Genomic DNA, 1,153,433 nt, shown 5'->3' on the forward strand with positions numbered 1-1,153,433 from the left:
TGCATCCAGTTTAGCCATGGGAGCTGTCCTGTCCCAGAAGGATCCTGAAACCAGTCAACTTCACCCAGTAGCATTTTGGTCCAGAAAGTTCTCAGCACCCGAGTTAAACTATGCGGTTACCGATAAAGAATTATTAGCCATCAAATCCGCCTTCAAGGCTTGGCGGCATTATCTTCTTGGTGCCAGGCATACCATTACCGTAATCACCGGAACTTGCAGTATTTAAAAACAGCCAAGGCCCAATCCTCGCGTCAACTTCGATGGGCATTGTTCTTTGCCGAGTTCTATTTCGTGATCACTTATCGACCAGGTTATAAAAATGGCAAGGCAGATGCCTTATCCCGAATAGGGATGGGAGAAGTATATGCGAACCCGGAACCGGTGCCTATAATTTCAGAACAAAGAATTCTTGGCATAACCACTTTACAGATACTAGAGGATATTCAAGTAAAGATCCAACAACTCTTCGATCCAACAGCCCTGCAGGACTGGGTGAAGAAAGGCCCGGACTACTCAGTCATCAATGACCTACCTTATTATCAAGGGCGACTATTTCTACCACACAAGGAACTACAAGAACTAGTCATCTCCAATTATCATGACACCCTGATGGAAGGACACACAGGTATCGCAAAAACTGAAGCTAAAATTAAGAGACAATTCTGGTGGCCCACCTGGCAAAAAGACGTAAAGTCATTTGTAATGTCTTGTGGCATTTGCGCCCAAAACAAAAGTCAGAAGAAAAAAACAGCTGACCTCTTACAACCTTTGGATATTCCACCTACACCATGGCACACCTTATTGTTCGACTTCATTACAGATCTACCTCCATGTAATGGATTTAACACCATTCTAGTTATTGTGGATCTTTTTTCCAAGATGGCCCACTTTATTCCTCTAAAGGGATTACCTTCTGCTTCAATTCTGGCCAAGGAGTTCCTCGAAAACATTGTTTGAATACACGGATTTCCTTCCGTATTGGTCTCTGACCGAGGTAGTCAATTCATTTCACATTTTTTGAAGAAATGTTGTCAACTGGCGCAAATCGATGTGAGGTTATCAACCAGTCACTATCCCCAGACCGATGGTCAGACGGAGAGGACCAACCAGACCCTTGAACAGTACCTACGTTGCATGCTACACCAGACCGAAAGTAATTGGAAAGATATTTTATGGATTTCTGAGTATGCATACAATAACTCTGTACATTCAGGAACCGGACAAAGCCCCTTTTATACCATATATGGACATCACCCTCGAACCTCAGAACTAGATTCGCCTCAGCATTTAGAAATGCCTGCAGTTAGTCATTTGCATTCTACTATTACACAAGCCTTTAAAGAGGCAACAGAACATTTGAAACAAGCAAAAGAGAAATATAAGAAAAATGCTGATCAACATAGAAGTGAAACTCCACAATACCAGATTGGGGATCAGGTTTGGCTGGCTACAAAACACATACCTCTGAAGGGAACTCAGACTTTTAACCCTAGATATTTGGGACCTTACACTATTAAGGCCATTATCAACCCGGTAGCCGTCAAATTGGAATTACCCTCTAATATGCGCATTCATCCTGTCTTTCATGTTTCACTTTTAAAACCAGTTCAACCAGGAACAAGATTAACCAAACCACCGACCCCATCTTGATAGATGGAGAACCTGAATTTGAGGTAAAAAATATCCTGTTCTCCACGATGGTTAAATCAAAACTTTTTTATTTAATCGATTGGAAGGGCTACGGACCACAAGAAAGGTCATGGGACCCTAGTGACCACGTCCATGCACCTCGGTTGGTGAAAAGATTCCATCGGAACTTCCCAGACAAACCAGGGCCCAGGGGAAGAACAACTTTAGGAGGGGCCTTGGGGGGGTGGGGGGGGAGTGCTGTCATGATGCCTACCCCCAGGCATCCGGACCAAGCCCATCAGCCCCGGGAGCAGGCATCTAGACATTTAGTAAAACCTCAGGAGCCCCGGCTAGGGGCTATCTGGGCTCATAGTAGGAATCAGTCCTGGTGCCTAAGGCGCCAGGCTCATAGTTATTACTTACCTCAGGCAGACCATGCTGCAAATGACTCCAATCCAACATGAAGCCTGAAAGGGACTATTTTTCTTCAGGGACAAATTTTTTACTCGGGTGTGGTTCTAGGGACTTACCTGGGACTACTTTTGAGGCTATTTAAACCACCCCTGACCAGCAACACACGCTTCGCGTTATTCTGCATCCAGCAGCGTAACACTCACCGTGCCTGCAGCCTGCATCCAGTCTTCTGCCACGCCCGCCTCGAATCCGGAGCTCCTAAAACAAAGAGGAAAGAAAGGGACAAGGTTACAAAACAAACTTATTTCTATTCCACACCTGATTCTGGATCCATCTGGTCTCCGGACCTGTAAAGAACATAATTTCTGCACGCGCCGCACCTCTAGCTGCAGCGCCGCGCCATACTCACCAGTCTTCACAGCATCCTTCGGGTCGACGCTGCCTCCATCATTTCTTCGCCGAACTTCGGCACCTAGGAGACAAAAGAAAACTACAAGGTGAGCCGAGGGAACCAGCAAATATAATTCTTACCACCATAGACTTACCTGATTTACCACCGGAGGCATCCTTTTGTGACTCTCCATATTTTCACGTGCCGCATCTGTAAAGAGAGACAAAACACGTTTTCCTTGTGCAACATTTACCGGACAGCGACGGGTAATACAGACTCTTACCTGAGCGCCACCAGCTGCCACAAGAGCATCTTTTCACGAGCCAGCTGCAAGACAAGCAAGGAAGGGGGGAACAAGAGTGAACATTCAATATGTTGAACTCTATGAACTTAATACTTACTGGTCCTCACCAGGAACCTCAGAGTCAATACTCTCCGGAACTCGACCGAGCCTTCAAACCAGTGAAGTAACTGGAATCGACACGCCCTTCAAATCCACGCAGGATGGAGAGCTCATCTTTCAAGAATATAAGGTGAGATTGCTGTGAGGGGATTTCGGAGGTGATTAGTTGGGGAGGATTGTGGGGGTGCCATCACTTGAATCCACAAGTGGCTAAATCCATCTCTCCACTTGCAGGAGAATATTTCTATGGGTTAAGCAGACAAGATTAGGAGGGCAGATCCAGTCAGTCATCGCTACACTACGCATCATGTGGGTGGAGACCGCAGCTGTCCGGGTCCGACCGACGCCCCTGTGACGCCAGGTGAGCGTAACAGACCCTTGATCAATCAACACGTTCAGTGAGGACCCTGAGCTCCTACATCGGGAATCCAAGTCCCAGGAGGGACAACCCCAATTCAAGCCCCTCTGCTGGCATACCTGTGATGCTGGAAATGCATGGGAGGGACAGGGCCTCCGTATCTTTGTCCTTTATTGCTTTAGCATGCATGTTCTGACTTGTTTTCCACGCAGGAGTTCATGCGGGACTCCTGGTGGTGCGGCTCCTCCTGTATTTGGTTATCAAACCCTTGGGATACCCTTATGGCACCCATGGGTGGGAGTACAACCCTGTACTCCTAATGTATGTTTTTATGTGTGGCCCACAGAGCAGGGTACAGGCTGGTGGCAGCTCTGTGCTGAATTTACAGGTGCCCTATGCATCCTCCATTTTGGGATGCCCAGGCCCTGTCATTGGAATCAGTGGATTGCTGATAGGAAATAAGATGGCTCCTTGCTTTCTAGCGCCTGTTACCTTACTTTTCCCGAAGTCCCGGGAAGCACTGACTCTGTCCCTTCCCCCTGACTGGCTGTTGGGTGGAACTTCCATACATGGTGTTGTGGGGAAGTCCAGGTCAGACTGGCTGGAGCCTTCCCAATGACTATGTTGTGGGTATGCCAGTGGGGTGGGACCTGGGTGAACAGAGTGTGTGACAAATACACATTCTATGTTATGGGTGTCTAGTATTGGGTGTTTGACACAATGACAGACAGCCCTGCCCCTGGTATGAATGCAGTGTGTAGTGCTGAATGGCAGAGTGCTTGTCCAAATCCACATTCTGTGTTGAATGCCTGACTGCTTGAATGCCCGTCTAAGTGATTGGTTGCCGGAGTGCGACCCAGCAGAGTGAATGGGAGATCAACAGTATATCTGGGGGCCTCTCACTGCTAGAAATCGTTCAGAAGCTGAAGTTGATACTTGATACTTACTCTCGAAGCTGAGCCAGAAGGTGGTGGGGAACCGCTGTTCCCTTCCTTGCTATCTGAAAGCTGCTGTGCCTTCAATGAACTGATCCAAGAGAGGACCTGGCTAGGAGACCTCTCCCCGAGCTACGAGTGACCATCATGCTGATCTTTGCCAAAGGTCCCTGGCAGACAGACCTACGAAAGGCTGTTGACTGGAGAAGGGGACCGCCGAGGAGAACGAAGAGAAGCACCGACAGCCTTCCGTCGACAACCGCCGTCACCGACCGGAGCCGCAGTGCTCCTTTGCCTAATATATTTGAGCCAAGGACTCCCTTGCTAATCCTCGTAGACCAGTTTCGTCCTGCCAGAGAAAGTCAAGGCTGCCGACGACCGAGGAGAATCCACCGGTGGGGTTCCCACCACCCGGAGACCTCAGACACCGATGAGCCGATGCCCTTACTGGGCCAAAGTTCTTCACTGACTCTTTGCAGCAACGAACCATCGTCGTCGAGTTGCGCTGCACGCCTCCTCTGTTGCAGGATGTTTTCGACCAATCGTCAACAAGCACCGCAAGGACCAAAGCTGCTGCCTCAACGACAACATTCATCTTTCCTTCATCTCGGAAGTTCCACGACCCGTGGCTCCTGCCTGAAAGGGAGTGCCCTCAAGAAGGGCCAGTTGATTCCCCGACGAAGAACTCTACAACACAAGGTACATTTGGGTTGCAGAACTATAGAAGATAAGACTTTAATAGACAATATATGGACTGGGCTTGTAATGCATATTCATTTACATGTTGCCCAGGTGGGGGTTGGGGGTCCTCAGTCAGAACTGTGCCTAGTGGTAGGGGTCCAGTATTCTGCCAATTGTCTAACCACCTTGTTTTCCTCCTAAATCTATGGTTGATATCGTTTAGTTGTGTTGATTCGTATGCTATTTGAACTGAGTACAGGTGATGCATTTTAATGGAATCAGAGTAATAGTGGTACCACCTATAACTGTATATATTTACCATTTTAGAATTGTCGGAGCACAAAGTGTATTCCCGTGATTGTGCATATAACATTGAACCTCATTTACATAAAAACTCTGTTTTAACTAATACAGTGTGTGGACATTCCTTTGTGGGTGCTTAGGGACTACACTGTACTTAAGAACCAGCCTGCATCACCTCCTGAGAAGCTAGGCCTTGATTGCTTACCACGTTTACCAAAATAGAGAATCTTGGCTGTGGTCCGCTGTGCCTCTCCTCTGCCATATAGAAAGTACAGACACCCCCCTCCAGTATTTACAATACCATCTTGAGAGTCTGATCCCTCTGGATCTCAACGCAACCAGCCAGTGGTATGCTCTGCGATCCTGTTGAAGAATACCAGCGAATCAGTAGTTTTGAACAAAGTGGCAACTGGTGAAGTTACTCACCACTAGATCGGACTACTCAACAACAAAGAATCTGTCTGTGGTGATAGTGAGTGCGCAGAGAATAGATATTTGTAGTTTGGACTTTTAGCGGGCACTTTGGAACATTGCTTCGTTGTTTCTTTGCAGAGCCTAGGAACTTTGAACCAGAAATTGGTCTAGCAGACTTCCTTCAACTAAAAGAATAACAAAAAATTATCAAACCTTGCCAACCCGAAACAATTCTTTGTAGAATTTATTTTGAATAATGTGAGTTTTGGCTGAATATAAGAGTGTTGGCCTACCTGACCTACTTAAGGTCATCACTTAGAGTTGGCATTTTGTTTCCCTTCAGTTTATATTATTTGTTACTATCTGAAGTAGGATTATTGTTTTTGTTTCTCTGTGTTTATGTTCAACGGTTTAACTACAGACTAGTTTATTTGTTTACAAGACTGCTTTCTTTATTACTTACTTCCTTTTTTATGAGATCTTTTGTAAAATAAATATGTTTACTTTTTTACCATGAGACTATCCCGATTGCTTTCAGAGTCTGCTGCAGCCTAAATCTATTGGTTCAGTGATACCGTCTTGGTACCCTCATTAAATAAGTAGACATTCAAGTAATTTTCTAATTGAATTTACAGTAGTGTGGACCCCATTGTTTTTGTCTAGTTCGTAGTCCCTATCCATCACTGCTTTTGGGACACTCCATCCTCATTTGACTAGCAGACTCCTTTCATCTGTGTTCTGTACCCTTCCAGCCTGGATGAACTGAAGTGAACTTTACCTGCAGGCCACAAACTGTTGCCTCAAAAGTTACAACTGATTCCAGGACATGAAGGCTCAAGAAGTGAGTCTGTTGGGCAGAATTTCAGGCTCCATCTCGGTAATTGTTGAGATTATTACACTACTGATGTACTTGTGTTTACCTGTAACGGACACCTTCCTTGAGTGACTGTTCCTCTGCACACCCTTTCACAGTGAAAATACTTATTGGCACCTCTGATGGCAGCATGCTTGCATATTCTAACTGACCGATTGTGCCCATTTTCCACATGATCTTTCCTCCAGGTTTCCGATTGCACCCATCCCCTTCCAGTGGGGCATGTCCATTTGGATTTCAAATTGGTGACTGCGTCTGTGGGTCCAGGACCCTGCAGGGATGCTAATTCCACTTGGGTTTTACTGGTTCTCTGAATTTCCCCACTCCAGACCAAGTGCACATCAAACCAGTCACTCTTCACCTTTCCTACCCGGCATTTGGTCTACTATGTTATACAGACCAACTACACATGGGAACTAGCAGGTTTCAGTTTTACCTGTCCACTTACTCTAGTGTGGCAATTAATAATGTCACCTTCACCTTTGAACAGAAGGATTTATTTTCCCAGTCCAGATATGCTACATATTCCAGAATTTACTTTATCTGCAGGGATAAGGCTTACTCCTGGTTGCCCATCAATTAGAAAGGGAGATGTTACATGGGATATATCCTGCCTGAAGTGTATCACACTCCCATATTTCCCGCTCAACCCCACCCTAGGAAAAGCACGGATTGGGAATCCTTTTTTGCAGGAGTGGGATATTTGATACCAGCCTTTGGGGGGTCATAATAATTAGAGATCAGTTGACTCAACTGTCTCAATTAGCGGAGAATATCACAAATGCTACTGCAGTCTCCCAGTCTGTTGTCCTGTGAGAAAATAGCCATTGGGACTATGGTGCTGCAGAACTGTATTTCTCTAGATATTGTTCTAGCCTTGCATCTATGCAGTCGTAAAAAGTGAGTGCTGCACTTTTATACAAGATTACGCAAGTAACATCACTGACATTAGCCACATTTGTCACACTGTAAGCCTACTGCATACTAGCAGAGGCCTCCTGGTCCTTTGGATCTTGGATTGTATGGCTATTGGGACCCCTTAGGTGTGTCTTGGTCAGATCTTGCTTATAGCACTGGTTACCATTTTAAGTCTGTCCTGTGTCAATGCCTCGGTTATCGAGCATGCCATATCTGTTCTGAAGTTTCCCAAACTGCCCAAGTGCTTTACTGTCATGTTACTGAAGACACTACTTGTTACACCATGCCAGGAAGTGATTTTTCTTTTCCTTTAAGGATGTTTGTAATGAGACTGGAGTGAAGGCTTCATAGAAGGGGACTGTGGAGGAAAGGTTCAGGAAATGAACATTTTAGTAGTCTGCTAGCATATTACAACTGTTATCCGTTGTGCACACACTGCAAACTGCCATATTTAAACCACGGTTTCTGACTTGTGTGAGGCGAGATGGTAGATTGTGCTGTGCATGTTTTTGCCATGAAAGCTCTTTGCCCAGCATGTAGGAATGCTCACGTTCACAGCTCTCGCTTCTGAAATATTTCTCTTTTGGCATATGCAAGCTTGCTTACGGTCTCGCTTTCTTTGGAAAAGCAGCATTAGTAGGTGAAAGCCATATTGCGAGCGGTGTCGCTTGCTTCATAGTGCGTGCAAACCTTTAGGGTGCATATTCACCTTGACTAAAGATATTAAACCATGCTGTCCTCCCTGATAACACCAACTAGCATGGCATAGTGCAGCTGGCATCAAAGGCTTGTATAATGAGGGGTTTTCTCAGTCAACAATGTTTCAAGGTGACACCTTGCCCTGTTGGGACCACCCCTTCAATTGAAACATGTGTGCTTTAGGGTATGAAAAGAGCAAGGTGCACAGGGGGTGTGGGGTTCATTTTCACCAGAGACTTCTGCTGCTGTTGGTTATTTCTCCACCACAGCAGTAAGTGTTCTCCTTTTAGTCCAGATACATGGACAGCCCTTATCTGAGAAAAAGGGCACGCTTCCATATTCACGCACGACTTGTACCATTCCACTATCCTCCTATTCACATATGAAGCCCAAAAAGCAGCAATCCATTTGGTTTCCCACTTTTTCCCTGCAAAAGCAATTCAACTGAGCCATTTCAATAAGTTGCTGGCAATGGTTTGGGCAAAATCCGGTATGAAGTAGCACACGTTGAATAAGTTGAATCGGAAGTAGATGTAAATCCTTCTTAAGGCTTCTTCAGCCAAGTTCATTAATGGCATAGTGGTTTCCCTGCTTCGAAGGAAACACATTCTGTGCTATTTATTTAGTTATCTAAAATCTAACAACTGTTATTCCAATTCCATAATGTACTGGTCTTGAGTTTTTTTACTTAGTACAAATAGATCAGTGGCTGTTGTTTATATAATGCAAACTTTATACGAAGACGTCAATCATCATTTCCAAAACGACAGTTCTAAGATTCTCCATCAGCTGGCCATAAAAGCTAAAAAGAAATCTGGAAGGAGCTGATTCAACAGTAACAACCCTGAAAGAGAATCCATTCAAAGCAAAGAAAGAACTGGAAACAATGGACTGGATTAAAACAGGACTGGAATGAGGCAGGCAAAACCGAAAAATGGCTTCCTAGTAGTGGAAACAAAATTGGGAGATTTGCCCAATTATCTGCTAAAACATCCCAGTAGTGAATCAAGATACGTTTTCCTTAGGGCCCGCCTAAACATAATTCATACAGGCAAGATTCTAAGCATTAGAGGCCAAAGCCAGAACATCATATCGTATTGTAAAATCTGTGTAACTCAAAATAAGCAAAATCTGCATCACTTACTCATTGAATGCAAAGGAACTTGGGAGACTAGAGTCCCCTATTTTGGGAAATTTGTGCATATAATGGACTGCTTGCATTCAGAGAACTTTTGGAATCGCTTGATCTTGGGGCATAACACTGCTTTGACGATTGCAGTGGGTCAGGTCCTTTCAAAACTTGGCCTGGCCCATCCAAGCGTTGGGCAGTCTAGGATCAATGCCTCCACAGTTATTACGGCTTAATATAGCTGTAGAAATTAATAATGTAGTATGGGGTGCAGGTTTTTGGGGAAATGAAGGTTTCTTATTTTTTCTTTTTCTCCTTGTTTTTTTAGGTCTTATGTTTTTTCTTTTGATTTATCGTTTCTAGGCCTGTCTTGTATTTTGTTGAAATGTTCTGAAAGTTAATTGTATTTTTATTGTTGTAAATATGTAAAATGTTGATTTTTATATTTTGTAAAGATCTATTTGATCCAATGAAAACAAAAAAGACTGGGCGTTTCCACTCAGTGGACCGAGTGCTCTCAATATGCTCTTCGACAGAAAGCTATTTTTAGTAGATATTACTTCATAATTAATTGAAAGTTCATGATAATATATACAATTAGTACATTAAAAAGTGCCCAAATTATTGTTTAATTTTCTAGAAAGGCAATAGCAGTCTTGACAATGTTAGCAGCATTTCGGAATTCAATTCCATCTTCAGGGCTGAGCGATGTGATGATGCCTGTGAATCTGGGCACTAGTTCAGAGTAGCTGATTGTTAAGCCTTCAAAATCCCTGATCCTAGCTTGATGCAAGGCAGTCGCATGCAGAGGCTCAGATGTTTACATAATAGCATCTTTTCTCATCCCAATCACGTCTAGGAAGTTTGTATTAATTTTCAAAAGGTTTATACCATTATTAAACTTACATGCACTGAAAGTTTCAACTAAATCGAGTAGTAACTCCTCCTTGACGCCTGCCATAATCATTTTTTTTTTTTTAAACAAAAAACATTTGATTGAGGGTCTCAAAGATGTCACTCCGAATTCTAAACACACTTTGGCCACAGGGCAACAGAGGAAGATTTAAAACGGACTTCCAATTCTATTCCGTTTGGTAAATTGGTCAGTTTGTTACTAACCAAAGGTGCAATCTTCTGTCTAATACAAACAGTGTCACTGAATGGCACTAATCTTGTTCCTAGCTCACTATACATTCGCTTTGCTAGTTATCAAAAAGTGCTCAAATACATGCAACCTGCAGGTTCAATGTAATCTTTTCAAACTTCCAATCTTAAAGAGCAGGTACCTTTTCTTTTACTATTTAATGTCATTACTTTTCGCTTATGTAGATTGATCTCCAGTTTATACTCCATACTAAAAGGCCGAGACAACATTCAATAAAGGTGGAAGACTAATCTGAAAATGATCCATTATCACTAGATCATATGTGTAGCCCAACCAATGAATGAGATGTGATCAGAACTGTTCTACACTCCAAGAATTGTAGAGTGTAAATTGCCCCTTTTTCATCAGGTCTGGGCGTGGCCAGGAATGCTTGTGCGACTTTGAAGCATTTGTCAAGATCAGCTAACTAAATGTTAAGCAAAGGAGCTAAGACGCATCCCTATTTGACCCCTATATTATACTCCATAATTTCAGAGCAAGCCTCTCAAGAGTAACTCCCATTCCATCCCGTTCGCTGTCGACACCTCCATGTGGATCTCTTCTATCCTGATCAGAGTGGCAAGCTCAGCCCTTGCCCATTTAATCATATCCATGTACCAGTCTATTATTCTACAGCACTTTCGACTGTATCATGCCATGGCTATTCCCTGCTTTGCTAGCACCAAGGCCAGAAAATAACAAAAGAACAGGGACACCAGGTGTGTCAAAACTCCGGTCGTACATGGTTAGCACCGATATATATAGGGGTACAACAGGACCGGGATTAGTATGCTTCTGTGAAGTGAAAAACACGGTAGCAAGACTGTAACACATAGTCAAGTCTCTAATCAACAACCAAATACGAATTAAGTAGAACATGAAAGGATTCAATTCATATCCTTTGGGTAATTACTACAATAAATGTATTTTGTCATTAAAAATCAATTAATGAATTCATAACATTTCATATATCAAATGTAATTTGCCGAATTCAAAAATAAATGTCTAACAAACATTGTGAACAATGAAATATTTGATACAATCAATATCAAAAGTGTAAAAAAACGAAAATGAATTGCAAACTCCTCAAAAAGAACTCATGCACTCATAACTCGCACGCATATCCATACCAGGCACTCGCCTAAATCCAATTGCCCAGAAAAATCACAGTTGAAAAATAAAACACTAAGGTGAATAAAATAAATTAGAATATTAACAAAAACTGAACATGGTGATTTGAAAAAGCAAAAACACATTTAAATGCAATAATCCATACGATTAGACATCCTAGTCAATAGGTCACCATTACTAAAAATGAAACAAAATAACCCAACATGTTTCTTTCCATATCTGTCATCACTCAATTAGGTGGAAATCTGTCAGGGGTTGGGTGACACGGAAGTCTTCAAGAGAGAGCAGTGCTTAACATTTGCTGTAAACCGATGTCAGGTACCTTGTGTTTTCACCTGCATATATAACAGAATCATACATTACTGAACTGGAATAATTAACACACAACACTATTAATGAGTCATGGGCAGAAGGTCGAACTACCTCATCACGAAATTCACACTCACCCTGTAGACAATTAGTTAATCATACTGGGTGGAATGGAAGTATAATTTTCTTCCAAATACTGGCAAAATGTCATCCAAGTCACAGTATGTCTAGAGGGGCAAGTTAACAGCATAATTAAAAAACATTTAAAAACAGAAGATAGAACGATACCATAGAGAGACTCTAAAACTAAAACCCCAAGACTACGAATGTCTGCAAGAGAAAGGTAGAAAAAGGTGGAAAGGAGTATAGAGGAACGTTTAATCAGAGTTAACTCTCATCAATTCTTCACAGTCTGCCCTCTAGGGCACATCTAGTGCAATACATCTGGTGCATGCAAATAATATCCAAAAGGCTGATACTTCCACTCGACAGTTGTCATATCAGCCATGTGCATCACAATAGTTGATTGGTACTGGCTTCAATACCGTCAGTCGTACACACTGGTTGCTGGTGTTTTACCAATCGTCTGTCCTGGTGTGAATCAGGTGTGAACTGTAACAATAACACATACGGTCAAAGTCCATCAGTAACTTCATAATTGGTCCAAAGTAATAATTACTAGCCGTGTCGTTAATACTCTCGAAAAAGCTTACTTGTAGATGGAATTTCGGGCCTGGCGAAGTAAGGAATCTCAATAGTCCCGTTTCTCATGCAACTACTCTCAGCCTTTCGTGATCCCGCCAATACTGTAAGGGGAACACATGACCGGGTGTGGTCTAAAAGTGGAACGTGTTGCATATGCAGCGTTGAAAAACTGCTAATTCCAGTGGAAAATATACAAATGACTTGTTCGCTGACTCGACCCAAATGAAAGCACGCACCATCTGTGCAAACTTCTGGGGCAATGTCCTATACTGATACGACTAACAGTCCTGCGGCTTCTGCCTGACAGCATGTCAGACTCGTCAGGTGCGCATTGGAACGCCACTGTATGTTCCCTTAAATAGATGAAAATCCAGGCTCTCACTCGTTTTTGCAATCGCTTACCCTTTCATTGGCCCCTCTCAAGCACAGTCATAGCCTAATTTTTACCGGGTGTTGTATCAACGCCAGCCTTAATAGTAAATCCACATCTTTCATGATGGTTAAAAGACGGACTGTGAAAACGGTTTATATATGGTCCCTTCCCTCAATTGGGCAAACTGGCTCTATCATATGGATTCACAGGTGGCCATCTTGGAGGGTCTAATCTGGACCATGACCTAAGGGAAGTAATAGAATTCTCTCTCATCTACCGTTATTAACTAGTTAAAATGAACACAGCTAGTCAGATTTAGTATTCTGCACTACAATATCTTGATCCAGCGCACTAATAGTTCATGCAATGAAAATTATGAAGTATTATTAGATTCACATGCCACCGCCCAGACATCTGTTGTCAGCCACTATGAAAACCAATCCATCTGCTCATTCAGAGTGGTCATATGACTTTTGGTGAGAAATATTAATCTCATTTCTTCTCTAAACAGAGTTTTCTTATCTGTATTCACATTATTGGACGTTCTGTTTTGACAATATACAGTTTTGGGCTTGGTTACCAGATTGCATGCTCAACACCACTCGTGTTGCAATTGGTTAACACCTTTTGCTACCAAGGTCTAGCTAGGCCAATGTCTACACGTGTGCTTCTTTTCGTTAATGGGCAACATTTGCACATACCACAGGGAGCATGACCACTGGGTTTTCACAAACCCTATTCTTCCATAATGGTTTGTTGTGGGCTAGACACATTAGTGATGGCATTCAGGGTGTCCATTTCTTTCAAATTTCAACCTCGTTTAAAGGCACATGTAGGGACTGGGATAGGATTTTTCCATTTGAGCAAGATATGCCAGTTCTTTATAATCCTGATGATTTTATTCGAAAGAGGATTGTAAGTGCTCACAAATACCAATCCATCTGGATTTTGAGGAAGATGTTTTTTCTTATACTCCAACAACGCACCACAATGGTTATTGGTGGCTCTCTTCAGAGACTGTTTCACAATCTTTCTTGCATATCTTCTGCAAATCAAATTCTTACTCAAAATGTCTGCTTCATCCAGGAACCCATTTCTGTTAGTACTGTTCCGTTTCAGCCTTAGAAATTGCCCAAAGGGCAAATTATCTCTATGCGTTTTCAGATGGAAACTGTCATATCTCAACGAGTTCCGATCTGTTGGTTTGTGGAGCGGTTTTATTTCCAAAATGTTGGTATCTGTGTTGGCCACAATAGTTAAATCTACAAAGTCTATCTTGTGTCTGCTATAGTTGATAGTAAATTTAAGAAAGGGATTAATCCCATTCAGCCAGTTGAACAAGGCTATCAGTTCTCCATCTGCATGCCAAATCGTTAGCACATCATTGATGTATCTCTTCCAGAGGGTTTGGTGGTGTCAAAATAAATTGGTGGCAGTAAAAATGCTCATCTGTTCTACACAGTCAACAAAGACTGGCCAATGTTGGGGCCACTGCTGACCCCAAGGCAGTGCCATGGATTTGTTGGTAGAACTCGGTAAACTTAAAATAGTTTTCTGTTAGTGACATCATAGTGCACCAAAGTATAAAAAAGTTTGGCGTGACACCCGGTTCTCTTCTGGCAAAGAGCACTTCCTCGATCATGTCCAATGTGGCCGCCTGAGGAATCTTGGTATACAAAGATACTATATCTAAAGTAACCAGTATATCTTTGTCATTGAACAAGCAGTTGTTAATGAGATTGATGACACTCATTGAACCTTGTATATATGATGTCATCTCACTCACGTATCCTTTCAAAATGTAATCAGCAAACTTCGCCAATGGTTTCAACAAGGAGTAAGTGCCAGAGACAATCTATCTTCCACGAGGATGTCCCAAAGTCTTCTGTACCTTAGGCAATATATAAAATTGAGGAATGCTTGGGTCACTTTTGACCAACTATTCTGCTTCTTTGTTGGTTATCCACCTTCTTTCTTTAGCCTTTTCCACTTTATTTGTTATAAGGGACTTCAAGCGGATAGTCGGATCACTTGTCAATGGTCGATAAAATGTAGTGTCTGCTAATTGTCTATCACACTCAGTGACATAATCTTTAAGGTCCAACAAAACAATGGCACCACCCTTGTCTGCACTCCTAATAATTATTGTCTTGTTATTCTTGAGTATGGCGATTGCCCGACATAACCTAGAGCAATTTTGAAAGGTTTTGCCAATATCTGACTTTTCTAAAAGTTCTAATTCGGAGAGAACTCTTTGTTCAAAAACGATAGACGCTGGGTGGTTGCTATTCGTGGGAGGACAGAAGTTGTAAGAATTATGAAGCCCGCTATTGCTCTGCTCAATTTCAAAAGGGTTCTCCTTAAAATATTGTTTTAAGTGGATCTTTTGAAAAAGAGTCTTAATTTCCAATCGGGAATTGAAACTATCATATGACGAGGTAGGGACAAACCCGAAACCTTTCTCTAGTACTGCCTTCTCATCTTCAGTTGGTATGTATGAAGATAAATTAATCAGTAGGCTGTCTTGCTTCTCGTCACCCGGGGCTCGTAGTCCCAAGTTATCATGTGCCTGTCTAAAAAACCAGCGGGAGGGCCCCTGCTTCGTTGTACTGGACGAAAAATGTGTGGTCTTCATTTATTGTTACCATTTCCACGTCCTCGTCCGGAGCCACGTGTTTGTTTCCTAAAGTTAGGATTGTATATGAAGTATAGGTGAAAAAAAATGTCAAGTTCATTCATGGAGCCCCATCATACAATTGGTCAGGCACATAATCATCTTGGGTATAACGAAAATTCTTCTCATGCTTGTAATCCATTATATCCTTTTTAAGTCTCCTGATCCTGTCTCTAACTGTAGACTCTTTAAAAATCGTTCATTTCCTTAATAATTTCAGCAAGTCTTTTAGTAAAAGCCTCAAGTGGGACCCATTTTTTTATTATTTCTTCTAACTTGGCTAGATCGATACCTTGTTTTTCAGTCATTTCTTTAGCGGTGTCTACAATAAGGATGAGCCAATCCCTGCCACATTTGTTGGCTATATAACTCCATTTTATAATAAATTCCTTGTTGCCTAGAAATAACCTAGGCTTGTTCCGTATCACAAGGCCTTGGGGTAAAACTCTGCTTCTCAAACATTCTAACGTAGTCCTGTGGAGCACTGTGCGGATCAATCTTTTTTTTAAATTGAAACAACTCGTCCCAATTGCTGATATTAGTTAGAGGGGAACTCTCACCTTCGTTAGAAAAGAGGGACAATCTAGCCAGTAAGTTTGTTACATATTGTTCATCGCAACTATGAGTCTTATCTGCCGCCAGGGTGCAAAATAAAGAAAACAGAACGCAATCAATTACTAAATAAGACAAACACTGAACAACCGCTCCTCGGAACATGACAAAAGCAGTCACTGGTGAATATAATGTCCCACGACCGATAGCCCTGCACAAGCCACAGAAAAACAAAAGAACAGGGACACCAAGGCCAGGCCTACCATCTTGTAAGTGTTCTCACAGGCTTTAGTCTGGGAAACTGTCCAAGTAAACAGAAGAGATTCCACTATCCACAATGCCAGTTTGTAAAATGTTAGATGGTAATAGCCTTAACCGAGCATTCTGTGATACCAGTTGTCTATGCACAGATCTTTTGTCACTGCACTTCCCCAAGCAGGATTCCCAAGTCCTGTTCCCATTTCTCTCATCACTGATTTGTTCCCCCTTTGTCACAGTGTTTCATTCATAATTTATATTGTGGATATCATTTGGATTCTCCCCCCCCCCCCATAAGCTTCCCAATATTGGACAAGGCTGAGGTTCCTCCGGTAACCATTGCCCGCGAGCTCTGCCCACCACTACTGCGTAAAACAGAAAATGTCCCTTGTGTCTTTCCAGTTCGTACAAGGGTCTCGATCGTCTGCCTTCCAACAATGACCCCCCCCCCCCATGTAGCTAGACCTACCATTCCCCACACCATTCCCCACTCATTGAGGCAATCTACACACTATCCAATCTGTCTATATGTTTATATAGTGGAGTGTAATGGTTTAGATTTCCTGTCCATTTACAGGTTTGTCGCCATAACAGTCTGCCTAATTGTATCAGATACAGTCCTGTTTCCCCCACCAACCGTACATAACATTTCTTTTAGCATGCAAGGTCTCGCTGAGCCTGCCAGCAGCCTTCATTCAGGGGTCCTTGAGTTTCTCAAGACGGTGTCCCCTGTATCAAAGGTGCTCTTCGGTATTTCGTACAATAGATAAACAAAAGTGATAGTGGCCTTGAGAGCACCACCATCTTTAATAGAGCCACTCTATTAGTGAGTGGTAGCCTGTTCCAGAATGCCGCCAAATTCTTTATCCCAGCAGCAGCTCTTACGGTGTCTATGCGTATATGCACCCACAATTCAAGGACCGAAGAAATAAAAAGAGCTAAAGGAAAAACAGAAGTACCACACACATGTTATGTGCAGGTGATTTAACGCAAACACAAAAAGCCCAAATGGATAGTTAAAGTAAATGTTCAGGTCGTCGTTTTCTATGTCAATGAACATAAGGTGTGAAATGAGCAGTGTATGACAATAACCAAGTAATGGTTGCTATAGGAAACGTAATTGGCCCTCCAAATTAAGTTTTTTTCTCCAGTGTCTTTGTTCCTACCCTTCCTCCCTTCCCTTCCCTTCCCTTCTGATCCCCTACACTATCAGAAATGTGATCAGGCCTAGCATGATAAGTCTTTTACTTCCTCCTCCACCAACCCCTCACCTATTGTCTGATCCCCTTCACTATCAGAAATGTTGGCAGGCCTAGTACAATAAGTCTATTTGTTCCTTCCTTCCCTTCCTGTCCAACCCTCTCCCTCCCTCCCTTTGTTCCCTCCCTCAATTATGGTCAATGCTCTGGCACTATCTGAAATGTCATCAGGCCTAATACGATAGTAACGTACCCTTTCTTGTTGTCTCAAGACCTGTAAGAATGTTATTGTATTATTCCCTTGCTCCCTCCCCTGCCTTGAAGTGCTTTGAAACACATTGTGTATAGGTCCTATACAAAAACTATCAAAATGTGTGTGCATGCTTATATAAAGGGTAGGTGTGATGCATGTGGAGCAACAGCCTCCAGAATGGCTGAATGTCCATGAGGGCATGGACTCTCTTCTCAGGCAAGATTCAGAAGGCCCAGGGTGTTTAACACCTGGATGACAGCATTAAAAAAGTACTCAGCACCCAAGGAGGGAACATAACCTCTGATTTAAGAATCTGGAGAGGTGTGTGGGCTACTTGCCTCATGTAGGCCTTGTGCTAAATCATACAACCCCTGATCAGTGTGGGAATTTGAGCCGAACTCAGGCATGCCCAAAACACCCAAATCACACCTGTTGTCCACCGTCAGCTAGCACTAGAAGAGGAAACATGAGGGGGGGCAGTGGAAAAGTCAATGGGTCCAAATAAAACTTCCACACCAGAGGCCCAACTTTTGTTGGTTTCACAATAACACTTTAAGCGAAGCAGATCTCTAGCAGCATCTTTTGTTGCAATTACTGTTCAGAGACACCAGTGTCCACTTTGTTGAATGCCAAGCTGAAGTCTATAAAGGTGACAAAGTGGGTTGTGTCCCTGTAGGCTCTGTATGTTAAACTCAAAATCATAAGATTGGTATATGTGGATAAACCTTTGCAAAATTCACCAGATAGGCAGACAATACCCTTTCCTTTTCTATCCACCACCAAGCAGAATCGATGCAAAATTCTTGTTGCTGGTGCCCAGTAAAGCTATCATAAGGTAATTTGCAGGGTTCAAGCCGTCTCCCTTTTTATGAATAGAGACCAATATACTCCCCATCCACAATTCAGGAAATAGACCAGTTCTTACAATAGCACAAAACAGTAAGTGCAAAATACGGGCCCGCAAACTGGTATTTTTCACAATACAACACTTGGCAACCTTTCCGACCCTGGAACGAGTGATAACTTTGTTATCGCTTCTACGTAGTGTTGGCTGCTGAATGTCAATCACTGTTTGATTTGTAATAGTAAGCTTTTCAGTAGAGACATTGTTTGGCTTGGTGGAAGAAGTAAAAAACGTCCAGGTCCTAGCGTATACTCTGTTCGTATCGGATACTGATTTCCAGGACAGTTTATCAATTTCCAGAAATATTTTGCATCCTTTCTATAAATAATGTTTAACATTCAGCCATCCTGAGGTAAGGATAGTCAATTTGTATTGCTTTAGACCGTTTTTATAGGTCATTACTTTTTTTCCTTACAAAAATATTAATGTGCCTCGCCATTGTTTTAATGCACTTATTTTATTTGACTTCCTTTTTCTTTTCATCCATCATGATGGCCACCCCCGCTCCTTACCGATCCAAACACCCTCAGTCCCATTGTGTTTCTTTACATTTTCAAAAAACCAAACAGAATATTGTATAGTTATCAAGCCACAGCAATTTACTCTTTCCTTTTCAAGTATTATTAACCCTGGTTATATTTTGATGACTCCATAAAATGCTATTCCCTTTTGGGCCACCTTTGAAGGCTCCAGCATGTTAATGTTTGCTTATAATGTGCACATACTGCCTCCTTTCTAAAGACAGTCATATGTGATCGCTATGTTGGTTGTGTACAATCTGCACTCTGTTTCCCAAAATACTTAGTCTAGAAAAAATGACCTAACGATTAATTACTTTGCTTTGAATGCCATGTGAATTCCTCAGGACTATCTCCCTATATTCTACCATTATAAAATATCAGTCACTCAACCCCTGATCATCACGCATTTTAGATTTAAGAATCCATGTTTCACATATTGTCCTATAATCCCCCAATTCGTCTGTTAATATACAGTTGGCGGGACATTTTGCATTAAGGTCTCGTAATAGTAACACTTTTCCCGTATTGGTGCCGTACCACTGACAAATAATACGTAATCTAGTTCTCAAACTACTTGTAATTTTAACTACTTTGTAAATCTTCAGTATCGGTCAATTTTATTGGGAGGTACAAGGATCGTACAAGGAGGCCCCAACAGCTCAACTATGTTGAACTCTCATCACTCCTATCAATAGACAGCCACTGTTAGGAAATTCCGCCTAAAGAGAAAATTCTCCCTAACCTACCGAGTCCCCCAGCAGCTTTGCTGGATTTCTGGAGTGTGTTTTTTTTCCTCCTGCCAAGAGTGAGACTCTTTCTCCCACTCTTGGACATGATTCATGGTATTCCTTTGTTTGGTAATGTGTTTTATGGGCTATGGGGTCCTTTACTCCATAGGGTCTCATGTGTTTTTCCTATGTGTGTTACACAGCACCCTCCATGCAGTAACACAGGGGTGTCATAGTGACACCCCACCATAGACTCCATACCCTGGGACTGAATACTGTCTCCCAGGGCATGTAAAGTCACCATTGGCTTTACTAGTCCCAAATTATTAACAGAAACCAGTACAAACCATCATATTGTGGACGTACTGGTCGGGGCAATTCGATTGCCCCGGGGTCTGTTAGTCGAGGGGGCAAGTCTCCGTCCCCCCCGATCGAGTTTTGGCTGGAGGCAGTGGAAACTACTTTTTATATTCGACCGCGAATATTTTCCTATGGGATTTTCGCATTGTTCGAGGCTACCAACTTTAATTATTTAATTCTCATAGCCTCAAACATACCGCCGGTTTATTTAATATTAATTCTCTGTTTGGTATTTTTTGCCAAGACTCTATTCTAAAATGGCGTTTGTGTTCTCTTCTGTGACTCCAACCCAAGTCGAGCCCTTTGTTCCACTTTTTGGTGGGCTTCTCCACAGAAGCCTCCAAAAGTGGTGCCACTCTGTCTGGGTACCACCCGGGGTGTAGGAGGGGGTTTAGGCACCCTGGACTGAGTTACCTTGGTAACTCAAGTCGCACTCTTGTGTGATTGGCCCAAGTGGTGAGCCGGCCGGCTCACCACTTACCATGTTTGAGTGACAGCTAGGCTGAGTGAATGGGAGTTTTCTGCATAAAAGCAGGGCTTTGGGGACTGGAACTTCAGAAGTCGCCACAGGACCTGAGAATCCGACGAGGGAGAAGCTGAGCCGACCTACCATGACACCACCGGTGGAGCCCTGCAGAATCGACTCACCACTTCCCGACGACAGATCTCCCGGCTGGAGCGGCTTCTTCCCCTGACTGGTGGGCACAACCAGTTTTCCTTTCTTTCTTCGCACCCCAGCCCGGCTTGTGGTCGAACTGCCCGTGCCAAGCACCCCGGCAGCCGGATAGCCACTCACCACTGAACCGCGAATCACCGGACCGCTCCTTGTACCTGAGAAACTCCGCGGCTGGTTTCTTCCCTGGCAGTGCAACAGACTCCTGTCTTCCTCCACGACGAGATCCTCTCTTCCCCCAGAGGAAGCACCGACTTGCAACTGCTGCCAGGAACAACTGCTCCCGCTGGAGCGTTCTCACCACTTTAAGGTACCGTGTCCGCCAGGCCTCCCTTTCTAAAGATTGCTACAGGGTAATAATAACTCCTTAACCTTCTGGACTGGGCTGGTCGCCTTGACCCTCTAACTGGTCCCTTTCTGTGGTCCAACTCCTTTTTGAACCTTTACAAGACCTTTGTGCACTGCAACCGTGTGACCTTGGACACATTTCGTTTGGATCCTCTGAAGGTGGATCCGGCCTCGTGAACTCTAACTTCACGGTTTTACTTTGCCTTCCTCCCTTGTGTTCTTGAAAAAGTGTTGGCATCTGTTTCAATTTGTTCTCTGCTTTTCTCTCCCTTTTTAAAATGAACTATTAGAGTGCCATCTACGTTAAGAGTTCACCACTGTCTGAAAATAAGTAGGGATTTACTTAAGACTTGTCTAATATTCTTTTAAGGGAGTGTATATCTTTTAGTGACCGGGTTTTTGAATTGCTTATTATTAGTGCCTGTGTGTTTTTCTAGATGTGGTTTTAAATAAATAATTATCTCTCTTTTACACCAAGCCCTGGTCAGCGTTTACTTGTTCTATTGTGTGCTCTTGACCTATTGTGAATACTCTGTATACTGCCTAACTCTTCTTGAGGGAAGTCTGACTGCTCAGCCACAGCTACCAAGTGAATCTGTGTGGTACAGACTGCTACCAAGTGGGTTTATTGCCAAACACCTGTAGTCCTAAATCTTTTGCAGTGGTCCCAGAGGGAACTGCACAGGTTTCTGCCTAACAGCCACTAGGCTAATCCTTAGCTTCCCTGCATGCAGGTCTAATTATGCAAGAAAAGCCCTCTACCATCGAACCCTGGTGCCCCTCCAAAAAGGGGCCCAACAAAAGGGTTTCATACCTACTATTCCAGGATAGAAATGTTTAAACGTCCAGTACAATTATTAGGGAGATGAACAAGTTACTTTCTTACCTGCTAACGTTCTTTCGATGGGATATTCCTCCGACATATTCCACATCTTTGACATTACCACAGCTGTGCTGCTTTGGAAAACTTTCGGCGTAGGCGTCCTGCGTCGATGACGTCGATACACTCCCTCGAGGACCTCCTCCGACGGCACCAGATGTTCTATGTAAAACGCACGACGCCCATAGCCTCAGTTGTAGTTTTTTCCCCCAGATTGCATGGCACAAATCTTCTGCCAGCCATACCACAGAAACCCTTGTGGAAACGAAGCTGCAATCGCAAAATAAATTCTGTAGCGGGGCAGGTAGGGAAGGTACGATGTGGAATATGTCGTAGGAACATCCCATCGAAAGAACGTTACCAGGTAAGAAAGTAACTTGTTCTTCGAGGGGATTGTGTCCTCCGACGTATTCCACATCTTTGACAGACTCCCAAAGCAATACCAACATAAGGAGGTGGGAAAAGAATTTCGAAATTTTAGAATGCCCCATCAAATTGCAGAATAGAGGACTGCCTTGCCAAAGGCCAAATCTTGCCCATGGATAGAGTCCAGGGAATAATGTTTCACAAAAGTATGGACAGAGGCCCATGTCGCCGCTTCGCAAATCTTGCAAATTGGAACACCCCTCTGTAGTGCAGTGGAGGCAGCCATACCCCTAGTAGAATGGGCCCATAAACCTACAGGAAGGTCCTTCCCCGCCAAACGATAACATTCAGATTTCGTCAAAATGATCCATCTAGACAAGGTCTGCTTAGAAACAGCCTGACCTAAACGCCTTCCAGCATAACCAATAAAGAGCTGATCGTCCACTCTGACCCGGGACATCCGTGATAGAAACTCAAAGCTCTCCTAGGATCCAACCTATGGAGCCTCTCTCTCCTCTTCCTTACCAGGATGTGGAGGAGGATAGAATGCCGGAAGCATTACTTTCTGGCTCAGATGTAATTCCAACACAACCTTCGGAAGAAAGGATGGCCGTACCCTAAGGGCAACCCTGTCCTTATGGAACACAGTGAATGGTGGTTTGGCGGAAAGTGCCTGCAACTCACTCAGCGTGCGGAAGTAACCGCAACTAAAAATATAGTTTTAAAAGGACAACAGTCTCAACGGACAAGAATGTAAGGGCTCAAACGGAGCTCCCATCAGGAACTTTAAAACCAAATACAAATCCCATCCCGGCACCTGGAAAGGCGACGGTGGAAATACATGCGTTAGCCCTTTTAGAAACTGAGAAATCAAAAGGAATTTTAAAAATAAGAACAGTCCTCAGACGACCGCTTAAATATGGACAGCGCCGCCAGGTAACCCTTAATGGTACCCACATTCAGGCCCTTATGGGCAAAAGAAAGAAAAGCCAAAACCAAAGGAATGGAACATTGAAAAGGAGCCACATTCTGTCCCCTGCACCAGTCGCATAACTTCCTCCAACGGCACAGGGATTTTGTTGCAGGCCTTCTGGCCGAAAGCAACACCTCCATCACATCTTCAGGGAGGTCCCAATCCTTATATCTCAGCCTTTCAGATACCAAGCATGCAGGCTGAGAGACTTGACCTCTGGATGGAGAACTCAACCCCCCTCCCGTGAGAGCAGATCGTCTCGGTAGGGAAGACTATGTAGAGGGCAGATGGACATGTCTAGAAGGTCCGGGTACCACGCTCTCCTGGCCCATGCCGGAGCAATGAGGATAATCCGGGAACCGAACCTCCACAATACCTGCGGAATGACTGGGACTGGAGGGAACGCATACAGCAGTGGGAAGGACCACTCCACTATGAACACGTCCCCTAAGGCTACTCTTGGAGGAAATTCCTGCAAGCAGAATCTTTCGCACTTCCGGTTGACACTAGTTTTATTTTTATTTTATTTATTTGTTACATGCCCAGACCCTCAGGTGTCACGGCGAGGTTATAAGACAGCTTAGAAAATAGTCATGTTCAAGCATTACATTGGTTACATTGCATGATATAGGTTGCAATATATTAACAACACTAAACAGTGGCCTAAGTATTTACAACAGTATCCGGAGGAAGGTGTCCTATCCTTGGGTGCTAATATTGGTTGAATAACCAGGTTTTAAGCTGTTTTTTAAAGATCGTGAAGGAGGATGCTTTTTTGATGATGATAGGAAGGGAGTTCCAGTATTTGGGGGCTAAGGTGGTGAAGCTGCTGCCCCCTGCTCTTGTGGTTTTGAATCGGGGGGGGGGGTCCAGGAGGAGTTTGTCGTTGGATCTCAGTAGTCTTATGTTAGTTTTAGGGTGCAGGGTGTTATTGAGATAGATAGGTCCTTTTTTTGTAATGCATTTGTAGGTGATGCATAGTGTTTTGAAAATGATGCGGGCTTTGATGGGGAGCCAGTGTACATCTTTCCTGGTCTTGGAGATGTGATCTGATTTTTTTATGCCTAGCGCTGCCCTCAGGACTTTGTTTTGCAAAAGTTGCATTTTAGCTAGGTTAGTGTTGGAGGTGCCCAGTAGTAAAACATTACAGTAGTCCAATTTCGATAATACCAGTGCTCTGGCCAGGGTGAGGAAGTTTGCTGGGGTCAGAAATTGTCGGCTGAGTGCAATTAATTTAGAAGTGTAGGCCGTGGAAGAGGAAAGTGCATTGATCTGTTTAGTCATGGTTAGGCTGGCATCAAGGTAAACGCCCAGTGTTTTTACTTGTTTAGACACTGGAATATTGGTGCCATCGATGTTGATGGTTGAATATTCTGGCTGCAGGGTAGCTAATTTGGCTGGAGCTCCTACGATGAGGACTTCCGTCTTCTCATCGTTGGGACATAGGCTGTTTAATGCCATCCAGTTTTGTATGATGGCGTAAATTTTGTTGATTGTTAGGGTGTCCTGGTCATAGTTGCCTGTAAGGGGAATAAGGATCTGGGTGTCATCCGCAAAGTTTGTGTATGTGACACCCATGTTGTCAAGTGCTGAGAACAGGAGCTTGGTGTATGTGTTATACAGCGTAGGAGAAAGGCAAGAGCCTTGGGGCACTCCTATGGGGACTGGGATGGGGTTGGCTGCTTCTTTGCCTATGGACACTCTGGAGGTACGGTCGGTTAAGAATGATTTCACCCAGGCAATGGCTGTCCCAGAGAAGTTAAATTCACGGGCAAGTGAGTTGCAGAGTTTGTCGTGGTCCACCAAATCGAACGCGGCTGAGAGGTCCAAGAGTAGGAGAATGCAAAGTTTCCCTGAGTCTCTAATGGCATCCATCTGGATTTTAAGGTCCAGGAGAGCTGTTTCAGTGCTGTGGTTAGGCCTGAAGCCTGATTGTCTGGTGCCGAGGAGCTGGTTTGATTCTAGATGGGTTTGAATTTGGTTATAGGCTAGTTTGTCGATTTTGAGTAAGAATGGGACCGTAGTTATGGGGCGATAATTAGTTGGAATAGTGGGGTCTAGATTTGGTTTTTTGAGAAGTGGTGTGACCCAGGCTTCTTTAATGCAAGTCGGAACTGTATTGGACTTGAATGAGGCATTGACAAATTTCGTAATGAGGGGGGTCAGTGTAGGTGCGCAGGCTTTGACTAGTTTGGCTGGGACAGTATCTCCTTTACAGTTGGATGCTTTTAGTTTGGAGATAGTGTCGAGCACGAGATTGTGGGTGACTGGTGTCAATTGGAAGGGGGGGTTGGAGTTGTCGCTGGAAGGGATACAGTGATTAGGGAGGCAGGGGTTTTTTGTAGCTAGGAGTGATTTTTTGGAGTTGATTTTGTTTTGTAACAGAGATTTTGGAGGCAAGAGCATCTTGTATGGTGGTACACCATTCTTTGCTTGTGTTTATGGGTGTGTCGGTAGGAAGTGGATTTTCAAGTTCTCTAAGAATAGTGAAAAGCTCTTTGGAGTCGGATGCTGCATTGTTGATGCGAGCATTGTAGGCGTTGGCTTTGTGTGAAATGATAGCTGATTTAAAGCGGGTATTAGCGTCTTTGAATGCTTTAGCTGAGTCCGGGGAGGGATGTTTATTATGGGCATGCTCGAGAGAACGTTTTTTCCTTCTAAGGACGATTAAGTGGCGAAGAGATCCACATGTGTGGTTCCCCAAAGGGCGAAGACCTCCAAAAGAACTTCCCGAGCCAGCTCCCACTCGAGAGACTGTGCTCTGTCTGCTCAGAGCGTCCGCCCCCGCTTTTGTCTCGGAGACCGACCGCTGGCCGTTAGCTCGTTGGCATGAGCTCCCCAACCCGTGAGGGATGCGTCCGTCACGATCGTCACCTCCGGCCACTGTTGCCAAAACTGAGCCCCCTTGAACAGATTTCCTTTGACGGCCCACCACAGAAAACTGCAGGCGACCTAGGGCAGAATCTGAACGGGGTCCGACATCCTGCCGGAGAACTGCGAACACTGCATCTTGAGTGCCCACTTCAGAGATCTCATCCGCAGCCTGGCCTCTGGCACCAGAAAAATGCAGGAGGCCATGAGGCCGAGCAATCTCAAGAACTCTAACGCCGGGAGACTCTGGGCACGTTGAAATTTGTCCACCATCTGCAGAATGTGATGAGCCCTCATCTGGGGAGGCGACCACTGGCCCAGGGATGTTTCTAGCACTGCTCCGATGTACTGGAGCCGCTGGGTAGTTGTCACATGAGACTTCTTTAAGTTGAGGGAGAAGCCCAGCTTGTGAAGGGAGTGGCAGTTGACATACAAATGATCCACGAATTGCTCGGGAGAGAGTACCCTGATCAACCAATCGTCCAGTTAGGGGTAGACATGAATCCCCCATTTCCTGAGATACGCTACCACCACCTCCATCAGTTTGGTGAAGACCCTCGGGCGGAGGTCAGTCCGAACAGCAGGACCCGAAACTGAAAATGCGAGTCGCCAACCGCGAACCTCAGGTACTTCCTGTGCTTGGGATGAATCGGCACATGAAAGTAAGCATCCTTGAGGTCGAGAGACACCAACCAATCCTGAAGTTGAAGGGCCTGGAGGACTTGAGAAAGAGTAACCATCTTGAACTTGTCCTTCCTGAGAAGCTTGTTCAAACCACGCAAGTCCATGATGGGTCTCAATCCTCCGCCTTTCTTTCGGAATCAAAAAATAATGGGAATACCATCCCTTATTCCTCTCCGCTACAGGTACCAGTTCTATGGCATGGCACCTTTCTCTCGCAGGGATAGGCTTTCCTGCGCAAGGAGCGGATCTGGACTCTTCAAAGAGAGCTTCCCCGGTGGATTGTCGTGAGGCCTCTGCCGGAAAGGAAGACAGTAGCCGTGGGCTATGATCTCCAGAACCCACACATCTGAAGTAATGGCACGCCATTCTACAAGATGCTGCACCAGCCTTCCCCCAACCGGCGAACCATGGGACATGGCTTCATGACTGAGCGTAAGCGTCTGCGGCAGTGCCTGAGGGCAAAGGGGCAACTGCCCGAGCGGCTTTGGTATCTCGAGAACCTTGCTTTCCACCTCTGGTACTCCTACATTGCCCACTTTGACTGGCAGCTCCCCCTCGATCTACCAAAGGAAGAGTAGTATCGAAAGGAACCTCCCCTGAATTGCTGTCCCCTAGGACGAAAAGGCGGAGGTTGACGTACTGCAGCGCTCAAGGACTTCGCTGCAGCTTTGGAGGTCTGCAACCTCTCAAGGCTCTCGTCAGCCTTGCTGCCAAAAAGATGGACACCATCAAAGGGCATGTTGAGAAGCCGGGACTGTACATCAGGAGCAAACCCAGATTTCCGCAACCACACAAACCTGCGCATCACTGTGCTTGCCGCCATGGACCAGCTGAGAGTCTGCCACGTCCAGACCCTACTGAACGGTTTCACACATGGCATCCTTGCCATCCTGATGGAGGGCAAGAAAACCATCCCATTCCTCCCCTTCAGGAATATGTTCAGCCGCCAACAACGCACAATTCCACAGAGTGTGCGTGAATCTTGCAAGGGCACAAACTGAGTTGGCTGCCTTTGAAGCCATTCCCCCAGAAGAAAATACCTTCTTCGCCCAGCCATCAAAGCGTTTGTCCCCATCAGGAGGGATTGTGGGGTACGCAGCCTGCTTTGCTGGGGCCGTAGCCGCCTGGACCACCAAACTCTCCGGAGTAGGGTGCGTAGACAAGTAGCAGGGGGTCATCATTGGCTGGGCGGTATTTTTTCAGCAACGACTTATTCACTGCCAGGAGACTCTCCAGAACAGTCCAAGCCGCTGCCGCCACCCTTCTTTGTAAGGCCATGTTAAATGGCAACAACGGGTCAGTGGGTGGACCTTGGTCCAAAATATCTGTCAGTTCATCCTGCAGCAAATCCACAGGTGGAGCCGACCAACCCAGATATTCTGTCACCCTCGACATGAGGCGCCTGTACGATGAGTCAGCATGTGTACCAGGCTCAGGCCTGCCAAACTCAACCTCCGGGGAGGTATCAAGACCACTGGCGTCATGCAAAAACTGATGCAGGTCTTCCAGCTGGCTATGCCCTGACAAAAGGTCATCAGGAACCTCAGGAGGCACCTCTTCCTCAGACCCTTCCTCAATCTCTGAAATGTACTCCAAGGGTTGGAACAAGTCCACCCTGGGAGGAGGAACAGAGTATGGGTCGAGTATAGGCCACAAAGACTTGCTGAGCACCTTCCTAGGAGCTTCCACAGCTTTCCAGGGTACTTCTGGCAAAAGAAATTCAAAAAGGCATTGAGGGCGCTGATGGGAGTGGCGTCGACGTCGACTGAGGCGCCGATGACTTCGGCAGCAGCTTCGAGGCCGTAGCCCCGAACGCGTCCTTAGACTGCCTCTGCGCAGATGGCGTTGATGGCTTCCTCGGAGCCGGAGCCTCGAGAAATTCCCTCGATGGACATGGCGCAGACTGCGTCAAAGCCTTCTTTGAAGGCCTCAAAGGCTCCAACTGTCTCGACGGAGCCGAGGACCGGGACCTGGAGCGGGGATGTTGGTGATCCTCCTTATCCGACCGGGACCTCGAAGGTTCCCGGTGATCGCGCCGACAGCCTGAGCCCAAAGGCGTGCGAGTGGTGGCTCTAGAGCGTTCCGTGCTGGCTTCTCTCGAATGCGTGGACGGAACGGTGCACTGCAATGCAAAATCGCCATCATCTCCTTGCGGAAGGCGTCCCATTCCGCCGGAGATTAATGGTTGGTGGGACAAGCAACCCGCCGTCTGGCGGAGTCCACAGACGAGGAAGGGGAAGGCGACTGATGACGGCGCTTCCGTGCATGCCTTAAAGGCATGCACAGAAGACTGTTTGGTCTCGACAGTGCACTGTAATTGGTCCTGAAATGTAATGTCACAACCATTATGATTAGAAAGGTGAAATTCCACTCAATTGTTTTGTGTGTCAAGCAACCTCAATTTCAGTATTTCATTAATTGTACATTTCTGGAGTGATTTGCAAATCTATTTAAAAAAACAAATCCACCAGTTCTAACAACCTTCTAGTCCGACTGACTACCCGGCCATCTGATTTTTCATTTTTTGTCTTTGTTCTCTTCTGACATGCCCTTCAGAGGCATTCAACAGTGGACTATGAGCACTTTGATTTGCTATTTCCATCATGAGACCTTCCATTGATGGATCTGATTTCCATATTTCACTCAGAACCTGGCTGTGTGTTAAAACATGGTCCACTAGCTTTGTTTTGTCCGTTTTGTTTCCCCTTTTTCCTCCATCATGAGGACAATTTTTTTTACCGTGGGTTAACGTTTGGTACTTCGTAAACAATAAAAATAGTTTTTTAAACATACTGGAGGCACCCTCCACTGGAACTCGACAAACAGCATGTCCAGCTTCCTTCGATTTATTACTTAGCCTCTCTTTGTTGTTTTCTTGTTCCTAACTGGCACTTTCCCTTTTTTAGTTACTTGAGGCTTCACTGAGAATGTAAATGTTATGTCATTCCTGGCAGAATTTACCACTACGGATTCTCCGGCAACATCTAGAATAGTTGCCATCTTGGAGTTCTTCAAGTTTGTTGTAATTAATCCATCTAGTTCGATCAAATCAGTCACCAGGACCTTATCCTCCGTACCTACAGTGTGCTGAAGGTACCCATTTAATCATTTTTTATTGCAGCCTGCATATTGTTTTCCTATGCTACCTCCTCCACAATATTATAGTACAGTTTAAACACTGATTTGAGTACCAAATGCAGTGCCGAAGGAGAGATTACATAGGAGTTTCCCACATAATTAAAACCAAATTTAATTTTCTCCATTTGCTCTTGCTTCTTTAACCCTCTACTCATCATTTGTTGTAGTAGTGCCCTCTGCCAGCAGAGGCAGTCTTAAAAAGGATCAGAGTCTTCTTCAATTAGTCATTGACCCCAAATAGGTCGAAGTTTTGAGACTGATAGGAGTGTAAACAATCAATTAATGCATCCAATTATTTAGTGGATCCGTTCTTTGAGCAATTATTAGAGTATTCTTTAGCTCTCAATTCCATATTTGGATTCACTGACAGTGGCTCAACTGAATATAATTTCCATGATCGAACCAGTGAAACAGGACATTGTTCTCTTTTGTAAATGTTATCACTACCTCAAGTATTTAGCAAAAGGAAATAATCTTGCTATTTATTTAGAGTATTGGAGTTCTCATCAGAAGTTGTTAGATTCAGACAGTTCAGTTTACCAAGTGGAGCATGATGGATACATTCTCACTGGGTCAATGCTTCAAGTTTAATCCAGTTGTCTTTCCCATGCTGGTTTCTCTTGCCCTTACCTGGTGCTCATACCAGCTCCTTGCCATATAAGCCAATCCTTGTTACCACTGGTAACTTCCTCCTTATACGAGTAATTGTGTAGATTGTAAGCCATAGCACTCCTCAAGTGTTATTGTTTATTTATTAGGTTTATATAGCGCTTTAACCCAACACGCTTTAAAATATAACAGGTACAATAGTGGAAGAAGCACATAAATAATGATACAAACCAGTAACAATACGCAGAACAGTTTCCTTAGATGGAGGAGGCGAGGGAAGGGTGAGGAGGAAAGGAGTGGGGGGTAGTCGGGGAGGGAGGATCAAATTCAGTTGTCTGATTTAAATTCCCGACGCGTGTGAGAAAGGGGGGGAAGAAAAGGGGGGAGAGGGAGGTATGAAGGGGATAGGGGGACAGGGGAGAAGGGAGGAGAGAGGAAGGAAGGAAAGTCAGGGGGGGGAGTGGAGAAGGAGGGCTTTCAAGGCAGTGCGGGAGGAGTAGTAGATGGGGATGGAGCAGATGGCGAGAGGTAAGGAGTTCCAGTGTAGGGGGCCAAGAGCTGAAAGGAACGGAAGCGTGAAGAGGCACATGGTGAAGGTGGTACAGTGAGTAGGAAGAGATCAGCGGAGCGGAGAGCGCGGGAGGGAGTGAAGAATGAAAGAAGAGAGGAGAGGTAGAGGGGGAAAGGTCATGGAGAGATTTGAAAGCCAGACAGAGGAATTGAAAATTAAGTTGGGAGAGGAAGGGAAGCGAGCCAAGGAGGGAGAGCGAGGAGGAAATAGAGTCGCGAGGACCGAGGAGACAGAGTACGGATAGAGGAGTGGTAGAAGGATTTGAGGGGGGGTCAGATGAGAGACAGGGAGAACAAAGAGGAGAGAAGAGCAATAGAAGAGACGGGAGAAGATGAGGGAGGAGATTAAGACTTTAGAAGCGTGGAAGGTGAGGGAAGACCGGATTTTACGAATGTTGTAAAGATGGTGACGGCGGGCACGAGAGGTGAGAGAAGGAAAGAGAGGAGTCGAAGTGGAGACCAAGTTTGCGAGCATGGGCAGAGATGGGAAGAGTAGAAGGGGGAAAGTTGATTGAATGAGGAGTAGGGTAAAGTGTGTTAGAAGGAAAGAAAAGGACTTCCATCTTGTCAGTATTGAGGGAGAGAAAGTGAGAGGACATCCAGTTTCTAATGGCCGTAAGGCAGGAATATGAGGAGTGGTGGAGATCAGGAGTGAAATAGGAGAAGGAGAGAAAGAGTTGGGTGTCATCAGCGTAGAAGTGGTGGGAAAAGCCGAAAGAGAAGATAACAGGGGCGAGAAGGGAGGTATAAAGGGAGAAAAGGAAAGGGCCAAGTAGAGAGCCTTGGGGAACACCATAGTCCAAGGGGGATGTTGGATGAGGTGCGGCCGCCCCAGAAAACAGCGTAGGAATGATTGGAGAGGTAAGAGGAGAGCCAGGAGAGGACACTGCCTTTGAAGCCAAAGAAGGAGAGAGTACTAAGGAGTAAGGGGGGGATCGACTGTGTCAAAGGCAGCAGACAGGTCAAGAAGGATGAGGATAGAAGATTGCTTAGCATAGCCAGCAGTAATGAGGGAACTGAGCACGTGAGAGAAGTCTTGCTGGATTGTTTAGGGCGGAATCTAGATTGAGAGGGAGGAAGGAGAGTGAGTAGATACAAATGCTGAGAGTTGAGAGTAGGCTAAGCGCTCGAGAAGTTTAGAGAGGAAGGGGAGAAGCAAGAATGGACGAAAGTTAGAAGAACAGGGTTGGCAGAGGGTTTCTTTAGGATGAGAATGATAGTGGCATGTTTGAACGCAGCCAGATAGGAGGCGGTGGAGAGGCAGGTGTTGAAGAACGTAGTCAGGTAGGGAATGAGGGGGTAGATTTTAGTAATTAGGGAGGTGGGAAGGGAGTCAGAGGGGGCAGCAGTAGGGTGCATTTTGGACAGAAGAAGAGACACAGGATGGGGTGATAGGAGCGAAGTTGTACACATGCAGGCAGCGGGAGGGGAGAAGGAGGAGGGAGGAGAGTCATGGGAGGGGGCTAGGAGAAAATTGTGGCATAGGGATAGAATGTTGGATGAGAAAAAGTTAGCAAAGTCAGAGGGAGAGACAGGGGAGTTGGTAGAGAGATCAGGAGTAGGAGGTGAGAGGAGGCGAGAGAGGGTCTGGAAAATTCGACGGGGGTGAGAGGCTTGTGAGTGGAGACGGTTCGAGTAGGAGGAGCATTTGGCTGATTTGAGGCAAGAGTCGTAGAGAGAGTGATATGAAAAATTGGAGGATTGGTTAGACAGAGATTGTGTTTTGATCCAACATCGTTCAAGGCAGCGGCAAAGACGACACATGGAAAGGAGGTGAGGTTTCAGAGAAGGGTGGAAGGAAGTAAGAGGGTAGAGTTGATCGAGACTGGTGGAGATAGAGGAAGACAGTGAGGAGAGAGCATCATTGGCTTAGAGAGAGGCGAAGTCAGAGATAGGGGGAAGGGAGGAAGTGCAGGAGTTGGAGGGAAGGGTTAAACTTGCGGAGCTCACGACGAAAGGAGGGGAAAGGGGAGGGAGAGGGTGTGGACAGAGAGGATGGGGGGAGTAAGAGAAAAGAAGAGTAAGGCGTGGTCAGAGAGGTAGTTGGGAAGAGAAGAGACAGGTGAGGAGTAGGTTGAGGTGAAGATGAGATAAAGAGTGGAGCCAGAAGTGTGGGTTGGAGGTGTAGCAAGGGGAGAGAGTGGATAGGAGTCCAATATGGAGAGGGGAAGACTGGGAGGAGCTGGAGAGAGGAAGGTTGAAATCACCAAGAACAGTGAGAGGGGTGGGGGAGGGGGAGATGAGAGAGAGAGAGATGAGATGGTCAAGGTCCTCATAAAAGGAAGAGGGGGCCAGAAGGTCTGTAGATAATTAAGAAGGAAATTGCATGAGGATAGGCAAAGAATTTGAAAAGGTATTTGAAAGAAGAGAAGGTAGGGAGAGATAGGGCGGGGTAGAGGAAACACATTTAGGGTGGTGGATGAGACCAATGCCACTGCCGTGACCAGTACGGCGGGAGACATGAGAGAATGAAGAAGAGGGGGTGGTGAGAGTAGCAGGGACAGTGGAATTGGAGAGGGAGATCCAAGTTTCTGTGATGCAGAGGAAATGGAGGTTGAGTCGAGTGCCGCAGCGGTCTTATTGCAGATGGATCTGGCATTCCAGAGTGCAATGTTAATGATGCTGGAGGGATTAGCAGTAGGGGGGTGGGGTAGACGAGGTTGGGAGGAGGAGGGAGAGTGTGAAGGGGATGGAGTGAGTGGCGGAGGGGGTAGGTCATGGGGGCGGGCATGAGGAAGAGAGGGAAGAGAAGGGGGTATGGGAGAGGAAGATGAACGAGGAGGGGAGGGGCGGACAGAGCACATGACAAGAGGGGAAATGAGTAAGGGCAGGTAGCTTCAGCAGTAGAGCGTCCTCAGACAAGTAGTATGCACAGTAGGAACAGGGGAGGGAAGAGGAGGCTAGCAGGCCAGAGATGAGAGGGCCAAAAGAAGAGAGGTAGGTAGCCTCAGTAGCAGGGCTGGATGAGGCCGGGAGGAGTGGTGGTCACGACCTCAGAGCATCCCCAGATAATCCAGTGAGCTCAGTGGGTTCAGGGCTGAGACTCTGTAGAGGAGGTGCGAGTAACCTCGGCTGCAGGGCGTCCATAGGCAGTTGGGGGAGCAGCCAGTGCAGGGCGGTCAGATGAGTTGATCACATGGGGGGAGGTTGCTGCAGGCAGTCCAGTGGTGGTAGAGTACAATGGAGGATCAGGTGTGGAGTGGACGTGGATGCTAGGTTGAGGACCCAGCCACTTTGGCACTGGGCTGAGAGCCACACTGAACCACACGAGGGCCTCAGACAATGCGAGTAAGAGCGGGCCAGAGAGCCTTGGTAGTCAAGTAGGCAAGCAGAGAGCTGCACCAGTTCACACAAGTGGGCTCAAACAGTGAGTAGAGAGGGCCAGTAGGGTGAGGTAGGAAAGCGTTGGGCTGTACCAGACCATACGAGTGGGCATAGACAGTGCAGGTGGGGACAGGCCAGCAAGTGAGGCAGGCAAGTGGTGGTGCACTTCGAGGTCAGGCGGTACGGGCGGTAAGGTCAGAAGGACTAGGAGTCAGTTGCAGTGGGCCCCGCAGGGTAGATTCAGAAGTGAGAGGGGATAAGGTTCCTACCTCTGAGCAGCCGCGGTAGCCAAAAACTTTCCAGCCTGCAACGGTGCTCACATTGCCTCAAGAGAGATGGTGGGTAGGTAGAGCAGCAATGAGTGGCCGCCGGTTGCTGCAGGGAAGGCGCGCGGCAGTGTGGAGAGAGGCTCCTCACTCGGTACGGCCGCAGCAGATAAACACAGAGAAACCTGTGACAGTAGTAGCAGTCTCCTGGGACTCGATGAGTGGTGTAGGAAGAAGGCTCAAGGTGCCACCCTCGGTCCGACCGCCACAGCTGGATTGCCTTCCCAGGCTGCTCAGCACAAAGCTGTCACTTTCAGAGTGGTCGCAGGAACCGGACGCCAAGAGCACCGATCAGGCGGATCGCAGTGTAGGGCCAGTCGGTGGTGAGGAGATGCTGGGGAGGCAGCTGGTGTTGTTGGAGGCAGGAGGCAACCTCGGTGCGGCCGCCGGAATCACCCACAGTCCGACTGCTGCAGCTGGATTGCCTTTCCGTCAGGAGGTGCTGAGCAGGCAGGCTGCTGTTGTTGTTGTTGGAGGCAGGAGACGACCTCGGTGAGGCCGCAAGAATCACCCACAGTCCGACTGCTGCAGCTGGATTGCCTTTCCGTCAGGAGGTTCTGGGCAGGCAGGCAGGCTGCTGCTGCTGATGATGATGATGATGATGATGTTGGAGGCGAACGAAGTCTGGACGTTGCAAGAGGCAGGAGATGACAACGTTCTGTTAGTGAAGAGGGCCGTGGGGGATGTGAGCACTGAAGCTCCTGCTCGCTGAGGAGAGCGGGAAAAGGCCAGCAGCAAATGAATTGGTGGAGGCCGCAGAGGTGAGATTAGGTAGAAGTAGAGAGCGGTTCGGTATGAAATCAGAACTGCAGGTGCTCCCAAGTTAGGGAAACGGGAACGGAAAAAAACGGGACCAAGAAAATTGTAATAAGTACTGCAAACAAGGTTTGAATCAGCCTGAAGCAAGGAGGCGACGGATCAGGCAGCCAAGCTTCTGTGCCCCCTGGTGTAATTGCAATGGAATGTAAGAATGGAATCGACCGTTCTGTACGAAGGGTTGATTTGGAGATTCAAGCAGTTCAAGTGAATTACTAAAGGAACTGTGACCTTAAGCTTTACTGCTCAGATTAGTGGGAACTACAATGCCCCAATGTAAATATACAAGGTAATAAGTCAGGAGAAAAAGGCCGAACCCAACTGTGGCTTTATAGCTACATGGCTTGGGACTGGCCAAACACGTCTGTGTGCGGCCAAGGAAAGATGTGTGTGTGCATTGACCATTGTAAGGATGTTGATGGCAGATAACATGTAAACTTACTTTTGAAGCTTACCCACAATCTCTTTTTCAAATGTTACTTTATTGAGCAAGTAACTTGCGGTCTGTGAGATAATCCGACTCGCTGCAGTTGCATGTTTCCCCACCATGTAGTGCCACCCACATCTAAGATCCACTTTCCAACACTGCCAAGCTTGATTGATCATTGCCTCGCATGCTTCCTTTTCATTATGGCTCATTGAAATCTTGCTGTTTCACTGCTATTCAGCTGTGCCACTACCTGTGGACAACCCAAAAAGTCTTCTCATGAAGCCGTAACTTAACTTAATATCAAGCTTTGGCAGTGCAATTTGACCCCATGTCGGATGCAAAGAATCTGAGCCAATCTGAAGAAAAAAAAAAATAAAAGAATAGTATGTGGTTGAAAAAAATCAACGTTTACAATAAACAATGTTTCATACAATACATTTAACAGCTTATCTAAAAAGCATTAGTATGACTATATCGAACAATACACGGTTAAAAATATGGATACTTCATCAAATACATTTAAATTCATATATAGGCTCATACACGAAATTTACCATTGAATAAAACAATTAGATTTTAAAGCACAATCTGCAAACATTGAAACGTCTAAAACGCAATCCTCACCTTCAAGTGCCACCAAGATGCTTCTGATCTGTGAGGCCCATACACAGAACAAACTTAACAGCCAAGATTAGGCCAACGTGATGACCACTAAACAGCATGACCCACACTGCATCCACAGTGAAATAACTAAATTGATCACAAAATGTACTCAAATAAAAAGCTTGCGTCAGAGTCCATTAAATGATGAAATACCACCCACACTTACTGCCCAGGAAATCATGAAGGGGAGGTTTGCAAGGCTTATATAAAGATAACAATGCATGGTCCGATTTCAGGACAGGAGGGGTAGGGCTCAAGTTAGGATATCAAAGCTGTGTGCTACAAACAGGTTTCACTGCATGGTACAGTAGTAACATGCATAATTAGGACTCAAATGTTAATAACTTGCAAAACCATAGTACATTACTTGTGGCTGTGTATGAGTGTTCAGTGTGTTCACTACACCGTTATTCTTACTGCATTTCAGAGCCCCTTTGACTTGGAAGAGAGTCCGTCTACCATCTTCATTTGAAGGCAAACCCAATTCACTCAAACACACCGGCCACAGCGGAGCGTGGTGGAGTGTGTATGAGTGTTCAGTGGTCCATGGCTCTGGGTTGAACGGGAGCCTTAATTTGATGAAACACTGATGTCATTTTGCTTGCTTGAAATAACCACCTACGTATACAAGTGACTGAAAAGTGTAATTGACATCTCTGTGGAAAGAGGAAACAGACAGTGGGATATTCATACTACACTGTTAACTTGATTCTTGCTCTGTGTTTTCCTGTACCTTCACAAGGTGACTGTTCGGATCGTCCCTTCGAGCCACGCAAAGTAAGTTTCACTTTGGTTATATGCGTTAAACGTCATTGTGACTAATTAAGTGCCTCTAGTTCGAATGGGAGCTGCAACTCCATGGATAAACACTGATACCATTTGGTTTGTTTGATATAACCAGCTACATACACAAATAAGACTGAAAAGTGTATTTGACATCTCTGCAGAAAAAGCAGAAGCGGTAGCCGACAGCGTGACACTCATTCTATACTGTCAATCTGACTCTTGATCAGAGTTTTCCTGTATTTTCGCTTAATGACTGCTGGTGTTGGTCCTTTGAACCATGCAAAATAAGTCACTTTTGTCATCTGTATCAAAGATGATCACTGCAATTAGTGAAGTGGTTTCGTTTATTGTAGGGAGTAGCACATTATGACACGCCAATCTACTCTTCGAAGTGCTGCCTCTAAAGGCCTGAGATCAACAAATATAAAAAATCCCAAGATTGTTGTCAGGGAAAAAGTATAATGGGTCTTGTGAGCTCAAACATACGCCTTCTGTACAATCAGGGATCTCTGGCTTTTTCTTCACAAAATCAACTTTAAAAACACGTCATTCATCTGCTTTGACAAGTGATTCGCATGACCAGTCACTCTTAAATACAATCTATAACTTGCTTAAATTGGTCGTTAACCTTACATGTGCTTCTTTGGGTAGCAAACAAAATCTAATTGACCAAAATCATGAAGACGGCACTATAGACATAAATGTGTCTAATTCACCGGACCCAGAGGCCCTTGTTTCCTCTTCAGGGTCATCAGATAGTCGAGAATTGAGTTGCAAAGGTGATGCCTTTATCCACCCCTCACCCCAACGAAGTCAATTTGCTGAGTCTCAATGAGCATAAGATCTGTCTAAATGAAATTGTTGCTAAGATTGAAGCATAGTCTATCTTTAACTTCAGTTGCAAAAGAACGTGAAGCAAAGTTAATCTTGGTTCAAAAATCTATACAAGCTCCTGTACCTTCTAAAGAATGCAAATTAACAAAAAACATACCAAAAATGCATAGTAACAGAGAACCGACTCACGGAAATGGAGTAACATCTCACTCTACTAAGGCTACTTCGCAAATATTTGTAGAACCTACTATTTCTATACCTGATGAGTGGGATTATGAGGACATTTATATTCCTCCTCCAACAAAAATAAAAGACACTTCGACATTAAAAAGTAAAGACCTTGTTTGGAGTATTCAGCCATATCCTTTGGGTAAAACAGTCACTGATATAGTTGCGAGACCCAAGCAAAAAGGTCCATATCCATCTAAAACCGACTGTCCCCCTAAACATATCCTAGTTGAAAACACTATGCCAGACGGCTCAACTCGGCAAGCCTTTCTACATGGCTCAATTAAGAACCTTGGCACACGGCAACTGGGGGATCAAACACTTTCTGTTGGGCCCTCAGAAATCGTACTTCTCGCTTTCTCTAACACTGGGAAATACAAACACTTTAATGCTGCGCAAATTGCCCCTGAGCCCCATATAAAAATGCAGCCATGTAATGATAGATCACAAGCAGGCACAGTAGGGCCATCTGTACATACAGATTTACCAATCATAGCACCAAATGCTCTTAAAGACCTGGGAAAATGGGTCATTTGAGGATATGGATCCTACTGCAACTAGCCGCTTTTTGAACAGAACACATCTACTGGCCATTTTTCAACAACTTACAGACTTAAACTTAATTCAATCATCTGACATTTCGAAAATTGAATTACCAAAGTGGGGTAGCAAAACAAATTGGGCACTTGTTGAAATGACTTCAACTTTGACGGTTGGCCTATTGAAAAACCCCTGCTCATCTATTTTCTTCCTTTGGACTTTCCTCAATAGTGTGTAGAAAATCAAGAAATCAACTCTTAAAGTAAACAGTGAAGATGTTACAATCATTAATTATCACCTTGACTCGTATTATACAGAGAGATGTGCTTAAAACTCTTCAGGTACAATGTGCAAAGGCTACTGAGCATGTCACAGCTGTGGAACATTGGCTGCCTGAGCGACCCTCTAATGGGCAAATTGACCCAATATCTTGCCTAAACACCACTGGATATCATGGAATACTATTGGTTTTCATTCTGTCCTAATACACCGTAATGGCAAGAATTTGTTAGAAACTGCTGATGTATTTATTCTGCAAGAAACCTGATGTACGAAACCATGTTTTATAGATTAGTTTCAGATTTTTATGCATAAAGCCATCCCTTCTAAAAAGGGTCAGGCTAGCGGGGGCTTGGCTACAGGGTCTAAGATATTTAAAGCTATTTTCCTATCCGTATCTCCCAATCTCGCCATATGTGATGATGGGTGTTTTAAGCTCGTCTAACATTTCTTCAGTTAGGACATTGATTATTAATCTTTACGACCACCCCCGGGGGCCTTATGACAAAATCTATTCAAAAGATTTTGGTAATTAGATGGCTTGAATTTTACCCAACCGCCCGTATAGTGATTACTGGGGACTCCAACAAACGAGATCTACACAGAGCCCTTGTCAGGTTTACCAGGCTCTGGTTTACGGCATACACTAAGGGACCATTTTGATTGATTTCTTGACTTCTCTTTTCTTGACCCAGAGTTGCGTAATTAGATCTGGTCAAATGGAATTGTCAGCTCACATATTGATTATGTCATGACGCAATCTTTCACAAAGCTTAGCTGTGGCTCGATTGTGGTGTGTCACAATAGTCTGAGCGATCATGCAGCTCTTGGCTGGTCTTTGAATGTGAATGGCCAGACTAAACAAAACGTTAGAAAATTGAGCCGTCTGCGGATTTAAGGCAATCTCCTACATTTGTCAGTCAAAAATATTAAATTTATTAATTTCTTGTCTGGAGACCAGTTGAGCCTGAATGAAGCTTTGAGCCTTGCTGATTGGGACCCTTGGTAAAATGATTACCACTAATGCAGCCGCCTTTAAAAAAGACGTTGAAATGAAGTGGTAAGAACATTTCTAAACACAGAGGCCCTTTTGACGTTATTATAGACCAGAAGAAAAAAAATTGTTTTGAAAGGAATGTGCTATTAGAGCCAATTTTGGGCAGAACCAACAGGAAAGGCAAAGAGCCCTTAAAATTTCGACTTCTAAACATCGAAATTGGCTCAGACAACACAAGATTGTTTCATTGGTTAAAATCTAATGCAAGCAATTTTTGGTCTCTATATAACAATGTTTGCAAGGATATATATATATATATATATATATATATATATATATATATATATATATATAAAGAAGGTTTGAGCAATTAAGGCAAGCATCCCTCAAACCACCACCGGCCATCGGCCACCAAAGAAGCAACGAGTGAAACCTCCTCATTATCAGAATCAGATTTGACGGGGAGTGATATGGAGGAACCACAGATGCGTTTAAATTTTTTAGACGAAATGCGCTTGCTGCCAAGATGGCAAAACGAACAAACAAAAAAGAGGTGGAAATGCAAATCGGGGCAGAGGAAGAGGCGGACGAATCAAACCAGGAGGGGACAAAGGAATAGGAAGTTCGCTGAACAATATCCCGGCCAGATCTCTGCGCTCTGGCAAATGAGTGGGGCTAGCAAATCAAATGAAGGGATCTTCAAGATAATCAATCTGTCAAACCATACCCTAACCGCTACCCAACATAAAGTACCAAGTTTGGGTCTTAATTTCTGTCCAAATGCTAAAATCCGAAAGGTACGACTCAAGCAATTATTTGCAACTAATAGTTTGCACTAACGCAAAAAGGATGTACAAACAGGAAGAACAGAAATCGAAATAAGAGAATTGGACATATTATCAGACCTTATGGAACTTGAAAAAGGCACAAACATGGGAGCAGAAACTCAGCCCATCGATCTTAAAGAAGTCTGAATCAACAAATTGGAGGGCAAAGAACAGTTTGAAATCTAAATCTAGATTTAATCCAACCACCAATGTTGGAAGTAACATTGAAGTGTTTCAAAGTCTAGTGATTGAGGACCTAAAAAGTTTACGCAGAAGAACAAAAAAATCAAATACCCAAAGATAATTTAACATTCAATGAGAGACTAGCCCGAAAAGAACTTCAGGAGTTGAAGAACTGTATAATACAACCCTCTGATAAAGGGCGCAATATAGTCTTACTCAACAGAAACGAATATATCAAGGAGGCGTACAAGCAACTCAATGATACAAGCTGCTATATGGGATTAAAGACCAATCCCATGAAAGAATTAGAACAGACGGCGAAAGTATTCCTGGACAAATGGGAACAAAAGGGCATCATATCTGAAGAGACCTCCACATTTTTGTGGATTAGTCATGCCATAACACCCACCATATACTTTTTTTTTTAAACTTTAACAGTTGTGGTACACAACTACAGTGCGGCAGCACAACAATTCAAGCATGTATATACCATAAACATTCATTACAGTCTCTCAGCATAGTGTGTAATATTCACAGAGTAGGCGTGTTATTTGGCCCTGCCGGGCTACTGCTGTTCGAGTCCATCTCACATAAATATAGAGCGGGGCACAGATGTCCTTCGGTTTACATGGGCTTGGTAATGTCATTACATAGTACTCCTCAAATTCATTTACATACATTAGTTCCTTGAGAAAATAATTTACGTGCGGTGCCTGTACACTTCCATTTTTGCAGAATGCACTTTTTGGCCACCGCGCATGCGATGTTAAAGAGCCTTCTGATCACCTCGGATCTCTTACCTATATCCCCAAACAAGTATTTTAATGGTGAGGTCCGCCGGTATCTGCGTAACTTCTTCCAGAATTTGCCACCTCCCCCCAGAATGCATATATGTGTGGGCAGCTCCAATACATGTGGAACGAGCATTCATGGATACCCTCTTGGTCAGTTCACAATTCCTCTCCCAGGACCTATCACTAATGGTAGCACCCACATCTGACTCCCAGGAGGCCTTAATAAAGTTCACAGTAGGAGTATTAGCCTGTATGGCCATGTAGAGTTCCGATATACTGGTTCCCGATCGGGTGGACAGGGTCGCCAGGCACGGGTGTGGTGGGGGCTCATCAGGGAACAGGGGCCATCTAGCCTTAAATGCCATGCTCATTCTATAGTATTGCAAAACCATCAATTGATCTCTACCCATCCCCGTTTTGAATTCCTCCAATGTTATACATTTTCCATTTGGGAATATGTCTTTGATTTTGAATTGTCTCTCTGGATCCCAAGTCTTTTGCACATCAGAGTCATACGTGGGTGCTATACCTGGGAAGTTCCAGAACGGGGCTTCTGAGTAGTATGGTGACTCCATTCCAAGCCTGTGGAAGATCCTGGACCATGCATGCACTGTTGTACTAACTGGGTCGAATGGACATTCATCCTTGTGTTTGTTTTTAAAGATAACGGACCTTAAGTCGGTCGGACGTGCTGCATGCGTCTCTAGGACTATGTGGGGTGAGGTGTCTTGCTCGTCATACCAATGTTTAACAAACTGGGCCTGTGCCACTAGGTAATATAATTCAAAATCTGGTGTTGCTATGCCTCCTTTGTTATAAGGTTCGATCATCTTTTCCCACTTCATTCTGGCCGCCCCCCCACACCAGACAAACTCCACCACCATAGACCTAAGTTTATCAAAAAATTGCCTACCAGGCCATATCGGGAAATTAGTGAATACATATAATAGTTTGGGGAGAATAACCATTTTTAATACAGCAACCCGGCCGATGAGCGATATGGGGAGTTTGGCCTAAAAACTGAGTTTAGTGGCAATTGTGTCATGATTTTTCGACAATAGGGAGGCTCTATCTCTCCACACGATCACACCCAAATATCTAATCTTATCAGGGGACCATTTTAGACCATGTGTATGTTCCGGACATTTAGTGGCGGGGGTCAAGGGAAATATTTCCGATTTGGAACGGTTAGTTTTGTATCCCGAGCATTCTGCAAATTCCTGTACCGCCCCCATCACTGGCCCCAGGTGTGTGTCTGGTTCTCGGACATACAACAAAGCATCATCTGCATATAGAGAAATGGATTGGGTCAGGCCCGACATGTATATGCCCCTTCGACTTTGATGTTCTCTTATGACTGCTGCGACTGGTTCCACCGCGAGGGCGAACAATATTGGGGAGAACGGGCACCACTGTCTCGTACCCCTTCCCAACATAAACCAATCAGACATGGTGCGATTCGTCAATACCCTAGCCCCTGGGTTGGTATATAAGAGCTTCACGCACTGTAGGAAGTATGGACCGAGTCCAAACCTCTCCAGCACCGAGAACAGGTATCTCCAGGACACCAAATCAAATGCCTTTTCGGCATCCAGAGACACTGCCACCACCTGGGCATAAGGCTTAATCTGGGCCATGATACCAAATAGCCGGCGGAGATTTAACGCCGTGGATCTGGTAGGGATAAACCCGCACTGGTCCCGGTAGACCAGTACTGGCATGTTAGGCAGGAGTCTCGTGGCCAGGGCCTTTGCAAATATCTTGGCGTCGCAATTTATAAGGGATAGAGGCCGATATGAGGACATTTCATTCGACGGACGTCTGGGTTTGAGGAGCACCGTTATAATAGCCTCCCTCATGGATGTTGGGAGTGCCCCCAGTTCCAAGGCCTCCTCCCACACAGACAGGAGCACCGGGGCTAGTCCGTCACTGAGCTCCTTGTACAGCTCGGCCCCCAATCCGTCTGAGCTGGGTGCCTTACCATTAGCCAGTGACTTTATCGCTTCCTTAATTTCCTCGACCGATAGGGGTTGGTCAAGCAACAGTTTGTGCTCTGTTGACAGCCTTGGGAGTGTAATGTTTCCTAAGTATGTCTCCCATTTCTTGTGGTGTTTCCAGATCATGGTTAGCATACAGGTCTGTGTAGAACTGGGTGAATTCTCCATTTATATCTCCCTCACTTGTGGCCACCGTACCGTCCCCCACTATTATGCTAGAAATCATGGTATGATATTTTTCGGTCTTCAACAAGTTGGCTAGGGTGTGACCCGCCCTATTCCCCTCACCACAACGGCGTGCTTTAACTGGGGTTGCCATATACAGCAGCTCCCTAGTGGCCAGTCTATTGAATTCCTGCAGGTTACCATTAATGTCCGCCATGCGCGGCTGTGTATCGCATCTCCAAGTCGCCCAATCGCTTCTCAGTTTCCGGCAGTTCCATCCTGACGGCTCTCAACAGCCCCGTGGACTTGGAGATCAGAATCCCCCTCATCCAAACCTTAAACGTTTCACTGAATCTTTGTTTGTTTCAAGGAAGAACTCCACCTCTGTGTGTAGTGCCTCCGTCACTGTGGGGTCTCTGAAAATATCAGGTAGCATTTTCCATCTTCTGGGAGGGGGCTTTATATTCTCCAGTGTCATATTTAAAAGGATGGGTGAGTGGTTAGATAGTGTACGGGGGAGTATCTCACTACTGTCAATTTGGTGCATGAGCGACGCAGACACCAGCCAGTAATCTATCCGGGACTCTGTCATGCACTGAGGAGTGAAAGGAGTATTGCCTTTTATGGGGGTGAAGAGCCCTCCAGGCATCCACTAGCGTGAATTGTACCAGGATTTGTTGTAGGATACAAGCGATTTTGGTGGGGTTTTTGTGTCTAGATGTAGAGCGATCTAGTGTGATATCCAGAATGGTATTGAAATCCCCTCCCCACACCACTTGCTTGCCACCAGAGAAGTTCACCTCTTGTATTACATTTGTGTAAAAATCAGGATCATCCACATTCGGGCCATATATGTTCACCAGTATCAATTTTTCACCTGCAATGCTTCCCCACACTATCACGTAGCGACATTGTGGGTCTATCTTGCTCTTACCAAATTGAAACCCAAATGAGGGGTGGATCAGGACGAGGAGTACTCTCGCATGTGAAGAGTACTCGGTATAGTATCTGTGCTGACCCCACCCCTTCAAAAGCTCAGTGTTTACTTTCTGCAGTGCATGAGTTTCCTGCAACATGACTATCTGGGGGTGGTGTTGACTGACATAGGTCCCCACCTTTTTTTAACTTGGCTCAGTTATTCAACCCTCAGGCGTTCCATGTGAGGAGCTTTAGTCTCAACCCTCGGGCCATCATATTGGGGTTAGCCATATCCACATTTCTTCATCACGCCCCACCTCGCACTATTTAGGAGAGTTGCATGTGCCGCACTGTCACCACATTTTTTAAGAACGTGTGTGTAGGACTCTTCCAACTGATTCCCAATATCCCAACTCCCCCCGGTCATTTCCGCAATGCTCAACGGAGCTAAACAACTTGAAATATTTTAATCCCCCTCCCACATCATCTTCCCCAACTTGACAATGCCTCCCTGTAATTAACATTCCCCTGAACTGGTGGAGCTTTCCTGAGGGTCACTAGTTGCAGCCATCTGGCGCACCCCAGCTAGAGACTCACGGCCTGGATAATCATGAGTCTTTGTTCAGTTCGTCCTGGTTATGTAGTTGTCAATTTTTCCTCAGCTGACAGGTAGCTGGTTTTCATTCCATTTTCAGTCTGTTGGGTCTCGCCTCTCATCTCTTGGTTGTGGTCTCGCATTTTGGTTCGCCGCTCGGTCTCCGGGGGGCAACGGAATGGACGCCTCAACATACGCCATGGCTTCTGTGGGGTTTTCAAAGAAGTGGGCCCGTCCCCCATGTTGTATTCTCATCCTCGCCGGAAAGATGAGGGCATAGGGCACATTACGCATTCGCAATTGTCTTTTCACTCCTTCATACGATCTCTTTTGCGTTTGCACAGTGGTTGAAAAGTCCGGATATATGTGGATTCTATTCTGATCATGATGTAGAGTTCCTTTTTCCATCGATAGTCGAAGTATAGTGTCTCTGTCCCTAAAGTAAAGGAGCCGTGCAATTATAGTTTGAGGAGGCGCTCCTGGTTTCAGGCGCGGTGTTAGGGTGCGGTGGGCCCTTTCAATCAGAAAGTGTCCGAGAAGGAGTAGGCGCCTAGGATGTCCTTCAGTAGCGTTTCTACTGGTTTCTCCATGGGTCCTTTTTCATAGTTTTCCGATACCCCAACGATCCGAATGTTATTTCTCCGGGACCTCGATTCGAGATCCTCGCACTTGGCTTCAGTTTTGTGCAATTCTGATTGGAGGTGGGCTATGTCTCGACTGTGCTGTAATATTGTGTCTTCGCTTACACTTATCCTGTTTTCCGCCTCCGTAATACGTGCGCTCTCCTTCTCCACACGTGCCTTTAGGGATCCGATTGTCGCCACTATGCCATCTAGTTTAACATTCACAGCCATGAATCCATTCTGTACCAGCGTTGCCAGGCGATCCATCTGGTCATTCTCCTGCCCATCTGACGTTGATAGTTCCCCCCCCCCCCAGTCGCCCCTTGTGGTTGCGAACTGGTGTAGGTCTCCATTGGGCCAGTCTTTTTCCCTCCTGTTCCCTTCTTCTCGTTGCGGCCCATGTGCTGTGGTGTTCTGCTGGGTGTGGACTGTGTTCTCCCACGTATTGCCGCCCAATGAACTGGTGATTGGCTCAGGATGGGGAAGGGTTGTTTCCTTGTATGAAATGATGTGAGGAATCTGTTTAAGGTACTTCTCAGTTAGAACTCTGCGCCCTTTTGGTTGTGCAGTATTTAAATTGAAAAGGTCGCATGGAGCTAGGGTAACCCAGGAGTCTTGGATTCCTCTACTCCATAGAAAAAAGACAAACATGAAAATGGTTACCCTTTAAATATGCTCCAGCGCCCATTGATATGAAATCCTTAAAATGGAAAAAAATCACATGACTTCAATTGGAAGTTAATATTACTCAATTTATCTTGAAAACGTTGCCCTATGGTGATTGATTACACGTGTTTCGACGTATCCAACGTCTTTTTCAAATCAGGGCTACATAATCCATAAATGATAAATTAATTTACAAGTCAGATATTATAATAGGAAAAAAAGCATAAATTAAATGATCAACAAAATGAAATAAAATAGCCATTGATGTGAAACACAATAATTACGAATCATTGTACATTCAGTCAAAGTACAAAGAAAAAATAGAAAGATATTTGAGAACAAATGGCCATGTTCGGGAGGGGGAGAGGGGTAGGAGGTTTGTGGGAATTAGAGAAAGATCACAAAAAAGAAAAGAAAGAACAAACATGTTAATGCAAAAATAGGTGAGATTCATGGGTCAATCAAGTATAATTGATTCTAATCATGTACAAGAAATGATTAAATATCTTACCTATTGTTAACCGTGAGTGTATATATAATGGTCAGCTTTCATGTACGGTCATGGGATAATCCCAGCTACCTGGGGGGAAAAAATACCCATCTACAGTCAGTTCGATGATCATTTCATGATGTAACTTAAAAAGGTTTGTAATGCAGAAACTCTGTAAAGCCGTCTCTGAGTTTTCCATGTTCAACTTCGTCTATGGGTGCTAATAAACATAACATATGGTGGGGGTGTCTCCTTCTTTAATTTAAAACACGGGAAACAACGCTGATCACTATGTTGTTCTACAATTAATTGACCGAAATTGTATTTTTCGGTTGACTCGCCTTTCTGTTCATGTGCGTGGAATAGAGGTTCACATAAGAATCATGACATAATTTTAAAACAATACCGTTTCGTCAAATACGGAAGGTATGTTTGGTAAGGACAAAAAACCACGAGGGTCCGCATGTCTGTATTACATATCCTCTGCCTGAGGGGGCTGCTCTTGCTGTTAGACTCACCTAAGTTGTTCTGTTATTTCTTTCCGTCCGCGTTCCGGCGTGTCCGCCCTGACCCTGTCTGTTGTATAAACTGGTTTCTAGGCAACCAGTCCTACTACTGTTTCTAGCTTTGGGTGCCATCTTTTGGGCTAAAGTCCTAGTTTCCCAATGCTACTTACGTACTCCGTCCTTGTTCCGGCGTGTCCGCCCTGGCCCAGTCCTACTACTGTTTCTAGCTTTGGGTGCCATCTTTTGGGCTAAAGGCCTAGTATCCCAATGTTACTTATGTACTCTCGTTCTTTCTGATATCGATTGTCAGTGTTTCCATTCATGTCGGTTGTACTAAAATTGCCAAATGAAATATGGAAATATAAATGCTCCTGATTCTTAGAGTCATTTTAGTAAAAAATATGTAATATATTGTGTCATGTACAAAAAACACACTCGTACTAATGCAGTTATCGGCCTGGCTTGTTTAACGTGATGGTCAGTATACGGGAAGTGTGATACATTGATTAATGGTTAATAAAAGTAAAAACGAGACTCCTTGTGTTTCATATTAACATACAATACTATCAAGCAATTGTAAATCTGACTTCCACAAATATTAGTTAAAACATGGCATCCTTAACATTGTGAATATCCTGTTTGTTGAGAGTAAGTAAAAGTGTCCTCTTGTCGTTATGTACTAACTCTTCTGGGACCTTGGGTTCCAGATTCAAACAATGTTGATGGTTATAGAAAGGAATACATTTCATTGTCTGAGTTGAGACCTCTTTCCACAGTACGGAATTTGCAGATCAATTTGGCTTCCTCTTGTCGCAATTTCAGCTCATGGTTCCCTCCTCTTGGTCCCAAGTTCACTCTCTTGAGTCCGGCAAATTTTAAAGTTTTTTTGGTGTCACATTGATGTTCCTTTTGCCAGTGTTGAGCCAACGGTGAATTTGTATTAGGATTCCCAATGGATGAAAAATGTTCTCTAATCCTTGTTCTCAGTTCTCTGATGGTGCTCCCTATGTAGATCTTATTGCATCCACAAATGATGGTGTATACAACATGTTTGGTTCGGCAATTAATATGTTCAACAATGTTAAGTTTAGTGCCATGTTGGTCTTCAAAACTTGTCAAATTGTCCATCGCATGTTTGCACATCGTGCAGGTCCCACATTTCCTGAATCCCTTCGTTTGTTTCGGTAACCAAGTAGTAGTACCCTCTGGTCTTAGTTCTGGAAGTAGAGATGGGCTCAGTATGTTCTTGATGGTTCTCGCCCGTTTATAGATGATCAGTGGGTCATTTTTGATATAGTTTCTGACATGTGGATCCAAATGTAAGAGATGCCAATGTTTTTTGAGGATACTCCTCAAAATTCCATTGTTTTTACAGAATGTTGTGATGAAGCTGACTTCTTCCTCTCTAGTATTAATTTTGGGTTTCATGATTAGAGTCTCTTTCCTATTCAGTACTTTGGCTTGTGTCTGTGCCTTCAAAATAGTCTTGGAGCCATATCCCCTAACCTTGAATCTTTTTGACAGCAAGTGGCATTCTTGTTCAAATACCTCTTGTTCTGAGCAATTGCGGCGGGCCCTGACGTATTCACCACTTGGAATATTCTTAATAACAGAGTTCTGATGACAACTGGTTGCGAATAAAGTTGAGTTGGCCTCTGTTTCTTTCCTGTAAGTTTTGGTCATCAATTGATCTTTTTTCACATAAATGTTCAGATCTAGAAAATCTATTGATGATTTGCTGTAATTTCCAGTAAATTCTATCCCCATCTGGTTGTTATTGGCTCTGTTCATGAATTTTTCTAAATCAACAGGTTCTCCTTGCCATATCAATAGAACATCATCTATATATCGAACCCACAGGATCACATGTTTTTGATATGCTGCGTCATTGTAGATATGCTTATCCTCGTACATTGCCATGGTCAGATTGGCGAGGGCAGGGGCAAATTTCACTCCCATCGCCACACCTCTTGTTTGTCGATAGAATTCCCCATTGAAGATGAATACATTATTTTGCAAAGTCAAAAGTACCATTTCCTTAAGCATATTGACCGATTGGAATTTAGATGCGGTCTGTGTAGAAAATGTGTAGTCTATTGTTTCAATTGCCGTTTCATGTTTAATTGATGTGTATAATGACTTCACATCCCAAGTGGCTAGGACGTAATCAGGTTCCCATTTAATCAGAGCTAATTTGTTGATTACAGAAGTGGTATCCCTCAAATACGCTTTCGTTCGGTTGACCAGCGGACTGAGTATACTGTCAATAAACTCGGCCATGTTCATGGTTGCCCAGTTAATTCCACTTAAAATTGGTCTTCCTTCTGGTATTCTCTCAAAAGTCTTATGAATTTTGGGTAAAAAATATATTGTTGGTAGCGTTGGTTGTTGCATATCCAGAAAACTTTTCTCTTCATCTGTTATAAGGCCTTGTCTGTACCAATTAGTGATAGCCTCCCTTAGTTCAGTAGAAATGCCCTGTTTAGGATTTCCCTCAAGTTTGTTGTAACATAAGGGGGTGTTGAGGTGGTTCATAGCCATTGTTACATAATCTTGCCGGTTCATAACCACAATTTTTCCTCCTTTGTCTGCCGATTTAATGGTCAAATTTTGATTTCGTTTCAGGTCCAAAAGTGCTGTTCTTTCCGCTCTGGTCAAATTATCATAATCATGTTTGATGCCATTTCTGTTGCTCTTTTTCTTTTTCTTTTTTGTGTTTCTGTCCATATGGTCATTGAGATCTTTGGTAACGGCTTGGTAAAAAGTGTCCACAAGGTTATCTGGGGTTAAGTTTGGGGTGAACTTAGATCTCACTTTTAGGTCCCTTGTTTGAATGCTGGTTTGTTGTATCTTCAGATCATATAATGTTTCATGAATGGGTCGTTCTATTGTATCCTGTAGTGTACTCAAAAGGTGAATATCTCTTATATCTTTGATTGTGTGATCACTGTCTTCAATATCTGGTTCTTTAGCCTGGAACATTGGGACTTGCGTTGCAAAAAACTTTTTAAGTTTCAGTTTCCTAATGAACTTGAACAAATCTATGTGTACATTAATTGGATCCAAATTGGTGGAAGGGGCGAAAGAAAAACCTTTATTCAACAAAGTAATGTCTTCCATTTTTAGATGATGATCAGACAAATTAAGAACTAGGTCGTTTGCTGGTTCTTTCTTGCTGCCTCTTTCGCTCCTGCTCTTGTTAAACGCCTGAAATCTTCTAGAGCGTCTAGATTGCCTGTGTCGGCCACTCCCCCGCTGACCCCTCCTCCTATACTCTGAGAATGCGGAATAGGCTGTTGGGGTAATAAAAAACGCACCTGTTTTTGTGAATTATTTCTGTTGCTTTTCTTGTACCGTCTGATTTGATTGAGGAAACCTTGTCCCTCAATTGTTTTTACTGGAGTTTCTAAGTCCTTTGCTTGATCCCCTTCTGATTCTGCATCCGAACTGCCTGGTTTCATATCAATGGGCGCTGGAGCATATTTAAAGGGTAACCATTTTCATGTTTGTTTCCTTGTATGTCTGCCCTTAGTATATGGTGGTTCGCTTCTATAAGTTGAGTAAATCCGGCAGTTTTGCGCTGGTGGGAGCCTCGCGGCCACCACTCCGGTCTGTATTCGTGAGGGCCTTGTTGGAGCGTTGGGCAGTGCGCCCAGAGCAATAAAAGCGGCGTCCCCCAGTTGTGTCTGCACGTTCTAGGGCTTGAGGTTGTTGCAGTTGTACTGCACTTAAGGGCCAATGTTCATTCTCTCCCTCAGTCGCATGTATGTGGCCCAATGGGACCCCGGGATGCCCTCACTTTCAAGGATCCGTGTTTATTCCCCCGTATCCATTGGGGTTATAACTGGATCGAGATAACTGCCGTGGGGCACGATGTGGGGGCCCCGCGCTGCCGCAGCTGCCTCCGTGAGCCGCGTATCGTAGGGGGTCCGCCTCTCGGGCGTCAGAAATAGGGCCCCCGGTGCGGCCCAAAATCACTTACTTTATATGTGCGGGAGGTGGACTCCCACCGCACGTGCCCCCGGGCCAAGTTCGCACCCCAGCGGGCGTTGCGTGGAGCCGTTGGCAGCACCGCCAGGTGCCGTGGGCTGGGGCCAGGCCGTGCAGCACTCCCAGTCCCACCGGATGAAGGCGGTCCACTTCAACCGGGTCCCGCTTCTCGTTTTTTCCTCCTCCTAAGGGTCACGAGGAGCGAGCACTGCTGCAGCCACGATCGTCTCGGGGGCTGGCGGCCTCTCGGGTTTCTCCTCGTCTCTAGGATTTCTTAGGCCGCGCGGTGCCCCTCCCCCACGGCGGCTTGCAGTCCAAGCATTCGTGGAGCCTCCAGATGGCCACGCGGGTCTCCCTACGCCGCCGAGAACGCCGGTCGCAATAACTTGCGAACACGGGCACGGATTTCCACCGCTCTTTCACCCAATTGTGCCTTGTGTTTCCTGCCTCGGATGCTGGCTTCTGTTGAAGTCTGGGACGAATCTGAGAGGATTTATGACAAACAAGGATTTTGTCCAAGCCGGAGCTCTCACACTAAGCGTCCATACTTGATGTGCGCAGCAGCGCCCCCCCCTTCCCACCATATACTTTTTACTGAAAGTTCACAAAAATCTAAAGGAACCACCTGGGAGACCCATAGTCTGCCTCATAGGGTCAGCATTGGAAAATGTGTCCAAATACACAGATGAGGTACTGTTCCCTTCGTTTCTGCACTTCCTTCATACCACAGACTTTGTGTAAAATGGAAGACATCCCGTGAGAAGCGGAATACTTAATGGCAACGATGGATGTCGTTTCCTTATACACATCCATCGGACATGAGGATGGCAAAAGAGCGTGCTTACACTATCTGAACACTAAATCATTGAATTACCTAGAACATACTAAAATGGTGATGGAAATGATCGATTTATGCTCAACTAATAATGTCTTTCTCTTTAATGATAATTAATTTAAACAGGTCCAAGGGACCGTGATGGGCACAACTTTTGCGCCCTCGTATGCAAACCTCATGATGGGAGGAACTAGAGGTCTGGGCGGATATGAACCAGGAATTCACACAGAATGTTGTTTTGTGGCTCAGATACATCGATGATCTGTTCATTATCTGGAAGGGGACTGCAAAGGGCTGGCTGGAGTATGTTGAAAAATTGAAGCAAAATTCCAAAAACTTAAGATTCACAGAAACTCACAGCAGGACATTAATCACCATCCTTGACGTGAATGTAAGAATAGTCTATGAAAAAATTACGTTCGAACTGCATAGGAAGATCGGCTCAAACACACCACTACATGCGTTCAGGGGACACCCTAAAAGTCTGATTTTGAGTGTCTCCTATTGTAAATTTGAGAGACTAAGAAGGAATAAGACCACCTTAGAATCATACGACAAAGAGCAAGATCACGGCTGCAGGTTTCCAACGATAGATGTATCCCAAAAGAGTCATTGAAAGGGCTTTTCTGAAAGCAAGACAACTAGAAAGACACACCTTACTAACCAGTTGTCACAAGAAAGAGGAACTAGAGTGAGCAAAAAACAACATAGGGGTTATCCTTACGTTCGACAGACAAGCAAAAACAGACACATTCTGCAAAAACACTGTAATATTCTATTAGCAGACCCTGACTTGGCAAACAGCCTTAAATGCCACCCAGAAAATAAGTTTTTAGAAGAAATAGATCTTTCAAAGACATCCTGGTCCAGAGTTTTATGGCCAAAGAAGAAGAAAAGACACAAACAAACTGGTTGACGAAGAAGGTGTTTCATAAATGCACACGATGCAATATTTGCAACTATGCGACCAGTTGTGAAGCATTTACACACCTGGTGACAGGACAGACAGTTGCGATCTCACAATGGATTACATGTGAAACCGATCACGTGGTATATGCCCTCACCTGTGCCTGCCAGAAAAGGTACATTGGCAGTACCAAGTGTAAATTAAAAATTCGCATACAACAGCACGTGCGTGCTATACTTCACAACGATGCAAATTATCCAATGGCGAAACACTTCTCTGAATGTCACAAAAATAGACAGTTTCAGATTCTTTGGGATACATAAAATTGAAATGGGCCCAAGGGGAGGAGATAAGGAGAAACAGTTAAGACAAAAAGAAACCCGCTGTATTCTCGATTTTGAAAGCAAACAACCCAACAGACATAACATCAATGAAGAGCTATATACTTTTTTGGGGTGCTAGAAAACTCCTATGGTCCCCCAGAGATAGTCAACTGTGAGAAGAAAATTTCTATGAACAACTATGGTCCCTGGTAAAATATTGGAAGAGTAGTTTCCCCAATGCACATCGAACGCTTTCCAGTACCTCGCAATAATGGCTGCACATACAATTCGTGACTATGGTCAATTGCAATTGGACGATTGCCTGCAATGTTTTAATTAATGATTTTAAGTGTTTTTAAGGTGATTGTTTCTATTGCACTTTTGTTAATGAAGAAAATTGAAAAAATTCTCATGAGGGTAAGATGAAATAAGGGGATACAAAAGGATGTAAGTCCCATGCACTTTTGACTGGTGGTTATGTTAATTGGTGCTGATGCAATGAGAAGAAGACACTTATACTCGGTGCATATAGGAGATGAGGCACATGATTAATTTGTAGATTAAGACCTAGCAGAAACCTTGAGAATTAGGATCTCCACCATGCACTTTATTGGTATTTTTAAACTGAATATGCTGCTATTAAAGTTGGCATTTTGTATCTATTGGAATATGCTGCTAGAGCACTAAGCACTTTAACGAGGCACTTTATACAAGCATTTGTGAAAGTTCTGAGATGACAATATCAACTATGCTCCGCACTAGGCACTTTATGCCCTACCGAAAATGCTGCTATTAAAGTTGGCACTTTGCACTTATTGAAATATGCTGCTAGAACACTAAGCACTCTAACGAGGCACTTGATGCAAGTATTCGTGATGGTTTCTAGATGACAATATAAATTATGCTCTGCATTATGCACTTTATGCCCTATCGAATATGCCACAAATGCATCAGGCACCTGTGACTCATTCGAGTAGGCTGTTTGATCCTAGTATCTGAGACGGGTTTTGATGACTATGTTAATGATTTTCTGCACTATGCACTTTATTTCTTTGTAAATATGCTGCTATTGCACCTGGCACCTTAGATTGAACTTAGTACAAAGTACGCAGCCAGAGCACAGGGTCTCTATATGCAATGTTCCTGAATTACTAGACATTAGAATTAGGCATTTTATGAGCACATGCGCAATGCCTTTTTCCTAGCAAGGTGCTCTGACACTTGTACACAATATGCCTGATGAATAACTATTTGTTAAGAAAATGCTGGGTCCACTTTGTACTAAAACATGGAATAGATCTTGCATTTTCAAAATGTACACCACTTGGTTATCATTAAAACTGGCATTGCAGCTGGCTATCCGAATTCACGGAATAGATCTTGCATTTTGAAAATGCACACCACTTGGTTATCATTAAAACTGGCATTGCAGCTGGACATCCGAATTCACAGAGAGGTATTGCATAAAAATCAGACCTGGAAAGCAATGATTCACATTGCAAATGTTAAGGCATACTAGGCCAAGATGGCCAAAATGTAATCTGGGTTTTGGAGCAAATTGGGCAAACCAGTCCTTTTACCATTGTTAGACCTAAACTCTTTCCACCGCCTTTCCCTCGTGTTTTTAAATCAGTGTTTGACAATGAGAAACTTTTGTGAGCAAGCGGCGAGTTGGCCGCGGAACGTGTGAACATCTCAGCAAGACAGATTGCTACATTTGGGAGGACCCATGTACTTTGGTCTTTTTTTGTAATTTTAAAACTGATTTCCGTGTTTTGTAAAACTACGATTTTCACTGGATAAAGAATAAAGGAAGACATTTCGGAAAACAGGTGTGGGCCTGGCATCATTTCTCCAAATTGGTTTGCCTAATTGCTGTGGAGAGTGCAGCTTGAATGAATTTCCTGCATGCAAAGCAGTTATTTATATATATATACACACATACACAATTTTTTTTTCCTTCTTATAATCATCTTATTCTCATAGGAAAAGCTAAAGCTTCTCAAGCACCAGGTCCGGACAGCGTTCCAAATATAGTCCTTAAAAACCGCCCGGAACTTTGGGTTAAGTTACCGAGTGCTCTTTTCCTACATATAGAGTAAACTGGAATTATTACGGGGAGTTGGCAGAGATCTATATTGCTTCCAATATTTAAAAAATATAACAGACTGGAGCCATCTAATTACCATTGACTCTAGCCAAAAGAGTTTTGCAAACATCATCCTAGAGAAACTTACACTTTGGCTTGAGGATAGAAAACGCTTTTCCAAACGGGTTTTTAGAAATTCTTACAGCTCAATTACAAATATAAGTGCATTTCAATTTCTTAACACAGAATATGTAATTAAAAAGGGACAAAACATTCTGTTTTGTGGACTTCTCAAAAGGCGTTCGACTATGTTTCAAGACCTAAACTCTGGGCTGAACTGAAAGAATGGGGAATTGATTCCACCTTTCTATATTACATTCAGCAATTATATTCCAAAGCCTCCATATCCATACGGCTTAGCTCAGGTCATTACTCAGACTTTTGCCAAACAAATAGGTGCTTGAAGCAGGGCTGCGTGTTAGGCCCCATTTTGTATAATGCCTACACTGCGTATTTAGAGTAAAACCTGTGCCAGCCTCGTAAATTTCTAACGCAGTTAAATGGCGGTTAAATTAAAGCCATTCGTTTGTTGTATGCCGACGATATAATCATCTTTGATCAAACTTCAATTGGTTTGCAATGTTTGTTGGTTGCATTAGGAGAATACGCGAAAGAAAATGATACGATAATAAATACCTCAAAAACAAAGACGATGTGCGTTGGTAAGGTCATTAGTATTAATACACACTTTAAATGGAGCATTGATAATACTGTGTTGGAAGAAACATGAAATTCTACACATGGGCTTTGATTAAAACGTGTCCGTCTTCAGCCTATTATGAGTCTTTTATAACAAAAAAATGTGGAAAAAATGACTAGTGATTAAAAACTATGATGAGCATCATGGGGGCTATAACATCGAGGGTTTTGTGGAGATTTATAGATTGAGTATTATTCCTTCAATCTTATATTCATTGGAAGTACTTCGGAGCTCACAAGTAGGATGACCAGGAAAGCTTGAGGCAAGAATATTATACTGTATAATCAATCTCCCCAAAGCGTTCCCATTCCAGGCACTAAGGCTCGAATATGGTCTATCTTCACTATCTTGCACTCACACTGCAATGTTTGGTGCATTCGGAGAGTTTTTCTCTGGGCAAAATTGCGCAAACTTGACCGAAATTCTAATCCGTTGTTACAACTCTTCGGAGAACGATTGGGCATTGCGGGAAACACTCCTTTCAGAGAGGACTTGGAACTTTTTACTGTAAAATATTTGACCAATTTCGGTCTTGAATTAAGTATTCTTGATGAAAGTTCAGACTATGAAAAGATAATCAAATGTCGAACAAAGCAGTGGGATCATGCTCACACATTGAAAAGCTACACAGCCTTAAAAGAAAGACAATTCTCCCAACAGAGCTTTCAGGGGAACAAAATGAGTAGCTAATTAAAGCTTGTCATGGTGAATTGAAGCGATTCACTTTGTACCTCTGGCTTAATATCTTGCTTAATGAATATCTACGTACAAGGCACGATTCATTACCACAAGATCTTTGTTGTAGGCTGTGTCAATGTAACGCTCACCTGATTCTCGCAGAGGCGCCGGTCTTGACTGGGCGACTACCGTATCTTCAAAGGTGATGTGTAGCACCCGGTTGGCTCTTTGGGCTGGACCTCAGTGCACTGTATGCCTGACTTCAAGAGTAAGATGTCTGCAGACAGAAAATATGGGATTAATGAACTGGGGTTATTGGGGTGTCCCTATCTCTTCCCCTTTTTTGCTCTCCTGTAGACCCCCAAAGATTAACGCTCTCACCTTAGGTAAGTGAATGCCGAGCCCTCCATCTGCCTCGGGGCAGGGTGCTGTAACCAGTTTCTTCACTGGATCGGTAGCGCAGGCCTCTTGACTTCAGAGGACTGCTGTCCGTCGTTTACTGCACGAACGGTAAGTTTCGAGTAATTCTATTGTCTTTAAAGTCTTTAGCAATGATGTCTCTTGTTTTGCAGGTTCCGGCGATGGCGGATGACGGGCTGAAGTGAGTTGAAGATGGAGTCCGTATGATGAATAGAAGCGCCTGGAAGCACGTAAGTAAGCGCTTGTTGCCTGCTTCACGATGCGCTCTAACTGTCTTTTATTTTGCAGGTACGAGTTCGGAGCGGCTGCAGGGTGCCGGAATACCCACTGGGGTTGATATGGAAAGGAGTAATGGCACGTGAGTATTAAAGTTCCCCAATGTCTTTAAACGCACCTTGTTTTGTCTTTCAGATGCAGGATGCAGCGCCGAAGGGCTCCGGAGCGTGCGAAGAGTCGGTAAGCTTTTGTCTTTCAGATGCCGGAATGCAGAGTGAAGACCTCCGGAGCGCACGAAGAGTAGGTAAGCCTTTGTCTTTCAGATGCCGGAATGCTAACCTGTTCTTTCTGGTCTTTATAGGTGTTGCTGAAGACTGGATTCAGGATGGTAAGCCTTTTTCCTTAGGCCCAGGATCCGATGCAGAAGTCACGATGAGCGTTCTGCTGCAAAGGATGCAGAATAACGCAAAGCAAGATTCATCCACCGGGTGTGGTTTAAATAGCCTCCTGTAGTGCTTAGGTGTCTCCTTCCACAGCCACGCCTAGGTAAGAAAAGAGTTCCTGCTTTCCAGAAGAGTTCCAGTGTTCTGAATCTAGGGAGTGGCTCCTGCCCCACCCAACAGGAAAAGTAGTTCCAAACAGAAGAGGATCAGAGGCTCAGCTGGCAGGCAAGTAAGCAGCATGGTCTGCTGCAGGTAAGTCCACCCAAGCATTATGAGCCCGGCGCTTCCAGCGCTGGGACTGGGCACATTTATGAGCCTGGTGCCACTGGCGCCAGGACTGGGTCCAAAAGGTCCCAATTGGGACTGGTTGGCCCTCGGAACCTGGGTTATGGATCTGCTTCCAAGGGAGTTGGGAAAACCCTGACCTTTTGGAAGCAGAGATCATGACAGTCAATTAGACACTGAAACGAGTTGACATGTCCTCACCATTGCCATTGCATCACTGTGTATAAAGTAGCATTGCCCACCAAGACCAAGGCAATTTTCTGGAGCAAAAGGATTGCATTTGGGCTAATGTGCATACCCACAGTGCCTTGCTGAGGCGACTCTTAACTGGAGATTAACTTCCAGCGATGGTTACTAGGTGGCATTGTGGCAAGCCTTTTTAAACTCACCATAACATTGCACATGTACAAAGGATATCTAGGTATGAAATCAATTGTGATTTCACAAGTTTAGGCTATTGCTTTTAGTAACGATAGGTGATAGATGCCCAACAGGACATTAGCCATAAAAACAGAAAAATGACGAGCAAAGCATTTATGAAGGTTCCATGTCATCTTCCAACCTCTCCCCACGCCCCTAAACCTCTGACTTCTTTAAATGTTTTATTTAAACATGTGAGTGTGCAGAGAACACCACTCTGACCAAAAGTGTATTGAACACATACAGAACTGTTGCATAAATCAACAGTCTTGAGCATTCATTAACACAAAGCTGACATATAAAGCATTTGGAAACGAATCTGACTTCTGCCACTAGAAGTTCTAATTTGAAATGAACAAAAAACACGAAAAATGAAAACTAACTCTTTCCCAACTGTCTTTCTACAGAAATGGGGATGCCAAACCACAGCATGCTCTCCACTGAATTTAAAAAGTGAACCATTTTGCTTTAAGAGAACATGTGCACCCAATTTATCCCTGTCCCTAAGCCATTGCCATCATGTTTCCAAATCATTCCTCTATTGTGACTGTTTTAGTACTACACTTGGAGGAGGCATGACTAGCAGCCAATGCGTTTGGACATGAATCCCCCCCCAGACCTCTGCTTAAAATTCCAAACAATCATGGAAAATGCTCAATTGAATGCACTTGCAGCCCAGGTCATTAGCCTTTTCGAGCAACACCTCTGCCTCATGGGGGGCCCCCTCATTAATATGAGGTTCCCTAGTGATTTCAACCGGAATCACTGAATGAATGCAGGAGAGGGGATATCATCCAGGTAACAAAATGACAGCTCTCGCCGAAGGAGGATTGCACGGCCTCCTACAGCTATTTTTAGGATGGGGCCTTCTTGGTAGTGGCTGCAAGCACTCTGCAATTTGGTGGAACACTGAGCAGAGAAGAAGGAACAGGTTACTTAACTCTAACTGTTCTCCAGCAGGGGTCTGGCATGGATTCACATGCTCATAAATATTCCCCGTCAGGCTGGGAATCCTTGGTAAAGAAAAAAATCAGTTTCAATTTCTGAACTTTCTACTAGTAACCAATCACTGGTCTCTGGGTCATACTGCCCCCAGCCAATGACTGCCCTCTACCTAAGCCCCTCCTCTGGCAGCTATCTTCAGATTTGGTAGCACGTAAAGCGGCAGTAGGACCAAGAGAAGAGCCGCAGAGTGTTTGGAGGGAGGGTTCGCATGTGACTCCATGCCAGACCCATGCTGGAGAACAGTTACAGGTAAGTAACTTGTTCCTTCTCCACCATGGGGTCTGGCATGGATTCACATGCTCATGAATACAAGAATACATAGCAGTACAGACATGCACAACTACAGGAGGTTGCAAGGCTCAACATTAAGCATTTCAACAACTCAACATTAAGCATCTCTTACCTCCTCACCAGTCTCACTTCAAGCGAACAGGTTGCGCAGCACTGCCTGGCCGACTCTGGACTCCTCCCTGGAATCCCGGTCGATGCAGTAGAATCTCGTGAAGGTGTGATTTGACCTCCACGTAGCAGCCCTGTAGATGTCCAGCAGGGGCACACCAGACAGGAACACTGTAGTAGCAGCAATCGCTCTGGTTGAATGGGCTCTCTGACAGTCGGGCAACGGTCGGTTTGCCAACCGGTGACAGTGCATGATGCAGCCGGAGAGCCATCTGGAAATGGAAGCCTTCGAGACGGCCTTCACTTGGTTCACAGGGGCAAAGTTCACAAACCGTTGTGATGTCTTCCGAAGACTCTTCGTGGGGTCCACGTAGAACTTCAGCGCTCTAGCTACATCCAGCGAGTGCAAAGTCCTCTCAGCCGGCGACGAAGGCGACAGGAAGAAAACAGGTAACACCAAGGGCTCGTTGAGATGGAAGGAGGGGTGCGTCCTCGGCACTACTCACATCTGTGGAATGTCAGATATGGAGGCTTACAGGAGAGGGCCTGGATCTCTCCCACTTGTCGTGCGGAGGTGATGGCCACACGAAACGTTGTCTTCCACGATAGGAACTTCATCAGTGCCGAATGAAAGGGCTCGAATGGGGGACCCATGAGCCAGGTCAGCACCACGCTGAGCTCCCACGCCGGGGTTGGAGCCTTCAGTGGCGAGAACGAGCGGACCAGTCCTTTCATGAACTCCTTCACCGGGCGGTGAGACCAGAGCGACCAACGCCCCGGAGTTCTGGTGTAGCGGGAGATAGCCGCTTGATGGAGGCATGTGCCAGTCCTGCCTTGGCCAGCAACAGCAAGTACGGCAGCACTTGAGGGGCCATAATCCGTAGAGGTTTGATCTTTTGTGCACGGCACCAGAGAACCTCTTCCATTTATATCCATAGCACAGAGTCGAGGACGTCCTGGCCTTGGCAAGTACCTCGTTGCAGTCCCCCGGGATATCCTAGCCTCCGAACTCTAGTGCTGCAGGAGCTAGGTTCAGCGATCCTGGGTCGTGATGTAGGATGGCACCTCCTTCCCTGGTGAGAAGATCCAGGTCCGTCGGCAGTTTACTGGGTGGGACGCTGACAAGTCCAGAAGGTCCGGGAACCATATCTGCCTCGGCCACGCTGGTGCGATGAGGATCATCCTGCACCAGGACCGTCTGAGTTGACTGATGAGTCGCAGAAGCAACGGCAACGGTGGGAACACATACAGGAACAGGCCGTCCCAGAGGAAGGAGAATGCATCCCCATGCTCCCCAGCTGGGGAAACCTGCTGGTGAACCTCCGGCACTTGGTGTTAGTCGCCATCGCGAAGAGATCTATCTGGGGATTGCCCCATCGTTGGAATAGTAGATCCACTTCATCCTGCCGGAGTTCCCACTCGTGGCACGATCGCAGCTCCCTGCTGAGTGAGTCGGTGACTGTGTTCTTTACTCCTGCCAGGTGAAAGGGTACCAGGAACATCCCCTGGGCGACGGCCCGGTGCCACAGATCCTGCGCTTCCTTGGATAGGGCTGGGGATCTGATGCCCCCCTGCTTTCGGATGTAGAACATTGTGGCAGTGTTGTCGGTGAAGATCCGCATCACTTTGCCCTTGAGGGACGGAAGGGGATAGTTTCTTACCTTAACTCCATTTCTCCAGCATTGGTATCTTTCATGGATTCACATGCTTGGAATATTCCCCGTCGTCAGACTGGGAACCCTCGGTACACTTATAAAGCCGTTTTCCATAGGAAAAAACTTGACACCTTTGTGTCCTATCCACGTCGTTTTGGGCTGCTCACGCATGCCCCAATAGGACATAGCGGTATAAATGCCCCACCCCTGCGGCTCCCTTCAGATTTTAACCCCTGCAAAGTAGCATGGGGGGGGGAATACAAAAATGTACATTGCATTCCGGGGAGGTCGGCGGGTGCATGTGATTCCATGAAAGATACCAATGCTGGAGAAATGGAGTTACAGGTAAGAAACAATTTTCTTCTCCAGCATTGGATCGTTCATGGATTCACATGCTTAGAATAGATTGTACAGCAGTAACCCTGATATGGCGGTGTGAATGCAATCCAACATTATCATAAGCATACATTTTTTATATATAGCGACTAATCACTATGCATGTATGCACGCATGCACACATATATATACACATACATCCACATATATACACATACACATATATGTAAAATTCCCCTGAACAAGGCTTACCTCACTGAAACAGATGGCGCAAGACTGCTCTTCCCATCTGCACATCGTCCGCATGTTGCCATTCGAGGCAATAATGGTGGGTAAATGTGTGTGGCACCGACCAGGATGCCACTTGGCAAATGTCTGTCAGCGGAATCCCTGCCCACAGCGCCGCCGAAGAAGAAGTTGATCTCGTGGAATGAGCTCTCGGACGTCCTAGCCGTTTGCCTGCCTTGGAGTGACAAAAAGCAATCGTCGACGAGACCCATCGAGCTAGTCCTTGTTTTGAGATTGCCTTTCCTCTCGTCGACGGACCATAAGCCACAAACAGTTGCTGCAAAGTCCTGACTTGCTGAGTCCGATGAAGGTAAAATTTTAAAGCTCTCTTCACGTCCAAAGTATGGAGGGCCTTTTTCGCAGCCGATGAAGGAGTCGCGAAAAAGGTAGGTAGAACAATTGACAAATGTTTATCATAAACAGTAGGAACTTTTAGAATAAAATGAGGATTAGTCCCAGCACTACTTTGTCCTTAAAGCACCTCAAGTGCGGCGGATCTATGACCAATGCTTGTATCTCCGAGAGCCGTCGAGCTGAAGTGATAGCTATTAGAAAAGCCAACTTCCACGTTAAGAACTTCATAGACTAGGAAGCCATCGGTTCAAAGAGAGCTTTCATTAGCCCCGCTAACACCAAGTTAAGACTCTATGTCGGTGGAAAGCGTTTAATCGGTGGAAATGTACGGAATAAACCCTTCATGAAGTGCTTTATCAGCCTATCACTAAACAAGGGAGACGACCGTCTTCTCCGCGTGAATCTTGAAATGGCTGCTAGGTGTACCTTTATCGACGAAAAGGATAACCCGGCTCTTCACCAAATGCAGCAAATATGGTAGAAGCTGTTCCAGAGTTATATTCAGGGACTGCAATCCCGGCTGATTTTGACACCACACGCAGAATCTCCTCCACTTGCATGCATACAAAGTGTTCGTGGAAGGAGTCCGTGCGGCCTGCAGGATTCTCTGGCAATCTGACGAAATACTCAGGGTACCAAACTCCGAGAAGTCAGGAGCCAAGCTGTGAGGTTGAGACTGTCTAGGTCGTGGTGCCACACTGTCCCTTTGTGCTATTGACAGTTGTAGCAGGTCGGAGAACCACGCCTTTCTCTGCCAATACGGAGCCACTAGGATCACTCGACACCTGTATCTGCAAATCCTTTGCAGGGTCCTCCGTATGAGAGGAAACGGGTGAAAGGCGTACAGAAACTTGTCCGTCCACGGGAAGGAGAACGCTTCCCCTAGCGAGCCCATCTGTGGCCACGTGCTGGCGTACAGTTCGCACTTTTTGTTCTCCCTTGTCGCAAAGAGATCCAGAGGAGGCTGCCCCCACTTTTTGAAGATCTTCGACAACTGAAGACTGTCTAGCTCCCATTCGTGTATTTGGTCCATTTCCCTGCTGAGGGAATCCGTTTGCTCGTTCCTTACTCCAGGGAGATGGTGAGCTACGATGGTTATATCGTGTTTCAGAGCCCATTGCCATACTTTCTGAGCCTCAGTGGAAAGGGTTCTGGACCGGGTACCTCCCTGCTTTCTCAAGTAAAACATTGTTGTCGTGTTGTCTGTCAATATTCTCACTACCGAGCCCTTGATGTGCGGTAGAAAGGCTTTCAGGGCCCAACGCACTGCCCTCAACTCCAGTATGTTGATATGCAGGAGCGATTCCCTCGGCGACCACCGACCTTGCGTTTGTAGAGTGCCCATATGTGCTCCCCAACCTGTCAGCGACGCGTCCATCACTATGGTCACGCGGGATTGCGGTTCTTGCAGGGGTACCCCCCCTGGATAGGTTCTGGAAGCCCTGCCACCATGGAAGAGCTCGTAGGAGCTCTTCGTCGACGATCAGTTTGTCCGACCAGAGACCCTGGGTCTGGGTCCATCGGTCCGCCAGGAACTCTTGAATTGGCCTCATGAAAAGGCGCCAGTTCACCAAAGGGATGCACGACACCTTAGCGCACAGTATCGACATATATCTCGTCACCGATACTTTGGTATTGATCCTCCACTGACTTGCTAGCTGATGGAGTATGGATTCTGTCGACGGATGGTCTTACCAACTCTGACTGGGTTTCGAACTGCACACCTAAGAACACTAAGCTTCTCGACGGAGTCAACGAGGACTTCTCAAAGTTTACTGCAAATCCCAGCCGTTGTAAAAGTTGCATGGTGGCCTGTAAACTTGCTTGAGTTGCCATAGGGGAGCATCCCCTCACCAACCAGTCGTCGAGATACGGGTACACGTGATGGCCTTGCTTTCTCAACCATGCTGTAACTGGAGCTAAACATTTCGTGAACGTCCTGGGGGAGGGTTTTAGTCCAAGAGGAAGCACTGGTAGTGAGTCCGTACGACCACAAATCTTAGGAACTTTCTGTCGTCGACGCATTGGTATGTGGAAGTACGCGTCTTGAAGGTCCAGCGATGCCAGAAGGTCCCCTTTTTGAACAGATCGGATCACTTCCTGAAGTGTGAGCATCTTTAATTTTAGGCTTTTCAACGTATTGTTGAGGTCGCGAAGGATGAGAATGGGATGCCATTTTCCGTTGGGCTTTTTCACTACAAAGTATCGGGAATAAACACCTTGACCCCTCTGCGACGCAGGTACCAATTCTATAGCACCTTTTTGTAGCATAAGAACCACCTGTTTCAACACGCTCAGGTGGGGTTGACCCGAAAACGCTGGTGGAACATGCAGAGGGTTGCTTTTGAATTGCAGGGAATGCCCAAACTTTACAGTGTCCACCCCCCACTGGTCCGTGGTTATTTGTTCCCATTCGTCGACACAATGCGATACCCTGCCTCCCAGGACGTTCTGACGCCCGTCATTGCTGGTCTTTGGCCTGCTCATCTTTCGACGACGAGTAGCCCGTCCTCTTCCAGGTAGCCTGGTAGTCTCGGTGTCTTTTCATGGTCTGAGAAGCCCGCCTGTAGCCCTGCGAGGAGTACGCCGGCCTTTTGAAAGCCCAGTCCCTTGATGTTGAGAAACGGGAGTTCCCTGATGCTCCTCTAAAGGGGCGAAAAGAACAAAAATTCCTTCCACTCTGGAGGGCACCCAAAGAACGCGCCGTGTCAGAGTCCTCCTTCATGCCCTTTAAGGCCTCGTCCACCTTTTTGCCGAACAGAAGGTCTCCCTCAAAAGGCATATCCAGCACCTTGTATTGCACCTCGGGTCTAGAGTTGGCGCATTCAAGCCACGCCCGTCTCCGTAGAACCACCCCGTTGTTGACTTGCTTAAATCCCGATTCTGCGAGGTCCACAGCAATTTTTATAGAATGATTTGAGGCCTCTTCCCCCTCTCGGACGAATAACATCGCCGCCTTCCTGTGTTCTTCTGGGAGATGTTCTAGTACGGGTGCCAACCGGTGCCACATCTCTCTATCATACCTGGCCATTATAGCCAGAGAGTTGGCTGCCTTCACCGTCGTTGCACTCACCGACAACACCTTCTTGTCAAAGGCATCTAGTCTCCTGGCCTCGTTCTCCGGAGGAGTCGTGCATTTGTGCTGGGACCTTGCTTTTCTCGCCGCAGCCGCCGACACCACTGACTCTGGGGCTTGTTGGGAGGACAAACATTTGTGAGTTGTGAAGCCTTAAATTTCTTCTCCAGCCTACCTTTTATTGCGGGCTCCAAGAAGGGATGACGCATCGTCTGTAAACCCTCCTGCCACACATGATGCAGGATGGGTACTGAGAACACCGACATCCTTCTCTTCCCCATATGGTCGAACAGAAAACAGTCTTTTTTCTCCTCCTCCTGGGCCAGTCCGAATTCGGTACAAGCCTTGCTCATCATGGCATGGAAAGACCCAGTGTCGTCTGAGGGAGACGGTTGAGCTGGGCTCCTTGGGGCTTTGAACTCCGCTTCCGACTGCCAGATTGGATCCCTAGAGGGGGATAACGAAATATTCGATATGGACCTTCTGTCTGATTCCGAGTCCAGCAGCTCTTCTTCCTCCGGGCGTGTACATGGGAGGCCCTCACGGACCGGTATTGCCGTCGACACCGTCGGAGCTGGTCGATGGGAAGGACCGGGTTCGTCGACGTTCGATATCGTCAGAGCTGCCACTTGAGCTAACTTCTCATCCAATTTCCTTAATAAGGTCTGCAACGTGGATAGAACCTCCAGTGATAGAACAGTGAGGGTTAACTAATGGGGTTGTAACCGGGATATTTGTCCCGCTGGAAAGAGTCAGCTTGCTAACCCCTTGTAACCCGAGCTCTGCAGGCCCAGCTACGCGCTCACACTCGTCCACAGAGGATATAGACAAGGCTGCCTCCTGCTGCAGCAATGATTCCGGCAAAACCGCGTCGTATACTTCCGGCCGCCAGTCCTCCTGCGGGATCTCCGTCGACGAGGCTACATTTTGGCCAGCCGTCGTCGTAGCCACCACCTGCGGCATAACAGCAGACGAAACCAACTGCGTCATTGGTAGTGAGGGAGTCGACGACCTTCCTCCCGTCGACGACGGTGGTGCTGGTGGTATCTGCACAGCTCCTGGAGGCGTTCCTGCCTTTTTTGAACTTGACCTGTGTTTCTCAGACTCGCGACTCGAGGATGATCTACGATGATCACCTGAGGAGGATCTCGACTTCCCTTTCCTCTCCTTTTTCGACGATGATGACAATGAGGTTTTCTTCAGTGAAGATTCTCTTGCGGAATGGCTTTCCGAAGACCCCTTCGCCGCCGGCTGTGGTTTTTTCACCGGGGGTTCAGCCGATGCTGAACAGCAGAGGCCCCCCCCCCCCCAAGGATTTTGTTGTTGAGGCCACGCTGCATGTGGAGCCTACCTCCAAAGGTGGGTACGCACCCGCTCCGTCATTCAACCAGGCCACCAACCGCCAACTTCGGTCTTTAAGAGTCTTCTGGGAGAAGCCCTTACATATGTCACACTTGTCTGCCGAGTGGTGAGGGTGTAGACAATATATACAGTCCATATGGCCATCCCCCTCATACATTTTCTTTAGCCCGCATGTATCGCACAGGCGGAAAATCGCTTTTCCAGACATTAGGAAAAAAACACAACAACCTAGTCAAAATAGTAGAAGACGCGAGGTGATCCCACTACTTTGGAATACTGTTGCAATCTGAAGGGAGCCACGGGGTGGGGCATTTATACCGCTACGTCCTATTGGGGCATGCGTAAGCAGCCCAAAACGACGTGGATAGGACACAAAGGTGTCAAAGTTTTTTCCTATGGAAAACGGCTTTATAAGTGTACCGAGGGTTCCCAGTCTGACGACGGGGAATATTCTAAGCATGTGAATCCATGAAAGATCCAATGCTGGAGAAGGAAAGACCCGAGGACCCAAAACACAGCCCTGAGCTCCAGGACGTTGATGTGCAGGGACCTCTCCTCCGGGGGCCAAAGGCCTCTTGCGTGGAGATCTCTGATGTGCGCACCCCATCCCTCCAGGGAGGTGTCCATCATCACAGTTTCCTGGTGCGCTGGAGTCTGGCAGTCCATGCCCACCACGAGATGCCCGCGGGTGCCCCACCACCGGATCGCATGACGGAAAGTCTCGTTGAGTGGGATCTTGTCTTCAAAGCTTCCCACCACGTGCATCCAAAGGGCATCGAGGAACTCCTGCAGTGGCCCCATCGCAACCTGCACAGACGCACACGGTAGATGCACGATGACATCATGCAGAGTAGGGACTTGATGGCCCTCACCCTGGCCACTTCCATGGTCAACAGCCGTTTTACCTTGCTCAGGATGGCCCGCGTCCTTTCCTCCGACGGTGAGGCCAACCGCGCCACTGTGTCATGTCTGGCTCCCAGGAACAGGGTGTCCTGCGACGGTACCAAGTGGGACTTTGCAAAGTTGATCTATAATCCCAGTTCCGTGAGCAGGCGGATGGTCTTCGCTGTGTTGTTGACGGCGAATTCTCTTGACTTTGCTCGGATGAGCCAAGGATCCCCTACAGGCGCAGCCGCGCTGCCACCGGTGCCAGGCACTTGGTAAAGACTCTTGGAGCAGACTTCAACCCGAAGGGCAGGGCCTTGAACTGGTGGTGCCGCCCTTGGACCACGTAACATAGGAACATACGATGTCCTTTGTATATGGGGATGTGAAAGTAAGCATCCTCAAAGTCCAGCGACGATAGGAAGTCGCCTTCCCCCAGCTGTCCCAGCACGTGCTGAAGGTTAACCATCCGGAACTTCTGGGCTTTGATGCATTTGTTGAGGCGCCGAAGGTCCAGGAAGGGCCACCAGTGGTCTTTTGGACGAGGAAGTACCGTGAGTATACTTCGGAGCCCCGGAGCCTCTTTGGGACAAGTTCCATCGCGCCCTTTCTCAGCATGGCTCGTACCTCCAGAAGCAGCTGTGGAACATGGTTTTCTTTCCTGGCCACAGGTGGGAAATGGGGGCACCTTCTTTGGAACTCCAGAGTGTGCCCGTGGGCCAGGGCATCCAGGACCCGAGTACCCTGGTCTGAACATCCTGATAGAAGTCGGTGGTCCGTGCCAACTGCGCCGGTGCAGGCAAACGCTGTTGCCCATCTGACGAAGACCGGTATCGGCGATGTCCATAGTTACAGTGATGGCGTGATCCAACGCCACCTCGCCTTCTTGCAGGATTTCCAGGGCCTCTGCTCTCTTGTCGGGTGGAAGTCCAGGATAGGGGCGATCTTGAACCACAGCTCCCTATCATAGCGGGCCACGATCGCGAGGGCGTTGGCCGCCTTAATGGTAGTCACTCCCGGCGAGATGACTCGACGTCCCACAGCGTCTAGCATCTTTCCCTCGCTGTCCGGCGGTGAAGCGGAGGATGATGCCGTCACCTCTGCCGCTTTATTCTTGGCTGCTGCAGACACTACGGAATCCAGGGTTGGTTGCGCCCTGAGGCACATAGGAGCGAAATCCGGGACCCGGTACTTCTTCCCGTACCGGTCTCTCTTCGCAGGGGCCGCGGAAGGGTTCTTCAGAAGGGACAGACCCTCGTCCCATGTGACGTCCAACAGCGGGACCGAGAGTACGGTTTTCCTCTTGGCTTCCCGTCGTTGGTAAAGAAATCCCTCTTTTTGTTCGTTGGGGCACAGCTGGAAAAGCTCCGAGGCCCTGGCGATCCTGGCGTGAAAGGAGGCAATTTCGTCAGGGGGTGGGGGTCCCAGGTGGGAGGCAACGGGAGATCCATTCTGTCATCGTCACCGGTCCCCGTCTGTCCCCGTCTCGTCCCTCGGAGGAGGGGGATGGGAGTGAAGGCTGGAAGGGAGCGGGAGGATGGACTCGCCTCTGCTTGCTCGGTGGGCTCCCCGACAGTCCAGGCGCTGTTGGATTGTCCGCTGGGGCTAAGGGCAACCTTGTCCTTATCTCCGTACATAGGGTCTGCAAAGTCATCAAGATCGCTCCTGAATTGTCCTGTGGCGTAGGCATCGGTTGCGACGGGAGCGACGGCTGGGGCACGGGGTCCTCTGTTTCCTCCACGGCCCGTGACTCCTGCTTTGCTCCACCGTTCTCGACGTCTGCCTCGTCGGGATCCTTCCCATAGGTCCTGACCTTCTCGAACTTGTCTAGGATAGGTTTGACGCCAGCCAGCTCATCCTCGGAGGTGGTATCTGTGTTGATTATGGCTACCGTGGCCCCCCCCCCTCTTTCTCGTCCCAGGGTCTCACAGGGGTCTTCTCAATAGGCTGGAAAGAGGTTTCCCTCTGGGGTGGCGGGGAACCTCTAGGCCCGGAAGTCATCTCCACTGGGGTAGCCTCTGCAGGCTGCACCAGGGCCGCCACGACTCCTTCAATCAAGGTCTTCGCCGGGTGAATCGGGGCCTTCACGACCTTGGGCGAGTCCGAGGCCTTCACCTTAGGGGGGAGGGTCACCACCTCACCCCCCTTGGCTTTCTCCGTCAGGATCGACCAGGGCTTCTCCCGAAGCTTACCCGGGTTCTCAGACTTCCTTTTCACCAAGCCAAAGCGTTGGTTCATGGATGATGGCGTTGGTGACATTGCGCCTTGCCTGGCAGCCGAGGAGCCTGAACCAACGCCACTCCTGGTGCCCGCGGACTCGTGGTGCTTTGCCTTTTGTTGGGCCCCCGTCGCCAGAGCGCCCTCAAAAGGTCTTCGAAGACTGCTCGGACTTCTCACCTGCTGCTGGGCTCTTCGCCTCCAGCCAGTCAGCGAGTAGTTTACGACGGTCCTTCATGGTCAGGATGGACATGTTCTTGCAGAACGCAGTCCTCCACGTGCAACTTGTCGGCGTGTAGGCAGAAGAGGCACCAGGAGTGCTCGTCCTCAAAGACTTTCTGCAGTCCACATCCTGGGCAGTTCCCAAACAGTTTGGATCCAGTAGGCGTCGAATCTCCTTTGTCCTGGGCCATGTCCGAATCCGGGAAGGCCTCGAAGGTTTTCCGGAATCCTCCAAGAAGTGTAATTCGATGAAAATCTGCCCTTCAGGGTCGTAGAAATTTCAGAAACGGGTCCCCGTTGATCAGAAGAAGAATCGGTGGAGCTTAAGGCTCGAAATCGACTGAAAAAATAAGAGTAAACTCTTCGAAAAAACGCAATACGTAGTAAAAGCTTGAGAGGTAGAGCATGAGGCCTCCCAACACTTGGACATGCGGTAAAAATCTGAAGATAGCTGCCAGAGGAGGGGCTTAGGTAGAGGGCAGTCATTGGCTGGGGGCAGTATGACCCAGAGACCAGTGATTGGTTACTAGTAGAAAGACAGTTCAGAAACAAAACAAACTGATTTTTTCTTTACTGAGGATTCCGAGCCTGACTGGGAATATTCATGAGCATGTGAATCCATGCCAGACCCCATGCTGGAGAAAGCATAGATCAGTGAAATGATCAGGCCAGAGTTTAGAAGTCCATTCTAACAATTTCAAAAAAGGTAGCAGGCGCTCCCCTCCAGAAAGAACATGGCATGATAACCTGTTCTGAGATGAGAGTTTGCAGCACACACTTTTTGCTCACTGTACCTTTCACAGATGGGAAATAACCATTTGCACATCAGTCTTTGTCCCGCCCACATCAGAAGTTCAGCAACGAAATGCTATGGCAAATCCTCTCTGAACAATAGTACCAACAGCAACCCCATACACGTGTTTCAGCCTTGTTGGGCCTCATCAGTGAGGTGAAGCTGTGCCTCTCTGAGCACAGTGAGCAGGGAGTCCATGTCTGGTTGCCCCCAGGTAACTCAGGGTGACCAACCCCAAGTTCCTTGGAAATATTTCAAAAAAAGGTAGCAGGCACTCCTCTCCAGAAAGAACATGGCATGATAACCCGTTCTGAGATGAGATATTGCAGCACACGCCTTTTGCTCACTGTACCCTTCACAGATGGGAAGAACAAGTTACTTCTTACCTAGTAACGTTCTTTCGACGGGATGTTCGTCCGACGTATTCCTCATCTTAGATATATCCTTCCAGCTGTGCTGGCCTCGGAAAATTTTTTCTCCAGAGGGCGCTGCGCGTCGACGTCCCTCGAGTCGATGTCCTTCGACAGCCGCCGTATCGACGCTCAACGTCATCCTGCCTATAAAGGCCGCGCGCAGCGTCCGTTGCTCAGTTCCGTTTTGTAGCCCACAGTATTACTGTCTGGACTAGACTAATCACCCTGAAGGAGCGTAAGCTGCAACAACAAGGGAAGTAGAACTGCGGGGATGGATGGGAGGGTCGATGAGGAATACGTCGGAGGAACATCCCGTCGAAAGAACGTTACAAGGTAAGAAGTAACTTGTTCTTCGAAGGGATTGTGTCCTCCGACGTATTCCTCATCTTAGATAGGCTCCCATAGCAGTATTCTATATTCGGAGGAGGGAGTACTGACTTCACAATGTCTTCTATTGATGAATAGAATGCAGTACAGCCCTTCCAAACCTAGTCTCTTGACTAGGAGGAATCCAGATTGTAAAAACGTGTAAAGGTATGGACAGACGACCATGTAGCGGCCGCACATATGTCTTTAATCGGCACGCCTCTTTTGAGGGCCGATGAAGCTGCAATACCTCTGGTCGAATGAGCCCTAAGGTTTTGAGGGGGCTCTTTCCCTGCCAGTTTATAACATTCCAGAATGGCTAGAATGATCCATCTGGAAATGGTCTGCTTAGTTATTGGTAACCCCAGCTTGTGACCTGCGTAACCTACAAACAGCTGGTCTGCCTGTCTTATCCTGGCTAGTCTACTAATGTAAAAACTTAAAACCCTCCTAGGGTCTAGTCTGTGTAACCTCTCTTCCTCTTTCCCCGGGTGAGGAGGAGGATAGAAAGATGGTAGGGTAATCTTCTGAGAGATATGGAATTCAGAAACTACCTTTGGGAGGAAATTAGGCTTCACTTGCAGGACAACTTTGTCTTTGTGAAAGATTGTATGAGGGGGTTTACAAGAAAGAGCTTGTAATTCGCTGACCCTTCTAGCAGATGTAAGTGCTATTAATAAAACAGTCTTAAGGGTAAGGAATCTTAACGAACAAGAATGGAGAGGTTCGAAAGGTGTACCCATCAGGAAAGTTAGTACTAAGTTTAAATCCCATAGGGGAACTTGGAATGGTCTTGCGGGATAAACATTGGTTAACCCCTTTAGAAACTGTATTAACAAGGGTAATTTGAAATAGGATGGTTCCTCCGCAGTACGCTTAAAGATAGATAGCGCTGCGAGATAGCCCTTAATGGTGCCAACTTGAAGGTCTGAATTTGCCAAATATAGTAGGAAGGACAAAACCATTGGTGTACCACATGAAAATGGGTCGATATTCTGTTCTCTACACCAGCTGCAAAATCTGTTCCAACGGCAGCGGTATAAAGACTTTGTTGCTGGCCTCCTTGCCGAAAGCAACACCTCCATAACATCATCAGGGAGGTCCCAATCCTTGTACCTCAGCCGTTCAGAAGCCAAGCGTGAAGGTTGAGGGTTTTGATGTCTGGATGGAGAACCTGACCTCCCTTCTGTGAGAGTAGGTTCTCTCTGAGCGGAAGTCGAATTGGAGGGCAGATGGACAAGTCTAGAAGGTCCGGGTACCACGTTCTCCTGGCCCAATCCGGGGCAATTAGGATCATGGTTCGCCGGAATCTTCTCAACCTCCTGATCATTTGAGGAATGACAGGGACCGGTGGGAACGCGTACAGAAGCGGAAACTCCCAGTCCACTATGAACGCGTCTCCCAGAGCTCCTCTCGGAGGAAATTCCCTTGAGCAGAACAGGTCGCATTTCCTGTTTAGGCTGGTGGCGAACAGATCTACCTGAGGGGTTCCCCAAAGGGTGAAGATCTCTTGAAGGACTTCCTGAGCTAGCTCCCACTCGTGGGAGACTGTGTTCTGCCTGCTCAGAGCGTCCGCTGTCAAGTTCTTCTCTCCGGCTAGGTGAACTGCCGATAGAGAGATTCCTTCTTGGATTGCCCAAAACCAGAGCTGCATCGCCTCTCTGCACAGGGGTAGTGATCCTACGCCTCCTCTTTTGTTGAGGTAATGCATGGCCACTGTGTTGTCCGTCATTATCAGGACGTTCTTCCCTTGTACAGCTGGCAGGAAAGCCTTCAACGCAAGTCTGATGGCTCTCAGCTCTAACAGGTTGATGTGTAGTCTGGACTCCGATGGAGACCAACGACCGCTGATGGTCAAGTCGTTGGCGTGGGCTCCCCACCCCGTGAGTAAGGCATCCGTGACTACTGTTATCTCCGGCCAGGGTTGCCAAAACTGTTCTCCTTTCAGAATGTTCTCCTGACAGGCCCACCACTGAAGGTCTCGAGCCACCCTGCCGGGAACCTGAAGATCTGTCATTCTCCCTGAGAATTGTGACCACTGAGTCCTCAGTGCCCACTGGAGGGATCTCATTCTCAGGCGAGCCTCTGGCACAAGGAAAATGCAGGATGCCATGAGGCCTAGCAACCTCAAAAAGTCGAAGGCTGGGAGACGTTGGGCATGTTGGAACTTGGTAACCATCTGTAGAATATCTTGAGCCCTCACCTCTGGTGGCGAGGCTTTTCCCAGGGAAGTATCCAGGATCGCTCCTATGAATTGGAGTCTCTGCGATGGTATCATTTGAGACTTCTTTAAATTGAGGGAGAAGCCCAGTTTGTGAAGGGAGTAGCACACGTGATTTAGCTGGATCTGAGCTTGCTCCAGAGAAACAGCCCTGATCAGCCAATCGTCCAGGTAGGGGTAGACGTGAATCCCTTCCCTCCTTAGACTTGCAGCCACTACCAACATTAACTTGGTGAAGACCCCCGGGGCGGAGGTCAGCCCAAATGGCAGTACTCGAAATTGATAGTGAGAGTTGCCAATTGCGAAACTCAGGTATTTCCTGTGTTTGAGATGGATAGGCACATGGAAATAAGCGTCCTGAAGGTCCAGAGATACCAACCAGTCCTGAAACTGAAGGGCCTGGAGGATCTGAGAAAGAGTGACCATCTTGAATTGGTCTTTCCTGAGGAATTTGTTCAATTCTCGCAAGTCCAAGATGGGTCTCAGTCCTCCGTCTTTCTTCGGAATGAGAAAGTAAGGGGAGTACCAGCCCTTGTTCCTCTCCGCTACAGGTACCGGTTCTATGGCACCTTTCTCTAGCAGGTCCAAACTGCAAGAGGAGCGGATCTGGAGCTTTCTGAGAGCTGATCCGCAGTGGATGACTCTGAGGTATACGTAGGAAAGGCAGGCAGTAACCTTGGGCAACTGTTTCCAATGCCCAAGCATCTGACGTGATAGCCTGCCATACCGTCAGATGTTGAGTCAACCTGCCTCCTACAGGTGTCCTGTGAGGGGAGTCCTCAGAGTGGTTTTGGAGCGGCTGATGCAGATGCCGATGGTAAAGAGGCACCTGCTGTTGCTGCGGCTTTAGAATATCTACCCCGTCCACCTCGGGTAGTTCTTCTTTGACCCCTTTGAGCCGGTCGTCCTCTACCTCTTCCGAATGCGGAGTAGAAGCGAAAGGACTTGCCCCTCGCAGAGGTTCCTGTGGGACGAAAAGGAGTCTGACGGATTGCAGCTCCTAGGGATTTTGCTGCTGCTTTTGAAGTTTGCAGTTTCTCTAAACTGTCATCCGCCTTTTTCCCGAACAAAGAAGAGCCATCAAATGGCATGTTCAAGAGCCTGGCTTGCACATCTGGGGCAAAACCCGACTTTCTCAACCAAGCGAACCTCCTGGTTGATGTACTTGCCGCCATTGCTCTGCTGATACTGTCAGCCGAATCAATGCCCGTCTGGAGGGATTCGCACATAGCGTCTTTACCGTCCTGTATAATATTCAGGAACGCATCCCTTTCTTCTCCCTCCGGGATGCAGTCAGCCGCTGTAGAAGCACACTCCCAAAGTGTATGGCTGAACCTAGCAAGGGTGCAAGTAGCATTAACAGGCTTTAACGCCATGCTACATGCTGAAAAGACTTTCTTTGCCATAGCATCATATTTTTTATCGTCCCTGTCCTGTGGGACTGTAGGATAAGCCGTCTTGACATCGGTAGAGGATGCTGCTTGTACCACCAGACTTTCTGGGGATGGATGTTTAGACAAGAACTCTGGGTCTGTGGAAGATACCCTGTACTTTGCAGAGAGTTTATTTACTGCTGGTATTACATCTGGGGTTTCCCAGTTTGTCATGATCTTTCTCTGAAGAGCTTTATGAAAAGGCACCACTGAATCCTCTTGTGGGCCTTTGTCAAGAATATCCGTGTGGTCATCTTGCTGGAAAGATTGTGAAGGTGTAGACCACCCCATGAACTCTGTAATCCTGGCCATTAAGGCTCTGTAGGGGGTTTCAGCATGCTCCCCCGGGTCTGGCTTAGCAAAATCCACCTCAGGGGAAGTGTCTAATCCACTTGCCTCATGTAAAGAATCATGAAGATCCTTTAATCTGCGCTCTTCAGAGGAAAATTCCTCTCTAACTGGGGTTACAGGTCCCTGTAACTCAAATGTGTCTTGTTCAGACAAATCACCCTCTTCTAAAATTGAGGATATAGTTCTTAATTGTTCTGAACTCATAAAGGGAGTAAATCCCATTTCCAAGGCAGAGGGTGCCGAACTTGTCATTATTGGCCTCGAAAACGTCGATGTCGCCGACGTCGAAGGCTTCGAGCGCGGCGTCGAAAACAGAGTTGGAGGCCTCGAGGACCTCGACAGAATTGGAATTCTACTCGACAATATCGACGCCATCGACGTCGAGGGCCTGGGGATCGTCACTGGATGTGTGGTCACCGTGACTTTTCTCGGCGTCGACGCCGGTGTCGAGGCCGGCGTCGAGTCGACAGACCCGTGTGTCGAAGGTCCCTTCGACAACGGCGTCGGAACCTTCGTCGACGGAACCGTCGAGGAAGGTTTGGAGGTCATAGTCCTACTCGAGGGTTCGAGATGCGCTCGAGAGGTTTCTTTCGCCGGGTACTGCGACTCGCGGCGTTTTTGACCTTCGGGTCTTTCGACCAGAGCATCGCTCTCGGCAGTCTTCGAGGGGGTCGAGGCCGCTTTCTCGAAGACGCTCATATTTTTTCTGAATTCCTCCCATTCAGCCCGGGAACTATGTTTCGTGGGGCAAGGGATTCTTTTTGGCGAAACAGAGGAAGAGGAAGACGGAGAAGGGGATCTTCGACGTCTCCTCTTCGAGTGCTTCGATCTCGAGGAGTGATGAGACCCACTCCGAGACCTGGAGCGCGAATGGTGACGAGGAGACGAATGTCTCGACTTCGTCGACGAAGAAGAAGCTTTAAGTCTTACCTTTCTCCAGCTTCCCCCTACGCTCCTTCAGGGCTTTAGCTGTCATGGACATACAGTCCTCGCACTCCGAACAATGGTGTTCGGCTCCCAAGCACCACAGACAATTTCTGTGAGGATCGGTCAACGACATCTTTTTCCCACAATCTCGACATTTTTTGAAGCCGGATCGAGGAGTTGTCGGTTCCGACGAGGAAGCCATTGAGTACGGATCGAATAACTCGAGGTAAATAGGATTATCTGACTAAGAAACTGAGCAACGGTATTCAGAGGCACCGAGTAGCGCGGAAAAACGGAACTGAGCAACGGACGCTGCGCGCGGCCTTTATAGGCAGGATGACGTCGAGCGTCGATACGGCGGCTGTCGAAGGACATCGACTCGAGGGACGTCGACGCGCAGCGCCCTCTGGAGAAAACATTTTCCGAGGCCAGCAGAGCTGGAAGGATATATCTAAGATGAGGAATACGTCGGAGGACACAATCCCTTCGAAATATCCATTCTAACAATGTCCAAGTTTGCCAAATAGAAGGAATTCTTCCTTTTGTAACCAGCTGCAGTTTGTTGAAATGGCAAAATATCTCTACTCCATCTCAATCAAAATGGCTTTGTCTAAAAGATGCCAATATCTATTTATAAGTGCTATGTCCGGACTGTTAAGCACCACTAACTTGGGAAATAACTTCTGTCACTGAGTCAAGAATATTTTAGCGTGTGATACGTTGTCCGTTTTTATAGCCGCACACGCTTTAAAAGCATATGTGCTGTACAGAGCACAATGCAAATCTTATTATGTGTGGCCTATTATTTAAAAAAAAGAAATCCCAGAATAGTGCACATTATGACCACATGCCACACAGATTGGTCTACACAGGTTTAATGGCGGGAAGTACATACTGCTGGTGATCTGGGGGCCCCAGACATGCAGATTCTTAGTCGCAGGACACAGCGCAGTCTCTTTGCAGTGTGCATGAATTGTGATCAAATGCATGACTGTAGGGACCTGTAAGTGAATGTCTGTGGGGCGCTCTGGAACAGCCAGACACCATGGGCCATTGGGAGGTGAGGGCAGTTTATGGCCCACTGCAGCCAATCTTGGAGCAGTGCTGCGCTCTTTAAGCAATTTCCACAGGGTGCCAATGGAGGCCACTGATGCTCCTCTCAAATTGATGACAGCTAAACAAGGCCATAGAGGGTGTCCAGGGTTAATAGATAGCACCCTGAGATACAAAATCTTTCCCAAACTGACCGTGGCTTGGAAAACAAAGGATGCCCTAAGTGGCACCAAAGGCATGATACAATGATACATGTAATAGAATTAGCAGAGAGACCTGCTGTAGTCCCCAGAGCCTATCAGCTCAATCATCCTCAGACACTGGCACTACTCAGACAGCCTGCTGGTGGTGGTTACCTTATGAACAGGTTAGGTGTGGCGCTGAATCAAGGTATAGTCGCTTCCCTTACCAACTGGCACGACTGGATCAGTGTAAGCTCCCATTCAGAAGAACAGGTACAGGATTGGCACTGGCTTACATTAAGACTGCAAGTTTCCAGGCAGTACCAAACCGACTGCTCTCGCATGCACCTCTCCATCTCACTGCACAGACAAAAACTGTCCCGGCATGCACACTTAATAATCCCTCTCTACCGGTCTACCCTTTTATAGCTTTATAGACCTACAGAGATGGCCGTACCGGGCGTTATGGGCCCTGAAGACGGAGTTAATGGCCCTAGTGAAACAAGGACCTTTAACGAGGTATGAAGGACCTTAACACCCGGTACGGCCCGAGCTGCAGGTCTTAGAAAAGACCTTAGAACACCCTTTGTGCCTAATTCACAGAAGCATTTTAGAATGGCAAAACCCCATTGGAAAACCTTCTGTGAATTAGGCCCTAGTATTTATTTAAATTAGAAGAGAGAATTTAGTATTTATATGCTTGAGGGAGGTAATTAGCAGTGGGTGGGTGGAGTATTTAATTGAGGAAAATGCAGGTGTGCTTTTTTTAAAGTATGCAAATTTAGGGCAAATGCAGTGACCAATTAGATACAAAATAATGAAGACAAACATTTTTCAACATTCAGCATATGGGTACTGGTAGTATTTAAAAATGTGTTACACTTACTTTAGTTTGTGAGCTTTCATTGATTTCAGCATTCTTGCCCAACAGAAAATGTTCATTTTGTTTTGAGTACGGGCAAGGTTATAAAGGGTGGCAGGGTAGGCAGATTCAAATGTTTCTGGCATGCGTTGTGTAAGATAGAAGAGGTGTGAAGGCTATAATCACTTTAGGTTTCCATATTTATCTGGGGCATAAAGTTGTGCCGAGCGCAAAGCTCAATGCTGCACTATTACCGAAGCAAGAAGCGAAATAAGTGATATTTATTTTTCTTCCTGTCGGGAGGCGGGGCTACGTCAGGCACGTTCCTACATCAATGTGGAACATCAACAATTGTACTTTCGGACTGGGACGTAGGTGTGAGCAGATTACAACGCTGCAATATAACTTAATTGCAGCGTGTTTTCCGGGCTGTAATGGACATCGGTAGTGGGGAAGGTAAGCGTCCTCTTAAGTTCCGGGCTATATTCAATCTGTAGGCTATACAGTTTGTATAGCCCGCAGGTTAACCAATCGAGATTAAGGAAACACTGTTAGGGTGTTGTAATATGCGTTGGTGGTGGGGCCAGGGTGAGATAGGTGGGGATGGTGGGAATTAGACATTTAACATTAAATGTTAGGAATTAAGTCATTCCTAACAGACAGAACAATGAGTCTTCCCTCTTCAAACCCCTCCCCCCAGGCTGAAGCACCACCCACACAGCGGTCTCATGTGGATCACCTCAAGGTTGGTGCGTCTCTCCAACATTATATAATATCTTCACCAAACCCCCATTTGACTGCCTTGACGATTTGGGTGTCACCTACACTAATTATGCAGACACCCAAATCCTCATCCCCATCACCGGAGACCATGACACCGACACTGCCACCCTCAATGCCATCTAACCATCCAAGCATGGATGGTTCATCACGGTCTGTGTTTGGACGAAAAGACTGCATTGCTCCTTATAGGATCACAATTCCAGCTATCCAAACTAAATGATGACTTCAAATCCTTTAACATCGATGGTAACACCATCAAAGTTTCCAAAGAGGTAAAAACCCTAGGTTTCTACCTGGACTCGTCACTCAAACTATCGAACCAAGTAAATGCCACCACATCAGCAACAGCTTACACCTGAAAACGTATCAATGCATGCAGACCATTTTTGTCACCCAGCAGCTGCATTACTCTAGACAGAGCCCTCATCCTGACTAGACTGGACTAATGCAACGCCCTTTATGCCGGCACGAAAATCCAGAACACTCAAAAACTTCAGGCAATGCAAAACAACGTCCCAAGAGCCGCACTTAACATCCCTAGGACCACACATCTCTTCAACCAGATAGAATGTCCATTGGCTTCTGGTACAAGATTGGATCATGTTCAAAACAGTCACCTGGACACAAATGTCTTCACCGGTAAGCCCCTCCATACCTGTCTGAAAAAATATCAAAACCCCATCATGAAAGGCCCACTAGAGAAGCCTACATGCACCTTCTCGCCAAGATTCAAACTCCAGAAAGCGGGTGGCAGCTGTTTCCCTACGATTGCCAGTCAACAGTGGAACACTCTGCCAGTCAAACTTAGGGCCCAAGATTCCTTCTAGATCTTCTGCAAACAATTGAAAACCCATCTCTTTACACAAAGTCTGGGTATCTAACCTATTCATATATGTCTTTGTTTATAATGCACTGTCACACGTCCCTGGGGGACGCCCCTATGCAACTAGGTAAATGTATAACCAGTCTTAACTGCATCAATATGCGTTCATGGTTTTGTACAGATGTAACCATGGAAACAACTATCACCTGTAAGAAACGCACCCAGATGCCCTTGGGTTAGGCGCGCTATATAAATAACAAAATAAACACCGGAGTAGACCTGCAAATTGCTTACTGGCTAATAGAAGCATTTTAGCTACAGCCATTGCTCACTGCAGAAAGTACCCATGCTCTGCCTGCTAGCCAACTGAAGGCTGTCCTGGGTGAAAGGGTTAGACTATGGAGATAGTCCATAGGATTGCCGCAGCACAGAGGCTGAGCTGGAACACAAGTGGTCCTTTGGCACATGAGTGCAGTGCAGGCAAAGAGCAGTCAGTGACCCCATTATACAAAGTCACCTCCCTACCCCCCTATTAGTTTTGGCCTCGCTTTTTAGCTACTTTATAATTACGAGTTTGTCATTGATCCTTCAAATGTTCATTTAGACCAACGCTTCTCACTTCAAAAGGTTGAGCTCTGTGGGTTTACCCTCAACGTGCATCTTTTTGCTCACCCCATGCTTATCGTAGTTGTGTAACCTATAGCGAATACATAAGGTCAACCAAACAGCATTAGGTTTCAGATTTACTCTCATAGTAACATAAAACATTGTATCCAGTTTTCAAAAATACTGGGTAGCTTTTCATTGACAACTTTCAAGGTATAGCTGCACAATTGACACAAGCAGGCATTTTAAAATATTTCAACATGAAAGCACCATGTGCGCCCAGAAATGTGTATTCAAGAAATCGTTTTAAAATTGCATGGATAACTATACTTCTGTTGAAGTACAGACCTCACAACTGATTTGTCATAATGTTTGCTCTCAGTAGCAGCCCTGACTAGCACGGCTTGAGAAGTTATGGTAAATATCAATCAGATTTTTCATGCTAATGAAAAGTTTCATGACAATGTCTCTATAACTCTAACGCTTGCAAGAGTTTATGGACAAAAGCATTTGACACCTGCAGGATTCCATTTAACGGTGGCTAAAGGAAATGAACCGTTACTGCTTCACACCTCACCTGCCCCAGAATGACAAATTACTAACAGGTTCACTATCAACAGTATGTTTTCCTTCTGGTAACATCAACACAAAGCTTTAAGCTTCCCACTAACACTCCTCTGGAAGCTACAAAAACCAAAGTGCAGACTCTGATAATCTCAGACACAAAAAGAAAATCCCTTCTCACTGACATACCAGTGATGCACCTGGTCTCAATATGCTGCGACACAATATCAGGAAACGCCTCAACCACATTTCTCCCATCCCGAGTTGCATTGGATTCACATCTAAGCCAGGATATGTCAAGGGCCTGCATTACTTACAATGCAACCACTACTTGCACACCTGCCTACCTAGCTGCAAAATAATGTAGCTCAGGTGGGTTGCATTCCTTCTAGTGCCACGCGATTGCTAGGTTTGAGATACAACTGGTGTGCAGGGAAAAAAATAACAGGAACCGACCTCTGCTACCCTCTGCCTACAGGAACACCACCCCCGGTGGCAATCAGAATGCGTTGATGCTCTTGCAGTTAAGGAACTCAAGAACGTATTTGTTAGTCATTACTTAGGTGCTGCCTAGGCTCCTTGTATTACCATAACACGCCTCCATGGCCAACACACCATGCCACACCCCGTAACCCCTACTCATCTCAGATGTTACACTCAATGGCATGTAGAGTGCTGCGACAATCATTCAGATAGTGTCACTTTTCCCCAGGAGACCCTTTCCAGGAGGCTTTGGAGGTCGGCCGCTAACCAAAATTCCCCCTAGGGGTTGTAATATGCAGGCCAAACTCATGGAGAGGTACTCCCCTCATGGGGACAACAACATAAATCGGTGACACAGCCCCTTTAAATCCTGACGCCCATAAGGTAGTAACAGTGCCAAAACCACTTTTTCTAGCCTTCTATCGGAAACCATGTGTTATTGTACTGGGTCAGAATATCTTAATGTGACGAGGGAAAACTCAAGAATGCTACAGTCAAGCAGGAAAAATGCTCGACCAGCTGTTGTAAGTGGAACTGATGTCATATCAAGGTGGACCCTGCAATATAAAGACGCCAGAAACAAACAATGCGTGGGGGTGGGGGCAGAAGAGAGCAAGAGACGGGGAGCAAGGTAGGATTGGAAAGTGAGATTGAGGTCAAGGCCAAGGGAAAAGCCAAAGGAAAACTTGAGCGGCTCAAGGGAGAGACGTGGGGGTGTGTGGTACAAGTTAACACACAAGAACGTCTCCCAGGCTGACTAGACGTTGGAAGTAGATGCAAGAAGTGCAGCAGGCATCCCACACGAAGGCAGAACGCCGACTCTTATAGAAGTGAAAACTGGTGGGTGAGAGTAAGGCTGAGAGAAGAGAATCATCATAACGCTCCAGCGAAACATTTTATTTTTGAGATGCCCAGAAAGCATTGTGCCAGTTGGCCGGGAACAGAGTGGTGGTTGCTGAACAACCCGTACGTAAGGGACAGTCCATTACCGCAAGAACCACCACCGACAGTACAGGGCCTAAAATACAAGCCCCCAACGAAAGACTATTGATCGTCACAAGGCCACCAAGAGCAGGTAACGCGAGTTATTAAAAGTCTGGGAGGGAGCCGAGGGAAAGTTAAGAGTGCCTTGAAAAACCGGCAACAAGTTAATGTTGAGAACTGCGAGCTACACAATCAAGCATAATGAATTGTCAACTAACAAGTAACACTCACCTCAGCCGTTGTGAATGGAGTCTGTCTTAAAACTCTAACCCCAAGTCCCTGAAATGTTATTCACGGGGTTAGCTTCTTAAACTCTGCCAAAGGAACAGGAACCCGTTCAGGGGTCTTCAGGACAATCGTTGGAAAGAAAGTGAGTTATTAATGGGCCTTATGAGGATAACTGTTGACAGACTTAACATCCCAAAGCACGTGGCAGATGGGAAGCAGGTGCAAGTGGATCTAGGTCACCTGGCCTAAGCACCACCCACCTTCTTAGACCTGCCTCTTCCTTCCTGCTCTTAACTCTTAGATCAAGGGTGTCTCTCGCCCGGGCATCCGTAGCGAAGGGCTGATGAAGAAAAGGGAAATTCATGTTCGGACCAGGAGGACCCAGGGCCCGACCCCCTGCTCAGATAGCAGCTAAGCATGCACCAACATACGTTTACTCCCTTGTCCCCACAGGCAGTCCCCACTCCCTCTGGTCCCCCTGTGATGCCCCCTTGGTCCCCCCTCCCTTCTCGCACACAGGTGTTGTCTGTTCTGCTCGATTCTTCTACCCTCTTCCTCTCACCCCCCCACCCACCCCACCTCCAGCCTACTTCTGCAGGAGTCTGTCCGGATACATTCTGGTTTCACCATCACAGTCTTGTGGCCAATGCTGGATTTGACTTTTCTGGACTTCATGGATTCCCGGTGCGTCACCCTTTCTCAACTCTCATGCTGGACTTACTTTGCATCTTGTACTCATGGTGGCCCTGAATGATACTATTCCCAACTTCATCTTGTACCCTGGCTTGCAACATTGTGTTACTACTGACTTATGCAATTGTAGTCTCTCTTCCCCTCTTGCTTCTCCACTCTTTTTGACTGCTTACTATGTTCTCTCCTCCCCTTACTTTCTTCTATGCACTTACTCTATCAGAATTGTCCCTGGACATAGTATGATAGCAACCTTGGCTGTCTCCTCACCCTCCCCTTACTTGCACCACTGCCACCACCACAACACTATCTGAAATGCTGTCAGGTCTACTACGATAGTCGCTCGTTTTGTTCCTCCCCTCCCTTTCTGCACCCCTGTTACCTTTTATTTTTCTTCAGATCTACCAAAAATGTCGTCAAGCCGAGTATGATAGTTTTTTTTTTAAAAAAAAAATATTTTTTATTTTCAAAATAAAACCATACAAACCAAACTTGCAGCATTATACAATACAACCGTAAACATCAATTAATCCCATGTTACTGCACTTCAACCCCCCCCCCCCCCCCCAAGAGCTTATCAACCTTACAGTTCTGTGTACACTTGGTGTGGCCGGGCGTCGCCTCCCTCAGAGGCGGCAGGGTCCATTTCGGTGCCAAACAGTCCCGTGATTAACATCCTCCAAGCCGCTAGGTTGCCCACATCTTCTTCCCCACAATTGCCACACGCTTCCTGCCATACCACTGTTTCAGCCTCCGCCCACTTCTGCAGGTCCCGCCACCATATCTCTATTCTTGGCCCATGGCGTTGCTTCCAACTCATGGCTATCCTTCTCTTAGCAAGCACATATGCCAGGTCTCTCAGTTTCCCGAGATGTTTGGTGTTCCGTGGTCTGGGGAACCCTCCCAGGAGGCAGGCCCAGGCCGTGTCAATGCGTAGCAGGACCCCTTTATCTGCTAATTTCTGTGCCACTTCCCCCCAAAAGCCTTCAATCACTGGGCAGGACCAGAATATATGTGTCATGTCTGCGTCTTCTTCATCGCATTTCGGGCATGCTTGTCTACCTGCGTTCGCAAACTTGGCTATTTTCTTCGGGGTCATATATGCTCTGTGTGTGATGTATAGCTGTATTTGCTGCAATCTAGCATTCCTGGACACTTTATGGTATCCCATGGCCCGTTCCCACATCCCATCAGTCATCTGTGCCCCCACTTCCGCTTCCCAATCCAGCCTCAAATCCATCAAATCCTTCCCCACCCGGGTCATCACCACCTCATATAATCTGGAGATCTCATGCCCGCCCTCTGATATATCATATATCGTTCCGATCAGTGCGTCCGGATCTTCCGCTAGCACCGTCTCCGGCCAAGTCTTACGGATGATCTGTACCAACCTTAGGTACGTGACATATTGGCCCCCGTGCAGCCGTTTCTTCTCCCAGGTCTACGAATTCCTTAATGGCCCCATCCTGCCATATGTCTCCCAATGTGGCCAGCCCAACCGATTCCCAGTATGTCCTGATAATTTTCCTAAGATGGCTGTCCCCCATAGTTAAGGCGACCAGCGGCACCTGTGGGGAACACGGGCACGGGCTCTCAATCACCTGGCACGCTCTGCGCCAAATTCTCCACCTAAGCAGCAACATACTTGGGCGTCCATGCAAGTCCGATCTAGGGACCCAGACAAACTTTTAGATAAAACGGGGCGCAGTCCTGCCCAACCAGCCTAGACTCAGGAGTTTCCTCATCAGAGAGCCACTTAGTCACGTATTGCAACTGGCTGGCCACATAATAGGCCTCAAAGTTCGGCAGCTTGATGCCTCCCCTATCGTGGAAATTTTGCAGTTTCCACAGGGCCACCCTGTTGCGGATGCCGTGCCACAGGAAGTCCCTGCATACACTATCAAGTTTGACAAAGAACTTCCTGGGTATCAGGTATGGTATGTTACTGAAAAAGTGCAAAAGCCTGGGCAGGACCACCATTTTAAGCATCGCCCCCCGGCCCACCATTGCCAGCGGCAGCTTCTCCCAAAACCGCATACTCTCGCGGATTTTCTTCACCGCCGCCTCGGTATTGTGCAAGTGTTCTTCCTTCACAGTATGATATACATCAATTCCGAGGTAGCGGAAAGACTCAGTTGCCCAGGGCACGGGCAACACCGGCAATCGTTCCAGAGGGACTCCAGTGAAGCTCCCCAGCGGGAACATGCTCGATTTACCGGGATTAACCGCTATGCCGGACAGCTCCGCATACTTTTCCATGACCTCTAAAATGTACTGGAGGTTTTCCTCCGGATACTTCAGGTACAATAACAGATCATCAGCATATAGGGATATCAAATGGTTCTCTCCTCCCACCTCGATGCCAACCAAGTCATACTGTTGTCTGAGGTACACCGCTAGGGGCTCCAGGGCCAATATGTACAACATCGGAGACCAGGGGCATCCCTGTCTGGTGCCTCTGCTAAGTCGCCACCTTTTGGATATCACTGATCCCGTGCGCACCCTGGCCAGTGGCTCGCTGTACAGCAGTTTCGCCCACCCCACGTAGCCAGGCCCAAACCCGTACCCCTCCAAGGCCGCCAGCAACCACGGCCACCTCACTGAATCAACTGCATCTAGGGACACTACCACCATCTCTTCATCACTTCTGTTCCCCTCTTCAATCACCCGGTGGAGTCGCCTGTGATTATGAGTTATGTTTCTATTGGGGACATAGCCTGTCTGATCCGGGTGTATCAGTTTACTGATGACCCTTCGTAGCCTATTGGCCAGGACCGCCGTCAGGATCTTGCTGTCCTGGTTCAACATCGACAGCGGCCTATACGATCCACAGCTTTGTCTCGGTTTATTAGGCTTGGGGAGTGGCACTATCAGCACTTCTCTGAGCGTTTCCGGTAACCGACCCTTCTCGAAAGATTCATTAAACATCTCTAGCATCGGGGGGAGTATCTCTGCCCTATACACTTTATAAAACTCACTCAGGAGTCCGTCTGTGCCCGGGGTCTTACAGGTGGGCAATCTTTTCACTACCTCCTCCAGTTCCTCCAGCGTAATAGGTGTGTCCAGCTCCTCCCTTTCTTCATCACTAATCCTGGGCAGCTCTATGTCTTCCAATGTGTTTCTGATCTCTGCCTGATTTTCTCCCCCTTTGTCCTCATACAGTGCTCTATAATAATCAAAAAAGGCTGCATTAACTCCTTCTTGGGTGTCTACCTCCTCCCCGTCCTCTCTAACTATCATCCTGATCGGGGGCCTAGGGGTTTCTCTCTTATATAGCCATGCCAGTAGGCGGCCAGTTTGGTCTCCACCCGCATGCTGCCTCTCAACATATTTTCTATAGTTAAGGTTACAGAGCCTCTCCCAAAGCTCCGAACACCGCTGCTGCAGCTCAAGTACTAAATCTGCGTCCCCTCCTGCCTTACTGCATTCGCACTCCAGTTGTCTCTCCGCCTTCTCTAGCTCTATCAGAACCCCACCCTGCAGGCCCCTTGACTTGGAAATGGCGTCCCCTCGCAACACAACCTTGAATGCCTCCCAAAGTGTACCAGCCGAATCTACACTGCCCGTGTTAACCTCAAAGTACTGCTGGATCGCTTCCCTGAAGACCGAGTCCTTAAGCGCCTCCGCACGGAGGCGCCATGTAGGTATCCGCGCACAAGGGCGGCCATACTGCCAGGTCAACACCAAGGGTGAGTGGTCCGACAGGACCCTCGCTCTATATTCAATTTGAGTGGTCGCCATCACCACCTCTGACGTGGCAAAGAAGTAATCCAATCTCGTGTGTAGGTGCTGTGGGGCAGAGTAGTGAGAATACTGCGAGGTATCAGGGTATTTCAGTCTCCAAACATCCACCAGCCCAAAGTCGCCCAGCAATGTCTGTAACACTCTGGCCGCCGGGGTGGGCCGATCAATCCTATCGTCGGACCTATCCGCCCTTGGGTCGAGAACACAGTTAAAGTCCCCTCCCCAAATGATCGCTCCCCCCACATATGTGCCCAGACGGGTGCATAGGGTCCTGAAGTATGCAGCAGCATTCTGGTTGGGAGCGTATGTGTTAATAATGCAAACCTCTCTGTCCTCTACCAGGGCTCTAAGCATGACCAGCCTGCCCTCCGTGTCCACCTCCTCCCACGTGACTCTGAGCGGAACGTGCGGTGCTACCCAGATTAGCACTCCCCTGGCATAGGCAGAGTACGGGGAGCCCACCACCGTGCCACTCCACTTTTTCCCAACCAGTTCCAGCTTGTGCCGGGTCAGGTGTGTTTCTTGCAGTAGTGCAATGTCAATCCTCTGTCTTTTGAGGTACAACATGACTTTGTTCCTTTTTAAATAACTATTAAGTCCCCTGACATTCCAGGTGACAATCTTAAGGTCTCCCATGGCAAGTGCGTTTCTCTCTGCCTCCCATGTAGCGATTCCCAGCTGCCCACGTGACACAGATAGCGTCTCGGTCCAGTAACTCCTCATATAAGCTCAAACTCCCTTTAACTATACACACAACAAAACCCCAACTTCCCTCCCCTCCCCCCACCCGTACCTTCCCCAACATCACACACCCCAACTGCTGCCCAGCTCCAGCCTCAGAGCTCAGGCACCCCCACATCTAGCTCCGCAAGCACCGGTCAGTGCACGGTGCCCAGTAGGGTGAGGTTACCCTAATGGCCACCCAACTAAAACTATTGTGGGGTAAAGAGTATCGCCCTGTAAGGCTCCCGGTCAAATAAACATTAATCACAGTGTCTTGAAAAATAGTGCAATCATCTGACCTTCTTAACCGAAGGTGTCACACCGACTATAATCAAGTCCCACGAAATCTTGCGACGCCATTTTACGCTTCCCCTATCTCTTCCGAGCCCTTTCTGGGCCAAACTTCTGATTCCTGGGGGCATCCTTGCGCATCGAGCCATTCCATAGCATCCTCCGGGGTCTCAAAAAACAAAGTTTTATGTGCATGAATGACTTTCAATTTTGCAGGATAGAGTAACATGTATTTGTGGCCCGCTTCTCTCAGCCTCCGCTTTACAGACCCAAAATTCATGCGACTACGCTGTACAGTCAAAGTATAATCTGGATAAGCCGAGTATGATAGTTAATTTCACATCCTTACTGTCAATGGCCTGTAAGAATGTCATTGTATTTTCCCCTTGTTCCCTCCCTTGCCTTGAAGCGCTATGAAACACATTGTGTATAGGATCTATATAAATAGATCATATCACATGGGAAAGGAGACCCTCCTACGCACAACCAGAATGATCTAGGGCTGGTCTTCAGAGTAAAAACCAAACACTATCAAAAGGGCTGTACCAACTTTATTAGTGGTCGACACCAGATCTTAGCAACAGTTCAGTCCTTTCAATCCACGGGGTCAACACACCCTGCGGGAATAAGAAAACCCTTGTCTTTGTCGTGGTCTTCTCTTTATAAAAAGCTGGGAATCCAATTCTTCAGTGTCAGAACTAACCTGGTAACATCCGGGGCAACCAGAGATTGGGAGGCGATGAGTGAACCACGTATTAACAATTCCCTAGGAGGTTCCACAAGGGGCATGGCGCTGGCGAGCCGAGAGGGGCTCAGGGAGCATCTGTTATCCTAGTGGGGGCAGAATAAAGAACTTAATGAAAGTTAAGCCTGTGAAAACCGCTTTAAGGGAATTCCAAATATTGCTGAGAACTGTGACAGAATGGGGAACCAGTTAGGGGTGGGGGAGAAGAGTCATTCTCAAAGCCCCACGAGGATCCTGTAGAACTGTTTTGGTCAGAAACTGGAACTTTTGTTTTGGATAACTTGAGAATATTTGGGACACTTATGTCAAGGAGAAGGGAATCATTCTCATAGGTTACTGCAGGTGCAGAACTTTATAGTATTGTAGTGAAAGGGATGGAGCAGGAGCCTTTTCGACTTGAGACGGTGCCTTTTGATTTGGACTTGCAGACTTCCTGATGAGCACCCAAGTTTCTTTAGTTTAGGCAGTGAAATCCCATTAGAGTTAGGGTCATATAGGTTTATTTTTATGTTATATAAAAGTCTATAGCAACCATCACATATTTAACCGAAGGGTAGCCGTTTGGGACGGTGGGCAAAAATACTATAACTGAGGGCGTCCGAACCATTAGAATTTTGAACAAGCATCAATTTTACATGATCTTATTAGTTAGTATGAGATGTTTAGTACCGCCTAACCTTAACCATTAGTCTAGACATTCATAGTGGTGAGAAAAAGTTACTGACAATTTTTCTTTTTCCCTTGGTTGGGCGTTTTTCATTGCGCGGTTTTATTTCTTCATAACATGTAGGAATTGCACCATGATCATTTCTGAATGTACAATATTACAAGACAATTTTACAAACATGGACATGGCGAGTAAACATGTGGTTCAATCTTAGATGTTATTTAGGCATCGCAACTGTGACCCCCGAGGTATCCTTTGCTACCCCCTCCGTGGTCTCCCTTGCTATCTCGAAATAAAACAAAAATGACATTTTTATTTTATTTTTTACATTGAGGCTCCTGGGCTGTGGCTAGCAGCAGGTGGCTCTTTCTTTCTAGAGTGGCTGGTTTTCTGATCGCTAGTAATATCGATCAGTTGGTTAAGCGCTGGCTGCTGCAATGTGTGACCTGCAGGTCGCAGGTTCGACTCCCAGTAAGGTCAACTCCGCCTTTTATCCTGCTGAGGTTGATAAATGAGTACCAACACAGGTTGGGTGATATTGTATGTATATTTGTTCTATAAAGCGCTTAAACGCTATATAAGAACACATTATCGTTTGGCCTTTGAAGTCTGCTTGCATTCACAGCGATTTGGTAATATGGGCCTATATGCACTGATATTAACGATAAATATGGCGATCCATTCTTGTATGAAATGTATATCACTTTACAGTTTATTGATTTATACAGTGCACCTAAGCCGTTGGTACCTGGTCGCATTTACAGAGGTTACAAATAAGAATAAGTCAAAACTATACAGGATATACAGTTACAGGAAGTTTACATTGTCTTGTTCGACTTGACAGTGGAATTACAGAATTAAATTAAAGCTATGTATAGTTATAATATGACTATGCCAGGTTAGACATCAGTGTCAACAGTGATATTGTAACAATATTTTCATAGTGTACTTAGAAACAATGCTATGTAATGCCACACCAGGTTTTGTCGAGGGGTGAACGTTCGTGTTCCATTGCTTCCTGTGATGTCACTTTGGAGTGTGGTCAAATGACATCACGTCCTGTCATGTCAGAGGTCAAGGGTCATGTGATGCCATTTCCGCTACCCCTGGCATTTTGGTGAAATGCCGTCTCTGGGTGCCATTAGTATTTAAAGAACCAGGACAGTCATTTTTAAGTACAACGTACTGTTCCTCATCATACAGTCAAAAATGCATAACCTGACGTGGTATTGTGCTTTCTGTCTTCGGGTAATGAGTACATTTTTCATTTTGAGCTTTACTATTGCCTGAGAAACTAGGCTCGTCAAATCAAAAATACACACAATGAACAATGTTACACAATGCTACTCCCGTAGGTCAAGGAACAAAACATTCAGTTCTTGTATCCTGGCTACCTGGAGTGGGGCACTTAATGTTTTTATGCTAGTTGTAACAGTGTCCATTTTCTATACGTTACATTCTTTAGTGTCTTTTTGCTCAAATAGTATCTAGTTCGTTATTTTGCATTTGCTTTTAATAGTTTGCTATTATGTTCAAATAACCAATCCTAGGTCGACAAATTTAGTAATTGTCTGTTATTGTGGGCTGGAGTTGTGGTAGCCTGTCCTTTTCAACTGACGTTTTGGCAAAGCGTGGTGTGACGTTGCCTATTTCTGGACCATGGATTGGATGTCCTTGTTAAGGGAAAAAACAGGTAGTATGTGAATGAAACAAAGTCTTGGTGGCCATCCTTACAGAGGTGTGGAAATTTAAAAACTAAAAGCCAACATGGCAGGTTGATGAAGGTTAAAAATCTTAGGGGTTTGTTTAGTCACCCTACTGCACATTAACCTTGAAGACTTTCCCTTAGAGGTAGGTCAGGACAGGAGCGTAGGCCGCTGTTTAGGAGACTTGCAAATAGCCATTCAATTACAGTCTCTATAGATGTCTGGGTAGGAAATGAGGGATCCTCCGAAGAGGAAAGGGATAGAATGCACTATCAATGTGCTGAAAGGTTGCGATTATGTTGTAATGTTAGATAGATGAAAGTAAAACATTTGTAAAAATGTAGAAGTAACCTCTTGCTTGAGCGTGCAGTGTGTCATCACTTAGGGCTGGAAGAGATGCTTCCCGGGCTTGTGTGGCTGCCTTGTGTTTGTGGGCATGACCGCTCCGTAAGAGAATAAGTGCAAGGGTAAGCTTAGATGGGTTGCAAAATGGCCTGGATAAGCTAGATTGGGCACAGATAGTTAGAAAGACCTTACTAGCGTAGTCGCTGCTTCACTAAGTTTGACTTCATAGGCGAATCCAGTGTAATGCGATAATGGTCAAGATAACCAATACCAATCTAACCAAACAAGCAAATTTGACTGCCTCAGCCACTGCCTATACTGGCAAGCTGATCAGGGCTTGCAGACCCCTACTGTCTTCCAATAGCTGCCTCATGCTGGCCAGAGCACTTATACAGTCCAAACTGGACTACTGCAATGGCCTATACTTAGGCACCAACAAATCCATAATTAACAAATTGCAGGTTCTGCAAAATAATGCACTCAGAGCTGCATTAAGAGAGCACATTAAATGGCTCTCCACACAAGAAAAAAATTAACTTAAAAACCATCTGCCTCACCTACAAAGATTTAAACCACGTAGCCCCACCATATCTCAAGGACAAATTTACTCTGAAATCGTCAGCCAGAATTACTAGATCTACTAACACATCTTGCCTGGTGGTGCCCAGGTATATCCGAAAGAGAGCTGGCGGAACCAGTTTCCCGGTTCTAGCCTTCCAATTATCGAACACACTTCCACAGGACATCAAAACTATTCCTACCTTTCAAATATTAAGAATTCACGTCATCACATGGTTACTGAATAAAAACCAACACTACTTACCTTACATTTGACATCTCCCTGTACTCCCATTCCCTTAATTATATATATCATTCTCCATGCTTTCCCTGGGTGTACATTTGACTTTTTTGGGCATTTATCAGTAGTTTCTTGGGGTGTTATTTGCAGTTTGTGTTTAGGTTCCTGGGCATCATGTTGGTATTGGGAGAACTCTGAACAGTTTCATGTTGAATAAAGGTCTATACCAACCATCACGGCACCACTTGGTCAGTCTCTTCATTCCTTGTCGCCACAGTGCTCAGTTGCTTCCTAGCTAGGTTTGCGCTATACACAATCCCAAATACCTGTTCAGTTTCTGCTTTGGCTTGCACATTCTCACTACGCCTACTGACAAAAGAGCCATGTTAAGGATGTTTCTGGACCCCAAACTGAGGAGGGGGGCATTGTCAAGATTTCATTCCACTATGGCTGTGTGTTTTCACTTTCCAGAAAGACCCTGTGACACCAAAAGGAATTAGCACTACTTAATGCAGAGTGGAATCAGAAAAGGGACCCCTGCACCCATAAACACGGAGGAGTGCTTGAAGGGCACACCATATTTGAGGGAGGGGGGCATCCTACTGCAACCTTAGTTCTGGTAAAATGAAACAGTTTATATTTCAGGAGAGTAGAGAGGAATCTTGCTTTCTGGAGCCACCTGCTGAACACACCTCAATATGGAGATGATCGACTTGGCCTATGTACAGTGTTTTTCCTTCGCAACACATGAATGAGTCCCAATTGCTGAAAAGGAATGGAAATCCATTCCAAGTTCCCTTTCCCCACCCAAAAAAGTCACAAAGTCCAAATCATGTCAAACTGCTTTATTACATCTTAAATAACAGTACATTTTAATATAGTATCTATCTTGCATCCAGCTGTCCTGTAGTACACTGACTTTAAAATTAAATACAAAAGGTGAAACAGGATAGAGTGCAAAGGTCTACACAGTTAAATGGAAAGAGCGACAGTCTTTCTTTGCCAAATCTAGGCCTAAACAAACTACAGTACATTTCTTTCATAAAGAATGTTGCATGGAGGAAGAAGACGTTGCTAGAAGGAATAGGTTGTGCATACAATGAAAAGGAAGGAATTTTACAGCAACGTGGATGTCAATGTTGCTGCTGGTTACATCTTATTTTTTAAAAAAGCAAGCAAGTTGAAACCTGCTTGTTACAAGGACTAAAATTGAATGAAAGGGACTTCAAAGGAATGACTGCAGAACAATCCCAGAAAAAGGATGCTTATATTTTGGTAGCTGTCCCCTTTTCTTAGCCTACCCTCCTCAAACAAAATAACCTGCAAAAGACTTTAGCAATGATCGCTTGAACAGGTTCCAACACTTATGAGGAAAACAGAAACATACTTTACACTTTACTCCTCAAAGGACACAGGTGAAAACCTAACATGTGCTTGGAGTAGCAACAATAAAAACAATTTGTTAACGGGTACAGATCCGATAACTGTTCGTAGAAAGGGAAGAGGATGGCATTTAAAAAAAGGTCTTTGTTCCATACATACCTTTGTTTAGCAATTCTACAGCATGCACGCATAAGAGTCAAGCCAACCCAAAATGTGAATTATTATAAACAAACATAATTTCATTTAAACTTGGTTTGAATTCAAATATTCAAACAATTGTTTGTACATAATGTCAGACTGGGAACTGATGATATATTTAAGGGAAGACAGGAGGCACTCTCAAAAACAGAGGTTCCCAACAGAGTGGGGTCTGGAGGGTGGTGATGTTTTAAGATGAAAAAAATACCATTCAAATTCTCCTAGAAAAAAAGCAAAGTACAAATAAACCCAATGGGAAGTTTGCTTGTGGGTGAGGTGGGTGGTTTGTAGGGGGTTTGAAGGGGAGTAACATGAGGCAATGCAACTTAACCCCAGAAAATGGGGCTTACCTTGAAGAAATTCATTGCAACAGGCATGTGCTTTGTTTAATTTATAACATTATTATACAATTGTCTTGTTTTGTGCACCAGTGATCTGTGAAGCTTGACAAAAAGAAAAGGAAATAATGTACACCGTTACAAACCCCAGACACTAGATTGAACCCTTTGTTATTCTCACTTACCCACAGAGAAAAGTATTAAAAAGGGAAAGCAGCATGATCTCTGAAAATCCAGCTACAAAATATTTTTTTTTTAAAATGCAAAACTAGGTGAGAAATAAAAGTTTGAATCTTTGCGATTTATAATGACATTTTAAAAACTTTTCACTGGTCTAAAACCTTTGAAGTACAGTCATCATTTTCATTGTGTGTATGATTCCCCTCCCAAACATTCACTTTCTTGTAACTCTGTTTATCATAGTGTTTCCTTTTTTTTTTTTTTTTTAATTCTCAGAAAGAAATTATGGTCCCAAAAGGAATGCACAATTTTGCACCTTAATTTTTAAATCACAGAAATGTTTCAGTTAGAGGATAATTGTGCTCATATTGTCATCAGGAAAAGGAAAGAAAACTCGGTCTGCCCTTCGATGCATTTGGGGAGCGTGGCCACGTTAGAATGGTTGTATTGGATATGCTATGGTTTTACTTTTCCAAGGGTGGAATGGTCCTTCCAGTCACAGAGTCCCCCTGGTGTTCTCTGAAAAGAGGAGAGAGATTTTCAGTATTTTTACAGAGGACTGATATCATGGTCATTTGGTAAAATGTGCCCCTGCAATCTAAATTAGTAGCCTTACACATTTACTAATTCTTAGAGAAAAGTGGTAATCTCCATTCTCTAAAAAAGTTTGTACAACATTGCGAAGCAAATGTGTGGTAACGCAGCCCTGAGGACTTGCAATGCTGCCACACTCTAGTTCCACTTCAAATAATGTTGCCTTAAACACCAATCAACTTTTCAGCCCTTTTACCTGCTTTCAGTCAGAACCAAATGAAGTACTCCTCATGTCCCACTGAGTGGGGGAGATATAGCACCTCACATGGTCTGAAGACACTTGCATGCTAACTTTTGTCAATCAAATTCAAAATCCACCCTCCACCACGCAAAGAAAGACCAATACAAAACCTATTAAAAAATAAGTATAGGACAATCATGAAAAACTAAGTTGATCAATGGTTAATATAAACCACAGCAATAAGAACAATAATGCTGGGAGGCACATTTGATAGGACCACTTTCCACATTAGTAGAGACAGAAAAAATGGTTTGCATTTGCCACTCAAGGGACCTGCGTATACTGCCAGCATATACCAAGTTAACAGACACTATTTCAGGTGCTTTTATTTGATTTACATATTGAGAATGACTTCAATGGTAATGATACAATTGGATATATTGAATATTGTCAAATTGTCCACTGACATACTTGTACAGTTGTTACTCTTAGTTGAATACCTCTGCATACAGTATTTATATATATTTTTTGATGACACTGCTTTGGTATCAGGATTGCTACTAAATAAATACATACATTAGAACTTGGTTCTAAAATAATTGTCCTATGTTTAATAGTTGAATACACTGCTCTTGATGAAGGGATTATACCTGCCAAAACACGTTGGGTTCAGACTGAGTAAGACATGCATTACATACCGTAATAGCATTTCCGATGGTTGTATCTGCTTAGATTCACATGCTGTGCATATGGTCCGACATCCAGTGGGAACCACCCAGTATTGCATCTCGTCTTTCGGGGACCGAAAGGGGACGTCGGCATGGGCGTGTCTGTAACACTATCCCTATCAAGACGTGTAGTGTACCCAAAATCCCTCACGCGCAGAGGTCCCTCTGATTGTATTTATTCTGCCATGAGGGAGCCCAAGGCTATTGTGAGTGAGTACATGAAGAGAGCAAGCAGAAAGACGTCCATGTTCCTTCCACCCCGAGCGGGGAGGCTGGGAGGGCGCATGTGAATCTAAGCAGATACAACAATCAGAAATGCTATTACGGTAAGTAATGCATGTCTTCTGATGTTTGTTAATCTGCTTAGATTCACATGCTGTGCATAGACTAGCGAGCGGTACCCAGAGTTGGAGGTGGGTTGTGAGAAGGAACAGTAGAGAAAAGGATGTCTTAATACTGCTTGTCCAACCTGACAGTAAGATCTAGAATGAGTGTCTAGGCAATAGTCTTCTATAAAGGTGTGTACAGAACTCCAGGTTGCCGCTTTGTAAATGGACTCTAGGGGAACATTTCCAATGAATGTTATGGAAGCCCCAGTGCCCAGAGTAAAGTGTGCTCTAGGCTTGAAGGGCAGTTCTCTTAGCAAGAGTGTAACACAGTGTGATGCATTTGACAGTCCACCTTGAGCTAGCCGATTTAGAAACAGGATCCCCTTCTCTACCAGCTGCCACTGAAACGAAAAATTGGTTTATTTTCCTCAGTGGCTTCGTCTTTTCCAGGTAGAACAGGACTGTCCTGCACACATCTAGTGTGTGTAGGCTTATTTCGGCCATGCTAGTGGGATTCTGGATGAAAGTGGGTAATTCAATCGATTGGTTCACATGGAACCTTGAGATGAATTTAGGAGCAAATCTGGGATGAGTGCGCAGAACTACCTTATCCCTGTGGAATGAAAGAAAAGGGTCTGGAACAGAAAGGTCCTGTAGTTTGCTAACCCTTCTAATAGAAGTGATCGCCATTAAGAAGGCTGTCTTGTAAGTAAGGTCTTTTAGACTCGCTTTATGCATTGGCTCAAAGGGAGATCCCATGAGTCTGGTTAAAACCGCATGTAGATCCCATCCAGGAGCGGGGTGAGAAATGGGGGATAGATTCTCTTAACCCCTTCCATAAAGGCCTTAATCACTGGTATTTTCAACCATGTCACTTTTTGTTGTGACGTGGAGTGGGCTGAGAGAGCAGCAAGATGAACCTTTAGGGAATTGAAGACCAGTCTTGTGTCTAACAAATGGGTTAGGTACAGCACAATGTGTGTGGATGAGCAATCGATGGGATTGACGCCCTTGGTTTTACACCAGATGACAAAGCGTTACCATTTACTGGAATAGCAATAGCGGGTGTTAGGTTTCCTAGCTTCCCTGAGAATGTCCATGCATCGGAGGGAGCTGAAGGTGTCCAAACTCTACCACCTCAGGAGCCAGGCTGCTAGGTTTGCTGCTTCGGAGTTTGTGGGCATGGTTGTAGGGACTCCCCGCCTGTCCCGAGACATGCTGTAGGGGCAGGGTAGTTTTACTGGTGGAGAGAGCGACATTTCCATTAGACGAGCAAACCAGGATTGGCGGGCCCACATGGGGCTATCAATATCATGGTGACTGGTTCCTGGTGCATCTTGTGCACTATTGTGTTGAATAGGGGAGTCGGGGGTTGTTTTGGGTGGAAAGCGTAAACACATTTCCCTAACCATGTTATCCAGAGTCTGTTCGCCCTTGGAGCAGTTCTGGGGGTACCTGGAGGCGTAGTCTTGGCATTGGTGTTCTCCTCAGTTGCGAACAGGTCGATCTCTGGGAAGATTGAGTTCCCCTGGAACGTGTTGGGACAACAGAAACATCTTGTGTTTGAGAGCCCACATCCAAATGTTTTGGGACAGCTTGGATAGCCCTGGAGAGAGTGTGCCCCCTTGTTTGTTTAGGTAATACATGGCTGTGGTGCTGTCAGCACCAGAAATGTCTTCCCTTGTAGTCGAGTCTTAAAGGCTTTCAGTGCCTTTAACACTAATCGCTCTAGCAGATTTATATGGTTGGATGCTACTTGTGGGGACCCCACACGATGAACAGTCTGCTGAAGCAGGTGAGCCCCCCCCACCCCGGGATGAGAGATGCGTCTGTCGTGAGAGTGCCTTCCACTGCGGGGGTGGTGAAGGACTTCCCTCTTCAAGAGTTTTCCCTCTACCACCACTGCAGAGAGAGAACGAGGGCTGGCCAGACAACTACCAGATCTTCCCATTGTCCGCTGGCCTGACACCACTGGCTGTTGAGCCACTCTCGCATGGGACGCAGACGCAGGCGCGCGTGGGGAACCAAGTATATGCATGACGCCATCATATCTAGCAAGTGCATGGCCTTGCGTACCGTCACCTCTCCGACTGGCTACATATTGAGGGATCTGAAAAAGCATGTTCTGAACCCTCTCATCGGAGGGGAAGACGACGCCGTCCTTCGTTCGGAATAGAGCTCCCAGAATTTGTTTTACTTGACTGAGGACTAGACTGGACTCATCGTTGTTAGAGAATCCCAGACTGAACAGAAGGTCTACAGTCTTCTGGGTGTTCAAAAAGCATGCGTCGTAAGAGTCCCCTGTTATGAGCCAGTCGTCAAGGTAAGGGTAAACCGGGATAGTCTGCGCAGGTGTGCTGCCACTACTGCCAGGACCTTTGTAAACACCCTTATCGCTGAGGTAATGCCGAAGGGGAGCACCTTGAATTGGTAATGCCTGTCCTCTATCATGAACCTTCGATATTTCCTGTGCGCTGGCAACATTGAAATATGAAAGTATGCATCTTTCATGTCCAATGTAGCCATGTGGTCCCCCGTGTCAACAGTGGGATCACTTCCTGTAGCGTTACCATATGAATCTTTTGAGGTTTTATAAATGTGTTTGCTGGGCGCAGGTCTAGAACAGGGCGCATGGTGAGGTCCTTTTTGGGTACAAGGAAGTACACTGAATAAATACCCTTCTTTATCTGAAGAATAAAGACGGCTTCTATGGTGTCCTTTCCCAGAAGCGCTTCCACCACTTGATTCAGGATCTGCAGATGGTCAGGCGAGAGGCGTTGTGAACGTGGCAGTCTGAACTGTGGTGTCCGGCCAAATTCCACGCAGTACACGTGGGCGACCGTCTTTATGACCCACTGATCTGAAGTTATCCCCTCCCATGCCGCGAGGAAAGATGTTCAACGACCCCGACCGGGATGACATGGGAGGGGACCTGGATCAGTTGGTCATTTCTGACCAGAGGCTGCGGCTCCTCTGGGGTTGGGGGCCTCTGCCTTTGCTGCGCCGTTGACCCCTAGTTGGGTAGTTGGCGGGGCTTCCGGATGTTTGTCCAGAGTTCCAGTTTCTCGTATTGTAGTTTTGACCTGCATGGGATTGCCCTCAAAAGGACCGACTAGAACCGCCTCCCCTTTGGGGGGGAAGGTTTCAGAGTTATTTGTTGTAAGGATTTAAGAGTCTCATGCTCTTTCTTGGCCGTCTCCAGAGCATCGTCGACCGCTTTCCTGAAGAGATTGGTCTCTTCTATGGGTTTGTTAATAAGAGCGGCCTGTATTTCAGGCTTGAACCCCGAGTTGCGGAGCCAAGCATGCCACTTGAGTAGTGTGCCCTGGGCCAGGGAACTGCCTGCTGTCTGAGCAGTGTCCAGAGTGTTTTTGATTATATTCTGATTTACCTCCCTGCCCTCGGCCACGATGGTGAGAAGTCTGGACCTAGCGGATTCAGGAACCTTCTGGAGACCTTGTACTAGGTTGCATTGTGCGTCTGCATAACTGGCAATCATGGTAGTGCTATTCGCTATGCGTGTGGTGTATTCAGCTACCGAGGTAACACGCTTACCTAAGGCATACAACGTTTTAGATACCTGACCCAGAGGTGCCTCCCCTGTAGCAAGGGGTACCTCTGCCGTTTCCGGGTGGTGGCCACTACCAAGGCGTCGGGGGTGGCATGGCCTTTAATATATTGAGGGTCCGTAGGAGCTGGCCGAAATGTTTTTTTCACTCTTGGATTCAATGCCCGGGTCCGAGCAGGCGTGACCAGGGATGGGGCCAACCTTCTCTTATCAGAGTTCAGGAGGGGAAAGGCTTGGCTTGAGGGGGGGGTTTCTCTTTCAGAATGTCCTCCACAAAATTTTGTTTGGGTACCTTCTCCTGGGTGGTGATCCGAAAGTGCTCTGCTGCCTTCCTTAAGATGGCATTGAAGGCCATTTGATAGTCTACAGGCGAGGCCTGGTGGGCCGGAGTGGTGGGAGGAGAATCCAGGCATGGACATCAGTGTCCCGATTTTGCGTGGGGAGCGTCCAAGGCTCTGTCTCCATTTGCTGGGCTTCCTCCCAGTTGTCCATGGCATCCGCCTGGTCATCAGGGTAGTCCTGCAGGAAGGAAGGGTCTTCTTCCTTGTCATAGATGTCTTGGTAAGTGTCCATCTGGACCACATCTTCATGGTGTACAGAAGCTGAAGGCTGAGGGTCAAGATTTTCCTGGAAATGTGAAGCTGACCCCAAAAGAGGGTCTTCACGAGATCTTAGGGGAAGGTTGCTCAGAACACGAGAATCCCTTCGAGATGGTCCATGCATCCTTCGAACTTCTCCCTCGTCCACTTAGATGAAACAGAAGGGCCCAAAGGTGGAAAAACGCTGTCTTCCTCTTTTTGGCGTCAAAATTTGCCCCCAAGGGTGGACAGAGGCTCCGGACTGTCCTCGTAGGTTTTACGAGTACTGGGGCACCATGGGATGTCTTTAGACACGTCCGTGGCGCACACTATGCGTTTCGATACTATATGATCGTTTGAGCGTTTATTTATATAGCGCCTATACACAATGTGTTTCAAAGCGCTTCAAGGCAAGGGAGGGAACAAGGGAAAATACAACCACATTCTTAAAGGCCATGAACAGTAAGGATGTGAAATTAACTATCGTACTCGGCCGGACGACATTTCAGATAGTGCAAGAGCTAAGACATAGATAAGGAAGGGTGGGGGGAGAGTGGGAAGGAAATGGAAACAGACAGGCAACTACCATACTAGTCGTGACGACATTTCTGGTAGAGCCGGAAAAAAACAAAAAGGTGAGGGAGAGGGTTGCAGAAAGGGAGGGGAGGATCAAAACAAGCGACTATCATACTAGGCCTGACGACATTTCAGATAGTGCTGGAGGAGTGGTGGGGAGGAAAAAAACAGAAATGGGAGGGTAGAGGAAACAGACGAGGTTGCTATCATATTGGGTCCAGGGACAATTCTGATAGAGTAAGTGCATAGAAGAAAGTAAAGGGAGGAGATAGGAAAAGGGAGAAGGGAAAGGAGGAGAGAACAGAGAGTAAGCAGTCAAGAGTGGAGAAGCAAGAGTGGAGAGCGAATACAATTGCAGAAGTCAGTAGTAACACAATGTTGCAAACCAGGAAACAAGATGAAGATGGGAATAGCATGATTCAGGGCCAGCATGAGGCGACCTATGTTCAATCACCGCCGAATCGGCGTGAGTCAACGGGTCAGAAGCTGATTTACAGCCTACCGCGGCATCAGAGGGCCTAGTGGTAGATTTTGCGCCTGTGGAAAGGCTAGGAGACCTAGGAGTAGGTTTCAGACCTACCGGGGCCTTAGGGGGCACCAGAGCATCGGATGATCGCGCTTCGACATGTAAACCCGATTTAGAGGTAGCGCCCTTATTTTTGGAGTGCCCAGTCGCAAGACGCTGCTGCGGATGCAGGGGGAAGGCTGCTGATCGACCAGATCAGAGGATTCCGTCGAAGTTTTCGGCGGTCCTGTTGACGCTTTCACCTTTTTCGACAGAACCATCGAAATCGGTGGTGGGGTTGTGTGCTTAGTGTTTTGTGGTTTTTGTAAGCCCCCCGTCACCGGGTGTTGTCCCCGAAGCAAGACTTACGTCAGGCGTAGAGGGGTCAGGTATGGGCGCGGCAGACCTAGAAGTGTCCGCCTCAAGGTCGATGAAATCAGATACAGATGTCTGGTCATTATCAGTGCCCTCATCACTTTCAGCGGGTATGGCGGTGGGGGAAGAGGGTTTAGCCCGCGACATACCGTACGCGGCCCACCACATTACAGAGCGCTCCTCAAGGGTCTTAGGCCAAAGGAGCTTACACGCCGCACACCACTTCTCGTCGTGATCTATGGGTAGACAAGAATTACACGTTCTGTGCTAGTCTTTCCAAGACTACCTTACCCTACAATTAGGGCAGAACCTAAAAGGCGTCCTTTCCATAGCGAAAGGTATAAACAAAGATGACCAGACCTAGAGGGCAAAGAGGGGTAAAGAGGCGAGATCTAACGAAAGATCTGGCCACCCCGACCCCACTCTCCCTACTGTGTAGGCCAGCCAGAGGGCCCTGCCACGTGGATGGCTCAGCCGCCGGAATCCACTGCCGTTGAAACTTCCCACAGTCTTTGCCGAAGTTGCTTGAATCGCCATCGAGGTGACTTAAGGGGAAATAGGTCACGATAGGGATAGTGTTACAGGCACACCTATGACGACGTCCCGTTTCGTACCCGAAAGACGAGATGCAATACTCTGCAGTTACCACTGGATGCCAGACCATATGCACAGCATGTGATTCTAAGCAGATTAACAAAATCAGAAACTTAAATATATTCAGCACCACTAGTTTGAAAATTGTTCATACATTTTTTACAAGTATTAACTGTTTATATCTGTTCTGCATGAACTCATTCTACATTTCTGTTACATATACAAGTTGATTTTTTATAAGACGTTTACGACTGGCTTTTTCCAGTCTACTGGCGTGCCGCGGCTAGGGGGGGGGATCTCAACACTGAAATCCCATCTTTTGCTACGTGTAGAAAGCAACCAGATACTTCACCAGGCACAAGTCCGATTCAGACCCATGAGAGGAACTGAATCAGCACCATCATCCATATAGGAAGACCTCAAAACAAATTTCAACATCACATCAGCACGAATACCAATAGATTTATCAGCAGCGTTCGACACAGTAAACCACAAAAACCGCATGAAAAGATGACCAGAAATGGGGAACAGCGGTGCGATGAATAACCAGGTTACTCACCGTAGTGACCACCTTACTCCTAGTCCATAGTCCCCTTTCCTCCATACTTATGGGACATTCCTCCGTCCTGTGGGACAGGACCGGAGCGCTTTGTAAAAGCATCCACTTTTTTTTAGTCCTTCCTCTCTTTCTATGCGGGGCCCGGCATGCAGCCGTAACCCCGCCTATATCGGCTCTGCCCCGTGCATCGCCCATCAGTCCTTTTCCATCGCCAGGTCAGAGACCATTTAGCAATAACAGAGGATCCTTATTAGAGGGGATGGCGGGCGGGCGTATGGAGGAAAGGGGACTATGGACTAGGTGTAAGGTGGTCACTACGGTGAGTAACCTGGTTGTACTCCTACGTCCCTTCCCCTTTCCTCCATACTTATGGGAGATTCCCAAGCACTCCTTACAGGAACTATGGGTGGATGAAAAAAAACCCTTACTGAAACAGGTTCTTCAGCACAGCCTGACCAAACTGAGCATCAGCTCTTGAACTCAGGTTAAGACAATATTGTTCACAAAAAGCCGGGAGGCCCAAGTAGCTGCCTTTGCGATGGTCTCCCAGGGGACATATTCGGCTGCTTTGACCCCGCACCAGGTGTGCATGAATACCTTTAGGAGGCTTCAGCCCTTGAACGGTGTAAGACTCCGTAATGCAGGCCACGATCCATCGGGAGATGGTAGCCTTAGAGGCCTGATTACCTTGTGGATTACCAAAGGTGACGAACAGTTGAGAAGAGCTCCTAAATTGGGAAGTTCTGTCAAGATAGAACTTAAGAGCTCTTCTAACATCCAGACAGTGTAGAACCCTTTCCGCCTCTGAAGCAGGGTTCGGGAAAAAGACCGGCAGGGAAATAGACTGGTTTAGATGGAACTCAGAAACCACCTTCGGCAAGAAAGCAGGGTTTGTCCGTAGGACCACCTTATCCTTGTGAAAAGCCAAGAAGGGATGATCCACCGACAAAGCTTGGAGCTCACTCACACGCTTTGCCGAAGTAACGGCCACCAAAAAGGACACCTTCCATGACCGGTGCTTGAGGTCCACCGTGGCCATTTGTTCGAAAGGCTTATGGCACAACGCCGTCAGGACCACATTTAGATTCCACGCCGGGTGCGGACTGCGAATCGGAGGATAAAGGCGTGTCAAGCGTGCAAAATGTCTCTTCACCACTGGATTAGACAGAGTAAGAACATTGGTCCGTAGATAGGTAGGCGGAAACCGCCGAAAGGTAAGTTCTACATGACAGAACGTGAACTCCTGACTCTGCTAATTAGGATACAAAGGACAACACTGTAAATCGTAGCCCGCCTTGGGTCCAACTGCTTGTTTAAACACCAATGACAGAACCTAAGCGACTTGCTTCTGTACTGGGACCTAGTCGAAGGTTTTCTGGCTGCCTGGATAATGCGCATGTTATCCGCAGACAGGCTAAGATGTTCTAAAGACCTGAACTCAGGCACTATGTCGCCAAGCTGAGTGACTGTGGGGAGGGGTGCCACAGTTGTTCCCTCTGGTGAAGAAGATCGGGGGTCACCGGTAGCCTGATCGGCGGATACACCGACAGGTGTTGTAGTTCTGAGAACCAAAACCCAGCTGGCCACCACGGGGCTATGAGCCGAAGAGAACAGTTCACCGAGTTCAATTTGCAAATCGTCCGATTAACTAGAGGCAGAGGCGGGAAGGCAATAGCCCTCCTAGTGTGCCATGGAATTTCGAGAGCATCCCCCAGAGAGGAGGCTCCCAGCTCGTTTCTGGAGGCTTACATAGGAAACTTCTTGTTTGCCACCGTAGCGAAGAGGTCCACTTCCGGAGTGCCCCAGCACAGGAAAATCTATGAGAGGACCTCCGCCTTCAGTTCCCACTCGTAGCTGACTATAGTCCACGGACTGAGGGCATCTGCTGTGACATTCAGCTGGCCCGGAATGTGTACTGCAAGTAGCCACACACCATGCTGAACCGCCCACTCCCAAATCTGGATGGACAGCTCCACGAGCGGGGGAGACTTGGTGCCCCCTTTGCTTGTTGATGTAAAACATTGACACCACATTGTCCGTGCAAATCCGGACCACCTTGTTGACTATGAGCGGTCTGAACGCCTTGAGCGCTAGGAAAATTGCCAGGAGCTCCAGATTTATGTGCAGGAGCTTGTCCTGAGGCGACCAAAGATCCGAGACCTGAAGAAGATTCAACGTCGCACCCCACCCCAGAAGGGAGGAGTCCGTTGTGACTGTTATCGTCAGGGCTGGGTCCTGAAACCCCGCCCCCACCGACAGGTTGCTGAGAGACTACCACCAGTCCAGGTCTGCTCTCATGGAAGCCAGAAACGTTATTAACTTGGAATCCGGATCCACAGCCTGAAGCCAAGAGCTCTGAAGAGCCATCTGAGTCCGCCTCATCTTGAGGCGAGCAAGTGGAAGCACCAAAAAGCACGAGGCCGTGAGGCCCAGAAGTCTCTGAAAACACCAGGCCGACATGCTCTCCGACTGCGCAAACATCTGACACGTGGCCAACAGATCCGCCATTCTGTCCCCGGTCAGGTACACTCTGCAGTCGATCGTGTTCCAGCGAAAACCCAGGAAGATCAAGTCCTGAGAGACCGTTATGGAAGATTTCCGCCAGTTCACCGACAGCCCAAGGTGGAACAGGAGCTGGAGGAGAGACTGACGATTGCAGGCAGCTTTCAGCAGGCAAGGGCTGCGCAAGAGCCAGTCATGCAAATACGGATATACATGGACACCCTGCAGACGAAGATAGGCCGCGATCACCGACATCTTTGTAAAGACCAAACATAGGCAAAAAGGAAGCACTCGAAACTGGAAATACTCCTCTCCCACAGAGAAACAGATATCTCCTGTGTGGACATGCATGTAGGCATCCTGAAGATCCACCACGTTGAGCCAATCGCCCATCTGCAGGGAAGACCGTATCTGGCCGGGCAACATCTTGAATTTCTCTTGGGGTAGGAAAAGATTGAATTGGGAAAGGTCTAGGACGGTGAGCAGGCCAGCCTGGTTGGGTTTGGGCACTGTAAACAGCCAGGAGTAGAAGCCCTCCCCTCGCTCCCCAAGAGGAACGGGTTCCACAGCTCTGAGGTCCTGCAGTTTTCTGCACCTCAGCTTTTAGGGAGGGCGATCCAGACTGCTGGAAAGGAGGGTTGAAGGGTGGGGTAGGGGCTAGGGGTAAGAGGTAGCCTGCCCGAGCGACTGACAAGACCCACCTGTCCTCGGTGATGTCTGCCACGCCTCCCAATGAGACGCAATGCATCCTCCCACCGGGGTCTCGTGCGAGCGAGGAAAACCCTCATGTGGCAGGCTTTTCAGTGGTGTTACCACCTGAACCGGAGGAGTCTGAGGAGCGGGAGAAAAACCAAGTCCGTTGCTGCCTCCAGCGGTTATTACCCGAAGGAGTATCCACTCTGCGGGATTCCCGGTCTAGGAAGCCCCTGAAACCAGAGGAGGGCCGGCTTTGCGACAGCGGTCTCTGGGTCCCAAAAGGGGTTTTAACCAGGACTGTCAAGAACTGTCTGGGTGCTGTCCTTCGTTTTGATGAGCTCCACATCCGTTGTGGAATGAAAAGCTCCTTACCGTCAAACGGCAGGTCCAACACCTTGTCCTGTACCTCCTTCGAGAACTTGGTGGCATGCAACCACGCCTGTCGAGAGGTGTCGACACCCAGCATAAGGGCCCGTGTCGACGTGATGAGCCGCGGCCTCAAGCAGATCCTGGGCCAAGACTCTGGCGTTAGATAAACCCGCCTTAAAGTCTTCCAGCTTCTCGACCGGAATGAACTCCTCGAACTCTGACAGACCTTTCTACATCTTCATATTTGCCCCCGCTAACACCAGTTCCGCGTTAGCCCGCCGGAGCTGCAAGGCAGAGTTGGCGAAAATCTTCCTCCCAAGGGAGTCCAGAAGTTGGTCCTTTTTCCCCAGAACCTGAGTCGCCGTCGTAGAAGAGGACGCGGCAGGCCTGGACTGCAAAGTGGTTGTGGCCAGCACTGTGGAGGAGGGGGGCGGACAAGGTGACAGGGCCACCTCTTCCGAAGAATGCAGCCTGTATCGCGTGTCAATTCTCTTATTGACGAAAAGTCCAGAGTGTGGCTTTTACCAGACCCTGCGGACCTTGGCCAAAATGTCCTTCTGCAAGAACAGGCCAGTACGCTCAGAAGGAGACAAGGTGACCGCCCCCGAAAGTACACCCTCCTGCGGAGCGGGTGCCTCGGGCACTGGAACATCCAATAGGCACATCATGTCCAGTACCCAGTCGTGAAAAGCTCTAATAGAGCGGGGCTGGTCTTCGCTGTCCTGCTCGCCCTGCGCATCATCCGACAGGTCAGGATCCTGCTGAACCCTGTCAGGCACTGCCTTGTCCACGGGGGACAATGCGGGCAAGGGCGGAAGGGTCGGTGGAGGCACCGTAGGCAAGGGCGGCACCGGCAGAACCACTGGTGGAACGGGTGGAGCCGGAGGCACAGGCGGGCATGTCTCCCTAACAAGACCCTTGAAATACTCTCTCATGGGGTTGGTACGCATGAGCGTCTGAAATTTGCCGAAAAAGGCCTCCTCCGGAGAACGTTTTGGAACGGCCAGGGAAGGCCTCTCATGAGGAGGATAATTCCAGGGGCGCAGAGGGGAGGGTTGCCACACAGGCCCATCCCCCGAAGTGTCCATAAAAATCAAAGGTGCCGAACCCACAGGCAACGAGACATTGTGCGCAAGGGGCATCCGGGTGTTCCAATCATAACCTGGATGAAACGGATGCGCACAAGGAATTTTATGTTCACCCACGGAACCAACTCCTACACCTGAGGCCAATGGTGTAGTTGTAGGGGAAGCGCCTAAAATGGCCACCGTGGTCGTGGCGTGAACGGCTGCCATTTTGCCATCACCTGAGGGAAACTGCAGCACGTGTGGAAGTGAGGCAGGGGTCCTCGTCGGTGGGTCAGCGGTCTTAATTTTAGCCTTTACATAAGGAACCTCGGCCAAGCCGGCACTATGAGGCCTGGAATGTTTCTGCGACATACCAATAGCCAAACAAGCCTTCACAGGAAGGACCTCGGCACTGCCGGTAAAGGAAGAACTTTCGCTCCTTGCCCCCCTAACGATTCTGGCATTGCCACAAGAGCGGGAATGGTGAGGAACAACTTTCACCGATAAGGCCTTGGCAGGCCTATCAGAAATGTTGGTCACTTTAGCCTCTGCACAAGGGACCTCGGACACAGGTCCGGTAACAGCCTTACTAGCATGGGCCTCGAACATCCGTTCGGTAACACCAACCCCAGCCGAGGCCTCGGGGCGCAACCTGGTCATTTTGAGGGAAGCCGATAACGAGGCCTCAGAGCGAGCTCCGGTACCCGACAACTCTGTAGAACAGGGTCTACAGGCAGCCCCCACAGGAGAGGCCTCTGAGCATGCACCGGTATCCACAGGCCCCTTACGGAGACCCTCGGAGAAAACTCTAGTACAATTATTAGGCCCAGAAGGCACCTTGGGGCAATCCCCGGTGACAGAGCGATCAACGCTCCTCCCGGCTCGGGAAGAGCCCGGAAAGGTATCTCCCAGCCGAGGTGCTCTGAAAATGAAAGAACTTACCGGGTGTTTCTTTTCATCGATATACGTCTGAAAATGTGAAAGAGAAGTACGTCGAAATACCTCCTCCCACCGCTCCAACCGACGTTGAAGTGCCTGGACCGAAAGGGAGTCGCAATAAAAACAGGAACACTCTAGACAAAGAGGATGGGGATTCGCCCTCGCGAAGCGTCGGTGACACGATGAACAATCTGTAAAGTCTAGTTTGAACGACAGACTAGTACACGATCGCTAGCGAGAGCCAGAGAGGAGGAAAAAAAAGGGAAGATCTTCCGAAGATGCAAGCACGTCCAGTCCCGAACGAGCGGAGAAAAGAACTGATTGGCGATGTGGAACCGAGATGGGTGGGGTTACGGGCGCGTGCCGGGCCCCGCGTAGAAAGAGGAAGGACTAAAAAAAAGTGAAATTTTTGGGTGCTTTTACAAAGCGCGCGGGTCCCGTCCCACAGGTCGGAGGAATGTCCCATAAATATGGAGGAAAGGGGACGGGACGTAGGAGTATAAAGTCCTAACGGAAATAACTAAAACAACCTGGCTTGGCCCCTTCAGTTCAGCACACCCCAACATGTGGGGTACCACAAGGCTCATCCCTCTCCAGATTATTCTTCAACATCTACATGCCACCACTCAAACCCATCAAAAGACAGACTCACTTGTGAGTCTCCTACGAGGTTCTAGCAAATCTATAAAATGAATACCACCGAAAACTTGACCAAACCCTTATGAACTGCCTCTTGCATATAAACAGATGGATGAGCACCAACAGCTTTAAACTCACTCAGGACAAAACAGATCATTATGCCCAACAAGCCATCAAAACTCCAAATTACTGGACCTAAAGAAATGCAAAATCAACCGGAATCTAATCTTCAAAAGTAGTTACAAATCTCGGACTATTCAAAGGACTGCAACTCAACACTAGAGCCACAAGCCAATGCAGTAGTAAGGACATTTTTCTTTAATCCATGCACAAACTGATAATACCCTTACTCAATTTACCACACAGAACACTGGCAGTCATCACAGTCAGAATACCAAGAATGCACTATGCTAGCAGCCTTAACCTTGGAATGCCAGACAACTCCAAAAACACAACTAAAAAAAGCACCCAGCAGCCAGACTACTCAGTCACTAAGAGAAACCATCACACCAGCACTGAGAACCCTGCACTGGCTACTTTCAAGGATTTACTTGACAATACTTAGCATAACCCACAGAGTAATCCACGGCCAAGGAGCGGAATTCATGCAGGAATAAACCTCCATCTAAAGACGAAAAAAACGAAAACAGACCGAGCAATGACCGCCTCCAACCAAAGTAAAATTCAAAATTGAAATTCAGTGGCAGCTGCCTTCTATTGCATCCCAGCAAAATTCTGGAACTCGCTCCCCAAGGAAGTACGAACAGAGAACACCAAACATTCAGAAAACTCCACAAAACAGGCTCTTTAACTCACACCAACCTAAACAGGAAGTACTAATAAAGAGAAACACCTAACCTTGATACAAGGAACGACACCACAAATCATAGTACTACCAAAACAAACTCAACCAAACTGGGCAGTGCCAATGAAAAAGCATAATCCCGCCAACCACCACAAGGAATTTCAGCACAAACAAAACAATGTAGCTTCCAATAACAGACATTTCTCACCAATAACCCTACTAAAACTTTACATTTTCCAACAAACAACTCTCAACCACATACAACACACGTATTCCTACCACAGCACCAACTTGATTTCACACATCAAACTGCAAACCCCTCCGACATCCCAATCAATCAGAACACTAAATCCCTGACACAAAACAATCCTATACAGACACCAATACACCAAACCCATGCCATCTAGAAGCAAAGCCAACAAAAGTGATCATTTTTTCCAAACTGAAGCTACCAACAGAGCAGCAAAAGCTCTTGTGCTCTCCCTCTTACCAACTAAACTTGCCCTACACCCCGTCTTTTCAGAGCCACCCGATGCATCTGGAGACCATGTAAATGGCAGCAGTGTGCGGTATAATCTCAACAATTTCAGAGTAAAAGGCTGAGGAAAAGCACTAGCAGAACACCATATTTCCCATGCTTTCATGTACTGCAGCGAAATGTAAACTATAGCATGAACATTCACTTAGTTTGCTCTAAATAGTGTGGCTACTGCAACCTATTAGAAATGCAATGCTCCCAAAAAGCAACTCCATCCCCAAAGTGTCACTTATCCCTCCATTTTAGGAAGTGACTTGGAGGACAATCCCTATATGGCCATCTTTTTTTTTATTTTTTATTTAGTTGATACACAACTTTTCAAATATTTCCAAGAATACACAGTAATACAGTAATATGGCTATCAAAAACTGGAGAAGGGAGTTTTAGGATTGTAAACCCAATCATAATTGAGAAGAACAAGTTACTTAACCCCAGGTAACGTTCTTTCGACTGGATGTTCCTCCAAACTATTTGTCATCTTTGACATGTAATGTCCAGTTTCAGCTGCTTCAGAAACTTTTTGGCAGAGGGCGCCATGGATCGATTGCGTCGGGTCGATGTCCCTCGAAGGCCTCCGTCGAGTATGACATCATCGGAGGGTATATGTAGCACGCACTGCGCCCGTTGGCCTCAGCTCTGTTTTCCCCTCCTCATGTAGCCCAGATGCCCATAATTAAAGGCATGACAGTACTCAGACAGGTTGTAACAAAAGCTATAATAGCATGGGAAATTCTACGGATGGGTAGGTTGGGAGGGCGCTGGGGAATACGTTGGAGGAACATCGTCGAAAGAACGTAACCAGGGTTAAGTAACTTTCTTTGAATGGATTGTGTCCTCCAACGTATTCCTCATCTTTGACAGACTCCCAAAGCAGTATTTATGCTAGCAGGAGAGTGTAGAGTTTATTGATTAAGTTTTTTCAAGGGCAGAGTAAAGTACTGCCTTACCAAAAGCAATGTCCTGAGCATGGGAAGCATCCAGAGAATAATGCTTTGTAAACGTGTGCATTGATGACCACGTTGCAGCATCACAGATGTTCCAAATAGGAAAACCCCTTTAAAGGGCTGTAGATGTAGCCATGCCCTGGTGAAATGAGCTTGCAAACCTTCAGAAGGGTCTTTGCCTGCTAGTCTGTAGCATTCAGATATGTTAAGAATGATCCATCTAGAGAAGGCATGTTTGGAAACAGCCAAGCCTAATTTGTGTCCTGTATATCCTGAAAAATGTTGGTCGTCCACTCTCAACTGGACATCTGGAGATGTAAAAACGTAATGCTCTCCTAGGGTCCAGCCTACGAAGCCTTTCCTCTCCCTTACCAAGATGAGGTGGAGGATAGAACGAAGGCAGAACAATTTTCTGACTTAAATGAAAGTCTGAAAATACCTTTGGTAAGAAGGAGGGTTTTACCCTTAAAACAACCCTATCCTTGTGGAATATGGTAAAGGGTGGCTTGGATGAAAGTGCTTGCAACTTGCTCCCTCTACGGGCTGATGTAAGAGCCAACAATAGTATTGTCTTAATGGGTTAACAATCTTAATGGACATGTGTGCAAAGGTTCAAAATGGAGCAGACGACAGAAATTTCAAAACCAGGTTGAGGTCCCAAACCAGGACCTGAAAAGGAGATGAGGGAAGATTAGTGAGACCTTTTAAGAAATTGAGTCAGCAGCGGGATCTTGAAATAAGAACATTTTTCTGACGAACGCTAAAAGATAGACCGCGCTGCCAAATAGCTCTTGATGGTGCAGTGTCTTACACTGAAAAGGATCAACATTCTTTTCTCTGCACCAGTTGCAAAACTTATTCCAACGTCAACGGTACAGAGACTTTGTTGCTGGTCTTCTGGCTGAAGGGAACACTTACATTACGTCATCGGGGGTGTGGGGATGGTCAAATCCTTGTGTATCAGTCTTTCAGAATCCAAGCGTGAGGGTTGAGAGGCATGACCTCTGGATGGAGAACCCGACCCTCCTCTCGCGAGAGAAGGTCCTCTCTGTGTGGAAGACACATCGAGGACAGATGGACATGTCCAGAAGGTCAGGGTACCACGTTCTCCTGGCCCAATCCGAGGCAATTAGGATCATGTGTTTCCTGAATCTTCTCAACCTCCTAAGGAATGACAGGGACTGGATGACATCACCTTTGATGAGGCCTTCAAGGGACATCGACCCAACACCAGCGTTGCACAGCGCCCTCTGCCGAATTTTCTTTCCAAGCAGCTGAAGCTGGACATTACATGTCAAAGATGAGGAATACGTTGGATGACACAAACCATTCGAACTAGGATTACTGTATCCTTTCCTTTTTGGGATCTTCATTATTAATGTAACATTATAATAAAGCAAGCTAGAGTCCCCCAACCCACTCAAAGAGGGTAGGGAGGCATGTGCAATAGACAATTTAATGATCTTTGCAAACCCTAGCAAAAGAAATGCCCCAAAAAAACCAAAGGTTCTCTTCACATCTCCCCCGAGATTCCTACATAACCAGAGGTTGTACTCTAGAGTTAGAGTCAAGACAATATTACTTAGTAAAGGAACAGATCAGTATGTACCTGCTTTGCAGATGCCCATTCTAATGGAATGTGCTTTAAGTGTACCCGGACGTGGTCCACATACATTCTGGCACCAGTGGTTTCTGCAAGATACAATCCATCTTGCAATGGATTGTGCAGACCCTAGAAGAACTGTACTGATGGAGGGCTATAGTTCTTGAGTATGCATCTAGTCTTAGATCATTGGTTCAGAGCAAACACAACTTGAGGGCTTTTGGAAATATTGAAGGTTTGCACTGCGAGGCCATAGGACTATGACAACGCATGGACTACAGTGTGATTGACAGGCATCCCTGTGAAATACCATTCATGAGGAATTGGTACACTATGCCTGTGTCACAGACGGGCTTGGACAAATCTATAGCTAAAAATAAAATTGAAAAAATTTAAAATAAATCAATCCATGAAAGATTCCATAGAAGCATTTTGCCAAGTTGCCTAAGTGTGTGGGGGGGAATGGGGGGGGGCTTTGAAAGGACTACACTGAATTAATCACAGGCATACATAAGTTTGAGGGAACCTTCCTGTGCACAGTTATTGTAAAAAGATGAACACTTAAGGAAAAAAAATGTAAGTTTCATTTTGCTAAACTGAATAGTTATAGCTATACTGCACATTTCCTCTTGTGCGTAGGCGTAGTAGTACCTCTCAGAAGTGCAGGTGTGGGATACATACTGCACTAAGCAAAATTCACCCTTCAGTGTTACAAAAATTAGTTTATTCAACAGTAGATACAATTCAAAAGACAAACAAGTGTTCACAAAAACATTTCTGCATAGTGGGGTTAGTAGAGGTTTTTTCTTAATGTACTAGAAACATGTTTGGCCAAATTATACACAGTTGGTCTATTTGGGTATGCTAGGTACTACTTTTTTGGAGCTAACCAGACTTGATTGTCTTATATTCCATTTCACACATTTGTCTGGATAGTGTGTGTTGTTAAAGAGCTGTCGATACTAAACATTGCCCTGCGGATCTCATGTAATGGCTCTATTTTGCCAAGCTGGGTTAATGATTGAAGCCTTCGATTTTGTAAATTTTAAAAAGACAAGGTATTGGAGCAATATGAGGAACTCGTACAGAAAACCACCATCACACAAAAAGGTATTTCCCCCAATCGCTAGAACCCAGGGAAACTGGCTGCAGTTTTCTTTTGCTTTCTTTGCTGTAACAAATGGATCTCTACTTGGATGCACTTGTTCAAAAATTGGTAAAACTTCCATACTGAGGCCCACATTTGTTCTGAAACAACTAGGATTAATATATTTGCTCTAGTGTTCAAATCCTGGTAGACGACCCTTTGTGCTAGGTCCACCGCAAAAGCCCAGCATCAGAACATCAGAGCTTCACTTGGTAGAGTTTGCAATCTTGTTCCTACTCGCTTTTTCAGAGGATACACCTGTGTTGTCCATTTTAGCACAGATTTGTCTTGAGTCAATGGGAGAAATGTTGGAGCAGATGTAGACTGCATAACACTCCCAACAGATTGAGGCAGTGCAATCCATCCCACGCCATTTCCTGACAAGTTATTTACAGAAGTTCACAAAAAATGTAAATCCATTTAAAACAAATTTAAAACTCACCACATTGCCCAGTTCAATCCCTTCATCCACCATGACAGAGACTGCAGAGTTTTCGGTGTCTGGTCTTCCCATTGATCCCCTTTCACTGATCTTTGAAGGAGCCCGGGTGCTGGCACATATGCAACCTCACGGGAAACACAAGGAAAGTGTACAATATCATCTGCCCAAGAAGTTATGTTCCGTTAGGTGGTATTTGTATAGCACCTGCTGCCATTGATATGGCCTCGAAGGGTTGTGAGAATGAATGCCCTTCGGATGATCGTAGTTTATGTTGAAAGTAATGAAAGGAGTGAAAAAATGCATGTTTGCATTGATTGCCCCATAGTTGGTAGGTAGAGAATGGCTAGTCTCCAACAGCACCCATATTACAACGGTGTGAGGAACAGGTGCTGTGTCAGTTTGTCAAACAGTCAAGCTATGTGAACAGCCGGACTGAATTTTGCGTGGGACTCTGCTGTATTCTATGGGTCGTAGTGCTTGGAGGGTGATGTATGTTTAGGGCAAGGTATAGACAAATGCATGCATCTCAAAGGTGTACTATGACCAGCTGGACCAAACCTTTCCAGGGACTCGGCTATATTCTGTGGGACACAGCTCACAAGGGTCCTGTGAAGGACTGAAGTGTTTTAGGTATGCAGCGTGTCATCGTGTAGGCGTGGGAAGGAGTGCTAGGATCCCCCTGACTTCTCTTGTGCACCACCCAAATTCCCCCTCGAGGGAGGGTGGGTGTCGGTTAGTGCTCCAGTTGGGCGTGAGATCCGGATTAATTTGTGCAAGTGTGCCAAGGGGAAGAGACAGGTTTTGAGTGCCTCCCTGAAAGCAAGGTGGTCCTCTATGCAGCAGATGGTTACTGGGAAAGAGTTCCAGATGGTGGGTGCTTGGACTGAGAAGGAGGAACCCCACCATATTGGTTGTTTTTGTCACTGGAATGACGAGAAGTGCAGAGCCTGATCTGAGGATACCATTAGGCCTGTAGCATGTGAATGTATGCTGCAGGCATCACAATCTTTTGTGGTAAAGGCCTTGAAGGAGGATCGCCATCCAATCGGAAGCCAGTGAAAGACAGAGGGCGGGGGAGATGTGTTCTCTGGGGCCTAGGGCTAGGAGGAGCCTTGCAGCAGTGTTTTGTACTCAGTTGCAAGGGGCCCCTAGGTATAGTAGAGCTTTAGCGTAGTCTAGATGTGGAAGGATGATAGCAATCATCGAGTAGACTGTGGGAAGGTCATGTAAGGAAAAAGAGGGGGGTGTGTGTGTATTTTACCACAGAGTTGATGTGATGGGTTAAAGTCCAGTTTGTGTCCATAATGCATTCGAGATTTTTACCGAGCTGGAGGTGGGCTTAGGGAGAGCGGCCAGGGGGGTAGGGAGTAGGTTGAGGGAAGCCAACGTCTTCCAACATAGCAAGATAAGCATTTTACCTGAAATTTGTAGGCAGTGTTGGCTGTCATCCAGCATTCAATCTCAGAGGCAGGCTGCGAGATCAGGAGCTATAGATGGAGGGCTGTTGGGATTTTGAAGGGGATTTGAGTGTGTGTAATTGTAGCACTATATTGTTTTCTGGCATGGATTCACATGATCATGAAAATTCCCCGTCATCAGGCTGAGAATACTCAGTAAAAGAGACACCATTTCACTTTCACTTACAAACTGCCTTCAGATTCAGTAAGCAAGTAAAGTGGCAGTATGACCAAGAAGAGGGGAAGGAGGGAGGGTTTGCATGTGGATCTATGCCAGACCCATGCTGGAGAACAATAGTTACATGTAACTAACTTGTTCCTTCTCCAGCATGGGGTCTGGCATGGATTTAAATGCTCATGACTAACGAATATACAGCAGTACAACGTTACACAACTACGGAAGGTGGCAAGGCTCAACAGAAGCAATTCACCCTTACCTCTGGTACAGACTCACTTCAAGCAAACTGGTTGCATAGCACTGCTTGGCCGACTCTGGACTCCTCCCTGGAATAACCATCGGCGCAGTAGAACTTTGTGAAGGATGGAGCCACCAGGGGGCGTACAGATAGCAACTGCGTAGCTCTCCCCCTGAAAGAGTCCGGGTAAAGTGATCGAGCCCCCACTTACAGGACCTCCCCCCCACCCTGCAACGTTTCCCCCAGGCGGAAGAACGTTGAAGGCACTGGGGGCGAAATAGCAAGCGTATTCTCCTCTGCTGAACTGCGAAAAGGACTTCGAGCTGAGAGCCGAGCCGATGGTGGAATTTGCTGGGAACCCGGCACTGCAGAGCTGAAACAGACAGGAGGAGGAGCCGGCACACGAGAGACACCAGAGCGGGTGGAGAGGATGACCCGCGCCGCGCTGAGCCAACCCTTCAGAGGGACAAGCTGCTAAGTTCGTGATGCGCCCCCCCCCCAAATCTGGACAGTCAGCATTCCCAGAAGAGCCGGTCCCCCAGGGTGAGGGGTTCCATCAACCCGGGCATAGTGAAAGAATTAGCCTGTAGGCCACGGGGATGGTGAGAAAGGACACCCTCTATACCCTTCAACCCCCTCCCCCCGCACCCCCAACAACCCTCAGGGCAGCCAGCGTGCCCAAGAGGGCCATTCTGCCTCGGGGAGGGGGTACCCAATGGAGGATGGAGCATAGAAAGGAGGAGCAGGCCTCTGGGCCCACATAAGATCCCCCCACAGGGCAATCTCAGGGGCGGATGGTCCAGGAGTATCCAGAATGTCCAGGATACGAGGGGTTGGAAAGATGAGCTCTCCATCCTGCATTGAGCACAGGGGCGCGTAGATAACCAGTTGCTTCACTGGCTCGGAGGAATTGGTGAGTTCCAGAACAATATGGACTCAGATTCCCGGCAAGACGCCGTAAGTATGTAGTTCGTAAGAGTTCAAATGTCTGACTTTCACTCTTGTCCGATTCCTTGCAGGTTGCAGCTTGACCCTAGCGAAGAGTTCCTCGTGGCAACCGGTAATATTCAGGTAAGGATTTGTATTATCCAACACAGTTCGATAAATAATGTCAATATGTAACCTGTTGCTTTCTCCCTTATTCAGGCGCTGAGAGAAAGTATGAAGTCTCGGGGAATAATGCCTCCGGCGGTAAAATCAGGTAAGTCTATTGTGGTGAAGAGGTTTCCCCTAGTTTGTCCGTTTGTTTCACCTTGCTTTTCTTTTGTTTCCCCTTAGGGGCCGGGGTTCGGCGAAGATGCAGTGGAAGCTGCGCCGACCCGTGAAGAGGAATAGTACCCCCGGTGGTAAAATCAGGTAAGTCTATGGGGGGTAACTAATATTGCCTCTGTGTATTCCCTTGGCTCACCTTGCTGTTCTTGTCTTCCCCTTAGGTGCCGGAGTGAGGCGGGAACATTCAGAAGGATGCGGTGGAATTTGAAGATGCTGTGAAGGCCGGTGAGTTCAGCACGGCGCTGCAGCAGGCGAGGCGACGCGCATAAAATAACTTTTCTTCCAACTCGAAGGTGCAATGGATCGGGAATTCAGGTAAGGATCAAAGGTATTGCTCTTGTTCTAACATTTTCCCCTTCTTTCTCCCTTTTTCTAGGAGCTCTCGAGGCGGGCATGACAGAAAACTGGATGCAGACTTGCAGGCACGGAGAGCGTTACGCTGCTGGATGCAGAATAACGCGAAGCGTGTGCTGCTCTTCGGGCGTGGTTTAAATAGCCTCCAAAGTAGTCCCAGGTAAGTATTCCTCCTCAGCCCCACCCAAGTAAAAATAGTCCCTAGGTAAAGTAGTCCCTTCCAAGCCTCTTTTGGCTTGAAGTTCTTGCAGCATGGTCTGAATCAGGTAAGTTTTAATCTATGAGCTATGGCGCCAGGACTGACTCCATATGAGCATGGCGCCATGGACGCCAGGACTGCACCCAAATAGCCCCTAGCAGGGGTTGTTGGGCTTGCTTGGGATAACTTGGTGCCTGCTCCCGGGGTTGCTGGACTTGGTTTGAGTCACCGGGGGTAGGCATCATGACAAACAAAAGCAGACCTACGAAGAGACATACACAAGGTGGTGAAAATGCTCTTTGGCAATGAAAATATGGATGAGCCCAAACTGGAAAGGGTCCACAGAGCAGAACCAACGGGGAAGGGTCCGTGCTTGGTACTTGCACAGTTCCACAACTACCTTGATAGGCACAAAATCCGAGAGGGCAAGGGGGACGAAATCTGTGGCCCTACGAAACACACAGGTAGCAATATATCAAGATTTATCTGCATTTACCCTGGCGAAGAGGCACATATGTGTTCCCCTTACGAAGTTGCTCAATGAGAAGTGGACGAGATACCTTTGGGGAGGGGGTTCCTTTCTCCTTTGAGGTGGCGGGTTACAATTACAAATTGGTGACTGAGGAGGATATAAGAGGGGTCACAGGAGTTGCTGGAAGAAGACTGAGCGAAGCCGGTGGATGTTGGCAAAGATCAGGAAAACGGGCGATGGAGCTTAAAGGGTCCGAATAGATGTAAAGTCCCGGGGGTCCAGAAAAGACAGAAAGCTGGGTTTGCCCAAAGCAGATCCCGCCTGAGCCGGAGAACTGGTGGGGGAGAAGGGGGGAAGACAAGCGTTATAATGTTTCAAATTAAGGGGATCCGGGGGGGGGGGGGGGAGACATTTGGAAAAAGGTCAAGTTTACGTACGTGGCCGAGAGGCCAGAGTGGGGCTTGAAAATGAGAATTGGGTTGAGCTGATCCAGTAGTGTTGGAGGGGGGGGAGGGGGGGGGGTTCGGGTGTGGGGTTAGGGAGGGCGAAATGGGAAGAGGGAAGAACAAGTTACTTACCATATCTGGTAACCTTCATTCGATGGGATGTTCCTCCGACGTATTCCAAATCTGTGACGGGTAATGTCCACAGCTGTGCTGCTTCGGAACATTTTCGGTATAGGGCATCCTGTGTCGTTGGCATCGATCCGTTGTCCTTCGAGGGCCTCCGTCAAGGGTCGACGTCACCAGATGTTATATATAGGACGCACGGCGCCTGTAGCCTCAGTTATAGTTTTTTCCCAGAACGTGTGGCACCAATCTCCTGCCAGTATGACTGCAGAAAGCCTTGCGGAAACATAAGCTGCAATCGCGTTAGGAAAGTCAGTAGATGGGCAGGCTGGGAGGGCGATGTGGAATACGTCGGAGGAACATCCCATCGAAAGAACGTTATCAGATATGGTAAGTAACTTGTTCTAAGAGGGGATTGTGTCTGACGTATTCCACATCGATGAGACTCCCAAAGCAGTACCAACTTATGGAGGCGGGAAAAGAATTTACAATTTACAATTTTAGAATGTCCAATTAAATTGCTGAATAAAGGACTGCCTTACCAAAGGCCAAATCCTGCCCATGGATCGAGTCCAAGGAATAGTGTCTCACAAAAGTATGGACAGAGGCCCATGTGGCTGCTTTGCAAATATTGTGGATCGGAACACCCCTCTGTAGAGCAGTGGAGGCAGCCACACCCCTAGTAGAGTGAGCCTGTAAGCTTACTGGAGGGTCCATTCCTGTCAAACAGTAACACTCAGAGATCGTCAAAATGATCCATCTAGACAAGGTCTGTTTGGAAACAGCCTGACCCACGCGCCTTCCAGCATAACCAACAAAGAGCTGATCATCCTCTCTGACCCGGGACATCCGTGAGATATAGAAACTCAAAGCTCTTCTAGGATCCAACCTATGGAGCCTCTCCTCTTCCTTACCAGGATGTGGAGGAGGATAAAACGCTGGAAGAATCACATTCTGGCTCAAATGGAATTCCGACACAACCTTCGGAAGAAAAGAAAGCTGCACCCGCAGGACAACCCTGTCCTTATGGAACACAGTAAAGGGTGGCTTGGCGGAAAGTGCCTGCAACTCACTCACTCTGCGTGCGTAAGTAACCACAACTAAAAATACATTTTTAAAAGACAACAGTCGCAACGGAAAAGAATGTAAGGGCTCAAACGGAGCTCCTATTAGGAACTTTTTTTTTTTTTTTTCAAAACTTTATTTATATTTTTACAGTAACCAGTGGGCAGAGCTCCAACAGGGAGCTGCCGAATGCAATACCCAACAACAGTTCCCCCGCCCCTCCGCCCCCCATCCCCCATTTCCACAGTATCTCTGAATGTTCCCAACCGTCGCCTTAGTCGAATGGAAGGTTTCTCACCTTGTCCTCCCGCTCCTCTCGCCTATGGACACGTGTTCTGGGCGTTTGGATTATCTGAGTCTGAAGTAACAGTCTTGTTCATCAGGTAGGTGATGTATGGTCCCCAGATGTCAGGAGGGCGTGCGTGTAGAGGCAGCGTACGAATAAATTCGCTGTCCATATCCTGGCAATAAGTTATATCCTTTTCCCAGTCAGCTACTCTAGGGAGTGGGCCCCTGCCCCATGACATGGCTATTCTTCTTCGTGCTAGTACCATGAGAAGTGCTGCTAGCTTGCGTGATGCTGGCTGCAGATGTCTTGTGAGGCCAAGAAGCGGGCCCAGCGGCAGGGGGGTCATCTGCTCTCCTATAATCTCAGATGTTGTTTGTATAACGGAGGACCAGAATTGCTGGATACCGGGGCAGACCCATGCCAAATGAAGAAAATCGGCGTTGGGACAAGCGCATCTCTCGCACTGAGCCGATGCCTCTGGGTGGTGCCTGCGTTTTTTGACGGGTGTGTAATATGTTTGGTGCACAAAATTGAAGTGGATTAGTTTGTAGCGAGAATTTAGCGCTACTTTTTGGATTTGTCGAAGAATGTAGGCCCAGTCATCCTCATTAATTGGTTCCTGTAAAGCCGATTCCCATCTGCGTTGCACCTTAGGTTGGAGCTTTCTCGTGTCACTTACCAAGGTTTTGTACAGGGTTGACATCAGTCTACCCTCTCCTTGTGCTAATATTGTGTTATGAAGCAGTTCCCACGTGGGGGGTTGCTTTGGGAATGAGGGGAATAGCCCCTGTAGAGAGTGTCGGAGTCTGAAATAGAGAAAGACGTCCAAGGATGTGTTCCCTCCCTTGTCCCTGGCCATTTGGGGGGTCAGAAAGGTGCCCTCTGGGAAGAGGTCTCCTAGCGTTTTTACTCCTATTTTGTCTACCCATAACAGGAATACCTTTTCATTCGTGAGAGGGATGGCGGGGATAAATTTTATAGGTAGTATGGGGGAGAATCGTACAGCCACACCGTACTCACTAGCGATCTTCTTCCATATCGCATATGTGGATAGGACCGTGTTCAGTGTTTTATGCGGCACGGGGATGTGGCTGATTATGACTGCGGTTAGTAGATCGGGGGAGGCCAGGGCTCTTTCCACTTGTACATGTGGTCTTATGTAGTGGGTTGAGTACCAGTGGCTCAGGAATTGGGCCTGAGCCGCCCAATAATATTTCTCTATATCGGGGAGCGCCAGACCACCCTTCGATATTGGTAAAGTGAGTGTGTTGTATGCCACCCGAGCAGGCTTCCCCGCCCATATTAACTCTAGGATCGCGCTCTTGATTTGTGACAGAAAGGACTTGGGGAGAAGTAGGGGGATATTTGTGAAGAGATATAGGAGTTTGGGGAGAATAACCATTTTCGTCAGTGAGGTCCTGCCCCACAGCGTCAATGGGAGTGATTTCCATCTCTGAATACGGTCCTGTAATATCTGCAGTGTGGTTCCATAATTGTCTCTAAATATCTCGTGATGGTTACGTGACATCTTGATCCCCAGGTAGCGCACCTTTGAGGTTTCCCATTGGAACCCATGGTCGTCGGCGAACTCTGAGGTGCAACGGGTCAGGGGGAATACTATTGATTTGGAGCGGTTGGTTTTCAGTCCTGACATCAACCCAAATTTTATCACCTCTCGCATTACGGGGTTAAGGTTGACTTGGGGGTCACTGACTAACAACATGACGTCGTCCGCGTATAGGGAGACGATTAGCCTGTGAGGACCCAGTCTTAACCCTCGCTCTAGCTGCTCGGCCCGTAGCCTCGAGGCTAGGGGTTCCATCACCAGGGCGAAGATAAGGGCCGAGAGTGGGCAACCCTGTCTCGTTCCGCGTTCTAGTGTGATCCCCAATGATTTAGTGTTCCCTAGTGTGATGTACGAGCGTGGTTTGTTATAGAGCAGAGCTACCAGTTTCAGGAAGAAGTTACCCAGACCCATCTGCCTCAGTGTCGCGAACATGAAGGGCCACTCCACTGAGTCAAACGCCTTCTCGGCGTCTAGCAGTACTGCTATTGCCTGTTGTGTCGGGTCTAGGGCTTCGATGACACCAAACAGCCTCCTTATGCCGAACGTCGTGCTGCGCCCCGGGATGAACCCGGCATGGTCACCCAGCACCAGTGCTGGCATCAGAGGGAGCAGTCTGGCCGCTAGAATTTTAGCCAAGATTTTGTTGTCCAGGTTGATCAGTGAGATCGGCCTGTACGAGGCGCAGTTCTCTGTAGGTTTTCCGGGCTTATGCAGCATCATCACGTTGGCCTCGCGCATCGTGGGGGGAAGTGCTCCTCGACCCACCGCCTCTTCGTAGACCTGCAAGAGGAGGGGGGCCACTATGTCCATGTGTGCCTTGTAGAACTCGCCATTGAGCCCATCGGGACCGGGTGCTTTGGTGTTAGGTAGAGATTTGATTGCTGTCTGGATTTCTTCAAGTGAGATGGGCGCATTCAGGGGTTCGCGCAAGTCTTGGCTTACCCAGTACAGTTCTGTGTCATTGAGGTATTCTCGTATCGCTTCGGGATCTGATGCTCCTTTTGAGCTGTACAGGTCTTGATAGAATTCCCGGAAGGCGTTGGAGATCTCCTCCTCCGTGTAGGCCTTCTGTCCTTGCGCGTCTGTGATACATTCAATATGGGGTGGGACTTTGTCTATCGCTAATAGTCGGGCCAGCAGTGCACCTGGTTTTTGCCCCTCTCCGTACTGCCTGATCTGCTGTCTACGACCCAGGAACTTCAGTTCACGGTCTGCTGTCTCCTTAAATTTCAAGAGTTCTTTTTTAAGCTCGGCTTGGGTGCATGGATCTGGGGTATTGAGGAGATTCTGTTCCAATTCCCTCAAACGGTCCTCAATGTTGGACAGTTCCCTTCGGATCAGTTTTAGTGTCCCATTTTCTTTAGTCAGGCAGATTCCTCTTACAAAGCACTTGAATGTTTCCCAAATGGTGCATGCGGAGTCGACCGAGTTTTGGTTGGTATCTATGAAGGAGATTATTTCTTGTCGCAGTTCTGCTGCAAACACGGCATCTGTGAGTGAACCGGGTTTAAACCTCCAGTTGAGGCCTGGCACTGCTGCGCCCGCTAGAGTGGCCTCCAACACCACCATCGAATGGTCGGAGTAGGACCTTGGTAGGATCTGGCACGCGTCCCACCTAAAAGGGCTATGGGAAGATGCCAGGATATAATCGATTCTAGAACTGGTGTTGTGAACCGCTGATCGGAAGGTGTAGTCTCTGCTGTCCCGGTTGTGTCTTCTCCACATGTCGGAAAGGTTGAAGGCCCGACAAATCTCCCGAACCTGTGTACTGGCTTTAGACGGTTTTCCTGAGGTGTTGTGGGATCTGTCAAGCCTGGGGTCCAGTGTGGTATTGAGGTCGGCACCCCACACCACCGTCGACGCGTCGGTTGTGGCTAGGTGGGACATTATCCAGTTAAAGTTATCATGTCCATCTGTGTTTGGCGCATAAGAGTTGACCACCACCACTTCCTTTCCTGCGATTATTCCTTTCACCATTAGGGCCCTCCCCTCAATGTCTTTCTTTGACTCAATGAAGCTAAAATTGGACCTCTTATCGATCAGGATCGCCACACCTCTGGCGAACGATGAGTAAGACGAGAAGTACCGATGGCATCCCCATGATCTGGCCCAATGTTGTTCCGACGAGGGCAGCAGGTGAGTCTCCTGGAGTATCGCAATGTTAATTTTGTGTCTCCGCAGATATTGAAGGATTCTCCTCATTTTCGTGGGCTGGTTGCCACCACGTATATTCCAGGTGGCGATTTTCAACTTCGTCGCTGCCATCTGTACGTGTCGATGCGATCCTGTCGGGCCGGGGCCCGCGGAATTGGCTGGGGTCGCTTTCGGGGAAGGAGCCAGGAAGACTTGGCGATTGTTAGGTATATAGTTCCTCGCATGGCTGTCGTGGATCGGGGGTATGTGGGCCGAGGCGGCGTTGCTGAATTAACTTCCCTCCCCTGCACGGGCAACCCCCAACTGGCCCGTGGTAAACAGTCCCATAGTAACAAAACAACTTGCATTGCTGTGCTCGGGGCGCAAGTGGCCCTCCAAAAGGAGGTTAGCTCCCTTCCCCGGATTCGATAGTGAGCTGCGGTGGTCTTTCCTTGTCAGCCATGCAGTCACGAGCTGTCCCCTTGGGTGCCCTGTGGGCGAATTTTACGGTGGATTTCTTCTCGGTCTCTCCCCCCTTTGTGGCCTTCCGTTGGCGGAGGCTGGCCTGCAGCCCGAGCGGTCCAGATAGTCGCTTGTCTCTTCTGGAGAGTTGAAAAACTGGGTCTTACCCTCGTGTTGGATTCGGAGTTTGGCCGGGTAGAGCATGGCGTATTGTATCTGGTTCTCTTGAAGCCTGCGCTTTACCGCCGTGAACGATCTTCTTTGCACTTGGACCGCCTGGGAGAAATCCGGGAAAAACTGAATCTTATCGCCGTCGTACTGAAGATCTCCTTTCTCCCTGGCCGCCCGTAGGATGGCGTCCCGGTCTTTGTAGTTGAGCACTCTCGCTATGATTGGGCGAGGATTCGCCCCCGGGATCGGTCTGGTGTTGGGAATTCGATGGGCTCTCTCCACGACGAACAATTTAGACAGGATGTCCGTGCCGAAGAGGTCCACGCATAGTTTCTCAATGTAGTCCTCCATTTTTATGGTAAGTTGTTGTTCCCTAGCTCCAACGATCCTGATGTTGTTGCGTCGGGAGCGGCCCTCCAAGTCTTCGTTCTTGGCGTTTACCGCTTTCATTTGCACTTCTAGGGAGGCCACTCTGGATGTTAGGGCCACTGCCCCGTCGTCGAGGTCCGACACCCTCTGCTCGACTGTGTCTAGTCTATCAGCGTGTTTGTCTAACCGATGCTGGAGCAGGTCGACCTTGGAGGAGTGTGTGTCGAGTTTGCTTCCAAGACCGCCTATCCCGGCTTTTAGTTCTAGGAGGATTTCCCTGATGTCGAACCCGTGGGCCTCCTCCTCGTCCTGGGCCGCGGCCTGGATGGGAGACAGCGCTCTACCATTTGAGGTGGTTGGTTTGGTCGTGGAGCTGCCCTCAAAGTTTAGCTTCTTTTGAGCTCTGTCCATTTTCTTTGAAGTCGCCATTGATGCTCGCGTTGCGGGAGCCCTAATGGTAGCGGGAAGTAGGCCCGGTTGATCCGGGCTTTGTTGCGCCACCACCGGTGGGGATTCTCCCCAATGTTCCCCTTTTGGATAGGAGTTTGTGGAGGCGGGGGTGACGCTGGATCTAGGCGTTGTCTACAGCTGGTTATCGGTTCGGCTCGTGTGGACCCAGGCTTGCGGTCACCCGCGCCTCGCGCCATCTCACAGGCCGGACATCACCCCGGGGTGTATGGACGGGGGTGCACGGGGCGCGCGTACCTGGCCTTCGGCGTTCGTTCGGGACGGCTCCTCCGAGACTCTGCAGGATGTTCCTCCGCCTTCGGCAGCTCGGGCGTCCCCCTCTGAGCCCCAGGCCCGCCCCGCCTCCAACCGCCTCGCGTCCGGCCCGTGCCTATGCTCCACTCGGACAGGGGTGGGGGGTGGTTTCTCGTCGTCGAGGAATCGGGACCCAGCGTCCGAGGTTCGATGAAAGAGGTACTTCGTTCCGTTCAGAATCGCCTTGGCTACAAACTGGAGGTGGCAGCATACACATTGCCCATCGCAGATGCCTCGATTAGTCAGGATTTTAGGGGAGCTCCGCGGAGCTCACAGGGAGGCCGCCATCTTGGACGGCTCTCTAGCGCCCTCTATCACATGCTGAATTCTTAAAATCCCTATTAGGAACTTTAAAACCAAATTCAAATCCCATCCCGGCACCTGGAAAGGCGACGGTGGAAACATTAGTTAGCCCTTTTAGAAACTGAGAAATCAAAAGGGATCTTAAAATAAGAACATTCCTCAGACGAGCGCTTAAATATGGACAGCGCCGCGAGGTAACCCTTAATGCTACCCACTTGCAGGCCCTTGTGGGCTAAAGAAAGCAAAAAAAGACAAAACCAAGGGAATGGAACATTGGAAAGGATCCACATTCTGTACCCTGCACCATTCACAGAACTTTCTCCAACGGCAACGGTACAGTGATTTCGTTGCGGGTCTTCTGGCCGAAAGCAACACCTCCATCACGTCTTCAGGGAGGTCCCAATCCTTATACCTCAACCTTTTAGATACCAAGCATGAAGGCTGAGCGACTTGACCTCTGGATGGAAAACCCGACCCCCCCTCTAGCGAGAGCAAATCGTTTCGGTAGGGAAGACTGTGTGGAGGGCAGATGGACATGTCTAGAAGGTCCGGGTACCACACTAGCCTGGCCCATGCCGGAGCAATGAGGATCATTCGGGAACCAAATCTCCGGAACCTCTGCAACACTTGCGGAATGACAGGGACTGGAGGAAACACGTACAGCAATGGGAAGGACCACTCCACTACGAACGCGTCCCTTAAGGCTCCTCTTGGAGGAAATTCCCGAGAGCATAATCTTTCGCACTTCCGGTTGAGACTGGTGGCAAAGAGATCCACTTGTGGGGTTCCCCAGAGGGCGAAGATCTCCAAAAAAACTTCCTGAGCCAGCTCCCACTCATGAGAGACCGTGCTCTGCCTGCCCAGAGCGCCCACTGCCACGTTTTCGTCTCCGGCCAGATGAACAGCCGAGATCAAAATTTCCTGCTGGATACCAGAGCTGCATTGCCTCCCTGCACAGTGGCACAGCTATGGCGATCGCCCTTGTCCGAACGGGATCTCGACGGCTCCAGATGATCGTGCCGACTGCCCAAGCCCGAAGGCGTGTGAGTGGAGGACCGAGCCAGTTCCTTGCCAGCTTCTTTCGAAGGCGCAGACAGAACTGTGCCTTGCGACTCGAAAATCGCTAACATCTGCTGGCAGAATGATTCCCATTCGGCCGGCAACGAAGACTTGGTGGGACAAGTCAACAGTCTGGCGGAGTCCTCCTCCGACGAAGACGGGGAAGGCGACCGTTGACAGAGCTTCCTAGAATGCCTTGATGAGGCAGAGGAATGGCGGGAACCACTCCTAGACTGAGACCCCCTGGATTTTCGCTGATGTGGAGAGCCACCCCTCGAGTCATCGGTCGAAAGCCCGGCGGATTTCAATTTATGGGGTTTAGACATCCTACCTACCTTCAATTTCTTCTTACGTTCCTGCAAGGCCTTAGACGCAGTCGGCGGTGGCGTGGCTTTCGCCGAGGCACCAGAGGCAGATGTCCTGCGGGTCTGTGATGGACATCTTCGAACCACAGTCCTGACACTTTTTAAAGCCCGACTTCGAGGTAGTAGAAGACATCGCTTTCGAAGAGAAGAATCGAGCGCACCGAGATTCCGAAGCAAACACGTTTGCGGAAAAAACTGAACTGAGCCTACGGGCGCTGTGCGTCCTATATACAACATACGGTGACGTCGACCCTTGACAGAGGCCCTCGAGGGACAACGGATCGACACCATTGACACAGGACGCCCTCTGCCGAAAATGTTCGAAAGCAGCACAGCTGTGGACATTCGCCGCCATAGATGTGGAATATGTGGGAGGACACAATCCCCTCGAAACATGCGTTATGTTCCACAAGTTATTGTTTTAAATCAATGGTGTGGTGCCAAAAACCGGTTCAAGGGGGTCCCGGAAATTGTGAGTTGTCTCAGGAGAGAGGGGTACAAAGGGTTCTGATGGGAAAAAGGAGATGTCTGGCCTGGGTGATGTGAATAGGCTCCATTAACGTTTGGGGCCTCAACTCACCCGCCAAACGATCTATGGTGTTACGCAAGTTCAAGAGGTCCAAGCTCGATTGGATGTGCCTACAAGAAACACACTAGAAGAAGGGAGGGGAAGCCAGATTAAAATCCCGGGAGGTAGGGGAAGTGATTATGGCCTCTGACGTAAAAAATAGGCGGGGGTAGCTGTCCTGGTCTCGACCAGATTGAGCTTCACGATGGAGGCAGTGTTGGCCGATCCCCAACGGGTGGTATGTGTTCGCAAAAGGCTACTTGCGTGGGGTTAGATTCACGATTGGCCCCATTTATGCCCCGAATGTACAGCAATGCGAGTTCTGTGAGAGAGTTCGGGATAAATTAATTCAATTTGCTGAAGGTCAACTTATGGTGGGTGGGGACTTCACAGTGTTGGACCCGCAAAGGGATCGAAAGAGGCTGGAGGAGCAAATGAGTAAACTTAATCCTAATTAATCGAAGCATTTCACAGGGGTTAATGAGGTACTGGGCTTATATGATTCTCACCCCGCCCGGTGCCAGAAGGGGATATGCCATTCACCTACTACTCAGCTGCCCACGATTCATTCTCGAGAATAGACTTGATCCTGGTAGACAAGAACCTGAGGGATAAGGTACTACAATCTCAAGTGGCACCAATCCCATGGTCGGACCATGATATAGTATAGTAGCGATCCTAGTTGACAAGGGAGAACTGAAGAACCTCTGGGGGAATTGGAGATGAAATGACTTCCTGTTAAAAGATAAAGACGTGCAACAGGAATTGCTTAGGGGAATCAAGGAATACTTCCTATTTACCAGTACAGTAGAGATGGGCATTCAATCTGTCTGGGACGGTTTCAAGGCAAGCATAATGGGGACCATGATGAGAACAGGCACCAAAAAAAAAAAAAAAAAAAAAAAAAAGAAGAGGAGGGAGGTTAGGCTCCGCAGGAAGATAGAGGCGATACAACCGGGAGGCACTTGGGGACAATATCTCTCGCCTCGCCAAGGCCGGTGAGTTCTGGAAATAGAAGACTCACTTGACAGCTATACTGATGCAGGAAACTGAAAAAAAATGCAGTTCCTGAAACAGAAATACCATGAAAAGGCAGGCTGAGCAGACAAGATCCTGGCATGGAGTCTGAGGGAAGGGAAGGGCCATCATTGTTATAAGGACGGAGGACAACAGATACATGACGTCCAGAGTATTGGGAGTGTGTTCGTAGATTAAAGAACAGTATGCATCGGAATGGGGGTGGGGTGGGAGGAGACACAAATAGATGAATTCCTGAAAACACGACCAATTCCAGGACTCCCCAAAGAGATAACGGACAGCATGGAAAACCTTGCCACAGTTGACCAAGTCATGCCGGCAATTGTGGGAATGAAAGCGGGGACTGCCCTGGGGGAGGATGGTTTTACGATGCAATTCTACAAACTGTATAGGTTCCTGCTGGCACCACAGGGCTGGCGAAAACCCCTCCCTGCTACGATGATGGCGGCAGTTCTTGTCACGATCTTTAAGGAAGGGAAGGACCCCACCAGATGTTCCTCCTATAGGCCTATTTCCCTCCTCAATCGAGACGGGAAAATACTGGCAAAAATCCTGGGAACTAGACTGGAGGCGAGTATACCGTTACTAGTACATGGCGATCAAGTGGGTTTCATCAAGGGAAGGCAAGGATCAGATAACATTGGAAAGACTATTAACTTGAGTCACGGGGCACAGATGGGAGGCTTAGATGCAAGCCTAGTAACGGTTGACTCAGAAATGGCCTTTGACAGGGTAGAATGGTCCTTCATGATGAAGGTACTTGGGAAAATGGGGATGGGTACAAGCTTTCTGAAATGGGTGACAAAGCTATACAACAGGCCCAGGGCGAGAGTGCAGATAAATGGGGGAGGGGGGTTATGGAGTCTTTAGAGCTTATGAGTGGCACCAGGCAGGGATGCCCCCTCTCCCTGCTGTTGTATGCCCTAGCATTGGAACCACTGGCAAAAGCAGTTCGGATAAATTATCAGATCAGGTGCATCACGGGGGAGAACTAGAATGCAAAATGTCATTGTTTGAAGATCATGTACTGGCCTATCTCACAAATGTTCAGGTCTCCCTACCAGCATTAATAGCCCAGATAGTGGAGTATGGCCAGCTCTCGGGGCACAAAATCAATGTGGGGAAGTCTGCCATCCTGCCTTTACTGTCAGGAAGCCCGCTCTTAGATGCGAGAAGTTACCAGGGTATGACGTCAACCAGAAAAGCATTCGATGCCTGGGCTTATGGGTGACACGAGATTTGGGGGAAATGGTGGCGGGCAATATTGGCCCCTTCCGCACGCAGCTCACGGCAGACTTGAAGAGATGGCTCCCTTTGATACTGACCTGGTACGGAAGGATGACCTCTATAAAATGAATGTCCTCCCCAGGCTGCTATACCTGTTTACAGCTGTCCCGAATCAGCTCCCAGACAAGTTCTTTCGAGAAGTCACTGGGGAGCTCCGGAGGGGACATAAAACCAAGAGTAAAAATGACATCTCTAACCCTTCCAAGGGATGGGGGTAGGTGGGTTTGGGTTCCCGGATATCCACTGGTACTATCAAGCGGCACAAACCAGAGTGATGTTATAACATATGGGGGAAGAGTTGTGGACGTACTGGGCTTGCTTGGAGGATCTGGTGGTGCATCCAGTGAAGATTAGGGACTACTTCTTGTGCGACCCCCCCCTGCCGCACCCTTAGATCAATACTGGAAGGGTTGTGGTCACACCCTACGCTGGGAGTTTTTTGGTCAGTCTGGCGGGATTCAAGAGCAACACTAGAGTATTCATCATGGCCCTCCCCAATGTCCTCAATATGAGGTCCCCAGTTCGAGGTGGGGCACCAGGGATTCATGCATTCTCAGAGGTGGTCAGACGCCGGTCTGGAAAGGGTGGGACAACTATTTGAGGATGGGAACTTCCAGGAATGGGGTAAGGTGCGTGACACACTGGGAGGGGACTCGATCACAACTTTTTAAGTACCTCCGAATTAAGGGTATTATGACACCAAGTGGTGGGGATGGGGTGGAGGGGGGGGGGGGGGGAACGGTGTCCAGAGATCTAACACCAGTGGAAAAAGTCCTAGATCAGTCAGTCGCGGAAGGGTATACTGTCCAAATTGTAAAAAGCAATGAAAGAATCAGGCTTAAAGGGGAGGCAAACTTTCCAGAGATATTGGGAGGAATTGGTGGGTGTGGAGATCCCGGAGTAAGAACGGACACAAATATATAAAAGTGGTCTTCCAGGGAGGATTGTTTACTTGCACGATGGAGCACAACTTCAAACTGTTAATGGGATGTCAGAGACCCGGGGAAATTGTCTAAAATGTTCAAGGGAGTATCCCCACTCTGCCCTAGGGGCTGCAGCAATCAGGGAACCCTGGCACATATGTGGTGGCCCAAGGTACAATTATATTGGAAGGAGGTTCTGAGTTGATTGGAAGAGGTTAGACCTAGACCCTTTGCAGTTGGTACTAGGGCGCCCACAGAAAGATAGGGAAGAACAAGTTACTTACCAACTGGTAGCTTTCTTTCGGCTGGATGTTCCTCCAACGTATTCCACATCTTTGACATGTAGTGTCCGCAGCTGTGCACTTCGGAAACTTTTTCAGCCAAGGGCATGGCATCCTGAGTTGATGACCTCAGGTCGATGGCCCTCAAAGGCCCCTGTCGAGGGCGACATCACCGGATGTTATAAATATGACGCACGGCACGTCGTAGCCTCAGTTTAAGTTTTTTCCCTTAGAACATGTGGCACCAGTCTCATGCCTGCTTGACTGCACATAGCCTTGCGGAAACTTAAGCTCCAATCGCATAGGAAATTCTCCAGAAGGGCAGGCTGGGAGGACAATGTGGAATACGTTGGAACATCCAGTGGAAAGAACGTTACCAGTTGGTAAGTAACTTGTTCTTCGAATGGATTGTGTCCTCCAACGTATTCCATATCTTTGACAGATTCCCAAAGCAGTACCATTAAATGGAGGAGGGGGTGGAGTGGAGTACCCAATCAGACTGCGGAATAAAGGACCACCTTCCCAAAGGCGATATACTGAGTATGGATCGTATCCAGGGAGTAATGTTTAACAAAGGTGTGGAGCGAAGCCCATGTAGCAGCCTCGCAAATATTCCTAATATGAACCCCCCACTGGAGAGCGGTGGAAGTAGTCACGCCCCTAGTGGAATGAGCTTGCAACCATTCAGGAGGGTCCTTACTCACCAATCGGTAATACTCTGTAATGTTGAGGATAATCCACCTGAACAAGGTCTGTTTGGTAACAGCCTGGCCCAATTGGTGTCCAGCAAATCCCACAAAGAGTTGATTGTCCACTCTGACACTGAACATCCTAGAAATGTAAAAGCTCAGAGCTCTCCTAGGATCCAACCAATGGAGTCGCTCCTCTTCCTTACCAGGATGAGGAGGGTAGACAGATGGAAGAACCACCTTCTGACTCAAATGAAATTCAGAAATTACCTTAGGTAAAAAGGAAGGACGTACCCGCAGTACAACCCTGTCCTTGTGAAACACAGTAAAGGGTGGCATAGATGAAAGTAGCTGCAATTCACTTACTCTGCGAGCGGAAGTAACTGCAACCAAGACAGTCTTGAAGGACAATAACCTCAGAGGACACGAGTGCAAAGGTTCAAACGGAGCACCCATTAGAAATTTCAAAACCAAATTTAAATCCCAAACTGGCACCTGGAAAGGGGACAGTGGGAACACATTAGCCAATCCTTTAAGGAATATTTGAAATCAAAGTAATCTTAAAGTAAGAACATCCTTCAGACGAGTGCTTAAAGATACAGCGCCGCCAGCTAACCCTTAAATGGTACCCACTTGAAGGCCCCTGTGAGCCAAAGAAATTAAGAAAGACAAAACCATAGGAAAGGAGCAGTGAAAAGGATCAACATTGTGACCTCTGCACCAGTCGCAGAACTTACGCCACGGTAAAGGGATTTTGTTGCAGGCCGCCTGGCCGAAAGCAACACCTCCATCACGCCATCCGGGAGGTCCCAATCCTTATACCTCAACCTTACAGATACCAAGTGTGAAGGTTGAGAGTCTTCCGCTCTAGATGGAGAACCAGACCCCCCCCCACCCATGATACCACATTCCCCACCCCACCCCTCGCACAAGAGCAGATCCTCTCGCTAGGGAATACAACGTGGATGGCAGATTGACATTTCTAGAATGTCTGGGTACCACGCTCTCCTGGCCCAATCCGGAGCAATGAGGATCATGTGGGAACCGAACCTCCGTCATCTCAGCAACACTTGAGGATGCCGGGGACTGGAGGAAACGCGTACAACAGCAGGCATGACCAATCCACCACGAATGCGTCTCCTACGGCTCCTCTCTGAGGAAATTCCCTTGAGCAGAATCTCTCACACTTCCGATTGACACAGGTGGCGAAAAGATCCACTTGTGGGGTTTCCCAAAGGGCGAAGATCTCCTGAAGGACTTCCCAAGCCAACTTCCAATCGTGAGAGATCGTGCTCTGCCTGCTCAGAGCGTCCAGCCGCGGCATTTGTCTCAAGCCAGATGAACTGCCGAGATCGAGTGTTAGGCAGAATCCTGTGCAGTGCCCTTAGGGACCACTACACACAATTAAGACTACAGGTGGCAATACAAGTTGGAAATGAAGAAAAGGGATTCACCCAGTTTCCTCAAGGAGAACAGTACCTTGTTCCAGTGGTGCAGCAGGTGCCCTGGCAGTTGTTTCTGTTGGTTTCCCGCAGACCCACGATTCCTGGAGCTTCGTTGTGAAGGAAGACGTCTGAAGGGGGTCTGCACCACACAAGGATGAAGCCGGCAGCAGCGACGAGGAATAAAAGGTGCGCTCCTTAAAAACAGGAAAGGCTCTTCAGGTGGGTATACGGACCACTACAGCAGTGTGCAGCGATTTCGACCAAGGAAGCGGACCCTCTGGCTGTAGAAGATGATCTGGTTATCCCCCACCAAGCTCAAGGGAAGAAGACTCCGGACTGGATCTTCTCCAAGTCGTTGAAGGGAAGATAGCTCAGGACTGCAGCAGGGCTTCACCGGGTTGGGGTAGTTGCAGCAGCCGTCGTTCTCTCCGCTTCTCTTCGGTTCCTTGTAGTTCCAGTGGAGACTCTGACTTCTAGCCCAAGAGACCTGCCTTTTATGCGAAAAAACCCCATTCACACAGCCTGGCTGTCAATCTCCCAGCAGGGGGGTTGTCCAGCCCGGACAACTACCCTGCCCAATCATGACAAAGAGCGACTTGGGTTTCCTAGGATACCCTGTGCAGGGGGGGACTACACCCCTCCCTCACATTCAGCCCACCTAGACACCCAGGAGCGTTGAGCAGGGCTGCTGAGCAGAAGCCTGCCAAAAGACACTGAACAAAGAAGGCGAACCTAGTTTGCCGCGCAAAGTAAGACACAAGAAGGACTTTAACAAAAAGAAATGGCGAATAAACCCAACCGGAGCCAAAAGAAAGACGATTCGGTCAAGCGGGTTTATGTTCGAGGTTAATATAATAGCCAAGACAGTACCACGTTTATCTAATATAATCGCGGTAGAAAAGTTAGTGTAGATGCCACTGCCACCAGCCAAGTCTAAATGTTAAAAGAGCGAAACAATGCTCTAGGGAGGTACAGATAAAAAGGGATACGAATTAACCCTTGCCAGTACTCCAAGGAAGATGGGGTGTACTGGATCTGTGGTATATTGACGAAGTAAAGTTAATGCTAACTTTACCCTTTTCTGGGGGATGGTAGTCGCCTCAGAAATGGAGTCGAGGGAAGTCTCGTGACAACCCTGTGCCACGGCATGGAAGGTGCTGTGTGACACAAAAAGAAGAGGGCTACTGAAGTGGTGTACTTCAGAGTCCATAATCACAAAAACAGGTAGAAACACAGCACAACACAGGTAAGGGGGGGAGGAGGGGAGAGAAAGCTCTCACTCTTACCAAGTGGAAAAACAAACTCCAGAAGTCCAGCAAAGCTGCTGGGGGACTCACTAGGTGAGGGAAATCAGCCATAGATCAGAATTCTCCCTAACATCGAAACACCCTACTGGATGGCCCAGAACCAGAGCTGCATCGCCTCTCTGCACAACGGGAGTGTCCCTACCCCCCCCTTTTTTTGTTGAGGTAATGCATGGCCACTGTTGTCCGTCATGATTAGGACACTCCTCCCCTGCACAGATGGCGGTAAAGCCTTCAGGGCTAGCCTGATGGCTCTCAGCTCTAACAGATTGATGTGGAGTTTGGACTCCGACGGAGACCAACGACCGCTGGCGGTCAAGTTGTTGCCATGAGCGTCCCATCCTGTGAGGGAAGCATCCGTCACTACAGTACCTCCGGCCATGGTTGCCAAAACAGTTCCCCCCCCTCATCAGGTTCCCTTCGTTGGCCCACCACAGAAGATCCTGGGAGACCGAGAGTGGAATCTGAACGGGATCCAACATCTTGCCTGATAACTGTGACCACTGCATCTTGAGGACCCACTGCAGGGATCTCATCCGAAGCCTGGCTTCTTGCACCAGACCAAAGCAGGATGCCAGGAGGCCGAGCAACCACCTTAATAATGCGAAAGCCGGGAGACTCTGGGCATGTTGAAACTTGTCAACCATCTGCACAATGTGATGAGCCCTTACCTTGGGAGGCGAACACTTCCAAGGACGTGTCTAACACAGCCCCGATGTACTGTAGTTGTTGGGAAGGTGTCAGATGTGACTTCTTGAAATTCAGGGAGAAGCCAAGCCTGTGGGAGGTGTGGCAGGTGAGACCGAGATGATCCAACGCTTGATCGGGATACGCTACCACCACCATTAGCTTAGTGAAGACCCTTGGGGCGGAGGTCAATCCGAACAGCATGACCCGAAATTGAAAGTGTGAGTCGCCAGCCGCAAACCTCAGGTACTTTTTGTGCGCGGGATGAATCGGCACATGAAAGTAAGCATCCTATAGGTCCAGAGACAGCAACCAATTTTGAAGTTGGAGGGCCTGGAGGACTTGAGAAAGAGTAACCATCTTGAACTTGTCCTTCCTGAGAAGTTTGTTCAATCAACGCAAGTCCATAATGGGTCTCAATCCCCTGTATTTCTTTGGTATCAAAAAAAATAAGGGTAATACCATCCCTTCTTCCTCTCTGCTACAGGCACTAGTTCTATAGCACCTTTCTCCAGCCGGGTGCAGATTTCCTGCGCAAGGAGCGGAACTGGAAGCTTCAAAGAGAGTTTCCCCGGTGGATTGTCGTGAGGCCGCTGAAGGAAGGGAAGGCAGTAGCCGTGTGCTATGGTATCCAGAACCCATGCATCTGAAGTAATGGATCGCCACTCTTCGAGATGCTGAGACAGTCTGCACTCAACCGGCGAACCATGGGATATGGCCTCATGACTGTTTGCCTTCAGGCACTGCCTGCCGCAGCCGCTTCCAAAGAGGCAGCTAACTGAGCGGCTTTGGCACCACGATTTCTCCGACCACCACGGGTGGTTTTCCGCTGGCCCTTTTGACTGGCAGCCCCCCCTCGTTCTACCAAAAGAGTAGTAACGAAAAGAACCTCCCCGCCACTGCTGTCCCTAGGACGAAAAGGCAGAGGTTGAACTCACAGCTGCGCTTAAAGATTTAGCCGCAGCTTTCGAGGTCTGCAACCTCTCAAGGCTCTCGTCAGCCTTGCTGTCAAACAAATGTGCGCCATCAAAGGGCATGTTCAGAAGACGGGCCTGCACATCCAGAGCAAAACCCGACAACCACGCAAATCTGCGCAGAACACTGTTGGCCGTATCCAAACTCGACTGAAGGGATTCACACATGGCATCCTTGCTGTCTCTGCACAAGAGCAAGGAAGCCATCCCTTTCTTCCCCTCAGGAATATGCTCAGCCACCAAAGAAACAGTTCCACAGAGTGTGAGAACCTTGCCAAGGCACAATTGGAGTTGGCAGATTTCAATGCCATGCTCCCAGCAGAAAATACCTTCCGAGCCCAACCGTCGAAGCGTTTGTCGTCCCTATCTGGAGGGATGGTAGAGTACGGCGTCTGCCTCGAGGTGGCCGTAGCCGACTGAACCACCAAACTCTCAGGAGTGGGGTGAGCGGATAAATAGCTGGGGTCGCTAACAGAAGGGCAGTACTTTTTAGTCAAAGATTTATTAACAGCCGGAAGAGATTCCGGGGACTGCCAAGCAGCTGCCACCCTTTTCGGTAAGATGAGATGAAATGGTAACACCGGGTCAGACGATGGACCTTGATCTAAGATGTCCGTTCGATCATCCTGTACAAAGTCTTTAGGAGGACTGGACCAGCCCAGATACTCTGAGACCCTAGCCATGAGCCTCCTGTATGAAGACTCATCATCAGCCCCAGGCATAGGCCTACCAAATTGCACATCCGGAGAAGTGTCCAACCCACTGGCATCATGGAGGGTTTGCCTCAACTCCTCCAATTGACTGTCACCAGAAAAAACTGCAACCACATCAAGATCACCAGGGTCCTCAAATTCAGACCTTTCTTCCTCTTCATAAATGTCGTCCAGAGGGAGCTGAAACCCTGGCCTGGGGACAGAAGAGGGCCTGAGTCCAATACTGGCCTCACAGACTTCCGAGTAGCCTTCCTTGGAGGATCCAAGAGATCCGGGTACTCCAATGGCAAATTGCAGGTAAAAACACCTGAAGGTATCGAGATTGCCAAAGGCTTAGACGTCGAGAGCGTCGACAACAGCGGCGTCATGAGCGCCGAAGGCTTTGGCGTCACAGACGGCACCGTGGGCTGATAAGATGGCAAAGTGTTGGCATCCGAGTTGGACGGACACAGCGCCGACCGAGTCACCGCCGGCTTCGAGCCCTTAGTAGGTTGCTGTGGTCTTGCTGGGGACGAGGACCGAGACCTAGAAGCATGTCTCGTGACCTTCCGAAAACTTGCCCGAACGGGACCTCGAAGGTTCCCTGTGCGAGTCGCGGACCCGAGCCCGAAAGGCATGCAAGCCGCAGTACAAGAGCGTTCCTTGCCAGCTTCGTTAGAAGGCGCAACCAGAACCGTGCCCTGCGATTGAAATATCGCCAACATCATCTCCTTAAAAGCAGCCCACTCCTCAGGAGTCTAGGACTTCGTCGGGCATGCCACTTTCCTCGAGGCACCATCCTCCGAGGACGAGGGGGAAGAGGCGACCGCGCTTCCTAGAGTGCCGGGACGAGGAAGACCAATGGTGGGAACCACTCGGGACAGAGATCCCCAGGCCTTCTCCCGACGCGGAGACTCGTCCCTCGAGTCGTGGGTGTAAACCCCCTTGGACTTTAATTTTCGGGACTTAGTAGGCTTAGAGCCCCTACCTACCTGGAGCTTCCCCTTCTGCTCCTGCAAGGCCTTGGCAGTCAGCAACTGGCATTTCCAAGCACCACAAACGCAATGCGGGTCGGACATTTTCGACTTGCAGTCCCGGCAGAGGGGTCGAAAAAACAGACATCTTAACGATGAACACACGAGGCGTGCCGAGTTTCATGAAGCAACTCGTTTACAGAAAAACCAGAACTGAGGCTACGGGCGCCGTGCATCTTATTCATAACTTAAGGTGACGTCGCCCTCGAAAGAGGCCTTTGAGGGACACTGACCCAACGTCATCGACGCAGGACGCCCTCTGCTGAAAACGTTTCCTAAGTGCACAGCTGTGGACATTACATGTCAAAGATGTGGAATACGTTGGAGGACAATCCATTTGAAGAGCAGAGGCTTTCCAAGATGTGGGAAGCCATGTTAAGAGCGGGGAGGTTGGCCATAGCCCAATGGTGGAAAAAGGAAATGTTACCCACAAGAGGTGTGGGAAAGGAAAGTACAAAGCATGGCGATGGAAAAACTCAAGGTGGTGGTCAATGACAGAATGGAAGAATTTCATGCTGAGTGGTCTGTCCTACTGCTTAATAGGGGGCTGGGGGACGGCAGTCAAGTAGACTAATCCAATGGATGCACTAGGTGCCAAGGGGAAGCATGCGAGGGGAGGTTTTGGAGGGGAACTGTGATGGGATAGACAGACACTAGTAGGACCTTTCGGAACGGAGACATTATGAGAGATATTCCGCACCATTGAACACAAGTTGAGTTAGAGGAAGGGTTGGGGGAGGGTAAGTGGAAGGGGATCTGGACAGTTATTGTTAAAGTGGGTTTCACTTGAATATGGTTGTTACATTGAAAATGTCTGATTTTTTCTAAAAATGCAAATAAAAAAAAAACGTTGTGAAGGTGTGCGTGGCCCTCCACGTAGCAGCCCTGAAGCTGTCCATCAGGGGGCACACCAGGCAGGAAAGCAGTTGTCGCAACAATCGCTCTGGTGGAGTGGGATCTCGGACAGCCAAGCAGCAGTCATTTCGCCAACAGATGACAGTGCATGATGCAGCCAGAGAGCCACCTTGAGATGGAAGCCTTGGACAAGGCCTTCCCGTGGTTCACAGGACCAAAGTTCACGAACAACTGTGAAGTCTTTCGAAAACTTTGCGCGTGCTACGTAGAACTTCAGGGCATGAGCAAGAGCCAGCAAGTGCAAAGCCCTCTCAGCCAGAGCTGAAGGTTTCAGGAAAAAAAACAGGAAACAAAGGTTCATTGAGATGGAATTCCGACAGAACCTTTGGCTGTTTGCAGGATAGTGCCTGTATCTCACCCACCCACCTGGAGGAGGTGATCGCTACAAGGAAAGCAGTTTTCCACGAGAGGAACAAGAGGGGCTTGATGCATAGCCACAAAGGGCCCCTCCCCCATGAGCCTCGTCAGAAACACGTCGAGTTCCCATGCCGGGGCAGGAGCCTTCACCGGCGGGAAAGATCGCGAAAAGTTCTTTGAGGAACTCCTTGACGAGTCGATGAGACCAACCTGAAGCTCTTCCTGGAGACTTGGTGTAGCGGGAGATAGCCACCAGATGTACTTTGAGGGGTGCACTATTCCAGCCTTGGCCAAGGATAACAAGTAAGGAAGAATCTGCGGGGCTGTGACCGTCAGAGGGGTAATCTTCTGCAACCAGCACCACGTAGAAAAACACTTCCACTTGTGACCATAGCACTTCAAAGTCGACGATGCCCTGGCCTTGGCAAGGACCTCCTTGCAGTCCATAGGCAACCCATATCCTCCAAACTCTGGGGCTACAGGAGCCAAGCCCTCAGGTTGACCGATCCTGGGTTGTGATGCATGAGTGCGCCTCTTTCTCCGAGAAGATTCGGGACCACTGGTAGATTGACCGGAGGCAACACAGATAGGTAAGAAGGTCCGGGTACCAAATCTGCCCAGGCCACGCCAGCGCGAGGAGTATCATCATGCACCGACACTGAGTGTTGATGACTCGTAGCAGGAGAGTCAATGGACGAAATGCGTACAGAAACATCCCTTCACACAGGAAGGAAAACGCGCCCCCCCCATGCTAGATTGCTAGAATCTGTGGGTGAACTTCTGGCATTTGGAGTTTTCTGCTGTTGCAAACAGATCGATCTGGGGAAGATGGGGTCCACCTGGTCCTGCCGAACTTCCCACTCGTGGCAGGAGCGCAACTCCCTGAGGGAGTCCGCAATTGTATTCTTGACTCCTGCTAGGAGAAGCGGGACAAGGAACATGACTTGTCTGACGGCCCAGCGCTGCAAGTCCTTCGCTTCCCTTTAAAGCGCTGAGGATTGAGTGCCCCCGTTTCCTGATGTCCGTGAAGATCCTCACCACCTCGCCCATCAGAGACAGAAGGAATGACTTGAGGGCCCGGAACACTGCCCATAGCTCCAGGATTTTGATATGGAGATCTTTCTCCTCCAGCAGCAACAGGCCTCTGGCGTGCAGATGCCTGGTGTGGGCTCCCCAGCTTTCCAGGGAAGCGTCCGTGGTGACTATCCCGGAATGGAAGGTTCGGAAACCCCTGTGCCCCAAGCAATGTTGGAGCGGACGCCTCACCACCTTATTGCCCGATGGAACTGGCCTTTCAGCGTTATCTTGTCTGCAAAGTTTCCGGACACTTGCATCCAGCAAGCGTCCAGGAACTCCTGCAGAAGTCTCATCTGTAACCTACAGAGCCGGATGAATTACATGCATGACATCATGCCACGCAACGACTTGATGGTCCGCACCATGGCAGTCTTCGACAACAGCTGATCCACCTTCCCTTGAATGGTCATTGCCCTCCCCTCTGAGGGTGATGCTAGACAGGACACTGTATTGAGTCTGGCCCCCAGGAACAGCATGGTCGGCGATGGTGTCAAGCAGGACTTTGGATAGTTGGAGAATCCCAGATCCATCAGCAGCTTCACGACGTCTGTGTCCGATGGCTGACTCCCACAAGCAATCCCAGATGAGCAAGTCGAGGTACGGGTAGACGTGAATCCCCCGCAGACACAGATGGGCCGGTGCCAGGCAGTTTGTGAACACTCTGGGGCCGATTTCTAGCCGAAGGGGTAGTGCCTTGAACTGGTAGTGCTGTCCCTGCACTATGAAGCATAGACATTTCCAGTGTTTCCTGTGAATGGGGACGTGGATGTAGGTGTCCTCCAAGTCCAGCAACGTCAAACATTCCCTTTTCCAGTCAGCCGAGCACGTGCTGCAACGTGACCATCCAGAGTTTCTGAGACTGTCTAGAATGGGCCTCCAGCCTCCCTCCAGCTCCCCCATCTTCTTTCTTACCAAGAAGTAGCTGGAGTAGACTTTGGAGCACCAGAGTCGCTGGGGAACCAGCTCCATCACCCCTTTTCGTATCATGGCCCGCACTTCCTCCAAGAGCTGAGGCAGGAACAAGTTACATACCTGTAACTGTTGTTCTCCAGCATGGGTCTGGCATGGATTCACATGCTCATGAATATAAGAATACATAGCAGTACATGAATGCACAACCACGGGAGGTGGCAAAGGCTCAACATTAAGCATCACATAAACTCAACATTAAGCAACTCTTACCTCCTCACCAGGCCCACCTTCAGGCGAACAGGTTGTGCAGCACTGCTTGGCCGACTCTGGGCTCCTCCCTGGAATCCCAGTCGACGCAGTAGAATCTCGTGAAGGTGTGCGTCGACCTCCACGTAGCAGCCCTGCAGATGTCCAGCAGGGGCACACCAGACAAGAACGCCGTGGTAGCAGCGATCGCTCTGGTCGAATGGGCTCTCGGACAGCCGGAAAACAGTCGGTTTGCCAGCCGGTAACAGTGCATGATGCAGCCTGAGAGCCATCTGGAAATGGAAGCCTTCGAGAGGGCCTTCCCTTGGTTCGCAGGTCCGAAGTTCACAAACAGCTGTGACGTCTTCCGAAAACTCTTCGTGCGGTCCACGTAGAAATTCAGCACTCTAGCTACATCCAGCGAGTGCAAAGTCCTCTCGGCCGGCGACGGGAAGAAAACTGGCAACACCAAGGGCTCGTTGAGATTGAAGTCTGACGGCACCTTCGGCATAAAGGAGAGGTGCGTCCTCAGCACCACCCTCGTCTCGTGAAAAGTCAAGTATGGAGGCTTGCAGGATAGGGCCTGGATCTCTCCCACTCATCGTGCAGAGGTGATGGCCACAAGAAATGCTGTCTTCCACGACAGGAACTTCAACGGTGCCGAATGCAGAGGCTCGAATGGCGGACCCATGAGCCCGGTCAGCACCACGTTGAGCTCCCACGCCGGGGCCGGAGCCTTCACCGGCGGGAAAGAACGGAACAGTCCTTTCATAAATTCCTTCACCAGGCGATGAGACAACAGGGGTGGATAGTTCTGGTGTATCTGGAAATCGCTGCCAGGTGTATCTTGATGTCCCGCCTTGGCCAGCAACAGTAGGTACGGTAGCACCTGAGGAGCCGTAATCCATAGAGGGTTAATCTTCCGTGCACGGCACCAGACAGAGAGCCTCTTCCACTTGTGTCCGTAGCACTTGAGAGTTGAGGACGCCCTGGCCTTTGCAAGAACCTCCTCGCAGTCCGCCGGGATATTCTACCCTCCAAACTCTAGTGCTGCAGGAGCCAGGCCTGCAAGTTCAGCGACTCCGGGTCGTGATGAAGGATGGCGCCCCCCTTTCTGGAGAGAAGTTCTGCGTCCGTCAACAATTCGACTGGTGGGGACGCGCTGACAAGTCCAGAAGGTCCGGGAACCAGATCTGTCTCGGCCACGCCGGTGCGACGAGGATTATCCTGCAACGGGACCTCTCGAGTTGGTTGACGAGTCGTAGCAGCAACGGAGGGAACGCATACAGGAACAGGCTGTCCCAGGGGAACTGTTACGCTCACCTGGTATCCACAGGGACGCCACCCAGCCGGGTTATTCGCTGGTATGCTTCTCAGCTTTGCTCTGATGTGGTCTGTGGGGAAGGTTCTGCCTGAAAATACAGGAGGACTGTGTTCAAGACTGACCGACTGGGGTAAGTATCCTCCCTCCACCCCCGTATGATTTCAGTCCCTCTGGCGCCCTCTCCTCACCTTGTGGTAGAATTAGGCATGCTCTCCGTCCTGCCTTCTTTGCAGGGGCGCGTGGTCTTTCATGGGCGAGTGCGGTCCAGTTACTTCACCGACGCCGGCCCGTTTGATATTGTTCAGGTACGTCTTTATTGCTGTTCTTTAGTTTTGTTGCCATCCTGCATGCCTTTCTTTGTTTAAAAAGACTCTTTTCTCCCTTAGGTATGCAGTGCTTCAGCGCGGCGAACAGGCATGGTTGAGCCCCGCTGGTAAATGATGGCGCATTAAGAGCGTTAGGATGCGGTAGGTAAGCGCTATGCGCAGTGCTGCAAAGTCTTGCCTTTGCTAACCTGTGTTTTCCTTCCTTGTAGGTCGCTGTGTTCTTCAGCGCGAGTAGAATGTCCGGAGTGGTGCCAGCCGAGAGGCGACCAGCCAGGTAAGCCTTTTGAGCAGTTCGTAATTTGTAAATGTCTCTACTGCTTTCTTTAATGTTGCCTCTATCTTCCTCTTTCAGGTCGTTCTGTCCGGGAGGCATGCAGATTCGAGGAAGCTGTTCTCAGTAGCTGCGAGTATTTAAAGATGAAGACTGCAGGTAAGATGCTGCTGCTAATGATGTTCCATTTGTCCCCTTGCAGGTTCTGCTTCTCTGAGGTTCAAGGGAATAGCTGGACATGGTGAGCGTCACGTTGCAAGCTGCAAAGTAACGCGAAGCTTGTGTTGTCTTGCTAGGGTGTGGTTTAAATAGCACCAACAAAATAGTCCAGGTAAAGTAGTCCCTAGCCAAAACACTAGACCACATAGCCTGGTTCTTAGGAGCCAAGCTATGTGGATGCCTCCATGTTGGATGACAATACAATAAAGTAGTTCCCAAGCGCATTGTTTTTCATGGTGTATGAGCCTGGTGTAGGCGCCAGGACTGGCCCCATGAGGGCTTTTGAAGAGGATGACAGGCTCTAGAGGCCCGAGTCCTGACTCCACCTGGCCAATGGGTTTGCCAGAGGGGGTTTGGGTGAGGGTCGTGACAGGAACGAGAAAGCATCGCCCATGCTGCTCAGCTGGGGAAACCTGCTGGCGAACCTCTGGCACTTGGAGTTTGTCGCTGCCGCGAACAGGTCGATCTGGGGTTTGCCCCATTGCTGGAAGAGTAGATCCACTTGATCCTGGCATAGCTCCCACTCGTGGCACGAGCGCAGCTCCCTGCTGAGTGAGTCAGCGAGGGCGTTTATCGCTGCTAGATGAAAGGGCGCCAGAAACATCCCCTGGGCAACGGCCCAATGCCAAAGATCCTGGGCGTCCTTGGATAGCGCTGGGGATCTGGTTCCTCTCTGCTTCCGGATGTAGAACATCGTGGCAGTGTTGTCGGTGAAGATCCTCACCACCTTGTCCTTGAGGGACGGGAGGAACGACCTGAAGGCCCAGAACACTGCTCAGAGCTCCAGTATGTTGATATAGAGCGGCCTCTCCTCTGGGAGCCAAAGGACTCTCACGTGAAGATCTCCGGTGTGCGCTCCCCATCCCTCCAGGGAGTTATCTGTCGTTACCGTCACCTGGTGTGCTGGGGTCTGAAAGTCTGCCCGCCGCGAGGTGGGCGCGGGTGCCCCACCGAATAGCTTGGCGGAAAGCCTTGTTGAGCGAGATCCTGTCCTCGAAGCTGCCCGCCGCTTGCGTCCAACGGGCGTCGAGGAACTCCTGTAGGGGACGGATCCGAAGTATGCACAGGCGCACCAGATGGATGCACGAGGACATCATCCTGAGAAGGGACTTGGAACTCACTCTGGCCATGTCCGTGGCCAGCAGACACTGCACCCTGCCCAGGATGGCCGTCGTCCTTTCCTCTGACGGCGAGGCCAATCGCGCTACTGTGCCGAGCTTGGCTCCCAGAAACAGTGCGACCTGCAACGGGACCAGGTGGGATTTGGGGAAGTTGATGAGAATCCTAGGTCCGTGAGCTGGACGGTCTTCGCTGTGTGTTCAATGGCGAATTCCCTTGTCCTTGCTCGGATGAGCCAATCGTCCAGGTAGGGGTAGATGTGGATCCCCTGCAGGCGCAGTCGCGCCATGACTGGTGCTAGGTACTTGGTGAATACCCTGGGCGCCGATTTCAATCCAAATGGGAGGGCCTTGAACTGGTAGTGCCGTCCTTGGACTACGAACCTGAGAATCTTTCGGTGTCCTTTTAGAATGGGGATGTGAAAGTATGCTGGCCCAGCACGTTCTGGAGCGTGACCATCCAGAACTTCTGTGCCTTGATGCATTTGTTTAGTCGACGCAGGTCCAGGATGGGACGCATCCTCCTGTCTTCTTTCTGACGAGGAAGTATCTTGAGTATACTCCGTAGCCCTGGGGCCTCTTTGGGACGAGCTCGATGGCTCCTTTCTTGAGCATCGCCCTTACCTCTAACAGCAGATGAGGGACGTGGTTTTCCTTCCTGGCCACGGGAGGAATGCGGGGGCACTTCTTTAGAAATTCAAGAGTGTGCCCATGGGCCAGGGCATCCAGCACCCAACGGTCAGTGGAGATGGACTCCCACGCGCTGACAAACTTTGTCAGCCGGCCTCCCACCGGGGTGCTCTGGTGGGTGCCCGACGCAACGGCTGGTTCAATCTTGCTTGGCAGCGGCCTTGCTGTCATTGCCCCCCCTGGTGACTACGGCAAGATCCAACTGACTTGCCGCGTCCCCTGTAGGCTTCCTGCGACGAGGAGCGGGCCGCCTGACGGTATGTCGAGGAGCCGCCGCCAAATCCTTTGGAGGCACCTTGCTTGCCTCCAGAGATCCGAAAGGGCGGCCGTCATTGCTGCAGAACTCCCAGGGCCCGAGCCCTCTATGTGTCGGTCTTGATGGCCTGCAGTGACTCATCCACTGTCTTCCCAAACAGAATGTTCCTGTCGAAGGGCATGTCCACAACCTTAGCTTGCACATCTTGGCGGAAATCCGTCGCCTTGAGCCACCCCCGCCGTCGAAGGCAAACGCCATTGCCCAACTGGCGGAAACCGGTGTCGACAATGTCCGTGGCTACCGTTATGGCATGGTCCGACGCCACCTCACCTTCCTGTAGGATCGCCAGGGCCTCTGCCCTCTTGTCATCCAGTAGAAGTCCAACAGGGGGGCGATTTTATGCCACAAATCCCTGTCGTAGCGGGCCACAATAGCTAGGGCGTTGGCCGCCTTAATCGTCGTCGCCGCCGAGAGGACTCGTCGTCCGATGGCGTTCAGTTTCTTTCCCTCGCCGTCCAGTGGGGAAGTCGAAGTTGAGGCCGACGGCCCCCCCCCCCTGCTTTCTTCTTGGCTGCCGCCGAGGCGACCAAATCCGGGGTCAGTTGTGCCCTAAGGCACAAAGGGGCGGCCTCGGGACCTGGTACTACTTCTCGTACTGGTCCCTCTTGGCAGGTGTCGTGGACTTGTTCTTCAGAAGAACAAGTCCCTTGTCCCAGATGTCATCCAGCAACGGCACCGCGAGGACCGTCTTCCTTTTGGGTCTCGCGCCGTTGGTAGAGGAATCCTTCCTTTTGTTCTTTGGGGCAGAGCTGGAAAAGCTCAGATGCCCTGGCAATCATGGCGTGGAAGGAGCCAATTTCGTCGGGCGGGGAGGCCTGAGGTGGTGGTGGTGGTGGGAGGTTCGTCCAGTCGTCACCATCATCATCATCATCATCCGTCCCCGTCGTGGCCGTATCTGTTCCTGTGTCATCCCCAGGGATAGGGGAAGGAGACAACAGCTGAGAAGGCCGTGAAGTCTGGAATGGCGTGGGTTGATGAACTCTCCTCTTGTTTGGAGGGCTTCCTGATGGGCCCAGTTCCGCTGGGTTGTCCGTTGGGGGTAGGGGCAATGTCGTCCTGATCTCTGTGCATAAGGTTTGGATTGCCATCAAAATGCAACATCACTTCCTTCGTACCCCTCGACGGGGCCTCCCCAAACTTCCTGTTACTGTTGAGGCCCTCCACGACTTCCACCAACTCCTCCTCGGAGGCTGTGTCCGTAACGGCCACAACACCCCCCCCCCTCTTTTTCCACCAGGGTCTTCATGGGGGTCTTCTCGATGGGCTGAAAAGAGGATTCCCTCCGCGGTGGCAGGGAAACTCTGGGCCCCGAGGTCGCCTCCACAGGCTTCGCCAGGGCCGTCGCGACTACCTCGGTAGAGGCCTGAGCCGGGTGAATCAAGGCCTTCACCACCTTAGGTGCGCTTGAGGCCTTCACCTTGGGGGGAGGGTCACTGCCTCGCTCCCCCTCGGCTGTTTCCTTCGAGATCGACCGGGGCCTCTACAGAAACTTAGCCGAGTTCTCAGACTTTCTCTTCCCCGAGCCAGAGCGTTGGCTCGTGGTTGATGGCGCTGGGGAAGGTGCGCCCTGCCTGGCAGCTGAGGAGCCCGACCGTTCGGCGCTCCCGGTGCCCGCGGATTTACAGTACTTTGCCTGCTGTTGGGCCCCCGTGGCCGGAGCGCCCTGAGAGGACAAAAGACCGCTTGGACAACTTCTCACCTGCTGGGCTCTTTCCTTCCAGCCAGCTGGCGAGACGGGTTCGACGATCCGTCATAGTCTGATCCGTCATGTTCATGCAAAACGCAGTCCTTCTCCACATGTGTTTTGTCTCTATGAAGGCAGTAGAGGCTTCTCGATTGCTCATCCTCCTTGAACACATTCTGTAATCCGCATCCAGGGCAGTTCCCAAACAGCTTGGATACGGGTGTCGAGCTTCCTTTCTCCTGGGCCATGTCCACGAGGTAGGCCACAGAAATGAAACTTCTGGAATCCTCCGAGAAGCGTAACTTGACGAAAACTTCGCCCTGGAGGGGCGTAGAAAATTCTGAAACGGGTCCCCGTTGATCGGAAGTAGAAACGGTGGAGCTTGAGGCTCGATTGATCAAAAAAAATAAGATAAAGCTCTTGAGAAAAAAAAAAAAAAAAACACAAAACGCAGTAAAAGCTCGAGAGCTATAGCACAAGGACTCCCAACACTTGAACGTGCGGTAAAAATCTGAGGTTGGCTGGAGAGGGCATTCATTGGCTGGGGGCAGTATGACCCAGAGACCAGTGATTGGTTACTAAGAAAGAGATCAGAAACGAAACTGATACTGATTTTTTCTTAACCGAGGATTCCCAGCCTGGCGATGGGGAATATTCATGAGCATGTGAATCCATGCCAGACCCCATGCTGGAGAATGTGTTGCTCCTGACGGGCCAGCGGAGGGATCCAAGGACATCTGTGCTGAAGTTCCAGGGTATGTCCTTGGGCGAGAGCTTCCAGCACCCATTTGTTGGTGATCTCTTCCCCACTTGCTGACTAACTTAGTCAGCAGGCCTCCCACCGGGGTGCACAAGTGGGCTCCCCCCACCCAAACATCTTGGCTGGTTCAGCCTTGCTTTGGCACCCATGCCCTGCCCTGCTGGTGACAACGCTGTCCTCCTGTAGGCCTGGGAACGGCCTCTTGTCTTCCTGTGTCATGGATCTGAGCCGACGGTACAAGGACCTGCCCGACTTTCATCTGGAGGAACAAAAGAGCTGCTGTTGGAGGGTGCCCCAGCGCACGGTCTGTCTCCGCCTTGATGGCTTGCAGGGACTCATTGTCAACCTTCCTGAAAAGGTTCTCTCTGTCGAAAGGCATTTCCAGTACCTTCGATTTGTGGCCTTCATACAGCCTTGGCGACGAAGGCAGACACTGTTCCCCATCTGCCGTAACCCTTGGCAATGTCCAGCGCCACTGATGGCGTGATCTGATGCTACCTTTCTCTCCTGGAAGAGGGCCATCGCATCCATCCCCTTGTCGTCGGGGAAGAACTCCAGAATGAGCCCCAGCTTGTACCACAGCACCCTGGCGTACTTGGCTAGGAACACCAGTGCATTGGGCGCCTTAATGGAGGCCACCGCAGTGTAAATCTCTTTCCTCCCCGTGGCGTCCAACTTCTTACCCTCGCTGTCCGGAGGAACGGAAGACGGGTTAGATGACTGCTTCCCCGCAGTCGCAGATATCACCGAATCCGGCGATGGTTGCGAGCTCAGGCACTTGGGTGCGGCTTCGGGTACCCGGTACTTCTCCAGCCTATCCCTCTTGGCTTGAGCCTTGCAAGGGTTCTTCAAGAGGGCTAGGCCCTCCTCCCACACATAGTCCAGGAGGGGCACCGCCATGATGGTTTCTTTGGGCACAAGCTGGAACAGCTTGGAGGTTCTGGTGATCATAGAATGGAACAACCCCATCTCATCGGGTGGGACACCATAGGCTGCTGGGACCCGCTGCAACGATGTTGCCGTATCCATCCCTGTACCCGTGTCTGGGTATGCTGGGGGAGATGGGACACGACGCAGAGGCTGAAATGGGGGCATCGGATGGCACTTCCTTTCGTCGGCGGTTGGTCGGGGGGGCCTGGGGAACCATTGGAACAGGCCCTTGCAGCATCCTCTTCTGGATCTCTAACACCAAGGTCGGCAGGGTCGATACGATGTCCAGCGACAACCCTCGGCAGAACTGTTGTGATTTGAACACTAGGCCCCGCGCCGCCTCCCACGTCCTCGTGGACCATATGTAGAGACTCTAAGTCCTTGTCACCTGCGGATGAAATTTCCATGGCTTGGGTCACGGCTTGGCACAGATCAGGGCCTCCTTACCCCAACCCCCCTTTGTTCCATCCCGAGGAGCTGGAACAGGGCTCTGGGGTGGTCTCCCCTTCTCTGGCATGCCAGCAGACCTTGTCAAAGACACCATGATGGCCTTGCACCTTGGAGGGAGGGACAATGAGCACCCTGGAGGCTACTTTCTCAGGCTCAGCCCCTTGAGCTTTCGAGAGAGCAGCCGCCACCAACTCTTATCGTCGACGAAGACTTTTCCTGTGCCGCCTGGGCCTTCTTGGGCAGCTAGACCTTCTCATTCATTGCTTATTGGGCATCTCCCGCAGCTTAGCTGGGCAGGACGACTCTTCGTGAAGGAGCTTGATTGATGGCTGGCAATGGAGGGTGATGGCGATCGCGCCCTGTCTGCCGCGGGACCCACATCCACGGCGACCCTGGTGCACCTGGACTTGAGGTGCTTGGCCTTATCTAGGGCCAAACGGATGAGGTGCCCTCACAGGACTTAGAAGCCCGCTCCTCAGCTTGACCGGTCTGAGGTAAGGCATGCCCCAGCTTGGTGCAGAAGACTTGGTGTTCAGCCACGCCACCAGTCTACTGTGCCTGTCCTTTGTCTTCATGGAGAATCTGTAGCATCTCGCAATCTCCTTCCTTGTGGTCTGGGATGCAGGGAGTAGAAGCATTGCAGGTGCTGGTCCTCAAAAACACATTTCAGAGCTTGCACTTGGTACATGACTAAGGGACCTTCCTTCTTTCGTCTCCTCCGTCATAGTCGGAGGGTGTGAAGTAGGCGCAATGGCCTTCAGGAAACTTCGGCGATCTTCACCCTTGAGGGACACAGAACTTCACAGACAACGGATTCCTGCTGTTGGGAGACGGAGAGAAGAGCAAATTGGCTCTTTTGGAACAGAAATAGAACCTTTTTCTGTGGAAAAAAACCATAGAAGTAGTTCGCAGAGAGAACTCAAGGACTCCCAATACTGAACCTTGAGGTAAAAATCTGAAGATGGCTGCCAGAGGAGGGGCTTAGGGAGAGGACTGTCATTGGATGGGGCATTATGACCTAGAGGACAGTGATTGGTTATGGGAGAAATACATTTTGTAAGGGAAGAAATACATTTTGTAAGGGAAAGTGAAACTGTTTTCCTTTTACCGAGGATTCCCAGCCGGACGACAGGGAATATTCATGAGCATGTGAATCCATGCCAGACCCCATGCTGGAGAAGGAGGGCTGTTGCACCTGCGGCACAAAGAAATGTCATAGTCCGTCCATCCTCCTGAAACCTTCATTTCTTCTCTCCTTATCCAGTGTGGAGGACAGGAAGAAAGAATGTGCAACATAAGATCTACTCTTCCATGCTCACAAACAATGGGTTTAGAAGGGATATGCACTGTCAAAAGATGGATTGTGGCCAGGTGCTACGAATTTAACTTGGATTTCATTTGTTTCACATAGGCCACAGCAAAACAAACAAGCTTTTCCGACACTTTCCGAATAACAGATGTACTAGCTGCATGTTTGATGTTTGAAGGTTGTTTCCAAAAATGACAAGTTCCATTTGTCACAATAAAGTTTGTAATGATCAACTGGTCTGCAGCGAGAATAAAGACTGTTACATTTCAACACATGGTCCACTGGTGAACAATATCTAGATCAATCCGATTCAGTTGATGTAATAGGTTTGCATTGCCAACTCCCTTCAAAAAAGGTGTACACATGGGAGGTGTAGTCAGTCTCGGTCGACACGTTGTCATACACATAGAACAAAGATATACCTGAATGTAACCCCTTGCCCCACCTTCCAAAGATGGTCAGGATCCGAGGCACTATGGGGTCTCAAGCAGTGAAGTCTTGTGAGTCTTCACAGGAGGCCTGTCTTTGGGAGGGGGTGGAGGGAGAGGATGTGGGGAGGGGTGATAAAGGAGAGGATTCCATCCAAGGCATACAGTTTTAGATGAGCCAAGCACTGTAGTGTAAATTTCGAAAATTATTGTCAAAAGCCTAGGGGGACGAACAACATGTTGCAGGTGAGCAAGTCAATTTAGGAGTCTGAATCGCTGTGGTGGCCTCAGAGCCACTTTAGAAGCTGCATGTGTACATCTTCTAGATTAAGGTTTTAAATCAATGCAGCAGACTGCAAGAATCTTTTAGAAAAGCTGGTCCCTGGCATGGCAATGATACAGGTTTTGGCTACAGACCAAATTTGGCAACCGTGAGCCTCAGGGTGAACCACACATTTATTAAACTACTTTCAGCAAATCAAAACCCCCAAATCTTCTAAAGGAAGTTCAACCACATATATACAAGGACCAGCTCATTTCCTGTTGCTTTGTAGGTTCTTTTAGGATGTGAGGGAAGGAGGACACAGGGCAGGCGCACCTATGGAGGGAGGGTGTTTCAGGGTTTTTAGGAGCCTTGTTTTGGAGGCATTGTAGCCGTTTGGTGGTGTGCTTTTCTAGTTTCTTGGTTTTTAGTTTTTTTCTTTAAGGATCATTTGTGGCCTCTTTCGGGTTTTTTCTCAATGTGTTTATAGTATGATAGTTACACCATGTTAAAAAAAAACGTTTGTGCCCTTTCCCTTCTGAACCCCCCTCTTAAAGTTTAAACAAGGCAAAAAGAAAATCGTAGCCCCGAAAAAAACACATGTAGCCTAAAAGTGTTATTTACCTGTTCCAAGTTTGCCCTTGCATGTTTGCAGGCACGTGGGGTGAAGGAGTGGATGAGGAAGATAATCTTGTATATACCCCGAACGAGGAAGGGCTACTGGACGAGCAAGGGAGGCATGCTCCCCATGTGGGTAGATGGGGAAGCCACAAACTGGAGGATGAGTAAGGGACTGCAGCTGTCTGGGTGGAAGGGACTGAGATATTGGTATTCACCCAGCAGGGCTACAGTGCTGTCGAGTGGGATATATACTTGAGGGGGAGTGGGGGAGGCGTGGATTGTGCACAGGTATGGGAGGGGTTCCAGGAGGTGGTAGAGCAATCCCTTCCTGTGTGCCATGGCAAGCCAGGCACATGTGCCTCAGAATATGATTAGTTCTACTGCCTCCCACCCACACATCCCACATGTTACTGGGTGTAGAACTAGATTGTCCTGCCATCAAAGAACAGTCTCAGGGTGGAGCATGGTGGAGTACTGCAGGAAGTGGATCAAACGGGGGTAGAAGGGAAATGGCCAGGACCTTACCCCAGAGACAACAGCCATGAAGAACATTTGCTGGTGGCATAAAAATAAATTCTAGGTGAGTAAGTCCTCTGCCTCCATGGAGGAACTAGCGATCCAGCTTCCACCACTGCCTCGTCCAGTAGTGAAGGAAGGGGATTCTAACTCTTCACTAGCCCAAGGCTGCAACACAGCTGTGATATCTGGCAAGCTGTGCCAATTCCCCCTCACACCAGTATATTCTGCACAATTGGTGCTAGAAGCAATGGCAAATGTGTACAGGGCAGGCTCACTCCAACACATGGGTTGAGGCACTGCACCAACGACAGCCAGTTTTTGGGCAGGAACACTACACCATGAGGCACGGAGGCACCAACTGCCTTAATGCAGGCTGTCTGTTGCCAGTGGAGTTGGAATGCGTATTGGTGCCAGACAACTAGAGGCAGCAAATGGAGCTTCACCACACTTTTTCCTGTAGTGTTGTGGAAGCTGGGGAGGAGGAGGTGGAAGCCGAAGTCACAGGTTTAAGACAGTAACTGGTGAGGGCCTCTAGGTCACCATTAGAGCGATCAATCATCAGTTCCCCAACCAACCACACCACAAAACAACCTCGCTCTGGTGTTCAGTAACATCTACTGGGTAGCCCTTAGAGCTTGTGCTGGTTATGGGTAGATGTTCCAGTCGTCAACAATGAAGCAACTGCCCATTTTTCTAAATAATTGTTTAACATGCAGGGTTTCTTCTGCAGTTAGAGACAGTATCCCTGGTCAAACTAAAAAGTCAGATTGCACATTGGTGGGGGAAGCAGACAAAAGGCAGCTACAACTTTCTTAAAAATGCCCCATCTAGCGCTCTGGAGTGAGTGCTTCTTATACACCCAAACATACCTACATTTCAGGCACCCACATAAAATTAACCATGACATCACTCAATACCATCTTTTAGTCCAAGCCAGCAGGCAGACATGACATCACACCTGCATTCAACTGTGATGACATTGCACTGCTCACATGGCCTGTCCAACATGGAAAGAGTTTCAATGGGTGGCCAGAGGTCTTTAGGTTATGCACTGGCACCGTTTAGGCGACCAGCTGGTGGTGCACCTGTAGTTGGTGCACCTATAGTTGGCACAGTGCATCAGTGTGGTAAGCCCAACTGAAATGGAACCTGGTCTTATGGTCCACAGCAACCATTTTTGTCACAGGCTCACAACAGCTGATAAAGCGTGTTAACGTAATGCGAAGGTCAAGCGCAAAGCAGAGGATGTGTATTCTCTTGCCAATCCCAATGCATGATGGTGCAGGTGGTATTCTGGATGTCAGTGATTGATGTGCTTTCTGAACTGCAACAGGAAGGGTGTTTTGCAAAGAAATTGTGCACAGGTCAGGGCAGGCTCCTATCAATACTACAGCCAGCACATTCGTGGCATCATAAGTATTGGTGCTTTGCTGCAGAAATGCGTGTTCCTGTTTGAATTTCCTCTGTAATATTCTTTAATAGATGTTCCTCCCACAGATTCCTCATCTAGGATATCCTTTCGACAGCAGAGCTGTTCTTCGGAAACATTTCCGCAGCGAGTAGGAGCAGTGCAGCTTAGTCAGACGTCTCTACATGCCCCTGTCAGACATGACATTAGGGCCAGCATATATTAAGCCACTGAGCCCGTGACCTCAGTTTCACCCTTTTTGCCGATATGCATCAGATAAATCTCAGATAAACATCTATGCACCTTCTTTCCAAGGGGAGGAAGAGTGGCCGCATGTAAATCTAAGCAGATACAAGCATCAGAAATACGAGGACGTTGAGTAATGCATCCCTTCTGAGGTTTGTGGAATCTGCTTGGATCACATGTAGTGCATAGATTAGCGAGCAGTGTTAAAAAGGTGGTGGGTTGTGAGAAGGTCCAGTGGCAAATTAACAAAGTTACTGACCGTAGTGACTACCTTAATCCTAGTCCATGGTCCCCTTTCCTTCATTCTTGTGGGGCATTCCGTTCTTCAGGACAGGACCGGAGCACTTTTGTAAAAAGCATCAACATTTGTTTGATTTTTTTTCCTTTTATTTTTACGCAGGGTAATGCATGTGGCCGTAACCCGGCCCTCCTGACCACCGTCCTGCTCATCACACTTTAGTGCTTTTCTATCGCCAGGCCTGAGACAATTTAAGAAATAGAGGATACTTTTAGAGGTGACAGCGAGTGGACATATGGAGGAAAGGTGACTATGTACTAGGAGTAAGGTAGTCACTACGGTGAGTAAGGAACACGTTACTTACCTTCAACTGTTCACCAGCATCGGTCTGGCATGAATTCACATGCTCATGAATATTCCATCGTCAGGCTGGCAATACTCGGTAAAGAAAAAAAAAAGTTTCATTTCTGAACCGTCTTTCTACTAATAACCAATCACTGGTCTCTGGGTCATACTGCCCCCTAGCCAATGACTGCCTGTTAGGCAGAATCCTGTGCAGTGCCCTTAGGGACCACTACACACAATTAAGACTACAGGTGGCAATACAAGTTTTACCTTTGGTACAAGCCTGTACTACTATGTGAAAGTGGTAGCAGTAGCCGAGCAGCCAGGCTTATCTCAAGAGTATATGAGCAGTAGCAGAGATTACTCAAAGGGACAACAATTACTGTGACTCAAGCAAGCACCGACTCAAGGTTTCAGGTAAAAAAATATAAGTACATTTATTTTTAAACCATTTGTTATAAACACAACACTTCTATCAATTCAAAATCACATGTAAAACACTACAACCAACCAATTCACTTTGGTACACTCTAACTCAAGGTAAGTACCCTATGTTTTAACAGACCGGTGTTGTGAAACAAAAGTGTTACCGGGAATACACTTGAGATCACCTTTTGACAGTTCGGTCTTAAAGAAACGCGTATCCGCGGCAAGAAATGTTAACGGGGCAAAAACACACTTAGCACCTGAGTTAACCAGAGAGTTGGGGGCAAAAATCATAGGCAATACTTTTGTCAAGGCAGACAGAATCAGAGAACGCTAGTTGATGGAATTCAAGAGTCAAAGGGCCGGAGCCAGTGTCAAGTGGAACCGGGTTCCTGTTGTCGAGGATCACACCGTCGGACAGTTCAAGATTCAACGTTACTCAGGAGTACTTCGATATTGTCAACAGAGTAAGCAAAAGTTATAAGGAGGTAAGACGAGGACAAGCCTTGGAGGCGAAGAAAAGGGATTCACCCTAATTCCTCAAGCAGAACACAGTACCTTATTCAATGAAGAAGCTGGTGCCACGGCAGTTGTTCCTGGTAGTTTCCTGCAGACCCATGGTTCCTGGAGCTTCGGTGCGAAGGACAACGTCTGGAGGGGTCTGCACCACACCGGGATGAAGCTGGCAGCAGAGACTGTGCATAAAAGGTGCGCTCCTTAAAAACCGGAGGCGCTCTTCAGATGGCTATCCGGACCATTACAGCAGTGTGTGCAGCGATTTCGACCAAGAAGAGGATCCTCTGGCTGTGGAAGATGAGCTGGTTATCCCCACCAGGCTCAAGGGAAGACTACTCCGGACTGGATCTTCTCTGGTCGTCGAAGGGTAGATAGCTTGGAACTGCAGCAGGGCCACACCGGGACAGGGTAGTTGCAGCAGCCGTCTTCTCCGCTTCTCTTCGGTTCCTTGTAGTTCCAGTGGCGACTGACTTCTAGCCCAAGAGACCTGCCTTTTATGCGAAAATCCCCCATTCACACAGCCTGGCTGTCAATCACACAGCAGGGGGGTTGTCCAGCCCGGACAACCACCTCAGCCAATCATGGCAAAGTGCGACTTGGGTTTCCTAGGATACCCTGTGCAGGGGGTGACTACACCCCTCGCTCATATTCAGCCCACCTAGACACCCAGGCACCTGGAGGAGGGCTTCTTGGTAGAAGCCCGCCAAAGGAACAAGTTACTTACCTGTAACTGTTGTTCTCCAGCATGGGTCTGGCATGGATTCACATGCTCATGAATATTCCCCGTCGTCAGGCTGGGAATCCTCGGTAAAGAAAAAACCAGTATCAGTTTCGTTTCTGATCTGTCTTTCGTAGTAGTAACCAATCACTGGTCTCTGCGTCATACTGACCACAGCCAATGACTGCCCTCAACCTAAGCACCGCCTCTGGCAGCCATCTTCAGATTTGGAAGCACGTGAAGTGGCAGTATGACCAAGTGAAGAGCCGCAGAGGGGTAGGCGGGAGGGTTCGCATGTGAATCCATGCCAGACCCATGCTGGAGAACAACAGTTACAGGTAAGCAGCTTGTTCCTTCTCCAGCATGGGGTCTGGCATAGATTCACATGCTCATGAATAAAGAATACATAGCAGTACACACATGCACAACCACGGGAGGTGGCAAAGGCTCAACATTAAGCATTACATCAAACTCAACATTAAGCATCTTACCTCCTCACCAGGCTCACCTCAGGCGAACAGGTTGCGCAGCACTGCTTGGCCGACCCTGGACTCCTCCCTGGAATCCCGATCGACGCAGTAGAATTTCGTGAAGGTGTGCGTCGACCTCCACGTAGCAGCCCTACATATGTCCAGCAGGGGCACACCAGAAAGGAACGCCGTGGTAGCTGCGATCGCTCTGGTGGAATGGGCTCTCGGACGGCCAGGCAGCGGTCGGTTTGCCAACCGATGACAGTACATGATACAGCCGGAGAGCCATCTGGAAATGGAAGCCTTCGAGAGAGCCTTCCCCTGATTGACAGGTCCAAAATTCACAAAGAGTTGTGACGTCTTCCGAAAACACTTTGTGCGGTCCACGTAGAACTTCAGCGCTCTAGCCACATCCAGCGAGTGCAAAGTCCTCTCAGCCGGCGACGAAGGCGACGGGAAGAACACAGGCAACACCAAGGGTTCGTTGAGATGGAAGTCCGACGGTACCTTGGGCATGAAGGAGGGGTGCGTCCTGAGCACTACCCTCGTGTCGTGAAAAGTCAAGTACGGGGCCTTGCAGGAAAGGGCCTGGATCTCTCCCACCCGTCGTGCGGAGGTGATGGCCACAAGAAACGCTGTTTTCCACGACAGAAACTTCAACGGGGCCGAGTGCAGAGGCTCGAACGGAGGTCCCATGAGCTTGGTCAGCACCACGTTGAGCTCCCACGCCGGGGCCGGAGCCTTCACCGGCGGGAACGATCTGAACAGTCCCTTCATGAACTCTTTCACCAGACGATGAGACCACAAGGACGTCCGCCCCGTGGTTCTGGTGTATCGGGAGATCATCAAGATTCATCTTGCTGCGGACGCGTGTGCCAGTCCAGCTTTGGCCAGCGTCAGCAGGTACAGCAGTACCTGGGGAGCCGTAATCCGTAGAGGGTTAATCTTCTGTGCGTGGCACCAGACAGAGAACCTCTTCCATTTGTGTCCGTAGCATTTAAGAGTCGAGGATGCCCTGGCCTTTGCAAGAAACTCTCTGCAGTCGGCCGGTATGTCGTATCCTCCAAACTCTAGCGCTGCAGGAGCCAGGCCTGCAAGTTCAGCGATTTCGGGTCGTGGTGGAGGATGGCGCCTCCTTCCCTGGAGAGTAGATCCGCGTCCACCGGCAGCTTCATTGGCGGGGACGTTGACAAGTTCAGAAGGTCCGGGAACCATATCTGCCTCGGCCACGCAGGTGCGACGAGGATCATTCTGCACCGTGACCTCTTGAGCTGGTTGACGAGCCGGATTAGCAGTGGCAAAGGAGGGAACGCGTAGAGGAACAGGCCCTCCCAGGGGAACGAGAAAGCATCGCCCATGCTCCTCGCCTGGGGAAACCTGCTGGCGAACCTCCACCACTTGGAGTTCGTCGCCGTCGCGAACAGGTCGATCTGGGGTGTGCCCCACCGTCGGAAGAGGCGATCCACTAGATCCTGCCGTAGTTCCCACTCGTGGCACGAGCGCAGCTCCCTGCTGAGTGAGTCGGCGATGGTGTTTTTTATCCCTGCCAGATGAAACGGCACCAGAAACATCCTTTGGGCGACGGCCCAATGCCACAGGTCCTGCGCCTCCTTGGACAGTGCTGGGGACCTGGTTCCGCCCTGTTTCCTGATGTAAAACATGGTGGTGTTGTCGGTGAAGATCCTCACCACCTTGCCCTTGAGGGACGGACGGAAGGACCTGAGGGCCCAGAACACTGCACGGAGCTCCAGGACGTTGATATGGAGGGACTTCTCCGTCGGGAGCCAAAGGCCTCTCGCGTGTAGATTTTCGGTGTGCGCTCCCCACCCTTCCAGGGAGGCATCCGTGGTCACTGTCTCCTGGTGGTCTGGAAGTCCATGCCCGCCGTCAGATGCGCGCGGGTGCCCCACCACCGGACCGCGCGGCGGAAACTCTCGTCGAGTGTGATCCTCTCCTCGAAGCTGCCCGTCGTTTGGATCCAGCGCGCGTCCAGGAACTCCTGCAATGGGCGCATCCCGAGCCTGCACATGGGAATGAGGTAGATGCAAGAAGACATCATTCCGAGGAGGGACTTGATGGACCTCACCTTGGCCGCGTCGGAAGCCAACATCTGCTGTACCTTGCCCAGGATGGACCTGATCCTTTCCTCCGACGGGGAGGCCAGAAGGGACACTGTGTCGAGCTTCGCTCCCAGAAACAGTGCGTTTTGCGCGGGTACCAGGTGGGACTTGGCGTAGTTCACGGAGAATCCCAGGTCCGTGAGAAGTTGGACGGTCCTTGCCGTGTGCTCCACGGCGAGCTCCCTCGTCTTGGCCCGGATGAGCCAGTCGTCCAGGTAGGGGTAGACGTGGATCCCCTCGTGGCGCAGCTGCGCCGCCACCGGTGCAAGGCACTTGGTGAATACCCTGGGTGCCGACCGTAGTCCGAAGGGGAGGGCTTTGAACTGGTAGTGACGCCCCTGGACCACAAACCTGAGGAATTTTCGGTGCCCCTTTAGGATGGGAATATGGAAGTAGGCATCCTTCAAATCCAACGACGACAGGAAGTCTCCTTCCTCCAGCTGACCCAGGACGTGCTGGAGGGTGACCATCCGGAACTTCTGCGCCTTGATGAATCTGTTCAGACGTCGCAGGTCTAGGATGGGGCGCCATCCTCCCGTCTTCTTCACGAGGAAGTATCTCGAGTAAACTCCGGAGCCCCGAAGCCTCTTTGGAACGAGTTTGATGGCGCGCTTCCTGAGCATCGCCCTTACCTCCAGGAGAAGCTGAGGGACGTGAAGCTCTTTTCTGGCCACGGGGGGGGGGGGGGGGGGGACGCGCGGGCACCTTCTTTGAAACTCGAGCGCGTGGCCCCGGGCTAAGGCGTCCAGCACCCAACGGTCGGTGGAGATGGACTCCCACACGCTGACGAAGCTCGCCAGCTGGCCTCCCACCGGGGTGCATCGGTGGGGGCCCGACCCCACGGCCGGTTCAATCCTGTTTCGACGAGGCTTTGCCGCCTTGACCTCCTTGGCGACGACGGCGGGGTCCGCCAGACTTGCCTCGTCCTCTGTAGGCCTCCTGCGACGACGAGCAGGCCGCTTGACGGTAGGTGGAGAAACCGCCGCCGGAACCTTTGGAGGCGCCCTTGCCTCCGCTGCTCCGAAAGGGCGTCCGTCGTTGCTGCAGAACCCCAAGGGCCCGGGCCGTCTCAGTGTCCGCCTTAATGGCCTGAAGGGAATCGTCCACTGTTTTCCCAAACAGGTTGTTCCCATCGAACGGCATGTCCAGGACTCTGGTCTGTACGTCTTGACGGAAGTCCGTAGCCTTGAGCCATCCACGCCGCCTAAGGCACACGCCGTTGCCCAACTGGCGAAACCCAGTGTCGGCGATGTCTGTCGCAATCGTGATGGCGTGGTCCGACGCCACCTCACCTTCCTGTAGGATCTCCAGGGCATCCGCCCTCTTGTCGTCCGGTAGGAAGTCCAGCAGGGGAGCCAGTTTGTACCAAAGCTCCCTGTCTTAGCGGGCCACGATAGCCAAGGCGTTGGCCGCTTTAATCGTCGTCGCTGCAGACGAGATGACCCTGCGTCCCATAGTGTCCAATTTCTTTCCCTCGCCGTCCGGTGGGGAAGTCGATGTGGAGGCCGCATCCCCCCGCGCTTTCTTCCTGGCCGCCGCGGAGACGACGGAGTCCGGGGTAGGCTGCGCCCGGAGGCACAGGGGGGCCGCATCCGGGACCCGGTACTTCTTCTCGTACCGGTCTCTTCTAGCTGGCGTCGTGGAAGGGTTCTTGAGGAGGGAGAGGCCCTCATCCCAAATGTCGTCCAGTAGAGGCACCGCGAGGACCGTCTTCCTCTTGGCCTCGCGCCGTTGATAAAGGAATCCTTCCTTTTTCTTCTCCTCAGGGCAGAGTTGGAAAAGCTCGGATGCCCTGGTGATCATGGAGTGGAATGAACCAATCTCGTCGGGCGGAGAAGCCCTGGTGGGAGGTGACGACAGTAGACCCTCGTCGTATACCTCGTCGTCCGTACCCGTCGCTGCCGTGTCAGTCCCCGTATCATCCCCTCGGGTGGACGGGGAGGAGGGCTGGACGGTGCGCGACGGCTGAAAAGGAGGCGGAGGGTGAATCCTTCTTTTCTTGGGCGGGGGAACGCCAGAAGGTCCCGGTTCAGGATCCCCCGACGGGAGAGGTTCCTCCGTCGGCAACGATAGTCTCGTCCTTATCTCTGAGCATAAGGACTGTATAGCCAACAAAATGGCCGCCGAGTTGTCTTGCGGCGCTGGCAGAGGGGAATCCGACGGGCGATCAGGGGCCCCGTCGGCACCCTCGACGATGTCGTCGTCACCTGCGTCGGGATCCATCCCGACGGGCCGGTCTTCTTCCACGCCAAGGCCGTGGCTTAAGACCTCAATCAGCTTCTCCTCTGAGGTTGAAGCCGAATCTACGACGACGCCCTGCCCCCCCTTTTTCTTCCCCGCCGGGGATTTCAAGGGGGTCCTATCGATGGGCACAAAAGAGGACTCCCTCCGAGGTGGCAGGGAGACTCTGAGCCCCGAAGTCGCCACCACTGGTGTAGCCTCCAAAGGCTGAGCCAGGGTCGCCGCGACAGTATCGATAGAGGGCTTGGCCGGATGGATTAAGGCCTTCACCACCTTAGGTGCGCTCACCGCCTTATCCTTGAGGGGGGGGGGGGACACTGCCTCGCTCCCCCTCCGATGGGGCCTTCGAGCTCGACCGGGGCCTCTCCAGGAGCTTCGCCGGGTGCTCGCCCTTCCTCTTACCCGACCCAGAGCGTTGGCTCGTAGTTGAAGGTGCCGGGGAGGGTGCGCCCTGCCTGGCGCCCGTAGAGCCCAACCGTTCGGCGCTCCCGGTGCCAGCGGACTCGCGGTGTTTGGCCTTGTGTTGGACCCCCATCGCCGGGGCGTCCTCAAAGGTCTTAGAAGACCGCTCGGATTTCTTCCTCTTCTTCTCGCCTGACGGGCTCTTCCGTTCCAGCCAGTTGGCGAGACGTTGATGGCGGTCCTTCATGGTCCGCTCCGACATATTGCCGCAAAACGCACAGTCCTTCTCCACGTGCGTCTTGTCCTCATGTAAGCAGTAGAGACAAAAGGAGTGTTCGTCCTCCTTAAAGACGTTCTGCAGCTGGCATCCAGGGCAGACCCTGAACAGCTTTCCGGGTGTCGAGCTTCCCTTCTCCTGGGCCATGTCCGGGCCTGAGAAGCTTCTGGAGTCCTCCAAAGCGTAGCTCGACAAAATCTTCACCCTTGAGGGTCGCAGACGAATCCGACACGGGTCCCCGTTGATCGGATGGAGAGTCGGTGGAGCTTGAGGCTCTTTTGACCGAAAAAACAAAGTTTTTGAGCAAAAAACGTGAAAAAATAGCACTAACGCTCGAGAGCAATAGCACGAGGATCCCAACACATGAACGTGCGGTAAAAATCTGAAGATGGCTGCCAGAGGCGGTGCTTAGGTAGAGGGCAGTCATTGGCTGTGGTCAGTATGACGTAGAGACCAGTGATTGGTTACTACTACAAAAGACAGATCAGAAACGAAACTGATACTGGTTTTTTCTTTACCGAGGATTCCCAGCCTGACGACGGGGAATATTCATGAGCATGTGAATCCATGCCAGACCCCATGCTGGAGAAAGACAGTGAACAAAGGAGGCAAACCTGGTTTGCCGCGCAAAGTAAAACACAAGAAGGACTTTTAACAAAAAGAAATGGCGAATAAACCCGACCGGAGCCAAGAGAAAAAGTATTTGGTCAAGCGGGTTTATGTCCAAGACTAATATAATAGCCAAAAACAATACCATGTTTATATAATATAATCGCGGTAGAAAAGTTAGGGTAGATACTACTGCCACCAGCCAAGTCTAAATGTTAAAAGAGCGAAACAATGCTCTACGAGGTACAGATAAAAAGGGATACGGAGTAACCCTTTCCAGTACTCCATGTAAAATGGGGTGTACTGGATGTGTGGTTAAATGACTATGTAAAGTTAATGGCAACTTTACCTTTTTCTGGGGGACAGTAGTCGGCCTCAGAAAAAGGAGTAGTTGGGAAGTCTAAAAGACAACCCTGTGTTACTGCACTAAAGGTGCTGTGTAACACAAAATAAGGGGGCTATTGAAGTGGTGTACTCCAGAGTCCACAATCACAAAAACAGATGAAATACACATGGCAAAACATGGGTAAGAGTGGGGGAAAATCTCACACTCCAACCAAGTGAAAAAATTACTCCAGAAATCCAGCAAAGCTTCTGGGGGACTCACTAGGTGAGGGAAATTAGCCATAAAATGAGAGTTCTCCCTCACACTGCCCTCTACCTAAGCCTCTCCTCTGGCAACCATATTTAGATTTGGTAGCACGTAAAGTGGCAGTAGGACCAAGAAGAGCCGCAGAGGGGTTGGAGGGAGGGTTCGCATGTTAATCCATGCCAGACCCATGCTGGAGAACAGTTACAGGTAAGTAACTTGTTCCTTCTCCAGCATGGGGTCTGGCATGGATTCACATACTCATGAATACAAGAACAGTACACACATGCACAACCACGGGAGGTGGAAAGGCTCAACATTAAGCATCTCTTCCCTCCTCACCAGGCTCACCTTCAAGTGAACAGTTTGCGCAGCACTGCTTGGCTGACTCTAGACTCCTCCCTGGAATCCCGGTCGACGCAGTAGAATTTCGTGAAGGTGTGCATCGACCTCCACGTAGCAGCCCTGCAGATGTCCAGCAGGGGCACACCAGACAGGAACGCCGTAGTAGCAGCTATCGCTCTGGTCGAATGGGCTCTCTGACGGCCAGTGAACAGTCGGTTTGCCAACCGGTGACAGCGCATGATGCAGCCGGAGAGCCATCTGGAAATTGAAACCTTGGAGAAGGCCTTCCCCTTGGTTCACAGGGCCAAAGTTCACAAACCGCTGTGATGTTTTCGGAAAACTGTGCGGTCCACGTAGAACTTCAGTGCTCTAGCCACATCGAGCAAGTGCAAAGCCCTCTCAGCCGGCGAGAGGAAGAAAACAGGCAACACCAAGGGCTTGTTGTGATGCAAGTCTGACGGCACCTTGGGCATGAAGAAGGGGTGCGTCCTCAGCACTACCCTTGTCTCGTTGAATGCCAGGTACAGGGGCTTACCGGAGAGGGCCTGGATCTCTCCCACTCGTGCGGAGTTGATGGCCAAAACAAACGCAGTCTTCCACGATAGAAATTCCGGCAGCGCCGAATGCAAAGGCTCAAATGGCGGACCCATGAGCCTGGTCAGCACCACATTGAGCTCCCACGCTTGGGCCAGAGCCTTCACCGCCAGGAACGAGCGGAACAGTCCTTTCATGAACTCCTTCACCAGGCGGTGGGACCACAGCGACGACTGCCCTCGGAGTTCTGGTGTAGAGGGAGATAGCCGCCAGATGAATATTGGCAGAGGTATGTGCCAGCCCCGCCTTGGCCAGCGACAGCACGTACGGCAGCACTTGAGGGGCCATAATCCGTAGAGGGTTGATCTTCTCTGCACGGCACCAGAGACCCTCTTCCATTTATATCCATAGCACTTAAGCGATTAGGACCCCCTGGCAAGTACCTCCTTGTAGTCCGCCGGGATATCGTAGCCTCCGAACTCTAGTGGTGCAGGAGCCAGGCCTGCAGGATCAGCAATCCTGGGTTGTGATGCAGGATTGCGCCTTCTTCCCTGGCGAGAAGATCCGCATCCGTCAACAGCTTGACTGGAGGGGACGCTGACAGGTCTAGAAGGTCCGGGAACCATATCTGTCTCGGCCACGCCTTTGCAACGAGGATCATCCTGCACTGGGGTTGACTGATGAGTCGCAGAAGCAACGGCAATGGTGTGAATGCATAGAGGAACAGGCCGTCCCAGGGAAAGGAGAATGCATCCCCCACAAGTTCCCCGCTGGGGAAACCTGCTGGCGAACTTCCAGCACTTGATGTTTGCCGCCGTTGCGAACAGATTGATCTGGGGATTGCCCCATTGTCGGAATAGGAGATCTACCTGATCTTGCCAAAGCTCCCACTCATGGCAAGAGCGCAGCTCCCTGCTGAGTGAGTCGGCGACAGTGTTCTTCACTCCTGCCAGGTGAAAGGGTACCAGGAACATCTCTTGGGCGACTGCCCAGTGCCACAGATCGCGCTTCCTTGGAGAGCCGGGGATCTGGTGCCCCCCCTGCTTCCGGATGTAGAACATCGTGGTGGTGTTGTCGGTGAAGACCCGTACCACCTTGCCCTTGAGGGACGGAAGGAAAGACCTGAGAGCCCAGAATACGGCCCGGAGCTCCAGGACGTTGATGTGCAGCTCCCTCTCCAAAAGGGGCCAAAGGCCTCTTGCGTGGAGACCTCTGGTGTGCGCGCCCCATCCCTACAGGGAGGCATCTGTCATCAGTTTCCCTATGCGCTGAGGTCTGGAAGTCCATGCCCGCCGCAAGATGCGTGCGGGTGCCCCACCACCGGATCGCTTGTCGGAAAGTCTCGTTGAGGGCGATCTTGTCCTTGAAGCTTCCCGCCACTTGTATCCAACGGGCGTCGGGGAACTCCTGCAGCGACCGTATCTGCGACCTGCACAGCCGCACAAGGTAGATGCATGATGACGTCATGCCGAGCAGGGACTTGACCATGGAAGTTGCCAGGGTGAGGCCCATCAACAGCCATTGCACCTTGCCCAGGATGGCCTTTATCCTCTCCTCCGACGGTGAAGCCAGCTGTGTCGCTGTGTTGAGCCTGGCTCCCAGGAACAGAGAATCCTGCTATGGCACCAACAGGACTTTGCATAGTTTATCGAGAACCCCAGTTCCGTGAGCAGGCGGACGGTCCACGATGTGTGGTCGATGGGGAGTGCCCTTGACTTTGCTTGGATGAGCCAATCGTCCAGATAGGGGTTGACATGGATCCCTGCAGGCGCAGCCGCGCCACCACCGGTACCAGGCACTTGAAGAGCCTTGGTGCTGACTTCAAACCGAAGGGCAGTGCCTTGAACGGATAGTGCCGCCCTTGGACCACGAAGCGTAGAAATTTTCCATGTCCCTTGCGTATGGGTATGTGGAAGTATGCATCCTCCAGGTCCAGTGACGACAGGAAGTCCCCTTCTTCCAGCTGTCTTACCACGTGCTGACAGGTGACCATCTGGAATTTCTGGGATTTTATGTATTTGTTGAGGCGGCTGCGATCTAGGACGAGGAAGTACTGCAGTATACTCCTGAGCCTCTTCGGGACAAGTTCTATCCTGCCCTTTTCCAGCATCCGTCGTACCTCCAAAAGGTAGCTGTGGAATGTGGTTTTCTTTCCTGGCCACCGGTGGAACGTAGGGTCATCTCCTGTGTAACTCGTGTCTCCATGGGCCAGGGCTTCCAGCACCCAGCGGTCAGTGGAGATGGATTTCCACACGCCAACGAAGTTCGCCAGCTGGTTCAGTCCTGCTTCGCTGAGGCCTTGCCACCTTGGGCCCCCTCGTGATGACAACTATGTCCACCGGCCTTGCTGCGGCCCCTGTAGGCTTCCTGTGACGAACGGGCCGCATGACGAAGAAGCTGCCACCGAATCCTTTGGAGACACCTCGAGACTTGCCTCCAGAGGTCTGAAAGTACGGTCATCGCTGATGGAGCGTGTCCAAGGCACGGGCCATCTCAGTGTCCGCCTTGATGGCCTGCAGCGACTCGTCCACTGCCTTGCCGAACAGGTTGTTCCGGTCGAAGGGCATGTCCAGTACCCTGGTCTGTACATCCTGACGGAAATCGGTGTCCCTGAGCCAACCACGCCGGCGAAGGCAAACGCTGTTGCCCATCTGGCGGAAACTGGTGTTGGCTATGTCCGTGGCTACCGTGATGGCATGGTCAAAATCCACCTCGCCCTCCTGCAGGATTTCGAGGGCCTCTGCTCTCTTGTCGTCCGGAAGGAAGTCCAGGAGGGGGCGATTTTAAACCACAGCTCCCTATCCTGGCAGGTCACGATAGCGAGAGCGTTGGCCGCCTTAATGTGTGTCGCTGCCGATGAGATGACCCAACGTCCCATGGCGTCCAGCTTCTTTCCCCTCGCAGTCCGGTGGGGAAGTGGAAGTCGATGTCGTTGCCGATTTCTTCTTAGCTGCTGGGGAGACTACAGAGTCCGGGGACAGCTGGGCCCTGAGGCACATAGTAGTGGAATCTGGGACCCGGTATTTCTTCTCATACTGGTCTTTCTTCGCAGGGGCCGTGGACAGGTTCTTCAGAAGGGACAGTCCCTCGTCCCAGATGTCGTCCAACAGTGGGACTGAGAGTATGGTCTTCCTCTTGGCCTCTCGTCTTTGATAAAGGAATCCCTCCTTCTGCTCTTTGAGGTATAGCTGGAAGAGCTCTGAGGCCCTGGCGATCATGGTGTGAAACGAGCCAATTTCGTCGGGAGGGGAAGCCCGGGGAGGGGGTGACGGGAGATCTGTTCTGTCGTCGCCGCCATCATCATCCGTCCCAGTCATTGCCGTCTCATCCCTCAGTGGAGGGAATTGAGGTTAAGGATGGAAGGGTGGGGGAAGATGGATCCGCGTTCGATTGGATGGTGGGCTCTCCGACGGTCCAAGCGCCGCTAGGTTGTCCGCCGGAGGCAAGGGCAACCGTGTCCTTATTTCTGTGCACAGCGTGCAAGGCTAACAAGATGTCCTCCGACCTGTCCGCCGGTGGAGGCAGCGGTTGCAACGGTAGCGTCAGCATCGGTGTAGAGTCCTCCGGCTCTTTGATCTGCCATTCCTCGCTGTCTCCCCGTCGCTTTCCACGTCCGCCTTGTCGGGGTCCTTCACGTAGGCCCGGACTTCGGCAAATCGCTCGTCAAGAACCGTCTTGTGTCCCGAAAGCTCGTCCTCGGAAGAGATATCCGAGTCTGGTAGGACTACCGTGGCCCCCTTCTCACCCAGGGGCTTCATGGGGGTCTTATTGATGGGCTTGAAAGAAGATTCCAACCAGCTGGGCAGGGAAACTCCAGGCTTGAGGGTCGTTCCCATTGGGGCTGTCTCCGTGGTCTTCGCCAGGGACGCCACCACTCCCTCAATCGAAGCCTTAGCCTGGTGAATCTGGGCCTTCACGACCTTAGGCGCGCTTGAGGCCTTCACCATGGGGGGAGGGCCACTGCCTCACTCCCCCTTTGCTTTCTCCGTCGGAACTGACTGGGCCTTCTCCAGAAGCTTATCAGGGTTGTCAGATTTCCTTTTCATCGAGCCGGAGCGTTGGCTCATGGTTGACTGCGTCTGATGTCGCGCCCGGCCTGGCAGCCGAGGAGCCTGTACCAACGGCGCTTCCGGTGCCCACGGACTCGCAGTGCTTTGCCTTATGTTGGGCCCCCGTCGCCAGAGTGCCCTCAAATGTCTTAGAAGAGCGCTCGGAATTTCTCTTTGGAGAAGTAAGTTGCCGGGGCTCACCTGCCGCCGGGCTCTTCGTCTCCAGCCAGTCAGCGAGTCGCTTGTGGCGGTCCTTCATAATACGGGAGGACATGTCCTTGCAGAACGTACAGGCCTCCTCGACGTGAGATTTATCTGCGTGCAGGCAGTAGAGGCACTGAGTGTCCATTCTCTTTGAAGACGTTCTGTAGTCCACATCCTGGGCAAATCCTAAACAGAGGTGTGGAGTCTCCCCTGTCTTCGGCTATGATCACGATGGGTAGGCCTCCAAGATCTTCTGGAATCCTTCAAGAAGTGAAATTCGACGAAAACTCGCCCTTGAGGGGTGTAGAGATTTCTGAAACGGGTCCCTGTTGATCGGAAGATGAATAGGTAGGCCGGAGTCTCGATTTGACCGAAAAAAATAGAGTAAACTCTTTGAAAATACGCAGTAAAGCTCGAGAGCTAAGCACGACGACTCCCAATACTTGAGCATGCGGTAAAAATCTGAAGATGGCTGCCAGAGGAGGGGCTTAGGTAGAGGGCAGCCATTGGCTGGGGGCAGTATGACCCAGAGACCAGTGATTGGTTATTAGTAGAAAGACAGTTCAGAAACGAAAAAGATTTTTTCCCCCCCTTTACCGAGGATTCCCAGCCTGACAAGGAATATTCATGAGCATGTGAATCCATGCCAGACCCCATGCTGCAGAACATGTATAACAATACTCCTATGTCCCGTCCCCTTTCCTCCATACTTGTAGTAGAGTCCCAAGCACGCACCACAGCTAGCTCGGGTGGATGTAAAAAACCCTTTACTGGAATAAGTTCGTAAGGACAGCCTGGCCAAATTGGGCATCAGCCCTGGAGCTCAGGTCCAAGCAGTAATGCTTACAAAAAGCTGATGGGGAAGCCCACATAGCTGCCTTGACAATGGTTTCCCAAGGGATATACTTTTGGACAGCAACAGCAGCCGCTTTGCCAAGTACCAGATGAGCATGGATGCCTTTCGGAGGTTGAAGGCCCTGGATGCTAAAGGCTTCTGAAATACAGGAGGCAATCCATCGGCAGATCGTTGCCTTGGAAGCCGTTTTTCCTTTCAGGTCTGAGATTGTGACAGTTGTGAGGAGCCCCTGAGTTCACTCGTTCTATCGAGGTGAAACTTCAGGGCTCGCCTGATGTCCAAGTTGTGTAAAACACAGCATCCGATGCAGTGTTAGGAAAAAAAAAGACAGGTAAGGAGATAGATTGGTTCAAATGAGTCCTTATGAAAAGTGAGGAACAGATGTTCCAGAGAAAGCTTTGAGCTCACTTACTCGCCGATGTCACTGCGATCAGAAAAGCGACCATCCAAGAAAGATTTAAGATCAGCAGTGGCCATGGGTTCAAATGGTTTATGACAATGCAGTGAGGACCACATTCAAATCCCATTTGGGATGAGGGGTGCGTACTGGCGGGATGACATGAAGACATGCAAAATGCCTTTTAGTGACTGGGTTAGTCAATGATAAGGAACAGCTTTCTGTGGACAGGTATGCAGCAATGGCAGATAAATAAGTACTGCAAGGCGCCAGCTATAATCGAGGAAGGAGGTTGGGGGTTCACTGATCATATATGAGAGTCCCCTTCCGCCTGCCTAAACTTGGCATCCAGGCATTTATTCGTAGGCTGCGTGGAATGCGGCTTCACCCAGCCGTTTTTGGCCAGAGATTCTACATCCTTTTGTAGAGGGATGCATGTTCTTGTGGAAGGGTGGCTGGTCAAAACCTCAGCCAAGACCCCCACCTCATAGTTTGATTTGGGGTTGGCGGGATCTCTAGGTACTCTGCCACACCCGCCAGCCTCCTGTGAAAAGCCTTATCTGAGGAGGGAGTATCCTGATTATCCTCCTCGTCCGTGTCCCCTAAAGTGTCCTGCAGGTCAGGAGCTGCGGGCAGCTGTGGCGTGCTGACTGGCAGTGCTGGGCGGCTGCGGACAGGGCCACGCCGTTGGCGCAGCCACCGTGACTGGTGTAAGCGCGGGGACCAGGGGTTGAACTGTAATCGAGGTGTGTACCATGGTCAGAGGTTGCGGTGGTACAGGAGGGCACATGTCCTTGATGACTGCCCTGAGGATGTGCCCATATGAGGAGATTTCATGAGGGCGAGGAACTTTTCGAAGAACCCATCCTTGCATGCTGAAGGGCTCTGCTGCATATGCGCCAAGCCCTGCGGCAGCTGTGCTCTTGCTGGTCCTTGTCGCACTGGGCCGAGGTCTGTGTACCGCTCCTGGGCCGATGAGGTCTGGTTTGAAGTGGACCAGGTAACTGTCGTCATCCAGTCCCACCTGGATGTGCATTCCCATGCCTGCTTGCTCAATTGAGGCAGCTCCGGGTGTAGCGCCATCTTGTCTGGTGGCCATTTTGTCATGCCCCACGTCACGTGTCTGCTGCGTGGTGTCCGATGAGCTGGGCCCAGACTCCGCCTGCACCCTTGGAAGAGAAGGCTCGGACCTTCCCTGCACCTCAGGTAGCGGTCAACCTCGAAGTATGACCTCTCCTCCTCAGATGTCATCCAGAGGGAGGTAAAAGTCCTGTCTCGGCACCGCCGAGGGTCTAGAGTCCAGAACAAGTCTTACAAACTTGGAAGTAGCCTTCCTTGGAGGATCCACAGTAACAGGGATCTCTGACTGTAAATTTGGGCAAAAAGGCCCCGAAGGCATCGAGAGCGCTGATGGCTTCGGCCTCGAGGGCGTCGACAAGGGTGCCGACGGCTGATATGAAGGCAATGCATCCGTATCTGACGAACACGGCGCCGGAGTCAACGCCGACTTCGAGCCCTTAGCAGGTTTTGCTGGGGACAGGGACCGAGACCTGGAAGCACGACTCTTGAAACCATCCTGAGCCTTGTCAGAACAGGACCGCTAAGGTTTCCAATGAGGATCGCACCTAGGACCCGAGCCAGAAGGCGTACGAGCCACGGTTCAAGGCCATTCCTTTCCGACTTTGTGAGAAGGCGCGGATGGAACTGTGCCCTGCGATTGAATAAAATTGCCAACATCTGCTCCCTAAAGGCAGCCCATTCCTCCGGAGTCAAGGACTTTGTTGGACAAGTCACTTTCCTCGCGGCACCATCCTCCGAGGATGACGGGGAAGGTGACCGGTGACGGCGCTTCTTTGAATGCCGAGATGAGGATGAATGGTGGGAACCACTCTGGGACTGAGACCCTCGGGACACCTTCCGATGCGGAGAGTTGCCCCTCGAATCGTCGGTGGACATAACCTTGGACTTGGATGTACAGGACCCCTACCTACCTGAAGATTTCCGTTACGCTCCCACAAGGCCTTAGCAGTTAGCGACTGGCATTTTGAACAGTCGTCTGTGTCGTTACCCTCACCCAAGCACCACAAACACATGGGATGCAGGTCGGTAATCGACATTTTTGACTTGCAGTCCCAGCAAGTCTTGAAGCCAGACCGCGGAGTTGGAGGGGTTGAAGACCGACATATTCACGAGTAATACACGAGGCTCACTGAGTCTCCGAATCAAACAAGTTTGTGGAAAAAACGGAACTGAGGCTACCAGCGCTGTGCGTCCCATTTATAACATCCGGTGAGGTCGCCCTCGACACAGGCCTTCGAGGGACATCGACCAGACACCATCAAGCAGGACGCCCTCTGCCGAAAATGTTCCAGAAGTACACAGCTGTGGACATTACATGACAACGATGTGGAATACGTTGGAACATCCAATCGAAATATGGTTTCATCAAATCCATTAAACATCTGCAATCGAGAGGAATGCACATAGACCTGGTAGCCATTAACAGGCATGTTTAAATTGCCAAGGCCATGCGAGAGCAGTTCCGAGACAAAGCATAAATATGATGTATGGCACGCCGCAAAATCCATTTTGAAATAGGAATTACAGCTGCTGGAAAAAGGCGGCCAAAGAAAACATTTTAAATTGGTCAGTCTGCAAGCAACCATTTTTGGTGGAGTTCAAATACTGTACAGGCCTAAAAAGGTTACATTTGCGCATAGACCGTATAAAGGCCAGAACAAGAATGGCTGTACTTGCACACAACAATAACATTGGAAGGGAACAAGCAAAAAACTGCAGGAATTTTCAGGATGCCTCGTTGCAACAAGGTGTTTTCCAAAAGAAGCAAATAGTGGGTGGCAAAGCCAATCTACTAGAAGATGGATTTTGAATTTGTGAAAGATCTGACATAGAATGTGCTGGCCATGCAAATGCATGGAGATTTTGTTTCTAGGGCCTCAGACAGTGCCACGTAACATTGCAAGAGAGGTTTGCCCTCCCAAACTTGAACTTGTGGAAACGTTGACTGAGATTTAAATGGTTGGCTCTTTTTACAAAGAGAAACCAATACAGTTTCAAGCTTTCATACAGTGCCTGCAAGCTGTTTTCATTGTACAAAAAATGAAATTGTATGCGACTTGACATGTAATTGATGAACCATGCTTTTTAATGAGTTACTGTTTGTTAAGTAATGCCACTAGACAGGCATACAAATGTCTACTTTTTTCCCCTATTTTTAACCATCAAAATAAATGATTTAATTTTCAACAATAAATGCCAGTCTTATTATTTCAAGTATTTAACTCTAATGATCTCCGTCTCACTGCCAGCAAGCCTGAGATCCTTTCTATCAGGACTGCTGCTTGTTCTATCCTTAATTCACTTTGGCCTCCCTCCCTGGGCTCTCCACCCTCCCCTTTCTTCCAAGCCAGAAACCTTTGAGTTATCTTCGTCTGCTCTCTCGCTTTCCTTCCGCACATGCTGGACCTTGCATGGAAGGCAACTTTCCCTCTTTCACTCCATCCGCCCTCCTTGGGCCCTCTAGCTGTGCCTTCCCGCGAGGCAAAAAGCCTTGGTGTCATCTTCAACTCCACCCCCTCCGTCTCTCCTCACGGATGTCTCCAAGTCCCACTACCAGCTGCACCCCCTCACAGGTATTCTTCCTTTTCTCCTTTTTCCCCCAGAAGCTCACTGCCTCAAGAGCACTAGTTCTCTCTAGACTGGACTACTGCAACAGCCTCTTTCTAAATCTTGCTGCCACTACTCTTCTCCCTCTGCAACTTAACCAGAACAGAACTGCATGACTTGTCCTTGGCCTCAAGCCAAGGGATTGTATCTTTCCAGTCCTGAAATCTCTTAACTGGCTCCCGGTGGCTGCAAGGATCAAGTTCAAGACTCTCTGCATTGTCCAAAAGGCTTTCTGGGGCCGGGGACACATTACATCCAACTCTCTCTTCCTAAGCACTTTCCCTCTCAAGCCCCCTGCTCATCCACCTCCAACTCTGAGGGTCAGCCGCTTCTCCAGGCAGAGAGTGGGGGAGGAGGGGTAGATCTCTCTCCTTGGCTGGTACCTCCCTCTGTAACAGCCTCCATGCCTCTCTCAAACTTGAGCAGTAACACCTCAGGTACTGGAAGCAACTGAAGACCTGCTTTCTCTCTCGCACCTGCTGATGTTCCTGTTCTGCTGCGCCAACTGGTTACCTGGCCACCTTCAACCTTATGGGGACCAGGCTCCCTCATGACCAGTAGCCCCAATGCACTGCCTCTGGGAATATCGTGCACTATGGACTGCCTACTTGCACTTAGAGCCGGCCACCCCAGAAGCACTTCCTTGAGCTTGCTTATTGCATTCCCCCCATTGATCCCCTTGGCACTTTTCCCTTCCGCTTGGACGATTTGAATGACGCAAGGCAGAGTAAAATGAATTGTTCTATTCCCCTTTGTCTTCCCCCTTCCTTCTCTCGCTGCGCCTAGAAACACCTACGTATGGGCGTATCATAAATGACATCAGTTTTCTTCCCTGGGACACCACCCTTTTTTGGTCTTGTGGCTACTTCAAACACCATTTCTTGGTGTACGCGCTTCACAAATAACCAATAAATTGATAAAGTAAATGAAGTCTGAACCTGCTGGCAATTAGGAACCATACGTGGCTGCAGACTGCAATAGAGCAAAGGTTTGTGCCACAGTGTTAGCCAACACTGAACTAACGGGCAAAGGAATATGTATTGCCAATGTGCATTATGAACATGCACCTGCGGCCTTCGCACATTTACATCTTACTGTGGAGGTGCACATGTGAAGGACAACCAAGCGCGCCTGCATCAATGCAGAAATCAATATGATTGCCGGAATAGATCTACACAGAAGCAAGTAAGCCTCTGACATCTGCCTCCTTCTTGACGACTTTGATCTCCATGTCCTCACTCTCACCGAGATGTGGTTCAATGCCAGCTCAGTCACTGCTTTGACTCCCTCCTCAACGATGTCTACAAGATCTTCTCTAAGCCTCGGCTCACCTGATCTGGCGGTGGAGTAGCCCTGATGTCGCCAGAGTTGGTCCCTAGCTGTCTTATCCCCCACTCAGCAGTATTCCTCCTTTAAAAGTCATGTCAGCAAACTGGCTGTCCCTCCTACTCACCCTTGCCACTATGTGCAGACCCCCAGACTCCATCTGTCTTGCTTTCTGAATGGGATGACTTCACACCCTCTCCTGTGACTTCTGCCTCCAAACCAACTCCTTGTTGACTTCCACATGCACCTCGACTCCACTGTTAGTGCCTCTACACTCTGCTTTGATCCCTGTATCTCTCTCTCACACACACACTATTATCCCTTCCGGTCCGAGCCATTGTGCCAGACAACCTTTGTGGTTGCTTCCAGGATCAAATTCACAACCCTTTGCATCATCCACAAGGCTGTCTGGGGCTTGGGACCACTACCTGCAGCTCTCTCACCAACTACTTTCCTTCACGATACCTTCAATCCTCTCGCTCCAACTCTCTGCTGGCCAAACAGTTCTCCGAGCTGGGGGCATATCACTATTGACATAGGGATATCCATGCCCGTGTGCACCTCGCCTAAGGTCATCTTTGAAGAAGAAAAAAAAAAAAAAAAAAACTTACACGTAGTGGCACGTTGATACCGTTAAAATGGAAGTAAATATTGTCATATGTGGTTTACTTGAAATATTTAGTTTTTCAGTACACTGATCTCCACTAATATTGTTCATTTTTGTGGCAGGTGTTACCAAAAACATAGCCGACTCGGGGCTGCTGTGAACGCTAGATGAAGGGTCCAATTGCTGTGTCCTTCAATACACTGCACTAAGAATTTGAAGGACAAAATGTGTCAAAAGTCCACAAATGATCACTATATTGAAACCTTATGCCAGAAAGTAAAGTCTCCATTTCAGAAAACAGTCTTTCGAAGCAGTTGGTCCTGCGCCACATCAAAAGAATGGAATCTCAAAACACAATGTAAGCAAGATTTTAAAAAAGATGTACGCAAGTGTGGATGGAAAGTGTGCTGTGTGCTACATGGTGAACGTTGTGATGGATGAATGTTCAATTTGACTCAAAGAATAGACATCGTACATGTTAATTGTAACTTAAATTTATAGCCAACATAACAATGTACTTTATTCAATTATAAAGTCTGTACTGAAATATGTTATTGCATTCTTGATTTTTCATAGTTATACGATACCGATGTGTGCCGTCATGGGTACAGTTTACCGGCCGACCACTTCTTTACAGTTTATGGACACTAATCATCAACAACGCATCTGTGACAATGATCATCTGGCACCATCGCCAGACAACAATCTGTCCTTTTGTGGTTGCATTAACAAGGAGCCTATAGGTTCCAGAAACTTACAGATGTGAAAATGTTGCATTTATTTAAATTTTAAAGCACTAATTTCTCCTCTGTAATGCAGTGCCATGTGTGTACTTGTTGTGTCATGAAATATTTTCTGCGAAGAACAAAAAAAAAACTGGATCAATTGAGCGGATACAGCATTAGGAAATCACCCCTCACAGTTTCACCAAAAATGAGAACGATGCAAAGTTTGCTAGTTATAAACTGTTAGAAAATGTTAACCAGGTTGTGTCAAAATGAAAACTACTTCTTGTGCTCCAGACTATTGCCGTTTTCTTATCTTTTTTGTAAAAAGAAACAAAAGTTTTGCATTTGTTGTGGATGTGTGTGTTTAAGTTCCTGGTTCTGCGTTAGATAACATTATGACAGTGATGACCAGGTAAGTTTGGCTATGCATTGAAATAGGTGGAGTCAGCCTGAGAATCTATTGATGTCAGAGTTAGGGACGGGCAAACCAAATCAGTTTAGCGAGGGCACTTGAACTCAGGGCGATAGGATCAATGGTTAAGAATAACACAAGATGGCAGTACACAAGCCGTCGTTTTCGCATGTGTTAAAATGAGAAAAACGTGGGTAAATTACATTGGAGTTTTTTTTAAGAATGATCGATGTATGCTGTGAAATACATGCCCAATCCATTGGGCCAATAACATTTCTGACCGACCTACCCCTTTAAGAAGCTGGTTGAGGGAAGTTATCCCCCACAGTTGGTGAAAAGGTCTAATAAGAAGGATCATAATAGACCGAATAATCACACAAAGAAAAAGATCTTAGTAAGATATTATGTAGACTTGGAAGGTTAAGGAAAACAACCTTTGGAGCTTCCACTCTGTTTGCAAATTAATGTGTAATCTGAAGGATCAAATTATGAAGAATAGCATGAGAAACAAAAGCCTATGGCTCTTTGGCATGCCAAACGTTTTGGGTGATCAATGCACTTGCTGAAAATTAAGTGAAAAGTCAGGAATTTGCTAGGGCACTTTATTGCTAAAGACTAAATACGAAAGCTTCACGTTGACTGTGAAGAGGAGTGTGATGAATTTGGCAAGGTCACCAGTGCTTCCATTTGGGGAGCCTCCCCTCACATGGCCTGGATGAGGCAGATGCTTCCTGATCTGAACCCTGGCGTTGGCTATTTGAGGGAGCATCACGGTGGGGGTGTGGGAGGGGGATGACCCTCATGGAGGCAAGGATGACTTGCCAGATGAGACTTGATATTGCCCTTACCAATCCCAGATTAATAACCAAGACAATTCCCCTACCATCTATGGTAATGTGAAAAGTAACCTTTGGTAGAGATCTAAAATCCTCCTCATCAAACCCCTTCAATCCAGGCCCCCTCGTAAGGAATAGTAAAAACAACCCAGAACAAACATCTCTCCCCTCAAATCAAACAGACTTTCATGCATAAATAATGTAATCACAGCGATGTGGATTGGGGAAAGGCAGGACCAAAAGCCGACTGGGACAAGGAGGAGGAGGAAAGGCATAATACAGATTTCTAAACCAAAGAACCCAGCTACATGCTCCAGTGATTGGATCAACCCAATTGGAACAGGGAAGTTCAAAGACCATCGAGAGCCAAAGAGAAGTGAGTTACTCCCGGGTTTGAGCTGGTAACAAGACAGCTGCGGTGGTAACTGGCGTGCGAGAGCTGAACCTCGCGGTGAAGAGCGGGGAACCGAAGAGCCGGAAACAGAAACTGAGCGGTTTGCAGCCGAAGAAAGAAGCTGCAGAGTGAAAAAGCGCTACAGGAATGCCAGGAACTGGTGAGGGACTCCTGGCCGTTCGCAGATGGAGGAAGGCAGCGCACAGTTTACTGAAGCTGAGAGGAAAGCAGGTGGGTCCAGCAAAAGACTCAGAGAAGGCAAACAAAGAAGGCAACCATGATGAGAAAGCAGCCCGAGTCCTTCATTTGCCGACCGCAAGACTTAATCAACACCAGCAAAGACTGGTGTGTCCACCCAGAAGCAGAGGGGACCCCAGGGCATATCGGCAAACACACAGAGTGTAAATACATGAGAAGGCATTTACATAAAAACTGTTTGGACATATTGAAAAGGGGTAATTTAAATTGCAACTAGCCCCTCTCCTAATGTGTGGATGTGTGAAGTGCCAACATCTGAAGAACGGTGAAAGGATAACCTATCACAGGGATAGGTTATCCAACCTTATAGATAAGGAATTGTGGGAGCAAGCAAAGGCTTCAAGTGTGTAACAGAAGTCCTGGCAGGAGAGTAAACCAGGACATATCAAGTGTGTGCATCAAAAGTCTTGGCAGGAGACTAACAGCCAATTGGAAATGATTGTTAAACAAGAAGGAAGAAACCAATATTGTAAAACCGAACAGTTGTCTACAAGTGTGGTACAAAAAACCATTGTGTGGAAAAAGCAAGGAACAAGGCAGAATCCAGGGGACAGGGACTACCCTTTGGAAACAAAAATCCTCTTCTCTGAAAAACTTTGTTTGGATCATTTATTCTTTATGAACACTTTTTCCGAACCTTCAAAGGTTAAATACATTTCCCTTGTCACCTTTGAGTATAGCCAATAGTGCGAGGGTCAGAACAGAAGGTTTTGACACAAGACAGTTTTGTTTTGACATCCTGTCAGACCAATCTCTTTTTGGTTTAGGTAGGGAAATTCCTCTTGGAGCATTGTCAGAGAGGCCTTTTCCCAACCAACTTACTTTGAATAAAAGTCTTAACCAAAAACATGGCAGACCCGTGTCCACCTTTCATTTCTGACTCATCACAATGAGGCAATAAAAGACTAATCTTAGTGTGCCGTTGAGAAAGGAAGAATAACCCACAGTCACACGAGGGGTGATAGTGTATTCAGTAGCATAGTGGGATCCCTAAAAATAGGAACACATGGTTTAAATCCATTCAGATGGTAAGATGTTTTTGAAAGAGGGATGATGTTATACAATATGCTCAATTAACACCTTGCCAAGTGATGGTTGCGTACTGTGCAACAAGTATGCGAGAAGACATTAGGAGGCCAAGTGATGATGGCAGCAATTGCGGCAATGAGGGAAGTTCTTTTACGGTGGTGAATATCTTGCAAAATTGTTTTGAAATCTGGTCCAAATATGGTTGATGGGTAAATCCCACTATGTACAAGGAAGAGCGCTCAAGACGAACAAGTTTGGGGGTATGGCTGTATTAAACCTGGATCCATTTTAATTTATTGAATTATAGGTGAATATTATGTAGTTCCATCTATCAATTTGTACTATACATAAAAAGAGTAGTGATCTATATAGTTGAAAAAGAGCATGATGTGAAATTACAGCTGTTAATTTCATTTTTATCTTTCACTGAGTGGCTTTTGTTAGTCTTCATGAACATTCAGATATTGAAACATCTTGTACATGCAAGGTAGGTAGAGATTCAGTTGATTACTAAAGGGGAATTAAGCAGAATACCTCAAATTGTTAAGAATTGGGTGTTCAGGATATACCCAGCTCCTATAGATTTGTTGGCAAGCCTATATAAACATTAGAATAGAAGAGATATACAGCAACAGTGCAATGTAGGGTTGAAGAAACAGTATGGACATAGGACATGTTGATTCATACAAATTTAGATGGAGTTTTGCAGCCATATGCAATTCATGAATGCTTAAAAATATTTGAGCAAGTTTTAAGCACAGGAAATTCATGGTCGAAGTGAAATCTGTTTGAATCATGTGTATGTGAAACCTAGGAGCCAAAGTGTGCTTCACATACTAGCTTTTGAAGGTGTGAGATTAGATGAGGGGACAAACATGTAGGGAAGTTGTGTCCTGTCAGGCTATAGGTTTGTTTTTAAAGATGTTACTACATATGTGGTGGAGGTTCAAGTAGTGATAGGAAGACATTTGTACCATTGGTTTTAATTATGTACCTACCAGAGGGTTTAAGAATTCTAATCACGTATGGGTATTACTGGTATGTGCTGTTTGGCATCATACAGTTGAAATAATAAGTCTTAAACTGTTGCATTGTTATCTATGCCAGGTACTTTCTGAATTTGTTACGATAAAATCAAATGACAATTATTTCAACAATAGGGGCTGATGTCGGGAAAGTCTGGTTGGTATTTATATGTAGTGTGACGATGAATCACAGAATCTCACCCGTTCCCTATGAGGCTAGGTATGTGAGGCCGCTATCCAAAAGTCCCTAGGGGTGGTAACATGTGGGAGGACCTCACAGGGATAAGGACTCTCATACCATGAATAACCTCCCTAAACGTTTTCCTTTACACCCTGATTAATCCTGAGAGTACTTCGTGCTGTTGCAAAGTTTCTTCTGTAGCCCCGGCAAGATCCAACATAACTAACGAAGAAGATGCAGGGAAACATGAAGAATGCCCCCAAGATGAATTATCAAAGGTCTGCGGCTAGGTGGCTTCAAGGAAGCATGAGGAAGACATTAAAACAGCTGGAAAGAAACTTTGACGTTACGCAGGGGCAGAACCTGCTGTATAAATTAGAGATTGAAGAGTGACTCAGACTGGGGAACAGGAATGCAGCCTGCAGCCGAAGCAAGGGAAGCTTGTGTCCTGAGATACAGGCCTGGTAGATTCAAACTAGAAGAGGACTTTCCAAGAGGCAGTCTGCCTCAGAGAGGGAGAACCTCAAGCAGCAAGCAGAGAGGCCCTCTGAGTCGGGACGGACAAGACTCCAACATCCACTGTGGGGAAGTCAGTGGGTGCACAACCTAGGAGGTGGACCGAGCGGTCCAGAAACTGCGCTCCCATAGCTGCAAGCAGAACGGTGCTGCAGAGCCGCGTAGAAAACCAAGGAAGAAAGACACAGGAGACGCGTGTTGGCGGGAAGCTGACCAGAGACCCCGGGAAGAAGACTCACTCCAACCACAGTCAAGGTAACAGTTGTAGACGACTCAGGTGGGGCCAGTGAAATGTTCAAGGCAGATAAAGAGTCAAGTGTCACTCAAGAGTAATCTCCCTCGTCACAGTGACACACAAAAGACCAATATTCAAGTATTTTCTGGAATTAGAATCCAGCAGATTAGTACGGATATTCAAGGAGAGAAAAGGCAAGAGAATCATGGGGACAGCCTACCCAAACATCAAGCCTACTTTCTAAGCAAAGAGTATCTCAAGAGTGAGTCTCCTTGTCACAGTGGGGATGCCAAGCGTTCTAAATATCAAGAGTGCCTCAGGAGTAAACTCCCTCCAAGTAGGAAACCCAACTTGTCTTTTTTTATCTTTCATACAATAGCTGTCCAGGAGCAATCTCCCATGTAATTAAGATACAAGAAGCCCTTAGAGGGCATCACAAGTATGAAGAATTGAGAAAAGATCAACACAGTTAATTCATTCTTGGGAAGAAGTGACATGACTTCTAAAAGCACGTTCAAGAGAATATAAAGAACAGTCTTAAAAAATCACCCAAGTAGATCAGAAGAAGGGAGTCATTCTGCTGGTCCAAGTGCCTTTGATGAAACCGACCCAGTTACAAGAGACTGCTGTTAAGTCAGCCACAGAATGGATGATTTCACCAAGAGAAGGTAGTCCTTCTCCAGGTGCTTTTGTTAAGAGGAACCTGGAACATTGGGTGGTTTAGTTATTAGTGGTAGGGATAGAGTAGTTGGCTTGGACAGAGGACAGTACTTTTTGGTTTTGACCGACATCCTGGCGAGCACCATATTTCCTGTTGATGCAGGGATAACCACTCTAGAGATGAGAAAAAATAGGTTTACTTTTTTTGAGTTACTAATAAAAGTCTACAGACAAAATAAGAACACCTTGTCAAGCCTCCTTACTCCACCACGACAGTATACATATCATTTTTTCTCATGAAGAGACTATTATATTTAAAAAATTCAGGTATTAGAATAATTTGTGTCAAACAGCACAAGGTTACATTTTTAGGAAACAGAAGGGGTACAGTTCTCATACTTACAAACTTAGTTCCAGATTTTCAGAAAGCTATCCCACGATCCGGTTGCTACAGCCATTCCATCATCTGTCACCCCCAAACAACTCACACGATTATCATGACCAGCAAGAACTCCTGGAAATATATATACAAAAATGGGTTGGAGCTAAAAGAGCAGCATTCTTAAACAAACGATTTAACAAAAATATCACAAAATGCTACGCAACAAAACATGCATACGTGAATAAGAGACACTTCAGCATTGCAACTTTTCTAAATTGGTTCACAATCGTGAATCGTGGAGACCATGAGCAACATGCCCACCAGGATGTGGATACCCACACTTTGCCTCAGAGCCTGGTATAACAATCCCATTATGTTTAGAAATGTATAGCGCTGCAAGTTATATACACCTCAGCTGTGAAAACTTGCAAACAAAATGGCCAGACAGCAAAACAAGTCTGACTATTGCGTGCCAAAAAATAAGGAGCTAGAAAATGGTCAGAACAAAAAGGCCCCATGGCATTGCAAAAAAAAAAAAAAAAAAGAAGCTGCACTATCAACCAAGCTTACATTAGTAGTTTGGGCATGTGTAAACCAAAATCTAAATTTGAACCCAGGAGAGCCTACTAACCAATCTGGAATCTGCTTACCTCCTGGTGCAGTGCACAATTAAAGCCCCATCATGAGCAGGACATCAGCAACGTCACCCCAACAATCCTGCCAGCCTTTGCCGTGGGCTCCCCCCGAACCCCTGCTGTTCCAACAGTGCTTCCACCCACTTCCTGTTCCCCCTACCTCTCCTCGCGGTCAAGCTCACCCCCAACTCATCCCCTTCAGTAGGCGATAGCAGTTATATAAAAGGAGAATGGGCTATGAGTTATTCCAGACATACATTTGGCGATCAAGTCCTTTTTATATTTTTATTTAACTTGCGCACCATCTCACAACAAAATGCTCTTGGCACCGCAGAGAACACGCCATTGTGCCAACAGGAATGGCAGGGAGAGGAGGTGGGGGTCGCTTTTGGGTAGTCAAGTCTTGCTCCCCCCACTGCTCTTGTTATTGCCAAACATTTTCAAAACACTAATCATTTGGATTCTGAAATCAAAGCAGAAGTGCTGGGTCTATGAAAGAATACTCATTAAGGGATTGTGGCAGAATAGCTAGTACATGGGAATGCACACTCAGAGCATGTGGGATGGTGTGGGCACACTCAGAAATCCTTTTGAGTAGAAACCTGAAAAGCAAGGCTGAGCCACATAGCAGCAAATAGTGGAGGGTGAGTAGGACAAATAGACCTCCAGGGGAGAAGGGGTGTACATACAGCGTATAGGATAAGAACATGTAGCATCCTGGGGATGTAGCAGCACATTAAGCACCTATGGAGGAGTTGGTGGGGCAGGTAGCGCACTCTGCATCTAGGGGATAGAAGCACCCACACGTTTTTGGGGTGGAGGAGGTGATTGATAGGCTGCCCAGAACATTGTGTCCACGGGAGAGGGTATCGTCCCATTCAGTTCAGTGGTGTGGGTAGGTCGCATTCAGTGCCACAGGAGGTATTTGAGGGGGGCGGGGAGGTTGGAGGTTAGCAGCCCCGTTTAGCACTGGGGGTATATTCAGTGCCGCGGAGAGGTAGCAATCAGGGCATGTGGGGTGTGATTACATTCAGCATTCTAGGAGGTGGGTGATAGTGGCACAGTTAGAACAGCAAGGAATAAACCAGCAGGGAGCATGGTGGGAGGAATAACCAAAAGGGTGGAGGAGACTGAGGATTACAAATTATGGGGAGGGGATTTGGGGGAGTTCAGAGTAGAATGGGAAAGTGGCACAAACAAGTAAATGATTAGGCTACCTAGTTCCATGAAAACAAAACGTAGTTGGCCTCATATCACCATGGTCAGCCTTCCGAGATTGAATGGGTGAGCTAACTCAGTGTGTACTGTGGTACTTTGGTCATATTGCGCTGAATAACACATCCGATACAGCCCTAACCGATCTAGAAAGCCTTTTTAAAAGGGCTGTGCGCATGTGTGTATTAACATAAATGCACATGTTTGAGGCTTATTAAAAAGGAATTAATGGGTATGTACGGCCTACTTAAAAGGAGGTCCTACACACCAACATTTACTTTTAAAAGCGCAGAGGTATGCAAGCTCATGTTTGCAAAGATATGACTACTAGCATGCATGTCTGAGATGGGGGTCAGAATGTCAAGTTGCAAGCTATCCGCTAGGCATAGAAAGTCACTTGCCCCGTCAATTCCCCACATACATTTAGCACACCATTTCTTACTGACCAAGTTATCCCTAGCCAAAGGCTGGTTGCTAGTACACATTGAAGCTTTATCTGACCCAAAAAAGCCAGTCACATCATGTTACAATTATTTAATATTGGCAGACTAGGACTTCTAACAGACTGTACTGCAGCTAGACGACCAAGCATCTCATGTGCATTTGATGCATCAACTCTACTCTTTATCTACAGCATTTCTTTTGGCTCAGTTGTACATGGTGCTATAGCAGCACCAGAGCCAAAATGAGGTTAATCCAGATGACTTCTGGTAGTCTCTTTGTTAGGTTAGAACAAGCTCTCCCGCCATCGTTTTCTCTAATGCTTAACTGCCATGCATGGTTCAGACCTATCCTGCACACAGCTTCATTTGCTGTATAAAAGGAGCTTCTCATGCCAGCATCTGGCAAACTAGCCCACAGGATGGGAGGAGAATGCAGCTTCAGAGGGCTCATTTAGTAGATCAACTGCCCAGGCTGCTGTCAATCCTTGGCAATGGTCTCAGATACCACTAAGCAACACAAAATGAGGTCTGGAGAGCGGAGAGATCCTACGATGACTGCGGCGAGCCCTTCTCACAATGATCGTAGCTACTGGAGCAAATGTGTGACCATGAGTGTACACTCTGCAAACGCTTGGCTCATCCAAAAGCCTTACTGTCAGACATCTGCGGTGGCCTTCTTCACATGTAATTCAGAATATATTTTTATTTATTTATTTGCATTTATAAAGCACACAGAAACTGCCCTGAGGCATCGTGGCTCTGTTACAGCGAGCTTGAACTTGATACAGGTAAGATTTAAACTTAGTCAGTTGCAGTGGTAAGACTGAATACAAAACTCATAGTGCAGCATTGAGAATGACAAGTAACAGAGGACAATATGGGTCAAATATGCTTTGCTATGGTTACAGTGCAATAGCATAATTATACCTGAAGGTAATAGAACATTATCGGAACAGGAAGGTTTTTAGATTTTTGCGAAAGGTAGTGTATGATTTTTCATTCCTTAATGAGGTTGGCAGGGCGTTCCAGTTTTTGGGTGCGAGGTGTTGGAAGCTGGAAGAAAAAGATAGATTCTTGTTCCCATCTCCCACTACAATTATTTGTATATGCACTTTCATAGTTTAGTTCCTGCCAAAGTAGGAATGCTCATGCCATGTTTAGGCACCCTTACTGCTTTTGTCTGAACATCTCACACTCATTGGTGATGTGCAGTGATGTGCATAGACTGCATCATGAAGGCCTTCCAAACAAAATCTCACAACCTGACAATTTTTGATCGCAATTACATCTTCCTCAGCCTTTGAGGCATACCATTCTACTATGGAGATGTAATCTTGAGCCTTAAATGTTGCCTTCCACTGGATGATTTAATCATCGATTCCCAACAATGACCCCTCCAATTCCACTAGGAATTGTGTTTTGGTAAATGCCGGTTTAGGTGAGCATCACATTTCTGACATTTAGAACACTTAAGATGTCAACCTTGGCTGCCCACTTAACATAGAAATCCCACTTACCATGGAAATCTGGTTCTTGGACATGTCAAAACAATTGTACATGTACAGGATCTGCGACATACTTGCATGCAACTTCCCTAAAGAATTGGCTGAGTTATGGGTACATTCAGATGCATATTCAAATCTCACATATTCCCACTAATCATGGCTGAAACTGAACACTTACCTAACCACCTCGACACCCTTACAGGACAAATTGATCTCCCACCTTTAGACAATGACAATTCCTATATACCCCCTCTCTGCCCCGTTTGCTTCCTCGTACTCAACCAACTCAGATCTTGAAAGTAGGTGACTGCAACCCATTGATCAGACACTGGCACAATTGGCACCAAAGAATTCCCAGGTGCGGGATACTACCTTGTTTTCTAATCCTCAATGCACCAAAAAAGTCCAATATTGACAATATGCCGTTATTGCATTCAGCTCTGTAACCTTCATTCAACCTAGTAAGTGAAGGCTAATTTCTTCAAACTGTTTGAGAACTCTTGCCCCCAACGACAGAATTCTCTTTTACATCTTGTTCCAGTCCAAGAAAAGGCGTCTTGAGCCCAGATTGCACCAACTCTGAAAGTCGATTTTTCAGTGATCAACTTCCTAACTAACCTCAAATCTCATTCCATGTCCATCATTAACTGAATGGCAACCATTAAAACAATCAAGGTGGTTATTCCTCTTGAGTTCAAAGGAGGGCTCTGTATGACTGGTGCAGCTGAGAATATTTATTACAATCCAATAATGCTCATGACACATTCCATGTGGCAGAAATCCCACCAGTGGCTTGGATTGCAATGGGCAGTGAGAACCAGCGGGGTGAGTAGGGAGAAAGAGCAGAAGCGAGATGATACATAGAGGGTATAAGATGGTGGAGTGCAGAGGAGCATCTGAGGGAAGATGGAACAAGTTACTTCCCTGCATCTATTGTTCTCCAGCATGGGTCTAGCATGGAATTGAATCCTCTGTAAAAAGAAAAACAGTTTCACTTTCATTTACAAACAATATTTCTCCTTTAAACCAATCACTGTCCCCTGGGTCATACTGCCCCCATCCATTGACGTTCTTCTTAAGCCCCTCCTCTGGCTGGCATCTTCAGATTTTTACTGCACGCTTCAGTATTGGGAATCTTAGGGTTTTGCTCTGCGAGTTACCTCTACGTTTTTTCGATGGAAAAAGGTTATATTTTTGTTCTAAAAGAGCATGTGTACTCTTTCCTCCATCTGCCGACAGCGGGGATCCGTTGTCGGTGAATTTCAGTGCCCTCTCAAGGGCGAAGATCATTGAAATTTCCAGAAGGCCATCGGGCCTACTTTGCGCCCTTCAATCATGACGGAGAAGGAGGGAAGGTCCCTCTTCAAGCCCTGCACCAAACGCAGGCTGCAGAACGTTTTTGTGGAAGACAAGCATCTACAATGCCTCGGTCTGCACCGGGACCAAAAGGAGGTGGAGTACAAAATATGCCTGGGGTTCTCCAAGAAGACGACGGACAGGCACAGTAGACTGGTGGTGTGGCTTCATGCTAAGGCCTCTGCCCTGTGCTCCGAGCAGTGTCATGCCTCACCCAGGACTGGCCGGTCTGAGAAGTGGACTTCCAAGTCCTTTGAGGGCGTCTCATCTGTGGGGGGCCCAAAATAAAGCCAAGAACCGCATGTCGGATTCCACTATGGCCGCCGCAGAAGCAAGTCCCAAGGTGGATAGGGCGCGATCAACATCACCCTCCGCTTCCATTGCCAGCCGGCAATCGAACTCCCCCTCAAAAAGGAAATACTCTACCCCAGCTAAACTGCGGGGGAGAAGAAGGCCAAGCTGCCCAAGCAGGCACAATTGGCACAGGGTAAGATAGTCGGTGGCAGCTGCTCTCGACGGCTAAGGGAGCTAACCCTGTGAAGGTAGCCCCACAGCACAAAGTATAGTTGCCCCATAGACGCAAGACCGTTGCAGTGACTTTGGCAAAGTATGCGGGCATGCTAGAAGGGAGTACTTTGTCTGTAACTATTTCTCCACCGTTGGTATCTCATGGATTCACATGCTGTGAATATTTCCAGTCGGGCTGGGAAACCTCTAACTTTAACTTGGCGTTTGACCTATGGAAAACTTCAACACTTTAGTGTCCTATTGACGTTTTTTGGGGTGCTTTAGGCTACACCAATAGGACGTCTGATATAAATAGCCTGCCCCCACGGCATCCCTTCAGATTTTAACTTCCAAATTAGAAGGAACCCGAACCAACGTTTGCCTACAGAGGTGGCCGGCGGACGCATGTGAATCCATGAAAGATACCAACGCTGGAGAAATGGAGTTCCAGGTAAGAAACTATTCCCTTCTCCAGCATTGGATCTTTTATGGATTCAGGTGCTGTGAGTAGATTACATAGCAGTACAACCAATGCGTGGCGGTGCCTTACAGGGAAACCAAATAATAACATCCATTAACATGCATGAGAACAAAAAACCAGCATGTGACAGAGTAAAATAGAAAACCCACAAGCTGCAGGGTCTACCTTACTGAAACAGGCGTTGGAGAACTGCCTGACCCGCCTGCACATATTCCACATGTTACTGCCCCAGACAGTAGTTGCCAGGTGAAGGTAAAAAGCACCGCCCAGGAAGCCGCATGGCAAATGTCCAGGAGCCGTATTCCAGACCATAGCGCCGCTGAGGACGCCGTGGACCGCGTAGAATGGGCCTTTGGAGTTCCCCCTCAAAGGCTTGCCAGCCTTTGCGTGACAAAATGAAATTGTAGACGAGACCAAACGGGAAAGTCCTTGCTTGGAAATAAACCGCCCCTTGTTGGAGGGACCAAATGCCACGAACAGCTGCTTTGACCTCCGGAAGTCTTGAGTACGGTTCAGATCAAATTTCAGCGCTCTCTTAACGTCCAAAGAATGCAGGGCTTTTTCTGCCGGCGTGGAAGCATTAGCAAAGAACGAGGGTAAGGCAATAGAAGCAAGTTTGTGAAACGGCGATGGCACTTTTGGGATAAAGTGCGGATTAGTAGCCAGGAGAATTTTGTCCCTCATACATCTCAGATAAGACGGGCCAATGACCAGTGCCTGCAATTCAGACACCCGTCTGGCTGAGGTAATCGCAACCAGAAATTAAACTTTCCACGAGAGGAACTTCAAGGAAGCCGTCGACATGGGCTCAAACATAGGCTTCATCAGAGCAGAGAGAACCACATTGGGGCTCCACACCGGTGCAAATCTCTTCTCCGGGGGAATGTCCAAAACCGTCCTTTCAGAAAATGTTTAACCAAGCGATCACTAAACAGTGGAGCAGCATGACCCCTTCTAGTGAACCTAGAAATCGCCACCAAATGCACGTTGATGGATGATGCCAGGCCCCCTTGAGCAAGATGAACAAGTTACTTACCAATTGGTAACGTTCTTTTAATTGGATGTTCCTCCAACGTATTCCACATCTTCGACATGTAATGCCCACATCTGTGTACTTCGGAAACTTTTTCGGTAGAGGGCGTCCTGCGTCGGGTCGAAGTCACTGGATGTTATAAATAGGATGCACGGTGCCTGTAGCATCAGTTTATATGTTTTTTCCCCCCATAACGCATGGCACCAATCCATTACCTACTTGACTGCACATAGCCTTGCGCAAACTTAAGCTGCAATCGTATAGGAAATTCTACAGAGGGGCAGGCTGGGAGGGTGATGTGGAATATGATGGAGGAACATCCAATCGAAAGAACTTTACCAGTTGGTAAGTAACTCGTTCTTCGAATGGAATGTGTCCTCCAACGTATTTCACATCTTTGACAGACTCCCAAAGCAGTACCAGAAAATGGAGGAGGGAAAATAATTTAGAGTACCCAATCAGATAGCGGAATAAAGAACCGCCTTAACAAAGGCCATATCTTGACCATGGATCTTATCCAGGGAATAATGTTTAACAAAGGTGTGGATAGAAGCCCATGTGGCTGCATCACAAATATTCATATTAGGAACTCCCCGTTGTAGGGCTGTGGAAGTAGCTACGCCCCTATTGGAATGAGCTTGCAGCCCTTCAGGAGGGTCATTACCTGCCAATCGTTAACATTCAGTAATGGTGAGGATAATCCACCTGGACAAGGTCTGTTCGGTAACAGCCTGGCCCAATCAGTGTCCAGCATATCCCACAAAGAGTTGATCGTCCACTCTGACCCTGGACATCCTAGAAATGTAAAAGCTCAGAGCTCTCCTAGGATCCAACCGCTGGAGTCGTTCCTCTTCCTTACCAGGATGAGGAAGATAGAAAGAAGGAAGAACAACTTTCTGGCTCAAATGAAATTCAGATACTACCGTAGGTAGAAAGGAAGGACGTACCCTTAGTACAACCCTGTCCTTGTGGAACACAGTAAAGGGCGGCTTAGAGGAAATTGCCTGCAATTCTCTACTCTGCGAGCGGAAGTAACTGCAACCAAGGACACACTTTTGAAGGAAAATAATCGCAAAGGACAAGAGTGCCAAGGTTCAAACGGAGCACCCATTAGAAATTTCAAAATCAAAATTAAAATCCCAAACCGGCAACTGGAACGGGGACGGCGGGAACACAGTCAGTGCTTTAAGAAATTGAGAAATCAAAGGAATGTTTAAGGAAGAACTTCTCAGATGCGCACTTAAATATAGACAGCGCCGCCAGGTAACCTTTAATGGTACCTACTTGAAGGCCCCTGTGGGCCAAAGAAATTAAGAAAGACAAAACCACAGGAATGGAACACTGAAAAGGATCAAGATGGTGTCCCCTGCACCAGTCACAACTTACGCCAACAGTACAGGGATTTTGTTGCTGGCCCTCTGGCCGAAAGCAACACCTCCATCACATCATCCAGGAGGTCCCAATCCTTGTATATCAACCTTTCAGATACAAAGCGTGAAGGTTGAGAGTCCCGAACTCTGGATGGAGAACCTGACCCCCCCCACCCCCCTCTCGCAAGTGCAGATCCTCTCGGTAGGGAAGACGGCATGGAGGGCAGATGGACATTTCTAGAAGGTCCGGGTACCACGCACTTCTGGCCCAATCCGGAGCAATGAGGATCATGTGGGATCTGAACCTCCGTAACACTTAAGGAATGACAGGGACTGGAGGAAACGGGTCCATCAGTGGGAATGGCCAATCCACTACGAATGAGTCTCCTAAGGCTCCTTTCGGAGGAAATTCCCTTAAGCAGAATCTCTCGCACTTCCGGTTGGCACTGGTGGCGAAAAAGATCCACTTGTGGGGTTCCCCAAAGGGCGAAGATCTCCAGAAGGACTTCCTGAGACAACTCCCACCCGTGGGAGGTAGTGCTCTGCCTGCTCAGAACGTCCGCTGCCGCATTTTCGTCTCCGGCCAGATGAACTGCGAGAGCGAAATTCCCTGCTGGATGGTCCAGAACCAGAGCTGCATTGCCTCTCTGCACAACGGGTGTGACCCTACTCCCCATTTTGTGTTGAGGTAATGCAGTGTCACTGTGTTGCCCGTCATGATCAGGACACTCTTCCGCCGCACAGACGGCAGAAAAGCCTTCAGGGCTAGCCTGATGGCCCTCAGCTCCAACAGGTTGATGTGGAGTTTGGACTCCGGCGGAGACCAACGACCGCTGGCGGTCAAGTCATCAGCATGAGCACCCCATCCTGTGAGGGAAGCATCCGCCACTATAGTCACCTCCGGCCACAGTTGCCAATAACAGCTCCCCCTTCATCAGGTTCCCTTCGTTGGCCCACCACAGAAGATCCTGGGTGACCGAGAGTGGAATCTTAATGGGATCCGACATCTTGCCCGAGAACTGCAACCACTGCATCTTGAGGACCCATTGCAGGGATCTCATCCTCAGCCTGGCCTCTGGCACCAGAAAAATGCAGGACGCCATGAGGCTGAGCAACCTTAAGAATTCGAAAGCCGTGAGATGCTGGGCATGTTTAAACTTGTCCACTATCTGTACAATGTGATGAGCCCTCACCGTGGGAGGCGAGCACTTCTCCAAGGACGCGTCCAACACAGCCCCAATGTACTGGAGTTGTTGGGAAGGCGTCAGATGCGACTTCTTGAAATTGAGGAAGAAGCCCAGCCTGTGGGGGGAGCGGCAGGTGAGACTGAGGTGATCCAATGCTTGCTCGGGAGAACGCGCACAGATCAGCCAGTCGTCCATGGAGGGGTAGACATGAATCGCCCCCTCGCCTGAGATACGCTGCCACCACCACCATTAGCTTGGTGAAGACTGTCGCAGCGGCGGTCAATCCGAATGGCAGGACCCAAAACTGAAAGTGCAAGTCGCCAGCCAACCACCTCAGGTACTTCCTGTGCTTGGGATGATTCGGCACATGAAAGTAAGCATCCTGTAGGTCCAGAGACACCAACCAATCCTGAAGTTAAAGGGCCTGGAGGACTGAAGTGTGACCATCTTGAACTTGTCCTTCCTGAGAAGGTTGTTCAACCAACTCAAGTCCAGGGTGGGTCGCAATCCCCAGTCTTTCTTTGGGATCAAAAAATAAGGGGAATACCATCCCTTGTTTCTCTCCGCTACAGGCTCCAGTTCTATAGCATCTATAGCATCTGATTGGGTACTCCACTTTAGGAAGGGAAGGCAGTAGCGATTGTATCCAGAAACCAGGCATCCGAAGTAATGGCTTGCCACTCTTCCAGATGTTGAGATAGTCTGGCCCCAACCGGCGAACCATGGGACATGGCCTCATGACTGTTTTGGAGCGGCAGCGCCTGAAAGCAAAGAGGCAGCTGCCTGAGCGGCTTTAGCACCTCTATTTCCCCGACCACCACGGGTACTTTTACGCTGACCCCTTTGACGGGCGGCCCCTCTCGTTCTACCAAAGTCCCCTAGGACGAAAAGGCAGAGGTTGACACAGCTGCGCTTAAAGATTTTGCCGCAGCTTTCGAGGTCTGCAACCTCTCAAGGCTCTCGTCAGCCTTGCTGCTAAACAAATGCGCGCCATCAAAGGGCATGCTCAAAAGACGGACTTGCACATCTGGAGCAAAACCCGACTTCCGCAACCACGCAAGTGTGCGTGTAATGGTGCTCGCAGCCATGGACCGGCTAACGCTGTCAGCCGTGTCCAAACCCGACTGAAGGGATTCACACATGGCATCCTTGCCATCTTGCGCAAGAGCAAGGAACCCATCCCTTTCTTCCCCTTCGGGAATATGCTCAGCCGCAAGATAAACAATTCCACAGAGTGTGAGAAAAATCTGGTCAAGGCACAAGTGGAGTTGGCTGACTTCAACGCCATACTCCTTGCAGAAAGCACCTTGCGTGCCGTGCCCAACCATTGAAGCGTTTGTCGTTCCTATCAGGAGGGATGGTAGGGTACGCCGCCTGTCTCGAGGTGGCCGTAGCCGCCTGAAGCACCAAACTCTCGGGAGTGGGGTGAGACGATAGGTAGCTGGGGTCGCTACCAGAAGGGTGGTATTTTTTGGTCAACGAATTAACAGCCGGAAGAGATTCCAGTGACTGCAAAGCAGCGGACACCCTCTTCTGTAATGTCAGATTAAAAGGTAACATGGGGTCAGAGGACAGACCTTGATCTAAAATGTCCGTTAGATCATCTTGTACAAAAGCTTCAGGAGGACTGGACCAGCCCAGATACTCTGTGACCCTAGCCATGAGCCTCCTGTAGGACGACTCCGCATGAGCCCCAGGCTCAGGCCTGCCAAACTCCACTTCTGGAGAAGTGTCCAAACCTCTGGCATCATGAAGAGTTTGCCTCAACTCTTCCAATTGACTGTCCCCAGAAAAGACAGGGGCCACATCAGGCTCAACAGGGTCCATATCAAAGTCTGACCTTTCCTCCTCCTCACATGTCATCCAGAGGGAAGTAAATGCTCTGCCTCAGGACAGGAAAGTGTCTGGAGTCCACCTCCGGCTTCACATACTTAGAAGTAGCCTTCCTTGGAGGATCCACAGGATCAGGGATCTCCATTGGTAAATTTCAGGCAAAAGCCCTGAAGTCCTCGAGGGCCGCGAAGACTTCGGCGTCGAGAGCGCTGCGGCTTTGGTGTCGATAAAGGTGCAGACGGCGCGGAGGGCTGGATCGCAGGCAAAATTTTGACGTTGGTATCCGACTGACACGGGGCCGACGGAGTCAACGCTGACCTTGAGCCCTTACCAGGCTTCTGCTGTCTCGCTGGAGACGAGGACCAACACCTGGAAGCACGTCTCTTGCGACTAACCTGCAAGGCATAAATTGATTAGCAGAGTTTGCTAATTACAATATTTTTGATTAGCAAACAGGCCCATTTGATTAGCAATTCTGAACGAATATCGTTAATGTCACCAGAAGTTATTTGTACAAAAAACATGAAATTAGCAATAATACAGCAGTTTTGCATACCGCTGAAATAAGACATTAGTGAGAGGAGTCAGGCCTTGCAAATACTTTAAACTTCAGCTAGACCTGCAAGTCGGGTAACTTAGTTTACACATTCAACCAAAGAGAAATTCATTGAACCCAAAGCAACGGAGGACAACGCATTTAAAATGAGATTTCTGTAAAATGGTGCATGTCACTACAAACACACTTTGTTTGCCACGCTTTTGCCAGTCAGAGGCCAGCCATGCACAGTGAAACTGACATTTTCTGCAAAGTAAATGTTAAATAAAAGTTTCAAACCTCTCTTAATTGCTACTCTCCCTTCATAAAATCTACTCTACTGTGCGAAAAGACTTTGCGAGCCATAGATGAGTGTCTGTAAAATGTCAAAGGTTAGCTGCATGAATGGACACAAATAGATTTGATTTAAAGGCTCTAAAAACAGTTTAGCCAGCTGTCTCCTGCAGGTGGTAATATATAATACAATCAAAAAGCAAAGCGAGCACTAGAGGCTAACTACAGTGTTTGGTATTGTAGTAGACCTGCAAGATCTACAGACTGGATGGAACTATTGATCACTATTTTGCATAAGCATTTCGTTTGCTTTGTGTATTCATTGTGAGAGGAAAGAAAGACTAAGTAGAATGGATTACGTAGCAGGCAGAGAACTAGCCAAACTAGGTAAAATATTGTAGTTTGTGGTCTTCTCACTTTCAGGGTACCAGGTATAAATCAACAGGGTGATGTATTAGATGGAACTCTGGCAATTGGAAAAGTACATGGGCAAATGATGGCAATGCCTAGCAATGGCATATTTGAACCTGGTGATTATTGGCAACAAAGCAAGAACCTCAGTATTAAATAGGAATGCCTGGCAATGTTCTCAATACTTGGACATAAGATTGCAATCACTGGGGCAATGACTATTGTGATCCCCAGCAGTGGTGCAACTGTCTGGATTATTTAAGGACAGCAGCAAACAGAATAGAATGTATGTAGCATTTCGATGTATATCCATCACTATAATACAAGCAAGTTAATGCAAAAACCCAGCATATGGAGGAAGTATTTTACCATTTGATGGGAATCAACGGAATATCATGTGAGTAGATGGCATCATAGGCATACCAGGTTATATGATGTCTAAATCAGACCGGTCAAAACAATTTAAAATCTAGAATTTAATGCACATTTTTATTTCATTTCCACCACTCCATTGTGCACCATTGGAAAAATACTTCCCTTAATATCCAGGAGCCTCACAAGGCACCAGGACTGCCGAAAATTATTCTAAGGTGGTTATACCAATGGGAGTGAAAGATTGTTTCATGGAATGAACGATGTGGTTAAGTGGTCAACTAGGATATTTTTAGGCAAGCAGAATCCTTTTTTTACTTTTAATAACATGCATCTTTCTTACAACATACTCTTGCACCCAGCAATTGCCATAAATTAAATGTTATCCGCACTTTTCTAATCAGATAAAGTAGAACTATTAAGCAAGCACTGCAGACAGATTGTGTGCAGTCTGACCTTAACATAGCAATATAGGTTGCAACAAGAGTAAGACATGCCAACCTGTCACTCTTATTTTTTTGCTTGTGGCATCTCCCTTATTTTAGGCAGTAATAAAATAAACAGTTAAGTCACTAATCTAAGGGGCTACAACACATCTTAGATTTTTGCAGGACTGCATTCCAGTAACACCAGACATTTTAGAGCTCTCCTCCACACTGGTCTATCAATAAAAAAAAATTCCAAACACCACTTGGGCCACATCCACTCACCTGATAAACTATAGCCGTTGAATATTGGGACCATTAAAAAAGTATGGGTAAGGTAGGGTTATGTGTCTAGAATGAATGTTTGCATACTGGGAGGAGAGCAAAAGGGGGTACTATGCAATGTGTCTTTTGCTCCTTCACACACTTCCTGTACCTGTCTCTCCTTCTCAAGGAGGCAGAGCATTTGAGAGTAGTGAAGGTGATTGAGGAGCAGTCTGAGCAGAGCCTGTATGACAGTGGGCGGAGAATCCACAATGGCCAAGAAAGCAATACCATGTACAGCATTACTTAAAACCAGGGCAGACGCAGGTATTAAGCAACATGGTTCCAGCATGTAGTTCCCCCACATCCTCCTTTGGTTCCTTAGAATTCCATTGAGTGGGATGGTGGTAGCTGTTGGGGATGCAAATTGCGGGAGGCTGGAGCAACCATGCTGGCTGTGCCCTTGCATCTTCCCCTTCTCTGCATTCCCCTGTATTTTTGCTTTACTGCCCAATTTCGAGAACTTATTTCCTTTGTCCACTGCAGTCCTCACAGTTTCCTCTGTTGCTTGACAAGTTGATAGCTTAATTGTGCACTCATACGTGTTTGCCTCCCACAAACTGTCCTTTTCCCTCATCTGCCAACTTGCAAATGCTTGTTTTGCACTCTTGGGATACTCTTTTTGAAAGAAATAAAACAGATATTGGGATTGACAGGTGGCAAGAGCAAGAGAAATGAAAATTGACCAGTCTACAAATGGGTAGCGGTAGGAGTGCAGGGTTGCAAGTGGCTTTGCCTTGCAAGGACTACATCTCCCGCCCCGGACTAAACTATTCCCTTTCACAGTCTCCTACCACCTTAAACTACACTCCTGCATTTGCTCCAAGTCAGATGGCACGAGAAGATGGCTGAGGTGAGAAAGTATGGTACAAGGGCAGAAAAACACCAACAGAACATTGTTGGTAGGGCCGTGCCCTGATCTGGGGGTTCCTCCCTCCCCCTTCCAACTCAACCATTTGCTTTCAACAAAGACTAAAAGCACTCTGTCACACCATATCAGAACATACCTTATACCCTGACCTACAAAATAACATCCTGTTAAACTAAAATTGGGTGACTATTCCCCTTGACCTTTTCTTTACTACATAAAACCAGATACTGATCTAACTGGACCCATTTTTAACCCACTATGGAATTTATTTCAATAATCGAGTCAGCCCTAGACTGTGCCAACTATACAACCGAGCCTGTGCAAGGTCTCTAAACAAGCATGTAGCAGAACCTTATTTCCAACCTGGAAGGCCATCCCATTTAAAATGTTCCATAGTATGAAGGCTACCCTATTGTGGAGATGTGCCATTTTCATACAGGAAATGCGCTGTCCCACTCTGAAATGTGTTACACCACTATAATTACCTTGTCACCATATTTCTTAAACTCAATTCAGTTGCTAACCATCTCTTTGGGTGAAAAGTTTTCTTTTTATTTTAAATAGGTGCATAAAAAGCCAGTGAACAAAAGTGTTCAACAACTTTTAACAGTTACCTCCTGGCTACTGCACCAAGAAGAAAACCATTCTTTGCAAATAGTCTGTCAATAATAAAATATTTTATTAATCAATGCAAGTCCATTTTAAAGGTGACAAGTACATAAGAGGTTGCTGAAGCAATAAGCAGAGGAACAAAGTAATATCCCCTTAGTGTATGTTGACTAAACACAACATGCAGTTTTAAAAGGATACACATCAACATACAAGATTGTACAACTTTTTGGAATTCATTTCATGCAAACAAACATTTAAACAGGGCTCCGCCGGCACAAGAACACATTACACAATGCTCACTGGAAGCTTGTATGTAGGGGGCATAGGCCAGGCCTTTCTACACAAGAGTGTGCGCTGAAAACAAATGATCTGTCGTGAAATAAAAACAAAGAAAAAGGTCTGAAACAACCACTGGTGTGGTTTTTGCATTATCATGTATTGAGACCTCTTAAGGTGATCTATATAGAAATGGAAACTCAACATATTGTGCTTACTCCTAAGAGGTTGGTACTTGGTCTAGTAAAACTAGTAAATGTATACATGTGGATTGGGCTTTGGCTAATAAGAGTTCAGTGATAATCAAGCAGACTCATGTCTGAAAAACAGTACAATGCTACTTGAGTCTATAGAATCTACTCAGATGAAGATTATTAGATAAAGAATATCAACCATACGTAGCACCTCGTATTATATCAAGCCATTGGTACACACAAGGCTGGTCTGATTTTAAAAAACATGTCTACTCTCTGCACAGCCTCGCCTGCAACCACTTCAAATCCCTCCTCCAGAATCCTGTACAACCCCTCCAACTCCCCACCAAACACTCACAATCTAAAGAAGAAACAGGCTTAGCCGACTAGCTATCAGTATTGACATCATTAGCTTCTATTCCATGCTAAAATAGGCCCCACCTGGCTTCAAGCTAAAATTCTCACTTAATACAATAACCACCCCCTGATTAGAGAGATAGTACACTCAGGAAAAACATCTTTGAGAATTATTTTAATTTGTTCAACGTTTCCCTTGAAACTAACCCTTCATTGCTGCTTACTTCCACCACTCTGCGAACACTCATTGCAGACATGAACCTATGCTTGTAAGAAGGAATTGCCCAACTTTATCTCGTGTGGTGTGAACATTCTAAAAATAAGCAAACAGGCATTATTTATGCTTTCTTTGACTCAGCTGGTGGCAGATGTGATGACGGATCAGAATATGGTTTACATTTTGATGGGAGTGTTCCTGGGTCTTTTGCTGGTCAGATTAGATCAAAAGGGAGTGCCCAAGGTCAACTGGGAATTTAGGGTAAAAAGTATTTGATTGTAACCAGTCTATGTAGCAAGCTGCATTTGCTCAACCAGGGTACAGTTTCTCATAGAACACAAAGGATAAACAGGCAAAGCGATCAAGGAAATGTTTATTTTAACCATACCAGACCATTTCATACACTAAATAAAAAATCAAAACAAGGATATATATATATACACATACATATATATATACACACACACACACCAATAAACTATTAATTAACATTGTTACAGACGAACACTACACTTCGAGTCTTTCTCTGCGCGAAGTGTACAGAAATAATATTCACCTGCGAGCCCATTCCCAATAGTTTAAAAAAAAATAAAAAAAGGTTACCTGCTCGATCTGCTTTGAGTGTGTCCCAGACATTGCAGTTAAAGTCATCATATCCAGCAAGCAGCAGACGCCCACTCTTGGAGAAAGCTACAGACGTGATGCCACAGATTATGTTGTCATGTGAATAGACCATAAGCTCCTGATCAGCGCGGAGGTCAAAAAGCCTGCAAGTTGCATCATCTGAGCCAGTAGCAAATGCATTGCCATTGGGGAAGAACTGGGGAAGAAAATTAAATAGAAGTGGTCACAGAACTAGACATTTCATATGAGGATGACAGGAGAACATTTTGAACAGCTTCCCATTAAAACCAACTAATGCAGAGCAGATTTAGTGAAGAAACTCCCAAATAACAAACCGGGGTTAGCCTGTCCAGTGCAAACAATGAAATACAAGGCAAGACATGCCGTCTCTAGAAAGTAATTTAATCTATTCTTGGAAGCGTATATCATCCATAGAGAGGATATCAAATCTAGGAAAACATATATGGGATACATTACTCACCGTAATCATATTTCTGATGCTTGTATCTGCTTAGATTCACATGCTGTGCATAGGCCGACATCTAGTGGTAGCTGCAGAGCATTCGTTTTTTTCGAAATTTGAAAAGGGAACGTCGACCGACAGGGCGTGCCTGCAAAACTATCCCTAGTGTGACGTCCACTGTACCCATGGTCCTTCACGTGTCTAGGTCCCTCAGATTGTTTTGATTCTTATACAAGGTAGCATGAAGTGTAGCACGAGTACAGGTGTATCCAAGAAGGTATGTATCAGACAAGCTCATAAGCATCCATGCACCTTCTCTCCAAGGGGAAGATGGATGGGCGCATGTGAATCTAAGCAGATACAAGCATCCTAAATACGATTACGGAGAGTAATGTATCCCTTGTGAGGCTTGTGGAATCTGCTTAGATCACATGCTGTGCATAGATTAGCGAGCAGTGTTAGGAGAAGGTGGCGGGTTGTGAGAAGCTTTATGGGCAAACAGATGTTTTACAACTGCTTGCCCCACCTGTGTATCGGTCTTGGAATGGGTGTCAATGCAGTAGTGATGAGTGAAAGTGTGTCCTGAGCTGCATGTAGCTGCTTTGCAAATGCTATCTAAGGGCACATTTGCAAAAGATGCCAGAGTAGCTCCTGTGCTCCTTGTGTAGTGAGCTCTTGGGAGTAAAAGGCAGTGTCTTATCTGACCGAGAATAGCACAGTTTTATGCATCAGACTATCCATCTGGAGATGGCATTTTTAGCAATGCGGTCTCCTCCTCTGCCTGGGGTTAGCGGTCTGGTCTTTTTTACACAGTAAAGGACTGCCATCCTTACATCTAGTGTGTGGAGTTTTACCTCAGCTGAGCTTTTTGGGTTTTGGAAGAAAGCCGGAAGCTCAATGGACTGGTTCACATGAAATTTAGAGATGAACTTAGGAGAGAACCTAGGATGAGTACATAAAACCAGCTTGTCTTTGTGTACGACAAAAAGGATCCTGCACTGACAATGCTTGCAATTCACTAACTCTTCTTATGGAAGTAATAACTACTAAGAAGGCAGTCTTGTAAGACAGGTGTTTAAGACTTGACTCGGCTCGAAAGGGGGTCCCAGGAGCTTAGCAAGTACTACATTAAGATCCCATCCTGGCGGTTGGGTTTGAAATTGTAGGGTGGAGTCTTTTTGCTCCCTCCATGAATGCTTTGATGACCGGCACCTTCCACCACAATATTTTATTGTGGGAGGTGGTGTAAGCCGACAAGGCCGCCAGGTGAACCTTTATAGAGTTGAATGCTAACCCAGAATCTAGCAAGTGGAGCAAATAGTTTAGAATGTGGGATGGGTACATTCTGTGGGGTTTATTTGTTTAAACTGGCACCAAATTACAAATCTCCTCCACTTGTTGAAATAACAGCATCTACTGTTTGGATTTCGTGCCTCCTTGAGGATATCCATACACCTCTGCGGTAGGTTAAGATGTTCAAGTTCTATGACTTCAGGAGCCACATTGCCAAGTTCGAGTGAAGTTGCGGGTGCACTGTTTATCACCAGTGTCGAGTGAGTAAATTGGTCTAGTACAGGAGTTTGATGAGATCGCACATCGCCAGTTTGCGCAGATGTGGACACCATGGCTGTCTTGCCCACATTGAAGCAACTAGGATGAGTGTCACTTGTTTCTTTGTGGATCTTGTTCACGAGAGGAGTTGGTTGGGGGGGGGGGGGGGGGGAGGGCGGGGAAGCTTAAGCAAACCTCCCCGACCAGTTCATCCTTAGGGCGTACCCTTGGAGCCTGGCTGGAGGAACCGCGACGCAAAGTCTGGGCATTGTTTGTTTTCGCTTGTAGCAAACAAGTCTAGCGTGGGTTAACCTCCTTGAGAGAAGAGGTGGTCTACGACCCTTGTGTCTAGTTGCCACTCGTGTTCCTCTGGTAGGGGATCTCTGCTCAGTGAGTCGGCTAGAAAGTAGACTTCCCCTGGAACGTGTTGTGAGGACAGGAATATTTTCCGTTTGTGTGCCCATTTCCTAATTTGTTGTGCTTGTTTGGACAGATTTGGAGAACGTGTGCCCCCCCCTCCCTTTTTGTTGATGTAAAACATCGCTGTAGTTCTGTCGTGAGGACTTGCATGGACTGGCTTGCTATGTGCATCTCGAATGCCTCAAGGGCCTTGAACACTGCCAGATGTTACAGCAGTTTGATGTGGTTCTGCGCCGTGGCATGAGTCCACAGACTTTGTGCTGTGCTCAATGTGATAAGCCCCCATCCGGCGAGAGAGGAGTCTGTCTTAACGATCGCCTGCACTTCTCACTTCTGAATCGTGGAAGAGTTTCCCCTTCAAGAGATTTTCCCTTGTCCACCAGCGAAGGCTTTGTACCAGTGTTGGCGAAAGACCACTAGATCGTCCCACTGATGGCTTGCCCGAGACCACTGTTTTACCAACCATTCCTGCATGGGTCGCAGGCGTGCGTGTGGTACCAGCTAAATGCAAGATGCCATCATGCCTAGCAAACGCATAACTTTGCATACGCTTATCTGGTGTCTGGCCTGATAATGAGGTATTTGCAGTAACATATTTTGGACACTTTCCTCTGACGGCAGGCCCAACCCCTTTTTACAGCTCCAAGGAACTGTTCGGTTGTGCTCGGCACTGGGCTCGATTTCTTTCTCCTTTATTGAGAAGCCCAATTGAAAGAGAAGGTCAATAGTTCTTTGACTGTTGCCAGCAAATTAGGGAATCTCCCCTGTAATCAGCCAAACATCCAGCTAAGGGTACACTGGGATTGCTTCCCTGGGCAAGTGCACTGCCACCACCGCCAGTACCTTTGTAAATACCCTTGGTGCGGATGCTATTCCGCAGGGTAGCACTTTGAATTGGTAGTGCCAGTTTGCCATCTTGAACTGCAAGAATCTTCTGTGCGCTGGGAACATTGAAATATAACAATAAGCATCTTTCATATCCAATGTTGCCATGTAGTCTCCCCGCTTTACCAGGGTGATTACCTCTTCTAGCGTTGTCATACAGAACTTTTGTGGCTCGACATAGGTGTTTGCAGGGTGTAGGTCTAATACTGGGTGCATTGTTAGATCTTTTTTGGCACAAGGAAGTAGGTTGAATAAATACCCTTGTTTACCTGATTCGCCGGGACGACTTCTATGGCCTCCTTTTGGAGCAGCGTTGCGATTTCCTCGAGAAGGATGCATTATTCCTTTGAGTGAGTCTTTTGACGTGGGGGATGGTTCTGTGGTCGCTGGATTATTTCCACATAACCACCCGCCACAGTGATTAGCAGCCATTTGAGGTGATTTCCTCCCATGCTTGGGTGAAGTTTGAAATACGCCCTCCTACTGGAGAGGCATGGGAGGGCACCTAACGTGGGTAGTCACTGTTTTGGAGGTGTGGCTCCACCTCTAGAAGTGGAGGACCTCCCCCGGTTGCGAGATCTGCACTGTTCCCTTTCGTAACCCTGAGAGGCCTGGCCTTGATCGTCACCCCAGGACGATCCCCGATTTTGATTGTAGCTTGAACCCCTCTGTGAAGTTTATCTGTGAAAGTAACGAAAATTACTATTACCTCTTTGGCCTGTTGGTTTTTTGGAAACTGGCCCAATGACTTTAAGGTCATTCCTCTTTAGCAGATTTTAGGGCATCTTCAACGGCCTTTCCGAAGAGGATGTTGGGCTCGATAGGCATATTAAGAAGCATAGCTTGGGTCTCGCTTGAAGCCGGACTGGCGTAGCCACGCATGTCTCTTAATCGTACCTTCTGCAATAATTCTGCCTACATTATCAGCGGCGTCTAAATTGCTTTTAAAAATGCAGGTTGAAACTGCTCTGACCTCTGCCGCTACCAGGGCAATTGTGTCTTGAGGGGTTCAGGAGCTGAAGACAATGCGGACATCTCATCCCATTTATGGCAGCTCTAACTCGCCAGAAGTGTGGTATTATTGATTCTCGCCTGAAAGGCATCTGAAGAGGCCTTTTTCCACCCCATAGTGCATAGTTTCTTACTTTACTTTGTCAGGTGGTGCCTCAGAAGAGGCCAAGGGTGTCCCCTGCTCGCTTTCTTGTTGCTGTAACTACAGGAGAGTCTGGTTTGAGCTGCCCCTGATAGAGAGGATGTGTGGGAGGCGGGCGGAAAAGCTTCTCGATGCATGGATTAACTACCCTTGTCTGGTTAGGTGTCTCCAGAGAGGGCTGGATCCTCCGCTGGATAGATTGCAGGATGGTAACGAACTACGTGACTGCTTTTTATCCCCCAATATGACTTCAACAAAGTCTTTGTCTTGTTGAGTTTCCAGAGTTTTTATCTGAAAATGCTCAGCTGCCTTGATGAGCATGTCGTTTTGTAGTGGCTGGTTGTCTATTGGCGAATCTGCTACTGGGGGGGGGGGGGGCGGTGTCTAGCGTGATGGGAGAGGCTGTGTTATACATCTCTCCCTCCTCATCGTCATCACCATAGTCCTGTGCCCTCCTGAGCTGTACAGGTGTCTTCATTGTCGGTATCTGGGTCATACAGATCAATGAAGGGTGGGATAGCCATGGTATCAGGACGAGACCTTTTAGGAGGGGGCTGAGGAGTAGGGGCATCTGCAGGGATTAGAACACCAGAGGCAGTTGTAGTGGTAGGGGTTATTTGAACATTTTGGAAATAATCTGGGTTCATTTAGAAAATATTTGCTAAAAAGATCATCCTTCTCATGACCATCAATGTCCTCACGTCAATTGGGCTGAGCTTGGAATGGACATATGTCCTAGTCGGAAATCCTGACCTTGAGGTGTGACTGGGACTTGGTGACTGTTGACCCTTGTTCTTTAGAGCTGCTGACAAGGATTCCTCTTCCTGTGGAAGTGAATCTTTTTCCTTGTGTGGATGGGATCCCTTTCCCTGGATGTAGAATGGGACCTCTCACTATGAGGGTCTTACAAGAGTGCTTCTTGGACTCTTTCCCCTTCAGTAGACTCTTCGGGACATATTTTTTAACCAGGTGGGCCAATCCCAACTGTTTAGGGCTTTTAGCCATCTTCGACAAGGCATGTTTAACTTCGGCTGTGGAGTGACCAGACGTCTCGTCAGCCGACGAACGACATTCGAGAACAGATTTAGGCACGACATCTGCGCTGTCTTTCGACAGTGTCCAGGGGACAGTGATTCTGTGGACCTCTCCCTAGAGGTTGTGTGTGGGCGCTTGGTCGACGAACGTGTCAAGTCACTGCCCTTGGCTGTGTTTAGTGGTAGGGGCAGTGTGAGCGCTGATGCCGCTGGCCTGTCTGTTGGGGATTGGGGCTTGCGCAACTGACGTTTCCCTGTCTACTTTGCCGTCCGAAAACGCAGCGTTGCTGCAATCGCTGTAGATCCCCCTCCCCGTCCATGGAGGCTTCGGCCTGCATGGCGTGGTGGGCCCAGAGCTTTATTAAACAGTCCTTTAACGTCTTAGGTTTAAAGAGCTCACAGGCTTGACCGTTCCCTTCAACGGGATCCTGTGGGATACAAAGGTTGCACACCAGGTGCTTGTCGAAGCAGGGGAATTTTTAGTTGCAACTTGGGCAAAACTTGAAAGGGGTTCCATCCATAATTAAATGGCAGATCGGTGAAGATAATGTATGAAAAGGGGTAAATACATTCTCCAATGCCCTCTCTCCCTACTGTGTGTGCCAAAGCCCGAAGCGGCCCTCCAAGGCCGAAAGGATCCATCGATGGGAGTCATATTCGACAGTCTTCTTCACGCTGTCGGATATGTTATCGATAGTCGGTGAGCGAAAAAAATAAAGGATAGGAAGACTAATCGATAAATCAATGGCGGGCCAAAATCAGAACTCTTGATTTTGCATCCGTCTGCGATGGCAGAAAAAAATAATCTGAGGGACCTCCATGAGTGAAGGACCATGGGTACAGTTGATGTCACACTAGGGATAGTATTACTGGCACGCCCTGTCGATGTCCCTTTTCGAATTTCGAAAACTAATACTCTGCAGCTGCCACTAGATGTCTGCCTATGCATAGCATGTTATTAGTTACAGCATTACAGTCGTTTTCGAAACTCTAAAAGGGACGTCGACAGGGCGTGCCAGTAATACTATCCCTAGTGGGACGTCCACTGTACCCACAAATCCCTCACGCGTCAAGGTCCCTCAGATTGTATTTTTCTGACATGAGGTGTAGCGTGAATACAGTTGTATCCAAGCAGATACGCATCAGACCAGCTCATAAGCATCCATGCGCCTTCTCTCAAAGGAGAGGAAGGGTGGGCACATGTGACTAAGCAGATGCAAGCATCAGAAAAACGATTACAGTGAGTAATGTATACCATCTGAGGCTTGTGGAATCTGCTTAGATCACATGCTGTGCATAGATTAGCGAGCAGTGTTAGAAAAAGGTGGCGGGATGTGAGAAAGTTCATGAGCGAACAGGGTTTATAGTCATATCGAAAAAATAATATCGAATTACAAAAATGTCGAATGCAAAAATGTCGAATGCAAAAATGTCGAAAACATACATATAATAGAAAAAGTCATTAATTCGAAAATAAAATGTCGAAAAAAAAAATCGAAAAACCAATGTTAAAATAACTATGTAAAATGTCACACATACTAACGTTTTTTATTGGGGGGGTCCCCCCCCCCAAACCCCCCATCCCAAACCCCTACCCCAACCCCCCCCCCTCCTCCCCATCCCCCCCCAACATCCCCCATGGATATACCTTTAATTTTTTAAAAAAAATATTTAAACATTAATTAAATAATTAATTATTAAAAAAACCCATCCCAAACCCCTACCCCAACCCCACCTCCTCCACATCCCCCCACCCACCATGGATATACCCTTAACCATTTAAAAAAAACTATGTTTTATAAACTATAATTAATTATTTAAATATTAATTCGAAAAAAAATCGAAAAAAATTCGACATTTTTGTAATTCGACATTTTTATTTTCGATTAAATATTCGACATTTTGACTTTCGACATTATTGTATTCGACATTATGACTGGACACCAGCGAACAGATGTCTTAGAACCGCGTGTCCCACTTGTGTTCTGTCTTGGAATGAGTGTCAATGCAGTAGTGCTGAGTGAAGGTGTGCCTTGAGCTCCATGTAGCGCCTTTGCAAATGCTGTCCAGAGGGACATTAGCAATGAAAGCCAGAGTGGCTCCTGTACTCCTTGAGGAGTGAGCTCTGGGCGTAAAAGGCAGTGTCTTGTTTGATGGGGAATAGTACAATTGTATACTTCTGACTATCCACCTAGAGATGGCATTCTTTGAAATGCGGTCACCTTCTCTGCCTGGCGTTTTGGAGACAAACAGTTGATCTGTTTTTCTTAGCGGTTTAGTCTTGTCTACATAGTACAGAACCGCACTCCTCACATCTAGTGTGTGGAGTTTTACCTCAGCTGAGCTGGTGGGTTCCTGGAAGAAAGCTGGTAGCTCAATAGACTGGTTTACATGAAATTTCGAGATGAACTTAGGGGATAACCTAGGGTGAGTACGTAAAACCAGTTTGTCCTTGTGTACAACAAAGAAAGGATCCTGCACTGACAATGCTTGTGTTTCACCAACTCTTATGGAAGTAATGCCCACTAAGAAGACAGTCTTGCAAGTCAGGTGTTTGAGACTAGACTTATGCATCAGCTAAAAAATGGGGTCCCATGAGCTTAGCGAGTACAACATTGAGATCCCATCCTGGCGGCGGGTTCGAAATTGGAGGGTGGAGTCTCTTTACTCCCTCCATGAATGCTTTGACAGGTACCTTCCACCATGAGACCTTATTGTGGGAAGACTGACAAAGCCGCCAGGTGGACCTGTAAGGAGTTGAATACTAACCCCACATCTAGCAAGTGGAACATGCAAGTTAGAATGTGGGAAGGAGTACATTCTATGGGGTTAATTTGTTTCGACTGGCACCAAATTACAAATCTCCCACTTGTCAAAATAACAGTGCCTAGTGTTAGGCTTTCTTGATTCTAAGATATTCATACATCTCTGTGGCCGATTAAGATGGCCAAACTATGACCTCAGAAGCCATGCTGCCAAGTTCATTGAGTGAGGTTGAGGGTGCACTGTTAGTCCCCGGGCTGAGTGAGCAGACTGTAAGGGCACCGAGGTTTGATGGGATCACACATCGCCAGTTTGCGCATATGTGGATACCACAGTTGTCTTGCCTACATAGGAGCAACTAGGATGAGTGTCACCTATTCCTTGTGCATCTTGTTCACCACCTTCCTCAATAAGGAGTGGGAGGGTCGGGGGGAGGAAAGCATAAGGAACAAGTTACTTACCTGTAACTGTTGTTCTCCAGCATGGGTCTGGCATGGATTCACATGCTCATGAATATTCCCCGTCAGGCTGGGAATCCTCGGTAAAGAAAAAATCAGTATCAGTTTCGTTTCTTATCTGTCTTTCGTAGTAGTAACCAATCACTGATCTCTGCGTCATACTGACCACAGCCAATGACTGCCCTCTACCTAGGCCCCGCCTCTGGCAGCCATCTTCAGATTTGGTAGCACGTGAAGTGGCAGTATGACCAAGTGAAGAGCCGCAGAGGGATAGGCGGGAGGGTTCGCATGTGAATCCATGCCAGACCCATGCTGGAGAACAACAGTTACAGGTAAGTAACTTGTTCCTTCTCCAGCATGGGGTCTGGCATGGATTCACATGCTCATGAATAAAGACTACATAGCAGTACACACATGCACAACCACGGGAGGTGGCAAAGGCTCAACATTAAGCATTACATCAAACTCAACATTAAGCAATTCTTACCTCCTCACCAGGCTCACCTTAGGCGAACAGGTTGCGCAGGACTGCTTGGCCGACCCTGGACTCCTCCCTGGAATCCCGATCGACGCAGCAGAATTTCGTGAAGGTGTGCGTCGACCTCCACGTAGCAGCCCTGCAGATGTCCAGCAAGGGCACACCAGATAGGAACGCCGTGGTAGCTGCGATCGCTCTGGTGGAATGGGCTCTCCGACGGCCAGGCAGCGGTCGGTTTGCCAACCGATGACAGTACATGATACAGCCGGAGAGCCATCTGGAAATGGAGGCCTTTGAGAGAGCCTTCCCCTGATTGACAGGTCCAAAGTTCACAAAAAGTTGTGACGTCTTCCGAAAACACTTTGTGCGGTCCACGTAGAACTTCAGCGCTCTAGCCACATCCAGTGCATCCTGAGCACTACCCTCATGTCGTGAAAAGTCAAGTAAAGTCAAGTACGGGGGCTTGCAGGAAAGCGCCTGGATCTCTCCCACTCTTCGTGCGGAGGTGATGGCCACAAGAAACGCTGTTTTCCACGACAAGAACTTCAACGGTGCCGAGTGCAGAGGCTCGAACGGAGGTCCCATGAGCTTGGTCAGCACCACGTTGAGCTCCCACGCCGGGGCCGGAGCATTCACCGGCGGGAACGATCTGAACAGTCCCTTCATGAATTCTTTCACCAGACGATGAGACCACAAAGACGTCCGCCCCGTGGTTCTGGTGTATCGGGAGATCGCAGCAAGATGAATCTTGATGGACGCGTGCGCCAGTCCAGCCTTGGCCAACGTCAGAAGGTACGGCAGTACCTGGGGAGCCGTAATCCGTAGAGGGTTAATCTTCTGTGCGTGGCACCAGACAGAGAACCTCTTCCATTTGTGCCCATAGCATTTAAGAGTTGAGGATGCCCTGGCCTTTGCAAGAACCTCTCTGCAGTCGGCAGGTATGTCGTATCCTCCAAACTCTAGCGCTGCAGGAGCCAGGCCTGCAAGTTCAGCGACTTCGGTTCGTGATGGAGGATGGCGCCTCCTTCCCTGGAGAGAAGATCCGCGTCCACTGGCAGCTTGACTGACGGGGACGCTGACAAGTCCAGAAGGTCCGGGAACCATATCTGCCTCGGTCACGCAGGTGCGACGAGGATCATCCTGCACCATGACCTCTTGAGGTGGTTGATGAGCCGGATCAGCAATGGTAATGGAGGGAACGCGTATAGAAACAGGCCCTCCCAGGGGAGCGAGAAAGCATTGCCCATGCTCCTCGGCTGGGGAAACCTGCTGGCGAACCTCCGGCACTTGGCGTTCGTCGCCGTCGCGAACAGATCGATCTGGGGAGTGCCCCACCGTCGGAAGAGGCGGTCCACTAGATCCTGTCGTAGTTCCCACTCGTGGCACGAGCGCAGCTCTCTGCTGAGAGCGTCGGCGATGGTGTTTATCCCTGCCAGATGAAACGGCACCAGAAACATCCCTTGGGCGACGCCCCAATGCCACAGATCCTGCGCCTCCTTGGACAGGGCTGGGGATCTGGTACCGCCCTGCTTCCTGATGTAGAACATGGTGGTGGTGTTGTCAGTGAAGATCCTCACCACCTTGCCCTTGAGGGACAGAAGGAAGGACCTGAGGGCCCAAAACACTGCACGGAGCTCCAGGACGTTGATATGGAGGTACTTCTCCGTCGGAAGCCAAAGGCCTCTCGCGTGCAGATTTTCGGTGTGCGCCCCCCACCCTTCCAGGGAGGCATCCGTGGTCAACGTCTCCTGGTGGCCGGGGGTCTGGAAGTCCATGCCCGCTGTCAGATGCGCGCGGGTGCCCCACCACCGGATCGCTCGTCAGCATCACATCAGGGTGTTGCAAACCAAAAGGCCTTTGTGGGACAGGTTTAGACAGTCAAGACAAAGCCAAACAAAGGGAAGGATTGCTCAATCTGGATTTTGTGAGCTCTTTCCTACAAGTCTTATACACTGCCTCCACAAGCAAAGCACTTTGGGTATGTTGTCAGAAGGTATATGTCACTTGTTAACTGAACAGGGATTGTATCCCTTAAAAGGGGTTTTCTTTTGTCTAGTTGTGAGTGGTCTTTTGCCTTTATGAGGAAGGGGTCTCACGTCTTCCTGGATACATTTTGGAGATTAAAGTACATAAATAATTTGCCTGGACCCTGCTAGGAGCAGCCCTTCCTAGTCCAAGTTGAGGTGAAGGTAGATGTTCCAAGGCAGAGGCAAGGTCTGCTCCAGCAAGGGCTTACTGGGGCAAGCTTCTGTGTTGGTTTGATGCTGGTTTGTCATTGCTACGCTCCTGCTACGTGACAGGGTTCTTTCCTCTAGTGGAAGGCGGTGGAAGCACAGAGTTTTCAGAAAGCCACTCTTATATGTTTGTAAGCCCATAGGCTGCCTTTAATCCCCTTTCCCCACTATGTATTCCTGTGGGACCTGGCATGAAAGCGAGTGCAGGGAGCGATCAGCGAGGGAGCTACGAGCTGAGTGATTTAGGATATCGAGCAAGAGATGTAGCGGTAAAGTGGATGGCTGCCACAGTGTTGCATCGTTACAGTGGGTAATATCTGTGCTAACCCTTCTTGTGTGCTGGCACCGTTTTATAATCACGCCGTCTGACGACCGTAGTCGTAGCCCTGAAAGTAGACGGGATAGGAGGATAATTGTGCCTTTTAACGGTGGTCCCTGTGTATTCTATTATTGAGCTGTTTTGCTGTTTTTTTTCTCTTCTGCTTTGCATTTGAGACGCAGGCAAAAGTGTCTGAGCGTATAGGCAACAAAAGTCTTGAACGCCGGCTTGATGTGCTGTTGATGCGCTTAGATAAAATCTTGTTCATTGCTATGGGCTCATGCTAACTTTTCTGTGGACATTGAATAATTGGACTGCATTGAGATCCTTCGTGGAATAGAAAAAGCTTGGCCGCCTCGCCCTGTGCTGTTTTGCTGCCGTTTGGCTTTGGAGGGCGAAAAAAACGGAGTATCTAGCCCCCACCTGTAACCGTGACCATTTCAGAGCAAGACAGCAGAGCTGCATGTTCACACAATAAGCTCATTAGGAATAAATAAGCATAACTGAAACCCAGGAAGGAGTATTGGGTTACTCTGTGTGGTGGCGCATAAGTGCTTTTCGGAGCGGTGTAAAGGCAGGCATAGCAAGAGACTGCTTCTTGAGACGCAAATACTCAAATACACCAGCAGCAAAGAAGCTGCAAAGAGGTATTGTTGCGAAAACAGGGGACTGTTAGAGTATTAGCTCCTTTGATCCCGTAATTACTTTAAGATATTGGATGGTAGCGTGGATGCTACTGTGATTTCACAAACTTTATTGAGCTGTGGCAGCTGACTTAAATGCCTCGTCAGTGAGCATATTGCAACATCTGATATGAAGTTGCGCAGCACATTATTTACAGATAAGGAGAGATGTGTGGAACGAGATGGTCCTTATTTGCCAGACCCAGAAATTGCAGGACCCTCCCCTGTCCAAATGGTTGCTCAGAACATCTCTTGCTACCCAGGCAACAACCCATGCCCAAGTGCCATGTTGAGGAAATGTCCAGGACTCCCCAAAGGGCTGTGATGCTGAACAGACTCGTCAAACTACGTTTTTGCAACACTGGCAACGCGGGTTGGAGTACACAGTAACAACCCAAAAGAGCCAAAAAAAGATTGAAGCCCATTTTGGAAAGAAAAGGCACAAAAGTCATAATGATGTGGAGGGAAGCAGCACTACTGTCTGGCCTATAGATCAAACTTTGCAAACTGTGCAAATTCCGGCCTGCTGCGATGCGCTCCTCCATTGATCATATGGTCAATGATGAGGACAGTTTGCCCTAAAAGGAGCAGAGAATTGTCTCCCCCCTCAAACCAGTAACTCCGCAAAACCTCCACCATATGATTTAGACATGCAAGAAGATGCAACTTGCTAGACTTGATTACAGTCAATTCTGAGCCAAGATCAGATACACCGACAGCCTTAAATTTTGTTTTGAACTCCTTAGTTTCAGTCTTTGAACTACTAAAAGCAGCAGTTCAAGTGCAGGCGGGTACACTGATGGAAATGACGAATGAAGTGGCCTTGTGAATCTACTTTGGTGGGCTGGTCTCAACTATAAATACCAGTACGACATTACCCCTTAAGAGACGTAAGGCTAGAAGTAGCCAAACAAGGGCTCGATATCTCCTCGATACAGACTATGTTAAGCAACCGGAAAAAAATAGGCGAGTAGAACCAAAAACTGCTGTGTGAAATGGCTAAATCTTTGGCAAAAGACGCCACATTGCAAGCTCAGATGTAAAAGAAGATGACATCTCAAATCAGCCCTTCGATGATGCACCTCTTTCAGAATCGAGGCTGGAGGAATTTTTTCGGTTGGCAAGTGTAGCAGAAGGGGATTTTGACACTACCATGACAACAATATCAAAAGTTGTAGCGGAAACAGGAAAGCAAATTGAGGTGGAATCTGGATGGCAATCAGTGCATTGCCAACGGTCAAGAAGTAGAAGGAAAATGAAAAAAACGCCAAGAAGGAAGGAAAAGATCAAAAATGGCACAGCCAACTACTAAAGGGATCAACTAAAAAATGAAAGGCACCCCTATTATATCCATTACACCAGATAAACAGAAAAAGCTAGCCTCTAAAGACGATAAAGTAGTAAAAGTGCTAGCGGATGGGCCTCAAAATATGCCAGGCTACCCAGAAGAGGAAGATTCTAGCAAAATACACATCAAGGGGAAAAGAAAAAATAGTAATAAAAAGACTAAAGCCACTGCAGAGGAGAGTATAAAGGTTACAAACACAAGCGTTGGCTCTCAAACAGAACTGAGTCAAACACATTGCAGCACCCTGGGAGAGGATCTGGGTGAGGATGATCCAAATGGATTAAGATCTGAAAAAAAGCACCAGAGTGCCAATCCCTTACCTGAAGTTTGTTGTAAAGACAAATTAGTAAATAAGGTTAAATGGGCACCTATTTTCCCAAAGAAAAATCCCCCTTTGGTGCAGAAGAAAACCTCCAGCGAGTGATCATCCTTTCATGTTCAAAATGGTTTAAAGCTGGCTCTAATTTTTCTTTCAAGCTGCCTGTCCGATAGGACAGGCAGCTTTACCAATTGTTACAGCTCAGGAACTTCCTCGATAAAATCTTTGCAAACTGACTGTATGTATAACGGTATTGGGAAAACTGCGGCCCTCGCCCTTCAACATAACCAAGATATCTATGGCTCTGTGTCCCAGAAGACAGCTCAAGAAACTAAGCTGCCATCATCAAAAAGCCCCAAAGACTATGCCATCCAAAGAGCATGGTTAAGACTGTATCAAACGCAAACACCACAAGTCTAAGCCGTTCGGTGATCTTGGGAATCAAGAAAGTCAAAAACTTCAGTTCTCGACAGAGGATATTAATAGTGTGGCATTCCCCTTGGCACAAGAACCCTTCTTAGTAGAAGTAGTCTTCATCATCTAAAGCAAGAAATGCCATCCTAAGTGAAGCTGGAGACCTGGAGGCCTATGGCCTTTAAGTCTCGATTAGTGATTCGAAGGATATCTCTGAAGCTCTCGGTGGAAATGCAGATCTTATCACACAAATTCCATCAAGAGGAACCTTAGTTGAGGTTTCTGGAAAAGAAGAGAATAGAAACAAAAAAAAAAAAACAAGCACAATTTACAGGAAAATGCTCTATCCCTCCTTTCTGAGATACTCACATAGGTCTTGCAGAAGCTGGGTGTGGGCACCAAGCAGCTTTAGAAGGGAAGGTTTGAATATTGTCAGTTGAAACACGCAGATCCAGTACATTCAAAGTAAAGTATGCAGGATTATCGGGGCGTGGCTAACCGCCATATAGAGTGGACGCGTCTTCGGTGAGCTCCGCTCGATGGGTAATGATAAGCTGCTCTACGAGACACCGAAGCTTCATGTGAACCCGCTGACACATCACGAGAGCTGCTGAAGCCTTGGAGAGGTCCCCGGGCTCCCCACATACGAGGGTTGGAGCCCTAAAGACCTAAACGCGGCTCGCGAAAAACCCGCGTAACTCGAGGCCAAGATGGCGGCCTCCGCCTGCTGAGCCCGGGGAGTCCTACGCTGGCCCAGCGATCCGCGGAAGCGGCGGACCTTCACGGCACTTCGGAGAGGAGGAGCATCGGAGAGCGGCCGGGAGGAGTCCTGCCGGGCTCGAGACCAGCCCCGCTGGAAGCAGGTGCAGAGGGGGCGCCTCCCGGGCCGCTGGGGTGCGCCGTCGGCCCCGCGGCGGAGACCGGCAAAGATCAGAGACCAGACCGGACCCGCCTGCTGAGGTGAGGGAAGTGAGAGGGGGACCGATCTGGGTGCGGACGCCGACTGCCCTGCCCCGCTCCGGGACTCGACCGGCCATCGGCGCCGCCTGCCTGCCGGGCCTGCGCTGCGGCCCGCAATACACTTATATCTCAGACGGCGATAGCATTGAGGCGGATTGAAAGCGCCCCAGGGAGACTGGAGGAGCTAGCGACTGTCCCCCCGCGGTGCGAGATCGCGCGCCGTCCCACCCGGGAGCCCCTTCACATATCGAGGCCGAGACCACACCCGGGGGCCGCGACCTGGAGCCTTCGCCGTGGGACCCGTCCCGGCGCCTGAAGTTCACAGAACCGCAGAAATGTCTGGCCTGGATAGATCAACGGGAAGGGGAGCTAGGTCCAAGCAGCGACAGACCACCCTGGACGCTTACACAGCCAATGAACCCCCCGACCCCGGGTGTCCAGACACGGCAACGGCTAGTAAGGAAACAGGCCCCACCGTAGCGCCAACTGAACCCAGCAACACCCAACTCCTGGAGGCCATCACACTATTCCAGGCAACTATGGTGAACAAAATTGATGCTGTGGCCATAGATCTGGGCCTCCTACGCCAGGACGTCCGCTCCCTGGCGGGCAGGACCGAGGCACTTGAGACCCAAGTACGGGAAAACACTGAAGCGAAAACCCAGCTCCTGCACGACGTGGATGGCCTGCGGCATAGGGTCAAGAACCTAGAGGACAGGGCAGAGGAGGCCGAAGGGAGGGCTCGCCGGAATAACATCCGACTGCTTGGCGTACCGGAGGGCATCGAGGGCCCAGACCCCACCAACTACATAGAGAACCTCCTGCTACAGGAGATTGGAGCGGAGAAGCTATCGCAGGGTTTCTCCATCGAAAGGGCACATAGATCACTCGCCAAGAAACCTCCTCCAGGCGGCCCACCCAGGCCTATGATAGCAAAAGTACTATACTATAGAGACCGCGAGATCATTCTAGCATTCTCGCGCTCAGGGGGTCAGATCCTGAGGAACTCAGCCAAGATTGCGATCTACCCTGATTATACGTTTCAAGTACAGATGGACAGAGCTCAGTTCATACATACTAAGGCCAGATTGAAAGCTGCCGGAGTGAAATACATGCTTTTGTACCCCTCTAGGCTAAAGGTGATATATAAAAATAAGACCCACCTGTTTGACACCCCGGCGCTGGCTCGGGACTGGATGGACGAGCAGCAGTTACCGGACATTGAAGATAAAAGACGTAAGCCGCATTGAACCACCCTCCACGACTGCAAAGGAACAGTTCTTACCCAAAGTGCACAGCAACAATAAATTGAGCCCTATGAGCAGCTGAATTGATCTTCTACGCGGAACACCGAAGCAACAGCCCCCTCAACCCCCAGGACTTTGTTTTCTTCTTCAGGGTACATTTACCCGCCCGTAGGGCACCCGAAGACCATGCTTGGTCTCAAGGAGCGGAAACGGGACAGTCATGTCGGGGATCGCCCCGTTGGACCAGTTCTATGTTGGGGAAGTTTATTAGGGGGGAGGGAAATACAGGGAAGTTACACCCACGTTGGGACTTTTGAACAAAAAATACCGAGACCTCAGGATGACCTCACTACAGACGCACCACTAACAGGACCCCGATTGAGACAGTGGGAGATCATTGGGCACATTCACGCTTATGGCTGAAACAATAAAAATAATGACGTGGAACGTCAGAGGCATGAACAGTTATGTGAAACAATGCCGGATTCGCACATATCTGCGACGCTGCAAGGTCGGAATTGCTATGCTCCAAGAGACACACCTAACGGAGGAGAAACTGAAGGCGCTAGCCAAAACATGGCGAGGGACCATGATCGGATCCACTTATTCCTCATACGCAAGAGGGATCCTAATATGGATCGACCCGACCGTCCCCTTCAGGATAACGAGCACCAAGACGGACGACGAGGGTAGGATGGCACTTGTACAAGGTACGATGGAGGGGAGAGACCTGTGCCTGGTTAGCACTTATGCACCCAATCACGACGCCACCACCTTCTACCACTCCCTATATTCCAGACTAGGCCCATATGTAAACTGTGCTGTGATTTGGGGCGGTGACCACAACTGCACCCTCGACCCACTTAAAGACAGGTCCGATGCCAGACACTCCCGCCCATCCCCCCCGGCCAAGATATTGTCCAAACTGATGACCCAACTATCACTCTGTGATCTGTGGAGGGAACTAGACCCGGAGCGACGAGAATACTCCTTCTCCCCACCGCACAAAGTCCACACCAGGCTGGACTACATGCTGGTCAGCCAGGAGCAGCAAGCCACCTTTCGTGAAGCACAGTACTTACCTAGAGTACTATCAGACCATTCCCCCTTGATTGTCACGTGGGAGAGGTATACCCGCCCAGACCCCCGGTCCCCACGTGGAGATTGCGGGCCGAGGCCCTGCTGGACGCTGCCTTTCGGGATCACATACAAGACAGCACTGACGAATACTGGCAAAACAACCTAGGCAGTGTAGACTGTATCAGCACCGCATGGGAAGCATATAAAGTGGTCATGAGGGGGGACATGTTGGCAGCGGGAGGAGGGGCTCAGAGATCCATTATGAACTCCCTAGTAGACGCTGAAAAGAAGCTGAGGGAGCTGGAGAACAGAGTAGACGTGAATCCAGAGTGCCTACAGGAAATAATCAAACTGCGACAAGCCTGTCTGTCCCACTGTGAGACACTGGGGAAAATTAAATTATGCCAAACATGTAGAAAGGTCACACGCCCTGGGAGATAAACCTGGCAAACTCTTAGCTTGGCTGTACAAAAGGGAGACCCCTAGCACCCCAATTTGCCACATACGCAAATCGGATGGCACCATCGCGCACACACAAGCAGAGATTAATAAGGTTTTTTCTGAGTTCCACCGTGACCTCTATTCCCAGACCCCTTCCTCATCCGACACCGGGATTGAAGACGCCCTAGATTGCATTAAGTTACCCAGGCTAGACCCACAACGGGCTGAAGCCCTAGACGAACCGATTACTCCTGACGATGTGAAGGCAATAATTAGAACACTACCCTCTGGAAAGGCGCCGGGCATGGATGGCCTCCTTGGGGAGTTCTATAAGACATACGAGGAGACCCTCGCCCCCCTGCTTGCACAAGTATATAACGAGGCTTTCGAGCGAGGCTCTCTCCCGAATTCCATGAGTGAAGCAATAATAATTCCCATACTGAAGCCTGGTAAAGATGGGACAGATTGCGGGTCGTATAGACCACTTTCTGTGTTAAATGTTGACAGCAAAATATTGACGGCACTACTCGCCAATAGACTACGCAGAGTGATTCCCCTTCTAATCCATCAGGACCAAACGGGCTATGTGCCCGGGCGTTCTATTACCGAAAACTTACGTAGATTACACCACATCATATATAGCACCGAGAGGAAACCCCAGAAATACGCCGTAGCGTCACTTGACGCCACCAAGGCCTTCGACTCGGTTAGATGGGAGTGGTTGTATGCCACCATGGTTAGGATGGGGATCGGACCCGCCTTCCTTAAATGGACTAAACTGATCTACACTAACCCCACCGCCAGGGTGCGCACCAACAAGACCTATTCTGACAAATGGCCCCTCCATAGAGGCACACGGCAGGGATGCCCCTTATCCCCCATGCTCTATATCATAGCCGTAGAGCCGGTGGCCGCATATCTCCGTCAGGAATATGGTGACGGAGGCATCGAACTAGACGGGGTGTCACATCTCATCTCCATGTATGCAGACGACATGCTACTCTACTTGCATGATCCCGAGCTCCGTCTGCCCTACATTCTGGAGACATTAGATTGCTTACACACACACACACAGGTATACAGATAAATAGGGACAAGTCCTGCCTCTACCCCCTCGCTGCACTGTATAGCGGGGAGTACGAATCCCTGCCCCCACTAGACCTCCAGTGGCAAGTAACATCCTTTAGATACTTGGGTGTCACCATACACCGCAACCCGAGTACCGAACACATCCTTAACACGGTTAGGGCAAAGGACGCTCTTGCAAAATCCATGGAATTTTGGGGGAAGCTCCCTCTCTCTGTGGCTGGGCGGGCGGGACTCCTCAAAATGGTAGCGCTCCCACGTCTTCTACACTGCTTCACTAACGTCCCCTTCAACATCCCCCCGCTTTTTTCAGAGACCTGAAAACAGGTATCCTCTGTAGGGGATTCCTGTGGCGGGGGGGTAGGCAGAGGGTGGCGCTGGACATTCTCCAAAGAATGTATGAGAAAGGGGGATTGAAAGTCCCCAATTTCGAACTGTATTACCTGGCTAGTCAACTGAGGCATGTAACGCATTGGATGGCGGATTAAGCCACCACTGACACCCGACTCCTCCAACCGGCCCTGCCGCGACTGCTACTCCGAGACCTGCTCTGGGTCGAGAAGAGGGCTCTTCAACATCACCCTTACCTAATTAAACTAGGAACTCAGCTCTGGAAGCGAGCCTGCAAGGCAGTGGGGGTGACAGACCCATATTCCCCGCAGATCCCCATTGCGGCTATCATGGTGAAACCTTCATGGGGATATATAGACACGCGCACCCAGTGGGAACCCTATGGGGTGGCGGTACTCGGAGACCTCATCCATGAACAAGAGCTCATGACGTTTACTGACCTCAGCGAGTCCACGGGCCTGCCCACGGGCCAGTTCTTGCTCCACAGAGCAGTAATGAAGGCCCTGAAGGAGAGATGGCTAGAGGCCGCCAACCAACTCATGGAGAATGAAGCCATCGAAACATTGCTGGACACTGCCGAAGGAGGCCACGAAACCTCCAGAATTTATGAAGCTCTACTGCAGAGTACAACAAAGGACGCACTAAAATGCAAAAGTAGATGGGAGAGTGAAATGGGCCTCGAATTTGAGGACAAAGCATGGGAGGAAATAACCCATTACCATAGAAAGGTCTCCAGAAATGCTCGCCTCCAACTTATTCAGCTGTACATCACCAATAGAGCCTACCTTACGCCCGACGCCATCTCTAAATTCAAAGGAGCCACGATCCAGACATGTCCCAAATGTCATGAGCCAAGGGCGGGTATGACCCACATGTTTTGGAGCTGCCTGATAGTCCAGAGATTCTGGGCCCGAGTGAAAGGAAAAGTGGCGACAGCTGATATTGAAGTGGAAATTCGGGAGCCAGCAGCCTGCATATTGGGAAGTTATAAGCGAAACAGCAAAAATAAGCCCCTAAATAGACTCACTGACTTGATATACATAACAGCAAAAAGGCGCATAGCCATGGGTTGGAAGAGCGCAGGGGGGCCGAACGAAGCCCTTTGGTGGGACGACCTCAAGAGATGGATAGCCGCCGAGACTGCAGCTTGGGAAACAGCGATTCAGGTACAAAGGCTGGACTCCAGCGCAGACCTACTCCGATGGGTAGCGCTAACGGTGCCACTACTCCACCCAGTGACGCACGACGGCGCCTCGAACAGCACTGACGGTCCCGACCCGGCTAGCGCCTAAGGAAATCTGAGGACTTCTCTGTGGTCTCGGGGGGAGGGGCGGGAAGGTTGGGTATGTTAAGACATGTTGTTCCAGATTCATACACATTGCATTGTATAACCTCTGTTTCATATGTGTTAAAAAACCAATAAAGAAATTAAAAAAAAAAAAAAGTATGCAGGATTATCTTTTCAATTTAGGAGGCAGTCTTATTACAAGAAACATGGCTGGTGACCCTCCCCGCCCCCCTAAATATTGAGGGTTTCACTGTACTCTGTCTACCAGCACTGCAAAAAGCAAAAGGGAGGCCCTCTGGGAGTCTACTGTTAGCTTTAAAAAAATTTTTTTTAAAAAACAGATTTTCACAGAAATAGTTTCCATCTTTGAAAACCCTTTGGGTATTCAGGCATGTAGAGCCTGCTCAAATCATGATAACACCCAATCAAAGGTTTGGCCAATTAATATTTACTGGAACCCCGCCTACTCAAAACTGCCTGTATTTTTGGAACTCTTGGGTTCATTGTTGGAAACAATTAAATGGGTTCCAGCAAATAGTAGCATAATCTTGGCACGTGACTTTGACGTGGCCTGCTTGCAGTTAAAAAAAGAGTTAAAAAAATCTATCATCTATAAGCAAGACACAAAATGGGAGATTGTGGGTAGACTTTATGGGTTCTTGGGATCTTAAGATGCTGAATGGTAGCCCAGAGGGAGATTTGGGGGCTTCTAAAACATGGCATAGAGGGGTTTCCTCCTCGACCCTAGATTACGTCTGTTTCCCAGAACCAGCTTGCATTCCCCTCCACTTTGGTTGTGAAGCACGATGGAGGGAGCGATCATAGCAGGCTGGAATTATCTTTTTCCCGCTCTATCAGGCCCTTTTCAAAGTGTAAACAAGCAGCTATTGAGTGGGAATAAAGGCAAAATCAGGTTAGTAAAATATAGGCATGAAGGTGAAAAACTAAATGTACAGCTAAAGAAGATCCCAAGAGTGCTCTGGCAATCTAATTGCCATCCTCAAACGTTTGTTAAATTCCTTTGGGCTTTGTCCGCTCCCAATGAGCCAGTATGCCAGATGAAACAAAAACATATCCATACATTTGATGAAAAAACATCGAAAAGGAAAAGAGAACATTGGAAAGCTCTACAGCAAATAAAGCAAGCAGGGTATCCAGCAGAAATCTATAAGGTAGAAATGAGCAGAGAAAAGGCAAATTATAAATCATTGTCATTACTTCAGAGAGCCTCCCGCCTCCAAAACGACGGCGAGCAAGTGCTTAAATTGCTCAGAGAAGGGAACACCAAAAACCTCTGGGCACTTATCAACCATTTTGAAGGTGGACCTGGCAACGCCCTGTGTAATTTGGTTTCAGAGAAGGGATGGGTAGATCATCTAACAGAAGAATTTTGAAACATCAATGGCTCCCAGTTTGTGATTAAACTATATATATATCTCGGCTTTTGAAACTTGATGAGGGATATAGAGGAGATAATTGTTAAGTCATCTGCCTCACGAGCAGCAGACCCTAATGGCCCACCATATCAAGTACTTAAAAAAGAGCCGGTATTGTGGTCACAACTTCTTTATAATATATTTAATGAGATTCTTAAGAAGGCGCTTATTTCCAGAATCTTGGAAAACTGCTCTAGTCATCCCATTCTTCAAAGCTGGAGATCGTCGAGGCGCAGCAAATTTATCGACCTATAGCACTGCTCGACAGAGTAAAAGCTTTATGAAGCTTTTGTTGAACGAGATGACAGTGGGTAGAAGACCACGGCATATTATCCTGCTTCCAAACGGGCTTCAGGAAAGGCATGTCAACACCATTAAATGGCCTTATATTAAATCTGGTAAGTGAACAGGCAGGAAGAAGAAAATAGATCATTACCCCATCTTTGGAGCATGGGTCGACCTGTCAAAGGCCTTTGACCAAGTGGACCAGGCCCTACTCTGGAACAAAGACAGTAGGGTTTGCCAGAAACACTTCTTGCAATGCTGGTGGAGCTGCACAGGGAGACCAACATAATAGTTCGCCTAGATGAGCTGGGGCATCGGTCAGAAATCATTGAGGTGCAAAGGGGAGTTAGACAAAGTTGCCTAGGCGCCCCACTTTTCTTTAACCTCTTTCTGGCAGAATTGGGTATCTTCCTGGGTTCATCTGCATTGCCAGCCCCGTGTTGAATGGGAGAAAGATCTTTTGGCTGCCCTATGCAGACGAGATAGTGCGGTTAGATAGGACGCCAATTGGTCAATAGCGCCTGCTGACGAAATTGAGTACTTGTGCAGAAGCTTATAAGCTCTCCATAAACCCTGCCAAATCGAACATTGTGATTTTCAAACATTCACAAAAAAAAATTAAGTTTGCAAGCTGGGAACTAAATAGTCAAACAAAAACTGAGGAGGCGGTCAAATACCTGGGTTATGTTTTTCATGCTTCTGCAGCCCTCTAAAAAGGGGATGCAGAAGTGACAGCGAAAGTAGTGCACGGAGTAGCACAAATGCAGAAACTAAATCAGAAGCTTTGCACATTCTCGATTTCTCCTTTAATCAGATACTACTTGGTAAAAATAGTACGTCATTCTCTATGGGCTGAGGCCAGACCACGATTATGGTCAGTCAATTGGGATGTATTTGAAGGTCGGATATGGAAGAGAGTTTTAGGTCTCCCCGCCAGCACACCCAACTGGAGCCTCAGATACGAACAAGGCTTAAAATCTTTGGGGTGCATGGGAAGTTGGCAGTTAATCTCCCTATATTGGGAGATTATGGTTGGAAAAGAGGTCACTTTGTATGTTAAAGGACGTTTGTGCGGTGCACTATCACCACCGGAGTGGTTCCCTGGCGGTCTGGCGGCTCTGAAAGAGGAAGGGAGGGCGAGTTAGTGGGAGGAAGCTGGAAAAGTGCAAGAAAGCAGTGATGTGCTGTTGGAGGCCTCAGCCCGGTGGGTCCGTTGGCTGGGCCTGTGGTGTTTGCGGCCAGTAGTCGTCGTGTACTGTTGTGCGAGTCCATGTGTTTTTTGTTTTCTTGTTGCAATGTAGTGAAGTTTGTGCAGTTTGTTGTGCTGTAGGTTTGTGTTTGGTTTGGAGTTTGAGATGTGTATGTAGAGAACAGGGTCACCTCCACCGGCAGGATCAAAGAATGTTGTGTTTAAGTTTCGATCTGTTAGTAGTACTGTGATTCCTGCTGCTAAAACTGGAAGAGAAAGTAATAGAAGAACTGCTGTAATTAATACTGATCAAACAAATAAAGGGGTTTGATATTGTGATATTGATGCAGGTTTTATATTAATTGAAGTTGTAATAAAATTAATTGCACCTAAGATAGATGAAACACCTGCCAAATGAAGTGAAAAAATTGTTAAATCGACTGAAGCTCCAGCATGGGCTAGGTAAAAAGATTAGTGAAGTTAATGGTATGTCCTTTAATGCTAAGAGGTAATATTTGTTTTGTAAAGGAAGCTAAGAATCATGCTTGTAGGGTGGTAAGGCGATTATTTAATCATCGATCTGTTGGTGAAGCATATAATAATCATGGAATAGTTATTGCTAGTAAAATTAATGGTATACCTAACATAGTTGGGCTTATAAATTGGTCAAAAAAGCTTAGGTTCATGGTCAATTTCAAGATTGTGGTTTTATTTTTTTTACATTTTGTATATTAGGATCATTATTATATTTAAAGTTGTTTGTTTTAGATATTAAAATAAATAAAGATATGATTAAGATTGCAAATCAGGGGCCAGGGTTTAGTTATTGAGGTGCTGGGTTTGCGTAATCACCCTCGAAGGGGTGTGGGAGCGTTTCTGCACCTCTGTCCAGATCTGGGCTTATCTGGTAGTGACATCAGATACCATATGTTGAAGGCCAAATCCGAAATTCTTCTGTTACTAGAGAGTAAGGTAAGAGAGCTTCTCTCCAGTGTTGATCTCGAAGTAGATGCTCTCATATCCAATCCACTAAAAATTAAACAAATTAGAGCTTATGGACTGGACAATAACTGTTGAAAAAGTGCATATGAGGTCATCCGTAAGCCCGTTTGTGTGGTGAAAAAAGGTTAGGATGCCTATCAAATTACGTGATAAAATTCTCAGACAGCTCTCTACGCAATCATTTCCTAAAGATCAGACTAAATCTGGCCCATTGTGGAGAAGTATTGGCAAGGCGCCAACAGGGTGATAGAGCAATACAACTTTGTAAAGTTTGCATTGATCCAGCACAACACACACCGAGGCACTTGCTCATGGAGTGTGAAGGGACATGGAACGCTTGTTTGGCCGACTTTAGGCGATTTGTCCGATATGAAGAAAATCACAGAATTTTTCTGGAATAGAGTTGTTTTGGGCAGTAACGCCGCATTATCTTTGGCGATGGTATGTGTGCTAAAAAGCTGTAATATCTTGTAGAAATGAATAAGGTATGAAAGCTACAAAGGAGGTGAAATTCAAAGACACTCTGGCTAAGGAGCCAACCTTGAATGTAAATGGAATAATTTAGTTTATGTATTTTTCCTATATTAGTGTATTTTATTGATGGATAATTTAATTCATGATATGTTTGTTTTATGAATTGTGTAAAGACTTGCATGTCACAAAAAAAAATATTGGGGCAACTGTAAAGACTGGAGGGTGGAGAGGGGGGGGGGTCTGTACTCCTGCTCTCTATATGGTAGAGGAGAGGCACAGAGGACCCCAGCCAAGATTCTCTATTAAGGTAGCAATGGACGAACAATCAAGGCCTAGCTTCTCAGAGGTGATGCAGGCTGGTTCTTAAGTACAGTGTAGTCCCCAAGCCCCAACAAAGGAACGTCCACACATTATTAGCTAAAAAACAGTCTTTATATAATGAAGTTCAAGGTTATGTACACTATCACAATAACTGAGTTTGTGCTCCGCAAATCTATAATGACAGATATATACAGTTCTATGTGGTACCACAATTATTACTAGATCTCATTAAAGTGCATCAACTGTACTCTGGTTAAATGGCACACAAATCAAATTAATAAAGGTAACCAACAATAGACATAGGAGGAAAGCAGTTGGTTAGAACAATTGGCAGAATACTGGCCTCTACCGTTAAACACAGTTCTGTGTGGAGATCTCCCCCAAACTGGGCAACCTGTAAAGTAAAGAAATATCACAAGCCCAGCACATATATTTTTCTACAAGTCTTATTTCCTTCTATAATGTTTCTAGCCCCCCCAATGTACCTGGTAGAGCAGAGTTCTTCGAAGAGGTGTCAATGGAGCCTTCTCGAGTGACTCCGTTTAAAGCAGGCGCAAAGGATCGTCGAGGAGTCTAAGAAGGTGAACTTGGCGTTGATGAAGTTTAATGGTGCCGAGACCACAGCGTGAATCCAGGCGGTGCTCGTCAGCAACATCCTGTGAGGATTAAGTGTGCAGGGCACCTCAGCGTTTGATCGTTCAGGACCGCAGAGTTTCTTAAGAACTGTGGCCCGACAAGGGCATCGAGTCGAAGTCTTTGTGGTCTTTGGGTGGCGGGAAACCCACCGGCGGATGCTTCTCGGCGCGTCGACAGCCTGGCCTTCTCAGGCGGGATAAGGCAGGCGGTGGTGTGGACGAGCTTGTCCGTGAATCATAAAAGTCTTAGGCAAAGGAGCGTGCAGCTCCGGTCGTCGGAGAGGCATCAAGCGGTCCCCTCTTCTGGTCAACACGGCTTCGACGGGCCTCCAGCGGTTACAGCGATACTCCGAACTACTCAAAAGAAGTACCTAGTACAATGGTCAGGGATCAATTCTTGAGCAGGCTAAATCTTCTCCCACTAACGAGATCAGGCATATCTGTTGACTAACTCGAGAGAACAAATGTTGTTCTGTAAAGACGATGCTGCCACGGAAACGGTGAAGCAGCTTCTCCTCTTGTCCAGCACTCAAAGACGCAAAAACCAAACAATTCTGATATTTGATGACCGTGTGATGGAAGTACGTACGACTGCATGTGATCGCAGTAGTTACATTTTTAGCAAACTTGTTTTAAGGAAAAAGCAGAAGGTTTATCTACAAACCCATGCAGGGACTGGATGGGATACATTGTATTCTTTTTTTAAACATTTTTTACTGCTAAAAAAATTGTACTCAATTCAAAGCAAATATAAATTAGAATAAAAATAAAACGTTCCTGTTCCAGGCATTCAATTTTTTTCCATGCCAGACAATCATGAACACATTAATCTGCTTCAGGGTAGACTCCAATGCAGCCTAACCTGGACTGCCCCTCTTTGGACTTGACCAGCATGCCCACTCTCAATGTTAAAAGAAATAAGAGGATCCGTTTAAAAGGATGACCATAGCTCCATCAACAGGGTAGTGTACTAAAGGATTTAAAAATGCTTTTGGCCCCAAAGTCATAGAAACACAGATCTGGCATCACAGCAATCTCTAAGCAGTCTCAGGCTGCACTTTTAAGAAAATCCCAAAAGCACAAACTAAATATATTAAGAGAACGCTCATCACAAATAGTCAAAGGTGCAGTCATAAGGAGGATGCAGTGAAAAAAAGAAAATCAAAAAAATAAATAAATCGAACCTGCTCCATCTTCACCAGGCTCCGGCTTAGGGTAATTTCAAAAATAAAGAAACTCATTTAAAAATTATGCAAATAACCAGCAGTCGCATGATCAACTGATTTCAAATTTCATACCCAGAGTAGGCAATGAAGTCTTTCAGGAAAACATTCAAAGAGTACTTTCAGCTAAGAGCCTAAACTTTGCAGGGCTGATGCGCATTTACCATTTTTCTTAATTTGCAATCCTTAGGGGAGGAGGGGTGTGGCATTGTGTGAATTATTCTGCACGATAATGGCAGACATTAAAGGTTGCCTTAGGATCAAAAGGCTACTTTCACATGCTCATTCAAGTGAAGGAAGAGGAGCAGAGCTTGCAGTTGGAGCTGACGAATTATACCAATACCATCAGTTAAACTAATCTGGGGATGTTACTTGAGGGTTCTCAAGGTCAAACCATACTGGGGACAGGAAAACCAATAGTTTCTTACCCTTATGGAAGAAACATATTAGAAGGCAGTCAAATCCATGGGCATGGGTTTCATTTTGGAAGTGGGCTTGCATTAAAAGAAAAAAACCTACACAGCAGGATTTAACTAGATGAAGCCCTCCCTGATGGACCATTTTGTCAGGCCACGCCTTCTCTAAAGTATAGAAAGATTTGTCTCGAGCACAATTCAACTGAGCAGCATATGCTTAGTTTTGAACTAGAAGGCTGCAACTTTGAAGTTTTAAAACCAAATAACCATTCATTGCAATTTCAAAAAAAGACTGTTGAAATGAGAAGTACTACAAATAGCAAAGTTGGAGTTCTAATGAAAAGAGAGATAAGGCAATCACAAAGGTTATGTCATAGAAAACCAGGCTGAGAGCAAAGAAAAATTAAGTAATGTTGCAAACTCAGAACAGGTACTCCGAGTAGATTTGCTGACAACAGCTCAATTCAGAATGATCCTCCCACAGCAGTCGAAGACTGGTAACAAAGCGCAGAAAAGGGAACACAATGGCAACTCCAAATGTAGCATTGTTGAATGACAAACTAGTCAGTCAAAGCCAATTAGCAAATGGAAAGACCCAAGTCTTCTTCCATACCTATTGGAATGCAGTCCCATCCATTACTGAACATATTCCAAATGATGGTGTCCGCAGCAGTCGATCAGCGGGCATAGTGTGCACTATTTTATTGGACCACAAATTGCCAATAGCATTAGACTTCATGTGGGGTCACTGCTCAGGATTATGCAAATGCCCAACTTCATACCCAAGCTTCAACTCGGCAATAACTTCAAGGCAGCCATTACTCACAATAATGACTTCTGCCTCAGTCTATTAGGGTAAATTCTGACACTCCTGCAGACTTATGATCCAGGCACTAGGTGGAGTTTAGAGGGTGGCGACAACCACCACAATTAGGCCCACTAATAAGTCAATGCGTTTAGTACATTACTTTGCCCTAGTCACCAGCTACAGCCTGCTAACGCCCACTCATATTTTAGAGCTGCAGCAGGGACTTTAAACTTTAGTTACAGAGTACATTGCTGGAAAGCGATTCTGCTCTAAACATTACTAAAAACACCAATGGATGTTGAAGGACTACAAGTGTTAAGCGTTCAAGATAAAGTAAAACATACTGATAATTGACTGGATCAAATATTGTGCCTAATTAGTCAAATTCATTCACTTACACATATGGCATTGATGTCAGATTCATGGCCTGTAAAGGTCTGCCGACACATTCCTTCTCGAACGTCCCAGAGTTTTGCAGAAGCATCACAAGCGCCAGAAACAAAGCAGCGGGAATCGGGGGCCAGAGACAAGCTCATTACATCTCCAGTGTGTCCTGCAAACGTAGTTGTCTGCTGCCCCGTTTCAATGTCCCAGAGAGCACTGGTGAGTGAAAAAAGGTACTTGGTAAAACACTATCACAGAAGACACAAGGTAAAATACAAAGTGGTTCAAATACAAAATGAAGAGCTGATCAAATTTTGGATACCTTGAAGGTCCTCAAAAGAAATACTCTTGAATACTATATGTAATATGCAGGACTCAGTAGAATATTTTTAGTTCGGTACAATGTGTATTGGTCATTGCTAGACAAACATGAAGCATTCATTTCATGGGACGCCATGCCATTCTTTTCACCAATGCACAACACACAATACAAATTTAAAACGCTGGCAACAAATCAAATATATAGGGCATAGCAAATTTAAACCATTTTAGAAATATTAGTCTTCACTAAGAAAGCATCCAAACAACTACAGTATTAGAATGCATCACAATTGCGAATGCATCGTTTAACTCTAGGTGAAAAAACATTTAAAAAAAGGTTAAGGTTACTGCATATAAAAATGTAAATTCAAAAATTGGAATGTAAACATTAAGGCACAGTATCAATCTTAAGAAATAATGTGCCTATTGCCGAGCATTGACTTTGCATAAGCGACTATTTGTACATGAATGTTGCCATTTTATCAAATTTCCGTACCAAACAGCAGCAATAGCCAAGTTAATACCAACTATGGTTGGTGGTGAAATCTGGTCTTAAAGCAATATGGACGGAGGCCAAAAAGTATAGTATAGTGCTGCATCTCCCCAAATCAGCCACTCGCTGAGTTCATGAATTTTGATTTAGGGCCCCCTACCTGGCAATGTGCAGCAGTGATGACCGCTGTAGGGTCTGTATTAAAAGTAGAGAGTATAACAACCAATATAATGCAATCACTGCAAGGTGGGCTGTACTTTGCACCACCAAGCTTTCATGGATTAGAAGAGTATACAATATACCGTGTTAAGGCACATGTTTTATGGTAATCTGGGAGATCCAGGTTTGACAGTCAGGTTTGAAGGATTAAATGAAAGCTATAAATTAGGATCATCTGACGGAAGAATTAAGAAAAAACCTGGTATGCAAGAGTTTGATATCAACTTTAGAACAATAACGCTGTGGAAACTAAAGACTTGATATACTAATTGCCTAGCGTGGGACCAGAGAAATATTGATTGTAAAGAATTGATACCTCAGCGATTTTTGCAATTTTACATTACTGGGATCTTATTGTAGGTCATCCTCCTTTGTGCCCCTGAGAAGTGTCCTACACACAGCCACACACCTCATCAAGGGTCTACACAAACTACCACATCACCCCAGCCCTCATCGATCTTGACTAGCTCCCACTACACATGAATCACCTTCAAGTCTTGCTGCACTATCTATACGGCAGTCGCCCTCTACCTCGCAGAGAAACTCAGAATCGCTGGCGGACAATGCACCACCAGAAGCCAGGACACATGCAGACTTTAAATCCTCTGCTGCAAAAAGGAAAGGACCAGAAAACAATTCTTCTCTGCCTACGACCCAAGACTATAGAACCTCCTCCCCATCAGCTACAGACTCACCCCCATGCTGCCACAATTCAGAAAAGAACTCAAAGCCCACCTCTTCAAGGAGTCCCTCCTCCTCAACAGCTAGGCCATGCCGTTGCCCCCCGCGTCACCGACTTGCTAGATGCTGTCCGCCCCTCTCTTCCGTGCCAACCTGTGCAGCTGTACCCTTCCTCTGTGCCGCTCTGTATCCTACCCCCTGCTGTACATCTGTTCTGTTACCTCTGAAAAGCGCTCCGTTATGCATCTGTACTGTTGTATACCTCTTAAGCACGCTGTTATGTACTGTTGTATACACCTGTAAAGTGCTCTGTTGCGTCTCGTAGGTCCGACCTAAATAAATACCATAATTGTGTCATCCATGACTTGTTTATTTGGTTTAAAATAAGGAAACATGTATATAATTTACATTACAAATATTCTAATCATGGAATAGGGGATAAAGGTTGAGTGGGTATTATGGAAGACGTGAAGTTAAAAGTATCTGTTACACTAAATAATTGCTAATTTTAATTTCTTATTTCGCCTTTTAGATAGTTTGCAAACTGATCAAACAATTGTTGGTACTTTTAATTGATTATCCATTGGTGACATTGCAGAATCTTGCTATATATTTTTATCAAAGCCATGAAGAAGCTGGCATAGGTTTTTGATGAATGTTGGACATATGTTGTGAAACCCGTGTTGCCCTGACAGAAACATTATTTATGTAGTGTGTATATCGAATTGTAACCACAGAAGAACATTGTCATTGGAAAGGGAACACTGAAGAGAACTGCAACATTTTAAAGAATTTGCAGTGACTATGGAGATTCCTTTTTTAATTTACTTTAAGTGACACTAGCAGGAGTGATGCATGGGTACACCAGGCGTAGATTTAACTAAAAATCTCAATACAGAAATACTTTTAGTTTGGGAGTGCAATACCGACTCAAGGCTGACCTGTTGCTGTTCATTAGCTTGTTTTAACAGTCAATTATAATATTTGCATTCACAACATATGTATACTATTCAAATATATCTAAGTTTAATATGTGCATTACATGCATTTTCTTCCATTAGTAACAAGTATGTTTGGCCATATTGAGTGGTGCGTCTGGTGCATTTGCACATGTTACGTACCTATTGTGTGTAAGCAACGTGCATAGTTATTTTGAGATTGTCCCGTTGAAGGCTATTCTGCTCGCTTCTACTCCGTTCTCATTGTTGGTGCATTGGTTTATTTTGCCCGCAGTTGTGCATATTGCGCCTGTACGTCATGCTTTTGTGCATTACTGACATAATGCTTGCAATGGTTTCCACATTTGAACATTACATGGATATTGGGGACCTTAATTGAGGTCATGTGTGTACATAGTATATTGCATATGCATAGAGGGACATTTGGGTAAGGACTGTGCACGTGGGGGTAATCATTCAATATTTACCATCTAGGCATGTTTTTGGGGTACAACGTCCTTTCATCGCAGGATGAAATGTCGCTGGTTTTTTGCTGTGGGTTTTATGCCGAAAAACATCACATTTTTAGGGGGGTTAGAAAATATATATATGGGCTGCGGGTGTTCGGAAATAGATACAAAATTAAAGGCATGGGAATGGGGGGACCCCTCAAAAATAAAAAATTTGATGCGTTTTTTTGTTATAATAGCTGCTGGAAAAAACCTGCAATATTTTATCTCGCGATAATGACATGGAACCATTTTTTTGGTACCTATTGTGCACCCTCATTTATTTATTTTATTTATGGTTTGCTGGTTAGGCGCTTATACAGCAAGTAAAATACAGTTTCAAAGCGCCCACAGGGCGAGGGGAGGGAACAAGGAAGTGAAATACAATTCAAAACAGTATTTAATAAGAACAGTCAGGGAAAAGGAAGAAAGGACAAATCTACTATGCCTTGTGGGTATTCAGAACGTGCAAGTGCAGTAAGGTAGAGGGGTTAAGTGCTGGGGAGTCCGAGCTCAAGGGTGAGCCAAAAATCAAGTGCTAGGGTTGAGTGTTACATGGCCAGGAGCCACGCTAGGAGTATGTGCAAAACCTCCAGGGCGGAGGGAGTGCCAAGGCAAGCGCTGAGGGTAGACAGATGCTGGGCCGATTGAGTGAGGGAGGTCAGGGGCCCCGAGGATGCATAAGGGCGCTGGAAAACAATCCCAGCAACTGTGGGATTAGCAGAGGAGGCAAGAAGGTAAGGAGGAGGTAAAGAGGAAAGTCTTGAGGAGCTTCCGCAATTTAAGAAAGTCATGCTCAAGGTGCAGAGTCACGGTGAGGCTGTTCCATAGAAGCGAGCCAGTTGAGTAAAGCGATCGACCACCTACCCTCTGTTTAGCAAAACGCTTTACACACAAAGTTGGTGCCAGAGTAACTTAAGAGGGAGAGTATTTAGTATGATAAAGTTGAAGATAGCGTGGTCCCCGGGCCCAAGCAGCCTTGTAGATGATGCAGAGGGATTTGAATTTAATCCTTACAGCAAGTGGGAGCCAGTGAAGACTTTAGGGCGGGAGATATGCGGTACCTGGGCTTAAGGCCAAGGATAAGGCTTGCTGCCCTATTCTGGATTAGCTGGACGGGTTGCATAGTGGAAGCGGGTAGATTCAGAAGGCGGCTATTGCAGTAGTCCAGCCTGGAGATCAGCCTCTGCAGGAAAGTGAGAAAAGAGAGAAGACCTTTGAGAAGGAAGAGCTGAAAGTGGGTCTTCTTGGCAAAGTCCAGAGTGTGAGGGAGGAATGAGAGCGAGAGAGGAATGAGAGCGAGAGGAGTAAAAGATGACGCCAAGGTTTCTGGCTTTAGAAGGAGGGGGAGAGCCCAAGGAGGCTGGCCAGAGTGAAGGGAAGAAGGAGGGGGAGCAGAGGGAAGGATCTCAGTTTTACAGGCATTGAGGCATAGATCGCTGTAGGTGCAGCAGGACTGGATGGCAGATATGGCATGATTTGTTATTTATAACGCGCTTAATACCCAGAGGTTTCTAAGCACAGACCGAACCTGTGTTGCCTTGTGTCGTCTTGCTTCCAAGCCGAGCACGTTGCCTCTGAGCTATCCGCCCGAGACAAGGCAGTCAGGGATGGAGGGTGCAAGAGGATCAGCAGGAAGTTTGAAGAGCGGTGTGTTGTCTGTGTAACAATGGAAGTTGGAGATGAGGCGTGCAAGCAGAGCTAGGTAGACGTTAAAGACACAAGGGGAGAGGATATAGCCCTGGGGGACACCACAGGTGGAGAGAATGTGCCCACAATGACTTCAGAAGAGCAGTCAGGAAGGATGTCAGCCAGTCCAGTGCCCGTTCCGATATACCAAGGGTATCTCATCATTTGTACGATGGAATGGTTGACTGTATAAAAGTGAGGAAAAATCTAGAAGGATGAGGACAGCTAGGGAGTTGGAGTCCAGAGATGTGAGCAGTTTTTCAGAGTTAAGAGCAGTTTGTGCCTCTGGATGCTCAGAATCCAGATTGATGGTCGCAGAGACCACCAACAAGTTCAGTGTGATTCGAGTTGGGGCAAGGCCAGCTTCTCCAGCAGCTTCCCCAGGACGGGGGTGATGGAAATAGGGCGTTAGTTGGCAAGGAAGGTAAGGTCTGCCGAGTGCTTTTTCAGGAGTGGACGCACAAGGGAGTGCTTAAGGGAAGAGAGGAAGATCCAGTGAAAAAAGATGCAGAAATTAGTGCGGCAGCAAGAGAGCCAATGTTTTCCTTGATGGTCCTGGATGAACAGGGGGGGGACCTGTTTAGAAGAGACCTTCATGGAGCAGACAACTCTGGTAACTTCTTCAGGTGTGACAGGGGAGAAGAAAGAGGGTGAGGGGCCAAAGGAGGCATGATGGTATGGGTTCGGTTGGGAGGATGGGGTCTAGCAAGGGTGTTCAGGATGCCCTGGGTTTTGGTGGCGAAGTGTGTGACCAGTGCATTGCAGGAGGCCTGAGAAGGAGAAGTGGAGGAGACGGCTGAAGGGTTGGCTACTTCCTTGCAGATATTTAAGAGTTCAGCTGTGTTGTTGGATGCAGAGGAAACCCAAGCCTGTATGTGGGCTCTTTTCTTTTGGCATGGATTCAATCTGTATTGCCTTTGTAGCAGGTGGCAGGCCAGTTTATCAGAGGATGAGCCTGAAGTATGCCACTTCTGCTCTGCCGCCCTGGTGGGAGAGGAGGAGGGAATAGTCTGACCAGGAGAGAGGAATGACTAGAGGGGGAAGAGCGAGAGGTCAGAGTGTATAAGGGCATCCAGCGGAGCCGTCTGGCCCAGAAGGTAGAATGGAGAGGAAAAGAGGTGCAGAGGTCATAGAAGAGAGTGGATGCAGAGTCAGGGGAGTCAAGTTGGATGTTGAAATCGCTCAGGAGGAGGTTGGAGCCGGATGAAAGTAAGGCAAAAGCAAAATCAGCCCAATCAGAGGAACAGAGTGGTGGCGCCAGGAGGCCGGTAAATAGTAGCAATGGTCAGGGTGGAGATGGGAGCGATGACCAACTTGCAAATCAGGCTCTCAGAGGAAGAGTAGAGCAGGGTGGGTAAAATGGAGGTAGAAACCCACTCGGGGAAAGATGAAGGCAACCCTCCCACCCCCCGCAAGTGAGGTGAGGTCCAGGCTGGTTGATTATTTGGAAGCCATCAGGGAGGAGGGATTGACTGAGCTGGCATTGAACCAGGTCTCTGTAAGAGCGAGAAGGTCAAGGTCAATGTCTTCAAGAAGGAGGCAGATGTCAGCAGAGTGTTTGTTGGCTGAGCGGGCGATAAGAGTCGACAGATGGAGGTCTCTGCCTTTGAAGGTTTTCTGAGGTGAGGTACAGGGATGTGGGATACCAGTCTGCAGAGGGGGAAAAGAGTAGTAAGGGGGAGAAGCAGGAGAGCGAAGGAAGTTAATGAGAGGAGGCAGGATTTGGTCAAAGATAAGGCAGTTGGGTTGTGGACCCTGAGCCAGGATAATACCTGTGTGATGGACATTAACGAAGCAATGTGAAGATGAGAAGCCGGCCAAGAGGCCTTCCCATGTGGTGCCACCGTTAATGGTAGAGAATATGGAAGGAGAAAACCACTTGGGGGGATGTGGGGGTGGGAGCGCTGACATAGGTGTCTGCAATGGGAAGTCCAGGGTTTGCACTCAGGATGTCTTTTGTTCTTTTTCCTGCCAGACTTCGTGAGGGAGGAGGGATAGGTGATAGTGTAGCAGTTAGAGAAGATGGGCGAGATGCAGAGAGCCATAAGGGTGGCAGAGGTTAGTGGGGGAATGAAAGAAGAGTGGCTGCATAGCATAGGTCTAGCTAGACTCACCAGGGGGCCTAGAAGTAGTAGTCAAGGCATAGATGCAATCCTGAAGGAATAGACTTTCAAGAGGTGCACAGATGTACAGTATACAACTAAAAAACGATTTTTTAAAAATGGAGGCACACATACAATACAAGTAATGCAGCGAGTGTAGATGGTCTAAGAAAAGTCAGGAATCTGAAACATAGTATGTGGGGGCCCTCCTCGACCACCAAAAGCTTCACTGGGACAGCCTGACCGCCAGAAGTAGGCATAAGAAGGCAGGCGTTTGCATGGGGGACTCCTTGAGCGCAATGCCAGGAGTCCATAGTCAGCGGGCCCTGTCCACGCCTCTGAGATGGGCAGGCCGGGGCAGAAGCAGCAGTGGAGAGGGAGCCACTGCCCTGCCTTCGGGACTGGCAGAGTGCTACACATGGCTGCAATCTGACATCTTGACGTCGGGCACCTCAGAGAACAAGTCAGGAGACCGAGACATAGAAGAGTCTACATGGATATGAAGCACATCAGTTAATTCTAAATGTGTGGTTAATGTGCATGTGTGCTTGTTCGGCACATATGGACTTTGTGGCTTACGGTCGAGTGTTATTGGATCGTCTAATATACAGTCAGAGGGCAACAGGTGTGAGTAGGTTTTAAGACAGTTTTTCTGAAGTCCAACTAAGGGCTTAGCAAAACCATTCAACTGAGACAGTACACAAGTCCACTCTTAGTCCACTCTTAGTATAAGGCAGTACCACTTGAGTACATGGTAGTGTAGATCGAGCAGTCTGCCTTATATTAGGAGGGAGAGAGGACTGTAGGAAAGTACATAGAACCTGTAGTATACAAAGGATTAAATAGAACCACTTACAGCCAGGAGTATTATGTATGAATAAATGTTTATTATCAATACAAGTAGGCCAAGTTAAGTCTTGGGGTAAGTATTGGTCATAGAATCATAACCACATTATTAAAAACACAACACAATGCTTGAAGGTACACATACCAAAGCAGAAAACCTTCAGAATACCCAACAGTAATTCTAGGGAAGTCAGAACTTTTCATACACATTTCATATAGGCCACACCTTTTCATAGGTCGTAAAAACCATATGTTACTTTCTGATTACTTTCAGTAATACAAGGATAGTAGACCCTGTCAGTTATGCAGTGACAAGCAGAAAAGAAATCACAATCAACCAACCCTGTTACCAGGATTCGATTTTGAGTTACTCTAGCATACTCATGACAGACTTAACTGTATAAAAACGCAGTTATATCTCTGGAAAGATAACCAAGATGAAATATGTAGAAAAAAGCCACCAGATTAACCATCAGGCCACTATTTTAATATGAAAATTTTGAGCACCTTTCAAAACTGGGCAAGAATCGACATACCCTAATCTCCAATGCTAAATTATTCCAGAGTTTGGGGCCGAAGATGGCAAAACTTGCCTCCTCTAGATACCCATGTCGAGCGAGGAACACTCAGTAGCGACTGATCACTAAAACGAAGCGACCTAGGGGGAGAATAGCGGCAGATTTTGGCACTTAGGTATTCGGGAGCTAGAAGATCAGGCATGCCACCTTAAAGCTAATACGATCCTCCACCGACACCCAATGCAATGATCTGTGGAGGGGGGGAGCAAGAGCTGGGGGGGGGGGGGCTGGACACGAGCCGATCTGCCCAGTCAGCCAACCAATCTAACCGTTGCATTTTGTGCTTTCTGGAGCCTATAAATCTGTTTGGCGGGAATTCCCGCCAAACGGCTGTTACAATAGTCCAGATGGGCGTTTGATCGAGCACCCACCACTACAGCGTGATCCTCCTCAGGAATAAGACGTAACACCCAGCGAAGCATATGCAGAGAGTAATGGACTGCCTGGACTTTATCGCCAACCAGAGCTTTGCAACCCAGATTGTCCTGCCAAAGCCAGCCTAAATTCTTGATTTACTTTACTTGATACTTTTGTGAACACAGATCCAAAGAACAGTACATACCTACAACTACTTTGAGGATAAAACAGTTACTCTAGGTGAGTAAGATCTTTTAGTGCAATATTCAATTACAGTTGCTTTTCAGCTCAGAACTTTTTACACTAATTTAGGATTGCACCAGACAGACCAAGGCCAGCTACACCTAAAGAACACTTTTGAAGAATGGCACACAGCTATTCTAGGCAGACATAACCAATGTTGTAATACACTATTACACTTGGTTTTCAGATCAGTGAAACACAGATTGAGGGAAGCATAACTTAACTTATTTTAGGATGGCACACAGCTAACTCAAGGTAAGTAAAACCCATATAAGTTTTAGAAGAACTACCAGCAACTTAAAGGTAGGTATACACCTAAGACTGTACACAACAGACCAGGGAGAGCAAAACTCAATGTTACACTTTATGAATGACAAGGTTATTCTAGGTAGGTACAACCTAAGGCAGACTTATTTTAAACAGGCTATACAACAAGTCTGGGCAAGCAAGACCTGGTTGGGAAACGTATACACCTATTCTCTGAAAAAGTTACTAAAACCAACATAATTAAATTTGGGAAAGAGGCATAATCAATTTACAGGTGAGTGAAATAACCTCAAATATACTTTTCAGAATGGCCCAACACGAATTCAAGCTAAGTAAGAACTTTTTACCTGCTCACTTCCAGAGTGACCGTAACCAACCAACCAACTTTTAGTAAGTAACACTTGTTAATCTTTTCAAGACAGAATCCTTTACTTATCCAGTCCTTTTCTATTGCACAAGTTCACTCATGGGCAGAAGATGGAACCTAGTGGTCTAGGAACCAGCTGTAGGCAGGATGATATAGTTCCTCTAGAAGACTGTTCAACAAGCCAGTAGTTAACTTAAAAGTTAGTTAGGGCCCAGGGACTTCTGATAAGACATCATAGGGGGATTACAGCAGTGGGCCTCGGTGAACTGGATGAAAAGACTCCCAATCACAGCAAACACGCTAAAGCTTTAGAGAAATCACAAAGACTTAAGGTAAGTCAATACCCCAGCCAACACAGTACCTTAGCACAGAAGAAGAGATGCAGCAAGAAGACTTCAGGATCTGGAGCAAAAAACCTGGCGTTTAATTCCTTTATCGTGAAGACAGGGCACTGGAAGGACCTTTGCAACAGGCATCACAGGGAAGGCTCTAGGCAAGAGGATCTTCACATGGTTTACTAAGCACAGAAGATGTTGCAACAGGGGAGACTTCAGGATCTGCAGCCAAAAACCCAGTCGCTGAATTCCTTGTCATGAAGACTGAAGACGGGGCAATGGAAGGGCTTCTGAAGCAGGGATCAAAAGGGGAGGGCTCTAGGCAAGAGTTTCTTTGCAGATGGATGTGGCTCTGTAGTTTTGGCGCTCTTTTCAGGAGCCAGAAGACTGAGTATCGCAGATAGGCTTTTCATCTTTTTTAAAGGTGCAGCATTCTGGTAAGGGTATTTCTTTCAGACTACTCACATATCTGCAGGTCCAGCAGGATGCTACCAAAACTTCAGCAAGATTCGGAATACAGAAGACCATGCACCGCACAATGACTCGAGGTCCCAGGGTATTGGGGAGTTACAGCCCTGCAAGGTCGCAGCACGATGTGGGATGACTCAAAATGCAGGTCTTGATTCTAGTGCATCTCAACAGGTTCTGGGTTGCGGTGGTCCTTTTCGTGGCCCCCAGGCCAATTGCAAGGAAGGATTACATAGCAGGCTCTCCGGTCGATGGAAATCACTAAGGTCATCGTTTCTTCCTCTTCGGTTTCAGCTCCAGTGGTCGACTACCTCTACAACTTCCAGGATCAGACTTTTATGCAAGAACCCAGCCAATCAAACAGTCATGAAACATTCAACCTGGGTGGGGTGGGGGTGGGGGGGGGGAAGGGGGGGTTGGCAGTCCTTTCAGGACAGCTAGCCTCCCAGTTTGAACTTTATTCTTGCAGTCAGGCTGGAAGACCAAGTGCTGCAACGTTTTGGACTCTTCCCTCGCTTTCTGCCTTCACGGACTCTGGTGCCTGGGCGGGTTTGAGCAAGGTCTCCCGCAGAGGATGGGAGTAGTTTCTTACCTGTAACTCCATTCCTCCAGCTTTGGTTTCTTTCATGGATCCACATGCTGTGAATATTCCCCGTCAGGCTGGGAAAACCCTGGTAACTTTAATATAATATTTTCCTATGGAACAAACTGACACCTGGAGTGTCCCATCAACGTCGTTATGGGTGCTTTGGGCAGCACCAATGGGACGTTGAATGTATAGCCCCCGCCTCAGCAGTTTCCCCTCAGATTTAAACCTCTGCAAAAGGAGGAAGTCCTAAGAAGGATATTTGCCTGAGGACGAAGGCTGGAGGGTGCATGTAAATCCATGAAAGATACCAACGATAGTGAAGAACAAGTTACTCTCTTACCTGGTAACGTTCTTTCGATGGGATGGTCCGACGACGTATTCCATATCTATGACAATCACTACAGCTGTGCTGCTTCGGAAAATCTTTCGGCATCTGCGTCGACACGCCACCCTCGAGGACGACCTCCGACGTCACTGGATGTACTAAGTAGGACGCACGACGCCCGTAGCCTCAGTTGTAGTTTTTTCCCAGAATGTGTGGCACCAGTCTTCTGCCAGTCTGACCACACAAAGTCTTGCGGAAACGTAAGCTGCAATCGCATAAGAAATTCTTTAGCGGGGAAGGCAGGGAGGGAGCGATATGGAATACGTCGTCGGACCATCCCATCGAAAGAACGTTACCAGGTAAGCGAGTAACTTGTTCTTCGAGGGGATTCGGTCATCTGATGTATTCTATATCTATGACAGACTCCCAAAGCAGTACCAAGGTAAGGAGGTCGGAAAAAGAATTTAGAAGATAGAAATTTAGAATGGCCAATCAAATTGCAAAGTAAAGGACCGCCTTGCCAAAGGCCAGATCCTGCCCACGGATACAATAGAGGGAGTAGTGACGTACAAAAGTATGGACCGAAACCCAGGTGGCTGCATCACAGATATTACAAATAGGAACACCTCTCTGCAGGGCAGTAGAGGCAGCCATACCCCTGGTAGAATGGGCCCGCAAGCCTATCAGAGGGTCCTTACCCGCCAAGCAGTAACATTCAGAAATTGCCAGGATAATCCATCGAGACAAAGTCTGCTTAGTAACAGCTTGTCCCAAATGCCTTCCGGTGTAACCAATAAAGAGTTGATCGTCCACTCTGACCCGGGACATGCGTGAAATATAAAAGCTAAAAGCTCTCCTAGGATCCAGCCTATGGTGTCTCTCCTCTTACTTACCAGGATGCGGAGGAGGATAAAACGCCGGAAGAATAACCTTCTGGCTTAAATGAAATTCTGACACCACCTTCGGAGGAAAGGAAGGACGAACTCTAAGGACAACTGTCCTTGTGAAACACAGTGAAGGGTGGCTTAAATGAAAGTGCCTGTAACTCACTCACTCTGCGAGCGGAAGTGACCGCAACTAAAAATACAGTTTTAAGAGTGAACAGTCTCAAAGGGCAGGAATGCAAAGGCTCAAATGGAGCACCCATTAGAAACTTGAGAACAAGGTTCAAATCCCAACCGGGCACCTGGAAAGGTGACAGAGGGAACACAGTGAGCCCTTTTAGAAACTGAGAAATTAAAGGAATTTTAAAATAAGAACACTCTTCAGATGAGCGCTTAAATATGGTCAGCACCGCCAGATAACCTTTAACGGTACCCACTTGCAGGCCCTTGTGGGCCAAAGAAAGCAAAAAGTTGGCGTCAAGTGGGTCTTCAAGTTGAGGGAGAAGCCCAGCTTATGGAGGGAGTGGCAGGTGACGGACAGATGATCCAGGACTTGCTCGGGAGAGCGCGCCCTGATCAACCAATCGTCCAGGTAGGGGTAGACGTGAATCCCCCCCTTTCCTGAGATGTGCTGCCACCATTACCATGAGCTTCGTGAAGACCCTCGGGGCGGAGGTCAATCCGAACGGCAGGACCCGAAACTGAAAGTGCGAGTCGCCAACCGCAACCCTCAGGTACTTCTTGTGCTGTGGATGGATCAGCACATGAAAATAAGCGCCCTTGAGGTCGAGAGACACCAACCAGTCCTGAAGTTGAAGGGCCTGGAAGACTAGAGTCACCATCTTGAACTTGTCCTTCCTGAGGAGTTTGTTCAAACCGTGCAAGTCCATTATGGGTCTCAATCTCTCGTCTTTCTTTGAAATCAAAAAATAAGGGAAATACCATCCCTTGTTCCTCTCCGCTACAGGCACCAGTTCTATGGTGCCTTTCTCCAGCAGGGATTGAATTTCCTGCGCAAGGAGCGGATCCGGACTCTTCAAAGAGGTTCCCTGGTGGATTGTCGTGAGGCTTCTGCCGGAAAGGAAGACAGTAGCCATGGGCTTTGATCTCCAGAACCCATACATCTGACGTAATGGCACGCCATTCGACAAGATGCTGCGCCAGCCTTCCCCCAACCGGCAAACCATGGGGCATGGCCTCATGACTCAGCTGAAGCGGCTGTGGCGTTGCCTGAGGGCAAAGAGGCAACAGTCCAAGCGGCCTTGGCACCTCTAGTACCTTGTTTTCCACCTATGGCACTCCTACGGTGGCCCCTTTGAATACCAAAGGATGGGTAATAACGAAAGGAACCTCCCCTCCATTGCTGTCCCCTAGGACGAAAAGGCGGAGGTTGGCGAACTGCAGTGCCAAACGACTTTGCCGCAGCTTTTGAGGTCGGCAACCTATCAAGGCTCTCGTCAGCCTTGCTGCCAAAAAGATTGACACCATCAGAGGTTTGTTGAGGAGCCGGGCTTGCACATTAGGAGCAAACTCCGACTTCCGCAACCACGCAAACCTGCGTATTACGGTGCTCGCTGCCATGGACCGGCTGACGCAATCTGCCATGTCCAAACCCGACTGAACTGCCTCACACATGGCATCCTTGCCATCCTGGACCATAGCAAGAAAACCATCCTGTTTGTCCCCTTCGGGAATATGTTCAGCCGCTAAGGAAACAGTTCCACAGAGTGCGTGAAACGTGACAAGGCACATACGGAGTTCGCAGCCTGAAGAGCCATACCGCCTGAATAAAACACTTTCTTCGCCCAATCATCAAAACGCTTGTTGTCCCTATCAGGAGGGATGATAAGATACGACGCCTGCTTTGCTGGGGCCGTAGCCGCCTGCACCACCAAAATCTCCGGAGTGGGGTGCTTGGTCAAGTAGCAGGGGTCGCTACTAGCTAGGTGCTATTTTCTCAGCAAGGACTTGCCCACTGCCAGGAGACTCTCCGGAGCAGTCCAAGCCGCCGCCACCCTCCTCTGTAGAGCCATATGGAACAGCAGTACCGGGTCAGTTGGTGGACCTTGGTCGAGGATATCCGTGAGGTCATCCTGAAGAAAATCCCCTGGGGGAGCAGACCACCCCAAGTACTCTGTGACCCTTGACAAAAGGCACCGGTACGAGGATTTGGCATGGGTGCCAGGCTCAGGCCTACAAAACTCCACCTCCGGAGAGGTGTCCAGACCACTGGCGTCGTGCAGTGACTGACGCAGGTCCTCAATCGGACTCTGTTCCGAGAGAATCCCATCTGGCACCGTATCAGGAACCATGCCATCATCAGAGCACTCATCCACCTCCGAAATGTAATCAAGATGGTGGAAAGTGGGCACAGAATGGGGAACAAAGCCATGCTTGGCCTTGGCCAGAGCCTTTCTAGGGGGTTCCACCATACCCCGGGGTACCCCCATCGAAACAGCCTCGAAAGGCGTTGAGTGAATCAGCGTCGATGCCGAACGTGGCCCCAACAGCATCAATGGTGTCAACACAGGCCTCGAGGGCGGAGCCCCGAGCATGTCCTTCGACAGCCTGGGCGCCGACTCCTTGCTCAGAGGCGGAGCCTCAAGAGTCCCTCGATGACCTCGGCACCACAGGCATCGACGTCTTCTTCGAAGCCTTCACAGGTGCACACGGTCTCGAGCGCGTCGAGGACCGGGACCTGGAATGGGCATGACTAGAACGATTCCCCTTGTCCGAGCGGGACCTTTCCGCGAATCATGCCGACCACCCGAGCCCGAAGGCGTACGAGTGGTGTCTCTAGTACGGTCACGCCCGACCCCACTCAGAGGCGCAGACGGACCGGTGCCCTGCGATTCAAGAATCGCCAGCATTTTCTTACTGAAGGAAGCCCATTCCTCCGGAGTCGCATGCTTGGTGGGATAAGCAACCCGATGACCGGCGGAGTCCTCGGACGAGGAAGGCGACCGATGACGGCACTTCCGGGAGTGCCTCGAAGAGGCAGAGGAGTGGCGAGACCCACTTCGGGGCTGAGACCCCCCTAGACTTACGACTATGCGGAGAGTCGCCCCTTGAATCGTCTGGACGAAAGCCCAGTGGACCTCGACTTCCGGGGCTTGGACACCTTACCGACCATTTCTTCTTGTGCTCCCGCAAGGCTTTGGACGTAAGCGACTGGCAGTCGACACAATCATCCGTGTCGTGGGCCTCCCCAAGGCACCAGAGACAGGCGTCGTGTGGGTCCATCACCGACATGTTGGACCCGCAGTCCCCGCATTTCTTGAAGCCTGGACACGGGGTGGAAGAAGAGGAAGACTTCACAAAAACTTTGTACAAACGAACCGGTTCGAAGAACCGAAAGAACAGAAACTCCAAAGAGTCGAGGCGCGCCGAGATCTCCGAAGCGAACACGTTCGCGGAAAAACGGAACCGAGGCTACGGGTGTTGTGCGTCCTACTTATAACATCCAGTGACGTCGGAGGAGGTCCTCGAGGGCGGCTTATCGACGTCAAAAGATTTTCCGAAGCAGCACAGCTGTGGCGATTACTGTGAGATATGGAATACTGAGGACCCAATCCCCTCGAAATGGAGTTACAGGTAAGAAACCGGTCTGCTGCAGCCCCAAGACAGATGGATCTGGAAAAGGCGGTTGCGACTCTCCTTAGGGATCAGATTCGAAAACCGCCTGATCGTCGTAAGGAGATGCCTCAAAATCATATGTAATTTTATGTTGTAGAATCGCCTCAGGTCATATGGCTGGGGACCTTTCTAAAAGGCGGTTGTTCCATAGGCGCAGTTGTCTGCTTTAATCTGCCCTTGGGAGACAGAACATCTGTCTCCAATGCGGGATGGTCTGGCCCAGTAGAGGATGTATGCGTCGCCAGGAATTTTTTCTTCATCGTTGAGGTGGTAATCGATGAATCAGTTAATCTTTGCAATCGCTGACCGGAGTCAAGACTTTGATGGAGGCAATACTGTCGCCGTCGATGGTGAAGGAGACGGTTGTGGATGACGCCTTGGATTTCATGTGATGTTTTGTGGAATCTTGGCCGGAAGAGGACCTATGGGACACAGATGAACAGTGATGTTTATTGCCAGTGGAAGAAAACTTCTTCGCTGAGGGTGAGGATGTTGGCCTCGATATAGATTTCTCCGTCGACAACAGATTTTCAGGCCGAGTCTGCAGATTTTTGCAGGTGTGAGCCCTTCTCCCTTGGTCCCTCCAAGCGTGATGTGGAAGCGCCCCGAGACTGGTGCTTAGGGAGAACCTGTGACCCCCTTACCACTCGACAAAGGCCTTTTCAGAGGTAATGAATGCCTGGCCTTATCCTTACTGGAAGAGTACTTAGTCTCACCCGTCCTTTGTTTCTTTGTCTGCGGTTCCTCAGGTCTTAATCTTTGGCATAATGGTGACCTCTTGTCTGAGGGAGTGGTAGCCCTGCTACTGCGTGATGAGCCGACCTCCGACACCGGGTAGGCCCCCTCATTAAGCCAACAAATTAGGCATCTGTTTCTGTCCCGAAGGGTTTTTTGTGAGAACCCTTGACAGATCTTGCATTCTTCATCCAAATAATTAGGGTACAAACAAAAGCACTCGGAGTGCCTGTCTCCCTCATACATTCTTGAGGCCACAGGTCTCACGCCTGAACAAGGATTTCTTTGTACCCGAAGATTCCATAACTGGGCCGGAATCAAGCTTTTCCAACATCAAAAAACTAGAAATGTTGAAGTGAAGTAGTGTTTTCTCAAATAAAGAAGAATTCGCTCAGGAGAGAACATGAAGTAATCCCAACAGTTTGGAAGATGGTTGAAGTCTGATGGGAAGCTGCAGAGGTGGGGCTATACACTATGTCCCACTGGTGCTTCCCAAAGCACCCAGAACGACATTGATGGGACACTCCAAGTGTCAACGTTTTTACCTTAGGAAAACTACTATTTTAAAGTTCCCAGGGTTTACCCAGCCCGACGACGGGGAATATTCACAGCATGTGAATCCATGAAAGATCCAATGCTGGAAGAAAAAACTGAAAGGATTTCCCCGCCATGGAGGTCAGGGGAAGGAAGAAAGGACAAGGAACACAAATTGTGAAAAAAGGAGTAAGGGGTCATTTTGGTAAAATAAGCACCCCATGGGTGCCCTTTACTGCGGGCTTTGCAAACAGCCCACAGTAAAAGTGCACCAAACTAGTAAAAAGGTTCACTGCCACCATCCATTAAAAGGTAAGCGTGGTCCCTGTAACAGGAATGTTACAGTTAGAATGAGGAAGGGGATACATTGCATCTCGCCAGCACTCCACATAAGGTGGGGGGGGGTAATGGTCTCACCTAAATAAAGTTTAGGGAGAATAAAATATCCTTTCAATCCTTAGGAACTGTAGTTCTCACAAGGTTAGCCACAAAGTAAAAAGGGGAGCCCAAGGGCAACCCAGCAACAATAGGCAGTATGTGCCAAAAGTTGTCAGAGGATACAATTAAAAAGACACTGGAGAGTCTTAAAAAGGACACCCATAAAGAGTAAAAGACTCAGTGTGGAAAAAGGTTCTCACTACGAGGTATAGGGAAAAATTATCTACCAGTCCAGCAAAATGTTCTGGAGTTGAAACCTGTCAGGAAGAGGCAGCATCGATACGAAAATCTTACCACAACAGTGGGGGCTGGTAAATGGGTTAACATACGCTAGTATATTATCAGAGCGTATTGTCTATGCCTATTAGAGTATCCACTGACTGCTCCCTCTACCAACATAGTGAAATTCAACTTTCTAAAACATATTGCACATGATACAAATCAACTAAGCCACCTACTGCAATCTAGGACCCCCTTCCTGATAACACCAGAACACTTGACATCTCCCAACAACTCATAATAGTCACAACCACGTCCCTAAACGAATATGAGACGCCACCTCTTGACAAACCAAAAACCGCACGTATAATTGGACAATGAATCTGGAAACCAAACTACAATGCAACCTAGGTCGAGAAGGGTCTACCAAGGCTGGAATAAGCAGATCAACTCAGGTAAGAAACAGCCTAAACCTGAATGGATTATTTCCTCACACACCACTCTAGCCATCCCATGAGAGGTAATTGCGGCCTAAAGAACCTCCAGGAAGTCCAGGGCATTGCCATCAGGAGTGTCATGGTTGAAAACACACCCGCATTGAAAAGTGCCCATATTTCCTTTAAGCTTTCCCTTCTATAAAATCTGGTTGCTTGTGGCATAGGAGTGTAAGCAGAAGAGGTTTTAGACTGTGATTTCAAAAATTACCAGGCTCACAAGGACACCCTGGCACTGTGAAGGCTTAAATGTCTGACCACTACTGAGCCAAAGACTGGGGTCATGACCTTGAACATTTTGCAGAAAAAGACAAGCGTATGTTGCTCAGACTACAGTTGGTGGTTTCGTGGTGCAGTACACCAGAAGAAAAAAAAAAGTGTACTGAGAGTTTCAAATATGGCAAATTTGCAATTTGCGGATACAAACAATCCCAAAGGTTATTGAAAGGATTTCTGGGTACAAGCTGCCCAGATCAACGCTTCTCGTCTGAGAGTCCATTTAGGGCTGACTCACTTCAGTTTCATGCCCATTATCTCCACTATCACTGCTGAGAGTTCCCTCAGCACTGATGTTCGGCACCCTGGTGTTGATATTTGTTGGCTTGTGTCCAGGAACCTTCCATCCCTGCTCTTAAGTCGTGTGAGGTGACCCCCACTGTGCATAAAGCACTGTACAAAGTGTGCCATAGGCTCATGGTAAAGATTAAAGCATAGTAACAAGATAAAAGCATGGGGCTAGTGTCCCTGCATACAGAAGGATGGGCACCTGCCTACCTACTCTGTTGGGTCACACATCCAGTCCAATTAACACATCCTGCAAGGCAGCTTCACTAAGGAAGTCTAAGTATTACTACACTTAGAACAGGCTTTCAATTAAAGCACCACTGTCTCACTGCAAACTCCAAAGGTTTAACACAACATTACACAAACAACTCAACCTTTGTCATCAAGATGCTAAGCCTTTTTAATCTTACTGTACCAGTGACACGGATCCAGACCCTTACCTTCTGTTTCCAACAACATTCATCTTTATTCACAGTCAATTCTTGACACTGCCACTCTTCACTCAGGCTTGGTAGCCACAGAATTAGCATTCTGGACTTTGTCCTGGTATAAAGAATGCTGCCTGCCAAAATAAGTCAACTAACTTCCAGGATTGCTCAAGCACATATTCTAGCCCTCATGCACCCTTGGAAACAACTAAATTATCAGAAAACATTAGGACATATATGCCTCCCCTCTTCTGCAGAACCATGGTCCTGAACAGGACTGACATGCACCCATGCCATCACAAAACATTCTTACCTCCCCACTGCATCTCGCTCTCCCTGTGTTCGTAACCTCTTCCCGCTTCCTCATCCTCTTATCCTTTTGTTACTAATTTTCTAACTTCCAGAAGACTAACATCGGTCTACGCCTGGCAGACCATAGTACACCACTCCATAGGAATGGACTACTATGAGAGCGATTTGCCATGGTAGAATAGAAAAATAACATACCTCAAGCGCTCTGGTTGGGAAGGATTTATTTTTGCAAATTTATTTCCATTGGCATCAATGGTACACCCAGCTATTTTGCAATGCCTTTAACCAGGACCTAACTTTGGAGGCAAGTAAAGCTTTTCTGCTTGACCTAGCCTGATAAACTCATTTATTTGGGGGCACTGGGCAGCCCTTATGTTTACCAGTGCAGGTGAACTGTGGTCACCCTGTCAGGATCCCGGTGCAGTTTAACACCTCTAAAGTGCTGCATACATAATTTGTATCCCCTCTATACTTTCGTCTTCAGAACCATTTTTTGGTTACGTTTTTGATGGGACTATGACAGGCTGGTGGCAGCAACCCTTTTTTTTTTTTACATATTTTTTTAAACTTTCCACTGCCAATTAGATTACCAGACACTCAAAATGGCCGAGCCAAGTGGGCTAAACTTTGTTCTTTGGCCTTCTTCCTACCGTCTCAGGGCCTCGAAGTGCTGTATATCGTGTGCACTCTTGCAGGAACTGGCTTGGATTCCATGGCAAAGTGATCAGTTTGTGATCAGCCAAAACAGGGGTTGGATTGTCTGGTCCCAATCTACTTCCCTACCAGCGCACATTTGTTGCTGGGCAGTTGTAACGTTTAAGGCTGTCCATGTTTGGGCAGCCCTTATACATTTTAATGTTTCAGGTGCTTGCCATTGGTGTGCCGAGGCAAATTCCAGACCGAATTTGGTATAAGAGGTGAAGCCCTGTAGCAGTTTGAGATCGTACACTATAGACAGCACACTTAAGGAGGTTGCACTGAAGACCCAGAAGACTAATGCTGCTATGTACAACCAGCATTGCTAAAGCCATCTCCAGTTGAAGTCTTCCAGCTTTTGCAGCAATCCTAGAAGACTGTTGCTTTGAATTGTGCCAATTAGTCATCAAGTGAATTATACACTAGTTATGAGTCTTTACACACACCTCCAAAAAGATCTATTATGAAATAAATACTGGTATGCAGTGATTAACAAAAATATAACTAATGCAATAACGAAACATTGAATATATACATATGATACATTACTCACCGTTATCATATTTCTGATGCTTGCATTTGCTAAGATTCACATGCTATGCATAGGCCGACATCTAGTTGAAGCTGCAGAGTATTACAGTTTTCGAAATTCGAAAAGGAACGTCGATATGGTGTGCCAGTAATACTATCCCTAGTGCGACGTCCACTGTACCCATGGTCCATCATGCGTCGAGGTCCCTCAGATAGTTTTCTTTCTGACATGAGGTAGCATGAAGTGCATCGTGAGTACAGGTGAATCCAAGCAGATATCAGAAGCTCATAACATCTATGCACCTTTTCTCAGTGGAGGATGGGTGGGCACAAGTGTATCTATGCAGATACAAAGCATCAGAAATACAACTACGGTGAGAATGTATGCCTTCTGAGGCTTGTGGAATCTGCTTAGATCACATGCTATGCATAGATTAGCGAGCAGTGTTAGAAGGTGGTGGGTTGTGAGAAGGAGCTGCGGCAAACAGATGTTTTAGAACCACTTGTCCCACCTGTGCATCTGCTTTGGAATGGGTGTCAATGCAGTAGTGCTGAGTGAAAGTGTGTACTGAGCTCCATGTAGCTGCTTTGCAAATGCTGTCTAGGGGGACATTTGCGATAAAGGCCAGAGTATCTGCTCTGCTCCTAGTGGAGTGAGCTCTTGGTGTGAAAGGCAATGTCTTGTTTGCTAATTAATAGCATAGTTGTATGCATCAGACTATCCATCTGGCGATGGCATTCTTGGAAACGCGGTCTCCCTCTCTGCCCGGTGCTACGGAGAAAACAGTTGATTTGTTTTCCGCAGCGGTCTGGTCTTGTGTACGTAGTAAAGGACGGCCCTCCTCACATCCAGTGTGTGGAGTTTTACCTCAGCTGAGCTAGTTGGATTCTGAAAGAAAGCCGTTGGCTCAATGGATTGGTTTAGTGGAATTTGGAAATGAATTTAGGAGAGAACCTTGGATGTGTACGTAAAACCAATTTGTCTTTATGAATGATAAAGAAAGGGTCTTGCACTGACAGAGCTTGTAATTCACTAACTCTTCTTATGGAAGTAATAGCCATTAAGGAGGAAGTCTTGTATGTCAGGTGTTTAAGACTTGACTTATGCATAGGCTCGATTGGGGGCCCCATGAGCTTAGCGAATACAACATGGAGATCCCAGCCTGGCGGTGGGTTTGAAATTGGAGGGTGGAGTCTCTTCACCCCCTCCATGAATGCCATCATACATTACTCTGAGAGGTGGTGTATGCTGATAAAGCCGCCAGGTGGACTTTTATGGAGTTGAATACTAACCCAGAGTCTAACAGTTCAGCATATAATTTAGAATGTGTGATGGAGTACATTCTATGGGGTTTGTTTAGAGTGGCACCAAATTACAAATCTCCACTTGTCGGAAAAGTGTCTGGTGTTTGGTTTTCGTGCCTCCTTGAGGATATCCATACACCACTTTGGTAGATTAAGATGTCTGAACTCTATGACTTCCAGAGCCATGCTGCCAAGTTCATTGAGTGTGGGTGAGGATGCACTGTTATTCCCCCGTGTTGGGTCAATAGATTGGTTTTGACACAGGAGTTTGATGGATCGCACAAAGCTAGTTTGTGCAGATGTGGAAACCATGGCTGCCTTGCCCACATGGGAGCAACTAGGATGAGCGTCGCCAGTTATCTGTGAATCTTGTTCACTACTCTGCTCATTAGGGCAATCGGGGGGTGGGGAGGGCAAAGCATAAGCAAATTTCCCTAACCAGTTCATCCATAGGACGTTCCCCTTGAGTCTGGTTGGGGGAACCTGAACGCAAAGTCTGGGCATTGCTTTTTTTCTCCTGCTAACAAGTCTAGCGTGGGGTAACCCCACTGTCAGAAGAGGTGGTCTACGATACTTGGGTTTAGTTGCCACTCGTGTTCCTCTGGGTAAGCGGATCTCTGCTCAGAGTCTGCAAGAGTGTTGAGTACCCCTGGAACATGTTGGGAGGAGAAGAACATCCTCTTAGTGCTTATCTCCGTATTTTCTGTGCCAGCTTGGACAGATTTGGAGAGTGCGCCCTCCCTGCTTGTTGACATCGAACATTGCAGTGGCGCAGTCTGTTAGGATCTGAACTGACTGGTTCATCAGCTGTGCTTCGAATGCTTGAAGCGCTTGAAATACGGCTAGGAGTTCCACCAGGATGTGGTTCTGTTCAGTGACGTGAGTCCACAGACAGTGTGCTGTGTGGTGAAGGTAATGTGCTCCCCACCCAGAGAGTGAGGAGTCTGTTGTAACAAACACTTATGCTTCCGGGTTGTGGAAGGGTTTTCCCTTTAACAGGTTTGCCTTCGGCCACCAGTGTAGATTTTGTACTAGTGTTGGCAAAACAACCACTAGATCGTCCCACTGACCGCTTGTTTCGCCATCGTTTCACCAACCACTCCTGCATGGGGCGCATTCGGAGATGTGCGTTTGGGACCAGGTAAATGCATGACGCCATCATGCATAGTAAATGCATTGCTTTGCGTACGCTTATCTGCCAACTGGCTTGGTACAGTGTTATTTTCTGTAGCATGTTTTGAACCCTTCCCATAGATGGAAAGACTAACCCTGCTTCCGTGTCTAAGGCAGCTACTAGGAACTTTTTTGTTGGGTTTGGTACAAGGCTGGACTTTTTCTCGTTTATTGAGACGCCCAATTGGAAGAGAAGGTTTATGGTGCTTTGCGTGTTTTGCTTGCAAAGATGGGGTGATTCCCCTGAAATCAGCCAGTCGTCCAGGTAGGGTTACACTGGGATTGCCTCCCTGTGCAGGTGTGCTGCCACCACCGCCAGTACCTTGGTGAATACTCTTGGAGCAGATGCTATTCCGAAGGGTAGCAATTTGAATTGGTAGTGCTGGTTTGCTATTTTGAAACGCAATAGTCTTCTGTGCACTGGGAACATTGAAATATGAAAATAGGCATCTTTTATATCCAGTGTTGCCATGTAGTCTCCCCACTTAAGTAGGGGGATTAATTCTTGTAGCGTAGTCATGCAGAATTTTTGTGACTTTATATCGGTGTCTGCAGGGCGCAAGTCTAACACTAGGCGCATAGACAGATCTTTCTTTGGCACAAGGAAGTAAGTTGAATAGATAACCTTGTTTACCTCGTTCGCAGAACCGATTGCTATGGCGCCTTTGCATAGCAGTGCGCTGACCTCTTCGAGAAGGATGAGTTCTTCTCTCGATCTCCTTTGACGCGGGGGATGGTTTGATGTTTTTGTACACAATAACCTCCCGCTACTGTGGATAGCACCCACTTGTCCGTGGTTATTCCCTCCCATATGTGGGTGAAGTGTGAAATTTGTCCCCTACAGGCTAAGCATGGGAGGGGACCTGTAGCGGGCTGTCATTGCTTAGGAGGTGTACCTCCACCTCTAGATGTGGAGGACCTCCCCCAGCCGCGAGATCGGCACTGGCGTCTTTGGTAACCCTGTGAAGGCTTGGCCCTGGTCGTTATTCCAGGAAGAATTTTGACTGTCCGTAACCAGAGCCCCTTTGGGAATTTTGGCAACAAAACTAGCAAAAATTGCTTTCGCTCCTCTGGCCTGGTGGTTTGTCAGCTGGCCCAGAGAATTCAGGGTGCCGTATTCCTCTTTGGCAGACTTTAGGGAGTCTTCTATGGCTTTGCCGAATAAGACTTGATTCCACCGGCATGTTAAGTAGTGCCTGCTTGGGTCTCCAGTTTAAAGCCAGACTGGCGTAGCCAAGTGTGCCGCTTGATTATGGTCCCTTCAGCCATAATTCTGCCCGCATTATCTGCGGCATCTAGATTATTTTTAAGAATGTAGCTTTGCCGCCAGCTGCTACCAGGGCTAGTTGAGACTTTAGATGTTCAGGAGAATAAGTTATTAGGGTAGTTATTTCGTCCCATTAGTGGCAATTGTAACTTGCCAACAGTGTGGAGCTGTTGGCGATTCTAATCTGAAAAGCTGCCTAAGTCTCTACTTTCCTCCCCATATTATAGAGCTTTTTGCTTTCCTTATCCGAAGAGGCGAGTGGAGTCCCTGCCCTTTTTATGGGTTGTGGTAACCACAAGCGAATCCGGCTTAGGCTGGCCCTTGATATAGAGCAGGTCAGGTGGCGCTGGGCGGAAATGTTTCTCTATCAGACACGGGTTACTGCCCATGTCTGGTTAGGTGTCTCCAGGGAAGGTTGAATCCTTCTTTGGACAGACTGTAAAATTGGGATCGTCTCCCAAAATGTCCTCCACAAAGTCTTTTTCTAGCTGTGTTTGTGTCTGGATGCCAAAGTGTTTAGCTGCTTTGATTAACATATCGCTATGGAGAGACTGATTGTCCACTGTCGAATCCGCCACTGGTGAGTCCTGATGAATTGGGGAGGCCAGGGTATACACCTCCGCCGCCTCATCAGATTGTTAGTCGTCTTCATTATCACCTTCAATGTCGGTATGGACGTCCTACAGATCACCTAGTACTGGTTGGACGGTACTGACCATGGCTAGTGACTCAGGACAAGCTCTTTTAGCTGGGGGCTGGAAGTCTCGGTAGTAGGTGTAACCTGAAAGCTTTGAAAAAAACCCACAGGCTTACCAAAGAAATTGTCCATAACGGCCATTCTAGTCATAGCCCTATGTCTTCTGTAGTCCACAGGGCTTAACTGGGAATGACACCAGGGTACTTATGGGTAGGGACTTGCCCTAGGGGTGTAGGATGGCCCAGGGGTGTGGATTGGCACTTTTTCTGTAAGGCTTCAGCCAAAGAAATTGACTGCTGTGGGACAGGGTGCGTTTCCTTAGAAGTAGTGATGGACTTGTCCTTATGAGACTTACCCTTACGATTGGGGCTCTTGGAGGAGTTTTTCTTGGAGTGCTTAGACTTTAGCAGGCTCACCAGGACATGCTTCTTGACTAGGTGGGATCAACCAGTGTTTTACCACCATACAGCCGATTTCGACATGAGGTTGACCGTCATCTCGTCTGCCGATGTAAGGTCGATGTTTTAGAGACAGTGTCTTCTTTGTCTTTAGACTTCCGGGGCCTGTTATGGGGCGATCGGGACCTCGAGTGCTCAGAGGACAGGCATTCTGTAGACCTCCCCCTTGACGCTGTACTTGGGCGTTTGGTTGATGACGTCAACTCCTTGCCCTTGGATGTGCGTTTAGTGGCGGGGTAGTGGTAGTGCTTTAGCTGCCGGGTGTCGCCCCGTAACAGCCGCCGGCCTGTCTCTTGGGGTCGGGGCCCTGCACTTGGGAACCTGACGGATCCCCATCACCCTTACTGTCTGAAAAGAACACGACGCTGCCATCACTGGAAGCTCCCTCCACATCAATTGCAGGCTCGTGCTGTATTGCGTGATGGGCTCAGCGCTTGTTTTTTTCGGTCTTTAAGAGTCTTCGTTTTGAAGAGCTTGCAGGCTGGACAATGCCTCTCATCGTTGTCCAGACCCAAGTTACCCACTCTTTGTTCGTCTATCCACAGGAATTTGTTATTGTACGTCGGGCAGAATTTAAATGGTGTTATATCCGTGTTTAAGGGGAATGGCAGCCAGAGAGGGAAAAATGCATTGTACAATGACCACCCCCCACTCTCCCTACTATAAGTAGGTCCAGTGCGCCTTCCAAGGCCGAAAGCGTCCATCAAATCTTGAATTTGTCCGACGGTTGTCTTTGACAGTTGTCTTTTCCACTGCGTCGTTGGATTCGTCGAAGGCGGTAAGGAAAAGGACAGCAAGAATATACTGTTTTTAATTTGTCATAAGCAAATGGCATTCGCGAAATGCGACTCTGCGATAAGCGTCCACTCACAATGGCGGAAAAAATCAATCTGAGGGACCCCGACGTGTGAAGGACCATGGGTACAGTGGACGTCACACTAGGGATTGTATTACTGGCACGCCCCCTGTCGACGTCCCTTTGAGTTTCAAAAACAACCAATACTATGCAGCTTCCACTAGATGTCAGCCTACGCATGCGATCTAAGCAGATTTCACAAGCCTCAGAATGAATGTTCTTATTTAAATGTATATATTCGTTTAAAATCACACGCAACCATAAATATAATTGACAGAATATGAAAATGGAGGGCCGGGGGCCCAGACTAGTTTCAGATTGCAGTGATAAAATAAAAGTCAATGTTTTGGCAGAAGAATCTAAAACCACTTCAAGGAATTTCTCTGTGGATGAGCTAGCCCGAGTTTTTCTAAAAGGAATTATTAAGAGCAGTTTGTAAATGAGGTAAATGTTTTTTTTACTTCCCAACTACAGAATGATTGCTTTACAGAAGGAGTCTATAGAAATATTGTCTAGGTATTTATTAATACAGATTGAACAAAGGGAGAAAAGTAACAATTATTCCAATACACAAGTCTGTTTTTATCTGGAGGGGTACTTCCACGATCGAGGGCTTAATAGCCCCGATTCTTTGCTGAGAAAGACTTCCTTTTTGCAACTTTACCGTTCATAGATTTCGATGGGACACCCTTTCTACTTTGTTTTGAACCCTGCCCTGGATTTTAGAGGGCAGTAAAGCCTGTTTCACTTCCTTTGTCCATTTTTCTCAGTTTTATGTGGAAACTGAATAGTCCCCAAAACAGCCAGTAATGAGACTTTCTTGTATTGTATTGACTTCTCTAGGAGTTCTTGTATGTTTACAATTGCACACAGCGCCGAACAATGAAGTGCACATATCTTATACAATGGCTTTTTGGATACTTTTTAAAATGTGCCTAAGTCAAGTTGATGGCAGCTGTCATTTTTACTTTTACTTTTATTTTACTTGCACACTTTTGCACTTACCGAAAATGGCTGGTGGCTTGCACAGTACGCTGGTTGTGCCACAAGTTTCTTTAACTTGTTCCTTGGCCTTCTTCCTGCTTCATCTGGTGAGGAATGCCTTCTATGGGAATCCCTTTCCTAGGGAAAGTTCTGGCTTTTGTGTGTGGGGGTGTACACACACCAGAGAAGGGGGCTGGGACTGTCTAGTCCCAATCCACATTGCTGGTGCCTGAAAGTCTGTCGCTGGGCAAGCATGGTGACCAGTGGCCATCTATGATTGCCTAGTGGTTTCGGTTTGAAAGACCTAATCAGAAATGTTCGAAGGAGAAAAGACATAAGATCATTTATTTCGAAATACAGACACTCCCGCAGCCTTTTTTTTCCGATGGCTGTGGGGGACATCCCCGCAACCCTCACTCACAACATAGTGAGAAAGGGCGTGGGCGACACCTCTGCAGCCCCCAGCACCAAATGCTTGATTTGGTCAAACTTTTCGACCGTCAGATTTTTCGAACATTTTCAGTCATTTTGGCCGAATCATTGCCTAGCCACTAGCTGTTGAAAGGGTCAGGGATCTCATAATTGGTTGGCTTGCTCCTAGCCTGAATCTTGAATGAAAGGAGGGCTTCTGCAACGGTTAATTAGATCATTGTGGGAACCAAGACTTCTAAAAATACTAGTAGCCTGCTGATGACCAAAGGGCACCTCCTGCAGTTGCCCAGCATCGACTCCAACGTTGTCACAGTGGAGCACTGCTCCTCTATCTTGATCCCAAGAAGGCCTTTATTGGTGGGAACAACTCATGCTTGATGATCTTTAACTTCTGCTGAGACTTTGGAAGTTTACCTGGACCAATTGGTGGACTGACCAGCTCTCTCCTGGACTACCTCGCTTCTGCAGTAGTTGCTCCAAGCAGAATCTTGCCACTTTGCAGATCTTCAGCTTGTGCCAAAAGTCCTGCTCCTGTGTTTGCCACTGTACAATCTTGTTGTCTGTGTCACTGAGGTACTCCGTGGCCATCTCTCCCAAAGAATCCTCCACTTGTCTTAGTTTGGTTCTTCAAAATGAAGCTGTTTTTTTAACTAGAGCGACCAAAACAAAATCTTCTGTATACAAGTCTAGCGACCATCACTGTAGTAAAGACAGAAGAACAAGCCTGGAACAAAATCTGGAGCATCTACAAGTGTTATCTGGCTGTCTCTAGTCAAGTGGGTAAGTATATGTACTTGTTGCCTTCTGCCCCAGTCTTCCATAGGGTAACTAGGGTATAAAGTCCTACACTAACTCACTGAAAACTTTGGTGGAACATGGATTAAGGATCCTTCCCTATGCCTGCCTTAGTGTGTTGGATTGAGTGGAATATTACTCACCTTAACTTTAGTTTCACTTTTATTTTTGTTAACTATTAATCATACCACTGACACTGCAAAGAACTGGTGCCTTTTGGGCACAGCGCTCGAAAGCATCTTAGGTTTGTATTTTATAAGATTGACAGAAGCTGTGTTGGGTAGATTCCAAAGAGTTGTCTATTTCTATGAATCTGTGTTGCACTGGTAATTGATTCATATACGACTATTTCTCCTAATATTTATCTAAGTTTTTTTATTTGCTTAATGAGTCAACTAAAGGCCTAATAAATAATTGTATTTTTAATACCAACCTGTCCAACTGGAATTAGTGGAGTTCCTCTGTGTGGACTCAATGAGCCCTAGACCACTCTCAGCCTTCCCGAGACTAAGCCTTGATGCTCTGTAACAGACCTTGGTTTTGGCCAACTTGAACCAGGAAGAGCCACAGAGGGGACGGAGGGAGGATTCACATGTGAATCCATGCATGAACCAGGATGTAGAATTACAGGCAAGTAACTTAAACCTTCTCCAGAATGAGGTCTCGCATGGATGCTCATGAATAACGATTACACAACAGTACACATACACAAGCACGGGAGGTGGCAAGTCTCAACAGAAGAGAACTCACCCCTGGAACAGACAACTCAAATTAACAGGTTCCGTAGCACTGCTTGGCTGACAACTCCTCCCTGGAATACCTGTCGACGAAGTAGACTTTCAAGAAGGTGTGTGGACCTCCACGTAGCAGCCCTGCAGATGTCGAGCAGGGGCACACCAGAGAAATGCCATTGTTGTTGCAATGGCTCTGGTGGAACAGGCTCTTGGCCAGCCTGGAAGAGGTCTGTTAGCCAGCCGATGACCGTGCATGATGCAGCTGGAGAGCCACCTGGAGATGGAGGCCTTCGACAAGGCCTTTCCGTGATTCACAGGACCAAAATTGACAAACAGTTGAGATGTCTTCCAAAAGCTCTTTGTGAATGCCACGCAAAAGCTCAAGGCACAAAACATCCAGCGAATGCATGGCTCTCTGCTGGAGAGGACGGATTCAGGAAAAAGACAACACCAAAGGCTCGCTGAGGTGGATCTCTGACAGCACCTTCGGCAAAAAGGTGGGGTGTGTGCACAGTGCCACCCTTGAAGAGTGGAAGGACATGTACGGCCTTTGCATTACAGTGCCAGGATCTCCCTGACCCACCTGGCCGAAGTGATCACCATGAAGAACGCCATCTTCCATGACAGGAACTGGAGCATGGCCCGATGCATCAGCTCAAAAGGCGCCCCCCACCAGTTTAGTCAAAACCACATTCAGTTCCCAAGCCAGGGCAGGAGCCTTTACCGGCAGAAAAAATAAGGAGCCCTTTGAGGAACTCTTTGACAAGTCTGAGAAGGCTTAACCGGCGCTCTGGTGTAGCAAGATGTAGCTGCCAGGTGCACTTTGAAAGATGCATGAGCCAGTCCAGATTTGTCACAGCCAAACCAGAGCGATGAGTATCATCTTGCAGTGACACTGTCTGAGTATGCTGATCACGTGTAGCAGGAATGGGAGCAGAGGAAAAGCAAATAGGAACAGTCCCTCCCAAGGGAACGAGAACGCATCCCGCATGCTCCTCAGCTGTGGGAACCTGCTGGCAAATTTGACATTTGCAGTTCGCTGTAATCTCAAAGAGATCGATCTGGGGTTGACCATATTCATGAAATATAAGATCCAACTGGTCCTTGTGAAGTTCCCACTCGTGATAAGAATGCATTTCCCTGCTGAGCGAGTCTGCGATGGTGTTCTTGATACCAGCCAGGTCAAAGGGGATGAGAAACGTGCCCCGACGAATGGACCAGTGCCACAGATCCTGGACCTCTGGAGAGGGCCGAAGTGCGTTCCGCCCCGTTTCCAGATGTAGAACATGGTGGTGGTGTGGTCCGTGAAGATCCTCGTCACCCTGCCCCTCATCGACGGTAGGAAAGACTTAAGGGCCCAGACTATGGCCTGAAGCTCTGGACGCTGATGTGAAGGGTCTTCTAGCAGCCAGAGGCCTCTGGCATGCAACTGTCCGGTATGAGCACCCTCCACGCTTCCAGGGAAGCATCCATGGTGACTATCTCCAGATAAGGAGGAACTTGGAATTGGACCCTGTGGGTGAGAGCGTAAGCCCCACCACTATATTGCTCATCGGAACTCCCCATTGAGGGGGATTCTGTCCATCCAGAATCCCAAAACCTGCAGCCATCTCACATCCAGAAACACCTGAAGAGGCCTCATCCGTAGTCTGAAAAGGGGGACACGGTTCATGCAGGAGGACATGACCAACAGCGATTTGACAGCTCGCACAGTAGCAGTTTGTGCCGATGTGTCAGGTTTCCTTTATTTATTCCCCTTTGAGGATTGTAGATTATTTCTGTGTGGGTTGGAAGATTTCGAATTTGGTTGGTTTGGCCTTAACTTCTCAATACAGAATCCTGGTTCTACCCAAGGCAAGATGGAGTTTCCCAATAGAAGCTTTGATTGGCTAGAGAGGACAGCAGGACAACAATGAACATTCTAAACTGTCACTATCTGCCTTTCATTGTCGTAACCCCAGCCGAGAGGAAGTGTTAGTAGCTGCTCCTGCCGAAGTCTTGGGCCTAGTGGATTTGAACTTACAAATCCTTGCAGTCGAGCGGCTACTCTTTTGGGGTTTTTCAGATGTATCCAGGTTGACGGGAGAATTTCAGAAGTTCAATGAAAACCATTCTAAAGTTAAGTGACTCATTTGGATATGTAGATCTGTTGCTCAGATTTTCCTTTTGACATTTTAAGAAAGAAAAAGTAATTTCAAATTTAGAACTGTAATGTCGTACTGTTTTAAAAGGGTGCGTGAATTAACTTTCATTTGAAATTAAGTGTGAGCTTGGTGACGTGTTAACCATCTCGCTTACGACTGGATTCCTGCGAGTGTCAGAACTCTAACTGGTGCGCGTGGAGTTACTGTCGCGTGTGGGCTTCAGCGCGTGTGGGCTTCAGCGCGTGTGGGCGCGGAAAAGTTTCTACAGGTTTTTGGTCAAGTGTGTGCGTTCAAGAGAATGTACTTTATTATCGTGTGTGCTGGTTTTAAATTCAATTGAAAAGAATGAAGAACAGAATTCATTTAAGCCTATCATAACTGGAACAATATACAGTTTTAAAGGCAAAGGTCAAGGCTCATAAGGTTGCTTAATACAAAGAAGTTGCTGTCTATTTCAACAAACTCAAGAAAAGAGGTAGACCGATATTTTCAGCAATTTCTTCAATCTTCTCTAAAATACTGGAGAAGAACCAGGTATGATTCTTTACATTTTAGCTAAGGATATAGAGTTTTCAAAACCTAAAGGTTAACTAAGTAATATGAGGATTTGTGTTTGTTTATGTATTCATTGCAGGTTCAGCATCAGATAGTTTAAATGTCGCCAACCTGGTGTTTATGTTATCCACTTCCCCTTTTCCCTTTGAGGTGTAGTTTACAGAGCAGAGTATAATCTGGTTCTGAGGATTAGATTTCAGGGGGATTGTCGGGGGTTCAGCAGCTTCCGCGGACACAGGATTTCTCTCAGCCGGACACGATGACAGGCGGTGCACCTTTCCCAGTATGGTTACCACCCTCTCTTCCGAGGGGGGGGGGGGAGGGGGTGGGGTCGCTAGGCATGTCACTGAGTTAAGCCGTGCTCCCAGAAACAGAGCGTTCTGCAATGGCTCCAAGCAGGACTTTGGATAATTTATGGAGAACCCAGATCCGCCAGACGGATGGTCCTTGTGTGTTGGCTCGCCAAAGCATGAGAGCGGGATCAGATCAGTCAATTGTCTAGGTAAGGGTAAACGTGGATGCGCGTGAGACGAAGATGTGCCACCACCACAGCCAGGTACTTTGCGAAAACCCTCAGGCCGAAGGGAAGCACCTTGAACTGATCAGTATTGTCCTTGGACCACGAACCGTAGGAACTTGGTGTTTCCAATGGATGGGGATGTGGCAGTAGGTGTCCTCCAAGTCCAGAGACGACAAAGTCACCTTCCTCCAGTTGGTGAGCATGTGCTGCAACGGGACCACCCGGGACTTCAGGTACTTGAGGCGTTGCAGGTCCAGATGACCCTCCACCCTCTCTTCTTTTGGACCAGAAAGTATCTGGAGTACACACCGGTGGTGCTGGGGGGCTGGTTATATGTCCCCCTTTTTTAATATGGCTTGGACCTCCTGCAGTAGCTTTGTCACATGTTGCTCTTGACAGGCTATAGGGGAAATACAGGGACACCTGTGCTGGAACACCAAGGTGTGCCCCTGTCTGAGAGCGTCCATCACCCATCTGCCGGTGGTGATGGTCTTCCACGCACTGATGAACCTAGTCAGCCAGCCTCCCACTGGTGTGCACGAGTGGGTGGTGGGGGGGCCTTCCCCTTTCCAGAGTCTGAGGGGTAGGCGGAGGAGTTCGGTCCTCTTTCCGGGGAGCTTTGGCATAACCTCCTGCAGTGCCGGCAATGACACCTGCGCCGTAGCTGCCGCTGTGACCACTGCCTTTGTGGTCTGCCCTCCCTTCAACAAAGTAGTGGTCATCGAGGGGGCCATCAACGTGGTAACAGCAGTCATCGAGGTGGCCACTGGTGATGCAGTTTTGGCTGAATGTGACAGCAATGGAGGTAGAGAAGGGCCTACCTTAAACTTTTTCTTAGTTTCCTTATCCGTTGATGGTACATGTAGTTTCGAACGGGTTAAGGATTTCCTCTTAGAGTGCATAACTCTTGCTGGTAGGCTCATTGTGGATATGGTTGGTGATTGTGACCTTACCCATCCCGAGCAGAGACCAGCAACACCGGCAAACCCTGTGGGATCTGTGGTCTGCAGCCTGGCCTTCTTTTGGACCCCCGCAGGCGGGGCATCGTCAAAGTACCTCAAACGCTTCTCCGAGGGATTTCAATTGTGGGACCGGCCAGTCCTGGAGGAAGCCTGATCATGCCCAGTCAGGGGTCTCACCCGACTTTAACCATGCTGGCAACCTGCTGTAGCAGTCCTTTGTTTTCTTCAAAAACTCACAGCAGACCTCGAATCCCTCCTCATCATGGTCTGGATGCAGACAGAAAAGACATTTGTGGTGTCAATCATCCACTAAAACATTTCCTAGTCCCCCTTTCGCAAAGAGTTTGAAGAGGCATCTCGTCTTCTTGGTCATGGTGAAAAAGGTGCCAAGTAGTCCCAAGCCTGGGCCTTCCAATGAAGATCCTCGAAGCTTGATCTTCACTGACAACAGGTCTCCGCTGCTGGTAGTCTACCTCGGTCAAACAAATTCACAAAACTGTCAAAGTTAAAGTTTCATCCAAAATATTTGAATAAGGAAAAAAGCGTGGAGAGCGCTAAAATGACTCAAACACTGAAGCGTATGGTACAAATCTGAAGATGGCCACCAGGGGTGGAGCATAGGGAGAGGACTGTCATTGGCTGGGGGCAGTATGACCCATGACAATGACTGGTGTAGAGAATAAATACAATTTTAAAGTGAAAGTGAAACAGTTTTTCTTTTACCAAGTATTCACAGCCTGACTACGGAGAATATTCATGAGCATGTGAATCCATAACCGACCCCATGCTGGAGAAACTGCAGGTATAAAACAAAATGGTCGGCCTCCCCCAATTTAAAGCCGCATAAAATAGGCTTCAACAGAATACATCAAACTCATTATACAGTAATTTACGATCTAACTCCTAAAAGTCAAATTGCATTCAATTAATTTCATATCTGGGAAGGTTTAATTTGAACACTAGAAACCATGATCATGATTTATAATGGCAACAGAAATTCAAATTCAACTGGTGTATAGAAAATGGTCCAATTGAAATGGTATAACATATCTGGGAATTAACTTTAACTCAACTATTTTGAACAATATTTTGGAAGCAATAATAAAGTACAGCTGTGCCTGGAGTTATGTTGGCTTCCTGAAATATTTGCACAAGCAAATTTCTAGGATTGAAAGTTTAATATAGAAAAATATTTTTCAAGGTACTAAAAGTGCCAGTGTTAAAGGCAGTGAGGAAGGTTGTTAGGCAAGATTGTATGCAGTACCCTTTGGGTGCACTAAATAACCTTGACCTCCTGGCAATGGATTCCCAAACTTTGGAAGTCAGAACTACACAGGTTGGTAGTGTGGTCGAGCAGCCAGGCCGATCTCAAGAGGGGTCAATGTGAGCAGTAATTGTGTGACAGTTTCACAGTACAGTTACTCAAATAAACACTTACACTCAAGGTTTCTTGATAAAACAATTTATTTCACTGTCAGTAATATACGCCTTCTTCAGAAAGGGAGCAAAACATTTAACATTTAAATATACTTCAAAACACAGACACTTCCTGCACCCTCAGGTTACATATATAGCTAGGACACTGTGGACATTGATTTATCACTGGTACATTTAGAGCAATACTGAGTTTGATGAAAAAGATCGCATAGAGGAATAAAACAAAGGGTAACAAATAACTTCATAAATAGGTAAGTACTTTTGAAACCTTCCAATGTTCAGTAAATAAACCCTTTCCCGGGGGGGGGGGGGGGAAAGGTAAAGCACAGAGTCAGAGGTAAGAAGAGTCACTCAGGGAGCCAGGACAGCCAATGTTAATTGCACAATGTCAAGTGGGACTGAAGATCCTCTTTGGAGGTAGGTAAAAAGTTTCACTGTTTGTAGAAATGTTTGGAGAAAATAGAACACTTGAAGGGCCACAAGCTGGGAGGTTTGTGACGGGCAAAGCTTTAGAAACTCTGTAAGGTAAGAGGTTTCATCTGAGAGCAAGTAAGGCTACACAACAAGAGGTAAGTTATTGGACTTTACAGTATCTCTGGTTAGAAGAAATGGTTCCAGCTGGCTTCTGTTCCTGTACAGCTCTGCAGATCCTGTTGTTCCTGAGCCTCAGTCATTGGGACAAGAGGGACGACGTCTGGGGACAACAGGACGGTCAGCGGCAGCAATGGGCAAACTTCAATTCAGCGGTCCTTCAGAGGTTCAGCTTCTCGCGTCTGACAGCTAATAGCAACACTGCAGTTCTCGGATACCACTTCAGACTTTCCTTGCTTCTGGAGTCCAGCTCTCTGTTGAGGTGGCTCAGGCTTGCTCAGTCTTGCATCAGCAAAGTCCGGAGGATCTTCTTAGTGCTCAGGTCAGACTTAAAAGCAACACGCAAAATCTGGTTTTCCTCTACCTGGCTCTTTGGTTACAGCAGCAACTGCAGTGGAAATGCAACCAGCTTCAGGAGGATGTCCAGACAGGCTTACTTTAGAGTTGATTGGTCCCACCAACTCAAAGTGAGAAGTCGTCCTTGCAGGGCTTCTCTAGTCGAGGCAAATTCAGAGCTTCAGCACAGCAGCAGGGCTTCATCGGGCAAACCAACGGTCCAGGAGTTGCAGAAGGCGTCTCTTCCAAATTCTTCTTCGGATTCCTTCGTCCAGTCATCGACACTGCCTTTCAAGCCAAAAAGCCTAGGCTTTTTTGCAGGTTTCTCCCATTCATATCAGACTAGCTGTCAATCACACAGCAGGGTGGCTGTCCTTGCCTGACAGCGAACCAGGCAATCACCTTTGGGTGCATTCCTGTAAACCAGGGGATTAATCACAGGGAGTTTCAGGCACCTCCATCACTTCCTGCCCCCGCCAGACATACTGGAGCCAGAGGTGGGCTTCACTTGTGAATCCTGCCAAAGACAAAACGATCAAAGAGACCAAACCTGGTTTGGCACGCAGAGTAAATCTCAAGAAGGACCTTTCCAACAAGAAATGTCGAAAAAAGAAGGGGTCCATTTTGACAAAATGGGCACCCATGGGTGCCTTACTGCAGCTGCGAACGCAGCCAGCAGTAAAAACATTAATTTAACAAAAGCCATTAATTGTAGAAAGGGTAACATGAAAATGTTACATGAGAAACTAGACAAAGGGGATACTAAGTAACCCCTCCAGCACCCTATGGTAAGATAGGTGTGCTGGTCTAGAAAGTTACAAAATGTGGGTAAAGTAAATTTCACTTCCCTGCCCTTGCAAACAGGTTATCCAAGAAGGTATTTAAACCTTTGGGAAATCTAAGACTTCCCTGTGCCACTGTACTAAAGGTGCTGCGTGACAATGTAAAGATGCCGCCTATGGAGTTTGTCAGACTCCAAAGTCAAAAGAAATAGAAAATAAATCACTTTAAAATTACATGAGATAAAAAGTCCTAAAGTCCAGCAAAAGAGCTGGGGGTCTCTAATGTAGAAGGGAATTGGCACATTTCTGAGAATTCTCCCTAACACTGGTATTCTCAATCTGGAGCTTAAAATAAAAGCTGCAACAGTAACCCATTTGAAATTTTTCAGGAGGAGCAGAAGTAGGCACTTTAAAATCATGTGAGGATTTAAAAATACCACTAGGAAAAGCTGAACTGTATGAAATGGCTGCAAATTTTAAAAATGTATTCTCAATGGATAGTAAACATATGTGGTTAAACATTTCCAACCATATTATTCTAAAATATGAATTTTATCAAAACAATTTATGCCTTGCAAATGAGGATTTGGCTCTTAAAGCTTAGGTTAAATGTATTACCTGTGTTGATCAAGAAAGGCACTTTTCACAGAATAGAAATTGGTAATGCAGATGTAATAGGAATGTAAAAAGAAGCATATTTTCTTAGATTGCAGGGGTTTAAATGAATTTGATAAAGATGGCTGGGGAAGGTGAATATATAACTAAAATTCAGAATATATGGAATTTCTGCATGATGCTAAGTGACGACATGTCTATTAGCTCAATTATTTCATGGGTAAAATAAAAGCAGAAGAGCTAGGTTACTTTACTCCATTGTAACGTGACAGTGCGTTTAAATATGGTATGCTTTAGATCGATACTTTTTATGCTTTTTAAAAAAAATGAAAAATATATGTATATCAGTATCAACAAAGCAGTTTGCCATTATCTATACCGGACATTTAAAAAAAGGTACCCATAGTGCCACTCAGTGCTACGCCCTCCGCCACCCCCCCTCCGCCCATGAACAATAAAGCACAGTTTTCACATTTTTCCCTAGAAACAATGTGGCAAGTCAACATGCAGAGCTAATTCTAAACAAATACAAACACCAAACAATTACTGGTAAGGGTGGTCTTCTGGAGCTTGCGAATCGGTTTAGTGATATGCTAAGGATAGATTAACAACAGCATTTGCTGATGGATGTGGGAGGTATCACAGCAGAAACCAAATTGTGCAGAACTACCCCCCCTTAAGCATCTGCTTTAGAGTATTTGTGCACTGTAAATGTATGCACTGAAGCTCATGTAGCATCTTTGCCAATGATAATATGGGGACATTGGCCATGAATGTGTAGCCAGTTCTCCTTGTAGAATTAGCTCTGGGTGTGGAGCAGAATCTTGCTAGCAAGGTTTAAGGTATTCTTTACTATAGCTTTATAGACCTGCAGCGAGGGCCGTACCAGGCATTATGGGCCCCGAAGATCGAGTTTTCGCTCTGGCCTTTAAAGGAGGTACGAGGGACCATAACGCTGGGTACGGCACAAGCCTATTAGAACCCCCTCAGTTTTTTAAAAATGAGAAACAATACATAAATGTGGTAAAAATGTAGTTTGCATCTAGGGTTTGGTTTCCTAGGAGGTTAAATGATATCTGCCATTTTACTAAATATTCACAGTGTGTAGGCGCACAAAGTAGAAGCTGCTATGTGGCAGGCATTTACTCGTTTGTGTTTTTTTTTCAATAGGATAGTGGGAGGTTATTCATATTTTGTGGTGCAGTACCTAAATGGTGAAACTACATACAGTGAGGATTATTTTTTTTTTTAACCAGGTAGCTAGTTAGTATTGGGGGGTGGAAATATCAAATGTATGTAGGTTTCAGCATTTTTATTTTGTTTTTAGCAGGAAGGGGAATGCAGGTGTAAACTTAAAATATACATGAACTATATTGAAATAAAGAAATGCAACTGTGGCTACATAACATTTTTGCGATCAAATACAGCATGTGTGCTGTATGCAAATTGAATAATTCAGCAACGTGCAAATGTGCGATTTGACAAAAATAATGGCGACAATAAGTTATGATGAATTATATTTATACTGCGCAATATAAAAAACCATGATGGCCGCCGGGGTGGAGACACAGTGAAATGGCGTGCTCCATGCCCCATCCACCATAAGTGAAGGAAAACCCAGCTGAAACCCCCACCCCGGCACAATTCAGCATGGAATGGTAACGGAGTGCTAACCAGTCACCCAGGAAGGAGCAGAAACAGTAGGGGACGCAAGGAAGCAGAGCCCAACAGCCACAAGCGAAGTGAGCCGAGAGCAGGTCCAGGGTGGGGAGTGTGTGAAAAGCGCCCGCCAACAACAGCATGACCGGAAAAGTTGCAGCAGCAGGGGTCAGCAACGAGGAGAAGACGCTCTGGTCCAGTAGGGGTCCGGGCAGTCCAATGGAGGAAGGACCATGCCAAGCCGGATATGAAGACCAAGGAAGGAGTGATCGCCGCTGCCAATTCCAAGAAGTTGGGAGGAAGCGCATCAGTGAGAATATGCCAGAGCTGTCCCGGCAGAGGTCCTGCACATCAGAGGAGAAAGAGAGAGAAAGAGAGAGGAAGAGAGAGGAAGAGAGAGGAAGAGAGAGGAAGAGAGAGGAAGAGAGAGGAAGAGAGAGGAAGAGAGAGGAAGAGAGAGGAAGAGAGAGGAAGAGAGAGGAAGAGAGAGGAAGAGAGAGGAAGAGAGAGGAAGAGAGAGGAAGAGAGAGGAAGAGAGAGGAAGAGAGAGGAAGAGAGAGGAAGAGAGAGGAAGAGAGAGGAAGAGAGAGGAAGAGAGAGGAAGAGAGAGGAAGAGAGAGGAAGAGAGAGGAAGAGAGAGGAAGAGAGAGGAAGAGAGAGGAAGAGAGGAAGAGAGAGGAAGAGAGAGAAAGAGAGAGAAAGAGAGAGAAAGAGAGAGAAAGAGAGAGAAAGAGAGAGAAAGAGAGAGAAAGAGAAAGAGAGAGAAAGAGAGAGAAAGAGAAAGAGACCCGCCGAGAAGAAGGGACTGCATGCAGGACAGCGACATGGGCGCAGATGAGAGGAATCCTCCCGAGAGGAGGCCCAGCACGAAAAGGCAGTTACTCAAAAATTCATGGAACAATGCTTCCAGAACTTCGGAGACAGAATGGCAAACATGATGCAAACACAGCTGGAAAAGATGGAGGACCTGACAGGAGTGATAAGAGGTCAAGAGCGATTTACATGGTTTAGAAGCAAGAGTAGATGCCAACGAAAGCCCTGCAGTAGCTGCCGGAGGATAACCATAAAATGGAGGAAATGTACCACCTTGCTAGGGCTACGCACAATCTAGAACTCCAGACTGAACACCATGCAAACAGGTCACGGAGGGAAAACATCAGGATAAAAGCATTCCCAGAGACAGTGGGAGACGCAGACTTACAACAAGCAATTCAACAAATATTTGCATCACTGATAGACCTACCAGATCCAGAAGAAATAGTGGACAGAGTGCATGGAGTGGGGCCAAAGATAAATGAACCGGGTGCCAGACCTCGGGAGTCCTGGTGGCAATGCACGAATACAAACAGAAGAACAAGTTACTTCTTACCTTGTAATGTTCTTTCAATGGGATGTTCCTCCGACGTATTCCTAATCTTTAATAGATCATCTCCAGCATGCTGGCCTCAGAATTTTTTTTCAGTAGAGGGCGCTGCGCGTCGACGTCCCTCGAGCCGTTGTCCCTCGACGGCCTCCGTATTGGCGCCGACGTCACCACGCGTATAGACACGCGCAGCATCCGTTGCTCAGTTCCGTTTTGACGTTAATAGATGTTGTACATGAATTGGTTATTGACCTTGAAGGAGCGCAAGCTGCAACCACAAGGGAAGTATTACTGCGGGGATGGATGGGAGGGGCGATAAGGAATACGTCGGAGGAACATCCCATCAAAAGAACATTACAAGGTAAGAAGTAACTTGTTCTTCGAAGGGATTGTGTCCTCCGACGTATTCCTCATCTTTGATAGACTCCCATAGCAGTGGTGTGCAATTGGAGGTGGGAGTAAAACGCCATGTTGCCTTTTAGGAATTAACCGAATGTAATACGGCTTTGCCAAACCTAGTCTCTTGACTGGAGGAGGAATCCAGGTTGTAAAATCTTTTGAAGGTATGTGCGGACGACCATGTGGCAGCCGCACATATGTCTCGAACCGGAACCCCTCTATGGAGGTCTGGGGAGATTGCGATACCCCTGGTTGAATGAGCCCCAAGATTTTGAGGAGGCTCTTTCCCAGCCAGTTTGTAACATTTCAGGATGGCCAAAATAATCCATCTGGAAATGGTTTGTTTTGTTATCGGTAGTCCCAACTTGTGCCCTGAGTAACCCACAAACAGTTGGTCTGCTTGTCTAATCGTAGCAAGCCTGCTGATGTAAAAGCTTAAAGCCCACCTTGGGTCCAGCCTATGTAGCCTTTCTTCCTCTTTCCCCGGATGGGGAGGCGGATAGAATGAAGGTAAGGTAATTTTCTGAGTGATGTGGAATTCAGAAAACACCTTTGGGAGGAAATTAGGCTTCACCTGTAGGACAACCTAGTCTTTATGGAAAATTGTATGAGGGGGTTTTCAAGATAGAGCTTGTAATTCGCTCACCCGTCTAGCAGATGTTAAAGCCTCTAATAAGACAGTTTTAAGGGTGAGAAATCTTAGCAAACAAAAGTGGAGTGGTTCCAAAGGAGTACCCATCAGGAAATTTAAGACTAAATTTAAGTCCCATAAAGGAACCTGGCAAGGTCTTGGAGGGTAGACATTAGTTAATCCCTTTAGAAATTGTATTACTATGGGTAATTTGAAATACAAAGGTTCCTCCGCAGTGCGCTTGAAGATCGATAGCGCTGCGAGATAGCCCTTGATAGTGCCAACTTGAAGGCCTGAATTTGCCAAGTAGAGTAGAAGGAACAAGTTACTTACCTGTAACTGTTGTTCTCCAGCATGGGTCTGGCATGGATTCACATGCTCATGAATATTCCCCGTCAGGCTGGGAATCCTCGGTAAAGAAAAAATCTGTATCAGTTTTGTTTCTGATCTGTCTTTCGTAGTAATAACCAATCACTGATCTCTGCGTCATACTGACCACAGCCAATGACTGCCCTCTACCTAAGCCCCGCCTCTGGCAGCCATCTTCAGATTTGGTAGCACGTGAAGTGGCAGTATGACCAAGTGAAGAGCCGCAGAGGGGTAGGCGGGAGGGTTCGCATGTGAATCCATGCCAGACCCATGCTGGAGAACAACAGTTACAGGTAAGTAACTTGTTCCTTCTCCAGCATGGGGTCTGGCATGGATTCACATGCTCATGAATAAAGAATACATAGCAGTACACACATGCAAAACCACGGGAGGTGGCAAAGGCTCAACATTAAGCATTACATCAAACTCAAAATTAAGCAATTCTTACCTCCTCACCCGGCTCACCTTAGGCGAACTGATTGCGCAGCACTGCTTGGCCGACCCTGGACTCCTCCCTGGAATCCCGATCGACGCAGTAGAATTTCGTGAAGGTGTGCGTCGACCTCTACGTAGCAGCCCTGCAGATGTCCAGCAAGGGCACACCAGATAGGAATGCCGTGGTAGCTGCGATCGCTCTGGTGGAATGGGCTCTCGGACGGCCAGGCAGCGGTCGGTTTGCCAACCGATGACAGTACATGATACAGCCGGAGAGCCATCTGGAAATGGAGGCCTTTGAGAGAGCCTTCCCCTGATTGACAGGTCCAAAGTACACAAAAAGTTGTGACGTCTTCCGAAAACACTTTGTGCGGTCCACGTAAAACTTCAGAGCTCTAGCCACATCCAGCGAGTGCAAAGTCCTTTCGGCCGGCGACGAAGGCGACGGGAAGAAAACAGGCAACACCAAGGGTTCGTTGAGGTGGAAGTCCGACAGCACCTTGGGCATAAAGGAGGGGTGCGTCCTGAGCACTACCCTCGTGTCGTGAAAAGTCAAGTACAGGGGCTTGCAGGAAAGGGCCTGGATCTCTCCCACTCTTCGTGCGGAGGTGATGGCCACAAGAAACGCTGTTTTCCACGACAAGAACTTCAACGGAGCCGAGTGCAGAGGCTCGAACGGAGGTCCCATGAGCTTGGTCAGCACCACGTTGAGCACCCACGCCGGGGCCGGAGCCTTCACCGGCGGGAACGATCTGAACAGTCCCTTCATGAATTCTTTCACCAAACGATGAGACCACAAAGACGTCCGCCCCGTGGTTCTGGTGCATCGGGAGATCGCAGCAAGATAAATCTTGATGGACGCGCGTGTGCCAGTCCAGCCTGGCCAGCGTCAGAAGGTACGGCAGTACCTGGGGAGCCGTAATCCGTAGAGGGTTAATCTTCTGTGCGTGGCACCAGACAGAGAACCTCTTCCATTTGTGTCCATAGCATTTAAGAGTTGAGGACGCCCTGGCCTTTGCAAGAACCTCTCTGCAGTCGGCCGGTATGTCGTATCCTCCAAACTCTAACGCTGCAGGAGCCAGGCCTTCAAGTTCAGCGACTTCGGGTCGTGATGGAGGATGGCGCCTCCATCAATGGAGAGAAGATCTGCGTCCACTGGCAGCTTGATTGACGGGGACGCTGACTAGTCCAGAAGGTCCGGGAACCATATCTGCCTCGGCCACGCAGGTGCGACGAGGATCATCCTGCACCGTGACCTCTTGAGCTGGTTGATGAGCCGGATCAGCAATGGCAATGGAGGGAACGCGTATAGAAACAGGCCCTCCCAGGGGAACGAGAAAGCATCGCCCATGCTCCTCGGCTGGGGAAACCTGCTGGCGAACCTCCGGCACTTGGAGTTCATCGCCGTCGCGAACAAATCGATCTGGGGTGTACCCCACCGTCGGAAGAGGCGGTAGACTAGATCCTGTCGTAGTTCCCACTCGGGGCACGAGCGCAGCTCTCTGCTGAGCGAGTCGGCGATGGTGTTTTTTATCCCTGCCAGATGAAACGGCACCAGAAACATCCCTTGGGCGACGGCCCAATGCCACAGATCCTGCGCCTCCTTGGACAGGGCTGGGGATCTGGTACCGCCCTGCTTCCTGATGTAGAACATGGTGGTGGTGTTGTCAGTGAAGATCCTCACCACCTTGCCCTTGAGGGACGGAAGAAAGGACCTGAGGGCCCAAAACACTGCACAGAGCTCCAGGACGTTGATATGGATGGACTTCTCCGTCGGAAGCCAAAGGCCTCTCGCGTGCAGATTTTCGGTGTGCAGTCCCCACCCTTCCAGGGAGGCATCCGTGGTCACGGTCTCCTGGTGGCTGGGGGTCTGGAAGTCCATGCCCGCCGTCAGATGCGCGCGGGTGCCCCACCACCGGATCGCTCGTCGGAAACTCTCATCGAGTGTGATCCTCTCCTCGAAGCTGCCCGTCGTCTGGATCCAACGCGCGTCCAGGAACTCCTGCAACAGGCGCATCCGGAGCCTGCACAGGCGGATGCGATAAATGCAAGAAGACATCATTCCGAGAAGGGACTTGATGGACCTCACCCTGGCCGCGTCCGCAGCCAGCATCCGCTGCACCTTGCCCAAGATGGCCCTCGTCCTTTCCTCCGACAGAGGCCAGAAGCGACACTGTCGAGCCTCGCTCCCAGAAACAGTGCATCTTGCGCGGGCACCAGGTGGGACTTGGCATAGTTTATGGAGAATCCCAGGTCCGTGAGTAGTTGGACGGTCCTTGCCGTGTGCTCCACGGCGAGCTCCTTCATCTTTGCTCGGATGAGCCAGTCGTCCAGGTAGGGGTAGACGTGGATCCCCTCTCGGCACAGCTGCGCCGCCACCGGTGCGAGGCACTTGGTGAACACCCTGGGTGCCGACCTCAATCCGAAGGGAAGGGCTTTGAACTGGTAGTGACGCCCTTGGACCACGAACCTGAAAAACGTTCGGTGTCCCTTTAGGATGGGAATATGGAAGTAGGCATCCTCCAAATCCAACGACGACAGGAAATCGCCCTACTCCAGTTGACCCAGGATGTGTTGGAGGGTGACCATCCGGAACTTCTGTGCCTTGATGAATTTGTTCAGTCGTCGTAGGTCCAGGATGGGACGCCATCCTCCCGTCGTCTTCTTCACGAGGAAGTATCTTGAGTAAACTCCGGAGCCCCGAAGCCTCTTTGGGACGAGCTCGATGGCGCCCTTCTTGAGCATCGCCTTTACCTCCAAGAGAAGTTGAGGGACGTGATGTTCTTTCCTGGCCACAGGGGGGGACGCGCGGGCACCTCTTTAGAAACTCGAGCGCGTGACCCTGAGCTAGGGCGTCCAGCACCCAACAGTCGGTGGAGACAGACTCCCACACGCTGACAAAGCTCGCCAACCGGCCTCCCACCGGGGTGCTTTGGTGGGGGCCCGACCCCACGGCCGGTTCAGTCCTGCTTCGACGAGGCTTTGCCGCCTTGTCCTCCTTGGCGACGACGGCGGGGTCCGCCTGACTTGCCTCGTCCCCTGTAAGCTTCCTGTGACGCCGAACGGGCCGCTTGACGGTAGGTGGAAAATCTGCCGCTGGAACCTTTGGAGGCACCCTGTTTGCCTCCGCCGCTCCGAAAGGGCGGCCGCCGTTGCTGGAGAACCCCAAGAGCCCGGGCCGTCTCCGTGTCCGCCTTGATGGGAATCGTCCACTGTTTTCCCAAACAGGTTGTTTCCGTCGAACGGCATGTCCAAGACTCTGGTCTGCATGTCCTGACATAAGTCAGTAGCCTTGAGCCATCCACGCCGCCTAAGGCGCATGCCGTTGCCCAACTGGCGAAATCCAGTGTCAGCGATGTCCGTCGCAATCGTAATGGCGTGGTCCGACGCCACCTCTCCTTCCTGCAAGATCTCTAGGGCTTCCGCCCTCTTGTCTGGTAGGTAGTCCAGCAGGGGGGCCAGTTTGTACCACAACTCCCTGTCGTAGCGGGCTACGATAGCCAAGGCGTTGGCCGCCTTAATTGTCGTCGCTGCCGACGAGATGACTCTGCGTCCCATCATGTCTAATTTCTTTCCCTCGCTGTCCGGCGGGGAGGTCGACGACCGAGTCCGGAGTCGGCTGTGCCCGAAGGCACAAGGGGGCCGCGTCCGGGACCCGGTACTTCTTCTCATACCGATCCCTTCTAGCCGGCGTCGTGGATGGGTTCTTGAGGAGGGCGAGGCCCTCATCCCAAATATCGTCTAGTAGAGGTACAGCGAGGACCGTCTTCCTCTTGGTCGTGCGCCGTTGATAAAGGAAACCTTCCTTCTTCTCTTCCGGGCAGAGCTGGAAAAGCTCGGATGCCCTGGCGATAATGGAGTGAAACGATCCAATCTCGTCGGGCGGGGAAGCCCGGGTGGGAGGTGACGGGAGATCCTCGTCGTAAACCTCGTCGCGGCCGTGTCAGTCCCCGTATCATCCCCACGTGTCGTGGACGGGGAGGAGGGCTGAACAGGGCGCAATGGCTGAAAAGGAGGTGGAGGATGAATCCTTCTCTTAGGGGGAGGGCTCCCAGAAGGGCCTGGCTCCGGGTCCCCCGTCGGGAGCGGTTCCTCCGTTGGTGGTAACGGCAGTCTCGTCCTCATCTCCGAGCATATGGACTGTATAGCCAACAAAATGGCCGCCGAGTTGTCTTGCGGCACTGGTTGAGGGGAGTCCAACGGGCGGTCAGGAGCCCCGTCGGCACCCTCGACGTTCTCGTCTCCTACGTCGGGGTCCCTCCCGACGGGCTGGTGGTCTTCCACGCCAACGCCGTGGCTTAAGACTTCGATCAGTTCCTCCTCAGCGGTTTAGGCCGAATCCAAGACAACCTCCTGCCCCCCCTTTTTCTTCTCCGTCGGAGGTTTCACGGGGGTCCTGTCGATGGGCATGAAAGAGGACTCCCTCTGCGGTGGCAGGGAGACTGGGCCCCGAGGTCGCCACCACTGGTGTAGCCTCCACAGGCTGAGCCAGGGCCGCCGCGACTGTCTCGATAGAGGCCTTGGCCGGGTGGATTAAGGCTTTCACCACCTTACGTGCGCTCACCGCCTTCTCCTTGGGGGGAGGGTCACCGCCTCGCTCCCCCTCCGATGGGGTCTTCGAGCTCGACCGGGGTCTCTCCAGGAGCTTCGCCGGGTGCTCGGCCTTCCTCTTACCCGAGCCAGAGCATTGGCTCGTGGTTGATGGCGCCGGGGAGGATGCGCCCTGCCTGGCGCACGTAGAGTCCGACCATTCGGCGCTCCCGGTGCCAGTGGACTCGCAGTGCTTGGCCTTCTGTTGGGCCCCCGTCGCCGGGGCACCCTCAAAGGTCTTAGAAGACCGCTCGGACTTCTTCTCGCCTGACGGGCTCTTTCCTTCCAGCCAGTTGGCGAGACGTTGATGGCGGTCCTTCATGGTCCGCTCCTACATATTGCCGCAAAACGCACAGTCCTTCTCCACGTTGGTCTTGTCCTCATGTAGGCAGTAAAGGCAAAGGGAATTGAAGGGAAAGATGGAAAATCTAGCGCTAGTAGATACATGGAGGGAAATGAGAGGGGAAGCAAGGGGATACACCTTTTACTCCCACGTGCATAGATCAGCATCGAGGATAGACTATGTATGGGTGTCACGTCCCATGTTGGGGAGAGTGAAGGAGGTGGATGTGGGGGCCATCACCCTATGAGACCACGTTCCCAGCACCATGTCATTTACACTACCAAACCATCCAGTAGGACTTTGGAAGTGGAGATACCATGCACACATCTTCAAGGATCAAATTCTGAGGGAGAATTCAAGAAAATAGATCAGTGCTTCCAATTGAATGAGACCCAGGGAGTAGACCCAGGAATAATCTGGGACGCATTTAAGGCCACTATAAGGGGTAAGATAATAGCAGTAAAAATAAGACAGGAAAGGGAGATTAGCCAACTAGAAAGGGACCTGGAGGCTTGTGAAAGGGTCAATCACATGAGGAGTTAAGTATATGAAACCAGGGGATGTTATCTGATAACATCCGGCCTCACAGCACCTCACAGCATTACTCTGAATATGACGGAATGAGTGAACGAAGGTGGGACATATACATGATAAAGGACATTTTAACTGGCGAATGGGAAAAGAGATTATCTTTGTAGATGCTGTGTGTTGTGGTTGCCAGGTTACAGAGGAAGCAGAGCAGTTATGCCTGGGCTTACTAGAAAGTAGCCCTGAAAATGATCTTCAGTTAAATAGTATTTTTTAAATAGTTAGAGGAAGAAATATTGGAGTGCGAGGTCTGTGAAAGGAGAAGCTCCACAAACAGCTGATAACTGACAGCTGAGTTTGCAGGAGCGCTTAGAGAAGAGAAGATAAGGGAAGCTTAAACAGCTGATCTCACTTAGTGAATGTAGAGAAAGAAAAGGCCCGGGTAGCGAGGACCTCTAGGAGCCGTCAGTGGAACTGCAGGTACCAATAATTGCTGTTAAGCCTGTAGCAAGGACCTTTAGGTGCCATCAGTGAAACTGCAGCAAGGAAAAGAGACGAATGAAAGGATAAAGAGAAAGTCAGACTTTAATAAGAAATAGAGTGCAAAGTGGAAGGAGAGAAACATAAAAACAAGAAAAGAAGAATGCAAAGACTTAAGATGTGATTGAAAGTGGCTGGAGAACGTTCAAGTTAAATTTAGTAGAGAAGAAAAGTTCTGTCTAAGTGACAAGTTGAGAGACTGATTCTGGCACAGCTTCTGGAAGAATTTAAAGAACAAGTTACTTACCAAACTGGTAACGTTCTTTCGATGGGACGTTCCTCCGACGTATTCCTCATCTTTGATATAATCCATTCCAGCTTGCTGGCCTTGGAAAGTTTTTCCAGTAGAGGGCACTGCGCGTTGACGTCCCTCGAGTCGGTGTCCCTCGACAGCCTCCGTATCGGCCCCAACATCATCATGAGTATAAATAGTCTCGCGCAGCGTCCGTTGCTCAGTTCCATTTTGAAGTGAAGTTTTGTTTTGCATGAATTGGTTAATAACCTTGAAGGAGCGTAAGCTGCAACTACACAGGAAAGATTTTACTGCGGGGAAGGATGGGAGGGGCGATAAGGAATACGTTGGAGGAACATCCCATCGAAAGAACATTACCAGTGTGGTAAGTAACTTGTTCTTCGAAGGGATTGTGTCCCCCGACGTATTCCTCATCTTTGATAGACTCCCATAGCAGTAGTATATAGAGGAGGCGGGAGTAAAATTAAATGTTTCCCTTTAAAGATGCACAGAATGCAACACAGCTTTTCCAAATTTTGTCTCCTGGCTAGAGGAGGAATCAAGGCTGTAAAATTTGACAAAAGTGTGTGCGGACGACCATGTGGCAGCCGCACATATGTCCTTAATTGGAACTCCTCTTTGGAGAGCTGAAGAGGCTGTGATACCCCTGGTTGAATGAGTCCTAAAATGTTGAGGGGGCTCTTTTCCTGCCAATTTATAGCATTCCATAATAGTTAAAATAATCCATCTTGAAATGGTTTGTTTTGTAATGGGCAAATCTAATTTGTGCCCTGCATACCCCACAAACAATTGGTCTGATTCTTGCAAGTCTGCTAATGTAAAAGTTTAAGGCACGCCTTGGATCCAGCCTGTGTAATCTCTCTTCCTCTTTCCCTGGATGGGGAGGAGGATAGAACGAGGGTAAAGTTATTTTCTGAGTAATGTGGAATTCTGAGACCACCTTTGGGAGAAAATTGGGCTTCACTTGTAAAACAACCTCATATTTGTGAAAGATTGTATGAGGAGGTTTGCAAGATATAGCTTGTAATTCGCTCACTCTTCTGGCAGAAGTAAAAGCCACTAGAAAAACTGTTTTAAGAGTGAGAAACCTTAATGAACAGGAATGAAGGGGTTCGAATGTAGTACCCATTAGAAATTTCAAGACTAGGTTTAGGTCCCACAATGGAACTTGAAAAGGGGTTGGGGAAAACCTTTAATCCTTTTAGAAATTGAATTAGTAAGGGTAATTTGAAATGTGAAGGCTCCTCAGCAGTGCGCTTAAAAATTGACAGTGCTGCGAGGTAGCCCTTGATCGTACCAACTTGAAGACCTGAATTTGCTAAGTAAAGCAAGAAAGATAACACCATCGGTGTATTACATGAAAAGGGTTCAATGTTCTTTTCTTTACACCAGTTGCAAAATTTGTTCCAACGGCAGCGGTATAAAGTCTTGGTTGCTGGCTTTCTGGCTGAAAGCAACACCACCATAACGTCATCCGGGAGATCCCAATTCTTGTATCTCAGCCTTTCAGAAACCAAGCGTGAAGGTTGAGGGTTCTGATATCCGGATGGAGAACCTGACCTCCTTTCTGCGAGAGAAGATCCTCTTTGCGGAAGACGAATCGGAGGGCAGGTGGACAGGTCTAGAGGATCCAGGTACCACGTTCTTCTGGCCCAATCCAGGGCAATTAGGATCATGGGTTTCCGGAATCTTCTCAACCTCCTGATCATTTGAGGAATGACAGGGACTGGAGGAAACGCGTACAGAAGTGGATACTCTTAGGGGAAATTCCCTTGAGCAATACTGATCGCACTTCCGGTTGATACTGGTGGCGAACAGATCCACTTGAGGGGTTCCCCAAAGGGCGAAGACCTCTTGAAGGACTTCCTGAGCTAGTTCGCACTCGAGGGAGACTGTTGTGCCTGCTCAGAGCATCTGCCGTCAAGTTCTTCTCTCCGGCTAGGTGAACTGCCGATAGAGAGATTCCTTCTTGAATTGCCCAAAGCCAGAGCTGCATTGCCTCTCTGCACAGTGGCAGTGACCCTACGCCTCTTTTGTTGAGGTAGTGCATGGCCACTATGTTGTCCATTATCAGGAAATGTTTTCCCAGTACTGATGGCAGGAAAGCTTTCAGCACATGTCTGATCGCTCTCAGCTGTAATAGGTTGATGTGTAGTCTGGACTCCGATGGAGACCGTTGGTCAAGTCGGTGGCATGGGCTCCCCACCCCGTGAGTGAAGCATCTGTGACTACTGTTATCTCCGGCCATGGTTGCCAAAACTGTTCTCCTTTTAAGATGTTCTCCCAACAGGCCCACCAATGAAGGTCTCGAGCTACTCTGTCCGGAATTAGGAGATCTGATATTCTCCCTGTGAATTGTGACCACTGGGTCCTTAGTGCCCACTGGAGAGATCTCATTCTCAGTCAAGCCTCTCGCACTAGGAAGATGCAGAATGCCATGAGGCCGAGCAACCTCAAAAAAGTCGAAGGCTGGTAGACATTGGGCATTTTGAAACCTGGTGACCATCTGTAGAATATCTTGAGGACTGCTCCAATGAACTGGAGTCTCTCTGATGGTATCATCTGTGACTTCTTTAAGTTGAGGGAGAAGCCCAGCTTGTGAAGGAAGTGGCAAACAATCTAGATGGATCTGAGCTTGTTCTGGGGATACTGCTCTGATCAACCAGTCATCCGGGTAGGGGTAGACGTGAATCCCTTCCTTCCTTAGGCTTGCAGCCACAACCGCCATTAGCTTGGTAAAGACCCTCAGGGCAGAGGTCAGCCCAAATGGCAGAACTCGAAATGGATGAGTTGCCAATTGCGAACCTCGGGTATTTCCTGTGTTTGAGATGGATTGGCACATGGAAATAAGCATCCTGAAGGTCTAGAGATACCAACCAGTCCTGAAGGATCTGAGAAAGGGTTACCATCTTGAACTGGTCTTTCCTGAGGAATTTGCTTAATTCTCACCTAGTCCAAGATGGGTCTCAATCCTCCATCCTTCTTTGGTACTAGAAAGTAGGGGGAATACCAACTCTTGTTCCTCTCCGCTACAGGTACCGGTTTCTCCAGCAGGTCTAAAATTTCCTGCATAAGGAGCGGGTCTGGAAACTTCAAAGAGTTGTTCCCTGGTGGATGACTGAGGAGTTTGTAGGAAACGCAGGCAGTAGCCTTGAGCAACTGTCTCAAATGCCAAGCATCTGACGTAATAGCCTGCCATTCTGCCAGATGTTGGGTTAACCTGCCCCCTACTGGTGTCTTGTGAGGGGAGACCTCAAAGGGGGTTTAGAAGCGGCTGACGCAGATACTGATGGTAAGTAGCACCTGCTGGTGCAGATTTTGTACCTTTGACCTGTCCACCACGGGTGAATCGTCTCTGGCCCCTTTGAGTTGGCTATCCTCTGCCTTTTCCGAATGCAGAGTAAAAGCGAAAGGATGTGCCTGTGGGGCGATTTGGAGTTTGGGGGATTGCAGCCCCAAGGGATTTCGCTGCTGCTTTGAATGTTTGCAATTTCACCAGGCTGTCATCAGCCTTCTTTCCAAATAGAGAAGTGCTGTCAAAGGGCATATTCAGAAGTCTGGCTTGCACATCTGGAGCAAACCCAGACTTCCGCAACCACACAAATCTGCGGATTGTAACCGTCGCCATGGCCCTGCTGATGCTGTCAGAAGAGTCAATGCCCGTTTGAAGGGACTCACATATCGCATCCTTTCCATCCCAGATGATGTTTAAGAATGCTTCCCGTTCTTCCCCTTCTGAGAGACATTCAGCCACAGATGAAGCACACTCCCAAAGTTTGTGGCTGAATCTTGCTAGCGTGCAAGTGGCGTTTATAGATTTAAGCGCCATACTACATGCCAAAAACACTGTTTTTGACATGGCGTCAAATCTTATATCATCTGTCTTGTGGAATAGTGGGATATGCCGACATACTGTTTGATGAAGTCGCTGCCTGCACAACTAAACTCTCTGTAGTTGGATGGTTGATTAGATATTCGGGATCTGAAACTGATACTCTGTATTTAACAGTTTATTTACTGCAGGAATAACTTCAGGAGTCTCCCTTTTTGCAGATATTTTCCTTTGCAGAGCAGCATGAAAAGGGACAACGGGATCCTCTTGGGGTCCTTTATCTAATATATCAGAAAGGTCATCTTGCTGAAAAGAAGGTGCAGGTGTAGTCCGCCCCATAAATTCAATTATTCTAGCCATAAGAGCCCTATAAAAAGGTATCTCAGCATGTTCTCCAGGTTCTAGTCTAGCAAACTCTACTTCTGGAAGTATCTATACCACTCACCTCATGTAGAGACTCCTGGAGGTCTTTCAACCTATTTTCTTCAGAGATCAATTCCCCTGGAATGGGTACTGTAGTCCAAAAGGTCTCATTGCCAGAGTCCTCGCCTTCCTCATATATGGAAGACAAGGCTCTAAAGTAATGAGATCTAGGATATGGAATAAAACCCATTTCTAGAGAAGGAGCCAAATTTCTTGTTACTGCCTGAGAAAATGTGGTTGTGGGCGTTGTAGGCTTCGACAATCCTGTAAAAGGCATCAGAAAAGGCCTCGAACTTAAGAGGATCAAATCCTACTCGGCATCGTCGAGATGGTCGATGGCACTCTCGACGTCATGGTCGGGGCTTTTAGCACCTCTGGTGCCTGTGACATAGTGGCAGTTCTAGGCTTATCCTTCATTGGAGTCGACGGAGGCGAAGACGTCGTCGATGAAGCAGATTTATGCGTCGAAAGTCCCTTCAACAATGGCGTCGGTGACGCAGATTTTTGTGTTGACGGAATCTTCGACGATGGCCTCGATGACGCAGTCTTATTGCCTTTACTTGAGGGTTCATGGTGCTTTCTAGTATCTTTACTCGCCGGGTTCAACAACCCGCAGCGTTTTAGTTTTTCAGGTCTTTCACCCAGGGTATCACCTTTAGACGTCTGAGGAGGGGGGAGGTGGATGTCAAAGCCAATTTATTGAAAACGCTAAGCATTTTTTTACGGAATTCCTCCCACTTAGCCCGAGAGCTGTGTTTCATGGGGCAGGTGACCCTTTCCGGGGAACTAGAGGAAGAAGGGGGAGATCTATGGCACCTCTTCTTAGAATGTCTCAATCTCGAAGGATGATGGGAACCGCTTCAAAATCTCGATCGGGAATGTTTCTTTTGGCGACGAGGAGACTAATGTCCCGCTCAGCCGAAGAAACTTTTGAAGGGGTACAAGTTTTAAAAGCCTTACCTCTTTCTAACTTCCCCTTATGCTCCTTCAAGGCTTTCGCCGTCATGGACATACAGTCCTCACACTCCGAACAGTGATGCTCCGATCCCAGGCACCACAAACAGATCCTGTGAGGGTGCGTTAAAGACATTTTCTTTCCACAGTCGCAACATTTTTTAAACCCGGACCGTGGAGTTGATGGTTCGGATGAAGATGCCATAGTTATAAATTTGGATGTTCGAAGAAATAAGATTTTTATGAAGAACGGAACCGAGCGTTACGTTTGAGGCTCACGAAGCGCGGAAAAACGGAACTGAGCAACTGACGCTGCACAAGACTATTTGTACTCATGACGACGTATGCGCCGATACAGAGGCGGTTGAGGGACACCGACCGTCGACGCGCAGCGCCCTCTACTGGAAAACATTTCCGAGGCCAGCAAGCTGGAATGGAATATATCAAAGATGAGGAATACGTTGGAGGACACAATCCCTTTGAAATATCACTTTAGCAGTGATGAGAAGGAACAAGTTACGTAACTGTTGTTCTACAGCATGGGTCTGGCATGGATTCACATGCTCATGAATATTCCCCGTCGCCAGGCTGGGAATCCTCAGTACAGTAAAGAAATCAGTATCAGTTTCGTTTCTGTTCTGCCTTTCCTAGTAGTAACCAATCACTGATCTCTGGGTCATACTGCCCACAGCCAATGACTGCCCTCTCCCTAAGCCCCGCCTCCGGCAGCCATCCTCAGATTTGGTAGCAAGTAAAGTGGCATTATGACCAAGTAAAGAGCCGCAGAGGCGTAGGCGGGAGTGTTCGCATGTGAATCCATGCAAGACCCATGCTGGAGAACAACAGTTACATGTAAGCAACTTGTTCCTTCTCCAGCATGGGGTCTGGCATGGATTCACATGCTCATGAATATAAGATTACATAGCAGTACACACATGCACAACCACGGGAGGTGGAAAAAGGCTCAAGGCGGTCTGTTCGCCAACCGGTGACAGTGCATGATACAGCCGGAGAGCTATCTGGAAATGGAAGCCTTCGAGAGAGCCATTCCTTGATTCACAGGCCCAAAGTTCACAAAAAGCTGTGACGTCTTGCGAAAACTCTTCGTGAGGTCCACGTAGAACTTAAGCGGTCTAGCTACATCCAGCGAGTGCAAAGTCCTCTCGGCCGGCAACAAAGGCAACAGGAAGAAAACTGGTAACACCAAGGGCTCGTTGAGGTGGCAGTCAGACGGCACCTTGGGCATGAAGGAGGGATGCGTCCTGAGCACCACCCTTGTGTCGTGAGAAGTCAAGTATGGAGGCTTGCAAGATAGGGCCTGAATCTCTCCCACGCGCCGTGCGGAGGTGATGGCCACAAGAAAAGCTGTTTTACACGATAGGAACTTCAATGGTGCCGTATGCATAGGCTCGAAAGGAGCCCCCATGAGTCTAGTCAGCACCACGTTGAGCTCCCACGCCGGGGCTGGGGCCTTCACCGGCGGGAACGAGCGGAATAATCCCTTCATACATTCTGGTGTTGTCCTGGTGTATTTGGAGATGGCAGCCATATGCATCTGTCTGAGCTAGTCCAGCCTTGGCCAACGACAGTAGGTACGGCAGTACTTGAGGGGCCGTAATCCATAGAGGGTTAATCTTCTGTGCCCGGCACCAGACAGAGAACCTCTTCCATTTGTGTCCGTAACACTTGAGAGTTGAGGACGCCCTGGCCTTTGCAAGAACCTCTCTGCAGTCGGCCGGTATGTCGTATCCTCCAAACTCTAGTGCTGCAGGAGCCAGGCCTGCAAGTTCAGCGACTTCGGGTCGTGATGAAGAATGGCGCCTCCTTCTCTGGAGAGAAGATCTGCGTTCACGGGCAGTCTGACTGGTGGGGACGCCGTTAAGTCCAGAAGGTCCGGGAACCAGATCTGTCTTGAGAGTTGAGGACGCCCTGGCCTTTGCAAGAACCTCTCTGCAGTCGGCCGGTATGTCGTATCCTCCAAACTCTAGTGCTGCAGGAGCCAGGCCTGCAAGTTCAGCGACTTCGGGTCGTGATGAAGAATGGCGCCTCCTTCTCTGGAGAGAAGATCTGCGTTCACGGGCAGTCTGACTGGTGGGGACGCCGTTAAGTCCAGAAGGTCCGGGAACCAGATCTGTCTCGGCCACGCCGGTGCGACGAGGATCATCCTGCACCGGGACCTCTTGAGCTGGTTGACGAGCCGGAGTAGCAGTGTCAACGGGGGGATAGCATAGAGGAACAGGTTGTCCCAGGGGAACGAGAAAGCATCACCCATGCTCCTCGGTTCGGGGAACCTGCTGCCGAACCTCTGCCACTTGGAGTTTGTCGCAAAGAGATCGATCTGGGGTCTGCCCCACAGCCTGAAGAGTCGATCCACTTGATCCTGGCATAGCTCCCACTCGTGGCACAAGCGCAGCTCCCTGCTGAGTGAGTCGGCGGTGGTGGTGTTCTTTATCCCCGCCAGATGAAAGGGTACCAGAAACATCCCCTGGTCGACGGCCCAGTGCCACAGATCCTGGGCTTCCTTGGACCGGGCTGGGGATCTGGTTCCACCCTGCTTCCTGATGTAGAACATCGTTGTGGTGTTGTCGGTGAAGATCCTCGCCACCTTGCCCTTGAGGGACGGACGAAAAGACCTGAGGGCCCAAAACACTGCGCTGAGCTCCAGAATGTTGATATGAAGCTGTTTTTCCTCCGGGAGCCAAAGGTGTCTCGCGTGGAGATCTCCGGTATGCGCTCCCCACCCTTCTAGGGAGGCATCCGTCGTCACCGTTACCTGGTGAGCTGGGGTCTGAAAGTCTGCGCCCGCCGTCAGATGAGTGCGGGTGCCCCACCTCCGGATCGTTTATCGGAAGGTCTCGTTGAGTGGTATCCTGTCCTCGAAGCTGCCCCTCGCCTGGATCCAGCGTGCGTCGAGGAACTCTTGCAGTGGACGCATTCGAAGTCTGCACAGGCATACCAGATAGATGCAGGAGGACATCATCCCGAGAAGGGATTTGATGGATCTTACCCTGGCTACGTCCGTGGCTAGCAGGCGTTGCACATTTTTCGTCGGATGTCGAAGCCAGCCGTGACACTGTCGAGCTTGGCTCCCAGAAACAGGGCGACCTGCGAAGGGACCAGGTGGGATTTGGGGAAGAAGGAGAACCCCAGGTCCGTGAGTAGCTGGACGGTCTTCGCTGTGTGTTCTACGGCGAGCTCCTTTGTCCTTGCTCGGATGAGCCAGTCGTCCAGGTAGGGATAGACATGGATCCCTTGCAGGCGTAGCCACGCCGCCACCGGTGCTAGGCATTTGGTGAATACCCTGGGTGCCGACTTTAATCCAAACGGGAGGGCCTTGAACTGGTAGTGCCGTCCTTGGACCACGAACATGAGGAACTTCCGGTGTCCTTTTAGAATGGGGACGTGGAAGTAGGCATCCTCCAAGTCCAACGACGACAGGAAATCCTCCTCCTCCAGCTGTCCCAGCACGTGCTGGAGGGTGACCATCCAGAACTTCTGAGTCTTGATGCACTTGTTCAGTCGCCGCAGGTCCAGGATGGGACGCCAACCTCCTGTCTTCTTTACGACAAAGTATCTTGCGTAGACCCCGGAGCCCCGAAGTCTCTTTGGGACGAGCTCGATGGCACCTTTCTTGAGCATCGCCCTTACCGCCAGCAGCAGCTGGGGTACGTGGTTTTCCTTCCTGGCCATGGGTGGCACGCGAGGGCACTTCTTTATAAACTCAAGGGCGTGCCACTGGGCCAGTGTTTCCAGCACCCAACGGTCGGTGGAGATGGACTCCCACACGCTGATGAACTTCGCCAGCCGGCCTCCCACCGGGGAGCTTCGGTGGGGGCCCAACGCCACGGTCGGTTCAGTCCTGTTTCGAGGCCGCCTTGACCTTCCTGGCGACGACGGCGGGAACCTCCAGACTTGCCCCGTCCTCTATAGGCCTCCTGCGACGAGGAACGGGCCGCTTGACTGTAGGTAGAGGAGCCGCTGCCGGAACCTTTGGAGGCCCCCCCTTGCTTGCCTCCGGTGTTCCAAAAGGACGGCTGTCGTTGCTGGAGAACTCCCAGGGCCCGGGCTGTCTCAGTGTCCGTTTTGATGGCTTGCAGGGACTCTACTGTCTTCCAAAACAGGTTGTTCCCGTCGAAGGGCATGTCCAACACTTTGGCTTGTACATCCTGTCGGAAATCCGTCGCCTTAAGCCATCCGCGCCGTCTGAGGCAAACACTGTTGCCCAACTGGTGGAAACCAGTGTCAGTGATGTCAGTCGCCACCTCGCCTTCTCTTCTTGCAAGATTTCCAGGGCTTCTGCCCTCTTGTCGTCCGGCAGGAAGCCCAACAAGGGAGCGATTTTATCCCAAAGTTCCCTGTCGTAACGGACAACGATAGCCAGGGTGTTGGCCGCCTTAATCGTCGTCACGCTATAGTGATGACTCGTCCCATTGCGTCGACCTTCTTTCCCTCGCCGTCTGGCGGTGAAGTCGATGTCCCCCCCCCCCCGCCTTCTTCCTGGCCACCGCCGAGACGACTGAATCCGGGCTTGGCTGTGCTCTAAGGCATAGAGGGGCCACGTCGGGGACCCAGTACTTTTTTTCGTATCGGTCCCTTTTTGCCAGCGTCGTGGACTGGTTCTTGAGGAGGGAGAGCCCCTCGTCCCAGATGTCATCCAGTAGAGGTACCGCGAGGACCGTCTTCCTCTTGGTCTCTCGACGTTGATAGAGGAACCCCTCCTTTTCTTCGGGGCAGAGCTGGAAAAATGTGGATGCCCTGGCGATAATCGCATGGAAGGATCCAATCTCATCCGGTGGGGAAGCCCTGGAAGGGAGTGAGGGGGGTTTGTCCACGGCATCGCTGCCCTCATCGTCCGTGCCCGTCGTGTCCGTGTCATCCCAGCGGACCGTGAATGGGGAGGAGGGTTGAGCAGGCCTCGAGGGCTGGAAGGGTGTAGCAGGATGTGTTCTCCTCTTGGGTGGTGGACTTCCCGACAGGCCTGCCCCTTGCTCCTCTGTCGGGCCTGGCTCCGGCTCCTCCGTCGGAGGTAAAGGCAATCCAGTCCTTATTTCAGAGCATAAGGCTTGAATTGCCATCAAAATGGCTGCCGAGTTGTCCTGCGGCACTGGCTGCGCCGGGTCCGACGGTTGGTCTGGGGTCCCATCGGCGCCGCCGTCGCTTCCTTCGTCCCTCTCGACGGGCTGGTTCTCCATGCTCGCGTCGTAGCCCTCAGGGACTTCGACAAGTTCCTCCTCGGAGGTTGTGTCTGAATCCACGACAGCCACTGCCCCCCCCCCTCTTTCTCCGCCGGGGGCTTCGTGGGGGTTCGTTCGATGGGTTTGAAAGATGCCTCCTTCCGAGGTGGCAGGGAGACTGGGCCCCGAGGCCGCTACCACAGGTGTAACCTCCGCAGGCTGCGCCAGGGTTGTCGCGACCTCCTCGATAAAGGCCTTGGCTGGGTGAATCAAGGCCTTAGTCACCGACTGCGTGCTTGTGGCTTTCACCTTGGGGGAGGGCTCCCTGCCTCGCACCCCCATCAGCCGAAATCTTCGAGATCGACCGGGGCCTCTCCAGAAGCTTGGCCGGGTTCTCAGATTTCCTCTTACCCGAGCCAGAGCGTTGGCTCGTGGTCGATGGCGCCAGGAAGGATGCGCCCTGCCTGGCAGCCGAGTAGCCCAATCGTTCGGCGCTCCCGGTACCCGCGGACTCGCAGTGCTTAGCTTGCTGTTGGGCTCCCGTCGCCGGGGCGCCCTCACAGGACTTAGAAGACCGCTCAGATTTCTTTTTTCTTCTCACCCGACGGGCTCTTTCCCTCCAGCCAGTTGGCGAGACGAAGATGGCGGTCCCTCATGGTCCGCTACGACATGCTCCCGCAAAACGCAGTCCTCCTCCACGTGCGTTTTGTCCTTGTGAAGACAGTAGAGGCATAATAATGCTCGTCTTCCTTGAACACGTTCTGCAGCTGGCATCCCGGGCAGCCCCTGAACAGCTTCCCGGGCATCTAGCTTCCTTTCTCCTGGGCCATGTCCGGGGTAGGCCTCAGAAACTTCTGGCATCCTCCAAAAGCGTCGTTCGACGAAATCTTCAGCCTTGAGGGGCGTAGAAACTTCTGAAACGGGTCCCCGTTGATCATATGTAAATACGGTGGAGCTTGAGGCTCAATTTACCGAAAAATTAGAAATTCTCTTTGAAAGCGCGAAAACGCAGCAAAAGCTCAAGCGCTATAGCACGAGGACTCCCAACACTTCAACGTGCGGTAAAAATCTGAGGATGGCTACCGGAGGCGGGGCTTAGGGAGAGGGCAGTCATTGGCTGTGAGCAGTATGACCCAGAGATCAGTGATTGGTTACTACTAGGAAAGACAGATCAGAAACGAAACATACTGATTTTTTTTCTGTACTGAGGATTCCCAGCCTGACGGGGAATATTCATGAGCATGTGAATCCATGCCAGACCCCATGCTGGAGAAGCTAGTTTTCTAAACTATAGAGAATCTTTCTTGCAGTTAAAAGTTCATGTTCAGTTTGAATAAAAGTTGGGACGTTTTTACAGACAATCTAGAGTGATTGCCTTTATTCCCATTTTGAAACTTGACGAGGCTAAATTGAAGACTCACGCTCCAAATGGCAGCCAGGCCATCGGGGGAAGTTCGAAAAGAGTACAGGGCAATGAGAGGCCAGCTGGATACTTTATTAACAAGCAGGGCAGAGAGGGCCTTATTGCATCTCAAACAGAAATATTATATCAAAGGAAATAAAGCAGATAGACTGTTGGCGAGAAAGCTAAGAAAGGAGGAAAAGGATAGAACCATCCTACAAATGAAAACGGCAGAGGGGGAGGAGCAAACAGATATTAAGTCTATCAAGAGGGCATTTACAGATTTTTATGGGAAGGTTTATAAATCAGAAAGTCTGGATAGGAGCGCACAGGAGGAATATTTGGAAAATTGTTCATTACCTAAGATCATAGCCCAAGAAAGGGAGGAGTTGGCGAAGGCGATAACCAGCGAAGAGGTGATCAAAACAATAGTCACACCCCCCCCCCACCTCCTTTAACAAAGCCCCGGGACCCACGGCTTCTCGTCTGAATTTTATAAAACATAAGGAAGTATTATTGGCTCAGAGATTGGTGTCACTGTACAATAGATGTGGGAAAGAGGGTGGAATAACACCTACAATGGAAGAAGCGAAAGTGATACTTCAGCCTAAACTGGGGAAGGACCATGCAATATGTGGCTCATACAGGCCAATCGCACTTAATCAACCTAGACGCCAAGCTATATACTAAGGTCTTGGTGACTCGGTTCGAAACTTCTCCCCGGGCTGATAGACCCAGACCAGTCAGGATTCATACTAGGAAGGCAAACCCACGATTATACCAGGAGAATTGCCTACATCAGCGAAGGGAGTAGTTTCTTACCTGTAACTCCATTTCTCCAGCGTTGGAATCTTTCATGGATTCACATGCTGTGAATAGTTCCCCGTCAGGCTGGCACACCTTGGTAACTTTACCTTAGTGTTTTTCTATAGAAAACTTCGTCATTTTAGTGTCCCATCAACGTCCTTTTTGGGTGCTTTAGGCCCCACCAATAAGACACCTGGTATAAATAGCCCCACCCCACGGCTTCCCTTCAGATTTTAACCTCCAAAGCAGAGGGAACCCGAACCCAAGTTTGCCTGCAGGGGCAGCTGGCGGGCGCATGTGAATCCATGAAAGATACCAACGCTGGAGAAATGGAGTTACAGGTAAGAAACTACTCCCTGCTCCAGCATTGGGTCTTTCATGGATTCACATGCTGTGAATAGATTACATAGCAGTACAACCAATGTGTGGCGGTGTGTCATAGGCAAACCAACAAACAGCATTTAATCAAATACATAGACAAGAAACCCAGCAAGTGATATAGCAAATAGAAAGATCCCTGAAGATGAGCGGCCTACCTTACTGAAACAGGCGTTGGAGGACCGCACGGCCCACCTGCACATCTTCCGCATGTTGCTGTCCCAGACAGTAATGCCTGGTGACGGTATATGGCACCACCCAGGAGGTTGCCTGGCAAATGTCCACCAGCGGTATCCCAGACCACAACTCTGCTGACTATGCCGTGGACCACGTAGAATGAGCCTTCGGAGCCAGCTTTTGTGTGACAAAACGAAATTGTAGAGGAAACCCAGCAGGAAAGCCCTTGCTTGGAGATGGCCTACCCCTTGTTTGACGGCCCAAACACCACAAATAGCTGCTTTGATTTCTTGAAGTCCTCTGTGCGATTCAGATGAATCTTTAGGGCCCTCTTAGCGTCCAGAGAATGCAGGGCCTTTTCCATTGGCATGTAAGCATTAGAAAACAACAAGGGTGATGCAATAGAAGCAAGTTTGTGAAATGTGCAGGTTAGTGGCCAGGAGAACCTTGTCCTTCATATACCTTAGGTAAGGTGGGTCAATGACAAGTGCTTGCAATTCTGACACCCACCTGGCTGGGGTAATCCCACTAGAAAGGCCACTTTCCATGAGAGAAACTTCAAGGGAGCCGTCAATATGGGTTCAAAACGAAGTTTCATCAAAGCTGAAAGGACTACATTAAGGCTCCACACTGGTGCAAACTTCTTCACCAGAGTGAATGTCCGAAACAACCCCTTCAGAAAATGTTTCACCAAGTGATAACTGAACAGAGGTGCAGAATGGTGCTTTCTCGTGAACCTAGAAATCGCTGCCAAATGAACCTTAATGGATGACAACGCCAGGCCCCCCCCCCCCTTCCGCCAGGTGTAACAAGTAAGGGAGAACCTGAGCCGGGGAAATGTCCAAAGGCTTAACATCAGGATGACCCTTACACCATTCACAGAATCACATCCATTTATGACCATATGAGACATTCGTGGAAGGCGCCCTCGCTGCCTCCAAGATTGTCGACACACTCTGGATATTCCTAGATGACCGAACTCTGAGTGCTCAGAAGCCACGCCGCCAGGCTGAGAGACACTGGATCGTGATGCCACACTCTGCCGTCGTCCTGAGACAGGAGATCCGAATCCACTCCCAACCGAACCAGCTCTTCCCACTGCCAGATGAAGGAGATCTGAAAAAAAAGTCTCCCTGAGCCAGAACGGGGCTACTAGAATCACCCGGCACTGGTACTTCCGAATCCACTGGATGTTTCTCCGAATGAGCAGCAACGGGGGAAACTCCAGACACTGCTCGTTTTCCCTTGAAGCAAACAGATCCAGCGGAGGATGCACCATTGCTGTCTCCTGCTGCTCTTTCAGCCTCCAGTCGTGCAGCTGACTGGCGTCCCTGCTGAGCGTGTCCGCTTCAACATTCACAACTCTGGGCAGAGGGAAAGCGACAATGCTGATCCCTTGAGCTAGAGACCAATGCCAAATGTCCTGCGCCTCCTTTGACAGGACTCTGGAACGTCTGCCCCCCGTTTTCTTAATAGAACATCGTTGTGGTATTGTCCGTTAACACCCTCACCAATGGCCTCATGAACAGGTGGCAATTGGGAAGAAGAGGGATACACGACGCCATGGCCCCCCCAACAGCGACATGTAACCTCGGACTGAGACAACTGCACCCCCTTTCCACTTGCTTGCCTTGGCCCACAACTTTCCCGCTTGCTGGAAGGCCTTAGCAGATTTTGCCGGGTAAGAAACCGCGCCTGAGAAACACCAACTCTCTGGACAGCGTCAAATATGATTGGTCTAAGTTGACGCCGAATCCAAGTGGTTGCAAAAGCTGCATGTCTCCATGAAAAACTCTTGTGCCCTTTCCTACGACAAACCCCTCACCAATCAATCGTCCAGGTAGGCGTACACATGATGACCTTCCCTCCGGAGGAAGGCCGCCACCGGGGCCAGACACTTTGTGAACGTCCTGGGGGAAGACTTCAAGCCAAACAGGAAGACACGAAACTGATAGTGTTCCTCTGACCACAAAACGCAGGAACTTGCGGTGCTTCCACCTCAAAGGGATGTGAAAATAGGCATCCTGCAGGTCTAACGACGCCAGGCACTCGCCAGGCTGCACGGAACAGATGACATCTTGAAGGGTGAGCATCTTTACCTTCAGGCATTGCAGACTCTTGTTCAACGCCCGAAGATCTAGAATATGACTCCACTTGCCATTGGGCTTCTTCATGACGAAGTCCTGGGAGTAGACCCCCAGGACTCGTTCCGCAACCGGAACTGGCTCTATCACCCCTTTTTCTAGCATGAGAGCCACCTCCTGCTGCAGGATTGGAAGATGCGGCTGCAGGCCATTCACTGGCGGGATAGGGACCAGAAGTCGTCAGAACTTGAGTGGCCAAGACGCACCGTGTCCAGCACCCAGCTATCTGATGTTCTCTTTCGACATGGATGGCAACCCTGCCCCCAGCAGATTGTCCATATGGCAGTCATTGGTGAGCTTTTGTTTGCCGTCCTTTAGCCGCCGAGGACTGCAAACCTTTCTTTCGCTGAGCTTTGAAGTCCGGCACCCTTCTGAGCTGACTGGACCGATCACCTTGAGACGAGTAGCTGGAGCACCTGTATCCTCGATCTCCGGCGGAAGCAAACCAGGCATTCCCAGAGGCTCCACGAAAAAAGCCCGAACAGAGCAACCACTTTGCAGGGAACCCAAGTATTTAGCAGTTTCTGTATCCTCTTTCATCCCTTTAAGGGCTTCCAATTTTCTCGCTGAACAAGGGTTCGCCCTCACAGGGCATGTCAATGACCTTATATTGGACCTCCGGGCGATAGTCTGCACTTCAACCAGGCCTGCCAGAGGAGCACCACCCAATTATTAATTTGTTTAAAACCTGATTCTGCCAGGTCCACAGCAATATTGATGCTGTGGTTGGAGGCCTCCCCTCCCTCTCGAACCAACAGCATTGCTTCCTTTCAGTGATGCTCTGGCAGATGTTCAAGAATCGGGGCTAGCCGATGCCACATTTCACGATCATATCTGGCCATAATTACCAAGGAATTTGCAGCCTTCACAGTTGTAGCCCCTACCGTCAAGACCTTTCCAAAGGCGTATTGCTTCCTGGCCTCACTGTCCGGAGGAGTAACATTCATGTTGGCTCCTAGCCTTACAGCTGGCAGCCGCCGACACCACAGACTCTGGCGTGGGCTGCGAAACCAGGAATCTAGGGGTAGACTCTGGAGCCTCGAACTTCTTTTCAAGGGGACCTTTCACCGCCAGCTCTGAAAACAGATGGCGCATTGTGCGCAGGCCCTCCTGCCACATGTGGTCGAGAATCGGTACTGAGAAGACTGCCTTCCTCCACTTGCCAATATGGTCGAAGAGGAAGCAGTCCTTCCGTTCCTTTTCAGGCGCCAGACGAAACTCCATACAAGCTTTCGACATCATGGCGTGGAACGCCCCAATATCATCCGGAGGCCATGGTTGTGCCGCTATACTGGGCTGCTCCACCTCAGGGTCAGTGTCCCACGCATCATCCCTCATCAGCGTCAACATTAGATAGGGTATCCCGCGGAACACTCGGGGTCAGATTCAGGTAGCTCGCCCTCTTCAGTATGAGACCACGGACGGTCCAACCCCATCGGCAACAGCAACCATGCCGGAGGAGCCTTCCTAGGCGCCTCACCAGGCAACCCCTCGACCACCGGCACTGCAGGACTCGGAGGAGGCAGTAACCTTGCATCCAGTTGCCCCAATAAAGACTGAAGCGTCAACAGCACTTGCAACAACAGCAGAGATTGCTGGTTAACGGGTAAAAGGGCGGCCCAGCCCCCACCCCAATCGACGAATGCCTCACACTCTGCAGACCCAGAGCAGACGGGTCAAACACTGGTTCCTGTTCCTCCTCCATTCCCTTAGAAACAGAAAATGTAGCTGGAACGTTGCTTCAAAATGTTCTCGGGAAGAATGGCCTCAAAGGCAGCTGACTGCCACGCCCCACCCGTCAACAACCCTTCTTATTCCATCTGTGACAAAAGCAGTGGACCACTGACCGTCACCCCCGTCGACGATGGGACCATAGATTCCAGCACTACCGTTGACGAAGGCGCAACCATCAACGAGCTTGTCATCGGAACCACGTCCCCATGCTTTGATTTCACCGCAGACCCAGATTTTTTGGAAGAACCGGAAAGGTGCTTCGAAGACTCCCGGCTGGATGAACAGTTGTGATGGTCTCTGGACGACGAGTGCTCCGACGAAGACTCCTTAGGCTTCGCCAGGTCTTTCTTCTGACCCTGTAGATTTCTCAGGCCTACCACCAGATCCCTTGGACTTGTCTGGCCGATCATGCTTGGACAACGAAGAGCCACTCACCACCTTCGAATGATGCAGACTATACTGCCTTTCCCCACCTCTGACGCAGGCAACGCTGCACAATGCGTCTTAGCAGGGGGTTCCGCTGACGCCAACCGGTGATGCTCTGCAGAATTGCCCCCGCCCTTCCTGAAGACTGGCTCCCCCGGGCCGAACCCACCTCAGAGGCCGGATATGTGCCCTCGTTAATCCAACATATGAGCCGTCGATTACGGTCTTTCAAGGTCTGCTGTAAAAACCCCTGACATATCATGCAGGCATCCCCTGAGTGATGGGGTTATAGACAGTAAAGACAGTCCATATGAACATCCCCCTTCGTACACCTTCAAGCTGCAGGTAGCACAGGGCCGAAAAAGACTTCTGGGGTACCGATGACATCCTAGCCCACGAACCAAACGCATGTGCAAAAACATGAAGAACCACGAGGTGATCCCAACAGTTTGGCTACAGTTGAAATCTGAAGGGAAGCCGCGGGGCGGGGCTATTTATACCAGGATTCCTATTGGTCGGGCCTAAAGCACCCAAAAAGGACGTTGATAGGACACTAAAGTGCCCAGGTTTTCCATAAGGAAAATGCCAAGTTAAAGTTACTGAGGTTTCCCAGCCTGACAGGGAAATATTCACAGCATGTGAATCCATGAAATATCCAATGCTGGAGAAGGTGAATGAAAAGCAGACTGCGGCCCTAGTGGTTGCGCTGGACACAGTAAAAGCCTTTGATAGAGTGGAGTGGCGGTTCCTCGTTCTTACGTTGCGCAAGATGGGTCTTGGAGAGGCTTTTATATCAAAGATTGCAGCCAATTATAAACACCCTCCCTGCGCTTATTTCTAAATGGGGAACTTTCCAACCCGGTTGAAGTCTCTAGGGGCACAAAACAGGGATGCCCACTATCCCCGCTATGGTTTGTCATACATCTGGAGCCTCTCCTGAGCAGGATTAGGTCCACCCAAGCAATCGAGGGGGTCCCATTTTGGGGGAAAGAGCACAAGGTTGTAGTATTCACAGATGACATGCTGCTAACAATAACTAACCCGGGGGAATCACTGAACGCAATAGACAGGGTGCTGGCTCAGTTCATAGGTAGCCGGCCTGAAATTAAACAAGAGCAAGTCAGAGGTCATAAGCTTATAGATGACGCCAGAGAGGGAAAGGGAGATAAGACCTGGAACACCATACACATGGGTTAATAAATTGAAATATCTGGGAATATACATTACAAAAATCACAGACCAACTTTTTGACGCTAACTATCACCCTCTATTGGAAACCATAAAAAAAAAGACCATCAGGAGGAGTCCAATATCTATATCCTGGCTAGGCAGGATAAATGCCATAAAGATGGTGGTTCTGCTGATGCCGATATATGTGTATATGGCAATTCCCACAAGGGCACCGATGTCCTTCTTTAGAGCCTTACAGAAACACACAGCACCTTCATCTGGGAACAGAAGCCAAGAATGTCATACAAATTGATGCTGCAACCTAGGAATAAAGGGGGAATTGAGGGACTAGACCCTTTAGGGTATTACCGCGCAGCCCAAATTAAGAGTGGTGAGGGACTGGTCGAAAGAAGATAGGGGGAAGCAATAGAGAGAAATGGACAGAGCAGTGGTGGTTCCTGACTTGGAGACAGTACTATGGCTACACCAAGAATATAGGCCACAAAACGTACTGTAGTTCCATTGAAGGCCCGGTGGGACATATTTTGGGTGAGGTAGTAAGGCACTCTAAGATGACCACTTTCCCCTCGCCACTCAGATTTTCAGGAAGCCACAATTCACAAGAGGACAGGATAGGAGGTGGTTGTTAGGGAGAATTCTCATTATATGGCTAATTTCCCTCACCTAGTGAGTCCCCCAGCAGCTTTGCTGGATTTCTGGAGTTTATTTTTTCACTTGGTAAGAGTGATCTCCCCCTCTTACCCATGTTTTGCCATGTGTCTTTTACCTGTTTTTGTGATTGTGGACTCTGGAGTACACCACTTCAGTAGTTCCCTTTTGTGAGACACAGCACTTTCAGTGCAGTGACACAGGGTTGTAGACTTCTCACAGACTCCATTTCTGAGGCCAACTACAGTCCCCCAGAAAAGGGTAAAGTTGCCATTAACTTTAGTCATTTAACCACAGATCCAGTACACCCCATCTTGCATGGAGTACGGGAAAGGGTTACTCCTTCGCCCTTTTTATCTGTATCTCCTAGAGCATTTTTTCGCTCTTTTAACTTTTAGGCTTGGCTGGTGGCAGCGGTATCTACCCTAACTTTTCTACCACGTTTATACTATATAAACGTGGTACTGTTTTAGGCTATTATATTAGCCTTGAACATAAACCCGCTTGACCAAATACTCTTTTGGCTCCGGCCGGGTTTATTCGCAATTTCTTTTTGTTGAAGTCCTTGTCTGCGCGGCAAACCAGGTTTGCCTTCTTTGTTCGTCTTTTGGCGGGCTTCTGCCAAGAAGCCCTCCTCTAGGCGCCTGGGTGTCTAGGTGGGCTGAATATGAGGGAGGGGTATAGTCACCCCCTGCACAGGGTATCCTAGGAAACCCAAGTCGCACTTTGCCATGATTGGCTGAGGTGGTTGTCCGGGCTCCTCTTGGTTGAAATCGCTGCACACTGCTGTAGTGGTCCGGATAGCCATCTGAAGAGCCTCTCCTATTTTTAAGGAGCACACCTTTTATTCACCGTTGCTGCTGCCGGCTTCATCCCTGTGTGGTGCAGACCCCCTAGACGTTCTCCTTCGTACCGATGCTCCCGGAATTGTGGGTCTGCAGGAAACTACCAGGAACAACTGCTGTGGCACCAGCTTCTTCATTGAATAAGGTACTGTGTTCTGCTTGAGGAAATAGGGTGAATCCCTTTTCTTCGTATCCAAGGCTTGCCTTCGTCTTCCCTCGTTCTTATAACTTTTGCTTCCTCTGTTGACAATATCTAAGTACTCCTGGCAACGTTGAATCTTGAACTATCAGACTGTGTAATCCTCGACAACAGGAACACGGTTCCACTCAACACTGGCTCCGGCCTATTGACTCTTGAATTTGTCAAAGAGTTCTCTGATTCTGTCTGCCTTGACAAAAGTATTGCATATGATTTTTGCCCCCAACTCTCTGGTTAACTTGGGTGCTAAGTGTGTTTTGCCCCGATAACATTTCTTGCCGTGGATACGCGTATCTTTAGTAAGATCGAACTGTCATTACTGTAAAAAAGTGATCGCATATGTATTCCCGGTTCACAACACCGGTCCGTTAAAACATAGGGTACTTACCTTGAGTTAGAGTGTACCAAGTGGATAGGTGAGTTGTAGTGTATTTTACATGTGGTTTTGAAGTAATAGAAGTGTTGTGTTTATGACAAATGGTTTAAAAATAAATGTACTTCTATTTTTTTTTTACCTGAAACCGTGAGTGTTTGCTTGAGTCACAGTAATTGTGGTCCCTTTGTGTAATCTCTGCTACTGCTCATATACTCTAGATAAGCCTGGCTGCTCCGCTACTGCTACCACTTTAACATAGTAGTACAGGCTTGTGCCAAAGGTGAACTTTTATTACCATTTGTAGTCTTAATTGTGTGTAGTGGTCACAAGATTCTGCCTAACAGAGGTTTGAGAAATGGCAGGACGGGGGCTGTAGGAAGATACAGGATCTATACGAAGGAGGAGGGATAACATCCAACCAGTGTAAAAGTGACTCCGGGCTGGATGAAGGGGAAAAGGTTCCAGTATGCCCAGTTGTGTCATGGCCACCGGCCCCAGAACACAAAAACCACACCATCTAGTGATGGGGGCAATGGGTCACTTGACTCACTTATTCCTCTTTTGGACCCATAAACACAGGGGCCCTGGCTGGACTCAGTCCTGACGCCTTTGGTGCCAGACTCATATAGAGGTGTCAGCAGGAACACTATTTCAGTGCAGGAGTAAAATAAAAACTTTCCAGGAGCTGAAAGCCTTTATTCCAGAGAACATCCTCATGTGCTGACTCATCGGGTGTGGCAGGCAGGCTGAACCTGGTGGGTGTGATGCTGGAAATGCATCTGAGGGACAGGGCCTCTGAATCCTTGTCCTTTTTCTGTTTTTACCGTGTGTTCTGTTATGTTTTCTGCCCCGGAGTCCGTGTGGGACTCCTGGCAGTGCAGCTCTCTTTTGGTTTGGTGAACGGACCCATGGGATACCCTTATGGCACCCATGGGTAGGGGTACAACCCTGTGCCCCTAGTGTATGTTTTTGGGCACCTGTGGGTGACCCACAGAGCAGGGTATGGGCTGGTGGCAGCTCCATGCTGGATTTGACAGGTGCTCTGGGTATCCTCCATTTTGGGATGCCCAGGCCCTGCCATTGGGATCAGTTGATTCCTGATAGGAACAAGATGGCCCCTGTGGCCTCTTGCTTTCTATTGCCTGTTGTCTTGTTTTTCCCAAAGTCCTGGGAAGCCCTGACTCTGTCCCTTCCCCCTGACTGGCTGTTGGGTGGAAGTTCCATATATGGTATTGTTGTGAAGGCCCAGCTAGACTGACTGGAGCCTTCCCAGTGACTGTATGTTATGGGTACCTCCTGTGGGTGGGACCTGGGTGAATGGAGTGTGTGACCAATATACACTCCTTGTTGTGGTTGGCTGGTTTCTGGCATGCGAGACAAAGACTCAGACAGCCCTGCCCGAAACTGGCCTGAATGCAGTGTGTAGTGTTGAATGGCTGGGTACTTGTTCCAATCCACATTCCTTGTTGTGAGTGTCTGGAAGGGAGGAGTGTGGCCTGAATGCACCGTGTGCCTGATTGGCTGACTGACTGCATGAATGCCCTGCAGTGTGATTGGCTGCTGTGTGTGTGCCAGCAGTGTGGATGAGAGAGAGGATAGTATATCTGGGGACCTCTCACCACTGGAAATTGTTCAGTTCAGTTCTGAAGGAACCATTGGTTGAGAAGCAACCATTGGGGTTCAGAAGTTCAGAAGTGTCCAGAAGCTGAGTCTCCACTCAAGAGTAACTGGAACTGCTGATCCTCGGCGTCCAGCTGGAAGAAGAAGACTTGCTGTGGCATTTGCTTCGACCGATCCGAAGGCTGTCTAAATTCGTCGAGGGCTGACCCGAGAGAGGACCTGGTAAGGCGCCCTCTTCCCGTGCTCCGAGGGACCATCGAGCACCGCTCCATCTTCGCCGAAGCGCCCTGGAAGACAGGTCCTCGAAAGGCTGTCGACCCGAGACGGGACCGCCGAGGAGATCGAAGTGAAGCACCCGGACATCGACGTCGTCGAAGTCCATTGCCGTCGACCAGGGTTCACAGGTTTGTGGAACCGCTGGAGGCCCGTCGAAGTTGTGTTGCCCAGCCGTGGGAACCACTTGACGCTGTGCCGCCGACGACCGGAGCCGTCCGCTCCATTGCCTAAGAACATTCAATTGAAGGACTCTCTCGACCGCACCGTCGACCGCTTATCCTGCCGGAGAAAGTCGAGGCCGACCACGCGCCGAGGAGAAACCTGCCGGTGGGTTTCCCGCCACCCGACGACCTCAAAGACTCGGACGACTCGACGCCCTTGCTGGGCTCCCGTCTCTACAATCTTTGCGGTCCAGAACTATTGTCATCGAGGTGCCCCGCACACCTCCGCCTTGCAGGACGCCGACGCGCCGACGAGCACCGCTCGGACGAAGCTGCCGCCTCTTCGACATCGTTCTGCCTCGTTTGTCGACGGACGTTCGACGCCCTGTGCCTCCCGTTTGAAAGGGAAGGCATTCAAGAAGGGCCGTCGATTCCCCGTCGCCGAACAACGAGTCCCTCGACGTTAGTCGACTCCACCAGGTACATTGGGGGGGGTAAAAACATTATAGAGGAAAATAAGACTTGCAGAGCAATATATGGACTGGGCTGGTGCTATATCTTTCTTTACAGGTTGCCCAGGTGGGGGGATCTCCACACAGAACTGTGCCTAGTGGTAGGGGTCAGTACTCTGCCTATTGCTCAAACATCTTATTTCCTCTCTTCTCTCTATTGCTGGTTTCACTCTATTGGTCTGTGTGACATTGTACAGTATTGTTCATGCACTTCAATAAGATCTAGGGTGGTACCACTTTAGGATTGTAAATATTTGTCATTGTAGATTTTGCCAGAGTACAAAGTGAGTTATCGTGATGAATGTACATAACCGTAACTATTGATTATATAAAGACTGTGTTCTAACCAATACAGAGTGTGGATATTCCTTTGTGGGGGCTTGGGGATACACTGTACTTAAGAACCAGCCTGCATCACCTCCTGAGAAGCTAGGCCTTGATTGCTCGACCATTGCTACCGGATAGAGAATCTTGGCTGGGGTCTCCTGTGCCTCTCCTCCACCATATAGGGAGTGGGAGTACAGACACCCCCCACCGGTCATTGAGAACCGTTTTTCTCGTCGCAGTGGGCATGGCTTCAGAAGCTGAGCTATATAAGCTGCTCCATCCTTAATGCCGGTGCTTCGTGTTACTGTGCACTCACGCGCAATGGGACGCGCAGTGCCGCTTGGACCAGTTTACTTACTTTTGAGACCAGCCATTCTCCTGCATACTCACCTCCAGGAAACCGGTGCTTCATCTGCAGATTCATCTCCTGACATCCAGTGATCTTGATCCAGGCGCCGCAGCACTGCACTCCGCATCCACAAACTCACACTGAAGAAGAAAGACAAGGTTATAAAATCCGTCCTAGGGCCGCATTTGATCCCCGCGTACCCCCTATTTAACAATTTACTAGCTACTGTACCGCTGCAGCTTTGTTCCTCATACCCTCCGGCTGCCACCACGAGCTCTGCAGCTTCTGCCGAGCCGGCATCACCTGCAAGGGAACAAAGCAAAAGAGCAAACATCAAAAGTGGACCGGACAGCAATACAAGACAAACTTTACAATACAACAAAAACAGTCGAGGAAAGACAAAGGCAAAAAGGAACACTTACTTGAAGTATAGTGGCTTAGTCGCAGCAGGACTGGACTACCATGTGCAAGGGACCAGTGAAGGAACTCGGTCCAGAACATACAAGCGCCCCTGCCAGAAGCAGCAAGACGAAGTGCTTGCCAAAACTAAACAGGTGCGCTTTCCAGGGACAGCGCATCCCACGGGTACCACGGTTTGGGAGAAGGGGTCCGGAAGGGGGATCAGGCGCACAAGCTGGTATACTCATGCCTCCTATTCTCTACGCAGGAGCAGTGGCGAGCAGCATCACCTATTACCACCAGTCACCACATAAGCGCAGAGGGCGAAGTCGGACCCGAGCGACCTCACGCCCGGGAGGGCTGCAACCGTGCCCTAACGCCTCTGCAGAGAGCAGGTGAGCATAACAAGCTGAGGCACTGGGCGCTAAATACTAGGATTAGGGAGGTGGAGACGTGAGAGCTAACCCCATTTGAAAAATGTGTGAATACTAGCACTGGGGATAGACATTTGATTGGAGATCTGTACAGACTGATCAAAGAAGGGGGAAGAAGCTGGGGCGTGAAAGTTCATGCTCAATTGGGAGAAGGAAGCAGAGCAAGAGATTGAAATAGAGCAATGGAATAACCTATGGAAGAATATCCCCAGTCTGGCGAACTCGCTACACATCCAAGAAATTTTGATGAAAATTATGTACCAGTGGCATCTCACCCCCAGAAGACTGTCGATAATATACCGGACAGCCTCCAGGCAATGCTGGAGGGGGTGTAGGGCAGAGGGAACCTGGGGACACATTTGGTGGATGTGCTCAGTATTAGAAAGGTTCTGGGACATGATGCAAGAAGCCATTTGGGACATACTGGGAACAGAGAAAACACCGAACAGGGGCTGTTCTTACTGGACATGGACTAGAAAAGTTGGCCACAAAGGCCCAGTGGAAAGTCCATGTAGTCTTGGTTATGGCAGTGGCCATATTAGTAGTGCGGAAAAGGAAAGCAAAAGCACCCTCATTACACGAACGGTGGGCAAAATTTGGACCTTGGTTACAATGGAAAAGGGAACATACGCGATCAGGGGAGAGCACACAAAATTCATTGCGGACTGCGACTTGGTGTTACAATTCCTAATGAAAGAATCCAGGAGAGCATGGTGCCCAAAGAAGATGCAGTTCTTGGGGTTTGTCTAGGGGGACGTGGAGGGGGGGCCTCTACGATGAACAATGAGGACCGAAAAGGAGGAAGAGGGTATGACGAACCCACAAAGACTGGCTGAGCGGATCACAAAGATCCAGCGGGGAAGAGGGGGTGGGGGGGCTGGCGGGGTTATTGGCTGGGGGTGTTGGGTGGGTGGACTTTACCATTGTATGAAAACGAGTGCGGTTTGTTTATAAGTCTAGTAATTGTTTTTTGTGTATAGTTTAAGGAGGAGTGAATAGAGGTTTGTTTTTTTGGGCAGTATTGCTTAATTACCTCGTTATGGGTTGTTAGCTGGAGCATATTGTGACTTATTCATAGACGACCCACAACCTGTATGCAGGATGTTGCCATTGAAAACGCTTTGTCCTGGGAAATATCTGGGTGTACTGTCAACATTGCATTATTGTGCACCATCAAGTAGGTGTGGGGTGGAAGTGCTAGGGGCTGAACATTTCCAAGGGAACTTGGTTTGCTTTCCGATCAATAATCTTCCCCATTCCGTAATAATACCATCTGTCTGTGGTTCTCCATATCCATCTGGTTCTCCATCCTATTGGGAGCTATACCTACTTCCCAGCGCTAAGCTTTCATGCACGTTGTGGTCTCAAATACTCCCCCATGTTGTCAGGCGTGTTCATTATGTGTTTATGACTGGGTTTCATCCGGTGCAGAATTATACAGTAAATGGTTATATTAGATTAAAGAACGGCTACCAAAACATTTTTATTCTGTTATCTACACAGATATATTGTACCATTTTGCGAATGCCAAAGTGTCCAGATACAGTCGGATGGATTCTTCAATCAACAATGGCAAATAAGCCCAAACTGAGCTTATTGCATTACTGTGATGTGGGACGACGGACAGGGACCGATCTGCGCTTTGGTGGTACCAGTGACAAGGAGCAACCGGTCATCGTTTCCGATGTAGCAAGATGCTGATGCAATAGCATTGCAAGTGGAAGTGCATAAAATCCATATCTTCGCACGAAAGGAACACCATGTGCATCATTAGAAAGTTTTGCTGGTGTAACACAAGGACATAAAAATTGGACGTCGGGGATTAAATGTCATGACCTTGCCCTTGGCCCTCACTGGCAAGTCAGCCACCAGTTAGGGCCAGGTCAAAGGCCTTAAAACTTCATCCAAGAGTGTCTTGGTTACAAGGAACTGAACTATGCGGTCTAGTCTTTTGGGTGTGGCAGGCCTGGGACGATTTTACATGGACTACTTTACCGGAGACTATTTAAACCACACCCAAACAGCAAAACAGCAAAACATGCTTTGTGTTATTCTGCTGTGGGCAGCGTAACGCTCACCGTGTCCAGTTCTTTGATGCCAGCTTACCTGAAACCAAGGACCTGCAGAGAGAGAAAGAACACTACGAAACTGACCTGGAACAGTAGCCTGTCTTCAATCCATCGCTGACTTCAGTTCCACTCACCTGAAGGTACGAACTCCATCATTTGGCACGGCATGCATCCTGGAATACCATTACCTGGAAAGAGGAGAAAGAAAGACAGAATTAGTAAGCGTTTACTCACGTTTCCTCCCGAATGAAGAAAGCCACACAATTCTTACCTGGGTAGTCCTCTCCTGGTCAGTATCATTGCTGGAACATTACAGCGCTCGGCGAGGAACATCGCAACCTGCAAAGAGAGAAAAGACACAGGTTAGCAATTTAAAAGGGCAAAACAGCGCCGCGCATTGCGCATTATTCACAGGACAGAATCGCGCACACTGCGCTTTCGCCTACCGGCCCATGCTCATCTTCAAACTGCATGACAACACCAAAATACCTTTCCATACCTAAAAGGAAAGAAGCACGACATTATTCGAACTAAGAGGAACATAAGAACTGCATATGAAGACTGTAAAGCAGCAAACCTACGGAGTCGCAGTAGGCCTGGATTCCCACAGGGGGGCTTGCACCAGTGAAGTAACTTGGTCGATGCTTGCCCCCAACATCTACGTGCCCCTGCCACGAGGAGCAGGACGGAGAATCCACCTTTTACAATATTAAGGTAAAGAGAAGGCCCAAGGGGGAGGAAGGAATTTAAGCCCAGGGAGGTGGGAACACAAAGATAATCTGGTATTGAATCCAGCTCTCCTATATTGCACACCCATCTTTAACCAGAGGCCTTAGAAAGGGACCGGGAGAGGGTTCGAGAGTGCAAATCATCCAACCAGGGCTGGGTGGCCTCTCTATGGATACCAGGTGAGCCTAACATTAAAATCGATCATTTATCACAATCAGCGTCTCATGAGGAAGTTCTAAAGAAGATTCGAAGCATGCAACGTTCGCTAGCTATAACTTGTACGGCAAAAACAGTTGATTCCGTGGACTTAAAGAGTTCTTTGAAACATAAAAGCACTTACTACATTGCAGACCAATGATGTTTGGTTTGAAAATATAGTTTTTTCTATCCAATTTGAGACACGCTGTGAGGATGTGTGTGTTAATATTTCTGGTTCTGCGTAACTGATGTTATGGCATGGGTGATGACTGGGGCGTTCGGGTACGCTGGCCACCAACGTCATGAAAATAGGTGGAGCATATCGTTCGGAATAGTGATGTCAGCTTCAAGGGCGGACGATCAGTATTCTTGCTGCGGGTGCATTTGAAGTTAGTGCGATGCCTCAACGGATAAGATTACCACAAGACGGCCGCGCCCAACACGTTATTTTCACATGTGTAAAAGCGAGGAAAACGAAGGCAAGATCCATAGGAATATTTATACAAAAAGGAGAACAGGTGCATTACATTCAGTCTAATAAATCTCTCGTCTAACAGAAGATATTATGATCTATGACCATTGGTCCTGAAAAAATTGACTTGGTATACAATACATTCTTATAAATTATACATAATATATATAATCGACCATTTTTAATTTTCAAAATCAGTAAAACACTACTAAAAAAAAACTTTTAAAACACTCACAATAACCCAAGATTTAGACCCATATGGTGGGTATAACAACAACCTAATGGGATAAATTACATCACAATTAACATAAAATTCAACAACCAAATGACAATTACAATACACTGTGTACTGTCAATTTATTCATGATCATTCTGTTACTCGTTGGTCTTTGAGGTGTGGCATATATTTTTGTTGGGCTGCCACAAATGCCTTTTTTGATCATTACAGCTTTGTTTGCCAATATGATAATTGTGCATGTGTGCATGTCCCTTACGTGCACAGTTTATAACGCTATAATTGTGCAATTATAGTGACACGCAATTAAGTGTAATATTTGAGGTGTAGGAGGCCATTGTTTGGTTACTGTGGCACATGTGATAATTGTTTTCTTTTTCATTGCCATGTCTTATGTATCTCAACATTTTTTTCACCACTTTGCAATCTCGTTTTTTGTTCGTTCTTTGTCAGGGTATTTTGTTTATTGCTGTGATTCTGTTTTGTTCCAACATGGCGCCCGCTATAATGTGTGTTACTTTTAGATCGATTGGTGCTTGTTTTTGCGCTTCAATAGGTGTTTACATCTTGGTCAGTTGGGGCTTAGTCTGGCTGTGCTTGGCAGCATATGAGGCTAGTGTCTTTGGGGGAGTCCTTCGAGCTCTATTACGTTGCCTGGGCTCCTGATGACGGAAGTCCTTTTTTTGTTTCTACACCAGCTTAACTTACAGCGCGGTTGCAGAACGTTGTTGCCCGTGCATGCCGCGGCAATAGGAGAGCGTTGGTGTTTCGCTTGACAAGGTAATTAATATAATGTACCAGCAGTCAGTGTCTAATGTTATGTATACCGCATTGTTGGCAGCACAAATTTACACGCGGTTTTACTCATCTCCATGGAGATTATAGAGCGTCCAAGACTCCATCCACGTGGTGCTTAGGTGTAAATATTGAAACGCATATTTCAGTGAATGCTAGTGGAGCCTCGGTTGTGGAGGTAATGTTAAGGTATTTGATACATATTGTAGCACACTAGATGGTGTTTGTGTATTTATGAAATACAGGTGCATTTAAGGTGATGGAATAGTTGGCGATAGAACAGTTGGGATATAAAGGTGAAGACGCTAGTGTTTCAGTTGTGACACTTTAGCTACTCAGTACACGAGGTGGTGTTTTTGTAGTTATTAGATATAACTGTTGGGCTATAAGGTGTATACGCCATTGTCCCTGGTGTTGTACATTAGTGATTTAGCATACTGTTTTATTTACGTCTCCTGTTTATTATGTTTGTTATCTATACAGATCTTGGAATTAGAAGGGCTACTTTGAGAACCCATACATTGAAATAGACTTGATTGAAGAAGTCTGAATTTATTGGTTGGACGTCGACTTTGGCACTAAAGTTACACTTAGAGGAATAGTAGTTGTGATTTTCTAGGGCAGACCTATTTAAGACCTGTACCTGAGCCCCCTGGACACCGAATTGATGTATTCTAGAGGGATGTGTTTTGAGTTACCTTGAGAACGTAGATCACCGTCTCATGTGGAGGTGTTGGTTTTGTTCTGTGCAGGTGACCTCACTTGGGATCGCCGTGCTCCTTACCCGGATTACATGGTGGTGAAAAACCTATGTGAAAGCATTTTTTTCCCCGTGAAGAAAGTTTATGCACTGAGAAGCTACAAAGAACTGAAACATGTTGGGATATGGTTGTTTGTGAATCGACACTCTGTTTAAGTACACAGTGTATTGTAATGGTCATGTGGTTGTTGAATTTTATATGTTGTTAATTGTGATGTAATTTATCCCATTAGGTTGATGTTATACCCACCATGTGGGGCTAAATCTTGGGTTATTGTGAGCGTTTTAAAAGTTTTTTTTAGTAGTGTTTTACTGATTTTGAAAATTAAAAATGGTCAAATTTATAAGAATGTATTGTATACCAAGTCCATTTTTCAGGACCAATGGTCATAGATCATAATTAATATCTTCTGTTAGACAGATGAGAGATTTATTAGACTGAATGTTATGCACCTGTTCTTTTTGTATAAATATTGATGGTTAACCCTGTACCGTGGAGTTAGGTTTCCCTTTGGGGTGTTTGATTTACCTTAATTATAGTGAAGATCCATAGGAAAACATTTTAAGATTGATTACAGTATGCTTAAAAATACATGCCCAAACGATCAGGACAATAACATTTTTGAGCGCACTTCCCCTTTAAGGAGTGTTAAAATGACATGGGCCCAGTTAGTAAGAAAGGTTTAATAATGTGCATTTAGCTTCGATTGTAGTGGTTTGCTTAGGGAATATCGTTTCTTTCTTTACAGCGTCTTGTAAGTGAAAGGGAAGCTTTAATTCCTTTCGCTTCCGTGAGGGGGTGGGGCCACACCAGGTAATCACGTACAGCAACAAGCAAGTTAACTCTTACTGGTGCGTAATCACACTAAGCCCAATTGTCAAAGGCGCCGGCGTTGGCAATTGAACTCCAAGCTATAATGCCGGAGGTAAGAGGAGCATATTTTTTTACGGGCTATACCAGTTCGTATAGCCCGCAGATTGACCAATCAGGTTTATATAAACACCACTAGGGTGTTTGTAAAAAATAGCACAACCCATCTAGAGGTGCTAGCTATATTTACAGAAGTGCCATTCTTGTCCCATCTAAAGGGCATGAAAACAGGCTGGTTATTGTTCCTTTGGTTGGGTCCATATAGAACATGACTGGCTCACATAAATCAAACTTATGTGAGGACCTGCCGGTGCTGAATTCAGACAAATAAGATTTTACTTTCTCAATTAATTGGTGAATGTCGAATTTTGAAATATATTTGAGAAGCATAAATATGTTCCAAAAGCCACCTACTCTTAGAGAATTGTGATGAAAAGTTCTTATGCAGACACCATCTGGAGCTTGATGACTAATAGACGTGGATAACTACCAGGAAAGCCACTTTGTAAGCTGCCTAACCTAGCATTTCTGAATGGGCTCAAAGGTGAGAGCAATAGCTTATTGAACACTGGTTAAATCACACCCAGCAGCCAGGTTAGCTACTGGTGAATTTAGCTGCTTTAGTCCTATTAAGGCCTTCACTACAGGGACTTTTCTCCATGACTCATTGTGCTCTCATGTGGTGAATGTCACCAATTTTAGCAAGTTGACTTAAAGGAAATTGTACACTAGCCCTGAATGCAAGCAGTAAGTTAAATAAGTAACCATGTTTGCAGCTGTGCAGTCTATTGGGTTAGAGGGTTCGGAGGCCTAAATCACAAAACCTTATGCAATTATTGAAATAACATGTTCACCTAGTCTGTATGGTGTGCTTTCCCAAGAATGCCCATTGACTTCAGGAGCAATGCTGCAAATTTCATAGATTGTGGGATTGGATGGGTCCATCTGATGTTGCTGTTGTGTGAGCAGGTCCCTAGTCAACTGCAGTTTGATTGGGGGGAGGGGGGGGGGTTCTACCACCATGACTAGAATTTGAGGTAACATCAGTGAAGTCACTGTTGATCAGTATTAGTCATGCATTCCTATAAGAGATTTTATACCACTTTGTGTTGGTGGAGGAGGAAGCGCCCTCAGGGAATTGCCTAGCGAACCTTTCCTCATGGGTACCCAAATGCATAGTTTTGTCATTGTGAATTTAATGCAAATCTATAACTGGGAGTTCTCCACCTATGGAAAACGGAATGCTACTGTGCTTCACTCCCACTCATTTCTGTTACACAGCTCTGCTGGGTGATGTCGAAAAAAACTCTACCCCAGGGACATGCTGGCTCTGAAGCAAAATTACCCTTTGCATGGAGCAACCTGTGGCAATATTTGTGATCGTGTCAGGGAGCGTGTCCAGTTCATTTAAAATCAACTTTGCTGTGGCTGTGTCCATTATGAAACTACTCTTTATGCAGTAGTGTTTGTAAATTGAGTAGTGCTCTGAACTGCCACGATTTCTTTCATGACGTGAAACAACCTCATGAGCATTCAACTTGCCACGGGCTGCGAGTTTACAAACTGGCTTGAGAAAGATGGTCTTGTTAACATATTTGTTGGGTTCCACTATTGCAGAGCTTGTACAACACCTTTTTTGTTACCACCATTAGATATTCCCACCGCCCAGATGCCCAACCATTGAACGCTGACCATTCTTGCATTGCCATGTGCAGTCTTGCATGGGTTATACAATACATAGCCATCATGCGAAGAAGCTTTGCGACTTTGCACTTCAAGCTTCACAAACTGCTGATAAAAGATAATTGCACGAAATGCTTGTACCCTTACATCAGACTGATATGCCACTACAATTTATTTCTGCTGCCTTGAATTGTGTCAACTGTCAAGGAGCTAAGCCTTATTCTGGAGCATTTGAGAAAACCCAAAATGGTGCCGCAGTGCGAGTCGTGCATGTTTTCAGGTAGCACTCTGGAAATGTTCCCTATTAGGAGCCAGTCCTCTAAGAGGTAGATGTGTATGCCCTTTCTGCGCAATTGCATGGCCACCTCTGCTAGTACCTTCGTGAACATATGTGGTGCGGAGGTGATCCCAAAAAGGCAGAACTTTTAACTGGTAGCGCTTGTCCCCTTATCCTGGATCTGAGGAATTTGCAATTTTTTTTAACATGGAAATATGAAAGAATGCATCTTCTATGTCTACAATAGTCATGTAATCTCCATTGAGAAGCAACAGAATAATCATTTGTAATGGCATCCTGAACTCCTGGACTTTCACAAACCTATTGGACGATCGAAGACTGTCTTCTATTCTTGTCCTTTTGTGCAAATAGGGAAAAATTAGTAGATCCCACTGCCCCTTTTGTTTAATGGGATGCCCTTTATGACCCACTTTTACGAAACAGACACTGCCTCTCAAAGCAGGTGGGGCTGGTTTGGGCGTTGCCATTCTTGGTGGTAGGATGAATGGCGTTGTGTGGAACTTCACATATCCTTTGGTATGGGTATGGGATCTAGTACCCACTGATCCCTGGTTATGGCTTCCATAGGGTGGGCATTGGTTTTGAACCTCTGCCACCGCATCCCCCAATGGGGAGACATGGGAGCCCACCTTAATCATTGCTTGGGTGCTCCTTCACCCTTGGTGGGAGCATCTTTTGCGCGCTCTGGGTTGGGGAGGGGAGCATTTGAAACACTGCTGTGACCCAATTATCCTGAGTGAATTCAATGTCCTGGTAGGGCTAGTGAATTGGGACAGCTGACCGCCGTAATCCCCATCTAGAGGTACCTGTGCCTCAGCATGGAAAGCTTTGTTCCAACAGTTGCCATAAACCTTTCAGGGTCTTTTCCACAAGAGCACCTAATCAAGAGGCGTATTAAATTAACACCTCAGTTCTATAACATGGAGCCAAGAATATATTTTGAGGGTCGCGGCATGGATTAACTGTCACAAAGACTAAATGTCTTATCACAGCATTAGTGGTGAGCTGGCCCTTTCACAATTTGTGCTTTGGCTCTAATTATTATTATAAATTGTTCTTTTATAGCACGCTTAATACCAGCGAGTGGTTTCTAAGTGCAGGATCGGGATTCAAACCGGTGTTGCGCTACGCTGTCTTGCTTCTATGAGACAAACACGTTGCCCCCGAGCTATCCGTCCTCCCCATACTTTCCAGGATCTGAGTAAATCTCGCACAGGGTCCCAGTTGGAGAAGTATCTAATTAGATCTGTAGCATTAGTACTGCATCTATTTTGTTGCTACACTTAAAATAAAGTATCTTGCTCTCCTTGTCTGTAGGTGCCTTTGAAGTGACGGAGGTCCATACTGCTTGCAGGCAGTTGTAACTTGCAAGTCTGCCTGAAGTTGACTACAAATCATTAGTCGACCAGTGTGCATGAGTCATTTTGCTTGAATTATTGTATCAATTTTTGGAAGCCGCAGGAGCTTGGATAGAGGCCATAAATTGTCTGAACAGATTCCATTAACAGGACATGCTGGGCAAAGGCTGTTCGCTCCTCCACTGCTGAATGTTAATGCTAAACAGCTTGTTGCTCTTTTGAGAAGTACACTAGTCTTCTGTGGGGCACGCAGGCTTGTGGCTCAGTCTTCTGGGGGTTGAACAGTATTGTCTTGTGGATCCTCCTCATCTAGGCAAACACTTGTTTATCTTCTATGGAGTCCAGGTCCTCTTTTGTGATAGTGTTTACCATAGGCAACCAAAGGCGATTGGGACAGCACCTTTTTGGGTCCGTTTCCCCTCTTGCTCCAAATACAATTTGCAAGAGTGAGCTAAGGCTTGGTTCTGCCATAAAGGAGGGTTACTATGTGACAAATTATATAATTTCTTCTGATTTCCTTACTCTCTATTTCTCCTCAGTCACCTCTTCCTCAGAAAACAGGTCCCACTTATGTGGTGTTAGGGTTCCTAAGGGTCTCAGATAGTGTCTTGAAACAGCACAAGGGCCAATAGCTACCAGCCCAAGAGTTGCTTTGAAGACATCTGTGGATAGGGCCTGAATAAATTCACAGAGGAGGGTGTCGGATGGGGGAAGAAGTGTGCGGGGGTCAGGTGGCTGTTCTGTGCCCTGGCAATAAGATATCACTTGAATGGAGAAGACATAAGGGACAGCAAAGCTTTTTTTCCTTTTATGAGTTTTCCCTTCAGAATCTGCCTTTGCAGTTATGTGCCTAGATGTCCATTTTGGAGCTTGCTTTTGTCATTGACTTGTGCAAAAATCCTTCTCCAGACAAAGTTTTGGCATCACATTTGAGTGCCTGCCATCTTCTTGTGCCATGCTTAGGAGTTTCTTCCTTCTTTGTCTGGACAGTTGAACAGTCTGTACTTGCTTCACATGGATTATCTATCCTACAGTGACCTTTGTAACTGGGTTGGCAAATCCTTTTATTGTACCTCAGGCAGGGTGGTCTTTGTGCATTATTTTGGCACAGACTAGGCCATTTAGCGCCAGTCAGTACGGAAGTGGGTTATTGATTTCCCGGGGCCATAAGTCTGGGCTCCGAGATGGGGCTAGCTGGCTAATAACCCTGCAGGTACCATTCAGTTGGAGCCTGGGGCAGCTTCTATTGGTCCAACTGTACTCTTGGTGACTATCTGTATGACCACACCACACTTCAGACAGCCCTGCATTGGCAGCTGCCATAAAATATACTATGCCGTTTGTCTCTAGTAGGAATTTTTTTTTTTTTTTTTTTTTTTTTTACAGGCCGTGCATGTACATTGGGTTCTTATGCGATACTTCTGCCGAAGAGACAGTGTTTCCCATCTGACAGAATCTGGTGTTTGATCCTCCTCCTGGAACAGCTCAGGAGCTTCTGCCTTCTTATCAGATAGGAAGCCAAGAATAAGGCCCAGCTTGACCCAGAGTTCCCGGTCGTAGTGTCACAAAACGGCCAGTGCATTAGTGGCCTTAATGTGCTGGCTGCCATATAATCCTCTTTCCCCATAGCATCCAGCTTCTTCCCCTCCTGGCCCGGTCGTACAATGGACTGATACGCAGAGCATTTCCTGGCTGCGCCTGAGACCACAGTCGGGGACTTTGGGGTTCAAGTCCAGGACACTACTTCTCGAGCCGGTCTTGCTTGGGTGGGGCTAGGATTCTTCAACAGTGCTAAGTCTTCATCCGCGATATCGTCCAACAAAGGAACGGACATGATGGTCCTATGCCTGGACTTGCGTTGTTGATAAAGGAACCCTTCCTTTTTCGTCACCTCAGGCACCAGTTGAAAAAGTTCAGAGGCCCTGGACATCATTGAGCTGACCTCATCCGGCACAAATTCCTCATCGGTATCCATCGCCATAGCTGCCGTATCTGTGCCAGTGTTTAGGAGGATCCCTTGCACCAGCAGGGTCCTTACACGTCAGTTTGCACCCAGAAGGACTTCTGGAAAGCAGTCGTTTAGGACATCCAGACGGAGCAAGGTCCGGTGTGGGCGGTAGTCTCTACTGAATTTCTGATACCTGCGTGGTCAGAATGTTTAACAAAAAGTCCCTGGGTTGTGGTGTAGAAGGAATGAGGGGAAGGTTCTGGGCTGGTGCACCTCTTCTGGCGAGGTAGATGGAGGGTTGGGGGGGGGGGGGTTCACCCCGCAGTGACCTGCCTTCGAACAAGGGTTCCCCCCCCACCCCCTTGGTGGTCTGAATAGTAGCCCTCGGGCAGGTCATCTTCCTATTCGGAGATAGTATAAAAGTGCCCCGGGACACTTGGCTCAGCGCCATGTTCTCTACCCTTCCTAGGGGTCATCAGAGTCCTACTCCCTCCCATCTCCTGAGACTTCTGGGAGGAAGAGGCTGCTGTCCCCTTTGCAGGGGTCTTTGCCGAAGCCGTGGCAGTTATCTTATACTGTGCCGGTAAGGACAACCGTGAAGTAGCAGTTGCTGTGACTGTGGGCACCACCTTAGTAGTCTGCCTTCCTTTCGAAGAAGTAGTGGTCGTCAATGGGTGGCAACAGCAGTCGGTGTGGCCATAGATGGTGTCTCGGCTGTTTGAGACGTTGATGGAGGCCGAGAAGGGCCCACCTTGGATTTCTCCTGAAGTCCGCCGAAGGGGTCAAGGTCTCCCCCCCCCTGCCACCTCCCCAAAGCCCCGATTCCCCCCCACCCCCAAGTGTGTGACCCTCACCGGCAGGCTCACTGTGGATGTGGTCGGTGATGGCGACCTTGTCCTTCCTGAGGTGGACTCGCAGCAGCAGTGAAGAACCCAATGGGATCTGTGGTGTGCAGCCTTGCCTTCTTTTGGACCCCTGCAAGCAGGGAATCCTCAAAGGACATCAACCTCTTATCTGAGGGAGTTCAATCATGGGACCAGCTGGTCCTTGGGCAAGCCTGATCATGCCCAGAGGCAGAGGCCTTCCCAATTTTAACCACACCACCAGCCTTCTGTAGCAGTCTTTCTTGGTCTTTTTCAAAAAAACCACGGCAGACCTTGCATCCTTCATCATGGTCGGAATGCAGGCAGTAAAGAGGTTTGTGGTGTCGATTCTCCACAAAAATGTTCCTTGGTCCATATTTCACGCAGAGTTTGAAGAGGCATATCTTCTCCTCTGTCATAAGGAACAGGCACAAAGTAGGCCCAAACTTGGGCCTTCTGATGAAAGATCCTCTATGTAGTCTGATCTTCCCCGACAGCATATCCCCGCTACCGGTAGTCTACCTCTGGTCAAAAGATAAATTGCAAAAATCGGTCAAACATTCACATTTTACCAAAAACTCAAAATATTCAGAAAAATGAATGCTCAGATAGCACAGAGGACTACCAACACTTTAGTGTGCAGTACAAATCTGAAGATGTCCACCAGATGTGGAGCTTTGGGAGAAGACTGTCATTGGATGGGGCAGTATGACCCAGAAGACCGATTGGTTTATAGGTGAAATACAGTTTTTAAGGGAAAGTGAAACAGTTTTTTCCTTTTACCGAGGATTCCCAGCCTGGCTGGGAATATTCATGAGCATGTGAATCGAATCCATGCCAGACCCCATGCTGGATAACTAGCCTTTTCCTGCTAGACACCTTGTCTCTGGAACAAGTTACCAACGCAGATGCCTCCACCAGCATCCAGGAAGGACCTGAATGCCTTATTCTTCAAACAACATCTTTCCAATAACTGATCACTCAACTTAGTCCTTCACCTCTGGAGTTCAACCCTCCCCAACTCCCCTACATATCCCAGCTCCTGTTATCTCTGCATACTGTGTAATCTCAGTGTGTTTCCCCTTTGTACATAACTGTTGCTTCCCAGCTAGGTCAGAGCTTTATAAATCCCAGACTCTCAAACACACCCGAAAGACCAATGAAAATACTGACTACAATTCAGAAACCTACTTAAACTGGTAACTGACCTTAAAGTGTGGAAAGCTATGGGGTTTTCCAAAGCTTATTGCGCAAGAAATTAATACAGTGATACAATTCAGAAGTCAGATATACCTCATCTCATTACTTACCAGGTAGTATCCCCAGAGCTGGTAATAATTTGATTATCATCTATGAAACGACAGCATGACAGATAACCTACATAAACAAAACACAAACATTACTTAAGGTTGAAAATGTGGTTATGTATTATCTTTTAGTAGCTTAGTGCTGCACTTATGCCCCAACCAAAAAAAGGTACAGAATTGCTTGACAAACAGATCCACCAGGGGCACCAGATCATCAAGATTCAAATATTTGTCATAACTGTAACAAGCACAGCACAACAAGACAAGAATCACCAGTTAAATCATTGTAATGCACATGCATTTCTATTTCACTTCAACAAAGCAGAGTGGTAGTACAGGGATTTCGGAAGGGGAAGGTTAATTCCAGGTTATGACCATCCACTCCCCTTTAGCTTGGGGCTGTATTTGAAAGTCAGCAATACTGTCTGTAGATTACTGTTCACAAGTCATTTTGTCACAAGAGGAAAGGTACCCTTCATAAACTAGCCTATATGCTATCCCCTGTGAAAGGAATATCTACACTGGTCCTCTGAAACTCATTTTCTTAGGTGAGCAACTAAGAGTGTGCATAATGAAACAATCAGTTAATCTTTGACATTGTTTGACAAAGTAGGTGGACCACAACTTGTTGCTAGATAACTCCCTCTATTTGAGCATTCTTAACACAAGGAAATGGATGTACACATACATTGTGAGGCTGCAAGAAAACCTCAAACTTTACCAATTAGAATGTTCCTGGATAACAGCATAATTACTGTACTTCTTCCTACACACTAAGCACCCGATTGGAATACCACAACCATCACTTTGTACACATTACTCAACATAGTGGCTACCATGCTTGTCTGTAGTACCAAAGAATGATTCTGATCAACATTATTTTATCATCATCTTCACGACTGCATACTGATTCCCCATGCACACATTTTCCTGGCTTTTAACACTAGTACTTTTATCTGTGCAGGAGGAAATAGTTTATTTGGGAGCAAGGAAGGACTGTGGACGGCCACCTCTCTAATTGTGATGCTCATATCTGCTTAATTCACATGCTCTATATAGGCTGACATCTGGTGGAAGCTGCAAAGTATCACACATGACATTTTCGAAAATTGAAAAGGTACGTCGACAAGGTGCGACTAATAATATCCCTAGCTGAGGTACCAGTACCCATGATGCCTCACGTGAATCTAAGCAGAAACAAGGAACAAGTTACTTACCTGTAACTGTTGTTCTCCAGCATGGGTCTGGCATGGATTCACATGCTCATGAACATTCCCAGTCGTCATCCTGGGAATCCTCGGTAAAGAAAAAATCAGTATCAGTTTCGTTTCTGATCTGTCTTTCGTAGTAGTAACCAATCACTGATCTCTGCGTCATACTGACCACAGCCAATGACTGCCCTCTACCTAAGCCCCTCCTCTGGCAGCCATCTTCAGATTTGGTAGCACGTGAAGAGGCAGTATGACCAAGTGAAGAGCTGCAGAGGGGTAGGTGGGAGGGTTCGCATGTGAATCCATGCCAGACCCATGCTGGAGAACAACAGTTACAGGTAAGTAACTTGTTCCTTCTCCAGCATGGGGTCTGGCTTGGATTCACATGCTCATGAATATAAGAATAAATAGCAGTACACATGCACAACCACGGTAGGTGGCAAAAGGCTCAACATTAAGCAATACAGAAAACTCAACATTAAGCATCTCTTGCCTCCTCACCAGGCTCACCTTAGGCGAACAGGTTGCGCAGCACTGCTTGGCCGACCCTGGACTCCTCCCTGGCATCCCGATCGACACAGTAGAATCTCGTGAAGGTGTGGGTCGACCTCCACGTAGCAGCCCTGCAGATGTCAAGCAGGGGCACACCAGATAAGAACGCCGTAGTAGCAGCGATCGCTCTGGTCGAATGGGCTCTCGGACGGCCTGGCAGCGGTCGGTTAGCCAACCGGTGGCAGTGCATGATGCAGCCGGAGAGCCATCTGGAAATAGAAGACTTCGAGAGAGCCTTCCCTTGATTCACAGGTCCAAAGTTCACGAACAGCTGTAATGTCCTCTGGAAACTCTTCGTGCGGTCCACGTAGAACTTCAGCGCTCTAGCCACATCCAGCGAATGCAAAGTCCTCTCGGCCGGCGACGAAGGAGACGGGAAGAAAACAGGTAACACCAAGGGCTCGTTAAGATGGAAGTCCGACGGCACCTTGGGCATAAAGGAGGGGTGCGTCCTAAGCACCACCCTTGAGGCATGGAAAGTCAAGTACGGTGCTTTGCAGGATAGGGCCTGGATCTCTCCCACTCGTCGTGCGGAGGTAATGGCCACCAGGAATGCAGTCTTCCACGACACAAACTTCATCGGTGCAGAGTGCATCGGCTCGAATGGGGGCCCCATGAGCGTGGTCAGCACCACGTTAAGTTCCCACGCCGGGGCTGGGGCCTTCACCGGCGGGAACGACCGGAACAGTCCTTTCATAAACTCTTACCAGTCGATAGGACCACAGGGACGTCCGTCCTGTGGTTCTGGTATATCTGGAGATTGCCGCCAGATGAATCTTAATGGAGGCATGGGCTAGCCCAGCTTTTGCCAGCGATAGCAGGTACGGCAGCACTTGAGGGGCCGTAATCCGTAGGGGGTTGATCTTCTGTGCTCGGCACCAGATAGAGAACCTCTTCCACTTATGACCGTAGCATTTGAGAGTCTAGGACGCCCTGGCCTTTGCAAGAACCTCTCTGCAATCGGCCGGTATATCGTAGCCTCCAAACTCTAGCGCTGCAGGATCCAAGCCTGCAGGTTCAGCGACGCCGGGTCGTGGTGGAAGATGGCGCCTCCTTCTCTGGAGAGAAGGTCCGCGTCCGCCGACAGCTTGATGGGAGGGGACGTTGACAAGTCCAGAAGGTCCGGGAACCAGATCTGCCTCGGCCACGCCGGTGCGACGAGGATCATCCTGCACCGGGACCTCTTGAGCTGGCTGATGAGTCGAAGCAGCAACGGCAACCGAGGAAACGCATACATGTATAGGCTGTCCCAGGGGAACGAGAACCCATCGCCCATGCTTCTCGGCTGGGGAAACCTGCTGGCGAACCTCTTGCACTTCGAGTTCGTCGCTGTTGCGAACAGGTCGATTTGGGGTTTGCCCCATCGTCGGAAGAGTTGATCCACCTGATCCTGGCGCAGTTCCCACTCGTGATACGCGCGCAGCTCCCTGCTGAGCGAGTCGGCGATGGTGTTGCTTTCTCCTGCCAGGTGGAAGGGAACCAGGAACATCCCCTGGGCGACCGCCCAGTGCCACAGATCCTGTGCCTCCTTGGATAGGGCTGGGGATCTGGTGCCTCCCTGCTTCCGTATGTAAAACATTGTCGTGGTGTGGTCCGTGAAGATCCGCACCACCTTGCCCTTGAGCGACGGGAGGAACGATTTGAGAGCCGAGAACACGGCTCGGAGTTCCAGGACGTTGATGTGCAGGAGCCTCTCCTCCGGGAGCCAGAGGCCTCTTGCGTGGAGATCTCCGGTGTGGGCGCCCCAACCTTCCAGGGAGGCGTCCATCACCGTCTCCTGGTACGCCAGCGTCTGAAAGTCCTTGCCCGCCCTGAGGTGAGCTGGAACGCCCCACCACTGAATCGCCCACCGGAACACCTCGTTGAGGGGGACCCTGTCTTCGAAGGTGCCCGTCGCCTGCATCCAACGGGCGTCGAGAAATTCTTGAAGAGGGCGCATCCGTAGTCTGCAGAGGCGCACCAGGTAGATGCAGGAGGACATCATCCCCAGGAGGGACTTGATGGACCTCACCCTGGCCACGTCCGTGGCTAGCAGGCGCTGCACTTTGCCTAGAATGGTCTTCCTCCGTTCTTCCGACGGGGCCGCCAGGCGCCTCACTGTATCGAACTTCGCTCCCAGAAACAGGGCCACCTGCGACGGCACCAGGTGGGACTTTGGGTAGATTATGGCGAATCCCAGGTCTGTGAGTAGCTGGACGGTCCTTGCAGTGTTTTCGACGGCGCGTTCCCTCGTCCTTGAGCGGATGAGCCAGTCGTCCAGGTAGGGGTAGACGTGAATCCCCTGCCGGCGCAGCCGCGCGCCACTGGTGCTAGGCACTTGGTAAAGACCCTGGGGGCCGACTTCAATCCGAACGGCAGTGCTCTGAATTGGTAGTGGCGTCCCTGGACGACGAACCTGAGGACCTTTCGGTGACTTGAGGATGGGAACGTGGAAGTATGCATCCTCCAGGTCCAACGACGATAGAAAGTCGCCTTCCTCCAGCTGTCCCAGTACGTGCTGGAGGGTGACCATCCTGAACTTTTGTGATATGATGTATTTGTTCAAACGACGAAGGTCCAGGATGGGGCGCCAGCCGCCCGTCTTCTTCCTGACGAGGAAGTACCTTGAGTACACCCCGGAGCCTCTTCGGGACAAGCTCGATGGCGCCTTTCCTGAGCATCGCCCGTACTTCCAACAGCAGTTGCGGGATGTGATTTTCCTTCCTGGCCACAGGTGGAACGTGAGGGCACTTCTTCACGAATTCGATAGAGTGTCCTCTTGCCAGGGTATCCAGCACCCAACGGTCGGTGGAGATTGACTTCCAAACGCCGACGAAATTCGTCAGCCGGCCTCCCACCGGGGTGCTTCGGTGGGGGCCCCCGAGACCACGGCCGGTTCAGTCCTGCTTGGAGATGGTGGCCTTGCCGCCCTGGTCACCTTGCCGACGGCGGCGAGGCGCTCTCTGCTTGCCGCGACCCCTGTAGGCCTCCTGAGACGAGGAGCATGCCGCCTGGCGGTAGGACGAGCCACCGCTGGATCCCTTGGAGGCACCCTGTCTGCCTCCGGAGCTCCGAAAGGGCCGTCGTTGCTGAAGGGCTCCTAGGGCGCGGGCCGTCTCCGTGTCTGTTTTTATGGCTTGGAGGGATTCGTCCACCGCCTTCCCAAACAAGTTGCTGCCGTCGAACGGCATGTCCAACACCCTGGTCTGGACGTCCTGACGGAAGTCGGTCGCCCGGAGCCAACCCCGTCGTCGTAGGCAAACACTGTTGCCCAGCTGGCGGAATCCGGTATCGGCAATATCGGTTGCCACCGTTATGGCGTGGTCCGACGCCACCTCGCCCTCTTGTAGTATTTCAGGGGCCTGTGACCTTTTGTCGTCCGGCAGGAAGTCCAATATGGGGGCCAGCTTAAACCAGAGCTCCCTGTCGTAACGGGCCACGATCGCCAGGGCGTTGGCCGCTTTGATCATCGTCGCCGCTGACGAAATGACCCGCCACCCCATGGCGTCCAACTTCTTTCCCTCGCCGTCCGGCGGGGAATTCGACGTCGAGGCTCCTGACCCCGCCGCTTTCTTCTTCGCCGCCGCCGAGACGACAGAGTCATGAGGCACAGGGGAGTGGTTTCGGGGACCCGGTACTTCTTGTACCGGTCCCGTTTGGCTGGTGCCGTGGAGGGGTTTTTGAGAACCGACAGGCCCTCCTCCCAGATGTCATCGATTAGAGGCACCGCGATGACAGTCTTCCTCTTGGCCTCCCGGCGCTGATAGAGGAAACCTTCCTTTTTCTGCTCCTCCGGGCAGAGCTGGAACAATTCGGACGCCCTGGCGATCATGGCGTGGTATGAGCCAATCTCGTCGGGCGGCGAGGCCCGTGCGATGGGAGACCCGTTTGGCCGTCGCCCTCGGAACCCGTTGTCGAGCCCAACGCACCGTCATCTCCCGACTCGTGGGAGGATGAGGAGGGAACTGTAGGCCTTACGGGGGCGAGCGGAGGAGAGGGTTGGGTCCTCTGTCGTTTGTTCTGAGGACTTCCCGACGGGCCAGGCTGCGGGTCCTCCGGCCTGGGCCGTGGGAACCACTTCCTTATCTCAGAGCATAAGGACTGGATCGCAGACAAAATGGCCTCCGAGCCATCCTGAGGCCTAGGTTCCGGCCGCGCCGGAAGGGAAGGCTGCTCTTCCTCGCCATCGTCGTCTTCCTCGGTTATCTCCCGAGGATCTTCCTTACGGGATCGAACCTTCTCGAATTGGACTTCGAGGTTCCTCACGGCCTCGGTCAGTTCCTCCTCCGAGGCTGACTCTGAGCTCGAGGAGGCTACCGTGCCCCCCCTCGCTTCTTCCATCATGGCGGCCACGACGATGGGCTGAAAAGAGTATTCCCTCCTTGGCGGCAGGGAAACTCTAGTGCCGGACCAGTCTCTGCTGGCGGGGTCTCTGCCGGCTTGGCCAGAGTCGCCGCGATCGCCTCGCTAGAGGCCTTTGCCTGCTGGGTAGGGGCCTTCACCACCTTAGACTTCCTCTTCCCCGAACCGGAGCGCTGGCTCGTGGTTGACGGTGCCGGGGAAGGTGCGCCCTGCCTGGCGACCGAAGAGCCCGACCTTTCGGCGCTCCCGGAGCCAGCGGACTCGCGGCGCTTGGCCTGGTGTTGGGCCCCCGTCGCCGGGGCGCCCGCACAGGACTTAGAAGCCCGCTCGGACCCTTTCTTCTTCTTACCCGTTGAGCCCTTCTCCAACCAGCTGGCGAGACGGGATCGACGGTCCCTCATGGTCCGCTCCGACAAGTTCTTGCAGAACTGGCAGTCCTTCTCTACATGAGTCTTGTCCCCATGAAGACAGTAGAGGCATCGCGAATGTTCGTCTTCCTTAAACACATTCTGCAGCCCGCATCCAGGGCAGCTGCGAAACAGCTTGGGTCCGGGCGACGAACTCGCATCCTGGGCCATCTCGAAGTAGGCCGCAAATCTTCTGGAATCCTCCAAGAAGTTGATTCGACGAAATCTTCACCCTTGAGGGGCGTAGGAAAATCCCGCAACGGGTAGCCGTTAACGGGAGTAGAAACGGTGGGGGTTGAGGCCCGATTAACCGAAAAAATGTGATAATTCACCTGAAAAAGCGCGAAACACGCAGTAAAAGCTCGAGAGCTAAGCACGAGGACTCCCAACACTTGAACGTGCGGTAAAAATCTGAAGATGGCTGCCAGAGGTGGGGCTTAGTTAGAGGGCAGTCATTGGCTGTGGCCAGTATGACGCAGAGATCAGTGATTGGTTACTACTACGAAAGACAGATCAGAAACGAAACTGATACTGATTTTTTTCTTTACCGAGGATTCCCAGCCTGACGGGGAATATTCATGAGCATGTGAATCCATGCCAGACCCCATGCTGGAGAAGCAATGAAACACGATTACGGTGAGCAATTTTATCCCTTCTGAGGCTTGTGGATCTGCTTAGAAACATACTCTGCATAGATTAGTGAGCAGTACTAGTAAAAGGAGTTGGGTTATTAGAAGGTAGCGATGCAAAGAGATGTTTCAGCACCACTTTGACCACCTGTTGTGTCTAGACAGAAATGTTGGGTGAAGGTGTGTTCTGAGCTCCAAGTGGCAGCCTTGCAAATGGCATCTAGAGGCAGGTTTCCTACGAAGGCCAAGGTTGCTTCAGTGCCTCAAGTTGTGTGCTCTGGGATTAAAGGGCAATGTTCTCTTGGCAAGAGATTAAGTTGAATGCACTTCACAATTCATTTAGAAATAGCTGATTTAGAGCTAGGGTCCCCTTCCCTTCAAGCGGCTACAGATACAAAAATCTTTCTGATCGACAGTCTTGACGGTAAAACATGACATCTCTGCGTACACCCGGTGCATGTAAACTTCTTTCTGGTGCGTTTGTTGGGTTTTTGAAAAATGCATGAAGCTCAATAGTTTGACACGGAATTTGGGTGAGAAGCGAGGATGTGTGCAAAGCACCACCTTGTCTTTGTGTATAACTACGATGGGGTCTTGTACTGACAGAGTTTGTAGTTCGCTAACACTTCTGATCGAGGTAACTGCTATGAGGAGAACCGTCTTGTAGGTCAGATGTTTAAGCCTGGGCTTGTGCATAGCCTTGAAGGGGGCCCGCATGATCCTTGCCAGTACAACATTGAGGTCCCAGCCAGGAGAAGGATTAGAGATGGGTTGGTACAGCTTTTTGACACCCTCCATGAAAATCTTACCTACGGCATCTTCCACCATCACATTTTATTCTCAGACGTAGTGTAATTTGAGTGATTTAAAAACTAATCCCGAGTCAAGTAGGTAGAGCAGGTAGTTGACTATATTGGTCGGAGAACAGTTGGTTGGTTTGAGACACTGTCCTGCACCATAACACAAAGCGTTGCCATTTGCTAGATTGAAGTGCCTTGTGTTAGGCTTGTGTGCTAACTTGAGTATTTCCATGCACCTTAGGGTCCAGGATAAGGTCACCAAATTCTATGACCTCAGGAGCCAAGCTGCTAAGCTCAGCTTCTGAGGGCATGGGTGCAGAATTGTTCCCAGATACTGGCTCAGCAGGTTGGCCATGCAGGGTAGTTTCATGGGAGGACACAGGGCCATTTGTAGGTGTGAGAACCAGGTCTGGCTTGCCCAGATCGGAGCCACTTGGATCAGTGCCACTTTTTGCCTGTGTTGCTTGCAGAATATTCTGTTGAGGTGTTTGGGGGTGGCAGGTGGCTCCGGCATAGGGGACGGAATGTGTATGCTAATTTCCCTGCCAGTTCATCAGTAGTGCATTCCCCTTGGACCCTTTCTGGGGACAACTGGACGAGCAATCTTAGCATCGCGCTTTTCCAGGGCTGCAAAGAGGTCTCTCTCTGGGAACACCCAGTTTGAGAAGAAGTTTTGCACGTCTGTGTTTAGTTGCCATTCTTGCTCAGAGGGTAGAATTTTACTCCTGTTTAGTAGGTCTCCCAGAGAATGGAGTTCCCCTGGAACATGTTGTGCCACTAGGAACATGTGATGCAGTGCCCACCACCAGATGTTCTGGGCTAGTGTGGACAGCCTTGGAGAATGTGTACCCCCTTGTTGGTTTACATTAAACATGGCTGTGGTACAGTCTGTAAGGACTAAGACCGTAGTTCCAGAAGGTTGATGTGCTTCCTTGTTAGCACCCGTCTCCACAGGTCATCAGCAGTGTGATGCAGAAAGTGAGCGCACCAACCAGTCAGATGTGTGTCTTGAGAGTGGCCTCAAACACTGGTGTGTGGAAAGGGTGTCCCTTTAGCAGATTGTCTCTATTCCACCACTGTAGTGGAAGAACCAGAGGTAGAGAAACCACCACCAGATCGTCCAACAACCAGCTTGCGACCATTGTTTCGCTAACCATTCTTGAATTGGACGTATGCGCAGCCTGACTTCAGGCACTAAGTCGATGCAGAAAGCCATCATTCCCAACAGGTGCATTGCCTCCCGTACAGTCACCCGACGACTGGCTACGTACTGGTGTTTGAAACGGCATGTTTTGGACCCTACCCGACTGGGGGCGCATGGGAGGGAACATGACCGGTCCATCATTTGGAGGCACGGGCTGCTGCGCCCCTATAGGGTGCAACTCTGCCTCATCCTTTCCCGCAATAAAACCCACGTTGCTGGTACTGGTGGGACGTCTGAACATGCAGACTGTAAAAGGAGGCACCAGACAGGCTTGCTCCAGCTTGGCCTCGTTTCGCAGAGCCCGAAAGATATGGCATGTGTTAAACGCACCCCTCGGGACGAAGGGCTTGTTGGAAATCTGACTAAGGGTCTTCATTGTTTCATGCTCCTTTTCGCTGTCTCCAGCTGATCAGCTTTGCCAAAGAGGAGACCATCCTTGATGGGCCTGTTGATCAAGGCTGATTGCATCTCTGGCTTAAATTCTTTTCAGAAGAGTACCTTCTTGTGGTGTCTGCGAAATTGAAGGCATTGATGTTTTGGAAGACCAGTTTACCTTCAAGCTGGTTCCGGTATGGAGCACAGATGCCATAAGACCTCATCCCACTGGGTGCTACTGTAACTGGCAAGAAAGGTGGTGTAGTTTACTATTCTGGTGAGGTACAAAGGAGAGGTTGCGATATGCTTGCCTAGCTTATAAAGTCTTTTGCACTGTTTGTTGGGAGGTGCTTCGGAGGTTGAGAGTGGAACACAAGCTCTTTCTTGTAGTGGTGACCACTGAAGCTTGCTTGACATGGCCCTTAATGTAGACGGGATCTTAAAGAGGGCAAAGATTTTTCCACTCGTGAATTAACCACCCTAGTAAGAGGGGTTAGACGAGGACGGAGACACCCTTTTTTTTGATGGACTCCAGGAGTGGAATAAGCTGGCTAACCAGCTTTAATGGTGGGCAGCCTTTTATAGCAGCTCACTATAGAGAAGTTAGTGTGCGATGGTGGAAGAGTGAACGCCCTCAAGTAGAGGTGTCAACAGGGTCGACAAGGATGAGGTCTGGGTCGCCCTGGTCCTGAAAGTAGGTGTCTTCTCCCTGTTAGCGGGGGTCACCTTGAATATCCACCCACATGTCCGGGTCATCTTGTGTGGACTGCATATCGCCATAAAGAGATCCTTGTAAAGGCTCCCTCAGTGGTTGGGTTGGGGCATGGAAAGAGGGTGTTATGGAAACTGGAGGTGGTGTAGGAGGCTACCCAGCAGGACTTGATGGAGTGGGCAGCTTACTCATGAAGTCCACAAAGAAAGACATTTTACCCATGGTGTCCTCAAATTGCGATTGGGTCCAGGGGGGTAGCAGTTAGGATAGATGTTGGTGGCTTTGGAGTGACCTCTGGGGTTACAGGAGGTGCTTCTACCTGAAACAGCAACAGGGGGGTCCTCTCGGCTCTCCCTAGGGCACTTTTTGTTGAGGGCAAGGACAAAGGTGACGATTCGTCCTCAGTGTTTAGAAGCCCGAGTGGCCAGTTACCCATGAGCAGAAGGCTACTTGTGAGGTTTTTGTGGGCAAGAATATAATTTGTGGGTTTTTTTGCGACTGTTTATGCGTTTCTACCTCAGACGTTGAGCAATGTTTGTGCGCGCCTTTAGCGGGAGTGTCTGCATGATCACCTTGCAATAAGTGTGTAGGCGGAACCACGGCGGGCGCAGTCGGCATTAGGTCAGTGAGCTGAGAAGTGCCAACACAGTGTGTGAGGTCAACGGACCCATCGAGGGATGGGGGGTATGCATTTAGATGAGGAAGTGTGTGCATGTACACTGTTGTCGCCAGAGGCCTTCCTCATAACAGCGCACTGCTTTTCTAGGCTGGGAAGAGGGTGTTAGGCAGAAACCTGTGCAGTTCCCTTAGGGACCACTGCAAAAGGCTTAGGACAACAGTTGTTGGCAGTAAACCCAATTGGTAGCAGTCTGTACCACCCAGATTTACCTGGTAGCTGTGGCTGAGCAGCCAGACTTCTCAAGACGAGTTAGACAGTATATAGAGTATACAAAATAGGTACAGAGATACAGTAGTACAAGCAAACACTGACCAGAGCTTTGGTATAAAAGTATATAATTATTTATTTAAAAACACACTTGTAAGATACACTAACACTAATATGGCAAGCAAGTTCAAACACAGTCACTATCAATATATATACATCCCTGATTACTTATTGAACAAGTCTTAGTTAAAACACCACTTATTTGCAGACAGAGGTGAGCACTTAACCTAAGATGGCACTCCAAGTTAGTTAAAAAGGGAGGGAAAAGGCAGAATTAGGAAAGCCCACAATACCAAAACTTTTAAAAGAACCACAGCAAGTCAGGAAAGGCAGAGTCTACTGTAGAGCAAGAAGGTTCATAGGCCAGGCCCGCTCTTGGAGAGAGCGGGGCGGAATGTGTCCAAGATCACACAGTTGAATTATACTTTAAAAGTCTTTGCAGATAGTTCAAAAAGAGTTGGATCAGTTCAGAGAAAGTTAGTTAACAGGTCCCCCCAGGATAGAGAGTCAAGGATTTACGGGACACCTTGAACAGTCTGTTGCAAGGGAGACCAGGCGGGAAACAGTACCCGAAATGGTGAGAAAGCTCCAGCGGGGGGGGGGGAGTTGTTCCTGGCAGCGGTTGCAAATCGGTGCTTCGTCCAGGGGAAGAGAAGATCTCGACGTGGAGGAAAGCTGGAGGTCGTTGCACTGCCAGGGAAGAAACCAGCCGTGGAGTTTCCAGGTTAAAAAGGTACTACCCTTTTATTCACGGTAGTGGTGAAGCGTGGCTATCCGGCCGCCGGGGTGCTTGGCACGGGCGATTCGACCACAAGACGATCCAGGAAGGCAAAAAGAGGGCAAACTGGTTATCCCCTCCAGTTCAAAGCAAGAAGACTCTCCGGGATAAAGATCTTCTCTGTCGTCGGGAAGTGGTGAGGTGGTTCAGCAGTGCTCCACCGGTGGTGTCATCGTTGCAGGTCGGCTCAGCTTCTCCCTCTTCCGATTCTTTGGTCCTGTGGCGACTTCTCAAGTTCCAGTCCCCAAAGCCCTGCTTTTATGCAGAAAACCCCCATTCATCAGTCCTAGCTGTCACTCAAACATGCTAAGTGGTGAGCCAGGCAGCTCACCACTGGGCCAATCACACAAGAGTGCAACTTCAGTTGCCGAGGCAACTCAGTCCAGGGTGCCTAAACCCCCCCCCCCCCTCCCACACATCCTGTAGACCCAGACAGAGTGGCACCACTTTTGGTGGCTTCTGTGCAGAAGCCCGCCAAAAGTGGAACAAAGGGCTCGACTTGGGTTGGAGTTACAGAGGCGAACACAAACGCCATTTTAAAACAGAGTATTGGCAAAAAGACCCAACCGGGGAATAAATATTAAATAAATAACCCGGCGGTATCTTTAACATTGCATCAAAAAAGTGGTGCGTTTAAAATAAATGGGAAAATCCCATAGGAAATATTCTGGTGGAATATTTCGCGTGGTAACCACTGCCACCAGCCAGAAACTCGACGAGGGGGGACTGCACAGTGCCCCCTTGAAAAACAGACCCATGGGGCAAATTACCCCTACCGGTACTTTCACAATATGATGGTTTGTACTGGCTCTGTTCACAATTTAAGACTAGTAAAGTCAATGGTGACTTTACATGCCCTTGGAGACAGTCAGTCCCCGGGTATGGAGTCTATTTTGGGGGTCACTATGACACCCCTGTGTTACTGCACTGAGGGTGCTGTGTAATACACTTACTCCATAGGGTTTCATGTGTTTTTGGTAAAAGACCCCATAGCCCAGAAAATACATTACAAAGTCAAAGGATATCACAAATCATGTTTAAGAGTGGGAGAAAGAGAGTCTCTCTTAGCAGGAGAAAAAAATAAACCCCAAAAATCCAGCAAAGCTGCTGGGGGGACTCACTAGGTTTGGGAAATTAGCCTTAACAGAGAATTCTCCCTAACAGAGGGGTGGAGGAGCTAGACTGTTCCACGGTTGTGTCCTCGAGCTCTGAATCAGAGTCTCGGCTGCTTGGGCCTTGCTGGTCCGACTCAAAAATCCTGGCGGCTGATTCCAACTCTGCTGAAATGGAATATGCCACCCACCGCTTGTTCCGGCGCACCTTTATGGTCTTGGGCCTAAAGAGCTTGCACACTGCGCAACAGGATTCAATGTGGTCACATTGCAGGCAGTGGTTGCAAACTTGGCAACCCATGGGAATATTCTATTGCACTTGGGACAGAATTCAAAAGGGGTGCACTCCATAGTGGAAGGCAGATAGAGAGGCAGCAGGACAAAGGTAGTAGGGGCAGTGTGAGAAACCTGAAGGTGTCTCCTTCACTAGTCCCCGGGATCTGTCATCCAGATGGCCAGGACACGGCCATCACTATTGGATCCAATTTCTGGGTGTGGACCAGTGAGGGAGGATCACCCGGATGGGGGATCCCCAGGGAGTGGAAGTGAGACACAGACGGGTGAGAAGCTGTATACCCCTTCCTCCAACACCTTTTCCCTATCCTACCACGTAGGATATTCAAAAACCCTGCTGGCCCCTTTTTACACTAACACTTTTGCACACCACGAAAGATAACAGAGCAACCCCACATCCCTTTACCTGACATGACCCAATAGAAAGGTCAGGCAAAGTCAGGCAATTGACCAAAATCTCACACACCCAAAGGTCCTTTCCTTTCCCCACAGGGATAAAAGGTGGCGCACGAGAGCACAGGCCGAGCAAGGCAGACTGCAGAGCTGACTCAGCACGGTAGTTCGAGAAGATGAGAAACGCGGCATGAACCGAGAGGGTGACGAGGAGAGAAACGATCTTTCCCTTTCCGAGCAAGGCCCATCAAACCTCTGTAGAAAGAATCACAAGACTACAAAAAATAGTTGACGTGTTTTGCCACTGATCAGCAAGCCGGGGAGAGACGTTTGCCACTGTGCTATCGGCCTTGACTCCAGAGACAAGTAAAGCCAAGCAGTTCATCACAACCGGTGAGTCGAGGGGAGAGCCGATAAGAAACCAAACTGTTGGACAAAAAAAAGCAAACAGCTAATTGAAGAAAAGTACAAAGAACTGTTAATATGAAAAGGGAAAACCAGCTTCGGAGGAGTCCGGCACCACGTGGGTGCTCACTCGAAAAAAATCTGGCCGAATGCCCAATTGTTGAAACTATAGTTACGAGAAGGCCTTCGGAAGGGGCAGACAAAGGGGTCAAAGTGGTCATACAGGGGCTTAGCAAAATCCTCTGTACAGTCGAAAGTCTTTGACCGGCAGAAGATTATCAAGCTAAGGGAAGTGAATCCTGCATTGTAAGAAAGTAGAAGAAATGATGTGATTGGCAAAATGAACCCGATGGAGGGAGGTCAATGGCAAGGAACGAAGCCTAAGTCCTGATGAACAGTGGGTTGACAAAGGTGAACCCCAACAGAGGGATGTCCACAGTGAACTGTATAAAAAGACATTAAGACTTGTGAATGCAAGTAAGCCACAGTGAACCCGAAGTTCAAGAGGGATCCGAGCCTGGAATAGCGAGATCCAGGGATGAAAATTCATCACCCAACGTGCCTATGAAAGGGAACTGTGTTATTTTGATACATCAGGTTCTCGAAGGCAAGAGACTTTAGAGCAAAAATTCTTGACCATCGATGCTCCTGATAGCCGAGAACGGATGTTATGATCAGGAGTGGAGTGACATAATAAAACACGCTGTCAGTCTAACATATGCAAAAGAGGTTCAACCAACGCACTTGAAACTCACCGTTTCCTGGGCTTGCTGCTCTGACCTGCTATCGACTGCTCTTCCCAACCCTACGACCTCGAGGTCTGCCTGCTGCGGAATCTCTCTAGCCTTAGTCTGTTGGGCTTTTATATTAACACCCGTGACTTAGCCTACATGTACTATGTGCGTCACTTCCTCAATCTGGAAAGAAAGTCTAGAGCCTGAATATGCTCTTGTGCTTCGGTTTGCATTGCACACATGATTTACCTATGTGAAAACTCAATCGACAGGTACCGTCTCTGTCTCTTGGATATTTTACCTTACAGTGAATGTGCTCCCTGTAGGGACAAGAGCAAAGCATGTCATTCGCTCGTTGACCCCTTTAAAGACTCACTCTAGTGAATGCCTTTCTTCAGAGGGAAACAGCTACACTGGTCTTCAGCCACTCTAACCGTGTATTTTCTATTTTGGTATTGTGTTTCCTGCCTTTGACTTTTCATCAGCGCTGACACATCTTTTAACGTCTATGAGCTTATCTTAAAACAGGAGCTGTTACTTGTGGTTGGCTTTCTCCTGTTTGAAAGGGGAAAGAACTGTTCACCTTTAGCTGACCCTAACAAGAGGCTGCTATTTGGTTAGGAAGCTCTGTGATTGCTTCTTAGCTGAAACCACAAGCGTTATTCATCAATGGCAATATATCGGCTACAGCAGATGTCTTAACTTTGTCTTTTGACACTAGCCTTTGCCGTATGGGCAACTGTGTACTTCGTATTCACCCCGTGCACAGTGAGTGAAGTGGTCTAATCTATGGCACACCTGCCTTAGCTCATTCGTAACATTTGTAAATCGTGACATACCCCCCTCAAGGCAGTTTGCCATAGATCAAAGCCCTGTAGCTCTGAAGTCATGCATACGCTTACTGGGAGCTATAATTACATAAAGATTGCCTATATTGGTGGCAAAAGGAAATATCATGTAAACATTATATTTTAGCACACAGCTGTTGCATGCAAGAATTGAACTAATCTGCTTGATATATTTTTAAAGCGCCTATGAGCCTGTAATGTGTGCTATACACAAACATGAAAAATAACACATCAACAGCTGCATCAAAGTTAGATAGGGTTAGCGCTACTTGCTAACATTAGCATGAATGAGTACATATATCCAACATTGAGGTATTCAGCATGAGTCCATTATACTGTTACTGGACCTAGCTAATAATGGCCGTGTTCACAAGGAGGTATTTAGGTTGGTTGCAAAATCATTACTAGCGATGGCTTCAAAACACTCTGCAGGATCCTTTGAGAATCCCTTAGTAATTAGCACCCAACATACCTTGTGTCCTGGTTTTTTGACCCAATGAGCTGTCGAGCTTGTGATCTTGAGCACATTGTCACATGCATAAACAGTTAATAGTCTATATCAGTGTCCTTGGAAATAAACCAGTATGTGAGGGTCTGTCTGTCACAGCGATCAGCACGTGGAGGTCCTTCAGTTAATATGTTTGCTTTGCATTCATATTTGCATCTTGATGTAGAATGTAATAATTCTTCAGTTCAGTGCTATCTGACTCAGCAGCTTGCTTGGATGACCTGTGTAGAATGTCCAGTGTTCTGACCACTGAATTAAAAGCGAGTCTCTTTCTGAGGTATGTTAAGAAGCATTGCAGAGAAGAGAACAGAATGCTCATGTCATGGCTGTGCACTTTTTTAGGCATTTTTCCCTTCTGACATGTATTCTTGGAACCAGAGGAATCGGTCATTTGCACCGTTTGCTTCCCCAGCTGCCTTGTGGTCTGGGTTTGAGAGCATGCATCGATCATTCTGTGGCTTACTTGGGTCCAGCTGTCATGCAGAGGAACCAGGTGCTTCCTTGGTAATGGTGCTGGATGCATTTGGCAATAATCGCTTTCTTCGTTCTCTGCACAGTTTCTCTTGCTCTGGCATGCCCCCATTATCAGGCGCAGTGTCAGAGGGACTCAACAAACTCACAATAGAATACTTATGGGAAGTACCTCAGAACTCCACAAATGTCTATGCAGAGCCAATGTCCTGGAGATTCTATTGCGCCACAGGAGCAGTCTAGCAGGCGACGCAGCAAATCCCACGGACTTAACCAGCAATGACTCCTGGTGACAGACTCGCCACTTAGCGATGGCTGACATGGTAGACTTCTTCCTGGTCAAAAAAAAAATAAAATGCTTTTGAAACAGTGAACACTGCTCATATCCCATACGTCTGCACAGCTCTGTTCTGTTCTGTACCGGAGACTGGTTGTTTCCAGGGCAGCAATTCTGTGGCTTGTCATAATTTTCAGTTTCTACAGCAAAATATGAGAAAAAGTCCAGGTATTATCACCAGCCAACTGTACCAAGCACTCGACGAAGTCAATGTTCTAATGACGGTGTCCAAGGCAATGAGCCCTTTATGTAGGAGACTCGAAGCTACTTTAGTGAATGCAGAAAGGCCAGTGTTGGCCCCATTAAACTGTGAGCTGTCAGAGTGTGCAAGGCTTCCGGTCTTGTTTGCTCAGAACCGAGCAAAGATGCAATCTGTTTGACCACAGTGGCGTGTGCATGCAGATACGCATCTTCAGTACTTCTCAACTCCAACCGCATCTTTAACAGCTTTGCTTTGTATAAATTCAATTTCGGGTACTCAAGTTTTTGTAAATTGCCACCATGCCAGACGTATGATTTCACTTGAAATGGGGTAGGTGAATCCAAAATGAACCCACAGCATTTAACTTGTGTGCCTACGGTGATCAGAGTTGGTATTCCTATTGGGACATGACAGCAAGATTGGTTGAAATGCACCAAATAGGAACCATTTTGCAATCTATGTGCTTTACAGTAGAATGAGCCAATCGGTGCAATTTGGAGCGTGCATCTCAAGTTACTGTCACAGGAATTCACTGGCTCAACATGTTCACACATTATTCTAGTAGAACCTTTGCAATCACGTAATGAGTACAGTGCCAGCTCAGGCCTAGCTGGAGACACATGCATGTGAACATGGTACCACATAATCTTCTCTGATCCACATATTCACCCAATGTACATTACTCGCCGTCTGTTTTCTCCCATTCAGGGTAGAAACTCAGGTTCCTATTACTGCAAGTGGTTTGGAACTGCGTGTAATTTAAGCAATACATTAAATGTGGGAACCTACACGCCATATCGAACGCGTGAACCCCTTTAATTTGCCATATCTGTTGACCCCCCAAGTAGACCACAGAGGGACAGTTCCCCGCCATGTTTGTTCAGTCATGTTTGCAAAGTATTCTCTGTCAAAGATGACTGAATCTGCAACATACATATGTTGTGCATCATGTGGCTCAGGAGGGAATTTGTACTGATTTTCAAACATGTAATCCCCTGCTTGATATGGTCTTCGTGAAATATATGGGAACTGTGCTTTGAATTCATGACTATCAGTTTGGAAAGGCACTGCACAGTGTTCCCAGAATGTGTATTTAGGCCACAGAATTGTTTCACGTTTGACAAGTAAAAAGGCATTGTAATATCGCACATAACACACATGGGGCCCCATTTCAGGAGGTCCTCCACATCAAACATCAAATAATGCATTTTGTGCAAATGTTCGAAGCCTAGTTCTTAATAGTTCTCTGTATGTTCTAGACACAGGATTACTGGGTGTAAACAGTCTGGATTCATCAATCACAGAAAAGGTGTGGACTTGTAGCTGTGTTGCTGGGCCATTATAGGTCTTAAATGATGGCATCCACACGTGACCCATAGTGAGAGGAAACATTTGTATTCAGACGGGAGCTCCTGGCTCTGGGAGCTCTCTTTTCGCTAACATGTGTGAAGAACTTAAAAGCTTTAGAACAACTTCTTTGCTTACAGGTGGAGTGGAAACCTTGCTCAGAAAATGCCCAGAAGACAGTGAGATGAAGAATAAAATGAGGCTGAACCACAGTCGGAGGAAAAACACTGCCAGTAGTTTAGAACACTGTTTTAGGAAGTCTGTCCAAAATAATTCTTTCATCACTTTAGCAACTTGGAAGGCTTTCTGTTTCCAAATTGGCAGACTTGCAGTTCTTTCCTGACTTGTGGATGTGTAATCAAGAGTGGCGTATTCTTCCCCATCTTGCACACCTATCATCATCATTTGCCCGGATCTCCATTTCTTCATCTTCCGCGGGCTCCTCACTTGGAAGAGGGAGGTTCGGTGGAAACATTGCGGAAACCATCTGGCACAGGCTTTAGGTGGTCCACAGAAACTTGCCAAGTACCTCTATTAGGTGGTATTGCGGGTAGGATGGCAGTTCTGGACCCTTTCACTCTGATAACTTACACTGCTGGTCTGTAAAACGGGCCAAATGGAGTATTGCCGTGGATCTTATCCAGGACCCAATCTCCTGCCTTGAGTGTTCTCCGGACTGGCCTCAGCAGTTTCCACCTGGAGGGATTCCCTCAGCAGTGTTGTCGCCAGCAGTTGCTCGTTCCTGGGTATGGGGCTGGGAAGAGCATGCAGGTCAGGCATATACATTTTACTCCCAAACAAGAATTCAAGTGGGGTCTTACCATTGCATATAGACTGGCGTGGTAAATTATTCACACTCCTGATTAATGCTACATGGTCTAACCACCCCCCCGCCCCCCAAATGACTAATGTTGTGCCCGAATAAAATGCATTCCGAGTGGTTTGCCCTTCCTATGAGCCCATTCCATCTTTGGATGAGACGGGTCTACGAAAGTGCATCTCTTATCGTCAAGCCTCTAATGCCTTTCTCAGAGCCTGCTCTGTGAAGACTATCATTATCAGAAGTTACTGTCATAGCTACTACACCTTGGAGTGCCCGTATGACTGATGTGCAGTCTGCTTTCTTTTGAGGAATCATCTAGGTAAACCTAGTGAAAGAATCTACCATTACTAGCATGTACTACTTGTTAACTGCTGGTAGTGGGCCTATATGGTCCATATATTGGATCGTAAAGGGCAAGACTGCCTTTCTCAAAGGAACCTCCTTAGGTTTTTTGCTGTGGCCACAGTTGTCTAAATATGTGTTGGTTTGCAATATATATTTTCACCTGTTGCCGAAGCCCTGGCCGCCAGAAGCGATCAAGGAGAAGCTGTGCCGTTGCACTCACCCCAAAATGGGTAGATGCAAGTCCAGCGTGTGTGGCTGCAATCAGCCTTTCCCTGTTTGCTCTATTTGGTATCAATCTTTGAATAGGATCCCCTTTTTTCATAGGGATTGTGACTATTGCTCTATTATCTTCAATGTCATACATCCAATTACTGGTGAAACCTTTTGGCCTAGGTACAATACCTAAACAAGCCTCTCTAATTTCCTCATCCATTGCAGTAGCTGAGCGAGTTATGGCTGCTATTGTTTTTCTCACTGTGTGCTCTTTGGCATATCTGCCAATGCATTGCCAGGGCTATGAATGTGCCCCTTGGTATGTGCTCTTGTGTGCATTACCCATAGTAACGGGCAAGTCTGTTTAAGATACCAAACCTATTTCCAGAGCTGCCTGGAAGCAATAGTTTTATGCCTAATGTCTTTGAAGTAATTTTGTATCCACCAATGCAAGTCAGTGTCATATGCCCGGACAATGTAATCTGAATCTGAAACTACTTGAGTGGGCTTCACTGAATCACTGAATCTGCTTGGCGCAATCCAAGTAGTAACCCATGCAATTCAGCAGTCTGGGCAGACATGTCTCCCAGGTACTTGGTTGCAATATCAGTATGTATACATTCTTCTCCATGTGTGAAGCATCCTACGACTGCTGCGCATGTGGCAGCGTACTTGGAGTGTGTCCCCACTCCTGGGATAGCTGACCCACCCGAGTAAATCACGTGGAAAAAAAAAATCAAACAATGGTATGTCAGGCTGTGAGAGGTCTGGCTCTGTGTCCATTGTCCAACTCAAACCACTCAGTCTTAGCAATTCTGCCTTATAATGGTACTTTACATCTGGAGCATGTTGAGATGCTGACCATTGAATCCATCCAGTGTGCAATGCTTGGAGTGTTCACTGAGATTCTCATGGGTGATGTAAATATCTACATACTGCCAACAATTAGGAATGTCTGCAAGTAACCTCTGTATTCTGCTTGAGAATGTGCTAGGTGAATTTGTATACCCCTGCACTATTCCAGTGAACTGGAAATGAGTTCCCTTCAAAGTGAATACAGTTTATTTCTGGATTTCTACACTTAAAGGTGTGAAATGCCCATTGCCTAGATCAAGGTTTGTTTTATATTTGCATCTGTGTAAGTTGGCTAGCAATCCAGAACTAGGTTGGTTCTGGATGGCCTCAGTCTTACAACGTGCATTCAAAATTCTAAAATGTACAATAAAACGGTAGGTACCATCAGGTTTTAAAACTGGGTTTAGTTTTGTGGACTCCGCGAAGAGTGCGCAGACTCTGCATTCGGTGAAACCTGTAGTGCTGCCGTGTGTTTTTTCTTAACCTTCACTTCCTTCCCCTCGGCCTTAAAGCAGTCTGGTGTTCGTGCCTCTGGGGAAGGAGATGGGCTCTCATCAATGCCATACTTCTGGGGGCTTTTCAGGTTTTTCCTGTCTCTAAAATCATAGTCAGTAGGTCTAAAATGGGACTGGCCCACGGTCTTACCCCAGGACTGTCTACCCTGTGGTTACCTTGCCATTGCGGGCTCTGCCTATCTCCTGAAGATTTCTCATTTTTATGCCCATGCTCTGGATGACAATGCATTACTTACCGTAATTTCTTCCTCTATGGGTGACAATTGCCGCTTCTGTGGCTTATTTACCAGGTTACTCACCGTAGTGACCACCTTACTCCTAGTCCATAGTCCCTTTTCCTCCATACTTGTGGGCCATCTCTCTGTCCTGTGGGACGGGACCGGAGCACTTTGTAAAAAAGCATCCAAATTTCTTTCAAAATGTGCCCCTCCTCCCTTTCCTGCGCGGGGCCTGGCACGCGGCCGTAACCCCGCCCACCTTGGCTCCGCCGCACGCATCACCCATCAGTCCTTTTCTATCGCCAGGTCAAAGACCCATTAGCAATAACATAGGAACCTTATTAGAGGGGACGGCGGGCATATGGAAGAAAGGGGACTATGGACTAGGAGTAAGGTGGTCACTACGGTGAGTAACCTGGTAATACTCCTACGTCCCGTCCCCTTTCCTCCATACTTGTGGGAGATTCCCAAGCACTCCTTACAGGAACTACGAGTGGATGGAAATAGACCTTAATGAAACAGGTTCTTCAGCACAGCCTGACCAAACTGAGCGTCAGCTCTTGAGCTCATGTCGAAACAGTAATGCTTACAGAAAGCAGATGGGGAGGCCCAAGTAGCTGCCCTAGCTATAGACTCCCAGGGGACACATTTCAGAAAAGCAACCGCGGCTGCCTTGCCCCGCACCAGGTGTGCATGGATACCCTTAGGAGGTTTCAGCCCTTGGACGGTGAAAGACTCCGTGATGCAGGCGGTGATCCAACTAGAAATAGTTGCCTTAGACGCCGGCTTGCCCTGAGGGTTACCGAAGGTCACAAAAAGTTGACAAGAACTCCTAAGCTCGGAAGTCCTGTCCAGGTAGAACTTAAGAGCTCTTCGGACATCAAGACAGTGTAGAACCCTTTCAGCCTCTGAGGCAGGGTTCGGAAAAAAGACCGGAAGGGAGATCGACTGATTCAGATGGAATTCGGTCACCACCTTCGGTAGAAAAGCCGGGTTTGTCCGAAGGACTACCTTGTCCTTGTGAAAGACCAAGAAAGGATGCTCCACCGACAATGCCTGGAGCTCGCTCACTCTCCTTGCTGACGTAACGGCGACCAGAAAGGACACTTTCCAAGACACGTACTTGAGGTCCACCATAGCCATTGGTTCAAAGGGTTTATGGCACAGCGCCGTCAGGACTACATTTAGGTCCCATGGCGGGTGCGGAATATGAACCAGTGGGTAGAGGCGTGTCAAGCCAGCAAAATACTTCTTCACCACTGGGTTAGAGAATAAGAACACAGGTCTGTAGAAAGGTAAGCGGAAACCGCTGAGAGAAGTCCTGCATGACAGAACATGAACCCCCGACTCTGCTAGGGAGGACACGAAGGACAGCACTGTGTCAATCGTGGCCACCCTCTCATCCAACTTCTTCTCCAAACACCAATGACAGAACCTGAGCCATTTACTCCTGTATTGAGATCTGGTCGAGGGTTTCCTGGCTGCCTGGATAATGCGCATGTTATCCGGGGACAAACTCAGATGCTCTAAAGACTTGAACTCGGGCACCATGCCGCCAAGCTGAGCGATTGTGGGGCAGGGTGCTACATCTGTTCCCCTTGGTGAAGAAGATCGGGAGTTACTGGTAACCTGATCGGTGGATACACCGACAGGTGTTGAAGTTCTGAGAACCCAAACCTGGCTGGCCACCACGGGGCTATGAGTAGAAGGGAACAGTTTGCCGAGTTCTTCAACTTCCAAATTGCATGGGGAACTAGAGGCAGAAAGGCGTAAGCTCTCATGTTGTGCCATGGAATCTCGAGAGCATCCCCCAGAGAGGAGGCTCCCAGCCCCCCTCTGGAGGCATACTGAGGAAGCTTCTTGTTCACCGCCGTAGCGAAGAGGTCCACCTCCGGTGTGCCCCAATGCGAGAAAATCCATGAGAGGACCTCCGCCTTCCATTCCCACTCGTAGCTGACCACTGTCCGCCGGCTGTGGGCATCCGCTGTGACATTCAGCTGGCCCGGGATGTGCACTGCAAGCAGTCAGACACCATGAAGCACGGCCCACTCCCAAATCTGGATGGACAGGTCCATGAGGGGGGGGGGGGGGGACTTCGTTCCCCCTTGCTAGTTTATGTAATACATTGACACCACATTGTCCATTCTTATGCGGACCACCTTGTTGGCAATGAGCGGTCTGAACACCCTGGGCGCTAGGAAGATCACCAGAAGCTCCAAATGATTTATGTGCAGGAGCTTGTCCTGAGGCGGCCAGAGGTTCGAAACCTGAAAAAGATCTAACGTCGCACCCCACCCTAGAAGGGAGGAGTCCGTCGTGATCGTCACCATGGGGACCTGGTCCTGAAACCCCCGCGCCCCCAGACAGATTGCTGAGAGATGACCACCAATCCAGGTCCACTCTCATGGAATCCGGAATCATTATCCGCATGGAATCTGGATCCACTGCCTGACGCCATGAACTCTGAAGAGCCATCTGGGTCAGTCTTATTTTGAGACGAGCAAGAGGAAGAGCCAGTACACACGAGGCCATGAGACCCAGAAGCCTCTGGAACCACCAGGCCGACATGCTCTCCGACGGCGCAAACATCTGACACGTGGCCAATAGATCTGCCATTCTGTCCTCGGTCAGATACACTCTGCAGTCGATCTTGTTCCAACGAAAACCCAGGAAAATCAGGTCCTCAGACCGTCATGGAGGATTTCCGCCAGTTGAAGGAGAGACTGGAGGTTGCCCGCTGCTGCCAGCGTACAAGGGCTGCGTAAGAGCCAGTCGTCCAAATACGGATACACATGGATACCCTGGAGACGAAGATAGGCCGCAATCACGACATCTTCGTGAAGACACGCGGCGCCGAGCTGAGGCCAAAAGGAAGCACCCGAAACTGGAAGTGCTCCTCTCCCAAAGAGAAGCAGAGATATCTCCTGTGTGGATTCCAAATCAGGATATGCATATACGCATCCTGAAGATCCACAATGCTGAGCCAATCGCCCATCTATAAAGAGGAGCGTATCTGACTGGGCGTGATCTTGAATTTCTCTTGGGGTAGGAAAATATTGAACTGGGAAAGATCTAGGATGGTGCGCAGGACAGCCTGGTTGGGTTTGGGCACCGTAAACAGCCGGGAGTAGAAGCCCTCCCCTCGTTCCCCAAGGGCAACGGGTTCCACAGCTCTGAGGTCCAGAAGTTTCTGAACTTCGGCCTTGAGGGAGGGTGAGCCCGACAGCTGAAAAAGGAGGTTTGAGGGGTGGGGTGGGGGTAAAGTTAAGCGGAAGCCCACTCGAGCGACTGACCCCACCCATCTGTCTTCTGTAATGGTCTGCCACGCCTCCCAATGAGACGCAATGCGTCCTCCCACCAGGGTCTCGTGCGAGTGCGGAAAACCCTCATTTGGCAGGTTTATCGGTGGCGGTGCCACCTGAACCTGATGAGGAGGCGGAGGAGTGGGAGAAAAAATGCATGCGTTGTAGTCTACGGCGGTTATTCCCTGCAGGAGTATCCACTCTGCGAGATTTGAGGTCGAGGAAGCCCCTAAAACCAGAGGAGGGTCTACTTTGCGACAACTGTCTCTGGGATTTGAAAGGCGCTTTGACCAAAACAGACAATGATTTAGCCGTCTGAGTGGCATCTATGTTCTTGGTGAACTCTACATCAGTAGTAGAATGAAAAAGCTCCTTACCATCGAATGGAAGGTCCAACACCTTGTCTTGCACTTCCTTAGAAAATTTAGTGGCATGCAGCCACGCCTGCCATGAGGTATCAACCCCAAGCATCAGGCCCTGAGCTGAGGTGTCTACGTGATGAGCCGCAGCCTCCAGGAGATCCTGGGCCAAGACCGTGGCATCGGAAAGGCCTCCTTTGAAGTCTTCCAACTTCGACCGGGATGTGCTCTTCAAACTCCAACAGGCCTTTCCACATCCGCATGTTAGCTCCTGCCAATATCAACTCAGCCTTGGCCTGCCTGAGCTGCAAGGCTGAGTTGGCAAAGATTTTCCTCCCTAGGGAGTCCAGGAGCTTGTCCTTTCCCAAGACCTGAGTAGCCGTTGTGGAAGAGGATGCTGTAGGTCTGGATTGCAACGTAGCTGCAGCCACCACTGTGGAGGAGGGAGGTGGACAAGACGACAGGGCCACCTCTTCCGAAAAATGCAGCCTGTACCTCGCGTCAATCTTCTTATTGACAAAAAGTCCGAGTGTGGCTTTTACCAGACTCTTCGGACCTCGGCCAGAACGTCCTTCTGCAGGAACAGGCCGGTTCGCTCCAAGGGAGACAGTGTGAACGCCCCAGAAAGCACGCCCTCCTGCGGAGCGGGTGTCTCGGGCACCGGAACATCTAAGAAACTCATGTCCAGTACCCAGTCATGAAAGGCTCTGATAGAGCGGCGAAGGTTCTCGTTGTCCTGATCGACGTGATCATCTGACAGGTCAGGATCCTGCTGAGCCGTGTCAGGCACTGCCTTGTCCACTGGGGACAATGGAGGCACAGGTGGAAGAGCCGGGGGAGGCACCACGGGCAAGGGAGGCGCCGGCGGAACCACCGGAGGAATGGGTGGAGCCGGAGGCGTAGGTGGACATATCTCCTTGAAAAGCCCTTTGAAATATTCCCTCATGGGGTTGGTGCACTTAAGCGCTTGAAATGTACGGGAAAAAGGCGTCCTCAGGAGATTGCTTCTGAACCTGAGGAGGCCTCTCATGAGGTGGACAAATCCAGGGACGTAGCGGGGGAAGGGTGCCACACCGGCCCCTCCACCGACGTATCCACATAAGTCAAAGAAGCCGCCCCCACGGGCAACTAAACACTGTGCGGAAGAGGCATCCGGGCGTTCCAATAATAAACCGGCCGGTAAGGATGCGCACAAGGGACCTTAGGTTCACGCAAGGGACCGCGCCCTACACCAGAGGCCGATGGCGTAGTTGTAGGGGTAGCACATAAAATGGCCACCGTGGTCATGGCGGGAACGGGCGCCATTTTGTCCTCATCTGAGGGGAACTGCGACACATGAGGAAGCGAGGCAGGGGTCCCCGTCGATGGATCAGGGGTCTTAATCTTAGCCTCAACATAAGGAACCTCAGCCGAGCCGGTACTAGGAGGCCTGGAATGTTTTTTGTGACATACCAACCGCCAAATTATCCCTAACCACAGTGCATTGCCACTGCTTACCACAAAATAGAACGATTGCTTTCCACAACCTTTGTTTTGTTGTTACTATGTGAAATTGTTTTAGTTATATATTGTATTATGTGAATTGTTGTGACAAACAACAACTGTGATGAAGTTTTTCTTACACACAAAAATTGACTGTTATGCCAGAAAACATTTGGCTCTATGTGTTGTAAATCCTTTAGTCTGTACGTTTTTTGGTTGAGACATTCTGTTATGTCATTATTGAAAGAAATGTTCATTTTATACAAATTTATAAAAATTGAAAAAGATTAACAATCTTTTCTCAGAAGTAGACTGAGTGAGTTTTTCTTTACTGTATGCAGAGGGAAATAGGGTTTATGAGTTTTTTTTAGCACATCTTTATCCGGACCTATTCAATTGTAATTTTGTTTAACTAGTAACCCCCTCATGGGTAGAATAGGCTCCCAACCAGGAGCCCATTTATTGAATTTTGCCCAAATGATCCTGCCCAATGATTGATCGGTGGATGTCACTGTCTCCAAATTGCTCCCTTCTTTCTTGCTCACTTAATTAGGACAATTTTCTATGGACTTCTAACCTTGCAGGCTCTCCTTTTAATAGGGGGTAGGATTATGCTCTCAACCACTTGATAATTGTTAGATTCTATAGACGGGCCTAGATTCATGGCTGCGGCCGCGCCTTGTGTTCCCATGATGTCAGCTAGTATCAGTGCTAGTGATGTGATGGACGGCGTGCCTATCAGCTGTAAATAAAGCCAGCTATAGATTGAGATCCAGCTGTCACAGCTCGCTAGAGGCAGTGTGCAGCAAGATGGAAGAAACATAACTAAGGCCCTGTGTCTCTGCTGGGGAGTTACTTGTGGATAAGCAGTTTGCAATTGTCCTAATTTTGCTCAATACCACTTGCAAATGTCTTCATTCTTGGATGGACAGGATCCCAATATTATTCTCAATGTCTGTAGTTGCACCCCACCTGCATCCATCTGTCCTTGAGGTTGCTGCGCAGGCGCTATACCCTGCTGAGCTGCATATTGCACTGCGATGTTTCGCACTGTGTCAAAGTGGGTAGCTAACAACTGGTAGTCGGCCTGCAAGAACGGACCTCCACGGTTTGGATGAAACCCAAGAATTCTAGTGACAGATTGGGTGCAGCTAGTGGGCCATGCCTTGCACCAGTTTGTGGGTAAACTAGATTACCTACAAACCAGTTGACATGATTTGTATGTGTAAGAGCCAATTCAGGATACTGATATGGGCGATACTGAATTGTGTCTAAGTCTCCTCTCACTAGGAAAGTTGTATATACATTATTTGTCCTGTTAGCTGGGGTCTTTAAATAAAGAGTGATTCTGGTAGTCCACCAAGTTGTGCCACTGCTACTGTGAAATGTGTGTTCACTGCATGACACTGGGCAGCTCTCAGCCAATCCTATACAGTCATTCGGCAATGGATGGGAATATCGATTTCATTGTGCGCCATCTTCTGTACACACTAACGTCTAAATTTTAAGAAAGCTTTTTAGAAAGAAAAAAAATGTCTGCCCCGTCACTCTCCAGTGACTGGGACATGAGGTTATTTAAATAGTAGTAATGCTCTGGTAATCTTTAAGACGTTGCATCTTATTGGGGTGCCATCTGACTGAATTGCCTCTTACGGCGTGATTCCCTGCCCACCCCCCTCGACCCTAGGTAGGGCTGTGTAGTGTGGGCACAGAATCAAAAGTCTTGAGGCACCTCATGGGTTCCGGCCTAGCGCTTTGACAGTTTCCCTGAGTGTTTGCACCTCTTGTCATAATTGACCAAAATTCAGCCAGAGAATATTGTGTAGTTCGTTTTGACTCAGACCATTTTGAAACATTACTCAAAAATATGAAGCGGACACTGGAAGGTAGCAAGTCAATATATTTTATATTATTTCTGATCTCTACCAGATTTGATCATCATCATTACACCTGCTATGATTAACAGTAAAAACGTAGCGTACACCCGTGACTTAGCCTACATGTACTATGTGCGTCACTTCCTAGATCTGGAGAGAAATTCTAGAGTCTTGCACACATGATTTACCTATGTGAAAACTCAATCGACAGGTACCGTCTCAGTCTCTTGGCTATTTTACCTTACAGTGAATGTGCTCCCTGTAGGCTCTGCGCTTGATTCTTCGCCGAAACCACAAGCGTTATTCATCAATGGCAATATATCGACTACAGCAGATGTCTTAACTTTGTCATTTGATTCTAGCCTTTGCCATATGGGCAACCGTGTACTTCGTATTCACCGCATGCACATTGAGTGAAGTGGTCTAATCTGTGACACACCTGCCTTGGCTCGTTCGAAACATTTGTAAATCATGACACCATGAGAGACCCTGCTGGTCCTGAGAGATAAAGCTCTGGATGAATCAACACTGACTGGTGTATCTACATTTGGCCCAGAAACAGGGCCAAACTAGCCTACTCAGAGGAACCACTACCGAGAATGGCCGTGGAGAGGTCTACACCTCAAGGAATACCTAACACACTCACGACTGAAAAAACAGCACTCAAGGAGCTAATTGTGGAACCTCAGAGATTGTGGGGCACCATCTATGTGGTAACTGCACAGTCTGTAGATTTACTATGAAAATGAAGACCTTCATAGCAACAGGCAGGGTTTGGACTCAGACCCTTTATAAATTGTAAAACTAGCTGGGTGATTTATGTAATCCAATGTCCCTGCGGCTTGAAATACGTGGGCCAAACATCAAGAGCCATGAACAAAAGAATAGGGGAGCACCCTTCCAAAATCAAATGTAAAACACATACTAACATCACCAATGCCTTCCTTAAAGAAGCCTGGTGGATCCACAAGCTTCAGAGCCAAGTAAATGGCCTCAACAAATTGGTGCCACCTTCCACACAAGGATATACCAGCCAGCCCACGCAAGTTTAGAAATCTGGCTGTACACAACCGACAGATACGGCACTGCACATCTTTAATACGCCTACACAAGCACAATATGTGCCCCCCTAACTATACGTGCGTCTAACTATGCAGACACGACTGCCCCTCCCCATGACCACACTGGGGGTGACAGACACGTATTCAGATACACTACTTTTTTACACCCCGATTGTGTGTGCAATTCCACAATGTGCATGTGTAGACTGCAGGTGATTGCCACCTGGACCCGCCACAGTTTGAGCGCGTCTACCATTCATTTTTGGCCGATACACAATTGTTAATACCAGCCCATGCATGCGCACTGACCTAGCATTGCCGAGTTGCCATGACTGTCTTGCAACCATGGTTCCCAGGACAACGAGCCAGTTGCACTCTTGCATGACAGCTAGCGCAGGCGTTTAGCCCCTGCGTTAGTCGGTTTCCATGACGACAGACAGTGACTGCAGAACGCTAACAGGCATCTTCCCCTCATCCCACACAGAACGGGTGACACACAGCAAGTCAAGCTGCTGTCTTTGTGAGCCCATTTGGCCAAACTAGGTAAGAATACGCCCACACACTGTATATTGATGACACGCAGGATAGGAACTTCGCATCCAGTGCTCTTTAAATGACCTGACATCAGGCTTTCCCTTTCTCTCGCCAGCCATACCCCTAAATATGACAGCGCTGCCATCCATGGAAGCAGACCATTGAACCATCGATAACTACTCCAGTTTAGAGTCCGGGGGGGCGCACAGGTAACGAGAATCAATATGCATCACTGGTTATACTCCGCTACGCATTCCTAACTAATATAACGATTGCAGGACACTACCATATCCCCTCTTGAGCAAACCGTGACCCATCTTGTTCTACACCAGCATGAACAGAGTACGTGATTTCAGACCACAAACCGTCTGAGTTAGCAACACGACCACCTGATAGAACACTCATGAAGGTGGGTGCTTTTATAATTTTACCATATGAACTTGCACACCCTGCAGTGTTTGAACCTTACTGGTATTTCCTGTATTCTTACACTAGATCCCCGACGTGTAATCCCTCCACAGTGGTGCAAGTATACCGCGCAACAGCACCCACTTACAGACTCGAGTGAAGAAACTCCACTCCCCACAAGGTCAGTCTCTTTGGGGCATCTTAAAAGCCCCTCATTTTGTTTATGTAGCAGCTGCATACTTGCACATCCGGCTACAAACATCTTAACCAGCAGTTAAATCTCATAATTCAGTCATTTGGTGTTTCCCACTAGGGATTGCCCCAACCAAGTCCAGATGAAGGCAGATTTAATCGTAACCTGCTGAAACGTCTTAAGTGTCAGGCCTTGAAAGTAGGAAGACCTGTCCGGTACTATTTGCCAACAGTGACGTCGACCAACATTAAGTACCCCAGGTCTTATTGACTAGGGACCTTTGAGGAGTACACTTCCACCAAGACTACGTGGAATAAATATTCAGAGTAAATACTAGAACACTAAGTTGAAATTACGAGTGCAGAAAAACCTTTTCAAACTCTTAAATGTTAGATGTTGATGCCTTACATAGCTTTACTGTATGTAATGTCTTGCTAAAGGACACTTGTTTTGTAACTATATATGAATTATTTGTCTGCATATCAATTAAAGCCTCATGATTTACGGAACTTTGAGAAATGAATGTACGTCACCATATATAAAATATTGAAATAAACGATCTTGTGCAGAAATATGGAAGGTTAAATGCCATATACTTTAATATTTAGCACTGAAAGGGAAAAGCAAATTTGGATGAAACTATTTTGAAAAATGAAAAAATAACAGGATGGGGATTGAGGTTTCATCACGCGGCACCTAAATATATAACATTTCGAATCAATTATATGGGATGTCTTATTGTTGCCAATTATGCTGGTATACCTGAAGACATTAATTGTAAAAAAGCAATAGAGAATGTGAATGCACACCATTGTGCTCTGAAATAAACCTACAGGGACATCTTCACGTTATAGGTCCCAGTATGCTGCAGCACGCTAACTCTCGCCTCTCCTCCACGTCGGCTCCACAGTATGTCAGCCAGCCACATGTGCCCGTGGCTACTAAGTGGCGGTCAGACCTATGGCTTAACTGAAATGGCCTATTACATTCATATTACATTCCCAAACGCTACAATTGCACCTATATAAATGGCACTACACAGACTACACCTAATACGGATCTAACACACAGCTGTGTGTTGGGCCGATAGATTTAAAAAAATAACACTGCCATGGAACCTCGTGTTTCGGAACAGTCCAAGCCCTGGTCACGAGTTCCACATACTACGTTGGCCCCACTGAAAGCAGTTAGGCACACTGCAGCATGATGCATCACAGATTCATGTAAAAGTCTCAAGGATCTGCACAGTCTACCCCCTCAAGCATACATAATGTTCAAGACATGCTGCATCACCTACAACAGTCTCCACCAAAAACCTCAATTATCTGGCTAAAACATTCTCTCCAGGGACACATGTGCCAAGACAAGCCACAACACAGTCAGACTGGAAACAAAGAACTGACAAACCAAATGGGAAACCAATGGGAAACCAACCTTTTCCTGCTATGCTCCCAGTCTCTGGAACAAGTTAACAATGCAGATTAGACGCTGCTCTCATTCCTACACTCAGGAAAGGGCCAGAGGGCCCTAAAAACGTCAGAACATCTTACAAAGCACTGACCACTCAACTAAACTTCAACTCTGGCTTTTCCTACTGTATCCTAACACCAAGGGTTTGTCCCTGATGTAGAGAGCTACATTGTGTCCAAGCTAGGTTTACTTTCCATAAATCCCATACACACAGTCTCATACGAAGCAAACTGGCAAGCATTTCATTTAAAGCCTGTATGACATGCATTACTTACTGTAAAAGCATTTCTGATGATTGCATCTGCTTAGATTAACATGCTGTGCATATAGTCCGGCATCCAGTGGTCACCGCAGAGTAATGAATCTTGTCTTTCGAGAATCGAAAGGGGGCATAGGCGTAACACTATCCCTATAGTGACGTGTAGTGTACCCAAAATACCTCACACGTCGGGGTCCCTCCGATTGTATTTCTCTGCCACGAGGGAGCCTTATGACTTACGTGTGTGAGTACAGAAAAGAGAAAAAGAATAGGACGTCTATGCTCCTTCCATTCGAGGGGGAGGAAGGGTGGGTGCATGTGAATCTAAGCAGATACAATCAGAAATGCTTTTACAGTAAATAATGCACGTCTTCTGATGCTTGTTAATCTGCTTAGAATCACATGCTGTGCATAGACTAGGGAGCAGTACCCGTAGTTGAAGGTGGGTTGTTAGATGGAACAGTAGAGAAAAGATGTCTTAGTACTGCTTGTCCCACCTGGGAATCAGATCTAGAATGAGCATCTAGACAATAGTGTTTTGTAAAGGTGTGTACAGAACCCCAGGTTGCCGCTTTGCAAATGGACTCATTTGCAATGAATGCTATGGATGCCCAGTGCCTCGAGTAGAATGTGCTCTAGGCTTGAAGGGCAGTTCTCTTATTAAGAGTGTAACAGAGTGATGCACTGGACAATCCATCTAGATATAGTGGATTTGGAAACTACATCCCCTTCTCTTCCTGCCGCCACTGAGATAAAGAACTGATTAGTCTTTCTCAGTGGTCGAGTTCTTTCCATACAAATCATGACCGCCCTGCGCACATCTAGTGTGTGCAGGCTCTTCTCTCCCAAGTTTGATGGGTTTTGAAAGAACATTGGTAGTTCTATTGACTGGTTGACGTGGAACTTTGAAATTAATTTAGGTGCAAACCTAGGGTGTGCGAGTAGAATCATCTTATATTTGTGAAATGTTAAAAAGGGGTCTAAGATGGAGAGCGCTTGTAGTTCACGAGATTCTTAAGGCTCGCTCTATGCATGGGCTCGAAGGGGGAGCCCATTAGCCTGGCTAACAACGTTCAGGTCCCATCCGGGAGCTGGGTTAGATATAGGAGGGTGAATTCTTTACACTCCCTCCATGAAGGCTTTAATAACTGGAACCTTCCACCATGACACCTTATGTTGCGACTTAGTGTAGGCGGAGAGTGCGGCTAGATGAACTTTAATGGAATTAAAGACTAAACCTAAGTCCATTAAGTGAGTCAGGTAGAAAACAATGTGTGGGAGAGCAGTCAAGGGGGTTGATGGTCCTCGAGTTACACCAGATGACAAACCGTTTTCACTTACTGGGGTAGCAGTAAGGAGTGTTCAGTTTCTTAGCCTCCCTGAGAATGTCCATGCATCTCTGAGGGAGCTGCAAATATCCAAATTCTATGACCTCAGGAGCCAGGCTGCCAAGTTCAGGGTCTGCAGGCATGTCCTGCGACTCGTTGTACAGGCATGGTAGTTTCACTGGAGGAGATAGTGACATCTCCATCAGATGAGCGAACCAGTATCATCGCAACTGGTTCCTGGTGCATCTTGCGCACTATCTTGTTTAGAAGGGGAGTCCGGGGGGGGGGGGGGGGAGGGGTAGCATAGACACATTTCCCTTACCATGTTATCCAGAGTCGGTTTCCCTTGGAGCGGTTCTGGGAGTACCTGGAGGCGTAATCTTGGCATTGGGCATTCTCCAGAGTTGCGAACATGTCGATCTGTGGGCCGCCCCATCCTACAAAAACGTTGGAGACGATGTCTCCGTGTAAATGCCATTCGCACTCTGCAGGTAGAAGGAAGTCTCTGCTGAGTCTGTCTGCCAGAAGTTCCCCTGGTATATGTTGTGATAACAGGAACATGTGTTTGAGAGCCCACTTCCAGATGTTCTGGGACAGCTTTAACAGTCCTGGAGAGTGAGTGCCCCCCCCTGCTTGTTCAGGTAGTACATGGCCGTGGTGCTGTCCGTGAGGATCAGCACTCTCTTTCCTTGTAGATGTGTCTGGAAGGCCTTCAGTGCTTTGAAGACCGCCAACAATTACAGAAGGTTTATATAGTTGGACGCCACACTTTAGTCCAAACTCCATGCGCAATCTGATGGGACACGGGAGCCCCCCCCCCCCCCCCATCCTGTGAGGGATGAGTCTGGTTAGAGTGGCTTGCACTGCGGGGGTGGTGAAGGAGTTCCCCCTTCACAAGGTTCTCCCTCGAACACCACCGCAGCAAGAGAACCAGGGCTTGGGAGACAACCACTAGATCGTCCTATTGACCGCTGGCCTGACACCACTGGCTGTTGAGCCACTCTTGCATTGGGCGCAGGCATGCATGAGGAACAAAGTAAATACATGACGCTATCATTCCTAGCAATTGCATGGCTTGCGTACTGTCACCTCTCAACCGGCTACATATCGAGGGATCTGAAACAGCATGTTTTGGACCCTCTCGGAGGGGAAGACGAGGCCGTCCCTTGTTCGAATTAGAGCCCCTAGGAATTGCTTGACCTGGCTGGGATCTAGACTGGACTTCTCGTTGATGGAGAAGCCCAGGTGTAACAGGAGGTCTATAGTCTTGAGTATTTGAGAAGCACGTTTCGTAAGAATCCCCCGTTATGAGCCAGTCGTCGTAAGAATAAACCGAAATGGACGACCTGCGCAGATGAGTCGCTGCCACTGCCAGTACCTTCGTGAATACCCTTGGTGCTGAGGCTATCCCGAAGGGTAGCACTTTGAACTGATAGAGTTTGCCTTCTATCATGAACCTGAGGAATTTCCTGTGCGCTGGCAACATTTAAATATGAAATTATGCATCTTTCATGTCCAGTGTTGCCATGTAATCCTCCTGTGTGAGCAGGGGGGATTACTTCCTGTGGAGTCACCATACGAAATTTTTGAGGTTTTACAAATTTGTTTGCTGGGCGCAGATCTTCTACATGGCGCATGGTTAGATCCTTTTTGGGTACAAGTAAGTACACTGAATAAATACCCTCCTTTACCTGTGACAGAGGCACAACCTCTATTGCTTCCTTTTTCCAGTAGCGATTCTACTTCCTGAAGAAGGATGAGGAGGTGTTCTGATGTGAGACGTCTTCCCTTTGGAGGTCTGAATGTCGGGTACCAGCTGAACTCGATACAGTAACCGTGGGCTATTGTTGACAGTACTAAACGGTCTGTGATAATACCCCTCCCATGCCTGGAGAAAAGATGTTAACCGGCCCCCGACCGGGGAGGCATGGGAGGGAACCCGAATTTTCAGGTCATTTAGTGATGGCGGCCGGGGAGCCTCTTTGAGTAGGGCCCCCACCCTTTCCTTTGCCAAGACGCTGGCTTCTCTGGGCATAGGCGTGTTGTAATTACTGTTTTTTTGAGAGGAGCACCAGTTGCTGCCTGAGGCATACTGCTGCTGAGGTTGGCGTTGGCCACGAAAATGGCACCTATTGCCAGGTCAGCGCCTGTTGGAGGGTTTCGTGATCTGGTCCAGGGTCTTCAATGTTTCATGCTCCTTTTATACTGTTTCCAGGGCGTCATCAACCGCCTTACCAAACAAGTTGGAGTCCTCCAGGAGTTTTTTAATGAGGGACGTCCGAGTCTCTGGCTTGAACCCCGAGTTCCTAAGCCATGCATGCCTTTTGAGGAGTACGCTCTGGACTAAATAACGCCTGGCTGTTTCTGCAGCATTTAAAGTATTTTTAATGATGCTCTGGTTCACTTGAGTGCCCTTGGTAACCGTGGCCAAGAGACGGGTACGAAGTGGTTCAGGAACCTCCTGTAGACCTTCGCGCAACAAGGCCCACTGGGCATCAGTGTAACTGGCCAACAGAGTTGTATTGTTGGCAATACGCATAGTGAGCCGCAGAGGCCGTAACCCTCTTCCCGAGTACATAGAGCCTCTTCCTGGTCCTTCTCCGGTGGATAGAGGAATCCCCGCCCTCTTCGTCGTGGTGGTCACCACCAGAGAGTCTGGGATGGAGTGGCATTTATTATATAAAGGATCAGAGGGGGAGGGGGTGAAGAGATTCTCAATCCATGGGTTAACACTGCTGACCAAGGCTGGAGTAGACAAAGAGGGCGCAAGACGCCTTTTGATGGAGGCGAGGAGCGGAGCGGAAGGCCTGGCTTGCCGGTGGCTTTTCCTTGACAATTCTCTCCACAAAATCAACCTCGGGGATAGTCTCCCCCGTATCGATCTGAAAGTGTGCTGTAGCCTTGCGTAGCATGGCATTAAATGTGGGCTGATCGTCCACAGGCGAAGGCTCCCTAACAGGAGTAGTATGTGGCGAGGCCAAATCCACAGTATCAGGGTCAGGTGACACAGGGGATTGCCATGACTGTGGGTCACAAGTATCGGCGTCTATACAACAGGATCTTGCGGGTTCCCAGGATCCATGAATTCCTCATCGTCCTGAGCGTCAACATAAGGGTCCTCTTCAGTGTCATATGTACAGTTCTTCCTGGGGGGTCGACAAGTCTTGGAACCTTGGCTTGTTGGCCCAGAGGGCTTTCATCCCTTCGCCTTTTAGGCATCTCAGAAAAGGAAACAAATCTATCCAACCTGTCCATACAGGTCTCAAATCTTTCCCTGGTCCAATGGGAAGACCCAGAATGGTCCCGGGGCGGAAAATCTTGTTCCTCCACCACCAGACGTCTCAATCTCTCCCACAAAGTGGAGGAAATCCCCCGTCGCACTCCGTGGGCCAGATGCTGGAGAGTGTTTGAGTCTCTCCTTCGACCTAGGGGAGGGTTCTGGCGCTCCTGTTGCACCTTCGCTAGGTCTTGGCGTCTCCTGGACTTTCTCTGCAGGCCTCGGCGATTCATTCGCCAGCCGTTTCTGAGCATCATCAGAGAAGATCCTTGCGATGCTCTCGGCGACCATCCTCCCAGCCGAGAGCTGATCACGTGGAGTTGTTTTCGGCGGAGCCGGTAACTTGCCGTCGACGGACACCTTCTTGCGATGCATCTCGACAGCGCCCAATACTTTAGGGGTAGCGCCTTTGTGCGAAAGCACTCCATTGAGAGGTCTAAAACCTCCAGTACAGAGGTCAGGTCGTCACTGTCACCCTCGTCACATTCAGCGGCCACGGCAGCGGGTGAGGCATCAGCCTTCGAAATAGTGTAGGCTGCCAACCTTTTGACCCTGCCTTCTTTCAGAGTCTTAGGGCGGAGGAGCTTGCAGGCCGCGCAACCAGCTTCGTCGTGCTCGAGTGGTAAGCAGCGGTTACACCGCGAATGCCTATCCTACCACGGGAACTTGCCTATACAAGCAGGGCAAAATCTAAATGGAGTCCTCTCCATAACTGAGGACGTTACCAGTGGCGATGATCAAAAAGGAAAGGGGCATTCACAGTATGAGAGAAGTGACCACCCCGACCCCACTTTCCCTACTGTGTAGGCCTCGAAGGCCTGGCCACATGGTCGGCAGCGCCGATGGGATAACCGTCCATCGAAAGTCTAGTCTCGGCAGAGATCCGGAATGGCCGTCGGAGAGGGCTGGTAGGTGATCTTATATACAGTAATTAAACAAATCGACCAAAGTTCAAGGGGACAAAGGTAATGTCTCTTTATGAGCTCCGCTTAAGGCGACTAGTATTCTGGGCGGAAGAAAACAACCTGAGGGACCTCGACGCGTGAGGGATTTTGGGTATACTACACGTCACTATACCTATAGTGTTACAGACACGCCTATGCCGACGTCCCTTTTTGACTCTCGAAAGACAAGATGCAATACTCCGCGGTGACCACTGGATGTCAGACTATTTGCACAGCATGTGATTCTAAGCAGATTAAAAAACATCAGAAACTCTGTTTCCAGTATATCCGAGTCACTGCCATCCACTTAGGGTCTCATTTCTATAGTTGAGGCACAATAACCCTCAGGTCTGCAGGATTCGCAGCGCCCGTTAAGGGTTGCTAGAGTCTCATTCCTTTGCATAGGCATCCAGCTTAATAACCGCTTGCTCACAGTCCGAACTTGTCCACCACATGTCCGCTTTGCACCCACACCCCAATCCTTTCCTATGCGCACCTACATATGCAAACTCAATGCATATTGTGGTGCAATGGAGTCTGGATCTCTGTGGCTCGCAGCTGGACTCCTCTGGGTCTCCTTGTGCCTCTTGAGCCACAACTTTCGTGGGCTGGGCCTACCTGTTGGCGAGAGCAGTGTCTTCAGCCTGAGATTTTCTTTTGCCTGTGCTCCAATTTCATTTGCTTCAGCGAGCAGGAGATTGAATGAGGAGATGAGCCAGTGCTGGCCCCCAACCTAGTACAGGAGCAGTCACTTCCAGGAGTGCATTGCTGTGGTAGCCACTCAACGCTCTCCAACCCCGGCTGCGGGCAAAGGAGTAACTGTGGCACCTGAACAATCTCCTGGTGGGCTACACTTACCATGTGTGCTCCCTGAACTCATTCTCGAGACCTTCAAAAGTGACATGGTCACCACATGAGGTTAGGGGAGGATGTGTGGGGAGTGGTAGGAGTCTAGAAAGGAGCAACACTGCCAAGGTGAGGACTTTGGACAGTTCTGATTGAGAATGCATTGAGAACTGTGGGGCAAGGACAGAAATGTGACTGGCGTGAAGTGACTGGTACTGTGGAGGGGTAATCGAGGTGAGAAGGGACCACCGTTCGCAAGTCCAGCAGGGCACAAAAGATGTTTCATAAAGTTGGTGTGAGGAATTGGGAATAAAACAATGGGTTCATGATTTTGGCCATAGACTTATTAAACAAAAATGGGTTTGGAAAATGCCCCTGTCCCTGCTCTAAGAAGTATTTTGCCCATCGAAACAAAACAAATTGGTTGGTCCTTTGTCAGAATGTCTGAAACAACCAGTGCTGTGTCAGAAGTACAATTCTGACCCTCACATTCTAAAATCAACTCAGGTTGAAGGGAAATGTATCTGGCCTTGAAAGTGTTCAAATGTTCAAAAGAAGAAATGTTCAAATACAACACAAAGGTTCTAGGAAGCTACGATTCATAGTTCGAAAGGGTAATTCCCTTCCCCTGGATTTCTCTTCACTCAATAGCAGTTCCTTGGGTTTCTTTGAATCAACAGAAGTATACAAAGTAACTGGCTTGACAATCTGAATCCTAGTGGATTGCCTGGTGCACTCGCCCGACAGGCTTCTTCCACTCCTGGATCGGTTTCACTCACACACCTTGGTTGATTTAATTACATTTTTGAACTTATATAGCACATATCCATGGAACCAAGCAGAGTCGACATCTGGGCACAGGTGACCAAAAAGAAAGGGAGAAAAAAAACGCTTGGACAGAATGCTGAAACATTGTCGCAGGACACCATTTGAAGAGGAACTTTTTAGCCTTTTCCTAAAGACTGGGAGAGAATTGATTTTTTCGTAAATCAATTGACAGCATGTTCCAAGCGTCAGTCAACCCAGAAGACAGAACTGAATGGTGGAACCACCAAAAGACATTGTCCCAATGATCGAAGGGAGCGATTTTGATGGTAGACTACAATTTTTGAAGAGAGCTAAGCAGGGGGCAGGCCATGGATACACTTAAAAACAGACAAAAGGTCCTAAACAAGATCTTCTGCTGCACCGAAAGCCAAGGAAGACTCCTGTAGAACTGGGAAACCAACTATTACCTAGGCAAGGAAGAAATGAGCTGAACAGCTGAGTTCGGGGCAACCTGCAGTCGCTGCAGGCGATTTTTTGAAATGCCTGCAAGCAGGGCATTACAATAATTGAACTTTGAGTTAGTTAATGCTCCAACTACTGCTCAGCGATCATTCTCTGAGGGGAGCGGTAGTAGAGTCTTCAATAGTTTAAGATGAAAAATAGACGCTTTGACAGTTTGATTAACCTGCAAGTTACAGTTCAGGTTCGCCTGCCAGATGCAGACGAGATTCTTTACCCTAAATGTAAACTGTGTTGGGACTCCAAAGAGTGCTGGACATGTGACAGATTGTAAAATATGAACTAGTTCTTTTTGGATCCGAACACAATTACTTCCGTTTTCGAAGGATTCAACAAGCTTTTTCCAGCATCCAATTTTGTATTTTGCCTGCACAGGATAATACTCGATCAACTGGCTCCACTGGTTGTTTTAGCTGGACGTAATTTGTGTATCGTCACCATAAGAATATTTCAGGTCGAATTGGGAGAAAATACTCTGCAACGGACGTTTGTAAATATTAAACAGTGGAGAAAGGGTGGATGCCTGCGGCACACCACAATTGGCTGGTAGTAAGTGACAAGTGTGAGCCCAGCTTGACTTGCTGGGAACGGTTGGTTAAAAAGGAGGCAAACCATTTCAGTGAATCACCAGACACCTGAGCCACTGTAGAAAGTCTAGAAATGAGGATATCAACTGTGTCGAATGCTGCCTATCGGTCCAACATGACAAGCATGCAGATATCGCCCTCATCGGCTGCCTTCAGGAGATCGTTCCAAACAGAGAGGAGTGCCATTTTGGTGCCGTGTTCAGGCCTGAATCCTGACTGATGCACATCCAGAATCTCAGGTTTTTCCAGAAAGGTCTGGAGTTGCATGGTGACAATTATTTCCAGGATTTTAGCAGGGCACAGAAGACCGGCAATTCGAAGTTAGTTTGAGAGCACTTTATGGTCTAATGTAGAATCTTTTGCCATAAGAGTTTTTTTTTTTTTTTAGGTCCATTGGAACACATCTCTGGGCAAGTGAGGCCTTTACAACTGATAGAATAATCCCACTCAACGCTGACACATGTCTGGCCATGTTTGCTGGAATTTCTATGCCAATCGCATACTTACCGCCTTGTGTTCCTCTTGAGAGCTGTTCCGTGTGACCAGGGAACTGACTTCCCCTGCTAATGCTCCCCCAGCGACTCTACTCACTCGGACCCACTGTGACCACATTGCTCTCCTTTTTAGGGACAAGAACCTCAATATTCAATGTCTGATCACTCTAGGGAGACCAACACTGCCTGACACCCCCACCCCTGTGGTGTATGGTGTAATGGAGGCAATTCAGCCCAATGCCGCCGCCTTTAAAAGAATAGTGCGCTCAAATATTATTGGCAAAAAAGATGGCCAATAATCAAAAAAATATCTAAAAAATATTATTTTTAAAAGCCCCTTTGTAAAGTATTGAGCAAATGAAGCACAAACTTTAAAATGGGAAGCACTATGAGGCATCCATTTTGTGAAATGGATGCCACCTGTGCTTGCCCTTGCGGCACTAATGAAACAAAAGCCAGCCAGCTGTAGTAAACAAAAGCTACCACTGGGTGGCTTTTGCTTCATTAGTACTGGAGGACGGAGACCAGAGACTGCAGGCAGGAAAGCTGCATCTCGGTAAGTGCTAATTTCCCTTTTTTTTAAAAAAAAAATAAGCACTAGCTGAGGGGGCGCTGTCGCGCAACAAGATGGCCGCCTAAGAGTGGAGCTCCTCTCCGGCGTATTATCCTTCTAAAATTATATCCTGTATCTGCCTTCATCCGCGCTCCAGGACCAGCGGATTCGACCATTGTACCTATCCTGCACCCACCGGGAGAAACAACGGGCGAAATCGGCCTCGGCGTGCCCAGATACGGCGGGCGGGGGGCCTTGTCGGCTCCTCAGTTCCGGAGTAATCTACGTGAGTGCCGCGGCCCTGGGTGGAGTGTGGGCCCTGGAGTGGGCGGGTCTGACCCCGCGGGCGGAACGGACTCCCAGCACCGGGACTGCCTCGGGTGCCACCCGATAGGAAGCAACGATCGCTCATCAAGGTCGGTGTCCTTTCTGGTAGGAGAAGCGCCTTGAGACCTGAGCTGCGTGCGAACTGCCCCGTCCCTCCGCCTGATTCATCCGTATTATCCTACACGGCCCTGGGGGGCCCTGTTCAGGTGGAACCCCCACTGGTCTCAAACACTGCCATAAAGAAGGGGGGGGCGAAGCGGAAAGCACACGAGCTACAGACTCTAATCCTGTGGCCGACCTGTGAGCGCAACCGCGCGGGGCAGGTGGTACTGGCCTGCTGTGGATTGGACCCGCGGGCAAAAGAGGGAAGCGGAGAGTGACGCTGTGAACAACCCTGCTTGGTATCTGCGTGTGGGCCCCCAAAGAGAAGCTCCTGTTGATTGAAACACTGTCCGTCCCACGGCGATCGTCCACGCACGGTGCCTTCCTCGGCCCTGTGGCCGGTGGCGGCCTGGTATCACACAGAGGCTCCTAGATGGACTACCACAGCAGACGACCTCACAGTCCGAGGCGAGCCGCCCCCCCCCCCCCCTCAACAGCCACCCACGATCCTCACTACAACAGATATTAATATTTGGTACACCCGTGGGATGCCTGGGAAAAACGCACTCAAGGGCAGGAAGACCGGGCCGATGGACTCTTTCACGAACTCACAAGCAACCGTAGAGGCCTCTGGCCCTTCGACAACAACTGACCTCCCTGCCACGGAAGACTCCAAGTTCGACCATCTGTCGACTACGGTTCAGAACGGATTCCTGGCGATAAACGTCAAGCTGGACGATATTGTCTCCACGATAGGATCCCTTAAAGCCAGGGTAGATAAGGAAAGTGCCAGAATCACTGATGCCGAAAACAGAATAAGTGCAAACGAAGACTCGACTCATCAACTCGACTCATCAAAATACTCAAGACATAGCTGGCTTGAAAAGCGAAATGAATAAGCTCCGCGATAAGTGTGATGATTGGAGTCGAGGTCGAGAAGGAATATACGTATTGTCGGCTTGGCAGAATCCTTTTGCAAAGGCCCAGTGGAAACCCAAATCGAAGCCCTTTTGAGGTCCCTCCTAGGTGCTGACTCCTTCTCTTCACAATTCTTGGTCGAGCGAGCACATCGCATCCTGGCTCCACCACTTAAACCGGGGGCCCCCCCCACGCACGATAGTGGCAAAACTTCTAAATTGCAGAGCTGGCAAGGGAAAGGGCCTTTTGAGACACGGCAACGACAACATACACATATATCTGGATTTCTCTGTGGGAGTTCAAACCCAGCGACGTTCCTACGAATCTATCAAACGACAGCTGCGGGTGAGACAGGTTCCATATGCGCTGTTTCCAGCAAAGCTATGGATACAACATGGCGGACGTGCGCACTTCTTTGATTCTCCGGCAGCTGCGTTGGCCTATGTGGAATCTGCTATTCCTCTACCTCCTGGTAGGAACGAACCTGATCAAAATCTCCTTCAGCAGCCGGTATAGTAATCTACACGGTACACTGTCCGACCGCAGCTATGATCCACCCTTTACCTACAACGAATCGTCTATTCTCGTCTCATCAAATACAGGCAGGATTGTTCTATTTTTTGTTGTTCTTATTATTCTCCAACATTCAAGGACAACCGGACGAGATGCGCTCGGCTACGAAGGCGGTGTTGCAGCACTCGTCCCCCCCCCCCTCCACGAGTGAAACCACAGGGTTTTGAATGGGGTTCATCAAGTTGGGCCAGATGGTGTGGGTGAGGGTGGGAACCGGGAAGTTGGATCGGTTTAACCGGCCAGAGGTAAGGTCAAAGGCCCCAGTTGGGCAAGTTGCAAAACAGTTTATTGTAGTGTTTAATGTTAAAAATGCAGTCACAAGTCATGCACTGATTCCCCCAAATCGTCATCCTGCTCTCCCAAGATTGTCTCTACACCTACTGACATGGCACAAACTTCACACCTTCAGCGGGTTGTCGCTTAAGCTGCAAACTTGGAACATCCAGGGTCTGAACAATAGAGCTAAATCCAGCAAGGTGGGGGCATACATCGACAGGCACCGTCCCCATGTGGTAATGCTTCAGGAGACCCATGCTCTCCGAGACTTACGAGAAGATCTTGAAACAATGTGGTAACAACAGGTATTCTACTGAATACTCGTCGCAGAGCAGGGGTGTCCTCACACTAATACATCCATCGCTGGGGTTCGTCCCTGAAAAGAGTAGATCCGACCCGTTGGGTAGATACGTGGTGGTATGGGGCATATTGGCTGGGGAAAGATGGGTGCTGGTCAACTCCTATGGTCCAAACACGGACGACCCCCAATTTTATACCCATCTCCTCACGGAAATAGATGTGATAGCTGACACATGGGTGCTGTGGGGTGGAGACTTTAATACTATCCTAGATGTGCTACTGGACAGGTCTTCCAGTCGACAAAGGTCACTCACCAGATCCGCTAACACCATCCACCAGGCCCTACAGGACAGGGCATTGACCGATGCCTGGCGAGGGATACATCCCACAGACCGTCAATATACTTTCTATTCGTCAGACCATGATTCTGAATCTAGGATTTACTACTGGTTCATATCTGCTCCCTTGCTGAGCTCCGTGGTGGGCTGTGAAATCCTCCCCCGTACGTTTTCTGATCATTCCCCAGTTATGCTCGAGATGACGCTCGACAATACTACGCGTCCGTCCCCGCGCTGGAGAATGCCCCCTTAAATCCTGAAGGACCCCAACGTGGTTGAATCGTTGCAAACTGAGATGGAGTTCTTTCAGCTGAACACTGGGTCGGCGGGGGATTGGGCTACGGTGTGGGAAACGTTTAAGGTCTGGGTGAGGGGTAATCTTATGTCAAAAACCACTGGCCTCCTAAAGAGTGTCAGATCCAACCTCAATATGATCGAAACGCACCTGAAAACTCTTGAAAACAACTATAGTGTAACGTATGACAAGAACATATTGGCGGACATCAATGCACAACTCCTCAGATTCAACGAGCTAGCAATCCAAGAACTACAATACATGTCCACTCCGACCAGGGCCCGTAGATACGGTGAAGGAAATAGAGCAGGACATCACTTGGCACGCATATTACATAAAGAACACAATCATAATGACAGAATGGTGATCCCGTGCACACAGAGGAAGAAATCAACGCCGAATTTGCCAAATATTACACCAACCTATACGCAAATCATGATACACGGAGTCTTGTAGACATAGCGACATACCTGAACGAGATAGAGCTCCTACCCTCTCACCCGAGGACAATGTTGTCCTTGAACAAGATCTAACCAAGGAGGAGATCGCTGAGGCAATTAAAGCATTCGCTGCTGGCAAAACCCCAGGCCCCGATGGCCTAAGCTCGGACCTCTATAAAACATACAATACTTGTTTTTTATTGTTGTTTTTGATGATACATCTTTACAACATAACAAAAAAGAATTTTTTTTGTCAAAAACAAGAAATATGCACTACAACATGTACAAAAAATAAAGATTTTTACAAAATTTATAATAAAATTTAAAATGTTCTTTCTACAAACTTAGTTAAAAACAAACAAGAGTATACTAATCTCTTGCAATTTTGTAGATGCATTTTATGCTGTTACCACAATCTTGTCAGTGTGCTCAGTTCCACTTAATTAGCAATTTTACAAAGACAGGCTTGTCACTGAATCATTACCACATCGCTATATTTAGTTTGAGATTGTGGTCAATGATTTGCAGAAGCTCAACTAATGCCAGTTTAATGATATCCTATTTCCCCAAATACATTGATTCCATAGCGTTTCTGGGCCAATGCCCATGGTACCTGATAAATATTTTCCCAGATATTTCTGTCCATCATTCTCAAAAAAACAGTATAGTAACAGATGTTTGCTGGATTCATATACAACAGTGATACAAAATCTACAATTCATGTTAAACTTCTCATTGATGTTCTTTTTCCAGAATTTCATACGATCTTTAGTTAACAATAGATTGAATTGGAATCGCATGTAAGTTTCTCTTACCACGTTACTGGGTAGCTGCCCAATGTATGGAAGCAGTGGTTTTTGTTTGTGTATACATTGAGGATTCTTTAAAAGTTTTGTATTTTCCAATTAAATCAGCTGAAATAGCCCAATCATATGTATATAGTTTTTTTTTTTTACAATTTGTGGCAAGGTAACCAGATCTGTTGTAGTCTGCGCAATCAAATCTAAGGCAAGTTGTATCTCCCTATAAGATTTCTGTAGAGAAGTTGGTTTACCCCTCAAAATCATAGCTGCCAAATCTTCATATAACAAGTTTTCCATCGGATCAAAAAAATGTGCAAAATTTGCTAGTCTGCGCCATAGCATTTTTGAAGCGAGAGATGTCAAACCTAGTTCTTGAATTATTATTGAATTTGGCATGGACTTTGGAAGATGTAGAACATTTTTCCATATCATTCCCTGCAATGAGTTTAAAGTCGGACCAATAGCTAGAGTGCATAGATCTAATCCATACAATATAATCGCCTCTACCTTAAGCATGTAAAATTCTAATAATGGTATAAGGGAGAATCTGCAAAGCTTGCGATTAATGATTTTCATTTGTGCAATGAGGGGCAGTGCTTTAGTTGATATTGTCATTTGCCATTTTTCCACCGAATCCAAATTGGTAAGATTATATCCCAAATAGATCAACCTTATTGTACGCGGGATCATATTTCCATTAATTCGCCATTTAAATGAAACTATTTTCCTTTTGTTAGAGAATATCATTATGTTTGATTTGCTTGGATTGACTGCCAGATTATGTTTTTCACAGTAACCAAAATAAAGATTTATTTTGTAATCCAAATGGCGTCCGATCCAGAAGGATAATGTCATCGGCAAAAGATAACCAGTTTATATGCAAGTCTCCCAGTTTTACAGCAAAGGTGTTAGATTGTTCCCACAGCTTATCAATATCAGCCAAATACAAGTTAAAGGGTAGCCGCTAAATTGCACCCTTGTTTTACCCCAATATAGGTGCTTATTGGATCTGTCAAACGGCCAGTACGGTTGATTCTTACGCTGCAACTGGTATTAGAATGGAGCATGGCAATCATTGTTATCAGATGCGCTGGTATATGACATTTGTGCATCTTTGCCCACAGGATTTTTCTAATTACACAATCAAACGCTGAGGAAAGATCCACAAATGCCATATATATCGGACCATTTAAATCTTGTCTTGAACTCTTTAATAGGTGTGCAAGGATGGTTGGATTCAATTGTGTTCCCATGCACTTTCTGAAACCCGTTTGAAAGCGTGAGAGAATGCTTAAGGCCGATATAGATACGTTTAGTTCTCCAAGAATTAGACCAGCAAAGACCTTTGCTGGTATATCTATCAAAGCAATTGGTCTAAAATGTGATGGAACATCTGTTCCTCCCTTTTTATACAGGGGAATAACTAGAGCAGATGACCAGGAACTAGGTTTTTTTTTATTTTAAAGATGGTATCAAAGCAACGCAATACGTGGGCTGCCCGAAATTTTGGATCATCCTTCAACAGACAGGGGGGAATACCATCTGGGCCAGCAGCTTTAGAGAACTTCAAGTTCATAATCACTGACTTGATTGTTTCCACATCCCATGGACACTTATCAGGTAATTCTGCTACTTTTACAACATATTCAAGCGACCTAAATTTTTCAGGCAATGCATATTTGTTACGGTAGAACTCAATCCATGCTTCACCACTCACTGTGGAGCATTTCTCGGCCTGGGATCTTTCCAATGGATCTCTTAGTATTTCCCATATTTCACGTGTTTTCTTACTTATGAAAAGGTTGATCATTTTTTGTTTTTTTTTTCAAGTGGGCATTAAATTTGATAATCTTAATGTTGTTTTTATATTGCGACAAAATCATTTTCTTCTTATACTTTGATTCGTCAATAGATAGGGTGTGATCTCTTACCAAAGCCCTAATCTCAACATTTTTCCCCTTTTTCTTCTCACTATCTCATAGTTATATCCACCAGCTAACTCAGTAGAAGATTCCTGCGTGTTCACACTAGCTATTTGAGTGAGATGGTTACGCATTATGTTCTCATTTATATGATCAAGAGATCTACACTCTGCCATTGGCAACAAATGGGGGTTAAACTTTATCATATCGCGATTAACTAGACCGTTCAGTGTCCTACATGTTTTCAAATTCCATCTTATGGATAACATCTGTGTCAATTTCAGGTAGCACCAGAGGTTTGTGCCACGGATAAGTACCAAATTTACATCTTAACGTACATTCCAAAATGGCATGGTCACTCAGTACAGATTTTTCTATTATACAAGGAAAGGCAGTCATGGCTAGAGTTTTTGAGGTAATGATATAATCAATGATGGATTTATGTGGTCCTCTACTCCAAGTCACTTTTGGCCCATTACTTGCAAAAGGAATAACTTGCATATCCCATTCCTCAAAAAATTCCACCCATAACTGTCCCCTTTCACAAGACAGGGTTACATACTGATCAAAATTGCCTTCGTCTTGTGAATCTCCTTGTATTAGTGTGGAATTAAAGTCCACACCCACAATTATTTCGACATTAGGCATTTCATCCACCACCTCCAACAATATAGCATTCCATTTTTCAAGAGTACCATCGATATATAAGCCTTTTGAATTCCAATACAAAGCTATGATCAACAACGGAGCATTCTGGACACTGTTTGGAATTAGCACAATTGCCAGTATCTCGTCGGTGGCATGTAACTTCCTTATTTCCACATCATACACCAAAGAGAGATAAATGGCCAGGCCACCCTTTGGTCGCCCCAATTGCCCTTTATGTGCATGACTGAAGAAGCCTACGAAACCTTCCATAGGAATATCCAGAGTGGCCATGGTTTCTTGTAGGATGATAATTGCCGGTTGTTTCTGACAATCTAGCATCCCAAACCATGCCTTTAAATTCTTGAACCCACAACAATTCCAGGATTTTACTATACAGGAATTATTTTATAGTTTTATTTTATCGTCCCCCGGGCTCTCTTTGAGAATGGATTTCACCAGGGGTTCCAGCCATGCTAAGCTTTTTACAATTTGTTCAACAGACTCTGCTTGTGCATTTACCTTGGCATGCAAGATTGTGAGTTGAGGATCCTTCGGCTCATTTTTTGTATTTATCTGTATTTCTGTTTCCTGATATTCAACAAAATTAGTCGCATCCTCCATTGAGTAGAAATCAAATAATTTGTAACCCAAAAAATCCAAGTCCCTATAATGAGTCCATATCAGAGAGGCAATTATGGGGGATTGAAGCTTACAAATCATTCGATGATTGCAAAAATACGGTAGTTTTATCCAATCAATATCATTTGATACCAAATTGCGGAGTTCCGGAATTTGGTGGAAGATCTTCATAACTGCAGCTCTATTTAAACTTGGATTGGCAATCACCGCTTTGTCTGCCCACCATCCCATCACTGATTTCATCTCTAAAGGGATATCTTTTAAAGACATGTCACTTTCCAACTTTTCAACCTCATTGCCACTTTTCTCAATTGTTATCAATGGTATGTGAGGTGGCTCCATGGGTGCTCTCATGTGTGGTGCATCTTTCTCTGAGATCGAGGAATTTCCATCCTCATTTTTTTTTTCTTTTTTTTTTCTTGGTCACACCTCTCATTGATATTTGTTTGGGCCATGCAGAGTTCTATGTCAAGGAGGAAGGAGGCCAGGTCAGGTCGGAGATTGGGTTTTGAGTTCAGGAGTTTTAGGATTAGCCGAGTGTCGTCGGCATAGTTGTAGCACAGGATGTTGTGTGAATGGATTATCGGTGGGAGGGTGGTCAGGTAGAGATTGAACAGGGCAGCAGATAAGCATGCTCCTTGTGGGACTCCAGTGTCAACTGGTCGTGCTTGGGAGGTATAAGTGCAGAGTATCGTTATCTGGTACCCATCTTTGAGGAATGATGCAATCCATTTAAGAGCGGTTCCACGAATTCCTAGGGAGTGGAGGCGGTCTAGGAGGACTGAATGATTGATTGTGTCAAAGGCGGCAGATAGGTCGAGAAGGATTAGCGCGGCGCATCCCGCGGAATCTGCTGTCATTTTAAGGTCATCCCAGATTGAGGTTAGGGCGGTTTCAGTTCTGTGACGGGCTCTGAAACCTGATTGGGCGGGGTCTAGGAGATTGTTGGCTTTGACTAAGGCATTTAGCTGGGAGTAGGCGGTTCGGTCAATGAGTTTGGCAAGGAACCTGGTGTTTGAGATGGGGCGATAGTTTTTGGGCTCGAGAGGGTTGAGCGAGGGTTTTTTAATTGGCGAAGATCCTGGAGTAAAAGCCAGAGCCTCGCTGGGAGGCTGTGACTTCCTCCACGGCCGGGCTCAGGACGAGCGACCGAATCTCTGCCAAAAGAGTTGCTGTCCCAACTTGGGGTAGAGGAGGAGAGGAGTGAGGAGAGGCAGGAATAGGTAGACTGTACCCCGAGGAGACCGACAGGATCCAGGTGTCCACAAAGTTCTGTCGCCAAAAGTGTGCGTGAAGAGCAAACCTGCCCCCCGCTGGAGATACGTGGACCTAGAGGGGTGCCTCATGACTTCTTACCCTCGGAGGCAGAGAAGGGCGACTGGAAAAAGCCCTTGACCCCCCACCCCCCCAACCTTGTTGTTTGCGCCGACTTGGGGTCAGCGAGCATTCTGGCTGCCTAGGCCTCCGTTCCTGGAAGCCGCGAAAGCCTCCAGATGAGCAACCCTCATCCGAGCGTTGCTAAGATTGGGAGTACGGTTTGGGCGTGGTCTTTGTCAGTATGGATAAAGACTTGGCTGTCTGAAAGCTGTTCTTTTTGTCCAGCTCCTCGTCCGTGCTGGAGTGAAAGAGGTCACTGCCCTCTAAGGGCAGATATAGAATCCTTCTCATGTCCATGGCAATACAGATGGCACGTCCAGAGGCATCAATGTGTGCCAGGGTGGACTCCATGATATCCTGAGTCACGAGCTTGGCTTCGGCTAGCACCGCCTTAAAACGCGATTGAATGTGGGCGGGGAGTCCCAGGAGGAAGTCAACAATTTCCCGCCATATTCTCTGTTGTGCGGCTGCCAGCATGGCATCTGCGTTAGCCTGTTGCAGATGCAAGGAAGCTTTCGAATACAGCTTCTTACCGTATGCCTCCAAGGTTTTCTCCTTGCCTAACAGCGCCGTAGATGACGAGGACGACTGAGGCTTGGAGTACAGTGGTGCCGCAGCAATCACTGAGGAGTGCGGCTGAGGATGGGAGGAGAGCAAGAGTGTATCCCCCTCCATCTGCCTGTACTTGGCGTCCAGGCGGCGGTTGACAGGCTGGACAGAGTGGGGTTTGCTCAAACCCTTCTTGGCGAGGGACACCACCTCGGTCTGTAGTGGAATTCCCGATCTGGCAGAAGGGAGCCTCGTGAGGACTTCAGCGAGGACGCCCTCTGCCGGCTGTTCTACCTGGGACTGGGGTAGGCCCAGGTATTCAGCCAGGCCTGAGACACGCTCGTGGGTGGCCCTGACTGATGAGGAGGAGGATCCTGACACACCATCAGTATCCGGAGGTTCAGGGGGATCCTGTGGAGAAGGTGTCTCTGGAGCCGAGCCTGGGGCACTGGAACCACAGGCCATAGGCCGAGGAAGAGGAGGTGGAGGAGGCTGGTAGGAAACCGCCTGCGGAGTAGGCTGGGGAGCCGGATGAGGCGGCTGCGCCAGGGCCTGAGGAGTTGGCGGTGGAGTCTGTGGTGCCGCTAGCATAGCGGGAATGACTTACCTGACTGCGTCCTTGATAAAAGCCCCCATCTGTGGAGACTTCATGAGGCCGGGGAACCTCATGAAGTTCCGGTCTCCGCTGGCCGAGGAGGAGGGGGCACGGACGGCGTAGCTAGAGGCAGCTGAGGCCGCTGTCGACTCTGTACATATGGACGCAAAGGAAAACAGCCTTGCGCATAAGAAGGGTAGGCCGCAGGGCACGTACCTGGTTGATGCCAGTCCCACCTTGATACTTGTTCTTTGCTGAAGTCATGCAGAGGCGTTGAATGGTGTCCTTTTCTGACACTGCCATTTTGTTGAGCTGCCTACCATGTGGTTGCGACATGTTGCTCGGCTCGCTTGGGCCAGCCTCTGCCAAGTCTCATGTGTGAGGCGTGCGATTTGCCCTGCTCCTCTGGCACGGGCCCGCTATGTGTACCAACCTCGACCTGGGGGTAGGTAGGGCTGCGTTCAGGCGGCCCGTTGGATGTACTGCCAGCAACAGGGCGTAGCCCCCTCAGCCTTGATGCGGTATAAGGGACGGAGACCGTCGGGCGCAAGCCCGGTAACAAAGCCTAGCGCCCCCTCAACACTGGCACCGGGAGGATTCGAGGACCCCTCAGCCCAGAGGCCGGTAACTGACCGCCTCGGTGCGTGTGTTGGTATAAGGACTGGACTGGTCCCTCCCCCCCCCACGCAGGAGAGTCCCAGGGAAGGAAGGAAGGAGGTGCGGATGAAAATATAGGCCCTACCTCAGGCCTGGATCAATGTTTCACAAAGTTCTTGAGATCTCAGGAGGAGACCGCTGAAATAGCTCCCTCCACCTGGCAAGTCTGTTCTTCAGCGCTTTTGAGGACAGCGAGCTGCACGCCGAACAGGCTTGCCAACTGTGGTCTGGGCCAAGGCAATGTAGGCAGGGGGTCTGAAGTCAGGAAAAGCCCGTTGCAGGATGGGCACCTGCTGAACCCTGTCGAGGTCAACATGTGCTGGGGAGGAGCTGTGGCATCTGAGGACCCAGTACCTAATTGATAAAAGACAAAAGATAGAGGAAGAATCCGTGCATGGAATTACATGGCCAAAGCCAAACCCAGGAGCGCTGGTGAATTCGGCCAATTCCCGTCGACGTTGAAAAGGGGACTGATGTGTGGCGCCAGAGGGCGGAGTCAGGGCAGTGCATGCTCCCAGGGCCGCGCCTCTAAATTTAGAGGGGAAGAAGATTTTTCTGGTGAAAAAGGTTCCATCTCCCGTCCCTCGCGAGGGACGCCCATGCAGTATGGAGGAAAGGGGACGGGATGTAAGAGTACAAGAGAGCTTACTGAAAGGACTTGCATGAAGCATAGTTGCAACAAACACTGAATAGTTTCTGTCATGATTTTGAAACACCAAGCTCTCAAACTACTCCACGCACCCAAAGTTATTTACCCATGGTAACGTTCTTTTGACTGGATGTTCCTCCCATGCCTCAGAAATGTTCTTTCAGCAGAGGGTGCTGTGAGTCGATGCCTGGTCGAGTCGATGTCCCTCGGATGCCTCCGGCTTGACGTCGATGTCATCACATCGATAAGTAGCTTGTGCAGCGCCCGTTGCTCAGTTCCGTTTTGAAGAGTGAAGCAATGTCTTGAGTTAAGATGGTTACTCCCCTTGAGAGAGCGCAGACTATCCACAACGGTAAGTTTTACTGCAGGGTAGGCTGGGAGGGGCGTTAAGGAATACGTGTGAGGAACATCCAGTCGAAAGAACATTACCATGGGTAAGTAAATTGTTCTTCGAATGGACTGTCATCCCACGTATTCCTTATCTTCGATACACTCCCAAAGCAGTTCCATTATTCGGAGGAGGGAGTAAAATCGAAGTGATCAAGAATGCACAGAGTGCAGTACCGCCTTTCCAAAAACAGACTCTTGGCTAGTGGCGGAATCCAGACTGTAGTATTTTGTAAAGGTGTGTTCAGAAGACCATGTGGCAGCTGCACAAATATCCTTTATTGGAACTCCCCTCTGCAAAGCAGACTAAGTTGCGACACCCCTGGTCGAGTGAGCCCTTGGATGCTCTGGGGGTAGGGGGGTCTTTACCGGCCAGTCTGGAACATTCTGAAATTGTTAAAATAATCCATCTTGAGATGGTTTGTTTGGTGAGGGCTCAAGCCGGCCCACATTTGAAGGCACGCATTCTAAGGCAGTGCTTCCTGTCGTGAGCCTATCGAGCCCAGCGCCACAACTTCTACACCTCTCCCATAATGTACCATTGCGCCCCTGCCCCCCTCTGCTAAGCCCTAAGCCTTGCCGGTGCCGCTCAACTTCTTGCTGCTGCTCTTGATGCAACCACCACGTTCCAGCTACACCGGTAAGCACCACTGCATACCATACCCATTCCAGCTACACCGGTAAGCACCACTGCATACCATACCCGAGGCGCTGAACTTTTCGTTCTCCCCCCCCCCCCTCCCAGCACACTCATTAGCACATGGCGCACCCACCCTCCGGAATTTGTCCCACACCACTATATGTTTAAATGATCTCTATTGCCATAACCTGTATGTGACTCATAACTATTGCTCAATGTCAGACATTATCTACAACATTCCATTACCTGCACCATTTGCACATACTCTGGGCACATAGCCTTTCTAACGGTCTGGTCAGTTAGTATAATATTGTAGGTACTATTCCTATCTCCCCCTTGGCTACTAATGCTACACTGTACTTGTCTGGCCCTATGGTCTCTGATGCTGTGCTGTACTGTACTAGCCTTGGCCCTATGGTCTCCAATGCTGCACCGTACTAGCCTCGTCTTTATGCTGCTTGATGCCACCCAGCAATAGCCGAGCCCTATTTTGTGTGCCACCAGTCTACTCCTATACCCTACCGTCTATAGGTCATCTCCCATACCAACTTTGATATGACATCATCCATGCTCAATCTGCCCACGCGATCCCTAGTCATCCTTACCACACTTACTTCCCCCATCTACAATGGCAACTATCCACTATAGACTCCCGACAGCATGGAAACCGTCTAGCAAGACGTATACCCAGCCTCCCACCCAACAGCCATCGGAACACATCCCCCAGATCCATCAGTCTGGTCTGCCCCACTACCCCAAGAAACTTTAGACTAGGATCTAGACTGCCTAAGCCACCACTCGCCCACCTTTCTCAAAGTCACTCCAAGATGGAACCTATAAGAGTGCACAACCCCCCCAAAAAAAGGAAGCCTATCCATAAACATACTTTGTTGATCAGGGCCTCAGATTTAGTACAATGATCACATTAGCGTTACTACGAAAGGAACACCTAACCTTAAGGGAGGCCTCAGAAACGTTAGATCCTCGATAGCCCATGCCTCTGGAATTGCAGATATGATCTGTAACCAACTAGATTTCCTAGCAGTGACTGAAACATGGTTACATAAAGCGGCTGGTGCAGCCCTAATGCTCGCCATTCCTCCTAACTTCACCATCTTTAGAAAGGACAGAGAAACCTCCAAAGGGGGCAGCATAGCTTTCATCTGCCTTGCCGACCTCACTATCAAAGAAGTAGATCATATATCCATGCCTTTAGCAGAACTATTCTCCCTCAAACTAGGTATCTCCCTTCATGTACTATCACTGTGCACCTTATCTATAGACCTCCAGGCCTACCAGGCTCTTTTGAAGAAGACATAACCACCCTTCTTAACACCAATACTAAACCGGGGACACAAATCATCCTACTTGGCGACTTCAACCTAGGATACAATGACCCTAAAGACTAATGCCTCAATCCTACCCAACACAATATTAGAAGCAGTCCTCACTATCCGAAACAACTGCCCCACACATGTCAAAGGCCATACTCTGGACTGGGTCACATATCAACTGCACCGCCATCATAACGGATATTGAACCATGCGTATGGACCGATCATCATCTGATCCTGTTGACCATCTCAGACTTAACTCAATCCAAAACCACCAAACCACTGGCACCTCCAGCCCTTACACGCTGTAAAAAAAAAACAAGTCACGAATCTCCTCTCTCTGATACAACCCATCACTAATCACTATAATATTATCACCAACCCGAACTATCTGTTTGACCTATGCAACAACACTATCAACTCAGCCATGGACGTCATTGCGCCACTGAAACTAAGTAAATCTAAACCTCTTGCCCACCTTAACATTTGGTTTACCCCAAGCCTAAAATCCCAACGTAAAGAAAGACAATAAGAAGCCCGCTGGAAAAAAAACCCAGCCCTCATAACAAAAATCTCCTCAACACCCTCACCAATAGCTACAAGAAACATCATTCAAGCAACAAAACAAAAAACAAAAGAAGAGGCCTTCAACCTCAGAATTAAAAAAGCTAATTCTAACACTAGGGAAAGCTTCACCATCTTCGGAGAATTAGAATCCCCCATCATACCTATAGTCTCTTGCACCAAAGATAAAATATGGTATACCAACATCCATCTATCTGCAGATCCAATCCTACCTGGAGAGCAACAACCTACTGGGCACTAGACAATCTGGATTCATACCGAGACGGCCCTCCTAGATCTCAGAAACCAATTAGATGAGCACAAAGACGAAGGAGCCACATCCATTCTTCTACTCCTAGATCCATCAGCCGCATTCGACTTGGTAGATCACAAAGTACTCTGTAATAATCTGAAATCAGCTGCCAACTTCTCTACCAAGGCCACGGCATAGATAAATTCATTCTTGGATAAGAGTCTCTCCCCCCCCCTCCCCATCTCAGTCGCTGACACAGTTCCCATCACCTGTGGTATTCCTCAGGGATCCTGCGTCTCCCCTACTTTGTATAATATTTTTAGAAAGCCCCTCTTTGATATCCTGGACAAACTGGGCGTCTCATATACTAATTATGCCGACACCCAGATTATCCCGATCCAAGGAGATTACGACAAAGACACCATCCTCATAAATAAAAACTACCAAATCATTCAAACCTGGATGGCCACACACGCTTATGTCTTAACGATAAAACAGAGCTCTTAATCATTGGATCCACCAGCAAACTAAACAAACTCTCCCATCTTTACAAATCCATCACTATTGATGGTATCAAAATCAATGTAGCCAAGGAAGTCAAAACGCTAGGATTCTACCTAGACTCAGCTCTCAATCACTAGCTACACTTGCAAGCTAATTCACGCATGCAAACCATTTCTGTCTATGGACAGCTGCATCACCATCGCACAAGCCCTTATCAAACTTAGACTATTTTAACATACTCTATCTAGGCACGAGCAAACACAACACCCATAAACTCCAAACCTTGCAAAACAATGCCCTCAGAACAGTACTAGGCATCCCCCAAAGGCCTACACATCTGACCAAAGAAGAACTGCTAACTGGATGTCTATCAATGACCGTATCAAACTTAAACCTTGAACATCACAGCCATTCCCTCCTCTCATGTTAAAAACCAATGTTAAACTCTGGTTACAACCCAACAACTGTTGACACTTCTCCTCGGAAAGACCGGACTCCTGGCACCTCTTCCTTCTCCCTATGCCTTCCTCTAATCCCTTTTCCGCCATTGTCAACTGTAAATATATCCTAATATTCCTGTGTGTAACCTGTAAAGATATGCATGCAACTGTAACATAAGAATTCTAAGATCTCATGTAACGATTACCTGTAACTGTAATGTAAGAAATGTATGTAACTGAAGATTTTTACAAGCGCCCTGTTGCCTAACGGCCCAGTGCGCTCTATAAATAATACAATAATAGATCCAGTTTATGACCTGTATAGCCCACAAACTGATCATTCTGTCTCAGTTTTGCCAATCTGGTTATGTAGAAACTCAGAGCATGCCTAGGGTCGAGTCTGTGAAGCCTTTCTTCCTCTTTTCCCGGGTGTGGCGAAGGATAAAAGGATGGTAAGGTTATCTTCTGAGTGATGTGAAATTCAGAAACAACCCTAGGGAGACAGTTAGGCTACACTTTCAATACCACTCTGTCTTTATGAAAGAGTATGAGGAGGCTTGCAGGATAAAGCATGCAGCTCACTCACCCTTTGGGCAGATGTTACAGCCACTAAGGAAAAACTTTTTTTCAAGGCAAGTCTTAACAGGCAAGAGCGAAGAGGCTCAAAAAGAGCGCCCATTAGAAAGTTCAAAACCAAATTGATATCCCACAGTGGAACCCGAAAGGGAGTCGGAGGATAAACATTGGTTAATCCTTTTAAGAATTGAATTGCTAGATGAATCTTAAAATAGGAGACTTCCTCTGCAGTGCACTTGAAGATGGAAAGCGCAGCTAGATAACCTTTGATCTTACCAATCTGGAGCACCATATTTGCCAAGTGCAAAAGAAATTATAACACCATCGGCATGAGAAAGGGTCAACACTCTTATATGTACACCAGCTGCAGAACTTATTCCAATGGCAGCGGTATTAAGATTTGATTGCTGGCCTTCTGGCCGAAAGTAAAACTTCCATTACCTCATCCGGGAAGTCACAATCCTTGTATCTCAGCCTCTCAGAAACCATGCATGAAGGCCGAGTCCTGATATCCGGATGGAAAACCCGACCCTCATCTCTCGAGAGAAGGTCCTCGCTTTGTGGAAGACGAATCGGAGGGTAGATGTACCTGGACCTTCTGGGCATGTCCAACGTCCTACTGGCCCAATCCGGAGCAATTAGGATCATGGATTTCCCGACCCTTCTCAACCTCCTTATTACGTGAGGAATGATGGGGACCGGAGGAAACACGTATTGACGTGAAAACTCCCAGTCCACCACGAACGTGTCTTCTAGAGCTCCTCTTGGGGGAAATTCCCTTGAGCAGAATAGTTTGTACTTCCGGTTGTCATCGGTCGCAAACAGATCCACTTGAGGGGTTCCCCAAAGGGTGAAGATCTCTTGAAGGACTTCCTGAACTAGTTCCCACTCATGGGAGACCGCGCTCTGTCTGCTCAGCGTGTCCGCCGTTGTGGTGTTCTCTCTGGCTAGGTGAACTGCCGATAGAGATTCCTTCCTGTATTGCCCAGAACCAGAGCTGCAGTGCCTCTCTGCACAGTGGTAGTGGCCCTACACCACCCTTTGTTGCGGTAGTACATGGTCACTGTGTTGTCCGTCATTATCAGGACATTCTTTCCCAGTACAGAGGGCAGAAAAGCCTTCACCACAAGTCTGATTGCCCTCAGCTCTAAAAGGTTGATGTGTAGTTTGGACTCCGATGGAGACCAACGACCGCTGATGGTTAAATCATTGGTATGGGCACCCCACCCCGTGAGTGAGGCGTCCGTCACTATTATTTCCGGCCATGGTTGCCAAAACGATTCTTTCAAGATGTTCTCCCGACAGGCCCACCACTGAAGACCCAGTGAGACTATTTGGGATTTGTGGGAGATCGGATATCCTTCCTGAGAACTGTGACCACTGCGTCCTGAGAGCCCACTGGAGAGATCTCATTCTCAGGCGAGCCTCTGGCACCAGAAAAATGCAGGATGCCATGAGACCGAGCAACCTTAGAAAGTCGAAGGCCGGAAGAGGGTGGGTTTTCTGGAATTTTGTCACCATCTGCAGAATATCCTGAGCCCTCATCTCTGGTGGTGAGGCTTTTCCCAGGGATGCTCCGATGAATTGGAGTCTTTGTGATGGTACCATGTGGGATTTCTTGAAGTTGAGGGAGAAGCCCAGCCTGTGGAGGGAGTGGCAAGAATAGCCGAGATGATCTAGGGCTTGTTCTGGGGAACTGGCCCTGATCAGCCAATCATCCAGGTAGGGGTATACGTGAATTCCCCCCTCTCCTGAGACTTGCTGCCACAACTGGCATTGGTTTGGTGAAAACCCTCGGGCGGAAGTTAGCCCAAATGGCAGAGCCTGAAACTGATAGTGAGAGTTGCCAACGGCTAACCTCAGGTACTGTCTGTGCTTGTGATGGATCAGCACATGAAAGTAAGCATCCTGGAGGTCCAATGATAACATCCAATCCTGAAGCTGGAGGGCCTGAATGATCTGAGAAAGGATTACCATCTTGAACTTGTTCTTCCTGAGGAACTTGTTTAAGTCTCTTAAGTCCAAGATGGGTCTCAGTCCTCTGTCCTTTGAAATTAGAAAACAAGGGGAGTACCAACCCTTGTTCCTCTCCGCTAGAGGTATTGGTTCTATAGCTCTTTTCTCCAGCAGGGTTAAAATCTAATGCATAAGGAGCGAATCCGGAACCTTCAAAGAGTTGCTACCCAGTGGATGAATGAGGTTTTTGCAGGAAAGGTAGGCAGTAACCTTGGGCAACTGTTTCAAGTGCCCAAGCATCTGAAGTAATAGCTTCCCATTCTGTCAGATGCTGTGGCAACCTGCCTCCTACTGCAATTTTGTGATCGAAGACCTCAGAGGTTTTGGAGCGGCTGACGCAGTGGCTGAAGGTAATGCAACCCCTGCAGTTGCAGTCTTAGTACCTCTACCCCGTCCACCACGGGGGAATCGTCTTTTACCTCTGAGCAGGCTGCCCTCTGCCTTTTCCGAATGCGGAATAATAGTGAATGGACCTACCCCTCCAGGGCACACCTTTGGGCCGGTTTGGAGTTTGCCTTATTGCAGCTCCAAGGGATTTTGCTGCCGCCTTAGAACTTTGCAGCTTCTCCAAACTCTCATCAGCTTTATTCCCAAATAGATGTGTGCCATCAAATGGCATGTTGAGAAGCCTGGACTGAACCTCGGGCAAATCCCCGACTTCCCCAACCAAGCAAATCTGTGGATTACCGTACTAGCTACCATGGCCCTGCTGATGCGGTCAATAGAGTCCAGCCCAGTCTGGAGGGATTTGTTCATAGCGTCCTTCCCATCCTTGACAATGTTCAAGAAACCGTTTTGTTCCTCCCCTTTGGGGGAAGTGGTCAGCTCCCATCCAAATACAGTCCCAAAGGGTGTGGGTAAATCTCGCCAGTGTGCACATGGCATTAGCAGATTTTAACGCCATACTACCGGCCGAGAAAACGTTCTTGGCCATGGCATTGTATTTTTGTCATCCCCATCTTGTGGAATTGTGGGATAGGCATTTTGTTTGCCAGAAGAGGTAGCTGCCTGTACTACCAGGCTTTCTGATGTTGGATGTTTCAAAAAGGTATAGAGGGTCAGAAGTTGAAGCTCTGTATTTGGCCGTTAGCCTCTTATTCACTGTCGAGACAACCTCAGGTGTTTCCCAACTGGAAGTTAACCTTCTGCAGGGCCTTATGAAATGGGACATAAGGGTCTGCCTGAAGTCCTTCATCCAGTATGTCCGTCAAATAATCCTGTTCGAAAACAGGTGTGGGTCTGAACCATCCCATGTATGTCATTACTCTAGTCATGAGTTGTCTATAGTTGTCCTCGGCATGATCTCCTGGACCTGCCTTACCAAATTCGATTTCAGGGGAACTGTGAATACTACTTGCCTTATGCAGAGAGTCTTGCAGGTTCTTTATAAGAATCTTCCAATATGAGTTCCTATGTTACAGAAGGTGTCCCATATTCGAGAGCAAATGTTTTTTCCTCCTCAGATGACGCTTCTGCATCTTCATAAATTGAAGAAAGTTTTAAAAATACTCTGAGCGAGGTTGTGGTGTATAAATCTTCTCTAAAGAAGGCGCTGTAGACTTCCTAATGGGAGCAGACCGTGTCAAAATCCATGTTGATGGCTTCAACAAGATCGTCAATGGTTTGGATGGTTTCTCTGAAGCCGCTGATGGCTTCGACATCAACGACAGTGTCAGAGAAATTGGGATAAATGGCATCAAGGAGGTCGACATTCATGGTGTCAATGGCTTCATGCTCATATTCCCAGTCAGGCTGGGAATCCTCGGTAAAGAAAAAATCAGTTTTGTTTCTGAACTGTCTTTCTCCTAATAACCAATCACTGGTCTCTGGGTCATACTGCCCCCAGCCAATCCTCTGGCAGCCATCTTTAGATTTGGTAGCACGTAAAGTGTCAGTAGGACCAAGAGAAGAGCCGCACAGGTGGTAGGAGGGAGGGTTTGCATGTGAATCCATACCAGACCCATGCTGGAGAACAGTTACAGGTAAGTAACTCGTTCCTTCTCCAGCATGGGGTCTGGCTAGGATTCATATGCTCATGAATACAAGAATACATAGCAGTACACATATGCACAACCACGGGAGGTGGCAAGGCTCAACATTAAGCATCTCTTACCTCCTCACCACTAGGCCCACCTTCAGGCGAACAGGTTGCGCAGCACTGCCTGGCCGACTCTGCACTCCTCCCTGGAATCCCGGTCGGCGCAGTAGAATCTCGCGAAGGTGTGCGTTGACCTCCACCTAGCAGCCCTGCAGATGTCCAGCAAGGGCACACCAGACAGGAATGCCTTGGTAGCAGAGATCGCTCTGGTTGAATGTGCTCTCGGACGGCCATGCAACGGTCGGTTTGCCAACCGGTGACAGTGCATGATGCAGCCGGAGCGCCATCTGGAAATGGAAGCCTTTGAGAGGGCCTTCCCTTGGTTCACAGGTCCAAAGTTCACAAATAGCTGTGATGTCTTCCGAAGGGTCTTCGTGCGGTCCACGTAGAACTTTACCACTCTAGCCACATCCAGCGAGTGCAAAGTCCTCTCGGCCGGCGACAAAGGAGACGGGAAGAAAATAGGTAACACCAAGGGCTCGTTGAGCTGGCAGTCCGATGGCACCTTGGGCATGAAGGAGCGGTGCGTCCTCAGCACTACCCTTGTCTTTTGGAATGTCAGGTATGGAGGTTTACAGGAGAGGGCTTGGATCTCTCCCACTCGTCGTGCGGAGGTGATGGCCACAAGAAACGCTGTCTTCCTCAGCACTACCCTCGTCTCCTGGAATGTCAGGTATGGAGGTTTACAGGAGAGGGCCTGGATCTCTCCCACTAGTCGTGCGGAGGTGATGGCCACAAGAAACGCTGTCTTCCTCAGCACTACCCTCGTCTCCTGGAATGTCAGGTATGGAGGTTTACAGGAGAGGGCCTGGATCTCTCCCACTAGTCGTGCGGAGGTGATGGCCACAAGAAACGCTGTCTTCCACGATACGAATGTCAATGGTGCTGAAGAACAAGTTACTTTCTTACCTGGTAAAGTTCTTTCGATGGGATGGTCCGACGACGTATTCCATATCTATGACATGTAATCACCACAGCTGTGCTGCTTTGGAAACTTTTCGGCGTCTGCGTCCTGCGTCGATGACGTCGATGCGCCGTCGTCGAGGACCTCCTCCGACGTCTGACGTCATCCGATGTGATAAGTAGGACGCACGACGCCCATAGCCTCAGTTGTAGTTTTTTCCCCCAGAACGTGTGACATAAGTCAACAGCCAGTCAGACACAAAGCCTTGCGGAACGTAAGCTGCAATCGCAAAAGAAATTCTGCAGCGGGGAAGGCAGGGCGGGAGCGATATGGAATACGTCGTCGGACCATCCCATCGAAAGAACGTTAACAGGTAAGAAAGTAACTTGTTCTTCGAGGAGATTGTGTCCTCCGACGTATTCCATATCTATGACAGACTCCCAAAGCAGTACCAAAGCAAGGAGGAGGGAAAGAATTTAGAATCAAAATTTAGAATAGCCAATCAAATAGAGCAAAGGACCGCCATGCCAAAGGCTAGATCCTGTGCTCGGATGGAATCGAGGGAATAGTGACGTACAAATGTATGTACTGAAGCCCAGGTGGCTGCATCACAGATGTTGCGAATAGGAACACCCCTCTGCAGGGCAGTAGACGCAGCCATACCCCTGGTAGAATGGGCCCGCAAGCCAGCCGGTGGATCCTTACCCGCCAAGCGGTAGCACTCCGAGATGGCCAAAATAATCCAGCGAGACAGTCTGTTTCGTCACAGCTTGCCCCAAACGCTTTCCAGCGTAACCAATAAAGAGTTGATCATCCACTCTGACCCGGGACATGCATGAAACATAAAAGCTTAAAGCTCTCCTAGGATCAAGCCTATGGAGCCTCTCCTCTTCCTTACCAGGATGCGGAGGAGGATAGAATGCCAGAAGAACAACCTTCTGGGCCAAATGAAATTCCGTCACTACCTTCGGAAGAAAAGAAGGACGAACTCTAAGGACAACCCTGTCCTTGTGAAATACAGTGAAGGGAGGCTTAACTGAAAGTGCCTGTAACTCACTCTGCGAGCGGAAGTAACCGCAACTAAAAACAAAGTTTTCAGAGTTAACAGCCTCAAAGGGCAAGAATGTAAAGGCTCAAACGGAGCACCCATAAGAAACTTAAGAACAAGGTTTAAATCCCAACCGGGCACCAGGAAAGGTGACGGAGGGAACACATTAGTGAGCCCTTTCAGGAACTGTGAAATCAAAGGTATTTTAAAGTAAGAACACTCTTCAGACGCGCGCTTAAAGATGGACAGCGCCGCCAGGTAACCCTTAACGGTACCCACTTGCAAGCCCCTGTGGGCCAAAGAAAGTAAAAAGGACAGAACCATGGGGATGTCACATGCAAAAGGATCCACATTCTGAACTCTGCACCAGTCGCAGAACTTACGGCAACGGTACAGAGACTTTGTTGCTGGCCTTCGGGCCGAAAGCAACACCTCCATCACGTCCTCAGGGAGGTCCCAATCCTTATACCTCAACCTTTCAGAAGCCAAGCGTGAAGGTTGAGGGAGCTGACCTCTGGATGGAGAACCTGACCCCCCTCCCGTGAGAGCAGATCGTCTCGGTAGGGAAGACGACGTGGAGGGCAGATGGATAAGTCGAGAAGGTCCGGGTACCATGTCCTCCGAGCCCACGCCGGGGCAATGAGGATCATCCGGGAACCGAACTTCCGTAACCTCCGCAGCACTTGCGGGATGACGGGGACTGGAGGAAACGCGTACAGCAGCGGGAAGGACCACTCCACCACGAACGCGTCTCCTAAGGCTCCTTTTGGAGGAAATTCCCGCGAGCAAAACCTTTCGCACTTCCGGTTGACACTGGAGGCGAAGAGATCCACTTGAGGGGTCCCCCAAAGGGCGAAGATCTCCAGGAGAGTCTCCTGAGCCAACTCCCACTCGTGAGAGATCGCGCTCTGCCTGCTCAGAGCGTCCGCCGTCACATTTTCGGCTCCGGCCAGATGAACTGCCGAGATCGAAACTTCCTGCTGGATGGCCCAGAACTCGAGCTGCATCGCCTCCCTGCACAGAGGAAGTGACCCTGCCCCCCCCCTTTTTGTTGAGGTAGTGCATGACCACTGTGTTGTCCGTCAGGATCAGGACATTCTTCCCTCGCACAGACGGCAGAAAAGCCTTCAGGGCTAGCCTGACGGCCCTCAGCTCCAACAGATTGATATGGAGTCTGGACTCCGACGGAGACCAACGACCGCTGACTGTCAGCCCGTTGGCATGAGCTCCCCATCCCGTCACCTCCGGCCAGGGAAGCCAAAATGGAGCCCCCCTCATCAAGTTGCCTTCGACGGCCCACCACAGAAGGTCCCGGGCGACCGAGGACGGCACCTGAATCGAGTCCGACATCCTGCCGGAGGACTGCGACCATTGCGTCTTGAGTGCCCACTGCAAAGATCTCATCCGCAGGCGAGCCTCTGGCACCAGAAGAATGCAGGATGCCATGAGGCCGAGCAACCTCAAGAACTCGAACGCTGGGAGCGTCTGGGCATGCTGAAACTTGTGCACCATCTGCTGAATGTGAAGAGCCCGCACCTGGGGAGGAGAAAACAGCCCCAGGGAAGTGTCGAGCACTGCTCCGATGTACTGGAGCCGCTGTGTTGGCGTCAAATGGGACTTCTTTAAATTGAGGGAGAAGCCCAGCCTGTGAAGGGAGCGACAGGCGACCGACAGATGATCCAGGACTTGCTCGGGAGAGCTCCCCCCGATCAACCAATCGTCCAGGTAGGGGTAGACGTGAATCCCCCGTTGCCTGAGATGCGCTGCCACCACCACCATGAGCTTGGTGAAAACCCTCGGGGCGGAGGTCAATCCGAACGGCAGGACCCGAAACTGAAAGTGCGAGTCGCCAACCGCGAACCTCAGGTACTTCTTGTGCTTGGGATGGATCGGCACATGGAAGTAAGCATCCTTGAGGTCGAGTGACACCAACCAGTCCTGAAGCTGAAGGGCCTGGAGGACTTAAGAGAGAGTAACCATCTTGAACTTGTCCTTCCTGAGGAGTTTGTTCAAACCGCGCAAGTCCATGATGGGTCTCAATCCCCCGTCTTTCTTCGAAACCAAAAAATAAGGGGAATACCATCCCTTGTTCCTCTCCGCTACAGGCACCAGTTCTATGGCGCCTTTCTCCAGCAGGGCTTGAATTTCCTGCGCAAGGAGCGGATCCGGACTCTGCAAAGAGAGGTTCCCCGGTGGATTGTCGCGAGGCCTGTGCCGAAAAGGAAGACAGTAGCCGTGGGTTATGATCTCCAGAACCCACACATCTGAAGTAATGGCTTGCCACTCTACAAGATGCTGCGCCAGCCTTCCCCCAACCGGCGAACCATGGGACATGGCCTCACGACTGAGTGGGAGCGGCTGCGGCGTTACCTGAGGGCAAAGAGGCAACTGCCCGAGCGGCCTTGGCACCACGGGTACCCTGTCGTCCACCTCTGGTACCCCTGCGTTGGCCTCTTTGACTGCCAGCCCCTCTCGCTTTACTGAAGGATGAGTAATAGCGAAAGGAACCACCCCTCCACTGCTGTCCCCTAGGATGAAAAGGCGGAGGTTGGCGAACTGCAGCGCCCAACGACTTCGCTGCAGCTTTTGAGGTCTGCAACCTCTCAAGGCTCTCGTCAGCCTTGCTGCCAAAAAGGTGCTCACCGTCAAAGGGCATGTTGAGGAGCCGGGACTGCACATCAGGAGCAAACCCCGACTTCCGCAACCACGCAAACCTGCGTATCACGGTGCTCGCCGCCATGGACCTACTGACGCATTCAGCTAAGTCCAAACCCGACTGAACGGACTCACACATGGCATCCTTACCATCCTGGACCATAGCAAAGAAACCATCCCGTTCGTCCCCTTCGGGAATATGTTCAGCTGCTAACGCAACACAGTTCCACAGAGTGTGCGTGAAACGCGACAAGGCACAAATGGAGTTGGCCGCCTGAAGCGCCATACCACCAGAAGAAAACACTTTCTTCGCCCAGCCATCAAAACGTTTGTCGTCCCTATCAGGAGGGATGGTAGGGTACGACGCCTCCTTCGCCGGGGCCGTGGCCGCCTGCACCACCAAACTCTCCGGAGTGGGGTGCCTGGTCAAGTAGCAGGGGTCGCCACTGGCTGGACGGTATTTTCGCGACAAGGATCTGCCCACCGCCCGGAGACTCTCCGGAGCAGTCCAAGCCGCCGCCACCCTTCTCTGTAAAGCCATATGGAACGGCAGAACCGGGTCAGTTGGGGGACCAACATCAAGGATGTCTGTCAGATCATCCTGCACAAATTCCCCTGGGGGAGCAGACCATCCCAAGTACTCAGAAACCCTAGCCATAAGGTGCCGGTACGAGGAATCAGCATGAGAGCCAGGCTCAGGCCTACAAAACTCCACCTCCGGAGAGGTGTCCAGTCCACTGGCATCATGCAGTGACTGTCTCAACTCGTCAAACTGACTATGGCCCGAGACAATTTCATCCGGAACCTGACTAGGAACCAGGCCATCAGAATCCTCATCCGCCTCTGAAATATAGTCCAGGTGGCGAAAAGAAGGCACTCAAGAGTGCTTGCTCTTAACCAGAGCCTTCCTAGGGGGTCCACCCGTGTCCTGGGGTACCTCCGACATGAAAGGCGTCGAGCGAATCGGCGCCAGCATCGAGAGAACCGGCATCGGCGTCGAGGAAATCGGCGTCGACGTCAGATGCAGCGCCTCCAGAATCGGCGGCGTCGACACAGCCCTCGAGGCCGGAGCCCCGAGCGTGTCCCTCGACGACCTGAGCGTCACCGGCATTGACGACTTCCTCGGAGCCAAAGCCTCGAGAAAGCCTGTCGACGCCCCTCGACGCCACAAACGTCGATGCCTTCTTCGAAGACCTCACAGGTGCACACGGTCTCGAACGTGTCGAGGACCGGGACCTGGAACGGGTACGTCGAGAACGAGTCCCCTTGTCCGAACGGGACCTCTCCCGTGACTCGTGCCGACCACTCTTGCGAGCGGTGTCTCTCGACCTCACACGACCGACCCCACTCGGGGGCGCGGACGGCTGAGTACCCTGCGACTCAAGAATCGCCAGCATCTTCTTCCCGAAGGAAGCCCATTCCTCCGGCGTCGCACGGCTGGAGGGGTAAGCGACGCGCCGGGCAGAGCCCTCCGAAGAGGACCTGGAAGACGACCGGTGTCGGCGCTTCTGAGAATGCCTTGAAGAGGCTGAGGAGTGGCGAGACCGACTCCTAGAAGGAGACCCACGAGACTTCCGACGATGACACGGAGAGTCACCCCTCGAATCATCCGTCGAAAGCCCCGCAGACTTCGACTTCCGGGGCTTGGACACCCGACCTACCGACAACAACTTCTTACGTTCGCGTAAGGCCTTGGACGTGAGCGACTGGCAGTCGATACAGTCATCCGTGTCGTGGGCCTCCCCGAGGCACCAGAGGCAGGCGTCGTGCGAGTCCGTCACCGACATCTTGGACCCACACTCCCCGCACTTCTTGAAACCCGGACGCGGGGTCGAAGACGAAGTAGACATCTTCAGAAGGATTTTCACAAACGAACAGGTTCGAAGAACCGAGAAGAACAGAACTCCAAAGAGTCCAGGCGTTTAAACCGAGAAACACGAAGCAACACGTTCGCGGAAAAAACGGAACTGAGGCTACGGGCGTTGTGCGTCCTACTTATCACATCGGATGACGTCGGAGGAGGTCCTCGACGACGGCGCATCGACGTCGACGCAGGACGCAGACGCCGAAAAGTTTCCGAAGCAGCACAGCTGTGGTGATTACATGTCATAGATATGGAATACGTCGGAGGACCCAATCCCCTAGAATGCAGTGGCTCGAATGCCGGTCCCATGAGCCTGCTCAGCACCATGTTGAGCTCCCATGCCAGGGCCGGAGCCTTCACCGGCGGGAATGTCCGGAACAGTCCTTTCATGAACACCTTCACCAGGCGATGGGATCACAGAGATGATCACCCCGGAGTTCTGGTGTAGCGGGAAATCGCCGCTAGATGGATTTTGATGGAGGCATGAGCTAGCCCCGCCTTGGCCAGCAACAGTAGGTACGGCAGCACTTGAGGGGCCATAGTCCGCAGAGGGTTAATCTTCTGTGCACGGCACCAGACAGAGAACCTCTTCCATTTGTGTCCATAGCACTTGAGGTTCGAGGACGCCCTGGCCTTTGCAAGCACCTCCTTGCAGTCCACCGGGATATCGTACCCTCAAAACTCTAATGCTGCAGGAGCCAGGCCTGCAAGTTCAGCGACCCTGGGTCGTGGTGGAGGATGGCGCCTCCTTCTCCGGAGAGATCTGCGTCCGTCGGCAGTCTGACCAGGGGGGGCTGAGGGGAAAGGGCACTGACATGTCCAGAAGGTCCGGGAACAAGATCTGCCTCGGCCACGCCGGTGCGACGAGGATCATCCTGCACCGGAACCGTCTGAGTTGATTGATGAGTCACAACGGTGGGAATGCATACAGGAACAGGCCGTCCCAGGGGAATGAGAAGGCATCACCCATGCTCCCTGGCTGGGGAAACCTGCTGGCGAACCTCCGGCACTTGGCGTTCGTCGCCGTCGCGAATAGTTCGATCTGAGGATTGCCCCATCGTCGGAATAGGAGATACACTTGATCCTGCCGCAGTTCCTACTCCCCGAGTGAGTCAGCAATGGTGTTCTTTATTCCTGCCAAATGGAAGGGTACCAGAAACATCCCTTGGGCGACGGCCCAGTGCCACAGATCCTGGGCCTCCTCGGATAGGGCTGGGGATCTGGTGCCTCCCAGCTTCCGGATGTAGAACATTGTGGTGGTGTTGTCGGTGAAGCTCCTTACCACCTTGCCCTTGAGGGACGGAAGGGACGACCCCAGGGCCCAGAACACGGCTCGGAGCTCCAGGACATTGATGTGTAGTGACCTCTCCTCCGGGAGCCAAAGGCCTCTTGCGTGGAGATCTCTGGTGTGCGCTCCCCATCCCTCCAGGGAGGCGTCCGTCACAGTTTCCTGAAGAGCCGGGGTCTGGAAGTCCATGCTCGCTGCTAGATGCGCGCAGGTGCCCCACCACCTGATCGCTTGGCGGAAGGTCTTGTTGAGCGAGATCCTGTCTTCGAAGCTGCCCGTCGCTTGCATACAACGGGCGTCGAGTAACTCCTGTAGTGGTCGCATCCGCAGTTTTGCAAAGGCGCACAAGGTAGATGCACGAGGACATCATGCCGAGCAGGGACTTGATGGACCTCATCCTGGCCACATCCATGGTCGACAGGCATTGCACCTTGCCCAGGATGGCCTTCGTCCTTTCCTCCGACGGAGAAGCCAATCGTGCCGCTGTGTTGAGCCTGGCCCCCCCAGGGACAGGGCGACTTGTGACGGTACCAAGTTGGATTTTGCGAAGTTGATTGAAAATCTCAGATCCATGAGCAGTTGAAAGGTCTTTGCTGTGTGATCGACGGCGAGTTCTCTTGACCTTGCTCAGATGAGCCAATCATCCAGCTGGGGGTAGACATGGATCCCCTGCAGGCGCAGCCACGCCGCCACTGGTGCTAGGCACTTGGTGAACACCCTGGGCGCTGACTTCAATCCGAAGGGAAGGGCCTTGAACTGATGGTGTCGCCCTTGGACCACGAATTCCAGGAATTTTCGATGTCCTTTTAGAATGGGGATGTGAAAGTAGGCATCCTCCAAGTCCAGCGACGATAGGAAGTCGCCTTCCTCCAGCTGTCCCAGCACGTGCTGGAGGGTGACCATCTGGAACTTCTGGGACTTGATGTACCCGTTTAGACGATGAAGATCCAGGATGGGTCGCCAACCGCCGGTCTTTTTCCTTACGAGGAAGTATAGTGAGTACACACCGGAGCCCCGGAGCCTCTTTGGGACGAGCTCGATGGCAACCCTTTTTTTTTTTAGCATTGCCTGTACCTCCAGTAGCAGTTGAGGGACGTGGTTTTCGTTCCTGGCCACGGGTGGAAGACAGGGACACTTCCTTAGAAATTCCAGAGTGTGCCCACGGGCCAGGGCATCCAGCACCCAACGGTCGGTGTAGATGGACTCCCACATGCTGATGAAATTCGCCAGCTGGCCTCCCACTGGGGTGCTCGGGTGGGGGCCCAACGCTACGGCCGGTTCAGTTCTGCTTGGCCGCGGCCTTGCTGACGAGATCCTCCGGTCTTGCTGCATCCTCTGTAGGTTTCCTGCGACGAGGAACGGGTCGCCTGGCGGTACGACGAGGCGCCGCCGCCAAATCCTTTGGAGGCACCTTGCTTGCCTCTGGAGTTCCGAAAGGACAGCCGACGTTGCTGAAGAACACCCAAGGCCCTAGCCGTCTATCTGCCTTGATGGCGTGCAGTGACTCGTCCACTGTCTTGCCGAACAGGTTGATCCCCATCGAAGGGCATGTCCAGAACCCTGGTCTGCACGTCTTGGCGGAAATCGGTTGCCTTGAGCCAGCCGCGCTGACGAAGGCAAACGCAGTTGCCCATCTGGCGAAAACCAGTGTCAGCAATAACCGTGGCCACCGTGATGGCATGGGCCAAAGCCAACTCACCTTCCTGTAGGATTTCCAGGGCCTCAGCCCTCTTGTCGTCCGGAAGTCCAGCAGGGGAGCGATCTTAAACCCCAGCTCCCTGTTGTAGCGTGCCACAATCGCGAGTGCGTTGGCCGCTTTATTCGTCGTCGCCGCCGCCGAGATGACCCGCCGTCCCATGGCATCCAGTTTCTTTCCCTCGCCGTCTGGCGGGCAAGTCGAAGTTGAAGCCGTCGTCCCCGCCGCTTTCTTCTTGGCCGCCGCAGAGACGACCGAATCCGGGGATGGCTGAGCCCTAAGGCACATGGGGGCGGAGTCTGGGACCCGGTACTTTTTCCTCGTACCAGTCCCTCTTAGCAGGGGCCGTGGACGGGTTCTTTGGGAGCGTCCGCCCCTCGTCCCAGATGTCGTCCAGTAATGGAACAGAAGACAGCCTTCCTCTTGGCCTCACGTCATTGGTAGAGGAAACCTTTCTTCTGTTCTTAGGGGCAGAGCTGGAAGAGCTCAGATTCCCTGGCGATCATGGCATGGAAGGATCTAATTTTGTCGGGCAGGGTGGCCCGAGCGGGTGGTGATGGAAGGTCCATTCTGTCGTCACCACCGTCATCCGTCGTTGCCGTCTCCGTTCCCGTCTCATCCCTCGGAACAGGGGAAGGAGATGAAGGCTGTGAAGGCCATGAAGGCTGGAAGGGAGGGGGGTGGGGGGAAGAGTTCTCCACTTGCTTGGTGGGCTTCCCGACGGTCCAGACTCCACTGGATCGTCCGCTGGGGGTAAGGGCAACCTTGTTTATATCCCCGTACATAAGTCCTGCATCGCCATCAAGATTGCTCCTGAATTGTCTTGTGGCATAGGCACCGGCTGCGTCAGTTTGGGTGTAGGCTCCGTCCCCCTCCACGGCTTGCGGTTCCTCGTCGGCACCGCCGCCGCCTTCTTTGTCCGCCTCATCGGGATCCCTCCCATAGGAACGGACCTCCACGAACTTCTTGTTCATGATCTTTGCGACGCCAGCCAGCTCCTCTTCAGAGGTGACATCTGTGTTTAATGGCCACCGCCCTCCCCCCTCTTTTTCCGCCTGGGGTTTCATGGGCGTCTTATTGATGGGCTGAAAAGAGGATTCCCTCCGTGCTGGCAGGGAAACTAGGCCCCCCCCCGAGGTCTCCTCCACTAGGGTAGCCTTTGCAGGCTTCGCCAGGGCCGCCTCGATCGAGGCCTTAGTCGGGTGAATCAGGGCCTTCGCAACTTTGGGCGTGCCCAAGGCCTTCACCTTGGGGGGGGGAGCACCGCCTTGCTCACCCTTGGCTGTCTCCATCAGCATCGACCGGGGCTTCTCCAGAAGTTTACCCGGGTTCTCCGATTTCCTCTTCCCTGAGCCAGAGCGTTGGCTCGTGGTTGATGGCGTTGGTGATAACGCGCCCTGCCTGGCAGCCAAGGAGCCTGACCGATCGGCGCCCGCGGACTCGCAGTGCTTAGCCTTTTGTTGGGCCCATATTGCTGGAGCGCCATCAAGGGTCTTAGAAGACCGCTCAGACTTCTTCTCACCTGCTGCTGGGCTCTTACCTTCCAGCCAGTTGGTGAGTCTGATACGACGATCCTTCATGGTCCGTTCGGACATGTTCTTGCAAAACGCACAGTTCTCCACGTGCGTTTTGTCTTCGTGAAGGCAGTAGAGGCATCGAGAATGCTCATCCTCCTTGAAGACATTCTGTAATCCGCATCCAGGGCAGCTCCTAAATAACTTGGATACGGGCGTTGTGTTTCCTTTGTCCTGGGCCATGTCCACGCGGGGTAGGCCTCAAAAATCTTCCGGAATCCTTCAAGCAGCAAAACTTGACGAAAACTCCACCCCTTGAGGGGCGTAGGAAATTCCGAAACGGGTCTCCGTTGCTCGGAAGTAGAAACGGTGGAGCTTGAGGCTCGATTGACTGAAAAAATGAGGTTAAACTCTGAAAAAACACAGTAAAAGCTAGAGAGCTACAGCACAAGGACTCCCAACACAGAGGGGCTTAGGTAGAGGGCAGTCATTGGATGGGGGCAGTATGACCCAGAGACCAGTGATTGGTTATTAGGAGAAAGACAGTTCAGAAAAGAAACTGATTTCTTTACCGAGGATTCCCAGCCTGACGACTGAGAATATTCATGAGCATGCAAATCCATGCCAGACCCCATGCTGGAGAATGATGGGACCCACTTCACAAATATTTAGGTTTTTTAGGACGAGGAGACGAAGGCCTCGAGTCTTCAGATTTACATTTGCACAGGCTAATAGATTTTTCAGGCCTACCTCTCCCCAACTTCCCTCTGCAATCCCTCAAAGCCTTGGCCGTCATCGAAATGCATTCGTCACTCTCCAAACACGGATGTTCTGACCCTAGACACCACAGGCAGATCCTGTGTGGACCCATCATGAACATTTTGGCACTGCAGTCGCAGCAGCTTTTAAATTCGGACAGAGAAGTTGACGGTGCCGATGAGGAAGCCATCTCGTTGAACTCTTTTTTTATCAGGAAACGCAAAGAAAATCTAAGAATCACACAGAAAAAAAGCATTAAGTTACCAAAGCTGTGACGCGCAGAAAAGCGGAACTGATCTATGGGCACTGCGCGAGCTACTTATACCTGTGATGACATTGACAGCAAGACGGAGGCCTCAGCAGGACATCGACACACAGAGCCCTCAACTGGAAAAAAAAATTGAGGCAGCAGCTGGATATGACAATGCATTACTTACCGTAAAAGCATTTCTGATGGTTGTATCTGCTTAGATTCACATGCTGTGCATAGGTCCGACATCCAGTGGTCACTGCGGAGTATTGCATTTTGTTTTTCGTAGTCGAAAAGGGGACGTCGACAAGGCGTGTCTGTAACACTATCCCTATAGTGACATGCGTTGTACCCACAATCCCTCACGCGTCGAGGTCCCTCTGTTTGTATTTTTCTGCCCTGAGGGAGCCTTCTAGACGTGAGTACAGAAAAGAGAGAAATATAGAAAAGGATGTCTATGTTCCTTCCATCCGAGCGGGGAGGAAGGGTGGGCGCATGTGAATCTAAGCAGATACAACCATCAGAAATGCTTTTACGGTAAGTAATGCATTGTCTTCTGATGTTTGTTAATCTGCTTAGAATCACATGCTGTGCATAGACTAGCGAGCAGTACCCGGAGTTGGCGGTGGGTTATGAGAAGGAACAGTAGAGAAAAGATGTCTTAATACTGCCTGTCCCACCTGGGAGTCAGATCTCGAGTGTGCATCTAGACAGTAGTGTTTTGTAAAGGTGTGCACAGAACTCCAGGTAGCCGCTTTGCAGATGGACTCAAGGGGAACATTTGCAATGAATGCTATGGACGCCCCCGTGCCTCAAGTAGAATGTGCTCTTGGCCTAAAGGGCAGTTCTCTCTTAGCAATAGTATAGCAGAGAGTGATGCATTGAACAATCCATCTAGAAATAGTGGACTTTGAAACTGCATCCCCTTCTCTTCCTGCTGCCACCGAGACGAAGAACTGATTAGTCTTCCTCAGTGGTCTGGTTCTTTCCATGTAGAACATGACCGCTCTGCGGACATCTAGTGTGTGCAGAGTCCTTTCTCCCAAGTTGGAAGGATTTTGAAAGAACGCTGGTAGTTCTATAGACTGGTTTACGTGGAATTTTGAGATGAATTTCGGAGCAAACCTTGGGTGAGTGCGTAGAACCACCTTATCTCTGTGAACTGTAACAAAGGGGTCTAGAACAGAAAGAGCCTGTAGTTCACTTACTCTACTGATGGAGGTGATAGCTATTAGAAAAGCAGTCTTAAGAGTGAGGTCTTTAAGAGATGCTTTGTGCATGGGTTCAAATGGTGAGCCCATGAGTCTGGTAAGTACCACGTTAAGATCCCATCCGGGAGCTGGGTCAGCTATCGGGGGGTGTATTCTCTTTACTCCCTCCATGAAGGCCTTTATAACAGGGATCTTCCACCACGACACTGAGTTGGGAAGTGGTGTATGCAGAAAGTGCCGCTAGGTGGACTTTAATGGAATTGAACACTAGACCTGAATCCAATAAATGGGTCAGGTATAGAACAATATGTGTGGGAGAGCAGTCAATTGGGTTGATGCTCTTTCCTCTGCACCAGATGACAAATCTCTTCCACTTGCTAGAATAGCAGTGGCGAGTGTTAGGTTTTCTGGCTTCCCTGAGGATGTCCATGCATCTCTGCGGGAGCTGTAGATGTCCAAATTCTATGATCTCAGGAGCCAGGCTGCTAAGTTCATGTTCTGGGGGCATGGATGCAGAGTCCTGCCCTTGTCTTGTGACAGCATGTTTTACGGGCAGGGGAGCTTCACTGGGGGAGATAGAGACATTGCCATCAAGTGAGCGAACCATGGCTGTCGGGCCCACATTGGGGCCACCAGTATCATGGTTACTTGTTCCTGGTGCATTTTGTGCACCACCTTGTTGAGAAGGGAAGTCGGGGGGGAAAGCGTAAACAAATTTCCCTGACCATTGAATCGACAGACCGTTCCCCTTGGATTGGTTCTGGGGGTACCTGGAGGCGTAACTTTGGCATTGTGAGTTCTCCAGGGTTGCGAACAGGTCTATTTCTGGGAATCCCCATTGCGTGAAGACGTCGAAGACGATGTCTTCATGCAGTCGCCATTCGTACTCTTCGGGCAGGGGAAAATCCCTGCTGAGTTTGTCTGCCAGCAGATTGAGTTCCCCTGGTACATGTTGTGACAGTAGGAACATATTTTGTTTGAGAGCGCACTTCCATATATTTTGGGCCAGTTTGGACAGTCCTCGAGAGTGGGTTCCCCCCTGCTTGTTGATGTAATACATGGCTGTGGTGCTGTCTGTGAGGACCATCACTGTCCTGCCTTGTAGGTGTTCCTGGAAGGCTTTTAGCGCCTTGAACACCGCTAGTAGCTCCAGAAGATTGATGTGTTTGGATGCTACGTTCGGAGTCCACACTCCGTGAGCAGTCTGATGGGATAGGTGAGCCCCCCATCCTGTGAGGGATGCGTCTGTGGTTAGAGTGGCTTCCGCCGCGGGTGTGGCAAAGGGTTTCCCTTTTTCCAGGTTTTCCTTTGTCCACCACCGTAGCGAGAGAACTAAGGCCTGCGAGACAACCACTAGATCGTCCCATAGTCCGCTGGCCTGACACCACTGGCTGTTGAGCCACTCTTGCATTGGGCGCATGCGCGCGTGAGGTACCAAATAAATACACGACGCCATCATGCCTAGCAAGCGCATTGCTTTGCGTACTGTCACCTCTCGACCGGTCACATATTGAGGGATCTGAAACAGCATGTTTTGGACCCTCTCTTTGGAGGGGAAGACGAGGCCGTCCTTTGTGTGAATTAGAGCCCCTAGGAATTGTTTGATTTGGCTAGGGTCTAGGCTGGACTTCTTTTCGTTGATGGAGAAGCCCAACTGGAACAAAAGGTCTACAGTCTTTTGGGTATTGGAGAAGCATGTTTCGTAAGAATCCACTGTTATGAGCCAGTCGTCGAGGTAAGGGTAAACTGGGATGGACAACCTGCGCAGGTGGGCCGCTGCCACTGCCAGCACCTTCGTGAATACCCTTGGTGCAGATGCTATGCCGAAGGGTAGCACTCTGAACTGGTAGTGTTTGCCCTCTATCATGAACCGGAGGTATTTTCTGTGCGCTGGCAACATTAAAATATGAAAGTATGCATCTTTCATGTCCAATGTTGTCATGTAATCTCCCTGTGATAGCAGTGGGATCACTTCTTGTAAGGTCACCATACAAAACTTTTGGGGTTTGATAAACTTGTTCGCTGGGCGCAGATCTAATACAGGGCGCATGGTTAGATCCTTTTTGGGTACAAGGAAGTACACTGAATAAATACCTTCCGTTACCTGAGATAGAGGTACGACCTCTATGGCTCCTTTTTCCAGCAGTAGTTGTACTTCTTGGAGAAGGATGGCAAGATGTTCCGGTGTCATGCGACGTCCCCTCGGGGGTTTGTATGTTGGGGAACTGTTGAATTCGATGCAGTATCCGTGGGCTACGGTGGAAAGTACCCAGCGGTCTGACGTTATAACCTCCCATGCTGGAAGAAAGGATGTTATCCGGCCCCCGACCGGTGTAGCATGGGAGGGGACGCGAATCTTCGCGTCACTTGGTGGTGTTGGGGGCTTGGGAGCCTCTGGGGGTGGACCCCCGGCCTCTTCCTTTGCCCCGGCGCTGGCCTCTTTGGCTGTACTGGCCACTATTGGTCTGGAAATTGGTGGCAGGGTACTGTTGCTGCTGGTTTTGTTGTTGGCGTTGGCCACGAAAAAAGCGTTTGTTGCCATAGCCGCGCCTGGTAGAGGGCTTAGAGATTTGGTCAAGAGTTTTGATAGTATCGAACTCTTTTTTTAGCCATCTCCAGAGCCTCATCCACCGCTTTCCCGAAGAGGTTTGAGTCTTCAACAGGTTTATTTATTAAAGACGCCTGTGTCTCCGGTTTGAACCCTGAGTTGCGCAGCCATACGTGGCGTTTTAGGATTATTCCCTGAACTAGGGAACGTCCCGCAGTTTCTGCCGCATCCAGAGAGCTCTTTACAATACTCTGGTTGACCTGGGTTCCTTCGCCAATAGTTGTAAGCAGGCGTGTACGTAATGGTTCTGGCGCTTCTTCGGCGTCTTTGCGCAGTTTGGCCCACTGCGCGTCCGCATAGCTAGCGAGCAAAGAATTGTTTGCAATTCTTGCCGAAAAAGCAGCCGAGGATGTAACTCTTTTTGCAAGGGCATATAACCGCTTGCCCTCCTTGTCAGGTGGTGCCTCACTGGTGGAAAGTGGTACCCCTGCCCTCTTTCTTGTGTTGGTTACTACCAGGGAATCCGGAATGGAATGTCCCCTGATGTACAGCGGGTCTGAGGGTGAAGGAGTGAAAAGTTTTTCAATTCTAGGATTGACCCCTCTGATTAGTGCGGGTGTGGACAGCGAAGGGATGATTCTTCTCTTCACCGAAGCGAGGAGGGGAATGGTCTGACTGACCGGGGGTTTCTCCTTAATTACTCTTTCCACAAAGTCTAATTCAGGAGAGAGCTCCCCAGTGTCCAGTTCGAAATGTGCTGCTGCTCTGCGCAACAGGGCATTAAATGTGGGCTGATCGTCAATGGGAGATGTGTTTCTAATAGGCGAATTGTCAGGAGGATTTAGGTTCAGGACATCAGTGTCGGAATATATTGATGGGGATTGCCAGGGGTGAGAAGGTCCTTCTTCTGGATTTTCTCCGAAGCCTTCTCCTACCAAGTCTGGGCTGTCTTCCAGACCTTCCTCCTGGTTCCGTCCCTCTTCCTCGTCCATAAAATCATCCTCTTCCTCAAAATAATGTTCTTCCACAGTGAGGTCATACACACTATGGAAGTCTGAGGCCGTGTCCTGGTGGGGATTGACTAGTTTCGGAATTTTGGCCCTGGGGTCCTCCTGAGGCCCTTCTCTTATTCTCTTGGGAGTGGGAGGGTTCTGGGTATTCATAAACCTCTCCATTCTTTCCATGCAGAGATGGAGCCTTTCCATGGTTTCATGGGGTACCCCTGAGCGGTCTAGCGGGGGAAAATTGGTGTCTTGTAGCTGAAAACGGCTCGACCTCTCCCACAACGTCGAGGAAAGTGTCCCGTCGCCCTCCGAAAAGCCTTCAGGTGTGTTGGGAATCCCTTCGACTGAAGGAGATCGTCCCTGCCTTTCTTCGGGCATTTTCAGCGTGTCTTTCGACCTTTGCGTAGCGCTCGACGAGTGTTTCGGCATACGCTTGTGGGCGTCGGCTACCACGATCCTCGCCAAGCTCTCAGCGACTCGTTTGTCAGCGGAGGGCTGTGTTTTCGACGTTATGGGTGTCGATCGCTCTACGGCGGCATGCGCTTTCTGATGCGCGCCGGCCGATGATTTGGGGCAGCGCCCTTATTTGCCGAAAGCCCAGTCGCTGGTCGCGGCTGCGAGAGGGGCTTCGAACCCGAACGGTCTGAGGAGGCCGCCGGTGAAACCTGCGTCTCCTGGGGCGCTGATGCTCTCTTCGCCTTCGACGAAGAAGAGCCATGGGTTGTGTGCTTATGTGTGGTCTTGTGTGCGTCACTGTCGCCGGGGTGTTCATCCCCATAAGCAGGGCGTGAGCCGAGCCCGTCGGGGCCGGGGACAGACGACGAAGCGCGTGTGCGCTCTCTAGGGGGGTTTTCGACTTCCGTAGCGGAGGTCGTGGTATCACGTTCCTCGTCACTGTCGGAGGTAGCAACGGTGGGTGGAGCGTCGGCCTTCGACATAGCGTAGGCCGCCCACCTCTTGACCCTACGGTCTTTTAGAGTCTTGGGCTTAAGAAGCCGACAAGCCGTGCAACCTTCCTTTGTGATCGAGGGGCAAGCAGCGGTTACACCGTGAATGCTTGTCCTTCCAAGTACACTTGCCCTTGCAAAGCGGGCAAAACCTAAAGGGTGTCCTCTCCATAGCCGAGGCAATAAATCATGATAACCACCCCAAGGGAAAGGAAGGGGAAAAGGAAAGGCATTCTCAGAAAAGAACTAGAGATGTCCCACGACCCCCACTCTCCCTACTGTATATGGCCTGCGAGGCCAGGCCACGTGTTCGGCAACGCCGAAGGATCTCCTCCGCTCGTCCCCTCCGTCGAAGATCTTGCTCGGCGGAGACAGCTTCACAACAGCGTCGAGGGGGGGATCGATATGTTCTATATTAATATAGGAAAACGACCAAAGGTCGAGGAGATGAAATCTGCAATGTCTCTCGAGGAGCTCCGCGTAAAGGCGACCAGTAGCTGGGTGGAAAAAAACAATCTGAGGGACCTCGACGCGTGAGGGATTGTGGGTACAAAGCACGTCACTATAGGTATAGTGTTACAGACACGCCTTGTCGACGTCCCCTTTTCGACTACGAAAAACAAAATGCAATACTCCGCAGTGACCACTGGATGTCGGACCTATGCACAGCATGTGATTCTAAGCAGATTAACAAACATCAGAATGGGATATATAAAAAAATAAGGAATATGTGGGAGGACAATCATTCGAAATAGGTTTTCATTTTATGTTCACAGAAGTTATTGGTCTAGCATGTTCAATCAAATCAGTTATATCTAACCTCTAATTAACAAAGAGCATTAAATATTCTACCTGCCAAAGTAAGTCCAAAGCGCCCTTAACCGAGATTCCCAGCCTTACAGGGAATATTCATGAGAATAAGAATCCATGCAAGGCCCCATGCTGTAGAACGCGCCCTTTCTACAGCAGAAGTGAGATTAGAAAAGAATGATCAAAAAAAGTCTGCTGAATATACAGATCAGACATCCTCTTTGGAAGGAAGAACCTGAAAACTTCTGGGGGCAACAAAGTGGCCATTATAGAGTATTTAGCCAGGGTCTGTATCTCACTGCTGATGCCGGCCATGAAATACTCTGCTTAAAGCATTAATTTTTCGGTGGCTGAAAGGAAGGTTTCAGTCCCTATGTTTCATCATAGGAAAACTTGTGTCCGAATGATGGTGCATCCCTTTAGTGTAAACCATGTATACAGTGAATGGTAGAGCTTGGGAGTTCTATAAGCGTTAAGGGTGTCCAGGTATTAGTTTTATGACGGTACAATAACCTTCTTGCCAAATGACGGTATATCATGGTTATCGCGGTATAGCAGGTGGAGTTAACCAATCTTAAATATTTTTTAAGATGTCATAAATTGTCAGATTTATCATCACAAACAAAACCAGGCACCCAGGGCCGGAATTGGGCTTTTCAACATACTTTCCACTGAAATGCCACCCCTTGCTTCCACCAAACATGTGTGGCAAGGAGGAGGTGGGGAGGGCCCTGCTGCGACTGGCAAAACAAACTGAATAGCTTTTCTTAAGTGGTCATTTAGGCTTTTAGCTCCCCCACTGGCTACGGGTGAAGATGAACATGTTGCCATCTTTATAACCTGCATGCCGAAGATCAATGGAGGCTGATGGTAGTATACGCTTGCGCGCACGCTCTCTTTACGTTACAGCCTTTAGTTTACTTGCGGGCCAAAAGGTGTTCAGTAATCACGGACATGTTACCCTTTGGTATGGCAGCGGGGAATACCCACAGAGATGAGTGAATTTCGCAGTGTGACTTATATGTAAATTCAATGATAGAACCAGGGAAATCCCCCATTGTCATATGTTTAGCAAATATCCATTATAAATATATAAACCCCAAAGCCGCCAACCCAAAGTAAACCCTTTTCCTTCTTGGCACTATTTATTCTTCCTATTGCTAACATACTGATTTTGTGTCAGGCACGTGTGGTTTATGAAATGGCATTAAAAACTGCTCCAACTGAAACTACTTGGCAGATGGCACATCCAACAGTGCAAGACCAAGACTGACCAGCACTTGTTTACAGGAGCCTTTCCAAATCAGATTGAAAAGCACACTTGACGGTATACCGGTATAAACAATGTGACTGTTATTATTGTTCAATGGAGTGGTACACAGTATCTTTAACCTTATACCGTTACATCCCTAATAAGCGCGTTTGTTATATAAATTGTTTGACGTGTAGATTGACTGGACATTCTAGCTACCACGTAATCCTAACCCCATGGTGCATCAGGCCCTCTACTCTCGCTAGCCATCCCTCCCAACTATACTAGTTGCCCCCATTGCCAAATCCTCCCTCACAATCAGATCTTTTCCCATCCTTCGGGTCAAAATACTACTACTTAAGCACTCCACCAACCCCCAAACAACTTACAACCTCCTCTTACTGTACCATCAGCCCAATGGTACTACCCATCCTGAGCTAGACCACCCCCCCCTTTTTCAAACCACTCATGAAACCCACTACTAAATTCATTAACATGGGCGATTTGAAACTTTTCTTCATTGACACACACACCCACACCAAAGGTACTACTCTTGCACTAGTATTAGAAGACATGACCTTCACCCAAATGGTAGACACCCCTACCCAAAAGAAAGGGTGAATCCTAGATTGGATTCTCTACGTGAGAATTTCTAATGCAAGCTCCAATTCTAAAGAGATTTTTCAATCCTAAGAGACCCCTTTACCCATCATCTCCACAACCCCTAATGGAAAAGCATGGAATACCACCATACAAAATGCCCAGTTTTCCAAAATGGAGTTTTTGAGACAAAATAAATACTAAAAAACCCAAGCTTGCAGTCACAGCATCCATACAGAATGTCCTTGACCTCCCCAAAGTGTCACAGGTCGCCCCCACCCCTACCTTGAACTTAAAACATGTTACGTTTGATCAGGTCTTCACCATACTATCGCTCAAACCCTCAAACTGTAAAGGAGACTTGTGCCCTGCCCACATAATCGAGCTCTGTGCTCCCTCTTTGGCTCCCGCCACCACTGACTTTGCCAATGCTTTTTCTGGTCTGCAACATACCCTCAAGTATCAAAGCAACATGCATCACAGAGCTCTTAAAAAAGCCCTCACTGGTTCCTTCCATTCCCACCAACTATTGCCCCATAACTACAGTCCCTTTTCTACTAAAAATACTTGACCACCTGTCCCGCTTACAAATCCAACAATTCCTTGAGCAAAACCACCTACTTCGGATGAGACAATCGGGCTTCTGCCCAAAACATAGACACTGCCCTTCGACTTGAAAAATCAAATGGATAATATCCGTGACTCATGCAACCTCGCCATCCTCCTCCTAGTAGATCTGTTGCCTTTGATCCAGTCGACGACACCCTTTGCCTCCATCTCTCACATTATTATAGTATTTATTGAGCGCAGACCTAGCTTCGAGAAGCAACAGCGCTTTACAGAGTTATATAATATAGATACATAATGGAGCCCTTTTCAGAGGTTACAGAACGGATATTTAGCGGGGGATGGGCTACAGAAGAGCACATCACTTACACTTCTTGTTAAGCTATTGCAGGGATCAAATCATTCCTCAGCAAACGGACCACTAATGTATTCATTGATGAGACTGCAGCAGACCTCATCCCTGCCCCGCTTGGGTTCCTCAGAGCTCCTGGCCGGCACCCACTCTGTACAACACATACAACAAACCACTACTGGACTCACCAGGCATCATGTACACTAACTTTGCAGAAAACACTCAAATTCTCACCCTCATCACAGGTGACTGCGCCCAGGACATGGTCACCATCAATAGAGTCTACAGCACCATACAAAACTGGATGTCCACCCACAACCTCTACCTTAATGATGAAAAGACCGAGCACCTCACTACCGGCTCCCCATACAAGCTACAAATCGTGGACACTACCTTTGGCACTTTACCCATAGATGACACCACCAGTTCAGTCCTCAAGCAAGTAAAAATGCTGGGTGTATACCTCGAAGCTGCTCTCACTATGTCCAGGAATATAAATGCCCTTGCCTCTGCCACCGCCTATACTGCCAGGCTCCTCTCCCTGAGCAGCCAATTTCACTCCCAGAGCAACTGCATCATCCTCACACAAGCACTCATACTCGCCAAACTGGATTGCTGCAACGTCCTACTTATGGGCACATCGGCCACCAATCTCCCCAAACTTAAATTACTGTAGAAAAAAGCACTTTGTGCTGCCCTTGGCCTGCAACGATCCAACCACATCTCTGCATCCAGACATGAAGTCCACTGGCTACCAATCAAAGCATGCCTTGGATTTAAAACAGGCTATTGCTTACAGGTCCATTTATATAGGGGCACCTTGCTACCTCAACAAGTGCATCACCCAGAAAGCACCTGTGCGCATACTTGGATCTAGGTGCAGTGTCTCTGCACACTCCCCACTTCAAGAACAAAAGAGCACGGGGAGCAGATTTTGTGTCACCGTTCCTACACTCTAACTTCTGCCAGCCACCACCAGAAAAACAAGATTACCCTGCCTTCTGAAAACTCTTAAAAACGAGGCTTTTTGATAAATATGACTAATTCTTATGGTTACCTTTCTCCCAGTATCTTTGTACCAAAAGCTGGGATACCCCAGAGTCTCGGTGTTACAGAAATGTTATAAACAGTGTTTGCTAGATGTACTGGAGCCTTTCAGTATCGATCACCATGTCAGTTTGTGGTTGGAAGATTTACTACAGACTTTAAAAGTATGACCTCAGGATAAGGGGAGGGAAGATGGATGGATCCATTGGTTTTGGGAATTTGTCCCCGTTACCCCACTGTTTTTACACAGGTTTATAGCTTTTATCATCTTGTTTTGCAATACCAGGAGCAGTGTTTCCATTTGATACTGATCAACCTTGATTACCTTTTAAACGCCATTTGATTGGTGCCGCTTGGACTATGATGGAGGTACAATTTTGAACTCTCAATACCCTTTTTGCTAATCTGTTTTCATGACATTTGTTTCAATTTGGTATATATAAATCTAGTGTCATGAATTGTTTGGATTATTTCAAGAATTATAACGAATCACACCCCTGATAAATAGATGAACTCTTGAAATGATTTGGGTTTGATATTGAATACATTTCGTAGCACAACAAAAACCATTGTATTACCTTACTGAGTGAACAAATCTTGAAATCTTTCCGCTAATGTATTTATGAATTTTTAACAAACATATCATACCTTTTGTAATATCATATAGATTGAACAGTTTGGCTTTCATGGGCCTAAGAGTGTGCAGGAGAAAATGATCCCTTCATTGGGAACCTATTTTCCAGGATATATTTGTACAGCCCATGTGCCATGGCTGAGGTTTTTCCCCCCGCAACTGCATCTCTCCTTTTGATTCTAAGACTACATCATTTTACTCTCATACATCTAAACGAAGGTGTGCATAGTGCAGCACATTCGGTATCCCTCTGGAGCTTCACAGGTGTAGTGGCACCTAGCTTGCTTGCATATAGCAGTAGGTGGTAATCGCTGTATCAAAAACAATATAAATGACCGAAAACCATTTGCGTGATGTAGGCGATCGACATCAGCTCCAGCATCTTAAAGGAAGGAGCACTTTCCATAAGTGGATATCGACCTGCAGTCCAGTTACAGTCTCCACCCTACCATGAGCGGTACGAAACAGGTGGACGGGTTAACCTACATAAAAGGCATAAATCTTCAGCAAAACAAACAGTGATTCTGTCGCACAGTGCTACATTGCTCAGTGATTAGACATGGATTAAATGAAGCACCCCCACGTGCAGATTGTTAAAGAATTTGGGAGTGGCAAGGACTGTGTGGCTGCGGACTGACAAGTGCACTGAAAGAGTAAAACAGGCAAAAAAAAAACAGTTTCTCCTGCGAAGGGGGCAAGCACCTTTACATTGTGCCTTGAAAACAGCTTGTAAAATGGTACATTTACAGTATATGAATCAGTTTGGACTTCAGGATTTTACACGCAAACCATATTAAAATGCTTCAGAGGAATTGTCAAACCATTGGTAATATTTCTGTAATGCTACTTTGATGTTCCACAATCCTTTTGTAAATCAGAGTCTTTCATGTAGAGCTTTTATAAATGTATCTAGTCCACACAGAGATTGACAGTACTTTTTACTAGCACTATAGTTACACTAATTTGTAGGACTGAGGCATGCATCCTAAAGTTAAGTCTTGTAGATGTTTGCAAGTTTCTAAAATGTATTATAACTTTACTCACTAAAAAGGAAGCAGCAAAATGCAGCCTTCCCTCTGCGGCATGCAGGCACTCTTCCAAGCTAAAACTACACAGATTCTATTTGAATTGATGGTGTAAGCGCACCTGTAAAAAGTGGAATGTGTTGCATGCATGAACGCAAATATGAGGAACGATTTTAAAATAGTCAACCATCTGGAAGTTGTGGCATTGGAAAATGGGTGTTTATTCTTGGTAATACGATCCTCAACGCTATTGAAAATATTTCCTGGTCCATATAAATTAAATTTCCCAAAACCTTGTTCTCCCAAGTAGTTTCAACCAGATGAGAAATAAATAGTGTAGACTTAGAGAAACAAGTCCAGGATCTTGTACTATACATTCAGTTGTACACTACTGAGAACTACTAGGATGAGTTCGCCAACCAGCAGATCCGACAGTATATTGTCCTAGAGAAACCTCGAGAGACCTCATAAGCAGCCTACAAGTATTGCTGCAATATCAGGCTCTGCACACTTCCTCCTCCAGAGGAGGCGTCCATTCCAACACAGGCAAGCAGTCCGTAAGACTTCTCTGGGTGAGAATTCTAGTTTAAGATGCAGGGGTCTAGAGACTATGACAGAACACCCTTTCATGTCACATCCACATTGGAAAGATTAAATATCGAATGGAGCGGTGTAATGTCAACTCCAGTTATACATAGCTTTAGTAGTGTGAGGGGTGGCAGTAGGCTGCCAAGGTCCAGGCAATAACATGTTTTACTGTTTCACTTAATTTGTTTTCCTGCTACGTTTCCCTGTGAAGTGCAATGTCACCAGAGGAATCCATACACCAAAGGAATACCGCTCGATTCAAACCCAAATCTGAAACAACTGTTGTACCAATGGAGTCAGTTGTGGGCCCTTTGTGCCCCTTTCTCATCAAGTCTAATGTCATAATTTCATACCCCATAAATCTGTGTGGCGTTGACGTAGCCTTCCTTCTGTCTTGGTAATGCCATGGCCCAGCCAACAGTGCATTCAAGACAAATCACAACTATCATGGCGAGGGAGGCTGCACTTCAAGAAAAGGCCAATGGGAACAAAATTGAGTAAAGCGGGGTGAAGGGGTGGGTTAGAGATGTAGTTCTAGGGGACCAATCTGCAGACTGCATGTATACCGAGTTACCAATCTGCTTAATTCGAGCACTTTCCACATTGTGATTACATTATTAATTATTGCAAGAAATGTTGCTTACCTGTATGCCCAGCCAGTTCACGGCTCACACGAACATTTCCTTCACGGGTTTTCAGGTTATAAATGGAACAGATGTTATCAAGACCACCACAGGCCACGTAGTTCCCAGAAGGAGCATATGCACAGGTCATGACCCACGACGAGCGTAAAGGGATGGCGTGCACCTACACAAAATATTAGAGATCATGCTATTCATCTATTGATTTGGAAAAAACATTTCGGAGTCGCGGCTCCATAAAAGTTTGATTATTTTTATCATACAGTGACAGTGAATAAAATATAATCAATTAAACATTAAATACAAATAAGTTAAAATAGCACAAAGACCTACAAAAAAAATCAGTAAATCGTCTAAGCAGTACATCTCTCAATTTGTGCTGGTGTAGGTGTAGATCACATGTGCTCAATTTAGCTACAGAATAGCACAAAAGCATCAGGCAATGTTAACATCTTAGAGAGCAGGTCTACATTGTGTAAAGTCCTTTCCCACGAGCATAGATGGGTCGAACATAAATAGAACGTGCATTAGTGGCTCTACTTCACCAGTGTCGCAAGGACAGCACGTTTTCAATGCATCCATGCCCAACCATCTTCCAAAAGCCCATAAAATGGGTGGGGCCTTTGACTTAAATCTACTTAATAAAACAGGATGGCATTTTATTGTGACTGGTGTAAAGTTAAAAGTTTGCCAAGTAATTGGTATAAAAGAAGACATTCCACTGTCAATCTTTGTTAACGTTTACAACTTCCTCGTACGATAAAGGTTGGTAATGAGTAATTCATTAAGTGCTAATTTAGCATCCACCTGATGGAGCCGGGCTGTCAAAACAATCTGGCTAGACAGTTGCATTTAACCGTCTTTTTGTATGCGAGAAACGGGAAGCAAGGCTTTCTTGATCTTACTTAAGCGTGGGGATAGAGTGCAGCGACAGTCTTTACATTAGTCTAAAAAGAAAGCAGCAAAGGTTTATGCCGACAGGCAATTTCGTCAAACTAACCTCTGAATGAATAGTGCACATTGTCGTCCGTAGTTCATAAAAAAATCATTTTCTACTTTTCGATTAGTCCAGCTTTCACAGAACCGCAGACACCAGCACCATATGCAATATTTTTCTATATTCTTTAACCAAAAATAAAAGGGGGACGATACAGTAGTCTCAATATACCACCATTAGTTGGAAGAAGGGGCGAGGCAGTTATGGCGCATGTTTTAGGGAGAATTCTCTGTTAAGGCTAATTTCCCAAACCTAGTGAGTCCCCCAGCAGCTTTGCTGGATTTTTGGTTTTTTTTTTCTCCTGCTAAGAGTGAGACTCTTTTTCTCCCACTCTTAAGCATGATTTGAGAATGTCCTTTGACTATGTAATGTGTTTTATGGGATTTGGGGTCTTTTACTCCATAGGGCTTCATGTGTTTTTGGTATGTGTGTTACACAGCACCCTCAGTGCAGTAACACAGGGGTGTCATAGTGACCCCCAAACAGACTCCATACCCTGGGACTGACTACTGTCTCCCAGGGCATGTAAAGTCACCATCGGCTTTACTAGTCTCAAATTGTGAACAGAACCAGTACAAACCATCATATTGTGGAAGTACTGGTAGGGGTAATTCGATTGCCCCTGGATCTGTTTTCCAAGGGGGCACTGTCCAGTCCCCCCCCCCCCCCTTGTCGAGTTTCTGGTTGGTAGCAGTGGATAACACGCAAAATATTCCACCGGAATATTTCCTACGGGATTTTCCCTTTCATTTTAAATGCACCACTTTTTGGTGCAATGTTAAAGATACCGCCAGGTTATTTAACATTTATTCCCCGGTTGGGTCTTTTTGCCAGGACTCAGTTTTAAAATGGCGTTTGTGTTCGCCTCTGAAACTCTAACCCAAGTCAAGCCCTTTGTTGCACTTTTTGGCGGGCTTCTCCACAGAAGCCCTCCAAATAGTGCTACTCTGTCTGGGGTCAACAAGATGTGTGGAAGGGGGATTAGGCACCCTGGACTGAGTTGCCTTGGCAACTCAAGTCGCACTCTTGTGTGATTGGCCCAGTGGTGAGCCGCCCGGCTCACCACTTAGCATGTTTGAGTGACAGCTAGTCTGATGAATGGGGGTTTGCTGAATAAAAGCAGGGCTTTGGGGACTGGCACTTCAGAAGTCGCCACAGGACCTAAAGAATCCGAATAGGGGAGAAGCTGAGCCATCTACGACGACACCACCGGTGGAGCCCTGCTGTACGAACTCACCACTTCCCCGACGACAGAGGATATCTTCTTCCAGGAGAGTCTCCTTTGAGCTGGTGGGACCAACCAGTTCGCCTTTTTCGCCTTCCTGGATCGTCTCGTGGTTGAATCGCCCGTGTCAAGCACCCCGGCGGCCGGATAGCCACGCTTCACCACTACAGCGTATAAAAGGGTCGTACCTTTTAACCGGGAGACTCCGCGGCTGGTCTCTTCCCTGGCAGTGCAACGACCTCCAGTTTTCCTCCACGTCGAGATCATCTCTTCCTCTGGACGAAGCCCCGTCTTGCACCCGCTGCCAGGAACAACTGCCCCTGCTGGAGCTTTCTCGCCATTTCAGGTACTGTGTCCCGCCTGGTCTCCCTTGCAACAGATTGTCCAAGGTGTCATGTAAATCCTTGACTCTCTATCCTGGGGTGACCTCGGACCTGCTAACTTTACCTTTCTGAACTGATCCAACCTCTTGACTTTTCTGCAAAGACTGAGTGCATTTCCACTGTGTGATCTTGGGCACATTCCGCCTTGCTCTCTCCAAGAGTGGGCCTGGCCTATGAACGTTTTGCTATACAGTAGACCCTGCCTTTCTTGACTTGCTGTGGTTTCTTGAAAGTGTTGGTACTGTGTTATTTTCCTATTCTGCCTTTTCTCTCCTGTTTTAAACAAATTATTGGAGTGCCATCTACCATTACGCGCTCGCCTCTGTTTTGCTAAATAAGTGGTGTCTTAACCTAGACTTGTTGAATAATTAACTAGGGAGGTGTATATACATATAATGACTGAACTCGCTTGACCTATTAGTGCCAGTTTATTTTTACAATTGTGTTTTTAAATAAATGATATGACAATGCATTACTTACCGTAAAAGCATTTCTGATGGTTGTATCTGCTTAGATTCACATGCTGTGCATAGGTCCGACATCCAGTGGTCACTGCGGAGTATTGCATTTTGTTTTTTGTAGTCGAAAAGGGACGTCGACAAGGCGTGTCTGAAATACTATCCCTATAGTGACGTGCGTTGTACCCACAATCCCTCACGCGTCGAGGTACCTCTGTTTGTATTTTTCTGCCCTGAGGGAGCCTTCTAGACGTGAGTGAGTACAGAAAAGAGAGATATAAAAGGAAGTCTATGTTCCTTCCATCCGAGCGGGGAGGAAGGGTGGGCGCATGTGAATCTAAGCAGATACAACCATCAGAAATGCTTTTACGGTAAGTAATGCATTGTCTTCTGATGTTTGTTAATCTGCTTAGAATCACATGCTGTGCATAGACTAGCGAGCAGTACCCGGAGTTGGCGGTGGGTTATGAGAAGGAACAGTAGAGAAAAGATGTCTTAATACTGCCTGTCCCACCTGGGAGTCAGATCTCGAGTGTGCATCTAGACAGTAGTGTTTTGTAAAGGTGTGCACAGAACTCCATTTAGCCGCTTTGCAGATGGACTCAAGGGGAACATTTGCAATGAATGCTATGGACGCCCCCGTGCCTCGAGTAGAGTGTGCTCTAGGCTTAAAGGGCAGTTCTCTCTTAGCAAGAGTATAGCAGAGAGTGATGCATTGAACAATCCATCTAGAAATAGTGGACTTTGAAACTGCATCCCCTTCTCTTCCTGCTGCCACCGAGACGAAGAACTGATTAGTCTTCCTCAGTGGTCTGGTTCTTTCCATGTAGAACATGACCGCTCTGCGCACGTCTAGTGTGTGCAGAGTTTTTTCTCCCAAGTTGGAAGGATTTTGAAAGAACGTTGGCAGTTCTATAGACTGGTTTACGTGGAATTTCGATATGAATTTCGGAGCAAACCTTGGGTGCGTGCGTAGAACCACTTTATCTCTGTGAACTGTAAGGAAGGGGTCTAGAACAGAAAGAGCCTGTAGTTCACTTACTCTCTTATGGAGGTGATAGCTATAAGAAAAGCAGTCTTAAGAGTGAGGTGTTTAAGAGATGCTTTGTGCATGGGCTCGAATGGTGAGCCCATGAGTCTGGTAAGTACCACGTTAAGGTCCCATCCGGGAGCTGGGTCAGCTATCGGGGGGGGTGTATTCTTTTTACTCCCTCCATGAAGGCCTTTATAACAGGGATCTTCCACCACGACACTGAGTTGGGAAGTGGTGTATGCAGAAAGTGCCGCTAGGTGGACTTTAATGGAATTGAACACTAGACCTGAATCCAATAAGTGGGTCAGGTATAGAACAATATGTGTGGGAGAGCAGTCAATCGGGTTGATGCTTCTTCCCCTGCACCAGATGACAAATCTCTTCCACTTGCTAGAATAGCAGTGGCGAGTGTTAGATTTTCTGGCTTCCCTGAGGATGTCCATGCATCTCTGCGGGAGCTGTAGATGTCTGAATTCTATGATCTCAGGAGCTAAGCTGCTAAGTTCATGTTCTGGGGGCATGGATGCAGAGTCCTGCCCTTGTCTTGTGACAGCATGTTGTACGGGCAGGGGAGTTTCACTGGGGGAGATAGAGACATCTCCATCAAGTGAGCGAACCATGGCTGTCGGGCCCACATTGGGGCCACCAGTATCATGGTCACTTGTTCCTGGTGCATCGTGTGCACCACCTTGTTGAGAAGGGGAGTCGGGGGGAAAAGCGTAAACAAATTTCCCTGACCATTGTATCGACAGACCGTTCCCCTTGGATTGGTTCTGGGGGTACCTGGAGGCGTAACTTTGGCATTGTGAGTTCTCCAGGGTTCAGAACAGGTCTATTTCTGGGAATCCCCATTGTGTGAAGACGTTGAAGACAATGTCTTCGTGTAGTCGCCATTCGTACTCTTCGGGCAGGGGGAAATCTCTGCTGAGTTTGTCTGCCAGCAGATTGAGTTCCCCTGGTACATGTTGTGACAGTAGGAACATGTTTGGTTTGAGAGCCCACTTCCATATATTTTGGGCCAGTTTGGACAGTCCTGGAGAGTGGGTGCCCCCCTGCTTGTTGATGTAGTACATGGCTGTGGTGCTGTCTGTAAGGACCATCACTGTTCTGCCTTGTAGGTGTTCCTGGAAGGCCTTTAGCGCCTTGAACACAGCTAGTAGCTCCAGTAGATTTATGTGTTTGGATGCTACGTTCGGAGTCCACACTCCGTGAGCAGTCTGATGGGTAGGTGAGCCCCCCATCCTGTGAGGGATGCCTCTGGTTAGAGTGGCTTCCGCCGCGGGTGTGGCAAAGGGTTTCCCTTTTTCCAGGTTTTCCTTTGTCCACCACCGTAGCGAGAGAACCAAGGCCTGCGAGACCACCACTAGATCGTCCCATAGTCCGCTGGCCTGACACCACTGGCTGTTGAGCCACTCTTGCATGGGGCGCATGCGCAGGCGCGCGTGAGGTGCCAAATAAATACACGACGCCATCATGCCTAGCAAGCGCATTGCTTTGCGTACCGTCACCTCTCGACCGGTCACATATTGAGGGATCTGAAACAGCATGTTTTGGACCCTCTCGTTGGAGGGGAAGACGAGGCCGTTCTTTGTTTGAATTAGAGCCCCTAGGAACTACTTGATTTGGCTGGGGTCTAGGCTGGACTTCTTTTCGTTGATGGAGAAGCCCAACACGAACAAAAGGTCTACAGTCTTTTGGGTATTGGAGAAGCATGTTTCGTAAGAATCTCCTGTCATGAGCCAGTCGTCGAGGTAAGGGTAAACTGGGATGGACAACCTGCGCAGGTGGGCCGCTGCCACTGCCAGCACCTTCGTGAATACCCTTGGTGCCGATGCTATGCCGAAGGGTAGCACTCTGAACTGGTAGTGTTTGCCCTCTATCATGAACCTGAGGTATTTTCTGTGCGCTGGCAACATTAAAATATGAAAGTATGCATCTTTCATGTCTAATGTTGTCATGTAATCTCCCTGTGATAGCAGTGGGATCACTTCCTGTAAGGTCACCATACGAAACTTTTGGGGTTTGATAAACTTGTTCGCTGGGCGCAGATCTAATACAGGGCGCATGGTTAGATCCTTTTTGGGTACAAGGAAGTACACTGAATAAATACCTTCCGTTACCTGAGATAGAGGCACGACCTCTATGGCTCCTTTTTCCAGCAGTTGTTGTACTTCTTGGAGAAGGATGGCAAGGTGTTCCGGTGTCATGCGTCGTCCCCTCGGGGGTCTGTATGTTGGGGAACTGTTGAATTCGATGCAGTATCCGTGGGTTACGGTGGAAAGTACCCAGCGGTCTGACGTTATACCCTCCCATGCTGGAAGAAAGGATGTTATCCGGCCCCCGAACGGTGTTGCATGGGAGGGGACGCGAATCTTCGCGTCACTTGGTGTTGTTGGGGGCTTGGGAGCCTCTGGGGGTGGATCCCCGACCTCTTCCTTTGCCCCGGCGCTGGCCTCTTTGGCTGTACTGCCCACTATTGGTCTGGAAATTGGAGGCAGGGTACTGTTGCTGCTGATTCTGCTGTTGGCGTTGGCCACGAAAAAAGCGTTTGTTGCCATAGCCGCGTCTGGTAGTGGGCTTAGAGATCTGGTCAAGAGTTTTGATAGTATCGAACTCTTTTTTTAGCCATCTCCAGAGCCTCATCCACCGCTTTCCCGAAGAGGTTAGAGTCTTCAACAGGTTTATTTATTAAAGACGCCTGTGTCTCCGGTTTGAATCCTGAGTTGCGCAGCCATACATGGCGTTTTAGGAGTATTCCCTGAACCAGGGAACATACCGCTGTCTCTGCAGCATCCAGAGAGTTTTTTACAATACTCTGGTTGACCTGGGTTCCTTCGCCAATAGTTGATAGCAGGCGTGTATGTAGTGGTTCCGGCGCTTCTTCGGCGTCTTTGCGCAGTTTGGCCCACTGTGCGTCCGCATAGCTAGCGAGCAAAGAATTGTTGTTCGCAATTCTTGCCGAAAAGGCAGCCGAGGATGTAATTCTTTTTGCAAGGGCATATAACCTCTTGCCCTCCTTGTCAGGTGGTGCCTCACTGGTGGAAAGTGGTACTCCTACCCTCTTCCTTGTATTAGTTACTACCAGGGAATCCGGAATGGAATGTCCCCTGATGTACAGCGGGTCTGAGGGTGAAGGAGTGACAAGTTTTTCAATTCTAGGATTAACCCCTCTGATTAGTGCGGGTGTGGACAGCGAAGGGATGATTCTTCTCTTCACCGAAGAGAGGAGGGGAATGGTCTGGCTGACCGGGGGTTTCTCCTTAATTACTCTTTCCACAAAGTCTAATTCAGGAGAGAGCTCCCCAGTGTCCAGTTCGAAATGTGCTGCCGCTCTGCGCAACAGGGCATTGAATGTGGGCTGATCGTCAATGGGAGACGTGTTTCTAACAGGTGAATTGTCAGGAGGATTTAGGTTCAGGACATCAGTGTCGGAATATACTGATGGGGATTGCCAGGGGTGAGAAGGTCCTTTTTCTGGATCTTCTCCGAAGCCTTCTCCTACCATGTCTGGGCTGTCTTCCAGACCTTCCTCCTGGTTCCGTCCCTCTTCATAGTCCATAAAATCATCCTCCTCTTCCAAGTAATGTTCCTCCCCAGTGAGATCATACACCTTATGGAAGTCTGAGGCTGTGTCCTGGTGGGGATTGACTAGTCTCGGATATTTGGCCCTGGGGTCCTCCTGAGGCCCTTCTCTTGTTCTCTTGGGAGTGGGAGGGTTCTGGGTATTCATAAACCTCTCCATTTTCTCCATGCAGAGATGGAGCCTTTCCATGGTTTCATGGGGTACCCCTGAGCGGTCTAGCGGGGGAAAAGTAGTGTCATCTAGTTGAAAACTGCTCGACCTCTCCCATAACGTCGAGGAAAGTGTCCCGTCGCCCTCCGAAAAGCCTTCAGGTGTGCTGGGGGTCCCCTCGACTGAAGGGGGTAGTCCCTGCCTTTCTTCGGGCTTTTTCGGCGTGTCTTTCGACCTCTGCGTAGCGCTCGACGTGTCTTTCGGCGTACGCTTCTGGGCGTCGGCTACCGCGATCCTCGCCAAGCTCTCAGCGACTCGTTTGTCAGCGGAGGGCTGTGGTTTCGACGTTACGGGTGTCGATCGCTCTACGGCGGCATGCGCTTTCTGCTGATGCGTGCCGGCCGATGATTTGGGGGCGGCGCCCTTATTTGCCGAAAGCCCAGTCGCTGGTCGCGGTTGCGAGAGGGGCTTCGAACCCGAACGGTCCGAGGAGGCCGCCGGTGGAACCTGCGTCTCCTTGGGCGCTGATGCTCTCTTCGCCTTCGACGAAGAAGAGCCATGGGTTGTGTGCTTATGTGTGGTCTTGTGTGCGTCAGTGTCGCCGGGGTGTTCATCCCCATAAGCAGGGCGTGAGCCGAGCCCGTCGGGTCCGGGGACAGACGACGAAGCGCGCGAGCGCTCTTTAGGAGGGGTTTTCGACTTCCGTAGCGGAGGTCGTGTTATCACGTTCCTCGTCACTGTCGGTGGTAGCAGCGGTGGGTAAAGCATCGGCCTTCGACATAGCATAGGCCGCCCACCTCTTGACCCTACGGTCTTTTAGAGTCTTTGGCTTAAGAAGCCGACAAGCCGTGCAACCCTCCTCTTTGTGATCGAGGGGCAAGCAGCGGTTACACCGTGAATGCTTGTCCTTCCAAGTAAACTTGCCCTTGCAAAGCGGGCAAAACCTAAAGGGTGTCCTCTCCTTAGCCGAGGCAATAAATCGTGATAAACACCCCAAGGGAAAGGAAGGGGAAAAGGAAAGGCATTCTCAGAAAAGAACCAGAGATGTCCCACGACCCCACTCTCCGTACTGTATATGGCCTGCGAGGCCAGGCCACGTGTTCGGCAACGCCGAAGGATCTCCTCCGCTCGTCCCCTCCGTCGAAGATCTTGCTCGGCGGAGACAGCTTCACAACTGCGTCGAGGGAGGGATCGATATGTTCTATATTAAATAGGAAAAACGACCAAAGGTCAAGGAGATGAAATCTGTCTCTCGAGGAGCTCCGCGTAAAGGCGACCAGTAGCTGGGTGGAAAAAAACAATCTGAGGGACCTCGACGCGTGAGGGATTGTGGGTACAACGCACGTCACTATAGGGATAGTATTTCAGACACGCCTTGTCGACGTCCCTTTTCGACTACGAAAAACAAAATTCAATACTCTGCAGTGACCACTGGATGTCGGACCTATGCACAGCATGTGATTCTAAGCAGATTAACAAACATCAGAAACTTTTATACCAAAGCTCTGGTCAGTGTTTGCTTGTGCTAGTGTGTTTTTAGCCTTATTGTGTATACTCTATTTACTGCCTAACTCTTCTTGAGAGAAGTCTGACTGCTCAGCCACAGCTACCAGGTAAATCTGGGTGGTGCAAATTGCTACCAATTGGGTTTACTGCTTACTCCTGTGGTCTTAAACTTTTTGCAGTGGTCCCTAAGGGAACTGCACAGGTTTATTCCTAACAGTATGGAGCAGCAATAAGATTAATGTGGCAGCTAGGTAAAGGAAGCAGAAACAAATTGTCAGGTGAGGGGTGTATAGCACAATCTGGAGAGGGGTGTATGTAATCCCTCCAAACCCCAAAAATGGCAGAGGAAGGAGGGAGAAGGGGGCTAACAGCAGCATGCGACATTGCATCCAAATGTTGGTAACCTTTGAGAGGAGCAGCCTGTGATGGGGCACAATTGTATCTGGACCAGAATACGCATGATACATTTGCAAACAACGGATCCCAAAGCTAATTATTTGCCTATTCCGTCGTTATCCTGAAAACTGGGTAGGTTTGTAGACTAGGCCACCTTGGTGCACCACTGATCAGAATCCCCATCTTTAAATGGTTATTCAACTTTGGAAAGGAAATGCATCAGCACGTTCCAGTCGCTGAAGAGGCCAGAGTTGAGCTTTGTATTCAACACTTCACTGGTATTGTGACTTGTGGGGAGTTGTGCACTCAATTATGCTGGTGTTTAACACACAAACTCAACTATTACAGATAGCTTGGATTCATTTTAAGCAGCTTCTTTCAAGATCATAGTACGTCTATGTTTCGGATAAAGGAACCTTTCTTCGGGTAATACGGTTAAACGGAAAAGACCCAAATATTTCAGACAAATAATCCTAATCATGATAAAAAAGAAAAGTTACAAACTTGTCAAGTGATCTAAGAAAAATACTCATTGGAACGACATTGCGTAGGCACTGCATCTGACTCGATGGTGAACTCAGCCACATGACAGATTCTACTTCCACTAGCAGAAAAAAAAAAACACTAAACACAAAGAAATGCCTCTTTTCCAAGTGACTCAAATCGTGTGAATTTGAATCCCAAGAGTTTATTAAAAGAATATATTATGCTGGGTTTTTAAGCAAATTTGTGGACTTTTCTACGGTTAGCCAATTCGTTTATTATTGCATTTTTATTCATTAACATCTCACTCTGAATCCCAACGTCTGTGTGGAGTGAAATTACATTTTATTTTCATAAGCCATTTTTGTAGGAAGGAGGGAATGGGAGCAAAGGAGAAGGAAAAGTGTTATCATAAGAGTGTTTGTTGTGTGCATTGGAGGGGGCTGGTGGGCAAATATGTGTGGGTATGTGTCTGCTTATCAGGGCAGAGGAGGGAGTTCACAATACATTTAAAGCGGGAAGGAAAAGGGGAATGGGCGTTTTCCTCCTGTTTTAAAGGGTAAGTGTACGTGGGTTCAAGGAGAGGGTGAAACCTCCTGGAAATTGATATTCACGAATATTGAGGGCCGTTCCAAATCAGGTGAAAAATCTGCCTTTTTGGAATTCAGGCTTCAATATTTGAAAATATTACATGGACCACCGAAGTCTGATGGCGGTTAATTATCATCACTTCCTCTATCCTTAGCTGAAACATTTTCAACTTTCCAATAATCAATATTAGTAAGTTGCATTAGCACTTAGTAAAAATGTATACTCAAAATCGTTCTACATTTGTGATTTCTGTAAGCATGCATCTCTGACTAGAGGATCAAAAGGTTTTAGTTCATGAACTTATTAGGATTTCGTTTATGACTTGCTTTGCTGTGTAAAAGTCTAGAGTGATTATGTTCTAACACCTAATATGTTGACTTCATGATCTGTTCATGCAAGATGCATTGCTACTTGCTGTATTGTTACCGCGAACAGGATTTCCATTCACAAGAAATGCACCTATGTGTTTTATGCACAGATAATTGCAGCTTGCCCAACTCAAACAGATTCATCACACCAGTGCCATATGGTAATGCCTAGACTGTTGCATCTTATGGCAAAGACTGCCAAATTAGATTCAGAACTCCTGCAGACCTTTAGTTTAGGTACCAATCTTGCCATTTATACTTTCCGCACTTACTGAAGAGCTCGTGTAGCCATTGAGTTACTTTATCAATTTAAGCCAGCCAACACCACCTTGTGGATACTTGTTCTATCACCCAAAAATGCATCTGAACTACATTATGATTATTTCTCTGATAGTGTAACTGAATTTTATTTAAGTAATGCTCTATGATGCATCAACCAAGGTATTCACCGTAGTGACAATCTTAGTTCTAGTCCTTCATCCCCTTTCCTCCATACTTTTGGGACATGGTCCGTTGGGACCAGAGCAGTTTTTGAACAATCAAAAATGTCATTGTCCTTTTATTTTTACGCCTCGCCCAGAGCATCACACTTTAGCCCTTTTCTATCGCCAAAGTCAACAGACAATTTGGCTAAGAGGGGAAGGCGGGCAGGCGTATGGCGGAAAGGGGACTATGGAGGAGTAAGATGGTCACTACCCTGAGTAACTGTTATACTCCTACGTCCCGTTCCACCATACTTTTGGGAGATTCCCAAGCACTGATTTATGAAACGGGTGGATGGAAAATTCCCTTACAGAAAGGTTTTTAAAGCACTGCCTGTCCAAACTGGGAATCAGTCTGGGGACTGAGATCAAGGTGATAGTGCTTACAAAAAGGCTAAGGGAGGGGCCATGTGGCTGTTTTGGCAATGGCCTCCCAGGGAACATTTTTGGAAAGCAAGAGCTGCAGCTTTCCCTCTCTCCAAATGCACGTGTGTGCCCTTTGGAGCTTCAAGGCCTTGTACCGCATAGATTTCCAAAATCCACAAAGTAAACCAACGCAAAATTGAAGCCTTTGAGGCTGGGGATTCCTTAGGATTCCCAAAGGTAACAAAAAAGGTAAGCCTCAGAAGTTGCTTGTTCTTTGAAGGTAAAACCTCAGTGCCCTCCTGACATCCAAATTATAGAGTACTTTCTGCGTCTAAAGCTGGGCCCGGAAAGAAAACCGGCAAGGAAATTGACTGGTTAATGTGAAAATCAGAAACAATCTGTTATGTTATTTAGCGTTTATATAGCGCTCTATATATCATTTGTATGTTCTCAAAGTGCTAGTTGATTGGACGCCCTTTGGGGGACCTTAGTCCAGGTCATTCGAAAGCATAGGGTGCTTGGGTGCACGCAATATGTGAGTATCTGATGCAATTGCCTGAGGGTAACAGCATCCTAACATTAGGTGCAGTGGTATTGAGAGAAAAGTTGAATGTGTGCAGTCTGGTGGTTGGTCTCCGAGACTGCATTCTGGCGCATTAGGCCTATACAGGATGCATGTGTGCAGCTAGGCTGATTTGCTTGTGGGGTTTAGCTGCGTTCCTGCAGGATGCTGAGGTCTTCATGGAGTATTGTTCGTATGTGAACAGCTAGGCTGAAATAGATGGAGGGGTATAGCTGAGCTTTATTGTGTGTTGTTGTGAAGTAGAGAGTGAGCATAGTGATCGGAGAGGTGAGTGTCTGGCGTGGATTTTTATACTTACGAGCCCACTGTTCCAGGATTACATTCGTGTGTTTTGCAGTTGCTGCTCAGAGATAGATATAGGCTCAGCACTATGCATCTCAGGGGCCAGGTTTCTGGGTCACTGGTTGTGGTTTATGGTGGGTTGCAGGATAGGACTAAGTAGGATAATTGGTTATAGGACAGGAGTTATTTCGCACCAACGTAGTAACATCGCTAAAGGATAGGCTGGACAGCTGCAGTTTACAGTCTGCATGTTCTAACACCAAAGAGGGATTGCATCTTAGGTATGTAGTTGGGACAAGGTATTGAGCGTAAGTGTATTATCGGCTTGATGGCGCAAAAGGCTGCTAGGCATGTCTAGTAGACTCAGGAAGTGGATAGTCCGCAATTCTATATCTTAGCGTCTTGCAGGCGCTAAGGTTTTCATCTATGGTATCAATTCCCTAATTCTGTCTTGTTGACTTATTAGTCACTTTCTGTTGTCTCTTTGCTCGGTAACTCCTTGAACATTTGTCTGCAGGCTGTAATTACTTTACAATGTAATGTAATTGAAGTCTCGGTCCATGTTGTTGTTGGGTTTCAGGAAGGAAAGAAGGATGTGCGCGGAGCACCACCTTATCCTTATGAAAGGTCAAAAAAGATGCTCAATAGAAAGGCCTTGTAATTCACTTATTCTTCTGGCTGACGTAACAGCCATCAAGAAAGCCACTTTCCAGGTGAGGAACATGAGCTCTGTATTCGCCAGCGGCTCAAAAGGGTTTGTGACAGATGGTGAGGATAACATTGAGATCCGATTTAGGGTGAGGTGACTTGACCGGAGGAAAAAGTTGAAGTCCAGCGAAATGTCTTTATGCCTGGATTTGTCTGAGGGCAAGAGCAAGCATCTGTGCCAAGATAAGCTCCAATGGCAGACAATTAGGTTCTGCACGACAAAATGTGGATGCCTGAGGCCATTAGATGGGATATACATTAAGTGTTACTCTTAAGAGTGACTAACGTGCTCCTAATCCATAGTCCCCTTTCATCCATTCTGTATGGGCGTCGCTCACTAGGGACGGGAATAGAACCTTTACTAACCAGAAAAATAACACTCCCTTTAAATTTATACGCCTTGGGGGTTCGGCCTTGGGAGCATGTGCTCCCCTAACACCACCCACTGGCGCCACAACTCAGTCCCCTTTGACGTGTCGGCTGTATTGAACTGTTCAACCTCAATGGTCTTATTTTAGAGGGAAGGATGACGGGACGTATGGAGGAAAGGGGTCTATGGACTATGAGTCAGTTAGCCACTCCAGTGAGAAACACTTACTCCTACATCCCCGTCAGCTTTCATCCATCCTGTATGGGCGACTACAACCGATGAAAACTCCCTGGGAGGAGTGCTTGATATCCTATGCAGACAGATTACAGAGGACAGTCTGGCCAAATGCTGTGTCAGCCCTGGCACTGGTATCCAGACAGTACTTGCAGAAGGCCAATGGATTGGCCCATGTCCCCGCTCTGCTGATTGCTTGACACGGTACGTGACATTGGAAGGCAAAAGCCGCTGCCTTGGCCCTTATAGCGTGAGCATGCATGCCCCTTGGGCACTCCTTGCGCTGAGTCTGCCTCTTGGATGGCAGCAGTCACCCATCTGGCTATTGAAGCCTTGAATGCTTGTTGTCCAGGCCTTGAGCCTCCAAACGTGACAACTAATGCGGTCTTGCTAAAAGCCTTGGTCCTATTGAGAATTTTAAAGTTCTTCTGACGTCCAAACAGTGGAGAGCCTTTTCAGCGTCTTCCTTGGGGTTTGGAAAGAAAGTGGGGAGCACAATCTCTTCATTAATGTGGAAAGAGGAAACCCCTTTCAGTAGGAACCTGGGGTGTGTGGGGAGCACGATCTTGTCCCGATGAAACATAGTAGGGCTCGGAAGCCACCAGAACCTGAATCTCACCAACCCTGCAAGCTGAAGTAAGATCCATTAGTAGCACTGTTTTGAGTGTGACCAATTTGATGTTCACTGTGGCCATGGGTTCGAGTGGTTTGTGCGCAAGGGCGCTAAGAACAACGTGAAGATCACAGACTGGTTGCAGGCGTCTGACAGGAGGGTAAAGCCTGGTCAACCCAGCTAGATGCATCTTCAACACCAGATTATCTGAGTTCCTGTATGCAGCAATGGCTTCTAGGTGTGTTCTGCTCCAGTAGCAGGCTGCTAGGGCTAGCCTCTCCGGGCAAGGGAGAATCACCCCCTCCCTCCCCTGCTGCACCAGGAGCGGGCCCTCCCCGAACAGAGGGGACCTCTGGTTGGGCTGACAGCTGCCAGAGGTCTGAGAACTGAAGAGACACTAGGGATGTAACTGTATTACGGTATACCGTTAAAGATACCGTGACCCACTTAATTGAACAATAACAACCGTCACATTGTTTATACCGGTATACTGTTCAGTGTGCTTTTCAATCTGATTTGGAAAGGCTGCAGTAAGCAAGTGCTGCACAGTCTTGGTCTTGCACTGTTGGATGTGCCGTCTGCCAAGTAGTTTTAGTTTGATCAGTTTTTAATGCCATTCCATAAACCACACGTGCCTGACACAAAATCAATATGTTAGCAATAGGAAGAATACAGTACCAAGAAGGAAAAGGGTTTACTTTTTTTTTTAAAGCGCTCACACAGCCTGCGTACATCAAGGCGGTGTTAAAGAAATTGTTTATTTAGTTGTGTAATTTGCGTATTTATAACGCGCTTAAACACCCAGAGGTTTCTAAGCGCTGACCCAGGGAAATCGAACCTGTGTTGCTTCGTGTTGTCTTGCTTCCGAGGCACGCACGTTGCCGCTGAGCTATCCTCCCGGGACTTTGGGTTGGCGGCTTTGGGGTTTATATATTTATAATGGATAATGTTTTCTAAACATATGACGATGGGGGATGTCCCTGGTTCCATCATTGATTTTACATACAATAAGTCACACTGCGAAACGTACTCCTCTTTGTGGGTATTCCCTGCTGCCATACCAAAGGGTAACATGTCTGATTACTGAACACCTTTTGGCCCGGAAGTAAACTAAAGGCTGAGAGAGAGAGACAGAGAAAGCGAGAGAAAGAGAATGAGAGAAAGAGAACAAACATATACTACCATCAAACTCCATTGATCTGTGGCATGTAGGTTATCAAGATGGCAACATGTTCATCTTCACCAGTAGCCAGTGGGTGAGATAAAAGCCTTAATAACCACTTAAGAAAAGCTATTCAGTTTGCTTTGCCAGTTGCAGCAGGGCTTCCCCCTCCTCCTCTCCACACGTGTGTTTGGAGGAAGCAAGGGGTGGCATTATAGTGGAAAGTATGTTGAAAAGGCCAATTCTGGCCCTGGGTGCCTGGTTTTGTTTGTGATGATAAATCTGACAATTTATGACCTTTTAGAAAATATTTGTTAAAATTAGTTAACTCCACCTACTATACCGTGATCGCCATGATATACCGTCATTTGGCAAGAAGGTTATTGTACCGTCAAAAAACTAATAACGTGACACCCCTATGAGACACAGCGGCAAGGATTGTCTGATCTTGCAAACAACCTTGTGGATGAGCAGGGTAGGAGGAAAAGCGTATGGCCACATTCCATCAAGGGGTCAGGAGCTCGGCCCTGAGGGAGCTGCACCCCATTCCACCCCAGGAGGTGTACTGCTGACCAGTCCGGTTGCTCTCAGTCGCAAACAGGTCCATGATCGGGTGACCCCCCACCCAATTGCTGAAAATCTCTTGAAGGACTTGTGTTCAGTGGCCAATCGTAATTGTCAGAGCCCATCCAACCGAGTGTCCGCTTCGAGGTTCGATTCTCCCAGCAGATGCACTGCAGAGATCCAGATGTCCTGCTCAATAACCCACTCCCAAATGCTGAGGGCCAGTCTGCCACGGCGGTGGGATCTGGTGCCCTACTGCTCGTTTATGTAATACATGCACGTAGAGTGGTAGGTCCGAATGCAAACTGCACTGCTCTTACTAAAGCAGGAATGCCTTGAGTGCGAGCCAAATGGCCATCTTTTCCAGCCAGGTGATGTGGTTTTGCTGGTCAGTCTTGGACCAGAGATTCTGTACTTTACGAGTCCCCAGGGAAGCACTCCACCCTTGGAGTGAGTAGTCCATAATCATAGTATGATCCGTCTGAATGTTCAGCCCACAATGAAGTTCGCATCCTGCCCCCACCATGTGAGGTCCTGCTGTAGGAGTGCATGTATAGTGACCAGGGCGCCTTGATGAACCGACTTCTGGTCCCAGGATGCCGGAAAATGCAGCTGAAGCCTCCTCGTTCGCAGCATGGTTTAAGGGGTAGCTAGGAGGCATGCCGCCAGCACTCCTAGCAGGTGCTGGTACCACTAGGCCATAGTTACTGTTCTACTGAGGAAGTGAGCAACTGAAGCTTTGATCGGCACCACCTTCTCAACCGTTGGCAACACCCTCTGCTTCAGAGTGTCCCACAGCAGCCTCAAAAACACCAGAGTGTGTGTAGGGTAGAGCGGAGACTTCTGGAAATTCATTGAGAACCCCAACTCATAGAGTGGAGTCAAGATTCTTCTCACCGAGTACCTGACCTGCTCTGGGGACCCCCTCTCTGACTAACCAGTCATCGAGGAAAGGATACACATCGAGGCCGCCACAGCCGCCACAGCGTTCAGTCTTGCTATTACGGTAGGTTGTGAGACTGAACAGTAGAGAAAAGATGTCCAAGTACTGCTTGTCCCACCTGAGAATCAGAAATAAAATGAGTGCCTAGGCAATAGTGTTTTGTAAAGGTTTGTACAGAACTCTAGGTTGCCACTTTGCAAATGGAGTCTAGGGGAACATTTGCAATGAATGCTATGGAAGCCCCAGTGTCCCGAGTAGAGTGCTCTAAGCTTGAAGGGCAGTTATCTCTTAGCAAGAGAGAAACAGTGTGATGCATTTGACAATCCACCTTGAGATAGCCGATTTAGAGACAGGATCCCCTTCTCTACCAGCTGCTACTGAAACAAAAAATTGGTTCGTTTCTCTCAGTGGTTTCGTTCTTTCCAGGTAAAACATGACTGCCTGCGCACAGCTAGTGTGTGTAGGCTTCTTTCGGCCATGCTAGTGGGATTCTGGAAAAAGGTAGGTAGTTCAATCGATTGGTTCACATGAAACCTCGAGATGAATTTAGGCACAAATCTGGGATGAGTGCGCAGAAATACCTCATCTCTGTGAACTGTAACAAAGGGGTCTAGAACAGAAAGGGCCTGTAGTCGCTAACCCTTCTAATAGAAGTGATAGCTACTAGGAAGGCCGTCTTGTAAGTAAGGTCTTTTAGACTTGCTTTATGCATTGGCTCAAAGGGAAGTCCCATGAGTCTGGTTTAAACCACATTTAGATCCCATCCAGGAGCTGGGTGAGAAATGGGAGGATGAATACTCTTAACCTCTTCCATAAAAGCTTTAATCACCAGTATTGTCCACCACGACACCTGTTGTGACATGGTGTAGGCTGAGAGAGCAGCAAGATGAGCTTTTAGGGAATTGAAGACCAACCCTGTGTCCAACAAATGGGTTAAGTACAGCACAATGTGTGTGGGTGAGCAATCGATAGGATTGACGCCCTTGGTATTACACCAGATGACAAACCGTTTAAATTTGCTGGAATAGCAATGGGGGGTGTTAGGTTCCCTAGCTTCCCTGAGAATGTCCATGCATCTCTGATGGAGCTGAAGGGGGTGGGAGAAGCGTAACAAAATTTCCATGACCATGTTATCCAGAGAGAGTTCCCCTTGGAGCAGTTCTGGGGGTACCTGGAGACAGTCTTGGCATTGGGCGTTCTCCAGAGTTGTGAACAGGTCGATCTCTGGGAAGCCCCATTCTGCGAACACGTTGGACACAATGTCTTCGTGCAGACGCCATTTGTATTCTATGGGCAGTGGGAAATCTTTGCTGAGCACGTCTGCCAAAAGATCGAGTTCCCCTGGAACGTGTTGGGACAAACATCTTGTGTTGGAGAGCCCACATCCAAATGTTTTGGGACAGCTTGGAAAGCGCTGGAGAGCAAGTGCCCCCTTGTTTGTTCAGGTAATACATGGCTGTGGTGCTGTCTGTCTGGACCAGGACTGTCTTCCCTTGTAGATGTGTTGAAAGGCTTTCAGTGCTTTGAACACCGCTAATAGCTCCAGTAGACATGTGGTTGGATGCTACTTGTGGAGTCCACATTCCACATGCTGTCTGCTGAAACAGGTAAGGCGCCCCCCCACCATGTGAGAGGTGAGAGTGGCTCAGGAGGGCGGGGTTACGGCCACGTGCTGTGGCCCTGTGTAAAACTAAAAAGGACATAAATTACATTTTTTATGCTTTTTGACAAGTGCTCTGGTCCCTCCCCGATGGACAGAATGTCCCACAAGTATGGAGGAAAGTGGACTATGGACTAGAAGTGTCACTACGGTGAGTAACTTTTTTACTCGTCCATGGAGGAGTAGAACAAGTCCCCCGCCCTCGAATGGTAGGTCGAGGATCCTGTCCTGAACATCAGGATTGGATCTGGTTGCCTTGAGCCATGCGTCTCACGTTGGTTGCCACACAGATAGCCCTGCTCGCAGTATCTATGTGCGCCACTGTGGACTACATGATGTCCTGTGCTACGAGTTTCACTTCTGCAGTCCTGCCTTGAAAGAGGCAGGTTTGTCAGCTGTAATATCCGGAAGCAAGTCTGCCATCTCTCTCCACAGCCGTTGTTAGTCGCATCCAGGATGGCGTTGGTATTGGCCTGCCTGAGGGGAAGTCCAGCGTTTGAGTAGACCTTTATGTACGCCTCAAGCAATTTCTCTTGCTTGCCCAGCAAAGCTGAAGTTGGGATGCTCGTGTTTGAGGTCTGTGGCTTCGCAATGACTGAAGACAGTGGCTAGGGGTGCACTGACCAGAGCAGAATCTCTCCACTTGCCTGAACTTTGCATCTAGCCTTTTTTTTTTGGTTGATTGGAGTGGGGCTCGAGACATCACTTCTTCGCAAAGGCCTCCACATACCTCTGTAATGGCATGCCATATCTGGATTCTGCTTTGATGGTGAGCACTCCCCCCCCCCCCCCCAATACTCCCCAGACTCCGGCAGCTCCCTCTGGGGCTGAGGAATTCCCAGATGACCAGCTAACCCGGCAATCCCATCATCGAATGCCCTCACCAAAGGAGTGTCCTGCTCCTCCTCATCTTGTTGATCACCTGTGTTAGACGGGCTAATGGGTCCACAGGTGTTCGTTCTGCTACTGAAGAAGGCCCAGGTGCTGGAGCTGGGAGTGTACAGGAATTACTGGAGGCATGGGCAACAATGGTGGTGAAGGAGGTAAAGGCTGTGTGGGCACTGGCTGGGGTGGCAGTGACCACATGAGAGTCAAAAACGTAAAGATCCTTGCAGCCGTGCTGGGTGCGATCCTACACCGGCTGTGGTGTAGTAAAGGCCTGCTGTCGGCTCCCTCCTTGAGGAGTACATGCCCTCCGTGGCTGACTTGTGAATGTTGGGTATGACGTGGTCCACGTGACCAGAGTAATAGGACCCCAATCTGCCTTGGCCACAGGCTTGCGCCTTTCTTTTCCACCATGTTGGCAGGCTTCTGTCTTGGCAACATCTTGTCTGCGCATGCGCCATTTTGTCAGTGCCTTCTGCACGTGCCACTGGACGGCGTTCGCCTGGGCTCGTCCTGCATGCATGCCTGAAACCTACCGGCTCTGCCCCACCCTGCACCTCAGGCGTGGGCCTGGTAGGTAATTTGCCCTCAGCCATGTGGCCCGTAGTGCTGTCTGCACTGCATGTAGACGCCTCAAGCATTGGCCCCGTGGCAGAGCTAAGCCTCTCGAGATGTGTCCTGGTACCAGAGTCAGTAGGCCCCTCTGTGGTGGAACCGGTAGGGCCCCTAGACCCCCACCCCTCAGTAGTTAGCTCCAAGAGCCTTGGTGTCCTTGCTGCCGGTGCAAGGGTCTGACCCCTCCAGTCAGTAAGCTTCCCCGGGAAGGAGTCACCCCTGCAGGGTGCTTTTGAGAAGAGTATGCTTACCTTCTTGGTCTTCCCTATGTACGTATTCCTTAATGCTCTCTGGCGGAGTCCTGGCGAACAACACACTCCACCATGCCAACCTGGCTGAGGGATCGGGGTGCGAGCGTCGCACGTTAAGCAGCCTTCCCATCCGTGGTCTTCCCGAGGCACCAGAGGTAAAGCACATGCAGACCCGATGTGGGAAAGGAACCGTCGCAAGACCAGCACCTGTGGAAGCCATCCGCGGTCGACATGCGCCGGGGACAGACTAGGGCACCAGAGGTCGGTGTTCCCAAATACCTGAATATTAGAAAACCAAAGATTAGGGAAAGCGCATGGAATTACGAGGCTTGAGGCCTCACCCAGGAGCGCTGGTGAAAGCTGTCCGTTCCCGTCTATGTGGAAAATGGGACTGAGGTGTGGCACTGGTGGGCGGGGTAAGGGAAGCACATGCTCCCAGGCTGCACCCTCACGCACGTATATATTTAAAAGGGAAGCTATTTTTCTGGTGAAAAATTCCGTTCCTGTAGCTAGCGAGGTATGCCCATACAGAATGGCGTGGCGGAAAGGGGACGGGACGCAGGAGTAACGATAGGACACGTTCAATAGAAGTATGAGGGTCAAGCTGTTTGACAAAGCACCAGTGACAGAATCAAAGCCATTTGCTTTTGTATTGAGCTAGTGTTGAAGGCTTGCACGCCGCCTGGTTTATATGCATACTGTCTTCTGAGAGACTGAACTGCGCTAGGGATTTTAATTCAGGAACCATGCCGCCAAGCTGAAGGATTGTGGAGAGGGATGCCACACCTGTTGACTGTTCTGGTGTAGAAGATTGGGGCTCTTTGGCAACCTGATCGGGTTGTGTATTGACAGCTGCTGGAGTACCGAGAACCAAAACCTGGTTGGCCACCAAGCAGCTATAAATAGAGTGCAATTGCAGCCAGCCCTGAGTTTCAGGAGCACCTGATGAATCAAGGGCAGGGGAAGGAAGGCATACGCACAGAACAAAGGAGTTTGGCGTTATCGTGACTTGAGGCGAGGGCTCCCACCACCACTGGAGATCTGTAGCCATAATCGAGGTCGAGTCATACTAGGATATCTGAGTCCGACGCTTGAGACCAGTTCCTCCTTAGAACCATTTGCATGCGTCTCATTCAACCTCATCAGAGGGAGGGCCAGAACACATGAGGCCATCAGGCCCAGAAGCCTTTGGAACCACCAAGCTGACCTGTGGGCTGAATTGAGAAACAAGCGGCATATGACTGACAGATCTGCAATCCTGTCCTCGGTCAGAAAAACCTTGGCCTTGATGGTATCCCAGCAAAACCCCAAGAAAGTCAAGCCCCGAGAGACCGTCATCAACGACTTTCGCCAGTTCACCGACAGTCCAAGTTGGAACAGCAGTTGGAGAAGGAACTGAAGAGGGTTCGCTGCAGTTCGCTAACAGCGATTCTGAAGTAAATAGACATGGACTCCTTGAAGTCTGGGGAACGCTGCAATAAACGGCATCATTTTCATAAAGACCCATGGGGCTGAACTGAGACCAAAGGGGAGGACTCGATACTGAAAATGTTCAGTTCCTACTGAGAAACGAAGGAATTTGCGGTGTTGAGGCCATATTGGAATTGCAATTACGCATCCTGGAGATCTATGACAGAGCCAATCGTTCTGCAAGAGGGAGGATCTGATCTGCTTGGGCGTAATCATCTTTAATTTCTCTTGAGGAAGGTAGAGTTGAAATTGGATAGCTCTACAATGGTGAGCAGGCCAGCCTTGTTAGGTTTGGACACAACTAACAATAAAAACCCTCTCCTTGCTCCGATGGGACACATTCCACTGCCCCGAGGTCGAGGCGCTTCTGCACCTTGGTCCCAAGAGAGGCAGACCCAGTCTCCTGTAAAGGAGGATGAGAAGATCGGGTGTCTGGAAGAGGTAGCTGAAAGCCCGCCCGGGCGACTGACATAGCCCACTGTTGTCTGTTATGGTCCTCCACACCTCCAGAAACCCATCCTCCCACTGGAGACTTGTGTTACCAGTGATCATTTTGCAGCCATATCGGTGGCAAGGGCACCTGTAGCAGAAGAGGCGGCTGAGGACAAGGCGAATAACCGGCTGCCTTGTCGCTTGCTTGCATCAAGGCCCACTGGAGGAACGATCTGGTTGGTGCGACGTTCGGTCACGAAACCCTCTGAAGCACAAAAAGGCTCTTGATTGGGAGCCTGATTTTTGGGGGTAGGACTGCCTGGATGGAAGATTCACTAGAACGGACAAAGATTTGGCTGTTGGCGTACTAACTTTTGTTTTATTCAGTTCCTCATCTGTGGTGGAATGGAAAAGTTATTTGCTCTCGAAGGGTAGGTCAAGCACCTTTTATTGGACCTCCCTTGAAAACCTAGAAGCATGGAGCCACGCCTAGCGGGAAACTTCAATCCCGATCATGAGGCACCGGACTGACGTGTCCAAGTGATGGGCCGCTGCCTCAAACAGGTCCTGAGCCAACAACCTGGCAACGTCCTTCTTTGAAGTCCTCTAGCATGACCTGAGGAATGCAGTCCTGAAATTCTGACAACTCCCTCCAAAACTGGAGGCTGGCATCCGCAAGTATTATATCCAGGGAATAATGTTTTACAAATGTATGGATTGAAGCCAAAGTAGTGGCATCAAATATTTCAAATTAGAACACCCACGCTGGAGGGCGGTGGAAGTAGCCACGCCCCTAATGGAATGAGCTCTCAACCGTTCAGGAGGGTCTTTACCCGCCAACCGGTAACACACTAATGGTAAGGATAATCCACCTAGACAAGGTCTGTTTGGTAACAGCCTGGCCCAATCAGTGTCCAGCATATCCTACAAGGAGTTGATCATCCAATATGACCCGGGACATCCTAGAAATGTAAAAGCTAAGAGCTCTGCTAGGATCTAACCGATGGAGACACTCCTCTTCCTTATCAGGATGAGGAAGAGGGTAGAAAGATGGAAGAACCACCTTTTGACTCAAATGATATTCAAAGACTAACTTAAGTAGAAAAGAAGGACATACTCACAATACAATCCTGTTCTTATGAAACACAGTAAAGGGTGGCTTAGCTGAAAGTGCCTGCAATTCACACTCTGCGAGCGGAAGTAACCGCAACCAATAACACAGTTTTGAAGGACAGTAATCTCAAAGGACAAGAGTGCAAAGGTTCAAACGGAGCACCCATGAGAAATCTCAAAACCAAATTCAAATCCCAAACCAGCACCTGGAAAGGTAACGGCGGGGATTCATTAGTCAGTCCTTTAAGAAACTGAGAAATAAAAGGAATCTTAAAGTAAGAACATTCTTCAGACGAGCGCTTAAAGATAGACAGCGCCGCCAGGTAACCTTTAATGGTACCCTCTTGAAGGCCCCTGTGGGCCAAAAAAAGCAAGAAAGACAGAACCATAGGAATGGAGCACTAGAAAGGATCAACATTGTGATCCCTGCACCAGTCGCAGAATTTACAGCAACGGTACAGGCTGCCTGGGACATAGACAGACAAGATCCTCTCAGTGGGGAAGACAGCATGGAGGGCAGATGGACATTGCCAGAAGGTCCGAGTACCACGCTCTAATGGCCTAATCCGGAGCAATGAGGATCATGTGGGAACTGAACCTCTGTAACGCACGCAACACTTGAGGAATGACGGGCACTGGAGGAAACATGTACAGCAATGGGAATGACCAATCCACCACGAACGCGTCTCCTAAGGCTCCTCTTAGAGGAAATTCCCTTGAGCAGAATATCTTGCACTTCTGGTTGACACTGGTGGCAACGAGATCCACTTGTGGGTTTCCCCAAAGGGCGAAAATCTAAAAGTACTTCCTGAGCCAACTCCCACTTGTGAGCGACTGCTCTGCCTGCTCAGAGTGTCCGCCACTGCATTTTAGTCGTCGGCCAGATGAACTGCGGAGATCGAAATTTCATGCTGGATGGCCCAGAACCAGAGCTGCATTACCTCTACACAACGGGAGTGACCCTGCCCCCCCCCTATTTTGTTGAGGTAATGCATGGCCACTGTGTTGTCCGTCATGACCAGGAAACTCTTCCACCTTACCAAGGGCAGAAAAGCCTTCGGGGCTAGCCTGATGGCTCTCAGCTCTAACAGATTGATGTGGAGTCTGGACTCCGACTGCGACTAACGACCGCTGGCGGTCCAGTTGCCCATCCTGTGAGCGAAGCGTCCGTAACTACAGTCACCTCCAGCCACAGTTGCCAAAACAGTTCCCCCTTCATCAGATTCCCTTTGTTCGCCCACCACAGAAGGTCCTAGGTGACCGAGCGTGGGATCTGAACAGGATCCGTCATCTTGCCGGAGAACTGCGACCACTGCATCTTGAGAACCCATTGCAGGGATCTCATCCGCAGCCTGGCCTCTGGCACCAGAAAAATGCAGGCAGCTGAGGCCGAGCAACCTTAAGAATTTGCGAGCCGGGAGACACTGGGCATGTTGAAATTTGTCCATCATCTGCACAATGTGATGAGCCCGTACCTTGGGAGGCAAACACTTCCCCCAAGGATGTATCCAACACAGCCCTGATGTAATGGAGCTGTTGGGAATGTGTCGGGTGCGACGTCTTGAAATTCAGGGAGAAGCCCAGCCTGTGGAGGGTGCAGCAGGTGGCACTGATATCGTCCAAAGCTAGCTCGGGAGAGCGTGCCCGGATCAGCCAGTCGTCCAGGTAGGGGCCTGAGGTACGCTGCTTCCACCACCATGAGCTTGGTGAAGACTCTCGGGCGGAGGTCAATCCGAACGGCAGGACCCGAAACTGAAAGTGCGAGTCGCCAGCCAGAAACCTCAGGTACTTTTTGTGCGCGGGATGGATCGTCACACGGAAGTAAGCATCATTGAGGTCCAGAGACACCAACCAATGCTGAAGCTGAAGGGCCTGGAGGACTTGAGAAAGAGTGACCATCTTGAACTTCGGCAGGAGTTTGTTCAAACAACGCAAGTCCATGATGGGGCGCAAACCCCTGTTTTTCTTTGGAATCAATAAGAGGAATTTTGGATTTGTATTTTATTTATTTGTATAGCGCACCCACCCTGGGGCAGCTGGGCGCATATCTTACAGCTATGAAGCTCTTAGGCAATACAGTTACATAGGAGAGTACAGTTACACAATTACATAGTTACAGCAACAATAAAACAATACACAAGGATGAGTGCAATCAAATGCAAAAGGCATAACCGCAGACATGCTAGTAGGCACCCCAGTTCGCCTGGCAGTCAAGTTCATGCAACCAATGTGTAGATTTTCTTTTGAAGATATGGAAGGATGGTTCCGATCTACTGGACGTTGGCAGTGTGTTCCATAGCTTGGCCGCCTGTACAGCAAAGCTAGAACCCCCTGAGTTCTGCAGCTTAAATCTAGGAATGGACAGTGTGGACTTGGGCCGATCTTAAGGGCCTTGAAGAAGTGTGTGGTAGGAGTGTTTGAAAGGTAAACTGGGACAAGCTGGGCTCTGGCTTTGTGTGTTAAGGCTAGAGTTTTGAGAGCGATTCTGTGTTTAACAGATAGCCAATTAAGGTTATGTCTTGTATCGGATATATGTGACTTCTTTGGGATGTTAAGGGCAGCCCTGATAGCGTTGTTCTGAGTCACTTGTAATTTACACATGTTTCTAAGGCTAGTCCCTAGAAAGAGCGAGTTACAATAGTCGATTTTGGACATAACTAGCGTTCTAGCCAGGGTGATGCAGTTGGGTGTCGTGAGGAAAGGCCTACACGCGGTAATAAGCTTGCAGGTGTAAGCGGATGCTGCAACAACAGCATTGGTTTGTCTATTGAAGGATAAGGTGTCATCTAAATAAATGCCGAGAGTTTTAGTATTATTGGAAGCTGAGATGGTGTTGCCGTCAATAATGAAGGATTTGAATGAAGGGTCTAGTTTGTTCAGTCTGGAGCGGGAGCCAAGTATTAGTATCTCAGTTTTCTCATCATTTAAACAGAGTCCATGATGCGCCATCCAGGCTTGGTTTACTGAGTAAATACCATTAAGGACTTTGGAATCTTCAACGTGGTTTTCCTGAGATTGGGATTAGTATCTGGGTGTCGTCGTCATAATTAGTATACAAGACACCCATGGAGTCAAGAATAGAATAATGGCTTAGTAAAGACATAGAGCATAAGGGAGACGCATGATCCTCGACGGACCCCACAGAGTACAGGAGATGGTTCAGCAGAGGCTGAGGGAGAAAACACTCATGGTTCCGTTAGCAAGTAAAGAACTAATCCAAGAGGTGGCGGAGTCAGAGAAGCGTGCAGCCGATTTTAGGTGTTGGCATAGTATTTGGTGGTTGACAAGGCCGAAGGCCGCAGATAGGTCGAGTAGTAATAGGAGTGCTAGTTTACCATTGTCTTTGATGTCATGCATTTGTGTTACAAGGTCAATCAAGGCCGTTTCTGTGCCATGTCTAGGGCGGAAACCAGATTGTCTGAGGCCCAAAAGATTGTTGGTTTCTAGATATGCTTGAATTTGTAAGTAAGCTGCGCGAACCAATATATTTAATAGAAAAGGCACTGTCGTAATAGGTCTGTAGTTAGAAGGATTGCTATGGTCAAGTGAGGGTTTTTTGAGGAGTGGAATGACCCAGGCATCTTTTAAGTTATCAGGTATCTTGCCTGTTTTGAAAGAGGCATTGATAAGACTAGTGATGAAAGGGGTGAGGTCCTGCGCAGCTGCTTTAATGATAGGAGCTGGGCAGGGGGTCACCTTGACAATTGGACGGTTTTAATTTCCTGATGTTTACCACTTCCCAAGTGTCTAGTGGAGAGAAGCTGAATGGTTTGATAGATGGATCAGGGTCAGTCTTTATGTTGGTAGATGTCTTGTGAACGGGGTTGGTTGGCAGGAGTTTTTTTTGGTTAATTTTAGTTTGGAGCATCAATATTTTGTCTAGTAGTGCTTTCTGGATGTTTGTACACCACGCAGCATCTGTGATACAGTTGTCAATAGGCGCAATGGGAGATTCAAGTTCGAGGATCTTGAACAATTCTTTTGTATTCGATTGAGTGTGAATGATACGTTCATTATAGTTATTTTTTTGGGCTAGAATGATAGCTTCTTTATAGTTTAAGGAAGCTTTGTCAGGGTGGTTTTGTGATTAAGTGAATGACAGTTTTTCCAACGTTCTTCTGCTTTTAGTTTGGTTTTGCCTAGTTCGCTCAACTGCGGTGTGTACCAGAAGTTAAGATGGGAGCATGGTTTAGCTTTGCACATTTTTAGTGGGGCGATGATATTTAATGCTTTCAGGATAGCCCGATTATAAGCGTCAACCAAAACTGTAGGGTCCTCAGAGTGTAGTGTATTGTTGAGAATAGGAAGTATGAGGGCGAGCAGTTTATCTGTAGTAATGTTTTTCTTATTACGAGTGAGGGTCGCTGGTGCAGTGTTAATAATGGGACAGTGAGGAGTATCGTTGATGTCGAATGTTATCTTGTGGTGGTCTGACCAAATGCATGGTGTGATGGTGGTCAAATTGATATTGCAGTTAAGGTCAGCAAGCCAATCTAAGGTTCTACCTTTGTTATGAGTCGGTTCATAAATATGATGGGTATAACCTAGATCTGAGAGTGTACAATCCCTTGTTACTCTCCGCTACAGGCATCAGTTCTATAGCGCCTTTCTCCAGCAGGGACAAGATTTCCTGCGCAAGCAGCAGATCCGGAAGCTTCAAAGAGAGTTTCCCTGATGGACTGTCGTGAGGCCGCTGAAGGAAGGGAAGGCAGTAGCCGTGGGCTATGGTATCCAACACCCACACATCTGAAGTAATGGCCCACCATTCTTCGAGATGCCTAGACAGTCTGCCCACCAACTGGCAAACCATAGGACATAGCCTCATGACCGTTTGGAAGCGGCTGCGGCACTGCTCTGGCACCACGATTTCCCTGTCCACCACGGGTACCTTTCCGCTTGCCCCTTTGACTGGCGGCCCCTCTTGTACTACCAAAAAGAGGAGTAGTACTGAAAAGTAACCTCCCCTCCACTGCTGTCCCCTAGGACAAAAAGGTGGAGGTTGACGCACCGTAGCGCTCAAAGACTTTGCTGCAGCTTTTGAGGTCTGCAACCTCTCAAGGCTCTCATCAGCCTTGCTGCCAAATAAATGTGCGCCATTAAAGGGCATGTTGAGAATACGGGCCTGCACATCCAGAGCAAACCCAGACTGCCGCAACCACACAAATTTGCGTATCACGGTGCTCGCAGCCATGGATCGGCTAACACGGTCAGCCGTATCCAAACCCAACTGAAGGCATTTGCACATGGCATCCTTGCTGTCCTGCACGAGAGCAAGGAAACCATCCCTTTCTTCCCACTTGGGAATATGCTCAGCCGCCAAGGAAACAATTCCACAGTGTGTGTGAAAACCTTGCCAAGGCACACGTGGAGTTGGCCGATTTCAAGGCCATCCTCCCAGCAGAAAATACCTTCTGGGACCAACCGTTGAAGCGCTTGTCGCTATCTGGAGCGATGTTAGGATATGCCGCCTGCCTCGAGGTGGCCATAGCAGCCTGAACCTCCAAACTCTCAGGAGTGGAGTAGATAAATAGCTGGGGTCGCTAACGGAAGGGCAGTATTTATTAGGTCAATTTTTATTCACAGCCGGAAGAGATTCCGGAGACTGCCAAGCAGCTGCCACCGTTTTCTGCAAGGTAGAATGAAATCGCAAAACAGGGTCAGAGGACGGACCTTGATCCAAGATGTCCGTCAGATCATCCTGCACAAAGTCTTGAGGACTAGACCATCCCAGATACAGACTTGCGCCATGAGTCTCCTATAACAAGACTCTTCATGAGCCCCAGGCTCAGGTCTACCAAACTCCACTTCCGGAGAAGTGTCCAGTCCACTTGCATCATGGAGGGTCTGCCACAACTCCTCCAACTGACTGTCACCAGAAAAAATTGGATCAAGGTCACCAGGTTCCTCAACCTCAGACCTTTCTTCTTCAAAAAGATCATCCAGAGGGGGTTGAAATGAAGGTCTGGGGACAGAAGAGGGTCTGGAGGCCAAAACCAGCCGGACTACTTCGATGTAGCCTTCCTTGGAGGATCCATAAAGTCTGGGTACTCCAACAGCAAATTGAGAAAAAATCCTCAAAGGCACCGATCGCTTCGACGTCGAGAGTGTCGCCAACTTCAACGTTGTGATCGCTGAAGGCTTCGGCATCGACACAGGTGCCGACGGTGCCGTGGGCTGATACGACGGCAAGTCAGCAATTTCTGAATCAGAGGGACACGTTGCCGAACGAATCGATGCCGACCCCAAGCCCTCAATAGGTTGCTGCGGTCTCGCTGGTGACGAGGACCAAGACCTAGAGACGCGACCCTTCGATTCCTTGTCCATACGGGATCTCATTGGCTCCCAATGAGTGTCGCATTGCGAACCAGAGCCCGAAGGCGTGCGAGCCACGGAACAAGACCGATCCTGGCCGGCTTCGTCAGAAGGTGCTACCGGACCTGTGTCCTGCGACTGAAAGATCGCCATCATGGATTTCTTAAACACCACCCATTTCTCCGGAGTCGAGGACTTCGTAGGGCACAAAACCTTCCTCGAGGCACAATCCTCCGAGGACGACGGGGAAGGCAACTAGTGACGGCACTTCCCTGAGTGCCGGGACGAGGAAGATGAGTGGCTGGAAGCACTCCAGGACAGAGATCCCCAGGAATACTTCCGAAGCGGAGAGTCGCCCCTCGAGTCGTCAGAAACCCCATTGGACTTGGAAGTCTGGGACTGAACGGGCTTACCTAAATGGAGCTTCCCCTTCTGCAAGGTCTTGGCAGTCAGCCACTTGCTTTTCGAGCAGTCGTCGGTGTCGTGCTACTCACCCAAGTACCAAACACAAACGCGGTGGGGGTCGGTGAGCGACATCTTAGACTTGCAGTCCCGGCAGGTCATGAAGCTGGACCGTGGAGTCGGAGGGGTCGATGAGAAAAAGAAGTTATTTACCATATCTGTATCAATACATCGGAGGAACATCCCATTGAAAGAACGTTACCAGATATGGTAAGTAACTTGTTCTTCGAGGGGATTGTGTCCTCCGATGTATTCCACATCTATGACTAGACTCCCAAAGCAGTACCAACGTATGGAGGTGGGAAAAGAATTAAAAATTTTAGAATGCCCAATCAAATGGCTGAATAGAGGACTGCCTTACCAAAGGCCAAATCCTGCCCATGGATTGAGTCCAAGGAATAGTGTCTCATAAAAGTATGGACAGAGGCCCATGTGGCTGCTTCACAAAAATTGCAAATAGGAACACCCCTCTGTATAGCAGCAGAGGCAGCCACACCCCCAGTAGAGTGAGCACGTAAGCCTACTGGAGGGTCCTTTCCTGCCAAACGGTAACACTCAGAACGTCAAAATGAGCCATCTGGAAGAGGTCTGCTTGGAAACAGCCGGACCCAAGTGCCTTCCAGCATAACCAACAAAGAGCTGATCGTTCACTCTGACCCGGGACATCTGTAAGAGATCGAAACTCAAAGCTCTTCTAGGATCCAACCTATGGAGCCTCTCTTCTTCCTTACCAGGATGTGGAGGAGGATAAAACGCCGGAAGAATCACCTTCTGGCTCAAATGGAATTCCAACACAACCTTCGGAAGAAAAGAAGGCCGCACCTGCAGGACAACCCTGTCGTTCTGGAAAACAGTAAAGGGTGGCTTGGCGGAACGTGCCTGCAACTAACTCACTCTGCGTGCGAAGTAACCGCAACTAAAAACAGTTTTAAAGGACAACAGTCGCAACATACAAGAATGTAAGGGGTCAAACGGAGCTCCCATTAGGAACTTTAAAACCAAATTCAAATCCCATCCCGGCACCTGGAAAGGCGACGGTGGAAACATTAGTTAGCCCTTTTAGAAACTGGGAAATCAAAGGAATCTTAAAATAAGAACATTGCTCAGACGAGCGCTTACATATGGACAGCACCACCAGGTAACCCTTAATGCTACCCACTTGCAGGCCCTTGTGGGCCAAAGAAAGCAAAAAAGACAAAACCAAAAAGGAATAGAACATGGGAAAGGATCCACATTCTGCACCCTGCACCAGTCACAGAACTTTCTCCAACGGCAACGTTACAGGGATTTTGTTGCGGGCCTTCTGGCCGAAAGCAACACCTCGATCACATCTTCGGGGAGGTCCCAATCCTTATACCTCAACCTTTCAGATACCAAGCATGAAGGCTGAGAGACTTGACCTCTGGATGGAGAACCCAACCCCCCTCCCGTGAGAGCAGATTGTCTCGGTAGGGAAGACGGCGTGGAAGGCAGATGGACATGTCTAGAAGGTCCAGGTACCACTCTCCTGGCCCTACACTCTCCTGGCCCATGCCGGAGCAATGAGGATCATTCGGGAACCGAACCCCGGCAACACTTGCGGAATGACAGGGACTGGAGGAAACTCGTACAGCAGTGGGAAGGACAACTGCACTACGAATGCGTCCCCCAAGGCTCCTCTTGGGGGAAATTCCCACGAGCAGAATTCTCTTGCACTTCCGGTTGACACTGGTGGCGAAGAGATCCAATTGTGGGGTGCCCCAAAGGGCGAAGATCTCCAAAAGAATTTCCTGAGCTAGCTCCCACTTGTGAGAGACCGTGCTCTGCCTGCTCAGAGCGTCCGCCGCCACGTTTCCATCTCCGGCCAGATGAACTGCCAAGATTGAAATTTCCTGCTGGATAGCCCAGAACCAGAGGTGCATCGCCTCCCTGCACAACGTGAGTGACCCTGCCCCTCCTTTTTTGTTGAGGTAGTGCATGGCCACTGTATTTTTCGTCATAATCGGGACATTGTTTCCGCGCACAGACGGCAGAAAAGCCTTCAGGGCTAGCCTTACGGCCCTCAGCTCTAACAGATTGATGTGGAATCTGGACTCCGACGGAGACAAACATCCGCTGGTTGTCAACTCGTTGGCATGAGCGCCCCAACCTGTGAGGGATTTGTCCGTCGCCTCCAGCCATGGTTGCCAAAATGGTGCTCCCATCAGATTGCCTTCATCGGTCCACCATAGAAGATCCTGGGCGATCAAGGACGGAATCTGAACGGGATCCGACATCCTGCCGGAGAACTGCGACCACTGCATCTTGAGAGCCCACTGCAGGGATCGCATCCGCAGCCTGGCCTCTGGCACCAGGAAAATGCAGAATGCCATGAGGCCGAGCAACCTCAAGAATTTGAACGCCGGGAGACTATGGGCATGTTGAAACTTGTCCACCATCTGCACAATGTGATGAGCCCTCACCTGGGGAGGGGAACACTGCTCCAGGGATGAGTCGAGCACTGCTCTGATGTATTGGAGCCGCTGGGTAGGTGTCAAATTGGAATGCTTTTAAATTGAAGGAGAAGCCCAGCTTGTGAAGGGAGTGGCAGGTGACGGACAGATGATACAGGGTTTGCTCGGGAGAGCCACCCTGATCAACCAATCGTCCAGGTAGGGGTAGACGTGAATTCCCCCTTTCCCGAGATACGCTGCCACCACCATCATCAGCTTGGTGAAGACCCTCGGGCGGAGGTCAATCCGAATGGCAGGACCCGAAACTGAAAAATGTGAGTCGCCAACCGCGAACCGCAGGTACTTCCTGTGCTTGGGATGAATCAGCACATGAAAGTAAGCATCCTTGAGGTCCAGAGACACCAACCAATCCTGAAGTTGAAGGGCCTGGAGGACTTGAGAAAGTTACCATGATGGGTCTTTTTAGGGATCAAAAAATAACCAGGTTACTCACCGTAGTGACCACCTTACTCCTAGTCCATAGTCCCCTTTCCTCCATACTTATGGGACATTCCTCCGTCCTGTGGGACGGGACCCGAGCACTTTGTAAAAAGCATCACATTTTTCAAAAATGTGTCCTTCCTCTCTTTACGCGGGGTACCGCACTCGGCCGTAACTCGCCCTTCTTAGCTCCATCCAGCACGTCGCCCATCAGTTCTTTTCTATTGCCAGGTCAGAGACCTTTAAGCAATAATAGAGCAACCTTATTAGAGGGGAGGGCGGGTGGGCGGGCGTATGGAGGAAAGGGGACTATGGACTAGGAGTAAGCTGGTCACTACGGTGAGTAGCCTGGTTCTACTCCTACGTCCCCGTCCCTCCATACTTATGGGAGATTCCCAAGCACCAATCACAGGAACTACGGGTGGATGGAAACCCCCTTACTGAAAAAGGTTTTTCAGCACAGCCTGTCCAAACTGAGCATCAGATCTGGAGCTCAAGTGCAAGCAGTAATGTTTACAAAAAGCTGAGAAGCCCAGGTAGCCACTTTCGTGATGGTCTCCCAGGGGACATACTTTTGAAAGGCAATAGCAGCTGCCCTGCCCCGCACCAGATGTGCATGGATCCTTTAGGAGACTGTAGACCCTGAATAGTGTAAGCCTCCGTAATACAGGCAGCAATCCATCTGGAGATAGTCGCTTTGGAGGCCTGCTTTCCCTGCAGGTCACCAAAAGCTGAGAAGAACTCCCAAGTTCCGAAGTTCTATCCAGATAGAACTTAAGAGCTCTTCTGATATCCAGGCAATGCAAAACCCGCTCAGCTTCTGAAGCCGGGTTTGGAAAGAAGACAGGGATGAGATTGACTGTTTAAGATGGAAATCGGAAACCACCTTTGGTAAGAAAGGAGGATTTGTCCTAAGGACAACCTTATCCTTGTGGAAAACCAAGAAGGGATGCTCTGCTGACAAAGCTTGGAGCTCACTCACACGCCTTGATGAGGTAACGGCAACCAAGAAAGCCACCTTCCACGAAAGGCGCTCAAGATCTACCGTAGCCATTGGTTCGAAAGGCTTATGGCACAAGGGCGTAAGAACCACGTTCAGATCCCACGTCTGATGCGGTTTGCAAACAGGAGGGTAAAGACGCATTAGACCCGCAAAGTGCCGTTTAATCACTGGATTAGACAGTGGGAAAGAGCACTGGTCATTGGATAGGTGGGCTGCCACAGCCGAAAGAAGTCCTGCATGACAAGACATGGAGGCCCGATTCTGCTAGGAGAGAGAGACAAAGGACAACACAGTGTCAATCATAGCCACCCTGGGGTCCACCTTTTTGGCTAAGCACCAGTGACGGAATCAAAGCCACTCACTCTTATACTGCGAACTCAGCGAGGGCCTCCTGGCGGCCTGAATAATGAGCATGTTGTCAGCGGACAGGTTTAGATTTCCTAAAGATCTGCACTCTGGCACCATGGTGAAGCAGGTCGGAAACTAGCGGAAGCCTGATCGGTGCACATACTGTCAGATGTTGAAGCTCTGAAAACCAGAACCTGGCCGGCCACCTCAGAGCTATGAGCAGAAGAGAACAATTCACCGTGTTCTTCAGCTTGCAAATCGTCCGATGATTCAGAGGCAGAGGCGGGAAAGCATAGGCCCTCATGGTGTGCCATTGAATCACAAGAGCATCTCCCAGGGAGGCAGCTCCCAGCCCCTTCCTGGAGGCATACAGAGGAAGTTTCTTGTTTTCCGATGTCGCGAAGAGGTCCACTTCCGGAGTGCCACAACACAGGAATATCTTCAAGAGGACCTCCGATTTCAATTCCCACTCATAGCTGACCATTGTTGGCTGAGGGCATCCGCCGTGACTTTCAGCTGGTTCGAGATGTGCACTACTACCAGCCAGACACCATTCTGAACCGCCCATTCCCAAATCTGAATGGCCATATCCACAAGAGGCTTGGTGCCCCCCCCCCTGCTTGTTGATGTAAAACATGGACACCACATTGTTCGTGCGGACATGCACTTTGTTGGCAATGACCGGCCTGAACGCCTTGAGCGCACCCACCGACAGTTTGCTGAGAGACGACCACACGCCAGGTCCACTCTCGAAAGCCGGAATCGATATTATCTTGGAGTCCGGATCCACAGCCTGACTCCAAGAACTTCGAAGAGCCATTTGTGTCTGCCTCATCTTGAGCCGAGCAAGGGGACAAGCCAAAATGCACGAGGCAGGAGGCCCAGAAGCCTCTGGAACCACCAGGCCGACATGCTCTCCGACTGCGCAAACATCTGACACATGGCCAACAGATCCACCATTCTGTCCCAGGTCAGGTAAACTCTCCAGTCAAACGTGTTCCAGCAAAAACCCAGGAAAGTCAGGTCCTAAGAGACCATCATGGAAGATTTCCGCCAGTTCACCGACAGCCCAAGGTGAAACAGGAGCTGGAGGAGAGACTGGAGATTGCTCGAGGCTTTCCGCCGACAAGGACCACGCAGCAGCCAATCATCCAAATACGGATACACATGGATACCCTGTAGCCGAAGATAAGCTGCGATAACCGACATCTTCGTAAAGACATGCAGTGCTGAGCTGAGGCCAAAAGGGAGCACTCGGAACTGGAAGTGCTCCTCCCCAAAGAAAACCGTAGGTATCTCCGATGCGGACTCCAGATCAGGATATGCATTATATGCAACCTGGAGTTCCACCACGCTGAGCCAATCGCCCTTCTGTAAAGAGGACTTTATCTGACCAGGCGTGATCATCTTGAATTTATCTTTGGGTAGAGAGAAATTGAACTGGGGGAGGTCTAGGATGGTGCGCAGGCTAGCCTCGTTGGATTTGGGCATTGTAAACAGCAGGGAATAGAAGCCCTCCCCTCGCTCCCCTAGAGGAACGGGTTCCACCACCCTGAGATCCAGCAACTTCTGAATCTCGTCTCTGAGGGAGGGTGACCCCGACTGCTGGAAGGGAGGATTGATGGGTGGGGTAGGGGGAAAGTAAGCGGAAGCCCGCCGGAGCGACTGACGAGACCAACCGGTCCTCGGTGATGGTCTGCCACACCTCCCAATGAGATGCAATGCGTCCTCCCACCGGGGTCTAATGAGAGCGCAGAATACCCTAATCTTGCTGATTTGTTGGTGGCAGCACCACCTGAACCTGAGGAGGAGGCTGAGGAGCGGGAGAAAAACCGACTCCGTTGCTGCCTTCGGTGGGAATTTCCCAAAGGAGTGCCAACCCTGCGGCATTTCCAATCTAAAAAAACCTTGAAACCAGAGGAAGGCTGAGGGTTTGACAACGATCTCCGTTTCCTGAAAGGAGGTTCAACCAGGACAGACAAGGACAGACAAAGACTTGGCGGTGTGAGTGCTGTCGTTAATTTTGGTCAGTTCTACGTATGTTGTAGAGTGCAAGAGCTCCTTGCCATCGAAAGCCAGGTCCAAAACCTTATCCTGCACCTCCTTGGAGAACGTGGTTGTGTGCAGCCAAGCTTTACGAGAGGTAGCCACACCAAGCATAAGGCCTTGGGCCGAGGTGTCGACGTGGTGCGCCGCAGCCTCCAGGAGATCCTGTGTCAAGACTCTGGCATCCGACAAACCCGCTTTTAAATCTTCCAACTTTTCAGCGGGAATAAACTCCTCAAACTCCGACAGACCTTTCCACATTTTCATATTCGCCCCCGCTAACACCAGTTCTGCATTGGCTTGACGCAACTGCAGAGCCGAGTTAGCGAAAACCTTCCTCCCAAGGGAATCAAGAAGCTGATCTTCCTTGGCCAGAACCTGTGTAGCCGTTGAAGAGGTGGATGACGTAGGTCTGGATTTAAAGTGCCTGCCGGACACGACGCTAAGGCCACTTCTGAAGAATGGAGCCTGTAACGCACGTCAATCTTCTTATTGACAAACATTCAAGATTGTGGCTTCTCCCAAACTTTACAGACCTCGGGCAAAACATCCTGGAAGAACAAGCTGGTACGCTCCAAAGGAGATAAGGTGAAAACCCCCGAAGGCACGCCCTCCTGCAGAGCGGGTGCCTCAGGCACTGGAACATCTAAACAGACATGTCCAGCACCCGGTCATGAAAAGCTAACAGACCGGGGCTGGTCTTCGCTGTCCTGATCTCCCTGTAGATCGTCCAACAGGTCCTGATCAGGTTGAGTCACATCAAGCACCACAACAACCTTGTCCACTGGGGACAGAGGCGGGGGTGGAAGAGTAGGGGGAGGCCCAGCCAGTAAAGGCGGTGCCGGCAGAGGCACAAGAACCGCAGCCGGGACCGCCGGAGCAGATGGGCATATCTCCCTGAACAAGCCTTGAAAGTACTCTTCAGGGGGTCGGAACACATCAGTTTTTGAAACTTGCCGAAAAAGGCAAGAATGTTTGTGACATCGTAGCAGCCAAACTAGCCTTCAGAGGAAGAACCTCGGCACCGCCGGTAACTGAAGGATTACGGTCCAAAACCTCACTCCGTGCCCCCTCAACAGAACTGGGATCACTGCAGGAGCAGGAACGATGAGGAACACCTCACCAACAAGACCTTAACAGGACTCTCAGAACTGTTGGTCATCTTAGCCTCTAAATGATGGGCATCGGACCAGAGTCTGGTAAAAGCCTCCTCACGAGGAGCCTCGAACTTTCGTTCGGTGCCAACAACCTCAACAAAGGTCTCAGGGCACACACCCCAGTGATTTTACGGGAAGCTCCAGTCAAGGAGACCTCAGAGCAAACTCGGTTACCCGATGCCTCAGTAGCACTGGGACCACAAACAGCGCCACAGGAGGGGCCTCGGAATGCAATCCGGTGACAATAGGCCCCTTACGGAAGCCCTCGGAGAAAACTCTGGTAGAATTTTTAGGCCTGGAAGGCACCTCAGGGCTAGCCCCGGTAATATAGCTATCAACGCTCCTCCCGGACCGGGAAGACCCCGGGAAGGAGTCCCCCGGCCAAGGTGCCCTAAAAAATAAAGAACTCACTGGGTGTTTATTTTTTTCATCGATGAAAGTTTGAAAATGCGCCGGGGGAGTACGTTGAGAAACCTCCCACCGCTCCAAATGACGTTGAAGCGCCCGGACCGAAAGGGAGTCACAGTAAAAACATGAGTCCCACCGGTGGTCCGGACCCAAACATTAAGCACAGAGGATGGGGATCCATCCCTAGAGAAGCGTCGCTGACAAGAACACACGACCACTAAGCCAGAGCAAGAGAGGAGGAGCTGGAAAGAAAAAAATCTTCCGAAGATGCAAGTGTGTCCAGGCCTGAGCGAGAGGAGTAAAGGACTGATGGGCGATGCGCTGGGCAGAGCTAAGAAGGGCAGGGTTATGGCTGCATGCAGTACCCCGCATAAAAAGAGGAAGGACATTTTTGAAACATTTGATGCTTTTTCAAAGTACTCCGGTCCTGTCCCACAGGACGGAGGAATGTCCCATAAGTATGGAGGAAAGGGGACAGGACGTAGGAGTATAGGGGGAATACCATCCCTTGTTCCTCTCCGCTACAGTTGTATGGCGCCTTTCTCCAGCAAGGATAGGATTTCCTGCGCAAGGAGCGGATCCGGACGTTTCAAAGAGCTTTCCCGGTGGATTGTCATGAGGCCTCTGCCAGAAGGGAAGACAGTAGCCGTGGCCTATGATCTCCAGAACCCACTCATCTGAAGTAATGGCCCGCCATTCTCCAAGATGCTGTGCAAGTCTGCTCCCAATCGGTGAACCATGGGACATGGCCGCATGACTGAGCGGACGCGGCAGTGCCTGAGGGCAAAGAGGCAACTGCCTGAGCGGCTTTGGCACCCCGAGTACCTTGCTTTCCACCCCGGGTACTCCTACGGTGGCTCCTTTGACTGGCAGCTCCTCTCGATCTACCAAAGGAAGAGTAGTACCGAAAGGAACCTCTCCTCCATTGCTGTACTCTAGGACGAAAAGGCAAAGGTTGACGCACTGCAGCGTTCAAAGACTTCGCTGCAGCTTTGGCGGTCTGCAACTAGCGTCATACAATGACTGACGGAGTTCCTCAACCTGACTATGCTCAGACTAAAGGTCATCAGGAGGCACAAGCAAGGCCATCTCCTCATCCGACAGTTCCTCAACCTCTGAAATATCCTGTAAAGGTTGGAAAAACTCCAATCTAGGAGGAGGAACAGAATAGGGCTCAAAAACAGGACTCAACTTACTAGCAGCCTTCATCAGAGGTTCCACAGCCCTCAGGGGCACCTCTGTCAAATCCTCCACAAACGGCATTGAGAGCCCCAAAGGAATCTGCGTCGACCGAGACGCCGACGGCATCGAAGACTTCGAGGACGGAGCCCCGAGAATGTCCCTCGACGGACAAGGCGCCGATAGCATCGACGACTTTAAGGCCGGAGCCTAGAGAGAGCCCCTCAACGGACACGGCGCCGATGGCGTCGAGGCCTTTTTGGAAGGCTTCACAGGTTCCGATAGTCTTGATGGCGTTGAGGACGGGGACCTGGATCTGGCACAGCTATGGCGAGCTCCCTTGTCCGAGCAAGACCTCGACGGCTCCCGATGATCGCGCCGACCGCCCGAGCCCAAAGGCGTGCGAGTGGTGGACCTAGCCCGTTCCCCGCCAGCTCCTTTTGAAGGCGCAGCCGGAACTGTGCATTGCGACTCGAAAATCGCTAACATCTGCTGGCGGAATGCATCCCATTCGGCCGGCGACAAAGACTTGGTGGGACAAGTCAACAGTCTGTCAAGAGTCCTCCTTCGACGAGGATGGGAAAGGCGACCAGTGATGGTGCTTCCTAGAATGCCTCGACGAGGCAGAGGAATGGCGGGAACCACTCCTAGACCTAGACCCCCTGGATTTTCACCGACGCAGAGAGTCGCTCCTCGAGTCATTGGTCGAAAGCCCAGCGGACTTCAGTTTACGGGGCTTAGATACCCTGCCTACCTTCAATTTCTCCTTATGTTCACGCCAGGCCTTAGACGTCAGGGACTGGCAATCCTCGCAGTCTTCAGAGGCGTGGCTTTCGCCGAGGCACCAGAGGCAGATGTCCTGCGGGTCCATGATGGACATCTTCGAACCGCAGTCCCGACTTTTTTTAAAGCCCGACTTTGGGGTAGTAGAAGAAGATGAAGCCATCGTACACGAAGAATTGAGCGCGCCGAGATTCCGAAGCAAACACGTTTGCGGAAAAAACGTAACTGAGGCTACAGGCGCCATGTGTCCTATATATAACGTCCGGTGACGACGACCTTTAAGGCACAACGGATCAACACCATCGACACAGGACGCCATCTGCTGAAAATTTTCTGAATCAGCACATCTGTGGACATTACCTGCCATAGATGTGGAATACGGAGGACACAATCCCCTCGAAAGACATCTTCAATGAAGAAAACACACAAGGCATGCCGAGTCTCACGAAGTAAACAAGTTCACTGAAAAAACAGAACTGCGGCTATGGGCGCCGTGCGTCCTCTTTGGAACATCCTGTGACGTCGTCCTCGACGGAGGCCCTCGAGGGACATGGACCCGACACCATTGATGCAGGACGCCCTCTGCCGAAAAAGTTTACGAAGTGCACAGCTGTGGACATTACATGTCAAAGATGTGGAATACATTGGAGGACACAATCCATTCGAAATATGTATACTTGAATTATTTACAACATGTGACATTCAACAAAAGGGAGCGCGCCGTCCTTAAGACGGCACGCATCTAGGATCCAGTTAGGAGCATTATTCCGTTGAAAATACAAATGCTATGTATAAAGCTGTTAGGGAGAATTCTCTGTTTAGGCTGAATTTCCCTACCTAGTGAGTCCCCCAGCAGCTTTGCTGGATTTCTGGGGTTTTATTTTTTTCTCCTGCCAAGAGTGAGACTCTTTTACCCTCACTCTTGGACATGTTGAAGTGTGTTTTCTTGGTTAAACCTTGTGTTGAATGGGCTATGGGGTCTTTTACTCCATAGGGCCTCATGTATTTTTGTGATGTGGGTCACACAGCACCCTCTGTGCCGTGACCCAGGGGTGTCCTAGGGACTCCCCAACATAGACTCCATACCCTGGGACTGACTACTGTCTCCCAGGGCATGTAAAGTCACCAAAGACTTTGCTAGTCTTGAATCCTGAACAGAACCAGTACAAACCATCATATTGTGGACGTACTGGCTGGGGCAATTCGATTGCCCCAGGGTCTGTTAGTCGAGGGGGCACGTCTCCGTCCCCCCTGATCGAGTTTTGGCTGGTGGCAGTGGAAACTACTTTTTATATTCGACCGCGAATATTTCCCTATGGGATTTCCCATTGTTTTAGGCTAACACATTTAATTATTTATTTACGGTAGCCTTAAACATACCGCCGGTTTATATATTTATTTTTATAACTCCGGTTGGGACTTTTTGCCAAAACTTGATTCTAAAATGGCGTTGGTGTTCGCCTCTGTAACTCTGACCCAAAGTGGGGCCCTTTGTTCCACTTTTGGCGGGCTTCTCCACAGAAGCCCTCCAAAGTGGTGCCACTCTGTCTGGGGTACTTAGGAGGGGTGGAGGGGGATTTAGGCACCCTGGACTGAGTTACCTTGGTAACTCAAGTCGCACTCCGTTCTGATTGGCCCAAGTGGTGAGCCGCCCGGCTCACCACTTAGCATGTTTGAGTGACAGCTAGGCTGGGTGAATGGGGGTTTGCTGCATAAAAGCAGGGCTTTGGGGACTGGGACTTCAGAAGTCGCCACAGGACCAAGAATCCGACGAGGGAAGAGCTGAGCCGACCTGCTTCGACGACACCACCCGGTGGAGCCCTGCTGAACCGTCTCACCACTTTTTCCCGACGACCGAGGAGAACTCTTAACGGAGTGGCTCCTTCCCTTGACTGGTGGGGACAACCAGTTTTCGCCTTCTTTCCGTTCTTTGAGGTATCTCGTGGCCGCCTTGCCTGTGCCAAGCACCCCGGCATCCGGAATACCACACTTTACCCCCATACCGCGAAAGTCGGTACCAACCCTTTAACCGGAGGACTCCGCGGCTGGTTTCTTCCCGGGCAGTGCTACGACCTTTCTCTTCTGCTCTTCAGCGAGATATTCTTCTCCCCTGACCGACGTCGAGCCTTGCTGTCGCTGCCTGGAACAACTGCCCCCGCTGGAGGATCCTTTCCGCTTAAGGTACTGTGTCCCGCCTGGCTTCCCTTGCTACCGACTGTACGGGGTAGATTTAGTCCCCGGCTTTCGAACCTGGGAGTGCCTGGGACACTTTGGCTAAACTTTCTGAGCCACTCTAAACTCTTTTTGACTCCTTGCAAGACGTTGAATCTCTAACTAACAGTGTGATCTTGGGCACATTTTCGCTCCGGCTACTCTAAGAGTGGGCCCTGCCTAGTGACTTTTGCTCACCTGTGACTTTGTGCTTCTTTGAGCCTATTGCAAGTGTTCTGGACCTTAGAGTGGTGTGTTTAACCCATTTCTGCTTTTTCTCTCCCTTTCTTGGAAACTACTAGAGTGTCATCTAACGTTAAGCACTCACCTCTGTTTTAATTAAGTGGTGTTAACCTAGAGTTGTCTAGATAGGAGAAAGGATTGAATCTACGTTCATTATAACTGTGTTTGAAGTGTTTACTATATTTTGCTAGAGTGTTTTTAACTTATGTGTTTTTAAATAAATAACTATATACTTTTGAAACCAAGCTCTGGTCAGTGTTTGCTTGTGCTATTGTGTTTTGGTACATATTGTGTATACTTTGCATACTGCCTAACTCTTCTTGAGAGAAGTCTGACTGCTCAGCCACAGCTACCAGGTAAATCTGGGTGGTACAGACTGCTACCAAAGGGGTTTACTGCTCTACCTGTAGTCTTAAATCTTTTGCAGTGTTCCCCAAGGGAACTGCACAGGTTTCTGCCTAACACTGGTGTACAGCGGTGGGATTTGTATTGAGTATACATTTTATTGTGCTTTAGATACCTTAGTGCAACTAACCACAAAGCTTAGCACTGAAAAAGTAAAACCTCTAACATGTCAGTTATAGAAAGCTATAGTCAAGAGTCCCTTGCAGCCAAAACTGCTGATTGTTTAAGAGTGCTCTGTAAACATAAGGATCTCCTGACTAAGGGCAAGAAAATGGAGCTGATTGAAAGATTGTTAGCTAACCAAAGTCTGGGTGATGGTTCAGAGGAACCTACCACTCCAGCAACTGTAGATGACAGTGTTGAAGTTAACATGGAGCAAAATGTTGATGTTTCTGAGGAAGAGTCAGAAGAGGAGGGTGAGGCTGTTGTAACTGTCCCCCCTAGGCCTCTGCCTGCTCTACCTGCTGTGCCTACTGGACCTTTACCAGGTCCCACATTTAGTCCTCAGTACTTTGAACTGGAGAAAATGAAGCTAGAATTGGAGTATAAGAAACTTAATGCTCAAACTGACAAAGAACTAAGGCTAAGGGAAATGGAGCTCAAGTATGACTTAGAAATGAAGAAATTATCTGTTGAGAATGTTTCTCTCTCTGGCTCCTCTAGAAGTTCCAGTCCTAAAAGACCCCGGATGCCTAAAGAATTGGTTGGTATGTATGAGCCTAAGTTGGATGTGTTGGATTGGTTGTCTCTGTTTGAATATAATCATGGGCTCCAGAACATCACAGGAAATGACTTACTCACCTGGTTGTTCTCTAGGCTTCCCCCTGTTGCAACTGATGTGGTAATGGAGATGGGGGAGGAGGATAGGAAGGACTATGAATGTGTGAAACTAGCTTTGATAGCTAGGTTTGGGAAGACCCCTTCCCAGTATCTTAAGAGGTTTAGGAGCCTCAAAAAGCATGATGGTACCCCTTGGGCTACCTGGGTGAATGAATGTTTGAAAAACTTAGAGGGATGGATTAAGGGTTACAAGGTGAACACTTATGAAGGTATGAAGAATTTGTTTATGTTGGAGACTATTTATGATGCCTGCTCTCCTGAGCTCAGACAACACTTGGCTGATTCCAGGGAATTGGATTCCCGGAAACTAGCTAAGGCTGCTGACTTGTGGGTTGCCAACAGGGCCACTCACAAGGATTCTGGGGTAACTCAGAAGAAGGATGGGGAAAAACAGTCTAAGAAGGACTCCAAAGAGAATTCTAACACTACAAATTCCAAAGAGGGCCCCAAACAAAACTATAAGGGTAAGCCACAAGGGAAACCAAATCAGGCTAGTGTACCTTCTGGTCCCAGACCAGAAGGAGGTCAGAACAAGCCTCCATTCCAGCGAGCCTTTGGCTCATGCTTTGTTTGTAAGGCTACTGACCATGTGAAAGGAGATCCCAGATGTAAGGGTAAACCTTCAGGGGTCCAGCTTGCCTCCTTAGCCTTCGCTCCAGAAGAGGAAGTACATATGGCAAGTGGAAACTTTCTATTACTAGCTGATGAACCCACTGGAGTCTCAGCTAGTGTTTCTTTAGTCTCTCTGGGGTTGTGGGAGCAACAGAATTTAGATGTCTATAACTCTATCCCAGATAATACTAAAGAGTATTATAAGGACAGTGTCCAGGTGAATGGTCAGGAGACTCCTGCCATTAGGGACACTGGAGCCAGCATAACTGTGGTGGATGAATCATTTTTCAAGGCAGAGGATGTTGCTAAGGCACCCAAATGCCTCACCAAGTTAGCTGGTGGGCCTGTGCAGATGTGTCCCCAGTTACCAGTTCTCATCCAATGTAATGATATGGCTGTAAAAATACCTGTCAGTGTACAATGTGAAGTGCCAGGTAGGGTTCTGTTGGGTAATGACCTCAAAGCTCTTGGAGTTGTATCTCATACCCCCAGACCTCCTAGCAAAAGGTTTCAGGAACTCACAAAACCTGCAAGGGAGAAAACCCTGAGAGGGTTATCTCAGGAGATGATGACAGAAATCACTCCTCTACCACTGGAGCAACTTACTGCAGTAACTACCAGATCAGGAGCAAAGGGGCAACCCAAGACTCCTAGGAAAAAGCCAGCAGCAAGCACTCCAGTGCTTCCAACAAGGACTTCCCCTAGGTTGTCCAAAGTTACACCTGTAACTCCCCCTCCAGCTGAGGCTGAGAGAGAGGTACAACCCTGTGTGGTTGAGCTAGACTCTGAGGAAGAGCTAGAAGGAGGCCCCAACCTTATTGGAGATTTGGACCCTGAGGACCATCCTGAGCTGCAGTCTTTACTGGCAGAAGGTGGGCCTAGCAGGGCAGCTTTTCGTAAGGGGCAAAGAGAATGTCCAACTCTGGAAGGTCTCCGCCACCAGGCAGCTTCTCAAGCTGATGGGCAAGAGCCTGGGAAGTATAGGTTGCACTGGGAAGATGGCCTCTTCTACAGTGAACCCACTGAGTCTGAACCTGGAGACTACAAACGCCTTGTAGTCCCACAAGAAAACAGACAACAGTTCTTACAACTAGCCCATGAGATACCTTTGGCTGGCCACTTGAGTTTCAAGAAGACCAAGGAAAGGCTCTCACTCTACTTTTATTGGCCAAAAATGGGGGCTGAAGTAGATAGATATTGTAAGAGCTGCCATACCTGCCAGACTTCTGGTAAGGTTGGTTCCAAGAATGTGGCACCTTTAGTGCCTCTCCCAGTTGTGGGAGTCCCATTTGAGAGGGTAGGGATTGACATTGTTGGTCCCCTTGATCCTCCAACCTCCTCAGGCAACAGGTTTATCCTTGTTGTAGTAGACCATGCTACTAGATACCCTGAGGCCATTCCTATGAGGACTGTTACAGCTCCGGCTGTGGCTAAGGCCCTCCTTGGTATTTTTACCAGGGTTGGGTTTCCTAAGGAGGTAATCTCTGACAGGGGGTCAAACTTTATGTCCCACTACATGAAGGCCATGTGGAAAACCTGTGGAGTTACCTACAAGTTCTCAACCGCCTACCACCCTCAGACAAACGGGTTGGTTGAAAGGTTTAACAGAACCATGAAGAGCATGATAGGTGCTTTGGAAGAACCCCTTAAGAAAAAGTGGGACCTTCTACTGCCATGCCTTCTCTTTGCTTATAGAGAAGTCCCTCAGGAGGGAGTAGGTTATTCTCCCTTTGAGCTTCTCTATGGCCATCCAGTCAGAGGTCCATTGGCCCTGATTAAGGAGGGGTTGGAAGGTGCTCCTCCCCTCAAGCCAGTCAGAGTGACTGACTATGTGATAGGTCTCCGGAGGAGAATGTCACACATGATGGCAGAAGCAAGTGACAACTTGAAAGCAGGTCAAGCCCTGGTCAAACATTGGCACGACCAGAAGGCTAACATGGTTGAGTTTACTCAAGACCAGCTAGTTCTAGTTATGCTCCCAACAAGGCAGAGGGCCTTGCAAGACAAATGGATGGGACCCTTCAAGGTTGTGGGAAAACTTGGAGAGGTCAACTATCTGGTGGATCTGGGCAGACCCAGGGAAGCTCCTAGAGTCTTCCACACCAACCGACTAAAAGCATACATCTCCAGACCTGATGTAGGAGCCTTGCTCCTAGCTTCAGCTGCAGAGGAGGAAGAGAGTGAATCTCTCCCTGATCTCCTCAGAGGTGTACCTTTAGATGAAAAAGTTGAAGGAGTCAATCTCTCTTCAGACCTGACACCTGAGCAACAAGAGGAGTGCAAATCTATGTTAAATCAGTTTGCCTCCCTGTTCTCACTGTCACCAGGCTTGACCCCTTGGGGCCAGCATGAGATACTCACTGGTGACTGTCTGCCAGTCAAAAGCAGAGGATACAGAATGTCAGAACATATCAGAGCCCACATCAAAGGAGAGGTCAAGAAGATGCTTGATCTCGGGGTAATAGAGCCCTCTACTAGTCCATGGTCTAGCCCAGTTGTGTTAGTACCAAAGGCAGGATCCAAAGACTTGAGATTCTGTGTGGACTATAGAGCTCTAAATGCAGTCACCAAGACTGATGCCCACCCTTTGCCCAGGACAGATGAGTTGGTGGATAAACTTGGTGCAGCCAAGTACCTCAGCACATTTGACCTGACGTCAGGCTATTGGCAAATAGCCCTGACAGACCATGCCAAGGAGAAAACTGCATTTTCAACCCCAGTTGGCTTGTACCAGTTTAAGGTCATGCCTTTTGGACTGAAAAATGCACCTGCCACATTCCAAAGGATGGTGAACCAAGTTCTGGCTGGGATGGAAGATTTCTGCATGGCATACTTGGATGACATTGCAGTCTTCAGCCACTCCTGGGAAGAACATGTGAACCACCTAGGACATGTGTTGCAGGCTCTGAAACAGGCCCATTTGACAATCAAAGCCAGTAAGTGCCAGATTGGTCAAAGTAAAGTGGTCTACCTTGGACATGAGGTAGGAGGTGGAGAAATAAGGCCTTTGCCCAGCAAGATTGAAGCTGTGCAAAATTGGACAACACCAACTACTCAAACCCAAGTGAGAGCTTTTCTAGGCCTCACTGGGTATTACAGGAATTTCATTGAGAACTATGGGACCATAGCTTCTCCACTGAATGTAATCTCCTCTCCCAAATTCCCTAAAAAGGTAAAATGGAATGAGGAGTGCAATCAGGCCTTTGAAAAACTGAAGAGAGCTCTTTGCCAGGCTCCAGTATTGAGAGCTCCTGACTACCACCAACCTTTCATTGTACAAACTGATGCTTCCAATGTAGGTATAGGTGCAGTTCTAAGCCAACTGGATGAGAAGGGTAGGGAGCACCCCATTTGCTTCATCAGTAGGAAACTGAAGGATCCTGAGACAAGGTGGGCAACTATCGAAAGAGAATGCTTTGCTATTGTGTGGGCACTGAAGAAGTTTAGGCCATACTTGTATGGTTCTACTTTTGTTATTCAGACTGACCACCAACCCTTGAGATGGTTAATGCAAATGAAAGGGGAAAATCCAAAACTATTGAGATGGTCAATCTGCCTGCAAGGGTTTGATTTCACCATTGAGCACAGGTCAGGGTGTCACCATCAAAATGCTGATGGACTCTCTAGGATGTATATCATCGACTAGAGGTATGAGGTTCATCCAGGAGTGGATTAAATCCTCCTGTCCCTTAGTCTGGGGGGGGCGAGTGTTAGGGAGAATTCTCTGTTTAGGCTGAATTTCCCTACCTAGTGAGTCCCCCAGCAGCTTTGCTGGATTTCTGGGGTTTTATTTTTTTCTCCTGCCAAGAGTGAGACTCTTTTACCCTCACTCTTGGACATGTTGAAGTGTGTTTTCTTGGTTAAACCTTGTGTTGAATGGGCTATGGGGTCTTTTACTCCATAGGGCCTCATGTATTTTTGTGATGTGGGTCACACAGCACCCTCTGTGCCGTGACCCAGGGGTGTCCTAGGGACTCCCCAACATAGACTCCATACCCTGGGACTGACTACTGTCTCCCAGGGCATGTAAAGTCACCAAAGACTTTGCTAGTCTTGAATCCTGAACAGAACCAGTACAAACCATCATATTGTGGACGTACTGGCTGGGGCAATTCGATTGCCCCAGGGTCTGTTAGTCGAGGGGGCACGTCTCCGTCCCCCCTGATCGAGTTTTGGCTGGTGGCAGTGGAAACTACTTTTTATATTCGACCGCGAATATTTCCCTATGGGATTTCCCATTGTTTTAGGCTAACACATTTAATTATTTATTTACGGTAGCCTTAAACATACCGCCGGTTTATATATTTATTTTTATAACTCCGGTTGGGACTTTTTGCCAAAACTTGATTCTAAAATGGCGTTGGTGTTCGCCTCTGTAACTCTGACCCAAAGTGGGGCCCTTTGTTCCACTTTTGGCGGGCTTCTCCACAGAAGCCCTCCAAAGTGGTGCCACTCTGTCTGGGGTACTTAGGAGGGGTGGAGGGGGATTTAGGCACCCTGGACTGAGTTACCTTGGTAACTCAAGTCGCACTCCGTTCTGATTGGCCCAAGTGGTGAGCCGCCCGGCTCACCACTTAGCATGTTTGAGTGACAGCTAGGCTGGGTGAATGGGGGTTTGCTGCATAAAAGCAGGGCTTTGGGGACTGGGACTTCAGAAGTCGCCACAGGACCAAGAATCCGACGAGGGAAGAGCTGAGCCGACCTGCTTCGACGACACCACCCGGTGGAGCCCTGCTGAACCGTCTCACCACTTTTTCCCGACGACCGAGGAGAACTCTTAACGGAGTGGCTCCTTCCCTTGACTGGTGGGGACAACCAGTTTTCGCCTTCTTTCCGTTCTTTGAGGTATCTCGTGGCCGCCTTGCCTGTGCCAAGCACCCCGGCATCCGGAATACCACACTTTACCCCCATACCGCGAAAGTCGGTACCAACCCTTTAACCGGAGGACTCCGCGGCTGGTTTCTTCCCGGGCAGTGCTACGACCTTTCTCTTCTGCTCTTCAGCGAGATATTCTTCTCCCCTGACCGACGTCGAGCCTTGCTGTCGCTGCCTGGAACAACTGCCCCCGCTGGAGGATCCTTTCCGCTTAAGGTACTGTGTCCCGCCTGGCTTCCCTTGCTACCGACTGTACGGGGTAGATTTAGTCCCCGGCTTTCGAACCTGGGAGTGCCTGGGACACTTTGGCTAAACTTTCTGAGCCACTCTAAACTCTTTTTGACTCCTTGCAAGACGTTGAATCTCTAACTAACAGTGTGATCTTGGGCACATTTTCGCTCCGGCTACTCTAAGAGTGGGCCCTGCCTAGTGACTTTTGCTCACCTGTGACTTTGTGCTTCTTTGAGCCTATTGCAAGTGTTCTGGACCTTAGAGTGGTGTGTTTAACCCATTTCTGCTTTTTCTCTCCCTTTCTTGGAAACTACTAGAGTGTCATCTAACGTTAAGCACTCACCTCTGTTTTAATTAAGTGGTGTTAACCTAGAGTTGTCTAGATAGGAGAAAGGATTGAATCTACGTTCATTATAACTGTGTTTGAAGTGTTTACTATATTTTGCTAGAGTGTTTTTAACTTATGTGTTTTTAAATAAATAACTATATACTTTTGAAACCAAGCTCTGGTCAGTGTTTGCTTGTGCTATTGTGTTTTGGTACATATTGTGTATACTTTGCATACTGCCTAACTCTTCTTGAGAGAAGTCTGACTGCTCAGCCACAGCTACCAGGTAAATCTGGGTGGTACAGACTGCTACCAAAGGGGTTTACTGCTCTACCTGTAGTCTTAAATCTTTTGCAGTGTTCCCCAAGGGAACTGCACAGGTTTCTGCCTAACAAAAGCCTTTTTAGGTTCACTATTTTAATTTAAAAACTATCTTGTAGTCCCTAGGCCAGTGTAGTTGACAAATGGCACCCCACTTTACTAAATTGGAAAACAATCTTCTCACCTGAGATTTCATAATAATGGTTTGAATGCATTTCATGTATATTTGTGAAATGTTTTGTCGCAGACACACTTGAGTACCAGTCCCCCCCCCCCACCTGCCTTGTGTGATCCCCTTCACCCGATCAGGGCTTTCGGTCTCCCAATTGTGTCTGCGTATGTGGACCCCTTATTTGATCTACATATAGGTGTTATTAGCACTTTAACTCTGTTGCACTTTATTCGCATTACAAAGACCCAAGATGCATTATGGGCTGACTCAGATTTTATATATTTTTACTCATTTGTGAATATTAATAAACTAAGATTTTTTATGGATATGGTTTGTCTGTTTGGATTTGATCATGCCTTTTTTCTTTTTTGTTCCATTGAAGTCTGTTAAACATTAATGTACTAATTTGAGTTTTGTTCCGCTTGACACAACCTCTGTTTGACAACCATATCACTCACCATCATGAGTACATCTTTCTGCTGGACAGTGCACTTTGCAACTGATGTTCCACCTGTCCAAGTATCCAAAACAGCACCATCTTGTCTAGGTTCCCTCACAATTATTGAACTTGTTAACTTTCCTTGGCAAGCACACATGCACCCAATCATACACCTTTACAAAAGGAAGGTTAGCCTCTCTCCCCATGAATATGATGCACGTATTCTATCAAATTCTTGCTTATCCTGAATGTTCGACAAGCGCACACCTTGGAGCAGCGTCCCAGTTAAACACCTGCCTATGCCATCCCCGCCATGTACCCAACTTGGACACAGAGCAGGCGCAAATGCATTTGACTAATGTCTGTGGTCCTGTGCAGTGCGTTTCAAAATGACTTGCATACCAGAGTGCTCGAAAGTGCAGTTACGCTGGTGAACCTTTGACAAGCTGCTGCTGATTTCACATTGATCGCAGAGATTTATTTGGACACTGTTGGACATATTTATTTGGAAAACGCCAACTAGGATTCTTTGGCAACGCCCACTCCCGCCAAATTGTTTCAAAAGACCTGGCCGTGCGCATCCCGGAGTGCTCTGTGAGTGCTGTTACGCTTGCGTACCTCAGACAAGCAGCAGATTATGATTTCCTATTGATCTCAGAGGTATGGAGGAAAGATATAAAACTGTGACCCATATTAACACAACAGGAGTATTTGGAGAGAAATGTACCCAGTTTTTCATTTGTTCCCAGATTCATTTGGACACTGTTGGACATTTATTTGGCAAACGCCAGCTAGCGTTCTTTGGCCACAGCCATTCCAACCAAATTGTTCGAAAAGACCTTGGCAAGTACATCCTTGGGTGCTCCTCTCAGAGTGCTCCGTGAGTGCTGTTACGCTGTTAAGCAGTTGAGGTGAGGCCTGAGGGCCAAGCAGGAATTATTTTATTGTTGTTGCATATTTGAAGGGGTGTATTGTTATAGACACAGATTTAGAATCTGTACTGCAGTCAGACTATTTTACATACACTATTAGGATTGACAAGATTAACGCAAGACTTTACATTGGTATTTAATGGCATAATCGAAAAATGTAACACGCATACGTACTGTCGAATATGCCGAAAAAAACACCCCTAAAGGGGCAACAGCCTTAGTTTTTCCCCCTTTTACTCTGAGGGAAATGGCAGACAAGTGGCCCCCAACCGGGTTGAGGTCGGCGGCCGCACGGGAGTTCTCAAGTCATCAAACTGATATAAGAGGTTTCTTTTACAAAAACAGATGAAATATTGCAACATGAAAGGACTTCAAACTACCCACGGGACTCATTGAAGCCCCGCAAGGACCTCCAAGAGGGGAAATATTCCATTTAGCTAAATTTGTTCATTTGTTTTGAGGACATCCCAGATTCTGCGATAAAGGTTGACATTTCCGTCAATTGAACAGGGGAGTGCCCTACGAAAGGAGAACACTGGTTTTATCCCAAATTTAAGAACTGGTCAGAATGATCTATCGCAGAATGCCTCATTAGACCAGAATCCAGGATAACTCTTTCTGCTACTTTAAAGGAAACAATAGCCCAAATTCATGAACAAGTGAATCAGGCTACAATTATTCCTCAGGGATTGGGGCAGAATGGTTCACTTTCAAAAGAAGGAATGGTCATCCCGGAGGTGGTAAGGCTCCCTTCCCTGGGTAGAGATAGTCTTGCAAACCACAATCAACCGATGGCATTGTCCAACCTGCATTTCCCTTGGCAAATTGCCTCATCGGATGAGTGTGTTTTGGTTCAAGAAACGCAGACATTAGCATTACAACCACCAAACCCATTTATTCAGTTTCCCGTATTCGCTACCCAGATTCCCTAAATTCCTCATCAAGTTTGTCACTGTCCTTTGTTAACCCGGCCCCCAGAAGGTCTTTTGGTACAAAGACATTGCCAACTCCATTGATGGAGGTCACCCTCTCTGCCATGAATACAGCATTGATGCATTGGCCAAATCATTTGAAACACTGGACGCTAAAGCACTAGACCAAGCTCTGCTATTAAAAACCCCCTAAATAAGGTCTCAATTATGGAAGAGCATATCGGGGGTCATCTGATCTTTATAAAGAAAAATGGCAAAGGGTTGTCCTCTGTCATAGATGTTCCTACAGTCCTCCAACAGGCTGACCAGACGCTATTACTGGAGGGTGAGAATATTGAAAATATGTCAATGGCTCTACCAGAGGATTCCCAATACCATCAAAGGGAAACCTCTGGGAGCCAGGAGCCAATTAACGTGATCATACAAATATAAGCAATGGCCCCTCAATATTCAACATTTTCTCTAATAAAAAACGCGGACAGAAAACGAAAAATCAAAGATCTCTCTTAATAACGACCTTATACAAACGTCCTTATACAGATCACGTTATTTTTAACGGGCTTCATCCACCCCATGCCCGAGTCTAAACAAAGAAAATGGAGGATAATGAGAACAAACCAGGAAAAAGGAAAAGGCAGAAATGAGTCACATTGTCAAGGGGAACACCATCAGTAAAAATAATGCAGACTCAACAGCAGGACCAAGTAGAAATATACACTCCCGACAGATATACAAACTTGGGATCAAACCATATATACTGAAACTGAGAATCCAGGTGTATGGGAGACAAAACTGTACTCCGATATCATTGAACATTCAATACAAAAGGAGCTCCCCTACGATAATCCAAACGGCTTAACATAATTCCCCATCTCCTAAGATATTCATTACAATGGAACAAACAGGAAATCGTCTGATAAAAGAACAGGAACAGTCTAATCAGACTAAAAGGGATGAAAAATACCTAGGGAATGTAGAAGATCTAATAGAGCCCCTCAGGTTACTATGGTAGAAGATTACAAGTACAAAGCTTAGCAGGGGAAAAGGGGGGAGAAAGGAACGAAGGTAGAACTGTCAGGGGAGTGGGGCGGATCAGGCAGAATTGACCATCAGGAGGAGACCGGGAGGGGCCAGTTTGAAAAAAGGGTGTGATTTGCAATCTCACTCCAGAGATCTTCATTCATAAAGCGATATACAACCAAAAAAAGGAAATGTAACCCTTTATTCCTGCAATCTAGGAGGATTTGGGGAGAACCCATTCTTAATAGATCCAACATATTGACTGTTGACACAGATCCCGGGATTGGAGGCGATACAGTCCGCTGATATTGGTGAAGTGGAATTAGTGAATGATTTAGATTTAAATAGAGTAAGATTGAGGATTCCATCGCCATTGGTTAAGAATGCACTGAAAGGAGCCAGGAATAATTTATTCCAACAAGATTTTCTATTAAGGGAGGATAATAGTTTATTATAGCAAACCAAAAGAACTGACATCTTATTCTCCATTAAGCAGAAATTCTCCCAGACAGACAATTTGGGGAACTTGGACAAATAACTACGCTCTCTTCAGATCTAACTGTATCAACTGGATCAAAGAAAATGACCGATAGTCCCGCCCTACACTAACATAACTACTGTCCTACAGACGTACTATGCACATAATTATATACTCTCTATCTTCCTACTGCATATTTCCTGTACATATTATGTTATATGTTTATTTTATGCACAATGTATATTCTCCCTACTGTCCTGCATTATGTAATTTCTACGATGTATAACCACCACTTGTAAGCATGCGTAACCTGTAAAGTTTAAAGTATCCTTGAACAACGCGCCCGGTTACCCTCGGGTTTGGTGCGCGCTATAAATAATAAACAAACATATGATTTTAGCACGCAATAAACAAACCATCTCAAATTCACTGCCCATTAATACTAGACATCTGGAAAAAGGCAATATGGAACACAAGGGGGTTTAAGCATTTACTCTCCAAAAAAGATAACCCACTGGTAGACCTGGACATTATGCTGTGACAAACATTTTTTAGAACCACCACTATGGGATGGTTATGTGGTGTCCTTGGTCCAAGCAGTGAAGGCCGCCAAGGGTCGCCCATCAGGATTACCAACAGTCGATAAAATGAGATCCGGATTAACTCTGGATTGGTGGGCATCCCCGAATTCCTTTACCCATTTAACAGAATTGGGCTGCTCCAGTGGACTATTCGCTCTCTTCAATCTATATTGGAATCCTGCTGCTCTAGATAATAGTTAATGGAGGGTGTATCAAATATGAAGGATCTAGTAGGTTTAGACTTGAATTTAAGTTCAACAATAATAGCGGGTGATCTAAATGTCCAGTGTTACCCATACAGGAATGAGCACACTTACAACTAGAGTAAAGAAATGGCTAGCATTGATGGATAGCAGGGGTTTATAGTAATGCTGAATGGCTCCCTTAAGGGAGATGCCCCCCACCAATCCAACCTGGAGATGGGGGGAGGGGGGGGGGATCAAGTAGCCATTCTAGATTAGGTCAGTCGACAGGAGAACATTTATGTATATGCAAGACCTCAAGATTATACCGCAGTTAAACAGTGACCATGAGTTACTAATGATAAAGTGGCATGTGCCAAGTATTCCTCAGTAATCCTTTTTTTATTATTGACTGAAATTGGAAGTGGGTGGGGATTGGGGGGCATTAGACTGTACAAATGAATTATTAGGCTAATTGAATGCATGCATAAGAAATGGAGGTCATGGTTTAGATCCAGACATAACTCAAGGTGAACACTATGTAGCAGCACTCATTATTTAAGGAAAGACAGTTGACTGGTTTCAGGCCGTTATTTAGGCATAAGCATATCTTTGACGTAGCAGTAAACATTTAAATAACAGCCCCAAGGACAAATTTAAGAGCCTTGGGCCACTTGAATTTAGCATCTGGATTAGCAAGGACACAAACATTAAAGCTGAACTATAAAAATAATCTAAAAAATAGAGTAGCAATGTAGCAGAAGGATGGTCAAAACAGGATTAGAGCATTATCTACGAAAAGCAGTGCACAAATTTGGGCTTTGTTGAGATCGGTGAATGGTGATGCCCAACTACTGTTCTAGACAAATCCAATTGAGGAGCAAGTTTGGAATACATTTTTATTTTATTTGTGTTATGCTTGCACTAAGACAACCTTACACAATGTTAACAGTCAATCAAAACAAATAAAAACAAATCAGCACAATACAAAAAGTCAAAAGCAAAGTGTAGGGAATTCGTCAACGATATAAACCAGCTTCGTAGTTACGCTTACATTATCTTAACTTTATCAAACTTGCCTCTTGTAAAAGTTTAAAACCGCAATCGCACATAATATTTCCTCTCCACTAGAGATCCTGGCAAAAAGAAAAGTGATCAGTATCCAGGACGGCTGAATTGTATATAAACCGAGTTAAGTATAGAGATCTGACTTGGGTCAGTACCATGGAGAATAATATACGTTTTCTCTTTTAGACTGCCGATGAACCCTTACATAAATTACATGCTGCATTGACTTCATTCTGCTATCTGACTTGGCAGATCTCTCTGGTTGGGAGAAGATCAAGGCAGTACCGCAGAAACTGGTCTGCCCAGTATGAGTTTGGGAATTACTTTAGGTAATTTGGATGTCTCCCTAAAGCCTTATCGAATGGAGACAGACTATAGTATAATGTATAATGCTGCATGGGCGTCATTGTGGTTATCCAGTCTGCCCTCAACATAGCCTTTTTTACATCATAGGGATAGCTTGTGAGGTCCTCCAATGATAGCTCGAAGGCAGAGAGGATGGTTTCCACTCTATTTATTAGCAGCCTTATCGCTTCACGATTCTAGGATAACCGCCAAATCAGTGTACAGGGTTTCCCCTACAGGCACAATAAATTTTCTGTACAGCGCTACAATTTAGATCTACCATACAAGCTTAGTGAAGTCAACCCTAGCTCAAATCGCAAAGAAGCCATAGGTACACACACTGGTAATCCTGGAGCGCTTTTCCATATCCTAGATTCTATTTTACTGAAGGGAACAATTTATCAATCTCAACTCCATACAAAAGGGTAGGGATAACCTTAATTTTAGAGTAGTATAAAAGGGGAAGCAAAGTTAATGTACAGTATTTAGATTTTATTTTTCTCATCTGCGCACTAGTTAGCTTAGCCTTAATCAATACAATCAATACATTATTCAACCATTCAGAGAATTGTCATCTGAATTCAGGGTAAAGCCCAAATAAGCCAAAGATGTAATTGGTGTTCTCTTGATCCCCTATATATCATCTGAATCCCACTCTTTTTGCTATTATGAGTGAAACTTATAATCATAGTTTTCGGTTTGTTAATACACAGATCATTCACCTGTGCATATTCTACGATGGCATCTAGCAGTTTCTTTGCCAATTTGTGTACGATCCATCAGCACACCATCATCAGCATAGGCTAAATATGGTATTGTCAGATTAACAATTTTTGGCAGAGTAAACAAAAAATTCACCAAGAATGAGCCAAGATCTGACAGATACAGGTTAAACAGAAAAGCTGCTAACATGCAAACCTGCCGGAGGCCCCTATGAGCAAGAAAAGGCCTTTGTGGTGTTCCCTGGCTTGTCAAACTCGTAGGATGGTCTGATCATGTAGGTTGATCAATATCGTAAGCAGATGGTCCTAGTATTCCCCTTTCCTTTAACGTATGCCACAATAGGTTACAATTAACACAATCACATGCTTGCGTGAAATCTACTGCAGCGAAGTAAAGGAGGAGATTACCTGGAGTAAATGCTTCATTTCTCAACCAACTACCGCTCAGTACCCATCCCGCAGCGAAAGCCGGTTAGAAATTTCTGTAAGCGCCCGGAATCGGTGTCCCATTGGTTCAACTCTTTCAAAACTAGTGTCGAGAGTATTTTGCAGTCACAATCAATCAGATATTGGATGGTAATTTGCGGGACTTAGTCTGTCGCCCCTCTTATAGATCGGGATAACAGTGGCAGACAGCCAAGAAGGTGGCATCCTTTTAGTTGATCGCACCGACACAAATATAAATACATGGACCAAAACGTTTGCCCACATCTGCGGGGCCAATTTAAAAAGAGCATTTGATAGCCCATTTGGTCCTGCAGCTCTGGATTTGAATGCTTTATTAATCAATATCTCAGTGTCTTCTACGGTCATCGCTAGGTTCCAAGCCACCATACAATTGATACTTTGTATCTTGGTCTCTGGGGGCCTGTATACTTTCTCAAAGTGCCTGATCCATTCATTCTCCGAGGGTTGGACTGCAGGGAACTGTTTTCTCCATTGAATGTATTAAATTCCAGAGGTTCCTAGTGTATTTCTTGGTAATTACTTCCAGCATTTGCCAACCCTTCTTCTGAAATCTATATGCTTTATAACATCAACCAATTTTTAAACCGTTGTTTTCAGAGTTTGATACTGGTCAGAAGGGGTCTCCTAATCTCCTTTTTAAATCACAGATTTCTTTTTTCAGCGGTTTCTTTTCTCTTTGTATCAACATATCAAAAGGATGTGATTTACCCGGAATTCTCAGGATAGTACTGTCACCCACTTATACCCATCCACAAAAGCATCCAAATTACATGGAGTCAAGTGGGCACCTCTTTCACACTCAGGGAGAGCTTCAAACAGCTGGTAAACTTGCTCATTGAACTTACTCAAGTTACCTACATGCTTAGCTTAGAAAGTCTATTCCCTGCAGGATTCACTTTGAGCCCACTTATACCACCCTCAACAGCCGACTGGGAATACACCCCATATGTAGCTACCAGCTTCATGTTCTCACTCTCCTCACTATCCAACACACTTGACTCAAATAGATCAAATAAGGTGGGTGACACAGCAATATTGTCCAAATGTGCACTGGACCATCTAACATGCCATGTTGCTCTCGCGGATCGCCCCATTAAGCGGTCTAAGGTTCCAGCAAGCAAGCAATTCTGTCCATTTGCTGCCTGATGAGTACGTTACCCTTACAGCTGTCATACTGTGCCCCATTGTCTGACTGACCTACAATCTACGTTAAAATCACTGGCCATTATGTTGAATCCCTTGTGCACACAAAGAAAGTTATCACATACTTCCCCACAGCTTTCACGAAAAGAGTCAGTCCATTTGAAGCGAAAAATAGCCATTTACCAGTAGAATTGGTTGTTAACAGATTTTTATCTACAACCTTTATTGCTAGTACCCCATAGCATTGCAAACTGAGGAAATCAAAGTCTAACAATTCAAGTTATTTACCAGAAATACTAGCCCACCTGAAGGTCTGACCATAGAACCTTTCGTTGCCATTTGATGAAACACTATAACTGTCGTCAATTATTGGCTCACAAAACCAATTCTCCTGTAAAAATAAAATGTTATGGCTTTTAAAAATGGTCCATCTGTCCTTGAAACGCACAAAACGATTAAACTGAGTGTTCCAGCTCATGAACCGTATCTTATGCGCGTGGGTTGGTGATCGAGATAAGGTGCAGCTCCAGTTGAGTGGATATCATTTGTTTCTGGTAAATGTCTTAAAGGATACTCCATACTTATTTGTGCCTTGCCAAAACAAATAGTGGGTGGATTGCTATTGCATGCATTTAGTTTGAATATCAGGTCAAACAGTACATCCGCATGCGTGCATAGTAATGAGGTAATTGCTGGCAAAGACAACTTAACAGCCCAATTTGAGCTACTCTGTCATTTGGGAAGTTCCACTCGAATTAGGTCAGAGTTGCCAATTGCAGCCAGTCAGGGAATTTTTTTCCACATGTCCAGTAGGTGGGATCGATTCAGGAAAGGACTCATCTCGGATAAAGCTCTATTTTTGCCAAGTTGTTCAAAGGAGTTAGGGTCAAAAAACGTACAGGGGTTTAGATTGTTGACCAGTCTATTTCGCCTAGTGAATTGTGGTTGCTGCATTGTTGAAGGGGCCATTTGTCGACTTGGTCTGGTCTCAATTCCTTCGCTACGGGGCACTACTGAGGCTAGAGTTGAAGATTCAGCATTAGCAGGCTCTGTGACTGGATCTTTCACATGTAGTCTCAATCATTTATCTAAAGGCCCCCTCAATTATACTTTTTGTGATTCCATTGCCATCGAACTTTAGTTATGACACAGTCTGTATGCTTGTCCAGGCCAAAATCTTAAGTCGGAAAGGCAACTCGCTTGAGGCCTCGCGATCGAGGCTTATTGATTCTATGCGTAGCCTTTTTTGACGTTTTCCTGGGGCTTCTCATCATTGGGATCTCATGACAGGATTCCCATGGCGTCTTCTTCAGTAGCTATGGCAATTGAGAGAGTACATCAGGAGAAGCAATGTATTCGACACTGCAGTGCCCTGGGGAGAATCTAGAACATATACAGCTTTCTCATTACCAGTCGCTGTTATTTCACCCAATTGACTCTTCTGCCTCATTCTCCAATGATCTCGCTGATGAGTTTTACACACTCACTGGAGGGTCACCCTCAGCACATAGATTGGTGCTATTTTCTAGAATCATGTCTAACACCTTTGGTAATAGAGCCTTTATATCTTGTTGGTCTGTGGTAAAATTAGAGCACAAAACAAAAAGCACCTCAATTTTAGCAAGAAACGCTTCCAGTGATGAGCTAATGATATATATTTTATTTATATCTCGTACACAATGGAGACCGATGCAGTCGTCTGGTCCTCATTGGTAATATCCAAGGGGAAAAAAATGTGAAGTCTCCAGAGTAGAATCAAGTGCCTCTAAATGAGTGCTTGTAGACAAGTTGGTCCCAGTTATTTTGTCAAATTCTTCAGCCTCTGGGCCCAACGACTTCCTCCTGAAGTCTAAACATATTCAGCAAATGGCCGCCATTATTAATTGTGAAGGAGTTACGAGAGGTCGTCATATTATCAATGTTTCCCACAACAGTGTACTTTGAGCGATTGCGGAGGCAGTGCTCTTCTGTTGGATGTTGTGGCCGGTACATTCCGCAGTAATTCTAAGATTGAGGGATGCAAAGTTTTATTAGTATCAACAATTCTTCCCTTACGCACAGAACAGTTTCCTCATTTTTGCCTGACTCATGGTAGGCATCACTGAGTTTGCCGGGCTTTTTGCACAACGGTTTGTGTTTTCGCTGGGTTGCCAAGTAGGATGCATCTGGCTTTCATTCATTCTGTCAATCGAAGTGTAGCTGCTGGGTAAATAAAAACCAATGTCCCTCGCTCCCTTGTGTCACCCAGCAGGCCACTCACTGCTCCTCTCCACAGACCTGGGAACACCCACAACCGCTTACGGAGCCGCCTTAATCCATCTTCCCCGCCCCCCCCCCAACCCTGTGGGTCCCATCTCCCCAAAGGTAAAACACACAAACAGGCAAAGCTCCTGCATAATGGACATCAGGAGCATGCCAACAAGCCGAGATGAATCGCAAGGGACGCAAAAGGGGAACCAACCAGCCCGGCCCTGCCAGACACCCTAAAGCAGCTCTCCCAGGATTCTGGTCTAGCTGCAAACTATGAACCGTGACTCACAGGGACGTCACAGAAGTTCAGTGCCAGCACCAGCCTGAGGCTTTTCCGTTGGGCATAGGAGCTGTAAAAGAGCTATAAAATAGTTTAGTGATCAATGTGATTTTTCCAGTCCTTATAAAAGGCAGTGTGGCAGAGGGGGTGGGGGGAGTGTGAAGAAGCTCACTCTTTACTGCTCCCCCATCACACCACAAACAAAAAACACTTCCGTTTCCTCTCTCCCACAGTGGTGGCGTAGTTACCAGCAAATTGGGAGTATACGTGGGTAGCAAAGAATCGCACCACGGGCCTTGACAGCAATCTGGGCAGGGAGAGCAGGCACACCTCTGCCCACCCGAACACACCTGCACGCTCCCAAAATACAGAAATCCAGATACAATACTGGACCTCACACAGAGTAGACGAGTGGGCTGAAATCGGGTGGCAGCGGTGCAGCAAGCATCGGCTCTCCTCCGTCACGCACAGGCTAGCCAACAAGAGCCAACATGCTCGCAAGGAAAGGACCTAGCAGCTGTGTGGTAAGTGGTCGTCTAGCTGCACCAACAACAAGAGCCTGTAACCAGTGGCCGCTTCAGACAACCGCACCGCACTTTAAATGTATATGCTCCTGTGGCCTCAAGCGTTGGGATTTGCGATGGGAATTTTCACGAGACGCGAATTTGATTTGCATGACATTATAGACCTAATAAAGAAACGTAGTCCCTTGAAAGCAACAGGCCCAGACAGGCTTATACATTTTACAGTCAAAGCGCAGCCGCAGGTTTGGGCAAGGATTCTTGCTACTATTTTTATGGAAATTAGACCAAAATAATTCCCCGATCTTGGACAAAGTCGGTTATTATGCCTATATTCAAAAAGGATAACGAGAATCACAGATTATAGACCTATAGCCCTTTCAGGACATGCCTTGTAAGATTTGTGCGTGTTGTTGCTTAGAGATTTGAAGCAGTGGATGGACCAGGTTTCTTTGATTGATGGGCATCAATCAGGATTTGTTCCGGGGCTGGGAACCACAACAAATGTATTTGGTCAAAAAAAGAGCTATTCAGTCAGGACAACCAATCCATCTCGCCTTTATTGATTTCAAAATGGCATCCGATTCTGTACCCAGAGAATTGATATTCTGGAAAATGAAAGTAGCAAAATGTCCAGCATATATCATTAGTTTATCATCAGTTATGGGATACATTACTCACCGTAATCTTATTTCTGATGCTTGTATCTGCTTAGAGTCACATTCTGTGCATAGTCCTACATCTAGTGGAAGCTGCAGAGTATTACAGTTGTTTTCGAAACTCGAAAAGGGACGTCGACAGGGTGTGCCAGTAATACTATCCCTAGTGTGACGTCCACTGTACCCATGATCCCTCACACGTCGAGGTCCCTCAGATTGTTTTTTCTGACATAAGGTGTAGCATGAGTACAGTTGTATCCAAGCAGATACATATATATCAGACAAGCTCATAAAGCATCCATGCGCCTTCTCTCCGAGGAGGGGTGCGGGGGGAGGGTGGGTCGCATATGAATCTAAGCAGATACAAGCATCAGAAATACGATTACAGTGAGTGATGCATCCCTTCTGAGGATTGTGGAATCTGCTTAGATCACATGCTGTGCATAGATTAGCAAGCAGTGGAAGAAGGTGGGCTGTCAGAATGTTCATGAGCGAATAAGTGTCTTGAACCACTTGTCCCACTTGTGTATCTGTCTTGGAATGGGTGTCAATGCAGTAGTGCTGAGTGAAGGTATGTATAGAGTGCCATGGAGCTGCTTTGCAAATACTGTCTAAGGGGACATTTGCAATGAAAGCCAGAGTGGCTCCAGTACCTCTTGTGGAGTGGGCCCTAGGTGTAAACGGCAGCGTTTTATTTGAAAGGGAATAGCACAGTTGGATACGTCTGACTATCCACCTAGAGATGGCATTTTTAGAGATGCAATCTCCTCTGCCTGGCACTATGGAGACAAACAGTTGATCTGTCTTTCTTAGTGGTATGGTCTTTTCTACGTAGTAGAGGACCGCCCACCTCACATCTAATGTGTGGAGTTTTACCTCAGCAGAGCTTTTGGGTTTTTGGAAGGAAGCCGGTGGCTCAATAGACTGGTTAACATGGATTTTGGAAATTAACTTAGGTGAGAACCTAGGGTGAGTCCGTAAAACCAGTTTGCCGGTATGTACAGTAAAGAAAGGATCCTGCAGTGACAGTTTGAATTTCACTGACCCGTCTTATGGAAGTGATGGCTACTAAGAAGGCAGTCTTATAAATCAGGTGTTTAAGACTAGACTTGTGCATCGGCTCTAATGGGGGGCTCATGAGCTTAGCGAGTACCACATTAAGGTTCCAACCTTGCGGTGGGTTAGAGATTGGAGTGAGGAGTCTCTTTACCCCCTCCATGAATGCCTTGATGACAGGTACCTTCCACCATGAGACTTTATTCCGGGAAGTGGTGTAGGCGGACAAGGCCGCCAGGTGGACTTTTAGGGAGTTGAACACTTACCCTGCATCTAGAAGGTGGCGCATGTAGGTAAGAATGTCAGATGGAGTACAATCAATGGGATTGATTTGCTTATTCTGGCACCAAATTACGAAATGTTTCCATTTATCATAGTAACAGTGCCTAGTGTTTGGTTTTCTTGATTCTTTCAAGATATCCTTGCATCTCTGTGGTGGATGGAGAGGCCCGAACTAGGACTTCAGGAGCCATGCTGCCAAGTTCATAGAGTGTGGTTGTGGGTGAACTGTTAGTCCTCCGTGCTGGGTGAGTAGGTTGTACTGGCATGGGAGTTTGATGGGTTTGCACATTGCCAGTCTGCGTAGATGTGGATACCACGGTTGTCTTGCCCACATAGATCAGCGTCATTGGTTCCTTCTTTAACTTGTTCACCACTTTCCTCATGAGAGGAGTCGGGAGGAGGGGGGGGGGGGTGAGGGGGAGGGGGAGCGTAGGCAAACTTCCCTGACCAGTTCATCCATAAGGCGTTCCCCTTGTAGCCTGGCTGGGGGAACCTGGATGCAAAGTCTGAACATTGACGATTTTCACTTGTGGCGAATAGGTCTATAGTTGGAAAACCCCACAGAGAAAAGGTGTGTTCTACGACCTCTTTGTGTAGATGCCACTCGTGTTCCTCTGGCAGGGGGATCTCTGCTCAGTGAGTCTGCTAGAGCGTTGAGTTCCCCTGGAACATGTGATGATGGGAACATCTTCCGTCTGAGTGCCCATTTCCAGATTTTCTGTGCAAGTTTGGATAGATTTGGAGAACGTGTCCCCCAGTTTGTTGATATAAAACATTGCTGTGGTGCTGTCTGTTACGATTTGCACCGACAGGGCTGTTAAATGGTGTTTGAATGCTTGCGGGGCTTTCAACACTGCCAGAAGTTCCAGCACATTGATGTGGTTCTGAGCTGCAGAGTAAGACCACAGACCCTGTGCTGTGTTGTGAAGGTAGTGAGCCCCCCCCCCCCCGCCCTGCCAGTGAGGCATCTGTTGTGACCACTGCCTGTATCTGTGGATCGTAGAAGGGTTCCCCTTGGTCACATTCGCTCTCGTCCTCAAGAAAAGATTTTGTACCAGTGTTGGCGAAACGACCACTAGATCGTCCCACTGACCGCTTGCCTGAGACCATTGTTTCCCCCAACCATTCCTGTATGGGGCGCAAGCGTGCGTGGGGAACGAGGTAAATGCAAGACGCCATCATGCCTATTAAACGCATTGCTTTGTGTACCCTTATCTGGCGGCCGGCCTGATAATGTGGTATTTGCAGTAACAAGTTCTTTATCCTTTCCTCCGAGGGAAAGACCAACCCTTCCTCTGTGTTTAGTATAGCTCCTAGGAACTGTTTGGAGGTGCTGGGCACCAGGCTTTATTTTTTTCTCATTGATCGAGAAGCTCAATTGAAGGAGGTTGATAGTTGTTTGGATGTTTTGTCTGCAAATCAGAAGCAATTCCCCCGTTATGAGCCAGTCATCCAAGTAAGGGTGCACTGGGATTGCCTCCCTGCGCAGGTGCACTGCCACCACCGCCAGTACCTTGGTGAATACCCTTGGAGCCGAGGCTATCCCGAAGGGCAGCACCTTGAATTAGTAGTGCTGGTTCGCTATTTTGAAACGCAAGAATCTTGTGCGCGCTGGGAACACTGAAATATGAAAATAGGCATCTTTCATATCCAGTGTTGCCATGTAATCCTTTTTTTTAGAAGCGGGATTACCTCTTGTAGCGTGATCATCTTGAACTTTTGTGTCTTGACATACTTGTTTGCAGGCCTCAAATCTAATGCAGGGTGCATTGTTAGATCTTTGTTGGGCACAAGGAAGTAAATTGAATAGATATCCCCGTTTACCTGGTTGGCTGGGACCACTTCTATGGCGTCCTTAAATAGAAGCGCTGTTATTTCCTTTAGAAGGATACGCGGATGTTCTTCTGAGTGGACCTTCTGTCTCGGGGGGTGATCGCGAGGTTGTTGAAGTTCTACACAGAAGCCCCCTGCTCCCATGGACAGCACCCATCTGTCTGAGGTGATACCCTCCCATGTGTGGGTGAAGTTGGAAATGCGTCCTACTGGAGATGCAAGGGAGGGTACCTGGAGCGGAATGTCACTTGCTCTGAGGTGGGGTGCCACCTCGAGCTTGGCCCCTGCCCAGAGTGCCTCAACCTCTTCGTGGTCCTCGTGGATAGCCTTGAAAGGATGGTCCTTGGTTGTTGCCATAGGAATCCTGGCCCTGGTTGTATCCTGACCCTCCGAGAATTTTGGCCCCGAAAGCAGCAAAAATTGCTGTTCCCTCTGTCCCGTGGGCTTGTTCGTTCGATGGCCTAAAGACTTAAGAGTGACGTATTCATCTTTAGCAGTTTTAAGTGCGTCCTCTACATCCTTGCCAAAGCACATCTGTTTCCACTGGCATATTAAGGTGGCCTGTGTTTTTGACCTGAAGCCCGATTGGCAAAGCCATGTGTGTCTTTTCATGATAGTGCCCTCTGAGAGGACTACTTGCATTGTCTGCCGCATCACAATTTGACTTTAGGAGGCAGGTACACACCACTCTACCGTCTGCTGCCACCTGGGCAAATTGAGACTTAAGTGGCTCAGGTGCAGATGAGAGTAATGCGGAAACCTCCCACTTGTGGCAGTTGTAGCTTGCCAAAAGTGTAGCAATATTTGCAATTCTTGTCTGGTATGCCGCAGAAGAGACTACCTTCCTGCCCATAGCATACATTTTCTTGCTCTCCTTATCCAGAGGAGCCTCCGAGGAAGCAAGGGGAGTGCCTGCTCTTTTACGTGTGGTGGTAACCACCAAAGAGTCTGGTCTTAACTGGCCTCTTATGTATAGGGGGTCAGAAGGTGTAGGTCTGAACAGTTTCTCCACACGCAGGTTAACGGCCCATGTGAGCTTAGGTGCCTCTAAAGAAGGTTGGATTCTGTGTTGCAGACTTTAGCATTGAAATAAATTGTCCTACTGTTTTCTTATCGCCCACCAACTGCTCAGCAAAGTCTCTGTCTTCTACAACTTCTTGTGTGTCTATGCGGAAATGTCTGCTGCTTTGGTTAGGACTTCGTTGAGGAGGGGTTGATTGTCTATGGGGGAATCTACCAGAGGAGGGTCTTGATTAAAGGGTGAACTTATGGAATAGATGTTTGCCTCCGGGTCCTCATTGTCCCCATAATAAAGTTAATCTAAGTCCTCATCAACAATTTGAGGGTCAGATGTATCGACAAAAGAAAGGTCATCCTGTTCTTCTGGATGAACTTCAGGGTCATATCGATCTATAACCTTGCCCTGAGCTGGGGCATCAGAACGAGCCCTCTTGGTAGGGGGTTGAAAGACAGAGGGTTGAGAACCTGAAGGGGCTGAGGTGGGCAGGGTGGCCTGAAAACTTTGAAGATAAATAGGGATTTTTTTCAAAGAAATTTGCCATTAAGGTCCTTGGTACGACTGTCAATGTCCTGCGAAGACCAATACTTCGAGTTTGGAATTATAATTTCAGGCTCGGAGTCGAGAATACCCATGTCTTCATTAGGAGGAGGAATAGGCCTAGGCCTAGAGTCTTTAGGTTTCCCCATTGGTTTGGATAAGATACCCTTTTGTGAGGTCCTGTCCCTAGTAGGGCTTTTGTCTCTACGGGTGGTCTTAGAGGGTGTCTTATGGTGTTTTGCCCCACCCTGTGGCCCAGAGGAGTGTGTAACTGACTTTTTGGGGCCTGAAGACGAAAGACCTTTGTACAGTGTTTTCCATGCGACACCCTTACCGTCTTTCGACGTCTTAGCCTTGTCATGCAGTGATCTGGAACGAGATTGTCCAGAGGACTGGGATTTGGTGGACCGTTCACAGGGTGTCGAAAGTTGCCGGCTATTCGACTCATCTGTCGAATGTCGACTGGTGCTTGTGTGTTTTGTGGTGTGTGCCCTTGGATCACTTCCACCGCCGGGTGTAGTCCCCACAACATGGCCCCGCGGCCTGTCCTACGGGGTCTGGGGCTTTGTGCTTGCGTAGCTAAAGCTACTCCGGTGCCCTTGCCGTCCGAAAGTGCGGCGTCGCTGCCATCGCTGAAGGCTCCTTCTAGCTTCATGGCCAGAGTTGCCTGGCGTAGTGGGCCCAGCGCTTAGTGGAACGGTCCTTCAACGTCTTCGGCTTGAAGATCCTGCAAGCTCGACACGACGTCTCAACGTGGTCTCTCGGGAGAACCAAATTGCAAACTAGATGTTTGTCTACCCAGGGGAATTTACGGTTGCACTTAGGGCAAAACTTAATTGGGGAGTTATCCATAATACTGGGTAAAAGGGATGGCAGCTGGGCGAACAAAGTGTAGGAAGGGGAGAATACGCATTCTAAAAATGGCCTAACAATGGCCTCCCCCCTCTCTCCCTACTGTCTGGGCCAAGGACCGGGGTGGCCTGCCAAGGCCGTACGGTCCGTTGTGATGTCTCCGACGGCAGTATTATTTCTGCTTCTTCAGCGTAGTGTTACGAAGTCGAAGAAAGGATAGAAAGAAAAACTATCGTAATTAATAAATTCAATGGCTTATCGCTGAAAGGAACTCCGCTATACGCGTCCGTCTAGCATGGCAGAAAAAAATCTGAGGGACCTCGACACGTGAGAGATCATGGGTACAGTGGACGTGACACTAGGGATAGTATTACTGGCACGCCCTGTCAACACCCCTTTTTTATTTTCGAAAACAACTAATACTACGCAGCTTCCACTAGATGTCGGACTATGCACAGCATGTGAGCTAAGCAGATTCCACAAGCCTCAGAAATACTGTTACCTCGATCCATATTAGGCAAAATCAGCAGGGTCTTTTATCACAGCAAATATTTACTCAAAGGCCTAAAGCAGGGGTGTAAATTGCCGCCTGCCTTTTTTAATTTATTACTAGCAGACAGACATCGAATGTTATTTGAAACTAGTATTGTCTGATCGCCTGAAATTGGATAATACAAAATTGCCTTGTTATATGTGGATCTGGTTCTTTTATCCAACACCGCAATGAGCCTACAAAGATCGTTACAGGCCCCTGAGAATTATGCAAATGAAAACCATTTAATTATTAATGCAGATAAATCTAACATTATTAGATTCACAATATACAAGGAGTCTAACAAAAGGCCATTATTTAAGTGGATACTAAAAAAATCCTTTGGCTGTAGTAGATGATCGATATCTTGGCATGAACACAAACAATAGTGTTAAAGAAATACCATATACACTAGAGATCAGGCACAAGACGGAAACAGTGATAAGTCAGGAGAGAATTATCCACAGGCGATTCAGAAAATTCTCTTGTGTCCTGCTTATCACCTTTTGCCAAAGGTAGTACCGACCTTGATCTATGGTGCAGACACAAGGAGAGTGCCTGACGGACTGGAACGTGATTGAGGGACAATAATGGAAACAGGAGTTCTCTCCCTTCAAGCTTGCCTATCCAGTTAATTTGTTTTGAGCTAGGGCTTCTATCATTGAATATCATGTACAAATGGCAGATTTGAATCATGTTGAGAACATTTTTTTTTTTAATCAAAGACTTTTTAAATCTACAATTCCATCCATATTCAGTTTGTTGGAAGCCCATGCAGATAGTTCATTATAGACATGAAAGGAAGCTTGTTTTGGCAGAACGTAAGCGGACATCACTTTAGATTTGCTCTTAACGAACCCAGATCGAGCTAAAGATAAATTATGGCAGTATGACAGGAGAACATCGGGAAGCCTGCCTGAGATATAAGGACTTTAGGGATTGACATTATGAATAAAACCCCTCAAACAAATCCAACCATATTTCTGTAAATTCCCTAGTCTGAATTTTAGAACTCTTTTCTTAAGACCCCAGTTTGACTTATGCCCTACCAGAGACGCAATAGGTGCAATGTTAAAATTGTCCAAGGATCAGTGAGGGTGTCGATTTTGCACCAATGAAAGTTAGAAACGTTAAAACATATAGTGATTGTATATCCTGATCTGGTAATCAAGAGGACATTCCTTTTAGAACAGTATTTTAAAGGATTATAGACTTGTGGGAAATTATCTTCAAAGGGAGTCATGTCTCCATGACCTTAACTGTGATACTTTTATCATCTTTGGAAATTTGTATTAATGGATACAGAAAAAGCACAATTTTAACTTGTTAAATTGAACTATGACTTAGGAATGTATCAGTTTTTAACATTCTCTTAAAGCTGATCCTTGGTTTGTTAATTACGATGTATTGCAATTCCAGTACTTGTTTATGAATGGTTTTGAATGGTTGAACTGTAGTTTCAGCCATAACCACAAAAAGAACTTCAGCAATTCCTTCTTTAAATTCCAATTGTTTTGTAACATGTGCACTAGCTCCTTGAGTCTTCGATTAAATCACTCCACCATCCCATTAGACTGAATGCCATTGTCTGAAACTATGAATTTGCGTATTCCCTCACAAACACTCTTTCCAAGAGCCCAATCACAATGCTAGTGTTTACTTCCCTCATTGGTTGGACAAGCAGCCATCTAGAATAGTAGGCCACTATGCATAGCAGGAATTTATAATATTCAGGTTTGGTCTCGAATGGATTTCCTGATCTCAGTTTTACCATTACTAAGCCACCTTTTTTAGACAACTCAAACGTCTCATCTTTTTCGAAAAGCATCGCAATGGTTCAGGTGTATGAGAAAAAGATACTACAAACCGGCTGTAAAATACGGCAAAACCCAAGGAGCACTACACTTCTCTACATTAACTAGAGTTGGATATTTCCTAATGGCCTCAATGTGGTCACACTTTGCTCTTACTCCTTCTCATGAAATGGTAGGCTCTTCTTGGTCTACTCCCACCCTCCATCCCCCCCTCCACCCCCCCCCCCCCCCCCCCCCCAACTACAAACTTGCATTTTTCCCACCATCAAATTCATGCCACTGTCCCTTAAGGACGCCAATACACTTTCCAATACTGTATCCTGACTATACACCATTGTGTCACCTTGGAATGGCACTAAAAAGATTATACATACACTGGAATACGGATTATGCACTGCATGTCTTAATTTGATAGAGACCATTAGGGGTAATGAATACTGTCCATGCCTTCAATGAATCATGCAATCACATCTGATGACACACACTGGTCATATCAAGCGCACAAACATCTTTGCTTCACCCAGTTACACAAGCATCTCTTGAAAATCTGGTAACTAATGGCAATCTGCCATTACAAATTCATTCAGACTTGCAAATAGCCACACAATCTCAATTTGCCATCAGATTTTACTTGACACCATGTCATTCAGTAATTAGGTGAGCTTATTTCGCACAGTACTTTGTACTTTTAGTACCTTGCTTCTGACTGGTATGGCACCATGCCATAACACAATTCTGTGTACAAATGTTTTCAATACCCCCAATTACTTCCAAACACCTCAGTAGTTTTCCACAATTTCCCTAAGAACTTGCTCATCCACACACCACTTTCACCTGGATGCAACCTCATATGTAATTAAACTTTGTGAATAAATTAAACACAAAATTGGTGCTCCCTGAGCAGCAGCATAAAGCTTTCCTTGCATTCTTTATAAGTGATAGTACCAGCAACACTGTACGATTTCTATTCTCCCTCCTCCATAACTTACTAGGCAAATATCAGATTTTAACAGCTTGCAATCCCCAAAAAACGAAATCCTCTAGACCATGCATTGTATATTTGGAACATGAATCCACCATTTTTCTTTAAATCCATTAAAAGATTCTAGACACCATGGCCACTCATGCACTTCTATTTTTGGTCTCTTGGACCAAGAAGACAGTCCTTGCTCTCGTCTTTCAAACTCTGCATTGACAAATTAGACTGCCATTGCTCTTTGTTTGGCGTGCACAGACAAGAGAAATGTCCTTTCCTTCTGCAGGCTGCACAATCTTGGTCAAAAGCTGGACATTGTTTGGAGTTTACCAAATGATACTGCCAGCTACACCATAAGCTGTAATGTCTAAGTTCCAGACAGACAAATATGCTTCTTGGACCATTCTCCTTCCTTTAACACTGGAACCTCTAATAGATGCAATCGCATACATTGTAGATTTGTCACTCTCCAATGTCTTTATGCTGGTTGCAAATTCCTCAAGGGTTTTTGCTATGTCAATCTATGTCAATAGTGGCATTTAAGTCAGGATTCACTGTACACAGTATCTGCTGTTGTGGGCATTCATGAGTATTTGGTCTCATAATACCCGATCAGGTGTGATGCTCTGAAATTCACACTTCGCAGCAATCTCTTAGAACCCCCACGATCATCAATTCCTTCACCACTGAAAGATTTAAGTGAATACAAGTTGTAGCGTTCTAAAACTACAGTGTACTTCTCTGCAACTCTCTCCTCCAGCCTTCCCCACCGACAGTGTACAAATCGTGGTCTTCTTCCTCACCACCAGGTGGCAGATGTTTCATTAACCATAAAGATTCTGCTTCAATAGTAGTTAGTATTGAACATTTCTTGGATGTGCTCAAGTCTATTATTGATATTAGGGACTGTATTAAGTGCAGACCCTAATATCAGGGAGCAATAGAAGCAATAGAGCGCTTTATAAATTGTAGGTGGAAGGACATTGTGAGGGAAGCTGCGATACAAGGAAGAAAGGAGCCAATGGGGAGGAGTGAGAGGAGGGGCAATTTGGCAGCAAGGGATCTACAAGCAACCAGAAAAGGAAATCATGGTGGAGGGTGCTTTTGCAAACAGAATAAGCACTCCAGGGTCCGGTAATTCTTACAAAAAAAAGAGGCCAAGTGCTACCTGAAGAAGGTACCTGCAGGATATGTGGAGTAATTCTATATCCTCTATCTATGTTCTGTATGGCCTGTAACTGTTAGTGGGGTGAGGGTTCGGACAGTTGGCAAGGAAACTGCCTCCCCTAATGAGAAAATGACAATTTTGTTATCTTCTGCGACCTCACTCCCAGATGAAAGATGGAGTTGCAGAGCCAAGCGCACTTCAATGAACAGCATTACAAACGCAGAGGTGGCTATTCACGTTGGCAGGGGAAGATGATCCCAGAGTTTAGCCCCCAGCTAAACCTAAGTCCCCAGGTTACTCAGGGAGAGACTTGCCAACAAATAGAAAGAAATACAGACTACAGCAGAACAATGCAGAGTGCTGAGGTCTGACTTATAGATGGTGAAGGGAATAGTTTCTTACCTGTAACTCCATTTCTCCAGCATTGGTATCTTTCATGGATTCACATGCTTAGAATATTCCCCGTCGTCAGACTGGGACCCCTCGGTACACATATATAGCCTTTTCCCAAGGAAAGCTTTCGACACTTGTGTCCTATCTACGTCCTTCTAGGACACGCCTACGCATGCTCCGCAGGCCGTGCTAGTATAAGAGGCCCGCCCCCGCGGCTCCCCTTCAGATTTCGGCCCCTCCAAAGTAGGAAGGGTTAAATTTATTACATACATTACATACGGGGAGGTTGGCGGGCGCATGCGAATCCATGAAAGATACCAATGCTGGAGAAATGGAGTTACAGGTAAGAAACTATTCCCTTCTCCAGCATTGGATCTTTCATGGATTCACATGCTTAGAATAGATTGTATAACAGTAACACTTGAGACGGCGGTGAGAATGTAATGTAACAATATATATCCTCACCATACTACACAATGCATATCTACCGTAGGGATAAGTTAAGTCATATAACGTTGCCCACAAAGTATATCGCCCATAAGAGGGTAGACAACAGAATCTCCACAGGGAGGAGCTTACCTTACTGAAACAGATGGCGCAGGACAGCTCTTCCCATCTGCACCTCGTCTGCATGCTGCCTGGCAAGGCAGTAGTGGCGGGTAAACGTGTGGGGCACTGACCATGCCGCAGCTTGGCATATGTCCGTCAGCGGAATTCCAGCCCATAACGCTGTTGAGGAGGACATCGACCTTGTAGAATGGGCTCTAGGATGTCCTTGCAGTGGCCTTCCGGCCTTAGAGTGACAAAAAGCAATCGTCGACGAGACCCATCTAGCCAATCCCCGTTTAGAGATTGCTTTTCCTCTCGTCGACGGACCATATGCGACGAACAGTTGCCGAGTAGCCCTGATGTCTTGTGTGCGATGTAGGTAGAATTTCAGAGCCCTCTTAACGTCCAGGGTATGAAGAGTTTTTTCTGCTGCCGATGATGGAGTGGGGAAGAAAGTAGGCAGAACCACGAATTAGTGTTTGTGATATACCGTCGGAACCCTGGGGACGAACATAGGGTTAGTTGCCAGGACTACCTTGTCCTTAAAGAATCTTAGGTAGGGCGGGTCCACGACCAACGCTTGTAGTTCCGAGATACGTCTGGCTGATGTGATAGCTATCAAGAATGCCAACTTCCACGAAATGAATTTTATGTCGGACGTGGCCATAGGCTCGAAAGGCGGTTTCATCAAGCCTGCCAACACTGTGTTGAGGCTCCACGTCGGGGGAAAACGTTTCACCGGTGGAAAAGCTCGAAATAAACCCCGCATGAAGTGTTTTACCAGTCTGTCACTGAATAGAGGAGACGACTGCCTCTTCCTTGTGAACCTCGAGATGGCTGCCAGGTGTACCTTTATCGATGAGGGGGACAATCCCTTTTTCGCCAAGAGGAGCAGGTAAGGTAGAACTTGTTCCGGCGTCACCAACAATGGTTGTAGGCCCCGCTGTCCTCTACACCATTCACAGAATCTCCGCCACTTATAGGAGTAAGATTTGTTAGTAGAAGGGGCTCTAGCCGCCTGTAGAATTTTTTGGCAATCCTCTGAAATGTCTAAAGCACCGAATTCCGAGAAGTCAGGAGCCAGGACGTAAGGTTGAGACTGTCCGGGTCGTGATGCCACACCGTGCCTCTGTCCCGGGATAGAAGGTACGGGACTTTCGGAAACGCTATGGGATGTTCCAGCGATAGATGGGGGAGGTCTGAGAACCACGGTTGCCTCGGCCAGTATGGTGTCACTAGAATCACCCGGCAATTGTATCTGCGTATCCACTGTATTGTTTTCCGTATGAGGGGAAACGGGGGGAAAAGCATAGAGGAACATGTCCGTCCATGGGAAGGAGAACGCCTCCCCCACCGAACCCTCTTGGGGCCATCTGCTTGCAAATTGCTCGCATTTCTTGTTGTCACGAAGGCGTCCAGAGGGGGTGACCCCATTTCTCGAACACTTTCCTCAAGTGACCCGTGTCCATTTCCCACTCGTGTATCTGGGCCATGCTTCTGCTGAGGGAGTCGGCTTGGCAGTTTCCTCACTCCTGGAAGGTGATGAGCCACGAGGGAAATTTCGTGCTTCGATGCCCAATGCCATGTTTTCTGGGCTTCCATGGAAAGAGTCCTTGATCGTGTCCCTCCTTGTTTCCTCAGATAAAACATGGATGTTGTATTGTCGGTCAGTATTCGCACTCGCGAACTCTTGATGTGTGGAAGGAACGCCTTCAAAGCCCATCGTACCGCTCTGAGTTCCAGTACGTTTATGTGTAGGAGTGACTCCGTTGGAGACCAGCGACCTTGCGTTTGGAGAGCACCCATGTGCGCTCCCCATCGGTTAGGGACGCATCCGTAACTATGGTGCTCTGAAACTCCGGCTCCTGTAGGGGCACACCGCTGTTCAGATTGTGGGGGAACTGCCACCACTGAAGGGTCCGAAGTAGCTTGTCGGTTATCCTGTCCGACCACGATCCCTGAGCCTGTGTCCATCGGTCCGCGAGGAATTGTTGGACTGGCCTCATGAATAGTCGACAGTTTCTCACCAGATGGATGCAGGATGCCATGGCCCCTAGGACCGAAACATACTTTCTCACTGAGATCCTGGTGTTTCGCCGTAGCCGGGCCGCTTGTTGAATGAGTCTTGAGGTCCTGTCGAGAGAAGGTTTCACCAGCCCTAACTGAGTCTCGAACTGTGCCGCCAAGAATACCAGCGTTCTCGATGGCCGCAGAGAGGATTTCTCGAAGTTTATGGCGAATCCTAGCCGTTGTAGAAGCTGCATGGTGGCTTGCAGACTTGTGTTGGTCGACGCTGGGGAGGATCCCCTTACCAGCCAGTCGTCGAGGTATGGGTATACATGGTGGCTTTGCTTCCTTAGCCAGGCAGCCACTGGAGCCAGGCATTTTGTGAACGTTCTGGGGGAGGTCTTGAGCCCGAAAGGAAGAACCGTGAATTGGTAGTGAGTTCGGCTTTTTTACGACAAAGTATCTTGAGTAGACTCCTTGACCTCTCTGTTATGTTGGAACTAATTCTATCACGCCCTTCGCTAACATGAGTGTAACCTCTTGTTGTAGTACCTTCATATGGGACAGAGCGGTGAACGCAGGTGGAATTTGCGGAGGGCTGTGTTTGAATTGCAGAGAGTGTCCGTTTCTTATAGTGTCTAACACCCATTGGTCCGTCGTTATCCTTTCCCATTCGTCGACATATGCTGAAACTCTTCCCCCCCAGAACGGTTTGTGGTATGTCACTGCTGATCTTTATTTTGCTCGTCTCTCGACGACGATGGGTATGATGGTCGTTTTCTGGAAGACTGGAAGTTTCGTCGACGGTTAGCCGATTGTTAGGCACGTCGGTATCCCTGGGAGGGGTAAGCCGATCTGGCAAAGGATCTGTCTTCAGAAGAGAATCTTGAATTACCTGAAGCCCCTCTAAAGGGACGAAAAGACTTGTAACTTCTGCCACTCTGGAGGGCACCCAATGAACGTGCCGTGTCCGAATCTTCTTTCATTCCTTTTAGGGCCTCGTCCACCTTCTCACCGAAAAGAAGGTCTCCCTCAAAGGGCATATCCAAGACCTTGTATTGCACTTCTGGCCTGAAGTAGGTACACTTAAGCCATGACTGTCGACGCAATACCACCCCATTGTTGACTTGCTTGAAGCCTGACTCAGCGAGATCCACCGCGATGTTTATTGTGTGATTTGAGGCTTCCTCACCCTTTCGGACCAGTAGCATCGCCGCCTTCCTCTGTTCTTCTGGAAGATGATCAAGCAGCGGAGCTAGTCTGTGCCACATCTCCCTATCGTATCTGGCCACAATTGCCAGAGAGTTTGCGGCCTTTACTGTGGTCGCTCCCACGGAGAGCACTTTCTTGCCAAAGGCATCTTGGCGCCTCGCTTCGTTCTCAGGAGTCGTCGTGCACTTGTGCTGTGCCTTTGCCTTCCTCGCTGCTGCCGCCGACACCACCGAGTCTGGTGTTGGTTGAGAGGATAAACACTTGGGGGTAGAGACTGGAGCCTTAAACTTTTTTTCTAGGCGTCCTTTCACTGCTGGTTCTGAGAATGGGTGTCTCATTGTCTGCAACCCCTCTTAACATACATGGTCTAGTATTGGTATCGAGAACACCGACCTTCTCTTGCCCATGTGGTCGAACAAAAAACAGTCCTTTTCTGTTCTTCCTGGGACAGACCAAATTCTTTGCATGCCTTCTCCATCATAGAATGGAATGACGCAATGTCGTCCGGAGGGGATGGGTGAGCTGGGCTTCTGGGGTTTTCCAACTCCGCCTCTGACTCCCAGGTAGGATCCCTGGAGGGGGATAATGAGATATCCGACATGGCTCCCCTGTCAGACTCCGAATCTGGCAGCTCACCTTCCTCCGGTGCCAGTGTTGAGATTGGCGTGCGTGGGTGCGTCGGTTGACAGGACGGGCCCGGCTCGTCGACGGGTGACTGTGGCAGGCTTGCCTGGGGTAGTCGCTGGTCCAACGACCGTAACAAGGACTGAAGCGTGGACAGAATATCCAACGACAAAACCGATTGAGGATTGAGGAGAGGGGCAGATACCGGTGTAACGGATGCCCTCGTCGACGACTTGTCAGCCGCTCGTAGCCCTAGGTCTGTTGGGCCAGCAACTCTCTCGTTCTCGTCCTCCGAGGACAGCAACATAGCTTGTTCTTGTAGCAAAGCCTCCGGGGGGGGGTCGGGTCAAAGACTTCAGGCCTCCAGGCCTCCTGTAGGGCCCTCGTCGACGGGACGGTGGATGCCCCTTGTGCCAGTGGCGGGGAGGCGGCTGATGACTGGACCGCTGTCGACTACGTAGAGTTCGCAGGTGGTTTTGGCGGTCCCGCCTTCTCCACACTGTGCCCGCTTTTACTCGACTCTCGACTCGTGGTCGATCTGTGATGATCGCCAGAGGAGGATTTCCTTTCCTTCTCATGTTTTTTTGATGAGGACGATTTCTTTGACGAGGAGTCTCTAGTGGAGTGACTTCCAGACGACTCTTTTTCCGACGGTCTAGATTTCTTCGCCGCTGGTTCCGACGAGGCCGCGCGGCATGATGTTTTCGCCGACTGTGTGGAGCCCACCTCCGAGGGGGGGGGTATGCCCCCGCACCATCATTCAGCCATGCCACCAGGCGTCGGTTCCGGTCTTTGAGGGTTTTTTGAGAAAAACCCTTGCATATGTCGCAGGTATCCGCCGAATGGTGAGGGTGGAGGCAATATATGCTGTCCATATGTCCGTCCCCCTCGTAAACCTTTTTTAAGCCGCACGTCGCGCATGGACGGAACAGCGCTTTTCCTGACACAGAGGACATTCTACTGTACTCGAAATCCAATAACGCAACCTAGTACAAAACAGTAAGACAACACGAGGAGGTCCCACTACTTTGGAGACGGTTGAAATCTGAAGGGGAGCCGCGGGGGCGGGCCTCTTATACTAGCACAGCCTGCAGAGCATACGTAGGCGGGTCCTAGAAGCACGTAGATAGGACACAAAAGTGTCGAAAGCTTTCCTTGGGAAAAGGCTATATATGTGTACCGAGGGGTCCCAGTCTGACGACAGGGAATATTCCAAGCATGTGAATCCATGAAAGATCCAATGCTGGAGAACCAAGGTTTTAAAACCTTACTCCTTGGCACAGGACTGCTGGTCAGAAGGACAATCGGAAGCAGGGAACAAGAAACCACCAACATCAGGGGATGGCAAGTGAGGAAGAGGCATCAAGCTCAGAGACTGCCTAATTAATTTAATCCCCTCAGAAGATCTCGGGAAATAGGAAAATGGCACATGGATGGTGTACCATCTTTTGCATCTAGCAATGCTTAAAAAAAAAAAATTCACTTCATGCGGGATCCCCAGGCATATGCAAAAATGGGGGTCGTGATGGGGACAGATTTTCCACCTGCCATGTGATCTGTGCACTTTCACTTTCTTCCTCCGTAATGTTTTGATTTTGCAACAACTGCTTCACAAAAATTGAGATCATTTAAAAATGTTTTGCCTTTGTCTTGCTCAATATTATTCCTCTGAATACTGGATTTTATTCTCGTTTATGTACAGCTCCCTCACAATTGTCAACTTTCTGCTCCCTCTCTCGCATCAATGCTCCTTATTGCAGTCTCATCTCACTGCATACATGTAATCCAGTTACCCTTCATTTCGTTAGTGTCTGAAACCCTTCTCTGGGTAGGTAGTGGATTAATGATTTAGGGTACTCCCTTGACACAACCTACCTTAGGGCGGAGTAGAATGTAAGAGCTGTCGGGTAGTGGGCGGGGAGGGGGCTAGAGGACGAAGGAGGCGGAAAGCATGCTTCCAGGAAACTCACTCAGCAGCTCCTAGTTGCCATAATGTACGACGGAAGAAGATTTTCAGGCAAATATTACAAAGTCTTTATTAAGCAGTGTGGGAGATGGGCAAGTGCTCTGTCAGGCAGAAACCTGTGCAGTTCCCTTAGGGACCACTGCAAAAGATTTAAGAATACAGGTGTTTGTCAGTAAACCCACTTGGTAGCAGTCTGTACCACACAAGATTCACTTGGTAGCTGTGGCTGAACAGTCAGACTTCCCTCAAGAAGAGTTAGGCAGTATACAGAGCATACAAAATAGGTACAGAAATGTAGTACAAGCAAACACTGACCAGAGCTTGGGTGTAAAAGTATATAATTATTTATTTAACACACACTTACAAAAGATAAGTTCAAAACACAATCACTATTATCATATGTACATGCCCGATTACTTGTTGGACAAGTCTTAGTTAACACCACTTATTTCCAGACAGAGGTGAGTGCTTAACGTTCAATGGCACTCCAACAAGTTAAATAAAAAGGGAGGGAAAAGCAGAATTATGGAAGCCTACACACTAAACACTTTTTAAAGAACCACAGCAAGTTAGGAAGGCACAGTCTACTGGTGAGCAAGGAAGTTTAGGTGCCAGGCCCACTTTCAAGGGAGCCAGGCGGAAGATGCCCAAGATCAGACAGTTACACAGAATCTTCAAAGTTTGTGCAGGTAGTTCGAAAAAGGTTTAGTTCAGTGCAGGAAAGTAAGCTAAGGTGTCCCAGGCTAACCCAGGTTCGAGAGACGAGGATTTAATACACCCCGTTCAAACGGTTGCAAGGGAAGCCGGGCGGAACACGGTACCTTAAATGGAGAGGATCCTCCAGCGGGGGCAGTTGTTCCTGGCAGCGGGTGCAAGTCACAGCGTCGTCCAGAGGAAGAGAAGATCTAGTCGTGGAGGAAGAATGAAGGTCGTTGCACTGCCAGGGAAGAAACCAGCCGCAGAGTTCTCTGGTACAAAGGTACTACCCTTTCGGTTTGCGGTAGTGGTGAAAACGTGGTATCCCGGTTGCCGGGGTGCTTGGCACAGGCAAGGCGGCCACGAGATGCTCCAGGAAGGCGAAAAGAAGGTAGACTGGTTATCCCCACCAGTCGAAGGAAGAAGACTCTCCGGGCTGGAGATCTCCTCTGTCGTTGGGAAAAGTGCTGAGATGGTTCAGCAGGGCTCCACCGGTGGTGTCGTTGCAGGCCGGCTCAGCTTCTCCCTCCTCGGATTTGTAGGTCCTGTGGCGACTTCTGAAGTTCCAGTCCCCAAAGCCCTGCTTTTATGCAGCATACCCCCATTCACTCAGCCTAGCTGTCAAACATGCTAAGTGGTGAGCCGGCCGGCTCACCACTTGGGCCAATCACACAAGAGTGCGACTTGAGTTACCAAGGTAACTCAGTCCAGGGTGCCTAAACCCCCTCCCACACCCCCTGTGGTACCCAGACAGAGTGGCACCACTTTTGGAGGCTTCTGTGGAGAAGCCCGCCAAAAAAGTGGAATAAAGGGCTCGACTTGGGTTGGAGTCACAGAAGAGAACACAAACGCCATTTTAGAATCGAGTTCTGGCGAAAAATACCAACTGGCGAATTAATATTAAATAAATAAACCGGCGGTATGTTCGAGGCTATAAGAATTAAATAATTAAAGTTGGTAGCCTCGAACAATGGGAAAATCCCATAGAGATATATTCGCGGTCGAATATAAAAAGTAGTATCCACTGCCACCAGCCAAAACTCGATGAGGGGGGGACGGAGACGTGCCCCCTCGAACAACAGACCCCGGGGAAATCGAATTGCCCCGACCAGTATGTCCACAATATGATGGTTTGTACTGGTTTCTGTTCATAATTTGGGACTAGCAAAGTCAATGGTGACTTTACATGCCCTGGGAGACAGTAGTCAGTCCCAGGGTATGGAGCTTATGTTGGGGGGTCGCTACGACACCTCTGGGTTACGGCACGGAGGGTGCTGTGTAACCCACATCAAAAAAACACGACACTCTATGGAGTAAAAGACCTCATAGCCCATAAAACACATGGAAAGTTAAAGGAACACCTCAAATCATGTCTAAGAGTGGGAGCAAAAGAATCTCTCTTAGCAGGAGAGAAAAAATAACCCCAAAAAATTCAGCAAAGCTGCTGGGGGACTCACTAGGTTTGGGAAATTAGGCTTCCATAGAATTCTCCCTAACATGCTCAGTGAGGGAAGGCGAGGAATAATTATTTGTAATTTATATAGTATTTGTATGTATAACTATCACTCAACCATAGTTTGTGCTCATTTATTGACCTAGGAAGCATGAAAGGATTAGATGGCCTTGCTGGGATTCTAATCTGCAGATCTCACAATTCACAGCGCTCAACACGCTGAGCTACCTTAATGATCGCCTAAGTGACAAATAGTTAGAGTTCCATGTGGATTTCACCTGCAGAAGGACCTGGGAGGCGCATGACATGGCTCTATAAAGCAGCCCACTAAAATCTAGTGCTATGTACTTTTAAGTCCTTTGCACTTGAATCCTTACAAGCAAATGATTCATAGCAAGGCATGCTCTCCCCTTTCTGTTGATAAATAGCCATGGCACTCATCCTTTTGTAATGGCTTGGCAGGCGAAGAACGATAGTCTGGAGGGTTGCCCAGAGCAATGCCAGAGGTTGAGATTTATTCTAAACCTTCCAACCTTCACCTCTTTTGTTTCACTCATCCCAGCCAGGACAAAATGGTGAACTTGGCTGCAATGAATAAAGGAAAAATGGTGCCCCCATGCACACCCATCTTCTGCAGCCATGGGATCTTCTAGTTTGTCACAACACAGTCCAGCAGCCATGGGTTCTTTGTTCATTCACCAATGTGTGCCTTTCTCCTCTCCTCTTCGATGGAGTTTTCAGTCTCTTACGACAGCTCATGGTCTCTGGGAACCATCAGCAATTGCCCTCTGGATCCTCCGAAAGTAACCAAAACTTCTAAACTAATGTTATTCCAGGTAACAGCCATGCCATATGACAACACTGGGCCTCTGCTGCACATTGGTGCTTCAAGTGTTCTAATGAGTAGGAAACAAAAGCCCATAGGAGAAAAGGACTTGTAACATTGGCCCATAGGAAAATGTTGGTGGGGGCTGATAACATTGGATGCAAATAGATATTGGCAAGCGGATATCTCTCCTCTCTCTCTCCACTCTATCTCCTCACCAGAGACTTCTTTATTAGGAAATACTTCCCTGCAACGTGCTAGAAAAGTTAGATTTTACTAATCTGGTAACCAAGTAAGTAAAGCACCTGCAACTAATATTAATATGGTTATTATGCAGGTGTGGTGCCCGACCCTCCTCAGAGCTTAGCAACTTGACCAGTGCCACAGTAGGCACTGGTCAAAAACTAGCTTGATCAGGGGTGGCTTTGGGCTCTAAAACCTCAGTAATTCACTATTGACAGGCACTTCTTGAGCTTTCTCACAAATGGCTTGAATAACCCCAACTCAAAAACAGTTCAAGGATTACATTTTCCGAACTTTTCAGACTGCAGGATGTGAGATCCCATCTGGTCTCTCGACCTCCTGTGTACTTCCTCCACCCTATCCCAGGTCTGCGATTCCACAAGGATGTAATGCAATTAACAGTTGGTAATCCCTACTGTCTAAAATGGCATATCCTAAGCTTGAGAGTGTAATGACAGCATCCTTTACTATCTTAGGCCCAAAAGGACTTTCTAGGGGTTTCCAAATCTGAAGTTCCTCCATCTTCCCATTGGTTCACCACTTTACCTAATCACTTGGCCCAATCTAATTTTTGATTTGTCCCCAGGGCTGGGCTATCACAGTACACAGGTGTTAAAATCATGCTAGGACCCGCCCCTTTTTCAATCGTTCGTGTCTGCAGTCGTGCGGTCAGGTTGGAGTTAACCAGTCATCTTGCTTTCCCCTTCTTTGCTGGGGTGCTCCCATTTGTGCCGGTAAATTGGAAGTTGCTGTGAATGGGAACAGCTTAATTGGTGTCTCTTCCTGGGTTTAGTTTGATTGGTTGCCACTGCGTTAGATTCTAGAACCTGCAGTCCTGAAAATGGTAGTGAACTCTGGCAAGAAAGAATGCTGGTATGTTGGTGTGATTGATAGTTGGACCCATTTGAGCAAACAAAGCACACTCGGGGGTGGGGGGGGGGGCAGGGACTACACCGGACCGCCCCCTGCCCCTCCCCCCCCCCGACCCCTCATACATTACAAAAGCATGGTGTATAGATCATTAAAGGCAAGTAAGGTGTTTCAGGCTACAGTTCAGTAATTCAGGCGCAGAAAGTTTAGGAGTGTTCTTAAAAGTTCAACTTAATTGAGAGAGTCAATGGACAATCAGAACCTTCAGGTAACAAATTTGACAGTTTATACCCTGCGATTACATGACACCAGAACAAGTAGTAGATCGACATGCTTTTGATTGGCTTAGTGCAAAACTGGTCCTGATGCTGCATAGACCTCAATGATAAGTATACGACTCCATATTAAATAAGAGACCAATAAATTAGAAGTTACTCACAGTAGTGACTAACATACTCCTAGTACATAGTCCCCTTTCCTCCTTACTGTATGGGCGTCCCTCACTAGGGATGAGAGACGGAACCCTTTTCACCTGAAAAAGCAACTTCCCTTTAAATTTACATGCATGGTTCCGGGAGCATGCGCTCCCCCGACTCCTCCCACTGGCGCCACCCCCGAGTCCCCGTTGACGCGCTGACAATATTACCATTGCCTAATGATGGGAGGATGGTGGGACGCAAGGAGGAAAGGGGACTATGGCCTAGGCGTATGTTAGTCACTGCTGTGAGTAACTTATAATTACTCTTACGTTCCACCCCCTTTCCTCCATACTGTATGGGCGATTACAACTGGATGTAGCCCCAGGGTGGAGAGCTGCCCCTCCTAGGAAAACAAATTCCTTAACACTGTCTGACCAAATGCAGCGTCTGATCTGGAACTGGCATCCAAGCAGTAGTGCCTGTAGGAGGCTGAGGGCATAGCTCATGTAGCCGCCTTGCTGATGACTTGCCACAGAAAGTGCCTCTAGAAAGCAACCACTGTGGCCTTAGCTCCGATAGCGTGGGCATTCATATTTGCTGGGAGAGGTTTGTGCTGCCTATCGTAAGCCTCTTCGATGGCCGTAACCATCCACCTTGCCATGGAGGTCTTGGATGCTCGATAGCTGGGCTTAGACCCCCCCCACCCCCCCCTCGAAGGTGACAAGAGCATCTGATTTGCAGAAGCTCCTGGTTCTATCCAGGGAGAATTTTAGAGCATGCCTGACATCTAGACAGTGCAGAACCCTCTGAGCGTCGTCCTTAGGGTCCATGAAGAAAGTAGGTAACACTATCTCCTCATTCAAGTGAAACGAGGAGACCACCGTTGGTAAGAATGCGGGGGAGGTGAGAAGGGGCATTCCAGGCACCACCTTGTCCTTATAAAAGTAGTATAGGGCTCTGAAGCCACCAGTGCCTGGATTTCGCTGACGCTACATGCAGGTGTAAGCCCACCACGAGGGCCGTCTTAATGGTGACTAGCCTGGTGTCCGCAGATGCCATAGATTTGAATGGTTTATGCGCCAGGGCGCCCAAGACTATGTTGAGGCCTCACACTGGATGTGGCTTCCTGATAGGCGGGTAAAGCCTGGTGAGGCCCGCCACCACCAGATTGGAGGATGAAAATACCTCTTCTTCCAAGTTACAGTATGCTCCGATTGCTGCCAGATAGGTGTGACATGCGTACATCTGCACCCCCGAGCGTGCTAGGTGTGCAGAGAAGGATAGCACATTGTCCAACGTGCAGGTCAATGGATCGACCTCCTTTGATTCTTTCTAGTGGCAAAACCTAGTCCATTTGCTTTTGTACTGGCTCCTGGTAGCATCACTCCTAGCGCCCTGTATAATGTCTAGGTTAGCCTGTGACAGATGCAGATGCCTTAGTGTGACCTGTTCAGGAACCACGCTGCAAGGGCTAACTTCTGGGGGGCATGGGTGGATGACCGTGCCTCCCTGCTGTGAGAGTATGTTAGCTGGACCCAGCGCAAAGTGCACCGAGGCCTGATCCAACAGGTTGAGGTGTTCGCGAACCATGGCCTTAGGGCCACCCTAGCTATCAGGATGAAACGGAGGTGCCGGGCCTGCCAGAGCTTGCAGATTACCCTGTGGACCAGGGGAGTGGCAGGGAAGGCATACACGTTCCAGTTCCATTGGATCTGCATCACCCAGAGAGCCCCAGCCCAGTCCCTGCCAGGACACAAACTGGGGACACCTCCAGTTGGACTAGGTGGCAAAGAGATCCACCCGAGGATGGCCCGATCTGTTGAAGATCCCATGAAGGACCCGTTCGTTCAACTGCTAGTCTTAGTTGTCCGCACTGCTGAGCCTGTCCACCTCCAGGTAGGACTCCCCCGGGAGGTGAAATGTCAGGTGCAGGCTGTTCACCAGAGCCCATTCCCAAATGCTGACTGCTAGAGTGCAGACGAGAGGGGACGTGCCACCCTGCTTGTTGATGTAATACATACTGGTGGAGCTGTCAGTTTGAATGAGGATCGTCTTGCCACTGATCGGTGGGAAGGCTATGAGACCGAGCCAGATGGCCATCAACTCGAGCCAGTTGATGTGGGCCCTCCTGCTCCTGAAGGGACCATACCCCATGGACACCGTTTGTCCATGGTAGCTCCCCAGCCGTCTAGGGAGGAGTCTGTGGTGATGGTTGCCAGAAGGGTCTGCCTATTCGCAAGTTGCAGTCCGTGCTCCATCAGACTAGGTCCTGGTGGAGATGAAGTGGGATGCTGACCAGCTCTGCCTGGGAACCCTTCTCCCCACAGGAGGCTGCGAAGTGTAACTGCAATCGCTTCATTCTGAGCCTCGTGTACGGCACTGCCAGGAGACATGCTGCCATTACGCCCAAGAGGTGTTGGTAGCACCATGCCAAGGTCACTGTTCTGCTGAGAAAATGTCCTCTGTTGCCCTCTTGATGGCTGTGATCTTGTCCTCCGAGGGGAACTCTTGGAGCTCATATCCCAGATGAGATACTAGAACGTTCGGTTCTGCGTAGGCTCCAGCTGTGACTTGAGACTGATGGAAAATCCCAACTGGTGTGGAGTATTCATGAGGGCGGAGACAGCGTGATGGACTGCCTCCAAAGACCTTGTCCTGACAAGCCCATCTTCTAGGTATGGATAGACGTGGTGACCTTGGGCCCCGAGAATGGCTGCCACTTTATTTTTTTGTATTTGGTTTATACAACCTTTACAAAATGTATCATTACATTGCATTGCATTTTTATCATTTATATTACTCCAAATGTTAGCATTAAAAACAGAATTGTTTGATATACAGAAACACTACATGCATATATTACAAAAATGTGCAAATCAACAAAATTTGCATAAACAGGTATCCCATTGCCTAAGATACTAAACTGCAAATGTGCAAAATCGCTAAATGTGCAAATCTGCATAATACAATAACACCATGTGTTCAATTACTAAACTGAAAGTGTGAAAATACACAAAATGTACAAAGTTGCATAATACAAAAGCACCATCTGAGTTTAGTTTAAAAATCCAGCAAAGTCCATATACATAAAATCCAACATCGAAATGAAACCTACAGTTATTCTCAAATATAAAAATATTCAGTACAACCATCTACAAACATAGAACTAAGTTACCAAATCTAAAACCATTACATCAATGAAATGTGTCAAACTCAATTAGACAGAAGCACAATTTCTTGTTCAATTACTTTTAAGAATGCTACTAATACAAAAAATCAGTGCGTTACATTGTCCTAACATTAGTCGGTTCCATAGGGAATCCATACAGTCTTCAAATTCTCTATTAACAAATTTCATCAAGAACATTGACCATACATCTCTAAAGTGTATACATTCTAGAAGGAGATTTTTTTTAAATGTTTTGTTAACCTCTTCACATTTAGGGAATCTACAAGATCTTGAAGGATAATTATTTTTGTTGGAACTCCAAAATATAGTCCTTTCCAATGTTTTTATTTGAGTTTAAATCTCATTTAATATCTACAAACAACTTTGCATGGAAAAATTGTCAAATAAAGACAACAACCAACCCTTTCTAGGAAATTTGGCATATTCACAATAGGTAGAATATTTGATAAGTCATTGATAGTATTACACCAATCTTGTTCAAATAATTTCTTCACATATCCCGGACGTATTCTCAAATCCCATTGTTCAACATCAAGATCATCAAGTATCACACACATTCTTGAATTATAGTTCATAAATTAGCTTGAGCTACATCCCTTTATCATCCAATTAAAATCGCCATAAATGGAATTTTCCAAAGGAGACAACATCCTAGCATAATTCGATAAATCTCTCCAATCTTTACGACATGACAGGGAGAGGATACCCAATTCATGGCGTATAATACAATTAGGTATTGATGGGGCTAAATTAAGAGCCGATTTAAACAATCTGCCCTGTAATATGTCAAGTTACAATTTCAAATTAATAGTGCAAATATCCAGAGCATATAGAATGACCGGTTTAACCTTTAATTTCATAAATTCTAATAAAGGAACAACTGAAAATGTGCAATATTTAGCAGATATTTTCATCTGGCTAGCCAGAGGTCTCACTTTATTATAAACATAGGCCCTCCCCAGGCTTTACTCGAGGACATAGTACTCAGATAATAGTCTAAATATGTAATGTCCAAAACTTAAGCAATTACTGCTCCATCTAAACTCCAGGTGAACTGAGCTTTTTCCTAGAATCCAAAATCATGTTAGTCTTAGCAAGATTAGGTTTTAAATTATGTTTGTGAGCAAGATTAAGTTTTAAAATTAAGTTTGTAAGCGAATTCAGAAAACAGCTGCAATTTTGTATTTAGACCTGCCGTAGTGAGGTCAAAAAGGAAAAGATCTGCAAAAGCTAACCAATGGATTCTTAACGCACACAATCTAGCAGCAAACGTTTTGCTTTCTTTCCAGATATCTTGCAAACCACATAGATAGGTATTAAATAGGATTGCTGCAAAATTGCATCCTTGTTTTAATCCTAAAGAGGTCTTAATGGGACCAGTAAGGGAACCCTTTTAGTAATTCGGACTCTGCATGATGTGTTAGAATGGAACTTAGATATCCAATAAATAAGATTTTCAGGAATACCTAATGCAGCCATCTTTATCCATAATACATTCCGAACAACGATATCAAAAGCAGAAGTCATATCTATAGATGCAAAATAAATTGGATTAAGTTCTTTATTCTTCGTACTAGTGATTAAGTGAGCCATAATAATGGCGTTCAATGTCGTTGACATAGATTTTCTAAAACCAGTCTGGAATTTTGAATATTTTTATGGCTTTCATAGATCAGAAATGACCAGAATAGAAAATTATTTAGCTGCTTCATCCGTTAACAATATGGGTCTATAGTTTTCTGGTTTAGATGAATCCCTTTTTTTAAAAATAGGGATAACAATTGAAGTCACCCAAGATTCAGGAAGAATACCTGTTAAGAATATTGTCAATTTTTAAAATGGCCACCCAGAACGATTTATCGCCCTTACACACACATGAGGGGGTTCGATCTGGACCCAGAGCCTGAGAATTAGAAAGCTTATGAATAGCTAATTCAATGTCCAAAGTTGACCACTTAAAAAGGACTAGAAAACCAATTTAAAGTATTCACATAACCAATATGGGCGAATACCGCAGGCAATATATATTTCATACCAATAAAATCAATCCATGATTCCGCACGGATTGAATTGGTTGTATCTTTAATATTGCCAGGTTGTCCTTTTTTGATGATAGCCCACATCTCCCTAGTGTTATGCTGACATATAGATCTAATCATAGAACAATTATTTTTATTATGGATGTTTAAGTGAATCCCTTTACTTTAAATTTATATCTTTTTAAAATTAAATTCTTCTGACATACTTTTTGTGAATTCGATAAGAGATCATGCTGTAACATACGAATGTCTTTGTTGTTTTGACATTTCAGCATTTTAATTTTCATAGCTATAAGAGTTTTTATCCTCATAGGCAACTGGTTTCTTCACTTATAAGATATGCTAAAGAGTTCTAAACAGACTTGACAATAATACGCTCCATACAATCAGGATTGAGATATATATATATAAAATATCATAGCCTTTGGCAAATAAATCATTTGAAACCATATTGGCCATACAATTACATAACTTTGGGTTCCATCTCAATGAGGTATCTCTCTTATTTTCAAGAGCTAATCAGAGCTCTTTTTCTAAAGAGATATAACACACATATCTGTGAATGGGAGCGTGGTCACTATATATTTTATCTATGATAGCAAATTCAATAGTTAGAGACGCAAAAATAATCAAAGAGCAAGAAGTGCCCCTTCATGTATACACTGGGAAATTACTCCCATAATCTACAAAAGACATATCCCAGTCATCACAATAAGAGTTCAAAATGTTACCTCTACCACATAATTCATAAGCTTCCTTACTAGCTGGAAGCCTGGAATCAACATCACCAATTTTGCAGACAGTATTAAAGTCACCTCTGATAATACTTTCAACCTCAGAATTAATTTCAAAAGGCATTTTCCAAACAGAGGTCTAAATCATCTAGAACAGCTGATTGCGTATATCTGAGTGGATTCCAATATAAACAAATCAATAACGGCTTGGTAACAAGATTTCAGGATACATAGCACAGATAATAGATGAGGAATGCACGATCTTAGCTGTGTAATCGAGGGAATTTTTAATTCCTATAGCTAAGCCTCCAGATGGTCGACCCACAGATCCTCGAATCGCATTAGAGCAAAACATAGAAAAATTCTATATCACCAATTCCTCTTGTTACATAGACTCTTGTAACAATAGGATATCAGGCAAGTTATCAAAAGCAAGAGAGGAACCCACCGTGGTATATTACGAAATCCACATGAGTTCCATGAGTAAACAACAAGATTGCGTTTATCCTATGAATTAGGACCAACTGATTTGGGAGAAAAAAATTGACTTTAGCATGGGTTATATCCACGAGATTTCCTGATTGCCTCGTGCAATTGCAAGTAACTGAAATGCATAGATTGTCAGTTTGTGGATCACTATTGGTCCCTTCTCCAATTTTATTCACTAATGTTTTTTTTATTGGTTCATAATACAGAAATTCATTAGCAGAATTCTCATTGTTAAATGTGTGTAAAGTAAAGCCCAAATCAAACAGCTCTTTTCTAAACGACCAAATAAGGTTTAGCACATGTTCTGAGTGTACATGGCATGTCATTCAAGGATTGTAACATCGCAAGGGCAGTTTTATCAGTCATTTGTTGCAAGTATTCTTAAAGAAGGAATAGTGTATAGTAGACTTAAAAGATGGGAACGATTAACTCAAGACTTTCAGACTATCTCAAGTTTAACCTCCAATCCCAACATACTGATCTTTTTTTCATTAACTTTAACACCATTAGAATATAAACTGCTACTAAGAGTAGCATTGCAGGTAGGTTTACTCGAAATTGTGATTAGAGGAATTTGCTTCCATGATCTGTGCTATGCTAAGTGCATGCTCATCGATAACCTTGTTGGACCCTTTCAGCAGTACCTCATCTAATATAGATGGTAAGTTGGCATCATCCTGTGCAAGTTTAGTCATGTAATTTAATAATTTAGAAACGGCTGCGGTGGACAAGCTACCGCTTTTCAGTGCCTTTTCTAAAGCAGTTAATCCATAAGTGTGGGATGCATTTATATCTTCACCTATGTTGAGGTGCCACATCTGCGTTTTTATCAGTGTTGGTGACCTCGTTTTCCCCTCTTTGCGTCACAATTTGCTGTGGCATTTTCAATTCCTTGAATTTACCAGAACCTATACACACACAACTATTGATTCCTTACTGGAGGCATCTATACATTTAGCATTTTTAGTGGTCTTCGCAAAGATATCAGAATACAATTCTCTATGTTTGGTTTGTTCAGAATCTTTATTAAATTGAGACGCATTAATAGAGAATGCATTAGTCCCTAGCAGCATGTCTGTATTCATATGTTTTATCTTAATAGTACATTTCCTTCCATCATGTGGAAAATAGTTTTCCAACGTTTTGGTTCATTTTAAAATCGCAATTTACAGATTTTTTCACAGTCTTATTTTTTTCTACTAATGTTACTGTATTTTCATTTGTAACTGCCTGTTTAGTATTGTCAGATCCTGAATCGATGGATAGATTGGCTGCCACTGCGTTCAGTCTTTTAAAGATCCTGGGGGCTGAATTGAGGCCAAGAACCTTGCATTGGAAATGGAAACCCATGATCCTGAACTTCAGGAAGGACTGATTGGGTTGCCAGATCCGGACGGGACATCCTTCAGATCCAAGGAGCACATCCAGTCTCCTGTTTACAATGTCTCCACAATAAGCGCTGGGGTAACCATCTTGTACTTTTGAAGAGGAAGGGAAAGGTTCAGGGTGGAAAGGTCCAACACAACTCTCAGGCCGGCCTGGTCCTTGTGTATGGCCAAAATCTGTGAATGAAGCCCAGACCCCGCTGGGAGACTGGGACTTCCTCCACTGCCTGACTCTACGAGTGAGCGAATTTCTGCCAACAGAGTAGCTGTCCCAATCTGTGGGAGCGGAGGGGAGGAGAGAAGGAGAGGCGAGGCGGAAGCCTGTGGACAAAACGGATAGGATCCAGGCGGCCACAAACCTTGCACGCCAGTGCTGGGAGTGAAGGGCAAGCTTGCCCCCCACCGGAGACTCGTGGATCTGGATGAGCATGTCATGCCTTTTTTCCATCTGAGGCTGGGACTTAAAGCCCTTATGCGCTGCCTTGTGTGGCTTGCGGCAGTGCTGGCTCGGAGATCGGTCTGGCTGCCTGGACAGCCTCTTCTGGTAGACCCAGAACCCTCCGAAGGATCGACCCTTGTCGGAACGCTGGTGTGTCTGGCTGTATGCCTTAGGAGTGGACTTTGTGAGGATGGGTAAGGAGTTGGCAGTCTGGGAACTGTCGAGTTACTCATCCGTAGTGGGACTGAACAGATTGCCCTCCTTGAATGGAAGGTCCAGAATATGCTCCTGGACGTCCGGGTTGAACTTGGGTCACCCTTAGCCAGGCCGTTCTCATGTCCGTAGCGATGCAGATGGCACAGCCTGAGTTGTCAATGTGAGCCACAGTGGACTAATTATGTAGTGCACTACAATATTTGCTTCCGCCAGCCCCGCCTTGAAGCGTGCCTGATACTGTACCGTAAGTTCCGGAAGGAAGTCAGCCATTTCCCGCCAGAGTCTTTGGTGTACTGACGAAGATATTGATATTTTATTTCTATTGTGCTCATACACAAGTGTTTCAGAGTGCGACAAGGCAAGGGAAGGGGAACAGGGGAGAACAAAAGCAACGATCTTACTAAGCCCAGTGACATCGCGAACGTGCAAGTGCAGGGTAGAGGGGGGAAGGGGATGAAGTGCATGGAAGGGGGAACAAAAGGAGTGCGGAGCGAGAAGGGGAAAAAACAATAATAAATAAAAAGGCAACAAACAATGGGAGTGCAGCCAGCAAGTGCTGGGTTTATTGCAGCAGGCCATGTAGGTCTGAAAGTGCAGGAAGAAAAGGCATGAAGATAAACAAAATGTTGGAATAGATCTTTCTATATCCTTCCAGGATCTTCTTACCCAGCAGTGCTGAGGCTGATGTAGCCAAGGATGATTGTGGCTTGGAGTAGACTGAGGCCGCAGCAATGACATTGCCCACACCTTGACTTAGACTACGGTCGAAACACGTGTTGGCTCCCCTTTCCTATGCACCTAGCACATTCTGCTGGGCCTTCTGGTATATTCTTGTAGAAAACATTAAAACCCTCATTGATGACAACAAATCAAGACTTGCTCAATTCTTTCAACAACCATAAAGTAAGAAATCAATGGTTATATTCAATGGTCAATCAACCACCAGCACCTCTACTAAACAAGGTTTGCCAACACACATCTTCTACAAACAATCATTGGAAATTTTGGAGTTTTGGTTCCTAGACAAACCATGTATTAGGCGGCAGGACATATTATAGCAACAAATCAACCACCAGTTAGCACAGGGGTCCTCTCCTCCTCCAAACTCCAATCAACCACACAACTGAATTAGCTCGAGAACCATCCCTTGGATCGAAAAGAGCAATATCTGACATGAAAAGCAGCCACAAAGGTGCCCATGACATAGGTGGCCATATTTCATGAGCTGGACATCAGGAGAAATGCACAGTTGAGGAGCACCAAGCTAATTGCTGGGGCCCAGGAAAAGGTTGGGGCAGCCATTAGAGTCTGCAATCGTTTCATTAGACAACAGATTGAAACTGTTCAATTAAACACTGACTGCAATTGAAACCAATGAAAACTTCTACATATAATAGTCAGAAGGGAGATGGAACACAAATTCCAAGGGTTTGTTGTCATGCGAGCAAGTTCTCAAAGGTGCAGACAAGGGTTCCTCAAGCATAACAAGAAAAGCCATACATCTACCAAAGGCATCTTCAGCAATGTAATTTAAGGTTGATAGACAAGCCCAAGAACTATGCTTGGGCACAATGTTCTATAATGAAATATCAGGGAGCCCTTTTTTATTCAACATCCATCCATGATTTGTCTCACGAAAGCTGGCACTAGAACTCACTATCCAGGCTAACTTATGAACTGTGTATTTTACGGCTATGCCACAGCAGAATCGCTGTAGCAACTCATCTGGAAGGAGACCTCATTGCGCAGGCAGATTCTCCGTTGACCGCTACAACCTCATGAATGGGAGTCATCTATGGGTGGTCATGCACATCTCCAACTTGCCAGGTGGGTGAGAGGGGCTTTAGGGTGGATTGGCTTGAGACTCCGACTCAAGATGCCAGGCAGTAGAGGAGTACGCTATGAGCTACTAAGAATAGATTCCCTACTTCAATGGGACAATCATATCCTCTATGTACATACTCTTCCCCTGGTTGAGCAATTTATGCACAACATGGGTTGCCACATGATTTAATTTAGAGTTATTTTATTTTCTTTCGATCCAACTAGCTTCACAGCACAGACCCAAATGGACAGTTTAAAAGGAGAGGTTACTGGAAGAGAATGGTTTTCAGGCACAAAATGTTAGATAATCAATTTTGCAAACATCTACTGGTAGAACGTTCGAGACTGTAGTTATCTGGAAAAGGGTTTTCTTAAATTAACTGTTTGATCTAGTGGAAGGATTTACGAGTCTGGGTATGAGTAAATAAAGTGCTTTGATCAACAATCGTTAGTCAACAGCAATTTGACAATGGGGGGGTGCAAGGACAGCAGTGAATAGTAATGACAAATCTGCTTCCAGTATTTTGTAGCACTAAGTCTATGGTGAAGGCCTTTACCAGCCCCTAGAAGAGGACACTGCAAACTGCAATATCCTTGTTGGGACCAAATAATAGCACAACTGAATTCTGATAGCAATGGACAAGTTTGGTGCAATAGCATTAACTAACTCTATAAGCTGATACTAGCTTTGGCTGTGGGGATACAAGGTAGCAATGAGTAAGATCCCTATGGATGTTATTAGGATTCATAAGGATTTTGCTAGGTCCCAAGTATGAATCAGACAGATATGAATGTGTTGCTAGTTTATTAGTCTTCAGGTGGTCAAAGTACAAGCCATTAATTTTTTATTGGTTTTAGTTAAGCAGACTGTCCTTCATCCAGACCTTTACAATACTAAATGCCTGGCTGAGATCAAATTTTCCCGGGATTGTCTGCTAATCAACAAAATCTGCATGCCATCAGCATAGTTGAGAATCATGCTTTCCCCTAATGGCCATGCAGGGGCTTATTGTAGATGTTGGAGGCCAGCAACCACAAAGGACCCTGCCTTCATCAGGGCAGGATAAGATTTGCGATGGGTCATGTTTAAAAAGAACAGTAAAGAGACTTTTAAGCAATTTCTGGATCTACTATTTATTTTCTACCTCTGACCCCGACACCAATAAAATATGATGGTTGACTATATCGAATGCAGCCGACAGATTGAGTAACATGAAGATGCTGTATCCATCAACCTCCATAAGCTGTATCAATTTTATTTCTAACATGTTGAAAACATAGTTTCGATCCCTCTATTATATCTAAAACCTACTTGCCTGTCACCAAGCAAATTATAGCTGTTAATGTAGGCTTGTACTGGAGAGGGAAAGAGGCAGGCCACTTGATCAACCATCGTAAACAGGAAAGCAGCACACCGATCGATCCAGTTAGAGGCTTTTTTGGAGCGTAGTGTCCATAGTCTTTACGATATCGAACCGTAGTATCACCTAAATGGCCGAGTAGATTTTGGTATTCAGACCAACTAGAGATGAATCGTCTCACTTCATGGGAGCTTAGACGAACTCGGGACGTGCTGTCGTAACAGGGGTGTTCCTGGGCTTGATTCTGCATCCATCCCCCTCCAATTTGTAAGAGGGTGCCTGGGATCAACATTTTTAAGCTGCGTGCCTTCATCCAGGAACCTGGACTTAAAGCAGCCAACTAAAGTAAATGTTCTTGCTGTGTGTGTAGGGGCAAATTCTCTGAAAGCATTTGATTATGCCCTTTGACTTTAAGATGTGGACTGTTATTGGGTTCAACCTAACATTTTAGAACCTCTTCCTGGAACAGCGGTCTACCTGAAAATGCATTTTGACATGCGCTTCTCCCAACCCGGTGATCAAGTGACATTTTAATGGACTCTAAAGGAGGTCAGCCGCACCAATCCTTGGATCTGAAGGTTAACTTTGGGCATTCCTGCCCCAAAATCATGGCACTTGGAAGACGGCTTTTTTTGGTGGTGTGGAAGTTACCTCTGCACACTGCATAGGTGTGATTCAGGCACTCTTGCGTGAATGATCTTTTACCTTTTTTCCACAAAGACTAGGGGATTCGTCACATGAATCCTTCATTTCTTTCTACAGTGGTCACAGACTTCCATCTAAACCAAGAGATGGTAGGACTAGTGTTTTTCACAAACTCAAGATTAGATCTGTAATTCTATTTACACCATAGAATCAGTCTACTGAACATCCATATCATTTATGGAAGTGGGTCTCCTGCAAAACAAGCAGACCAGGCATCCTTTACTTAATAGTTGTGTACATTTTCAAGTGCTTCAACACTGAGAAAGCATTGCCTCTAAAGGTTTATGGCTACCAAAGGGACCAAGGCTACATGAGTTATTTTCCAGTGAGAAAATCTGAAAGGCAGCTATGCAGGCACTCCCTTCCTCAAATGGTTCCATGTGATTGGGCCAGTTGATCTAAGCCGGCTGTTACATTTGCTGGCATCAGAATGCAGTTGTGACCTTTGCCACTGACGTGTACACAGTGTAAATGCTGATATGTATCTTTGCTGCCTGGGTTTTGATAGTCATATGCCCACACAGCCACGTACTACACCCATTCCTTACCCCCTTTCTGCCTCCACTCCTGCAATCACTAAACCTCTCTCTAAGCATATGTGCCCACGTCACTTCAGACTGTTGCCTATACGCAATGCCAGCAAACCAAATGGAGTAAGAGAAACACGACTTTCCAGTTACAAACTTGTTACAGCCTTATATCCTTATTGGAGTTATTGGAGCTTATATCCTTATTGGAGTTGCATGTTAAGAATAGCCCATCTTGTGATTGGAAGTAATGTGTTAATTATACTGAAAGTTCAGCATAGACAGGGTCATTCCAGCAACGTTACTCTTGTAACATTTTTACAAACTACACTCCATGCCACTCCTAGTCAATACTCGCATGTAATTTTTCGATTTAGAACTGAGGTTACTCACGCGTGTGCATATTTGATGTAAGAAACATTTTATCTTATGCTAAATATTTCAACACTTCACTGCAAAATGTACATATTAAGAATACACTACAAAACGTACACATACATCATTAAACATTAGTTGAAAGTCCGATTATCCAACTCAACGCAACAAAAAATACATGAAATGTGGAGGGTTTTTACATTCTTAAACACCCCGGGGTCATTTCTGACATTGATCTTATTGTTTTTTTCTGGTGAGATTTCATGTATGTGGAGGAGGGGAAAAAGTTACATTTGCCATCACCTCCTACACGCTGAATTTCATGCAATAAAATGGATGATCATAATGGTCTTAACTAAAACAGTCACTGAATTTCAAGGGTTATGTTATGCCATTTCTTATCCAGGGCCCAATGTCCACTCTGCAACAATTAGGATTTTATTTTATTTTTTTTTTTAAACCTGGCTCACAAATGCTCTTCAGCCATTGTCAGTTGCTGTATCCTTCTGCCTTCTAGCTGTATTTATCTCACTAGTAAAACAGATCCCACCGACTTGGCATTCAGCCATGGCCAGACCCACTGCAACAAGCAAGATAAACCCTGTTGCCCTATATACCCTTCACGAATAACCAGATGCCCACCGACCGCACCCTTTCCACCATGGGACGGGGGTGGGAGACAATGCGTCAATGGGCAGGTCTATCCCCACTCCGCCTCTTTTTAATTCCTCCCTCTTTCCCTTGGAAATTTCCTGCAGAAACATAACTGCAATCACTGTGGCACTGTCTTATATTGCCAAGATAATCATCCTGGAGAGAAATCGCTTTTTAAAATTACCACGATAATGAGCAAATGGTTGATAATGAAAGTCTTCCTCGCCTCCAATGCCATGCTACACGTTTGCCAACTCCTTCGTTTTAGGTTCTCCACCTCCAATGTAAATCGCTTCAACCCCCTTATCCTCCTGCGTGCTCCCCACTGTTCCGTTTGATGTACTTTTTTCCGATTGCATTATGGCTGTTCCCACGGGAATTCTGCAGTAAGACAATTTGACTCAAAATGGGTCCTCCTGTCACCCCCAAGCAGCACAAATAATCTGGTCCTCAACTCTACCCAGATGTCAATCCACGCAGTTACCTCCTCGACATGTCATTTTTAGCACTTTTTTTTTCGCGCTCCTGCAGTATTACTGTGGTAATCTCAAACTGAACAAAAAAACTGCTTTTCAATTGGGAAAACCCCAGTGCTGCAATGCATCATGGGAGATCTATGGAACGTTCTTAGGACTGGGGCATACCCTTCACAGTCAATGCTTCATGCTCAACTTTTCTTACTTGGCACAAACCCGTTCAGCCGTTTGTTATGTGCACATTCAGTTGAGCCACCTTTTTGTCTATCGGAAAATAATGGGAGTACTCCGAAAACAGCTCTTTATCTGCTCAGTAACTGTTGAGCCATTTAAGTTTCCCCAAAATGTCCAGTTTGGAGGGGTCGTTTCTGGTAAAATTTCAGGCAGATCCATCAAGCCAGCCCAAAGTGATTAGGAATAGAATTTTGTGAAAGTCGATGCAAATTGGTGTTCTCTTAACTATAGAGTGTCATACGTCACCCTATTTCTATAACGTGCGAATTGAAGAAAATTCACAAGCCCTAGAAACACTATTATCCTTGGATGTCTAGATGCACACTCCTCCTTGGAGTCGTACTTAATTTCCCATTTATCCAGTAACCGTGGAGGTTGGGTTCATGAAAATAAAATAGATAAAAGCAAGGTTTGTCTCTTGCAGCTTGTGTATCTGGTTTAGGTTCCCATGCTACAGATACATCAGTAAGGAGCATTTGTTCAGGGAGGTGGTAGGAACATTAAACATTTCTTAACACTGCTTGTCCCAATCATGAGTCTGCTGTTCAGTATATGATATGGCATTTATAACGCGCCTATACGCAAGTGTTTCAAGGCGCAACGAGGCAGGGGGGGTGGAACAAAGGGAGACAGACAACGATCCTACTAGGCCAGGTGTCATTCAGATCGCGCAAGTGGAGGGGAAGGGAAAAGTGCAAAGGGGAAAGGGAGAGGAGAAGTGCAGTACAGGTTAGTTAGAAACAAGATAAATAATAAGGGCCAGCTGGTGGCAAGTGCAAGATAAGTGCAGACAAGGGCTGGGAGGGGGGGCCATGGACCGGGATAGGTGAGTGGCCCCTTTCCAGATTCATTGCAGTTACATTAATATTAACAGTGTAGAGGGGGAGAGAAAGCGGAGGCAAATAGGAAGGTTTTTAGGTGCTTCCAGAACCGGAGATGGTTCTCCTCAAGTTTCAGAGAGTCAGGAAGGCTGTTCCAGAGGGAGGCCCCTGCTGCGGAGAGAGATCTATCCCCAACTTGTTGCTTGGAGAAGCGGCAGACCCTGAGGGAGTTGGAGGTAGATGAGCGAAGAGCTTGAGAAGGAAGATATTTAGGAAGAGCGAGTTGAAGCTATTTTGGCCCGAGGCCCCAGAAGGCCTTGTGGACAATGCAGAGGGTTTTGAACTTAATCCTCGCAGCCACTGGGAGCCAGTGTAGCAATTTCAGTCCTGGAGAGATACAGTCCCTGGGCTTGAGGCCATGGACAAGTCTCGCAGTCCTGTTCTGGATGACTTGCAAAGGGCGGAGAGTAGAGGCAGGTAGATTTAGATGGAGGCTATTACAGTAGTCCAGCTTTGAGAGAACCAGGGCTCTAGAGTCAGTGAGCTTCTGGGGGAAGGAGAGGAAAGGAAGCATACCTCTGAAGAGGTGAAGCTGGTAGTGTGACTTCTTAGAGACGTCAGATATGTGATGAGAGAAAGTGTGGAGTCTCAGATGACCCCACAGTTTTCAGCCTTGCAGGTAGGAGCAAGAAGAGGGCCAAGAGAGGCCGGCCAGAGAGCTGCAGGGAAGGAGGGAGTGCCGATGAGTAGTATCTCAGTCTTACTGGCATTAAGGCAGAGATCATTGGCATATATCTATAAAATAGTGTTTTGTTAAAGTATCTGATGAATCCCAAGTTGCAGTCTTGCACTTTGCATCAAGCGGTACATTGGCAAGAAATGCAAGGGATATACCAGTTGCCCACGACTTCATGGTAGTATATTGTGTACAAGAGTATATCTGTCGTGTGTCACTCTACCATCAGTCATGAACTCACTTTGTTCAGTTAGGGGGAAGGGGGCATACTGAATACAAATAAAACCGGCCTGTGCTGATGCAGTCACTGACTAAGATAAGAAGGCATACTCCCTTTGCTGAACCGGTTGGAAACCCAGTCCTTTCCAGGCCATTTGGAATCTTCATATTAACGCCCCTCGGCTTCCCACACCTTTAGTGTTGCTCTTATTTTAGTGTTCAGCCCAAGCGGTTAGATATCATTTTGCAGCACAACTGGGCACCTATTAATTTATGCAGTGGACTACCTAGCATAGCGATTCTTAGCTTCGTGGACATTCTCTCCAGATTATAGGAAACTGTAAACACTGAAAAGCAAAGTAACCAACTATCCAAATGGTGGCATCCTGGAGGGAAACAGTGAAATGAATCCCCATTCCTTTTCCAAAAACATAGTACACCGACAAAAACAAAAAAACATGGTCAATGTGACATGGCGTTGAATGCCTTGGGATCTTCTGAAGTGAACAGAAACACGTTGATGCCGCTTTCATAGCAGAAAGTGGCAAGACAGGGAATTGCGGATACATACGCAGCGACTGCGCATTCCGGATGGTCGGACAGCGTGAAAATTCAAAAAGCTTCAAATGCATTGAAGACCTTAGTCAAGATCGAATCAATGTTCCCTCCTAACCTGTAACCGTCCCAGATCACTCTAGTGTATTCCGAATCCTCCCAACCTGTTCCTTTGTGTGTCCTAATTGCAGTACCTGCCTTTGGCTGCTAATCAAAGAGAAGCATCAAAAAGTCCAGTTTTGTTAAATTTGGCATTGGCGATCAGCAAACGTACGTTCACTGGCCCTCAAAAAAAGAACACATCCCCCTTCAACACCTGTGCAGATCACTGAATTGTATCCATAATACTGTAACTGCTGCATTGTTGTATCCCGATTTACAGCTAGGTTTGTTCTATACAAAACCCAACACATACACACATCGCCCTCCTCAAGTATTTTCTGAAAGCTTCTAGGTTTCTTTAGGTCAAACATTAATTCTTAGAACACTGCCGACACCTTGGGGTATTAATTATAAAGCATGCCAATACATCGTTCTGTGGATGACGAGGCTTAGTTGCAGAGCTGAGCAGTATTGCACCATAACTTTAAATTTGCAATCCTTGATGGGATGCAACTTCTGGTCAAGTTCAGTTCAATGGCTTATTATTCAAAAATGAGTGAAAAGAAAGTGGTTCAAGCCGTATAATGTTACTGAAGTGTGCTAGTGACAACTTTACCAGGGAAGTGTGCAAATGCCATTTGGAGTATGTCCGCTTTAGTTATACGTAGCAAAAAAGGGTCATGTTCAAAAGGTACAAATGGATAAAGTGAGGTTTGCCAAATTGTTGGTTGTTATAGTAGACCTTTGCTAAGGATGGTCTCAAACTGTTCTTTTCACCAAATGCCACAGGTCGTCAGTTTACCATTAAGCAACTCCTTTACTTCAATTAAAGAAAATGAGTTTGAACATTTGAAACTACTGTATTGACCCCTTTCCTCCATACTCCGGGGAATATTCTGTTCCTCTGGGACAGAGCTGGAACATTTTGTAAAGCAGCCCTCTTCCTAGACATGGCAGGCACACCCACAACCAACTCCACCCTGGATCACCTGTGAGTCTAGAAATTACCCTCCTATAGGATAGGCGATGTATTTTGTTGGCCGAAAACCAACCACATCATGCAGTTAAGACTCATGAGCATCACCAAAGTGCGTCCATTTTGATGGAATAGAATTCACCATTTTGTCTAATTTTCGCTTCTTGCTTTCTGTTCAAACTGCTTTGCTGTAAGCTTATTCTATTCGGCTATTTCATTGTTGCTCATACATAGAGCAAGGCCACAAGATGCATGTTGAAACAACGCAGGCAATCCAGACAGCAATGCCCGGTCTCCTCCCTCATAAGTCCTTGGAAGTAAGCAACAAGGCATTTAATCACTACGCAGGTGCCAGCTAGTCTCACTGATTTGACAGAAATGGTAGGAACGAACAATTGATGGCTTGAATTATGCTCTCTTTTACGGCCCCCTTTCACTGAGCCCTGTAGAGCGAGTTGACCCCTAGCACACAAATAGAAGATAGCAAGGCCTGGAATGTGTCTCTCCCCTGCACACAGCTTGCTTGAAAGAACAAGAGCAGTGTGTTCTCTAAAACAAAGAATCATGTCTGCAAGTCCGCAGATTGCAAACTGTTGCTAAATGAATTTCTGAAGGTGTCATATTTGTCACAATTGTCAATCATTGAATCCATTTCAAAGGAAATACATTATGGGCGGTGTTGAACATGTCATTACTGATAGTGAGATGTTTGTTTTGTATATATGTAACTGTTGTATTATGCTTGCTCTCTTGCATCCCTCAGGGTCTGGAGACACACGTTGCGGGACGTGAGACCCAGTTGGCCAACTGAGACTATTTGCTTTGCAATAAACCCTAGCTTTTGGGAATTGAAACTCGTGTCTGGCATATCAGTTTGTGTGGTGATTGTGCCTTGTTTCCATACGCAAGGGTCCCCTAGGGGCCCTATCAAAATGGCACCCAAATAGGGACCCTCCCCCACTTGTTCCATCATGTACGTTGTAATATAAAGGCGGCGAGAAGAGAAAACGAAGCGAGGACGAGACGGTCGAGCTGGGATCAAGAGGTGTTCAGGGCACCACTGTGAAAGTGACGAGACTCCTTTGCAGATCTGTACACAGCTGATCCCTGATCGACGTGTTCAGCTAGAGAACAAGGAGGCGAGGGTCCCGAAACGAGGCAGAGTGAGCCAAGATACGCAGACAAGAGGATTCTTAGTTGGGTCTGTATATGGACGAATTGCGTCTTGAAGTACGAATTGCTGATCAGGTGAGTCGTGCCCCGATACTAAATAACCCTGATATTGGTTGAGGGTTGGTTTTGCAAAATCAAATGCCCAGGGTAAGGTTAAAACATGCATGCGGTATTGTCTTCTTGCCTAGTGGGTTTTTTCCACTGCAGTAGACAATCTTTGGAAACTATTGCTGAGAAAAAACACACCCTGCGGCATTTGATGTCATTAGAGATTGGAGGAAGGAAGCCATGCTTCGTTGGAAAAGCAGGGAGAAAAATGCGCGCAAAAACAGAAAGAGCAGGATGAAAAGGAATGGGATGATAATTTGAGAAAGTGAGAGATGTGGTCAGTTGGGGGTAGACAAAATATATCCTCAACGAGAATTGCATTAATAAGATGAGTTAATAAATAAAATATTAACTGAGACAAGACAAGTGCGCCCAAAAAGAGAGACTAAGGATTGCACCAGTGCCTATTGCTCAACACCCTCCAGTTGCCTGGCCCCTCCCAGCTGCTCAGATCCCAGTACAGCCACAGATCATACAGTCAGCAGCGCCAAGGTCTGCAACTCCAGCGCTGCAGCAGCCACTCCCCGTTCCGGTTGTTCCATCCGCACCTCCCTCCCAAGATATTCCTCTTCCCCCTCGTCCCCCCCTCTGCCCATTGAACTTGAATTCACTGTAATAGGAGAAGACGATGGAGGGAGAGAGGGGATTGCACAAAGTGAGTGCACTAGAGTAACCCGTAGTGCGGTCAGCAAGGAGAGAAAACGGGAGTTGAAAGAACAGGCAGAGATGTATATAGACGGAAATAATGAAATACCAACGCTGGATTCGATGTATGATTTCAGAAAGACTGGTGAAAAACAGGTACTGTTGGAATGCATGGGAGAATATTTAATGGAGAGATGGAAGCAGGTAATTGGAATGGTACCGCCGCAGAAGTTGCAGGATTTGAATGCTTTGGCACGATGTAGTGAGAGAGGAAGAGATGAAAGAACACGTGGACAGGCTTTTTGAATTTAAAAATGAATTTGATGCATATGCTGAAATGTTTGCCATGCCGGGGTATAGGGGCAAAGATAAGAAGGGATAGGAAAGAGGCGGTACCATATGTGCAGTGGCGATTTCTTCTGCCGTCAAAACAGGCGAGTGAAAAATTAAAAATGTGTACGAGAGGCGCTACAATGGATTACAGATCCTAGTATTCCTACGATGGAAGTGCATGAAATATTTGCTCAATACACATTGCCAATGAAGAGAAAAGCATTGCAGGTGATGGTTGAATATTTGCAGGACAGAGAGACAATAAACAAGCTAGCCCCCCCCCCCGAATTGATGGCAATATATAAAAGAGCAATAGAATGCAGAACGTGAGAAACAGCCTCATCACTTGATTTGGGAATAGTATTGCATAGGAGGGAGGAGGAACAGTAAGTGCAGTATTTCCTATGAGGGAAGTCCCACCTACTTTTGTGACGAAAGTAGAAATTCCTGCATCAGGTAATCAGCACAGGTAACGGAAGCTCATTATACAGCACAGTATGTACATGTCCCGTTCTCCAGATTCTCCAGACAAGAGGTGAATAATATAAAATAAACGATTCCTGATTTGAGGAAGAATCCGGCAGGATTGTATAAGGAAATAATAGTCTTATTTAAGATCGTCCATTTTTACCACGAATAATATAGACTTAATATTCCCAGTAATTTTACCAGCTGACATATGGAAGCAAATAAGGAAAGTAGATGATGCCTATGGTGCCACATGGGAAAATCTAGCAAAAGAGGATAAGGATAGAAAAGCACGCGAGAAACCATTGCCAAATATGGCAGCGCTACCAGGACGAATAATACAAAAACTGAAAACAATCGTTCCAGAAAAAAGAATTGTATGGGACAAATTAACTGCATGTGTTCAAAACAAAGATGAATTATCTACAGTTTATTTTAATAGATTTGAGGAAGTGTACAGATTTTAGTGGATAGGATGTAAGCACGGAGGCAGGTAAAAGACTATTTGTTAAGTATGTGAGGATTAATATCTCCAATTCAAAACTTAATGACATCGGAAAGCGCATGAAAAGCAAAATCATTGAGTGAAGTATTGCATATGGCCCAGTATTATGAGAATAGGGTGAACACAGAAAGAGAAAGAGGCAAAGGACAGGGTAAATTTGAAAACGAGGGTGTTACTTCAGCAGGTGACTTGACACAATAGAGGGAGAGGGAATGCGCAAGGGAGAAGTAATTCTAACATGCATGGAGGGCCTCTGGGATTAAATCAGTGTGCATATTGTAGAGAAGAGGGTCATTGGCAAGCGCAATGTCCACACTTGCAAAATAAGAATGGTTTTGGTCAGAGAAGACCGCACAGGGGCTACCCGGGAACAAATGGACAGAGTAGAAATAATAATATGCAGCAACACCAGAATAATCAAGGAAATGGCACTCAGAATCAGAGCCAAGAACAGAGTCAGGTTCCTTTTAACCAAAATCAGAGTGGGCAAAATAAAGGCAGAAGCGGAAACATTTTTGACACAACCCAATACATATTATTGTGGCGACTACACATCGGATGATGCGTTGTTTCCCCAATAGGACAGCCCAAGACAGGGGTCGGAACCAGGGTCTATTCCCGTGAATCAAAAAAGGACCCTATGTAGAAATTAAAGTCGGGAATAGAGAGCACAACTTTCTCGTAGACACAGGTGTGCAAAAATGCTCAATAGACCACCACTTGGTTCCGGAAATACCTCTGTCAGGGCAAAGTAATATTTCAGTAGGGTCAGCAGGTACACCCATAATCAATCCAGTGTCCCAATCAGTACCAGTAACATTAGGTCCATTAACTGAATATTGTCCATTTCTCTTAACAGAAAATTGTGGGGAGAATCTTTTAGGATTAAATTTGTTGAAAAATCTGAGTGCAGTTATCCATTGCACTCCTGATGGTGTTCTTGACAATTTCGACACAATATACCAGTGACTGAATTTTTGTCCAAACCTTTGGCGGGGGGAGTTGAGTGAAGTACCAGCTTGCATATGGGCAATGAATGACAATGATGTGGGATGCTTGAAAATAGAGCCAGTAAAAATTGTTTTGAATGAGGGAGTAACGTTGCCACGTATTCCTCAATACAAGATTTCAATGGAGGGAGAGAAAGCATTGAAAGGTATTGCTTCAGATTTGGTAAAATAGAAGGTAATTGAAGAAACGACAGGTAGCACATGTAACAGCCCCATTCTCCCGGTGTATAAGAAAGGAGGTAATGAGCTACCGTATCGTTTCAGAATTTATCTGTGCGCATTGAACAAAGTGGTTGACCCTCAATTCCCATTGGTCCCAGACGTCACCATGATTTTGACCACGATACCCGCCTCGGCAGAATATTTTAGTTTGATAGACCTTAAAAATGCTTTTTTCAGCATCCCAGTACACAAAGAGAGCAGATACCGGTTTGCTTTCACTTTAGGAGGGCGGTCATTCACATTCACGCGCATTCCACAAGGCTATACAGAGAGTCCGAGTATATATAGCAGGGCATTGAAAGAACAGCTAGATATGTTAGAACTACTGGCAGGTTGCGTATTACTACAATATATAGATGATGTATTAATTGCTGCGGATACAGAGAAAATGTGTGAAGAAAGTACTGTCTTGTTATTGTCACACTTATCACATGGCCATAAAGCTAGTTTGAAGAAAGTCCAGTATTGTCAAAAGGAGGTGGCTTATTTGGGCTACCTACTTTAAAAGGGGGGAGAAGACTGACACCAGAAAGAATAGAGTATCGCTGGTATGCTTATTCCAAAATCACAGAAAGGAGTCAGAGCCATAATAGGCATGGCTTCCTATTGCCGGCAGTGGATAGTAAACTTTGCAATGATTGTGAAATCAATGGTGGCATTGACAAGCTGTGATGTCTTTGCAATGGAATGAAGAATGCCAGAGAGCATTTGAACTCAAAACTGCATTGTGCTCCGCCCCAGTTTTGGGCACACCAAACTATGAAAACATTTTCAGATTGTTTGTGCATGAGAATGAAGGCTGCGCGTTGGCTTTTTTGACACAGGAACAAGGTGGAATAAATAGACCATGCGGTTATTTTTCTTTCGCGCTGGACCCTGTCGCTTGCGCGTTACCACATTGTTTGCGAGCTGTTGCAGCGGCTGCTGCGTCAGTGAAACAAACTGAAGGAATGGTGCTGGGGCACACCTTCATTTTAATGGTGCCACATGCCATAGACGTTCTATTAAATAGAACGCAGACGCGACACCTCACGTCTGCTAGATTGACTAGATATGAAATTGTCCTATTTGCACCACACATTCAAATTATGAGGTGTAGCGCTTTGAATCCTGCAGAATTAATGCAACTACCCAATGGAGAACTAGGTGAGAGTGAATCACCTCCCCATGATTGTTTAATGGATACTGAGGAAGAAACGAAAGGAAGAATTGATTTAACAGACACCCCACAGAAAGAGCGAGATGGAGAACTGTTTTGTGATGGCTCCTGCTTCAAATTACCTGATGGCACATCAACTGCTGCCAATGCTATCACAACACAAAAGTATTGTAGAAAGTAAAAGAATCCCATACAACTCCGCACAAGCAATAGCATTAACCAGAGCATGTGAAATTTCTGAAAATCTGAGTGTAAACATATATACTGACAGCCAATATGCCTTTGGGGTGGTACATAACTTTGGGTGACTCTGGGCTGAGGGGGGTTTCTTGACATCACATGGAACCAGAATTCAACATGGGCCTTTGATTGTACGTTTGCTGTCTGCACTTGTGTCCAAAGCGCGTAGCAATAGTGAAATGCGAGGCGCATAAAAAAGTAACATGTAAATTGGGAGAGGGAAACGCATTTGCAGACAGGATTGCAAAGGAAACTGCTACTGATTTGAATACCAAGATGTTAACAGTACCGTCAGAGAAGGTGCCTTGCATGATAGAGAATGGGATTGCGACTGCGCTTTGATGCAGGCAGAAGCCACTGCTGATGAAATACAGGAATGGGCTGAGGGCTCCGCAGAGTTAGATCTAGAAGGTTGCTGGGTGGACATGAAAAGTAGAAATCGGATGCTGCCCAACTCCTATGTAAAAGCGATGGTCACAATGGCCCACAGTCCCACACACATTGGTGCAAAAAGAGATAGTCCAGCACTTACCCACAGTATGGCAAAACACACAAAGAAAAATGCAGAAAGACTGGTCCAGAATTGCATTACGTGTCTGCAACACAACGTAGGGAAGGGGAGAGCGACACCAACAGGTAGTTTTGGCCCACCTTCTATGCCATTCGAGGTAATCCATTTTGACTTCATAGAAATGGAAAGGTGTCAAAACTTTAAATACGTTCTAGTAGTTGTATGTGTGTTCAGTAAGTGGGTGGAAGCATATCCATTGAAGGACTGCACTGCAAAAGTGATTTTCAAGGAGTACTTTTCACCGTTTGGCCTGCCCCGGGTCATATAATGGCCTGCATTTTGTGGGCGCAGTGGTACTACAGATTTGCGCAGGTCTCCAGATTGACAAAACAAATCCATTGCGCCAGACATCCCATGAGTGCCGGCCTTGTTGAGCGCCAGAACGGCATATTAAAAGCCAAAATTAGCAAAATCTGTGCGGGGAATAAGTTACGTTGGACAGACGCATTGCCCCTAGTGTTATTGTGCATGCACACATCTGTGCAGGCAAGGACTGGGCTCTCCCCTTACGAGATCGTGATGGGGAGGCCAGCAAATGTTTGGTGTGCGCCTCAGCCAAGGCGATTGTGAGAAGTCGAGTATACTGTGCTCAGTACATATTGTATCCTGTTAATACAGAAATTGCGTTCGATTCATCAGCAGGTGCAGGAGGCTCTTCCCATCAGATATACTAGTCCGGCGCATTCGCTGCAGCCAGGGGAATGTTTGGTGAAGAACTTTGAGAGAAAGTCATTGCTCGCACCCAGGTGGCATGGACCCTACCAAATCCTTTTGGCAACACAGACTGCAATCCGTGTGGACGGTAAAAAGGCATGGATACATGCAACACATGCGAAGAAGGTCCCATCGCCATTGAAATAATTGACCGATCCAGACAAAAGAGTCAGCGGCCCCAGAAACGAAAGTAATTGATGCCAGCTCTTTGTCACAAAATCTGTCTGATCCTGAAAAAACAACGCCTCGAAAGATTGCTATAAAGGAGAAAGGGCTAAGAGTGCCCAACATTGCCCAGCAGAATCTGCATCACTGCTGGCTGACACCAAGCCTGCATCTACACTTTGGCGCCCACCACTTATTGTTGCGCCACAGGTTGGCAATGAGCCTGAGTCCGGAAGTGCACCCGCACTATTCATTGATCACACAGTACCAGGAGTAAGACGGTATAATTTACGGCCTCGGAACAAGGAGTGATCAAATCTTCATTTTATTGATCTTTGTTGCCTCTGTTTCCCATCACGGATGAAGTGGGAACTGGAGGCCTATGGGAGAGGGGCGTGGGAATTGTGCAAATCCGACAGCTCAAGAACGCGGCTCCCCGGTGCCATTTTTGAAAAATCCATGTGTAGATCACCCCTCACGGACAAGAGGGGCTCATATGGTATGAAGGCAATTGATAACTGCTCTGGAGTTCTTTGAGCAATGTGCAGAAACATGATAAATCTTGCCCAACGTATAGCAATCCAGGCTGATGAGAACTGGCAAAACACTGTTGACATTCCTGAACTTACTAATATTCGAACAAGTGCAGCGGTAAGAGGTATTCATGACGAACATTGTTGGAGAATAAGAATCAAGAAAAATGCCTGCACCAGCTTCTGCCCCCTCGTGCACCAATGCTGATAATGTAGTAAACAGACTGTAAGAATGCCGAAAAAACAGTGCCGAAAGAATTGTATGCTGATCTTAACCATAGTCATGTGTGTTATGAGTATAATCGCACCGGTAATGACATTATTGATATTATGGTATTTAGAAGAAATACACCCATTAGAAGTGTTCTTGCCAATTAGAAATATTTCCGCTACTGAAAGCCTGGTCCATGTAATTACTTATACTCTGTCCCCAATGGAAGAGAGGCATAGGGAAGGATATGGAAATAACAAACTACTGCCAATAATGAATATGACCCACTCAATTCTGAGAAAAAACAATTGTTGGGTGTGTGGTGGTAAGGGAATAGGTTCGTATGTGCAGCCATTGCCATTAAATTCTGCATGTTACGCATCCTTAAGTGCATTGTATTATGGGAAATGGAATAAGAGTGAAACAGGTCAATTAGATAGAACAAATATGGATGAATTCGAGGAGGCGGTAATGAAACCTGTAGGTTGCTCTATATTTACCAAAGCAAGATTAATAAGACCAGCAGTCACACCAAAAGATAGATTATATGTGCCATATAAATCATCTGTAATTACGTTTCATATGAACCTAGAAGGAAATAAAGATACAGTGCCCCCCCCCCCCCCTATGCAGTAAATTACAGTCCACGCTCTGTTCCATTTTGTTTAAAGAAAAAAGGCTCCTATTCAGTAGGGACATACACCCGGTGTATGAACATTGCAATCCTCGAGAGAGAGGAAGAACCAGTGTATATAGGTGACCCTGTATTTCATATGTGGAGAAAAAGCTTATCCCTGGTTGCCTAGAAAATGGGGAGGTACATGTTATTTAGGGATTCTGTATCCAGGGGTGTTTCTTTCAAAAACAGCCGTCATAGCCAAACTATCCAGATCAAGACCAAGACGAGGCGAGATGAGATGAGATGAGGAGGGAGGGTTAATTGCGGAGGACATAGCAAAATCATTTATACCACTTTGGGGCCAAGCAATAAACTCCTATAATATAAGACACCTGTCCAGAATATTAGAGAAAACGATAAATGGGATAGACATATTATATAACGACATTGGAGGAAGGGGGCGTGGCCTGGATCTCATGGTGAGAAGAGGCGGAGTTGCCGAGCTCCGGCCGAGGCGCCATATCCTGATCCTTTTTCGTTGGCTCTAAAGCCACCCTCGACTGAGGAACGCAGCCACGAGGGTAGCGGAAGCGGGGTTTATCATGGTCCAATAAGTTTGCAGACGAATTGGACCTCCAGAGCAGGCGAGATCCCGCTCGACCTGGTCCCCCTCCTACCTCTAGCCGCACCCAAGATGGCGGCCGAACCTTGAAACCAGCGCCGGCTGTGACAGTGACGCTGGCCGCCTCCACTGCGGGTGCTGCCCGTAACAGCAAAATCGGGGGAAGCCGAAACCGGAGGGATTATTATACGCCCGCGTGAGCAGAGGCATAAGCAGGCCGACGCCGAATCTCAGAGAGCCACATTGGAGGGAGAGTCAGCGTGGGACGCACGTCGCAGTGGAGGAAGGAAGCCCCGCTCATCGAACTTGGAAGGAGGTAAAAGGAAGCAGCCGAGAGCCATCGGGATCACCCGCCCGTGACTCTACTCCAGCCCCGCTGGGGAACTCAAGCTCGAGCTCCGCCCGCAATGTGGAGGGCCGACGGACAGAAGGAAGCGCACATGGGAGCGGAGGGGAAGCAGAAGCTACGCTGACCAGGAGGAAACACGGGGCCGTGTCTCCCACATAGCGTGTGGATTAATCGGCCTCAGAGAGGTGGCAGCAGACAAGTTAAAGGTGAGGAGGGCTGAGGGGCGGACACGTAATGGAGGCACTGGGACTGCCACACCAGACGAAGCACTAGCACACACCAACTGTACTGCAAAAGCCCCCACGCCCCCTCAACGGCCCAGAAGGGCATGGACAATTAGCCCAAGTGCCAACGGGGAAGTAGCAACCCCTATAGTGGGAACTCGGCACATCGCACAGGCACCAGATAAGCACCTGCAGCACCCACAACACCGAACCACAAGAGCAGGGGAGCCATGGGATTGGTTCTCATATAAGCAAACTGCTAAAGAGGATTAACTCGAACACACTAGCCAAGACCCGAAATCCTCCACCCAGAACAGCATCAGGAACCAAAACACATTGCCCCTGAGTTAAACTGGGCACCACACCAAAGCCCCATCATGTCCTCCAGAAACAAAGGGAAACCAGTCACCATGGACACATGTCACCACCAATTCTCGCATATATTTGATGTAAGAGGAAAGGCAAGCCTTTAATTGTTTTACAGTAGTAGAATCTAGCTTAGTGGGTGCAGAAAAAGCATTTGCTGCATTTATTTTTGCCAAGTAAAATTAACGTGGTTTAGGCACAGGATTGTATCTGCCTCTTTTTTGGTCATTTTGCAGGATTATATGCGATAATTCTGCTTTTGGGCTACTCCATTAGGCAGAGATGATGGTACATCGTCTGTAGAATCAAATCGTCCATCAAATACTCAAGCCCATGTTCTAGGTGAACATCAAAGTTGGAGGCAGACTGTAGCAGAACAAGTATATTTTTAAAGTTTTCTGCCACTTTTAGGTCAGGATCCGTCGAGCATCCCCATAGTGGAGATCCTTACTTGGCAACAGAGGTTGTCTTGCTTTCGTATACTTAAAATACAAGGTTAAGTGGTTGGAATTTTAAAATTCTCCTGAAGCAATCTACGCCACAAAAGAATGTATTACATCGGATCTTTTGCTTAAAAATGTGGCACTGCCACGTAAATTGCGTAGAGAATCGAATACCTAATTAATCAAATTCTTGAACCTGTGGGATTACTATGTTACTAAACATAGTGGGAAACTTTATTCTTCTTTTACAAAGATGGCAAACCATAGCAGATTACACTATGTTGACTTGTAAGTTCATACCATTAACATACTCAGTTTAGGTGGGGACCAAATACTTCCGTGCACGAGGAGTACAGGGGCAATGAGCGCAATATCATCAGCATAAGCTAATATGGGAATTTTGTAGGACCTATTTTGAGGTATCACTGCTATATTCAAGCAAGCGTTCTTGCATCCCGTTGATTTAAAGGGACAAGAGCAATGGGGTCAATACAGAATCCCGTCGGGCACCTGTTAACACCTTAAAAAAATTCAGTACAGTGACCATGATCCCTGCTGCTCAAACATGCCATCGCATAGGAATGGACACTCAGCAACAAATTGATTAATTCACAGGGACAATTCAACAACCCGAGTACGGACCAAAGCTTTGTTCAATTCACTTTATCAAAGGTGCTCAGGTGTCACGCTCACCTGATTCCCACGGAGGCGCAGGTCTGGCTTCGAGTGCTGATGCTTCTTCAATGGTGAAGCGCAGGACTCTGAAGATGGACAGGTAGGGCCCCTCTACTCTGGCTTCTCTGGCTCGTAGGAATATTCCCCTGTGCGTGAAAAGGGAATATTACCTACTGACGGAATAATGCTCAAGCCTCCCACTTCCTTCCAACCCTCCACGATACCCTTCCACGATTCCCCGTGAAGTCTCACCTTAGGGTCTGGAAGGATGAGTTCTCCATCCTGCTTCTGATGCAGGGGCACGTTGAAACCCAGTTACTTTACTGGATTGAGGTTTGATGGAAGTTCAAATAAGCTTGACTATTCAGGTAAGGCGCTGTAAGAGTTCTATTGCAAGTTCAAAAGTTCAAGCTTAATAATAATGTTCATTGTCTTATTGCAGCAAGCGCTAACGCTTATGTCTTTTTCCCCTTAGGGGCCGGGGTTCGGAATGCCGGAGATATGGCGCCGACCCGAAGTAAAACGTGCAATTCCAATAAATGACAGGTGAGTTCTGGATGAGCGTTCGGGTAATGTCTTTGCATTCGCTCATTCAATGTCTGTCTTTTTTCCCCATAGGGGCCGGGGTCCGGAATGCCAGGAAGCGGCAGGACCCGAAATGAAACAGGAATGACCCAACTGGTAAGTCTTAGAAGGAAACTGAGCTTTTCCTATTCCCTTCCTTCTCTCACCTTGTGTTCTTGTCTTTTTCTCTCTAGGCACTGGGAAGTGGCTGCGGATCCGGATGATCGCTGCTGAAGATGGAGGTGCCCAGGAAAGGTGAGTGAAATGCAACGCTGCAGCGATCGAAACGAAATGCTTTTAAAAATGTCTTCCCTTTCAGGATCGTCGGTGTGATGTCTCCGTGATACAGCTTTAGCAGGTAAGGTCTTCTTTCTCCCCAATTCTCTCTCATCTCCCTTTGCAGGTGACCCAAGATGCTGACAGGCGTGGCTGAAGTCCAGATGCAGGAGCTGACACGGTGAGCGTCCAGCTGCGAGGAGCAGAACAACGCGAAGCAAGAGTTGCTAATCGGGCGTGGTTTAAATAGCTTTGGAAGAAGTTCCAGTTATGTATCCTTCCACCGATCAGGTATGTATCCTTCCCCGACCACACCCAGGTGGAAAGTAGTCCCACAGGTAAAGTAGTTCCATTCAGGCCTCAAGAGGGCCTGGATGTAGCAGCATGGTCTGCATCAGGCAAGTGCACATTGAAACACTTGAACACATGTCTAGCTTTATGAGCCTGGCGCCTAAGGCGCCAGGACAGGGGTCCAACATGAGCCTGGCGCCTAAGGCGCCAGGACTGTGTCCAAAGGGCCCCAGCTTGGGCCCGCTGGCACTTCCCTGGGGGGAATGATGCCTGCCTCTGGGGTTGCTGGGTCGGACTCGGCTCCTTGGAGGTAGGCATCATGACATCAGGTCCCTAAGAGACGGATACATTGGTTAGTGTTACAAGTACAAGGAGTTGGCAATTATCACGTACAAGTTTAGTGCTTGCCCATTCGTACCAACACCTGCTCTAAAGCTCAGTTGGATATTAGAAAGGATTTCTTTGGTCTGTACCCAGTGCTCCAGTCTAGCAAGAAGAGCTCTTCCAAATATTTTAATAACAATCTATCAGTGAAATTGGTTCATAGGATGTGAAAAAACTCCTTAGGCCTTTTTTGAATATTGGATATGTAATTGCGGACTTCCATGAATTTGGTATGGACTTTAACTTGCTTATGTTAAAGCAGGTGGTCAGAACCGGTGCCCATAGATCAATTTGTGTTCGGACAAGGTCAGCAGTTGTACAGTCTATGCTCCGGGCAATGGTTAGGCTTCTGTTTTAGAACGGCAGCTGCCACATCCTTGAGTAAAAATACAATAAGTGTTGTATCTGAATATTTCAGAATCTGTAACTGATGCTTCACCATAAACTTATGGAATTTCTTGGTTGCTCACATGGCATACCATATAGGGAACTAAAATGACTGGGCGAGTCATTTTCTGTGACAGTTGATGAATGAATCCCTTTTCGATTTCAATGGGGCCAGAAGACAACAGTTCCCAGAATTTCTTGGTGTTTTTTTTTTTCCAGATGCTGATTTGGCTACCTCTTCCCACACATTCCTATCCAGTCTCTTTTCCTAGTAACAATCATTCTTTTAGAGTGTGACCTTGTCAATAGTTATTTCAGCTTTGGTCGGTGTTGAGCTGGAACAAGGCAAGTCTCCTTTAGCATTACTACACTCATTGTCTAATCAACCCCAGATAAGGGATTTCTCCATTCTATTACATGTGATCGGAAATGTTTTTGGAGTATTAAGGATTACATTTTTAAAGTAGAAAAGAAGCTGTTATTGGTCACCTCACTTAACCATTTGATCAATTGATTGCAAATTAGTAGAAACTGTCGGTTGTAGATGGTTAGATAGTTATACATTATAGTAGTTTGCCATTCGGAGGAAGGGTCCCATGCCAGGTAGCAGCGTGCCAGTAGTAGTAACCTTAAAGAGCAGGATTGGATTACCTTGATTACTATGTGGAGATGTCAGCTGATCGGCTCCACCTCCAGTCAGACCTCCACCACTGCCCCACTATATAGGCTCCCAGCTGGACTAAAAACAATGAGCGATCCAGACACTGGAGACCCACGATGCAGACTCCCATTCAATCGACCTGCATCAGAAGAGCCTGCAGGGAGCTCAGCAGCAGATCTGCCTCCACAGCCAGGCACTCTCAGCAACAACAGTGGTAACAGCCTGCTTGCAGGCACGATCTGCTCAGCTTGAGCGAGCAGGAGCAGGTTTTATGGCTTGGCGGGCTCAGCTCTGCACCTCAGGTAATATCACGCTGTCAGCCACACACCATCTCGTTTGGAAGTTTGATTTGATGTATACCATTTATACCCGCCTCATTGAGCAGCAGAGAGAAAGAGTGAGCAAGGTCTTGTTACAGAAAATTAGGCGGGAGCATAAAAGAATGTGGCAATAAAGTGACAGAAACCAATATTATTGCTGTAACAGATGTAATGGCGGCATTAGGAAAAAGTGAAGACTAAAGGAGACGTGGCAGCAAGATTGAAAAGCGGAAAGAAAAAAATATGGCAAGCAATTTAAAGGGTACGCAAAAAGTGATACAGGTAAAATGTAGCCAGAGACCGGATTCAACAGAAACAGTCAGCAACAGAGTACAACAGATGGGTTCAAGGAATGCATTTGGGAGCATGCCAGTTTCAGATAAAAAGCATGCATCTTTCTGGCACTCTATTCATGAGGCTGGACTTTAATAGTTCCTGGGTCACGATGAGCAACTCCTGGACAGAGGGAAATTCCGACACACAGAAGTTACTTGAAGCTCCTGCTCCATTAAAGTCTGCATCTCCCCCTTATTTAAGACTGCTGAAACAGAAGATTCTGATAAACATGCCCTGTGTGGATACCCTCTTCCCTAGATCAGTCTGTTTAAAATGAACTGCATGACTGGCACTAAACCTCTTCCCTGGCCTACACATTTAAGTAGCTTCGTAGGTACCTCAAATGAGATTCCTGCACAGAAGGCACAGCACTGCACAAGATGCAGGTTCCCAAGGCATATCACAGGCCCCTTGCAAATCGACTGCTGAAAAAGGAGCATGCATCATATGTTCACCTTTAACCCTTTGACAGGGTATGCACTCCTGGTGATAAATAAGAACTTTAAACATTATAGAACAAAGGTTTTAGTAAAAAGAGTTTAGTAAAAAGGTTTAGAAAATCCCAGCCTCATGACCTTCACAAAATTGCAAGAAGCAAGGCTTCAGAGAAAGAACTCCATCCCAATTTAAGAGGGTCACAATAAAGGGCTGACAATTGTAAAGGGACCATATTCAAAAGGATTGGAAAGAAAAAAATAATATAATAGTTCCCAGACTGGACTACTAGGTGAAGAACAGGAAATGACGGTCACAGTGGGCTTTTTACAGAGGGGAGCATAAGTACCCAGTCTTTATTCTAAAATTATTTTGCTGCTCTAATGAGTCACCTTAAGCACACTTTAGTCTGCTGCAGTGCAGGCCTTTCCCAATAAGCTGGGAAGGAGCGAGATCTTTCAGTTACAAAATACAAATGTTTTCCTTTAAACATGTGTGAAGACTGAGACAGGCCTATATTGAGGAGATAAACACTGCGCTGCTGACCCCTTTGAGAAAAGTAAACGCCATGGCGGAGGGAGAATTAATTGATCAAAGGGAAAAGATACGGTGTGGGAGTAAATGGAGGGATATGGAATGGCGGCTAGTATCTGGAACAAGTGGTGTGACACGGTCCAATTAGAAAACCTACTTTCTTCCAAGGGAGCCGACAAAACTTCCTTAGAAGTGTATAAACTAATTTATGGGGACTCCTTGGTTTCTGGATTTCACATACACATGCTGACATTTAATGTAATGTTACAATTGACTATGTAAGCTTTAAAGTGTACAATAGCTTTTTCGCGGTGAATGAGTTTCGTAAGAAAATAGAGGATCCATGTTAGAAGTTACACTTTGGCACATTTCTTCAAAATGCAAGAATGAACAAGCATTCCTTTTTTCTCCTTGCCCCAGAAACTCACCGTCTCCAGAGCTCTGGTTCTCTCTAGGCTGGACTACTGCAACAGCCCCTTTCTAAATCTGCCTGCCTCTGCTCTCTGCCCTCTGCAACTCATCCAAAACAGGACTGAGAGACTTGGCCTTAAACCCAGGGATCGTATCTCTCCAGGACTGAAATCTCTGCACTGGCTCCCAGTGGCGGGGCGGCGATGATTAAATTCAAAACCCTCTGCATTGTCCACAAGACCTTCTGGGGCCTGGGACTTCAATACCTCCTAAATATCTTCCTTCTCGAGCTCTGCGCTCATCCACCTCCAACTCCCTCAGGGTCAGTCTTCTCCAAGCAGCAAGCTGGTGGTAGATCTTTCTTCTGCTGGGGCCTCCTTCTGGAACAGCCTCCCTGCCTCTCTAAAACTTTAGGAGAACCATCTCCGGAAGCACCTCAAGACCTTCCTCTTTGTTTCTGCTTTCTCTCCTCCTCTCCCCTGCTGAATCTGAAACAGCACTGGTTACCTGGCTACCCTCTGATATCGGGCCCAGGTCCACCTCCCTGCCAGTTGCACACCTGCACTGCCCCCCGGGGAACCCTTGTACTCTGCGACTGTTTCTGTATCCCTACAGCACCTACCAGCACTTGACCCCTGATGTCGGCACTTGCCACCTGCTGGCCGCACTTTTATTTCACTGTTATCCTATGTACTGCACTTTCCCCTTCCCCTGCACATGCGCGATCTCAATGTCACCTGGCATAGTAGGATCGTTGTCAGTCTTCCCTCCTTTTCCCCTCCCTTGCCTCATCATGCCTTGAAACACTTGTCTATAGGCACATTATAAATGTTATATCATATTTAACAGCACTATCTTCTGATCAGAAATGATTGTTCTGAGTAAATAAAACTAAACTGTACTATCTTTAGATTTGCCTTTCCAGTGGGGACATAATTAAGCAACAAGCTGCTCTCACTCACCTTGTTTGTGGTATAGCTGTCCCAAATGATAAGTTTGCCATCCTGGGAGGCACTTACTAGCAGCCTGCAGGGAGATGGAAAAAGAAAAACATTTGATCGTGTTATTAGTTCTACAAAATGCAACAATTCCAAATGCCAATGACTTGCTAAACCCGCAGAATCTAAAAGAAATTAAGTGGAAACTGTAGCTAGTAGCAAAATGGCATTTCAGTTTTTGTTGAGTTGGGTTGAATTGTAAAAATATGCCAAGGTATCTGGTCAACCGAGTGGCTGAGACCTGACATACACCTAGCACAACATTTACAAACTGCATTGTTTATTTCCTCAAAGTTAAGTGCTCTTGCAATAACAGAATTGTCAGTTATCCAGCAGTAAAGGAAAAAGCTACTTACCGATAAAAATTGTTATCTGGCATATTTTGCATATTTACTGTGTTTTGACAAGCACAACCCTACTGAAGCAGTTTTAGGCAATTGGACAACAGGACACAGGACAGTGAGTGCTTTATCACTAAGTTGACAAACTACACAGAAGGTTGGAATTGTGCGATTTAGTATCAGAAAACGGTCTTGCTTGATAAAGAAAATGCTTTAGCTTCTTCCAACTTTAGGGATCAGCCTCTTTTCACAAGTGGTATACACTTAATGATTCTGTTCCATTCATTTGTACTCTTCCTCAGATGTAGACAGTGGCAACTCGGACATGCAATGACGTTGATTCCATCCAAGTGCCCTGGAGGGTAAGGGGCATTGTATCATGAATTTCAAGAGTCAGTGGGCTAACAAAACATTATGTACCATTTACAGAATTTAAAATTTGATATTCTGTCAAGAGCCATAGCTTTTTCCAAAAGATTGTCCATGGGGTAGATCTAATGGTCCTGTTTGGTAGCTGCTATAATAGTTTGTGATTAAGGCCACTTTGGAGGCACATTCAGGTGGTAATAGCCAGGGATCCAAGATAATTGGCTAGAGCGCTAAATGCATTATGGCTATTAGCACCCAGGCACCACTAAGTAAATGACCAGTCTTTCTCTCATTATAAAATACACTGAGCCCGCGTGAGTAGAGGGCGCGTAGAGGGCGCCGGTATCTCTGCTGTTTGGCTGCTCTGGGTGAAGCAAGTGACCAGTGACCAGCATTAACTGTTAAGACAAATCGTAGCAGGAATTACCTGCCTTCCCTTTGCACTCGGACTGTACTTTGAGTGCGGAGTTCTTCCCGCGGTGAGCCCTGCTGGCCCCGCCCACCAGGAAGTGAAGGCACAAAAGCGCGCCCCAGCCGCCCTTGCGGCGTTGAGCCTGCGCGAGTAGAGGGCGCCGGTATCTCTGCTGTTTGGCTGTTTGCTGGGTGTTGGTGTCAAAGACTGGCATCCCGTTCCAGAAAGGAGGAGCGAGGGCCCTGTGTCCCTGTGATGACGATGAGAAGATCCGGAGTCCCGCAGACTCGAGCACAGCTGAGGCGAGCCGAACGGGACGAAATCATGGCTGAGAGAAGAACGCTACAACTCCCGGAGAATGCGGTAAGTCCGCCTACCCCAAGTTCCCTTTGCTCCCCTACTGCCTCTAGCCATAAAAGGAGCAGTATACCACAGATCCAGCATCCCCTCAATATGATAGAGCATGCTGAGGAGGAGCGGCTGCTGCCGCAAGAATGTGAGACGAGCACGAGTGTCAATCCTTCAGAACGCTACAGAGAGCGAGCACTCACTGGTGGATTAGAGAGTAGAGAGCCCAGTAGAGGAGTGACAAGGTGGCAAAGCGCTGAGGACGCTGAGGAGCGGATATCAGCTCCGGAGCACCAAAAAAAGCAGCCCAGCCCCTGGAAGCAGATAGGAACTGTGGTGCAGAATCCCACCAACAACGAGCCAATCCCCACCCCAACGATCATCCAAGCAATGAGTAAGCTACGAAAAAACAAAAAGCTGTGTGATGAGACCACCCCGAGCGTGCTGAGGCAGGAACAGTGGCAGCCGATAGGTGAGTGGTGTAATGTGGATGGGGAGGTGTTACTCAAGAATAGCGAGGTAAGGACCCTTCAAAAGTCAGTCGAAGAGTCGGAGGACGAGGACTCAGAACAAAGACTCAAACCTAACGTAAGAACTAAGGAGGACCCCCGGGACAGAGGAGACTCGCCTGATAAAACAAACATGCAAAGACCGACTGTTGTGACAAGCCGTAGCTCGAATGGTGAGGAGTCCATAGGCTCCAATGAAGCAACAGAAACCTTCAATAAGCCTGAGTACCAGCAAAGTAACATTTGTACACTAAAATTATTAGCGTGGAAGAACGTAGAAGACCTAATTAAAAATGATATGGGAAAGACAAATTCAATTATACCAAAAGGCATCCAGACTAGATGCCACCCTATGCCTCGAAACAACCAAGATAATTCCTATAAAGGGCCTGTATTCGCTAGTGACACGATTCCAAGCGGGCAAAAGGGTATGGAAGCAATTGAAGATCGATCAGAGATGACACAAACACAGGCTAATGGCGAAATGCCAAACCACATGAACACTGCATGGGCTCCATGGAAACGAAATAAGTTGCAATGGAGACGGAATCAAGCTCACCCGCTAACAGATGAACAAGAAGGGCCATGCTCACTAAAAGAGGGTGACTCCATAGCACATGAACAAGAACCTACAGCTTCTGGGCCTGATCAGCCGGAAGATGAAATTTGGAACCCAGCTCCTGAAGCCTCTTTTACCCGTGAATTGGAGAAAAATCTCCATCAGCCTCCGCGAAGAGACTATTGCCATAGCAGATCAGCTAATTAGGGACCTTGCACATCTAAACGCTAAATTGGCAGTGCCAGGACAGGACGTACCGCAAAACAGCAAGCATGATGGGAGGGTGCCTGATCAAATGGGTCCCACTGAGTACAATGCTACCTCAGCATCCGGTGAAGTCGTAAGACCCCAAATGTGGGAAAGGAAAGCGACAAGGAAGGAAGTGCAGCTTAAAAATATCCCTCAAGCAATCAGCTCTGAGTCGGAATTCTACCACTCTCAAAAACGTTTAAAAAATAAAAGGCTTGAGATAAACAGCGAGCCTGCTTCCTGTAGCAATGTGCTAAGTAAAGCTAGAGCGCCCGAGCAGAAGACCCTCGAGTACTCACCAGGATCTACGGAGAGTGACACAGAAACAGAATGCGAAGCCCAGATAATAAACGAAAAAATTAAACCACCTCAGAGGAAAGCAAGAGAGGGAATTCTGACTTCAAAAGTGGCAATTGAAAAAGTGGTGAACAAACTCAGACCTATCTTGATGTCGGCTACAACTATAGCCGTAACACCACTTACAAAGCTCTATGAGCAATTAAATGACACGTGCAAAGATCAGAACACATTGATTGCACTTCTAAATACAAAAGTGATCAAAATGGAAAGCGACATGCTTGAAATGACTCTCCAAAACAAGATGACATGTCACGGATACGAACATGCAACCACTTTGCTAAAAGAAGCATTAAAAAATAACGCTGAGGATAAGCGGCTGCTAGCAGAGGTCGCCAAACATGCTCTAATAACCTTAAATAAAGAACAAGATAGAAGACATGCGAATACTAAAACACAAGTACTATCATCAGAACCAGGTAAAGCGGCGCAAGTAGAGCAGGAGCGCCTAACTCAGCCAGAACAAACAAAGGAACTAATGTTACCAACCCAAAGCAGAACAGCTAATTCCGATAATACAAGATCCGACAAAGAGTTCAGTATTAAAAACACTGAAATTAAGAAGCCAGAGCGAGAAGGAAAAAGACCGGGCACCCAAGCAAAGGAAGTGCAGCAGATGCGAGAGGACAAGAATCCTGATAACGCTGAGAACAAAGTGCAAGGGTCTCCTAAAGGACGACCTAAATCAGAAGATAAGAACAAAGGTCTAGGAAAAGAGGGGATCCCCGCAGCAGCCGACACTAACCCCCGTGATAAACATCGCCGAGTGTGAGGACAACATGGCAAGTGGTTTGCAAACAAAGCTGATCAAAGCCAAGGACAGGAGCCCCGACCAAGAGTGGTTTGAGATATTTGATCCTAAGAATAGTGAAAACACCAAAAAAAATTGTAACATCAAACAAGGGAAATGCAAAAAAAAAAAAAAAAAAAAAAAACATGGCCGCTCCAAAAAACAAAAATGGCAAAAGTTCTGCAAATTTTTTCAGAAACATTAAAGCCCTAAATCTGACAATAAACAACACTGAGGTGCCCAAGGAAGGTAAAAAACAAACGGGACCCAGTGAGATAAGCGATAAGCAAGGAATATCTAACACAAAAGGGAAAGAGCAAAAGAATAACCAGCCGACAAACGAACAGATTAATGAGTGCGACAAAGATGAACTGATGAACATGTCAGTATACAGCATCCAGGATGACAATGAAGAGGAGACGTCAAGTGTCGTCGAGACGCCTACAACGAAAGAGTTGAGGGATTGAAAGAATTTACACCAAAGGCAGTAGAGAAGGAGGGCCGGAAGGTGGACTTGACAAACAAGCGAGTCATCCGCCTAATTAGATCTCAGGAGAAGCAAATCAATGACCAAGCAAGTCCGAGCGAAGAAGACAGCGCAGATTAAACCCTTCTATACCATAGAAGAAAAACTGAAAATCAGCCTGATGAAAATTCAATTGGAGCAAGAGAAGAGTCGAAAAGGGATGCACAGGGAAGTTACACCAAGACTGAATCGACCAGAGTGCAAATCCCCAATGTTAAGAGGGAGCAAAAACACAACAACGATGGAAGAAACAAAAGTAAAAAATAAGATTATGGATAACAGCCCAAAAAAAAAAACTGGACAAAGCCAGAACAATGAGAAGGAGTCCATAACACACTTCAGACTACTGATTGAAAGGATTGAACCAAAAAAGGGCGACAAGACGCTTAACCGAAACATCGTATTAAATGTCTTTCAATCGATCGCGATTCTTCGAGCAATTAGAAGCGCGGAAATAAGTCGCGTGGAACTGATAAATGAACATGGTCGATCAAGCGCATTGCTACACATTGAATCGATAAAGATAATTCAACTGATCATGAGGTGTGAAAGACAAATAATGGAAGCGGGTTTTCAGATCTATGAAGTAGATAATCTACTCGCAACAAAGGAGAACCAACAGATGAATAACCCTCTGCCTTCCATTCACCCTCCCAAAATAAACGTGAGGGAGGAAAAATCAACGGTGGTAGACGAAACCTGGAGATACCTACAATCGAGAAAGGACGAGCCAAAAGGAGCAAAAATTGAAATCACAGTATCTAACATACAAACAAAAGCAGGCCCAAGCAAGCGGGACTCCAATGAAAACAGTGAAAGTTGTGTGGAAGAAGACCTGAAATGGGCATGGTTAGCAAAGGCCCTAAACGAGCCATCGAGAAGCTAACGCTAAGAAGGACGAAATAAAATAATATGGGCAACATGGAATACCAGAGGTTTCGCCCACCTTGCAAACGGATCAAATGAAATGCTAAGAAATTGTGACATCCTGTGTCTGCAAGAAACCTGGCTGTCGACTTGCCCGTGCATTGATGGATTCGAGGTGGCTATGAACCCGGCGATAGTCAAGAAAAAAGGTAGACCCATGTCAGGCCAGTTAATTCTGGTGAATCGTAGGAGTGGTTTTGAAATCCGAGAGACGAGAAATCACTCAAGCAACATACAATACACAAAAATAGAGTCAAAAATAGCAAATGGAACACAGAAAAAAGAGTACACATATTCAATATCTACTGGAACCACCAAGACCCAAAACAAGAACACTTAATGGACGACCTGCTGGATGCGGTAGACAACGTGATGTCGACCGAGAGGGAACTGAACATGGTGATATGTGGAGATCTCAATCTAAAAATACTAGAACTAGACGGAAACAAAACTGGGAAAACAAAAACATCAATAAAGGAAGCAAAAAAAAAAAAGAACATGGCTGGAAGAGATGGAGGACCGTGCCCTGAATATGATGAATGGGAATAAAACGGGAGACATTCCAGCAGTGGAGACATGGGAGAGAGGGCAGCAAAAGTCAATCCTTGATTACTGTTTGTAACCGAAGGAATGGCAGTTGATATATCGTCAATGAAGGTGATAAAAACCACTCATAGTGACCACAATTGAGTCTCTCTCACTTGGAATCAACCCACTCTCAAGAAACTGGCACAACCGAATCAACCTTTTGAATTGGAGCCGGGCAGAACACGGCTGAGAATGTTAGCCAAAGATATAAAGTCACTGACAGATGGCATAAAATACCACCCTGGTACCCCGAATGGCCATCCAACTGAATATAGAGAATTCATGGAAATTTACAGGCTGAAAATTAATTGCCAGGGGAAATCGTTCTACAAGAAACATATGTATGATATAGAAATAGCTCGAAAAAAAAGAGCTCTAAGGAAAAACTGTAGAAAGATAGGAAACGTAAACGAAGAAGAACAGAAGCGAAAGTTGAGAACACTGAAGAATAACTACAGGAACTGGGTGAAAAGCCATAGAGTAGTGCTAGACCAAAAAGACGTGGAAGCCATGCTGAAGACCCTAGGACAACGAACTACCAGAGGTTTTTGGTCATTAATAAATGAGGTAAACAATCCGCAAAAGGCAATGACCAAAAACATGGTTACAGAAAGTCAATGGGAAACACATTACAGCTCCTTATTTGAGAAGAAGATGGCATCCAAATCACCTGAGTTTCCCAAAATCCAACCATGGGATTTAAACTTCGAATACAAAGAAATATACGATTGTATAAAGAAATGCAGTGAGTCAAGGGCCGCAGGACCCGACGGTCTATCAAATCAGATGTTGAAAGAAAATATTGAGGAATGGTCCTCATTCTGTGACAGACTTTTTCAAAACATTACGCAAGAAGCTAAAATACCACTAACATGGAAAGAAGGCATAATAGTACCGATCTTTAAAAAAGGATGCCGACTAACACCAACGAATTACCGGCCAATCGCCCTGCTGGACGTAGTGGGGAAGATCTTTGCTACAATGTTACTACAAAAGTTAAACACCTGGCTGAAGGAAAGTAACTCAATTGACATCAGACAGTCAGGCTTTGTTAAGGGGGTAGGGTGCAGTTTAAATCTGCTAATACTAAACCTGCTCAAAATGGAAGCGATTAGATCGGGTCAGAAGGTGTACTTAGCCTTTATAGACCTGGCTCACGCGTTTGACGGAGTAGATCGTGAAATTCTTTGGCTGAATCTGAAAGAGCGAGGATGTCCTATGAGTCTCATCCTGGCAATAAGAGAATTGTATTCGGAAACGACAGTTAAAATCCGACTAGACACACAAGGCAACTACTCAAACGCAATACCAACTGCCAGGGGAATAAAGCAAGGCTGTCCCCTAGGCGCAACACTATTTAACTTCTACATATCTGAGGTGGGGAAAGCATTTGAAGAAGTGAAAAGTACCCCCCCCCCCACATTGAATGGAATTAAAGTCAGCTGGCTCCTATACGCAGATGATATTGTGATATTAGACCTTACTCCAATAGGACTGCAACGCAAGCTATCGGCTCTGAAAGAATACACGGCGAAGATGGGCCTGGAAGTCAACACAACAAAATCAGAGATCCTGACCTTTGAAAATCTAAAAGGGGCAGCGCCTAGAAAACATCAATTCCAGTGGTCAATGGGGAAAGAAAAAATTCAAAAAGTAAAGAGCAGCAGATACCTGGGAGTACACATTAATTCCAGTCTACGTGATGATCCAATGGTAGCTCAAACGATAAGCAAATGCAAACAACTAACGGCCCAAGCATGGGCAGTCCATAATAAGTATGGGAAATTCTCTTTCAAGCCCGTGATAAACTTCTACAAAAGCAAGGGAATCCCAGCCCTTATATTTGGAGCGGAATGCATGTTTGGATACTCAAGCGAAATATGGTCAAGGTGCGAGGGGTCGTTTTGGAAAAAGATCCTCCAAATTCCAACTAGCTACCCAACGGCATGTGTACTTTATGAAGTAGGAGTACCAACCCTGGATGCAAAAATCACTTGGAACATGCTAACTCTATACAACAAAACAATTGAGGCCTCGGTTCCACAGTTCAAAATACTGCCAGAGCACGAAAAAGAGCAGTCAAAGCCGATACTCCAACAATGGAGATTAAATTGTAAAAAGATACTACAAGAGCTAGAAGCGGAGGAGAACCAGCTGACCACTAATCCAAACGCTGTGAAAAAGAAAGTAATGGAACACGACTGGATCAAAACAATTGAGAAAAGAAACTCCCATAAAAATGTATGATAAACCATCCAGGTGAAGCAAAGGGAAGAGCGCAGACACTACAATATCTGGAAATGTTTCCATGCAAAATCCTAAGAAGATCTTACCTGAGATTCAGGTTAAATTTGTACGAAACAAGAGAAATGGAAATGCACAGAAAGAAACTGCTGTTCAAGGACTTAAAATGTCGTTTCTGCCAAACAGAGAATGAATCACTGAAACACTTGATCCTGTTCTGCAGTGAACTCAAAGCTCTGAGAATGAAATATTTGGCCACTCAAAGAGATTTAGTCGCAACATACAGCGAGGAAGAGTGGTGGAGCCGCTTACACTGTAGTGCACACAAACAATTGTCGCTGGCACTCACATTGTTTTTACAACAGATGGAAATCATGATGCAAGAAATGGAGTAAGAAATGTAAGAAAGCGCACGTTGCCACAAGAAAAAAGTTGAAGCAGGCGTGTTCCCCAAACGGACAAGGCAGCCCAAGACAGACTCTGATGGAATAGAGTGACAGAATGCTGCTTCCGATGAATTTGTAAATGTTTTAGAAGAAATACATACTAAAAATTAGAAATTAAGTATGCTAGGGTCAAGCATGACAACGATAATGTAAGAAAGTTTTCAAAAAGTTTTCTAAAGTTTGTATAAACTAAATGAAAAAAATAAAAAAAATAAAAAAAAAATACACTGGAATAAAGATGGCCACCATGGAAATGGGCAAGTAGATTTTTAACTTATATTGAGTCCATAATCAAACAGTATGGCTGTGCAGAGCAAGTTAAGTGTAGGTAAAGGAGCAGTAATAGTGGTCTCCGGTCCAGGGGGTAATCAATCACAGAAGGGGCATGGAGGAAAAGCAGAGCAGCCAACAGGCTCTTTGAAACACAGCCATGTATAACAGTTCAGACACAATATGAGGCATCATATTGGTTGCAAGCAAACAGCCAGCTGTCAATTAGTAAGCGGTCCTTGCTTCTCTGCTATTGCATCCCAAACTGCAAACCACTCCAAACCCAGTCATCCAGAAAGTATTGGAAACAATCCCCTTGTATAATGCTTAAAGATGACAAACCACCACATACTCTCAACACTTCCTACGCCCCGAGGTCACCATATTAATCATTTCATAGTAAAGTCACACAGCAAAGATAATAATCGTTCGCCAAAGTTTTTTTCTCCAAGTAACTTCCTTTTCTAACAAGACACTGTTGAGACACGTTTAGAATGGAGGGCCAAGAAGTTAAATATCGGGTTGAAGAACCAAGAAGAGATGCATAAAAAGCATTCAGAGGATAATGCATTAATGCTAAAATCAAAGTGATTAATAAATATAGCATAAAGTGACAGATGGCTACCACACATCTGTTTTTGAAATTTCCACACAGGGTTTTTACCAGTGCGAGTTGGTGTGAAGAACTTTTAGAGAATACTTTACCTGTTCTTTCAAGATGCTAGCGTCCCAGATAGATTTGAAATGCAAGCACTTTGAGATTAATGTTTACAGACTGCTCAAAAAAGAAAAAACAAAAAAAAACAGAACAGATAAATAGTGCTATGAAAAGAGAACAAGTAGTGCTATGATTGAATTGAAAAATTGGAGGACAAACCCAATGACAGATTTGGCAGAAAATCTCACTCAACCATGAATGGACTGTCTTATTAACAGCCCATTAATTACGCAAACTCAGCAGAAGTAATAGCCAAAAATAAATAAGACGGATGAATCCCAGGCATCTTGTTACAAACTGAAGCACAGCCATATTATATTTTGTAACAAGTATCTAAATGGCCAATTCTGCTTTTAGTGCAAAAATAATGGTTTTATTCACAAGAAATGGCCTACTTGCTGTGTGTGTATCTCTGCTGTTATTGTGATAAAGGAGCCGATTAATTACTTCTGACAAATGTGGGGGGTGTATGCTGCCCTCTTTTTTGATCTGGGGTGTCTATGTCATGAGGGTAAGGTACAATGTATATGACAACAGGACAGATTACCCCACCTGTCTGGCCGGCAGTATTTCACAGTACAAATTGACCGATCAACTCGTTTGATCTTACCTCCTCACCAGGCTCACCTTAGGCGAACAGGTTGCGCAGCACTGCTTGGCCGACCCTGGACTCCTCCCTGGAATCCCGGTCGATGCAGTAGAATTTCGTGAAGGTGTGCGTCGACCTCCACGTAGCAGCCCTGCAGATGTCCAGCAAGGGCACACCAGATAGGAACGCCGTGGTAGCTGCGATCGCTCTGGTGGAATGGGCTCTCGGACGGCCAGGCAGCGGTCGGTTTGCCAACCGATGACAGTACATGATGCAGCCGGAGAGCCATCTGGAAATGGAAGCCTTCGAGAGAGCCTTCCTCTGATTGACAGGTCCAAAGTTCACAAAAAGTTGTGACGTCTTCCGAAAACTCTTTGTGCGGTCCACGTAGAACTTCAGCGCTCTAGCCACATCCAGCAAGTGCAAAGTCCTTTCAGCCGGCGACAAAGGCGACGGGAAGAAAACCGGCAACACCAAGGGTTCGTTGAGGTGGAAGTCTGACGGCACCTTAGGCATGAAGGAGGGGTGCGTCCTGAGCACTACCCTTGTGTCGTGAAAAGTCAAGTAGGGGGGCTTGCAGGAAAGGGCCTGGATCTCTCCCACCCGTCGTGCGGAGGTGATGGCCACAAGAAACGCTGTTTTCCACGACAAGAACTTCAACGGAGCTGAGTGCAGAGGCTCGAACTGAGGTCCCATGAGCTTGGTCAGCACCACGTTGAGCTCCCACGCCGGGGCCTTCACCGGCGGGAACGATCTGAACAGTCCCTTCATAAATTCTTTCACCAGACGATGAGACCACAAAGACGTCCGTCCCGTGGTTCTGGTGTATCGGGAGATCGCCGCCAGATGAATCTTGATGGAAGTGTGCGCCAGCCCAGCCTTGGCCAGCGTCAGCAGGTACGGCAGTACTTGAGGAGCCGTAATCTGTAGAGGGTTAATCTTCTGTGCGTGGCACCAGACAGAGAACCTCTTCCATTTGTGCCCATAGCATTTAAGAGTTGAGGACGCCCTGGCCTTTGCAAGAACCTCTCTGCAGTCGGCCGGTAAGTCGTAACCTCCAAACTCTAACGCTGCAGGAGCCAGGCCTGCAAGTTCAGCGACTTCGGGTCGTGATGGAGGATGGCGCCTCCTTCCCTGGAGAGAAGATCCGCGTCCACTGGCAGCTTGATTGACGGGGACACTGACAAGTCCAGAAGGTCCGGGAACCATATCTGCCTCTGCCACGCAGGTGCGACGAGGATCATCCTGCACCGTGACTTCTTGAGCTGGTTGATGAGCCGGATCAGCAGCGGCAATGGAGGGAACGCATATAGGAACAGGCCCTCCCAGGGGAAAGAGAAAGCATCGCCCATGCTCCTCGGCTGGGGAAACCTGCTGGCGAACCTCCGGCACTTGGAGTTCGTCGCCGTCGCGAACATATCGATCTGGGGTGTGCCCCACCTTCGGAAGAGGCGGTCCACTAGATCCTGTCGTAGTTCCCACTCGTGGCACGAGCGCAGCTCTCTGCTGAGCGAGTCAGCGATGGTGTTTTTTATCCCTGCCAGATGAAATGGCACCAGAAACATCCCTTGGGCGACGGCCCAATGCCACAGATCCTGAGCCTCCTTGGACAGGGCTGGGGATCTGGTACCGCCCTGATTCCTAATGTAGAACATGGTGGTGGTGTTGTCGGTGAAGATCCTCACCACCTTGCCCTTGAGGGACGGAAGAAAGGACCTGAGGGCCCAAAACACTGCACGGAGTTCCAGGACGTTGATATGGAGGGAGGCCAAAGGCCCCTCGGTTTGTCAAAAATGCACAATTCAATGGTGTGAAGTTACAAAACAAGGTTCTTAAAACAACATAAAACATTTGCAAGGACACAAAAGAGAAATTTGCATGTGTGGACAGCAATACATGTGCTGTAGTTTCAGGGAAATAGTGCGTCTACACCAGGTGTTTCGGCCATTTGGATTTGAGCTAGATGAACCTCATCATGAAGGGTTCTGTGTGAAATGACGTCTGTGCTATGGGGTAAATTCACAGGCACTTTGGCTGGTCCTAGTAATCCTTTCACCGGCAAAATCCAGGTAAGAAGGTCAAGGAGTGCTCTTTCAAAAAACAGTCCGCCGACAGCGGGCAGTGTCTCCTCAAGCTGCTGAGTCACTGGGCAGCAAAGTGGGGAGAGCCGGCTCTCCCCAGTGACTCAGCAGCTTGAGGAGACGCTGCCCGCTGTCTTTTTCCTGCAGACTACCAGTTCTGCCTGATACACAATCCAAGCCGTGCACCCAACAGCACATATATTGCTGTCCACACATGCAAATTTCTCTTTTGTGTCCTTGCAAATGTTTTATGTTGTTTTAAGAACCTTGTTTTGTAACTTCACACCATTGAATTGTGCATTTTTGACAAACCTCCACACAGATTGGGTTTGTTATACACATACTCTTTATTTTTGCCTGAAAAACGCCTTGATACAGTGTGTTGAAAATATATTCTTGTTTGTTCTGTTGTGGTCCAAGAAACTATTTTGATGTCCGTTTCTCCCTGGAATTGTGCTTTTATGTATACCACTCACACAGTTCCAATATATAAAATAATTGTGTCAGATTTTTTTTTTCTCTACAATATAACCTCTATGAGTATTGTCTCATTGAAGAAACGGCAGAGTTTACACAAAAAATGGTGGGATTTCGCGTGTATGAGCAATAGTGTTCTTGGACCTATTCACTTGTGTGCTTTGTTCTTCAGTTAACCCTCCTGGGTAGAATAGGTTCCATACCAGGAGCCCAATTGTTTGAATCCAGGTTTTATGCTCGTCAACCCAAGGAAACTTGCGGTTGCACTTGGGGCAGAATTTAAATGGAGTACTCTCCATGTTTCACCTTATGGCAGCGGGCAAGTGCATGTAGGAAATAAAGGGAGTGTAATTATGTCCACCCCCCACTCTCCCTACTTGCAGGGCCGAGGCCAGAAGCCTTCCGAGGCCCAAAGTCCGTTGTGCAGTCTCGACGGTTGTTCGTTCTTCGGACCGGCGTCGATCTTCGATCTTTCGACGTGGGATTAGAAGAACAGGGGTTTTTTTTAGATGAATTATGACAAAATGGCTGAAAGGCAGGGAACTCTGCAACAATGCTTCCGACAAGTATGGTGGGAAAAAAACAATCTGAGGGTCCTACACGCGTGAGGGATCATGGGTACAGTGGACGTCACACTAGGGATAGTATTACTGGCACGCCCTATGTCGACACCCATTTTCGAGTTTCAAAAAACAAACATACTCCGCAGCTTCCACTGGATGTCGGCCTATGCACAGCATGTGATCTAAGCAAATTCCACAAGCCTCAGAAATATATCTATACACACATATATATATACACACACACACACACACACACGTATATATATGCACATATATACACACAAATACATACAATTATTTTATCATGCTGAATAAACTGGATACTTTAAGGATTATATGGCCGTGCTTTTGGAGAATCATTGGAAAGGAGCCATCTGCTGGCGTTCGACTGCATTCTACTGTGTGCCATCCCCTCTGGAAGAGAAATCGATTACTTTCCTTTTTGGCTCATATAATATATCAACCCACGTCACGTTTCAGAAAAAGGTAAGCAAAGCATACAGATTAACTTGGGTTAATATATGTAACTTGTGCATATGAAACTTTAGGATCTCTATGGCCTTGTGGTTAACGCTTCTGTCTCTCAGTCCTGCAGGCCTGGGTTTGCAATCGACCAATTCTTTGATTTGTTTTAAATTAAAATATGGGTATTGTCCCACACAAACACCAAACGGTGTCTGCGCCGAACTGGGCTACCAAAATGGGTCTTGCGACCAAACGCCTCACCCAACTAATAAAGTTACTCATTGTAGTGACTGCCTTACTCCTAGTCCATAGTCCCCTTTCCTCCATACTTGTTGGATATTAATTTTTGTCCTATTTTTACACGGGGTACCGCATGTGGCCGTAACCCCACCCTCCTGAGCTCCACCCCACGCATCACCCTTCAGTCCTTTTCTATCGCCAGGTCTGAGACCATTTAAGCAATAGAGGATACTTATTAGAGGGGACGGTGGGCGTATGGAGGAAAGGGGACTGTGGACTAGGAGTAAGGTAGTCACTATGGTGAGTAACTCATACATCCCGTCCCCTTTCCTCCATACTTTTGGGAAATTACCAAGCACTCCTTACAGGATAACGGATGGATGGCACTCCTTTAATGAAAGAGGATTTTGAGATCAGCTTGCCCAAACTGAGCGTCAGCCCTGGAGCTCAGGTCTAAGCGATAATGTTTCACAAAGACTGATGGGGAAGCCCACTTAGCTGCTTTGGCAATGGTTTCCCAGGGAACATTTTTGGAATGCCCTGCACAAGATGGGCATGAATTCCCTTCGGAGGCTGAAGGCCCTGAATGGTACACGCCTCAGATACAGGAAGCAATCCATGAAGATGGTTGCTTTCGAGGCCGGCTTTCCTTTAGGGTCACCAAAGAACACCAAGAGCTGGGAAGAGCTCCAAAGATTAGATGTTCTGTCCAAATAAAACTTTAAGAGCTTGCCTTCCCTCCAAATTATGCACAACCCTCAGTATGAGGCCGGTTCTGGGAAGAAAACTGGTAAAGAAATAGACTGGTTCAGATGAAAAATCGGACACCACCTTTGGAAGGAAAGGAGGATTGGGCTGAAGGACAACCTTATCCTTGTGAAAGGTGAGGAATTGATGTTCTATCGACAAGCCCTGCAGCTCGCTTACACGCCTTGCTGAAGTCACCACAATCAGAAAAGCCATTTTCCACGAAAGGAATTTCAAATCCACCGTAGCCATGGACTCAAAGGGTTTAGGCATAAAGCAGTAAGAACCACATTCAGTTCCCACTTAGGATGCGGGTTACGCACAGGTGGATACAGATGCAATAGACCTGCAAAGCGCCTTTTAATGACAGGGTTTGTCAAAGAAAAAGAGCAAGAGTCCGAAGACAGGTAAGCAGCAATAGCCGACAAATAAGTCCTGCAAGACAAGACATGCTAAGCTAAAAATAAAAGTTCCCAAGTAGGGAACTTACGTCCCCTGCACACTATCTAGTGTCTGGAATACCAGACCAACAGTTAGATTTCACTTACAAGAAATATTTCATAATAAATTCAAGAGAATCTGTGATTTGTAATATATAGGAAAAGGTAATTTGTGCGAAAAAATAACATTAACTCAGATAAGGTTACAAGAACAATTCTTCATTGTTTATTCTTGATGTTGAAGATGTGGAAGGCCCAACGCATTTCGAGTGCTACAACACTCTTCATCAGGGGCAATAACAAAAGTTTATTCTAGAAGAAAATATATACAAAATGTACATTAGAAATATACTTACACCAACAACATTAGATCAACTCCATTTTGTAAATGACTCATTTTAGATCAAGATATATATCACAAACACTCATAGCATATAAGGATTAAATGTATGGCAGTAACCCGTAGGGGCACCCCCTGTGCCTCTTTCATACGTATAGAGATTAATGATAAATTCACTAGATTAATACTAACTTCTATACTATGATCAGATGTGGAAATATGTAGAAAATCTCTACTAATCGTGGATTCAACTAAAATTTTAAAGCACCTATTTGAGGAGTCTAACCTTGTGTTTTGCAATAAAGAAGGTTCTTCAGGAGAACGCGGGTGGTCTGGGGCGGAAATCCCAGGCCTTCATCTAAATACGACAGAAAGTCTTGATGAGAAAGTCCTTATCTGTAGAAGTAAAATAGACATGGAAGGCGTCTATTAGGACCGTAAAAAATAGTATGTTGAGGATAGATTAAGATAGAGGAATGATGAGTCACTTACGGAGATATCGTAGTTGACCAGTTTCGGGATAGGTGAGGCGGAGTGGTAATCATCAACCGCAAGTGGTCTGGAGGAAATTCCGGACTAAAGTACTGAGAAAGTAAGGGCAGAGGATCAAATGTAAAGTCTACGTATTAGACAAAGGAGGTGGACCAAGTATCCACAGACTTAAAGTAGAATTCTTGTCCGAGTCAGAATATGAAAGGTTTAGTATTCTTACCTAGTGCATACCAGGGTGGCACTAATGGAGACCTGCTGCCGAGGGGTTGCTTGTCTCCATATATTGTGCCGCCATTGTTTATAGAGTAAATGGTAATGTGACGTGATCACGCATTTGCGTGTTGTGCGTCATGGTCTAAACTGAGCAGTATATACCGCGGCGTGTTTGCAGTGTGACGTCATCACGCTCGCGCGTACGTGTCGTCACATGTAAACAAACCAGGTGACAGGGTAAAAAGGTAATAACAAAACCTCAAGGGGAAAGTCAGTGTCCAATGTATGCCCCTCGGTAGTCGAAGGTGTGTAGGGGGAGAGAGAATCAGGCGTGACGTGTTATGGACCAACATCTTAGCGTAAAGATCCTAGATGATAAGACTGGTACACATAGTATATAGCTACATCCTTGTAATGTAATCCACCAATGCTAATCTGCCCGTGTTTCTGGTTCACAGTCTAGTGAGAGGGGTATCATTGGTGCAAATTTGGATTTCCAAGACAAAGTTAGCGGAATAAATAGAAATATCTAAGCATTAACAACATGTTTAGATTACTATTCACCTGTCCATGCCAAATGGTTCACAATCTTGTGATGTGTTTAAGCCAATGCTAATCAGCAATCCTAACAACTGTTTATAGAAAAACATTGAAAAGGATGAGAAACAAGGGGGGGGGAGAAAAAAATTTCATGTGGGAAATCTTTAAATGAATGGACCTAAATAATAGTCTTCATTTAAACCGAGTGGAGTCATTGCATCTAGTTTATGAATCCAGTATAGTTCTTTTTGTGCCAAATGTTTGGGTAGATCACCTCCTCGTTGGAGGGGGTGTAGTACTTCCAGTATTGCAAATCTCATTTGCGAGATGTTATGCTTGTTGTCTCTAAAGTGCCGGAATACAGGTGACTTCAAATTGTTTGTGCGAATCTGAGACTTATGTTCTGTCCATCTTTCTTTGGCTTTCCTACACGTTTTCCCCACATAGTATTTCCCACAGGGGCATCTGATGGTGTAGATGACATTTTTAGAGTCACAGGTTGCGAAGTTTTTTAGAAGAATCTTTTTACCATTATTCAGATGTCTAATATGGTTGCCTTTGATAATGTTCGAGCAGTGCTGACAATTCAGGCACGGAAAGGTGCCATTACGTGACTTCGTCAGTGTTCTTTGAGTGGATTTTTTAGGTCTTTCAGCTTTGATGAGCATGTCCCTAAAGTTCCGTCCTCTTTTGTACGCTAACATTGGGGGGGCTGGAAAGAGACGGTTAAGATTCGGATCTGATTTAATAAGATCCCAGTTCTTAGTGATTATTTTTTTGATTTGAAAGCTCTGGGCAGAGTACTTCAGAGTGTAAATGAGGTTAGACTTAGTTGGTTTCGGTTGTTTGTTAAATAGTACATCACGAGGGTGTGCTTCTGTCCTGGAAATAGCTTGGGCTACTACTTCTTCCGGGAAACCTCTTTCTAGAAATCTTGTACGCATACTATCAAATTCTGTCTGCAGTTTTTCAGTGTCGGAGGTTATCCGCTTAGCCCGAAGTAATTGGCTGAACGGTAGGTTTTCTTTTAAGTGTCTTGGATGGAAACTGTTGAAATGGAGGGAACTGTTGACATCAGTTGGTTTTCTGTACATTAGTGTCGTTAATTCCATATTTTTCCATTCCACTGTTACGTCCAGAAAGTTCACCTGTGGTATGCCGATTTCCAACGTGAATTTGATACGAGGGTTGCATTGGTTTAAATATTGCCAAAAATCTTTCAATTCTTGATTTGTACCATTCCAAATGCCAAATACATCGTCAATATATCTTAACCAGCAGTGTATTCTGTGTTTCCAATGCGGATGATCAAGGACATGGGTTTTCTCAAAGTTAAACATAAAAATGTTTGCGTAGGAAGGAGCCACCGCCGAGCCCATAGAGGTACCCGAGATCTGTAGATAATACTTATCATTAAATCTGAAATAATTGTTGTAAAGTATCAGATTAATAAGTTCAATAGCAAATGTTCTTTGAATCTGGATTCCATCATGTTGTAGAAGAAACCATTCTAAGGCAGCTATGCCTTCATCGTGAGGAATTGAGGTGTATAGACTTGTGACGTCCATAGAAAATATTAGAGGGTCCGGGAAATTAATCTGTAAGTTGTTGATTCTTTGGAGAAAGTGTGTGGTATCCTTTAGATATGTCGGTATTTTCTGTACCAGAGGTTGAAGCGCAGTATCGAGGTAGACAGCCAGGGGTTGAAATATACTGTCAGTACCAGCGACAATGGGTCTGAATGGTGGGTCTTTGGGATCTTTATGTATTTTAGGTAACCCATAGAATACTGGAATAATTGGGTTAGTTTTAATCAAAAATTCCTCTGTTTTATCGGAGATCCAATCCATAGTACTAGCCTTTTCAATTGTCTGTTTGATGACGGTACTAATGTCATTTGTAGGGTCATTATCTAACAATAAGTAAGTCTGTCTATCGTCCAGAAGCTTAAGACAGCCTGCATTGTATAGACTTGTATCCATGAGGACAAGGGCTCCCCCTTTGTCGGCTTGTTTAATTATAATAGAAGTGTAATCGGCAAGCTCTTTAATCAATTTGAGTTGATGATGCCGGATATTCTGTTGGGTGAAAGTCTCATATTTGATTTTTCTCAGATCGCGGGAGGTTTTAGTTTTAAAGAGATTGATGAGTGGATTATTAATTTGCGCGTGAAAATTACTCTGATTCTTCATCTCTAGAAAATCATGTTTTTTTGCTGGGGTGATTTCACCCAGATTATCAAAAAAGACTTTCAGTTCCATTTTGCGTATAAATTTGAAAAGATTAACTTCTTCTTCAAACAGGTTAGTTGAGTTTGTGGGAATAAATGATATCCCAAGGCTAAGCGTATCGGTCTGGGCTTTAGAGAGCTGTCTGGAGGAAATGTTAATGATCAAAGGTGAGTCTATTTGTTTTTCTGGCGTGGTTTTCTTTTGCCCTCTTCTGGTCGGGCGTCTCCTAAAAAAGGCTGTGCCGGGATTGTTGGAACGGATGTATCTATTATCCTGGGGGTTGGAATAGTACTATCCGTGACTATGAGGGTGTTAGTTGGAATTACTGTACTTGTACTGGGTTGTTCTTCTTGTTCACCACTTGCGATGTCACTGCTATCAGTATTATTGTCAGAAGATGGTTTCTTAGGGGCCTTTTTTAGGAGACGCCCGACCAGAAGAGGGCAAAAGAAAACCACGCCAGAAAAACAAATAGACTCACCTTTGATCATTAACATTTCCTCCAGACAGCTCTCTAAAGCCCAGACCGATACGCTTAGCCTTGGGATATCATTTATTCCCACAAACTCAACTAACCTGTTTGAAGAAGAAGTTAATCTTTTCAAATTTATACGCAAAATGGAACTGAAAGTCTTTTTTGATAATCTGGGTGAAATCACCCCAGCAAAAAAACATGATTTTCTAGAGATGAAGAATCAGAGTAATTTTCACGCGCAAATTAATAATCCACTCATCAATCTCTTTAAAACTAAAACCTCCCGCGATCTGAGAAAAATCAAATATGAGACTTTCACCCAACAGAATATCCGGCATCATCAACTCAAATTGATTAAAGAGCTTGCCGATGACACTTCTATTATAATTAAACAAGCCGACAAAGGGGGAGCCCTTGTCCTCATGGATACAAGTCTATACAATGCAGGCTGTCTTAAGCTTCTGGACGATAGACAGACTTACTTATTGTTAGATAATGACCCTACAAATGACATTAGTACCGTCATCAAACAGACAATTGAAAAGGCTAGTACTATGGATTGGATCTCTGATAAAACAGAGGAATTTTTGATTAAAACTAACCCAATTATTCCAGTATTCTATGGGTTACCTAAAATACATAAAGATCCCAAAGACCCACCATTCAGACCCATTGTCGCTGGTACTGACAGTATATTTCAACCCCTGGCTGTCTACCTCGATACTGCGCTTCAACCTCTGGTACAGAAAATACCGACATATCTAAAGGATACCACACACTTTCTCCAAAGAATCAACAACTTACAGATTAATTTCCCGGACCCTCTAATATTTTCTATGGACGTCACAAGTCTATACACCTCAATTCCTCACGATGAAGGCATAGCTGCCTTAGAATGGTTTCTTCTACAACATGATGAAATCCAGATTCAAAGAACATTTGCTATTGAACTTATTAATCTGATACTTTACAACAATTATTTCAGATTTAATGATAAGTATTATCTACAGATCTCGGGTACCTCTATGGGCTCGGCGGTGGCTCCTTCCTACGCAAACATTTTTATGTTTAACTTTGAGAAAACCCATGTCCTTGATCATCCGCATTGGAAACACAGAATACACTGCTGGTTAAGATATATTGACGATGTATTTGGCATTTGGAATGGTACAAATCAAGAATTGAAAGATTTTTGGCAATATTTAAACCAATGCAACCCTCGTATCAAATTCACGTTGGAAATCGGCATACCACAGGTGAACTTTCTGGACGTAACAGTGGAATGGAAAAATATGGAATTAACGACACTAATGTACAGAAAACCAACTGATGTCAACAGTTCCCTCCATTTCAACAGTTTCCATCCAAGACACTTAAAAGAAAACCTACCGTTCAGCCAATTACTTCGGGCTAAGCGGATAACCTCCGACACTGAAAAACTGCAGACAGAATTTGATACTATGCGTACAAGATTTCTAGAAAGAGGTTTCCCGGAAGAAGTAGTAGCCCAAGCTATTTCCAGGACAGAAGCACACCCTCGTGATGTACTATTTAACAAACAACCGAAACCAACTAAGTCTAACCTCATTTACACTCTGAAGTACTCTGCCCAGAGCTTTCAAATCAAAAAAATAATCACTAAGAACTGGGATCTTATTAAATCAGATCCGAATCTTAACCGTCTCTTTCCAGCCCCCCCAATGTTAGCGTACAAAAGAGGACGGAACTTTAGGGACATGCTCATCAAAGCTGAAAGACCTAAAAAATCCACTCAAAGAACACTGACGAAGTCACGTAATGGCACCTTTCCGTGCCTGAATTGTCAGCACTGCTCGAACATTATCAAAGGCAACCATATTAGACATCCGAATAATGGTAAAAAGATTCTTCTAAAAAACTTCGCAACCTGTGACTCTAAAAATGTCATCTACACCATCAGATGCCCCTGTGGGAAATACTATGTGGGGAAAACGTGTAGGAAAGCCAAAGAAAGATGGACAGAACATAAGTCTCAGATTCGCACAAAAAATTTGAAGTCACCTGTATTCCGGCACTTTAGAGACAACAAGCATAACATCTCGCAAATGAGATTTGCAATACTGGAAGTACTACACCCCCTCCAACGAGGAGGTGATCTACCCAAACTTTTGGCACAAAAAGAACTATACTGGATTCATAAACTAGATGCAATGACTCCACTCGGTTTAAATGAAGACTATTATTTAGGTCCATTCATTTAAAGATTTCCCACATGAAATTTTTTTCTTCCCCCCCCCCTTGTTTCTCATCCTTTTCAATGTTTTTCTATAAACAGTTGTTAGGATTGCTGATTAGCATTGGCTTAAACACATCACAAGATTGTGAACCATTTGGCATGGACAGGTGAATAGTAATCTAAACATGTTGTTAATGCTTAGATATTTCTATTTATTCCGCTAACTTTGTCTTGGAAATCCAAATTTGCACCAATGATACCCCTCTCACTAGACTGTGAACCAGAAACACGGGCAGATTAGCATTGGTGGATTACATTACAAGGATGTAGCTATATACTATGTGTACCAGTCTTATCATCTAGGATCTTTACGCTAAGATGTTGGTCCATAACACGTCACGCCTGATTCTCTCTCCCCCTACACACCTTCGACTACCGAGGGGCATACATTGGACACTGACTTTCCCCTTGAGGTTTTGTTATTACCTTTTTACCCTGTCACCTGGTTTGTTTACATGTGACGACACGTACGCGCGAGCGTGATGACGTCACACTGCAAACACACCGCGGTATATACTGCTCAGTTTAGACCATGACGCACAACACGCAAATGCGTGATCACGTCACATTACCATTTACTCTATAAACAATGGCGGCACAATATATGGAGACAAGCAACCCCTCGGCAGCAGGTCTCCATTAGTGCCACCCTGGTATGCACTAGGTAAGAATACTAAACCTTTCATATTCTGACTCGGACAAGAATTCTACTTTAAGTCTGTGGATACTTGGTCCACCTCCTTTGTCTAATACGTAGACTTTACATTTGATCCTCTGCCCTTACTTTCTCAGTACTTTAGTCCGGAATTTCCTCCAGACCACTTGCGGTTGATGATTACCACTCCGCCTCACCTATCCCGAAACTGGTCAACTACGATATCTCCGTAAGTGACTCATCATTCCTCTATCTTAATCTATCCTCAACATACTATTTTTTACGGTCCTAATAGACGCCTTCCATGTCCATTTTACTTCTACAGATAAGGACTTTCTCATCAAGACTCTGTCGTATTTAGATGAAGGCCTGGGATTTCCGCCCCAGACCACCCGCGTTCTCCTGAAGAACCTTCTTTATTGCAAAACACAAGGTTAGACTCCTCAAATAGGTGCTTTAAAATTTTAGTTGAATCCACGATTAGTAGAGATTTTCTACATATTTCCACATCTGATCATAGTATAGAAGTTAGTATTAATCTAGTGAATTTATCATTAATCTCTATACGTATGAAAGAGGCACAGGGGGTGCCCCTACGGGTTACTGCCATACATTTAATCCTTATATGCTATGAGTGTTTGTGATATATATCTTGATCTAAAATGAGTCATTTACAAAATGGAGTTGATCTAATGTTGTTGGTGTAAGTATATTTCTAATGTACATTTTGTATATATTTTCTTCTAGAATAAACTTTTGTTATTGCCCCTGATGAAGAGTGTTGTAGCACTCGAAACGCGTTGGGCCTTCCACATCTTCAACATCAAGAATAAACAATGAAGAATTGTTCTTGTAACCTTATCTGAGTTAGTTATTTTTTCGCACAAATTACCTTTTCCTATATATTACAAATCACAGATTCTCTTGAATTTATTATGAAATATTTCTTGTAAGTGAAATCTAACTGTTGGTCTGGTATTCCAGACACTAGATAGTGTGCAGGGGACGTAAGTTCCCTACTTGGGAACTTTTATTTTTTGCATTGTATTTTGCAACCAAGGTGTCAAGGTTGCTCCTCTCTCCTCTGCACCTCATATTTGACTAGTAAACTCCTCAAATGCTTAGTAGCTAAATTGATTCTTATTATTCACAAACATTTTCTCCTTACTAGGGTGTGCCATAAAAGGTCCTGTCCCTTTTTTTCAAGACATGCTAAGCTGCCAGATGAGAAATGAAGGACAGCACCGTGTCGATGGCAGCTTCTCTGGGTCCAACTTTTTTGCTAAACACCAGTGACGGAAACTGATTAATTCGCTCCTATACTGAGACCTGGTCGAAGGTTTCTAGCCGCCTGAATGATACGCATATTATCCACTGACAAATTGAATCTTTCTAAAGATTTGAACTCTGGCACCAGGCCGCCAAGCTCAAAGATTGTGGGGAGGGGTGCCACATCTGCTGATCGCTATGGTGAAGCAGGTTGGGCATCAGCGGAAGCCTGGTCAGTAAGCAGACTGACAGATGCGGACGTTCCAAAAAAAAGAATCTTGCTTGCCACCATGGGGCTATGAACACGAGAGTGCAATTCGACGTGTTCCTGAGCTTGCATAGCGCCCAGTGAATCAAAGGAAGAGGCAGGAAGGGGTAGGCCCTCATTCTGCCACTGAATCTCGAGAGTATCCCCAGGGAAGAGGCTCTGAGCCCGTTCCTGAAAGCATAAAGAGGATGTTTCCTGTTCAATGAGGTCGCAAAGAGATCCACTACTGAAGTGCCCCAATGGCGAAAAAGGTCGGAGAGGATTTCTGTGTTCAGCTCCCACTTGTAGCTGACCACCGCTCGTCGAAAGAGAATCTGCCGTTACATTCAGCTGGCCCGGAATGTATACCGCCAACAGCCAAACACTTCTGAATGGCCATTCCCAAATCTGAATGTCGAGATCTACAAAGGGAGGTGACCTGGTACCCCCCCCTGCTTGTTGACGTAAAACAGATACCGCATTGCCCGTGCGGATGCGGACCACCTGACTTGAAAGCTTTGAGCCCTAGGAAAAATTGCCAGGAGCTCCAGTTAATTTATGTGAAATTGTCTGTCCTGCGGCAACCATAGGTCGAAAACCTGAAGACAATCCATCATCGCACCCCACCCGATAAGGGAGGAGTCCGTCGTAATGGTCACCTGAGGGGAGGGCTCCTGAAAAGGTGCACCGACCGACAGATTGCTGGAATAAGACCACCATAGGAGATCTGTCATCATGCAGGGGGGAACCGGAACCATTTTGGTGTCACGGTCCACTGCCTGAAGCCAGGAGCTCTGCAGAGCCAACTGCACAAGTCAAATCTTGAGACGCGCAAGGGTAAGAGCAAGAACGCACAAGGCCATTAGGCCCAGAAGCCTCTGGAACCACCAGGCAGACATGCTTTCCGACTGAATGAAGACTTGGCATGTGGTTAACTATTCTGCCATCCTGTCCACCGTCAAGTACACTCTGCAGTCGATTGTGTTCTAATGGAAACCCAGGAATATCAGGCCCTTAGAGATCGTCATGGAGGATTTCCGCCAGTTCACCGACAGCCCAAGACTGAACAGGAGCTGAAGGGGAGACTGAAGATTGCTTGAGGCTTTCAACAGACAAGGATTGCGCACAAGTCAGTCTTCCAAATATGGATACACATGAATACCCTGTAGCCTTAAAAAGACTGCAGGGACTGACATCTTCGTGAAGACACGCGGCGCCAAGCTGACACCAAAAGGGAGCACTCGAAACTGGTAGTGCTCCTCTCACAAGGAGAACTGCAGATATTTCCGATGTGGAAGAGAAAGGTTGAACTGGGAAAGGTCTACAATGGTGCGCAGGCCAGCTTGGTTGGGCTTTGGCACCGTAAACAGAGTAGAAGCCCTCCTCTCATTCCACTGGGGGGGGGGGGGATGGGTTCCACTGCCCTAAGATCTAGAAGCTTCTGGACCTCGGCTCTGAGGGAGGGCGTCCCCGAGTGATGGACAAAACCCACTGGTCGTCAGTGATGGTTTGCCACGCCTCCAGATGAGACGAGATTCGTCCTCCAACCAGAATCTCATGGGAGCAGCAAAAAATATCATTTTGCAAACTTTTCGGTGGAAAGATTACCTGTCCCTGAAGAGGAGGCGGACTAACTAGAGAAAAACCGGCCACGTTGCTGCTTCTGGCGAGAGTTACCCGGCGGAGGATCAGGCCTGCGCGACCTGCAGTCTTGGAACCCTCTGAAGCCTGAAGAGGATCGAGATAGGGACCCAGATCTGTCGCTGCTCGTGAAGTCCCCAGTCAAAGCTCTAAGACTTGGCAGTTTGTGTGCACGCCTTAGTCTTGGTGAGCTTGCATCCGTTGAAGAATGAAACAACTCTTTGCCATCAAAAGGCAGGTCCAGATTTTTATCTTGGACCTCCTTCGAAAACTGTTGCATAAAGCCAAGCCTGTCCACCCCCAGCATGAGGCCACAAGCCGAGGTGTCTACATGGCGCACAGCATATACATGTATGCATGTGTGCATAGAAGCATATACTTAGCCTACTTGGTTTTTAAATTGTAAATCTGTAATTGTACTTAGAAATTGTTTACTGCCATTTTAATTGCTTTTATCCGAGATTCTATTTTTAACCAAGCTTCCTCTAAATTCGCTTGTGTGAGTCCTTAGTACAGTACTCGTGTGGAGTTGTTGAACTCATTACTTGAATTTCCACCACTGCAATCTGAATTTGCGACCTTGCCGCGGCACGCACATGGTTTTCTCTAAAAGAAACTACAACTCAGAGTTTGTAGTTCTTGACGCCCATTTCCCTACAAACCCTGCGCGAACGCGCAGGCGCGGACGGGCAGTCTGTGGCAGTCCGTGGGCAAACTGGGCGGATAGGCGTGTAGTAAGTTACCTTTTATATTTGTTTTGCTCCATGTGCACACCCCTGATTGTATTTATTGGATACTCAAGGAAAGGATCAATATTTACCTTGCTGCCTGGAGTTTGGAAAGATCCTGTGATTTTCTACCCACGGCTAATCTGCCTATTGACTAAGACTGTACTTAGAAATGACCCCAGATGGTCGTCGTTCCCCCATTACAGATCACACTAACAGGAACCTCCCAAACACCACTGATTAAAAAGAAATTGACAGTTTTGCTAAATACCAGGTCCCTAGTAAAAAACATGGTTGACATCCATGATTTCATCCTTGAACACAATGTGGACATCATGTGCGTAACTAAGACTTGGCTCAGCGATGCACATGGTCCCACCATTTAACAGGCGACACCCCCTGGCTATGCTTTCTTCTGTAAACACCAAGAGGTGGGCACCGGAAGAGGTGTGGCAATTATATGTAAAACGGAATTGGGTATCAAAGTAAAATGGAACGTGTGGGTTGCAATCTCTTACAAATTAAGTTACTTGCTGACTTCAATCACAGCATTAACCTCACCCTCATCTATCGCCCCTCAGGCGATTCTCCCAATTTCAATGACGACATTGTGGACACTATTACACCGTTGTTGACCACTAACTCTGCAGCAGTGATTCTGGGTGACTAACTTATGGAAGGGCCATGCTAAAGACAGGAAAGCTATTGATCTTGAAAAATCCTTGCATAACCATCATATTTATTCATAACAGCGAACCTACGCATATAAAAGGTCATATCCTGGATTGGGTGGGAAGTGGAAATATTTTGATAATGTAGTTACCACGCCATGTCCTTGGTCGGATCATTCCTCTATTCATTTTCAATTGACACTTCCTATCACTCATCCCAGGAAACATGAACCTATGCATGAATTGCTTGGAAGGAATACGAAGCTGGTTACGCCTCCTATTCTCTCAGCATGCTTGGAGACGATAATGAAAACTACTAAGGACTCAGATAGTCCGTAAGTACCTATTAGTACCTAGAACAATCACATTTTAAAAATGCTGGATCACGTTGCACCGGTTAAAGTTAGAAAGGTTAGAGATACCCTTAACCATCACCGATGGTTTACTCCAGCTCTAGAAGAACTGAAAACAGTTAAAAGACAGGCGGAACATAGCTGGCAAAAAGATAACACCGCAGAAAACTTAGAAATCTGGAAAATTAAGGCTAAGGAATATTAGTCGGAAATTGTAAAAGCTAAGCATAACTTCTACAACAATCAAATTACTAACACTGGGTGGGAATCAACCTAAAGAGCTTTTTAGTCTGAGATCTTGGGAAAAGCCAGCCAGTATATACCCGATCATCAAACCCACATGGGATGATTGTAATAAAAAAGGTACAAAAAGCTTTTGCTGATAAATTGAAAACAGCCCAAAATAAACTCCTTCAAGAATTAGCCAAAATAACTCCTAGTGCTACTTTCAGCGAACCCAATCATGATAGCAATAAGGAGATATAGTTTAAAATCGAAAATTACATCTACATTTTCGACTGAAGGAGAACAATCTCCTCAACAACCCCAAGCTAAGTTTAATTTTAAAGAACATACTATAACAGATATTTGTAACATTATGCGAGTCATGCATCCGACGAGTTGCCCAGGTGAACTATTATCATCTAAAACCATATTAGAACACCACAAGGACAAGTTTGCCCCTTTTATCTGTCGTTTTGTAAATTCCTCTTTTCATACCAATCACATTCCCCCATCTATAAAACATGTAGAAGTCACTCCACTGTTAAAGGTTGGTCTAGACCCTAATGATGCTGCAAACCTCAGACCAATTACTAATGCCCTCTTTTTACTAAAACTTGTGGATAAAAGTAGCTACACTACAAATGCAGGCACATGTGGCAGAAACAAACATCTTTCACACTAAACAATCAGGGTTCCGCAGCTTTCATGGCACAGACAGTGCCTTGCTGGATCTGCAGACGCACATGCTATCTGGACTAAAATCTGGCAAGTCGGGGCTGCTGATGCTACTCGATCTATCGGCAGCCTTTGACTTTCTAGATCACAAGATTCTGTTAGACCGCATGTCTACTGTTGGAGGTCTCTCAGTGCTCGGTGGAGGCAATAACCTGTCAAGTCTTCCTTGAGGGACGTAGCTCCCGAGTGCACTGGGGTGAGTGACTCTGATGCGGAGATTACCATCTGTGGAGTCCCTTGGGGGGCTTGCCTCTCACCCTTGATCTTTAATATTTACATTATCCCATTATGCTGGGATCTTAAGAATTTAGACCTCTTTCTGCAATTATGCAGACGACTTTCAGTTGGCACTGGTGGTCGGCGGAGACCACAGTAAGGACCAACAAAACTTAGACTGGGTCTACCAAATGGTAAAAAGCTGGAGGACAACCAATTGGCTCTGCCTTAACGCCACTAAGACAGAGCTAATGTTATATGGTCCCAGACAAGCTAGAGAAGTTGGGTCCTCTTTACAACTGTTTTTTGGTCGACGGATGTCAGATATCAGTGGTACCCAAGGTTAAGACCTTGGGCACCTATTTGGAGGCCAGTCTAGACAACATGCCCCATGTTGACGCTATTGTGAAAAGCACTAATTATCTGAAAGTGCTTTGTCAAGTGGCCCCGTTGGTTTCAGAGGAAAACCGCAAATAATTAGTCCGGGCCGTAATACTGCCTAGAGTGGACTATTGTAATGCTCTTTTGGGAGGGGCAAAGAAAGATTTACAGAGACTCCAAAAGATTCAAAACACCGCGGTAGGCATAGTCTTTCAGATGAAGCATGTAGAGGCCACATCTGCAGCCAGGAGGAGCCTCCACTGGCTGCCAGTCTCAGCTAGAATACAATTCAAGCTCTTGACAACCTGTCATAAATGCATCTACGGTGACGCACCTATATATCTTAAGAACAGGCTGAAGATATATGTGCCCAGCAGATCTCTTCGCTCAGCTAAGACCTGCTCTCAACACGTAGCTCGAGTAAAAAAAGCTTGTGGCAATGGCCGCGCCTTTCATGTGCAGGCCGCACAGGCCTGGAACGCCCTTCCGGTGTCTTTACGCAATACAACCAATCTTTAGATTTTTCGTAAACAGTTGAATACCTTTCTATTTTCATAAAAATCTGATCCAGCAACATGGTTGTACTAGATAGGGCATACCTTCCTCCTTGGCGCCTGGATGCCTTCGGGCATTGGCGCCTTATAAATAAAATAACATAACAGCAGCCTTCAACATATCCTGCGCCAACACCCAGGCGTCTGACAAGCCGCCTTTAACGTCTTCTAGCCTGTCAAGAGGAATGAACTCCTGGAAGTCAGCCAAATCTCTCCACAATTTCATATTCGCCGCCGCAAGAATGAGCTCTGCGTTAGCCTGAGGCAATGACGCAATTGCAGCACCGAATTGTCAAAAATGTTCTTGTCCAAGGAATCGAGCAATTTGTCCTCCTTGGGACAGAACTTGAGCCGCAGCTGAGGAAGTCAAAGGCCGGCTTGGATTGCAGAGTGGCGGACACTACCACTGTCGAGGACAGGAGCAGACATGACTCCAAGGCTACTTCCTTCGAGGTGTGAAGCCTGTAATGGGTGTCAATCCTTTTATTTATGTGCAGCCCGGTGTGGGGTTTATCCCAGACCCTGCAGGCCTCAGCCAGGATGTCCCTCTGAAGGAACAAGCCGGTGCGCTCCTGTGGAGACAAGGTTAGCGCCCCCGGAAGCACCCCTTCCTGCGGAGCAGGTGCATCAGGCACTGGTAGGTCAAGGAGTGACATGTCCAGTACCCGATCGTGAAATGCTCGGACAGAGCAGGGCTGGTCCTTACTGTCCTAATCTGCCAAAGGGTTGTCTAGAGCATCCAGACCCATCGGCTGCGACACGACCGGCGTCAGATTGACATCACGCTCTGCTGGAACCTTGTCCACAGGCGACAAGGGAGGCAGAGGCGGAAGAGCCAGAGGGGGCCGGGAGGCAGAGGAGATGCCATCGCCGGAGAGACAGGTGCCATGACAGGAACTGCTATGGCAGGAAAAGGAGTCTGAGGGAACATTTCAATAAAGAGGCCCTTAAAGTACTCCCTCATGGGATCAGAGTTCATTAGATTATGACATTTCCAAAAAAAGCATCCTCTGCCGAGACCTTAGGGGCTGGAGTGGGCAGATGCCTCAGGAGGAGCATAACCCCACGAATGCAGTGAGGGCTGCTGCCAAGAGAGCACGCCACCAACCGGGTCTACATAGGTCAATGGGGCAGATGTAGGAGGAAGCGAGTCTGAAGGAGGTAGTGGCATCAGAGCACGCCAGTCATAGGAAGGGTAGAACGAATTCGAATGGAGAAGGTTGTCCACCGAAAAGAAGATTCCCAGCACCGGCTGTCGATAACGTGGGTGTGAGGGGAAGAATTCAAAATGGCCGCCGTAGACCACACGGGAAGGCCCGCCATTTTATGAACATCTGAGGAGAACTGTCAAATGTGTAGATGAGGAAGTCGACTCCACAAACTGGTCAGCGGACTGGACTGAAATTTTAGCCTTGACACAAGGATCCTCAACAGAGCCGGTACTATGGGGCCTTGCATGTTTACTGGACATCCTGTTCCTTGAATTAGCCTCAAAAAGAAGGGACCTCGGCAATGCCGTTAACAGAAGAGTTAGAGTCGACTACCTCTCCCTGTGCCCCCTCAACAGAACCGGTGACTCCGCAAGCGTGGGCAAATTGAGGAATCCACCTCACAGAAAAGACCTTAACAGGCCTCTCAGTTCTGTTGGTACACACCTTAGCCTCGTTAAGAGGAACCTCGGAACAGAGTCCAGTCTTAATGGCTCCCCCGAGAGGGGCCTCGAACCGTGGTTCGGTACAGAAAACAGGCCTCAGGGAATGCCCTGGTGTCTGTATGGGAAGCTCCTGACAAGGAGACCAAGGAGCGAACTCCGGTACCAAACGCTTCAGCACAGCTATGCTGGCTATTATCACCTGATCGGTGAGCCTCGGATCGTGATCCGTTACAGGCAGGCAGGCAGGCCTCTCGCGGAAACCCTCAGAGAAAACCCTGGTACGCCTATTAGGCCTGCGAGGCACCTCAGGAGAAACCCTGGTAGCAGAGCTTTTGAAGCCCCTCCCGGACCTGGAGGACCCTGAGAAGGAGTCCCCCGGGCGGGGTGCCCTGAAAAGTAAGGAACTTACTGGGCGTCTCTTCTTTCCGTCGAAGAGTTGGAAATGCGATGGAGGAACCTTCTGGAAGATCTCCTCCCACCGCCGAAGACGATGCTGAAGGGCCCGGACCGAAAGGAAGTCAAAGAAGAAACACGAGTCCCAACAGTGATCCGGTCCGAGACACTCCAAGCAGAGAATTGGGATCCACCCTAGAAAAACCAACGTTCGCAAGAGGAACGAGTAGCAAATCCGAAACGATCCGGCATAGACTAGAACTACGCGACCGCAGAACAGGAGCAGGAGAGAAGGAGAACAGGAAGGAAAAAAGGTCTTCCTGGTGATGCAAGTGCGTCCAGCCCCGACCACACGGAGAAGATGCCTGAAGGGGGTAGCACAGTTAAGGAGGGCGGGGCAACGGCCACATGCAGTACCCCGCATAAAAAGGGGACACATTTTTCAATTCGATGCTTTTTTACAAAAAGTGCTCTGGTCCCGTCCCACAGGACAGAATGTCTCAAAAGTATGGAGGAAAGGGGGTGGGATGTATGAGTATGGGGTTTACCAGATTCAGAAGACCCAGAAATACACACTGACATACACCCAGGTTGCCCAATGGGGTCTCCTACAGGCCCAATGTGACGAGCATCAGTCTGTGGAAGGGCTGAGCAGTCACAGCACCCTCCTTGCATTCCCATAGCTGATCATTTGCAAGCAGCTTCTACCGATACAAGGGAAAGTCCAGTATACTCTCCTGAACAGAGTCAGGCAGGTTTGAAGACCTCGCTGAGCATACCTGCATATGTTAACACAGAATTATCCACGAAGAGGAATTACAAGCCGATCATAAGCAACACTTATTTGGCCTCTTGCAGTTCAGCTGTGAATTTGCCATTGTTTATCGGAGAAGTACTGCCAGTACTCAGCCATCTCTTTAATCAGAGAATTGCTACACTACTATAACAGCATCCACATTAGACTGCTCGAGGCACAGCATAACGTGCTGGAGTACCATTTTTTGCTCAAAATCAAAATTTGCACACTATCTGTCCAGGAAAGCATGGGCTAGGTTCTCAAGATGATCCTGACTCAAACGGGAGCAGGCAACTGAAGATCAATCTAGTAGCTCATCTGGAACTAGCCTGTAATGGTTGTCCAACATCCAGGCCCGAGCGCCAAGTCCAATGGCGGGTTTTCAGGATAGCCCTCATTAATATTCATGAGATCAAATTGCATACAACGATCCTAAATGAAGGGATGCGTGGCTAAGGAGCCATGTAGGTGGACGTGCTTTCACTAAGAGCTCCTGCTGATCCTTACATCTTCCTGCTGGAAACTGCATTAGAACTGATACAAACTGGAGTATCGTGCGTCGGAGGCCTTTGGGCACATCAAGATACATTGTGGCGCTGATCAGAGAAGTGCCGGTGATATTAGGAGCGGGTGAAGATCCCTCAGTTCATTCGTGACGGGGAGGAAGATGGCCGCCGCCTGACGGTGACAAGACAAAGGACTTGGGCGGAATGGGCGATTCATCGAGGAACGTCCCGCAGAGTCTGCGGTGGGGGTGCGCATGGTAGAGGGTGGTGTCAGCCGAGCGCTCCGTGAGCTCAAATCATGCTTAATACCCTTTTTGGTTCTTAATGGATACACGGCCCGCCGGAAACATCAACTTTGGAATCTGCAGCCGGAGCGCCTGTGCGACCTTGGAAGCGGCCTGTAGCCAGAGTGACGCAAGCTCCTGGGCTGGAACGAGTTGCAAAGTGGCCTCAGCAGCAGAAGTTGGCGCAGGCGAGCTGCTGATCATAAGTTTCTAGCCCCGACTTAACACGGAGCCGGCACCACTGCCACTACCATAGAATATTGCAACACGATTTGGAGGCTCGCAAGAGGGACAGACTAACAGTTTAGTTGGTGGAGAAGGAATTAGAGGAATACGTGCCGCTGGGCTCCTAGTGCAATACTCGGATGAAAAGTCAATTTCTTACCTGGTAACGTTCTTTCGATGGGATGTTCCGACGACGTATTCCACATCTATGACAGGTAATCACCACAGCTGCGCTGCTTCGGAAAATGTTCAGCGTCTGCGTCCTGCATCAATGTCGATACGCTGTCCTCGAGGGCCTCTGTCGAGCCGACGTCACCAGATGTTATGTTATAAGTAGGACGCATGATGCCGTAGCCTCAGTTGTAGTTTTTTCCCCAGAAAGTGTGGCACCAATCTTCTGGCAGTATGACTACAGGAACCTTGCGGAAACGAAAGCTGCAATCGCATAAGAAATTCTGTAGAGGGGCAGGTAGGGAGCGGGCAATGTGGAATACGTCATCGGAACATCCCATCGAAAGAACGTTACCAGGTAAGAAAGTAACTTGTTCTTCGAAGGGATTGGTCCCTCCGACGTATTCCACATCTATGACAGACTCCCAAAGCAGTACCAACATAAGGAGGTGGGAAAAGAATTTAGAATTTTAGAATGCCCAATTAAAATTTCAGAATAGAGGACCGCCTTGCCAAAGGTCAAATCTTGCCCATGGATAGAATCCAGGGAGTAGTGTTTTACAAAAGTATGGACAGAGGCCCATGTGGCTGCTTCACAAATGTTACAAACGGGAACACCCCTCTGAAGGGCAGTAGAGGCAGCCACACCCCTAGTAGAATAGGCCTGTAAGCCTACCGGAGGGTCCTTACCCGCCAAGCGGTAACTTTCAGAAATTGTCAAGATAATCCATCTAGACAAAGTCTGTTTAGTAACAGCTTGTCCCAAACGCCTTCCAGCGTATCCTACAAAGAGCTGATCGTCCACTCTGACCCGGGGGCATCTGTGAAATGTAGAAACTTAAAGCTCTCCTAGGATCCAACCTATGGAGCCTCTCCTCTTCCTTACCAGGATGCGGAGGAGGATAGAACGACGGAAGAATGACCTTCTGGCTTAAATGAAATTCCGACACAACTTTCGGAAGAAAAGGACAAACCCCAAGGATAACCCTGTCCTTATGGAACACTGAAGGGTGGCTTAACGGAAAGTGCCTGCAACTCACTCTGCGAGCGGAAGTAACCTCAACTAAAAATACAGTTTTCAAGGTCAACAGTCTCAAAGGGCAAGAATGTAAAGGCTCAAACTGAGCTCCCATGAGGAATTTTAGAACCAGGTTCAAATCCCAAACGGGCTCCTGGAAAGGAGACGGTGGGAACACATTAGTGAGCCCTTTCTGAAACTGAGAAATCAAAGGAATATTAAAAGAACACTCAGACGAGCGCTTAAATATGGACAGCGCAGCCAGGTAACCTTTAATGGTACCCACTTGCAGGCCCTTGTGGGCCAACGAAAGCAAAAAAAAGACAGAACCACAGGAATGTCACATGAAAAAGGATCCACATTCTTAACCCTGCACCAGTCGCAGAACATTCTCCAACAGTAACGGTACAGGGACTTCGTTGCAGGCCTTCTGGCCGAAAGCAACACCTTCATCACGTCTTCAGGGAGGACCTAATCCTTATACCTCAATCTTTCAGAAGCCAAGCATGAAGGTTGAGGGACTGGACTTCTGGATGGGGGACTTGACCTCTGGATGGAGAACCTGACCCCCCCCCTCCCGCGAGAGCAGATCGTCTTGGTAGGGAAGATGCCGTGGAAGGCAGATGGACATGTCGAGAAGGTCCGGGTACCACATTCTCCTGGCCCATGGCGGAGCAATGAGGATCATTTGGGAACCAAACCTCCGTAACCTCCGCAGCACATGTGGAATGACAGGGACTGTATGAAACGCGTACAGCAGTGGGAAGGACCACTCCACTACGAATGCGTCCCCTAAGGCTCCTTTTGGAGGAAATTCCTGCAAGCAGAATCTTTTGCACTTCCGCTTGACACTGGTGGCGAAGAGATCCACTTGTGGGGTCCCCCAAAGGACAAAGATCTCCAGGAAAATCTCCTGGGCCAGATCCCACTCTTGAGAGACCGTGCTCTGAATGCTCAGAGTGTCCGCCGTCGTGTTTGTCTCCGGCCAGATGAACTGCCGAGATCAAAATTTCCTGCTGGATGGCCCAGAACCAGAGCTGCATCGCCTCTGTGCAGAGGGAGAGACCCTCCCCCCCCACACCCTCTTTTTGTTGAGGTAGTGCATGGCCACTGTATTGTCCGTCAGAATCAGGACAGTCTTACCCCGCACAGACGGCAGAAAAGCCTTAAGGGTAGCCTGACGGCCCTCAGCTCCAACAGAATGCTATGGCGTCTGGACTCCAAAGGAGACCAACAACCGTTGACTGTCAACTCGTTGGCATGAGCTCCCCATCCCGTGAGGGATGCGTCCGTCACAATCGTCCCCTCCGGCCAGGGTAGCCAAAATGGAGCCCCCTTCATCAGATTGCCTTCGACGGCCCACCACAGAAGAACCTGGGCAATCGCGGGCGGCACCTGAACGGGATCAGACATCCTGCCGGAGGACTGTGACCACTGCATCTTGAGAGCACACTGCAGAGATCTCATCTGCAGCCTGGACTCTGTCACCAGGAGAATGCAGGATGCCATGAGGTCGAGCAACCTCAAGATCTCGAACGCCGGGAGACTGAGCATGTTGAAACTTGCTCATCTGCAGAATGTGAGAAGCCCTCACCTGGGGCAGGAAAAACAACCCCAGTGATGTGTCGAGCACTGCTCCGATGTACTGGAGCCGCTGGGTAGGTGTCAAATGGAACTTTAAGTTGAGGGAGAAGCCCAACCTGTGAAGGGAGAGGCAGGTGACGGACAAATAATCCAGGACTTGCTCGGGAGAGGGCGCCCTGATCAACCAATCGCCAAGGTAGGGGTAGACTTGAATCCCCCCTTTCCTGAGATACGCTGCCACCACCACCATGAGCTTGGTGAAGACCCTCGGGGCAGAGGTCAATCTGTACAGCAGGACCCGAAACTGAAAATGCGAGTCGCCAACCGCAAACCTCAGGTACTTCTTTTGCTTGGGATGAATCGGCACATGAAAGTAAGCGTCCTTGAGGTCTAGAGACACCAACAAGTCCTGAAGTTGAAGGGCCTGGAGGACTTGAGAGAGACCAACCATCTTGAACTTGTCCTTCCTGAGGAGCTTGTTCAAACCACGCAAGTCCATGATGGGTCTCAATCCCCCTGTCTTTTTTCGGGATCAAAAAATATGCAGAATACCATCCCTTGTTCCTCTCCACTGCACACACCAGTTCTATGGCGCCTTTCTCCAGCGGGGATTTGATTTCCTTCACAAGGAGCGGATCCGGGCTCTTCAAAGAGATTCCCTGGTGGATTGGCGTGAGGCCTCTGCCGGAAAGGAAGACCATAGCCGTGGGCTATGATCTCCAGAACCCACACATCTGAAGTAATGGCACGCCATTCTACAAGATGCTGCACCAGCCTTCCCCCAACCAGCGAACCATGGGACATGGCCTCATGACTGAGCTGAAGCGGCTGCGGCAGTGGCTGAGGGCAAAGAGGCAACTGCCAGAGCAGCCTTGGCACCTCCAGTACCTTGTTTTCCACCTCCGGTACTCCTACGGTGGCCCCTTTGACTTGCAGCTCCCCTCGATCTACCAAAGGAAGAGTAGTATCAAAAAGGAACCTCCCCTCCATTGCTGTCCCCTAGGACAAAAAGGCGGAGGTTGGCGAACTGCAGCGCTCAACGACTTTGCTGCAGCTTTGGAGGTCTGCAACGTCAAGGCTCTCGTTAGCCTTGCTGCCAAAAAGATGTTCACCATCAAAGGGCATGTTGAGAAACCGGGTTTGTACGTCAGGAGCAAACCCCGACTTCCGCAACCACGCAAATCTGCGCATCACGAGGGCAAGAAAACCATCCCGTTCCTCCCCTTTTGGGAATATGTTCAGCCGCCAAAGACAATTCCACAGAGTGCGAGTGAAACGTGCCAAGGCACACACGGAGTTGGCTGCCTGTAAAGCCATACCCCCTGAAGAAAACACTTTCTTCGCCCAGCCATCAAAACGTTTGTTGTTCCTATCAGGAGGGATGGTTGGGTACGCCGCCTGCTTTGCTGGGGCCGTTGCCGCCTGCACCACCAGACTCTCCGGAGTGGGGTGCGTAGTCAAGTAGCAGGGGTCTCTACTGGACGGACAGTATTTTTTCGGTAACGACTTGCTTACAGCCGGGAGACTCTCTGGAGCTGTCCAAGCCGCCGCCACCCTTCTCTGTAAAGCCATATGAAGTGGGAGCACTGGGTCAGTGGGTGGACCTTGGTCAAGGATATTTGTCGGGACATCCTGCGGAAAATCCACTGGTGGCGCAAACCACTCAGTCACCCTCGACATGAGTCGCCTGTACACAATATTCAGCATGCGTACCAGGCTCAGGCCTGCCAAACTCAACCTCTGGGGAGGTACCAAGAGCACTGGCATCGTTCAAAGACTGACGCAGGTCTTCCAACTGGCAATGACCAGATAACAGGTCATCGGGAACCAAACCTTCCTCAGACCCTTCATCCACCTCAGATGTAATTGAGAGGCTGGAATAAATCCCTGGATGAGGGCACAGAAAAAGGCTCAAATACAGGGCTTAGCGACTTCTTCAGGGCCTTCCTCAGACTTTCCACCGAAGCATGGGGTACCTCTGTTAAAGCTGAGGGCGGTGCCCAGAGCGTGTCCTTCGACGGCCTCGGTGCCGAGGACTTCCTCGGAGGCAGAGCCTCGAGAGAGTCACTCGACAGACATGGCGCTGATGGCATCAACGTCTTCTTAGAAGACCTCACAGGCTCTACCAGTCTCAAGGGTGTCGAGGACAGGGACCTGGATCGGGCATGGCTAGAGCGATCCACCTTGTCTGACCGGGACCTCGAAGGTTCCCAGTGACCGCGCAGACCGCCCGAGCCCGAAGGTTTGCGAACAGTGGCCCTAGCGCGTTCCTTTCCGGCCTCTCTCGAAGGCGCAGATGGACCGGAGCCCTGCGATTCGAAAATCGCCAACATTTCCTTACGAAATGCGCCCCATTGCACAGGGGAGGAATGCTTGGTAGGACAAGCTACCCCGCCGTCTGGCAGCGTCCTCGGACGAGGACGGGAAAGGCGACAGGTGACGGCGCTTCCGCGAGTGCCTCGAAAAGGCAGAAGAATGGCGGGAACCACTCCAGTACCGAGACCCCCTGGACTTAGGCCAACGATGCAGAGTCGCCTCTCCAATCGTCGGTTGAAAGACCAGCAGATTTCGACTTTCGGGGCTTGGAAACCCTACCAACCGACAGCTTCTTTTTTCGCTCCCGCAAGGCCTTTGACGTCAAAGACTGGCATTAGTCAGTCATCGGTGGAGTGGTCCTCGCCGAGGCACCAGAGGCAGACGTCGTGCAGGTCTGTAAGTGACATCTTGGAACCGTAGTCCTGACACTTCTTGAATCCAGACCACAGGGTAGAAGACACGATCATTTCACAAACCAAGTTCGAAGAACCGATAGAATCAGAAAAACCGAGGCACGCTGAGATCTCTGAAGCGAACAAGTTCGCGGAAAAAACAGAACCGAGGCTACGGGCGTCGTGCCTCCTACTTATAACATCCGGTTATGTCGGCTTGACGGGGGCCCTGGAGGACAGCGTATCGACGCAGAAAATTTTCCAAAGCAGCACAGCTGTGGTGATTACCTGTCATAGATGTGGAATACGTCGGAGGAACCAATCCCTTCGAAACATTGTTATGGCACAAGACCACACAGACAGATGGAACACTGAAGTGAAACTGACATCGGCGGGAAGGTGGCACTCGCACAATCCACAGGAACACTATTCCCTCATAACACAGCCCAGCAGGCCATGATTAAGAAGAGTTAAGCAAACAGACCCTGTAAATAAACAAAGTCACTGGCAAGTGGAGAAGCATAGGCACAAAGTGTGCTGCGGGCGATGAATAGGGAAGAGATACAACAACAAATGGGCAGCTTGGCCACGCAGCATAGCTAGCACACAGTCCAGTGGAGCCACACACAAGGGGAAAATCAATGCTAAGAGGAGACATACAGAGCCATAACCTAAGGGCTGCAACACGGAAGGTGAGGGCACCTGGGCACACCTGGACTGCGACCAGGGGTCCCCCAAGGCTCGGCTGCGCAGAATGGAGATCACAAGGCATAGGAGGACATTACCCCTCAAGGATAAAATATGCAGACACTCCCTGCACTGATCTAACTAACCTTTGTCTACTGAGGTGCGTTCACCCCATATGATAGCACCAGATAATCCCCTCACGCACAGGAGAATGTCATCTAAGCAGCTCAAAGCCAAGGGAAAACAGTCCCTCAGAGGAATTTGCGAAAGCATTGCCAACTATGGAAGGGGCCAAGTTGAAGGTGCTGTCCTCACAGGAAGCTGGAGCCACCAACAAATAGTGGATGCCATAGCCGAACTAAAGGTTTCTTGGGGGTTCAAGATTGATAGCGCCATCTCGGAACTGAAAACCTCGTTCGAATCTAAAATCGAGGCAGTAAGCGTGGATGTAAACCTCTTGCGACAAGACGTCTGGCGGAATGCACAGGGAGTCTGGAGAAGGAGGTGGATGCTAACACAAGCTCCTGCACGACCCACACGAAGGAGATTCACACGCTGTCGCAACAGGTGCGCAATCTATAACAGAGCTGAAGAAGCGGAAGTGCGTGCGCACAGAAACAATGTACGCATTATAGGGCTCCCGGAAGATGAAGAGGGTTCAGACCCGACGTATTACGTTGAAAATATGCTGCTGCAAGAAATAACAGGAGGGGCACTCAGTCAAGGGTTCGCGGTGACGAGAGCGCATCGAGCCTTGATCAAGAGACGACCACCGGGGGTCTCTCGCGGCCAATCATTGCCAAAATCCTGAATTACAAAGAAAGGGAAAAGGTTCCGGAACATTTCCGGAAAGGAGGAACGACAAGCAGGGCCTCCGCGACCATCACTGCATACCCCGACTACACACTCCAGGTACAAAGGCAACGCTTGAACTACGTGGTGACCAAGAGGACATTACGGGACGCAAGCTTTAGATACATGCTATTGTATCCAGCGAAGATGAAGGTGCTACACAAGAACAAGGCCCTCTTTTTTGACTCCCCGGAGGAAGTATCTGCATGGCTGGATGGGAATAACTGCCCATTGAGAGCGGAAAGCCGGAAGGAGAGCGAGACAGAGAAGTGACCCATCCTGGTCTCTTCCAAAGCCATATTGTTGGATATGTATAGCAAGAGAAGTACAGCATGTAATAATTAACCTTGGCACAGATGCGGATGTAGCAGTGTAGACTAGAAGGGGTATAATAGGCATGTGAGCGAAGTACAATATGGACCATTTAGCAAACTCTTCATTGGGACTTTTTGAACTAGAATAAATATATGAGCAGCGTCAAACTTTACCCCCAGTAGGTAGTTTAGTGGAACCACCAGTAGGGTGATATCCCCCTGCTGCGTCCAGCATATGGGCTGAGGCCAAGAAAGGGCTAGATGCAGTGTAGCCTGAGATCCAAGGATGGAGCTGGGCATCAGTTAGGGATGGGGAAGGGGGGCGGGAGAGGGAGGGTGGCAGAAGCTGGGGAGTTTGAGTCGGGTTGGGGGCGGGAAGGGAATCAGGGGGTTTGTTAGCACACCAGTTAGAGAACAAGCTTATGGGCAACAGTTGGGGCAGGGGGAGAGTTGGGGAGTTTGTTTTGAGGTTTGAAAGGGAAGAAGCATACACCCACGTGCTAATGCGCGTGATACGGATGACAAGACGTTGGAGGTGGAACAGGATACGGCTGAGAATGGGGGACCTCAAAATAGGAACCTGGAATGTCAGGGGACTCGGTTATTTAAAAAGGAATAAAGTAATGATGTACCTGAAGAGACAGAAAATAGACATTGCCCTACTTCAGGAAACCCACCTCACAAGGGACAAGCAGGAAATGATACGGGGAAAATTGAAGGGAACCACCATTGGGGCAACCTACTCGACGTGCCAGGAGAGTGGCCACCTGGATTGCGCCACATGTACCCTTTCAGCTAATACAGTCCACAGAGGGCACAGATGGGAGGATGGTAGTGATAAGGGGGCTATACGCACCCAACCAGGATACTGTGGCATACTTTAAGACCTTATACAGTAAAGTCAGCCCATATCTAGGAGGGGTAGTTATATGGGGAGGGGACTTCAACTGCACGCTGGACCCAGAGATGGATATATCGGATAGGCAAAGTAAACCCACCCCTGCTGCTAGAACCTTGAAGACCCTGCTAAGGGAACTACACCTTGAGGATATATGTAGGTCACGCCACCTACAAGATACAGTACTCATTATGCAGCCCCACAATACCTATATACCCGGCTGGATTACATGTTTGTCTCCTCTGAGGAGATGGAGGAAATGGTGCAGGCAGAATACAAAGCGAGGGTCTTCTCAGACCACTCGCCATTGATAGTAACATGGCAATACCTGCCTCCCAGACCAAGGATCCCCACCTGGCGGCTCAGAGTTGAGGCATTCAAAGATACATTATTCAGGGAGGATCTTAGGAAGGATATTGTTGAATACTTTGAGAAACACACCGGTAGTGTACGAACAGCGGGCACCCTGTGGGAGGCTTTTAAGGTGGTGGTGCGGGGGTCAGCCAAATCGAAATCCAAAGGGCTGCAAGAGGACATACATAATTCGGGACTTAGCGGTGGAGAAACTCAAAATGGCCATGAAGGAGGGGGACAACTCCCAAGGGGGCGCTGAAGCCATAAGTAAACTGCAGCAGGAATGTGGGGGACTCTGGGAGAGATTATGTAATCTAAATTATAAGAAATATACAGAGAGACAACATGTGGGTGGAGATAAACCGGGGAGGCTGCTGGCATGGCTGTACAAAAAAGAAACGCCCAGATCGGCTATTAGAGCGATAAACGGGGAGGATGGTCAAACGCTATATACCCAAGTGGGAGTGAATCAAGGGTTTTTTAAATTCTATCAACAATTGTACCAAGACACAGGGAAAGGGGGGAGGAGCGAGATCACAGAAATATTGGAGGATATAGGCTTGTCCAAAAAAAGTGTGGAGGAAAGAATTTGGATGCCCAGATTACGCTACAGGAGCTAGAAGCAGTGGTTTGTTTTATTATTTGTAATGCGCGCCAGGGGTATCAGGGCGCAGCAGGTACAAGAATATGCGAAGCTTAGTTACGGTGAGTAACAGGCAGTTATATAAGGTAATGCATTACTAAACATATTACACAAGCAAGATATTTACAGTATATTACAGGTATTGTACATAGAATGAGGTTAGCGTCAAGGGATTATTAGGCAGGTGTTGTGCATTGCATTTCAGAAACCTAGACGTGCAGTTACTGGTCAGTGGAATTTAGCCATAAGATGGTGTTGGTTCTGATAGGGCTGGTCTGCTCTTTGGGAGGGAGGCATGGAATTCCAGAGTTTGGCCGCTTCAACAGGGAAGCTGTTGCCACCAATTGTCGATAGTTTGAATTTGGGGATGGACAGACAGTCCAGATTTATTGATCTAGTTGGCCTTGAGGAGGTCCATTTATGGAATCTCTCGGAGAGGTAGATGGGTGCGGCGTTGAGATTTGAGTGAGACGCAGTTTTTAGTAGAATTTGGTCATTGGTCCGGAGCCAGTTTTGTCATCTGCTCTCGGAGATGTGTTCTCTTCTGGATATATCTAGGGGTGCTATAAGGGCGTTGTTTTGTAGGGTTTGGATTCTGGTGATGATGGATTTGTTGGAGCCTATGTATAGGGCGTTGCAGTAGTCTAGACGGGATAGGAGGGCGGCTCTGTCCAGGATAGTACAGCTGTTATTCAAGAGAAATGGCTTGCCGGTTCTAATAGGTTTGCACATGTACGCTGTGGAGGACGCTAGCGTGCTGACCTGTTTAGAGAATGATAGGGTGGAATCGAGGTAAAAGCCTAGTGTTTTTACCTCTTGTTCTACCTTAATTGAGGTTGCTGTCATCCAGAGTTGGCACTGGATGACCAGCCAGATGCAACTGTTGAAACAATATATGATATCTCGGAGGGAGGGCATGAGGTCTCCAGAATCTATGAACTCCTGATGTCCAAGATGGGGAAGGAGGTGTTGCAACTGAGGTGGGACTGGGAGGAGGAAGTAGGAGCACTCATGCATGACGGGATGTGGGAGAGGGCCCAAAGAGACCACAAAAAAAGTGTCCAGGAACGCAAGGTTGCAGCAGATCCAACTATACGTAACCCACAGAGCATATATGACCTCTCAAAGGGTCCCTAGATTTAAAAACACAGGAACACAATCTTGCCCCAAATGCGGAGAGGTGAATGCTGGGATGGTGCACATGTTCTGGGCATGCCCAGAGATTGGGAAATTCTGGGGCGAAATTTCCAACGACTAGCCGAGAAAGGAATCCAGCTAGACGTGGAATCAGTGTGGGCATGTATGGTGGGGGGTTTCACAAGACCATGCAACTTGAGACATAAGCAAACTCAAGGACCTGGCCAAGCATAGAATTGCAATGGGATGGAAGGCGAGCCAAAGACCCAGAATAGAGGTGTGGTGGCGGGACCTCCTGAAATGGGCAGAGGCGGAAACAGCAGTGTGGTATGAGGTGACCAATAAGGGGGGGGGGGAGCGGGAACTCTGATGGCATGGACACACTTAATAGCCACACTGCATGGGACTACCCAGGATTGGCCGAATGAACAAGATTCCTCTAGCGATACAGAAGGAAGTCAACCTCGGGAAGACACCACGGTGGAGAGAGTGGGAGAGTAGGCTCAAGTTGGGGGGGGGGGGTCAAGGGAAGCAGGGATAAGCTTGCGTTAATACGGCAAATGTTTGATGGAAATGACATACACTGCTATACTGTTGCTTTTTCCCTTTGTTTGTTTCCCTGCTGAGTTTTGATTTTGTATGTTGTCTGGTTTACATAAATAAAAACATTAAAACTTTTTTTTAAAACGATTCTAATTGTATGCACATTTTTCCTTGTAAATATTAATGGAGGATATCTTGAAAATCCATCAGGATCATGGCCCTCGAGGCCTGGAGTTGGACAACCCTGCATGGGCACAAGCAGTTTGCTTACCACAGGTGTGGCATGAGGCTTCATCCAGAGCCCCTCTGCCAGCTTCACTAAATAAAGGGTTGAATGGCTGGCTGATGGCAGGAAGGACAAGAGCAAACACCATTCTGAAACTGAGATGGCCCTGTATCCTTCAACCTCATCCTCCCCATAACATGTATGAAGAGATTACAGAAGACATAGCCATGTAGAGTTCTTACTGATACAGGCCTACTTCAGACAAAGTGCCACTGACAACCAACAAGGCCAGGACGGGTCTAGGGTTTTCTTGTTGACACATGCAGAAGTGACCTGGCAGTTCGATCTAGGCTACCTCACTTGAAGTCGGACAAGCCTGATTGCATATGGGTATTGCCTCTTTTCTAATGGCAGAGCATTACATAAAAAACTATGGTTTGGAGGGTTGCCCTCCTGCAAGTGGTTATGATTCAAGACCCTCAACTGATCACACTTGGCTTTTGCAGTTGATCAGGGGTCCATCAACCTGGAATGGAGTGTACTGCGATGTGCCACCCAAAGTTAAGACAAATGGGTCAAGCAGAGGTTGGTTTGTCAGGCCTGAAGCAATACCTCAGCCACCAGTAAAGGGGGAAGAGGGCAGAAAAGGGCCCCAGGGTGCACAGGTCTTAAGGGATAGGTCTTCTAACATGCCCTGTAACAGATCCTGGACTGTAACTTCTGAAGGAGCCCAAGTCTCCCCTTGTCCATTTGCAATCAAACTCTTTGCCCTAGAGTGGGCTTTGGAGCAGTGTCATTACTGCTCGCCCTTAAACTTCGAATTCACAGAGCACTTTCTGCAAGGGTCCTGTACCGACTGTGCCACCCCTCACACTCTACCCTCCTCACACTTAACACAAGTATTTCTTGTAAGCAATGACACGGTCTAGAGGATAAACCTTGACAGAGTCGCCCCACACTTCCCAAGAAGCCCCAGTAAAGCCAAACAAAAAAGACTGCATGTCTCCTCTGCACAAGTACTGGGGCAAGCTCCCTTCAGAGAGCGGCACATGCTCTGCCAAAGCTTAAACAGTGCCTTGGCAACTAAATACATATATGTGTTTTAGGCCACTTGGTTCCAGGTATGTCCTAGATGTCTAATATCTGAGTGGGCACAGTTAATGTGTCCAGGAATAACCACCAGTCAGGGTGTGTGTGCGAACAGCTGAGCAGCCCAGAATACTCAGACAGCCTCCCCTGCACCATGCACCTAGCGAAAAGGAGTCTAGATTCTGAAGAAATCTGTTCCAGGAAATCCTGCATAAAAAGACCCTGTATGAAAGGATCTCAGTAAGCACAGTCAGACCAGTGGTGTGGACCTAGGCAGAAAGAGTGGGAAAGCTTCTGAAAACAGTGCGTGTAAACCTTGCATTTTCTGAAATAAAACCGTTGTAACTAAGAACAAGCGTTACAGGCTGGTAGGGACCCCCTCCCACTTCCAGTAAAGATTGAACATTCGATGGGGAAGGTACAATGCTTAGACAATGTGAGAAGCAGAACACATCCAGTTTCCAGCCTGCGGGTAAAGAACTGGGGAAGACAAGGCAGTCTATGGGGCCTGCAAGGGGGACATTAATACATATGGAAGAAAGTGAACAGGCAGCCCCACAGTCGAGCAGTACATCATCCACCACCTCTCTAAAAATGGGTGAAGAGTCCCTGTGAAATAACGAGTAAAAACAGCCACAATTAAAATAGGACACCGACACAGAAGCATGTCCTCTTTTTAGGGCCACTGGGAAGACCTGCAATTTTACTGGCTGACCTAAAAAGGTAAATGCATCTTAATTTGTATTAATAGGTGCAAAGAAGTTTAGTTGTCAAAATCTTTGAAAACTTTATTTCACTAAAAAGAAAATCCTCCCATACAAAATTCAAAAATGGGGAGTAAAATATTCCCTTTATTTGGAGCCATGCAAACAGACATACTGGCACATTCATGACAACAAGACAGCAGTACAACCACTAACCTACTACAGATTCCTTGCACCAGCTTGTATTGATGAAACAAGATCAAATAAGGCAATGGCCAAGTTGACTTTTAAACTCCATATGAAATTTAACATGTACAGGTTATTAGTATGTACACTTCATTACAGCTGCCAAAAAATGACGACAGCACACAATTGAAATCAATACAATCTAGGACGTGCAAGTACTCTACGCTCCAATACAAACCTTGAGTCGGTTCCCCAGTGCATTGCATAAATTTTAGCCAAGTGTCCTCTCAAAGTTCTCCTGGTTCGCATCTGAATTCGACCCACTGGGTCAATGTTGGCAGTGATCTACGAACAGCAAAACAGACAGGGCACATTTAAGAGGGCTGCACAATTGAACAGTACCCGACATATCGCTCAGCCTTGGTGCATAAATGTTGCACCACTAATACCAAGTAATGCAGGCAAACGGAAGAGCAGAAAAAGATTGAGGGGCCTTCATTCAAAGCTAGTTTTAAGTAAACAAAACGGTGGGGAATATAGGTAGAGGAAAGATTAAATCAAACAATATCTTTGCTTCAGTCCCCCAGGTCTGTGACCTTACTAGATCTAGTTTAACTTTTTTTCAGTGCTACAGGTGAGATAAAAATTATGCCCTGTGATTTCAGTGCAGATTCAAAGCAGAAAAATAATTATGAATAAATGTGCCTTCTGTATATCTAAAAAAGGTACCAATAGTATTTTAGAAAAGCGATAATGGTTTATTTGGAGTGGAGTGTAGGGATTAATGGTGGTTACAGGTCGGCCGAAATTTCCTGAAGTACTACATTTGAAAACTCTGAAAACTGAAAAATGCACTGAAAAGAAATGTAACTCTTAAAATGCATCTTAAATTGCTTAAAGGCAAGCAGTGTGCCCACCATGAAAATTCATAAATGAGAGAAACTGCACATCATATAATCAAGTTAAGCAGAACATCGGGTTCACACTTGGGCCAACACATGCGTTTTCAAGCGATGAGGACCAACACTGAGAGCTATGTACTTTTTAAACTTAAGTACACTCGAGGGGCAGCCCATAATGGCAGAACCTAAGGCTGAGGTAAGCAATGCGTCACAGGAAGGGGTAGGCGCCTAGCAAAGTTGAAACATACTATAACTATAAGGATTGGTCACTCAGATCGAAAAATCAGTGTACAACTATATTGGACTCACAATCGACATTGCAAGGAAAATTGCTCCTTACCTATATGCAAATGTACACTATTTACTAACACTCACCACTCTGTCCTGCTTTACTCTTGCTGTAGAATTCCCCGAATGGGAAAATAATTTGTTCAAATTTCTTTTGCAATTAAAGCAAATGTATCTCTGCTGTTTTTGGTAAAGAATTCTACCACTCAAGTGTTAATGTATGCAGAGTTTTGGTCAAAAGTTTATTATCATAATTTAGTTATTTTGCTTTCTGGTTATTTTATTCTTCTGCATACAGAACAGGTTTGAGACTTTATGCTCTATTACTGCCTGTACTTTTTGCTTTTCCATTTTATCAGGACACTATTTTGGTTTTTGCTGTTTTGATAAAGAAAGTGGAGTGCAATAATAATAAACACTGCACCTCAAAAAAAGTGGTTTCTCGTAAATAACAGAGCATACCCATACAATACAATTTATATTGTCTTGACCACCCCTCAGGGGGCTTAGATTACATCACTAGGATGAATCATTGGTGAATTCTTTTTATACACCACCGTTTTCAATATAATCAACTACATACAGAAGTTATAGCTGGTTTCAACTTTGCTAGGCGGCTACCACTGGGACCCTGTGGTGCGCGTCCTCCCTGCCGCCCCGCCCGAGCCAGACGCGACCCCTGTGGCAACCCGCATGTGCATAACTGCTGTGCCCCCTGGGAGCCAGGTCATGAGCCTGGTACCTGACGAGGAACATGCGGGAGGAGTGATACCGATCCGCGGTATTAAACATGTTAAGTTGGAACCTTGGGGGCTCGCCTGCCCGTGACCACTCACCCTTGTTGCGCCGGAGGAGAACCACCACTGTGCCCCTGCTGGCACTGCAACCGCACAGGCCCCGGGGCAGCTCCAGAGATGGAGGCGCCTGTCCACATGGTCTACAGCCATCCTCCCCCACCCAGCACAATACCTTCATCTGTCGTGACCGGCAGTAGCAGATTGGAAGGGGACAGCAAGGACACTCAACGGGGGAAACGACGGCCCAACCTGAGAGGTGCAGCAGACCTCGCAGCCCCAGCAACGTCCCCATGTCGATGCGCACATCATAAGTCCCGGACTCACTGCACAATAATTGGAGGTTGAAGCCGTGCAGGTAGGCCTGAGAGGATTCCATAACCACAACACTGAGTACCTCAAAAGCACTCCCCCCTCCATTAATGAGCTCCAGGTGAGACTCTGGACTTCCGAGTAGGGGCTGAACCCGCCATTTGTAGGGGTCTGCAGAACACTATCACCTATTTGAATAAGGGAGCGGAGGAGGGCCGATTGCTGACCCGGGAAGCTCATATAACTTTGCACAAAGTGCAATATATATTTACAGGCCCCCCCCTTCCTGGAATCACTCTGGGGACATCTGTTCCTGAGCCACCTTAAAAGATTTGAGTGTCTGGAAATGGAGAAGCGCAGATAGCCTGAAGAGATTAAGGAACCCAGTGGTCTAAAAGCAGGAACCGCCTAAAAGTGAACAAATCCTTCTGGAGTCCTTTCCCCAAAGCCACCCTATCTAGCAAGTGCACAAGGCAACGCCCCCCCCCCCCCATCATCCGCATTCCCAGACAAAATGCAAAGCCGCTCAAGGGAACCACCCCGCATAACCCCCAACAAATCACTGCCCACAGGGTGCCACTGACCACAAAGTGACAAATGGACTCACTTCGAAGCCAACAGCGTTAATCACACTGAGGGTTGGGCCCCTGAAACAGGGGCATGTGCCGCAGTCGAAGCAACCCCACAGAAACGCCAAAGCGTACTGCGTTAGATGCACCTTCACTTCACGCCCACTAGCCCCAGAGACTAAGGGAGGAAAAATTGAACAAAGGGAGCACTGGAAACAGGTGCGGCGGCTACGGAGGGTCCCACTGCAGTCCGTCCGAACGGCCTCAAGTCTCTACACGAAAAGAACGAACAACAGCCATCCAGGAAGTGAGGTACCAACAAAATACTCTCCTCGCCAAATGCACCCCGGACAATGCGAAAAGACCCAAGGTGACTCACGTACTACCTTCTCATTACTCACCCACAAAGTGCAGATAGCCATCAAACTTAATCAAAATCACACTATAGCCGACTGCACAACCTACTGCACTGAGGGTTGGGCCCCCGGAACAGGGGCATGTGCCTCCTCAGCAGTAACTACCCCATATGTCATTCCCACCGATGCTAGGCACAGAGAACAAATTGATAATGGATACGTCTGAAACAGGCGCGGCAGCCACAAAGGGTGATATCGCAGCACTACTGAACAAGATAAAGAACATGGGAGTTAACCAGGGCGGCAAAATAGATAAGATAACCCAGAGAATGGACAACATTGAGGAAAGACTTGAAGGAGTCGAGAGTATTCAAGCCTCCATAGACACCCTAGAAACTCAAATGGACCCGAGAATAAGAGAAAGAGAAAAGGGAGGAGGAATTCCGACTAAAAGTGGATGATGTAGAAAACGCGAAAGCAGAAACAACTTACGCTTCTTCGGTATCCCGGAACAAGAGGGAGAAACGAAGGGAGACCTCAAGAAAACAATCCACAATATCATCAAAATCCTGACGGCCGATGAAGATATTGACAAACCTAAAACAGAGCAGATACACAGGGCCGGAGGAACGCCCGGTGGACCAAGGTCAGTCCTTGCCAGATTCCACAGGTACCAAGACAGAGCCTTGGTCTTAGAGAAAGCCAGGTCAAGAGGTCCACTTACCCTTGGAGGTGCTCAGATTACCATCGTCCAAAACCTATCCTCACTCACTCTAGCCCTGAGACGCTTATGTAGCCCGCTCATGAAATGGCTCAAAGACCGAGGAACCCGATAAAGACGGAGATACCCCTCTCTCTCACATTCGAACATGGAAGTAGGCGAATACACCTGAAAACTGAAGGAGATTCGAGACTGCATTGCTGAACTCCTGGGAACAACCCCAAAGGAAGGAGAACGAGAAGAACCCGAGCAAGAGAGAACGCGATGGACACTCCAGGGACCAAGGAGAAAAAGAGTGAAGGGATCCAGGAAATACAGACGAGGCAACACACCAGATAATGACAAATGAAAATATTGCCTTGATGGTCAGATCCCAAAAGAGGAGCTACTGAGGGACTCGACCTGACAGGTCAACAATGACAACGTGGACCAGGAAACCTAAACCCACTTACTCGAGACCAGACACATCCGAAAAGATGCCCTCCTGTAGGAGGGGCAAAACGACAAGCTTAAGTTGGGTCAAGGAAGTGCTTGTACCAAGTCATAGCCTTTTAAAAAAAGTTAATGTGTTCTACATAAGGGGGGGGGGCGGTAAGGGGGCTCCCACTGTTAAAGTGATTCTTAGTAAAACACTGACCGTGCGGTAACCGTTCTCCCCGGTTGTCTGACGTTGGATTGACGGCTTATATCCAGTCCAAACCAGACACCAAACAAGGATGAAGGCAAGGACAAGGGAAAAGGAAGGGGAAGCGGAAGGGGGTAAGAGAAGAGGGGATGGGTTCAAAAAGCAGCAAGAAAAGGGAGGAGGGGGGGGGCTAAAAAGTTAAAATTCAAGACAGTCATATTGAGCAACATACCCGCAGATCACTGGCAACTAGAGACAAAAGGTGCTCCGTGAATAGACAAAGGACAAACGATAATGGCTAAACACAACTGCCAGGCCCGCTTCCATCAGAACCAGAACGTCAAAGGAATTAACTCTCCTACTAAGAGATTGTTAATCGCCAGAGAATTCAAAAGGGCCAAGTTGGATGTACTTTTCTTACAAGAAACGAGATCTATAAGAGAAGAACGAAAGGTTCTGTACGCCAAATTGGGAACCGAATACTGGGGCTCTGGCCCACTCAGAAAAGCTGGCGTTGGCATACTGGGAAGATGTAAGTGATAGAGCACTCATGCTAGTGGGCAGGGTACGAGACACCACCATCTCGCCTCCATATACACTCCCAATACAGGTCAGTCCAAGTTCCTACAACAAACAATCTCCAAAGTCATGATCGAAGCAGAAGGTGAAGTGATCCTAGGGGGAAGACTTCAAAATGTGGGCGGATCCAACACTCGAGACAAACTGGTAACCCACATGCAGGCAACCCACCTACGGCTGGTCGCACAGAAGTGATTGAGATGATGAACGCATACAGGCTCAGATGCATGGCGCCACATGAACCCCCAGCGACCAGGGTTCACATTCTATTCTGCACCACACGCCACGTACACCAGGATTGATTATATATACCTCACACCGGGCCTGATGGACGCAAAATCTACATCAGATAATCCCCGTAACCTGGTCGGACCATGACATGTTCACGGTTACCCTCACTCAGATTGCGCTACCCCATAGGAGCACGAAATGGCGCAGCAATTAAACACTCTGGAAGGATCCGGTGTTCCATGACCAACTGGCGAAAGACATAAGTGATTACTTCGAATGGAACAACACCGGTGAAGTCTCGAAAAAACAGTATGGGAAGCAGGGAAGGGCACATTGAGAGGTATACTAATGAAAGAAGGGGCCACAAAGAAAAGAGAACGAACCCCGATAGAAAACAAGTTCAGGAACGAAAAAACACAATTGGAATGCTGCGCGCAATCCACAGACATCGAGAGAGAAAAAAGAATAGCTGAGGCGAACGAGAAGAGTAATTGCGCCAGTTAGAGACAGGCCAAATCGTTCGCAAACTTCAATTTCTTAAACATTATAAGGGAGATAAGGCAGAAGCGTTACTGGCAACCAGACTAAGCTCAACGAGCAGAACGATGTGCATCATCCATAGAAAATACAGACTTGCATGCAAAACTCCCCAGCAACATTCCTGAGGCCTTCGCCAACATTTATGAGAAATTGTATACATCCCAAGCCACACCAGATGAGCAGGTGATCAATGAATATATGATTAAGATAACCATGCCTAGACTCGCCCAAGAAATAGAGACACTCAAATCCCCCATCACAGACAAAGAAATAGAAGACGCCATCAAAAGAATCCCAACGGGGAAAGCTCCCGGAAACGATGGCTACAGGGTTCTACAAAACCTTCCTTGGTTCCCTCCTCCCGTTTATGGTCAAACGCTTCAATCACATTCTCCAAACCGGCACCGCACCCGAATCCTTCTCCGAAGCACTCATTACAGTCATTCCAAAAGAAGGCAAAGACCCCAAGCAGTGTGCATCTCATCTCCCCATTTCCCTCCTTAATATTGATGCCAAAATATATCACAGCAAGACTTCAAACGCATATGCCCTCAATAAACCACGCGGATCAGGTTAGGTTCATTCATGCAAAACCCTTCACCCGATACACAAGGCCAAGAAAATGCCAAATACACAGACGCTGATCTCTATCGAAGCCGAAAAAGCATTCGACAGAGTCGAATGGCCCTTCCTGGAAGCAACACTAAAATAAATAGGACTTGGCCAGACACTCCGGAGAGGAATAAAAGCAGTATACACCTCGCCCCGAGCATCTGTAACAGTGAATTCACAGTACTCCCGATGGTTCCCACCGACTAGGAGGTACGAGGCAAGTATGCCCGCCCTCGGAAATATTATTCACTCAGTCCCTGGAGCCCCTAGCACAGACGCTTAGAGCAGAGGAAAGAGTGGAAGGCTTACGGGTACAGGGAAGGGAATAGAAACTGGCCCTATTCGCAGATGACATCCTACTCCATGTCCAGAACCCCTTGTCAATACCACGCGCCATACAACTCATTGAAGAATATGGCTCGCTATCAGGCTTCAAAATCAATAGAACCAAGTCCATCTTCTTTCCTCTACAAGAGCCCACCTCGCACCAGCTAATGTAATTCGCCCAACTAGACCTCACCATTGGAGGGCCGACACACCGCAACTTGGGCATCAAGCGGACAAGAAGCATTGCCGATCTATATGAAGCCAACTTTCCACGTCTCCTCTCCGCACTCCACGCCGACCTAGCGAGATGGCAACCCCTTACGATCTCATGGATGGGCTGCCTCAATGCCATCCATATGGTTCCTCTGCCACGCTTCCTATACCCATTCCAAGTCCTCCCTATAAGGATCCCAGAAGACTTCTTCAAACAAGTGCAAAAAGGCAATAACAAGATTCCTGTGGGCAGGGGAAAAAGCCTAGAATACCATATGAAACCCTGATACTACCCAAAGAACTAGGCGGAGTCGGCCTCCCAGACAGAGCGAGGCTACCAGGCGACCCAGCTACGAGTCCTCGTCCCCCACGCAAGAGACAGAAAAGACTTACAATGGGTACAACCGGACAATGATAACCTAACCCCGGCGACAATCTCCGAATGGCTGTGGGTCCCTAGAAAATTGCGCGAACACCCCATCCTGGGAACAATATGGGACATATGGAAAGAGGGCAAAGCAATGACGGGCATAACAACCTGGCTGTCACCCTTGAGCCATCTGTGGGCTCCGGGAATCAGAGGAAATCCCTGAGCATGCCGGATACCAAACCTGGTTTGATGCAGGACTTGAGAGTTGGACAACTATGGAGAGAAGGCAAATTCATAGCAATATCGGAACTGGGGGATGCCCTCCAACTGCACCCGATACAGATATTCCTCTACCTATGTCTAAAAGGTGACCTATCCAAACGGCAATGGCATCCCAAAATACGTAGAGAACTCACTGCATGTGAGAAAATCCTAGATACAACCACCACGAATAAAGGTCTAATATCACGCATGTATAGCGCCCTGATATACAAAAATCAAGACTCCACCTCAAACCTCAGAGAAAAGGACTTTAAAAGAAAATTCGAACAACAAGCCTGGGATACTATATGTAAAACACCTTCCCAAATATCAATCGCTGCACAATACAAGCTCCATGCAGTAAAACTATTTCATAGATGGCAATATGACCCTCACAGACTTTCCAAAATCATACATGCCAACCCTCCCGATTTAGGCGGGAGACTCCCGATTTTTAGGTGAAATATATTGCTATTTTTCACGGTCTCCCGCCTAAAATAATGTAGCCCCAATGCATTCCTATGGGGAAATATGCGTCTCCCGATTTCCCTGTGGAAATCTCCCTCCCAGCTGCATCTGAATGTTAGCATGTATGCAAAATGTATCAGACCAACAGCACAAAATGCTGGAGGGGATGCGGAATGATTGCCAACTACTGGCACATGTGGTGGGATTGCCCTAAAGTACGCATATATTGGAACGAGGTGCTGGTTTGGATTAAACAGATGGGGCCGAGAGAACAGCAACACCCCTCCTGACCTGATTTGGCCTAGAAGATGATGAAGACGAGCTGGTCAGGACAAAGGGACTAGCATCACCGCTATTACTGGCAGCGAGAGCAGGTCTAATCATCAAATGGAAATCCCCACGCCTCCCAACGAAAAAAAACGGAATGAAGAAATATGGTGCGACTTTGCCACTCTGCACGTTCCAAACCCAAGACAACGATCCCGAGACTCAACCTAGCCACACGTTGGAGGAAAGCCTGTACCACTGCCAGCCCACCGCAGACAAAGGTGCCTGCCGCAAATCACGAAGAAATGCGACCAAAGTAAGAAGATTGTCCCGATTCACATGAAGCATGAATCTCAGCCAACGAACTGCGCAGAAATAGTAGACTGTCTGGGGGGAGGGACACAGTAACGAAACTGGGGAGGGAAAGATTCATATTTGATAGTTTTATAGTTTTGTCGAAATGTTTTGTTGAAGTGAGGTAACACCATGATAACGAAAGTGTACCCGTTTCTAGTTACTTGTATGTATTAAAACCAATAAAACTCAAATTGAAAAAAAAGGGCATTGGGTAAACCAAAACACTGATTTTCTCAACATCTATTCAGGGAGTCTGCATACCTAATATTTGGATTCCTTCATCATTGAATGTATATAAGAAATAATAAAGGGGCTATACACATGCCTTGTGAACACCTCAAGCAATTAGGTAACAGGTCTGTGGTCTCGCCACCTTGACAGTAACGTAATACCAGGATGTTATTCTCAGTCTTCTAATTGTGTTTAAAACTTCTATCTGGTCTTTCTTGTTCTCCAAGACCTCCAAAGAACTGTCAATTTGAAAAAAATGCAGTGTTAACAGTCAATGCATAAAGTTTTATTCACCAATGGTGAAAATGAATTTGTGATCAATCTTACTCTGCCTTTCTCTTAATCACGCCTGAATATCTGCTAAAATCACTTCCTTTTCAACCCACTCTTCCAAGAAGGCCACCAGAATTCCACCATAAACCTTACCAAAAACTATGAAATTAGGCTGTACTTAATGGGCAAGGAATTAGCCCCTTTTTTAAAAACGGCAACCATTTATGCCCGTTTCCAGCTATTTGGAACATAGTTTGCCAGATTAATTTTGTAAAATTGGACAGTTAAAAAAAAGGGACCCAAATTGAAGGCTCAACCTTAATTGAATCGGTAGTGTCCCTTCAAGGGGCCTGATCGGATTTCTAGGCAAACAAAGCTTTATGACCTAAATGAAATGCATTACTCACCGTAATAGCAATTCTGATGATTGTATCTGCTTAGATTAGCATGCTGTGCATATGGTCCGACATCCAGTGGTAACCGTGGAGCATTGCATCTCGTCTTTCGGGGACCGAAAGGGGACGTCGGCATAGGTGTGTCTGTAACACTATCCCTATCGTGACGTGTAGTGTACCCAAAATCCCTCACGCGCTGAGGTCCCTCCGATTGTATTTTTTCTGCCATGAGGGAGCCCAAGGCTATTGTGAGTGAATATATGAAGAGAGAAAGCAGAAAGAAGTCTATGTTCCTTCCACCCCAAGCGGGGAGGGAGGGAGGGGGCATGTGAATCTAAGCAGATACAATCATCATAACTACTATTACGGTGAGTAATGCATGTCTTCTGATGCTTGTTAATCTGCTTAGAATCACATGCTGTGCATAGACTAGCGAGCAGTACCCAGAGTTGGAGGTGGGTTGTGAAAAGGAACAGTAGAGAAAAGATGTCTTAATACTGCTTGTCCCGCCTTAGAGTAAGATCTAGAATGAGTGTCTAGGCAATAGTGTTTTATAAAGGTGTGTACAGAACTCCAGGTTGCTGCTTTGCAAATGGACTCTAGGGGAACCTTTGCAATGAATGCTATGGAAGCCCCAGTGCCCCGATTAGAGTGTGCTCTAGGCTTGAAGGGCAGTTCCCTCTTCGCAAAAGAGAAACAGTGTGATGCATTTGACAATCCACCTTGAGATAGCTGATTTTGAGACAGGATGCCCTTCTCTACAAGCTACCACTGAAATGAAAAAATTGGTTTCTTTTTCTCAGTGGTTTCGTTCTTTCCAGGTAGAACAGGACAGCCCTGCGCACATCTAGGGTGTGCAGGCTTCTTTCGGCCATGCTAGTGGGATTCTGGAAGAAAGTGGGTAGTTCGATTGATTGGTTCACATGGAACTTTGAGATGAATTTAGGCGCAAATCTGGTATGAGTGCGCAGAACTACCTTATCCCTGTGGACTAACAAAAGGGTCTAGAACAGAAGGGGCCGGTAGTTTGCTAACCCTTCTAGTAGAACTGATAGCCACTAAGAAGGCCGTCTTGCAAGTAAGGTCTTTCAGACTTGCTTTATGCATTGGCTCAAAGGGAGATCCATGAGTCTGGTTAAAACCACGTATAGATCCAAACCAGTAGCTGGGTGAGAAATGGGGGGATGGATTCTCTTAACCCCTTCCATAAAGGCTTTAATCACTGGTATTTTCCACCATGACACTTTTTTTGTGACGTGGTGTAGGCTGAGAGCAGCAAGATGATCCTTTAGGGAATTGAAAACCAGTCCTGCGTCTAAGAAATGGGTTAGATACAGCACAATGTTTGTGGTTGAGCAATCGATGGGATTGACGCCCTTGGTATTACACCAGACAAAGCGTTTCCATTTACTGGAATAGCAATATCGGGTGTTCGGTTTCCTAGCTTCCCTGAGAATGTCCATGCATCTGAGGGAGCTGAAGGTGTCCAAACTATGACCTCAGGAGCCAGGCTGCTAAATTCAGAGTTTGTGGGCATGGGTGTAGGGTCTCCCCTCGTCCTGAGACAACATTTTGTACAGGCAGGGTAGTTTTACTGGTAGGGAGAGGGACATTTACATTAGATGAGCGAACCAGGGTTGGCGGGCCCACATGGGGGCTACCAATATCAAGGTGACTGGTTCCTGGTGCATCTTGTGCACTATCTTGTTGAGTAGGGGAGTCAGGGGTGTAGGGGGGGGGGGGGCATAAACAAATTTCCTGACAATGTTATCCAGAGTCCATTCTCCTTGGAGCGGTTCTGGGGGTATGTGGAGGCATAGTCTTGGCATTGGGCGTTCTTCTGAGTTGCGAACAGGTCGATCTCTGGGAAGCCCCATTCTGCAAAGACGTTGGAGATGATGTCTTCATGGACGCCATTCGTATTCTATGGGCAGTGGGAAATCTCTGCTGAGCAAGTCTGCCAGAAGATAGAATTCCCCAGGAACATGGTGGGACAACAGAAACTCCTTGTGTTTGAGAGCCCACATGCAAATGTTTTGGGACAGCTTGGATAGCCCTGGAAAGTGTGTGCCCCCTTGTTTGTTCAGGTAATACATTGCTGTGGTGCTGTCCGTCAGAACCAGAACGGTCTTCCCTTGTAGTTGCGTCTGAAAGGCATTCAGTGCCTTGAAAACCACTAATATAGCTCTAGCAGATTTATGTGGTTGGATGCTACTTGTGGGGACCACGCTCCATACGCGGTCTGCTGAGGCAGGTGAGCACTCCATCCTGTGAGAGATGGGTCTGTCTTGAGTGGTTTCCAACGCAGGGGTGGTGAAGGACTTACCCTTCAAGAGGTTTTCCCTCAACCACCACTGCAGAGATAACGAGGGCTGGCAAGACAACTACCAGTTCTTCCCATTGTCCGCTGAGCTCACCACTGGCTGTTGAGCCACTCTTGCATGGGACGCATGCGCAGCCGCGCGTGGGGAACCAAGTATATGCATGACGCCATCATACCTACCAAGTGCATGGCCTTGCCTACCGTCACCATTCCGACTGGCTACATATTGAGGGATCTGAAAAAGCAGGTTCTGAACTCTCTCGGAGGGGAGGACGAGGCTGTTTTTCGTCCAGATTAGAGCCCCCAGAAATTGTTTGACTGGGGACTAGACTGGACTTTTTCTCATTGATAGAGAATCCCAGACTGAACAGAAGGTTTACGGTTTTCTGGGTGTTCAAAAAGCATGTGTCGTAAGAGTCCCCTGTTATAAGCCAGTCGTCGAGGTAAGGGTAAACTGGGACAAAGTCTGCGCAGGTGTGCTGCCACTACTGCCGGGACCTTTGTAAACACCCTTGGCGCAGAGGCAATGCCGAAGGGGAGCACTTTGAATTGGTAATACCTGTCCTCTATCATGAACCTTAGATATTTCCTTGCGCTGGCAACATTGAAATATGAAAGTATGCATCTTTCATGTCCAATGTTGCCATGTGGTCCCCCTGTTTCAACAGTGGGATCACTTCCTGTAGCGTTACCATACGAAACTTTTAAGGTTTTATAAACTTGTTTGCTGGGCGCAGGACTCGAACAGGGCACATGGTGAGGTCTTTTTTGGGTAGAAGGAAGTACACTGAATAAATACCCTCGTTTACCTGAAGAATAGAGACAGCTTCTATGGCGTCCTTTCCTAGCAGTGCTTTCACCTCTCGATTCAGGATCTGCAGATGTTCCGGCAAGAGGCGTCGTGATTGTGCCGGTCTGAACTGTGGTGGTCGGGCGAATTCCACGCAGTAACCGTGGGCGACCATCTTTATCAACCACTGGTCTGAAGTTATACCCTCCCATGCCGTGAGGAAAGATGTTAAACGCCCCCTGACTGAAGTGACATGGGAGGGGACCTGGATCCGTTGGTCATTTCTGACCAGAGGCTGCAGCTCCTCTATGGTGGGGCCTCCGCATCGTTGACCCCTATTTGGGTAGTTAGCTTGGCTTTCGGATGTTTGTCCAGAGTTCCAGTTTCCCGTATTGTAGTTTTGACTTGCACGGGATTGACCTCGAAAGGACCAACGAGAACCGCCTCCCCTTTGGGGGGAGGGGGGATTTAAGAGTCTCATGTTCTTTCTTGGCCATCTCCAGGGCATCGTCCACTTTCCTGAAGAGACTGGTCTCTTCTATGGGTTTGTTGATAAGAGCGGCCTGTGTTTCAGGCTTGAACCCCGAGTTGCGAAGTCAAGAGTGTCGCTTCAGTAGTGTTCCCTGGGCCAGCGACCTGTCTGCTGTTTCAGCAGTGTCCAGAGTGTTTTTGATTATATTCTGATTTACGTGCCTGCCCTCTGCCCTGGTGGTGAGAAGCCTGGACCCAGCGGGTTCAGGAACCTCCGGGAGACCTTGTACAAAGTTCCATTGTGCGTCTGCATAACTGGCAAGCAGCATCGTGTATACAGCTGCCGAGGTAAAATGCTTACCTAAGGCGTACAACCTTTTAGATTCCTTATCCAAGGTGCCTCCCCTGTAGCAAGGGGTACCCCTGCCCGTTTCCGGGTGGTAGTGACTATCAAGGAGTCGGGCGGGGGGCGGGGACTTTAATATATTGAGGGTTCGAAGGAGCTGGCCGAAATAGTTTTTCCACTCTTTGGTTCACTGCCCGAGTCTGTACTGGCGTGACTAGGCAGGGGGCCAATCTTGTCTTAACAGAGTTTAGGAGGGGAATGGCTTGGCTTGAGGGGGAGGGAAGTTTCTCCATGAGAATGTCCTCCGCAAAGTCTTGTTCGGGTACCGCCTCCTGGGTAGTGATCTGAAAGTGCTCCGCTGCCTTCTTCAAGATTGCATTGAAGGCCATTTGATCATCTACATGCAAGGCCTGGCGAGCTGGGGTGGTTGCCCGAGAATCCAGGCATAGAACATCAGTGTCCTGATCTTGTGTGGGGAGAGTCCTTGGCTCAGTTTCCACTTGCTGGGTTTCCTCCCAGTTGTCCATAGCATCCGCCTGGTCCTCAGGGTAGTCCTGCAGGAAGGAAGGGTCTTCTTTGCTGTAGATGTCCTGGTAATTGTTCCTCTGGACCACATCTTCATGGTGGACAGAAGCCGAGGGCTGAGAGTCAAGATTTTCCTGGAAACATGAAGCTGGTCTCAAAAGAGGGTCTTGACAAGATCTCTTAGGGGGAAGGATGCGCAGAAAGCAAAACAATCCGTTCAAGGCGGTCCCCATGCACCCTTCGAACTTCTCCCTGGTCCACTTAAGAGGAACCAGAAGGGCCCAAAGGTGGAAAAACGTCATCCTCCGCTCTTTGGCGTTTGAATTTGTCTTCAAGGGTGTTGGACAGAGGCTCCTGACTGTCCTCATAGGTAGAAGGTATTGGGCACCATGGCGTGCCTTTAGACTTGTCCGCAGCATGCTCCATGCGTTTCGGCTGTGTCTTTGGTACCAGCCCAACCGCTGAAGTAATCCTTGCAATACTATCCTCAATCTCTGCCAAATCAGCTTGAGTTAACGGGTCAGACGGCCCATCAGTAGATTTACTGCCTACCACGCCGTCAGAGGGCCTAGCGGTAAGTTTTGCACCTGTAGAAAGGCTAGGAGGCCTAAGTAGTAGGTTTCGGGCCTACCGGGCCCTTGGGGGGCACCGGTGCGTCGATTGACTGCGCTTTGGCCTGTAAACCCGATTTAGAGGTAGCGCCCTTGTTTTTGGAGTGCCCAGTCGCTGCTGATCTACCCGATCAGAGGAATCCGTCGAAATGTTAGATGGCCCTGTTGGTGCTTTCACCTTTTTCGACAGAACCGTCGAAATCGGTAGCGAGGTTGTTTGCTTAGTGTTTCGTGCTTTCTGTACAGCCGTCGTCGGTTGTTGTCCCTGTAGCGAGACTTGCATCAGGCCTTGAGGGGTCGGGACGGGCGTGGTGGACTTAGAAGTCGTGGCCGGGGGGGGGGGGTTTGGAGGGGTAAGAAGAGGGTTCAGCCCGCGACATCCCGTACGCAGCCCATCACTTTAAACGGCGCTCCTTAAGGGTCTTGGGCCGAAGGAGCTTACAAGCCGCACACCGCTTCTAATCATGATCTAGGGGAAGACTAGAATTACATGCTCTGTGCTAGTCTTTCCACAGGTACCCGACCCTACACTTAGGGCAGAACCTAAATGGCGTAGAGGGCAAAGAGGGGGCAAGAGGAAAGACAGAACAAAAAGATATGTAGGCCGACCAGAGGGCCCGGCCATGTGGATGGCTCAGGCGCCGGATCTTAGGCACCGAAATCCACCGCCGTCGAAACTTCCTGTAGTCTGTCGAGGTTGCTTGAATCACTGACGTGACTTAAGGGGAAATAACCGACAAAGTCAGAATAAAAATAAACAATGTCTCTACAGGGCGACCAGTTATCTGGGTGGAAAAATACATCTGAGGGACCTCGGCACATGAGGGAATTTGGGTACACTACACTACACTTCAGGATAGGGAAAGTGTTACAGACACACCTATGCGGACGTCCCCTTTCGGTCACCGAAAGCCAAGATATAATACTATGCCGTTACCACTGGATGTCCAACCATAAACACAGCATGTGATTCTTAGCAGATTAACAAGCATCAGAAGCTCATTTACAGTCAAATGTCAGTCCAAGGCTTTATCATGTGACCCCCCTGCTACATAGTCACAAAACTGGGGGGGGCACTGAGAAAACAGTAATGCAGAGGGGAACCTTCCATGCATAGTTAAAGTGGGTTAAGTAGCAGTTTCCTGCTACAAACTGAGGGACCGGCCAGAAACTGTACTTAATACTCTGAGGTTGCCGTGGAAATACATGGACAACAGTCTGGTCACGCTTTAGACAATCACCCACTTTGACTAACAATGCATGTAAGGTTCCTCACAAACATCCTAGTCCATGGCAATGAGACGTGGGGTAAAGTATATTCCCCATGGCAATGCTTGTGATCAACTGTCTGAACTTAACAGTTTAGAAGACTGTCCTGAAGAAAGTGGTCATATCCACACCTGTACCACTGAAACCGGTAGACATTGGTTGTGACACAGTGGAGGCGAAAATAAACCTACCTACACTCTGAACAACCCTCTTTTTAAGCTCTCCCATTCTCTGTCTAGTACCAATCACCTATAGACAGATAATGTGGGTCTGTATATGTTTGTCTTCGTCTTAGAAGCTTATACAGATAGGTAGTGCCAGCCATTTAGCCTTTTTGGTATAACCCTTCTAATTTGAGCTATCTGATCTTAACCTAAGTTACCCTAGGACTACTCAACCTGTCTACAGAATATTAAATTACCATGTACCCATAGTAGGTTGATATTTTGCTATAGGTGTTAACTTTAACACTTCTTCTTTCACCCTCACCCATTTGAGCTTCAGTGACCTGGGACAGACGAGGTTGAAACAATCATCAGATTGTCAGTTTATTTAAAAACGATTTCTCTTTACTTTCTTTTCCTGTCCCTTTTAGGTAAGCGGCCCATCAGCGCATTCTAGCAACACTCTGGGACTAGGCAGGGATTGTGAGCAATACAATCTATCCTTCTGTCTTCAACAACCACCTTGTAACTCCCAGGCCACCCCCTTGGGAACGGAAGATCTACTGCGTTGTAGAGAAAGTATACACCGTTGCGCTCTGCCTTCCTTTTGTGAAAAAACCCCCTGCTGCAGCCAGCACTGGTTTCAAAGTTCACGGAGCTTTAAGTTACTTACCTGCAACTATTGTTCTCCAGCACGGATTCACATGCTCATGAATATTCCCTGTCATCTGGCTGGGAATACTCAGTAAAAGACAAACCAGTTTCACTTAAAAACTGTTTCTCCTCTAAACCAATCACTGTCCTCTGGGTCATACTGCCCCCATCCAATGACGGTCCCGAAGACCCTCTTCTTTCAGCCATCTTCAGATTTGGTAAGCACGCATAGTGGCAGTATGACCAAGAAGAGCGACAGAGGTGACAGAGGGAAAGTTTGCATTTCAATCCATGCTGGAGAACAATAGTTATAGGTAAGTAACTTAAACCTTTTCTAGCATGGAGTCACATGCTCATGAATAACAAATACATAGCACAACATTACACAACCACAGGAGGTGGCAAGACAACAGAAGCAATTAACTTGCCTCTGGAATAGGTTCACCTCAAGTGAATAGGCTGCTCGACAGACTCTGGACTCCTCCCTGGAATCCAGATAGGGAGAATTCACATTCTATGGCTAATTTCCCTCATCTAGTGAGTCCCCTCCAGCAGCTTTGCTGGATTTCTGGAGTTTATTTTTTCCACTTGGTAAGAGTGTGAGCCTTTTTCCCACTCTTGCATGTGTTTTGCCATGTGCAATTCTACTGTTGATGTGATTATGGGCTCTGGAGTACACCAGAGCCCATAATCACACCAACTCTGAGCCCCACTTTTTATGTGTGTTACACAGCACCTTTTGCGCAGGAACACAGGGTTGTCTTTGAGACTTCCCACTGACTCCATTCTTCTGGGGCTGACTACTGTCCCCCAGAAACAAGTAAAGTTGCCATTTACTTTATGTAGTCATTTAAACTTACAGACCCAGTGCACCCCCATCTTACATGGAGTACTGGAAAGGGTTAATTCCTATCCCTTTTTGTCTGTGCCTCTCTGAGCTTTGTTTAGCTCTTCTAACATTTAGACTTGGCTGGTGGCAGTGGTATCGACCCTAACTTTTCTCCCGCAATTATATTATATAAACGTGGTACTGTTCCAGGCTATTATATTAGCCTCGAACATAAACCTGCTTGACCAAATACTCTTTTGGCTCCGGTCAGGTTTATTCGCCATTTCTTTTTGTTAAAGTCCTTCTTGTGTTTTACTTTGTGCGGCAAACCAGGTTTGCCTTCTTTGTTCAGTCTTTTGGCGGGCTTCTCTCCAGAAGCCCTCCTCTTGGCGCCTGGGTGTCTAGGTGGGTTGAATGTGAAGGAGGGGTGTGGCCACCCCCTGCACAGGGTATCCTTGGAAACCCAAGTCGCACTTTGTCATGATTGGCTGAGGTGTTTGTCCGGGCCGGACAACCCCCTGCTGGGAGAATGACAGCCAGGCTGTGTGAATGGGGGATTTTTGCATAAAAGGCAGGACTCTTGGGCTAGAAGGCAGAGTCGCCACTGGAACTGCAAGGAACTGAAGGGAAGCGGAGAAGATGGCTTTTGCAACTACCGAGTCCTGGTGAAGCCATGCTGCAGTCCTGAGCCATCTACCCTTCAACGACGAGAGAAGATCCAGTCCAGAGTCTTCTTCCCTTGAGCCTGGCGGGATCAACCAGCTCATCTTCCACAGGTAGAGTATCCTCTTCTTGGTCGAAATCGCTGCACACAGCTGTAGTGGTCCGGATAGCCACCTGAAGAGCCTCTCCTGTTTTAAAAGAGTGCACCTTTTATTCACCACTGCTTTTGCTGCTGCTGGCCTCATCCCTGGGTAGTGCAGATCGCTCCAGACGTCGTTGTTCTTGTCTCCACGACTGAAGCCACAGGAAACGTGAGTCGGCAGGAACTACCAGGAACAACTGCCGTAGCACCAGCTCTTCGCTTTGAATAAGCTACTGTGTCCAACCTCGAGGAACTGGGTGAACCCCCTTTCTCCTCACTAAAGGCTTGTCCCGATCTTCCTTCCTTCTTATAACTTTTGCTTCCTCTTGACAATATCCAAGTACTCCTGGCAATCTCGAATCGTGAACTGCAGTAACCGTGTGATCCTCAACAACAGGAACCCTGTTCCACTTGACGCTGGCGCAGGCCTATTGACTTTTTGGAAAGTTTCCTCTGATTCCATCTGCGTTGACAAAAGTATTGCCTATGATTTTGATCCCCAAGTCTCTTGTGTTGATTCATGTGCGAAGTGTGTTTTAACTCTGGTAACATTTCTCCCCGCGGGTACGCGTATCTTTAGTAAGACCAAACTGTCATTACTGTCAAAAAGTGATTGCATCTGTCCCCCCCCAGTAACATCTTTTTTTCACAACATCGGTCTGTCAAAACCAAAAGGTACTTAGCTTGAATTGTGGTGCACAAAGTGGATTGGTTGTGTAGTGTATTTTACGTGTGGTTTTAATTTAATAGAGGTGACGTGTTTTACGAACAGATGGTCTAGAAATAAATGTACTTTTACATTACAACCAAAACCCTCGAGTCAGTGTTTGCTTGAGTCACAGTAATGTTAGTCCTTTGTGTAATCTCTACTCCTGCTCATTTGCTCTTGAGATAAGTCTGGCTGCTGCGCTACTGCTACCACTTTAACAGTGTAGTACAGGCTTGTACCAAAGGTGAACTTGTATTACCACTTGTAGTCCTAAGCGTGTGTAGGGGTCCCTAAGGGCACTGCAAAGGATTCTGTCTAACAAATCCCTGTCGATGCAGTAAAACTTTGTGAAGGTGTGTGTGGCCCTCCATGTAGCAGCCCTGTAGATGTCCAGTAGGGGCACACCAGACAGGTACGTCACCGTCGCAGCGATCACTCTGGTGGAGTGGGCTGTTGGGAAGCAGTCTGTTCGCCAACCGATGTCAGTGCTTGATGCAGCCGGAGGGCCATCGTGAAATGGAAGCCTTGGACAAGGCCTTCCCATGGTTCACAGGACCAAAGTTCATAAACAGTTGTGCAGTCTCCGAAAATCCTTTGTGCATGACATTTAGAAGTTCAGCGCACCAGCAATGGCCAGCGAGTACAAGGCCCTCTCTGCCGGAGACAAAGGTTCAGGAAAAAAAACAGTAAGCCCAAAGGATCATTGAGGTGGAATGTCAATGGAACCTTTGGCATGAAAGGAACAAGTTACTTACCTGTAACTGTTGTTCTCCAGCATGGGTCTGGCATGGATTCACATGCTCATGAATATTCCCCGTCAGACTGGGAATCCTCAGTAAAGAAAAAATCAGTATCAGTTTCGTTTCTGATCTGTCTTTCGTAGTAGTAACCAATCACTGATCTCTGCGTCATACTGACCACAGCCAATGACTGCCCTCTACCTAAGCCCCGCCACTGGCAGCCATCTTCAGATTTGGTAGCACGTGAAGTGGCAGTATGACCAAGTGAAGAGCCGCAGAGGGGTAGGCGGGAGGGTTCGCATGCTAATCCATGCCAGACCCATGCTGGAGAACAACAGTTACAGGTAAGTAACTTGTTCCTTCTCCAGCATGGGGTCTGGCATGGATTCACATGCTCATGAAGAAAGAATACATAGCAGTACACACATGCACAACCATGGGAGGTGGCAAAGGCTCAACATTAAGCATTACATCAAACTCAACATTAAGCAATTCTTACCTCCTAACCAGGCTCACCTTAGGCGAACAGATTGCGCAGCACTGCTTGGCCGACCCTGGACTCCTCCCTGGAATCCCGATCGACGCAGTAGAATTTCGTGAAGGTGTGAGTCGACCTCCACGTAGCAGCCCTGCAGATGTCCAGCAAGGGCACACCAGATAGGAACGCGGTGGTAGCTGCGATCGCTCTGGTGGAACGGGCTCTCGGACAGCCAGGCAGCGGTAGGTTTGCCAACCGATGACAGTACATGATACAGCCGGAGAGCCATCTGGAAATGGAGGCCTTTGAGAGAGCCTTCCCCTGATTGACAGGTCCAAAGTTCACAAAAAGTTGTGACGTCTTCCGAAAACACTTCGTGCGGTCCACGTAAAACTTCAGCGCTCTAGCCACATCCAGCGAGTGCAAAGTCCTTTCGGCCGGCGACGAAGGCGACGGGAAGAAAACAGGCAACACCAAGGGTTCGTTGAGGTGGAAGTCCGACGGCACCTTGGGCATGAAGGAGGGGTGCGTCCTGAGCACTACCCTCGTGTCGTGAAAGGTCAAGTACGGGGGCTTGCAGGAAAGGGCCTGGATCTCTCCCACTCTTCGTGCGGAGGTGATGGCCACAAGAAACGTTGTTTTCCACGACAAGAACTTCAACAGAGCCGAGTGCAGAGGCTCGAACGGAGGTCCCATGAGCTTGGTCAGCACCACGTTGAGCTCCCACGCCGGGGCCTTCACCGGCGGGAATGATCTGAACAGTCCCTTCATGAATTCTTTCACCAGACGATGAGACCACAAAGACGTCCGTCCCGTGGTTCTGGTGTATCGGGAGATCGCAGCAAGATGAATCTTGATGGAAGTGTGCGCCAGCATAAGCAGGTACGGCAGTACTTGAGGAGCCGTAATCCGTAGAGGGTTAATCTTCTGTGCGTGGCACCAGACAGAGAACCTCTTCCATTTGTGTCCGTAGCATTTAAGAGTTGAGGACGCCCTGGCCTTTGCAAGAACCTCTCTGCAATCGGCCAGTAAGTCGTAACCTCCAAACTCTAACGCTGCAGGAGCCAGGCCTGCAAGTTCAGCGACTTCAGGTCGTGATGGAGGATGGCGCCTCCTTCCCTGGAGAGAATATCCGCGTCCACTGGCAGCTTGATTGACGGGGACGCTGACAAGTCCAGAAGGTCCGGGAACCATATCTGCCTCGGCCACGCAGGTGCGACGAGGATCATCCTGCACGGTGACCTCTTGAGCTGGTTGATGAGCCGGATCAGCAATGGCAATGGAGGGAACTCATATAGAAACAGGCCCTCCCAGGGGAACGAGAAAGCATCGCCCATGCTCCTCGGCTGGGGAAACCTGCTGGCGAACCTCCGGCACTTGGAGTTCGTCGCCGTCGCGAACAGATCGATCTGGGGTGTGCCCCACCGTCGGAAGAGGCGGTCCACTAGATCCTGTCGCAGTTCCCACTCGTGGCACGAGCGCAGCTCTCTGCTGAGCGAGTCGGCAATGGTGTTTTTTTTTTTATCCCTGCCAGATGAAACGGCACCAGAAACATCCCTTGGGCGACGGCCCAATGCCACAGATCCTGCGCCTCCTTGGACAGGGCTGGGGGATCTGGTACCGCCCTGCTTCCTGATGTAGAACGTGGTGGTGTTGTCAGTGAAGATCCTCACCACCTTGCCCTTGAGGGACGGAAGAAAAGACCTGAGGGCCCAAAATACTGCACAGAGCTCCAGGACGTTGATATGGAGGGACTTCTCCGTCGGAAGCCAAAGGCCTCTCGCGTGCAGATTTTCGGTGTGCGCTCCCCACCCTTCCAGGGAGGCATCTGTGATCACTGTCTCCTGGTGGCCGGGGGTCTGGAAGTCCATGCCCGCCGTCAGATGCGCGCGGGTGCCCCACCACCGGATCGCTCGTCGAAAACTCTCGTCGAGTGTGATCCTCTCCTCGAAGCTGCCCGTCTGGATCCAGCGCGCATCCAGGAACTCCTGCAACGGGCGCATCCGGAGCCTGCACAGGCAGATGAGATAAATGCAAGACGACATCATTCCGAGGAGGGACTTGATGGACCTCACCCTGGCCGCGTCCGCAACCAGCATCCGCTGCACCTTGCCCAAGATGGCCCTCGTCCTTTCCTCCGACGGAGAGGCCAGAAGCGACACTGCGTCGAGCTTTGCTCCCAGAAACAGTGCGTCTTGCGCGGGCACCAGCTGGGACTTGGCGTAGTTTATGGAGAATCCCAGGTCCGTGAGTAGTTGGACGGTCCTTGCCGTGTGCTCCACGGCGAGCTCCTTCGTCTTTGCTCGGATGAGCCAGTCGTCCAGGTAGGGGTAGACGTGGATCCCCTCTCGGCGCAGCTGCGCTGCCACCGGTGCGAGGCACTTGGGGAACACCCTGGGTGCCGACCTCAATCCGAAGGGAAGGGCTCTGAACTGGTAGTGACGCCCTTGGACCACGAACCTGAGAAACTTTCGGTGTCCCTTTAGGATGGGAATATGGAAGTAGGCATCCTCCAAATCCAACGACGACAGGAAATCGCCCTCCTCCAGTTGACCCAGGACGTGTTGGAGGGTGACCATCTGGAACTTCTGTGCCTTGATGAATTTGTTCAGTCGTCGTAGGTCCAGGATGGGACGCCATCCTCCAGTCTTCTTCTTCACGAGGAAGTATCTTGAGTAAACTCCGGAGCCCCGAAGCCTCTTTGGGACGAGCTCGATGGCGCCCTTCTTGAGCATCGCCTTTACCTCCAAGAGAAGTTGAGGGACGTGATGTTCTTTCCTGGCCACAGGGGGGGACGCGCGGGCACCTCTTTAGAAACTCTAGCTCGTGACCCTGAGCTAGGGCGTCCAGCACCCAATGGTCAGTGGAGATGGACTCCCACACGCTGACGAAGCTCGCCAGCCGGCCTCCCACCGGGGTGCTTCGGTGGGGGCCCGACCCCACGGCCGGTTCAGTCCTGCTTCGACGAGGCTTTGCCGCCTTGTCCTCCTTGGCGACGACGGCGGGGTCCGCCTGACTTGCCTCGTCCCCTGTAAGCTTCCTGTGACGACGAACGGGCCGCTTGACGGTAGGTGGAAAATCTGCCGCTGGAACCTTTGGAGGCATCCTGTTTGCCTCTGCCGCTCCGAAAGGGCGGCCGCCGTTGCTGGAGAACCCCAAGAGCCAGGGCCGTCTCCGTGTCCGCCTTGATGGCTTGAAGGGAATCGTCCACTGTTTTCCCAAACAGGTTGTTTCCGTCGAACGGCATGTCCAAGACTCTGGTCTGCACGTCCTGACAGAAGTCAGTAGCCTTGAGCCATCCACGCCGCCTAAGGCACACGCCGTTGCCCAACTGGCGAAATCCAGTGTCAGCGATGTCCGTCGCAATCGTAATGGCGTGGTCCGAAGCCACCTCTCCTTCCTGCAAGATCTCTAGGGCTTCCGCCCTCTTGTCGTCTGGTAGGAAGTCCAGCAGGGGGGCCAGTTTGTACCACAACTCCCTGTCGAAGCGGGCTACGATAGCCAAGGCGTTAGCCGCCTTAATCGTCGTCGCTGCCGACGAGATGACTCTGCGTCCCATTGTGTCTAATTTCTTTCCCTCGCCGTCCGGCAGGGAGGTTGATGTAGAGGCCGCGCCCCCCCCCCCCGCTTTCTTCCTGGCCGCCGCGGAGACGACCGAGTCCGGGGTCGGCTGTGCCCAAAGGCACAAGGGGGCCGCGTCCGGGACCCGGTACTTCTTCTCGTACCGATCTCTTCTAGCCGGCGTCATGGATGGGTTCTTGAGGAGGGCGAGGCCCTCATCCCAAATATCGTCTAGTAGAGGTACAGCGAGGACCGTCTTCCTCTTGGTCTCGCGCCGTTGATAAAGGAAACCTTCCTTCTCTTCCGGGCAGAGCTGGAAAAGCTCGGATGCCCTGGCGATCATGGAGTGAAACGATCCAATCTCGTCGGGCGGGGAAGCCCGGGTGGGAGGTGACAGGAGATCCTCGTCGTAAACCTCGTCGTCTGTACCCGTCGCGGCCGTGTCAGTCCCCGTATCATCCCCACGTGTCGTGGACGGGGAGGAGGGCTGAACAGGTCGCGATGGCTGAAAAGGAGGTGGAGGGTGAATCCTTCTCTTAGGGGGAGGGCTCCCAGAAGGGCCTGGCTCTGGGTCCCCCGTCGGGAGCGGTTCCTCCGTTGGTGGTAACGGCAGTCTCGTCCTTATCTCCGAGCACAAGGACTATATAGCCAACAAAATGGCCGCCGAGTTGTCTTGTGGCACTGGTTGAGGGAGATCCGACGGGCGATCAGGAGCCCCGTCGGCATCCTCGACGCCCTCGTCTTCCACATCGGGGCCCCCCCCCCCCCGACAGGATGACCTTCCACGCCAGAGCCGTGGCCCAAGACTTCGATCAGCTCCTCCTCAGAGGCTGAGGCCGAGTCCACGACGACCTCCTGCCCCCCCTTTTTCTTCTCCGTCGGAGGTTTCACGGGGGTCCTGTCGATGGGCACGAAAGAGGACTCCCTCCACAGTGGCAGGGAGATTCTGGGCCCCGGGGTCTCCACCACTGGTGTAGCCTCCACAGGCTGAGCCAGGGCCGCCGCGACTGTCTCGATAGAGGCCTTGGCCGGATGGATCAAGGCTTTCACCACCTTGGGTGCACTCACCGCCTTGGGGGGAGGGTCACCACCTCGCTCCCCCTCCGATGGGGCCTTAGGGCACGACCGGGGTCTCTCCAGGAGTTTCGCCGGGTGCTCGGCCTTCCTCTTACCCGAGCCAGAGCGTTGGCTCGTGGTTGATGGCGCCGGGGAGGATGCGCCCTGCCTGGTGCCCGTAGAGCCCGACCGTTCGGCGCTCCCGGTGCCAGCGGACTCGCGGTGCTTGGCCTTCTGTTGGACCCCCGTCGCCGGGGCGCCCTCAAATGTCTTAGAAGACCGCTCGGACTTCTTCTTCTCGCCTGACGGGCTCTTTCCTTCCAGCCAGTTGGCGAGACGTTGATGGCGGTCCTTCATGGTCCGCTCCGACATATTGCCGCAAAACGCACAGTCCTTCTCCACGTGCGTCTTGTCCTCATGTAGGCAGTAAAGGCAAAGGGAGTGTTCGTCCTCCTTGAAGACATTCTGAAGCTGGCATCCAGGGCAGACCCTGAAAAGCTTTCCGGGCGTCGAGCTTCCCTTCTCCTGGGCCATGTCCGAGATGGGCCTGAGAAACTTCTGGAGTCCTCCAAAAGCGTGGCTCGATGAAATCTTCACCCTTGAGGGGCGTAGACGAATCCGACACGGGTCCCCGTTGATCGGATGAAGAAACGGTGGAGCTGGAGTCTCTTTTGACCGAAAAAAGAAATTTTATTGAGAAAAAACGTGAAAAAAAGCACTAACGCTCGAGAGCAATAGCACGAGGATCCCAACACTTGAACGTGCGGTAAAAATCTGAAGATGGCTGCCAGAGGCGGGGTTTAGGTAGAGGGCAGTCATTGGCTGTGGTCAGTATGACGCAGAGATCAGTGATTGGTTACTACTACGAAAGACAGATCAGAAACGAAACTGATACTGATACTGATTTTTTCTTTACCGAGGATTCCCAGCCCGACGGGGAATATTCATGAGCATGTGAATCCATGCCAGACCCCAGGCTGGAGAAGGGGTGCGTACGCAGCACCACCCTCGATTTGTGGAAAGTCAGGTACAGATGCTTGCAGGATAGGGCCTGGATCTCACCTACCATTCTGGAAGAGGCGATGGCCACCAGGAAAGCAGTTTTCCACAAGAGGAACTTGAGTGGGGCCCGATGCAAAGACTCAAAGGGCCCCCCCCCTCCCTATGAGCCTTGTCAGAACCACGTTGAGTTAAACTCCTTAATGAGTCAGTGAGCCCAAAGCAAATATCTTCCTGGTGACCTGGTGTAGCAGGATATAGCCGCCAGATGTACCTTGATGGAGGCGTGTACCAGTCCTGCCTTGGTCAAGGATAGCAAGTACGGCAGGATCTGTGGGGCCGTGACCCTAAGAGGGGTAATATGTAACCGGCACCACATAGCGAAACGCTTCCACTTGTGACCATAGCACTTTAAGGTCGACAACACCATGGCCTTGGCGAGGACCTCCCTGCAATCCTGGCAATGTATACCCTCCAAACGTTTGGGCTGCAGGAGCCAAGCCCAGAGGTTCAGCGATCCTGGGTTATGAAGGATCGCGCCTCATCTGGTCAGAAGATCCGGAACCACTGGCAGGTTGACCAGAGGCGACGCTGACAGGCTGAGAAGGTCCGGATACCAAATGTGCCTTGGCCACGCCAGGGCGATGATAATCTGATCATCATCCTGCACTGACACTGTCAGAGTGTGTTGATGGCTCGTAGCAGGAGAGGGAATGGAGGAAAAGCGCACAGAAACAGCCCTTCCCACGGGAAGTAGAACTCATTCCCAGGCAAATCAGTTGGTGGAATCTGCTGGCAAACTGGAGCTCGCCATCATAAACTGATCGATCTGGGCCCTGCCCCACTTGACGAACAAGCGGTCCACTTGATCCCGATGAAGCTCCCACTCGTGGCAGGAGCGCAGATCCCTGCTGAGGGAGTCTGCAATGGTGTTCTTGACTCCAATCAGGTCAAGAGTGATGAGGAACATCTCCTGACAGCCCAGCGCCACAAGTCGTGCGATTCCTTGGAGAGCGCCGGGGAGAGCCCCCCCCCCCAGCTTCTGTTTGTAAAACATGGTGGTGGTAGTGGAGTCCGTGAAGATAATCACCAACCTGCATTTCTGAGATGGGAGAAAATACTTAAGGGCCCAGAACACTGCCCGTAGCTCCAGGATGTTGAAATGAAGATCCTTCTCCTCCGGCAACCACAGGCCTGTGGCATGCAGACGTCTGGTGTGTGCTCCCTATCCCTCTAGGGAGGAGTCTGTGGTGACAGGCTCCAGGTATGGCGGGCTCTGAAATCCTGTGCCTTGGGCGATGCTGGAGCGAACGCTCCACCATCCTATCGCCCGACTGAACTAGTCGTTGAAAGATCTTGTCCGTGAAGCTTCCATACACCTGTATCCAGCTGGTGCCTGGGAATTCCTGAAGGGGGTCGCATTTGCAACCTACAGAACTGGACGAGGTAGATGCAGGATGACATGCCCAGTAACTACTTGATGGACTGTACCATGGCCGTCTTAGTTAACAGCCGCTGCACCTTTGAGTGCGACGCCAGGCAAGACACCGTACTGAGTCTGGCACCTCGGAACAGTACATTCTGTAATGGCGTTAAGCATGACTTTGGATAGTTGACGCAGAAAACCAGTTCCGTTAGTGGCAGGACACCTAAATTTGTCCTTCAGCCAGCTCCCGCGAGTGGGCGCGAATCGCCAGTCATCCAGGTACGGGTATACATGTATGCCCTGTATGTGTAGATGGGACACCAATCTCTCAAGACAGGGCCTTGAAATGGTAGTGCTGTCCCTGCACCACGAAATGTAGAAACTTTTGATGTGTCTTTTGAATGTGTACATGGAAGTAGGTGTCCTCCAGATCCAACGACGTCAAGAAGTCTCCTTTTTCCAGTTGGCCGAGCACGTGTTATTGGGACCTGAGGTATTTGGTCAGAAGTTGTAGGTCTAGGATGAGCCTCCAGCTCCCTGTCTTTCTGACTTGAGTGGGGGCCCCGATGTCTCAGCTTTCTTCGGCGCTGGCGCCCTGCAGGCTAGACTGTCCTCCGCTCCCGTAAGGCTGAGACCAGCCTCTATAAGCTTCCTGGGTTGTGGATCTGGAACGTTGATACAATGTGAAGAAGCCTTTTGAAGACCTGCTCCACTTTCCCATGGAGGAGTGAAAAGATGAGCGGCGCTGCTGGAGAGTTCCCAGAGAACAGGCCATCTCTGTATCCACATTGATTGCCTGAAGGGACTCGTCAACGACTTTCCCAAACAGGTTATCTCCATCGAAGGGCATGTCCAGCACCTTCGCTTGGACCTCCTGGCGGAATGTGTGGCCTTCATCCAGCCTTGGCAACAAAGGAAGACAATGTTCCCCATTTGTCAGAACCCTGTGTCGGCGACGTCTAATGCCACCGATGGCGTGATCAGACGCTACCTCCCCTTCCTGGAAGAGAGCAATTGACACCATCTTCTTGAACCCCAGAATAGGCCCCAGCTTGTACTACAACTCATTGTACCTGGCTAGGATCACCAGAGCGTTGACCGCCTTGATAGTGGACACTACAGTGCAAATCAACTTCTTACCCATGGCGTTCATCCCCTTCCCCCTCGCTGACTGGGGGGGGGGACGGAGGGCGGGTTGGCCGGCCGTTTCCTTGGGACCGCCGTATCTGGCGATGGCTGTGACCTCAGGCTCTTGGGTGTGGAGTCCGGTATCCAACATTTCTTCTCCAGCCTATCCCATTTGGCTGGAGCCGTGCAAGGGTTCTTCAGGAGGGCCAGGCCCTGTTCCCAAACATCATCCGCCATGGTAGTCTTCCTCTTGGTCTTGCACCTCTGGTAAAAAAACCCTACCTTCTTGGTTTCCTCGGGCACTAGCTGGAATAGCTCAGAGGCTCTTCAGATCATGGAGTGGAACAATCCCACCCCATCCAGTGGAGACCCCCTATATGGCACATCCAAATGTGGAGATTTGCCGTTCACTGCAACAATCTAGTCGTCATATCCGTCCCTGTACCAGTGTCTGGGTCTGCTGGGGGAGAAGGGACCAGACGTAGTGGCGGAGGATGAAATGTTGGCGTCAGATGACACTTCCTCTTTGCTAGAGGCTGGTCGTGGTACCCCAGGTACAGGGGACAGAGGCCTCCTGATCTAGATCAGACACCAAGATGTGCAGGGCCGACAGAATATCCAAAGAAATTTCCCTCGGCTGGGAAGGGTGAGTAGGAAAACTATGCCCTGTGCCCCCATCACCGTCTGCTTCAACATCCTTGTGGACCGTGCACAAGGACTCCAGGTCTTTGTTGTTCCGTGGACCAGACCTCCATAGCTGGGGCCACGGCCTGCGAGGGCTGTTTCGGGGCCTCCTCGCCCCCTCTGATTTTCATACCCTGAGGGTCTTGAACCGGGGCATGAGCCAGTTTCCCCCCTTCAGGTGTGCCAGCAGACTTTGCCAAATTCACTGCAGCGGTGTCGAGCCTTGAGGAAGGGACATCTGAGCTGCGGGGGCTACCTTCACAGGGTCAGCGCCCTTAGCGGTCGTGGTAGTAGCAGTCGCCAACGAGGTGTTAGCCTGTGCCGATTGGGCATGCTTGGGCTTTTAGGCATTCTCCGTCCGTGGCTTCTCGGATTTCTCACAAAGTTTAGCTAGGATAGATGGACTAGCTTTCTGAGGAGCTTGATTGCCAGCTGGCAATGGAGGCGGACGGTGATGGCGATCGCACCCCATCTTCCTTGGGACCCGCTTCTGCAGCGAACCTGGTGGACTTGGAATTGCAGTGCTTGGCCTCATCTTGGGCCCCCCACGGATGAGGCGCCCGCAAAGGACAAAAGACCGCTCCTCAGACCGGCCGATCCTGGGTGAGGCATGACCCTGCTTGGAGCATGGGTCAGAGGCCTTGGCGTTGAGCCACACTGCCAGTCTACTTTGCCTGTCCCTCGTGTTCTTAGAGAACCCGAGGCAAATTTCGCAGTCCACCTCCATGTGGTCCAGGTGCAGAGGCAGTGTCATCCACAAACAAGTTCCATAGCCCGCATTTGGTGCATGGCCTGAAGAGGGTCCTTCCCACCTTCTTCTCCATCATGGTTGGAGTACGAGAAGTAGGCCCAAGGACCTTCTACAATCTTTGACGATCTTTGCTCTTGAGGTGTGCTGAAATTTGCCAACAGATCCCCGCTGTCGAAAGATGGAGAAAAGAGCACACAGCCTTTAAAACAAAAGAGCAAGTTACTTACCAACTGTAACGTTCTTTCGATTGGATGTTCCTACCACGTATTCCTCATTTTAGATATTCGTATCCTCAGCTTTGCTGTTTTGGAAACAAAAACAAAAAATCCACCCCAGAGGGCGCTGTGCTCGATGTCATGGCGTTGATGTCCCTCGAGGGCTGCTGCAGAGTGTCAATGTCATCCGTAGTATAAATGGCTCAAGCCGTGCCAGTTGGCTTCAGTTTTTTTTATATCCTCAACTGAGGAGTTGATAAGGCGTACCCTAAGACCGTAAGCTCTCAAAGAACATTGAGTGTAAAATACGTAAACAGTACCGCTGGGTAGGTTGGGAGGGTCGATGAGGAATACGTGGGAGGAACACCCAATCGATAGAACGTTACAGTTGGTAACTTGTTCTTCGAATGGATTGTGTCCTCCCATGCATTTCTCATCTTAGATTCCCAAAGCAGTGAAAGATTTGGAGGAGGGAGTACCAGTTGACTCTACTCAAGGACCATATGTAGAACGGCCTTAGCAAAAAGACATCCTTAGGATGAGGTGGAATCTAAACAATAGTGTTTCACAAAAGTCTGCCTTGACTAGGTGGCCGCTGCACAAATATCTTGCACCGGGACACTCCTCTGAAGAGCCTTCGAAGTTGCCATGCCCCTAGTAAAATGAGCCCTTAGCCCATCTGGACGTTCTTTACCTGCCAGCCTGTAACATTCTCCAATTGCTAAAGTCATCCATCTGGATAAGGTCTGTTTAGTTACTGCCAGGCCCAATTTGTGGCCGTTATATCCAATGGAAAGTTGGTCACACTGCCGAAATTTTTCCAGTCTAGAAATGTAAAAGCTGAGTGCCCTTTTTGGGTCCAGCCTGTGGAGCAGCTCTTCTTCCTTACTTGTATGAGGGGGAAGAATAGAAAGATGGCTCGGATTTTTTGAGACAAGTGAAAGTCAGACTATTTTTGGTAGAAATGAAGGTTTGACTTGAAGTATAACTGTCTTTATGGAAGATGGTGTGAGGAGGCTTACAAGAGAGACTAACTCACTCACCTTGTGGTCTGAAGTAGGATTGTCTTCAAAGTGAGAAGCCTTAGTGCACAAGAATGCAAAGGCTTGAAAGGATGCATGCAAGGAATTTTACTACTAAATGTAGATTCCCAAACGGGGACTTGAAATGGACTGGAGGGTACACATTTGTGCAGCTTTTAAAGGATCTCACTATCAATGGAATTTTGAAGTAGGACACCAAGGTGCAGCTAGGTTATCCTTTTATTGTACCAATCTGCAGCCCCCCCCCATTGGCCAAATGTAATAGGAAAGAAAGTATCATAGGTGTACCACATAGGAATGTATCCACATTCTTATCCTTGCACCAGTAACTGAACTTGTTGCAACAGTGGTACAAGGATTTAGTTGCTGGCCTTGTGGCCGAAAGCAAAATCTCCATTACGTCGGCCAGGAGGTCCCAATCCTTGTCCCTCAGCTTCTCAGAAACTATGCCTGAAAGCTGAGTGTCTTGACCTCTGGATGGAGAACCTGACCTCCCTCTTGAAAGACAAGATCCTCTCTTAGTGGAAGACATATTGGAGGGCAGATGGACATGTACAGAAGGTCCAGGTACCACGTCCTCCTTGCCCAATCCGGGGCAATTAAAATCATGAGATTCCCGAACTTTCTCAACCTCCTATTCACATGAGGGACCACGGGTACTGGAGGAAACATGTATAGGAGTGGAAATTCCCAGTCCACTACGAACGCGTCCCCTAGAGCTCCTCTTGGAGGAAATTCCCTTGAGCAGTACAGTTTGTACTTCCTGTTGACACTAGTCGTGAACAGATCTACTTGTGGGGTTCCTGAAAGGGCGAAGATCTCTTGAAGGACTTCCTGATCTAGTTCCCACTCGTGGGATACTGTGATCTGCCTGCTCAGAGCGTCCGCCGCCGTGTTCTTCTCTCCAGCTAGGTGAATTGCTGACAGATTCCTTCTTGTATTGCCCAGAACCAGATCTGCATTGCCTCTGCACTGTGGTAGTGACCCTACACCACCTCTCGTTGCGGTAGTACATGGCCACTGTGCTGTCCGTCATTATCAGGACATTCTTTTGCTGTACAGAGGGCAGAAAGGCCTTCAGAGCTAGTCTGATTGCCCTCAGCACCAAAAGATTAATGTGTAGTTTGGACTCCGATGGCTAACGACCGCTGATAGTCGGATCGTTGGTGTGAGCTCCCCACCCTGCGAGTGAGGCGTCCGTCACTACCGTTATCTCCGGACATGGTTGCCAAAAAGATTCTCCCTTGAGAATATTGTCCTTGCAAGCCCACCATGGAAGATCTTGTGCCACCCTGGCCAGGACTTGGAAAAGATCCAACATTCCCCGAAAATTGGAACCATCGACTCCTGAGGGCCCATTGAAGGGATCTCATTCTCAATCTGACCACTGGCATCAGAAAAATGCAGGATGCCATGAGGCGAGCAAACCTAGAAAATCGAAGGCCGGCAGATGCTGGGCATTCTGGAACTTTGTTACCGTCTATAAAATGTGATAAGCTCTCACCTCGGGAGGTGAGGCTTTCCCTGAGGAAGTATCCAGGACTGCTCCGTTGAACTGGAGTCTTTGGAATGGTATCATTTGACTTCTTGTAATTGAGGGAGAAGCCCAGTCTGTAAGAAGTGGCAAGTCATTCTCAGATGTTCCTGGGCCTGTTCGGGTGAACGTGCTCTGATTAACCAATCGTCCAGGTAAGGGTAGACATGAATCCCCTCTCCCGAGACTCCCTGCCACTACCATAGAAAAAAACAAAGTTCCTATTGATAATAGAAACTCCCGTCCCCTGCACACCATATGGTATTGGAAATGAATTCCAAACAATGTTTTGATAATTTAAATAAGTAGATCATAGTATGTCACAAAATGAAAGATTTCTATTATAGCAACTATTTCAAAACAAAAATGTTTTTCATGTCACAATAAAATTGTGACCATAGTTAGTGATTTTCTAAACATACTCAAGGATACATTCAATCAAAATGATTTTTAATCTTGTAGGCGAAACTAAAAATAGGAGTTCAAGCCACTCAATCTCAATTTAAACTAATCTGGAGCTCTACAAGTTTCGAGAGTGAACCTCTTCTTCAGGAGCAATTAACAATATTTTAGACAAACATTTTCAACAGAAATTCTTTAAACAAAAGTTTTGTCAGTTCAAATAGGTGCTTTTTCCAAATCTTATCCAAACAATTTTTTCAACTGTATTATCTTGTATATCTTCAAAAGATCATTCAGTTGTGGGATTATGGAATCTTGTGGCACAGTTCAGAGATTCTGTGAAAATTGATATGTATTAGTGATTTAATCGGTCAAGAAGGTTCTGGTGTTAATCAAGTAAAGCGTTTAAATTATTCATACCTGTATGATATTGCGGCATATACTAGAGGGTCTCAGGTATGCAGACTCCTAATCATTCGGACAGTCGCACCCTATAAAAGGTAAGTATATCTATGTTTTAGATGTGTGTATCGATCACTTTAGATTACCGAACAGTATATATTTTACAATGTGTGTGTTTCAACTATTTATCGGTATAATGCACTCACCTAATCTGGAGTGCGTGCTATTTCACGATGTTAACGTTCTGCTTGTACCAGCGTTTGTTCTTTCTTTATGTATGGCACCATTCAATTCGGACTCGGGAGTCAATCGCCATTAATATTCGAATTTCTAAATAAATAATGTTGTGTGTCAATGTTTTAACAACGTCTAGTTCCTTTGTAGGTTATGCACGCAGAATAAGTGGGTCTTACCTCTGCTTCTCAATACATTCGCCGTCAGTACGTCTTTCCCAATTCTAGCGAGCGAAAAGCAATTCACTAATGCGTAGTTCCGTAAATAGTCATGTGATAATAATCACCTGACCACATGGAATTTTGGGAATCTTAGTGCCTCTATGCAAGTTCAAGTGAAGTGTTCGGATTACTGAAGAAGTGATACTATGTGTCTGTGTAATGAATTAATCATGCAGAATGAATGGGTCTCTACTTCTCAGCACATTCGCCATCAGTAGTACTTTCCCAATTCTAACAAACGAGAGGCAGTTCACTAGCAAGTATTACCTTGAGTATTCATGTAATATTAATCCCATGACCACATAGAATTCTGGGAATCGTAGTACGTCTATGTAGATTCAAGTAAAATGTTGTAAATTAGATTCAGATCCTCTTACCATTATTCCACAACCATAACATATTTCCGGTTATCATGATTAGATTCTTACTATTGTTACGATACATATATCAACATTATAAAATTTCGCAGAATTCCAAATTTCCATGTCCTAGCCACAATGTTATACTAGTTTCAATTGTTCAAGTCTGTACATGTTTTTTACAAAAACATACTCAAATAATACTCTTCATTCATGCCTCTAGGCTCTAGGGCATCCAACTTATGTATCCAAAACATCTCTTTGCGAGACAGTATTTGCTGCAAGTTACCCCTCTCGCTGGTCGTGTAATCGTCTCAAAGACCACAAACTTTAGTTGTGAAATTGTACGAGGGTGATCTCGAAAGTGTCTTGCGACTGGTGATTTTATGTTTCCAGTTCTAATGTTGGACTTGTGTTCAGATATACGGTCTTGCACTTGTCTCAATGTTTGACTAACATAGTACTTGCCGCATGGGCAAATTAGTACATATATCACACACTTGTTCTCAGAAGTCATGTAATGTTGCAAACTATTTTTTTGTCCTGTGTATGGATGTCTTATTGTTGGGCCTTTTCAGATCACTCGCTGCCACTACCACCATCAGCTTGGTGAAAATCCTCGGGTGGAGGTCAGCCCGAATGGCAGAACTCGAAACTGATAAGGAACTGCCAACCGCAAATCTCAGGTACTTCTGCTTGAGATGGAAAGGGTTACCATCTTGAACTTGTCCTTCCTGAGGAACTTGTTCAAGTCTCTCAAGTCGAAGATGGGTCTCAATCCTCCATCCTTTGGGATAAGAAAGTATGGGGAATACAAACCCTTGTTCCTCTCCGCTACAGGTACATGTTCTATTGCACCTTTCTCTAGCAGGGTTAACATTTCCTGCAACAGGAGCGGATCTGGAATTTTGACAGTTGCATCCCAGAGGATCGTCCTGAGGCCTTTCTGAAAAGGAAGGCAGTAACCTTGTGCCACTGTTTCCAGTGCCCAAGCATCTGAAGTAATGCCCCGCCATTCGTTCAGATGCGGAGATATCCTGCCTCCCACGGGGGGGTCTTGTGGGTCAAGACCTCAGGGGGGCATAGAGGGGCTTAGAGGGGGCTGCAGCAGCAGAGGGGACAGTTGCCACTGCTGGGGCTCATCTAGCACCATTTCCTCGTCCACCACGAGGAATTTCTCTTTGTCCTCTTTGACTAGCCTAGCCTCTTCCCGTTCCAAATGAGGAATAAAAATGAAAAGGACAACCCCTCCAGGAAGAGGAGCCTGAGTAGGAGTGTTGCTGAGGTTGATGTATGGAGGCACTAAGTGACTTTAATCCGCCTCAAGCTGTCAAATGGCATATTGCGAAGTCTGGCCTGCCCATCCGGTGCAAAGCCCGACTTTCTCAGCCACGCAAATCTGCGTAGCACTGTGCTAGAAGCAATGTGCGTGCTGTTGCCATCAGCAGTGTCCAGTCCTGACTGGAGGCATTCACCCATAGCCTCCTTTCCATCTTTTATAATCGCAAGGAAGCAGTCTCGTTCCTCGCTCTCAGGAATGTGTTCAGCTGCCGCACTAATACAATTCCACAGAGTGTATGTGAACCCTGCAGGGGTGCAAGCCACATTTGTTGATTTTAAAGCCATACTGCTCGAAGAAAATATCGAGAGACCAGGCATCAATTCTCTTATCCCTGTCTGGGGGAGTAGAGGGGTATGCAGATTGTCTGGTGAATGGAGCTGCTTGGACCACTAAGCTTTCAGGTGTAGGATGCTTAGTTAAATAGGCAGGGTCAGAGGATGAGGGTCTATTTTCTGGCAGAATTTGTTTACCGCCGGTCCATAATCTGGGGTTTCCCATGCGGCCATAACCTTCCTCTGAAATGCTGTGTGAAAAGGAATAACATCCTTTTGAGGACCTTGACTGAGAATGTCCGTCATGTCATCTTGTTCGTAGGTGGGTGAATTTGTTACACCCCATGAACACCACCCTATTCATAATATTTCTATATGCGGAGTCAGCATGATCAGCTGGGTCGAATTCCAATTCAGGTGATGTGTCTATATCACTAGCTGTTTGGTGACAGTCAGAGGTCGGACATTTTGGACTGAGGGTCAATTAGTTCCTCAGGAATATCCTTTGTACCATATCTCACCCCAAAAGGGGAAGTCTCCATCTCCGAGGATTGTTCTTCCTCTTAGAGGCCATAGACTTGAAAGGCTTTTCTTGGAACAGGGGGAATATTGTTACCCGTGGTTTGAGAGAGCATTGACCTTTGGTTTTGCCAATGGCGTCGATAATGGTGCCGGGATGAATGTTGTCCTCGACAAAGGCGTCGAAGTTGGCTTTGATAAAGTCGAAGGTGCTGTAGATCGAGGCGTCGTCGAGGAAGGCGCCGAATGAGCCTTCGACACTGGTGTCAAGTAAGTCGTCGACAAAGGCATTGAGGAAACCTTTGGCGCAGGTTTCGATGACGGTTTGGAACCTGACGCCATTTCGTCTGGTGTCGCCTTCGGTTTATGCACCGACTGGCCTGTCTTGCTCTTTTTATGAGGTATCCGAGAGGTTTCTCTTGACACCCTCGACTATTTCTTGCTGGATTTTGAGCATCTAGTCTGACCTTCATCTGTCATCCTTAGAATGAGCTGGGGCATGGTCTTCACGCGATATCTTTGAGGGGGTCGGGCTGCTTTCTCAAAGATTTGCATTATTGAGGCTCTAAAAGCCTCCCATTTTCTAGGGGAATCATGCTTAGATGGACAAGTGATAACCCCTGTATTAGAAGGTACAGAAGATCGATGACGCCTCTTCGAAAAACATTTTCTTGACCGACTCCTCGATCTGGACTTCATTGGCTTAAGCCGGGACTCTTCCCCAGACTCTGCAGAGCCTTTATTTTTCTTTGAAGAGGCCTTCGAAAATTCCTCCCCCGCCACCAATTTACCTAGTTGTTCCCTGAGAGGTTTACCAGTCATAGCTTTACAGGAATCGCAGTCGTCAACTTGATGGTCGTGCCCCAGGCAAAAGAGGCAAACTCGATGGGATCAGTTATGGACATTTTCTTCCCGGAATTCTGGCATTTTTTTAAGCCAATTTTAGGAGTAGAAGGATTAGATCAAGACGACATCTTGAAAGATTGAAGTGCCATTTTCACATACACAAAGCGAAAGCTTTTGGGGAAATGGAACTGAAGCCAGCGGGCGCGGCTCGAGCCATTTATACTAGGGATGACGTCGACACTCTACGGCAGCCCTCGAGGGACAGACACCATGATATCGAGCATAGCGCCCTCTGGTGTGGAATTTTTTGCCGAAGCAGCAAAGCGGACGATACGAATATCTAAGATGAGGAATACGTGGGAGGACACAATCCATTCGAAATAGAACTTTTTCCGTTGAAAACCATGAAAAAACATACAAATAGCTCGGAGAGCAAACTCGAAGACTCCCAACTGAAGCATGCAGTAAAACGCTCAAAACGGCTGCCAGAGGAGGGGCTTAGGGAGAGGATGTCATTGGATTGGGCAGTATGACCCAGAGAATAGTGATTGGTTTAGAGGCAAAATACAGTTCTAAAGTGAAAGTGCAACTCTTACCGAGGATTCCCAGCCTGACGTGGGAATATTCATGAGCATGTGAATCCATGGCAGACCTCATGCTGGAGAAAATAGCAGTGCCAAACATCACCAGTAATAGTGGGCTTTGGTTCCGGCCATTCAATTCATCTGTGCCCATATATTTAGCCATCAGGTGCCAAAGACGTATGATCTTTAATAGCGGATGCCTCGATCTTAATGCTTCCCATTTCCACCGGCCCCCATCGTCTAGCACCTTCAGATTAACAAGGTTCTTAGAAAAGCAAAGCAGCTCAATAATTTGATGTCCAAGCACTGCATGCCATTTTTCTGTTAAAGCTATTTTTTCTGCGTTAGTTCATCAGACGAGTATGGAATAAATCTGTCCCCTCAAAGAGGAAAACCAAGGCTTTTGTACTTTAAGTCTTATGAATTGGGGGTGGCGGGGTTAAAACCATGCCAACCATCGCATATCTGTGCTGAGACCAATAGTTCTCAATGCATGGACGACGCCATAATTTCTTGGAAAATAAACTTGCCCCAGAATGGCAGGACTAAAAAGCTGCCACATTTACTTGAGGGAGAAATTGTTGAAACTGCAATTTCATTCCATATCCGCTGGTAGGCAGCAGCAAGCATGGCATTTGCATTCAGCGATTTATCCTTAGACAAAGGATAATGATTGTCTCAAGACCCAAAGAAGATTTGGAGAACAATGTTGCAGCAGCCACCACAGAAGAATCTGGCTGTGGATTGGACGACAAACATGTCTTTTCAGACTGAAGCATACAGTATCTGGCTTTACCTTCTTACCGAGGGCCCAACTTGAATGAATTCTTCCACACATTCTTGTTCAGTAAGGACGTCCTATTGTATTTTAATGCTAGATTTATCGGGATGCTGCGTAAAGAATATCAGGTTGACGTAACCACTTATGGCAAATGAAGCCCTAAAAATTATTGCAATCCCTACATCTAGTAATGCAAGGCCTTAGGGGATAAGGGAGCATTCTCATCCACTTCAGTATCGGAGTGGATTGTCACCAGTCATGTAAAGGTCTAATTCCACTGGGTCAGGAACAACCAGAGAATGTGGTCCACTTGTTGAGAGATCACAGAAAACCCCAGTCTCCGGAGAAAGGAACTGGTGCACTAAGCTCTGAAGAATCACCTGCAGGACTGGTAGGAATTGTGAGGCGAAGCCCGAGGTGGGTGCATAGGTGGAGGAATAACCTGCTATTGAGGCAAAGATTAAGCTGGCCGATTAGGAACAAGATGTGAACTATACAAAAAAATGTTTAAACTCAGTTGGGATGACGGAGCTGAGCTGATGAGTTTTCAATTCAGAAGCTGCATATCAAGTCCAGTACCTGTGGCAGCAGACTGGGCACTGTGTAACTCAACTAAGAAGGTATGGGGCTAGAACAAGAAGGTTATAGGGGGCCAATAATTCTTGCAAAAGCATCCATGCTGACAGCTATACAGGCCATATGGTGAGGCTCTGAGCTACTTGAGGTGGCCTCAGAATAATGAGAGCCGCGAGGGAAGACTTTTCAGAAAAAGCCTCAGCTGTGTGTGTTTCAGAGACTGAGTTCTTGTGCTTAACCCAGTGTCTGGCTGCTATTTTGGTAACGCCCTGGTGCACTTAACTTGAGGAATGCAGTTTTAGGAGCACAGATGGCCACTGACTTCAAGGAAGGGAAGGGGGGGGGGGGCACTTGCTCAGCAGGGAGCTCTGTGCACGAGATCCAACAGGGCACTCCTGACAAGCACAGTTAAGTGCAAAACAACTTCACAAGACCAGGTGGAAGGAAGACTCAGCACACAAAGCCTGGTTTAAGGTTCCAGACAAACCGTAGTCACCCTTGAACTTGTGGATATGGTGACAGACCACTCTAGGCCTTCGACACATGTATCAGTACAAGCAGCTTGGGCTGATGCCGGGATGTGCAGAAGCTTGCTGCAACATGCCAGTGTCCCTTCTGCCATGCTGTCCCAGGAAGCAGTCACCAGAGCAGGGCGACTTTGGAAACAGAATGGTACTTCTTCAAAGATGGCTCAGCAGGACGCTTACAAATCTTCCCAAAGTCTTGTGTTCGGGAGGTGGCCCAGTAAAGCTTCCTGCACTAGACCCATGGTGAACACGTGTGACAAGATAAGCAGTAGGTCCAGCAGTGCTAGGGCACTAAACACTTGAGTAACAGGGTTTGAGTTGGCCCCCATGTAATATCTGCTGCCAGAAGTACATGTCGTGAAATAAGTTAGACCCAACCAAATAAATTAATGAATACAAAATAAAAAAGGGAGTAGTGTGGCCAGGAAACAAAAGTTGGAATAGAGGCATAAAAGCAATAAAAAGAAAAAAGAACCTACCAATTCTGCAAAGCATCCATCACCATCAAGGAGGAGAAAAGGGTTGTTGGTGTGTGGGGTCAGCAAGGCTAGCCAAACAGATTTAAAGGGGAGGTTTTCATTTTTGATGTGAAAAAGGTTCTTGTTTCAATCCACATAGAGGTCACACATTTAAGTGTAGGTTTTTATAAACTTTCACATTTATCTTTACTGTATACATATATGCGGTGCATGTGATTAAATCAGATGCAATCTGCATACTGTTAGAAATAATATTTTCCTTTTGCAGCTTGTGAATCTATTTTAAAGCGTGCCATTTCCTCCTTGCGGAGGATGTTTGACTGGGTCAGTGTTAGATATATTACCAAGTACTGCCTGCTCCACTTGTGAATCTGCTGATTTGTGGGCACATGCAAAAGTGTTGTGAAGGTATGCATCGAGGTCCAGGTTATGGCTTTGCACAGGATATTGATGGAATATTGGCTAAAAAAGGCAATTGTAGCCCCTCTTGCGCCAGTAGAATTTTATTGATGGCCCTTTGGCAGTTTGAAAGCTATCCATAAGAATTGCAAGGAAATGTTATTTTCTAGACCAAGCCTTTACTCTCCATATCAATGTGATTGATAAAGGCCACTAAAGAAAAGCCTGGTACTTGTAGAGATACGCTAATCCACAGATGTTAAGCCAGAAACCATGTCAAATATGTTGTCATATTTGATGTGTTGATCGCTGTATAATACATTGTTACTGTGTCCTGATGAGAAAAGGTTTCTCGAAATTGTGTGGCAACAGTAAGTACTTGGTAGGTTGCTGCTATTTCTAAGACTGATGTGCATGGTGTGGTTACTGTGTCCAGCCTCCCTATGCAGTTGTGAAAAACTGAGGTCATCTCCTTCAAGCCTGTGGAAAGTATATGTCAAGTGAGGGCTCGGGACTGCAATTTATGTCCCTAACCGTCTTTTCATTTGTTCAGTTCTCCTTGTTCTACCAATTGAGCGACTGCACAACTTTTGGTGTTCCAACCAACAACTACCTCATCCCACCCCCTTTACCTCGATCATTGTATGAGGAGACATTCCTCCACAGGTCTTCATTGTCTACCATTGGGTAGATACATGCCATCATATCTTACTGTTTATAACATTCTTCACTGACAAACACTGGCCTCTTGTAAAGGGGACAATTTCTACAAAGGGCTGTATATGCCACCCACTCTGAAAGGAAAAACCAATGCTGGATTGGATTCAAGCCCTACTCAAAGAATGCTCACTTATTTGCAATTAGACTGGATTGGCTCCCATTCACTGCAAACCCCAGATATTAGGATTGCTGTCATTAAGGTACGATATTGAGTGGCTGTGCGATCCTTTATCAGCCAGTCAACCAGCTTTGGGTATAGATACTGCCACCACAATAGCACCTTTGCAAATACCCTTGCTGCTGCTTGTCCAAATGCATGAACCGTTAACTGATAATGAAAAGTGCTCATCTTCAAATGTAGGTAACTTTGTTTTCGATATAGTCAACCAAAAACTTACCATTTTGATCTATATGTTGCGCATGTGGTTTTCTTACATCAGAGGTACGGCTTTCGGCAATGTAATCGTGCAAAGATTTTGATTCTTTCCAAAGCTTGGTTAGTCAAACAAGGTTTCCCACTCCAATGGCATGTCTATTATTTTGGCTTCAGTCTCTGGACAAAAACCTGCTGCCCTCGACCACGAGCATTATTTGCTAAAACCACGGGTAGCTTGTCTATCCACCGTTTCTGCAACATCCAAACTTGTCTGGAACATGTTTTAAGCTATTTGCCATTCTTTTGAGATCACGTGTGCATGATCTTCTGGAAGCAGCTTTATAAATCTTCATATGGAACCAGAAGTGCGGGAGAATTCTCAATTCTGATGTTATATGCAGCAGTAGTTGCAATCTGTCAGTACCCAGTGATTTCATCGCTGGAAATAAACAGTGCGGGAAGCAATATTTGTTAAAGTCATTATCCACCACTTGCACTAAATATTTCAGGACTGGAGTTTGTTTATATAATTGTACCAGTCGTAAATTATGTTGGGAAGAGTGTCAGTGGGTTAAAAAATATAGATTGTTTCCCCCTCGATGTGGATTTCCAATGATGAAATCACAACCACATTTGCACTGCCAGGACCTAGGACCGACCAGAAGAGCGTCTTCTCCTTTCAGGGTTCTCCGCCAATTTAAGATTTATCCGTGCATCTTGAAAGTATATATCAGTTGATCAGGTTTAGTCTGAGAATGTACTCAGACGCGTCTTCTATTATATAAAAAAGTCGTCTGCTTTCTTAGCCTAAGTGCCTTCTGGGATCTGTGGCACAGAATTTAAGATTACTCCATTTAAAGTTTTGGCTATTAAGCAAGCGCCTAAGCTGAAACTATGGATTTGGAGTAAAGCTAGGTGGCAGAGGACATGCGAGCTTGTGGGTGTTTCGTTATTTACCCACCTGTTGGCCATGCTAATCTTTATGGCCATTCCCACTCACTAACTGCCCCTTCCGAAACCATCTCATGGGATGTCGGGCCATCAAGCAGTAACATCAAACTTTAGCCAGTGGTGTTTCCAAGCAGTCTGCGGAAAGTGTCTCATTTGCAGCTGCAAATGTTCTACTCGTGGAAAGAAAATGTCAACTGTGTGCGACTTCAGTGACTTGATTTAGATGTGTTCCTTACACAGAAATCCTGTTAAAAACAAAACCTTGACAAGCCAAAAAGTGGGTATTAGGGATGCATTCCCTTGCCTACCCAAAAGCAAAATCCTGGCGTTGCCAAGGCTTGGTTTTTGTGCCTACACTGTTTTTTTCCTGCACTCTTTGTTACCTTACAACAACTTGTGTCATTACAGACTTAGAGTTTTGTGTGGAGTGTACTGGTACAAGAACTGCGTGCAACACCTCCAGTGAGACCTGTGGCTTCACAGAAAGGGTATCCATTACCCAGACCTTGGGAGAAAAAGTCGGGCTACTTCTGGTGGCTCCAACGCCATTTCAGCCTTTAACTTCTCCATCCACCTCGGCGAGTTGTGAAGACACAGATTTGGATCCAGCAGCCTCGACTGCACAGGTGGCAGCGCTATTATCACACATTGATATAAACTTTCTACATATTTCGCATTTGCGGTCTTAGTCCCCCAACAACATGAGTTGCAAACCCCATCGCTATCTAGAAACGTAAACATGCAATTAGAGGATCGACAAAACGTTCGGCCAGTACATGTAAACATTTAAATTATCAAAAATATGTTCATATGATGTATGCTGTAGCCCAGTCACCAAAAAGTGGGGATTACTGTGTCAAAAGCCTTAAAGTCTTTGGTTCCTCCTCTCTGAAACAGACAGTGGAAATACATATATTAATAAATAAGCAATCTGGTCATGGCAGAGCACTGATGGGAGCAAATACAGACACCTACACCAAAGTTGGATAAAACGTGTAACATTCTAGGCAAGACACTAGATGGAAGACTATGCAAATCATGCGAATCTAAGGAGCTGAAAAATCATTCACTGTAAACGGGAGTGGTTGGAGCTCCGTGATTTCCCATGTAATTCGGGACAAAAATATGCTGTTTCCACTTAACAGGTTAAATGGAAGCTTTCGTACAGGCCACAAGGGGCAACAACGTGTCATGTCATTTATCTGTGGCTTTAGGTCTGGCTCTGATCCTTTCCACTCACTTTTTAACACCTGCACACACAACATCCAATTAATTACAATATTGCACTATCACTTGGATAGGAAAATTGTGGTCCTTCCTGGAATGTAGTTAAAGTACTTTCATAGATAAGAAAATAGAGTTTCCATACCTGTGCCAGAGTGGCATCAGCACAAACTTTCCTGGCATCCTGAAAGAAAAGCGAGAGTTAGGGACGTGCACTTCATATCAAAACCGCATTAATGAAATAATGTCTCATTAACTTAAACTTTTAATTATTAAGGGCAGCAGAGTTCAAAAACAAGCCTTGTTGGTTTCAGAAAATCTGAAGGGGTGTGAAAACGGTTAGTGTACGCGAGCTCTGGGACGTCAGATTAGATTGGATCAGCTCATTCAAGAGTTCTCCGTGCCCCCCACCTACTGTTCTGCTAGGAATATACAGTATGCAATTACAGATGTGCTGTTCCTGCTGATCATTTTACAAAGACCCTGGATTAGGCGTCCACTGCGGCATAACTAAAGCAAAAACCTGATATGCCAATGAGTGGAAGACATGAGGAACACGAAGAGCGCAACAGGGAAAAGTGTCAACGAAAATTAAGATGGCATTGAGGCAGATATATTGTGCTCCTCTTAAAATCCCCTCAGTGCCATTTTGCTTCATCAGCCGGTTCCCTCGGGGTGACATTTGTCTATGTGAGGAGTTGCAATCACCACATGCAGCTGTGTAATATGATTTAAAGCCAAAAAACTCTGCAAGAAGCACTGACAAGGGGCTTGTGTGTCACCACTTTAGCAAATTGAGAATTACAAACTGAACAAGAAAATATGAATCATTGACCTAGGAGACCCTGCCATCAGCTCCAAGTCCTATCTTCCACATATATGTGCCACAAGCAACACACAAAGAACAGCAAAGGAAACAAGGTTCTCTTATGGGACAGCTGACCACATTCCACACATGCATTTTCCACCAGTCAAACCCAGCTGTTCGTCCTGGACAGTTGCACCTATAGGTTAGAGTGAAAAGCTGCTCAATTGGCTAACGGTGGGATTTAAGACTACCAGTAGAAGAGCCTCACAGTGCATCAGGTTAGTTACACAAAGCAACTTATCGTGGTAATGCATTTGGAATTCATCCCTCCAGAGTTAAGCCAGCTTTAAGACAACTTAGAATATCCGTGCTAAACCAGATCCCACATTTAGCTCCCATTTCGAGGTGGAAAGTTTGCACTTATTGTGAGGCAAAAGCATTTGCTTGGGAGGCTGAGTAGCAGCAAATGCCATATCGAGGGACACATCTTGAAAGGGTCTTAAACCATGTATCTATTCATTCAATGTGGATGGTGAAATCATGCATTCCCGTGCTACTCCCAGTAAGTCTCCACCTGAACCACGCCAAGGGAAGAGGGAATAGGTCCCTTACGTTTTCAAGTTTTATCTGAACAAGCTAGGACAAAAGGCATCAATTATATATCCAGCAGATACCATTCACCACATACATGCATACATGCAGCCATGCATGTGTAACAGCCAATTCTGCCATTTGTTGCAAAAATAAAATTGGATTAACTGTTGAACCTAAAGTAATATTCCAAGATGGATGCCTCATTTGCACACGAGTTCTTATTGTAAACTAGTCTTGCGATTTTATGGGCGTTAACACTCGTCTTCTCAGCCTCATGTCAGGCATCACTTGCAAAAAGAAAATAAGTAGCTGATCTAAGTGGGCTCCAGCAGAAAGCAGAGTATGACCCAATAAAAAGGCAATCTGAATGCCACAGAGGGGTGCGCATGTTCGTTCAGCTACCCCTGTGTTGATGCGGCCTGTTCTACTAACGGGAACCCCTCCAATGACTACTTGTCCAGCAAAAAATTCCCCAGCAGGACGTACGCCAGAGGGATTCACAGGCACACCTCCAATGGGCCATCTGTCATGCTCCCCCACCACCTCGGCTCTCCAGCAGGCAACTTCCACAACGAAGTACTGGTGTAATAGGATTACTGAACCTGCCCACTCTGCTCATATTGTAATTCGGGTTGCATATGCGTTTGAAGGCAATACTTGGCGTTTTGAGATTTCTGCACGATACGCTGGTGATGGCTGTGTAACCATCAAACCTAAAGGTTTAACACTTTCTAACAAAAGGGAATGCCAAACTCTCATGGTTATAGCTGTGGTAGACCAGTAAGACTAACTCCAGGAGGAAGGGGGCTGGTAGTCAACAAAAGAAAAACCCCTACATTGGAGACAAAAAAAGTTATACAAGTATGCATACAATCTGACGTAAAATAAATACTATACGTTTAACCTAACAGCAAAACACACAACACAGTGCATGTATAATAACAGTTGTGGTCAGTTAAGACCAAACCCACTTCTAAACTACTTGTGTTGTCCAATTTCTCGCAGTAAACACATTAGATATAAGTGGTGGGTAGAAATGGGGGACCCAAGACAATTAAAAACAGTGTAGTCGCGAGCAGGTCATCTTGTACCAACACTAAACAGTCACAGGAATTCCTAAACCTCTAGGACACAGTATTCGTATCACAAACGCACACATTATACATAACACTTACACGTTAGGAACGAGTTACATATTATACAACACCAGGTCAGAGGCAACAAAAAGTCAAAAACCACTTCAGCTTGTAGCACAAACCCATTACACTCAAATAGGTACAGTAATACTGTGCATTACATTGCAGCCATGATTCTTTCATAAGCAGGAGTGTAATGAAAAGCTTTAAGAACACAAAATTAGAGGTACTTCCTAAAGTTCTAGTCTTTGGCCTAAAACTCCACGGAGCCAATAGGGACTTCGGAAAAATGTCTATAGATCGATAAATAGATCCAATCGCTTTAGGAGAGTTTTAGAAAAGTTCACAAGGTCCCCATAGGAATGAATGAGAATGTACGCAGGGACGGAAAACAAACGTTAGTTTTAGCCGACAGGTACACAGAAGACAAAACTGACCCGAGGGGACACCAGAGGAGACCCTCTCGACGAGCACCAGTGCCAGGTTTGAGTCCCAGGAAGACCCAGCACAGCAAGACTCTGGACAATGTATGCAAGTCCATTGCAACATGGAGAAGGTGCCTTCAGAAACCTTCAACCAAGGGGACCCCCCCCCCCGTGGTTAAATATCAAGTAACTTTGTCCTGGATCGGTGGGTTAAGTGCTCACAGCAGAGTTTACCGAAAATCTGGATCAGGTAGAGCAAAACATCCTGCTATTTTACAGGTGCAATTTATTTTATCAGGCCACCCAGGGACTATTCTTTGATGGACAACCCAGCCAGCACTATAAAAAAAATGAGTTATTCCTTGGTGTGGCACCCCCTCTTACCCACCAACCAGAAGTGCAAGAAATGGCGAAGATGGATCCAAGAGGACAAAACCCTGCCAAGTAGCTTCTAGCAACTAAGGACAAAGAGGGGCAGGACGCCAGCGAAAATGGTCCAGGATTGCCCAAATCCCCATAGGCAGGTTATTGGTCTCTCAATACCCTTCTGGATGACAGAAGCTTCCAACACAAGGGCGGGTGCCCCAGGCTTTAAAAGAGGAAAGTCAGTAAACAGCCCAGAGAAAGTCCCACCTTGCAATTTTCAGCAAATGAGGACAAACAGGGGAAGGAAGAGGATAACCAATGAAGGATGTCCAGCAGCCAAAAATGTACCCCTGAGCCAAGGTTATAATAGACCAGCCCAATTCCACATTTGGATAGCTAGGTTCACCAGAGGAGGAGACCTAGTGCCCCACTGTTGATGTACACTACATTGTCAGTGCAAATTCTAACCACAATGTTGCCGATAGAGATTTGAAAAGCCTTGAGCGCCAGAAAAAAACGGCCAGGAGCTCTAGGTTGAAATCGGACAACCTGGCTTGGGGCGTCCACAAATCATACACCTCAAAGTGTCGTAGTGTCGCTCCCCACCCCAGAAGTGAGGAGTCTGTAGTAACCATTACCTGTGGGCAAGGCACCTGGAAGTAGGTCCCCACTGAAAGGTTGTTGGCGGACAACCACCATTGAAGATCCACTGTCGTGCAGGATGGGAACTGAATCATCTTGGAGTCCGGATCCGTACCATAGGACCAGCAGCTCTGACGTGGAAGCGGTAGAGCTAACGGGCAAGAGGCCAGGGGGGGGCAGGTGTCTCTGGAACCACCAGGGCGACATGTTGGAGGATTGCAGGAAGAGCCAGCATGTGCTATAAAGGTCTGCAATCCAGTCCTCTGTCTGGAACACTCTGGTACCAACAATATCCCAGCAGAAACCCAGAAAGATCCGATCGTGAGCAACCATCAGGCAATATCCACCAGTTCACAGACAGCCCAAGACGGAACAGGCACTGAAGGAGAGCAGATTGGCCGTTGCAGGTTGTGGGCAAGGACTGTGCAGGAGCCAATCATCCAAGTATGGATATACATGAACGCCCTGCAGTCTGAGGAATGCTGCAATGACTGCCATCTTCGCAAAGACACGTGCTGCCGAGCTGAAACCAAAGGGTAGCACTCGAAGTGTTCCGATCCCACGGAGAACGGCAGGTATTTTTGATGCGGGCATCCTGAAGGTCTACCACACTGAGCCAATCGCTCTTCCTGAGAGAGGACTTTACCTGGCTTGGCGTAATCATCTTTACTTTCTCTTTGGGTAGAGATTGAAATTGGAGGTCAAACAGTGTGCAGTCCAGCCTGGTTGAGTTTGGGCACTGTAAACAGACTGAGGTAATAGCCCACCCCTTGCTCACGCAAGGAAGCAGGCTCCACTGCTCAGGTCTAGAAGTTTCTGGGGGGGGGGTCAAGCGAAAGCTCATCTGGGTGGCTGAAAACCCATTGGTCTTCTGTGATAGTCTGCCATGCCTCCAGATGAGATGAAATTCGTCCTCCCACGGAGTGTCGTGCGACCAATGAAAAACATTTAGATGTTTTATCGGCAGGGAGACCACCCGTAGAGCTGTTGACAAAGAGAAAAACTGGCCTCCTTGCAGCGAGGGCCACAGTGGGGAGCATCTGCCCGGCACGCACGGCAGTCCTAAAACCATCTGAAACCAGAGAAGGACCTTGTTTGAGACCCCGACCTGAGTACAAGCTGCCTTAGCAGGGGTTTCGGCAAGGACCGACAATGACTTTGCAGTTTGCGTGCTTGCCTTGGTTTTGGGGAGTTCATCAGTGGAGGAGTGGAATAGTTCCTCATCTTCGAAGGGAAGATCAAGTACTTTGTCCTGAACCTCCTCAGAGAACTTCGTAGCATGCAGCCACGCTTGGCTGGAGAGGTCTACTAAAACATTAGGCCCTCAGCGGAAGTGTCAACATGATGGGCCGCAGCTTCCAGCAGGTCCTGCGCCAGAACTCTCATTGGATAAGCCGCCCTTCAATTTGTCGAGCTTGTCGAGAGGAATACATTCCTGAAACTCAGCAAGCTCCTTCCACAGCTTGACATGAATGAGTTCTGTGTTAGCATGACTCAGCTGAAGAGCTACATTGAAAAATACAGTAACTCATCGTAGTGCCCATCTTACTCCTAGTCCATAATCCACTTTCCTCCATACTTGTGGGACATTCCGTCCTTCGGGACAGGACCAGCGCACTTTTGTCAAAAAGCATTAAAAAAAATATGTCCTTTTATTTTTCCAGGGGGCCACAGCACATGGCTGTAACCCCCACCCTCCTGAGCTCTGCCCTGAGCATCGCGCTTTGGTCCTTTTCTATCGCCAGTTCTGAGACCATTTAAGGAATTATAGAGGATATTTTTTTTTTAGAGGGGACGGTGGGCGGCCGTATGGAGGAAAGGGGACTAGGAGTAGGGGAGTCACAACAGTGAATAACTGTTATACTCCTACATCCTGTCCCCTTTCCTCCATACTTGTGGGAGATTCCCAAGCACAACCATAGGAAGGGTCAATGGAAAATCCATTCAATGAAATAAGTTTTTGAGGACCACCTGGCCAAATTGGGCATCAGCCCTGGAGCTCAGGTCTAAGCAGTAATGCTTGTAGAAAGCGGATGGGGAGGCCCACGTAGCCGCCTAGGTGATGGACTTCCAAGGAACATACTCTTGGAAGGCAACAGCAGCCGCTTTGCCATGGACTAGACGAGCATGCATGCCCTTGGGTGGTTGGAGGACCTGGATCTTCTAAGCCTCTGAAATGCATGAGGCAAACAAACGAGAAATGGATGTGTTGGAAGCTGGTTTCCCAATAGTGTCACCGAACGCAACATTGAGGAGCTTCTGAGTTCACCCGTTCTATCGAGGTAAAACTTGAGGGCTTGCCTGATGTCCAAATTGTGTAGAACTCTCGGCATCAGATGCCAGGTTCGGTAAGAAGACTGGTAAGGAGATAGAATGGTTCAAATGAAAGTCAGTAACCACATTAGGAAGGAAAGAAGGATGAGTGCGAAGCACAGCCTTAATCCTTGTGTAAAGGGAGGAACGCATGTTCTACAGAAAGCGCTTGGAGTTCGCTTACTCGCCTTGCGGATGTTATGATTACCAGAAAAGCAACCTTCCAAGAAAGGTTGCCAAGAACAGTAGTAGCAATGGGTTCAAACGGCTTATGGCAGAGCGGTGAGCACCACATTTAAATCCCATTTGGGATGAGGGGTGCGTACCGGCGGGAAGAGATGAGTCCTGCAAAATGCCTTTTGATGACTGGATTAGTTAATGAGAAGGAACAGCTGTCCGCGGACAGGTAGGCCACAATGGTGGATAAATAAGTTCCGCAAGACAGAACATGAATGCCAGAAGCTGCCAGGTGAGAGACAAAGGATAGAATGGGTGTCAACCGTAGCATGCCCGGGGTCGAGCTGTTTAGCTAAACACCAGTGGAAAAAAAACGGAGCCATTTGCTCCTATATTGGGCCATTGTAGAAGGCCTCCTGGCCGCTTCGATAATGCATATTGTCCTCGGACAGATTAAACTGGCCTATGGATTTGAACTCTGGCCCAAGGCTACCAAGCTGAAAGATCGAGGGGAGGGGTGCCACAGCCAGTGGAGTACCTTTGCTGAAAAAGTTGGGTTGGAGTTCGGGGGACATGACATCTGAAGAAAATGTGACCCAGACAAATGAATGGGGACACAATGGTGTGCCATGAAGGTTGGGGGGGACAAACCCCTGCCCCCCCCCTAAAATTACGCCCATGGCCACAGATGGTGATCGCTCTGGTGAAGGTCAGGTATCAGCAGAAAACTGATCGGGGAAGAAGCAACAGATGCTGAAGTTCCGAAAACAAGTATCTGGCTGGCTACCAAGGAGCTAATAACAGGAGAGTGCAGTTCGATGCAGCCCTGAGCTTGCAGAGTGACCGATTAATCAATGGCAAAGGAGGGAAGGCATAAGGCTTTATGTTGTCCCACGGAATCTCGAGTGAGTCTCCTAGGGAGGACACTCCGTGCCTGTCCCTGGATGCACAAAGAGGAAGTTTCCTGTTTGTAGAAATTGCAACGAGGTCCACCTCTGGAGTGCTCCATTGGTGGAAAATGTTGGAGGACATCACTGCTCATTTCCCACTCGTAACTGGCTGCAGACTGAGTGAGTCTGCAGTTACATTGATGTGACCCGGGATGTGCACAGCCTGGAGCCAGACTTTGTGCTGAATGGCCCAGTCCCAAATTTGTATGGTCAGGTCCACAACGAGAGGCGACTTGGTGCAGCCCCCCTGCTTGTTGATATAAAACATTGCCACAGAATTGTCTGTGCGAATACGGACTACCCTGTTGGTGATAGACAGTTGAAAACCCTTGAGCACCAGGAACACAGCCAGGAGTTCCAGGTAAATTATATGACAGTGCCTGCCTTGAGAGGTCCACAGGTCGAATACTTAGAGGTGTTGCAACGTCGTTCCCCACACCAGAAGGGCGGAGTCCATGATAACAGTCACTTGTGGGCAGGGCTTCTGAAAGGAGGCCCTCACTGAAAGGTTGTTGGTCGAGGACCACGATTGTAGATCCACTGTCATGCAGTATGGAACTGGAATATTGTTGGAATCCGGATCAGATGCCAGAGACCAGCAGTTCCGAAGAGCTAGCTGAGTGCTCCTCATCTTTAGACATGCAAGAGGTAGAGCTAGCACGCAAGAGGCCATAAGACCCTGAAGTCTTTGGAACCACCAGGCCGTTACGTGCAAGGACTGGAGGAAAAGCCGACACATGGTCGACAGGATTTCAGACCTATCCGCTGTAACACCTTGGTACTGACTGGATTCCAACAGAAACCCAGGAAAATCTGAAGAATGAAGATTGATCAAGGCCGTCTGTGGGCAAGGACTGCGCAGGAGCCAATTGTTCAAGTATGGATATACATGGATCCACTGCAGTCTGAGGAAAGCTGCGATGACAGACATCTTCGTAAAGACATGCAGTGCCGAGCTGAGCCCAAAAGTGAATACATGAAACAAAGTGTTAAGCACCAACGGAGAACCACAGATATTTCCAATGCAGGCTCCAAGTCAGAATGCGCATGTATGCATCCTGGAGGTCTACCACGCTGAGCCAGTCGCCCTTCCGAAGAGAGGACTTTATCTGGGAAAGCATGATCTTGAATTCCTCTTGGGGGGAAGAGATTGAACTGGGAAATATGGAGGATGGTGCGCAGGCCAGCTTGGTTGGGTTTGGGCAATGAACAGACTGGAGTAGTAGCCCTCTCCTTGATCCCCAAGGGGAACAGGCTCCACCGCTCTGAGGTCTAGAAGTTTCTGCACCTTGGCTCTGAGGGAGGGCGACCCAGTCTTTTGGAAGGGAGGGTTGGAAGGTGGGGTAGGAGGGCGGGGCAAGCGGAAACCCACCTGAGCGATAGACAAAACCGGTCAGCCTTCGTGATGGTCTGCCACGCCTCCAGATGAGACAAGATTTGTCCTTCCACTGGAGTCTCGTGCGACAGACAAAAAATATAATTTGGAATATGTCAGCAGGGAGACTACCTGTCCCTGGAAAGGAGGGCGATGACCGAAAGAAAAACCAGCCACCTTGCTGTTGCGGTTTACGGCGGAGCCCGCGAACCAGAGCTTCAGATCAGCGCGTACAGCAATATTGAAAACCCCTGAACCCAGAGAAAGACCAGGTTTGGACCCTGACCTCTGTATAAGGGGCCTTAGCTGGAGCTTTTGCCAGGACCGCTAAAGACTCAGCTGTTTGAGTACTCACCTTAGTCTTCGCGAATTCCTCATCTGTGGAGGAATGGAACAATTCCTTATGAAAAGTAAGGTCCAGCACCTTGTCCTGCACTTGCTCTGACAACTTTGTAGCATGGAGCCACGTGTAACGGGAGACATCAACCCCAACCATAAGGCCTTGAGCGGAGGTATCCATGTGATGTGCAGCAGCCTCCAGTAGATCCTGTGCCAACACTCTGGCATCCGACAAACCGGCTTTGAAGTCTTCTAGCCTATCCGCGGGAATACATTTCAGGAAATCGGCTAGCTCCCTCCACAGCTTGACCTTGGCCACCACCAGGATAAGCTCAGTGTTAGCCTGACTAAGTTGAAGCACCGAATTTGAAAATACTTTCTTGGCAATGGCGTCAAGAAGTTTTTCCTCCTTCTAGAGTATTTGGGCCGCTGCAGTGGAGGATGTAGAGGCTGGCATGGATTGGAGGGTGGCAGCTGCCACTACCGTTGGCAGGGAGAGCGGACAAGCCGGCAAGGCTAGACTTTCCGAGGCATGAAGCTTTTATGGAGCGTCAATCCTCTTGTTGAGATGCTGCCCGGAAGAACAAGTTACTCTTACCTGGTAACGTTCTTTCGATGGGATGGTCTGACAACGTATTCCATATCTATGACAGTAAACAGCACAGCTGTGGTGATTACGGTCATAGATATGGAATACGTCGGAGGACCCAATCCCCTCGAATGGGGTTTTTCCCCAGACCTTGCAGGCCTCAGCCAAGACCTTCTTGAGGAACAGGCCAGTGCGCTCCTAAGGTGATAGAGTAAAGGGTCCAGAAAGCATCCCCTCCTGTGAAGCATGGGCCTTGGGCACTGGAATGTCAAGCAGGGCCATCATATCCAGCACCTGGCCATGAAATGCTCTAATAGAGAGGGGCTGTTCATTGCTGTCCTGGTCCGTCAACTCATCCAGTGAAACCGGAGCAGAAGACTGATCTGCTGCACGTGGCACCTCAGGTATTAATCTGTTGTCTAGCGGCGCTCCAGTGTTTTGTCTATCAGGGAAAGTGGAGGAAGTGGTGGAGGAGGTCCAGCAGGAAGAGGTGAAGGCGGCAACACCAGGGCCTGCGTAGGATCAGCCGGAGCAGGAGGCGGTACAGGATACATTTCCCTAAAAAGACCCTTAAAGTAGACCCTCATGCAACCACAATGCATGAGCGTCTGAAATTTCCCAAAAAACGCATCCTCGGATGAAGGTCTAGGTGCTGGAGTGGGCTGAGGCTGCTCGAGAGGGCCATACCCCCATGAACGCAATGAGGATGGTTGCCAGGAAGGTCCACCACCGGTTGGGTCCACATAGATCAGAGGTGCGGAACCAGGAGGGAGCAAGAATGTATGAGGCAGCGGTGCCCGAGCACGCCAATCGACTGAGGGCAGACCAGGTTTTTGTTATCCACATGGCGTAGAAAAAAACTGCTCAGCCCCAAAAGGAATCCCCACCCCAGCACCAGCCATAGTGAACATTGGTGTAAGAGGTAGTCAGAATGGCCACCGTGGAAGTTGAGCCGCCATTTTGTCGACACCTGAGGTGAACTGAGTCACAGGAGAAAGAGGCAATGGTCTACTTAGGAAAGTCAAGGGTGTTTATGTGACATATTAGCCATGAAATGAGGACCCTCGGCCGAGCCAATACTGGCAGATCTAGGGTGTTTACTGGACACCTTAGGAATTGCCCCAGAATTTGCCTCCTGTGGAGGAACCTCAGCGGAGGTGATACTTTAAGGCCTGGGATGCGCGACTGCCTTCTTTGCCCCCTCGCCCCCAACAGAATTGTTGCCACCATGCCCGAGCGTGGGAAGGTAGAGGGCTATACCTCATCACCAGGACCCTTCGAAGAGGATCCCTCAATTCTGGCGGTTTTGGATTTAGCCCCAAGAAGGGGAACCTCGGGATGGAACCCGGTACATTAAGCTCCCTGAAGAGGGAGCTCGAGTCATGACTGTGTGGAAAGCTCCAGAAATGGAGACCTCGGGGCAAACCCCAGTGTCCAGAGCCACAGACGAACTGGGCTGAACTTTAGCCCCTAAAAGGGGAAACCTCAAGAATATCGGGTTTTGGCAGGCCCCCTGTGGGGACACTGAGGGAGCTCTGGTGCGCCCATTAGGCTCCTTGCGGGACACCTCAGGGATGCCCCTGGTAGAAGAGCTATTTCAGCCCCCTACTGGTCCTGGAAGACCCCGGCAAAGAGTCCCCTGGCTGAGGCACCCTAAAAACTTTCCAGGCGTTTCTTTTTCTCTTCGATGAAGAGCTGCAAATGTAGTGGAGGAATGCAGTGAAACACCTCCTCCCACCGAAGAAGACGCTGAAGTTCCCAGACGGAAAGTGAGGCAATAGAAACATGAGTACCAACGATGTTCTGGCCTAGACACTCCAGGCAGAGTGAGGGATCCGCCCGCGCAAAACAGCGTTCGCAGGATGAACAGAACACGAATCCCAGATGCTCTGGCATAGACTGACGACTAGATGACCGTGGAACCGGAGTAGGAAGGAAGGACAAAGGAAATAAAAAGAAAATATTCCTGGTGATGCGAGGGCGTCCAGACTTGACCACACAGAGAAAAGGACTGAAGGGCGATGCGTGGGGAGGAGCTCAGGAGAGAAGGGTTGCAGCCATGTGCTGTGGCCCAGCGTAAAATTAAAAGGACAAAAAATAAAATTTATGATGCTTTGACAAAAGTGCTCCGGTCCCGTCCCAAAAGACGGAATGTCCCACAAGTATGGAGTAAAGGGGACAGGATGTAGGAGTATACTTTTTTCCCCAATGGCGTCAAGAAGCTTGTCCTCCTTGGAAAGGATTTGAGATGCTGGAGTGGAGGACGTAGACATCGGCTTAGATTGGAGAGTAGCTGCTGCCACCACCATTGATAAGGGAAGTGGGCATGCAGACAAGGTTATGTCTTCGGACGCATGGAGCTTGTAGCTAGCGTCAATTTTCTTTTTTAGGTGTTGCCCGGAATTAGGCTTTTCCCAGAGCTTGCAGGATTTGGACAGAACATCAGTTTTAAGGAATAAGCCGGTGTGCTCCTGTGTTGACAGAGTAAAAGCTCCTAAAAGTACACCTTGTGGAGCCGGAGGCTCGGTTATTGGGATGTCTAGCAACCCCATCATATCCACAACCTGGTAGTGAAAAGCTCTAATACCGCGGGGCGGGTCGTTTGTCCTGCTCCGCTTGATCTTCATCCAGTGTGGCAGGAACAGAATCTGGATCTGCAGCACGTGGCACCTCAGCCCCAGAGGACAGGCTGGACTGCGCAATGGGAGTCTTTAGCACAGGAGGCAAAGGTGGCAGTGGAGGAGGGGGGGCCCCACTAGAAGTGGTGGAGGTGGTGGCACTACTGGGACCTGCAGAGGGATTGCAGGAGCAAGGTGCTGTTCAGGTGGCCTAGGATGAATTTCCTTGAATAAATCCTTAAAGTATGCAGAGTGCATAATTGTCTGAAACTTGCCAAAAAATGCATCCTCAGAAGGTGGCCTAGGAGCTGGAGTGGGTAGAGGCCGCTCTGAAGGGGCATACGCCCAGGATCGCAAAGTGGATGGTCCCCTCCACCAACAGGATCCACGTAAACCAAGGGAGCGGACATAGGAGGGAGTGAGATTGTTGCAGCAGAGACAGAGCACGCCAATCCATTGGAGGGCGGAATGGGTTCTTATCCACAAAACGTGGAAAAGGATGCTCAGCCCCAAAAACAGGTCCCTCTGAACCAACCGTTGTGAATGTTGGTGTGAGAGGTAGTCACAATGGCCACCGTAGACCGATAGGGAGTTGGATCGCCAGTTTGTTAATGCCGGAGGTGAACTGCGTCACAGGTGTCAGTGAGTCCTTGGTCACCACAGTGTTATAAGGGGATTTATGTTCCATTTTAGCCTTTTGACAAGGAACCTTGGCAGAGCCAGTGCTAGCAGATCTAGAGTGTTTTTGTGACCCCTTTGAGTCTGCTGATTAATTAGCCCCCAATGAGGGAACCTTGGCGGAGCCAGTACTCTAAGGCTTAAGTTGTTTAACTGGCTTCTTTGCCACCTCAGCAGCATTGGTTCGACGACAGGCCTGAGTGTGGGAAGGCTTAGGGTCACCCCCTGAAGCCAGAGACCTTGAAGGGGGGTGGGGGGGGCCTCCATTTTGCTGGTATTAGATATAGCCCCAAGACAGGGATCCTCAGGGGTAACCCCGGTATGTTTAGTCACCTTAACAGGAACCTCAAGACGAGACTCAGTAAACTTAGTTCCAGATTTGGAAACTGACAACAGCCCCAGAAGTACTGGGCATAACTTTAGCCTCCAAACAGGGAACCTTGGATGTAGCTCTGATCCTGGCAGCCCCTTTGCAGGAAACACCTCAGCAGATTCTCTGGCGTGCCGGTTAGATCCTTTTCCGGACACCTCAGGAGATCCCTGTTAGCAGAGCCACTTGGGCCCCTCCCGAACCACAAAGACCCCAGGAAGGAGTCCACTGGCCGGGGTGCCCTAAAGCGGAACAAACTTACTGGTTGCTTCCTTTTTTCCTTCAACAAACTGCTGTAAATGTTGAGGAAGCCGCTGGAACACCACCTCCCACCCAACAAGCCGACGCTAGAGTGCCTGGACGGAGAGGGAGTCATAGTAGAAGCACGTGTCCCACCGGTTTTCCAGGCCCAAGCACTCCAGGCAGAAAGAGTGGGGATCCGCCCTTGCAAAACGACGTTCGAACGAAGAACAGGACACGAATCACAGGTGCTCTGGCATAAACGGAAGAAAGACTACCTTGGAAACAGCAGGAAAATGAAGTACAAAGGAAACAAAAAAATATTCCCTAAGATGCAAGTGCGTCTGACCCCGACCGCGCAGAGAAAAGGACTGAAGGGCGATGCACGGGGCAGAGCTCAGAAAGGCAGGGCTGCAGTGGTCCATGTAAAAATAAAAAGGACAAAAGAGTTATTTTGTATGCTTTAAAAGTGCTCCGGTCCCGTCCCCAATGGACGGAATGTCCCACAAGTATGGAGGAAAGGGGACGGGACGTAGGAGTATGTAGTAATACTCTTTGCTCGAACCAGGCATCTACTCTGAAGAAAAGGCCTACAGTAAATGTGGAATCTGACATAGCTGCTCTACTGACCATGTCAATGGGGACAGGTCTCTGAAAAGTACCAAAGCTGATTTCGCTCCAAGTGGGCATGGAAACCCTTAGGAGTGTGGGAAAGTCGATAATACACAATAGAATAAATCTTAAAATGGTGGGGCTGGAGGCCTCCTTGCTCTGCTGAGAAGTCCTGTAAACAACAGTGTCAGACTTTCTCAGCCAATATGCCCTAAACCAGGTAGAACTTTAACGCTCACTTCATATTCAAGAAATGAACACCTTCTGCATGAGGGATTGCAAGATATTAGTAAACCATTTTTAAAAAATGGAGATTAGACACCACCTTAGGCAAGAAAGTTTGAAGTGCTATCTTATGTTTGGGATAGAATGTCCTTTTTAATGCCACTAGGTGAGCTTTTTTCCAAGGCCCTAACTTCACTAAAGCCATTGCTTTAAAGGGCAGGCTTAAAAATAGCTGGGAGCCATTTAGCTCCTGCTTCTATCCTAGGAGAGCCAGGCTAGCTTGACACCACGCTACCAGGAGATTGCCTGTGTCTGCCCGAGCCAACTGATGCCATGCAAAGATGCGAATATGGCACTGAGTGTACTTGTGAATGTGTATAAAGGAGCATTAGAAACCTCGATAAAACGGTTAAAGCATAATGGATAGTCTATAAAAAGGGACACAAAGTTACATTTTGCATCTCTATTAATTTGTGTCATGCTATATGCTAGCTCCCGTTTTCCCAGAGGTAGCTCCTGAATCCTGGCTCATACCTGCTACCCAGGAGCGGGTTTCTGCACCTGCAACCTTAATTTAGATCCCTTAACAGTACATGCAAAGGCACCGAGGACCACATGCATGTGTCACCAATGATGGGGTGTTCTGTCCGGAGGAAACATGTGCATTAGGCACTCAGGATACCTAGAGTATGGGATGATAGGACAAGGAAATAAATAGCCACATTGCAATAGGCATCAATGGCAACAAGGTAGATCCAGCAGTACACTGGCTTATCAAGTTCATTCAGGAGTTATCATAAAGGACAAAACTTGTATTCATATTTATTAGGTTTATATAGCGGTTTACTCCAAATCGCTTTACATTATAACAAGATACATAGAAGATAACATTAGAAGCAGTTCACACATGAATCAAACCAACAAAAAAAAAACAACCGTATGTAGAACAATTTGCCTATGATAAACAAGAAAAGGAGGGGGAAGGAAGATGGGGACAGGATGGGGAATATAATGAGGATGCAAGAGGTGGTGAGGAAGCATAGGAGGAAAGGAGCAGGTAGGGAGAGGAAAGAAGGGGGAGAGGTGAAAGGAGGGATAAGGGTGACAGGGTGGGGAATGAAGAAGAGATTTCAAGGAAGCACAGAAGAAGTTGGGGATGGAGCTGATAGAAAGAGGTAAGGAGCTGAAAGGAGCAGAAACGAGAAGAGGCACATAGGGACGAGGGAACAGTGAGTAGCAAGAGATCGCCAGATGGGAGCGAGGAGAGCTAAGGGGGAGCAAGATCGTGAAGGGATTTAAAGACAAGACAGAGTAAGTGAAATTTAAGTTGGGAGTGGAAGGGAAGCCAGCCAAGGTAAGAAAGCGAAGAGGCAAGAAGACAGAGGGTACGAGTGGCAGAGTGGTAGAGGGATTTGAGGGGGGCAAGATGAGAAACAGGGAGTCCAAAAAGGAGAGAACAATAGAAAAGACGAGAGAAGATGAGGGAGGAGATACAGGACAGGAGATCATTAAATGCCTCAGGGATTCCAAATGATGTTGGCAAAATCAACATATTGCACTTTCCCGTTGGCCCCTTATGAACAAAATGTCCCCTGTGTACCAAATTAAAACAAATTCACAAAAGTATCACTAAAGTAGCTGTCTGGACATTGCTTCAGGTAGTATGGTAAGCATCCTTTTTTTAGCTTCATGGCTAATTTCAATGTATAGTCTCTACTTTCCTCTCTTCACAAGTTGCGATCCAGTCCAGGTCAAGTATCTTACTTTTTACCTTTTGCGGGTTAGGCAACATATCAAGTGTCACATCAAATTTCCATTATACAGAGGCAGTTCTTGTGAAATAGTCTAAAGGGTTTGCCCTTTCCTTCCGCCCCCCCCCCCATCTGCCTCACCATTAATGTATAGAGTCTGGTGCACTCACCCCCCCCGTATTCTAAATAACCTCTTCAGTACAACCAATGAAAAGTGTGAGTTCAGCCCCAGTTCAAAACTTAGAATTGATACCGGTACGCAGGTTGGCAGAAGCAGAACGCTCTGCCAAATCGTTACTTCCAGCTTACCTAGTTCCATTCTTTTGTACTGGCTAAGAATTTCTAGGCTGTACAATAGAGAAGGAATTATTTTTCCTGTATAGAATGTCAATGGCTGTAAGGTGAAGAGACAGTATTTTTTTATGTACTTCATTTGGCCAACGTACTGGTTGCCTCCAACCCATAAAGTTGACTTTCTGCTCCTGTACTCGAAGGCCGCATTAGTCCGAATCCCAAGCATTTTATTGAGGGAAATACAGCTAGTATATACTAGTCTAGCTTCCATTTGAATGGTATTTGCTTAGGTTTCCCTCCCTTGTAGTACAGGATGGCGTACTTACTGGCATTTACTAATCTGTTTAGTATTACATAGTCTGCAAAGCGATCTAACAGCCTCTGGAGGCCAATAGGAGTCCTGTCTAGTAAAAGCAGGTCATCAGCGTAAGCCGCCCAAAAAGAGGGCTCCCCTTTACTCTTGGTGGAACAAATGCATCTGCTTCCAGATGTTCCCCCAGGTCAGCTAAGTATGGATTAAGCAGGCATGGGGCAAAAACACAACCCTGCTTTACCCCCCGATTGGTTACTATTGGCTACAATACCTTCCCGTTTGTTGCCAATCTCACTGTGACCTCTGTGTTGCAATAAAGCTTAACTAAAATGTCCAAGATGTGTTTTGGAATGCCCCACCACTAGAGTTTTGACGTGAACCTCATCCTGTCTACTTTGTCAAATGCTAGACCTGAACCTAAACTCACCAAGTACAGTGGGTCATTCTCCTCTGTACTGGCTTGGTCTATCAAGGACTGGATAAGGAGGCCAATCGCATCTGTGCCGATGTCCCTTCGAAAATCTGTTTGAAATTTAGACAGTTTCGATATTGACAACATCCACTCCCCATGCTCTTTAGGACGCATCTCGCAAAAAACTTTCTTTCAACGTCCAGAAGACTAATTGGACGATAGCTCCCTGGGTTCATTCGACTCCCCTTCTTAAAGATCGGCACGACAAACGAAGAGTGCCATGACTGGGGGAAGGCTTTCTTTTCCAAGCTCGCAAAGTTCACAGAATCCTTGCCCACAGTTAAGGGTCCCGCATTATAACAAGGTTACACATGTAATTCGGGCCCAGAGCATGCAAATTCGACCCCAATTTATTATTGACAATAAGTGCTCTCTGGAGATGTTCAATTGCCATTGATCTACATAGGCACATTTTAGGAGTTCCTCGTTTCTTTTTTTGTAGAGGTCTTCAAAATGTTTACGCCAAACATCTTCTGGGATAGGATTAATTGGCTCTGTGACCCCCCCCCCCTCCCAGATCTTGTGTTAATACTCCAGAAGTTTCTCATTGTTCTGTAGAAATGCTTTAAGCATCTGTTCCCCATCTCTTTGCAGGAGAAGATAACTTGCTTTTAACCCAGTTTTTATAAGCCTGTCTTTCTCTCCTGATCTGGGCATTTTTTTTTCCTCTTTGGTACTAGATCCCAATCGTATTTCTCTTATTGTTCAACGCATTAGAGACTGTCTGAATATCCTTGGAATACCTGTGCAGACTGTTCGACCCACTGCCAACAGGCTTATTACTCAAAGAGCCCATGACTACCTTTCATAAAACCTACTGAAATTCTCCAAAGGGTCTCTTTTCAGAGAGGATTGTCACATTACAAAACTCCTTAATCAGTCTGTCAAAACTATAAAGACTACTTGTATTCCAGCTAATACGTATTGTTCCAAGATAATATTGTACACAGCTGTGTTTCTACCTTCTTGTGTAGTCCCCCTGAACACAGGTACCCAACCGAGTTATCGTCATTATCCACACAATTCTGTCCGCAATGCCGATATCAAGGCAGGCCAATCATTTGTAGGTGCCTCCCTTCTAGGCCAATTAGGCCCTTCCCAAGTCCTAGCTTCAGGGAATGTAGCAACACTGTTCCCGTGCACCACACGTCCCACCTTCCTTTCCACTACATCAACAAATGGAGCAAAATGAAAGCCTAGGTTGCACAGGCTCTGCCTCTCAGCTAGGACCAATTCATATAAATCCTTGAGGTAAAGTGCGTTATACAACAGTTTGCATCACTGTGGGAGAATTCGATTCTCTATATCCGCCGACAACACCGCCCCCAAGTTATGGGTTTTCTCCAAAGATTACAACAACGTTCATTCTATTCAGACAAATGGAGCATTCCAGACCAAACATGTGGGTAAGCATTATTTTGAAACCCCTCTTTTCACTTTGTCCCACTTTGTGCTTAACTGGTGGGACATTTCCTACATAACCATTATTTGTTCCAATTCCCACTGTGTTCTTTGTGGTTTTGTGTTAGTACGGCCCTCTGCGGTGTTATAAGGACCCACGTTTGGAGTGGCACTTATCCATTTTCCTATTGGACATTTTCCCTGATGGTACCACAGGGAGGGTCCCGCTTCACAAGTTCAGGTGTGTATTAACTTTTCAGTAGCTTTCCCAAGTTCACATTCCCACTACTAACCTTTCCCCCACACATAGCCCTTTGATAGAGAGTCTGTCTCCCAAACACGGTCTGCCCCTTTTTAGGAGGGTGAATTTGTTAATGTTGTGGCATACCTTCACCTCCCCCCCCCCCACCACCTCTCCTCACATCTACATGGATGGGAGCACCACTTTCATTCATTCATCCTCCATTCCATCATCTGAAGTTCCCTTACTGCACACCCCCCCCCCCCAACAAACCACTTGTGTTACCATTTTATAGGTCTTATGTGCTTGAGAGGGCCCATACCAAATGTCAGTGATTGGCGTACCATTCCCTTGGCCACTTCCAGAAGGTGGTTCCCACCTGTTCTTTTGGCATCCACATTCCCTACTGGGAGTAGGGGTCCTTCCCGCTCCCCTTCATTAGTCTCACCCACCACTTCCCACTGCCGCACCCCCCTGCCCAAACCCATTTTGCACTATAGTGTTGACCTTTCCCAGAGATTCTGCGGGTTAACATTGGCAGAGGTAATTTGGTAATTATACAGACCATTCAGGCCTAGGAGTTCTAGACCAGTTTGTGTTGCTGACCATGTCCTATGTTTACCTTTCCCTTTAACCTGACTTTCCATCCTGGGAAGACCCAGATGGCCCACTCCAACTGAGGGGATTATCTTTAGACCATCAGCCCCCACCCCCCCAATCGCCTTATTACCCCATTGTCCCCTCTTTCATTACATGGTCCCGATTCTAGGGTGGGTTCTGAACCCTCAGACAGCAGCAACCAACAAGAGTCTTCCTCTGGGATTTTCAAGCGGGTTGCTCTTCATGTTGTTCACCACCGAGTCCCACAGTTTCTTCGTAAACAACCTAACAGATCGGTTTTTCCTTTTAAGAATGTTCTGGGTCTTATATTTCTTTACCTGTTGTGCCCCACCACTTTCATCCCTTTGGTGTGCTCATGGGTATGGCATTCATGATTAGATTGGAACTGGGTTAAGTCGATGACCTCATGTGCACAAGCTCCAACTTTTGAGTCTTTAGTTAGGTCCCGATCTTCATGGTCGAGCATGCTCACGAGTCATTTATTACAATAAGCAGCAAGGGTAGAGATTAATCTTTTCCACGCTCCCTTTTCGAGTTTGCCATTTTCCTCTCCATGTCTACAATCACCACGCTCATTAGATGCCAATTCTATTTTTACATTAACGTTTGCCAACATATTCTTATGAGCCCTACCTAACCTTGTCCCAGATGTTGGCGTCTGTGATAAAGTTCAACCTAGAAAGTGTGCCCAATAGCGTCACTGTGCTAAAGTTGGATCTAAAAAATATGCTGAATGGCGCAACTGTGGTATAGTTGATTTTAGAAAAATGTACCTAATAGCGTCACTGTGCTAAAGTTGAATCTAAAAATGTGCCCAATAGCGTCTCTGTAGTATAGTCAATGTGGTTAAGTTGAATCTAGAAAGTGTGCCTAATAGCGTAACTGTGGTATTGATGAACTTAGAAATTGTGCCTAAATGTACACCCCCGTCCTGCTCTTGTGTTTGATCACAGGCACTTTACTGAGGATCACCATTTCAAACTACTACGCTTACTTTCCCCTATACAAAATCATTCAACTAGAACACAGCTGTACTACGACACATTCGGTCTAGCTGTTCTCATAATTAACATGACCCCCACGAACTCCACATCATCCTAATAAAATACAGCTAGCTGAGCACATTCCAGCTAGCTTAAGCCTCTCTTCAGGCCTAACGCAGCCAGAACTCAGTCTAGGTGTCCACCCTCCAGACTTAACACATCCAACTGATTTCCTCAGCACCACACCACCCGCTAAGAAGCAGCGGTCATGCAACAACCACACCAGCTGCCCACATCCGGTGCGCCCATGCACCATGCCACACACTGACTGAACTGCGGTCCCGAGGGCGTTCAACCTACCAGCGCTTTGAGATCATACCAATGATACATAAGGCGCTATATAAATGCCAATATAACATAAAGGGTGAAAAACGAAGTAGGTAACATTCAAGGCGGATAGGGTCGGTGATAATCTAATGCGGTTATCAACTCGCAGCATGTGACAATTAAATTCCCCACTAGCACCTCCATCATTCGTTCTATCCACAATCGTGTTTGCCGCCCACTCCTTATCAATGATACTTGCTAGATCTGTTGGAGGTCCCTGTAAAGAGGGGGGGTCGCAGGTGTGTTGAATCAGGTTATTGCCCTGACGTCCTACCTCCTCCAAAACTATGGCGTTAATGTGCTCTATTAAGACTCCAATCATTCACGTTATTCCCTTCATTGATATTGTGCATGTGGGAACTGTCCAAAGTCGATTTGCTAACAATGTTGTCGTTTGTCCCGCTATGGGGCGTATTGAAGGATGGGGGGAGATATGGAGGGGACAAAAGAGCTACAGCCTTGAAATCGCCTCCTAAGGATCAGGTCGGGGTTGGCTCGTTTAGACGCACTCCAACCCAAAGAGCCGGCCCTTCTTGTATTTCCAAGATTTCTTAGCTGATCCCTGCAGAGGATATTGCGCAACTCCCAAGTTACTGCTAAGGGTTCCTATAATTTGATCTTTGATGATTGTAGGGTCACTCGAACTGCCCGCACCACTGCCCCACCATCTCCCGGGGGCCCTCCCTACATAATGCTATAGTCATGTCTCCCACCGATTGGCTTCTAAAGCCCCTTCTTGCCGGCAGAATAATGTAAGCAAAATTAAATATACATCACTTAAAAAGGGTTTCCTAGACACGTAGACAAATAGTTCAGGACAAGGCCTCGAACTCCCACTTCCTTCCCCCCTCCTCTCCTTCCTGTTTATAAGTATCCTGGTGGCAGAATCGACTTGGTGTGTGAGTGTTAACGTTTTGATGCTTTGGAGCTCAAAAGGTATCACCAGGACAGTCACTGTGACCACGTCGCTCAGATTTCCTAGAACTTTTCCTTCGGTATAAAGAGGAATGCAGAAGGTGATAGAGGGCAACTCCACAACTAATGTAAGGTCAATCAATCCAATAGACTCAACCGCCCACTTTCCCTTTTACCCTCTGGCCCACTTCCACCAAGCGTCAGAGGGTCAGATAGTTTGTGTAGAGAGGCGTGTAAAGAGGTGTGCTTGCCCCTGGCACCGGTTCCACCACAGGCTTTGCTGCACTGGACACACCAAGTGCTGCTGTGGGGCCACCCCCAGAAATCAGTAGCTGCATCACCGATCCAAGATGCACTACATTACTCACACCAGGGTACCAGTGCACCATGCAATTTATCAAGTGACATATGAGCTCAGTTTCTCAACCACAGTGTTTGTGTTGTAGTAGCCTCCCTGGGATTTGGGCAGCAATATTTATACCACCTCCAGCAAGGTTACCGCCGAGCACAGAGGCTTACTATTACGCTCCCTCCTTGGTGCTATGAAAAAGAAGGTCCACCAAGGTGGAGGGGAGCAGAGTAGGCAGCAGGTCCCAACAGACAAGCTCTTCCGGAACCAAGGAAAACCTGGTGAACCCCTGCTGAACAGCGCAGAACACTTTGGCACTCCTTTCACCTCCTAAGCTTTTGCAGCTCCAAAGTGCTGCTGGGTAATCCGTTAAAGGAGCAGGAGCAGAACAGACCTCAGACACTGCAGAACACTCACCTGGCAGTTCCATGACACAGTAGGCCATTAGACTACAGTCTCTTGAACAACCAAGCAGTGGTGTATGCGCTCGGCATGTAGTGGGCCACTGTATCCTGGACATCTTAGTTCCTTTGCTTCATTGGAAAAAACATGGCCTGCCTGGTGTCACAGACATAACCCACATCATTGGGACAAAATGAAGTGCAATTTTGTGTTGATAGAAACACTACGTCAAGAACTGGACTTAAGTAATAGCTGAAGCTCCTTGGACTAGCTGTCTAGTTAGGGATACACATGCACTGTTCTTGCAAATTGGATGTCATTGCAGTCAATTTCCTAAACACTCAGGGGAGGGGAGGCGGGGGATTATGGTTCGGCCGAAAAGGAGGGACTATACACTAACTGGAGTTTGTGTGGAGGCTGCAGGATTTTAAGAAAACATTAAGATCTACCGCACAGAGCCAGCCGTCCTGAAAGATTTCTAAAAGTAGAAGCGGAGAGGACAGGTCAACGATTGTGCACAGGCCCCACACGGTTCTTTTCGGTATTTAAATATTTCTGAAAAAAGATCCAGAGCTCATCTGTGGGCAGGGAGTGGTCCTATGACCCTCATGGGCCACAGATGATGGACCTCAAACCAAAAAAAACAGACTTGATATTTCATCTCGGGCATGGTTGCTTGAAATTACTGAGTGAGTGCATGCACCACTTTCTGCTGCCACCTTTTCCCACATTAATACACTACCTTTTCCTTCCTGCGATCAAGGCTCTAGCCAGGATTCTCCCCCGGGTAACCCATAGCATGGCATATGTGAGTGCACCCTTTGTTTTATCCTAAACCCATTTACTCAGTGTGATTTTAAATTACATTTTACCAACCTTTTGGCTGGACCCAACTGACTTCTCGCCTCACTCCCCTTTCAGGTACTTACGAGCAACTTGAAATAAGACTTTGGAAAAACTTGCATGTTAGGTAAAGACTGCTCGAAATTGGAGCCTGCCTTATAATTCTAAGGCAGGGTGTATGTTACAAAACCACGATCCCTTTACTTGTTTTTTTTAATTGCTGGGTTTGAATTGTTATTTACTGTTTGTAGCGTAAAACCTTGTGCAATCTCAATGAGAATACTGAATATATATTGTGAGCATTACCCAGTAATTGTCTTTCCTTGGCATGTATCTGCTTAGTCACATGCACTGCACAGTCTGCCAACTAGTGTTTGGGCCATATTAAACTTAGTTTTCCTCAAAAAAGGACATTGACAGGGGCATTCGTGCCACTATCCCTACCCTACGTGTATAGGCACAGATCTTATAGTCAACATGCTCAGATTGTTTTTCAGACAGGACATACCGCATGAGACGGATTACATGTGGGGAGGTTGGGTGGGCACATGAAACTAAGCAGATAAAGGCTACAATTACTGGGTACGCATTGCTCCCCTTCTTAGGCTTGTGAATCTGATTATATACCTGGAGAAGGCCGTGGGTGAAATGAAGGAACAGTTGAAAAAAAGATGTTTCAGTATTGACTGACCCCAGCAATACTGCTTTCGTTTGCATATTTGCACAAAAATATTATGTGAATGCGTGAACTGAGAGAGCGCCATGTTGCAGGTTTACAAATTTCATCTATTGGAAGGTTTACAACGAAGGATAGCGTTGCTTCTGTACTTCTTGTGGAGTGAGCCGTTGGTTGTGAAAGGAAGGGGTTATCCAATGTTTAACAGAGTTAAATGCAGGAAACAATCAATTGGCTACAGTGACTTGGTCTAGTCTCCCTTCCCACTGAATATGCCACAAAACTGACTTGACAGTGCTTTGCTTTTACTTAGATGGAACATCAATGCACTGCGCACATCAAGTGTGTGCAGTGCTCAACCTTGTTTTGAAAATTGATGAAAGACTTAACTGAATACTAGTTAACATTTTGAAATTATCTTCGTGAGAATGGTGGGAGAGTTCTGAAAAACGAGTTTGTGGATTGTGACAAAGATGTGGCCACTGAAAGTGCCTGAAGCTAGCTTACACTTACAATTGACATAGCAATGATGGAATAATAAAGGACTAATAAAGAACTCTGCCAGTAATCCTGTAATTGCTTCTTTTTTTCAGTTAATCAGTATGTAGCCCTGACTGAGAGCTGCCTGCATCCTCTCCAACCATCTTCCTTCCTCACTCCTAAACTCCATTAGCACCCGAGGCAGAGGGTGCAACCAATCAGGTTGCTTGGATCGTGGGCCGAATCCCCACCCCCCCCTCCCATCCTCCCATCAAAATTAATTTAGCTCAGAGTCGATTCCAAGATGGCCGCCAAGGGATAAATTATTGTTCCCAGAGCTCCGGTGAGGCCAAATAAAGCAGGCTCGCGGTCAAACAAGTAAATGCGATAATATCCTGCTACAGGCTCCGAAACAGCGAACAAGCAGAAGTTGTGATGGGGAAACTCGTGCAGCCCTTTGTTGCTTTATCAAGAGTGAGGAAGACTTGATTAACACCTGGGCGTGGCAGAGAGAGGAGACCGGCGATCAGGAGGAAAAGTGGAGGGACAGATCGGACCATCCACTGAGGCTGGAACAACTGGGGAGGTATCTGATGAGGTGTCAAGGGAATGGAATGGGGCTTTGAGAAGATGCGTGACTGAAGAGGGACGGCAAGCGGACCATATCTGCAGTGGGTTGGCGGTCAGAGTGGGAAACCTGGCGACCAGTGCACGCCTCGAGTGGTGGGTGTTGTAGGCAATTGAACCCGACAGACAAGGCACATTTATTTAACAAGTAGGTGCAGTGCCCAAAAGGAAAGATAAAGGAGCGCCGGCCAAACGTGCTATGCAGCGGATCGATTTGGAGTAAAAGTGGGCCAGTGAGGAAGCAGACAACGAGGTGAGGGGGTCGCTGATTAAGGAGGGGAACCGTTACTCCATTATACATAAAGCAGGCTGAACTGTGTTGGTTAGGGCATGTGGCGGAGACATATTAAGCGATTCTCTGTTGGTCAAACATTAGGGGGTTCATTAGGCTTTCTGTACTCCAGGATTTGAAGTCTGTACACTGGTAATAAGGGAGGTTGGTGCTACGCAGTAGGGACCCAGTCGGGGACTAGGGTAGTGCGCTCACCAAAGGGATAACAGCCACATAACAGGATCATTACTTGAACTGATATAGTCAAGAAAGCCAACAAAACACTGAAAGGTTGCGAGGAGGCAGAGGACACCTTCAAAAAAAGGGGGGAGCAGGTGTTGAGAAAGATCCGTTATTAAGTTATGGGGTGCTGTTAGGAGATGGAGAACTGACGCAAGGGTCAAAAAGGTGTAGCCCTGTGAGAATTAAAAGCATTCTTCCAGATGTTAAAGGGGAAAACTACTCTCACCAAGTCCAAAATACCCACCAGTACCCAGGGAGGCTAACTGGAACGTTGGCGGCCTTGTACCGAAGGCACTCCCAGGGGGGACGAAGGGGCACAGCAGATAATGAGAGGAAAAAAAAAAGGAGACAAATAAAATGGCCCTAAATAAAGACCTTCAGGAGTGCCTCAAAGGAATGGAAGAAAGGATGGCCAACATCTTTCAGGTTGAACTCTAAAAAATGAAAGATTTACAGAGCTCATTGACAGAGGTGAGGTAGGTAATTAGCGAAATTGGCACTAGAGTGGATGTCACTGAATAGGCCCAAATGAAGGTAACAGAAAAGTCAACCGGAATAGAGAGCTCCTGGAACTAGCGAGGGCTACACATAGTTTGGAAGTACAGACAGAAGACTTGGAAAACCAATCCCGAAGAGCAAATATTCGGGTGAAATGCCTCACGGAAGCTATAAGTGATGCAGACCTGAAGACCACAATTCAACAGTGCTTGGGGAGCCTTCTCACTGACATGGCCCCCGATGTTCGGTTTCAACAGACACAGAGTGGGTCCCAGGAGATCCAGTACATGTGCAAGGCCAAGAGACATGCTGGTGGCCATCTCGTACATAAGGAAGAACAAGTTACTCTTACCTGGTAACGTTCTTTCGATGGGATGGTCCGGCGACGTATTCCCTATCTATGACAGTAATCACCACAGCTGTGCTGCTTCTGAAAATTTTCGACGTCTGCGTCGATGACGTCAATGCGCCGCCCTCTAGTACCTCCTCCAACGGCCGACGTCACCCGATGTGATAAGTAGGACGCACAACGCCTGTTGCCTCAGTTGTAGTTTTTTTCCCAGAACGTGTGCCCCCAGTCTTCTGCCAGTCTGCAGCTTACGTTTCCACAAGGCTTTGTGTGTCAGTCACATAAGAAATTCTGTAGCGGGGAAGAGGGAGCGATATGGAATACGGACAATCCCATCGAAAGACCGTTAACAGGTAAGAGAGTAACTTGTTCTTCGATGGTATTGGGTCCTCCAACGTATTGCATATCTATGACAGACTCCCAAAGCAGTACCAATGCAAGGAGGTGGGAAAAGAATTTAGAAAAAAGAAACAGCATGACCAATCAAATTGCGGAGTAAAGGACCGCCTTGCCAAAGGCCAGATCCTGCCCCCGGATGGAATCGAGGGAAATAGTGATGTACAAAAGTATGTACCGAAGCCCAGGTGGCTGCATCACAGAGGTTGCAAATAGGAACACCCCTCTGCAGGGCAGTAGAGGCAGCCATGCCCCTAGAATGGGCCCGTAAACTGACCTGTGGGTCCTTACCCGCCAAGCGGTAACACTCAGCTAACCAAAATAATCCAGCGAGACTAAGTCCGTTTCGTCACAGCCTGTCCCAAACGCTTTCCAGCGTAACCAATAAAGAGCCGATTGTCCACTCTGACCCGGGACATGCGTGAAATATAAAAGCTTAACGCTCTCCTGGATCAAGCCTATGGAGCCTCTCCCTCTTCCTTGCCAGGATGTGGAGGAGGATAAAATGCCGGAAGAACAACCTTCTGGCCTAAATGAAATACCGACACCACCTTCGGAAGAAAAGGACGAACTCTAAGAACAACCCTGTCCTTGTGAAACACAGTGAAGGGTGGCTTAACTGAAAGTGCCTGTAACTCACTCAGCGAGCGGAAGTGACCGCAACTAAAAATACAGTTTTCAGAGTTAAGTCTCAAAGGGCATAAATGCAAAGGCTCAAACGGAGCACCCATCAGAAACTTTAGAACAAGGACCAAATCCCAACCTGGCACCTGGAAAGGTGACGGAGGGAACACAGTGAGCCCTTTCAGAAACTGAGAAATTAAAGGAATTTTAAAATAAGAACACTCTTCAGACGAGCGCTTAAATATGGACAGCACCGCCAGGTAACCTTTAATGGTACCCACTTGAAGGCCCCTGTGGGCCAAAGAAAGCAAAAGACAGAACCATGGGAATGTCACATGCAAAAGGATCCAAATTCTTAACCCTGCACCAGTCGCAGAACTTTATCCAACGGCACAGGGATTTTGTTGCGGGCCTTCTGGCCGAAAGCAACACCTCCATCATGTCTTCAAGGAGGTCCCAATCCTTATACCTCAACCTTTCAGAAACCAAGCGTGAAGGTTGAGGGACCTGACCGCTGGATGGAGAACCTGACCCCCCCCCCCACTCCCGTGAGAGCAGATCGTCTCGGTAGGGAAGACGACGTGGAGGGCAGATGGACAAGTCGAGAAGGTCCGGTTACCACATCCTCCAGGTCCGTGCCGGAGCAATGAGGATCATCCGGGAACCGAACCTCCGTAACCTCTGCAGTACTTGCGGGATGACGGGGACTGGAGGAAACACGTACAGCAGTGGGAATGACCACTCCACCACAAACGTGTCTCCTAAGGCTCAGTTTGGAGGAAATTCCTACGAGCAGAACCTCTCGCACTTCCGGTTGACACTGGAGGCGAAGAGAGCCACTTTAGGTTTCCCCCAAAGGGCGAAGATCTCCAGGAGAATCTCCTGAGCCAACTCCCACTCGTGAGAGATCGCGCTCTGCCTGCTCAGTGTCTGCCGTCTCGTTTTCGTCTCCTGCCAGATGAACTGCCGAGATCGAAACTTCCTGCTGGATTGCCCAGAACCAGAGCTGCATCGCCTCCCTGCACAGAGGAAGTGACCCTGCCCCCCCCACCCCCTTTTTGTTGAGGTAGTGCATGGCCACCGTGTTGTCCGTTAGGATCAGGACATTCTTTCCTCGCACAATCGGCAGAAAAGCCTTCAGGGCTAGCCTGACGGCCATCAGCGCCAACAGATTGATATGGAGTCTGGACTCCGACAGAGACCAACGACCGCTGTCAACTCGTTGGCATGAGCTCCCCATCCCGTGAGGGATGCGTACGTCACGATCGTCACCTCTGGCCAGGGCAGCCAAAATGGAGCCCCCCCTCATCAGATTGCCTTCGTCAGCCCACCACTGAAGGTCCTGGGCGACTGAAGACGGCACCTGAACAGGGTCCGACATCCTGCCGGAGGACTGAGACCACTGGAGCTTGAGTGCCCATTGCAAAGATCTCATCCGCAACCTGGCCTCTGGCACCAGAAGAATGCAGGATGCCATGAGGCTGAGCAGTCACGAACTCGAACGCTGGGAGAGTCTGGGCAAGTTGAAACTTGTGCGCCATCTGCTGAATGTGATGAGCCCTCACCTGGGGAGGAACACACTGCCCCAGGGATGTGTCGAGCACTGCTGCGATGTACTGGAGCCTCTGAGTTGGTGTCAAATGGGACTTCTTTAAGTTGAGGGAGAAGCCCAGCTTGTGGAGGGAGTGGCAGGTGACCGAGATGATCCAAAGACTTGCTCGGGAGAGCGCGCCCTGATCAACCAATCGTCCAGGTAGGGGTAGACGTGAATCCCCCCCGTTTGCTGAGGTGCGCTGCACCACTACCATGAGCTTGGTGAAGACCCTCTGGGCGGAGGTCAATCCTAACGGCAGGACCCGAAACTGAAAGTGTGAGTCGCCAACCGCAAACCTCAGGTACTTTGTGCATTGGATGGATCGGCACATGAAAATAAGCGTCCTTGAGGTCGAGAGACACCAACCAGTCCTGAAGTTGAAGGGCCTGGAGGACTTGAGAAAGAGTAACCATCTTGAACTTGTCCTTCCTGAGGAGTTTGTTCAAACCGCGCAAGTCCATGATGGGTCTCAATCCCCCGTCTTTCTTGGAAATCAAAAAATAAGGGGAATACCATCCCTTGTTCCTCTCCGCTACAGACACCAGTTCTATGGCGCCTTTCTCCAGCAGGGATTGAATTTCCTGCGCAAGCAGCGGATCCGGACTCTTCAAAGAGAGATTCCCCGGTGGATTGTATTGAGGCCTCTGCCAGAAAGGAAGACAGTAGCCGTGGGTTATGATCTCCAGAACCCACACATCTGAAGTAATGGCACGCCACTCTGCAAGATGCTGCGGCAGCCTTCCCCCAACCGGCGAACCATGGGACATGGCCTCATGACTGAGCTGAAGCGGCGTTGCCTGAGGGCAAAGAGGCAACAGCCCAAGCGGCCTTGGCACCTAGAGTACCTTGTTTTCCACCTCTGGCACTCCTACGGTGGCCCCATTGACTGGCAGATCCTCTCGCTTTACCAAAGGATGAGTAATAACGAAAGGAACCTCCCCTCCATTGCTGTCCCCTAGGACGAAAAGGCGGAGGTTGTCGAACTGCAGCGCCCAACGACTTTGCTGCAGCTTTGGAGGTCTGCAACCTCTCAAGGCTATCAGCCTTGCTGTCACAAGATGTTCCCTGTCAAAGGGCATGTTGAGGAGCCGGGCCTGCACATCAGGAGCAAACCCAGACTTCCGCAACCACGCAAACCGGCGTATGACGGTGCTCGCCGCCATGGACCGGCTGACACAATCTGCCATGTCCAAACCCGACTGAACGGCCTCACACATAGCATCCTTGCCATCCTGAACCATGGCAAGGAAGCCATCCCGTTGATCTCCTTCGGGAATATGTTCAGCCGCCAAGGAAACAGTTCCACAGAGTGTGCGTGAAACAAGACGAGGCACAAATGGAGTTGGCCGCCTGAAGCGCCATACCCCCTGCAGAAAACACTTTCTTCGCCCAGCCGTCAAAACGCTTGTCGTCCCTATCAGGAGGGATGGTAGGGTACGACGCCTGCTTTGCCGGGGCCGTAGCCGCCTGCACCACCAAACTCTCCGGAGTAGGGTGCTTGGACAAGTAGCAGGGGTCACTACTGGCTGGGCGTTATTTTCTCCGCAAAGTCTTGCTCACTGCCGGGAGACTCTCCGGAGCAGTCCAAGCCGCTGCCACCCTTCTCTGCAGAGCCATATGGAATGGCAGTACCGGGTCAGTTGGTGGACCAATGTCAAGGATATCCGTAAGGTCATCCTGAACAAACTCCCCTGGTGGAGCAGACCATCCTAAGTACTCGGTGACCCGTGACATAAGGCGCCAGTACGAAGAATCGGCATGAGTCCCAGGCTCAGGCCTACAAAACTCCTCCGGAGAGGTGTCCAGCCCACTAGCATCATTCAGGGACTGCCTCAGGTCTTCAAACTGGCTATGGCCCGAGAGAATCTCGTCAGGCACCATGCCATCATCCACCTCTGAAATTAACTCCAGATGGCGGTAAGAAGGCACAGAACTGGAACCAAAGCCATGCTTGACCTTGGCCAAACCCTTTCTAGGTGGATCCCCCGAGCCACCGGGTACCGGGTACCCCCGTCGACACGTCCCCTAAAGGCGTCGAGGGCGTCTAGTGAATCGGCACCAAGAGAATCGGCGTCGACAGACGCAGCGCCAACAGCGTCGACACAGGCCTCGAAGGCGGAGCCCTGAGCGTGTCCATCGACGCCGAAGGAGTCGACAACTTCCTCGGAGGCAGAGCCTCCGAAGGAGTCGACGACTTCCTCGGAGGCGGAGCCTCGAGAGAGTCAGTCGACGACCTCAGCGCCACAGACGTCGACTTCACAGGTTCACACTGTCTCGAGCTCGTCGAGGATCGGGACCTGGTCCGGGCATGCCGAGAACGATTCCCCTTGTCCGAGCGGGACCTTTCCCGTGAATCGTGACGACCACCCAAGCCCGAAGGCGTGCGAGCGGCATCTCTCGGCTGATCACGACCGACCCCACTCAGAGGCGCGGACCGACCAGTGCCCTGCAATTCGAGAATCGCCAACATTTTCTTCCCGAAGGAAGCCCATTCCTCCGGTGTCACATGCTTGGTGGGGTAAGCGACCCGCCAATGGGTGGTGTCCTCGAATGAGGACGGGGAAGGCGACCGATGACGGCGCTTCCGGGAGGGCCTCGAAGAGGCAGAGGAGTGGCGAGACCAACTCCGGGACCGAGACCCACTGGACTTCCGACGACGCGGAGAGTCGCCCCTCGAGTCGTCCGTCGAAAGCCCCGCAGACCTCGACTTCCGGGGCTTGCACACCTTACCTACCGATAACTTCTTGCGCTCCCGCAAGGTTTTCGACGTGAATGACTGGCAGTCGACAGTCATCCGTGTCATGGGCCTCCCCGAGGCACCAGAGGCAGGCGTTGTGCGAGTCTGTGACCGACATCTTGGACCCACAGTCCCTGCACTTCTTAAAGCCCGGACGCGGTGTGGAAGACGAGGTAGACATCTTCACGAAGAATAACTTCACAAACAAACAGGTTTGAAGAACCGAGATGAACAACAAACTCCAAAAGAATCTAGGCGTACCGAGATTCGCGAAGCGAACACGTTCGCGGAAAAAAACGGAACTGAGGCTACGGGCGACGTGCGTCCTACTTATCACATCGGGTGACGTCGGCTGTCGGAGGAGGTCCTTGAGGACGGCGCATTGACGTAGAAAAATTTCCGAAGCAGCACAGCTGTGGTGATTACTGTCAGATATGGAAGGACCCAATCCCCTCGAAAAAATACTTACTCTGAGCGGCGAGATCACAGACTACTTTTATTAATGGGACTCAAATTAATCTTTTTGAAGATCTGGCCCTATTGACTTTGCAGAAAAGGAAAGCTATGAACATGGGGATCAGGGCATTAATGGCAAACTCAATCCCTTATAAGGGGACATTTCCGTTCGGATTGCCATTTACTTGGAAAGGCAGACAGCAAAGGGTCACAACGTGGGGGAGGCACCATCTATCAAACATGACAGAGGAGGGGTGACCCAAGGGACAAGATTCTTCTCCTCGGAACGGTACTCGCCAGTGGGACTGGTCAGAGTAAGCGCAACAGCAGGGCCACTAAGCTAAGAGGGCCCTCAGGCAAAAAAGGGTTGCCAGGGGAGATTTAAGCATTGGTTCTTCCCCGCTCTTGGTTCACTTAGTCATTGGTATTACATGAAAGCTAGCTTTGCCAAGAGGGAGGGCGCTCAGGAGACCTGATCGGAGTTTGTGGTAGAATTGCTGGCCTACAGAGGTAGGGTGGAGGAAACTACATTGAGGGGAGGATGGGAGGTGAGGGGGGGTGTGATTCGTCCCACGATCCAAGCCAATACATTATTTTTTTTTTTAAACTCATTTGGCAGGCCTCTGCGATATTGGTCTCGCTTGACATGGAAAAAGCTTTGGACTGTTGTGTGGCGGTTTTTATTTAAAGCTATGAACATCTGGGTTTTGGCCCTATATCATCAACATGTTTCAGGCCAATTATGCGAAACCCACCTGATTCGGCGGTTTATTAACTCGCATTTATCGGAAGAAAATCAGCTAACAAGAGGAATGCAACAGGAACTCCTGTTTACTACATTAAGACAGAACCAGGGTATAGGATTTGGAGTGGCAGAGTATAAATCATGGCATTTGCCGACGAAATGTTGACTAACCGAACAAGCAACCTCTATTCAGGCATTAAGGGAGGAATTATTAACGATGGAAAAAGTAGAGGGACTGAAGATAAATCTGACTAAAACTGAGACTATGAGCATAGGGTTGACTGAGATCAGGGCAGATTTGGAATTGCGACCCCTTTTTCAGATGGTCAAGGATACTATTGGTTATTTGGGTGTGCAAATAACCAACTCATTATCAACTTTATATGAAGCCAATTTCCCACCACTAATGAGAAAGAAAAGCAGATCTAAAATCGACCCCTCTGCGTATATCGCGGCTGGGTAGGATAGTTACGATAAAAATGGTCAGGTTTCCCAAACTTTGGTATTATTTTTAGACTCTTCCGGTTGGGTTGCCAAGGATCATTCTTTAAGCATATCAATAAGATGATATCCTGTTTTATCTGGCAGAACAGGTCGCTTTGGACATATTGATTGTTTCTAGGCGGTGGGTTGGGACTCCCCAATGTATCAAAATATTATGAGGTGGGAAAATTATGGATAAGGTAATGGCTATCGGGCGATCTGAATTAACCCTGGGCCAAGATGGATAGGGCAGTTGCTGCCCTCCCACCCCTTCCGAGGGGCTACTATGATTGAATAATCAGGATAGACCCCAGAGTGCCAATATGAGTGGGGTACTATTGGTGGCATGTGACATCTGGGATCGTCTGGTGAGGCAAGGACATCTTTCTACACAGCCGTCCCCATTTACCCTGGTATTTAGGAATCCACAGTTCACTCCTGGGATGGTAAAGAGCCCTTTCAAGAAATCGAAGGAAGTAGATTGCAGGAAAGTGGGAGACATGCTAATAGAAGGGAAGGTAAGGTCCTTTGAGGATTGCCAAAAGTACATGGGCTTAACAGAAAATATAGAATGGAATATTAGCAGCTAGGTCATTGGCTGAAACAACCAGATATTTAAAAAGGCATCTGAGGGCCTTATCACCTTTCAAGCTTTTTATTACAACAGAGAGGGTATAAACAGTGTCCAACTTTATACAATTTTAGTGGATTGAAAACCAGTTTGTAAACTGGTCATTCAGAATTGAGAAAGAACCTTGGGGGAGGAAATCCCAGATACACATTGGAAGAACCTTTGGACAAACATACCAAAGCTAACAAGATCTATCCAAATCAGGGAGGCATGGTTTCAAATCATGTTGCAATGGTACTATACACCAGAAAGATTGCATAATATGTTTCCTACCACTACACAAGAAAGTTGGCAGGGGTGCTCGGGAAGCGGAGATTCGAGATATTTGGTGGGATGGTCAAGTATTCCAGCCTTTCTGGGTAGAAGTAATTAGACAGATGGAACCAATGGTGGTAGGCACAGCTATGTATACACCCAGAGAGTGGATGTGTGGTATGTTTGATCCTAAAAACCTTCCCTTTGAACCTGCAACGTAAAGCTTTTGTGAAATTGTTAATATCAGCTTGGTTAGTAATTGCTAAAAGATGGAAGCAAGAAAATTGGCATCCACTGTAAGAGTGGATACACAAACTGTGGACAATTCTAGCAAATGAATGGGCTAAATATAGAAAACAAGGGAGTGCCAGTGAATTTCGGACAGATGGGGGACAGTAATGGAGTTCCTTAGATGAGACTGTTACAATGGTGCCCTCAGAATTTGAGAATTTTGCACATAATGTAGAGAACGGGCCGTTCCTCAATCAGGTGAACGATACCTGGTAATAGAGATAAGCCAGCTATCTGTGCAGGGAATGGGGGGTGAGGCTGGGGTAAGTGATGTTGTCTTTTAAGCTGTGTAAACTTAAAAATGCCAATGAAAATAAAATTCCAAAATAATGATTTAGCTCCAATACCCTCCCCAACCCCACTTTACTGCTTACTGCAGCGGCAGTCGGTGTAGCTTCACTCCATCGCCCTGCTGCTTGCCCCCATGAAATTGGAATATGGGCTTGTATGAAGCTCTGCCTTCCAACTCCGCGGCAGCCATCTTGTGTAAGTATTTTTTTCCAATCGAACGGTATGCTGCCAGGTGTCCCATTCATTGAAAGAAAATACTTAAGCACCGTGGGTTTCTGGGTTCCAGAAAACAGCATCAGCAACCCTCGTTAAAGGCTTTTGCTACGCTCAGGCTTTTAACTCTGGCCCTGGCCTGTTATCTGCCATTCCAGCGCTTGGAACGGGTGATTGCTTAATTGGAGATCCCATGAGCTACAAACATTGTATTGATACATGTACCTTTAGCTGACAGTACAATGTAACTGAAGGCAACTTTGTATGCAAGATCCTTAAGAAATGCACTGTGCACAGGTTTGAATGGGGGCATGGGGTGGTACTGTTGGACTATGAACTGCTTTTAAATCGCAGCCAGGTGGGAGAGTAGAGGGGAAACGGATGATCGATGCGCTTTACGCCTGCAATGAAAGTCTTCATCACTACCACCTTCCACCAAGACAACTTGTGTTGCGAGGTGGGGAAAGCTTTGAGAGCCCCCAGTATACTTTGAGTTGGCGTCAAGGCCTCGCAAAGTATACCCTTCGATCAATGCAGCAGATGCAAGTGGCCAAACTATGACCTCAAGAGCCAGGCTGCCGAGTGCATAGCTTGTGGATTTGGGCACAGTTATCTACATGTGTTAGAAAGTTGTGAGTTGGTTGCAAATTGATTAAAGGGCACACTGATTAGCGCAGGAGGTACAGATACCACACATGCCTTGCCCACATTAGAGAAATTTGGCGGGGTAAAGCCACTACAAATATTCCTTAACAGCACATCTGTAGTGTGAAGCCTAGGGGCTTTTGAGGGTAGCTGAGCGCAATAGGTTTGTTACTCACACTCCGACACAGCCCTCTCTAACCTGCATCTCTCTATCACCAACACTCTTGATGTCTTTGCCCCCGTCATGAGAAGCTGCCTGAAGCCTACCTACAAGTGCAACTCTTGGTATGACTCCGACCTTGCCACTCTAAAATACAAGTGGCTGAGAGGAAGTGGAAGGAATCGAGCACATCCTCTGACAAACTGGCCAGTCGCCTGCTCCAAAGGTTATACAGACTCTGGCTTGGATGTGGGCTCTCTTCTTAGATAGGACAGTGTCTCTGCAGCCTCAAACACGGCCATACTCTTCAAAATCTGCAAGGAGCTAGCCAATCCTGTTGGTCTCCACCTCTGTGGTTTCCTCCCAGGACCTTTGCATGGCTCTGGCTTCCAATTCACCACTAAAACTCAGGACATCTTGTCCTCTCTCTACCTCTCCCTCTTCTGGACCCTTTCTGGCCGTCTCGCCGTATCTCCCTCTCCTCGCCCTTTCTCCTCCTCCTCCTCTGATCACTCCTGGTGACGTTTCTAGACAAGTCTGATCTATGAATGTGTCATCCAAGCAGGTGCTCCCCTGCTCCTCCAGAACCAACAAGCACCACATGGACACCCTTGGCAGATTTCTGCAATCACTCTTTTGCCACTGGAACTTGCCCTCACCTCTGATGCACTCCCTTGACCACCCACTCCTGATGAAACCTTATCTTTCCTGTCTGGTAAACTACTGCCGATATCACACCTTGGGCAAACTGCTGCAAAAACTGGCCATCTCCCAGCTTACTCTCCACACTGAATCTGTTGGTTGTCCCCATGATCATCAGTCTGGCTTCAGAGCTGCAAGAGGCACGTAAACTGCTCCCCTGAACACCTGTGAATATCCGCTCACTAATCTCAACTCTAGCCTTCCTTCTGTCCTACTCCTCCTTGATCTTTCCTCTGCTTTCGACAGTCAGTTAAACATGCGTGATGTATACAAAGAAAAGTGAAAGGGGCACAAGACCGACCATTGGAGTACCTCATAGGCAAGCGAGAGACATGTAGAGGACTTGCCTGCCCAGGAGACAAAACATTTGATTAGACAAATAAGAGTTAACTAAACCAAGACAGAACAGACCCTGTAAGACCGAAAGAGGAACGTGATGCCAAAGGTAAAGAGTGTTCCACAGTTTCAAAGGCAGCCGATAGATCGAGAAGAACGAGAAAAGATGAGTGCTTAGAATAGCAGGCTGAGAGAAGAGAATTTAGTATAGACACAAGAGCAGTTTCTCTGGAATGTAAGGTACGAAAGCCAGATTGAAATCGGGGAAGACACGAGTCAGAAACAAATGAGGAAATCTGGGAATAAACAAGGCGTTTTAATAGTTTAGAAAGGTATGCTAGGAGGGAGCTATGGCGAAAGTTGGAAACAAATGATCAGCAATGGGTTTCTTTAGGATGGGGATAATAGATGTGTGCTTAAAAGATGTAGGACAAATAGAGGTAGCAAGATGTAAAAAAGGAAACAAGATAGGGTAAGAGAAGAGGATAAACTTTAGGGATTAAATTATGTATTTAATTATCTATTGGTAGATTGTATGACCCAAAAATTGGACGGTGGTCCAAAACATCAAACAGCCCAGGAGTGCTCAGGCCCAGGGAATTGCAGCTAAACAGTGTGGGGGTCAGTTTAAAGACACCACAGATATTAAATCTACTTCATGCAATGGCACTCATGTAAAACATGGAGCATCAGAACTTCAAGTCAGCAGAGGGAGGATTTAAAGAAAATAAAATTTGGTAGCGAGAACCACAGATTCTTAATACGAGCATCCGCCGAAAAGGGATTGAAGTGCAGAAAGGTGTAGAAGCCTTTTTTTTTATAAATACAGCCTGCACTCCAATTCACATTTTTGATCTTTGCAAATCAAGATCTATAACACTCATTGTACTGAAGCAACAATAATCTTGAGAGGCAGGAGCAAAGGAGAACGGACATAAAATATGTATTTGAGGTCACCTTGAATGGCTATAGTTCATGCAGAAATTAGGTCTGCTCTTTTTCTACTATATAGTACAATGTACGACATCTAAAACATTGCTAACAACGGGCATTGGGAAAATGTAAAAAGCCTGCATAGGTTCAGTTTCGCCCACATTCAAAACACCAATGCAGCATTTCTGGTATGGGAACCACCTACCTCCAACCACAAACACATTCTCTATACAAATCCCACTCCAAAAAGCCTACCTGCATTACTTTAGGTTGCACTGGCAATTGCAGTATGTGGTCTACGCCAAGAACAAGTTAGTTCTGTTGAATACTTAATCCAGCTAATTATCAAATTCTGAATTAGGGAGTCAATCTGAATGGTGCTGGTTGACACATTTGGAAATGCAAGTCACCCTCTTCCGTGCAAGCTTCAAGCACACCAAATTCTACTACCAACATGGAAAACTTCACTTTAGGTGATGTATCTTTCACTGAAACATAATTCACCATGGGCGTCTGATTTTAGAGCAAGGATTAGAGAAAATGGAGCTCTAGACTTCTAGCTAAATAGAACTACAGATCCAGCTCCCTGCTTGCACCCAGACAGGGATTGTGGAGGCAGAAGTGGGGATGACTTTAAACTGCAGGTATGACGAAGGATTCATTTTTCTAACACTTTCACTTATACCACCACTTGTGACGAGAGACCACCATGTGGACTCATCACTTTCACGATCAGAAATAGAGAATGACAAAGAAGTTTGAATTGCTTTACAATTGAGCTGGAAACAAGCTGTGGCACAATGCTTTTCAAATTGAATGCCGGTAATTGCCAGGATAACAGTGGCCAGACATAATAGCAAGCATCAGGATAAGGTGCCTCAAAGAAACTGTATGAAAAATACTTAAAGGAATAGTGCTCTCAAAAATGTTATTGTTCCGAGCATTAAGGCATGTTGTTTAAAGCAATCTGATCGATCGTAAAAACATTTCCTATGCACCTTACCATAGTTTTCCTCACTTATACACATGCGAAATCAAGCATCAAGGCCCGACCGTCTTGTGCTAATCTTATCTGTTGCCGCATCGCCCTAACTTGAACTGCCCATGCAGCACTAAATCATATCTCCCGTGCCTGAAGCTGACATCACTAGACACGTACGGCCCATTTCACAATGCGAATGCACATCGTGTCAATGCTCTGTGCTCCAGCTAATGACGTGTCGCCATGGGAATGGCAGGACGTCTCTTTCCTCAATAAGTATAAACAGGCCGCATCACAGATATCAGAGTTACTTTTTCAATCGTTTCGCCGTCTTTTTTTGTATATCCTGTGACTCGTTTCTGCTCTGTTCAGCCATCTCCATTGCTCGTAGCCTGTGCGATCAGATACTAGTACTAGCATTACAATCGATTTTAATGTCGTATAATGGAAACAATACAGCCCTACCAGTACGACCAGAGTATTTTGAGGCGGAATTAGTTGAAAGAGAAAGATGCAGAAACAATGGGGCATCGGACAGTTGGGAGGACGAATCACCGGATCCTGAGCCAGACCCTAGTCACATGGTGTACCTGCAATCGGTGGAGGAGAACTGCTGCTGCAGAGAAAACTCTGGATGCTTGGCCTACATATCGTAAGACGAGAGACGGCCGCAATGTGTTACCAAGCTGCATGACTTCAGGGCAGCCTGCCTCACAAGGTCCGTGGTGAGGATGATATGCACGAACTTCACGGAACAGTTCGCCCTCACAATCTAAGTAACAAGTAAGTGTACTCTAGATGTGATGTAACTTAGGCCACTAACATTTCATGTTTGTATCCTATATTGTCATAACTTTGATCTATCACTGCCAAATGAATGTAGTCTGGCAATTCAATACATCTCTTGCGATTTGGGGAAATCCTAGTGGTCATCTTATGTGTCTTTCACATACAACCAAGAAGAACAAGTTACTTTCTTACCTGGTAACGTTCTTTCGATGGGATGTTCTGACGAGTATTCCACATCTATGACAGGTAATCACCACAGCTGTGCTGCATCGGAAAATTTTCGGCATCTGCGTCCATAACAACGATACGCTGTCCTCGAGGGCTTCCATCGAGCAGACGTCACCGGATGTTATAAGTAGGACTCACGACGCCCGTAGCCTCAGTTGTAGTTTTTCCCAAGAGCGTGTGGCACCAATCTTCTGCCGGTATGACTACAGAAAGCCTTGCGGAAACGAAAGCTGCAATCGCATAAGAAATTCTGTAGAGGGGCAGGTAGGGAGGGAGCGATGTGGAATAAGTCGTCAGAACATCCTATCGAAAGAACTTTACCAGGTAAGAAAGTAACTTGTTCTTCGAAGGGATTGGTTCTAACGACGTATTCCACATCTATGACAGACTCCCAAAGCAGGACCAATGGAAGGAGGTGGGAAAATAATTTAGAATTTTAGAATGCCCAATTAAATTGCAGAATAGAGGACCGCCTTGCCAAAGGCCAAATCTTGCCCATGGATAGAATCCAGGGAGTAGTGTTTTACAAACATATGGACAAATGTTACGAATGGGCCTCTCTGCAGGGCAGTAGAGGCAGCCACAACCCTAGTAAAAAGGGCCCGTAAGCCTACCGGAGGATCCTTACCCGCCAAGCGGTAACATTCAGAAATGGTCAAGATAATCCATCTAGACAAAGTCTGTTTAGTAACAGCTTGTCCCAAACGCCTTCCAGCATATCCTACAAAGAGCTGGTCGTCCACTCGCACCCCGGACATGCGCGAGATATAGAAACTTAAAGCTCTCCTAGGATCCAACCTATGGAACCTCTCCTCTTCCTTACCAGGATGCGGAGGAGGATAGAACGCCGGAAGAATGACCTTCTGGCTTAAATGAAATTCCGACAACTTTCAGAAGAAAAGAAGGACGAACCCCAAGGACAACCCTGTCCTTATGGAACACTGAAGGGTGGCTTAACGGAAAGTGCCTGCAACTCACTAAAAATACAGTTTTCAAGGTCAACAGTCTCAAAGGACAAGAATGTAAAGGCTCAAACGGAGCTCCCATTAGTAATTTTAGAACCAGGTTCAAATCCCATCCGGGCATCTGGAAAGGTGACGGTGGGAACACAGTGAGCCCTTTCAGAAACTGAGAAATCAAAGGAATTTTAAAATAAGAACACTCAGACGAGCGCTTAAATATGGACAGCGCCGCCAGGTAACCTTCAATGGTACCCACTTGCAGGCCCTTGTGGGCCAACGAAAGCAAAAAAAGACAGAACCACAGGAATGACATGAAAAAGGATACACATTCTTAACCCTGCACCAGTCGCATAACTTCCTCCAAAGGCAACGGTACAGGGAATTTGTTGCAGGCCTTCTGGCCGAAAGCAACACCTCCATCACGTCTTCAGGGAGGTCCCAATCCTTATACCTCAACCTTTCAGAAGCCAAGCATGAAAGTTGAGGGACTCTACCTCTGGCTGGAGAACCTGATCACCGTCCCGTGAGAGCAGATTGTCTCGGTAGGGAAGACGGCATGGAGGGCAGATGGACATGTCGAGAAGGTCCGGGTACCACATTCTCCTGACCCATGGCGGAGCAATGAGGATCATTCGGGAACCGACCCTCCGTAACCTCCGCAGCACTTGCGGAATGACGGGAACTGGAGGAAACTCGTACAGCAGTGGGAAGAACCACTCCACTACGAACGCGTCCCCTAAGGCTCCTCTTAGAGGAAATTCCCGCGTCACACTTCCGGTTGACACTGATGGCGGAGAGATCCACTTGTGGGGTCCCCCAAAGGGTGAAGATCTCCAGGAGAATCTCCTGGGCCAGCTCCCACTCGAAAGACCGTGCCCTGCCTGCTCAGAGTGTATGCTGCCACGTTTTCGTCTCCTGCCAGATGAACTGCCGAGATCAAAATTTCCTGCTGGATGGCCCAGAACCAGAGCTGCATCGCCTCTCTGCACAGAGGGAGAGACCCTGCCCTCCCCCCTTTTTTGTTAAGGTAGTGCATGGCCACTGTATTATCCGTCAGAATCAGGACATTCTTCCCCCGCACAGACGGCAGAAATGCCTTCAGGGCTAGCCTGACGTCCCTCAGTTCCAACAGATTGATATGGAGTCTGGACACTGACGGAGACCAACGACCGTTGACTGTCAACTCCCGTGAGGGAATGCATCCGTCACGATCGGCACCTCCGGCCAGGGTAGCCAAAATGGAGCCCCCCCTTCATCAGACTGCCTTCGATGGCCCACCAAAGAAGATCCTGGGCGACTGACTGCGGCACCTGAACGGGATCCGACATCCTGCCGGAGGACTGTGACCACTGCATCTTGAGAGCCCACTGCAGAGACCTCATCCGCAGCCTGGCCTCTGGCACCAGAGAATGCAGGATGCCATGAGGCCGAGCAACCTCAAGAACTCGAATGCCGGGAGACTCTGGGCATGTTGAAACTTGTTCACCATCTGCAGAATGTGATGAGCCCTCACCTGTGGAGGAAAACAGCCCCAGGGATGGGTTGAGCACTGCTCCCATGTACTGGAGCCACTGGGTAGGTGTCAAGTGGGACTTCTTTAAGTTGAGGGAGAAGCCCAGCCTGTGAAGGGAGTGGCAGGTGACTGAAATAATCCAGGACTTGCTCGGGAGAGCGCGCCCTGATCAACCAATCGTCCAGGTAGGGGTAGTCGTGAATTCCCCCCCCCCCCCCTTTCCTGAGATACGCTGCCACCAGCAGCATGAGTTTGGTGAAGACCTTCGGGCGGAGGTCAATCCGAACGGCAGGACCCAAAACTGAAAGTGCGAGTCGCCAACTGCGAACCTCAGGTACTTCTTGTGCCTGGGATGAAAGTAAGCGTCCTTGAGGTCGAGAGACACCAACCAGTCCTGAAGTTGAAGGGCCTGGAGGACTTTAGAGAGAGTAACCATCTTGAACTTGTCCTTCCTGAGGAGCTTTTTCAAACCACGCAAGTCCATGATGGGTCTCAAACCCCGTCCTTTATCGGGATCAAAAAATATGAGGAATACCATCCCTTGTTCCTCTCTGCTACAGGCACCAGTTCTATGGCGCCTTTCTCCAGCAGGGATTTGATTTCCTGCGCAAGGAGCGGATCCGGATACTTCAAAGAGATTCCCTGGTTGATTGTCGTGAGGCCTGTCCCGGAAAGGAAGACAGTAGCCGTGGGCTATGATCTCCAGAACCCAAACATCTGAAGCAATGGCATGCCATTCTACAAGATGCTGTGCCAGCCTTCCCCCAACTGGCGAACCATGGGACATGGCCTCATGACTGAGCTAAAGCAGCTGCGGCAGTGCCCGAGTGCAAAGAGGCAACTGCCCAAGCGGCTTTGGCACCTCAAGTACCTTGTTTTCCACCTATGGTACTCTACGTTGGCCCCTTCGACTGGCCGCTCCCCTCGATCTACCAAAAGATTAGTATCGAAAGGAACCTCCCCTCCATTGCTGTCCCCTAGGACGAAAAGGCAGAGGTTGGCGGACTGCAGCGCTCAACGACTTCGCTGCAGCCTTTGAGGTCTGCAACCTCTCAAGGCTCTCGTCAGACTTGCTGCCAAAAAGATGTACACTATCAAAGGGCATGTTGAGAAGCCTGGCTTGTACGTCAGGAGCAAACCCCGACTTCCGCAACCATGCAAATCTGCGCATCACAGTGTTCGCCGCCATGGACCGGCTGACAGTGTGCCATGTTCAGACCTGACTGAACGGATTCACACATGGTATCCTTGCCATCCTGAACGAGGGCAAGAAAACCATCCTGTTCCTCCCCTTCGGGAATATGTTCAGCCCCCAAAGACAACGATTCCACAGAGTGTGAGTGAAATGTGCTAAGGCACACATGGAGTTGGATGCCTGTAAAGCCATATCCCCTGAAGAAAACACTTTCTTCGCCCAGCCATCAAAACGTTGGTCGTCCCCATCAGGAGGGATGGCAGGGTACGACGCCTGCTATGCTGGGGCTGTAGCCGCCTGCACTACCATACTCTCCGGAGTGGGGTGCGTAGTCAAGTAGCAGGGGTCCCTACTGGTTGGCTGGTATTTTTTAGGAAACGACTTGCTCACTGCAGGGAGACTCTCTGGAGCAGTCCAAGCCGCCGCCGCCCTTCTCTGTAAAGCCATATGGAATGGCAACACCGGGTCAGTGGGTGGACCTTGGTCAAGGATATCTGTCAGGTCATCCTGCAGAAAATCCACTGGAGGCGCAGACCACCCCAAGTACTCTGTCACCCTCGAAATGAGGCGCCTGTACGAAGATTCAGCATGCGTACCAGGCTCAGGCCTGCCAAACTCGACCTCCGGGGAAGTATCAAGACCACTGGCATCGTGCAAAGACTGACGCAAGTCTTCCAACTGGCTATGACCAGACAAAAGTTTGTCGGGAACCTCATCAGGAACCAAACCATCAGACCCTTCATCCACCTCAGAAATATAATCCAGAGTCTGGAATGAGGGCACAGAAAAAGGCACAAACATTTTTTTGACTTGGCCAGGGCCTTCCTCGGGGGTTCCACTGGTCTCCGGGGTAACTCCCGGAAAGCCTCCTCAAAAAGGTGTCGACGGAATTGGCGTAGATGTCGCGCATGGCGCCGATGGCTTCGACACAGGCCTCGAGGGCCGTGCCCAGAGTGTCCTTCGACAGCCTAGGCGCTGATGACTTCCTCGGAGGCGGAGCCTCTAGAGAGTCCCTCGACGGACATGGCGCCGATGGAGTTGATGTCTTTGTCGAAGACCTCACAGTCTCCGACCGTCTCAAGGGCGTCAAGGACCGGGACCTGGAGCAGGCATGGCTAGAGCGATCCACCTTGTCCGATCGAGACCTCGAAGGCTCCCGATGATCGCGCCGACCGCCCGAGCAGAAGGTGTGACTTGGCCAGGGCCTTCCTCGGGGGTTCCACTGGTCTCCGGGGTAACTCCCGGAAAGCCTCCTCAAAAAGGTGTCGACGGAATTGGCGTAGATGTCGCGCATGGCGCCGATGGCTTCGACACAGGCCTCGAGGGCCGTGCCCAGAGTGTCCTTCGACAGCCTAGGCGCCGATGACTTCCTCGGAGGCGGAGCCTCTAGAGAGTCCCTCGACGGACATGGCGCCGATGGAGTTGATGTCTTTGTCGAAGACCTCACAGTCTCCGACCGTCTCAAGGGCGTCGAGGACCGGGACCTGGAGCAGGCATGGCTAGAGCGATCCACCTTGTCCGATCGAGACCTCGAAGGCTCCCGATGATCGCGCCGACCGCCCGAGCAGAAGGTGTGCAAGCAGCGGCCCTAGCACGTTCCCTGCTGGCTTCTTTCGAAGGTGCGGACAGAATGGAGCCCTGCAATTGGAAAATGGCCAACATCTCCGTACGAAATGCATCCCATTCCCCAGGAGAAGAGTGCTTGTTGGGACAAGCAACCCGCCGACGGGCGGACTCCTCGGACGAGGAAGGCGACTGGTGATGGCGTTTCCGCGAGTGCCTCGAAGAGGCAGAGGAATGGCGGGAACCACTCTGGGACCGAGGCCCCATGGATTTACGCCGACGACCGGGAGAGTCACCTCTCGAATCAACGGTTGAAAGCCCAGCGGATTTCGACTTTCGGGGCTTGGAAACCTTACAGACAGAAAGCTTCTTCCGTTCCCGCAAGGCCTTTGATGTTAACGACTGGCAATCGCCACAGTCATCCGTGGTGTTGTCCTCACCGAGGCACTAGAGGCAGGCGTTGTGCGGGTCTGTAAGTGACATCTTGGAACCGCAATCCTGACACTTCAATCCCAACGGCGGGGTGGAAGAAGATGAACACATGATATCTTCTCAACAAACACGTTCGTAAGAACCGATAGAATAACTCAGAAGAACCGAGGCGTGCCGAGATCTCCGAAGCGAACACATTCGCGGAAAAAAACAGAACTGAGGCTACGGGCGTCGTGCGTCCTACTTGTAACATCCGGTGACGTCGGCTCGACGGAAGTCCTCGAGGACAGTGTAGCGACATAATCGACGAAGCCGCCGAAAATCTTCCGAAGCAGCACAGCTGTGGTCATTACCTGTCAGATGTGGAATACGTAGGAGGAACCAATCCCTTCGAAACATTTCTCTGCCCCCCAAACGTTATGGATTGCATGGGTGTTCACTTTTGTAATGAATCTACACTTTAAAGCCCAAGCTGATTGATCCATGAAGAAAATGTTTACTTGCAACTATGCAATAGGATACAAGATTGCATTTTCAACTATGGTTTGTACACTATTGTTCATTTAAATACAGTTTGTTTGTTTCTCTTCCACAGGTGGTACAGGCTGGTGGCCTATTGTTCGTTTACATGGTGGCTTTATGGGAGGCTTGCATACTGCGTTAGATGAGTAATACCCGCCTGTGTCATTGGTGCCATTCGAGGCAAATTCCCCAGTGGTCAGTACAGGGGATTTTCCCCATACTGTGCTGCAACCCCAAGTATACAATTTGTAGTACATTTGTGCCATCAACATCAGCAGAAAAATAAAAATGATCTTTTATGAATAGTTGTTTCAATTGTTCATTGAATCAAGGACACACTCACTTGTCTTGGTGAGAACGGCCAAGGTGCCGAACACCTTGTACACTTCAATGGTATCTTCCGCGCAAGGGCCATTGTACACATGGCCTAGCCAGACGCGGTGTCTCCAGGTAGGCTCCCCTGAAGCAGGATGCACCCCTGCAATCCACATAAGTGTCTCCATTCAACAGTGTTCCGGCCCTTTTCTGCATCACATACACACCCACTAATTATTTATAAACCCCTTGATAGTTATCCTGAGAACATCTGTGAGCACTGCAAGTTAACTTGTGATTGTGCTACCCGTTCTCCTGCTACTAACTATCCTGCTTGCTGAATCCAATAGTTTGTTAGTCAGGGTAAGGGCAGGTCACCTAATCATCGCTTTGTTATTTCCAAATTTCTATCTATTTCGAACAAATGTACCTAGTAGTATAACATTCATCTCAATGACTTTACCATTGTCTACTGTTTAAAGTGTTCTGATCTCTATCTATAGCAAATTTCATCAGTGTCGATTGTGATAGAATTGCATCTTTCTCAAACCAAGTCTATAAGCAGGTTTCTTTGAATGTACTTTCATGCATCAAAAAGGACAAGTAACACGTAACGATTTACGTTGCATCAATCAATACTGTATGAAGGTTTTCACAGTGTATATTCAACTACGCTACACAGGTTTTGCTTCTTTGACCAAAAGAAACATTGCATATGAAACTGATATAATCCCATCAATCTCATGCATTCAGTAGAATTCTTTTTTAATTGTGTACTTTTTTTATGCAGATTTTTCAAGAATGCCTGCTTGCATGGTTTTCAGTTGCCATTCTAGGAGCCGTGTCAAAAGTATGGGCACTATGATTCATAAATTCCCGACAAATAGAATGGATTCGACATTGTGGATTTCCGGTGGACGAGCTTGAAAGTAGAGTCGAGGCTGTTTTGGGAGACTCGATAGCCAATCGATTCTGCATCTGCAGCCTGCACTTTACCCCGGATGTGTACGACCAATCACAGTACACAAAAGCATCGACTCGGAACATCTCGTAAATTGCTTTCAAATGCAATTCCAACTCTATTCGTGCACATGCTGCCTCAGGCGAGTCCCGAATGAAGAACTCCATATTTACCAGATTGTATCCCTTTTTAACTATTCCTGCACCGTCTGCTTTCCAGAGGCCCCTCCCTCTTCCCCCATCTACAGCTCTCCCCTTTGGGCCTGCCCACCTCCTGCAGTTTCCCTCCTCACCTGCCCGGGGCCTGCTGTACCGTCACCTGTACTCTGACTGCTGGCTACTGCTTGCTTATCAATTTAGGAACCCATTACCAGTTCTGCCTTGGCCGTTTGCTTTTTGACCCCCCCCACCCTCAACTCTACCAGCTCCCTGCCCCTCCTCCTACACCACCACCACCACCTTCTCTTCCACACCCAACAGCTCCTCTGTGTTCTCACCTCCCTATACCCCTAATCCCCTCTCCATTCTCCTTCCCCCTGGCGATCCTTCACTCCTCTCCCCTCCCCTCTAGCCTCCTATACCAGTCCTCTCACCATTCCTCCCCTCTCTAGCCTCCTATACCAGTACTCTCACCATTCCGCTTGGTCCATCACTTCCCCCCAAACCCCCTGGACATGTGCGGTTCCAGATACCACTCTCCTCCCCCGCCTCACCCTTTGCTCTCTTTACCCTTCTCCTTTCCCTCTCCCTTATCCCCATGACCATTACCACGTCTCAACCTCTTCTCCTCCCCTCCAACCCTCCCTCATCGTCCTAACTTCATCTATCCCCCTATTGTTGAACCCTCCAGTCTCATCAATATCGCCCTCTGGAACACAAGAGCCCTCTGCAACAAGACCGCAGCTGTCCTGGACATCTTCTGTGACTTAATCTTCACTTCCTCTGCATAACCGAAACTTGGATCCCCTTCACAACTCTACTGTACCCGTTTCCCTTACTACTTCCTCTTCCTCCTTCTCTCATGTCTCCCACCCTTCTGGTCGCGGTGGCGGCATCTGGCTCTTCCATCACACTAAATGTCTATCCTCCCCCTCTACTATGCCTACCCCTACCTTTCCTTTCTTCAAATACCTGTACAAATCCTTCACTTCACGCCATTTCCTTTCTAATTATCTATACATCCACTGACCCCCCTCTCGTCCTAGGACGACCTTTACCACCTCTCTCTCTTCTCCCTCTCCCCCTTACTGTACTCCATGACTTCAACCTTCACCTTCCCTCTTCCCTACAATCTTCCCCTCTTTTTTCCATAGTGGACTCTTACCTACTCTCTCCACTACCTACTTCTCCTACTCACTCCTCTGGCTCCACTCTTGACCTCTTTCTCTCAACTTTCCCCCCAGTTTCTACCCTCCCCAACTATCTCTGACCACGCTTTACTCTTTCTGCCTCACTCCCCCTCCGCCCACTCCCGCCCTCTTCCTCCATTTGTTTCTTTCGAGGAGACCTCCGTAACCAACCCTGCTCTCTTCCTTGACACCTGTTCTTCCTCCCTTACCCCGCTTTTGGATTTCTCTCTGCCAATGAAGCTTTATCCTCTGTCATCCTCTATCACTTAGTCTCGATCAACTTTACCCCCCTTTCCTCCTTCCGCCCTACCCGTAAACCCTCTCAACCCTGGCTCTCCTCACCTTTTGTCTATGCGTCGCCTTGAGCAACGCTGGCTCAAGCTCCTCTCTCCGGCTAATCAACCCTATTTCTCATAACACTCTATGTCTCCTGCCTCAGCACAGCTAAACATACCTACTATTCTAACCTCCTCCGATCCCAAGCCTCCCATCCTCATCTTATCTTCCAGACCCTATCCCGTCTTCTCTCCCCACCTACTCCTGACATCTACTTCTTCCCTCACCCCTTCTGACTTTGCCGACTTTCTCTTCCAAAATACTCTTCGCCAAAACATTCTTTCCTCCCCTTCTCTCACCACCTCTTGTACGACTACTCTCCTGTTACTCCTGATATTTCCCCCCTCCTGTCCAAAACTCACCCTACTGCTGCCCCCTCTGATCCTCTCCCTCCCGCCCATCCTCCCCCCCGAATCCCAAAATCTACCCTCTTCTCATTCCCGACCTCACCATCTATCTCTCCTCTGCCACCTCCCCTTCAGCCTTCAAACACGCCACCATCATTCCTATTTTGAAAAAACCCTCTGCTAACCCCCTCCTTGCATCCAATTTTGCTTGTACCTTTCCTCTCTAAGCTTCTCGAACGATTAGTCAACTCTCTACCTTTTTATCCAATCTCTCTTCTTCCCCCCTCTCAATCTGGATTCCGCCCTAAACACTACTGAAACTGCCCTCACATGCGTTCTCAACCCCCTCCTTACTGCTTGCTACTATAAGCAATCCTCTGCCCTTGTCCTCTCTTGTGTTCCATTTTGCTGTTTTCATCCATACTAAAACAAGTACTGTGTTACAGGGGGATGCTGGTACTTCGACTACAATTACATCATCCTTTGAAGCTGGTCCAGAGTATGAGGTATGCATACTGACAGTTCCCTTGAATGAAAGAAAGTAAATCCTACACAGGATAATATTAGACAATGACATTCTTATAAACGTGCAGTCTTTCAAACTTCTATCGTTTCAGGTCTAACGTTACCATCTCTCCCTAAAGCAGAATACATTGCAAAATGTTTGAGGGCAACATTACAATCAGTATGGCACAGTGATCGCTGATCGAGTACACTTGCCATCAGGTGAAATTCAGAATTTATATTTTGACTAAATGACGTACACTGTTTGAGGATATGTATGTAAGATGTGTGCGATGAAAGATTTTAATTTAAAAAAGTATAAAGACACAGCACAAATTAAACCAAAGATGCTGCTTGCCAAACAGATTTCACCAAGGAGCAATTATTATTAAAGGCACAGCGTGGTCCAGTCAATAAGCAGACCAGAGATGCTTATGTCCAATGGCCAGAAAATGAATTGAATGTAACTGGCGAAGCCAGCAAAGTGTTGTTGGACCATTGCTACAATGTGAGAACTCTACAAGATGAAGATTAAACTGGATTCCTCGAGGACCACTTAACACAATCTACACACGCAAAAAAGGTCCACCCAATAAACATTTATTGTTGACAGTTTCTCCAATTTGTGTGTAAATAACACTGGCTGAACTAACAGACTGACACTTCAACACAATTGACCAAGGCACTTGCCAAAGATCTCGACTACAGTTTGCCTAGTTTGGGTGAATTGTCCACCACAGTCGAGTCACAAAACACAATCAGGCAGGACGATTGGCTAATAAAGGAGCAGAAATACACTGTATTCAACAGCTGCCTAGTAGAGATTATACGGATGCTGAAATGTGTGCATCCATTGAGGGGGAAAATATGCAGGGAGCCATTGTTGATTGTGACTTGGGTATAACAAGGCACTAACCTTAAAATCCAAGCCGCCTGTGCCCACCTCCATGATACATTTGCCCAGCATCCGTTGAGCGGACCATGAAAAGTGCCAGCTGGAAATCTGTTCAGCAGCTCTACTTTTTAGCGGCTCTACTTTTAGTAAGTTGTCCAGTTTGTCAATTTGTAGGACTTCAGTTCCTTGCTAAAACGCAGTACTACAAATATCAAAGAATATTTATTCCCCGCTATTAGTCAAGCCTGGAAAATGATACAAATGTCAACTGAAAGGACATTCTCTGGCAAACAGGTCAGGCTAGCTGGTGATGGACAGTGTGACAGCCCCGGATTTTCAGCAAAGTACTGCACATACCACTTTCAGGACATAGAAACTAAAAGAATTGTGAGTATGGAGGTTGTGCAGGTGTCCGAATGTAAATCCGGAGTGGCCATGGAGAAACATGCTTTCATAAAATCACCAACATCTTCAAATCGAGGGGAATGCAAATAGACTGCATAGCCACTGATGGACACGTTTCAATAGCCAAGGCCATGCGAGAGCAGTTTCCAAACATTAGTCATCAATTTGATGTATGGCACGTTGCCAAATCAATAATAAAAAAAAATGACAGCTGCAGGAAAAAAAAAATAAAGTTTCTGAAAATATTTTACAGTGGTCGCAGTCTTTCAGCAACCATCTTTGGTAGCGCTCCAAAACTTGTGATGGGTCTGAGGAAATTCTACTTGAAGAATGGCGCTCATTGATGCACCACTGTTCCAAAGTTCACTAATGGCATGAAAAACAACATTTTCACCAATGTGCACATGGACCTTCATCGGAGGAACAGGAACGCAAGAATTGGTTGGTTCCATCTTCACCTCCACACAAAGCTCTTGAGAAGATAGTGTTTGAAATAAAACTTTCAAGACACCTGAAGGGACACTCAGAATTCTGTCACATCAGAGATTTGGAGGTGTTCCACAATATGTGCCTACGGTACAGGCTCAAGAGGTTGCATTTAGGAATACACAGTAAGTAATATCTAACATTACTAGCGGTATTAGCACATAACGAGAACATAGGGAGAGAACAATCGAGAACTGCTGGAAACTTTGGGATGCTTTGTTACAGAATGGCCTTTGCAAAAAGAAGCAATAAATGGGTGGTCTAGCGAATATACCAGGAAATGGAATTCGATTTTGTGAAAGATCTCACTTTTACTGTGTTGGACATGCATACTCATGGAATCGATCATGATTTTGTTCCTAGGACACATACATTGCCAGAAAACATTGCAAACGTGCCCTGTCCACCAAAAGCAGACATCATTGAACAGTTGATTTCCCGGTATAAATGATTATCAGCGGTGTGTATGTTCCACAATGTTTGCACATTGTACATGACCAATGGAAATCTATGTAACTTGAATTTCAAAGCTATTGAAAGTATTAAGTGTCCAAATTGTCTTTTTAAATGTATCCTCTGTCAATTTGTTTTGCAAGAAGTGCCCGTTGGAAGATGACATACAGTGTAACTGTTTTCCCCCTTCCTGCTTTTGGCCAGCTCCTGTGGGTCCTTCACTGAACAGGGCACAAGAGGGTCAGATGGATATTAGCATGAAAGCAACTGCGGGGTCAGCCGTTGCCTTAGCATGCACGTGTCCAAATAGACAGAATAAATATGCGACCAACTAAGGAATGAGACCTAAGCTAAATAACAAATTTGGCATGCAAGAACTAATGACTAAGCAAAACAACCCATGAAGGGGGCCGTTGGTGTGAAATAAGTGCATTCTGACCTATATTTTTATGGGGGCATGTATTAGGGGTCGTTGCTTTTGGATGCCTTATTAGAAGGGCTGATCCTTGATTTGCGGCCTTTGGAGTCTCACAATTTCAAACACAGTGGCAATGGGGGTCAGTGTTACCAAAATATATATGACCACTCTAGATTAGGTATGTGGTAGGTGAATTTGAGGTGGTGCAGGGTTAGGGTCTGGTGACCAAATGCATTCAAAGGGACTTGGGGTCATGGGTTCAGAGGACCGCGGCCTGACAGGGAGGGGTTGGAGATGGCATGAGCAAGTCAGCAGAGATGGACGGGGCACTAAGGTTGGAGCAGGCCTTTGTCTCATATTCGTGGATGAGCACCTTTTGTCAGGGCTTGCTACTTGCAAAAATGAATAGCTGCATTTCCGTGAGACCACCGAGCTGAGAGGTGGTGGGGGCTGGCTGTGCACGGCGCTGGGAGAGGGAAAGTGACCAGAGGGGCAGAGGGAGTTTGGAAGGACAAAATCGAGTTCAAATTATACACATTAGCATGAAACATGGGTGATGCAAATCGCTACAGGAGGAGGGGTGGAGCTGACTCCCACCTTAGTTTATACGTCAATTTTTCCGGTACCAGAATGATGCGGGGGGGGGGGTTGGAGGAGGGAGTTCAATATACTGCCTCTCCTCCAACATTTGTTAGTTCACGGGAAGTTCAGTGGAGATAGAAGGGCACTTGGATTTATGACTCGTCAGTGTCCCACATTAGCCCCAGAGCACATTCCTCCGCAAAAACAGGGCACACGCAGCTGTGACAATGGGGAGGACACTAACTGGAACGGTTGTCAAAATAACTAAATCACTATCAGAGTAAAAAAAGTATTCACCATAGTGCGCTATTGGTGGATGCCAGCAAATAATTTGTTTGTTTTTGGAACATAATTCAAATGCCACGTCGGTCGGCTTAAATCGCTCCCATGGGAGTGAAGGTCACTGCATTTGATGTTGCTTGTGGGCTGTATACACCGTTGCATCCTGTACAGTAGGTTTATTTGTGGCCTTCCTTCACCAAAAGGAAACTTCGCATACCCGCTCCTAAGAACGTTCAATTGTAGCTCGTCCTTGGAAGAAGGAGGATTTACTGTGGATTGAATGATGGGAGGTGTGCAGAACCCACAAAAATGATAAGCTTCACCATTTGAAAACTGGACAAAGGAAAATGTAATTTAATGAAAACCGTTGATCTGAGCAGACACTGCGTTACACCAAGAGAATGGAAATACCAAATATAATTTAAGTTTTACTGTAGATGAGTTTATAGACAAACAAGTCAATGTTTCATTTTCTGACTGGTAGTGCTGGTTTACATTGTAATGGGTTGTTGGATAGGGCATATTGTGACAACACGCAAACACAACCTGTATGTATTTGCATTTTTCCCGGGCACATGGGCAGTCCAGCATCGAAATGCATGGAGTCCACGTCTGGGTTCCCCCAGGTTCCACCAACGCCAAGTCTGTTGCTAATATTCCGTTACAATGCTGTTTATGTGTTTGAATTTTTCCGTCAGCTTCCGCATCTGCATCCCATTGCGAGCTAAACATACTCCACAGCACTAACCTCTCAAGCACATTGTAGACTTCAACTTTCCACAATGTTTTCTCCGTTTCCATTTTATCTGGTTTGTGTTCATTATTAGGTTTCACCTGGTGCAGAATTAAAGGGTAAAAGATACCAAGTGACGTGGTTCTTCAGCAGGCAGTGGCAGATACACCTAAATGGCTGGCTTACAATTACGCTGATGTGGGACGATCGCACCGGACCGATATGCCCTTTCTTGGTACCAGCTACAAAGAGCAACCTGACATTTACAGTGATCTAGCAAGAAGCTTATCCCGAAGCCTTGAGATTCAAGGTGCATCCAATGCGCTTCTACCGAAAGGAACACTGTGTGCCTCATGATAAAGATTTGATGTTCGAAAACAACGAAATTCAAAATTTGGTTGAATATGGAGATTGGCGGATGTCCTCGGAGCGTTTATTGTGAAAAAAAAGCACATTATAAATTGCAGAGTATTGGTGTTTCCTTTCAAAATAGTGTTTTCTATTCAGATTTGGGACGCGCTGTGCTTTGAGAGGATGTGTGTTGATATTCTGGGTTCTGGTAAACTAACGTTAAGACGTAGGTGATGACTGGGCGCGTTCGGCTACACTGCCCACTAACGTCATGAAAATAGGTGGAGAATATCGCTAGGAATAGGGATGTCAGCTTCAGGGGCGGGGGATATGATTTAGTGCCGCAAGGGCAGTTCAACTGAGGGCGATGCAGCAACGGATAAGATTAGCACAAAATGGTTGCGCCCGCTACCGGATTTCGCATTTGTAAAAGTGAGGAAAACTAAGGTAAGGCGCATAGGAAATGTTTTTACGATCGATCACAGATTTCTTTAAACCACATGCCCAAATGCTCAGGACAATAACATTTATGAGCGCACTATTCTTTTAAGTAAATCCCTAAAGTGAAGATTCAGCAGTGAGGCTTTCTGAATCAAGATATTCAAAAGAAGACCTTCCTTCAACACCAAAGGGGTTTCCCTCACAGCAATATTGTGTTCCTAAAGACTACATTTCCCGAACTGCGTTAACCAAAATCCCCAAAAATTCAACAAAGCTTTTTCCAGTCCCCAAACCAAAAGTAACTCTTACATTAAGTCTTTGAAGAAGGCATCTGCAAGAGGGCGACTTCCCCTTCTAGGCCCTTGTTCTGCGAATAGTCCTTTGCTGCAGTGCCATATCTCCTGGGCATAAAAGCATTTTGATACCTTTCCACAGCTTTTGCCTCCAAGGTCTTTCTCTGCCATCCTCGGGGTCTTTCTTGAACTGTTGGGGATTGATGAACTAGTTACTTACCAACTCCAACGTTCTTTCGATTGGATGTTCCTCCCACTTATCTTCAGCTTTGCGGCTTCGGAATTTTTTTTTCCACCAGGGGGCGCTGTGCTTGAGGTTGCAGTGTCGATTTCCCTCGAGGACTGCCGTTGAGTGTTAACGTCATCCGCAGTATAAAGGGCTCAAGCCACGCCAGTTGTCTTGAGTTCTGTTTTTTCGATATACCCAGCTGAGTAGTTGACCAGGAGTTCTTTATACTTCAAGCGCTCACGGAATTCGAAGTGCAATTGAAGTAAACTGTACGTCGGGGTAGGCTGGGAGGGTCGATGAGGAATACTTGGGAGGAACATCCAATCGAAAGAACATTACAGTTGGTAAGTAACTTGTTCTTCGAATGGATTGTGTCCTCCCACGTATTTCTCATCTTAGATAAGACTCCCAAAGCAGCATAAATTTGAAGGAGGGAGTACTAGATAATACTTATCATAGACCGTATGAAGAACGGCCTTAGCAAATAGACCTTGTGTTCAGGGGGAATCTAGAGAATAGGGTTTCACAAAAGTGTGCATAGACCAGGTGGCCGCTGCACAAATATCTTGCACCGGGACACCACTCCGAGAGCCGCTGAAATTGCCATGCCCCTAGTTGAGTGAGCCCTTAGCCCATCTGGAGGCTCTTTTCTAGCTAATCTGTAGCTTCGGTAATTGTCAAAATTATCCATCTGGACAATGTCCGTTTCTTTACAGCTAGGCCCAACTTATGCCCAGTATATCCAACGAAAAGTTGGTCACTTTGCCGCAATGTTGCCAATCTAGCGATTTAAAAACAGAGCCCTTTTGGGGTCCAGTCTGTGTAGTCTTTCTTCCTCCTTACTTGTAATGAGGAAGAGGATAAAAAGACGGCAGTGATTTTTTGCGACAGGTGAAAGTTGGAGACTATTTTAGGCAAAAACGAGGGTTTGACTCCAAAAATAACTTTGTCCTTATGAAAGATGGTGTGAGGAGGCTTACAAGAGCCTGCAACTCACTCATCCTGCAGGCTGATGTAATTGGCACTATAAGGATTGTCTTTAAAGTAAGGAGCCTTAGCGGACAAGAGTGCAAGGGCTCAAAAGGAATGCATTTAACGAACTTTAAAACTAAATTGAAATCCCACACATGTACCTGAAAAGGGACTGGAGGGTACACATTAATGAGACCTTTCAGGAACTGTACAATCAAAGGCAACTTTAAGTAAGACACTTGCTCTGAGGAGCGCTTAAAAATAGACAGTGCTGCCAGGTATCCTTCTATAGTGCCAACCTGAAGCCCCAGATTGGCCAAGTGTAAAAGGAAAGAAAGTATTACATGAGAATGGGTCCACATTCTTGTCCTTGCTCCAGTTACTGAACTTGTTCCAACGACACTGGTACAAGGATTTTGTTGCTGGCCTTCTGGCCGAAAGCAAAATCTCCTTTACGTCATCCGGGAGGTCCCAATCCTTATATCTCAGCCTCTCAGAAACCATACGTGAAGGCTGAGTGTTTTGACCTCTGAATGGAGAACCCTTCCTTCCTCTTGCGAGAGGAGATCCTCTCTTTGAGAACGACTTATTGGAAAGCAGATGTCCATGTCCAGAAGGCCCGGTACCACATCCTCCTGGCACAATCCGGGGCAATTAGGATCATGATTTTCCTGAACTTTCTCAATCTCCTGATTATGTGAGGAATCACAGGGACAGGAGGAAACGCGTACATAAGTGGAAATTCCCAGTTCACTACGAACACATCCCCTAGAGCTCCTCTTGGAGGAAATTCCCTTGAGCAGCACTGATCGCACTTCAGATTGACCTCGGTCGCGAACAGATCCACTTGAGGGGGTTCCCCAAAGGGTGAAGATCTCTTGAAGGACTTCCTGAGCTAGTTCCCACTCGTGGGAGACTGTGCTCTGCCTGCTCAGAGCATCCGCCACAGTGTTTCTCTCCAGCTAGGTGAGCTGCCGATAGATTCCTTATTGTATTGCCCAGAACCAGAGCTGCATTGCCTCTCTGCACAGTGGTAGTGACCCTACACCCCCTCTTCTGTTGAGGTAGTTCATGGCCACTGTGCTGTGTCATTATCAGGACATTCTTACCCTGTACAGAGGGCAGAAAGGCATTCAGCGCTAGTCTGACTGCCCTCAGCTCCAAAAGGTTGATGTGTAGTTTGGGACTCCGATGGAGACCAACGACTGCCGATTGGCAGATCGTTGGTATGGGCTCCCCACTCTGTGAGTGAGGCGTCCGTCAGTGTTGTCTCCGGCCATGGTTGCCAAAAAGATTCCCCTTTGAGAATAATGTCATTGCAAGCCCACCATAGCAGATCCTGAGCCACTCTGCCCGGAACTTGCAAAAGATCTGACATAATCCCTGAAAATTGGGACCATTGAGTCCTGAGGGCCCATTGAAGGGCTCTCATTCTCAATCTGCCCTCTGGCAGCAGAAAAATGCAGGATGCCATGAGGCAGAGTAATTCTGGAACTTTGTTACCATCTGCAGAATTTGATGAGCTCTCACCTCGGGAGGTGGGCTTTGCCAGAGGAAGTACCCAGTACTGCTCCGATGAATTGGAGTCTTGAATGGTATATTTTACTTCTTGTAATTGAGGGAGAAGCCTAGTCTAAAAAGTGGCAGGTCATGTCAGATGTTCCTGGGCCCATTCGGGTGAACTCGTCTGTTTAACCAGTCGTCCAGGTAAGGGAAGACGTGAATTTCCCCCTTTGCCTCCTCCTGAGACTCGCTGCCACTACAGCCATCAGCTTGGTGAAAAACCTTGGGGCGGAGGTCAGCCCGAATGGCAGAACACGAAACTGATTGAGAACCGCGAACCTCCGGTACTTCCTGTGCTTGGGACGGATCAGTACATGAAAGTAAGCATCCTGAAGGTCCATACCAACCAGTCTGAGTTGGAGAGCCTGAAGGATCAGAGAAAGGGTAACCATCTTGAACTGGCCTTTCCTGGGGAACTTGTTCAAGTGTCTTCAGTCCAAGATGGGTCTCAATCCTCAGTCGTCGTTTGGGATGAGAAAGTAAGTGGAGTACGAACCCTTATTCCTCTCCGCTACAGGTACATGTTCTATTGCACCTTTCTCTAGCAAGGTTAAAATCTCCTGCACAAGGAACGGGTCTGGAATTTTGGCAGAGTTGGCTGTCAGCGGATGGTCCTGAGGCCTTCGTTGAAAAGGAAGGCAGTAACCCGGTCTCTAGTGCCCAAGCATCTGAAGTAATGACCCGTCATTCGTTCAGGTGCTGAGAGATCCTGCCGCCCACCGGGGTCTTGTGGGTCAAGGCCTCAGTGGCTTTGTGGCGGCTGCAGCAGCAGTTTACGGAACAGTTGCCGCTGCTGTGGCTGTTTTAGCACTATTTTCTCTTCCACCACAAGGACATTTTTTTTGCTGTTCTCTGACTAGCTTGCCCATTTCATCTTACTCTTCCAAATGAGGAGTAGATTGAAAAGGATGACACCTCCAGGAAGATGAGCCAGAGTAGGAGTGTTGCTGAGGTTGTCGTATGGAGGCACTAAGACATAGTTGCCGCCTTATATGTCTGCAGCTTCTCCAAACTTTCATCCGCCTTGTTGGCGAACAACCTCAAGCCATCAAAAGGCATAAGTGGTAGTCTGGCCTGCACGTCCAGTGCAAAGCCAGACTTTCTCAGCCACGCAAACCTGCGTAGCACTGTGCTAGATGCCATGGACCCGCTTATGCCATAAGCAGTGGGCAGTCCTGATTGAAGGCATTCCCCCATAGCCTCCTTTCCATCTTTTACAATCTAGAGGCAACCCCCTGAGGAATGTGTTCAGCCGCAACAGTAATACAATCCACAGGATGTATGTGAATCTTGCAAGGGTGCAATTCTCATTTGTTGATTTTAAGGCCATGCTGCCCGTAGAGAAAATCTTGCGAGACCAGGCATCAATTTTCTTATCGTACCTTTCTGGGGGGAATTGAAGGGTATGCCGATTGTCTAGTGGATGTGGCTGCCTGGACTATTAAGCTCTCAGGCGTAGGATGTTTAGTTAAGTATTCAGGGTCAGAAGAAGAGGGCCTATATTTTCCTGCAAATGTTTTATTTACCGCTTGCCCCGAACCTTCTTCTGAAGGGCAGTGTGAAAAGGAAGGTCAGGATCCTTTTGAGGACTTCCATTGAGAATGTCGGTCATGTCATCATGCTCCTAAACGGGGGAATTTCTATTCCACCCCATGAATTCTACCACCCTATTCATAAGATTCCTATATCCCCGAGTCTGCATGGTCAGCAGGGTCGTGTTTATCAAATTCCAATTCGGGAGACATGTCTAGACCACTAGCTGTTTGCAGACATTCGTAGAGGTCGGCCATTTTGGAGTGATGATCAATTACTTCCTCAGGATCATCCCTTGTACCATATTTACCCCAGCAGGGGAAATTTCTTCAGAGTATTGTTCCTCGTAAATATAAGCCATAAACTTGGAAAAAGTCTTACCTAGGCACAGGGTGAAAAAAGTTACCCGTGGATTGTGGAGGCATAGACCTTGGCTTTGACAAAAGCGTCGATATCGGTCCTGGAATCAGCATTGACCTCGACAAAGAAGTCGAAGTTGTCGACGCAAGCTTCAACACGGTCGAAGGAGCCTTGGATGTAAGCGCCATCGAGAAGGCGGTCGACGCTGTCCGACACTGGCGTTGAGTAAGACTTCTACAGATGCATCGAGGAGACCTTCGACCCAGACTTTGATGGCGGTTTGGTACCGGATGCCATTTTATCTGGTGTTGCCTATAGTTTATGCACCAGTAGGCCAGTTTTACTTTTCTTATGAGGTGCCGGAGAGGTTTCCCTCGACGAGACCCTCAGTGATTTTTCACCAGATTTAGAGAGTCTCGTCTCTGACCTCAATCTGTCGCTCTTCAAATGAGCCGTGGGCATGGTCTTCACGCCATCTCTTTGAGGGGTTCTGGGCCACGTTCTTACAGATTTGCATCATCGAGGCTCTGAAGGCCTCCCATTTCCCAGGTGAATCGTTCTTAGATGGACATTCAATAACCCCTAATTCGGACGATGACCAAGAAGAGGGAGATCAGTGACGCCTCTTCTTCAAAGAAGATTTGAGACCAACTCATCGACTTCGATTTCTTCCATTTACATCGTGATTTTCCACTTTAATCAACAGAGTCTTTTCTCGAAGAGGACTTCAAGGATTCCTCCCCCACCGCCAATGTACCTCTTCGTCCCTTGAGAGCTTTGTTGGTCATGGCTGGACAGGAACCGCATTAGTCAACTCGATGGTCCGGACCCAAGCACCAGAGGCCAACTCGATGGGGGTCAGTAATAGACATTTTCTTTCCGCATTTCTGGCACTTTTTAAAGCCCGTTTTGGAGCAGGAGTCGAAGACGACATTGTCGTAAGACAAGCACCGTTTTTGTACACAAAGCAAAAGCAATGTCGGAAAAATTGAACTGGAGTCAACGGACGCGGCTCAAGCCCTTTTTAAGATGGATGACGTCGACACTCAATGGCAGCCCTGGAGGGACATAGACACAGCGACTTCCAGCACAGCGCCCCCTGGTGGACATTTTTTTCCACCGAAGTAGCAAAGCTGAAGATACAATATCTAAGATGAGGAATACGTGGCAGGACACTATCCATTCAAATAGCCTGTTCAACTGCTCAGTTAATCCTCCTCTTATGTCACTTTCCTTTCTAATCTGTTCTTCAGGTCCCTGTGTGTAGTGTCACAATCTCGAGCCATCTCACTACTATGCTCCGAACCAATGTGGCCCTGGTCTCCATTTCTCGAACCGTTCAGATCCGATGCTAACCTTTCAAGGTGTTCACTTGCTTCTCAACTCAAAGCAACTGGTTTTATTTAATGGACCAGCGTTGCCCTTTTCAGGGGATCTCTCCCAGTCTGCATGTACAACCAAACCTCATTGATTGGTCTTTCCTCTATAGAACTCAGATCTTCTGTGTCACAGTGAACGTCACTCTGAATAGCAGAGCAACAACCGAGGACGACAATCTGGCATGATCATATTCTCTTCACCATTTTCTTCTTCAGATTCCCAGCAGGTACTCCTTGCTTCCTTCTAAGGTGGTAAACTTTCTTCTCTAAGTCTCACTCCGCAAGCAAATATCTTCCAATCTAGGTAAACCTCATACTCCCTTTCTGTTTCACTCACTTTTCTACTTCCTAGATTGTAGCCCTCCAGTCTCATTCCAAACGGATATTACTCCGCTCAAAATGTATCTCTTCTGTTTCCCCTATGCATCTTCCTTTTGCTCTGGCAAGGGTGAGTGGGCACATGTTACCCCCCCCCCCCAATATACCGCTAATCAGTAACCCTTCTCGCTCTGCTGCTCTTACTCAGACTCTTACAAAGCGGTTTGTTTCCCCCTATACTTCTCAGATGGTACCCCTCATTTTACTGAGCAAGCTGGTACCCTTCTCTAGGGTCATCCCTATACCCAACCCAATTATTGTAGATTCTCACATTCTCCAAAATCCCCTCTCAAAAGGCCTTCCTCCCAACACTACTGCACGGTTACACTCTCGAGAGGCCCCTTTACGGTCCAGGCTTCCCCAGGACTGCCATTTCCCAATAGCCATCTGTTCTGTCGATTCACTGCCAAGTCCCGACTCTGGGTCTCAGAATATACCTTCCTCCAGATTTCTTCTGCTGGTCAGGTGGTCTCTCATGGGCCTGGCCTTAAAACTATGTACAGGTCAGCTTCCATTTAAGATTTCCTACTGGTTCCTTCATCCAACTTACCCGAGACAACTGAGGCTGCATGTTTTTCTTTGGGTGCACAGGTGGGTCAAGCATGTGTTTCTAGTCCGTAAACCGCCCTGAAGTCTGGGAAAATGTGCTATCAAAGCCTCCGTAAAGGAAATCTAACAGAAAATAGTAACATTTTCTATCCTACAAAGCTAGTTGGGGAGCAAACAATGTTCTATACAACTGTGGCTGTGAGCTCATTCCGTGCCTAGAAACACTTGCGTACAGAAGTGTTATAAATGGCATATCTTCATCAGAAGGGGAATGTATGACATGCATTACTTACAATCAGACATGCTATTATGGTATCTGCTTAGATTCACATGCTGTGCATACAGTGCGACATCTAGTGTTAACCGCAGAGCATTGCATCTTGTCTTTCGAGGATCGAAAGGGGGCGTCGACATGGCTGTGCCTGTAACACTATCCCTAACGTGACGTGTAGTGTACCCAAAATCCCTCATGCGGCGAGATCCCTCAGATTGTATTTTTTCGCATGCGAGGGAGCCTTATGACTATCGTGAGCAAGTACAGAAAAGAGAAGTAGTAAGACATCTATGTTGCATCCATCCGAGCGGTGAGAAAGGCTGGAGTTGGAGGAGGGATGTGAGAAGGAACAGTAGTGAAAAGATTTCTTATTACTGCTTGTCCCACCTGAGAATCAGACCTAGAGTGAGTATCTAGGCATTAGTGTTTTGTAAAGATGTGTACAGAACACCAGGTTGCTGCTTTCAAATTGACTCAAGAGGAACATTTGCAATGAATGCTACGGAAGCCCCAGTGCCTCGCGTATAGTGCTCTAGGCTTGAAGGGCAGATCTCTCTTAGCAAGAGTTTAGCAGAGTGTGATGCAATTGACAATCCACCTAGAGATGGCAGATTTAGAGACAGGATCCCCTTCTCTACCAGCTGCCACTGAAACAAAAAACTGGTTTGTTTTCCTTAGTGGTTTAGTCCTTTCCAGATAGTACATGACTGCCCCGTACACATCCAGTGTGTGTAGGCATCTTTCTGCCATGTTTGTGGGGTACTGGAAAAAACGTTGGTAGTTCGATTGATTGGTTCGCATGGAACTTAAAAATAAATGTGGCCACAAACCGACGGCGAGTGCGCAGAACCACCATGTCTGAATTGTGACAAAGGGTTCTAGAATAGAAAGGGCCTGAAGTTCATGGACCCCCCTTATTGAAGTGACTGCCACTAGGAAGGCGGGCTTATAAGTAAGAGCTTTGAGACTTGCTTTATGCATAGGTTCGAAGGGAAACCCCATATGTCTGGTTAATATCACATTTAGATACCACCCCAGGAGCCGGATTCAAAATGGGGGGGATGAATTCTCTTAACCCCTTCCATGAAAGCTTTAATAACTGGGATCTACTACCACAACACGTGGTACAGGCTGAGAGTGCAGCTAAGTAAACCGTCAGGTAAAAAAAAACAACAACCATATTCTAGTGAGTCAGGTATAACACAATGTGAGTAGGAGAGCAGTCAACGGAATTGATGCTCTTGTAATTACAACAGACGATGCATTTCCATTTATTTGAGTAGCAATGTCTGGTGTTAGGCTTTCTTGCTTCTCTAAGAAAATCCATGCATCTCTGAGGAAGTAGGAGATACCCGAACGTTATGACCTCAGGCGCCAGGCCGCAAAATTCAGAGTCTGCGGGCATGGGTGAAATGTTTCCCCCTTGTCCTGAGATAGCATGTTGTATGGGCAAGGTAGTTTCATCGGAGTAGAGTGCGACATCTCCATCAGATGGGAGACCCAGGGTTGGCGGGCCCACATCGGGGCCACCAATATCATGGTGACTTGTTCCTGGTGCAACTTGTGCACAATCTTGAGTAAGGGAGGCTGGGGAGTGGTGGGGAGGAGGTAGAGTAAACAAATCTCCCTGACCATGTTATCCAGAGACAGTTCCCCTTGGATAGGTTCCGAGGGTATCTGGAGGCCTAATCTGGGCACTGTGAGTACTCCAGAGTTGCGAACAAGTCGATCTCTGGGAAGCCCCATTCTTCAAAAAACGTTGGAGACGATGTCTTTGTGTAGTCGCCATTTGTACTCGAAGGGTAGTGGGCAGTCTCTGCTTAGCACGTCTTCCAGAAGATTGAGTTTCCCTGGAACATGTGGCGACAATAAAAACATGTGTTTGAGAGCCCATTACCAAATGTTCTGTGACAGTATGTGCCCCCCCCACCCCTGCTCGTTCAGGTAGTACATTGCCGTGGTGATGTCTGTGAGGATCAGTACTGTTTTTCACTGCAACTGTGCCTGAAAGGCCTTCAGTGCTTTGAATACTGCTAACAGCTCCAATAGATGTGTGGTTGGATGCTACCACTGGGAACCAAACGCTGTGCGCCCTCTGTTAAAGGAGGGTGGGCTCTCCACCCTGTAATAGATGCGTCAGTCGTGAGTGGCTTCTACGGCGGGTGTGGTGAAGGTTTTCCCCTTCAAGAGGTTCTCCCTAGACCACCACTGCAGAGAGAGAATGTGGGCTGTCGAGACAACCACTAGATCGTCCATTGTCCGCTGGCTTGACAACACTGGCTATTGAGCCACTCTTGTATAGGGCGCTTGCGCAAACGTGCGTGAGGGACCAGGTAAATGCAGGCTGCCGCCATCCCCAAGTCGCATGGCCTTGATTACCGTCACCTCTCGACTGGCTACATACTGAGAAATATGAAACCGCATGTTTTGAAACCACTCATTGGAGGGGAAGACGAGGCAGTCTTCTGCCGAATTTGAGCCCCATAAACTGCTTGACTTGGCTGGGGTCTAGACTGGATTTCTTCTCGTTTATGGAGAATCCCAGACAGAATAAGAGGTCCATTGTCTGAGTGTTCGACAGCCATGTTCTGTAGAAGTCCCCTGTTATGAGCCAGTCATCGGGGTAAGAATATACTGGGATGGATTACCTGTGTAGGTGTGCTGCTGCAACTGCCAGTACCTTTGTAAATACCCTGGGGCTGAGGCAATGCCGAAGGGAAAGACCTTGAACTGATCGGGTTTGTCCTTTATCACGAATCTTAGGTATTTCATGTGTGCCGGCAACATTGAAATATGAAAGTATGCATCTTTCATGTCCAATGTTGCCATGTAATCCACTGCGTTAGTAGAGGTTCGCTGGGTGCAAGTCTAGCACAGGAAACATGGTGAGATCCTTTTTGGGTACAAGGAAGTACACTGAATAAATACTGAGGTTTACCTGTAGAACAGGGACGACTTTGATTGCGCCCTTTTCCTGCAGGATCTCGACCTCTTGCAGCAGGATCTTCAGGTGTTTGTGTTAGGTGCCTGGATCTTGGTAGTCTGTATTATGGTGGCCGGCTGAAATCTATGCAATAAACGTGGGTGACGGTCTTGAGCACTCACTGGTCTGTGGTAATCCCCTACCCTTGCGTGCAGGAATGGTGTTATATGTTCCTCCGACCGGGGAAGCATGGGAGGGGACTCCGGATTTGAGAGTCATTTCTGACTACAGGCCGGGGTGGCGCTGCAAACCCATCCTTTCCCACATCGTTGTCCTCTGGGTGGATATAAGTTTGTGGAGGCAGACCCCTGTCCTGAGGACCAATTGTTGCCCAAGCCATATTGGTTGTGTGGGGAACGAGAGTAGGATTGCCCACGAAAGGAGCGTCGAGAACGTGCCCCTCTCTGTTGAAAGGGTCTTTGAGTGATCTGATTTAAAGTCTTGTGTTCCTTCTTGGCCGTTTCCAGTGCCTCATCAATGGCCTTGCCAAATAGGTTTGAGTCTTCCACACGTTTGTTGATTCACGATACCTGTGTCTCTGGTTTGAAACTAGAGTTCTTCAACCAAGCGTGGTGTTTCAAAAGGGTGCCCAGGGCCAAGGTTCTCCCTGCCGTCTCAACAGCATCCAAAAACTGCATAAGCCCATATTAAGATGAGCCAGCAGGAATCGAAAAATAAAGAAGCCTAACCAACAGGTTTCCTCAGCATGGCTTGAGCAAACAATCTGAGCTGGAGGATTTTGCTGTCATTTAGTGAGGTCAACAATGTCTAGGCTACTTAGACCAACGAAAGCCACCTCTCACTCAAGAGGATTAATGCATTTATAGGGAAGCAAAGGATTACTGGTCAGGCGCACAAGGAAAAAACTCCAGAATACACCACACTTACCAATACCAGACCATTTTACGTCAGACTGCTTGGATTAAGGTGCGGTTGTCTGCTAAAATTGTATCAGTGACTGGGTTCAAATAGGTTATTTACTAGAACTTTTAGAACAATGACCTCTAAAGTTGCCAAATAGTGTATAAATGATGAACAGTGTTTTACAACCATGCTGGATATTAATTCACCATAGGTCTTAGATCAAGGTGGTCTCTCGCCCAGGTGCCCAAAGCGAAGGACAGACAAAGAAATGGGCAATTCCTGTTGGTGCCTGTTCAGACCAGGAGGACCCAGGGCCCGAACCCCTGCTCAGACACCAGGTAAGCATGCGCCGACATGCGTTTTCTCCCTCTGTCCCCACAGGCCATACCCATGATCAGGCAAAACCAACTTCCAGTGCTGGGGTGACAGGTGCTCAGTGGCACAGTAAGTTGCATTCTGACCCATTGTTGTCACCCTTTTTGCTTACTGTTCCCCTGCCCATTCCACTGTCATTACTGTACACCTTTGTCTGCACTCCTAAGTTCTAGTTTCCGCAGTTGTTTGCTGTGCCTGGTGGGTTGGGATTCTGCTTTGTACTTTGACGCTGTTGTTTTCTACCCTATTATATGGACATTGTGGTGTTCTCTATGGTTCTTTTCATTACTTGCATTCCTTACTCCTATGTTGCTTGTTGTGGTTGTTATCTGGCGATTGCTTTTGGCTCTGGTTGTGCTCTTGCTTTTGGCATTACTTTGCATTGCCTGCACTCCTACTTGATGATTTTTGACAAAGTTACTCACTGTAGTAACTACTTTATACTCCTAGTCCATAGTCCTTTCCTCCATATTTGTGGGACATTCCGTCATTCGGGACTGGACTGGAGCACCTTTAAATATCATTAAGAATTGTTCTTTTATTTTTACAAGGGGCCACCGGACGGGACCGTAGCCCCGCCTTCCTGAGAGCCACCCTGCGCATCGCCATGGGGTCCTTTTCCATCGCCAGGTTTAGAACCATATAGCAACAATAGAGGATACTTATTAGAGGGGCGGGCAGGCGTATGAGGAAAGGGGACAAAGGACTAGGAGTAAGGTAGTCACTAAGGTGAATAACTGTCATACTCCTACGTTCCGTCCCCTTTCCTCCATACTTGTGGGAGATTACCAAGCACTGATTTATAGCTATTACGGGTGGATGGAAATGTCCCTTATTGGATCAAATTCTTAACTGCCTGGCCAAATAGGGCATCAGCCCAGGAGCTCGAGACAGTAATGTTTGCAACAAAAGAAAGCTGATGGGGAGACCCACGTAGCCACCTTGGCAATGGACTCCCAAGAGACGTACTTTTGGAAGGCAACAGCAGCCGCTTTTCCACGGACCAGATGTGCATGAATGCCCTTTGGTGGTTGAAGGCCTTGAATCTTGTAGGCCTCGGAAATGCATAACTATCCAACGGGAGATGGATGCTTTTGAGGCAGCTTTCACTTTGGTTCAACAAACGTAACAGAGTTGTGAAGAGCTTCTGTGATTGCTCGTTCTATCAAGCGAAAACTTCAGAACTCGTCTGACGTCTAGGTTGTGCAGGACCTTCTCGGCCTCGGAGACCTGGTTGGGGAAGAAGAGCTGTAAAGTTATTGACTGGTTCAAATGGAATTCAGAAACCAATTTAGGAAGGAAGGGCGAGTGCGATGCACAACCTTATCCTTAGTCAAAGTTAGGAACGGATGTTCCTCAGAAAGAGCCTGAAGCTCACTTATTCGTCTTGCAGATGTTACCGCAATCAAAAAGGCCACCTTCCAAGACAGGTACTTGAGTTTGTTAGTGGCCATGAGCTCAAAAGGCTTAGGACAAAGTGGTGAGGACAGGTAAACCGCAATGGTGGACAAATATGTCCTGCATGATAAGTCAGAGGCTGCCAGGTCAAATACAAAAGGCAAAACAGTGTCAATAGAAGCATGCCTGTGATCAAGCTCTTTGGCTAAACCCCAATGACAAAACATTCACTTGCTCCTGTATTGAGCTCTTGTAGAGGGCCATTGTGCACCTTGGATTATACGCATGTTGTCCTTTGAGAGTAAAGAAAGGTTAACCTGGATACCTTGTGTTAGGGAGAATTCTCTTATAAGGCTAATTTCCCAAACCTAGTGAGTCCCCCGGCAGCTTTGCTGGATTTTTGGGGTTTGTTTTTTTCTCCTGCTAAGAGCGAGACTCTTTTACCCCCACTCTTAGACATGATTTGAGGTATGTCCTTGACTTGTTATGTGCTTATGGGGTTTATTTTTACTTCATAGGGTATCTGTTTTTCTATGCGTGGTACACAGCACCCTCAGTGCAGTACCACTGGGGTGTCAGTGACCCCCAAACAGACTCCATACCCTGGGACTGACTACTGTCTCCCAGGGCATGTTAAGTCACCAATGGCTTTACTAGTCCAAAATTATGAACTGAACCAGTACAAACCATCATATTGTGGAAGTACTGGTAAGGGGTAATTCGATTGCCCCTGGGTCTGTTTTTCGAGGGGGCACTGGCCCGTACCCCTCGTCGAGTTTCTGGCTGGTGGCAGTGGTTACCACGCGAAATATTCCTCCAGAATCTGCTCTATGGAAATTGCATTGATTTTAAACGCACCACTTTTTGAAGCAATGTTAAAGATACCGCCGCTTTATTAAATATTAAATCCACGGTTAGGTCTTTTTTGACAGAACTCTGTTCCAAAATGGCGTTTGTGTCCGTCTCCAACTCTGACCAAGGTCGAGCCCTTTGTTCCACTATTTTGGCGGGCTTCTCCACAGAAGCCCTCCAAATGGTGCCACTCTGTCTGGGTTCCATAGGAGGGGTGGATTTGACACCCTGGACTGAGTTGCTGTAGCAACTCAAGTCGCACTCTTCTCTGATTGGCCCAGTGGTGAGCCGCCCCGGCTCACCACTTAGCATGTGTGATTGACAACTAGGCTGATGAATGGGTGTTTTTCTGCATAAAAGCAGGGCCTTTGGGACTGAAACTTCAGAAATCGCCACATGACCGAAGAGGGACGAAGCTGAGCCATCTGCAACGATGACACCACCGGTGAAGCCCTGCTGCAGCTACCTCACCACTTTCCCGACAAGAGAAGATCTTCTGCTGGACGAGTCTTCTTCCTCTGAGCTGGTGGGACCAACCAGTTCACCCTTTTCGCCTTCCAAAGACGGCCCTTGGTCGAATCGCCCGTGCCAAGCACCCCAGCGGCCGGATAGCCAAGCTCACCACTTTTGACCGCGAATAAAAGGACCGCACCTTTTAATCGGGAACTCTGCGGCTGGTTTCATCCCTGTGCAGTGCAACGACTCCACATTCCCTCCTCGACGAGATCTTCTCCTCCCCTGGTCGGAACCTCAACCACTGCCAGGAACAACTGCCCCCGCTGGAGCTTCCTTTCTCTTAAGGTACTGTGTCCTGCCTGGCCTCCCTTTTCTACAGAGTGCTAAAGGTGACCCTTAAATCCTTGGCTTCTAAACTGGGTTGGCTCCCGGCCTTCTAACTAGATCTTTTGACTCACCCAAACCTCTTTTGAGCTCTCTGCAAAGACTTTCAGAGCACTTTAAACCGTGTGATCCTGGGCACATTTAGCTTTGCTCCAAGTGGGCCTGGCCTATGAACTTTGGCTCTACAGTATAACCTGCCTTTCTCCCCTTGCTCTGAACAAAAGTGTTGGGAACTGTTTTTTTCTTTGCTCTGCCTTTTTCTCTCCCTTTAACTACACTATTGGAGTGCCATCCAGGTTAAGCGCTCACTTCAGTCTTAACAAATAGTTTTGCTTTAACCCAGACTTGTCCGATAGTCATCAAGGGAGGTGTGTATACTTACCTGACTGTGTTTTAGATTACTTTTCATTGAGGGTGCTAGTGTATTACCTAAAGTGTGCTTTAAATAAATAACTATATACTTTTTATACAAAGCTCTGGTCAGTGTTTGTTTGCTTTACTGTGTTTTGGCCCTATTGTGTATACTCTGCATACTGCCCTACTCTTCTTGAGAGAAGCCTGACTGCTCAGCCACAGCTACCAGGTAAATCTGGGTGGTGCAGACTGCTACCAATTGGGTTTACTGCTGCTCCTGTAGTCTTAATCTTTTTTTGCAAGGGAACTGCACAGGATTCTGCCTAACACCTCACATTTGTCTTTTTGAAGAAACAAAAATAGATTTTCCACGCAGTTTCCTGACTTGTTCAGTGCTTGCTGTGGCACAACAGGACGCAACGACGAGGAAGCAGTTGCAACATTTAGGGCCCATCAAGAATCCAGCTGTAATTACAGAACGCATTGCACTATACCAGCAAGGACCCCATAGTGGGCTCTGGACCACATTACTTACCCTTGAAAAGGATCTACGGGTCGAAACATGTGTCGGCTGAAGTCACCCAATAAATCAAAAATAGTTGCACCAAGCACTGAACAAGTCAGGAAACTGCGTGTAAAATCAACTAGTGGAAAATCTATTTCTTCAAAAAAATAAAATGCGAGGTATCCAGGTTAACCTTTCTTTTCTACTTAAATTAGGTGCGGGCTTCACCTCAACGCAAATTTGTGACCTTGCAGCACTATTGCCCAGATATCTACTACACTAATACAGAGCTCAGCAAGGTTGGTTCCATTCTAGGGCCTCCTTTTCTGTCTTGTCCACCGAGGTTGAACTGCGCCAATGATCGGAACTCAGGCACCAGGCCGCCAAGCTCAACAATTGTGGGCAGGGGTGCCATAACTGGTGAAGGCTGGGAATCTGAGGCAACCTGATCAGAGAGGACACAGACAGGTGCTGCAGTTCCGAAAACCGTAACCTGGCTGGCCACCAAGAAGCTAGGAAGGAGAGTGTAGTTCGATGCACTCATGAATTTCCAACGTGACGGATGAATCAGTGGCAAAGGAGGGAAGACACCCCAAACCCGTCCTTGGAAGCATAGAGGAAGTTTCCTGTTCGATGATGTCACAAAGAGGCCCACCTCTGGAGTACCCCATTGCTGAAAGATCTTAGTGACAACATCTGTGTTCATCTCCCACTCGTAACAGGTAGCTGAGGGAGTCTGCAGTCACATTGATGTGACACAGAATGTGCACAGCTTGGAGCCAGACATTGGGCCTTATAACAGTGGCATTACAGTGATAATGGCGGCGGTAGTGCTGCCAGCGCTGTTATCACTGTACTGTCACATTATGAGTTCTGCTCGCAGGTGCAGCTCTGCACGCCTGGTCAGACCAGGTGTGCAGAGAGGGACCCATGAGCGGAATTGGACGGTAGCAACGGTACCGCCATGAACAGTACCACTGCTACCATCCTCCCCAATGAGCCCTATGTGGGCTCAAATGGGAATGGGGACGTACCGGCTCAGGGTCCTGCGAAAGGGGAATTACCAGGCCCGCCAAGGTCGGAATGGCCCAGTAATTCCCCCTTCGTGGGACCCAGAGCCGGACCAGAGTTTGGAGGTAGCCATGCCAGTAAAAACGGCATGGTTACCACCAACCTCGTAATGAGGCCCATTGTGTTGGTTAATAAAATTCCAAATTTGGATAGCAAGGTCCACCAATAGGGGAGACTTGGTGCCCCCCCCGTGTTTGTGGATATAGAACATCGCTACGGAATTGTCTGTGCAAATTCGAACCACACTGTTGGTGATAGTTTTTCTGGCGCATAGCTTTTCAACCCTCTGCCAGGAGCTCCAGGTAATTAATATGGAACCGTCTGCGTTGAGGCATTCACAAATCTTACACCTCGAGGTGACGCAGTGTTGCTCCCCACCCCAGAAGGGAGGAATCTGTAGTAACAGTTACTTATGGGCCGAGCTCTTAAAAGGAGGTCCCCATAGAAAGGTTGCTGGCAGATGACCGCCATTGATGCTCTGCCGTCATGGAGGATGGGACTGGAATCTGGTTCCGTAGCCTGGGACGAGCAGCTCAGAAGAGCAAACTGACTGCGCCTCATTTTCAGGCATGCAAGAGGTAGAGCTAACACGCAAGAGGTCATGAGGCCGAGAAGTCTCTCTGGAACCACCAAGCCGATGTGCGAGGACTGCAGCTGGCATGTGGTCGAAAGATCTGCAATCCTGTCCTCTGTCTGGAACACTCTGGTACTGACAGTATCCCAAGGAAACCCAGAAAGATCAGGCCTTGAGCGACCGTCAGACTATTTCTGCAAGTTCACCTACAGCCCAAGATTAAACAGGAGCAGAAGGGGTGACTAAATTAACCGCAGAGGCCTGCAGCAAGGACTGCACAAGAGCCAATCGTCCAAGTGTGGATATACATGAACCCCCTGCGGTCTGAGGAATGCTGCTATGACCGACATCTTCATAAAGACATGCAGCGCCGAGCTGAGACCAAACAGAAAGCACACGATACTGAAAGTGTTCCGTTCCCACAGAGAACTGCATATATTTTCAAAGCGGGCTCCAGATCAGAATATGCATGTATGCAGCCTGAAGGTCTGCCACGCTGAGCCAATCATCCTTCCGGAGAGAGGACTTTATCTGGCAGGGCCCAATCTTAAATTTCTCTTGGTGTAGATCGAGATTGAACTTGGATAGGTCAAGGATAGTGCGCAGACAAGCCTGGTTGGGTTTGGGCACTAAACAGGCGGGAGTAATAGCCCTCGCCTTGCTCCTTCAAGCAAGCAGAAGCCCGTCCCGAGCGACGGACAAAACCCATCGGTCTTCTGTGATGGTCTGCCACGCCTCCAGATGAGACAAAATGTGTCCTCCTACCGGAGTCTCGTGCGACCGATGTAAAATATGGTGGGCAGTCATAATTTCGAAAAAAAATGTCGACAGAAAAATGTCGACAGACAAAAAGGTCGGAAAAAAAATGTCGAAAAAAAAATGTCGACTCGTTTTTTTTAATTATATATTTATTTTAGGGTTTCAGGAGTTAAAAAAGGGAAAAACTAAAAAAAAAATTAAGGGGGGTTGGGGGAACCCCCCCCATTTAAAAAAAAAATGCATTGAAAAAAAAAGTCGACTTTTTTTTCCCCGACATTTTTTTTTCGAAATTTTTACTTTCGACATTTTTGTTGTTGAAATTATCACTATAAACCGTAAAATATAATTTAGAGGTTTTAGCGGCCGAGATACCACCCGTTGCTGAAGAGGAGGCTGTTGGCCGAGAGAAAAACCGTCCATCTTGCTGTTGCTGTTCACGGCTGGCCCGCCAGCTGGAGCCTCTGCTCGGCACGCACGGCGGTCGTGAAAGCTATTGAAACCAGATAAGGACCTTGTTTCAGACCCCGACCTCCGAGTATAAGGTGCCTTTGCTGGGGTTTTCGCAAGGACCGAAAATTAATTAGTTGGAGTACTTGCTTGGTCTTCGTGAGTTCCTCATCCATGGAGGATGAGAACAGTTCTTTATCCTCCAAGCGGAGATAAAGCACCTGGTCCTGAAACTCCTTTGAAAACTTTGTAGCATGCAGCCACGCTTGGCTTGAGATGTCGACCCAGACCATGAGGCCTTGAGCTGAGGCATCTACATGATGGGCCACAGCCTCCAGTAGATCCTGTGCCAGGACCCTGGCATCAGATAAGCCGCCCTTAGAAGTCTTTAAGACCATCAGGAGGAATACATTCCTGAAACTCGGCAAGCTCCTTCCACAGTTTGGCATTAGCAGCCGCCAGGATTAGCTCAGTATTAGCCTGACGCAGCTGAAGAGCCGAATTGGAAAAAACGTTTCCCAACGGCGTCAAGAAGATTGTCGTCTTTGGAAAGCATCTGTGACACTGCAGGGGACGATGTAGAGGCCAGTTTCGACTGGAGCATAGCTGCTGCCATCACCGCTGAGGGGAGCGGGTATATCCTCAGACACGTGTAGCTTGTAGCGAGGGTACATTTTCTTGTTTAGGTGCTGCCCAGAATGAGGTTTTTCCCCAGACCTTACGGGCCTCGGCCAGGATGTCCTTCTGAAGGAACAGGCTGGTGCACTCCTGTGTCGACGAGTGAAGGCTCCAGAAAGTGCCCCCTCTTGTGGAGCTGGGGGCTCAGGTATTGGGATGTGAAGAAATGCTATCATATGCAACACCCGGTTGTGAAAAGCTCCAATAGAGTGGGTCATCGCTGTCCTGGTCCGCATCCACTGAGGCAGGAGCAGAAGTCTGATCCGCCGCAAGTGGCGCCTAATGCCCCAAAGGTGCGGCTGACTGAGCAACCAGAGTCTTTTCAACAGGGGAAAGTTGATGCAGAGGAGGAGGCCCCACAGGGAGTGGTGGAGGAGGTGGCACTACCGGAAGCTGCATAGGGATTGCCGGAGTAGGGACTGGTTCAGGTGGCTTAGGATACATTTCTTGAAATAAGTCCTTAAAGTACGCCTTCATGGGATCAGAATGCATAAGTGTCTGAAACTTGCCAAAAAACGCATCCTCAGATGAAGGTCTAGGTGCTGGAGTGGGCAGAGGGAGCTCGGAGGGGGCATACCACAAGGATTGCAAAGAGGATGGTTCCCAGGATGGTCCCCCACCAACTGGATCCACGTAAATCAAAGGCGCGGACATAGGAGAGGGCAAGACCTTATGCGGCAGCAGAGTCCGAGTGTGCCAATCCATTGGAGGGAGGAATGGGTTTATTATCCAGAAACCGTGGAAAAGGCTACTCTGCCCCAAAAAGAAGCCCCCTCAGCACCAGCCATGGTGAATGTTGTGTAAGAGGTAGTCAAAATGGCCGCCATGGACCGTGGGGTTGGACCGCCATTTTGTTAACACCTGAGGCGAACTGCATCACAGATGTAAGTGAGGCCGTGGTCACAAAAGGGGAGTCGAGGGTTTTTATGTTCCATTTTAGCCTTGTGACAAGGAACCTCAGCACAGCCAGTGCTAGGAGATCTAGAGTGTTTGAGACACCTTAGGGACTGCTGATGAATTAGCCCAAAGAGAGGGAACCTCTGCGGAGCCGATTCTAGAAGACTTAGGGTGCTTGACCGGCTTCTTTACCACCTCAGCGGGATTGGTTCCACCACATGCCTGAGTGGAAAGGTGTAGAGTTACCCCCCTGAAGCCAGAACCCTGAAAGGGGGCCCCCTCAATCTTGCTGGTCTTAGATATAGCCCCAAGAAGGGGAACCTTAGAGAGAAGCCTGGTACGTTTAATCACGAGAGTTACCGCGAGCCGAGACTCGGCACACTTCGTTCCAGACGTGGACATCTCAGGGCTGACCCCGGTGACAACAGCCCCAGAAGTACTGGGCCTAACTTTAGCCCCCAAAAGAGGAACCTCGGAAGATCTGGTTTTGGGAGCCCCTTTGGAGGGATCCTCAGAGGAAACTCTGCAGCACTGGTAAGGTTCCTTTTGTGACACCTTATGGAGATCCCTGGTAAGGGAGCCGCTTGAGCACCTCCCAGACCCAGAAGACCCTTTGAAGGAGTCCCCTGGCCGGGGTGCACTAAAAAGGCACAAACTTAGCGGCTGTTCCTTTTTTTCTTCAATGAACTGCTTTAAATGTGGTGGAGGAACGCGTTGCAACACCTCCTCCTACCTGACAAGTCGACGCTGGAGTGTCTGAATGGAAAGGGAGTCACAGTAGAAGCATGAGTCCCAACAGTGTTCTGGGCCTAAGCACTCCAGGCATAGAGTGGGGATCCACCCTTGCGAAAAGACTCACACGATTAACAGGACACAAATTCCAGACGCTTTAGCATTGACGGAAGATGACCGTGGAACCGGAATACAAATGAAGCACAGGGGAACAAAGAAACATTCCCTGTGATGCAAGTGCGTCCGACCCCAGCCCCACTGAGAAAAGGACTGAAGGGCGATGTGCAGGGCAGAGCTCAGGAATACTGTGCTGCGGTGGCTCCACGTAAAAATAAAAAGGACAAAAAAGTAAACTTTTTGATGCTATTAAAAATGTGCTCTGGTCCCATCCCGAAGGACAGACTGTCTCACAAGTATGGAGAAAGGGGACAGGACGTGGGAGTATGCTTTAATGGTCCTTGCGTACATTGATTTCATAGGTCAGTTTCTTGTTCTGTACAGTTTCTCCTCCGTTCTCCGTTCCTCCCCTAATGCCTTCTCCCTGGGCCCCTCCCCCCACAGCCCCCGTCCCCCCCAACTCCACCCCATTTCTCCCTGTACCCTCTATGGTGCTCTGTCTCATCTATCTTCTCTAACTGCTATCCAATCCCTCTCACTAAGTCTAGCAGGAAGAAGCTCAAAAGGGATATCCTGGTCTCCAATTGATGCATACCCATCGCTGATACTTACACCAGTGCTTCCTTCAGACAGACCCTCACCGTCATCCTCCGTCGTTCCCTCTCCAGGTCTATGGATTCCCCCATATGGTCCGTGCTCTCCTTTTTCATCTTCTCCCATTAATTGTGGCTACTGGTGGAAGGCCTTCCTGGCCCCCTTCCATTCCTCCAAGACCATCATTAATGTCTACCTAAATGGCACCATCTTGGTCCAGGGCCTTAAGGGCAATCTCCTTTTTGATAGACTCTTGATATGATCTGGCATTTGTAACGCGCCTATACACAAGTGTTTCAAGGCGCGACGAGGCAGGGGGGGGCGAACAAGGGGAGACAGACAACGATCCTACTAGGCCAGGTGTCATTCAGATCACGCAAGTGCAAGGGTAGGGGGACTGGGAAAAGGGGAAGGGGAGAGGGGAAAGTGCAGTACATGGTAAGTAGAATACAAGATAAATAATAGGGCCAGCTGGTGGCAAGTGCAAGTTAAGTGCCGGGAGAAGGGGCTGTAGGATACAGAGAGTCCCGTAGTGCAGGTAGGCAGTGCAGGGAAGAGTGGCTGGGCCAAGGACCGAGATCGGTGAGTGGCCCAGTTGCAGATTCAGTGCAGGGTCAGTGAGTTTAGCAGGGGAGAGAGGGAGAGAAAGCAAAGGCAAAGAGGAAGGTTTTGAGGTGCTTCCGGAACCGGAGATGGTTCTCCTCAAGTTTCAGGGAGGCAGGAAGGTTGTTCCAGAGGGAGGCCCCTGCTGCGGAGAGAGATCTACCCCCAGCTCGTTGCTTGGAGAAGCGGCTGACCCTGAGGTAGTTGGAGGTGGATGAGCGAAGAGCTCGAGAAGGAAGAGAGTTGAAGGTATTTTGGCCCAAGGCCCCAGAAGGCCTTGTGGACAATGCAGAGGGTTTTGAACTTAATCCTCGCAGCCACTGGGAGCCAGTGTAGCGATTTCAGTCCTGGAGAGATACGGTCCCTGGGCTTGAGGCCAAGGACAAGTCTCGCAGTCCTGTTCTGGATGAGTTGCAGAGGGCGGAGAGTAGAGGCAGGAAGATTTAGATAGAGGCTGTTACAGTAGTCCAACTTCGAGAAAACCGGGGCTCTGGCCTTTCTTCCCGCGCCTTTCTCAACCTAGTTTCTTCTGCTATCCCTACTGGCTCCTCTACCGCATCCTTCCTATGCCACCTCGCTGGCACCCTCAGCTGCTTCTCTGGCCACTCTGTTGCCTCCTTCCTCTGCTGTCAAACACTGACATCTGCCATCTCCTGGAAGAGCTCCATTTCAATGTACTCTGTCTCACTGGGACTGTTCATGGCCAGCGCTGTCACGAGTATGGACACTCCTTCCTGATGGCTACAAGATCCTCTCCGGACCCAGAACTAACCGTCCCGACGAGGGTGTAGCCTTGATTTTCCCAGAGTGGATCCCTGCTTCTGTAATTACTATGCAGGACTAATCCTCATTTGAATGCCTGGGCTGCAGGCTCTCTCTCCTGGCCTCTCTGACTGTGGCCATAAGCTACAGGCCACCTGGCCAAGTCGCCCGCTTCCGCTCCGAGTGGGCTGACCATTCCGCCTCCCTCCTTGCCTCTACCTCAACTTCTCCTTGGAGACCTGAACCTCCTCCCAGATGTCAGGAACCCCTCTTCGGGGCTCTTTCGCAACCTCTGCGACTCCCTCTCTATTCTTCCATCTGCAGGGCACACCCTGGATGTTCTGATCTCCTCAGACCACTTCTCTAACCCTGTCACCACTTCCTCCTCTCCTCCCACCTCTTGCTCTACCCCTCAGGTCAAGCCATCCCCAGCACTGCAAACCACCTTCTCAGTCACGCGACCCATGAAGCGTGCGTGGAGGCTTTCACCACGGCTTTCTCTCCTCCTACACCTTTGGCTGACTCGCACTCTGACACAGCCCTCTCTAACATTAATCTCTAGCTCTAACACTCTTGATATCCTTGCCCCAATCATGAGTATCCGCTTGATGCCCACTTCCATGCAACTCTTGGTACACTTCTGACCTCCCAACCCTTAAATGCAAGTGTAGTGCGACCGAGAGGACGTGGAGGGCATCAGGCACACCCAACTGGCCTGCCGACTGCTCCAACGGCAGTACAGACTGTCCTGTCTAAGAGAAGAGCCTACATCCAAGCCTGCATCTCTGCGGCATCCAACAACTGAGCCAAACTTTTCAAAATCTGCAAGGCTGCTCCTCCTCCTCCTCTACCCTGTTCACCCCCTATGTTTCTAGACACGTCCAATCTATGACAGTCTAGTCAAAGCAGGTTCCCCCTGCTCATACAGAAGCATAAAGGACCAAATGGACACCCTGGCTCCAGCCTTAGCAGATTTCTGCAATCACTCCCTTAGCACTGTAACCTTCTCCTCTCTCCGCCCCCAAGCACTCCCTTGTGAACCCCCTTCTTAAGAAGCCCTCGGCCGATCCTTCCTCTTCAGCTAACTATCGCCGATCTCCACCTCTCATTTCTTGGCCCAACTCCTGGAAAAGCTGACCATCTCCCAGCTTAGTCTGGTAAACAACCAACAGATTCAGTATGCAGATTACCAGTCTGGCTTCACTTCTGGTGTTCCCCACTCAACCACTACCTGGCACCTCTGGCCCACCACATCACTACATTCGGTTCTAACTTTCAAAGTTATGCAGATAACACCCAACTCTCCTTCAGGCTCCCCTCAGCCACCTCTAATCCTTTCAGACCAGACAGTCTGGCTGCAATTCAGGAATGGTGTGCCGCCAATGATCTCCTCCTTAATGCCAATAAGACCGAGATACTCATCGGGACACCTGCTCCCTCTTATCCACTCACTGGCTGCCCACCCTGGGCCCTCTTCATGCTCCTTCCTGTGAGGCTAAGAACCTTGGTGTCATCTTCGACTCCTCACATCTCCGGCGTCTCTAAGAAGTCACACTTTCAGCTGCACCTCCTCTGAGGTATTCTGCCTTTCTCTCATTCCCCCAGAAGCTCACCATCTCTAGAGCCCTGATCCTCTTCATGCTGGACTATTGCAACAGCCTCTTTCTAAATCTGCCCGTCTCCACGCTTCAACCTTTACAACTCTTCCAGAACAGGACTGCAAGACCAGTCTTTGGCCTCAAGCCCAGGGATGGCATCTCTCCAGCTCCGAAATCTCTGCACTGGCTCCATGTGGCAGCAAGGATCAAATTCAAGACCCTTTGCATGTCCACAAGGCTTTGAGGCCTGGGACTGCACTACCTCTAACTTTCTCTTCCTACACATCTTCCTTGTCGAGTGCTCCACACATCCATTTCCAATTCTCTGAGGATCAGACGCTTTTCCAAGCAGAGAATGGGGGGGGCAGGAGGGAGTAGAGACCTTTCCTCAGCTGGGGCATCCCTCTGGAACAGCCTCCCCGCCCCCCTCAAACTTGAGCAGAACCACCTCTGGTTCCGGAACCAACTCAAGACATTCCTTTACACTTCCCCTTTCATTCTTCCTCTCCCCTGCTAATGTCCCCGATCGTGCGGCACACTGGTCACCTGGCCACCCCTGAACTCAGTTGCCCTTGCACAGCCTACGGGATCCTTGAGCACTTAAGGGTCTGTATCTGTAACCCTACAGTCCCTTATCTTTGCACTCAAGAGCCACCCTCTGGCAGCACTTAGTCAACTGCACTTCTCACCCCCCCTCTCTCCAACCAGCCTTGGCACTTCAATCCTCCCCTCTTCCCCGTACATGTGTCATTCAGATTGCACAAGGCCTATTAAGATCCTTCTGTTGCCACCTACTGGTCTTGTCGCGCCTAGTAACACTTTTAGACAGGCACATTATAAATGCCATATATCACCATTCATTTTGCTGGGTTAGGTAGATGGGAAATTAAGTCCAAAAGACCTAGAGAGCCAAACCCATTTAATGGTACTTCCATTTTATTAACCTTCAATGGATTTACGACCAGGGTTTCAACTGGCCACCTACTGACAGGCCCACAAGTCAATCAATGAATCCTAATGGGAGGGCGGCCCGGATAAAGTATGTTACGCATCAATACCACGTTTGGCTATGTCAATATCGCAAGATCCAACAAAGAGGGAAATGGGAACATTTTACTCACGCCCTTTGAAGCAGAAATGTGCTTGTCCCAAGAGAACTAGAGTCATGGGTGGTAACAAATAAAATCCTAACCTAAGTACAGCCTGGTTTTAGGCCAGGTTCCGGGACAACGCATAACAGAGTCTTGGACCAATTAATTAACATCACATTGAGTAGTAAGGATGCCACTCTATACATAGTGTTTGTAGATTTCTGCAGCGCTTTACATAAAGTGAAACGAGAGACGCTTTGGGCTAAACTAAGTGCGTTAAACTGTCCTGGTTGGATATTACACATATTGCTGATTCTACATTGTGAAAATAGCACCAATGTCAGACTCAGCAATGAGGGAAAAGTCACAGATTCGATCAGTGTTAACATGGGAGTCAAACAGATGTGTGGGCGCTCCCATGTTACATAATCTTTATATAGCTGATCTTCTCGATCGCATGGTCACGAAAGCCAACTGTCCACCTAAGTTAGGAAACTCTCCTATAGTAGACATGCTATATGCCGATTTAATATGGTTTGATCGAACGCTGGCGGGTGTAAAAAACATGTTGGAAGAGTTGGCACACTATTCGGTCCAGCTAGGTATAACCATTAATTTGGGAAAGACGAAGATAGTGGTGATAGCCAGAAAGGGATCCAGTCGCTCGGGGGTTGACACCAGCCTGTGTATAGTTAGTTTTGCTCAGTCATACCTGTATTTAGGGCTGGAGTTTGATGCCCAGCCTAATTACAGCTTGATAATTGCCCAAAAAAAAGAAGCAAGCCAAACTCCTCACGCTAAAGGCCTGTAAATTTGCCAAGGGGACGGAAGGGTACAGTATGGCTGGGATTATAAAGCTTTATCAACAATGCATTGTCCCAGCCATCCTGTATGGCTTAGAGGCACTGGCAATACAGGAACTGAATTGCTTAAATATCCTAGAGGGTCAATATTGGAGAGCAGTGCTAGCTTATGACCTGCAATGGGACCTGCCTCAGGAATGCGATGGCTGTGGCCTTGGCCCCGGACCGCGTGAGCGTGCATATTGGCCGGCAACGGCTTGTGCTGTCCCTCATAGGCTTCTTTGTTGGCCACGACCATCCACCTTGCAATGGAAGCGTTGGATGCCTGGTAACCAGGTCTGGAGCCTCCAAAGGTGACAAAGTGCATCTGGCTTGCAGATGCCCTTGGTCCTGTCCAGATAGTACTTCAAAGCGCGTCTGACATCCAGACAGTGCAAGACTTTCTGCGCCTCGTCCTTGGGGTCGGCGAATAATCTAGGTAGGAGCATTTACTCGTTCAGATGGGATGTGGAAGGTACCTTCGGTAGGAATGCCGGGTGAGTCCGCAGGACAACTAAAATCCTTTGGAACTTGGTATAGGGTTCTGACGCCACCAGAGCCTGGATCTTGCCGACTGAGCGGATGGGAGACCTACAAGAAGGGCCGTCTTCAAAGTGACCAGCTAGATGTCCACGGACGCCATTGGCTCAAAGGGTTTGTGAGCCAGGACGCCCAACACCACATTGAGGTCACACACAGGGTGTGGCCTTTTGCTGGGCCCAATGGAAGGTGCATGGGTGGTCGATCCGAGAGGCAGAGCAATTCTGAGAACCACTGTCTCGCCAGCCACCAGGGCACTATCACTATGATGCTGAGAAGGCAAGCTTCCTTTATCTTGCGGAGTACCCTGGGGATCAGAAGCGTGGAGGCAAAGACATAGGCTGTCATGCCCTCCCATTGAATCTGCATGATGTCAAACAGCAAGCCGAGGCCTAGTCCCTGCCAAGACCCAAACTGATGGCACTTCCTGTTCCTCCAGGAGGCAAGTCGATCCACCTGAGGATGTCCCCAAGTGTTGAAAATCACCTGCAGTACCTTGTTCAATTACCACTCGTAATTGTCTGCTCCCAGCCTGCAGAGTCTGTCCGCCTCCACGTAGGACTCCCATGGGAGGAGGCCGGCCATGAGGTAGATGTCGTTTTCCAGGGCTCATTCCCACATCAGGATCGTAAGGTTGCACAGCGGAGGGGACCTGGTCCCCCCCCCCCCCCCCTGCTTGTTGACATAGAACATGCTAGTGGAGTGGTCGGTTTGGATAAGGATGGTCTTGCCTTTGATGAGCGGAAGGAAGGCCTGTAGGGCAGCTAGCCCAATGGCTCTGAGCTCCAGCTAGTTGATATGAGAATCCTGCTCCAGCTGGGTCCAAACTCCATGGATGCTGTCCAGAGTGGCTCCCCAGCCCTCTAGGGAGGAGTCCGTAGTAATGGTGACCTGCAGAGAAGGCTGCCGGAATGGCCTGCCCGTCCATAGATTGCAGTCCTTGGACCACCACGTGAGGTCAGAGTGGAGAGAAGGCAGTATGCCGACTAGCTCCGCTTGGGAGTCCCTCTCCTGATTCCATGAGGCTGCGAAGTGCAGGCAGTCTTCTCATCCGGAGCTTCATATGTGGCACGGCCAGGACGATCGCTACCATGATACCCAGTAGGTGTTGGTACCACCAAGCCAAGGTCACTGCTCTGGTAAGGAAGTGCGTAGTGGCCCTCTTGATGGCCGTAATCTTGTCCTCCGAGGGCAATACCTTCTCGGAGCTCGTATCCCAGATGAGGCCCAGGAAGGTGAGGCACTACATGGGATGAAGCTGCGATTTCTTGAGGTTGATGGTAAACCTGGTTCATGGAGTGTGCTCATGAGAACGGAGGAGGTGCGACAACTCCCTCCGGGGATCTCACCCTGTCGAGCCAGTCATCCAGATACAGGTAGACATGGTGGCCCTGGGCCTTGAGGAGGGCTGCCACTGCATTCATGAGTCTGGTAAACACCCCGGGGGCTGAGTTGAGGCCAAAGGGTTAGCACCTTGTACTGGAAAGGACAGCCCATGATCCTGAAGCGTAGGAAGGAGCAATGGGGCTGCCAAATCGAGACCTGTAGGTACACGTCCTTCAGATCCAGGGAGCACATCCAATCTCCCTTGTCTAGTATCTCTGCAATGAGTGGTGGCCAACCATCTTGAATTTTTGAAGAGGGAGAGGTTTAGGGTGGAGAGGTCCAACACAACTCAGGCTAGCCTGGTTATTTTGTATGGCGAAAATCCTGTAATAGAAGCCTAATCCTCTCTGGGAGGCTGGTACTTCCACTGCCTGGCTCTTGACGAGCGACCGGATCTTCGACAACAGATTCGCCATCGCAATCTGTGGGAGGGGAGGAAGGCGGAGAGAGGTATAGGTAGGCAGTAACCCCTGGAATCTACAGAGGATCTGCGAAGTTCTGGTGCCAAATGTGCACCCGAGAGGCTACCCTGCCCCCCCCCCACTGGAGACACGTGGACCCGAAGGGACACGTCATGTCTTTTTGCTCTGGGGCTGCTGCTGAGGGGGGGGGGGGGGGGGCAACTGGAAGAAGCCCTTGCTCTGCTCCCTCTTTTTGTTGCTTGTGCAGACTCCGGGAGCAGTCAGGTTGTCTCGACCTCCGTTCCTGTAATCCCCCGAACCTGCCAAACACCCACCCCTTATCGGAGCGTTGATGCGACTGGGTGTACGCCTTGGGCGTGGCTTTTGTAAGAAGACTTTGAAGTTTGCAAGCTGTTCTTATCCAATTCCTCGTCTGTTGTAGAGTGGAAGAGGTCACTACCCTCTAAATAAAGGTCCAAACTTAGCAGCCTGGAGCCAGGCCATCGTCCTCATGTCCATGGCGATGCAGATGGCCCAGCAATAGGTATCGATGTGGGCCACTGGACTCCATGAAGTCCTGCGTTACCAGACTGGATTCTCCTAGAGCCGCCTTGAAGGATGCCTGGCTCTGCACCGGACGTTCTGGAAGGAAGTCTGCCATTTCCCACCACAACCTCTGGTTAGCGGCTGCCAGAATGGCATCCATGTTGGCTTGACGCAGGTGCAGGGAGGAGGAGTACAGCTTTTTCATGTATGCCTCCAAGATCTTCAGCTCCTTGCCTAGCAGCGCAGAGGACGAGGTGGCTGAGGACAACTGAGGCTTAGAGTAGTGACGCCGCAGCAATCACAGACTAGTGTGGCTCGGGGTGCGTTTAAAGCAAGAGTGTATCCCCCACTCCATCTTTCTAAACTTGGCATTGAGGCGCCGATTGAGAGGCTGGGCTGATTGTGGCTTGAGCCAACCCTTCTTGGCCAGAGCGACAATGTCCTTTTGCATCGGGATACCAGTCTTGGTAGGGGGTCTGCCAAGACCCCCTCCTTGGGCAGCTCTACCTCAGGGTGAGGAAGGCCCAAATATTCTACCAAACCTGCAAGCCTGTTGGGAAGGCCTTCGCTGCCGACGTAGTGTCGGGATCCTCCACCTCGTCTGTATCTGCCTTGTTACCTGGCTGGTCAATCGCGGGGAGGGGGGTTGGGGGGGGTGGAGTACTGGGCGCTGTGGGCTACAGTGTGGAGACCGGAGGCTGCTGCGGAGGTTGGCGCAGAATAGACTGCACGGGGGCGGATTCAAAGGAGCCGGCAGCAGGGACTGTGCTGGGGCCGCAGCCATGGGAGGAATTACTATAGGCACCGGTGGAGTGACCAGAGGGAGCAAGTCCCCGTCTGCATCCCTTAAGACTGCAACCATCTGGGGGGCTCGCATCAGCCCAAAAAACCTGTCCTCTGAGGCTGAAGAGGCAGGGGATACGGACGTAGTGGCTGGGGGCTGCTGGGGCGGAGCACACTCAGACTAGGTTGAATGGGGAACCTGCCCTGCGCTACTGATCAATATACTTGAGGCCACATACCTGGTTGACACCAGTCCCACCTCGAAACTCGTTCACCCACCTGCTCTGTTCCTAGGAGAGGCATCAGAGGAGCGGCCATGTCTGGCGCAGCAATCTTTGTCAGACTGCTTGCCAAAGTCGTGGTGCATGGCCCTCCGGACACAGCCTCGCCCAAGACTGTTGTAACATGAGGCCTATTCCCGCACCACAGGCCTGGAAGGAGTACCGCCCTCGGCATGGTTGCCGGTAGGGCCGAGTGCTGGCGCCCCCTCGCCTGGCAGCAGGGACTGTGCTGGGGCCGCAGCCATGGGAGGAATTACTATAGGCACCGGTGGAGTGACCAGAGGGAGCAAGTCCCCGTCTGCATCCCTTAAGACTGCAACCATCTGGGGGGGCTCGCATCAGCCCAAAAAACCTGTCCTCTGAGGCTGAAGAGGCAGGGGATACTGATGTAGTGGCTGGGGGCTGCTGGGGCGGAGCACACTCAGACTAGGTTGAATGGGGAACCTGCCCTGCGCTACTGATCAATATACTTGAGGCCACATACCTGGTTGACACCAGTCCCACCTCGAAACTCGTTCACCCACCTACTATGTTCCTAGGAGAGGCATCAGAGGAGCGGCCATGTCTGGCGCAGCAATCTTTTTGTCAGACTGCTTGCCAAAGTCGTGGTGCATGGCCCTCCGGACACAGCCTCGCCCAAGACTGTTGTAACATGAGGCCTATTCCCGCACCACAGGCCTGGAAGGAGTACCGCCCTCGGCATGGTTGCCGGTAGGGCTGAGTGCAGGCGCCCCCTCGGACATTGTGCCGGTACTAGGCCAAGGCCCCTCTTGTGTTCACCCGTTAGAAGAACCTTGCGGTCCCTCAGCACTGATATCAGTAGGGTCCGAAGACTCCTCTGGTGTAAAGCCTGTAGCTGGAGTAGCCTTGGTGCGTATGCTGGTAACAGAACCATAGAGGTTCCGCCGGCTTGGACGTTTCCTCGGGAAGGAATCACCCCTATGAGGTGCGATTGAAAGTAACAGCCCTCCCTTGGGCCTCGATCTCTGCTGGACAAACTTCTTCAGGTCCTCTGTAGGCGACACATGGAAGTGTTCCCTCCACCTGGCTAGCCTGTTCTTCAGTGCACGTGGAGTCAGAGTGGCACGCTGTGCAACCCTCCCAGCCGTGGTCAGGGCCAAGGCAGCGGAGGCAAAGAGCAAGGGGGTCAGATGTGGGAACGAGTCCCTCACAGGCTGGATACCTGCGCCGAGGAGGAGCATGACGCCGGAGGACCAAAGACCTAAATGACAAAGACAAAAAGATAAGAATCCGGGCAAGAGCGCGTGGAATTACATGGCAAGGCCAAAACCAGGAGCGCTGGTGAAATCAGCCTATTCGTGTCAATGCGAAAAAGGGGACTGGGGAGTGGCGCTGGTCGGTGGAGTCAGTGTAGCGCATGCTCCCAGGGCTGCACCCCCTCCACCCCTCCGTGAGCCTCTAAATTTAAAAGGGAAGAAGGTTTTTCATGAAAAAGGTTCCATCCCTAGGAAGAGACGCCCATGCAGTATGGAGGAAAGGGGAGAGGACGTGAGTAAGACTTGTTTCTACTCTACATCTCTTAAGTTAAGATACTTTTAATGCTCATTCTCCATCATACATAATTGAGGAGTACATCAATAACATGACTGGGCCTGGGAGCTCATGTAAAATAAAGCATAAATGGCTGATTACTAATCGATGCTACAACTAATATGCAGAATGAACAGTCATAAGCAAAGCACAGTTAGAAGTACTGCCTCGAACGTACAGGTGTTGATGTGAGGAGGAAAGGCTGCAAATTAAGCCCTTAACTAGAGGTCATAAAGAATAATCTTGAAATAGTTACGTCAGTGATGACATCCTATGCATGCAAGGACATTTGTAATGTCACATGCAAAGAGATGTGAAGTGCATTGCAGCGGGCAAGTTAAGGTTGTGTAAACAACAATAACTGGTAAATTACAGAATCTCAGGCGTTTTAGGTATTACATTCCATACATAATGTCTCCTGAAGTCACGGTTTCTGGGAATTTGCAACTTTACATTACTCATAACTTTTTTTTACTTGTTTACTTGTAGACGTACTGTGTAGGTAGCCTTTTGCTAAGGTTTACTTTTTAGGAGTTATCAACTTATTGGATGTTTGTATGATGGTCAAGGTTGAATATTAAATCAAAACACAAACTTAGTCTAGCAAAGTAGAGACTGGCTTTGGAATGGATGGAATTTTGAAGACTGGATGCCCTTGCTATATCCCATCCATCTATAATTTGGTTGCATCATACCCATCATAGCGTTTAGCTTATGTTAGGTTGTTGGGAAGTGCGTTTGTGTTCTTTCTGCTAGACGCATCCATAAATATCGTGGAATTCATACATTTTTGGTGGAGACATGTAGGTTACCTCTTCAGAGTAGTGATCCTCAATACTGGCCATCAGTGTCCTCTCTACTCCTTTTACTCAGTTCTCCTTGTTCCAAGGATATGTTGTTGCAATCCTTGTTTGGCTGTCAAATGTTTTTCGGTGCCATTAGCCTTTTTGGAGCAGAATGGTTATATGTGATTTTATTATTCCCAAAACATCTGAACACCTTTATAAAGCAACATTCATAACTTAAATATCGACATGCCTTTTACATCGCACATTACGTACAGTCAGACTTTCTATAGTCTGACTGCCATCTAGTGCTCTTAATTTAGAATCATGGTTTTTAAAATGTCTTTTCAGTAACCTTTCCCGCCGACCATATTTTATATCTACTTCTGCCTTGCCAATAACATTTACGGCATGATACCCTGTAACCCCCCCAGCCCACTTCCACCAGTCATTCCTCTTTCATCCTTCCCATTATACTATTTTTAACTGAAGTCCACCCTCTAAACCCCCACTTAAACCTGCATTAATATGTAATTGCCCATATTTCGTTATTTTTTCATTCTGCCGCTGTGTTTTCCCCCTCTTTATTTTTGTATCGCCTTTGTATTGCATTATTTTTACCCCTTCATTTATCGTCTATTTTGTAATGCAATGTAATCACTAGTAACAAGCAGAATTAGGTCTAGGCGCCTAAGCACATGTTTGCACTTTGTTTTTTTAAGCACCGCAATCTTCATCTGATGTTCTCATTTCTGTGCCATTTTGTGCATGTCGCCCATCAGCGCCATGGGTGTCTAAGGTTTAATGGCCCTTGCGATTTGAGTTTATATTTCTCAATGCCATATTTTCTTTCACCCAGTGGCTCTTTCCTTCTGCCTGTTGGTTGGTCTTAGTTTCCAGACATGGTCCCTCACCCCTCCCCCCTTCCCCCCCGCCTCCCAATTGCTTCTGTAGTTTTTCCACAATCTAAAAACCTGAAGCAGCATACTAGGCAGCTTTTTCACTGGGTCTAATGTCCTCCCCCGCCCAAAAATGGGCTTCAACAACCGCCTCCTAATTTCACAGTTGCACTGAACATTCATCCGAAACACGCTAGCTGGCTGAAAGAAATCAAGATGGCAATCTCTTCGTCCAAGATGGATTCTTAACACCATGTCAGTGCTTCCTACCCAAATAGCTGCCATGGCCTATGGCACCCGGTGCTACTCTTTTCTTCGGCTTGTGTTTTATGCAAGCAGGATACACTGTGCATGTCTATCCAGGTGAAACAATGACTGCAAAACGGACAAGACTGTCTTGCTGTGAGTCAAGACAATAAATCCATGGGAGAGTGCAATCAAATGATTCAATCTCTTGCGACCTGTGGTGTCCGTTTAGCCATTCAGCATCGGCTCATGTTCAGAAGATGTCTTCCTTTTATTCTGAGCTCCGATTATGTGAACTAACAAAACCAATGGCAACAAAAATCTGGGGAAGCTATAAAGTGTAGGGGCATTGTGGGTAGCGTCAAAACTAAATACACCGTTCCAATTACCAGACCACCACCCTTCCTCCACCCCTCCCTCCTTCCAAGTCAAAGCTAAAAAACAAAAAAAAAAAGCTATATTACTCTGGACCCGTCAGTTGTCCAGTCTATGCAAGATTGCAAATCTAAAACCTGCGCCATGCTTAAGAAAAACTAGGTTCGTACGTAGTGCCAGTTAACACTGCCTGTACCAACTAAAAGTAAAATAAAGTAAATGTCTATTGCCACAAATGTTAAGCAAATCACAAAAATTCCATCCTTTTCCAGCTTAATTTACCAAAAAGTAACTTCAGAAAACTAAAGAGACGTTCAGTTACCCAACAAAACAATGGTAATGAAAAGTAAACGTCTTAAAAAAAAAAAAACGGGTCTATATTGCAGTCTTCGCAACATATATGCACCCATGCAATCTATGGGGTTGTGCCATGCGAGCCAGTCTCTTTCAAGCTGAATGGAACTTAGTCTTCAATTCTGCAATGTACACAGGCATGCGTCATTTAACTACTTGTCAAGTCATTGAACACAGATAGTCAGAAGAAAAAAAAAACATAAACCACATCTTCGACCCCTAAAATGCCCACAAATAAGTTCTGCGACTGAAAGTCCTTAAGAGGCAATGAGAAGGCAGAATTAAAGTTGTCCCATGTAAGGGTTGAGTAGCTCTCATCCAGTCAAGATTGTTTACATTCTGGTACTGTTACTATTATAACTAGGACTACAAGCGCCATAGTGCGCATACAAAAAAATGGAATGATCTACTTCTCCCAAACATGGGTTAACAGTGTTCTGTATGAAAGCCATTGCTGTACATGAAACATCTCCACAAAACTGTTTGACAGAATTGGGTGGGCTTCAATCATAATATATGTTGCACCATGGTGTAGACAATCTACATACTCTGATTTGGTTCTTGAGTTGTTCAGCTTCCTGGCGCAATTGTTCTAGTTCACTCATTTTCTCACGGATGGATGTCCTTCACTGCCGCCGCCGAGACACTCAGATCTGAAAGAAAGAAGTATGTTTATAATTAACACTGTTCACTGATCAACTAATTGATCAGTTGATGCTTCGCAGACTATTACATTTTTATTTCTTTGATACAGTACATAGTTTTGTTTACTTCGCCCGGAATACTGATTGCATGCCTTCAACCCTATTAAACATGTTGGAACTGTCGTATTTTCTATACCGTTTAATAGGTTTGATTTATTGATTTTATTGAAAAATTCTGTGGTATGTTTGTAGTTTGAAATCAACATTCTTAAACATACCTTTCGGTCAACCCTTCTCCCCACGTTTCAATGCTTAGTTAATATGCTAGAATGCTCTTATGTTCTAGGAGCAGGATGGGTTTACAATGTGTACTCTACATCCCCAAATTAAATTAATCTTCGGTTACCAAATCAATTTCGTCTCTGCAATATTAAACATCCATGAACCAAACTTTGGTTCATTTTAAATGCTACAATTGGACTTTGGTTCAGATCAGTATAATACTCTATATTACCAAAGCAATACACAAAAGCATTTACATTAAATAACTAAGCACAAGCATTTACCTCTGTGGTAACGCACTCTGGGAGTAAAGCATCCTACAGCACCATTCATGAAGGGGGACAAGCCAATGCGGCATTAGAGTCTGAAATCTGACCCTGGTGGCATCAGGAGGGGCAGGAATAAGGACGTGAGATCAAGAGATTCTCACACGTAGGAGTGCCAGCCATGCAACACAGCCATGAATTGGTCAGATGGAGAGCAACCTTCCCTTTGGTTTTTACAACTGCATGCTGCTTGCAGTCTGTCGACTGGACCACACTTCGCCTGCAATATTGGCAGCCACTGAATTACTTCTGAAAGTTGGTTGTGGAAAACAATTAAGACAGCCACATGTCAAAAGGCCTCCATGATTTAACTTCGCAGCTTTAGCGCATCTGTAGCTCCTAACGCAACCATCATTCATCTGAGCAATAATTACTCTTTGAAACTGCCTGGAAAGAGTCTCTGGAATACATACGGTTTTTTCTGAAAGCCCATGTAAGGTCTACCACAAGGGATCCACGTGGATTTAAGACATTACAAAACACCCTTTGCCCCTCACTAAAAGTCCCTCCCTAGGTTTGCTACTCTTGCACCATTTTTCCAACCACCTTCCTACTCCTGTTTTCTCAGCATAATAAAGGTCTAGAAATCGCATCGCAACTATCACCTTCTGTACGAGCAAACAACAGCACTAACATAACATTCCGACAACTAAGTTGCAGTTATGTCCCCCCAACAGCATAAATGTACACTAAAAACCATAAAACTGGAGGATGAAATAAAACGTCAATGCAGATATTTTTCAGGGTCCTTGAAAACACATGTCTGAGGGAAGGGAAGTGCATGTGCAGAAGGAAAGGGAATTTGGCACTAGAGCACAGGGCAGATTGTACATGAGAACGAAAATAAATTCAGAATAATAAAGTTACACCGTAGAGACTACCTTACTCCTAGTCCATAGTGCCCTTTCCTCCATACTTATGGGACATTCCTCAGTTTTGTGGAACTGGAGCACTTTGTAAAACATCACATTTTTGAAAAAATGGCCCTTCCTTTTTACACGGGGTACTGCACCCAGCCGTAACCCCGCCCTCCTTAGCTCCACCCAGTGCATCGTCCATCAGTCCTTTTCTATCGCCAGGTCTGAGACCTTTAAGCAATAACAGAGGAACCTCATTAAAGGGGACGGCGGGCGGGTGTGCGTATGGAGGAAAGGGGACTATGGACTTGGGATAAGGTAGTCACTACGGTAACTATTATTATACTCCTACGTCCTGTCCCCTTTCCTCCATACTTATGGGAGATTCCCAAGCACTCCTCACGGGAAATCCGGGTGGATGGAAAATTCCTAACTGAAACAGGTTTTTAAGCACAGCTTGACCAAACAGAGCATCCGCATCTGGAGCTCAGGTCCAGGCAATATTTACAGAAAGCCAATGGGGAGGCCCACGTAGCCGCTTTTGCAATGGTCTCTCAGGGAACATACTTTTGGAAGACAACGGCAGCTGCCTGGCCCTGTACAAGATGAGCATGCATCCCCCTCGGGGCCTGGAGACCCTGAATGGTATAAGATTCAGAAATACAGGCAGCAATCCATCTGGAGTGGGTCGCTTTCGAAACCTGCTTGCCTTGCGGATTACCGAAAGTCCCAAAAAGCTTTGAAGAATTCCTAAGCTCAGATGTTCAGTCAAGATAGAATTTAAGGGCCCTTCTAACATCCAGGCGGTGCAGCACCCTTTCAGTCTCTGAGACCGGGTCTGGAAAGAAAAAAAAGGCAAGGACATTGACTGGTTCATATGGAAATCGGTAACCACCTTTGGAAGAAAAGAAGGGTTCGTCCACAGAACCACCTTATTCTTATGAAAGACAAGGAAAGGATGCTCTACCGACAAGGCCTGGAGCTCACTCACATGCCTTGCTGAAGTCACGGCAATCAAAAAGGACACCTTCCACGAAAGGTACTTGAAATCAATGGTAGCCATGGGCTCAAAAGGCTTCTGACACAAGGCCGCAAGGACCACATTCAAATCCCACCTTGGAAGCGGATTGCGAACAGGAGGGTAAAGATGCATGAGGCCCACGAAGTGCCTTTTGATGACTGGATTAGTCAGTGTAAAAGAGTACTGGTGACAAGTAAGCGGCAACAGCCGATAAATCAGTCCTGCAGGACAGAAAACATGAATGCCGGACTCTGCCAGATGTGAGACAAACGACAGGACCATGTCAATAGTACCCTACCTGGGGTCTAGCTGCCTAGCCAAATACCAGTGACAGAACCAAAGCCATTTACTTGTATACTGAGATCTTGAGGGCTTCCTGGCTGCTTGAATAATGCGCATGTTATCCGCAGACAAATTGAAACGCTCTAAAGATCTGAACTCAGGCACCAGGCCGCCAAGCCAAGCTGAACGATTGTGGGGAGGGGTGCCACAGCTGTTGATCGCTCTGGTGAAGCAGGTCAGGAACTAGCGGAAGATTGAGCGGCAGGCACACCTAGATGCTGAAGCTCCAAAAACCAAAACCTGGCCGGCCACCAAGAGGCTATGAAGAGCAGGGAGCAATTCACAGTGTTCCTTAGCTTGCAAAGCGCCTGATGGATCAGAGGAAGAGGCAGAAAAGCGTAGGCCTTCATGTTGTGCCATGGAATTTTGAGAGCATCCCCCACCGAAAAGGCTCCAAGCCCGTTCCTGGGAGGCATGTAGAAGTCAGAGAGGTCCACTTCCGGAGTGCCCCAACAGCGAAAAATATCCGAGAGGATCTCTGTGTTCATCTCCCACTCGTAGCTGACAATTGACCGCCGGCTGAGGGCATCTGCAGTGACATTCAACTGGCCCGGGATGTCTACTGCTACCAACCAGATACCATGCTGAATGGCCCATTCCCAAATCTGAATGGCAAGATCCACAAGGAGAGGAGACCTGGTACCCTCCCTGCTTGTTGATATAGAACACAGACACTGCATTGTCCGTGCGGACATGGACCACCTTGTTGACAATGCCTGGTTTGAATGCTTTCAGCGCCAGGAATATATCGGCAAGAGCTCCAGATAATTTATATGAAGCGGTCTGTCCTGTGGCGACCCAAGATCTGAAACCTGAAGGTGATCCAACGTCGTCCCCCCCCAGCCCAGAAGGGAGGAGTGTCGTGATAATCAGCAGTGTGCATGGGTCCTGAAAGGGAGCGCCCACTGACAAATTGCTGAGAGACAACCACCACAGGAGGCCTGTCCTCATAAAAGGGGGAACCAATAACATTTTGTAATCTGTATCCACCGCTTGAAGCCAAGCGCTCCGAAGAGCCATCTGCGTCCGCCGCATCTTGAGGTGAGCAAGAAGAGCCAGTACACACAAAGCCATGAGGCCCAGAAGCCTCGAACCACCATGCCGACATTCTCTCACTGCAAAAACACCCGACACGTGGCCAACAGATAAACCATTCTGTCCCCATTCAGGTATACTCTACAATTGATCGTGTTCCAGCGAAAAACCAGGAAAATCAAGTTCTGAGAAACCACCATGGAGGATTTCCGCCAGTTCACCGACAGCCTAAAGTGGAACAGGAGCTGGAGGAGACACTGGAGATTGCTCAAGGCTTTCACTGGACAAGGACTGCGCAGCAGCCAATCGTCCAAATACGGATACACATGGATACCCTGTAGTTGAAAAGCTGCGATGACCGACATCTTCGTAAAGACACGCAGTGCAGAGCTGAGACCAAAGGGGAGCACCCGAAACTGGAAATGCTCCTCCCCCATGGATAACCGTAGGCATTTCCGATGCGGGCTCCAAACGAGGATATGCATCCTGAAGGTCCACCACGCTGAGCCAATCGCCCTTCTGTAAAGAGGACTTTATCTGATGGGGCGTGATCTTGAATTTCTCTTGGAGGTTGAACTGGGAAAGGTCTAGGATGGTGCGCAGGCCAGCATGGTTGGTTTGGGCACTGAACAGACGGGAGTAGAAGCCCTCCCCCCTTGCTCCCCTAGGGCAACGGGTTCCACCGCCTTGAGATCCAGAAGCTTCTGGACTTCGGCTCTGAGGGAGGGCATCCCGACTGCTGGAAGGGAGGATTGATGGGTGGGGTAGGGGAAAGGGGCAGGCCTGAGCCTGCCCGAGCGATGGACAAGACCCAGCGGTCCTCGGTGATGGTCTGCCACGCCTCCCAGTGAGACGCAATGCGCCCTCCCACAGGGTCTCGTGCGAGCGCCGAAAACCCTCATTTAGCAGGCTTCTCGGAGGTGAGACCCCCAGATCCTGAGGAGGTGGAAGAGGACCGAGAGAAAAACCAGACTTGCTGCTGACGTGGGAGGGAGTATCCCACTGGAAGATAGACTGTCTTTCGATCTAGAAACCCCTGAAAACCAGAGGAAGACCGAGGCTGCGAGGGCATGCTGTGAGCCCTAAGAGGTGGTTTTACCAGAACTGACAAAGACTTGGCCGCCTGAGTGCTGTCCTTCGTTTTACTCAGCTCTACATCCGTTGACGAATGAAAAAAGTTCTTTGCCTTCAAAGGGCAGGTACAGAACTTTATCCTGGACCTCCTTGGAAAACTTTGTGGCATGAAGCCAAGGTGACGAGGTGTCCACACCAAGCATGAGGCCCCAAGCCGAGGTGTCGACATGATGCGCTGCAGCCTCAAGCACATCCTGCCCCAGGACTCTGGCATCCGACAAGCCAGCCTCAAAGTCGTCCAGCTTGTCCGCAGGAATGAACTCTTCAAATTCTGACAGACCCTTTCAAATATTCATAGTCGCCCCCGCTAAAATGAGCTCTGCATTCGCCTGACACAACTGCAGGGCCGAATTAGCAAAAATCTTCCTCCCCAAAGAGTAAAGCAACTTGTCCTCTTTGGCCAGAACCTGAGCCGCCGTAGTGGACGACGCTGAAGCTGGTCTGGATTGAAGAGTGGCAGCCGCCACCACCATGGAGGAAGGGAGCAGGCAAGACGCTAATGCTACCTCCTCCGAAATATGAAGCCTATAACGAGCGTCAATCTTTTTGTTAAGGTGCAGTCCCGAGTGACTTCCCAGATCTTCTGGACCTCGGCCAAAACGTCCTTTTGGAAGAACAAGCCGGTACGCTCCTGAAGAGACAGGGTGAACGCCCCAGAAAGCACCCCTTCTTGCCGAGGGGGTGCCTCAGGTACTGGAACATCCAGGAGAACCATCATGTCCAGTACCCGGTCATGAAACGCCCTAACAGCAGGGCTGGTCATCGCCAACCTGATCCCCTTGCATGTCATCCAACGCGTCCGGATCAACCTGCGCCACGTCTGGCTCCCCCGAAGACTTGTCTATTGGAGACAAGGGCAGCAGAGGCGGAAGGGCTGGAGGTGGTCCAACTGGAAAAGGTGTGACAGCTGCCGGAACAACCGGTGCTGCAGCTGGAACCCTCGGCACAGAATTCGGCACTGAGGACAGATCTCCTTAAAAGGACCACAAACATTCCTTCATGGGGTCAGAGTGCATGAGCTTTTGACATTTTCCAAAGAAGGCATCCTCTGCTGAAGGTTTAGACACTGTGGCAGGCAGAGGCCTCATGAGAGGAGTGGCTCCAGGGCCGCAAGGGAGAGGGCTGCCAAGAGGGGCCCTCACCAGCCGGGTTGACGTAGATCAATGGGGCAGACGCTGCAGGGAGTATTCCAGTCAAATTGGACAAAATGGTGCACAAGGAAAACGCTGTTCACCCGAAAAAATGCTCCCAGTGCCCAACGCGGATGGCGTAGTTGCAAGGGAAGAGTTCAAAATGGCCATCTTACTTCGTGCAGGAACGGGCACCATTTTATCAACGCCTGAGGAGAACTGTCACGTGTGAGTGAGGCAGGGGTCTCCACAGACGGTCAGGGGTCTTGACTTAAACCTTGACACAAGGAACCCCGGCAGAGCCGGTACTATGTGGCCTAGGATGTTTCTGAGACATACTATTAGCCAAATTAGCCTCTAGAAGAGGAACCTCGGCAGAGCCGGAAGAAGAGAAATTACGGTCAGCAACCACACATTGTGCCCCCTCGACAGAACCAGTATCACCACTAGAGCGGGAACCATGAGGAACCCACCTCACCGACAAGACCTTAACCGGCCTCTCAGTTCTGTCGGTCACCTTAGCCTCCGATAGAGCCTCCAAAGTCCGGTAACGGCTCCCTCACGAGGGGCCTTGAACCTCGGTTCGGTACAGAAAACCTCAATCGTGGCCTCGGGGCATGCCCCGGTGTCTGTATGGGAAGCTCCAGACAAGGAAACCTCAAAGCAAGCTCCGATACCCACTACCACAGTAGAACTGGGCCACTGAATAGCCCCTACAGGAGGAGCCTCGGATTGCAATCCGGTGTGAGGAGGCCCCTTACGGAGGCCCTCAGAGAAAACTCCAGTACTTTTCTTAGGCCTGGAAAGCACCTCAGGGGAAACCCCGGTAAAAGCTTTTGAAGCCCCTCCTGGACCAGGAAGACCGTGGGAAGGAGTCGTCCCCGTCGGGATGCCCTAATAACTAAAGAACTTACTGGGCGTCTCTTCTTGTCGATGACTCTGAAAATGCAGAGGAGGAATGCGCTGAAGCACCACCTCCCACCGCTCCAGACGACGAAGTTCCCGGACCGAAAGGGAATCGCAGTAGAAGCACAAGTCCCATCGGTGATTCGGACCCAGACACTATAAACAAAGAGGCTGGGGATCCGCCCTAGCGAAGCGTCGTTCGCAGGAAGAACAAAAAGGAAAATCTAACCGAAACAGCATAGGTGGACTAGATGCTACCACTAAGCCAGAGCAGGAGAGGATAAGACTTGAAGGAAAAAAATCTTGCGAAGATGCAAGTGCGTCCAGTCCCGAACGTGCGGAGAAAAGGATTGATGGGCGATGCGCTGGGCGGAGCTAAGGAGGGCGGGGTTACGTCCACGTGCGGTACCCCACAGAAAAAAAGAGAGGAAGGACACATTTTTGAAAAATGTTATACTTTTTACAAAGTTCTCCGGTCCCGTCCCACAAGACGGAGGAATGTCCCATAAGTATGTAGGAAAGGGGACAGGACGTAGGAGTAAGGGGCACTTCACACTTGGAAAGAGATGAAACGTGCAGGGGGGGGCAACAGAGGCGTTGCTAGGGGAGTGGAGAGGGGGCTATAGCCCCGGGTCTTCTGCTTGTACATAGAAGCTTGGGGGCTACAACCAAAAGGCTAGCTAGCTCAGAGTCTTGACAATCCAGACAGTGTAGTCCAGGATCTTTTTCAGACCTAGCAACACCCGTGGAGGGCAAGAAGTTAGAAGCAAAGTGCAGCCTGAACAGTCCAGCAGCGAGGGACACTGCAAATCTGAGAGGACGCATGTGCAGGAGGAGAAAAATCACTTAATACGGAAAACTATTCTGCTGGTATATATGTGTAGGTATATGTTAGAGATAGCTGCCTTTTGAAGTATGTAACAATTGACAGAAGTTATTGTTCAGGGGTTTATTCCTACGTCTATGTCCCTTTGAAATAGCTAGTTTGCCCTGTGTTGCTATTCTACATATGTAGTTATCACCTCAGCCCTAGAGGTCGCTGATGTGACGGCTACAATTGGGGTGTAGAAAGCCTAGCCCTTTCCTCTCTCACTACTTTCCTATGCTAAAAAAGTTAGGTGCACATCCATCGGTGGTCGGATTTCTACTTTAATGTTCCCTCCTCCAATGTGTGTGTCTTATCAGTAAAAATAATTCTTGTTCTGCCAGTTGGTCGCTAGATAGCTAAAAATGTATATAAGTGTCCTGCGGAGTGAACAGCCACTCCCTTCTCAGTTTCACGTGATATGCAGAGGAACACCCTATCCTAAGTCGGCAATGCATGAAAAAGGTACAGGTTGTAGTAGCCAACCATCAAGCTTCTTTTTTCATATATAGAACCAGGCGTTCATAAAAACCAATAACTTTCAAATATCATTTTTGATCTCTACAGTGGGTACACCAGTCTTTAGTTGGTCTCTTCCTGTGAAGACAATTGGTAGGGCAAGGGGGGAGGGACACAGGGCATTATCCAAGGTTAGACTTCCCGGTGCATCTTTACAAGCATCTTTCATGGCACAACATTTAAAGCAACTCCAGTGCAATTTTCAAACAAGGCAGACCGAGGTCTTACCAAATACCCTAAAGTGTACTGTGCGTCCTTTAGAGCAGAATACATTATTTGCCTCTGACAATTATCTCAGCTGCTCATCTGCTGGTCCTCTTTGGCACACCTAGGGCTCCGGAAGTTAGGTGTATATGGCGTTGGCTGCGCCCCATGACCTCTGCTCAATCCAGTAACCCTCAAACTCAGGTGCTGACAAAACAGCATGTTAAGAGGTCTAGGAGCTATCCACCTCTATGAGTAGGCTGGGAATGATGAAGAATCTCTTGGGAGGACCGAGCCATGCAAAAGAACATTACCATAGGCAAGTAATGTGTTCTACTAATGTATTCTAGCGCACAAATACCTGATCTTACAAATGCTTGTAAAGCTGCACCTTAGGGGGTGTGGCCGGGAACCGACCGTACGGCATGGCTCCTCAAGTGCTCTTGGACAGCCCCGTCTAAGAATTTCCCGCGGACTGAAGCTGCCGTCGAGCCGCTCTTTGGCTCGGCCGTACCATGAATGCCTACTGCTTCTGATGAGCAGGGTTAGACGCGGCACAGAGCAGCCCTAAAGCCAGGAGAGCCTCACGCTCTCCCAACAGACCAGCATGAAGATGGCCAAAATGGCGGGCGGGCGCCTGTAGTGATCGCAGCCGCAGTGGGGGAGGGGCAAACCTCCATTAACGCCAGCCAGCAACACCAGCCATCCATGGGACGTGAGGGGGGCCTCGGATCCAACCCCCACTGAGTGGCGTCGGCGTTTGAACCCTGTGCGGGGCCCTGGAGGGGAGCCCTGTAAGCCGCAGCAGCCAGAGATCTCATGCCAGCACATCCGGTGGACCAGCGGGCGGAAACCCTCTAGCGCCATTCCGATCTGCTGAGGGAGAATCTGCGAGTTGGCAGCCACTCCGTATAACCAAGGCCGATCACAAGCGCAGCACCCCTTGCCCGGAGGCTTCGCTGCGGCACACCGGAGGACTGGGGCTCCACACCTGCCCCCACCCAGCTGGTCCCGGAGAAGGAGCCAGAGCGCACGACTCAGCCCGTCCCAAGGGTCCCTAAGCAGTTAAGTGGAAGCCGGGACCCGCCAGGAGAGCTCCCGACACCCGCGGTGTCCCCCGCCTGCAAAGCAGGGGGCGCCGGGTCCCGCTCCAGCTCCCCCCACCTTTATCCAGCCATGCGCGGTGGTAGCGCCCCAGCGCATGCCATACACCGCACTGGGGGACACCGACTCCAGGGGCCGAGCCCAGGATCCAGCAGGAATCCCCCCTAACATCCGTGGCGGCCCACCTGGGAGACGCGGGGCCCTGCTTTGGCACCACCCTCTATCACCCAGCCGGACTCGACTGCACCAGCAGAGAGCACTCCACACACCGCGCCAGGGGAGTCGGCATATAAAGTTGGTGCCCAGAGCCCAAGAGAGCTCCCATCATCCACATTGTCCCCCCTTGCAGCCCAGGAGACGGCTACTTCCGATCAGGCAGACGGCCCCTGTTAAAGACTGGTCCACATCAGGGAGAACAGCAGCACGCACCAACATCTGCAAGCGCACCGGGCAACCGCTGCAGCCCCTCAGATCCACAGGCAACAACTACGCACCTTGCCCCACCTTGGAAATCCCTTTGGCAGGGGCCCGCATAGCCACACACCCCTGGGCGGGCCAACAGTCCAGCCCGCAAGTAAAACAAAGATCCATTTACATTTAAAGCGGCCCACATTTGAAACCTATGCGCCGCTCTGCAGCACTGGTCCAGATCCACCGAGAGCGTGGCCGGAAGTCGTCCCAGCCCCGAAACCCAAGTATCAAGAGCGCCATCCCGGGGGTGCCATCCCCGGTGGAGCCACCTGGCGCAGCCTCTGTCTAGCCACAGAGATTAGCATCCCAGGATCTGTCTAGCAGCGCGGCGGAGAACAGCAGGACACTGGGAGTCTCCCCAAAACGCAATATACACATCCCCAGCGCACGCAGCAGTCCACACATCAGACCAGACAGCACAGCAAAACAGAGGGGCACGCCAACCTCCCCCCAGCGCAGGGCATATCCAGCGGAGCTCGGCCCCCTGCCCCGTGGGAGCCCTCCGAAGCTACAGGCAGGTGGAGTAGTAGAAGCAGTTCCTTCCACATTCCCCATCCGGCAGAACCATGTCAAAGAGCGGCAAAGCAGCGAAACAAGCAGACATCACGACAATGACGACTAGCACATGCCAGAATAGAGCAGGCAAGTCCGACCCCGCCACAAGCATTGTACCTGGGGATGCCCTCGGACTGGAACAATCGCAGGCTGACCACTTCGCCACTAAAACAGACCCAAAAGATCTTCTGCTGGCCCTTACCAAAGAGATCCAAAAGGGCATAGAGGAAGTCACAAAAAAGATCACCTCTCTGGACAGAAGAGTGGAGGAAGTGGAAAAACGCACCGAGGAAGTGGAGAACGGCCTGTGTGACAACACGTTCGAGCTAAAGTGTGGCTTAAACAGAATTGCGACCTTGGAAGCCAGATGCGACGCACTCAAAATCAAACAGGACAGCGAAAATCAATCCCGTCGCAACATCCGCATCCACGGAATCCCTACCACAATTACTAACGCAGAACTTGAGGGCTTCACCAAAGACCTGTTCAGGTTCATAACACTACCGGACAGTGCCCCGCTAGAAATCGACAGAGTCCACCGCACGGCACCAAGACAAGCATCTTCCCCTCCGGACGTTCTCGCCCGAATCCACTTTTTCAGGGTCAAGGAGGAGATCATGAGCGAGGCCAGGTCCTCGAAGCAAATCATCTTCAGATGTGCCAACATTGCGCTATATCAAGACTTTCCAAGCATAACCCTCCAGAAACGGAAAGCCCTCCGCATTCTAACGGAACGGCTGCAAGAAAGAAAAATACAATACTGCTGGGGTCACCCAACATCCTTATGCTTCGAATGGGAAGGAACACGCAGGCAGATCCGCAACTCCAAGGAGGCAGAACGATTTCTGGGAAAAAGAACCGCTGACGAGGACTCTGAACCCACCACACGCTCCCAATCTCAACCCGGCTCGCCAAAATTCCAATCGCTGGTCACGTGCTGGCGGGCGCTGCAGGCCTCGGGGGCCCCGGAAACAGCATAATCCGGACTGACCACCGGATCCTAGTATCTTGCCTGAAGCCAACACGCCAGGTTAGTGCCAAATCCCCTCGGAGAACCCTAGAGACATGCAAGTACTAGCAGCACTCCAGATTCCCTCCTCTCATCCGGGAGGGGGGGCAGGACGTAGCACCCAGGGGGATACCCATATGCAGGCAACTAAGCACATAGTCTCATGCCCACATCGTCCACACTGCCCCCGAGCCCGCAACACAACGACCCTGCAGTTACTCTTTACCCATGCGGGGCGCAACTTCCGATGATGGGGTTGACCAGCAACCCCAGGGATGAGCTTTATGGTCTCATTCCTACAGTTTGGGGCGGGGGGTAGTTAAGGGCCCAGGGAACTGTTCAACTCCCCAGGAGTCAACAGTTACAGTTCTATCCGTGGACATCATAATCAATATTCCCATGCTTCAGCAACATTGAAATCCACACGTATGGTATCCGACTATGCACCCGTATCGGCGGACCTCTCAATCTTGTGGGCCCCGACCCACCCCCCAGATTCTGGCAGCTCAATGATACCCTGCTACTAGACAAGGTGATTAGGGGAGAGGCCCAAGACTCCTTGATCAACTACTTCAAGAAAAATCAGAACCTCGAAATCACAATCGGGCTATTATGGGAGGCTATGAAGCCGGTAATAAGAGGGGTGTTCATCAGCGCAGCTGCCGAGCAGGCCAGAGTATCCAAGATCCACACACAAGCCTTGGATTCCAAGTCTCCGCCCTAGAAAAAGAACTAAAGACCCAATACTCTAGAAAGGCAGACAGGGAGCTAAAAAAACGCTAGAAGGGCGCTAGAGATGCACTGGGTCGACCGCACCGCGAAAGCCTTGGCTTACACAAAACAATTACCATAAAAGCAATAAGGCAAACCGGCTACTAGCATATAAATTGCGAAAGACACAGCAGAAACATCTTAAGACTCAAAGGGCCGGATGGGAAAATTAAGTCCACCACCCCAGACACAATCGAAACCCTGGTAAACCACCACAAAGCGTTCATGCAAGGGCCACCCTCATCCCAAGAGGATAGAGCCCAGGAGCAGCGCTACGTAGCATCATTCCACTCCCCGGCCGTCACATCCCCTCCTAGAAGCCCCGATCTCCGCAGAAGAAATCCTAGACGCCATAAAATCGCTAAAGAACACCGCCCCAGGCCAAGATGGGCTGACGCCCAAGTTCTATAAATCATTATCACGCATCCTAATTCCGCAACTAGCACTGCTATTCAACTCTTTCCTATCCACAAAAAAGTTAAACTCCATGGCCGAATCAACCACCATCCTACTCCAAAAACCGGGGAAGGACCCCGAACAAGCGGCTTCATATAGGCCGATAGCATTGATGAATACCGAGGGGAAAATCTACTCCAAGGTGCTAGCAGTTAGGCTAGGCAGGATTCTCCCCGAGTTAATACACAAAGATCAAACAGGCTTTACCCTGGGCAGGGGCACACGACAATGTTAGGCGCAAACTAGATATCATCGAGTCCGCGAACAGAATGAAGACCCCTCTACTGGTAATTTCCCTCGACGCACATAAAGCGTTTCATCTAGTGAACTGGGACTACATTCGAAGCACCCTAGCCCGCATGGGCCTGGAACACAATTTCATAACTTGGACAATGGCAAATTACGCTCACAACACACGTCAACACAACTCCGAGTCAACGGGAGGAAATCAGCGCCCATCCCTATATCCAGAGGGACCCGTCAGGGGTGCCAGCTGTCGCCCCTGGTGTTCGCTCTGTCAATGGAGCCATTCGCCACGAGGATTCGCCTTAACCCAAACATCAAGGGGTCACCGTGGGTGGGATTGAACACAAAGTGGCACTCTACGTAGATTATGTCCCCCGGACCATCACTGATCCGGAGAGGTCATTGCAGCCCTCTGCTTGAAGAACTAGAGTCATTTGGCGTAAGCTCTGGGTTCAGAGTGAATCATAAGAAGATTTCATGGCTGGGTCGAGCGGCGGTGGTGAAAACAAATTTACTCCCTAGAGTGCTGTACCATTGCCATGCACTCCCAACCCACATCCCAGAATCGGACCTCACCTCTCTGCAGCGAGAAATCATGAAATTCATCTGGGGGTAGGCGGAGGGGAGAGAAGACCCCGCATTGCCAGGAAAATTATTACCCGTAGCCGTCAGCTGGGTGGTCTGGGCGTCCCGGATATCTCCAGATACCGGCGAGTGGCCCAACTCGCACACGCCTTTACTTGGACACGCATCGTAGACGGCCCATGCTGGCTAGAACTGGAAGAAGCATGGTGCAAGTCACCCCTGCCCGACCTACCACACATCCAGCCTCGAAAATCCTCCCCCACACTGAACCCGCTACCAGCAACAAGTAACACGGTGGTCCGCTGGAGAGCCACGAACAGGAAGTGGGGAATCAAAAGCTCATTGGGCCCACTGACTCCAATCTGGGGCAACACTGGTTTCTCCCCTGGCCTTTGCAACCGCAGCTTCGCTAAGTGGACAGAGGGCGGCCTTCATAGAATCTCAGACTTTCTAAAAGAGGGTCAACCGCTTTCATTTGAGGACTGCAAGGTGAGGTTTAATATCACTGAGGAGGAACGATTCCGCTACGCACAGATCCGTCACTGGATCTCTCAACGCACTGTTAAAGAGCGCAGCTCCAGGGACCCAACACCTCTTGAACACACTGACATCTTCCCCTCCAAGGAGCAAGATCTCTGCCCTCTACAAACTCTTGGAAAAATCTAGCCCAGAGTCGAAAAAAAGATACATGTTGAATTGGGAGAGGGACTTGGGGCGCTCCCTGGAGCCAGAGACTTGGAACAAAATATGGGCAAGACTTCACAGAAGCACTCAATGTGTTACTAACAGGGAAGGGGGATATAAAATGTGCTTCAGGTACTATATCGCACCAGCCCAACTGTACAAGGCAGGCGTAAGCCCATCACCGAACTGCTGGAGGGGCTGTCCGCAGGATGGAACGCTATTCCATCTCCTATGGGATTGCCCCAAAGCGGGGCACTACTGGAAAGGGGTACCAACGCATGTCCAAGCAATCACAGGTCTCAATATCCCGTGGGACCCCGGAATCATTCTGCTGGGAGACCCGGGGGATGGTGGCCTGTCACTGTCAGGGAATGCAGCCCGCTTGTGCACACACTAACAGCGGCCAAGATAGCCCTCGCCCGTCTCTGGAAGCACCCCGAGGGCCCCTCTATCCCACTATGGTGGGCCAAGTACTGGGACATCGTCATAGTGGAAAGAATCACTGCACTCCGCCTGGGTAACCTCAATCCCTTCCGAAACACCTGGGCACCATTCATGGACTATGCAGAACGCTATCTGGCCCTCACGCAAAAGCCGCCCAGCGCCTGCTGGCTAGCCTGAATCGCACATCGAGGGACCCTCCCCCGCACAGAGCTCTCCTCCACCACCCCCGGTCTCTCGGCCAAGCAACACTGTGAATGAAATTTATGTTAATTTTATGACTTCATCACTATAATGAACTATGCCATTTTAAGCTTATGCCAATACCGATGTCTATTTAATTGTTATATCTTTGGTTAATAAATAAAATGTCGATGTTGAAAAAAAAAGCTGCACCTTGAATCAGGAATCTCTGGCGTACAGTCAAAGCAACCTCTCTGGCCAGACAAAGAAACCATTCATTTATACTTGCCAAAAGTGTGCAGGTGTCCAAGGAGCTGCCAGAAAAAGGTCCATAATTGAGGTGACAGAACACTTGAAGGAAGATGTAGACACTAAACAACTTGATTGAGACCTTCATGCATTACTTTCAAACCAGAAAGCCGTATTGTAGCACTCGGATACTAAGGAGTATACACTTGGAAAGAGTCCGCGTATTAGCTACCTGGCCACCTTTCCTGATGTCCCATGTCAGACAAGAGCTGAGAGCACTATTGGGGTCTGAAAGATTAAACCACTATCATTCGAAGATGATGCAGGTGGTTAATGGCACGAAGGCAGTTACTGAAATTTACAGAAACAGTTTCAAGTAGCACTTCACAAAATGTTTGAACAAAAAAGTGTTTAGAACATTTTTATAAAAACACATGAGCGTGCATTTATTATCTTGAGAAAAAAAACATCAATCTTCAATATTGTAATAAACCCAACATGTGTTTCGCACACTGCTCTTCATCAAGGACGAAAATGAAATTCACAAACCACCTGATAAATTTCGATCAATGAATGAATGCAAAAAATATACACAATGCAAGCAGATAGAAAATTAGAGCATGGGCATATTTGGAGAAACAGACAGGAATATAATGAATAAAACCAAACAGACCACTATAATTAGTGGGCAGTTTTACACGTTTCATTTACAAGCAATGTGCTACCTGTGACCATCATAGTCCAAATTGTGTTGCAAAGCAATTCTCCACAAAACAGAAATATGCCATGCTTGCCATGGCTTTTGCCAAACAAAAAAAGTTTTAAAAGCATTCAATGGTACTTCCAAGATCAGGTGCTTCCTATGAGTTGTGGGGGAAATGTTGCACGATGAAGAATTAACAAAATATTTGTGCTTGGGAATACTTTCATGTCCGTCATTTGGTAAAGGTTAGCCAACTAGTCGCAATGTGCAACATGCATGGTGCATTCCGATACAAATGGCTGGATTCTCTTAATTCTTCCCAGATTAGTTTGTCTTATTAAACGGAGAAATGGGCCTGAAATCACAAATAATGTGCAATGTCATCAGCCTAATCATTGAGTGTAATTGAGTTGAGTGCAAAGATTATATAGACTTGTGTAATGTGATAATACAGGATGTGGTTACTACCCAATTCTATCAAAGTGAGACACTGTTCATTTCTCAACTTTAATGCAAAATGCCCAATGGCATTTGATAGAGCCGAAAAAACATCCCTACACGAGGAAAAATTAAATGCGTTGCAGTTATGTGATGCTAATCCCTAGAAATAAAGAACTCAAGTTAAAATGAATCACCAGTGTAACGGTTGCGAACTTGAAAGAAAACAAATGCACTTTTGTTACTTTGTTAGGAGATACACCACATCAAATGTTTCACCGCGCATCCAGCAAGTGGTGCGATAGACCGGCGCCACGTTGGGTTTGTGTGGCTCATTTGAAAACATTGCTCCAAAAAGAAAAGGAATACTGAACCATGATTAAAGCCGTGAATCAGGCAAAACCATGACTTCCACACAGTATGCCAAGCTATGTTTTATCATGAATTGTGAAATTTAACCAATTCATGCCTGTATTAAAATGAAAATCTCTGTATAGTATCTTCACTGAAAGGCAGGACCTGAACGAGAAATGGAAGTGAGATCCCGGTGGCAAATTGAATTGAGAGGACATTGCAGTGCCATATTGTCTGAATGATAATTTAAATTACGATCTAAATTCTACTCCATATATGGATATTGATACATATGGCTAGAATAAGTCATTTCAGTTTCTATCTAAATTTGAACAGATGTGTACATAGTAATTCATGAAGCTGGTATATTTGAGTGGCGCAAAGGGGAAAAATAAACTCCATCCAGCATTATAAAATTTCCTGACTAAACAAACCAAATGCAACTTTTTACGCATTCCACCCTAAAAATTATGGAAATAATTAGATGAGGAAACTCATTGAAGTATTGTTGATTACCATAATATAAAGCATGCGGGCTTTGGAATAATAAGCAAGCACTCGAATGTTGCATGTGCGCCAAAAATATCAGAACATAGACAATCTTGACTGATTTGTTGTGCTGACAGCACCCACGACAGTGTGAATGGAACATTCCTGTCTGCCATTTTCCTAAATTTACAAACATCAACAAGAATAAGACGGTTTTAAAAAATCATGCTAGGATTGTTAGAGGTACTGAGACAACAGAATCCTATTAATGCACTTCAATACAATAACTTATTTCGAACCAACCAAGATGAAAATTAGGTACATAATGATTCCATCATTACACATTAATGAATTTATGAAACTCATCCCAAGACCTTCTCTGATAGCTTGCAATTATAAGTCTGGCCCTCTTTTGGCCTCAATTTCTCTATCACATCTTAATTCACTTCTTGACCCCAAAGAAACTAAACAGGTTAATGTCTTGGTTCTGATGTTCATGTAGCCAGTGGTTAGCCAATGGATAGTGTGCTGCTGGTTGATAGCATAGATGCTCCCGAATTCTGAATCTTAATTCACGTTTCGTGCTGCCAAAATAAATGTTTTGCAAACACAAACTATACAATACACCACATAGGTAGACTTACAAGAAACCCCTCTACATGGATCGATTTGTTGGCATAAATCTCATACTTAGTGATTTTGTTGTATGCAAAATAACAAATACTACATGTGCCACATTAGAAAAAGCCCAAATAAGCACCTGGCAAGCTGCCATCAGGCTTTGCTTTCCAAGTCAGCCTTCATTGAACAGCCTCCAATCACACACCATAGGTCAGGACACACAATTAACACTAGCCACTTGATAACGAGAGTGGACTCTTGGAAAGTAAATACATGGTTTGGTGCAAGTCAGTTTAGAAATGGGGTAGTGAGTAATCTTCGATGGCAGACTAGTATCATGCAACTTGAAATTTGTATGCAAATATTTCACTGCCCTCCCTTTGCCCCACCCCACCACATCTACCACTCCCCAAAAAGACCAGACTGAAATATTATAAAGACCTTGCAAACCAGGGCATTAAGCTTCTTGCGTCCCAAAGGCAATAACAGGAAAATAACAGTGGAAGCTTGGACCAAAAGGTCCTCAGGCATACAGTGTGTAGAAAGGATATGTTGGATTAGGACAAGATTTCTCCCTAAAGTCCCAGTCAGCTAGGGGTAAGGCAAAGGCATCATTAAACAGGATAAGAGTCTCACGTGAAGGACCCTGGTCCAAAATGTTGCAGGTCATATGAAGCCTTATGCAAACACTGAGCATATTTGCCCCCGTGTCCATTAGGCCTCCTAAAAGGACATTTTGGGGAATTGTACAATCCACAGGCATTGTCCAAGTCGGATGCCAATCCTGCCCCTAATACCCCTGAGGGAAATCCTTAACCTCCCCAGACTCTATGGGTTCCAACCCTTAAGCACATGTTGACAAAGGTTTTGTGGAATGCTTTCCGAGGGCCTTGGCCTTCATGGATTAGCAAGATCCATAGTGTTCCATGTCATGATCAGACAACAAAGATGCACCTTATGTGGCTCAGACAATACATTTGCCTTCCACATTCAGTGCAGGGCTTGAAGGCAGAGGTCTTCTGAGGAGACCAGACTTGCACAAAATTGTATAGTATAGTAGTAGTGTTCCCAAAGACCGGTGCTGAGAGAACAGGAATAAAATCGCGGTCATGCTCCTTTTTAGGACATCACAAATGGAGATATGGGCACTAATGACAGCAGAGCCACAGTGCACCACCGGGTGGCTGAATAAATGTCCAAAGCCAGACCGATACTGGAGATCTGAATCTTGTGAGTGTAAGGAATCCATAAATACCAGGAAGGGCAGTCTAATAATTCCTTTCAAAACACACTATGGAACATTGCCACGGTTCGAAATTGAGGGGAGCTGCAAGCTACTTAGTTCCTGCTTGTAGCCTCAGAGCCTGGTTGGCTTGACACCAACAGCAACCAGGAGCTACTTTTGGCTCGCCAGACCAACTGTTGTCCAACAAACAGATTGGTTAACTCTGGGACGTTCTATAGACATTAGGGCACTTCTATGTGCCTTTTGAAGCTTTAAGGATATTAAATAACGGATATAATTAAGTATTTTCATCTTATGTGGAAGTTTTTCAAGCCTGTTCCCCCTTGGAGGCATGTAAAAAAATAAAAGCATCTAAACACATTAAAATGCACAGTACAATTTCTCTGCACTCCAACAGTCATTTTCATGAGCAAATAAGTAAAATACATTATTTCATTTCACCTTTACCATATTGCACTCCCTTATAGCTCAACATGCACAAAGCAACAACCAGAACTGTAGAGCGATTGAAGGTATCCAGGGTTCATCAGATGGGTAGTTTATAAACCAACAGAAAAACTTTGCTACTGGTTGGATCTCCATCAATGTTGCATAATTTCTCTTCCTGCTGTGGCTCACTTCACCAGGCGAGTTGGCCCCAGGAGGTAGTCTGGATCTCTTACAGATTTTGAATATGTGCTATTAATCTATGATAACCATGTCAAATGAAGCTTCACAACTACCCCCACACATCCCCCCCCAAACACTTTGTGTTTCAGGAAACAAACCGCAGTAAGGAGATCGATGTGTTTAATTGGCTAGGCCAATACTTCCTCAAGGTAGGCCACAAATATAAGTGAAATTGGGGAGTAGGACTAAATGCTGGACAAGACCAGAGCATGATCAGTAGTCTTTCACCCCGACGCCTAGGAAACCTCACCCATCTGGATTAAATGTATACAAAAATGTTGGCGATATGAATTTACATAGAAGAACTAGTTACTCTTACCTTGTAACGTTCTTTCGATGGGATGTTCCTCCGACGTATTCCTTATCTTAAATAGAAATCCTTCAGCTTTGCTGGCCTCGGAAAATTTTTTTTTTTTTCGCCAGAGGGCGCTGCGCGTCGATGATCGCCGAGTCGATGACCCTCGACGGCCTCCGTGCCGACGTCGACGTCATCCTGCCTATAAAGGCCGCGCGCAGCGTCCGTTGCTCAGTTCCGTTTTGTAGTCCCCAGTAATGTTTTTGGATTAGACTAATCACCTTGAAGGAGCATAGGCTGCAAACCCACAGGAAGTCATACTGCGGGGATGGATGGGAGGGTCGATAAGGAATACGTCGGAGGAACATCCCATCGAAAGAACGTTACAAGGTAAGAGTAACTAGTTCTTCGAAGGGATTGTGTCCTCCGACGTATTCCTTATCTTAGATAGACTCCCATAGCAGTGGTATTGTGACTGGAGGCGGGAGTAATAAAAGTTATGTTACCCTTCCAGAATGGACAGAGTGTAACACAGCCTTGCCGAATCTAGTTTCTTGACTAGAGGAGGAATCCAGGCTATAGAATTTGGTAAATGTATGTGCGGACGACCATGTGGCAGCCGCACATATATCTCGAATTGGCACCCCTCTTTGAAGGGCTGAGGATGTTGCGATACCCCTGGTAGAATGAGCCCTTAGATTTTGAGGAGGCTCCTTTCCTGCCAATTTGTAGCACTCCAGAATGGCTAAAATAATCCATCTGGAGATGGTTTGTTTTGTTATTGGAAGGCCCAACTTATGTCCTGCATAACCTACAAAGAGTTGGTCTGCTTGTCTGATCTTAGCCAATCTGCTGATATAGAAGCTCAAGGCTCGCTTAGGGTCCAGCCTGTGCAGTCTCTCTTCCTCCTTCCCCGGATGAGGAGGAGGGTAGAAAGAAGGTAATATAATCTTCTGAGTGATGTGAAACTCCGAGACTACCTTCGGGAGGAAGTTAGGCTTCACCTGAAGAACAACTTTGTCCTTGTAAAAGATTGTATGTGGAGGTTTACACGATAAGGCTTGCAACTCGCTAACCCTTCTAGCAGATGTCAATGCTATTAGCAAAACAGTTTTGAGGGTGAGAAGCTTCAATGAACAAGAGTGTAGTGGTTCAAAAGGGGCACCCTTTAGGAAGTTTAAAATTAGGTTTAAATCCCATAAGGGAACTTGAAAAGGTTTCGGGGGATAAACATTAGTTAATCCTTTTAGGTATTGTATTACCAATGGAATTTTGAAGTATGAAGGCTCCTCTGCAGTGCGCTTAAAGATTGATAGCGCTGCGAGATAGCCCTTAATTGTGCCAACCTGTAGGCCTGAATTAGCCAGGTAAAGTAAGAATGACAACACCATAGGTGTACCACAAGAAAAGGGTTCAATATTCTTTTCTCTGCACCAGCTGCAAAATTTGTTCCAACGGCAGCGGTATAGAGTTTTAGTTGCCGGCCTTCTGGCCGAAAGCAACACCTCCATAACATCATCCGGAAGGTCCCAATCCTTGTACCTCAACCTTTCAGACACCAAGCGTGAAGGTTGAGGGTCTTGATGGCTGGATGGAGAACCTGACCTTCCTTCTGCGAGAGAAGATCCTCTCTGTATGGCAGTCGAATTGGAGGGCAGATGGACATGTCTAGAAGGTCCGGGTACCACGTTCTCCTGGCCCAATCCGGGGCAATTAGGATCATGGTCTTCCGAAACCTTCTCAACCTCCTGATCATTTGAGGAATGACAGGGACCGGAGGGAACGCGTACAGAAGTGGGAACTCCCAGTCCACTACGAACGCATCTCCTAGAGCTCCTCTCGGGGGAAATTCCCTTGAGCAAAATCTGTCGCACTTCCTGTTGATACTGGTGGCGAACAGATCCACTTGAGGGGTTCCCCAAAGGGCGAAGATCTCTTGAAGGACTTCCTGAGCTATCTCCCACTCGTGAGAGACTGTGCTCTGCCTGCTCAGAGCGTCCGCTGTCAAGTTCTTCTCTCCGGCTAGGTGAATTGCCGATAGAGAGATTCCTTCCTGAATTGCCCAAAACCAGAGCTGCATCGCCTCTCTGCACAGTGGTAGTGAGCCTACGCCTCCTCTTTTGTTGAGGTAGTGCATGGCCACTGTATTGTCCGTCATTATTAGGACGTTTCTTCCCCGTACAGACGGCAGAAAAGCCTTCAGCGCTAGTCTGATGGCTCTCAGCTCCAACAGGTTGATATGTAGTCTGGACTCCGATGGAGACCAACGACCGCTGATGGTCAAGTCGTTGGCGTGAGCTCCCCACCCCGTGAGTGAGGCATCCGTGACTACTGTTATCTCCGGCCATGGTTGCCAAAACATTTCTCCTTTCAGGATGTTCTCCCGACAGGCCCACCACTGAAGGTCTCGGGCTACTTTGACCGGGATCCGAAGGAGATCTGTCATCCTTCCTGAGAACTGTGACCACTGAGTTCTCAGTGCCCACTGGAGGGATCTCATTCTCAGGCGAGCCTCCGGCACGAGGAATATGCAGGATGCCATGAGGCCTAGCAACCTCAGAAAGTCGTAGGCTGGGAGATATTGGGCATTCTGAAATCTGATGACCATCTGCAGAATATCTCGAGCCCTCACCTCTGGTGGCAAGGCTTTTCCCAGGGAAGTGTCCAGGACTGCTCCAATGAATTGGAGTCTCTGTGATGGTATCATCTGTGACTTCTTTAAATTGAGGGAGAAGCCCAGCTTGTGAAGGAAGTGGCAAACATAATCTAGTTGTCTCTGAGCCTGTTCCGAAGATACAGCTCTGATCAACCAATCGTCTAGGTAAGGGTAGACATGAATCCCTTCCCTCCTTAGACTTGCAGCCACAACCGACATTAGCTTGGTAAAGACCCTCGGGGCGGAGGTTAGCCCAAATGGCAGAACTCGAAATTGATAATGAGAGCTGCCAATTGCGAACCTCAGGTATCTCCTGTGCCTGGGATGGATCGGCACATGGAAATAAGCGTCCTGGAGGTCTAGAGATACCAACCAGTCCTGAAGCTGGAGGGCCTGAAGGATCTGAGAGAGAGTCACCATCTTGAACTTGTCCTTTCGGAGGAATTTGTTCAATTCCCGTAAGTCTAAGATGGGTCTCAGTCCTCCGTCCTTCTTCGGTATTATGAAGTAGGGGGAGTACCAACCCTTGTTCCTTTCCGCTACAGGTACCAGTTCTATGGCACCTTTCTCTAGCAGGTCTAAAACCTCCTGCAAGAGGAGCGGATCTGGAAGCTTCAAAGGGTTGTTCCCCGGTGGATGACTCTGAGGGATATGTAGGAAGGGCAGGCAGTAACCTTGGGCCACTGTCTCCAGAGCCCAAGCATCTGACGTAATAGCCTGCCATTCCGTCAGATGGTGAGTTAACCTGCCCCCTACTGGTGTTCTGTGAGGGGAGACCTCAGAGTGGTTTTGAAGCGGCTGATGCAGTTGCCGAAGGTAAAGTGGCTCCTGCTCCTGCGGGTGCGGCTTTCTTTCCCCTACCCCGTCCACCACGGGTAAATCTTCCTTGGCCTCTTTGAGCCGGTCGTCCCCTGCCCCTTCCATATGAGGAATAGTAACGAAAGGACCGTCCTCTCCACGATGATCCCGAAGGACGAAAGGTATTCTGACGGATAGCAGCTCCCAATGACTTGGCTGCTGCCTTGGACGTTTGCAGTTTCTCCAAACTGTCATCCGCCTTCTTTCCAAAGAGGGTAGAACCGTCAAAGGGCATATTCAAAAGCCTGGTCTGCACGTCAGAGGCAAAACCAGACTTCCTCAACCACGCATGCCTGCGGATTGTGGTACTTGCCGCCATGGCCCTGCTGATACTGTCAGCAGAATCTAGGCCAGTTTGTAGGGTCTCGCACATCGCATCTTTACCATCCCTGATGATGTTTAAAAATGCGTCCCTTTCCTCTCCTTCTTGGAGGCAGTCAGCCGCTGATGAAGCGCACTCCCAAAGGGTGTGGCTGAACCTAGCGAGCGTACAGGTCGCGTTAATAGACTTTAACGCCATGCTACAGGCAGAAAAAACCTTCTTAGCCATGGCATCATACTTTTTGTCATCCCTATCCTGCGGAGCAGTGGGGTATGCAGATGTGCTGCCTGATGAGGTTGCAGCCTGTACAACCAAGCTCTCAGGAGTAGGGTGTTTTGACAAATATTCAGGGTCAGAACTAGCCACCCTGTATTTTGTTGACAGTTTTTTATTTACTGCCGGGATAATTTCTGGCGTTTCCCAGTTTGTCAAAATCCTTCTCTGTAGAGCAGAGTGAAATGGAACCACAGGATCCTCCTGTGGGCCCTTGTCCAGTATGTCAGTGAGGTCATCCTGCTGAAAGGCAGGAGAAGGTGCAGACCAACCCATAAATTCTATGATTCTAGACATCAGAGCTCTATATGGAGTCTCCGCATGTTCTCCTGGGTCTGGTTTGATAAATTCTGCTTCAGGAGAAGTGTCCAAGCCACTAGCTTCCTGAAGTGCATCCTGAAGATTTTTTAATCTTCCTTCCTCAGAGGCGAAAGTCTCTGGCTCTGGTGATGTGGTCCTCTGTAAATCAATATCTTGGTCTGAATCCTCCCTTTCCTCAAAAATCGAGGTTAAAGGGGGATACATTGGTTTTTGGAATGGTATAAACCCCATTTCCAATGCAGAAGGAGCCATCATCACAGGCCTTGAAAACGTCGATGTCGTCGACACCGACGTGAAAGTACTCGAAGGCGCCGTGAAAAGCGTCGAGAAATGTGTACTAGGCCTCGAAGAACTCGAAAGGATCGGAGTCTTGCTCGAGAACGACGTCGACGTTCTCGGCGTCGAGTCGGAGGTCTTTTGTCTAACCGTTGGCTGTGGAGTAGCCGTGGTTCTTTCCTTCACCGGCGTCGATATCGGCGTCGACGTCGGCGTCGACTCGATCGACTGATGCGCCGATAAATCCTTCGACAACGGCGTCGATGGCGCCGACCTCTGTTTCGAAGGAGTTTTCGACGATGGCGTCGATGATGCTTTATCTCCCGATGGCTCGAGGCGCTTTCGGGTTGACTTTTCCGCCGGGTACTGCGACTCGCGGCGTTTAGATTTTTTGGGTTTTTTACCCGGGGTATCACCCTCAGCTGTCTTCGAGGGGGACGAGGCCGCTTTCTCGAAGACGCTTAGCATCTTTTTCCTGAATTCCTCCCACTCAGCTTGCGAGCTGCGTTTTGTGGGGCAATGAACTCTCTCAGGAGAACTCGACGAAGATGACGAAGGGGATCTCCTACGTCTCTTCTTCGAGTGTCTCGATGTCGACGAGTGGTGGGAGCCACTTCGTGATCTAGATCGAGAGTGTTTTTTATGGTGAGGAGACGAACGTCTCGACTCTACCGAAGAAGCTTTCGAGGAAGTTAAAGTTGACCTACCTCTCTCGAGCTTCCCCCTACGCTCCTTCAAGGCTTTCGCCGTCATGGAAAGGCATTCCTCACACTCCGAACTCTGGTGCGTGATTCCCAGACACCACAAACAGACCCTGTGAGGGTCCGTCAACGACATTTTCTTCCCGCAGTCTCGGCACTTTTTGAAACCGGACCGAGGGGTCGTCGGGTCGGAGGAGGATGCCATCGATATCGAGGTAAATAGTAGTTATTATATACGTTATCTTGACGAGAACTGAGCAACGGTGTTCCGAGGCACAACGAAGCGCGGAAAAACGGAACTGAGCAACGGACGCTGCGCGCGGCCTTTATAGGCAGGATGACGTCGACGTCGGCACGGAGGCCGTCGAGGGTCATCGACTCGGCGATCATCGACGCGCAGCGCCCTCTGGCGAAAAAAAAAAAAATTTTCCGAGGCCAGCAAAGCTGAAGGATTTCTATTTAAGATAAGGAATACGTCGGAGGACACAATCCCTTCGAAATCTTAATTTATGCCCCATGTAGATATGACTGCATTAGCTTGAAACTTACATTTTGTAAAACTCCATTGCATGCTGAGTCGTCCCGTCTTACACTACTCGATCAATGTGTAGTTCACGGTGCAAATTAACCTCATTCTCTGCCAGTTGTGTTTCAGTAAGACTACATCGCCACAGGGAAAACTTGTAAATAATTACATTCTTCCTAAAACGATCACTGCAGCTCTGAATAGCCACAACCACTTTCTGCGCATTTATCTGAGCAGCAAATGTTTTCATACCATGCAACCAACATACAACGCTAAAGATAGTCCAGAATCCCTATGCTTCACCTGGTCAAATCCCATGCATTACTGCTCTTACCCTTATTTCCACATAGCAGCATGCGTAAGTAACCCATCTTGTAATCCTTGGTCAAAGTGGCTTTACTGCATATTTTCTGCAGGTCTCTAGCAGGCCACTAGGACATTGCTCAGTTTATGGCAATATTATTCATCAATTTGTTTGGATCAAACTAAACTGAAATGCTCATCAGCATATCATGCTCCTCTAGCGGTTTGCACTACATTTTGAAGAAAAGCGTGACGATAGTACTTGTGAAAATTTGGTGTGCTTAAACTGTTTCCCCTTTAACCTTAGAGCACCCACGGCAGAACTTGGGAGGATTGAACTTGGGTAACCCGGACTCCGAACACGGCATCACCTGAAATGAATACAACGCTCTTTGTATTATTTGTTCTATAGCCACCTTTACCATTAGTGCGAGGGAAATTTCACCGACAACTTTGATCGGTCCAGCTTAAGCAAACATTCTTTCATATTCAGCCTATGAACCTCTTTTACATCTTAATGTATTTGCACCCCTAATGATTTAAAGGGCTCTCCTACTACAGAGTAACACAGACAAGGAGTAACTCTTGAAATGGGTCAATTTAGAGGTTTACACAATCCTGAAGCAAAACTAAAGTCTGAAGCATTCGGTCTATCTAGTACAGCTACTGATTTTATTTTCGGACCTAGCAATATGGATCCCACATCTGTGGTACAGAAGTAAGTTCACTGCACATTTTGTGCTGCAGCAACCTAGCTAAAAGCATCACGAATGTAAACACCAGTGGAGAAGGGCAGTTTAGTCCCCCCCTCGGTATATTCCAGCTTTGCCAGATCAAAAGATCGGGCCGTAACCCCTTGCCTCCAGCACCTCATGCAAGGCTCAACCAATTCACAAAGTTCAGCTCCACTTCAGATAACCCGCTTGCACTAAGCACAAAAGCTTTGTTAAACAAATTAAAAGCTATTTCAACATCTTGACAGTGCTACATACTCTTCCCACTAATTTGGAATTTCATTTAGCATAAAGAGGCTATGCACGTTCAAAGTATTCTGACCTGGAATAAATGCTTGCACGACCACCCAGTACCTATCTACCAGTAACGAAACAGACTCCCACAAAGAATATTGCTTAGAATTTAGTACCCAACCCCCATCATCAAAAGAGATTGTAGATGTTCTACACTTTGGCATGTGCTCTGCCAGTTTCAAAAGGCACCCTTGTTGCGTACTGCATCCTGAGGGCTAGGTGCAATTTGACATATGTTTCATATTTTTCAAGGAAATAAAAAACAGACCATCAGTTCCAATTTCTATCCACTCCTGAAATAAATTCCATAAGCTTGGATACTTACTGACTCCAAATCATCAAAACAAATCAGTGGCTACTGGTGAACTCCAATGAGCCAGAAGTTGGGACAGGTCACCCTAAACAACTGACGAACAACTGACCTATCCTCTGTCAGATCTGGAACACTTGGCTCAAGATGTTTTACATACCATGACCCGCCAATCAATATACTAAATTAGGCTGAGGGGAATTTGGTGTGTTACCCTCGAATCTCCAGGCGGTAATCCTACTGATCCCAAATTCTAAACACAAATCTCCACTTTAAAGTTGGAAGTTTTAGTGCAACACGTCCGACGAACCAAAGGTTGCATATTCCTGCTTTACGTGGGAAACCATTGAGCACTAATGTTGCTATACAGTTTACATAGGTCATTGAAAACAACGTGATGGGAACTACGAGTTGGTGTTTCGAGCAGGTTACACCACTGAATCTACCACCCTTTAGATCTTAGAAGCAGACATGGTTCTACATTGTCATATGTAATGCACATTCTATTACTGGATCTATAAACAATTTTTTACAGGGTGGCTCATCAGGTGGTACTGGACGCCATGAAGTGATGCAAAGACATCACTGGCATTATGCTCAAATGGTTCAGCTACAAGACCATGGCACAAAAGTGAAGCTACAAAATCCCATGCCCTCACTGGTCCTCGGATCACACGACAACTCGCAGGGCTATGATTGCACACCCATTATTGAGCTTGTACATGAACCCAGTGGGTGATCTGATAAGGGACATGAACGTCAAGGATACAGACGACACCCAGCTTTACCTAAAGAGTACAATATGACAAGACTTACGCCTTGCTGAAAATCTAGGGTAAATAAAAGCTGGCTGTCTCTACCACATAAAAACCAGAAACTAAAGCCTCAGAAAAATGAATTCCGTTGTCTTTGGCACACTCTAAACCTCCCAACACTAAGACCGCCCTCTCAGAAATTGGCTAATGCCAATTTCCTGGTCCTTTGTCCTAGCCACCAGACTTCTTTAAGACCTTTATATAAAGAACCTGGAAGAACTAGCTTAATTCCAGTTAATGCTAAAAACCTCAATTAAACTCACGTTTAGAGATGCAAGCAACACTCCAGGCTGGATTATGGAAATGTCCTCCCAACTGACCTCTGGAAAAGCTGCGTAGGCACTAAAGGCCATACAGCTGCTTGCTTGATGCTTGTGCCACTTCAATCATATCTGTAATCCCTTCATTATACTGACTTTCAATTGAAGCCCAGTGTGTTTAAGACAGCCTGCTTAAAGATTTTCAAGTCCAATCTCCTGAGTACTGAGCAGAGAAGTGAGTGAGCTCTGCAGCCAGCGAGGTGCAGCAGAGCAGAGAAACTGTCTAGGAAGCTCACAGTTCAAAAAGTGCCAAAAGCTAAAACAACTTCCTGCTCAAATTAAGCATTAGATCTGGAACACAAGACAGCAGTGCGTTAACAGAAGGCCAATGGGGAAGCCCACGTAGCTGCTTTTGAGGTGGACTCATAGGAGACTTTATTTTTATTTTTTTAGAAACGACCGAGGCCATCTAGGCTTTTGCCAACAGTGCATTAAAGCACTTTAGTGGCAGAATACCTCAAGTAGAGTAGGCGTCCATGATGGAGGAAAACAACCTGGAAATGGTGGTCTTAGATGCCCAAGCAGCGCTCTGGAATGGACAAAGGTAACTAGATGTTACAAAAAAAGAACCCTTCAAGAGAGTTACTTAAGATCGGTAGTGGCCATAGGTTCAAACGGCTTATGACAACGCAGTGAGGACCACATTTGCATGCGGAGTCCATACCAGCGGGAACAGATGAAGACGGCCCGCAAAATGCCTTTTGATGACTGGATTAGTCAAAGAAAAAAAACAGCCGTCTGTGGACAGGTAGGCCGCAATGGCGGCTAAATAAGTCCTGCTTGACAGAACATGGATGCCAGAAGCTGCCAGGTGAAACAAAGGATAGAACTGTGTCCACCGAAGCATGCCTGGGATTGAGCAGTTTAGCTAAACACCATTGGCTAAAACAGAGCCATTTGCTCCTGTACTGGGCCCTCGTAGGTGGTTTCCTGGCCGCTTGGATAATGCACATATTGTCTTCGGACAGATTGAAGTGCGCTAAAGGTCTGAACTCCAGCACCAGGCCGCCAAGCAGAACGATTGTAGGGAGGGGTGCCACAGGTGGCGATTGCTCTGGTGAAGATCAGGTATGTGCAGAATTCTGATCGGAGGAAGAATCTACAGATGCTGTAGTTCCGAAAACCAGAATCTGGCTGGCCACCAAGGAAACATTAACAGGAGAGTGCAATTCGATGCAGTCCTAAGCTTGCAGAGTGACCATTGAATCAGTTGCAATGGAGGGAAGGCGTAAGCCTTCATGTTGTCCCACAGAATCTCGAGAGCGTTCCCCAGGGAGGACGTTCTGAGCCCGTCCATGGACGCATAAAGAGGACATTTCTTGTTTGAAGTTGCAAAGAGGAATGCTCCATTGGTGGAAAATGTTGGAGAGGACATCGCTGTTCATTTCCAACTTGTAACTGGCTGCCGACTGACAGTTGAGTGAATCTGAAGTCACATTGATGTGACCCGGGATGTGTACACCGTGTTGGCGATAGTCGGTTGAAAAACTTTGAGCGCCAGGCACACAGCCAGGGGATCCAGGTAACGGATATGAAACTGTGTTCTGAGGCATCAACAAGTCGAATACTTTGAGGTGGCTCAGCCTGTCTCCCCACCTCAGAAGGATGGAGTCTGTAGTAACAGTTACTTGGGACAGGGCTCCTGGAAGGAGGCCCCCACTGAAAGGTTGGTGGCAGAAGACCACCATCGCAGATCCACTGTCATGCATGATGGAACTGGAATCATCTTGGAATCCGGATCCGAAGACTGGGACCAAGTGCTCCGAAGAACAAGACAATTGTACCTCATCTTCAGATGTGCAAGCGGTACAGCCAACATACAAGAGGCTATGAGGCCCAGAAGTCATGTGCGAGGAACGGAGGAAGAGCTGACACGTGGTCGACAGGTCTGCAATCCTGTCCGTCGTTAGGAACACCTTGGTATTGACCGTATTCCAACGAAAAAACAGAAAGATCAGGTCTTGAGAGATTGTCATGGATGATTTCTGGCAATTCACTGACAGCCCCAGAAGGAACAGGAGCTGGAGGAGTGACTGAAGATTGGCCGTTGCAGCTTGTGTGCAAGGACTGCGCAGAAGCCAATAGTCCAAATATAGAGTTACACGAATTCCCCGCAGTCTGAGGAATGCTGCGATGGCCATCTTCGTAAAGACACGCGGTGCTGAGCTGAGTAGCACTGAATACTGGAAGTGTTTTCCGTTCCCATGGAGAATCGCAGGTATTTCCGATGTGGGCCCCAGATCAGGATATGCATGTAGGCGTCCTGAAGACAGACTACAGTGAGCCAATCCCCCCATGGAGAGAAGACCTTATCTGGCTGGGCGTAATCATCTTGAATTTCTCTTGGGGTAGGAAGAGATGGAAGTTGGAGAGGCAGAGCATAGTGTGCAGGCCAGCCTGGTTGGGTTTGGGCACTGTAAACAGACAGAGTAATAGCCCTCCCCCTGCTCCCGCAAGGGACCAGGTTCCACTGCTCTGAGGTCTAGATGTTTCTGTACCTCGGCTCTGAGGGAGGGTGACCCAGTCTGCTGAAGGAGGGGGAGTATGAGGGAGGGGCAAAAGAAGAGGAAGCCCACTCCAGCGACAGACAAAACCCATCGGTCTTCTGTGATGGTCTGCCACGCCTTCAGATGAGACGGTTATTTGTCTACCCACCAGTCTCATGAGATCGATAGAAAACATAATTTAGACAGTTCATTGGCGGTGAGACTACCTGTTGCCAAAGAGGAGAATGTTGACCGTGAGGAAAACCCTCCGTCTTGCCTTTGCTGCTTGCAGCAAGGCCCTCCAGAAGGACCTTCTGCACGGCGAGCACAGCACTCCTGGAGCCCTCAAACCTGAGAAGGACCTCGTTTGCGTCCCCGACCTAGAGTATAAGCTGCTTTAGATGGGGTTTTTGCAAGCACCAACAACAATTTGGCCGTTTGTATGCTTGCCTTTGTTTTAGTGAGTTCCTCATTTGTGGAGGAGTTTAACAGTTCTTTACATTCGAAGGGAAGATGAAGTACTTTGTCCTGACTGAACCTCCTTTGGAATTTCGTAACATGCAGCCATGCTTTGCTGGAGATGTATACATCAACCATAAGGCCCTGAGCGGAAGTGTCAACATGATAGGGTACAGCCTCCAGGAGTTCTTGAGCAAGCACTTTGGCATTGGATAAGCCGTCTTAAAAATACTCAAGCCTGTCAGCAAGGATACATGTCTGAAACTCTGCAAGCTCTTTACACAGCTTGAGATTTGCTGCTGCCAGCATCACCTTTGTATTTGCCCGTCGTACCTGGAGATCTAAATTGGAAAAACCCCTCCCCCCCCCCCCCCAACCCCACAGGCATCAAGAAGCTTGACCTCTTTGGAAAGGACTTGATAAGGTGCCATAGAGGATGTCGAGGACAGCTTAGATTGGAGCGTAGCAGCTGCCACCACTGTTGATGAGATGAGTGGACATGCAGTCAAGGGTATGTCCTCGATGAGTGTAGCTTGTAGCAAGGTACATTTTCCTGTTCAGGTGCTGCCCGGAACAAGGTTTTTCCCCCAGACCTTGCTGACTTCAGCTAGCACATCCTTTTGAAGGAAAAGGCCTGTGCGCTCCTGTGTAGAAAGAGCAAAGGCTCTGGAAAGTACACCTTGTGGAGCCGGAGGCTCAGGTGTATGAATATCTAGCAACATCATCATATCCACAACCCGGTCATGAAAGGCTCCGGCAGAGTGGGACGGGTCTTTGCTATTCTGGCCCACTTGATCTTCATCCAATGCGGCGGGAACAGAATCTTGATCCACAGCACGTGGCACCTCCAACACCGTGGGCAGACCAGACTGTGCAACAGGAGTCTTAAGTATAGGTGAAAGTGGAAGCTGTGGTGGTAGTGGAGGGGGGGCCCACCGGAAGAGGAGGGTGTGGCACTACCGGAACCTGCTGAGGAGTAGCCAGAGCAGGTTGTGGCTTGTAAGGCTTGGGATACATTTCTTTGAACAGATCCTGAAGTTTGCCATAGAGTCATAAGGGCTAAGACCAAAGAATGCATCCTCAGAGGAAGGTCTAAGCACAGAAGTGGGCAGAGGCTGCTCTGAAGGGGCATACCCCCATGATTGCAAAGGGGCTGGCTGCCAGGATGGACCTCCACCATTGGATCCACATAAACTAAGGGTGTGGACGTAGGAGGGAGCGAGACTGGCAGCAGAAAACCAGCATGCAAATCCATTGGAGGGCGGAACGGATTCCTATCATCTGCATTGTGTGGAAAAGGCTCATCTGCCCTAAAAACAGACCCCCTGGAACCAGCGGTTGAGAACGTTGGTGAGAGGTAGTCAAAATGGCCGCCTCCGATCACGTGGGTTGGGCTGCTATTTTTTACTGCCGAGGTAAACTGCGTCACAAGTGTCAGTGAGGCATTTGTCACCAAAGGGGCATCAGGGGACTTTCTTTCCATTTTAGCCTTGTGACAGGGAACGTCGGCAGTGCTGGTGCTAGCAGATCTAGAGCGCTTTTGAGACCCCTTAGAGTATGCTGAAAAATTAACCCTCGGTGAGGGAACCTTGGCAGAGCCGGTACTCGTTTGCCCCCTCAGCAGGATCGGTACCACCACCGGATTGTGTATGGGAAGGCTTAGGGTCACTCCTGAAGCCAGAGGCCTTGGAGCGGCCCCTCAATTGTGCCAGTTGTAAATATAGCCCCTAGTCAGGGATCCTCGTGGGTAACCCCAGTGCCTTTAGTCGCCGAACAGGAAACCTTGAGACTAGGCTCAGTACGTTTAGTTTCAGGCTTGGAAACCTCAGGAACTAACCCGGTGAAAACAGCCCGAGAAATGTACAGCCTAACTTTAGAGCCCAGATGGAGAACCTCGGCTAAAGATCAGGACCAGACAGCCCCCTTACAGGGGATAATGGAGCAAACTCTGGAGACCAGGTTAAATCACTTTTGGGACGCATCAGGGAGAGCCCTGGTACAAGGGTCACTGTGGCCCCTTCCAACCAGAAGACCCCGGGAAGGAGTCCCATGGCCAGGGTGCCCTGAAATAGGAAGGAACTTACCGGACGCTTCCTTTTTTCTTTGATGAATTGCTGAAAATGTGGAGGAATCCATTGGAACACTTCGTCCCACCAGACAAGCCGACGCTGGCTTGCACGGACAGAGGAAGTTGCATTAGAAGCAAGAGTCCCACCGGTGTTCCGGCCCCAAGCACTCCAGACAGAATGGGATATGCCTTCATGAAACTACATTTGCACGAAGCACAGGACAAGAATTCCAGCCGCTCTGGCATAGATGGAAGAAATAAAACTGGAACCGTAGCAGGAATATGAAGGACAAGGGAACACAAAGAAAAAATTCCCTAAAATGCAAGTGCATCTCACCCAGACGAGAAAATGACTGAAAAGTGATGTGCGGGGTGGAGCCCAGGAAGGCTGTGTTTGAGTCGCGTGCGGTGGCCCCACGTAAAAATAAAAAAAGAAGGACAAAAAGAAAGGTTTTTGGATGCTTAAAAAGGTTCTCCGGTCCCGTCATGGACGGAATGTCCCAAAATTATGGAGGAAAGGGGACAGGACGTAGAGTATCTGTGAGAAAAGACCCACACCAATGCTTTTTTGTACAAGTATACAGGACATCAACTGCAGAAGAGCATGATATAATCCCACTCTGACCTGTGATGCTGGAAATGCATTGGAGGAACAGGGCCTCCATGTCCTTGTCCTGTGCTCCCATGTGTGTTCTGTGTTTTGTGCACAGGTGTCCATGTGGGACACCCGGCAGTGCAGCTCTTCCTCTTTACGGTTGTGGTGAACAGAGACCCTTGGGACACTCATATGGAGGTACAACCCTGTACCCCTAGAGTGTGTTTGGGCACCTGTGTGACCCACAGAGCAGAGTGTAGGCTGGTGGCAGCTCCATTCTGAATTTGACAGGTGCCCAGAGTATCTTTCCCTTTTAGGATACCCAGGCCCTGCCATAGGAATCAGTGGATTCCCCATAGACAAGACGGTCCCCTGTGGCCTCTTGTTTTGCATTACCTGCTCCGACTGTCCCTTCCCCTGACTGGCTGTTGAGTGGAAGAACCCTATATGGTATTGTCCGGAAGTCCAGGCCAGACTGGCTGGAGTCGGCCCAGTGACTGTATGTTGTGGGTACACCATTGGGGTGGGACCTGGGTGAATGTTATAGGTACTTATATAGCGCACTGTCACCAATGGAATTTGTCCCCAGGCGCTCTGGTGGATCTGTAAACAAGAAGGGGGGCAGGGAGGGTTAGTCGGGTGGATGGGGAGTAGGAGAGTGGGAGAAGTGGTGTGCTGTTGGCGGCTTCAACTCTTTGTACACTGTATGCTGAGCTTTGGTGCAGGTATCGGATCGGGCGAGACCTCATGTGCTGTAAGTGCGGTTTATGCGTTGTTGATGCAGTGTGGTAAAGTGTGTGCCAATTGCTGGGAGAGAGATGGTTGTGTGAGTTTTATATGGGTTGGGTATGCAGAGCTTTGAAAGTTAGGTTAGTGGGGTTTGCATCCTGGTCCGGATACTTCTTGTTCCTTTTGAGCTGTATTCCTGTGGGTGGGGTTGTTGCCGATTCCTTATAGGCCGTATTGCTGTAGTGTGTGATGGTGCGGCGCGGACCCAGCTGTATCATAGTGGGCCTTTTCTTCGGGTGTGGGAACTGAGGATGGTGCTACCTATTCTCTATCTATTGTGCCAATTGTCTGTTGGAGCTTGGCATGGGTCAGGGTGCTGTTAATGAGACGTCCTAGTTCTGCCGTCTTGGTTAGCCTATGTATTCAGTCGTTGGTTTCCTCCTATCACGACTATATCAGTTAGACCTTTGTTTTTTTGTGGAGCGTCTTCCTTTGGAGCGGTTAGGTTGTTGCTTGCGTGTGATGGCACAGCGTGCTCCCCGCTGTATCTTAATGAGAATTGTATAATGTGAATGGTTATGTCTGTTTCTCACCCTCTGGTTCGGAGCTGAGGGATGGAGTTCCCTGGCTATTTGTCGTGACTACGGTCTGTTGGGGCAAGGCTATGGTTTGGGCCCGGGTGCTAATGACGAGTTGTCCTGGTGCTTCCGCCTTGGTGTTGCTATGTATTCAGTCTATTGGGTCCTCTTAGGGCGGTCTCTTGGTTAGTCATTCAGTGTGTTACAGAGTCTTTCTTAGAATCTTTTCCCAGTTGATATATATATGAGAAGGAGAGAGAAGGAGAGAGAAGGAGAGAGAAGGAGAGAGAAGGAGAGAGAAGGAGAGAGAAGGAGAGAGAAGGAGAGAGAAGGAGAGAGAAGGAGAGAGAAGGAGAGAGAAGGAGAGAGAAGGAGAGAGAAGGAGAGAGAAGGAGAGAGAAGGAGAGAGAAGGAGAGAGAAGGAGAGAGAAGGAGAGAGAAGGAGAGAGAAGGAGAGAGAAGGAGAGAGAAGGAGAGAGAAGGAGAGAGAAGGAGAGAAAGAGAGAATACTAGTTATGACGTGAAGAGCCAGGTTATGAGTAGTTTGTGTTATGCATGTACTTTGGAAGGTCGTTCCAGGTTTTTCGGCGCCTGGTGAGAGAAAGAAGATCCTCAGTTTACTTTTATTGTAGGGTTTCGGTTCCAGGCGTATGTCGTTGCTTGATCGGAGCGTTCTTGTTGGTTGATGTAGGCGCAGTTTGTCTCTCAGGAACTCAGCGCCTTGATTGTGTACTGCTCTGTGCGCAATGCACATTGTTTTGAATTTTATTTGTTGTTTTATTGGTAGCCAATATAGTGTTTTTAGTGCAGGTGTGGTGTGTTCTCTTCAGGGTAGTTTCAGAAGCAGTCTGGCTGCCGCATTTTGTATGAGTTGTAGTTTAGTAGTCTTTCAGGCATACCCAAGTATAAGCTGTTGGTGTAGTCTACTCTGGACATGACAAGGGAGATGATGGTGCTCGTTTTGTTGGCGAATGGTAGGATCCTCTTTGCCCCTTGCAGGAGAAAGAAGTATTTCTTAATAGCATTTACTTGTGGCTCTAGGGTGAGATTGTCCATCAGGACCCCGAGGTGTTTTTTTTTTTATTTTTTATTTTTTATTTTTTTTTTTTTTTTTTTTTTTTTTTTTTTTATTTTATTTGTGTCTGTTCAATTAGAACTTTACAAAAGACGAGAAATTTTTCTAGCGCTGAGAGACAAAAACCAAAGACCCGTGGCTGCACAAGGGTGGGACCGTCAGCCCTCAAATCTCTGCAGAGTGTGTTGCAGTATTTTGATTGATGCTAATAACCAGGAGATTCGATCCCCTCCTATCAGTCTGTTCCAGCAGGTGTCTTCATCCCACCCATATTCCTCTGAGCTAAAGTGCTTTATGTAGGCCGATCTCAGGGCTAGAGTTGCTGGGCATGAGAGCAGTAGGTGCCTGATGGATTCTGTTTTGGTGTTGCACAGACGACATATGTTGGAGTCCGACAGGCCTCGGATGTTTAGAATCTCGTTTGTTTCCAGTAGATTCAGCCTGATTCTCAGCATGTAGTTTCTTGCCCTCCAATTTGGAAATTTTTGGAGGTAATGCATCGGCTCATTTAGTTTAGAAAATGACGGGGGTAGATGGAGAAGAAGTTTGTTTTTGGTGGCTAGGTCTTGGGTCTGGATCCAGTCTAGTTCTTTCAGTTTCTTGTAGACTCTCAGCGGATTTGTGATGAGGTCAGCTTCCGAACACGTCACTGAATCTAGGAGGGACGTATTTTTGTCTTTCCATGTTTTTAGCATTTTGACTTTGCCACTTTGTAGTTCTTTATTCAACAGGCCGAAGATTTGGTCACTGTTGGCCATGATACATTTCCTGAATAGCCTGAGTGAGTTGAGGTTGACTGTTGCTGTGAGTGACAATAAACCTAGCTCCCGACGAATTGCAGCAATGGATGTGGAATTTGGAAGTCCCAAGACTGTTTTCCAGAACCTGCTCTCTAGTTTTTGCCAGGTTCTTTCTGGGATTGTTGGCATAGCCTCGGCTCCATAGGCGATTGAAAGGACGACTTTTTTCTTATAGAAGTCTATTGCCGGGATGCACGAAAATTTACCAAATTTTGAGTCAATCGCCTTGGTTTGGGAAGCTAGTTTCATTAGCTTTTTTTCCAGGGCGATTTGCATTGATGATTCGTTTTTTGAGGAGTCGATCTGGACGCCTAGATATTTGTAGACAGAGACCCTCTCAATCTCTTTTCCCTCAAGGCGCCATTTAAATTTTTCAGAGGATTTGTTTTTCTTCTTTCCTCCTTCCAATATCATTATTTTTGTTTTTTCCTGGTTTATTTTTAAGTTATTTTCAGCTGTGTAGCTCAGGAGGTTAGATAATTGTCTTTGGAGACCAATCTGGGTCTGATCTAGGAGAATTAGGTCGTCTGCATACAACAGGTGGCTTATTTTCGAAGATGCAAGAACTGGTGGAAAGGTGTGTTCCAAATCTACTGATTCCCCATAATCGCCGATGTATGCAAGGAACAGTGCAGGAGCTAGCGGGCATCCCTGTTTTACCCCTCTCCCGATCTGAATTTCGTCGGATAGAGCTCCTCTTTGGGAAAGTCGAACCCTGAGGGAAGTGTCCGTGTGGAGAGCTTTGATTGGTTGTAATATTTCTTGTGGGCAACTCCAGTTCTCCAGTTTTTTCCATAGACGGTGTCTGTCTACAAGGTCAAAAGCCTGTGAGAGATCAATAAAGGCGATGAAGATTCGAGATTTTTTTTCCCAAGCTTTGCTTTTTAGAGTGCTGATCGCCATGATGTTCGCCGTCGTGCCCATGTTTTTCTTGAAGCCCGATTGGTATTTGTCATTGCATGGTGCAGATTCAGCCCACAACTGAAATCGGTTCAGGAGTAAGCTTCCGAAGACTTTTCCTATGCAATCCAACAGGGCAATTGGGCGATAATTTCGGGGCTCAGTGATGTCCCCATTTTTGTAAATGGGGACTATGATAGCTGTTGTCCAGGACGGCGGCAGGGATTTCTGCTCGGAGCATTTCTGAAAGATGGCGGCTAGCAGTGTTGCCCATTCCTGACGATTTTTTTTCAGGTCGATGTTTGAGATCCCGTCCGGACCCGCTGCTCTGGAGGTCTTCAGTTTTTTAATGTGGTTGCAGATTTCTTGTCGGTCGTCCAGACGGGCCCAGGGTGACAGCTGGCCTGTGGTGTCCCGGCACATGGTATGTGCGGGGGCTTGGAAGACCGAAGAGAAGTGCGCGATCCATTTGTGCTCTGGGATGGCGTTAATTGTGGAGTTGTTTATGGAAGGCGCCGTAGATTTCAGCAATGACCAGAATTCTTTAGCTTTGTTGCCATTGATGGCTTTTAGCATGATTTCGGCATCTTGTTGGTATAGTCGGTGACGGTGATCTTTCACCCATGATTTGTAGGTTACGATTGCCGATTTTAGTTTTTCTTTGTTTGACCGGTCGTTACCTAGCTGCCTTTTGAGTTTTCGGAGCTCCCTTCGTTTTGTCACCAGGGTGGAATCGTAGGCATGCTTTGTGCATGCAGCGCCTGGGGCTTTCTGTTTTTCGTTCATCCTATGTTTTAACAGCAGAGGCACATAGTCGAGATTCTTTACGCCCTTTGGTCTTTCTTCCCCGGTGTAGCTTGCCAACAGGGTTTTGACCGCTCGGGTTGTCAAGTTTAGGCGGTTTCCGCGGGCGTTTGATTCTACTTCCATGGAGTAGGGTTCAGGCGCTTTGTGATGGTTTGCCAGGGACATCGTCAGCTGGTTGTGATCGCTGGCTGTGGTCTGTCGGACTTCAAAGTTTTGTACTTTGCTCAGGAGTGTTCTGGATACGTAGATGTAGTCTATGGTCGCTTTTAGAGAGCCTTGTTCCCAGGTCGGTATACGGTTTTCATATGGGAAGACGAAGTTCAGGTTTTCGAATTTTCTGGAGGACATCAGGGAGGACCATAGGTGACCTCTTTTCACTGCTGTTGTAGTATGCGAGGATGCGTCCAGTATTCGCACTTCCTTGGAGCATTTGGCGTTCAAGTCCCCACAAATGATGATTGAAGAGACCTGTCGTATAGCTTGGATTTCGTCGACCAGGTTTTCCATCATTAAGAGGTAGGCCTGGTGATTGATTGCCGCTGGGTTCCAGTAGGTGTTAATCACCACTATTTGTGATGGACTGGAGGAGGGATTTTCGACCCATTCGAGGAGTACAGCTAGTATTGAGAGGTTTGCTTGGAGGGTAGACTTGAGGGTCAGCCCGATTCCCTGTCGGCAGGCCAAAAGGAGACCTGATGTTGGTCGACCTAGGGCTCCTCTGTTGGCTGGGGCCAAGATTATATCGTAACCGTCCATGGCTGGCTTTTGTCTGAGCCAAGTCTCTTGGAGGCAAATGATGTCGAATGAGGCTAGGTTTGCGTCTCCCGTTGAGGTGAGATGTGTATGACCTCTCGTGTTCCATGAGCAGAAGTGTAGTGAAGAGATGAGGCGGTCGACATTCCGTTTTCCCATGAGTTCGGCAGGCCGACCTGCGAATTGCTATTTCGTCCCATGGGATAGTGCCTTCGGGAGCCAGGCCCATAGCCCCTGTAGTTTCGTGGCTGTTTTTAAAAGGGGAGAGACTCTATCTGTTTTGGCTCCGATGTTCATCCTGTTTCTTTTCGCCATAGACTCGGTATTAGTCAAATTGGGTCGGTCTACTTTTGGCTGTTGATGCTTCGGGGACGTCGCTCCTGTGAACTTTTTCGGCTTGTCGCTCCTGGGGGTGGCATGTTTAATTTCTCGGTGGCTCACGTGTGACTTTGAGGATGCGCCTTCTACTGTTCGGGTGAGTTCTGGAAGTATTCGTGGCTCCGCTTTGTGCTCTTTCCCAGAGGTTTTGTCCTTTCGGCCCGTTTTGCTTTTTAGGTTTGTTTTCTCCCCCCTTTGTGAGATCTGAGGGTCTCTTTGTACTATATAACCTAGCTCTGCCAGATCGTTTGTGGCATCCGCGATTTGCCTCTTTATGGACTTTGAGGCTGGGAAGATATAGGCTTTCGCTCTTTCATTTGAGTGGTATGGGTCGATAATTTTTAGATCAGAGGACTTTATCTTCCGGAGAGTTGGAATCATACTGAATAGCGTGAGAATCCCTCTTCTATTCAGTATGATGTCGTCGTCGTTTTCCGCGTGTTGCTCGAGCTTGATCGGCCCTTCCCTCGCGGAATCGTGTCTTTTCCGATGTTGTTCAGTCCTTGAAATAAAGTGAGTTCGCAGGTGTTGCCCCCTTTTTTCGGTTTTTCTTGGCTCCAGGTATGTGTCTTCTTTATACTTTTGCAGGGAGTCCTTGGTGCGTCGCGTTCGCTGGGGGCTGTGTTGGACGCTAGAAGCTGGCTTTTTGCAAGTTTGTCCTTCAAGTACTGCTGGATAGGTGAACGACACTACTCTGGAGCTCCTGGGGCTGCGAGTGGAGGCAGATTTCCGACAATGGAGGATTTTCCTACGTTCTTCCAAAGTGGTGAAGTTGTATGGTGAGTCCTCTTCTGACGATTCCTTTAGGTTTTCTTTTTTTGCATTTTGATCCACTTTAGGTGAAGGGGTCTGCGAGTTTAGTGGCTGAGTGGTTTTCTCGTTTTTGTCAGGTGGTGAATTTTCGGTGTCTTCAAGGTGTTGAGAGATATTCATCAGGACCTCGTCTACTAGGAAGTCCTCTGATGTTCTGGGGGAAGCGTTTGATGTTTGTTGGTTTGCGGCCAGACTCCGAGCCAGAGGTCTTTCTTTCTCTTTCTTTTTTGTTGGCCGTGGACTTTGTAGCTTTGCTGAGTTTGGATGTTGACTTTCAGGTTTTCCCCCCGGGGGGTGTTTTTCTGATCTCTTGCTAGAAAACAAGGGAAACGAGGGTTCTATCGCCCTCACTGTATGCTTTGATGCGAGCGAAGCGTTTGCTATTTCATCTGTGATAATAATCACGTCATGTGGGTCTGGGGTTGGTAAGCCAAGGTCCGATAGCTTGTTGGAGACTATGCTGGAGGGAGAAATTGATTGATGTGTTGGGGAGCTTTGGCCTCCCTGTTTGTCCCCTGCGGAGGATGAAGTGGAAAGGTTTGCCGACTCTTTTTGGCCTTTTTCCATGACCCGCTTTAGGGTTTTGAATTTGTCGTCTAGGGCTGTGATGTATCCCTCCAGAAAAGTTAGTTTCGTGAGCATTGTGGCTTGAATCGATGTGTTGTCTTTCAGGTTTTCGTTGATTCCTTCATATAGTTTGGTGAACGGGTTCATTGCAATGGTAACTGCTGACATTATTGAAAGGAGGTCTTTCTTGTGTTGCGTTGCCGGCTCCATTGGCGAAGCCTGGGGTTGAAGGCGCTGTTTTGGAGCTGGCGAGAATGAGTTAGACTCGTTTAGGATCCGTCTAACTACAGGCGACGGAGGTAGATCCAGTGGGCCACCACTGAGTCGTCCTGGTAGGTGTAGTTTTGGTGGTGGGGCGACTGAAGCCTCGTCCTGCCGTGTGCCGAACGGCCGTTCCTTTTTTTGACTGGGCACGTCTGCCTTATTTGAGGAAGATTCAGACTTATGATTGGTTTGCGGGGGGATTGGTCTCTGTGTTTCAATGGTTTGAACTTGGGTTGACTGTGGCCCTGTCTGCTCCGGAGGTTCAGCGGAAGTGTTTGGGTTCTGTAGGGTTGGTTGTGGGGAGTCTTTACTGACTGGTTGTGAAGTTTTGGTATTGACCATAGCCGAGTTTTTCCTGGGTGATGCTGTTTGCTTCGTGCCAACTAGTTTTTCTGAGGGTACGATAGCTTGATTGGATTCTGCAATTTGTTTCGGCGTATTTTCCCTGTTTAATGTGGTTTGGGACCCCGATGCTCGAGATGGCGTTGGGTCGGTTTGCTTTACTGATTTTCCCTGTGGGACCTGTTTCAAAGGCGAGGCAGAATGTATGTCGTTTGCAGAGATTTCATGTTGGACACACGGGTTTGGCGGTGGGGTTATTTTCCTCGCTTTTTCTGGGGGTTGGCACGTTTTTATTGCCTCCAGTATTTCCTCATCGGTGAGGTCAGCTTGCCTGGAGTGAGGCTCTGGCGCGAAAGCATGGAAAAAATCGGTTACAAGGGTGACGACCGATGTTTTTGTTGATTTCGAGCCCTTGGGTTTTTTTTTCGCTTGAACATTTTTTTGTTTTTTTGACAACTGTGGCCTGGTTGCGCTTTTTTGTGTTTTGTTTGTAGGTTTTGGAGGAGCTTTTTTCCTGTTGAGTCTTGAGGATTCTGTGTCGGGGGACTCCGCCTCTTTCCTGGTGCGTTTTTTTTTGTTATTCAACGCTGCCATCGATGATGGCAGTGTTGGCGTGGACTTTTCCAGGCCAAAGGCCTGGTCTTCGTTTCCTGTGGTTCCTGAAGCTCTGTGCTCGTCTGTTAAGTGACGAGGAGAAAGTATTATTGGCTTGCTGGAGTGCACTTGCGCTTCAGTTTGGAGTAGCGCGTTAGTATCTTGGTTTTCCTTGGACGGATCAGCGTTTCTTTCGAGGCCTTTATGCTCTACTGGGAGATCTATTTGGCCATTTTGTGGCTGACGAGTTGGCTGCGGGTCTTCCTCGATGGGGGGTGTGGTCTTGGGGCGATCAAGCCCTTCCCATTGTTTACCGCGTCCTACCGGGGGATGAGCGATGGGACCTGGCTCCTCCCTCGGAAAGGCCCGCGGATGCGCAGCCTCTTTCTGGGCCATTTCCGGAAGGGTCGATGTCGAGGGAGCAGAGCTTCGTTCTCCCTCCAGGCTGGCTCTCGGCGTCTGATCCGTGCTATCTGCTAGTACCTGCCTCTCCCCCCGCTCACGGTCCTCGATCCTCCCTCCGGAGGTCATCGGGTCTCGGAGCTGTGGGGGTAGGGGCTGCAGGCGAGGGTGCGCTGGCCGGGTGTTGGTGGAGGCCATGGCCAGAGCAGGGAGTCGTTGGCGCGGGCGCCGGAGCGCCGGTGAGACGCCTTCAAAGACCGGACTCGATGGGTCCGGCGCTGGAGACACGGTCTCGGGTGTCTGCTGAAGTTTTTTATTTTTTATTTTTTTTTTACAAGTGGCAAAGGTGTTGGGGTTTTCCCAGAGTTACCTTGTCCAAGGGATGAAGTGGCTTTCTCTGTTTTTTGTGAGGATCATTATTTCTGTTTTGCCTGGGTCGATTTTGAGGCAGTTAGAGTTAATCCAGTTGAATACATTGCAGAGGCAGTTTTCTAGTGGAGTTGATTTCTAGGTGGCCTTGTATTTTAAAGATGTGCATCGTCGGCATAGTTGTAGCAGGTGGTGCCGTGACTTGATGATTTTGATATAGAGTAGATATACGTAGATGTTGAATAATAGCAGGAAGAAGGATGATCCTTGTGGTACTCCACAAGTGGAATCTCTCGGGTTGGATTTGAATGGTTTCATCCACACGGTTTCTGTTCCGTTTGTTAGGAAGGATTTGATCGACAATAGGGCAGTGTCTGTTATTCAGAGTCCTTCTAGTCTCATTATGAGGATGTCGTGATTAACTGTCGAATGCTGCAGATAGGTCTAGAAGCATCAAGGCAGTTCTGTTATCCGAGTGGCGTTTATTTTTAGGTCGTCCCATATTGAGAGGAGAGTTGATTCCGTTCCTCTCATTGGTCTGAAGCCAACTTGTGCCTGGTCTAGCAGGCAGTGCTCTTCTACGAATTCTTGGGTCGTTTTGTAGATGTACGTTTCGAGCAGCTTGGCTGTGTATGGGATGTTGGAGATGGGTCTAGTTGGAGGTCCTCTATGGATCCCGCTGTATCTGAGTAGTGGCCTGATGTATGCAGATTTGAAGGCTTGTGGGACTTTGAGTTGTAATTGAAAGGTTGAGGACGTTCCTGGTTTAAGAATCTATTTCTATATGTCTGGGGGCGGGGGTTCTCAGGAGACCGAATTATTGCTTTGGTTCACCAGTGTGACGAAAGTCTACATTGATATTTCGGGAAAGCTTTGTAGTTTGTTTGGATGTTCCTCCTGAGTGTAGGTGGGGATTGTAGTAAGATTGGGTGGCCTGCTTTGTATGGTTTGTTGGATGCTGGTTATTTTGTTTTTGAAGTGTCTGCAAGCTCATTTACCAGGTTACTCACCGTAGTGACCACCTTACTCCTAGTCCATAGTCCCCTTTCCTCCATACTTATGGGAGATTCCCAAGCACTCCTTACAGGAACTATGGGTGGATGGAAATACCCCTTACTGAAACAGGTTCCTCAGCACAGCCTGGCCGAACTGAGCGTCAGCCCTAGAGCTCATATCGAGGCAGTAATGCTTTCAGAAAGCAGATGGGGAGGCCCAGGTAGCCGCTCAAGCGATGGACTCCCAGGGAACATACTTATGAAAAGCAACCGCAGCTGCCTTGCCTCGCACCCGATGTGCATGGATACCCTTAGGAGGTTTCAGCTTTTGGAAAGTGAAAGATTCCGTGATACAGGCAGCAATCCATCTGGAAATTGATGCCTTAGACGCCGGCCTGCCCTGGGGTTTACCAAAGGTCACAAACAGTTGGAAAGAGCTCCGAAGCTCAGCCGTCCTGTCCAGGTAGAACTTAAGAGCTCGGACATCCAGGTAGTGTAGAACCCTTTCTGCCTCTGAGGCAGGGTTCAGAAAAAAGACGGAAGGGAAATCGAGTGATTCAGATGGAATTCGGTCACTACCTTTGGTAGGAAAGCTGGATTCGTCCGAAGGACTACCTTGTCCTTGTGAAAGACCAAGAAAGGATGCTCCACCGACAATGCCTGAAGCTCACTCACTCTCCTCGCTGACGTAACGGCGACCAGAAAGGACACTTTCCAGGACACGTACGAGGTCAACCGTAGCCATTGGCTCAAAAGGTTTATGGCACAGCGCCGTCAGGACTACGTTTAAGTCCCAGGGTGGGTGCAGACTACCAACCGGAGGGTAGATGCGTGTCAAACCAGCAAAATGTCTCTTCACCACCGGGTTAGTTAACGAGTAAGAACAGCGGTCTGTAGAGAGGTAGGCGGAAATCGCCCAGAGATAAGTCCTGCAGGACAAGACATGAACCCCTGACTCTGCTACGGAGGAGACAAAGGACAGCACTGTCAATCGTCACCACCCTCGGGTCCAATTCTTTCTTCAAACACCAATGACAGAACCTGAGCCATTTACTCTTGTATTGGGATCTGGTCGAGGGTTTTCTGGCTGCCTGGATAATGCGCATGTTATCCACAGACAAACCCAAAGGCTCTAGAGCCGTGAACTCAGGCACCATGCCGCTAAGTTGAGCGATTGTGGGGAGGGGTGCCACATCTGCTGTTCCCCTTGGTGAAGAAGATCGGGAGTTACTGGTAACCTGATCGGCGGACACACCGACAGGTGTTGAAGTTCCGAGAACCAAAGCCTGGCCGGCCACCACGGAGCTATCAGTAGAACAGTTGACAGAGCTCTTCAACTTCCAATTTGCTCGAAGGAACCAGAGGAAGAGGCGGGAAGGCGTAAGCTCTCATGTTGTGCCATGGGATCTCGAGTGCGTCCCCCAGAGAGGAGGCTCCCAGCCCCCCTCTGGAGGCATACTGAGGAAACTACTTGTTTACCGCCGTGGTGAAGAGGTCCACCTCCGGTGTGCCCCAACGTGAGAAAGTCCATGATAGGATGTCCGCCTTCAACTCCCACTCGTAGCTGACTACTGTCTGCCAGCTGAGGGCATCCGCGGTGACATTCAGCCGGCCCGGGATGTGCACTGCAAGCAGCCAGACCCCATGAAGCACGGCCCACTCCAAATCTGGATGGACAGGTCCACGAGAGGGGGACACTTTGTTCCCCCTTGCTTGTTTATGTAGTACATTGACACTGCAGTGTCCGTTCTTATGCGGACCACCTTGTTGACAATGAGGTCTGAATGCCTTGAGTGCCAGAAAAATCACCAGAAGCTCCAATTGATTTATGTGCAGGAGCTTGTCCTGAGGTGACCAGAGGTCCGAGACCTGAAGATCTATTGTCGCACCCCACCCGAAAAGGGAGGAGTCTGTCATGATCGTCACCATGGGCTTGGGTCCTGAACCCCGACACCCACTGACAGGTTGCTGAGAGAAGACCACCAGTCCAGGTCCACTCTCACGGAATCCAGAATAATTATCTGCTTGGCATCCGGGTCCACAGCCTGACGCCAGGAACTCCTAAGAGCCATCTGGGTCCGTCTCATTTTGAGACTAGCAAGAGGAAGAGCCAGCACACATGAGGCCCAGAAGCCTCTGGAACCACCAGGCCGACATGCTCTCCGACTGCGTAAACATCTGACACGTGGCCAACAGATCCGCCATTCTGTCCCCGGTCAAATACACTCAGCAGTCTATCGTGTTCCAACGAAAACCCAGGAAAGTCAGGTCCTGTGAGACCGTCATGGAGGATTTCCTCCAGTTCACCGACAGCCCATGATGGAACAGGAGCTGAATGAGAGACTGGAGGTTGCCCGCTGCTGCCAACGGGCAAGGGCTGCATAGGAGCCAGTCGTCCAAATAGGGATACACATGGATACCCTGGAGACGAAGATGGGCCGCGATCACCGACATCCTCTTCGTGAAGACACGCAGCGCTGAACTGAGGCCAAAAGGAAGCACCTGAAACTGGAAGTGCTCCTCTCCCAAAGAGAAATGGAGGTATCTCCTGTGTGGGTTCCAAATCAGGATATGCATGTACGCATCCTGAAGATCCACCACGCTGAACCAATCGCCCGCCTGCAACTAGGAGCGAATCTGGCCAGACGTGATCATCTTGAATTTCTCTTGGGGTAGGGAAAGTTTGAACTGGGAAAGGTCTAGGATGGTGCGCAGGCCAGCTTGGTTGGGTTTGGGCACCGTAAACAGCCGGGAGTAGAAGCCCTCCCCTCGCTCCCCAAGGGGAACGGGTTCCACAGCTCTGAGGAGCAGACGTTTTTGAACCTCGGCCTTGAGGGAGGGTGAGCCCGACAGCTGAAAAGGAGGGTTGAGGGGTTGGGTAGGGGGTAAAGGTAAGCAGAAGCCCGCTCGAGCGACTGACAAGACCCACTGTCTTCTGTGATGGTCTGCCACGCCTCCCAATGAGACGCTATGCGTACTCCCACCGGGGTCTCGTGCGAGTGCGGAAAACCCTCTTTTGGCAGGTTTATCGGTGGCAGTGCCACCTGAACCTGATGAGGAGGCTGAGGAGCGGGAGAAATACCGCGTACGCTGTTGTCTACGGCAGTTATTCCCAGCAGGAGTATCCACTTTGTGAATTTTGCATTCGAGGAAGCCCCTAAAACCAGAGGAAGGTCGACCCTGCGACAACGGCCTTTGAGTCTTGAAGGGAGGCTTAACCAGGAGATCCTGGGCCAAGACCCTGGCATCGGAAAGGCCTCCTCTGAAATCCTCCAGCTTCTCGACCGGGATGTGCTCCTCAAACTCCGACAGACCTCTCCACATCTGCATGTTAGCTCCCACCAAAATCAATTCTGCATTAGCCTGCCTGAGCTGCAAGGCCGAATTGGCAAAGATTTTCCTAGGGAGTCCAGGAGCTTGTCCTCCTTTCCCAAGACCTGAGTCGCTGTCGCGGAGGAGGAAGCTGCAGGTCTGGATTGCAACGTGGCCGCAGCCACCACTGTGGAGGAGGGAGGCGGACAAGACAAGGCCACTTCTTCTGAGGAATGTAGCCTGTACCTTGCGTCAATCTTTTTATTTACAAAAAGTCCCAAGTGTGGCTTTTCCCCAAACTCTTCGGACCTCGGCCAGAACGCTCCAAAGGAGACAAGGTGAACGCCGCAGAAAGCACGCCCTCCTGCGGAGCAGGTGCCTCGGGCACCGGAACATCTAAGAAGCTCATGTCTAGTACCCGGTCATGGAAAGCTCTGGTAGAGCGGGGCAGGCCCTCGTTGTCCTGATCGCCTTGAGGGTCATCTGACAGGTCCGGCTCCTGCTGAGCCGAGTCAGGCACTGCCTTGGCCACTGGGGACAATGGTGGCACAGGCGGAAGCGCAGGGGGAGCCACCACGGGCAAGGGAGGCGCCGGCGGAACCACCGACGGGACGGGTGGAGCCGGAGGAACAGGTGGACATATCTCCTTGAAAAGCCCCTTGAAATATTCCCACATGGGGTCGGTGCGCATAAGCGCTTGAAATTTACCCAAAAAGGCGTTCTCAGAAGATTATTTCGGAACCGGAGGAGGCCTCATGAGGTGGACAAATCCAGGGACGCAACGGGGAAGGGTGCCACACAGGCCCCTCCGCCGACGTATCCACATAAATCAAGGGAGCCACCTCCGCGGGCACCGAAACATTGTGTGGAAGAGACATCCTGGCGTTCCAATCATAAACCGGCTGGTAAGGATGCGCACAAGGGACCTTCGATTCACTGGAAGGACCGAACCCTACACCAGGGGCCGATGGTGTAGTTTTAGGGGGTAGTACCTAAAATGGCCGCCGTGGTCGTGGTGGGAACGGGCGCCATTTTGTCCTCATCTGAGGGGAACTGCGGCACGTGAGGAAGTGAGGCAGGGCTCCCCGTCGATGGATCAGGGGTCTTAATTTTAGCCTTAACTTAAGGAACCTCGGCAGAGGACTGTGAGGCCTGGAATGTCTGCGACATACCAACCGCCAACTGAGCCTTCGAAGGAAGAGCCTCGGCACTGCCGGTAAAAGGAGAAACTTTCTTTGCCCCCTCAACAGATCTGGTGTCACCACAAGAGCGGGAACGGTGCGCTGTCACCGACAGGGCCTTGCCCGGCCCCTAAGAACTGTTGGTAGCCTTAGCCTCTGTACAAGGGACCTCGGACCTAGGCCCGGTAGAAGCCTTATCGGCACTGGCCTCGAACATGTGTTCGGTAACCTCAAGCCCAGCCAAGACCTCGGGGCGTACCCCGGTTTTGTTTTTGAGGGATGCCGAAAGAACGGCCTCAGAGCAAGCTCCGGTACCCCACTACTCAGTATAACTGGGTCTACACACAGCCCCCACAGGACGGGCCTCGGAGTGTACTCCGGTGATCACAGGCCCCTTATGGAGACCCTCGGAGAAAACGCTCCGAGAATTATTAGGCCCGACAGGCACCTCAGGGCGAACCCCGGTAACAGAGCGATCCACACCCCTCCTGGCTCGAGAGGAACCCGGGAAGGTATCCCCTGGCCAGGGTGCTCTGAAAATCAAAGAATTTAGCGGGTGTTTTTTCTGCTCGTCGATGAACGCCTGAAAATGCAAAGGAGGAGTCCGCCCAAAGACATCCTCCCACCGCTCCAACCGATGTTGAAGAGCCCGGACCGAAAGGGAGTCACAGTAAAAACAGGAGTCCCAACGGTGTTCCGGACCCAAATACTCTAAACAAAGAGGATGGGGATCCGCCCTCGCGAAGCGACAGTGAAACAAGGAACAGTCTGGAAAATCTAGTTTAAAAGACAGACTAGTAAACGAACGCTAGCGAGAGCCAGAGAGGGAAAAACAGGAAGAAAATCTTCGAGGATGCAAGTGCGTCCGGCCCCGATCGTGCAGAGAAAAGGACTGATGGGCGATGCGCGGGGCAGAGCCAAGGTGGGCAGGGTTACGGACGCGTGCTGGGCCCTGCGCAGGAAAGAGAGGGACACATTTTTGAAAAAAAATGTGGATGCTTTTTACAAAGTGCTCCGGTCCCGTCCCACAGGACGGAGAGATGTCCCATAAGTATGGAGGAAAGGGGACGGGACGTAGGAGTATGCATAGTTTCGTAGAGGGAGTTGCTGTGTTGCAACCCGGTGGGTTTTTAATTTCATTTATGATTTTGAAGAGTTCTTTTTGGGTGTTTGGTGCTTCTAAGATTCGGTTGTCGTATTGTTTCCTCTTTTCTTTTTGTATCATCTTGTGTGCGCGGTTATGTTGCAGGAATTTCAGCGTATTCGCAGTGTCTTTTTCCTCCAATCTAGTTCTAGTCTTTTTTTTCTTTTCATGGTGGTGAGTAGTGGGATAAACCATTTTGCCATTTCTCTTTTATGAGTAGGAGTGAAAGGTTTTTCTTTGGCAATGTGGTCTAAAGTTTTTATAATCCAGGAATGGATCAGGGCTACTTTTTTGTCCAGGTCAGCTTCTTTCATAAATGTGTGCGGTTTGCTGAGCTCCAGGAGTTCAATTAGATTGGAGTTTTAGTTGGTTCTCCAGTTTTTCATGGTGTTCGGCGGTTTGTCTAGTTGCCCATTTACTGGAATGGTCTTTGATTAAGAAGGGGATGATGAGGTGGTTGCTCCAGAGTATTTAAATTGGGGTTGCAGTGGTAAGGAGGAGTTTGTTCATGAAGATCGCGTCAAGTGTATGCCCTTACTAGTGGGTTGCTCCTTTGACTAGTTGTAGGTTCATTGCTGCCAATTGGCTGGTTAGAGATTTGTGTGGTCATGGTTTCTTCAAACCAGATGTTAAAGTGTCCTAGGACGATCAGGTGATTGCGTTTGATGGCTAGGATGGTGACTGCTTCCGTGAGGGTGTCTACGAAGGTTGGATCGTAGGTTGGTGGACAGTATGAATTTCAGGTTTGTTTTGGGGCTTACTGATAGACGCATGATTAAGGATTCGCATTTATCGATGTTTAGTGGGTCTTCCAGTTTGATATCCAGGTGTTCCTCGTGGACGATTGCCAGTGACCCTAGCAATCGCCCCGCCAGCCCCCCCCCCCACCCCCATTCCCCTCCGCTTTTGATTTTTCTGTTTGCTTGGACGCATTTGAAGTTTTCAGGCAGTTGTTGAGGGTGATCTTGTAGTTGTCTAGCCAGGTTTGTTACAAATAGGAGGTTGATCCCTCCGTCGCAAAGCAGATCGTGTATTTCGGTGCCATGTTTGGACATTGACCTTGCATTGATTAGATTGCAGTGGACCTTTTTGGTGTGGTTTTGCTCATTAGTTGTTCCCATCTTTTGGTTGCGCTGCATCTTTATTGGCGTTGATTGGAAGAGGATGAGGATTAGTGAAGGCTGCGTCTTCATTGAAGCAACCTGTTAGATTGAAAGCTTGGCTGTTCAATAGTGGTGCTTCCCTAGTCATGCTGATTGGATGAAGATCAGCAAAGGCTTCTTCATTGAATCGGTCAGTTAACTTGATGGTTCGGTTGTTGGTTATTAGTGCTTTGTCGTTTTGTCTGGGTTGCCAGGGGTGTTGATGTTGTACTGCTGTTCTTGTGATGTATGGGGTGATCGGGTCAGAGTCTTCCCGCACTCTTCTTGGGTTCTCCAGTCTTTTCTGGTTGTCTCGGGCAATTCTTTGCATGTCTTGGTATCTGTGTCATCGGGGTGTCCAGGTTCTGGGGTTGTTGCGAGGTATGGTGTGAGAAGGATTTTTCCCTTTCAAAGTTCGTTCTGGTTGTGTTAGTTTTTGGCATTGTGTTTCCTGCATTTGAGGCTCTTGCTGCTGGGTTAAGTTGGATTTGTGTGTCTATGTCCAATGTGGCAAACTCTTTCTCCGCGCCCCTTCCTGTTCCGGGGCATTTTGGTGTTCAGTGCAGAAATAGCAGGTCAGGTGGTCGACTGTAGTGTCTTGTGCTTGGCAGTACTTGTGTTTCTTCTTGTGTTAGTAAGCTAGGGTGCAGTCTGGTGGTGTTGGGCGTACAGTTGGCGGGAGGTGTAGGACTCAGTTTGGTCGTTGTGTATGTGGTCTCCGTGGCATTAGTGGAGGGTTGATACTATACTATCACAGTCTGGTCCCTTCTAGATGCGTGTTTGGATAGAGTTTAAGACTAAGCACAACTATGCTCAAGAAATCTGTATCGTGGGAGGGGAGTCTACCCCTGACAGTGTAAGATGAGAACAAGACTAAACACAGCTAGATTTGAGTGCAAGACTAACCCCTGCAAGCTTTGAGTGCAAGACTAAACAGCTAGTTTTGAGTGCAAGACAAAAACACCCCTAGATTTGAGAATCTTGTATAGCTAGATTTGAGTGCAAGAGAAAACACAACTAGACGAGAGTCCTGTGTACTGGGAGAGGCGCCCACACCTAACAGCGCAGGATTAGGGCACGGGTCAACCTAGCCAGACCGGGAATCCAGTGCAGTGGGAGAAAGGCCCACAACCAGCAGTGCAATGTGAGCACCAGCCCAGACAAGACGAGAGTCCTTTACAGTGGGAGAGAGGCCCACACCTAACAATGCAACTCGAGTACCAGCCTAGGCACAGTTAGAGCCGAACAGTGTAGTTTAAGTGCCAGCCCAGACACAGCCGGACTTTTAGTACCAGCCTAGACAGAGTTGGAACCTAACAGTACGATTTGAGCATCAGCCTAGATGCAGCTAAATCCAAGTGTCCTGTATAGTGGGAGAAAGGCCTACAGTCAGGCCAATTGGGTAGAGTACAAAACAGTTAGTGAAAAATATTCACAGTGATTTATATAACTTTGCTAGGCATCTGGGCTTCTAGGGTAGAGTAATTGCTCTACTCCCCACCAGGCCACTCCTACAGTACACGTCCAAGTCATCGTCGGTTGACGGCTGGCCGCTGACTTCCCCTGCGGACACGATTTGGAGCCGCCTCTCTTGGAGCCGCCCCTTTGACTCTCGGTCCTTAGCCGCAGGGGCTGCATGGGCAGAGGGGTGCCCTGGAGAGGTCCCTTTTGACCTTTGTGGAGAGCCAATCACGGACCATGGGTGGGCAGGAAGGCAGGAGCTGGAGGGGAAAGCAGGAAGGGCTTCTGAGGGAGATGCGGGGAGATGCGGGCAGATGAGGGGCCTGGGGCACAGAAAATGCTTTTCCAAATATAGGTTTTAGTCCGATGGGCCACAGGCAGTGATCCACTCACCATGAATGCAGTGTGTGACCAATATACATTCCATGTTATGGGTGTCTCGTATCTGTGTGTGTGACAAAAAGAATGAGACAGCCCTGCCCAAAACTGACATGAATGCAGTGTGTTGTGCTGAAAGGCTGGGTGCTTTTCCCAATCCACATTCCTTGTTATGGGTGTCTGGGTGGAAGTGAATGGCCTGAATGCACTGGTAGCCCGGGTGCCTGCCTGCATGAATGCCCGACTGACTGACTGGCTTACTGAGGTTGGCTCAGCATTGTGAATGAGATCTGTGGACCTCACCTACCAAATTGTTCAGAAGCTGAAGTTGAAACTTGAAGCTATATATCCTTGAAGCCCAGCTGGAAGAATTGCTGCAGCTTTCCTTCAACCCGAAAGCTGTAGAGTCTGTCGAGGACTGATCAGAGGACATGGCTAGGAGACCTCTCCAGAGCTACGAGGGAACATCGTGCAGAAGCTGATCGAGGCACCCTGAAAGCCAGTCCCGAAAACGAGCAAGGAAGCTTCCTCTTAACCAAAAGTAGTACTCCATTCCCTATAAAAGATGGGTGTGCAGTACCACTGCCTGGGTGAAATACTTTAAACTGCTTTTAGGCTGATAAGGCCTGAATCTCGCATATGCTCCTATAGCTGAAGTGATTGCAGTAAGAAAGGCCAGATTCCAGTAACTAGTCAAACATCAGCAGGCGACCACTAGCTCAAAGGTTTTTGGACATATAGCCACAAGGACGATTATCAAATCCCACTTGAAGCTCAACTGGTGGGTGAAAGTTGCACAACCCATCGAAATGGCAATCATTGAATAAGGGATCGAAAAAGACAGTCAGAATTAATGTGTGACTAACACTGCTACTACGCATGTCTGGCGTGACTCCATCAGAATATTCAAAGGAGCCAAGTCAGACAAAAGACCAGCCATTTAGTGATGCCAACAAAAGGATTCTTGTGTTAAGCCAAGCACCAGTGGCAAAACCCGAGACACTTGGCTAGAAAACTAATCTCGATTAGGATGCTTCCTAAATGCCTGGATGACCTGCATATCCCCTTCTAAACAAAGTGGCTTAAGGACATGTCACGAGCACAACAATCAAGGGAGCGGTGAACGGTCTGACTCTCCTCAGCTAGCAAATCTTCAAGCTCTGGAAATCGAATTTGAGGCAGACATGGCACATAAATGAAGTCTGAAAACGGAAATGTCAAAGCCCTTCAGCGGGCTATGAAAGTCAGGGAGCATCTGGCCGAGGTCCGGAACTTCCAGAGCACCAGTAGAATCAGGGCAGGGGAGGAAAGAAGGCAGCCTCCATCCAAGCTGATCCATGGCGTCTCCCCCATCCTAAAAGCGACAAATCTGTGGTTAACATGGGGAGTGGGATTCCACGAAGGGCATTCTAACAAATCCGTTCAGTCAGACCCCCAAAGCAGACCATGGCAAAACCAATCTGAGATCAGAATCAAATGAGAACGTAGGATCCCAAGCTTGGGACCAAGACTTAGTGCAAGCTAGGTTCTGCCAATCTTCAGCCCTGTCAGCGGGACTGCCAGCAGGCATGAAGCCACAAACCCCCAGAGTTTTTTGAAACCGCCATGCGATCACAGATAACGCCTTGAGGAAGATGGCACAGTTGTTCTGGATGTCCATGAATGAATCTGTCGTTTAAGTAGTACATTGAAAGCAGACACTTTAGTTCACCAACAGTAGCCACATGCAGGGAGAGAGCTCTCACCAACTAGTACTCAAAGTACACATAATTGGACACCCTGGATGTGGCAATAGGTCACAACCCTGACATCTATGTAAACACTTGCGGCACAGAGCAGAGACCAAAAGGTAGCACTCTAGGAAACCTCACAGACAACCACCAGAAATTCCTGCGAGCTAGCCCTATTGGAATATGCAGGTATGCAGCCTTCAGGTCCACTGCACAAGATGCAGTCTCCATAGTAGAAGGACTTAATTGGTGCCAGAGTGATCATATTGAATTGCTGTAGGGTTAAATGGGTTCCATGTGTTAACATCCCTGCAAGTATATCGCCATATTTCTGCTGCGATATTGAGCCACAGACCCTACAGGGGACACCCACGCTACCCCTGCATTATTTTTAAATGTGCGGGGAGACACCCCCGCTCCCACAAATTATCCCCCCAAAAATATCACCTATGGCGAGACAAAACCATATATACCGCAATATTTTTGGTGGGGATAGTATCTAGGGATACCGGAAAATGCATATTGGCGTTCGCCAACCATCACTTGCTACCTTTTTTAGCTGCAGTAGGAGCCGGATTACTGAGAACTTCCAACCCCCCTTCCTCAGTTGCTCTTTTGCAGTTTCTTTCTATGGAAACCGAGGGACCTTAGTCCGTCTAGAAATGGAAGTCACCGGAATAGAATACAAGCAGAAGAACAAGTTACTTACCCCTGGTAACATTCTTTCAAATGGATGTTCCTCCCACATATTCCTTATCTTTGATATTTCCTAATATCCAGCTTGCTGCTTCTTAAAAAAATACATTTCCCAGTAGAGGGCGCTGTGCGTCGGTGCCTGTCGAGTCAATGTCCATCAGAGGCCTCCGTACCGATGTCGATGTCATCACAGGTATAAATAGGAAGTGCAGCATCCGTTGCTCAGTTCTGTTTTGAAGCGAAGCAATGTCTTGAGTTAGACTGTTACTACCCTTGAAAAAGCGCAGACTGTAACCGCAAGGGAAGTTCTACTGCGGGGCAGGATGGGAGGCACGATAAGAAATACGTGGGAAGAACATCCAGTCGAAAGAACGTTACCAGGGGTAAGTATCTTGTTCTTCGAATGGATCGTGTACTCCCACGTATTCCTCATCCTTGATACTCTCCCAAAGCAGAAATAGTCAGTAGGAGGGAGTCAAATTAGAGTAATTAAGTATGCACAGAGTGTAGTACTGCCTTTCCAAATTTAGATTCTTAGCTAGTGGAGGAATCCAGACTATACCATTTTGTAAAGGTGTGTGCAGACAAATATCCTTTATTTGAACTCCTCTTTGAAGAACTGACGAAGCTGATATACCCCTGGTTGAATGGGCCCTTACTGGCCAATTTGTAGCATTGTACAATAAAATAATCCACCTAGAGATGGTTTGTTTGGTGATGGCTAGGCCCAACTTCTGACCTGTGTAACCCACAAATAATATGTCAGTTTGTCTTAGCTTAGCAAGTCTGCTAATGTAGAAACTCAAGGCACACCTTGGATAGAGTCTGTGCAGCCTTTCTTCCTCTTTCCCCGGATGTGGAGGAGGGTAAAAAGAAGGCAAAGTTATTTTCTGAGTGATGTGGAACTCAGTTACCACCTTGGGAAGGATGTTAGGCTTCACCCTTAATATTACTCGGTCCTTGTGAAAGACAGTGTGAGGAGTCTTGCAAGACAAAGCCTGTAGCTCACTCACCCTTCAGGCAGATGTTATTGCCACTAAAAAGACTGTTTGAGGGTAAGAGGTCTTAATGGGCACCAATGAAGAGGTTCAAAAGGGAGTACCCATTTAAAAGTTAAGACCGAATTTAGATCCCACAGGGGCACTTGAAAAGGAGTTGGGGGTAAACGGTGTCCAGTCATAATCTCTAAAACAAAATGTCGAATTACAATAATGTCGAAAACAAAAATGTCGGGTTTTTTTTTGTTAATTTACATGTTTTTTGGGGTTCTGGTGGTAAAAAAAGGGGTAAAAAAATAAAAAGGGGGGTTGGGGGAACCCCCCCATTTCGAATAAAAATCAACAAAAAAAAGAAATTCGACATTTTTGTTTGACTATTTTTTCGACATTATGACTTTCGACAGATTTGTATTCGAGATTATGACTATAAACCGGGGGTAAACATTAGTTAACCCCTTCAAGAATTGTATTATCAGAGGCATTTTAAAGTAGGATACTTCCTCAGCAGTACGCTTGAAAGTGGAAAGCGCTGCTAGGTAACCTTTGATCATACCTATCTGGAGTCCCAGATTTGCTAAGTGCAACAGAAAAGTTAACGCCATCAGTGTATTGCATGAAAATGGGTCAACATTCCTATCTCTACACCAGCTGCAGAACTTACTCCAACAGCAGCAGCATAACGATTTGGTTGCTGGCCTTGTGGCTGAAAGCAACACCTCCATTACGTCATACAGGAGGTCCCAATCCTTGCATCTCAGCCTCTCAAACCATGCATGAAGGCTGAGAGTTCTGATATCTGGATGGAGAACCTGACCCTTCTCTCGCGAGAGAAGATAGTCTTTGTGGAAGACGAATCGGACGACAGGTCTAGAAGGTCCAGGTACCACCTTCTCCTGGCCCAATACAGAGCAATTAGGATCATGGTTTTCCTCAACCTCCTTATTACATGAGGAATGACGGGGACAGGAGGAAATGCGTAGGAGTGGAAATTCCCAATCCACCACAAACGCGTCCCCTAGAGATCCTCTCGGGGGAAATTCCCTGGAGCAGTACAGTTTGCACTGCCTGTTGGCATTGGTTGCGAACAGATCCACTTGAGGGGTTCCACAAAGGGCAAAGATCTCTTGAAGGACTTCCTGAGCTAGTTCCCACTCGTGGGAGACTGCACTCTGCCTGCTCAGAGCATCGGCCGTGGTTTTCTTCTTGCCAGCTAGATGCACTGCCAACAGATTCCTTCTTGTATTGCCCAAAACCAGAGCTGTATTGCCTCTGTGCACAGTGGTAGTGACCCTACAACTCCTTTTGTTGAGGTAGTACATGGCTACTGTAATGTGTTGTCTGTCATTATCAGAACAGTCTTTTCCCGTTCAGATGGTAGGAAAGCCTTCAGCGCTAGTCAGATTGCCCTCAGCTCTAAAAAGGTTGATATGTAAATTGGACTTGGATGGAGAACGACCACTGATGGTCAACTCATTGGTATGAGCTCTGCACCCCATGAGTATGGTGTGTCACTACGGTTATCCCTGCCATGGTTGCCAAAATCTTTCAAGATGTTTTTCCGACAGGCCCACCACTGAAGGTCCAGCAAGACAGTTTGGGATTTGTAGGAGATCTGACAACTTTCCCGAGAACTGACTACTGGGTCCCGAGAGCCCATTGCAGAGATCTCATTCTCAGGCAAGCCTCTGGCACCAGAAAAATGCAGGATGCCATGAGGTCGAGCAACCTCAGAAAATCGAAGGCTGGGAGATGCTGGTCATTCTGGAATTTTGTCACCATCTGTAGAATGTCTTGAGCCCTCACCTCTGGTGGCAGGGCTTTTCCCAGGCCTGCATCCAGGACTGCTCCCATAAATTGGAGTCTTTGTGATTGTATCATGTGGGACTTCTTGAAGTTGAGGGAGAAGCCCAGTCTGTGGAGGGGGTGGCACGCGTAACTTAGATGATCTAGGGCTTGTTCCGGGGAATTGGCCCTCATCAACCAATCATCTAGGTAGGGGTAGACGTGAATCCCCCTCTCCGGAGACTCGATACCACAACCACCATTAACTTGGTGAAAACCTTTGGGCAGAGGTTAGCCCAAATGGCAGCACCTGAAACGGATAGGTCAAATTGCCAATGGCGAACCTCAGGTACTCTGTGCTTGTGATGCATAGGCACATGAAAGTAAGCATCCTGAAGGTCCAACGATACCAACCAATCCTGAAGCTGGAGGGCCTGAAGGATCTGAGAAAGGGTTACCATCTTGAACTTGACCTTCCTGAGGAACTTGTTGAAGTCTCTTAAGTCCAAGATGGGGCTCAATCCTTTTTCGGAATTAGAAAATACAGGGGGTACCAACCCTTGTTCCTCTCCGCTACAGGTACTGGTTCTATAGCAACTTTTTCTAGCAGGTTTAAAATCTCCTGCCTAAGGATCGGATCCGAATCTTCAAAGAGTCCTCTGGTGGATGACTGAGGTGTTTGTAGCAAAGTCAGACAGTAACCTTGGGCAATTGTCTCCAATACCCAAGCATCTGAAGTAATAGCCTGCCATTCTGTCAGACGTTGAGTTAATCTGTCTCCTACTGTTGTCTTGTGATGTAAGACCTCAGGTTTTGGGGCGGATTACGCAGATGCTGAGGGTCAAGTAGCACCTGCTGTTACGGTCCTAGTACCCCTACCTCGTACACCACAGGGAAATCGTCTGACCTCTTTGAGCTGGCTGTCCTCTGCCTTTTTCACGTGTGCAAAAATAGGGAAAGGACAAACCCCTCCAGGGTGCGCCTGTGGGGCAGTTTGGAGTTTGCCTTATCGCAGCTGCAAGGGATTTGGCTGCCAACCTGGAAATTTGCAGTTTCTTCAAACTCATCAGCTTTACTCCCAAATAGATGTGTGCCACCAAAGGGCATGTTGAAAAGTTTGGACTGTACATCTGGGGCAAATCCTGACTTCCGCAACCATGCAAATCTGCGTATTACTACATTAACCGCCATGGCTCTGCTGATACTGTCAGAGTCAAGAATGGTCTGTAAGGATTCGCACATAGCGTCCTTTCCATCCTTGATAGGGTTCAAGAAACCGTCCCTTTCTTCCCCCTCTGGGATATGGTCAGCAGCCATCGAAATACAATCCCAACGGGTGTGGGTAAACCTCGCCAGCGTGCATGTGGCATTAGCAGACTTTAACGCCATGCTACCGGCCGAGAAAACCTTAATGGCCATGGCATCATTACTGGTCATCACGATCTTGTGGGATATGCACTTTGCTTGCCAGACAAAGATGCAACCTGTACTACCAGGCTTTCTGGTGTTGCGTGCTTTGAAAGATCTAGAGGATCTGAAGCTGATGCTCTATATCTAGCTGTTAATCTTTGTGTAACTGCAGGGATAACCTCAGGTGTTTCCCAGTTGGAAGATACCCTTTTATGTAAAGCTTTGTGAAATGGTACAATAGGGTCTTCCTGTGGTCCTTTGTGGAGTACATCTGTTAAGTCACCCTGCTCGAAAACAGGTCTGGTCTAGACCACCCCAGGTACTCCATCACACTAGACACAAGCATTCTATAATTGCTTTCGGCATGATCTCGTGGATCAGGTCTACCGAATTCAACCTCCGGGGAAGTGTCAATTCCACTTGCCTCAAGCAGAGTCATGCAGATGTTTCATTCTAGATTCTTCTGACACCAGTTCTTCTGGAACAGAAGGTGTCCCATATTCCAGACCAAAAAGGTCTGAACAAGGCTGTGTTGTGTATTTTTTTCTCAAATGTAGAATAAGGCACTATAGATGTCATTAGGGCAGAAATTGTCGAAATAGTCGACGATTACGTCAATGGCTTTGCTGAAATAGTCAACGGCTTCCAAGTCGATGTAATTTAAACTAATGTCGACGTCTTCGACGAAAGCGAAGGTATTGTCTTGTAGAGCGTCAAGGTCGAAGACACAGGAAGCGTTGACGGCTTCCCCTTCGATGAGGGCGCCGTTGATGCACTCTTCGGCTTTGCCGTATCGGTCGATAGTGACTACTTTTTGAGCGTCAGAGTCTCTTGACTCTAGGGTTTTTCATGCTCTCGAGGAGTTTCCCCAGCCGAGGTTCAGGACTCGCGGCTCCTGAGTTTCCCAGGTGTTTCTCCTGGGGTATTGCCTCTAGGTGTCTTTGAGGGGGCAAGGCTGCGTTTCTCTAACACCTTGAACATACTTTTACGGAATTCCTCCCACTGTGCTTGGGTAGTGTTTTGAGGGACAAATGACCCTCTCTGGTGAACTGGAGGATGAGGTGGACTGTGACCCATGGCGCCTTTTCTTGGCATGTTTCGAAGAGGAAGAATGATGTGATCCGCTTCGAGAACATGATCAGGAGTGTTTTTATTATGACAAGGAGACGAAGGCCTTGACTCGAAGAATTACGTTTGGACGCGATACTGGATTTCTGAGGCTTACCTCTCTCCAACTTCCCTCTGCGCTCCCTCAAGGCCTTGGCCCTCATTGACAGGCTCTCGCAGTCGGAACACAGATGCTCTGCCCCAAGGCACCACAGACCGACCATGTGGATCCGTCACGGACATCTCAGCCGCGCAGTCGTGTCAATTTTGAAAACTGGACCGAGGCGTAGACTGAGCCGATGAGGAGGCCATCTCATCGAAACTAATAGAAATTTTCACAGAAAAAAAAAATCTAAGAACTTAGATGGATCACGGAACAGAGCGTTGCGATACTGAAGCTACGAAACACGGAAAAACAGACCTGAGCAACGGATGCTATGCGCGCTACTTATACCTGTGATGACGCAGACATCGGCACGGAGGCCTCTGAGGGACATCGATTCGACAGGAATCCACGCACAGCGCCCTCTACTGGGAAAAAATTATTTCAGAGCAGCAAGCTGGATATTAGGAAATATCAAAGATAAGGAATACGTGCGAGGACACTCCATTCAAAATCAGATAACCGAGTTTCTCCTGTTCTATGAATCTTGTGCCTGCTAAGCCAACTTTAAGCTGGTCTAGGTGATCTTCGGAACTTACTGCTCAAATTCAGAAAGTTCTCTAGAGCCTCCAGTTGGCAGGCACCAGTAAAGCTTTGGCAAAAGCTTGTCGAAGCTGCAGGGAAGAATTGAAACTTGCAGGATCCGAGAGACTGAACACCAATAGGAAGATCTAGAATATTATATCGGCACTGTAACCCACTCCCCCCACCAGGCGCCAATGAGGATAGCTGAGGGCGGGCCACTCAAGTGACTTGTTCCTTTAGTAGCAGCCTTCACCACATATATATTCCCAAGATACTTTTTCCATTGGTAGCAGTCTATACTGCATATATAGTCTTTGAGTGACTGAAATGGGGGTTTTACCCACGTTTTCCTTTCTTCTGAGATTAAGTCTTTGAACACCAACCAGGTTTTGAATGAAAATCTACAAAATGATTGCCTCAGGTAGATGTGCTTCAGGGAGGGCTTTTCTTTAGTAAGACCATCAGGTTCATTAGCAGACATAGAATGCTTGTGCAGACGATAGAATGTACTAGTACACCCTCTTGTACCACATCTTCACCCAGATTTAAGGATTCCTGAGAGGGATATTTAGAATCAGTTGCCAGAGGTTTTGAGTCTATTAGAGCAGAGGGGACGAGGCCAGGGGATTTCCCTATAGCTTTGTTGCTGGAGGCGGTGGTCTAGGTAACTGAGGGGCTTGGGGGTACCCATGGTTTAGGGAGAATTTCCCAGAAGAGATTTCAGAATTGTTTTTAATATGGTCACTCTGTTGCAAGGAGTGGAACCTTAGCCGGGAGGGGGGGGGGGGGGGGGGCACGTCGGGGGGAATTCTTTTGAGCTCTACCAATACAGAGGTTGAGGAATGCACCTCAGCACAGACATGGTCTAGAACTGCACAGAAGTTGGTTGCCAAGATGGCTTGCCCATCAATGGATCTGCACAATATCAGGCAGAGAAAAAACTACCATCCTTATCAGGCTGACCACTCAACCCTGAACGAAAGCATGTCCCCACAAATGGAGATAGAAAAAAAGTTACTCACTGTAGTGACTAACTTACTAGTCCATAGTCCTTTCCTCCATACTTATGGGATATTCCATCCTTTGGGACGAGACTGGAACACAGATTTCTTTTTTTTTCACATGCCATTGCACGTACGGCTCTAGCCCCACCAGCCTGAGCACAGCGCATCGCCTTTCAGTCCTTTTCCATCTTTAAAGTCAGTATACATATGACCAACTAAAGGGTACTTTTCTTTTTAAAGGAAGACGTGGGCGTATTGAGGGAAGGGGGACTATGGACTATGAGCACATCACTCACTACGGGGAGTAACTATTTATACAACCCGTCCACCTTCCTGCACACTTGTGGGAGATTCCACCAAGCACTGATGAATAGATAAACAGATGGATGGATTAAACACCCCTAGTTAAAGGTTTGAGGATGGCGGTGACCTAGAACTTGGGTCAAGACAGTAATGTTAACACAACGCTGAGGGAGAGGCTCAAGTGGCCACCTTAGTGAAGGTTTCCCATGAGACGTACTTTTGGAAAACCGGAGAGGCAGCTTAACCCATACTAGATGTGCATGGGTGCCCTTGGGCGCCTGCAGGCCTTGGTACTGTGTGTATCCATGCAACAGTGTAGCCTTTGATGCTTGTGTTCTTTTTAGGCATACCACAGTGTTACAAAAAGATGGGAAGGTGTCCTAAAGGTCTTTGTCCTATCCAAATAAAACTTAGGAGCCCTTCGTACATCCAGGATGTGTAAGACCCATTCTGCATCTGGAGAAGGGTCTGGGAAAATACACTGGCAAGGTAATGGATTGATTAATGTGGTATTCTGAAATGCTCTTAGGAAGGAAAGAAGGATGTGTATGAAGAAACGCTTTATCCTTATGACGAGGCAAATGTTTCTTGAATGCACAGAGCTTGTAGTTTGCCGTTTCTTCAAGCGAAGTGATGGAGACCAAACAGGCCACCTTCCAGGTGAGAAACCCGAGATCCACAGTAACTATAGGTTCGAACGGCTTATGACTAAGCGCGTTAACCACCACATTGAGGTCCCATTTCACCCGAGGAGGCTGGACAGGAGGAAAAAGATGAAGCAAGCCCTCAAAGTGTCATTTTATCACTGGATTTGTCAAGGTGAACACAATCAATGATCAGATGCCCAAATAGCCGGCAGGTATGCAAGGCAAGAATATATATGAATGCAAGGTCCAAGAAAGGACAATATCCACGGATTCCTGAACAAGGGTCGATCTTTGTTTAGCACCAGTGACTGGATAGCAGAGCCATTTGCTATTGTACGGTCCACGTGTAAAAGGTTTACACGCAGCCTGTGTGATACACATATCAGATAGATTAAACTGCAGCAACCTGATCTTAGGATCCAGGCTGCCAAGTTGAGAGTTTGAGGGGAGCGATGCCACTCTTGTTTGTTCTGGTGAAGGACACTGGGAATCTCTGGCAACTGAATTGGCAGAGAGAATGAGTGTCTTTAGCTCTGAAAACTAGAACCTGGCTGGCCAGCAAGGGGCTATAAACACTATGCAATCTTTCGCTTTCCACAGTTTCAGTAAACCTCAATTAATCAAATGGAGGAGAGGGACAGCCAATGCCAACACTCCATCACATAAGATCTCTAGAGCATCCCCATGGAGCCGGAGCCCAGACCCCGCTCTGGAAGCATACAGGTCAAGTTTCTTGTTGCTTTGGGTTACAAACAGGTCTATAACTTTAGGTCTCCACACACTGAAGAGATGGGCAAGAACTTGATTGTCAAATCACGACTAGGAATTAAACAAAGACCAGAGGCTGAAGGAGTCGGCTGCTATGTTTTCTTGGCCAGGGCTGTGCATCGCTTGAAGCCATCTCTTTCTGTACTTCGCATAGGGAAGGGGACTTTGTGAACACTCCCTACCCCCTTTGCTTGTTTACGCAAAAAGACGCTTGTCTGTCTTGTCGCAAACTACTTGGTTGGTGATGCTGAACTGTAAGGCTTTCAGAGCCACAAAAATGGCTAACAACCAGAGGCACCCCACCCCCCAAATTCTAGTAGAGCAGATAGGGAAGGTTCTGAAAAAGGCTCCTAGGATTTTGGAGTAGTCACCACTTGAGGCCAGTTATTTCTGGAGTCAGTAGAAATCCATTTAATAGGACCAGGTATGTCTCGGACCCAACTGTGTGCTTAATTTTTAACATTGCTTGAGGAAGAGAACTAAGACACAGGAAGACAAGCCCAGAAGCCTCTGGAACCACCATGCTAACATGTGGGTGTAATTCAGAAAAAGGGTACATGTTCAAATTAGATTCATAATACTGCCCTCCATTAGAAAAACATTGTCCATCGTTGGGTTCCAGCGGAAACCTACATAAATCAGATTGAGTGGCCATCATGGAAGCCTTCCTCCAGTTCAGGGTTAACCCCAGGTTGTCAGCAGGAGCTGTAGTAATATCTGCACTTTGGAGGCTGCATTGAGGACATATCTGAGGAGCTGGTCGTCCAAATATGGATAGTCATGGAATCCCTGAAGCCTGACAAAAGCTGCTATTACAGCCATCATCTTGGTAAATATGCCCAGCTCAGTCTGCAGAGAAGGACCCAACTAGAAACGTACCAAAAAACTAAGTCATTTGCAGTGCTGGAGCCATGTTGGGATGTTAAGGTACACATTCTGAACACTACTCAGCCAATTGTCTTTTATTAGAGAGCTGCATCTGTGCAGGCATCTTGAATCTTTCCTGGGGAACGGGGAGATGGAATTCTGGCAGGCCAGCGTGGTTGGCTTTCAGCACTAGAAATTTGAGCAGAAGCACCCCGTCCTCTTCCACTGGAAGGCAATTGCCTTTATGCCCAATAGTTTTTGAATTTCCAAACTGAGAGAAGGTCCTGTCTGCATCAGTGGAGGACATGAAGCGGGAATTGACGGGAGGGGGACATGGCAAAATATAATGCATTTAAAAAAATGTAATATCTTGGACTAAAATATGGAGTCTATTGAAATGCTCTTTGGGTGCACAAGTGGATATTTCACTACAAGCGCTAGTGAAAGCTCATGTTTGAACACTGCATTTTCTGAATAACTGGAGAAATGTTTTATTCTTGCTGCCTTGATCAAGGATTGTTTTGAGTTACTCCCCAAGGAGCCGAAAGCAAGTCCTTTCAGCACCCACAGGAAACAGGGTATTTTACAAGCCAGTGGAATTTCACAGCATACATCGGCCGAGTATCTGAAATGGGGTATCGTGTCAATCCATCAAACACCAAAGCATCCAATACCAAATCATCAAATTATATGCAATGAAATTCCATTCCATCGAATAGCCATTTCGTTGTATATAATCGATGGATCCATTGAAATTACTGGTGTGGGGGTAAGGGTTGGGGGTAAGGGTAAGGGTTGGGGCTAGGGTTAGATTACGGGTTAGATTAGGATTAGGGGTAGTAGTTAGGGCTAGGGTTAGATTAAGGGCTACATTAGGGTTAGGCGTGGGGGTTGGAACCCCCGCCCCCACAACCAATATACAAAAACGTTACACGGAGCTGGCCAGTGCCGAAATTTCAGTACTGGATAGCTCCATGTAACGTTTTAACTTTCAAAAAACTGCCCTTTTCCATGTAAAAGTGGATTTCCATTGAAATCAGTCCATTTATATTTTCGATGGACTGGTTTAGATGGACATGCACTTTTCCATATTAAAGAGACCGTCGATGCTTTACAATACGATGCATTTTTAGATGCTTTGGTATGTCGTTGCTTTTTTTGACACGGAATGACTATGAACCGGTAAATAGTATTGGTAATCAGCCTTGCTGTAAAAGTACAGAGCTGTAATTGTGTACGTTAGACTGGGGAATATCAGACAAGGCTGGTAAAAAACGAGTCACGTTTGCTTCTGCTGGATTGGGAGAAGGTGGACTTATCTTCCTATCCGGTCCATTCCCGTGGTGAGTGTCTTTGGGATTCCAGGGAAGTTCGTGGTGAAAACAAAAGCTAACCATGATGCAAAACTCTTATTCTGTATTTTTATTCTGTAACATTTGAGTTAATAAACTGCCAAATAAGCGACAGTTGTATGATCTAATTGAGAGCAAGTTTTTGTTTTCCAAAAAGCACACTACCTTCCTGTCTTTAGTGCATTAGAGAAACTCGTAAACAAAATATATCTCTCAGCACTGAGATTTGGGACAGCAAACCAAAGCCTGAATGGGTAACTGACAAGGATCCTTTGATGGTCTGCCAAGCCCCTAGATGTACAGAAATGCATCCCGCTGCAAGAACCACGCAAGACCTTTCCAAACCATAATTTGGGGTTCGTGTCCAAAGAGGACGTATTGGCTCCGGAAGTGGAGGCTGCTGATTGAGAAACTCCCCCGGCCACTCATTCTGTTTGTGGCAAGGACCACTACTAGGGAGAGGTCTGGCTGCCATGATTTACAGTCACAAAAACTGCAAAAACCTGCCACGGGTCTGGAACGAAAATCCAACTTCTGAGGGTAAAAAGACATTAACCAATGCTTTTGTGAAGACAGACAGCGAGTGTCATCCAGGTTTTCGCTTTGGTTTTGGCGAGCTCACCAGTGGAGCTCTGGAAAAATCACTTTACTCTCAAACAGAAGGTCCGGAAACATTTTCTCGGACTTCCTTTTTAAACTGAGCCAGGCTTGACAAGTACTGATCATAAGACCTTGCGCTGAAGTATCTGTGGCTTCAATTAAGTCGTGAGCCAGAACCCTGCCCTCTGTTAGACCCGTATTGAAATGGTCCAGTTTAGCCTGAGGATTGAACTGTACGAACACAGAATTTCATCCATAGTTTTAGGTTGGCCACGGTCAGGACTGCTTCTGTTTTGGCCCGACTGAGTTGGAGTGCCACATTTAAAAACACTTTCTTCTGAACACAGTCTAAAATATTGTCTTCCTGACTTGTGATGGTGACGAGAAAGCTGCCAAAGACTGAGTGGAGGGTAGCTGCATGTGGTTAGAGGAATTGCCTCGGACAAATGAACCTTGTAGTGAGTATCTTTTTGTTTGTGTGTTGGCTAGAGTGTGGGTTTTTTTCCCCACAATTTTCTTGTTTTTCATCAGGAGGGGGTGGGGGATTATGTGGCGCAGTGTCGGGTTTCCTTAGCTCAGTGCACTCAAGTGGTGGTCATGGAGGAGGCAGTACTTCCACTGGCCTTGGAGTTTACTGTAGTCTTTGAAGTAGGTGTTAATCGGGTCTGAATGCATCAGGTTTTGGAAACCGATGACCAATGCATCCTCTGGCGTCTGCCTTGGCTGTAGAGTTGGTATTGGTCTGCCAAATGGATTCCATCTCCAATGTTAGTTTGCCACTTGCTGCCAAGAGGACCACCCCCTCTACTATGTAGTGCAACTTTGCAGAGGTAGAAGGAAGAGATTGTCAATGGTATTGGCATTCTTATGTGCAGAGTCCAATTCTATTTTGGACTGTAAGGGTCACTCCCCAAAGATGCAGAAGGCAAAGACCTGTGCCTGGTATCAGATCTTATAGCTTAACACCCTAGGAGCCAACATTTTGAGGCTGTGGTAATGTGTGTCACAGATTTATCTTAAGCCATGGACGATTTGGCCATTATTTTACGAGCCTTCGATGAGTCCTTAGCCCTTTGAGAGATCCGCGGCTGAGCCGGTAGATGTGGACTTTGGACAAACTGTCCATTTGGCTCCTTCAGCGTGGCCGGTACTAGGTTTAGTCGCTTTGAGGGGAACCTTGGATGATCATCCAGTTTTAGTCCTGGAACGAGGATCCTCAGCCTTACTTAGACCCTTTCTTCCGGGGAACCTCACAGGCGATTATTACATTTAGTACCCAAAGGGCTCAGAGGGGAGTCCAGTTTAAAACCAGAGTGGGGCTTGTCAGCGCAAGCCTTGGTGACTCTTGTGTACCAAGGACTCCTCCCTGAACCAGATGTGCTCGGGAAGGTTATCCCCCCCCCCCCACACCAGCGTGCTCCGTTAGGAAGGGTACTCACCAGGCAGTTTATTTTCCTGCATGAATTCCCTTAAGTGGACCGCAGGAACGCTGTCGAAGACCTCCCACCAGACGAGTGTCTGAGTGCCCAGACTGAGGGAATCGCAATAGAAGTACAAATTCCATGGATATTCTGGGCAGTGACACTTGAGGCAAAGATTGTGAGGGGCCGCAGGAGACACTAAGTGACACCCTTACACTCTGGCATAGGAAAAGGAAACTACTGTGGAACAGAGGCAGGTCTCTAGCCATATGCACTTTGACACCACGTAAAAATAAAAGACATTTTTGGGATGCTACCAAAAAGTGCTCTGGTCGAGTTTTGAAGGACAGAATATCCCACAAGTATGGCAGAAAGGGCAAAGGGATGGAGGACTGGGGGTAGAACTTGGATGAGATATTTAGAAGTGCACAATGATGTAATAATGTTGGAATCAATCACTTCATGTGGAGCCACCATTTTGTGGGATGGAATTTTAGTCACTGGGTTCATGAGGTAATTGGTCTCTTCACCCGAGGTTTTACGGTTAGCCTGTGTGATTGAGTGGGTTTCATGGCTTAAATCGGCGAATATTAATAAAGTTACTCACCGTAGTGACTACCTTACTCCTAGTCCATAGTCCCCTTTTCTACCTACTTATGGGACATTACTCAGTCCTGTGGGACGGGACCAGAGCACTTTGTAAAAAGAATCACATTTTTCAAAAGTGTGTCCTCTTTTCACGCGGGGTACCACACGCGGCAGTAACCCCGCCCTCCTTCGATCCGCTCAGCACATCGGCCATCAGTCCTTTTCTAACGCCAGGACTATGACCTTTAAGCAATAAACGAGGAACCTTTTTAGAGGGGACGGCGGGTGGGCGTATGGAGGAAAGGGGACTATGGACTAGGAGTAAGGTAGTCACTACGGTGAGTAGCTATTATACTCCTACATTCCGTCCCCTTACCGCCATACTTATGGGGGATTCCCAAGCACTCGTCACAGGAATTAGAGGTGGATGGAAACTCCTTACTGAACCAGGTTCTTAAGCACTGCTTGACCTAACTGAGGATCAGCCCTGGAGCTCCGGTCCAGACAGTAATGCTTACAAAAAGCTGATGGGGAGCCCCACGTAGCCGCTTTTGCGATGGTCTACTAGGAAAAAGATTTTTGGAAGGCAACAGCAGCCGCCTTGCCCCGTACAAGATGAGCATGAATTCCCTTTGGTGCCTGAAGACCCTGAATGGTATACGCCTCCGAAATACAGGCCGCGATTCACCGAGAGATGGTCGCTTTTGAGGCCGGCTTTCCTTGCGGATTTTTGAAGGTCACAAAAAGCTGCAAAGAGTTCCTAAGCTCAGATGTTCAGTCCGGATAGAACTTAAGGGCTCTTCTAACGTCCAGGCAGTGCAGAACCCTTTAGGCCTCTGATTTTCATCTGAATCAGTCGATTTCATTGCCTGTATTCTTCCCAGACCTGGCCTCAGAGACCACCTTAGGAAGACAGGCAGGATTTATTCGCAGGACAACCTTACCTTTATGAAAAGTAAGGAATGGATGCTCAACCGACAAGGCTTGAAGCTCACTTGCACGCCTTGCTGAAGTCACAGCATTCAAAAAGGACACTTTCCAGGAAAGGCACTTAAAATCGACAGTAGCCATGGGCTCAAAAGGCTTATGACACAAGGCTGTAAGGACCACATTCAAATCCCACCTGTGATGCAGATTGCGAACAGGAGGATAAAGATGCATCAGGCCCGCAAAGTGTCTTAATGACTGGATTAGACAGCGAAAAGGAGCACTGGTTGGTGAACAAATCAGCAGCAACAGCCAATAAATATGCCCTGCAGGACAAGACATGGATGCCAGACTCTGCCAGATGGGAGACAAAAAACAGGACCATGTCGATAGTAGCCGCCCTGAGGTCTAGCTGTCTAGCCAAACACGTGACAGAAGCATAGCCATTTATTTCTATACTGAGATCTTGAGGGCTTCCTGGCCGCTTGAATAATGCGCATGTTAACCACAAATTGAAGCGCTCTAAAGATCTGAACTCTGGCACCAAGCCGCCAAGCTGAACGATTGTGAGGAAGGGTGCCACAGCTGTTGATCGCTCTGGTGAAGCAGATAGAGACCAGTAGAAGCTTGAGCGGCGGGCACATAGATGCTGAAGCTCTGAAAACCAAGACCTGGCCATCAACAGCAGGTAGCAATTCACTGTTACTCAGCTTGCAAAGCACCCGATGGATCAGAGGAAGAGGTGGAAAAGCATAGGCCTTCATGTTGTGCCATGGAATCTCGAGCGCATCCCCGAGTGAGGAGGCTCCGAGCCCGTTCCTGGAGGCATACAGGGGGAGCGTCTGCTTTGTAGATATCACAAAAGAGGCCCACTTCTGGAGTGCCCCAACATCAAAAAATGTCGGAGAGGATTTCTGTGTTCAGTTCCCACTCGTAGCTGGCAATCACTTGTCGGCTGAGGGCATCCGCAGTGACATTCAGCTGGCCCGGGATGTGAACTGCTACCAGGCAGATATACTGAATGGCCCCTTCCCAAATCTGAATGGCAAGATCCACAAGGGTAGACCTGGTACCACCCTGCTTGTCGATATAGAACATGGACACCACATTGTCCGTGCAGACATGGCTCACCTGGTTGACAATGCCTGGTTTGAACGCTTTCAGCGCCAGGAATATCACCAGAAGCGCCAGATAATTTATATGAAGCAGTTTGTCCTGTGGCGACCAAAGATCTGAAACTTGAAGATGATCCAGAGTCGCGCCTCAACTCAGAAGGGAGGAGTCCATTGTGACAGTCAATAGCAGGCAAGGGTCCTGGAAGGGAGCGCCCACCAACAGATTGCTGAGAGACGACCACCACAACAGGTCCGTCCTCATGAAAGATAGAACCAGTATCATTTTGGAATCTAGATCCACTTCTTGAAGCCATGAGCTCCGAAGAGCCTTCTGTGTCCGCCTCATCTTGAGACGAGCAAGAGGAAGAGCCAGAACGCACAAAGCCATGAGGCCCAGAAGCCTCTGGAACCACCAGGCCGACATGCTCTCCAACTGCATAAACACCCGACACGTGGCAACAGATCCACCATTCTGTCCCCAGTCAGGTACACTTTGCAATCGATCGTGTTCCAAAGAAAACCCAGGAAAATCAAGTCCTGAGAGACTGTCATGGAGGATTTCCGCCAGTTCACCGACACCACAAGGTGAAACAGGAGCTGGAGGAGAGACTGAAGGTTGCTTGAGCCTTTCAGTGAACGGGGACTGCGCAGCAGCCAATCGTCCAAATAAAGATACACATGATACCCTGTTGCCAAAGATAAGCTGCGATGACCGACATCTTCGTAAAGACACGCAGTGCCGAGCTGAGACCAAACAAGGGCACACGAAACTGGAAATACTCCTCCTCCATTGGAAAACGTAGGTATTTCCGATGTGGGCTCCAAATGAGTATACGCATATAAGCATCCTGAAGGTCCACCACGCTGAGCCAGTCGCCCTACTGTAGAGAGGACTTTATCTGATTGGGTGTGATCATCTTGAATTTCTATTGGGGAAGAGAAAGGTTGAACTGGGAAAGGTTTAGGACTGTGCGCAGGCCAGCCTCGTTGGGTTTGGGCACCATGAACAGATGGGTGTAGAAGCCCTCCCCTAGGGGAACGGGTTCCACTGCCTTGAGATCCAGAAGCTTCTGGACTTCGGCTCTGAGGGAGGGCGTCCCCGACTGCTGGAAGGGAGGATTGATGGGTGGGGAAGGGGTAAGCGGAATTCGCCCGAGCGACGGAAAAGACCCACCGTTCCTGGGCGATGGTCTGTCATGGCTCCCAGTGAGACGCAATGCGCCCTCCCACCGGGGTCTGTTGCGAGCGCCAAAAATCCTCATTTAGCGGTCTTCTCAGAGGCAGGACCCCCCCCCAGATCCTGGAGGAGGATGCTTAAGACCTAGAGAAAAACCGGCCTAGCTGCGGACGCTGGCAGGAGTTTCTGGCTGGAGGATAGACTGTTTTTCGATCTAGAAACCCCTGAAAACTAGAGGAAGACAAAGGATGCAAAGGCGTTCTGAGCCCTAAAAGGTGGTTTTACCAGATCAGACAAAGACTTGGCCGTCTGAGTGCTGTCCTTAATTTTATTCAGCTCTATGCCTGTTGACGAAAGGAACAGTTCTTTGCCGTCAAAAGTCAGGTCCAGAACTTTATCGTGCACCTCCTTCGAAAACTTGCGGCGTAAAGCCAAGCCTGAAGAGATGCGTCCATGCTAAGCATGAGGCCCTGAGCTGAGGTGTCGACATGATGCGCCGCAGCCTCAAGCACATCCTGCGCCAGGACTCTGGCATCTGACAAGCCAGCCTTAAAATTGTCCAGCTTGTCTGCAGGAATGAACTCAAATCTCAACAGACCTTTCCACATCTTCATATTTGCCCCCGCTAAAATGAGCTCTGTGTTCACCAGGCGCAACTGCAGAGCTGAATTAGCAAAGATCTTCCCCCCCAAAGAGTCAAGCAACTTGTCCTCTTTGGCCAGAACCTGAGCCGCCGCTGTAGATGACACTGAAGCCGGTCTGGATTTAAGTGTAGCGACCGCCACCACTGTGGAGGAAGGAAGCGTGCAAGACGCCAAGGCTTCCTCCACCGAGGTATGAAGCCTGTAACGATCGTCAATCTTTTTGTTAACATGCAGTCCAGAGTGTGGCTTATCCCAGACTTTGCGGACCTCGGCCAAAACTTTATCCTGAAAGAACAAGGCGGTGCGCTCCTGAGGAGACAAGGTGAACGCCCCCGAAAGCTCCCCTTCTTGCGGAGGAGGTGCCTCAGGTACTGGAACATCCAGAAGAGTCATGTCAAGTACCCGGTCATGGAACGCCCTAACAGAGCGGGGCTGGTCATCGCTATCCTGATCCGGACGCGTTGGATGACACACAAGTGGATCGACCTGCGTCACATCTGACTCCGCTGAAGACTTGTCTATTGGAGACAAGGGCGGCGGAGGTGGAAGGGCTGGAGGTGAGCAAACTGGTAGAGGTGGGACAACTGCCGGAACAACCAGTGCTGTGACGGGAACGGCTGGAACGGAACCCGGCCCTGGAGGGCAGATTTCCTTAAAAAGACCTCTGAAATATTCCTTCATGGGGTCGGAGTGCATTCGCTTCGGAAATTTTTACGAAGAAGGCATCATCCGCCGAAGGCTTAGAGACTGTGGCAGGCGGGGGAACTCATGAGTGGAATAGCTCCAGGGCCGCAAAGGAGAGGGTTGCCAAGAGGGGCACTCACCAGCAGGGTTGACCTAGATCAACGGCGCCGACGCTGCCGGGAGCAAGACAGAGTGCTGCAATGGCATCCGAGCATTCCAGTCATAAACTGGACGAAACGGTGCACAACGAAAACACTGTTCACCCGAAAAAATGCTCCCAGACCAACGCCGATGGGGTAGGTGTAGGTGTAAAGGAAGAGTCCAAAATGGCCGTCGCAGTTCACGCTGGGCCGGGTTTCATTTGGTTAACGCCTAAGGAAAACTGCATCACATGTGTGAGTGAGGCAGGGGTCTCCACAGACAGGTCAGGGAGTCTTGACTTTAGCCTGGACACAAGGAACCTCGGCAGTACCGGTACTGTGTGGCCTAGGATGTTTGAGACATGAATAGCCAAATTAGCCTCTGAAAGAGGAACCTCGACAACGCCAGTAACAGAGGAATTACGGTCAGCGACCTCACTCTGTGCCCCCTTAACAAAACCGGTATCCCCACTAGAGCGGGACCGATGAGGAACCCACCTCACCGGCAAAACCTTAACAGGCCTCTCAGTTCTGTCAGTCACCTTAGCCTCCGGTAACGGTCCAGTAACAGCTACCTCACTAGAGGCCTCAAACCTTAGTTCAGTACAGAAAACTTCTACCGAGGCCTCAGGGCACGCCCAGGTGTCTGTTTGGGAAGCTCCCGACTAGAACACCTCGAAGCAAGTTCCGGTACCCACCGCCTCAGTAGAACTGGGCTGTTGAATAGCCCCCACAGGAGGGGCCTCAGATCGCAATCCGGTGTGAGCAGCAGTGCTCCAGATAAGATTTTGGAGGGAGTATTTGACTCCCCATTTTTAAACTTTGAGAGTAAATGTGATTTTAAGAGTAAAAATGACTTCTTTGCAAGAGAGTAAAATGTATGTGACATCCAGCCGACGCATGCACAAATTGTAAGGAAATCATTACTGTACGGCAGCTTTCTGCATTGTGACAGAATACACCTTTCATTATTTTCTCAGGTCTGGCCAATTGATCTCTCCTGTATATATTTAAATGTTGAAATCACAAAAACCTAGCCAATTACATATTAAAGCAAACATGATTTGTATTGTGCATTTTGAGGTTCGATAGCAGAATTTTTATTTCATGTTTAACGAGTCCTCATTTTCTGGAGCTATTACTACCCAATGGTATGCCAATGTTATGATACAACAATGAAGATAGGCCAGGACTATGCTACATTCTACATCTAATCTAATGGTGAAATGGCTATTCATATAGCGCTTTTGGCCAAGCGCTGTACATAGAACATATTTATCACAATTATCACCAAACCAAAGTCAGTACTCCTTGATCGACCTCCAAAGGGTGAAAGGCTGAGTTGGACTTGCCGGAATTCGAGCCTGCAACCTACAGATCACGCACGGATTGCAGCAGTGAGTGCTCAACCGGCTGAGCTATCTTATTGGCCAACATCCTTCAGAGGTCAGTTAACGGCGTATTGGCTGAGGTATAACCACCGTACCTAGATGTTGGACGAACCATTTGAGGCACTACATGAAGTTAAATACCTATCTGGATTATCACAGGGACAGGTTTTGCTGAGTTTCTATTTCAATTACAAATGTAACTTTCATTTGTTTGTTTTTGAACAGCGCTTGCACTTCCTGGAGAGTAAGGTTTTGGATGTTTTAATTTGAGAGGCTAGAACACCTGCGATTATTCAATGGTGAGTGATTGTCATTACACCAAAGACTCTGCTGCCACTGACCATTTATAGTAATGAACCCCATTGACTGCAAGGTTGAATGGATGTAATCTAAACTGTGCATAGTCATCATTTTACACACAGTGCAAATTAAATTATCAGTGTAAAAATGATCTGCCTCCGCTTGATTATGCACACAGCACCAGAACTCTGAAAAACACAATTGTGCAATACTCGTTTGCTTTCACTGGAAAAAAAAGCATAATTTGTTACAAAATATTAATTCTCAATTGCAAATTAGTTTTCAATCTTACTATCCAATCCTAGAATTCTAGCATATTATGCACAGCGCTTCTAAAGCTGAATGGAAAGAAACCATTTCTTTTATCACAGTGTGCAGTTTATTTTTTAAAGGCTTCAGAGAAATACATTATGTTTCAGAGGTGGCTTGCATCCATGTAGATAGAAACTATGCGGCTTCTTTCGATTTTTATCAAGTAACCGGACCTTTGCACTGCCCTCTGCTCTAAACCTGCGTGTAAATGTACCCAGGAAAATAATAAAGCTGTCGTATTTGCAAGATTTTCATGCGTAAAAAAAGCCTTGTACCCATCTTATTTGGAGGCCTGGTGAGCAGGCCCTTTAACAGAGGCACTCTGAGAAAACTCTAGTACTTTTTAGGCCTAGAAGGCACCTCAGGGGAATCCCTGGTGACAGCTTTTAAAGCCCCTCCTGGACCGGGAAGACCCCGCGAAGGAGTCCCCCGGTCGGGGTGCCATGAAAACTAAAGAACTTACCGGGTGTCTCGTCTCGTCTATGAAACTCTGAAAATGCAGAGGAGGAACGCACTGAAACACCTCCCACCGCTCCAGCCGACATTGAAGTGCCCAGACCGAAAGGGAATCGCAATAGAAACACGAGTCCCACTGGTGGTCCTTACCCAAACACTCTAGAAAAAGGATGGGGATCCACCCTAGCGAAATGTCGTTCGCAGGAATTAGGAAAATCAAACCGAAATGGCATAGACTACTATGTGACCGCTAAACTGGAGCAGGAGAGAAGGACACCAGAAGGAAAACATTTTCGGAAGATGAAAGTGCATCCAGTCCCGAACGTGCAGAGAAAAAGACTGATGGGCGATGCAGTGGGTGGAGCTGTAGAGGGTGGGGTTACGACCGCGTGCGGTACACCCCCCACCCCCAGCCCCCCCCCCCCCCCCCCCCCGAGTAAAAAAAAATAAATAAAAAGACACGTTTACAAAGTGCTCCTGTCCCGGAGGAATGTCCCATAAGTACGGAGGAAAGAGGACGGGACATAGGAGTATAACCCTTTTGCAGAGCACCCATCTTTGCTGCACCAGTGGAATGCATCGGCCTGCTGCAGGGATTCCTGGTGAAAGGCCAAATTAATTTGGCTCCACTGAGGGTGTGATGTGAACCTCTACACTGGCAGTTATCTTTTCACCACCTAGCTTGTGAACCTCGAGACATTTCCCAGTAGTTTAAGCCCTAAGTCAGTGATCACAGGGCTAGTCAGTGCTCTCCATAGCCTCAGAAGAGAACCTCAAAAATTCCTTTGGTAACTTAAGTCCCTAATCAGGGGATCCCTGGACTTGCTGGTGGACTTTAACCCCTGAACCGGGACACTCGGAGCGTGTCCAAGTATCCAGTTTAGTCCCCTTACAGGATGCCTTGGGATTAGTCCCACTAGCAGCCAAATGATCCGTCTCAGCACCAGGGACCCCAGGAAAGAGGACCCAGAATGGGGTGCTCTAAAAAGAAATTCGAACCAACCTGCAACATTTTTCTTGAATTAAATCTTTTAAGTGATAAGGCGCTGGGTGTCGAAAATCATCCAAGCACGCAATTTCACAACCAAGTGAGCATACCGATAAGGTGTAGCAATAGAAAGAAGCGCCCCAACAGCGATTAGGCTCCATGAATTTGAGACAGAAGTAATAGGGATCAGATTCTTAACTAGCATACACAGAAGATTTGCACCACAAAGCCCAGGCAAGAGAAGAATGATTAGACAAGAAAACGTGGGGGAGGGGGATCGTCAGGTGCCACATGCACACAATCCAGACTACGCAGAGAAAAGGACTAAAGGTCAAGACCAGGGCCTGCCTGGCAGGGCCAAGGCCTTGTACGTGCCGGCTCCAAGATATTCAAGGACTTTTTTTTGTTGCTACAAAAAATGCTCTGGTCCTGTGTGAAAGATCCCCAAAGTATGGAATAAAGGGACCCTAGGAGTATCTAATGCATGTCTACGCCCAGAGCTCCGCAGCTGTCTGCAAAGGCAAACCCTGGGCTAAGTGCAAGGGAAAGCAGAGCTTTCAGAATAATTGGGTAGTAAGTGGCAGATCGGCTATTCATTATTTGCATGGACTAGCAAGGTCTTCTATTTTATGAGCATGGCACAGAAAATATGTAGACCAAACGAGCTACTGAGAAAATTAAGACCGCACCAAAAGGTCAACCATCAGCAAGAGTTGCAGAAGACCAAGCTACCATGGCACTTCTATATAATGAAGACCACCCACTGGACAAAATATGTCCAGAAACAAGAGTCTATAGAATTGCATGTTCCAAAGGCGGAAGTCCTAGAAAGTTGTACTCAGAGTCCAACAGCAACCCCAATTTACTAGACTAGGACACTTTAAAATCTCGAACATCAAGCTCTTGAAGTTAAAAACCTGTCACAGGACAATGCAAACGAACGTGGTATTTGAGTATTTAATGCTCGTTTATCTTAACACACTAAAGTTGAACAGACTATCCAGAGCTCAGCCTAGGAAGCAAATCCACATGTTTGTTAACACACCAAGGGATAAATGCCGAGCTTGAAAAGTCACTTCCGATATATCGGACAAATACCATTTTAGAATGGGAGAACCTGTTAAATAATCGCAAAGGGAACGAAGTACACAGCTTCGATGCGTGTACGGGCATTTTATTTCAGAGGAATCCACTAACATTTTAATTGGGATATGTCAACTTTGCAAAGCTGTTTTTATGGGTTATATTTGTCCGATTTGCGATGTCTCCCAATGTTTTATATGTGTGGCGGCACTGTACTAGCTTTGCTGTGCGCTGCCATGGTTTGGAATGCTATGGTTTGTTAGATTTGGTATGATTCACTATGTTATGCTACACTGTGATATTTACACTGCTGGGACATTGTGTATTTCCTGCAAGAATTTGTTTCGTCACCAAATGCATGTGTGCCAAAAATGGTAACTTGAAAATGTAAAAGGCGCTTTTGATGCAGATTCATTTTGCTTTTTGGTGTGAGCCTCCAATGCACGTACACTTGTTTAGACTTCTACCTGCCTCGCTGCATCTGTACCCAACTCGGCTCCACCAGTTTCTTTTTAATTATCCCTTCCAAACTTGAATTGTTTAAAGAATTGCATTTTTTGGGGTTAAAGTGGATGTTACCTCATTTTCCATTTATCTGTTCATTTACTTATTCTCTTTGCCCTCTCATTTTGTTTATTGGGACAGATTGCCATCTTTGTAAGAGGAGCTGGTTATGTGATGCTAGACCATGATACTCTAATCAAGTTAAAGAGGGTTGTTTCACATTATACAATAGCGTCAGAAGTGTAATCCCCATGAAGAGTGGGGTCCTGTGCACAAAGGTTACAATGCTCCCCACAATGTGTCTGGAAAATTCACCAAGAAACTTTACCTACATCAGGGAAGACATGCAACAAAGTTATAGGTAGATACAAATGTGTATCTTCCAGGTACGATTGCTTTAGACGGGATGAAGAAAAAGCAGGGGAATGGAATAGACTATGATTTAGTGTAAGGTTTACTCTGAGGGGGCAGATGATTTGGGGTTACTCACACCTTACCCCCCCCCTCCATACCCCGTCCCCCCAACTGATTTTTCTGGAGGACGCCATGGCTGGGTGTCATTGGGGATGGGGTTTGACCATTGGTTCCATTCAAATGTTAGAGATTAGTATTTCTAACAGTCTTTTTAATATTGTTTTTCAGCTCAAATGTGTGCAGGGGACGGGAGTATCCAATCTCCATGGATACTTATTCTGTTTCCTTGTCTTCCCAACCTCGTGTCAAGGTTGTGCTACCTGCTTTGCACCCCAAGCTTAACCATAATTTATGTTAACTGTTCCATTATCATTTTTTGAATGTAGGGTGTGCACCCACACTCCATTTAGTCTATATGGTCCTGTGAAGATGGCAGACTGGATTTCTTGGATTTGCACCGGGAGAGATGTTTACCGGGTTAAAACTTAAAAGGTAACATTTGCAGGTTCACTTTGGACGTACCCTTTCCATGAACAGAGTACCACTCATGCATTTATTTGGTGTTCAGTAGAGTGCAGTCTTTTGACCGTTTCAAAGCGCTTGTTGGGCTTGTAAAGGGCAACATGACACTAATGTCATGTGACATTTGTATAGCGCCAACTGCCATTGGTGTGGCCTCAAAGCACTGTAGGTGAACACCCTTGGAGGTCCGAGGTATGAGGGATTGGGTTTGGGGAGGGGGGGAGGGGCAGGAGTTAAGGAATGTATGCATCTAGCCAGTACAAAAGGTAGGGTTGGTTAAGTCCCTGCTAGCGACACAAGTAGAACTTGCTTGTAGTTGGGTGTTGTGAATGTTGTTGGGAGTGTATCTGAGTAAAGGAGACTGATTGTGTCCAGCAAGACTGAATTATTATTGTGGGACTTCGTAGTGGCACCGGTGATGTGCGATATGAGCTTGAGTAGTGGGTGATTGCAGATGTTGGCGGGTGGGTGGACGTGCCTTTGGGAGGGATATGGCCATCTTCCATCGAGCTGGGGTTCGATATGTCCCTGAGAATCATGGCTGATTACTTATTTCATTGATTGATTGCTGGTCCCGTCACGCAGGTCTTTGGGAATTCATTCTGTGCATACTTTGCACTTTCTTGGAGTCTCCTCGTGTTCCTCATTGATGCCCCTGCCTACCTGTCTCGGGGCAAAGATCACCCGAGATGTAGATTAGGTCAGTCAAGAGGCAGGTGGGAAGAGCCAGGTCTTCAGAGTCTTCCAGAAGTTGAGGTGATCATCAATGCAGCAGATACTAGTAGGGGATGTAGTTCCATATTGTGGGTGCTTGAACGGAGGAACTTTTCCCCTATTCTGGTGCATTTTGCAGATGGGATGACCTAAAGGTTATGGCGTTCTTGTGTCATCACTTTAGATGCGCCTAACAAGCTGGTGGCAGCACTCCTAGAGTGTGTGGGGCACCCAGGAAGGGTGTGGGAATAGTCTGGTACCACTCCACATCTGTGGAACATGAGTGAAACCCCACAGTGGTCCCCGATTGGACCACTGGTGGCTGTTGAATGGTGGAGATGCTTACCATTGGTGGTCTTAGACTTGCCTCCACGTTGGATTGTGGATAATGGGACTCCTGCAGCCATTTCTTCAGATCAGTGTTGGAACCACGTAAGCTGAACAGCCGACTGAAGATCCAAAGACCCCTGAATAGTCCCAGCATCCTTTCCTGCGTCTGGCCCGGAGAAGACCTATTGACTACCTGATTTGTGAAGGCCCCGTGTGGTGTTGCAACCCCTGAACTAGTGGGACCAACCTGCCTCGACGTGTTCAAAGATCCAGTCGTCCTGAGATTTTTGAAGTGTCCCTGGACCACCCGGTGGACTGACCTGCTCTTCGCAGGGCTAACTTGCTAGAATCATAGCTGTTGTGCGATCGCCAGAACTTGGGTAGTTGCCAGCTTGTGGTGCGAGTCTCCTTTTTACCGAATTTCAGACCTTCAGCTTCAAGGGATCCTGCTCTGGAAGGTCTTTAACTACGATTGCAAGGATGCCTGCCATTGCCTGTGTGCAGTTGGTTGCTGGAGAGAACCCGATCCCCCCCCACCCCCACCCCCCGACCGGCCGTCTTGGGAAGTGTCCTTAAGAGGTCTGCATCAGTGCTTCCTGCATCACAAAGGGTTGCACTCAGCTCCAGGAACCGACCTTAAAAAGTATGTTTAAGGTGCAACGTGCTCTTCTGTACATGAAAATCAACAATCAAAAAGGCACCAGTCAAATTCCATAAGCTTTGTTTTAACTTTCCCAGAGCCAATTTTAGTTCCTCCGTGATTGGTTCCGATCTCATCCAAGATCTGTTCACATCTAAGACGAAAGGAAGCAATTGTATTCTTTCTTCAGTATCATAATTTGGTGCAAATCGTCATACAAATGATTCAGGGCATGGAACAAATAAAAAAAAAAAAAAAGAAAAGCCATTTCCACCTGACCACAGAACGAACAACAGTGATGTCAAGATCAAATAAAATGGCTGACAGAGGAACTACATTTGGTATCCCTCAGAACTCTATGCCATATCCTACTTTCAAATCCAATATCTGCAGACGCCATGCACGGTAAGCCTCCACTCCATAAATTAAAGTCCGTATAACTGCAGCTTTAAATCCAAACGTGGGATTAAGGAATGTTTTCAATATTTTGTTTTAATTACCTTCATCTGTCTCATCAGCTGGTCTGCCCTTAACTAGTCGGCTTGAATTACTTTTCATTTCCAATCAATCATGTGTTTGATAAAGTACCAACGATTTACACTCCTAAAAGCAAGTGCTCTTCCCTCAACTCGCTTGTACCTTTCCATTTGCCAGCCTTGCTTATATCCGAACTCTGGCCTTTTAGCCTCCCACCTTTCCCATCCCCCCCACTTTCTTTTTCAACAGACACCACAATATGTCTCTCCCTGGGTGGTGGTAATGCTCAAGAATGCCTCAAATTAGAAAAGAAGACGTTTGTTAATGCAGAGGGCCTTCAGGAGTGTGGGTATTCAATCCTAGACTAAAAGGACCAGGTACTATTCGTAATCAAACATTTTCTCGTTAACAGCTTTAACGCAATTAAAATCAAACTTTCAACTTTTCAGTTGAGCGAACTATGGATACATTGCCAAACTAGGACTGCATGCGAGCAACGTGCAAGTAGTGGTGGAGGGGACATCTGAATCAAATGTTTCAGTTATGACAGCTCGCCCATTGCTGGTACATTACAGGCATGCAAGGAATCCGGCATTAGAAAATACGATGGTAGCTGTTACCAACAGGATCGTGCCACAGTGTGTGAAATTACGGAACATGTTTTATCTTTTCATGGGTGAATACTTTGCATCAAACAATGAGATGAAGTACTGACGGTAGAATCGTGGCTTATCGTTCGGAGTAATGATACTTTAGCCTCACTGCCAGAACATTCTATTCAGGTACTCATTCTTGCACCAGAGCGACACCAATTTTTCGGTTGCCATTAACTTAAAGGGAACCAGCATAGAAATGCTGCCACCACACACTGTTCGATCCTTTCTTCCACACCTCCCTCCCGGAAGTCCCAAACCAGCAAGCAACATGAGACTCAGACTAAACTCCATAAAGGAGCACGTTTAAAAAAAAAAAAAAAAGTACAGGCGATGGCAGTACATTTACAATAAAAACAGTATTCACAATCCAAGTAAGAAACATACGTACACATGTAATCCACATACCAAAAGTGCAATGTGTCTTGCCCACTGCAAAATAGGTACAACACGTTAATAAATGCCACAAGACCAGTGTAGACAACCATCACCTATAATGTAAACAAAAAAATTGAAAAAGGGGCATGCTTGGCACATGCATCTCCATTTCAGTCCATACTGACAAAGCTCAATAGAATGTAATATGAGCATTCGGAAAAGATGCGTTACCATAATTGCCAACACAACAAGAGTACACAGACAGTGCTTGCACCAAGCTTGAACACAAAAACGGACAAGTAGTAAGCTATTGGTACATGTTCCTTCACTCGGGAACAGTCACTTGACATTTTTAGTGTCACTGCTTTAAGAAAAATCAATGTTAAACGGATGCATACACGGAATTCACTTAGACCACGTGAGGACAAAGAAAACAAATAGATGCATATACAGCTATACATATATAATGTCCGGGAAGGGATAGTGTGGGTGGCGTTTAGAAAAGGCAAAATAAAGCATCAATACAGTCAAAGCCCATGACCATTTGTGTCTCAAAAGAAACCCCAATTTTTATATAACAAAAATCTGATAATTTATAGTTTAACAGGTAGGAGATCCAATAATGCACGATTTCTTCTGCCCAATAGATCTGAATATATACTTACAGTAGTTTGTTGTGTCGGCTCCTACATACAATTGTCAATAGTTCCAAAAGGTTTTCAGTGTCTTCGTGCAGGGTTTACATGTGGTTGGGCATCTCATGTCCTCGTCCCCAATGTCAACTTTAAGCTGCCATAATGTTGAATCAGCTCAGATGCTTTAAAATCCGGCTAAGGCAAAACCTGCTGAGAGTCTTAAACCATCCACCATCCTCCTGACCCTAATCTGTAGTTTCATTTTCTTTAAAGGGAACACAGACATCACAACAGCATATTGGATGAACAAGGAAGCAACGCAGCAAAACCATATTTTTATGAATTTTAACATTGATTTGATTCGCGGGAAACACTAAATTTCCTTTTTACCAATCAATAAGTGTCCAGGCCAAGGGAATTCATTGCATCAACCACTGAATGGTGAAGGATTGAGTTGGCGCATTTGGGTTTGAACCTATGACATTCATGTTCAATTCAGATCTTGGAAGTGTGAAAGATCATTGCATTTCTTTGTTTGGGATGATTGTGTGGCCAACATGGATGCAAAAAAAAAAATCGAGTGCGGGGAGAAAGGTTTGGAGAAGGGTGAAAGACTCAAGATCCTCAAAGTCGAATACCCAATATCACTAACCTGACTACCCACCGAGATCCCGGAGGAAACGCTATTAGAATTTGCCAGCACACAAAGCCTGCAAGCTTTCATGAAACTATCCCATATGATTGATGCCACCCGAATGAAAGGATACATCCCCCCTATCCCAGATGGAGAATGTCCTCAGGTAGTGACAGTTAGGAAAGAGTACTTTGGCCACATATGCCCCTGTTTCGAAGAAGGGTCCGTGAGCAGCAGCCTGCTGAGATGCTCACTAGCATTGTGATTTTAGTTTCCCCATCAGTAGGGCTTCAGCAACAAGCTTGGCAATGACAATAGTTTTGGCATGTTCCAGGCACTGCCATAGTGGTATTAACTGGCCACCAAATGTAATGGCTGCAAAAGGTGCAAGTACCTGGGCATATAATAGCAGTGCCTGGCAAATGCCCAATACTTTTACACAAGCTAAAACGGTTTACTTTGCCCATGCTGGTTTTTACAGGACTTCAGTGAAGGATACGCATAATGGAGTGGCTGAAGGCATAAAGTGGTTATTACATTTTTATTACATCAGTAGCGTGTTTACAGCTCCAAGTAATTTACTCTCGGAAAGCTGTTTTGAAAAAAGGTGTCAGGCATTTTGAGCATAAAGTTTGTTCAAAAATTGCTCACAGAGCCCAGGAGGATGTGTTTTGAGAGCGGCAGAAAGTGTGTGGGGATGGCCATAGGTATTTGCAGGACTATGGGCAGTCAATGGATGGGTAAGGGAATAGTTTCTTACCTGTAACTCAATTTCTCCAGCATTGGTATCTTTCATGGATTCACATGCTTAGAATATTCCCCGTCGTCAGACTGGGACCCCTCGGTACACATATATAGCCTTTTCCTATAGGAAAACTTCCGACACTTTTGTGTCCTATCTACTTCCTTTTAGGACCCGCCTACGCATGCTCCGTAGGCCGTCCCAGTATAAGAGGCCCGCCCCTGCGGCTCCCCTTCAGATTTCGGCCCCTCCAAAGTACGAAGGGTTAAACTTATCAATCAAATACATTGCATTCCGGGGAGGTTTGGCGGGCGCATGTGAATCCATGAAAGATACCAATGCTGGAGAAATGGAATTACAGGTAAGAAACTATTCCCTTCTCCAGCATTGGATCTTTCATGGATTCACATGCTTAGATTAGATTGTATAGCAGTAACACTTGAGACGGCGGTGAGAATGTAATGTAATATACCCTCACCATACTACACAATACATATGTACAGCAGGAATAAGTTTACTCATATAACCTTTCCCACATAAAGTATACTGTCATCAAAAGGTAGAAAACAGACTCTCCACAGCGTGGAGCTTACCTTACTGAAACAGATGGCGCAGGACAGCTCTTCCCATCTGCACCTCGTCCGCATGATGCCTGGCAAGGCAGTAGTGGCGGGTAAACGTGTAGGGCACTGACCATGCCGCAGCTTGGCATATGTCCGTCGGCAGAATTCCAGCCCATAACGCTGTTGAGGAGGACATCGACCTTGTAGAATGGGCTCTAGGATGTCCTTGCAGTGGCCTTTCGGCCTTAGAGTGACAAAAAGCAATCGTCGACGAGACCCATCTAGCCAATCCCGGTTTAGAGATTGCTTTTCCTCTCGTCGACGGACCATATGCGACGAACAGTTGCCGAGTAGCCCTGATGTCTTGTGTGCGATGTAGGTAGAATTTCAGAGCCCTCTTAACGTCCAGGGTATGAAGAGTTTTTTCTGCTGCCGATGATGGAGTGGGGAAGAAAGTAGGCAGAACCATGGATGAGTGTTTGTGATATACCGTCGGAACCTTAGGGACGAACGTAGGGTTAGTTGCCAGGACTACCTTGTCCTTAAAGAATCTTAGGTAGGGCGGGTCCACGACCAGCGCTTGTAGTTCCGAGATACGTCTGGCTGATGTGATAGCTATCAAGAATGCCAACTTCCACAAAATGAATTTTATGTCGGACGTGGCCATAGGCTCGAAAGGCGGTTTCATCAAGCCTGCCAACACTGTGTTGAGGCTCCACGTTGGGGGAAAACTTTTCACCGGGGGGAAAAGCTCGAAATAAACCCTGCATAAAGTGTTTTACCAGTCTGTCACTGAATAGAGGAGACGACTGCCTCTTCCTTGTGAACCTCGAGATGGCTGCCAGGTGTACCTTTATCGATGAGGGGGACAATCCCTTTTTTGCCACGAGGAGCAGGTAAGGTAGAACTTGTTCCGGCGTCACCAACAATGGTTGTAGGCCCCGCTGTCTTCTACACCATTCACAGAATCTCTGCCACTTATAGGAGTAAGATTTGTTAGTGGAAGGGGCTCTAGCCGCCTGTAGAATTTTTTGGCAATCCTCTGAAATGTCTAAAGCACCGAATTCCGAGAAGTCAGGAGCCAGGACGTAAGGTTGAGACTGTCCGGGTCGTGATGCCACACCGTGCCTCTGTCCCGGGATAGAAGGTACGGGACTTTCGGAAACGCTATGGGATGTTCCAGCGATAGATGGGGGAGGTCTGAGAACCACGGTTGCCTCGGCCAGTATGGTGTCACTAGAATCACCCGGCAATTGTATCTGCGTATCCACTGTATTGTTTTCCATATGAGGGGAAACGGGGGAAAAGCATAGAGGAACATGTCCGTCCATGGGAAGGAGAACGCCTCCCCCACCGAACCCTCTTGGGGCCATCTGCTTGCAAATTGCTCGCATTTCTTGTTGTCTTTGGTCGCGAAGGCGTCCAGAGGGGGGTGACCCCATTTCTTGAACACTTTCCTCAAGTGACCCGTGTCCATTTCCCACTCGTGTATCTGGGCCATGCTTCTGCTGAGGGAGCCGGCTTGGCAGTTCCTCACTCCTGGAAGGTGATGAGCCACGAGGGAAATTTCGTTTTTCGATGCCCAATGCCATCTTTTCTGGGCTTCTATGGAAAGAGTCCTTGATCGTGTCCCTCCTTGTTTCCTCAGATAAAACATGGCTGTTGTATTGTCGGTCAATATTCGCACTCGCGAACTCTTGATGTGTGGTAGGAACGCCTTCAAAGCCCATCATACCGCTCTGAGTTCCAGTACGTTTATGTGTAGGAGTGACTCCGTTGGAGACCAGCGACCTTGCGTTTGGAGAGCACCCATGTGCACTCCCCATCCGGTTAGGGACGCATCTGTAACTATGGTGCTCTGAAACTCCGGCTCCTGTAGGGGCACATCGTTGTTCAGATTGTGGGAACTCTGCCACCACTGAAGGGTCCGAAGTAGCTTGTCGTCGTCGACGGTTATCCTGTCCGACCACGATCCCTGAGCCTGTGTCCATCGGTCCGCGAGGAATTCTTGGACTGGCCTCATGAATAGTCGACAGTTTCTCACCAGATGGATGCAGGATGCCATGGCCCCTAGGACCGAAACATACTTTCTCACTGAGATCCTGGTGTTTCGCCGTAGCCAGGCCGCTTGTTGAATGAGTCTTGAGGTCCTGTCGAGAGAAGGTTTCACCAGCCCTAACTGAGTCTCGAACTGTGCCCCCAAGAATACCAGCGTTCTCGATGGCCGCAGAGAGGATTTCTCGAAGTTTATGGCGAATCCTAGCCGTTGTAGAAGCTGCATGGTGGCTTGCAGACTTGTGTTCGACGCTGGGGAGGATCCCCTTACCAGCCAGTCGTCGAGGTATGGGTATACATGGTGGCTTTGCTTCCTTAGCCAGGCAGCCACTGGAGCCAGGCATTTTGTGAACGTTCTGGGGGAGGTCTTGAGCCCGAAAGGAAGAACCGTGAATTGGTAGTGAGTTCGCCCCATTACAAAACGTAGGAATTTCCTGTGTTTCCGACACATTGGAATATGGAAATACGCGTCCTGTAAATCCAGGGACGCCAGGAAATCTCCCTTTTGAACTGCGCGGATCACTTCCTGCAGAGTGAGCATCTTGAATTTCAGGTTAAGGACTTGTTGAGATTGCGCAAGTCTAGAATGGGACGCCATTTGCCGTTCGGCTTTTTTACGACGAAGTATCTTGAGTAGACTCCTTGACCTCTCTGTGATGTTGGAACTAATTCTATCACTCCCTTCGCTAACATGAGTGTAACCTCTTGTTGCAGTGCCTTCATATGGGACTGAGCGGTGAACGCAGGTGGAATTTGCGGAGGGCTGTGTTTGAATTGCAGAGAGTGTCCGTTTCTTATAGTGTCTAACACCCATTGGTCCGTCGTTATCCTTTCCCATTCGTCGAAATATGCTGAAACTCTTCCCCCCAGAACGGTTTGTGGTATGTCACTGCTGATCTTTATTTTGCTTGTCTCTCGACGACGACGACGATGGGTATGATGGTCGTTTTCTGGAAGACTGGAAGTTTCGTCGACGGTTAGCCGATTGTGAGGCACGTCGGTATCCCTGGGAGGGGTAAGCCGATGTGGCACAGGATCTGTCTCCAGAAGAGAATCTTGAATTACCTGAAGCCCCTCTAAAGGGACGAAAAGACTTGTAACTTCTGCCACTCTGGAGGGCACCCAATGAACGTGCCGTGTCCGAATCTTCTTTCATTCCTTTTAGGGCCTCGTCCACCTTCTCACCGAAAAGAAGGTCTCCCTCAAAGGGCATATCTAAGACCTTGTATTGCACTTCTGGCCTGAAGTAGGTACACTTAAGCCATGACTGTCGACGCAATACCACCCCATTGTTGACTTGCTTGAAGCCTGACTCAGCGAGATCCACCGCAATGGGGTGGTATTGCGTGATTTGAGGCTTCCTCACCCTCTCGGACCAGTAGCATCGCCGTCTTCCTCGGTTCTTCTGGAAGATGATCAAGCAGCGGAGCTAGTCTGTGCCACATCTCCCTATCGTATCTGGCCACAATTGCCAGAGAGTTTGCGGCCTTTACTGTGGTCGCTCCCACGGAGAGCACTTTCTTGCCAAAGGCATCTTGGCGTCTCGCTTCGTTCTCCGGAGGAGTCGTGCACTTGTGCTGTGCCTTTGCCTTCCTCGCTGCTGCCGCCGACACCACCGAGTCTGGTGTTGGTTGAGAGGATAAACACTTGGGGGTAGACTCTGGAGCCTTAAACATTTTTTCTAGGTGTCCTTTCACTGCTGGTTCTGAGAATGGGTGTCTCATTGTCTGCAACCCCTCTTTCATACATGGTCTAGTATTGGTATCGAGAACACCGACGTCCTTCTCTTGCCCATGTGGTCGAACAAAAAAACAGTCCTTTTTCTGTTCTTCCTGGGACAGACCAAATTCTTTGCATGCCTTCTCCATCATAGAATGGAATGACGCAATGGCGTCCGGAGGGGACGGGTGAGCTGGGCTTCTGGGGTTTTCCAACTCCGCCTCTGACTCCTAGGTAGGATCCCTGGAGGGGGATAATGAGACATCCGACATGGCTCCCCTGTCAGACTCCGAATCTGGCAGCTCACCTTCCTCCTGTGCCAGTGTTGAGATTGGCGTGCGTGGGTGCGTCGGTTGACGGGACGGGCCCGGCTCGTCGACGGGTGACTGTGGCAGGCTTGCCTGGGGTAGTCGCTGGACCAACGACCGTAACGAGGACTGAAGCGTGGACAGAATATCCAACGACAAAACAGATTGAGGAGAGGGGCAGATACCGGTGTAACGGATGCCCTCGTCGACGACTTGTCAGCTGCTCGTAGCCCTAGGTCTGTTGGGCCAGCAACTCTCGTTCTCGTCCTCCGAGGACAGCAACATAGCTTGTTCTTGTAGCAAAGCCTCTGGGGGGGGGGGTCGGGTCAAAGACTTCAGGCCTCCAGGCCTCCTGTAGGATCCCCGTCGACGCCATTGTCGACGGGACGGTGGATGCCCCTTGCGCCAGTGGCGGGGAGGCGGCCGATGACTGGACCGCCGTCGACGGCGTAGACTTCGCAGGTGGTTTTGGCGGTCCCGCCTTCTCCACACTGTGCCCGCTTTTACTCGACTCTCGACTCGTGGTCGATCTGTGATGATCGCCAGAGGAGGATTTCCTTTCCTTCTCATGCTTTTTTGATGAGGATGATTTCTTTGACGAGGAGTCTCTAGTGGAGTGACTTCCAGACGACTCTTTTTCCGACGGTCTAGATTTCTTCGCCGGTGGTTCCGACGAGGCCACGCGGCGTTATGTTTTCGCCGACTGTGTGGAGCCTACCTCCGAGGGGGGGTATGCCCCCGCACCATCATTCAGCCATGCCACCAGGCATCGGTTCCGGTCTTTGAGGCTTTTTTGAGAAAAACCCTTGCATATGTCGCAGGTATCCGCCAAATGCTGAGGGTGGAGGCAATATATGCAATCCATATGTCCGTCCCCCTCGTAAACCTTTAAGCCGCACGTCGCGCATGGACGGAACAGCGCTTTTCCTGACACAGAGGACATTATACTGTACTCGAAATCCAATAAGGCAACCTAGTACAAAACAGTAAGACAACACGAGGAGATCCCACTACTTTGGAGACAGTTGAAATCTTAAGGGAAGCCGCGGGGGCGGGCCTCTTATACTGGGACGGCCTACGGAGCATGCGTAGGCGGGTCCGAAAAGGACGTAGATACGACACAAAAGTGTCGGAAGTTTTCCTATAGGAAAAGGCTATGTGTACCGAGGGGTCCCAGTCTGACGACGGGGAATATTCTAAGCATGTGAATCCATGAAAGATCCAATGCTGGAGAAATAACCAAACACCTACAAGCTTTGCGCCGCTCATGCCATTTCTTCCTAGCTGTACTATAATGCAATAGTTTCGGCCTATAGGTGGTGCTTTAGCTCCACCTAATGGCGAAAACCAAAACAAAAAACTGTCTGGGAAGGCACGCGAGTGGAGGTTTGTTTTGTATTAATTTGAATACAGTGAATAGGCTTCAAACATTCTTTTGTTGCAGTTTTGAAATGGAGCCAGAAAGAAATTATGCTGAGCATTGAGATTAATAAAGTTACTCACTGTAGCGACTACCTTGCCCCTAGTCCATAGTCCCCTTTCCTCCATACTTATGGGACATTCCTCCGTCCTGTGGGACGGTACTGGAGCACTTTATAAAAAGCATCACATTTTTCGAAACGGGCCTCTTTTTACGCGTGGTACAGCACGCACCGTAACCCTGCCCTCCTTAGCTCCGCCCAGCGCATCGCCCATCAGTCCTTTTCCATCACCAGGTCTATGACCTTTAAGCAATAACCGAGGAACCTTTTTAGAGGTGACGGCAGGCGAGTATGGAGGAAAGGGGAAAGGGGACTATGAACTAGGAGTAAGGTAGTCACTACAATGAGTAACTTTATTATACTCCTACGTCCCGTCCGCTCTCCTCCATACTTATGGGAGATTCCCAAGCACTCCTCACAGGAATTACGGGTGGATTCCCAAGCACTCCTCACAGGAATTACGGGTGGATGGAAACTCCTTACTAAAACAGGTTCTTAAGCACAGCTTGACCCAACTGAGCATCAGCCCTGGAGCTCAGTTCCAGACACTAATGCTTACAAAAAGCTGATGAGGCCCACGTAGCCTTGCAATGGTCTCCCAGAGAACATTTTTGGAAAGCAACAGCAGCGCCTTGCCCCGTACAATTTGAGCATGAATTCCCTTTGGGTCCGAAGACCATGAATGGTATATGCCTCTGAAATGCAGGCTGCGATCCACCGAGAGCTGGTCGCTTTCGAGGCCGGCTTTACTTGTGGATTTCCAAAGGTCACAAAAAACTGAAGAGTTCCTAAGCTCAGATGCTCTGTCCAGATAGAACTTAAGGGCTTTTCTAACGTCCAGGCAGTGCAGAACCCTTTCGGCCTCGGCGGCCGGGTCAGGGAAGAATATATGCAATGAAATGGAATGATTCAGATGAAAATCAGACCACCTTAGGAAGAAAGGCGGGATTTGTTCACAGGACAATCTTATCTTTACGAAAAGGAATGGATGCTCAACCGACAAGGCCTGAAGCTCACTTACACGCCTTGCAGAAGTCGCAGCAATCAAAAAGGACACTTTTCAGGAAAGTTACTTAAAATTGAAAGTAGCCATGGGTTCAAAAGGCTTATGACAAGGCAGTAAGGACCACATTCAAATACCACCTTGGATGCAGATTGCGATCAGTAGGCTAAAGATGCATCAGGCCCACAAAGTGTCTTTTAATGACTGGATTAGACAGCGAAAAGGAGCACTGGTCAGTGGACAAATAAGCGGCAACAGCTGATAAATATGTCCTACAGGACAAGACATGGATGCCAGACTCTGCCAGATGTGAGACAAAAGACAGCACCATGTCGATAGCCTCCCTGGGGTCTAGCTGCCTAGCCAAACACCAGTGACAGAAGTGTAGCCATTTACTTCTATATATCTTGTTGAGGGCTTCCTGGCTGCTTGATTAATGTGCATGTTATCCTCAGACAAATTAAAGCGTTCTAAAGATCTGAACTCAAGCACCAAGCCGCCAAGCTGAACGATTGTGGGAGGGGTGCCACAGCTATTGATCGCTCTGGTGAAGCAGGTCGGGAACCAGTAGAAACTTGAGCGGCGGGCACACTGATAGATGCTGAAGCTCCAAAAACCAAAACATGGCTGGCCACCAAGGGGCTATGAACAGCAGGTAACAGTTCACTGTTCCTCAGCTTGAAAAGCGCCCGATGGATCAGAGGAAGAGGCGGAAAAGCATAGGCCTTCATATTGTGCCATGGAATCTTGAGAGCATCCCCGAGTGAGGAGGCTCCCAGCCCGTTCCTGGAGGCATACAGGGGAAGGCAGCTTTTAGTTTGTAGATGTCGCAAAGAGGTCCACTTCTGGAGTTCCCACTCGTAGCTGGCAATCACTTGTCGGCTGAGGGCATCCGCAGTGATATTCAGCTGGCCCGGGGTGTGAACTGCTGCCAGCCAGAAACCATGCTGAATGGCCCATTCCCAAATCTGAATGGCAAGATCCACAAGAGGAGGAGAACTGGTACCTGCCTCCCCCACCCCCGGCTTGTTGATACAACATTGCCACTGCATTGTTCCGTGTGGACACGGATCACCTTGTTGACAATGCCTGGTTTGAACACTAAGCGCCAGGAATATCGCCAGAAGCTCCAGATAATTTATATTAATCTGTCCTGTGGCGACCAAAGATCTGAAACTTGAAGATGATCCAGCGTCGCACCCCAACCTAGAAGGGAGGAGTCCATCGTGACAGTCAATAGCGGGCAAGGGTCCTGGAAGGAAGCACTCCCTGACAGATTGCTGAGAGACGACCACCACAAGAGGTCTGTCCTCATGAAAGATGGAACCAGTATCATTTTGGAATCTGGATCCACTGCTTGAGGCCATGAGCTCCGAAGAGCCATCTGCGCTTGCCTCATCTTGAGGCAAGCAAGAGGAAGAGCCAGCACGCACAAAGCCATGAGGCCCAGAAGCCTCTGGAACCACCAGGCCGACATGATCTCCGACTGCATAAACACCTGACATGTGGCGAACAAATCGGCCATTCTGTCCCCAGTCAGGTAGACCTTGCAATCGATAATGTTCTAACGAAAACCCAAGAAAATCAAGTCCTGAGAGATCAGAGGATTTCCACCAGTTCACCGACAGCACAAGGTGAAACAGGAGCTTGAGGAGGGACTGAAGGTTGCTCGAGGCTTTCAGTGCACAGGGACTGCACAGCAGCCAATAGTCCAAATACGGATACACATGATAGCCTGTAGCCGAAGATGAGCTGCGATGATCCACATCTTCGTAAACACATGCAGTGCCGAGCTGCGACCAAACAGGAGCACACAAAACTGGAAATGCTCCTCCCCTATGGAAAATCATAGGTATTTCCGATGCGGACACCAAATGAGGAGATGCATATAAGCATCCTGGAGGTCAACCACGCTGAGCCAGTCGCCCTTCTGCAGAGAGGACTTTATCTGACCTGGGGTGATCATCTTGAATTTCTCTTGGGGAAGAGAAAGGTTGCACTGGGAAAGGTCTAGGATGGTGCGCAGGCCAGCCTGGTTGGGTTTGAGCACCGTAAACAAACGGGAGTAGAAGCCCTCCCCTCGCTCCCCTAGGGGAACGGGTTCCACCACCTTGAGATCCAGAAGCTTCTGGATTTCGGCTCTGAGGGAGGGCGTTCTGACTGCTGGAAGGGAGGATTGATGGGTGGGGTAGGGCGAAGGGGCAAGCGGAAGCCCGAGCGAGCGACGGACAAGACCCACCAGTCCTAGGTGATGGTCTGCCACGCCTCCTAGTGAGACGCAATGGGCCCTCCCACCGGGGTCTCGTGCTAGCGCCAAAAATCCTCATTTAGTGGGCTTCTCAGAGGCGAGACCCCCAGATCCTGAGGAGGAGGCCGAGGACCGAGAAAAACCATCCTAGCTGACGCCGCCGGCAGGTGCAGTGAAAAGGACTGATGGGCGATGCACTGGGCAGGGTTATGGCCGCGTGCAGTACCCCACGTAAAAAGGACACATTTTGGAAAAATGTGATGCTTTTTACCATGTGCTCCAGTCCCGTCCCACAGGATGGAGGAATGTGTCCTAAGTATGGAGGAAAGGGGACGGGACGTAGTAACTAGTATATAGGTTTTCAGGTTGTAGTTGATTTGGGTACACTTGGGTAAACTTCTGTTCGTGCACAGCCCCTGTAGCCTCTCATCAACACCTACTTGCATCTACTGCAACATATTTTAGTCCAAAGGACATTGTATCCTGCTTTTTTTTTGCTTCATTTAGTTTACAAAAAGTCGTACACAACATTGTATCCTGCTTCTTGCATCTATCCGCTCAAGTCTCGCAAACAATGTCTGGCATGGATTCATCAGTTTTTCGGGCCAAAAGCATACTGCCTGTTTAGCAAAGCCATGGGCAACTTACGCATTTCTTGAAGTAAGACATGTAGCACAACAAAGGTGTTTTCACAATCTGCGAGACAACCGTTACCCCAAGAGGCTCGTCAGGGCAGTTTCTAGCCAAGTTGGTGCCCAGGTTGAAACACTAGAATGTGCCCCGCCCACCCCACGTCACCCCAAAACTACACCTCGGTCATACAGCAACACCATCCTCAATAGCAACAAATCATTGCGAAACAAATGAAGCAGTTTTATTACATTGCAATTCAGATATATTATAGAAGAAATCTAATGTATTGTTTTTGTGTACTGAACACAATACCAGCAAAGTATTAGCTGGAAACAAGCAAGTTTATAGACCAAACAAGAAACGCCTGCGAGCAACCCGGTATCAAAACGCTCTGCATTCCATCTTCTAAAGGGACTTAAGCAGTTTCAGCTACTGAATTACACAGCTCAAAATTTAAAAATGGAAGTCTGAACCCTCACTTCAGATCACGTGAATTACAATCAGCCGACAGGAAAAATAGAGCACATTTCCATGACGAATGACCCCCATCTCTGAATGGAATTTCAATAGTACAGTCCTAATCAACATACAGAGATGGAGAGAGATATACACACACGCCCATGGCTAATAACTACACCTTAATTTTTTACCATAATATGAGAGAACAGAAGTATTGTAAAAAAAAAATCAATAGAGCTGAAGTGCAAACAATACAATTAATCAGAAGTTACATCACGTGCAAATTTGTGACAAATTCACGGGCAGGAAAGTACAAGCATTGAAAGCAGCAACTGTAGTTCAAATATGTACTAATACCATGGTAAAAAAAAAAAAAAAAAATTTGAAAACTGCTTATAATTTTTCTTGTGTCCATGCCTGTGGCCTGTACACAAGCCACATGCACGGCCACCCTTCCATGCACTCTAGAATGCAGCTATGGCTATGCTTTTCCAGTCTAGCAGCACACATAGCGTCCACACTGACATCTTTCTCAGCTATTCTTGAACAAAGGAGTTTGGCTTAGCATCAGGACTTCATATTAACTGCAATAAATCAATATTGTACCCAATATCGGTAGAAAACATTAGGGAGCTAAATGCCTTTCCCATGGTAGTTAAAACAAACCAGCTAGGTATTAACAAAGTTACTCACCATAGTGACTACCTTACTCCTATCCATAGTCCCCTTTCCTCCATATGCGAGACATTCTGTCCTTCAGGACGGGACCAGAGCAATTTTGTAGAAAGCCTCAAACATTTTAATTTGTCCTTTTATTTTTATGCGGGGTACTGCACGTGGCCGTAACCCCGCCCTCCTGAGCTCCGCCCCGCGCATCTCCCTCCAGTCCTTTTCTATTGCCAGGTCTGAGACCACTTAAGCAATAATAGAGGATACTTATTGGAGGGTACGGCGGGCGTATGGGGATAAGGGGACTATGGACTAGGAGTAAGGTAGTCACTACGGTGAGTAACTGTTATACTCCTATGTCCCGTCCCCTTTCCTCCATACTTGTGGGAGATTCCCAAGCACACACCATAGGAGGTACGGATGGATGGAGAAAAAAACCCAAAAAAAAATAAAATGACTTTACTGGAATAAATCCTGAAGAACAGGGCCAAAATGGTCATCAGCCCTGGAGCGCAGGTAAAGCCAATGGGGAGGCCCACGAAGCCGCCTTGGTGATTAACTCCCAAGGGACATAGTTTTGGAAGGCAACAGCAGTCGCTTTGCCATGGACTAGATGTGCATGGATGCTCTTCAGTGGTTGAAGGCCTTGAATGCTATAGGCTTCTGAAAAACATGATGCAATCCAGCAGGAGAGATAGTTGCATTGGAAGCTGGTTTCCCTTTCAGGTCTCCGAATCGGAGAAAGTCTCAAGGAACTTCTGAGTTCACTTGTTCTATCGAGGTAAAATTTCAGGGCTCGCCCGACGTCCTCCAAGTTATGTAAAACTCTCTCGGCATCAGATGCCGGGTTAGATAAGAAGACGGGTAAGGAGAGCGATTGGTTCAAATGAAAAATCGGTAACCACTTAAGGCAGGAAGGAAGGATGAGTGCGAAGCAACACCTTATCCCTGTGGAAAGTGAGGAACGGATGTTACACGGAAAGAACTTAGAGCTCACTTACTCGCCGATGTTATTGCAGTCAGAAAGGCAACCTTTCAAGATAGGTACTTAAGATCAGTAGTGGCTATGGATTCAAATAGCATAATCCCACGAGAACCACATTCAAACCTCATTGGGGATGAGGGGTGCGCACTGGCGGGAAGGATGAAGATCCGTAAAATGCCTTTTAATGACTGGATTAATGAAAGGAACAGCTGTCCGTGGACAGATAGGCCGCAATTCAATCGCAGGTAAATAAATTCTGTGTGACAGAACAAGGATGCCAGAGGCGGCCAGATGAGACAAAAGATGCCTGGGATCGAGCTGTTTAGCTAAATACCAATAGCAAAACCGGAGCCATTTGCTCCTGTACTGAGCCCTCATAGAAGGCTTCCTGGCCACTTGGATAATGCGCATATTGTCTTCGGACAGATCAAACTATGTTAATGATCTGAACTCAGGCACCAGGCTGCCAAGCTGAACGATTGTGGGGTGGGGGTGCCTCATCTGGTGAATGCTCTGGTGAAGCAGGTCAGAATCTGCTGCAATCCAATCTGATCTGGGAAGTACCGGCAGATGCTGTAGTTCCGAAAAACCAGAATCTGGCTGGCCACCAAGGAGCCATTAACAGGAGAATGCAGTTCAATGTTCTCCTGAGCGACCGATGGATCAGAGGCAATGGGGAAAAAGCATAATCTTTCATGTTGTACCATAAGATCACAAGGGCGTCCCCCAGGGGGGACACTCGGAGCCCATTTCTAGACACCTAAAGGAAGTTTTCTTGTTTGAAGTTGCAAAGCTGTCCACCTGTGGAGCGCCCCATTGATAGAAAATGTTTGAGAGGCCATTGTTGTTCATCTCCCACTCATCAATGCTGCCGACTGGCGACAGTGAATCTGCAACCACAGATGTAACCCGGGATGTTTACAGCCTGGAGAAAAACTTGCTGCTGGATGATCCAGTCTCAAATTTGTATGGCAAGATTCACAAGGAGGGGAGACTTGGTGCCGCCCTGCTTGTTGATGTCAAACATCGCCACTGAACTGTTCGTGCAAACACAAACGACACCGTTTGCAAGGAAGGTATTCAAGATGGCCGCCGTGATCCACAGATGAAGGGCCGCCATTTTATCAATGCCCGATGAGAACTGCGTCACGGGAGCAAGTGACGCAATAGTCTCCTCAGGGTAGTCGGGGGCCTTGTGTGCCATCTTAGCCTTGAAACAAGGAACCTCAGCAGAGCCGGTACTGGCAGATCTAGTGTGTGTACTCGCCACCTTAGGGACTGCCCCAGTTCCTCCACCCTAGTGGAGGAACCTCTGAAGAGCCGGTATTTGAAGGCCTGTGGTGTGTGACTGCCTTCTTTGCCTCAACAGAACTCGTACCACCACCACCGTGCGCGAGGGAAGGCTGAGGGATATACCTTACAGCCGACACCCTCTATGAGGGACCCTCAATTTTGTTGGTGTCCGATTCAGCCCCAAGAAGGGGAACCTCAGGCTTAACCCCGGTACGTATAACCACCTAAAGAGCGGCCTCGAGCCGAGACACTGCAGTTAGCTCCAGATGCAGAAGCCTCAGGGCGAACCCTGGTATCCAGAGCCACAGAACAACTCGGCCCAACCTTATCCCCCTAATGGGGAACCTCGGAAGAAGATACTGTTTTAGCAGACCCGCTGCGGGGGCCCTCTGAGGAGTCTCCAGTGCCTCGCTGAGCGGAGACCAAACGGGAGCACACGGAACTGAAGTGTTCCTCTCCCAGGGAGAACCGCAGATATTTCTGATGCTGACTATCAGGATGTGCATGTAAGCGTCCTGAATGTCCACTACACTGAGCCAGTCGCCCTTCCACAGAGAGGACTTTGTCAAGGCATGATCGTCTTGAATTTCTCTTGGGGAAGAGAAAGATTGAACTGGGAAAGATAGAGGATAGCGCACAGGGCAGCCTGGTTGGATTTGGGCACTGGACAGGAGTAAAAGCCCTCCCCTTGCTCCCTGAGACGAACAGTTTCCACGGCTCTGAGGGAGAGTGCCCAATCTGCTGGAAGGGAGGGTTGAGAGGGGAGGGGCAAGCGGAAGCCAGCCCGAGCGATGGACAAAACCCACCAGCCTTCGGTGATGAGCCAAGATTCGTCCTCCCACCGGAGTTCGTGCCTCAGAAAAAAAATACCATTTGGAAGATTTGTCGGCAGGGAGACTACCTGTCCCTGGAGAGGAGGCTGATCGCCGAGAGAAAAATCAACCACCTTGCTGTTGCTTTCGGCGGGGCCCGCCAGCCGGAGCTTGTACTGTGCGAACAGCGATCCGGAAAGCTCTCCGATAACCCTCCCCCTGCCCCCCCCAATCCCCTCCCTCGCCCCCATCCTCCCTCCCCCTTTACCCCCCCCCCCCCCCCCCCCCCGAGTCTAGGGACAGAGTTTGGGACCCTTTACTCTGTTTACAAGGGGCCTTAGCTGGAGTTTTCACCAGGACAGATAAAGATTTGGCGGTTTGGGTACTCGCCTTGGTCTTTGTGACTTCTTCATCTGTGAAGGAATGGAATTTCTTGCCATCAAAAGGAAGGTCCAGTACCTCATCCTGTACTTCCTTTGAGAACTTAGTCGCATGTTGCCACGCTTGTCAGGAGAGGTCAACCCCGACCATAAGGGTTTGAGCAGATGTATCTAGATGGTGTGCCGCAGGTTCCAGTAGATCCTGCACCAAAAAGGTTGGCATCCGACAGACCAGCTTTGAAGTCTAACCTATGCGCAGGAATACATTCCTGGAAATCGGCTAGCTCCTTCATCAGCCTTGGATTGGCTGCGGCCAAGATGAGCTTGGTGTTAGCCTGACCAAGTTGGAGTGCCGAATTGGAAAATACTTTTTTGCCAAAGCTGTCAAGGAGCTTATCCTCTTTGGAGAGGATTTGGGCTGCTGCCGTGGATGACTTAGAGGCTGGTTTGGATTGGAAGGTGGCTGCCGCCACGACCGTTTATGAGGGGAGCGGGCAAGCCGACAAGGCTATGTCTGCCGAGGTGTGAAGCCTGTATCAAGCGTCAATCCTCTGTTGACATGTAGTCCGTATGGGGTTTATCCCAGACCTTATGGGCCTCAGCCAAGACGTCCTTCTGGAGGAAGAGGCCGGTGCGCTCCTGAGTTGAAAGAGTAAAGGCTCCAGATACCACCCCTTCCTGTGGAGTGGGGGGCCTCAGGTACTGGAATGTCAAGCAGGGCCATCATATCCAGCACCCGGTCATAAAATACTCCAACAGACCGGGGCTTTTCATCACTGCCCTGGTCCGCTTGAGGTTCATCCAGCGAAGTGGGAACAGAGGATTGTTCCACAGCGCGTACCACTTCAGGTTTTAAAGTGTTATCCCGTGCCTCTGGTGTGTTCTCCATTGGCGAGAACAGGGGCAGAGGAGAAAGTTGCGTAGAAGGCCCAGCAGGAAGAGGTGGCGCAGTTGGCACCACAGGGACCTGCGTAGGAACAGCCAGGGCGGAAGGCGGTACAGGATGTTCCAAGGACATTTCCCCAAAAAGACACTTAAAGTATGCCCTCATGGGATCCGTGTGCATGAGCATCTGGAACTTCCTGAAAAATGCCTCCTCGGACGAAGGTCTAGGCGCAGGAGTGGGCAGAGGTTGCTTGTGAGGGGCATACCCCATGAACGCAATGAGGATGGCTGCCAGGAGGGACCTCCACCGGCTGGATCCACATAAATCAGTGTCACAGAACCAGGAGCTAGCGAAACAGAAGGCAGCGGTGCCCATGCACGCCAATCGAATGAGGGGCGGAAAAGGTTTTTGTTGTCCATATGACGTGGAAAAGGCTGCGCAGCCCCAAAAGAAATGCTCCCAGCACCAGCCGCTGTAAACGGTGGAAGGGAAGCATCCAAAATGGCCACCGTGGACCATGGAGGGTGGAAGGCCATTTGATCCGCGCCTGAGAAGAACTGTGTCACACGAGTAGGTGAGGCAATTGTCTCACCAGGGGATTTAAGTAACACCTTAGCCTTGAAACAAGGATCCTCGGCAGAGCCGGTACTGGCAGGCCTGTAGTCCGTGACCACCTTTGCTCCTCTCGACAGAGCCGGTACCACCACGAACCTTAGCGTGGGACGGTTTAGGAATGTACCTAACCGACAGGACCCTCAAAGAGGAATCTTCGGCTCGGTCGGTACCAGAATTAGCCCCAAGAACGGGAACCTCAGGACTTGGCCCGGGATGTCCAGCGCCCTCAAGAGGGGCCTCAAGTTGTGACACTCTGGAAAGCTGCAGAAATGGCGACCTCGGGGCATAATCAGACCTCAGGGGGAGCACTGGTATCCAGAGTGCCAGAAAAACCGGGTTGAACTTTAGCACCCAAAAGTGAACCTCGGAACAGCATCCGGTACTGGCAGGTCCAGTACAGGCACCCTCGGAGGAACCTACGGTGTGCCCATTTGGCCCATTGCTGAGAACCTCAGGGATGTCCCTGGTAACAGAGCTACTCAAGCCCTTCCCGGTCCTGGAAGACCCCGGAAAGGAGCCCACTGGACGGGGTTCCCTAAAAAGTAAAGAACTTACCAGGTGTTTCTTTTTTGTCGATGAAGTGCTCAAAATATGGTGGAGAAATGCGTTGAAACACCTCCTCCCACCGAAGACTACGCTGAGTGCCCGGACGGAGAAGAAGTCGCAATAAAAACACGAGTCCCAGTGATGTTCCGGGCCTAGACACTCCAAGCAGAGAGAATGGGGATCCGCCCTCGCGAAACAACGTTTGCATGAAGAACAGGACATGAATCCCAGACGCTCCGGCATAGACGGAGGACTAGTTGACTGTGGAACCGGAGCAGGAAGGAAGGACAAAGGGAATACAAGAAAGATTCCCGGTGATGCTAGTGCGTCCAGCACCGACCGTGCAGAGAAAAGGACTGAAGGGTGCAGGGTGGATTTTAGGAGGGCATGGTTGCGGCCACGTGCGGTACCCTGCGTACAAAGAAAAGGACAAAAATCAGAATTTGTGATACTTTTTACAAAAGTGCTCCGGTCCCGTCCCGAAGGATGGAATCTCCCACAAGTATGGAGGAAAGGGGACGGGACGTGGGAGTATTAAGCATCAAGGTTGGAGCTAATACGAATGAACTTTACCAACCTGTAAAATTTGTCTGGAATTGGTCCAGCACAGACTATTTTCCTTGTAAAGTATCCAATGTTAATGGGCTGTGTTTCTCAAAGATAGTCTCCAAGAGCCCTTTAGAGTTCAAGTTATGCCAACAACAATCCCCCTTACAGTCTTTAAAAGAATCAATCGACTATGGGCCAAAACATTGGGGGTGCAAATGTCACTCACCTAGGGATTAATGCCTTGAAACCTACCATATGAAAGTGTAGGGGGAGTAGTGGGGAGTAGGCCGCACTTCGAAGCATACTATAAAGAGGTGCAGTCACAATAGTTCATCCATGGTTTGTGGAAGTTGGAGTGGATTTAGTAACCATGTTGATTACTGGTTTGCTATTACCACGGCAGCTGCAGAGTTTACGCTCCATTAGTGATGTAAGGGCAGTGCTTCACATTCTACATACTTTGACATGTTTGGATCAGAACTGTGGAAACAACGAAGCACAAAACGTATCACCAAGAATTTCAGTTGTGGCACTAATAATTTAGGGGTAACTTACCTTTGCGGAAGACAGCAGTAAACCAACCACAATGTCCCATGTAGAATAAACCAAGTCTATGAGCGCAGAAGATTTATGACTTTTCAACCCCATTGTTAAAAAATGGCAGGCAGGTGGGATCAGGCTCATTCTTTGCGAATGCTAAAATAAGTGCAAAGGTTCAGCAAATCAGACTTAGGTTTCCACACGATATAGATATCCACACAATAAATCGGGTCATAGGTGCCTTGTCAGAAGGGGGCAGATATGTTTCAAAGTGGTATATAGTCAGTTTCGCCTCCAAGAAAGCACTGGCAGGAGCATGTCGAAGATGGGAAAGATCTTGGCACACCATTATGGGACAGAGTGGCTCGGGGCTTGCCTCCATACAAAAATTGTAGCCAGGAACAGGAGATTCAAACCGATGATATATAAATACATTCAAGTGTATGCAACTCTTGCCAGGCTCCATAAAATAGAACCAACAAAACAGTGCATGTCCTAGGTGTAACTATTGGCTGGCTTAATGCAAACAATTTTTAGCACATTATTCAGAATGGCCACTGGTTCTATCTCCATAACTATTGTATGTTGTGCCTAAACAGGGACCTACAAAAGTGACTAATTCAATACAATAGAACTCAACTTGAGGGATGGTATGCGGCTATGAGAAAATGGGCAGGAGCAGAACAAGATCTCTGTACAAGTAGGAAAGAATACAATGAAGATGGACAATTATTTTGTGAATTATATATATTTCTACAAGTCATGGGAGTAGACTAATCATTGACCTCCATGATGGGGTCTACACGATTTGGAAATTATTGAATAGTTTGAATGGTCTTTATAAGCTATACAGTGAATAGGGCAGTTGAAGGTGGGGTACGAGAATTAATGCTGATGGTTTTTTGTACTTGTATCTACTGCAAGGACTTTGTGTGTATTGGGGGGGGGGGGTTCTAAGGAAATGGGCAGGCAACACCGAACGCATACATTTGAACATGTCCTGTTCAGGATATTTTAATCCAGTCTTGGTTTTATCTGTTTGTAGCCGTTTTAAATCGAAGACTAAAGGCGCCATAATGCATCAAAAAGACGGAACTAGCATCTCCCTAAAATGCACTTATGTAAATAGTAGCAGGAAGGGGAGAAAAAGCAAAAGTGGCTTCAGGGGACATGCATGATAAACAGCCCCCCCCCACACACACACAATCTCCACCAGTATCAAATACATGAAAAATAGCTCGGGGAGTTAAATGCCTGACCCCAAGATCAGGATATTTGCTCAGGTCATGAGTTTGAATGCCAGCAAGCAAACTCAGCAGTTTGTCCCTTCTCAACATTTTCCTCTGCCAAGATCACTGAAGATTGTATTAATTTGCGTAATAGCAACACCTATTAGAGGCCCCAAGGAGCTCCAATGAGGCAAAAAAGTGGTAGCAAGAGCTAAATAAAATCAAATGGTAATTACAACAATGGGTGGAGCTGTGAAGCGCCACAGATGTATTCTTAGGGCTGCACGGCATTAAAGGTTTTAAGATCCATGGCATACATTTATTGTAGGAACTATGTACGAACTTCCCTTCAAGTTTCTTGTTACTTTAGCTTCAACAGCTGCCCTATGCATTCATCCTCTCCTTCTACTTTTCATTTAGGATCCATCTTTAATGTATATTAGATCAACTCTTTCATGCACACCTTGGTTTTCAATAATCTAGCTGCCCTTTTTCAACTACAGATCTCCAACTCTCAAGCCTCATCTTCCTCTGTTCGAGAAGAGAAGGGTGTATAATTGTGTTTTTAGCTGTAATTAAGGAGAACACGGTCATTCTCTACCTCCCGTGCACCCTTAAAATACCAGCTGGCTAATAAGCCTTTAGTGCATATGAGTGTGAATCCTACTAGTAAAGTCTCACATTTTTTTTGTTTTTAACACACATTCAGGAGATTAAACATTTACAGTTGTGGAACGATGTGGTGTGTCAGATCTTGCAGCAACAAAAAACACATGCAACGCAGTAATACTTCTGCATGCATGCACCGTCAAACATCTGAAAATCGGCGTGGGGGGCGGTGGTGACTGCCACCTTGAAAATGTGGAAGACACGCAGCAAGATTGTCACGTCTTGTGGGAGCTCCCGTAGCGACCCGAATAAAACATCCAAGCAAGCCAGAATACACTGAAAAGACGACGCAGGGAAGGAGCTTCTGGCCATGCACACAGATCCTACCCGGAATCAAATCACAGCTACAAGAGGAGATAAGGCAATGGATTCTGCGAGAACAGACAGCTGCCAACAACAGCCGGAGGGGCAGCAGAATGAACCCATGCAGCATCCAAACACGAGCCGCACTGACTAAAGACGGGGTACAGCGATCTGCTGACCTTGCTCCCGGCATTTACAATGTTGGAGATCCCACCGGCCCGGATTGGTTGCCAGAGTTGAATTTGCTGGTTTTTCTCCTCGTCTGCTGCTGCGTCCTCTCCTTCCACCTCCCGCTTAGCTCCACGCCAACCGGCCTGGATTGGTCTGACCTCGACTCTTAATTCACCCTCCCATGGCAGCCCAACTCCCACAAGTATGGATGCAGCAGAGGGGACCTTTGTGGACAGGCGTTGAAAGGATTTGTACTAGGCCAAGCAGCAGCCACTGTGCCCGGAGAAGCACGCTGCCAGGGTTGGCAACAGTACAATGCCATGAAATTTTCAATATGCCACAAGCAACAAAATAAAAACTCCACGAAATGTCACTCACTGTAGCACACCAGACCAACTCACTGGAAATGATGGGGAGATTGCTGTGCACTTGGCTGTGAACCCCACCCCACCCACCCCCCCTCTCACCGCCTCCACCACAGCAGTTTGTGAAGTTGCCCTAAGCACCAGTGTTATTGTTTGAAGAAACTGTAGGAGCCACTCAAGTATAAACCACACTGCTTTGACAGAACCCAGTTGCATAGAAGGAGCACGCATACAAGCTCAGCCCCAATTGATATTCATGGAATCACGCTTGCATCATCAACATTCTACTACCGTTAATTTTGGTGCCTCCAGTGAATGATCGCTCAGAGAATGTGACGCATGCGTGATTTCATGATTGTCAGATGGGGAAGAGTTTGTGTGCCCGCTACTGGCTTCCAAGTAACTTAGCAGTCAGTGGAATCTGCACATACTTTTAAATTGCACAGAGGACAGCTAGCCAATGGGGTGCATGCAACATGCGCCTGAACTACTGGTGTAAGCTTGCGTTCTTCCCTGCTGGCCGCCATCAATACCCTAGGCTCAGCATTGTCTGCATTGCATCTAGGCCCAGTTCACCGCTCCATCTGCCCCACATCACTAACACTGCGAATCAGACCCCAACACCTTAACATTGTCCCCACATGGCACAACACAGTGTCCCCATAGAGCACACCCAACACCTTCCCACTGAAGTGGCCAGGAAAAGGAGTTCACTACGAGTACTGGCCAATTTCAATAGCGGTCTTGGTCTACATTGGGTCAATCGATCATGTGCTTAATGCACCCAATCTTATTCCATGCACTTGGCACACCAGGCGATGCAATTTGCACAAACAAAAAGCATCCATGGGGCGTACCTGGAGGCAACATCTGTTTAACAAGGGTCTGCAGGCTGTTACCATACAGTACAGCCCGTTGAATGGGCGTTTCTTGCTTATGTCATGTCTTTTCTACATGATGGCTGGTGACATTCTGGTGGAGTTAGCCTGTATGCATGTATGTATGCAAACAGTGCAATAGTGCAGGCTGCCATCTACAAGAACCTTGCCTATTATGACTCATTCTTGCAAGAACTACATCCTTTAGCCCATGGGTCGCAATTTCAAGTTGCAAGCTACACCTAAAAAGTCACCCTCCTTCAATTCTCTTGATACACACAGCACACCGTATCTTAATCACCAAGAGTTATCAGATCATTAGCCAATTGCTAGTAGCGAGTGCACATTTTGACACTGGTTTTAACCTGGGAGGTTGAAAGAGACTTAAAAAGGTTGTAATGGATATCAAGTGGTTTCAATAACTTACACCTAAGATTTTCGCAATGAGTTGCAAGCATTTAATGGTGCCAAAAGTGACGGAAACAAACTTGAATAAGGCATCCATTGTGTTAATAGGCTTTCAAACAGCAACAAATTACTGTAATCGTTTCGGTGGGCTGGGTCTTGTCTCTGGAGTGGTGTACTGTGCAATAGTCCAGGGGTATCCAGACCAAAGTCTACTGGAGGAAAGGAAATGATCAAGGGGAATCCAATAGCATGGGAAAACAGGAGCTAGATGCCACAGACAAATCGAGGCAAGGGTGCAGTGAAGGTACAAATGTGTTGCGATGCCTGGGTGCAGGTCAGCCCTGTAAAGAAAACCAACATTTTATAAATGTGAGAAGGAAGTGCTCTTGTGTGATAATGGGGTTGTGCTTCCAAGGCAACTTTGGAGAATTTTAACTTAGTATACAATCAAATGTTGGTTGCATGAGACGCTCAAGAGCATGCCAGGGCACGTCTGGTTGTTTAGTGGCTTATTTGTAGTCATTTCTGGGACTGCCAGGCATGGTCAAGAATAGACTGCATAAAAGGTGAATACTTTTGGTAAAGTAATTGAGTGATCACATTGATCACAACTAAGAGTGGAAATGAAAAATCCTGTCCATTTTATTTCAAAAAGGATTCTTATGAATGTGTACTGTTCCAGGTTATGGTAGACTTTAGTTCACAGTGCCATCTTACTGAAGTACAGTAAAACGTGCCCACCAAAGTCGAGAAAATGTACCCGGTGAACCACATGCAGGCCTCGTTCATATGACTGTTAAAGACAGATGTGGATGTCCTACAAACAAGTTAAGTGAGGGGAGGAACGCCTATGGTTCGTCCCTCCTGTATACATCGATGCTGACACTGAGAAATGAGGAGTGTAGTTTGAATTAGGACAATTAAGCAGTATATAAAAAAGGTCAGGTGGAGCATTTGTGAGGTTACCTTAATGTCCTTAAAACTTACTGAAGGAAACTAGCAACAGTTTTAGAAAACGTAAATAGCCTTTGGATTGAAGAGAAGAAAGAACTGGTGGTGGTAAACAGCCATGGATGTGACCGTGTACCATTAAGACTGGAAGACCAAAATCGCCAGATTGTTTTCTTTTTTAAAGAAGATTTAATGAGATCAGGTTTCTACTAACTAATACTGTTGCTGCAATTTCTTTGGAGAGATTGGCAGCACATTATTATACGAATGGGCACAACGTGGCTGAAATGTGCTGTTGTGAAGGGAGAATATGGGTAAAATGAGCCCAGGGAAGCAACAAAGGGGACAAACCACCATTCTCATTCTTCAGGCCTCAAAACCATGCCAATAGAAAATCCGTGCTATTAAATGTGGCTGGAATGTTTGTATTGGTGGCAGATTCACCATGTGCCTGAATGTGCCCTAAACCGCCACAACTGGGGTTAAGCTTCATAGATCTGTGAACATGCTGCAGGAAAGTACCACTTTCTTCAGAGGGCAGTAATTTCATTTCTACTTGGAAAAACACCACCCATTATTTGAAGGCTTAGAAGAAAGAAAAAAAAATACACACACACACACACACACCCTCTCCCCCCCCCCTTGTGGTTTAAGATCTCGGGACCTTCTGCCATTCAGATAATCCTGCTGGTCTCTAATGAATACATTCCGGCATACTTTAAACCGGCACACAGGAACAAAGACCCAAAAAAAAAATACAACTTTTTAACATCCGTAACTCAGGCCACCTTGGAGGATTCAGAAAGTAATCTGGAACCAATGGCTCACTAGAAGCTCGTGCTCGATTGCAGTAATAGAATACTGTGTACCAAAGTCCAGGTGCAGTCAGAAGGTGGGGGTGGGGGGGATATGCACATCATAAAGATACAGCCACTTTTTGGCTTTAATACTGAAGTGCAGGAATGGGCGGAGTTTACAATAGTGCCCTAAATAATTCAGAATAAAAATAAATACTTTCAGCACTTTAGTGGGATTTCCCTTAAAGGAAAACAAAGGTTGTAGTGTAGTGCACATGGATTGTTATTTCAAGCACATTATTAGCTTAATAAAAATATAATCACATACCGTAAAGAGAAGGAACGGGTTTCTGGTAGTTTTAGGAGGACAGATGTACTACCATGCCGGCTCTCCAAGGTGACGGCATATGTTGTACAGAAGGTCAGCAGATTAATACAAGCGGATTTGAACGGTCCAAAGCAAATCCCATCAATGACATGGATAGCCGTCACTTACTGCCTGGTGTCTGTTGCAATGTTCATTCAGTAAGCTTCTACGAGATGTCCTTCGTGAACCGTCCATGTTCCTTTAAAATCACAGTTCGTGTGTTTTAATTCGTTAACCCAGTACCAAAAAAAATGCATCATAATAGTTCGAGTTTTGATACTTTTATTGGCCTATTATGCCGAGAATGACTAATCCATTAGTTTTCGAAGTTATAAGAACTTGATCAGATGGTTAAAAACAGGGGGAAAGCATGCGTCACAGAGCATGCATTTCATTGGGAAAAAACATTGAAAATCTGAAAAAAGATCATTTAAATCATGGCTGTTTATTCTGAATGCCCAATGTTTATTGCTGTAATTCTAAGGCGCTTTACACTGTTCTGCATAATTAACTCGTCCATCTTGCATGAATAGTTGTGCCTACTGGTGTTTCTCTTCTTGTTCGAGATGCTATTTTCTGATGCTTTGTGCATCTCCTTGCGAGAAATTACTGCAAGGCAGGAACCGTCTGAAAGTACAATGTTGGACGGTTTACAGTTGTAACAAGTCCTTTTTTGATGCATATGTTTTCACCAATGTAATTTCACCTGTGAAAATCTGCACTTCAGGACTTTAACGTGAAAAAATACATACTCACTAGGTCCCTTTATTTCTTACAGCAATTCTCTCACGTTTGAAACAAAGAAATGCTTCAACTATGTAATAAAAATGTTTAATTCTGCAAGGGAAGGGTCAATTCAGCACTTCTATAGCCATCAAGAGGAGCACTGCGTACCTTGCATGCAAGCCTTTGATGTTCCTTCGCCTCATTTAACATCTAAAAATGATGTCACCTCGAAAGACCTTTTTTACTCCTTAGAACCGAACAAAACATCCATTTTCATAACAATAGAGGGTCATCTGGCCCACATGCATATACATGGCTGGGAGCCATGTAGGCCCTGTTTGTAGCCTAAACGAGCCCAATTAGCTCGACACCAACAGCTACCAGAAACTTCTTTTGACTCCTAGATCATGTGACATTAACTCTGTTTGGGAAGTTGTATAAAGGAACATTCTGACTCTGTAAAACACTTAAAGCCTAGCCAGTCATAATCGACAAAACAGCCTAATTCGCATCTCACATGTAACTTACATTTGAAGCCTGCCATGTACTAGCTGTTCACTGCCTATAGTTATCTTCTGCTTACTGGGTGAAGCCCAGTACTCAGGAGCTGCCTTTTGCGGCTGCTCAAATTTGTATTTCCATCCCTGTGCTTAGATTAACTGTTTTAGCTCCAAATATGACCATACTTCCTACCAAGATACTCGGAAATGCCATCCACAGATGAAAATGCTCAAAACGATCCTCCAATTTAGTTGAATGGAGGGCCATGCCATGGTAGTTGAGACATCAAATTCATGCCGGCCCCTGGATTACGGTATGGCCAACCAAGTTTAACAAGACAGTCTTATCTTTAGTCAAAAAGTTATGCATACAGTTTCATAGGATGGGTCTCATTCGAAAACAAATAATTAAATGGGAATGTTATGTGAACATTACATCTTTTATTGCAGGCAACATGGTTAGTGGATAAACACCTAGATGGCTTTAAAATTGTTTTCCAGGCAGCCTCCAAATCTGTAATGGGTCACCCTGCAGGGGGCCTGTTGGTCGGCCATCAAGAACGGATATGCTGGTCGGCAATGCAAGTTATATATCAAAACTCAGATATTGTAAGAGGGGCCCAGGCCGCAGAATTATCTTCTATGAAAGGTGAAATGGAGTTTGGAATGTTGATGTCTATTGGCACGTGGGAATAGCCACTTTAACAATATTTTTGGAGACACTCCTAAAAATATTTAGAAGATTGGTTGACACAAAGGCCTGGAGGACACATTTCTGGCTTGAGAGCTTAATTCTTTGAGTAATGATGTGGATTCAGAAGGTAATCATGCTGAAATGAACAGCAAAAATGAAAAATATCAATAGATAATGCACAGGTTAATGCCATGATATCAATTGTATTGGCCATGCTGAATGTAAGTGTGCAGGCGGGACACGTTTCCCCTCCCTCGCGGCTTCCCACTGGAATGCTCTGCCACCACACGTCAGGCTCATTGATTCGCACTTTGCCTTCCGAAAAGCAATCAAAACCTTGCTATTTGTCTGACTCCGGATCAACCTGCACCTGGCACCCCACGGTTTAGCATGACCCCCCCCCCCAAAGCCTGTTGCAACTCTGGGGCCAGCTTTCTCATGTTTCTGCCTATTGATAACTGTTTGCACATTCTGTTAATGTCTTGTAACTAAGTAACTTGGGCAGATTTTTTGTAACCCTTAATCAAGCTCACGTTCATTTTCCTGTAACACCGCCTCGATGCCCCTGGGCTGTAGTGCACTATACAAATCCAAATAAAAATGAATAAATAAATGGAGGATATTCCTAGGCAAGCATCATGAAATTGCGGCAGTCACTTGGCCTTCTTGCACTACATGTTTGTAGATTAATGCCTTTCCAAATTGTGTTTTTCGTTTAGGATACCAACTAAATTAAGTGACCATAGAATGGAAAAGGCGGTCTTTGCTTTAGCCACAATTGACCCGGAAGTTAATCCATTGTTGAACGGTACGGGTGGAACCAGCTTGGAATACTGGAAGAATGAATCCTATGAGTGGAAACTTGACATTTCGTAGCTCTTGTTTTCCTTTGTTTATAGAGTCTTCGTTTGACAGATTGGATAATCACAGAATTGGGAAAAGTGCAAAAAGATACCCAAATAGACATGTATCCGATAGAGACATAAAAAAATTATTAAGATCTGATATAAGTCAAATTAAACGAAATAAATTGGAATAATCAGGTCATAAAAAAGGATTGAAGGCAAATATAATTTGACAAAGAATCATAGAAGGAAACTATTACAGAAGGATGCAGAACTAATGTTAAATATCCAGATTAACAAAAAAGATGCGATTTTCTGGTCAGTGGTCAATGCAATGAAGGAATAACCGTATCTTTGTCAAGCAATTACCATATCTGAGAATACCTGGCTCATACATTTTACAAGTCTTTACACAAAGAATTTAGTATTATGTCAGGTTATCCTGTCAATAAGAGCAATGTCTTACGATCTCATGTTATAGCAGCAGGGAACAGGTTTGCAAAATAATTAAGAAAGCAAGTTCCTCTCGTGCCCCAAGACCTAATCAACTGCCTAGTTTGTTTAAATCTTACCCCAAGGATCTGGGCCACTATTTTAAGCTTGCATTTTAATGATCTTTTAAAATCCAGAGTGTTCAAACAGTCCCAATTTTTAAAAAGGGTGTGTGTTCTGACCCGCTAAATTACCACCCTATAGCAGTGATGGATGCGGATAGCAAGATTTTTGCATCCGCTAGTTTAAGTCATTTAACTACCTGGGCTGAAAGTGTTGGGCAATCCAGTATGTTCCGCTTTCTAAAACCAGTCTGGATGGGAACCTCTTTGAAAGGATTAATTTTAAAATGTTATGAAATGACAAAGGTCTATAAATATGAAGCCATTAATATAGCCTCACTCGATCTGTCAATGGCATTTGACTTGGTTAAATGAGATAGGTTGTGGTCCAAGTTGGACAATTATTAAGACATATGCGAATACCAAAATAAAAGTCAGGGAAGACGTCCATGGCAGATTAAAGCATATGTAGTACATCCGGGTTAAGGCAGGTGTGCATTTTGGCCCCATGTCTTTAGCTTACACATGTCTGACCTGGATATTTGACTAAGTCATGCCCTAAATTGGCAGACACTATTAATGCACCTGGCTTATGTGGATTATTTTCTATAAGATTGTGCAGCAGTAGGCCTACAAAGATGACTGCACAGCTTTTTGGATTTTACGAAAGAAAATTGAATGTTAATTCCATTAAATCCAAGATACTGCATTCCTGTGAAGTGAAACAAAGGGCTTGTGGTCTTGTGCAGAAGGGATGCAACGTAGCAGTTCGGGCTGGACTTCCCCCTTTGGGGGTGGGGCCAAACCTGATTTGCATAGGTCTTTCGCCTTTCTGCAATGTCCTGGCAGGCGAAGAAACAGTCTGGAGGGTTGCCCAGAGCAATGCCAGAGGTTAAGATCTAAACCTTCCAGCCATCACCTGTTTTACTCAGGAAACAAAAGCGAGACAGACGATTAGATACTCGCATAATGGGAAATTTCCTTGAGAAAGTAGATGCACTGATCTACTTGGGATTCCCCATGTTGTCAACATCAACCAAGAAAGCAGCAAAAGACTGCTTAAAACAAAAATCTGATTTTAGCCGGCCAAATGTCGAGGCTAAACCTCAAGTACTGTAGATAGTTCTTGAGTACACTTATTAAATTTTATGAGGGCAAGACATTCCATAAGATTCTTTATGGGACGGAGGACATGCAGACAGAATAAGGCTTTAGATGCCTGTGAATCTTTAATTTGGCATAAACTGCTTAGGCTGCCCCAATGCATACCATGAATGGTGAGGAGATGATTTGGGGCTCAAATCGCTGTTAGGAAGGAAGCAAATGCTTTTTATCCTTTTATAGGAAAATGATATTGCCACCAGTAGGACTGTTTGAGACAATCCTAAAGTCATATATGGGAGGCTGCGAACCATAAACATGTTTGTTGGGTCATGTGAATCATGGTTATTAGAGTTGGGCTGTTGTACAAATGATCTGGTTGGAAAGCTATCTAGAGTAAAATCTATTTGAATGGGCAAGACTGGATTGTTACAATGGATAGTATGCGTCAGTATACATCACTTTCACATCTTAGTCTAGCACACAAGCAAATGAGCATCATTGCTCTGTACCTTCCTATTTCCCACCCCCCCCCCCCCCGATAGCCTCTAGTCAGCAATGTATGCAGTTAGGCTTGATATGGTCAAAAACTAAGCATGCACTTTTATGCTGGAAATTTGATTTTATAAGAAAATGCATTCTGCAGGTTTTGTATGGATTTTACTGTTGCAACATTAAAACAATTTTAGAATACCCAACTCTCGTGATACCCCGAAGGATTTCAAGCATGCATTATGCGATTCAGAATATGGGAATTTGGACGACATCAGTGGCATAGCAACTGGGGGATTATTGAGACATCTGGAACTTTATGAAGAAATACGAAATGATTCTGATTGAAATAGTGATCTGATCATTGTGTAATGAAATTGAATTTTGTAGTCTTTATGAATTTGTATTAGAATTATATATTTGATTGCATCGTTTGGAGGTAATGTTAAAGGATATTTGTACCGCGCACTATCACCACCAGAGTGGTCCCCCGGCGCTCTGAAATAAGTATAATTGTGTGGTGTTTTTTGGGTAGCAGCCACTGTAAAAAGAAACTAAATTGTTCAATTTTATATTTATTTTTGTAGATGGTGTTTTTTGTAAAGGTCGAAAATATCAACCATATACAACAAATATTACGGTATCACTACACCCAAAAAAAAACGAATTTAAAGACAACAGAAGGTACAAGAGACATGCCAATCAGTGAAGGATCCTTACCTTGGTTAAAACCACCTTCCAGTTTTCACGCCAAGTTGATAGTTAAGGTACTGTCCATACTCCATCAGTAATACTGTCCCATACTGCCTATAATCTCAAAACCTACTGCTCACACATGCCCTGGCACAGTCGCCCAACCTGCTTTTAGTTCCATGTTCCAAACAGAAGGCTATACAATGAACAGCCTTCACGCTGGAACAACCTGATCCTAGAACCAGTTGCCCAGATGGCATTGCAGTTTTGCACTATATTTGTATTTCTTTTCTACACAGTCCTCAAAACATTGCCTACACCCTGCAAAACCCAATTAACAAGCTGCCCATTCACCACATACTGCAAGAACCTCAACTCATCGCCTAGCGCAGATGCAAGTCGACACTCTTTGAACCACCAATTTAAAACGGTTTGCTTTGGTGTTCTTACCGATATGATAGAATCAAGCCTCAAAATTGCACGATCATCGACTAGAGATAAGACTCTTGGCGAGTAACAAATTGAGTACTTTGTGCATGTTGGGAATTGAGGTGGCTAATGACTTTAAGCCTAGTAGCTTAAAACTTGAAAATACTGTACCCATCGTATTCCTTCCACAACAATGTTAGGGGTGGACACCCCCACTCCCCCAGGCAGGCAGAGTGCTAACGTGCTAAGAGCCAGAGAGTGCAAACTCGTGGAAGGCCTAGCTCCTTCCCTTTGCCCAATCAAGAACACCAGGTCCACACAAGAGTCAAGGTACGGATGAGGTTTATTACAGCCAGTAAACCACAGGGATCTTATGCGTGGAGGACAGTCCATGCATCTCTCAGCGAACTCTGGCTCGCAGGCCAGTTTTGATGACATGACATCACAATTGGCGTCGCTCTAGGACTGTCTCCAAAACACCTCTCTACTCGGTATAGTTTGCAGAGTGGTAGGTCCCATATAGGAGCCTACAGAGATGCAGTGTTAGACAAGGCTGTGTCAGTTGCTATGCTTGGCCATCCACAAAAACTGCTAGTTCGGAATTGTTACAGTGAGCAAGCTCTCGGATTGGTCAGTGACCCCCCACTATAAACTCCTAGGGTCCTTCATGATTGGCTGAGCTGCGAGCCCCCAATACAGGGACAAACTCTGTTCCCTGCCCGGTCACCTGTGAACAGTGCATGAGCAACTATGTCTGGAAGGTGCAACTGTGTCAGCATCATAACCATGTGTAGCCCATAGCTGCAATGAGAGCGCTCTGTTTCCCGGAGAATTGTAGCGTGAATGTAACAACTTTGTTGCAGCCATTGTCTTGTCGGTGAGACAGGTTGCTCTTCTCAGCCACCAAATCCTGGCAGCCTCTCAGCTCGGCAAGGTTACGTCCTTGGAGACCATATTTGGGAGTGCAGGAGCTCCAAATTCTGTATTTTGTTGGAGCGCACCCCTCCTGAAGCCGGTGTTACTTTGGTTCAGAGTGAGGAATGTCATTTGCAACATTACGACCTTGGCAGTAGCTTTGTTCTTGCCGCAGAGGTTCTGCTTGCACAGCAGTCTGTGAGCCTCAGGGTCTCTCTGAGTCGATTGCGGCCTACTAGGTTCCTTAAGCCATGATCTGGTTTCTATTATACACGTCTTCCATAGTGTCCATAGGTTAGTGTGTCATGGCTGTCCGGTCCCTCGAGTGCTCCTGTCATACCATGGGTTTATTTGCATGTAAACATCTCCAAGTATTTACACTAGCCCTTTTTGCGTTACCGCAGTGCATTAGCATGCCTAATGGCAAAAATAATAAATGTGCAGACAGTATGTATAGGTCATTGTCCTCTAATCCATAGAGCTGTATACCTTTGTTCTTCATGTAGTTGGGTGTGAGCGTGCGGTTAGCATGTGTGCATAATGGCTAACGTAGCCAAGTCGTCGTGATGTCTACAACGCAGTGGTCTTCAAACATTATTGGCCTGACCCCCCCCTGCCAAAATGTGGGCAGGCCAGCCCCCCCCCCCCAAAAAAATGCCCAATGGACAGTATGTATTGCGCCCCGTCACCGCACCCTACTCCCAGTATAGTCCCTGGGCTCCCCTACCTGCTCCCATCACAGTGGCTGGGCTCCCTCATCCCACCTCGTACCCAGTCCCTGGGCTCCCCCCATCCTGTTGCTAACACTTTCCGAGGGCCAGTGGCAGCTGGTGAATTCTTTAAGTGGAAGGGCATAACCATTTCCCCCAAAAATGCCATAGCAACCCAGGTCAGTGAGGGAGCTTGAACCAATCAAGGGGGGTGGGGGAGGTATCGGAGGGTTCCCCCCAACCCCCAATTTTTTTTTTCTCATAATGGGTTAAAATGTTCCATTGTAGAGCATACTTTAAAAAAAAAATGGTAAATACCCAAACAGTTTGCAATTGGCCCTGGGGGATTCAGGGGGCAGGCATGATATGTTTTACTGGACATCTATGATATATCCGTAAAAATATACCATCCCGGTCCCCCGGGTCCCACTAGGCCTAATACAATCAACATGATTATGGTGTATGCGAGGCACTGGGGTGCTAAGCGGGAAAGCATATTTTTGACTGGACATATAATAGAAATCCAGTAAAAAAAAAAAAAAAAATTAAAAAAAAAAATTAAAATACATCCCTGTCCCCTGGGCTCCACAGCACCTCAGGAGAAGTAAATTTGCCAGGTGGGTGGGGTTGTGCAACAAAGTCATTTAGGCATTTTTAAAATGCCTTGTTGTACAACCCTCCTTCCCTCATCTATCCACTTGCCATAATCAGCTCAACGGACCAAAACACACAAACACATTCATGCAGCAATCACCGCACGAGCATCCATCACAACGCACGCATACACGCACCCATAAACATGTTTCAATAAAATACATTTTAAAAAATGAACATAAATTTACCTTCTGCATTGGCCTGCGTGTGGGTGCTGAAACACCCTGTTCCAGGCTGCTCTGTCCGTATGGGCGCATGAGCTCCCCTTCGCACATACAGACATGCAGTGCCCCAGCCAGAATTTCCAGTGAGCTATGCAATGCTGGCGAAGCAAAACAACCCAGCCTTGCATGGCTCAGTAAGCATGTGTGTCTGGGGAACTGAACTGTCAAAGAGGAAATATAGTGTTTCCCTTTAACAGTTCAGCCAGCCCAGGAGCACTCCCTCAGCTGGAAAAAGCAGCTGAGGAAGTGCTCATTGTTTCACTGGGCTGGCTCCTTTGCTGCTCCATAATGGTAGGTGCCCTCCTCACCATTATGGATGAGCCGCCAGGCTCGGACTAGCCTATAGGGCAATGCTGGTAGAAAAAAAAAAAAATCAAAATGCTAGTCTAGGCCAGTCAAAATGGGCCACCTTTTTAGCCACTGCGAGTTACTTCTAAAGGAATGTCTATCCATTTAGAACTGCGGGCCATATTTTCATTGGTGCCTGAGACAGTTTCATGCTTCAGCCGACCATGTGAGCCGCCCCTGCCCATTTCTTCCAATAAAAAAATAAATGAATATAAAAAATAAAATAAAGCATGGCAGTAATACTATCCCTAGTGTGACCTCCACTGTACTCATGATCTCTCACGCGTCGGGGTCCCTCAGATTGTTTTTTTCTGAGTTGAGGTATATATATATATCCATGCGCCTCCTCTCCGAGGGGAGGAAGGGTGGGTCGCATGTAAATCTAAGCAGATACAAGCATCAGAAATACGATTACGGTGAGTAATGTACCCCTTCAGAGACTTGTGGAATCTGCTTAGATCACATGGTGTGCTTAAAATTAGCGAGCAGTGTTCGATAGGGTGGTGGGATGTGAGCAGGTTCATGGGCAAACATGTGTTAGAACCGCTTGTCCAACCTGTGCATCGGTCTTTAAATGCGCGTCAATGCAGTAATGCTGAGTGAAAGTGTGTATTGAGCTCCACGTAGCTGCTTTGCAAATGCTGTCTAGATGGACATTTGCACAAAAAAAAGCCAGAGTGGCTCCTGTACTAGTGGAGTGAGCCCTAGGGGTAAAAGGCAGTGTCTTGTTTGATAGGGAATAGCACAATTGTATACATCCGACTATCCACCTAGAGATTGCATTCTTTGAAATGCGATCGCCTTCTCTGCCTGGCGCTATGGAGACAAACCGTTGATCTGTTTTTCTTAGCGGTCTGGTCTCGTCTACATAGTAGAGGACCACTCTCCACACATCTAGTGTGTGGAGTTTTACCTGAGCTGGTGGGTTCCTGGAAGAAAGCCGGTAGCTCAATAGACTGGTTTACATGAAATTTGGAGATTAACTTCGGGGGGAACCTAGGGCGAGTACGTAAAACCAGCTCGTCTTTGTGAACAAAGAAAGGATCCTGCACCGACAACGCTTGTATTTCACCAACTCAAGTGAAGGCCACTAGGAAGGAAATTTTATAAGTAAGGTGTATGAGACTAGACTTATGCATCAGCTCGAAAGGGGGTCCCATAAGCTTAGCGAGTACAACATTGAGATCCCATCCTGGCGGCGGGTTTGAAATTGGAGCGTGGCGTCTCTATCCCTTCCATGAATGCTTTGATGACAGGTACCTTCCACCATGAAACCTTATTGTGGGAGGTGGCATAGGCTGACAAAGCCGCCAGGGGGTCCTTTAAGGAGTTGAATACGAACCCTGCATCTAGTAAATGGAGCATGTAGGTTAAAACGTTTTAAGGGAGTGCATTCTATGGGGTTTGTTTGGACTGGCACCAAATCACAAATCTCCTCAACTTGTCAAACTAACAGCGCCTAGTGTTAGGCTTTGATTCCTTCAAGATATCCATACGTCTTTGTGGCAGAAGACGTCCAAACTCTAGGACTTCAGGAGCCATGCTGCCAAGTTCATTGAGTAAGGGTGCACCGTTGGGCCCACGTGCTGAGTGAGCAGATTGTACGGGCACAGGAGTTTGATAGGAACACATCGCCCGATTGCACAGATGTGGATACCGGGGTTGTCTCGACCACATAGAATCTCGGATGAGTGTCACCTGTTCTTTGTGGATCTTGTTCACTACCTTCCTCAGAGGTGTCGGGCGGGGGTAGGTGGGAGCGTAAGGAAATTTCCCTGACCAGTTCATCCATAGGGCGTTCCCCTTGGACCCTGGCTGGGGGAACCTGGATGCGAAGTCTGGACATTGCTCGCTTTCGTTTGTAGTGAACAAGTCTATTGTGGGGAAACCCCTTTCAGAGAAGAGGCGTTCTATGACTCCTGTGTGAAGTTGCCACTTGTGTTCTTCTGGTAGGGGATCTCTGCTCAATGAGTCAGAGTCGAGTTCCCCTGGAACGTGCTGCGATCAGAATATTTTCAGTTTGAGTGCCCATTTCCAAATTTGTTGCGCAAGCCTGGACAGATTTGGAGAACGTGTGAATCACCCCCTCGCCCCCTGCCGTTTGTTGATGTAAAACATTGCTGTAGTGCTGTCTGTCAGGACTTGCACCGATTGGTTTGCCAGGTGAGACTCGAACGCCTGCACGGCTTTGAATATTGCCAGAAGTTCTAGTAAATTGATGTGGTTCTGTGCTGCCGCATGTGACCACAGACCCTGAGCTGTGTGGTGAAGGTAGTGAGCTCCCCACCCAGCGAGTGAGGAGTCCGTCATGACAATCGCGCTTACTTCCAGATCGTAGAAGGGTTTCCCCTTCAACTGGTTTTCCTTTTGTCCACCAGCGAAGATTTTGTACTAGTGTTGTCAAAACAACCACTAGATTGTCCCACTGACCACTTGCCCGAGACCACTGTTTAGCCAACCACTCCTGCATGGGTCAGAGGCATGCGTGAGGTTCCAGGTAAATGCAAGATGCCATCATGCCTAGCAAACGCATAGCTTTGCGTACCCTTATCTGGCATCCGACCTGATAATGCAGAATTTGCAGCATCATGTTTTGCACTCTTTCCTCTGACGGAAAGACCAACCGCTCTTGAATGTTTAAGACAGCTCCTAGGAACTGCTTGGCCGTGCTTGGAACTAGATTTGATTTTTTCTCGATAGAGAAGCCCAATTGAAAGAAGGTTGATCGTTCTTTGAATGTTTTTCTGCAAATTAGGGGAGACTTCCCTGTAATCAGCCAGTCATCCAATTAAGGGTACACTGGGATTGCCTCCCTGTGCAGGTGTGCTGCGACTCCACAAGTACCTTCGTGAATACCTTTGGAGCAGATGCTATTCCGAAGAGCAGCACTTTGAATTGGTAGTGCTGGTTCGCTCTAGAAAATGCAAGAATCTTCTGTGCACTGGGAACTTTGAAATATTAAAAATGCTTATTTTCATAGTTCAGTGCTGCCGCGTAGTCCTTTTTAGAAGGGGGATTACCTCTTGTAGCGTAGTGCTGCAGAACTTGTGGCTTGACATATTTGTTTGCAGGGAGCAAATTTAATACTGGGCGCATGGTTAGATCTTTCTTTGGCACAAGGAAGCAGGTTGAATAAATACCCTGGTTTACCTGGTTGGCCGGGACAATCTCGATGGCGTCCTTTAGAAGAAGCATGGCAATCTCCTCGAGGAGAATGAGCTGGTGCTCTTTTTTTGTCGCAGTGGGTGGTTCTGGGCTTGCTCGAGGAGTTCTATGCAATATCCGCCTGTTACAGTGGACAGTACCCATCTGTGGCGATTCCCTGCCATGCATGGGTGAAGCTGGATATGCGCCCTCCGACTGGAGAGGTATGGGAGGGCACCTGAAGCGGATAGTCACTGCTTTTGGAGGTAGAGTGCCACCTCAGGAGGAGTGGACTACCACGTCCGCAGGCTCTGCGCGCTCCTCTAGGGTAATACTGGGAGGACTGACCCCGATTATTTCCCCAGGCAGTACCTTGGCTTTGGCTATAAATGGAACCCCTTTCAGAATTTTGCCCGTGAAAATGACAAAAACTACCCAGTTTCCTCTCTGGCCAGTGGGTTTATTGGCCATTTGTCCTAGAGACTTGAGCGCCTCATACTCTTCTTTGGCTGTTTTTAAAGCATCTTCAACAACCTTGCCAAAGAGCACATTGGGCTAAACGGGCAGGTTGATAAGGGTAGCTTGTGTCTGTGGTTTAAAAGCAGATTGGCACAACCAAACAGGACGCTTGATGATAGTACCCTCCGTTATTATTCTGCCTGCTTTGTCCGCGGCGTCAAGATTGGTCTTTAATAAGCAGCTTGACACAGCTCTGCCCTCTGCGGCTGCCTGGGCAAGTTGGGATTTAAGGGATTCTGTGGCCGATGATGGTAAGGTGGACATTTCATCCTATTTGTGGCAGTTGTAACTGGCCAACAGGGTAGAATTGTTAGCAAAGCCGGGGAGGAGGCGACCTTTCTGCCCATGGTGTAAATTATTTTGCATTCCTTGTCAGGTGGGGCCTCAGAGGAAGCTAGGTAGTACCAGCCCTTTTCCTTGTTGTAGTTACAACCAATGAATCAGGCTGGAGTTGCCCACTGATATACAGCAAGTCAGAAGGGGCAGGTCTAAACAGTTTCTCTATGCGGGGGTTCACTGCACAGGTAAGATTAGGGATCTCCAGCGATGGCTGTATTTTTCACTGAATGGATTTGACGAGTGGGATAAACTGTAACCTAAGGATTTTTCCAACAAAATCCTTACCTTGTTGTACCTCTTGAGTGTTTCTGAAAATGCTCTGCCGCTTTAACTAGCACCTCATTCAGAAGGGGTTGGTTGTCAATTGGCGAGTCCATGACCGGTGGATCCTGATCAACGGGTGAGTCTATGGGATACATTTGCCCCGGGGTCAACCTCAGGGTCTTCATCCTCCCAGTAATAAGGGTCTACTGCATCATTGATAGAGAGGTCTTCATGGTCAGAGTCCAGGTCATAGATATTAATGACGGTGCTTTGCACTGGAATCTCGGGGTGCACCTCTTAGGGGGCTGAGTAGGTAGAACAGGGATCTGTGAGCCAGAGGGTGCTGTAGCGGGGAAGGGGGGGTGGGGGAAGCAGAGGGGAGTGGACTGAAAACTTTGAAAATAGGCAGGGTCCTTTTCATAGAAGCAACCATTACGTATGTTCTCGGATTCATGCACAGATTCGTTCGACTTTACTGTTGCTACGATAGAATGTGGGGTTAAAGCTTTACATTTACAATCGTGTTGAAATACAAAACACGCTCAAGTACAATATTTTACAGAAGTAAGGGAAGCTAGTCTATGAAGGAATCTTGAATGTATGTTAGTTGTAATTGCCCTTAATTGGGTGGATATGGAGGGGTGTAGATAAGTACCAGATTCTTATCCCCAAAGGCATAATTTTTCAACCAGCACAGAGAAGAGAGGCACTTGCATAAACATTTTGGAACTAAACTGTACGATGCGTTTTTATACAGCCAGCAGTTACAGGCCTGCAGATGTGTACACCAGAGTAATGGTGCATCATTTGTAACCTGAAGTCTGGTTTAACACAGAGGGGTGAGGCCACCTAGGATTCCCTAAGCGTTATTTGGGATGCAGATCCATGTATTAAGTGAACACATGTTGGTTAAAAGATTTCAGAAAAACTGCAAAACAAATGAAATTTAGTAGGAGTGAGAAGTGGTGGCAGAGTTTGCCATGAGTCCATATTTATCGCTCTGTTGAGCCATGTGGTGATCTCATGTATGTTCTCATGGGCAGAACAGGAGAACATACCAGTCACTTTTCACAGGTGCGCAATATCAAAAGTTTGTGTTGGGCTATACTTTTCACCAGGGCCCACTTGCCCTGGCATTCAGCTGTGTCACTACCCACCCTGCAACATTTAATATAAAAACCATGATCCAGTGACAAACCGATCCCAACAAAGTGGTTATGACCGTGGCCGATATGCACCCTCACAAGTAAATAACCAGATCCTCACAGGCCATATCCTGAAGCTGTCACCACTGCTCCACTTGCCACAATTAGGCTAAAAGACTGCACCCCCTTCCAACATGACAGTTTCCCCCACCCCCAGCTATTTCTCGCTGTAACATGACCACGATCACAACAGCACCTTCTTCCCTCACTACTCATTCCAAAGTAATGCAGCCTTTTAAGATTACTGCAGAAAGATGAAAATGCTCAGTCATCCCCCCTCCCCCGGCCCCCTGAAACTCTCCTTTTAGGACCCCTGCAGTACCCCACCCGTACCACCCACTGTGCATATTTCTCCAGACCAACTCGTCCAATCTAAATTCCCCTGCTCTTAGCCATAATACACCATTTACGAAAATGTTCAGGGCCTGTCAGCTCTCGCTTTCTTTTTCTTGCCTTTCCATGCCTTATTACCACAGGCTTTGTAATCTAGTGTTTGAGTTATCAATGATTTAATTTGTTAACACAATTTAAAAATTAAAATTGTATGAAAGAAATATTTCAACTATTCATCCACATACCGGTTGTTATGCGCTCTATTTCAGCGGTCGGGTCTGATACATTAAGTGGTATGTCAGGATACCTGTGTAAATAGAACATATGACTGCAAAGAAATTGTAAGAAAACCCAAATGGTGGGACACTTGGTTATATAGACTCTTCAGCCCAGCCACCATCGAGAGAAGGGGTACACCCGATTTATGTTACTCAGATCCTATGTTGCGGGATGTAGTTCGATGGTTAATTGTTCCATAAAGCTAGCGAACTTGCAGCATCGGGTTCGAAATTTCTGGCAGCCATTTAGCTCCTGGATATAGCTGACGAGCCTGGCTGACAGCAGGAGGTACTTTTGGCTCCTAGGGACTGATATCCTACAAACATACCCATCTGACATTCACTTAGGCTGGTAATTCGTGTAAGGCGTGTATTAGAAGACCTTTAGAAGACCTTTACAAGACATTCAAAGCATGATGGGTTATAGTTTGCACCTCATACGAAAGCTAGATTTGTGGCCCACTATGTATTCAATGCCTCATTCTGTAGGTGCAGCCAAGAGAAAAAGAATGAGCAATGTGGCATCAAAGAAGAGAGATGGCCACAGAGGAAAAAAAAAGTGTTATTGCAATAAAGAAACCGCCATACAAATTGATAGAGTAAACGAAACTTTGTGGCAGAGTTATGGATGGACTGGCAAAGATCATGATGCTTAATGTAATTTTGTATATTTAAAGGGTACTCTTTAGTTTGAAGCCCTTGCCATATAGGTTAATGCCTCCTTTGCAAGTCACCCCTTTGTCTATATATTTATTTCTTCAGTTTTATTTTGTCCTTGGTATATGACCCTGTTTTCTGCACCCTCAAACTGGTTCCCTGCCGTCATCTTTATGCTACTGTACAGGCACACTTCAAGGGAAGGACTCCACCATCTGTAAATGTGTTATTATAAAAGTTATTTCTGATCAAAACAACTAAATAGGAATAGATAGCCAATGACTAAACAAGGAGGTAGCAGCACAACAGAAAAACGGATAGAAAAGAAAAGCAAATAAGAAATGCAATGAGGAATAGCATTCATTGGCACTTGTTTGGCACCTAATAGTGGTCTGCTCCACTCTGTGTGGATTTCCCACCAATCACCTCCCACAATCACACTCCCGTCTATACCTCACTTTAGCCCTGCATCTGGAGGATATCGGCTGCATATCCATTTCAGTAATGCATTTATTTCTGAAAAAAATTGTTTAAAGTTGGATATGGGAAAACAAAGATACATATTCTGCGCACTCTCCAGCCTAATTGTAGAAACTATCCAATTCGGGTTTTTAAAAAGATTGGAAAAGATTCTACATTTGTCCATTGACAAATAGATTATTTGACTTTGCATAGACTACAAAGGCTGTCAATTTACGTTGGAGGCCCATCAGTTAAATAGCATGGAATTAGATCCAAAATCTAGCCAGTGCAAAGTCAACATTCCCAAATTTTGCCGGGCACCAACTTGAGTCACCCCATAATTCCTCAATGTTAGCAATAGAGGTTAAAATGAATGGAAGTTAATACACAACACTGTCGAAGACCCATGCAGGAGTCAATAGCAAGTGACAGGGCTTCTTAATTTGATCTAATCTGAATTTTAGTATTCTGATTGAGTGTTCCAGTTCTGTGGTTTGAGCCATGATCTTTCTCTTCACTTTGTCAAAGGTACTAGAAAGGTCCATACTAGCCATATGCATTGGCATCGTTTTCACAAATGAACTGACTTCTAGCATAGAGAGGAGTAAAGATAAAAACCATTTAAGGAAGTACCCAATAATTTTTTGAAGCCAACTTGGAATTGAGTTACCAACAACTCAAGGAAGAGCTGAGAAATACTGCAAGCGTCCAGGATAGCCATGGGCGGTAATTGAGGCAGTTGGCTCTCTCTCCCCTTTTTAAAAAGAGGAATGTGATAAGCGAAATGGCAAGAAAAAAGTATGGAATCTGTCTAAGCCTCAATAAAGGGACGTTCTAACATGGCGGATTTAAAAATAAAAATAAAAAATAAAACCCATTACTAGCCCTAATAGTAAATGGAGCCAACACATCGGTCATGGAGTTCTACATTGTCCGATGGCCTCCAAGAGGTCCTCTTTTGCAATCATATCTTCCCATCTAATTAACCTCTCTCCAATTATGAATTGATTTTGCTCCTTCAAATGTGGGGGTCAAAAATGTGTTTGTTGATGAAGCGAAGTAGGTTGCTCATTCCGGTTACTTATTAGTCACTCCAACTTTGTTGCCTTTCAGATGAGACAGAACCCTTGGGCTATCCCGAACTGGCAGATATGAATGGCTTTTATACTAATAGGGATAGCATTAGCATCTTCCGTTTTTTCTTGCATTTATACCCCGATAATATAGATCAGTCAAACTGGAAACATTCTTTAGTGCTGAATTCCACTGTGCACCCCATCACTTCTTCTAGTTGTCACAAATGCAAACAAATTCTCCCTCTGCATTTTAACACTAGAGATCTATAATCTACAAGATGAAATTGCAGGATCGCTATATTATGATAATGTGATCTTTGTCGCCACCACAAAGACAATTGTTTCAAATATATTTTCAAACTTAGAGAGAAAAAAATCCAATATTGTTAATGGCAGGATTCCAGAAGGTATTAATAATTTTGTTCCAATCTTCGTGAGTAGGAGACAGCAGGAATACAAGCACAAGATTAATGGATGTTCCAGACAAACCAAGTTTAGTGTCAACTACAATGGCTAGACCCTGCCCAACGGGTCTCCCCTTTGCCCCTTTCTGCATTGGTTTTTTATGAACAGTAAATCCATCAATAAAATGGGGATGTAAGCCATGTCTCCTTGAACATAATACCCAATATGAACTATTCGCCTGTTCTGCAGATTTCAAATATTGAAATAGCCACAACTGTTCCAGGAAAGTAAGTGAATGTACTTCGAAACTAAAAGGTGAGTTTTGTTATTTGCTGCATTTTTGATGGCCATTAGATGATCGGGCAACAATGACCAATCATCCGAACAACCACATTGCCCAGGCCCTTACACCCCCCCCCCCCACATTACACGAACACCATTCTAACCATAATTACGACCCAAATCACACCTTAGTGGTAGAAAAGGGGTCACACACAAGTCACAGCTTCATCTTGAGTGGTCTTCAGACAAGGAGGTTGCGCCAATAGTTTTAAGTGACCAGGCCCATTGACATGAAACAGTCAACCTGTTCCCATATTGTATGAACAATAAGTAGAAATGAGCATCAACATTTTTCTCCTGATCATTACGAAACTGTACCCAATCAATGTTGAATTATCAATCGCAGAAACGAGATGAAGGGGGAAAACATGTAGCAACAGAGCGGTTCAAGTTATCTTGGAGAATAATCTCAAAACCCCATAACCCTCCCCTTTTCTCACCTCGATCACATGAGCTCCTTCACTGACAATGTCTCGACGCTCCTGGCACTTGGAGGAATGAGGAGTGCATGTGTTGACTGTCCATAGGGGGAAAATCAAGAGCACAAATGTCATGTGGCTCGTAGCAGTCAGTTGATTTAAATCGATCTGGAGTGAGACCAGTCTCATTTGTTCTCAGATTGGCATTGGCCGGTTTCTTTACAGATGTGTGTAAGATCTTATGGACCCTCAATAGAACCTTCAGGGTGAATATCTTAGTCGACGAAGTTCCACTCTAGATTGAGGTTACAGCCCTTTTCGTTAGCCAATTTAGCTGAAATTGCAGATAATGATGTGCCCTACTAACAGCATCCTCGAAATTGTCATAAAGCCTTACAATGGACTGTAAAATAGGAATGTAATGCTGCATAAAATGATATTCCCAATGCTTCCAAAAGATGAAATGTTGGCTGAACACTAGCTATATGTAGGGGGGGGGTATCCTTGATAGTTGAAGGCCCAACAGTTACATTCATAGGACTGACCGCCATAGAAGCACTACTGCAAAACTATGTGAGGTTTGTCATGTTGTGTGCTTGTGTAGGAACCAGGGGCGGGTGGGTGTCGGGTCTCCCTCTTCCCCCCTCCAGCCTTAAATAATATTTTACTGCAGACCCCCACCTTGCCCGACGGCCCAGTGCAGCTGCTCCTGAAGCATGTTGCTGCAATACAAATCCTTCAGCAACACCAGGTAACTCTCCACACTACAGCAGACTACATTTCTGCCACAATTCTGCATGTGTTTCCAAACCTATGCATTTAAAACTTTACGGACATGTTTCTAAACGTACACTTTCCAAACAGAGTAGCTAATCTGTTCTTCGACTGGAAACCTATCACTAACTGGATTATTTTTTCAAAAGCTAATCGAAATGAGAAAACTAGGGAGGGCCACAGAGGAAGCATTTTAAGATTTGTCACAGTACTTGCCTAGGAGGCCCCACCTGCACCACAGGAAACATTTTGGGAGAGGCAGATAACCTCCTTAACCACGATCCTCTGTTACAATTTCCCAAGCCGGATCACAGGACTGTCCATACCCAGTGCGGGCGAGGAAGAGAAGATCACTGGTAAGTAAATCAGAATTACCTCCATGTCTCCCCCCCTGCCCTCCCACTTCCTCATCCCAGAACTTACCTTAGCGGTTATTTAAGCAGAATTCTGTAGAAGGGTCCGAATGATACAACACCAAGCAATGCAACCTCCAATCACCATTCTGATCAATAGAAACCAAGGAAATCAGACCATGGCAACTGAAAGAACTCCTACCCCAAATAAGCCATCCCTGGGGTTGTCCATGTTCAATCTAGAATGTCTAAAGACTGGATTTGTCCAAGTGCCAGACCTATGCAGTATAGCAGGAAACGCTTAAAGAGGTACTATATGCCAATATAGATTCAAAGCATCCAAACCCACACATACTGCACCAAGCACCCACTGACTGGAACCAGGAGCAGAATCTCTAGACCTTTGCAGGTGACAGGGTAGCAAACGGATGAATATTGGCATTCCAAACCGTCGCCAGTTATCTGAAAACTACATGTCCGACAGGACCAATTGCTAAAAGCTGGGGAATATCCTACATGGGATCAATATCCACAGATTCTTCACCCCTTAGATGTGAACTGCACCCAAGAACAGCAAGTGACTTCGCGGAGGACCCAATCTTTTTTGCTCACATCATGATCCTCCCTGCCGGGTGACATATGCCATGACAGTATGATTATGGTATTTAGTGAGCGCGGACCTAGCTTTGAGAAGCAACGCAGCTCTTTACAGTGGAATACACCAGTACAGATACATAACAGAGCACTTCATAGGAGGTGTACAACATTACAGATGCATAACAGAACTCTTCAGTAATAACAGAAGAGATATACAGCAGGGCATAGGAAATAGAGGGGGAAATCGAGGGATACAGCTGTACCAGGTGGCGGGGGTTGGGCAGCGTCTGGAGAGTCAGGGGGCGCAGGGGGGAGACTAATGGTCTAGGTGTTGAGGAGGCAGTGGTGTTGCCCATTCTGAACAACACCCTTCACCCACCAAGAGAACCTCTGCAGAGCCCTATAAATGACAAACGCAAGCCAATTTGGAGGGCCTGAGGAAGTTCGCCAGACTGCACTTCTCATGAACTGCCACGGACCCCAGTGTGGCCTCTATCACCCCCAGGCCACTAGTATCTGTGGTATTAATGGTGTTCTAGCAGAATCCCCTTTCATGGATTATCCCTGCATAACCAGCAACACAGAGCCATTCTCAACCATTTGTAACACCACAATCCGAGAATTGTAGGATTGAAGCCTCAGTAGATGTACCACACAAAGGGTCTGAGGTGGCGATATACCCACGGGGCAAAGAAGGCACAACAAGCTATGTGGCACTGAACCAACAGAAACTCTTGTTGAAACCCAATCATGTCTCAGAATTCTGGCCAGGGAAGTCTGGCGATGAAGAGCTCTCTCCCGAGGGAGAAAGCAGTTTTCCCCACCTGGTGCAGAATTTAGCCCCTATAAAGACAAGTTCTTGGGAAAGGACCAGATGGGATTAAGAGAATAACTGGTTTCCTTCTAAAAGGATCTTCGGCCGGGGCGTGGCTTGGCGCCATGGTGAACGGTAGGGTCCGGTGAGAGCTCCCGGCCGCGACGGCGTGTTACCTGCAATGCCCCAGTAAAAACAGGCCAAAGCGAACAAAATCGATGTCCTACAGAGCCGGGAGGCTCCGGCTGCCTATGCCTGAATTTTGCCGCTCTTAACGGGAGTTGGACCGAGCTGGAGCTGTTTTCTCAGAGCGAGGGAGTGGCGGGCTAAGATGGCGGACTGCGGAGCGGCGCAGTGAATCTCCTGCCGACGTTCCAGTGGAGTGAGAGCACCCCCCCTTCCGAGGCTCACAGCAACCGATCCGGCCCCCAGCATCCCCAGTACATCAACTCCCGAAAACTGTAGCCTCCGCTTCGGAAGACCGGCAGCGGCTGATCCCCGCCAAGGGAAGCAGCAACTTAAGACTGTCGCATGAGCCCTGTGGGAGACCCGCGACTGCCTGCGGCTGCCCGCCGGAGGACTATCGAGGGAGCAGCGGAATCCTTCCTGAAGGTTACTAGCACCTCCACCATCCCGGCCCGAGAGCACAGCTGAACTGCCGCAAAACGGGACCTGGAAAACAGTGGTCTCCGCGGCCGATTGCTGGCAGAGGGTTGATCCGCAAGTCAGTTCCCCCTCACCCGCCGTCTCCGAGTCAGTGGACCCGTCCTTTCCGGCCCCTGGTCGGCCCGCCAATCGGAAGAATCTCCGGAGCATCGGGCATCCAGGGTGCCTGCAGTACCCCGCAGCGCCCGCCACTGGACCCCCTTGGACAGACGAGGCCCACACTTTCCCCTCCAGAGACCACCAACTGAAGGCACGGGATCCGGCCTTCCTCCGGGGATTTACCAGCACCTCCCCCACCCCAGCCTGAGGGAAGCATCAGGGCCCGACAGCGGGAGTACAGCAATACCACTGCCTTCCCCGACCGCCATCCCAAACCAGCCGCTGCAGTGGAACGTCCTCCGGTGGGGGGGGGGGGGGGGGGTGGTTGTGCAGAGCGCAGCTGGGGAGAACACTAGCTAACATCGGCGGCACCTGAGCAGGCCTGCTAAACCACAGCAAGTAGACCAGCCGCCCTCATCAAGTGCACCAGTACCCCTCCAATGAAGCCTGCTGAGTCCCGCGATTGCCACCCGTGATCACTGACTTCCTGCTCCTCCCCCTCCCCCCCAACGAAGCCTAAAATCCCTCCTCCGGTGCGGACACGGGGGAGATCGGTGGAGGAGGTGGACTGAGCCCCGCAGAGGGGGATTGCCTGCGGTTCCCTCCCTCCCTTCCGAGTCCAGCGGACCCATCGGTGATCGTGGCCACGGGGGGTCCGTGAAATCAGTGGTCCCCCATCATCCCAGCTAGGACGGGAAGCCCGGAAGTTCCTCTCCCTGCAGCACGTCACTAATAACGCCTCCTGGAGCCCGAGAGAATTGAAAGAATCGTATCCTCAAACCACCTTGACGTGGCAGAAGTGGGCTCTGGTACCCTGAGGAAGGTACGGCGGCACCTGCCGCAGTACGCATACCCGAGCACGAACTCCGCTGGGAGGGAGCTGGACCCCAAGCCTGAAGGGGAGGCCATATCCTCCCACCCTCATTGGGCCCCCTTCTCTACAGAAGTTCTGCGTAGAGCATAGAGTCGGTCCTCCTGAGAACGGCCACGGCCCAATCGTCTTCCCCCACTACCATCACGGCCACCATTGACGCTCCAAGCCACAGAGGACACAGGGGGTGATCAGCCAACTGGCCCCACAGCGAAGTCCCCTCCTCTTATATCTAAATTTATCCGGCCAGGAAGCTAGGGCCAAGAAGAAGTCCCGCTTCTTCACAACTATCCACACTGGGTGGGGGGAGTGCAGGAGCCAACGGAGGGCGAAAGGGACAATGTCCAGGAACCAGAAAACAGCTAAACAAACAGACATTGCAACCCTACTAGCTGCCAACATGGGTGAAAAATCAAGGAAAGGGGAGCGAAATGACACTTCTTGTGCCCCCTCGGAACACAACACTGATTCGCCAACCCAAGCTGTGACTAAAGCGGACCTCCAGGAACTACTCTCCGCCATAACTAAGGAGTACCAAAAAGGAACAGAAGAACTAAAAGGCAGAATCTCCTCCCTGGACAAGAGAGTGGGGGGGGGGGGGGGGGGGAGTAGAATCTAGAACAAAAGAAATCGAAACCACCTTAACTGAACACAACTTCGAGATAGGGGAGGGGGCGGATAGACTCGCTGCGTTGGAAGCCAGGTGTGAGTCCCTCGAGAACAAACAAGAGGATGCTGAAAACAGGGCTAGACGCAACAATATCCGCTTGAGGGGAATCCCGAGCTCTGTCCCCCGACGAGGAGCTCAAGGCTTATGTCACCGACTTATTTCGTTTCATAACGCTCCCAGACGGAGCCCCTCTGGAACTGGACAGGGTCCACAGAGTCAGAGCGAGACAAAATGCAAACGTTGCGCCGGACGTCTTAGCAAGAATCCACTTCTATAAGGTAAAGGAGGAAATCATGCAGGAAGCCAGAAGTTCGGCCCGAATCCATTTCCCAGACGCCAAAATATCCCTATACCAAGACCTAGCAGCGACTACCCTCGCAAAAAGAAAAGCCCTTAAGCCACTGACTGAATGGCTGCGTGATCGGAAAACAACATACCGCTGGGGTTTCCCCACCTCTCTGCTCTTCAGTTGGGAGGGTAGGTCTTGATCTATCCCCTCGACTAGAGAGGCCGAGAGATTCATGAATCCAGAGAGTGAAGAGGGGGCCCTCCCTGAAGTTGCCGAGGCTCCTGGGGGTTCCCGCGGGACTCCACTGGGGTCTGGACTAGGGTCCCTGGCCGCCACAGACCCCGCGGCCCTTCGGGCAAGCCAAAAAGGGATAACAACCGCTGAAGGGCAACCTAGACCATTTCAAACACACGCTCCCTTCTGGCCCGATTGTCTGCCCCTCCCCCGTGTGGGGAGACTGAATTACCGCAAATGGCCTCCTATCACTTAAAGCAGCAAATCTCAACCTGAATGTTTACTGGCCAAAGGAAGAGGCAAGGTTTGCCTCCAAGCAGAGTCTATACACCGGTCCGGCCGTATACCCCGTTGGTTGAAGGCTGGTCCAGAAACCCTGTTATTGTTGGGTGGGCGGGGGTGGGGGTGGGGAGATAGAGGGGGACAGGGAGGAGAGGAAATCACCACTAAAATGGAAGGACGAAGAACTTCATCACGTAAAGACAAGGAACAAGAGAGCTTCAGGGAACAATTCGAACCGAACTATGTGAAACCCATAAGATGGGCTCACTAGACAAGACCCTAACCATTACAACCTGGAACGTGCAGGGGCTTAATGCACCTAGAAAGCGGAAAGCAGTGGAACACAAGTTAGACCAGCTAGCAGCTGACATTGTCATCATCCAGGAAACCCACCTCATTGCGGACGATGAAAAGCGACTACGGTTCTGGCGCTTCCCAAAATGCTACTTTGCCTCGGCCACACAGAAAAAGAGAGGCGTTGCGATCCTGTTAAAAAGAGATCTTCCATTAACACAGATCACTATCAAAAGAGACCCAGAGGGCAGATTCCTACTTTTGAAGGGCCACCTAGTGGAGTTACCGATCACCTTGGTGGCCATTTACGCGCCAAATAAAGAGCAAGACCAATTCCTTCACAACCTCCTCCCAACTATCACGACCTTCGCGGTGGGTTGCTTATTAATTGGAGGGGACTTCAACCTCCCCCCGGATCCGACGATGGATAAGACGCTCCCAGCTTCAAGAGTGGACTTTGTTAAATCCCTGGCCCTAGCGAAATTCCTGCGGGAAACCGAGACAATAGACATATGGAGATCCCACAACTGGAAAGAAAGGGACTACACCTTCTTCTCGCACATGCATAAAGGCTACTCTCGGATCAACCTCTTGCGAGCCACGAACAGCATAGTCCCCTGTGTGGAGAATATCCAGATTGGCCCCATCGCAATATCGGACCACGCGCCAGTCACGATGGTACTGCTTATCCACGGGGCTCCGGAATCTAACCAGCGGCAATGGAAACTGCAAGATTATATCCTCACCGACATAGCGGCCAGCTCAGCCCTCTCGGAGGCGATTCGAAATTTCTTCACCGAGAACACAACCCCTGACTCCTCAACTGCAACAGTGTGGGATGCCATGAAACCGGTGATCCGAGGGGTGGCAATGGATTTGTCAGCCAGACTCAAGCGCCAAAACCTACTGAAGCAACAGAAGCTCGAGCAAAGACTCACAGAACTGGAAAACAAACTTAAGGCCAGTTATATGAAAACAACGCACCAAGAACTTAAAAGAATTAAAAGGGAGCTTGAGATCCACCTAGCGGACCGAGCCGCCAAAGCATTAACATATACCAAACAATACTATTACCTGAACAGTAACAAAGCGAATCGGCTCCTAGCACACAAATTGAAAAAGCTTCAAACCAGAAACCACATCCAATCCCTGCTGGATAGAAACGGCTCCCCACGCTACCTGGACTCCGAAAAACTTGAGTTAATGGTGCAACACCACAAAGAAATCATGACAGGGCCTCCGACAGCTACCTCTGCCATCACCCAATTCTTGGGCCTAATCCCAAAGAAACAGTCACCTCCACCTGTAGCGAATTTAGAGGGCCCTATCTCAGAGGAAGAGGTCAGTGACACGATCCATCACCTGAAGAACACAACACCCGGTCCGGACGGGTTATCGGCAAAATTCTACAAAAAGTTCACTCACCTGCTAGCACCCCAGCTGGCAAATCTATTCAATTCATTCCTGTCCACTGGCTCCACGACACCGTCTATGAATGAGTCAATAACAGTACTGATCCCTAAACCAGGAAAAGACCGAACACAATGTGCTTCGTATAGGCCCATAACGCTTTTAAACAACGATGCAAAAATATTCGCTAAAATCCTAGCAAATCGACTGGCCCCCTCCCTCCCAGAGCTCATCCACCCGGACCAAACAGGATTTATCCCGGGTCGGGGTACCCAAGACAACATCCGCAGAACCATCAACATCATCGAGTCAGCGAACAGACTAGGCAGAAAGCTTGCAGCACCCTCCTTAGACACGCACAAAGCATTCGACATGCTCGACTGGGGCTATGTTGGGAACATTTTAAGGCACTTCGGCTTCGGCCCGAATTTTGCAAAGTGGGTCCTAGCCATCTACCAAAGACCTTCTACAAATCTTCGTCTCAACGGGGCCAAATCCAGTAGAATTAACATAACCAGAGGCACTAGGCAGGGATGCCCTCTTTCCCCACTTATATTCGCCCTATCTATGGAGCCATTCGCGGAAAGGGTCCGCCAAAACGCATCAATACTCGGCCTAACGATTAAAAAAGCATCCTACAAAATTGCCTTATACGCAGACGACGTGCTCCTCACACTCACCAGACCAGGAGAATCAATAAGAGCCCTATGGCAAACGCTCGAAGAATTCCAAGCAGCGTCGGGATTCACAATAAACATCTCCAAATCAGTTGCACTGGGCATAAATATCCCAAGAAAGTCCAAATCTCACCTCGAAGCGAAGTTCCAAATCCCCTGGGCAAGAAGCAGCATCAACTATTTAGGAGTCTATATACCCAATAAAACCGAGAAGCTGTACAAGTCAAACTTCCCGGCTCTCGAGAGACCTGAAAAGCGACATCAACCGTTGGAAAAAACAGGAGATCTCTTGGTTCGGCCGAACTACTGCGATAAATATGAATCTCACACCACGGCTGCTATATTATGCCCAAGCTCTGCCGGTGTCGATCCGGGAAAAGGCCCTGCAAAAGCTACAAAGAGAGGTTCTGAATCTAGTCTGGGAAGGAAAGAAATCCCGCATCCCAAAACGCATCATGCTCCGAAGTGCTGCCCTGGGCGGCCTAGGGGTCCCAGACGTATCAAGGTACTGCCTCGCGGCCCAACTAGCCCTGGCCTTCGCCTGGAAGCTTCCCGCCAACCGCCCTCGGTGGCTACAACTAGAGGAAGATTGGAGCCAGATCCCACTGGAAGCTCTGCCCCACTCCAAGGAGCCCAAAGGGGCCCGGGGCCCGGGTCCCCTACCAGCTACAAGAAACACGGTGGCCAGCTGGAAAGCGGCTGCCCGCCGGTGGAAATGCAGAGGCACAATGGGCCCACTCACACCAATCTGGGACAATCCCGACTTCTCCCCCGGAATCACACCAAACCAGTTCACGGAGTGGCGGGCCGGTGGCCTAGAAACCGTTTCTGACTTCTTCGAGAACGGCCTCCCTTTAAACTTCGAAGAGTGTAAATCAAAATTCAAGATCCAAGAAACAGAAAGGTTCCGCTATACCCAGCTGAGGCACTGGCTAGCGAATCCCCAGGTCAGGAAACAAGGCAGTAGAGAGTTAACAGCATTGGAACTCACCCTCTCCACAAATCCCCCAAAAGGGAAAATATCCGCATTGTACAAAATACTAGATAGAACAGACCCCGCAAAAAAAGAACCGTACATGGTGAAATGGGAAGAGGACATCGGGAGACCAATCGAACCAGAGGAATGGCAACTGAAAAGCTCAAAATGTGTGACGAACAAAGAAAGTGCGTTTAAAGTCTGCTACAGATGGTATAGAACTCCGGTAATCCTTAACAAGTATAACCCGGCTATCCCTGCGCAGTGCTGGAGGGGGTGCCCGGACCGCGGAACTCTATTCCACCTCTTCTGGTCATGCCCTAAAGCCACCCAATTTTGGAAAAACACCCTGGAACAAATTAAAACAATAACTGGACTCAACATCCCCTGGGACCCAGGGGATGTGCTACTGGGGGGGACAGGAGGAGGCCAATTCCCTCTAACCGGCAGCCTGGCGGACTTATGCTCCCATCTCCTAGCGGCGGCCAAAATCACCATTGCCAGACTCTGGAAAAATCCAGAGGGCCCGTCTACACAGATGTGGTGGTCCAAATGCTGGGAAATTGTCGCAGCTGAGAAAGTCACAGCCATCAGATCAGGCAATAAACCCAAATTCGAACGCATATGGGCGCCCTTCCTGGACTATGTGCAGCAGTTCCCCGGGGTGGTGAGGCAACCACCTAACTTACGCTGGATGGGAACCCAAGACTTAAAAGAATGTTCAGACCCAAGCCGGACACGCAACTGAGTTCCCCCATGCCTCCGAACCGTCACTAATCATCAATCTATTTTCCCCTGACCCGGAAGGTCCTGCGCTAAAGCACCCTGCCGAAATCCAGCGAATCATCAACTCGAACCCTTGAAATTGTCCCCTTGTCGAAACAGACAGTTATCTGCTCCTAATGTGCGCACAGCTCCTTGTCCCTTGTTTTTTTTTTCTTCTGTTGTAGTTAAATTTTTGTTATTGAAGAGAACGCAAGACTAGCTAAGACTTAATTACGCAAGAGCTGTTCCTTCCATTAAATGTTCTAACAAGTTGGTAAAACATGTAATAATCACAGCTTCTGCATGACTTAGGTTTAAAACAATAAAAATAATGTTGGAAAAAAAAAGGATCTTCGGATTTCTGAGACCCCTCTGTTGTCCATTCTCTTAAATTAATGGGCCTACTGGCGGAGAGGTCTTCTCCCCCCCCCCCTACACCTACCACACCCCAATGACTGTATGCTGCTCCACCTGCATCCACATCTCTGCCAGGATAGGTGCACTACCAGATCCATCTACCATGGCTTTGTGCAAGTGTTCGAACCCTCAGAACAATTCTGATATGTGGGATTTTCTGTGGAGCTGTACTAGTCTACTGGATAACCTTCTGCTGCTCCTTGGCCCCCACAGATCATCTTCCCACTAGGACTGGCTACCATGTTACCAATCTCAACGGATGTCAGGAGAAAGGATTCACTGCACTTTAAAATGATACCATGAAGTGAAGCATTGAAATTTGTTCTGGATTTTTGCATTCCTTCATGATCTTACCCTTATTATCGGACATCAAAAGGAAGCCCCATATGGAGTTTACATCATCCGATTTCTGGATCAGACGAACCAACCTGTTCTCCTGGCTAAGAGAACCCCATGTAATCCCCGACCAAAGAAAGCACAGGATCCACCTCTTCTCTGTCCAAATATTTCCCTTGGCTTCATCATCTGACACAGGGAGACCAAATGAAGAGGATCATTTAAAATATGCTCAATTTTGGCAGGGAGCAATAAAAGCAGCAAAAATAATCACGCACACTACATTAGAAAAGTAAAAGGATAATGCAGGGTCCAAAATTGAAGAAGAGCAAGAGGACTAGGAGCGAGGACTCTTTTCCTCTTCTGGCTTCACAAGGGGCTGGTTCATAATGAAAGATCTTTTATTTAACAAGCACCAGGCCCCATTAACAATATGGCTTCACCGCCATTCAGAGAACGAAGTCCGCTTCTGCTGCCTCCGGAACCACATAGGTGCAGTTTGACCACCAATGGCATCAACCAGGTTCAGAGGACGTTTGCTGAGTGTTTGATTTGGGGCCTGGCAAACTGGTATCCAAGGCAACCACCACCACACCCTCCAGCAACAATGGCTCAGATCATGCTGTAGTATGGCCTAGCCCCGTAAAGACGCACAGCACCTCAAAGTCCTCTTACCTGGGACCCCAGGCTAGTCAGCAGAGACTATCCAGATGCTGTGCCCTCCACAAGCTCCCCTCACCAGGGAACTGGGAGGTGCTTACACAGCTTTACCATCAAAGGAGCTCAACTGCCCCACACTTCCACCTACCTGCCCACAGTGGATTAAGGATCTTGCCCATCTGGCGAAACTGCCAACCAGCTGGAGGACCGCAACATTGCTCCCCAGAGCCCTGCACCAGGAAGATGCTGGTTACTAGAAGACAAGACATTTTTAACTGAAGATTTAATGAAAGTAGGAGGGAAAATAATGTAATTTGAGTGGTGGAGGTAGGCCTCCCAATTAAGAACTGGGACGAGGAAGAGGGATGTAATGGCAGCTACTTGTGTCATTATCCACACCTGCAGTAGTGGCAGGTTTAAGGCAAATGACCCTGTGGCCATGACTGGCACTTGGCCCCTGGTAGGCGCGTCATGGAGGTTGGATACTGTTGTGTATTATTGTTGTTGCTAGGGTCTGTGGTAGAATATAGAATGTTAGGGTGAAAGGGACTTCTAGAATGTGGGTTGTCATGTAGGCAGTTCAGTTGATTAAGAATAAAGTTACAGAAGGACATGCCAAGGTGCACGTATGGTTATTCATAAAATATTATCAAACCAAGACATAACCGTGGTGATGAGGGAAGCAGAATCGGGAAGCAGAATCCAGGCAGAGGTATTAGCTAAGGAATGGTGAGCTAATTGAGAGGTGGACATGTACAACGAGAAATAGAGGATAATAAAAGGAGGAAGCCCAGCGGTGAGATACAGAATTAGACGGGCGAGTCGTGAACTGTACACAGCACAAGTAAAGAAATTCGAGGTAAGTGCATGCGGCGCCGACAAAGGAACAACTTTAATTTGCACAGCAGAGTCACATATATAAAGACATTTGCAGACAGGAGCATTTTCAGCGACTGAAGGGAATGGAGAGAAAAGGACATAGGCACGTCAGGATACGTGCCGGTGAAAGGAAGTGAGTCAGCCTCAGAAAGGCGTTAGAAAAGAGGACCCACAGGCGTCAAGATACGTGCCGCCATTTTGAGCAACTGGGATACTTTATAACCACAATACGAATACGTACGAATGCACTTAATGATTGAAATACAAACACAAGCGCAAAACGAACGTAAACGAAGCACGCAATTAAACAATTAACTGGGACATAATACCTAAAGGGTAGTACACATGAATCCACATGGAAATAATAGAAGTGTGCTAAGAGAAGGAAAATTAAAACATTTTTCAAGTGGAAAAGAAAAGTGACAATGGAAAAATAGCTTGAAAGATTGCAACTGCAGACAAAACAATTTGCAAACATAGCATATAGAAACGAACAGGCCACAATGGAATAAATCTGTGGATTGATATTAAAAAAAAGGGGAAGAGACAATTTCATTTTTTTTAATTTTTAAATATCAAGGGTGAAGTGGACTCGCAGAAATGTCAGTTGAAAATGCAGCTGGAGATGCAACTACATCTCAAAATTCCGCAAACACAATTATGTCAACCAATCCACTGAATTATTTACGACGGCCAAACCCTTTACTTTGGAACCACAAGAAACACAAGGCCAAAGATGGCAAGAAAGGATTGATGAATTTGAAAAGTTCTTGAGAGATGTGGGGGATCAAAATGCCCCAAACAAATTGGACATTTTCACAAACCTAGTGGGAAGAGGAATAAAGAGTATAATCAAAACTATTCCACCTCAAGATAGAACGACATATCCATTAACAATAGCAGCAGTCAATGCTCAGATAATAGTTCCACTTAACAGGGATTATGAAAGAGATGTTTTCAATCAATGTACACAAAGCCCTCACGAGACCATAGCTCAATTTGTCTTAAGATTACAAAAGAAAAACACATTTTGTGAATATCAATTTCAATGATGACGCAATACGCCTGAGAGTCATTGAAGCATGTTCATCTTCGCAATTCAGGAAACACCTATTCACCTATTAAAGAAGCCTCTACCGCTGAAGGAAGTATTGGAACTTGCTAGGGTATATGAGAGTAGATGCACAAGCAGCCAACAGAGAATCCAAAGAGGATGGACACCATTGCTGTCATGAACAAGAACACCCAATTGCAAAGAAGCTATCCCAGCACAGGTTCACCAAGTTTAATGCGCAGAGGCATAGGGGAGAGACAATGTTACAGGTGCTGATTTTAATTTCCTCACAAGGGCCCTTGTCCTGCTCTAGGTCAGTTAAGTCTACGATGGGGGCAGGAAAATAATTTCCAAACGATGTGTAGAGAAAGGATAACAATACTGTCAAATAACTACAACCCTCAAATGACACCTAATAGGAGGTATGACAGCCGAAGAGGTTTAGGAGGATGGAATTTTACAGAAGCACGACCGTACCCAGTTCCGAAACCGAACCTACAAACGACCCGACCTGGTGTTGTTAGAGCAATGGATAGTCTGCAGATTGGAATAACAGACCAAAACATACGAGAATCAAGTCATAGGGCACTGCCAGTCAATCAAACTCAGGATCAAGAAGAGATGAAATATGGAGACCCATATGAAAATCCACCTGTGTCGGATGGAGAGGAAAAACCGGCAATGGATTATCATCAAGAATATGAATACGATAGATACAGCAAAGAGTATGTGAGATTAATATGTGATAAGGAAAGTGGAAAAACTGCCATTGGAGTAATAGTGAATCTATGTGGAGAAGAGATACCTTTCCTTGTGGACACTGGAGCTACAGTGAATGTCATGAGTGAGGAGATATACGGAAGATAGCTAACCAATATCCATTACATTCATCATAAGCTGCAATTTTTCAATGGGGGCTGAACAGCCACTATTGAACAAAGGACTGTTTCGATGAAATTTGATTCATAAGGAACGATGCATACCAACTAATCAACATGCCATAAAGAGCCCTGTTGGCAGATGTCTCATTAGCTGTAAAACTGCCATGGATCTGAGACTTATTGATGTGTGATATGACCAATCAGAAATGATACAAGGTGTTGCATCAGGACGTCAGGCTCGAAGATTCATGTCAGAGGAAGTGTTGGACCTAGAGAAGCTGAAGACCAACTTCCTGAAGTTATTTCAAGGAATTGGAAAATTAAAAACCAGCATGGTACACCTGCACATTGATAAATCAGTTCAACCCGTTCCACAGCATCCAAGGCGTATAGGATTTCATTTGCAAACAAGGGTGTCACAAGAAGTGAAACAATGAAAAGACAACTATATCCTTGAAAGTTGAAAGTGGTCCTACTCCCTGGGTTTCTCCGTTGGTAGTAGTACCCAAAACAGATGGACGACTTCGACTATGTGTAGACATGAGGATCCCTAATACGGCCATCATGAGGGAAAGACACCCGGGACCCAACATAGAGGACATGATAATTCGCCTGAATCAAGCCAGTAGATTCAGTAAATTGGATCTGAATCAAGGATACCATCAATTGGTGATTGATCCAGAGTCTCGGCCCATAACCACTTAGTACTCATGAGGGTTTATTCAGATTTAAGAGATTTAGCTTTGGGGTTTCCTCTGCAGCTGAGATATTTCAAGAAGCCATATGAACAGTCATTGCACCAGTACAAAATGCATTTAATTACAGCGATGATATTCTAGTCTATGGAACCAGCCAAGCTCAACAGGATGAAGCATTGAAACAGGTATGCAGACTACTGCAAGAAAGTGGTCTGACCCTAAATGGTCAAAAATGTGATGTGAACAGAAGCTTGAAGTTCTTTGGGCATATATTTTCGGAGAAAGGCATGAGAGCGGACCCAGAGAAGGCGAGTCATATTGGATCTGAAGCCTCCAAGAGACATGGCAGAACCAAGATCTTTTCTTGGAATGGTGGCTGGGTATTGTGCAAGATACTTACCAAACTACGCCACTCTCATTGATCCTTTGAGACAACTACTATTGAAGAAGGATATGACTTATATGGAATGAAAGCTGAAAGCTTCAAGAGCATAAAAGAGGAACTGGCCAATGATGGACAGCTAGCATATTTTAATCCAGAATTGGACACACATTATTGTAGTTGCCAGCCCAGTAGGACTGGGTGCAATTCTAGCTCAAACTGATTCAAGCAAGGAGTCAGGATGTAGACGGCAGCATGTTGTTGCTTATGCTAGTAGAGCGCTGAGTGAAATCGAGCAAGCTTACTCCCAAGCAGAGAGAGAGAAAGTCTAGCTGCCGTGTCAGCATGTGAGAAGTTTAATCACTTCATAATTGGGAAGCCCTTTGCTCTGGTCACAGATCATCAAGCCTTGATTTAGCTATTTGGAAATCCAAGAGTCAAGATGCCTCCCAGGATTGAAAGATGGGGTATGTGATTACAGGAATAAGATTACAAAATCATCCAGAAGCCTGGGAAGGACGCCAATCAGCTGATTATCTATCAAGGCACCCAGCAGACATGGTGGAAACTGAGATGCAGATGAGGCGGAGGAGTACGTGTCTTATGCGTCACTAAATGCCCTACCTCCAGCAATAACGAAGCATGTGTTCAGGGAGAAAAGCCAAGCTGATCCAATGATTAAGTGGCAGTGCGACTTACTCAGACTGGTAAATGTCATTGTCTTGACCTGGAGGAAGGTTTGGAGGAGGGATATGTGAAGGATCTTCAGAAACTAGCAAGGATGAGTAACTATTATCTGCAATGAAAGAAGGAATACTTCTAAGAGGGGGAAAAGGCTTGTGGCACCAAAAAGGTCTGAGGAAGGCATTACAGATACTAGAGTAAGCAGCGTTACGGCAGTCACAGAAATGATACTGATGAACCCGAGGGACAACCTATGTTAAGTTCTGTTTTTTTGTTTTAACTGCTGGAGTTGTGCGTTTAGGGGCTCTGACTGGCTGGGAACAAATGGGCCACCTCATGAGCTTTATATAGCAATAGGATTGATATTAGACCAGGAAGCCTGAAAAGTAATGTTCACTCTCAAACTAGTCGTCGTCCTCATAGGGCCAGAGTACATGCTGCCTAAACTGCAGTATTACAAACTCTGCTAGCCAGAGCAAGAATGCAAGGATTATATACATAGAATAAGGTAGTCCATTTGAGCCAACTCCCACATTCCACAACACCACCTAGTAGCCATTGCTGGAAGTTCACCTTCAGTTACAAGTCACATCAAGGCATTGTGCGTATGCAAATTAGCCCAAATTCTTGATATATCTATGCTATACACTATATATACCCACGGTACCATTTGAACCTTAAATATTTATGACACACATTACATACCAGTAATCTACATTCTGATGCCAATATCTGCTTAGATTCACATGTTTTGCACAGGCTAACTTCTAGTGGTTGGTGCAGAGCATTACCTGACTTATTTTCAAATTTTAAAGGGATGTCCACGGGGCAGGTTTGTAATACTATCCCTACTGTGAAGTGTACTGTACCCAGGAACCCACACACGTAGAAGTCTTCAGGTTATTTTATTTCTGATAGGAGGTTGCATGAAGTGTAGTAAAAAAAAGAACAAGTTACTTACCAACTGGTAACGTTCTTTCAACTGGATGTTTCTGCAACTTATTCCTCAACTGACATGTAATGTCTAGCTTCGGAAATCTTTTGGCAGAGGGCACCCTGTGTCTATGGCGTTGAGTTGGTTTCCCTCGAAGTCCTCCGTCGAGGGTGATGTCATTGGGGGTTATAAGTAGCACGCACAATGCCTGTTGGCCTCAGTCCTGTTTTTTCGCCTCCTCGTGCAGCAGAAATGCCCATAAACACAGGCATGACAGTACTCAGCCTTGGTGGAACAAAAGTTGTAATAGCATGGGAAAATTAGATAGATCGGTAGGTTGGGAGGGCAATGAGGAATATGTTGGAGGAACATCCAGCCGAAAGAACGATATCAGTTTGTAAGTAACTTGTTCTTCGAATGGATTGTGTCTTCCAACATATTTCTCATCTTTGACAGACTCCCAACGCAGTACCCATGATTGGAGGAAGACAATGAAATATTGAGTATAGTGAGAATCTTAAAGGGCAGAGTAAAGAACTGCCTTACCAAAAGCAACATCCTGAGCATGGAAAGTATCCAGAGTTTAAGGTTTCGTAAACGTGAGTATTGAGGACTACGCTGCTGATCACATATGTTCTTAATAGGGACACCCCTTTGAAGGACTGTCGATGTAGCCATGCCCTTGATGGAATGGGCGTGTAAACCCTCAGTAGGGGCTTTGCTGCCAGTCTATAGCCCTCCAATATGGCGAGGATGATGTGCCTAGACAAGGTCTGTTTGGAAACAGCCTGGCCTAGCTCGTGTCCTGTATACCCTACAAAGAGCTGGTCATCCACTCTCAATTGCGGCATTCTGGAAATGTAAAAGCTTAATGCTCTCCTAGTGTTCAACCTACAGAGACTTTCCTCTTCCTTCCCAGGATGAGGTGGAGGATAGAAAGCCGGTCATATGGGACTTATTGAAATTGAGGGAGAAGCCCACGCTGTGAAAAAAGCGGCAGGTAACTTTGAGATGATCCAGGACTTGTTTGGGAGAACGCACCCTGATCAGCCAATCGTCTAGGTAAAGGTAGACGTGAATCCCCCACATATCCCAAGACTTGCTGCCACCAGTTTGGTGAAAACCCTTGGGGCGGAGGTCAACCGATTGGCAGGACTCGAAACTGAAAGTGCGAGCTGCCCGCTGCGAACCACCAGTATTTTCTGTGCTCGAGATGAATTGGCACATGAAAATCGGCATCCTGAAGGTCCAATGACACCAATCCTGAAGTTGGAGGGCCTGAAGAATTTGAGAAAGAGTGACCATCTTGAATTTGTCCTTCCTGAGGAACTTGATCAAGTATCTTACTCGGTCCTTTTTGGGAATCAAAAAATACAGGACATAGCAACCCTTGTTCCCCTCCGATACAGGCACCGGTTCTATAGCACCTTTCTCTAGCAGGATCCAGAATTTTCCAAGAGTTTCCCTGGTGGATTGTTCTGGGGCTTATTTAGAAAAGGAAGGCAGTAACCGTGGGCTATTGTTTCCAGGGGCGAAGCATCAGAAGTAACATCTCTCGTCTCTCCATTCTTCCATTCTTCCAGATGCTGAGACAGCCTGCACTCAACTGGCAAGTTGTGACTCAAGCCCTCAGTGGTTTTGAAGCAGCTGTTGCAGCAGCCGATTGTAAAGAGGCTGCTGTTTGAGCTGGCTTGGCACCTCTACCTCATCAACCACAAGAACATTTTCTTTGGCCTCTTTGACTGGCCATTCCTCTCGTCCTTCCAATGAGTAGTAGCAAAAAGATAGACCTCTCCAAGGATGTCCGCTAGCACAAAAAGGCTGAGGTTGCCCAACAGCGGCACCTAAACACTTGGCTGCCACCTTCGAGGTCTGCAACCTCAAGGCTCTCGTCGGCCTTGTTGCCAAAAAGATGAGACCCATCACAAGGCATGTTGAGAAGTCTAGCCTGCATGTCAGGTGCAAAACCGACTTCGCACCACGCAAATCTGTGCATCACGGTGCTGGTAGCCATGGACCTGCTGATGCCATCTGCAGAATCCAATACAGATTGAAGGGACTCACACATGGCTTCCTTAACTACAGCCAGGAAGCTGTCCCTTTCCTCCCCTTGGGGACTATGCTGTGTCGCCTTAGAAATGCACTACCGCAGAGTGTATGAAAATTTTGCAAGGGCAGAATTGGAGTTGGCAGATTTTAATGCTATGCTCCCTGCAGAAAATACCTCTCCCGCCCATACATCTACGCGCTTATCGTCCCTATCAGGAGGGTTGATGGGGTACGCTGCCTGCTTGGAGGTAGCTGTAGCTGCCTGGGGCACCAGAATCCCAGAATAGGGTGTTTGGACAGGTAGCCGGGGTCACTATTGGAGGGGCAGTATTTCTTTGTGAGATTTTTCTCAACTGCTTGATTAGTTTCTGGTGTCTCCCAATTACTGGCCACCTACATTTTGAAGTGCCACAAGTAAAGGGAAGATCAGGTCAGTAGAATGTCGGTCAGATCATATGGGGCCCGGAGGTCTAGACCAACTCAAGTATTCAACAATCTTAGACATGAGCCATCTTTATGAGGAGTCAGTATGCTCCCCTCGATTGGTTTGATGAACTCCAGCTCAGGAGAGGTGTCAATGCCACTAGCACTGCAAGTTTTCAGAGATCTTGCATTTTACTCTCCTCAGAAATAAGGCATTCTGGCACAAATGTGCCGTACTGAATTCCAAAAGGAGCATCGTCCTCATCTGAGCGCTATTCTTCCTCAAAAATGGAAATGAGGGACTTGAAAAAAATCTTTTTGGCAGAGGAGTATAAATCTTCTCTGGTTTGGAATCCAGAGGCTTCAACAGTGTCAAAGAAGTCTACTTTGGCTTAGGCAGTGCCTTTTTTTGGAAGTTCAATAGGCACTGGCAGCTGAACAGGCAAAATTGGCGCAGCTGGCGTCGACAATAGCATCTATGACATTGACGGCTTAATAGGGGTCAAGGACCCGATGGGCACCAACAGTGTCAGCAATCTTGATCCCTACCCCTGTCTCGAATGATCCTTGGATTTCGTTCCGATCGAGGCCTCGAGGAATCACGATGAGGCTCACCGGGTTTACTCAGGCTCGAGGATGTGCGAATTTTAGGCCGAGACCTATCCTTCCCGGCTTCCGAAGAAGCCGTGGTCGGAGCAAGATCTTGAGCATTACCACATGGAAAGCTTCACATTCTTCGAGTGTAGACTTTTTGGATGGGCATGGCACCCTCTCAGGGGAACCGTCTGACTAAGACGTTGATGAAGGCGACCAGTGGTGCCGTCTGGATCTCCTAGAAGATTAGGAGTGGAGGGGACCCACTCCTAGAGCGCTTGGCCTTCTCTTCCTCTGAGGAGAGTCACCTCTCGACTCATCAGTCGAAGGACTAGCAGGTCAGGACTTAGGGAGGAGCTTCCCCCTTCATGGATTGACATTTGAAACACGTATGGTCTCGTTGCCCTCGCCAAGGCACCACAGAAACTAGATGCGGGTCGATGGACATCTTCTAGCAGTAGTGCTTACATTTCTTGAAATCGGACCAAGGTGTGACAGTGTAGATGACGAAGACATCAACGAGTCAGTATCTCAATAAAGGGTTAGAACTATACGTTACAAGTACGAAAAGTGCAGAGTTTCTCACAAAGCAAAGGCATGTGCGGAAAAACAGAACCAAGGCCAACAGACGCTGTGCGTGCTACTTATAACGTCTGATGTCACCCTCGACAGAGGCCTTCGAGGGACACCATTGACGCAGGGCGCCCTCTGCCGAAAAGGTTTTCCGAAGCTGGACATTACATGTCAAAGATGAGGAATATGTTGGAGGACACAATCTATTAGAAAAATGTTAGGTGTATGTAGTCTATGTACCGTCTACTGCCAACAAGGGGAGGAAGGGTAGACGCATGTGAACCGAAGATGATACAGGTATCAGAAAGACAATTACAGGTATGCAATGTTTGGCAACTGAGGCTTGTGGATCTTCTTACAATCACAATCTTTACAATAGACTAGCGACCAGTACCAGCAGAAGGACGTGGGTTGTTCGAAGGAACAGAGGCAAACAAATGCTTTAATAACTGCCTGTCGCACCGAGAGTTACTCCTTGCTTGTGTAACAAAGTAATGTTCAGTTCACAACTTCACTCAATGTAGCAGCTTTACAGGTTGGCTTTCGGTGCAAATGTAGCTCTTGTACTAAGTTTAGAGTGCACTCTAGGTGTAAATGGTAGTTCCTTGTTGGAGAACATATAGCAATGCTGTATGTATTTTACTATCCATTTAGAAATTGATGCTTTTGAGATAGGGTCACCACCTCTTCCAGCTGCTAGGGAAACAAAGAACTTGTCAGATTTCCTGATGGTCTTGGTTTTGAGGTAGTCTATGACAGCTCTCCGAACATCTAGTGCATAGAGAGCTCTCTGCAGAGTTTTGCGGGTCCTGAAAGAATGCTGGAAGTTCAATAGATTGATGGACATGGAATTTGGAAATTAACTTTGTTGCGAAACGTGGGTGCATTCTTAGGACCACCTTGTTATGTATTATGACGAAAGGTTCAGTAATGGACAAAGCTTGGAGCTCACTTACCCTATTGAAGTAATGGCTATAAAAAAATGTAGCTTTGCAAGGGAGATCGTTGAGGTCTGCCTTAAGCATAAGCTCAAAAGAGGAATCCATGAGGCTTACTTACAACAATGTTTAAATCCCATCGAGGGGGTGCATTAGGGGATATAGTCTTAACCCAGTCCATGAAGGCCTTCACGACTGGCATCCTCCACCATGAAACCTTGCTTTGTGATGTTGTGTATGCAGCTAGTGCAGCTAAATTCACTTTAAAAAGGAATTAAAGACCAGAGTCCAACTTGTGAAGTAGTTCATGTACTTCAGGAGATGGTGAACAGTCAATTGTGTTTACGTATGACTTTCTACATCATACTACAAATCTTTTCCATTTGTTAAAATAGCAGTGTCTAGTGTAAGCATTTCTTTTAATATTTCAAATGCCTCCGATAGATAAATTAAGCTGGCCAAACTATGACCTCAGGACCCAAGGTGCCAAGTTATTGCCCCCCCCGCCACACCCAGAGGATGTTCCAAGGACAGGTTAGCTTCATTGGTGGGCAAATGGACATCTCGAGAAGGTGCGAATACCATGTTTGCCATGCCCTACGATCACATTGTTAAGTGCTCCTGGTGCATCTTGTGAATTACTTTTTTTCAAGAGTGGGGGCAGAGGAAATGCACATGCAAATATCCCTAACCAACTGATCCACCGCGTGTTCCCCTTAGACACCCTTCTGCAGGAACATGGAGGCTTTCAGTGCATCATTGTGCCTTCTCTTGTTGCAAAGAGCTGTAGGTCTGGATGCCCCCAACATTAAAGTATTTCCTTTACAATGTTCGAATGTAAATCCCACTCGTGATGCAAGGGGTGAACGCTGTCTGTTAGACAGTTGTGTTCCACTGGAACACATTGAGACGAGGAAAATTCTCTCTGGAAGCTCCACTTCCAAATCTTCTGTGCTAGTGTGGACAGAACGGGGTAATGAGTCCCACCCTGTAAAACATGGTGGTTGTGCTGTCCGTGATAACTAGGGGTGTACCGAAATTCGGTTTAGAGTAAGTATTTGGCCGAATACTTGATAAATCACTCAAAGCCGAATAGTTTCCCCTACAAAACACATTAAGTACTGCTTTGACTGCATGCCTGAAATCAATAAGGCATATCATGTTTATGCTTTAAAAGGACGATAAAACAAATGCTATCACTGAGTACAGGCAGGGCAGAGGTGTGAAAATGCAAAGTTGCTGCCCTTCATGTGCTAGACAGACTTTCATCTGGTGGTATACTGGGAGGGGTGAGCTGAAGCAAAACTCACCAGCATTTTGCAACTGAAAAGCATTGTGCTGGAACAGGTAGTTCATGAAGTCGCTATTGAAAATAGTATTTTCTTTAGACGCCTTTTGATTTGCTGATGACCCGTGTGAGAAATCTGAAAGTTACATGTTCCAATTCCCAATCCAAATCATCTAATTAAATGGAATAAGATCCCAAGAACTTCTGAACTCTGGGTAAAATAGCTCAGGAGGGTGCGCCTGCAGCAAACTATGCATAAAAAAGCAAGCTGGCTCAATGGGAAATGTGCCGGAGACAGATGTGGTGATAATAATGAAACATAGGTTACAATTCCTACCCTCCAACTTTATCATGCCAAAAGGAGTCACTTTGAAGCAAGTACAAATAGTGACAGCTGTTACTTGAGAAATGGACCATCTTCAACCAAAATGCCACAGTATTGGCAGCAGAAATATTCCACCCAACATTAGAGCGTTCAAAAAGAGGGATATTTGTATAATAAAGATGAGGAGATACAAGTTTACAATTTAGAAACATTGGACGAAATGGAGGTACAAGTGAAATAAACAAACATGCACATGGCCCCTTAAAGATCCGGAAATGAGCACTGCCCCTTCCCTACAGACTTAGCCGAGAACCATGGAGGATTCAGTATTCACTAGATTTTTGGCTGGTGTCTTTTACCATGCCCCCAAAATACTATAAACATACACCAACTGAGAACGAAAGAACTATACAATCTATTAATGATGAGCCATTTTTCAAAAGGCCCCATCCCGCTCAATAGCACATGTAGAAAGCATGGCTTTAGCATCCCAAAGGTTTGTATTTAGTAGCACTGCAGCAGTCAGCAGGGTGCCAATTGCTGAAATCACTCCTTTTGTGTTTCAGTGCCTTGCTGGAACCAGAAGGCTAAAGATGGGCTGGCCCAAAAGGAACATTTTAAATTACAAATAGACACACCCCAGTTTCCCCTCACAGTGCTTGCATGAATACTATACTTTTAGGATGGTCTTAGTTACTTCTGCCTTGCCCAACAATCGACACCTATGAATGCCCAAATATACAAATTGGGCTGTTATTGAACAATTTATTTTCTGATAATGTATGCCTTTCAGGGTTTATACAAATATCTTCCGTAAACAAAGAAATGCGATAAAGCATGGACATACATATTTGAAAGTGTATCTTTATAAATTAAAGTGTTTTCCTAGTCTACATAACTATTAAAAAGGCAACTACGTCTATCCAACTATTCGGTATTTGGCCAAATACTTAAATATACTATTCGGTACACCCCCAACTAGTGCATTGGTCCCTGCTAAAAGATGCTGGAAAGCTTGTATGGCTTTGTACACATATAGCAATTCCAGAACATTAATGTACTTTTTGTCTAGAGTTTGCGTCCACATGCCGTGCGCTGTATGGGAGGCAATGCACTCCCCCAATCTAAAAGTGATGAGTCTATTGTGATGTGTGTTAGCGGGTTGACAAAGGGTTTTTCGTGTTTTGTCCACCACTGAAGCGCCACACCACGGTTTTCAAACTTCCACTAGGTCGTCCCAATTGCTCTGTGCCTCCAACAATTATTTTGCTAACCATTCCTGTATTGGCTGCATGTACAGCCTTGCATGTGGCACAAGATGCCCTAATGCCATCATACCAAGAAGGTGCATTACCTTCCCGACTCATCTGATGACCAAGTGCAAAATGGGATTTGATTTAGTATATTTTGAGCCCTCCAGAGCAAAGGAATGACTTCCTGCAATGTTGCCATTCCTAACTTATATGTGTTTGCCAGTCTTAGATCAAGTACTTGACATTTGGGAGTGTCTTTCTTTGGAACAAGGAAGTACACAACACAATTGTTTACCACCGTTGGTGGGACAGACTATGGCTCCTTTTGTAGCAGAGCCTCCATTTCTACCTGTATAATCTGCTGGTGTTTGAGAGACGTCTTGGTGGACGATTGTGCAGTAGTTTAACAATTTCCACGCAGTATCCATTCTTCACAGTTGACAACACCCACTTGTCTGATGGGATTCCCCTCCCATACGTGGGCGAATAGTTTAATGCAACCCCCCTCCCCTCCTGCCCAACCAAGGTTGCATGGAAGGGGACCGGAGTCAGGTAGTCATCGTTTGTTGGGAGGAGCCAAATCTCTACTGGTTTGGCCTCTACCCCGCTATGTTCTCTCCTGAATGGTCTTTGAAAGGACGATTGTGATGCAGATAATGGTCCCCAATTAATATACCAAGAGCTGGAGCCTGCTCCTGATGTATAGACTGACTGGGCAGAGGATCTTGCATATCCTTCTCCAAGAAAAGTACAGCGGTTTGCATAGGACAACCACCCGCATCAAGGGTATTTTTTTTTAAATGGCATTTGTCATTTGCTTGCCTTCAGATAAAGTATTAAGTATCTCAGACCTTAGAGGTTCATGGGCCCCCTCTCTCCCCCCCTGATATCTTGGTCCTCCACATGGTCCGATTGGGCCTGTTAGGGCAGTATTTGCGATGTGCATCTGGAAAGCAGCTGATGTTTATCAACAAAGCGTCCTCTTCGGACTTGTGGGTCTCAATCTTAAAGTAAACTTTTTGGGGAGATCATAAAAAACTGATCAATGGCAATGGCTGATGATGACATTGGATTGTTGATGCCTGGAAATTGGACAGCATAATCCTCGGTCTCAGTGGCATACATTTTTTAGGGAGCAAGTCAATTTCCCAATGGGAGTATTTTATCTGCAAGTAAAAAAGTTTTAACTGGAATGTTTTTTTGCCCAAATTGTTTATACTGCACGTGTACTTTCACATTAAAAAAACACAAGAAAATAAGAGATACTTGCAGTAGAACAACTAAAACACAATATAACACAAAGAACAATTTCTTTGCGCTTCGTTATTCATGCACAATTAAATATGCATGTTTATTTCTTCCGATCATGCAGTAATAGTTTCCTCATGCGGTTCTACATGCACTACTGGTCCAAAGATATCCAAGGGACACAGGGTCCCAAGTCCCCGTTTCCCATTTTTTGTTGGGAGTAAAGGTACTCCCATTTCCAGGGAGTATCTGCCTACATTTAGGGAGTAAAAGTGGCCGATAAACCTTTTCTGTAGGGCTGCCAGCGCTCCAGATAAGATTTGGAAGTGGGAGTATTTTATTCCCCATTTTTCAAAGTTGGGAGGAAAATGATTTTTAAAAGGAGTAAATATATTAGTCCAATTCCCGAATGGGAGATTTTATAAGAGCAAGAATGTTTTTATAAAAATTATTCTTTGCACCTAGTTATTCATGCACATTAAGATACACGTTTATCCATCCCAGTAAGTCAGTAATAGTTGTTTCTTACAAGCACACCTGGTCAACAGATCCATACAGCTCTGATGGTGATAGCAGGGGAACAAGGTTCTAATGATCTGTTTTATTTTTTTTATTAGGAGTATTTTTAGTCCCCATGTTAAATTTGTGGCTGCATTTTCATTTTTTTTTTTGGGAAAAAAAAAAAGTGGGCAATACACACCTTTATCTGTAGGGCCTGACCACACCACTACAACCCTCTCCCCCCCCCATAAGTTCCAAGCAGGACACACAAGCCTCCAGGAAGCCCAGAGTGGTGCTTGGGCTCCCAGGAAAGCTGTGCTTGAAATCCCACCCTCAGTTAAACATGCGGAGATTTCCTTCAATTCAGGGGTTAGGGGAGTAAGTAGAAGGGCATTGCCCTCCATCTTCTTTGGCATGGTTTCAACATGCCTCGCCATGACACCGACAGGCTCACAAGCCTCATCTGTGCAGTGCTTAAAGACACAAAGCCGGTCTTTGGCTCTGCAGTGCAGCACAAACCTAGGGCATAGTAAAGTTATAAAATCCTTGTGGTAACCAGGACATCAAAATGCAGGAGCGGTTCATAATCGGGACACAGAAATGGGTAAAGGCACTGTCGGGGTAATCTTGTTTAGGGAGGCAATGCTTCCTGGAGAGGTTGACTAAATTGAATTGGGTAGAATAAAGAGTAAAATGTTTGCTGCTCGAAAGATAATAGAGGTCATCTGGACACAGAAGGAGCATTGAGAATACAATGCGCCCTGGGGGTGCCTTCTGTCAGATCTGGTGCGTTGCAGCCCATCCTGCAAGAGGCTGTAAAGGTTGCACCAAGGATTGCAATGGTCTTCCGAGCCGAGGGTGCACAATGTGAAGTTGCAAGTTACTAGCCAGCTATAAAATGTAACTCGCCATCTTCATTCTATACATAGAGACATAACTCCATGTCTTACTTGCCAAGAGTAAATTATTACTACCCAATAGCTAGTGGTGAGAGCAAATTTAGCACCGTGTAACAGCTTGATCCATTTTGTTATGAATATTTTAAGTTAATGAATTATACCTATCTCCGCTTACAGAGTTCATCATGTCGCCTCTTCCCATCCACTAACACTTACCCCATGTTCTTGGGAAGCATTCTACCATACACAAACTCTTGGTGCCGATTTAGAAAACCCAGTGCTCTGCTTCAATATAGCAATTTCTTTTGACAAACTAAACTGGTGAACGCTTGCACATCACTAGATCACACTTGATCACCTCTCAAGTCCATCATGCCATGCAACTACTCACCAAATAAATCTAGTACCGTGCTTAGTCGGTTCTAGATATTGCCATCACAACAAAAGGGCTCTAAACCAAGCTGTTCAAGTCCTTCACGCTAATCACATTTGATAAACATGCCTCCCTATTTCTTTAATTACCCCCTTCAATTGTGGCAAACCTGACAGTTCAGTAATGCTTGGCTGCTTGACTGGTTAGATAGTGATGTAATTTTGCATTACAAGGTCTCAACTATTCCAAACCAAAGGTAAATACCAGTATTTTCTGTATGAGGTTTTTAATTTTATAAGATCGATTGCTAAACTTTTGTACACAGACCAGTATCGTCTTTTGTCTTGGTTCCAATAGTGCATTTGTTAGTCAAGGCTCACTTGGAGGTCCTTTGGATAATTTTCTTACGGCATCACTTTTGTGCAATTTAGGACCCATGAATTGAGCTTCTGTTCTGAATACACTTACTACTATTGCACAAACTGCCCAAATGGCAAGTTCCCACCTAGGATGGTGACTGGTAAAATACAATGAGGCGTTCTTGTCGGGGCTATGATAAGTTATGACTTTTCGCATTCCCATCTTTGAGGAAAAAGGTAAAGTCAAATGTCATACTGACAAATTAAAAGTGCGGCCTACATTAATTGATCCAGGCAACAAAGACCATAGCCGATTCCTTAATACCCTTCCATATTATCAGGATATCTAGGAACCATATCCAGACGCAGATGGTGTTGTCCGTCTTGTAGATGTGGGTTTTTTTTCAAATGCTTCCACAAAGAGGTTGGCCGAATTTGGTGCCATCTTTGTCCCCATGGCCGTTCCTTCCGTTTGTAGAACTTGCCCTGGAAATGAAATTCCCATCAGTGCCACTTCAGCAGGCCATATAATAAAAGTATCAGGAACAGAGTCTTGAGCCCGTCTATTCCATAAACACTCGGAGGACTTCCAAAGTTGCTCTCTGAGGGATACTTGTGTACAGGGAGACAATATCAAGACCCAACAAAAGATGCTCATGGGGATCACATTTTAAATTCTCAATCTAAGGTCCATGGTGTCCCAGGCATATGATCTCATCTCTACAATGAAGGGTCTTAAGTAATGGTCTACAGTTATAGACAGGGAGGTAGGTGGGGGGGGGGGGGGGGGTCCAGGACCGAGTTAAGCCCTGAGATGAGGGGTCATCCTGGTTGATCAATGAGTGTTTGTGAATTTTAGGTAGCATGCAAAAAGATGGAATTCAAGCTTTTATTAACCAGAAACTCCTTGAAGACTGATCCACCCTCTATCTGCCTTAGATATTCTGTCAATGCAATTCAGTAAATTCTCAAAAGGATCTATATCTCGTTTTTCTTAACTGTGTGCCCGATTGGCAAATACATCCACAAATGTGAAAGACAGCCAAGACATCACCCCCCGACCCCTCTTATCAGCCTTTATGATAATGCAATCATTGTTTTTCTAATTTTTAAGCACTGCAATTTCTTTATTGGTCGTTTCTGTGATGGTTTACAATGATTGCGTTTCAGTCTTTCTATATCTTCCAGTCTCTTACAAACAATAGATTCTGGTGTGAACATACTGGGGAGGCATGTAAGTGGATGGACCTCAAACCAGTGCAATTTTGGGCTGGATCGTTACTGTGTTCAGCAAAATATTCCTGTAATCTGATTTTCTGTATAAACCTTTGAAATACAAGTGGGTTGTGTTTCTTGGTGCCAACAAAACCCAATCACTTGCTCAATATCTTTTTTGCATTAGACCATAGTTTAGACACATTTATGACAAGGGCCGACTGATCCTGGTGATAAATGTGTCTAAACATCCCACTTGTTCCCATCCAGGCCCTGCTCCAAAAATGAAACACACCCGTTCCTTTGCCTCTGTCGCATCTGTTGGGACCATTACCTCTTCTATTAGCATTACTCAGTTGATCTAGCTCTCGTAATCGTACTCTACCTTCGCTCGTACTATACAAGTTATTCCTAAATCTCACGCGATTTGGTTCCTCATTCGCAAAGGATCTTCATTCAGCTGCTAATCATCCTTCGAGTATGGGAACCTTTTGGCCAACCCACTCGTAAACCAACAGACAAGTAACTCAGCCCTTAACTGAGACCAAAAACAATAGGAAGAAGAAAGGCAGCAAAAGGCTCTGAACTTTCAGAAAAGGACAGAGTTGTATCCGATTCAATATCGGAAAGCTTAAGAACCATTGAGATGACGTGGGGGCGTTACTTTAAATGACCGTTGAGCACAAACAAATCAGTCTTGTTCGGGTACTCACAAGTTAATTTAATTTCATATTTCCAAGTATTTCAATGCAAATGCATGCAAAAAACAAAGTTACACAACTGAATAATTTGGCGAAAGAGAAATGGGGCTGAAGGGATGGGCCTGGCATGGCACCTCCTTGTTCACCATCTATTGGGACCACAGGCTAAGGGCAAAATATTGGTATTTACATGGGCAAAAATTCAAGTTGCAACAAGCCAGTCCTAAAAAGTCACGCACCATCTCAATTCTATACATACACACAGCACACCATTCTTACTTGCTAAAAGGCAAATATCACCAGACAACTGCTAGTAGAGTGAACATTTTGCAACCCGGTTATGTACCTACAAGTACATCATATGTATCAGTTAGGATCCAAATAGTCTTGCAACAGGATGAGGGGCAGGTTTTAGTAAAACAGATGGAGGGCACTTGGGAGGAGTTGTCAAATATCAGAAATGGTGAAAAAAGAAGGAGTTATAGCTACAAATTGAAAAAGATTTACATGTTCAATTGTACAAGAAACAAAAAGCAAGGGAGGAAAAACCGCTGAAATATTTGATGGTGGGACCACCTTTTTGAGGTTCAGGGGATAGGAATATAGCAGAGTGGGAATTCTATTGTACCTTCAAACTGAATCCGGCTAAAACTAGAAAGTTATTTGACGGCAGACTCAATAGTAAACAATGTATATAACAGAAAGGCAATTATCTAAGTGGCATGTTATCGAATCAAGGAAAAATTGATTTTATAGATTAAAGCTTTTGCAAAGGTTCAGGAGTGGGCAGACAGAAGAGACCTCAATTTCATACTTCATGAAAACTGAGCGACGGAAGCAAGGACTGTTCCAATTGACTCCTTTCAAATCCCTACCTCACAAATTTAGGCTGGTGGATATGGGGAGATGGCTTACTTCTCAGAAAAAGGTCATACACTTTCTGCAGGTTCATTATAGGTTTTCTATTGAGGGTTCTATGAAGAAAAATTCCTCCTCCGCCCCCCTGCGCCCCATCTTAGGGCGGCATCCCCCCCAAAACACCAATAGCATACTCTGACCATGTTACAGTAATTTTTAATTTAGATGGGTCCTAAAGACGGTGAAATTCACAGGAAGATAATTCAACATTATGGGATCCAGTTGTTAGACACTTGACGAGAAATTAAAAAATGATTGGGATATTTGATTCCTCAAGAGCTACATTTAGGGACTTCCTTAATAGGGAAGGGACAAGATTGAAAATGAGGGGAATAAATAAATAGGGAGAAAGAATCTAAGCTAAAGAAGGAAATTTGATTTGGTGCCATGTTTGCATTACAAGAAAGTAAATTAGTTTGAATTATTGGATAGGCTCGGGTCTTGGAAATTCACGAGGCCGGTTTCACAAAAAGAGGATAGGGCATATAGCATGTTAACTTGTCGAGTGGGAAAGCAAAGGATTGAAAGGATGGTGGTTTAAACAGAGGTTAGGGAGAGTCGCCAGAGATTTGGTTGACATTGCAGAATTCTTTGCCAACTATAAGCTGCTCAATCAGAAAGAAGTATTTGGAGAGCCTTAAACTCCAAAGATCGACGTAAGAGTAGATGGCTTCACTGGATGGCCCAATTACATAAGGGGAAGTGAAGTTATCAATAGTGTATGAATGGCACTTGATAAGGATGGTTTTACAGTTCAGTTTCATAAAGAACTTCTGAATATACTGCCTCCTAAATTGTTAACGAGTTATAACGGATAAACATGTCTAGAAGTGAGCGCAACTTGTTGGTGCAGTTGTGAAGAACCTTCTTCAATGCATGGTGGGGTCCTTTATGTTTGTGCAGAGTGATTTAAGTGGCATTATTTCTTGATTGGAGGGATAAAGAGAAAAGGGAACAGCTACTATTATTTGATTTGCCTCCTTTAAAAAAAAAAAAATAAGTCTTTACCCCACAAGAGGCATCATTTGCTTCTTGAAGCAATGACACGTTTAGCTCAATGTTGGTAGAGACAACACAGAGCAAATCCGAATGGTACACAAAGCCAAAGATTTATACTAGATGGAACAGCTGATATCATGGCTAAATGATCACCATAGTCAAAGGAATGGTTTCATTTTTGAGGTGTACATAGAGAAGACACTGGACAAGGGTAGGCACACTAATCGTCCTCTTTTGGAGAAGACTTGTTCTAGAAGTATTGTTGCTTTCGTGAGGCTGTGACCCTCATTTTCTTTTATCACAAAGCCCAAGTGACCCATAATGTTTAATAGGGAGTTACATTAGGCTTTGGCCCGTGAAGGTGTGTGAAGGGGGGGGGGGGGGGGGGGGGGGGTGGAAATAGGGAAAATAAAATAATGTTTACATCAAGGGTGAAAGGAAGCCTTGCAAAGATCAGGCGAAGTACTGTCAAATATTAAGTACACAAGTAGGGAGAGTAATGGATTAGAATAAAAAAGTGATGTTATAAAGGTATAGCAATCCTAGTAGTTCGATGAATTTGTTTGGTCAAAGGATATCATCACTGATGTACCCATTTCATGCTTGACGTTTGTAATACAAAACAAATTAAAACATTTGGAAAGAAAGCAATTATATACATACAAATGCAGTACTAGATATTCTACATACATGCTGGTAATGTGCTTTTGGTTAAAACAAATTAATTACTAAAACCGGGGAAAAAATGCTGGAATAAGAGTTAATACAATTGTGAGATGAGACAGATACACAAAATAACGTTGCCTAAATGGATTGGAGAGGACAGTTAGGACATCAAAAGGCACTTTGGAAGTCTACATGTATGACAAACTCAGCACCTTAATGTACCGGAGTGGCCCCAGTTGCTCATATACAACAGAAAAGGAGCAATTGTGGCAGGAGCCAAGGAGGTGTGGGGGGGAGGGATCATCAAGTACACACCTTGACTCCACTCCCTTCGATTCCTCCCATGCCAACCTACATAACCTTTCCAACCCAGGCCAGCAGAACACATTTAACCTCCTCCTTTCATCTTGCAGGCTAAATTACTCTGCTTAACATCACACCCTCTCCCTTCTTCATCTTCATTTCCCCTCCACTATCACCAGAAGAAAGTTGAAACCTGACTCCATGACATCATACCTGGACTAAGTCCGGATTTCCCTCCACGTCCCCTCTACACTAGCCTATTCCATCCAACTGCCCTTTACAGAGTTCAGTAAATGTACCTGCTGTCGCCTTCAACTGTCACTACTTTGATTGCTCTCTTACCCCATTCTCACAGCTGCCCAATACCATGAGCCTCCAGACTACGCACCCAGCACACTAAACATATAGCTGTTTGCCATCCTCGCCAACAACTTTGCCTCCTACTTACCAAAAAGAGTAATATGTGACACTTTCTCCATGGTCTCCTCACCCCCCCACAGTACCTGCCGACTCAGATTCACCTCTAGCCACCCACAACAGCTCACTATTCCCCCCCACCCACTGAACAGTTCCCCTTTCTCTTCTCAGCCAAAGCCATCTTGTGCGCCAATTGACCCCTTGCACCACAATAGCATGATGCACCATTAGCATTTTACTCTTGCTCTTCAGCTGCCCTTTTCCTCCCTCTTCACAGGAATCTTCCCTGCCTGTACAGAACAGCGACCATCATCTCCATAACAAAGAAACACAATGCTGACCCTAATAATCAGCTCTACTCTCCTGCACAACCACTCTAGCAGAGTCTAACCATATTGGATACTTCGTGGAGGATTACTTATTCAGATCCCCTCCAATCAGGTTCAGTATCAAAGTCCTTGGGCCACTGCTCTTAAATCCCCAGGGAAAACTAATCTAACCCTTGGGCTGCAAGGTGGTAGTGAAAACAATGTTCAACCACCATTGGAGGCATCAGCTGTATACATCATGTGCCGATAAAACAAAAATGCGCGTTGCTGATGCAAGAAAATTTTATTTCAAAAATAGATAGGCCACATTAAAAAAAAAAAAAAAAAAAAAAAAAAAAAAAAAAAAAAATCGCATCCTCCGTTTTAAAACTTCCTATGTAAAATTGAGCTATTCAAGCTCAAAATTCGAAAAAGCAAGCACAGGGGGGCCGCCATTTTGTGAAATGGAGGCCCTCCTGTGCTGGCTTTTGCTTTTGCGGCACTAATGAAGGAAAAGCCAGCCAGCTGTAGTAAACAAAGTCTACCGCTGGGTGGCTTTCCCTTCATTAGTGCCGGGACTCCGAGGACGCGGACCGGAGACCAGAGCAGGAAAGCTGCAGCTGAAACTTGGTAAGTGCTATTTTTTTTTTACAAAAAATAAGCACTAGCTGCGGTTTTTTTTCTAAGTTTTCCGGGCTAGAGGAGCCCGGAAAACTTAGAAATAAAACCGCAGCTTTAAAAACGTATTTATGTTTGCGGTCGCAAAAGCGACCGCAAACATAAATACAACGTTTTTAAAGCTGCTAGTGCTTATTTTTTGTAAAAAAAAATAGCACTTACCGAGATTCAGCTGCAGCTTTCCTGCTCTGGTCTCCGGTCCGCGTCCTCCGAGTCCCGGCACTAATGAAGGGAAAGCCACGAAGCGGTAGACTTTGTTTACTACAGCTGGCTGGCTTTTCCTTCATTAGTGCCGCAAAAGCAAAAGCCAGCACAGGAGGGCCTCCATTTCACAAAATGGCGGCCCCCCTGTGCTTGCTTTTTCGAATTTTGAGCTTGAATAGCTCAAAATTTTACATAGGAAGTTTTAAAACGGAGGATGCGATTTTTTTTTTTTAATGTGGCCTATCTATTTTTGAAATAAAATGTTTTACTAGAGTATGCCTTTAACCATACTAACATGGCCAGTAATTTGTTTTTCCAGATGCAGCGAAGGTCCTGTAACAGAATAGGCTACTTACATTGTAGTTTACAGTAAGCAGCGATTAATCGAAAATCGACACAATGAGCACACCACATATTAAATAAAATGATATTGCTAGTTTCATTTTTAAAATACGTTTCTCTTTTTAGGATCCACAAAATTACATAGGGTTGTCAACTAGGCAGGATACATGCTGCAAATAAGTGCTTAGCTTAAGCATTTTGCCCTAAGCACAAGTAAGATTTGTGACAATAGCACCAAGAGGTTGCCAAAATGACTCTACAAGATCACGTTATATTACAACCTACACTAGCTGCTGGTTGCAACAAGACAATGACTTTTTTTTTTTTTTAAATAGTGCGGCACCGTGGAATAGGTTTAGCTCATGCAACCACTTCACAACCATAACCACATCAAGAATAACACATCACCCTCTTCTAGCTTTCGTTGCAAAGAAATAGCACCCTACCCGACAGTCGACCAGACCGACATTTATTGAACATCTGCAAGGATTACGCCGAGCAATCCTACGTTAAATCCCTTCTCTTACAAGTGCAACGCTCACCATTTCCATGGTGCGCTGTATCATAATTCATTATATTTTAAAATACTGCGCTCCGCAACATGTAGAGATTGTTGCCCAGCAACCTCCGTATTTAAATAAATTTTGCAGAGCCGCGATGCTCTTGAAAGATGGCTTCCACGTTCTACATCACCAAATACACATTGTGCAACTAGCAGCCTCCACCGATTGGCTACTCGCACCTACATCCCACCAACCATAGGACTGGCAGGCGAAAGCCGGCCCCCGAGTGGAAGGCCCTGTGTGTAAGGCTCCTGTCCGAGCCAGTTGGGGCCAGGAGCAGCTTCCTGCGACAGTCTGCCCAATCGTATCCAAACCGCGGCATACATAGAGCCTTACCGGTAAGCCTCTACATTCAGCTTGAGGTGCGTCCCTCTGAGCTTAGCTAGCACCGACCCCCCCCCCACTGTTTTGTGCCCCAGCACTATCCTTTTTCACCTGCAGCATTACCCAGCCTTCACTTGCGCATCTAAACAGAGCTCTAATCAGGCAGAGTCTGGAAACCGCTGATGGCTCTCCTACCGGAAGCCTCCCCCGCACTATACCTCGTTGGTGCCTCCATTCCGCTGCCTCTAGCGAAGACGCCACCAACCACCATCCCGCATGCAAGGACAGCCCTGTTCTCTGAGTGCTTATCCCATCACCAGACATTTGCGGTCTCCCATTCTACAGCCCAGTCTTACAACTATGTAATATACTGCTCCACTGCACTGTCCTGTATGTAGTGTACCATGACCATCATTATAATGCAAACCAAGATGCACACTGCTGACCTTTGTTAACCAGCTGCACACTGGATCTTGATTGCAGATAGACAGTTACTCTTGCTGCATTAATAGATTGTTACTTCGGCTGAATATATACACATAGAATGTTACACCTGTTGCAATAATATATTAACCCAACCTTAATGTATCCTGCTCTCAAACATTCACCCAAAGCGCTGTGCCTTTACCCTGAAGCTGTTATTCATGTCGCTTAGTACTAATCATTAGACATCCACCTTTTACTGTATGCCAGAGTGCTGCATCCTGATCAGCACCCTAACAGATTATACTGTGCCTAGGTTGCCGTGTAATTGCCAATCATGCTGCACGTCAATCACCAGTGTTGATCCACTGCATACAGTGCCGTGGGTTCAGCTAGAACGCTAAGCATGCCACAACCTTCCTACCGAAAACATCCCTCTTCCCACACCTAGCAACTCAGCCCTGCCATTCCTTACTTCTATCTCCAGACATTCAGGAGCAATAGGGCCCATACGTCCTATCATCCCAGTCAGAAACTCCTCACCCATCAGTCCTACCAGATCACCAGGATCCACCGCGCCATGCCTAGGAATAGCACAGCGCGAACGCCTTAGCTCAAGAATTCCAAGATCCACCCAGCACCACCCGCCCCATCCTGGGAACCACTAGGCTAGCGAGATTGTCTGCACGAATGAACATGCATCTCCAATGCCAGTCAACCAACCAAGGGCTCATCACCCACTCCCCACCCCCTTTCCCCGTACCCACTCCTCATGGCAACTAGAACGCACCCCAGCCCAAGACAGACCAATGCTACCCCCTCACAACAATGGGATCAGGATCCCTGTCAACCAAAGGTGCAGACCCTCTACAGCACCCATACCGCCACCCCTACAGTTCTGCCTGCCCCCCCCCTCTAGAGCCCAACGCCAACCTGAAAGGCATCCTACTGAATGTGCGATTCTTACAAGTGCATGCTTTCGACATCAATGACCTACTCCTGGACCAACAGCTAGATTTTCTAGTCACGGCAACTTAGCTACATCAAGCCTCTGGGCCGCTACTGGCACTGGCCATCTACAGGACCGACCGCCAAGATACCACAGGTGGAGGAGTAGTGATTATAGCCAAAGCCATACTGCAATTTAGATATTGCACACTAGACCCAATAGCTGGCTACCAACTCCTCAAATTCACAACCAACGCATAAACCACCATCAACTTCTTTATTATCTACAGAGCACCTAATAATGCCAGCCACCCCGATCTAGACATTCCCCTACTCATTCACCCACCTCCTTAAACCCAATCCTAGGTGTCATTAACCTTGGATTCAATGACCCAACTGGACCATAAAGCTGCATTCTACACGGCACTACAAGAAATGCAGTTTACCCAAGTTGTTAACTCCCCCACCCATTCCAAAAGGTAGAATCCTGGATTGATTAGAACATTAAAAAACAATGCATCTCCAAAATGTCTTGGTCCGATCACTACTTAAGCTTCAATATTTTGACACTGAATACCAAGGGTCTACCCCAACCCTCACCATGCCCCATTATGGTGAGAAATTCTTGCACGCTAACAGCAGAAAATCTCATCCTTATTTTGGCCAACTCCCTCTAGAACCACACAATATCCAACACTAACCCCGAGAGTATCTCATTGGTCTACCACAACTCTCTAAAATCAACCATTGATGCAGTAGCCCGGCTCACGTCTAAAATACCCCGCAATACCAAGCAAAGCAACTTTTGGTTCAATGACGAGCTCATGGTCCTTCAATGTAATAAAGAGAGCATCTACATAAAAAGAGCCCGGCCACTACCAATGCACTTTTGGTAGCTAATAAAAGCTATAAATCAGCAGTTCTAATCCATAAAGCGAATTCCCGGAACACGTCTCATGCCTCTGCTAACAGCTAAGAACTATTTGCACCAGGATCTAGAATGCACTAACCTCTGAAAATCCTGACATTACAAGAGAAAATACTAGCGAAAAGAAAACTACAGGCCAGCAAAAGCATGCCCTCCCTGGCAACCATTGCCGATGCTGACAAAACAGCACCCCAATTCAATTTCACCACTGTCTCAAGACCAGGTTCTGAACATCTGATCCACGCTGAAACCATCTAACTGCAAAGGAGACAGCTTCCCTGCCTGCCTAGTTAAACTCTGTGCCCCCCACTTTAGTTCCATCATTACCAATTTCAGAAATGCTTCCTTCACGTCGAAATTTGGTACCGGCCAATATCAAAGAAGCCTGGGTAACCCCACTCCTGAAGAAACCCTCCTTGGACCCCGCTATTCCTACCAATTACCAACCCATAATCACGGTTCAATTCCTACTACAAATAGTCGACAAAATTGCTTACTCTGAAGTGCAAGAATATCTAGAAAGCAACCTCCTGTTAAAGGACAGTCCGGATTCCATCCCAAGCACTGCACAGAAATGGCCCTACTAGACCTCAAAATCCAGATGGACTCCATAAGAGACTCTAGGAAACTGTGCATCCTCCTCTTACTCGACCCGTCTGCTGCATTTGATTTAGTGGACCACGACAAACTTTGCAATGCGCTGTCAAAGTAGTAAAACTTCTCCACAGATGCCACTGCATGGGTAAATCATTTCATTTCTTTTGCAACGTACTTCGAGAGTTTCCAACAGAGATGAGGCTGTCGACCCGATCCGAGTACCCCATGAGTCCCGCAAAGATCTTCCTTCTCCCCCACCTTATACAATACTTCTTTTTGCAGCACTGGATGCAATGGGAGTGATTTACACCAACTTTACTGATGATACTCAGATCCTCATCTCAATCACGGGTGACCATGAACAAGATTCCGCTACCATTAACAAAATACATGCCATCATCCAAAACTGGATGGCTACAAACAGTCTGTGTCTCAATGATGAAAAAAAAAAACACAGATCCTCGTAGGTACACCCACCCAACTGAAATCCCTGCAGCCAGACTACCACACCATCGATGGAACACCTATACCAGTACTTAATCAGGTCAAAACATTAGGCATATATCTTGACTCCAACCTCACTAACACATTAGTGCACTCTCCTCTTCTACCGCCTACACAGCCAAACTCATTGCTCTTAGCCGCCAATTTCTCACCCCACAAAACTACCTCACTAGCACGAGCCCTAATTCTATCCAAGCTGGACTATTACAACATCCTCATTCTAGGAACCACAAAGACTAAATCGGGCCAAACGGCAATTGCTTGAAAACAAAGCCTCAAGTGCAGCCTTTGGATTAAAAAGAAGTGACCATATCTTGCACATTACGAGACTGCACACAGTAAGGACACCCACACTGGCTACACATACAAGTGAGAATTATTCATGTCCCTTATCACAACTGTATTACCAATGATGGCCCCCCCCGCCCCCCCCCCCCACTACCTCAACAATAGCGTTACCCAAAAAAGGCCAACTAGACTCATTGGATCAGTCTCTAGCACTTGCCTCTTCATTTCCCCCCCCCCCCTGCAAGATTCAAGAGCCTCAGGGCAGGGGGTGCCAGCTTCCCAGTCGCTGCACCAAAGATCTGGAACTCCCTCCATTTGCACATCAGAAATGAGTTCTCCCACCACTGCTTCAAAAGACTAATCAAAACTTGGCGATTCAACAAATACTAACCAGCATGGCCATATCCTCAAATGTTTAGGCTGTTTCTGTAACTAACTCCATGTTCCTGACCCCTTCAAATGGCAAAGGTGACCCCATTTGCCCCCAGGCTTAAGCACTGATGAGACACCCAACTGGTGGACCTGACAGTGAGTGAAATCAGTGAAGATATCACTGAGAAACGCTGTCAAGACTGAGGCCCGCACCAGAAAGTGAAGGTAGAGTGCGAAGCATGGCCTGGCAACCCCTTGGAGGCTGACAAAAACAGACAAAGCGGCCCAAGAACATAGACACTGCAGCATGCATGGACCAGCAGCGCTGGTACAACAGCTGCGACCCCCCCCTCCACTGGTGGCACCGACTTTCAAACGGAAGACCGGAGACTGCAATACCTCAGAACGGCCGAGACCAGTCTCCATAGTGCGCACTCCTGCCGCAGCAGCCAGATCGCCCGAATACAGAACCTTGGCACATAGGGAGGTAGGAACAAACCCTCAGAGCTCATTACAAGCGTGCCAGCGGCTGTACTTGCAACAGGAAGGGAGAGAACCCGGCCCGCTTGTATGGGCAATAAAGCCAGGTGTCCTGTAGTCTGACATTAACATAAAACAGTGAACATCCGTACCTCCCGCCCAGACGTGCAACTTGCCTCCGTCTCCGCAGGTGCATACTACAGCGCCTTTGGGCACCAGGCTCTATCGCAGGGCGCTTCCCATCCACCTCCAGGGGACATTAGGATCACCTCCCTATAGAGGAAAGTGGCACGCGCTCCACAATACGCAGCACACACTAAACACTGCAGCAGTGCCCCGTTGCATGGAATGGCACCGCACTACGCGGCAGACGTACCACGCAATAGGACCAATCGCGGCTCGACCAGATCCCGAACAAGCTGCATCCACGGGGACCAAGTACCGCATTGAAATACTCACTAAAGGAGCAACGACCGGACGGCCGCGACATTTAACAAGGGGGTCATTGTGATAGAAAACGCCCTCCTGGTGCCGCCGAACGTGACCGACAGCTGTTGGAACCAAAAGGCGGTAACAACGGGACATAGTGCTCAGACGTACCCAAAAATACTAACGCCACATTAAAAATGCAGAGCACCCACAAAAAATGTCTTGTTGTTTTAAAACACGTGTGACCCTGTAAAGACAAGTGAGCACTCCAAGGGGAGCCTCAGCACGAGACAATAAGCATGGGCCCCCTTCTGTGGGAAGCGAGCCCACCCTGAAGTCCGGGCATCTTCACCCCAGCACAAGGCACAAGAGGAATTGGTGGAGAGGCAGCAGGCCAAACCTTCACTTGCCCTGCAAAACAAAAGTACACTCGAAGAGATAAAATCTCAAATATAACAGACGTTGACAGGCCCAAGATTTAACCGCCCAACATCATGACACCTTGGTGGGCCAAATACCAGCATACTGCGGACTTTGTAGTTCTAGGTTTGGTTTCTTCCAAAGTTCTCCAACACTAAAGCCTGCAAAGCTATCAACTGAATAACGACCCCATGGTGTGAAATGCAGGATCAGCCAATCCAATACAGAAGCAAGGTGTACTTCAGCAGTGTGCCAGAGGCGACACAGGTGTGGCCCCCAGATTGGGGCGTATGCCCGCCTAACACAGACACTCGGGTCCCCCAAGGCGGTCATGCAACTCCTTCATCAAAGATTGCCACCACGATTAAAAGGCCATCACCAGTACCAAAGGATTACAAACACACAGAGCCCCGCCTAAATAACCCCTTCTGGTGTTAAAATCTGAACACCTCTAGCACCCTCAGGAGCGGCACTCACGACTGCAGAATACAGATGGGTCATTGCAGCAGACAGACACCACTTAGTACCCCGGAAAAGAGTACAAACTTATGGAACACAAAGGCTGGCAGCAGTTGCATACTCTGGTGGGAAGAAAACTGTGCCTTTAACGTCAAGACAATAGCTTCGGGCAGTCAGGACTCGGTGACCAAAGCAAACATTGCCTCACTACTAGGCGAGATAAGGGGCATGAGGGCAGACATAGGCAGCAAAGTGGACAAGATCAACTGTAGAATGGACAAAACGACTTCAGGAGGTGGAACATAACCAGTCATCCCTGGACATAATGGTAACACAAATAGACATCCGGCGAAGTGAAATTGAAAGGCGCGAAGCAGACATGATCCTAAAAATTGACGATTTTGAAAATAGAGAAAGAAGGAACAACATCCGCTACTTTGGGATCCCAGAGAAAGAGGGCGAGACGGAAGGAGACCTCAAAAATTAGATCCAGCAGATCATGAAACATCTTTTCAATGATGACTCAATTGACGTTCCAAAGATTGAAAGACTCCACAGAGCCGGAGGGCCGGCCAGTGGCCCAAGATCGGTCCTAGTATGCTTCCACAACTACCCGGACAGACTTGGAATCCTCGAAAAGTCCAAGGCAAAAAGGAGTAATGGGTACAACATGCGTCACCATTTTCCAGAACCTGTCGTCCCTCACCCTTGCTAAGAGTAGTCTGAAAAGGGAGGTACGCTACAAATGGGCTACCCATTCTCAATCACTTTTGAAATAGGACAGAAACACAAGCTCGTAACGGAAACAGATTAAAAATGCCTCACGAGAACTGCTTGGCATCGGAGATCATGATACTAGGCGATCGGGAAGACGCAAGATGGCAAGTAAAGGGGCCAAGGAGGGAAGAGATATCAGTATCAAGAAAATTTAGGAAACTTAATGCAACCCCTCCAGATGCACCGTGAAGGACACAGCAAAAATCAAAGATGCATATATACTAGGAGATAGACATGAACGACCACACCAACGAACTAGTGGTGGCGAGCAGGGAAATATCCATACACAATGGAGACACAAGCTGTCCAATCGCCTTGTAAGAGGCCCCTGGAAATCTGGTAAAGTTAAAAAATGTTACAAAAGTTTTGAACTGTTATAGTTATTCAAAGTATGAGTGATTAGGGAACATGGGGGGCACCCGACATAGCGGTGCAAAATGCAAGGGTCTGGTACAAGGATCCCACTGGTGGCTCGGACTTGCCTGGTGCTGACAACTTGGAGACCGGGCGCCTCAATGGGAGGGAAATATGGGAAGGGAGAAGGAGGAAGAGAGGGGGTGGGGGATTCTAAGGGAAACTTCACAGGCTATAAGGCTCAAGAAACAACACCTACTGTAACCAAGAACACTACACCCAAGGGACTGTTTCAGCACATAAGGATGAGCGGAAGACCTAAGCAACATAAATGGCAGCGTTGAAGGGAATCACACACAGGCGACACAGCCTCCGAACATGTACACTGAATGTCAAGAGTCTAATTTCCCCCACAAAATGGTCCCTAGTTGCCGTAGAATTCAAGAGGTCTGGAACTGATTTTGTTCCTATAAGAGACCAGATATCAAAAAGGTGACAAGTGCAGAATACCAAGTGGCCTTATTGGTGGTACATATTGGAGCTCTGGGGTCCTCAAGAAAGCAGGGGTGGGCATTTTGATATGCAAGGGATTACGCATGGAGGTCACTAAAACATGGGTGGACACTAAAGGGACAGCACTACTGATAGCAGGCCATATCCAAAACACCAAGATCACTATTGCAACAGTCTATGCACCTAACAAGGTCAGCAAAGATTCTTGCCAAGAACCACTGAGAAAATAGGCGAAGCACAGGGACACCTTATACTCTGAGGAGATTTTAAACACATGATGGATGTAACCTTGGACAGACAGATCAAGGATGCCACAAATCAAGAGCCGCTAAACCAACGGGGAATTGAATTTAATACGGCCATGGAGATGCATGGCTTAAAAGATAGCTGGAGGTTTCTTCACCCACTGGAAATAGATTTCACATTCCACTCCACACCGCACGGCACAATCACAAGAGTCGATTATCTATACATCTCAAGAGAACTACTGATGGTGCTAGGGGACTCCCTTATGCATCCTATCGCGTGGTCAGACCACATGTTATCTGCAGACCTACTCTGGGAAGGTCTATGCTCCAGGAATTCAAAATGGAGGTGCAACGACTTGCCATGGAGTGACCCCATCTTTAGAGAGGAAATGGAGAACTAGATTAAATTATTCATTATTAATAACACAGAGGAGGTGAAAAAGAGCAAAGTGTGGTACGCAGCCAAGGCCATCTGGAGGGGTGTCCTCATAAGGGAATGGGACCAGAAGAAAAGAACGCACATTCATAGAAAAAAGATTAAGAAGCGTAATAGAAAGAGCCGAAAGGCTCACACAGTCCTCGGCGGGAGACGGGCAGAAACACCTTACGGGAGCTAGAGACCTTAGAGAAGAATTTAAGACACTGGAAGAGGGCAAAGTAGTGCGTAACTAGAGTTCTGGAAGCAAGAATTATATGAAAAGAGGGACAAGGCAGACTCCCTTCTAGCGGCGCAGCTGCACAAATAGGCCGAAAGATGGGTCAACGAAAGAGCAATCAAATGATATCCGCACAGACGCAGCAGAAGGTGTACAGGAAGCATTTGCCTCTTTCTACGAAACATCCACCAGTGCAGGGACTACACCCGCAGAAACCATAGACGAATATCTTAGAGTCTCACCTTCCCACACTATCAACAGTAAAGGCTGAGGTCCTCGATTACTGAAAACAAAATAAAGAAAGCCGACGTCTCAAGTTGGGGAAAAGCACCTGGTGAAGGCGGTTTCACCCCGGGCTTCTTCAAAAAGTTTGCCATTCCTGACCCCTTTCTTAACAAACAACACTCTTCAATGATATAATGGAAACCTGCTTCAGTCGCCCAGGCCCTCCTCGCAATAATTCCCAAAGAAGGTAGAGCCCACAGATGTTGTGGCTCCTATCACCCAATTTCGCTCTTAATGATGCCGAGATATATGCCAGGGTCATAGCAGCCAGACTGGCAACTCACCTGCCAAAACTGGGACAGTCCGACCAGGTAGGATTTATACTGGAATGCCAAGGAGCGGATACAATGAGAAAAACACTCCACCTGGTAAATGAGGCGCAGGGAATGTGGGGTGAACCCCACCCTCCTATTGAGAGATGCAGAAAAAGCGTTTAACAGAGTAGCTCGGACTGATGGAAAACGACCTAGCCCGGTGGAATCGGCTCACGCCCTCATGGATGGGGCGACTAAATACCATCAAAATTGTGATACTACCGAAAATCATATCTATTCAAGATGCTCCCCATAAAGATACCTAATGACTACTTCATAAAAACAAAGGCCTCTTTACTGCGGTTTCTCTGGCGAGGTAAAAACCCAGGGTCCCCACGTACTGCTACACCTCAACAAGGATAGTGGAGGGGTGGAACTCCCGGATATAGGTCTACTATGAAGCCACGCAACTGCGTATCCTGATCCCATACCTCAGAGGAAAGATTTACAATGGGTAGGTCTAGACAACCACCATCTTCGCCCTGCAACTGTAATACAATGGTTATGGGTACCCAGACCAAAGCTACTTAAGAGAATACGAGAGCACCCAATTCTAGAAACAAGGTGGGGCACTTGGTGACAAAAGATCGGGGATGACGGGGGTTACGACGAGGCCATCCCCCTCGGGACACCCTTGTGTACCAGGAATTGGAGATGCCATCCCAGACCCAGAGAGATTTCAAATGTGGTTTGAAGCCGGCATTGAAAGGGCAAGTCAACTATGGAAAGGAGGTACATATGTCACGATACAGGAACTTGAGGAAGCACTTGGGCTTGGACCACTTCGTCTTTCCATACTTACAATTGAAGGGCATCATGACCAAGGAAAGTTGGAAAGACAAACTGCAAAGAGAACTCACTCCCTTCGAGAAAATACTGGACACAGGCTCAAGTGGTGTGATGGTGCGTTATACAAAGCCCTGGTAGAGACAAAGAAATCCCCAGCCATTAAATGAAGAGAAAAATGGGAAGTTACCTTGGGGAGGAAGTTGGCATTGCACACTTGGCATCAAATATGTAGGAGAACCTCACAAACATCCATAGCGTGCCAATATAAACTCCACGGTATTAAACTCCTCTACAGATGGCAATACAACCCAGTCGGGCTCGCTAAGATGTATCAAGGAGCGAGCCCCTTCTGCTGGCCTGAATGTGGGATGAAAGCTGATTTCTGGCACATGTGGTGGGGTTTATAGCAGTTCAGTCATACTGGGTTGAGGTCCTTAGTTGGATTAAAGAACTAGATGGGTAAACTAGGGAGAAAGAGCTGATACTATTTGGACTAGAAGAACAAGACGACGAGTTTACAAGACTACCAAAGATGACTCATGGCATTCTCCTTGCTGCAAGGAGATGTCTTGCAACATACTGGAAAAGGAAAGCTCTCCCAAACAAAACTGAATGGATCAAAGTGTCACGGAACTTATATCAGATGAAACGCCTAACCGCAGCCCTTCACGGAGAACAGGGCTCCGTCAAAATGGTACGGGCTGACCTTTGTGCAAAATACATGCCTTAAAGCAATTGTCATAGACCTAAAACAGTGACAAGAGTCTTGTCTCAGTATGTAATGATTCCTTGAAATAGAACATGTGCACCACCATGTGCAACCAGCCAATGTGTTGCAGAAGTCCCTCTGAAAGTACGGATCATGATGTTACAAACTTGAACCAAGGGGGGGCGGTGTGTAACGATGTGAGGGGAGCGTAAAGAGATGTACTAGCAGTTTGTTGTTCGCTCAACACAATTACATGCTTTCCCTTTTGTACTCCACGAACCATCTGATGCTTGTAGATGTTGTAAATCCGAAAATTCAATAAAATAAAGGAGAGAAAAGATGCAGACCATGGACAAGCGTATGGACAAGCATATAAAGGGCCTTGAAAAAGACATGGGATAGATCATGCTGTCCCGGCATTCGAACTATTGAACTGAAGAGAAACACTGGGGAAAGTTATGAAACCAACCCTACACAAAGGCATTTACCCTGTGCATAATCAGAAAAGGAGTAGCAGTTAAAATTGAATTGTGGTGATGAAGACCAATGCAGATATTCTAACAATCTTTTCCAGAAGACTAAGATAAATAACGGTGCCGTTATTCGCCCTGGAACTGGCATTAAAATACACAAGCCAACGTGCTTTAACGGGATGGGTTCTGGACTGCAAAACAGCTGCATGCCCAAGCAATCGTAAAGCTTTGCCCATGTACAACGGGGGGCAGGAGACAAACCTGCAGCGACACTGTATATTGATCACCTGATCCATCATTAAGTGCCAACACAATCACTCGGTCCCTGACAGTTTCTACAGAACGGTAAAAGCAAGAGCTCCCAGTCTACAACAGGAGACCAGACAGGCATTTTGCAATTCTCCTCCTTCGTTAATTTTAAATGAAACGAAGACAAAGTGGCACAATCCAGTAGGTCGTATGGTTTCATATTGGGCAGAGGCTAAACTTTGCCGGTAAGATCAGAAGAGTTGCAATTCTCGACTCCCAACTGAACCGACAGGGTTTCCGACAAAGTGCTCTCTTCCCAGTGTCTCAGGTCACTTTGAATCAGTCCTCCCCCAAAGATTTTAAGACCAGCACTGAAAAAATTATACTTTTTTTTGCTTTTAGCACCCTTCCTGGTATCCTGCAACCAGAGAGTAGTACATTCAAGGGAATGCATGTAGGAAAATGCATAAATTGCTACAAAAAGGTGCTCCCAGATCAAACGCAACAGATTAGTTGTTTGCATTTCTCTGTGCTGCTTCTGCATGCCATAGTCAATATACAAGCTACACTCTTCCCAGTGTATTTGCATACTCCATGACGATCGTAACAATTTTTAAAGTAGGTTATCACAGCCATGTTAAAAGTTGGTCTTGGGGAGGGGGAGGGGGTAGGGGGGGGGGAAAGACTCATTTTTAAAACTGCATCGTACCCCAGCCGTTTCAGGCTTCAAAACCGGCACCACACTTCATTGACTGAAAAATCAGATTTGAAGTAAGCATTCAGCCTCTTAACCAGAATCCACACAAAGTACGAGAGCCTCTGTCTAGCAATTTAACCAGGGACACCAATGATAGATAACTCATGTCTTGTTTGGTAAAAAGGTCAGTCACAAAATGAAGTACATTCTAGAAGACTAACAGGAAGGAGCAATTGTGCAGTTGCCAGGTAATCACTAAACAATGCTGTTTTGAGGGACGATTCGATTAAAGAATGACTTCATTAAGAACAAGCAGCGGAAATACCATCACCAAATTCGAAATTCTCTATTCATGTATGTATGTTCCATCTCACGACAAAGTGATTATGAATTACTACAGCACTTTCAAAATAAAAAAGGTCCAGCACAGAGTGCAACCAGCTTCCAGGTAGGTTCATCAGTGAATAATTAAAATTTAGATACACTACTTGTGTTTAGAATGACCCTTATAGGAGCACAAAACATGAGCAGTTACAGCTTAACTGCCCGTAGGCAGCCTTAAAGAAACTAAGGAGTAGAACCCCCAATCAGTGGAAATATGTAAAGTGAATAACTGCACGCTAGTCATCCTCTTTTAAAAATAAAATAAAAATAATAATTCTGAATAAATCACTTGGAATGCAGATCTGGGATAAAACTATTTCGAGGGAACTCATTTAGCCACAAATGCTGGCTAAACAATCTCAAGGTAACATGAGAGTAAAATGACTGAAACATTAGAAAAGTAGCAGCAAAGGTGTAAGGTGTGCTAATCTATAATAAACATAACTCACTTTCTCAGAACCATTTTTATTCTGAAGTTACAAGAAAGACATTTTCTGAATAAATTATCGTATTCTAGACTTTCTATTGATTTTTCAATATACCAACATTAACCTAATGGGGCACATGCATACGTTTCACCCACTTAGGGCACAAAAAACCTATAGTCCTAGACCAATTTTCTCTTATGCATCGGTCCCAAAGAGTATTTTCATTCAGAAATAACAGATCCCAACTGTCCCTCAACAATAATTGACATCTTAATCACAAGACCTTAATGAGCATACTCATTTCACATATGGTTCATAATATTTCACATGGGTTCCATCAAATGAGTATGAAACTCCCTTATTGAGAGTGATTGAGATTCCCATTCGGTTAGATTCCCTGTCATGGTTTCATTCCCGAGGGAGACAAATGGGAATCATTTGAGGAAGTTCTCAAATGATAGACGTGTGCAGTCTTTGTGACTAACCAAAAATTGATATCCTATTGCATAAAATGATTTAGATTACTTATCGTTTGTGTCTGTTCCAATTTCACCTACAAGAAATAATAAGTACCAATCTTATTATTTTAGGAAAGCAATACTTTCAATTGTCCCTACTGATCATTGTAAAGAAATCAAATACCTGTATTTTAGATTTCTCTGCATAGGCTACGACTGTTACATTCCAGTTTATCAGAATTAGTTCAAGCTCTATCTTGGATAGGTATCCTCTAAAATCAGAAGAATAACTCGTCCAAGAAAATCAACTATATATGTATATAAGGAAGCCTCAAATTCTCCTTTATTCTACTCCCAATACCATTAATTTAAAAGGGCTCTCTGATAGCCAGAAAACGAACAATCTTGTTTTCGGTTTCTTTCGTGATGGCTGTGTCCTATGTGTTCCTGGAAACGATATTCCTTTGTATGAGATGAGCGCAATGACATCATGCGTTAACACGTCAGAGGTAAACAACCTCTGAAAATCGTGATTGAAAAAAAACTTTGGACGAGTAACACAAATATCTTAATGGCTTCAACCGAAGTGAGTAAATTAGATGTTGCCGGAACTCCCCCATTTCCTTTAGTAGTGTCTTGTAATGTACGCATTATACAGTGGTATTATGTTACATGATTAAATACATAGAGCAAGTATCCATTATATAGCAAATATAGAACTGGAAAACACCGTTTTTGTAATCATTATTTATTGTAACCTAGTTATTCATGCCCATTGAAAGATAGAGGTTTACCATTTCTGATCAGGCTATTATAATAGTTTCTTACTGTGGTACTAAATGCACTACTGGTCCAAACATATCCCTGGAGTTGTGTGGGTGTAAGCAGAGGCACATGGTCCTACATGTCCGTTTCCTATTTTTTGCTGGAAGTATTTTTACTCCCTATATTTAGCGGAGTATTTGTCAATTTATAGGGAGTAAAGGTGGCCGATACACCCCTTATCTGTAGGGCTGCCTATGGTACTTAGGTTTATAGAATGGCAGACTTGCTAATTTGTAAACAATTATATTCAGTTTGACAAACTGCTATGCATCGTGCAGATATTTTATGTATCTGACCAGTTCAGTTGGTCAGGTTTAGTGCATCCTCAATTAGGTACGTATCCCCTCAATTGGTTTTCATACAAGTCCATTAAACAAAGCCTATATACTTGGGATACATGTGAATTCCATATTAACCTTCATTTCACCATGTTCGATATATCCTCTCAATTTCATGCATACATCAAATCCTTCAATTCGTCTCAAAATCTAAAACTTCACAAATGCGCAATTCGCATTTACTATTAGACTAAATGTATCCTGTCCTTGATCTCAGACATTGTATGCAATCATATTTCACTATGATTTTTATAGAACGTACATAAAAGCAATTCTGATTTTTTATAGAATGTACATAAAAGCAATTCTGACCATCACTCACAGGGGCCCGCACCCCTGGCGCCTTTGGCACCCAATCCCACCCACCCTCCTCTGGTGGCTGCAGTGTGTTGGACTCAGCAATACCCCACCAAGGGCTCCCTTCGGAGAATCCAAACGTTGGAAAGTATACCAGCAAAGTTGGAGGAATGTGGGAGGGAATGACAGCAGACCCATACTTTAGGGCATACAATGACCCCAAGTCAAAGCGTAACAGTACTGTCACTTACACAAGTTCATCACACAACTTAATCAGTCATTATCAGTTAAGACACTTCAAACGCCTTAGGAATGTGTGAGACTCAAACAGATGTTCGATGAGGTGGGTCGCTTGTCGGGCCACAAAATTAACTGGGGAAAAACTGTGGCCTTCCCCTCGGACGTTGTGGTTCCACGTGGTGTTTTGGGCTCTTGGAACTGCCACTGGGAGACGGGGGCTGTGAAGTACTTGGGTGTTCACTTGGTCAGAGACTTGAAAAGAATGACTGCTTTTAATGTGTCCCGAATATTGGGGATGATTAATAGGGACATATTGAAGTGGAACGGGCTGAAGATGGGGCTGTGGGCCAAGATCAATGCAATCAATGGGCTGAAGATGGGGTTGTGGGCCAAGATCAATGCAATCAATATGGTTATTTTACCAAAAAATCTCTACGTCATACAACCCACCCCCTTAAAATTCACGAAACAAATACTTGCTCCCGTTGACAAGGCTTTCCAAGGCTTTCTTTGGGGGGGCTGGTAAACGGCCTAAAGTACCTAAATATATTCTGACTCGTTCTGTGAAGAATGGGGATTTGGTTAGCCAAATTTACAGAAGTATTGTATGGGTTTCCTATTGAAATAAAATCAACCTCATACTTCTCTGCTGACCGTGACTATGTTCCCAATTGGAGTATTATTGAGGGTTCCCAATTTTTGCCTTATGCCCTTAAGGATATATATTCTATGCTGAAAGTACCGTTTTCAGTGAAGAAGTTACCTACAATGTGCGCTACTAAGGAGGCAATATTACGCTTCATAGAAATTAATGGGGGTAATGCTTGGATGCATTATGAGGCTTCTTTGAGGCGTAATGTGTGTGCGCTATTAGCAAACAAACCCTTATGCTGGAAGAGCTGGATCAATAGGGGCATTTTTCGTATTCGTGATGTGTGCTTGGACGGTCGTATGGTTTCCTTCGACCAATTGAGAACGTCTTTTGGGATTGGTGCTAGAGAGAAGAGTCGCTATGATGCTTTGAATGCACTATTGACTGAACGGACAGGAATGTTAGACGGTGGGGTCATGGAGGAAAGACCTTCATTCTGTGAACTTCTTCGTTCGGCCTCATATGTGGTTTCCACGTACATGGGTTTAATGCTGTCGGATGAAGCGGAGGTGAGGGCTTGGGATAGACTTCGCCTGTCCTGGACGGATGAAGTTGGTGCGGATATCCCTGCTAAGTAGTGGACCCATTTACTTCAGGTGGGGGTACAATGGAAGATAGATTTGCAACTGAGATATATTACACAAAGGATCCTCTATAGATTGTACTGGACACCGTCTAAGATGGCCAGGTTGGGTCTTTCGGACTGATTTGTGTTGGGGATGTGGTTGTAGTGGGGGTTCTTTGATGCATGTGTGGTGGGTGTGCTCGAGAGTTTCCGATTTCTGGTCCAATGTTTTGGACAGGTTAGGTCTTGTGTTGGAGGAGAAACTTCTGCGTACATTCTCTTCGACCATATTGTTGTCCAACATGGAGAGAGGTCATAGGGCTAGAAAGGATGCGGATTGGATTAACAGAGGTTTGGTTTTGGCGATTAAACAGATCTTGCGAGTTTGGAAATCTAGAAAGAAACCTGGTGTGGAGGAATGGCTTTTTGACATGCAAGTCTTGTCGAAATATGATAAGGTTATGCTTTTCGGTCAAGGAAGGGAGGGGCGTTATCGTCGGATTTCGGGGCCTTTTGATGACCTATATGGTTGAATACATAGATTCCAGGATTTGATGGCCTATTCTTTGAGTGGTGGGTGATGGACTGTTTAGTTGTGTGTTTTATGTGGTTTTGTCTGCGTTTGTGTGTCAAATCTTTTATAGAGTTCAACAATGTTCTTGTGTAATTGTTATGGAGGTCCATATTGTTAGATATTTCTTTATTTTCGAGTTTTATGATTTGGACGCTTGAGGTATGATGATTGTTGTATTGATACTTGTACTTTATGTTAAAAGTGATAAAAAAAAAAGGAATTGTAGATTTGGACCGGACACCAAAGTTGGGTGCATGTGGGATGGGATGACACACATCTCACAGTGAATGAACTCCAGTGAGTGGCCTTCAAATTCCTCAAAAATGGCAGTGGGAACAGTATACCATTGCAGTGGGCTAAACGTGGAACGGAATGACACCAGTCCCATGACTGTAGGACATACATGGACCTCAATTTCAAGCGTCACAAAAACCGTTACATGAAAACGTTACACAAAACCATAACTAATTTTATATTAGACGGTAGATGCTTCAAATGCTTATTACAGTTGTAAAAAAAAGTATATGGTCACAGTACAGTCCTTCATTGACAGTTCCCAGTTTACAAAATGATTTTGGCTTCCTCCTGGCGGAGGGCCATTTCTCTTTTCCCCCCTCTCCCTCCAGGTGCGAGTCCATTTCAACCTGTTTAACTACTAAGAATGTTAAGATAGTTCTGTTGCGTGCTCTTTAAACCAATGTTCAGTGAAATATACCAGTGTTACCACATGTGTTCTAATCCCATCAGTTTATCCAACCCCAACGGTAATAAGAATAAAAGGCCTACAAAATGTCAAAGGCGTTTGTTGATCCCATCTTCCATTATAATGGTCACCATTAATATACATGAAGCAACATTGTAGCCAGTTTAAACATGGTTGAGGCTTTTTCAGAGCATACTATGAGAACCAAATCGCATTGCGGATTAACAATTTTGAAATATTGAGCGACTGATAATGTCACAGATAGGAGACACTGAAAATCAAACGAGTTTCCATATAGCTCACAATATTATCAAGTGGCAATTCTAGGATTTCAGCCCAGTTTGCAATGTATCACTGGGCCACATATGGAACTTTTATTTCATTTGAATGTTTGACTTATCAAGAATTAAGACAATATTCGGTTTTGTAGAACTGTACACAAAACATGACAAACCAACACGGACATTTTTTTTTTTGAAATACTCTAAAAAATAAAAAAGCACCACCACGTTATTTTCCAATCATAAATAAGTGTTGAAAGTATCAGAACTCTAACTGCCAGCCTAAAGACATCTGGGGTTTACTAGCAATTTACCAAGATTTAAATACAGAGCACGGTTCGAAATTAAGATTCGATTAGCAGGAGCTCTACGATTAGCAAGAGCTCTAACCCGATCCTACGTGTCTGGCATTACCCTACAGGCAAGAGCAACTGCAGGGGAACCAGGAGCTACCAGAGATGCTCCTTTAACATTTTGTATGACCCATTGTGTTTAAATCTATTAGTAGCCAGTGAGTATCAATCAGAATGTAACAATCTACTTGGCCCACGCCGGGGTTCTACCTGCCCGGGAATCCCTCGCCGAGATTCCTTTCCTTTGGTTCCCAGCGGGGGACATGGCAGCCACTCAGCCAATGAGGAGGCTCGAAACAGGGCAATCCCTGCTCTGAGCCTCCACACAGCTGGAGCCTTCCATCCTCCCCTGCCGGGGATTCAGGCAAGTGGTTTCTTTCTTCCTCCTGCCTCCCCTGCAAACAATCCCCTCCCCACCAAACTTACCTTCTTTTCTTCTCCTTTTTGGGAGGTAACGCGCTGGGAACACTTCTGTCCCCACCCTGTCCGCTCCCAATGGCAGCCACGGAAAGGGAAAACTTTCCCCTTCCCCGACTGCCATTTTTTAATTTTTTTTTCTGTTCCGAAGTGCTGTGGTGTTTCGGAACAGTAAAAGAAGGCCATTAGTACCCCAGTCTTGCAGGCCGGGGTACTAATAGCAATATGCCCGTAGCCACAGGGGCATTAACGAGTGAAGTAATGCCCCAAGCCCCACAAAGGCCCCAGGGCTGACTCAGTAATACCCCCGCAGCTCTGGGCTTATTGCTTAATTAGATGGGTTCTATTTCTTCTTTATTATTCTCAAATACCCAAAGTTAATGTCACATGTTTGGAAAACACCAGGTGGCCCTAGGAGCCAAAGTGTAGATCCTGGTAACTGTTGGTTTCAAGCTGAACAGGCGCTACTGTGCCAGAAGCAGGAGCTAAATAGCTCCCCTCAATTTCGAACCCTGCAGAGTAAAAGAAACTGTGCAATAAGGTCACGCACTTTTATTCATGGTTGCCACAGACTACTTTATCCTTATTCATTGTGTGGCACATTGCAATTAAAACATTTTTAAAAAGCAACATTTTTATGTAAATTAACTAGACCTGAAAATAAGCTTGTCATAGGCATGTGACATTTTGTCTGCTCCCTCCTGTCTAGGGGCCATGAAATAACCTTCATTAAAAGAAAGATCAACCAAGCTAAACAAATGCTACCATAATGTGAGAGGACTAACATTTTGACTATAGGCAAACCAGTACCAAACAAAACAGTAGGTTAAGAGGATCTATCCAAGATCAGAATATCATCCGGCAGAAAAACTGGGGTATGAGCCTCAACACTTAGTTTGCACTGTCTGGAATTTGATCACCAAATCACCTTTTTACTAATTCATTATGGTACTTATTGGGGTTGGCTGTGCATTTTTGGGGGGCTAGTATCAAACCTTCTAGCCCCCCTCCGCCCACATCTGCCCACTTAGGCCATTGTCACATTTGAATGCAGTATTGTTTGTGGGGGAAATCAACTCCCCCCACCTGCCCCTATTTTACCACCATGCAACCCCTCTACCGTCCCCACTGCAGTAGAGTGCCACAACACCAAATGCATTCAGATGGCTGCCAACAGATTTGGGGATACCTTTCTTTTGCCCCCGGTTTGGAGGGAACAAACTTTAGACCAGCACCACACTCTTTCGGTTGTAGGTACATTGGTCCTCATTAAGAGTATGATAGTGCGGTAAACACGTGGTTGTAATGCTATTAACGCTATGTTCCTGCTCTGCCTTATGAGGTTTGAGTTCTGCAAAGGACAAACCTCCTGCCAAGCCCTTTAGGTTTTCCTCCAGATCACCTCCATAAATTGGAGGATTTACCTTGTGTGTAATTACCCCCCCCCCCCCCCCAACAGTAAATTGTCCAAATCCCCAATGGAGTACTATGGGAATCCACGTACTGGAACCAACACCGCAAAACCACCACTCGTAACCTGAAAAATGTGCCCATTTGGAAATACTTCCATACGCGTAATGATGCCCATTGTTTTGTAGCACAGAGTTTGTTGCCATCACCAACGTTTACAAGTTTTTCCATGTTAGGTATACAGATCTCTGCAATAAGTGCTGATCACAGAGTTATCTCCTTAATGAATGTGGCACCCAATCAACATTCATTTCAAGTTATTGCAAATGACCAGTATTCCCCCAAAGAAAGGTATAAGCAGTAAATGTGTTGTGCTATAGTGAACGAAGAAACTGCATATAAAACAGCAAACACATTACAAAATAAACTCAAGATTTTTAAAAACGTATTTGTCAACACCACTCCAGAAGTAGCGCTGCACACTACATTCTGATGAATGTCTTAAAATAACGTCCACAGACTTCTTTGCATCAACAAGCCATGTTGAGAGGGCCCTTTCCACAGAAAAGGCTGCGTTAGCTCTGAAATATCAGGGGGAGCGGGTTGGAAGAGGACCCAATATCATTAGATCCTCTCTGGACTGTGAGGAAGATTCGCAACACCCCAACCCCCACCACCCCGCCCACTTCCTACACCCCCGGCATTCACCCTTGATCCATGGCCTACGGCTGGCAGCACCAAAAGGCAAGTTTGCAGTGTGCTATGTAAATGAATACTGACCAAATAGAGAGGTGTACCGTTTACTGAAAACGTATGTCTGCACATCATTCTAGAACCACCCCAACAACCTCTGAATGCAAGTAGCACACTTTGTGCGGATGTATGAAAAAAATATAGGTTTTAAAGTATATGAATAATTCAACATTTGGACTCATTGCACTCACATTCACCAAGCAATATTTGCCTTAGCAATACAGTACTCCGTTCCCATGAAAGGTTGTGCCTCCACACGTGCATCATGGTTCAGTGCACTTAAAACTACACATCCGTATAAAAACAAAACGTTACGATTTGTCAATTTCAGAACGTAGGGAACATGTGTAATGTACGTTTTGAACGTGCACCAAGAAGTAGTCAATACGAGCTGGCGTCGAAGGGGAGAGAAGATTATTCCAAATGATCAGGTTAAGAAAATGTACAAGATTATAAGGGGTCAGTGTTTTGGGAAAAGATTATTTTTTAAATAATGAAAAAATAAGTGTATTATTTCGTTTGCACGGTAAATTATATTTAAGCATTCTGCACCGAACAGACATTAAAACGTCGATGTGACTTAAACATGAAAAGAGCACTTTAAACAAGTGTTGCTGTAAGTAAGACATTATGAAGTAGCATTAAATTCGGTACTAATAATATCAGCACTTAAAAAACCAGAGTGATCCTTCATTGAAGTGCTATGCAAAAACACAGGTTTTAAAACTTAAGAGTGGATATAATGGAACGAACGTTTCCCTTACTTGTACACCTACGTGATCGACAGCAGTTCACATTTATAGGTCTAGTATATTTCACAAAATGTATATTAAGATTACTCTGAAGGCAATAGTACGTTTTTAATGCTTCAAATTTAATATATACAAGATTAGGAGAAAAAGTATCACAGAAACCCTTAAAACGATCAAGGCTTTATATGCCTAGCATTGACTATTGTATAATCTGACCAAGTAACCAGTCTCTGAATTAAAATGTTTGCATAAAAGGGCATTTGTGAAACGCCAATGTGTAACAAGCATTGATAATGCCACCGTTTCAGTTTTTTGTGCAGGCATGGGAAAGGCATTTACCAGGCACAGCCTTAGTGCCGTGGCATACCGAGTGGGGACGGCAGATTGCCCCCACCAGTAGCTCTTAGAAGAGCAAGACCAAGCCGCGGGACACCTCTCCAGTTGAGCGTGCTGAACGGGAAAGATGTTCCCCTGGCAGGACAATGTCCCAAAACGACAGGTCGGTCCTGTGATCTGCAGTCCACCCCCACAAAGGGACAGCAAAAGTCCCGCTTTTGTTTCGGCCTTCCTGTGACAGGGGTCCACAGGACAAGGGGCCAAACCTGTATTTCAGCCTCTCCTGGGCTCACGCTTTGTGTTGAAGGATGACCTCCGAGATGCAGACCGGCTCTCCCAGGGACCTAACAGGTTGCTCTGTAACAGTGCATTACAATGCGAGTCAGACAATGATGGGATGGGGCGGTAGGGGAAATGGGAGGGGGGGTGGACCATTAGCTGGGATTTTTGGCCCTTAAGACATGCGAATGGGGTGATCAGAAGCGAGAAGGGTGATTGAAAGAATGGCTTATGGCTTTATGGATTTAGTTAGGCTCACGTTAATCTGCATGATGCTATAGTGACTTTGCATGCAGAATGGGGAGAATAAAACTAAAGCCATGCTTATTGCTCGGGAGTAAAGGAGGTGTGTCCCCTAAAATGGTAAGAACTGGGGAGTATAACATACACAGAGAGGTGTTTTCCTACCAGTGGTAACATTTAAAAATGATTGTTATTTCTTTATACAAATTTAAAGACTTAATATTAGCATCTGGTTTAAAAAAACTAGATTAGGTGAAATGTTATGTCGTGATTCAATCAAGTATTTTAAATTAGTTTGGGCATTAGTCTCAATATTATGTCAAGACCTGAGGAGGGCATTATGTTTATACTTATTTAATTGCCACTATCCAGCAGCCTTTAAAACTGAAAATAATAATTAAAAAAAATAAAGAAAATGTGTATAACAAACCGTTCCCCGTGAGGCTTTTCCTGTTTCAGTAGTTTCCATCTTCAACATCCAACCAATACGGACCCTCCAGACTTCCCCATGTCATGTCCTGTCGGGGTGCCTTCCTCTTCTTTTTGCTGCTTCCATCAGATAAGTGCTACTTTGATTTGCTCCCCATCTACTGTGTCAACATACTGGCAATAACATGTGTACACTTGTAGAGCATGCTTTATACATTAAGAACTGAGAATGAATCTTGACGTATGTGAAGCAGGGCGGGTTTGCAGCTTTATCTGTTTAGGATGCGACATTCTGGGGTTTGCAGGATTGTATTATTGACTTATTAACAGCCAACCTGGCTGCCACGTTGATGGTAATGGCATTGCGCTGCCTCTATGCCAAGCGCACACGCAAGATGATTAACTGGACAACATGGGCCGGGTCTGCGAGCAATTTCGCTTGTGCAGGGACGGTGGTCAAGGGGCAATGATACAGCATACTCGCCAAAGGAGGCAGATCTTTAGGCATGCCCGGGGACGCAGCGCGCCGAAACCCCAATTTGTCCTAGAGGGAGAACCGTTGTTTAGCGTGCAAGAGCATGCATCTACTACGGCACTGCTCGTCATGGAAGCGTGCATTCGAATTTGAAGAAAGGAACTACTTCGGAAGGCTGTGGGCGCACGCGCAGGAGCTCATTTTGGAAAGAGTTGAGCTCAGCGTGGCGGTTGTGCAAGATTAACCACAGAAAGCCCAACAGCAGAGCCACCAGCAATAATACAGCTCAGTGGTACTGCCAAGTGCATTGGATTGACAAAACAATAGGGGGAGATTTCAAATATATATTGAATTGGCAACAAAGTGATTTAGCAGAGTATTCTTGTACATTGACAAGTCCCTGAGTGCACACTGTAGCAGGTAAGCTACATACTAGTGTCATCCCTAAGTGGAGGACACTGCCTGGCAAGAGCATGGCTGAATCCTGTAATGAAGGCAGTCAGGTGGAAAACAGCCGGATTTACTGCGAGATGGACTATGAAGAGACTGCTGAGGGTGACTACTTCGTGGAGGAGGGGGATTCAGAGCTAACCCTAAGAGGGTTCTGGTTGACTCCCTAGTACAAGCAGTCTCTCAAGGGGGTCAGACTCACAAGAAGGACTGGAGGTGCTGGAAACCCTCATCAGCAAACTGTACAAGCCAAGGTACAAGAAGGGCAAGGAGAAGGTAAACGATAGTGTGGGAACCTGTCCATCCCATTTACTCCCTCAAGACAGGGTTGAACAGCAGGGGAGCAATATGACCCAGAAGAGGAAATCCTCTTCTACTCCCCTGGTCATGATGAGGGGAGAATACAGAAGCCCCTGGAGGCATCCAAAGCTTTTCAGAAGCATTTCTGCGGAAGTTGACGATACCCAGCCTCTTACCCCCTGCCACAGGGGTGCAAAATATAGGGGATGAGCCCACAAGCCTTACTGACAGGCAAACAACTGAGTCAGGCCCATCCAAAAGGCCTAAATTACAAGAAGATCCAAAAGAGGGAACATCTGAGGTTTGACCTGGAGGCCATGCGACATCCTAGCTCATCCAAGTTGTCACCCTCACCTAAAATGACTGCCTGAATGGCCCAGCGCCTGCAGAAGCCCTTTGACAATGAGGCTAGGTACTGCATGAAAGCAGAGTAACCCAGACCCTAGCTACCAGGTAAGCTAGCGGACACACCAGAGTTGGATCCCAAAATGCTAACCTTTGTCACCAAGGCAACCAAGGACACCCACAAAGGCATGGATAGGACTTTGAAGGGGACAACTCTCGGATCTAGATGGTCCTATAGCAAAGATTATGATGACAGGGGAGCACATTGATGCTCATACACTCACCAACGGGGCCCTTGGGGCAGTCTGCATGTTTTGGCAATTCCAACTGTGCACTGACGTTGAAAGGAGAAGCATGTTGCTTAAAAAAATTTAAAATAAAAAAATGTTTAAAACAAAAACAAGCTGGGTCACTTGCAAAGCTGCAGAGACCGCACATGGCCTCTATTTGGAGAGACATTTGCGAAGGAGAGGAGTACGTTTAAGTTTTACAGCACTAGAGAAAGCCTAGTCGTCCGTTAGGAAGATCTTCCCAGGATGCGTTTCTGCCGGGACCTGTCCCTACAGTTGGTTCCCAACAGAGAGCTCACCTGGTGCCTAGAGCACAATATTGGGAAACAGACAGGACACTTTCCTCCCATCCTGAGGGAGAGGGCCCAGATGTCGTAGAGGTTTCTACCACCACCAAGGTGGAGGAGAGGGGAGAGCGAGAACACCAGTGTACCCTCCAGTCGGAGGGAGAACGAGTCACTGTATAGAAAAGTGGTGCGAGCCATCAGGTGATTCCTGGGATATTGCAGACAGTAGCAGGTTTCAGGCTGGAATCTGTTTCCCTGAGACAGTTGCAACGCCGCAGCGTACGTCACATTCAGAGGTGCTATTTTGAAAGCAGAGCTGGAACAGCTCAGTGCGAAAGGGGCTAGAGAGTAGGGTTTTCCCCAGAAGCAGGAATTCTTCAGTAATATGTTCCTGGTCTACAAGAAGGGTAAAGCAAGACCCATGAAAAATCTCAAAGGCTCAACAGCTGGCTCTTGTACCAGCATTTCAAGATGTAGGGGATACATCTCCTCAGAGACATCTTGAGAAAGGGAGACTGGCTCATGAGACTAGACCTCAAAGACGCATATCTCACTGTCCCAGTTGGGGACAAGCATCGTCCCTTCTTACGCTTTCTGTGGAAGGGACAGATATGGCAGTTCAAGTGTCTGCATTTCGGGCTATCTTCAGTTCCCATGGCATTCAGGCCAGTCTCTGCAGCAATTCGCGAACAAGGAATAAGGATAATGGTGTATTTAAACAACATCCTTTTCCTGCGCCAGGACAAACAGCAGATACTTGAGCAAGTGCAGTGGCCAACCTCGTCGCTAGGGTTCATAATAAACCAAAATAAGTCTGACCCAGTAACCAGCAGATGCATGAAGTTTCTGTGTTTCATTTCAGACACTACCAAGGTGACGCTAGACCTCCCAGCTCCCAAACTCAGAGCTATCAAGAAAGAACCGATAGGGGCTCGCTGGAAGCAGGTTATATCGCTTCAGAATCTAGCAAGAGTAGTGGGTCTACTGGCTTCCTCGATACAAGCGATCTTTCCAGGCACGTTACATTACAGGGCTCTGAAGAGGTTAAAAATCAGGCACCTACAGAAAGGTCTGTGGTACCACCAACTTGTCCCCAGACAGCGAAGTGGCTCCACAGCATGGAAGTCTGGAACAGGCGCGCCATTTTTGGAGACGCCCCAGACCTAGTTATAAAATCAGATGCAAGCAGGTCAGGCTGAGGCACAAGGTGTGGACAGCTCGAGACAGAAGGGAGATGGTCGCTTGAGGAATTAAACCTGCACATCCACGGCCTGGAACTTCTAGCGGGATCCTCCGCAGTCGAAGCGCTCACGAAAGAGCAAGTGAAGTGTTGCATACTACTTCGTATGGACTACCTCTCAGCGGTCCAATACATGCATCCATCATCTGGGGGTGGGGGAGGGCAGATAAGAGGATGCTAGCGGAACTAGCAAAGGACTTCTGACACTATTGCCCAAGCAACCAGGTGTCCATTGTTGCAGAATACCTGCCGGGGGCGCAAAAACGTGGTTGCATATTGGAACTCTCGCTACCTGAGGGACTCCAGCGAATGGAGGCTACAGAGAGACCTTTCTGAGGAGTCAGAATTTATTGGGTCGTCTAAAAACAGACCTAGTCACATCACGTCTGAATGCGCAGTTGCCCATGTACTTCAGTTAGACACTCGACCCAGGCTGGAAGCAACAGACGCTTTTCACCAGGACTAAGCCCTGCCCCCCCACCCCTTATACATTACGACCAGAACCCTGGCAAAGATTACACAGAGAAAGGGGAGGTGGAAGTGATGTCGCCCGAGTGGAAATCGCAAGTGTGGTTTCCAGTTCTGATGGAACTTTCCTCGGATTTCCCCGAGGGGGATTTCATTATGGGAAGACCTACACTCTGATCCAGAAGGGCATCCTCATCCTCTGAATCAGGCCCAGAGCCTACGGCTGCTGGCGTGCAGAATTTCAGGTGACGATGGAATATGGCAGGGATTTCGAAACAAGCTGCCTTATTCATCAGGGAATCTTGGGCCCTCTCCAGTCTGGAGCAGTGCAGCATGGCAGCAGTGGGAGAAGTAGTGCCGGCAACAGGGTGTACACCCCGTTACAGCCCATGTAATGCAAGTGCTTAATTTTCGGGTGTCATTACCACAGGACAGAAAAGCATTCTGGATACAAGGGGTTTACAGGTCTGCCAGCCACAAGCCACCAGATGGCGCCCCTGTGGGTGAGAATCCAGCGGTGGTCTGCCTGCTGGAAGAAGTTAAGACAGTTAAGCCGCCTACCGCTAAATACACTACATTGTGGGATGTGAACACGGTCCTGGACCTGTTCACACGATAGCCAAGCGGCAAGCAACTGTCAGGGAAGCTAGCTATGTTGCTATGTCTAGTGTCATGCAGACGAGTGTCTGATGTCAGGGCCATAAAGATTGACAGGAAGGTGTCCTATACAGGTGGTGTGGCATTTAATATTGCCAGATGGACCAAGGGGAATTCGGACGTCACTTCTTCCCCATATTTCCCACATAATACCAAGCTATGTGTAGTGCAGTATATCAAAGAATATGAGCGCATATCAGCGTCAGTTAGACTGCTGGGTGTACCGCAGTTGCCTATTGCGCGCAGGAAGGCCTTCCAAGCTGTGGTGGTGGCCACGATAGCCAGAGGGGTTCAAGAAGTAGTGACGCTGGCAGACATCGATACCTCAGTTTTTGGCAAGCATTCTGTGAGGGAGGGGGCACGGCATCTAGGGAGTTTACAGTGAGAGTCTCTTTGCAAGACGTTCTCAGAGCTGCAGATTGGTTGAGTGACTCCACATTTAGAATTTGTTCCTTTAAGCTGGTAGCTGCATTGGCAGCGGTAAGAAGCATTGAACAAGCCTAATGCTGGCCTCCGGTCTTGATATAGAATGAAGATTAGTCAGGTGTATAGTGCAGGTAGTCTTGATTCTATTACAAACAAGGAGGCAAGCATTATCCCGCACAGCCAAGTACGAGGGTAGCAGTGAGATGTTTTCTAATCGTATTTCTAATGGTGTGTTTCTCTGTTTTAGGAGATGACGGCTCCAGGAGAGGGTGTAGTACAGGAGTTTGCCCGGAGTGGCAGATACAGTGAGACAGGGCCTCGAGAGGCCGGATGGTGTGGATTACCATAGTTGGGATTGTTCAGGGACCCGTGTGGATTTTTTTTGGGAGGTTCAAGCTGTCAAAAAGAAGAGGAAGGCACCCGGACAGGACATGACATAGGGAAGTCTGAAGGGTCCTTATTGGTTGAATGTTGAAGATGGAAACTATTGAAACAGGAAAAGCCTCACGGGAAAGTGTTTTTCGAATAGTTTGCAGTGGATGGGATTTGGTTAGAATTATTTTTAGAAATGTTGAAAAGTTTGGTATAAGAAATGTGTTCGAGTTTTAAAGGCTGCTGGATAGGAAAAAAAAAAAAGTCTGCATTTTCAGCCGGCGCAGTAATTATATGATCCCATATATAATAATGGTCCAATTTAGTTATTTTGCACCACAAAGTTATTTGCCACTTGGCTTACTTATGGCAACTTATTCTAAAGTCACTTCCATGGTGCCGCCAAGTACCAAAGACTGATGGTGCTCTTTGCAACGTCCTTTTCTGTGAAGTCACTTCTGTTGGTGCAATCCAAATGCAAATTAGGAGGGGTGTATGTATTTTGCCCCACAGAGCGGTAATAGACGGGTTTCCTGCATGTTTGTGTTAAAATGTCATCTGCCATTAATGTTATCAAAGAAGTTGATTGGGAGGGCGCAGGACTTTGTGGCTCACTCCCCCATGCTCTCGCAATACTGAATATTCTTCACAAGCCAAAACGGTTGGCTTTGACAATGTTTGTTTTTAACAGGACTTCTGTGAAGGACACACAGTGCTTATAAATAGTGGCTGAATGCAGAAATGGTTAATCCATTTGTTTTACCAATACCATGTTTTTTACAGCTCCAATTAAGTCATTAACTCTCAGAAGACATTTTTTTATAAAGCAAAGTGCCAGGCACTTCCAACAGTTTGATGGTAAGGCTTGATAAAGGTTTACCAAGGGGAGCCCAGGGAGATGCGTTTTGGGCAGGCAGGGGTAGGAAGTGGGTGGGAATGTCCATAGGGTTTAGCATGGCCCTGGGCAGTCAATGGGAGGGTAAATAGCCAAACACCACCTACAAGCGTCGTGTCCCTCCCTCCTTTAGATGCAATTTCTGTCCAGCTGTACTAGAATGCAATAGACTCGGCTTAAACAAAACAAAAAAAGTTGGAGGGTGCTAGAGCAGGCTAAAAACGGCGGCTCGTCTTTGCAACCTGGAAACTCCGTGTGGTCATCTCATCATGTTGCAGCTGGTGCCTGTCTCGCTCCCACCCCTGTCACAAAGCAACTACGATTCACTTAAACAATTATGGGTGCTGAACACCCCCCAGCACTAAAGCCCAACACTTCTGAATACCAAGTAAAAGGCTTTAAAAACACTTCAAAAAAGTCGCAGAAAACCTAAGTGTTGATCGACCGCCTGTGTACAAACAAAACTATTTGCAGCACGGTCTATGTGCGGCTCGTTATTCTCTTTGCATACGCTGTGTGGAGCTTTGGTTTGCTTAGATGCGAACCCATTGTGAAGTTCATGGAAGTGACGGGTTTCCATCCGAGCGAAGTGAGCGACGAGCTATTGTTCTTGCTGGGATTTCGCTTCTCCCCACCCTTTTCGGTAGTGAGCCGTCATTGTCCTCGGCTTCCTCATTTCACTATTTCCTGTGCGTACACAAAAAATGCCAACAAACCGCCCATGTCCAAAAAATACCTAGTAAAAATGCAGAAAGGCGATAGCACAGCCTGAACGACGCCCATTCAATACATGACATTACTAAATACCTCTATCAAGGGGCAATGTTTCCACGCCCTCCTATTGTTTCCGTTCTATGATCTCTGTGATAGCAGTGATGCTGGCAATTAAGGTGTGGCATGGACTGTGCGGGGCAGGGTGGAAGCAAATCTTTCCACGCCGCACTTGAGGTCCACCACACATGTATACGAAACAAGCGTGGCCCTGTCCTCAAAAATTAGACCTACTTATAACACTCATTCCCATCCGCCCTTCAAGGGCTTTATTATTACCATGGCGATGCCTTAACTCTGGCTTTGTAATATACACCATTACCTTACATATAATGTAAACAGACAATATACATTATGCACAGCCCTACAGGATACATGGTCGATCGAGATTCTTGGAAATCGAAAACTCCGTTCAAACCCTTTCAAAATGTCAAACTAATAAGGGTACAAATTTTATCAAGCACCACTCAACCCAGTTTATAAAGAGTGTTGAGGGGTGTTACCCCAAACTATGCTACACGTCTCTTCCGGTGCAGGTCTGCTCGAGAATATTGCTGATTAAAATGCCAACTGCATCTCCACAATCAGTAAGTGTCATATCCTCCATAACACCCGGAGGATGAAAAACACAAAAATCATCTATTCAACAATCAAGGTGGATCGTCTGACCTACCAGCTCATAAAAACCGGCCAGTGATCAATAACTGCCAATTTGACAACAGAGCTCGGTCCTGCGCAAACAGCAAATGCAAGACCAACACGAAGCACGACTTAGTGAGGTTCAAAGTTCATTGAGAGAGAGCATGCTTGTGTCACAAAGTGGGGGGTGTTGGTCTGTCGAATTACACAAAACGTGTACAGAACACGGACACACTCGGTGCACGGGCTAACGACATAACGTGAGTCTATTAAAACGTTTTAGGATATGCAAGTTCAAACAGATCTATAAAGCATTACTTTTACGCATGTACGTCTTATACATGCACACTACGTTCGGATGCAAGCCTGGGTTGGAAAATCCAATTTCCCATACATATGCAAACATTAAGGTCGTGGGCGTTCAGAGATATGCTGGTGCATTTCAGTATGGTTAGACATCCAACATTTTGGTAAGTAAGCGCTGATTCTATGCTCAGCTCTGCCTAATCTATAAACCTGTAGGTGGGCCTGTCGCCTGTGCCGTTGCATTCAACATTTACATGGGGCACTCAAGCTGTATGAAACAGTTATGCTATTTAGTGCAATGTTCAGGCACGCCGGCCCGGTTTCACTTTAGCAAGTATGGAACTGCACATGGTGCAACGCAAATGTGATGTTTTGTTATGTTCAGAACTTGTTGAGACCCCGGCCCCACCCCACCGTATACAGACCACGTGTGTATAGTACTGCTCACAAGTAGACATGTACACAGATAAAAGCAGAAAACATTTACTTTGGTGATCGGGTATCAAACTGTACCACCACCTCTCTGCTCACATGCAGGAATTCATAGGATACCAGTGTCTTGGAGCATATCCAGTGTGTCAAACCAACAAAATGTTTAGATTGTGGTCAACACAAATTTGACTTGTGCCCTTACCATCAAACAAAAGTGAGGTTCTTCCTGAAAACCCATTTCTGATTCTTTCCAAAACAAAAAGTTCATGAAATTTTAGGCCACACCCAGTCTCGAAAAAAAACGGAAAATTACCACATCATAAATGGACAAAGCCTTAGAAGGCGCACATATTATGAGGATATTGGTCCGCTAGTGGAATATTACCACAAAATGATTAAGTCCTATGGGAGTGGTACGGGGGACCGCCCCACTACCCCATCCCCTGAAGTACAGTGCTCGAAGAACAAACACCTGAAGCTGTGGGTGGGATGAAGTATCACATTTAGCAGGGCCGGGCATACTTGAAGGGTTCGGAACGCTGATTTGGGGGGCTAGGGGGGGGCGGTGGTCTAATAAAAAAATCAGCAGGAGACCCTGGGATAAACGCCCATTAAGGGTGACCTAAGCTCATAGTTGACAGAGGACGACAACGCCACCACAACATCTGGAAGCATAAGGGCAGTGGAGGTCATTTTAACAGCAGGATGGGTGTAAAGAGGTGCCCAATCTACTGATAAAACGGCAGATATGAAAAGGTGGCAAATGAAGGCAGTCAATACAAGTAATGTTCCGGCCCCACCCACCAGCAGCCGTGCAGTCCTTACCTGCCGGGCTCCCTGTCGCTCCCGCCTGCTCATGTGGGTCCGGGCCACGGACTTGTCTCCGTAGGCTCTCTCGTTGCTCGCGCTCTCTGGGGGAGGCCTCCGTTGAGTTCCTGGGGGTGGCCTCCACTGCTCGAGGATAGGAGAAAAGACAGTAGAGTTCGGCTATCAAACAGGAGGTGCGTATACCAGCGCTTAGCGGGGAATGGGAGGGTATGGTTGGCTTCCGGTTCTCGGGGTGGGGGGAGGCGACCTCCGGTCTTCTACACACTCCTTCCCTGTCAGCGCGCGCTCTCTTCACAGCAGCCTCACCACCCCACAGCTGCCAGATCCTACGCACGAAACAAGCCCAACTGCCTCTCAAAAGAAGCTTGAACAAGCCCAACCTACCTAAGGACATTGAGATGTTAAAGAACCGAGAGAAGGTATTGCCCATGAGGCTCGAAACACTTGTTTAATATTCCCTCGTCTCTTACTCATTAACGTTCTTTTAAGAACGAATGAGAATTACATAACCAAATATTCTCGATAAAAGGCCACTAGCACCTGGACCAACATATAAACAAAAAATAGCATACCGTCTCACCAACGGAATGGGTCCCCAGGCGCTCTTGAACATATAGTCTTGAACACTTTGTCATTTCATCACTTTAGGTCACCGTGTCACCAGGTAAAGACGTTTTTAACATCGTCGCAAGACATTGTAACCATCCTTCATTATTGTAGCCATCAAAATTGTGATCATCTTTTCTTTGAGCAAGTATCATCCTTACTCGTCAGGTCATTTCCCACATCCCTAGTTACATCCAGCTTGCAACTAAACACATTCTGCACTTTGGTTATACAAAGTTTGAACCTTGACAGGGATGGAGATGAGAGGTGGGGCAGGAGGGGAGCGGGGCTTTCAAGCAAGAGACCCACATTGAAAGCCACCATAGGGGGATTGATCACAGTAGAAGCTGGAGGAACGGTGATTACCAGAAACAGTGCACATTATGCTAAAACCTGTGAATTAACTGAGATTGCCTAGTAGACTGAGCTGTTTTCCCAGTCTTACCTGGATTTGCCTTACTGACAGCTGTTAACCAAAAGAGGCAACTGTCGCTCAAATAAGTGGTATTTATGCAGTTTATTCATAGAGAAGCTCAGCAAACACCTGTTATGTGTGCAACGTGAGTGATAGGAAATATTTCCATTTCTGTGTAATTTTCCCTCCAGTTGTGTACCCCTCAACTTTTTTGCTGCTGTTTAAAACCATAGTCTGACTTTGCCAGAGGAGCCCAGCCTTCTGCTGCACTCCTCTGGGCTTTTCGCTCACTTTTAACGGGGAAACTGACATGCCCTTAAGACAGTCAGTACTGGGAGACTTTGTTTCCCTTAGTCCTTTTCCAATGTTGCAACTTTTCTGCAACATGTAACAAGTGTACAATGTACCTCCTGCCAGTACAGTACACTTGAGTCTCCTAGTCATTTCCAAAGGCCCTAGACCCTAGATACTCTCAAAGGATTTTTTAGATGTGCAGATGTGTCATAGACAGGGCTGGTGGCAGCTTATCTTTTCATATAATGTTAACCTTTTCCTGCCAGGTAAATCGCTATTACCGCATTGGGCACAAATAGGTGGCCTGGCTCCAAAGTGGCCATGCCACAAGGTTCTTTGTCCTGTCCTTTGGCCATCTTGCCCCTTCACCTTCCCCAGGTCGAGCCGACCCAGGTCAGTCTTTATTTGGGCATACATGGTCCGTGATTGGTTCACGTATGGTATGCCTGAATGCGAGCAGATCTCCCATTGGGTCCTCTTCGTTTTAGCGCGAAGGAGATTCTGGATAAGAGGAGCCCCCAAACACCCATACCATGTCGATCTCTGGAGTTGTCACTGAACAAAGGATAGGATCCAAGTATCCTGAAGCTAAGAAGCTAAGAAGCTGAGTCGAGGAACCGCTGGTGACCCGCTGGAAGGTTTGGCACCCTGAGCCCGCTGTCGCCCCATGGGACCCCTCTGCATCTAGTCATCCTAGAAGGTCTGCGAAGATGCTTCAACCCATTGGAATAGTGGGACCAACTATTCTCGGCACCTTCAACAAAAATCTGCAAGTAAGCCTCCTTGGAAGTGTCCCTGGGCCATCCAGTGGGCTGACAAGCTTACACAGGACCTTTGCTCTGTCTCCGCTGCCGTTTTGAGGAGGACCTCAAAACTTGGTTTATCGCTAGCGCTGTGTTCACGGCACCCTCACACTGAATTACGTGCACTTGGCATTCCCAGGTCTGAAGTGAGACGAGTGCGCTAGAACCGGAGCATACACGGTTACTGTGTCGCCCAGCCATGGTGACAATCTTTGCAGGTGCACTGCATTTGTGCCCCTCTTGCCCCTGAAACCGGCTGTAGTGAAACTGGCCTGATCCATCCACCAGGAGTGGAGAAATCACCACTGTCCCATTTGGAAATCATCACTGTATCTTCGTCGCTGAAAGCTGCAGAGCCGCCAAATTGCAGCACTTCAACCTGCAACCAAAGTGGACTCTGCTGAAGTTTGGTCCGGAGTACACCGAGGGTCGGTGAGTAATCGCAACCCTAGCCGGTGCCCCTAGCGCCTCCATCCATTTTTACGCACAAGTGGCTCCTGGGTGCCCCTCTCCTTTCCACTGCTAGTGCAAACTAGAAAACTATTCCCATCTCTTGGAATCAACTCTGCCATCAAGTGGAGACCTTCCTCAAATAGTGGGAACCTATTCTTCATAGCCTCACCCACCTTCCTGAGTTGCTAGCAGACCCCTGACGAGACCCAGTTTTGCCCATTGGAACTACTGCGTGCGCTTGCATTGCCTGTACTTTTGAGCATTAGTCTCCCCTCTTCTTAGGGATCAGACTGCTTCTTAGTTAGGAGTGTGTTGGATGCAGAAGGGGCTAAAGACTATTTGCACTGCCTGCTTCCTTCCCCTGTAGGTTTTGGACCAATTTCATGCATTAACCCTTTAGACCCCATTGGTCTTGTATCTATGTATTCAGATAGCATTGTTTTGGCCTCATAAGTATTACTGTGATTTGATTTGATTTGTTTGTTTGAAACTCAAAGGCCTTGAAATAAATATATATGTATTTTTAATATATCTACACCTGACTGGGAGTGATTTGTAAGTGTCCTTTACTCTGTGTGCTCATTGAGGTCTTTCAGTCACCCTCACCCCTCCTGAGACCTAGTCTTGACTGCCGCCAAGCTACCTTGATTGGTCTGGCTTGTCCAGAAGGTTACCCTGTTCCAAGAAACTAGGCTGGCCTTCTGGACCTCTGCCCACCAGGTCAGAGTTCAGAAATCGATCTTAGCAAATTGGTGTACAGCGGTGGGATAGGACTGAAGGTATCTAGTGTTGCACACTAGTGAAGGCATTTCAAGTTATTCCTATCCAGGACACATAGTGACTTTGTAGTGATAACCGTAAAAGGCCGTAGACCTATCTAATATAATAGAAACAAGTACGTTTATAACCATAAATGTTTGTAAGTCAGAAACATTGAGAAAGATGTGTACTAATGGAGGTATGTCTGCTCAAGGTACAAAATTAGAAATTATTCAAAGAGTCATGGAATGGCAAGAGTTGAAACTCAATGCCATAGCCTCTGATAGCGCAGAAGGAGGTGGGACTGCTCACACTGGCAGAACTGACTGTTCTGCCGCTACCCTCATCAGTGGTGCCCATGATGACAGGGTGGATGCTATGTCTAATGTTTACTCTGCAAGCTCTGATGCTGAGGCCATGCTGGAATTTAAGAAACAAGAACTGCTGTTTAGGCAGAAGGAGCTTGAATTTCACATGGATAAGCTGAGAATAGAGCCGGCAGAAAAACATAAAGGCAGGGATCACCAGTTGGAATTGGCCAAGCGTCAAGCTTCAAGTGGATCCAAGGGATCTGGACATGGGTCTGGGTCCTCCTCTGATCCAAGATTTTCTAAAGATCTGCCCAGTGTATATGATGATAAGAATGATATTATGGACTGGTTGAATGCATTTGAGTATGCATGTGAAGTTCAAGAGGTTGTAAATGCAGATAAGATTGCATGGTTGCTCAGCAGACTGTCCCATTCCGGCTGCAGTGCCATTATGGAAATGTCAAAAGCGGAGAGAGTTGATTTTTCAATGTTAAAGCAAACACTCATTTTGAAGTTTGGGAAGACTCCTGCCCTATACCTTAAAAGGTTCAGAGAGTATGAAAAGAAAGAAGGAAGTACTTGGGTGTCATATGTGACTGATTCTTTAAAAAACTTGACTGGCTGTGTTGAAGGCTATAAGGTCTCCATCATTGAGGGTATGATATGTCTTGTCATGCTTGAACATGTTTTTGCATCTTGTTCCCCTGAGCTTAAGCAGCATTTGGCAGATTCAAATGAGTTAGATACTAAGAAGCTGGCAATTGCAGCAGATTTGTGGGTGTCACATAGAGTTTCTGTTACGCTCACCTGGTATCCATGGGGACACCACTCAGCCCGGTTTGGTTGCAGGTATCTTCTCCCCAGGATCCCAGATGTTGTCCATGGAGGATGTTCAGCCTGAAAATACAGGAGGGCTGGGTTCAAGACTGGCCAACTGAGGTAAATATCCTCCCACTCCCTGTGTGACTTCAGCCCCCTCCGAGCCCTCTCCTCACCTTGTTGTGGGATTGAGCATGCTCTCCATCCTGCCTTCTTGGCAGGGGCGCGTTGTCTTCTGTGGACATGTGTGGCCAAGTTACTTCACTGGCGCGTGCCCATTTAAATGTCTCTCAGGTAGATCTTATTGCAGCAGTTCTGTATAGCGTTGTTATTCGTGCAGGCCTTTCTTTGTCTAATTATGTCTTTTTCTCCCCTAGGTGTGCGGAGCTTCAGCGTGGTGAACTGGTTGAGTTGGGCCTCGCCGGTAAATGATGGCACGTGACGTGCGCTACAATGCGGTAAGTAAGCGCTATGCGCAGCGCTGCCTTGTCTTGCCTTTGCTAACCTGTTTTCTTCCTTCCTTACAGGTCGCGGTGCTTCTCCAGCATGTGCGGAACTCCGGAGCGGTACCGGCTGGGAGGCGACCAGCCTGGTAAGCTTCTTGTGCTATTTGTGGTTTAGCACTGTCAGAATATGCCTTCTCTAATATTGTCCTCTCCTTCCCTCTTTCAGGTCTTTCGGTCCAGAAGGTATGCAGAATCCAGAAGAAGCTGTTCACTGGAACTCAGAGCGGATAACAGGATGGAGATTGCAGGGAAGATGTTACTAACAATGTCCCTTTTGTCTCCTCTGCAGGTTCTTCTTCTCTGAGGCTCGTGGGGATCACAGGAAACGGTGAGCGTCACGTTGCAGTCGGCAAAGTAACGCAAATCGTGCTTTCTTCTTCGGGTGTGGTTTAAATAGCCTCAACAAAGTAGTCCAGGTAAAGTATTCCGTAGGCCACCACACCCAAAACACTATACCGCATAGCTTAGTTCTTAGGAACCAAGCTATGTGTGTGCCTCCATGTTGGCTGCAGGCCCAAATGAAAAAAGTAGTCCCCCTTTACACAAGTTCTTCAAAGTGTATGAGCCTGGCGCCAGGACTGGCCCCAAGAGAGTCTTGGGAGTGGGTGCCAGGCCTTCAAGGCCTTGATGGAGCCCCAAGCCCTGATCCTAGCTGACAAGTGGACTTGCCAGTGGGGGTCTGGGGTAAGGGTCATGACAGTGTCCCATTAGGACAAGACTCATCCTGGAAAAAGCCCAAAGATAAGGACGGTGGGGGACCTGATAAAACTTCTTCCCAGAAGGGCCACAAAAAGAAAAATAAGTGTAAGCCACAAGAGAACACACAGGGCAGTGAAGGTTATCCTCCAAAATAGAACTCTAGTTACAGTAAGTGGATCTTGTGTGGCTTGTGGAGCAAGTGACCATGTGAAGGGGGACCCCGGATGTAAGGTCAAAACCTTGGGGGTCCACTCTGCTAATCTGGCTTTCTCCTCCTATGAGGAAGAAGAGATTACAGGGGCATCCTTCTCCTCAGATTCCTTCACCAATGGGATAGATTCCGAGGTAGTTTTAGTTTCCCTGGGTTCCTGGGAGCCTAAAGTCTCAGAGGCTTATGCTAGGATTCCAGACAATACCAAGCACTACTTTAAAGACAGCTGATCAATGGGGTAGATACTCCTGCTCTTCGGGATAGTGGGTGCAGTCGAACTGTAGTGGATTCTAACTTGGTAGACCCAGAGGAAGTTGCCCGAGCTCCTTTGATGCCCACTAAGGTGGCACATGGCCCACCTCTCCAGTTCCCAGTTATACATGTAAATCTTACTTTAAATGGTACAGTAGTCCAGTGAGCATTCAGAGAGATGTCACAGGAAAGGTCTAGCTGGTAAATGACCTCTGAGACTTAGGGCTTGTGGGAGATACAGCAGAAAGACCCTGCACAATGTCTCACATAAGGGCAGCACTGGCCAAGACCATTGCAGTGCCCAAGACAAAGCGAAAACCCAAGGCTAAAGGAGGCAGAAAAGACAAAATACGGAAAGAGAATATTCCCCCTAACTCACCTACCACTGAGCTGGAGGTAGTTGGACAAACACTGGGACCTAACGAGGTAGAGGTGTTACCTGAAGTCTTTGATCCAAATGACCACCCTGAACTAAAAGACTTGTTAGCAGAAGGTGGTCCTCACAGAGAAGAATTCAGTAAGGGCCAATGTGAGTGCCCATATCTGGAAGACCTAAGGAGACAGGCCTGCTCCCAGTTTAAGGGTGAACCTCCTAGGAAGCACATGATTTATTTGGAAGGTGGGCTCCTATACAGCGAGCCTACAGAGTCTACAGAAGGAGACCATAGGAGGTTGGTGGTCCCCTTTGCTGTTAGACCCTTCCTCCTGCAACTGGCGCATGAAGTGCCCCTTGCTGGTCACCTTGGTATCAACAGAACCAAGCAAAGTTTATCCATGCACTTCTACTGGCCCAAAATGAGGGTGCAAATAGAAAGTCACTGCAGGAGTTGTGCCACCTGCCAGTTATTTGGTAAGAGTGGCTCAACAATCCAAGCTCCACTGGTACCACTCCCTGTTGTGGGGGTAGCATTTGAGAGGGTAGGGATTTATATTGTTCCCCTTGACCCCCAAACATCCTCAGGCGATAGGTTTATCCTGGTGCTGGTTGACCATGCCACCAGGTATCCTGAGGCAATCCCATTAAAAGACTGTGACTGCCAAGTCAGTTGCAAAAGCTTTACTTGGCATATTTACTAGGGTTGGCTTCCCTAAAGAAGTTGTGTCGGATAGGGGCAGCAACTTTATGTCAAAGTATATGCAGGCCATGTGGAAGGAATGTGGTGTCACCTATAAGGTTCCATCTGCATACGACCCACAAACCAATGGTCTGGTTGAAATGCTTAACAGGACCTTGAAAAACATGATTGGGGCTCTGAAAGAACCACAAAGAAGAAAATGGGATCTTCTGTTACCATTCTTACAGTTTGCCTGCAGAGAGGTACCACAGGAGGGTGTTGGCTTCAGCCCCTTTGAGCTTCTGTTTGGTAACCCTGTGAGGGGACCCTTGGCCATTGTCAAGGATGGATGGGAGATGCCCACTCCCCCATTACTACATATGTAGTAGACTATGTGCTAGGGCTCAGAAAAAGGATGGTACTCCTGGTGGGTCTGGCTAGTGAGAAACTGAAGGCAGGGCAAGCACTGGTGAAACATTGGTATGACCAGAAGGCTTCCCTCATCATTTTACACCTGGTCAGCAAGTCCTGTTCATGAATCTTATAAGACCTAGAGCTTTACACGACAAATGGTCAGGCCCTTACACAGTGATGGAGTCACTGGGTGAGGTCAACTATTTAGTGGACGTTGGACGGGCTGGTCAGGCTCCAAAAGTGTTCCGTGTAAATAGACTGAAGGCTTTCATCCCAAGAGTTGAAATCACTGCAGTGCTGCTGGCTTCAAATGTTGAGGAAGAGGAGTTAGAACCTCTCCCTGACCTGTTCCAGAGCAGTCCTTCAGACAGCTCCATTGAGGGTGTCCAAGTGAGCCCTCACCTGACTGCTGATCAATAAGCAGAGGTGAAAAGTTTGCTGAGGCAATTTACCCCCTTGTTCTCACAGTTTCCTGGTTTCACATCCTGGTACAAACATGACATTGACACAGGAGACAGTGTACCTACCAAAAGGATGGGATACAGGATGTCAGAGAAAGTAAGGTCTTACATTAAGACAGAGGTCAACACAATGTTGGATCTTGGGGTGATTGAACCATCTCGTAGTCCTTGGTCCAGCCCAGTGGTTTTGGTTCCAAAAGCAGGTACTTCTGAGTTGAGGATCTGTGTGGACTACAGGGCTCTGAATGCGGTCATCAAGACAGATGTCCACCCTTGCCTAGAACAGATGAGCTGGTTGATACTTTGGGTGCCTCCAAATATCTCAGCACATTTGACCTCACTGCAGGCTATTGGCAAATAGCTCTTGCAGAACATGTCAAGGAGAAGACAGCTTTCTCAACACCAGAAGGTCTTTACCAGTTCATGGTAATGCCTTTTGGGTTGAAGAATGCCCCTGCCACCTCACCTTTTAGAGGCTTGTGAATCATGTGTTGAATGAGTTGGATGAATTCTGTCTTGCATATCTGAATGATATAGCAGTTTACAGTGCCACCTAGGTAGACCATGTGAAACACCTTAGGATTGTGTTGCAGGCCCGTCAGAAGGCCCACTTGACCATAAAGGCCAGTAAGTGCCAGATTGGACAAGGATCAGCGGTCTACCTTGGACATGAAGTAGGTGGAGGGAGGATAAAACATCTACCCAGTAAAATGCAAGCAGTACAAGACTGGCCTACCCCCACTATTCAGACTCAAGTGAGAGCCTTTTTAGGACTCACTGGGTACTATAGAAATTTCATGGCACACTATGGCACCAAAGCAGCCCCTCTGACTGCTCTCACTACTCCCAAGAAACCGAAGAAGGTTACTTGGTCTGAAGAGTGTGGGAAGGCCTTCAATGGCTTAAAAGACTCCTTGTGCCAGGCCCCTGTTCTCAGGGCCGCTGATTACCAAAGATCTTTTAATTTGCAGACAGATGCCTCTGACACTGGGATAGGAGCTGTGCTATCACGAGTCGATGAGAAGGGTAAGGAACACCATATTGGCTTCATTAGTCTCCAGTTTAAGGACAGAGAGTTCAGATGGTCCACTGTAGAGAAAGAATGTTTCTCTGTTGTGTGGGCCCTAAGGAAGCTGAGGCCCTATCTCTATGGGACCCACTTCACTGTGCAAACTGACCATAAGCCCTTAAAGTGGCTAATGAACATGATGGGAGAGAGTCCATAAGTCTGCAAGGCTTTGACTTCACCATTGAGCATAGGCCAGGTGTCCAACATAGCAATGCTGATTGGTTGTCCAGAATGTTTAACCAACCCGACAATGAGACTCATCCAGGGATGGATTAGTTCCCCCTGTCCTTGGTCTGGGAGGGACGAGTGTTAGGAAAGATTTCCATTTATGTGTACTATTCCCTCCAGTTGTGTACCCTCCAACTTTTTTGCTGCTGTTTAACACCATTGTCTGACTTTGCCAGAGGAGCCCAGCCTTCTGCTGCACTCCTCTGAGCTTTTCCCTCACTTTTAATGGGAAAACTGACATGCCATTAAGACCGTCATTACTGGGACACTTAGTTTCCCTTAGTCCTTTTCCAATGTTTCAACTTTTCTGCAGCATGTAACAAGTGTACAATGTACCTTCCAGTACAGTACACTTGGGTCTCCTAGGCGTTTCCAAAGGCCCTAGATACTCTCGAAGGATTTTTTAGGAGATGTGCAGATGTGTCACGGACAGGGCTGGTAGCAGCTTATCTTTTCATATAATTTTAACCCTTTCCTGCCAGGTAAACCGCGATTACCACGTTTGGCACTAATAGGTGGCCTGACTCCAAAATGGCCATGCCACAAGGTTCTTTGTCCTGTACTTTGGCCATCTTGCCCCTTCACCTTCCCCAGGTCGAGCCGACCTGGATCAGTCCTTATTTGAGCATGCATTTTCCTACAAAACGGCAAGCTTTCGCAGGCTTCCACATGCCTTGTGTGTGTGCCTCCAGGATGTGGGATGGGGTGTCTGTCCCCAATACGCATCCTGGGTGCCAGAGAGTCTGGAGTGCTGTGAATGCCTGAGACCACCGTGGGCCATGATTGGTCCACGTATGGTATGCCTGAATATGAACAGATCTCCCATTGGGTCCTCTTCGTTTTGGCGCAAAGGCGATTCTGGATAAGAGAATCCCCCAAACACCCATACTGTCATGATGCCTACCCCCAGAGCACCAGGCCAGGCCCAGCACCCCCGGGAGCAGGCATCATGCCCCCGGGTAAAAGCCCAGCGGCCCCTTATAGGGGCTCTTTGGACTCTGTCCTGGCGCCTTCGGCGCCAGGCTCATGTTGGACATCAGTCCTGGCGCCATAGGTGCCAGGCTCATAAAGGAAAGTGTTTGGTGCACTTACCTAATGCAGACCATGCTGCATACACACCTGATGCAGACCATGCTGCATGAAGACCCAAGCCAAATGAGGCTTAGGAGGGACTATTTTGTTACTTGAGTGGGGCTGTGGAAGAATACTTACCTGGGACTTCTTCCAAGGCTATTTAAGCCGCGCCCGGACAGCCACACGTGCTTCGCGTTGTTCTGCAACCCAGCAGCTGAACGCTCACCGTGTCTGCTCCTGCACCTGGACTCCAGCCATGCCCGCCTTGAACCTGGAACAACTGTAAGGAAAGAAGAGAAGAGAAAGGTGAAAACCAAGAACTAATTCAAACTTCTTACCTGCATCCGGAATCTTCACGCCAGCATTCTTGAAGAGAGACTTCCATTTAAAAGCATTGCGTTGCTCGCTGCAGCGCCGCGCTTCACTCACCTGTCCTCGAGACATCTCCCGGCTCCATCGCGGCTGTCAGCACCGGTCGCCACATCTCTGCACCTAGGGGAGAGAAGAAGAGACAAAAGGTGAGCAGAGGGAACACAGGAGGAAAGCAGAATTTTCAGCCATAATACTTACCGGCTTTTCGTGGTGAACCATTCCACATTTCGGGTCGGCGCCGCTTCTTTGGCAGGTACCGCACCCCGGCCCCTATGGGGAAAGGACAAAAGACATTACTGGGGAATTATAAAGACATTTAGAGGGGTCCTCCTCATCACTAACTCACCTGATTTTACCGTCAGCAATTTAACCCCTCCACGCATCGCCTTCGTTCTGCACCTGAAATAAAGGACAGATCACAGGTTAGGAAGACAACATTAAAAGAGGCTCACACTTGAACTTTTGAATCTTCATACTTACGGCGTATCGCTCCGAAAAGTCAAGTGGATTTTGCCAGTGCCATTCTGAAATCCAGTGAAGCAACTGGAAGAACGCGCGCCCCTGTACCAGAAGCAGGATGGAGAGTTCATCCTTCCAAACCATACGGTGTGCTTAAACCGGGGGTTTTGGAGGAAGTCAGAGAAGAACGAAGGGGGAAAAGGGGAAGCAAGCACACTATTCTGCAGACAGTTAATTCCCCTTTCTCATCTGCGGAAGGATAGTCCTACGGGCCAGACAAGCAAGATTTGGGGGTCCTGTTCAATCGGTGGTCCGAGTTCTGCGCTTCATGCTTGAAGAGGCCACAGCAACCCAGACTAGACCAGTGCCTCCATGGGAGCCAGGTGAGCGTTACAGAACGCGAAGCCTTCCTACAAATTCCCACCCAGGCGCTATGGAAACTTCTGAGACTGACCAGTTGGGCCATCTACTGGGGGAATTACGGGCCGAAGTACACGCCGCTCGTCAAGAGACTAATGCTCTCAGGAGGGAAGTGATTGTAACAAAGGAAAGAGCTGATGACCTGGCTAGACAGCTTTTGCAAGGTCAAGCTGGACAAACTCCTTTACCCGGTTCCGGGGGGAACCCCGCTCCTGTGCTTTCCAGTAACCCGGTGCAGATTAATCTACCTGGAAACATGCCGCTGGCCCCACCCGAACGCTTTGCTGGGGACCCCAAACGATTCGCCGTATTCATGAATCAGTGTCGTTTCCATTTCCTATGCAGACCTGGGGCCTTCCCTAATGACCAGACCAAGGTAGCCTTTGTATTGTCATATCTTGGTCAGTTCCACTGGTAACTCAAGATGACCCGATTCTTCGTGATTTTCAAGGATTTCAAGCAAGCATGGAAAGGTTATTTGCTCGTCACTCCCAGGGGCAGGCTCTGGATGACGAACTTCTATCTCTGCGACAGGGCAATCAAGACCTCCTATCCTACATTGCAACCTTTAATAGACTAATTGTGGAATATGGGTGGCCAGAGGATAAAAGAATCACGTTATTTTATCGAGGTCTACGCGGAGAACTTAAAGATGTCCTGGCCCAAGTTGTAAATCCGCCCCAAGAATGTTCAGAATATATAGACTTAGTGGTCCAATTGGATCACAGACTGCAAAACAGAAAAGCAGATCGGTCCAAGGTTGAGACCCGGGTGTTGGTCAAGACCCACGCTAACCTCAAGGGGGCTGAAGCCTCTGAGCCAATGCAAATCGGAGGGGTTAAAGGACCTCTAACTCAAAAGGAAGGAGTTCTTTCACGTAGGAGATGGCAGATGCACTTATGTCTTTATTGTGGGTCCTCTGGACACTTTCTACGAGATTGCCCGGCAAAGCCGCCCAAGAAGGTGGTAGGAGCCGCTGATAAAATCCATGAAAACTCTGTATCGGGAAACGACCACGCCCGACAAGCGTAGGGGTCCGCTTGCCGAGCTTGAAAACGAACTCTCAGACCTCGCATTTCATTGTGCCAATGGTCCTCGTAGATCCAGAACAGCATAAGCGGTTGCATGCAATAAAGGCATACATCGATAGTGGGGCTATAGGAAACTATGTGGATCGTGAATTGGTCTCCAGGATTAACCTCCCTCTGCGTCCTAAAACCAGCAAAGATGTCATCACCACAGTTGATGGAACCGAAATTGCCTCTGGACCGGTAACACATTCCACAGCTGAGGTGACACTTGTAGGTCTGGACGGCCATCGGGAGGCAGTTGTGTTTGATGTAATCAAGGCTCCACAGTTTCAGGTTATTCTCGGAATCCCTTGGTTAGGGACACATAATCCTCGAATTGATTGGCGAGCGAAGAGAATAACCTTCCCGGAGTGTGCACAAACCTGCTGCCCAGAAAATCTGAAGATCAGTCTAGCATCAGTTAACCTCAGTCTCCATGTAACTACCTCCGGAATACCAAGAATTTCAGGACGTCTTCCAAAAGGAACAGGCCAACACATTACCTCCTCACAGATCGTACGATTGCCAAATCGATCTGGTGCCGGGTGCACAACCCTCTTGTAGCAGTATTTATGCCCTTACTGAACCAGAGAATCTGCATTTGAGACAATATTTAGATCAATACCTAGCCAATGGTTTCATTCGCCCGTCAAAGTCTCCGGCATCCTCGGCTTTGTTCTTCGTGCCAAAAAAAGAAGGCGACCTTTGAACTTGTATCGATTACCGCGCATTGAACCAGATAACTGTTAAAAATCGTTACCCTCTGCCTTTGATCCCTGAACTCCTTGACCAGGTGAAGGACGCTTGCGTATACACCAAGTTAGATCTCCGGGGGGCTTATCATCTGGAACGAGTAAAAGAAGGCGACGAATGGAAAACGGCCTTCCGTACAAAATATGGACTATTCGAATGCCTAGTGATGCCTTTCGGGTTGTACAACGCGCCTGCTGCCTTCCAATTCTTCATGAATGATGTCCTTTGGGAACTCATCGATGTCTGTGTTGTCGTGTATATCGATGACATTCTGGTGTACTCCTCTTCGGAATCAGATCACAGAAAACATGTCAGGGCCGTCCTAGAGAAATTGCGCCAGCACAAACTGTTTGCAAAGCTGGAAAAATGTGTTTTCCATACCACAGAGGTTGAGTTTCTTGGATTCATCCTGACACCTAAAGGGGTCCGAATAGACTCACGGAAAGTGGATGCCATCCTCAAATGGCCATCACCTAGTTCAGTGAAAGGTGTCCAAAGCATGCTTGGTTTTGCCAATTTTTATCGCAGGTTTATCCCGGAATTTTCACGGGTGGTGCAACCCATCACTGCAATCTTGCGGAAAAATAAACGTTTTGAATGGACCGAGGAGGCTGAACAGGCCTTTCAGGAATTGAAAGCTAAATTTACGTCCGCACTTATTCTGAAACACCCGCGTCCCGATCTCCCATATATAGTCGAAAACGACGCATCCAGCTTAGCCATGGGAGCTGTCCTGTCTCAGAGAGACCCCGAAACCAACCAACTGCACCCCGTAGCATTTTGGTCCAGAAAGTTCTCGCCGCTGGAGATAAATTATGCAATCACCGATAAGGAATTATTAGCCATTAAGTCTGCCTTTAAGGCTTGGCGGCATTATCTTCTTGGCGCCAGGCATATCATTACCGTGATCACTGATCACCGAAATTTACAATATTTAAAAACTGCCAAGGCTCAGTCTTCACGACAGCTCTGATGGGCTTTGTTCTTTGCTGAGTTCGATTTTGTAATCACTTACCGTCCCGGCTGTAAGAATGGCAAAGCGGACGCGCTATCTCGAATTGGAATGGGAGAAATGGACACAAACTCAGAACCCGTGCCGATAATTCCCGAACAAAGAATTTAGGGGATAACCACTTTACAAACCCTTGAAGACATTCAAGCACGGGTAAAACAATTCCTGGACTCTTCAGCCTTGCAGGATTGGATCAAAAGGGGGTCTTACTTTTCAGTCAACGATGGCTTACCTTACTTCCAAGGACGCTTATTTTTGCCAGAAAAGGAATAGCAAGAACTGGTTATTTCCCGTCATCATGATACTCTGATGGAAGGACATCCTGGCATTGCCAAAACAGAGGAAAAAATTAAATGACAATTCTGGTTGCCTTCCTGGCGAAAGGATATTAAATCTTTCGTGATGTCCTGTGGAGTTTGCGCCCAAAACAAAGGTCAAAAAACAAGACCCGCCGGTCTTCTTCAACCCTTAGACATTCCACCAGCACCTTGGCACACCTTGTCACTAGATTTTATCACCGACCTGCCCTCTTGTAATGGATACAATACTATTCCGGTTGTGGTGGATTTATTTTCCAAGATGGCCCATTTTATTCCGTTGAAAGGATTACCTTCAGCTTTTGTTCTTGCCAAGGAATTCCTCGAAAATATCCGTTTGCATGGATTCCCGTCCATAGCAGTCTCCGATCGGGGAAGCCAGTTTATTTCTCATTTTTGGAAAAAGTGTTCTCAACTGGCACAAATCGACGTAAGACTCTCAACCAGCCACCACCCACAGACCGATGGTCAGACGGAGAGAACGAACCAGACCCTTGAACAATATCTACGATGTATGTTGCACCAATAGGAGGGTAATTGGAATGATATTTTATGGGTGGCTGAATATGCATACAATAACTCGATACACTCTGGAACTGGTCAGAGCCCCTTTTATACCCTATATGGACATCACCCTCGTACTTCAGACTTGGACTCACCTTTGAGCCTTGAAATGCCCACAGTGGACCATTTGCATTCTACGATTACTCAAGCCTTCAAGGATGCAGCTGCACACTTACAACATGCGAAAGGGAAATACAAAAAGAATGCGGATCTGCATCGAAGAGAGGCGCCTCCATACCAAATAGGGGATCAAGTATGGTTGGCTACCAAACACTTATCGCTCAAGGGACCTCAGACTTTTAATCCAAGGTATTTAGGCCCTTACTCGATCAAAGCTATAATTAACCCAGTGGCAGTCAAGCTAGATCTACCAGCTAACATGCGGATTCACCCCGTTTTTCACGTGTCACTTTTGAAACCAGTGCAACCAGGAACCAGATTAATAAAGCCACCAGAACCAATCCAGATAGATGGGGAGTCCGAATTCGAGGTGAAGAACATTTTGGATTCTAAGATCTCAAAATCAAAACTTTTCTATCTAATTGATTGGAAGGGGTACGGGCCTCAGGAAAGGTCTTGGGAACCCAGCGACCACGTACATGCACCTCGGCTAGTTAAAAGGTTCCATCGACATTTTCCAAACAAACCGAAACCTCCAGAGGGAACGACCTTGGGAGGGGCCTTGGGGGGGAGTGCTGTCATGATGCCTACCCTCGGAGCGCCAGGCCCAGCACCCCCGGGAGCAGGCATCATGCCCCCGGGTAAAAGCCCAGCGGCCCCTTATAGGGGCTCTTTGGACTCTGTCCTGGCGCCTTTGGTGCCAGGCTCATAAAGGAAGGTGTTTTGTGCACTTACCTGATGCAGACCATGCTGCAAGATTCAGGCCTCTCTGAGACCTGAAAGGGACTATTTTTTCATGGGGACTATTTTTCCACTCGGGCGTGGCCAGGGAAGGATACTTACCTGGAACTAATTTGGGGGCTATTTAAGCCACGCCCAGACAGTAGCTCACGCTTCGCGTTGTTCTGCATCCCAGCAGCTGAACGCTCACCGTGTCTGCTCCTGCACCTGGACTCCAGCCACGCCCACCTCGAACCTAGAACATCTGTAAGGGAAGAAGAGAAGAGAAAGGTGAAAACCAAGAACTTATTCAAACTTCTTACCTGCATCCGGAACCTTCACGCCAGCATTCCTGAAGAAAGACTTCCATTTAAAAGCATTGCGTTGCTTGCTGCAGCGCTGCGCTTCATTCACCTGTCCTCGAGACATCTCCTGGCTCCATCGCGGCTCTCAGCACCAGTCACCACATCTCTGCGCCTAGGGGAGAGAAGAAGAGACAAAAGGTGAGCAGAAGGGACACAGTAGGAAAGCCTAATTTTCAGCCATAATACTTACCGGCTTTTCTTGGTGAACCGTTCCACATTTCGGGTCGGCGCAGCTTCGTTGGCAGGTACCGCACCCCGGCCCCTATGGGGAAAGGACAAAAGACATTACTGGGGAATTATAAAGACATTTTGAGGGATCACCCTCATCACTAACTCACCTGATTTTACTGTCGGCAATTTAACCCCTCAACGCATCGTCTTCGTTCTGCACCTGAAATAAAGGACGGATCACAGGTTAGGAAGACAACATTAAAAGAGGCTCACACTTGAACTTTTGAATCTTCATACTTACGGCATATCGCTCCGAAAAGTCAAGTGGATCTTTCCAGCGCCATTCTGAAAACCAGTGAAGTAACTGGACGAACGCGCACCCCTGCACCAGAAGCAGGATGGAGAGTTCATCCTTCCAAACCATAAGGTGAGCTTAAACCGGGGGTTTTGGAGGAAGTCAGAGAAGAACGAAGGGGGGAAAAGGGGAAGCAAGCACACCATTCTGCAGACAGTTAATTCCCCTTTCTCATCTGCAGAAAGATATTCCTACAGGCCAGACAAGCAAGATTTGGGGGTCCTGTTCAATCGGTGGTCCGAGTTCTGCGCTTCACGCTTGAAGAGGCCACAGCAACCCAGACTAGAGCAGCGCCTCTGTGGGAGCCAGGTGAGCGTTACACATACCATGTCGATCTCTGGAGTTCTCACTGAACAAAGGATAGGATCCAAGTATCCTGAAGCTAAGAAGCTGAGTCGAGGAACTGCTGGTGACCTGCTGGAAGGTTCGGCACCCTGAGCCCGCTGTCGTCTCGTGGGACCCCTCTGCATTTGGTCATCCTAGAAGGTCTGTGAAGACGCTTTGACCCATTGGAATAGTGGGACCAACTATTACCAGCACCTTCAATGAATCCTGCAAGTAAGCCTCCTCAGAAGTGTCCCTGGGCCATCCAGTGGGCTGACCAGTTTACAAAGGACCATTGCTCTGTCTCTGCCGCCATTTTGAGGAGGCCCTCGAAACTTGGCATATCACTAGTTCTGTGTTCACGGCACCCTCACACTGAATTTCATGCACTTGACATTCCCAGGTCTGACGTGAGACGAGTGCACCAGAACCAGAGCATACACGGTTTCCGTGCCGCCTAGCCATGGTGATGATCTTTGCCGGTGCACTGCGTTTGTGCCCCTCTTGCCCCCGCAGCCTTATGGAGTGAAACTGGCCTGATCCATCCACCAGGAGCAGAGAAATCGCCACTGTCCCATTTGGGAATCATCACTGTATCTTCGCCACTGAAAGCTGCAGAGCCGCCAAATTGCCGCACTTGAACCTGCAACCGAAGTGGACTCAACTGCTGAAGTTTGGTCTGGAGTGCACCGGGGGTCGTTGAGTAATCACAATCCTAGCCGGTGGCCCCTAGCACCTCCATCCATTTTTACGCACGAGTGGCCCCGCTGGGCCCTCTCCTTTCCACTGCTAGTGCGAACTAACAAACTATTCCCAACTCTAGGAATCAACTCTGCCCTCAAGTGGAGACCCTCCTCGAATAGTGGGAACCTATTCTACATCGCCTCACCCACCTTCCTGAGTTGCTACAGACCCTTGAAGAGACCCCGTTTTGCCAATTGGAACTACCGCATGCGCTTACATAGCCTGTACTATTGAGCATTAGGCTACCCTCTTCTTAGGGATCAGACTGCCTCTTAGTTAGGAGTGTGTTGGATGCAGAATGGGCTAAAGACTATTTGTACTGCCTGTTCCCTTCCCCTGTAGGTTGTGGACCCATTTTGTGCATGAACGCTTTAGACCCCATTGGTCTTGTATATATGTATTTAGATAGCATTGTGTTGGCCTTGTAGAGGAGGTCCCAAATACAGGCCACACTCCAACCGTCCATTTTGAAGTACCAGGAATGTTCACACAGAGATATGTGATGTATGATCAGCAGATAAACCTGCATAGAGCCACAGTGAGGCTCTGTCCAGTACCTATCAGAAGAACGCTGCCTAGTGAAGTACCAGTCCCGAGGAAACCACGGACAGTAAGGTACCCATTGAGAAAGCCATATCAATAAATGAGACAAACTGAAGATCGCCTGAGTACAGTCTCTGAAGAAACCAATAAGGTCCTAATGGATGACGAATGGTGATGTCACGCGAACCCGGACTGACTCACCTATAGAAGAAATGACGACCAGAGAATGGGATAAAGAGACGAAACACCATGAACAAGGATATCGTGAACTTAGAGTGTGAAGGCAATGTCAAATGTAAGAAGCTTAAGCTGTAAGCATGGCAAAGATATTCAACCTGTTTACACCTGTACCTATGCTTGGAACCACAAGAAAGCTAAGAGAATTGTGCAGCTTGCTATGCTTAGTAGAGGGATAGTGCGGCAAGCGCCATATACATATCTATCTCAAATAAACCACTTTATATGAAGTATACTTCCACTTTGCCCAAGAAGCAGAATCAGCAAAATTACTAAGGCCATTCGAGAAAGGTTTCACATTCAATGAAATCAGGAGCTGAGCGGCAGAAACGAAACTCAGCATAGGCAACTCGTGACTAGGGAACCAAAGTCGTATCCATCAAAATGAACGAGCGGTAGCTACAATTAACTGAAGCAAGGACCAGAATATACGCCTTTAAAGGGGCAAGATAAGAAGGTGGACGCAGGTGGTGGGTGAACATAAAATTAAATACATGAATTGTTGAAGAAAATGCAAATCCATAGTGTCTGAATCACGTGACCAGCCGAACGAACAGAAGCAAGACCCCCACACCTACGCATGGCTGTGAGCCAGGAGAAGATATCTAGGCAGAAGATGTAGCCTTGAGGCCAACCACAGCAAAATAATTGACACATAGCCACTAAAGTGATGATTGATTGGAAGAAGTCCGGGTGAGTTGAGGGGCACCCTGCACCTGGCTGACCATTCTGCGTGCTGCTAAGCAAAGTGAAAAAGTATGCATGGGGTTGGTGCCAACCCAATCACAGTGGACCAAGTAATCTAGCGTCCTATAGCTAGTAGAACCAATGGGACATCATACTTTTAGTGACGTCTGCAGTAGTCATTTTTGAATGAAGGGCTTAGATGCCCACCTGACAGTGTTTACCCAATCCCCTCACTCCGGTACCATATACAGATATAGTACCTATAGTAAATGTACCTTTTCCGAACCAATAGAATTGCATGTCAACTTTTGAGTGTTACACGTCAAGGAGGACGAGTTTTTAGTATAAATGTTAGGATTTTTATGAAGTGCATGGGAGTTGAAGCAAGAAGGAAGATCACACCATTGCTGATATTCATGACTCCCTGTTTTTTGTACTTGTCATTAAATGGACTCCCTTTGCCAAACCGTTGCGTTGTCCTTATTGATTGGTGTTGAAGTGTATATCTGCACCCCCATCCATCTAACAGGTGCTGCTATCTTGTCTTAAAGTGCTTCTGAGCAAACTCCTTCTCTATGAGCCGGTCAGGGATCTTGGAGCACACTTGGTAGCAGAGATTGATGGTATTGATTATCGATTAGACAAAGACACCTATTGACCATCGACATAAAGTAACTAGGTCCTCGGCAATATCACGAGTCCTTTGCCATTTGGCTGAGTAGACTGTGAAGCTCCCCATAGACAGTGTTAGAGTAAAAATAAAATCTGCAGAACGAGGTCTGAAGGGACCCATGTTCCACACATAACCCCTTCCCACTCCTACGGGCAGCTGAGCGGGAGAACAGCCAGAGAAGGTGGTGACGAAGGCGGTGATCCCGAGGATCCAGAGAGGAAACATGCGAACGGTGAGTGAAAAAGACTAATGCTTTGGCAAAAGTGCATGCCTTAGAACAAGTAAGGGAAAAGGTAACGGAGGGAGCCGGGAAATAAAATATAGTCAGAAGTAGCGAAGAATGTATATATATATATGGGGAAGGGAATAATGTCTCAAGAATAATTAAGTAGACAGAGGGAAGATACTGGGGAAGACACCCGAGAAGAGAGAGGTTACCGGGGAGGACACCCGAGAAAAGAGAGGATTCACCTAATTCCTATGCTTTTAATACAAGCGGCTAGAAGAAACTTGTATCCAGAGTCTCAAATAAATGGGAACGAATCGGCCACCACAGCAATTAAAGGCGCTGTGTAAGGGATAAGTTTAAACTCCATGTCAGGGTAATTTTAGAGGCAGAAATACATGTGACCAGCTGGAGTTCGTCTAGTCTGTTAACGTCTGTCTTATGTGTTGATTGTTGTGACGTCATAGGATGGAAAGTTTTCCTTCGAGGAACTAGCATAAAAACTGTGCGATTGGATATTTGGCATGTTGTAGAAGGCAACCTGATGTTTATTGAGTAAAATAGAAGATATAAAATTTGTGGAAAAATTGGGTTTGGAGCTTTCAGTGATTGGTGCTCACTCATGTTGTAGGAATTGTTTAAGTCACGTAAAGCATTCACCAGTTATATATGTAAGGGAAAGGGACCAGATTTAAGCATGGAAGACATAACTCCATTAGCACACATGTGCAAACAGTTGCCGAAACATGCACCTAAGCTGAAAAAGTACTGTGCAGAATGGGTTAAAGGAACACCCCTCAAAATGTTTATGCCTTGGCCACAGGGCGGGTCATTATCTAAAGCAGTTTTGCAACATATGACAACATACTTTCACACCCATACCCTGCCCCACCCCCTTCCTACCTAACATCAACCCCTTCCAGCCTACCTCCTCCATTGACTCTCATCGCATAGCAGACACCCCCAGCCCCCAAGAAGCATCACAAACTACGCCCATCGGCCAACCCACTATCACGAACCTTACTATCAGCAGATCCTATCCCTGCTCAGGATTATCGAGATTCACCCGACTCAGATCCAGAACACACACACCCGCATCCTTCCCCAATCTAGGCAACAAACAAAACATAACCTTTACCAAATCTGCCCCTCACTGCACACGCCCTACACCCCCGACAGACCAGATATCACACGGCCTGATCGCACCCTCCCCCCGCACCCACATCAAAAAATCATGCATCACCACCGAAATCATTAAAGGTGCACTCATCAATGCGAGATCTGTAGTCGCCCATGCCTTAGACATTGCAGACATTATCACCGCTAATGATCTCGACTTCATAGCTATTACAGAGACCTGGCTCCACCCAGCATCTGGCCCCTCTCTATCACTTGCTATACCCAATGACTATACCATCTATCGTGCAGACAGACAAACAGCTAAAGGTGGTGGAGTAGCCGTTATTGCAAAAAGTTCCATCAACATTAGACACATACAAAACCAATCACTGACATCAGCGGAATTACTCACCCTCAAACTATCCACAACGCACACAAGCACTATCACCATCCACCTCATCTACAGACCGCCAGGCCCCATACTATCCTTTAATGACGACATAGCCCTTCTACTCTCTAACAATATCAAACCTAACTCTCGACTACTCATCCTAGGAGACTTTAATCTAGGTCTCAATGATGAGAAAGATGACAAAGCTCACACTATCGCCAACACTATTTCAGAATTAGGACTCACCCACCATATCGCACAACCCACACATAACAAAGGACGCATCCTTGACTGGATAGCTGACCTCAATTGCAACACTACCATCCTCTCCAACACTCCATGCGCCTGGACCGATCACCACCTTATTACCTTCACCATCAACAAAGGCACTCAAACACTAGGGCCCTCCTCCAATGCCCCACCCACACTCACAAGAAACAACAAAAATATCACACTAGAGAAACTCCTCCCGTTACTCCAACCCATCATCGACTTCTCACCCACCATGACCAACCCTACTGAATTAGTAGATCTATACAACACAACTATCCTTAAGGCCATAAATACCATAGCACCACTCAAGCTTCGGAAAGCCAAACCAAGAGCACACCTCAATTCCTGGTTCACCCCCAAACTAAAAACACTCCGCAAAGCCAAAAGACAAGCTGAATTAGCATGGAAACAGTCACCATCCACCATTAACAAGACATCCTACGCACTAGCATCGAACATCTATAAAACAGCCATCATCCAGTCTAAAAAAAACATGTACAATGAAAGAATCAGCAACGCCAAATCTAATACCAAAGAGCTCTTCAATATCCTGAGAGAACTCGAATCACCCTCCCCCATTCCAGACACCTGCAACAAAGACATCCACTGGTGCACGAACATCCAGGAAGCACTCCTAGGCAAAATTGCCACACTACAAGCCAAAATCTTGACAAAGAAAGAAAGCCTCACCCTCTCCGATAACATCACCCCCTCTACACACACCCACACCACCCCCCAAAATGATGACAATAACCTCTTTGAGTTTTCCACCATAACCATTAAAGAGGTTGAAGAAATAATCTACTCCCTTAAACCGTCCAAATGCCAAGGCGACACTTGCCCAGCCCCTATCATTAAAGATGCTGCCAAACAACTTGCTCCCTTCATCACCACCCTCATCAACACATCTTTCACCTCCAACATAGTGCCCAACAACCTCAAGGACTCCTGGGTTCTTCCTTTACTCAAGAAGCCCACCCTTGACCCTAATGTCCCCACCAACTACAGACCCATAACGACTGTACCCTTCCTACTAAAAATCCTCGACAGAGCTGCCTATCTCCAGATACAGAACCACCTCGAGAAAAATAACTTACTAGGACTCAGACAATCAGGATTCCGCCCCAAACATGGCACTGAGACCGCCCTGATTGACCTTAAGACACAGATGGACAACATTAAAGACAATGGTAAACTAGCCCTCCTTCTCCTCCTTGACTTATCGGCCGCCTTCGACCTGGTCAACCACGACATCCTCTGCAAACATCTATCCTCAGCAGCCAAATTCTCAGATAACGCTAACGCATGGATCCATTCCTTCCTTAACAACAGATCCATGAGAGTCTTCGCACCCACAGCCTCTGCCATCCCAGCCCCAGTCACTTGCGGTGTCCCCCAGGGCTCCTGCGTCTCCCCCACTCTATACAATGTATTCACGAAACCCCTCTTTGACATACTGGACCGCTTGGGTGTCATCTACACCAACTACGCAGATGACACCCAAATACTGATCCCTTTAACAGGCGACTACTCCACCAACCTCACTGCTCTCAACAACATTTATTCCATTATACAAGAATGGATGGCCAAGCATGGCCTATGCCTTAATGACGACAAGACCGAGCTTCTCCTCCTAGGTTCCCAACCCAGACTTAATAAACTCGACAAACTCTATCAAGCATTCACCATAGACGGCAATAACATCACCGTCTCTAACAGCGTCAAAACCCTAGGAATCTACCTCGACTCCTCCCTCACACTGACAAGACAGATCAACTCCATCTCTTCAGCCACTGCTTACACTTGTAAACTTATCAATGCCAGCAGACCTTACCTCTCACCATCCAACTGCATCACCTTAGCCAGAGCGCTAGTCCTTTCCAAAGTTGACTACTGCAATGCGCTATACTTGGGAACCAGTCAGAAAAACATCAACAAACTACAAGTCATACAAAACAACGCCTTGCGAGCAGCCCTGAACATACCCAAACAAGAACACATCTCGGACGCCAGACGCACCTGCCATTGGCTATCCATACCACAAAGAATTGAATATAAAACCATCTCACTCACACACAAATGCCTAGCTAACCAAGCACCCAGATACCTATCCGACAACCTCAAGCACCACACCCCAGCGCGCCCTACCAGATCAGCTCAAACACACTGCTTAAATATCCCAAGATTTAAGCTCCAAAAAGCAGGTGGCTCCAGCTTCCCCGTGCTTGCCTCCAAACTTTGGAATTCACTTCCACTCGAGCTGAGATCAGAACCGTCCTTTCACAGATTTAGACACAACACCAAAACTTGGCTTCTATCCAAAGAAACTGCCTAGCCCTACCGCACTAGCATGCACCAAGACTGTAAATTTGTAAATATGTAATCGATTTGTACATTTCTGCTGCATTATTCTTGTTGTATTCATTATTCTTGTTGTATTCATCGCAAGCGCCTGGATGCCCTAGGGCCAGGCGGCGCTATACAAATAATAAACTAAACTAAACTAAACACCACATACACGCTCAAAAAGTTAGACAAACGCCTAGCTAGTCTAGAGTTGTGGAAAATGTATCAACAAGGCAAGGAAGAGGAACCGCCATCAGACTGGATACTTAATGTATGCACAGAGGGGGGTGAGACGCCCACAGCGCCACCTGCCCATCTGAAACAAAGATTGAGAACGGTAAGGACGTAGGGTTATACCCGCTGAGAGAATTGAAAGCAGCCACAGGGTATATCAACCCAGCATATGAGTCACCTACACAAAGTAATGACGAAAATCCGGATAGAGATATCACCTCCAAAGTCCCGAGGAATGAGAGACACGATGATGAGAGAAGAGACCCGACACAGGCATATACATCTCTCAAAAAGGAGAGAGAAGGAAAAAGATGGAAAGGAAGCAAGGATAGAACTGATGAGATAGCACTCGCACAGAACGAATTAATAGGAGGGCAGATTTTATTGAAACTTAACGGCATTGATGACGTGAAACAAAAGGAGAAGTTAGACAATGTACAGAGGAAAGAGAGGGAAAAAGAAAAAGCATTAAGAGATGAAAGAATAAAGAAAAGAGATAGACAGAGACGAGAACAGTTATATCACAAAGAGCAAGAAAGGCAACGTGATCACAAACAGAAAGCAGCCACTGAACAAAACAGACAGGAGCAGCGAAGGTTAGAGGAAGAACAAAGGATTCAAGAAAAAAGAATAAAGAGAAGAAGGGATGAGGAGATCCGAAGGGCAACTGAACTTAGGGACGAAAAGAAAAAGAAGGAAGATAGGATCAGAGAGGAAGTGAGGAAGCGCAGAGAGTTTGATGATGATATAGAACGTAAGCGAAGACAGCGAGCACGCTTGAATATCTGGAAAGAGAAATAAAAAAGCATGAGCCAGTAGTAGACTGAGAAGACATAGAAGAATTCTTTCCTGAGTACAATTCAGTACCTATCGAGGATGACTTCGACACCAGAAGCATCGGAGAAACGATTGATAGGATATATGATGAAATGGGGCTAGAACAATTACCACAAGGGGAGGGGGAAAACGAGTGCCTGGAGAGCACTCAGCTTTATGACACTGAAGATGTCTCCCGAAGCAGTGGGAATAGAGAACTTTCCCTCGATAGATGAGAAATAAGCAGGAGCAAAGAGGATGTAAGAAGTTGCACAAGTTGGGGGCAGACAATGTCTGACACCAAAAGAGAGGAGCGTGAAGAAACAGAAGGAGAGAAGATGTGAAAAGAGAGTCTCAGGAGAGAAAGGGATAAGATGGTCAGACTCTAGGGGATCTACTCTGAGGGCATCAGAATTTGCCACACAGTCAGATCTGCATGAAGAAGTATCTCACGGACAGAGGGGGGTGTCGCCACCACCCTACATGAGTCGACTAAGGTCATTGCCTGGTAGACGGGAATAAGACAGAAGAGCAATGAGAGTGGAGGGAGAGGACTGTGCGTCCCAATTTCCATTGCTTGAGAAAGGTGGAGCAAGACCACAATATATTCCAGGGCCACACATGGATCAAGAAAACCTGAAAAACAAGCTTCCAATGTTAACATCGGGAGCCGGGAAATGGATACACGAGCTTGAAAAAATTACGGGAAGGAACACATTAGCTATCAGGGATATCAAAGGTCTCTTAATCGCCATACTTGGTGATAGAGCAGACGATGTGTGGACACGGGCGAGTTACCCTGGTGGGACCACAGTTAATACTGCGCATGACGGAGCTCCATTTAACAATTGCAGAGCCGCGGTATGGAAAGCACTACGAGTGCTATACCCAGATACTTCTCATATTGGAGCTATGTTACGCTCACCTGGTATCCACAGGGACGCCACCCAGCTGGGTTACTCGCTGGTATGCTTCTCAGCTTTGCCCTGATGTGGTCTGCGGGGAAGGTTTTGCCTTGTGGTAGAATTAGGCATGCTCTCCGTCCTGCCTTCTTTGCAGGGGCGCATTGTCTTTCATGGGTGAGTGCGGTCCAGTTACTTCACTGACGCCGGCCCGTTTTATATTGTTCAGGTAGGTCTTATTGCTGTTCTTTGGTTTTGTTGCTATCCTGCATGCCTTTCTTTGTTTAAAATGTCTTTTTTTTCTCCCTTAGGTATGCAAATGTCTTTTTTTTCTCCCTTAGGTATGCGGAGCTTCAGCGCGATGAACTGGCTTGGTTGAGCCCCGCTGGTAAATCATGGCGCATTAAGAGCGCTATGATGCAGTAAGTAAGCGCTATGCGCAGCGCTGCAAGGTCTTGCCTTTGCTAACCTGTGTTTTCCTTCCTTGTAGGTCGCGGTGTTCTTCAGCACGAGTGGAATGTCTGGAGTGGTGCCAGTTGAAAGGCGACCAGCCAGGTAAGCCTTTTGAGCAGTTAGTAATTTGTAAATGTCTCTACAGCTTTCTTTAATGTTGCCTCTATCTTCCTCTTTCAGGTAGTTCTGTCCGGGAGGTGTGCCGATTCGAGGAAGCTGTTCTCAGTAGCTGCGAGTGTTTAAAGATGAAGACTGCAGGTAAGATGCTACTGCTAAGGATGTTCCTTTTGTCTCCTTGCAGGTTCTGCTTCTCCGAGGTTCGAGGGAATAGCTGGACATGGTGAGCGTCACGTTGCAAGCTGCAAAGTAACACGAAGCATGTTCTGCAGTCAGGGTGTGGTTTATATAGCCCAGGTAAAATAGTACAAGGGAAAGTAGTTCCAGGCCTGCCACAGCCAAAACACTAGACCGCATAGCTTGGTTCTTAGGAACCAAGCTATGTGGATGCCTCCATGTTGGCTGACAATACAATAAAGTAGTTCCCAAGCACATTGTTGTTCATGGTGTATGAGCCTGGCGCCATAAGCGCCAGGACTGGCCCCACGAGGGCTTTTGAAGAGGATGCCAAGCTCTAGAGGCCCGAGTCCTGACTCCACCTGGCCAATGGGTTTGCCAGAGGGGGTTTTGGGCGAGTGTCATGACAGCACTCCCCCCTAAGGCCCCTCACATGGTGTTCCTTCTGTCTGGCCCAGGTTTGGTTGGGAAGTTCCAATGGAATTTCCTGATTAGACGTGGTGCGTGGATATTCTCACTGGGCTCCCAGGATCTATCTTGTGGTCCAAATCCTTTCCAATCGACGAGATAATATATCTTGGTCCTAGAGTATTTAGAGTCCAAGATATCTTTGACTTCGAATTCTGGTTCTCCGTCAACAAGTATGGGCTTAGGTGGTGTCTCAATCCGTGTGCCGGGTTGCATTGGTTTCAAGAGGGACACATGGAATACCGGGTGGATGTGTAGATTAGGTGGTAAATCCAGTTTCACGGCTGCTGGGTTGATAATTGCCTTAATGGTATAGGGTCCTAAGAATCTGAGATGAAAGGTCCGGGTTCCCTTGATGGGTACGAATTTAGCGGCTAACCAAGCTTTGTCTCCTACTTGATAATCAGGGGCCTTTTTCCGGTGTTGGTCGGCGAATCTCTTTTGTTTTTCTTTGGCATGAATAAGGTGTTCCTTTGCCCTTTTGAAAGCCTGAGTAATGGTTGTGTGTAGAGTCTTTACCGCTGGCATTTCCAAGCTGGCTGGAAGGTCTAGTTCAGAGGTACGTGGATGTCTGCCATGAAGGGTATAGGAGGGTGTTTATCCCGTGCTTGAATGCAAAGCATTGTTATATGCATATTCGGCTATCCATAGTAGGTCTTTCCAATTCCTTTGTTCGTGGTGCAGCATGCACCGTAAATATTGCTCGAGTGTCTGATTGGTTCTCTCGGTTTGGCCGTCTGTTTGGGGATGGTGACTGGTAGATAGCCGAACGTCGATCTGCGCCATTACACAGCATTTTTTCCAGAGGTTTGAAACAAACTGGCTGCCTCGATCAGAGACCAGAACCGAAGGTAACCCATGTAGCTTAACCACGCCCTTCAGGAACACTTCTGCTAAAGTGGCTGCATCTGGGAGGCCTGTGAGAGGAATGAAATGGGCCATCTTCGAGAATAAGTCCACAACTACAAGGATGGTGTTGAACCCTTGGCTTGGAGGTAGATCAGTGATGAAGTCAAGGGAAAGAGTGTGCCATGGAACTGGAGGAATGTCCAATGGTTGTAGGAGACCAGATGGTTTTTGTTTCTGTGATTTATTTTGTGCCCAGACACCGCAGGACTGAATATACTGAATGATGTCCTTACGCCAGGTAGGCCACCAAAAGTTCCCTTTCACCTTAGCTAGGGTTTTGGCGATCCCAGGATGCCCTTCAATCAGTGAATCGAGATAGTTTGAAATAATATGCTGTTGTAATTCCTTCTTGGGTACATATAGGCGATCCCTAAAAAAGGGTAGGTGGTCCTTGATGGTATATTGTTCTCCTTGAGTTTGCCATGCGAGGTAGGCATCAGGATTCATTGTCCATTGGATTTCTTTTCGTAGTTCTGCTTGTGTTAAGGCTGTTGTGATACCCAAGAGTTTGTCTTCAGGTATAATAGGTACTGGGTCTGGAGTTGTATATACTATTTCGTCTATGCCCATGCGAGATAAAGCATCCGCCTTTCCGTTTCTGACTCCTGGTTGAAATGTGATTACATAATCATATTTGGCGAAGAAAAGGGCCCACCATAATTGGTGCGAGGACTGGGCCTTGGCTGTTTTGAGATATTGCAGATTTCGGTGGTCTGTGATGACTGTAATGGTGTGTCTGGCCCCCAGAAGGTAGTGCCTCCAGGCTTTAAAGGCGGATTTGATAGCCAGGAGTTATTTTTCCTTCATGGCATAATTAATTTCTGGAGGTGAGAACTTTTTTGACCAGAAGGCCACAGGATGTATGTAGCTGGCCGGTTTCCGGGTCTTTCTGTGAAAGGACAGCCCCCATTGCGAGACTGGATGCATCAGTTTCAACGACATAAGGGAGGTCTGGATGAGGATGTCGCAGGATTGGAGCGGAGGTAAACCTTTGTTTAAGTTCCTGAAAGGCTTCTTCTGCTTCTTCGGCCCAAGCAAACTTTTTATTGTTTTTTCGTAATAGTACTGTGATTGGGTGCACAACCTGAGAGAAGTCTGGGATGAACCGGCGGTAGAAGTTCGCAAAGCCCAGCATGCTTTGTACCCCTTTCAGAGACGTTGGTGAAGGCCATTTCAGAATGGCATCTACCTTCTGCACGTCCATTCTGATGCCTCCTGGAGTAAGGATAAAACCAAGAAATTCTACTTCAGTGATGTGAAAAAAGCATTTTTCAAGCTTTGCAAACAAGCGATGTTGACGGAGCTTGGTGACGACTGAACGAACGTTCCTGACATGATCTTGTTCCGAGGCTAAGTATACTAAGATGTTGTCTATGTACACTAAGGCGCACACATCAATTAACTCCCTTAAGACGTCATTCATGAAATATTGGAATGCCGCAGGAGCGTTGCATAACCCAAAGGGCATGACTTGATATTCAAACAAGCTGTTCTTAGTACGAAGGCAGTTTTCCATTCATCTCCTTTTCTGACTCGGACCAGGTGGTACGCTCCTTCGAAGGTCTAATTTGGTACAAATCTGGGCATCTTTAACTTGGTCTAGCATCTCAGGGATAAGTGGCAAGGGGTAGCGGTTCTTCACAGTGATCTGGTTCAATGAGCGGTAGTCAATACAGGTTCTCAAGTCTCCTTCCTTTTTCGGAACGAAGAACAAAGGACTGGCTGCGTGGGACTTCGAAGGACGGATAAATCAGTTTGCAAGGTACTGGTCTAAATAGGATTTGAAATGAAGGTTTTCTGGTTCTGTGAGGTTTTCTGGTTCTGTGAGAGTGTAGATCCTGCCGCAAGGGATTTGTGCACCAGGAACAAGGTCGATCTGACAGTCATAGGGCCTGTGCGGCGGCAATGTATTGGCTTGGTCCTTTCGGAAAACATCCTGGAAATCATGGTATTCACTTGGCAAGGTATTAGTTGCTCCCAGGGTTGATACTGTCGCTCCGGGAGTCATGGGGATACAGACGTCGGGTCTCTTCTCTTGGAAATAGCAGGCAGGGGAGCAGTCACCGGGGAAGGTTAATTTTTGTGCCCACCAGTCTATCAAAGGGTTGTGAGCAACCAACCATGGCATCCCTAGTATTAGCCTGAACTGAGGTGCCTTGATGAGATCGAATGAAGTAGACTCCCGATGTCCGTCCTGACACAGCAAGGTTACCCTGGCTGTGCACTGGGTTACTGGTCCGGAAGCGATTTCTGTCCCATCCACGGTGGTTACCTTGTCCATAGTTGGCTTAGAACACAAAGGAAGCCCCACCTCTGCTGCCAGTTCTTGATCAATATAATTTCCAACTGCTCCGCTATAGATGCATGCTTCAACGGCATGCATTCTTGACGACTGTTGGTGGTTAATTAAGATCACTGGCATTGCAAAGTGCGAGGTCAGCATCTCTTTCTTCTCACTCGACAAACTGAACTCTACGTTTGTCGAGGTTGGTAGTTTCCCGATTCCTTAGCTTGATCCTTATCGGGTGCCCCGACTGTTCTTCTTGGGGGTTTTACTGGACAGTCCTTCAGGAAATGTCCTGGTTTCCCGCAATACAAACAAAGCTGTTGTCTTCTTTTGTCCCGCTCTTGTTTTGTTAATGGAGGCCGTATCCCTCCAATCTGCATGGTTTCTACAGCATTTTCAGGTACACGGGGTATGTTTTCCCTTGGTTAAACATACACGGTCCGAGGGTCCGTCTTAGACCGGTCTGGCTTTCGGTCCTGCAACCGGTGGTCTAGCTGCACAAATAGATTTATGTATTCTGCACAGTCTCTGGGTGGATCAACCACCTGGGCTAAGACATCCTTTAATTCGCCTCGTAAGCCTCGATGGAATAACGTGGTTCTTTTGTTTTCTGGCCACCTAGCTTTGGCAACCAGTCTGTTGAAGGTAGCAATGTAGGATAACAAGTCCTGATTCCCCTGTCGGAGGGACAAGAGTTCATTGTCTACTGTTTGTTCCTGGGTATGGTGAGCAAAACGTTTTTCCATTTCTCTCTGGAACCCCCCAAAGTCATGTAATAGAGGATCGTCATGGGTTACCAACGGCACCGACCAATCTGCTGCACTACCACTCAGGTATGATAAGACAAAAGCTACCCGAGCTTGGTCGTTTGGAAATGCTCCAGGCCTACAAAGAAAATTAAGGCGGCACTGATTGATGAATGCTGCATACTTCCGTGGGTCGCCTGAGAACCTTTCTGGTGGTACCAGGGGCGCTGTTCCAGGTAACGTGATCTGTACCGGAGTGGGTGGTATGGGGGGGTTTTGCATCGTTGGATTGCTTCCAGGTAGAGGTGTCTGTCCTGCCTGTGATTGCAAGTATTGCCTGCTAATCTCTTCAGTGCGTTCTTTGGTCACTATTGGGTCTCTCCGGAGGGCATTAGGCTCTTGTCGGGCAGAATGAACCTCAGCACGAAGCTCTCCTAGTAATTGGGCCAATTGGTCCATTTCTGATGTCTCCATGGCGCCCAGGTGGATTTGTTATGGTAGGTATCGTGTTCTGTTACGCTCACCTGGTATCCACAGGGACGCCACCTAGCTGGGTTACTCGCTGGTATGCTTCTCAGCTTTGCCCTGAAGTGGTCTGCGGGGAAGGTTCTGCCTTGTGGTAGAATTAGGCGTGCTCTCCGTCCTGCCTTTTTTGCAGAGGCGCGTTGTCTTTCATGGGTGAGTGCGGTCCAGTTACTTCACTGACGCCGGCCCGTTTTATATTGTTCAGGTAGGTCTTATTGCTGTCCTTTAGTTTTGTTGCTATCCTGCATGCCTTTCTTTGTTTAAAATGTCTCTTTTGTCTCCCTTAGGTATGCGGAGCTTCAGCGCGGCAAACTGGCTTGGTTAAGCCCCGCTGGTAAATGATGGCGCATTAAGAGCGCTATGATGCGGTAAGTAAGCGCTATGCGCAGTGCTGCGAAGTCTTGCCTTTGCAAACCTGTGTTTTTCTTCCTTGTAGGTCGTGGTGTTCTTCAGCGCAAGTGGAATGTCCGGAGTGGTGCCAGCCGAAAGGCGACCAGCCAGGTAAGCCTTTTGAGCAGTTCGTAATTTGTAAATGTCTCTACAGCTTTCTTTAATGTTGCCTCTATCTTCCTCTTTCAGGTCATTCTGTCCAGGAGGCATGCAGATTCGAGGAAGCTGTTCTCAGTAGCTGCGAGTGTTTAAAGATGAAGACTGCAGGTAAGATGCTGCTGCTAATGATGTTGCTTTTGTCTCCTTGCATGTTCTGCTTTTCCGAGGGAATAGCTGGACACGGTGATCGTCACGTTGCAAGCTGCAAAGTAACACGAAGCATGTTCTGCAGTCAAGGTGTGGTTTATATAGCCCAGGTAAAGTAGTACCAGGGAAAGTAGTTCCAGGCCTGCCACACCCAAAACACTAGACCGCATAGCTTGGTTCTTAGGAACCAAGATATGTGGATGCCTCCATGTTGGCTGACAATACAATAAAGTAGTTCCCAAGCACATTGTTGTTCATGGTGTATGAGCCTGGCGCCATAGGCGCCAGGACTGGCCCCATGAGGGCTTTTGAAGAGGATGCCAGGCTCTATAGGCCCGAGTCCTGACTCTACCTGGCCAATGGGTTTGCCAGAGGGGGTTTTGGGCGAGGGTCGTGACAGCTTTCATGACATGTAAACTGAAGGAGTCGGAAGACCCGTTAATTTACATACAGAATTTTCAAGATGCCTGGGTACTCGAGACTCGGGAATCTTGGGGGAATCTATAGCCGTGTTCTACCATATATTGTGCCAAGGGCTGCCAGAACCAGTACAGAAACAGCTCAAGAAATTGGTGGGAATCGAGGCCAAGCCGTGGTCAGAAATAATGCTGACCAGCGCACACTATTGAAGACTGCTGCAAGAAAAGAATTGCAAAAAGGAAGCTGCACGAAAGGGTGAAGAGGCAAAATTAGTGCAGAAGAAATTGTCAAAATATGTTCTCGAAGGAGCCATGATAACTAACACAGCTGAGTCAAGCATGCCACAAATTAATAATCCACAGCAGAATAATCAGGGCAATACTGGGTTTTACCCCAGGGGAAGAGGATTTAGAGGGAGAGGATGGCAGAGCAATCAGTTAGGTTTCCAGAATAATCAAGTGGGTTTTCAAAATATGCAAAATCGAAATCAAGATGTGTCTAATGGGCAAGTGATCAGACCACTGCCAGTATGTTGGTTGTGTGGGATGACAGGGCATTTAGCGTGCACATGCAGGAACCAAGGCATGATGCAGAATGGCCTAGGGATAGGAGCAGATACGGCAAATCCACCTGCATTCTTACAGCAGGGAGTTGCATAAAATCACACAGTGCAACAACAGACGCCAGGAGCACAACAAGGCTTACAGCCTCAGAATTCGGTGAGTCTTCCACAAGGACAGTCCCAAAAGTCACTGATGCAACTGTCACAGACAGTGAGCACAGGGCAGACCGTGAACCCTGGTATGAGGAGTGACATCGGTGATGGGGAAAGTCCATTCGCCCAAGGTTGGAAAAAATTATATATGGACTATGACAGCTCACTGGGAACCCTGATGTGTTCTATCCTATCAGTGACACCAGACCCTCACTGGGAACCAAGGGTGGATGTCGTTATAGGGGATAAAGAATATTCCTTCTTAGTTGACACGGGTGCAACACGTTCGTGTATACGTGAAGGTAAGTTTTCCTTGTGCGGCTATGCTATAAATACTCAGAGTTTCACAGGAGCTACATGTCACGTTCTCTTTACAAACACACTTCCAGCCTCTGTAGGAGAATGTGAGATGAATGTGCCTCTATTATATCCACAACAAACCCCAGTAAACATTTTGGGTCGAGATCTAATGACCAAACTAAATAGGACAATCTCATTCACGGAGGAGGGCATAGTATGCTCAACTCCAGGAATGCACTATTCAAATGAATGCGAAATGATTAGAGCATACGCAGGACACACAGCCATGAGAGCCATTCCATAAGAGCCAGAAATATTTGCGGATGGAATGTGCGTACTAATGGCAGGGCTGCCAGGCCTTGCTGAAAAAACGATGAAGACCCCAGATGAATTTTTGTTCAGGCCAAGAATACCTATGCACGAGGAAAGGGGACAAGTATTTCCCTTGGTGATACACACAGCTGCAATATGAGGGAAAGTGGTTTTGATCGATGGTTATGATGATGAAGGCCAACAATGGTGTACAGTAATTGCCATTGAAGAGGGGTATAAATTGACTGACGTCATTCATGATGATCTGTTTGATAAACAAGCAGATGAAGGAGAAACAACAGTGGAGGTGAGCCTCACCTTTTGGGTGAAAATGATCAAAAGAGAAGTGCCACAGAGAATGATGTTAGCACAGAACCGCCCCAAATATTTCAAGAATGACATGGCCCAGGTGCCTGTTTCAGTGTGGACCACAGGACCCTATGACGCAGGCCTATTGAAAGTCGGAGAAGTGAAGATTAAACTGAAGCCAGGAGCAATTCTACTGAAAGCACGACAATATCCCATGTCCAGGGAGGCAGGTGAAGGGATTTCTAAGACAATTACTGCTATGATGGTGCAAGGCATTTTAGTGGCATCAGAGTCGTCATGCAGTACCGTGGTTTACCCTATCAAAAAATCAAAAGGGTGGTCTTGGAGGCTAATTCAAGATCTAAGGCCAATAAATGATATGTTGAGGCCGAGTTCCCTTCAGTCCCGAACCCGGCTACAATTCTATGTAATATACCTATTGAGGCAAAATATTTCACGGTGATTGACTTGAAAAATGCATTTTTCTCAATCCTGCTGCACCGTGACTCACAAGATCTAATGTCATTCACATTCAGACAGATGTGTCTGAAAAGCACAAGGCTACCCCAGGGGTACTGTGAGTCTCCTTTTATCTTTAACAGAGTCCTGCAGATGGACCTAAGCAATATTACATTTGAGAGTGTTGTCTTGCAATATGTGGACGACATATTAATTTGTAACATGACAAAGGAGCAATGCAGACACGATTCTGTCCAGCTATTGACTACATTGGCTGAGAAAGTATATAAGGTTGACAAAGAGAAGTTACAGTATTGTCAACTAGAAGTACTCTACATAGGTCAGCTGATCTCCCATGAAGGAAAAAGAGTTACCCCAGAAAGAGCTGAAGCCATACTAAACACAGCCAAGCCACGCACGGTAAAGCAGATGCAGAGCTTCTTAGGCCTTTGCAATTATGTCAGGGCATGGGTCTTCAACTACAGCTCCTACAGCAAGCCATTGCTTCAGGCCCTAAAGAAGGCACAAGTGACGAAAGAAAAGATTGAATGGTCTGAGACCATGGAGGAAGGATTTGCTGAGCTCAAAAGAGCCATTCGCACGGCACCAGTTTTAGGGATCCCCTATTATACAGAGGAATTTTACCTGTTATCACACACAAATGGCAGCGTTGTGATGGCAGTACTCATGCAGAGAACAACATTGGGGTACAAGCTCCTAGCATACTACAGTGGGAATTTGGACCCAGTGATGAGAGGCCAGTTCCTGTGCGAACAAAGTTTAGCTGCTGCAGCGTTCGCCATAGAGAAAGCTACTACCATTGTAATGGGATGCTCAATGACATTGTACGTCGAGCACTTGCTTTTTGCTATCCTAGAGAAGCCTAAAAGCACACTGACATCTCAGAGAGCATCTGCTTATGAAATGATCATATCAAATCCCTCAATCAAGATAGTTCGATGCAAAATAGTGAACCCAGCTATGTTCATAGCAGAGCCAGTCACTGAAGGAGAGCCAATACATCACTGAGCATATTATGAAGAATTCTATGATGAAATTCCCAGAGTGAAGGAGAACGCACTGGCAGGAGGAGAAATTATTTTCATTGACGGTTCTTCGAGAATCGATGAAAACGATGGACAAATATATACAGGTGTTGCTGTAATGAAGCACACAGCAAACAGAGAGTTTTGAGTGCTTCTCAGTGTATGAATACCATCTCATTATTCAGCACAAGCATTATTGGCATTGATACTCGCGATTGAGAATCATGTGGACCAGGAAGTAACGGTGTACAGTGATTCCGCCTATGTGACATCAACAGTGCACCCAAGCTTAGCGTGCTGGAAAAGGAGGGGCTACCTCCGAGCGGACGTCACACCAGTACAGCATGCAGCCTTGTTAGACTGATTAAGGCACTACAGCTCCCAGTGGGCATAGCGGTCGTGAAATGCGCCACCCACATGAAGGGGAAAGATCTTATCTCACGAGGAAATCATGCAGCAGACACAGAAGCCAAGCGTATGGCATTCAAGAATGAGACGATCATGGATATGGAAGTTATTAACACTAATGAGAGAATGAGTGTCGCACGAAGTAAACCTGAAAGGTACAACAATATGGGATAGGCACAGTTAATGGAACTCCAAGGGGAGGCACCACAGGAGGAGAAAAATGTATGGAAGCGGCGAGGGTGTTCTTTAAACCCCTCTGACAGCTCATGGTGACAAGACTGCACTGGTAAACCAGTAATGCCTATAGCCCTGTTAAAACTTGCACTGGAGCAGTTACACTACCAAGCACACATGACAAAAAACAATCTAGCGGCAACACTCACAGAAGACTGGTTCATACCGGACTTAGTGGAGCATGTTGCACTTTTTCTGGTGAACTGTATAATTTGCCAACAGTTCACAGCTGGGCACACATTGAAGGTAATTAGAGGAGTCATCCCAAGGCCTAACAGACCTTTTCAACACTTGCATGTCAATTATGTCAATATGATTAAAGTATGTAACAGGTAGAGGTATTTAATTGTTGTGGTGTGTCCATTCTCTAGATGGATAGAAGCAGGTCTCTGTACACATCCAGACTGTACCTGTGTGGCCAAATTTCTAGTGAGGGAGGTATTTCCCAGGTGGGGGGTATGCGAAGTGATGAGATCAGATAACGAGACCCACTTTGTAAATGAAGTTTTCGAGCAGATTAGCTTGTTCTTGGTATAAAGCACAAGTTCTCGTCGGCATATCATCCACAAGATAAGGGGATATGCGAGAAGCTCAATGGCTTATTAAAGGAAAGGATAGCCAAGTTGAAGCTTACTCTAAGAAAGCGATGGTTGCACTGCCTTCATTTGGCATTGTATGCACTCCAGAATCAACCCGGTTCCGACCATCATCTTACACCGCACGAAATAGACATAGGAAGAAGAATACACACTCCACTGATACCCTGAGACAGAGCTAGATGTGATGCCCAGTCAGAAGGAGAAATCTTAGGGTCTGAAATGCAAAATTACTTGAATTGCATGACATCTTGTCTTACTATAATTTCAGGCCAGCTGCCGCGACGACGAAAAGGGTGCAGGGCAGCAGAGAGCACAGAAGGAGATATTACTGAAGGCACAGCTCAAGGACTTTGTGTTCCATCCGTTTTCCCTGGAGACACTGTGTTGATAAAAAACCATACGAGGAAAAGGTGGGACGAGCCAAGGTTTAAGGGTCCCTTTACAGTGGAAGACTGCACTCCCTCTGCAGTAAAAATACAAGGAAGAAGAGCTTAGATCTTTTTGGGCAACATCAAGCCATACATCAGAGAAGGCCCCCTTCCTGCACCCCAGCGCGGAGAGACTACAGACGACAGGGAAGAACCACAGCACGTGCAGACGAGATCCATGACGAGGAAGAAGGACGCATGAGCAGCAGCAAAGCAAAGACAAAGAGCTTTTGTTCAAAAGTTGTGGTTTTACTTTGAACATTCCTCTGAGCAAAAAGGAGGATAAGGACATAGAAACGAACACTCTGTGCATCCTAGTTGCAGGGAAATAAAAAAATTATTGCATTTATAAACCACAACATAGCCTGACGAATTTGACCTTTGGACTGAGGCACACCGAAGCCTTAATAAGGAAAAGAGAACCAGCGAAATTTTGATCGAGGACACATAAGCTGGAAGAAAAACCAGTATCCGGACTCTTTCCGCACAATAACCTTGTTTGGAATCACTTATGGTGTCCCACAGTAGCGACATCTTCAAAGATGTGGTGACATACTTCGATCTAGTGCTAAGATCGTACCGGTCAGTGGTGGGGAGGCCCACCAGTGTCACTGACTTTCTTCAAGATCCTGAAAAAGAAAATACTATAAGGAGACTACTCACTGTGATTGCCGAGCAGTTCCTCCTACTTCCTGAGTACAGTGAGGAAAAGCCAAATGTCCCAAGTGGAGAAGGAAGCGAATGAGCTTATCAACGTATTGTTCTTTCGCCTGATAGAAGAGTGTCTAGAACTTGTCGGGAGAACGACAGATGTATTAACTTTTCTTTGAGATCCAGCAAATACAGAACGTCTGAGCATCATCCTAAATAGCATAGTTATACAAGTGGCTCTCCATGCAAACGGAAATTGCAGACACTGTTCACACTGAAGTGAAAAGAGAGCAGTCCCAAATTCCAGTAACGACAGGGTAAATGTCCCTGTCACCAGAAGACAGCAGGTTGGCAAGCAATGTGTTCTTCTGCCTAATCGAGGATTTTCCAGAGCTTGTGGGGATACGGATCGATGTTGATGTCCTCACATACATCAGGGACCCAGCCAATTCCACACAGATGGGCGTGCTCCTGCATGGTATTGTGATGCAAATCGAACTTTCTAACCATCAGCAGAACTATTTGAGAATATTTTAAACTTTCCGCCGAGGGACAGATCGAGAGAGCAGTGTCAAGGATTTCATTTTTTTTTTTCTTTTTCTTTTTGTACTGACAAGGACACAGCATGTCTTCGGGAATGAAGCAGATCAGAGGCGTAGACTGGGAGCTAATACATTTTGAACATGCACAGTAAAGAGACTATATATTATTGCTTGATTTTGACACTCCCCATAGCCTAAAAAAGAAAACTGTATCCAGAACTAATAGACAAATCCAGTCGTCTGACAAGGAGAGACAATTGTTTAAGTTCCACAGCTCACAAATAGAACAAACTGGATCCTGAGACAATATTATTTAGAATTAGTATTAAAAGTTAACACATTTTTACAGATGATCGAGATGGGGTCTAGAACAGTACTCTAGTCCTCCTGCAGGAGGAGAACCGGTCACAGTTCCCTGGACGTAAATGCTGCCGCCTAACCTACAGGGGGATAATGTATTTGTGTATTATATTCATCATTTTACTGTCATTAACGATCAGAACTGCATTTTTTATTGGTGTTCGAAGCGTTCCAATCCCAGTACATCCACTTAATGATGTACGTATGACACCCACAAAAGCATCCAGGCCCTTTATAGTAATTCCAGTCCCTAGGAGATCTGATAATGGAGTGAGTGAACTTGAGATATATGTGATTAGCAATGACACACACACACACTTGTAACAAGCAAATCGAAAAGCCGGAGACAGGGTTGGCAGAGTATGAATGAAAAAAGGTTATTGACAACCACACGCATGCAAACATTGAATGCACATACACCAGGCCTAGTGTCAATGACTGCAGAACCACAATCCCAAGCATGGGAGAAGAAAAGACTGCCTACTATGGGAACTCTCACTACAAATAAAGTAAAGAGCCAAATGAAGGAAGCGGACATCATGGAAAGACAGGAAGAGTTGGAAAGAAAGCCAACAGAAACAGCTCTATCAGAAACTCTTGATCCAACACCAAGAAAGACAAAAGCAAACTCTGAGAAAATCTCTGCACAAGCACAACTGAGAGCAGACACAGTATGGCCATTCATAGCCAGAGAAAGGAAAAGACTAGAGGAGCTGAAGAATAAACCCACAGAGACAACATTGCCAAGCATATATGTTCCAGTAAAAGGGACAGTACAAGTTCCACAGTACAGTCATATACTGAACCCAAGCCAGAGTGGATGCAGACATTTCTACCCAGAAAGAAAAAGACACATGAGGACAAGGAAAGAACTGCCAGACTTCTGTCTATTCAAATGGCACAGATGAGGAGGCCTGTACCATGGACCAGGATACCTGAGAATCCTCCAGTAAGAAAGAGCCACATAGATGCATTCAGGGATGTAGTTATAGCGAACTACATGAAAACTTTAAGAATCAAGAGAAGCATGCACAGAGACAACAACAAACTAAACGATTACTTGGACAGCACAGCACATTTGGGAAACAACATTTGGTAACAACACATGAAGGAAGTTGGAAGACGAAGTTCAGAGGGGGAACGCTTTGTGCACTCCTACCATACAGCATGGGGAAGTCCAAGATCTTCGTTGCTGTAGAAATTGATGTCCAGACAGCACGCTGTATTTCGCATGTAGCAATGTACAAAACCAGAGGCCAGTTCATGGGTAGTGATGCATCACTGAAATGGGAAACTGAAAGAACTCCTCCTGATGAAGATGATTATGTTCAAGACATAAAGACAAGAGACAGAGCTCATACTAAGAATCATGTGATCAGGTACGAGAAACCTGGAGTGAAAGGAGTGGAAATCAGATGGGAAGTGAACAAGAAGCTAAATGTCCAAGGGAAAACTCAAGAAGAGGCTCACAGTTGGGAGAACAGAGGCCAAATGCAGATTTGGGGAACAGTGCTTTCACCAGACGGATGGGAGAAAGGAGTAGTCATTTACAGGGCATGGATGATCCTCGGATCCTGCAAGGAAGCAATTGAAAATTCACAAAGAATATGCAAGCCATTATAGCCAATGCTTGCAAAACTGCTGACATGGGTCGAAGACAGAGGAGGACCCTTGCAGATAATACCACCAGAGAGCTCAAAATTGTGTTTCAGGAATAATGGCACAAGCAAGATGGGAGAGAATCAGAACTGTGGATGAATCTTTGATGCTGCAGGAACGACGCATGGAACTGCAGTGATTATGGATCATTATAGGGCATGTGGATCCAAAGCATACATCAGACTGCCGAGAAACTGGGGAGGCATATGCACAATAGAGAATGTCCATGTTCCATTGTTGGTGATCCCGAAAAGTGACCTGAATATGGCAGTTTCCCAAAAGCAGATGCATGCCTAAGGAAGAAGAGATCTGTGGAACTGTTGAACCCGAATGAAAAGGAAGAATTACTTTTCAGCCAAATCCGAAGAAGCTTTTCATGCAATCCCATATGAACAAAGGCTGTTTAGCCTCACCTCATCAATGTTCACAACAATTTTCATGCCAAGATTTCAAGTTGGAGCAAATACTAAATGGCTGCAGATAACCAGATGGGAACTACTGCAGGCCATCAACACAACCATAAAAGGATTCAACGCAATCAAGGAGGAGTTAAGAGCAGTCTGACTGATGACTCTCCAGAATAGATATGTGCTTGACATGATCAGAGAATCATGTTGCACATTTATACCTTCTCACGATGAGGAAAATGGAACTCTAACAGAAGCCATAGGTATGCTTACAAAACTGCAGAACCAGATGATTGATGAGACAGACGAAGTTGATGATGACAGTTGGTTTGGATCACTATTTTCATGGGTTCCAGAATGGATGGCAGATGCATTCAAGGTTCTAGGAGCCTGTTAGTGATGATACTGCTAGGATTCTGTGTTATCAAGATAATAATCTTCCAGTACCAGAAAAAAGCCATAGGGATGAAGATCATGATTGATGTTGACCCAGGATGGAAGCCCAAAGACTTGACTGACGAAGAAATAAGAGATTTTGTGAAAGGCAGCATTCATGCACCAGAGAGTAGAAACCACAAGGTTTCTATATCCCAAGAAGCATAGAAATTATGTGGGAAGATTGGTTTACTGCAGCCCAAATGGACAGTGTCAACTGATGGCATGGAATAAAGATGAACACGTGAGAACAGCAGGAAGTCTAAAAGGAGTAATAAAAATATGGACTCCAAAGAGACATTTCTTCAGACCATCATGTATAGACCCAGAAGATGAAGAAAGAATGGACCCAGGTGATGAAGTGAAGGTGAATACAGAGGAGCCAAAGAAGATGGATCCAAAGAAGGAGGTAAAAGTGGTCGATGAATCGCCCAGAGGGGGGAGTGTAGAGGAGGTCCCAAATACAGGCCATACTCCAACCATCCATTTTGAAGTACCAGGAACCTTCACACCGAGATAGGTGATGTATGATCAGCAAATAACCCAGCAGAGAGCCGCAGTGGGGCTCTGTCCAGTACCTATCAGAAGAACAATGCCTATTGAAGTACCAGTACCGAGGAAACCATGGACAGGAAGGTCCCCATTGAGAAAGCCATGTCAACAAATGAGACGAACCAAAGATTGCCTGAGTACAGTCCCTGAAGAAACCAAAAAGGTCCTAATGGATGACGAATGGTGATGTTACGAGAACCTGGACTGACCTATAGAAGAAATGACTACCATAGAATGACATAAATAGACGAAACGCCATGAACAAGGATATTGTGAACTTAGAGTGTGAAGGCGATGTCAAATGTAAGAAGCTTAAACTGTAAGCATGGCAAAGATATTTGACCTGTTTTCACCTGTACATATGCTTGGAACCACAAGAAAGCTAAGAGAATCGTGCAGCTTGCTATGCTTAGTAGAGGGATAGTGCGGCAAGCGCCATATACATATCAACCTAAAATAAAACACTTTATATGAAGTATACTTCCACTTTTCACAAAAAGCAGAATCAATAAAATTATTAAGGCCATTCGAGAAAGGTTTCACATTCTACGAAATCAGGAGCTGAGCGGCAGAAACGAAACTCAGCAGAGGCAACTCGTGCGTAGGGAACCAAGGTTGTATCCATCAAAATGAATGAGCAGTAGCTACAATTAACTGAAGCAAGGACCAGAATATACTGCTTTGAAGGGGCAAGATAAGAAGGCGAAGGCAGGTGGTGGGTGAACATAAAATTAAATTCACAAATTATTGAAGAAAAGGCAAATCCACAGTGTCTGAATCACGTGGCCAGCCGAACGAACAAAAGCAAGACCCCCATACCTACACATGGCTGTGAGCCAGGAGAAGATATCTAGGCAGAAGATGCAGTCTCAAGGCCAACCACAGCGAAATAATTGACACATAGCCACTAAAGTGATGATTGATTGGAAGAAGGCCGGGTGAGTTGAGGGGCACCCTGCACCTGGCCGACCATTCTGCATGCTGCTAAGCAAAGTGAAAAAGTATGCATAGGGTTGGTGCCAACCCAATCACAGTGGACTAAGTAATCTAGAGTCCTATAGTTAGTAGAACCAATGGGACATCGTACTTTTAGTGCCGTCTGCAGTAGTCATATTTTAAGGAAGGGCTTAGATGCCCACCTGACAGTGTTTACCCAATCCCCTCATCCTGTTACCATATACAGATTTAGTACCTATAGTAAAGTTACCTTTTCCGAACCAATAGAATTGCATGTCAACTTTTGAGTGTTACACATCAAGGATGATGAGTTTTTTGTATAAATGTTAGGATTTTTATGAAGTTCATGGCAGTTGAAGCGAGAAGGATGATCGCACCATTGCTGATATTCATGACTCCCCGTTATTCGTACTTGTCATTAAACGGACTAACTTTGCCAAACTGTTGAGTTGTCCTTATTGATTGGTGTTGAAGTATATATCTGCACCCCATCCATCTCACGGGTGCTGCTATCTTGTCTTAAAGTGCTTCTGAGAAAACTCTGACTCTATGGGCCGGTCGTGGGTCTCGGAGCACAGCCTCATAGTATTACTGGGATTTGATTTCTGTGTTTGAAACTCAAAGGCCTTGAAATAAATGTATATGTATTTTTAATATATATACACCTGACTGCGAGTAATTTGTAACTGTCCTTTACTCTGTGTGCTCAGTGAGGTCTTTCAGTCACCCTCACCCCTCCTGAGACCTAGTCTTGACCGCCGCCAAGCTACCTTGATTGGTCTGGCTTGTCCAGAAGGTTACCCTGTTCCAAGAAACTAGGCTGGCCTCCTGAACCTCTGCCCACCAGGTCAGAGTTCAGAAATCCATCTTAACAGTGAGCAGATCACCTTAAAGAAGCTGCAACTTGTCTCGGGAGGATTGCTCAGGGGCAACGTGCTCACCTTCTTAACGAAAATCGGGAACATGAAATTTCCCCATTCAATTGCATTGGGGTTAGGGATATTTTAGGCAGGAGACAGTAAAGAATTGCAACTTTTATTACAGGAAAATTGGGAGTCTCCTGCCTAAATCGGGAGGGTTGGCATATATGGCAAGAAAACACAGAGCAGCACAGGTTCGATCCCTGGGTCCGCACCTCTGGGTATTAAGTGTTATAAATAACCTGTCACATATCACTTGCAGAAATGGTGGACAGAGGTTTCAGAGTAAGGTGAAAGATGAAAATGAACCAACACGTGGAAGACCAATGAAAATACAACAGAAACTGCCAGAAATTACAGAACAGGCGAAGGGAGCAGAAGTTTGTGATGCAGGATCAGGAAGTACTAGAAACAAGTAGAGGAAACAAACCACCACTAAGGATGATATGCAAGGGGGAGATGATATATGTAGAATGTGAGCCAACCACCTTAAAGAAGATACAGCCTTATGGGTCAGAAGGGAGGGCTAGTCTGTCAAGGGATAATAAAGAAGGTTGTAACTTCAGGTGGCTCTGTCTTTTATTGTTGGGCTTGCCACTCTCACAGTTTGCAGAGCGTTGCTCTTCCCATCCACACAGTCCGTGGTCCAGCTACCAACCACAACACCATCTTATAAGGGCCCAGTCACCCCAAAATCACAGGACTATCATAGGTTTGCTTGCAAGGTCCAATTACTGCCTTTGCCACAGGGAACCTACATACTGAAGAACTATCTTCCATTAACGTGTTGTCAAGGCCACCTACGTTATCCTACTATAGAACTGGTGGTTAGCACCGTTTGGTGATGAAAGGCCATCATTATTGGCCTGTAGACTCAAAACTCCCTCACCACATCTCACCCACCTCTCACCCTGAGTGTTGTAAGGTAGCCTTACTGTGGCATAAAGTGCCATGCAAGCAATAAGCATGTAAAAAACCTATCTGTTGACAATTAAGTAACACAAAGAGCCCCCATGTACAGGAACCATGGGCTGGGCAGAGATTGCATTCTCAGACTTGATGTTACATAATATTACCAGCATATTACACTATTCCCCCACCTCAATCATCCTTGAATTTTTGGCCAGGCAAGTCTAGCATTCAGAGCGATTATCCACATACCCCATTTCTCTATCCATGTGTATCCACATCATTTGCACTCTCCACAGCCAACTCCTGGCTCTGTCACTTTCGACAATTGGCTTGGCAACCCCAAATATTTACCTCTTTGTAGTCTGTCATAGTATGGTAACACCTAATAGACAAACAAGCCTCCAAGGTACCAGGGTACAAATGAGCACACATCAATCCCATCATACAACCACTTATTGACTAATGCCATTACTACCCTGTAAAGTACTAGAAACTGCTCACATGTCTATATGCTCTTTCGCAGAAGCTGTAATCAATTGTACTTTTCTGATTAGCGCTATGCTTTGATTGTTCTACACGGACCCTATATGCATTCAAACTAATACAAACGTTATTCCTGGTCCCAAAGCCCCTTCTTACCTGCACATATTTTACTTGTTGTTGCCAATACATTTGGTAGAATGTGTGATCCCAGAAGTCAGGACTCTGCTGCCAGGTGCGGTGACTGTTGGGCTGGAGCCCTTTGAAGCCCTGCCTATTAAAGGCAGACTCTGTGCACTTAAACAGCGTTTTGCTTTTTGTTCCCACTACGTTCAGCATGACTCGTGATCCCAGAAGTCAAGGCTCTGCTGGCAGGTGCGGTGACTGTTGGGCTGGAGAACTTTGAACCGCTGCTAATGTTAACAAAAACTTCTGCTAATGGATCTGAACTCTGAATAATAGTCAAAATCAAATCCAATTTTTTGCGGTGAAGCCCTGAGCTGAGGACAATTGACATGCACTACAGAATGTCACATGAGTCGGGGTGGAGTTGTATCCCTCTGTTGGAAGGCGATAATGACACCAGGGCTCGGCCATTAACTTTGAAAGAAGTTGTTTTATTGCAGGCTGAAACAACACTGAGTGCCCAGGATTCTATCAGGGCATTGGGAAGACCAAATGTTTGATTAAGTGAAGTGAAAAGTATGCATGTCATTAATAAATCTGCCATAGGTTTACATGCAGAATCATATTTTGCCCATTAACCTGAGGGCTGTGACACTTAGAACAATGGTTCAAATATGCTGAAAAAGCTTTTGAAAAGTCTGATCCTGGGAACCAGAGCTATAACGTATAGCTCGGTTATAGCTTCCCAGAAAAAGTTACAGAGTGGAGACTTGGGAAGAAGGGAGCTTATTAAATTAGATACCTGTCTATAAAATCTCATGATGCTAAATGTTATCCTGTTTGAATAATTCATAAACATCTGCCATTCACACCTGCAACTGCGTGGTGACATGAGACACAGTGCGTTGCAACCAGCATGATCGGACCAATCCAGAAATGTATAGTTTGTGATAATGATTTATAAATTTAAGAAAAGTGTCATGTTGAAGATTCTAAGTCCATTTGAAGTGTTTAGTAATGTAATTCCAAATGGGTGGAACCATAACTCCCAGAAATGGAGCATGCTAACTAAAGATAGGATATGACATTATAGTTTATTTATATAGCGCCTATACACAAAGTGTTTCAAAGTGCTTCATAGCAAGGGAGGGAACAACGTAAAAATACACAGACATTCTTATATGGCCATGAACAACAAGAATGAGAAATCAACTATCGTACTCAGCTTGGTAACATTTCAGATAGAGCAAGTGCTAAAAAAACAGATAAGGAAGGAAGGGGGTGGGGAGGAGGAACCAGACAGCCAACTATCATACTAGGCCTGATGACATTTCTGGAGAGCCAGAGAATACAAAAGGGGAGAGAAGGGGGAGAAGAACAAAACAAGCAACTTTCGTACTAGGCTTGACGACATTCAAGATAGTGCTGGAAGGGGGGTGGAACAAGTAAGGGAAGAGAGAGGAGACAGACAATTGAAGCTATCATACTAGGTCCAGGGACAAGTCTGATAGCGTAAGTGGAAAGAATAAAGAAGGGAATGGGGCAAAGAATAATCAGTGAAGGAGAAGAGTAGAGGGGAGAGAGAAAATGGTTGCAGGGGTCAGTAAATACAATGTTACAGAGAGAGAAATTTGAGCAAGGATTCGAGAAGGCACAAAATGAACACAGCATGAAACTGGGCCAACCATGCGTACTAGTTGAGAAGTCGAAGCACAAGAGTCAAGTGTCCAGAAGTCAAAGAAGCAAGGTCACCATGCGTACGAGTTGAAAGGTGAGGCACAGAGACAAAGGGGGTCATTACGACCCGGGCGCAGAGGGATACCGAGCACCGGTAATGCCACCGTTGCCAGTAATCCCTTTGCGCCCTATTCCAAGGTCCCTTTGCGGGTCCTTCCTTAACGCCTGGTTTTAGCATGCGTTAAGGACGGGACCCACAAAGGGATATCGGGGTCAATAACGTTACCGCAATTTGCAGTACCATTATTGCCGCCTTCCCATTGAGCTCTATGGGGGCTCAAATGGGAATGGGAATGGCATTTCAAATGGGGACTTACTGGTCCCGCAAAGGGCGGAATGGAACGGTTAGTCCCCATACCACCACGTCAGTGGCGGTACCGGTATTGGTGCTAGTCATGGCGCTAATAGCGCCATGACTAGCACCAACCTCGGAATGAGGGCCAAAGTGTCAAGAGACAAATTCAAGCATCTGGAACAAGTTCAGTGAAGGCGAAACCGATAGTGAATCCAGACAACACCTGGAACAGTGATGAGAAGTAAAGTGGGGGGGAGCAGGAAGCAGGGAGAGGGTGGGGATAAGGGGGAGAGCAATCATGAAGTGCCAGGATGGAAGGGGAAGGGTACTAGGAAAGGCAGGGGATAGTTGAAGGTGAGGGGGAGGCAGAGTAGAACAACAGGAGGGACGAGGGAGGGGGTGGGGCTAATACAAACATCACGGGACAAAGGCAGGGATAGGGGGCAAACAAACCTCACAAGGGACGAGGGAGGGGGCATACAAACATCACAGGGGACGAGGGAGGGGGTCAGACCAATCATTGCAAATGGGCTAGACCTTAAGGGGGAAGACAAATAAATGTCCAATCCAAATCATGTGCCAATAAGCTAGAAAGCTAGATATTTTGGGGTGTGATTATGGGTTTAAAAGTAGATACACAATGAGAAAAGGGGGTTTTGCCAAAATAAGGACTGTCTGTCTAGAATGATGAACTGACTAAAAAGTGGAGAGCTATCCGAAATGATCTGAGCTGTCTAAGCTGACTGAATCTCTATAACACTATTGGAAGGGGACAGAAGGAGGTGGATGAGACCAGGAGGAAGACTAAAATCTGGAGGTAAACAGGACAGATGGATTGATGCTGGAGGCCATTTATAACTGAGTCTGGAGAGGCAGTCTTACCAGATCTCTATGCTTACCATGAGATGACCTTGGAGCCTGATGACCTTTGTAGGAGTGGGCCTTTTGATCACTGTAGCCAAAAGCAGGCCCACCCTTAAAGAGTACGTACACGCTTTGTCCGTAAAGAAACGGCCGGGAGGGGTTGGATGACATCAAAGAGTCAAACCAATCTGTCTCCCTGAACCACACAAAGAACATTCATTTTATACAATTTGCAACAGTTAAAACACTCCCAAAGGTTTTGTTACAGAGGCAACCCCCGACACATGATTGGTTAAACCTATACAATGTAAACATATTCCCGTCAGTTTGCACAATTCTTATTGGATACATTCATCTAAGTACCATCCTCTTTAACTTATAACTGCATGTTTCATATTTACACTACACCCCTCTCTGGGGCCTTTCCATATTTGGTCATAGAGTCATCTCCTAGTTACAGAGTTTACACAACTTGCAAACAATTTCAATGATCACAGGTTCCATCTGGTTAGAAAACTTTATCTCTACCTGTGACGCACATAGCTATTCTATGAAAATACCATTGATGTGAAGAGGAGGAGAGTAAACCCATTTCCTTTTGATCTATTGTTGCTAGTTTTATTGCCCAAACATGTTGGTGTCCACATTTCATTCTAAACTCCGCAAATTACCATTCCAGACCACATGGTCCCAACCCACACCTTGACAACACTATTGAAAACCCATGATCTATCGGTGCTCCTTTCCCCGTAAGCACTCTGCATCAGGTTTATTTATCCGGCCCTAAAACCCAGCCGTACCAGGTGGCCGGAATCCTCCTGTGATTCAATAACAGACTCCTATATACTTACAGAGATTGCATCTCCCCTTCACAATGCACCTAGGCCATAAAAAAGGTCTGGCCAAAACTGACCATGTGATTTTCATCGCACCTGTTGTTGACCTTCCCCAAACTTGTAAAACTAGTTTCTCAGTCACACAGAGTTCAATTGTCAAACCCAGGTTATCAGTCAGCACAATTTCAAACTTATCAGAGAACTCTCCAGCAAAATAGGTCTGTATAGTCATGCTGCCCAAAGCCTATTTCCCTATTTCCCTAGATACCCATATATGTGTACCTATACATGTAGGTTCAGGACTACTGCATCTCCTCACACTGACCTTCCCATTGCAAATCGCCTACCTCTCATGCACATGTAGAGCTCCTCGCTGCCTGATTGTTAAGCGCTTTGTGGCCTGACACACCTATATTACGTTTATATTGTATCAGCAGTTTGACATTTATCTTGCTGCGCACCTGCAATTCGAAAAATGTATCAACTAAAACACAAACAACACTAACAATAATGCATATCTCATTCCCATTAGCTACACTGCGTTCATGTTAAATTGCACACTATGTCAACATTGCTGTCACCCCAGCCACAAATGTGGCATGGACAATTCAATCTTCTTTTTAACCGTGGGACCCTTATCAACTACCCCAACATTTCCCCTTTAGTTAATAAATTAATTAACAAACCAATTTCCAGCCCATCAATCTCACCTTCTGCAGGTAATGAAACCTTACATCCATCTCTCATATTAGTCCGCTCGAACCCATGCCCCTCCGCTGGACAATCCAAATCGCCCTTTCACCAATTCCACGATATACCTGTTGTTCTACATATTCACCCCAACCTGGTGCAGGATACAAGACTACTCCTGTATTAATTCATAGCGAACAATTTGTAACCACTTCTAGTTCGCTAAAGTTTGTACGCCAGGGGCCAAAAGGGTAGTAAAAACATTTCTGTCCGGCTAAATAGTCGAAATTGTTCAGGAATGTTCATAAGAGCCTGAGTGGATGCTGATGAGATGTAGTTTGATCTTCTTGATTGTTTCAAGGGATCTGTTTCTATGAAAGTTTGTTAAGTTCCTGAATTGCGCATATCTGATGGCACAAGGGATGCAAGGGGCACGGGAGACAACAGGGGCACAAATGTAGACTCAAATCTTGAATTTGCGAATGTCAGTTGCTCTGGGGAACCACAAGGATGGGCGCATGCAGGGTGGTGAGACTGCAAACCCCTTGCCATGCTGGATGTAACTGCTTGTAGAAGAGTCCGATGACCAGTACAAGTCGAGAAGTGCTGCGCTACGTCCAGCCAGATCAGTGATGCGAAGCGTGATGCTGCAATTTCGATTTGCGCCTACAGACACAGTGCCATCTCCCTTAAAACACATAGAAGGAAATCCCAACAATCCTCCTTCTCTACAACTCTTCACCCCTTGCTCCCATTTACTGTTCATGATCATTAGTCCTTCAAGATTAAACTGTGCTCTTTGCATACAATGAACAGCCTTCTGTCTTTTCCCCCTCTGATGGTAAACATTCTTCTTCGACTGGAAGGGTAGAAACTGCTACAGATTGCCCCTGAAACTGTGTTTAAAGATGTGAAGGCAGGCGCTCTGTTACTAGTCTTTAGCTTCTCCTCCTAACGCATGTTTTCATGACTACATCAATCTTAAGGGAGGCTGAGTTTCTTTGTTTTTTCAGGCGGGTCTGCATTTCTGTTTCAGGTGTGACAAGTTAATTAGCTCTGTGGATTCTGGTACTTGTATTTTTCGCACTGGATTTTGCTGGCAGGTGACTGGAAACAACTCCCTCCATAGTACAAATCTTCCCCTTGATGGGGGGAGGGGGAAAACCATGGATGTGGCTCTCCACTGTAAGGCATGATGGCCCTGCTGCACTGCCTTGTGAGCCCGGGACTCCTGGAACAATGCTTAAAGATGTGAAGGCAGGCGCTCTGTTACCAGTCTTTAGCTTCTCCTCCTAACGCACGTTTTCATGACTACATCAATCTTCAGGGAGGCTGAGTTTCTTTGTTTTTTCAGGCGGGTCTGCATTTCTGTTTCAGGTGTGGCAAGTTAATTAGCTCTGAGGATTCTGGTACTTGTATTTTTCCCACTGGATTTTGCTGGCAGGTGACTGGAAACATCTCCCTCCATAGCACAAATCTTCCCCTTGATGGGGGAGGGGGAAAGCCATGGTTGTGGCTCTCCAATGTAACAAAGAAACTCAGCCTCCCTGAAGATTGATGAAGTCATGAAAATGTGCGTTAGGAGGAGAAGCTAAAGACTGGTAACAGAGCGCCTGCCTTCACATCTTTAAACATTGTTCCAGGAGTCCCGGGCTCACAAGGCAGTGCAGCAGGGCCATCATGCCTTACATTGGAAAGCCACAACCATGGATTTCCCCCTCCCCAATCAAGGGGAAGATTTGATTTGTGCTATGGAGGGAGTTGTTTCCAGTCACCTGCCAGCAAAATCCAGTGCGAAAAATAGAAGTACCAGAATCCTCAGAGCTAATTAACTTGTCACACCTGAAACAGAACTGCAGACCCGCCTGAAAAAACAAAGAAACTCAGCCTCCCTGAAGATTGATGAAGTCATGAAAACGTGCGTTAGGAGGAGAAGCTAAAGACTGGTAACAGAGCGCCTGCCTTCACATCTTTAAACATTGTTCCAGGAGTCCCGGGCTCACAAGGCAGTGCAGCAGGGCCATCATGCCTTACATTGGAAAGCCACAACCATGGCTTTCCCCCTCCCCCATCAAGGGGAAGATTTGATTTGTGCTATGGAGGGAGTTGTTTCCAGTCACCTGCCAGCAAAATCCAGTGCGAAAAATAGAAGTACCAGAATCCTCAGAGCTAATTAACTTGTCACACCTGAAACAGAACTGCAGACCCGCCTGAAAAAACAAAGAAACTCAGCCTCCCTGAAGATTGATGAAGTCATGAAAACGTGCGTTAGGAGGAGAAGCTAAAGACTGGTAACAGAGCGCCTGCCTTCACATCTTTAAACATTGTTCCAGGAGTCCCGGGCTCACAAGGCAGTGCAGCAGGGCCATCATGCCTTACATTGGAAAGCCACAACCATGGCTTTCCCCCTCCCCCATCAAGGGGAAGATTTGATTTGTGCTATGGAGGGAGTTGTTTCCAGTCACCTGCCAGCAAAATCCAGTGCAAAAAATACAAGTACCAGAATCCTCAGAGCTAATTAACTTGTCACACCTGAAACAGAACTGCAGACCCGCCTGAAAAAACAAAGAAACTCAGCCTCCCTGAAGATTGATGAAGTCATGAAAACGTGCGTTAGGAGGAGAAGCTAGAGACTGGTAACAGAGCGCCTGCCTTCACATCTTTAAACATTGCCCCTGAAACTGCCCTCAGACCCTGCACAAGGCTAGGTGCACTAGACACTGTACCTCTGCTACCTCCACCTCACCGGGAATAAATAATCTAGGGACACCAGAAGCATGCGGGCTAAAGAGCAAATAGAACACAACTCTCTCTCTCTCCCTCTCTCCCTTTCTCTCTCTCTCTCTATCTCTCTATCTCTCTCGCTCTCCCTCTCTCTCTCTCTCGCTCTCCCTCTGTCTCTCTCTCCCTCCCTCTGTCTCTCTCTCTCTCCCCACCTCTTCATTTAATTATACCACAAATTATATGATGTGAATCTGTGTGCGCCATTTACTGTTCCTAAATGTACATAATCATCATTATTTACAAAATCTATTTCAAGGTTCCATCCTTACTGTCTTTTCCTGTTGTTTACTGATGTGATGCTATAACCTGTGAAGACACAATCATAATGCTCTAAGTCAAGGCCCGAAGATATTCCCCAAACTCTTCTCCAAGAATATCTGTTGACTTATGTGCATCTGGACCTGTGCATGCAGGTGAGAGTGATGTATACAATCTACGCCCATCACCACCTCATGAGGACTGAGGTGGTGATTTTTCCCTGGCTTATTTCATAAGTAAAAGAGGGACAACGGAAGACAGTACAACCAACATTTTCACAATTTACTACAAAATTTAGACAACTGCAATTTAAGCAAACCATTAAGCATTTTCACTATTCCGTTGGCTTGTCAGTGATACAATTAACACAACCTGTGCTTGATCACCAGAAGGGAAGTAATCTCGGAAAATAATGCATTTATAAATGGGTCCGATTATCTGATCTCAGGACCTCACTTCTTCCCCAACGTGAAAATACCTCCATCACCATAAATTTAGCTGGCAATTTTGCATCAGGGTGCATGCAGGGACCAACCTCAAGACATTGGGAAAATGGATACACAATTACAATTAAATACCTAAAATTATTACACTTCTCTATCATATCAAAAAAGTCAATATACAGTTTGCTGGAAGGACCTGAAGGAACCTGGTCCAAGGCCCTCAGGCCAACCTCCTCCTTTTTGATAGATGCTTCCCGCACCTTATCAATTTCCTTTCATCCCCGCTGTCCCTTCTCTCCCTTCTTCGGCGTACTTCCCTCCCCCCTCTGCCACTTCTCTGGCACCCTCTTCCTTGGCTATGTTGCTCTCTCCTCCTACCTCCTTTGCCCACCCTCGGGCTCCTTCTACACTTCCGCAGGGAGTACCTCTGATTTGTACCCCGTCTTTCAAGGGTGGCAACCTTCTCCAGGTTGCCACTCTTAACTCTCGCTCAGCTGTCAAACACTCCTCTGACATCTGCCGTCTTCTGGAAGAACTCGGCCTTGATGTCCTTGGTCTCAATGAGACATGGCTCACGGCCAGCTTTGTCACGAGCTTTGACACTCTCCTTCCTGATGGGTACAAGATCCTCTCCACGGCCAGATCCAACTGTTCCGGTGGGGGTGTAGTCTTGATCTTCCCAGAGTGGATTCCTGCCTCTATCATTCCTATGCAGGCCTACTCGAATGTCTGGTCTGTAGGCTTTCTCTCTCTCCTGGCCAGTCTCTCACAGTGGCTACTATCTACCAGCCACCTGGTCAGATCACCTCCTTCCTCTCTGAGGGGGTGGACCTCTCTTCCTCTCTCCTGGCCTCGACCACTCAACTCCTCCTCCTTGGAGACTTCAACATCCACCTGGATGCTTCCTGTCCCACCACAGGACTATTTTGCAAAATTTGCGACTCTCTCTCTCTCTCTATTCTTCCCTCTGGCCTGAATCTCTCTGCAGAGCACAATCCTGATGTTCTGATCTCCTCAGATCTCCCCCTCTCTAACCCTTGCACCACTACTCTTTCCTGGAGTCACCACTTTCTCCTCTCCTCTCATCTCTCTCTCGCTACTCCTCAGGCCAAGCCAACCCCCACACACCTTCGCAGTCGTCATTCGACCCATGAAGCGTGTGTCAGTTGAGGCTTTTTCTGCCTCTTTCCCTCCCCCTTCTTCACCTCTGACTGACTTTCACCCTGACACAGCCCTTTCCATGCTCCATTCTGCTATCTCTGACACGCTTGATGTACTTGCCCCTGTCATGAGAATCTGCGTGAAGCCTAAAGCCAAGTGCAACTCCTGGTACGACTCAGACCTCATCACCAACACAAGTGTAGGGTGGCTGAGAAGAAATGGTTGGCATCTTGTATATCCCCTGACAAAATTGCCTGCCGCCTGCTCCAAAGGCAATCCCGACTCTCTGTCCTCACTAAGAAGAGAACTCACATCCAAGCCCACGTCTGTGCGGCACCTAACAACTCGGCCGAACTCTTTAAAATATGCAAGGAGCCGGCCAATCCTGCCTCAGTCTGTACCTCTCCTGTCCCCTCCCAGGCCCTCTGTACAGTCTTGGCATCTCATTTCATCTCTAAAACCCAGAACATCCACCCTCTCAACCTCTCCTACTTTTCCCTCCACTCTCTCCTCTTCCTCCTGCCCCCTGCAGCCACACCCATCCTAACCCCTCCCTTCTCTGCCTTTCCATTCCTCTCTTCACCCCTGATGAGGTTTCTAAACAAGTCTGATCTAGGAACGTCTCGTCAAAACAGGTTCTTCCCTGTTCTTCCAAAACCATTAATGACCACACTGACACCCTCGCTCCAGCCTTGGTCGACTTCTGCAACCACTCTTTCACCACTGGAACCTTCCCTTCCCCATGAAACACTCTCTTGTGTATCCTCTTCTCAAGAAACCCTCAGCGGACTCCTCCTGCCTGGCTAGCTATTGCCCGATCTCCCTCACCCCTTTCCAGAGCAAACTCCTGGAAAAGATGGCTATCTCCCAGCTTAATATTCGCACTGAATCTGTTGGTTGTTTCCATGACCATCAGTCTGGCTTCAGAGCAGCCAGAAGCATGGAAACTGCTCCCCTGAACATCTGAGAAGACCTGCTCTCTAACCTTGATGCTAATCTCCCCTCTATCCTCATCTTACTTGATCTCTCTTCTACCTTTGACACGGTCAACCATGCCATCCTGCTCAACCAGCTGCGTGATAACCTGGGTATCACTGATCAGGCTCTGGCCCGACTGACTCCTTTCCTCTCAGACCTACCCTCCCAGGTCCAACTTGCGTCCTTCCTCTCCTCTATCTCTCTCTCTACCTCTGGTTTTCCCCAGGGGTCTAACCTATCTCCCTGGTTATGCAACCAATACCTGGCACATCTCGGCTACCGCATTAATGCTCTTTGCTCCAACTTTCAGTGCTATGCGGACGACACTCAGCTTGCTTTCAGGCTCCCCTCTGCCCCCTCTTTTCCGTCTCTCATCCCGGATTGTCTTTCTGCAATCCAGGATAGTGTGCCGCCAATGATCTCTGCCTGAATGCCAGTAAGACAGAGATCCTCCTCATCAGCACTCCTGCACCTTTTTTCCTTTTTTTCCTGCCACTTTTTTGCCGCCCCCCCTTGGCCCTCTTCCTGCTCCCACCTGTGAGGCTAAGAACCTCAGGGCCATCTTCGACTCCACACTCTCCTTCTCTCCTCACATCTCTGATGTCTCTAAGAAGTCAAACTACCAACTGAACCTCCTCAGAGGTATTCTTCCTTTCTTCTCCTTCCCCCAGAAGCTCTCAGTCTCCAGAGATCTGGTTCTCTCTAGGCTTGACTACTGCAACAGCCTCTTTTAATTCTGCTAGCCTCTACTCTCCATCCACCACAACTCATCCATAACTGGACTGCAAGACTTGTCCTTGCCCTCCAGCCCAGGGATTACATCTCTCCAGCCCTGAAATCTCTGCATTGGCTCCAAGTGGCTGCAAGGATCAAGTTGAATACCCTCTGCATTGTCCATAACGCCTTCTAGGGCCTGGGACTGCAATACCTCCAACTATCTCTTCAGAAATATCTTCCTACTTGAGATCTTCGCTCCTCTACCTCCAACTCCTTGAGGGTCTGGCGCTTCTCCAAGCAACGTGTTGGGGCAGATCTCTCTCTTCGGCTGGCGCCACCCTCTGGAACCGCATCCTTGCCTCTCTGAAACTTGAGCAGAGCATCTTGGCTTCTGGAAGCATCTCAAGACTTTCCTCTTTGCTTCTGCCTTCTCTCTTCCTCTACCCTGCTGATCTCCTTTCTGATACTGCACTGGCTTACCTGGCTATCCTCTAAACTTTGGGCCCAGGTCCCTGAATGCCCAGTTGCACACCTGCACTGCCTCCTGGCAACCCTTGCACTTGGGTCTGTATCTGCAACCCTACAGTCCCTTTACCTGCACTTATCAGACACTTGTTGTCTGCACTTAACCCTTGCACTGCCACCTGCAGGCCACACTACTTGTTTTTGATCCTATGTCCTGCACTTGCTCTTTTCCCCATTCCCTTGGCACATTTCCCCTTCCCTCTCCCTTGAGTGATCTCAATGTTACTAGGCCTAGTAAGTTTGTTGTCTTGTCCCTCCTTTGTTTCTCCTCCCTTGGCTAGCCACGCCTTGAAACACTTGTGTATATGCGCGTTATAAATGTCATATCATATCATATTTGACCCTTGTTCGTTCTCAGTAGAGGGGCTTCCACACTCCTTTTTAACTCTGCAGCGGTGTCTTCTTATTAAGATTACTAATTGCTGGTTTTCTGTCCACAGAGTTGGAAATGAAGAAAGATGACAATGTTCTCACTTTGAACACTGCAGGATGTGACCTTTCAAAGTCTTGGCAGATGTAGCTCAATTTATAGCAGAATTGCCTCGTAGTTCTGTTTACAAATGAAGATTGCAGCCCTCACGCTTTGTTTTCTGATCCTGAAGAGAAAGATGAGTAGAACCAGGATTACTCCAGTTGCAAATAGGTAAAACAAAGGTGAAATGCCAGTGCCCAGTCTTGACAGGAAGTCTAGAATGCATGATCCTGTACTGAAGACAAAGTGTGCAACCCAATCTGTTGCTGTCGGTAGAACTGAAGCAACCCCAGACAAGGTAGAGTTTTTCAGGATTGTGCTCACACCATCTGACCAGGTTTGAGTGCCTTCCAGGATGGATATGGTAAAGGCCCCTGCTTTCTCAGCTGCTTCTTGAAATGTCTCAACAGTGCTGGCAATAGTCATTTCGAAGTTCTTTAGGTGTGCCAATCTCAGCGACAGCAGTGGAAACTGGAGATGCCCGAGTTTGGCTTTAGGCCATTGTAATTGGACTAGTTCACCATGAACTGATGGTTGGATAATAATTCCACAGCAATTGACCACATGGGTGACAGGGATCAGGCTGGCAATTCTCACAGGCACACCAAAGAACGTAGCATTGAACTGGATGATGTAGGACCCACTTGATAGCACATACAACATGCTTCAAATGTTTAAGCTTTCGCTGCACTCATGGCGGAGATCATAGAATTCAATGACAGTTCACAGGCCTGTTTTTTGTGATAGTTTGGCCTTTAACTTGCCTGGTGCCAACACAGTCTTAAAGGACATACTGACAGATGCTTGAATCCCATTGTGCCACACAGACGTGCATGTAGGGAACATCATATTAAGGGCCTGATTCACAGAAGTGTTTCATAATGGCACGATCTATTGGAAAATGCTCTGTGAATCAGGCCCTAAGACTTTATCCGTTGTTGCCTAATTGATGTAGGGTACCCAAGGATTGTAGTGCTTTTCAAAATGTAGTGGGGTTTGTAGGTACTGGTGTAAGCAAAACTCCCTGGATTGTAAAAGATGCACATCTGTAGCCCAGGCAGATGGTGCGAAAAATGGTTTACTCACTACACTAAAAAGCGTGTATGTGGTGTCTGATAGGACCTGCTTTCTTGCTTGTGTAGACAGATTTAGCTTATTGATTTGAATGAGAAAAGTCAGTGAGCTCCATTCTGGAACACCCCTTGAAAACACTTTCAAGGGGTGTTCCAGAATGAAACCCACAGCCTTTTCTCATTGTGACCAACTTTTCTCCTTTTCTCAGACTTTCATCCCTTTCTCCTCACACTTGCTAGACACACATCTAGCAAGTGTGAGGAGTCAGGAATGAAAGTCGGACTCATGTTTGCCATGTTTTGGTTAAAGACTTTTATTGAAAGTAAAAGGGGTTGGGAAAACGCCTCTCTGACCCTGTCCTAAGAGGAATTTCCCTACCTAAACCAAAACTAAGGATCTGTCTGTGTCCAGATGTCAAAATCAAAACTGACCTTGTCTCCAAAAGTTATTTTCTGACCTCATACTATTCACTAAACTATAAGGTGAAAAGGGAAATGTCTTTCACCTCAGGTGCTTGAAAAAGAATTCATAAAATGAATAATAAATGGCTCCAACTCAAACGTTCTCCAAGGATAAAGAGTCTTTGTTCCAGATGGCGGTTCCCTTCCCGTGGATTCCTCTTTAATACAAACTATTGTTCATACAACAGTTCTGGTGTCTTTCTTTGCTCACAAGAGCACTGTCATGAATAAAGTTGCTTAGCCTTGTAATTCTGTTTCTTTCAGAATTCCTGGTGTTCCTTTATACTAGGACTTTGTTCCCCTGTTATCTGATCAACACAGTTCTACTGTTCCTTCTTATAATTTCTTGTTTCCAAACACTTGCAATTGCCTGGTATACGCTACTGCCAGGGCTTCTTGTATTCTCACACTTGAACTTGCCTTGTATTCTCTGCTACCAGGGCTTCTTATATTCACGCACTTATAATTACCTGGGCTTCTTGTATTTTACACACTTGTAACTGCCTGGTATACTCTCCTGGTAGGACTTATTGTATTCACATTCTTGTAATTTCCTGGTGTACTCTCCTGCCAGTACTTCTTATATTCACACAATGTTTCTCTCCACTTCCAAAGTTACACTTTCCATTTGTTGTGTAAAATGTCCTCTTGATATATTATCTGATTCGGGTTCCCCATGTATTTGCATTCAAATATAATTCTTGTATTCACTAAAGTGTGTGAGATTCTTTTTTCCTTATGACTTCACACCTTACATATATACTAGCGCCACCCTGAATTGTAGATGTAGTAATCAAACAGTTCATTCCAATCAAAGTAAAGCCTTTGTATGGGTTGTGCTTGTAGTTTGGCAAGGCCATGACAGTTGTTTCTTATTTGTAGCCATGATATCCATCCACAATTAATGTCTTGGGGTGGCAGCTGATTGTGACATTTTTTAAACATTTTCCCTCCATTATTTGAGATTGGGATGGGAGATGTTACATTTTGAAGCAGGGGTAGCTAGTTGCTATCAGGTTGGAAGGCATAGTGGTCTGTGTACTGAGTTGGGCTCCTAACTTGGCAGCAGTAAAGAGCTCAGAGTAAGCAAAGGGGTCAAACGAATTCAGCAGAAATCATAGTGAAGAGAGATACAGTCCCCTGTCATCTCCCGGTGTCACGGAGTTCCCCCCTTCTCACCTGAGACCGATCCTTGCTGGACTCTGTGGGCGGTGTATTCTTGCGGACAGACCTGGACTTGAAATAGGCTGAGTGAGTCTCTTCCGACTCCAGCGTGCGTTTAAGATTCCGGGATGCAGCAATCCGGGGATCCGGGAAATGAAGAAGATGTGCTAATGGCGCGTGAGTCCAGGAAGCAAGAGGAAAAGGGGAAGGGGCAAGGAATGGAATTAGAAAAGCTAGGAACCAGGAAAGCAATACTGCGATCTACGGAGCACACGTCTGATCGCTACTTGGTAATAGCATTGAGACGCGCGGAGCCGCGTGGGTGCGGTCCATTAGTAGAATATGTTACATCCAACGTATAGACCGCGGAAGGCGTGTCACACAGGACGGCCATGTTGGGAGTGTCAGGGAATGCAAGGCCTGTTGCGATAAGGACCAGGAAGACCAAAAGGGGCGCGTCCTGTAGGTCATGACATCCGGTGACACATTTACAGGTATTACATGGATATGAGCCAGATCAGAACAGTTAGTATTACCAGTGGCCAAGTACCTGATCCCTGTGGTGAACACGTTATTTCAAAAAATGTCAATTCTTTTTGGAAATTCAATCTCTTCCCTTAATTAAAAGGAGGCGATTGCATGCACCATTGTTTCTCTAAGTAGCTTCACAGACATTTAATTCACGTTATTGCTGTATGAAATTGCTTTTTCTTTGGCTGTTGGATATTTAATTAGTGGACTGCAGGCCAGGCAAAGTAGCACAGATAAAACTATATACTTAAGTGACAATTTGGTATAGAACATGAGACAACTGGCTGGAAGGCCCACATGTCATGATGCAAGAGGAGCAGATACTGAGGGTCAAGGGATATTTATATTCTTAGGGTGGATTGGTGCAAGGCATGGGCAAGACAATACACTGGATCCCTAGTATAATACATTTGTTTCCAAAGGGTTCCAATAGGAGCCACAAGTACATTTCAAAATAGCATATGCTAGGCCGAGCTTGATTAGTTCCCCACAGAGCCTATTAAAGAGTGCTTTTGGGTGACTTCTACAAGACTGTCAAACATTGTTCAATAGAATGTACGTTTTGTGGTGCGGGTGACAATCTTATGGTTTGGTGGTTTGGGGCAACACTTCTCCTTGATCAGTCCAGACTGGTCCCATTTATTTTTATTTCATCACTCACTCGTTGATAAATCACACAGTGAAGCAAATCCAGAAGCTTTCAAGCATGTTTATTAAGGGTCAAAAATAAAAGTCGTGAACCAAAGAATTAAGAGAATGTGAGTTTCAATCTCACAACTGCAAAGCTCTTTTCCCATCTGTTTTTCTAAAGTGAAAGCGTTTGATCCCCGATAGAGGTTGTATCCTATGGTTGACATGTGTGTAAGCCTTTATACCTTTATATTAATTGGGATATTGATGAGCCTAATCAATAAATAAAAACAAAACATAAATCCTTAGCAGGGTTTTGGGAACGAGAACAACAACTGGATGAACAGAACATTAGTCCCAAAATATTGTTGGGATTAAACTTGCAGTTTTGAAACAATGCCTATGTGACAATGTTCCAGTTTTCTTTTAGTGTTCCAGAAAGAACACTAACATTAGTTATCGATAATTGGGTAAATATTATTTTATTATTATAACACCCTGAGGACTTTACTCCCAAACAGTATGTTGTGCTAGAGGAGAGATTTACATGTATGTACTGAAGCTGAGAGTCACTTGGTAGTTTGAGATAAGACTGCTCGATTGGCTAGGGCAGGGGTCTGCAACCTAAGGCTCTCCAGATGTTTTAGACTACATCTTCCATCAGCCCCCACCAGCATAGTCAATATTGGGGATTATGGGAATTTTAGTCCAAAACATCTGGAGAGTTGCAGGCCCTTAGCCTAGGGAAACCACAATGTGTTTCATACTGAACACTGATATATGAGGTGACCCTGCTAACATTTAACTTGAATCATTTTGTTTTTGCAACTCTAATGAAGTCTAGAAGCCTACTGAAGCATGTCAGCTACACAGCAGCTGAAGGTAGATTATTTCAGCTATGTGCCTAATTGGCAAGAGTCAGCAGGATTTAGAGTTATTTGGACTGTCATTTATTCCCCACTAGCTGGGGTACCCGGCGTTGCCCGTGTCCTGATCGAGTGGCGTCTCATGTGCCCTGGAGGATGTTGCTCTTGTCCGCTTGTCGGCAAGTCTTGCTTCAGTTTGCTCTGGCATCTCATTTGCCCTGGTGAAAGTTGCTCTTGTCCTCTGGTTGGTATTTCGTGCTGCTGTTTTGTTATGTTTCAGAAGCTCTTGATATTGATTTTCATCAAAGGGAGCTCGTTTTTTGTGCAGCATGTTTCAGTCACTCAATGGCTTCAGCACATTTGAAACAATGTCCAAGAAAGATTGATTGATTGTGCTCTCTTCTCGTGAATGAACTTAAGTAAACTGTAACCTTGCCATTTCCCATATTTGGAGTGGCGTGATAAATACATTTTTTAATTTTTTCACTTTGAAACTGTATACAGTAGTAATAATTTCAAAGGAATAACCAACACATCAAACATTTTGCTTCAGACACTTTTCAAACTTTGCCTCCTTGTAGTACTTATTGTAGTGAATCGGGGTGAGCATCCGTAAATGAGGGTGTGCATGGAGTGAATTGTTTGCATCCAAACACAGACTACAATCTTGCCCCAGACAAATGAGGAATCCCTGCAAAATTTGGTAGCAGTGGGTTGAACGCTGCGGATTTGTATAGCCGGACTAACATACAGACACACATCCCACATTTTTTTTGCATTCAAACATAGACTACGACCTTGCCCCAGATAAAAGAGGAATACATGCAACATTTGGTAAACGTGGGTTCAACGGTGTGGTATGTATAGCTGGACAAACATACACACATAGATACATTCCGCTTTATACATAAAAAATACATATCTGGTATTCTTTTCTATTAGGACTCACTTTTATAGTGTTAGTTAGCCAAGTACCTGATTATTGGTCTCAAAATTGCCTATTGTCTGGTTCTTCCTCTTACCAAAACTTCCCTAACATTATTCTCATACCCAAATGGCTTCTCCGTTTGGGGTTCCCGACCCGCCTCTCAGGTGCTTCTCACTCTGGGCTCTGCAGCCCTGAGTTTCATTCGCACTGAGCATGCTCCGATTATATATAATTTTCTTCACTTGTATTTGGACATTTGCTTTATCAAAAGAGCAGGGTCTATTCAACTTCTCCCACTCATGCCTCAGTGGCCCATACCTCTCCTGTGGCTCACTGGTTCTGTGTCTGGGCTTCCAGGCTTTCTCTGCCTTCACCAGGATGTTTCCTCTCCCTGGTGTCTCTGTTGCAATGGCTCCCGTATCCCCTGTCAGCCCACAGTGTTTGGTAAATGTTTCTTTCTCGTCCAGTTTTCAGGAAGTTGCTTTTCTTCTCCTGTCTGGATATCGCCTTCCCCAGGCTGTATTGGATACGCCTCCCCTTGCAACACCGTCTGCTTTCTCCTCGCCAGTGAGGAAGAGTTTCTCTGCCACACTCTCCTTTGTCAGATTCTTCTTCTCCGCTTTATGTGAAGTTGTGATGTGCAGGCAGCACCTTTCAGCAATAACACAGAGCAATAACACAGAGTTCCAACGGAGCCCAGCTTTGCACGCCAGTGAAAAGTCCTCACTCTGACTTTTCAATTTGCCCCCACTGCTTTCTGAGACCCATCCTCAATCCGGACACTGTTTCCCATTCTGTGTATCTTTTCTGCCTCGCCTTACTCGCCAGCAGGCACACTCCTGAATGGGACCAGGGTAAGGTAGGTATGGTATCAACAGTAAGACAGACACAAGTGACCACAGTTCAAGGGTGTTTATTGAACTTGATCTAATGCTAAATCTAAACATGGGAGCAAGCTACAACCATCCAATAATAATAACGCATTCCTAGTGGTGTCTTGACAAAATAAAAGGGCCTATACTAATAAACCCATTGCTAATCCTTACCTCTAAATACAAATAGTGTGGGAAACAATGTTATGCAAAAGAAAAGTGTTCAAGAAATGTCAGGATGTTCAAGCCGTTGGCTTCCCTTCCCCATTTTTACAGCACGGGATAAGGCAGTACACTCGATCTTAGCACAGTCTCTAGCTTCTCTAGCACGAGGGTGCAGTTCAACACTCCAACATCATGGCCTTATGTGCCAAAGTCTCTTGACCGTTCAAAGTCTCTTCCTTCAGAGTGCCTGATGCAACAAACAAATAATAAAGCTCCTTTCCTTTCAGGATTCTCCTACATACACTTTTCTCAGGTGATTTACTGTTCACCTCGGATCCCCCTGCCGGGCTCAGATCCACTTTAACACAAAGTTTGTATTTCACATATACACAACTTTCTTAGTATTTCCACGTATCCAACTTCTCAGGTGATTTACGGTTCATCCTGGACCCCCCTCTGCCAGGCTCAGATCCGTTCTAACACAAAATCATCAATTAGACTCCCTCTGTTGAGCTCGGACCAATGTATCTATTGTGACACAAACTTGTTTTAACACAAAGCTTTCAATTGATCTCCCTCTGCTGGGCTCCGACGAACTTTATACATTTTGCCATCAACTCTCTTTACTGTATAGTTGTGCACAGGGTTGTGCTTGACTCGTTGCAGGACCACTTCGATTCACAATGCATTGCCACTCTTTCACTTTTGTCAACTCTCAGCTGGATACCTTACAGAGACCTTCGATTGAGCATGCATGCGGTGCCAGACCACTCTGTCAAAGGTATAGTATATCTTGATTTTAAAGTTCAGTCACTCATCTGCAGTTCACCTTTACTCAAATTGGTTATCACATGTGTTTCATACAATGCTCGTTCCAGTGCTCGCCATAAAATGTTGGCGCTTGCATCCTTGGCTTCAACACAGATCGGTCTTGTATTGGTCTCCCCAACTCACCGGATGTGTTGATTTCACTGACGCTGCTTTGTTGTTGCAGCCAAGGACAGTACCACGGCAGCTGGCGATTCTCCCTGCTTTGATTATCGATGCGGGAGGACCCCGGTTATCTCAGACACACAATGCAGGATTCCTCAGCCTGGTTTCCTGGTCTTACGCTTTCTATTCTCGAGGCTTCATGAAAGTTACAGTTCCTTGTCAAAAAGGTCAAGGGAACTTCCTTCCTTGTGATCCCCTCGGTTTCACCGTCTTTCTTTTTGTGTTAGACTGCCAGCTTGGAACTGCTGTTTCCTTGTGTGCTTTGCCTTGCTCAGAGTGTGCTCTTGTGCTCCACCTTTTATCCGTGTGAGGAAGAATAATGGAAGACTGGTGTGCATCATGGTCAGTAATTGCCTGACCCTGCCTGACCACTATTTGGACATGTCAGGTATACGGCTCGAGTGTTAGTCCGTTTTCTCTCATAGCGGGCTTTCCGTGAGAAAGTGTTCATTTTGTGAAAGGGGCGAGGGGTTGAGTTCCTAAGCATCCTACCTGGTAAGATGGGGTAAAGGTATTACAGGGAAGGGGATATTGCGTCTCACCATGCGGTGTCCCATTCCCACTCCCCAAAGACCCCTCACCCAGGTTATCCTCCTGCACTGGTCCACCCCCAGGACTGGATCCAAAAGCGATGGCCGTGTCCTGGCCACCTGGATGACAGATCCCCGGGGACTAGTGGGTGAGACACCTTTTGGTTTCTCACACCAGAAGGAAAAAGCCTCTCTCTCTATTACTGTCTATTTTCCCTGTATCAGCTGTAGCTGATTCAAATGTCCCAGTGCCACACCGTTTCCCCCAAATACTAGCGTCTCCCTCCTCGTCTCAGTACTTTCTCTGAGTTCCAATGAAGAACAAATTAACGGGTTTATATTCGGTCTGGTTGAGTGTTGTTATGCACCCCTACAGCATATTTTAAGGGTTTGTGGCATAATAAGAGGGTTATAAGGTTCTGGGAATAGCATGTCTTCTCCGGTAAGTCACCCATACCTCTATAAGGGTTGTCTCCTCTTTCATGAATCTCTTCTATATTCCCACCACCATGGTTCGTGTCAGAGAGAGTCTGCTTCACCCCGGCCATGTTGGGTGGATTCCGCCCATGAAAGAAGTGATGACTGTACCCACTTCATCACACAAGGCAGTCATTGTTAAAAGATTTGCAGAGGCTTTTTGGTCAATCATTATTGACAGTTTATTGTATATTGTGCCAATAATTTCTATAGTCACATCCAGAAGGAAGTATATGCCTTTTTGTAGCAGGTTGAAGGTGTCATCTAATGCATAGAGCTCTCTCTCTCTATGGTATGATCTCCTAGATGCTGTATAGCTGACACATCAGCCTTCTCAAGAGTGTCAAAATGTTTTACCCCTGGAGTGCTTATGTCTAGACTTCCCTAGTTGTGTAACTATTTGTGTGATGGCAGTCCAATTCTTGGATTAACTACATGTGTCAATGACATGTATGACTGATCTTAACTTTGTACGCCTAACCATCGACTGGCAAAGCTTCCCAATTGAGATGGCAAAGGTTTCTGAAGTGTTGTGTAAATCCCAAGTTCTGTAATGACCTATGCTGGATCGCGACCACCTTTTATTGCACTCATTGGATCGCACGTCCCTTGATGCTAACATACCTGAAGCATATGTGATGTGACTTTCACCACTAAGCATGGCTTCTGTGGCAAACCAGAAGAAGGAGTCAGACTAATATGTGCCATGTTCAATGGTGTTTATTAAAATAAAAGGAAAAATTACTTTCCCTACCGCTATGAGGGGCGTTCGCTGCCTAAGGAACTAAAAACTAATGGTGCTCAAAAGAAACCAGTACTTATTCCAAAATCCTATCCAACTAATCTGGCCCTACCACTTTGGTAAACTAACTAAAGGAGAGACTGGAGCAATGGCCTCTTTCTTCACCTTCTGCCTGGTCCAATCATTTGGAGGGTTTGTTGTTAGCTCCAATGTTCATCAAAATAATACAAATAGTTCTCAATTTTCTTGCAGACTTGCTTGGTCAAGAGAAAGTATCTCTGTATGGTTACCTTTTAACACATTTCTCTTTAGACCACGTCTGTGGCTCTTGGACTTCCCGAAGTCCCAAGGCCTTCTGGCAGACTTGCTTTCTCTCAATCAACGTAACACATATAGGGCACTTGCCCACTCAGGTTTCTGAGGCTCGGGTAGCCTAGTCAGCTTTCACAGCCTTGATGCAAAGTTTTTGAATCTATTTAAATCTGATTCACATAAGGTGCTTACCCGTTCAGGTTTCTTAGAAGCCCGTAACCTTGTCGGCTTCCCCACCCTTGACTATCAATGTTCGTACCTCTCACTTGTGTTCTATAGTCCGGAGCATTCAATTCCCTTTTGTTGCTCACATCAGCAGCAAATATACTTCTTGTGCCATGCTTGGAGATCCAGGCTCCCCTCTGCAGTCTGGTCTCGGCATCGATTGTCGGGCCCCAGGCCCACCACGGCATGCTTGTGGTCATGCCTCCAGATAAGACAATTGCTTCTCTGTCTGTCTTTTGGCGTTAGCTTCTCGGTTGGTCAGGATGCCAGCCTGCCAGCATCTTACAAGCATTTAATTCGCTCTCCACGGTACCGCTGGCTCTGCAGTCTAGCGTGGCTCCACCCCTCCAGTACGTCTCTCAATCAGAGGCTCGCCTCTGCATAGGATTTTCTCCTCCCACAGTGTAGGAGTTTCTCAGACTCTTTAATTCAAAGTTCCTAGTGCTCTTATTCAAATAAGCACATACAAAAGGGGTGTGTCTTTCCTTTCTGACTCTCATTCAGACCGTATCCACATTACCTAAAGCCAAAGAGTTGGAAGAAATGCCACTACTCGGTGAATCCAAAAAGTATCACAAATAAAACGGGTGCATTGCTGTTCCTAAAATGTGGAGTTTAGGCAAGATCCAGCATTACCTGGAGGCAAAGAGATAGAAGAAATGTCACTGTTTGGTGGGGTCAAAACAGAAGTAACAAAAGTCTTCCAATTTCTCATGTAGACAGACAATGTATTCCGGACTGGGAATTCCTTATCAGAATACAAATCCTTGTCCTGAGAAGGAAGTCACTCCCAGTGAGGTCCCACTTGCCCAGAGCCCTGAGAAGGCCTTGCTTAGCAGGCTCGTCTGTCTAGTCTCAAAGTGGGTGGCTCCCCTCTGGGTAGAGAGGACGAATAGCCTGGATTTGTCACATAACCCTTCTGTTAAATGAGAGGCCCCCTCTTGTTTGGGAAGTGGGAAATGGTTCAAAGAGTCCACATTGCCTGGTTCTTTACTTTTTTGGTGGTTTACAGAGAGATCCCCTCTACGAAGTCTATTGCTGTCTGTTTTTCCAGGTCCATATAGATTTTTCTTCTTTTTGTACAAAGGATGTTTTCCTAACTGGGGACTTTTTGCCGCAGGGGGGTGATGAGAGATTCTAGAAGTTTCATCGAAAAAGGTAGAAGAGAAATAGGACAGAAATTAGCCAGAAGAGCCGGATCAAGGTGAGGTTTTTTCAAAAGGGGAATGCCAGTGAATGTTTAAGAGAAGAAGGAATAAAACCATTAGCCAAAGAAAGGTTAACTGCTGATGACACCAGAGGAGCAATCTTAGGGATGATCTCTTTAAAGATCCTAAGCGGAATAGGGTCAGACGGGGAAGCAGATGTGAGATGCAAAGTGGCTGATATGATGTCAGCCTCAGAAAAATCAAGGAATTGGGACCAGAGAGCCAGGGGAGGGAAAGTGGGGCAGACAGAATCAAGCATGGGAGCAGAGCCCTGAGAAGTGATAATCTTCTGTTGAATTAGAGAAATGTTGTCCTGAAAGAAAGATGACAAGACAGACAAAGAGAAATAGAGGGGATGATACGATTGGCGTTAGGGAGGGTAGATAGGGATTGAACTATTTTAAAACTAGCTTTAGGGTCATTAGAGGAAGATTGAATAGAAGAGGTTAAAAAGGCATGTTTGGCCTCTATAATGGATAACTGGTATGTAGCTGTTGCTCTATGGAGTGCGAGCCGAGCAGAAGGTGAATAATCAGATCAACACCTACGTTCAGCCTGCAGTATAAGTGGGCGCAGCTCGGCAAGCGCTGTGAAAAACCACGGCTGAGAGGGGCGGCCCTGCGGCCGAGGTGCCTAAAAAGGATCAAGGACGTTGGCTGTAGATGTAAACGAAGTGGCAAGGGTAGCAAAATCAACAGGAGTATCTATGGGAAAATGATCACAAATGTTCCCGACGATAACAACCGGGATGGAGGACGAGAAAGTGGCAATACCGTAGGTACGGGAGCCACCCTGATTGAAAATGGAATGACTACATGGACCAACTAGGAGACAGGAAGACTAGGATGTACTGTGACCAGATCCGGTGAGGCCAAGATGAAATCAAGTGTATTGCCCAAAGAATGCGAGGGGCCAACCAGCTGGGTCAGGCCAAAATCTGTTGGAGCGGACACAAGGCGAGAAGCAGGAAGGTCGAATGTGTCATTAGGGTGAAGGTTAAAATTCCCTAAAACAATAAGGGAATTGTAATGGAGCCTCAGCTCAGAGAGGACCTCAAGAAAAGCAGGAACAAAGGCAGCGTCCCATGTGGGGGTGTCGATAAACTAAAAAGAAATTAAGAGTATGAATAGGCGAGACTACCGCACGAAGAAGAAAAGATTCCATGTCCAGCGTATGAGGAAACGGTAATATAGAACATTTAAAAGTTGCATTAAATATCATTGCAATTCCACCCCCAGAGCATTCTGAGGTGCGGTCTTGACTTAAAATGCTAAACTTAGGGGGTAGAGACTGTCAAATGATGGTGTCCGAAGAATCCCTGAGCCATGTCTCAGTGATAAATGCAAAATCGGGAGAATTATCTAGTCTAGTAAAGAGGGGCGCTGTTCAGCAGCCTGCAAGATGTCTGCTCTGCAGCACCCAGGATCAGAAATGCTGCCATAAACCCGGAAACGGTATGTACCGCAAGTGCAGAGCTGATCGGAGAGTGTCTGGGTGACCGGGGCGCAACCTGACCAACTTGGGGACTGAGAGCCCCACTACAACACTGTGTGCGGCGGCAAGACGAGAGGTGGCCTACACCCCTCCCCTCCCAGGCCACAGCTGATGGCACTGGGGTGACAGAGCGCACCATGATCGAGGGAGGTGGAGCGGGACGTGGGAGCTGGGATACCCAGCCAGCGGGCTGCTGCGTGGCGAGTCCCGTCCCGCTGCCACACAGACTCGCAGAACTTGTGCCGCGGCATAGAAGGAGGCTGGGCCGGCGCAAGAATTGGCATAGTGTGCTGTGCCTGCTACCCCCACCCGGCCTGAAAACCACCCGCTGTGCGCACAGATGCCTTGCCCACACACGGCAGCAGCTGGCAAGCAACACCAACGGCCACGGTGAGTCTGACCAGTGTATACATCACCAGAGGGCATGCTGTGTCCTTGATCTGTTCGACGAGAGGAAAGCTACTGCGCGGTTGCTGTATGTTAGTTAATACTGGATTACAAAGTGGATGAAGAAGAGTCATGAAAACCTGTGCTGCATGAGCTGTAGCCAGACACTTGACAGCAACTTTGAAAATAACTGCATCTGCTGGGTCCCCAGAGACAAGCCGGAAGTGGGAAGAATCACGGAATGCACGGACTGTGGCTGCAGGGAGTGTGCTGGTTAAAGGCCTTCTTGTGTTGGGCATGCCTCACTGTTTCCTGGGAGCCTGAACCTCATCACTTATACCACATCCTGCATCGTTCAGATTATTTTTTAAAGCATCCAGTGCAACACTTTGCAAACAGTGACTGCTTACCTTTCAATTCATTTTGGGGGCTGCGTGGAGAAGGTGGAGAAGAGACAGAGCCTGGCCGGATCCCCCACCCAGAGAGTAGCTGCTGTACACCAAGAGCTGGGCAAGGGGTAGGATACAGTGCAACATCACCCAAGGCGTGTAAGATCATCTGCCCCCGCCTCCTCTGCTGTCTCCCCAAAAACTAAGACCTTGAAGTGCTCTGGTGACTGAGAATTGTGCACTGCCCAAAGGGCTGTTTTGCTGGGCCCTTCTCTGACATTAACCCAGCGGCTGAGGACAGGCCTGCGCTGGTGTACTGTTGGGGTGGGGACCGGGAGCAAAAGCAGCCCCCTCACTGCGACCATGACGAAGGGGAGCTGGGCACACAAAAAGCAAGGCAACAATGAACCCTTCATAAGGCAGGTTTCCAAATCTGCTGTGGATACCAGCGAAGTCTTGGGAGACTGCAGAGGCAGCGGCTCCGGGCTTGCCAGACCTACGCAAAATAATGGACAGCATCCAGATGGGATTTGCATCCTTGAGTGGTAAGCTCGACGACATTGACATCAAGGTGGCGACCCTAGGTGCCAAAACAGAGCAAGAAAGTGCCAGAGTGACACAGGCAGAGGCTCGAATTGGGATGGCGTAGGATGACATTGTGGAACTGAAATCCCAAGGGACCTCCATGTCCAGGGGCCCCATGGAGGCCGCGATTGAAACCCTCCTGAAAGAACTACTGAGGGACATTGGGTTTTCAGCATCATTCGTAGTTGAGCGCACCTACAGACCACCTGTGGTCAGACCAAAGCCAGGGGCACCGCCTAGGCCTATGTTGATCCGCCTGCTAAACGACCAAGACCAGGACCTCATCCTACGACTAGCCAGGGAAAGAAGTCCCCTCAGATATGAATCGGCCAAAATCCACATTTACGCGGACTTGTCTACAGCAATCCAGCAGGAGCGCAAAACATTTGCAGGTGTGAAAAAACTATTGCAGAACAGGTCGGTGCAATACGCAGTGCTATTTCCGGCTCGACTGAGATTCCAACTTCGACGGACGACACTATTCTTTACGCTGCCCACGGAGGATGTTGCCTATATTGAAGCAAATATACCCCTCCCGCATAGCAACAATGATGGCCAGAAACAACACTTAGCCTGGGAAACCACACATATACCGGTCTATGGTGTGCTAATTTAACATGGCATCCTGTTAGTGGATGATGAGTGCTAGCAACTTAAGTGTAAGAGAAGTTAAGCAACAGCTCGCTCATGCAGTTCTGAAGTGTTCAGTTGTTATGTTGTTGTGTGGTTCACCCAGTTCAGAGGCCGGCCCATGCTAATGAGGAAGGGGGGATGCCATCGCGCTGATTGAGGGGTTGGGGGGATCATTTGGGGGTGAAAAAACATTAAAAGTGTTTTGGCAGTCGAGATCGGGCAGGAGTTGAAAGCTTGCTGGACCCGGATGTCCGGGACGACAGAGGATATGTGTGGGCTAACTATCACTACGCAACCCGATGGGGATGATTAACCTGATGAGTTGGAATGTTAGGCGCCTGGGAAACTCCACAAAGGCCTGTTAAGTGATGTCTTATGCCAAAGGACATAGGATTTATGACCTATTCCTTCAAGAGATACATGCTACAGTGGCTACCAACCGCCAGATTGCACCCTTGTGGGGTCCCAGCATGTTTCTTACAGCATACTCAACTCAATCCAGAGGGGTTACGATACTGATACATAAAATGCTCAAATTTGTACTTAATGGCACCCGCATCAACCCGGAGGGCAGACATGTGATGGTCCACGGGATACTGGAGGGGGTTGAACTATTGCTTGTTAATACATATGGTCCTAATGTAGATTCATGCGATTTCTATGAGGCTATTGCAGGCACTATCTATGCGTACCCACTGATCCCGGTGCTATGGGGAGGGGGATATGAACTGCATTTTAGACCAGGATCTAGATCATACAATGACAGTCCCTAAGCCACTATCCAAGAGTAGCCGCAGTCTCATTGATCAGACAGGGAAGCTAGACCTGAGGGACGCTTGGAGGGCACTGCACTCACACGACCATCAATACATATTCTATTCATCCGTCCACAACATGGCCTCCCGAATAGATCTGATACTAATCCCCAAACACTAGCTTGGAAGGGTTTCCAGCTGCACTATCCTGCCTCGCACGCTCTCCGACTACACCCCTGTTGTCATATCTCTCCCGATGGAAGGGTGACCCAACATCACCTCACGCTGGTGATTCAATTCAGAGGCTCTGCAGGACATAGCGTTCAAAGCAGACATTGAAGATGACATACGTACATACTTTCAACATAATACACCAGGGGAAACATCTCACGGTGCAATATGGCAAGCATTTAAGGCCTATATTAGTGGGATGGCGATGGCTAAAGAATTTGGGGTTCTGAAAATGATCAGGTGGGAATTGACCAACTGTGAGCACTGACTCAAAACACTTGAAAATACCTACTCAGCCAATCCAGACCCTGTAAATATGGCCGACATACACTCTGTATTGTAACAGTTTAAGACCCTCGCACACAGAGAGGTCAGATATTTTACCACCACTGTTGTTTCCAGACCGGCAGGTTCATAAGGAGGCCCAATGTGTTTATGACATATATATGCCACTCAAGCGTCTTAGCGACACTGTATAGAATGATCATGGATACAGCTGGGGAACAGGTACCCCCTGCCAGAGTCAAATGGGCAGATGAGCTGAATGTCGAAATCACATATATGCAATGGAGCAGAATGTGCTGCCTGACTAAAACTGTGTCCCTAAACTCCAGGTTTAAGCTCATTGGGCCTCATTAGGAGTGTGCCGGTCTGGTAACAATGGTGCCGGTAAGCTACTGGCACCGTTGTTACCGGACCAGCACACTACAAGTTCTACGGCAGCCGCCCGCAGACCTTGACGGTAGCACCTGCACCATTCTGAATGGTGCCAGTGCTACCGTCCTCCCCATTCCCATTTGAGTCCTATGGAACTGAAATGGGATGGGGAGTACATTTTTCTGGTGCCCGGCAATGGGCAATTACTGCGACTGTCAGGGCTGTAATGCCCCGGTAAATCCCCATTGCCCGGTGCTGGAAAAAAACAACTCCGGCGGCAGCCATGCTGATTTTTACTGGCACAGCTACCACCAGGGTCGTAATGAGGCCCATTCAGTATAAATTACTCAATAGGTGATACTACATCCCTGACAAACTCCGTAGGATGTATCCTGATCGAAAGGGCAAGTGCCCCAGGTGTGAATGCAAAGAGGCGGGTAACCTGCATATGATATGGAGCTGTGCCAAGCTTCACGACTTTTGGAGGCAAGTACTTGACACACTCACAGAGATAGTGCAGCGGCCGCTTTCATACTCCCTAAAACGCATTCAAGTCTTTTCAAACATGGGGTGTGTGTTGGCCAAACGCTGCATACTGCAAAACTGGGAGAAAGTTAGCCCACCCACCCAACGGGAATGGCTCTCCAATATGATCTGGGTGGAGGAATGTGAAGAGCTATATATATCCACCATGCTGGGCACGTCCATGCCCAGAAATTTTTGGAGTGAATTTCGCCTCTACCATGGTAGCTCGCAGAAAGATCAGCGGTGCCTGATGACGATGACGGCAAACCTTGGTGTCAACCAGGCAGAGTGATGGGGTAGGGAAGAGGCAGGAACTATGGTATATGTGTAACCAAGCGCTCTCTATCATGTTTCTGTTTCCTTTTGCCCCTGTATTCACAGAGTCTATTTCAATGTTGGTGTATGCTTCTCTGTATCTTCAGGACATATTGTACTCTTTCCAGCTCAAACTGATATCATGTATTGTTTTCTCCTTCTTTTGATTTTCTCTCACTCTGCCAAACACAAATGAAATTTTTTTTATAAAAGCAGTCTAGTGCATGAGCCACGAGGGAGTGGGCATTAAATAACAGACATCCCAATCCTGCGAAAGAGTCAGAGGACCCAGGAGGAGGGTCATAGGCCAAGTCGCCGGAAAGACCATTTCCAGAGGGGCATAGCTGAGGAGCTCTGCATGTGAAAAAGATACAGAATTAGGCACAATAGCAGTAGCCCATAGCCCGTCTGAGGCACGGATGGGCACAGATGGGCAGGACTTAAGTGGGACTTCGGCGGTGACAAGGTGAGCCCGCAGCGCGTGGTCGCTGTGTGCCCGAGGGGGGTGACGGGTTATAACACACATACATTAACAGGAGCCAGTAGGTTGCGAGTACCCGTGGAGAGCGAGGACAGTCTCGCCGGGTGCTTGCAGTGAGGAAATAAAAGACAGGCGGACAACGGGACGAGCCCCGAAGTCGCGAGTGAGCCCAGGCAACCTCACACCGGATAGCAATTAAAAGGAACCAAAATAAGCAAATAAAAATATTTGTAAGGACAGAAGGAGTGAAAAATAAAATAAAATCAAGTTGCGTGCAAAAAGCAAAATGAAAATGCAGCACCCAGTAAGTACGGCTAAGGCACTGCCTGCAAAAGGAATGTAAAATACACCAAATAAAAACAACAAAGGATTAAAAGTGTACAGTGCCGGAGCTACCTGTTCGCACAATCAAAGCCAAATACCACATGGATCAGGGGTTGAAGTATGGTAACCCTCAGAAGCCGCCAATCTGCTGCTAGCACCTGTGGATAGCAAGGTCAGACTCCCCGGGTGCTTGCAGTGAGGAAATAAAAGTCAGGCGAGCAACGGGATGAGCCCCAAAGTCGCGATTGAGCCCAGGCAACCTCACACTGCGTAGCGATTACACTGAACCAAAATAACCAAATACAAATATTTGTAAGAACAGAAGGAGTGAAAAATAAAATAAGATCAAGCGGCGTGCAAAAAGTAAAATGTAAATGCGGCTCCCAGTAAGTGCGCCTCAGACACAGCCTGTAAAATACATAAAATAAAAATAACAAAGGATTATGGTTCCCTTTTAACACAGTTCTCTTTACAACGAGAGTCAAAGTTTATTTAGAGCTTGTTGGAACTGTAGGTCCTGCCTAGCATGTGTACTGCTTCCTCTTTTTGTTGCCTGCCGCCCGTTGGTGGATCCCAGGGGGACAACGTTCCTAATGCCCCCAAGTTTTCGCAATTTTTGATCTGGGTGACTGAGATCCAATTATTAGTACATAGGCGCTGCTCAGTGGTTCCTTCGTATCCAATTAGTGTCAATTTCCACACACATTAGGTGTTTGTAACACTTATTGTTTTATTGTTTCTTCAATAATTTTAGTCATGGGTTGTCACTCTTGTGCCACAAAAAAAATTCCTTTTCTTAGCGTAGTCTGGATTAATGTTATTTTTCTTTTTTTTTTTTTACCATTTTCTATTTTTCATTAATTTTTTTTTTTTGTATATAATTGTATTACAATTTTTACAAATTCTGTCCAAATTTTTATGTCCTTGCTTCCTGTTTTCCTTTGTGACTATCCTGGGATTTTCTGTTCAATGGGATGTCTGAAAGCTTTCTGTTGTTATTTCTTTTTCGTCCAGCTTCAATTTTTCCAAGAAGGTCGCTGTAGCCACCGTCAAAGATGTGGAATTGCCACACATTAGCATATTCCACCAAGTTTCTTCATTTGCCGTTTTGTACCGCGCTTTGAGTGGTTTGAGATGGATAGTTCGCATGGTTGCCGTTCCTGCGCAGTGGAGAAGAAGATGGCGTAGTGTTTCGGTTTCCCTCTGCTCACAATATCTACAGTTTTTGCTTGTCGACTGTTTCCTTCGAAAGAGGATCTCATTGGTTTTCAATAAATTTAACCTTGCTCTCAAGAAAGTTGTTCTCAGTCTTTTGTCTGGAAACTTTTTTAGGTAATTTCTGACTTCGTCTACTTTTTGGGTGTTCATAGTGTGATGTGTGGTGATTGTGAGCTCTTCTGTTTTATCTAAAGTCTCAATCCAGTCTTGTATTTTCAGTTTTTTCTTTACTTTTCCCGGGATACTTTTTTCCGCTTGTTCCAATAGTCTGCTGTACCAACTTGATAGCATTGGGTTTGTTTCACTCTTCATCTCTTGATGTATTATCTCCAGTATTTTAGGACGCGGCTGCCTTATGATTTTACCCAGGAATAGGAGACTGTTTCTTATTACTAAAGATTCCAATGATTGGAGACTCAATTCACATCGAATGATTGTCACAGAAGTGGAATTTGGAAGTTGTAGTACTCTCCGCCAAAATATACCTTCTAATTTAGCCCACAGTGACTTTGGCAGGTATAGCATGGCCTCGGCTCCATAGGTCAGAGTTGGACAGACCTTTGCTCTATAAAAGTTTATTAATGGGAGGATTGAAAATTTCCCAAATTTTCTGTCCAAAGATGTTGCCTGGGCTGCTAGCGTTTTTGTTTTGGAGATAAGATGCTCTTGCATCGTTATTTCAATTTTACTCGACGATAGTTTTACCCCTAAGTAGGTGCAGCTTTTCACTATTTCTAATGGCTCCGACTTTACGAACCATTTCTTTCTTTTTTTTGTTCGCGCTGGTTTTTCTAAGATCAGGATTTTTGTTTTGGATGTATTAAGTTCCAAGTCATTTTTCGTCAGATAGGCTGTGAGGCTGTCTATTTGTCTCTGTAGACCAATTGCTGTTTGATCTAGCAATAAGATGTCGTCTGCATACAGCAATCTTGTCACTTTTGAGTCGCCTATTTGAGGAGGAAATGATCTGGTGTCATTTTCGGGATCTGCGATGTCGGCCATGTAGGCCTTATATAGTGCCGGTACCAGGGGGCAGCCTTGTTTCACGCCTCTGTCTGTTTTTATATTTTCCGACAATAGGCCTGCTTCATTGAGTCGAATTTTAATCGATGTTCCAGTATATAGCGCTTTCATTTGAGCGAGAATGGCTGATGGACATTTTTGTTTCTCCAGTTTTTTCCATAGTTTTTTTCTGTTCACGCGATCAAAAGCTTGCACCAGATCAATTGAAGCAATGAATATTGATGGTTGCCCCTCGAAGACCTTTGATTTTAGTATGCTAATTAGCATAATATTTACCGACGTTCCGAGGTTCTTCTCGAATCCTGATTGAAAGGGGTCAGTTGTTTTTGCCTCTTTTTGCCATATCTGAAGTTCATCCAACAACAATGATCCGTAAAGTTTGCCAAGCACATCTAGTAGTGCAATTGGCCTATAGTTTCTCGGATCGTCCCTTGGGCCCTTTTTATAAATTGGGACGATGTTTGCGGTCTTCCATGTCTCCGGAATAGTTCTCGAAATCCTAGATCTTCTAAAGATTTCTGCTATTAATGGGGCCCAATTTTCAGCATCCTGCTTCAGAATGGCGTTGGAGATGCCGTCAGGTCCGGGGGCCCGGGAGTTGTTCAGTTTCTTGATCTTAGACAAAATGTCCTTCTCTGAGCATACTATCCAGTTAACCTCTTCTTGGATAGTCGGTGTTACTTCCCCTGGAGTGGGGTCCTTGTATAGCTCGGTGAAATGGTCACTCCATTTTTCTTCTGCGACACTATTTGTAATTCTTGTGTCCGTGGGCGAGATTTTGTGTTTTACGATAGTCCAAAAATCTCTTGAGTTCTTTTTACAAACTGCTCTCAACATATTCTCTGCGTCCGTCTGGTATAGTTTCCATCGTGTTGCTTGTAGCCAGGATTTATACAATTTTCTAGTTTTAGATGCCAGGTCTACATTTGTTTGCGTTAGATTTGTTCGTGCAAGCCGAATAGCCTTTCTTAGGTTTGATTTCTTTGTTCTCAATTCCTCATTGTGAATATGTAAATGAGTTTTATCATCTATTCTTTTACTTCGTGGATGGAGATAAGGGATCAAGAGAGGTGTGTAATCCAAGTTTACTTTCTCTGTATTTAAGGTCGTTTGTCCGTTATAGGCTTTCGTGATCGAAGTTATGCCTTCTGTTGTAATTTTCAATCGGTTTCCTTGTTGGTTTAGTTCCAAGTTTTTCGACATTGTCACCGACATCTTTTTTTTTGCTGGCCATATTGCGGTTAGTAAATTATGGTCACTGGCCGTAGTCTTCACTACCTTGAAGCTTGTGATTAGGCGATACAACTCTTTAGAGGCAAAGATGTGGTCAATTGTACTTCTTTTACCCGCACTTTCCCATGTTGGAATTCTTGATTTAGCTGAATCTAGGGAGTTTAAATTGTACAAGTCCCTGGAATCCATCAGTTTGGCCCATGCTGCACCTCTCGTTGTTGATTGAGTGTTGCTTGTATTGTGCATTGGTTTTTCCTTCTCCGATACCGGGCAAGAGGCGTTTAAATCGCCACATATCAATATGTGGTCCATGTCATACATCTCTGTTGTATCTGTAAGGATTTTCTCCACCTTGTTTAGAAAGTTTTTTGTCTTTGTTATCGACGGGTTCCAGTAGATGTTTAGTACCAGGATAAGGTCTCGCTTGGGTTTTTTTTTTTTTTGCCGGGGGTCCTCTTTATTCCATTCCAGCAATGTCGCCTGAATTGTCAGAGATGATATCAGGTTATGAACTATTCTAAGAACTCCGCCAGTTTTTACAGCTGTCAGCAAGCCTGAGGTAGGGCGTCCTCGTGTTCCTTTTTGAGCCGGCGAGAGTGATACTTCAAAACCATCCAGGCTCGGTTGAGATAACAACCAGGTCTCCTGCAGAGTTATGAGGTCGAAAAGACCAAGGTTGACATCTCCTGAATGAGTCAGGTGAGTGTGGCCTCTTGTATTCCAGGAGCCAAGAATAATGTTTTGATCCGGTTCTTGGGCCACGTGTAGCTCCTTTAACGTCTCTCCAACGAAATTGTCAGATTGACGATTTGATTGCTATTTCCTCACATATTTTGTTAGTGCTGTAGAAATCCATGCCCATTTATTGGTGTTTTTTTCTATTTCTTGCGTCTGGATCTGTGTTGATGTGTTTCTACATATAATACGTTTATCTTTTTCTCTGCGGGACTGTGTCAGAAACGGCCCTTTCGGGTATCTTGGGGATAGTCTTTGTGGTTTCTTATCGTTTTGTGTCCAATTGTCTTGGGAGGAAGATTTTTCTTTGATCTTGTCTCTTTCTTTGTCCTTTTTCTTTCTTAAACCACTTTGATCTAATGTTTCTCGTGATTTTCGACGTTCATCTTCTTCCTTTTGCTCCTCTCTTTCTGGTGTATAGTTGTGTTTTCTCTTTGTTCTAGTTCGTCTTTCAGTTACAGGCGTTGTCTTCCCTGGTTCTTTAGCATTTGTCATGTGTTTACATTTTTCTTTTGTGTCATACTCATCCTCTCTTCTGTGCCCTCTTTCTTCTGCAGTTGTTTCTCTTAAGGTATACCCTCTTTTGGCTAGATCTCCTGCCACGGACAACAGCAGTTTCTTCACTGTATGAGATGTGATGTGGAGGAAGATACTATCCGTTCGAGCTTTATGTGCGAACTCCACTATGTTTATGTCGACACTTTTGATTTGGTCTCCATTCTGTACTTTTTGTAATAATCTCATGGTTTCTCTCCTGTTTAACAAAAGCTTTTCTCCCTTTTTGTCACTTTTTTCTAATTTCAAGGTACGTGATGAGTTACTCTTGTGAGTGAAGATTGTTGATGTCCGGGTGGGATTAGATTGTGTAAGGTAATTCGAAGGCCTTCTGTTTGATCTCTTATTTCTTTCTGGGTGTCTCTCACTTGAGCCCGTTTTTTCTCTTCTTTTATTTCGATTTTCTGGTGTTTTTGTCCTTTTTTTATATGGAGAAGTTTCTGGTTTGTATTGTCGTGCATTTTTGTAATATTGAAGGTGTTGTTTGTGACGTGTTCCGCTATTCGACGTGTTTCCGGTCCATTCTCTCACGTGCTTTTCCTTTGTGTTCTGTGCAGGACAGTCCCTGACTTTTTCGTGTTCAATTTTGTTTATCTTTGTGTTGGCCACTCGGAACAACGTTTTTCTTTCTGGGGTTATCCGACTTCTTCTATAGCTTAAGTCGTCCGTTTTATTTATTTCTTTTCCAGATACTTTTGATTGTAACTGCTTGTGTTTGACCCTTTGTTCTATTTTTGGCACGGTGTCTTCCACAAATGACACCTTTCTTTTTTTATTAATTGGGCGAGGGATTTCTGGTTCTGAGTTTTCAATCGAATATGTACTCAGGTCCAACAAATTTGGCGATCTCTCCTCCACCCTTTTGCGATTTGCTTTCATGTTTGTCTCTTGTAATTCGCTTTCTACATTTTTTGTTTTTTGGGCTATACCAGCTATCCATTTGGAAATACTCAAATTTGCGTTTTTTTCTGTAGTTTGTTTCTCCTGTACTATTGACCCTATAGTGCTCAGTTTATCTTTTTGACTTGAACTGATTTTTGAGATCTTCTGTCTCTGGGGTTGAGGGGTATTTTCATTTTGGTCCCTCATTTGCTGAATTTCTTTGTGTCCCACTTTTAGTTTTTTTTCCGTTTTCTTTAAGTTCGTGTCGTTTTCTTTAGTTGGTGTCAGTTCACAATTGGTGTCTGCTGTGGTTTCTATTAGTTCCTCTTCGTAGCTGTTTTGTCTGGTCTCCCTCTGGTTAGTTTGAGAATAAGAGGATACTGCTTTTTTTTTTAACTGGAACACCTCAGTTTTATCCGTCATGGTGCCTTGTTCCTTTGTGGAGGCCTTCCAGGCCTCTAACGTTGTTATGTATCCTTCCAAATGAATTAGCTTCACGTTGCATGCTGCTAGTACTGAAGTGTGATCTTTAAGTGTTTCATTTATTGTTTCGTACAATTTCCCAAAGGGTGCCAGAGCAATGGTCATAGCTGACATTATAGGTAAGATGTCTGAGTTTTTAACTGGTGATTTTTTTTTCTTCTTTTTTTTTCAATAGGGTTCCAGTTTCATTTTTCGCTTTATGTGGCGTAGATAACAAGACTCGTAAGGCATCTGTCGAGATGTCTAATTTTTTATGTTGCGGTGAGCACTTCTCGCCTACAGTATTCTCTCTTTGTTTTAACATTTTTTTATAGTTCAGTATTGCTTCTGCCAATTTTATTTCTTCTTGATTCCACATATGGCTTGATTTTGGTTTTTCCAAGTCCTCCACTTTCTTGTCCTCTTTCTTGTTTTTATTTTCGTTGTATATAATCTCAATGGTTTTTTCCACTGGTTTGTCTGGCTGTATATATCCCATTTTTTGGTTTTTGTTATTTGTTACCTCTGGTGATTCCCTGGCTTTATTGTTTCCTTCTGTCTGAATAGAGTTTGATATGACTTCCTGTTTTTTTTCGATATCCTTTTCTGACGTTACTATTTTCAGTGTTGATTTGTTTTTATCTTTCTCGTGCTCCTGAGGTCTATTCTCTGTAGTTCTCTTGTCTGTGTCAGTTTTAGTTGTTTCTGTCCTTTGGCATACAGGAGGTTGGCTTGGGTGCCAACGTATGTGTGGTCAAACAGGAAAAAAAAAAATCAGAGTTTCCTGCCAGACTGCACCTCCTCATTAATGTAAACGTGAGAATTTTATGTAAGTATTAATTCTTGTAGTAAGTGATGTTTGTTATTTCAAAAGTTTAATTAAACTGTATGAAATAAAAAAAAAATTATACATATACCATTTCCCCTACCTATTTTGCTGAAATATATTTGGTGAAATCTCATTAGGGGAAATGGTGTTCAAAGAAATCTATGGTGACAGGGTCTTCCTTTAGGATTCTTTCACCCACTTGGCTTTGCCTGGTATACTCCCTTGCCAGGACTTTGTAGTACAGTTCACTTAATTCATAATCCTTAAGGGCATTGATCTTGCTAAGGATTATATGGTACAAATGTTCACAAGTCTATTTCTCAGAGCTCTTAATTTCAGGTGCAGGTCACAAACTGGCTTCAGCTCTGCCCTGCTTTTCTGCCTTTTATGGATCAGTGACTCATTCTCATTCACTTCCACTCGTCTTGCTGCCCTCTCCCATGTTATGCGGCACTTGCCGTGAATAGCCCGGTACCCCCACCTTCCGTAATGGAGCTCATCAGTTATATGAGACCGCTTCGGCATCCCTCACGTTCATTTTTGCAGTATTCGTTCCAGAGTTTGGCAAAGCGTCCCATCCTTCCTTTGCTTTCCACCAGTCTTCTGCAGTCTGGATGCAGTGTTCCCCTGATACCGCTTGTGTGATGCAAGGGCTTTGCTTTACCTGCTTCACCTCCTTGGCGGGACCGACAGGCCTTTCGAGTAAAGGAAGCACTCGATGTGCTCCTATCTCCTCTGCAGATTTCCCCGGTAACTGCGTCTCGCTGAGCCGTGTCCTTCTGCCACAGGAGACGCTTGCTCCTGTCAGCTTCTCTCCAGGTTTCCTCAGCTGTTGGGGATTTAAAGGTCCTGCAACGGCGCCACTCCTTCCAACACCTACAGCACAGTGTGGGCTTCTGCACTCTAGTGATCTTCACAATTCCGTTCCTCCTCCTCGTCCCAGTATCTTCAACTCTCTTTCTTCCCAGGAATCTATAGGGTAATAAAAACTGGGAGAATTGTTAACAGTCCCTAGGGTGGTCCTTTTCACAAAGAAAGAAGGTAGAGGTTCTCCCACCTGTGGTTTAGATGGTCCCTTTGAACATGGAGGTCCACCCCTGTGGGTTCTTACTTGTATTTGCGCCACCTGTGAGACCCACTTGTCGAACTGGGGTATGCTACTCCCTATAACTATTTGTGCTGGCAAGTTGGAGATTACTGCCACTGTCAAACATACTTCTTTTCCCAAGATGGTTACAGGAAGTTGGGTCTGTGCATGGTTTTCCACAAGGCCATGAACACAGCCTACCCTTTCTTCTCCCATCCCTTTCCACCCCTGTGGAAGTTGTTTGGCCGCATGGCACCCCCTTACTTCCACTATCCAGTTGGGCCCAGAGGAGTTTCCCCTATAGAGTGACAGGGACTCTGTAGGAGTTTTCCCTCCCTGTATTGTGGAAAGTATTGCATCTTCTACTGTTCTTATTGTTCCTCCCTTTAGGTAGATATTTCTCTGAATTCTTTTCCTAGTTTGCTAGTATCTCACTAGGTTGGGCATAGAGGATACTCGTATAAGATGGTTCAGTCCACGCTTCTTTACTTTGTTAATCCTGACTGGGTCCTTTTAATGATGGTATGATGGGAAGATCAATCCTATTCAGGGGATACTGTCTCACTGGATGACCATATTCTCCACAAGAAAAATGTAACCTTTGATCTAAAGTAGGGGATGGGGGTATAAGAGATGGTATACCCCTGGTTTCATCCCCCTTACCATAGAATCAAAACCTGGTCCACTACCTTTACGTTTATCAGGTATCTCTGATTCCTGTGAACCATTGATTGGTGTCCCTCGGGTGGATGGCTTTTGCTCTTCTTGGTGAAAAGGGCAATACCATGGAGGGAATCCACATTCTTCCCATGAGGGATATGGCTCATCTCTTATAGGAGAGGATGATCTAGGGGATGTGTGAGAAATCAGAAGGTGTCTCACACGCTGGTTCCCGGGGTTCTGTCATCCAGGTGGCCAGGACACGGCCATCGCTTTTGGATCCAGTTCCTGGGGGTGGGCCAGTGCGGGAGGATCACCTGGGTGAGGGGTCTTCGGGGAGTGGGAGTGGGACACCGGATGCCGAGAATTGTTATCCTCCCCTTGCAACAACTTTTTCCCATCCTACCAGGTAGGATACATGGGAACTCTAACACCCTCCACCCCCTCCCTACATGTACACTTTCACACTGACAACCCGCTCTGGGAGAAAACAGACTAACACCCGAGCAGTATACCTGACATGTCCTACTGCAATGGTCAGGCGAGGTCAGGCAATTACTGGCAATTACTCACACCTGACTTCCATTAAACTTCCCCACACGGATAAAAGGCGTAGCACAAAACACACTCTGAGCGAGGCAAAGCACACGCAGGAACAGCAGTTTCAAATTGGCAGCTGAACGAGGGGATAAAGATGGCAAACCACAAGGGGTTCACAAGGAGGGAAATACCCTTGACCCTTTCAGCAAGAAACCGTTACTTTCAAGAAACCTTTGGCAGTGAAAGCGTAAGGCCAGGAAACCAGACTGAAGAATCCTGCATTGTGTGTTGGAGATGTCAAAGGCACTCCTGCGTAACTGATAAAGGTGGGGAGGAGCAGCAGCCGCCCTGGTATCGTCTTTGGCATGAAGAACAAAGTAACACCGGAGAGATCAACACAGCCGGTGAGTTGGGGAGACTGATGCAGGACCGGTCTGTGTTGAAGTCAAGGTTGCAAGCAGCAACATTGTATAACAAGCGCAGGAACGAACATTGTTAAACGCATGTGATGAAAGACGTGCGCAAAGCTAAACTACTAATAAATGTTTGAACTTGAGAAGGAAAGAAAGGATACCGTTGACAGAGTCGTCCGGCACTGCGAAAGTGCTCAATCGAAGGTCTATGTAAGGTATCCCACCAAGAAGTGAGAAACGAAAGTAGAATATTGATACGAACATTGGGTAAGTGAATCGAAGTGGTCCTGTGATTGTTTAAGCAAAACCCATTGCACATTTGAATGTCTTTCCTTTTGATATCAAGAGGAAAACGTAGAAAGTGAAATTCTATGGTCCGAGCCCGAACGAGGGAGACCAAATGTGAATATTGTGCTAAAAAGGATCCAAGAACGAACGAGGCAGATCTATGATCCGAGCCCAAACGAGGGAGATCCATGATCTGAGCCCGAACAAGGGAGACCAAGAATAAACATTCTGGTAAAAAGGGGTCCAAGTCTAAAGGAGGGAGACCCACGATGAACATTGAAAGCGAGAACTTGTGCATGTGAAAATCCTGAGAAGAATGGAACTTTGGTATTTGCTTTTTATGACAAGTCCTCTGCAGTAAGAGACTGTTAATGGAAAAAAGGCTTTGCAGAAGGCCCTGAGACCTGAGTTTTGAACTGTTTCCTCGTGGCCAAGAAGCCAGAGTGTGTGAAGCTCGATGTGCCGCTTTATCCCGTGCTGAAAACATGCGGAAGGGAAGCCAACTGCTCAACTATACTGACATATTATTTCTTTAACACTTTCCTTTTTGCATACACAATTGTCCCACACCCTTTTGTATTTAGAAGTATGGATTGGCAATAGGTTTATTAGTATAAGCCCTTTTATTTTGACAAAGACTCCACTAGGACTGTGTTATTATAATTTGATGGTTGTAGCTTGCTTCTATCCTTAGATTTAGGTTTAGATAGGCGTTCTGCCAACCCATTGAAGTTTAGTAAACACCCTTGAATTGTGATCACTTGTGTCTGTCTTCACTGTTTGATGCCATGCCTTCATACAAATATAATCTCTTCATCCTCTCCTCCTACTTAGAGGGTCTCTTGTTTGTCAGGGGGAATGGATAACTCTGATAGGGTATCTTCCTTAAGGGAAAACCTATCTTCCCATCCTTTTCAAGATGCAATGGTATTGCTGCCCAAAGTGGAGAATAGAATATTTTGAGACTGGGAAGCTTTGCAGTTTTCTGTCTCTGAGGACAAGAAATCTGCCAAAAGGATGGAAAGCTGGGAAGACTGGTATTGTCTCTAATAGGGGCCCCATTTAGGACCCGGGTATCTTGGAGGGCTTGGTGAGGTACTGATACCGGTTGCTCTGGTGTTCTACTGTCCTCCGGGTGTAGAGTGGCATTCTTGTTGGCCCCAGGATCCTTTTCTCGGGGGGTGAAACATTTCAAAGATATTAAAGCACTGTGAGGTTTGGTCTCTTCCCATAAGGACTCACCCTTGATTTGCTTACATTTTTAGAGGTTTCTTTCTTACCAGATAGACTGTCAGGGTAACCTCATTTACCTTCCCCAAGGGGCTAATGGGATAGAGGGTCTCTTAAGGTTTCATAGACAAGACTTCCCACCAACTCGCCCCTTCTGATTTTAATTGGGGTTGAAGAAAAATGTAAGAGAGCAAATCTCAATTAATTTCCACAAGAAAGGAGGGGTAGTAGCTTTAACTCTCTTTCTCTACAGAATATCACATGAATGGCAAATCAGGTGGAGAAGTTTATCTGTAAGTCCAAAGAGACTATCGTCTTTTCTCTCCCCTGTACCATATAATCTCAGGGACAAAAAAGGTGGTAAATGTTCCCCTCCACAGTCTTCCTTAAGGGGATAGTGGCCTGTGAGGTCAATAGATGGAACGTGACCCATAGCCTGTAGCCTAAGTGGTTGTGGAGTTGGTTGGTCCCTGTTTCCTGAGTATATGACATACTGTGGAACAGAGAATTTCTGGTTGCTCTTTTCCACGTTTAGGAGTCCCCAGTTTGTAGCAACTGGGCCATATCCCACTCTGGCACCATATATTATGAACCATGAATGAGATACGGACACAGAGAACTCATGGTGATTATTATAGACTTTTATTTAAATCATAAAAGGCTGGGGAAATGCCTTGCTGTCCCTGCTCTCAGAGGTATTTTCCTACCTCAAGCAAAACGAATGGTCTATCCTGGGTCAATATGTCCAAAACAAAATGTCCTGTGTCCGAAATCCTATCCTCGCCCTCAAATTCTAAAAGGTAACTCTAAGGTGCTCAGGGGAATGTCTCTGACTTGAAAAGTGCACAACTGTTCTAGTTTAACCAAAGGGTTAACTCCAACAAAAAGGTTTCCACTTAGACAGTGTTCTCAATTCCTGGGAATGTCTCCGTTCCCCAGGTTTCTTTCCAGCAAAACAAAGTTCAACAGAATAAGTAAATGTTGTACAACTCAAGAAGATCACTCCCTTCTCTTGGTGTTTATAATTTACGTTACATCCTTGACTTTGCCTGGTGTACTTCACTGCCAGGGCTTTCTTATCCATCTCACTCAATTTGTAATCCACTTAAATGGTGTTCACAGTACCTGGGAATGTCTTCCTTTCCCATGTTTCTTTTTAGCAACATAAAGTTCAAGAGAATTACTGATTGTCATACAATTCAAGAAGATCCCTCCCTCCTCTCGATGTTTACAATCACACTTTTATTTGCCTAGTATACTCTCCTGCCAGGACTTGATACAATTTACACAATTCACAATCCCAAGGGCATGGATCTTCCTTAGGATACTTTTACACACAGGGCATGGGTCTTCCTTTATGATTTGTTCGCCTACTTGGTTTTGCCTGGTATACTCCCATGCCAGGACTTTGTAGTACAGTTCAATTAATTCACAATCCTTAAGGGCATTGGCCTTCTTTAGGATTCTACGGTACAAAGGTTCACAAGTCTCTTTCTCAAGGCTCTTAACTTCAGGTACGGGTCTCAAAGTCGCTAAATTGCAGGCATCAGCTTTGCACTGCTTTGCTGCCTTTTATGGATCAGCGACTCACTCTCATTCACTTCCACTTGGCTTGCCACCTTCTCCCATGTTACTCAGCACTTGCCGTGAAGCGCCCCTGTGCCCCAACCTTCCCCAACGGGACTCACTGGTCATATGCGGCCACTTCAGCATCCCTTGCCTTCTTTCATGGTTGCTGTAGTCATTCAGGAGGACAGGAAAGCGTCCCGTCCTTCCTTTGCTCCCCACCTGACTTCTGCGGTCTAGAGACAGCATCCCTCCGATACTGCTTGTGTGATTCAAGGGCTTCGGTTCACCCGCTTCACCTCATTGGTGGGGCCGACAGACCTTCTGTGTCACCACTCCTTCAAACAAATTGAGCGCGTTATGGGCTTACGCGCTCTAGTGATCTTCACAACTCTGTTCCTTCTCCTCGTCTCAGTATTGGCAAAGGCTTCACATACATGGGATTGAAAAACAGTTCTTGTCATTCCATTTACAAGATATTGTAGAATGCCATCAGTCTGTCTTGTGGTCTATAAAAGGGATTTACCACAGTATGCCGTTAAGGCATGAGGGATGGAGGAAACATCCCTATAAGGGAAAGGGAAATACCGCATCTCACCTGATGATCTCTTGCCATCCCACCGAGGTTTGCCTCCCCTCATGTGATCCTCTCTCAAACAGCCACCCCCACGGTCATGATCAGGTAGCAGCTGCCGTCCCCTGGCTACATGAGGAGAAGTTCCCCTGGGAAAGAAGTGATGACATCATCAGATTCCTCACAGATGGTAACCCACTAGAAATCTTCCTCGTCTCAGTACTGAGTACTCAGTATTGAGATGGTATCTCACTAGTACTCCTCCTTGTCTCAGAACTGAGTTGCCTTAGAAAAATAGATAGGGTGTGAGGATAAGTGTGAAGAGAAATAAGGAGAGGAAGGAAAGGTGGGCTAATTATGGAAAGGGGAACCAGGGTCATGTGCTAGGTGGCAATACCACATTCTCCCGATGTGGTCGTCACTGATCCCATAGGGAGTTTCCCTCCCCATGAGATCCTTCCACTGAATACCACCCAGAGGAGAACTATCGGGTAGCGACCTCACCTCCCTGGCCTCATAGAAAGGGGCTCCCTCTTTGGAGACATTGACGATACCCTGGGCTTCGTTACAACTCCCTGAAGTCCTACGACCATCTGGCAGACTTGCTTTCTCTCAATCAACATAACACGGTTCCCTTTACAACAAGTATATGGCTCTTGAACTCCCTGAAGTCCTACGGCCATCTGGCAGACTTGCTTTCTCTCAATCAACAGAACACATATAAGGTGCTTGAACGCTTGCCCACTCAAATTTCTCAGACTCCTACAACCTTGTCGGCTTTCAAAGCCTTGATGCAAAGTGCTTGCGTTTATTTCAATCTGATTCACATAGGGCACTTGCCCGTTCAGGTTTTTCAGGGTCCCATAACCTTGTCAGCATTCCCAGCGTAGATGCAAGTGTTTGTTTCTATTTCAATCTCATTCACATAGGGCGTATGCCCGTTTGGGGTTTTCATGGTCCCGTAACCTTGTCGGCTTTCCTAGCCTTGTCTCTCAATAGTCATACCTCTCATTTGTGTTTTCTCCTCAGTAGCGTTCGGTTCTCTTCTGTTGCTCGTCTCCACGCCAAATGCAATTCTTGTGCGGCGCTTGAGGATCTGGGCTCCCCTCTGCAGTCTGGTCTTGACGTTGATTGTTCAGCCAAAGGGCCACCACGGCTTCCTTGTGGTCAGCCCACCAGATGAGATAGTTGCTTCTCCGTCACCACCTCTCTCCCGACATTGGCATCTTAGTCAGTCAGGGTGCCAGCCTTTCAGTGTCTTACGAGCATTTCGTTCTCTCTATATGCTACCGCTGGCTCCAAGGAGTAGCGTGGCTCCACCCCTCCAGGACGTCTTTTTTCCGTCACAGGATCTCCTATGTGTAGGATTTTCTCCTCTCATGGTATAGGAGTTTCTCTAATTCTTGAATTCAAATTTAATTGTGTTCTAATGCATGTTTGCACAAACAAAAGGGGTGCGTCTTTCCTTTCTAACTCTTTCGTTCAGGTGGTATCCAATCCAGCATTACCTGAAGCCAAAGAGTTGGAAGAAATGTCACTATTTGGTGAATCCAAAATAGTATCACAAATAAACGTGGTGTGTTGCTTTTCTTTGAGTGTAGAGTTCAGGCGAGATCCAGCATTACGGGGAACAAAGAGTTAGAAGAAATGTCACTGTTTGGTGGAGTCAAAACAGAAGTAACAACAGTCTTTCCAATTCTCATGTAGGCAGACAATGTATTCTGGACTGGGAGTTCCTTATCGGAATGTGAGTGCTTGTCCCCAAGAGGGAGTAACTCCCAGTGAGGCTCCACTTTCCAAAGACCCCTAGCAAGGGTCTTGCTTAGCAGGCTCACCTCCCTAGCCTCAAAGGGGTTGGCTCCCCTCTGGGGTGAAGGAACAAACAACCTGGATTCATCACACTTCCTTCACTTTATTTTCATACCAGAACTTGCCTTCTTTGACTTCCCAATCTGGGTAAAGGGATATGTTGTTCTTGCTACAGGTGGTTTGAAAATTGGCATAATTTAAAAATATGTGAGATGGGGAACCTACATGCTAGGTCTAAATAGTCATCTCCATGAACTTGCCAAGAATCACACCCTCTCCCCCCATGTTGTGTCCAAAGGGACAGATTCTGGACAGGAATCGTCTGTCGTGTTAACATAAAACATCCTCTCACTACTACAGTGTTTGCAGATCAATAGAAGGTGTCCTCATTTGGAAGTGTAGTGACATTATATTGTTTGTTATAATTGTATACACCTTCTTGATGCGGTACCAGTGTGTTATAAGTAAACCGTGCTTTCAATTCAGAAGGTGAATTTGAGAAAGGAACTGCACAATGCTCCCAGTGGATCTTGTTCATCCAGTGTATTTGGAGTTGTTTGTAAAATAGAAATGTGTCAAAGTATCTAACAAAACGCAAATGTTCAGCCACGTCCTGCAACTCTTCCATGTCAGCTTCAGGAATTAATAGACCACCATTGGCTAATGGTCTCTAATATAACCTTTAATATATCCCTGTATACTTCTGAAACAAGTGACATCTGATAGTGTGTGTACCTGAATGTGCATGGTAGACTCACTATGTGTTCCATATTGTTCCACCCAGAACTGACTCATAGGTAGTGGGTGAAAGTGTTTGGTTGCTGGACTCTATCCTGTGCATCCCTCTTGTGAAGTGGGTAGGTCAATGTCCACATTTTCTTTTTTATTTATTTGATTTAATTGTCTAAAACAATTTTTACAAAATTCCAAAATCTCAGAATGTTCAATTACCTAGACTGCTAGAAAGTTGTGTTCTGCAGGTGTCCAAATATTCCAGTGGTTAAATAAATATATACAATGAGGAGGCTCAACCACAACAACAAATAAAACAGAGCTATAGTCCCAAAAATCATTCTCTGCCACAGAACTGGCTGTTAGTGGTTTGTGGTAATGTTTTGTTATTTAAGACTGGAAACATCTATGTTAGTGTGTCAACCAGACAGCCCAAACTGGATGTTTCTTCTTTAGTCTCCTTCATTGAGTCCTGCACACAATCTCTTGCCTTCTGTCTAGGTTGTCCAAGATGAACATTTTTCTTTTTTGGGTACAGTTGAGTAACCATTTAGATCTGGTTTCAGATGGTCAATTGGAACCTGTCCTGTTCTTTTTTTGGGGAGCAGAGCTGAAAGGACAGTTCTTTGTATAGCCATGAGCCTGATAACCTGCACTGGCTTTCTGTACTTAGGCCAAAAGTGTCTGTGTCAAGCAGTTTCCCGAAAACAAAAGTAATCTCCTTAAGCGTGTTTATTTCAGCCAGGAGAATTTTCTCCACCATTAAGGAATTGGTCATTAGTGCTGTGACAAGCATTTTAAGTTTATGTTTATGTTTATTGAATTTATATAGCGTTTTAAGCCAAAGCGCTTTACAATATAACAACAGGTACAAAGTGAGAGAAGCATATTTACAAACATGAACAGGTCATTAGAACAATAAGTAGAACTATTTACAAGAGGGGGTAGGAGGGATAGGGTAGAGGAGGGGGTAGGTGAAGGGAGTTACGGTGTAGGATTTGAGGTGGGGGGAGGGAGGAGAGGAGGGGAAGGGGAAGTGATCTGGTGTTCTCATTGCCTTTATGTAGTATTTGTTACTAATTTAAGGTCAGAGGGGAAGGAGAGAGGTTGGGGGGAAAGGAGGGGGCAAGGGTAGGAGAGGAGGGGTAGGGAAGGGAAGTCAGGGGGGAGTGTAGAAGATGAGCTTTCAGGGAGTGGCGGAAGGATGAGTAGGTAGGGGTGGAGCAGATGGAGAGAGGGAGGGAGTTCGAGTGTAGGGGGGCCAAGAGTTGGAAGGAGTGGAAGCGTGAGGAGGCACATGGGGCTGGGGGTACAGTGAGGAGGTAGAAGTTTGCTGAGTGGAGAGAGCGGGAGAGGGAGTAAAATGAGAGGAGGGAGGAAAGGTAGGGGTGTGCCAGGTCATGGAGAGATTTATAGACAAGAAAGAGGAATTGAAATTTCAGTTTTGAGAGGAGTGGAAGCCAGCCAAGTTGAGAGAGAGAGGAAGAAATAGAGTCTCGAGGGCCGAGGAGGCATAGAGTACGGATAGAGGAGTGGTAGATGGATTTTAGGGGAGTTAGATTTTATCTGGCCTGGTAAGAGAACTGAAAGGGTGTACAAGTCTGTCATATACATTGCTGTTCCAAACAGCATTTCAAATGGTGTTTTAATGTCACATTATGATTTGTGTAGTACATTATGTATTATTCTTATTACTAAATGCAAGTGATCCACCCAGTTACCCCCAGGAGAAAGGATGCATTTTGTCAGGGCCTGTTTTTATAATCCCATTCGCTCTCTTAACAATCCTATTAGCTTGATGCTGAAATGGGTTTGAGAATCACAAGGTACAACCCCAGCATGAGAGGGCTTCTCTTAAGCCTTTGTCTGCCTGAAAAGGCTGGCCCATTGCCATCTTGGAGACTTTTAGGTGCTGCCATAACTACTAGAGATTGCAAATCCTTTATGACTTCTTTACAGTCAGTGTTCCTCTGGGGAATGATCCAGATGAATACAATGTGGTCCATGAACATGATTTCAAATGCCACTATTGCCCTCAGTATAGGAGATTCATTTGGCATACCGGTAGGATCCACAGTGCATGTTGAGCAATTAGCAATGTACTGTTTTATATCCTTTCTCAGCTCTGGCAACCAATATCTGTCAGGCAAAAGCTGAGAAGTTGCTAATATCCCAAAGTGGGTAGTAGTAATTCCTACAGGTGCAGCAGAGATTAGATTAATTTAAATCTCTCCTGCTTGTTTGGAAGTACCGTTTCAACAGGGCATCCATTTGTTTAGGCATTGTGACTAGTAATGTGTTGTCTTTTAGACAATAGGTATATGTCCCATGGAATCCTTTTCGGTTAAGACATCTTGCTTCAAGGCAGGATTTAATATCTGCATAAATATGTGATGTGGCTAGCATAAATCTGATACTACAAATTGTGTTTTCTGCTGTCTAGCGGACAAGTCTTCTAGTGAATTAACAGTTCTGTGCACAGAATCTTTTATAACTAGAGGATTTACCTCTTTGAAGTTACAAACCTTCTGCCAAAGCTGTTAAGATACTATTAGTTTCCCTTTAGAATCTTTAAAGCCACTTATACCCACCATTAAAGGTCAAAGTTCTATCCCCTGACTATGCATTCTGAATCAGAGTCAATAAGTGTAGACTTGTATGCAACAACCTGCTGGAGCGCCATTAGAACACCTTGTAACTCAGCTGTCTGGGCTGATGTATTTTCCAAGTGTTTTGCTTTGGTGGGCAGGCATTCAAATATGTTATAATGGTTGAAATGACCCTTAACAGAAGCACATGTAGCTGAGTAAGTAGATTGTGTGCTGGTGGCAGGAATTGCCAAGCCATCACAGTATAAATAAATCAGAAATCATCTGCAGTGGAATATTTGGTACAGCTACTTTTTCTTCTGTTTGCAAGGACCACTCAAGATCAAACTTTTGCTTCAACTCCACTTTGTAATGGTACTGCACATCAGGCTTGGCCTAAGTAGCAGCCCATTGAATCCATCTAGTGCGCAATGTTTTAGCATTTGAAGACACTTGAGTATGTTGCTGCTTCCAGCTGAACTAGTGGAGTATTCAAGAGTATAGTTGAATTGGCTGCTAAAGGCCTTTTCTTTCCTTTCCTCTTGTACTATAACATATACTGTTGTTAGGATCTTCTCTTCTGGAGTCAGCTTTGGTTCTTGTATTGGGCAAACATGTGAATGATATGCTATTGGTTTGCTTCCGCCATAGTTCCAAACTGTGTATGTAAAAACACGTTGACCAGGAAGTGATATTACTTCTAAATACTTATCAGTTTTCCTATCTTGAGGGGGAGTGATTTGAGTCAAGATACCCTACATCAAAAACATCCATAAGCTCAAGGCCCGCCTCACATTGATCCAGTACTGGATGCCCAGTGCTTACATGAAGCTCAATCCCTCCAAGACTGAATTCCTACACCTGACCAACACTGAACACCCTGACATCCAGACCTGGCTTTCTTCTATGAGCCTTGAGGGATTCACACCCCAGCTGGCCCTCTGTGCCAGGTCTCTTGGGTTCAACATCTACAGGCACCTCACATAAAAACAGCACATAGCAAGGAAGGCACAAATGGCCTGGTACCAAAGTTCTTTCCTGCAGCAAATCAAGCTCTTCTTCCCAGAAAACAAATTCATATCCACTGTCCAAGCCTTGGTCCTCTCCCACCTGGATGGTGGCAATGCCCTTTTGGAAGGCCTTCCAGCGACTACCTTGCCCCCATGAAATGTGTCCTGCAAGCCGCAGTAAGACTCATCAAAGGACTCTGCAAATTCAACCAAATCACCCTGACCCTCATCGAACTGCACTGGCTCCCACTGTAAGCCTGTATCATACTCAAATCCTGTTGCATCATCTACAAGGCTATAATCCTGAATTCCCCAAGCTATCTCACCGAGAAACGCAGCATCTTGGAAGACTGTGATCCACCAGAAGTAAGGAAATGTGCATACTTGAATTACGACAATGCAGGAAGGAACGAACCAGAAGACAGGCCTTCTCTGTGTACGCTTACAAGACTCTGAAACTGCCCCCCCGCCCCTGTCAACATCAGCCATGCCCCATAACTTCTGCAGTTCAGGAAAGAGCTCAAGACCTTCCTCTTTAATGAATGGCTCCCCCTTAACACCCAGGTCCACAATGCCTGCACTCCCCACCATACCTCAGACTCAGTGATCTGCTCTCCACTGTCTTTCCCCCATGCTGCCAATTGCCCACCCTGTTAACTCTCTGCTTCTTTTTTTCTCTGCTTCTTTCACTATGTTCTTCCCCCATGATTGTAAAGTGCTCTGTTGCTCTCCGAAACTAGGCCCACACTCAATAAATACCCTAATAATAATAATAAGAATAATAATAATAATAATAATAATGATAATAATAATAAAAATAATATTGACTTTAAATGTGTTGCAGAATATTTGTGTGTCTGATGGAGAGCAATACAGTTGCACTAATGCTAAAGTGCGTTTACCACAGATGCATTGCTAGGCACATGCGTGCGTCCATAGTTGAACAATCCCAGTAATGCTTGAAGTTGTCTGAGAGTGCAAAGATTCTGTAAGTGTGCACATTTTTCTGGAAATTGTGGGTATAGCCCCCTTCCCTCATCTGTCAATGAAAAGTCTAGAAACGTACCTTCTCTTTGCGCAATGATTGATTCTTTAACATTGAATATTTAACCTTTTGAAGACAATTTCTTAAGATTTAATGCACTTTTTTTAGATGGGTGTTTAAATATTCAACAGTACACTACCTGTCATCTATATTCTGCCAGTAATTTTGTATGGCTTCCAGAATACTCTGGATTCTGATTGAGGATGTTCCTGTGCTGTTTTTGTAGACTGGAGGAATTCTTTTGAAACTGTAATGTTTCCCTTGGGAAGTAGGTAAATGCCGTGTATTTGAACCTCTCTGAGTGCAAAGGTTATGTGAAGAACCCTTTATCCAAATCTAACACTTTTGTATTTGTACCCCTGGATGTTACTCAACAGTCCATAACAGGGAAGATTTTGAACTGTCTCAGTTGGTAGAACATGAGACTCTTAATATCAGGGTCGTGGGTTTGAGCCTCACGTTGGTGCCAACTGTCATGATTTACATTGTACTCTGCATGACAGAGACTAAACTCCACCCAAAAGGTGGTCTAAATGCCCCCCTGAGGCCGTGGCAGGTTTTGCAGCAGACAATAGTGCTGTACCTGAAGCAAGGCTCTGGAGAAAGATGGGAAACTACTACCTGCAAGGAAGGCATGGTATCAAATGTACGACAGACACAATAAAGTATAGTTTAAGGGTGTTTATTGAACTTTGCATGGGTTGGAAAAAATCCTATCTGAACCTAAATCTAACGATGGGAGCATGCTATGACCATATAATAAAAGAAAACACTGTCCTAGTCAAGTCCAGTCAAATCAAAAATGCCCTATACTAAGAAACATATTGCCAAACCCTACCCCAAAGAACAAAAAGGGTGTGGGATGTTGCAATGCGTACAAATAGTGTGTAATAAACAAAAAGGTCAAGGTAACATGGTAGTTCAGGACTGCTGAACTGTAACTTCCCCTTCCCCACGTTTCAGCACGGGACAAGGCAGAACAATATAGCACCTGGAGCACACTCTGACTTCTTTGGTACGAGGAGGCAGTCTCTAAGGCATACCAGAACCTTTCAGCATAGTGTATTTTTTGTATCATTTCAAATCTCTCTGGGCCTCATTATGAGTCCGGTGGAATGGTTTAACGGGGTCTGCTAATGGATGCAGACCTGTTATTCCCATTCCGCCTAATTACGAGGTCCACTCGCGGGACCCGGTAAGGCTCCCTGGTCCCCCACGAGGGGACCAGGGAACTAACAACGGGCCGGTCGTAATCGGCCCGTTGTTAGCTCCCTCTCCCATTCCCATTGAGCCCTATGGGGGCTCGAATGGGAATGGGGAAGGTCCGGGTCCGGGTTCCCTGAGGGAGGAATTACCAGGCCCTCCATACTCGGAATGGCCCGGTAATTACTCATTCAGGGAACCCAGACCCTGTTTTGGAGGCAGCCATGCCGCCAATAGCAGCATGGCTACCGCCAAACCCGTAATGAGGCCCTCTGTATTGAAATACCTTAGCCCATATATACCAATTTAAACCATTTTATGTTCTCTTCTCTTGGTCTCCCTCAGACCTCTTCTTCTTCTCAATGAAATCGCCCTCAATCGGCCTTGGATTCCCTTTTCTCAGAGTACATAATAGATAACCCTCTGCTGGGCTCAGACCCTGTGTTTCAAAGAATGCTTCACACAACTTTTTTTTTCTTATCGGGACAGACTCCCCTCGATCCGGCGCAAGCCTGTGTTCCTTTTAGCCAAGGTTTTAAGTTCGAAGACTTTCGATTGTATACAGTTTTCCATCTAACCGGTGTAGGACCATTTCGACTTTCATATCTCAGTGCTTTAATATCTTTCTGAGATACTCCTTCCAGAGACGTTCGAATGAGCACACAAGGGTGCCGGACCACTCTTTCACAATGTATCTCTTCTATTTTAGTTTCAAAGGATCACTTCATAGCATAGTTCAATTTATCAGGTTATCGCGGCTCACAGCCTTCATTTCAATGCCAACTGGTATCGCAATGTTGCCTCCAACTCACCGGCTGCACTGAGCTGCTTGGTCGGCGTCTGTTTCTCTCGAGCCAAGCACGATTCGTCAGTGGCCGCAGATCCTTCCTGCTTCGTCTCACCACGCAGGAGGGCCTTGACCAGTTGGCACCTGTAGGACGGCAATTATTTGTCGCTACACCTGTTAACTGACGAATCAGTTTCGACCGATCACAGGTGGACAGGGTCAAGGCCTTCTCCCTGTTTGTGGCCCCGTCTTGACCTGTTCCTCTTCTGCCTTTGTCCAGTCGCTAGCATGACAATCCGGCTCCATTGTGCTTTTTGCCTTTCTCCTCACTTTGCTCATAGTGTGCCTGCATGCTCTGCCTTTTGTCCATTTGGGGAAAGGTAACAGGATTCAGGTGTGAGTCATTACGGGTGATTGCCTGACGCTACCTGACCCTGAGATTGCGACATGTTGCATGGAATAGTTGGGTGTGAGTCTGTCTTCCCCCAGAGCGCTCAGCCTGTGTTTGTGTTGGAAAGAGGGGCGGGGGGTGGTAAGGTTCCCAGATAGCGTATGGGGTGGCAAGGGGTAATAGGAAAATAGGGAATGGTATACCGCGTCTCTCCATTGGGTGTGCCACTCCCACTCCCCTGGGGCCCCTCATTCACCTGAATCCCCCGCACTGGTCCACCCTCGGGGTCTGGATCCAATAGCAATGGCCGTGCCCCAGCCACTATGATGACAGATCCCAAAGGACTAGTCTGTGTGACACCCTCTAATTTCTCACATACCCCAGAGCACCTAAGAGGCTTACTATTGAGTAGCAAAAGTGTCATGTCCACCTTCTTGGTGGATCTGTGTATAAATGCTTATTATCCTTATGTGTATAATAAACATTAGATGCTATCAATAACTTTCCAACACAGTTTCATCACTAAACCAACACTGGTTTGCACTTGTAATGTAGGGTTTTTTATAGTCAAATTTAGAAACACATTAATAAGTCTCTAACTCTCTTGTTTAACATTTATGTATATGTATTCTCTTGTAGAGATGATATATGAGCATTAAAAGTATGAAGAATGTGGCAAGGAAGACTTAGATACCCAAACGCTTGCAAACTTGCAATCACAAACACAAGGCTGCAGGTGATAGTGTGTTGTGGGTACTTTTGCCTAAATACTCCACTGGAACAAAATTGTATGTGTAGAGGTGTACAATCAAAATGCGCACACTGCCAGTGGTTAATGCATAATTGCAATTGATTTATTTCATATGTCCAACAGCCTGACACGTGTTTCGAGCTGTACTCTTCTTCTGAGGCTGCTCATATTGCAAAATAATCACCAATAGTAAGCACAATGCCATTGCAGGCAAAATCACATAAAGTAAACATAATGCCAGTGCAGGCAAAAATAACCCCGAAAGCAGCATTACCCAAGGACAAAGGCCCAGGACAAGATTGGCACATTCCACGTTAAATAAAAAAACAATTGCAATATACCATATAAAGCAAACCATATAGTTACACATAGGTGATCATTCATTCACCAATTTAAATTAATGTCAAAAGAAGACGAACATATATATAAAGAGAGAGAGACAATAAAAAAAAACAAATCAGTAACAGCTAGTCATGTTTTAGGAATGAGTAATCCAAAAGGTTGTGTAGTTTAAAATAACACATTTGGGACTGTACCTTGCAAACTTGTCTATGACTTGTTCATTCTGTAATAGTAGTAACAATTAGTCTGATTAGACTAATACGGTTTTCAATTTGTTAAAATCTCCCTCACAATCCGATTTGTAAAATGATCTCAGAAATTCGCACTAGACTTATATGTATGGCACTTACCAATTTTATACATTCACTTAAATTAATAATTTAATAATAATAATAATTTGGCATTTATATAGCGCTACGAACCCTCAGTTTCGTAGCGCTATATAAATACCAGCTGCTTATTAATACCCACGGTGTGTGGTGCTCATTTATCGACCTCGAACGGCTGAGTTTGGCCCCACCGGGATTCGAACCTGCGTTAACAGGCTGTGCACAAATGTCAAAGGGAGCGCTCTACTCGCTGTGCCACTTGACCGGCTATTTAAGAAATTATATCTCTTTGTTCGATTCTGCAAAATAAGGGAGGGGGGGAAGGAGGGTGGAGTGGTTAACCAGAAATAATACCTGATGTCTATTGCATTACCCTATTCAGCCGACTAGTTCTCTGTCCGTGAACATATCTGTCAAACACAGAAAGCATAGACAGTCCTTGTCTCATGTCTCGCTGCCCCCACCCCATTAGGTGCTTCATCAATCATATCCTCCCTCCAACTAGGCATGCCCCATCTCCAATACATAGTCCGTCAGCCCCATGAATCCCTAACCATACATATCTATGTATGCACCCAGAAGCCATAGTGTTCAGGTGTTTACATGTTTACAGGAAGGCTTCCATCAGGGACACAAATGTATCAGTACTGGATTGTGACATTGTTCTTCTAATGCAGGCTAGTTCTGCATCACAAGTTTTTGCTGCTTGGACCAATCATCGCTGTCTCCCTGGTGTGGTCCCTTCCTTCTACCCCATTATAATAGTTTTCCGTACAGAGAACAGTACCCAATGTATGAATTAGCGTGCTATTTGTTCCACATGCCACTATTCACTGCAGATAAAGACTCTGGGTAAGGCTCTTGTAACCAGGACTCATGTCTGGCAAAGAGTCTTCCCAGACCCCCCTTGTTATCTGCATATTTCAAGTAACTTTGGGTCTCACCCTAAATTACTAGGGGAATCCAGACGTGGCCCCCTTGCTCACTATTCTTAGAGAGGCACAGCTACACCCTACTGATGAGGTTCAACCAGACCAAAACACGTGTCTGGGGTTGCTGTTGGTACTCTTGTTCAGAGGAGAATTGCTTAGCATTTCGGTGCTGGACTGCCCCAGGGCAGGACAAAGACTGATATGTTTGGGAAATTTCTTATCTGTGAAAGATAGTGAGCTAAAGACTCTGGGTAAGGCTCTTGTAACCAGGACTCATGTCTGGCAGAGAGTCTCCCAGGACCCCCCTTGTTATATGACTATTCACTGCAGAGGCACAAAAGTCAGGCCAATGGAGTCGCAGGGACAGTGCTGCCTGGCACTCTGGACAGGCGAGGCAAGGCTTAGCCCCAGAGTGGTTGTATCTTTGGGCAGCTACAGAAAATGTGTACGATGGATCCTACCACCCCACACTGCCTGCAGCAAAGCGTGGATTGTACTAGGTCCATAGCATATCATTTGGAGGATGAGTAATAGGCACTCTGTGTGATTTTGTACTGCATATCCCTATGCTTCAGACTGCAGAACACAGATTTAATAGCCTCAAGTGCTTCGTAAATATCCTCTGCATAGAGTGGTGTGCCTAGGTCTTCAGCCGAAATCTCTGCTAGCGCTGCATGTCTTGTAAAGTAATTTGGTACACTGTAGTCGCAAAAGGTTTGGAACCTGGGGAAGCCATCCACGTATCGCCAAAATTCCAATTCGCACTGTGATGGTTCCCCAGCCCTAGCCTCTGCACTGACGTGCCAAACTATAGCAGAGGGTATAGATAGATATATTAACCAGTCCTGGGAGGTGAGCCCCAGGGTCCTCTTGGTGGCAGCAAATGGCAGGATAGACCGATCATCGCATAGATCCATGACCCTCATGGTGCTCCATGCAGTGTATTGTCGACTATGTAGTGGACAAGGGGTCTCAAGCGATAGGAGCGCCCTTAGGCTTATCCAGGCTGGGATCTCCCTAGCGTCGGATCCCGTTAATGTGTGCATATGGTGCCATTGCACTAAAGTGGGGTCTATAATTGGGTGGGATTTGACCCATCTCGGGAACCGCTTGTGCGCTATCGCCAGTATCTCACGCGGGGTAAGCAGGCTCAAGATCACCAATTCCATGGCTCTACAGCTTATCGTGTCTTAGATGTTGAGCCAACGCTTAGCCCAGGAGACCTGTGATGCCAGATAATAGGCATGTCAGGATGGGAGAGTGAGTCCCCTGTTAGCCTTAGAGGCCTCTATAATGGTTTTATTGAGACATGCTTTTTTTTCCTTCCAAATAAATGTCTGCATTGCTCTATCTAACTCCTAACATAGCGGGCGCGCTGGGGGCATATGAATCATAGTGGCTATATATATCAGTTTGGGCATAGAGTTCATTTTCATTGAGTTAATTCGCCCTTAGAACGAAAATTGTATGGCTTGCTACCTTTCGAGGTCTGACTTTATTTTCTGAAGTATTGATGGATAATTCAAGTCGCTCAGATCGGAGAGGCGTGCACTAACGTTGACTCCCAAATATTTGATACGTTGGGCTTGTAATCTGAAGGGTGCTACACCGACGGGGTCCCACAGGAAAATTTGGTCACAGAGGGAGGATCTCCAACTTGTCCCAGTTTACACAGTAGCGTGTCACTGGCCCATATTCCATTAGGATCATTCGAATGTGGGGTATGGATGGCACAGTTGCTGATATAAAGCAAGATATCGTATGCGTAGAGAGACACTCTATGTTCTTGACCCCCTTTTGTGATCCCTGTCCGTTCTGTATTTATCTGCAGTTTCATGACCAGGGGTACAATGGCCAATGCATATAATAGTGGAGACAGGGGCATGCCTGTCTCGTACCTGTGTGCAACAGAAATGGCCCAGACGTGTGTCCATTGGTGACCACCGTAGCATGGGGATCGCCGTATAGTAAGCAGAACATATTTAGGAACCTCCCCGAGAATCCAAAGTGCTGGAGAACGGCAAACATATAGTCCCACCGCACCCTGTCGAAGGCTTTCTCGGCATCCAGCTATAGGACCCCATCTTGTGGATCCGTCGGGCCCTATATGACGTGGAGTAGCCTGTGCAGATTGTTGGCAGAATGGTGGTGTGAAGTGAAGCCAGTCTGGTCTTGGTGTATTAATATGGGTATAAGCCCCTGAAGACGCTTACCCAGACACTTGGCTAGGACCTTTGCATCTGCACTAATCAGAGATACCAGTCTGTAGGCACTGCACTGGGTTGGGTCGCGGTCCATCACATGGAAGACCACAATGCTTGCCATAAGTAGAGTTTCTGGGAGGTGGCTTGCGTCAGTTGCTTCTCAGAACATCTGCTTCAGAGCAACCACATCGCTTAGGTGTTTATAGATGTTGATTGGTAGGCCGTCTGGGGCAGAAGCTTTACCAGCAGTAGACTCCTAATAGCGCTCAGCACCTCCTCATCAGACAGAGGTGCATTTAGTGTGTCCAATTGCTGAGTGAGAGCTGTTGGGAGAGAAATCAGACTCAGACAATCCTGCACCAGTCTTTCGTCCCTGGGGGAGGCTCAGCATATAGCCCTTTATAGTATTCGGCAAATCTCCAATTGATGGTTTTATCGCCTTGCAAAAAATGACCCTATGTGTCTTGTATGGTCTCTATAACTTGTGCCGTTGTTTGCTGCACAACGCAAGTGCCATCAGCCGCAGTGTATGCTCACCCTCGGAGTAGAGTGTGTGGGCCTGTTAGGAAAGATTCCCATTTATGTGTAATTTTCCCTCCAGTTGTGAACCCCCCAGCTTTTTGCAGTTGTCTGACCATCCTAGCCTAACGTTTGCCAGTGGAGCACATCCTTCTGTTGCACTCTGCTGGGTTTTCGCTCACTTTGTTATGGGGAAACTGAAAAGCCCTTAAAGAAAGTCAGTACTGGGAGACTTTGGGGGTTATTACGAGTGCGGCGGTAAGAGGTTAACGGCACCGGTAAGGATGCTGGTGCCGTTAACCCCTTACTGCTGCATTCCGAGGTCCCTTAGCGGGTCCCACTAAGGCTGGCTGGTAAAACCAGCCGTCCCTAGCGGGAGCCACTAAGGGACCAGGGAGCTAATAACGAGCCCGTAATTTACGGGCCCGTTATTAGCTCCCTCCCCATTCCCATTGAGCCCTATAGGGGCTCGAATGGGAATGGGGAAGGTTTTTTTTAATGGGGACTTACCGGGTCCTCCAAAGTTGGAATGACCCGGTAAGTCCCCATTCAGAGAACCCGGACACGACTTTGGAGGCAGCCATGGTGCTCGTAGCACCATGGCTGCCTCCAAACTCGTAATGACCCCCTTTGTTTCCCTTAGTCCTTTCCGCTGTTGCAATTTCTTTGCAACATTTTTTCCAGTGCACATGGTACCTTACAGTACAGTGCGTTGGGGTCTTCCTTTCGTTTCTAAAGGCCCTAGACACCGGCAAATGATTTTGATAATGATAAGAGCTGGTGGCAGCTGTTATGTTTCATATAATTCTAACCCTTTCTTGGGCTCCATATCGCGTTCACCACGTTTGGCCCTGGACAGTGGCTTGGCCCCAAAAATGGCCATTTTATGAGGTCCTTTGTTCTGTCTTTTGGCCATGTTGTCCCTTTGTCTTCACCAGGTTGAGCAGACCCGGGTCAGTCCTTATTTGATCATGCATTCGCACACAAAATGCCCAGCTTTCGCTGGCTTCTGCATGCCTTGTGTGGGTACCTCCAGGATGTGGGCTGGACTGTCTAGTTCCAATACATATCCTGGGTGCCAGAGAGTCTGGTGTGCTGGGAATGACTAGGACCACTGTGGTCCATGGTTAGTCTACGTCTCGTGTGCCTGTATGTGAGCAAATCTCCCATTGGGTCCTCTTCATTTTGGCGCGAAGGAGATCCTGGATAAGAGAAGATCTCTTGAGTCCTCCCTGACCCTAGGATAGGATCCAAGCTTCCTGAAACTAAGAAGCTGAGTCGAGGAACCGCTGGTGACCCGCTGGAAGGTTTGGCACCCTGAGCCTGCTGTTGTCTGCATCTGATCGAACTTAGAAGGTCTGCAAAGGTGCTTCGATCAATTTGAATAGTGGGAACAACTATTCGCAGCACCTCCACCTTAACCTGCAAGAGAGCCTTCTCGGAAGTGTTCCTGGGCGAACCAGTGAACTGACCAGCTTTCGCAGGACCTTTGCTCTGGAACTGCTGCCGTCTCGAGGTGACTCTTGAGACTTTGGAGATTGTAAGCACTGGGTATAAGGCTTTCTCCCACCGCATTTCACACACCTAGGCACCCTAGGTCTGGAATTAGGAGAGTACGCCTGAACCCAAGTGCACACAGTCACTGTGTCGCCCAGCCGTGGTGACGAACTTCAAGGTGCTGCAGTGAAACAAGCTGATCCCTTCACCAGGAGAGGAGAAATCATCACTGTCCCACCACAGACTCATCCCTGGAACTCAGCTGCTGAAATCCGCATAGCTGCACAATTGCAGCATTTGGACCCACAACCAAAGTGGACTCGACTGCCAAAGTTTGGTCCGGAGTGCGCCTTGAGTCAATGAGTACTTGCAACCCTTACTGGTGGCCCCATGGAGCATCCATCAATTTTTTGCACAAGTGTCCCCTGAGGGTCACTCACCTTTATCAAGGTAGCCTGTGCTACCAAGCTATTCCCAACTATTGGATTCTGTTCTGCCCCCTTGGGGAGACCCTCCTCAAATAGTGGAACTTATTCTTCACTGCCTCAGCCACCTTCCTGAGTGGCTACAGCCCCTGCAAGAGACCCTGCTTTTTGCTCTACCACACAATCGCGTGTGTCTACACTGAAAGTTCTTTTGTCCCCTAGGCTCCACTCTTCTTAGGGACTGGACTGCCTCTTAGTTAGGATTTGATAAGGGAAGAATTGCCTAAAGCATATTCACACTGTTTACCCCTTTCCCTTACAGGTTATGGACCCTTAATGTGTGCCATTAAGGCCTTTCATAAATGTATATGTATTTTTGATATACACCTGACAGAGTAATTTGTAGTGTCCTTGCTGTGTGTGCTCATTGTGGGCTTTCGATCACCCTCACCCCTCCTGAAACCTAGTCTTTACTGCCGCCGATGCTACCTTGATTGATCTGGCTTGGAAGGTTACCCTGTTCCAAGAAACTAGGCTTGCCTTCTGAACCTCTCCCCACCACGTCAGAGTTCAGAAATCCATCTTAACAGTGGCTATTTGCTAAACGCTTTCTGTGCTCTAAACGTGGATATCCGTACCAGCTCTGCTCTGGTGCAGAGGATTTGGACATAGACTGTCGGATCCCTAGTTAGTTTGTGCTTGCATCCTGTTGCTGGGAGTCTCCAAGAGAGAGTTACAAAGATGCCAAGTGATGCAAAATGATGCGGTTCGCATCATTAAAAAAATGAAATACAGAGACCACATATCAGCCAGAAGAAAGGAATTGCAATGGCTCGGAATAGAGGACAGAGTTAAGTTTAAATCTATGATGATAGTCCATAGATGCATCTTTGGAGAGGCGCTGACTTATTTCCAAAGACAATTCTCACTGTACGCGCCTCTGAGATGCCTAAGATCAGCAGACGTAGGTCTCCTAAATATACCCGATGCTAAACGGGCAACTGGACGTGGCAGATCTTTTCCGTTCAAGGCTGCGAACTATTGGAACAAGTTACCCGCTGCCCTGAGACAGGAAGGAAACTATCCTAGTTTCAGGAAAGCATTGAAAACGCTTTTATTCCAATAGCTTTAAAGTATTCATAATCCTTCTCAGGTTTGCCAGGACACTAAGAACTGGAAAATCTGTACATCCGTGAATTTTGCACTATCGGTCGCTCTGTGCCCTGATGCCTGCAGGCTTACGGCGCGTTACAACCCCGACATACATAGACATAGACATTCCCCAGCTAATAGGGCAGTAGTAGGTGTCCCCTCCTGCTGTTTCCCGGTACATAACATAGCTTGTATGCCCATTGTGAAATGCATTGTCCCTTTAGCTACGCCTTGAATGCATCCCACCATCGTAGTACTGAGTATACATCAGTGAGATTGTCTCGCCAGAAGCCCTCAGCATCTTCAGTCAAGTGGAGCACAAAGTCGGGGTGCGCAAGCGACATCAGATTGAGGTGCCAAGAAGTGGTATGCTGCAGATCGTCAGTGAGTATAAGTTGTAGCAGAACGGGGGCGTGACCAGAGAGGGTGGTAGGCAGTATGGTGCATTTCGTAACCATGTGGAGAATATTACAGGGAAAGAGTCAGTAGTCCAGTCTAGAGTAACTCCCGTTATGGTTTGAGAAAAACGTGAAGCCCCTCTTTTCTCCGTGTATGTGTCGCCAAGTATCTGTCAGCCAGTGTTCCCCCATTAATGAGCGTATTGTCACTGTCCTTTTAGGTAGTAATGATAGTAGGCTGGTCTTTCCCTGTCTATCGCGTCTTCGATCTAGCACAATGTTGAGCTCGCCACTTATTAGAGTTGGGTGTCCGAGGAAGGGGGCACATATGGCCAGTGTGTGAGTGAAGAAGCCCGTAAAGTCTGTTGTTGGGGCATAGATATTTAAGAGGGTAATAGGCTGATGATACAGAGTGCCATGTAACAGGACACATCTACCCTTCTTGTCCGATTTTGTGTCCATAACTGTGAGAGGCACAGCTTATGCACCAGGATAGACACACAGCACATGATACAGGGAGTGAGCCGCCACACCAACCCATCCCCTACTCATTTTAGCTGCGCCAGTGGGACTGAGGTGTGTTACCTGTAAAAATAAGACATCCCCATTTAAATCCTAGACATAATTAAGAAGTTGGCGCGTTTGACGGGGTGTCCTAGCCCTTGGATATTGAGAGTAACACAAGTAAATTACCCCATTATTATTCAGATATCATAATCAGGTGCACAGGTGGATCATGCAATAAGAGAAGCAACTGAGAATATGCTCCCAGAGCGGGTTGATGGGGGGGGAGGAGATTATAGCAGTGAGACAGAGCCGGAAACACACAATAATAGTAATAGCACACAGGGCAAGCCCAGCACATCAGTCTCATTCGAAGTTCCCTGGCCGACATGCGTCTTGGTGGATTAGGCTGAGCTATTCTGTCTAGGCAATACAGGGAGAGAGAGAGAGAGAGAGGGAGAGAGAGAGAGAGAGAGAAAGCAGTTCCCAAACAACAGTAAACCAATTCTCAGTAAGCCCAACTGGGCAACATCCCACCATTATACCATTGAGGCCTACAACCACGCTCCCAATACAACCAGAAGCATGCCAGTGTTGTAGGCATCGGTCGAGAGCAAGAAGGCTCGTCGCAAGCCCATGGCAGCCACTTCGCCCCATATGTGTGACCATTGGTGGAGGGGAATGACGGAGTATGGGCTATGTGATCGTATATCAGTGTGTTTATAAGAAGAAACAGAATAACATACAGCATTGGTCCATGCAGGTCCGTAGCGTTTATGCTGGCCATCACCACAGTGCTCTCTCTAATCAAGACCCAGTCAGCCCAGGGACTGGACCTGCAGAAATCACTTTCTTACATTCCGAGGTTGGGTATATATTTGTGGAGGGGGTATTGGTGGTCTGCCCTCCTTCACATGGCTGCGCCCCTGTCCTCTGGGTCTTCGACCTCCCATATTCCAGCAATTACGCTCAGCAGGCTCCCTTCGAGGGACCGGGTCAGAGGTTGGGGTTGGTGAATCATCTAGCTCCTCTGGGATATCTTCTGCAGTGACCACATCACATTATTTCAGGAATTTCCATGCTGCCCTGGGGTTGTCGAATTAGTGCCATTGGCGTTCTAGTTGAATGTTCCATGTTGCTGGGAACCTGAGGTAGTGATGACGTTCAGAGTTCTTCAGAGGAGAGTAAAGATTGGGTTGAAGCTCTTCCTGCACCTTGAGACTCCCAGAGAATAGTCGTTGAAGACTCGCACCACTGCTATGCCCGGCTGTATAGTGCCCACTACTCAGTATGCCTTCAAGATGATCATCTTGTGCTGGAAGATGAGAAGGCGGACTGTGATGATCCAGGGTTTTTCCAGTGTGTGGCTTGGGTATAGGTGCTCGATGAGCGCGCTCAGTGATGAGGGTCCACACCTCTGTGAGGTGTAGTTTGTCCCTGAAGAGATCAAACAGGAAGTTCTCCGTACCTGTGCCTTGCATGTCCTCAGGGATGCCAACCAGACGCAGGTTATTGCAGCGCTATCTGTTTTCCATATCTCCAGCTTTTGCGCCGGGACGCTGAACTTCTCTGATGAGTGCATCTACATCTGTCCCTGTAGTTTCGTGATTGTCTTCAAGGGCGCTAATCTGCCACTCAATGTCCGCAGTCAGTTTGGCATGGAGGTCAAGGCAGCTGTTTATGTCCTTCAGCTCCTTCATAATATCCTGCACTGTATCCTGCATCTCCTGTGTGCGCTCTCCGATGTTTTTCATTTTAGCCAGGATGGCCTGCAGCTGGGTTGGGACATCTATTGTTTCTCTCTGCCTCATGGACTGCTGTGGGGGGGGGAGTTGTGTGCTGGTGCGGGTATCCGTTGACTAGATATCATACTCATACTCAGATGAGGGTTGCAGCCCCCCATGGCACTCCTCTGTTCCCTATCATGGCAAGTGGTCTGGTGGGGACCTCCTGGAGCTTGGAATGGGCAGCCCCTAATGTCCCAGTTCTCCAGCACTTAGTCCTCAGGATTCAATGCGCCATGCACCGAGGTATAGCCTGGATTGCGTTCCAGAGTGATGAGTCAGCTATGAGCGCAGAAATAGGGGCAGGATCAGGTAAAGTGCATCCATATTCAAATGCAGGGGTTCCTACCGAAGCGCAGCCATCTGGATCCCACAGGGGGCCCCATACCTCACAGCAGTGCAACAGACTGGACACAGCGAGCACCCTGCCAGTACAAGGCATAAATTAGTTTTCAGAAATTGATTAGCAATGTTTGCTAATAACTTTTTTTTTATTCGCAAGCAGACCCATTTGATTAGCAATTTTGTACAAATATTGTTAATGTCACAAAAACTTATTTGTACCCACGACATGAAATGGGCAACAATACAGCAGTTTTACATACCGCTGAAATAAGATATTAGTTGGAGGGGTCAGACATTGCAAATTCTTTAAAATTCAGCTAGACCTGCAGGTCGGGTAACTTAGTTTCCCTATTCAACTAAGAGAAATGCACTTGACCCATAGCAATGGTGGACAACACATTTACAATTGCGATATATGTACAATGGTGCATATCACTACAAACTCGCTTTGTTTGGCACACTGCTGCCACCCAAAGGCCGGCCATGCACAGTGAAACTTATGTTTTACATTTACTGCAAACAAAGTAAATGTAACATAAAAGTTTTAAACATCTCTTGCAGATGCTACTCGCCCTTCATAAAATTTACTTGACTGTTGCGAGTGGGCAAAAAGATTTTGCGAGCCACATCTGAGTGTCTGTAAAATGTAAAAGGTTAGCTGCATGAATGTATACAAATAAATAGATCTGATAAAAAGGCTCTGAAAACAATTTGGCCAGCTGTCCTCCTGCAGGTGGTAATATATAATGCAATCATAATCATAAAACATTTTACAAATGGAATTGCATGACTGCCTTTTTAAAAAAATATAAAGTTGACACATACCGGTGGTTTGCCAGACAGGATATAGCTTAATAAAAGTAGCATCCTGATTATTTCTGGTTCACAATTATTTGAAAAAGAAAAATAAATTCTTGCCTAGAAATGCCACACATGCCTTTGGCACTTAAGAGTGGAGCAGATGATTACTGCTGCACTTTGTCTCCATTCGGCCCTCAAGTGAACAGAGAAAAGAGGGGGGAGAGAGCACACAGGGCAAGAGAGGAATGCAGGGCGAGCTGTGCTTTCATTGAAGAGGGCAACTAAAATAGCTATCTTTACTACACAAGAGTCAATTTGATTAGCAAACTGACAGAATTGCATAGCAAATTGCTATGTTACACTGCTTATTTCATGCCTTGTACAAGGTACAGGCCTGTGTGGAAGCTGGTGGGAGCACTGTGGAGAGATTTCTGGCCGCTTAGGTGCAGGTAATCATTGGTCATAGTCAAGGCAGCTCTTCAAGTATGCCTCATGCGACCCTGTGTCTCCTCAGGACGGGAGCGCGGTGCTTCAGCTCAATGAGGCCGCAGGATATCCAGGAAGCATGAAGGGTGAATGTGGGGAGCGGGCACTGAAAACTCTTGGCATCTCCTTCTGCAGCGCAGTGTCTCCCCAGTGCAATATGGGCCCCATTAAGCACAGAGGAAGCAGATTGCACAGGGAGGGGCATCTGGTCTGAGGTTCGTTGTCGCTGCCAGGGCAACTTTTACACCACTGGCAGCAATCACCCGGTGGGTGCCACACGTCAGCCCAAGATCCTCCTCTCCCCTTGCAGGTCTCCAGTGCGGGTCCGCGCATACAGTTGCACACGGCCCGATCAGATCCGGACCTCACACTTGGCCCTAGTCTACAGCTGGGCGGTCTCGCTATTATGGGCGATCAGCCCTGTCTCAGACACCCAAAAGTTTTCGGCATGCACTTCGGGATTTAGGCATCTCTGGACAGTTTTTATTTCACATCCTCATGATTGTAGGTCGGCCGTAATCAAACGGGCATGCCCATTTCGTGCAGAGCAAATTTAGCCTGCGGCCATCTTGCTTGGGCTCTCGAGAGCCCCCCATTGAACCTAAATTTGATTAAGAAACATAAGAATACAATTTGAACTCTGGATTGAAACTCTAATAATAGTAAAGCAGTGCTGCACAGTGAATTACATATAACCTTACAACTGACCACAGTAAAGACTAAAGAAAGCATGAACGATTAACTTTAAAGAATGAATGCAGTGTGGCAAGACTGCCACTTGGCAAAGGGTGTGTGATACTTTGTGGCAGGACCACGAGACAATACAGGAAAAGTCCAAAGATATTAGATTGCACCCTAAAGCCGGAAGACCAACACAGCAGAGTCAAGTAAGGGTGACTTGGTGCATTGGAGCAAGTGCCAAGGAACTTATATTTTGGGCTGAGAAGTTCAGGGACCCTGGTTGCATGACCTGTGATGGGTGCACTGTGTGGTCTGACAACTCTGCATAGACCAGAGGACCTTGAATGGTGAAAATGAAGGACACTTCAAAACCAGCCCAATAAGAGTCCATTCATCCTGGTTGCGCGACCTGTCATGGGTGGACTGTGTGGTCTAACAACTGCACCAAGACGGGAGAATCCTGACTAGTCAGAGCTAAAGACATCACAAAGCCAGCCCAACAAAACCATTGCAACACTTTTGAACTATGCTTGTTGTCTTGGGAACAGAATCCTGAGACTCCCTTTGTTCTGGATTGCACTACTTATTACTTGGGTAAGGGAACCCCAAGGATTGTTCTAGAACTATAGTGCCTTGAACTGAAGAAGATAAACTTTGAGACTTTTCAAACACTGTTTCTTTTGAGTTTGACACCCCTACATGTAGGTTTAATATAGTTGTGAGGGCAATGATAGGTTTTAGACTCAAACAGACTTTTAAGATGAACTCCTTGCCAAAGACTTTCCTTAGTTTAGTTCCGGTAGTGAAAACCCACATTAGTCTAGGGCCCGTTAGGCCTTCAACAATCCTGACATTTCAGTTAAATGCACCTCTTTTGTTTAAACTTGAAGTTGGTTGTCTGTGTTGTACTTCATGATGCCTTCACAGGACATACATTTTTAAATTCCGAAACTTTCCCCAACACATTGAACTTTCTTTTTTGTGGTAACCTGGCATATTGTTGGATTGTTGATTCTTAATAGCACCAGTGTTATAATCGTAAATGTCCTGTGTGGGAAATGTAGAAGTGGCATAACTAGTCTGATTGAGCACAGGTTGGTACAAGCATTTCTTTACTAGTGTGTTGATTTTTAGTTCTATGGTGAACTGGTTGTCGGGAAGAATCCTTAGATTCGTGATGACCATTGAGGTTTGTAGGCAGGTTCGACGGTAGTGGTGATTCTGGTGCTTCATTAGTTGAGCAAATCATGGTTTCCGTTTTGTCTGGGTTGCATTTTAAGTTGTTTGCTGTCATCCAGGTGGTCACCTGTGTGAGGCAGTTGGCGAGGGTGTGGTTGGTCTCGTTGTTGCTGGTTATTTTGAAAATTACTTTTGTGTCATCTGCATAGTTGTAACAGGTGACCGTCAGAAGTGGAACCATGAAGATGTTAAAAAGGAGGGGGATTGACTTGATCCATCTGGCACTCCACAAGTTATTTGTATGGGTTGGAGACAGGTGATTTGTGCTCTGTCTGTGAGGAAATATTTCATTCACTGTACTCTAATGTTGTGTAGTTCAATGTCTTCAAAATAAATGTGCATTAAATTAACAGCAGCTCAAGAGGAACCAGGACATTTGCACACACTTTAACATAACGTTATGCAACAATGATAACTAGTTCCCTTCCATTGCTTCAGAGTATTGTTATGAGGTCACATGTAAAGAGGCAAGGGGTGGGGATTGGGAGATCCTGGGTGATAGTGACTGCTACACTGTCTGTGATCCAGGCAAGGAGGCCTTATGTGTAGCATTGCCCCTGACTACATCCCATCCATAGCCATGTGTTTCAGGCCTCTTCTGTTACGAAACACCCAACCATGGTTGGTAAACAAAGCTGCACATCACACTCAAGACACCTAATGTGGCACAGAAATGTAGTATAGGACTGGCAAAAGGAAGCCTGAAGAGTGCAAAGAAAGCCCCCTTGTGGATTTGCAAATACAGGGATTCACAAGCCATCTGGTAACATAAGTGAGTCTCTTGTGCTAGCAGGAAACAGATACATGTGCTCTGCTTGCAAACACGTCCAGCTCGTATCATACCACAGGGCCCTGCGGTCATTCTGGGGAAAAGACAAGTCATATTATGTTAGGTTTTGTAGTGGCATTTCCAAAGGGCACATACTCTGAGAAGGACCTCTTGGCACGAGTACGCACTGCACTGATGCAAACGATATCATGGTTTAGAAGCGAAAGGTCATAATGGTTAAATGAAAAGGGAATTCTTAAGTTTGCTTTTGAAACTAGAGAATAATCAACTTTCCCTGAGATCAAGGGGAGTTGAATTACTAAGAAATCATTCTGCCATCGGTGTCTTAGAACATCTGCGTTCCACCCTCCCCAGTTGTTAGCTTCCCACTTCCTTGTGTCTCTGCTTCCCCCACCATGCCCTTGCCCCTATGATTTTTAAAACTGGCCGCTGCTTCCGGAAGCAAGGTACACGAATAATGAATACCATAATATTAATATTAATTAATAATAATACAAATAATAACAATAATAATAATAAGAAGAAGAATAAGAAGAATTTAAATCTGGGTTCAGTTATTCTGGCAAACCGAAGAGTCCTACTTGGACTATACTAGTGAAGTTAGTCCAGGGCAAAGGTAGGCCCCTGTCCATGAAAAGCCATGATCCAATCAGGGGGCATTAGATTATATTCTGCTGAGACAGGAAGCCAATGCAAGGCTCTGAGAGAGGAGGGTAATGTGGTCTCTACACTATTGCACTGGCTACAGTGTTTTGAAGTTGCTCTACAGCTACAGAAGTCACTCCTAGGTATTGACCATTGGCATAATCAATTCTTGACAAGACTAAAGCTATAACCGCCAAAACATTCTGTTCTGATTCAAGGTGTGAAAGAAAAATGTTCAAGGTTCTCGGGTGAAAAAAGCCTTTTGCTGCGACGCCCATAATTTGATTTGTGGTATTATGGACAGTTCACTGTGCAGGATAACCTCAAGATATTTCTTTTCTTCTGCTGGTGGAGGGCATTTGCCAAGTTCAGCTTGCCAAAGATTGATCAGGGTTTAATCTGAGCAAATTATCATTCCTCCACATATTGTCATGAAGAAAGGGTTACAGGAAGGGGGCACAAGATAGGGAGGCAACAGCATTCTGAAAGGCCTGGGCAAACTTGTTGCTTTTAATTTATCCAAAATCTTCTTATTGATTAAGTTGCATGTTGGTTGGTATTATTAATAGTAAAGTATTACCCTTTCTGTAGGGCTGCATTGTATTATGCAGCCTCTGCACATTCTGCATAGTGGGATATCAATCGGACCAAAATGCAGTTCCAACAACTAAATGCTTTAAACTTCCCAGATATATCAACTGAATGACTTTGGCCATCGAAATGGGTCTTTTTCTTAGTATCACATTGGGAGTTATTCTAGGCAAAGCCATGAACGTGTTTTAAAAATCAATTAAAAGACCACAAGGCAATATATAACAATGAGGTCCTTAAAATGAACAATTCTGAAGACGGGGCAACAGTAATTAACTAACGTGCAACTCTTTGGGGTAATTTGTACAGAAATGAATGACATTATAATATTTTGAAAGGTGACGAGTTCAGTATATACCTTTTCAAACATTAGGTGTGTTTAATTTATCGCTCATTTTGAGGAATTATGCAGACATTTTATAATTAAGAGTTATGATAAATTAATCAAGAAACACCCATTTACGGTCAAATAGGTGATACATAGTTCTTCTAAACTGTCTGGAGAAACCTTGCTCCACATAACTTTGGTGAACATAATTACACTGCATCATATTAGTGCAGAATGTTGTTTAACTGTGGTTTATTATAGTATAACTCCCTGCATGATCAAAGTTTTGAGGAAAGTTGTAAAACCAGTTCCAAACCCACTCTTACTGTTTCTCCTCGCCAAGGAAAGCCACATCCAGCCTAAAACAATGTGACTGTCATCAGACTAGACACGTTTTTGAATGTCAAACATGTCTACCCGGCAATATTTAGGTATATTTATTTCAAAACAGAAAAGTAATAATGTTACACTCCTGCTTCTTTGTCAATTGGCCCTGTATTACCTTTGGAAATACACCCATAGCTTGTCATGGCAATAAAGTTAATTCAAATTTAAAATCATTCTGAAGTGTAACAACCATCCGCATCAAGAGCCTTTGGGAATGGCAGATGTTGGGCTATATAAATGCTGTTAATGTAACATAACATTATGCTTTGTATTATTTTTCGCTGTATAAGGTATGCATATTTTGAACCATTGAAGCACTGCATGTAAACTTCTTTTGTCTACCTGCCCCAAGTCCTACCCTCTGTGAAGGGACTTTCATCTTTTTTTTTGTATGGCGATTCACCAGGAGCAGTACACTCGCTGCTGTTGTACATTTGCTGTCTGGTATCTGGAGCTAAATTTGAAAAAATGTAAGTTTGAAAGACTAAACTTTGGAAATCACAGTTTGAAAAAAAGATTGAAAACTGAAAGCGAGAAAAGGATTGAAAAAGGAAGTAAACAGCACAAAGAACCAGAAGCAATGCAGTAGGGGATTGCAAGAAATGGACATGGCCCTCGTTCAACGATTAAAGGATTTCTTTAAAAAACAAATGTGCAAAAAACGTATGGTTTCAGGGAAGGGAGAAAAGGTGTCATCAAGGCAATCTGGGAGGGAACCATTTGGAGAGCCCCAGCAGCCCCACAGGTAAGCATCATACCTGCACATTTAATTCCCTAAAACAAGCAAATACTCCCAACATAAAATAGGAAACAACAATCACATAAGAGCCTGGCCCCTGCTCACACCCGCACAGCTCTGCCAATATGTTCAATTAGTGGTACCAACAGAGAGTGACACAGGTAGGAGCTCAAATATATAATATTCCTGATATGAAAAGAAACTTTTAGGCAAACATTTACATTTGCATGTTCATGGATTACCAGATGCAAAGAAGTATGGGTTACAAAAAGATTTATTTTGTGGAGTTAAACATATTTTTACTTGCCATACATCTACCCTCGCCCATCCCCAGATTGGGAATTCACATCAACATCTTTTGTAGAGCCCAGCCCCTCCACCCCCAGCCCCCATTGTAACATTAGCAAAAGAATTAATGACAAAAGGGTGACATACGGATGTCAGGAGGGAAGCAGAATGAAAAGCATTTAAATCCCAATTTTAACAAATGAAATATTTAAAGCATCATGTTAACAAACGAAATGTACTAATAAAGAAATAATTTTCCAACTTGCATTTTTTTTGGTGTAAATATGTTTTTTTTAAACCAAGGCAGGGTGACAACGATACAGCGTAAACAAAACATGTAGAGCACTTTCAATAATCCCCTCCAAATCCCCCCCCCTCCTTAATACAGGGACACTTCCCATCGGTTTGTCCGTTATGTGGCTCCTTCAGCTATGTTCCCCTTTCAGGGAACTTCCATGTCCTTCAAGACCCAATGGGAATTGATAGGCTTGTAGGTCAATGTGTGAAATTTCTGGTCATACTCCAGCACTGGGGCCCAAATGTTCTGAAAGTGGTGGAGGACTCCGGCTCTCGCCGCTGTAACCTTCTCCGCGATCAATATATCCCCACCATTGGGATATGAAAGGGCCATCAGGGGCTTTCCAGAAGCGGTCAAGCACTATTTTCCCCACCAGGAGGCATTGAGTCAGCAGTTTAGCTCTGTTTCCGGAGCGCTCATAGATCCCGGGAACCCCAGGAGGATAGGCTCAGGCTCCAGCGGGAGAGCTGTCTGGGTGATCTGTTCAATGGTGACTAAGCATAGTTTCCAGAATTGATGGCTCTTTGGGCATGTCCACCACATGTGGAAGAAGGAGCACGGTTGGCCGCACCCTCTCCAGCAAGCGTAGTCAACCAGGGGGTTCATATGGTGGAACCTGAGGGGGGGTAGTACCAGCGCAGCAGGATCTTGTATGCGCAATCCCTGTTGGTGACACAGGCGGATGAGGTGTGTGCTCGGGTCCAGATATCCACCCAGGCCTGGTCCTCAACCGGGTGTCCCAGGTCAGCCTCCAACTGGGCCAGATATCGGGTTTTTGAAGCCAGGAAGTCCCCTAGGAATCGTCTATATAGGGTAGAAATCCTGCCTCGGGCTGGGAGGTCCTTGAGAGTTAATTCGAGGGGGGTTAGGAGGCACATGGCTGCCCATAGGGTTTGGGGATGGGAGCACCAGTGACGTAGCTCAATGTACGTGAATCTGTCTCTTTCCTGGAGTCGGAACGTCTACTTACATTGTTCAAATGTGCAAGGTAGGTCTCCCGCGTACAGCTGTTCCAAGGTTTCAAGGCCTCCCTCTATCCAATTCTGGAAGTTACGGGGGGGTTCGCCCTGGGTGAGAAGGTCGGGTTGTGGAAGATTGGTGATAGGGGGCTCAGTCTCCTCGGGATTCCCTTATGTTTCAGTGCCCAGTCCCAGGAGTTCAGGGTATGCTTAATCGCCAGCAGGAGTGCCTTCCATCATTCTCTGAGGGGAGGCAGGATATGTGGAAGAAATCGCAGGGGGAGCGGGAGCCGAGATTGCTCCAATTCCACCCATCTGGGGCAGTCCGTGGTTATCTTCCATGTGCGAATGTGTGCTAATTGCGCTACTACCCTGTAGGATTGTAGGTCCGGGACCCCCAGCCGCCCAGTCTTGCGCTGCCTAGCATTGTTTATTGGGGGATCCTGGCTTTCTTACCCCTCCAGATAAACCTGAGCATTTTCCTCTGCAAGTCGCGAAGGGCTAGTGCTGGGATTGCCACTGGGAGGGAAGAGCAGGCGTAAAGGAATCTCGGGAGAAAGTTAATTTTGCAGGTTGTTATGCGTCCCATCAGTGAGATTTCTTGGGTTGGCCAGCGCTTCAGATCACCTTCTAATTCCCTAAAGAGCCGAGGAAAGTTGGCCTGATACGTGTCTTTCGGGTTCGCGGGAATGGGGACTCCCAGGTATGCAATGGACCTTCTCTTCCACCCAATTGGACACATCAGGGCCAGCGCCTGCCGCTCTTCCGGGGAGAGGCCGACGCCCAGGGCCACCGATTTGGTGAAGTTAATAGAGAAGCCGGTAACCTCCCCATAGCTGGTTATTTCAGTCAGGGCATACTTTAGTGAGGAGCGGGCCTCCGAGATCATGAGCAACACGTCATCTGCGTATAAGGCAGTTTTGTGCTGAGATGGACCGACCTGGGGGCCCTTGATATGGCTATTCAGCCTGATCTTCTGCGCAAAGGGTTCCATAATAAGTGCAAAAAGCAGTGGCGATAGCGGGCAGCCCTCTCTGGTTCTGCAGGTCATGGGGATCGGGGCAGAGCGTGAGCCGTTGTTCCTCAGAAAAGTCTTTGGTGATTTATAGTTGGCCAGTAACATAGCTTGGAATGCCGGCCCAAACCCAAAGGCCTCCAAAGTGAGGCTCATAAACGACCAGTCCACCCTGTCAAATGCCTTGATGGCATCTAGGGCCATCAGTCCCAGCCCCTGGGAGCTTCGGGAGGTGAGGTCTACCAGGTTCAGGGCTCTGCGGACGTTGTCTCCTGCTGCTCTGTTCAGAATGAAGCCTACCTGATCGGGTTGAATTATATCGGGTAGTATGCATGATAGGTGATTAGCAAGGATTTTGGAGAATAGGTTAGCATCTATATTCAGCAGGCCTACTGGCCTATAAGAGGACGGGTCTCTCGGGTCCTTCCCTGATTTGGGTAGGAGGACGGTGGTGGATTCCTGCATTGAGGGGGTCACCGACCCGGTTTGCCTAAAGGAGTTGAAGAGTGCCACCAGGGGGGAACCAGCTGGGGCTTGAATATTTTGCAGAACCTGGAGGAAAATCCGTCCGGATTTAAGGGACTTAATAGCTTCCTCGGCCTCCTCACCTGTAATCGGCACCTCCAGGCTCTCTCTAATCGATTTGTGTAGTCGGGGCAGGGCTGCTCCCCGCAGGTATTCCTTCTGTTTAGATCGGTCCTGCAGTGGTGCTGTCATTACCTGGGCCCGGTGGTCCAGCGCTAGCTGTTGTTTTTTCAGTTCTGCATATTGTATCACTCTTTGTGGATCACGCAGCCCGATGATGGTGTTGTTATGTTTCGTTTTGGCTAGTTTAGCTACTAGCAGCTTGTTTGCCTTGTTGTTCTTCACGTAATAGAATTGTTTGGCCTTGGCCTTGATTTGTGCAGTGTGTTCGGCGTAGTGGGCCTCTAGCTTCTTTCTGGCAGTGCGGATAGCTCGCTGGGTCCTGGGGGACCAGCCTTTTTCCTTGCGAGTTACCTCTGCTGCTTTTAGTTACACCTCAAGGACCGGCCGGGCCTGTCGCCTGGTACGGTTGAAGGCCACCCCCTGTGCGATCAGATCTCACCTAATCACCGTTCCAATTGTTTGCCGGGGAGGTGTCTATGACTGGGTTTTCTCTGAGGAAGTTTTTAATCGCTGTTGCTGTTGCGATCTTGACTCTTAGCGATGTATCATTAAGAATTGGATCGTAAAGCGTCCATCTACGTGAAGAGTTGGGTTTGGGCTTGTGCGCTGGGATCTCCATGATAACTGGGGCGTTATCATATAGGATCCTCGGGCCGATAGACACCTCATTAGCATAGGCAAGCGTCTGGGGGGATGTCAGGAGGAGGTGAATCCTTGAGAAGGTTTGCCGAACATAGGAATAGAAAGAATAGTCTTTTTCGGAGTGGTGAAGCACCCGCCATGAGTCCACTACTTCCAGAGATCTAAATAGGCATAGGAGGCTGAGCGCCTGAGCAAAATCTCCAGGGGTGTGGAGGTGAGATTTATCTTTCGTAGGGTTTGGTACTCTATTGAAGTCTCCCCCGATTATGACTTGGCCTTCAATGAAGCAAGCTCTCTGTCCCAACTTTCAGTGCTACGCAGATGATACCCAGCTCATTTTCAGGCTACCCTCAGCCTCCTCTTCCCCTTCCCTCATCTCTGACTGTCTCTCTGCTATCCAGGAATGGTGTGCCGCCAATGACCTCTGCCTTAATGCCAGTAAGACTGAGATTCTACTTATCGGCACACCCACTCCCTCCTTCCCTCCAGCTCTCTGGCAGGCCTCCCTTGGCCCTCTTCCTGCACCTACCTGCAAAGCAAAAAACCTCTTCGACTCTACACTCTCTTTCTCTCCTCACATATCTGACGTCTCTAAGAAGTCACACTACCAGCTACACCTCCTCAGAGGTATCCTTCCCTTCCTCTCCTTCCCCCAGAAGCTCACTGTCTCCAGAGCCCTGGTTCTCTCAAGGCTGGACTACTGTAACATCCTCTATCTAAATCTTCCTGCCTCTACTCTCCGCCCATTGCAACTTCGAGACTTGTCCTCGGCCTCAAGCCCAAGGACCGTATCTCTCCAGGACTAAAATTACTACACTGGTTCCCAGTGGCTGCGAGGATTAACTTCAAAACCCTCTGGATTGTCCACAAGGCCTTCTGGCGCCTTGGGCCAAAATACCTTCAACTCTCCCTTCCGAAATATCTTCCTTCTCGAGCTCTTCGCTCATCCACCTCCAACTACCTCAGGGTCAGCCGCTTCACCAAGCAACGAGCTGGGGGTAGATCTCTCTCCGCAGCTGGGGCCTCCCTCTGGAACAGCCTTCCTGCCTCCCTGAAACTTGAGGAGAACCATCTCCAGTTCAGAAAGCACCTCAAAACCTTCCTCTTTGCCTCTGCTTTCTCTCCCTCTCTCCCCTGCTAAAAACACTGAACCTGGACTGAGTCTGCTACCGGGCCACTATCCGATCTCTGTCCTTGGCCCAGCCACTCTTCCCTCAACTGCCTACCTGCACTACGGGACTGTCTCTGTATCCTACAGCCCCTTCTCCCAGCACTAACCTTGCACTTGCCACCAGCTGGCCCTATTATTTATCTTGTATTCTACTAACCATGTCCTGCACTTTTTCTTGCACTTGCCACCAGCTGGCCCTATTATTTATCTTGTATTCTACTAACCATGTACAGCACTTTCCCCCTCTCCCTTCCCCTTGCACTTTTTCCCAGTCCCCTCTACCCTTGCACTTGCGCGATCTGAATGACACCTTGCCTAGTAGGATCGTTGTCTGTCTCCTCTTGTTCCCCCCACCCTGCCTCGTCGCGCCTTGAAACACTTGTGTATAGGCGTGTTACAAATGCCATATCATATCATAAGAGAGGGAGGAGCCCAGCGAGTCGTGAAAAGCTGCTTGCCCAGAGTTGGGGGCATATACTGAAATAAAGGTGTACAGGTCTCCCAGCAATAGGCATTTGATTGCCATAAATCGGCTTTCCGGGCATGTTTTTGATTCCAGAACCTGGGGGTTTAGGCCCCTCTTGAAAAGGATTGCAGTACCTCCCTTCTTAGAGCCTCTTGAAGCGAAGAACTGGAGTGGATATGGTCGGGAGCGGAGGCGTCCAAAGTACGCCGGTAGTAGGCGAGTCTCCTGAAGCAGGGCCACCGCTGCATATTCGTCCTGAAGTTTTTGTAGGATCGACTTCCATTTGACGGGGGAGTTCAACCCATTAACGTTGAGGGAGAGAAATTTTAGGTTTTGATGCTCCTTAGCTAGGTCCATCCCTATTCCGGCGTCTGGGGGGGAGAAGTCGGAAGGGAGTGGGTTAACCACCATCTCGAGTGAAAGCTAAGAGTGCGTCATTCTTCTCTTGGGGTTTTAACACGAGCCCCCAACGGGAGGCCGTAACTTTAACTGGCGGGGGGGGCTGACATTGTAAGTTCGGCCAATCCCCTGGGCAACCGGGTCAATCGAGTAGGTAAAGGTAATATGGGATTCCAAGGACTCATATTTGGAATGTACCTTGGAAATGGGCATGGGCCGTGGGCGGGGCCCGCTGCAATGGTTGTAGTTGTTCTTAAACTGGGTCAGGATCAGTGATTTTCTTTAGGACAGAGCTGGACAGTTGGTGGAAGCATGAGGCAAAGTTCCGCAGGATGTGGTCCTGCACCTGATTATCTCCTCCTATTGCTCTGTGGCACCTTCGAGCAGGAGGATCGCCTGGGCTTTGGGGTGGGAGCAGCTCCTGTGTCATTGGTGACCTCCGGGCTTGGCGAAGCGGCCTCTTTGGGTGAGGATGGGTACATGATTTTGTTAGCATCTTCGAAGTGGCTTATTCTCCGGAGGGTGCCATTGTATGAGAACTGCAGTCAGAAACAGCCACCTATATCGAACCTGGTGCTCCTGGAGAAAGAGAATCAGAGGCCGGAAGAGATTTCCTCTTTTGGAGAGTAAGGAGCGAGAGGTCTTGATAGATCTGGAGAAGTAAGCCCTGAAAGGAGAGTTCATCTTGTGAGCGGCTGATTGCTGAGATGGCCTCCTTTGTGGTGAAGAAATGCACCCTAGTTATGACATCTGGGGGGTGGTCCGAATCCACTCCACGACGTGGGCGCAGCCTCTCGGTGTGATCTAGCAGGAGTTGGGTTTTGTCCAGTTGTGGGAGCAGGGATTGTAAAAAGTCCTCTACATATCCCACTAGATTTTTGTCCGGAACGGAAGACGGAATCACCCGGATCCGGAGGTTATTGCGCCGGCCCGCATTTTCAAGATCTTCCTGATTAAATTCAAGGATTTCACATTTGTCTTGTAAGGTTCTGATTGAGCGTTGGATGTCCCCCAATGTGGTTGCATGGTCTTGAGAGCGGTCGTCCATCTCCCCCAGTCTTTGTTCCATCTTGGACACCCTTTGATCGATGTGCTCTAGCTTAGTGGTGAGTTCTGTCATGCAGGATCTAAATTCAGACTTGATATCAGCCATGAAAGCCAGTATATCCCCTTTAGTAGCGAGGGCTTCTCCTTCTTCTTGGGGCTCTGCGGGGTAAGCTTGGGGGGGGGGGTCGAGTTTCTTTCCCTTGTCCGTCGATGTGAACAAAGTGGCGATATCAGAGTTCTTGCCAGCTTTTAATTGTTTAGCCATAGTGTCGGTTCGGGTCTAAGGTGAATGATGCTGAGGTTTCTCGTTGGCGTAAGGTTCGGGAGGCTATTGACTGAGGCCAGAGCGTTGTGATTCTGTAATTCGTTGGAGTGAGAAATCCGGTGCCTCGGCTCGAGTACTATTAATGTAGGTGTTTGTGTAGGTTGCGGCCTTCCAGTGCCGGTTGAGGAAGAAAGGGTGACTATGGTACCTCCAGTTAGGAGTGGGGTTGTGATGTCATTCCTCGCTCCTTGGGATTGGGTAGAGAAGGGGGATGAATATGTTGGCTGGGGCGCCGCAGGAAGTGGGTGGGGGGAAGGAGAGGTATCAGAGCTGCCACAGGAGTACACCAGTTGAGTGTAGCCTCCTTGGGGTACAGGATGAGGACCCAATTGTTTAAGGTGGTGGTAATATTTTGAAAGCATTGAAGGTTACCTTTTTAATGTAGGTACCTTGTGGTAGCTTGGTTGATAGGCCTGAGGTGAGAGGACCGCTAATTAAGGTTCCTTGCTGCTTGCAGTGTCAACTTGAGCTTCCAGTGGTGTTGCTGCGGGCTTCAGTCCTGTGTCAACTGCGCCTGGGGATTGTTATGGCTCTCCAGAAGGGTCAAGGCTCACTCTGTGGTGGGGAGACTGGGTTTGCTGTCCCTAGTTCAGCTCATCGTGTAATAGTGCCCCAGTAGTTTTTAAATGGTGCTCTCTCTAGAGGCTATAGGGAGGATAGGGAGGGAGGGTGGGGAGGCTGTTCCACTCCCTGGGTTCCTTGTATTGTTCTGTCCTCCGAGGCGGGCTCCTCTCCCCTCAGCGGGAGGTCCCCGACTGCCTCAGTTGGGGCCCAGGACTGGTGTAGCCCGACCCTGCCTTTCTCCTCACTGCGGGCACCACCGGAGTGCACCCTGCCTGCGCTGCCTCTACTTTGCTGCCCCTATGGCACGCATCACGGGCACCTTTGCTGGAAGTTGCAGCACCTCATGGGGCTTCCGTGCAAACCAGGGATTTAGCTAGGGTGGCCCCCTAAACCTGGGGGGCGTTGTGGGCCCCTGCTGCGTGTCACGGTCAGGAGCCGGGGTCCCCTTTTCGGTGTCCCGCGGAGGCAGGGGAACGTACTGCTTGTGCTGCTGCTTCCGTCGGAGGCTGTTCCGGAGGCTCCACAGTAGCACCGGGTCCTCAGTAACGAGGTCTGAGCTGCCCGCCAAAGCCTCAGGGTGCCGATATGCACTCGCTGCCTAGATCCTCACTGAGGTACGCCTCCCCTCCTTGTTGAAGAACGCGCCCGACATCTTGAATTTTCGGATGATGCCAGGCATAATGGTTGAGCGTGGGACGTTCATCTTTGAGCCAGCAGTGCTTAAGCAGTTCAGATCGCCTTAGATGGAATCAGCGACCCAATTTCATTGTGGGAACGGCATATATTCACTTAGGCAGCGGGCTTCCCACGGATGGCATCAAAGGAGCAGCCACATCGATGGCGCTCCAGGCCACGCCCCCCCAATTTGCATTTTTCAAATTTACAGATAAAACAATGGAAAATATACAGACATGTGTATTTTCACACTGTACGTTTCGAGATGTCATGTTCAAACGTTGGTCTTTTAAACTTGAAGTTTACACACTAAACACCTGTAATATTTTCTCTGGCAGAAATACCTCAGATCTCATAATAAGACCCATAGTGGGCCTCATGGCGGTAAACGTAAAACACCTGGCATTTTAAAAATCACCTATTTTTTTAAAAACACATAACTACTATGTGCTGGGATTGCATGGGATATTTACTGCACGAGGTATGTCGAAAGTACTTCATGTACCCCATATGGTAAAGATCCCATGCGATCCTAACTGATAATTAGGTAGTATTTGAAAAATGAGAGCCATCTAAAATACTGTGTTTGCAATGTTACTACTACAATACTTATAATGCAGCTATTTAAATACATGCCAAAAGTATGAATCTCTGTATGAAATATACACTCCGAAAAAAGATGTTTTGAAAAAAACCCTGGAAGGTTTTAGGAACTGTATTATAATAAGAGTCAACTCTATTTCAACAACAATCTGGTACTTTCTAAATGTTCTTTTTTCTGTATTTGAAAGTATTTTTGCAAATAATTCTATGAATGCAGAATCACAGTTAATCACTGAACAAAGTGTTCAAATCAACAGTCAACACCTACATAATTACTGCAGGGATCCCTGGTTTAAGTGCCAATTTCTATTAATGTATACAAATTATACAGTATATAATGTCATCTGCATGTACATATTCATCAATGATGAGTCAATTAGATAGTGGATACATATTTTTATATAGAAAACCAATTGTGTGAGTTCATAATTAAAACAATACAGAATTATTTTAGATGGATTTCCAAATGAAACAAAAATTGCAAAACAAAACGAATATCTTTAAGTTTTTAGACCTGTCAGACATATAAACCTATATGTCTATACATGTTTTATACTCCTCAGGTTTACAGACTAATTAGTTAGATCAAATTAATATTTAATGCAATTAGATTACAACAGGCCTGAAAATAAAGCATTAACATTTGATGAGGGCAGAATTTGATGAGCTGTATAGACACACACTTGATATAATTGGTCTCAATCGTTTAAGCAATTGAATTGGCCTGAATATAAGGTTTTAAAAGTTCTAATCTAATAATAATCATCATCTTTATGGTGATTTAGCTCAAAAAGCTTTACACAAATGGAAATTCTTAATAAATAGTAAATAGATAGAATTAATAAACATAAACATCATAACTTTATAAAACAACATCATTACAATAAAGCTAAAACTTCATTACTAAAAACCCAGCCAGGACTGAATAATTCAACATAAATGCCCCAATAACATACAATCAGCTCCAAGACAGATAACACAAACAAACAACCAATCACTCGATTAATCAATGAATCGTCTTAGTCACCTGTGCATGTACAGTCATTGCAGCATGTCCACAGTTGGATGGACAGGTTGCTTAGTAAGAGTAAACAATCGATAATTGATCAATCGGCTCAATTGGAATAGTCTGTGTCTCACTGGTGGCAATAATAACAGGTGGCAAATAGCGTCCTTTTCCAGTGTTAGCAGGTAAGTCCCCCACTCTGTCGCAGTCACAACTTCCACATCCCTACAGCAGTAGAGTGGCTTTTGATCGTACGTCCGGTGGTTGGGGGGTGTATACCTTGCAGCTTACACCTAGCCTTTCAGCCGTACTTCAAAGTATTTCCATACCCAGCACAACGCCAGTCAGAGAGGTGGATTGTACATATAGACAATAACCCCAGAAGGTTTCTGTTTTAATAGACTCATATGAATACACCAAGTTACTCAGATTACACACATATATATATATATTGGGCCTAGCTTCACACACTCAGTGAGAACGTGTTTGGCTGTCTCATGCTTATGTGGAAGCCTGCAGATCCTGCAGAACCGCTCTCTGGTTGTAAGGTCTAGTTGGGAGCCACAAACAGATAACAGTGGTAAGCTTCCTATATAGTAGGGATGTCTTGGATACACTCTCACATCTTTTTAGATTCCCTAATTGGAAGTAATTATTGTACCAATCCATCGATTAAGCTGCTTAAAGTTAGGCTGCCTTTCATTCTGTTCGAAAAGCTCCTTGGTCAGTGCATCATAAGTCCTTACCCCAGAAAGGGCCTTTCTCACTTGATTCTTGCCCATATACTTCAGTAACCCACATTTAGGATTCCTTTGCGATTTTATGTGTAATAAACCCCTGCCTCTAAGTATCATACCATGCAAAGATGTAAGGCCCAATTCCAAACGAACAAGTTTGTCTGGACACGAAGGCTACAATCCAAGACTTTTACGCCAAAAAGCTCCCTCGATCCGGTGCAGCCATGTTAGAGTACATATATTATAGCTGGTCAAAAACATTGTTTATAGAGCAAGATAACCCCAGCAAATGAAAAACCAGCCTGCGCCTTAGAAACCAGTGATATTTGAGCTGTGAGTTGGCGAGCCCTTTGAATTTTATTCTCGACCATCTTCTCATAACCAGAAGGACCAACTTGTATTCCCAGATATTTGTAAGACTGTGTATAGTTAACTGTACCCAGATCTGTCTCTAGTCTTACCCTGTTTACCTTTTTTTTGGTTATTACCATAGTTTGAGATTTGTCGAGATTTATGGCCAGATTGTGTTTGGCCGCAAACGTAGCCAACTCGTTACACAACGTTCTTGTGTCTGATATAGTTCTAGCTAACATGATTAGATTGTCCGCATATAGCATAGACACCATAGCGACAATACCTGTTCGTGGATGCCACAAGGATTTGGCCTCCAGTATATTCGGAAGAACAGATATGTATCGATTAAACAGCAGGGTAGCCAAAGTGCATCTTAGTTTGACTCCTCTGTTGATCGGGACACTGATGTAAATATCCCCGAATTATCCAGGCGCACTCGTGCCCGGTTGTTGGTATGAAGCTCAATGACTGTTTGTAATAACCACGAAAGTTGTAATCTAAATGCTTTGAACGTTTCAGGATGTTAATTTGATCTAACAAATGATTCTCTAAAGAGGAGTATAAAACTTGTAAGAGGCACAGAGATGTTTATGTTTTTTTTAAATATGGAAACCCATGTAACAATTTTCTAGATTTCATTGTACTAATTATGAACTTACACCATTGTTTTCTATATAAAAGTATATATCAACTATCTAATTGACTCAGCACAGATGGTATCATTCTTGTACATTAATAGAAATTGCCAGTTTAATTGAACCAGGGATTTCTTTGATTATCAACGTATTTACACTACGTCTGAATGCAATAGCTTGGTTGACGGTCATCCCTTTTCATATTCCAATATATTTATTTGTTATTTTCATATTTTACGTTTCTCAGAATTTGAGGGAAAATCATAATCATTCAGACTAACCTACACAATTACGACATTCTTTGTTGTCTTTTTGCACCATTGAATTACCTCCAAAATGTTGTACACTCCCTCATACAATGGTTTTCTTATTTATGGTTTGTTATATTTTGTATATCGATTCAGTAAAAAAAAAACAGAACTTGGTGATTTGTACAGAGCTGCAGTATGGGACAGAATACCATGCCCTTTTGGAGACAATCGGACATTTACAAATCATGACCCATACTCTAGAAAAAAAGTAGACTTGAACTTCAAATCACAGCTTCAGATCTTTAACAAACAGTAAAAAAGGCCTACCCTCATCACATCATAGATTACGGCCGCGGAGCGAGGCAGCAGAGTGACTGCAGTCAGTGCAGTCAGTGCGAGCAGTGCAGCCTCCCCGTGCCACTGCTCGGGTAAGACAATCCTACAGCTGATTTCTGTATATGAGACACTGACTTTGACACTGTCAATGAGACTGCGAAGAAGACAAAGTTTATCAAGTTACAGCGTTCTGTGCCTCCCAATAGTCAGAACAATAAACTTTCACACTCAAAACTTACTCTGGCATTTCAGAAAAGCCTCTAGTAAGTGACACTTTCACTTGCTGCACTATGATAGGTAGCCGTCCTTGTAACATCCTTGGACCCATCAACCGGTCCAATAGCGCCTCAAGCGGTTACTTGATCTTGGCACCATACGAATAAATAGTGGAAAAACTCAAATCCAGAAGAGGACTGCGGGCCCTGAGCCTTTGACCCATGCTTGGGCTTACCCACTAACACCGGGTGAGCATCAGCTTGGAAACCGAAACATCAGATACCATAAATCACTCGGGGACTGCAGGCATAGGACCTTTGACCTGTGCTGTGGTGCCTCTCTGCATCGCCAGAGCCCCTGAGTAACTCGAGTAAGTAGTTTGAACAAAGCCTCACCTGTACTAAGAGCAGGATCGTAATATTCACACTGGGAAAGTGTAAGAATTAGGCACTGGTCTCAGAAAGAGCTAGAAGGAATTGTGAAAGAGGTTTGGGCATCATGTCTACATCTGGCCCTAGGACCCGCAACCAATGAAGAAAGCAGCATGCTTTTGAAGGTGCTATAGCCAATCAGCTGTCACCTGTAGCTGCAATCCGCCTGGAGAAATGCGAAAGAACTAGAAATACTGTCAGAAAAACTGTCAAAGACTGCAGTGAAGGAGAGATGGTGTCTAACTCACAGGTGCGCGTCAGTATGATGCCAGCTGTGCCAGCTATGCCACCTACTTCCCTTGTCTTTGCTGCACACGATAAAACTACACTGAACAAAGAGTCTTGGGGCTCCATCTTGAACATACAAGAGGAGCCCAAATCACTGATCAGTCTCTGCTCATCGGATAATTTCTGGATAGATAATTCCTCTTACTGACAACCCCTTGCAGATAGTGAGGCAGAATATTCCATTGCTGCCACTAAAGAGAGAGACTATCATGCAATCACTGTACATACCTGGCCTGACATCATGCCCTCTGTGAATTCTCCCCTAAACCTTGCTGAGGTGGTAGCCTCTCGAAGAAATACTCAGGGCGAGCTTGGACAATCAATGATGCCCTATTTCCCTCACCACTGGTGTGCCTATCACGCACAATGACTACGGATGAACGACGTTCGAGACAACAGTACAATAAGGAATTGAACGATTCAATACAGCAAGCGGCTCGCCTTTCATCCGATATTACTGAGATCAAAGCACTGATGAACAACAGAGAAAAAAGACGATCCGTGTTTGGCAGCCCTGTTCGTAAGAGCTCAACAAAGTCGCTGACACGAATGGCACCAGCAACCTCACCTTGTCAGGAGCAATCCCTTGAAAGAGTAGACTTTGATTTGAGCTGCTCAGAGATACCCTCTCACAGAACCACAGCAGCCTCTAGGAGGAAGCAAACCTCTGCGACTAATACATACAGCTTTGTAGAGATGCTAAGTATTGAGAGGACTTCTACACACATAATGTCACCTGAAAACCCTAATAGACAGATGCTTTCTCCTTCTATGAATACTATGGTACCATCTCCACTGACGATGCCAAGCAACAATGAAAGAGTAAGTAAAGAGGTGCCTAACATGACCGTCGAGCCTGACCAGGGAACTCTGGGTCCCCTGCACCTCCTGACGACAAGGATGGAATTACAAAATACCACCATGACAACGCTGACAGTCTCCCTAATACCGTTCCTAAAAAATATATGAGACATATAGTGATGCCATGAAAGATAAAGCGATGCTCTTAGCTTTAATCCATACTAAACAAATCCACTTGGAAGCGTTTATATCTAAAGTCCAATAGCGATTGGACTTGAAAGGAGAGCAGCCTGCTATTTGGCAATCAAGGAATCAAGGCTTTTTGACCTAGCCAGAGGGGAACAAACAGAAAAATCCAACTTGATGATGGCCCTTTTGGAAACAATCAGAAATTTGAGACAAGACAACACTGATTTGAGTCCTCAGAGGATCCCTGCTATGGTTATCCCTGGGATGAACAAAGAGATAGCTACAAATGGTTCACAAAAAATTCAAATAAAGATGAATATGCAAAGAATAGCAGATACTGACGCTGAACAGTCAATTGTCAATTATAACAAGACTGGAACAGAGCCAGCAGCCCTAAATTGCACGAAGTCTGCTGGCCCTATTAACTTTCAAAGTTCTATCCAAGTCACACATCTAGAGATGAAATTGTCTGATCAGCAGAATGATACTACACCTCAAATAATAACTGCACTGCCAAGTCAGAATAAGAAAACAGCAGGATCGCGTGCTATATCAAACTTGAATATTCTTACTCCTGAACAGATTAGTGAAATTGGGCTGTCTGCCTCATATGAACAAACGGAAGTGATTAACGTCATCCGTCATGCATGTGGTTCGATGAAACCAGAAGATGCTACAACACGTTTGCAATTTTCCAAAAACAGCCCTTACAGCACCCCACGGCCGCTTCCTCTACAATGAAAAACATGAAGAAAACAAAAAACCAACCAAAGGCCTTTAAATCATGGTCAAATGGATCCAGATCCTTTCTTAGACATCTGAAGCTTCTGGCCCCTACATCGAAAAAGGATCTTCCTCAATGTACATTTAGACCTTTGCCTGAAGTGAGATTTACTGACCAGATGATGCTGGCCTGTCCTGCTATGGGCCTTGAAACCGAAGAAGAGGCTAACATCACTAAGACCCTATTGGAGCTATCTGTCTATACGATAGACGAGGCATCTTTCAATATTCAGAACTCTTCCTATCATGGCGCCTTATCATACAAAGACATTTCTGATACAGATTTTGTAACATCTACCCAAGAGATAGAGGCCCCAGAATCAAATTTGCCACCCAATAATATTTCAGTTGCATCTTGAGGCGAGCAGTCTTCTAGAACAGCACAGAAACGATCTCACACGAGATTACCCTCTGCTAGTATGGGGAAGAGAACCGAACATGATGGTTCAGATCCTGGGACTCGATACAAGATGCCAGATTTTGAGTACAACATGCGCGCTCCGTGCCAAAATACGATGATAGAAAGGGTTTCTAAAGCAGTAGATGGTCTGATTCTAAATCTAACAAACATCACTAAAATTCCCCAGGCCAATCCAATGTTCCAATGGATCGAATCTAAAGATTTAAAAATAGTGCAGTTTATGGATGAAGATCGAATGGATTTGGTCAGACTGCACTTAACATCAGTGGATATTCGGGCCAAAACGCTTGAACATCGTGATGCATTTCTGCCTCTTGTATTCGACATACTTACAACTGCTCCAACGAAGAACAAAAAAGAGGCAAATTACAGACAGCTCACAAACACGAGAGTCAGCTCTGCCACCCGAGACAGAAACTTTGAAAGAACTGTAATGAGCCAACAAAATCGCGATAGCTCAAACAATCGACCCATAATCAGCCGCACGACTCATCGACAGCAACTACAGCATCATTACTAGCAACTACAAACAAATCCTTCAACAGCATGGAAATTGTGTTACTGGAACACAAGAGGATTTGCCTACCTGTTCGATGAAGACAACTCAATACTTTGCAACCATGATATAATGTGGCTTCATGAGTTGTGGCTAGGTTCACAACCCCTTTGTGACGGCTACACTGTTTTCTAAAATCCAGCCATAGCACGTACAGTAGGTCGACCCTCAGCAGGACTCCTGACTTTAATAAAAATAGGGAGTAATATTAACATTGAATAAAAACATCATTCATAATCCTTTAACCCAGATCACTGTGATGAAGATGCTATGACCCAATAAGTCAGCTGCATAATACATTGCAATCTGTAATGTGTATTGTAACCCTGCAGCAGTGAACAATAGTGCCTTTATTGATACTGTCATTCAAGCCATCAATGACCTAAATGAGCGCTACCGTAGAATCAATTTAATCATATGTGGAGATCTAAATTTACACCTGCTCAAAATGCCAAGAATACCAACTGTAGACTGAGACCTCCCTCAGAAGGTGATTGTATGGCAAAAAGAGTTGAAGGATTGCCTTATCTTCTCATTAAATGGACAGATAAAAGGAGATATACCCCCTATTCCAACCTGGCATGGGAGTAACATACAGGCATATTTGTCTCACCAGCCTTACTACATGACCTGGACAATCTGCAAATAAGCAACACTACAAAAAGCGACCATGGGATATTTTCTCTTTCCTGGAAACTATCACAAGAAAGAAGACCCCGGATAAGCCTCCCCAACCTGCGACTAGACAAGGGTCTTTCTAGACTTCGAATAGACTCTCGAAATGCTGAGTCGATTTAATCTACCTTTCTCAATAGTGCAGGATTGGGACAAGAAAAACTAAATTATGATTGAATACTCACTCCCTGACGAGCAAGAAAGATCTCTCCAATTACGGATGTCAACTATGATCACGTGATCTGGTTGAAAAAAGGAAACTGAAACGTAACGAACTCAGAAACGTCCGCCTTGTATCCCCAGAACAGCGGGTGAATGAGCGAAAGAAAATCAAGCAGAGATAGAAACTCGCTATTGATGTCCAAAGCTGTCCGATACCAACACAATGCCGAATCTATGCTATCTGCTTTGGCAAACCGGTCTTCGTTTACACTGTGGTCGTTGCTAAATGGAAAATCAAAGCAAGCAATGTACCTAATTTCCGAAGTCTATGAAACAACGTGGCAGAGCCACTTTTCATCACTCTTTGCAAAGCCTGACGAAGGGAAAACAAAAATGCAAAACACTGCCTCTCAGACAACCTTTGAACCTTCTAAGGGACTCGCGATGACCCAAAGCTAAAACTTCACATGGGACAGAGAGATGATTGTCATGCAAATTAAGAATCTGAACGCCTTCCGAGCCCCTGGCCCAGATGGTTTATCGAACCACCATTTTAAAACCAACCCAGAGGCATGGGCCGAGTTCTGTCACACCATCTTCATAGCGATCTGTGCCGAAAAGATGGAAAGTGGCGATCTTAATCCCCATATACAAACAAGGGGGCAGATCCCTACCTGCAAACTATAGGCCCATAGCTTTGTTAGATCTGCTAGGCAAGATCCTTGCAGGCATGCTGCTTAAAAACCTGATTAGCTGGATGAAAACCTTGCAACGAGGAGAGCCCAGATAAACAGGATTTGACAAAGAGGTGGGCACAAATGTTAATATATTCATCTTGAATCTCCTGAAGCTTGAGGTAATAAAGACAAATACTAATTTGCATGTCATCTTCATAGACCTAAAACAGGCCTTTGATTCAGTGGATTGAGATATCTTATGGGACAATTTACAACAATGGGACTGTCCTGCAGACACATTGGCAGAAATTAAACCATTCTAACACGTCAGAGAGAGTGCGTCTGTCAGCGAAAGGGCTAATTATAAGGAAAAAAAGATACACTGAGAGGATTGAAACAAGGCTGCCCTCTCGCAGCAACACTCTTCACTCTCTACATATCAGATATGGGGATGTCTCTAGAAGAGATCCACGATTTTCCGCCCATCTTGAATGGCACCCCTGTTCCATGGCTGATCTATGCGGATGATTTGGTCCTGCTGTATAAACTGAGATGGGTCTACAAAGATGGCTGGATGGATTTTCGATCTATGTGGAAGCCAATAACCTGACGATGAACATTGATAAATCTCAAGCTCTGACATTTTCGAATACACAAGGCTGCAAATGAAAAAATCTTTCAGTGTATTTACAATCAACACGACTCACCCAGGTCCAGACATATAAGTATCTAGATATCCATTTCAACTCTAGTATCTGTGAAAGAATTTGGGAGAAGATCCTTAGAGCTAAAACATTATCTTTAGCTTGGCAAGGAGTAATTCTACATACAAAATATGGTAAATTCTCCATGCGACCCCTACAAACTTTTTACAGACAAAAAGTGATTCCCACATTATGCTATGGAGCAGGAAACCATCTTAAACATATCCTATCACATTTGGGATAGATTGGAAGGCTTATTGTGGTGAAAAGTGCTGGCTCTACCACCCTTGTTTCCAATAACTATGATACGTTTTGCAATAGGTCTACAATCCATTAATTCGCAAGTTCTATGGAAATCATTGGACTTGTTTAAAAAAACAATAGTGGATGATGTCATTCCTGCTATAATAATTTTGAGGTCAAATCTACCTACCTCAAATAACTTCATGTTGAATGAATGGAAGGCGATCTGTATAGGATGGATTCATGATCTGGAAACCTCACTAGATACAGTAAAACAAAATCCACGTTCAGTCAAGAAAAAGATCCAAAATGAAGATTGGATACAGACCCAAAATCAAATGTCACTCTACAAGTTGCCCATTATTCACCCGTTTGAAGCTCGAAAGCTCAACCAACTTCCTCCATATCTTTATATCTTCCCCTCTGCAAAACTAAGTAATTTGTTCTTACGATTAAGGCTCAACTTACTTCCTACACGTGAAGTCCTAGGTGAATTGGACAATTGGGAGGTTTACCAAACACCTGCTGGTTTTACCATAACAACTCATAAGTGGAAATATTACACCATGTGGTTATTGGAATGTGAGGCCTTAAATGAGACAAGATACAGATTCACGCAGCGTCTATCTCGAGTCAGTACCACGCTCACCCCTGAGGAGCGATGGAACTTTATACTGTTGGGCAAAGAAAAAAATGATTTTTGCAGTGCTGCAATTCTGGATTGAACTCGCGAAACTCTAAGGGCTGGTGGACATCAATTGGAGCAGCAATAGGTAACCATTGCTTTGTCTACATGGCCACGGACTGCGTTTTCTTACCTTTACAAACACCTGCTTTCTCTCTTTTTCTTTTATATGTGAATGATGATCAAAATAAAAAAAGTTTGTAATAAACGAAATCTATTATTAATAATAATAATAATAATAATAATAATAATAATAATAATAATAATAATAATAAAATAGACATGTCGCTCCTTGTGTATATGGTTCCATGTGATAATATCGCTGTAAAAAAGTTGCCTGGCTCAAGGCTTTTTTTCCCTGACCCCTAAAAAATGTTCCAGAGATATTCTAGGAGGGGTATATTTATATATTATTACCTTCAATCCTAGAATATTTGGGGAAAGTGTTTGTCTGGAGGATCAATTTTTAGGGAAAGGTCACCACCTGGTGCCAATATTCACAGTGACACTGGGCCTCATTGCAACTGTGGCGGTCCAGAAATAAGGGTGCCGGACGCACCATACTGGCACGCTTTCCGGGCCGCCACAATACGACTCTGCCTCCTGGGGCCTGTGCGCCCCGGCAGGTCTGAAAGCAGGGTTGTCACAGAAGCACTGGCACCATTAGCAACGATGCCAGTGCTTCTGAGACCCCATTCCCATGGAGTACTATGGGGATCCATGGGAATGGGGACAAACATTTACTGGAGCCTGACTTCCCGACCTGCTGCGACTTGGAATGTCCTGGTGGCACCAGGAAGTCAGGCGCCAGTAAAGTGTTACGAATCAGGCAGCAACCCACCAGTAGGACCGGCGGGTTACCGCCGGCGTCGTAATTAGGCCCATTATCACTGGATACGGATATTTCAGGGTTTGCTGTCTACTTTATTGTCAGGTGCGTGTTAGGTGCTTGTGCTCAATTCTTCACATGGTATTAATGAAGGGTTACGCTACCATAGTACAACTTTAGCGTGTTAAATGAAAGATGAGGACCTGAAAAGTAGAGCCTAATTGAACATATTCACAAACAGAGTAAGCTTAGATCCCAGGTGAAGGACGGTTTGATCACAGATGTGATGTACTGCACATACTATTCTAAAGAAGCTCTCCTATTGGCCAAGGACCACAAACTTCAGCATTCCCGATGCCACTGCTGCTTAGACCGTGCATTGGGTGATGATAGTTCGGTTCCATGAGATAATGTCGCTGTAAAAAAGTATTTTGTTGCACACAGTATTTGTGTTTATATCTGGCACAATATTTTTAAAAGTGTGCCGTTTCCATATGCATTCTTTGTTCATATATTCAGCCAAAGAGCTCCTATAGATCTTTAAAAAAGTAAACACGGACCACAGAAGGAACAATGACCATATGACAACAAGTCATTTGTGGCTAGTACTGAAAGGCGTCAGAAGTGTGCCGCCTTTAATATGCCCTATTCTGCATTATGACTTTTGACTCCCACTTCCCAGCTTGCTGTCTCAAGGGAAACACGCCCCATTTAACAAATTAGAGGAGAAAAGTATTTTATTAAGACCGGGAAAGGGAGAATTCATCACTTCCAGTGTCGTAAGGTCACTTCTGAAAGCCCGTGCAGAGAGAAGGAGGAACCACAGAAAAAGGGGGAAGCGACGCCCGTGAACTTAGCACTTTTAACCGAAGTAGGAACATTCTTCCGCCTTTGTACATTTGCTTGTTCTGGTGACTCAGATAACGCTAACATGCTGTCTTCCAGCTACTGGGGAGGAGACTTTCACACAATCACACAACCAGCAGGGTTCGGACAGCCACCGGAAACGGAGAGAGAGAACATCAGTGCATCACATGGTTTCTGCCGGGGCCACTGGCACAAGAGGGGGCACCTGAGAAGCAAAACACCCAAAAAGGCTCTCTTTGCACATGGGATAACTGAGCGGTTCTTAGGGCACATACAAGTGGGGGTGGGCTTCAACACTTAAGTACAATAGTGGTTCATGGCACTATTGTAAATGATAAACACTTTTTAAAAATCAATGCAGCTATGCCAGTAGTAGGCGCCAAATAATTATTTTTCATGTTTAATTGCAAGTAATTTTTATTATTATTTGTGATTGATTGGGTGCAATGTTGTCTATCGAAGGGTATGTTAGGGCGACAAAATGAGGGCAAGTAGAAGTAAGTAACTGCACAGGAATAAACTTGCAATAAGCATGTAGAAAACAAATAGATGCTTGGCTATTAGCTAGAAGGTTTTGTATACAGCATAAACAGGAAAAATACTACCAGTATTTGTCCCTGTAAGAACACACCTGTGATAGGTTTACCCCAGAATACCAGCAGTAGTAAAGACGCAACTATTATGGCTTTGCCCCAAAATGGCAACATTTGACCCTTTAAGGACACACCTGTGATGGCATTGCCCAAATATTGCCACCATATTCTGCCACAAGTACACATCAGTGATGGCTTTGTCCAAAGTATTACCAGCATATGCCCCTGCAAAGATACACTCATGTTGGCTTTGCCCAAATATTGGCCCCGTATTAGAACTTAGGCCTGCAGTAAAAAGTGGTGTCTATTCCGTTACCTCCACTGATTTTGGCAGTAACAGAATTACTGTCATTTTTACTGCACCGCCGAATTCTGAATTTCACCTTAAAGTGGAGGATTTACCTTTAGCATTATGCTGGAGGGAAATCCTCCACTTTAAGGTTAGCAAATCCGAATTACGACAGTGGGATTACTAACCACAGGAATTCTGACAAAATCCTCATGGAGTCCTATGGACTGCAAAAATGGCATTAACAGTAAAATAATTTGGGAATTATTATTTTACTGCTGAATTACCACCAAACTTTTAATGAGGCCCATTGCCATAATTTGTTCTTGTTAGGAGACATCTGGGCTGGCTTTGCTCAAATAATGTCTGATTTTGCCCCTCTATGGGGACAGCTGTGATGGCTTTGACCCAACATGCCAGACGGTACACCTATCAGGACACTTTGGTTTGCATGAAAATGCCAGCATTTGCCCCTCTAAGAACACACATGTGATGCATTTGTCCCAAAATGCCAGCATTTGCTCCTTTACAGACACACCTGTGATTGTTTTGCCCGAAAACATCATAATTCGACCCTTTAAGGCATTTTCCCCAGCAAGAACACACCTGTGATGGCGTTGCCTGAAATATTACCAGCAACTCTGATGGCTTTGCCCCAAAATGCTGGTATTTAACCTGAAAGAACACTCCTGTTATGGCTTTGCCCCAAAAGGATGCCATTTGCCCTTTAAGGACACACCTGTAATGACTGTGCCTCAAAGAGCCAGAATTTGCCCCTTTAAGGACACACCTGTGACAGTTTTAACTCAACATGCCAGTTTTTGCTCCTGTAAGGCTCCATCTTTGATGGCTTTGCCCCAATATGCCAGCATTTGCTCCTGTTTGGAAACATTTCTGATGGCTTTGCCCCAACATGTCAGAAATCACCCCTGTAAGAAGATATCTGTGATAGTTTTGCCCCTGTCGGGGTGGTCAAAGTGGGTCCCCCTTATGACGAGGGATTCATGTTGCGCACACCATATTGATGACAGGGGGGTGAGGGGTTACAGCAAACTGGTATAGTGTTGCAAATCCATATGAATCGAATTGAGTTAATTATATTGTACTTCTAGTGTTACAATTATTTAGAATGTATACTTATATGATTACCATGCACATAGAAAGATACAATATTAAAACTGCAAATGCAACCCAAACACAAATCCAAACAATGGGGTCCTTTTCTCCACAGTTAGTTGTTACAAATGCATTCTAAGTAGCAGGGAAATTCTTGACGGAAAAGAGAATGAGTTACCTGGTAATAAGACCGTACAAACAGGGCAAGGTTTACAGTCCTTGCAAGGCAACAGATGTTATCCTGCCCTTTGTATTAAAATCTTTAAAGGAGGTTAGTCATTTGTTTGGTGGTAATAAACATTAGACCCAAGCCCAGGGTCTGGCGGGTAAGTGTTTTTCCAGGTCATCAGAGGCTGTATGTGGCCGCATAAGTTAGAAGGTCTTTTAGCGCCTTCAGGAGTCTGTGGAATGATGATCGCAATCTATAGTTCAAAGAAAACCCTGTTTATGCAGACCTTCCTCTATTTGCCAAAATATGTCAGCATGACCATGTGCAATCATACTTAAAGTTAAAGGCATTAGGTCAGTTATTGCTAGCAATTAATTATGTTTTCCATACTAATGTTTAACCATGCACCAACGACATGACCTACTACTGGCAAATAGCAAGAAGAGGTGTGTTTTGAATATGTTCTGAAGATAACAATGAAGATAAGCCTGGACAATGAAAATGGAAGAATTGGGAAAATATGAGATTTCTTTGAAGAGGTTTTGCCATTCATATTTGGGGGTGGATGGTAAAAAAAGTATCTTGGAGTTTTTTAAAATTGTTTCAAAAGGTATATAAACTGCCAACTGATGTTGTATTGTTGAGACTTGGGTTAGTTTGGTCCCGCAACACCATCTACATTCTCCCCAGAGCTTTTGTACAATAAGCCTGATTTATGTACAACCATGTACTTGCTTCTTAAGTGGTGGCCCTGTTTTGGGTTAAGGTGATTAAAGGCCATTACCCACACTCCAACATGCAAGTCTTTTTACTATGTTGATGCTTAATGTTACGGTACGCAAGCCCTAACTTTAACATTTTTCAGACGTTAAAAGGTATTTACTGGGAATATTGGCATTATTTAAGTGTTCTTTGTCAAGTTATATCTCCATCTCAAAATGTGCTTCAAATGTACATACTTAAATAATGCCCATATACCTAATAAAAAACATTGCGCAAGTTAGTGTTTGTACAGCATTTTATTAATTATAGACAACATAAAAAGACTACCATTCACTTAGGTGAACAGAACTCTTTTTACTATGTATGGTTTATGTAAAAGTGTTCACATCCTAACTTTTACACACCACCTTGCCCTCTCTAGTCCTCATGACCCACTTCTACATGCATGTACATGAAGCTTCATATTTCCTACATTTCCTCTCAGGCTGGTACACTGCCTCTTCACGAATGGGATCCTATGCCCATAGAATTCAGTGGGAGCTGTGATTTTATCAATTGATACAATGGCTAGGAGGTTATCCACATCCACAGGACGAAAAGAGAATGCCACATTACATAAGGCTCAAGGGCTTTGCTGTTGGTGACTAAATGTAAATAGATAGATTTTCAAGGTGAAATTCCTCCTTGTAATAGAGCAATGTTAACCTCAAATGGCATTCTAGCAGAATATCACTGGAGGTGATTACATCAATGCCTGTAATGTGCTAAAACAGAATGCATTTTTCAAATACCACCTGTTTTGACATCACATCCAAGGGTTTACTTATAAGCAACTTTTCTAAGACAGAAATAGTCAAACTAATGGTCGACTACAATCTTTGGTGGGTGGGGAGACTCACTGGAGGATGGGTCTCTGAAAGATAACAAAAATAGGTAGCAGATAAGTTGCATTCCCCTGGTAAAACTATCAATGGTATGCTTATCCTTTCTATCAGAAGCATAATAAAGCAAAATAAATATTTGCAGAGAGGCTTCGTAAGTTTCCTCGATATTAACTTTTTTGATATTCTGCAGGGTTATATGCACCCAATTGGTATATTGGCGACACTCCCTACTCCTCTAGTTGTAGGAGCCATCTCTCTATCGGTATTAGTGGGTTGGGGCTATACAATTCATAATGGCAAGTAGTAGTTTGTGATCTGTCACCAACCGTACTGGATGACCATATGTGTACAGATGGAAGTGCTCATACCTTCACAATACCACAAATTCAAACTGCAAGTAACTTTGCTGTGTAGAGTTGGGAGCCTTGCTGCCAATGACAATTAGCCATTGAACCTTGTGACCATCTACTTGCATGAGGACTACAGCCAGTCCTCTTGGGCTGGCGTGTAACAGCACGTCTGTTTGTATTGTTGCATCAAAGAAAACCAGTGTAGTTTCCACCTTCAGAGTCTGCTTGATTTGGTCACTTTTTCCTGCTTGTCCCACTTTTATTCATAGTCCTTGTACGAGTGGGTCCACAGGGGCTCGCTAAGAGTTTCCATGTCCAAGATAAACCTACCACAAAGAATTCCCACGCCCAGAAAGATTTTCACTTGTTTCAGAGGTGGGTGGTGAAGCGGAATGAATATGTTCATCTTATTTAGATTAGGAGATATACTGGTATCTTGCAAGATATACATAAATAATCCTACCTTTCTTTGTAGGAAGACACACTTGCTCTTGTTGAGCATCAGGCCATTGTCCTTGAGGCGTTTAAGCACATTAGTGAGTCTTGCAAGGCACTCTTGGATCCATAGGGAATATATGAAGGTGTCCTTGATCGATCCAGGGAGGCCTTCCAACACATCACTGACACAATCCCAAATCACAGTCTTTTTATAATGAAAAAGACTGACATGTGAAGAACATTTTTTGCTATGTCTTGATGGGGCATGTAAGGGCCAAGGGCCACAAGAAGACAATATATAACCTTACTTTCATATTTGGCCACATTGGTTAACAAAATGCAACACAATTAAAACATTTCACAATTTACATCACAGAGATTGGCCATTCTACCTGTTTTTCCTCGCTGCTCAACACACTTAAAGCTCGCCACAGCAACTCCCAAAGTCACCCAATCAACAAATCACCATTAGGCATGGAGACGATGGCCACCCTGGGCAATTCCACCATGCCCAAGAGCTTATTCCAGGAGAAGCAAAACCCCCATCCTGAACTGTCAGTCTCCTGATCTTGCACTAGTGGCTACTACCAATTTGAAACCCTCAGCTAAGTACCTGCCTGGCAAATTCACCAGAGGGCTCCAATCCTAGATATGACCACTAGGGGCAAACAAAGCTGTCCAGTGACTCATGCCTGATAATCTTCCTGGGGAGGTGCATCTTCATGCATCTTCTCACTGCCTCGGGTGGTTTCTGCATTGCCTCCACCACTAGTGGGGATACCCATGGCATGGGGCCCGTGTCTCTCTTGATTATCCCTCCTCTTTCCAGTTTTTCAAGTTCTGCTTCAACCTTCCTTGGTAAATACAATAGAATTAGCTTGTGTTGTAGAGACACAGGACTGATGGTAGGATCAATTTGCAACCACACTGGGTGTCCCTGCAGACAACCTATATCTTCATTATATTCTGCTATGAGATTACATGACAAAGTCAGTTCCTGGCCTTGTCAGCAAAGGGGGTCTGTTGTGTAGAAATGGCCCTAGCAAGTTCCATCCAAATCCAAGTCTTTGTAATGAAGGCATGGTATCAACAGCAGACACTGACACAATAGATGCAATTCTCAAAAACCTTTATTTTGTATTTGATAAGGTTGGGAGAATTCCTAACGGGCCCTAACTCTAGAATGGGGGTAGTCGCTACCATTATGATATGATATGATATGATATGGCATTTGTAACGCGCCTATACACAAGTCTTTCAACAAACAAACAACAAACAAGTCCAAGTCAGTCTTAGTTAAAATAAAAAGCCCCATATTAAAACAAAAACTAACCCTGCACTCCTTCTCAAATGACAAATGGGTAAATGGGATATAAAAAGGAAAAAATAGTGTCTCAAAAGAAATGTCAGAATGGCTTAGGTAACAACTCTCTTCCTCGCGTTCAGAAGCACGGGGTCTCGAGAGTTTCTTGAATGGATAGGTGGTTGGCATGATTCTACCAATCTGGTACACTTTGGCTTACTGTTACAATTCAACAGTTCAGGCTTGGTCTTCAAGCATTTGACAGTTCAACAAGTTTTTTAGGCTTCGTCCACCTCACCACAAATGAACAGTTCAACTCTGATCTTTTACTTTACCACAATTCAACACAGGCTTCCCTCCACCGAGCTCGAGCCTGTCTTTCTTTTCACACTTTTGTAAGTTCATTTCTGAAATGGGCCTCTCTCCGCCAGGCTCAAACCCTCTTTTCTCTTTGTGGGGGTCCCTTCCCTAAGTTTTGTTTCAGACAACCTTTATGTTACATTACTTGTACTGTCGAAGACTTTCAAAACTGCAAGGATTTTACGTAAACCCCTGCATGACCACATCAACCTCAATTTGACAATCTTCATCAACTCTCAACACCAATGCTTCTTGGTAGTTGTAGTTCCTTGGAATTATCATTTGTTCACTTTGGCCTCTTGGCATACTTAATGTTCATATACTTTGGTTTTCCACTTAATCAACTTTCATTCAGGATTGCGGTTACTTTTATGCCTTTTTTTCCCGCTTTATCACAACTTGAAACACTTTACAGAGACTTTTGAATGTGAGATTGCACCTCGCAGGACCACTCTTTTACTTTGTATACTCTAATCACAGGTCAGCAAATGTCTTTTCCATTACGCATTTATCAGCACACGTCCAACCTTCAACTCTTGTCACAGTTTAATTTGCCTTTAACACAAACCGGACCTTTGTTGCCTTTGATAACTCACTGGTCGTGTTAATTGGGTTGCTTTCTTCATCGCCTTTCATGTAGCAGTCAAGGTCATTACCAATACCTCCTATGCTCCTCCCTGACTTTGCTGTTCATTTGGGAGTGGAGCGGGCAGCCATGAAGCACTTTGAAGGTATATCCTTTGTTCTCAATTGGTTTCAGTCTTGAAACGCTTACAGCTTTCCGAAAGTATGGAATTCTCGCCTGGCTCTCTCTCGTTCTCCGCACATGCTGATCAGCCCCTTGGCCTTCCAACTTCGATAGCCTGATTAGCATCAGCCCTAGAAGAGCTGCTCCTTCTCGTACCCAGCCTCAGTCAGAGTGTGCCTGTGCGTGCCACCTTTTATGCTGGCGGTGAGTGTTAACGAGTGGCAGGTGTATGCGGTTGTGTTAACAGAGACCAAAGCATGTGCAAGAGACAATGCAAACTTTTGTAGTGCAAGGAATGTAAAGAAGTAGAGACAATAGAGGGCAAGAAATATCAAGACAATAGAGTTCATAAGACTATTTGAAAAATATTTAAAATGGATCAATACTATTTTGTTGTCTTAACCAAGCTCTTTTGTTGTGATACTGAGCAAGTGCAGCAAAATACAATTGCTCCCAGACAAGTCGTACCTTGGCACTATTGAGTAATGCAATGATAGGTGTGTCGCCTCGAGTTAATGTGGGATAAGTGTGTGCCACATAAAGAAGAAAAGCACAAAAGAACACCTTAGGTTGTATCCTTTGTCCAGATGTGGCTGCAAATTTGGAAAAGTACTTCTCAAAGTTTACGCAAGTATAGAACCATTAGCCAAAATCAGTCCAAACTTTCACAATGATTACCAAGTTTGAGAAAAAATAGTGTGCCTAGTCCAGCTTTTCATTTAGTTCTTGTCTAGCTCTAGTGGAGGACCTTGTTTGCATTCGCTGAGGTGTTTCTTCTCATTTCTTGTTCTTCTTGCATCAAATCGTCTGCGTGTTGGACAGAGGAGGTCTCACCTCTGCAGAGCTTGATGTCTCCAAGGTAATTCCATGCCTTTTTCCCTCCACGCGTTTTACAGCTCTGTCGGTTGCTTGTTCTACAGAATTGGGGCTCTCAAACATGGGCTTGTACCAGGACTGAATGAAATTGCATAGAAAAACCTGGTACCCTGGGTAAAGAGGTGTTTGCTTGAGTAGTTCAGAGTCTGTTACTAATATAATATCCTCCTCATCCTTCTTCAACCTCCCCCGTTGGGATTGAAGCTGTCGAGAGATAAAAGAAGCACTTGCCCTCATTGAAGTAAGATATTCGTGCATATCATCACCTAAGACAGTGGCTGTACTCTGGGCATCTATCAATACTCTAGTGGGAGGAGCAAGTGAGAACTACATGCGTCGTCCAGTTACCACCTAATGAGAGGTTAAATGGTGGTCAGATCCAAGTTGATTGCGCAATGCAAACAAGGCTAGAGCTAGGCAATGCAGCCATCCCTTCTTTAATGTTGCTATTATTTTGGCTGTTTTTTTCCATCAGCAAGCCATTGAGGCATTCCCAAATTCCATTTGCTTGTGGGTGATAAGCTCAGGAAGGAAAATGTATGCTTAATCCCCTGCAGGGCTATGATGTGCTAGAAGGTTTTGTTGACAAAGAGAGGCTCATTGTCTGAATACAGCACCTCGCACCCCTCCACCCCCCATCGTGGGAACATCTCTCTGAGGAGGAATTTCCCAGCACTGAGGGCATTGGGGTGTGAGCACAGACCAGCTTTGATCCAACAAGAAAAAGGGCATACCACTACGATCATATCTCAGTACCCTTCCACCGCAACAGTCCGGCATGTACTGTGGACGTCAAGTAGGCGGAATTAGAGTACACAGTAATCTCCTCGTCCTCATGCGCTTCTAATCCCATTATAAGAGCTATTAATTCTGCTGCTTGTGCAGGAAAATGTGAAAGCGATCTTGTGCTTGCTACTACTTCAACTGTCCTGCTCAGCTTTTTTTTCACTACTGCAGTCCCAATATATCTCTCTCCTGTTGTCTGATCTATAATTGAAGACCCATCAATAAAGAGCACTTCCCCTCTTCTAGGGCATTCTCTCCTGCTCTAGGAATATTGTCATAGTGTTCTGTATGCACAGTACAGTCGTGTACATAGTCTCCCTCTTCTCCTGGTTCAACTATAAACGTTGCTGGGTTTACAATTATGTACCTCACTACTTTTATCGCCGGATTCAAGATGATCATCGCGCATTCGGAGGCTCTCTGCATGGTCAATGTACTCTTGGGATTTTCAAGGATAGCAAAAAGGGCATGCTCCACGTAGGGTGTGGTACTAACCCCCATTGTGATATTCGCAGAGTTCGCCACTGCAAATGCAGCAGCAGCCCATGCTTGTTCTCAAGGGTAGTGTCCTTTCATCACCGGTTTCAAATGTCCACTATAATAAGCCATTGGTTTTTGGCCCAGGGTTGTTTTTCTGCGTGAGCACCACCATCATCACTACTCCATTGGAGTGTGAAAATAATTAGAATTCCTCACTGTAATCAGCAATCCCTAACACTGGGACCATACATATTGCCCCTTTCAATTGCTCAAATGCTTCAGTCTTCTCCTGTGTCCATGTCAGATTACTGTCCCCCGCTTAAAAGGGGTATGATGTATGTGTTATAATCGAACACCCAGGCCCTGAAATAATTACAGAGCCCTAGAATGTTACATCTTCCTTACCGTTCATGGCAGTGGTGTTCTAAAGATCACCTATGCTCTCTCTGGGATTACCTTCCAAACCTCCTGTGATATTAACTGTCCAATGTTCACCACCTCACTTTGGCAAATATTATAATTTCACTTTGTCCACCCTGTAACCCTTCGCTGCTAATACTGTCAGCAACTGTACTGAGTCTTTTCAACACTGTTCTTCTGATTTGCTTCAAACCAAGATATACTGAATGACTGTGTTCCCCAGGTCAATTTGGAGGACCCTATTGAATATAGAGGGTGATTCACAGTGCCCCTGAGGCTGCCTTGTGTGTTTCCACTTTTTATTTCTATATGGATAGGATGCCAGATCCTGTGTTTCCTCATGAAGTGGTATAGGGAAGAAAGCGTTCTTCAAATCTATTAACGTAAAATGGGTAGCTTCCGGCAGAATACTACATAGTATTGTCGCCGGGTTGGGAGCTAACAGGAACTCTGCTTCAACAATATGGTTCAAAGGGCACAAGTCCTGAATAAAATGTCCATCTGTTGCCATGATATTTATTGTGGTTATCCACCATCCTTTTCTGGCAATGGAAACCGTGTCAATTGTATTCCCCTGTCATGTCTCCCTATGTCGTCGGTAGCTGTGAACGCTCTAATCATGTAACACTCACCTGGTATCCACAGGGATGCCACCTGACCTGGTTGGACTGCTCCCGGCCTGGATTTGCCTCCCCGGGGTTCTCGTTCTGCCGAGGATCTAGTTTGGAATACAAGAGTTCTGGTTTAGCCCACAATCTCTTCCTCTCTCTGGGCCCACCTCCCTTGTGAACCCCAATGAACCCTTTAGAGTTTTCCTCACCTTGGATTTTGATAAGATGCGCTTTCCGTCCTGCAGTTCTGTGCAGGGGTGCGTCGTGGATGGGGCGCTTCGCTGCCAAGTTGCTTCACTGGCACGGGCCCGAGAGTCCAGACCTGCTGTGACTCAGTTCTTCAGGTAAGTCTATTGTTCTTAAAAATGTGTCCGTAATTGTATTGCCCTTATTAATGTCCTCCTTCTCTCTTAGGTGCAGAAGGGATGATGAAGACTTCGAGCTGGTTGACGGGGCTGTGCTCGAGATGGTTAGTGAATGCGCAGAGCTTGGCGCTATGTGCCCTTTTGCTGCTTGCTAACCTGTGTTATTCTTCTCTTGCAGGCCGCCGTGATGTTCTGGATGGTGAGCGACCGGGAGGATGCGGAGCGGTGAGCAGATGTTGTCTGGACTGCCGTCGAGTAAGTATGAGAGCTACTGCTTTGCCTCTCTCTTGCAGGTTGATGGAGGCCGGCACGGAATAGACCAACAGCGAGTTCCGCTCAGGTAAGCGTGCTTCCGAATGATGCTTGAATGAGGGATGCGAATGCTTACTAATATTGTCTTTCTTTTTCCTCCTCCAGGTTGCAGCTTTCAAGTGAGGACGAGCTTCCGAGGTAACACTGGAGCGAGCGACAGGAGCTGGATTTACAAGCAGGTGAGGATGGCTAATGGTGCTCTTCTTTTCTTCTTTTGCAGGTGTTGGCCTGGAACGCCAAGGACAGATCATGGTGAATGTCACGCTGCTAGTGCAGAGCAACACGAAGCGTGTGCTGTATCTCGGGTGTGGCTTAAATAGTCTGCCGGTATCCCAGGTACCTTCAGGCCTGACCACACCCTAGATGCTAGACCGCATGGTTCAGTTCTGAACTGAACCATGTGGGGGCAAGCATACTGTTCTATTTCCATTGAGAGCTCCAGCTCTTTCTTCTGCCATATGAGCCTGGCGCCACAGGCGCCAGGCTCATGACTCCAGGAGAGTCTTGGGGGGCATGATTGGGCCCTCGAGGCCATGCAGGGACACTGTGGCACGGCCCAGAGGCCCCGAGTACCAGGGCCAGGGGCTATGGCCTTGACAAATCATGATTGCTCTTTTCCGTCCTGGGAAGGCTCTGAGCCTGTGTGCATATGCAGTAAATGTGTGTGCGCTATGCAACCTATCTTTGGGACATTCAAGATGTCCTTCAGGTTCTTCCTTATTTTTTTCTCTCAGTGTATTCCTCTCCTCCGCACAATGTTGCTCTTTAGGGGCTTATTTATCTGGAGGGGCGGCAAGGCCTCCTCCCTTCAACATTGTCACTTTCCCCTAGGTCCTTATCTGACCCCATGGTCCCAATACTAACATTGTTGTTCTCTTCTCCTTCATCTTCAAAATTAAGTCTCCTTAACATGTGTTTCCCCTGTCGTTTCCCCGTCACCTTGTCCAATGAGTCACTTCCCCCCCTCAATGGAGGCCCTGCTATACTCCTGCTTGTCTTTGGGGAAGAGGTGCTATTCCTCCTGATCCTTTACAGTATCCCTATTCTCCTTCATATCCCCTCTTACTCATCGTCATTTAGACATGGTTGTCCTGTTATAATATCTGCTACCTCCCTGAGGCGTCTCTCCCGACTTCTGTCTCTTTCCTGTTCCTGTCTCCTATCCCTCTCTTCTTCCTCTCTGCATTGATGCTCTTTAATGAGTCTTTCAATTTCCAACTTCCTCTTCCCTCTCTTCACTTACAATTGCTTTTCTTTTTATTCCTCTGCTTTTCTCATTGCTTTTTCCTCTACCTCCTTGTACCTTTTCTGCTCTCTTTCCTCCCGCCTTCTTTTTTCCCTTTTCAGCCACTCTTGTTCCTCTTTCCCTTCTCTCCACTTCCTCTAGTATCTCTGCTCATTCTTTGTCCTTCTCTTCCACCTCTTATGTTTTGGAGCTTCCTCTCCTGTACTTCTATGCTTGTCTGCAGCCCTCCTGTCCAATTTGATCAATATCTATCCCCTTAGCTACTTGTTTTTTGAGACTGTCACTTCGTTATCCTCACTACAACCCAATATCCCTTCGTCGTCTCCCCTCAATTTTGTTTCTGGCTTTCTGGGCTCCTTGCATGTTTTCTTTATAGCCTCTATTCTCTAATTTGCCTGCTTTGCACTGGTAAGTGTGTGCTCGCTGCTATACTCGGGTTAGTTTATCCTGCCGCTGCTTTTAATTCCTTCAAGGGGTAAAATCCCTGGCTTTCTTTTGTGGGGTTTACGGTTTGAGGAGGGGAGGAGGACCCGTGGGTGCTTCGCCCCCCACATCACGTTGGCTCAGCATCCACTCTTTCTTGGGTTGGTGGGTCCTCTTCCCTGTCCTGAAACATTTTCCATAGCTTTTCCTATCTCTTCTGTGAACCTGAAACTTTCCTTCCCGACTTGTCCTTGGCGGGGCTGTGCACAGTGTCTGTGCTGGAAGAATGGTTTGCTTGCTTCAGCAGAACCAGCCTGTCAGGCTTTACCTGTATTCTGAAGTTCGTCCTGCTTTTCAAAACACTCCATTGTACTTGTGGCTTCCATCTTTATTCTCATGGCCGTCCATGTTAGTCGTGGTTAAACGTCAGCAAGCAGTTCATATGTATCCTTAGGCATCTTGCGGTTTCCGCATAGCGAAATGTATACGTGTGTCAGTCCTCGATGTGAGTCATAAGCATTTGTTTTGTGTCTATCAGCAACAGAGCTAAATGTCTGTGTAACTTTGTGCAGGGATGTCTGTGTGCTTCTTGTCTAATGTATCTACGTTGTGATGTCAGTCATGACAACATCAGCACTCTCCGAGGTTGTGGTCAGTCGACTTGTTTGATTGATGACAGCTGTATCTCTTCAATACTGTCATCCGTGTATTATCTGAATGGTTGTCTGAGTGAGTAACGCTTCTCATACTTGCGATACATCAATGTTGGGAAGGAAGGGCCCAGAAGCGAAGCGATGTACACCTCTTGTTTCTCTGTCACTGGGCTGAGAGTGTGATGAGTGTAATGAGGGCCATGTTTGAGTCGTCCTCTTCAGGATAACTGCCCCTGACTTCTCTAGTGCCCGAATGCACGTGTGTACATCCCTTACTCCTGCTTTATCTGAGCTGCTGCTTGATGTCCAAGAGCCTTTCGCAGAGTACTCCAGGAAACTTATGGCTCAGAGTCCAAGCGAGCCGCCACTGAGGATCAGAGTTGGCTGGAGATTGTGAAGTGCGGTCAGGAAATTAGGAGCCTGAGTGTGGGGGGAATGCTGCAAGCTTGTACCACGTTCAGTGTGGCTCCAATTCGGTGGGTGACCTCTGCGACAGCTGGGAGACCTTGGAGAGCCGCAAGGATGACAGATGAGCCATGGATCTACCCGGAAATCCACTGGGAGGGCTGAAAACCCAGGGGGAATTGACTAAATTCATCCATAACCCTATCGAAAAGGGAGCCCAGGCTGCCACGGAGACATGTGGAAGTGCATGCCACTATCCGGTCTGCATGGTGAGCTGGAACCGAGGAAGTGGGCGTGGCTTAGCCCCTTCAAAAAATATTTGCCCCGCAAATACATTCCCCACTGAAAAGAGAGAGACCTTGTAATTGGCCATTGCCAGCAGACTAGCCTGTATCTAGGGAGGGTGATTCAAAGGGAGGAGAGAAACCAGGAAGAGAAGGAGATCCAGGTGAGGTCTGGGATGGAGCGGGCCCAAGAGAACAGCAGTAAGGGAGAGAAGGTTGTGGAGTGTGAAGGAGTTTCATGGTGCCAGTAAGACATTGGGCCTCATTTCACGGTAGGTGGTAACCATGGCGCTATTAGCACCATGGTTGCTGCCGGTATTATACCGTGTACGCCTTGGTGGATGGTGGAATTACCGCCCTACTCCAAGGTGAGCGGGGGTGGTAATTCCCCATTCACCAAGCCCTTCCCCATTCCCATTTTTGCCCCCATAAGGCATAATGGGAATGGGGAAGGCGCTAATTACGGTACCGCAAATTGCAGTACCGTAATTAGCACCAAGGTCCCTTACCGTAGGACCAGGGAAGGGATTGCAGGATGAATTGAAACTGAGATTGAATGTTACCAGTAGAAGGTCCAGAGTTAACAGTAGAAAAGTTCGAGTTCCACCTGACACCCACCGGAACGCGGATGCCTAGAAATGTTCCCAGGCAACAGGTTTTCCAAGTAACAGGTAAGGACAAGACAAGGGAGGTCCGTGGGACGTAGCCGGGTCAAAAGTTCCGAGAGTTGTACAAGACAAGAAGGCATGGGCTGTAGAACACAAATTCAGAAGCAGGAAACAACGAAAAGGCGAGGCACAAGTAAGGAGCGGAATCACGTGATACTGTGAACAAGGCTTAGCGTGTGAATACAAGTGACTGCAAGAACGCTGAAGGAGCGCATCTCCAAGGTAACGCTCAACGCAGTTTCTGTAATACACAGCGACTGTTCATAGGGGCAAAAGTTCTTTGTGTAGTACGAGGAGGGTTCAAAGCTGATCGGGGACCATGAGTAGGAAGTTTAATCCGGAAGTGAGGCATGATCTTGTGGGTCTTTAGGGGAACGGACCGATAACTGGACCGTTTCCTGACAGCATCCTCCCCCAATGATGACCCCCCAGCCTTCGAAGCAAGGAACCGGGACATGAGGCGCGGGGCATGAATATTGGAAGCGGGTTCCCAGGTCCGATCAGCCTTCCCATAACCCTTCCAGTCTACTAAAAACAGCCGAGTACCCCTGGAAAGTTTGGAGTCCAGTATAGCATTGACCTCATACTCCCCCGAACCTTGAACCATAATAGGGGAAGGACGAACAGGCAACCTAGTAGAATTCACACAGGGCTTGAGCAACACTATGTGAAAAACCGGATGGATTTGCCACGATTTTGGCAATTCCAGTCTAACTGCCACCGGATTAACCACTGCAATAACCGGGAACGGACCCAAAAAACGAGGCAACAAGGATTTACGTCCCGGAATGCAGAGGTTCTTCGTGGAAAATCACACCTTAGACCCAATGTCATATTTCGGAGCATCCCGACGGTGATGATTGACATAGGTCTTAGACCTTTCCTGGGCCTCCCTTAACTGGATACATACTGCTTTATGCACGGCAGTTAGATCCCTAAAACAAGCTTGAACAGGCGGGTTAGAGATGTCCGGGACTAGATCCATGGGAATAGTCCGTGGATGTTGACCGTATAAGGCATGAAACGGTGTGGTACCAATGGAAGTGTGAAAGGAGTTGTTGTAGGAGAATTCAGCATGGACAAGAACAGAGTACCAGGTCTCTTGGTATTGGAATATCAGACAGCGTAGGTATTGTTCTAGTGTGGCGTTAAGACGTTCAGTCTGACCGTCGGTTTGGGGATGGTAGGCACTAGAATATCGATCTTCTATTACAATATAGGAAGTAAGATGTTTCCAAAAACGTGAAGTGAACTGTGTCCCCCGGTCTGACACTATCCCTTTGGGAAGACCAAAGAAACGGAAGACATTATGTAGGAACAACTCTGCGAGGGCAGGAGCGGTTGGCAAACCCTTGCACGGGATAAATAAACCGACTTTCGTGAAGTGGTCAATGACCACCCATATGGTGTCATATCCCATGACCAGAGTAAGCTCCACAATAAAATCCATAGAAATCATGGACTATGGACGTTCAGGGATCGGAGGAGGGTGTAGCAACCCCAATAGGTTTTGCTGTGTTGCCTTTGCACTGTGCACATACAGAACAAGAGGTGATATATGCAGATACATCCTGGTGTATAGAGGGCCACCAGCACCAACGTCGTAACAACTCCAGTGTTTTGCGTTGACCCGGGCGAGCAGCCAACAATGACTCATGACACCAAGGCCATGTGTCTTGTACGGGCATCAGGTATATAGATGCAACCTTGAACATATGGTAATTGCTTGATTATCTCCATGTCGTATTCCTGGATCTCCCTAGGAGATTTCGCCACTAACTCCTGTATCAAGGATTTCAGCATTGGCTGCAGGGTACAAGAACAGACCACTTGGTTTTTTAGGAGTAGGGTGCCATCCCATGAGCGTGAGGGTGAGCTGTGGACCCGGGAGAGAGCATTGGCTTTGGAGTTCAATCGCCCGGACGGTAGGCTAACACAAAATTGTACATGGAGAAAAATTTGTGCCATCTGGCATGACGGGCAGTGGTGCATTTAATGATTGTGACGCTAGTAGATTACGATGATCGGTGTACACCTGTACGGGAGAAACAGTGCGTCCCGAACTGCTAATAATTTGCGTTCAGTGACCATGTAGTTCTGCTCGTATTGTGTTAGTTTCCTGGAATGATAAGCCACGGGGTATAATAACCCAGTGTCACTACAAACTTGAGAGAGAACTGCCCCAACCACCACTTCCGAGGCATCAGCCTCCACATGAAACGGAAGCTCAGGATCTGGGTGTTGAAGAACAGGTGCAGTCGTGAAGGCCACTTTCAAAGCCTCGAAGGCTCTTTGGGCCTGGGAAGTCCATACAAATTGTTTTTTGCTACTGGTCAAATGCTGTTAATGAAGCAACGGTTTTGGAAAAAGACCGAATAAACCGCTGGTAAAAGTTAGCTAAACCAAGGAATGATTGCAATGAGTTGAGTGAAGTAGGGGAAGGCCAATCCAATACAGTCTTGACTTTCAGATTACTCATTTTGATTCCTTGGTTAGTGATGTCATAACCCGGAAACTCCACTTCTTGGACATGAAATAAACACTTGTCCAGTTTGGCATACAACCGATGTTCTCTTAATCGTTGTAGGACTGAAGACACATTCTTAACATGTTCTGGATATGACGGGGAGTAAATCAAGATATCATCCAGGTACACCACAAGATACCTGTCAAGCATGTCACTCAAGACATCATTTATGAACCTTTGGAAGGTGGCTGGAGCATTACAGAGGCCGAAAGGCATGACCAAGTACTCAAATAACCCGTATTTGGTTTTGAAGGCCGTTTTCCACTCGTCCCCTTCTTTCATTCTGACAAGGTTGTAGGCGCCCCTCAGGTCCAGTTTGGTGAAGTATTCTGAAGTACCCAGTTGATCTAGCAAGACTGAAATGAGGGGTATTGGGTACTGGTTTCTTATGGTCACGGTGTTGAGCTCTCTGCAGTCAATACATGGACGCAGGTCCCCCTCCTTCTTTGGTACAAAGAACAGGGGTGATGCTGCTGGAGACTGGGATGGACGTATAAACCCATTCTTTAAGGCATTATCCAGCTATTCCTTAAGTATTACGTTTTCTTTCTGCGTTAGGGAATAGACCCGTCCGGATGGAATCCTGGCACCTTCCACCAGATCAATGGGACAATCATAGGGGCGATGCGGTGGTAACCTCTCCGCCTCCACCTTCTCAAAAACGTCCTGAAACCGATCATATTCCTTGGGCAGCGTAACAGAGGTAACCCCCCCCCCCTATTAGTGCAACAGTGTCTAATAGCGGGGAGCAAGGACTGGTCATGTCAGCAAAACAGTGATTGGTACAATGACTAGAGGTAAACTTGACCACTCCGGTTTGCCAGTCCACCAAGGGGTTATGCAACATCAACCAGGGTAGCCCTATAATGAGCTTGAATTGTGGTGCTGCAATCACATCAAAGTGTATCTCCTCTGTATGTCCAGAAGTGAGGGTCATGACAAGGGTGACAGTCCGTTCCGTGACTAAGCCTGATACTAACGTGGTACCGTCTACTGCGCTAACGAGCTCAGGATGATCCTTGTGGGTGACTGGTATATTCCAATCGTGAACATATTGGGCATCTACATAATTCCCGGTAGCTTCCGGAATCTAGGACCGCCTGCACCGTCCAGGAACTCCCCGATGGAACAGTCAGTTGGGCCTGGACAACATAAGGTACCAACAAGCAGGAACCCTGATGACTTTTGCTCGACAAAGGGGTTCCTTCGATTGTCGGGCTCTGGCATTTCCCTGTTTCTTGGGCTTCTTCGTGCATTCACGAAGGAAATGCTCAGCAGAACCGCAATAGAAACATAAAATGTTTTTTCTGCGTTGTTCTCTTTTCTCAGAAGACAAAGGACCCCTGACCGCCCCAATCTGCATTGGCTCACCTTCCATAGCGGGAGAGGTTGTGACTGGAGGTGGAGCGAGGAAAACCCCTCTTCTCTCCCCCTTCCTTTCTGACCTCCGAGCGTCCAACTGGAGGACAAGACCCAATAGCTCGGGGAACGTGGAAGGCACCACTGGTACCGTGGCTTGGACATCTTTCAGTGATTTCGACAAACCTTTGTAAAACAAGGCCGCTTTTTTCTCCTCCGGCCAGCCGGTCTCGGCGACCAATTGATTGAAGCGGGCAAGATACGACAATAGAGGAGTATCTTTTTGCTGCAAGGACAAGAGTTCCAGATCATTGGCTTGGGTTTTGTATCTGGTATCGAACACTCGAGAAATGGCCGTAATCAAAGCGTCACAATCATGAAGTAACAGACTCTCCTGTTCCAGTAAAGGATTGGTCCAAACTGCTGCCTTACCACCTAAATTAGACAGCACAAATGCTGATTTGGTGGTGGCGTCAGGAAACGAGGAGGGCCGGCATAGAAAATGCAGTTTACACTGATTAATGAAGGTGCGATATTGTTTTGGGTCGCCATTGAAGCGTTCAGGTGGGGCGAGAGGAAATTGAGCTGCCATGAAAACAGGGCCCCCCTTCTGTCTCTGGGAGGAGCTGCTAGGGGCCACCATCATGGGTGCAGCAGTACCCGAGGTACTGGCTCCCGAGGGTTGAATACTGGCACGGAATTCCTGTAGATTCCGTTGAGTGGCTTTGTGAGCGGCTGTCATATCAGCCTTAAGGTCTGCCACTATCTGGGCCAGAGTAGTCAGCGGGTCTGTGGAAACGTCCATTTAAGGAAGAGGCTTCTGAATATGTCAGAACTCTGTAGAATTCCTGGTTAGAGTTCTGTCCAGCAGTTGAGCCCGTCGTGTAGCCGACGAGTTCTTTCTGCCAATGCACCTCTCAGGGATGTAATAACAATCGCCTGAGGAGTTACTTGACCCAAAGATGGATGGACGTCACAGTATACCACTGACCTGTAAAGGAAGGTCGATATAAGTACCAGCGTGAGCACATAGATAGCTAATAACCAGATTTACAAATTAATACCTTGTTAAGATAACAATATTCCAATATAAGGTCAAGGTTCCTGAGTTGAGTGTGGACGATCCTATAACAATGAATAATAATAGATGGATTGAGTAAACCAAGAAAACTGTATCATGTCACAATGAGAGAGTGATGAACTCAATGCTTACCGTAGGACCAGGTGTAACAATTAGGTACTCACGAATGTCCGGAAACAGTGGGGAAGAAAACCCAATTCTGTCTCGTAGAGGATGGTGTCTCCAAAGTAGTTGTGGAAGAATGGTAAGTACTGCAGGCTGAGGAAGGAACGTTTCCAGGAATCCGCTCGGTGAGAGGGAGTCGAGCAGCGACGTGGGTAGAAGCCCGAGTACAGCAGGCTGAGGAAGGAACGGTAAAGGAATCCGCTCGGAGAGGAGGAGTCGAGCAGCAACGAGGAAGGAGCCCGGTCGTGCTCAATGCTGTAGAAAAGGAGTAAAGGTAAGGAAGGAAACGAGGTAAGAAGTAGCGTAGAAAAGAAACAGCACACGAGTGCACGGGGAAGGAAAGCAAGATGAGTAACAGGGAAATACCGAAGCTAAGGAAAAGGTAGAATAAGTCGAGGCCGAGCTCAGATAGAGTGCGCAGGGCGCAGAATAGAGGAGAAGAGGCTTAGAGAAGTCTCAACGGTTGTACAGCAGAATGCTAGACAAGGCACCAGTGCAAACAACGAGGTGAAGCGAACAGAAGCGACGCGTCTTGCCCAACCATAGAGAGGAAGATATAGAATGGGCAGACACGGTCGCCATGTTGGAAAAAACTAGAACGGTAATCGTCTTGTGGCAATAACGCTGATAAGCCGCCATCTTGAGTTCCATTGCTGGTATCTTGAATGACTCATTCTCCATTTCCGCCAAGCGTGTCGAGCTGAATTCCTGACAGTATGCCCTCCCCGTGGAGTGATTGGTCCAGGTCTCCAGGGGTGAGAGCGATGGAATTTGTTTACCAGTCTTGATGCATGAACTGATGAAGAGTTTTCCCAAGTCCTGTCTGATGGATTGTAGCCTTTCCAATCGATTAGGCATTGCAATTTTCCGTGATAGTATCTGGAGTCGCATATTGCTGCTACTTCGTACTCAGGACCCTCTTGTGTTTCCACTTGAGGGGGAGTATGATTGCAGCCCCTATTGAACCTATCCGGAATCTGTGTCTTGAGTTGAGAGACATGAAAAACATTATGAATCCGGTGCCAGGATGACGGGAGACGGATTTTATATGCTACCTTCCCGATGGCTTCAATAACGGGAAATGGTCCAAAATACTTGGGGGATAGTTTCGATGGTACCAAATGTTTAGGAAGGTATTTAGAGGAGAGCCATACTAGATCCTTAGTTTTGTAGGTTGGTTCCTGTGAGCGTTTCTTGTCAGCTTGTTGTTTTACCCGATCTCTGGTTTCAGAAAGGGTAGCAAGGGCTGCAGCATGTCCTTTCTGAATGTCGGAGACTAATTCATCTACCGCTGGGATTTTGGTGGATCGAGGAGTTACGGTAGGGAAACTGGATGGATGGAATCCATATGTGCATAAAAAAGGTGTCATTTTGATGGCTGTGTGAAAGGAATTATTATATGCGAATTCAGCATACGGTAGAAGAAGGCTCCAGTTGTGTTGAGGAGCTGACACAAAGCAACGCAGATACTGTTCTAAGGATTGATTTAATCTCTCCGTTTGCCCGTTGGATTGTGGGTGATACCCAGAGGTCAGGTTTCTTTGTATACCTAAGGTTTTGCATAGTATTTTCCAGAAGGAGGAAACATATTGTGAACCTCTGTCAGATATGATGTATTTTGGAAGTCCATGGAGACGGAAGATAGTTTGTAAAAAACAGGATGCCATCTGAGCTGCTGAAGGTAATCGGCTCATGGGAATGAAATGAGCTAGTTTGGTCAAAATATCTATAGTCACCATGATAGTGGTATTGTTTGAAGAAGGTGGTAAATCTACAATAAAATCTGTAGATATGCACTCCCATGGTTGAGTGGGAAGCTTAGGTTGTACCAACCGCCCTGTAGGCAGATGTCTAGGAACCTTAGATTGTTGGCAGATGGGGCAAGAGGAAACATAATCCTTGATGTCTTGTGTTACTCCAGGCCATCAAAAGTGTCTATTGATGAGTTCCAGGGTGGTTTTGATCCCTCTATGTCCTGCCACATTATGGTCATGACACATATGTAATACTCTCTTTCTTGGTATACCTTCAGGTATGTATAGTTGGTTAGCTCGAAAGTAAAATCCATCTTCCATTCTCAGGTCATGATCACTGATTTCTTTCTGATTCAGTTCTTGGCATTGTTTTCGTATAGTTTGAAAATAAGAGGATACATAGTATAGAAAAGTGGCGTGTGACCACATCTTTTCCGGGAGGAATGATAACGTATTGTGTGAACTTCTGGAAAGAGCATCAGCGATTTGATTATTGGTTCCCGGTATGTAAGTAAGGACGAAGTCATAGGATGAAAAGAAAAATGCCCACCGAGCTTGTCGACTGTTTTGGCACTCCATGTTTTGTAACACTCTCAAGTTCCTGTGATCTGTACGAATTTGAACAGGATGTTGAGCCCCTAAAAGGAGGTGTCTTCATTCCTGGCAACTCCTTTTTATAGCTAAGAGTTCTTTTTCAAGTGCGGTATAATTGCGTTCTGATTCTGTCAGGGATTTTGACATGTAGGCAATCGGATGTTCGATCCCTTCTTTTGAAACTTGCTTGAGTACTCCTCCTATGGCTGAATCCGAAGCATCGGTTTCCAATATAAAGGGTTTTGTCTGATCTGGTAACCGTAAAATCGGTGCTGTAGAGAAGGCTATTTTGAGACCTTCAAAGGCTTTCTGAGCGGTTGAATTCCACTCAAAAGATTTTCCTTTTTGAAGAAGAAGAGTGAAGGGTTTGATGATTCTAGAAAAATTTGGAATACATTTTTGGTAGAAGTTAGTGAACCCTAAGAACCGCTGTACCTCCTTTACGTTCTGAGGAGGTTTCCATTTGTAGATAGCTTCTACCTTCCTTGGATCCATGGCAGCTCCTTCTGCAGATAAAATGAAACCCAAATAGGGGATACTGGGTAGATGAAATGATCATTTTTCAATTTTGGCAAACAATCGATTTTGATGAAGTCGTTCTAGAACTTCAGAGACATGGATAATATGTTCTTGTAGATTGTTAGAAAAAATGAGGATGTCATCCAAGTATACGATTAGGGTATGAAATAGTAAATCCACAAATATGTGATCTACAAAATGTTGAAAGACTGAAGGGGCATTTGCTAGCCCAAAAGGCATCACCCGATACTCGTAATGTCCGAAAGGCGTGCGGAAAGCTGTTTTCCATTCATCTCCTCTTTTAATTCTGATCAGATGATATGCCCCTCTAAGGTTGAGTTTTGTAAAGATAGTTGCGCCTCGGACAGCTTCCATAATGTCCTGGATAAGGGGTAGTGGGTATCGATCTTTGTATGTAACTTTGTTCAGGCCTCTATAATCGATGCAAGGACAGAGCTCTTTACAATCCTTTTTGGGAATAAAGAAAAGTGAAGCACCTGCAGAACTTTTAGACTCTGTGATGAGACCATGACGCAAGTTGGTTTGCAGGTATTCCTTTAAGGCAACCTTCTCAGGAATAGAAAGAGTGTACATGCGACCAAAGGGTACCTGCGCATCTGGTAGTAATTCGATGGAACAATCGTCCTTTCTGTGGGGTGGTAATTCCTTGTATTCATCATTTGAGAAAACAGAGCTGTACTTGTGGTAACATTCCGGCAGTAGATTCAGGTTGGATATTGTAGACAATACCGGGTTTTTGTCCGGGGATGTAGTTGTAGTATACAAGCCTACCACACCTTTGGGTAGGCAAGAATGCATGCAGTGTTCGGAACCCAAAAACAATGTTCCTAGAGTCCAATTGATGAATGGATTATGTTTAACAAGCCATGGGAGACCCAGTATAAGTGGATAATGGGTGGCCTTTATCAAATCGAATGATAACTCTTCTTCATGTGTAGAAATCTTCATGGTGAGAAAAGTTGTGTTTTCTTTAATGGGTCCTGATGATAAAGGGTTTCCATCTACTCCTTCCACTGGCAGACTCAGGATTTTAGCCACCCGGGGTATGTTGTTTCTGAATGCCCATTCGGAATCCATAAACAATCCCGCTGCACCACAATCTACTAAGGCGGGTATTTGTTGGATGTGCTTGTCTAGGAATTGTAGAGACACATGGATTACCACCATCTTATGGCGAGTTGAGGTTGTTTCCTGGGAACTTTGTACCAAAGACCCACTCATGGTTCCCTTCATGGGTGGGAGTTGTCGTTTCCCTGACGTCTAGGAGTAGTCAGGTGGCAATCTTTTAGAACATGTTTATCGGAACCACAATACATGCATAATCCTAATGTTCTTTTTCTTTGTCTTTCTTCCGGTGTTAACGGTCCACGAGCCACACCCAATTGCATTGGTTCCCCGGACTCTTGGTTCTTACTGGTCCTAGGAATATCCGACTTGTAAAGTACTATCGGTGGACGTGATTTCCCCTTCTTTCTTTCTAGATTTCTTTCTTGTATGCAGTAATCCAACTGGAGTACTAATGTAACCATTTCCGCAAAATTATGAGGTCTAGGAACTCTAGACACTTCATCTTTAAGTTCTTCACATAGATTCTGGCGGAATATGGTCAGGAGGGCATCATCAGCCCATGCCGTCTCATTGGCTAATTGTTTAAACTGTGTGATGAAAGTTAGGATATCAGTGTTCCCTTGCTTCAGATCCAATAGATTTTCTTGTGCTGACACCACTAGTTCTTTTCTCCCAAACCTGGCTTGCAGACTGTTGGTAAATCCTGCGTAGGAATCCATTAGCTGATTGTTGGTGGTGACTAGTGGTGTAGCCCAGGCCAAGGCGCTGCCGGCTAGATTAGATATCAGAAAACTTACTTTAGCTCTATCGTTTGGAAAAAAACGAGGCTTTCAAAGTGATTTGCACCAAACAAGAGTCCAAGAATTCTTTTAGTTTTTTATGGTTGCCATCGTATTTTCCCATGGGTAATGATCCTGGAGAGATCTCTGACCTGTTTGCAACCATTTGTCTCAACGTAGCATTTTCGTTTCTTAACGTCTGTACTTCAGTATTGAGACTCTGCACGGCTGCCATTACTTGTTGCATCTGCTGTTCCATTTTTTGTTTCCTTTTTGGGTGTCGCTTTCTGTAACAATTAGGTACTCACGAATGTCCGGAAACCGCAGAGGTGTAGAATTGGATCTGAAGTCTATCGGTAATTCCCCCAAAGTGTTCAGAGGCCAGAAAACTGGACTCAGTTGCCCCCGGGGGAAGTACCCTTGGGAAACCCTCGTGGGGAAGAAAACCCAATTCTGTCTCATAGAGGATGGTGTCTCCAAAGTAGTTGTGGAAGAATGGTAAGTACTGCAGGCTGAGGAAGGAACGTTTCCAGGAATCCGCTCGGTGAGAGGGAGTCGAGCAGCGACATGGGTGGAAGCCCGAGTACAGCAGGCTGAGGAAGGAATGGTAAAGGAATCCGCTCAGAGAGGAGGAGTCGAGCAGCAACGAGGAAGGAGCCCGGTTGTGCTCAATGCTGTAGAAAAGGAGTAAAGGTAAGGAAGGAAACGAGGTAAGAAGTAGCGTAGAAAAAAAAACGCACTCAAGTGCACGGGGAAGGAAAGCAAGATGAGTAACAGGGAAATACCAAAGGTAAGGAAAAGGTAGAATAAGTCGAGGCGGAGCTCAGATATAGTGCGCAGGGCACAGAATAGAGGAGAAGAGGCTTAGAGAAGTCTCAACGGTTGTACAGTAGAATGCTAGAAAAGGCACCAGCGCAGACAGCGAGGTGAAGCGAACAGAAGCGATGCGGCTTGCCCAACCATAGAGAGGAAGATATAGAATGGGCAGACGCGGTCGCCATGTTGGAAAAAACTAGAACGGTAATCGTCTTGTGGCAATAGCGCTGATAAGCCACCATCTTGAGTTCCATTGCTGGTATCTTGAATGATTCATTCTCCATTTCCACCAAGCGTGTCGAGCTGAATTCCTGACACCAGGGAAAGGATTGCAGGATGAATTGAAACTGAGATAGAACAGTACCAGTAGAAGGTCCAGAGTTAACAGTAGAAAAGTTTGAGTTCCCGTGAAGCAATGATCCACCTGACACCCGCCGGAACGCGGACGCCTAGAAATGTTCCCAGGATAAGTTCCAGTCCAGTGAAGCAACGATCCACCTGATACCTGCCGGAACGCGGACACCTAACAAAAAAGTCCGGGGATCAGCAGAGTAGTAGACAGCAGGTACGTTTTTGTGGATAAGATGGATGATTGAGGCAAGATTAAATGTTCAATGAGTAGAATGGTCGGGCGTTCCGAGTCGGTTACCTTGCGGGCAGCAGAAGTACAGTTCCGCAGCAGGAGCGGGTCGTATGCGGTCCCAGTCGGCAACGTGTTTTCCAAGTAGCAGGTAAGGACCAGACAAGGGAGCTCCGTGGGACATAGCCGGCTCAAAAGTTCTGAGAGTTGTACAAGACAAGAAGGCATGGGCTGTAGAACACAAATTCAGAAGCAGGGAACAACGAAAAGGCGGGGCATAAGTAAGGAGTGGAATCACGTGATACTGTGAACAAGGCTTAGCGTGTGAATACACGTGACTGCAAGAACGCTGAAGGAGCGCGTCTCCAAGGTAATGACCAACGCCGTTTCTGTAATACACAGCGACTGTTCATAGGGGCAAAGGTTCTTTGTGTAGTACGAGGAGGGTTCGAAGCTGATCGGGGACCATGAGTAGGAAGTTTAATCCAGAAGCGAGGCATGATCTTGTGGGTGTTTAGGGGAACGGACCGGTAACTGGACCGTTTCCTGACACATACCCTCAAAGAGTTAGCACTCGTGTCCACTAGTTCTTCTGGTCTGCCCATCTGAAAAACACAATGTAATGAGATGCCTGGTTCTCGTAGCAGCAGACAGAGTAGGTGAGATGAGAAACAATTCTATAATAAGCAATGCCTAATCTTATCATCTTTATCTTTCAACTTTCAACAAGATCCAGGTTTCTAAGGCGTGATTGATATGCATCCACTGATGTATAGTCTTTTCGGTGTGCTTGGTGCAACTTGCAATTTTCCTAATTCACATTTACAAGTGGGTGAATGTGTTTGGTGTGGGTAGCTTCATAAGATGCTCAGATGGTTTGTGAGTTTGCATATTTTATGTACTGCACCACCAACAAAAATAGAAGCATGGATTTCATTGCTAGCATGTCTTTTTTTGCCTGCAAAAAACATGTTGAGACATTTGCTCCACACTTCTCATATGAGGCCACAGGCAGATGGTAGCCCCATTGTGTCTAATCCAGAATTTGGGCATTCAGGAATTCTGGGTCCCATGCCACGCACGAGAGACGTTTTGGTGTGCACTGCCTTTAGCGGCAGCACCCACCAAAGTTAGCATCCTCTACCCTTCCTTTGGGGGTAGGGGATGGGCAGTGGGACCTGGCATTGTGGGTCCATAGTGTTGTGTCGGGGGGGCAACATCCTGGTGAGGCCTCCCCGGCAAATAAAGACACATTGAGACCAGTTAATCACCCTGGGACCTGTACTCGCGAATCCCTTGTGAGCATGGGAAAGCCCCTTCTATTGACTACCCGTTGTGACGTAGCACGTCACAGCAACATTAAAGGGGCACACACCACACTCGTCCTTTTTCATATTTGAAACAAAACAAAACATATAAAGGCCATATTACTACAACAGGTGGGAGACAACACCAACATTAACTGGTACATTGCTCGGGTTAGAGGAGACCTACTTCATAGTCTTGCATGTAGCTTGGCTGCCTGTGGAGCTCTCACACGGGATAGCACCTCTTCCCGCCAGGACCTTCACCGCCTGTGGATGTGCCTCCCCGCTTGATCCGTCGGGCCATCTTCGTCACCACTGGACAATGGTCCTTCATAGTCTGACCCATCGCTCTCTATTCCTGGCCATCGTGGAAGACTCCCTGACCATCTCCTACTCTCTGCGCTGGACTCTGGTGATCTTGCTAACCTTCGGAAGAAGCTGGAGTTCCTTATCACTGCCGCTTGGCCATCCGAGATGGTGACCATTGACCCATTCATATCCACAACTCTGAATGGAGTGGGCTCGTGGGGGAGGGACATCTTTCCCTTTTGGGTGCCTGGACTGCACCAGTACTTTGTCTCTTACTTCCAGATGTTGGCCGTACAACCTTCTCCTGTCATTCTCTCTCTCATTCGACCTCCTACTTTCTTCATACACTGTCTCATCATTGATGACCCCGGGGCTGCAAGGTGAATGATGCGGCAGAAGCCCCCTCAGGCAGCACTTGAAGAGGGCTTCCGCTGGCGGCACCCCAGTCGAGCAGTGGTGGGTGGTGCAGTATTCTGACAAGTCATTCGCACTCCCCTTGTGTGTGTGCAATTTGAAATACTTTGTTTAGCGTGTACATCAGTCTTTTCACATCACCATTCACTCTGGGCCATACTGGTGTCACTTTCCGATGCTCCACTCGGAGGGTCTGCAGGTATTCAGAGAAACCACCACTTTGGAAGGGTGGTCTGTTGTCTGTGCATAGCTCTGCAGGAAGGCCATGAGTGGCAAATATCTTCGCCAATGAGGCTACAACATCCTCCATGAAGTGCACTTGACAAACTCCACTTCTGGGTATCGCGACCACTGGTTCACCAGGAAGTGCATGTTGCGGCATGTGGATCCAAAATCCATGTGAACAGTCTCCCACGGCACACTGCTCTGGTCCATTGACTCAGTGCAGTGTTCTCTTTGGTGAGGCAAATCGCCTTGGCACCACACACAGTTGCAGATTAATTCCTCCACGTGGAGTATTCGGAAACACTTGTCACTTACGGAGGCACTCCTTATGTCATTGATGGACATGGAGACGGGTATCGTGGACATCACCAGGATGCGCAGGAACTCTTCCGTCTTTCCTTCCTCCTTGCTCACTCCCTCTTGTCCCACCTCCACGGGGTGTTGAGATAGATAGTCTGCCGCATTGGTGTTCCCTGGGTGGAACACCAACTTGATGTTGTACTCTTGCAGGTCGAGCATCCACTTCTCTATTCGAGCTGGGGGTTTGGAGGAGGTACCAGCCATTATCGGGATCAGGGGCTTGTGATCTGTGACAACTGTTACAGACTTCCCGTAGACATAATGATGGGCATGTTTGCAGCCCCAGTGCACCGCCAGGGCCTCACATTCGATTAGCAAATATTGCTGTTCAGTCACAGACATAGCTCTACTCACAAATGCTATAGGGCAATCAGACCCACCATCATCTGGCTGTATTGACACCGCCCCCAGGCCAAAAGTGCTGGCATCCAAAATGATCTCTGACCTTTTCTTGGGATTGAAGAAAGCCACCGTGTCATCGGCGGTAAGAGCGCTCTTAATGTTTCCAAAGGTGCCCTTCTCCAGAGCAGTCCATCTCCATGCGCATTCCTTCTTGGTGAGGTTCCGGAGGGGCTTGGACAGAGTGGTCAAATTCTGTATGAACCTGCCGCAGTATGTGACCATCCCAAGAAAGCTCAGCACCTCAGACACATTCATAGGGGCCCCTGTCTCTTGGATGTCATTCACTTTTGCAGGATCGGGTGAAATCCCCCTTCTTGGAACACAAACCCGAAGAATTCAATGTTCTTCTGCAGTAAGGCACACCTATCTTTGTGCAGAGTGAGAGAGTGAGTACCAGCTGCTGGATATGCTTCAGGATATTCCCCAACCTTTCCAGATGCTCTTGCTTTGATTTAGCAAACACCATGATGTTGTCACTTATGTTGCTTGCGCCTTTCAACCTGGCCAGAGCTCCCTGGATGGTACTTTGAAAAACCTCTGCTGCCGATGAAATTCCAAAGTTCAGGCTTTTCTAAGTGTACAGCCCCCTGTGCGTTGTCAATGCAGTAATGTATCTGGCTTCCGAATCCAGCACCAGCTGGTTGTAGCCAGACCCGATATATAGCTTCGAGAAGTACCTGGCTCCCTGCAAATCTGCCAAGATGTCATCCAGCGTCGGCGTGATGTGCCTCTCTTGTCATATGGCTCTGTTCGGGAGGCGCATGTCCACACAGGTACGTATTGAATCTGGCTGCTTGGGCTCCTTCACGATTACAATGGGAGAGACCCAAGGGGTCAGCCCTTCCACTTCCTCTATGATATCCATCTTCACTAAATTGTCCAGTTCTCTCTCAAACATCTCTCGCAAGTGGAAGGGCACCCGCCTATGCTTCAGCACAATAGACTGGATGGTGGAGTCAATATGAAGGTGGATCGGGTCACGCGTAAGCTTCCCCACTCCCGTGAATATACCCGAGTACCGGGGCAGCAGGGACTGCATGTCTTCTAGATACACACCAAAAGCAAAATTCACTATGTGCAGTGCTTCTGCAGAGGCATATCCTAACAGTGTCATGTCACTTACTTCGGTGACAAAGAACCTGGCTTTGATAGTTGTGTTTTTGTGATGAACACGGGCTACAAACACACCTTACAGAGGCAACAGTACTTTTCCACCAAATGTGTATATGCGCACCTGCGTGTCCTTCAAGGGTGGTGCGCCCGTCAGCTGCCTTTGATGCTATTCAGCCATTAGACTCACTGACACCCCGTTGTTGATTAGCACAGGTATCTGGGAGTCGCAGATGTGGACTATGCACGTTGGTGCCTCTTAGACACCTGCAGTTCGGACATACTGGATATAAAGAATGGGTCTTCTTCCTCTTCCTCTTCCTCTTCCTCTTCCTCCTCTGGATGGTCCACCTCCAGGGGAGGCTGCTCCACCTGGGCCACTTTCCGTGCTGGCCTTTGGAATGACTGCCTTGGAGAGGCCTGCCCTCTTGAGTAAGTGGGTGGCGTTGGTGCACAGCAGACATAAGCGAAGTGATCCGACACACACACCTGCCGCACACGTGGCCCTACGCTGGGCAGTCTTTAGGTTGAGGAAGGTCATAGCTGCACTGGGTCCACGGGATTGGTGCATTCCCCCAACCATCCTTCTAGTTCCACGATGGTCTCTTGTCTACTTTGAGATACTGGTGTCTTCCCAAAGCACACATGTCCTCCAGTATGACTGATTTTGTGGCGGCACACATCTTGTTTGCTCTGACATCTGCCAGCTCGTGGGAGCGTTCCAGCTCCAGGATGCGCACCAAGGTAATGCTGGGCTTGCGTAGTATTTGATGCCTCATCTTAACAGATGAGCAGCCATGGATCAGCTGCTGCTGCATCTCATGCTCCACATCCAGCCAGGCACACACCACTGCCATTCGCTGCAGCCTACTGTGGAATGCATTGAGGGACTCTCTTTCCTTCTGCCCCACTGTCCTCATGAGGAACCTCTCATAGTCCAGGTTCGCCATTGGCACAAAGTATTCTTGGAGTGCCACCTTGGCAGCATCAAAAGTGCCGTCAACAGGCTGCAGGGTCTCAAAAATATTGTTTTCCTGCAGGACCAGCTGAATAAAGCATGATCAATTTCTTTGTATCGTCATCATCCTCACCCGTGGCTGCCAAAATATCTCCAAAATATCTCTAGCCTCTTCACCAATGTGGACCACGTGGGGCCTTAGGACGATGGGACTCCTGTTATGATGAATTCTTGCAGCGGGGCAAGGTAGGTTGAGGGGCACGGTATTATGGAGCCAGCAGAGGCACCTCCGGCATCGATCGCCATTGTGTGTTCTCAGCAGGTGACTGCGTGGACTAGCGTGCCACCACACACCTCACTGTAGGCAGACAGGCCATCTGGGGCCTGGGCCAGTTAGCAGGCGAATATCGCCTGATGTCCAATAGGGGACTAGAGACAGGGCGCACAAGCACTCCACACAGGAGCTGCAACCCCCTCCAGGCCTAGTGTCAGTACAGTATCTGACGGGATGTAAGCAGGTCATGTAGGGTACACTGCACACAGTTTCGTAGTAGCACTAAAGATGGTGCGTACAACCACTCGACATAGGAGCTGGAAGCCCTCCTTAGCACAGGGTCTGCTAGTGTGGAGCCACTAACCTTTGGCTGCTCTGTTGATTCCAGGAGCCCACCATAATGGCACAAGTTTCACTTTCCTTTTGTTTGTCATGTGACATTCACAATAGCTTTTTGTTATGGTAGTCTCTTTCCTCCGTTATTCTCCAGATTCATTCCATTCAGTTGCACCAGTTTTCTCAAGCCTGGTTAATTCTCTCAACCTTTTAACCCCTAGGTTTTTACGAATGGGTATTAGAATTACATATTATACAGAGTTGTCATAATTTACCTGTTAGATAACTACATAATTCAAGCCCTTGAGTCAATTTGTGACCCCTAGAAACTGTTTCCATCTTCAATGTAGTCTTTTGCCTCAACCAACTACCACATTTCACCACCAGTCTCAAGTTATCTCTCCCAGTATATGACTGTTCACAATCTTAATAGATCTTCTATTTCTTAATACCTCTGAGGTCCAGCCTACTCCCAATCTAACCTCATAATCACTCCATTGCTTTCCACGTTCAAAGCTGACCACTTGTGATTTAATTTGTCCTCACAGGTCAAGCATTTTCACACTCTAACAAGCCATTTTCAGATAAAACATGCCAAATCACATTCATTATTCATCCCTCGTGGTGCCAAACAGTTCAAGCGGTCTATCCACTTCACTTCTTTCTGCATGAGGAGTCTTGTTATGTCTCCAACCCTTCTTGGCATCATTACTTGTTCTATAATTGCACACTTCATCTGCGCCACAATATGTCTTGCTTCCAAAAAGTGCATGGCTTCTAGGGATGTTAAGTTCCTAGCACGTATGTTTGGTTTACGCTCGGTCCACAGCCTGAACGCCATTGTCAGAGAAGAAGGACAATGTTCTGTTTATTTATTCCTATGATGTGTGTAAGAGAGCAAACTCCTAAGGAGGAAAGGGAACCACTGTGCAGAGGCAAGTCTCCACCTCATTGATGCCCTGGAGGGGCACAGCCATTCTGTGCCAATAAAGCCAGTTGCAGCGAATATGGTGAGCAAGCCGCAAGCTGAACGCCAGATGGTTGGCATTCTACCTGACCGGAGAGCTAAGGTCGGAGAAGGAGCAGAGACAGGAATGCCCCTCATCAGGTGGCACAATCATGAATGAGTGGTAGTGGCCCAGTAAGCTGGTAATGGATGCCAAGACCAGATTGGAGCCTGAGTCCCCGAGCTCTGCACATGTTGGACCATAGCTACAGAGACAGGTAGCCACGGGGAAAACCAACGATGTAGCAGGAGCTTGAGAAACCTGACGCAGAGCATATCATAACAAGGTATGCACATTGTCAATAACGTCTGGAAAAGCTATCAAGGTTACGGGAGACTAAGAAACCTGAGTTTGCAGATACCCTATGAAAGAGGGATCGATAAAAATCCGACCATTGTGAACAACATCTGGGAAAGCTATCAAGGTTATGAGAGCCTGAGAAACCGGAGTGTGCAAATACCCTATGAAAGAGGGATTGATAAAAATACAAACATTGTGAATAAAAGCTGGGAAAGCTATCAAGGTTACAGGCGCCTGAGAAACCAGAGTGTGAAAATACCCTATCAAAGGGGGATTGAGCAAGAGATTTGAACACTTTGACTTAAGGCTGAGAAAGCAACAGAAGGTACAGAACTCTGATAGGACATGGTGGACAGCCGCCCTATGTGAAACAACTTGGGTGAAAGAAAATAACTTATAAGAGGATAAGAGGGCTTTGGGGAAAACCCAACACCTCAAAGGAGGAAGTGTTTTTTTGTTTGTTTACAAGAAATCCTGGAGGAACGGAAATGTTCACATCAAGAGACAGTTTTCTTTATTAACAGGACAGAGTGAGACCCATACCTTGATACAAAGACTGGAAGGAATACCCTGTTGTGAAAAAAGTAACTTTGAAACCCAAGAATAAACCTAGTATTAATTGGACCAGGCAGATGCCCTGCTGAGGCTATTGTACAAAGCCTCCCCTTTCCCTTTCAGTTAGATGTTTTTCTAAAGTGGGAGGGTCAGTTAGTTGGATAGGATTTAGACCGAAGAACTTTATTTTGGACTTCTGTAAAGTGCACCCTTAGTTTTTGTTTTACTAGGTAGGGAACTTCCCTCATAGGGATAGGGCTAGTTAGGCATTTTGGTTCTTTTATTTACATACAACTCCTTGAAAAGGACCTCTAATGGTTCGAGTGCTTCTTCTAGTTTACCACAATGCCCTTGTATTAACAGGCAACTCTGATTTCCCTTTTCATTCCTTAAGCTCTTCCCTCAGAAGAACATACCCCAAACAACTCCACCTATTCCCTAGAAGTATATTGACATACAAGAACTGGGTAAATCCAACCTGTACCCAGAGGTGTAGCCAAGATGGTCTAACAAGTGGGGTCTGAAGCTAATGTAGTTGGGCCCAGCGCAGTGACATTAACATCTGTAAATCCCCACGCAGAGCTGCTGAGTGGGCATTTACAGATTTTGGGTGGGCCTTGCCCGCTCAGGCCCTACCCTGTCTACGCCTCTGCCTGTACCCTCAAAACCACAGGTTTCACATCTGTCTCTCCCCTATCCCACAACCCCAACTGGCCCTCCTCTCACAGAGCCATGGGCAGCGAGGCATTGAAAGATGGCCTAAGTGTGCTATACAAAACCACTATATTATGACTTACTTATGGGGTACCTACCTCTTTGACAGGAAGCTTCTTTTCAAATTAATTTAGATCCACTCCTTCCTCTGAAAGTATAATACCTCTCTTCTCCTCCATCCCTTAGGTTATTTTTCCCCAAATAAGATCATGGGCCCTAAGGAATACAGAATTCAGTGATTATACAGCCAATGAAGAACCACGAAGGCCACAGTGTAAACATGTTGCTGCACACCCCATCACCCATATATTACCGGGCTGGCCCTTAGCATTCATTTCTTCACTGCCTGTCGAAGTATGATTGTGCCAAAAGCAGAGGTTACATGGCTGAGAACTTTAACCTGTAATGCAGAATGAAAATGTTCAGGTCAGAGCAAGCATTAGCTCTACTTGTCTCTTGTAAAGAGCCTCCTTGTGTATTAGCCCATGAGATGGTTCTGAACCTTGTCTATCTCTCCTGAACCTTCCCCAGCAGTGGAGTCTCTGTTGCTGCTCGGCTGTGCAAGTCACAGTCCTTGTCCACTCAATGGAGACCCCTGTCCCTTCTTGGTCACTCTTGAAGCTCGAAAGGCCCCAAACAGAATACCAGTCTTTCTAGAGTTGGCCGTTCTACCAAAATAGACCTGTACTGCACTTCTGACATCCCGCTTGTACCATTCAGCCTCCTCTGGGCAAGAGGGACCCAGATGAAAAGCAAGAAGAGCAATACCCTGTGACTGATGTCCTCTCAACAGCACCGAAGGTATAACCGTTGGGTAGCAGCGGAGTACCAGGTATAGTTGAATAGAGCCTCCAGCCCATGCTGCAACAGGGCACTTTCTTTATGGCCGTGATCCCCAGGAATTGCCTTGATAAAGGGCCAGCCTCTTGATTTTGCCCATCAGTAACAGAGTTATGATTTGTCCTAAACCGGTAGGCCTGGAACTTAATTTTGTAACCCCATCTCAAAACCCAAAGGCCCAAGAATCGTAGCCCAAGAATTGTATGCCCAGCAAGCCCATTCCATACAAAAATAACACAGCCTGGCCCCAACTGCTCTCTTTGACTATCCGAAATTCTGAATGTGCTGCAGAGACTTTACTTTTGAGAGGTTCTGAGCAAAACTCTCCCACACCTTCATGGTGTGTGGTTTACATCCTGGCAAAACCTGACAGCCCTGGATTTCAACCAAGCCTTGGCTCGCTCTGAGTTTAAGAGCATGTACATCGGCATTACAGAATCAATGTATCTTTTCCTACAATTAACCTCCAAACAGCTTAGCACCCTCAAACAGAAACTTCAGATCTGTGGTCTTCTGGGATCCCTGAATATGAAAATGCTGTTTGCCTGCCATCATAGCCCCCACAGCAATGGCTGAAGTTCGAATGCCGTCAAAGGCCATATTGGTCAACCTTTCAACTGTTGCAGCATTCTCCCAAAATCAGTGCTCAGCCAGATGCTTATTCAATGGATCTATTCATCTTTTGGAAACCACCCAACTCCATCTGAACTATACACAATGCATAAATACATTTCCGTAATGCCACATGGATACCACCATAGGTCTTCTTAAAAGATGCATAAGACCTCCGATCCACTTGATCCCTTGCAGCCGCCTCCTCAGCTGCCATGAAAGATGTGCCCACCGCACTGGCTAGGTTGTGATATATCTCTACAGATGCTGGCATAGCCTCTGTTTCTGCCCTCAAGGAATATAACTTGGACATAAAACAGGGCATAGCTGTCCCAACACGCCCCAAGTGTATCCTGTGTGCAGAAACCCAACTCTTCTGCCCCCTGCACACACTTTAGCCATGGCTTATGTGTCCAAATATGTTCTGCTGCGGTTGATGTCACCCTGTGAGGAGCAGATGTCACTGAACAAAGAATAGCCAGAAAATGAAGTGAACAAAGAAGAGCCAGAAAATGAAGAGGACGATGAAGAAGAAAAGTATTCCTTCAGATCTCTTCAGTTTGTCCACTGTGTCTGAGCCCCTTTCACACCCTGTCTTCCAGTCTCTTACACCCACCTCTCAGACACAACGAGAAAATTGAACCTTCTCTGCAATCCTGCTTGCATTTGAAACATGTATTCCTCCCAGTACAGCTCATGATAACAAGAGGCCTCCACTGATCCGCTTGCAACATTTTGCATTTACCACACAGCGTTTACACGATAAAGCATACCCAAGCCACAGAGCCACTCTCCATAAAGAACACACATTTGCTCAGTGTTCTTTGAAATATTGCACACGCCCAGAGCATAGGTTTCAACCATTTATGTCCCAGGGGCGGGTGAAAACACCCGATTTTGTTTTTGGCAGGTGAGAGCCCATTGAAGTGTATGGGTGTGTAAGGTACTTGGAGGGTGTGTTAACTGATTATAGGGCAGGTGACACCCGCCAAAAGCGTGGGAGTTGAAACGTATGACAGTGCACCACAGGTGCATGCAATTCAGAAAATGGCCCTGCTCCAAAACCATCTTCCCCTGGGCCCTTGAAGTGTTATGCCCGAGGCAGGTATGCCGTGCGGGAGGGACCCCTCCCCAGATGGTTTCACAAGCTGGGTTCTGAGTTCATGCTTTAATTCAGAGTGGCCCACTCAACCCCAGTCAAAGCACTCATAATACTCTGTGCACACCAAGAGCTGAATGACACTCCTGGCCACTTGCTGCCAGAGCTTAGGGGCGGGGCCATACACATCCCCCCGGATCGCCATGCTTACCTCTCCCTGGGCATGGAGTGGTTCTCGTCCCGCAACCAATGTCCCTTGTATCACGCCAACACAGCAGCTGATAGCTCACACATGGGTTTCTATGGCATCATTTCTCTTCAACTGGCCACCTCAACCAGCAGAAGCCCCGGGGGTACAGCTTCCAAGTTTTCATACCACTCCCATCTCACCCATGTGCTGGGGATGTTATTCAAAATTGCTGGATACTGATTCTACGCAAAGCTCAGTAGCGAGAAGTTGAAAGTGCCTGTTCAGAGAACAGAAAAAATGTAGGTATGGGACTGTTGGAGAAGCACAGTCTTATTCCTACAGAGCAGGGGGTTGCAAACTTTGGCTCTCCAGATGTTTTTGACTACAATTCCCATCAGCCCTACCCAGCATAGCCAACAGTGAGGGACATGGCTGCAGCTAGACTAACAGTTCGGGAGGGCTAACTCTTTAAATGTTGGGAGAGGGGCTAACTTCAGAGAGTGTGGGGAGGGGAAAACTTACATCCATTACAATTTCAATTGCCTACAAATATATGCATACGAATGCAGTTGGCAACAAAAAATGAAATACTTCACATTACTAATTGCCGGCCCTTGTCAATGGGCAGTGTAAGGAAGGGTACGACGTTCATTCATTGCCTGTATTATTTTTGCTGCACTTTTTGGCGAAAATATTTTGCTGAAATAATTCTTAGGAAAATATGGGGGAGGATATAAGGGGTAGGGTGGGGGTGGTGTATAGGTAATACATAATAGGGGATGGGGATAGGGGGGACCCCCCCAAATAAAATAAAAAAACGAAATCAAATAATTTTTTGGGCAAAAAATTGTCAGCAAAAAGTGCCACAAAAAAAAACAGCTGATGAATGAACATAGACTCGTAAGGAACTCTTGGTTGCAAGAGTAAAGACAGACACAAGTGATCACAGTCCAAGGGTGTTTATTAAACTGTAACTGCAGGACGGAGAGCAATCTTCGACCATCAAATAAAAAATAAGGCAGTCCTTGTGGCGTCTTGTCAAAGTAAAAAGGCCTATACTAAAAAACCTATTGCCAAAGCCTTACAACTAATTACAGAAAGAGTGTGGGAAACGGTTTTTAATAAAGAAATAGGTGTTTACAAATAATAAGTAAGGAAGCGATTGCCAGGGGTCTTCCTTCCCCATGTTTTGAGCACGGGACAAGGTGGATCTCCTGAGCAGAGCACATACTTGAGCTTTCCCAGCACGAGTCGACAGTTCAGTATCGGTTATCAGTTCTTCGATGGTTACGTCTCTTTTCAATAAAAGTATCTTGCCTTCGAGGGCCTGATGTATTCAGCAAAACAAAGAAACAAAAATGTTCCTTTCCAAATGAACGTTGGGGTGATGACTTTCCACCCCCTGGATCTCGAGCTCTCGGCTCGGACCCCTAGGCTTCTCTCCATTGGGTTCAGGCCTTTCTTTCAGGATCTCCCTCTGTCGGACTCAGATCCCAATGCTAAAAGGGATAATCTAGTTCCCCTGGTCTTACAATACTTCTTTCAGGATCTCCCTGTCCTGGGCGCGGATCCCAATGCCAAAGGGGACAAGTTACTTCCACTGGTCTTACATTACTTCTTGCATTCACAAATCCTAATGTCTTTTTAAACAGTTCTTTAGGCTTTGTCCCTTTTTGTCGGCCTCCATCTGCCGGGTTCACTCTTGCCAACTTTTGCAAAACAGTTCCCTGTGTATATCCCTCAGTCGGGTTCACTTCTGTCAACACACCATTCAACACTTTGTTCACTGGACTTCAGGCTTCACCCCTTTCGTTAGCATCCCTCTGTCAGGTTCACTCTTGCCAACCTTGTCTTTCTCATTCATCTCTTGTCATGCAGGATTCATTTCCCTTAAGTTCACAATCATCTGCCGGCCAACAGACTTTTGAGTGTACAGAGGATTTTACAAGACCCCTATATGACCACTTTGACACCTCTTAGCCTTTTCCCAAGGTCTTCTGGTTACGGGAGTTACTACCATTGGGTAATCACCCAGAGTTTCCTGCGTGAGCATCACCTGGTGAAGGACTCCTCTGTTGTTGATTTCCCCCTTTTTATCAATTGCTCTTTCACAGTTCAAATCAGCCATTTTCTACTTTCCGTTCAACACAGATTGGTTTCTTATCGACTCTCCCCTCGACTCACTGGCTGTGATGAACTCCTTGGCTTTCCTTCTTTTTGGAGTCAAGGTTGGTACCACTGAGACAAGCGTCTCTCCGGCTTGATAATCAGCGGAGGAGGGTCTTGTGTTACGCTGACAGCTGCTGAAACACATGCTGGCTATCTGCTTGTCACCCTCTCGGTATGCGCTGGCTTTCGCCTACTCTTAAACTGCTGTGCTGAGTTAGCTCTCACGTCATGCAGTATGTCTTGCTTGTTCTGTGCTCTTGTGCTCCACCTTTTATCCCTGTGGGGACAGGAAAGGGCTGTCAGGTGTGTGTGATTCTGGTCAATTGCCTGACTTTGCCTGACCCTTGTATTGGGACATGTCAGGTAAACGGCTTTGATGTTAGTCCGTTATATGTAACGGCACACTCCACACAGAACGGCAGGATAAAGAAAATTATTAAACAGAACTGGCTCATGCTCCAAATGGATCCTCAACTAAAGTCTCTATTCCCACAACTACCGACATGTGCCTACAGGAACAGTAGAGCACTACGAAATAGCCTCTTAAAAACGGAGTTACCTATGTACCAGACAGATAGAGTTACCCACAAAAGAACACAACCCTGTCATAACTGCCAACATTGCAGTAACATTATAATGGGTAGCAGCATTACACCCCCCCCCCACTCTGGCAAGGCCATCTACCTTAAACATTCGTGTACATGTGATTTAGCAAACGTGATGCATGCACTCAAGTACTCATGCATTTTTTACTATATGGGCATGACAATGCGTAAAGGCAAAATTAGGTGGACTGAACATAAGTCAAATATCCGTACAAGAGACTTAAAATCCCCTGTTGCCCTACACTTCCTTGAAGCAAGACATATGGTGGCCCAATTGGAATGTGTATGTGTAATTCCTGAGCAGGTCAAACTGGGCAGTAGAGGGGGGACCAACACAAGAGACTATAACAAAGGGAGATAATGTGGATTGACCTGCTTGATTCACTGAATCCACAGGGCATGAACTGTGAATTTGATTTGATGTGTTTGATTTAGTCTATATGTGATATCAATATTTTTCCCGCAGGGAGAATTGGACCCATATTGTGAGCGGACTGAATCTGAGAGGGAAGGTTATCAACGCCATAATATTGTTTGTGCAGGAAGTGAAGGTTGCTAGGTGGCTTTGCCCTTTTTTATTTTGCAATGCACTGTAGGGATTGAGCCTTGAGCCTTTGGAATGGCACCATATCATCTCTAAATTGTGAGCTGGCACCAATAGCCAGACAGTAGTTGCAGAATATGTCTCTTGATTATTCCTGTGTCAAAAATTGTGCGTTGGTGTGTGAGCCAAACAGGGTGGCACACCGCTTCAGACTTCTGAGTTGTCCGATGAATATAACCTTTTGTTCCCTTGAATTTAGCGGGGATAGGGCACCAGGCCGGAATCATGCTGCCGGGTGCCCTACACCCCGCTCCACCTTCCTCTTTACACACAATAATGGCCGCCTAGCAACACAGTGTGTGGTCGAGCAGGCGTGCATCTGCACTAATTAAACACTTCAGATTACCTTTTCTTGACATTTACTAAACATGGCATTTAGCACAGCGCCCCTATACCTCCACGAATTGCGAGTTCACTTACATTACGATATGGCTCAGTAAGGGGCCTGCAAACCGGTGCACAGTTACCCAGTGCCATGGTAACTGTGTATACACATTGATTAGAGGCTGCATGCTTCACGTCACAATATCATCAATCCTTATGGAATGAGTGGCATAGAGCCCCCCCCCAGTATATACTTTAAATGGACCAGTCGATCCCTCATGTAATTCACTCTTTGGAGTCACTGCAGTTCCTTGGATCAGGACATGCCCCACACCAAGATGTCCGACGCTTGGCCATGGCACCGGCGTCCCACCGCTTGGGTGTGATGGCAACCACATAAACACACTGCAACTGGGCCACGCATCTCACAGACGGTCAGCTCCAGTTTTACATGTATAGGGACAATGTAAGGAAGGGTGTATAGCTCCTAATTCAGATTACAACATGTGGGTTTATGACCGAGGTTATGGGGAGTGTATGCATGTAGGGAAATGACGCTACAGCGTCCCTCGATACGAATAGAAAGTTCGGCTCCATGCCTGTGGCATGTTATGCGGTCACTAGTGTATTCTTTATGTAACTTAAGGGTAGAGAACAAATAGCTATCGATTTATAGATCAACCACCACAAGACTAATTTAACCAGCCTGTCTCGTATGTGCTGCAGACATTGGGCCTCATTCTGACTTTGGAGGTAACCACGCCACTATTTGTGGCATGGCTGCCTCCAAAATGGTTCCGACTCCGCCCTGGTGAATGGAGTAATTACCGGTCCATTCCAAGGTTGGAGGGACCGGTAATTCCCCATTCACCAGGGCCCTTCCCCATTCCCATTTGAGTCTCCATAGGGCTCAATGGGAATGGGGAAGGCGCTAATAATGGTACCTTAAATTATGGAACCATTATTAGCACTAAAGTGCCTTTGCGGGTCCCATCCTTAACACCTGCTGAAAGGGAACTCATAGTAGGGCGGTAAGGGTTTAACGGCATCAGTCTCGTTACCGGTGACCGTTAACCCTTACCGCCCTACTCGGAATGAGGCCCATTGTGTCAGCACCCAATTGTAACCCACCACTTTGTTTCCGCCGCCGTGGCTTGTGACATAACTAGCAATAGCTCAGTCAGCCTACTGTCTGCCACCCCGGCTTAGCCGGTTCGACACTAGCTGTAGCTGGGTAAGTAGTGATTTTGCCTTTCGTCAGCAAGGACCCCTCCAGAATGCACTTTGATTACACACACTATGTCCTCTTTATGCAGGGCGAATCAGCACTGAATCACCCAGTAAGAGATTGAAGGTCAGTGCTTTACACTATTCCAATACCATAACACTCGGTATGAACGATGCAGTATGTTTATAACACACAACCACACTAAGTTAGAGTATCTGTTGCCTTTGTCGATGTCTGGAAGAAGTTTTATCTACCTAAATAATGAACACATTGGAACTTTATCTACCGAAATAATGAACACATTGGAACTTTAAGTCCCCAAGCCCTGAAGATGGATTCACAATCCGAAACGCGCTGGCAATTGTTCTTTTAAATTGGAGCTTTTTGGATTTATTTGACTTACTTGAATTTGTTTTCTCTACAATTGAGTTGCATTGCAGTATAGTCGGTATGACTTATTGAATACAGGCTTACTTTATTGACACAAGAGGCGAAATGGTTATTGTCTCCTCTGGATTTGTATATTTTTGTGAATATAAGCTATTTTGTGCAAATATTGCTGTTTTAAGATTACTTTGACTTTATGATATAATGTTGACCGAAGGTATGCTTCTCGCCTGGACAACATTAACATTTTCAATTGTAACCTACTTTTGAACTTTAGTTTCTATATTAACATTTATGTGATGGTTGTGTTAAGTACATTAACATAACAGTGTGATGAGTGAAGCCCATAGGTTTGGGCACTACCTACCAGCACGGATACATCTAATTAGGACTTTGGTCCTTGTGGAGTGCACACAGGGTAACCTGTTGGTAACAACAGACTTTGTTTGCTTGAATAACAGTCAGTTGCCCTTAACCAATGTCTTCTTCTTTGATGCAACGCCCATGCACTTTCTCTGTCTACGAACTCCAGTCGCATAGGATCACACGAGCTGCATCATTCCTTTCATTTTATTTTCTGCAGATTTTGAATCTGCACCTGAAACTAAACCACAAAAGAAATAGTGTAACCATCGGGCAGGTCATGCAGATCGTCATTACATTGAAACTGTTCTACTAGAAACGTCACATTTGATTCACAATGCACTGCACATTCTTAGCTTTATATCTAAGCCACAAGCGCATACTAGCATTCTAACATCTTTATTCTTATTCCAATCAATTGCTGTTCACTTTTGCGCGGAATGGATAGTACTTCGCCCTTGTGTCTTTAATAGAATCATGACTTTCCTAAACGTTAGCATCGAAAATCTGTATTTTGAGTGAAGGTCCAAATGAAGGAGCGATCCAACCCTCTACAACACTGAGGAGGGTCACCTCCACCTATCATAGCTGTGGATTCAAAAGGGCAGTGAGACCTATCCTTGGCCTCAAGTCCAGGGACCATACCTCTCCAGCCTTAATGTCTCTCCACTGGCTCCCGGTTGCTGCAAGGATCAAATTCAAATCCCTCTGCATCATCCATAAGCCTGTCTGGGGCCTGGGACCACACTATCTACAACCTGCCCTCACCAAATACTTCCCCTCCAGATCCCTCCGATCTTCTGGCTCCAACTCTCTGCTTGTCAAGTGTTTCTCTAAGCAGTGAGCGGGCGGCCGATCTCTTTCCTTGGCTGGCTCCCTCCTCTGGAACAGGCTCCCTCTTCCTCTCTGTCTTGGGCTGGATCTCCTCAAGACTTTCCTTTTCTCCTCCTCCTTCTCCTCCTCCCTCTCGTGCTAATCCCTAAAGTTGCTGAGATTGGTGGCCTGGACGCTTATATGTCCTTCTGGGTCCATTCCGTGCCTTCTGTCCAATCGCCTGCAGCCTCTGCCCTCCCCCTGTACTTGCCTTTGGGCACCCTCTGGCCCTTGTTGTCCCACAGGCCTGCACTTACTGTTTGGCAGGTGACCTCTCTCCTCCATTTGGTCACTGCCTGGCACTTACCAACTGCCCTGTAACTGGCTCTCTAGCACTTCCCCCTCTGTGGAACCTCTAACACTTCCCCTGATCCTATCCCCCCTCTCTCTCTCTGCACTTGCACGTTCTGAATGTTCACAAGGCCTCTACCTTCTGCTCATCAATTTTTATTCCATTGTCGTGTTTTGCTCCCTTGTCCTCCCCCGCCTTCCCTGCCATGTGGGTGCTTAGAAACACAATTTCTTGCTGTATAAATGCACAATTAATCACTAATTTAATTAGTTAACTGCGGTTTGTGGAAACTAGCTACTGGTCTAGTGTTCGCCACGAAAACCCACACCTGTGTGTGAGCAACAAACAGAGACTAAACGGATAGGCTTGGTTGTGAATCATCACAGCTGATGCTATAAAAATAGAAGATGGTCTACAGCTTCAATCGCTTTCTGGTCCAAATATGCAATGCTGTGCCAATGAATAATCTATTTTTCCCTCCTTGCATGATTTTGGTTATTACCTCCCTTAATCTATTTCTAGACTCTCGATGAATAGAGCTGAACATTATAGAGAAGATGGACATTTTTAGCCGTTATTGGAAAATGGCCTCTTCGCCAAAGCAGTGAGCTGCTGTAACGAGGACTGATCATCATTACTCCAGGCACCATTCTTCGTCCTCACAGTACTTTCTTTTAAGACCCAGCTTCCACGCCCAGATAACTTTTTCCAAATGCAAACTGTTTTGCCCTGAGCCAAGGAGGTATAATACCTCCCCTTTTCCATTTAGCCTCTATTAACCACTTCCAACCGAGGATCATGTGCCCTACCATCCACCAAAGGGAGGGGAAGGTGTGTCGCAAGTACTATGACGAGGAAGAGTAAAACTAGGCGTTTTTATTTTTATTTAATGAAAGTTACATTGAAAATAATGCATGTGTGGCACAATAATGATTTAGAGAGCGGAGGGTCAGTGTCGTCAACAATGGGTGAGAGGATGCGGATATATGGCCACATGATGCAGGGAGGTAGAAATATGAACCAGGGACAATGATAGTAGATAATGATATAGGAATGGAATAGTGGAAGAGGTGCTAATAAAGGGTTGGGGTATATGTGCCATGGTGTTGTCGTAGAGAGGTAGGGGAGAGGATAAAAGGGATTGGAAACCAGAGAGAACACAAGGGGCATGAGAGGTGGCAAGGAGGTGAGCTGAGGATGATGGTATGGAACAAGGGGGAGAGTAGGGAGTGGGATGGCTGATAGGTAGGGTGGGGCAAGTCCATGTATAGTTTTGAAGATGATGAGAATTAATTTATATTCTGTCCTCTGTCCTTTATATTTTGCCTAACCGATGACAGGCTGGGGTGGTGTAGGTGAAGTGGGAAAGGCTGAAGACTGTACAGACAGCAAAGTAGAGGACTTTGTCGAGAGGTGAAAAAGCATAGTTGGGAAGGCCATAGAGTAGACTGGCACAGTATTCAATTCAAGAGACAACTAAAGAGGATATTAGGTACTTAGCAGTTTTGAAGGGAAGAAGATGTCTTATTGTACTGATTTTGAGGAGATTAAGTCTGGCCACAGTAGAAGATTTGGGGATGAAGAGCGAGAGGTTGTGACATGGGTTGAAGACATCACCAAGGTTGTGAACATAATTGCAGTAGGGAAGGTAGTCAGGAGAGAAGAATAGAAGAAGTGAAGAGGGAGAGATAGCCTGTTTTGATGGGAAGTAGACACGTTCAGTCTTAGTGGAGTAGAGCATGAGCGTGTTAGATCAATTTGATGGTGGAGAGACAGTTAGACATTTATGACCGTAGCTCGTCATATAAGGAGAGAAAGGAGAAGATCTGGGTGTTATCAGCAAACAGTTGATAGGAGAAGCCATAAGAGGAGATTAAGGTGCCAAAAGCAGAGGTAAAGAGAGTACGGAGAAGTGGACCTGGGACTGACTCTTGGGGAGCACCGACAGTGCATGAGTGGGGAGGTAAGGCTGTTTCAGGACACCTGGAAGTGTCTGGGGGTGTGATATGAAGCATACCAAGCAAGGGCCTTGTCCGTGAGGCCCAGGAGAGATAGTGTTGAGAGAAGGTCAGAATGGATGACGTATCAAAGGCAGCAGACAGGTCAAGAAGAATAAGAATAGATGAACAGTTACAATGAGGACTGGAAGAGATGTAGTTGCTGACATTGAGGACAGAGTGCAGAGGTCAAAAGCTAGATTGAAGAGGATCCTGGAGGTTGTGTGTGTCAAGCAACTCAGTTGAAAACTACACGCGCTAGGATTTTGAAATAGGGAGGTAGAAGAGAGACAGACTGAACGTTGGCAGGGCAGTTAGGATCTAGGCCAGGTTTCTTAAGGATAGGAATGACAGTAGCCAACTTGAAAGATGATGGAAATGTGGCACTGTCAAGAGAGGAGTTGAAGAGGGAAGTGAGATATGGAGGAACGCTGGGGACTGTGTGTAGGGATAGAGGGTTGATGGGGGCACATGAAGGGTTAGCCCTGAGGAGAAGGTCAAGAATCTCACCAGGGTTACTGGGGGCAAAGGAAGACATTGTCGCAGGAGAGGAGGTTAGAGGTGGTGGAGAAATGTGAGCAGGTGGGAGGGATAGAAGTTAATTTGCAAGGTGTTTTGAATGCAAAGTAGAAAGCTAGATAGTTAGCAGAAAGTTTAGACGAGATGGAGGAGGATTTAGGAGGTGAGAAAAATGAGTTGAGAGATTTATGGAGAGATTTTTGGAGGTGGCTAGGTTGAGAGAATTGAGACAAAATGAGAGAGATGGAAGTCACGTTTAGCAGTGTCAAGAGCAGAGGAGTAATTTTGAAGGGCAGTCAGGTAGAGTTGTAGATTTGAAGAGTGTCTAGATCTTTGACAAGTTCAAAGGTTTTTCTTCATTGTTTTCAGGGTGAGGGTGCTAGGTATAATCCAAGGCCATGGATGGGGGCAGGGGGGCTTAAGAGAGAATGGGCCTCATTCCGAGGCTGGCGCTATCCATGGAGTAAAGAGCACCATGGTAAGCAACCATGGAGCTATTTACTCCATGGAAATCCGGCATGGTGAATGGAGTAATTACCGGTCCATTCCAAGGTTGGAGGGACCGGTAATTCCCCATACCGGTTCCCCATCCCCATAGGGCTCAATGGGAATGGGGAAGGAGTAAATTACGGCACCGTAAATTACGGTGCCGTAATTTACTCCAAGGTCCCTTTGCGGGTTGGATTTTTAACGCCTGCTAAAAGCAGGCGTTAAATGCCAACCCTCAAAAGGGAACTCGGAATATGGTGGTAAGTGTTAACGGTCACCGTTGCCATTAACGGTGACCGTTAACCCTTACCGCCAGCCTCAGAATGAGGCCCAATGTAGTAAGAAGTAAATGAGAGGAGAAGAGAGCATTAAAGGCAACTTTAAAGATAGTGAAGGCTTTATCCGTGGATTGAAGGGTGCATTTGCATTGGAGGAGAGAGAGTAGTGTAGATCAGAGAGATAGATAGGGAATTTGGAAGAGGGAAACTTGCACTGGGGAATGGAAGTGGTAGATGGAGAGCGTGAGGTGGAAGTAGGAGTAGAGATTGAAGCAAAGATGATGGAATGGTCAGAGGGAGAATGAGCGTTGGAGATATTGGAAGCGTAGAGTTGAGAGGAGATGAGAATAAGTTAAATGGAGTCACTATTTGAATGAATGGGTAGAGAGTGGACAGAAGAGATTGAGTGGTTAAGGAGAAGAGAGCTAAAGTCAGTGGATTGAGGAGTTGAGAGAGAGGGGAGGTTAAAGTCACCAGTGACAAAGAGGTGATGATGGGGAGGAAAGGAATCAATACATTGATCATCGCAATCAGGTGGCCAGTAGGGAGATATAATGTGAATGCCATAGGGAGCAATGATTGTGCAGCTAGTGTTTGAAAGAGGGAGAACTAGCAGCAGATAGGGGAATAGGAGTGATAGGAAGTTTGGAAGATGTGAACAGTCTTACACCACCAACTCTACCAGTTGGGTGGGGAGAGTGGGGGAAAAGGTTGTGCAGAGCAGCAAGAGTTGCAGAGTGCAAGGGCGAAATCCAGGTTTCTGTAAGGTTAATGAGGAATGAGAATGGGAAAGAAGGAAGTCGGAGGAAAGGGAAGTCTTGTCCCAGACAGATTGTGCATTCCAAAGAGCAATATAAAGACAGTGAGATGTAGAAGCATACTGATGTTGAGTCTGTGACGCAGAGAGGCACTGGGGGAAGATGCAAGAAGAGGAAGTATGATGAATGTTAGGGTTGGAGAATTTGTCAACAGAGAGAGTAGGTGAGCGAGAAGAGGGGTGACGTCAAGGAAAAGAGATGATAGGGATAGGAAGAGAGTTGAAATAGTTTTGAGCAGAGGAGAATGAAGAGAGAAGTAGATAAGAAGGTATGAAATAGTAAGAGCGATGCATAGCGAGAGCGGAGCAGAGCAAAGACGTGTTTTGTACTAACAAGCAAGTAGCAGGACACAGGAAAGCAATAGCTCAAAGTTGAAGAGGTAAAGAGGCTGGAGGAAAGGCTAGAGGTTGTCCCTTAGCTGTTTGCACTTTGTTGGTTCGCCTGGGGATGAGTCATCCCAAAGCAAGTAGTCAAGTACTGGAAGTGGTTAGGAGCATCGAATGGTGGGACCACCAGCCTGCGGCTACAGAGCAGGGCAGACCGGGAGAAGGAGTCTTGGCCTGGTCCCTCTTTTTGTCGCTTGATGGCAGATCAGGTGGCTGAAAGGAGAGGGCTGGTTGGAGGATGCCATGCTCCGTTGCAGCCCCTTTTGCAGGTGGAAAGGTTTCAAAGATGGAGAAATTCGGATTACCAGTAAGTAATCTAGGCATTAACTCCATGTCTCTCTTCCTCGTCTCAGTACTTTTGAGGAATAACAAAGTCTATAATAATAGGGCCTATGAAACACCACACAGCACACATGTATGCTGTAACACATGCCATCACCAACTTTACTGAAAGGCAACTAGCACACACTTCCTTCAGTGCACGGCAGCCAACAGAACACCGGTCCCAAACACACAGCCCTCTTCATTGAACACCATCAACCGGTAATGTCTAATAATTAGTATTAGGATCGGCTCATTTGGCTGCCTTACAAACGTCCTAGAGGGAGACCCTGTGCATCAGTTCAGGACGTCACCATGCCTCTGGTTGACTTAACCTGGAACCACAAAAGCAGCAACACCACTACCGCTTCATAAACCATGCAAATGACTGTTCGAATCCAGCCGCTAATGGAAACACTGAAGCTATCCTGCCAGCCCACGAGCTGCCATAAATGACAAAATCAGCTCACTTAAACAGGCATTCCTTACAATGGCCCTCATTACGACCCTGGCGGAGAGGGGTTTACGCCAGCGTAATGCATGGCGTACCTCTCCGCCAGATTAGGACTTTCCGTAGCGCCATGGCGATTTTTACGCCCGGATTTTCCGGGCGGAAAAATCCATGGCGCTACGGGTCCCCTCGTTAATTACGCCACCGTATTCTACGGTATTCTACGGTGGCGTAATTAACGCCTTCCCCACTCCCATTATACCCTATGGGGCAAAAATGGGAATGGGGAAGGGTAAATGGGGATTGGGGACTTACCGCCCCGCCAAGGTCGGAATGGGGCGGTAAGTCTGCCAACCCCCATGGCGGAGTTGGCAGCTCTGCGCCATGGTCCATGGTGCAAATTGCACCATGGACCTCCGCCAGGGTCGTAATGAGGGCCAATGTGTGCAAGCAGTAAGCCAGCACAATGTCCCGAGAAGCATATCCGCCCACAAACACTTCCTAAGGCTCTGGCCACAACTCCCTTTTCTGTGTTTTCCATTCTGCAGTTCATGCATTAATGGCAGCTGTGATATCCGAAGCTCAGCCGGTGATGTCATCTGGTTGTAACCTCAGTGAAAGCACTAGAGTTATTTACCTTCTTGCAACCTTTATCGATGGTGGACTGTGTTACAGCCTCAGAGAGCATCAGAGACGCGCTGTCTTCACTGCTGCGTCCTCCCCTGATTTCATTTTGGTAAGTGGAGGAATTATTGGACAGGGAAGGGGAGCTGAGGGGAAACCACCTTTGCCACCCAAATTCGGATCATTTACGGGCCATCGCCCTATGTTGCATTTCTACATGAACCCCCATTTCCATTTTCTTGAGAGGCAACGGAAACAGTGTTTCTTTAAAGTGCTCTGTGTCTCCACCTTCAGTGAAGAGGTTATTATCTACTTACCTGGAGCTGGGATATAACTTGGCGCCCGCTCCTCTTCTCATCAGAGAAGAGACAAGTAGGAAGAATGCAGAGACACGTTGCTCGTTATTCCCTCCTCTATTGACCTCTATTGACGAGAGGAAGGGGTTTTAGAAAAATTGTTGCTTGGGCGCCTGTCTCAGGGGTGGGAGTGGCACACCTCATATATGTGGACTGTGATGAGGAAGATTAACACAGTGATAAAGTACATCTTCCACATTCCCATTTGAGTCTTTCAAATCATTTGTGCCTGGTACACAGGTGGCATGGACTTTTGGGTTAAACCGTGTACCACATTAACATCTCCCTTACCCACTGTGGTGCCGCCCCGTGAAGGGGTACGCACGCGGCGGCGTGACGTTGCACGTCGCCGCGTGCGCCTTAAATAAACGGGGCGTTCCCGGCCGCGTCAGAGCGACCGGGGAGCCCGAAGCGTACAGACGTGTTGGTGTCCAGTCTGTGCGCGCATGGGCTCGCGGGCACGCAGCGGGGGCACCCAGAGACCCCCAACAGTGGCGACGAGTGTCGGATGCCCGGGCCCGGCGGTGAGCGCGATCCCGGACATAATTTTTCATTTCAAGTGAAGCATCCGTGGATGTTTCGCATCGCGCCGAGGCCGCGGACCACACGCGGCTGGCGGCCATTTTACCCACGAGGTGGAGGATCTTCCAACAGCTCCGGTTTGGAGCAGGAAGGCCATCCAAACCTAATTTTTGGAGTAACTGACTGCGGGCAGTACAACCTGCAGGCCCATGCCAGAATTTTGTCATTTTGGTGAATTTTCAGGCGGTGACGTCGTGTTGTAGCTGGAAGATGGACTGAGGTGGCTGGGCCTTCTCAGCCCATTCCTTTTGAAGCTCAATTTTTGGACACTCTCATCCACGGATCCTTGTCAGGAACCTCTTCAACCCCTTCATCATCATCACGTGGGGGATGACGCTCCAGCTTCTGCGGCCCACGTGGACATAAGGCGTCTTGAGGTACTCTCCGTCAACCCTTTCATCATCACGTGGGTGGTGGCAGTGTGGGGAGTGGTGCAAGTTGCGGCCCTCAGAATTGGAACAAGGGTGCCTGTGCGCTTGCGCCTAAGAGTGATCCTGATGCCCTGGAGGGTGCGACTGCCACGGCTTCGGAGGATTCGCTGGATGAAGATCTAACAGACCTGTTCCAGCAGAAACCCCCACGCCCGACGACGTCTGGACTGCCTGCACAACCGGTGGGTGCCGCCCCCCCTCCGATCCAACCACCACCCCTGGCCATGGCCCAAGCCAGAGCGCAAGCGGCCCTACAGCCAATTCCGGAGTTTGATGCTACGGGCCCCCCATCCAGCCTGGGGCCCCGATGGAGGAGATGGATTGGAAGGCTAGACATGTACTTTCGGGCCGCCCAGGTCACTGACGATGACAGCATGGTGGCCACGATGCTCTACTCCGCAGGAGTGACTGTGCAAGAGATCTTTGAATCGTTGACTCCAGCGGGTAACTCATATGATCAGGCCAAAGCAGCCCTCCTGGCACATTTCGTCCCCCTTGCCAATGTCGACTTTGAAAGGTTCGTCATGCTGTCGGCCAAACAGAAGGAAGAGGAGACGCTTGACACCTTCTATGGCCGCCTGCGCCGCCTGTCACAAGGGTGTGCGTGGGGGGATGCGGAGGACATGATAAGGACCATGCTGATCCAGGCATGCTCGTCAGGCAAGCTGAGGCGACAAGTCCTAAGAGAGCCCGGACTCACGCTGGCCAGGATCCTGGAGCTCGGGAGGTGCCATGAGGTGGCGGAGGCTCGAGCCAACAAAATGGAGGCCGGTTCCCGCGCTGTGAAACCGGAGGAGGTGTGCGCCGTCTGGCGGGGCGGCAGAGGGGTGCGAAAACCCGGGATACCTCCCAGAGACAGAGCGGGGAAGCCGGTAGAGTCGTGCCAGAAATGCGGTTATGATCTCCCCCACTCATCGGAGTGCATGGCCAAAGGAAAGGTTTGTGGACGCTGTGGGGTGCCTGATCACTTCTCGAGGGTGTGCAAGGCGACTCTGCCGGTACTTATCCCGAGAGGACAGCCCCGTCTATGGGCCCCGCGGCAGTACCGCCCGCCGAAGGTAGCTCAGGTGGAACAGGTGGAACCAGAGGAGGCCCTGGCGGAAGAAGTGGAGGAGGAGGAGGACGAGGAGAACATCTTCTTCGTCTCCAGCATGGAGGTCCTCAAGGGAAGGAGCAGAAGACAGCCGAGGTGTGTCGTGGAGGTAAACTGCTCGCCAGTCCCAGTGCTAGTCGACACGGGAGCCTCTGTCAATGTCATGGCGAGAGGACATTATGCTGCGCTCAACCCAGCCCCGAGGCTGGCGACGCCAAGGGCCCGTATCTTCGCATTTGGTGGGCGGGAGCCCTTGCCACTCGATGGGGTATTCGTTGCCAAGGTGGAACACGACGGGTCGAAAATCAGAGCCCGCTTCTATGTGACTCCAGTGAGCAGCAACACCCTGCTCAGCTGTGCGGCAGCGGAGGCCCTTGGAATAGTCAGCTTCGCCTATTCAGTATACTTGGAGGACATCAACGACCTGCTAGACAAGTATGCTGACATCTTCAAAGGGATCGGGAGGATGAACGGCGACCCCGTGAGGCTCCACATCGACGAGTCGGTACAGCCCATAGCCCTGAAGCACAGGCGAATCCCATTTCATCTAAGGGACCAGGTGGACAGGGAACTCGATAACCTGGTGAACCTGGACGTAATTGAAAAGGTGGAGGGCCCCACACCCTGGGTATCCCCCATTGTCGTGGCGAGGAAACCGAAACAACCGGACTCCGTCCGAATCTGTGTGGACATGCGGTTGCCCAACAAGGCCATCAGGAGAGAACGACACCTGACCCCGACGATTGATGACATCATTGCGGAGGTGCAAGGGGCCCGTTTCTTCTCGAAGTTGGACTTACGGGCTGGGTATCACCAAGTTGTTCTCCACCCAGAGTCCCGTTATATAACGACTTTCACCACCCACAGGGGACTCTACAGGTACAAGCGTCTGAGCTTTGGAGTGTCGTCTGCAGCTGAGGTATTTCAGAACTTGATCCGAGGCGCTCTCGCAGACCTGGAGGGCGTCCTGAACATTAGCGACGACATTCTGGTATTTGCGAGGACTGAACCAGACCACCTGAAACGCCTAGCCAGGACTCTCGAGAGGCTACAATCGCTGGGGCTCACCCTCCACAAGGACAAGTGTGAGTTCCTCCGCCCGACCATTGAGTTTTTTGGTTTCATCTTCAAGGAGGGCGGGGTGTCTCCTGACCCCAAGAAGGTCCAAGACATCAAGGCGGCACGACCCCCTGAGTCCGCATCAGAGGTGCGGAGCTTCCTCGGAATGGTGACGTACTGCGGGCGTTTCATCAAGAATCTCGCCTCGAGGTCGGAACCTCTGAGGGCCCTGACGAAAAAGGACACCGTCTGGCAGTGGGGCCCGTTAGAACAAGCGGCATTCGAGGACATTAAAGGTGCCCTAACAGCAGAGGACACCGTGGCTTTCTTTGACCCCGCCTTGGAGTCGGAGATTGTTGTGGACGCCAGCCCGTTTGGCCTCGGGGCAGTCCTCACCCAGGTGAGCAGAGATGGGGGAATGAGGCCCGTGGCCTATGCGAGCAAGGCCCTCTCCGAGACCGAGCAGAGGTACTCACAGATTGAGCGAGAGGCCCTGGCGGTTCTGTGGGGGTGCCGGCATTTTCGGCTATATGTGCTGGGGAGACCCGTGACAGTGGTAACAGACCACAAACCACTGATTCCAATCATGGCCGGATCCTCCTCCAAACCACCAGCCAGGATCGAGCGGTGGATGCTGGCCCTCCTGGAATATGGCGTCAACCTCATCTACAGGCCAGGGGCCAACAATGCGGCGGACTACCTGTCCAGGCATCCGGTGGGCAGGGATGGGCCCGCACAAGAGTCGTGTGCCGAGGAGGCCGATGATCACGTGAGCATGGTGGTCGAGAGTGCCACCCCCAATGCAATGCCGCTGCCCGAACTGGAGAGCGCAGCAGCCAATGACGAATGCTTCCGCATCCTGAGAAGCTCGATGCAATCGGGGTCCTGGAAGGCCGTGCTGGAGTTGGTGGCCGGGCGCACTCAAGAGGCCAAGGTGACCCTCGAGCAACTCTGGAAGGTGAGGGATGAACTGTCCTTCACGGAGTCGGGTCTGCTGCTGCGGGGTGATCGCCTGGTGGTGCCGGGCTCCAAGGTCCACGAGGTCATCAACCTGGCACACCAGGGACACCAAGGGGCCGCCAAAACGAAGGCGAGGTTGAGGCTGAAGGTGTGGTTCCCCGAGCTGGAGAGGAAGGTGGACGACTTCATAGCGGCCTGCGTATGGTGCCAGGCGGCTTCCCCTGTACAACGGGAGCCCGAGATCGAGGTAATGCCACGGGGGACCCGCCCGTGGGAAGTCGTGCATGCGGACTTCGGATCCACAGCCGTGGGTACTCACTTCCTAGCCATCGTCGATGAGTACTCGCGATACCCGGAGGTGGAATTCGTTGAGTCGGTGGCATTTGAGCACGTGGTGGGCGCTGTGGAGAAAATCTTTGCCACCCATGGGTTCCCCGTGACCCTGTGCTCGGACAATGGATCCCCATTCCAGAGCGCGAGGTTCTCGGAATTTCTCGAGAGCTGTGGAGTGGCCCACCGAAAGGTGTCCCCATTGTGGCCCCGCGCGAACGGGGACGCAGAAAGGCTGATGAGGACATTAAACAAGACTTTCCGGATAGCTCAGGGACAAGGCCAGCCTCTCCAGCGGGCGCTATACCAGTTCCTGAGAGTATACCGCACTACCCCCCATGCTTCAACTGGGGTGGCCCCGGCTGAGGCTCTATTCCGCAGGTGCCCCCGAGGTCTCCTCCCGGAGGTGCAGGAGAAGGTACCCGGTGTAATAGACGACCAAAGGGTGGAAGCGGAGCGACTGGCAAGGACCCATCAGGAAAACCTACGGAGGGGTCTTCGTCCGCAGCGGCTGGAACCGGGCGACGAAGTGTTGATTAGGAATCGGCATCCCCATGGGAAACTCTCGCTTCCATATGAACCCGAGCCGCTGGACGTAGTGGCAGTGAAGGGGTCGATGGTGACGGCATCGGATGGGAAGTCGGCCGTCACCCGAAATGTGAGTTTCTTCAAGAAACTGGGGGACTCTCGGACTGAACTCCCGCCTGACCCAGATGAGACGGTCCTCCCGGACGATGACACCCCCCGGGGGGAATGCGTGGGGTCACCAGCACGAGACACTGGAGCGGCCGGGAGTCCGGCGACGGAGGTAGGTGGGAGGTACCCCCAGAGGGCTGGGCGAGGGAGACCTGCCTACCTCGGAGACTACGTGCTGGGGCCGATTGACTGTGTTCCGGAGTGAAGGGGATCCGGGAGGCTGTTAATAAAAGGGGGCCTGGGGTTTTGTGAGTTCACAACTGACAGTGTGTGCAGTGACATGTTTGATGTGTTTGTTTGTTGTTGTTCCTCCTGGGAAAAAGGAGGAGTGTGGTGCCGCCCCGTGAAGGGGTACGCACGCGGCGGCGTGACGTTGCACGTCGCCGCGTGCGCCTTAAATAAACGGGGCGTTCCCGGCCGCATCAGAGCGACCGGGGAGCCCGAAGCGTACAGACGTGTTGGTGTCCAGTCTGTGCGCGCATGGGCTCGCGGGCACGCAGCGGGGGCACCCAGAGACCCCCAACACCCACTAACATCAACAGTAAGAGATAGAAGCTCATGTGTGCTTTTAAATTGCACATGTGCACTGTACATTTATATATGTCACCTAAATGTAATTGATTGAAAAATATCACTGGATATATTTCTACTTTTGATAATTTGTAATTACATTTAAAAAATCTTGGTATGAAACGTCTTAAAGAGGGAAAGGACTGATTTGTTTAATGTCTATTGTTGTGAGTTAGACCCGTCACCACCAGGGTGTGGGTAGTCACTTGTTCGTGGTCAAAGTGATCACAGCCGTCCATGTGGGTGACGTGCTGTGATCACTTGTTCTATGTTAATAAAAAGTGCGCACGTGCCTGTCTCGACCATCAGACCCTGCTTTATGTGCTTCTTTGCGGCACGGTGCCAGCGCCACCAGCAAGGCATTGACAAGTGCGGGCAAGCATCCCCTGCCCCCTAACATCTGTTGACGAAGGAAGTTGGAGATCCTGTGTGTGCGCCGGCCACACTCCAGGGAGCGCCCGCTGCGCGGTTCTCCACATTGAGTTGGACCTGATCCAACGACTGTCAGCCTCGACGCGGCCCCACTGTGCTGGTTGCCACGCACATCCAGCGTACCCGGTGCATGTTCATGGCTGGGCACGCAGTGTCTAGTGTGCCAGTCCCCGCTCGGCCAGGACCTTCCTGGCGACTGCGGGATCCTCTGGCGAGGTCCCGTTGTGCACAGTCGACTGCGGGATCCTCTGGCGAGGTCCCGTTGTGCACAGTCGCCCGTGCTGTAGTCCCCAGATGTGGCCCCCGTCTACCTGGGTGACGCTCTGTGATCACGTGTTCTATATTAATAAAAAGGGCACATGGCTCCCTGTGGGCCAATCTCGACCATCAGACCCTGCTTTATGTGCATCTTTGCACCACGGCGCCAGCGCCACCAGTAAGGCAGTGGGCCTTCCTTGCAGAGCCCTTGACAAGTGCGGGCCGGCACCCTTAGCCCCATAACATGTTTTACATAAAGAAATGTAACAGAATAATCCATGGGACTAATGTGCAAATTGACATATAAACCAATAAAGGGTACGTGACACTCAGTGTGTAGCATGGGGTGGACTGGCAACCAAAATCAGCCCTGGAAATGTTATTCAAAGTGGTCCCATATTAGACAGTGTGAGCGAGCCCAACCCCTTTGCCATAAGAACATTTGGAAATAAAATAGGTGACCACACAAAAGAGGCCCATGATGCACAGGCCCAACAGGAAATCTCCAGAGTTACTTATAGGCTAGTCTACTTCTGTGTAGCTGATGTAATGCAGCAGCATCCATGGTTTTGTAGGAGCAATGGAAGATGCCCTATATGTTAAACTCCATTCCTTACTAAAAAAAATCTATGTTTAACCAGAGTTCGGAGGGAACCACGCTGCTATTTGCGGCATGGCTGCCTCCGAACTCGTCCAAACTCCGGCCTGGTGAATGGAGTAATTACCGGTCCATTCCGAGGTTGGAGGGACCGGTAATTCCCCATTCACCAGGGCCATTCCCCATTCCCATTTCAGCCCCCATAGGGCTCAATGGGAAGGCGGCAATAACGGTACCGTAAATTACGGTACCGTTATTGACCCCGGAGTCCCTTTGCGGGTCCCGTCCTTAACGCCTGCTAAAAGCAGGCGTTAAGGAAGGACCCGCGAAGGGACCTCATAGTAGGGCGGTAAGGGTTTAACGGCACCAGTCTCGTTACCGGTGACCGTTAACCCTTACCACCCTACTCGGAATGAGGCCCTTTATCTCTCCAAGTATAGGCAAAGGTTCAACACAATGTGGGTCATTACGAGGTTGGAGGTAAGTTACGGTCCTTACTGGCATGGAGCAAATACTGTGTCCGTGTAGCCTAGAGCCCGCTATTAGAGGGCTATTATGACTTCGCGGGCACAAGCTTTGCGCCATGCCGGTAATGACCTTACTGCCATGCTGCAAAAGACCCAAAAATTGCCCTTAGCGGCATCGAGTAAAGTGCAGATAGCACCACCGCCATCCATGCCTCCGGCATTAGCGGTGACTGCTATTAGCGGTGACCGCTAATAGTGGCCACCGCTAATAGCGGTGAACGCAAATAGGCGGAACCGGAAGTAGCGTCACCGCACAGGAACGGGAAAGAGCACGGCGGCCATCTTGAAAAACACAATCCATTGCCATCCTCTGCACCCAGGATCCACATCACCACCACACCTGTCCCAAAACAAACCAGCAGCATACTAGAATGCCCAAGGCCCTGAAAAAAGGTGCTGCGCGCATGCGCAAGGAGCGCTTCTCCAAAGAAGAGCTCAACATGCTCGCGGACACCTTGGCAGAAAATGGGGATGTTGTGTTTTCCAATGACATGCGCCGACCTGCTCTGTTGCGCAAAAAAGAAATCTGGGCGGAGGTGGCGCATAAAGTGAGTGCGGTTGGCACCACCCCACGCACAGTGAAAGATGTCCGGAAGCGCTCGGATGACCTGCGGCTACGCATCCGGAATATCATCTCGGCAACCGTAGCCAGGGAATGGTAACAGGTGGTGGAGGTGGCGCACCCATAAAGATGACTCGCTGGGAGGAGACTTGTGCGAGCACCATCGGAATGGAGGCAATTGAGGGAGTGGGGGATATGGAGCGTGGAGCCCCGTCATCGGCTGATGCAGGTAGGTGTCCCAAATAAACCAGTGTAATGGAAACCATGAAGATGTCCCCCCGAACTGACGGTGCAATGCAAAGCAGGGGCCACCAGGCACATGTACGCAAACCTGCCTACAGGCAGTGCACAGCACCATCTTGTCCACATGCATGATGCACCTCATACATGTGACAGCCCAGATGCATCCCTGCATGACCCACCCAAAAGGCAAGCAACCCGTATGTCACTGCTCCAACGGCAAATACCCGCCATTGCATGGAAATGCTGCTACCCCAATGCATGCCTCATGCACGTACAACCATCACTAACGCTCTCCCCCTCCTCATCCCCCACAGGCACACAATCTGACAGCGATGATCATGACCCCAGGGAGCAGCCTGCGACACCAGTCAGGAAGTCCAGGGGCATGGAGGGAGCAAACAGACCCTCAACATCAAGGGCAAGAGTGAAACCAGGACTACCTCACAAGCCCAACACAACCGAAGAACCTACAGCACCAATGTGCAATATGCCCACCACCACAGCACCCACGCCAGCCACCACCACACAGGAGCCAGTGGTTGAAGGCACTGTATCCACTGCCAGCAGTAGCCGTGTCTGAGGGTGAAGCACATAGTCCAACACCTGGCACACCTACCGCTACAGGCCCCCTGCAGTCACCCCACCTCTCCCCACCCAGCAAATACAATACCAGCAGCCATGAGCTGTCTGCTGTGGAGTCATGGCCATGGAGCGTCAGCCCCACGGCGAGCATGCATGAAGCACCAACCATGTCGCATGCACCTTCGACATCCACCAGTGTCCGGGACAGGCAAGAGGGGATCAAGGTAATCCAACAGCACCAGGAGGAGCTGACAGGGCTGGTGACCCAGCACATCATTGAATGTGGCCAAGCAAGGGAGGATATCAGGGAATGTGCAGCATCCCTCAAATCTGCCGTGGAGTCTACTTCCAAAGACATATGCAATGAATTGGCAGCTGTGAGGCAGGTCCTCACCCACATGGTGGCAGCATTGGAGGCCCTGCATCCCGCACAGGTGGTTGAACAACCTGGCACCTCCTCAAATGCCAGCTCCACTCAGACCAGCCCCCTGCTTATGTCTGGGCGGAACTTGCGCAGGTCGGACAGGGGTCCACCTGATGCTGGCAGTGGACAAGGGGTGTAGGTGCACCCTGCCATTCGCAACTCATGAAGACTAATGGTGCATGCAATGTGTGGGGAAGTTGAGGGGGGAGGGGGAGAGGTTGTGTGGGGAAGTTGAGGGGGAGGGGGTGGGGGAGAGGGTTTGTGGGGAAGTTCAGGGGGTAGGTGGAGGGGGAGTGGGTGTTTGGGGAAGTTCAGGGGGAGGGGGAGGGGGAGGAGGGAGAGGGTGTGTGGGGAAGATCAAAGGGGGAGGGGGAAAGGGGAGAGGATGTGTGTGGTGGAGGGCTTGTGCACTTTCTATGTTCTATTTGTGCAATACACCTGTTGTGAAATGAGAATTCACATGACCGGACATTGCTTATTGTGTACGTGTGCTTTATTGGTGAACAGTGTACAGTGTCCATGTCCCTGACACACCCAGTGCCCTGAGTCCCACCTCCATGGCACACTCTGCATCCATGTGTGTTAGAAACATTGGTTAATCAAAGACTGGCCCACGGCACGTCCCTCCTGTGCATCGCTACCTCCCTGAAGTGCAGCCCCATCTCCTCCCTCCTCATCCCCCTCGTCAGGTGGTTGCAGTTCAGCGTCAGGGGCAGAGGCACATTCCATCTGATGCACATATTGTGTAGCATGACACATGGCATGATGATCTTGCCCGCCTTCTCATGCCTGTACAGGAGTGCCCCACCAGACCTGCTGAGGCAGCGAAACCGTGCCTACAAAAGGCCAAATGTCTGCTCAATCACCACACGGGTACGTGTATGCGCACGATTGTAATCCTCTTGATGCCTGTTCTGCGGGTTCCGGACAGGGGTAAGGAGCCACCTCTTCAAGGGATAGCCTGCATCACCTGCATGTGTGCAACAATGGTTATGTGTAAGTGATGCAAACACTGAAAAGAGCAGGATAACTCTAGCCTCTGGACCAGAGTATTATAATAACATCAAGAAACAGAAAAGATATGTCCAGAGCAAAATATGTTTAGAAAAAATGTATCCAAATTTATTAAAGGTGATACAAAAATTGAAAACTAGTGAATAAATCACACAAAATTATTATACACTGATCATTTTAACATAACAGAACAGCAGCAACAATATGCCGAAAATCGGCTAAAACTTCATCACTCATACTCAACATACATAGTACATTCATACACACACAACTCATCATACCGTGGCATACATCCAAAGTACTAAAAACACAGAAAACATGCTAAGAACCAATGGGGAAGAGGAATTCATAACTAGTCCCCATAATAACACACATTATTGCGGTGTTTACAAACAATAGAAATAATTCACAAACAATCTATTGTCAGGGTGGATAGGAAGAACAGATGCAAAGATCACATCCCTGTAGAATTTTTCTCTCAACCGGTTTCGACGTGTAGTAGTGGTTAACTGAACGTCTTCCTCAGGAGGTGGGTGTTACCATTCTGAAAAACAAGTACGCAAAAGCGACTATAAGCTACTACATGAAAAAGTCTTTGCCGACTGCCTGTAACATACAATTAAAGAAGGAGAAAAAGGACTGCTGCTAGCAGCCTAAGTTATTAAAAACAATTAAGAACCGTGTATACCATAGTGAAAATAAGCATATACGGCCCCCGCTACAACAGCTGTGTAAACCAGAACAAGAGGGTAAGTGACTCCCAAAAGAGAACCGTGCAAGATGAAAGGGAACCTTCAAGACCATGGTGGATCGGCAACAAGAATATATATATATAATAATATATATCTAAATACCAAAAAAGCCTGACCAATGGCAATGTCTGTATCTAAAAAAGACTAGTAGTGGACTAACCTGATGGAAACCTAGCTGCTGCAAAAATCTATGCAGTGTAGTGTGGCCAGTCACGCGAGACAATTCAGGACTAAAACATGACCTGAAACCAGAAACAAGACCAGAATGCACTAGGTCAGATAAATAAAAGACCTAGGTTCAAAGTGGAGTGCCTATGACTAAGGCAAAAATAATAATAATAGCTCACCTGGAGGGCGCCCCATGCAGTTTAAGATGATCCAGCGCTGCATGTATTTGAAAAGTGAAGAGGCAGCGCAACTTAGCCTGAGCCTTCAGCGCCGTCTGCAGATGACTACAAAAGTGGCAAAAGAGCTTCATTACAATGTTGAATGGCAAGCAGTGACCCACGGCTTACCAAAGTGCAAGGGCACTGCTTAAAATGCATCTAAAAGATCTCCAATAAAATGGGAGGAAGCCTACAGACAACCACGCCGTTCTGGGGGATCCAAAAGGTGTTTAAATGTAAATGCACGAAAAGCCCAATAAATCAAATGGAGCTACGAGCACAATTGAAATGAGAAGGTAAACTTAAAAGCAAATGGCAGCAGTTTAAGATAAACGGTGCTATGTTTAAAAATAAACACACGAAGTGCCAAATATATCAATTGGAGCAGCTCGCACAATTGAAATGTGATAGTGAGCTCAAAGGCAACAAACAGTAGTCTAAAGGGCGACGCTGCAAAGTTAATTATACAGAGGATTGTAGCTGAAAAGCTATTAACATTGCAGGAAGGCTGGCCACACGCTTACCTGCCAAACGGTTGCTGTATAATGAAATTGTCCAGCAACGAGGGAGAACAGATGGTAATCTCTTTGTTTAAAACTAGTTGTAAATTCGAAACGCTACGCATGCGTGTATGGACCTGCAAGGAGTGGCTGGCTACAGCCAGTAGTAAACAAAAGTCTTTTTAAAGGCAAAACTAAAGACTGACTGCGCATGTCAGCAAGTGCTGCCAGTAAAGATATTCCACGAGCAAAACAAAGCGCAAATAATGCAGCCCAAATTAAAAGGAAATGATGATGAAAAACGCCGCTGCTGATAGAAAAAATAATAATAAATAAACACTAGAAATGGATATACATCAGAATAAAACGCAGCGTAAATAAATTTTGGGCTGCCATCACCACACCAAGTGAATTCTGGGAGTTGTAGTCCAATTTAGGCCAGCACCATATAACAGGCACCATATCTCTAAGCAATTCTAGAGCTACTATACAATGACTAAAAGAGTGTTTATAGACCAGAGATAGGCAAGAAAGATGGTAAGAAAGCTTAGGCTGAAAAGGCGATAATCTAATGTAAATGATGTTAAATTGTGTCAATTAAACTAAATAGCTAAACAGTCATAATAGCCATAGAGGGCAAATAGAGAAATGCAGAACAAGCTTGCTAGCGACTATTGAAGTCCCACGACTCCAATGTGTTAAGGCCTTTGTGGAGTGTTTTTAAATTAAACATCCACATTTGTTCCTTGTAGGACAATTTATTAGCCAGTTGTATTGTGTTATTAGCAAAACATTTTTCCAAACAAAACCAGATTAAAGAGTCTGGGTTGTGTCCCATTTCTACGCAATGAATCACTAGTGGAGCCGAAAGGTTGCGTGTTCTAATTTTAGACCGGTGCTCATTGATACGTAGATGGACTTCCCTAGAGGTTTTACCTACGTACAAAAGCTGACACGGGCACTGGATAGCATAAATAACATTCTTACTTTTGCACGTAGTGAATGTACGTAGTGCCCAAGATCTACCATTGTAAGAAAAGTCTGTAATTTTTTTAGAAAATTTACAAGCTACGCACGAAGTGCACGGATAATGGCCTTTAACCTGATTCAGGTTAGTATCTCTGACCTGGTTAATGCGAACAGGAAGTCTGGAGGCCCGGGTTAGTTTCTGCCCTAAATTTTTGCTTTTTTTAAAAGCAAATAAAGGTTTCTCTAACTGGAGATCTGTGGAATTAAGGATCCTCCAATTTTTCAGAACAATAGCTTTAATTGTCTCACTATGTTGGCAAAAAGTGGACACACAAACTAACTGTTCTTTGTCCACAATTTTGTTTTTAGGTCTTAAAAGGGCATCCCGATTGGTATATCGCGCTCTTTTTCTTGAATGTTTGATAAGTTTACGCGGGTATCCGCGATCTAGCAATCTAGTCTGTAGTACGTCCGCATGAGTATTAAATTGTATAAGGTTGGAACAATTGCGGCGTAACCGTAAAAACATCCCATAAGGGAGATTACGTAAAAGACTTTTAGGGTGTTGGCTTTCAAACTGTAGTGTCATGTTCCTTTCTGTGGGTTTTCTATAGAGCTCGGTCTGCAGGAACCCATCCTCGCTGTAAATCGATAGATCTAGGAACGCGATACGGGAGGTAGAGTGTTCCAGGGTAAATTTGATATTAATATCTACTTGATTAAGCCACTGAACAAAAAGTTCAAGTGTGGCAATATCACCCTCCCATAGCAGTAAGATGTCGTCAATATACCGACGGTATAACTTGATGTTAGTAATATAGGGATTACCATCATTCAGAACAAAATTCTCTTCAAACAAGGCCATAAAAATAATAGCCAAGTTGGGGGCAAACGCACAGCCCATTGACGTGCCTTTAGTTTGTGTGAAAAAATCATCCTTGAACTTAAAAAAACTGTTACAAAGAACCAATTCCACACATGTGGTCAAAAAATTAGTGGGAACCGTATGTGCAGATGGTCGGCGGTCCAACATAATTTGTAAGCACTGAATAGCCTTATCTTGGGGAATATTGGTATAAAGAGCCTCTATATCTAAGGCCACCAAGATCTGTTTGGAGGCATCAAATGGAAGGCCTTCCACCAAATTAATAACATCCCTAGAATCTAACAGAAATGTAGGCGTCGCCATTGCCAAAGGTTTAATAAACACATCTATGTATTTGGATAACGGCTCTAAAATAGAGCCGCATCCCGAGACTATTGGACGACCAGGCGGGTTAGATGTGTTTTTATGAATCTTGGGGATGATATAAAAAAGAGGAGTTCTTTCCTCTGAGAAATTAATAAACTCAAATTCTTTTTTAGACAATATTCCCTCTTCAAGTGCTTTTTCAGAAAGGCTGGAGATCTTCTTTTTGATCAAAGCAGTAGGATCGGCAATCATTTTACGGTAATGGCCTGGAATGTTAAGAAGTCGAATGACCTCTTGATCGTATGACCCCGAATCCCAAACAACTATACCTCCGCCTTTATCAGCACTCTTTATCACAATGGATGGATCTTGTGAGAGAGATTCGATGGCGTGAAATTCGGCTAGTTGAAGATTGGGCCTCATGTTATTTCTGGGATTCTCGAGACATTTAGCAAGTTCTTTGAGCACAATTTTTTCAAAGACAAGGACTTCAGCCGGAAGTTCCGCTATATTGGGAGTGAAAGAAGAAGGTCTGACCAGACCTGACTTATTAAGCTCAGAAGTGTTTTCTTTGTCAGAAAAAAAGGCTCTTAGCCTAATCTTACGGAGGAATTGTTGGACTTCATTAGTAAGGTGCATAGCACTCGGGGTCTGTGTCGGAACAAAGGAGAGGCCACGTTTTAGGATTGCCAGCTCAGGTTCAGAAATAATTCGAGAAGACAAATTAAAAATAGGAAGGGCCTCTTTCACCACCGGTACGACCGGTTGCGGGTTTGAAAATCGCGATGCCCCTGACCTTGTGGAGGGGCGTTTAAAGCCTGCGAGTAAGGTTGCCTGTGGGGGCCTCTGCCCTGTTGGAAGTTCCTGCGGCCTCTGTGACCGCCCCTTCCTCGAAAAGGGTGGTTCCCCAAGTTCGAATTAGTAGAATCTTCATTGCTAGAGGAACTGGAAGATGTATCAGAAAAGGTGACCCCACGTCTTCTGTACGACCCCACATTCTGGATACTGGATTGTTTCCAGAACGTTTGGAAGTTAAAATCTTCAGCCAAATAAGGGTATACACTCTCTTTTTTGAACATTGAGATATCTTTTTTTAGTTTATTGGTCTTTTTTTCTATAGTGATGTTTTTAAATTCTTGAAGAGATTTCTCAACTTGTTCAAGTTTTTGTTTGGCTTCGGAGATGAGAGGATTTAATAAGAAGGCTTTCTCTTGCTCCAACACTGTCTCCATAATTTTCTTGCTGACTCTCTGAGCGGTAGTAATCGTGAGAACTAGGAGGTCACGGCTGCATTTTGTGGCAACCTGACTAAATGCTACCTTATATTCTGTGTCGTCCAGGAATAGGCACGGGATAATTTTAACTTGTAAACCCTGTGGAATAATACTGGATTTAAGATATTGTTTTAAAACATGCCCATGCATTTCAGTGCGAAACTGCTTCTTTTTTAGTCTAAGGACCGCGTCCCCCGAGATATTAGTCTCTTGGTTGGGTAATTGTAAGTTATCAAAGAATGAAGGACCCTCTATAAGCTCGGCTATTTGGGCTTCTGTAAACGAAATAGTATCCGATTCAGCCATGGTCTATCTGGTTCTCTCCACTAAACTAGTCACGGATCTGGTTCTGAAAAATACAAAGCTGAAGTAAATTATTAAAAGGGAATTCAAACCCAAACAACAAGAAACTACTTAACAAACAGGATAACCTGCACAGCCGTGGGCTGAAATAATGCAAACACTGAAAAGAGCAGGATAACTCTAGCCTCTGGACCAGAGTATTATAATAACATCAAGAAACAGAAAAGATATGTCCAGAGCAAAATATGTTTAGAAAAAATGTATCCAAATTTATTAAAGGTGATACAAAAATTGAAAACTAGTGAATAAATCACACAAAATTATTATACACTGATCATTTTAACATAACAGAACAGCAGCAACAATATGCCGAAAATCGGCTAAAACTTCATCACTCATACTCAACATACATAGTACATTCATACACACACAACTCATCATACCGTGGCATACATCCAAAGTACTAAAAACACAGAAAACATGCTAAGAACCAATGGGGAAGAGGAATTCATAACTAGTCCCCATAATAACACACATTATTGCGGTGTTTACAAACAATAGAAATAATTCACAAACAATCTATTGTCAGGGTGGATAGGAAGAACAGATGCAAAGATCACATCCCTGTAGAATTTTTCTCTCAACCGGTTTCGACGTGTAGTAGTGGTTAACTGAACGTCTTCCTCAGGAGGTGGGTGTTACCATTCTGAAAAACAAGTACGCAAAAGCGACTATAAGCTACTACATGAAAAAGTCTTTGCCGACTGCCTGTAACATACAATTAAAGAAGGAGAAAAAGGACTGCTGCTAGCAGCCTAAGTTATTAAAAACAATTAAGAACCGTGTATACCATAGTGAAAATAAGCATATACGGCCCCCGCTACAACAGCTGTGTAAACCAGAACAAGAGGGTAAGTGACTCCCAAAAGAGAACCGTGCAAGATGAAAGGGAACCTTCAAGACCATGGTGGATCGGCAACAAGAATATATATATATAATAATATATATCTAAATACCAAAAAAGCCTGACCAATGGCAATGTCTGTATCTAAAAAAGACTAGTAGTGGACTAACCTGATGGAAACCTAGCTGCTGCAAAAATCTATGCAGTGTAGTGTGGCCAGTCACGCGAGACAATTCAGGACTAAAACATGACCTGAAACCAGAAACAAGACCAGAATGCACTAGGTCAGATAAATAAAAGACCTAGGTTCAAAGTGGAGTGCCTATGACTAAGGCAAAAATAATAATAATAGCTCACCTGGAGGGCGCCCCATGCAGTTTAAGATGATCCAGCGCTGCATGTATTTGAAAAGTGAAGAGGCAGCGCAACTTAGCCTGAGCCTTCAGCGCCGTCTGCAGATGACTACAAAAGTGGCAAAAGAGCTTCATTACAATGTTGAATGGCAAGCAGTGACCCACGGCTTACCAAAGTGCAAGGGCACTGCTTAAAATGCATCTAAAAGATCTCCAATAAAATGGGAGGAAGCCTACAGACAACCACGCCGTTCTGGGGGATCCAAAAGGTGTTTAAATGTAAATGCACGAAAAGCCCAATAAATCAAATGGAGCTACGAGCACAATTGAAATGAGAAGGTAAACTTAAAAGCAAATGGCAGCAGTTTAAGATAAACGGTGCTATGTTTAAAAATAAACACACGAAGTGCCAAATATATCAATTGGAGCAGCTCGCACAATTGAAATGTGATAGTGAGCTCAAAGGCAACAAACAGTAGTCTAAAGGGCGACGCTGCAAAGTTAATTATACAGAGGATTGTAGCTGAAAAGCTATTAACATTGCAGGAAGGCTGGCCACACGCTTACCTGCCAAACGGTTGCTGTATAATGAAATTGTCCAGCAACGAGGGAGAACAGATGGTAATCTCTTTGTTTAAAACTAGTTGTAAATTCGAAACGCTACGCATGCGTGTATGGACCTGCAAGGAGTGGCTGGCTACAGCCAGTAGTAAACAAAAGTCTTTTTAAAGGCAAAACTAAAGACTGACTGCGCATGTCAGCAAGTGCTGCCAGTAAAGATATTCCACGAGCAAAACAAAGCGCAAATAATGCAGCCCAAATTAAAAGGAAATGATGATGAAAAAAACGCCGCTGCTGATAGAAAAAATAATAATAAATAAACACTAGAAATGGATATACATCAGAATAAAACGCAGCGTAAATAAATTTTGGGCTGCCATCACCACACCAAGTGAATTCTGGGAGTTGTAGTCCAATTTAGGCCAGCACCATATAACAGGCACCATATCTCTAAGCAATTCTAGAGCTACTATACAATGACTAAAAGAGTGTTTATAGACCAGAGATAGGCAAGAAAGATGGTAAGAAAGCTTAGGCTGAAAAGGCGATAATCTAATGTAAATGATGTTAAATTGTGTCAATTAAACTAAATAGCTAAACAGTCATAATAGCCATAGAGGGCAAATAGAGAAATGCAGAACAAGCTTGCTAGCGACTATTGAAGTCCCACGACTCCAATGTGTTAAGGCCTTTGTGGAGTGTTTTTAAATTAAACATCCACATTTGTTCCTTGTAGGACAATTTATTAGCCAGTTGTATTGTGTTATTAGCAAAACATTTTTCCAAACAAAACCAGATTAAAGAGTCTGGGTTGTGTCCCATTTCTACGCAATGAATCACTAGTGGAGCCGAAAGGTTGCGTGTTCTAATTTTAGACCGGTGCTCATTGATACGTAGATGGACTTCCCTAGAGGTTTTACCTACGTACAAAAGCTGACACGGGCACTGGATAGCATAAATAACATTCTTACTTTTGCACGTAGTGAATGTACGTAGTGCCCAAGATCTACCATTGTAAGAAAAGTCTGTAATTTTTTTAGAAAATTTACAAGCTACGCACGAAGTGCACGGATAATGGCCTTTAACCTGATTCAGGTTAGTATCTCTGACCTGGTTAATGCGAACAGGAAGTCTGGAGGCCCGGGTTAGTTTCTGCCCTAAATTTTTGCTTTTTTTAAAAGCAAATAAAGGTTTCTCTAACTGGAGATCTGTGGAATTAAGGATCCTCCAATTTTTCAGAACAATAGCTTTAATTGTCTCACTATGTTGGCAAAAAGTGGACACACAAACTAACTGTTCTTTGTCCACAATTTTGTTTTTAGGTCTTAAAAGGGCATCCCGATTGGTATATCGCGCTCTTTTTCTTGAATGTTTGATAAGTTTACGCGGGTATCCGCGATCTAGCAATCTAGTCTGTAGTACGTCCGCATGAGTATTAAATTGTATAAGGTTGGAACAATTGCGGCGTAACCGTAAAAACATCCCATAAGGGAGATTACGTAAAAGACTTTTAGGGTGTTGGCTTTCAAACTGTAGTGTCATGTTCCTTTCTGTGGGTTTTCTATAGAGCTCGGTCTGCAGGAACCCATCCTCGCTGTAAATCGATAGATCTAGGAACGCGATACGGGAGGTAGAGTGTTCCAGGGTAAATTTGATATTAATATCTACTTGATTAAGCCACTGAACAAAAAGTTCAAGTGTGGCAATATCACCCTCCCATAGCAGTAAGATGTCGTCAATATACCGACGGTATAACTTGATGTTAGTAATATAGGGATTACCATCATTCAGAACAAAATTCTCTTCAAACAAGGCCATAAAAATAATAGCCAAGTTGGGGGCAAACGCACAGCCCATTGACGTGCCTTTAGTTTGTGTGAAAAAATCATCCTTGAACTTAAAAAAACTGTTACAAAGAACCAATTCCACACATGTGGTCAAAAAATTAGTGGGAACCGTATGTGCAGATGGTCGGCGGTCCAACATAATTTGTAAGCACTGAATAGCCTTATCTTGGGGAATATTGGTATAAAGAGCCTCTATATCTAAGGCCACCAAGATCTGTTTGGAGGCATCAAATGGAAGGCCTTCCACCAAATTAATAACATCCCTAGAATCTAACAGAAATGTAGGCGTCGCCATTGCCAAAGGTTTAATAAACACATCTATGTATTTGGATAACGGCTCTAAAATAGAGCCGCATCCCGAGACTATTGGACGACCAGGCGGGTTAGATGTGTTTTTATGAATCTTGGGGATGATATAAAAAAGAGGAGTTCTTTCCTCTGAGAAATTAATAAACTCAAATTCTTTTTTAGACAATATTCCCTCTTCAAGTGCTTTTTCAGAAAGGCTGGAGATCTTCTTTTTGATCAAAGCAGTAGGATCGGCAATCATTTTACGGTAATGGCCTGGAATGTTAAGAAGTCGAATGACCTCTTGATCGTATGACCCCGAATCCCAAACAACTATACCTCCGCCTTTATCAGCACTCTTTATCACAATGGATGGATCTTGTGAGAGAGATTCGATGGCGTGAAATTCGGCTAGTTGAAGATTGGGCCTCATGTTATTTCTGGGATTCTCGAGACATTTAGCAAGTTCTTTGAGCACAATTTTTTCAAAGACAAGGACTTCAGCCGGAAGTTCCGCTATATTGGGAGTGAAAGAAGAAGGTCTGACCAGACCTGACTTATTAAGCTCAGAAGTGTTTTCTTTGTCAGAAAAAAAGGCTCTTAGCCTAATCTTACGGAGGAATTGTTGGACTTCATTAGTAAGGTGCATAGCACTCGGGGTCTGTGTCGGAACAAAGGAGAGGCCACGTTTTAGGATTGCCAGCTCAGGTTCAGAAATAATTCGAGAAGACAAATTAAAAATAGGAAGGGCCTCTTTCACCACCGGTACGACCGGTTGCGGGTTTGAAAATCGCGATGCCCCTGACCTTGTGGAGGGGCGTTTAAAGCCTGCGAGTAAGGTTGCCTGTGGGGGCCTCTGCCCTGTTGGAAGTTCCTGCGGCCTCTGTGACCGCCCCTTCCTCGAAAAGGGTGGTTCCCCAAGTTCGAATTAGTAGAATCTTCATTGCTAGAGGAACTGGAAGATGTATCAGAAAAGGTGACCCCACGTCTTCTGTACGACCCCACATTCTGGATACTGGATTGTTTCCAGAACGTTTGGAAGTTAAAATCTTCAGCCAAATAAGGGTATACACTCTCTTTTTTGAACATTGAGATATCTTTTTTTAGTTTATTGGTCTTTTTTTCTATAGTGATGTTTTTAAATTCTTGAAGAGATTTCTCAACTTGTTCAAGTTTTTGTTTGGCTTCGGAGATGAGAGGATTTAATAAGAAGGCTTTCTCTTGCTCCAACACTGTCTCCATAATTTTCTTGCTGACTCTCTGAGCGGTAGTAATCGTGAGAACTAGGAGGTCACGGCTGCATTTTGTGGCAACCTGACTAAATGCTACCTTATATTCTGTGTCGTCCAGGAATAGGCACGGGATAATTTTAACTTGTAAACCCTGTGGAATAATACTGGATTTAAGATATTGTTTTAAAACATGCCCATGCATTTCAGTGCGAAACTGCTTCTTTTTTAGTCTAAGGACCGCGTCCCCCGAGATATTAGTCTCTTGGTTGGGTAATTGTAAGTTATCAAAGAATGAAGGACCCTCTATAAGCTCGGCTATTTGGGCTTCTGTAAACGAAATAGTATCCGATTCAGCCATGGTCTATCTGGTTCTCTCCACTAAACTAGTCACGGATCTGGTTCTGAAAAATACAAAGCTGAAGTAAATTATTAAAAGGGAATTCAAACCCAAACAACAAGAAACTACTTAACAAACAGGATAACCTGCACAGCCGTGGGCTGAAATAATGCAAACACTGAAAAGAGCAGGATAACTCTAGCCTCTGGACCAGAGTATTATAATAACATCAAGAAACAGAAAAGATATGTCCAGAGCAAAATATGTTTAGAAAAAATGTATCCAAATTTATTAAAGGTGATACAAAAATTGAAAACTAGTGAATAAATCACACAAAATTATTATACACTGATCATTTTAACATAACAGAACAGCAGCAACAATATGCCGAAAATCGGCTAAAACTTCATCACTCATACTCAACATACATAGTACATTCATACACACACAACTCATCATACCGTGGCATACATCCAAAGTACTAAAAACACAGAAAACATGCTAAGAACCAATGGGGAAGAGGAATTCATAACTAGTCCCCATAATAACACACATTATTGCGGTGTTTACAAACAATAGAAATAATTCACAAACAATCTATTGTCAGGGTGGATAGGAAGAACAGATGCAAAGATCACATCCCTGTAGAATTTTTCTCTCAACCGGTTTCGACGTGTAGTAGTGGTTAACTGAACGTCTTCCTCAGGAGGTGGGTGTTACCATTCTGAAAAACAAGTACGCAAAAGCGACTATAAGCTACTACATGAAAAAGTCTTTGCCGACTGCCTGTAACATACAATTAAAGAAGGAGAAAAAGGACTGCTGCTAGCAGCCTAAGTTATTAAAAACAATTAAGAACCGTGTATACCATAGTGAAAATAAGCATATACGGCCCCCGCTACAACAGCTGTGTAAACCAGAACAAGAGGGTAAGTGACTCCCAAAAGAGAACCGTGCAAGATGAAAGGGAACCTTCAAGACCATGGTGGATCGGCAACAAGAATATATATATATAATAATATATATCTAAATACCAAAAAAGCCTGACCAATGGCAATGTCTGTATCTAAAAAAGACTAGTAGTGGACTAACCTGATGGAAACCTAGCTGCTGCAAAAATCTATGCAGTGTATGTGTAAGTGATGACATCAAATGGGACCTGTATCAATGACACAATAGCATGCATTAATTTCCTGTTTGCATCCACATATCAATGCATGAATAGAGCGACATAAAGTAACTGCAATGTGTGAATTCATCTGATCGACAGGTGTGTGTGGGATCGTCTAGTGGGCGCAGGGGTGTCCTATTCCTTATGAGTGCTCATGCACTGTGGTTGTCCACGCCGGTTCTTCCCATGATCAAGGTGATGTGTAGTGAACTGTATGCTTTCATCCTGTCACCGTTGATGGCAGACTCTTGATGATCTCACTTTCCACGGCAGATGTTGCCATGCTGTTCTGCTGGACCTCTGTGTTGGTGTAGGAGTAGGTTCATGTATTTTGCCCTTGTGTGACTCCTTTGTACGCAGTAATGGACAACTGTCCTTTTTGATGATGGAATTTGGTCATGTGCATTGGCCAACTTCCCATTCAGAAACTCAAACTATAACATTCTCGCCTCACCCCAGACATCCCTTTTTATAAGCAATATACCTTTATTCATCCAACTTTTCCAATATATCATCTTATTATCAATCTGCAACCCTGGATTCTGCCAATAGAGGCCTCCTTATATAAATATAGTCCCTTTCCCCCACCTATAATCATTGATGTGACTGCATCTTTGGTAGCAAGCACAGCCTGCAAATTACTGACCGATCTAGGTAATTTACCAAGTGAGTATAAGGATTCAATTCGGAAGGGTCTCATTTTAAACTCTTCTATCTGAGCCCAGATTGTAACCCCTGAATCATTCATCGAAAAATAGAAGATTTACTTTTTTACCACACCACTTGCAAGCAAAGAAGTTGTTCCAAAGCCTTTAAGTTCTTCACACATGTTAGAGAAAAGAATTCTCCAAGAGCCAGGAATTCTAGCCTCCATACAAATGTTTCCTCTAACCATGGGTCCTGGGTGGATGCCATCATTTACGACATTTAATGCAAGTTCACACTTTTTCTGTGATTGATGAATATAGATTGTTTGTACCGAGTAATCCTGCGTCCAGAACATATAAAGAACTGTTAAGAACTAGGCTCCAGACATTTGCGCAAAATGCGTTGCTTGATGTTTTTGATGATGTTATGGAATCTCCATGAGATGGGGTCCCATGTGTGTTATGTGCGATATTACAATGCCTTTTTACTTGTCAAGCATGAGCCAATCCTGTGGCCCAAATACACTTTCTGGGAACACTGTGCAGTGTCTCTACACAGCACATGTATGTTGCGGATTCAGTTGCTTTTGACAGAATACTTTTCAAACATGACTGAACAAACATGGCAGGAAACTGTCCCTCTGTGGTCTACTTGGGGTCAACCGATAACGCAAATCAAAGGTGTTCACACATTCGACATGGTATGTAGATGACCATATTTGATGTATTTATTATATGCCGTTCCAGGCCACTTGCCGTATTAGGAGCTTTATTGAGCTTTTACCCAGATTGGAAGAGGGAAGAAGGTGAGTTCTGGAGTGCATCCTATAGAAAAGAAAAAGAACACAATGGCACCAAGCATATTACCTCTGCATCAGGGAGGCCTGTAGTCTGGGCGGTTCAAGAAAATGAATGCACTAAATGAAAAGCAGGAACCAGTGTGGGCCCATATAGGGCTTGGAATACCCATAACACTTCCCTGACACAAGCAATCAAGTCAACACAGCACACTAACACAAAAAACTAGCACACAGCCGAGTCTTACCGATATGTTTATATGTTTACAACACACTGGGCCTCCCACACCAACTCCCACAATGAGACGCCAGCTCCTCCTGGTTCTGAACCTATCCTCTCATCCTAGCCTTACTAAACCCCAAACGTCCCCTTTCTTCCAGAGCTACGTGAGCTCCTGGAGACGGCCTGTGGGTGGTAGCGGTGTGCGGTAGATAAATCGGGTTTGTCCAACCTTTTTAATGTGGGGCTGAAGCATTTACCTTTTTTCACCCAGGGGGCCGACAAGGCAAAATTCAACGCCCTCACCGAAAGCAGTATCACTTTAGGAAGTTATATTGTGTGACCCTTCACACAATATGATAGCACAGGCAGTGATGTGGCATCTAGTCTGAAAGATAGCTTTTGATGTCAGAGCCAGTGAGTATCTAAGCGGGGGCCATCCATCATAAATGATCAAAGGTCAGTGGCTTGTGATTTCTTTGTGTGTAGGTGTTAATATTCTCCTGAAATAGTTATGTTGATTTATACTATAAATCAACCAAATATAACAACCTATATGAATCGTGCAACATATTGTTGCAACGTTAAAGCTGCAATGGGCAATGTTTAATATCACCTGCACTCTTGAAAGAATGTTCACTTTTGTATTGGAGCATGTTCTTTAAAGTAGATTGTAGCGTTACAGCATTCATCAGTATGCCTGTTTTGCTTGATTCTTCTACCCTGCTCTCCCTCAACCTCCTCCAGCCTACTTCTTTAGGAGTCCGTCCTGATACATTCTGGTTTCACCATCACCGTCTTGTGGCCAATGCTGGATTTGACTTTTATGGACTTCATTCATTCACGGTGCGTCACCCTTTCTCAACTCTCATGCTGGACTTCCTTTGCATCTTGTACTCATGGTGGCCCTGAATCATGCTGTTCTCATCTTCATCTTGTATCCTGGATTGCAACATTATGTGTTACTACTGACTCCTGCAATTGTATTCGCTCTCCACTCTTGCTTCTCCACTTTTTTGACTGCTTACTATCTGTCCTCTCCTCCTTTCCCTTCTCCCTTTTCCTATCTCCTCCCCTTACTTTCTTCTATGCACTTACTCTATCAGAATTGTCCCTGGACCTAATATGATAGCAACCTCGTCTGTTTCCTCCACCCTCCCATTAATGTTTTTTTCCCACCCCACCCCACCCCCACCAGCACTATCTGAAATGTCGTCAGGCCTAGTACGATAGTCGCTTTTTTGTTCCTCCCCTCCCTTCCTGCACCCCTCTCTCACCTTTTGTTTTCTCCGGCTCTACCAGAAATGTCGTTAGGCCTAGTACGGTAGTCGCCTGTCTGTTTCCATTTCCTTCCCACTCTCCCCGTCCCTTCCTTATCTATGTCATAGCTCTTGCACTATCTGAAATGTCGTCAGGCCGAGTATGGTAGATAATTTCACATCCTTACTGTTCATGGCCTGTAAGAATGTCATTGTATATTCCCTTGTTCCCTCCCTTGCCTTGAAGCGCTTTGAAACACATTGGGCCTCATTACACGGATGGCGGTGGACCAAGGTGCTATAAGCACCTTGGTCCATGCCGGTAAAATACCGGCACCGCCTTGGTGGAAAGGGGAATTACCGCCCTATTCCAAGGTTGGTGGGGCGGTAATTCCCCCTTCCCCCATTGCCCTTCCCCATTCCCATTTTTGCCCCATTGGGCTCTATGGGAATGGGGAAGGCGCTAATTACGGTACCGCAAATTGCGGTACCGTAATTAGCTCCCTGGTCCCTTTGCGGGTTGGTTTTTAACGCCTGCAAAAAGCAGGCGTTAAATTCCCCAACCCACAAAGGGACCTCATAGTAAAGCGGTAAGGGTTTACCGGTACCGGTAAACCCTTACCGCCTACCGTGTAATGAGGCCCATTGTGTATAGGCGCTATATAAATAAACGATCATATCATATCATACTAACTGCATGTCGCTGCATTGTGTTGTAGGGGCTACGGTCTGATTATGTGCAGTGTACATGTTGATGGCTATGGAATGGTTGTAGCACTGCCTCATTTTCATAGTACGGCAGCTTACATCTTGCATTTAGGTGTCAGGTGTCAGGTCTAGTTTGGCCTGCTTTGGGGTATGAGCATGGTCCATCCTCTCAGGTACTCTCAGCGAGGTGAAGTATGCACCCCCCCCCCCATCTCAGCCTGGTGAAGTATGTATCCCCCCCGATCTCAGCCAGGTGAAGTATGCATCTCCCCCCCCCCCCACCTCAGCCAGGTGAAGTATGCATCTCCCCTCCCCCATCTCAGCCAGGTAAAGTATGCATCTCTCCTCCCCATCTCAGCCAGGTGAAGTATGCATATCCCCCCCCATCACAGCCAGGTGAAGTATGCCTCCCCCCCATCTCAGCCAGGTGAAGTATGCATCCCCCCCCTCCATCTCAGCCAGGTGAAGTATGCATCTCTCCCAGCCCATCTCAGCCAGGTGACGTATGCATCTCCCCCCCATCTCAGCCAGGTGAAGTATGCATCTTTCCCCCCAATCATCTCCCCACATCATACTGCCATGAGCTTGACATGCAACTCAGCGAGTAGCCAGGATCGTTGCCCTGCGCGTCGCTCCATGTAGCGTGGAGTTGCGCATGACCATTAAAGCATGGGTTGATCCAGAAAATTGGGCACAACAATGTTTGATGATCTTGTTTGAGTCACATACCATTTGCACGTTGATGGAGTGGTATAACTTACGGTTGCGGTACACTACCTCAATGGCATGTGGGACCACCAATTCAACATGGGTGCAGTCGATGGCACCAATGCAACATGGGATGCCTGCCTGTGAATGGAAGCCAACTTTGGAGTTGGAGATCTCCTGGGCAGTCCGTGGTAGGAATATGTGGTCGCCTGTGTGCTTCAGGAGGGCATCGAGCACTTGGTTCAGCGTACGTGAGAATAATGGTTGTGATATGCCGTGCATCTGCCCTACTGTGTGCTGGTAGGTGCCTGTGGCCAGGAAGTGGAGCACAGACACCACCTTCAGTAGAGGGGGGGGGTGGCGGTACGGATGTCTATGAGGCTGGCAATGTTGTTATGTATCATGTCCATAATGGTGGTGATGGTGTCCCGGTCCAGACGATACAGGGTGTGGATCTGCTCAGGGGTTAGGCTGAATGGACTGGCTCTGATTCGAGGAATTGGGGGCTGCCTGTGTGGTACAACTGCCTGCACTGGTTGTGCATGCTGTACCTGCCTCACCCTCCTTCTCCTCTTGCGTCTCCTCTGTGCTGCCTGTTGTTGTTGCTGGAGATCCACTGCAATCATGTCCTCCAGCCCCAACACTGCTACTAGTATTGGTATCATTTTGGTGTGTGACTGGGTCTGGGAAGGGGTGGGGTGTGCTCCTTTTGTGCTGGCCCAGTCTACATTGCCTCCACCTGTGATGATTGTGTGCACCTGTGGCAGTTGGGAACACTGCACATGACCGTTTACGGGTGGTTCGCGATGCTGGTATTTATTCCATGCCGGTAAGGTACTTTTCGGGCTTCTGTAGGCCGTTATTTGCATGTCCGCCTGACTTGTGTTCAGCTCCTGTTTACGCCATGCCGCTATTGCTGACATGTAGACTCGCGTGCCGCGCCAATGCCGCTATTAGAGGCACCGTTATTTACAGTGCCGCCAATAGCGGGTTGGTGGGTCGTAATGGACTGGAGCGGTTAGCGATGCTGGTAATCCTTTACCGGCATCGTTTTTCCCTTACCTCCGATCTCGTAATGAGGCCCAATGTCTTCTTCTTAAGAAAACAAAACTACTTTCACAATTCTTCTGTATCAACAACAATGCTTTGTCAGGATGATTCCACCACAATTTATTAAACCCTTTAGTGGTCATGACACTTCTTCACAAATTTCAATCACAAAGAGTACATCAATAATTTCTTCCTGGTCCACTAACCTAACAGGACTACCCGTAAAAGATCCCTTTCCTGGTATACTCGCCTGCCAGAACAAAAGCTCCTAACACTACTACAAGAACTTTTTGGTGAGGTTGAAATTCACAACTTCTTCTGAGAAGACATGATACACATTGGCGTTATTTGTTCCACTGTTGTATTTGCCACATGCAATGCAGGTTATACTCCTCTCTTCCTTGAGACGTTCTACCTGGAGGGCTTCTCTCCTGCCATTTTTTTTCTCCCCCTTTCATATCAAGTAACTGCTCACAATGGTTCTTTATTACACTTTCCCCTCTTTGCCTTAGGCAATGCTTGTTGATTTTCCGCTTAATTGTTGCCCATTCCTCACTCTGGCAATAATGGTTACAGTTAGCTTGCTTCAGCATTGCCCTTTCTTAGCCTTGGCAAAAACGTTGGCATAGATAGCATTGATTATAACCTTTCTTTTCTTGTCTTTATACAAAGTTCTTATTATTCCAATTTGACTTCTTTATATTAGTCCGGTATTCAAAATTGTTAACAGTAGCTAGCGGTCGATTACGGAGTGTACCGGGATTACCCGACAATGTTACACTCACTGGATTCTGTACACACGTCTGTTCGATCTGCTGCCACTGCTCGTTTTGCCTCTCTGCCATCTTCTACAGGGCAGACTGCTTCGATGTGTTTCGTGCGGCCTGCGCCTATCGGGAAAGGAGCTTTTCTCACTCCTGATGCAATCCGGTGCTTGCCAGCCACCGGGACTCAGCACGCAATAAGGAGAGCCTCTCTCTCCAGGAGGGTAGCCTGCTACAACATCACTTCCTACTGCGCAACCTCTGCATTTAAGGCTTTCAATGTTGCAGACCCTCTCAGGACCGTCATCTGCTCCAAAGATAGCATTGTTTTCATTTCCTTTCTACTTCTGCTGCAACTGCGACTGGCAGCCTCTGCAACTACTCCACCTCCTGGTTCTAATGGCCTGCACCTGAGGGGTCTTAAATATTCAAATGCCCCACTCAGGTGTGGGCCATTAGCACCACTAGACTGCATACTGTAGTTTAGTGCTTCTGAGTCCCTCTTCCTGGTCCCAGTACTTAGGGCAAGGTGGGACTTGAGGTCCCCAATGTTCTGGCTCCTTTTTTCTTCAGGAATACAAACTTCAACTTTATTGGATTTACTCTGTTTATTAAATAGATCCCTAGGGAAGGGTTTTAGAGGAGTCAATGGTTGGTTGAGATTTAAGGAAGAATTATATTAATCAGAAGTCAGGGTATTAAGGTTCTGAGTCCCACACATATTATTCTCCTGTTGTTCACAAGCGATTTCACGACCATCAATGTGGGTAACTTTGTGAAGGGAAGATTTACTCTGATAGCAAGCCATTAAATATTCTGGCATCATGGAGATCTCCCTCTCTGATGAAGATAAATATTGTGTCTCTCCTAAGAGAGTCCTCCAGTTCCTTTGGGGATCTTCTCCTCCCAGGTGATCCACCCGGCTAATACTATGCCCAGGGTTGAGATCAGGTAGCAGCTCCCTTCCCTGGCCAACTGGGAGGAGACCTTAGGCAGGGATTCTGTGAGGAACCCCCTGAAGGGCAAATGAAGGATCTCCCAGAGCTCCCTCTGTCCTTCATGAAATGGTTTAGAGGATCAGTGGTTATTCAGGCTAGAGTAGGAACATTACATTTTTCAAGGAGATTATTTTTTTATAACGAATGGAAAAGTCTGCAATCATATTCCGATTAGCCCAGGGATACCCAAAGGAAGACTTTAAAACAAACTCAGCTTCCAAGAAGATTTGGGAACTTGCCAAGACAAGCAAGTGATTCCCCAAACTCTCTGAGCCCTATTTGTGGTTCCGTCCTCGGAAAGAGTTTGGAAATTCAGCCTGCATTCGGTGTGCACACCCTGTTATGGAACCCAACTGGAGCTGATAGCCAGCTCTACAGCAGCAACGGAAATTATAGAGATGGGTCATCTGCTCTCAACATGGGAACACTGACAGTTGGCGATGCCACTTGCCCACAAATTAAGGAGTCCAAACTCCATCTCCAGTGGCTGCCATAACAGGAACTGCTGACTGTAACAGAGCAATTTAATAACCTTGGAATGTACTGCCTGGGGCACAAGCCAGGCTAGATCATTGAAAAATCCACAAGACCTGGGTTTGAATGATAGAAAAACACATATGGGGAGAAGGTGGATCATGAGAAACAAGACTAATGGAGAAGCAGACACATAAATCACATTGCTCAAATTAATTTTCCCCACCTGTATAAAAGGAGGCAGGAATCTTCTGATTGAGTGGTGAACCCGTAGACCGGGTCCTTTTAGACGAGGTAACAGTATCTGAGATTAATGGGGATGCAGATCTTACTCATACATCAATAATCCGACCGACTCTGGAAGTTTGGCAAAAGTCAAAGCTGTTTTAATAACAAGTCTTTAAAACAGGGAGTACAACGGACATCAACGGACGCTGCACAGATTTATCTCAATATATTTCAGAAAAAAACAGTGCCTTTATACTAAATATTCATCATACGTGACGTTTATGGAAAATAAGAAAACCTATGGGAGATTATGGTTGGTCAACAGGGAGCATCTACATTTACTTTCTATGTGGTACAGGGACGTGATTGGGTCTCTAAGATCAGGTGGACGATTAAGCCCAGCCCAAGTGCAAGTCATCTTCTGTGTCAGTCCAATACTCAACATACTATTGGCTTCTCAAACTATAGGGCTCTTTAATATGTGGCCCTCTATGATTGGTTGGCACACTTGTACCCTTCTGGAATATCCCACTTGCTAGCAGCACGCAAGCTGGTACCCCAGGTGCCAGTGGACATGACCTTGTCTCCCCACCCAATTAGCCCAACATCTATCATCACTCCTGCGGTCTGCCATTCAATGAACTCCTTTGAACTATGCCTTGCAGAGGCTCACTATGCTTGAGAATAAAAGGGAGTGTGGCATGGCCTTATCTTCTGGTCTTGGTGTAGCTCGCCCCAAGGTCTATTTTCATCTGACCATGTGACTGGAGTTCATAGTCTTGAGCTCTTTGTTGTATTTAATATTCTTAAATGAAGAAATCTTAGCACCCTCAGCGACTTCCATGCCACCTGAAACAGGAGCTTAGCTTGCTTCTTAAATTATTATATCTTCTTGACACTGGGCCAAGCAAGCCTTTCTCGAATCTTCCTTTGCTGCAAGCCATCCTATTCTGCTGCGCTACACTTCCATTCACGGGTTCAAAGATTGCTAAAGTGCATCGTGGAACATCCAGATTTGATACATTCCTAAATATATATACATTGGCGTATCGCTGCAATCTATTCACTATGTAGCCATCATTATGATTACTTTGTCTACTTGCGTTACTGCGTCTGTCCAATTGTAAAAGGGTTTTGCATATTCTTCAGTGCTTCTCTGCATGTGTAATCTTCATTTTGCTCCTGAAATGTTGCTTACTTCACTACTATTTCGTCATCAGTTTCTATAAGGTCTATATTATTACTTCATTTGCATCTCTTCTGGGTGTGTCACCTTTGCTTTTTGTGACGTCACCAGTCTTCTCTTTCACTTGTTTTCACACTTCTTCCGGAATTTCCATCAGAAGATCATCATTTCTCTATGGATACATATAGGGTTTTCTCAATGGATACCTTGTTTCAAGGACCTTTCTCGATATAGGCACCATTATTGGCTTTGCGCGTGTCGCAATTTCCGGTTGCCAACATATAGGCAGAATAGGGGCGGAACTTCCGGGAGAGGTACTTGGCTCCTCCTCTACACTGGGTGTTAGGACAGTGTACGGGAGAGAGAGTCGGAGACAGTTTAGAGCATGAGGAGTATTAGCAAGTGTAATAGGGTGGCCTGCCACAAAGAACCACGAAGACTCCCAGACAGGTTTCAGGGGTGTTTATTAAAAATCTTTACAGACAGAATGGCTGTATCTTCTGAGCAAAGGAATTTTGGGCCTAGCGAGGCTTGGGATTTCGGCTCTAGGGTCGTGCGTCTCTTACTTATCTACCCCGGCCTTGTCCTTGCCGCCCCAACCCAGGTTTCCCTAATGGGGGTGTTAGTACTACAGCCAGGTGACCCCTACAGTTTATCGTTCTTCCTGGAGCTAAGTGTTGTCCCCTAAGGTACTAGCTACTTGACTCCCTAGAGGTCTTCTAAAGCTCCCACTCCTAGCCCACTTTGTTTTCTAGGGATTTTAGGGTTGCTGCCTTCTTCCACACTGTACCACTCTCTCTCCTTCCACACCCGTTCTTACCTGACCAATTTCTGCACTGGTCTCAAGCTTTTCTCCTCCCACTTTGTTACAATCTCTCAATCTCTCACTCTGCCTTTTCACCTCCACCCTTTGATCTTACTTCTTTGCTTACTCCTGTTCTTAGTATCGATCGCACCTCCAACTACCCCCCTACCTCTGTTATCTTCTCTTCTTTTCTTCCTCCTGCTCCATTTCCTTGCCTATTGCTATTCTTCTGTTATATTAACTCTTTCTCTCTACTCTTACCACTAGCTACTCCTATTCTTTCACTCCTTGTCGCTCATCTTACTCTCTGTCTACTACTGCTTTTACTCCTTTATTAACGCTATCACTTTACTATCATTTCCTACTACTACTACTGTCAGTATATTTATGTTTCTACTCACTAGTGCACACTATCGCCCCCTAAAATGCACTAGCACTCTACTGCCTATTCCTCTCACTCGCTACTCCACTACCCCAGTACCTACTGTCTCTACTTCCAACTACTATTATTACCTCTGCCACTACCACCACTACCACGCTGCTACTCCTACTGTACCTCTACTCCTCATACTCTCCACTCTCATACCCAAACACTCCACAGACCCCCTCTCTCCAATAGCCTCTGCATTCCTATCACTCTCACCGCCTCTGCTCTCTCAGGAGTCCTCCTTCACCTCCTGTCCTCACCCAACTAACCCACACTTGCACAATAACACATACCTCCTTATGAACCCGAACCCCTCACAGGATTGGCAACTTCTCTTATCCAATCACTAACCTGTCTTCAGTGGGTGTGACAGGGGAAGGCTATGCGAGGACCTAGGAGGGCTTGTAGGCCCTGCCCCTTTCCAACATGGACCCTGATGGGGTCATGGGATGTTGGATATGAAAGGCCTCCACTGGGCCTTTTAATGTAATAATCATATCCCTTTTGGGCCATTGGAGTTCGGGCTTGAGAGGTCTTTGTTCAAGTTAACCCCTGGTGGGTTTGTGGAGGCTTGTCCCCCCATGGGCTCCAGCTGACAGAGTCCTTTGATGGCCGGTGCTCTGGGGTTTGCTGTTGCTGCGTCCTCCGCCATAGCCCTGCTGCTCTTCCCCAGACGGCCAGTGATGTCCTGCTGGAGTGCCCTCATTGGGACAGAAGGGAGGCTGTCCTCATTGTGGCAGAGTTCTTCCTGACCCCGCTGCCGGCATCATCCGGGTGAACAGGGGATTGAAGGGGGTCTGTTTGCAATCGGGCACTGGTTGGGTTGCTGGGGTGGGGCGGTCTCCTTCCCACCCCTGACAGGGCCTGAAAGCAGGCCCTGTCACCCAAGTCAGAAGCTGTGTTGGCAAAGCCAGGAAGGCCAACTGGAAGACAGGAAAGATAGGAGGAGGTGGCTTATGAAGCTAACTCACAGCATATGAAGGACTAGTTTAGTAGGACACGTTTGAATAGGAGGCCTGCAGAGAGCCTCAATCCAGAGGCTGGACGGGCACAAGTCACAAAGTGAAACATAGCAGGATAAGTCACCTGGTGGCTCCAGAACAGTATCTGGTGGCAGCTGCAAGGTCACCAGACCAAGCTAAAGAAATGTGCAAACCCTTAAAACACTGAGAAGGGGGGCAGAAAATCCTCTCCGTAAGCACCCTAGTTGGTGTAGCTGAGAAAACCACTAGAGCAAGAGGGGTGGACTACAGATCTTGCTCAAGTTAATAGAATCAAGACTATGGGGGTCATTACGAGTTTAGAGGTAGCCATAGTGCTACTAGCACCATGGCTGCCTCCAAAGTCGTGTCCGGATCTGGGTTCTCTGAATGGGGACTTACAGGATCATTCCAACCTTGGAGGACACGGTCAGTCCCCATTCAAAAAACCCTTCCCCACTCCCATTCAAGCCCCCATAGGGCTCAATGGGAATGGGGAGGGAGCTAGTAAGGGCCCGTATTAGCTCCATGGTCCCTTAGCGGCTCCCGCAAAGGACGGCTGGTTTTACCAGCCGGCCTTAGTGGCACCCGCTAAGGGACCTCGGGATGCGGCAGTAAGAGGTTAACGGCACCGGCATCCTTACCGACGCCGTTAACCCCTTGGGCCTCATTCTGACCGCCAGGGTCAGAATGGGGCCCAATTACTTAATTCATAGAGAGAAGCAAGGACAATAAAAAGATACAGACCAAGACAACAACTTAGGTGAACCAGGAGAAAGACAAATACTTAAATGGAAGCATGGAACAAGACAATAGAGCGGACCCCAAATGTTACTGGGGCACTATAAACAAACCCAAGAATGTGAGTGACTTGACAGACATTGGGCCTCATTCCGAGTATGGCGTTAAGGGATAGCGGCCACCGCTAACGAGAGCGGTGGCGGTAATCCCTTACCGCCATACTCCGAGTTCCCTTAGCGCCATGGTGCTTTTAACACCTGCTTTTAGCAGGCGTTAAATACCATGGCGCTAAGGGACCTTGATGTTAATTACGCCACCGTAATTTACGGTGGCGTAATTGACGCCTTCCCCACTCCCATTATGCCCTATGGGGCGAGAATGGGAATGGGGAAGGGTAAATGGGGATTGGGGAATTACCGCCCCGCCAACCTTGGAATGGGGCGGTAATTCCGCCAACCACCAAGGCGCTGCCGGTCCGGGTACGGCGTCAACCAAGGCGTTAATAGCGCCATTGGTTAGCGCCGTACTCGGAATGAGGCCCATTGCCCTGGGTGTGGACGCCGAAAGGATCTTTGGGATTGAGACTAAGGAATTGGACTTTCCCACTTAACTTCACATTTTACCATCCTGTCACACATTTGCTATGGTAACTCCCTCATGACTTAGCATCTTCCTAGCATGTATTACCCTGACACCACCTTCTGCAGGAAAATAAAATAAAGTTATTGAAATATCCACCCAAGACTGTTCTATTGTCTCTGGCCGTGACAACACATTCTTGATTTCCCTTCATGAAGATACTCATTCAGCCATATTTTTGAATCCAGCTGTTATACAGAGAACAAGGAGCACAATAAAATAGGAATGTCAAATTACTATTTTTCCTTTTATTCAAAGCTGCAATCAGGTATGCCACAGTCTCAGGCCTAACCTTTTTATTAAAAGTAAAGAGTTTGATAAAGGCCTATCTGTCCCTATCCTAAAGAGAATTTCCTGACCTAGGAAACTAAAACTAAAGATCAGTCTATGGGCCTCATTACGAGTCCGGTGGTAACCTGCCGGTTTTTCCGGCTTGGTTACCGCCGGACTCGTATTACCATTCTGCCTCTGTGATTCCCGGAACTACCGGGGCATTACAACCCCGGTGACCCGGGAATTCCGGAGGCGGAATTCAGTAAATCCCCATTCCCATTGAGTCCCGCAGGACTCAATGGGAATGGGGACCATGGAAACACCGGCACCATCTTGTGATGGTCCCGGTGTTTCCACGTCTGCCTGCAGGCGGGCGGTGTTAAACCCACCAGGTCAGACCTGGCGGGAATGACACCTCCGCCTGCAGGACTCGAGATCACCCGGTATGGAAACAACAGTGGCGGTGGGTTTACCGCCACCGTTATTTCCATACCGGGTGACTCGTAATGAGGCCCTATGTCTCGTTATCAAAATTATATACAATGTCCTTGTGGCCAAAACAGTAATCTGACCCTAACACTAAATTGAACAACTAAGAGAGTAAGTAAAGTGTCTCTGATGGAGGTTTGATGAAAAGTGTTCAAAAAGCAAACAGTAAGTTCAACAAAATAATCCTTAGATCTAGATGGGTTTTTCCCTTCCTCAGGATGTGTCTGGTAGGATAGCAAAAGTGTTCCTTTCAAATAGACGTTTCTTCAAGATGGCAAAAATGTGTCTCTTTCTAATAATGGCTCTTTAAAGATGGCAAAGTGTCTCTCAGGCAATCACTTCTCCAGGATGACAAAAGTGTCTCTTTCTAATAATGGCTCTTTAAAGATGGCAAAGTGTCTCTCTCAGGCAACCACTTCTCAGGGATGACAAAAGTGTCTCTTTCTAGCATACATTTCCTAAGGATAACAAAAACGTCTCTTTCAAGTAACCACTTCTTAAGGATGGCAAAAGTGTATTTTTATAAGCCACTCTTATCAAACGGCCTAGACCGTGTAAAAGGGGATCATACGCTTCTTACCACACGGTTAAGCTATATTTACATCACAAAAGAAGGTATACTGAAATGTGTCTAAGACCCTACGGGTTCCTATGGCAAAGGATATGTCAATTATCTCAAAATTCTCTTATAAACCTTAAAACCTCTTTTTATTAAACACATAGATACTGATACTCATAAAATGATCACATTACATAAAACTCCATGAAAAAAACATATAAAAACAGATTTTATACAAAAACAAGACACAAGAATATACACACGTTGTGGGTTAAGTCTTTTGAGTACTTGATCAACCCCATGTGAACCTACACATTGGAGTTGTGATTATTTTCTATCACCTTGATAATATGATTATTGCCTAGACCCATTTCTAGATTATTGCCTAGAAAGGACATTTCAACAGTAGTTTCTTTAGATGATGAAATTAGTTCTTTTAATATGATTAAACTGTCTCTTTTAAAACAATCGCTTATTTTGAAGAACCTCCTGGTACACTCCCCTGACATGAAGCCTCTAATAAGTTTATCAGATTTCCCTGGTATACTTCCCTGCCAGGAATCTCTTTCTGGGGTCTACAGATCCCCCGCTATGCTCTCCTGCCAGGCATCTTCTCTCCAATTGCTCACTGCCTGATGCACTTCTTTCACCTGGGCTTCTCTTTAATGTTCCCACTGTCTTTTAGTATACCACAGTCGTATTCCTTCACTGCTTACACTGTCTTGGTTTAAGTTATTACTTGTCCCAACTGTCCCCACATTGACATTTCATATATGGGGACTTGTTCAAGTTAGACCTTTTACCTCTTTAATAGTATTAATTTGCTTTCGTCAATACTTGTTCCAACTTTCCCCATACTGATATCTCATATATGGAGATTTGTTCAAATTTGGTCTTTCAATTCCTGTATTAACATTCATTGGGCCTCATTACACGGAATGCTAATAGCACCATGGTTGCCGCCGGTACCATACCGGTACCACCATGGAGGAAAGGGGAATTACCACCCCATTCCAAGGTTGGCGGGGCGGTAATTCCCCCTTTCTCCATGGCCCTTCCCCATTCCCATTTTTGCCCCATAGGGCTCAATGGGAATGGGGAAGGAGCTGATTACGGTACCGCAAATTCCTTTATTGGCTTATGGCAATACTTGCTCCAATCTTCCTATATTGACATTTTACACATCAGGCCTTGGGCAAATTCTGTCTGTTTTCTGCTTATTTATTATTCAAAATGAGTTCTGAAGGCTTCACATGCAGGTCCGAATGCCCTGAGGCCCACACCCTCTATGGGTAGACTCACTGGTGTCTGGCACTGCCTCCGACCCGTATCACATTGATGCAATGAAACTTTCACCTTGGGATGGCATCTTCCATTATGCAGATCTCCTCCTAGATCTTGCGCTAAATCTACGATTGTCTGCCGGTAAACCTGCTGCTCCAATTCCCGAATGAGCTGTCGGTAGCTTGTTCGCTACTGCTGGGTTACCAGTGGTCCTCTGCCATTGCATGCAGCTTCCTTCATGGTCCAGCACCTCTCTGGTGAGCACTGTCTGCAAGCAGCAACTTGGGATGTTCCCATCAGCAAGATCCATTCTTGCGCCTCTGCCTTCTCCAGTGGCTTTGCTTTCTTCTGCCGCTGTCCGTAAATGTGGACATCATTTTTAAATGTCCGACATAGTTGGGCCTCTCCATAACAACTAGTCTGCATATTCAGTTTAGTGTTTGTTTTGCTCCTTTCTCCTCTTCCTCGTCCCTAACCGGAGGTTTTATGGGAGTTTGAGTTCACAAGATATATAGGACTTTTTATGTGATTTTGTTTGGAATGTTTAGTTAGCGCAAAACCATCAGAGACAGGAGGTGTTGTATGTGTGTGTACATATGAGGTGTGAATGTTATCCTCACTAGAATGTTTGGCAGGATGGGTTTTTAGGGTTTCATAACTGGAGGGATTTGTATAATGACAACATGCCATCAGGAAGTTGGGCATTATAGGATCTTGTTCACATGGAAGGGAAGAATATCATGTCTCCCCTAAGGAGGACACCACATCTCCCTGTCAGCCATCTCCTCCCATGTGGTTCTCCCTCATAATACCACCCCAGGCTTCGGATCAAGTAGCAGCTGCCATTCCCTGGCCACATGGGAGGAAATCTTAGGTTGGGGATCAGTGATGACGCCACAGGATTCATCACAAACCTCAGTGGATCACCACACTAAGGCAGGAGGCAACCCCAGGAGCACACCCACGAACACCAATGCACCCCCAAGGAAAGAGAGTCAGCTCCAAATACCTCGAGTACACCTTTAATCTTAGTATTGGTACTCCCATAGAGGCCTTCCAACTCCATAGCCAGACCCAAACAGCCAGCGAAGGAATGGTTGCCTTTTCATTTAAGGGAACAGAGTTGCAACATATTTAAATACTGGCGGGTGTGGAAATACATTTCTTTCTTTGCCATCACTGCCAAAGGAAGCATTTGAGAGCATGAGTTAGACTAGCGCATAGCACAGCATTCCCACGGATACAAAGTTGCACTCAACACGCAAACGGAAAGAAAGCAAAGTTACACACATGGGCCCTCATTCTGAGTATGGAGATAGTCATGGTGATATTTGCGCCATGACTGCCTCCCATACTGGTACCGACTCCGGTTTGGTGAAAGGGGGACTTATCGGTCCAGTCCGACCTTGGCGGGACCAGTAAATCCCCATTCACCAAACCATTCCCCATTCCCATTTGAACCCCCATAGGGCTCAATGAGAATTGGGAAGTAGCTAATAACGGTACTGCAAATTGCGGTACAGTTATTGGCTGTGATTTCCCTTAACGGGTCCTGTCCATAACGCCTGGTCAGACCAGGCGTTAAGGAAGGGACCCGCTAAGAGAACTCGTAGTAGGGCGCAAAGGGTTTACCGGCACTGGTGTCCTTACCGGTGCCGGTGATCCCTTTGCGCCCAACTCGGAATGAGGCCCATGGTCTTTGTGAGGGGCAAAACAAACATTGTTTTCATGCTCCCAATATCATTGCAGAGATTACCAAGTTACCTTTCCCTGAGATGAGAACATTACATTCCAACTGAACAGCTTTCCCCACTTACTAAATAATTTCAAACCAGAATGTGTCAGCAAAAGTCCAAAGAGGAGGGAAGGAGACTGCAGACATGTGTAAGTCAGTTTTAAAATAGAAAATGTGACAGGCTTGGAAATTCGCTCAGGCCACCCCTTCTGCCCACCTAACAACAGGAACATGATCCAACCACAGACTAATATAGCCCACACTACACAGTATCAATCAATACCCTTAACTACCACCCATAGGGAAGAGAAACCCAACTACAAAGCCAACCACCTTAGTCAAAGGGTTTGAGGTTTTCAAGAAGAAGTTGGAGTAAGGTGTTTGAAGGTGATTGGTAAGCTAGAGGTCTATTGTGATGACAACTGAGAGGAGAGTCTTTGAGGTTGGAGATGTGAAGTTACATTGGAGGAGGACTGTTAAGATTTTGAGGGTGAATTATTGAGATCAGAGGAATGATTATTAAGAAGGTTGGAAGGATAGTAGATTCCATCTCGGGGAGCGTTATTGGACATTGGAGGGAAAATATTTGAGTAGGCTGAAAGGAGAATTGGTACCATATGGAAGGAGAGTCCTTTAGGTCAGAAGGAGAATTGCATCATCTGGAGATAGAACTATTGAGGAAGTTGGAGGGAGAATAGTAAGTGGGTTGCAAGGAGGATTATTACCATCTGGAGAGAGTTATTGAGGAGGTTGAAGGGCGAGGTTCTCTGGAAAGGAGGATTTGAGAAGGTTAGAGAAGAAGAAAACCAAACCCAGCTGAGGAGAAAGACAATGGGCCTCATTCCGAGTTTGGAGGCAGCCATGGTGCTAATAGCACCATGGCTGCCTCCAACTCGGGTCCGGGTCCGTGGTGTCGGAATGGGGACTTACCAGGACATTCCGACCTATGCAGACCTGGTAAGTCCCCATTTCGAAAACCATTCCCCATTCCCATTTGAGCCCCCATAGGGCTCAATGGGAATGGAGAAGGAGCTAATAACGGGCCCGCAAATTGCGGGCCCGTTATTAGCTCCAAGGTCCCTTAACGGGTCCCGCTAAAACAGGCTGGTAAAACCAGCCGGTCCTGGTGGGACCCACTAAGGGACCTCGCAATAGTGCGGTAGGGGGTTAACGGCACCAGCATCCTTACCGGTGCCGTTTACCCCCCTACCGCCAGGGTCGGAATGACCCCCAATGAAAAGATAGAAGGGTAGATAGAGTTGGAAGACCTGAGGATGAGGCAGGAGAACGGGAACCCCTACTAGCCAGAGAGAACAGGAAGGTTCTGGCAGCCCAGGTTGATCCAGGACAGACATCAGAGGCAGGAGTAGGTATGAGACTGTACAATCTCACTGAGGACAGCTACCCAATTGGTTGCAAGGAGGGGAGTGTACCAGGGACCGGGACCACAGAACAGGGAGGTGGTCAGCAGACAGTGTACTCACCAACACCGCTCTACAAAACCTGAGAGAATAGACTATGAGGGAGAACTCCCTGTGCCCCAGACTTTTGGAAGGGAACTTGAGACTCTGCCAAGCCGCGAGGCATTGGCCTTGGAGGGAAACATGCGGCTCTGGTTCTATAAGTGGCAAGTGGAACATGTTGACCATCTATTCACAGAAAAATAGCAAATGTGCTTTCCCCCAAAAGAAAATTGATGAGCGAATTCATGAAAAATCATAACTGAACTAATGAACTTGCCTGCAACTAGATTGTTCTGTATAGGTTGCCGCTCATGACAGGCTCTGCTCTTGCGCATTGACATTTTCCCTGTCCTTTTCCCTGTGTTGGTGCTGCTGGTATGGACACTGCCCTGTCCACAAGCACGTAGGATTGACTGCCACCTTCCAACTCATTGTTCTCCCTGAAAATGGATAACTAGCACTGGCCTGCCCACCTGAATCATCAGGTTCATGAATATCAATGAGCTGGCCCAGGATGCCGAGACCACAGCCATTGCACACTGTAGTTGATTGATGTGTGACTATGATGAATGACCGTTGAAACAATAAAGTTGCCAAAACACCAGGGGCCTCATTACGAGGTGGGGGGTAAGGGTTAACGGGCACCGGTAGGGAGATCGGTGCCGGTAAACCCTTACCACCCTATTTCGAGGTCCCTTAGCGGGTCCCGCTATGGGGTCCTGGTTTTAGCAGGCGCCTTTAGCGGGAGCCGCTAAGGGACCAGGGAGCTAATAGCGGGCCCGCTGTTAGCGGGCCCGTTATTAGCTCCTTCCCCATTCCCATTGAGCCCTATGGGGGCTCAAATGGGAATGGGGAATGGTTCTCAGAATGGGGACTTACTGGGTCCGCCAAGGTTGGAATGACCCGGTAAGTCCCTATTTCGACAACCCGGACACGGAATGCGGTAAGGGGGTAGCCATGGTGCTAATAGCACCATGGCTACTGCATACCTCGTAATGAGGCCCAATGACATTCTTACAGGCCATGAACAGTAAGGATGTGAAATTAACTATCGTACTCGGCCTGAGGACATTTCAGATAGTGTACGAGCTAAGACATATATAAGGAAGGGAGGGGGAGAGTGGGAAGGAAATTGAAACAGACAGGCGACTACCGTTATGTTATGTTTTGCTATGTTATTTTATGCTATGGTCACTTGTAGTGCGCACGGTCACCCAAAGGCATTATGGCACTAGAGAGGCAGGTAACCTCCCACAAAACAACACATCAGAGCCAGGATTGCTAAGAGATCAGAACAGTTGAGTTTTTTATGCTTTCCGAAAGAGTAGATGATTTGACATCGACTTCATAGATAGTAGAAGAGTATTCCACAATTGAGCTGCTGCAATCGAAAAGGCACGCCCCCCACCCGAGTGAAGCGAAAAGAGGGCACACGCCGCATGCCAGCTGCAGGTGACAGGAGGGGGCGGTTCGGAACATAGCGTTCAAACTTGGCGCACAGATACTCTGCTCCCTGATCATGTAGAGCATGATGAACAATGCATAGAGCTTTACATTGAATGCGCTGGGCCTCTGGGAGCCAATGAATAATGAAGGGAATGCGGTACCAGGGAAATATGGGACCCATAAGGGGTATCTGTTGCCACCCTGGCTGCCAGATTCTGGAGACGTTGTAATCGGCCTACCAACCATTTGGACTGCACCAAGTACAGAGAGTTGCAATCGTCCAGCCTCCACCGGGGAATGTAGCATTGTTGGAATCAGATGGAGCATCTTTCTTAAGATTTTCAACTGAAAATGCCCCATCTAACATACCGCAGATACCTGGGCAGCCATGGACAGATTAGCAGACATAATTACCCCAAGATTTTTGACCTTGATCGAAGTTACAGGGAGCAGGCCGAGAAGAAGGCCAGAATGAGGAAATCCAAAGTGAGGGATCCGGAGGAGAACCCACCACAAACACCTCAGTTTACCGTACTACGCCTGACGCAATTTCTGGTAGAGCCAGAGAAAAACAAAAGGTGAGGGAGAGGGGTGCAGAAAGGGAGGGGATGAACACAACAAGCGACTATCGTACTAGGCCTGATGACATTTCAGATAGTGCTGGGGGGAGGAAAAAAACAAGTAAGGGGAGGGCGGAGGAGACAGACGAGGTTGCTATCATACTAGGTCCAGGGACAATTCTGATAAAGTAAGTTCATAGAAGAAAGTAAGGGAAGGAGGGGGGGGGATAAGAAAAGAGAACAGAGAATAAGCAGTCAAAAAGAGTGGAGAAGCAAGAGGGGAGAGCGAATATAATTGCAGAAGTCAGTAGTAACACATAGGGCCTCATTCCGAGTAGGGCGGTAAGGGTTAACTGTCACCGGTAACGAGACCGGTGCCGTTAAACCCTTACCGCCCTACTACGAGTTCCCTTTGCGGGTCCTTCCTTAATGCCTGCTTTTAGCAGGCGTTAAGGACGGGACCCGCAAAGGGACTTTAGTGCTAATAACGGTACCGTAATTTACGGTACCGTTATTATCGCCTTCCCCATTCCCATTGAGCCCTATGGGGGCTCAAATGGGAATGCGGAAGGGCCCTGGTGAATGTGGAATTAACGGTCCCTCCAACCTTGGAATGGACCGGTAATTACTCCATTCACCAGGGCGGAGTCGGAACGATTTTGGAGGCAGCCATGCCGCAAATAGCGGCGTGGTTACCTCCATAGTCGGAATGAGGCCCATAATGTTGCAAGCCAGGATACCAGATGAAGATGGGAACAACGTGATTCAGGGCCACCATGACTACAGGATGCAAAGGAAGTCCAGCATGAGAGTTGAGAAAGGGTGACGCACCATGAATCAATGAAGTCCATAAAAGTAAAATCCAGCATTGGCCACAAGACAGTGATGGTGAAACTAGAATGTATAAGGACAGACTCCTGCCGAAGTAGGTTGGAGGGAGGGGAGGGGGAGAAGGGTAGAAGAATCAAGCAAAACATGCAACACCTGTGTGGGGGAAAGGGGGCACAAGGCAACATAACAGGGGGACTAGCAGGGGGTTGGGGATGGCCTGTGGGGACAGAGGGAGTAAAACATGTTGGTGCATGTTTACCTGCTGTCTTTGTAGGGGGTCGGGCCCTGGGTCCTCTTGTTCCGAACAGGTCCAAACATGGAATTGTCCTTTTCTTTGTCAGCCCTTCGCTTCAGACGCCTGGGCAAGAGATGCCCTTGATCTAAGAGTTAAGAGCAGGAAGGAAGAGGCAGGGCTAAGAAGGTGGGCGGGCCTTAGGCCAGGTGACCTAGATCCACTTGCACCTGCTCCCCATGTGCAAAGGAAAAGAGGCATCACAGGCACTGGAATTCACTCTAATACTAAGCCCACAGACCAGGGGCAGAAAGACAGCACCATTCTCCTAACAAGGAGCCAACCCCCTGGGAAAACTGTTCAAGATATCCTTTGGATCGGTTACTACTTTGATTAGTGGTTAATACAAGTAACATGTGTATATAGTACTTCTTATTAGATATCAATGGTCCACCAGCCCAATGATGGACAAGGTGGTTTTCGGAGCGCTCCTGGACTCCCCTCCAGTTTTAGTCACTTGAGACAGTACTTTTTGGCAAAATCGAATTTAGGTGTGCTTTCATACTTCTGCGCCTTCCATTTTGTACTGAATCTGTGCTTTTTGGCATAATCGAATGTAGGTGTGCTTTCATACCTCTGCACCCTCCATTTTGTACTGTATCTGTGCTTTTGGCAACATCGAATTTAGGTGTGCTTTCATACCTCTGCACCCTCCATTGTGTACTGTACCTGTGCTTTTTGGAGAAATTCCGATCTAGGACTCTTTAATCTGTGCACTGACTGTCTTCCTTTGCCCACCTCCTCCTCTGTGCCTGCCTGGCTGCTAGACTACCTGGTGAGTTTCTGTGCACTGTGAAGTACCCTGCTTATCCTCCTTTCTACTCCCATGGCACTCTCAATCTCTCCTATCTATTCCAACTGCTATTCTATCACTTATCCTACCTCTCTCATGAAGTCAGGTAGGAAAAAGCTCTCCAATACTCTAACCCAGGCCTACCTATCGCTGACACCTACGTCAATGCCACTTTCATACAGACCTTCATAGACATCCTCTTCACTGCCCCCTCTCCTGATTTATGGATTCCCACCCCATCTGGTCTCCACTCCTTTTCCTTCCTCTTCCTCAACCATTAATGGTGGCACTAGGTGGGAAATACTCCTTGCATACTTCTCATCCTCTAGGTGCATCATTAATGTCTATCACATTGGCACCATCATGGCCCAAAGTTGTCAAGCTGCTCTTCTCCTTCTTGTCTGGCGACTGCCTTAATATAATATATATAATATCTAGTTTTTATATAGCGCTAATCCGCCCACAGGCATCAAAGTGCTGAATTACAGTTGATATTATCATCCCACTACTTGGTACTCAATTTATCGACCTCGGAAGGATGAAAAGCTGAGTTGACCCTGCCGGGATTCAAGCCTGCAGGCTACACACAGATGTCAGAGGCGAGAGTTTAGCTGGCTGTGCTATTTGACCGGCCTTCTCTCATAAACATCCACCCTTCTCCTGCCACCCCTTCTTCCCCTCCCCTCACTTCTCCACCACCACCGATGGGAGTACCATGCCCCCATAAACCCCCTTGGAAAACCTTTGAAGGTGGTAACCAGCTACTGTGAATACGCGTTCTTCTGTCAAACACTCCTCTGACATCTGCCTCTTCCCCAAAGACCTTGACTTGGACGTCCTTGCTCTTAATGAGATGTGGTTCAATGCCAGCTCTGTCACTGCTCTTGACACTCTCCTTTCTGAGGGCTACACAATCCTCTTCAAACCCAGACCCAATAGGCCTGGAGGCGGAGTGGCACTGATCTTCTATGAGTGGGTCCCTGCTTCTATCATTCCAAATCAATCATACTCCTCTTTTGAATGCCTCATCTGTAGGCTGGGGGTCTCCCCTACTCTCTCTCTCACCCTCGCCACTATCTACAGATCCCTGGCCATATCTCCCTGAATGGGCCGAGCATGCTGTATCCCATTGCACCTCTTCTTCCAAACTCCTCCTCCTTGTTGACTTCAACTTCCATCTTGACTCTCTTGAATCATCCACTGCTCAGTTATGGGTCCTCTGTGACTCCCTCTCTCTCACTATTCTTCCTTCTGACCCGACCCACTCTGCTGGCCACATTCTTGATGCCCTCATATCTGGTGACATCCTTATCACTAACCCGGTCACCACCCCCCTCTCCTGGTCGGACCACTCTCTCCCTTCCTCCCACATGGTGCCCCTTGGCCCTCTATCCAATCCACCCCCTGCACTGCCAGCCTCCTTTGCTGCCATTCGACCGATGAAGCGAATGTCAGCTGCTGCTTTTGCCTCAACCTTCATCCCCCCTCCCACCCCTGCTCCGGACTCTCCCTCTGACTCTGTCCTTGCTAACCTGCATCTTGCCATCCCTAACACCCTTGACATCCTTGCCCCTGCCATGAGGATCCCCTTAAAACCTAAAACCTTCCACCAAGAACAACAGCTGCTACGACTCCGATCTAGCATCTCTGAAATGCATGTTAAGAGTTGCTGAACAGAGGTGGCAGACCTTGGGCTCACCCTCTGACAAACTGGCCTGCCGCCTGCTCCAAAGGCAATATCGCTTCTCCATCCGCTCCACAAAGCAGGCCCACATCCAAGCCTGCATCTCTGGAGCCACTGACAACACCACCAAACTTTACAAAATCTGCAAGGAACACGCCAATCCCCTTGCAGTCTCCACCTCTCTCTTTCCTTCCCAGGCTCTCTGCACTGCCCTGGCCTCTCACTTCACATCCAAATACCAGGAAATCCTGTCCTCACTCCCCTCCACCCCATTCTCCTCCCCCATGCCTGCTCCCCTGCCTCCCTTGGCCCGCCTCCTCCTTCCCCACTCACTCTCTTCCATCCTGCCCATAGCACCGGATGATGTCTCTAAAGTGGTCCGCTCTATGGAGGTCTACTCCAAACAGGTGCTCTCCTGCTCCTCCAGAACCATTAAGGACAACATCTCCTTTCTTGCCCCGGCTCTTACTGACTTCTGTAACCACTCCTTCACTACTGGCTCTTTCCCTCTATCCCTCAAGCATTCCCTTGTGCGCCCTCTCTTAGAAAAGCCATCTGCTGACCCCTCCTGCCCAGTTAACTATTGCCCTATATCTACTACCCCCTTCCTGAGTAAACTCTTGGAAAAGTTGGTCCTCAACAACTTGACCCTTCACGATGACCTTGTTGGCTTCCTTCATGACCATCAATCTGGATTCCGGGCATCCAGAGGCACTGAAACTGCTCTCCTGAACACCAGTGAAACCGTGCTTGCAAATCTCGACTACAACTCTCCTGCTGATCTCATTCTCCTCGATCTCTCCTCTGCCTTTGAAACAGTCAACCATTCCATCCTCATAAACGACTCTGTGACACCCTCAGCATCACTGACCGGGCACTGGACTGGTTGCTCTCTTTCCTCACTAACCACCCTTCCCAGCAGCAATTGGGCCCTGTCTCCACCCTCTCTACCTGTGGTGGCCCCCAGGGCTCTATCCTATCGCCTTAGTTCTTCAATATCTTTCTCACCCCTCTTGCTCACTTGATCTCCCCCTTCTCTCCTCATTTCCAGTGTTATGCCGATGACACACAGCTTTCCTTCAAACTTCCCTCTACCTCCCCTTGCCCCTCCTCTCTCATCCCTGACTGTCTGTCTGCCATTCAGGCATGGTATGCAGTGAACAAACTCTGTCTAAATGCCAGTAAGCCGGAGATCCTCCTAATCGGGACACCTCTGCGCCCTTTTCCTCCTACCCTGTGGCCTCCCTCTACCCCCACCATCCTCTGTGGCCAAAAACCGTGGGGTCATCTTCGACTCTGCTCTCTCCTTCACCCCCACCTAATGAACCTTATAAAAAAAAACTCTGACTTTCAGCTCCACCTCCTCAGAGGCATTCTTCCTTTTCTCACCTTCCCTCAGAAGCTAAATATCTCCAGAGCTTGGTCCTCTCCAGGCTAGACTACTGCAACAGCCTCTTTCTCACTCTCCTTCTCTCCTCTCTTTGTCCCCTCCAGCTAATCCAGAATAGGGCTTCAAGATTTATCCTTGGCCTCAAGCCCAGGGACTGTATCTGTCCAGCCCTAAAATCTCTCCACTGGCTCTGGTGGCTGCAAGGATCAATTCAAGACCCTCTGCATCATCCACAAGGCCTTCTGGGGCCAGGGACCACGCTATCTCCAACTTTCCCTCCCCAAATACTCCTCTGCTAGAGCCCTACTCTTCTCTAATTCCAACTCTCTGACTGTCAAACGCTTCTCCAAGCAGGGAGTGCGGGTCGGTCTCTCGCTTCGGCTGGTGCCTCCCTCTGGAACAGCCTCCCGGCCCCTATCACACTTGAGCCGGACCTCCTTACTTTCCGGAAACTGCTCAAAACTCTGCTCATCCCTACCTCTTTCTATCTTTCCCTTCCTTACTAATCACCCCACTGCCTCTGTGACCGGTGACCTGATCCTCATGAACTTCACAGATATCAAGCCCTTCCTCCCAGTCAATGCCAGCACCCGCCAGCCCCCACTGCACTGCCCTTCAGGCCTCTGCCTGGTGGCTCCACATACCACCCTGAGAGTCGCCTGTACTAGCACTTAGCCTTAGGCTCTCCTCCTGGTTCCCCTTAGCACTTCCCTCATGGACCCTCCTCCAGCACTTCTCCTCTGCTCCCCCTTCCATCCCCCTGCCCCACACTTCTCTTCAATGCACTTGCAAGGCCGAAGCCACAAGGCCTATTAGGACCACGACTGGATATGTATTACTGTTTTTTTCTGCCTATTTAGCCTTGTGGTGCTTTGAAACACAATTCCGTTGTATAAAGTGCCTTACAAATGCTCAATAAAATAAAATATATGTCCTCAATGAGTGACAAGACAACTGGAATAGGTTTTCCACACCTACTATGAAAATACAAAACAAGTTGATTGGGGATCCAGGTCTAGGGGTGGTCTCTGTATGCTTTCTAGAGGTGGTTAGAAATGGCGAATTCCTGTCCAGTTTTGCCCAATCTGCCAATTTTACCCACTTAGTGGAATTGACCACGTGGGGCCCTTTGGCACTTTCAAGTTCATTTTTTCGAAATTTTGTTTTTTTCAAATTAAATGTATACGGGTAAGGGGTGTTTCACACCATACATTTTGTTTTTCTCCGAAAATTTATTTTATGTGTGTTTCAGACTGCACGTAAAACGAAAATTTGGTGAAAAATGATTTTTTTGTGAAAACCCCACACCAAAAGAGCAGCAGAAAATGTGGAAAATTGCCCAGCCGGCTGAAGGACTTATTGACAAATTTCACCAATACTGTTTCACCAGCTGAATTTTTCCCCACCCCTTAGTCCTGAGACTTAGAAGAGGTAGGGTGTGCAGTTACTATGGTAGCAAAATGCAAGTGTTTGGGGGCTCCTTTCATCATAATCAGGTGGAATGTGTGCTGTATTGTGAATCGTTCCACAGAAGAGGTGACACTGATGGCTGGGGAGAGCATTTCGTGGAAAGGGACAAGAGCATGGGTGGATTTATAGACAAGCTGCTGCAATTTTGCATGGACAGCCATCGAGCAGGGTGGAGAGTAATAGTTGTCGCTGTTTTGTAAGAGTCTGCCGAAGATACACTTGAGAGAGAGAGATTGGGCCTCATTAGGACCCAGGTGTTAAGGGGTTAACGGCGCCGTAAAAGGTGTTGGCGCCGTTAAACCCTTAAAGCCTTACTACGAGGTCCCTTTGCGGGACCCGACCTTCACGGCTGGTCTAGACCAGCCGTTAAAGTAGGGGCCCGCAAAGGGACTCTCGAGCTAAGTACGGTACCGCAATTTGTAGTACCGTACTTACTGCCTTCCCCATTCCCATTATGCCCTATGGGGCAAAAATGGGAATGGGGAAGAGCCATGGTGGCATGGGGAATTACCGCCCCGCCAACCTTGGAATGGGGTGGTAATTCCCCATTCCGCCATGGCGGACTCCGGCATCGACCATGGTGCTAATAGCACCATGGTTTTCCGCCGGAGTCCTAATGAGGGCCATTGAATAAGGCAGCCAGGTGAGTGGAGGTGATAGCTGAAAGTTCCTTAATAATTTTAGTGTTTGTGTGATGCATGAGTGGGGTGTTAGAATTGTTCCGCAACTGCGAGTCACATCTCAGCCGTCCTGGAAATGGGATGTGTCCTGGTGGCTAGCTTGATCTATGTACCTTGGTGGTGTTATATAACGTGCCACAGGCATACACAGTTGTTCTGGAGTGCTGTGAGCTTAGGTGAAGTGAAGGCACAGGTAGAGGTCAAGGGTTGGTGGGTATGTATCATTCACAGCTAAACATAGATGATCACATTTCTGGATACATGCAAGCAATTACAGCAGGTTTGAGTGATACATCTCTTGTTAAAGGCTTATAGAGTGACAAACTAACGGACTGCCAAGCCTAAGAAACAGAAGCGGACTGCCAAGCCAAAGAAACAGAAGCGGACTGCCAAGCCTAAGAAACAGAAGCGGACTGCCAAGCCTAAGAAACAGAAGCGCACTGCCAAGCCAAAGAAACAGAAGCTGACTGCCAAGCCAAAGAAACAGAAGCGGACTGCCAAGCCAAAGAAACAGAAGCTGACTGCCAAGCCAAAGAAACAGAAGCGGACTGCCAAGCCAAAGAAACAGAAGCTGACTGCCAAGCCTAAGAAACAGAAGCGGACTGCCAAGCCAAAGAAACAGAAGCGGACTGCCAAGCCTAAGAAACAGAAGCGGACTGCCAAGCCAAAGAAACAGAAGCTGACTGCCAAGCCTAAGAAACAGAAGCGGACTGCCAAGCCAAAGAAACAGAAGCGGACTGCCAAGCCTAAGAAACAGAAGCGGACTGCCAAGCCAAAGAAACAGAAGCGGACTGCCAAGCCTAAGAAACAGAAGCGGACTGCCAAGCCAAAGAAACAGAAGCTGACTGGCAAGCCTAAAAGTTCATACGTATTTTCGGTGCCTTCTTAAACTTGATCTTCTTGGAGTCTTACATTCTCAGCAAGGCTGGCCCATGGTTAAATGTCCACTACGACCAGAATTCACTATCCAGAGCATTTTTATCCCTGAATTTAGGAGCGCTGATGGACCTTCTTTGCTGATCTGACAGTCGTTGGTGGGATGTAAGCTTGGAGGTATCAGGTAATATTATCCCCACCAATAATGTCGCCATATACATGGTTGTCGGGAACGGGCGTAGGCGATATTATTGGTGGGGATAATTTATGGGGTAAATGGGAGCAGAGGCTGCGGGGGTGTCCCCCGCTCCCTTAAAAAAATTATAGACTTTGCAGGGGTGTCCCCCGCAGGTTCCATGAGTTAATATCGCAGCAAAAAGGCACCATTTTTGTATGCCGATATTTTTGCGGGGATATTAACACATGCAACCAGCTTGGACCCTCTTCATATCTTAGTGTATCAAGAACTGAGAAGAATTAACCAGCTTTCCTTTTTTCCAACACTTACTATGCTTAGGTTCTGGTAAAAAGCGTATTTTTTATCTTCTTAATTTATACACTTAGCATGACAGTTCTATGCCAACACCTAATTAGGGCCATGACTCCTCCCCAGCTTTACTGGCCCTTTAGAGACACTGGCCTGTTAGAGAATCAAGTGAGGCGACAGGATGCGCAAGTCTGGACCAAAAAGTTAAGCTTTCTGGACCCCGGGTACAAGATGGGGGATTGCGCAGAAATGCATACATGCCAATTACAGAAGCACATGCTAGGCATCAGGTACAGGCATAAAAACAACTAAATGAAGAAGACATAGGTAAGAGAAAATTGCTTTGGATGACATTGTTCCTTATGGATACAGAAGAAACCATCTGATTGTATGCTTTCTGATCAAAGCCATGCAGCATCACCTTGTGGTGTACCTTGAAGATCAACTCTTTTACCGCTCCGTTCAACAAGTACATGGCACCACGTATGAGATTCCCCATCTTGCATGATATTGCGCTCTGTAACCATGCTGAGGACACACACATGCTCCCAGACTCCCAACCAATGACAACACAGACTCCAACCTTTCAAGATGAACTTGCAGATGACCATGTGCAACCTGACACTTGACCCACACAAAACAGAAATCATGATCAGCCCTACAAAATCCTTACTCTCCCCGAAGAATCCCTTAGCCTAGAGATGCAAGTTTGTCCAGAAACATTAAAGTGGTCAAGAACATCTGAATTCTGGCACATAGTGAACTAAGACTTGGACATGAAATGCATGCCTTGAGCAAGAAATGTTAGTTTCACCTGCACTCGATCAGGAGCACCAAGCCTTTGCTCACATTATTATGAATGTATCTAATGGATGGATGGGTAGATTGATGGATGGATGGAAGGGATGGAATCACCCTACCCTCTACTTCACGTGTGTGCCCACCCTGCTCATGTCTCTGTGTACCCTGCTTTCCTGCTCCCCATGCTGTTGTTGTATATCCCTATGTCCCCCTCCTGTCGCTGTAAGCCCAGCAGCCTGTCACTGTATGTCCGTGTGTCACTGTGTTCCCTGTAATCCTGTTCACTTGCCTGGTCTCATGCGCTTTAATTATGAACCATTATACCATATCACATCACTAGGCTTACTCTCTACTATACACCATCACACAACTACAACACAGCTATACCCCTGATAAATTCGGCCTAGATGTTCACATACGAAAACTACCCCATGAACACCTCATCACCCTTATAAAACGCAACTATCCCATGACATTCCGGCCTAGTTGCACACATAAGCGTCCTTCAGGCCCACGCACCCCTCGACACTACCTCTCTCTACTGACCAGAACTGCGGTACCCGAGAGTGTTCAACCAGCACTTTGAGATCATACCAATGATATATAGAGTGCTATATAAATGCTACATAACATAACCTAACATAACAAAACATAACATAACATCACACAAGCAGTGGTCGAGGTGTAAATAAAAAAGTAGTGGAACTGTGCTCCCATCTGCTCTACCCCATTTGCTGCCCAGCCCACTGTACTCCACGCAGACCCCATACTCACCCCCACACCCCCAAGGCAATCCCCATACCTGGGTCCTGCCTTCCACCACTAGACCCCACATAGCTGTGTTTTACAACAGTTCTTTCAAGACTAAAGAAAACACAGTAAAATAAAATGCATGTAAATGGCCACCATTAGTGTCAGTCATTGTACCCACAACATCCAGGTTTTTGCACCCTCCCCTTTCCAATAACACACCATTTGCACCTCTTAAGGAACATGCCCAGGACTATAGCCACACACACCCCTCCCATTAACTGCATAGACCCCTGTATCTGCAGCAATTCATGCGTAAGTAAGATCTCTGCTGAGCTGTGGCCTTCGGCTGGCAATTGGCGTTTTGTCACAAGCAGCATATTGGCATAATTCAGCCCCTGCGAGATAGCCCAATGAGGTGTGACTCTGGATTGCTACCGGTAGATCCTGGGTTCGAATCTCCAGTAGGGGAATGTATATATAAAAAAATTCCCTATCCGGTAATGGTGCTCTGTGTGACTTAAAGTAATGGAACAATAGGCGGGTTTCCCTGAAAAGGGAATGCCATTCACTATAGTTACCGCCCAATTCGTCCTCAGCACACACGGCCTTGTGCTCAAATCCCTTGTCCTATCAAGTCCCCATTAAGTTGACAGCATCTATCTTAGTATCTCAGGACACCTCTTACATAAACTACATAGATTTGAAAAAACAGCATTAAGAATACTACCACGACTCAACAGAAGAGACCATATCACATCAGAACTCTGAACTCTGCACTGGCTACCGGTAAGAAAAATAATACATTTCGAAGCTCTATGCATCAACCACCATGGCCATTGAGATCCACAGAGCTGAATTTATTCAAAGAAAAATCACACCCTGTGTATAGATTCAATCACGGACATTCTGTGTCCTGTATTATTCAGGCTTTATTGTCTGGCTCTTGGGCAGCCTCAAAGTATAGTTTATTCAGACAACACCATTGTACACATTTAAAAATCCGATTGAGGCATAGTAAAAAACATGACTTTGAGACAAAGTTTTAAAAATTATAGCGGATACACTTACCTCCAATTCTTTCTAAGTGGATTGGTGAGGGAATAAACCCAAGGGCCATGGGAGTGAGTTCCTACAGGGCAGACAGAGTTAAGATTCTGCTAGAAAACTATCCAGAAATGATTATCCGTAATGGAACAAAGGGTCAGGTGGTATGTCCTACCTTACAGCTCCGTACTTAATCGTGACATATGTGTTTGTGAATACTGATTGTTGCAAACATGTACATCACGATTACATGACTGTTTACTCTTTTTTCTGTACCACGCCACTATAATGTGGCACGATGACATCATCACCAGGTGATGATGACATACCCGCTCTACGTTTGCGGGCTGTTGAGACCATATATGTATATATATATATATATATATATATATATATATATATATATATATATATATATTATAGTGCTGCTGCAGTCGCCACACTATTGTTGAGTATCGAGATACATAGGAAACCTGAAAAATGAACTGCTAATAACGTTTGACTTGCATGATGTATTTGACTGACATTTTGCAAACAAAATGTTTGTCATGTTCCCATATAAAAGAAGTGCCGTTTTTGAATAGCTGTAGCACGAAAATCGCTGGGCAGGTTTGGACCAAATAAAAAAACAACTAATAAAAAACAACTTGGGCACAATGCGCTGACTTAAATTTCTCGACTGGTGTTGGATAAATCCATCCAGTAGTTTTTAAAATATTTGATAGAGAAGGGGGTGCCCTCTTCTCCTTAAAACCTTTATATCTGCCTTGGTGATTTTCACAGCACAGAGGCCGAGCAAGGCTAATAACCTTTGACTTGCTGGATGGATTTGGATGAAAGTTTCCAAACAGACAGTTTGTCAGGAGCTCCACTAAACTGGAGATTTTGGAAACAATTTGTTAGAAAATGAAAAAGTTATTAAGAAAACATAAAAACACTGTTTTCAGCCTACTCGCATTTGTTTTCCCAGAGAGAAAAAGTGCCGCAGTCGTAGCATGAAAACTGCTTGGCAGATTTGGACCAAAAAGAAACAATTTGGACACAAAGCTTTGACTTAATTTCCTTGACTGGTATGGGGAAAATCCATCCAGTATTTCTAAAAATATTTGACAGAGAATGGGTTTGCACCCTGTGCCTTAAAAACGGTATATCGGTCTTGGTGCTTTGCAGCAGAGAGGCTCAGAGAGGATAATAACTTTTGACTTGACGGATTGATTTAGAGGAAATGTTCTAAACCAAGGGTTTGACAACCCTTAAACTGGACATTTTAGGAAGTTAATCAAAAAATGAAAAAGTTATTAGGAAAAGTTAAAAATTCACAGGGTAATTCATAGAATCCAGCGCACAAGTAGCGCACGCGGCTGGCGCACAGCGTGCGCCTGCGATAGTCTGCGCCAGGCACGTGCGCTAAAACTGATTTCCGCGCACAGCGTATTCATGGATTTCATGCTCCCAAACCAGCCGTGGCGCAGAGAATCGCAGCGAGCCTGCAGCAGCGCCAGTAACGCCCCCAAGAACGCCCTCGCGCAAGGAAAAGCCATCAAAATCGCTAAATCATCGCTAAGGGCTGCGCTAACCCTGGACCACTTCACAGGGCAGGCAAACAAGGAAAGCAAAGCGGGCAATCTTCAAATCAGGAGTACGCGGGAAGTTCTACACGCGACTAGGCAGGGAACGTGAATTACAGGGGTACGCGGGAATTATCACACGCGAACAGCCAGGGAACGCGTATTACAGGGGTACGCGTGAAGTAGAACACGCGATAGGCCAGGGAACGTGTATTACAGGGGTACGCGTGAAGTAGAACACGCGATAGGCCAGGGAACGTGTATTACAGGGGTACGCGGGAATTATCACACGCGAACAGCCAGGGTGCGTGTATTACAGGGGTAGCGGGAAGTTCAACACGCGATTGGCCAGGCTACGTGTATTACAGGGGTACGCGTGAAGTAGAACACGCGATAGGCCAGGGAACGTGTATTACAGGGGTACGCGGGAATCATCACACGCGAACAGCCAGGGTGCGTGTATTACAGGGGTAGCGGGAAGTTCAACACGCGATTGGCCAGGGTACGTGTATTACAGGGGTACGCGTGAAGTAGAACACGCGATAGGCCAGGGAACGTGTATTACAGGGGTACGCGGGAATTATCACACGCGAACAGCCAGGGTGCGTGTATTACAGGGGTAGCGGGAAGTTCAACACGCGATTGGCCAGGGAACGTGTATTACAGGGGTACGCGTGAAGTAGAACACGCGATAGGCCAGGGAACGTGTATTACAGGGGTACGCGGGAATTATCGCACGCGAATAGGCTGGGTGGGCCCTCACAGGTGTACCCTGTACACCCTCCACGGCCCCTGCAGGCAGCCCACAAAACAGGGGACTACCCTGCACACCTGATCATGTCCCCCTGCACCCCCATCCACCAGGGGCACCCTCCACCAGGCCCCCACCCATGTCTCCCACCCACCCCACCCCCCAGCAGTGCAGGGGCACCTGCCAGCAGGCCCCCACCCATGTCTCCCACCACCCCCACCCCCCATCCACCAGGGGCACCCTCCACCAGGCCCCCACCCATGTCTCCCACCACCCCCACCCACCAGCACTGTGGGGCACGTGGCCAGCAGGCAGTCAGGCAGCAGCAGATGGCAGGTGGGAGCGTGCTCAGGGCTCTGGGGGACTGTAATTTGGCCTCCTGGCCAGGAGCGTGGTCTTTCGTGTTTGAACGCGTGGACAGCCTGATAGGGAGTGATTTTGCACGTGAAAATCCCACACAGCGAATCGCGCGAAAACCCGTCACCAGCATATGTGCGTCTATAGTTACCTGCACGTGCAGTGTCAAAGCGTGTGATTGGTGAAAATGGATCTACACGCAGGAGTGACAAAGCGTGTGATTGGTGAAAATGGATCTACACGCAGGAGTGACAAAGCGTGTGATTGGTGAAAATGGATCTACACGCAGGAGTGACAAAGCGTGTGATTGGTGAAAAGTCAGCTACACGCAGGAGTGTCAAAGCGTGTGATTGGTGAAAAAGGATCCACACGCAGAAGTGACAAAGCGTGTGATTGGTGAACATGGGCCAAGCACGTACACGCCGTAAGTGACGCTGTACGTGTGGGCCTGTATATAAGGTAGTGTAGAACACCATTTCCTTGTACGTGCTTTTCGTGGAGAGCGAGTGGGTGAATTCTGTACTTCTTGTCGTTTCACACGCGATTTACTTCACGGCGTTTCCAGTTCGTACTCCCTGTTACCTCTGACAGCTTTTTCTCTTTTTCCTCTTGTACTGGTTTACCTGGGCCTGTTCCCTCAAACAGTGTCCCCTTCTACTGTTGTCCTGTCTCCTCAGACAGCGTACACATCTTCTTTTGGCGGGGGTGTTGCCAACCAAACGCGCTCATTTTTCACGCTCTTTTACCTGGCAGACGGTGAGTCACGCACGTATCTAACTTCTGTGCTTGCCCCGTGTGTAGCCTACCCCTTCAGAGGTCATTCTAGGCTGCGTGTGACACGCATACGTTCATTTTAGTGTTACTGGATGCCACAGCGTAGTGCAGGGTTTTCCATCAGCACACGTGGTCTAGGAGGGGTATTGTGCACGTTCCTTAACTTTTTTGGGGTGCCTGTGCGTTGCGTGACCCGTCATCTTTCCCCAGGGGTGTCATATAGCCTTGCCACTGCACTAGGGTACGAATACCATCTGGTACCCAACCCCTTTGACACCCAATTGCCCAGGACAATTGTGCACACCGACTCCCATACGCACAATAACATCAGTGCCATGGTTGGGAGGCGTGCAAGCCGTAAGGGTGGCAAAGGTGGCCGAGCCACACGTGGTGGCCGTGGAGGATCCACTAGGGGACGTGGTTGTGACTTGCAGGGTGCCCCTGTCCCCCCCAGTCTGGAGGACCAGTCAGGGACACCCATGCCCCCCCCCCCCAGTTGAGGGTCATGTGGCTGATACCAACCCTGATCAGCCCTTGTCGGACCAGCCCATTGTGGCACCAGACCTGTCCGAGGGTGATCCCATCGCTGACATCCAGGTCAGCAGGTCCACTGCACGTGCACCGGTGCACATTGGTGTCATCAGGGCACGCGCATCTATGCCAGATAGGTCATCTGCTGGCCCCCGTAGCCAGGGTGTGGCTCCATCCACCCCACCTCTCATACACCCTGCCAAGACTGTGTCGGTCCTAGTTCATGCACCTCAGATCAGGCCTGACCCCATCCCTCTACCCCCAATGCCTGCACCTACTCCCATGCTGAGTGTGCAATCCCACACACCCAGTACTGAGTCCACCACGGCTCCTGCCCCTAGTGTCCACAGCGGCGTAGGACACTCTGGATCCCCACCCCCTTCCAAGCGCAAGAGGAAGAGTGCACGTCCGGCACAGGCTGATGCCCCAGGCACGGCTGCACAGTCCGGCCCATCAAGGAAGCCAAGCTTCACAGACGCCGAACTGAATGCACTTGTTCAGTATGTGTCAGATCATGATAGGGAAATGGTCATCGTTGCAGGGTCCAAGACCACACATGCCAGACGCCAGGCACACTGGCAGACCATTGCTGACAGAATAAGTGCCCTTGGAGTAGTGAGGCGCACAGCTAGTGATTGCCAGAAGCGCTGGAATGACCTTAAGCGCAGGGCAAAGGATAAGCTGGCCTCAAGTCATGCCGCAACCTTGGTGACTGGAGGTGGGTCCCCAGCACAGGAAATAGAACTCACACCACACGAGTCCGTAGCTGGATCCTACGTCACCGAGGGACAACTCCAAGGTGTGGGAGATCTCCCTGATTACGAGGCATCATCCGGTGAGTGCACATGCATGTGTGTATCATCCATGTGCATGGTGTGTGTGTGAAGCATTCATGTTGGGTGCCTGTCAAGGGGGTGTGTGGCAGAGTTGATAGTGGCACCCATGTGCCTCATCCAGTATGTTCAGTGCAACACCATCTGCCCACAGCACTATCCCTACTGGCAACAGTGCACATATGGCCCTACACCATGGAAGTTGCCCTTGATTTGTCATTTTGTCACTACATTGTTGCTCATACTCCCCTGTCTATTCATCTGATGTCTTACATACCATTCCTATACTTTCCCCCAGCCAATCAAGTTTCATCTTCACATGCCTGACATGCAATGATACCACATGCTAATGCGTCCTCTGTATATAAATGCCAACCAACATGCTGTCATACTGTGGATGTTGCCTTGACATCCACCTCCTACCTGTGTGCTTTGGTACCGTCTGGTTTCGAGCCCCATTCCCTCACACTCCATGCTGCTCTTCATGGTCTATCTTCCCTGACTTCTACAGTTCAGACCATCGTGCCCTACTCACGACACCTGCTTGCTAACAGTCAAATGAGGGCACCCTGCCCTCCAATGCGACCCACCCTATTGCTGACAAGTGCATCTGAGCCTACTCAAAGCTAACTCTCACTGACATCTGCTCATACATGCCTTTGCCTGTCCCATAGACCCTTCACATGGTCCCTGTCCTCTCTCCTTGCTCCTCTTCCACCATCAATGGTGGGACCCGTTGGGGTGTACTCCTGGCCTCCTTCCAATCCTCAGAGGCCACAATTGATGTGCATGGTAATGGGAGCATCTCAGTCCAAGGCCCTTAGGCCAACCTCATTCTCCTTGAGAAATGCTACCCACATCTCATCAACTTCCTTTCCTCTCCTGCTGTCCCCCCTCCTCTCTCCTCATCAATCCTGCACTGCCTCCCTGCACCCTCCCATGATCCTTCTCCGCCTCCCACTCCAACTCCTACACATGCTGCACCTCTGATCTCTAGCACTCCCCGTAAGTCCTACAAGGCTGTCAACCCCCTCCACAATTACACTCCTTTCACTGCGGCTGCATCAGGCATTCCTCCGATATCTGTCACTTACATGAGGTTATGCACCTTGACATCCTTGGTCTCATGGAAACATGTCTGACGGCCAGCTCTGTCTGCATCCTTCACACACTCCTACCTGATGTTCAGGAGACCCTCTCCTTGGCCCGCCACTACTGTGCAGGGGGGGTGTGCCCTTGGCTTCCCTGAGGGTATTCCTGCCACTGTCACTCCTACTTAGACCTACTCCACTCTGGAATGGCTTGTGTGACGCCTCTCTCTACCACACCTTGACATCCACAAACTGTGCGTACTGTGTCTGGGAAAACTGGTCAAATGTACTACTTCCTTTCTGAGTGTCCTCACCTCTCCTCCTCACTCATGTCCCCAGACACAGAAATCCTCTTCCTTGGTGCTGTACGCATCCACCTGCATGCTTGTTGACCCCCCCACGTGACCTTTCTGTGACCTCAGCAACTCCCTCTCACCCTCTAGACTCCCGTCTGTCCCTACTCATTCTGCAGGGCACACTCTTGATGCTCTGATCTCATCTGACTTTCCCCTCTCCGTCCATCTCTGCACTCCTCTCTCCTGGAGTGATCACATTCTCCTCTCCTCCCAGCTCACCCTCACCACCCCACAGGCAAAGCCACCCTCACCACTGTCACACACCTTCTTGGTATTCCAACCCATGAAGTGTGTGTCAGTCGAGGCTTATGCTGCCAAAATCTCCCCCCCATCCAGCTCCCCCTTAGGCTCACTCCCATCCTGACAGGGCCCACTCCATGCTCCACTCTATGTCAGGTACACTGGATGTCTTTGCCACGGTCATGACCACCTGTCTGAAGCCCCATGCCAATGCAGAGTCCTGGCATGACTCGTATCTTGTGAACCCAAACCACAGGTGCCGGGTGGCAGAGAGGGAATGTCCTGCATCATGCTCATACTCTGGCAAACTGGCCTGCCACATGCTCCAAAGGCAATAGCGCCTCACCCTTTTCACCAAGATGAGATCCCCAATCCAAGGGCACATATCTGCGGCATGTGACAACTCTGCAGGACACATAGAAATCTGCAAGGACCTTGCCGAGCCAGATGCAGTGTGTACCTCCCCTGTCCCCTCCGAGCCCACAGCACTGCATGATTGTCTCTGTACCCCTATAGGCCACCCCCCCCCAGCACTTGTCTGCGCCTAACACCATCTGCCCTTGACGTTAAGTCCTACTTACCTTGTACAGCACTTCCAGCCGCCACTTCCCCTTGCACTTCATTGTGCCACCCACCCCTGCACTTGCGTGACATGAATGACACCAGCACCAGTAGGATTGTTGACTGGCATCCCCTTCTGCCCCACCACCCCTCAGTGCTCCGCTGTACCTTCATACATTTCTGGACCGGTGCTTCACGAATGCTATATGATTCCTTTAAAGGTGATGGGGAGGTGGAATCTCATTATTTACTGCATTTTGTTGATGTAGACAAGGCACTGTGCATCGTGGCCAATTTGGACTAGCAGATCCATGTACAACATGTTAACTTATTGATGTGATGATGCAATGTCAGGACCAGAGTGGTTGAATTCCAAAAAAGTTGCCCTCCTCTCCCTCTTCACTTGGTGGCTATGTCACATGCCATGTGTGTGATGGCATGTGCCTTTGACATGGCAATCACCGGCCAATGTGTGATGGCAGTGCTAGGCAGCATGGTGAGCAGGCGTTGCTCTCCAATCTGTACATTGTATAACCTGAGCCTCCCCTACAGACCCAGTGATGGTGAATGCATAGGAGGTCTCCCAGTCATGTGGGACATGTGTCGTAGAACTACTGCCTCTGTTGTTCATCAGCCCTTGTTGCATGCCATGGTGCTAATGCCTGTTTCCATTTTTCTCTTTCATGTCTTTGCAGGGGACGAAGCACTTGTTGATGCTGGGGATGTGGTGGTTGAGCCGTCCCAGGAAGGCAACCCGGGCCGACCTTCCACAAGTGAGGGACGTGGTGTGTTTGTGGGTGAAAACCCACAAGTGCTGCAGGTCGTGCTGTCGAGGGGTGTCTCTGGGGGTTCCTCCCCCGAGCAGTATTCAGGTGTAGACTCGGAGGATGACACCTATGTGCAGTCGCAGGTGAGTGTTCTTGGGAGAGAATCTCCTCTGTCCGACCCACCTGCAGCCGGGCCATTGCCCTCAATGGGGATGTCAGTGTCGGCAGCTCAGCCTCCGGTGGTTACGGATGCAGGGCCACACCACACAATCTCTGATCCTGTTCCTGGGGCTGCAGATCAGAGAGGGAATGCAGTCCTGCAGCCTGAGGCCTTGCCGGCACAGCAAGACGCAGTCCGCCTTGCCCCAGGCAGGTGTGGTGCCCGTCAACGTGGTGGCCGTATGCCACCTGGCAATACCGCTTGGGAGCAATCCATCTACGGTATGGCCACCCAACAGGCAGCATCATCCGAGATGATTGCACAGGCCATGGATAGGGTGGCCACTTCCATTGTCCCCCCAGAAAGGCTGATGGAGCGACTGGAGCAGGCTACAGAGTCCATCTGCCAGGCACACAGGGAGGACATGTTGGCGTCCAACATGGACAGGCGGGCGGCACTGGCGACTCTGCGGGAATCACTTTCCATGGAGTCCCAGCGCCACAGGGAAGGCCTGAGGGAAGAATTCCATCACCTCAGGTCGACCCTGTTAGAGCTTGAGGCTTCATCCCATAGAAGGACAGAGGAGCAGCTGGAGCGTCTGACACGGACGCTCTCGGCCGAGATGCAGGCAACTCGTGCGGAGGTCAGGTCATCCCGGAAGTTACTGCATGGGGACCTCCGCATGATTATAACCCAGAACCAGAACTACCAGACCCGCCTGCTTGCAGCCATGGAGGAGCAAACTCGTGCTTTGCGTGGGCTGCCTCCCATTGTCACACCATCTTCTGAGGCAGCTCCCCCACCTCCTGAGTCAGCTGCAGGGTCTGGCCAGAGCAATAGCGACTCATCTCCCACAACAGAGTAGCCGTGTGGGCCACGAGCCTATGGGGTGTTTTAGTTTCCCATGATCCACACAGGTGGATTGTGGCGTGCATCCTGTCCTCGGACCTCATAGGTGGCCCCCCCCCCCCCGCCGGCCCTTTCATGGCCATTTTTTCTCAATTCTTTTTTCTTTTCCAAGAGTGTTGCCTTGTGTGGGTACCTGGGCATACACTGTATTGTGGCTGGGCACATGCAGGCTTGTCCTGAGTTTGGTTTCGATGCTTGGGTACCAGACATCCACACCCCTCCTGCTTCCGTTTCCATGGGCTTGCAAAGGGTGTGCCCAAGTGACAGCAAATTACACGGTGACATTGGACTCCCATGAGCTGTTGGCCAGTCCATAGTCAATACTGTGTAGACATTCATAGTGTACATTGTTGTTGCACCTAACTATGCATGATGGTTTGATATGTGCCTCTACTTACATATGTTGCTCATGTTTTGCAGGTATTTCACACAGTTCTTCACACGGGCATACTCTCTGGAGTCAGACTACATGTCGGTAGATGTGCACTGACACTTTTGCGTGGCGCCATCACTGTACATCTGGACGGTGAGGACATACCAGCAGAATCAGGTAATGAGACTACCATTGATTACATGCATTGTGTCTTGTTTGGGTGGGCTTCAGGGTGGGTTGGTGTGTAATTTGATTGAAATTACTCTTACACAGGTGTGTAGTAGTGGCTCCAGCGCGGTTAGCTGTTCAAGTGCGGCTATGTTCCATTTGGGGCACTGCTATTTGTGACACCGGTGTCATGTTGTGATGGCCAGTTTGTTTGCTCTCACATACCATGAGATGGTGTCCTCAGTGGCGGGACTGTGAAGGGAATGGGTGACATGGCAATGTTGTCATGTAGTGAATCGCCTGTGGCAATGCATATTTGATTGATGGAGTTGTGTCTTTTCGTTGTGATGCATTGCTGGTGTATGTGTAGGTAGGGGTGCACACATAGTGACACTTCCATGTTAACAATCTCAGGCTGATGTGTATCTGACAGTTTATTGTCAAGTAATTTTGTGACATTGTCAGGTAGTGTCATCATTGATTGTCAGATGGTATGTGCCAGAGCAGTGTGCACTAGCCAGCACTGTGATTCCTAGGTGAAGAAGTTGGCCACCAGTTGCGTACGGGCTGCCTCACCCCGTGCCCTTTCCCCTCCCATGCGCAGCGGGCGTGCATGTGGTTGTGGATGTGGGGACACCACCATGTCCACGGGCAGGCCCCGGCGTGTTGCAACGTTGTGCAGGACACATGCTGCCACTATGATCCTGCACACTATTCGGGGAGCATATAACAGCTGCCCGCCAGAACGGTCAAGGGAGCGAAAGCGTGACTTCAGCACTCCGAATGTGCGCTCCTCTATGCCCCGTGTTGCAATGTGGGCTGTGTTGTACCTTACCTCGGGTGGCGTGGTGGGGTTCCGGATTGGGGTCATCATGTGGGGGCTGATAGGGTAGGCACTGTCCCCTGCGGAGGTGGTGATGGGTATCATTAGTGGTGTTGTGTCATGACCCAGTATCTGACATGCATGCATGTGCAGTGGCATTCATGCTCACCAAGCAGCCATGTATCTCCATGCTGGCCAGCCTCTAGGTCCCGGCATAGGGTAGACATTCTGTAGATGAAGCTGTCGTGGGTGGACCCGGGATAGTTGGCATATACTGATGTGATTATTCCCTTGGCATTGCATACAACTTGCACGTTGATGGAATGCCAGTGCTTGCGGTTTCTATAGATGTGCTCTGTTGCCCTGGGTGGACGTAGAGCCACATGTGTGCAGTCAATTGCACCAAGCACTTTGGGGAATTGAGCCACACCATAGAATTCCTGGATGCACGTCCGCCTTTCTGCATGAGTCCTGGGGAGATATATGTGCCTGCGGACTGATGGCCGTGCAGTGATGATGTTCAAGACCTGGTGTAGGCAGCGTGACTGCGTGGCCTGTGACACACCACCCACTATGGCACTTGTCCGCTGAAAGGATCCAGTGGCCAAGAAGTGCAGTACATTCAGGACCTTCTGCAGGGGGCTGAGTGCTTGGGAGCACAGGGTGGGTGATGTGAGGTCATCCTCCCACTCACTGACCAGGTCCAGTATGATGTGTGCTGGAAACCTGTACCTCCCATACACCTGGTCATCAGGCATCCCGAATAGGCTGGTTCTGGGTGTGAATATTCTGGCCCTGACTCTCCTCCTCCTCCTCCTTTGGTAGCCCACTGCCACTGCTGCTAGGAACGGTATGTTCATCCTGGCATCTGGCTTGTTTATTGATAAGTGCGCAAATTAATGCCTTGCGCGTGTTCTAGGCGAGCGTGTGACCCTCGCACCCCTGGAATCTAGTTCCCACTCCAATAGCGTGTGGAAATTCCCACGCAGCAGGCATACAGGTGCACTGACGTACTTGCGTGTGTAAGTGCCCGCGCACCCCTGAAATACACGTACATAGGCCAATGGCGTGTACGCGCACTTTTGGCCAATTACACGCGATGTAATACACGTACATAGGCCAATCGCGTGTACGCGCACTTTTGGCCAATTACACGCGATGACACTCTGACGTGCAGTATTTCCACGTGTGCTCCGTCATCACGTGCTGAGTGGGGAACGCCCGTGCGGATCACGTCAGACGCGCTTACGCGGTGAGGGACTCTGGTCCAATAGAATCGCGTATGCGTGCTGACGCACTTACGCGGTAAGGGCCTTTCCTCGGATTTCACGCTGACGTGCAGGAATTTCACGTGCCAAATCACTCCGTATCAAGCTGGCCACCCGAAAACACACGGAACACCACGCTCCTGCCCAGAAGGCCGAGTTACTGCCCCCCCAGTGCCCTGAGCACCCTCCCACGTGCTATCTGCTGCTGCCTGCCTGCCTGCCTGCCTGCTGCCACCGTGCCCTGCCATTTGGTGCCTGCACATCAGCCATCTGCAGGGGTCCAGTTGCTGTGTCCACCCCTGCTGGAACTGAAGACTCCCAACTGGGATTACATCGCTCCACAGCCCAGCCCCAGGACCCAGTTGCCCACCCACACCTGCCTCTGGGGTTGCCATGTCGGGCACTTCCACATCTGGCACCAGTGGCAACCCCAGGCCAGAGGGGCAGAGGGGCACCAGCTTCACTGCCACCGAAGTTGGTGTCCTGGTGGAGCATGTCCTGGGGCAGTATGATGCCCTCTTTGGATCGTCCCGCGCCAGCAAGGAAGGACGGGAGAGGATCTGGGCCGACTGTGTGGTTGCCATCAACGCGGAGGGGGTGGCAACCCGCAACGTCCAGAAGATCAAGAAGCGCTGGGAGGACTTGAGGTCCAGGACCCTTGTGAAGGCCCGGCGCCTCGTGGAG

General features: G+C 47.4%; 2 protein-coding genes and 1 long non-coding RNA gene across 5 annotated transcripts; all 3 read right to left on the bottom strand.

The window, feature by feature from the left end:
- Positions 1 to 95,135: 95,135 nt before the first annotated feature.
- On the bottom strand, positions 95,136 to 900,197 carry GNB1 (G protein subunit beta 1). 3 transcript variants are annotated; one of them, XM_069610167.1, is made up of 11 exons: positions 899,745 to 900,197; positions 705,163 to 705,267; positions 615,039 to 615,077; positions 571,116 to 571,222; positions 524,374 to 524,437; positions 405,301 to 405,463; positions 318,042 to 318,108; positions 231,128 to 231,329; positions 201,945 to 202,161; positions 184,910 to 185,020; positions 95,136 to 96,923 (listed from the first exon to the last, which is right to left on the bottom strand). In XM_069610167.1, exons 2-10 carry the CDS (start codon positions 705,217 to 705,219, stop codon positions 184,914 to 184,916), a joined length of 1,023 nt encoding a protein of 340 aa, XP_069466268.1. In that variant the 5' UTR covers positions 705,220 to 705,267; positions 899,745 to 900,197; the 3' UTR covers positions 95,136 to 96,923; positions 184,910 to 184,913. The 3 variants fall into 3 exon arrangements, with proteins under 3 accessions (XP_069466268.1, XP_069466269.1, XP_069466267.1); XM_069610168.1 differs by lacking the exon at positions 899,745 to 900,197 and adding an exon at positions 814,414 to 814,532; XM_069610166.1 differs by lacking the exon at positions 899,745 to 900,197 and adding an exon at positions 789,225 to 789,380.
- A 79,805-nt stretch (positions 900,198 to 980,002) lies between these two features.
- On the bottom strand, positions 980,003 to 981,946 carry LOC138472069 (peptidyl-prolyl cis-trans isomerase G-like). The gene has a single exon (XM_069610038.1). The coding sequence runs from the start codon at positions 981,944 to 981,946 to the stop codon at positions 980,003 to 980,005; it is 1,944 nt and encodes a 647-aa protein (XP_069466139.1).
- Positions 981,947 to 1,108,769: 126,823 nt separating this feature from the next.
- LOC138473620 (uncharacterized) lies at positions 1,108,770 to 1,109,636 on the bottom strand. The gene is made up of 2 exons (XR_011268817.1): positions 1,109,600 to 1,109,636; positions 1,108,770 to 1,109,231 (listed from the first exon to the last, which is right to left on the bottom strand). It is a non-coding gene; the product is annotated as an uncharacterized lncRNA (long non-coding RNA).
- Between the last annotated feature and the right edge of the window lie 43,797 nt (positions 1,109,637 to 1,153,433).

The sequence above is a fragment of the Ambystoma mexicanum genome, chromosome 8, assembly GCF_040938575.1.
Source record: "Ambystoma mexicanum isolate Mex_15411 chromosome 8, UKY_AmexF1_1, whole genome shotgun sequence".
In the NCBI taxonomy this organism is placed as follows: domain Eukaryota; kingdom Metazoa; phylum Chordata; class Amphibia; order Caudata; family Ambystomatidae; genus Ambystoma; species Ambystoma mexicanum.

Bases quoted from the DNA above. Each gene is read 5' to 3' on its own strand.
- LOC138472069 (XM_069610038.1), bottom strand. From the start codon at position 981,946: ATGACCATTGCTCTGGCACCCTTTGGGAAATTGTACGAAACAATAAAT.
- GNB1 (XM_069610167.1), bottom strand. From the start codon at position 705,219: ATGAGTGAACTAGAACAATTGCGCCAGGAAGCTGAACAACTCAAGAAC. The intron at 571,223-615,038 runs GTATGGAAACTC...TGCTGTTCGTAG, and splicing joins CTGATGCCACTCTGGCACAG to ATCACTGCCAACATTGACCC. The intron at 231,330-318,041 runs GTAAGTAATGAG...TTCACTCACCAG, and splicing joins AGCTCTGGGGATACTACCTG to TGCTCTCTGGGACATTGAAA.